Source organism: Carcharhinus amblyrhynchos, chromosome 6 (genome assembly GCF_965287045.1).
Source record: "Carcharhinus amblyrhynchos chromosome 6, sCarAmb.v2.hapA, whole genome shotgun sequence".
In the NCBI taxonomy this organism is placed as follows: domain Eukaryota; kingdom Metazoa; phylum Chordata; class Chondrichthyes; order Carcharhiniformes; family Carcharhinidae; genus Carcharhinus; species Carcharhinus amblyrhynchos.
In genome coordinates, this window is record NC_137329.1 from 104,155,041 (window position 1) to 105,220,588 (window position 1,065,548).

The window sequence follows — 1,065,548 nt, forward strand, 5'->3', positions numbered from 1 at the left end:
AGCAAATAATCATGGATATATTTTTCCAAACATTCTAATGCAATTTGCCAACTATCAGTTCATCATCTCAGTGAAGACTGAGTGCATGCTTTTCTCTACATTTCAAAACATTTGATACATTAGAAAATACAATTCACCAATTGTGCTATTATTTGCTGTATATTTACAGGCACGCATTGCCTACTATGTTGGTAAAATGGTAATTGAAGATTACCTTAATCTTCTCTGCAAAGGGCGGCACAATGACACAGTAGTTAACGCTGTTGCCTCACAGTGCCAGGGACCTGGCTTTGATTCCCAGCCTTCGTCACTGTCTGTATGTACATTCTCCCCATGTCTGTGTGGGTTTCCTCTGGATGCTCCGATTTCCTCCCACACTCCAAAGATGTGCAGGTTAGGTGGATTTGCCATGCCAAATTGTTCCTTAGTGTCCTCTAGCAAGGGGGACTTACTAGAGTAAATGCATAAACTTATGGGGATAGGGCCTGGATGGGATTGTGGTCAATGTAGTCTTGATAGGCTGAATGGCCTTCTGTATTGTAGGATTCTATGAAGGCAAAAGGGTTTTTTATATTCAATCATGGGATATGGGTGACGCTGGCTGGCCAGCTTATATCGTCCATCCCTCGTTGCTCTTGAGAAGGTGGCGGTGAGCTGCCTTCTTGAAATGCTGCAGTCTACTTGCTGTGGGTTGACCCACAGTGCCATTAGAGAGGGAATTCCAGGATTTTGACTCAGCAACTCTGAAGAGACAGCGATATATTTCCAAGTCAGGATAGCGAGTGGCTCGGGGGTGAACTTGCAGATGGTGGTGTTCCCATGTAACTGTTGCCCTTGCCCTTCTAATGGAAGTGGCCATGGGTTTGGAAGGTACTATCGAAGGATTTTTGGTGAATTTCTGCAGTGCATCTTGTAAATTGTATATAATGTGGCTACAGGCTGTCAGCAGTGGAGGGAGTGGATGTTTGTGGATGTAGTGCCAGTCAAGTGGGCTGCTATGTACTGGATGGGGTCAAGCTTCTTGATAGTCATCATATTCTGATATGCTGTTGTTACGTTTGTGGATTGTATCAATGGTATAATTTTTATGACTTTTTGGGACTGCACCAGTCCTCCAGATTAACTAAAAATACTAACCACAATGATGGATTTGTCAGCCTCTGCTGGTATTCAGTTAAACAAGGAACTTTTCCAGTCCTTGTTATCCTAACGAACTTGTTCGTTCCTCTGAGGCTCCTTCATGTTTTGTATGGCTAGGTTACTGCAGCACCTTACCAAAAACTTTGGCAGTCAGTTTGAGTTATTAGTTGAGTAAATTTTCAGATATCCATATCTCCTTTCAGAAAGTGTGTTATAGTTTTCTGGAATTATTAAATTTTAGGAGCTGTAGCTGACTTTTTGAGATGTGGGTTATCTTTGATCAGCTTTCCAGCTTGTGCAAACAGGGCCAACATTGTCTGAGACAGACTAAGCATAAAGTTCTGTCTATTTGTCTGAGGAGTATGTCTGTCTCCTCTGGTCTCCTACTACATTGCAAAAATATTTGAAAGAAAGAACTTTAGTACACATAGCAATTAGTCTTATTTAGTTACGTAAATAATTACATTAAGTTAAGTAAATGATACAAGTTACAATGGCAGGGCGGGTGTTATATTGCAGTTGTGGAGTGTAGCAGATTTTGGACACCAAGATGATCCAAGATAAAGACGTCAGTTGAAGGTGTAAGAAGCTAGAGGAATTTCGGTTTAGGATTATTGATCTGGATGCTGAATTGCAAATACTGCACAACATAAGGGAGGGAGAAATACCTGGACACTTTTATGGCCGGCACCGTGGCACAGTGGTTAGCACTGCTGCCCCATAGTGCCAGGGTTCTGTGTTCAATTCGGCCTTGGGTCACTGTCTGTATGGAGTTTGCATGTTCTCCCCATGTCTGCGTGGGTTTCCTCCATGTGCTCCGATTTCCTCTCACTGTCTAAAGATGTGCAGGTTAGGTTGATTGGCCATGCTGAGTTGGCCCTTAGTGTCAGGGGGATTAGCAGGATAAATATGTGGGAGTAACAGAGATAGGGACTGGGTGGGTTAATTGTCGATGCAGGCTCAATGGGCCAAATGGCCTCTTTCTGCCCTGTAGGGATTCTATGTAATTCAATGTAATTTTGTTCCAGAAGATAGCCATGCCTGTTAGAATAGGAATGGCTTTTTTAGTCAGCAGTGAGGGACAGGAGGACGTGACCATGTCTGAGACAGGTAAAAAGACCAAGCAGAGAGTAATGGAGGAGACTTCAACTTCGCAATTGTCAGACAGGTTTGAAGTTCTCACAACCAGTGTGGGCGAAAACGAGGTCTGCAAGGTGGGTGAGCAGGTAGGCCAATGGCACCATGGTACAGAAAGGAAGCACGGAGAACAAATAGAAATGTAGTAGTAGTAGGGTTGAGTATAGTGAGAGGGAGTGACACTCTTCCCTGCAGCAAAGAGCATGACTGTGTTGCCTGCCTAGTGCCAGGACATCTGCTCAGGGCTAGAGAGGAACTTGCAGTGGGAGGGGGACAATACATTCCTCATGGTCCATGTAGGTACCAACAACTGAGGAAGTGCTAGGAAAGAGGTACTGCATGGTTTGTATGAGGACCTTGGCACCAAATTAAGAAGCAGAAAGTCAAAGATAATAATTGCTGATTTATTACATGTAAATTGGCATAAGGCAAATCAGATTAAAGAGGTGGCTCAAAGGCTGGTGTGGGGAAGTGGCTTCTGGATTTTGGGGCATCAGTATTGGGGAAAGTGGGGACTGTAGCACTGGGACAGTATACACCTGATCCATGCTGTCCTGCAAACGGATATTTCATTTAGCCAGCAGTGTGCTTGTTTTGTTTCCAGTGCTACCCTCAGTGTCCTCCTTATGCATTGCACCAATATTTTTGTGATAACATTACTCCCTTCTGGTGACTGACTTCTTCATACAGTGAGAGGGAAAATATTGCTCAAACTTATCCTTATTTGGTTTAAGCTTAAAATTGTTTTTGAGGACTTTCTTAATTTTCCGAATTTATCCTGCCATCCTTCCTTTATTTCTTTTCAAATCAATTGATTTTTAAATCAGTAAAAATAAATAGTTGTGATATGTCTGATGCCTGTCACATGCAGCAAAGTTAAACACCATTATACGTTTCTCATTTTGACTGTCAACATTTCATTCTGTAAGACTGAACATCCCATCACACGGATTCTGCATGTCATAATGAATGTGAACCAAATTAACCGAAATCACTAAATTATAATGAGGACATAATATCGCAAAATCTCGCAAGTTCAAGAGTGATGCTGACTGGATCGAAAATCTACTCTTTAGCGCAAATCGACAATCCATTGAACTAATGAATTGACAAGTTTATGAATCAGGTTTTACTGTGCTCAAGTGTTAATACATAATGGAATCATTATAAAGCTGTTTGAGATACTAAATAAAATGGTATTATTATGAATCAATTTGGTTTTACTTGCCAAAGTAACTATCATATTTGAAACGCCCCTCCATCTTTTGGGAATTTTATTGCTGTCAATGTTGATCGTGTCTACCGCTTTGCTTACAAAATTACAAGCTGTTTGGGGGGTTGAGATCGAAAGCCAAAGTCTTTTAAATTGCTGGTCTGCCAGTCAAAGCTGAGGTTCCTGAGAACTTATCAGCATCAGCTGATAATACTGTTACAGAGAAGTCAGGCCAAATCAATTCAAGTATCTATATGATTTCCAGTGGGGCTTTGATTACATTGTAATGGTTGGGAAGTCTCTCGCGAGCCCGCACAATATATTTCTTCAGTGTTTGTGTTCAGTTGAAAGATGTCTCCGCTGTCTAGCGTTTAAAACATGTGACAATACATTGAAGTTCCAACGAAACACAGATTGCACTGACAATTTCCTTCATGCTTTGTTACCAGGCTGAATCATGCAACCACAAGAGCACTGCAAAGCAGTAACTATGAACTGTTCCTCAGGGAGGAATAATCCCCAGGGCTCACTCCTCTCAGAGCGCAAAGAACGACTGCAGTGGAGTCTGGCTAGTGTTGATTCTGCATGATCCTCTGCTCCAGGATAACAATACAGAGACCAACAGAAAGGCGAAGAAGAATAAAAAACACCTCTACCTGATACCCTCCAAAGTAAAACTATATTAATTTGACAATGATTATTACTCTAAGCAGTTTGGTGGGGGAGTTGTCTGGTTGCTGACCTTGGCTGGAACACCAACTGAGGACAGGTAAGTTCGGGGGAAGGGGTCGGAAAGACAATTGGAGGAAGGATGAAAATATGGGACAGCTATAGTTTCAATGAGCTCCTCCTGCCTTCTCACATTCTATCATAGAATTTTCATAGAATCCCCATAGTGCACAAAGAGGTCATTCAGCCCGCCCCAACAGCAGCCCAGGTTCTAACCCCATACATCCACATATTTACCTTGCTAGACCCCCTGACACTAAGGCAAAATTTAGCATGGTCAATCAACCTAACCTGCGCATCTTTGAACTGTGGAAGGAAACCAATGCACCCGGTGGAAATCCATGCAGACATGGGAAGAATGTGCAACCTCCACACAGGCAGTCATCTGAGGCCAGAATTAAACCTGGGCCTCTGGTGCTGTGAGGCAACAGTGCTAACCACAGCACCACTGTACTGCCTTTATTCAGTTCAGCATAACTTTTCTTACTGGCCTATTTAGTGCCAACCTCGAAGAACTACGACCAGTTTGTCCAAGGAAGTATGCATCCATCAGACTGACATATGGGCAGGGAACTTACTAGTGATCGTCATATGCGGGCTATGGATGACATCGCCATAGCATTCCACAGGAAATGGAAAATTCTGTCTTTTCCAGACACTCACAATCCACCCCAACCCTCAGAAGATCCCAGCAGGTCAAGAACTCACAATTGCCCTGAATGTCTCAGTAGAGATTCTTCAATCAGACTGATTGAGGGAGGTTGTGACTTACCCTGTTCACTGAGATCCGAGATCCTATATGGAAGGCATTGTCTATTTTGGTTCTGTAATTACTCCCAGACACAGTGTAATTGTCCATAGAAAGGCTCCAGATGAGAAAACACGTAAACAAAGAGTGAATAGTGTTCATTCATTGCTGACTATAAAATCCAGGCTAATATAATTTGGGAAATTATGATCATATAAAAGAAAAACTGGTCCATCAGTCAAAGGACCAGCAATAGCCAAAAGGGACCATTTCAGAAGAACTGGGGCCCAATATAGTCTGTTCAGTGAAAAACAAGGTACATAAATAAAGACATGTATGCTGCATTTAAAGGTTAGATAGCTCGCACAAAAAAAATCTCCTATTTTGGATTCAGCCTCACAACAAATGATAATTAATAGTGATTTGTTCCATTTTGGGGTTGAATTGATGGCCGGGCCACATTACATTAAGGCCCTAATATTGGACTAGCACCAAGAGCACAACTATAAACAAATTGAGATTATCGTTCACAAACAATATCAAACAATTGACCATATTTTATGCAATTACCTTATGTTGCTGAGTGTGATAAAGTCATGGTTTACCAAAATAACCTATCTGTTCCAGGCTATCAAAACGGTGGGTGTTGAAATTAGACCTCATTGCATCTATTTTTAAAAATAGAAGGAAACCGAGGTCCAGTTGAGAAGGTGACTTCCTGTGCCTGAACAACGCAGGAGAAACTACAGAATCCCAACAGTGCAGAAGGAGGTCATTTAGCCCATTGAGTCTGCACCAGTAACAATCCCATCCAAGCTCTATTCCTGTAACCCCACATATACACCATGTATGTCTTTCATTCCCTTCTCTGTCCTCTGTCTATTCCTATAAACAAACATTAAAACAGGTTTCAAGTACAGGAGCAGGGATGTGTTGTTGCAATTAGACAGGGTCTTTGTGAGGCTACACCTAGAGTATTATATGCAGTTTTGGTCTTGTTTTCTGAGGAAGGATGTTCCTGTTCTCGAGGGAGTGCAGCGAAAGTTTACCGGGCTGATTCCGGGGATGGCACGACTGATATATGAGGAGAGATTGAATAGGTTAGGGATTGTTTTTGCTGGAGTTCAGATAAATGGGGGGAGATCTCATAGAGACTTATAAAATTCTAACAGGACTGGACAGGGTAATGCAGGAAGGATGTTCCTGATGGTAGGAGTGTCCAGAACCAGGGCTCACAGTCTGAGGATACAGGGTAGAGCATTTAGGATGGAGATGAGGAGACATTTCTTCACCTAAAGAGTGTTAAGCCTGTAAAGTAGTTGAAGCCAACACATTGGGCCCAATTTTACTATTTTCATTCTAAGTGCTGAATCTGGGCGTATTGCAGATCCGATTTAGAAATCTGCTTTCAAGCATCCCCTTGCGCACTCAGCCACCTCGAGTCCCATTCGAGCCACAGAAAATGGAGAAAGCAGCCCGGGAGTGAAAAACAGGAGCAATGGCCCCCACACACATCACTGTCTCCCTTATCCAACCCCCCCACACATCACTGTCCCCCTTATCAACCCCCCCGACTACCCACACAAATCACTGTCCCCCTTATCCACCACCCCCACTACCCAGACCGATCACCACCTCTGCCCCCCTCCCCACCGATCGCCCGCAGAGTGGCAGCAGACTCCCCCGCCCCCCCAACCAAAGGTCCATCTGCACCCCCCCCCCACCAGAGATCCATCTGCTCCCTCCACCAGAGATCCATCTGCCCACCTGCCCCCCACCAGTGAGCAATCGGGCCTCCCCCAAAGACAATCTAGCCTAACCCCACTCCCGTCCCCCAGAGAATGATCTGGCATTACTCAATCTCCCCAAGACAATGATCTAGCCTTACTTCCCTCCCCCCAGAGAATGGTCTGGCCTTACTCCCCACCCCCCACACCCCCCTCAACACCATCCCCCCAAGACAATGATGTAGCCTCACTCTCTCTTCCAGAGAATGATCTGGCTTCAGTCACCCACCCCCCACCCCCCAAACAATGATCTAGCCTCACTGCCCCCCTTCCTCCAGAAAATGATCTGGCCTGAGGAACATCTGATCAGCCTCCTCCTCCCTCCCCACCAGACAATAATCGGTCCTCTCTCCCCTGTCCCACCAGAGGTACATCTGACCCACCTCATTCCTCTCCCACCCAACCAGAGTATAATCTGACCCGCCTCCCTTCTCCTCCCCCACCACTGATCTGAGTCAGAGAGCTGTTGAAAGCACTGTACGTGCTCTTCAGAAGCTGGAGCACCCAATTCAGACTTTTATTAAACAGGCACGGTTCCAGATTGGCAAACGCGGTGATAAAGGGGGAAATGCTGATAAAGTTGGGCGGGCAGTTCATTAATTCAATTTAAACACATGCAAATGAGGACGCAGGCATGGATTGCCTCACACCTGAAGAGAATGGTCCGGCCTCACACCCCAGCACAGCACACTGCAGGATTTTACTTGGCCATTGCCCTCAAAACAGCATCCATCCTTTCCATGAATATATATTTTCTCGTTCATCTTTAAAACTACTGTTCACAGCATGTCTCTGAACCTAACTGTCTTCAAAATATAAAGATGTTCCATGTTCTCCTCTACCCTCATTCTTGGGTCAAATAAAACATAATAATTTTGCTTTATTCATGTATCACATTTGCCAGTTTAGTCCTACAGTGTCCTTTTTATTTCTCTTTGACCTTTAACAACAGAACACAAAAATAATCCCTTACCACCTCATGCAAATTTCTACCTGTATTGTGTTTACTTTGTTGCACATCTCAGCTTGGACATCTCCGCTTTTATACCTGGCCCTTGTGATGCTTTAAACTTTGCAACCCAACTGTCTTCAGTTTAATTGAATTATTCACACTTGGAGATACACATACACATGCAGCCCCTACAATCCTGCTTCTCAGGTTACAGAAATATTAAAAATATATTTTCTTCTCCACAGGGTGGTTCTTCACAGTAGGGCATAGTATAAACCAAGAAATATGGTGGGGGTGGAGTTGGGGGGGGGGGGCTTGCAATAAAGATATGACAATAATCATGGGTGATCTTAATATACATATACACTGGATTAATCTAATTGGCAAGAGTAACTTCAAGAGAGAGTTCATAGAGTGTATTAGAGATTGTTTCTTGGAACAATATATTGTTGAACTAACCAGGGGCCAGGCTGTTTTGGATTTAATATTTTGTAATCAGATGGGGTTCATTAATGATCTTCTGGTCAAAGATCTATAGAGAAGAGTGAGCATTGCATGCTTGAATTTAAAATTCAGTTTGAGGGCAAAAAACCTGAATCCCACACTAATGAACCAGCGGTAAACAAGTAATTACATAGGCATGAGGACATTTTTGGTCCCAGTGGGCTGGGCAAAAAAAAAAGGAGGACAGTTTATGAGCAATGACAGATATTTAAGGAGATACCCAATTCCTCCCAACTAAAGTATATTCTAGAGAGAAAGAAGGCTTGCATGAGGGGGTAAATGTGGCTAAGCAAGGAGATTAAAGATAACATGAAGGCAAAAGTTAAGGCATAACATATTGCAAAGGTCAGTAGCAGGTTGAGGATTGGGAGACTTTTAAAGACCAATAGTAAAAATAGTAAAAAGTAGTGAAGAGGGAAAAGCTAAATTATGAAAGAAATTTAGTGCAAAATCTAAAAAGGGATCAAAAAATTCCATAAGTGTATACGAAGGAAGAGAGTAGCTAAAGTCAACATTGGTCCCTGAGGTCACTTAGAGGATGAGGGTGGGGAATTAATAATAGGGAACACAGAAATGGCAGAGGTATTAAATCAATATTTTGCCTCTCTTCATGGTGGAGGACACTAAAACCGTCTCAGTAGTAACAGGTAATGCAGAGGTTGTTGAAAAGGAGGAACTTAAAACAATCACCATTACGCGAGGAAAATTACTGAGCAAGCTATTGAGGTTAAAGACAGACAAGTCCTCAGGGCCACATGGTTTGCATCCTAGGGTCTGAAAGGAAGTGGCAGCAGGGATAGTGAAGGCATTGGTTATAATATTCCAAAGTTCCCTGGATTCTGGAAAGGCCTGTAAGATGTCTCACAACACCAGGTTAAAGTCCAACAGGTTTATTTGGTAACAAAAGCCACTAGCTTTCGGAGCACTGACAGGTCTTACTTTTTGCTACCAAATAAACCTGTTGGACTTTCATCTGGTGTTGTGAGACTTCTTACTGTGTTTACCCCTGTCCAACGCCAGCATCTCCACATCATTCTGGAAAGGCTCCAGTGGATTGGAAAATGACTAATGTTCAAAAAGGGAGAAAGGCAGAAACTAGAAAATTGTACACCAGTTAGTTTAAGGTCTGTTGTTGGGAAATTGGCAGAATTCATTATTAAAGCAGTAGTAACAGAACATTTTGAAAGTCAGAGAACAATCCATCTGAGTCAGCATGATTTTATGAAGGGTAAGTTGAGTTTACTGGAGTTCTTTGAAAGTATAATGAGCTAAGTGAAGAATGGAATCCTGTAGATGTAGTGTGTGTGTGGATTTCCAGAAGGCATTTGATAAGGTTAATACACAAGAAAAGATCCCAAGGATTTGGAGGTAATCTATTATCTTAGACAGAGGATTGGCTAACCAGCAGAGGGAGACTGTGGGGATAAATGGTCCTTTTTCTGGTTGGTAAGCTGTAACCAGTGGGATGCCACAGGGTTTGATCTTCAGACCCCAACTATTTACAACCTATGGGCAAAATTCTCACAAAAAATTCCAAGTGTCAAACTTGCATGAAAACTGGAGTAATTCATTGCTTTTTTCAGTGGGAGTTCAAAGAAAAATCTCCCACTCTGTGCATGCAGAGGCCACCAGTGTGAATATCATAAAATTTCAGGGATTGGGGCCAATTCCCGCCACAGAGGCTGAAATCAGTGTGCTGAGTAGGCTACAGCGCATGTGCCAATCTGTCAGTACTGAGATTGGCGCATACGCAATAGCCCTGCACAGTAAAGTTTATTTATTAGCCACAAGTAAGGCTTACATTAACACTGCAATTAAGTTATTGTGAAAGTCCCCTAGTCACCACAGTCCGGCACCTGTTCGGATCAATGCATCTAACCAACGTGTCTTTCAGAGGAAATCGGAGCAAACCCACGCAGACATGGGGAGAACATGCAAACTCCACACAGACAGTGACCCAAGCTGGGAATCAAACCTGGGTCCCTGGCGCTGTGAAGCAGCGGAGCTCACCATTATGCTACCATGCCGACCCTGGCAGCCTCACTGATTGCTGGCTAGTTTAATCGCTGGCCAATGTCACGACCCCCACAAAGTCGACACTCCGCCCCACCCCCCTCCATGGCCCGATTGCTGGCCGTCCGACCATTCCAGGGCCCTGCCCCCACGATTGAAATGATCTTGCAAAGTTCGGAATGTCATACAAATCCTCTTTTTCTCTTCTCTTCTCATTCACCCCACCTCTCTCACACACAGACGAACACTCACACCCACACACATACGCACACACATACACACAGCACAGTTCAGTAAATGGGTCACTTGGTTTCAAGGTCTGTAGGACAACTTAGATTACATGAAAGATGTTTGAGGCATCTTCCTGACTTCTCATTTAAGAAGCAGGCATTAAAGACATCTGAGCAGAAACCCACTTGAGGTGAAGTATTGGAGTCATAAATCATTGGTAATTACTTGCCCCAAACACTAAACCTTTGCCTATTGATGTTCTTTCCTTACACTGATACAATACTGGTACAACACCTACCTGTCACAATATGATAAAAGGATTGCAGCATTGACAAAAATAGCCTTTATTAGCAATAGTTCATTAACATTTTAATTACAGGTACTAAATTAATCCAGTTGAGAAAAGCTGTTGCAATAACAATATCCTTGCTGGTGAGAATCACCAATTTTGTGAATTTTATTTCAATATAAAAATTCTGTAGACCTTAACAAATTTGTGAACATTTGTCAGCTGAAATCATTGTAAACGATGCATATTTATTCATAACTAATATATGTTCAGCCATATTCTACACCATCCTGTCTCCTTGGAAACATGAAGGTAATAATTTACAAAATTGTTTTAAAAATCCATGTGCAATAATGTAAACCGTCAGGTATTTTACTTGAAATGGATTCATGTCTGCAAGTGTTTCTGTGATTTAACTCTTAGAATAGATCCCGTGAATTTGAGGGCTGCTTCAGGGCATTTATCCTGTGTACTATTTGCTTTACTCAGCTGGCCCGTCTACCAGAACATGACATTAATGCACACTTGGATGATAATAACAGTTAGGGAAGATAGGAATTAAAAAAAAACAATATAGCGCCGGAGTAAACATGCTCAGCCAATGTTAATGCAAGACAAATAATGATACTTAAGTTGGAAAGATATGTTAAGTACAGCATAGAAAATTATTCAGATGGTAGCTTTGTTTTGCTAGCATAAGATGAAGTATTTGTTTTACACACATACAGCTGCAGTTTAAACAATGGTCTGAACCTGCAGCAAGACAAAAAATGTCATCATGCTTTATTTCATACCAGCTCCACATATAATGACTGAAATTTAGTGCACCTCCCCACCACCGAATAGACTGGGGGGGTGGGGACTAGATATTTAAATAGCACGTGGCAGGAAGGTACAGGATGGGACTGAGAGGCTGTCACCTCACCAACTCCCCCAGATTAACTCAGAGGTGGCCAGGGAAACACGAAAATGACATTTCCACCCTCCCTCCCCAGAAGTCAATTGAGGCCCTTAAGTGGCATCATCCTGAGGCTGAAAGCTTCCTGCAGCACCCTCTACACCAACCCTCACCCAACCCTATATCTTTTGCCAGGACCCAGTGAGCCCAACCCACTTACCTTTCCTGGTGCCAGCAGTGACCATCCCTCCCAGTGGTACTGCTTGAGCTATACTGGCCTTCTGATTGGCCAGCAGCTCTTGAAGGCAACATCTTGAAGGCGGCATCCTTCTTCTGAATGCACCAGGAACCTCGATGGCAGGAAGCAGACTGTCTGACAGGGATTTAATCCTGGTGAGACTCCTAGAAATGACCACAGCAGGGTTAATTACTGTGGACTTTCTAGCCATTGAACAAGACCATCACACCAACCATTAAGTTCAGCTCATTCTCATAACATGGATTCCTGTTCTGATAGACATCACGTCGACTTGAGTTATCAGGATGGTGACTCCAGCAGCTCCAATACCACATTGATTGACACAAGACAAGACTTCCACCCCTTACACTGGAGGAAGTCCTCAGCAGGCAGCTTTTCAGTCCCTCCAGACACAGCGCTGAGTGCCCGGAAGAGGCAATGCAGGGAGCTTCCTGATACTAAATCCTGGAAGCTGGGGGATAGGTAAATGGCAAGGGCAGAAGGTGGCACAGTGGCACAGTTGTTAGCATTGCTGCCTTCCAGTGCCAAGGACTGGGATTCGATTCCCAGCTTGGGTCACTGTCTGTGCGGAGCCTGCATATTCTCCCCATATCTGCGTGGGTTTCTTCCAGGTGCTCCAGTTTCCTCTCACAGTCCAAAAGACATGCTGATTAGGTGCACTGACCGTACTAATCTCTCTCTCTCAGTGTATCCAAACAGGCACCAGAGTGTGATGACTAGGGGATTTTCACAGTAACTTCATTGCAGTTTAATGTAAGCCTACTTGTGACACTGATAAAATAAACTAAACAAAACTAATAAAAGATAGAGAACCCCTGGGGGGGTCTTGAGGCAATGTGACAGGGGCCTCAGGGGATATGCCAGGAAGGAGGGAGGTCCATAGTTCATTGGGCCTTTAGGGGGTTTCTGATGAGGGGCCTCTCCAGCCCAATATCCCACCTGAGATCCAGCCACATTCATTCATGTCTTCCCCTCCATGCAATTTGACCCCCCACCTCACTCCCTGCCTGAAAACCTGCCAGAGAAGGGAGGAGCATAAAATGGTGGCCACGCAGTCCTTCAATGGATATTTGTTGTAATGATGGAAGATAAGTTTTAACCACATATTCCTGTGGAGCAAATTAGACATAGATTTCGCAATATTCTTGGACTTTATCAACAGTTTGATATAAGCACTTGTAAAATAAGGAAATTTAATGGATGGGAGCAAATTTATGCCTTATCAAAATAAGGGGTCTTGGAAATTGAATTTTATTCTGCCTTATTTCACCCATTAATGGTATCAAATATTCTTAATTCAGGGATGATATATGTTGGATATAGTATAAAGTTCCATCAATGTTACAACATATTGACCCCAACTTCATAGGTGTGACATGACAAACTATTAGGTGCACTGGCTATGCTAAATTCTCCCTCAGTCTACCTGAACAGGCACCAGAGTGTGGTGACTAGGGGATTTTCATAGTTACTTCATTACAGTGTTAATGTAAGCCTATTTGTGACTAATAAATTAAATTAACTTTGAAATTAACTTTCTGACATTTTTCACACAATTCATTCTTTTCTAAGTGATTTAGCTACTCAACAGCTCAGTCACAGACGCCGAAATTCTTGATATTTGATAACTAGTTTCATATGCGATGCATCTTGTCAAGCAGGGAACTTTGATTCCATCAATTTGGACTGACTCCAGATATATGAGACAAAAGTGTTTTAACTCATTGCGCCAATGAATCTCCCAGAAGATCTGTACCAGGAGCCTTTGAGCATGCATTGCAGCTATACTTTTCCTTTCGTCCGCTCACTGGGTGTTCTTTATGCAATGAATCAGACTACTCTCTTGAAGCCATTGTCAAAGTGTGAATATCTGAAAAGTGCTCAATACCACTTCACACAGATCCCATGCCATAAATTATTACTCTGATGTGAACCATCTATAACATAGTCAAGTAAAACTCCCGGTATGGTTCACATATGGCTTTTGAAATAAATGAATGAGAGGCCAGTTTTCCAGAATATAAGGTGTGTGGGAATTAGCAACAGATTTGACCATTGCATTGATAATAGAAATGCCACTAGAGACTGCACGGATAAAAATAAATTACATTGTTTTCTGCTTCTGTAAATCATTTGATTTACTGAGTGGAACATGAATAAATTTGTGCCATAATTCATTGCCCTGGTTATATTTGGAAAAGCTAGCAAGAGTGAAAATCTATTTTGGTTTGATCTATGTTTCATGGTAAGCTGGAGAAATAAATGAGCTTCGCCAGGCACTTTGCTAATGCATCTGTTACCCCCGTTGGCACATTCTAAAATAAAGAATTGACAATTTTCCACAGCCTCTTCAGCCAGGGGCAAATGTCCCTTTGGCATAAAAAGATCAACATTGCATTGAACTTAAAAGGGGCTATTAAAGCACAGTTTAGGCTCGAAGTTACACAAGACAGATTGGGACCAGCCAAAGCATTCGGATGGTTGTCAGTCCTAAAGTTAATAGTCTTTGCAGCTGTACATATATACCGAGAACAGTGGTCTGTCTGTCACTGTCTATATCCTGCACTTGAGTATAAAATATGGGTTAGAGACAGAAAATGTTGGAAGTATTCTGCAGGTATGGCAGCATCTGTGGAGAGAGAAACGGATTTGATGTTTCAGGACAATGACCTTTCATAAGAACTGGAAGGAGTTAGAAATGTAAAAGGCTGAAGGCAAATACAGAGGCAGGGGAAGATAGAACATATGGTGAGGTGTCTGATAGGGTGGAAAGCAGAAGAAATTAAATGAAGAAAGGGGTGATGATTTGAGGAAAATGGTAATTAGACTTGCAAAGAAACAGAAAATGGGTCTAAAGGAGGTCTAAATGTCAATAGAAGAATCATTACCAATAGGTGGCACAGTGGCACAGTGGTTAGCACTGCTGCCTCACCATGCCAGGAAACCAGGTTCAATTCCAGCCTCGGGTGACTGTCTGTGAGGAGTTTACACGTGTCTCCCCATGACTGTGTGTTTCCTCCAGATGCTCCCGTTTCCTCCCACAGTCCAAAGATGTGCGGGTTAAGTTGTTTGGCCATGCTAAATTAAGGCAATTTAATAGAGGTTTATAAGACAATGAGAGGGATTGATAAAGTGAACATGCAGAGACTATTTCCTCGGGTGGATGTAGCTGTTACTAGGGGGCATAACTATAAGGTTCATGGTAGGAGATATAGGAGGGATGTCCGAGGTAGATTCTTCACTCAGAGAGTGGTTGGAGTGTGGAATGCTCTGCCTGCTGTGATAGTGGAGTTGGACACTTTAGGAACTTTCAAGCGGTTATTGGATAGGCACATGGAGCACACCAGAATGGTAGCGGGTGGGGTAGCTTGATCTAGGGACTGGACGTAGCTCAGCACAACATTGAGGGCTGAAGGGCCTGTACTGTGCTGTAATGTTCTATGGTCTATACATTCCCCCTTAGTGTCAGGGGGATTAGCAGGGTAAATAAGTCGTGTTACGCGGGTAGGGCCCGGGTGAGATTGTTGTCAGTGCAGGCTCAATGGGCTGAATGGCCTTCTCCTGCACTGTAGGGATTCGATGATTCTATGAGGTGCTGTTCAAAAAATGGAGACACAAATTACGACTTGAAATTGTTGAATTGTGTTCAGTCCAGAAGGTAGTAAAGTGCCGATAGATGAGGTGTTATTTCAGTATATGTTGAGCTTCATTAGAGTTATTTAGAAAGTAGAAATCGGGGTGGAAGGGAGCCAGGAATTAAATGATAAAAACCTGGGGTCTCGTTAGCAGACTAAGTGGAGGTGTGTTCCACAAAGCAGTCACCCAATAAGCATTTGGTCTCCCCAGTGTAGAGGAGACCACATCATGAGGGCGGCATGGTGACACACTGATATTTCAGGACAATGACCTTTCATAAGAACTGGAAGGAGTTAGAAATGTAAAAGACTGAAAACAAATAGAAGCAGCGGAGGAAAGAACAAAACGCGAGATGTCTGATAGGGTGGAAAGCAGGAGAAATTAAATGATGAAACAGGTGATGATGTGAGGCAAATGATAATTGCAAAAAAACAGAAAATGGGTCTAAAGGAAGTCTAAATGTCCTACCACACAGCGCCAAGGACCCAGGTTCAATTTTCAGCTTGGGTCACTCTCTGTGCAGTCTGCACGCTCTCCCTGTGTCAGCGTGGGTTTCCTCCAGGTGCTCCAGTTTCTTCTCACTGTCCGAAAGGACAGTACTGGTTTGGCGAATTGCTAAATTCTCATTGTCCCTCAGTGTCCCCGAACAGGTGCCAGAGTGTGGCGACTAGGGGATTTTCACAGTAATTTCATTGCAGTGTTAATGGAAGTCTATTTGTAACTAATAAGTAAACTTCATGGGCTGAGCAGCAAATATAAAAAATATAAAAAAACTAAAAGCAGTATAAGTACCCATTTGGACCCCTGGAGACAAAAGGGAAGTGGTAAAAGGGCCTATGTTGTTTGTCCTGTGCTTGCTCAGTTAAGCAAGGGAGGGAAGGGTAGGGGCAATGATTGTAATTGAAGAGTGAACCAAAGAGAACAATATCCCTATGGAGCGCTGAGAGTGGAGAGCAGCGATCCATTGAATACAGATGGAAGTAGGGTGGAAATTAGAGCAAGGAGGATCCTCTCAATGTTCTGGGAAAGAGAGGAAGGGGTAAAAGCAGAAGGTTAAGAAATGGAACAGACAGTTGAGGACTCTATCAACCACATTAGACAGGTATCCTCACTTGTTAAAAAGGAAGACAAATCAAAAGCACTTGTACGGACAATGCCTTCCATCATATTATAGACCATCACTTTGTTCTTGCGTTCCCTCTGTGCTTCCTGATCTGCTGTGCATTTCCAACACTTTGTGTTTCTGTTGATGATTTCCAGCATGTGCAGTGTTTTACTTTTGCAACAGAGAATAAATAGAATCATAGAACCTTACAGTGCAGAAAGAGGCCTTTCGGCCCACTGGGTCTGCACCGAACACAATCCCACCCAGGCCCTGCCCCCATATCCCTACATATTATACCCACTAATCCCTCTAACCTACGCATCCCTGGACACTAAGGGGCAATTTCTTAGCATGGCCAATCAACCTAACCTGCATGTCTTTGGACTTCTCATTCATTTTATTATTCTTGGCAAAATGATCTTACAGTTCCTGCCTGCATGGAAATAATGCACCTATAACAAACTGTCACTTTGCAAATAGCTTTCAGAATAAAAATCATTGTTTTTCCTCATAAACCAAAATGTGTCCATCATCAATTCCCGGTCTGATCTGAGCTCTCAACAGAAGCACAGATGTGTCTGTGTGCTTTGAATTCCAGTCTAGCAGAGTAAAATCAACGAGGGAATTGTTGCATCAATATCTGACCCACCAGGATTGACTGCAACCAGTGTGCTGGAGTTGTTGAGTTTAATCAGAGTTTAAAACAGAATATAACACAATAGTTATACAGCAAAAATGTACAACTGTGACAATTGCAGGGGACCGGTCCACTTTGAGCAAGACAGCAAACATGCAAAGAACTTTCGTTTTACTTCTCTTGCTTTTCTTCTCAGTGTCTCATGTTTTCACAGCTTCTCAAGCTACCCATGGGTCAACCTTTACGAGTTTCTCTCCGCCACCTACTACATTGAGATCAACCAAAGTCTTTTACAAGGTCTTGTTGCAGTGGGAGGACCGAGATGGATTTATGATGGACTTTATGGTCCTATAAAGATTTACTTCATTTTGAAATGTCCAATGAATGAATTCTTTGCCTAAACCATGGAGTGAAAACTCACGTTTAATGTTATCCACCTGCCATTAAATTGTTGAACCTTTGCACATATATTTGTCCTTAATCAGTCAAGTTTTTATATTGTCTGCTCCTAGTGTGGTACAGTGACACAGTGGTTAGCACTGCTGCCTCACAGTGCTAGGGGCTGGGTTCGAATTCTGGCTTGAGTCACTATTTGTGTGGAGTTTGCACATTTTCCCTGCGTCTGCGTGGGTTTCCTCTGGGTGTTCCAGTTTCCTCCCAGTCAAAAGATGTGTGGGCTAGGTGTATTGGCCATGCTAAGTTGCCCCTTAGTGTCAAGGGGGCTAGCTAGGGTAAATGCATGGGGCCATGGGGATGGGGTTGGGTAGGGTTGTGATTGGTGCAGACTCAAAGGGCCAAATTGGCTTTCTTCTGCACTGTAGGGATTCTATGATTGTCTCATCTCAGGCTGTTCTCACTGATCAGCTTCATCCTCCCAAGAAGCAATCCACCTTCGGTCTTGAAAGGTTACTTGCAGAAGTTTCATTATTTGAATCTGTTCTGTCGGTTATTTATGTCTAAGTTTGCTCATAAGGACTGTTAACAAGCTGTCCATACTGGCTATTCATATCAGCTGTTCTCATTTTTTATCTGCATGATAGGGTTGTTCACTCAAGAGAATCCTATTCTGCTTCCCCATGCTGATAAACTTGCTCATTCCAATAGTGCCCTTAATAAGAAGGTTTAAATGCAAACCCAAAAACATCTTGGTTGTGTGGTTATTTCTTTTAAGTATCCACCCAGGTGTTCTCCCATTATTGCAGAGGCCTCACTTGATAATGGAACTCTTTCATAGAATCATAAAAACCCTACAATGCAGAAGAGGCCATTCGACTCTTTGAGTCTCCAATACAGCACCCTAATAGGCCCAATCCCCAAGACCCCCCATGGCTAATTCACCTAACCTACACATCTTTGGATATTAAGGGGCAATTTAACATGGCCAATCCACCTAACCTGCACATCGTTGGACTGTGAGAGCAAACCAAAGAACTCAGAGACAACCCGCACAGACATGGGGAGAACATGCTAACTCCATACAGTCACCTAAGGCTGGAATCGAACCTGGCTCCCTGGCATGGTGAGGAAGTGGTGCTAACCATCGTGCCATTATACTGCCTAGTTGAGCTCATTACCGAGTCATTCACATGAGGATATTATTTCACTAACTAGAGAAACAAAACTTCAAGCAGTTTTCAGGAAAATGAAACTTACAGTACGAACTTATTCCTTTACCTATTTCAGGCTGACTGCTTGAGTGCGTGTTTATTATTAAGAATATTTTTAGCACTGCACCAACCTCAACCTAACACCATCCTTCTCTAACCTTGCAGATGGGTTTCTGATGTCATCATCAGCCCCCAGCTGCTATTTGAATTGATGGTCGGAGCAGGGAAACAGTAGGTGACTTTCTCACCAGGTGGAGCCAGTTGTAAGAGAAGTCAGGGTCAGAAGAGATCAAGCTTGCCTTATGGAACCAGGAGAAGCAGGAATGTTGCTCTGAAGAAAGCTTCAGCTTACCCTGCTCTGACGCCACCCACACCTCCACTCTTTTCCAATCACAAATCCTCCCAAAAGCTCCCTCGCTGCAAATTATCTAAACCCAGAAGGAAACACAAGACAGTGAAATTGGCAAATAAAAATACTGTTAAAGGTTTATTAACAGTATCACAAGGAGGCTTACATCAACAGTGCAATTAAGTTGTTGTGAAAATCCCCTAATTGCCACACTCTGGCACTTGCTCGGGTACACTGAGGGAGTATTTAGCGAGGCCAAGCATCTAACCAGCACATCTTTCACATTGTAGGAGGAAACTGGAGAACCCAGAGGAAGCCCATGCAGACAGAGGGAGAACATGCAGACTCTGCAGAGACAATGACCCAAGCTGGGGATCGAACCCAGGTTCCTGGCACTGTGAGGCAGCAATGCTGACCACTGTGCCACACTGTATGCATACCAGAGCTGTATATAAAAAGTAACGGTTTTAACAAACTACAGTCTTGAGCAGGCGACTTTGGGAGGATGGAAAAGTCCCCAAAAACCCCATCCAGATGCCAAACACACGATGAAATGGGGATTGCAGCACCTGGCTCAACCAACCATGCGTGGTCTCCTTTGAAAGCAAGTGCACATCAGAGGCAGAAAGAAATTGTAAGGAGACCAGCAGCTCATCCATAGCTCAATCTCTTGTGGTGTCCTGTCCTACAAACATAGAAACATAGAAAATAGGAGCAGAAATAGGCCATTTGGTCCCTCAAGCCTGCTCCACCATTCAAAATGATCATGGCTGATCCTCTATCTCAACACCATGGGCAAGATTTTACAGCCTTGCTCAAACTTATGGCGTTAGAATTCTGGCGCATATTTCCGCTCAATCGGCATACCCCTTGACGCCTGTAGAGTCTCAATATGTATCTAATTCTTAAGTATATTTAGTGTCATGGCCTCCACAACCTTCTATGGTAGAGAATTCACCACTCTTTGAGTGAAGATATTTCTCCTCAACTCAACCCTAAATAGCTGGCCCCCTACCCCAAGACTCTGATGCCTTCTTCTAGACCTCCTGCTCGAGAGAAACCTCATCCCTGCATCCAGTCTAATCAGCCCTGTCAAAATTTTATACATTTTAATAAAATCCCTTCTTAGTCTTCTAAACTGTAGTAAATACAGGCCTGGTCGACCTAATCTGTCCTCATATAACAATCCTACAATTCTAGGAATCAACCTGATGAACATTCATTGCATTCCTGTTATGGCAAACATATACTTTCTGAGGTAAAGAGCCCAAATCTGCTTGCAATACTCCAAGTGTGGTCTCACCATGGCCCTCTACAGTTGCAGTATAATATGTTTGTTCCTGCACTCAAATCCACTTGCAATGAAAGCCAACATACCACTGGTCTGCTGCAACTGCACATTTGCTTTCAGTGACTGGTGTACAAGGGCACCCAGATCCCTGTGTACATCAATATTTTCCAATCTATCACCCTTTAAATAATACACTGCATTCTGTTCTCTCATATCAAAGTGGATAACTTCATATTTATCCATATGAACATTTCCATATAAATATAAATATATATAAGAACATAAGAAATAAGAGCAGGAGTAGGCCATCTAGCCCTTCGAGCCTGCCCCGCCATTCAATAAGATCATGGCTGATCTGTCGTGGCTCAGTTCCACATTCCCGCCCTCTCCCCATAACCCTTAATCCCCTCTCTTATCAAAAACCCATCAACCCGCGTCTTAAAAATATTTAGCGAAGTAGCCTCCACCACTTCAACGGGCAGAGAATTCCAGAGATTCACCACCCTTTGAGTGAAGAAGTTCTTCCTCAACTCCATTCTAAACCGACCCCCCTTTATCTTGAGGCTGTGCCCCCTAGTCCTACTGTCTTTTTTGAGCGGGAAGAGTCTCTCCACCTCTATCCTATCCATCCCATTCATCATCTTATACATCTCAATGAGATCTCCCCTCATTCTTCTAAACTCTAACGAGTACAAGCCTAGTTTTTTCAGCCTCTCCTCATAGCCCAACCCCCTCAACTCCGGTATCAGCCTAGTAAACCTCCTCTGCACTCCCTCCAAGGCCAAAATATCCTTGCGTAAGTACGGTGCCCAAAACTGCACACAGCACTCCAGTAGCTTCATTGCAGTGCTAATGAAAGCCCACTTGTGACACTAATAAATAAACTTAATGAATTGGAATCTATAAACACAGTCTGTGAATGTTATTTGTACACATTATATGGAACAAAACAGTTTTAGTGCTGTCACTTGCTTCAGTAATATAATCAAGTTTAGGGTCAAGTGATTCTGATAACTTTTAACATCTCATAATACTATCTCAACTGCTAAATCTATAATACACCACATAACCCACTCCAGCTCTGTCTTTCTGCATGGACAACATTGGATAGCCTTTCTCTAATTTTAATTTTAATATCAAGTATGCTAATGTTCAAGATTGTCTGCCAAGTGTTCTGAATAATGTGCTGCTGTGCTATGCTGAAATATAACTCGCAATATTAGAGTCATCACCACCAGCAAGACGTTATGGCTTCCTTTTTATCCATTAATTCTTGGAAGAATACCATCGAATTATATAATTGTTATATGCTGCAGCTGAACTGTGTAACTCAGCCAGACTTTGCTTCAGGAAAAATTAATTTTGTCTATTTTTATTCATGAGCTATAATTTCTCTGGACTGTTTTAAAGCGTGGATGCAAAGTGTGCACAAAGCCTGCAGTCATAACAGATCCTTCTGCATGGAAAAACAAAATGGCTTCTCTCCTCGTCTCAAACGTTTTTGGGTAAAGGACCATTTTCAACAACAATTTTAATCACGGACAGCCCAGGTAAAATACAATACTATGCAATACTTGTAATTTTGACATTTTTCATGTAAAGATTGTTTCACTAATGCTTGTTACAAAACAGGTAGTTACTTACAGACCATTGGTGCTTACTTTCCACTGCAGAGTCTGAGTATCTTTGGCAGTACTGTGAGAAGAACAGTAGCCTGGGGATAGGAAAGCATAGAAAAAATATTGAAGGATCAAGATCAATTGGGAAGCAGACCACGTTTAAAGTTTATTCATTAGTGTCATAAGGAGGCTTGCATTAACACTGCAATGAAGTTACTGTGAAAATCCCCTAGTCACCACACTTTGGCACATGTTCGGGTACACTGTTGGAGAATTTAGCATGGCCAATGCACTTAAGCAGTACGTCTTTCAGACTGTGGGAGGAACCCAGAGCATTCAAAGGAAACACACACAGAAATGCAGACTCAGCACAGACAGTGACCCAAGCTGGGAAGCGAACCCTGGTCCCTGTGCTGTGAGGCAGCAATGCTAACCACTGTGCCATTATGCTGCCCAGTGTGGAGAGTAGAAGCAGATGGGAGCAGGGGCAGCGAGAACAGGAGGAATACATGGGAACAGAGAACACTTTGGCCACCTCCCACTTGATAACCCTTGACCATGGTGGCATCCTGGGAGGGGTGTCACTCATGTCCACACCAATGGACAGGCCCTGCATCACATATTTCCCTGAAGGTTCTCTGCAGGCCCCAGGGTTCTGCAAACCCTAATTTGAAACCCAGTAGTTTAAAGTCACAGCTATTCAAACTAACATCAGCCATAAAGCAATAAAGCAAAATGCACGGTTAAGATACGGTAATGTTAACTTTCAATGCTATGGATCTGTGATGAGGTTCTGGGAACTGGCACCTGGAAAACTCAGTTGATGATCTCGGATACTTTGTCTCTTCTGACTGTTGTCAATTTTTTGTTTAATTGAATGAAAAAAAACATCTATGTGATTCTGTTTACAGTCATGGACCAGACATTTTGGAAACCGCTCAACCTCCAAATTAGACAGTTTGAACGTCGGGGAAGAAAATAATGAAGTAAAAGGCTTCTTTAAGAGAGACAGAATGAAATAGATATATAAAACTCCTGTGGACAGGGAAAGTACGGATAACGTTCCGAGAAATCTGATGGGGAGAAAAGGTATATAAAGAGTTTATACTTCATTAAATTGTTTTTGTAGTTTTAGTCCATTACCCATTCCAGGTGAGCTAATCTCAACTAGGGCAACAATTGGGTGAAAAATTAAGAAAGAAAACAAAATCAGCCAAAGTTCCAGCTCCTGGTCACTGCACAGAGATCTACGCTGGAAAGAATCCATGTGTGGGCTGCTCTGTGTGATGGATATCAATGGACTAGGCTGTTTCACACTCCGCAGTTACTGATGCTCTGGGCCCTCACTGTAGAGGGTCACACAAATAGAATGATTTCTTCAGTGTGTAATGCACGCATGGATCGTAAATGCCAACATGATAAGATTATGAGGGGCATGGACAGTGTGGAAAGTCAGAAGCTTTTTCAGAGGGTGGAAGAGTCAATTATTCGGGGACACAGGTTTAAGATGCGAGGGGCAAGGTTTAAAGAAGATATACAAGGCAAGTTTTTTACACAGAGAGTGGTGGGTGCCTGGAACTCGCTGCCGGGGAGGAATAATGAAAGCAGATATGATATTGACTTTTAAGGGGCATCTTGACAAATACATGAACAGGATGAAAACAGACGGACGTGGTCCTGGGAAGGACAGGGGGTTTTAGTTCAGTCAGACAGCATGGTCAGTGCAGGCTTGGAGGGCCAAAGGACCTGTTCCTGTGCTGTAATTTTCTTTGTTCTTTGTATGACCTGGTAAAACCAATTGGCCTGTGTCCATGAGTGCCACTTCTATGTATTTCTATACTCAAACATGTCAGTTCGCAGGTGACGGTTGGGCATTATTTGATAATGGGGGGATCTCACTTGCTGGTTGGAGAACTAGCAGGAATCACACTTTCACCCTTTATTGGAAAGGCCAAACAGGGTGATGTTAAGTATGAGGTTGAATATTGGGCTAACAAGAGACCATGAGGTAAGTAGGTGTAAAGATGAACAGGAATGATTTTTTCAATATCATGTCAGTAGCAGAGTCAGTACAAGACTGCCCTAGCAAACTCCACTCTGGGTGGAGATTGTGCCTCGGGTTACCTGACCCATCCTCTTAAAGGGGCATATGCATAACTTTATACATAACAGATAAGTGCTCACCTGACATTTAACTGGCCAGCAATGGGCCTCCCCCAGGGTTTAGGAATGTAACAGATATCTCGAGCACAGAGAACTTCTGGTCAATCAGAGGCCAGAAGCTTTCCATTTCCAGCAGCGCCACCAGGAGTGATGGCTGCTTCCGGCAAAGGGAGAGACCCAGGATCACCACAGGAACAGACCACAGCTGGGATTTTTGGGAGAGGTTGCTGGCAGGCAAAGGGAGGAGGTTCATAAGAAAGGGCAGTGGGACTGACTTTTAGCAGCTGTCCCTTTCTCCTTTTCTGGATCGCTTGATCAGACACTGAGGCTGGAATGTCACGGCCGTTCACACCGACAGGATTTTTCCTTCCCACTGCAGTGAACACGGTTTTGGTTGGATGCCAAATTCTCCAACCTCGCTGCAGCAGGAACGTAACATGGATGGCCAGTGAGATGGTGCCCTGAGTGTCTTTGAACAAGGGACTGCCAGCTGCCCCCCTCAGTCCCCAGTAGAATTTGCTTGTTGGTCTCCCTGGAAGGCAAATTCCCTGCTGGCCACTGGTGGAATACTAACAGCAGCAGGATGAGGCCCTTAAGTGGGTATAAAATTTCCATCTAAGGGAGTCAATTTGCATTCGGGCACCCAATAGCTTTCCTATCCTAGAATTAATAGGGTGGAGGTTGGGATGTGGCAGGATAGCTATCTCACACCATCTCATCCAATCAAATGCCCCTCCCTACCTCCAAATGAGACTTCGGGGAGAAGCACTGAATTGTGCTAATAGTGTCTGAGTGTTGACCAGGAAAATCTCTCCTATACACATGCATCTCGCTGCAGAAATGGAATATAAAACAGAAACGTAAAATATGTTTTTAGGAATTACTATTTTACTAACCACAGAATATCGCAAGTTTGATTAGCTTCTCCGGATTAAGAGTTGAAAGCTGAGCAAAATGTGAAGATTATATTTGGACTAAATATTCCACTTGAGATAGTGTTCACTCACTGCAGATTTTAGACACATAATTCAGCCTGTGACAGCATTCGAAAGGTTATCCAGTGGTGAAAATTCAGAAGCTCCCCCCAACCAAAACCAAGATCAAAATCATTAAGGCAAAATCATTAAGGCAGAGCATGATAGATTGTGAAGGGTTCATTATCACACGTAAAAATGTAAATTATGTTGTTAGCCTTTTTTCGCACATCACTCGTATTTAAGCATGTGATACATTCCTGAGAGTTAGGCCAATATTGCAAATTAAAAGTAAACACCAAAATCAAATCCTCACTTAATACTTTGATCCAGATTTCATGCCCCTTTTATCATGTTTTGTGATACTCTAGCCAGAAAGAAATCGATATAACAAACAAGACTCCCAATCGTGTCCCACCCGTTTTACACCACTGTGCCATGGACAGCATGGTGGCACAGCAGTTATCACTGCTTTCTCACAGTACCAAGGACCTGGGTTCGATTCCCGGTTTGGGCCACCGTCTGTGAGGAGTCTGCACATTCTCCCCATGCCTACATGGGTTTCCTCCAGGTGCCCCACTTTTGCCCCACAGTCCAAAAGACTTGTGCATTGGCCACAGTAAATTCTCCCTCAGTGTACCCGAACAAGCGCCAGAGTGTGGCGACCAAGGGATTTTCACAATAACTTCATTGCAGTGTTAATGTAAGTCTACTTGTGACACTAATAAATTAACTTTAACTATGGATGACTAAGGTGGAATGTTATCTCTGTTCATGCCAGCAGAATTCTCCCATCAGAATTTGGGCACCAAATTCTCCGATTTTGCTGCAGCTTGAGTGTGGCTGGAAACGGCCAGTAAGTCTTGCTCTAAGATCCCGATATGGCAGGCTACATCTGCAATCTCAGTCCACTCCTCAGGAAAGCTCTGCCCTTTATATCAGATCAGGCTGCCCCATAGATTCCCAGACTGTACAGCAGAAGTCTAGAAAACTGAATAAATACAACGCTCATTTGAACCACTCAGGCATGGTCAAATTTCAATGCCCAGATAAAGATTTCATTCCAAATTCTGCTGCATGTCAACGCACAGATATACAATTCTCACCAATTTTTAAGATGCACCATGGGAAGCATTCTTAGCAGATATATCACAGCTTAGTATGGCTCCTGCTCTGACCAGGACTGTAAGACATTACAAAGGGTTGTGAATGTATCCCAATACATCATGCAAACCAGCCTCCCGTCCATTGCCTCTGAATACACTTCCCACTGTCTCGGAAAAGCAGCCAGCATAATTAAGGATGTCACGCACCTCGAACTGATTTTTCCATCCCATTGCACTGATTTTTTAGTGCAGCAGGCGGGAGAATCATGTGGGGGGCCAATTTGTGGGGTTCCCACAAGCATTCACACCCTGCTAGCAGCTTCTAATGCCGGATTTCTGGTGCAGTCTGCTTCACCCCAGAATAAATATAATTAAATATTCTAATTATAATTATTTAATATTATATTAAGTATAATTTAAATGCTATTAGCGGGCCCAGGACTGAATTCTCTGGGCCTGCCAGTCTCTCCTAGCACGCCAGAGTGTTTTACTGCAGCAGGGGGTCAGAGTAGTTTCGCACTTTCAGGGAGCTGGCAACCTGACCCCACTGACTGAAAGGGGGGCAATCGGGGCCCCTCAGGGGTCAGGCACTTGGAGGGTGGTGCCCCCATGACATGGGCATTCTGACAGTCCCAGCCTGTGCCCTCTGGCACTGGCCTAAGGGAAAAGTATCAATTTCCAGTGGGCATTTTGGCACTGCCCATCAGGCATGAGTAGATACTCGTTGGAGTTTAGAAGGCTGAAGGGAGATCTTACAGAGACGTATAAGATAATGAAGGGGCTAGACAGAGCAGAGGCAGGGAGATTCTTTCCACTTAGAAAGGAAACAAGAATTAGAGGACACAGCCTCAAAATAAGGGGAAGTCAGTTTAGAACAGAGTTGAGGAGAAACTTCTTCTCTCAGAGGGTAGTGAATCTTTGGAATTCTTTGCCCATTGAATCAGTGGAGGCTACCTTGTTAAATATGTTTAAGTCACAGGTAGATAGATTTCTGAGCAATAAGGGGATTAAGGGTTATGGGGAGCAGGCAGGTAAGTGGAACTGAACCACTATCAGATCAGCCACGATCTTATTGAACGGTGGGGCAGGCTCGAGGGGCTAGATGGTCTACTCCTGCTCCTATTTCTTATGTTCTTATGTTCAGTCATGATGTGGATGTTGGACTAACCCGAAAGCTTGTGCGTTTACTATCAAATAAATCGGTTGGACTAAAACCTGGCGTTGTCAGACTTTTTACTTATGATCAGTGCCAAGGGTGTGAGCTTATGGGGGGGACTGGGGGCAATTGATGGGGTTGAGGGGGGTACTGCTGCCACTCTGCATTAAGATCAACCGGGGCAAGGGGGAGGCCAGTGATCGGTGCAGGCTGGGAGGTAGTCTGCTGGGGGGGTGGGGTCTGCACTGTGGAGGTGTAGGGGGGATTGGCACTGCAGACGGGGATGTTGGAGTTCGGTATGGTTTGGAATGGAACAGGGACCAGGAATGGTTGGGGAGACCGTGAGCGGTTTGTGGGAGAGGGCAGCACTGTGGAAGTCGTAAGACTGGCCAGCAATTGAGCAGGCCATCAAATGCGAAGCTGACAGTTTGGGGGCCTGCTCATGTGCAGAGACCCATTGGTTTCAGTCCCCTGGGCGGGAGTAGGTCCCACCCCCTGGAACCTAATGATATGCATGCTGGCATTGCACAGAGTTTGGGAGATTCGACTGTGAACTCCCACTGAAAAGAAAGTGCGTGAATCCAGTTTTCCTGCAAATTCAACATTTAGAATATTTTTGGGACAATTCCGTCCACTTCCTTGCATCTTCTTCCACCGGGGAAAGGACACAAAAGTCTGAGATCATGTACGAACCAACTCAAGAACAGCTCCTTCCCTGCTGCCATCAGACTTTTGAATGGACCAACCTCATGTTAAGTTGATCTTTCTCTACAGCCTAGCTATGACTGTGACACTACATTCTACACTCTCTCCTTCCCTTCCTCCCTATGTACTCTATGAATAGTATGCTTTGCCTCTATAGTACAGAAGAAACAATACGCTTCACTGTGTCCCAATACATGTGACTATATTAAATCAAATCAAATCATATAAATATTGCATGGTAACTACCACGATATTAGTAATGGAGTTTAAAATGTATTGTCAAATATTTTAAGATAAATTAAGCATTCCATTACTCCAGACAACCAGCAGATGAATAGAATGTAAGGGAGAATCTTCTCACTTCAATAGACAGAAAGAATCTGCTGTAGTAATATTATTTTTTTCTGAAAGGTTAATGATGATGAATCACAGAGTCCGAGGATGTTGTTTTTTCAAGCTGTGGTCCTTTGACAGTGGAATATTTACATATCTCAGAACCATAGTAATTAATCAAAGATTTTGTAAATTATTAGCAGACTGTGTGGTACAGCAAGCAAGCATCTCCTTGCAACAAATTTGGAATATCCAGATGCTAAGAGGCCCCAGTTTAAATGTTTAATTCAAAATTCTTAAAATAGCTCCAACACGCCCAGAAACCTCAGGCTTAATATAAAATCCTAATGGAAACACACATGAAAATAAATAGTTTCTTAAAAAGGAACTACTTTGACAGATTTTATTTTGAATCATTTATATTAAACATTGGACATGTTGGGGCACTTAATTGGGGGCGGCACGGTGGCACAATGGTTAGCACTACTGCCTCACAGCACCAAGGACCTGGGTTCGATTCCTGGCCTGGACCTGTGCAGAGTCTGCACATTCTCCCTGTGCCTATGTAGGTTTCCTACGGGTGCTCTGGTTTCCTCCCACAGCCTGAAAGGCGTGCTGGTTAGGTGCATTGGCTGTGCTAAATTCTCCCTCAGTGTACCCGAACAGGCACCAGAGTGTGGCAACTAAGGGATTTTCACGGTATCTTGATTGCAGTGTTAACGTAAGCCTTACTTGTGGCACTAATAAATAAGTGTAAAGTTTAATTGAGTGGTGTGTGAAATAGGGAACAGAGATCACAATGTTTGATTACACCCCCACCCAGCCTCCCCCGTGCCAACCCGCATCTTTCCTGCCCCCCCCCCTTCCCCCCCCCCGCCACCCCGACTGCCCCACAAGGTCTACAGGCAGCATGCAGAATTTGTGCTGTTTACTCATTCAATGATAGAAGCACGCAGACCAGCGCTGAATACATTGCAGAGTGCTACTTGCCTCAGGAAACATAGCTTTGTGCAAGGTTAACTCCACTGAAAGCCAGCCCACACTATTTAAGGGCACAGAGCAGCTTGAGCTAGGAGTGTTGAAAATGAAGAACGGGAAGACCTCAAAAAATGGTGCAACAGAGCAGTGAGCATGCTCCTGATGCAGCAATTGGAGGCCTTGGTGTAGGATCCCCTGTCCTCAGATATCAGGAGACCTTCCTGAGAGTTAGGAAGAAAGTCATGGGAGCAGGTAGTCATCATGGTCAATGTCAACACTGTAGCCCCGAGGATTTGGATGCAATGTTGCTAAAAATGTAATGATCTTGCTTGAGTGGTTGACATCTGCAGCCTTGTCACAACCTTCTCTAATATGTGCTATCTGACTTTGGACCCTAGTTCAGTTGTGTTTTGTATTGCATCTCATAGTGGAATCCACAACCATAAAAATTCAGTGTGGCCAGTATACCTAACCAGCACATCATTGGGTTGTGGGAGGAAACTGAAGCACCCGGAGGAAACCCACGCAGACACAGGGAGAATGTGCAAACTCCACGCAGTCACCCGAGGCCGAGTTGAACCTGGGTATGGTTGTGAGGCAGCAGTGCTAACCGCTGTGCCATCGTGCTGCCCCAAAAAAGACATGATGAAGTGCCACATCATACAAAACAAGACAGGAAAAGGCTGGCAGATGTACACAGAAAGTGCTGGTGCACTGACTGGCCTGCCAGAGTGTCTGTTGTCACTGTCAAGGAGCATGAAGGAGTCCAGCTCCAACATGGCACAGGGTTCGCATAGAGTTTGGAGCCCATCCTGTCCAGTAAATGGGGGCCAACCCCATGAGAGCACTTGAAAATCCAACCATACTGCAGTGTCTGATGGCCGATGTTCCAGAAACCCTCCAATATTTATGAATTGCAGTGGAAACTCAGGCACCCATCATACAAGCTTAGCGAGCTGCCACATAGACTGAGACTGCTGCTATTTCAGTGTTAAAAGAGTCTTCCGATGTCTCCCCGCAGTCCAGCAATCTGTCACCTAAAACATGACCAGTATTGCTGAGGCACCATCCCAAGAAATTGGGAGTGGCTCCATGGAGCATGAACATACTGTCCTCTCTCAGTGAGATAGCATCCACCTTCCCACTCTGCCTTTCTGCCAGAGCTCTTGCTGTTGTCTGACAGCCACCCAGCCCAGAATCACAGATTAGAACAGAATCCCTACTATACAGAAGCAGGCCATTCAGTCCATCAAGTCTGTACTGACCACAATCCCACCAGGATCTATTCCTGTAACCCCATACCCTTACACTGCTAATCTCCCTGACATTAGGGTCAATTTAGCATGGCCAATCAACCTAACCTGAACATCTTTGGACTGTGGGAGGAAACCGGAGCACCCAGAGGAAACCCATGCAAACATGGGGAGAATGTGCAAACTCCACACACACAGTGACCCAAAGCCAGAATTGAACCTGGGTTCCTGGTGCTGTGAGGAAGTAGTGCTAATCACTGTGCACCGTTCCACCCATTCCAAAGTGGAGCAGGCTGAAGCCAAGCCCTCCAAGCCCAGAACTGCACAAGGCCATCTGAAATGTCTCCCACTGAAAGTCAACAGTTCCCTGTCAAACAAGGCGTAGGATTGAACTGGAGCACTAGGACACATAGAAGCACCTGCAATTTAGACACTTTGTGAATGCACCAGATGAATGAGTTGGATTTGGTACAGAATATTGGATGCTTCATTCAATAAAGCTAAGGTGGATTTTATTTCAGGATCGTGGCTAAGAGGGTGCTTTCTGTGATAGAGGAATGGTAAAAACTGCTGTACAATGGTGACTTGGGGCTGTGTTTCCAGAAACTGGAATAACATTCAAAACTTATGGACAATCCGTGCAGAATATACATTTCCCAGATCCCTGATGGAAAGGCTGTACCCTCATGATGGCCAAGAAGATGCAGACAACCAGGAAATGGGACATCTATCCCAGCAAGCACTGGGGAGGGGACTCCACAAGAAAGGCTGAGACAATAGAACTGTGGCCTCAGCACTCCAAGCATTTCTATACAATGATGTATTTTATGGCAGCACAGCTTTGTTGTGTGTATGCTGGCCTGGCATGGCTCAGTAGCAGAGTGGAATCTCAAGAGTGGTGTCAAGAGCCAGATCATAGAATCATAGAGGGTGGTAAGCGTCTGGAACAAGCTGCCAGAAGTAGTCGTAGAGGTGGGTACAATATTGTCTTTTAAAAAACATTTAGATAGTTACATGGGTAAGATGAGTATGGAGCGATATGGGCCAAACATGGGCAACTGGAACTTGCTTAGTGGTTAAGAAAAGGGGCGGCATGGACAAGTTGGGCCGAAGAGCCTGTTTCAGTGCTGTAAACCTCTGATTTTTTGACGCTAGGATTAATTTAGCATGGCCAATCAGCCTAACCCACACATCTTTGGACAGTGGGAGGAAACCACAGCACTCGGAGCAAAGCCACACACACACAGGGAGAACATGCAAGCTCCACACAGACAGTCGCTTAAAGCTGGAATTGAATCCAGGTCCCTGGCACTGTGAGGCAGCAGTGCTAACCACTCTGTCACTGTGCCACTGTTCGTATCGTAACGTTCATATTGTCAATGCTCACCAAGGTCGAATTGTGTGTGGGGCAGCAAGGTGTGTGGGAATGGGCTAGTACTAAAATAGCACCCATAGCACTGAGACCAATGTCACTATCGGCTAAATGTTGAGTCAAATTTGTTCAGAAAGATAGAGAAACACCGGCATAGAATTCAGTTACAATTACAGAATTATTGGTTAATTGAAATACAGGTTGGCATTGCACGCCATAATTTTCAACTAATTAATTTTATGGGGCAGAATATTGTATACTGGGGAATGCAGAAGCTGGAAATCATGGTCATTCTCTCCAGCACAGACACATCAGTTCAGGAGTAGGAATTATGATTATAAGGAGATGGGTTCCCATTCTAATTAACCACAGTTGACATTGTAATCTGTGAAGGCTTTGACCATGAATCTCATTACTCATTCAGAGACATTAGTGCTGTAATTAGCCACTATATGCTGAATAGAGGAACAATACTGTTTCTGGTGTATTTTGAAAGCAACCCATTATTGTACTTGATATGTTCAAAATATTGTTAAAACTTTTAAAGTACCGACCATAAAATAGTTGTTATTCTCCAGTTATCAAGCTTGAAAGTTCCCGATTTTTGGCACACTTTTATTGCACAAATTTCCAAAGAGTTTTTTATGGATCTTCCAAGTGACATTCCCAATATCACGTAGTAAACTAACCGTGGCCTGAATTGTACTCTTCAAGTTGTCAGGGCTGAAAGCGATGTAAGAACATAAGAACTAGGAGCAGGAATAGGCCATTTGGCTCCTCAAGCCTGCTTTGCCATTCAATAAGATCATGACTGATCTTTTTGTGGACTCAGCTCCACTTACCCGCCTGCTCACCATAACCCTTAATTCCTTTACTGTTCTAAAATTTATCTATCCTTGCCCTAAAAACATCAAAGAGGTAGTGTCAACCCCTTCACTGGGCAGGGAATTCCACAGATTTATAACCCTTTGTGTGAAGAAATTCCTCCTCAGCTCAGTCTTAAATCAGCTCCCCCTTATTTTGAGGCTATGCTCCCCTAGTTCTAGTTTCACCCACCTGTGGAAACAACTTCCCTGCTTCTATCTTACCTATTCCCTTCATAATCTTGTATGTTTCTGTAAGATCTCCCCTCGTTCTTCTGAATTCCAATGAGTATAGCCCCAGTCTACTCAGTATCTCCTCATATGCCTCTCAACTCTGGAATCTACCTAGTTAATCTCCTCTGCACCCCCTCTAGTGCCAGTAAATCAAGTAAGGAAACCAAATTGTACACAGTATTCCAGGTGTGGCCCCACCAGTATCTTATTCAGCTGCAACATAACCTTGCTGTTTTTAAACTCCATCCCTCTAGCAATAAAGGACAAAATTCCATTTGCCTTCTTAATTATCTGCTGCATCTGCAAACCAACTCCTTGAGATTCCTGCACAAGGACACCCAAGTCCCTCTGCACAGCAGCATGCTGCAATTTTTTTTACCATTTTGACACAGTACGCTTGGTCCCCAACTCCAAATCATCGATGTAAATCATAAACAATTGTGGTCCCAACACTGATCCCTGAGGCACACCACTAGCCACTGATCGCCAACCAGAAAAATACCCATTTACCCCCAGAACAGTCAGGATTGCATTCTCCACACGATATCAATTAAGTTCCACCAATCTTCAAGCATATCTGCCAGTTGGGTTGACATTGTGGATGGGGATGGGAATGTATCGGGTGCCAGGTTTACTGCAGATCTGGTGGGGTCACCCAGACGTCTGCCAAGGGTTGCAGGGGAGGCACATGGAATTGTTATGTCATCAGCACCTGGCAGTCATGGAAGTCAGGAGGGTATGATCGGTGGGCACTCTGCCACCATGCCCATTTCTTGGATGAATGTTAGGGTGCCCTGGTGAAGGAGGTTGGTGCCAGGACATACATTTTTAAGGGGCGCCTTGACAAATACATGAATGCATCAATAGGATGGGAATGGAGGGATATGGTCCCCAGAAGGGAAGGGGGTTTTAGTTCACCTGGGCAGGATGGACGGTGAAGGCTTGGAGGGCTGAAGGATCAGTTCCTGTACTGTAATTTTCATTATTCTTTGTTCTTTGTACTATTCCAATGCCCAGGGATAGCAAGAAAAGGCCACCTCACTTGACCAAAAAGTCCTGAGCAGAGGTTGCCCAATTCAGTGGGCATGACAAGGCACCCCACAAAGTGGTTTCAGCACTGCAAAATGTTCCATGATCTGAGGTCAGCAAGAATAAGCGCAAAGATGGCATGGAACTGTGCGGGTATCTGTCCCTCAGGGCGCTCAGGGGTATATGTGTCAGCTGGCACTGCCATGGCTGGGATGTCAGCACGCTTGGTCTCAGTGTATTGGAGGGTGAGGTGACACATCCTGTTAACTGACTGCGAGGGTGGGGCAGGGGGACTGCAAGCTGGAATGGGCCTTCAGGATGAAGGGGCACCAATAATGAATTCTATTCTTCCATTATAGGAGAAGAGAAGCCGTAATGCTGCCCAATGACAAAGAATGGACAATGGGGTGCCCTTTCTATCCTCACCCAACATACAAGTGATGCACTGGGGCTAGAGTGCCACTACCCATCTCGCTCAAATGGTCAAGTTGAGGCAAAGGTCTGGGATGAAGGTAAGAGTGCAGTACACGAATGCGAGTGCAGTGGAGACAGCAAATTGGCATCATGGTGGCACAGTGGTTAGCATTGCTGCCTCTCGGCGCCAGGGACCTGGGTTCAAACCCGGCTCAGGTGACAACATGTGTGGAGTTTGCACGTTCTCCCCTTGTCTGCGTGTGTTTCCTCCCAGTGCTCCAGTTTCCTCCTACAGTCCAAAGGTCTGCGGGCTAGGTGGATTGGCCATGCTAAATTGCCCTTTAGTGTCAAAGGGAATTAACAGGTGAATACATGGGGTTATGGGGATAGGGCCTGGATGCTATTGTAATCAGTGCAGGTTCGATGGGCTGAATGGACTCCTTCCACACTGTAGAGAATCTATTCTATGCTTGACATTAGGAGATGCTCTCAACTGAAATGAAAATATCTCAGCAAAAGGGTCCATTGAAGATTTAAAACAGATGGCAAAATGCTGCATGTTTCCATTGGTTCACCAACCAGCCAAGCTTACATTGTGACTATAATGATTGAATACACTGATGTATTGACACCCCCCCTCAGACGCACCATCTGCAAGGGCCCCACATTAAGCTCAGAAGAAGACTTTACACCTGCACCACCATCACACCATCTCACTGAAGCAGGCACCAGCAGAGATACTCACATGTCAGCGGGTATTAGGTCTTCACTTCCATGGGTATTGCACAGTGGTGAGGATACGTCACACTCACATGAGGAGCTGACAGTGACACAGAGGTCTTAGGGCACCAAGAGTGGGAATACTACAGGAGGCCAGGACCATGCTGAATCCAATGATGAATCCCTGGAGTCATCCATCAGGCAACAGATGCTGGATTCCAGCAGGATGTGTTGGGGGATCTGGCAGAAATCCCAGCAGGTCCGTGTGCCATGGTCTCTATCATGCAGGAGCCCATGTGGAGCTGAGTACTGAGTAGACCCTGAGCCTGGAGTGCACAGCATCCTGCGTTAAGGGAGTGGTGGGTCTCCTGGAGAGGCAGCTTCAGTGTCAGACACAGAGGTTCCAGAGGTTGTGCTCAGACCTGCAATCCAGTGCTGCTGTGACCTCTGGAGGTCACTGTCAATGTGAGAGATGGATGAGGCACCCAGTCTCTCTGTGAGGTGCCCGTCCACCGATGGTGAGTAGGGAGGTGAACAAGCACCTAACACTGCCAGAAAACCTGCCTGCCACTACTGTGGGCATCTGTTAAGGTGCTTGGGACAAGGGCAGCAGCTCCTCCATCCCTCTTCCATTTACCTTCTGATGATGCGATGATGGTTGGAGCATGCCCAGTCATGGGAATGGATACAATCACCCAGGCAGAGACTGCTTCGGCTCCAGTGGCCAGAGGTCTATGGACAATATCATCGCGGCCACCAGGACAGCGGTCAGCAGGCTGTCTCTATTGTCACTGCCAATCAACCGGAGGGTCCGAGGGGGACACTAAGATGCAGCAATCTCAGACATGAGTTGAAAGCACCTTGAGCACGACAGCAGCTTGTCATGGGTGACATTATTTGCATTCATTATGTGGTGTGATGTTAAGCAATATCGTTGCCAAATTCTCCCAAACAATTCAAAATCCCCAATGTGCAGGGAAGTGGTTTTCTTTAGCGGGATTTCCAGAAGGAATCACCGGCACACTGTGCACTGTAGCGTGCCCCAGCGTGACCCACTCTGGAAATCTGCGGGCAGGGCCTACTCCCGCCTCAGAGGCTGGCAGCATAGCACTGAGTGAGCCACTGCGCATGCGCCGATCTGTCAAAGTGGAGATGGCCTTATGCTCACTGGCTCCCTTATCACCAGCCTCTGGATGGCTGGCCAGCCCAATCACTGACCAACCCCGCAACCCCTCCTCCCACCGCTGGCCCACCCCACCACCCCGATCACTGACCTTCCAGAATTCTCCGCATCTGTCCCAATATCCCCACATCCTGCTTGCCACCTACCCCTCAACCTCCAGCCAGCCCCGATCTCCCTCACCTCCCTCCTCAGTCCGGACAGTCCCGATCTCCCCTTGGCCAGCCCTGACACTCACCACCCCGCCCTCCCCTGCAACTGCCCCGACCACCCCATCCCAATCACTGGCCTCCCTGCCCCCAATCCCCTGCCACATCCCCCTCCACCACTAACACCACCCCCCTCCCTCTCCCCATCCCCACCAGCCCCAACCTCCCCATTACCACTCCCCCCAATCTGGACAGTCCCAACCCCCACTGACAGCTCCAACCCACCAACAGCCCCAACACCCCCCCGCAGCCCCGATCCCACCCCCCCCCCCCCCCACCCAGATTAGCCAGCCCCGATCATTCCTCCCTCTCTCTCCCAGTGATTCCAATGGAAAGAGGCAGCAGGAATCCTCATGCTCATCCCCATTGATTGCCCTCCCAATATGCCCCATCCGTCTAGTCCCAACTCACGGCACAGCCCAATGTTCAGTAGGCAGTGCCAGTTTGCCCCTTAGGCAGTCCCAGTTTGACCTTTGGGCACTGCCCAAGAATCACCTCCCTCTTACCCCTGACCTCTTGGGGGACCTCACTGGTTAGTGGCGATCAGGAGTAAACCCCACTGGAGAGACCCACTCCTGGCAGTTAGGAGGCATGGGGGGCGCAGGGCAGGCAGGGAGCATGGGGGAGACGCTGCTGCACAGGCTTGTAACTGTATTGCATTATGTGCTGCTGGAGTTTTGGGTTGGTCTAGCATATCACAATCATTTGTAAAGGAGATAGTGTCATTGGTACGAGGGATTATCATTGGATATCTAGCTGAAGGTTTGTAATCCCTGGTGGCCCAGCCTTCCTGGAAGTTTTTCTCATCTGCCTCCGAATCCTCACCTGTTGCCTCACTGGGCTCTTCTTCAGACTCATCCCCCTGCGGAGCTGCCTCGCTTTCCTCAGCCTCCACTGGGTCACCCTTTGCCAGAGCCAGATTGTGCAAGCCGCAGCACAATAAGGGAGACATCCTCTGGAGTGGACTACAATGTATCTTTATAATTGCAAATGACCTTTGCAAAGACTTCAAAGGTCTCTCCTTGGGCTGTTGTCCTGACTCACCTAGCCTCCTTTCCCTCCTGACCCTCCCTTCCCTTTCAGGGGAGGTTTCACCAGCTGAATATACTCTCCCCTGTGGAGAAGATGCGCAAGGACCTGCACCTTGTAAACAAGGGTGAACAGTGCTGGAATTGTCAAGCAAAGCTTCCAGGGAAGATGAGGTCTTAAAATCCAGCTAGGCAGGTTTGAAATTCTCCTGGAATCAAAAGAAAATCTGGCACATCTATTGACAATGTGACGTACTTGCAAAGAGAAAGTGCTTGTGCTCTGGGGGCCTTTTATCTTGCCCTTGACTGAGGAGGTGATTAAAATGTGTTGGCTGCTCACTCGTTTAATCTGGGTAATGAGCGGAAAATTGCTCAGGCAATGTAAAATCACATTCCCTTGGCTTGTTAATGGCCTTCGTTGGCCCTTTAATAGTTGATCCAACTTGTGCACACACCCACCAACCTCCACATGGCAATCTTGTGTGTTAATATTGGGACACCCCCACCTCCCCCCTCCATCCCCCATCCCCACCCCCCGACATCATTTCATGCTATTTTACATTTACTTGGGTCAAACATGACTCAAAAAGTAAAACTCAGGCCCATGTCTAAATGAATATTCATTGCAATTTGAATTGCACATGTCTACGCTTGGTTACTCACTTCAGACAGTGTTGAAGTTAGAAAAACCATACTTATTGTTGATTCAACACAGAGCAGTGTCTTCAGTGAGAGGAGATGCATATCTTTTTTACATTTATTGACAATTTCATCTGCAGGTTATTTCACCTTTCATGATATTAGAATCCTGTCAGGCTAATCTGCATATCCATAACAATGACCAATGTCAGAATGGAACACTTCCAGATCAGATAGGGAGACGCCAACGGGTAGAATTTTAAAGATGGAGAATGCTCAGCATCGCCATGTTGAGAGCCAACGCGAAACGCGCGACCGCCGCCTCTCGGAAGCCCATTGTCATTTAGCGCTCACTTGAATGTTGTTTGGCAGTGAGTGCCCCTTCCATCTGTCCTTGGAAGGAAGCCCCACCTGTGTGAACTATCAGACAGTCAGATTGGCGGACAGTTCTCCAACCCAGCCAGGCACAGCACTGTATTGTCCAGAAGAGGCGCTGTCCTGGAGATTTTTACTGGATCTCATTGTCAGAGCTCACAAATGCGTAAGGCAGGTGACTAACTGTTCCTTTGCCAATTATGCTGGCATGTCTTCCGGTGATGTCAGTTAGAATGAGCCAGTGGCCGGGCTTGTGTCCCTGGCTGCTTCCCTTGGTTACAAAGCGTAGTCCTACTGCCAAAATGTGGCAAACCATGCACTGCAGAACACCCAGCAGGGCTCATCAACCGCAAAGGCCTCCACCCCATTAATGTGCCACAGCTGTCCAACCACAGGAAGATCTTTATGTCATGCCACCATGATGGGTTTGAAAGTGGGGCAGTCCACCATCCAAAACATTATCACACACAGGTCCCTGGATCGATCTGGAGGCATTCTGCAATTCCACCTGGCATTTTCTTTCCCTTTATTCCCAATGCCAACCCCTTTAAATTGCATGTTTGAACAGTTCATCCAAATACTGGAATTGAAATCTCACATACCTTTTATTAACACTGATGTTAACCGATTAGAAAACCCAGAAATCATATGTTAATGCAGTGTCTGGGCTAAAAAAAACTATTGATTGATGTGCCGTGTTTCCATCCAGATTTCCAATGCACCGTCAGAATCCCATCCCAAGCCACCCCCAGCACATAACTGATGTATAATCCAGTTTATGGTGTTTGTATTGAAGACTTTGTTTATCGCTGGAGAAGGTCAAAATTTATTGATGTATTTTTACATGATGAACAGCTAGCCATTCACTTTCTGTCATTATTGATGCCAGCTCAGTGATATAGTAACCTTTTTTATATACCAGTCCATGCAGCAAAGGAACAAGCCTTGCCTTTACTGGAAGGCCAATGGAGGCTGAAATTCCAATAATTATTCCTTGGATGGAAAGTAAACCTGTCTAGCATTTTACAAAATGTCAAAGCTTTAATCATTTTGGATTTTAATATGCTGCTAATAATTAGTTCAAATGCTTTATTTACTTTTCATTTAATCTATATAGTAAGATCCAAATCTTCTGGCCAACAGCAACGACGGGCACATTGCCACTGTCTGCGACGTTTTCTCCAACCCCTTGAGACTTCTAATCCCTGCTGAAGCAGAATTGGACCAGTGAAGTCTTTCATGCAGAAGACTGGCAAGTTGAAGAGAGTTGAGGGGAACAGTGGGCAGGCCTCCTTTTTACATCAATGACGGCCATATTCAGGTAAGTTTCAAAAAGGCTCAAGTCTTTTAATGAATGAGTGTGGACAAGTATACATATGACTGAATGGATGACTGGCCCTTTCAAAACTTACCTGAATATGGCCGTCATTGCTGTAAAAAAGAGGCATGCCCACTCTTCCCCTCGACTCTCTTCAACTTGCCAGTGTCCTGCATGAAAGGCTGAGTAGGTGAGTGAATAGGTGAGTGAGTGGGTTCAAGAATGGGTCAGTGGGTTAATGAATGGGTAAGTGGCTGAGTGAATGGGTGAATGGGATAATGAATGGGTGAGTGAGTTAATGAATGGATGAGTGAGTTAGTGAATGGGTAGGTGAGTTAGTGAATGGGTGAGTGGATTAATGAATGGGTGAGTGGGTTAGTGAATGGCTGAGTGGGTTAGTGAACGGGTGAGTCGGTTAGTGAAAGGGTGAGTGAGTTAGTGAATGGGTGAGTGAGTTAGTGAATGGGTGAGTGCATTGTGAATGAGTGGATTAATGAATGGGTGAGTGGTTTAGTGAATAGGTGAGTGAGTTAGTGAATGGGTAAGTGAATGGATGAGTGGGTGAGTGTATGGGTGAGCGGGTGAGTGAATTAGTGAATGGGGTGAGTGGGTTAGTAAATGGATGAGTGGGTTAATGAATACATGAGTGAGTTAGTGAATGGGTGAGTGGATTGATGAATGGGTGAGTGGGTTAGTGAATGGGTGAGTGGGTTCGTGAATGGGTGAGTGGATTAATGAATGGATGAGTGGGTGAGTAGGTGAGTGAATGGATGAGCGGGTTAGTGAATGGATGAGGTGAGTAAGAGGGTAAACATTTAGTGTTGGGGGTGAGTCAATTCTTGTTAGAAAATAGTTGGGTTGTTAAGATAGTAATCGAGTGATTGAAGGGGTTGATGGGGGCCAGGGTAAGAAAGATGGTGACAGCCTTGAATATAGTCAGTGACACAATAGGAAAAAACTAGATCAGGAGCAAGGAGGAAACTTCCCCCTTAGTGAAGGGGTCAATAACTAGGAAGCATAGATTTAAGATAATGGGCAGGAGCTTTAGAGGGGATTTGAGGAGAAACCTTCAGAGTGGGGTGGGAATCTGAATTCATTGCCTGAAATGTTCTAAAAACTTTTAAGAAGAAATGAGCACTTGGAACACTACAACATACAAGGCTACAGTCCAAGTGCTGAAATATGGGACTAGAATAGGTGTTTGATGACCAGAACAGATATAGAATTATAGAATCATAGAACCCCTATTGTACAGAAGGAGGCCATTCGGCCCATTGAGTCTGTACTGACCACAATCCACTCTATTCCCATAACTCAACATATTTGCCCTGATGAACCCCCTTACACCATGGTCAATTTAGCATGACCAATCCACCTTTCCCGCATAGGATAGGAAACCCATGCAGACACAGGGAGAATGTGCAAACTCCAGACAGAGAGTGACCGAGGCCAGAATTGAACCTGGGTCCCTGGCATTGCAAGGCATCCATATGATGGACCAAAGGGCTTCTTTCTGCCATGTAAAACTCTGTGACTATGAACTTCCATTTTCCTCTCTGCAAGAGAATTCCAAAGATTAATGGCCTCCAGAGAAGAAATTTTTCCTCATTCCTACCTTGACTAGAATTCTCTGACCTCACCTGTGGCTGGGATTCTCCAGTACCCTGGCTGTGAATGGAGATGTGACTAAGCGTCAAATTCTCCATTCTCGCTGGCAGCAGTTCTACATTCCGGAAAATTCCAGCCCTTGTATTTTTAAACTGTGCCCCCTAGTTTCACCCACAGGGAGAAACATCTCTCAGCATTGACCCTGTCAAGTGCCCACAAAATCTTAAATATTTCAATAAGATCTGATTACAGCCTTTAAATATTTTAAGAAATTTGTATCAGACTTTGGTCATTGGATAACTTAAGAAGAGATTTATTGTTGACAGATATCTATTCTGTCTTATAGATGTGGTTATTTATGATTTCAATTTTTTTCTTTTTATTCCTGTCATTTCAATTAAATGACTTGTCAATACTGCAGTTTACTACAGGGCCAATAACTACCAAATGCCTTTAAAATAAGCAAAAACAGGGATGTCAGACAAAGATGTAATAAAACAAAATATGACATTGAGACACATAAGGAGATGTTATGGCAGAAAACTAAATGCTTGGTCAAAAAGCTCAATTTTAAAGAGTGTCTTCAGTGAGATAGAGAGGAGACAAAATTCAGAAGAGGACAGGACTTTCTGGGGCTTAGGATCTAGGAAGCCGCAAGCTGGTTCAATAACCATGGGGCAATTAAAATTGGGTTGCACAAGAGGTCAAAATACAGGAGAGCAGATATCTTGGAGGGTTGTAAGACTGGAGGAGGTTACTGAGATGGGGGAAGGTCAGGCCATTGAGAGATTTGTAAAGGATGAAGAGAATTTTAAAACTGAATCGTTGTTTAACCAAGGGTCAATGTAAGTCAGAAAGAATAGGGGGGACAAGCAGTCTGATAATTTAGAAAAAGTGGAGGGATTGGGAGAGGTGGTGGCAAGGTAAAGCCAGGTATTGTCAGCATGAATATGAAAACAGAGTGCATGGTGGCATAGTGGTTAGCATTGCTGCTCTCACAGTGCTAGGGACCCCGGTTCAATTCCCGGGTCACTGTCTACGCAGAATCTGCATGTTCTCCCCATGGGTTACCTCCGGGTGCTCCGGATTCCTCCCACAGTCCAAAAGATGTGCTAGTTAGGTGCATTGGCCATGCTAAATTCGCCCTCAAGTGTACCCGAACAGTCGTTTGAATGTGGCAACTTGGGGATTTTCGCAGTAAGTTCATTGCAGTGTTAATGTAAGCTTACTTGTGACACTGATATGCGAATGTAAAGCTTATGTTGCTAAGAAGCAACATGTAGAAGAGACATGGGAAGGTGCCAAAGAAAGATTCCTGTGGCACATCATAAGCAACAGTTAAGGAATGGGAAGGAGAATCATTAATGGTGATCCTCTGGCCACAGTTAGATAGATAAGAATAGAACTGGCCCAGTGTAGTCCCATCCAACTGGATGACAGTGAGGAGCATTGGAGGAGGATGCCATGATGAATTATGTCAAAGTCTGTAGGTGGGTAAAGAAGGGACATTTTCTCTGTCACAGGCATGTTGCATGTTATTTACGGCCTGGATAGCAGCTGTTTTGATACTCTGGCAGGAGCTGGAAACATGATTGGAAGGATTCAAAACATAGAATTCTGGGAAAAAAATGGGCAAAAATTGGGAAACATGCATACACACTTTTCTGGTGAGTATTTCACTGGATGTCATATTGGTGAGGTTGTTCATGGATACAAAGTAAATATCTGCCAGAAACACTCAGAGCAGGCAGTTCTTCGCTTCCACACTTCAGTTAAACCCTCTCTTAATGTTAAAAGTAAATTACTGCGGAATCTGAAACCAAAAGAAAAAATGCTGGAAAATCTCAGCAAGTCTGGCAGCATCTGTAAAGAGAGAAAAGAGCTGATGTTTCAAGTCCAGATGACCCTTTGTCAAAGGTGAAATGCATAGAAAGTGGGAGATATTTATACTGCAGGGAGAGGGAATGAAAAATGAGACATACCACAGACATCAGAGAAAAAGGCTGCTAATGGCAGCCCATAGAGAGTACAGAAGATGTGAATTGCCAATTGGCAGAGAAGCTGAGATCAGGGAGTAAGCTGTGACAGATGAAGGTGTGGAAGATGTGTGTGTGTGTGTGTGTGTGTGTGTGTGTGTGTGTGGAGGGGGGGATTGTGGTTGGTGGGGGCTAGGGGGAGAATAGTTGGGAGACAGGTAAAATTTAGAAAAAGGGGAAAAGAGAAGCAAAGGGAGATTTCAGTTTCCTCTCTTAATGTTACACAACTGCACACATTTCAACAGGAGAAAGGACCCACACAAACTATTTTAACTGATCCACAATGACTTACAGGACTTTTTTTTGTCTATTGCTTTAATTCTACAAGGGTTTGGTGCTTCCTGTGTTTATTTCAAGGGCGAAAGTTTATCATGGTATAGGAAATGCTGAAGGAGTTTGGCTGATTTCAAGAATTTTGCATAAAATAGTGGCTTGCAGAATTGGGGGCACTTGTCAACATCCTCCTCAGGTTACAGCAAGACTGAGAATGAACAGAGGCCACCTCGAGCAGGACAAGCTGTTAAGAGAGGGAGGAGAAGGAGGAAGATAACCAGAAGAAGGCCAAATCCACCCACGTTTTTTGGGGAGAAATCATTTTACCTGAACCTCAGCCGGGAACGACGCTTCAGTCGGGATGTCCTCAATGAAGATTACCATCAACTGTAGCCAAAACTGCAAACTCAAAGCAGGTCAAAGACTACATTTCCAGCATCTGTGAAGGTGACCACGGCAATGAACATTTATAAATCTGGCTCCTTCCAAACTGGGGCTGGAGATACTTGCGACACATTTCACAGTTTGAAATCCACTGTTAGGTAAGGAAGGGCACTGACAATCAGTATTCATTGAGCACTAATTATGTTTAATTCTCTTTTGCCAGGGAGAAGATGGAGCAGCGAGTATGTGGTTTCACGAGGATTGCAGGCTTCACGACAGTGTAGGGTGCCATTGACTGCACAGACCTCACTTTACGGGTGGCACATATCAACTCTGCCCTCTACTGCTCACAGGAGGGATTCTCTCAATGTATCGCTATGTGACCAAATGCAAAAAAAAATCAAGCCCCATATTTGGTTGCAGTAATGATTGACGCCTTCGTTCTGCAGCAGACTGCTGTGCCAGCTGCATTTGAGCCACCAAAACATACCAAAGGATGGCAACTGGGTGACCTACATTTCTGGTAACCACATGGTTGATGGCTCTGGTGCAAAACCTGTACACATGTGCACAGCATGCGTACAGCAAAAGCCAAGCTGCCACACAAAATATGACAGATTAGACGATTTGGAATGCTATATGAATGCCTGGGCTATTTTGAAAGAGCCCTGCAATATTCATCAGGCTACACATTGTCATGTTGATGGATAGAACTCTAAATATGTACAGGCACTTTTAAATAAGATGTGTTTTTTAAAATGGACACACAAGCCAAAGATGGCTGAGAATGTTAATTCAAGAAATGTAAATTCAGTCCAAGTGAGTGATACTTGGAGAGGGACAGACATATCAAAGACACAAAAGCCATATAGAAACTAACTGCCATCTCCTGTGGAGATAATGGAAGCTGATTGTCATCTCAGCAGGAATGATATCCTATAACTCATATCTCAGACGTGTTTGTGGATTTTTATCTTTCAGGAATATAAAAGAGACAAGGGTAGATGGCAATTGCAAAACCTGATTAGTGTGGATTAGTGTTGGGTATGTCAACATGTGTGACACAGGAGGGACGACAGCAGCATGGAAACATAGAAACATAGAAAAATTACAGTACAAACAGGCCCTTCAACCAATAAGTTGCGCCAAACATGTCCCTACCAACTAGGCTTATCTATAACCCTCTATCTTACTAAGTTCCATGTACTTATCCAAAAGTCTCTGAAAAGACCCTATCAAATCCGCCTCCACCATCACTGTCAGCAGCCGATTCCACACACCCACCACCCTCTGAGTGAAAAACTTACCCCTGACATCTCCTCTCTACCTACTCCCCAGCACCCTAAACCTCTGTCCTCTTGGGGCAACCATTTCAACCCTGGGAAAATGCCTCTGAGAATCCACTTAATCAATACCTCTCAACATCTTGTACACCTCTATCAGGCCACCCCTCATCCTTCGTCTCTCCAAGGAGAAAAGACCAAGCTTTCTCAACCTATCTTCATAAGGCATGCCACCCAATCCAGGCAACATCCTTGTAAATCTCCTCTGCACCCTTTCTATGGCATCCACATCCTTTCTGTAATGAGGCAACCAGAACTGAGCACAGTACTCCAAGTGGGGTCTGAGCAGGGCCTCATACAGCTGCAGCATTATCTCCCGACTCCTAAACTCAATTCCTCGATTGATGAATGCAGACTGCAAAGTTTTGCCGGAAACATTCTTTATCACCCTGATTGCTGATGCAAGCAAGTTACAAAGCTATAGCTGAAAAGGAAGCCAGACAATGTCTCAGATGAACTGAAGGATGCTGGAATCTCAAAATCAATTCTTCAACTACAGAAGGCAGCACTATTGAAATCATAATCTCAATGGCCACCTTTTTCGACTATCTCCTCATCATGGACAGATCAAAGACTGATTCATATATTTTTAAAAACATATTTTTGGACTCAATTCTCATTTCTAATTTGTGTGAATCTATGTCCTTGTGATTTATTGTTTTTCTTGTGTTTAGTAGAATAAACTCTCTCTTATTAAATTGGCTCCTTCTGAATATACTGGGACTGGAAAAATGTATCCCCATGGGAAGAGATTCTTTTTGAAGTAATCTTGTTGTGACCAACCTGAAGGGGTTGAATTAAAAAAGGGAGCCAGTTCATCCACATACCCCACCCCCAACATCAGGTGTATACCAATTCAGGGAGCATCCAATCTGGAATTTAACAAATTAAGGGATCAGTTCCAGGATAGTGGAGTTGGGGGCCCTTGCCTGGGGACTGGTCATAACAATGACAAGGTTCATAATGGTCTGCGGCATGATGCACAATCTCAGCATGATGAAGGTACATATGCACAGGGTGGCATGGTGGCACAAGGACTAATGCCAGGGACCAGAGTTCAAGTCCTGGCTTGGGTCACTGTCTGTGCACAGTCTGCACGTTCTCCCCGTGTCTGCTTGGGTTTCCTCTGAGTGCTCCAGTTTCCTCCCACAGTCCAAAAGACGTGCTGGTTAGGTGGATTGGCCGTGCTAAATTCTCCCTCAGTGTACCTAAACAGACATTGGAGCATGGCAATAAGGGGTCTTCACAGTAACTTAATTGCAGTGTTAATATAAGCCCTCATTAATAAATAAATAAATAAACAATCATTGGACAGTAAGGAGCTCAGGAACATGAGGAGATGGAGAAGGAGAAGAGAGGAGACAATCTATACATTTCTTTCATGGCTGGATTGGTCTATCTGAGTGCAGTAAAAGTAACCACAAGCCCAATGCTTCTTCGCCAACAGTTTCATACCTACCTGCCCTCCATCGCCGATCATCACAGCATCCATTTGGCCACTAGACAGAAATAGAAGCCACTGTCAAATAAAATTTGAAGACATATAAATCAAATGATTCCATATTGCATACATACGTCACCTAATGAATCACTCGTGTCTTGTTTTAGTAGCTGTCTTTGTGTGCCTCTGCCTGTCCCGGTGCTCCTACACAGTGCTTCCCCAGAATGGCTGGTGAAAGGCCCCTGAATTTCAGTGGGTGGGATGGAGGGTGACCTCAAACAGCTTTGGGTCTCAAAAGCATAACTGTGGGCCACGATACCTCAGCTTGGGCAGCAGCAGTGTGGGCTCACTAACTGATAGGTAACAGCAAGGGCAGTGGTGACTGCCAGTGGTAGGAGGATGGATGCTGTAATCCTGAGAGAGGCTAGCAGGTTTGTGCTCTGTGGAACTGCAGCCACTATCCCAGTGCTGCATAACAGATCTGCATATCCCATGCACTGTGGGATACGCTGTGTTAACAAAAAAAAGAGGGTCTCATGACAGTGCCTCTACAATCGAATTCCTCTGTTCATATGCTAGACTGGTGTGACACTTCATAATGCTAGACTGGTGTGACACTCCTTTAAGTCCTGTCAAACATTGGCACATTGCTGTCACTAGCAGCACTCTGGACTTCTGGCAGAAGCTACTTATTGTACATGGGAACCATCAGATGAGGCCACATGATTGAATCCAGAGCAGTGCTGATGGAATTGGCTATCATTTCCAAGCTTGATAGGCTATCATTTCTTTCAAAATCCTGGAATTCCCTCCCTGAGAGCATTGTGGATCAACCCACAGCACATAGACTGCAGCAATTCCAGCCTCGAGTCCTGGTCTGTGTGGAGTTTGCACTTTTTCCCCCACCCTGCGTGTGTTTCCTCTGGGTGTTCCGGTTTCCTCTCACAGTCCAAAGATGCGCAGGTTAGGTGGATTGGCCGTGCTAAGTTGCCCCTTAGTGCCAGGGGATTAGCAGGATGAATGCGTGGGGTTATGGGAATAGTGCCTGGTTGGGATTGTGGTTGGTACAGACATGATGGGCCAAATGGCCTCCTTCTGTACTGTAGGCATTCTATGATTCTATGATTCAAGGAGGCAGCTCATCACCACCTTCTCAAGGTCAACTAGGGATGGGCAATAAATGTTAGCCAGCCCATTTCCCCATGAGTGAAATGTACCTCTAGCTTCATGCAAGCTGTGCCAAATTGGTGCCACAATTCTCCATGCTCCTTAACAGTGAGCGCAATCTTCCCAATGCACTAAGCATTTGCTCACACATGCCCATCAGCCTTCTTCTATACACTACCCCATTGACGTGTTCTCCTGCAGCAGAACTAGTGTGCAACCTTACTCTCCGCCAAGCTAGCACCCAAACTATCCTTGCCCAATGCCTTGGCTGCAGGCCACTCATTCTCCAGTCTCAGGTTGCGTAAATCCCACCACTATGTTATCCTCTCAGTTACCCACAATGTTGCTATCTGAACTAGCGGTAGCAAAGAGAAATCAAGTGACACTGTGACACTACAGTGTCTTCACCATCACCGTTTTCTTGTTGTTTCTGTCTAGGTTGCATTCCTCGTGTATCTGAAGTGAGAAAGGCACAAGGCTGTGATGTGGAGAATGGGAGGAAATAAGAGCTATATCTTTACTCCAACAGTAGCTTGTAAATCAAAAAAGAACCTGGAAGAAGGTGGAATGTGAGAAGGAGGATTTGATATGAACATACCATCATATTCGATGGTTTCAGCCCATCACTAGCCATGTCCTCAGCAGTGGCTGTCTCAATACTGGTCAACAGTATCCCTTTCATTGGGGAAATGCAGTCGTGCCTGTCGCTCTCTGGTTAACTGCTCCCTCTGATTGTCCCACGATAGAGAGGGCAATGCAGCATGCCACGTGTTTGGATAATGTGGCTGTCATGGTAGTGAATGCAAGCTGTGAGTGTGCGGAGGGTGAGGGTTTAGGAGGTATGAGTTCTGATTGCTTAAGATTATTGTTAGCTGAGTGATGGGGACTGTGGTGAACTGAGCAGCATCTGAGACATCTGGTGTGGCTGGTAGGGTAGAACATGCTGAAACTGATGTGGAAAAGATGGAGATGTAGAGCATGAGGATGCATTCGCTGACCTTGACCACTCATACAAGATCATTGAACTTCTTTTGGTACTACATCCAGGTCCTCAGGGTTTGATTCCAGACATCAATATTACACGGCTCTTTGCTCTTCAAAGTGCCTCTTGACCCCTGTATTTATAGGACAGCCTCCTTTCCACATTTCCTCCAGTGCAAATCAGAAAACTTTGGATTCCACGCTCTTCCATGTTGCTTCTTTCTTCTGTCTTTTCCACATCAGATTCAAACTCAACACCTCCTCCAGCTACAATACACCTTCCCTTTCAGAGATGCAGATCAGCTGTAAACAGCGAAGCTCATTTTAACTGATGCTAGCCACTCACAATACTGAACCCATTCATAGTAAACGACCAACCACGGTTAGGACTGGATTGACAATGCAAACATATAAAACAGCAGAGGACGGTCTTGGAGAGGGTGAATGCTGTGCCCAAGCTTCAGGCCTTCCGTGACCAGTAAGCACCATAGGGCTGGGGTGCATCATCATTCCCAGAATGATATTTGGTTTAGTTAATTAAGTTTCCTTTAAAGTTTTGTTTGAAGGAGCCCCACCAGGTGCTGTCAACCCTTCATCATTTTGTTCGAAGGAGTACAAAACAGCGCCCTGGTTGCAGAGGTTGTCAAATTTAGCCAGCGCCATATCTTTGAGAGGGAGAACATGAAGACTCCACAAAGACAGTGACCCAAGTTGGGAATTGAACCCGGGTCCCTGGCATGGTGAGGTAGCAGTGCTAACCACTGTGCTACTGTGCTGCCCCAGTGGAGGAAATTACACCATATGATGCCATTCCTTTACTTTTATGATATTGTAACGCATCTGCTCATTTTGGAGGCAGGTTCCCTATGTCCACCACGGCTGAAATATTTGATGGCAGAAGGGGAGGTGACATTACAAAAAAGGATATCCCTTAAAAGCAATTCCCACCCACATAGAAAAGACTCCATTGTCAGTCCGATAGGGTTGTGGATTTTTACAGCCTTTGTGATTACAGGGCACTGGAAGATGGAATGAGTGTTTTCCTTCTGACCAAAGTCACCTTCTCGGGAAGTGACAGACATGTAATGGGAGCATTAGTCACGTTCATTTATTATTCATTTAAATGTTACACAATGTGGGATTTTAAGATCACCAGCAGAAATAAGTGATGTCTCCAAATGGTGAAAATGGCAGCCAAGTGACAGCAATATTCATTTTACACATATGAAAGCACTTCAAAATTATATAAAACCATTACTATCAGTTAACAGTTATGTTATTGAAGTAATCGTGACAGATAACAAGAAAGATGATACACCTCGTATGTATGTAAAGCTAACTGAAGCACTCTGGTAACACTGATGTTACAAAGCAATTTGCTGTGAACTGTTAAAAAAAAAATCCAAACGGGATGAGGTACAAAAATACTGATCACACAGTGTGCCTTGAACACTCCAGTCTGAAATCAAATGGAAAGCCATAAATCCATACAGCAGCTCTGCCGGTTCTCTAATCCTTAGCCCAGAGTTCCAAAAATAGACGCTGAGATGTTTATATTTTGGATCCAAAATGCTCGCACTTGCAAAATGTTGTAGTGGTGTTGTTTAAGATGATAAATGCCAGTTGAATGCATTCCTCAATCCACTAGGTGTGCTGCTGAAGTCTGTTAGAATAATGAAGATTGTCTGTGATGATGATAATAAGCAATATGCTCGGCATCTGTTCTATCAATGCATTACAAATTAGTTTGGACAGCGGCTGATATAAAATGTCAAGGTACTGGGGATCATTGTTCCAGTACGCCTTCTTACAGGTTACCTTGAACAGTAGCGCCATCATATATTTTGTCTCAATGTAACAAGATAGGATATTAAGGCGTTGAAAAGGACATCCTTTCCTGCAACGTTAAATAGCTGATCTTCAAAATTTCTTGCAAAAACAATGTCCACAAAATTAGTCACAATTCTGGAACAAATGGTCCTCAGGAAATAGCATTTGTTAATAAATTAATTTGTTCACCCTTTTTGACTCATTTTGTTGAGCAGATAATTGAGACAGGCTCTAATTATTAACATGCCATTGTGACTATAGAGCAAAATTATGTGTTTTAGCATTGCACTGTCACATCGTATGTTAGTTGAAGGTTGCAAGAATTATCATACAGCTACTGTAATATCTTGACTGAAGTTGCACAGCACAAGAAAGACTGTAGGGGGTGTTCACAGAATCGCAAAGTCATACAAGGCAGAAGAGGCTCTTCGGCCTATTGAATCTGCACTGACATGTGAGAAACACCTGATCTACCTAGCTAATCCCATTTACCAGCATTTGGTCCATAGCCTTGAATGTTATGAGTGCCAAGTACTCATCCATGTACTTTTTAAAGGATGTGAGGGAAGCCACCTCTACCACCCTCCCAGGCAATACATTCCAGACTGTCATCACCCTCTAGATAAAAAAGATTTTTTCTCACATCCACCCTAAAGCTCCTGCCCCTGATCTTGAATTTGTGTCCCCTCATGACAGACCCTTCAACTAAGGGGAACAACTGCTGCTTATCCACTCTGTCCATGCCTCTCATAATCCTGTACACCTCGATGAGCCTGTTTCTCAGTCTTCTCCGCTCCAGCAAAAACAACCCAAGCCTATCCAACCTCTCTTCATAACTTTTGACTGGTGAACCTCATCTGCACCTCCTCCAGTGCAATCCTTTGTATAACTTAAAGGGCAGCACAGTGGCACAGTCGTTAGCACTGCTGCCTCACAGCGCCAGGGACCTGGGTTTGATTCCTGGCTTGGGCCACTGTCTAAGTGGAGTTTGTATGTTCTCCCTGTGTCTACATGAGTTTCCTTCAGGTACTCTGGTTTCCTCCCACATTCTGAAAGAGGTGCTGGTTAGGTGCATTGACCCGAATAGGTGCCGGACTGTGGTGGCTAGGGGAATTTCACAGTAACGTCATTGCAATGTGACTAATAAATAAAACTTTAACTTTAATATGGTGACCAGAAATGCACACAGTGCTCGAGCTGTAGCCTCACCAAAATTCTATACAACTCCAACATAACCTCCCTGCTTTTATAATCTATGACTCTGTTGATGAAGGCAAGGTTACCATACGCCTTTTTCACCACTCCACTAACGTGCCTTTCCATCTTCAGAGACCTATGGACAAACACGCCAAGATCCTCAAAACTTCCTGGTGTCATCATGTTCCTTGAATACTTCCTTATCAAATTACTCCTTCCAAAGTGTATCTCCTCACACCTTTCAGGGTTAAATTCTATCTGCCACTTATCTCCCCATTTGACCATTTAGGTTTGTTGTTCCTTCCTCTCACCCTAGAGGGAACATGTTGGGTTTGTATCCTCCTCATTTCCTTTTTGATTGTCCTATTACTCTTCCGTAGATCTTCCCACAACTAGCTGTTCCCAGTCTACCTTTGCCAGATCCTGCCTTATTTTTATCATTGTCTGTGTTGCCCACAGTCCAAACATTTTCTTTGCAATTTGTCTATTTCTTTGTCCATATCAAACTTAAATTGTACTATGTTGTGATCGCTATCACTAAAATGCTTCCCCACTATAACCTAACCATCAGTCTGGCTTTGTTCCCCAGAATTAGTCCAGCCATGTGCTGTCTCTTGTTTGACCCTAAATGATTCTCTTGTATACATTTCAAAATATCCACTCCATCCAAGCCTAAAACATTAGCTCTATCTCAATTAACATTGAAAAAGTTGAAATCACCTGACATAATTATCCTGTTGTTATTGTGAACAGAGCCATTATTCACAGCTCTGTAAATTGTGCACTGTGGCCAAATGGGCCAGTTAGGATGGTGGTTTGTAAGAGCACTCTGGGATAATTGGACAAGAACTGAGACAGACAGCCTGCAGTCTCAAAAGAAATTGGACAGAGAGAAACAGGCTGCAGCTGCAGGATCTGGAATACACAGGTTATAGTCCACCTCCAGGACAAAGGACATTTTCTGGTCAAACTGGGGTTGTTTACCTGACATAGGGGTGCACTAACCCCTTATTTGGAAGGAACGTATGTGATCTACACGCCTCCAGCACCTACAGGCCTGGCCACTAAGTACACAGCCAGAGATCAGTGTGGCAGCATCTGATTGGACCTTATCAATCAGGGTGAACGAGGCCTGATCAATTGATTGGCAATGGCCAAAAAGGGCGCAAAAACCCAACGAGGTATAAAGGGTCCTGCGCAACAGAAGGATCTCTCTCTCTCTCTCAATAAAAGACAACAACGGTTACCATCACCAGCAATGACCAGCACAAGGAGAGGCACCACAGCCAAGAAGGAAGGAAGACCAGAGCCAGAGTATCAGACCAGACCAAGGGACCAGGCTACGCAGAGGACTACAGAAACAACACACGGATAAAGTCCCATATCTGCCTGGGTACTTGCCAATCATGCAAAAGTTAAGTCAAGGTCTCGTATTAGACTTGAACTTTAGTATTCTATAAGATAACTTAGTATTGATTGGGTGGGTGATTAATAATTGTGCGTAAATAAATATTATTGTACTAACAAGAAGTCTATTCACAATTCTTTGCCCACCATGTAAGGGTTAAAACAGACTGTGTGGCAGGTGCAGCAACATAACTGGCGACTCCAGTGGGACAGCAACAAGATGTAACTTTGTTGCTCTGATATTGAATCCCACAGGAGCTAATATTCCTGGAGATTTAGCCTGAGCCCAAATTAAGACAGCAAATGCCCCATGTGATGGCTAGGATTTCAAATAAAACAAACAGAGTGGAAGGTCTATATTTAACGATTATTTAAAACTGAGAGCCAAAAGGTGTGTACTCTTTATTGGACACAAAACTGCTTTTGGGAAATTGTTTATTGTGCATGGAATTGAAGCAGGTACAGGAGGTCAGATTAGGAAATTAAATGAGGAAAATGAGGAAGAGATTAAGAAACTGAAGAAACAGCAGCAGGAGAGGATAGAACAAATAAAAGCATGGGAAGAAGAAGATGGAACAGAAAAGGATAGACTCCATAGTGCACCTCCCACTGCCCTGAGATGTGAGTGCCCTCCAATCTTCCCTAAGTCTATTAAGGTATTGTCAGAACCGTATAGATGGCTTCGCCACCAAAGCAGCTTCACTGTCCAAATTGTTAAAGAAAAACGCAACCTGGAAATGGACTGTGCAGCACACAGCTGCAGTAACTGATTTAAAGCGCACCCTCGCCACAACGCCTGCCTTACTAGTCCCCGACCCAGATCTACCACATGCCTTAGAGGTTGCAGCCACCGACCACACACTTTCGGCAGTATTATTATAGGAACAACACAGTAGACCAGGCCCAGTAGCCTACACCTTGCGAGCATTGGACCCAGTCAAACAGGACCTCTCCAGGTGTGAACAACACCTGCTCCGGTATTTTGGGCTGTGCGGCTTTTGCATATATTCCCGGATTAAACCCGGTAACAGTCCTTACCAAACACACCCCAACCCAGCTTCTGCTGGACGGTCACCTGAAAGGTGGCTCAGTAAGCCAGGCCGGCGCTACCTGTTGGACATTACTACTACAGGACAGGGACATCACTGTAAAGCGAACCAAAGTGCCCACATTCTTGGCAGATAATGGAAGATCCACAAGAGTGTCAGGTTATAGCCACAAAGGTCCCGCAGGTCTGTTTATCCCAAAACAATAGAAGGCACTGACAGGGACAAAATAGATAGCTACCCAACAGGCAGATTCAGCTATAAGGATTTATGTAGACAGTTCATCCACCATAGAGAATGGGACCAGGATCACAGGGTGTGGTATTTATGTGGAAAATCAACAGGGACAGCCACTAATAGAACTCATTCTCAAACTACCCAGCCATTTGAATACTCAAGCTGTCAAACTAGCCGCAGATACAGACACCATGAATCATTCAGATTTATTTCCAACCCCCGCCAACATAACCTCTGGTAGCGTATACATGTGCAGCAGCTTTACTGAGTTCCTACCATTATGGGGAGCCAGAGGTTTCGTCTCTGCAGATGGAAAGCCCCTACCATCAGCCCCCTTATTAAAATACATTCTGCAGGCCACCAAAGGGCGTACATATGGAATTATTAAAGTTAGAAGCCACCACAGGACCTCCCCACCTGGCAACTGTAGGACAGATGCATTGGCCAAAGCAGGTGCCCGTATGGAACAATTTTGGCAGCCATCCATAGAAGAACAAATAAACGCTGTGGCCTTCTGCCAAACTAATATAACCAACCTGGTCCAGGCACAGCCCACTGGCAATTCCCTAAAACAAATCTTAGAAGGGGTTTACCCACAGGTATAGAAGCCAGGTGAGGGTGTAATGATGGAGTCCCATGAGACAAATGATTCAGAGGATGAGTCTCTGTTGGGCAATTTATTAATGGGAATGACGAGAGTTGAGGTGCTCCAAATGATGAAATTCAGCCTACAATGCAGACCAATGCAAGGTATAAGAATCTCTGATGGAAACACCCACTTACAAATCCCTCAATCTGCAGGTCCACCCTAGCCGACCTGCATCAAAATGTCCATGGTTAAATGCAACCAATTCATCCCCATTGAATTTAGGAGTCGCAGCATCATGTTGCAACTGTACACAACTCTGGTGCGGCCGCACTTGGAGTACTGTGTGCAGTTCTGGTCCCCACATTACAGGAAGGACGTTGAGGCTTTGGAGAGGGTGCAGAGGAGGTTTACCAGGATGTTGCCTGGTATGGAGGGGAGGTCATATGAGGAGAGACTGAGGGATTTGGGGTTGTTTTCGCTGGAAAGAAGGAGGCTAAGAGGGGATCTTATTGAAACATATAAGATGATTAGAGGTTTAGATAGGGTGGATAGTGATAGCCTTTTTCCTCGGATGGAGAATGCTAGCACGAGGGGGCATGGCTTTAAATTAAGGGGTGGTAGTTATAGGACGGACGTCAGGGGTAGGTTCTTTACCCAGAGGGTGGTGAGGGATTGGAATGCCCTGCCTGCTGCGGTTGTAAATGCGCCTAGTTTGGGGGCGTTTAAGAGATCTATGGATAGGTTTATGGACGAAAAGGGATTGGTTTAGATTAGTGGGTCAGTGTTTTTTTTAAAAAAAAAACTGGTCGGCGCAACATCGTGGGCCGAAGGGCCTGTTCTGCGCTGTAATGTTCTATGTTCTATGTTCTATGTTCCATGCCATCCATATAATGTTAGTATGATTAACTGGGTTATCTACACAGTCTGACATTATGCTCTTTGGCCACCTTTCTTCAGTTAAGACTGGACTTCAAGGCAACAGTGCTAAATCTTAAACTCATCAAGGTGACTGTGCTAAATCTTAACATCGTCGAGGTGACTGTGCTAAATTTTAAAATCGTCGAGGCAACTGTGCTACATTTCAAATTCATACAGGCACTTATGCTAAACTTTAAATCTGGTCTACCTTCGAACCCACAAGGCACGCATGGAATGGACACCTTATCTATCCCATGACCCACAGGACGTACCGATGCCAACCTCTTCAAGTCATGACAGACTGACTCCAATACTATTTGAATCCCTAGGGCCAAAGGTGACTGCTGCTAAAACAGGCCACCTTGATTTTGCTGGCCAATTTAGACAAGCTCTTTGCCGACCACTCCACGACCTGTACATTTCTTGATTTGAACAAAATTCTCTTGGCAGTGGTTCGCAATTGGGAAAAAAAAACAACAAATGCCAGTGAAAATCGATATACCCGGGTCCTCCTGACCACACCACTGTTGATAGTGTTCAAAAAAAAATGGGGGGGCATGGACACTAAATGCATGTATATACAACAAATATTAGACGCGATGACAGCAGAAATGACATTGATCTCCTCAGGACAATGATGGACAATGACAAAGATGCAACTTAGGATCTACCTCATCCCATGCACCACCAGGATAAGCACACGGGACATCCTAAGCAAGATGAACCTTTTGTATCCCGGCTATTTATGGCTTGCCCCATCTGACACAGGGGACTGTGAGGATGCGGTGTTATGGGTATAATGTTTGGGTATAACAACCAAAAAAGCCAAATGGCAGTTCAGCTGAATGTCATCTGAGTGTCACTGGAGCAGGGGATTGTTGGGAATTTTCAAATAATGGGGGCCCTGAAATTGGATGTCTGGCTAACAGCCTAGAAAAAGAATTAGAACTAGGGCAGCAATGCCCCAGGACACTCATAGAGGGCAATTTTGCCTTGCGTGACATAAAAAATGGGCTGAAGCCAACTCCAAAACCATCCCAATGTATTTGTGCTGAAGCCACTCCTAGACCACAGAAAGGATTGGTATTAAAACACAAAGATGTATGACAACATCCATCACAAATTGGTGCCTGTTGTGGTGGATATAGCTGGGACCCAACTGCCAGAGGGGTGCCCTCCCCAACTTAAGAGATTATACCTCCACCCGACTCACAGTCCGTTAGGATGGAAGATAGGATTGGATGAAAGACAGGAAAGATCCAAGAGAGCGAAAGTTAACGACATGGCCACAGCATACGGGGCACGGGTAACAATCATCAATGCCCTTGGTTTAGCCGACCTGGACAATAAACTGAGGAATCTGACCCCACAGGTTAAACAGACACTAAATTCCATTAATGAGGACAATTAACAAGACGCTGAAGGGGAAATGACTGGGAATGCAGCCAGCAGCCACATGGTCGCTGTATTAGAAGGACACGCCAAGACAATCAATCAAATTATTAGAGAAAAATTGGAGGATGATGATCAACAACAGAACCAGACTTTATGAGAACATAAGAACGAGGAGCAGGAGTAGGCCACCTGGCCCCTCGAGCCTGCTCCGCCATTTAATAAGATCATGGGCTTTTGTGCAGTGTGTATGGACAGTGGATGATAGAGCAGTGAAGGGAAAACCTAGAACAGGAATGCCGTGGACAGGCTCCGCCTTGGATTAGTGACAAGCAGATGGAACACCTATTTATGGGTAAGAAACATCCAAAGTTATCTGGCAGCCAGGTGTGACAGTTGACCAAAGTCTGGTTCAATGATGACTGCAAAAGGACTCCAGGGAAAGCCCTGGGCACGATATTAGGACTCCCCATAATCACTGACGACCGGGTTGGACTGAGGGTTTTTGAAGTAGAAAATACTGGGACTATCCATGAGGACACCTGGATAGAGTATGAAGGCACTTCACTGTATGCAGCGGAGAAAGAAGGGAGACTCATAAGCACTACTCCGGACAGATGCCAGCAAACTGACGAAATAATCACATGCTTGTTCCCAGTTTACTTAAATGAGTAAGCACTATGGGGCTTCAGAACAAACACTAGCCTAAACTGCTGAGTAGAGGCTGGTAACCTGGCCACAGGCATAACTCAGGTGGCTTATGTTGGAGCAGGGAAATACTGTCTCACCACCTCCCTGAAGCATTATCGGTATGGTGTAACATACTGTGACATCGCTAACACTACATTCTGTATCAAACCAGACATACCAGCCACAGCGGGTCTCATTCACAGAGTCATTGAGGTTCACAGCATGGAAACAGGCTTTTCAGCCTAATTTGTCCATGCCACCCTTTTTTTTAAAACACCTAAGCTTATTGCATTTGTCCCATATTCCTCTATACCCATTGTACCCCTGTCACTATCTAAATGCTTTCTAAAATACAAAATGGTACCCACCTCTACTACTATCTCTGGCAGCTTGTTCCAGACACTCACCACGCTCTGTGTGAAAAAATTGCCCCCCTGGACACTTCTGCATCTCTCCCCTTTCACCTTAAACCTATGCCCTCCAGATTTAGACTCCCCTACCTTTGGGAAAAGACATTGACTATCTAGCTGGTCTGTGCCCCTCATTATTTTATAGACCTCTATAAAATCACCCCTCAGCCTCCTACGGTCCAGGGAAAAAAGTCCCAATCTATCCAGTCTCTCCTAATAACTCAATCCAGAGATAATAAATCAAGTCCTGATAGCATCCTAATAAATCTTTCCTGCACTCTTTCTAGTTGAGTAACATCCTTTCTATAATAGGGTGACCAGAATTGCACACAGTATTCCAAGTGTGGACTTACCAATGCCTTGTACAACTTCAACAAGACATTCCAACTCCTGTATTCAATGACCAATGAAACCGAGCATGCCGAATGCTTTCTTCACCACTCTGTCCACCTGTAACTCCACTTTCAAGGAGTTATGACCATGTGCCTCGATCTCTTTGTTCTGTAACTCTCCCCAACACTCTATCATTAACTGAGTAAATCCTGCCCTGGTTCAATCTATCGAAATGTATCACATCGCATTTGTCTAAATTAAACTGCATCTGCCATTCGTCAGCCCACTGGCCCAATTGATCAAGATCCCGTTGCAATTGGAGATAACTTTCTTCACTGGCCATTATGCCACTAATCTTAATGTCATCTGCAAACTTACTAACCATGTCTTCTATATTCTCATCCCATTCATTAATATAAATGATAAATAACAGTTAACATTCAACTAATAGACATTCACAAGAGGGAGAGGGTAGATTTAAATGCCACTGACAAGCTCTGACAGACTCTTGGGGAGTACCATGAGAAATATGACACAAGCCTAAAACCTCTACCGGAGAAGTTAAACCAAATTTGGGTGAAATTGGCTACAGCCCACAGAACCTTCACCAAAATAATACAGCAGAGGTAAAAAGGAAAATTAAAGAAATTGAGGCCATTTCAAGGTAGAAAGATCTTTGGAACTGAGGCTCAAACATCCAAATCCACCCATTCGTTCGCATAACATTACACCTGGTGGTGTTACTGATTTTGACCCTGGTATATCTAATCATCCTCAATCCAATTCAGCTGATGGGAAAAGACGATCAACCAGAGTTAGGACATAGTGATCGCCCTCAAATCACAGTCCCTTCTAATTCAGTGGAGCAATATTTATAGGAAACCTGCCAGATTGCTATTTGCACTAATGGACAGTTGAAATCTCACTAGCGGAATGCACCCCGGATTCGTGAATACTTTATTGCAATTTATTTTGAATGTTTGGTTTGTAATTAGCTTATTGCATTGATTTTATTTTAGAATGCGTGGTTGTTTGTAAATCATTGTTAACAATAGAATGTTTGTTGCTTGTAGCTTCTGTATGTAAATGTATTGTAGGGATTTGATACTGTGCGTGCCAGCGCCTGGGCCTTGCTTGACTGTTGAGTGATTGGGAAATTCCTGATAGATATGGGTCCTGAGTCTGTGATCCATCACGCTTCACGTTCAGGATCAACAGGAGGGACTATGGCCAAATAGGCCACTTAAGATGGTGGTTTGCAAGAGTACTTTGGACAAGCACTGAGAGAGACAGGCTGCAGCCTCAAAAGAAATTGAACAGAGATAAGCAGGCTGCAGGAGCTGGAATACAAAGGATATAGGGTATCTCCAGGACAAAGGACACTTTCTGGTCAAACTGGATTGTTTAACAGGCATAGGGAGTGTTTTAACCCCTTATTTGGGAGAGAAGTATGTGACTTATGTGTCTCCAACACTACAGGCATAGCCGTTGGGTACACACCCAGAGATCAATGTGGCAGCACCTGATTGGACCTTATCGATTAGGTTGATCAAGTCATGATCAATTGATTGGCAATGGGAAAAAGGGCACAAAAACAGAAGACTCTCTCTCTCTCCTAATGAATGACAACAACGTTGACCATCACCAGCAACAACCAGCACGAGGAGAGCCACACATCCAAGAAGGAAGGAAGACCAGAGCCAGAGTATCAGACCAGACCAAAGGATCAGGATGCGCAGAGGACTACAGAGACCAGCATGCAGATGAAGGCCAATATCTGCCTGGGTATTTGCCAGTCACGCAAAAGTTAAGTCAAGATCTAGCATCAGACTTGAACTTTAATATTCTATAAGATACCTTATTGTTGGTTGGGTGGGTAATTATTAATTGTGTGTAGATAAATATCATTGTATTAACAAGAACTCTATTCACAATTCTTTGTCCACCATATAAGGTTTAAAACAGACTGTGCGGCAAGCGCAGCAACAGCACATATTTGTTCCTCAACTTCCCGCTAACTATCTGGGGAGCAATATGGCTGCCCCTTTTCTATTCCTAAACTCTACCCAGAGATCTTCATTTCAATGCCCTCTCTAATGTATCAGGTCTCTGTGATGACTACTATATCACAATTCCCTGTGTCAATCATCTCCCTTAACTCATGTGTTTTACCTGAAAACTCCTGGCATTAAAGTAGAGGCCACCCAGTCTTGCCTTACTCCCTTGAAACTGAATACAGCTGTACTCCCTCTGACTTGATTGTTTTATTGTATTAAGCTGTGTCCCTGTTCTGCTTACAGTCTCCCGCTGCCAAATTATTTTAAATTCCTTTCAATGGCATTTGCAAATCCACCTGCAAGGATGTCAGTCCTGCTCTGGTTCAGATGTTGACCGTCCCACTTGCACAGGTCCCCCTTTTCCCAGAAATGGTCCCAGTGATCCAGGAATCTGAAACCCTCCCTGCTGCACCAACTCTTAAGCCACATGTTCATCTGCACTATTCTTCCGTTTCTGTGTTTGATAGCACGGGGCATTGGGAGTAATCCACAACCCAATTGGCCTTGCTTTTTAATCTGCTGCCTACCTCCCCGAAGTCTTGATGCAAGGCTTCATCCGCCCGTCTATCAATGTCACTGGTACCAACATGTACCATGACCTCCAGGATGCCCTGCAGCTGTTCAATGGCATCCCAGACCCTGGCACCAGGGAAGCAACACACTACCTGTTTTAAAACACAAAATCCCACTCCCCTCACTGCAGATAAAAGGATTCAAACTAGCATTTTGATTTGATTTGATTTATTAATTGTCACATATATTAGTATACAGTTAAAAGATATTGTTTCTTGCCCATCATTCATAGAGAAGGAAATGAGAGAGTGCAGAATGTAGTGTTACAATTACAGCTAGGGTTTAGAAAAAGACCAGCTTAATGCAAGGTAGGTCCATTCAAAACTCTGATGGCAGTGCCAATCTCTCCCAGTACCAATCTAGTACCAACCTCTCCCATCTCACATCTCTCATTTCCCAAACTTCACTGCAGCATGCACCCTTTGATTTGATTTGATTTGATTTGTTATTCTCACATGTATTGGGACACAGTGAAAAATATTGTTTCTTGCATACTATTCAGACAAAGCATACCATTCATACAATATATAGGGGAGAAGGAAAGGAGAGGCTGCAGAGTATAATGTTGCATTTACAGACAGTGTAGAGAAAGTTCAGCTTAATATATGGTAGTCTATTCAAAACTCTGATGGCAGCAGGGAAGAAGCTGTTCTTAAGTTGTTTGGTACATGATCTCAGGCTTTTGTATCTTTTTCCTGACGGAAGAAGGTGAAAGAGAGTATTCCTGGGGAATGGTGTCCTTGATTGTGCTGGCTGCTTTTCTGAGGCAGCAGGAAGTGTAGACAATGGAGTCAATGGAAGGGAGGTTTGTTTCTGTGATGGACTGGGCTTTATTCACGACCCTTTGTAGTTTCTTGCAATCGTGGTCGGAGCAGGAGACATACTAAGCTGTGATACAGCTCCCCAACCCCCACACGTTTCCTTCTCCTTAAAATGGAGGGGTGGCTGTGTGCTCAGTGTGTCTGATCTGGTGGCTTCTCTTTGCACATTACATGCAGGAAATTAATACCAAGTGCATTTGTTCAATGGCTGAGAAGTGCACATTAAGGTTACCAAACTCCACAGAGACTAGGTGCCAAGCCCACCACAAGTGTTCCATTCAGTTTTTCTGAATCTGATGCAATCTAACCAGCAGTTCTTAATGGAATCCTGCACGAACCTCGCCTGCAAACAAAACCACTGATGTTAAAATGAAGTTGCCAGGAACAGATTAGGAAGCAAAGCTGAAAGATTGCCCATGTGCTCCCCGTGCCGCCTGAATGGAGATTGACCAAGCTGAAAGAAAACTCTGGAGAAGAAATTCTTCTGGTGCTGGATACCAACCTTACAGAGGTGACACATTCAGTGAACTCACATTCAGTGATGTCAGTGAAAGGCAGAGAAAAACTGAAGCCATGTCTTCTGCAATTAGATTGAGAATCTGCCAACATTATTCATACTGGTAATTGGCAGCCTCTTAATTAGTGTTGGGGTAGGGGGACAGAAAATCTAATGCCTGTTATGTAATATAAAGGCAACCTGAATTATATTCATCCTCTCACTGTTGGTGTGTCAAAATTCTGGAATTCCCTCCCTAACAGTAGCTACACCTCAGGGACTGGAGGGGTCCAAAAGTTAACAAGAGTAAAGTTATTGACGGTCTTCCCCTACTTATGTGAATCTTCTAGGACGGCACAGTGGCACACTGGTTAGCACTGCTGCCTCATAGCACTAAGGACCTGGGTTTGATTCCCAGTTTGGGTCACTGTCTGTGTGGAGTTTACACATTCTCCCTATGCCTACATTGGTTTCCTCTACCTGCTCCAGTTTCCTCCTACAGTCTGAAAGACGTGCTGGTTAGATACATTGGCCATCTAAATTCTCCCTCAGTGTACCTGAACAGGTGCTGGAGTACAGTGACTAGGGGATTTTCACAGTAACTTCATTGCAGTGTAAATGTAAGCCCACTTACGATTAATAAATAAACTTCAACTTTAATCCTGCCATACCTGGAAAGGGAAAGGGCATTAGGGTTAGCAGTTAAATTCATCATAACATTCCTTATTCTTATCCTCTATGCCCCTATAATAAAGCCCAGAATACTGTATGCTTTAACTGTTTTCTCCACGTGTCCTGCTACCTTCAATGATCTCCTGCTCCTATTTTCTATGAGGAATAGTTAGATTCACTTTTGTTGGAGATGAAGTACCAGGCATTTAAATGGCAAGTGACAATCATCCCACACTTCAACCCAAGCCCAAATGTTGTCCATGTCTTCCTACATATGGACATGAACTGCTTCAGTATCTGAGGAGTTATGGATGGTGTTGAACATTGTGCAGTCGTCAGCAAACATTTCCACTTCTGACCTTATGATGGCAGAAAGGTCGTTGATGAGGCAGCTGAAGATGGCTGGGCCTAAGACACCAACCTAAGAACTTCAGCACCAATGTCCTGGGACAGAGATGATTGGCCTCTGACAAGCACAGCCATCTTCCTTCATATACATAACTCTGATCAGTGGAGAGTTTTCGCCCATTGCCATTGACCTCAGTTTTGCTAGGGCTTGTTGTTGCCATACTCAGTCAAGGGCAGTCACTTTCACCTCACCTCTGCAATTCAACTCTTGTTTGAGCCAAGGCTGTAATGAGGTGAGGAGCTGAATGGCTCTGGCAGAACCCAAACTGGACATCAGTGAGCAAGTTATTGCTCTGCAAGTGCTCTCTGATGCCTCTGAGGCACTTTCCAGTACTTAATCATCAAGAGTAAACTGATAGGACAGTGATTGTCTGAAATTGAATTGTCCTGCTTTTTGTATATACAACTTGGCAATTTTCCACATTGCCAGGGAAATGCCAGTGTTGTTGCTTTATACTGGAACAGCTTACCAGGGGCTTAGCTAGTTTGAGAGCACAGGTCATCAGCCACATATTTGGATACAAATGAACCTGTACTGAAAGATGATCCAGATGTATCCAGCCAGCAGAGCATTTGTTTGAGAAGACTAATTCAGAGATCTGGAGGAGTAGCTGTTTAATTTTGTAACTCCTGAACACCAGCGTTCAGGTTCCTGGAAGGACGGCACGGTGGCACCGTCACAGCGCCAGGGACCTGGACTCAATTCTGGCCTCGAGTTTCTGTGTGGAGGTTGCACATTCTCCCCGTGTCTGCATGGATTTCGTCTGGGTGCTCCGGTTTCCTCCACACACTGAAGGTTGTGGGTTAGGTTGATTGGTCATGCTAAATTGACCCTAGTGTCAGGGGATTAGCAGGGTAAATATGAGGGATTACAGGAATAGGGCCTGGGTGGAATTGTGGTCGGTGCAGACACGATGGGCTGAATGGCCGCCTTCTGCCCTATGATTCAATGATTCTCTGAGTCATGAGAAAGTCAAAGAAATTGGATGAGGGAAATAAACCTACAGTGCTACAGAGGGAATGGGATTGATTGGATTGCTTGACAGAAAGTCAGCATTAATGGAATTAGTTGAATGGTTTCTTGTCTAATATAATGTCTCTATGGGCTGAATTTTACCAGCTCTATGGTTATAGGCAGGAAAGCAGGGGATCCATTGCCAAAAGAAGACAGAGTTAGAGAGCCCATCTTCCTGCAGTCATTGCATTTACCAGCAGTGGGGAAGTTGGAAGACATACCTCCTGCCTAGAAGAGAATTGAGTCACTTAATTAGTCAATGATAAATCTCTTCCTATCATATGGGTAGACCGCCTGTATTCACTGGTGGCCTCCCAATATATTGGGGATGGGGGGCTCCTACTCTGCCATTCTTGATTCATGGAGGATTCTACCCATGACAATGACTGCCCCCCACAGCAATGGTGCCACCTGCTCTCACCAACACCTTCCCTTTACTGGTTCCCCCACCCCTCACCAGCTATCTGGATGGGAGGCCAGTAAGTTTTCATGGCGTCCTCTTCTTCCACATGCAGTTCCAGCACTGGCCACTACTCCTAGTGGCACTGCTGTGACAGCCAAGCTGCCAGTCCTCCAATTTCCAGCAGCTCCTGGGGATCAGCAGCTGTTTCCTGATTCCCATAACATGCAGCCAGATGACCCGGAAATGGTCAAAGTCGGGTCGCTCCCAGCTTTCCAGCCCATTGTCAGGATGCCCATCAACAGATTTAAGGTGCGGGGAAGAAAGTACAGAAGTGATGTTAGGGGTAAGTTTTTCACTCAGAGGGTGGTGAGTGAGTGGAATCGGCTGCCATCAGTGGTGGTGGAGGCGAACTCGCTGGGGTCTTTTAAAAGACTTCTGGATGAGTATATGGGGTTTTATGGGATTGGGGGTTATAGATAGGTGTTGATGTGACTGGCGCAACTCGTGGGCCGAAGGGCCTGTTTGTGCTGTAGTGTTCTATGTTCTATGTTCTATGTTCTAACAATGATAAAATTCTGTCCTGTGCCTCCGGATGGTCAAGAGTTATACAGACTCGAAATTTTGGGCGGGATTTTACTGCTTGCTCGTCCCAAAACTGTAAAATCCTGCCCAAGGTCAATGGACTTTCCATGATCCAACCCTCACCTGCCCCAATTTTCGACAGTTATCTCTGTTTCTCTCTCCACAGATGCTGCCAGACCTGCTGATTTTTTTTTCCTGCATTATGTCAGATCTCCAGCATCTGCAGTATTTTGTTTTCATTTTGTTTGAGGATAAATGTTGGGAATTAAGATATCAAATATAAACCTGCAATACATACTGCCTATTCTCACACTCCAACTGGATGTTCAAGGAGTAGAAATTCTTCCTTTCTGGGAGATGCACCAGAGAAGTCATTCTTTCTGGTTGTATCACAGCTCGGTATGGCTCCTGCTCTGCCCAAGACCACAAAAAGCTACTAAAGGTTGTGACTGTAGCCCAATCCATCACTCAATCCAGCCTCCCACTGATCGACTCTGTCTTCACTTCCCGCTGCCTCAGCAAAGCAGGCAGCATAATTAAGGACCCCATGCACCCTGGACATTTTCTCTTCCGCCTGCTTCCATCGGGAAAAAGGTACAAAAAGATACAAAAGTCTGAGGTCACGTACCACCCGACTCAAGAATATCTTCTTCCCTGCTGCCGTCAGACTTTTGAATGGATCTACCTTGCATTAAGTTAATCTTTCTCTACATGCGAGCTATGACTGTAACACTACATACTGCACTCTCGCTTTTCCTTCTCTATGAATGGTACGCTCTGTCTGTATAGCATGCAAGAAACAATACTTTTCACTGTATGCTAATACATGTGACAATAATAAATTAAATCAGTAAAATAAATACTCGTTGTGGTGAGTATGAAAGAAAACTATTAATTTAATAGAAGATTTTAGAAAGTATTGCAAATACATCACTTCAAAATGAGAGATGTTGCAGGTAGGCAATTCAGAGGTTAATAAGATTTATTCTGCACTTCTTTAAGATGGAAGGTTGCATGATCCCATATAATTTGTACTGCGCTATTACTATTAGTGCGGCAATCATGCATTTTCAATTAATATATTGGTTCAACTCTACAAGTGAAGCAACATTATCACAAAAAAAACAACTGATGCTTTTAAAAAGGAAATTACTAAATTGTTGGCATTAAAGATTGCAAATATTACCTGGATGATTAAACCTAAATGGGTAATTTTAACAAAAGGGGTGGAAGGTGGTCAACTGCTCATTTTACATTCTGCCTGATTTTATCCTCCAGAAGCCAATGGAAGCTAAGTTGGGACAGAGTATAAAATTCAATTCCAATACCATTGTTTTCATCTGGGTAGGCTAGGTTAAAATAACTTCCATCCGCAGCCCGTAACTTCCTCGGAGTGGACTGCCACTCTGGATGGACTTAACCTCAGAGTGAGGGCGCCAGGCCTGGAGATGGAGGAGGTCGGACTGGGAGCTGAGGTGGACTGGGTGGGGTCAAAGAGGGTGGTTGGATGGGGATGAGGGAGGTGTAAGACCAGGGGAGGTTACTCATAGGAATAGCAACCATTACTACCAAAAGCAAGTCAGTCAGTTCAGGGACAATTAATGCCGACAGTCAGTGAGACCAATGAATGAATAAAAAACTATGTGGATTCTGCCTGATTGTCTTGACTTTTCCGATGTGCCTTGATTGAACATATTTAAGAATCACTTCTATTATTTTCCCTATGATAGATGTTGAGTAAAGTGACCTGTAGCTACCCACTTCCTGTCTCCCATCCTTCATGAATAATAGCTATTTTCCAGTGTAATGGAGCCTTTCCTGAATCTAGGGAAATTTGGAAAATTAAAACCAACACAACTATTAAAATTAAAAGCAACTATGTCACTAACCACTTCCTTTAAGACCCTCGGATGAAATCTGTCAGGGCCTAGGGATGTGTCAACCCCATAGTTCCAACAATTCCCTTAGCACCATTTCCTTACTGAACGTAATTTTCCTGCGTTCCTCCTTCCTTTCCAGTTCCTGACTTACAGTTATTTCTGGGCTTGTTATTTGGATCCTCTGTACTGAAGACTGATGCAAAATACCTGTTCAAGTCATTTGCCGTCTCCTTGCTTTGCATGATTAATTCCCCAGACTCACTCTTTTTAGGACTAACACTAACTTTGTTAACACTTCTTTTTTTAAAAAAATAGATAGAAATTCATATTATTGATCTTTATACCTCTAGCTCGTTCTCTCTCCTTATTTCTCCCTCCTTATTAATATTTTAGACCTTCTTTGCTATTTTTTATATTCTGTCCAATCTTCTGCCCTGACATCAATCTTTATTATACATATATATTCATTATATATATGATCCCAATTATATGTTTTCTCTTTAAGTTTGATGCTATCTATTTTCCCTCAGTCATTACAGTATCGACATTCCACAGTTGGGCAAATGTTGTATTCACTACTTATGTGGGTCATACATTACTTAGATAGTAAGAAATGTGAAATCTGTAATTGATAGCTAAATACCATTTGGCCCTAATGATAGGTTATTTACCAGAATTGATTAAAATGGAACAGAAATTTGAAAATCACCATTTTGATCAAGTTTGATCTATAATACAGGATAACCCTCCTTTATTAATGTAACATTGGCACAGGGGCAGTTAGCACTGCTGTCTCACAGTGTCAGAGACCTGGGTTTGATTCCCAGCTTGGGCCACTGTTTGTATAGAGTTTCCACATTCTCCCCGTGTCTGCATGGATGTCCTGCGGGTTCTCCGGTTTCCTCCCACAGTTCAAAAGGCATGCTGGTTTGACGCATTGTCCATGCTAAATTCACCCTCAGTGTACCCGAACAAGTGCTGGAGTGTGGCGACTAGGGGACGTTCACAGTAACTTCATTGCAGTGTTACTGTAAGCCTACTTGTGACAATAATAAATAACTTTAAACCTTAAGAGCAGAATATACCGATAATCTAAAAAAGTGCCTTTTTACTGCTGTACAATATAAACATTTCAAAAGTGAAACTTTTTGTAAGAGCTCTACCTGTCACCTGATCTAAGGTCACATTAAAAAAAAACATGACAATGACTGTGGCAACACTAATGACGATTACAGTGACAAAAGTTGAGAATCAGAAGTTAGGTGATGGCGAGGAGGAATAAAAAGCTGTATTCTGGGATGATAGCTGAGAGCGTGCTCAAGGCTGTAACACACACGGGGGGTGTAGATGTCTTTGTAAACTGCTTGTGCTCACCCGTCATGTAGCCTTACAGTTTACATTTTTCCCAAAGCCCCTCAAGCAGTCGAACACGTTGTCAGTCATTTTAGCCAATAATTACAATGGAAATTACACAGGTGATGGCCACCACCAGCATTTTTAAATGAACAGTTTTTGATTAAAATAAAACAGGGTTCAATTACTTTTGTATGCCTGTTTAATATTAAACATTATTTGCACAGTGCATGTTGAGATCAAACGCAGATAGCTTGGAGGAGCCAATGAGCTAAAATAAACTATTGCAGATCAGGAAGATAAACAGAAAAATGAGTTTTTTTAAAAACATAAAGGGGAATGTTATTTGGTTAGTAATGATATGTTCAAACCTTGATCATTTCCAATTAACATCGCTATCTGGCAAAATTTCTTTTTAATATAATATTTTATCGAATGACACATCTGAACAGGGCCTGCTTGAAGTGTAGAATAGAACCATCAGAACACTGCTGGGATGGTAGATTGTAAGGATTAATTATATTTAATTAATATATTCACAAGTCTTGTATCGATGAATAAAAACCTACAAAGCTTTATCTGTTCAACTAGCCTGCAAAAATGATTTGACCTCTTGGTCATTAATAGGTTGCTGCAAGGCTATATTCAGTTTTGATGAAGAAGCATGAATAAAAATGTGACAGTGTTTCCTGTTCAGAAATCTGTATAATGAGTGACAGTATGAGGAAGCTGACATCAAAACATTGGTTGTCATTAACCCAGAATATCTGATCAAGCAACTACAATAGTTCACTAAGTGAGGTGATGAGGTTTTGTTGGGGGAACATATAAATGCAGCTTTGCCCTGAATTGGACACAAAGTGGAGCAGAACTGGAATGGAGTAGGAGATCAGATAGGTGCTTCTTGGCAGCATAGTCTTGAGGGGATTTAAGCAGGTTACATAAGTGGAAGGCCATCAAGCTTCATGAGAACAACAGAATAAGATCAGCCATGATCTGTATAATGGTGGAACAGGTTTGAGGGGCTGAATGTCCTACTTCTGTTTCTATGAGAAAACTGTTGAGAGAGTCCAGGGAGTTCAGCTTGGATAACATCTGGCATTGAAGTTTAATTGAATTGAAGTTACTTTGGCCACTTGAGTGGCTACACCTTTTGAGTTAATTTATTATGACAGAACAGTGGAGACTTGTATTGCGTGCACGATATGTGCTTTTCTGGAAACTGTGACAGTCCAGAGCAATCAGGGGTGTAAGGAATACCTGCAATGTGACTCATTTGAAATTACTAAGCTTGAGAAACAATTAGAAGCAGGCTGCACTTTTTGCAGAGGAGGATGGATTCCTGAAGTACATATTTCAAAAGGTGGTCAGACCACCACCTGGAGAAAAATGGTGAGGTGGAGGAATGGAAGTTAATGATTATCCTTGGATGGGGAGGATTGAGAGATTAGTGAGAAGAGGATTCAATGCTAAGCAATGTATAACTCTTGCAGGGTCCTGAAACTATCTGTTAGGTAAATCATACTGGATATCCATGAGGAAGGTGAGAACACCAACTCCAAGGAGGGAAATCATTAGTAATATCTTGGCATTGTGTATCAAAGTGCTTACTCAAGGAGGTGAAGGTAAATACAGCAACACAATTGTTGTAGGAAATACAGCACTGAGAGAAGCATAACGTTGCTTCAACAAATGTAATTGTGACTTCAAAGTAGTGCTGCCTTGAAGAGGTCAGGATAAGAGGCTTAACAGAGGTGGAACTGAAGCTCTTCAAACTAGAACATCAAGGTTCCTGTTGAAATTAAAGCAACAGGAAATGCATATCCTGCAAAACGATCCCTTGCAAAACTAAGGGAATCCAAATGAAAATGCATGCCTATTAATTGGTAATATGAAGTAAAATTTGTAAAATAGATTCATTGATTTAAAGTAGCAAATTAAAACAGGATGGTCCTAAAATTGTCTTTGTGCCTTCCAGTGCAATCTCATTTGATTTTAATCTAAACATAGACTGGAAAAATCAGATGGGCAAAGGTAGCCTAGATCAGGAATTCATTGAATCTTTTTGGGATACTTCCTTAGAATGGCATATTCTGGCACCAAACTAAGAGCAAGCTATACTAGACCTGGTACTTTGAAGCCACCCCTACGTAGTAGCAATCATTATCTGATTGAATTTTACTTTCAGTTTAAGGGAGAGAAGAATGGGTCTAAGACTAATGTTTTAAACTTAAGTAAGGGCAATTATGTGGGCATGAAAATAGGGTGAGCTAAAGTGAACTAGCTAATTAGGTTAAGGGATAGGAAAATAGAGATGCAGTGGCTATCTTTAACTTTCTTAATTAACCACAAATGGAGGCTCCTCCTCTTGGAATGTTTCTTTCTGATTGGAATTTTATGTATTCCAAAATATCTCCTTAAAGTGGAGCTGGGGATTATCATTTCAGATCAATCATAATCTCACTGAATAGTGGAGCAGACTCCTTGAGCTGGATGGCCTACTTGTGCTCCTGTGTCTTATGGCCTTATGGAAGCAAGCAGTAAGGTTTCCTGCAGAAAATTCAACAAATAAAGAGGCCCAATGTTGTTTAGGTTGGGGGAGAAATCTCCCAGCATGAACAGTGATGGACAAGATTGCGGGCTTCCAGCTGCTCGTGTTCTTGGAAAACACTACAAAATGGCCCACAAATGGTGCCTCACATTTCCTGACAGCTGTACACCTCTTCGGAACAAGCAACAAACCCTGGTCCAGCTAATCCTGGGAAAATACTCAAGAGGCAGAACGTGTTGAGGAGTATTTCCAACATGGCTTCACCATTTTCCTAACCACCGCCTCACCTCCAACCTGGTGTCAATAGGGCTGAGGGAATTCTGACTATAGGAACAGAAGTGGGATTTACAGTCCCTCTAGCCTATTCCAGCATTCAATTTGCTCATAGCTGAGAGTATTTTAATTCCATTTCCCTGCTATAATTCCATTTCCATGATGCCTCTGTCAAAAATCCACCAATGATAGATTGCAGGATGTTAAAAATTACAATTAGCCCAGCATTTACAAACTTATGGGTAAATAATTCCATATTTCTAATATCCTTTGCATGAAAAAGTGTTTCCCAATTTCCTACCTAATGGCCCAGCTCTAATTTAATGTTGATTAGTGTCACAAGTAGGTTTACATTACCACTGCAATGAAGTTACTGTGAAAATCCCCTAGTTGCCACACTCCAGCACCTGTTCGGGTACACTGAGGGAGAATTTAGCACAGCCAATGCACCTAACCAGCACGTCTTTTGGATTGTGAGAAGAAACTGGAGCACCCAAAGGAAACCCACCCAGACACAGGGAGAATGTGCAGACTCCTCGCAGACAGTGACCCAAGCTGAGAATTGAACCAAAGTCCCTGGCACTGTGAGATAGCTGAGCTAACCATTGTGCCACCAAGCCAATGTTATTGAGGTAACAGATTCTGGCATAGCGAGAGCGTTCAAATCTAACAGCAGTGAGGAATTTAGACGGAATGTGATTATACCCCACTTTGCAACTTGACCCCTGATGGCATTCCTGAGTCAACCAAATTCCCAGTAGCAGCACTGCATCAACCCAAACTCAGTATTAGTTTACATATTCAGATGAATGATCTTTCTGCTAATAAGCCTGCTGTTTAAAGTGGATGGAATGGACCTAAATGGAACACAAATTTAATTCAGTGAATTAACAGGTTCAAACAATTTACCATAATTAATTTACATTCATTTGAGTAATTAGTTATTTCATCCAAAATTGACTTAGAACATGATCTATTGTATTTGTCGTTCTTCTCCATATTAAAAGTAACAGTGAGCCCTTGCCACGCTGAAGTTAATAAAACTCAGCAGTGCCAGTTGGTCACCAGAGTGAGTTGGGTGAGGTCTGCTGGCGAAGGTTTGGTTGGATGAGGGCTGTCAGTGTGAGTCGCAGCAGGTTGCGAATGCCAATAGAAGCCACAGATCCGTCAGAGTTCCGGACAACAACAGCACATTATTTGCATTGTGCCTTTAACTTAGAAAAATCCCAAGGTTTCATAGAAGAATAGCAAAACAGAATATGACACCAATCTATATAAGTGGGGGGGGGGGTGTTGTTGGGTCAGCTGACTTGTACATAGTCACTATAATGACTTCGCCAGGGCCATCTTAGGAGATGAACTCCCTGTCTGCCGAATTGCAAATTTTCTGTACGTATAACTGGAAGTGTCAGACTGAGGGGGGAGGAGGCACAGGGGGAGATTAGGCAAGAAAGGCAGGGGGACACTGGGGCGAGGAGGGCAAGAGGGAGTTTGATTTGGGGGCACTAGACTAGGCAAAGGGCTCAGGGGGAAACAGGGGTGAGGGGGCAGGGGGAAACTGGGCAAGGGGAAGCAGGGGGAGACTGGGCAAGGGGGACAGGGAGAGACTGGGGTGAGGGGGCGGGGGAGATTGGGGTGAGGGGGCAGGGGGAGACTTAGCAAGGGAGGGCAGGGGGAGACTGGGCAAGGCGGGGGGAGGGGCGCAGGGGAGACCAGGCAAATGAACAGGGGGAAACTGAGCAAGAAGGCAGGGAAGGCAGGGTGAGGGGGGCAGAGGATGACTGGGCTGAGGGGGCAGGGGGAGACTGGGCAAAGGGGGGCAGTGGGGGAGACCAGGCGAAAGAGCAGGAGGAAACTGAGCAAGGAGGCAGGGGAGGCAGGGAGAGGGGGGCAGGGGGTGACTGGGTTGAGGGGGCAGGGGAATACTGGGGAAGGGAGCAGAGGAAGACTGGGCAAGGGGTGTCAGGAGAGAGAGGGCAAGGGAGCAGGGGGAGACAGGGTGAGGGGGGCAGAGGCGAAGATTGTCAGATGCTGACTCAGATCTTACAACATTCTATGAACATGTAATAGAACTTGTAAATAAAAGGGAATCTGGTGAAGGGACATGGACCTCTGCAGACTTATTCCAGTGGCAAAGAGGATGGGATTCTCATTTCCTTTCCAGTCACAGCCTCCCACTTTCCACACTGCCCCCTAACACCTCTATCCCCATATGCCCAAAAGTCCCTTTGCCGGTCTGTTTAAAGTGTAGGATTTATTTCATAAAACAAACTGGCAGTTTGATTCAGTAAAATGCGGCCTTCATCACATCCTGAGCAAGGCTACATGAACGCTTTTTCTTGATTACCTTCTAGCAGGAACTTGACAATCTTCTGCGGGCTAGCTTCACAAAGCAACTTGAATTATGGAAGCGATTATCAGGAAATTCACCAATCTAAATCTGTAATGTTCACATTGAAAAAAAAAGAATTTAACAAAATCAGAACACAAAGGTGTAGATTTTCATATTCACTGCTTTTTGGGGGGTAGTATGTTGAGGCTGATCACTGGTCCATTATAGAACCAGCCCAAATTTTATTCTATAGATTTGAATGCAGTGGAATTATTCAGTTGAACAAAGATGTGTAATCTGCCTCACAAGATCTGTACCACCCAGGGGATGAAGATGGAAATCACGCATGAGGGAGGGAGGTTTTCTTGTGTGATGTGAAGCAACTTGAAACACATTCTTCATCAACCCAGGTTTGCAACTGTGTTACGCGCCGCCCTTTTCCTCGCCTCATTTTTAATACATGCCTACAGAGATCATACAATTGCAATTAATATCTGGAAACTTCACACGCTAACAGTATGCTAATGTTTTTCTTTCTGTAGATTCACTGCCTGGAGGACGCATCTTTGCACTGATGCAATTAGATAAAAATGAATGACATATTTGTATAATATCATTCACCACCTCACAACAACCCAAGGCATTTTATATCTAACAAAGTACATTTGAAATGTAGCCACAACTGCAATGAAAGGCAATGCATCCACCCATTTGCCAAGCTCCCACCAACAACAATATAATAAATAATTGGATAGCCTACTGTTCTTTCACTAACGTTGCAGGCATTGGAAGGGATGCCTAGAAAATGATCATTCTTGGAAACTCATGCTTTGCAGAAAAAATAATAACGTAAATATCCATCTCACTTTTTGGAGGCCTTTCTTTTAACCGAAGCAGCTTTATCACCAGAAAGGCTGCTATTTGCAAAGGTAGCTTCCATCATTGAAGCCAAAGGGATTGTGCTGTACTGCAATTTCACTTGAAGTACCCCATTATACAAAATAAATGGAACGATTCAGGTTCTTGGGCAGACTTTCCCATTATTGAGATTTATTACTTCCTTTGTTTTAAAATGTTGAAAGTGTTTACCAGAGATTAAGCCAGATGTATTTTTCTTTTCTGCGTGTTCGGGCTGCATAACTGATGTATCACTTACTTTTCCATGCAATTTAAATCATGTGATTAAAATATCATAGATTTTGGGATTATGGTGAATTTCAGTCCCATCACATGACCATATGTTAGTGGGCTACATGGTAGCACAGTGGTTAGCACTGTTGCTCCACAGCTCCAGCGACCCAGGTTCGATTCCTCGCTTGGGTCACTGTCTGTGTGGGGTTTGCACATTCTCCTTGTGTCTGCGTGGGTTTCCTCTGGGTGGCCTGTTTCCTCCCATACTCCAAAGATGTGCAAGTTAGGTTGATTGGCCATGCTAAAAAACTACCCCTTAATGTCCTGAGATGCGTAGGTTACAGGGATTATTGGGTAAATATGTAGGGATATGGGGGTTGGGCTTGGATGAGATTGTGGCTGGTGCAGACATGATGGGCCAAATGGCCTCTTTCTGCCCTGTGGGGTTTCTATGGTTTCATCCCATTTAACTACTTATGATAGGAGAACTTATGACCAGTGGTAGCACTACCCCCCCACACCCCCACTCCCCACTACCAGAAGCATTGGGTTCAAGTCCAATGCCAGGACTTATTGACCACAGAAGGAGCATTCAGTCTGGTTCAATGGGCTAATAATCAGCTCAGAAATCCATGCACCACTTCCCCCACTATTCCCCAAAATGGTTTAAAAAAAGAATATGTGCATGAAGATTTGCTAACAACAACTTATGGTAAAACATTTTGGGTGGGATTTTCCAATCGCGCTCACCACAAGACTGGAAATTCCTGCACAAGGTCAATGGACCTTTGCATGGTTCTGTCCGTCCCGCTACGATTCCCTTGGCAGGTGGAAGGGGAACATTCTTCCCTTTATGTGTTTTTCTAAATGAGAAAAATGGCTAATTTTCACTTTGACTGAAACGATGTTAAAATCTGCTCGTTATAAAGGTTCTAAGAAGACAAAACACAGGCTAAACAATGCTAACTTAACATTGTATCCATCATTTATTTTGTGTAAAAGGTCACAGTGTTTTCAGGGCTTTCACCCCTGAGACTCATAAGCAGCTCACTTGACCTGAATTGAATCTCATCATATTTTTGGTTTCGCTGACTTTAATAGCTTTTATCAGGTGTGAGAAGTCCTATCTCTTTTCAGGCCTTCTATCGGGACTGTTGAAGTGCAAACTCCTGGTGGCTTTTGGCAACGCTAGTTTCTGTTTGAAACATCTGGCAGATGGGCATCAAATCTACAGTGGATATTAATTCATTCCTAAAGGTCAAAATAAATTTCCTGCAAGTTTCGTAAGACTGCTGGTAGCCTCATTTATAAATTCTTTGATTGGAAGGCTCTTCTCTTGTCCATCTCAAATTCCCCTTGAGAAGGTGGTGGTGGGTTGCCTCTTGAACAGCGGCAGTCCATGAGGTGTAGCTACTTCCACAGTGATGTTAGATTGGGAGTTCCAGGATGTTGTCCTAATCACAATAAAGGAATGGTAATATACTTCAAAGTCAGGTTGCTGTGTGACTTGGAGGGGTGGTGTTTCCAGGCGATTTGCATTAGCTTGGAATGCATGAGTTCCCCATCATGTGGCAGGGAACATATGCAGTAAAACACCAATCTCCACTTTTCTTCCTTCTGTATCAATCCCAGACAATACATAGAATCATAGAATAGAACTCCTACAGTGCAAAAGAGGCCAGTCAGCTCAGTAAGTCCACACTGACTCTCTGACAGGGTAACTCACCCAGAGCCATCCCTATAGCCCCGTACATTTTCTGTGGCTAATCCATCTAATTTACACATCTTGGGTTACTAAGGGACAATTTATCATGGCTTACGCATCTAACATGCACATCTGGACAATGGGAGTAAACCTGAGCACCGGGAGGAAATCTACGGAGGTACGGGAAGAACATGCAAACTCCACAAAGGTAGTCACTGAGGCCAGAATTGAACCCAGGTCACTAGAGCTGTGAGGCAACCAGCTAACCACTAGTCCACTGTGCCTCCCTATACCTCCTCCTCCTTCAAGTACCATGACCTAACAGAGTGATGGCAACCATTGGGCTTCCATTGGATTGGTCCATGATTGTGCTTAGCAAAGTGCAACAGTACTGTTTACTGCCAGCCAATCATTCTACCCCTACACCATGGGCTTTTATTTTTCCACAACAACTTCTGATATGGCACCTTATCAAATGCCTTCTGGAAATCTAAGTCCGAATTACAGGTTCCCCCTTATCCACAGCACATGTTACTCCTTCAAAGGATGCTGATCAATGGCTTGAATATGATTTCCCTTGAATATGAAGCCATGCTGACCCTTTGCAATTGAATTATTCTAAGTGCCCAGATATAACGGATGGGATTTTCCCCAAAAAATTCTAAGTGGCAAATTAGCATGAGAACTGGAGTAAATTATGCTGATTTATTCGGTAGGATCTCAGAGAAAAATCTCCCACACTCTGTGCACTGCAGAATGCACTGGTGTAAATCGGGTGAAAAATCAGTGAGCGTCGCCTATCCCCGATGGAGAGATCAGCAGCGTAGCACTGACTGGGCCACTGCAAATGCGCTGATCTGTCAACGCAGATATCAGCGCATGCACAATGGCCCCCATCTGCCAGCCTCCTGCATTACCAGCTCTCTCACCCTGCTGTGGTTCGATTACTGGCTTTCCAAGCATGGTCGAACCAAAGCAGCTCAAGCCCGCCCTGCCACAGCCCTGATCACCGTTCAACACCTCCGACACACACCCCACTTCTCTCAGCAGCTCTGACCCACCCAACCCCCTGGGAAGCTGAACACTCCCCCAACCCCTGTGGCCAGCCCCAATCGCTGGCCTCTCTTCCTCTGCTCGTGATCCCGAAGTGCAGAGTAGCAGTGGGACCCCCCCCCCACCCCTATCAATCATCCCATCAGGCTCCACCCCCATAAGGCCCCACTGGGCCCATCTCCCATTAGACCCCACCCCCTTGGCACTACCCGACGCCTGGTGGACAGTGACTGGGACAGGGACTTACTTGTGACCAATAAATAAATAAACTTTTCCTGGCACTTTTAAAAGCCCATGGAATCTTGCTGACTCTGCAAAACGTTTGCCCTTAGAATCTGGTGAGAGGTCAGCCAATCACCCTGTTATATACCATCAATTTAAAGATAAATCGCTTTCCACTTAGTTGATAAATTTGGGTGGCACATTACCCCAAGGGTCCCTCTTTTTGAGTTCATCAGTTCTAATAGTCATGTACAAATTCTGAATCATCTTAAATTGATGAAACATCGTGGATATATTGACAGGTCTGATTCAGTTTTCAATCCCTCCTAATTTACCAGTCTCTTTAACAAAGAGTTCTATACTGGACTCGGAATGGCTTAAAATGCTGTATTTCCTATGTTATGCATGAATGCAATATTTATTTGGCCTTTTATCACTGCTTTGGAATACTCTATTTAAATAAACCTATTCACAGTTTAAGTTAGCTGTGATTCCCAGTCATTTCCCAGCTTTCACTAAATTCATCTGTTAACTTCATTTTGGAGGATCCTTTGAGCTGAAGCAGTTGGCTCCTTAGGTTAGATGAGTTGAGCAGGACAGGCCAAAAGGCCATGGACATCCCAAAAGATGTTTCTTTCTTCAAAAGTTTCATTTTTGGCTCTTTAAACCTGCAGGCCTTTTGTTCTCTTGTTTTTGAACCACTGCCAGAAAGCCCTGCAGTCGGCAGCCAATGTTTAGTGCTGCAGACCTCTCTCAAATCAAAGAATCATTCTTCTTTCTGTTTCTGCTGCTCCATGAATACGAAGCGAAAACTCAACTCTTCACAAAGCATCTTGTCAATACCTGAGGTCAAATCGTTGGAACAACTGTTTAAACAGGTTGAGCACAAATTGGAATTAGTAGCATCCGTTGCTTGAGTGCTAAGGTGCCATTTAGAGTACAATGCCCGCGCACACACACGTCTGCCATGAATCATGCAAGATGCCAAGGCACCAAAAAAAGGCATCCTACACCCATATCTCAGGCAATCATTAGACCATTTGTATTTTGTTCTAACTCAGGAAGACCGACTAGAAAGTAACAGCATTTATTATTAAATATAAACAAAAGCCTCTACAATGTGGCATATATACAGAAGTCCCAACTTTCTTTTTATTTAAAAAAACATCCAAAAACATTACAATCTAAACACATTATAAATTACAATCCAACTACAATCTAATTTCACAATGATAAACCATTGAAAAAACAAGCTGATATAATTACAATGCCAAATATGCCTTCCTCAATACAGCTGCAAACAACCTCCATTCCAATGAAAATGGAGTCCATTATAAGCTATCTGTCATCTTCCGGGGTTTTGCCTTCCAGGGTTTCACCTTCCAGGGTTTCACCTTCAAGGGTTTTGCCTTCTGTGGTTACGTCTTCCACTGATGCACCTTATGGGGTTACATCTTCCAAGGTTACACCTTCCGTGGTTACAACTTCTGTGGTTACACCTTGCAAGGATACACTTTATGGGTTACATCTTTTAAGGTTACACCTTACGGAGTTACACCTACTAAGGTTATGCCTTACGGGATTATGCCTTCCAGGGTCAGGCCATCCAGGGTTTCACCTTCTAAGACACACAAATCCCAACTAGGAAAACATTTCTCACATGAGTCCCAACCAGGACCCACCCCGGTGTCTGCCTTATAAAAGGCTCAGGTGATGAGTTCTACCTGGGCAGGCCACTGCCTGTTACCAAGGGAACTCATATTCAACAAGCCTAACAGAGAAATCAATTAGAGATTTCCCCAAGGAACTCATGGCAGTTATCACATCTATGCATACTTGGAGTTAATGCCAGCTTCTAGTTCCTGCTCTAACCTTGGTTTGCCCTGAGGCAGGAGCATGAATGCTGATTGCCTCTAGGAAAACAAATGCTAAATATCACATAAATGCAAAAAATTAAGCATTTAACATAGTCACAGCCTGTCCCCATTCCTAGATCTCCAACTCCATCCCCAACTCTGATGTTTCAGATCCTCCCTATGCAGTCTGCCACAATCTCCAACCCCAGACTGCACTCACAACCGTCAGTAGTATTTCTAAGGTCCACAATCTAGCTATAAAATCACCAAAATCATTCCTGATGTTCCATTCCAACAATAATCCTAAGGTTGCAATCTTCTGATTCAAACCCTCACATGGAATAGCGAGGTACAGTGACACAGTGGTTAGCACTGGTGCCACACAGCTCCAGGGACCTGGGTTCAATTCGGATCTCAGGTGACTGTATGGAATTTGCACATTCTCCCCGTCTCAGCATGAGTTTCCTCCGGGTGCTTCAGCTTCCTCCACAGTCCAAAAATATGCAGGTTAGATTGATTAGCCATGGTAAATTGCCTCTTAGTGTCAGTGGGATTAGCAGGATAAATATATAGGGTCTTGGTGGGATTGTTGTTGGTGTAGGCTTAATGAGCCAATGGCCTCCTTCTACACTATAGGGATTCTATGATTCTATGATCTTCCCCTCCCACTGAACCCCCATTACTACTTTCTCAGAATGCTAAGGAAATTCAGCATGTTTACTGCAACTCTTACCAATTTTTACAGATGCACCATAGAAGTCATCCTGTCCGGATGTATCACAGTTTGGTATGGCTCCTGCTCTGACCAAGACTGCAAGAAACTACAAACGGTTGTGAATATAGTTTAGTCCATCAAACTTCCCGTTCATTGACTCCATCTACACTACCTGCTGCCTTGGGAAAGCAGCCAGAATAATTACACCAGACATATTTTCTTCCACCTTCTTCCATCTGGTTAAAAGGTATAAAAGTCTGACATCACGTAGCAATCAATTCAAGAACATCTTCTTCCTCTGTTGACATCAGATTTTCGAACAGTTCTATCATATATTAAGCTGATCTTTCTCTTCACCCTACCTTTAACACTACACTAACACTATATTCTGCACCCTCCCCTTTCCTTCTCCCCCATGTATTCAATGAACAGTATGTTTTGCCTGTATGGTGCACAAGAAACAATACTTTTCACCGTATCCCCAGTATATGTGACAGGAAAAAATCAAATCAAATCAACTTATGGACTCTGAGGCCTAGACATTCCTCCTCCAGGCTCCTCACAATCCAAAACAATCACTTACTTGGAAACTGGAAGACAATTGTCAGCAGATTTTAACTGAAACACTATCTACACTCTGATGAGGTTCAAGGCCCGAAGTCTTGGGCTGCTTGAATTGCCTCATTTCAACGCTGGCTGTCAAAACGATGTGGGTAACATGTGCCAAAAATAGGAGCACCTGAATGATTAAGGCATTAGGTTTTAAATCAAGTTACGTAACATCATTGTGATTGATCACATTTCCCTCAAGGTATTTCACCACCAGTATTAGATGCACAACCTCATAAAATACGAGCATTTCTGGATTGATTTATATTTGTTAATATCTTTGTGATGTTTCAAAATAAAAATGAAACATTAGAGAGCACTTGAATCAACAAAAATCTATCATGGTCTTAAATTTGATACAAATGAAACAGGAGCTGCTGTTTATTTGCTTTGGGTGCATTCATATTCCACAGCAAGCCACAAAGGTCTGCTGAATTAAATTTTATATTGGTTTGTTTTAGCACATCAGTTGTGATTAAAATCTAAAAATCCCCATTTAACCCCACCACAATGCAATCAATACCAATGATAATGTGCAGAATATTTTGGTATAATATTACCCTTGGCACAAAAGTATATAGATTCCTCATTAAAAAACATTTAAGAGTTGTATGTATTGATGGCATTGTTTGCACACTTGGCTTCCCTTCATAGAGAATTTACACTCAGAAGATTACAATTCAGGTTTCATAAATCCTTGTATTAAATTCAATATTGAATGCTGCAAAAATATCAGTATGTGTGCTGAAGCCAAAGCAGCGCTAATCAATGAAGGCTCACTGTGAGACAGGCACATCCGGAAAGACAACAGTTGCTGTTACACATCAGCCCATAGAGTTTATATTGGAAGCCTAATCTCAGCAGGACAGATTTATCTATTTCATAGTTGGGCTTAAAATATTGAGGGAAGCTGAGCAAGAAAGATCTCTTAATTCTGCATCCATTCCTTAGAGGTGGGGGAGCATTCTGGTGAGCAAAAGTCAACTAAGTGGGCAATTAAAATCCTCTTTCTATTACCGCTCACATTTTACCAGAGCTCCACCACATGAAAAGACCATCAGATAAATCATGATGACCTCCCTTTGGGCTCAGAGCTGGGTCCTCCTATTTGGACATCTAAGGCAAGAAGGGGTCTCCAGCAGCAATCGTCTGCCCTCACCAACCCTTTCCCCTCTTCAGGAAGTGTCCGATTGGCCTCAGCACCCCAAAGTCCCTTTACTTGCTTGGGAGGATGTTATCCTTTCATGACATCCTCTTCTTCCAGGTGAAACCACAGCAATAGCTGATATCTCCTTGGCACCACTAAACTGTCGGCCTTCCAATTGGCTGATGGCTCCTTGGGATTGGTGGTGTCCTCTAAAGAGGTGGCAGCCCCAATGAAAAATAACTTGTTGCCTGTCACCAACCACGAGCTCCCCCCACCGCCCCTACCACTACCATCCCTCTGCCACTTTCACCTCTCACATTGATGCTGTAGCGGGGGGTCCGACAGACAACCAAGGCTGGAATGCCCTCAGAATTCAGGTCCAAGTCCCCTGATCGGGGCCCTTAACTTGACAATAAATTCCAGCCCCATTCTAACCAAATGGACACCAAACTGCTCTATATCGTTGCTTTACTTCATGTGAACAAGAATCACAATCAAGCCAATGCAATTGGCTTCAATGTTTTTCTTAAATATGTCTAAATTAGCCAGTCTTTAGCATCACGTTTGTATTTGGGTGGACAGAAAATGGTGCAAATACCTGTCGCAATGATGAAACTGATTTGAGGGTGTACATTTTGTATTATGTATATGAGGCCAGTGAACAGCAAGTGTTATTGCAGCACTCACAGACAGAACAGCCCAGAGGTCTTGGGAGAGGTGGAAATTCTGGAGGTCAGCAAATCTGAGATATTTTGAAGTAAGGAGGAAAGAGAAAGGCAGGAACTGGAAGATTTTCTGAGGCAGGGGAGCAGGCAAACATTATTGCTCCAATCGGCCTGACAAAAATCTGAACAATTTAGGAAGTCCAAGTTATCTACAGCAGTGCCTTCTAGGGTCCTGTGTATGCCATAGGATCCCAATTTGTATTCTGCAATAAGAGTCTCATTGGAAATATGCAGGAAATATGTTGCCCTTTTTATGACCCCACTGAATGTGGTGAAGGGTCCTTTGGGAAAAGTAGTGGTGATGTGGGAACAACAACACATAGGCTGCAACTGCATTGTTTGTACTGTCTGGACTAACAAATAATTCACCGCCTTAAACTTAGAAAGAGGGACTTCATCCAGAGTTCCAACCTGATTGCTATGCAGTGATGCCTGTTGGAAATATCTATATCTGCATGAATGTAGATTAGGCAAGGGTAAAGCATAGCTCTAACGTTACTCATAGTCAAATAGCAAGTTTGAACCTCAAACTAATAGCTATTTGGACAAGATGCCAGAGGGGTGATTGGCACCCACTGAACTATACGTCAGTAAGGATTTAAAAGAGGATGGAAAGGGTGGAAGAAAAACTCGTAAGAAAATCACCCAGGGAAAAGAAAAAAATCACAAAATCATTTTTGGTGACATTATTATGTCATAGATGAAAGCATTAGAACTTTTCTTATCAGCATGGTTTATAATAACAATAGGCTACATTAACATAAGTGCTAGATACTCCCAATGTGATAGACAGCAATAATTATTCTTGCCTTTAACTAAGGCTCTTCCATTTAAAATATCATTAAATTGGTACGATAATGTGGCTACATTACAGTACTAGCAATCCAGAGGACCACTAATAATCGAGAAAATGAGCTCAAATTCCACCATGGAGATCTCAGTATTTGAATTGTTTATAAAACCCTGTAAACAAAAATTAGTAAAATGGCTATAAAGCTGTTGGCTTGTTCTAAAAAATAATCTGGTTCCTTAATGTCTTTTGGGGGAAAAAAGCTGCTCTTGTCACCTGATCTCATCTATAATTCACTCAAAGCCCACAAATATACAATCACTTCTTATTCTGTAGGCAATCTACCACTTTGAAATTAACCTCTGCTATTCAGCCGAGCTACCTTGCTACGTGCAAGAGTAATTCTACAGTCAGAGAAATGTCCAGGCCTCGGCCAAGTGCTCTGGATGGGAGACTTGTGCAATGTTTGCAGGACATCATGAAATGGATGAAAAACGCTTGAGAAGGTGGGAAAGGCAAGCAAAGTCATGTTTATCTGTTGGAACCAGTAATAGATGGAAGTGCATTTGAAGTCTTGCAGAGCAGCTACCAGAGTGTAACAATGCTATAAATATTCATGTAAAGTTTCTATTATCTACTTGTTCTGCTACTGCTCAGTATATTAGTTTCACAGTTAAGGCACAAAACAAGGCCATTGAAGTGTTATTCTGTTGCTTGCAAAGACAGTGAGGATTCTGCGGAAGTGCAGGACAGCAGTTGAACAATTAGAAGGGGAAAAAAAATTCACTTCACTATCTGGGCTATGCCATGAATTTTAACGAGATATCAGGACAAATGGAAAGAATCTCAAAGACATAGGAAGCTAGAGTCCACCAGCAAGCGTAGTGTACAACATGGGAGCCAAAATATCTACTTCGAAAGAGTAAACAAACCTCTTGATTTTTGTCTTTTAGCTTTCTGTCAAATAATGTTTAAAAATCAAACATGCATATTTTTGTAGCCTGTAGAGTAATATTGTTCCAGTCAGAATGAAAATCCTTCCAATTGTCCTGGGAAATTGGGCTCAATGCTGAAGTTCAGCTTCCAAGGATTCTTGTCAGATAATTCACTCAAAGCTCAAAGGAAAAAAATTCAATCCAAGGCTAGATTTTGAGCAATTCTAAGGTTTTCATGTTAAAAAAAGAATTAAGGTTTCCAAAGACACAGAGAATAATTTAAGGTTAAATCTAATCATTTCGGTCTCGAATTTGTGGTAGAGCTGATGGTAAAACTGTCAGCGGTCGCTGTATCACTCCTCTGAAGTGACAGCAACTCTGGGTGTACGCACTTAAAGGAGAAATCATTAGCTGCTTTCATTAGGTGTAGAACTCTGCATAGGGTGCACGGTTGAACTCTCCCAAAATGCAATGACTGAACTGATGAGAATTTGCCCTTGTATGCTAGTCTCTTAATGTAAAAACCCTTTAAAAAGAGAAAGAAGTGTAACTGGGCTTTTAATGGCAAACTAGCTTTATAATTACTACCGAACAGCCTCACTGACCTTGAGAAACTAATTATCTATTTGTGGGATGTCAGATTTCTCCACTACAATAAGAAAAAAACCTTTTTAAAGCACTCTTTATAATATTTTGGTAGATGCTGAAATAATCCTGCATGTACATCATCACCATTTATTACACTCTATAAAATTATAATCAAAAGTGAAAAATATTCAATGCATTTCTTTCTTTGTTGGCTGTGCGAATGCTTTCTTGATGCTGACCCCAGTTGCTGGCACCATGGTTGTTTAATGCCTTGAGATTTCTTGATTTGGTGCTAGATTTAACAACAACATATTGCTTCTATTAGCACCTTTAACATGATAATAACCCAAGGCACTTCACAAGGAGTATTATAAACCAAAACATGACACCATATATATCACAAGGAGATATTAGGACAGGAGACCAAACACTTGGTTAAAAAGGTAGGTTTTAAGGAGTATCTTAAAGGACGAATAATTGGCAGAGAAATGGGAAAGTTAAGGGAGGAATTCCAGAGCTTAGGTCCTTGATAACAGGAGAACAGCGACCATGACACCACATAACCCTGCCACAGCAGTCTCTGCAAGATGTGCCAGGTCATCGACATGGATGCCACCTTCACATGTGTGAACACCACCCATGAGGTACACAGTACATATTCATGTGATTCTACCTCATACACTGCAGGAAAGAATGCCCTGAGTCATGGGACATCAGTGAGACCATGCAGACACCGCAACAATGGATGAATGGACACCACACAACAATCACCAGTCAGGGAACACTTTAGCAGTCAAGGGCATTCAGCCCCCGATCTCCGGGTAAGCATTCTCCAAAATGGCCTTCAAGACACATGACAACGCAGAAACACCAAGCAGAAACTGATAGCCAAGTTCCGCATATATGAGGATGGCCTCATCTGGGATCTTGGGTTCATGTCGCACTATTGTGTAACCTCCACCATCTGGCCTGGGCTTGCAAAATCCTACTGACTGTCCTGGCTTGAGACAATTCACACCTCTTTAACCTGTGATTATCCCTCTCTCCACTTGTAGTTGTAAAGGTATGATTACCTGTTAGGACTTGCATTCCAACTATTATCTTGCAATTGAGTCTCTATCTGTATATGCTGTGTTTGTGAACCTATCTCTCCACTTGTCTGATAAAGGAGCAACACTCTGAAAGCTCATGATACCAAATAAATCTGTTGGACTTTAACCTGGTGTTGTGATGCCTTGGAGGGTTGTGGGGGAAAGAGATACAAAAGTCTGAGATCACATCCCAACCAACTCAAGAATGGCTTCTTCCCTGCTGCTATCAGATTTTTGAATGGACCTACTGTACATTAAGCTGATCTTTCTCTGTATCCTAGGTATGATTGAAACACCACATTCTGCATCATCTCCTTTCCTTCTCCCCTATGTACTCTATGAATGGTATATTTTGTCTGTGTAATGTGCAAGAAACAATACTTTCCAATGTATCCCAATACATGTGACAATAACAAATGAAATCAAATCAAACAAAATAGGGAGGGGAGAAAGCATAGAAGGATATGGAAACAAGGATGAGATATTTAAAATTGAAACTTGCTTAACTGGGAGCCAATATAGGTTAATAAGAAAAGGGTTGATGATTGATTGGAAATTTATATGAAAAATGTCACAAGTGGCAGAATTTTGGATGGCCACCAGTTTACAGAGCATCAAACATGGGATGCCAGCCAGGAATGTAATGGAATAATCAGGTCTAGAGGTAATGAAAATGTGGGTGGAGGTTTTATAAGTAGATGACCTGAGGCTGGGACTGAGTCAGTGATATTACAGAGTTGGAAATAGGCGATTGTTGTGATGGTGCTGATATATGGTCCGAAACTCACCTTGGGATCAAATATGACACCAGGATGTGAGCCAGACTGACCTAATCTCAAACTTTTGCAAAGGATAGGGATGGAATCAGTGGTTAGGGGATGGAGCTTGTACTGGGAGGGGGAATGCAATTGAAGACAATGGATTTTGTTTTCCCAATACTTAGTGATAGGAAATGTCTTCTCATCTAGCACTGAATATTGGACAAGCAGTCTGATAATTTCGATATGGTGAACAAGTCAAGGAAGGTAATGGTGAGGGAGAGTTGGGTGTTGTCAACATACATATGAAATCTGATGCTATGTTTTCGGCTGGTGTCACCAAGGCACAGTATGCCAATAAGAAATAGGAAGGGGCAAGGATAGATCCTTGGGGTAAAATCATATGTAATGGTTCAGGAGCAGGCTAAGTCACCATTGAATGTGATCCTCTGGCTACAATCCGAGAGATGAGAATAGAAAGTTCCAGAACCCAAGGAATTTTAGAAAATCATAGCCAGCACATCCACTATCTCTGCAGCTAAGAACCCCAGGATGTAATCTATCAGGTCCTGGGGACTTGTTGGATTTTAGTCCTCAGGTTCTGCCAATACAATTTCTCTGCTGATATTAATAACCTTAATTTCCTCATTCTTTTTAGTCCCTGGCACATTTCTGGTGTAAAACATGTGTCTTTAAATGTGAAGGAAGGCAAAAAAGATTCACACAAAACTCCAACCAACACAACTTCTCTTCCCAGTTTCCGTGTTAGCTGGTATTGTTAATAGTTTTTCTCCTCAGGTACACTCCATCTCCTTCATATCAACCAGTGCCCTCTCCTCAATAAAAATACTTTGATTTGGTTTGATTTATTATTGTCTCGTGTATTAACATACAGTGAAAAGGATTGTTTCTCGCATGCTATACAGACAAAACATACCGTCCATAGAGAAGGAAACGTGAGAGTGCAAAATGTAGTGTTACAGACATAGCTAGGGTGTAGAGAAAGATCACCAATCTGTAAGAAATTGCATTAAAGCATTGCTAGACAGTTTAACAGAGTTAGAATGAAGTTTTTGAAGCATAGAATGAGAGTAAAAGATAGAATTAGAAAGTAAGCTGGGCACAGCTTGCAAGAAATCTCTCTGGTGCCACCTTAGAACATAGAACATAGAACATTACAGCGCAGAACAGGCCCTTCGGCCCACGATGTTGCGCCGACCAGTTTTTTTAAAAAAAAACACTGACCCACTAATCTAAACCAATCCCTTTTCGTCCATAAACCTATCCATAGATCTCTTAAACGCCCCCAAACTAGGCGCATTTACAACCGCAGCAGGCAGGGCATTCCAATCCCTCACCACCCTCTGGGTAAAGAACCTACCCCTGACATCCAACCTATAACTACCACCCCTTAATTTAAAGCCATGCCCCCTCGTGCTAGCATTCTCCATCCGAGGAAAAAGGCTATCACTATCCACCCTATCTAAACCTCTAATCATCTTATATGTTTCAATAAGATCCCTTCTTAGTCTCCTTCTTTCCAGCGAAAACAACCCCAAATCCCTCAGCCTCTCCTCATATGACCTCCCCTCCATACCAGGCAACATCCTGGTAAACCTCCTCTGCACCCTCTCCAAAGCCTCAACGTCCTTCCTGAAATGTGGGGACCAGAACTGCACACAGTACTCCAAGTGCGGCCGCACCAGAGTTGTGTACAGTTGCAACATGACGCTGCGACTCCTAAATTCAATCCCCCTACCAATAAACGCCAAGACACCGTATGCCTTCTTAACTACCTTATCTACTTGATTCCCAACCTTCAGAGATCTATGTACACATACACCTAGATCCCTCTGCTCCTCCACACTATTCAAAGTCCTCCCGTTAGCCCTATACTGAACACATCTGTTACTCCTACCGAAATGAATTACCTCACACTTCTCCGCATTAAACTCCATCCGCCACCTCACGGCCCAGCTCTGCAACCTATCTAAGTCACCCTGCAAACTATGACACCCTTCCTCACAATCTACCACACCACCGACTTTGGTGTCATCAGCAAACTTACTAATCCACCCAACTATACCCTCATCCAGATCATTAATAAAAATTACAAACAGCAGTGGCCCCAAAACAGATCCCTGAGGCACACCGCTCGTAACCGAACTCCATGACGAATATTCACCATCAACCACCACCCTCTGTCTCCTATCTGCCAGCCAATTCCTGATCCAAGTACCTAGATTACCCCCAATCCCATACATCTGCATTTTCTGCAGAAGCCTACCATGGTGAACCTTATCAAACGCCTTACTAAAATCCATATATACCACGTCAACTGCCTTACCCCTATCCACCTCTTTGGTCACTTTCTCAAAGAACTCAATAAGGTTAGTAAGGCACGACCTACCTGCTACAAAACCATGCTGACTGTCTCTAATCAATTCATTACTCTCCAGATAACTATAAATCCTATCCCTAATAATTCTTTCTAAAACCTTGCCCACAACAGAAGTAAGACTCACCGGTCTATAATTCCCGGGGAAGTCTCTGTTCCCCTTCTTAAACAATGGGACAACATTCGCTGTCCTCCAATCTTCCGGTACTATACCAGAGACCAACGATGACCTGAAGATCAGAGCCAGAGGCTCTGCAATCACCTCTCTAGCCTCCCAGAGAATCCTAGGGTAAATCCCATCCGGACCAGGGGACTTATCTATTTTCAAGCCCTCTAGAATATCCAGCACATCCCCGGTTTCAACTGCAATACTTTCTATTTTACACCCCTGCACCCCAGTGTCCTCCACAGCTACATTCATGTCCCCCTGCATGAACACCGAAGAGAAATATTGGTTCAATGCCTCTCCAATCTCTTCCGGTTCCACACACAACTTCCCTCTACTGTCTATAACTGGCCTTGGAGGGTGGATTTAAACCCACCATCCTAAGAATTCTCTACCCCATTTCCAAACTTTGTCCTTGCCAAAATCTTTGATTGCATTGTTATCTCCCAAATCTATGCATATTGTGTCCAAACCTCTGTGCTTGAAGCTCTCCAACAAGATTTCTGCTCCTGCCACAGTACAGACATGGCTCTTGTCAAATCTTGGGAGAAAGAGGGTGCAGGGCAGGAGACAATGAGGCAATTCACTCACAGAGGGCTATGGGGCAATTCACCAGCAGGGGACTATGGGGCAATTCATCAGCAGGGGGCTAAGGGGCAACTAACCAGCAGGAGGCTATGGGGCAATTCACCAGCAGGAGGCTGTTGGGCAATTCACCAGTAGGAGGCTATGGGGCAATTCACCAGCAGGGGGCTATGGGGCAATTCACCAGCAGGGGACTATGGGACAATTCACCAGCAGGAGGCTATGGGGCAATTCACCAGCAGGGGGCTATGGGACAATTCACCAGCAGGGGGCTATGGGGCAATTCACTAGCAGGAGGCTATGGGGCAATTCACCAGCAGGGGGCTATGGGGCAATTCACCAGCAGGGGGCTATGGGGCAATTCACCAGCAGGGGGCTATGGGGCAATTCACCAGCAGGGGGCTATGGGGCAATTCACTAGCAGGGGGCTATGGGGCAATTCACCAGCAGGAGGCTACGGGACAATTCACCAGCAGGAGGCTATGGGACAATTCACCAGCAGGGGGCTATGGGGCAATTCACCAGCAGGAGGCTATGGGACAATTTACCAGCAGGAGGCTATGGGATAATTCACCAGCAGGGGGCTATGGGGCAATTCACCAGCAGGAGGCTACGGGACAATTCACCAGCAGGAGGCTATGGGACAATTCACCAGCAGGGGGCTATGGGGCAATTCACCAGCAGGAGGCTATGGGACAATTTACCAGCAGGAGGCTATGGGACAATTCACCAGCAGGGGGCTATGGGGCAATTCACCAGCAGGAGGCTATGGGACAATTCACCAGCAGGGGGCTATGGGGCAATTCACCAGCAGGGGGCTATGGGGCAATTCACCAGCAGGAGGCTATGGGACAATTCACCAGCAGGGGGCTATGGGGCAATTCACCAGCAGGGGGCTATGGGGCAATTCACCAGCAGGAGGCTATGGGACAATTCACCAGCAGGAGGCTATGGGACAATTCACCAGCAGGAGGCTATGGGACAATTCACCAGCAGGGGGCTATGGGGCAATTCACCAGCAGGAGGCTATGGGACAATTCACCAGCAGGGGGCTATGGGGTAATTCACCAGCAGGGGGCTATGGGGCAATTCACCAGCAGGGGGCTATGGGGCAATTCACCAGCAGGGGGCTATGGTTTTTATGTGAATTTTTACACAAATTCAGTACTTAGAAATTTTTGGGGAGAATCGCCCCTTAAGTCTGAACAGCATGCTTTTACTGCAAGTTAGTTTTAACCACTACAGGCAATTGGCATACCTCAGACATTAAAGTCCAAGGCTTTCTCAAAGAAGACCTTCTCACAGCCACTGTTGAATTCCCTGGATAAATGTGATGACCATACCTGAGGGTAAGAGGCCATTATAGCCCCCAGGTGGTCAGGGATATGGCCCAAGGGGCACATTGGCAGTGCCAATTTTGAACAGTCAAGGTGCTGGGGGCATTGCCAGGTTGGTACTGCCAAGGGGTGGGGCCTGTGGAGGTGGGGGGGGAACTGAAAGGGGAAGCTAATGGGGAGCCTGAAGGGGGGTCTTTTAGGGGGTATGCATCATTGGGACGGGTGCTAACTTCTGATGCCAGCGAGGATTGTGAAGGCAGGTGGTTGAGTCACCCTGATGCCTGTGTATCGTGGGGTGGAGGGTGACCCCAACATTTGGTAGTGGGGGGAAGGTTGTCTCCCTGTGTCCAAGGACTGAGGTGCTCCCCTTTTCACCTGGGAGGGGTTGCAATGTCCATGGAAGGGGTGGGGATAGTGATCTTTAACTTTATTTTGACATCAAACACTCTTTTTAAAGAACACTCCAATCTCTGAGGAGCCAGTCATGCTGCTGTCTTCATGATCTTCATGATGCAAACTCCACCAACTTCCCAAACAGTGTTTAACCCTGGGTTGAGTGTGACCAGAATCATGCTGACCCACGCAGTGGAAATCGCACCACTTTTCCCTCTGGATATCACACTTAGAATTTTTTTTTTGAGAGAATTGTGCCCATATCTGAATGAGATGTACATCAAGTGAGTTTGGTTCAGCTGGGAATTTGGTACAAAAGGGTAAAGAAGTGTATGAATGGCACAGTGGCACAGCGGTTAGCTCTGCTGCCTAACAGCATAAGTGATCTGGGTTTGATTCCCGGCTTGGGTCCTTCTTTCTGGTTGTATCACAGCTTGCTATGGCTCCTGCAAAAAACTGCAAAAAACTACAAAAGTTTGTGAATGTAGCCCAGTTCATCACACAAACCAGCCTCCCATCCGTTGACTCTGTCTATACTGCCCGCTGCCTCGGCAAAGCAGCCAGCGTAATTAAGGACCCCGGACATTCTCTCTTCCATCTTCTTCCTTCGAGAAAAAGATACAAAAGACTGACGTCACATACCAACTGACCCAAGAACAGCTTCTTCCCTGCTGCTGTCAGACTTTTGAATGGACTTACCTTACATTAAGTTGATCTTTCTCTACACCCTAGCTAAAACTGTAACACTACATTCTGCACTCTCTCGTTTCCTTCTCTGTGAATGGTATATTTTGTCTGTATAGTGTGCAAGAAACAATACTTTTCACTACATGTTAGTACATGTGACAATAATAAATCAAATCAAATCAAATCTGGCTTCCTCCCACTGTCTGAAACACATGCTGTTTAGGTGCATTGGCCATGCTAAATTCTCCCTCAGTGTGTCCAGACAGGCGGTGGAGTGTGGCGACTACGGGATTTTCACAGAAACTTCATTTCAGTGTTAATATAAGACTACTTGTAACTAATAAATAATTGAAAACTTCTGTTCCTTTTTTTCAGGTTCCAGTAGTTGGTGAGTTTCCTGCCTTGTCTCCAGGGTAGATGAGTGCAACTTTCCATTATTTTAGCTGTGTAAATAATTAACTAATTGACTAATTAAACTAAAATGAGGTTGAACAGAAATGACAGAGCTGGCAATGCACCATGACAGCAGTGTGTGGGAATCGCACTGTGATCCCACACAACTATACCTGTAGAAAGTGACTGCAGCTGAGACAGCTTCAACTCTGAGTCACTGAGCTGGGGTCAGAGTTGCGGACATTGTAGAACATCAAAGAGGGGGCGAGTGACCTGGACACCTTGTTCCAGGAGACAGTCACGAGCCTTAGGTTTGGCAATGAGTTGGTCAATGGTCAGGGACTGAGTCAGGCAGGTATGGGGACCCAGCATGAGGCGATCCTCTCCACAGAAATTTTTAGTAAAAGGTGAAAGATTTGCACAATCTTCAGCCCCTGGCTTTGTTTAACAGTAAGAAGTCTCACAACACCAGGTTAAAGTCCAACCAGTTTATTTGATAGTAAACCCACAAGCTTTCAGGGTTTGCCTCCACTCTCTACTCACCTGACAAAGGGTCAAACCCCAAAAGCTTGTGGGTTTACTATCAAATAAACTGGTTGGACTTTAACCTGGTGTTCTGAGACTTCTTACTGTGTTTACCCAGTCCAATGCTGGCATCTCCACATCATGACTTTGTTTAACAGGTACAGTGTGCTTGCTACCTGTGTAAATTAGGAGAAGGATTGCAAAGTGAATGAGCAGACTGGCCATGGCACCATGATGAAGGGTGGGGAGTGAAGAGAAATGTGTAAGTGATAGGAGACAGTATAGTCAGGGGTATAGATAGTTTTCCATGCAGCTTTCACTTTGAACTCCAAAGATTGTGTTGCCTCCCCAGTGTCAGGGTTAAGGACATCTCATGGCTGGAGAAGAACATGGAGTGAGAGAGGGAGGATCCAATTGTTGTGGCCTATATGGAAACTAAATGGCACAGGAGGAGCCAGGAATGATGTTGCGACAAGAGAATTGCAGGATCCAGGGCCAAATTAAAGCACAGAACATCAAAGGGAATCATTTTTGGATCGTTATGTGGTTGATGCACCAATTGGCTTTGGGTCAAGCAGATTAGCAAATTAAATGCATGGCTCAAATAATGTTGTGCGCAAAAGTGGGTTTGAGTCATGAGGTATTGGCATCAATGAACCATTCCGTTGGGATGAGCTTCACCTGAACCAGGCTGGGACCAATGCTCTGGCCACTTGTATAACTAGAACTGTGGACAGGAGTCAGTGGGAATAGATTTGAGGGAACAAGAAGTGTGTAAATTAGGAGTTAGGAAGACAGGAGGAGAGATAGGAGAGAAATTCACTGGACTTCTTTCTTACTTTCTAGTTGCTTTTTAATGGAGTTAAGATTATTCCACATTATCTCATTAATTTCTCCTTCATTTTCTATTTCTTTTTCAACTTTTTTTTAAGTTTGCTGTCAGTCACTTCATCTTGTTGTTTTATTATCTTCTCTACGGCTTTTATTCTTTTTTGCAGATTCCTCTTTATGTTCAATAATTCCTAGCTTCTTTCTAAGTCTTTAATGTCTGCATTTCTTCTGAGATGAATCCATCATATTCTTACTGGACATATCTATCTCATAAATAGAATTTTCATTTTTACTTGTCTTAACTTCAGCTAAACCCTTTATGTCTTCACCGTTGGTCAGATCTGTCTCTGACAAAGTGCTGACTTGTTTCCGTTCTGAAATTCTCTCGCTGCTCTTCATTTAATCATTTAATATCTTTTGTTGCCCTCCTTTGGGAATTTTGTCATTGCCCTCTTTTAGAGTCTTTCATTGTTTGAAGTTTCCATTTCTTTTGCCAATTTCACTGCAAGATTCAATGCTGCTTGTTCTGGACCATTGTTTTTTTTTAATTCCTCAACTTTTTCCTTTAAAAGCAGCACAACGGAACAGTGGTTAGCACTGCTGCCTCACAGAGCCAGGGACACAGGTTTGGTTCCCAGCTTGGCTCACTGTCTGTGCAGAGTCTGCACATTTTCCCCTTGTCTGTATGGTATTCCCCTGGGTTGTCCAGTTTTCTCCCACAGAGTGAAAGACGTGCTGGTTAGGTGCATTGGCCATGCTAAACTCTCCCTCAGTGTATTCAGGATTTTCACATTAACTTGCTTGCAGTGTTAATGTAAGCCTACTTGTGACACTAATAAATAAAATTCAAACTTTCAAACAGGTTGGGGAATTCTCTTTTAAAAACTTTGGAACTTTGCTGTCTGCAGTCCCTCAGTGCAGCAATTGCTAACCTGGGCCCCGTGGCAGGCTCTGCTTGCATTGGCAGCCTGGTGCTCGCATTGAGAGCCCAGCAATTACAGCCTCTTCATTATCCCACACTTCTCAAACAGGTCCTGCAGCTTCATGGGGCACTTTTCCCTTTCCACCCAAAACACTAGTCAGTGTTCCCTTTGCTTTCTCTCTTCAAAAGAACTCTGCAGAAACTGCCTTCTCTATCTTGAGTTCAATTTTTCACAAGTTTTCAATTTAAACACAAATAACAGTGCTTGTTTCTAAGGGTTATTTTCTCTTAGTTTCTTTTTTCTATATATTCCTTTGCTCTGAACTGTACCTACTAATCCAGGCTCATTCCGCATCCATCTCTCAGGATCTGGCAATACCTTAACATCTCATTGGATCTATTCACACAAAGACAGGCGTTTGGGTGTTTCTTTTTCTTCAGACTCTGATTAAAACAGGATATTCAAATCTGTCGGGCCATTGGAAGTGTTCTCATGATCCATCCCATCCTTGCCGCCCATGTAATGATGCATGATCATGAACTTTATCAGGAACACGAAAGATATTTATTAATTTGGAAAAATTGTAGAGAAGTCTGCAGTACCCCTGCTCCTATTGTCCTGGAGCAGTCCACCATCTTCTCCAGTCCCTACATGTCTTTCACATGTTGTGGTAATACTCTGGTTAGAACTTTGCACTACACTGCGCCAGGGACCTGGGTTTGATTCCAGGCTGGGGTAACAGTCTATGTGGAGTTTGCACATTCTCTTTGTGTCTCGAGTTTCCTCCGAGTGGTCCGGTTTCCTCCCACAGTCCAGATGTGCAGGTTAGGTGGATTAGCTATGATAAATTGCCCCTTAGTGTCCCAAGGATTGTTGGGGTAAATATGTCAGGTTGTGGTGATAGAGTGGGGGGGGGGGGGGGGGGTGGTGGGCCTGGGTGAGATGCTCTGTGTGAGAGTCGTGCAGATGCAATGAACCAAATGGCCTTTCTGCACTGTAGGGATGCTATATCTTTTACATAAGAACATAAGAACTAGGAATGGGAGTTCCTAGAACAGGCCCCTTGAGCCTGCTCCACCATTCAATAAGATAATGGCTGATCTTTTTGTGGACTCAACTCCACATACCCATCCACTCATCATAACCCTTAATTCCTTTACTGTTCAAAAATATATCTATCCTTTCCTTAAAATCATTCAATGAGGTAGCCTCAACTGTTTCACTGGGCAGGGAATTCCACAGATTCACAACCCTTTGTGTGAAGAAGTTCCTCTTCAACTCACTCCTAAATCCCTGTTTTTTTTTAAAGATTTAGCACTCTATTTAGAGACCCAAGGATCCTGCACGTTTTACCATAAGTTATGATAAAAACATGCAGGATCCTTGGGTTTCTAAATAGAGTGCTAAATCTTTAACAGGTTCCCCCTTAGTTTGAGGTCATGCTCCCTAGTTCTAGTTTCGTCTGCCAGGGGAAATAACTTCCCTGCTTCGATCTTATCTACTCCCTTCATAATCTTATGTGCTTTTATAAGGTCTCCCCTCATTCTTCTGAATTCCAATGAGTATAGTCTCATTCTACTCAGTCTCTCTCCATAAGCCAACCCTCTCAACTCTGAAATCAACATTGTGAATCTCCTCTGTTCCCCCGCCAATACCAGTATATCCTTTCTCATCAAGCAAGGAGACCAAAACTATGCACAAGTACACCAGCACCTTGGACAGCTGCAACACAACCTCAGTGTTTTTAAACTTCACCCCTCTAGCAATGAAAGACAAGTATCCATTTACCTTCTTAGTTACCTGCTGCACCTGCAAACCAACAATTTGTGATTCATGCACAAGGACACCCAGGTCCCTCTGCACAACAGCATGCTGCACTTTTTTTATCATTTAAATAATAGTCCATCTTGCTGTTATTCCTACCAAAATGGACGACCTTACATTTACCAACATTGTACTCCATCTGCCAGACCCTTGCCCACTCTTAGACTATCTATATTCCTTTGCAGACTTTCAGCATCCTCTGCACACTTTGCTCTGCCACTCAGTATCATCTGTGAATTTTGACACACTCCACTGGGTCCCCAACTCCAAATCATCATTGTAATTTGTAAACAATTGTAAACTGATCGCTGAGGCACACCACTAAGCACTGATCATCAACCAGACAAACACCCATTTACCCCCACTTTTTTGCTTTCTGTTAGTTAACCAATCCTCTATCCATGCTATTACCCGTAACACCTTTGCTTGTTTAGATGTGTCCCCTTTTCAAGACGTTCTTTTACAAAATTATGCAGGTAAAAGGGTATTTTTGTTCTCCATATTTCTGTGGTTTTGTTATTTTTTGATGCGAAGTTCTGAGGTCGGCAATACTACTGTAATTGATGGCTGGCCAACTCCCTAATGGTGTCGGATTGTTTAATGAGAGCGTATTTCATTAGGAGGCGGTTGTCTTTACCTAAAAAAAAACCGGTCAGGTATTTCCTGCTTCCCTTTTTTGCCGTTTATACCGACTGAAATACATTGCATTTCCAATGTAAGCAAAACACCGCCAATATTGGATTTCTGAAATGAAAACAATGTGGGGAAATACTCAGCAGGTCACACAGGCGAGGAAACAGAATTAACGTTTCAGTTCGATAACCTTTGATCAGGGCCGGGAAATGTAAGAGGTGTAACAGTCAAGTTTTGTCCAGTTCTAATGAAAGGCCACTGACCTGAAGAGTTGACTCTGTTTCTCTCCACAGGTGCTGCCAGACCTGCTGAGTTTCCAGCATCCTCGGTTCCCATTACACTACATTGCCAATTCTATAAATTGGAGTATCGTGGTAACCATGGAGACACAATCTGTAGTTGGCATTGATATTTTAACACTGGTGGTGGAAGTGAGCCTTAAAAGAATTCGCACAGGTGCCTTTTCCACTTACTATGGGAAAGTTTGCATGGGTAATAATATACCTGATTGCAGATGCGACAAGAACTTTTAAATTCATATGCAACAAGACTGATGTGCACGTTCTGAATCGATTTGATATTGCAGCATCCAACTTCGTTGGCCAATTGCCGTCAAGGAAAATATGATTTTCCTTTCCAAGATAATTATAGGTAGATACAATTTTACCTTGGTATATCTGCAATCTGGTTCCAAATAAGCCCTTTAAATACATCCCGAACTCTGGAAGACGTCTCGATCAAAATAAAGGACTGATTTATTGCAAAACATTGTTGATCGACCTACTTACATGTATCTATTGATTAACGGAAAGCATTGAATTGTAAAGGAATTGCTCCAACAAAAAATATACTTGTTATGAACACTGCTACCTTCCTTCGGCAAAATGGTTCATTTTGTCCCACCGTCCAGTACTGTCCCATCAAACCGATTGCAGCTGTCTCTATCATTGCCTTACGTTTCTCATCATACAAGTAAAAAGTTTTACCAACGCATAATCCAAATAAACACCAGTTTGGAATAAATAACAAATTAATCTTGATTGAATGTGCTTCGCCTGTATTTGGTCAGCCAGTTACAGGACAAAAAAGCATCTCAGTAAAAACAAAATATTTTGTTACAATCCAGTACTAGTCTGCTGTTATTCAATATTACATTGTTGTACTTTTTTCAAGATGGTATTTAATGGTACAGTTCATTTGAATCGAGTTTTGGTTTATAAAGCGGGACCTGTTGCTTTGGCAAAGAGCCTCACTTTGCTTTTCCAAGATTATTTGAATTGTTTCACTTTGCATTCGTCGAGTCTGTTTTAACAACAAGCAGATTTAGAAACTCCGCTCAGATTAAATGTATCTATTCGCCAGAGTTGTGTTAACACGTGGAGTCTCTTGTACGCCTAGAAATAACGGAGAAACATACACAACTGGGGTCACACATTATTAATTCCCCTCTCAGCCACTTACCATTTCAATTGCAATATAATTTGATGCGCAAGTGTAAATGTATTATCTGTTCAAGATTATCATCATGATTTATAATCGTCCTATTTTCAGAGTTTTTCATAAAAGCCACATAAAATAAACTAGATGTGTTTCCTGTTTTGTAATTTTGCGGTTACAACTTACATTTATTAAACTTCGTAAAACTGCTGAACAGCTCTGACAAAAGTCATCCAGACTTGAAACGTTGGCCGGAATTTTAGCAGCACGCCCGCCCCGGACTCGGAGAACAACATTCTCCGTTGGCCTCGGGCGGGATCGGACGAACCTCCGGGCGGATGCTCAGGAGATGCTATCAGACCCGCTGAGATTTTCCAGCATTGTCTGTTTTTGCTTAACAATAGCTCCGTCACTATATACAAACTTGACATTTCAAAATACACATGACATTTTCCGAGGCACGAAAAGAAAAATCAGGAAAGGTGACCAGCACGTTGATTAAAAATAGACAAAGTTGGGAAGTTCCTTCCATCATAGGATCAGAAATGGGGACATTCACTGATAATTCCACAATGTTCAGCACCATTCATGAATCCCCAGAAGCTGGAACAATCCATGTACAAATGCAATACGATCTGGACAATACCCAGATCTGGGCTGACAAGTTGCAAGTAACATTAGCACCACAGAAGTAGGAGTTAATGACCATCTTTCGCTAGAGAGAATCTAACCCATTGCCCCTTGACATTCAATGGCATTATCATCACTGAACAGCTTACTGAACAACTTCCTAAGGGGTTAACACTAACCAGAAACTGAGCTGGACATGCAATATTAAATATTGTTACTACAAGGGCATGTCAAGATGCTTGGAATCTATAGCGAGTAGCTCACCTCCGGACTCCCCAAAGCCTGACTACCATGTACAATGTGAAGGAATGCTCTCCACTTGCCAGGTGGAATGCAGCTCCGTCAACACTCAAAATGCTCAGCAACATCCAGGACAAAGTAGACTACTTGATTGCACAGCATCCACAAACATTCACTCCCTCCCCCACTAATGCACAGTGATAGCAGTGTGTACCATCTACAAGATACATTCCTTCACTCAACCCTGGGACGCATGATATTAAGGATATTTATGACAGACTCCTATTTATTTATTACAACTCATCACCCCAACAAAACTTATCTCTAAACTCCTGCCCCCTGTGCTCAGCTCCTCTCTCTGTGACTGGATCCTTCCTAACGCACAGACTATAATCAATAAAGATAGGCAATGACACCTCCTCTACAATTATCTTCAACACTGATGCCTTGCAAGGCTGTGAACTCAGCCATTTACTGTGCTCATTATACTTATACTTGAGTGTTGACTGTGTGGCAAATTCAGCTCCAACTCCATTTTCAAGTTTGCTGATGACACGAATGTAGTGGGTCAGATTTCAAAAAATGACGAGATGGAGTACAGGAAAGAGATAGAGAATCTAGTGAAACAATAATCTCTCCTTCAATGTCAATAAAATGAAGCAGATAGTCATCAACTTCAGGAATCTTAGTGGAGGACATGTCCCTGTCTACATCAATGGGGATGAAGTAGAAATAGTTGAGAGCTTCAAGTTTCTAAGCGTCCAGATTGCCAACAATCTGTCCTGGTCCCTCCACACTGATACTATTGTTAAGAAAGCTCACCAACACCTCTACTTTCTCAAGAGGCTAAGGAAATTAAGAACATAAGAACATAAGAAATAGGAGCAGGAGTAGGCCATCTAGCCCTTCGAGCCTGCCCCGCCATTCAATAAGATCATGGCTGATCTGTCGCGGCTCAGTTCCACCTTCCCGCCCTCTCCCCATAACCCTTAATCCCCTCTCTTATCAAAAACTCATCAACCCGCGTCTTAAAAATATTTAGCGAGGCAGCCTCCACCACTTCAACGGGCAGAGAATTCCAGAGATTCACCACCCTTTGAGTGAAGAAGTTCCTCCTCAACTCCGTTCTAAACCACCCCCCCTTTATCTTGAGGCTGTGCCCCCTAGTCCTACTGTCTTTTTTGAGCGGGAAGAGTCTCTCCACCTCTATCCTATCCATCCCATTCATCATCTTATACATCTCAATGAGATCTCCCCTCATTCTTCTAAACTCTAACGAGTACAAGCCTAGTTTATTCAGCCTCTCCTCGTAGCTCAACCCCCTCAACTCCGGTATCAGCCTAGTAAACCTCCTCTGCACTCTCTCCAAGGCCAAAATATCTTTGCGCAGGTGCGGTGCCCAAAACTGCACACAGTACTCCAGCTGCGGCTTCACCAATGCCCTATACAGCTGCAGCAAGACCTCCCTACTTTTATATTCAATCCCCCTCGCTATGAAGGCCAGCATCCCATTTGCCTTCCTGACCACCTGCTGCACCTGCAAGCTGGGTTTTTGCGACTCACACACAAGGACCCCGAGGTCCCTCTGCACCGTCGCCTGCTGCAGTTTTTCGCCCCGTAAGTAATAGTCCTTCCTACCATTATTCCTACCAAAGTGGACCACCTCACACTTGCCAACATTAAATTCCATTTGCCATTTCCTGGCCCATTCGCCCAGCCTATCTAGATCCTTCTGCAGACTCTCCACACCCTCCGCACAATTTGCCGTTCCCCCAATCTTGGTGTCATCAGCAAATTTCGACACCCTACACTCGGTTCCCTCCTCCAGATCATCTATATAAATGGTAAAAAGCTGAAGCCCCAGCACCGACCCCTGGGGCACTCCACTAGTCACCATCCGCCAATCCGAATAGCACCCGTTGACCCCCACTCTCTGCCTCCTATTTGACAACCAATCCTCTATCCATGCTAACACCCTACCCCCAACTCCATGTCCCTCGACCTTCTGCAATAACCTCTTGTGAGGTACTTTGTCAAACGCCTTCTGAAAATCTAGAAAGACCACATCCACCGGCTCTCCTCTATCCACTGCCCTAGACACATCCTCATAGAACTCCAGTAAATTTGTCAGACACGACTTCCCTTTAATGAAACCGTGCTGCGTCTGCTCTATCAAGCAATTCCCTTCAAGATGCCTTGCAATTTCCTCCTTAATGACAGATTCTAACATTTTACCTACCACAGACGTTAAACTAACCGGCCTATAATTCCCCGCCTTTTGCCTGGCACCCTTCTTAAACAACGGTGTAACATTAGCCGTTTTCCAATCATCCGGCACTTCCCCGGAATCCAGCGACGTCTGGAAAATAACCACCAAGGCATCCACTATCACCTCCGCCATTTCTTTCAGGACCCTCGGATGCATTCCATCCAGTCCTGGGGACTTGTCCACAATCCTGGGGACTATGACTCTCACCAATTTTCACAGATACACCATAGAAAATGTCCTTTCCAGATGTATCACAGCTTGGTATGGTTCCTGCTTTGACCACGACCACAAGAAACTACAAAGTGTTGTGAACATAGCCCATTCCAACACATAAGCCAGCCACCCACCCACTGATTCTGTCTACACTTCCCGCTGCCTCAGAAAAGCAGCCAGCATAATCAAGGACCCTACACACCCCAAATATACTCTCTTCCACTTTCTTCCATCAGGAAAAACGTACAAAATTCTGAGATCACGTACCAACCAAGTCAAGGACAGCTTCTTCTCTGCTGCTATCAGATCTTTGAATGAACCTACCATCTAGTAAACTGACCCTTCTCTACACTCTATGGCTTTAACACTATATTCTGCACTCTAACCTTCTCCCCTATGTATTCTATGAATGGTATGTTTTGTCTGTCTCATATGCAGGAAACAATACTCTTCACTGTTTACAAATCAACTCAGCAATACCTTCCAAAACCATGACAGTCACCATCTCGAAGGACAAGGAATACAAAGCCCAAGTTGTGTAATCTCTCCTTGTAACTTAACCTTTGGAGCTCAGATATCAATCTGGTAAATCTACACTGCAGTGCCACCAAGGCTAATGTATCCTTCTAAGGTCCAGAACTGCTCACAAATGTGGACTAAACCAGGGTTTTGTGTAGCTGAAGCACTACTTCTATCCCCCATCCTCTATGTTTAGCCTAGATAATTGGTTAACATTCAATTACCCTTTCTGATTATTTGCTATATTCAGTGATAGAATATGTGGATTCAAAGTCTGTACTTTTTGGGTTAGATCCTAACTGAAAGAGAAATTGAACCTTTAGGGTTCAAGGAAAACTGAAACTGAAAGTTTCTTGGAAAACTGAATCCAGTTGGAACAAGACATAGAGCCTTCTTGGCGCAGATAAACTCAGTGCTGAGTGGGCAGGTTAAAGAAATATGAAAGCTTGCTCTCGGAGCAGATATAAGAAAAATACGTTACTGTCATTCCTTCAGTTCAAGACTGATCTAACTCACCTGGACAGATTAGTCACTGAAGGTTTGGATTAAAGCTTTTGGTAGATCCACATCATCAAGAATGTCATGAGCAGGTCTGAAGTTCTGTGGAAGAGTGCAATTTTGGTGAGGATTGTGCCTGTGGAACTTGGCTTGGCTGGGAACTGTTGTGGCATGAGAATCAGTGGCTGAATTCAGGAAAAAGAACAAAGCTCTTAGTGAGGAAGATCAGAATCTTGAAGGAATGTGTGGCTGAAATTGGTGCCAGATATGCTGCATGGACTGCTGGATAAACAGTTCTGCTGGTTATGGAATCCAGGATGCATTGTCTACCAATTAGATCCAGGTCTTTCTGAGTGCAACTCAGAGACAAAGGGTTGTATAAGTTTGGACCACACTTCCAAAAAGTCAAATGATGAAGTTAATTTTAAATGTGAGATCAATAGATTCTGTTAACCAAATGCTTTAAGCAATATGGGACACAGGCAAGATAAATGGAGTTAGAGAAACACATTATTTTTGTATCTGCTATTTAACTTGTAATTTATAACTTAATCTGCTTGTTAACTCATGTTTAATATGTATTAATTTTGGTTTGACTATTAAAGTTACAATAAGGAAAATCTCACCCATTGTCATTGGGATTGTTTGGTGAATTTGGTTATTTTGGTTTGTTGGTATCCATGGGGATCACAACAACCCATCCATGACATAGGAACTTGGACCTCGAAGTTTTCTGCAATTCCACTTTAGCTTCTCACCATTAAGAGTGTCTTGTTATCTCCTTGTTTTTTTGTGCTTCCAACTACACTGCTGACAATTCTGTCTACTTTGTGTGACTGACAAGTTCAAAAATGTGGCTTGCTCTCCTATCATCTAAGTCATTTATACACAAAATAAATAGTTTAAGTCCCAACACAGGTTCTTGTCAGGCAACACTGGTCACATCTGCTCATTAGAATACCTTCCCATGATTCTTCCCTCTGTTTGCTTCCAGTCAATTCCTGGACAAGGTTAATAACTTACCTTCAATTTTATGAGTCATCAAGTTTAGCTAACAGTTTTTTATGGGGGAAATGATCAAATGTCTTCTAGGCATCCCTATAAATAAGATCCATTGATATTCTCTTGTCTACTATTTTAGTCACCTCTTCAAACAATTCAATCAGGTTCATCAGTCTACCCTTCACAAATTCATTCCGGATTTGAGGTGTTCAGTCATCGTATCCTTAATTATAGATGCTAGTAATTTCCTGACAGCAGACGGTTGGCTAACTGATCTATAATTTCTCTCACCATCTTAAACGACAGAATGACAACCTTCCAATCTAAGGGTACAGTTCTTGCATCGAGAATGTTGCAAAGCTATAATGAGGGCACTTGCAATATTCTCAGCTACTTCCTTCAAAATTCTGGGATATAACCATTTGGTCTTGGGGATTTGTTACTCGTTAATGTCATTTATTTCTTCAGGGTGGCCAGCCAGCCCAGATTTTACAGAACTGTTTCTGATTTATAATTTTTGGCTTGCCTCACATAGGAAATCTCCTCATAAATGGGACACCATTTCCATTTCTGCCGCAAATTCAGGTGCTGTGGACAAGCTGAAGAATTCTGGTCTTTGTGGTGGCAATATGGGAGTTGATTCTGGACACTGTCTTGGCTCTTTGTTGCTGAGGTGCAGTTGCACTGGGCCAGGTATTCCTGCTGCACGGAGAAAGAGCAGTGTTGATGCAAGATGAAGCTACATGGTGATCTGGACAATACACAGACTTGGGCTGGCTAGTGGTCAGTCACATTCATGCCACAAAAGTGCCAGGCAACGACCATCTCCAACATTGATGCTCTAACCATTGACCCTTAACATTAAATGGCATTAGCAATGTTGAATCTCCCACTATCAGCATCTTGAAAATTACCATTGACGAGGTCTAGTCACATAAACACTGTGGTTACCAGAGCAGGTCAAAGGCTAGGAATCTTGCAGCGAGTAATTCACCTTCTGATTTCCCAAAGCCTACGAGACACAACATCTACAAGGCACACAAGGAGTGTAATGGAATACTCTCCATTTGCCTGGATGAGTGCAGCTTCAACAACACTCAAGAGCTCAGAACAATCTGGATCAAAGCAACCAGCTTGAAAGTCGCTCCTTCCACAAATGTTCTATCCCTCCACCACCAATAAACTGTGGCAGCATGTGTACCATCTATAAGGTGCACTGCAGGAACTCACCAAGGTCCCTTTCCAAATCCTTGACCACTTTCATTTAGAAGGACAAGAGCAGCAGCTATCTGGGAACACCTGGAGGTTCCCCTCTGAGTCACTTACTATCCTGACTTGGAAATATATTGCCATTCCTTTGCTGTTGCTGGGTCAAAATCCTGGCACTCCCTCCGTAACAGCACTGTACCTACACCTCAGACACTGCAGCGGTTTGAGTAGGCAACTCACTATCACCTTCTCAAGGCAACTAGGGATGGGCAATAAATGCTGGTCTAGCCAACAATGCTAACCTCCCATTAGTGAATAAAAACAAATTATCCGTTAGCAGATTTGCATAGTTTCTTGTGAACAATCTGTTTTATTGCATTGAAATCGGCCTTACCTAGATCTAGGATCTTAGTATGTGCTTCACCTTTCTCCCATTCAATCACTGCCTTGAACTTGATCATATTATGATCACTATTAGCTAAAACATTCTTACACCATATGTCTGTTCAATACATCTGGTTTATTACTCACTACTAAATCTCATATCCATAGCCCCTTGTTGGTTCAAACTCAGGAAATCCACGACCTTTCTGGCTGACATGTGCTAATCTGTTTATCCCAATCTTCATTAAAGTCAAACTCTCCAATTCTTCCGATGCTGACTTTGCTACTCGCATGCAAGCGCTGTTACATGTGCAATCTACCACTTCACATGTGCAACCAAGGAACCTGTGCGCAACCTTCGCTGATCTTAAATCCTGTTTTTCATTTCTTAATTCTACCCTTAAAGTGTCTGTTGCCTGCTTGTCTCTCTTACCATTGAAGTGATTTCACCTTTAGTCACCGAAGGCACTTAATCATTAAAGAAACATTTGACAGTACTTATGAAATTAAAAACGGCTCAGTGTCGAAATACATGGTCTAGCATTAAGGCCTCGCCAACCTCTTTAATGATCTCCCTAAATCGCCGATATTACATGTAGCCGTTTTGATCGCATTTGCCATCCTCAAATAGATCAGTGTCTATCCTGAATCTTATCGCCCTCTGCAGGTGGAGCTCGCTGCCTTGGGCTTGTAACAAGGGGAAAGAATCAGAATTAAACACTCGGACCAACTGAGAAAGCCGAAATACGTCTTGGAGTGGCTGAAACGACCTCTCCCAGCTCCGAGTTGTCCCTGTCTGCTGTGCTTGCAAACGGTGCAGCAAACGACTGGACGGTAAAGGGAGCACATCAGTTACAGTAAGCGCCAGGCATCAGAATGAACTCTACAGTCAATTTTTATCAGCAGGTTACATTGTTTCCGCTCATTCTCGTTACAGGCGACCGATTTTATTTTTACTCAAGTTCTGGCTCCAGTTCTGGTGTATCCAGCAGAACCTAATCTGCAAGATTGGGAGGAGGGGTGGATCCTGATTTTACATCGGGATCCTCCTGAATGCACAGTAGCTGATGGTAATGAACCACCACCCACACGATCTCAGAGCGGGGAAGTTGCACTGCGCCCTCAGTCTTGCGAGTGGCTCTTCATACCCTGTGCATCAATGTACATGCAAGCGATCTCGCCTTCTTTTGGACGTACTGTGCTGCGAACGGAGTGGAAAAGTGTGGAAAATACCCAGGTCCGGTGTCGCCTGCTAAATCGTCGGGCGTGATTACGCTTTTCCCTGAACTTGTTGCTGGTGGACTGACAAGCTTTATCTCGAAAAGGGGGGAATTCTTCCTATCATTGCTCCGGTTCTTCGCATTTATTTTCTACTACTATGTACATTCGTTAAACACACACAGTGATCGGGGCTGAGTGAAGAGAGAGAGACGGGGGAGCGAAACCTTCATGCCTGCTCCTCACATTTCACTGCCCACTGTGTTTTAAGAATCCTCCCAAAGATAGGTGGCCGACTTTCCAGAGAGGTGAGGCAGCAAACGGTTAAAATGTTCCTTTTGATAACACCCGGTAAAATGTGTGTGTGTGTGTTTTGCCTGTGAAGTTGATGTCTGTGGGAGAACAACCGCAGTAATAAGCGGGTGCTGGTTAAAATGTGTGTTTAAATAGAAAACAAAGAGGTACCGGTTAAAATTCATATGTGTGTGTTACGATTTGCCTGTGAAGTTTATTTTTGTGGGAACACAATTGCAATAATGTGTGTGTATAGATAGAAAACAAAAACTGGTTAAAATGCATGTGTGTATGTGCGTGTCTTGCCTATGTTGATGTTTGTGGGAACACAATTGTAATAATGTCTATATATATAAAACAAGAGAAACTGGTTGAAATGCATATGTGTGTGTGGATAGAAAGTGTAGTGTCTATACAAAACGAGAGATTCTGCTTAAAATGCATGTGTGTAGAGTGTGTAGAAAACAAGACAGATTCTGCTTAAAAGGCAGGTACGTGTAAAAAGTGTGTCTGTAGAAAGCAAAAGAGATTGTGATTAAAATGCATATGTGTGTAGATAAAAACTGTTGTGTCTGTAGAAAACGAGAGAGATTGTGGTTAAAATGCATATGTGTGTAGATAGAAAGTGTTGTGTCTATAGAATACCTGGTGTTGTGAGACTTCTTTCTGTGCGATAGAAAACAAAAGAGATGGGGATTTGTGCAAAATAAATATTCCGAGTCTGGGCAATGGTTTGCCTTTGGGAGTTCGTTTCTTTGAAGGTGGTGAGAAGGTGGTTGGGGGGGGGGAGTTATTTTTATTTCACACGTTTACAAGTTACCATTGGGTTGTCTCCTTTTTTTTGTGTGTGTGTCTTTGTAGATGTGGGGCGTGCAGCATCCAGCGTGCTTCTGAATCGAGAGGGTCTCTGAGTTGAGTGTGCCAGCCAGCCGGACAGGTGTAGAGAGAGAGAGAGAGAAGGTGGTGAGTTGCGCCGGAGCCATGGCAGCGGGGGTAGCCGCCTGGCTGCCGTTCGCCCGGGCGGCGGCTATCGGCTGGATGCCGGTGGCCAGCCAGCCCATGCCCGCCGCCCCCAGCCAGAGGAAGCGGCCGCGGGACGGGCTGGTGGTGCTGAACGTGAGCGGCCGGCGCTTCCAGACGTGGCGGAGCACCCTGGAGCGCTACCCGGACACGCTGCTGGGCAGCTCGGAGAAGGAGTTCTTCCTGAGCGAGGAGAGCGGCGAGTACTTCTTCGACCGCGACCCCGACATCTTCCGCAGCATCCTCAACTTCTACCGCACCGGGCGGCTGCACTACCCGCGCCACGAGTGCATCTCGGCGTACGACGAGGAGCTCGCCTTCTTCGGCATCATCCCCGAGATCATCGGCGACTGCTGCTACGAGGAGTACAAGGACCGGCGGCGGGAGAACGCCGAGCGGCTGCTGGACGACGCCGAGGACGAGCTGGGCAGCGAGAGCCGCCTGCCCTCGCTGACGGCCCGCCAGAAGGTGTGGCGGGCCTTCGAGAACCCGCACACCAGCACCCTGGCGCTGGTCTTCTACTACGTGACGGGCTTCTTCATCGCCGTCTCGGTCATGGCCAACGTGGTGGAGACGGTGCCGTGCGGCCTGGCGCCGGGCGGCCTGCGGGAGCTGCCGTGCGGCGAGCGCTACGCCCTGGCCTTCTTCTGCCTGGACACGGCCTGCGTCATGATCTTCACCGTCGAGTACCTGCTGCGCCTGATGGCGGCCCCCAGCCGCTACCGCTTCGTGCGCAGCGTCATGAGCATCATCGACGTGGTGGCCATCCTGCCCTACTACATCGGCCTGGTCATGGCCGACAACGAGGACGTGAGCGGCGCCTTCGTCACCCTGCGGGTCTTCCGCGTCTTCCGCATCTTCAAGTTCTCCCGCCACTCGCAGGGCCTCCGCATCCTGGGCTACACCCTCAAGAGCTGCGCCTCCGAGCTCGGCTTCCTGCTCTTCTCCCTCACCATGGCCATCATCATCTTCGCCACCGTCATGTTCTACGCCGAGAAAGGCTCCTCCGCCACCAAGTTCACCAGCATCCCGGCCGCCTTCTGGTACACCATCGTCACCATGACCACCCTGGGGTAAGGTTTCCCCCCCCCTCCCCTTGCTCGGCTTTTCTTCCAGCCCCTCCTCCTTCTCCCTCCTGCTCCTCCTCTTCCAGCTTCTCTTCCTTCTCTCCCCTACTCCTCCTCTTCCAGCTCTTCCTCCCTCCTGCTCCTCCTCTTCCAGCTCCTCCTCCTCTTCTTTCAGCTCCTCGTCCCTCCCTCTTCCTCCTGTTCCAGCTCCTCCTCCTTCCTCCTCTTCCATCACCTTCTCCTTGTCCCTTCTCTTCCAACCCCGCCCCTCCACTTCCAGCCCCTCCTCCCTCCTCTTCCAGCCCCTCCTCCCTCCTCTTCCAGTCACTCCTCCCCAGCTCCTTCTCCCTCTCCCAGCTCCTCTTTCTGCCTCCTCTTCCAGCTTTTCCTCCCTCCTCTTCCAGCCCCCCTCCCTCTTCCAGTTCCTTCTTGTCCTCCCTCCTCTTCCAGCTCCTCCTCCATCCTTCTCCTTCTCTCCTCGTTCCCTTCCTCCCCCTCCTCCTGCTCCCTTGTGAAATAAGACCAGCCCTGGTCTAAATTCTCAATGTTCTCGCATTGTGTGCTGATGTGGAGAAGGTGTGAAAATCATCATGTTTGCTAATGATGAATGTTAGCTGTGAAGAGTCCAGCTTCACACATCGTGCTCTTCCTCATCCTTCTCTTCCTCCTCCTCGTCCTCCTCCTCTTCCTGCACCACCTCCCCCTCCTCTTTTCCTCTTCCTCCGTCTCCTCCTCCTGATCCCTGCTGGAATAAGACCAGCCCTGGTCTGAATTCTCAATGTTCTCATGTTGTGTGCTGATGTGAAGAAGGTGTGAAAATGATCACATTTGCTAAAGGATGAGATTAGTGTTAACAATGAAGAGTCCAGTTTCCGACATCCTCTTCCTCTTCTTCCTCCTTCTCCCTTCCTGTCCTTCTGCTCGATTCCTCCTTTTCCCCTCCTCCCTCACCTGTTCCTCCTGCTCCTCTTCCTCCTGCTCCTTTTCCTTTTTTTCCTCCTCTCTGGTTGCCATAGGAAAAGCGATTGTCAGTCCAAGGAGAAGCTTTGGCTGCTCCTCAGCTGCTCCCCCCACACAGCCACAACCCCCCGCACACAGATTTTTTTGGAATCGCTTTTGGAGCCAATCCCTGGTGGAATAAGACAGCCTTGGTCTGAATTCTCAATGTCTTCATGTTGTAAACTGATCTGGGGAAGGTGTGAAAATAATCACATTTTCTAATGGGTGAGATTAGTATTAGAAATGAAGGGTTCAGTTTCACACATCGTACTCCGCCTCCTCTTCCTCCTCCTTCTCCTGCTCCTCTGGCTGCCACAGGTAAAAGGATTGCCTTCGATCCAACTAAAAGCTTTGGTTGTTCCCCCCTGTTTTTTTTGGAATTGCTTTTGGGGCCAATCCCTGGTGGAATAAGACCAGCCCTCCTCTGTATTCCCAGTGTTCTCATGGTGTGTACTAATGTGGAGAAGGTGTGAAATAATCATGATTACTAATGGATGAGATTAGTGTTAGCAATGGAGAGCTCAGTTTCACACACCCTCTTCCTCCTCCTCCCCTTCTTCTCTTTCTCCACCCCCACCTCCCCCGCAACCCTCCTCCTCACTAGTAGAATAAGGCAGTCCTGGTCCGAATTCTCAGTGTTCTCACGTTGTGTGCTGATGTGGAGAAGGTGTGAAAATCATCACATTTACTAATGGATGAGATTAATGCTAATAATCTCACATATCCTGGTCTTCCTCTTTCTCCTCCTGTTCCTTCTCCTTCTCATCTTTTTTTCCTCCTTCTCCTCCTCTTCTTTCTCTTCCTTTTCCTTCTCCTCTTTCTCCTCCTTCTCCTCCTCTGGCTGCCACGAATAAAAGGATTGCTCATGGTCCAACTGGAAGCTTTGGCTGTTCCCCCACCTTTAATTTGGAATTGTGTTTGGAACCAATCCGTGGTGGATTACGACCAGCCTTGCTTTGAATTCTCAGTGTTCTCACATTGCGTGCTGATATGGGGAAGGTGTGAAAATCATTGTGATTGCAAATGGATGAGATTAGTGTTAACAGTGAAGAGCCCAGTTACAGACATCCTCTTCCTCTTTCTCCTGCTCCTTCTCCTGTCCTGCTCCTATTCCTGCTGCTCCCCTTCTTCTTCCTTCTCCTCCTTTTCCTTCCCCTGTTCCTCCTCTTCTCCTGCTCCTTGGTGGAGTAAGTAAGAATTTTCAGTGTTCTCACGTTGTGTGCCGATGTGACGAATGTGTGAAAATAGTCATGTTTGCTAATGATTAGTGTTAGCAATGAGGAGTCCGGTTTCACACATCCTCCTCCTTCTCTTCCTCCTCATCTTCCTCCTCTTTTTCCTGCGTCTCCTTCTCCTGCTCCTCTTCCATTTTCTTCTCCTCCTGCTTCTCCTCCCCCTGCTCCCTGGTGGAATAAGACCAGCCCTGGTCTGAATTTTCAGTGTTCTCACGTTGTGTGCTGATATTATGAAGGTGTGAAAATAATCACGATTGCTAAGTGTTAGCAGTGGAGAGTCCAGTTTCACGCATCAGTATGGGCATACAGTAAAGGGAGCTAGCAACAAGCTAATTGGAAAATTTTCCGTTGTTTCGATCTGATTGCTTGACATGGTTTTGGAAAATTTGGATCTTGTCCTCTCAGTACATAATTGATCTATATCCAGAATTTCACAGTGCATTGAGGCAATTACTGTAGCTCTATAAGTAGAAGTTTTTGGAGGCAGTTTAAATGAGCGTTGATTTATTTAGACTTCACAAATGTCAAATTCTACTGGAAAGGGAACGTGTGAGAGAAATACAGCAATTTTGAAATTTTGGTATGCAAGCTTATAACCAGATTTTTTTTAAGTAAGCTGCATTGTATATTTCCAACTTAACAAATGCGGGTAGGTGTTCTGTAAAACATGTACTAGCTTGGAGCATCAAATGCGATATGTTGTCTCTGCTGTGTCAGTTAAACCATGAAAAGGTATTTCTGTCTGATCTAATGGAACAAAACACGTTTCTTCTCAAGTGGATGATAAGAATCACACTTTGGTCCATTATGCCTCGGAAAAGCCTGGACGTAGTGAAAACAATCTTCTTTTGGTTTCATCCACTTTATTTGGGATGCTGGTTGATCACCCTTCTCCATGTTCTCTCTCTTCAATCCTGTTGCATTTAAGCCTCCCACCCCCACATCTTTCCATCTGGCTTCAGGCCTCCCTCTTCTCCTCCCAGGTAGTCACATTTCTGTCAGTCACTTCACCAGATTTTCTCTCTTACAGATAACCATACCATTTCAGTCTCTTTTCAGCTACTTTCTTCGATACTCCCACAACATTAATAACACTGCATTTTATCTTCCTTAGGCTGTGAAATTAATTTACGTGGATAGGAGGGGATGGCTGCTAATGGGTCTTGCAATGAGGTGATGTTTTACACAAAACTTTGCTGCAAAGAATCTTGTGATGATCTTGTGATAATCGGGTGGAAATCATGGTGTAGATAAATTAGATTTCCCATGTAGTTCTGCACATTACATTGTTTTTCAACAACAGTTATAATCTTTCATTTCTGTTTTGCAAACAAAATACACATATATGTGCAACATTTAAAAACAAGAGTAAGTAATTTTATAAAGCCTTGTGCCGTTTAAATGAAATATGCACAGGTCTTGTATGGAATGAATGTGCTATGTGAAGCCTAAAGGACTAGCTTTAATCTGTGGATATATCCAACAGAATGTTGGATAAGACACATATATGTAAGGGTAGATCATATTAATTCTTGAAGCTAAGCTCCATAGCAGATTTGACTCTTAAGATATATTTTTGGAAATCATGAATAGTTGAATGTTTCAACAGTAACTGATGTGAATTTTAAAAACTCTTATGCATTGAATGGTCATCAGTATTTTTCAGGGAAGGTTTCATTCTCATTTAATGTGATCTATATAGCATATATGTATTACGTTGTGTTAGAATTGTGTTAATTTACTTTACTAATGATCATATTAGATTCAAGGGAGAGCTTATAAAGTTGAAAAGGAAGGACTAACCAAGAGGATCGGGAAGGTTTTAAAACTTAACAAAGGATGATAAAGAGAAAATAGGACATACGAGTAAAACAAGCTAGAAACATAAAAACAGACTGTAAATATTTCTATTGATATTTTAAAAGGAGATTAAATAAATGTAGATCTTTTAGAGGCAGTGAATGGAAATGGGGAAATTATAATTATAGAATCATGGGATGGTTATAGAATGTAAAGACATCTTTCGGCCCATCATGTCAGTGCTGCCTCTCTGAAAAAACAGCATGGTTAGATTTTCTTTCCTTTTCGGATAATTCTCTTTTGAAGGATTCAATTGAATCTGCCTCCACCGCAGTCTGAGCGAGTGCCTTCCAGATCCTAACCACTGACTGCATAAAGAATATTTTTCTCATGCTCATATTGATCTCTTTTGCCAATCATCTTAAAATCATGTCCTTTAGTTCTTGGCTAATGGGAGCAGTTCCTCTCTATCGACTTTGGGTAGACTGATTTTGAAACAGTTGTATCAGATCTCTCCTCAACCTTCTCTTTGAAGAGAAACTGAAGTTCCTCATCCAAGGCATTATTCTCATCAATCATTTCTGCACCCTCTGGCTGAACCAGAGTTTTATAATGTTTCATCATAACTTCATTGCTTTTACACTCTGTGCCCCTATTTATGAAGCCCAGGATCCTCTATGTTTTTGTAACCATATTCTCAATCTGCTCCCCATATTCTCTTGAGTTTATAATTGAGAAGGATCACACTTAAATGTACAAATTTCTTAAGGGCCTTGAGAGGCAAGATGTCAGCATAATAATTATCATGGCTGGGAATGTAGATCGAGGTCTAATCATCCTGTATTTTCCCCTCTTTTGCCCCCCCACCCCGCCCTTTCTTAAACAGGGCTTTAAGCTTTATTCGTGATTTTCCAGTCCTCTGGGACCCTTCTTGATTCCAGTGATTCCTGAAACATTACCATTAATGCCTCCACAGTCTCTTCAGCTATGTCCTTCAGAACTCTGGGATGTAGTCCATCTGGTCCAGGTTATTTATCCACCTTCAGTCTTTCAGCTTCCTGCCGCATTAGAATAGCTCCCTCCTTCCCCAGTACTGGTGTCAATGTCCCATGATTTTGAACCCATTTCTCCCAGCACCAATCTTTGAACCATGCGTCTACCTCTTTAATCTTATTGATCCTGTGCCAATTAGCTCGTGGTTGAGGTGGTAATCCAGAGATTACTGCCTTTTTGGTTCTGCTTTTTAATTTAGTCCCTAGCTGCTGATTTTCCCTCAGCAGAACCCCTTTCCTTTTTCTACCTACTTGTTGTTACCCACGTGGACGACGACAACTGGATCTTTCCCTCCCATTGAGATGAGAAATTACTTTACTCAAAAGATTGTGAAACTTTGAAATTCTGTACTGCAGGGAACAGTGGATCTCAGAGGTTGAGTATATGCAAATAAGAGATCGTCGGATCTTTGCAGATTAAGGGAATCAAGGGATATAGGATTAGGGTGGGAAGGTTTAGCTGAGATTGAAGATCAGCCATGACTTTATCAAATAGTGGAGCAAACTTGGGTGTTTTAATAGACTACTCCTGCTCCTATTTCTTATGTACTCCAAGGCTCATGCTCATGTTGGAGAACATGAGTGACAATGCTCTAATATTTGGCCAAAGTAACCCTCCTTCAAATTGCACTGCAGGCTGGAGTTGATTTCCCATGGGGACCCTCATGACTGAACCAGCTCCTACGGTAACTGAATGTCTGCTTTTCAGCAGCATTGCTAATTAGTGATCAGGATTGGAAACTTAAACGATTTCCATGCTTTCTGGTCCAGTTATAGATTATGGCAAAGTGCAGCTTCCCACAATAGTTTGCTCATTAGTGAATGCCAGATTTATATAGTGACTCGGCAGCTTTCTGTAACTTGTACACATAATTTTGTCCAAAGTTAATGACATCTAGACTTTCTTTGTTATTTGTAAATACTGTACTGTGAATTTGTCAGAAGCTTCATTTAGAGTCATAGAGGTTTACAACATGGAAACAGGCCCTTTGGCCCAACTTGTCCATGCCGCCCAGTTTTTAACCACTGAGCAAGTCTAAATTTAGCCTATTATCAAGATAATGGTACACAGCTGGACATACTGGTTGCTTAACTAATACAGAATGATAGGTATTTCAACTTTAACACTTTATTTCTAGAGATGAAAAATGTGACATTCTAAGCATTGGTTTTGATTTAGATAATTGATAAGTTTGTAAGTATATTTTTCTCTGTCCATCACCAAAGAACGCACAAGAAATAGGTGGGCTTTCCCTGCTTTATATTTGTATCTTACTCTGTCTCCAGAAATTGTAAGCAGAGGAAAATATACCATTTCATCTCTGAGCTCATTCTGTACATGACAGAATCCATAGGTTCTGCAGGCAGAAAGTGCAGTAATAGAGAGGCTTATTGAACTGATCACCGTCCTTAGAATTTATCATGGTAGACACACAGGTTAGATGTTAAATAATTAACTGCTATTTAAAATAGACAAGGTAGAATGCTTAAAATATGCAGTTTTCATGTTTCACCATAGGTTAAAAATAACCTGAATTATAGTACAGCTATGCCATTATTAATGATGCATAGTTGGAGAGCACCAGTATTAACTCATGTTTATTATTAGAATGTTGTACCACCTAGCATTTTGACTGTTCCCAAGTTTCTTATTGAAAATTGAGGCATAAATCATGATCACTTTTGGTGGCTTGTGGTAATTAACTATACTGTACTTAATTTCTGTTTCAGATGCTATCCTGCATCTGGCTTTGCACAGACAAGTGCATCCATTTAATGTCATCAGTCCCCTTTTGTAGATGTGGATCGAAGAATAGCTTTAGTGGTTATTTAGCAATAGCTTTTACTCTACTGGAACAGTACACCTATCACTGAAGTGGTTCAAAGAACAAAGAAAATTACAGCGTGAGAACAGGCCCTTCAGCCCTCCAAGCCCACACTGACCGTGCTACCCGACTTAACTATAATGCTCCACCCTTCCGGGGACCATATTCCTCTATTCCCATCCTATTCATGTGTTTGTCAAGACGCCCCTCAAAAGTCACTATCGTATCTTTTTACACTATCTCCCCCAGCAATGAATTCCAGGCACCCACCACCCACTGTGTAAAAAATCTGCCTCGTACATCTCCTTTAAGCCTTGTCCCTCGCCTCTTAAACCTGAGCCACTGTTCGTTCAGAAGTAAAATGTGTTGTTATCACCTATTGGCTCTACAATAATAAGACTAACAATGGAATACATGATAATGTCTAGTGAATGCACATGTTGCACATTCCTACTGTTTCACTTGAAAATGTTCAGTGACTCTGTGGTACAATAAATGGCAGCCTGGGCTACATTTGTGATTTTGCGTAGGTAGTTAATTTTATTCACAATGCTGAATTGAAGCTCAAGTTGGGTAAACCATCGACAAGATTTGCCAAAATTGGAAGTTTTAAAAAATAAAAATAAAAATTGGGAGTTGACCATTGAAAGATGAAAGGTGAATCGGTGAATACCTTCAAGGGCATTTGCAATTTCTGTCCAAAAATCTGCCCAAATTGTCAGGTTGCAACACGTCAATGGGAAGGAATCCAATTACTCTTCAACGCTGAGGCGAAATCTAATAGATAGATGCTGTGCAAGCTTTTGAGACTAGACACTGTGACGATTTCGTAGTCCATCTTATTAATGAATTGCATTTCTGCAGCATACCTCACTTTACTTATTTATTGAAGAGATAATAGGAAATAACTGGTATCTTTATAAAGTCATGAATTAAATGACAGGATGTTACTATGTGCATTGAGATGTGACAGATTTTTATGTTTATATACATTTTCTGTATGTGTCATTTCTTCTTTTTCCTTTGAAAAATTGAGACAGAAATAGACTAACTTTATGATTCCACTCCAAATGACAGAATCTGAGCTTCTGTGAGGTGAATATTTATGAATGAGCTGTTAATTCACCAAGATCAGACCTTTCCAACTTTCTAAAACATGATACTGGGGCTTTGTTTGTCTGCAGGTAGCTTTGCCCCAAGGTGTCCCACACCTTGCTTGAATTCATACACATATGTTGCTGTCCTAACAATAGAATACGTGGCAATGTTTAAGACAACATTGATGTTGTTCGCTCACATCCATGCAAAGATTGTTTCACCGAAAATGTTACTGTAGTGGTTCTTTGTGGTACAATAAATCAGCATACTGTTCCTTCACCTTGCGTTAATGAAATCATTGGATAGAAAATTTCCTGTACCATTTGACAGCAAGAGTCCAACATGAAATGAGCATGGACAGTCTCAAGCCAGATCTTAACAGGTCTGGGACATAACACAGAATTCCAAAGGTTTATCAAACACAGGCAGTCTTATCTAAGGAAAGGATTAAAACATGTTCATGTGTTTCCCATATTAAATTATGAATGGAGGAATGTCACTGGGGCTGAGGTGATGAAGGTTTATTCTGTATTTTGCTATGTTCCAACTAACCTCAGACTGTTTGAAGGTGATACTGAAATAGCAGATTGTTGAATTTATAATTCCTTCACATTGATGAGGACAATAGTTCACCAGAAGGTAAACAAGTTATTGTTGTGCCTTCATTATTCTGCTTATCTATTGTTCTTAGTTAATCCTTTTTGGAATAATCTTGACATGGTAACTGATCAAAACTATTACAAGTGTCAGTTTAGCCCAAAGTTGGCATTCCTGCCTCGGAGTCAAAAGGTTGTAGGTGCAAGTTCCACCCCAAGCGCGTGGTTTGGGCTGAGATATCATTGTGGTAGTGGGGAACACTTTGTCGGCAAAATTGTTATCTTTTAGGTGGATGTTAAACTAGATCCCATGGAGCTAGTTGAAGATAAGCAGGAAGATCCATTGGTGTCCTGGTTAACATTATCCTCCTTAACCAATTACATCAAAATTTATTAACTGCTCATTTGTGGAATCCTGGAGAAAACAGATTGCTCCATATTTACTTTTAGTGACTGGGTTTCAAAAAATATTGCATTGGTTGTGGAGTATTTTTTCGTCAACCTAAAGATATGGGTTGTTTTATAATTTGAAGTTTGTTTTCTTTCGGTATGGCAGGGAAACTTTCAGGATTCCTGTCAGATTGCTGTGAGAAAATGGTGCAGTGTGATGTACTGCTTCATCCCCACTGACACTATTTGCCAAGGAGCCTGCTAATAGGTGGTACGGCTTCCCACCTGAGTTGGGTGGTACGCAAACAGGAGTTAATATGTGTGTTTTGCACACGCTATCCAGTTTCAGCAGGCAGTCTAACTGAAGACGAGCCTAGAGATTATGGTTTAATCCATTTTTGTGATGCTGGCTGGAACATCAATGCTAATGGAAAGAAACTGGTAAAATGAAATGGTTTTAGGCAAAAGGCAGAGAAATAGAATCAACCCTTAAAAGTTGGCTAACCTCATCCATATGGCCTCTTTTTGTGTGGAGGCAATCTGACCAAAAAAAAATTTAAGCCCCTAACAAGCATGAAGATGGGAGGATTTCAGCTCCGTTTTTTCAGCAAGGCCATAAGTCCAATCTTACGCCACTCTGAAAAAAATGCTAAATCTGTTTCCTGCCAGCACAGGGAAGGGATGGGTCTCACCTGAAAGCCAGCTGCTCACAGTAGCGAGCACAATCATGCACACGCAGATCTCTCTGTTCTGTGTAACAGAAGAGAGAGCTCTGTTGGTCACCTTCACCCTGGAAAGGGCCCGCCTCCCCAACTGCCATCGCTGGTCTCCCCAGCCAATTGGGCACAAGTGATCTCACCTGATATCTGGGCCCAGTAAGGTCGCGATTGGCATGAAATTGGGTGCGCACCCGATTTTTCACTTTTCTTGCAATCATAGCATCTCGCCCTGTCTATCGACTGGCAGGTTGAGGAGAAAAGATAGCCTACCCCCCTATATATTTACGTCGTAAATTCATTCACAAAGTGGGTGAAGCCAGAAGACAATTTGTTTGGTCTAAATTTGCACACTGCAAAGCAACTGTTCTTATATTTCTGATGTTATAACAAGAGGGATTAAATTTTTCTTCCTCTTTAAAAAAAAGCCATAAGTAGATTAATGTCAGTTCTAGCTTATTTAAGAATTTGGCTTAGCATGTATCCCCTAAATTTGTGCTGGTTTTAGGACCCTAAAGATCAATTTAAGCTAAACCCACTTGGGAGGAAACAGATGGAATCAAATTTACGACCCATTTTAAACCCAGTGCATTTATACTTCTTATTGAAATAAGTGGAAGAAAGGGTAGCTGTTCTGATCCCATCAGTTTCCTCTGAGTGAGGAGTTTATGTTAAATTTACTCCCCACTCTGTTTTAATTACTTTTCTTGAATTGAGATTTTTATTCTTACCCACCTGTGGCATTGCTCCTACTCGTTAGTCATTCGCCAAGGTATTGATAGAAGGATGCTGCCTACGGGCATTTGTCTTATTTTGTGCAGATAATGTGCCCTGTTTTTATGTGTTGTGTACAGAGTGAGTCATTATATCTTCATTGTTTCTGACTTGAATATCAGTCAGTGTCTCCTGATCTGCATTTAGATCTTTAATAATTTGTTTAGGCAGCAGCCTCTTTAACAATAGAATTTATGATGGCTTATCATTTGCATTAGGCAATTATTGCTGTTTGCACTGGCTTTGATTTGGAGTTTGGGTTAAATTATTCTGGCTGCAGGGATTTATTTTTGGATGACTTTGAACGTTGTGCATTGTTAAAAAAAAATTAGTGTTACGCCTTGATGCTAATTTAAATGTATGAGTGCACACATCTGCGAAAATCAAATCAAATTAATTTATTAGTCTTCTTGACGGTAAGATTGTCCACTAATATTGCAGTTATATGGACTGAGACAAAACAGAGGACTGTCTGACTTCCTTCCCTTTCCCACCCACCTCTGGCAATTGGTGAGGCATTCATCAAATAAGTCAACTCAGAGAATCAATAAAACACAACTAACACAGTGGTAAGCAGCTTAGTAATTATATAGATGAAGTGAATACATGCACAGCGCTATCAGACGAAAGCAAGTATTTAAGAGAACTGATTGGGCTGATGCAGTCGCCTCTTTGATATCTACGTATGGCAAATGTGAACTTCATGCAAAAGCCTATAAAGTTTTTAAGAGCTCGTGGAGGAGGAGGGAACTTTCATGTTTGCAGTCATTTTCATGCCAGTTTGTTGCGCAGAAAATTAAAGTTTCAGTGGAACCTATGTTAATTACAAATGCCAGCATGGATTTAGCAAGGCAATAAATCTTGAATATCAGTAAAATACATTGGTATTGAAGGTTGGACCTGAGTCAGTTTGGGCCTGCTGAAAATTCTGAATAGTTATATGGAATCCCAACTCAAGCTATAAACTGTGCCATTGGTGTGAAGTCAGTACAATTAAAGTTCTCTTTATTAATTGTTCAGAATTATTTATTAAAAAGTAGCATGTTGTAGAACTCAGATCTGTGTGGAGGTGCTGAACATTAATCTTGCTCATTTTCTTTCCCAATGATCGACGTTGCAGTCTGCATAATGAATTCTCTGTGCATGATATTATGTTAATGTAATCTTCTGAATGGATGCAATTGCAACATATGAGTGGAAGGGAAGAAAGGTTTTGTTGGAACTGGCAAAAGCCAAAATATTCATGACATGAATATGAGCAGGAATTAGAATAAAAGGTGTCATATTAGAGTGAAGGTTCCAGAAAAATAATTACTCCATGAGCATGAATTGCTATCATAGAGTTACAGTTGTGTAAGCAATGGAACCACCAACTGAAATGGAGGGAGTGGGGATTGCAGAGGTAGGGATGTGAGGTCTGTGAGTATTCAGTGAATGTGAATGATTCCCTCACAGCAGTAGACTCCTTATTGTATTGTGCTACCTTGTATTTCTGTAACATCATTTTGACATGAGAGATGTGGAAGATCTGGACAACAGTGACTCTGGGACAAAGGACACTGGGGGGGAGGGGGGGGGTGGGGGCGCTGGAGATTATGACAAGATGAGAAATGAGGAAAGGTTGCCACAGGCGCCAGGCAGTCAGACAGTTATCTGTGTAAGTGAAACATGATTGTTTATAAAGACTCAACTCATGTACTCATTTAACTTTACAAAACAGTAGCAAAACCTGAATAAGGTAGAATTTTTTTAACAATGCTTTCACATTACTCTCATCATGCTGGAAAATAAACCAAAAAAAAGCAAATGACCAGATAATTAAGATTTGATGGATGAATTTCCTCTTGATGCATTTCTTCTGGTAGTATGGTAGCTTTCTTAAGTGGCTTTTGAAATTTCATGCAGCTTTCCTCATTGCCTCATTTCTAATTTAATTTTCCAAATGTTTTATTCTTTGATTTTCTGAATTCTGTTGCATAGTGACACAGTGGTTAGCACTGCTGCCTCACAGCACCAGGGACCCGGTTCAATTCTTAGCTTGTGCAGAGTTTGCACCTTCTCCCCCACGTCTCCGTGTGAGTTTCCTCTGGGTGCTCCAGTTTCCTCCACAGTCTAAAAGAATTTCAGGGTAATTTCACAGTAACTTAGTTGCAGTGTTAATGTAAGCCTTACTTGTGGCTAATGAATAAACTTTAATCAATAAATAAACATGTTGGTTAGGTGCATTGGCCATGCTAAATTCTCCCTCAGTGTACCGAACAGGGGCCAGAGTGTGGCGACTAAGGGATTTTCACAGTAACTTCATTGAAGTGTTAATGTAAGCCTACTTGCGACACTAATAAATAAACTTAAACTTAAAATCATTGTCCTCCGATATTGGTAGTGATTTTAATACTGAAGAAACATGTTTGCATTGTATAAATTTGAATAGCACTTTTGATTCTGTGGAATGTGCACATACCTTTCTTTACTTAAGGATATATACATTAAGCTGTGTGGCAGCTTTTTAAACCCTCATTATGTCAGTTTGGAAGTGTGCGCACATTTCCACCCGTAAACACACCATCCCCCCACCTATCGTGGTCAGACAAGGAGAAACACAGTTGTTCAGTTTCCCACTTGAAGCAGGGGTCTGACAGATTTATTGAGGAAAATCCAGGCTTTGAAGTGTTTAGGTGAAGATTTTGAAATTGTTAATATGCTGCCCCAGCTTTTGCAATGAGGAGCAGAGCTAAGGGAATGTAAGCTATAAGAACACTTCATTGCACCCAAATGTTCATACGATGTCTATCAACTTGTAGGTGCAAATTCCCTTTAAATATTAAGATAAAAGCAAACTACTGTGGATGCTGGAATCTGAAACAAAAACAGAAAATGCTGGAAAATCTCAGCGGATCCAACATCATCTGTGGAGAACAGAGTTAACTTTCTGAGTCTGGCGGTCGTCCGAGATTTTCTGCTGAGATTTTCCAGTATTTTGTTTTTGTCCTTTTAACACTGCCTCTTTAAGACTAGCAAAACCCAATGTAGCAGGCAGTCTGAGTTCTTGGTGGTTCAGAATTAACAGTACATTATTGAGTTTGCTCATGAATAAATCAATATTCATGTCATTAACATAATATCACCAAAGGGCATGAGAAGTAAGGATGTAAGTTATTATGCGTTTATTGTTCCTACAGGAAATGCAAGGTGAAAAATACTTTTACTGATCCTAGCTAAATCTTGTGAAGTAATTAAAGCTCTTTCTGCACAATGTGACACTCTCTATTGGGTGGCAGAGGTTGCACTTACTGCTTGTTCCACTTCCCTCTACAAAATCTGGCTCATCACGTTATGGGCTTGTTACCTCAGGTCCCAGAAATCCAGATCAGGGCCTCATTCCTTTAAAGCACCAGTAAACTCAGATGGCTCTTAATAACCCTCATCGATACTGCACTGCTCTGCTGTACCCTGCCAAAGAGATATCCCTTTCAGCTAAAATGCTTTTGAGCTGTCTACATTTCACTCTCAACTATTATAAACTAATGGTTAGTGGGGTTGCCCCTGTAAACTCATCCCCACTGAACAGGACGGCAGGATGGCACAGTGGTTAGCACTATTGCCAAACAGCGCCAGGAACCCAGGTTCAATTCCGGTCTTGGGTCACTGTCTGTATGAAGTTTGCATACTCTCCCCGTGTCTGCGTCATTTTCGTCTGGGTGCTCCAGTTTTCTCCCACAATCCAAAGATATGCAGGTTAGGTTGATTGAACCTAGTGTCAGGAGGGATTAGGAGGATCAATGAGGGTTATAGGAATAGTGCGTATGTGGGATTGTGGTCAGTACAGAGTCAATGGGCCAAATGGTTTCCTTCTGTACTTTAGGGATTCTATGATTCTATGATAACCAATCAGAGCAAATGACTAAATATTACATAATTAGTTTGGGTGTTTGAAAGTGTAGGGTTAATGTGGGACTGGAGAAGCAGTAATGTCCTCATTATAGTGAAGACAGTCACATAGGAGTAGTAGAGTGCAGCAGAGAGTCTGGTAGAAATCAGTATGAAGATAGCACCTAGTCAGAACTGTATCCTATAAATATGTATTTAGTAATGTGTTATTAATAAACTGTTATTGTTCAATCATGCAAGCCTCTTCATGAGGCTGCTTCATGAATATACAACCTTACAGCATGTTATTTACAACACAAGAACAGGTTCCATGCTGGTGTTTGCGCTCAACATCAGTCTCTTCCCACCCACCCTTCTTCATCCAGTCTCATCATATCCTTCTTTTCCTTTCTCGCTCATGTGTTCTTGTAACTTGCCCTTTGTTCAACAGCTAGCAATGAAATTACGAGGGAAGATGGAAGTTCTACCCCATTGTGAATCTGCCAGTGGGATGAGGATCTAGCTTGGTGCCTCTGTTTACTAGCCTCAATTTTTTGATGGATGATTTGAGGCACAAAATCAAGGCTGCGTCCTTGACTGATGTGTGCAGTTTTGTTTCAATGTTTTAATCTCCCCGGTTAAAGGTCTCTCACTGAATTTCCTTTCATAAATTCTGCCAACAGCATGACCCTTACCCATGGAATCTGCTCAAAAAGCAGAATACTGTACTGCCAATGCTGGAAATCTGAAATAAAAACAGAAAAAGCTTAGCAGGTTAGGTAGCATCTGTGTCGAGAGTGAGAGAAACAGAGTTATTTAATCGTTCATCAGAACTGGGAAAAATCAGAAATGTAATTTCATTCTGATGATAGGTCATAAATTAATGTTTTTCTCTCTACACAGATGCTGTGTAACCTGCTGAGATTTGTCCCCCAGCTTATACTGTTTTTATTCCATAAAATTTTCCCATGGGGTGATCCAGAACTTAGCTTTCTAGAACAAGCCTATTCAAAGCTAATAGTAATTTCTGTTTCAGCTATTAGTTTTTGCACTTTTATTTCTTCTTCTTGCAGTTTGTTCTATGCACCACTTGGCTTTACTGGTAATCATGTTTTTGCAGTCTACCTCAGTGATACTTAGCATTGATATTCTTGATTGGTGTAGTTTTGAAATCACAACACACAAGGACATAGCAGTTGAGGTTCCAAACAAGAGCCACAATTAAGATGAGTGGCCAACATTGCAGGCTTAACAATCCCTGTGGTGTTTTGACACCTGTCATTACGATGGGACCTCTGCCAAAAATACTTCTGGATACCTGATTTTGTCAGAGGAGACTTGTTTTCATTGCCTCCTCATCACAAGACAAGCTGCCATAGAATTGTGTCATCTGCTGCACAATGACCTACTGAAGAGGAGGCTCATACTGTAGAAGTGAAGGTTACCACTGCATGAAGCTTTTATGCTTTCTTTCAAACTACTGCAGGAGGCATCTGCTACATCAAGCAGTACACACACAAGCAAGTGACATATGCTATGTTTGTAAGCAGCAACAACTTCATCACTTTTCCTGTGGAAAGGAGACATTAGTTGGACAGGACATAAAGCTGTCAATGTGGGAGGAGGGCACCTTCAAGTGTACAATGCCATAAGTGCCACCCAAGTAAGCATCAGATGTCTTTGTATCAATCCCATAACCTTTCAACAGAAGGGATTTGCACTCAATTACATTTGCTATGACATCTAACCACAAAAGATTCATTATGCCTATCAGTGACAGCAATCCCAGAAGCAACCATGATGCCTTTATTGTTTGGTATTCCCAAGGAGATCAAAGACTAGATTTATTTTCAGAAAACAGGACTATCCAGTACATTTGTTGCTGCTGACTCTGCTCAGGCAAACACCTCAGTGCTTTTGCCTCATCATATTTGCTCAATTAACAAAGTATTAACAAACTACATATGAAGCAATGCTTAGTGTTCATCTCTCAATATGTATGTTCAAAAACAATTTGTAATTCTGATGATTTAATCCACAAAGTGTGCAGTTTAATTTGCAGAATAATCAACTTTGAATTCTGTTGACAAATGTTGAGATTTAAACTGCATTGTACATTGAGGGCAAATGTGTTACATATAACTCTTAAAACCAAATACAACGTGTTTGTAATTTCCCATTACTGCACAAAGCACTTCAGAATGTTCTTGTTTTGTCAGGGCTGAACTGATAACATTCAGTTCTCTTTGGCTGAATGACCCAGCACCATTGTGACTAGTAGAACTTAGTGTAATAAAATTTCCAGTGGTGCTCAGATTTTTATGACCATTGGTTGGCTTTTAAGATGTTAATACTGTTTTTTAATTGAGTGACAACTGTACCTTTATCAGTGTTCTATAGAAGCTGTTTCTAATTTCAGGCTGAAACATTCTGCTTATAGTGACACGCAGGAAGATAAAATCCATGAGAACCAGCACCATATTGCAATGCTATGAATGACATTTTGCATCCAAATTGACATGTACCGCACATGAGCACTGCTGGTGCAGAACACCTCTGATGCACTTTGAGTCGATCAGTAGTATGGCTCTAGGTGTATGTGCCGGAAGAATGCACAGTAGGCACATTATGACGTCAGTCCCATATAACACTGATTTGACACTAGTGGTGAAATTTTCAACCACAACATGCCATATAATTACTGGCAAGGCCTGTACTCTCTTGACAATGAGGTTGTGTAGGATGCAGCAGACGATGAAGAACTGTGACATACGCTACGTAGAGTACCACAGGGCTCTCCAGATCAGTCCAGGCAATGGAGTTAAAATCATAGAATTCTTACAGTGCAGAAGGAGGTCATTTGGCCCATCGAGCCTGCACCAACAACAATCCCAAAGTTGTTGCTTTGGTATCCAGAGATGGGTATGATTGAGTACCATGACAACAGAAGGCTCGGGGCTAAGACTGCCATCATGGCCTAGACTGCCAAAAGCAAAAGCATTTGGGTTTGACTTAAGTGCTGTAGATACTCGCCATAGCCATTAAAATGAAGAGACTTTGATGGTATCCAGTTGTTCTGGGCAGTTGCATTAGTGTCATGGTGCAATTCCCGATGAATTTGCAGCCTTCTTCATTGTTAGCGTAATTACTTTGTTCCTGCTCAGATGGTTGACCCTTTTCTGTCCCTCAGAAATGATCAGTTACCTATTTGCTATAATGTGAGTTTTCTACTTTCAATTCTCACACAAATTGATTTTTTACTTTATGCCCGTCATGGTTTTAGTGCTATTTTCAATTCTGAAGAGGGTTAAAATTTTGTTAGCCTTACTTTAGGGATTTTTTTGTTGTAATATTTTAATTGTTAAGTAGTTTTATATCAATGATTCACCTACCCTCAAACTTTAAAACTTCACTGTTTCACATCAGATATTAGATTTCTCCCAGATTTTGGCTTACTCTGGTGGACTGATAATATCTCCTCATTGTTTAAATGGGCAATGAAACGTCAGAAAATACAATTATGCATTGCTTTGTTATTGTGTTTACTTCTGCCTCTTTAGAGATTAAAAGTTTTATTTCTCTGTGTAGGTAAAATTTTCATTAACATTGAGTTACCACTGTGATCACTGATATTGAAGTGGTCGGTAACTGGATGTTTTAATTAGTGGACAAATATAGGTGACAAGGCAACCTTTCCCCGCCACTCCCCCTGTGAGGAATAGGCCGTTTGTATCTAGTTTTAGTTTCTTCTGCTGATACTACTATCACAGAATGAATAATCAAATGAGTGGGCAGTAATTTGTCAAACTGAATGGCTTGTCAGACTTCTTTATTAAACTTTGCTGTTAACTTCTGAGACGAAAGAGGGAATATATCTGAAATTTGGCAATGGCTATCCTTCAGATTAGGAAACACAAATGTTGCTGGTAAAATTACTCCGCAGTTACTGATGCGGTAACACATCAGCCAATATTATCATTTAAGCTACCACTGATTCCCTTGGGAAGCATAATGATTACAGTTGTACTGCCAGTGTTCTATAACTCTTCACTTTTGACTTTTGGTTATAGTATTACTGAAACTTGACACAGAACAGGCGAGTTAATCTTCTGTGCGAGCAGAATAAATGCAATGCGCTTATCTCTGCACTATAGGTAATTAGTAATTGATCACTTGACGTCCATGCAGTTTGGAATGGATCATAAGGTCTTTGTGCACTCTTGTCTCTACAATCCTTGATTTTTCACATATTTCAGTGATATTTTTCCTACATTTCTACAAATGTTTTGACTGATGTGTAATTTACTCATTTAATAAGATAAAGCAAATAACTTGACTGATGAAGTAATAAGCAAGTTACATAGCACTCCCTTCACTTTTGTAGCAGAATAGTGAATGACAGGAAGTCTTGATGATGCAAATCTAGTTAATATAGATAATATCATTTTGGAGAGTATAGCTGAAAAACATCATTAAAAGGCAGAAGTAATTATCAGTGTTTATACGCAAGCTAGATTTTCCTTCAAAATACTGCTGGTGTCTGCAAGTATAAGGCTGAGTAACGTATGTCACAGAATCACTGAATTGTTATTGTAGAAGGATCTCATTTGACCCATCGTGCCCGCTCCCCTGTAATTCTATTGCAATCTCTTCCAAAAGCCAAATGTTTAGGAGGTTAGATGGTCCTGCTCTTGTTCCCGTCTGGTCCGTGATATTATTTGCCAGCTAGTTTACAAGCAGAAAAGCAGTGCAGTGTGTTTTGCTGAAAGGTGACCGTATGTATGCCAAGGTAGATAGTATGGATGATGTGTGAGGAAACCCAGAATAAGGAAATGGGGAAAGTAATTGTGAAGATGGTGACTGATAACGTAGTTTGCAAGCAGCAGAGAGGCAGGTTCAGTTTACTCTGAGGGTGTGGACTTTAATGTCTATCACTTAGGGTGGCTCAGTAGCATGACTCTGAACAAGCCAGCTGAGTCCTCAACAACATAGCTACTAGACTGGATCTGTGGCAGGTAGTGAGGGAATCAACCAGAGGAAAAGATCTACTTCACCTCATCCTCCCCAGTCTACCTGTCGCATACCTACCATGACAGTATTGGTAGGTATTGACACTGCACAGTCCTAGTGGAGACAAAGACCTGCTTTCATGTTGAGGAAACCCTCCATTGTTCTGTGTGGTTCTACTACTATGCTAGATGGGATACATTTCAAACAGATCTAGCAACTCAAAACTGGACATCCATGAGATACTTGGACAATCAGCAGCAGCAAAATTGTATTCAACCACATCTGTAATTTCATGGCCTGCCTTATCCTCCACTCTCCCATTCCCGTCAAGTTGGGGGATTAACCCTGGTTCAATTAAACAACTAAGAGGAAGAGGAGAATCCACAAACATCTTCATCCTCAATGATCCAGCATATCAATGCAAAAGGCAAGGCTGAAGCATTCCAACAATCTTCAGCCAGAAATGGTGGTGGATGATCCATCCCAGCTTCCTCCTGAGGCCCCCAGCTTCATAGATGCCACTCTTCAGTCAACTTGATTCAGTCCACATGATATTGGTAAATGGCAGAAGGTATTGGATACTGTAAAGACTATGGGCTCAGACAGCATTCCGGCAGAAGTGCTCTGGGATGAGCCACATATCTAGTAAAACAGTTCCAGTACAGCTAAAGCACTGGCATCTACCCAACACTGTGGAAAATTGCCTAGGCATGTCCTGTATAGAAAGAGCAGGATATATTGAACCCAGCCAATTAACGCCTACCCTCAATCATTAGCAAAGTGATGGAAGGTGTTGTTGACATTGCTATTAAGTGGTATGTTCTCAGAAATAACCTGCTCACTGACATTCAATTTGAGCTCATCCAGGGCCTCTCAGTTCTTGACCTCATTATAACCTTGGTCCAAACATGGACAAAAGAGCTGAACTCGAGTTAAGGTGAGAGTAACTGCTGTTGACATCAAGGCAGCATTGAGCAAGTGTGGCATCAGCATATATTCTCCTCACACAGAGTGGCATCATTGAGCTCTAGCAAAACTGATGTCAGTGGTAATCAATGGGAAACCTCTTCACTGGTTGGAGTCATACCTAGCACAAAGGAAGATGGTTGTTGTTCTTGGCGGTTAATCATTTCAATTCCACAACATCATTCAGGGCAGTGTCCACAGTCAATCATTTTCAGCTGCTTACCTTCTGTCATAGGATAAGAAGGGAGAAGTTCACTAATGATTGCACAATGTCCAATACCATTTGTGACTCCTCACATACTGAAGCAGTCCATGTTCAAATGCAGCAAGACCTGGAAAATAATATCCAGATTTGGGCTGATAAGTGGCAAATAACATTTGTGCCACACAGGTGCCATGCGATGAACATCTCCAACAAGAGAGAATCTAACTATCTTTCCTTGACATCTTCATTGCCGACTCCCCCACTTTCAACATCCTGGGGGTTATCACTGAACAGAAAATGAACTGGAACGTCCAGATAAATGCTGTGGCTACAAGTGCAGGTTTAGAGACTCGGAATTCTCTAGCAAGTAACTCATTTTCTGACTCCCCAAGGCCTGATCACCCTCTGCAAGGCACAAGGCAGGAATGTGGTGGAATGCTCTCCACTTAATTGGATGAGTGCAGCTCCAGCAACACTCAAAAAAGATTGATACCATCCAAGACAAAGCAGCCGCTTAATTGGCAACCCATCTACCACATTAAATATTCACTTCCTTCACCACCGACACACAATGACAATGACAGGCTGTTTCGACAGAACCTTCCAAACTCTCAATCTCTACTGCCTGGAAGGACATGGGCAGTAGATACCTGAGAGCACCACTACCTGCCAGCTTCCCGCCAAGTTGCACATTATTCCGACTTGCAACTATATCGCTGTTCCTTCACTAACGCTGGATCAATATCCTGGAATTCCCTTCCTAAGTGCGCTGTGTATGTTCCTACAATGCATGAACTGCAGTGGCTCAAGAAAGCAGTTCGCCATGACCTCCTCAAAAGCAGTTGGGAATGGGCAATAAATGCTGGTCTGGCCAGTAATGTCCTTGTCCCACGGACAAATTAAAAAGTGAAATGTGCTGCTATGAATGTGGAGAATGATGGAAAGTTGAAAGGTTGTGAGTGCTGGGGCTACAGCTGGTACCAGGCCCATTAGATGTGAGAAAGGGAGATGTGAATAGAAATCTCATATTAGCAACTCTGACCAATTATCTTAATTTATTTTGGAAATTTTGGTGGTTCTTAGGCACAGTGTTCCTCAAATTCAACTGATTTGAAAGAGTATCCCTCAATTTCTCCTCCAGAACAACCTGCTTTCCTCGCATCGCTCCCAATCTTCTTGCCACGATAATGGGGACACCCTGATGGCCAACCCCCAAGCTGGAAGAAGGAAACATGTGCTGAACGATGTAGCAACAAGGGTCATAAAGTCATAAAGGTTTACAGCATGGAAACAGGCTCTTTGGCCCAACTTGTCCATGCCAGTCTTTTTTTTAAAACCCCTAAGCTAATCCCTATTGCCTGCATTTAGTCCACTGTACCCATGTAACTATCTAAATGCTTTTTAAAAGACAAAATTTTGCCTGCCTCTACTATTACCTCTGGCAGCTTGTTCTAGACACTCACCACCCTCTGTGTGAAAAGTTGTCCCTCTGGAAACTTTTATATCTCTCCCCTCACCTTAAACCTATGCCCTATAGTTTTAGACTCCCCTACCTTTGGGAAAAGATATTGACTATCTAGCTGATTCTCATTATTTTATAGACCTCTATAAGATCACCCCTCAGCCACCTACGCTCCAGAGAAAAAGTCCCAGTCTATCCAGCCCCTCCTTATAACTCAATCCATCAAGTCCTGATAGCGTCCTAGTAGTCCTGTAACATCAGTTTACAGGCTGGGTAATATACCAGCAGCTCACTAGCCATTGTCTGTCCTAAATTATGGCTCGCCCCCACTCCTACTCTCATCTTTGATTTCCTGCTCAGAACATCATTTGATCCAATCAATCTAGCTTCATTGAGGAATGGAATTTTCCTGTCCTGCTCGCCGTAGGAATCATATTGGGCGTGACGCGGACCATGCAAAAGTCCGTTGACCTCGGGCAGGGTTTTCCGGTCTTGGTGCGAGCATGGCCAGACAATCCCGCACTGACCACCTTGTGATACTTAGTTTTGCCAAATCCATAGCAACTACAGAAACTTTATCGATAACAACATCATCACATAAAACAGAGTTACAATTTAATTGTGTTAACAAATGGCAAATGAAATAATAAGCAAACATCTGTTCTTTTCTTGCTTCCACATAAATCTTTGTGGTACGGTGATGAATGTTCCTCTTGCTTTTCCTCCACCATGCAGAGAATTGTGCGAGTGCAACATGCAGCACACCACTATGATGCATGAAATTATCTGTGGGCTGTTTTTGAAGGGAGCCCCAGGTCCATATAGCGATCAGGCCTGTAGTTTCAGGAGGGCTAAAATGTTCCCAATACTTGATGTTGTAAAGCAGCCTCCTGCTGCTTTTGCTGCATTTTCTGCACTCCATGTAATCAGTTTAAAACATCATGGCATATATCTACCTTAACTTGTGTTATTGAGAGTGCAGACAGAATAAATGCAGGAAATAAGACAACTCACAAAGAAAGTTGTCCTATGGCAATCCCAAAATAAGAACAACAAAGAGTTCCCTCTGCTTTGAGTGATTGCTGGGAGTGCTTATTTGAATACTGCTTTTAACATCCTTTTGAATCCAATTTTGCACACATTTACTATGCCACTTCAGAAGTATTAAACATGAAGTGGTGTCCTGATCACCCATTGGATCTCAATTTGCATTCACTCATGCGCCTTTTGCTGCTACTGGTGCCTAAAATTCCTAAAAGACCAGTTCTTAACATATGGGAAATGAGCAGGAATGATGCAGTAACATTTTCCACAACAGTTGTTTGCAGGCGACCTCATGGTTTTCAGAACTTTTTAATGCACCAGCTGTTGTTATAAACCACCAACAAAGACACGTGACCACAGCAACCAATCCTTACAATAACATCCGCTAACTGCAGCATCTTTAAGTTTATTTATTAGTCTCACAAGTAGGCTTACATTAATGCTGCAATTAAGTCACCATGAAAATCCCCTAGTCGCCACACTCCAGCACCCGTTTGAGTATACTGAGGGAGAATTTAGCATGGCCAATGCACCTAATCATGTGATCAGATATCATATGTTAAGATGTTCGATGATTAAATCTTTAGTAATATGTCCAAAGAAAGTTGACCTCCATAGTCCAGAATAAGGACGGGATGCGGGGGAGGTGCAGTGCTGAAGTGTAAAGATCACTTCTAACAGATCAGTTGAAAAATTTGGAATATATGTTTTTGCACAGAGACAGGTGAGAATGTAGAGCTTGCTGCTATTTGAGGTATTTGAAGTGATAGCATTGAAGTACTTAAGAGGAGATGTGATACACATGTGAAGAAGAAGAGAATCGAGGGATATAGGGACAGGGTGGAAACTGGTAGTGAAAAGGCATGTGTGGGTGTTACAATGTCTGTGGCGGAACACTAAAGTAACCAAATGTACTGATTAATCCCCAGTGAAGAAATTACCGACAAGATTCCACTTTTTGTAGCTTTTACTTTACATCACAAATTAGACATGAATTACAGAAAAATTATACTTCAAATAAAAGATAAATTTCAATTTCAATAGTTGATGCAATGGGGGAGGTTGTGGTGTAGCGGTACACTGGACTAGTAATCCAGAGATCTAGATGGTCAAGAAAAATCTGGACTTAAAAGTCTAATGATGACAATGAAACTATTATCAATTGTCGTAAAATTCCATCTGGTTCATTAATGTCCTGCTGTTCTCACCTGCTCTGGCTTAAATGTAACTCCAGATCCACAGCAATGTGGTTGATTGTTAAATGGCTTTGCAAGCTACTCAGTTGCATCAAACTGCTAAAGGGTCTATAAAGAATGATACCAGGTGCACCACCCAGCACTGACCTAAGCACCAGAAGCAATGACAGCAAACTCAGCCTGGTTGACCCTGCAAATTTCTCCTTACTCCCAAACCCCCAGACACCGACTAGTCAAGTAACAGCCTGACATAGTCATATTCATGGAATCATGTCTTGCAGATAATGTCCCAAGCAATACCATCACCATCCCTGGGTTTGTCCTGCCCCACTGCAGGATAAACCCAGAAGAGGTGGCAATACAGTGACTTACAGCCAGGTGGGAGTTGCCCTCAGAGACCATGAATCAACTCAAAACTCATGAAGTCCAATGGCATCAAACATGGGCAAGGAAACCTCCTGCTGATTAATCAGAATGGGAGATTTTAATGTCCATCACCAAGAGTAGCTTAGTAACACCATTACAGACAAGGATGTCTAGGTCCTAAAGAACATAGATGCATCTGCAGGAGGTAATGAGGGAACCAACAAGAGGAAAAAACATACTTGACCTCATCCTTACCAACCTGCTTGCTATAGATACATCTGTCCACGACAGTACCTGTAGGAGTGACCATTGCACAGTTCTTGTGGTGATGAAGTCCTCTCTTCACATTGAATATATCCTTCATCATGTTATGTGGTTCTACCAGTGTGCTAAATGAAACAGATTTCAAACTGATGTAGCAACTCAAGGCTCCAGTTGATCAGATCTGAATTCTGCAGTTCTGTCGCATCTGGCCATGAATGATGGTGGATGATTAAACAACTCACTGGAGGCTCCACAAATGCTTCCATCCTCAATGATAGGGAACCAGCACATCAATGCAAAAAAACAAGGTTGAAACAATTACAACATTCTTCAGCCAGAAGTATAGGGTGGATGATCCATTCCTGCCTTTTCCTGAGGCGCACAGCATCACAGATGTCAGTCTTCAGCTAATTCGATTCACTTTATGTGATATCAAGAAAAGGCCAGAAGGCACTGGATGCCGCAAAGGCTATGGGTCTTGACAGATTGTACTATCAATGGTACTGAAGATTTGTGCTCAAGAGCTTGCCCTCCCTTAGCCAAGACGTTCCAGTACAATTGCAACACTGGCATCTAGCTGGCAATAGGGAAAATTGCCCGGTTGACACGTATAGCATGACAAATCCACCTCGGTTAATTACTACCCTGTCAGTCTACTGTTGATCATCAGGATAGTGATGGAAGGAGTCATCAACAATGCTCTCAGGCCAACAGCCTGAGCGGTAACATGCTTGCTGATTCTCAGTTTGGATTCCACCGCAGCCACAGATCCTGACCTCATTACAGCCTTACTTTAAACATGGACAAAAGCTAAGAGCCGACTGCTCTTGATATCAAGACAGCATTTGACTGAGTTTGGTGTCAAGGAGCCCTAACAAAACTGGAATCAATGGGCATTAGGGAGAAATCTCACCACTGGTTGGAGTCATATCGAGCACAAAGGAAAATTGTTGTGGTAGTTGGATGTCAATCAACCCGTTCCAGGGCATTACTGCAGGATTTCCTCAGGAATAGTGTCTTCAGCTGCTTCATCAATGGCATTCCTTCCATCATAAAGTCAAAGTTGGGGATGTTCACTGATGATTGAATGTTCAGCACAATTCGTATCACTTCAGCTCCTGATGCAGACACATGGGAATACCACCGTTTGGAAATTTCCCTCCAAGACATCCACTATCCTGACTTTGAAATATATCACCATTCTTTCAGTGCTGCTGGGTCAAAATGCTGGAACGCGGTCCCTAACAACACTGCTGGTGTACCTACCACATGAACTGCAGTGATTCAAGAAGCAACTCACCACCACCTTCTCAAGGGCTTATAGGGATGGACAATAAATGCTGCCCATTCCAGTGACCTCCTCATCCCATGACTGAATAAAGAAGATCATTCTTATAGGAATATAGGAATTAGGAGCAGAAGTATACAAATTCAGCCCTTTGAGCCTGCACGGCCATTCAGTCAGATGATGGCTGATCTCTCCCTGGTCTTAGGTAACCACAAGCAGTCCTGCACAAATGTGGCACTACTTACCTACCCAGTTTCATAATATACTACTCTTCATTCATGCAGGGTAGGTCAGGGTCGTATTCGGCAACAATGTTAACTTTGGAGTTTCATGGGCATGATTGCCATTAGCAAAACACACCGATGAATCCTCTGTCCATACAGTCTAGACAGGCTTGGTGATGTAGATTTCCAGAGCTCCTTTTCAGCCGACCAACCGATAACACCTGGTACACGGTCTCACCCCTTCTGGGAAGACACACATGATCTTTGAACTATTCGTGCAGCTTTCCAGACTTTGGACCTTTTTTTCCATCTCAGACAGTACCTCCTTTTTCGTCAAAACAATAAACTGGCCCCTTCCTGAGAGGAAATTGCTTCTTCTCCACACAAGTATTTTCTTGTGTCCCTTTCTGTCTCTATTTTCTGTTTGTGTCTGCATCTGATTGCCTTTACTCTCCAATTCCTCTGCTTGCAGCTCTCCTTTGTGGCTGCAGCTCTCCTTTGTGTCTGCCAGCCTCATGGCTTCTTTCTTAACCTCCTTATGATTGGTACTGTCTTCAGGCAGGTCACTGGTCACCAGATCACAAGGACCAGTATTTTTTCATCATACAAAAAAGTTACAAATTATTCCTTTAGAGTTGAAGCAAACTCTTAAAAGCTACTTTTGAGCATTCTTAAGAAGAACTAAAGGCATTTTAAAAGAAAAAATTGTTAAAGGATAAATAGTAACTTTTAAGAAATATTGCTCGTTCGCTTTCCCTCCAACACTGGTCCATGCATGCACAGCAGGCACAGTAACCACAGGAAGTAGTTGATGCCAAAATATTGAATGTATTCAAGAGGTGGCCATATATAGGAATTGGAGCAAATGGGATCAAAGGTTACGGGGAGAAAGTAGGATTAAGCTATAGAGTTGGGTGATCAGTCATGATCATGATGAATGAAGGAGCAGGCTTGAAGGGTCAAATGGCTTCCTCCTCCTTCTATCTTCTATATTTCTATGATGCTGCTTGGCCTGTAATTGGTAATGCTACCTTTAATTTGAGGCTGGAAGAGATCTGGATTATTTTCTGCTTGCCTGCGACCTCTGTAGAATTACCTTTAATTGTTTGCAGACAATTCCAAAAAATTGGCATCCCTGCTAGTCTTGTGCATTGTTCCCAATATTGGTGTTTATCCAGCTGGCTGCTCTGTAGCTCAGACAGACCAATGGAATAATCACTCTATTAATGCTTTGCTAAAGAAAAAATTTCCCTTGCTGTACTGTCTCCAGGTCAAATGTTTTCACTGCAAGATAAAACCATTGGCATTGATCACTGGATTGAATGGCCTCTTTCTCTGCTGTACACTGTCTAAAAGCTGTGTACCTGACTTGATCACAGGACGAGAGGGGTAGAATTCTCCAGTCATGTTTCAGCTAGAAAAATTTAGAAGCAGTTGAAAATAAGCGATGTTGAATTTTTTCAAAAAGAAAAATAGTAATAAGAAACGTTTATAGCAGAATGAATAGTTTGATCATGGTGTTCAGGAATTCCCAAGAGTTGGCTACATGAATGTTAAATACTCCCAACAGCTACCTATGAGTTCACTTTAACATAATAGGATAATCAGACTCCTTTGTAGTGCATGTAGATTCTAATCCAAGTGTAAAACAGTAATGGAAAACACTATTCCACAACTGCAAATTGATAAAAGTTGATAAATTTTACATGGGGAAAAGGTAGCGTAGTGGTAATGCCGCTGGACTAGTAACCCAGAGGCCCAGGCTCATGGGTTCGGTGAACTCATGGGTGGCATGCATTCAAATCCCTGCACGCTCTGGTTTCCTTCTCTACGAATGGTATGTTTTGTCTATATAGCGTGCAAGAAACAATACTTTTCACTGCATCTTAATTCATGTGACAATGATAAATCAAATCAAACCAAAATCAAAAGTAGCTGGTGGAATTTAAATTCAATCAAATAAATAAATCGGGAATATAAAGCTAGCATAATTGATAACCATGGAACTACCAGATTATCGTGAAGACACCACTGGTTTACTAATGTCCTTGAGGGAAGGACATTAGTGTGGTCTTTACCCAATCTGACTATACGTGACTCCACGCCAGCATCAATGTGGTTAACTCTTAACTGTCCTCTGAAATGGCCGAGCAAGCCACACAGTCAACCACAGTTAGAGAAGGCAATAAACGTTGGCCTTGCCAGTACCCACACATGCCATGGAAAAAAGTTCATAGAGGTAGATTTCTATCTTTATGACCTTGGAATTAATCTGCTGAAGTAAGTTGTTGCCCATTGTAGGACCGCTGATCGCAATGAAAGAACAATGGGGTGAACTCTACAAAGGGCAGGCATTGCAGATTATTGCATTCACATGAAGAAGACATGGCTACCCCTGTCAGTTTACAATGGGCAAGCAGTGGACAAGACAATCAGGCTCCTATCTGGTATCAGAGATCTGAACCCTCTTGGGTGGTTGGGGTTTAATTATATTACTTAAGCCGTGAGTTAGAAGTATATGATTCTGCTTCTATTAATTAGCAGTTCCTCACTTTAATGTGACCTTTAACTTCTTAACGCAAAGTGTGCATTAAATTTGAAAACATTTTGGGTGAAACTTTCTGTGATGGATGGCTTCTGCAAAGGTTCCCAGGTCTGGTGATGCAGCTGTGGTGTTCCTGCCGGGCCAAGTGAAGACTGACAAACAGCTTTCAAACACATTACAGAATTGCCACAATTATTTTCTCTTTGAAGCTGGACTCTAAAGTGAGCATCTTTGTTTTCCACAACAGAATTTGGAGCAATGTCCTGGGAAGTTCTTTGTAGAAGTTCTTGTTTTTGTTCGCTCATGCTAGCTCAATCCTTGGGAAGGGGTGAAGTGCGTGACTGCAGTCCAGAGGAAAGGAAAGTACATGCTGTTGTGCATTACGAGAGACTGATCCATAACCAATTGATTTGCAACCCTGTCAAAAGTTGGAAATTCCACTCACTGAGTGAAAGGAGAGATGGGCAAGACGTAACTGCAGACTTCACATTCAAGGCACGTGGAGATTTCCAATAAAAAGCAAGTGGTCTCAAATGTTCAGAAATCACAGAAATTTATGTCCATATCTGGAACAATGGCAATCTTTTAATTTTAGTTAATGAAACTGAAAGGCTTTGTAAGATTAGCTGCAGGACAAATCAGGAATCTGCTGAGCAGGTTTGGCTATTCTGACAAGATCATCAATATTTAAAAAGTGATTCTGTGACAGCGCACAGATGCAAATTCTGCAGATAAAATTTTTAAAAGTGTGCTGGAAAAGTCATACAGCATCACTGGAGCGAAGTAACAGTTCACGGCCATGACCTTTAGTCAAAAGATTTCCAGCCTGAAATAAACTCTGTTTCTGTCTGCACAGGTGCTGCCTAATCTGCAATACACGCACGCACACGCGCGCACACACAGACATTGATGATTTCATTTTACTTGACGGCAGCATTATGGTAAATCCTTTTAAAAAAGCTGATGTAATGCACCAGTCTGCCATTGGCTAATTTTACAACAAACATTATGAGGGCATAAAATAAAGGCAGTGGAGATATTTCTATGCCAAGTTGTGTTGTATAGTTGGATAACAAATTCAACAGTTTCATTCAAAAATGCCAATATCACATTGACCCAGTTATATTGAAGTGTTTGGTGATCGCATGGTCTGCCTCACAGCGCCAGGGACCCCGGTTCGATTCCCAGGTTGAGTCACTGTCTGTGCAGAGTCAGCACTTTCTTCCCATGTCTGTGTGGGTTTTCTCCGGGTGCTCCATTTTCCTCCCGTAGTCCAAAAGACGTGCTGGTTAGGGGCACTGGCCATGCTAAATTCTCCTTCAGTGTACCCAAATAGGCACTGGAGCGTGGTGACTACGGTATTTTCACAGTAAAGTTAAAGTTTATTTATTAGTCACAAGTAAGGCTTACATTAACACCACAATGAAGTTACTGTGAAATTCCCCTACTCGCCTCACTCCGGCGCCTGTTCAGGTCAATGCTCCTAACCAGCATGTCTTTCTGAATGTGGGAGGAAACCAGAGCATCCGGAGTAAACCCATGCGGAAACAGGGAGAACATGCAAACACCACACAGACAGTGACCCAAGCCAAGAATCGAACCTAGGTCCCTGGCACTGTGAAGCAGCAATGCTAACCACTACGCTACCGTGCTGCCCATTGCAATGTTAATGTAAGCCTACTTGCGACACTAATAAATAAACAAAACATTGATTCCACAAATAGCATTCAAAATACCTTTGGAAAATGTAATTGGAGGATAAAGCAGTGGCTGTTGAAGTGCTGCAGTGAACTAACATGAATGCCACTAAGGTCATGGTTATACAGATGATGTTTTGCTCTGGTGGATTGAACATGTTGCTTGCATGCCAGACATCCCACTTTTAGAATCCAGCTATTAGAAAATAGGCAGTAGGAAGTTAGACAAAACATTTCTTGGAAAACCTGAATTAAGGATGATGTTATTGACCAAAAGTGGAATATTTTGTCAAAGACTGTGGGGTCTGGAAATTTTCTGTGAGGAGTGTGTGCCACACATTTCAAAACCAATCCAAGGCAATGACTATTGCTGTGGCTTACCAGCAACTATTTACTATGACTCTTTCCTACACTCGTATGGCTTAGTCATCTTTGTTTTCAGGCAACTTGTAGTATGATTATAATTATGCAAACAGCACCACTATTTATGTTTAGATTTTCTCAGAATCTATTCCTTTATTCTAAAGCTCTAGTTTCAGCAAATTGTCCATCATCTATCATTTCTTGTTCTGTGTTTTTACTATGTTCTTTTCAACAGCTGGAATATTGCTCACATTTACAGTCCGAAATGCCGGGATTCTTCTATCATATACTACTCTGTTGACTCACACTGTAAGGCTCAGCTACCAAAATTCTGCACTGTTACCCACCTTGTACCAAGTTTTAGAGAAACTTAGTCAAGATTGTAGCATCCACCCCAACCTGCTGCTGTTAGCTGTTGAGCTCCATCTCTGTGCATTGTTAAATTTTCAGCTTTACTTTGGTGATACTTAGAGCTAGATGGAAAAAAACCAGTTCAGACCAGTGTTCTTACTTCCCCATTTCAGTGGTGTTCCATTCTGAAGTATACAAGACCAGTTCAGGCCAGTACTCTTTCTTCCCCATTTTAGTGGTGGTTCCATTTTCAAGTATACAAGACCAGTCAGACCAGTATTCTTATTTTCCCCTTTTACTGTACTTTTTCCTCTGGGTCCTTGATTCATTCTCCCTAGGCTGAAATTGATTTCTGTGCTGGCATCAGGAGCTCCAATGCCATCACACTTTCCTCTGCTGCACTCCCTCGCTTGCTGTGTCTGGTCTGCCCTGGTGTTAGTCTTCTGCTGGGAATTTTTACCATTAGTTGAAGTAGCTCTGAACTGTTCATGCCAGTTCCCATCCTGCTGTTTTTGTACATGAGACCCATCACCTTCTCGGTTGAGTCCATTAGCAATAAATGCCTGACTTCACAATTTCTCTTCCTGGCTGTGCTGACATTGCACATGGTTCTAACTCCTCTGGGGGGGAGCATGGTGGCATAGCGGTTAGCACTGCTGCCTCACTGCACCAGGGTCCCAAACTTGATTCCCGGCTTGGTTCACTGTCTGTGCAGTTTGCACATTGTCCCTGTGCCTGTTTCCTCCCTCAGTCCAAAAGACATTCTGGTTAGGTGCATTGGCCATGCTAAATTCTCCCTCAGTGTAGATGAACAGGCAGCAGAGTGTGGCAACTCAGGGATTTTCACACTAATTTCATTGCAGTGTTGATGTAACTTAAAAATTCTCTTTCTAAACTGCCATCCTCATTCCCCATCTCAAAAAGTTCACCATTGCTTGCAATGGTCTTGCAAATTACCAGTTCATCTCCAGCCAATCCTTCCTTTCCAAAGCTCACAAATTCAGCAGCCAAAGTCACATAAAAGATATTCCCTGATGTACTATCTCTTCTCATTCTTCTCATCCTTTCTGCAATCTTTTATAAACTGTTGGCCACATTTTAACAACATTTTTCCTCCGTTCTCTAGCTCAATGGACTACCTTTGATTGGTTCCACTCTTACTAACCCAGCCAGAGCACGCTTAGTAATGGCTTCACTTCCTGCCCCCTGTCCCTTTACCTCTGAAGTTCCCAACACTTTTTCCTTCATCCACACCTTTTCTGTAAAATTATGAACTTTGTGTCGGATCACCACCATGAATGTTGTATCTAACCAATGACTGTAACCCCTTCCTCAGCCACTGTGTCAGGTGAAACTAGACTGTTTTGAACCTTGGTGTCCAATTTGGCTCCAAGCTGAGCTCTGAACCTGTGTCCTCACCATCACAAGTACCGTCAACTTGCACATCACAGCACTTACCATCTCCACCCCACCATCTCTACTAAAACTCCCATCCATGTCTTTGGCATATCCAGATTCAGCTATTCCAGCACTCTCATGGCCAGCCTCTCATCTTCTTTCCTCTGTAGATTTCAGCTTATCCAAAACTCTCCTGCCCATATTCTATCCCGCGTCAAATCCATTCACTCATCACTGCTATGGTTGCTAACTAACCAATTTTGGCTGTTGTGATATAATGTACATGTACCTTTAAGAGCGAGTATCTTAAAGTGCTGTCAAACACCACCCCCTCTGTAGGATGCGATATATTAGTGCTACAACTTGTATTCAGTCTGCAGCAGCAAAAGGTAGAAGTCGAACATGTGTACTTAGCTTCCTAGCTAACATTAATGGTCCTATCTCCTTTATTCTTTCATAGGATGTGGGTGTCGCTGGCTGGGCCACTACTTGTTGCCCATCCCTAATTGCCCTTGAACTGAGTAGCTTGCTAAGCCATTTCAGAAGGCAGTTAAGAGTCAACCACATTACTCTGGAGTCACATGTAGGCCAGACTGGCTAAGGATGGCAGATTCCCTTCCCTGAAGGACGTTGGTGAATCAGATGGGTTTTTACAACAATTAACGATGGTTTCATGGTCATCATTAGATTTTTAATTCCAGGATTTTTATTGAATTCAAATTTCACCATCTGCCATGGTAGGATTTGAACTGTCGTCCCCAGAGCATAACCCTCAGTCTCTGGATTACTAATCCAGCAATAATACCACTATACCCCTGCGTCCCCCATATCTTGAAATGAACAATTCACATTATCTGACAAAAGGTCACCCAGACTTGAAATATTAGGTCTGTTCTCTCGCCAGAGTTGTTGTCAGACTTGCTGAGATTTTCCAGCATTATCTGTTTTTGATAGCCTACATTATTGTTTACCAGTCCATGTCAACATCATTGGTGGTATGTTTCTGTTGAATAAAAGGTAACAATTCCCCAACAGTTAAAATTTAGAATTATCTTCCTATACATCTCATTGAGATGTCATCTGTGTTGTTTTAAGTTTGATGTGTTAGAAAAGGTGTGGCTGAGTGGCTTCTTATGTGATTTTGTTATGGATGTCATTGTCCATCCCTAATTGCTCTTGAGAAGGTGGTGATGAGCTGCCTTCTTGAGCTGCTGCAGTCCATGTGGTGCAGGTAGAGTGCTGTTAGGAAGAGAGTTACAGGATTCTGACCCAACAATAATGAAGGAACTGCAATGTGATTCTAAGGCAGGATGGTGTGGACTTGGAGAGGAATTGCAGGTGGTGGTGTTCCCCTGCATTTGGTGCCTTTGTCGTCTTTTTGGTAGAGGTTGCAGGTTTGGAAGTTGCTGACGAAGAAGTCTAGGTAAGTTCCAATAGTGTATCTTGTTGATGGCACACAGTTCTGCCATTGTGCATGGTGGTAGATGGAGTGAATGCATCAGGTTGTGAATGGGGTGCCAATCAAGTGGGTTGCTCTGTCCTGGGTGGTGTTGAACTTCTTGAGTTGTTGGAGCTGCACTCTTCTCGGCAAACGGAGAGTATTCCATTGCGCTCCTTATATGTGTGTTGTAAAAGGTAGGCAGACTTTGGGTTACTCACGGCAGGATTCTTCTGTCTTATGATTGTAGCCACAGTATTTATATAGCTAGTCCAGTTCAATTTCTTGTAAATGGTAATCCCAGGAAGTTGATAGTATGGGTTTCAGTGATGGTAATGCTATTAATTGTCATGGGAAGATGGTTGGATTCTCTATTGTTGGAGATGGTCATTGACTGATATTTGCATGGCATGAATATTACTCACCAGTTATCAGCCCAACCCTGAATGTTGTCCACGTCAACCATAAGCCTTATGGTTGAGGGAAGATCATTGAGGAAGCAGTTGAAGGTGATTGGGTCGAGAATAATACTCTGAGGAACTTCTGCAGTAATGTCCTGTGACTGAGATGATTGACCGCCAAAAAGCACAGACATTTTTCTTTATGCTCACTATGACTCTGCATGGATGAGTTCTCCCTGATACCCATTTACTCCAGTTTTGCTAGTCATGCCACACTCGGTGAAATGCTGCCTTTATGTAAGGACAGTCACTTTCATGTCATCTCTTGAGTTCAGCTCTTTCATTCATATTTGTATCAAGGCTGTAATGAGGTCAGTAACTGAGTGGCCCTGGCAGAACCCAAACTGAATATCAGTGAGCAGGTTATTTCTGAGTAAGTGCCACTTCATAGCCTTCCATCACTTAGCTGATGATTGAGACTAATAGGGTGGTAACTGGCTGGGTTAGATTTGTCGTGCTTTTTGTGTATAGGAACTACCAGGGTAATTTTTCACATTGTTGAGTAGGTGCCAGTGTTGTAGCTGTACTGGAACAACTTGGCTAGTGGTTGCTTTTGGAGCAAAACTCTTCAGTACCATGTTGTCAGGACCCATGCCTTATGCAATGTCTTCAGCCATTTCTTGATATCACAGAGGATGAATCGAATTGGCAGAAGACTGGCATCTGTGAATTTGGGGACCTCAGGAAGAGGATTTTGTAGATAGCTCTTGCCAAGTTTTTTTTTTCAGTGGAGAAGTGGAAAATTTCCTCCCTGAATTTTATCTTATTTCTGTTGAAGGTAACATGGAAAAGAAAATGAATGAGAGACAGAGGACGTCTCATAATAGTTTACAAAAAGCCAATTTTGTATTCCATCAAATTCCTTCTTCCAGTTTATTATTTTTAACACCAGACTTTAGTGTGTTTTTTTTAAATAGTAATACAGAAAAAGATGTGATGTTTTATTGATGATGTTTGTTTCATGTCCAATTCAACATTCAAGGTGCCCATGTGAGTTTTATATTGTGTTTATGCCTGCCAAAAAAAATTAATTCTTTTTAAGAGTGTGTATGTCTCATTGCTAATACACAAAGGACTTCAGTTCCATAGCCTTGGTGCTAAGCCTCGCTTATATTTTACTTCATATGAAGTACTGTCCCTGAAGGAAAAATGTCACAGCAATATCTCAAAAGTCTTAAAAAACACGCTTTAAAACTCCCCCGTGCAGACAAAGTAAAATGATGCCTGCATGAAGATGGAGCTACATTTTCAGATCATTTTATGTTGATTTTGTTCTGCATTGTGAAATAAGGCCCTTTCAGCCCATCAGGCAAATTTGATATGTACACCAGCTTAAATGTTACAACCTAATAAAATAAGGAGCAAAGAAAATCTTTCAACAGCATTGCACTGCATCGTTATTATAAAAGATACATATTTGCTATGAAATTCTGCTCTGAAGTTCTCTGCAAGCCCCAGACTCAGAAAATGTCAGCGAGGACACCTCCAAGGAACTTCAGGCAAGGCCCACACTGTCATGTGCCATACGTGTATCAGAAACATGCTGTGTGGGAGACTTGGGGTGTCAAGCAGCCTTTTAACACTGATTTAGTGCATGACCTGTTATTTGGCATCATTGCAGATCCGTCCAGTAAATATGCTAGGGGAAATTCTCGGGCTTTCCAGCATGGTGTTTCTCGGTGGCGGGAAGTGGCGGGCTGTTTGCTGGTGTTGGGATTCTCTGATCCTGCCATGGGATTTCCCACTGATGTCACCTCACATCTCTGAAAAATCCAGGGGAGGAGGTGGGCTACCAGCAGGATCAGAGAACCCCACCGGTGTGAATGGCCAGAGAACTCCTCCTGATGTCTTAATCATTCCCACCCAAAAGTGCATTCAGCAGCATTGCTGCCATTCTTTGAAGATCTAACCATCTAAGCTCCTGGCGATCTGTTTCTGTTGATGCACAGTGCTGTGTTGTGCGTTGCTGGAAGAATTTTGCAAACTTTTCAGGGAAGGGGTGCTCTTGATTAATAAGGGGATCAAGGCTTATGGGGAAAAGGGGAGAAGAAAAATATCAGCCATGATTGAATGGCGGAGCAGGCTCGATGAGCCAAGTGGCTTAATTCTGCTCCTGTATCTTATGGTCTTATAGTGCTGGGTCTTGACAAGGAATTCTGAAGAGTTAGTTGGTCTGTCAGGAGAAAGTCTGCTTCAGTGGTGGATGCTGTAATTGTAGTCCCTCTTGGGCATAACTTTGAAATGGAACAGAAGGAGCAGAGAGAGCATGTAATGAGGAGAGGGAGGAGGACAGCTCTCAGTCAAAGGCTGTGCCCAGCTAGGGAGTGTCTTCTTCCATCTCAAGCAGCAGATGGTGTCTGACAAACCTCGTATCATCATTGAGGTGGTGACTGAACTGCACTACCTCCTGGACCATCGCATCAGGTCAAGGACACCACTGCTAGTAGCTGTCAAGGTCACTGTTCCCCTCAATTTCCATGCTGGTGAATCCGTTTAGGCAGGTCCAGGTTTCATTCAAGGCTTTCTAGGGTGGGACAGTGACACAGTGGTTAGTACTGTTGCCTCACAGCACCAGCGACCCGGGTTCATTTCCCGGCTTGGGTCACTGTCTCTGTGGAGTTTGCACATTCTCCCCGTATCTGTGTGGTTTTCCTCCAAGTGCTCCGGTTTCTTCCCGCAGTCCAAAGATGTGCAGGTTAGGTGGATTGGTCATGCTAAATTGCCCCTTAGTGTGAGGGGGACTAGCTGGGGTTATGAGGATAGGGCCTGGGTGGGATTGTGGTCGGTGGAGGCACAATGGGATTCTGTAATTCTTTGATGATGAAGGCTGATGTCTGAGAAGCATGCTATTACCTGAGATGCTCCTGAAGACTGGTTTCTCATATAATGTCAGTCCCTCCCACCATACTGACTATGCCTCCATTACGTTGCTCCCACTTCTCCTGCCTTTCTCTCAGTCTCAGGCTCATGCAGAAGCAGGGAAGGCTGCTGATTGCCCTTACAGTGAATCAATCTCCCACCCTTTCAAGTCATCCACCATTCCTAATTGCAGGGCGATTTCAGAAGCAGGTTTTTAATTGTTCCATCCCCAGCCACCCCCCTTGAAAATTAACCGGAATGTGGATCGCTGCTGTGAACTGTGTCATAACCCAAAATGATACCACTAGCCGATGTGTAGGAAATTCAGTCCAAAGAAAAGTAAGGGATATGGGAGTAGTGCAGGAAGGTGGAATTGAGGTCGAAGATCAGTCATGATTGTTCTGAATGGCGGAGAATGCTCAAAGTGGCACTCTGGCCCTATTTCTTGAGCATAAGAGTGGAGGACTTCATCGTCCTCTGAATACTTCTTCTTGGTCATTAGGTGAATTGGCTATGCTGAATTGCCACTTAAGAGTCCCAAGTGTGTAGTTTAGATGGATTAGCCATGGTAAATGTGTGGGATTACGAGGATAAGGTGAGTAAAGTGCCAGGGTAAGGTATTCTGTCAGAGTTGGTGCAGAATTGATGGGCCAAATGACCTCCTTCTGTACTGTAGCGATTCTATTCTATTTAATTCTATTGCCAATGTGGAGAGACAGCATGGGTTTGCCAGGCTGACAGGATTTTAAGTACAGGATGTAATCAACTGCATGCACGTGTCTCTGTGGCTCCCTTGTGTTAACAAGGAGTTGTTGTGTAAATATAAGGCTACTACTCTATTAGGGTCCAGTTCATGAAGATTCTCTCAGTGAATACCCACATTCTGGCAACAGCTACATTCATTCATCCTATGCCAGTCAGCTTTACCTGCCATGTTTGGCACACAATGAAGAACTTGAGGTTGGGATACCCACGCCACACCTGGTCAATGTATCCCGTCAGCCACCTGACCACGCAAAGACTGAGCGTTTACAATGAGAGCCATGCAATTACTAGGAACATTGTGAAGCAAGCTGTCTTCCTGTTGAAGAGTTCTACTGCCCCGGCCACAGGGAGAGAACCCTCCAATGCTTACAAAGGTACATTGTGGTCTGTGGCACCTTTCATGACCTTGGCCTCATAAGGACACAGCTATTGCCACCAGGCCTTCGGAGGCTACCTCAGGAGGAAGAAGGGAGGAGGCAGAAGGGCATGGTGGCAAAGTGGTTAGAACTGTTGCCTTACAGTGCCAAGTACCCGAGTTTGATTCCCGGTTTGAGTCACTGTCTGTGCGGAGTCTGCACCTTTTCGCTATATGTGTGGATTTCCTCCAGAGGCATCGGTTTCCTCCCATATTCTCAAAGGTGTGTCGGTCACATGCATTGGCCACGCTAAATTCTCTCTCAGTGTGCTCTCGAACAGCTACCAGAATGTGACCAGTAGGGGATTTTCACAGTAACTTCATTGCAGTGTTAATGTAAGCCTACCTGTGACACTAATAAACAAACATAATCTTAAACTTGCTCTGTTTGAGCTGTCTGTGAGTAGACTTCATTTCCTCTAATATGCCATTGTCCCATCATAGCTGCTGCACAGTTCCACACCATTACAGCATTCTCTTGGCCAAAACCTTGAAATAAAAGCTGCCAACCAAAGAACCATTACATGGAAACTTTTCTAATAACACTTGCAACAATGCATACAAAAGTTAATTATTTACCATACTGCATTCTCTCAGTGCCTGTCTTGTGGTGCTCCTGACTGTCCTAGTGCTCCTATATAGATTGCTACACCAGTGATTGAAGCATGGTTGATGGAAGGCTGCTGACCTTAACTCGCGAAGTGTGCAGTTGGCTTTGCAGGATGACCTCCAGCAACTTGGCCTTTGTAGGCCTGGCTTTGGACTGCACTACCTCAGCAAAGGGTGTCAGTAGTGTGGTGGGCTGGCTGAGAGGTAACAGCAGTGGTGGGGGGACACATGCTGTCACTTGAGAGTGGATAGCAGGTTTGTGCACTTTGGTGCTACTATCACTCCCCGGGGCAGGGCCTCTGCAATCCTAATCCTAAGGATTGCTGAGTTGCTGTGAAGGACTGCATGCCCCTATGTGCAGCCATGATGACTGCAGCCTGAGCCTGTATGATCTCAAGCTGGGCGTGAAGGATAATAAACGGTGATTCCATGACCTCGGAATGACCACTCCTGCACTGAGATGTTGGATGTAGCTGCTGCAATGAAATTCTGAGTACTCAGCCATCAGATGCTGCAACATTGCATTGGATCTGCACGTGGTGTCATGGAAGTGGCCACCACCATTTCCATGGCAGGATAGGCTCCAAGCTGTACAAAGCCCTGCACCAACTTGACACTGGACTCCTCCATGCTCCTTGACAGTTGTAACAGACTCTCTGGCAAGTCTGCCATTGCACCAAGCATCTTGGTAAGCATACCCATGAATGTCCTCTATGCCATCCCATTGAAATTCCCATCTGAGTCCTCCTCAATAGAACCTGTCTGTGATCTTCCCCTCCAGGGATCTTAAACACAAATTATTTTTCCCCTGGCCTGGCTGTAGCCCACTAGTGCCTGTGAATCGCCACATGCTGATCTTGACTCCACACTCCAGAATTGGCGGAGTATCAGTATCGGAGCTATAGGCTGTGATTGCTAAATGAATTGCTGGTTCTTCTTCACCAGTGACCTGATATAGCTCTGTTTCTTCATTCTGGGGCTACACTGACTGACCAACCAACATTTCAAAGTGAAAACGCAGAAGAGATGAAAAGTGGTGAATTGGACAGGAACAGATTCATTGTCACACCATCTGCAGATTATACTTGATGCCAGATATCAGGATGGATGAATGTGAGGTGGAATTTCAGAAGAGCTGTAACGCAGAATCATCCTCAATGACATTGTTTACAATAGCTGCAGTTATAGACAGCCCAATACGGCGGAGTATGGTGTCTAATTGGGTGCTCAGTTGGTGCAGGTATGCCTGCCTCTTACCGTTATAATGCCACCGATTATGGGACATCTTGTTGTGCCAAAGAGAGTGAAAAACATCAGTGAGTGCATTGCAGTATGTTTGGGTGATATGCTTGCCATAGCTGATTACACTTTCTATATTACAACAAAGTATTTCACTGGCTTTGAGCATGTAGTAGTGATCATGAAAAGTACTATATCTATGTGAATGCAAAGTTATTTTCTGAATAGTTTGAGGGATATGGAAGCAATGAGGTTGACAGTATTGGTGCTGGGGTGAAATGGAATCCCTGTCTGCTAGGCATGCACCCTGTTTGCTGATGAGTGCGTGAGTGTGGGTGTGTTGCATTGAACAGTGTGACCGGTTGGTAGTTGGTTGGGTAGGAAATGTAATGTGAAGATGCATTCACTGATCTTGATCACCTGTGTAATATCATTGAACTTTTTTGAGACAATGCAATCTGACCTTTGAAATTCCCCTTCCAAACCACGTGCTCCCATTCCCTTCTCAGGATGTGCCTTGTTTTCCTGGCATGTCTCCTCTTTTTCATCTAAACGAGCGCAATGTATTGGTCTAGGGATATGATTCTCACTTAGGATTGCCAGAGACTGCCAGAGATTCCGGATACAAATCCCGAATGAACCCTTTGTTGTTTGAGCTGGCACAGTGGTTAGCGTTGTTGCCTTACAGTACCAAGGACCCGGTTTCAGTTTGGCCTTAGATCACTATCCGTGTGGAGTTTGTACATTCTCCCCATGTCTGTGTTGATTTCTTCCCAGTACTCCGGCTTCTTTCACAGCCCAAACATGTGCAGGTTAGATTGATTGGCCATGCTAAATTGCTCCTTCCAGCGGAATTTTACTGGCATGTCTGCCCGAGGTTTGTACGATTCCAATGTAGAATGCAGTCCTCCGAGCCTCACCCATCCCCAGAATTGGGGCGGGTGTGCTGGTAAAATTCCAGTGTTAGTGTAAGAATAAATATGTAGGTTTACAAGGATAGAGCCTGCATGGGATTGTTGTCACTGCAGGTTCGATGGGCTGAATGGCCTTCTTCTGTACTGTAGGGATTCTAGGGTTATTAATACATACAACACACATTAAAAAACATCGGACCCCCTCTTGCCTGTTGCTCCATTTGCCTGCTTTTCCTTCTAGCCAAGTGCTCCGGAGACAATTAAAGCAGCTCCAGTTGCAAGAGTGTAGTTCCCCTTTAAGAGGAACACACTGTTTTTAAAAGGACCAGGCTAGCAATGCGCATTGCTAGCTATGCATATTGCTGGACCCCTAGAAACGTGCAACCTGTCAGCAGTGTATCCAACATTGGACTGAAACCATTTGTCACTTACATGCTCTTGCCTCAGTGTGTAGTCTTGCATTGCAATAATCCCCTTGCTTGAATATAAGCTTTATCTAGTTTTCTCCTTCTGTATTCATCCCCATCTCAACCATCTATATATATAGTCTTAAAAGGAGAATGATAAAATATCCTGGCCGATTTCATTGATTTCAGACTCAGAATTGCTGTAACGTTTAAAAAATGGAATAGTCATCTCCGACAGTGAAGCTTCCATAACTACTAGTCAGATATGGAGAGTCCGTTTGGGAGAGCAGTAAGTCAGTTAATAACTTGCAGATATAAAACTTTTATCGCGGCCACATATTTTTAAAGATTAACCAAAGTCATTCCCTAAGGTCATTACAATAAAGTGGAAAATTTTGAATAATTTGCTGACTTAGAATATTTCATGGCTGTGAGTCACTGCATTTAAGTATGCACATTTCTTGTGGAGAATTGATCCCCACATCAGGAGCAGGACATTCCGGCCCAGCCAGCTCTCCAGCACCAACAAGGGCCCTGATCAATGGGTTAAAGGAATAATAGGTTGCTGGCCTCAATAAAAGTTTAAAATCTGCAAGTTATTCATTGATTTATTGCTCTCCTGAGCAGACTCTCCATATCTGACTCATAGTTACAGGGAAGTTTCACTGCCAAAAGTGAAAATTTCATTTTTTAAACGTTGCAGCAATTCTGAAAGAAGATTGTATTGTCCCCTTCCATAGTGCCACTGATAATGTCATGAGACTGAGTCTCAGCAAGATTACAGCTCTGCTGAATAACACAGCACAGGAACGAAAGTTCTTAATGCCCTCCTTCCTAGTGTTCCATATGATTTGAAAGCTGCAGGGGGTCAGAAGTTGGGTAAGGCATGGGAAGGCGTGAGGCCCAAGTCAGTAGGTTGGACGCCTGGTTTTGGTAATACTAACTGTGGCTGGGGCGGGTGGGGAATGGTGGTGGGTGGGGGGGAGGGGGCGGGGGGGGTGGCTCGGGGGCGGGGGAGAGGTGGTAGAATGTAGGAAAAGAGATGAGCAACAACATAACATTAACACAGTCATTGCTGTGGCTGGAGCACATAAGCCTGAAAAGGGGAAGTAAATAAATATTTGGCAGTGATGACAGATGTAAAAGAGTGGATAAAGGAGAGGGGAGTAGCAAGCAGAAGGTTCTGAGCATGAAGTGCTGCATGTGAGGAACCAAATGATCTCCTGCTCTACACAGTGTTATGAATCTACACTGCCTATGTGCCTTGGCCAGGGAGGGGCAAAAGCTTTAGCTAGGGTTCCTGATCTTGAACGTTTTCCACAAACTCTTGTAGGACTGTGTACATGTGCAGTGATCACTTGAGGACGGGAGCAGCCTTAGCTGTTTTGTCCTCCATGGTTGGTTGAATGCCAGTCTTTGTTGTTATCCTTGGGGTTATCTTGAAGGATAACTCACTGAATAGGGGGATAAAGAGAGAACATTGATGTGAGGGGTAAGAACATTTATTTATAATGCATTAGATCTAATCTATTGATGTATTTTTAAGTACACGTTGCTAAAAAATTTAAAAGAAATTATGACATTTTGAGGAGAAGAATCAAAGCATGAAAATAGTTTGAATCAAGAAAGCTGTTGTACACGGAGTTCGTTGCCAGGGGTAACTAGTATATTAACCTGGCCCATTGTGCTTGAGGTTAAGTAGAGAACTATCTCACAGCCTGGATAACTATGCTGGAGGAACTCTTAGTTCATATCTTAACACTTAAAAGTCTACTTTAAAATAACGTAGCTCGGATAACAATGATTCATGTAAGATTTGCATTGTTCATTTCATTTGAAGTATTAACTTCAAAGGGCTGTTAGTACCATTTGAGACTTGGGGTTATACAGCCAAAATATTTGTATAGCACTTTTAACATAATAAAAATCTCCAAGATGCTTTGTAGGCTCATTATGAAACAAAAATTACACTAAGCCACTTGAGGAGGTATTAGGTCAGATAACCAAAAGCTTGGTCAGAGAGATAGTCTTTAAGGAGCACTTGAATGAATAAAGTGAGTGTATTTCATGGGGGCCCTTGCAACTGAAGGTGGAGCCACCAATGATGAAGCAATTAGAATTGGAAATTCTTATGGAGTATAGAATTAGATGAAAGCTGATAGCTCGGAAGGTTGTGGGACTGGAGGAATTTGCAGAGATAGAGAGGGGCAAAGCCATAGAGAGACTTGAAAGCAAAAATGATTTTAAAATCAAGTCATTGCGTGACTGGGAGTCAAGGTAAGTCGGCAAGCGTAGTGGTGATAGGTGAACAAATCTTGGTGCAAGTTAAGACAGAAGCAGCGGTATTTTGGATGACCTCAAATATACAGAAGGTAGAAGGGAGGATACCAGTCAGGAGTGCGTTGGAAGAGTCAATTTAGAAGAAGGTGTGAAGGAGGGTTTCAGCAACAGATGAGCTGCGACAGGGTGGAAGTTAGGTAATAGAATCAGTGGTCTTAGTGAAGATGCAAACATGTAGGCAAGAGAAAATTTCAGGCTGAAATATACCAAGGTTGAGGGCAAACTGATTTTGTCTCAAACCGTTGGCAGGGAGAGGGATGGAGTCAGTATAGGGAACAGAGCTTGGAACGGGGACTGAAAACAATGGCTTCACTCTGCCAGATAGTTCATTGGAGGAAATGTCTGCCCGTCCAGTACTGGGTGTTTATCAATAGTCTGATAATTTAGCAACAGTGGAGGGAGGGGTTGGGAGAGGTGGCAGTGAAGTATAGCTGGCTGTTGTCAGCATATATATGAAAAGTAATGTTTTTTTTCTGATCATACCGTCAAAGGACAGTACGTAGATGAGAAATAGAAGACAGCCAAGGATCAGTCCATGGGCAATCTATTATACTACATTAAAATGACAATTGATTTCCAAGTCTTACTCGGTATTAGAAATCCATTTTCTCTCGTCAGATGGTCTGCTTGAAATTCTTTTTAATTTAAAATGGATTTTAAATAGCGGTAGGAACGTGGCCAATTTATTGTAGTCTTACGCCCTGTAATGTGGCCTCATGTTCATGGTGACTGATAATAGGAATTAAAAATGAAAATTTTTGCTTTACTTAAGGTAGAAAGCCATGTTTTTCTTTTAAAAGACTCGTGTTTATTATGTTGTTACGTCAGATTTCATTTCTGCAATTATCTGGCAAGTTTGCTTTGACAACTTGATTGAAACTGTCAAATTGTACAATGATTGTGTTCTTCCATGTGGGTAATTGTTTTGCTTTGTGTGGCTAATTGTTTTCAAGGCAATGATCAACTTAAGAAATAGGCCACTTTTAACCACATTGCTGTGGCAGGCAGGAAGGCTGGTTCAGATTGGGAAGTGAATGGGTACGATCCACACTGAATTTGCCCACTCTTCCCTACCCCACTATTTTTACTTGCCTGCATGCAGACCGGGAACTTAAATGACAGAGTTCTATCCCAGTGATGTCAGGAGATCATTTAAACACAGATTGGATTGAGCTGTTGTCTCCAACCTGCCAACAGTAGCCGGTAAGGATATCAGCTTTAGGAAGCTTAGGTAGATTACTTCTTTAAAATATTCTAAAGATTCCTTGCAAAGCATGAGGTGCTCCTCCTGGCCCTACAATGATACCTTAGTCTCCACTGTTCAGGGCTTGTCCCACATTCCGTGATTTGCACTTGCATAGCCCCTCTTCCCAAATCCTTACTTTTCTTGCTGGGGACCGTTTCCATGACTACGCAACCATTTTGAGTTCTGCCTGCTGGAACCCATTTTTCTGAGGCAGTCAACTTCAGAAGAGGTTGTGAACATAGCCCAGTCCATCACACAAACTAGTCTGCCATCTATTGACTCCGTCTATACTTTTCGCTGTCTCAGGAAAACAGCCAGCACAAACACAGTATACAGTATATGGTACCTTCCAACTTCCATTTGGAAAAAGGTACAAAATCCTGAAAAGGCTCAAGGAGCACGGTGACACAGTGGCTAGCACTGCTCCACTGCCTCACAGCACCAGGGACCTGTGATCGATTCTTGGATTGGGTCACTATCTGGGCAGAACCTGCACGTTCTCCCTATGTTTGCGTGGGTTTCCCCGGGTACTGAATTCTCCCTCAGTGAAACCCAAAGATGCATTGGAATGTGGTGATTAGGGGATTTTCACAATAACTTCATTGCAATGTTAACGTAAGCCTACTTGTGACACTAATGTATGGGAGGAAACCAGAGTATCCTGATGTATGGATTAGGTTGATTGGCCATGGTGAATTGCCCCATAGTGTCAGGGAGAATAGCAGGGTAAATAGGTGGGGTTAAGGGGATAGGGGCTGGGTGGATCGTAGTCAGTGCAGACTTGATGTACGACACTTCTGTACTGTAGGGATTCTATGATGAGGTACTGAGTATCTTTGAACAAGGATAACCCCCCAACTACTCACTGGAAGGCCGCAAGGATTTGCTTTTCAGGCTCCCCACATGATGACTCTGAACTCAGGTACATGCTGCGGCATGATGAACTGTAAAGAAAGCAAAATCATTTGGATGTGCTGTTCGGCAGCCTATTTTTCTGCTTCTGCCTCATGGTCCAGGATTATGAAAATACAACCACAGGTGTTGACCTGGTTACGTGGCCTGTGTAAAAGTGCCTTTTGAGTGAAAATCAATGTGAGGGATTGATTGGATCTGTCAATCATTCCCCAGTTATTTCAATATGTTAGAACCATAGAACATTACGGCACAGAAACAGGCCTTTTAAGAACATAAGAACATAAGAAATAGGAGCAGGAGTAGGCCATCTAGCCCTTCGAGCCTGCCCTGCCATTCAATAAGATCATGGCTGATCTGTTGTGGCTCAGTTCCACATTCCCGCCCTCTCCCCATAACCCTTAATCCCCTCTCTTATCAAAAACCCATCAACCCGCATCTTAAAAATATTTAGCGAGGTAGCCTCCACCACTTCAACGGGCAAAGAATTCCAGAGATTCACCACCCTTTGAGTGAAGAAGTTCCTCCTCAACTCCGTTCTAAACTGCCTCCCCCCTTTATCTTGAGGCTGTGCCCCACTAGTCCTACTATCCTTTCTGAGCGGGAAGAGTCTCTCCAACTCTATCCTATCCATCGCATTCATCATCTTATACGTCTCAGTGAGATCTCCCCTCATTCTTCTAAACTCTAACGAGTACAAGCCTAGTTTATTCAGCCTCTCCTCATAGCTCAACCCCCTCAACTCCGGCATCAGCCTAGTAAACCTCCTCTGCACTCCCTCCAAGGCCAAAATATCCTTGCGTAAGTACGGCGCCCAAAACTGCACACAGTACTCCAGCTGCGGCCTCACCAATGCCCTACACAGCCGCAGCAAGACCTCCCTACTTGCCCCTTCTTGGCTGTGCCAAACCATTTTTCTGCCTAGTGCCACTGACCTGCACCTGGACCATATCCCTCCATACCCCTCTCATCCATGTATCTGTCCAAGTTTTTCTTAAATGTTAAAAGTGATCCCGCATTTACCACTTCATCTGGCAGATCATTCCACACTCCCACCACTCTGTGTGAAGAAGGCACCCCCCAATATTCCCTTTAAACTTTTCCACCTTCACCCTTAACCCATGTCCTCTAGTTTTTTTCTCCCCTAGCCTTAGTGGAAAAAGCCTGCTTGCATTCACTCTATCTATACCCATCATAATTTTATATACCTCTATCAAATCTCCCCTCATTCTTCTACACTCCAGGGAATAAAATCCTAACCTATTCAACCTTTCTGTGTAATTCAGTTTCTCAAGTCCTGGCAACATCCTTGTAAACCTTCTCTGTACTCTCAACTTTATTAATATCCTTCCTGTAATTAGGTGACCAAAACTGTACACAATACTGTAAATTCGGCCTCACCAATGTCTTATACAACCTCACCGTAACATTTCAACTCTTATATACTCAATATTTTGATTTATAAAGGCCAATGTACCAAAAGCACTCTTTATGACCCTATCTACCTGTGACGCCACTTTTAGGGAATTATGTATCTGTATTCCCAGATCCCTCTGTTCTACTGCACTCTTCAGTGTACTACCATTTACCTTGTATGTTCTACCTTGGTTTGTCCTTCCAAACTGCAATACCTCACGCTTGTCTGCATTAAACTCCATCTGCCATTTTGTTGGTGTCCTTTACTTCCCCTCCTTCCAACTCTCGTCTCTAGCATCCACCCACCCCTAGCCAATAAGAAATAATGGCCAGAATTCTCTGACCGTTCACACCGGTGGGATTCTCCAATCCTGTTGGTACTGCACCCCGGCCCATGGGTTTCCCACTGGCATGGAGCAACATCAGTGGGAATCCCCATTGACAGTGCCGGGACCAGATACGCCTGCTGCTAGCAAACAACGTGCCATCTCCCGCCAGCAGGGAACACACGGCTCGGAGGTCAGAGAATCTCACCCAACATCATGCATTTAGCACCGTGGCATAAATTTTCTTCCCAGCAGTGTGTTTCCTGCCAGTGGGAGGTGGCGTGTTGTTTGCCAGCAGCGGGATTATCTGGTCCCGCCGCTGTCAATGGGAATTATAGCAGGCAAAGGAGGGATTTTCCAGTTTCAGGATGAGCATGGCTGGAAAATCCTGCCCAGAATTTTTAAATGAGTGCATTTTTACAGATAACATGGTTTGCAAAGGTTTTGTGTCATTCTGGAGTTTAGCAATGTGAGCAATAGGTTTGAAGGATTTAGGATATGGTATTTCCACCAGATGTGAATAATGAGATGCTTTAAAAAGCCTTATAATTTCTTGTTTGCTAATATGTTTTTAAACAAATTTTTTCTATTGCGAAACTGCCTTCACTTTTTCCGTTGTTATATTTCCTTTTGAAAAATAATGAAGGTGGCTATTCATTATAAATGTGCACAAATACTTATCCAGGCAGCTTGTTATTATATCCAGTTTACAAACGTTAGCAAAAATAGCCAACTCTTCAACAGTTAGGAGTAGCCATCCTTTTATTTTCTCTCTTTTAATCTATTTCTTTACTATAAATGGGATCTTTTTAACAGCTGATGGCAGAGATGTGATCTGGAGACCTCTGAAAGAAACTGGAGCATCAGCCAAGAGCCCTGTAGAACAGTGAAACCATGAGGGAGTTCAGGTAGCGAAGCTGAGAAAATAGATGTCGGAAGGCTTGCTAAAAGTCAGAGAAACAGAAGAGACGTCTGAAGACATTCAGAAAAGTTAGACTCATGGGCAGCATTATCCTTTCATGCCCTTCAAAGATATTAATATCCATTTATTTTAGAGTAAGTATATAAAATGTCCACATTTTCACATAAGTAGCGTCCGTCACAGTAAACTGAGATGATTCTGCTTTATTGTATTATTGTATAAATTTGGTTATTGTTCGAAATACAAAGGAGGCAATGTTGAAAGTACATAGTACCTGAGAGATAAAAGGTATGTTAGTGTTTCAAGTGTAGCAGCTTTATTAGAACTGCTAAGTGTGGTTATTTATAGGACTAAACAAAGCAAGGAGAGAAGTAAATGGCCTGAAACTCCCAGGCCTGTGAGGATGCTGAAACTAGGGAGCTGTACAGATCCCAGAGGAATTGGCTGTAATTTGGATCCACCAGGTCTCCTTTACGGTAGATGAGAGTTTCTGATGCAGTAAGGGTGAGAAGCTGATTCAGTTTTCCAATTCCAAGTTCTGATGCCCAAACAGGGGCCAGGGCTCCCCCAGCAAAAATCCTCCACAAACCCTACTTGTTCTATTCCAAACTAAACACAATGCAGGCATGATACAGGTATGCATGTGTGTGGCTGGGAGTCATAGTAATCACAATGCGCTCCCCCCCCCGCCCCCCCACCGCTCCCCAATGCATTGCTATTTTTTTCTTTGTTTTTCTGAAACAGCTGGCATCACTAACAGTTTGCTCTCTCCTTTGAAAGAGTGGCAAGGTAGCTGTTGTTCCTTAAGGAGGAAAATGCTGTAGAAACCCTGGGTAAGCTGATGCCAGTGACCCCATTCCAAGGGTTTGGTACTGTAACAGAGCAAGGGGAGAAATGGGGGAGATGGTGGAGTGGTGGTGATGACACTGGGGTAGCATTCCAGAGAACCAGGCTAATGGGGACAAGACTGTCGATGGAATTTAAATGTAATTAATTAATAATTCTGGAATTCAAAACTAGACTTAATAGTGGTGACCACAAAACTATCATTGATTGTCATAAAAACCCATGAATGTGCTGCAGGGAAGGAAGTTTGCCTTTACCCAGTGTGGCCTAAATGTGACCCCTGACCCATAGAAATGAGGTTGGTTCTTAACTGCCCTCCACAATTGCAAAGCAAGCCACTCAGTTCAAGGGTGATTAAGGATGGGCAATAAATGCTGGCCTTGCTATTGATGCCTACTTCACATGAAAGAATGAGTTATCAACAGATAATAGGGAATTCAAACTTCCACTTTTGATGATGGGATTTCAGACCTCCTTTGTTTGAGCTATTACAGAGCTGGCTTATCTTCTAGATTCCAAACGTGATGAAGCATCCACGCTCACAATGTTAACCCATCTTCCCTCTTTTTAGATGCCAAAGGACCTGCTGTGTATTCTCAGCATTTTTTGTCTTTTGTGTCCTAATGTTTAGCATTTACAGATTTCCTCTTTTGTTTCTTAATGGTATTGATGCAGGAAATTTCAGCATGCTTTTATTTTTAAGAAACGTTGCCTCGGTTTGGTGGAATATTTGTTTCAAAACATTGTAACAAAAATAGCTCATGACTTTCCAATGCAGGCCCTCCATGAGGTAGTGAAGCTCATTTTAATTTGCCACAACATCATGTAAAAACTGTAAATTATGCAAATTAGGTGAGAAAAATAGAAGATACGGCATCTTAATTTATGTTCAATTAGGTCACAGCATGGTGGAGATTCAGCTGCAGAATCGATATTATATATAGCAAACAACAAAATGTATTCATTGATGAAATGGCTTTGAACCTGGGTGGGTCAAACGCATTTAAAAGTCCTCTGGAATTTTGCATGGACATATTGCACATGGTGAAACCAGGGGATGGGGGCCTGAGTTGGGGGGAGGGGGGGCAGCTCTCTGAATTGAAATTAGAGGGCTTTACAAATAGCAGAGCTCCCTCTATAGTAGAAATCTAGTACTGTGGCATTTATAGTTCATGCACATGTTCCATGTTGATCCTGGCCCTCATCCCCATGAAAAACCTGCAAGAACATTGTCAGAAGCATTATACCCAAAGCTACTGGAACACAAACTGTGTTATAATGTTGCATGGAAACAAGTGTAAGAAGCTTATTGAGTTTGGATTTGATGTAACTGTTAGAAAAATGTATTTTGCTTCAACTGTTATAAAGAATGTTTTAGTCCAGTAATCATTTATGTTCTTGTTTCCATTATCATTATGTGGAGAATCTTTTCATTCCTAGTTTGCTTTCACTTTGTAACTGAACCAAGATCTGACATGTTTATGATTTCCTATTTTGTTTCGCATCCCATCTGAATTGAGTTAGAGATAGTAGGATTTGCACCCAAAGATCCAGGGCTGGATTTTACTGTACCTTACTAAGCTTGTTTTCAGAGGATGGGGGGGTTGGGGTGGCATATGTAATACATGGTGGCTAAGTAGCCCACTGCCTTTCTGCCTATTCTTGACCCAGTCCCTGTAATACATTGGGTGGATTAGGCACCCACTAGCCTGCCCACCCTTAAGACCAATGAGGCCATTATATGGCCAATCTGTGGCTACTTATGTGATTCAATCTTCCTCCATTTCCATAATTGCATGATGGGCAGTGGAAGGAGGGCAAGAGAAAAGGCTTTTTCACCAAGGAAGGAAGTTGGAGATTGGGGTACATACTTAGGGGAGGTGCCCTGTGTGCATCAAGGCAACACAGCTCTAAGATCATACCGCCATCCCTTGTGTCTCTGCATTCAAACATCTTAGGATTTATCTTGTCCCAGTTGACATCATTCTTCTTCACAGGATTCTCATTATTGACTTGTGGGACTGCTAGAGCTGTAGGTTAATCTGACTGGCCGACAGCTCTTGAGGCCAAGACTTCCTTCCACGATGGATGAAAGGCCCATCCTTTGCTTAAGGCCAGCTGCAGCTTTGTGTGGGACCAGCCTTTCTAAAAGTCAGCTGAATGCTCTTAACTGGCAGGGGTAGCACAGAAATCACTCCCCTTCTTAAAATTCAGCCCCCAGACTCAAAAGTAAAAAATCGGCATGGTTAAAATCTTCTGCAAAGTAACCATTGAGCCAGGGATGTTTTTACAAATTTGCCATATAACACAAGCCATTCTCAATCAATCACACAATAACAGTTAGCATTCAATGAATTACAAACTTTCTTCAAAGCTTTTATGTGAAGGCCTAGTTGGTCTGAATATTTCAAATAGTTTATGCAGGAGTTAATTTCAATTAATTAAATTGAATAGATTGTACAGACCTCCGTTTTGTTTTTCAGTATGCCCCTGATCACCATGATTTGCTTTGTGAGCTATTTCTCTTGGTGTAATATTCGACTTAACACTGACATTTTTTAACCAGCTTCTTTGTGTATTTCACACTGCAGGGTGTCATTTGCATGGTCAAGTAAAAATATATAACTTAATCATATTTTATTGTGGAGAAAATGGCTTTAACAAAAAGGGCGAAGTTATTTCTTTTCTGAATTAGTTTGCAATACTTTTAAATGGAAGTAACATAAAGAGGGTATGAAGGTTTATTAGTGTCAGGAGGATTAGCTCCTATTTAATGAACCTCGGGTGAGACAGTGGCATAATGATGAGAGATGGTAAAATCTACATCACTAACTATCATCAATGTATCCAGTAAAAGATAAAAGAAGGCAGTTAAAGAAGGCAACTTGCAACCACCTTCTCAAGGGCATTTAAGGATGGGCAATAAATGATGGCCAAATCAGCTCACCCACATCCTGAAAATGTTTTAAAAAGCCCTGCAATTTTAACTTGAAACCTGCACAATTCTCACCTGGCTAACCCAGTGGCAAAAGGAACTGAGGCTTGAAGAAGCCTAGGCGATGAGTCAGTTTTAGTTTTTTCTCTATTTCCTTTTGGGCCCAGTGTGCTCTTCCAGACCCCAGGAGAAAACCTTGGACCTCCCCACTCCTTTTACTGACTCCGATGCCCTTCCAACCACTCTCCCTACCACAGGGATTGTTCCTCCTGCTTTCAAGTGACAGCCTCCTACAACCCTGTTCCACCCATTGATCAACTGTGCATGCTGCTGAATGCAGGCGGAAGTCCGAAAAGCTCAAAACAGATGAGGTCTAAGAGTTAAAATCCCCCCAGCCTCAGACTGCAGAAAATTTGCTTACGCTCATGTCCACATGACCCTCGTCCAGGAGTTAAAATTAGACTGATCTGCAGCACAAAGCATGTTATGAGATCCTTGTCTCCCTTTTCAGGTGAACTTAAAAGGTGCCATGCTGCAGCTGTGAAGAAGAGCAGGGGAGTTATCCCAATAATCCTGGACAATATTTATCCTTCAGTCTATATCATATGAACAGATATTTTGGCCATCATCGTGTTGTGGTTTGCTGTGTGCAAATTGGCTGCTACATTTCCTATATTAAAACAGTGGCTACACTTCAAAAGATTCTTCCTATTCTCTATAACATTTGGAGCATCCTGAAATTGCTAGATAAATGCAGATTTTTTTTAACCACGAAAAATGTTGCTGTAGTGTAATAAATTCTGTGCATAATCCAGCATGATAGGAAATGAGTGAAAATTTGGAATGAATAGGAACGTTAGGATGCTGTTGTCAGTGGCCGTCCTGTTGAAAGCACCTAGCTTGTTCTGTGGAAATTGGCTTTCTTTCTCACACTGTTGAGCTGAATCTTTTTCAGTGTAGAACCTTTTACCTCACTGGCAATGGCAATATTTGATAATCTCTCTTCGCATTCTGTCAATGACTAGAAACATTCATGCAGAAAAATGTAGAAATAACACACCCTTTGTATTGTCACCTAATTACATATCTTTAATTATTTCCTTCCTAATTGGATGTCCAATTAATTGAGCTGCATTATTTAGTGTTTTTTGTTTTGTTTGTAAAATAATCCTAATCAATTTCCTATTTTTCCACATATTTTGACATAAAATAATTCTATTGTAGTATTTGGTTTTAAAAAAGGCTGCCAGTGTGAGGACAAGGTCATAGCTTTCAAAATTGACTAGAGTTGAATTTATGTACAGTATTTCAAAACCATTATAGCTCATAAATGTCTGACTGTGTTGCCTAATTTTAGTGTGATTTATGTTGCTTAATGTTCTAGTCCTTTCTGCTAATTTCTGAATAATCTAATTTTTCCACAGTTAAAGGGATGGTGGCATACAGTAGGTGCAAAATCTGAAAAATGAATGGGAAAAGTCACCTTTAACAGTCGATGAACCATTCTCTAAACAAATGCTAAGAAATTTTATTTTCAATATTCTTTTTCCCACGTACATTTAAGTTTATTTATTAGTGTCACAAGTAGGCTTACATTAACACTGCAATGAAGTTACTGCGAAAATCCCTGAGTCGCCACACTCTGGCGCCAGTTCAGGGACACTGATGGAGAATTTAGCACGATCAGTGCACCTAACTGTTTAAGCAATTCACATTATGAAAGTTCATTGATTTTGTTGAAACGGTTGATCTCTTTATTACAGCATTCTAAAAATCGCAACACAGAAGGCCATTTCACTATTATGTTGCTAACTCTTCATCGAAAACTATCTAGATTAGTTCAGTTTCCCTGGGTGGTGCTCCGGTACAACCATGGCTTAAAAAATACTTACATACTATGTGAAAAATATTATTTTCATTTTTGGATTGTACAACCCAGATTTTCAGATTGTGATTGTATAATTCATGCTTGCTAGATGCTTCTGAAACTATAATTTCAGGGATCTGCCTCATTGTGATTGATTCTAGGCACCAGAAATACTATTGCCTTTGTGTTTGTCCATTGTGGGGTGGAAAGTTCTGTTCTCATTGTGGAATTTGAAATGTTGCAGTAGCTTAAATGGGAAGACATTGTGCTGCAGGGAGATTTCACAAACCCCTGGCAGCATTCCTGTCAGATTCCTCAGAGGTTGGCAGGGATGGTAGTCAGTACCTGAGTATAAAAGCCTGGTGGCAGCTTCCTGGATAACTTGCACAGACATGCTTGATATTGGTGCTATGTTTAGCTACTCGCTAGACATTGGTAAGGTAAGTTAATTAGCCATAGTCTGTGTGGGACTATAGTGTAGGGATTTGTATTCTACTAAACCCAAGAGTATGAAAATGCTTGTCAAGGAATACCCATATTGGCAAAAAGGTTAATCACTAAATTTAAAATGCAAACTGATGAAGTTTATTGGATATTCAAGATTGATAGCTGACATTTCATTAGTTAAGGCATAGCATGACACACAAGTGCAATGCATGTTGGTTGATGTTTCTTTTGGATCCTAGGATCTTCACTTCTTGGTTCCTTGAACCGAGTCCCTTGACTCATGGAGTCCTTTGAGGTTTTAGCTTATCCAACTTAATTCTAACATACATAAAAATCCTTTTGTAGATTTAAAACTTCAGCTGTATTGAATCTGTGACGTTTGATGTTTTTGAACAGGTTTTTTTCCCAGTGAGTTTAAGGTTTCATTTTCAATTCTGAGCTGCAGATGAATTTTAGAAGGGACAGCAAGCTAAAAATAAGTGTGTTCCCTCTCTCCCTGTTGTTTTGAAAATTCTGCTGGCTAGCCAAAAACAAGATTTTGTTTGCCTGAAGGGTGAAAACCTGCTGTTATTGGGGGCTGGACCAGAGTTTCTTGGTGTTTTGGAAAGCTGTCATCTTCAGACTCTTTGGAGTGAATCCAGAGAACTGCAGACTTCAACCAAAAGACTCAAATTTCCAGTATCACGTGAGCAGTAGTCTGTGTTGTATTAATCCTGTGAAAAGGACTTTTTGACTATGAGAATGGTTTGATTGGAACATTGGAGATATCTTTGTTAAGGATTAGGCATTATCATTATTGTTTGTTTCTTGTTTGTAATTGTTAAAAGTTCTTGCTAATTTTTTAATACATGTTGACTATATTTTTAATTAGACTTTGTTTGATAAAAGCTCCCTAGTGGATCACATGAATCATACCTGAAGTGAAACATTGCATGCTTATCTTAGTCAAATGATGCAAAACTCATGACCCAGGCGGGCTCCAAAAAATACTTTGGAGTTTCTGACCTGAACCATAACAGATCCTTTTCCGACTACAGCTTCCACCATAACTGCTGAAGTTGCAAACTTCACAGCTGGCAGTGGATTTCCCAAAATGATTAAGGGCACAATTCTCCCGAAGGATTTCAAAGCATTGTCCCCGGTGGAAAAAGGGTGTAATTCCTGCTGGGTCATTCTTGACTAGAATGAGATTATTAGCCAGTGGTCAGAATTGCTGTTTTAAAATGTTCATGAGGAGGCCATGTCCACAGATGGCATCTGATTACATAGTTGCTGAGCTCACTCCAATTGTAAAAAGCATGATTTTTTTAAAAAAATCAGCAGATGAAAAACAAGCACAGATCAGAATCAATGGTTTCACCATCCAAAATTACTTAGATACTGTGGAGAAGATCCAGAGAGATCAATCCAGAGACTCAATGCTGAAAACATTAAAACACAAGAAATTGCGCATGCAATTACTGCTGGAACCCGCCAAAACTGACAACCCCAGGAAACCTCTGAGAAGAAATGTACAGCAGCACCATCTTGGATTTTCTAACAATGTTTAAAACTATATACATTTTCATTTTTAAATGACCATGGATCAAAAATTTACCATACCAGCTCAGTTTGAACCCATGCAAGGCCCAGACCAGTCGCAGTGGGGCAGTGGCTAGCGCTGCTGCCTCACAGCGCCAGGGAGCCGAGTTCAATTCCCGGCTTGGGTCACTGTCTGCATGGAGTTTGTATGTTCTCCCTTTGTCTGTGTGGGTTTCCTCTGGGTGTCCCAATTTCCTCCCACAGTCCAAAAGGCACGCTGGTTAGGTGCATTGGCCAAGCTAAATTCTCCGTAAGTGCACCCGAACAGGTGCAGGAGTGTGGCAACCAGGGAATTTTCACAGTAACTTCATTGCAGTATTAATGTAAGCCTACTTGTGACACTAATAAAAAAAAGAAATCGAGTGTTGGAAAATACAGGATTCCTTCAGGTCTAGATAAAAAGACAGAAGCTGAACAAGTTAACACCCTGCTTTATTTAGTAGGTCTAGTAGCCAATGATATAATAGCTTGACAAAGAATCAATGAATCCTCTTCAAAATTAATGAAGTTTTAAAATCATTTGACACATTTTAATTGGAGCAGTAACAAGATCCTGGAAAGAACAGAGTTTAACAATCCTATCCAGCATTCAGGAGAGCCGGTTGACTCCTTCATTACTGAGTTGTACAAACTGGCCAAAGGCTGTGACTATGGTTACCTGAAATCAGTGTTAATCAGGGACGGAGTTGTTGTTGGAGTGTTAGAAGATGCACTGTCAGACAACCTTTAAGCTAAGGAAGGTGAGACCATTCAAAAGGCCACTCAGATTGAAAGACAATCCCAAATCCATTTAGAGCACAGATCCATCTTAAGGGGCAGAAGCCAAGCCCCACTCTTAAGTGCAACTCCCACTCTCCAGCTAATAAAACAGGAGAGGATCAGGGACCTTCCAGGAAGCCATATTCTAAACAAGCACTGGAGGGGTGGCAACCATCCCAGCGCTATGGAGCCAAGTGACCCCACTGACGTGAGCAATGTCTGGCAGACTCAACACAATGTGTTAATTGCAACTAAGTAGGACACTTCTGAAAGCTTTACAAAGCTTACACAACATAATCAAAAGATGATTCACAAGGTGGAGGTACCACCTCAAGAGGAAACACGACCATGCACATTGGCTGAGGTCAATGATCAAGGATTTTTGTTCTGGTAAGTGGACATCTCAATTAATGTTCATTTCTTAAACTTTACATTGGAAACAAGAGCAAGTGTTACCTCCTGTCAGACAAGATACTTTCTGAGAGACCTCTGGCTATGAACAACAGACAAAGGACTCTAAAAATTCAGATGAATCCAAATGCTGGCTGAAGGTATGATTCTGGAACCACCAAGCTATGACAGCAAACTCACTTTGAAGCCATGTACATCATCCATTCCTCTTCTGAGCTGGGAAGTCTATGTTTTGCTCTGAACCTTGGTAAAATGGCAAAAGGTGCAATCAATTACACAGAACTGCAAGATACCAAGAGCCCCAACGGTAAAGGTACTCTCAACTGGGACTTCAGCTCTGAATTGCCTTCACTCTTTGCAGTCTAGTTTGCCCATTTTCTTTACAGGTGCCAGAAGCACCTCATTGATCAAAGCAGTCAACCACTCAGATGGCTACCACGACGTCTCAAGTGGAAGAGAACCAAGAAATGAACCAGCAGCAAGAAGACCCTCAACATCTGACTTTGTCATCTGTTGTTAAGATATATCAAGAGGGCCTGACACAGACACTTTAACCTCCAGCCAGTACAACCATTAACCAGATGATGTTAGAACAGGGAAGTAGTTATCAACTGGCTATAGCACACCTTAAACAATGAGAACATTGCTACATAGAGAGCCAAGCTGCAAGGTGAGCCCATTGATAAGTCACAGCCACACAAGAGGAAGAGATATCTTCCAGCCCAATGTGCATCATGGCGAACCACATATAGGAAGAAACATAGAATAATCAACACTGTTGAACAGTGAATTAATTTCACTGTAAGGAATGGGATAAACCAATGAGTTTCTTCAACACAAGAAATTGGGAAGGTACAATTCAACTCCAAAAAATGAAAAAAGAGAATTAAGATCAAACAACCAAATGCCAGAACAACCACATCCAAATTAACCTCCTATTTATCAAGGTGCACAGTATGACAATGTCTACCACTCCTCCACCGTTGTAAAGACAAGATATGGAAGAATTATAAAGTTTCAGACCATCTGAATCTGTAAACACAGAAACTTGGTGGGGGTAGTAGAAGTAATTAAATCTGATGGCTAAATCGAAGTGCATTGCATTAAGGTTGAACAAAAACTTGGGCAAAGGTGTGGTATAAGGGTTTGGCTTAGAAAGGGTTATGAGGTGGAGATGCCAGCGTTGGACTGGGGTAAACAGAGTAAGAAGTCTCACAACACCAGGTTAAAGTCCAACAGATTTATGTGGTAGCAAAAGCCACCAGCTTTCAGAGCGCTGCCCTTCATCAGGTGAGTGGGAGTTCTGTTCACAAACAGGGCATATAAAGACACAAATTCAATTTACAAAATAATGATTGGAATGCGAGTCTTTACAGGTAATCAAGACTTGATTAAAGGTACAGACAATGTGAGTGGAGATAACGTTAAGCACAGGTTAAAGAGATGTGTATTGTCTTCAGACAGGACAGTTAGTGAGAATTTGCAAGTCCAGGCAAGTCGTGGGGGTTACAGACAATGTGACATGAACCCAAGATCCCAGTTGAGGCCTTCCTCATGTGTGCGGAACTTGGCTATCAGTCTCTGCTCAGTGACTCCGCGCTGTCGTGGGTTTAAGACTTGATTACTTGTAAAGAGTCACATTTCAATCATTATTTTGTAAATTGAGTTTGTGTCTTTATATGCCCTGTTTGTGAATAGAACTCCCACTCACCTGACGAAGGGGCAGCAAGCGCTCCGAAAGCTGGTGGCTTTTGCTACCAAATAAACCTGCTGGACTTTAACGTAGTGTTGTGAGACTTCTTACTCAGAAAGGATTAACATGGGACTGGATATAGTACCCCCCATAGTACAATATAAAGGAACATATGACTCGATTCTAGAGGGCTGTCTTGTATTGGACAGAAACATGTATAGTACCAAGCACGGAGTCAGCTCTGAACTTAGACCTTATGCTATATATGTGAATATAGTCATGAGTAGTTAATAAACACACTGTTAAACTATGCAGGACTCAGAACCACTTTGTGAGACCTAATGAACCCCATACAACATTTTATTTTAAAAAGAAAGGTTAATATAGCATGAGGGCACCACTGTGCATCAAATATAGGGCAAGACAAGGAGGCAAGCTTTCATGAGTTACCACAGCCTGTACAGGGATTGAACTTGCACTGTTTTCATCATTCTACTCCACATTTAAATTGATCAAGCTCCACAGCTAGACATTTATAGAATGGTATTGCCACCCTTGCTGAATATTACTGGGTTGTGCTGGGGATACCCTGTTGGTCACTTAAGTTTGTTCAAACATGTACTATGTATGAGGGAAGCTATCAGGTGCTGCAGAGTCACAAACTAGGCCTTGTTTTCCGCTGAGATCAGTGGAACAGTAACATACAGCATAACCCAGGCAAAGAGATAACTTTCTGAACACAGCTGTGAACTGCCACCCTAAGAAATTAAACTCATTGGGCGGCATTTTTCGGCCATGCTCACTTCAAGACTGGAAAATCCCACCCTTTGCAGGGTACACACACACACACACACACACACACACACCTCCCGGCACTCCCCACACCACCACCCATTACAATTCCCAGGGTGGGCGGGATGGTAAAATTCCACCCATTCTCTTTGCAAGGAGTCAGTGAGATTAACATTCAGGGCTGTGGTCATTAACAAACAGATTAAGTGAGCTTGGGTGAAATGGAATCATTCATGGATTCCTGCAGAAGCCGTGAATGGATTCCAGAGTTGATGGTGCTGTTGCTTCTTTACTCTAAATCTCTAATCTGGTAATATTGCATGTAGCCAATAATTAAACTATTCATAAATATCATTTAAGTTCTATTCACGATAGAAATTTCTTTGCAGCAAGAAATGTTACAAATATTCTAATAAATGTCTCCTCCAAATGTCCTAGTTTGACAATAAACATTGTTCTGGCCAAAATGGAATTTTCATATTCCATTGTATCAAATATTAAAGATAATTACTGAGTCATTGACAGTGTGAAATTAAACTATTAAATAAAGAATCTAAGTGGCAAAATGGGAAGATGGTTTTCCTTGGGGACATCTAGCTGATTATATGCAGTAGATGAACTGAGACAAGATGTTAAATGTCTAATGTAAAAGTCTTTTTTTACTTGGATAAACACGTCTTGCACCTTCTGATCCCTTTGATGAGCACTTATGATATGATTAAATTAGCCAATCTTTTGATCTTTTCCAGTTTTGGAAAATGAAAATCAAATACTTTTGATTGGATGTAATGGAAAAATTCATCTCAACTGTAACCTTTTTCTGAGCAGCAATACTTAAGTCTGGCATCTTTGAAGGAGTCTGCAATTCTGTTTGCCATATTCTCTGGAAGTTCATAGTATGGAATGAAGAGAAAGGAAACTGTTCAGAAGACTGAGATCGTGATATGGCACAGATTTCGGTGCTTAGGTGGGGGAGATCTTCAATTGTGTCAGGGCTGTGAAGGAGGCCTTGATTAGCAGAGAGGAGGCCAAAGACTTGTTCCTCAGTCTTTCAATCAGTGGCTCGAGATACACTCTAGTGAAATGATGATAAATATAGATTGTCAGCTAGTGAACATGTAGAGCAACAGTCAAATTAAATCCTATTTCTTTCATCCACGTTGTGTCTTTCCTCCTAAGATTAGGAAAAATAAGTGATAAATCATTCATGGACTAGCTTAATTGTTTTGGCATTGAATGACTTTCCAGCAACTACAAATTTAAACACAGACCCAGCATTTTAATTTCCAGTAATAGGTCCTGGCCTTTATTTGATTTGACTGTCAATCCCCATCTACCTCACAAGGAGAAACAGCAGTATCCTTCACCCCAACAGTATGGGATCTTTGCTGTTACTGATGCACCCCAGCCCCCACACCCTTGAAGTTTTGTTAGGGCCACTGCCGTGGAGGCAAGTAGCCAAAATTTAAAAAGGTGAAATGGTCAAGCTGGCCATGGAAGTGGGACCAGCACCAAACAGACTAAACTAAAGCCCAAAGTCTTTTTGGGTCGAGAATCAACGTTTTGCTAGGCTGCTTCTCACACCATCCACGCCAACTGTATTCTGACCAAATCCTGAAGTTCCAGATACTTCTCCAACATAAGCCGATTCCAGACCTAGGGAGTCCCAGAAACTTTAGTGCACCTTGAAGTTTCATTGTAGAAAGCACTCTGCGATAGCTGCCACATCTGAATTCTAATCTCCATTTCCCAGCCCTGATGTTCTGTGAATTTAGCCCCTGAGAGCTACATTTCATGACAAAATGTAAGCCAAGATCCTGCTGCGGGTGGGCTGCTATAATGGAATTCTGCTTGTCCAACATTGTTTTCCATCTAATAAACTGCATCTTTCTTGCAATCACACAAGTGAATATGTGGCTGAAACCTAAATTGAAAAACAATAGCAGCTTCGTACTAGCCTAGTAAGTCCACCTACAGCATTCATTTATGGGTTTATAAACTGAATGAGCTAAGATATGCCAGTATTTAATGTCAAAGTTATGAAGTGCTACCTTTGTCCCATACTTGTTAATTATCAACACATTATTTTTCTGTTTTAAAAAGATAAACATGAAATAACTAATTTTTTGTTCTCCAGACATCCTGGTGACTGTGCAATTTAACAGTATTTTTGTAAGACCTTGAGGTGGCTTTGCATGAAACTATTCTATTCAACATTTTTTGTCATCTTCTATTGTCTCATCATATATTTTATAAAATGTAAACACTTCCATAATTTTTCACAACCAATTTCAATTAGTCTTGTTTGCAATAGACCTCCAGATTCATGTCAAGGTAGAAAGATAATGAACCTGAGTATTTACATCTCTGCAGTACCTAGCTCATGTCAACAGCCCAGTATTTTACATAACATGCACTCAAAAGCCTGTAAATAACAGTTAAAAACATTTGCATTTGCTTTTTGTGATCACAGTGAAAAAGGCATACTTTGGTAGCAACCTAGGTTTTTTCATTTCAAGGATGAAATTATCTTGATGTGTTTTTAAATATATTTTTCTTCTCTCCCTTTTTATATTTCCAATATCACACACTTGCTTCCCATTTGAATGCATCTAGATGATTCCTCAGCCCACTTACTGAGCACTCAAGGTTGTATGAAGATTGCCTCGAAATTCTTGGCATTGGTAGTGGTTATTGGAAATGATTCTTTTGTAGATGAATCACTATTGTAACAGAGTTTCCATTTCGAGTACCATCAGTGATCCAGTGCAAATGTACCTAAAATTGCTGGAACATCTGACAGCATCTGTGGCGAGAGAATAGAGCCGACGTTTCGAGCCAAGATGACTGTCCATCAGAGCTGAAGACAAGGAAAATAGAACAAGATTTATTCAGATTCCAGCAATTGCAGTATTTTGCTTGTGCCTAAAATTTTGCTCACTTTCAGAAGCTTCTTGAGTTGCTGCTCAAATTCATTTGCATATCGAGGAATGTAAAATGCACAATGATCCAGTGCAATTGTGCACCAGTAGAGAATGTAACTTTTTGGAAAACCCTGCCTGATAAAATATTCTTTGACATTTTTAAGATTGGTAATTTAGTGCAGTTTGATTAATACGGTTGTAAATGGGTTTATCACACAAAAAATAAAAATGTCTTGTCCATTATCTGTGGTATGTTTTTAAATAATTGAAAATGAGTTTTAAAAGGCTGTACAGAGTCTTTCACTATTCATAATGAGATATAACAGCCAGTTTCTAAGTGAAATTTTAAAAAGACGTTTTTGAGTATGCTCATGTCAAATGAAAGCTTAATTGTTAGAGCCTCCTCAAGGTCTTCAAATGGGTGTGATTAGAGGAAACTTGCAGTGGTGATTAATTAATTCACTGTGGGGTGTGGCCAGTTTTATAAGTGCAGCCAGCCCTATTACAAAAGATCACAAAAACTTGATTTGCACTAACTGTATGAAATTGTGTAGTCTTTGGGTTAGTTTTGATTTTGGGTGAGTTGACACCCTACTTGAATAAACAAAAAAAAGAAGGCAATAACTCCTTGATGCATTCACATTGGCAATCTCTTGATCAAACAGAACCAATTTAGCAACCAGTCAGCACCCCTTTTCTCTTGGAGTATAAATTGTTGTTACGTTTGAAATTTGGCATTCTTACCTCTGACCTGATGAGTGCAGGAGTTTTGACAGCTTGTCATTTTTTCAGCAATATTAAAGTTTTGCCCTACCATGCGGGATATTTGGGATTTCCAACTTGGTATTTCCTTAGAGGTTCTTCTCATCTGCACCCATCATCTCTAGGAATATCCCAAGTATACCTGTAAATGGTGTCTCTACCAATCTTCCACTGAATTTACAGGGAAGTCCAAGAGTCAGAGGTTTACCATATAGAAGCAGGTCCTTTTGTCCAACTTGCCCATGCCACCTTTTTTTTAAACCACTAAGCTAGTCCCAATTGCCCAAATTTGGCCCAAATCCCTTGATACCTACCTTACCCATGTAACTGTCTATATGTTTTTTAAAAGACAAAATTATACCTGCCTATCCTACTACCTCTGGCAGCTTGTCCAACAAGACGTCCCAATTCCTGTATTCAGTGTTCTGACCAATCAAACCAAGCACGCCGAGTGCCATCTTCACCACCCTGTGCACCTGTGACTCCACTTTCAAGGAGCTGTGAACCTGTACTCCTAGATCTCTTTGTTCTGTAGTGATTACAAACACCCTACCATTAACTGAGCAAGTCCTGCCCTGGTTTGATCGACCAAAATGCATCACCTTGCATTTATCTAAATTAAACTCCATCTGCCATTCATCAGCCCACTGGCCCAATTGATCAAGATCCCATTGCAATCCAAGATAATCTGCTTCACTGTCCACTATGCCACCAATCTTGGTGTCATCTCCAAACTTACTAACCATGCCACCTAAATTCTCATTCAAATCATTGATATAAATGACAAAAAACCATGGAACCAGCACCAATCCCTGAGGCACACCACTGGTCACAGGCCTCCAATTTGAAAAACAACCTGATGAAGTTAATGACAGCATTTTATTTCACTTGATCATTGTTTTGTGGATTTTAGTCCTTTGTTTTTTCCATTACAGAATTCATGGATAGGCATCCATACAAATTTTTAAACATAAAGTACTAATTTAAGATACCAGTTTATATCAATCTCAGAATTATGATTGCAAAAATACTTCTGTACTTTTGGTAGGTTTTGTGTGAGCTATTTAAATGCAGGACATTCAAGCTAAATTCAATTTTTTTTTTGCATCCACATACTTATTAAAAAAGGCGACTCTGTAAAGATAATAGAGATACCGTAAAGGTTGTCCATTATTGTGATGAAATCTGTGGTTTTGAAGCTTGTACTTTTTGAAACAGACCCGAATTGGAATGGAAATGGAAACCTCAGCTAATTGAAAGGGAAACTGAACCTTCAGGTTTCTAGGAAAACTGTAAAGGAAGGATGAATGGAAACTTCTGGTTTCTAGGGAAACTGACACTGTTTGAAGCCAGATAAAAAGAGACAGAGCCATTTGAGCTCAGATCCCAATGGTGCAGTACAGCCAGACTGAAAAAGATGGAGGCTGAATGGAGGATACAGAAATTGGCAAATATACAGTTGCTGCAGCTGTTTCTTTTTCTTGAAGGTACCATTGTTGGACTCATTCTATTGAGACAATTGTATGCAGAACTGAGGAGGCTCTGCAGATGCTTTTTTGGTGAATAAGCTGGTTGGCTGTCAGCTGGGAATCAAGCTGAATCATTGAAGAAAAGGAGCTGTAATTCTCCCAGAGAAAGTTTAGAACTTTGTGTCTGATTGTTTTTATTCTTTCATGAAATGTGGGTGTCATAAGCAAGGCCAGCACTTGTCCATCCCAAATGGTCCTTATGAGCAGTTACTAGTCAATAATATAACTGTGGGTCTGGAATCACATGTTGGCCAGACCATATAAGGACAGCAGATTTCCTCCCTTAGCGAACCTGCTGGGTTTCTCAGGCAGTTGACAATAGTTTCACGGCTACCATTGCTTAGATTAGCTTTCATTTCCAGTTTTTAAAAAAGTTATTGACGTTTTATTAAGTAATTGAATTTAAATCCACCACTTGCCATGGTGGGATTTGAACCCATGTCCCAGAGCATTACTTCTGAATTACTAGACCAGTGGCACCATCTTCCCTTTCTGTTCATTTCATAGATGTTGAATAGATTGCTTAGTAAATCTATGAGGTCTATCTTTGTTGTATCTGTTGCTTAACATGTAATTTATGTTGACCACAATTTTCTTGTTAATTGCTGTTAAAATTCTGTCAATTTGGGATTGGCTGTTAAGTAAGTTATAAAAATCGAAATCTTGTCCATTGGTTTACTCGTTGGGGTCATTTGATTCTTTTGGTTTATTAGTCTCCCTGAAGATAGTTTCAAGTTTCGAATATATCATTTCAATAATTTTAGTGCTTTAGCTGCAATATTCTGAAAGCAGTTTTGAGTAAGCATATTTAATGCTTCCATTAAAATATATCCTTTCAGGAAACATGCAAGCAACTGATGCAGAAAGCGATATTTGCACCTATTAATGAAAGTTAGCAAAAGTGACAGACTCTCAACTGCAAAGCCAGTGTTGGGCAGAGTGAAATCAAGAAGTATAAATACAGTAATAAATCTGGTGGTGCTTTGTGTCAAAGAAAAACAGGACATCAGCAGAACAGCTTTTTTTTTGCAGGCTTCTGGGAATAAATCACTCGGATGTCAACAGCAAATGTACTGTCTACAGTAGCTAAACTCTAATGGTATTATACTTCTTCCTCTTCTGCAGTTTTAGCAACTTCTATGCATGTTATTTTTGAACAAGTTTCTTTCTCTCAATTGAGGGACTTCCACATCAGAAAATTATAAAATGTAAGAAATTAAACACAACCTCAATTGTGGATTGCAAGTATTTCTCATTCCCCTTCCCACAGGAGAAATAATTTCTGTAATTTGTAGGTTGCCCAAAAATTGAAACAAATAATAATGATTGCTAAAGTTATATGTGTTATACGTGATCTATGCTTGTAATCCCCGTTTGTTAAGAGCGATATCCTTAATATTCAGCAGTTAATGATTTCATGATTATTTCCATTAATAAAGAAAGAACTAATCACGTTACATTTTAGCTGTTTAAAGTAGCTTGCAGTGGGCAATGCTTGTCTTGTAGAACAGTCAATATTTATTATTCAATATTCGAATAATGTTTCATGCTGTATATTTTTTAATTTGCCAGTGAGAAGGATCCATAGGGATTCTTATATTCATAAACCTGGCAGCACAGTGGCACAGCAGTTGCCACTGCTGCCTCACAGTGTCAGGGACCTGGGTTCGATTCCTGGCTTGGGTCACTGTCTGTGTGGAGTTTGCACATTTCCCCGTGTCTGCGTGGGTTTTCTCCGGGTGCTCTGCTTTCTTCCCACAGTCTGAAAGACGTGGTGTTTAGGTGCATTCGTTGTGCTAAATTCTCCCTCAGTGTACCCGAACAGGTGGCGGAATGTGGCGACTAGGGGATTGTCACAGTAATTTCACTGCAGTGTTGATATAAGCCTACTTGTGACTAATAAATAAAACTTTAAACTATTTGCCTTTTAGTTGGGAGAAATCTTCAGTACCGAAAAAAATCCTTTTTTAAGGAATTTTATGCAGATTTTTTATGCAATGAATAGTGGGTGCCTGGAACTCGTTGCCAGGGGAGGTAGTGGAAGTGGATACAGTAGTGAATTTTAAGGGGCGTCTTGACAAATACATGAATAGGATGGGAATAGAGGGATATGGAAGGATATCTATATCCCCAGAAGGATCGGAGGTTTTAGTTAAATTGGGCAGCCTGATCGGTGCAGGCTTGGAGGGCCAAAGGGCCTGTTCCTGTGCTGTAATTTTCTTTGTTCTTTGTTTTGGCATGCGCTTAAGAACATAAGAACATGAGAAATAGGAGCAGGAGTAGGCCATCTAGCTCTTCGAGCCTGCCCCGCCATTCAATAAGATCATGGCTGATCTGTCGTGGCTCAGTTCCACATTCCTGCCCTCTCCCCATAACCCTTAATCCCCTCGCTTATCAAAAACCCATCAACCTTCGAGCCTGCCCCGCCATTCAATAAGATCATGGCTGATCTGTCGTGGCTCAGTTCCACATTCCCGCCCTCTCCCCATAACCCTTAATCCCCTCGCTTATCAAAAACCCATCAACCTTCGAGCCTGCCCCGCCATTCAATAAGATCATGGCTGATCTGTCGTGGCTCAGTTCCACATTCCCACCCTCTCCCCATAACCCTTAATCCCCTCGCTTATCAAAAACCCATCAACCCGCATCTTAAAAATATTTAGCGAGGCAGCCTCCACCACCTCAACGGGCAGAGAATTCCAGAGATTCACCACCCTTTGAGTGAAGAAGTTCCTCCTCAACTCCGTTCTAAACCACCCCCCCTTTATCTTGAGGCTGTGCCCCCTAGTCCTACTGTCCTTTCTGAGCGGGAAGAGTCTCTCCACCTCTATCCTATCCATCCTATTCATCATCTTATATGTCTCAATGAGATCTCCCCTCATTCTTCTAAACTCTAACGAGTACAAGCCTAGTTTATTCAGCCTCTCCTCATAGCTCAACCCCCTCAACTCCAGTATCAGCCTAGTAAACCTCCTCTGCACTCCCTCCAAGGCCAAAATATCCTTGCGTAAGTACAGCGACCAAAACTGCACACAGTACTCCAGCTGCAGCCTCACCAATGCCCTGTACAGCCGCAGCAAGACCTCCCTACTTTTATATTCAATCCCCCTCGCTATGAAGGCCAGCATCCCATTCGCCTTCCTGACCACCTGCTACACCTGTAGGCTGGGTTTTTGCGACTCATGACAAGAAACAAAATTACTGGGATATGCTTATCACTTTCCTTCAGACGAAATGGCATTTCTTTGACTCAACCAAATCTTTTAGAATATTTCCTAGTAGTTTCAGTGATATATTTTTGATTTGCCACACTGAAGCTAAAGTGTACTATTATATGGTTCATTTCACAGAACTCCACTAGTTATATAAGAATTGCTGTGCACTTGTGCGATATAGCATAGGCAGCTTTTTAAACTGTAGCCTCCAGCGCAGCTTTTACATTTCTAATGGCATAAAAATACTGGCTATCCTGTTATTTTTTTCACTGGCTATCTCACCAGCAGTCAGAGGCTAGTGGATAGAACTTTGTCCATACAATTGCATGTACGTGCATTAAGGTAATCAGACTTAGCGTTGTTAACTTTAAACTAGATCCGGGAGTACTCTTTATGTTAACTATCTGGTATTACTTGGGATATTGGTGAAAAAGTACCCTATTCAGATTTTTAGAGTGTCAGATGTATCCAACACAGTACGTTTTGACATAGCGACGATTAGATTTGTAGCTATTTCAATATAAAACAATGGATAATCATTATCTGCAGTACACGGCTGCCCAGTGCTGCCATTTCAGTTTATTTTTAAACCCGTGGCTACACTTCAGATTCCCAGAATTTTGTATTTTGCTTTTGTATAAGAGCTTTACGTTAATGTTTACTGTTTAATTCAAAATCAAAATTTATTTCATCAAAAATAATTATTCTGTTACCCTTACTTTACAGTTGCAGACTCTGTTTTGTTAGTTCAAAACTTCCATGGCACTGGCTAATGCAAAAGAAAAGAGAAATATCTTCATTGTATTGTGGAAGCTGGATTGTAAGTCTGTTATACTTCTGAGGATGTTAAATGTATTTAATAAATGCTGAGTAAAAATAAACAAATGGTGATTTGTATTATTCAAATATGGCATTCTTACTAAATCTTTCAATTTTCATGGGTTTTATGTAAGATATTAATTAACAATAGAATGCCGCCTCTTTTTCACAATGCTTGATGGGACTAATTAATGGAAAATCATATGAAGTGGACCATTTGCAATTTAAATATTGTCTGAAAAAGTCATTAAATCTCAAATTTATTTTTTGGATTTAGATATGAGTCACAAAGAATGTTTTTTCATGTAAACTGCAATAGACAATCACTTAGCAGCTAGCAGAACCCTCATGATGATGTAGCAAATTTTATCTCCCTCTGTTGTATTTACTTAAATATAGACAGCTAACTTTCCATTTTAATCAACTTCCATCTCACCTCTGCTCCCTGCTATACTCACACTGGATGTAATAATCTCTGAATCTATTCCATTAAATGCCTGTTCCCCAGATGAATCACACAGACAGAATTTGTTCAAACCCACTTTCCCTTCTCCCTAAACTCTCCTCTTTAGTCCAAGTGCACAGGGCTCATGGAATTATACAAGAGATAGTGAAACCCCAAATAGACTTGGGAATCTGGGTGCATAGGTTATTAAAATGCCACAAATAGGTATAGAAAATTACCAAAGGCTAATGGAACACTTGGGAGTGTAAATACAAAGGGCTTGAAGGAGATATTTGAAGCCTTGCTTCAGCTATAGTGGAATTCATTACCACAGGAAGTGGTTGATGCCAAAACATTAATGCATTTAAGAGACGGCTGAATATAGCAGTTGGGGTAAATGGGATCAAAGGTTGTGGAGAAAAAGCAGGATTAGGCTGTTAAATTGGATGATCAACCAGGATCGTAATGAATGACAGAACAGGCTTTAAGGGCCAAATGGCTTCCTCCTGCTCCTATCTTTTATGTTTCTATGTTTATTGAAAGTGCTGGTTAGAGCACAGCTGGAATGCTCTAAGTGATTCTGGCCATTATACCTTAGAAGAATATATTGGTCTTGGAGGGGGTTAGAATAGCTTTGTCAGAACTCCAAGGGTTCGATTGTGAGAAGAGATTACACAAACTAAGATTGTATTCCCTAGAATTTAGAAGGTTATGTGGTTATTGGACCAAAATTTTCAAGATATTACAGGGAATAGATAGAAGCTATTTCCACTAGGAGGTGGGAGCTGTCTTGCCTGAACACAAAGTATAAAAATTAGAGTCAGGCTTTTCAGGAGTAAAATTAGGTAGCACCTTTATGCAGAAAAGTTCCAATAGTTTGAAACTCTCGGCTGCAAAAGGCAATTGATAGATCAATTGTTAATATGAAATCTTAGATTTTTTTTTAAATCCCAATATTTTAAGAAATATGGGACAAAACAAGTATGTGAGGTAGGTCGCAGATCACCAATGATCTGAACTGTTGGAACAGACTTGAGGGACTGAAAGTCTTACTCGCGTTCCAATGTGCTTCTCAGAGATTGAGACCATTTACGCAGGACACCACTACAACTTTTCCCCTATGGTTTCATCGCTCCCTTTTTGTTTTACTTCTTCATGGGATGTTGGCAGCGCTGGCTAGGCCAGCATGTATTGCCCATTCCCTAATTACCCTAACATTTTCAGAGAACTAACAGATGAGTTAGAATAGAATCTTCGAAATCTACAATGCAGAAGGAGACCATTCAGCCCATCGAATCTACACCAACCACAATTCCACCCAGGCCATATCCCCATAACCCCATACATTTATCCTAACTAGTCCCCGTGACACTGAGGTGTAATTTAGCACGGCCAATCCACCTAACTTGCACATCTTCGGCCTTGTGAAACATTGTAGGGGTTGTCATTGAATCATAGAATCCCGACAGTGCAGAAAAGGCTATTCGGCCCATTGAGTCTCCGACATAGTATCTTACCCAGGCCCCACCCCACCTCCGCCCTATCCCTGTAACTGTATGCATTATGCATTTCTCATGGCTAATCCTCCTTGGGACACTAAGGGGAAATTTAGCCTGCACAAACCACACCTTTGGACTGCGGGAGGAAGCCGGAGCATCCAGAGGAAGCTCATGCAGACACAGGGAGAACATGTAAACTCCACACAATTATCCAAGGCTGGAATCGAACCCGGGTCCCTGGAGCTGTGAGGCAGCAGTGTGCCATCATTATTTTGGTGAAAAGTGAAAACAGAAATTGAAATCGGTGCTTTGCTAATAAAAAAAGACACCTATTTTGAAGTGTAATTTTGGGCTGATTGTTTATTGTGACTTAAATATGCTTGCGGGCACTGAAGGTTTGGCGCTCAAGCGCTAATTAGATGCAAGTTTCCTGAAGTTGTATATGTAACCTGCACTCCCCCACTTGCATTGAAGCTGTTGAGTGTGCTGGCTGAGAAAGAAAGCAATATGAAAGGATGTCTCAGGGACCTCGAGGGAGCGTACCCAGGTTTTCAGATGCAGCATTGGAAGTCCTCAGAGAAGAGGAAGGAGTCCACCTCACTCTTCCTCTTTCTCTCTGCAGCTGGTGCTCCTTTCCCTGCACTCATTCCCCCACCCTTTCATTTTTTATGCTTTCGGGAGACAGGGGAATCGCTGGCCGGTAAGCGTTTATTGCTCATCCTTAGCTGCCCTTGGAGGGCAGTTGAGAGTCAGCCACATTGTCGTGTGGCTCTCGAGCCACATGTAGGTCAGACTGGGAAAGGATAGCAGATTTCATTCCCTGAAGAGCATCAGTGAACCAGATGTGTTTTTCTGACAATCGACAATGGTTTCATGGTCATCAGTAGATTCTTAATTCACAGATACATTTTGTGGAATTCAAATTCTGCCATCTGCCGTGGTGGGATTTGAATCTGGGCACCCAGAACAGTTTCTGGATTAATAGTCTAGCGATAATACCGCTAAGCCATCACCTCCTTCTATGAATGTGAGCAAAATGCCATTAATGCCATTGGGGCAGCAGTGTGGCACAGTGGTTAGCACTGCTGCCTCACCAGGGACCCGGTTCGATTCCCGGCTTGTGTTATTGTCTGTGTGAAGTTTGCATGTTTCCCTGTTCGTGCATTTCCTGTCAGTCCAAAGATGTGCGGGTTAGGTGAATTGGCCCTGCTACATTCCCCCTCAGTGTACCCAAACAGGCACTGGAGTGTGGCATTAGGGGAATTTCACAGCAGCTTCATTGCAGTGAGAATGTAAACCTACTTGCGACTAATAAAAAAAGCCATGCACTCCCTTCCTCCTCAGTCCATACTATTTTTATGTGAAGCCCTCAAAATATTTACAGAATAAATATTGGTAGGCTATTAGTCAAGCCTTTACAAAGTGTGTTGGTGTGTTGAAAGGTTCTCTTTAAATATCCAGTAACAAGTAAAAATAATAAACCTTTATGTAACTCTTGTACAATGATTATTTTATCTTCATCCAGCTGTTTTGTTGTTAGGAAAGGTTCTTAGTTCATGATGTCAAAGTGTCATTCAGCCACCTTAATGAACATCAGCAGACGATTTACTTGATAACCAGCTGCTTGATAATCTGTTACGATCTTAGGTTTCAACTCCCTTAACAAGCTGACGGGCAGGATTTTATGGCCTTGCGCGTCCCGAGACTGTAAAATCCTGCTCGAGGTCAATAGACATTTCCATGGTTTGTCCCTCGCTTGCTCAGATTCCCGTGGTGAGCGTGGCGGTACTATTCTTATGTTGTGTTATACTTATGTTAAACATGGGCTAAACTGGTCTTCAGCTTAAGAGCTCTGCTTGGTCACTTGGAGCTTCTAAAGTAGCTGCAGAAGTGATCTTAGAATGTCACTTTAATTACATTTTGCCCATTCCAGTTTTATTTTTCCGAAATCTATATGAATTCAACAATGTGCTGCAATAATAGCATATTTTTCATAATGCTTTAAGTGAATTTCCAGAAGTACATTAAAAAGTTCATTTCAAATTTCTTTCTCCATTATAACTGATTTAAATGCAATTTAACAAAGTCATTTTTGAGGCTGTGTAATTTAGTTTTTACTGATTTTTATTGTCCCTTTTTCCTTTTAATTTTTTTCGCATATTCTTTCAGTTCCCTCTTTATCCATGTGAGCTGAACCGGGTCACATCCTTGGTTCATTTCTGATTTGCATCATGGGTATTCATTAGACCGTATGTTCACTCTCAGACTAGCCCATGAAGACTGTCATTTACCTAACCTTTAGAAAAAGGTGAATACCACGAGGGACGTATCAATGTACACTACCAGCAGAAAGATCTAATCGCACATATTGGGAAGTCGTGGAGGCCCTGCCTATGGTTTTCTGTGCACTATGGATTATAAATTCTGGGTAGCATGCCATTTATTATCTGATATGCATGATTGACTGATTGAATGGAAGGCAACTATTATTCATCCCATTAATTAAGTTACCCCTTTTGCATTTGTTGTTTGGGTCTACACTTCTGTTTAGTAGCAAACTTCTTAGTATTATTATTTTGTCGTTGAGATAGAGATTATTTGAATAGTTTTGGTGTTCTTTAATGCATGATTGAAAGAAGTGGTGAAAGATTTTAGAAGGACCGTTAAGCAGAGGAGCTTTATCTAAATAATTGAAACCGGGAAACTAGCGAGTTAGCAAGGCGTCACAAGTCTTGCTGCATGACACTGAGGTGGCTGTCTTTATTCTGCTGCTCCCTCACCTTCCCCAGTCTTCTTGATGCCATTAGAAGCCCAATTGCAAAATTAACCCAGTAGCCTGAGCAGGAAGCTGCAATGAATTTTAAGTCTGGCCAACCTGGTAAGGAAGAGGACAGGGAGAGAGAGGTCCAAAAAAGTAAGTGTTTCAATTCTTTTTTTAAACTTTCCTTGTGCTGCCAGTTAAAGCAAGACTACTCCTGTAGGCATTTACAAGGAAATTTTTTTTTATTCGTTTGTGGGACATGAGCGTCGCTGGCTGGCCGACACTTATTACCCATCCCATGTTGCCCTTGAGAACTGGTGGTGAGCTACCTTCTTGAATTGCTGCAGTCCATGTTCTGTGGGGGTGACCCTCAATGCCGTTAAGGAGGGAATTCCAGGATTTTGACCCAGCAAGTGCGAAGGAACGGCGATATATTTCCAAGTCAGGATGATGAGTGGCTTGGAGGGGAACTTGCAAGTGGTGTTGTTCCCATGTATCTACTGCCCTTGTCCTTCTAGATGGAAGTGGTTGTGGGTTTGGAAGGTGCTGTCTAAGGATCTTTGCTGTAGTGCATCTTGTAGATAGTACACACTGCTGCCACTGAGCATCGGTGGTGGAGGGATTGAATATTTGTAGATGTGGTGCCAATCAAACGGGCTGCTTTGGACTGGATGGTGTCAAGCTTTTTGAGTGTTTTGAATCCACCCAGGCAATTAGGGAATATTCCATCACACCCCTGACTTGTGCTTTGTTGATGGTAGATAGGCTTTGGGGAGTCAGGAGGTAAGTTACTTGCTGCAGTATTTCTAACTTCTGACTGCTCTTGTAGCTACTGTTTATGTGGTGAGTCCAGTTGAGTTTCTGGCCATTGGTAACCCGAAGAATGTTGACAGTGGGGGATTCGATGATGGTAACACCATTGAATGTCAAGAGGCAGTGGTTAGAGTGTCTCTTACTGGCGATGGCCATTGCCTGACATTTGCGTGGCGCAAATGTTACGTAGGCCTCCCTTATGGATTAGTGCTTTCCCAAGTTTTTGCACTCACTGATAGCAACTATGTGAGGTTGGCAGTAAAATAGCAGAAGATAATAAAATATCTGCTAATTTATTAAAATTTTAGTAATCACATTCTGGAGTTGCATGGTGATAAAATGGCTATTGAATGATTTGATCACTCCAGAGTCATAAAACTATCCCTATCAACTTGCTACATACTTATATCATGATGACTTGGGAATCATGTAATGGTTAACCTTATAGAACACTACAGCACAAACAGGCCCTTCGGCCCACAAGTCCATACCCACCAGGCCTATCTATAACTCTCAATCCCATTAAATCCCATGTACTCATCCAGAGGTCTCTTAAAAGACCCCAGCGAGTTCACCTCTACCACCACCGATGGCAGCCGATTCCACTCACTCACCACCCTCTGAGTGAAAAACTTACCCCTGACATCTCCTCTGTACCTGCTCCCCAGCACCTTAAACCTGTGTCCTCTCATAGCGACCATTTCAGGCCTGGGAAATAGCCTCCAAGAATCCACCCTATCCATACCTCTCAACATCTTATAAACCTCTATCAGGTCATCTCTCAACCTTTATCAAATGTTTTCTGTACATCACCTGTTCAAATAACAATTTCTAATCAATATCAAATTAATTACAGTAAAAAATGTGTAGTAATTACTGCACAAATGGGAATTGTTTTTATAGAAACTGGTGAGAACTTACTTTTCAGACATTAACAAAAGCCTACATACAGAAGGGCTATCTTTTGATTCAGAGTTTTCAAAGTTTAATTATATTCCAATAGTGATGCTTTCTTGGGAAATGACATTTTCTATGACACTACCATGTTAGCTCACAGTATGATCTCCGTTTTCAAACAGTGGGATTCCTCTGAGAACTGACAGCAGTGGTAGATTATCATTCAAAACAGATTATAATAAACGTGTATGTAAAACCTGCCATTATCAAGTTCATAGTGTTGTGAAATAATAGGGCTCCATGAAGGAATGACAATTGGGTCAATGGAGAGATCTGACTTAAGCACATACTCAGCTACCGTTACCTTAAGCAGAATGATTATTGGTGGGATATGAACAAAAACTTGTAGTTCAGATGATAGTAGGAAATGACTTGACCACCTGATGCCCCACTTAAGTCATGGTGGTGACATTTCTGGATTTCAGATGATTCACTTGTTATGGAATACTCTTACACTAATACTTCACTAGAAGTATTACATGTTTGTAATGTGATGTGGAAATGCCAGCATTGGATTGCGGTGGGCACCATAAGAAGTCTCACAATACCAGGTTAAAGACCAACAGGTTTATTTGGGAGCACAAGCTTTCGGAGTGCTGTTCCTTCATCAGGTGAGTCCCATCTGATGAAAAAGCAGCACTGCAAAAGCTTGTGCCACCAAACAAAGCTGTTGGACTTCAACCCGGTCTTCTGAGATTTCTTACTACATTTATAATGTGTGATACTTTTACAACAGGCAGAGCAAAAGAAAGTGTCCATGCTGTATTATTTATTTTATATTTTTGTCATTAAGGAAGATTAAGCATCAAAACCCATTTGTCTACCTTTGTCAAGTCACCATGTGCATAAAGACAGATGGATAGACTGTGAGCAGCACAGATGCAAGAGCAAATCATTTGCATGAATGCTGAATGGTCTTACATAAGTGGTGAAGTTGTGACTTGTGCAAGATTTCACAGTGAATGAAAATGTTAAAGTGTATGTGAGAGAATCAGTGGTGATGTCCCTGCTGGTAATGTGTGAGAGTCCTGTGGATTGTAACCCTGCAAAGGCCTAATGGGTCTGTGTGAGAATGTGAGTTGAGATTGAGAAGGAGGTTGACTTACCCTGTTGGAGCAGATGAGATTATCCATCCTCTTCCTGCACTGCACTGCGGTCCTCTTCTGAACTGCACAGGCGCTGACCTCCCTGGAAACCTCCTCCCAAGCTGATGTGATGAGGTTAGTGCTCCTGCTGCCACCTCAAGGATAATGGACCTCCCATATGCCCTGGAGTCTCGCTAGGCATTTGTCGCAGAATTTGGAGGACAGATCTCTTGTTTTTCCCAGGACTGTCACCAACTATACCAAGTCCTGGGCAGCAGAGAATGAATGTTTGGCATATCCTGCCATGCTGGATTTGTGGGAAGCAGAGTCAGGAAGTCAGTGAAGAAATTGGAGGGTGGCTTAGCCAAAGGCTAATGAAGGGCCCTCATGAAATCTTGTACCTTGGGAAATAACTGGAACGAAATCAGACAGCAGTGATATACCTTTTGAGTTGGTTGCAGAAAACATGAACAAACTTCAAAGATTTTGTTAAAGAAAAGGAACTTTGGGTGAAAGGAAAAAGTAGAATTGATTTCATAGCGTGATTTTTTATCAGCGATATGGTGCAATCTTTCCAAAAATTGGTGGAGTGTGGATCAGGCCAGACAACCTGAGAATATTACAGGTTTCACAGTCGATGTTTCTCCCCACATCTGTTGGCAGTCTGTTCAGTTTCAAAGGGCTGGTGAGGTTACACACAGCGAACTGGAGGGACAGGGCCTAGGAAAGCTGGTGGAGCCTGGAATCTTAGATCGGGGCACTTTATTTCAAGTTTAAAGGACATCGGAGCCACCAGGTAAAGGGAACATCCTCAGCATGCAGTTGGTATCTCGACTCACACACACCCCCACATGCAGAAGGGGAACCCCCCTGCCCCTTTTCAAAAACCAGTGGTGATTCATGCCACCGCGATGTCTCACTGCCGGGCAGGGGGAGGTGGATGGGGAGGGGGGAGGGGGTGGTGGGGGGGCAGGGGTGGGGTTGTGGTTGTGTAATGACTTCAGTCAGGTCATTGAGGTTGGTCTATTAGAATATGAACTCCCTGATTAAGGAGTCAATTGATGGGCCATTCAGGGAGTCTTTTCCTTGTACTTAACTGGGGGTGTCAGTTCCTCTGGCACTCCCAAAGATAGACTGCTGACTGAGAGCGCTCTGTGTACTGCTGTTGGAATCGTAAATAAAGGGATTTTGATGAAGGGACTTCTGTCTCCGAAGACTCATTACAGAGAGAAATGATACTTCATGGGTGAACACTAGCCCTTTAATGATATTATAATTTATGTCAAGGTCTGTATATCAGATTCACACCCTTTCTGACGCTATGATTCCATCACCAGCAGTGGGGGTGGGGGCGGGGGGGGGGCGAGGAAATCTGGAAACACAAATCTTGCCGTTGAGATTTGCGTTTAAGAACATAAGAACATAAGAAATAGGAGCAGGAGTAGGCCATCTAGCCCTTCGAGCCTGCCCCGCCATTCAATAAGATCATGGCTGATCTGTTGTGGCTCAGTTCCACTTTCCCGCCCTCTCCCCATAACCCTTAATCCCCTCTCTTATCAAAAACCCATCAACCCGCATCTTAAAAATATTTAGCGAGGCAGCCTCCACCACTTCAACGGGCAGAGAATTCCAGAGATTCACCACCCTTTGAGTGAAGAAGTTCCTCCTCAACTCCGTTCTAAACCGCCTCCCCTTTATCTTGAGGCTGTGCCCCCTAGTCCTACTGTCTTTTTTGAGCGGGAAGAGTCTCTCCACCTCTGTCCTATCCATCCCATTCATCATCTTATACGTCTCAATGAGATCTCCCCTCATTCTTCTAAACTCTAACGAGTACAAGCCTAGTTTATTCAGCCTCTCCTCATAGCTCAATCCCCTCAACTCTGGTATCAGCCTAGTAAACCTCCTCTGCACTCCCTCCAGGGCCAAAATATCCTTGCGCAGGTGCGGCGCCCAAAACTGCACACAGTACTCCAGCTGCGGCCTCACCAATGCCCTATACAGCTGCAGCAAGACCTCCCTACTTTTATATTCAATCCCCCTCGCTATGAAGGCCAGCATCCCATTCGCCTTCCTGACCACCTGCTGCACCTGCAAGCTGGGTTTTTGCGACTCATGCACAAGGACCTCGAGGTCCCTCTGCACCGTCGCCTGCTGCAGTTTTTCGCCACGTAAGTAATAGTCCTTCCTACCATTCTTCCTACCAAAGTGGACCACCTCACACTTGCCAACATTAAATTCCATTTGCCATTTCCTGGCCCATTCGCCCAGCCTATCTAGATCCTTCTGCAGACTCTCCACACCCTCCGCACAATTTGCCTTTCCCCCAATCTTGGTGTCATCAGCAAATTTCGACACCCTGCACTCGGTTCCCTCCTCCAGATCATCTATATAAATGGTAAATAGCTGAGGCCCCAGCACCGACCCCTGGGGCACCCCACTAGTCACCAACCGCCAATCCGAATAGCACCCATTGACCCCCACTCTCTGCCTCCTATTTGACAACCAATCCTCTGTCCACGCTAACACCCTACCCCCAACTCCATGTCCCCTGACCTTCTGCAATAACCTCTTGTGAGGTACCTTGTCAAACGCCTTCAGGAAATCCAGAAAGACCACATCCACCGGCTCTCCTCTATCCACTGCCCTAGACACATCCTCATAGAACTCCAGTAAATTTGTCAGACACGACTTCCCTTTAATGAAACCGTGTTGTGTCCGCCCTATCAAGCAATTCCCTTCAAGATGCCTCGCAATTTCCTCCTTAATGACGGATTCTAACATTTTACCTACCACAGACGTTAAACTAACCGGCCTATAATTCCCCGCCTTTTGCCTGGCACCCTTCTTAAACAACGGCGTAACATTAGCCGTTTTCCAATCTTCCGGCACTTCCCCGGAATCCAGCGACGTCTGGAAAATAACCACCAAGGCATCCACTATAACCTCCGCCATTTCTTTCAGAACCCTCGGATGCATTCCATCCGGTCCTGGGGACTTGTCCACAATCAGCCCCTCCAGTCTGTCGAGCACCACCTCTCTAGTAACAGTAATGTCATTAAGACCCTCCATTCCTACCACCTTTCCATCGCTAACACCCGGCAAATTATTCACGTCCTCCTCCGTGAAGACAGAAACAAAAAAGTTATTCAAGACCTTAGCCATATCCCCATCCCCTACCACTAGCTCCCCTTTCTCATCCTCTAAAGGACCAACGTTCACCCTAGCCAGCCTCTTCCTTTTTATATATTTATAAAAACTCTTGCTATCCTTTCTGAGTTTGCACATGATTCAGCAGCCTGTAATTCTCCTGTATGGCGAATATGGTCGCTAAATCACGGCCATAGTGTGAAGTTAACAGTGTTCTTACTTTGTTCAATTCATTCGAGATGCAATAAAGTTTCTTTTTGTTTAAAAATGTGAATTCCCCTTGTTCTGTCACTTATTTGCCAGTTGTTTGGCTTTCTTCTTTAAATATTATTAGTCCTTAACTGGATTGTGGTGCAAGTTACCATTTGAATTATAATTTTTGCTATTCGGTGTGGTTTGCCAGTCTCGATATCTGTACAAAGGATTTCTTCCCACTGAACGTACACTTTAAATTCAATTTCTTAAATTCAAAAACTATGGGTGGGATTTTACAGTCTTGCTCGAGCGAGACCAGAAATTCTCGCCCGAGGTCAACGGACATTTCCGTTGTCCGCACCTTGCCCGCTCCAATTCTGTGGAGGGTAGAGCAATAGAGTTCCGGCATATACCTCTAAGAACTGGGGGGGTGGGGGAGTTCCAAAAAAATTCTAAGTGCTGAACTCGTAGAAAAACTGGAGTAAATCACGATTGTTTTTTCAGTGGGAGTTCAGATTTGAATCTCCCACATTCTGCAATGCAGAGGTCACAATTGCGAATATCATTCAAAGCTCGGGCGTTGGGACCTATTAATGCCGGAGTCTGAGAGCTCCGGGAATCTGCGCATGCATTTGTGAGTCTTGCAAATCGGTGCACACGTGCACCTCCTGACCGAACCCAAAAAAAATGGGCTGGAATGGGAGAATTGCCTCCGTTGTATCTGTAACAATTGGAAAGAAACCAGAGAAAGGTGCAAGTTTGGAGTGAAGGTGGGAGGGCGAAAGCTTGGCAGGTGGGCAAGAAATGGGTGGAATATACGCAGCTGAATTGATGACCTTAATCTTATTGACAGAGGAGCCCATTCACACTTGTTGGTCCAAACATGTGGCAATGCATGATTAAGCTATAATCTCTGCCCTTAGACTCAAAGGAGCGAAGATGGGGACCAGTTCAGGGAAATGACCAGGATAGGAAATAAGTAGGGGCTTCAGAGAAAATATGAGCATCAGAGGCAGTAGTGAAGGTGAAAAGGAGCAGTTTGCTCACTTCAAATGTTATCCTGAGGAATGGAGGGACAGAGGCTGGATGAATGGAACTGTGAAAATGGAGCTTTGAGTAATTTGGGAAGAGTTTTTTTTCCCAGAGGTGGGATGCAGAAGCAAATGCATTTGGAAGGAAGATGTAAGTGGTGAGGGAACCGTGGGTGTTATCAGAGATGGCCTTTCTGTGTCGCCATGCCCTAGCTAAGATCAGCTAATACAGTAACCACTGAACTTTGAGCCTCTTCTCTCCCTGGTCTGCTTAACCTAGTTTGTCACGCAGTGTGCTTATCCACAGGACATTCAGAGCAGTCACTAATTGGGTCTATATCAAAGAGTAAAATGTGAAAAGATAACTTCTTCGCTTCTCCTCTTCCTTAGTTTCTCTGTGTCATCCAATATTCCTGAAAGAAATATATATATTACACTTGGGTCCTAATTTAAACATCAGAATTGAATTAATTCAACAAGCTCTCCCACAGTGATAACCATGTTGACAGGAACACTGGATGGAGTGGAAAATCATTCCATGAAATGATCTTAATTCTGCTAGGTTTGATCTCTTATCTTTTGAATTGTTGGGTTGCATTATATACTGAGAGCACAAGCTTTGTCATGGTTTTGTATTGAAAAAATACTTTTACCTTATTATTCTGTGCTAGAGATAAAAAGGTATTTTGTGCAGTTATAATGCCTATTCTGACAAACTTGACCTTGCTGGAGGAAAATATACACAACGATTAATGAGGGTGTTTTGTGCTGTAGGAGAAAAAAGTGATTCCACATATATTTCAAAATATGAGATATTGAGCAAAATAATTAGCAATTTGCATATTCCAGTTTGACAACTGACACAAATGATTGGAATTTTTGCATATTGGTAGCACATTGTAGATTTCTGCACCCCAAGTTATGTTTGCTGTGGCAATTAATTAGAACAAGTGATGTTCCTGCAGTAAAATCACTGTTGCAATACAGGTTGAAAAAAATCTGTTTCCTGCCACTTGTATGTCGGAATAGATTGAATTCATTGGTATATGTTACTATTACTTGATTATTGTTCATATTTGATGCAGTGGAGTTGGTGGTGATGAGGTTAAGCAAACAAGACACAAAGCGTATGTTCATAGTTTGCCCATGCCTCTCTGTAAACATCGGATGCTTTTCTCACCAAGTCCTTCTCTCTTCTGTCCTCACCCAACCTATACTGAATGACACAACAGAAAATGCTGAAAAATCTCAGCAGGCCTGACAGCACCTGTGGAGACACTGAGCTAATGTTTCAGGTCTGGATAACTCTTTGTTAGAGCTCTGACGAAGAATCACCCAGCCATGAAATGTTAACTCTGTTTTCTCTCCACAGATGCGGTCAGACCTGATGAGATTTTCCAGCATTTTCTGTTTTTGTTTCGGATTCCAGCATCCGCAGTAATTTGCTGTTAATTTAGTTTATTGTAGTGAATGATCCCTTATAGGCTGGTTAGTTTAATGTCTGTAGTTGGAAAAATGCTTGAATCCGTCATCAAAGAAGAAATAGCGAGGCACCTAGAAAAGAATGGTTTGATAGAGCAGACGCAACACAGATTCGTTAAGGGGAAGTCGTGTTTGACAAATTTATTGGATTTCTATGAGGATGTGACTGGTGCGGTAGACAGGGGGAACCGGTGGATGTGGTGTTTCTTGATTTTCAAAAGGCGTTTGATAAGGTGCCGCACAAAAGGTTGCTTCAGAAGGTTAGGGGGCATGGAGTTGGGGGTAAGGTGTTAGCATGGATAGAGGATTGGTTGTCTAATAGGAGGCAGAGAGTTGGTATTATTCTGATTGGCGGTTGGTGACTAGTGGAGTGCCGCAGGGACCGGTGCTGGGGCCTCAGCTATTTACCATTTATATAGATGATCTGGAGGAGGGGGCTGAGTGTAGGGTAACGAAATTTGCTGATGACACGAAGATGAGTGAAAAAGCAAATTGTGCGGAGGGTGTGGAAAGTCTGCAGAGGGATCTGGATAGGCTGAGCGAGTGGGCGAGGACCAGGCAGATGGAGTACAATGTTAGCAAGTGTGAGGTTATCCACTTTGGCAGGAATAATAGTAGGAGGGATTACTATTTAAAGGGCGAAAAGCTGCAGCGTGCTACGGTGCAGAGGGACCTGGGGGTTCTTGTGTATGAGTCGCAAAAACCCAGTCTGCAGGTGCAGCAGGTGATCAAGAAGGCGAATGGGATGCTGGCCTTTATAGCGAGGGGGATAGAATATAAAAGCAGGGAGGTCTTGCTGCAACTGTACAGGGCACTGGTGAGGCCGCAGCTGGAGTACTGTGTGCAGTTTTGGTTGCCGCACTTGCGCAAGGATATTTTGGCCTTGGAGGAAGTGCAGAGGAGGTTCACTAGGCTGATACTGGAGATGAGGGGGTTAGACTATGAAGAGAGACTGAATAGACTGGGTCTGTACTCATTGGAGTTTAGAAGGATGAGGGGGGATCTTATAGAGACGTATAAGATAATGAAAGGGATGGATAGGGTGGAGGTAGGGAGATTCTTCCCACTCAGAAAGGACAGCAGGACTAGAGGGCACAGCCTCAAGATAAGGGGGGTGCAGTTTAGAACGGAGTTGAGGAGGAACTTCTTCACTCAAAGGGTGGTGAATCTCTGGAATTCTCTGCCCATTGAAGTGGTGGAGGCTACCTCGCTAAATATATTTAAGTCACGGGTAGCTAGGTTTTTGGTAGGCAAGGGAATTAAGGGTTATGGGGAGAAAGCAGGAAAGTGGAACTGATCTACTTCAGATCAGCCATGATCTTATTGAATGGCGGGGCAGGCTCGAAGGGCTACATGGCCTACTCCTGCACCTATTTCTTATGTTCTTATGTTTCTTATGTTCTTATGTTCATTTCTGTCAGTCCTGCCTATTCCCATATCCTTTTCACTTTCCTCAAACACACCTCATACATAAAATGTCCCTCATACATATCCTCCAGTGCCAGTGGTGCCAATGGTGCAGATCCTGCCACTTTTATATCTATTTCCATCTGCCATTGCCCTGTCTCTCTCCCTGTAGTTTCCCTCTAATCTTTCATCCTTCACAGCTTAGAATTTCAGCAAATTCCTTAATCGATTCCACAAATGCCTTGCCTGCACATGCAAAGCCCATATGTCGGTCAAATGTCAGAAAGATCACTGTTCCTGTACAGAGACAAGGACCGTAAACAGCATGCAGAATTAAGGAACTAATTGTATTTCACCAACCTACCAAATCCGGCCAGATTTGGTTTGATCACTTCAAGAATTACCATTGTTTCTTCTCTATCACCAAATTCAACCACAACTTCAAATTATTCTATAGGTTAAGAACAATCTGACATCTCTGTGCCATTTCTATCTGTATTTCTTATGCCAAAAATTAGGCCTCTCAAACATTTTGTGTCTCAAGCCAAAGCTGCAATAATGGCTTCTTCCACCTACCCCCCACCCCTCTTCTTTCTGATTCCATTCCTTCAACCATTTCCAAAGCTTTTCCACATCTCACCATATTGTGCAACTTACTTCTCTGCTCCTCGTACGATTTAGTATGGAACTCAGTAGCTACTTCTTTGAGCCCCTTAGCTAATTGAGTTTCTGCCTTCTCATTTTCTTTTTCTTAACTCAATTCTTGCGTTTTCATATTAAAAGTATCACCACTATCTTGCTTTCCTTTAAAATTGGACCAGTCTATTATCACTAACTTAGAATCATGGAATCCCTACAGTACAGAAGGGGGTCATTCGGCCCATCGAACCTGCACTGACCAAATCCCACCCAGGCCCTATTCCCATAACTCCATGTGTTTACTCTGCTAATCCCCCAGCACTACGGTCTATTTACCGTGGCCAATCAACCTAACCCGCACATCTTTGAACTGTGGGAGGAAACTGGAGCACCTGCAGGAAACCCACGCAGACACGGGGAAAACATGCAAACTCCAAACAGACATTGACCCTTGGTCGGAATTGAACCCAGGTCCCTGGCACTATGCTAACCCAGGTCCTTGGAATCATTCAGTCAAGATTTCTCTCTCCCACCACTCCCAGTCCAGGTTATGCCTAGTCTGCTGGGATAAAATGAATCTCTTGAAGAGTATAAGGAGTGTAGGAGTAGAGTTAAGAGACAAATTAGGAGGGCAAAAAGGAGACATTAAATTGTTTTGGCCGATAAAGCAAAGGAGAATCCAAACAGCTTCTACAAATACATAAAGGGCAAAAAAGTAACAAGGGAGAGATCAACAAGGTCATCTATGTGCTCATCCACAAAAGATGGGTGAGATCCTAAATGAATATTTCTCATCAGTATTTACTGTTGAGGAAAGCATGGATGTCAGGGAACTTGGGGAAATAAATAGTGATGTCTTGAGGAGTGTACATATTACGGAGAAGGAGGTGCTATAAGTGTTAAAGTGCGTCAAGGTAGATAAATCCCCAGGACCTGATAAAATATATCCCATGATGTTGTGAGAGGCTAGGGAGGAAATTGCAGGTCCCCTAGCTGAGATATTTGAATCATCAATAGTCACGGGTGAGGTGCCTGAAGATCAGAGAGTAGGAAATGTTGTGCCCTTGTTTAAAAAGGGCTGCAGGGAAAAGCCTGGGAACTACAGGCCAGTGAGCCTCACATTTGTGGTGGGTAAATTGTTGAGATCTACAGGCATTTAGAGATGCAAGGACTGATTAGGAACAGTCAGCATGGCTTTGTGAGTGGAAAATTATGTCTCACAAATTTAATTGAGTTTTTTGAAGGGGTAACCAAGAAGGTAGATGACAGCAGTGCAGTTGATGTTGTCTACATGGACTTTGACAAGTTATCGCATGGTAGATTGTTGCATAAAGTTAAATCCCACAGGATCCAGGGTGAGGTATCAAAATGGATACAAAATTGGCTTCTTGACAGAAACCAGGCGGTGGTTGTAGAGAGTTGTTTCTTCAAAGTGAAGGCCTGTGACCAGCAGTGTGCCTCAGGGATCAGTGCTGGGCCCACTTATTTGTCATTTATATTAATGATTTGGATGAGAATATAGGAGGCATGGCTAGTAAGTTTACAGGTGACACTAAGGTTGGTGGCATAGTGGACAGTGAAGAAAGTCATCTCCAATTGCAATGGGCCAGTGGGCTGACAAATGGCAGATGGAGTTTAATTTAGACAAATGCGAAGTGATGCATTTTGGTAGATTGAACCAGGGCAGGACTTACTCAGTTAGTGGTAGGGCACTGGGGAGAGTTACAGAACAAAGAGATCTAGGGGTATATGTTCATAGTTCCTTGAAAGTGGAGTCCACCTTGAAGGTGGACAGAGTGGTGAAGAAGGCATTCGGCATGCTTGGTTTCATTGGTCAGAACATTGAATACAGTAGTTGGAATGTCTTGTTGAAATTGTACAAAATATGGTAAGGCCACACTTGGAATACTGTGTGCAATTCTGGTCACCCTATAATAGAAAGGATATTATTAAACAATAAAGAATGCAGAAGAGATTTACTGGCATGCTATTGGGACTTGATGGATTGTGTTATAAGGAGAGGCTGGATAGACCTTCTTTCTGTGGAGCATAGGAGGCTGAGGAGCGATCTTATAGAGATCTATAAAATAATGAGGGGCACAGATCAGTGAGATTGTCAATACCTTTTCCCAAAGGTAAGGGAGTCTAAAACTAGAGGCATAAATTTAAGGTGAGTGGGAGAGATACAAAAATGTCCAGAGGGGCAATTTTTTCACACAGAGGATGGTGAGTGTCTGAGACAAGCTGCCAGAGGTAGTAGTAGTAGAGGCGGGTACAATTTTATCTTTTAAAAAGCATTTAGATAGTTACATGGGTATGATGGGTATAGAGGGATATGGGCCAAATGCAGGCAATTGGAATTAGCTTAGAGGTTTTAAAAAAAAAAGGGCAGCATTGAAAAGTTGGACCAAATGGCTTGTTTCCCTGCTGTAAACCTCTATGACTTTTTGACTCTATGACTCTATCCTGTGTGACTGTTCGGTGGTTTGTTTTCCTTGTTCTTCTCCCTCTACCTCTCTCTCCCATCTGTAACGTTGTTGACCACTTCATTCTTTGCGCCACTTCTCCTTTGTGCTACAAGATGCTGACCCTTATTACTGCATGCATGTTTCTTCACATGTGTGATAATCAAAGTGGGTGCAGTTCTGTAAGCGTGATTCAGCGAAAGCTTTATAAATGTATAAACTACAGTTGTATTATTCAGTGATAAATTGCAGGTTAATAAAGATTCTGAGAGAATTTACACCAGCTGGTTTATTCTTAATATTTCTGTTTTCAGCTTGTGGGCTAAAATATAGGCTATTCTTCTGCACAGTGGGATGGACAATTTCCATGTAGGAAGCAGTAAAGCTGTGGACCTGTAATTGTGAGAGAGTTAAGCACTCAAACTAGCGCTGGTGAGGGGAAGCCAGCTGTTTATTCTGTAAAAATTGCTATAGTATTCATGGTTGCTAAGTTAGGAATGTTCATTTTATAGGTCAGGGTCTGTAACCCCTTCTGCAAGGAGTCAGGGAGTGATTGTACATGCAGCCTTCTTGCACGCCCAGTTAAGTAAATGTCTGAACAAAGAACAAACAAAGAACAAAGAAAATTACAGCACAGAAACAGGCCCTTCAGTCCTCCAAGCCTGCACCGACCATGCTGCCCGACTTAACTAAAACCCCCTACCCTTCCGGGGACCATGTCCTCTATTCCCATACTATTCATGTACCTGTGAAAACACCCCTTAAAAGTCACTACCGTATCCGCTTCCACTGCCTCCCCCGGCAGCGAGTTCCAGGCACCCACTACTCTCTGTGGACAAAATCTGCCTTGTACATCTCCGTTAAACCTTGCCCCTCGCACCTTTAACCTATGCCCCCTAGTAATTGACTTTTCCATCCTGGGAAAAACATTCTGACTGTCCACTCTGTCCATGCCTCTCATAATCTTGTAGACTTCTATCAGGTCTCCCCTCCACCTTCATCACTCCAGTGACAACAAACCAAGTTTCTCCAAAATCTCCTCATAGCTAATGCCCTCCATACCAGGCAACATCCTGGTAAACCTTTTCTATACCTTCTCCAAAGCCTCCACATCCTTCTGGTAGTGTGGCTACCAAAATTGAACACTATATTCCAAGTGCGGCCTAACTAAGGTTCTATAAAGCAGCAACATGACTTGCCAATTTTGCCTTCAGTATCCCGGCTGATGAAGGCAAGCATACCGTATGCCTTCTTGACTACCTTTTCCACCTGCATTGCCACTTTCAGTGGATCTGTGTACTTGTACACCCAGATCCCTTTGCCTATCAATACTCTTAAGGGTTCTGCCATTTACTGTATATTTCTTATCTGTATTAGACCTTCCAAAATGCATTACCTCACATTTGTCCAGATTAAACTCCATCTGCCATTTCTCCACCCAAGTCTCCAACTGATCTACAACCTGCCATATCCTCTGATGGTCCTCATTGCTATCAGCAAATCCACCAACCTTTGGCTCGTCCACAAACTTACTAATCAATCCATTTGCATTTTCCTCCAAATCATTTATATATATTACAAACAGCAAAGGTCCCAGCAGTGATCCCTGAGGAACACCACTTGTCACAGCCCTCCATTCAGAAACGCATCCTGCCACTGCACCCTCTGTCTTCTTTGACTGAGCCATTTTTTTAATCCACCTTGCCAGCTCACCTCTGATCCAATGCAACTTCACCTTCTGCACCAATCTGCCATGAGGGACCTTGTCAAAGGCCTTACTGAAGTCCAGGTAAACAACGTCTATTGCCCTACCCTCATCAATCATCTTCGTCATTTCCTGGTAAAACTCAGTCAAGACACGACCTCCCCTTTTCAAAACCAGTGAAATCCTAAATCTGCCAGTAGCATTGTTTCACAGGGAATATTACTTAGAAGGAATAATAAGTTATATATCATTTTGAAAGATCAATTTGGAAGTTTATGGAAGAAACCACAATAAGATAGCTATTGATGTTATTTAAAGAACCAAGCATAAAAATACGCAACCTACAAGTTTGAACATAGATACTTGATGGGTGTTTTATGGAATGGTTTAATGGTAGCAGTCCTGTGAATGTATTTGGATTTGGTGCCCAGTCTGTCAATCTTCATTGCTGCATTGTAGATGCTGCTGACAATTCTTTATTGAACTTTTAATTCACTTCCTCTCCTATGGATTTGCTATCTGGTTGTGATCTGAGGTACAGGTCAAGGAAACCTGCGATTGGGGGCGAGGGGAATGTTGGAGCTGTAAGCAATACATCCAGACAAGTGAATGTCAAGTTATTCCATGAGCCTGGAGAGCAAGTGTACAAGCATCAGAGGAGGTGTAATGAATTGGGAGAACAGAACATGGTCTATTCCTCCTTTTGCCACAATTCCGTTCACTTGAGGGAGCTGATGTTTTTGCACTCATTTTGTACACTAGTTCTGTTACAACCCTAGAATTTATGCACAACTATTGGACTGAAAATTGATCACAATGCAGAGATTTATTGTGCCAGGTTTTCTTTATGTTCCCTTCTTAGTCTATTTTGAAATAGTCTTTGGAAGGTTCCAAGAAACTTGTGAAGAAACTTGGAAAATCTCTGATTGTTTTGTTTACAGCATGTTCTTTGTCTGCTTTTTATTAGACAATTTTTCCATATTTCTAAACGTTTCATGAATATATCTCAAATATTTGGGGGTCAGTTTTCTCACATTAGGCTTGTTTATAAAGTGCTTCACTCGAGTACTTTGTGATTGGAGTAGTACAAGGTGAAAGGAAGGATGCTGGAGAGTCCAGCAGGCCCTGAACACACCTACTTGCCAAGGTTAAATTGAAGACAACTGCCTCAGCTTGCTCTACATGAGAAAGATAGAGCTTTGCCATCTGCAGTAAGGACACCTGCAGCTCATGTGCAACATGGGGAGAGTACTGCTGTTGGCTGAAAAGGTTAACTGTTATGTTTAGGCTTCAATCTCTACTAGCAATTCAACATCGGGTAATGCACCTTCTAATGTCACTGTCTATGATATTCTGAACATGAGTGGTTATTTGATATATATATTATAAGCTGTTCAATAAAATTAAATTGTCACTGAAATTATGCACCATGCACCTCATATAGCATTTTTTTTTAATGGGAGTATTAACTCTGCCCTTGGAAGGATTCCTCCAAGATACTGATTCCACCAGCGCCAGTCAGCTCCTGACCTCATCACAGCCCTGATCCCAAATATGGGCAAAAGCGATAAATTCCAGCGAAGTGAGAGTGACTGTCCTTGACCTCAAGGCAGCATTTGACTTACTGTGCTATCAAACAGCCTTATACTGAAGTCACTGGGAATCAGGGGAAGTATGTCCACTGCTTAGAGTCTTACCTAACACAAAGGAAGGTGGTTGTGATTGATGGACGCCATTTATCTCAGTCCCAAGTCACCACTGCAGCAGTTCCCCAGGGGCAGTGTCCCAGGCCGGACCATCCTCAGTCGCTTCATCAGAGACCTTCCTTCCATCATAAGGTCAGATGTGGGGGTGTTTGCTGGTGATTGCACAATGTTCAGTACCTTTTGCAACTCCTCAGATACTGAAGGAGCCCATGTCTGGTTGCAGCAAGACATGGGCAATATTCAGGCTTAGCAAGCAGTATTTTTACCACACAAATGCGAGATAATGATCATTTCCTGCAAGATAGAATCTAACCATCTCCCCATGGCATTCAATAACATTACCATCACTGAATCCCCCAATTTCAAGATGCTAGGGGTTACCATTGACCAGAAACTTAACTGGATCAGTCATATAAATACTGTGGCTACAAGAGCAGGTTAGAGACTGGTAATTCTGTAACAAATAACTCACCTCCTGACACCACAAAGCCTGTCCACCATCTACAAATTACAAGGCAGGAGTGTGATGGAACACTCTCCATGCACTTGAATGAATACAGCTCCAATAGAACTCAAGAACTATCCAGGACAAAACAGCCCAGCTGATAGGCTCTCCAACCATCACCTTAAACATTCACTGCCTCCACCACTGACACATTGTGGCAACATTTTGTAGCATATACAAGATGCACTGCAACAAGTCACCCTGGCTTCTTTGACAGCACCTTTCAAACCCTCAACCTCAGCTACTTCAAAGGATAAAAACAGCAGATGCATGCGAACCATGACCTCCAAGTGACCCCCAAGCCACTCACCATCCTGACTTGGAACTGCATCGCCATTCCTTCACTGTCACTATGTGAAAATCCTGGAACTCCCTCTCTAACAGTACTGTGAGTGGACCTAGACCACATGGACTACAGTGGTTGAAGAAAGCAGCTCACCATCACTTTCTCAAAGGCAATTAGGAATGGGCAACAAATACTGGCCTTGCCAGCAATGGCCCATATCTTATGAAAGAATATTAGGAAAAAATAACTTTGTGCTGTAGAAAGTTTTGTTGCGGTTGGGTTTTGCTTCTAGCTTTAGTGCCTACGTGTCATGAACCATAATTGCATAGAAATTGGTTTCCTTGTTGCCTTAATACTTTTCTTTCCCTTCAAATAAGGATATCATAAATGATTGCATCAAAATTATAGGTATTGTAAGAACTTACAGAGAATCTGGTTCTGAATATTATGGCTTTGCCTAATAACAGCAGAATCTAACAAGGCATGATAGGATATGATCTGCCCAGCAACAGGTAGATAAATATCTCGCTTCAGCAGTAGCCAGCATTCAAAAAAAATGATTTTCCCAGTAACAAGATTAGCAGGCATCTAGACAGTGTCAGGTGGCCAAGCCAATTGATGGTGGAGCATTGTATATAGTCCCTATTGCATCAAAAATATGCAAAGAATGTATCTACTCACCTGTCACATGAAGATGACAGCTTTCTAAGTGAAATCTCCACAATCATCATACTATCTTTTCCATTTGGGTGAGATAAGCACATTGGCCAGAATTCTCCAGCCGTTCGCACCAGCAGGATTTTCCGGTCTCGCCGGCGGCACACCCCGCCTGAGGGTTTCCCGCTGGCATGGTGTGATGTCACTGGGAATTTCCATTGACAGTGGCGGACCAGAGAATCCCACTGCTGGCAAATAATGCACCACCTCCCACCAGTGGGAAACACACGGCTGGGAGGCCGGAGAATCTCATCCATTATTCCGGCAATATCTTCATATAATTGTGTGGCTTAACTGTCTCTGAAGTGTCCCAAAACCAGGTTAACTGATGTTTTCCATAAATTGGGTGTATTAACTCAAATTAATTTGTCTTTTAGCAATTTTTCTGGACGATGGGCAATAAGCAAGCACTACACCACTGGCTTTTGCCAGTCCTGTACTGATCAAAGCATTTTCTGAGATGAGCTTGAACTCCAAGCAGACTGAACAGGTCTCGAAAGCAGACTGCCAGCTACACACACAGTTCCAAAACTATATGTTAACCCTTATCTCGTATTGAAATTGTTTGGTATATGCTGTCTCTGACTACCAAAACAATCCTCACAGCTGTGGTCATGAAAGACCACTGTTTTTGCTTGCCTTGTACTTTCAAAGGTGCAGTCTATTTTTCTAGCTAACCCAGCATGCCTTGTTTCTTAAAATGTGGTCAAGTTAAAGCTGAGTTAGTGAATATTTTAAGTTTAGCATTTAAATGCAATTGCATAGGCAGAAATATCTTGAAATTAAGTCTTCACATAAATGAAGCAAACAGAGCTAAGTATACATAAAATCCCTTGCTTATAATATTTAGTCACTTCATACACTTGGGATGGGATTCTCTAGCCATTCATGCCAGCGGGATTCACCCATCTTGCTGCAGTGAATAAAGTTTTGGCTGAGTGCCCAATTCTCTGGCCTCTGTGGCAGTGATGATGTGGAGATGATGGTGTTGGACTGGGGTAAACACAGTAAGAAGTCTCACAACACCAGGTTAAAGTCCAACAGGCTTTTTTGGTAGCAAACACCACTAGCTTTCGGGGCTTTGCCTCTTCGTCTTCCTCACCTGACGAAGAGGCAAAGCCCTGAAAGCTAGTGGCGTTTGCTACCAAATAAACCTGTTGGACTTTAACCTGGTGTTGTGAGACTTCTTACTTTATGGCAGTGGCAACGGGGCTTGAACAGCTGGAGAATTCTGGCTCAAGTACTATCTGTTTGCCATATTAGTTCTTCTAACTTGTGGTCACCCTCAATTCTACATTGTTTTATTACTCTTGTTTTCCATCCTTAAATGTTATTTAGACGTATTTCATTTTCTTAATCATTTAGCTGATGGCTATAATTTTCTAAATCATTTTGGATGCATCCCATAATTTTGCTTAAGAACATAGTCCTCACTCTAATTCTTCAACTGGTAAATTGTGTAATGAAATGAATTTTTCCCCGTTGGTATTCCCACATTACTTGTTTTCAGGTAAATCAAATTATGCATCTAACTTTCAAAAGGGTGTGTTTTTTTTTCATTTTCAAATATTGACTGTGCCAATTGTAGTCTTTTTAATGATTAAAATAACTTGTCATGCTCGCATTTTAAGGGAAACTTGCTCTTGGTTTGTTGTTAAAAATGCAAGAGAGTTTTTAGAGTTGATATTTAATTTTGCAGGTCATCTGCAGACAGGAAAGCTGGAGGATGATCCTGTACATTAAAGTTTCATGCCCACTGCCAGCCTGCCTGCTCCTACTGCTATTTTATGAACAGTGACGAAGACGTAGGGTGGGTCGCCCAACTGTGACGCAATTAAGACCCTTATCTGGTGGCAGGTGAAGTTGGCTGTCAGCGTACAGCCCAGTTGGTTTAACATAGAAACATAGAAGATAGGAGGAGGAGCCTGCTCCGCCATTCATCACAATCATGGCTGATCGTCCAACTCAATAGCCTGATCCTGTTTTCACCCCAAAACCTTTGATCCCATTCACTCCAAGTAAAATATCTAGCTGCCTATTGATTATAATTTTCTAAGTCATTTTGGATGCCCAGTGGACTGCTTACTGGCACTGTCATTGTGCAAAGATGTTAGCCTCCAATTGGTTGGTATTACTATGAGGGGGTAATAGTTTCACCTCATAAAAGGGCCATTAGCCAAAATGTAAAGCAGAGTGATCCAGCTAGTAGGTTCACCCCTGACCTTTGCACTGGAAGGTAAAAAGCCTACTCTCAGAAAATAATTCAACGCAAGAATTCTAGATGCAAAGGAATAGAAATTGACATGCTTTGTCAGATGTAAAATATGCACAGAGCTTGCTGATTTTGTGATGCCAGGTCCTGTGTTCAATCTGGTTGCATTGCTAAACCTATGGGGACCTTTTCTTAGATATGCTGGAATGAATGTCATAATGCACCATGCATCAGCCATGTTGATGCGTTTTGACATGGTGGCACAGTGGTTGCTTCTGCTACTTCACAGCTCCAGGGACCCAGGTTCAATTCTATCCTTGGGTGATTATCTGTGTGGACTTTGCACGTAGTCCCTGTGCCTGCGTGGGTTTCCTCCGGGTGCTCCGGTTTCCTCCCACAGTCCAAAGATATGCCCGTTGGATTGATTGGCCACGGAAAATTGCCCGTTAGTGTCTCAAGATGTGTGGGTTAGATGGAATGGCCATGGGAAATGTGTCGGGTGACAGGGATAGGATAGGGAAAGAGGCCTGGGTAAAATACTCTGTCTTTGACTTGGTGTAAACTCAATGGGCCGAATGGCCTCATCTGCACTGTTGGGATTCTACGATTTACACAGTGTATCAATTTGTGCCACAAAACTTGTTACCTTTACCAGAAAAAGTCCACTTTACTCAATCAAAATAATATCATTTCATGTATCATAGTATCTTCATAAGAGTAATATATTTGAGATTGTTTTCAGACCCATAGTCACTTTCAATTTAAGTGTTATAACCTGCTGAGCATCCCTGCTCCAGTTTATGCTACTACAGTTCTTCAATGGTTTGCAATCATACTCGAGTACCTAATATTTACCTACTTTTTTCAAGTATATTTCCCAGAAATAAATTGTTTTTCAGCCATTAGATAAAGTGAAGGAGATCCTCAATTTGAAAGTAAGCTGCCAATTTATAAGAATGCCGTGTTTCCAAGTGAGCCACTTTCTAGCCAATTCTGCATGTTATTTCACTTCCTCCTTTAAAGAGGCTTCTCAATCAATTGTGGATAAGAATATCTCACCCACAATATTGCAACAAGATTTTGTAGCTCAGAATGTGGAAGTAATATAGGGACGAGTGCTTTAGGCTGCAAGCATTTCCCTTAGTTTAGCTTTCGTCCTTCACTGTACATGAATTTGGTCAGATGTTCCACCCTATTATAATAGGAGATCAAGGGCAGAATTTTCTCTTCCCACCCGCCACAGGAATCGTAGTAGGCGGGACAGGCCCATGCACAGTGGCACAGTGGTTAGCATTGCTGCCTCACAGCTTCAGGGTTTAGGGTTTGATTCCCGGCTTGGGTGACTATGTGGAGTCGGCATGTTCCCCCAGTGTCTGCATGGGTTTTTTCCAGGTGCTGAAAGACATGCTGATTAGGTGCATTGGCTATGCTAAATTCTCCCTCAGTATACCCGAACAAGTGCCAGAGTGTGGCAACTAGGGGATTCTCACAGTAACTTCATGGCAGTGTTAATGTAAGCTGACTTACGTCACTAATAAATAAACTTTAACTTTAAAAACTTTGTCATTACTTTATTAAATATAGTTTCATGTTAATTGTAATAATGTTTTGAAGTATTCTGTTAATAACTTTGTTAAAACATTCTTAAAAAAAAGCATTTTGTGTATAACCACATGTATCTCTTAATTCTGTTCTGCTTGTCAAAACTAAAATGAGCAATATTTACATATTATGTAATGTTAGAATGAAATTTTCTCAATATCCGCTGTCTGAGGTAAACAAAACTGATTTGGCATCCGATAAATTCAAGGTGTCATCGCCAATTTCAAGTGTATAATTTTAATCAAAATTCAAATAATGTTATTGTGAAGGCTAATGTTATCAAAAGGTCCCTTTATTAGGTCCAAATGATGAGAGTAGGCAACTTCATTGTGGGAGCTGGATTGATGGAGTGATTGGCCTTAATTCTCCTGCAGTTTTGGAACTTACAGATTTAATGTTTGTCATCAAGCAACCAGTGTTAACAACTGAAGGTTTCACCATTCCCTTATTGAAATTGGGCCAAAATCCTGCAAGCAGCATCACGCTTTTCCTCCTTCAATTTAAATGGAATAATATCAGGCATGTTCCTTTCTAAGTGTAAGCTTCAAAATGCCCAATTTTACAATATTTGCTGCGGCCATTGATCCAGTGTGCCCAGGGGACTTCGTAAAATTCCGTTATTTATCGTGTTTTTCGAAGAACATACAAGCCGCAGAGAAAATTAGCAGACATTTCACCAGGTGATATCTTTGATGAAGTATCTGAGTTATGTTGAATGAATGAACAAACTTGGTTTATATTCCCTGAAGTTTTTTTTATTCATTTGGTAGATGTGGGCTACACTGACAAGCCAACATTTATTACCTATCCTTAATTGCCCTAAACTGAGTGGCTCTGTCATTTCAGAGAGCTGTTAAGAAGCTTTGCTAAGCGTCTGGAGTTACATACAGGCCAGACCTGGTAACAGCTTTGGATTTTATTCCCTTAAGGACATGGGTGAACCATTAGTTTTTCTGACAATCCTGTTGTTACACCATTACCCGTACAAACTTTTATTTTAAATTCCAGATTTATCTGTTAACTGAATTTAAGCTCCCTTTCTTTGTGTCTATGACACTTGATCACTGTCGCTAGGCAACAGTGCAGTTTTTTGCTCATGTTTTTCTACATCAGAAGGCAGACATAGTTACAAACAAACAACACTCTTTATTTGAAGGAAGTGAGTTTTTCTCCCAACGATCACTAAACCTTCATGCCTTTTAATCCATCTCTTTAACATCAGGAGCTGTAAAACCTCATTAAAAATGTTTGTATACATTCAATCCCAAAATGCCTCACCTTTTATTCGGTAATCTATCCAGACACCAAGGCACCAAGACTCTCGAACAACCGAGATGAGACTGAAACCATTTACTTAATGCAAATAATATATATATACTCAACATAAAATGTGCATATTGTTAATAAAACTCAGCAGATCAAGCATATCCATACTGAAAGAAACAAAAGTTGTTTCAAGTCAATGACCTTTGATTGCAATTGGTAAAAGTTAGAAATATGATCCAAAGATGTGTGGATTAGGTTGATTAGCCATGCTAAGTTGCCTCTTATTGTCAGGGGGATTAACAGGTGAATGTGTGGGGCTATGGGAATAGGGCTTGGATGGGTTTGTGGTTGTTGCCGATTCGATGGGCTGAATGGCTTCCTTCTGCACTGTAGGGATTCTATGATTCTATTCCATGATTCTATGATGGATTGTATGCAATTAGAGATTTAGGGAAAAGGAAAATAGAAGGTCTGTGATAGGGTGGAAAGCAAGAGAGATTGAAGGACATAAGAAATGGTGGTACAAGACAAGCAAATAAACCATTTTCAATGTGTAGACTGGTGGAATGCAAGATCCTAGAAGGGAGAGAAATAGGCAAGAGCAGAGGAGGGGAAAAGGAATGGACAGATGGAAAGGTTCAGTCAACCACTATGGGAGGGAGTTCTCAGTTGGGAAAAAAAGACATGTCACAAACATTGATAGGTAAGGTGGCACCATTAGAAAAGACAAGATAGAGAAACTTGTATGGAATAACCCTCACAGGAAGCAGGACGAGAGGAAGTGCCATCAAGTTACATGGGAATCAGTGAGTCTATTGGTGGGATCTTAGTCCACAGTCTATTCCAGAAATTATGGCAGAGGAAAGGAAACAAAGAATTCAAAGGGTGGAAATACAAGGTTGATGAAATTTTCCGGTTTGGGTCGAGGACAGGTTAACAGTTCCAGCACATTCATTAGTCTGCTGATAAAAGAGGTGAGGGAGGGATCTGAATAGTATTGAAACAAAACCTGTTTCACACATCTCAGGAGACGGCAGGCATAGTTATAAAGCACATGGGTTTTCAGAACAACATCCTTTCTTTGGATGAAGAGAATGGAGTCAAGGGATAAGCTGTTCAATATGACAATAAATTCAGCCAGATGGAGGGAGGCAGTGGTAGGTTGGTACTGGCTGGGCACCCCCTCTAGGAAGAAGCAGAGAATGTCCTGTCACAGTAGCTCCAAAATTGACAGCATGTAACATTCTCTGGAATGTTTCCATATTTGAAATTTGGGATGAAGTGAAGAAAGGATGAAATGATTTTCACCTCTGATCATTTGTGATTAAATAGCAAATTTCATCTCCTGAGATATATTGAAGTCACACAAGTAATTGGATTATCACAAACTGTGGTCACAGAACAGACACCTCATTTCATTAGTCAAATGTACATTGTTCGGCAATTTGGAGCGCGTGTACAACATCCACTGCTGAAAATTAACTTCGAAAGGATATAGTTTAGCTCATTATTGGTGTGGCTCATAATTTTAAGTTTATTGATTCCTTCCTCCAATGCTTTCCATATCAGTACTGTAGCAGATCAAAATAAATTAGCTGTACTTCAGGTTTCATTTATTTTGTTTATCAGACACAAACTTGGAATATGGTTCCATGGCATTGTCATCACTCGCATGCGAAGCATGTAAGCCAGCTAATGGCTGCAATTCGCCCAAATTATGACTAAGTGCCCATACTAGCAGGAAATCTTCCAGATTTCCCGCTGGCATTAGCAGTGTCCATCAGGTGGAATTCTCCCAATTGATAGATGCTAATTTATTCATTGTGGACAAACTGCCGGCCAGCCCCAATGGTTCGAGACCGGGCATCATTTCTAAAGGGCGACCCAATCTCCGTGCTCGGAGACAGGCCTCCCCACCCCCACCCCCCCTCCGCCTTCCTATTAAAACATAAAAGTTGCCCCACCCCACACTGACCACTGGAGCACCATCAACCCCTCATCAAAAAGGGGCATCCTCCCCTTTCCCTCAAATCATGGGTATCTCCTCCTCCCCATGCAGTCTTGAGGGTGACCAGACATTGCCAGCACCCCCTGCCCCCACCAACACTCAGCCCCAGCCCAGGCTTCCACTCAGGCCTCTTTTCCCCTTAGACCCGCCCACTCAGGATATCTTCTCCCTCAGCCCTCCCCCTGCCATTCAGGACACCCTCCTGCTCAGATCCCCCCACTCAGGCCCCCTCAGCCCATGTACCTTGGCAGTGACAACAGCGCACTGCCTGCGACACCCTTCACTTTAAGAGAAAGTGAAGCCATGTGCTGTCATCAGGATTAGACTCTGTCTACATTGCAGTCAGGATCAGTGGGGTACTTAAGGTGCAGACAACTGTGAAGGGAAATCAAAATAAACACAGGTGGCTGGAGGATGATAGAAATCCTTTGATCTGACAGCTGAAACCTTTACGAGGCACTGCATGTTGAACTTGTTACAGAACAAAGGCTTCAAGAGGATTTCAAAGATTTCAGCTTGCTGGGAAGCCTCAGCAACTTCAAATCAAAGATCTGTGCGTACACTGGGGCTGAATGCGCAGGTGGGCAGACTGGAAACCACCCCCACCCCACTCCCAGTAAAATTGATATCTCTCTGTGAGGGGTCTTCAAAAGGGTTTGCTCTCACCTACAACCTCCGATCGGAAGAAAGGAAAATCTTTGCTGGAGAATTAAATTCCTGCCAGGTGGCCAGGAATGGGGGGAGTGGGTGTGGGGCATGGAGATTAAACTGACCAGGCCACTTCAGTACTTGCACAGCTAACAGGCAGGAATGCGGAAATTGATTACAGGGCTGCTGGAAATCACCACGTCAGGGGTGGTCTTCAGATCTGCCAGGACTAGAAGGGGCAGTTCAACCATGACACCCCCATCCCAGCGGAGAATGGTGTGGTCAATCCCTTGCCTCCAACCCAAACCCATCTAACCCCCAGGACCCTCGACGGAGCTTTACTCTGCAGCCTGGCAGCAGCAGAGAAGCAACTGCCCACTGGACCTATCGACCTGAGCCTCCACAGGGCCCATGGTGGCAGGCTAAGTTGTCAGTGCCAAAGTGACAGGGTGCAGTGCACTGTTGGTACTGCCAAGATGCTTGGCCTGAAGGGAAGCTGAATGAAGAGCCTGAGGGGGAAGGGGGCTGTGTGGAGGCCTGAGGAGGAAGAGGGCCTGAGTAGGTGACAGGTCAGATACACTTTGTGCCTGAATGGTGTGTTGGGATTGGGGAGGATGCCTCTCATTGCTGAGGGATTGGCTTTGCATTCTTGACCCTTGGGGTTGAACATACCATGTCCTCGTTTATGAGGACCTGTAGGAAAGCCCACCCACTGGGGAGGCGGGTGAATAGCGAGGGCCGTTGAACTCAAGCTGCAAGCCCACTAATTATATTTAAATTTGTAGTTTTGAATATGCGTCGGGTTCCCACTCACTACAGGTGGAAACTGGATTGGAGCAGGCAGCGCAGCCTGGGAGGGTCCCATTGTGTTTGGTGCCAGCACAAAACCTGCTTTTAGGCCAACTCCCGAATCTCTGGGCTATTGCGATAGGCAGTCAGAGCTAGTGGGCCCGGAGAATCCCCTCCAGTGGTTTTGGTAGTGGGCGCAATGACACAGTCCTTGCCTGCTTAAATTGGTCAATAAATCTTATTTGGTGCCATTCTGTTGGAATTAGGCCTTCCCGGACAAAGAAAGTAAAGAACAATTATTTCTAATACCAAGTTATGGATCAAAAATTCAGGGTCCAACTAGGTTTAGCTGAGACCTCTTGTATTCACTTGGATAAGGTGCTGCCTTAGTACATAAACGGAGTGAAATTGAATAGCATCAGTAGTTCAAGATGGGTGGCTAACAAATCAGCAACCTATTTATTACCGTGCCTAATTTTCTTTTCCATTGACTTCAATTGAAAATAAGATTAAATGTGGTGTAAAATGGATTGCTGAATCCACTGCCAGCACATTTTGCACTGTCCAGTTTCATCCCCAACATACAAAGTACAGAGAAGGATGTAAGGTTTGTAAGATGTGAGTAGAATTCATTTAAAACCTTTCTAACCAGAGCCCTATACTAACCATAAGATCTCAAGATACTTATGGATGAGAAAGGCCATTCAGCCCATCAGAATACATTCTGGCAGAACAACCCTATTTTCTCTCTTTGCTGCTTTTAATTCTTTTCTGAAATTAATGCAAAGTTTTCACCTGCACGTCCTTGCTCAGAAACCTTCCAAATATTGATTACTTTCTGCCTGAATAGAATCATAGAATGGCTACAACCAAGAAGGATGCCATTGAGCCTGTCATGTCTGTATCAGCCCTCTGCAAGTGTAACTTACCAAGTTGCCCCCCCCACCCCCGCTACCCGCTTGCTTTTTCCTGTTTTTTTTCTCCCTTCGGAGGATTATTCAATTCTCTTTTCTTAAGTTTTTTACTCCATCCTTAAAGTTACAAAGCCAGTGCTCAGTATGGAACGGGCAAACCCAACTCCATTCCTTGCTTGCTTCAAAAACCAAATTCAAAATCCAATCAAATCCATTTCATAGTCACTACAGAAAGGACGAACAAGATCCAAGCTGACAAGGTGGGCATTGCATCCCATCTTGGACTCAGTCTGGCCTGGGTGGGATTGTGGTTGGTGCAGACTTGATGGGCCAAATGGCCTCCTGCACAGTAGAATTCTATCATTCTATTTCTATGATGCCTGATCTTAGCCAAAAGACTGAGAAGCAAAAGGCTCCAATTGAATCTGCCTCGCCATAACTTCAAGCAGTGCATTCCAAATCTCAACCGTGTGTTGCACAAATAAAGGTTTTTCCTTCCGTCGCTAATTCTTTTTCCAGTCGTCTTAAATCAGTATGTCTGGTTCTTGATCCTTCAACCAATTGGAACAGTTTCTCTCAATCTAATCTGTCCAGGCTCCTCAGGGTTTTGAATACCTCGACCAGATCACATCTCAACCTTCTCCTCCCCAAGGAGAACAGCCCCAGCTTCTCCAGTCGATCCGGGCAACTGATGTTCCTCATCCCTGGAAGCATTCTTGAAAATCTTTCCTGCACCCTGTCTAATGGCTTCACCTCCTTCTGAAGTGAAAAAGAACTGCCTGATATCAGTCCTAAACAAATGGAAACGTTTCAGCTTCTCTATTGATTTGCGTGGTGCATTGCTTCAAGAAAATGGGTTTGTGCATTGCTACACTTCTTGCATAATTGGACCGATTGATGTTGCTAACTTTGCAATGAATGTTTGTTGTCTAAGGGAAAAGTGCAAAAAGTGCAGTCACATAAATGATGGCAAACAGTTGATAATAGAAAATGTAAGTCAAGCGAATGAGATACATTTGTCACGTAAACAGTTTCCTCACTGTTTCACCAAGAATCTAAATGCTTATCAGGCTATCCTGCATACGCCACTTTTTAAAAAGATTTCTGAATGAAACGGCAGAAAAGGACGTTATTGTTATTCCGCAATTCTCAGTGGGTAAGGTATTCAATTTGCTGGTTTCAAGTAGCAAACACATTTCTTACCATAGTTCTATTTAGAAATGAAAATGTGACATTGATCGCTGCAGCAGATGTAACGTTCAAACCAGCATCCCTCAACACTTAAATCCAAAATGAACAGTGCAGGAATGAAACCACTAAAGTAATCATTGACTTTCCAAATTGCATTTAGTTGTTAGAATATTGGAAGTATGCTTTATCTTGCTCCATTTATTGTCCTCCTCTGAAGGGATTTGGACAATACATCTAATGGTATTGTGCACCAGTTCTGCAATAAGTGTTTTTCGCTTTGGACAGACAAAATTAATTTATGCTTTCTGAGGAGCTATCGGCCATCTGTGACACAGGGTCCTTTGTACATCATTTAGGGAGGAATAAGCCACTTATGCTGGAAAATAAGGCAATCTTTATGCATTTCTGGTGAATTGATATTCGAGAGACATATTCATATTGTTGTTACTGTTGTTTGCAGTTTTGAAACAAGAGAATGAGCTCTGAAACCACCCGTCAGGCAGAAATGGAGCCAGCGTGAATTGGGAGAAATTATTTACTGCTCCAATCTTGCTGTTGCTGTGGTATCCTGATTCACACAGTAGACCTATTTAAAATGCAAACAAGGTCCTCTGGCAGACAAACAACTTGAATACTATTTAGGAGAGTACTGAGAAGAACGCGCTGTCCATTATTAGCTCTCTGTCCAGTATCAACTGACGCTTCAGCCTTAGAGGCAAACCTCTTTATGTTTTGAGGATCGCTGCAAGTCTGCTTGTCTGCCTTGGCCTCACCCCTCCTTCTTCCCCAACCCCACTACTATCCCACTCTTTCCCTCCCCAGCGCCCCACTGCCTCCCCCCCACCCCCGACATCCCAGTTAACCAACATCCTTGTGACCCAAAACTTCCAAGCTGGTTGCAGACACTTTAATAGATTCAAATGGGGCAAGGTCCCATAGCCATTCCTTCTCCTTATTCATTCAAGGACAAGTCTGCAATTGGAAAGATGTGACAATGAAGTCCCTTCTTGAACTGTTGCAGTCCATGCAGCACAGTACACTAAGAGTGGTGTCAAGGAGGAGTTCAAGGATTTTAATCTAGTGACAGTGAAGGAACAGCAATATAATTCCAAGTCTGGGTGATGTCTTGACCTGAAGGCAAGTTGTGGTGTTCTCATGTGCCTGATGCCTTTGTTGTTCTAGATTGTAGAGGTTGCAGGTTGGAAGATACTGTCAAAAGAGCCTTGGCAAGTTATAGATAGTACACAATGCTGAGGGAGTAAAAGTTTAAGATGGTGGGTGGGATGTTAATCAAACAAGCTGCTTTGCCTTGGCTGGTATTGGGTTTTTTTAAATGTCATTGGAGCTGCGTTCATCCAGGAAAATGGAGAATATTCCATCACATGATGAGTTACTTGTCACAGAATTCCCAGTCTCTGACCTGTTGTTACAGCCATCATATTTATATTAGTCCATAAAATTACAGAATGGTTACAGCACAGAGTTGGCCTATTGATAAATCATATCTGCACTGGATCTCCAAAGGATCATTCTCCCATGGGCTGTACATTCTTCCTATCCAAATAGGAATATTTCCTATTTATTCCTATTATATTTCTCTTTAGCTGCTTCTTTTGAACATGCCTCCAATACAGTCTCAGGCTATGCATTCCAGATCGCAGCCACTCACTGCATGAAAAGATTATTCTTCATGTTTCCATTGCTTCTTTTATGAATTGCCTTACATTGTGCCCTTTTGTCCTCAATCCTTCCACCAATGGTAACATTCTTGCCTTATCTACTCTGTGCAGTCCCCTCATGGTTTTATGTACTTCGAACAAATTTCCTCTTTTTTTAAGGGAGGAATCTATCCAACCTGTCTATGTAACCGAAGTTCCTCACCTTTGGCATCATTTTTGCGAATCTTTCCTTCATTCTCTCTATTGTCTTCACATCTTTCCTAAAACGTGGCACCCAGAACTGGATGAAATGCTCCACTTGAGGCCAAACTAATGTTTTATACAAGCTTAACATAACCTCCTTGCATTTGCAATCTGCCTCTGTTAATAAAACCGAGGATGCTGTATGTTGTACTATCCATGCTCTCAACTTATCCTGCCACTTTCAATGACTGATGTGCGTATGTACCCTGTACACCAGATCCCTCTGCTCTTGTGTCTCCATTAGAATTGTGCCCGTTATATTGTCTGTCTGAATTCTACAAAATGAACACCAAAGTGGATTGCTTCTCTGCATTAAATGTCATCTGCCACTTATCTGCCATTCCACCAACTTGCTGATATCCTTTTGAAGTTCTGCGCTATCCTCCTCACTGTTCATAATGCTTCCAAATTTCGTATCATGTGCAAATGTTGAAGTTGTGCTCTGTACACCAAGGTCAAGGTCACTGATGTATATGACAGGATCCTTGGTCTAACACCTCTCCCCAACTACACCCCTCCTCCACTACAAACCTTCCTCCAGCCTGAAAACTATCCATTAACCCCTACTCTTTGTTTTCTGTCACACAGTCAGTTTAGTAACTATGTTGCTACTGTCCCCTTTACTCCATGAGTTATAACTTTGCTGACAAGTCTGTTGTGTGACACTGTATCAAGTGCCTTTTGGAAGTCTGTGTACAACATACCAATAGCACAACCCTCATTGACCTCGCTGTTGCCTCATCAAAAAACTCAAGCAAGTCAGTTAATCATGAAATTTCCTTAACAAATCCATGCTGGCTTTTCATAGTTAACTTGCATTCACACAGGTCATTATTAATTTTGCCCCGAATTATTGTTTCCAGGAACTTGTTGACACTGAGGCTGGAATTTTACCGGCACACCCGCCCTGATTCCAAGGGCAGGTGAAGCTCAAAGAATGGCATTCTCCGCTGGCCTCGGGTGGGATCGTACGAACCTCGGACGGATGTACCAGTAAAATTCAGCTGAGTTTATACTGACTGACCGCAAGTTGTTCGTTTATCTTTGCATCTTTTTTTTGAGTAAGGATGTAACGTTTGCAATTTTTCAGTAATCTGGCACCACCCCTAAGCCTGAGGAAGACTGGAAAGTTATGGCTGATGCCTTTGCAATTTCCACTCTCACTTCCGCCAGTATCCTTGGGTGCATCTTATCTGGTGGCGGTGCTTTATGAAGCTTATGTGGAGATGGTTCATCCAATATTCCTTCCTTAGCAATTTTAAACACTTCCAATGTCTGAATTATCTCATCTTGCACCATAATATATAAGATAGATTGGACTGACACAGAACAATTCAAAACTCATAACACAATATTGTTATAAATGAAGTTGGAAAAGCTTTCCCGCTGAAGTCAAAGATGAGGCAACTTTGCAAACCAGCTTGCTATTGCCAAAATTCAAATGCAGTCTTGTAGAGGATACACGCCAATGACAAGCCACAAAGAATCATAGAATCTCTACAGTGCAGAAGGAGGCCATTCGGCCCGTCGAGCCTGCACCGACAGCAGCTCCACCCAGGCCCTATCCCCATAACCCCACGTAATTCCCCTGACACTTAGAGACAATTTAGCATGGCCAATCAACCTAACCCGCACATCTTTGGACTATGGGAATAAACCGAAGCATCCAGAGGCATGGGGAGAATGTGCAAACTCCACACAGACAGTCACCCAAGGCCGGAATTGAACCCAGGCCCCTGGCACTGTGAGGCAGTGGTGCTAACCACTGTGCCACCATGTCTGTACCTGTACAGTTCCACCCAATGTAAGTATTTTTAAAGGGGAGTTTGAAATTTCCGGACATGAATTTTGCTTTCACATGCACTCATGGGACAGGATTTTTCAGCCGCACTCGCCCCAAAACCAGAAAATCCCGTCGGAGGTCAATGGACCTTTACACAGTCTGTCCCCCCGTCCACTATGATTCTTGTGATGGACAGGACGAGAAAATTCCTCCATGGTATTTTCATTATTTTTCCCAAAGTAAGAATATACAATGTATAATTGATACCAGGCACAATAGTTAGAAAAACAACCTTTAATTTCATTTTAAAATGAGTTTCAACATACCTTTGATCTGTTTTAATTCTAGGGTGGACTGTAAAGAATTCAGTGTTATAGGGCATCAACAAATACTATTCTGGGGTTTACAGATTTTACTGGACCAGAAGATGCTGGAATAAACTCAGCAGGGCTATCAGTAAGGAGAGAAAGCAGAGTTGACATTTCCCATCCTTTTGACTCTTGGTTAGAGTTAAAGACAGGGAGATTGTGCTAGATTGCAACGTGTAGCTGTGTCTAATTTCAACAAGATGAAACAACTTTAAGAAGAAAAGACAGACGCCCTGGTGTGCGAGAGGGAGTGGTGTTTACAGGATGTGAGTTAGTGGCGTTGACGTTCTGGCCCTGTTCGTACATTGTTTACAGAGACAGAGAAGGACAATTTGAAACTGTCACTAGGTTCCTTGCTTGATTCAGTCTCTTGCTGGTTACCATTGACCAAATAAGTTTCTGATCAGTGATAACGCCCACCCCTCACCTCTTCCCCCCAACCCCCACTCGGATGTTGATAGTGGTGGACTCAGTGATGGTAATTCCATTAAACATCAAAGGGAAATAGTTAGATTCCCTTTTCTTCAACATGTTCATAACCTGGCAAATATGTGGCACGAATGCCCCTTGCCATGTATCAGTCTAAGGTTGAATGTTCTCCAGTGGGCAGCAGCTGGACACAGACTGCCCTCAGTACCTGAGTTGCAATGGTACTGAGTACTATGCAATCATCAAGAATCATTCCCACTTTTAGCCATATATTGGAGGTCTTTTTGCCACTGTAGCAGACTGTGTGCTCTCCTAGTCAACCATCCGAAATCAAACTATATGCTGTATACTTTCTTGCCAAAAGCAGTTAATTCCATTTGGATGAGTTGCGAAAGAGCCTGGGCTGAATATGATGACACTATGTAATCATGAGTAATGGTTAATGGTGTATCGGCAGCCTGTTTTAAATCTCTTTGGGTTTTTTATTTCCATTGAAATCAAATAAAAACTGCAAGAGTTTTAATGTGGGCTGTTAATTTGTTTCATCCATTTTACACTTGCACTAAAACATAAAGACAAGATTACTCCAATATGTAAATAGGGACCTTCAATGTATTTTAGTGTTGAAAATCCTTCATACAACAATCACTTATCCAAATTGACAATGATTTAGTAATTGCAGTGAAAATGCATTGTTGCTTTATACACCGCAGGCAGAATTGTCCCAAAAATGACTAAGTGAGCAATTCACCAGGAATACTAACCCCTGGCGGGAATCGCAATGGCACATTGAATTGGATGTTAGACAAAAAAATGGGATTCTTGCTGGGCATCAAACCCATTGCGTTTCTCCCAGTCCGCTGCGCCAGGCCCGATCAGGTTCTTAACCAAATGGTTGAATAATCATGCTTCATCATTTAAACGTCATTATCGGCTAGAAGCTTGATTCAACACCATCCTGCGCTGTGTGAGTCCCCCCAACCCCCTTGCTGCCCGACCCAAGTGGGAAGTCCACCGGGTGAGATCTGGTGATGGACCTGGCAGGTTGGACGCTGAGGTAGGGCAAAGAGGTACATTTAATGCCCATGTACCCCTCTGCTGCTGCCAAGCTGCAGTGGGAGCATCCCCCTAGCTACCTGGGTTTTGGATGGATTCAGGCTGTGAGGAAAGCAACAATGTTTAGAGATAATACATTTGATACTATTGCAAAACATTTTCAGGTGAAGTATTGCACAGAACTGCCATAATGCAAATTTTGCACTGCATCATTCTGACTGTGCAGTTGAACTCTGTCTTGACACAATGCCCATTATTTCTCATGTGTTTTCCTTCCAGTTGGCTAAGAGAAATTCCACAGTGAGTTTTTTTAAAAAATATTTTCTGGGATGTGGGCATCATTGGCAAGGCCAGCATTTGTTGCCCATCCCTAATTGGCCTTTGAGGGCATTTAAGAGTTAATCACCTTGCTAAGAGTCTGGAATCACATGTGGGCCTGATCGGGTAAAAACAGCATACTTCCTTCTCTCCAGGTATGCTTTTACGACAAACACTGATGGTCCCTACCACTGAGACCTATAGGTCTGTCGCCAAATCAAGGCAATCTCCCAGCATCCAGCAACAGTGATGATGGAGTATAGTAAGCAACCAGTCACATTGAAATATTCTCAGACAGCAGACCAGAAAGTAGAAACATAAGGGCTGCACGGTGGCACAGTGGTGAGCACTGCTGCCTCACACTGCCAGGGACCTGGGCTTATTCCAGTTTTAATAAATTAATTTATTGAATTTAAATTCCACCAGCTGCTGTGATTTGAACTCACACTCCTAGAGCATACTTTGGGATCCTGGATTCCTAATCCAGTGACATTGCCACTATGCCACCATCTTCCACATTGCACTAGATTAGGAGGATTGCTGTGTTGTGAACATTGCATTATTGAACACTGAAATGGCCAAGCTAAATATTAAAAATGTTTTTGGTACATTTGTGAATTAAGTATCCTCTATATTAAAGCTATTTTTTAAAGTTCGGAGCAGCAGAGACATTTTTAATATGAATTTGTTCTTTTTTTAGTTCAGCAAGTACCTATTTATCTTTCATTCCAATAATGTTTAAAGCAGTGTGATGGTTATTTGAAATTTGATTTTCGATTTGATTTGATTCATTATTGCCTTCAGATGTAGAAATAGAAGTGGAAAGTTTTGTGTGCATGTGATTCATTCTGTCAAAAATCAGCTTGAGGCATCACAGTTATAGTATATCAGATGTTGACTATTTCAAAATAATTCTGATTTATAAAATTAATTACTGTATGCTTGAAGAAAGCGGAGGTATAATCAATGCAATACATTAGATGTGTTCAAGATAAGCTCCGAGGCCATTCTGTGTAAGTGCAATGCATTTTTAATCATGTGAAATGAAAAAGAATGGAAGGAAAATTAGTCATGGGAACAAAGAATGTAATTAAACAGTCACAAATAGGTGATTTAGTTATTATTCTCAAAGTGACATTATCTAATGAAAGTTGGCTGTTACTGTAATAATAGTATGTACGTGCAGATCAGTCTCATAACTATATCCTTATATAAATGCACTATGCTATAATTAGGCACAATGGTAATGTAAAAACACTGCTTCCCAATGTGTGAGAATTGTTAAGCTTTGCTAGGTGAGAATGTCCTAGGATGCACACACAGATTTCTATTATCATATTAAAAACTAAAATAGCATTTAATGGACTGGTTTTGGAGTCAGTGGCAAAGTGCTCACTGGTGGCCTCGAAGGAAGACACTCAACAAAGATCACGCAACCTCTGTGGTGCACACTTATAAGTCTGACGCCAAGTTCAGGCAATCCCCCACATCCAGCAAAGTGATGACAGAGAGGAGAGTAAGCAGCCAGTCACATTGAAATATTCTCTCAGACAGCAAACCAGAAAGTTAAAAACATAAGGCCACACAGTGTTGAGCCCTGCTGCCTCATAGCACCAGGGACATGGGTTTGATTCTGGCCTTTGGTGACTTCTGTGTGGAGTTAGCATGTTCCCCCTGTGTGTATGTGGATTTCTTCCGCATGCTCAGGTTTCCTCCCACAGTCCAAACATATGCAGGTTAGGTGGATTGGCCATGCTAAATTGCCCCTTAGTGTCCCAAGATGTGTAAGTTAGGGTAATTAGCAGGGTAAACACATAGGATTACGGAATAGGGTGCGGTGTGGGCCTGGATAAGATGCTCTGTCAATGCAAATTTGATGGGCCTCTGCACTGTAGAGATTCTTTGGTTGAGATTATCATTATTTTTAATTTAGATTTCCAGATTGTGAAATTAATAATTAGGATTGGGTTGAGAAGCTGAAATGTCATAAATAATCTTTACTTTTATAAGTGTAAAATTTTTAAAATGTTTTATCATAATGGAGAAATTTGACATTCCACAAATGTAAAATTAGCTTTCCAGAACAATGAACTCAATGGAGAAACTTGATTACATTTCTTTCAATAAGATGGAACTTTTTCAAGTGTTTTTCCAGAGTGGCTAACATCATAAAAGTGGAAGTTTTCACCAGTTTCCTGATTGCTGAGGGACTGCAATCCAATAGGACCTCATGTGGCACGGTGGCACAGTGGTTAGCACGGCTGCCTCACATCGTCAGGGACTCAGGTTCAATTCCGGGCTTGGATCACTGCCTGTGTGGAGTTTGCACTTTCTCCCTGTGTCTGCATGGGTTTCCTTTGGGTACTCCAGTTTCCCCCCACCGTCCAAAGATGTACGGGTTAGATGGATTAGTCATGCTAAATTTTCCCTCAGTGTCAGGGGAACTAGCTTTGGCAAATGCATGGGGTTATGGGGATAGGGCCTGGGTAGGATATTGGTCGGTGCAGACTCAATGGGCTGAGTGGCCTCCTTGTGCACTGTAGAGATTCTATGAAAAACACATTGTCTGGAGGAACACTGCATTATTGACAAAAACTTCTCCATTTCTATGTGACTGTGCACATGTGCTCTCTCCAGAGGTTGGCGATTGTTTCAATGGAACCACGAACAGATGGCAAATGCTGACTTCGCCATCATTACCATTACAAAATCTTATCCATGAGACTAGGCAAGAACAGTTTTCTTTAGCTCCTCGCAGCTGCCAATCAAAAGTTTCAGGTTTATTTATTAGTGTCACAATTTGTCTTATGTTAACACTGCAATGAAGTTACTGTGAAAATCCCCTAATCGCCACACTCCAGCGCATGTTCGGGTATACTGAGGGAGAATTTAGCATGGCCAATCTACCTATCCAGCACATCTTTTGGACTGCGGGAGGAAGCACCTGGAGGATATCTATGCAGACATGGGGACAACGTGCAGACTCCGCACAAACAGTGATTGAAGCTGGGAATCAAAGCCAGGTCTCTGGCGCTGTGAGGCAGCAGCGCTAACCACTGTGCCATTATGCTGCCCCTGTATTTAAAGAAGAGTTAAGGGGGCAAATTTTAACAATAGAATCATAGAATCCCTGCAGTGCAGAAGGATTCATTCAGTCCATTGAGTCTGTACCAACTCTGTCAGAGCATCTTACTCAGGTCCTCTCCCTTGCCCTATCCCCATAGTTCTATACTAATTCATCTAACCCGCACTTCTTGGGACATTAAGGGGCAATTTAACATGGACTGTGGGAGTCAAACAGAGAACTTGATGGAAACCCCACAGAAATGGAAATAATATTTAAACTCCACACAGACAGTCGCACAAAGCCGGAATCGAACCTGAGTCTCTGGTACTGTGAGGCAACTGTGCTAACAACTGGGCTACCGCGAAGGCATAAAATTTATCCACTTCTCCTTCTGCCATCTCAAAGTTTGAGTGGTACAGTTATAAAAGAATTATTAACTAACCATTGCAATCAATCACTATCACAGCAGCAGACCCAGTCATGAGGTGAGGAAACACCAGCAGTGGCAAGTTTAGGAAGTCATAGCTCCAAATCATTTGTTACTCCCTGGCATGATGCAGTTATAATGTTTCGTGTCGCGCATTGCTCATTTACTATGGCTCATCAAAAATCGATTGGATTTGCATTTGACTATTTGCTGCCAGTATCCAATTGATTTATCATGCATGCTCTCACTAAAATAGTGGCCTTAGGGTGAGAACACAATTTGTTGTATTGAGACTTGAAAGAGTGGGTGTTCCTGATATCCTGCTGAGTACAGCGGCAGGATCCTATTACCAGCCTTGTCTGTTGCCTTTTGGATTCGTCCATCCAAATTGAGAGGTTGACTATCTGTCAGATAGGTTGACCTTTGGTATCATGCTGCAGGAGTGGGAAAGGAGCAATGGGAAAGGCAAGAACCTGTTGGGGTGGGGATTGGGTGGAGGATGCAAGATTGAAGGCCACAGAGCAGATCAGAGATCCAGCTGAGGAGAAATCGTGTTCTGGAGCAGGAAGAGATGGGAGTCTGGGATCAGGGGAAGATCAGGGCCTGGGCCAGTGAAGAAAGCAGAGGCTGGAATTGGGAGATCATTGTGTGACGCGGAGATCAAAGACCAGAAAGGAGATCGGTGGGAGCGTGTGGGGAAGGTTGCAAGAGTCGGGGGTGAGCTTGTGGGTGCTAGTGTCTGATTGTGGGAGGTGAGTGAAGCAGGTTAATTCTACTGGATAAGTGGGAAGGTAATATCTTCCTGGATCCAGCAATTTGCCTCCATTTAGCGATAGGTTTCCTGAGGCTCTGGAAACACTGCTGGCCAAGATTAAAATGGCAATTAATTCCGAGGCATGGGATCTCAATATGAGATTGAAATAACCACCCCACCTCCTGTGTGCAAGTTATTTGACTGTCCTCTGTCACACCTCCCTTAAAATGGCAATTGATTGTCTCACCATTTCAGCAGATCCCAATATCTAATTTACTTTACCCCTTGCGATTGTTTCACTTCATTCTGAGATCGCTTTTGTTTTTGCACACATTAATTTCTTTCCAAGAAACAATAAACACTTCTTGGATTTTTGGTCCCCATGGAAATCACTTTGCATTTCCCTGCAGTGAATGTCATCTGGGTCTCTCCAATTCCCTGGTATGTTTAAATGCTCTGAGCCGATCTTGTTCAGCTTTAGTGTATCCCACTTTCTGTAGAAGTTCGAGTTTTCAAATGTGTCATTTGAATAAAAACCTGGTGTGGATTTAAAGTCTTCATATAATGCTACAGTTTCTACATGATTGCACATCTCATTAAGATTGTCAAACATCTTATGGAAACAAGTACTGCAACAGCACAAAGCTGTTTCTGAGATTAATATACTTTACTATCAGCAACACTCTTCCCTCGTCCAGATCACCTATAGAAGCAAGACCCGAATGACAAAACCTGGTTTTGGTTCCGTGTTTATTTGGGGCCTGGATGTACCTGAAGAGTAATCTGGAGAGTTTTGTTTTCCTTCATGATAATTTGGAGAGGTTGGAATAGGAATTGTTAACACTGTCAGACAATCTGACACCAGCACCCACAGGTCCACCCCCAACCCTTTCAATTTGTTCTCTTAAAATAGTTACAAAGGAATTTCCATAGAATGCCTGCAGTGCAGAAGGAGGCCATTCAACCCATCGAGCCTGCACTGACCGCCATCCCATATTCCGGAAACCCCACATATTTACCCTACTAATCCACCTGACACTAGGGTCAATTTTAGTATGCCCAATCAACCTAACCTGCACATCATTGGACTGTGGGAGGAAACTGGAACACCCGGAGGAAACCCATGCAGACACAGGGAGAATGTGCAAGTTCCACACAGATAGTGACCCAAGGCCGGAATTGAACCCGGGACCCTGGCGCTGTGAGTGCTAACCACTGTACCACCGTGCTGCCACTTCCTTTGAGGATAGGAGGAAACAGTTGCTTTGCTGACCTTCAGCGGTCCAACAATAGTTTTATTTAAAATTTATTTATTAGTATAAGTAGGCTTACGTTAACATTGCAATGAAGTTACTGTGAAAATTGTCCTGTTGCCACACTCCGGTGCCTGTTTGGGCACATTGAGGGAGAATTTAACCTGGCCAATGCACCTAACCAGCACGTCTTTCTGACTCTGGGAGGAAAGCGAAGCACCTGGAGGAAACCCACGCAGCCACAGGGAGAACGTGCAAACTCCACACAGACAGTGACAACAACAACCTGGGCCATTCATGTAGAAAAACATTCTAAAATGGCACCATTGGGATGGTGTTGTTTGCTGGAACATCTGCTGGTCTGTCATCTCAACCTGAAGTGCCTGGCGCTGTTAAGATATTTATGTTCAGTATCATACAGCATTATAAGCAAGGTCCATCCACAACATCTACAACCTAGAGGGGCAACGGCAGCAGGCGCTTGGGATCACCACCACCTGAAAGTTCCTTTTAAACCATGAGCTATCCCAACCTGGAATTATGTCTTCAATCCTTTATTGTCATTGGATCAAAATTCTGGCAGTCCTTTCCTAACAGCATTATGAGTTTGCCTGTACTTGGTGGACTGCAATGGGTCAAGAAGACAGTTCATCACCACCTCCTCTAGGCAATTAAGGATGGGCAATAAATGCTGGCCTAGCCAACCCATGAAAGAATTGAAAAAATGGACGATGGCCAACAGTATGAAGACTCTGGTAGAGAAAATTTTGCCTCAGTAGAATTGGCCCCATAAGAGATTTCTACTTTGTACAAATACTGCTGAACTTACCAGTATCTCCTGGCTATCTGTTACAATGGCATCCCAAGAAACAGCAATAATGTCATGCGTGCCAAGTATTTTATGCTAATTGTCCAAAACTAGAGAGTCAGCTATCTAGTCGTTGGCAGGGAAGATGCCCACTCCACCAGAAGTTATGATGGTGGCACAGGATTTCATTTATTTGGTCTCATGCTCTGGTTTCCTTCCATAGTCCAAAGATGTGTGGGGGTTAGATGGATTTGCCCTTAGTGGCTCAAGATGTGGAGGTTAAGGGATTAGTGGAGTAAGTGTCTGAGGTTATACATTCAGGAAAGGAGGTGGCCATGGGTAAAATGCTCTGTCGGAGAGTCAGTACAGATTTGATGGGCCAAATGGCCTCCTTCTGCACTGTAGGGATTCTATGAAGAAGTGAAATGTGCTGTTAAATATGTCAGTATACCTGTGATCCGTTGCTAGTAAGAATGTCTGTCCTTAATTCATTTCTACAAATATGCTACTTAAGCAAATGAAATAAAATTCCTGGTTATTTTTTATTCAGTTATAGGATGTAGGCATCGCTGGCTAGCCAGCATTTATTGCCATCCCTAGTTGCCCAGAGGGCACTTGAGATTCAACCACAGTTCTGTGGCACAGGAGTCGTATGTAGGCCAGACTGGGTAAGATCAGCAGATTCCCTTTTCTATTTGGACATTAGTGAATCAGGTGGGTTTTTAGGACAATCGACAATGGTTTCATGGTTATCGGTAGATTCTTAATTCCAGACATCTTTTATTGAATTCAAATTCCACCACCTGCCGTGATGGGATTCAAACCTGGGTCCCCAGAACAACAGCTGAGTTTCTGGACTAATAATCTAGTGATAATACCACTGGACCACCACCTCATTTACAGAATCATAAAATCTTACAGTACAGAAGATGGCAATTCAGCCCATAGACCCTGCACCGACAACTATCCCACCCTATCCCTATAACTCCACATACTTACCCTGGTTATCCCCTTGAAACTATGATCAATTTAGCATGGCTAATTCACCTAACCTGCACATTTTTTGAATGTGGGAGAAAAGCGGAGCACCTGGAGGAAACCCACGCAGACACGGGGAGAATGTGCAAATTCCACACAGACAGTGACCCAAGACAGGAATTGAACCAGAGTCCCTGGCACTGTGAGACAGTAGTGCTAACCACTGTGCCGCCCGGTAGCATGTGACTCTGAGAATGTTATCTAACATGTGACTCTGAGAATGGGACAGGTTTGTTTCAGAGGCCAGAGTTACAACCCTGTCAGTTTCACATTAAAATCAGTACAAAGATGCTCAAACCTTAATCAGCCTCATCCTCACTGGGCAGGTTAGGTAAAGATTGGGGCTTTGAGAATACCAAACCATGGCAAAGTAATCTTCAAGTTTCTTTCGACAAGTCAAAGAAAAAGTGGATTATGGCTTCAATGAGATTTACGTGAGAGTCACATTTTAACGGATAATGGTCCAGAACTCACAAAGATCTGTGATTTTCATGTAATACCTTTTGTAATCCACTATAATGGAAGATATCATGAATTTCATGAACCTAGTCTGCTTGAGGAAAATCCATAAAATCACATTAGCCCAATATCTAAACGCTCGGGTGTGCAGTTGACTCCTGACAAATGTGTGACTACTTAGCCAAGAAGCATTATGCTTAGATCAGAACTTCTATGAGCTGAATATAAAAAGAGCCAAAATTGCACTGGATTGCTGAATGGGCTACATTAATGAGCTGTGCCACAGTTCATTAGCTCATTCATTCAGCAATTCAATCCAAACAAAACTTAATAGAAACATTCCACAGGAACATATTATACCAAAAGCCATTTGAGCTGTAAAAGTAAGTTTCGGTCTCTAGGTATGATTTTAGTAGACATGTGCTGAACATTAGGAGACCAATAACTAGAACGGGTTTGCACTTGTGGTTTGGAACATTATGCGTATGGTTTGCTTGCATTGGGAACGTTGTACAATGGGAGATAATTAGAAATTGCTTGTATATCGGAATCATGTGCTCGCTGAAGGCTAATCTGCTGCCAGTGGTGAGAATTACACGCTCTTTCCACTCACTTTACAACGATAGCCCTGAAACGGAGAGATATTCAAGCAATAAATACTATCTGAACTCGGAGCCTCTCTGTCACAGTCAATGTTTTTTGCTCATCATATAGGGGACAAAATTGAAATGATCAAAGCCTTTTATGCCTTATTTATAACCAGAAATTATGACTGGAGCACTGGAGAAATATAAAATTCATCTTAATGTTTATGACAAACTTTGTAAGTTTGATGTATTCACACCGGACTAACTTTTACATTGAACGTTATATTTATGTGGATATTTCGACCAGGATGGAGAGGTGTTGAGCTTCATAACTGAACATATGGTGGCAAACAAAATGGCATCATGTGCTATTTTGCCACTAATGTACTACTGCTTGTAGGGGGGGTGATCTTACCACAATAATTGTAAGTGCCGAGCAAACATGGAAAGAGGAGAGTTTCAGCGAGGCCACAAATGAGATCTTACGCCACTTAGTGCAAAAAATAATACATGATCTGTTTTCTTCAGAGGGGGAGGGGGCATGGCCGAAGCTCGCCAGAAAGCCGGCTGCTCACAGTAGAGGGAGCAATAGGGAATTTTCACAGTAACTTAGTTGCAGTGTTAATGTAAGCCTACATGTGACACTAATAAATAAACTTGAAACTTGGCAGAAGGATAGAATAGGATAATAGAACAGAAAGATGTCTCAGTCACTGCCCACCACCCCCCCTCACCTTCCAGGTCAATTGACCCCCCTCTCCTCTGGATATCTTCCCTCACCCACCCCTGGTAGATCGCGCCCCCCCCTCCACCCCCATCCACAACCAGATCAGTCCCTCCCCCACCCTGGTACCTGGTTGATTGCCCTTTTGCAGGCGCTGGGTTATTCTCGCTAGAAATCCAGGCCTGGTAAGATTGCAAGAAGCAAGAAACCAGGTGCAAATCTGATTTTTTGCCTCTTGTGTGATCTTACCAGTTTGCCAACCACCAATGTGATGAGCCAGTAAGCTAAGTGATTGAAACAAGTATTAACACTAATTGGTGCTTTCTGTGAGACGAAATAAAGATTCTTAAAAATATTTTCATGTGGCAACACACAAGTTAATATAGAACTTTAAAGTATAGATTATAAAGCATTCTGCCAAGGGAAAGGGCTCAAACTGCACTTCCCAAAATGAGGGTACTGCAGGGACTGCCAGGGAGAATGAAGATTATCTGCCAACAGCCATGAAAAGACACTCCCACTAGTGTTCTGAGCACTCATGAGCTGATTAAGTCTGAGTTTATTGTTCCTAGTTCTACATTCAGGCCACTTTAGTTCAGCAGAGTTTCCTTGTAGATTTTTTTTTCCCGCCAGATTGATGTAGAGGGTAGTTAGAACATAGAGCATAGAACATTACAGCGCAGTACAGGCCCTTCGGCCCTCAATATTGCACTGACCAGTGGAACCAATCTAATGACCCTCTAACCTAAACTATTCCAATGTTATCCATATGCCTATCCACTGACCGTTTGAACACCCTTAAAGTTGGCGAGTCCACAACTGCTGCAGGCAAGGCATTCCACGCCCTTACTACCCTCTGAGTAAAGAACCTACCTCTGACATCCGTCCTATAATTACCACCCCTTAATTTAAAGCTATGTCCCCTCGTGTTAGCCATCACCATCCAAGGAAAAAGGCTCTCACTGTCCACCCTATCTCACCCTCTGATCATCTTGTATGCCTCAATTAGGTCACCTTGTAACCTTCTTCTCTCTAACAAAAATAACCTCAAGTCCCTCAGCCTTTCCTCATAAGATCTTCCCACCATACCAGACAACATCCTGGTAAACCTCCTCTGCACCCTTTCCAATGATTCCACATCTTTCTTATAATGCGGTGACCAGAACTGTACACAATACTCCAAGTGCGGCTGCACCAGAGTTTTGTACAGTTGTAACATAACCTCATGGCTCCGAAATTCAATCCCTCTACCAATAAAAGCTAACACACCGTACGCCTTCTTAACAACCTTATCAACCTGGGTGCCAACTTTCAGGGATCTATGCACATGTACCCCGAGATCTCTCTGCTTGTCGACACTAAGAGTCCTTCCATTAGCCCTATATTCTGTACTCCTGTTATTCTTACCAAAGTGAATCACCTCACACTTTTCCGTATTAAACTCCATCTGCCATTATGATTATGTGTGGTACCTCTGATTAGTAAGTTAGTTACCAAGTCATCACTGGGTCAAAACCCTGGAGTTTTCCACCTAACAGCCCTGTGAGAATACTTTCACCATGTGGACTGCAGTGGGTCAAGAAAGTGGATCACTGCCATCTTATAGGCAGCTAGGGATTGATCTTAACCAATTAGTGACACCTACACGTAGATTCATGGAATATTGGTATAAAGGCAGGGCATTGGAATTAGGTAGAGAAACAGCCGTGACCTTACAGTGAAACGGGCTTAAGGGACTGTTTGACTCACTCCTGCGCCTGTTTATTAATTCATTACTTACAATTATCCTTTCCCGATGCTCCACACAAAATCTATAACATGGGCAGTTTACATCATAAGTTACTGTTGATTCATTGCAATTTACTAATATCAGTGTTTTATTGTTCATATCTTTTGAACAGGAGGGCCAAAGGTCACCAAAGTTCAATGGACGTTTTGCTGAGTAGCCAAATATTCTGTCCCACCAGTGACGGAGATCCAGGCATTTATCTTTTAACTGCCTCTGTTGGAACTTTAATACACGGAGTGACTGAATGCTATTGTAAGTGGCACAAGTGGTTAGCACTGCTGCCTCACAGTGCCAGGGACCCAGGTTCAGTTCTGGCCTTGGGTGACTGTCTAAGTGAAGTTTACATGTTCTCCCCGTGTCTGCATGGGTTTTCTCCGGGTGCTCCGGTTTCCTCCCACGGGCCAAAGCTGTGCAGGTTAATGGATTGGCCGTGCTAAATTGTCCCTTATTGTCAGTGGGGTAAATAAGTGGGTTTATCGGATAGGGCCTAGGAGGAATTGTTGTCAGTGCAGGCTTGATGGGCCAAATAGCCACCCTCTGCACCATGGTAATGCTATATTTTCTGTTACCATTGAATAAATGCTTTCTAGTTTTGAATCAAAATTTCTCAGTCAGTTAACTTGCCATTTTTTGATCTGTACAAAGTGGTTTAGTGTCTGTGTGTTGAAAATGAAAGTGACTGTCTAATATAGGAGCCAGAATCTGGTCAAACCTGAGTGTACCAAATGGATTTTCATCCCTACATTTCATACTGATTTTCACCTACTGCAGTATAACTTCACATATCACTGAGGGAGAATTTAGCATGGCTAATGCGAGTCTGTGTGGAGTTTGCACATTCTCCTCGTGTCTGCATGGGTTTCCTCCAGGTGCTCCAGTTTCCTCCCACAGTTTAAAGATGTGTGGGTTAGGTTGATTGGTTATGCTAAAATTTCCCCTTAGTGCCCTGAGATGCGTTGGTTAAAGGGATTAGGATAAACGTGTAGGGATATGGGGGTAGGGCCTGTGTGGGATTGTGGTCAGTGCAGACTCGATGGGCCAAATGGCCCCTTTCTGCACTGTTGAAGTTTCTATGATTCTATGATTCAGTCTAATGCCAAAATGACATTTTGGATTTATTTTAAATCAGGATGGAAATCAGAGTATAGGGTTGATAGGGTTGAAGCAAGTAGTTAACCACCTGGAGAGTGAGGCCGGGAGATTATACTATGGTGGGACCTCATTTATATGTCCCTCCTCTGACTCCGGGGTGAAGGGTCATCACTAGGGAGTGGAAGTTAAAATTTGTAAGAAGTCAAATCACCACCAGGGACTTGTGGGAATAGGTTGACAAGACTACGAAGGTGGCATCCAGGATAAGGAAGACCCACTTTCTATCCCAGAAGAAACTTTCTATTGAAAAGTACTTTGGTGAGAATAAATTGTTGCGACGGCCATTTTTTGTCTGATGGGCTGAAGGCCGTAATCAAGCCCATGGTTAAAATGGTGTCATATTTTGATTTTTTTTTCACAGGCATATGACACTGCCATCGAAATTGGGCCATCACTCCTCTGGGGCTGACAACCTACTCATGTCAACAAAGTAAAAATGGGGAGTGGGAAGTGAAAATGGGCCTTGGATACCCCAATGCCAATTTTCACTCTGATTTGTGACATTTCAGGGGCACATTGGGGGTGAGTAAAGCTGGCCCTTTAATGAAAAAAATTTGTGGTGAGTTATATATTTTTTGACAGAGTGGATATTCCACCTACACTGTTAAGAGATTAAAACTGACTTGCCCTTTGCAGTAACATGTACCCACCTCAGTGTGATAAATATTGTTGAAAAAGCTGAGTATGAAGTTGACAAAGATGTGCAACCACTATAAAGCAATCCTGACAAAGAAATTGCTGAAATACACAGGCAAAACAGTCTAGAGTGCAACTCATGCTGACAGTATATAATCCTCTAGTCAGGCAACATTATGTTCCATTCTGGTCACTGAGAAACAGGGTTGGAGTTTCAAGGAGTTGCAGGTGCTCAGTGGAGGGGTGAAAATGATGGCCAGGATTGTATTCCTGGACTCCCGACACTGTTCCAGAGGTTTCTCATTTTTCAACAGTGCCTTTTAAGCATGCAAGTTGCTCCAGTTTGCAGGCTCACACCCTGAACTCTATATCTGGCCAGCTTCATTGCAGGGATAGTCATGTCCCAGTCCTTCTCCATTTTCAAGGATTTGGGCCAACATTACAAAGAATCCTGGTTCACAACATCTCAGAGCCTAAGCCTCCTCCCCGCCTAAAGTATGCCCCTATCTAACCCTTATGTTCCTGCAAGCTCCATGCCAAAGTGTGCCCCCACCCACTCCTCTGGCCCCTCATACCTCCATGCCAACCTTTGGCACTTCTGTACCCGGTTACCCACTATGTCTTGAATAGAATCATTGAACCCTATCATGACAATAAGATATGTAAATAAAAACTTTAAAAAGAAGAATTTATTAAAAACTTTACACTTTAAAAAAAAGCTCCTTTTTCTGACAGGCCAATAAAAATGTCAATCACCCAGTTCCTTTGAAGTATCATAGCCAAGACTAGAAGCACTTAAAACCACGTTATCTTGTTTAAATAAGCAATATGAAATTAATAAAAGAGATTAGAGAACCAGAGCAATCAAACAAGCAGTGTTTTCCCTGGGACTCAGGTGTTTCAGAATTCTAATGGATGCCTGGTCTCCAGTCAAGCCTCATTATACGTTCTTGACTGACAGCCAATGTTCAAAGACAGCCAGTGCCTAATCAAGCGATGCACCATGGGAAGGGGACCCTACAGAGAACTACCCAACGCCCCTCCTGCCAATCCCTTACATCCACCTCCCCTGTGGCCCATACTCCATAAAACCCGTCCTACCACTTATCTCTGACCCGCGTCACTCTGCGATTCTGAACCTTCAATGGGTGTACTTCCGACAATAGCCACTACCTTTGTAACGGCACTGCTGAGCAAAAGAGCTGCCAACACCTGACTGGGTAGGATGTCCCACCCCATCCCTGGTCTTGATCCTGTGAAAGGGTGCAGGTGACCTCTTGACTGCCAGATTGGCTCATAATAAGATGTGCTTTCCTGGCATCATAGGTCCAGGGTCAGCGCTCCAGATAGCTACTGAGGCTTTCATCAGCTCCATGGCATTCTCTCCATTGTGTCTTTTATTAAGATGCCACCCAGCTTCCTGTAATATTTTTGTAAAAACCTTCAGTGCTGTTTTTGATATCCCTCATAAGCTTTTTCAGGTCTCCCTTTCTGTAGTTCTTATCACTCTATATCTCACCTTACATTAGCATGTCTAAATTAAAAATATCACCGACTAAAATTTCCTATCAGTATTCATGCTTTTAAGGTCAAAACATAATGCAATGAATTATGTTTTAACTGTCCAGATGATTGCTTAGTGATGATTATCAACAATATTTTAAATGTTGCTTGATGTACAATCTCTGTTGATTATTCCTTTGTCATGTCTTTGATTTGATGTCCAGAACGACCTTTCAATTGCACTCCATGTCGCACTTCCCCACAAGCATAAACTTGGTTGCGCAGCGTGACTTGTGGCTAATAATCCACTACAACATAAGTATGGAACGAGGAAAGGCTTTTAAACCCAGTCACTCAACACAGCCACGTACAGTTTGTCCTATTAGGGATTCTATTCAACTCGCTCAATCTCCTGAGGGAGGCAATCAAAGACAGATGAAAGCTCAAAGAAGATAACACATTGCAAAATGTAATCCTTTATCTTGAAAGTAATCTAGAAGAACTTGAGGACGTGAATCAAATCTCGTATCTCACAGGTTTTCAACTCTGACCAGTTGCATTCCAAAGATGACTAATTCATGGCCCCTGCACTATAAAAAACACCCTATTGTAAACAGCATGTTTACTTGGTCTTTTTCAGTTTATGTTTGAGGAGGACAACTTGCATGCATTGTGTTCTTCCCAGTTAGGTCACAATGTAGTCATAGAATCATAGAATCCCCACAGCGCTGAATGAGGCCATTCAACCCATCAAGCATGCACTGATAACAATCCCCATCCCCATTACCCCCTGTATTTACCTTGCTAATCCCCCTGACACTAAGGGTGAACCCTTAAGCCGCACATCTTTGGACTGTGGGGCGAAACCGGAGCACCCGAAGGAAACCCACGCAGACATGGGGAGAATGTGCAAACTCCTCACAGTCATCCAAGGCCAGAATTGAACACGGGTCCCTGGCACTGTGTGGCAGCAGTGCTAACCACTGTGTCGCCCTGGTCTGTTTAATTTTGTGGATTTCGGTTGTAAATTATAGAACGGGAATCAATAGAGTCCACTCTCTGGGCTGGATTTAATGGTCGCTCCCTGGATGTACTATCAACAGGGGTTGCAGCACAAGTAAAACCCTGAACTGCCCTCATAATTGTTAACAAGCCTATTGACCAGGATAATACGCTGCCCACACAAGTATTATGTGTTCTTCAGTTGAGACTAATATCAGACATTGTAGTGAGCTTTGTTTCCATCCCATTGAATAAGTTGAAGCTTCACTTCTCCTGAGATTACATTCATTTTAAACTAATATACTGCATCTTAGTTTCACAATTTATGTGAAGCACGTGGCCCATCTTGAATCAAATGAATGTTATCAGTTGAGTGGTTTAATATATTTTATTCGTGTTATGTTGACTTTTTATGTCACTTTTGGCAACCTTGGTTTTATGTAATAAGCCCCAATTTTAATTAATCCGTCTGGTGGGTAGATTTTGGTAGGGCATGCCATCAATTTTAAAGTTTATTTATTAGTGTCACCAGTAGGGCTTACATTAACACTGCAATGAAGTTACTGTGAATATCCCCCTAGTCGCCACACTGTTTGGGCGCATTGAGGGAGACTTAAGCGTAGCTAATGCATCTAACCAGCATGTGCTTCAGATCATTGGAGGAAACCAGAGCACCCAGAGGAAACCCACGTAGACACGGGGAAAACGTGCGAACTCCACACAGACAGTGACCCAAGCCAGGAATCGAACCCAGACCCCTGGAGCTGCGAGGCAGCAGTGCTAACCACTGTGCCGCTCTATTCTCTATTGAAGTTGATCCGCACCTACACTGTTCCCACCAGGGCACCGTTAGGTTAAAATTGGGCCTCCAGTCTCTGGAGAAGCCATTGACAGTTTATGTCCTCCCCTCCAAATGCCAGATGGTACACCACATGCAAAATGCAGATGTCATCCCTGTCAGAATCCAAGCTAATTCAGGCATTTCTGTCCAGAGGGAGCAGGAGTAAACATGAGGTCACCTATAATGGTACATGCGGCCACTTACATTAATGATTCTGTCAGTAGTATCTGAATTTCATACTTTGTTTAAGATTGTTTATCCTTTTTGCCTTTGCTGAAGAGAAATCTCCAAAAATTCTTGGTTCCTTTAACTATCTGCTGTGTTTATAGTGACATTTCTTCTGGTGTACTGAACAAAAAAGGAAAACATATTTCCTCTGTGTAAATGAAATTTCTAATAACATGGGGAAAAGAATGTCCTGTACCTTCTGAGTGATTTTTAAAGTTACTTTAAGTTAATTCATTAGTGTCACAAGTAGGCTCACATTAACACTGCACTGAAGTTACTGTGAAAATCCCCTAGTCACTGCACTCCAGTGCCTGTTCAGATGCACTGAGGGAGAATTTAGCCTAGCCAATGCACCTAACCAGTACCTCTTCCAGAGGAGACCAGACCACCAGAAGGAAATTACAAAAGGTCACGAACATAGCCCAATCATCACGCAAACCAGCGTCCAATCCATTGACTCTGTCTACACTTCCCGCTGTCTCGGAAAAGCAGCCAGCAGAATTAAGGATCCCACACACCCCAGACATTCTCCCTTCCACCTCTTTCCTTTGGGAAAAAGATACAGAAGTCAGAGGTCATGTACCAACCGACTCAGAAACAGCTTCATCTCTACTGCTATCAGACATTTGAATGGACTTACCGTGCATTAAGTTGATCTTTCTCTACACCCTAGCTCTGACTGTAACACTACATTTTGCACTCTGCCCTTTTCTTCTAAATAAAGGGTATGATTTGTCTGTACGGCACACAAGAAACAATACTTTTCACTGTATGTTAATACATATGACAATAATAAATCAAATCAAACCTAATATTCAAATCATTCCAACATTGGGAGGACATGCAAACTCCGCATAGACGATGACCCAAGCCGGGAATCAAATCTGCGTTCCTGGCGCTGTGAGGCAGCAGTACTAACCACTGTACAATCGTGCTGCCTGTATTGTGCATAATGTGGGAAAAGATTGGTTAAAATACATTATAAAATGAAATATTGTATTATAGATTTACAGATAATTTTGTGTTGTAAAACGTTCATGTTATAATTGTATGAAAGATTCACAGATAATCAAACTGACTGTAGAATATCAATGCTAAAGCATATTGTAACTACAAACAATCACAGACTGTCGATCAGAGGGAAATTGGAAAATATTTAACAGGGTGCAGCAACATATATCCTGGTTTGGTTCTTGCTTTAGTTTGATATTTATCAAAGATAGTTACTCTTTTCGAATAAGTACAATAATTTATTTATTATGGACCACTTCTGACTCCAGTGAAAGCATAAATGAAGGGATATGGATTTTTAGATCATGTGTAGCAATTATGTCAGAAAATGGAATTCTCTGGTGTGAATGGCATCATTAAGCCTGCATTATGGCGCAAGCAGTGAGCCAGTGTTGCTGGCAGCAGTGTTGGATGATTTCCGATTCTTGGTTTTACTCTGTTCAGATCGCATTTTGTACTGAAATTCCAGAGATTTAACAAAGAGCAAAGAACAAACAAGATAATAGAACCTGTCTTAAAGACAAAAGAAAATACAGTGTCACAAAAAGAGATTTCAGAATGTCTCAAGACTCAGGTTGAGAGCTGGTGTAAGCTATTATACTTATAGGACAGTTTGTTCCATTTCAGATGTGTCCCTTTCATCTATTATTATAAATTATCTTTTTTCTCTGTACAACATAGGAATGCACAAAATGTCACAGCTAGCAGAATTAATTGTTTTTTCATTTGTTCATGTTGTGTGGAACATTGCTGGCAGGGTCAGTATTTATTGCCCTTTTCTAATTGCCCTTGAGAATGTGGTGATGAGTCACCTTCTTGAACCTCTGCCATCTGTGTGGTGTATTTACACCTATAGTGCTATTCTAGGATTTTGTATCATAGAATCCTCAGTGCAGAAGTAGGCCATTCAGCCCATCGGGCCTGCATCAAAAACAATCTCACCCAGGACCTATCCCCTTAACTGCAAGTATTTACCCTGCTAATCCCTCACCGCTAAGATTCAATTCAGCATGGCCAATCCATCTAACCTGCATATCTTTGATCACTAAGGGACAATTTAGCGTGGCTTTGGGCCAGTGAAGGACCAACAAGGGACACTTTCAGCTTCTGATTATGCTGTCCTTGTTTATCTAGGCTGTTGAGATTGTGGGTCTGTGAGATACTGTGAAAGAAGCCTTGGCAAGTTGCCATGGTGAATCTCATCAAAGGTACCCACTGCTGCCATGTTGTGCTGGTGATGAGGGCTTGAGTGTTTATGCTGGTCGATGAGGTCCAAATCAACTGGGCTCTTTTGCCCTGAATGGTGTTGAACCTCTTGAGTGTTGTTAGAGCTGCGCTCATCCAGGAAAATGGGAGGAATTTCACCACATTTCTGACCTGTGCCTGACTTGATAGATGGTGGACAAGCATTAGGGAGGTGAGAGCTGAGTTAGCCACCACAGACCCACCTCTGACCTGATCTTATAACCACAGAATTTACGTGGCAAGTCCAGTTAAGCTTCTGGTTAGTGGTGACCCCTCTGAAGTGCCATCATGGGTGGCATGGTGGCACAGTGGTTAGCACTGCTGCCTTGCAGCGCCAGGGACCCAGGTTCAATTCCAGCCTTGGGTGACTGTCTGCGTGGAGTTGGCATGTTCTCCCTCTGTCTGTATGGGTTTCCTCCAGATGCTCCGGTTTTCTCCCACAGTCCAAAGATGTGCGGATTAGGTGGATTGGCCATGCTAAATTGACCTTTAGTGTCAGGGGAACTAGCTAGGGTAAATGCGTGATTATCAGGGTAAATATATGGGGTTACTAGGATAGGGTCTGGGTGGGATTGTTGTCGGTGCAGGCTCAATGGGCCAAATGGCCTCTTTCTGCACTGTAGGGATTCTATGATTCTATGTTGATGGTGAGGGACTCAGTGATATTAATGCCATTAAATGTCAAAGGAACGTAGTCAGATTTTCTCTTATTGGAGATGGTCATTGCCTAGCACTTGTGTTGTGTGCAGATTGCATGTGCCTTAACAGCCCAAGCCTGAATACTGTCCACGTCTTGCTGTGTGCGAGCAAGAGCAGATTTGTTCTCTGAGAGTTATGATTTGAACTGAACACTGTGATCATTCTTACTTCTAACCTGATGCCATTGATGAAGCAGCTGAGGATGCTTGGGTTTCAGACACTGCCCTGAGGAACTCCTGCATTCATGCCCTGGAGCTGAAATTATAGGTCTCCAGTACTGATGACCATCTTCCTTTGTGCTGGATCTGACTCCAAACAATGGAGCACTTTCCATGATCCACATTGGTTTCAATGTTAATTGGGCTTCTGGAGGTCACACTGTTTTGAAAGACCGCCCTTATGTCAAGGCCAAGTACTCTCAGTTCAAATCTGAGATTAATTTCTTGTGTTTGTGTTGGGATCAAGGGTTTCACGAGGTCTAGAGTTCAGTGGCCCTGGGGGAACCCAAGCTGAGCATCGCTGAGTGGTCTATTAGTAAATGCTGTATCAGAGCAATGTCAACTCCTTCCATCACTGCTGATGATTAAGAGCAGGGTAATGGGATGGTAGTTGGTGGGATTGGATTTGTCCCATTTCTAGACAGGAGATACCTGGGCATAAAATTGTACCCACCATTACTACCTCTGGCAGCTTGTTCCAGATACTCACCACTGTCTGTGGGAAAAAACTGCCCCTCTGGACACTTTTGTATCTCGCCCCTTTCACCTTAAACCTATGCCCTCTAGTTTTAGACTCCCCTACCTTTGGGAAAAGATAATGACTATCTACCTTGTCTATGCCCCTCATTATTTTATAGACCTCTATAAGGTCACCCTCAGTCTCTTATGCTCCAGAGAAAAAAGTCCCAGTCTATTCAGCCTTTCCTTATAACTCAATTCATCAAGACCCAATAGGATTCTAGTAAATCTTTTCTGCACTCTTTCCAGTTTAATAATATCCTTTCTATAATAGGGTGACCAGAATTGCACACAATATTCTAAGTGTAGCCTTACCAATGTCTTGTACAACTTCAACAAGATGTCCCAACTCCTGTATTCAGTGTTCTGACCGATGAAACCAAGCATGCCGAAAGCCTTCTTCACCACTCTGTCCACCTGTGACTCCACTTTCAAGGAGCTATGAACATGTACCCCTAGATCTCTTTGTTCTTAACTCTTCCCAACATCCTACCATTAACTGAATAAGTCCTGCCCTGGTTCAGTCTACCAAAATGCATCACCTCACATTTGCCTAAAGTCTGGAGCAGATGGTCCTGGAGCAACCTAAACTGAGCATCAATGAACAGGCTGTCATTGAGTAACTGCTGCTTGAGACCACTATCAACGACACCTTCATCATTTTTCCGATGATTGAGAGTAGACTGATGAGATGGTAGTTAGTTGGAATGTATTTCTCCTGCTTTTCATGGAGAAAACATATCTGGGCAATTTTCTCCATTGGTAGGTAGGCATCAGTGTTGTAAGATCATGGGGAATAAATTTAATTGGCTGAAAACTGGCATCTGTGATGGTGGGCCCTCAAGAGAAGGCCCAATGGTCGAGAACTTCAAATTTTTAGGTGTCCAGATCACCAACAACTGTCCGGGTCCCTCCATGCAGACCCTATAGTTAAGAAAGCCCAACAATACCTCTACTTTCTCAGGAGGCAAAGGAAATTTGGCATGTCCGCTACAGAAAGCATTCTTTCCAGTTGATTTTGATTTGATTTATTATTGTCACTTTAACATACAGTGAAAAGTATTATTTCTTGTACACTATACAGACAAAACATACTGTTCGTAGAGAAGGAAACAAGAGAGTGCAGAAGGTAGTGTTACAGTCATAGTTAAGATGTAGAGAAACATCAACTTAATGCAAGGTAAGTCCATTCAAAAGCCTGACAGAGCAGGAAAGAAGCTGTTCTTGAGTCAGTTGGTACATGAACTCGGGCTTTTGTATCTTTTTCCCGACAGAAGAAGGTGGAAGAGAGAATGTCCAGGGTGCATCGGGTCCTTAATTATGCTGTCTGCTTTGCCGAGGCAGTGGGAAGTGCAGACAGAGTCTATGGGTGGGTGGTTGGTTTGCATGTTGGATTGGGCTACATTCACAACCTTTTGCAGTTCCTTGTGGCTTTGGGCAGAGCAGGAGCCATACCAAGTTGTGATACAACCTGAAAGAATGCTTTCTATGGTGCATCTGTAAAAGTTGGTGAGAGTCATAGACAAATCTTCTTAGTCTTCTGAGAAGTAGAGGCATTGTTTGGCTTTCTTAACCGTAGTGTCAGGATGGAGGAACCAGAACAGGTTGTTGGTGATCTGGTCATCTAAAAACTTGAAGCTCTCTACCCTTTCTACATTGTACCTGTTGATGTAGACGTAGTTCCTGTTGATGCATTACAGTTTGCTATACCTCCTGCTCTTCTAGATGTGTTCTCTCCATGAAAAGCAGGAGAAATCCATTCCAACCAACTTATCAGTCTACTCTCAAACCAGCATCCCATCCATTGACTCTGTCGACACTTCCTGCTGCCTTGGAAAAGCAGCCAGCATAATGAAGGATCCCACTCACCCCGGACATGCTCTCTTCCACGTTCTTCCATCGGGAAAAAGATACGGAAGCCCGAGGACACGTACAAACCAACTCAAAAACAGCTTCTTCCCTGCTGCCATCAGATTTTTGGATGGAGTTACCTCACATTAAATTGCTGTTTCTCTACACCCTGGCTATGACTGTAACACTACATTCTGCACCCTCTCCTCTCCTTCTCTGTGAACAGTATGTTTTGTCTATATAGTATGCAAGTAATAATACTTTTCACTGGATACAAATACATGTGACAATAAAAATCGAATCAAATCAGGTTTTGGTGAAGGGAGTACTTAGCTGGAGAAATACACAAAAATATGGATTAAGGGAAAGCCATGAATGGATATAATGATGAGGGTGGGATTTTTTGGCTATGCTCGCCCCATGACCGGAAAATATCGCCCATGGTCAATGGACCTTTGAAATTCAATTTGAAAAATAAAAAATATCTGGAATTAAGAATCGATTGATGACCATGAAACCATAATTGGAAAAAACAATCTGGTTCACGAATGTCCTTCAGGGAAGGAAATCTACTGTCCTCACCTGTCTGGCCCGCATGTAACTCCAGAGATAGGGCAATGTGATTGATTTTCAACAGCCCTCCAAGGGCAACTAGGGATGGGCAATAAATGCTAGCCAGCCACCGATGCCCATGTCCCATGACTGAATAGAAAAAAAACTGCCTTCCAACCAGTTTTTGCTGGAAGGGTTGGGTTTCCCCATGGTTTTTCCTTTCTGCTGTCGCCGTCTTAAACAAATTATTTCTGATTTAAATGGGTATTAATACTGTTTTTTCACTTGTAACTAAATCCTAATCGGAACAATGAGCGCTGCAGCTTGAGGAATTCACAAATTAATAGAAATATTAATTTGAACTTTACTTTGGCTCACAAAGCTCTGTGGTGGGAATCGAAAGGACAACCAGCTTGTAGATATTGCTCGTCATTCACAGCTTGGATGCTGCATCTACACTTAGCACTGAATTTCAAATAGTCATTACTCACAAGTCTCAAAATAAGAATAAATCCCTAAATAAATCAACTTACTCGATCTGTTGCTGTGTTCACATTGAATAATTGGCACACATTCACGGGAATATTTGGATGGCATGGGAAATATTGCAGTTTCTCATCAAATTGACCAAATTAAGTGGAATGAGTAATTGTCCCCTATAATTATAGAAAGCAGCTGTTCAGAACAAAGAGTATTTTGATAAGTGCAATAAAATTTAAACAAAATATATTTTAACCATATAACAAAGTTCTAATTTTAAACGTACTTACTTTGGAACAAACGTTTGCTAATTCTTTGATTAGTTTGAAACCTTTGATTTGACTTATTATTGTCACATGTATTGGCATGCAGTGAAATGTATCGTTTCTTGCACATTTATTGTACATAGAGAAGGAAAGGAAAGAGCGCAGAATGTTGTGTTACAGTCATAGCTAGGGTAGAGAAAGAACAACTTAATGCGAGGTAGGTCCATTCAAAAGCAGCAGAGAAGAAACTGTTCTTGAGGCAGTTGGTACGTGACCTCAGACTTTTGTATCTTTTTTTCCATTGGAAGAAGGTGGAAGATAGTGGGCCCTATTTTACCATTTTGATTCTAAGCGCTGGGTGGACTTGAATCTGGGAGTATCTCAGATCCGAGTTTTAGACCTGTTGTCAGGCGCCCCCATGTGCACTCTGCCTGAAAATATAGCAGCAGTTGTGAATCATGCTGCATAAGCCTGTAGGTGGGGCTTAATGTGCCTGAAATCCTGCAGCTCCAATTGTTGTCTCCAACTGCGTTATACGCAGAAAAAATGATAAAATGCGGTTCCCCTGCCACATTGCTCCTGGGCTGGATAATGCCTCCCCCTCGTCCCCACAGACGTTGCCCCTCCCCAACATTACTGATTCCCTTATCCCCCACCCTCCATCATCTAGACTGATCACGGCCCCCTTCCCTCTTCATCTTACCACTCTCAGGCAAAGTGGCAGCGGACCCTCCCTTCCCCCCCTGTTGATCTCAGGCAGAGTGGCAGTGGACCCCCCTTTGCCTCCCCCCCCACTGATCTCAGGCAGAGTGGCAGCGAACCCCCCCTTCACCCCCAGTGATCTCAGGCAGAGTGGGCAGCGAACCCCTCCTTCACCCCCACCGATCTCAGGCAGAATGGCAGCGAACCCCCCCCCCCTTCACTCCCAATGATTTGAGGCAGAGTGGCAGTGGACCCACCCCCCCCTCCCCATCACTGATCTCAAGCAGAGAGTCATCGAACGCTCAGTACTTACCTCCTCACAAACTGAAGCACCTGAATCGGTCTTTTGTGGAGCATGTCAATTTCACGCCGATTCTGGATGGGTGAACGCAGTGGTAAAGGGGGAAGTGCCAGTAAGGTTGAGTGGGCAGCCCATTAAGTCAATTTAAATGCATGGAAACACACTTAAATGGCGGCCGTGCCCGTTTCAGGCACTGTCCCGATCACAGGCCTTGGTAAAGGGGGCACCAGCGTGGAGGTGGGTGTGGATTGCGCTGCTCGCCTCACACCCGACTTAACCAAGTTTTTGCACCCAAAAACAGACACAATGCGATGGTAAAATCGGGCCCAGTATGTCTGGGTTGTGTGGGGTCCTTGATTATACTGGCTGCTTTTCTGAGGGAGCAGGAAGTGTAGAGAGAGTCAATGGATGGGAGACTGGTTGGAGTGATGGACTGGGCGTTGTTCATGACCATTTGTAGTTTATTGCGGTCTTGGACAGAGCAGGAGCATAGTGTCAATGTTGAAGGTTTGACTGCAAATTGTATGAGGAGCAGGTTGGCCCTGGTAGAATGGCAAATTGGATGTAAAGGCTACAACAGTGCATAACAAAAAGTAAAGGTTTAAATAAATATTTCATAATTCTCGTAAATTGCACAAGAGTGTTGGATCAGGCAAAAAGATGTGTGAACTGCCCGGCTTTACTCGCCTGAGTAAACGGCACTCGGTGTAATTGCAAAATGCTGGCTAGGGTCACAGAACAGAATTCTCCACTCACCTGATGAAGGAACAGTGTTCCGAAAGCTTGTGGGTTTACTATCAGATTAAACTTGTTGGACTTTAACCTGATGTTGTGAGACTTCTTACTAGGATCGCACAGGCAGCTGGAGCGGCGGGACCTAAATATGCCACAATGTCAGGATTCTGAGACTTCAAAATGGTGTCCCCAATCTCAAAGATTCAGACAAGGTCCCTTAAACATCAGGAACCCTGGCAAGCATTGGGACAACACACCCCACAACCCAAGGATTGGGGCACCCCCGCCCCTACCACGATGCAAAGGTTGGGGCACGTTCCCCACAGTACAATCCATTAGGGTGACCTGACACCTTCCCTTCCTCATCCCCACAGGTATCAAAGTGGCTCCCCCCTCCTCATCACAGGCTTCGTCCTCATTAATGGCACCGCCCCCCATTTGCCTTTGCAAGTTCCATCTCAACCCGGTCTCCCCCATCGCCCACAAGCATCAATGCAGACATCAAGGCAAGCCCACCTGTCCCCAAGGATCGGGTGCCATCCTCCATCCCTTACACGGTCACCAGCTAATCCCCACCCAAATTCAATCACCACCACCACCCCCACCCCCATCCCCCTCATCTACCTTCACAGGCACCAGGGCCCCCCAAACTTAAGGGAACCTCCCCAGTGGGGTTAGATGAAGTGGATTAGCCATGCTAAATTGCCCCTTGGTGTCCCAAAGTGTGTAGGTTAGGGGGATTAGCGGGGTAAATACGTGGGGTTCTGGAGAGTGGAACCAGATAAGATGTCTGGCGGAGAATTAGTGCTGACTCAGTGGGCCGAATGGCCTTCTTCTGCACTGTAGGGATTCTGTGTTTATTGCAATTTTATTTCTGGAGCACTGTTTACAGTTTTGGTCTCCTTAGTTGAAAAAAAAATGTTGCTTTAGAAGCAGCTCAGAGGAGGTTCACTTATCTCATTCCTGGGATGAGTGGCATATCTTAGGTTGGACAAGTTGGGCTGAGACCCATCTGGGTTTAGAAGAATGAGGGGTGATTTTATTGAATCATGGAAGACACTGAGAGGACTTTATAAGATAAATACCAGGAGGATGTTTCCATTTGTGAGGAGACTTGAACAACAAGACAGAGTTTAAGAAGAAGAAATCTCCCTTTTAAGATGGAGATGATGATTGTGTTTCTGTCCAGCGTGTAAAATTCTCTATTCCAGAAAGCAGCGGAGATAGGATCATTGAATTTATTTAACATAGAGTTGGAAATAGTTTTGACAAACAAAGAAATCGAGGTGTGTGGCTGTGGGAGGTAGACAGGAAAGTGGATGTTTCAAATATAAGGACAGCAGTCTTTGTTACTGTGTTTCTGTGAGAGGCTTTTGTTGAACTGACCCAGGATGTCTGCCTCCAGAGGCAGAGCGCCTCATGGCAGTCACATGACTATGACAAGTCAGTTAGCCTGGCAGCACGGGATTCCATTTCCAAAACCCAGACATTCCCTTTTTGTAGGAAAAGGAAGATACCAACACCCAGAACAAGAGACACATTTGCATGCACGATCTTGTGTGACTGTTACTTGCGTAAACTATTCACTATATACCCACAGTTCTCATGCATTAACAACTGTTTGTTCCACCAGTCAGTCTCTGCACATGCATTACACACACGGGTTCTTCTCGGTGATATTCTTTGTCCAGAGAGAGTTGTTTCCATGGCCCTTGTTGTCTTGGTGACTATTGTTCCATTGCAGTGGATCTCTGGTACTGATAGTGGTTCTGTTTCTGAGTGGCTGATTGCTGTGAAGGAGCAGCTTCACTCATTGAACACAGCTGCCTGTGGTTGTGCCTATATATCTGGTTGAGCTTTTTCAATCTTACTTTGAATTGTTGACTATGAAAGTGTGGATCATTCTTTCCACCCAGTACCATTGTGTTGTCTCTGAAATTTCTTCAGATCTCGCACAACTTGGTTCATTGAAGACTTCCATTTGTCATGTGTTTTCGACAGATACAACTCAGCTGGAATCTTGCCATTCAACTCAGTTCAGCTCTGATGTGAACATTTACCTTTCGCTCATGAATTCCATTGCATGACAAGGTTGGCAACCATCTTATTGAATTTACTTAAATATTATCTCCCTTTCTCTTGGGTTTTCTCTTGTCCTTTCTCTGTTGGCACAATCAAGGTTACCAGTCAAAGCTTTAGACCTGCTCCAGCTGGGATGAGTGGCGTTGTGTCCCATCTATGATCTATAACTTTACATCTTCCTTCTTGCCATTGCTTTGGGCTGTTAGACTCATTCATCCTGTCGGTCTGAGTCTTGTGCCACCATATAGGCAGTGACCTCATGGTCTTGTCACTGAATTAGTAATCCAGATACCTAAGATAATGCTCTGGGGATCAGCGTTCGAATCCCACCATGTCAAATAGTGAAATTTGAACTCAATAAAAAAAACCTGGAATTACCAGATTACCCCATATCCTTAGACTATGATCTGTGGTTCTGGACACCCTTTCCCCATCGGGAGCATCCATTCTGCGTCTACCTTGTCTAGTCCAGCTAGAATTTTATAGGTTTCTATGAGGTCCCCTCATTCTTCTAAACTCCAGCAAATATAATCAGAACCCACTCAATTTCTCCTCATCTATCAGTCCCACCATCCCAGGAGTCAGTCTTGTAAACCTACGCTGCACTCCCTGAAAGCAAGAACATCCTTCCTCAGATAAGGAAACCAAAACTGCACACAGTATTCCGGGGGTGGCCTCACCAAGGCCATATCTATATGCAGCGTGATATCCCTGCTCCTGTACTTGAATTCTCTTGCTATGAAGGCCAACATACCATTTGTCTTCTTCACCACTGGCTGCACCTACATGCTTACATTCAGCAACTGGTGTACAAGGACACCCAGGTTGCATTGCATATCCCCCTCTCTCAATTTATAGCTTTTCAGGCAATAATCTGTCTTCTTTTTGATGCTTTGAAATAGGTAATAGGTTTCTACACATTATACTGTGTCTGCTATGCATTTGCCCACTCACTCAGTTTGTCCAAATCGCAGTGAAGCACCTCTGCATCCTCCTCATAGCTCATCCCCCCCTTACATTCCCCCAAACCCAGTTACTCAGCTTTGTGTCATCTGCAGATTTGGAGATATTACATTTAGTTCCCTTATCTAAATCATTAACATATATTGTGTATACCTGGGGTCCTAGCGCTGATCCATGCGGTACCCCTCTAGTCACTGCCTGCCATTTGGAAAATGACCCATTTATTCCTACTCTTTGTTACCTGTCTATCAACCAGTTTTCCATCTGTCTCCATAAACTACCCCCAATCGCATGTATCTTAATTATACATGCTAATCTCTGATATGGGACTTCTGAAAATCTAAATAAGCCACATCCACTCGCTCCCCCTCATCAAGTCTACTAGTTACATCCTCGAAGACTTCCAGTAGATTTGCCAAGCTTGATTTCCTTTTCATAAATCTGTGCTGACTCTGTCCGATTCTGCCACTGTTTAACAAATGCTGTGCTATAAAATCTTTGATGATGGACTGTAGAGTTTTCCCCACCCCTGATGTCAGGTAAATAATTCCCTGTTTTCTCTCTACCTCCCTTTTTAAATAGTGGGGTTACATTAGCTAACCTCCAATCAGTAGGAACTGTTCCAGAGTCTACAGAATCTTGGAAAATGATCACCAATACATCCAGTATTTCTAGGGCCGCTTTTTTAAGTATTATGTGATGTAGGTTACCAGGTCCTGGGGATTTACCGACCTTTAATCCCATCAATTTCCCCAACACCATTTCACTGCTAATAGTGATCTCCTTCAGTTCCTCCCTCTCACTAAACCCTGCGTTCCCCAATACTTGCGTCCTCCTTTGTGAAGACAGAACCTCAAAATGTATTTATCTGGGCAGCCATTTCTATGTTCCCCATTATAAACAGATTGTAAGAGCTGCTATGAGAATGTAAAAAGGACTAGCAAAAGTAAACTTGGTCGCTTAGAAGCTGAGACAGGAGAAATTATAATGGGTAATAAGGAAATGGCAGTGATGTTAAACAAATAAGTTATTAGATTCATGTTTATAATTAGCACTGTCGTAATGTGACATTTAAAACAACAGGGAGCTAGCATTGAATCAGAAAATTAACATTTTTCAGGATGCATTCACTGAAATTTGAGAAATTTGTCGGATAAAACAACTGACAGCACATCAAACTCAAACAGTTTTACTACTTCACTGCAAAATCAAAATGATGCAGAGGCCGGAAATCTGAAATAAAAATGGAAAATGCTGGAAATGCTCAGTGGGTCAAACACTAACTGTGTTCATGTTTCACATCGCTGACCATTAATCAGAATTGAGAAAGGTTAGAGATGTGACAGGTTTTCAGCAAGTATAGAAGCAGGGAAAGGGGGCAAATGGGAGTAGAACAAAAGGAAAGGTCTGGGGTAGAGTGGATAATTGGAGTGATTGAATGGCAGAAGGGATGATGGTTTAGGACAGGGAGCTGGCAATGGGACAACAAAAGTAGCACAGAATTGGTTTAGTGGAACTGAAATTAGCTGCTCTTTGTCTCGTGGGAGACACAGCAGGGACTGATGCAGGGAGAGAGAGAGAATATGAGGCTTCAGCGACACAGTGGGCATAAAGCAGAGAGAGAGAATGCTAGGATTCGGAGACATAACAGGCATAAAGTAGAGAGAACGCACAAGGATTCAGAAATGCAGTAAGGACTGATGTGGAGAGAGAGAACATGAGACTTTAGAGACGCAGCGGGACATAAAGTAGTGAGAGAGAGAGAATGCAAGGTGTTGGAGGCACAGAAGGCATGAAGTAGAGAGAGAACGCAATTCTTCAGAGGCTCAGCAGGCATAAACAGCAAGGGAGAATGAAAAGTTTCAGAGACACAGCAGGCAGAAAGTAGTGACAGAGAGCGTGCCAAGTGTTAGGAGATACAGCAGACATAAAGTCAAGAGAGAGTGCAAGGCTTCAAAGACACAACAGACATGAAGTACAGAGAGAGAGAGAACAAAGCTGCAGACACACAATAGGCAAAGAAAGAGAGTGCCAGAATTCGGAGGGACAGCAGGGATAAAGTAAAGAGGCTGGGTAGTCTCGGGCGGGACCAGAAATTTCCATCTAAGGTCAATGGAGATTTCCGTTGTCGGACCCTTACCCATGCCAATCCTGTGACAGACAAGGTGGTAGAGTTCTGGCCACTATCTCTATTTGTATCTATATATACATCACGTATGTATATACACACACACATATGGACCCGGGTTCGATTCCTGGCTTGGGTCGCTGCATGTATGGAATCTGTACGTTCTCCCTGTGTCTGTGTGGGTTTCATCCGGGTGCACTGGTTTCCACCCAGAGTCCAAAAGATGTGCTGGTTAGGTGGATTGGCCATGCTAAATTCTCCTTCAGTATACCCAAACAGGTGCTGGAGTATTGCAATTAAGGGGTTTTCACAGTAACTTCATTGCAGTGTTAACATAAGCCTCCTTGTGACACTAATAAACTTAAACTTTAACATACATACAAATTAAGAGCAGGACGAGGCTATTCAGCCCTTCAAGCCTGTTCCACCATATGATACGATAATGGCTGATCTGATTTTGGCTTAACTTCACCTTCCTGCATACACACGATACCTCTTATTAGTCAATAATCTATCTATCTTTAGCTTAAAAATGTTGAATGATCCTGCTTCTACCACCCTCTGAAGAAGAGAATTCCACGACTTATGACCCAAAGAGAGAAATGTTCTCATCTCCATCTTAAATGATGACCCCTTATTTTTAAACCGTGTTCCCTAGTACAAGTCTCTCTTACAAGAGGAAACATCCTCCCAGCATCCACCCTGTTGAGACCCCTCAGGATATTGTATGTTTCAATAAGATCACGTTTCAGCCTTCCAAACTGCTATGGATACAGGCCCAACCTGTCCAACCTTTCCTCATAAGATAACCTCTTGAACCTTGGAATCACTCAAATGAATCTTCCCCGAACTATTTCTGAAGCAATGTTATTTTCTTAAGTAAGGAGATCAAAACCTTACACAGTACTCTAGATGTGGTCTCACCAATGCCCTGTGCATCAGTAGCAAAAGTTAAAGCAAACGAGGCACCAGGAGCGGATGAAATGTATCCAAGGATACTGGGGAAAGTGAGAGTGGACATAGTGGAGGTCCTGCTTATAGTTTTCAGTCTTCCTTACACTCAGAGGTGGAGCTAGAGGGCTGGGGAACTGCAAACATTACAGCCTTGTTCAAAAAAGGGTATAAAAGTAAACTTAGCAAGTACAGACTAATCAATTTAATTTCAGTGGTGGAGAAGATGCTAGAAACAATAATTTGGGACAAAATTAAAAGCCACTTAGACAAATGTAGGGAATTAGTAAAAGACAGCATGGATTTCTTAAAGAGAAAACCATGTTTAACCATTTGCTGCAGTTTTCTGAAGAGGTAACAGGGAGGATTGATGAGGACAATATCGTTGATGTGTGTATAGATTCTCAAAAGGCATTTAATACAGTGTCGTACTAAAAGAGATGGCAGGAGAAATAGCAAATGCACTAGTGGTAATTTACCAAAATTCACTGGACTCTGGGGTGGTTCGCACAGATTGGAAAACAGCAAATGTGACATCAAAGTAGGTAGACAAAAGGCGGGTAACCATAGACCAGTTGGCTTAACTTCTGTAGTAGGTAAAATGCTTGAATCCATCATCAAGGAAGAAATAGCAAGACATCCGGATATAAATTGTCCCATTGGTAGGACGCAGCATGGGTTCATGAAGGGAAGGTCATGTTTGACTAATTTGGTGGAATTCTTTGAGAACATTATATGTGCAATGGACAATGGGGAACCTGTTGATGTGGTGTGTCTGGATTTCTAGAAAGCATTTGACAAGGTGCTGCGCCAAAGACTGCTGCATAAGATAAAGGTGCACAGTGTTACGGGTAATGTGTTAGCATGGATAGAGGACTGGTTAATGAACAGAAAACAAAGAGTGGGGTAAATGGGTGTTTTTCTGATTGGTGATCAGTGACTAGTGGTGTGCCTCAGGGATCAGTGTTGGGGCTGCATTTGTTTACGATTTACATAGATGATTTGGAGTTGAGGACCAAGTGTAGTGTCTCAACATTTGCAAATGACACTAAGATGAGTGGCAGAGCAAACTGGGCAGAGGATGCTGAAAGTCTGCAAAGGGATATAGATAGTCTTGGTGAGTGGGCGAGGGTCTGGCAGATGGAGTACTATGTTGGTAAATGTGAGGTCATCCATTTTGGTAGGAATAACAGCAAAATGGGCTATTACTTAAATGGTAAAAAAAACTGCAGCATGCTGCTCTGTGGAGGGACCTGGGTGTTCTTGTGCAGGAATCTCAAGGAGTTGGTTTGCAGGTGCAGCAGATAATTAAGAAGGCAGTTGGAATTTTGTCCTTTATTGCTAGGGGGATGGAGTTTAAAAACAGTGAGGTTATGTTGCAGTTGTATAAGGTGCTGGTGAGACCACATCTGGAGTACTGTATATAGTTTGGGTTTCCTTATTTGATAAAGGATATACTGGCACTGGAGTGGGTGCAGAGGAGATTCACTAGGTTGATTCTGGCATTGAGAGTGTTGGCTTATGAGGAGATACTGAGTAGAGTGGGGCTATACTCATTGGAATTCAGAAGAATGAGGGGAGATCTTATAGAAACATATTATGGAGAGAATGGATAAGATAGATGCAGGGAAGTTGTTTCCGTTAGTGGGTGAAACTAGAACTGGGGGCATGACCTCAAAATAAGGGGGAGCAGATTTAGGACTGAGTTGAGGAGGAACTTCTTGACACAAAGGGTTGTGAATCTGTGGAATTCCCTGTCCAGTGAAGTAGTTGAGGCTACCTCGTTGAATGTTTTTAAGGCAAGAATAGATACATTTTTGAACAGTAAAGGAATTGAGGGTTATGGTGAACGGTGAGTAACTGGGGCTGAGTCTACGAAAAATCCCACCATGATCTTATTGAATGGCGGAGCAGGCTCAAGGGGCCACATGGCCTGCTCCTGCTTCTAGTTCTTATACAATGGACTTGTAAGCCGAGCTGTAATCCATGGAATGAAAGGAACAACTAACAGCATGAATACAAAGTTTTCTGTGTGGCAGGAATCAGACAGTACAAAGACAATTACAGCACAGGAACAGACCCCTTGGTCTCAAAGCCTGCACCAACCATGTTGCCTGACTGAATTAAAACCCCCCACTGTTCCAGGAACCATATCCCTCCATTCCCGTCCTATTGATGTATTTGTCAAGACACTCTTTTAAAGTGACTATTGTATCTGCTTCCACTACCTCCTCCAACAGCGAGTTCCAGGCACCCACCACCCTCTGTGTAAGAAAGTAGTGGTTTATGGATTTGTTTTGGGCTGGAGGATGGTTTGTTTTGGTGTTCCCCAGGAGTCAGTGTTGGAACTCTTGATTTATATCAGTGACCTCGACCTTGGTGTTCAGGGCACAATTTTCAAATGTGCAGATGATTGGAAACATTGTTAACTGTGAGGAGGATGGTGATAATCTTCGAAGGGATTTAGACAAGTTAGTGGAATGATGGACAGGTAGCAGATGAAAGCTGAAGTATAAAAATGTGAAGTGATTCATTTTGGTAAGAAAAACATGGAGAGACAATATAAAATGAAGTTACAACTCTAAAGGGAGTGCAGGAGCAGAGGGACTTGGATGTATATGTACACAAGTCACTGAAGGTGGCAGGATAGGCTGAGAGCACAGTTAATAAAGCATATGCATCTCAAGCATTATTAATTGGGGCATAAAATACAAGAACAAGGAGATTATGTTAAACTCGTATAAAACATTAATTTGGCCTCAGCTGGAATATTGCATCTAGTTTTGGATGCCAAACTTTTGGAAAGATGTAAAGGCATCGCAGAGAGTGCAGAAAATAGTTCATGAGAATGCTTCCAAGAATGAGATATTTTTGTTATGAAGACTGATGGAAATAGCTGGGACTGTTTCTGAAAAGAAGAAATGCAGATACAAATGGGCTGAATGGCCTCCTTCTGTGCTGTACTGATTCTGTGATTGTATCCCCAGTATGGTTGACAGAGCTCGCGGGAATGTGCATCCAATTTCCAGCACTTCGCCCACAGTGGTATTCTCAGAACCATAATAGGGTTTTCTTTCACCTCACCTTCCAGCCAGCAGCCTCCACCTGCAGTGTATCACCTTCTGCCATTTCTTGCAACTCCAGCATGATCCTACCATCGAACACATCTATCCCTTCCCTTTCCATTTAAACAGCCTGAAGGGACCATTTCCTCCATGACATCCTGTCCAGTCTTCAGTCACCCTGAACACCCAGCACATGGTAACTTCCTCTTCCCTTTAGCCCCTCTCTTCCCATCCTCCAGGGTTTCAAAAAATACTTCTAGGAGAAACACAGACTTGTACTTCTAGGTTGCGGTATTCACTGAGTCATTTCTACACAGCGGAGACCTTGATTGCTTTGTTCAACACCTCTATTCAGTCCATAAATGTGACCCTGACTTTGAGGCACCAGTTGTTTAATTCCCATTCCATTGATCTGTATGTCCCAGCTTCTAATACTGTTCTAATGAAGCTCAATGGAAGCTCAAGGAACAGCAACTCATCTTTGATGAAGCACTTTATAGCCTACAGGAGGCAATGATGAGTTCAACATTTCAGATCATAACAACTGCTCCTATTTTCTGTATGGTAGTTGTCAATAATGATCCTCTTTTATCATTTTCAACTATTCTAAACATTTTTTTTACTTGAGCCATCACATCCATGTTTGCTTTGCAGCGTAATCTTTTTTATAATTTAATCACTCATTCACTCATTCATAAACATTCTCATTCTCATCGCTGTTCCCCCGCACCCATTCCCCTGCCTCTACTTGCTTAAAACCTGCCACACTTCTTAATTTTATTCCATTTTGCATGGAAGGTCATCGACCTGCAATATGGAGATGAATTTTAGGCAGGGGGGTTTCGTAAAATAAAATGAGGTGCTTTCCCTCTCCCAGTCTGTCTGTGGGTAGAAAGGCATAAGGTAGCCTGTCCTTAGGCCTATTGAGGTCCGTAATTGGCCAATTAAGGGCTCCATTCTGGAGCAGAACAGGCCCTTCGCAACATCGTGGGCCGAAGGGCCTGTTCTGCGCTGTAATGTTCTATGTTCTATGTAATTGGCCAATTAAGGGCTCCATTCTGACTCAACTGCTATTTTCAGTGTGGCAGGGGATGCAGAGACAAGTTGGGTAAACCAGCAACTTTCATTGTGTGGGGCTGCTATTGGGTAGGAAAAGGGGAGTTCCTCCTTTGGGCACTGCTTTCCCCACCGGAAACGGGAGTGGGGTAGCACTGCTGTCTCACAACATCGGGGACCTAGGTTTGATTCCTGGCTTGGGACACTGTCTGCGCAGAGTCTGCATGTTCTCCCCGTATCTATGTGGGTTTCTTTGGGTGCTCCAGTTTCCTCCCACAGTCCAAAGGACATGCTGGTTAGGTGCATTGGCCATGCTATACTCTCCCTCAGTGTACTGAACTGGTGCCGGAGTATGGTGACTAGGAGATTTTCACAGTAACTTCATTGCAGTGTTAATGTAAGTCTACTTGTTCTCACATGTAAACTGCCCTGTTCTACATAATGTGCAGCATTACAATATGTGCTACTTCTAAGCTTTTCACTCGATGAACAGTTAACATCTGCTCAGCCAAAGGCCATGTGCGCCAGCTCATCTGTGGTTCCACTGACAGCTACTCCTGATTGCTTCCCTCGGCATCCAACATTGCGTCTCTCCATGCCAATGAAAGAGAGAAAGACATGGCATTATAGATTTTAGCAGCAAATGGGAGGAAAATTGGACAAGTTCCACAACAGCCAAGCAAACCACTTCACCAAATTACTGGCCAGGAAGCAAACATGAAAATTTATCCCAGTGTCTTTTCAAATTCCAACTGCCTGAGAGACTTCAATGAGTAACACGAGCTGAAAGCATTGTATAGCTTAAGTAAGTCACAAAACTCATTTGAATTTTGTGACACTAATAAATAAACTTCAAAAACCTCCCCAAAATCGTACCCGCTCTTTAACCCTCCATTCTGGCCTCACTAACCTGGTCTCCCCACTCCCTATACCCCCATTCCCCTCACTGGGGTCTGCCAGCCTGGCCTGTCCAAGTCCCTGACTTACCTTTCAGTGCAGGCTCCATCGAGACACTGCCTGCAATCCCAACAGTGGCCACCATTTGATCCTGACACTGCTGGGACAATATCCATCAGTCAGGTTAGCTGGCAGCTCTCTGGAGTTGGGCTCTTTCCCAGATGGGAGAAGAACAGATAAGCCGGATATCGAGTGGGTGGGCTGTAATGAGTCCTCGCAGACTGAAGTCCCTTTACCAAAATCCCTTTATTCACAAGTCTGATACACATACAAAGTGCTTTCAGTTTGCAGTCTACACTAAGAGTCCCAGAGGAACTGACACTCCTGGTGTAGTGCCCAGTAAGAGGCTCCCTGAATGGCTCATCAATTTGGCCCTTAATACTGGAGTTCATATTCTAAAAGGCCAAACTCAATTGCCTGATTAAAGTCACTACATGGGCATGAGACCATAAGACCACAAGACATTGGAGCAAAATTAGGCCTATTGAGTCTGCTCTGCCATTTAATCATGGCTGATATTTTTCTCATCCCTATTCTCCTGCCTTTTCCCAATAACCCTGATCCCCTTATTAATCAAGAACCTGTCTATCTCTGTCTAAAAGACACTAAATGACCTGGCCTCCACAGCCTTCTGTGGCAAAGAGTTCCACAGATTCACCACTCTCTGGTTGAAGAAATTCCTCCTCACCTCTGCTTTAAAGGGTCATCCCTTTAGCCTTAGTTGTGCCCTCTGGTTCTGGTTTTTCGTACTAGTGGAAACACCTTCCCCATGTCCACTCTATCCAGGCCTCGCAACATCCTGTAAGTTTCAATAAAAGACTCCCTCATCCTTCTAAACTCCAACGACTACCGATCCAGAGTCCTCAACCGTTGCTCATACGATAAGCTCTTCATTCCAGGGCAGACGCCCAACCTTTCAGGGGAGAGGGAAATATGACTTGTCGTAAGATCCAGCCCATTAATTCTGTTCTGTTTTTGCTGAATGACCAGCTGAATATTCTGGATTTCTTTAATACCCTACTGTCAGGTTTAAACGTGAGGTGAGATTATATGTGATATTCCATATCAATGCTCAACATTTTCCTACTGTGTGAACCACTTCAAAAGAGGCAACTGCTTCATGAATTCCCCACCACCTCCACAACAAAATAGCAACAAGGTAATTAATTGCACACAAATCCATTAAATATTTAAATGCTAATTTCATAGTCATTTTTGAGGTTGTACTTAAGAACATTAGTGTATAAAATTCAAATGAGTTTTGTGGCTTATTTAAACTATACAATGCTTTTAGCTTGTGTTACTCATTGAAGTCTCTCAGGCAGTTGGAATTTGAAAAGACACTGGGATAAATTTTCACCTTTGCTTTCTGGCCAGTAATCTGGTGAAGTGGTTTGCTTGGCCGTTGTGGAACTTGTTCAATTTTCTTCCCATTTGCTGCTAAAATCTATAATGCCATGTCTTTCTGTCTTTCATTGGCATGGAGAGACGCAATGTTGGATGCCGAGGGAAGCAATCAGGAGTAGCTGTCAGTGGAACCACAGATGAGCTGGTGCACATGGCCTTTGGCTGAGCAGATGTTAACTGTTCATCGAGTGAAAAGCTTAGAAGTAGCACATATTGTAACGCTGCACATTATGTAGAACAGTGCAGTTTACATGTGAGAGCAATGAGGAGAAAGCTCCGAAAGGCACACAAATGCACTGATTTCCTGCATCAACTTCATTTCTATTATCAAGCACAGGCAATGAAAATATGTTTGCGCACTATTCACTCTCATAGTTGTTGGCAGTATTGTCTTCAACAAAATATCTTGGGAGTAAGTGTTCAGCTTCATTGCCTGTGTGGTAATCTGGTAGAACAGATTGTCTACCCTTTACAGAACCGATCCAATTGTCATTTTATTGTGGAATAAAGATCAACCAGGTTCTATAATGGGTGGGTGATAGACTGCCAGATTACTGCCCGGGAGTGAAACTGGTGCATTTATATGTCATAACTGTTCTACAAAATCAATGCTGTTCATTTAAATGCCCTTTTAGAAATAGATATGACATTCCCATGCATCTATAAGCTCTGACAGCTCTTCATCATCCTACTTGTGGCTACTACTTGCTACTGTTATGCATCGTGAAGCTTCCATCAATGGCAATATTATGTAGTGTAGAACAAGTGGCACATTTTCCATTTTTAATGTGGTATTTTTTATTCTGTCATCTCTCTAGCTCTACTCGGATAAGCCCAACTGTGCTACCTGTGAGACACTTGACAAGAGTTCCAAGCCTACAGGAAGCCGTTCCTTAATTATTCCTACCCCTTCAAAGAGTTGGATCACAGTGAATGAATATAAAATAAATGAATCATGCGTAATGCTTGAAAGCTTCGCGTTCACTTGGATTATTTTCATGCAGATGTTTGCAGATTCCGTGAATGATTGCTCTTTCAATTGATGGTGCTAAATGAGTGTAGTCAGTTATGCCTGCACCTCAGAATAATAGTGATGACATCCACCTTCCGTCTGCAAGCATACAGGACTCAGTCCAGTTCATAGTGTTGGCTGCTAACTTTATGCTGTCAATCGGTGGTGAAAGCAACCTTGCAGTCACATTTTAATGCATCAATAAGTCATGTAACAACTTACTCCTGGTACGTCCCTTGTGTACACATGAAAAATGCTGCTTACTGAACTTCAGCTCCACTAAAATTGCAGTGTCTGTATTTAACTGTGGCCTCAATCAGGTGGCTGTGTTCTCTCAGTTATATCCTTGCTGTATTTTCCAGCAGTTTCTGTTTTTGGTTCAGATTCCAGCAACTGCAGTATTTTGCCTTTATTGTTCACCTTTACTTACTATTAGACCCTGAACTTCCAATCCCACCTTCTGTTGAAATCCTTATCCAAGCTTTTGTTATGTTTAGACTTATTGGGTGGAATTTTACCTAAGTGTTTGGGATGGGGGATGGGGGTGGGGGGGAATGTGGGGATGGGGTGGGGGGGAGCTGAGGGTGCGGGCAGTGAGGTTGGTTAAAGGCCCAAAGAATAATGGTGTGGGCAGAACCTGAAATGTTTGTGCTTTCTTCCATATTTAACAAGGACCCTAAGGTCCAAAGATGTGCAGGTTAGGTTGATTGGCCATGCTGAATGAACTCTAGTGTCAGGGGGATTAGCGGGGTAAATATGAGGGGTTGCGGGAATGGGGCCTGGGTGGGATTGTGGTCAGTGCAGACTCAATGGGCCGAATGGCCTCCTTCTGCACTGTAGGGATCCTCTGATTCTATGACCCATTCGGAAGCAGGCAGGAGAACCCCCCCCCGCCCCCCCCCATGATTGGCGTGAGGATTAAGATTTTTAAATCTATTTGTGGGAGAGTTAGAGTGCCAGCAGGACTCAGCAAAGATCGATGTGATGGATAATTGGGACTTAGTGCAAATTAGGATATGGGCATCTTAGAGAAATGCAGCAATGGAGATGTTCAGCATGGAGGTGACAAAGATCCCGATAAGGGTTTCTTTCAATGGTCAGATTGAAGGCAGGGAACATTACAGAAGTGGAAGAAGGAAATCTCAGAGATGAACTGGTTTGAAGCTCAACTTGGGGTCAAGTAGGGCACGATTCACCTTGAACTAGCAACTAAGGACCTAAAGTGCAGAGTTCCTGGCAGGAACTAAACAGGAGGTATTAAAACGGTCATGTATTTTCCATAAAATCAGATTGATCCCAGTTGTTCCTCTGGCTACGGTTACAGTGTTGATACGTTATATGACCCTGATCCTGTTTCTGTTTGATGTTGTTTGATTTCCTGAGGTAAGTCACAAAATAATTTATAACTGTGTGCAGTACACTCAGTGGTTAGACCTGCAGTCTAATTAACGCTGGCAATTATTATACAATGATAAACACACAAGATGGAATTGAATGATGCCAAGCAACTACCGTCATAATTAGTAGGCAAGAACTTCATTATCAACTACACACAGACCTTAAATTAACACTGTTCAGCTACGCTATTCGGGTCCATTTAGCAATGAAACAAGAACAGTAATGGTCCAATGGACCTGGGAGTGCATTTTAAGATCAGCACTTATTTCACTGGGCAGGCATTTTTAAAATTGTCTCCAGCAATTAGCAAGCATTTATGATTTAATATTTTAGACACAGTCTCAATTTGCATTCATTTTTTGGTTGCAATATAGCTTCTTCCATCCATTACAGTGTTGGTTTAACTGTCTAGTCTTGTTGATGCTTTATAAATTTTATGTTGTACAACAACGCTATGCAGTTGTTGAACCTTCTGTAACAGGATAATGGTATCTTGGCTTAGCTTTAGCCAGTTTTGTTTAAAATGAGGTGAGGTTTGTTTCTGTCATCATAGGAGATTATAATTCTAAACAGCATAACTAACTCAAGAACACTTTACTGCAACATTGGCCGCTGAGGTTTAGAGTACAAAGTGCAAAATTAAAATCTGTTTTGACAACTTTGGTTAATTTCTATTGATTAGTATGACAAAAACTGCCTTTCTGCCCATTTGGGATCATCCTTTCAGAATGCCAACTCGATCATTTTCCCGCTACATAAGATTACACAGAATATACAGCACAAAAACAGGCCATTCAGCCCAACTAGTACATGCTAGCATTTATGCTCCACTCAAAACCAACTCCCTTCCTCACCTAACTCTTTCAGCATAACCCTTTTCTCTCAAAGGCTTATCAATCTTCTTCAATGCACCTACGCATTTCACCTCAACTACTCCCTAGGGTAGTGAGTTCCATACTCTTCCCACTTTGCGTAAAGAAATCTATTTTTCTTCTGATTCTTTCATAGTGACTATCATATATTGATGGTCTTTTACTTTGCCCATTCCCAAAGTGGAAACATTCTCTCTGTGTCTACTGTAATAAAATCTTCCAGAAATTTAAAAATATTGATTAGGAATCATACAGCATGTCCATTTTCAGGTGAGAAATACCCAATCTGCTTTATCCTGTCCCAACAGGAACAACTTTTTAGTTCTGATATAATCTTTGTAAAACTTCTTTTTACCTTCTGAAGTGCCTCTGCATCATCTTTATACCATCGCAACCAAAGGTGTACAAGACCCTCAGCTGTGATCTAATCAAAGTTTGATTCAAGTTTGGCATAATTTCTCAACATTTCAGTTCTATTCCTCAAGAAACAAACCGTATCATTTGTTTTGTTTGTGTTCTGGCACTACTGACGTGCATCACAACTTAAAGTGATATGTGTATTTGTACTTTCTTTAACCAGTTTAGATCCTTAATTTTCTCACCAAAATTTAATACCTCACACTTTTTTGTGTTGAAAATTATTTAACATGTGTACACTTATTGTTCAATTTTATTAATGTCAAGTAATTTGTTGCAGTGCTCCTCAATGCCAGTTACTCTTGGTTTGTGTCGTCCACAAATCTAAAAACTGCAAGTGCAATCTTACCATCTCACCCCACCAGTCGATGGGCAGAATGAGTTGGTAAGGTCACTGGAGATTCAAAATATCGGGTTTGCACCCGATTTCTCACCTCTCGCGATCTTACCAGCACCGGATATCCAACAAGATCAGTCTCGTGCCTGGAAAGGACATGAGGCCTGATTGTAATATTTACATTCTATGGTAAATAGGATTTAAATATTACAAGTGAGTCCGTGATAGAATTGTCCGGGCTTACTTGCGTTAACGGCCTCACCAGTGAAGGCCCTCATTGCTGAAGATCGCATATGATTCCCATCAACGGGGACCAGACATGATGGTCTTACCAGTTGGACTGGAGGCCATTAAGGCCCCGTGGGATGTTGGGGGCAGGGGTTGCATCTTGGGCAGTGCCAGCCAGATACTACCAGCATGGCAGCCTAGTAGAGCCAGCTTGGCACACTGGCAGTGTCCACCATGCAACAGCCAGTGACAGAAAGTGGGGCCTGAGGGGAAGTGAGGGTGGATGCTGCCCACTCTGCAGATGGGATGGTGAGAACCAGCAATCTACTGGGATGGAACGGCGATTGGCTGGTCCCTGCGAGGTAGGAGAGGGCAATTTGCCAGCCCGTAGGGTGGGGAGGTTGGGGGAATCAGAAAGTGCATGTGGGGGTGAGAGGGGGTTGGCAATCAGCTGGCCTGTTCCCTGTGCAAAGGGGGAAGGGGGAAGTGGTCGATTGGCCGCAGAACCCAGTGCTAATTGGAGGGAGGCAATGGTGCCCTCTGCTGTAAACTGCCAAATATCGAGTGATCTTAGCCGTCCCCAACCCCCAAACCCCCACTGCTCCCTCCCCTGCTGACAAGAAACAGATCTCACTTAACTTTTTCCTCAGAATGTGGCAAGATTGGATTTTTAACTCATCCAAAAAATATTAGTGCGATTCTCTCCTGTTTTCACACTTGTTCAGCACTGAGATTTTTTTTGGTAAGATGTGTTTTTGATTCCCGTTGATATTGATCTTGAACAACAATGATGCCAGCATTGATCATTGATGCTCCCCATTTCTTAATCTCCGTTACTCTGAAGTGCTATTTTTACTCTTACTCTGCTTTCTGTTTTTTAACCAGCCGGGTATCCATTCTGCTACATGTTCCTTGACTCAGCATGTCCTGCCTGATCGTACAGACTAGTCTGTTATGCGGTGCCTTATCAAAGATCTTTTAGAAATGTACATATATTGTATCTTATCACATTACCTTAGTCTACCCTCTCAGTTAACAGTTCAAATAACTCAATGACATTGTTCAAGCAAGATTTTTTGTAATCCATGTAGGCTATTCATTTTTATGTTTTTGCTTCCCTGATGTTTTTCTATTTTTCCTTTAGTAGGGATTCCATTATTTTTCCAAATTTTAATGTTAATATGATTGGTGTATAGTTTCATTGGCATGTTCTAACTCCCTTTTTTTTTATTCATTCATGGGACATGTGTGTTGCTGGCTGGCCAGCATTTATTGCCCATCCCTAGTTACCCTTGGAGGGCAGTTGAGAATCAATCATGTTGCTGTGGCTCTGGATTCACAAGTAGGCCAGACTAAGTAAGGCTGGCAGATTTCCTTCCCTAAAGGACGTTAGTGACTCAGGTGGGTTTTTCTGACATTCAACAATGGTTTCATGGCTATTAGAAGACTCTTAATTCCAGTTTGAATTAAAGTTCCCCATCTGCCATTGGCGGGATTCGAACCCGGGTCCCCAGAACATTAACTGAATTTCTGGATTAATAGTCTAGTGATAATACCACTAGGCCAATGCCTCCGCCATATAACATAGGCACAGATCTTTGGCATTGCACATTTTTATAATGAATTATTAAATGATGCGTCTGCTATCTCTTTCTTGGATTCTTTTAGAACATACTGATACAATCCAGCTGGATCAGAGGTTTCATCCTTTTTGTGTTTGATTAGTTTATTTAATACTTTTTCTCTTTATATTTTAAATGCAATTTTATAATTTCTAATTTCTCTTCCTGAAGTTAGGTCCACTTAATCTATCTCTCTGGTAAATACTGAAGCAGATGAATTATTTAATATTCTTGCCATTTTGCTATTACTGGCTAAGATATTATCCTGACTATCCCTTAAGGACCTTATTCCAATACCAGTATTCATTTTTCATGTATCTGCTTGCAGGATGTTTTACTATTTTGCTCAAGTCTCTTGATAATCTAGTTTCATAATTCTTCTTTATCTTCATAATTGCAATTTCATTTCTCTCATATAGTTTCTTCATATTCTCCCTTGTCTAGTTCCCCTCTTCTATCCATGTATGCTTCTTTCCTCACTCTCAGTTCTTTCCCCTTATGTTTCTGTTCACCCATGGTATTTTTAGTTTGTTCTTGCATTTTGAGCAGAATATATTCCTGTTGCGCACTGTTTTAAATGATGTTCTACACAATAGTTTTTCAATATTAATAATATTATTATTTTTACAAGCTCTATTCTCAACCTTAAAGTCAGTTTCTTTCTAATCTATTACCCAGATGAATTTTCCCATGATATAATAGAATTTCCATAATGCAGAAGGAGGCTATTCAGCCCATCAAGTCTGCACTGACTCTCCAACAGGGAATACCATCCAGACCCTATCCTCGCAGTCCCAAGTATTTGCCCTGCTAATCCCTCGAACCTACGCATCTTGGGACACTACGGGGCAACTTTAGCATGACCAATCCACCTGACCTGCATATCTTTGAACTGTGGGAGGAAACCAAAGCACCTTCGAGCCTGCTCCACCATTCATTATGTTCATAGCTGATCAGCAAATTCAAACCAAAGCACCTGGAAGAAACCCACACAGACATGGGAAGAACGTGCCAACTCCACACAGACAAACACCCGAGGTAGGATTCAAACCTCGATCCCTGGCGCTGGTCAAATTGGAAAATCATGTTGCACACAAAGCATACTGTTCATAGAGAAGGAAATGAGAGGGTGCAGAATCATGGAATCCTACACTGCAGTAGGAGGCCATTCGGCCCATTGAATCTGACATGAGCACATTCGCACCCAGGCCATATCCCCATAACCAAATGCATTCCCCCTAGCTGGCTCCCCTGACACTATGGGGCAATTTAGTATGGCCAGTCCACCTAACCTGCGCATCTTTGGTCTGTGGGAGGAAACTGGAGCACCTGAAAGAGAACCACACAGACACAGGGAGAAAGTGCAAACTCCACACAGATAGTGACCCAAGCCGGGAATCGAACCCGGGCTCTAATGCTGTGAGGCAGCAGTGCGAACCACTGTGCTGTCATGCCGCCCCTTTATTGCCCTCAAGTTCCTGCTTTTTAATTTAGCTCTCCACTTTTGAAGCTTCCTCCACAGAACCTCTTCCCTCATTCGACCGATGTCATTCCAACATGGACCACATCCGGATTTGCCTCCTCTGCATTTCCTCTGCAGGCACCTTGAGGTATCCCTTAACCTGCAATCAGGTTGGCAACGTAGCCTTTGGGTTGCTTGTTCATGATTTCAGAGGATCCTCCCAATTATAGGATCCCCTATCACTTTTTGTTCCTCTTCCCATCACTCTACACCCACCCCACAAATCTCTTTCCCCTCACCACTTGGTCAGCCTCCTCGCGTCTCGGGCTGCATTTTAGCTATATTGTCTGCAGTCTTGCTTTGCCCTCACAGGTAGTGCTGGTGCATGTTGTATGTGCAAAGTGACATGTAAAGTCTCCTCAACTGTTTTCAAAGTTGGAAATGTAAAAACATAGAAACTAGAAGCAGGAGTAGGCCATTTGGCCCTTCGAGTCTGCCCCACCATTCATTATGATCATGGCTGATCATCAAATTCAATATCCTGATGCCCCCCTCTTCCCCCATCATTTCCCTTGCTCTCTTTCGCCCCAGACTTTCCTTTGTCCAACTCCTTAACTCAACACTTTCCCCTTCCCATGTCTGCGAATTCCTCTGTGGTGTCACTATGCTCTGGATTAAACAACCCAGTAACTCCTCCACCTCCCTTATGATTAGAAGTGTCTCTGACTTGCGCTTCTCCTCAGTGGGCGACTCAAGGTCGAGACATTTCCTGCAGATTTATCTTTTATTCGGCTTTACTCCGGGTCTGCTTTTCTTTATCTGCTCTTGCAGAGATATAAAAACTGAGATCGGATGGAACAGTGTTTGCGTTCCTACTAAATCCAACCAACACTATCTGATCGAACCTATCAGCAAATAAAAGTAAACACTACAAAATCAAAATCCTGCGGATGCTGGTAATCTTAAATAAGAGCAGAATATGCTGGAAATACTCAACAGGACAGCCAGCATTAACAGTTTATGACTTGCTTACAATGCCAGTGAACTGATCTCAGCTCAGCATTCTGGAAACCTATTTTAGCAACTAATAGCCCATTATTTAAAGAAATACTGCCTGCTGCTGTTCCTAAATTTGCCCTTCACAATCCTTGAATGTGTGTCCTGGTGCGCCTGCAAGTATTACTTCAGCTTTAGTGGTACAGAGATTAACAGGATGGTACAGGAACAGCCTTTTCGGCCTACCAAGTCTGTGCCGATACGGATGCCTCTCTAATCTAATATTTTCTTGCCTCTATATGGTCCGTATCCGTCTATTCCCTGCCTATTCATCTATCTATCCTGTTATCTCTTGAACGTTGTTATAGAATCTGCTTCTACCATCTCCTCCGGCAGCACGTTCCAGGCATTCACCTCCCTCTGTGTGAAAAAATTACCCCTTACCTCTCTTTTAAATTTTCCCCCTCACTTTCAACCTATGCCCCTGAGTAATTGACCCTTCGACAGTGGGAAAAAGACTCTGACTATCCACTCTATCCAAACCTGTCGTAATCTTGTAAACCTCGATCAGGTTCCCCCCTTATCCTCTGATGCACCAATGAAAATAATCCAAGTTTTCTTCAACCTTTCTTCATAGTCCACGTCCTCCAAACCAGGCAACATCCTGATAAATCTCTTCTGCACCCTTTACATTGCATCAACATTCTTCCGATAGTGTGACAACCAGAATTGTACACAATGCTCCAAATGCGGCCTAACCAAAGTCTTACACAGCTGCAACATGATTTTCCAATTCCTATTCTCAATGTCCCAACTGATTGAGGCCAGCATGCCAGACACCTTCTTGACCACCTTGTCCACCTGAGTTGCCACCTTCGGGGAACTGTGGATCTGCATGCCTAGATCCCTCTGTATGCTAGTATTTCTAATGGTTCTACTGTTTACTGTAAGCCAGTTTGGTATCCATGTTACCAGCTCACTTCTGATCCCGTTTGACTTGACCTTCTGTATCAGCCTGCCATGAGGAATCTTATTGAAGGCATTACTAAAGTCCATGTACGCAACATCCACTGCCCTGCCCTGGTCAATTTTTCTTCTCACTTCCTCAATGAGCTCAATCAAGTTTGTGATACACACCCTCCCCTTCACAAAACTATGCTGCCTATTGCTAATAAGCCTATTCTCTTCCAGATGCTTAGCACTGCTGCCTCACAGCGCTAGCGACCCAGGTTGGATTCCTGGCTTGGGTCACTGTCTGTGCAGAGTTTACACATTGTTGGCATGTGTTTCCTCCAGGAGCTCTGGTTTCCTCCCACAGTCCGAAAAATGTGCTGGGTAGGTGCAGTGGCCATGCTAAATTCTCTCTCAGTGTACTGGAATGGGCACCGGAATGTGGCAACACAGTAACTTCATTGTAGTGTTAATGTAAGCCTACTTGTGACACTAGTAGATAAATTTTTACTATGTTAATTTTCCTGCTTACCAATATTTTATTATATGGATTAACAAATGCTAAATATTATTTGTAGAATATTTTGCACTGCTGGTGGCACAGTGGTCCCGGTGAAACGAATAAAAAGGCATGCAGTTGCTTGAGCACGCACAGCGAAACATTGCTACAAATTCTCTGCTCTGTACTTGACATGGTCGCTAAGATAATTGTTCTGTCATACTGTACCTCCCCGAATTCTGTCAGAATTAAGTGAATTGAAGGCAGCAATACATGATACAACACCAAGGTCGAGGACCAACTGACTGCCAGCAGCTAGTTAGCAGTTGCGTGCGTGCAAGAAAGGTGATATATTAAGAATGCAGCTGGACTGTTCTGTCCACAAAGCCTTTGGAATTTTAGTAAAGCCCAATCTCTCTGCTGATTCCACATGCCAGAAACATGTGTTTTGCTTTCATTATCATGTTGATGCGACACTTGAGAAATAGTTCAAAAATTTTGTTTTAAATTTACAATATTTTATGTATTTTTGTTAGCTACACTTGATTTTATTCGAAAATTCCATGACTGTTTTGTTATCAGCGCTGAATTCCTGATTGACCATCAACATGTGAAAGCAGAATAGATTTTTATATTGTCTGAGCAAATAGACCTGGCTGTTCAAATGGAGTGAACATCCATACATACAAGTTATGTAGACCAGACAAAACGTAGCTGGAAATACAGTTAATTTAAAGTCCTTCATTGAGTTATAGTACAACTAGCAGAGACCCACAAAACAATTTGCGGACAAATTTAGTATATTTAATCATTTGCAACATTGCAAGACCTCTCTCCCATACCATCTCCATTTTATGAAGCGGAGATGCCATGCTCCGAAAACTAGTGGCTTTTGCTGCCAAATAAACTTGTTGGACTTCAACCTGGTGTTGCAAGACCTCTTAATGTGTTATTCCCAAGCCATCCCAGGCCATCCCCTCTCTCCCATGCAAGTCTTTTGGAGTGTGGTGAAGAAGGCAGTGGCGTAGAGGAATTGCCACTGGGCTAATAATCCATGAGACCCAGTTCAAGATCCAGGGACCTAGGTTCAGATCCCACCATGGAAGATGGTGAAATTCAAGCTGTTCCATCTTTCAAACAAAACATTTGCATTCAAATGAGCATTCCTTCATATCATGCCCTCCCACCCAAGCCATCCTCATCTCATGCCATTCCATCCTTCCCATGCCATCCCTCACATATCATCCTCTCCCATGCCCTTCTGAATCGATGCTATCCCATCCTCCCCATGTCACCCTTTGCCACAGTTTGCCATGTCATCCCCTCCGCCCATTCCATCCTGATCCCATGCCATTCCATTCTTTCCAAACCATCCCCTCTTTCCTATGTCATCATCATCCTATTCCGTTCAGCACATGCCAGCCCTTGAATGCCAACTCCTCCCTCTCACATCATCCTCATACCATTATCTTTGCATTCTTCCCATGCTATTTACTTTCCACGCTATTTCATCCTTTGCTTTCAGCCCTCTCATGCCATCACCATTCTCTGCCATTTTTCCCCTCCCATGCCATTTTCCTCTATGCTATCCCCTCTGCCCACTATACCATCCCCTTACCGGCTGCTGTTCTCCTTTCCCCCATACTGCCCAGCCAGCTTGCCAATCACTCCAGCCAGGACAACTTTGTTGTTGGGGTCCTCTTACCTTCGGCTTTTTTTTTCTCCACCAATACCTTCCCCACTCTAATGCCATGGCCAGCTCCAACCATTAGCAACCGAGTGCGCATAACATACTCCAGTCCTCCGCGTGACTCCATGCACCTCCATGTGTGCCATGCCCCACCCATCAGAAAGTTGTGGACAGACATTATTATAGATTATACAATTCATTTTGGCAACTTAATGTGCAGGAAATTTGATAATCAAGGTTGGTGTTTAAGTTTTGTAACAATGAAGCATTAGCACAGTGCATTATTTCAGTTAGAATCGTAGAGTCCCTACAGTGCAGAACCATGGATTCATAGAATCCCTACATTGCAGAAGGAGGCCATTTGGCCCATCAGGTCTGCACTGACCACAATCCCACCCAGCCCGTATCTCTGTATCCCACATATTTATCTTGCTAGTCCCCCTGACACTAAGTGGCAATTTAGCACAACCAATCAACCTAACCCGCACATCTTTAGACTGTGAGGAAACCGGAGCACCCGGACGGTGCCCACACAGATACTGGGAGAAAGTGCAAACTCTACACACAGACAGTCACCCAAGGCCGGAATTGAACCTGAGTCCCCGGCACTGTGAGGCAGCAGTGCTAACCACTGTGCCACCATGCCGCCCATACGTGGTATAATTAATTTAAGATGCTCCAGATTAGTAAATTGCAGTTACTGCTAAGAATTATTACTGAGAATTCCTGAAAGTTATATATCTCACATAATAAAATATGAAATTGGCAACCTTTAATTTTATTGAATGTAACTGATTCCGCTTCATTCACTGCGGAATATTCAAAACATACAGCAGCTACTCTGCATTCAAGGGTTTTATCACTGAAGAGCAAAGAAAATTGAAAAAAAATTATTGTTACTAATTTATTTCTGATTTAATCAAGAAAGTGTTTACACTAAACAAGGGTAAACCTCTCTATGTAGCAGCTGTAACCACTCGATCTGCATCACTTCAGTCAGGCACAGGTTCTTATTCAGATCAATGAGGCTCAGAGAAGTCAATTCCCACCTCCTGAACAGTGGAATAAATCACAGTTACTGTTCACAAGTTTGTTCATCCTTTAAATCATGAGTTAGAATTTGAACGTCGAGGTAGCCTCGATTTTAAGACGGAGTGGTAATTGGACTGTGGGGTTGGGAGGAGGGGAATGAGGTGAGTGGCAATGCAGCTTGGCAATGGCAGCCGAAGGCTCAGGCAATTGTAACTTCTGGGCCTATCTGGCTCCCCCCAGAAATCTGCCTGCCTGAATTAGGTGGGAAGTAGAGTCTTGCCTACAAATTTTGGACAACATGAGGCTTCCAGCTGGCAGTAGAGGAATGGTCGTCAGAATTCCAGTGGGAAGCAGGGATGTTGGGGGAGTGATTCTCCCAAAAGTGCTGAATTGTCAAGAAAACTGTTCTAGATTACGACTGTCTTCTCGGTGTAACTTCAGATCCGAATCTCCCCACTCTGTGCGCTACAGAGGTCACAATGGTGAATCTCATCAAAAACCCGGGGAGGGGTGGAGCCTATTCATGCCAGAATCTGACAGCTCCCGAACTCTGTGCATGCACTGTGGTCCCGATCTGTCAGACTCCCCGTTTGCTGGCCAGCTTGAGGATGGAGGGAGGTAGACTCCCCCCGCCACCTCTGGCAGACTACTCCCCCCTCGCCCCAGCCAGCCCCAATCTCTGCCCTCCCTCCATCCCAGACCGACCCCATTGCAGAGTGGCAGTGGGCCTCCCCCCCTCTCCACCAATTGCCCCTAGGCCCTGCGCACAATAGGCCCTGGCCCCTTGGCACTGCCTGATGCCCAATGGGCAATGCCAAGGTGCCCCCTGGGCATGGGCACTTTGCCCCTTGGGTAGTGCCAAGGGGCACAGGCTGCCACTGCCAGGGTACCCATGCCCAGGGGGCACCACCCCCCACCACCACCCGACCCCTTTGGGAAACCTGATTAGAACTAACCTCCGTTAGTTCCCCGAAAGTGGGGAGCTACTCTAAACCTCACCAGTGTGGGAAATGCTATCAGGCCCGGCAAGTTCTGTGCCAAGCCCGATAATCACATGCAAAATAGATTTAAAATACTTTTAAAAAATTTAAATCACTTACTTGTCTTCCCAACTGCGACCATTCCCTGGCTTGGGAGATGCGCATGCGTCGGGAACGCATGCACAAATCCTGCAAAATGGCCGAGACGCGATTCTCCTGACTGGACCCGCCAGAAAATTTGCTGGTCGCAATGGGGGAATCACCCCCGCGATTTCAGAGAGGTCCTGAATTCAGAAAGCCGGGAGCACGAGAATGAGAAGCCAGAGCTTCTCCTGGGAGTAACTGTTTGGACCTCTTCATATCCAGGTCGTTTTCCTGTTTTCTTCAGAATGACATCCCTGCTCAGATCAATATTTAAATTGTTTTTCAAACCTGGTGACGTCACCGAATGCTGGTTTGTAAATTTAAAAGAAAGTTCCACATGATTCCAGGCTGGTGTGCTTGCCTCAACTCTCTGCTCAAAACAGCAGGATAAAATTCCAGACAGAATTGGTGCAGGATATCAATGGTTAAATTATACTTTCAATTTTAACGACGGGCATTCAATTTCTGCTGATCTGGTCAAGTTACAAATGCCCCTATATTGTGGACTCCAGTTTCTCAAATGTGTTCTTTGTGATAGTTATACATATTGTTTTATGTTAACTGATGTAACCGGAGAGGTGATGGCCTGGTGGTATTATCACTAGACTATTAATTCAGAAACTCAGCTAATGTTCAGGGGAGCTGGGTTCAAATCCAACCATGGCAAATGGTGGAATTGAATTCAATTAAAAGTATCTGGAATTAAGAATCTACTGATGACCATGAAACCATTGTCAATTGTCGGAAAAACCCATCTGGTTCACTGATGTTCTTTAGGGAAGGAAATCTGCCACCCTTACCTGGTCTAGCCTACATGTGACTGCAAGTCACGGCAATGTGGTTGACTATCAACTATCCTCTGAACAAGAGCAACTGGGGAAGGGCAATAAATGCTGGCCAGCCAGCGACTCCCATGTCCCACAAATAATAAAAATAAGTATTTGCTTGTTGTGCCAAATCCAAAGCTCTGCCCCTCCATTGATTTTAGGTAGTCCTGGTGATACTTATCAAATCTAACTACGTGAACAGCCATCCAGCAAGCTTTTATGACTTGCAGGAACAATCTTGCACATCTCAGTGAAAGGCAGGATGGTGGAGAGTCTGACCAGATGGTAAGTACTCTTACTCTTGGTTGCACAGGTTGCTGTTGAGGGTGTGGCCTGTGATTTTTACTTGAGTAAGATCCTTTAATTTTGTCTTAGCTATATTTTCTAAAATATTCAAACTTGTCAGCACTTCAACTTCCCTTCAGAACTACTTTAAACTCTCCTCAGTCAACCAAAACATTCATTCAAGCTTGTAAATGAGTTAATCTAGCAGAGAGCTCTATATTAAGTACATTTTATTTATGCCTAGTCTCCTGCTGATGGGAATAGCTAATAAATGTTTTGACATAAATGTGCAATAATCCAAAAGAAGTATTTATGTACAAGGTTATCTATTCTGTTTAATACTGTTCTCTAATATTTCTTTTGGTCTGTATCATAGGTTTAGTCCAATTTATGTGACTGGCAACATTAAACAATTAAGTGTCCAAATTATGCAATAAAATCATTTACCAGTGAAATAAACAAAGCTACTTTGTATAATTGGCTGCAAAGTAAGGACATCATGTTGTCATAATAGTAAACAGCTGTCGTGGAGAACTAAATGTTGTGGCTTATCTTCATTCTATAAATGCGAGCTTAACCTTTCTTGAATAGTGATGAGTATAATATTCATCAAACAATATATGTTTGTAAAAAAATCTTGCAGCGGGTCCATACTTTCTGTTTGCAAACCCTTCTTCCTGTTGCTACAGTTTTTGTTCATGTTTTTTATTCATGTTTTTCGTCAACACTTATTCATGTAAATTACTATGTCATCAATTCTAATTAAGTATTGCTATGCCAACCATCAGCACATAGTTTCAAGCTCTGGCCATTGGGTGGCTTGTTAAATGATTTTCCAAAGTGTTTTGCCCAACTCTGTCATCTCTGTCACCGCAGTATACACATACATACACCACATGCATCTATATATAACATGTATAACTGATATTAACTGTGGATAATTGCATGAATAACTTAATATACCCTTACGGACAGAATGTAACTGCTGTCCTACTGCCCATAATCAGTGTGTTTTGTATGGAAAGAGTTGTGTCTTACACTATGATCTGCAGGGACAGGTCGGCTGTGTGTGAAATTTGCAAGAGTCCAAAGTCCAACATGTGAAGGAGGTTCGTGGGAAGGAGTGAAATATTTGGGAAGTAATTGAAAAAAGAGGATGGGATTTTCCACACAACACACAGTGGTTGAGGCAGTCTGACATTGGCTGGCGGTGGGTTATTTTGGTCCTGCCGTTGTCAGTGACGTTTCCAGTTGAATGCACCTCTTGCTGCCGGGAAACCCAAGATGGGAGTGCACCATTGATGGAACTGGAAAGTACTGCCAGCATGAGTGGAAATTGCCTGTTTGAGTGTGTAGCCAGCAGATTGATTTGGTTTGATTTATTGTTGTCACATGTATAAGCAGACAGTGAAAAGTAATAAGAACATAAGAACCAGGAGCAGGAGTCGGCCATCTGGCCCCTCAAGCCTACTCCTCTATTCAATAAGATCATGGCTGATCATTATGTGGACTCAGCTCTACTTACCCGCCCGCTCACCATAACCCTTAATTCCTTTACTGTTCAAAAAGTTATCTATCATTGACTTAAAAACATTCAATGAGGTAGCCTCAACTGCTTCACTGGGCAGGGAATCAGTTAACCAATCCTCTATCCATGCTAACACATTACCTGTAACACTGTGCATCTTTATCTTATGTAACAGTCTTTGGTGCAGCACTTTGTCAAAAGCCTTCTAGAAATCCAGACACACCACATCCACAGATTCCCCATTGTCCACTGCACATGTAATGTTCTAAAAGAATTCCACCAAATTAGTCAAACATGACTTGTCCTTCATGAACCCATGCTGCGTCCTATCAGTGGGACAATTTATATCCAGATGCCTCGCTATTTCTTCCTTGATGATAGATTCAAGCATTTTCCCCAAAGTAGAAGTTAATGTTTCTTGCATGCTATACAGACAAAGTGTACCTTTCATAGAGAAGGAAATGAGAGAGTGCAGAATGTAGTGTTACAGTCACAGCTAGGGTGTAGAGAAAGATCAGCTTAATGCAAGGCAGGTCCATTCAAAAGTCTGATGGCAACAGGGAAGAAGCTGTTCTAATGCTGATTGATTTGTGTTTTCAGACTTTTGTATCTTTTTCCCGATGGAAGTAGGTGGAACAGAGAATGTCGGGGGTGCATGGGGTCCTTAATTATGCTGGCTGTTTTGCCAAGGCAGCAGGAAGTATAGACAGAGTGAATGGATGGGAGGCTGGTTTACATGATGGATTGGGCTACATTCACGACCTTTTGTAGTTCCTTGCAGTCTTGAGCAGAACAGGAGCCAAAACAAGATGTGACACAGCCAGAAAGAATGCTTTCTATAGTGCATCTGTAAAAGTTGGTGAGAGTCTGACACTGGAACTGAGAAACTTGAGTCTTGCCTTATGTTATTAATGCACTGGGTGAGCTACCAGTCCCTGTTTCAGCTTCAAAGGCAGCTTATCCAAATTGAACAGATAAATGTGAGGCCTCAGCTGCAACCAAATTTGTGAAGTGTGGGGAGAATAATTCCAGACAGTTACAATCCGGCAGTGGCCCTCTGGGGTGATATGGAGCTTGGAGAAGCACACTTGTTAATGCACATTCCAGGCAAAACATTACTTGCTTTTTTTATTGATGGCCAAGACTGAGCTGCATCCTGCCTGCAGTACATGGCTCTGCCCTTCCCATCCAATTTAGGAGAGAAGTCCTAAAATAGCTGTCAGACTCTCCATTTATATCTATGAGAATTCTAATGTATTAGCGAACCATCCAAAGGTGGCCTAAAAATTATTTTTCAAATTTATAGTCAGGCATTTTTCAGGCATCCTTGGTGTGCTGAGGCTATCCCCATGAATGCGGTGCTCATTGCCTCCATTCTCTGATGATGGTAGTCGTGATGTGGAGATGAAGACGAACAACTCACCAAGGCCATTCCCACAGCCCCACTTCTTGCCTTCAAACAACCGCACAACCTCAAACAGACCATTGTCCACAGCAAACTACCCAGCCTTCAGGAGAACAGTGACCACGACACCACACAACCCTGCCACAGCAACCTTTGCAAGACATGCCGGGTCATCGACACGGATGCCATTATCTCACATGAGAACATCATCATCAGGTACACGGTATATACACTTGCAACTCGGCCAATGTTGCCTACCTGATACGGAAAGGATGTCCCGAAGCATGGTACATTGGGGAGACCATGCAGATGCTACAACAATGCGTGAATGAACACCACTCAACAGTCACCAGGCAAGAGTGTTCTCTTCCTGTTGGGGAACGCTTCAGCGGTCACGGGCGTTTGGTCTCTGATCTTCGGGTAAGCGTTCTCCAAGGTGGCCTTCACGACACACGACGATGCAGAGTTGCTGAGCAGAGAGTGATAGCCACGTTCCACATACATGAGGATGGTCTCAACCAGGATCTTGGGTTCATGTCACACTATCTGTAACCTCCACGACTTGCCTGGGCTTGCAAAATCTCACTAACTGTCCTGGCTGGAGACAATACACATCTCCTTAATCTGTGCTTAACCCTCTCTCCATTCACATTGTCTGTACCTTTAAGACTTGATTACCTGTGAAGACTCGCATTCCAACCATTATTTTGTAAATTGAATTTGTGTCTTTATGTGCCCTGTTTGTGAACAGAACTCCCACTCACCTGACGAAGGAGCACCGATCTGAAAGCTAATGGCTTTTGCTGCCAAATAAACCTGTTGGACTTCAACCTGGTGTTGTGAGACTTCTTACTGAGAAATGATGAGACAGGTTCCCTTTTTTGCCCCGTGATCTAACATACAGGAAGCAGGGGACTAAAGTGAGGCTGGTTGTTGTGAAAAACTGGAATACAGCAAGCCCGTGGCATAGAATCTGCTACTCCACTTGCCAATCACTGATATATTAAGATCCCCAACATTTTTCCTCCAACTCTGTAAGAATCACAGCAGGGCGGTGAAGAGCCAGTAACTTGGGATTCTTTGGGGAAATCACTATTTGGTCATGTTTGCTATTGATATGAGGGAGAAGATGATGATTCACACGCTCGTCTTTGTTACCCTACTGATCTCGCCTGTCAAAGTGCTTTGAAGCTTTCACTCTGTATTGGCACTACTCTGTTCAGAGGAAAACACATCAACCTGAAACTAGCCTGGCTGTGAAAGCTGAAGTCTTTACAGAAACTGAACTTACCTTAATGTCTGGCTGACCATTGAAGTTTGTGTCTTACCACTCCGAACATCAGAAGGCTGAGGTAATGTGAATTGTTGTATAAGTACTGCATGTCTCAAGAGGAAGGAGCTTGAAGAAGCTAAATGCTGTGGAAATGCATTATTTGTGGAGTTGGTTTGTGGCAGGAGACTTCTGCTTCAAGGTTAAATGAGAAAGAGTTTGTCAGATTTTACTCACTCTGATCACTCTGGCCAATCCTATAAATTAATAGACTAGAGATCCTAGTTGTGGAAGCTTTAGAATTTTCTTGAATACAGGCCGGAAGTTCCTGTATCTCCAGTATTGGACTTGTGGCGTATCCCAAAGATGTGGAGATGCCGGCGTTGGACTGGGGTAAACACAGTAAGAAGTCTGACAACACCAGGTTTAAATCCAACCGATTTATTTGATCGTAAACTCACAAGCTTTCAAGGTTTCCTTCTTCATCGGGTGAATGGAGAGTTCTGAGTTCTGAGGCCAGAACTCTTCATTCACCTGACAAAGAGGGAAACCTCAAAAGCACAATTTAGACAGCCTCTCATCATAGAAGAACTCTTTCATCCCAGGAACCAATCCAATGTACCTTCACTTATCTTTACTGTGTGATGCTAATGCACCTGTAAGAGATTTATTTTTTAAATCATGATCTCTGCAACTCTCACAGCTCACAGCCTCAGTTTGTTTTTCTCATTGTTTCTGGGCTGACTACAATGAGTCCTTTTCTTGCTCCTTAAATGGTTTAAATGGGGATTGTTTATGTTTATTCTGGTTTGGTTTTATGGCCCTGCATTGTTAGGAGGCAAAAAAAGCTGGTTGGCAGGCCAGGTGACAGAAGTCCTTGCATTTTTAGTTCTGAGCTACAGTTGAGCTTTAGAAGAGGCAGCAAGCTAAAAAGAAATGTCTTCTCTCTCTCTTCCTGGTGCTTTGGAAATTCTGCTCATTATCTGAAAGAAAGATCTTACCTTCCTGCAGTAAAGATTCTGCAATCGGTAGCTTGACCAGAGAGTCTCTCCCTGGGGTTCTAAGAAGCTGTTTAATCTTCAACTTATTCTGAGTGAACCCAAAGGGTTGCAGACTTCAACCAAAGGACTCAATTTCCAGTATCACGTGAGCGTTAGTTTTTGCTGTACTGAACTTCTTTAAAGGGTTTTATCTATGGACGGTTTTGGTTTTGATTGGAACACATTAGATATATTTGTTAAGGGTTATACATTATAGTGGCTGTTCTGTATCTTGTTTGTAATTGATAAAAGTTCTTGCTAATTTTCTTACTATACATGTTGACTACATTCTTAAATAAACTTAGTTTGATAAAAGCTCCCTAGTGGGTCATTTGAATCATACCTGATGTGAAACATATCATGCTTATCTTGCCAAATTCAAGAGGAAAAACTTATGATCCAGGCAGACTCCATAGAACACTTTGGAATTTCTGACCTGAACCATAACAACTACAAGTGCACATTTCCTTCGATATGAGGACCAAAACTGTGCGCAGTACTAGAGGCATGATTTCATCAAGTAAAATGGTTGCAGAACATTAACCTCCTCCGTTCATTGTGAAATCATGTGCAACTTTGTGGAGCATTTTGCTTTTGCTGTTTATCATGTGTGAAGTCCTGTGTCACTGCGTCACTCGCGTTGGCACCTCATTTTCTTTGTAGCATGCTCTTTTACCTTCTTCAGGGAACCAGCAATGGCCATAGGGTGACATGCTGGCACAGTGGTTAGCACTGTTGCCTCACAATGCCAAGAACCTAAGTTCAATTCCAACCTCAGGTGACTGTGTGGAATTTATACATTCTCCCCATGTTTGCGTGCGTTTCTTCCGGGTTCTCCAGTTTCCTTCCACAGCCCAAAGATGTGCAGGTTAGGTGGATTGGCCATGTTAAAAATTGCCCCTTAGTGTCAAGGGGATTAATAGGTTAAGTGCATGTGGTCATGTGTATTGGGCCTTGATGGGATTGTGATCGGTGCAGACTCGATGGGCCGAATGACGTCCTTCTGCACTGTTGGGATTCTATGAATCTGGCTTGAAAAGTGAAGAAATTCACTGAGCTTTGAGACTACAGATTGTGTTGGCGAACAATTGCGCAGCTGCTATGGCCCATTGCTGAGCTACTCAACCTGTTCTGAATCTATTCCACTCAGCATAGTGGCAGAGCCATGAACATGATGAGGGATGTCCTCTGTGTGACAACATGACTTGGTCTCTACGAGGACGATACCGGGGTCATTCCTATCAATACTGACATGAACGGATGCATCGGGGACAGGTAGAATGATGAGAATAAGGTCAACTACTTTATTCTCTGATGTCCTTCAGTGCTTGGCCAGGGTCAGAGCATTGAGACTGTATTGTTGTCTTATCTCTAGTCTAACCTCCTTGTGAGCACAGCTTCCTTGCTCAGAGCACAGAATCACTCCCGGAGTGGAAATAGTTTGTAGTTTCAGCTTGTTTTATTCTTTTAGCATGCCTCTTATTTTAAACAGATCAGGTTTATTGTTTTATTTCAAAAAATAGCTCTTAAAGAAGGTAACCAAAAATGTTCTGAAGTTTTCATGAGAAGTCCAACTTTTCTCATTAGAACGTTTCAACACTACAGTCCGTGTTTTGTAAAAATGAAGCAAATGGGATGTCATATTCCCATTTCATACTGTTTTCATCTTATACTTGAGAGAGGCAAAGAAAACTGTTGTGGAAATATTGCGCGAAGTGAAGTATTCTCAACAGTGTTACCAATTCAATCACAGTGTTGATATTGCAAAAACATTTCCTTCACTTTTTGTACTGTAATCTGGTCAAAATAAAAATGAATACTTTCCATTGAGTGGCTCGGGTATAACATATTATAAAATCAAATATTTTCAATGTTGTGCCTTTGTTTTCATTCCTCTTCTCCAGAGAAGCATCTGGCCTCTCTCCAACAATCCTGCATGGGAGCATGGTTGCGATTAGAAATGAGAATCAAAATTTGCAATATCATATGGATATGCCTGGGAGGGCTAAGAGTGCTATTTCCATCGTAGTGAGGCAACATCAACAAAAGGACTTTCACACTATGATGGGTAAATGTAATGATGTGTGCCATGTGATTGAGATACTGGTCAGAACTTTCTGGCCTTTAGCACCAGCAGGACCTTCCAGGCCCACCGACAACGCACCCCTGCTGCAGGTTTTCCAGTGGTGAGGGGCGCATTCAATGTGAAATTCTGTTAACAACAGCAGGGCAAGAAGAACCTGCCAATGGCGGGCCACCTCCGCTGCCACAAAACATCTGGCAGGTTGCGTGGAAACTCCTGCCCACCATGTCAGTGGCAGAAACTTGTTTATCAGATTAACAGTATTAATAGATTTCTAGCCTATCTGCTTATGTCTTTCTCAACCACCTCTTCACCTCCACCTTTAATGCCCTTGTCCCCAGTAAAACATTTACCCTCTCACCCTCACTATACCTTGGTATAGTTACCCATTTTTTATCCCTCAAGTTCAAAGGGTGAAGAATTGAGTGTATCTGTAGCACTACCCCGGGTCACACTGAAGAGCAAAGAAAGCAACTAGTTTCTTTCTCCACGATCAGTGATTTCCAAAAACATTCTCCTCTGCTTTCTCTATGCTCACCCCTAACAACAGTATGCAGAAGTTGTGACGTCTTTGCAACAGAGAATGAGATGATCCATTCAGTGACTCAGATGAATCTTCATCTTTAACAAGCCAGACTTTGCTAAGGGTTATCCCAGCGTAACCCTGAATCTCTTCATTTCCCCATTCTTTAGCCCCTAGTTTGCCGTCCATTTCTAGAATTAAACTTGCATCTTCTATGTGAAGCCACTGGGATTCTCAGGTGCTGCCGGTAGTGCACCCCCGACTGGGTGTTTGCCACCGGCATGGGATGTCATTAATGGGAATTTCCATTGACAGTAACAGGACCAGAGAATCTCACTGAGAGTGAACAATGCACCACCTCCAGCTGGTGGGAAACACATGGCTGGAAGGCCAGAGAATCTCTCCTACACACTTTGGAGTTTAATGTCTCTATTTTCTCTTCCCCATCCTAAGACTTCTGACTGTTTTTTGCAATATTGTAATCTAATATAATCCCTAACTCCCTGAGTGAGCCACAGATAGGTCTTTCTCGTTGAAATTTTGTTTCTCCATGGAGTGTATTTTTGTAGGAGATTTTGAATTGTTTCTTTAAATGTTTCCCACTGTTCATTCACAGCTATATCTTTTAACCTATTTATCAAATTTACTTCAGCCAGTTCTACCCATATAGCTATTGTGATATATCAAAGTGGTTTAGAGACACAACATAAGCAACCAGAAAACCAAATCAAATCAATAGACAATTTATTTATTAACGCATATGAAGGCACGTCGCCAAGTTCATGGTGGCATAAATAGTAAAAAGGTTCAGATTATTGCAGAAGGTTCTTATACAGTCTGTAGTAAGGTTTCAAGATGGGTTAGTTCTCCAGTCAAGCACATCGAAAATTATACACAGCATGTAATCCACACAGGAATCCAACACCCTTTTCACTTTTACTCGATAGTTTTCCTCTTCTTACTATTGTTCAGTGATCTACTTGTAGAGTCAAGGGTTTACAGCTGATCCCCACATCTTAGAGTGACATGGAAGTGCTTATGGGTTGAAGGTCACCAGTTCCTTGTGGGATTGCCGGTGGCCATCTTGTGTGAGGCCTCGCTGTACTTGGCAGTCACATTGAGTGAGGGACAGACACGATCTAGAAAATAGAGGAGAGAGTATTGGAACTACACCTCCAGCACCCAGCCACTTGTGATATCACACTATGTAATTGGCTTTGTAAAATTTATGATTTTTCTTGTGATTGGATTATGTCAATTTCAAATTGTCCTGGAATTCAATGGCATTATGATCACTGTTTCCTAGTGTGCCTTTTAATGCAACATTACTAATTAACTATGCTTTATTATACAATACTAGACCTAAAAAAGCTTCATCCCTCATTGAACCATCCTTGGACCGTGAAGGCAGTGCAAACTTTGGAGCTTCCTGTTATGATTGCAGGGAACATACCTATCTGCCTGACTATATTGTCTCCTATGACTACCACGTTCCTCTTCACTCCCCCCACTTGAAGAGCATCCTTAACCAGGTGTTATGGCTACACTGCTCATCCATTTTGCAATCCACACAGGTAACAAGAACCTCGTACCTGTTGGACTATGTCAAGGGCTGAGACTCCTCTGTCTTTCTCCTGCTGGATTCCCTTACCCACCTAACTCGCCATCACACACTCCTGTCCTTGACCAGTGACCAACACTAAAGATCTACCTAGTCTATGAGGTGTGACAGCCTCCTGTTAAAAAGTGTCCGGGTAACTTTGCCCCTTCGAGATTCATCACAGTGTCTACAGCTCAGCCTCCACCTCAGTAACTCTGAGCTGAAGCTCCTCTAGCCACTGGCAGTTACTGCAGACGTGTTTGACCTGGATCACACTGGCATCCAGGAACTCTCACATTCCGCAGTCACAACACATCACCTGCCCAGCCACCTTTAATGTCTGTTAATCACTTATTGTTTATAAACTAATTAACTTTAATTAATAATCCCTACTACTCCCCGTAAGCCTTATTACTGTTATTACAGAACCTTGTCCAATAAAACCTTGCAATTACCAATAATTTGCAGCAGATCTTAAAAAAAAATGAACAAAATACTCACCAAGTCGTTTTCTGTAACGTCACACTTGGTTTCCTTCAAATGCAGCCGGTCCGTGCATGAAGGCCAATAGCAGTAACAGTATATCTGCTCTCTATCTTGCTTCCTCTTATGTTCTTTTAAGCCTCTGGATCTGCTCTCTGTCTCTATTCCTCTCACGCTTTGTTTGTTTACTCATTATCTTTAGGAATAAGGAACTTAGGAATTAGGAGCAGAAGTAGGCAAATTCAGCCCTTCACGCCTGCTCCGCCGTTCTATCAGATCATGGCTGATCTCTCCCTGATCTCAAATCTACCTCCCTACCTGTTCCTCTTGGTCTCTGCCATTCTTCCTCTCACTTAGCTGCATTAGGCTTCTGGGTCTGTTCTCAGTCTCACCCCCTGTTGGGTTCTTACACCTGCGTATCAATCAGTCAGACTGAGAGAAAGAGAAAGTAAAGATAGAGTTTATGTATTAGTCACAAGTAGGCTTACATTGCAATGAAGTTACTGTGTAAATCCTCTAGTCGCCACACTCTGGCACCTGACTAGGTACACTAAGGGAGAATTTAGCTTGGCCAGTGCACCTAACGAGCATGCCTTTCAGGCTGTGGGAGGAAATAGAAGCACCCAGAGGAAACCCACACAGACACAGGGAGAATGTGCAGACTCCACACAGACAGTGACACAAACCAGGAATTGAACCCGAGTCCCTGGCTCTGTGAGGCAGCAGTGCTAACCACTGTGCCACCAAATGTCTTCACTCAGCATTGGGAATCTTGCAATCATATACTGAGGGGATTGTGGATGTTCCATCGTTGAGTACATTTCAGGCAGATTGTCAGTCTGTCAGATGTCAGACGATATGGGCACTGGGTGGAAAGTAAAATTGAAGCACAAGGTCAGCCACAATCATACCTTGTCAGGCCTCATTTGGAGTATTGTGCGCAGTTCTGGTCGCCTCACTATAGGAAAGATGTAGAAGCTATTGAAAGGGTGCAGAGGAGATTTACAAGGATGTTGCCTGGACTGGGAGGCATGCCTTATGAAGTTAGGTTGAGGGAGCTGGGACTCTTTTCCCTGGAGAGACGAAGGTTGAGAGGCGACCTGATAGAAGTTTACAAAATGTTGAGAGGGATAGATAGGGTGGACTCTCAGAGGCTATTTCCCCGGTTTGAAATGGTCGCTACGAGAGGACACAGATTTAAGGTGCGGGGAGGGAGGTTCAGAAGTGATGTTAGGGGTAAGTTTTTCACTCAGAGGGTGGTGAGTGAATGGAATCGGCTGCCGTCAGTGGTGGTGGAGGCGAACTCGCTGGGGTCTTTTAAAAGACTTCTGGATGAGTATATGGGGTTTAATGAGATTGAGGGTTATAGATAGGTCTGTAGGTTGGTAGGTGATGTGGTCGGCGCAACTTGTGGGCCGAAGGGCCTGTTTGTGCTGTAGTGTTCTATGTTCTATGTTCTATGTTCTATGAATGGTGGGGCAGGCTGGAGGAACCCCCTACTCCACTCTTGCTCCCATATCTTATCTTATTTTCTTGTTTGTTCTCTGTTTATTACTCACACAGGATTAAATGACTTTTCCGTCATACCCTTGGGGCTGAAATATATGTCAGCTATATTCTAGCAGCTGGAGGATTTACTTCTAATGTCTAATGTTTTTATGCTCTTAATTCCTTTTCAAATTGACCTACCATTATTGTGTTAACCACATTAGGCTACTGTCTATGTTATGTACTTAAATCCTATTCTCCTCAGAGAGAACATATTACAGCTAATATCAATTTCTTCCAAATCTTGCTATCATGTCTTCTTGTTGTAGGCTGTATGAGTATTTGTGCATTTCTATTTTATCATCTCTCCTGACTATTTTAAATTCTGTATTAGATGCAGCACTTAACCTCTATTGCCTAAAGGAGAATTATCTCAACTCATTTAATTCATCCTTGCGCCTTTGTGGTATTGCTGCAGTGATGATCCTTGTTTATCTCTTCTGCATTTTCCAATTTATCAGTGCTCTTAACAAATTAAATGTCCCACGAAGCTTCACAAGAAGATCGCCAAACAAAATTCTCACACAAAACTTTTTGATTTAATTTGATTTGATTTATTATTGTCACATGTATTAGCATACAGTAAAAAGTATTGTTTCTTGCATACGTACCATTCCTAGAGAAGGAAATGAGAGAGTGCAGAATGTAGTGTCACAGTCATAGCTAGGGTGTAGGGAAAGATCAGCTTAATGCAACGTTAGTCCATTCAAAAGTCTGACAGCAGCAGGGAAGAAGCTGTTTTTGAGTTGATCATACGCGAACTCAGACTTTTGTATCTTTTTCCTGATGGTAGAAGGTGGAAGAGAGAATGCCCAGGATGCATGGTGTCCTTAATTATGCTGGCTGCTTTTCCGAGGCAAGTGTAGATAGTGTCAGTGGATGGAAGGCTGGTTTGTCTGATGGATTGGGCTACATTCACAATCTTTTGTAGTTTCTTGCGGTCTTGGGCAGAGCAGGAGCCACACCAAACTGTGTTGCAGCCAGAAAGAATGCTTCCTATGGTGCATCTGTAAAAGTTGGTGAGAATCGTAACTGATATGCCAAATTTCCTTAGTGTTCTGAGAAAGTAGAGGCATTGGCAGGCTTTCTTGATTATAATGTTGGCATGGGGGGACCAGGACAAGTTGTTGGTGATCTGGACACCTAAAAACTTGAAGTTCTTGTCCCTTTTCACTTCATACCAGTTGATGCGGACAGGGACATATTCTCCTCCATGCTTCCTGAAGTCGAAGACAATTTCCTTTGTATTGTTGACATTGAAGGAGAGATTATTGTCACTGCATCAGTTCACCAAATTCTCTATTTCATTACTGTCTTGTTATTGTTTGAGATCCGAAAATCAAGCTGGAGGGGAATTTGGCTACATGGTCAAAAGTGTATAAGGAGTGCAGTAGGAGAATACAGCTTTGAGGATGATCGTGGAGGAGGTGTTGTTGCCTATCCTTGCTGATTGTGGTCTGTGGGTTAGGAAGTTCAGAATCCAACTGAGAGGGAGAAGCCGAAGCCCAGGCCATGGAGTTTGGAGATGAGTTTCGTAGGAATGATGGTGTTGAAGACTGAGCTGTAATCATTAAATAGGAGTCTGACATAGGTGTCTTTGTTATCTAGGTGTTCCAGGATTGAGTGCAAGGCCAGGGAAATGGCATCTGCTGTGGACCTGTTGCTGTGGTAGGCAAACTGATGTGGGTCCAGGCAATCTGGAGACTGGAATTGATTCGTGCCATGACAAGCCTTTCGAAGCACTTCATATGATGGATATCAGAGCCACTGGCCGATAGTCATAAAGGCACGCTGCTTTGCTTTTCTTAGATACCGGGATCATGCTTGTCTTCTTGAAGCAGATAGGGTCTTCAGATTGGTATGAAGAGAGGGAGAAGATGTCTGTGAAAACCCCCGCCAGCTGATCCATGCAGGATCTGAGTGCTCATCCAGACATCCCATCCGGGCCAGTTGCTTTCAGTGGCTATACAAGCTATATAAAGAAATATTCATGCAAATGAACAAAAGCTTAGTCAAAGAGGTAGATGTTATGGAATGTCACAAAGGAGGTGAGGGAAAGAGACTTGGGGAGGGAAGTCCTTTGGGTCTTTGTCACTGAAGGCCTGGCCGCCATTAATGGAATGATTAAAATTGGCAGTACACAAAGAAGTCAAAATTGGTAAAATGTCAAATCTCTGAGGGTTGTAGCACTGGTTAATTGCAAGATAGTTGAGAGGAGTACATTGCAAGTGATTCGTAAGAACATAAGAACTAGGAGCATGAAGGAGTAGGCAATTAAGCCCTTTGAGCCTGCAATGCCATTCAATACGATCATGGCTGATCTCATGTTGGCCTAATCTCCACCTTCCTGCTCGCTCCCCATAACCCTTCATCCTGCTACTAATTAAACGCCTATCCATTTTCTCCTTAAAATTCTTTACCGTCCACTGCTCTCTGGGGTAGAGAATTCCACAGATTCATGGCTCTTTTATCATAGAATCATTTCGTGAAGTAATTCCTCCTCATTCCTGTTTTGGATCCGCCACTCCTTAGGCTAAAGCTATGGCCTCTCATCCTGGAATGTCCAACAATTCCTAATACACCTATTATAACAATTCCTAAACATCTATTATAACAATTTTTTCATTACCCAAATTTGTGCTCTCTGTACTCACTGTCTTATGTTGGCTTCCAATCTAGCAATGCCTCCATTTTAAAATTCAAATCCTTACTTGGCCTCATTCTTCTCCATCTCTGTAACCTTCTTCAGCATGACAACCCTCTAGATCTCCAATTCTCTTGAGCATCCCTTATTCTAATCACCACCAGTGGCAGCCATGCCTTTAGCAGGGTAGGCTTGGAACTGTGGAATTCCTTCCTCAACTCTCTCTGCCTCCCTGTTGTCCTTCAGAACATTGTTTAAAATCCACCTTTCTGACTAAGGTGTTGGTTATTTGCCTGAATATCTCCTGCATGGTTTGATGTCCAATTTTAACAGCAGCAAAAACTACTTGTATATCGTGCTTTTAGCATAATGAATCATCCTGAGGTGGTTTCAGAGGAACATTACCAAACAAAGTACCACACCAAACTACACAAGAAGATAAACATAGAAACATAGAATATAGGAGCAGGAGGGGGCCATTTGGCTCTTCGAGCCTGCTCCGCCATTCATTACAATCATCCAACTTAATAGCCTAATCGTGCTTTTTCTCCATAACCTTTGATCCCAATCACCCCAAGGACTATATTCAGCCGCCTCTTGAATGCATTCAATGTTTTGGCGTCAACTACTTCTTGTGGTAATGAATTCCACAGGCTCACCACTCTTTGGGTGAAGAAATGTCTCCTTACCTCTGACCTAAATGGTCTACCCTGAATCCTCAGATTGTGACCTCTGGTTCTAGACTCCCCCACCATCGAGAATATCCTCCCTGCATCTACCCTGTCTAGTCCTGTTAGAATGTTAAAAGTCTCTATGGGATCCCCCCCTCATTCGTCTAAACTCCAGTGAAAACAATCCTAACCTAATCAATCTGTCCTCATACATCAGTCCTGCCAACCCCGGAATCAACCTGGTATAACTTTGCTGCACTCCCTTGTGAGCAAGAACACCTTTCCTCAGAAAAGGAGACCAAAACTGCACACAGTACTTTAGATGTGGCTTCACCAAGGCCCTGTATAATTGCAACAACATATCCCCTGCTGCAGTACTTGAAACCTCTCACTATGAAGGCCAACATGCCATTTGCGTTCTTTATTGCCTGCTGCATCCGCATGCTTACCTTCAGTAATTAGTGCACAAGGACACCCAGGTCCCTTAGCACACCCGCCCCCCTCCCAAGTTCCAGCTATTCAGGTAGCAATCTGCCTTCTTGTTTTTGCTTCCGAAGTGAGTAAGCTCACATATTAGATCAAATGACCAAAAGTTTGGTCAAAGAGAAAGATTTATAATGTTGCAAAGAAAAGTAACAAGTCTGAGGATATGGAGTATTTTAGAAAGGACCATCGATAAGTTGATAAAAATGTACTGGGGCATTAGAAGAAGATTGGCCAGGTGGGTTAGTGGAAGGGAAGGACCCAGCGAGGACAGCATCAGATTGTCTCAATGTCTGTGGCAAAGAATTCTATGAGCTTTTCATACTCGTTGTAGGTGAGGGTAGACGGGACACAGAAGCGAAGTTCAAGATTTGATTTAATTTGATTTATTATTGTCACATGTATTGGGGAAATTGTGAAAAGTATTGTTTCTTGTGCATTATACAGATGAAGCATGCCGTTCATAGAGTGGGGTGGCACAGTGGTTAGCACTGCTGCCTCACAGTGCCAGAGACCTGCGTTCAATTCCCGGCTTCGGTGACTGCCAGTGTGGAGTTTGCATGTTCTCCCCACGTCTGCATGGATTTCTTATGGGTGTTCTGATTTCCTTCCACAATCTGCAAGACGTGCATTGACCCGGACAGGCGCCAGAATGTGGCACCTAGTGGAATTTCACAGTAACTTCATTGGAGTGTTAATGTAAGCTTTACTTGTGACGACTAAACAAATTTAACTTACAGAGGGGAGAAGGAAAGCAGAGGATGGAGAATATAGATAACCTACCAGTGTACACCTTAAGATGTTTTACTAAGTTAAGGATGCTAAATAAATGCACGTTGTTGTTGTGGGAGTGCTTAAAAATTAGACACCTTCAATACCTAGTCTGACAGCAGCATAAGATCTTGCTGACGACTGTCACTCAACATGTCAGGATCGCTCTTGTGCAGTAAACATCTGTAGAAGTTACAGGTCTTTCCAAAATTATTGTAATCTGCTCTTCCAGATATCAACTGCTATGAATTTTAATTAATTACTATTAACATATGTATTACGTTACATTGATTTTTTAAAAAAAATATTTTATGGTTTACGCTTTATCATAATTGTGTGGTATTGTTTCATTATCTAATTGATGCAGCACTTTGCATCCTTCAGCTGATGCTAGATATTCGGTTGCTTTTATTTGCTGCTATTTGTGTTTTATGATCTAAATATTTATCACCAAAAGCATATCGCCGGCTGGATGCATTGTGATGTGTCAGCTGCCACTACATTTGTGTGAACTTTCTCACTCTTGAGGACAGTGTGACCCGTCAGCATAACCACTTCACAGCCACTTCTTCCATGAAATTGGACTCTTAAAACAGCTATCAAACCAGAAAAGCAAATACGGCACAAGGACTGAGAAATGCTGATTTCTGCCAGCCTTGTATCTTAAGATAATTCAAATAGTTTTCAAAACAGTCTTACAGGTTTTTTTTGTCCCTTTGAGGGTGAGACTTGGCCCCCTGAATTCATACTGCAAGATGACGATGGATGTTTATCACATTTGTATAATTATACCTCTCTGTCATTTTAACAGAGTAGCAGATTTATTTGAATTGAGTTTTAGGTGAATGTGTGTTTGTATGTTAACACCCTACAGTGTCATTTCAGAACCTTCTTACATTTAAATTCTTCTTAAGTCTTTTTGTGGCTCTCACCCTTTGTGTCGGAGAGAATGCTGCATATTGTGCTCCCAGGCTTCTTGGCAATCATCTGTGGTCCTGAAACCAGCAATGATTCCAAAGCAGCCAACCGGGCTCGCCTTCCAGTTTTTCCAATACAAATCCTTTGAATAATGGCCGCTTTATTCTGCCTCTGCACACTGCAATATTTTGTTCCAGAGAGGCTTTTGGGCGTGCAATTCGGGTAATTATTAGTTTCCCTTCACAAAGTGATTGATGACAAAAATATTTCTTTTTGACACACTCGGGGCTTACTAACCTGTCTGACTAGCATATAAATTAGTAAGCAGTCAAAAGAAAACTGTGAACAGCTATCTCTATTTATTGCACTTTGCTGTACTGTACTCGTAGAATTGAGAATTGTTATAAAAGGAAAAATAGCTAAACATTGCTTTGTGAAAATGACTAATAATTAATAGTTTTGTGTAAACAAAATGTCTAGTTGATGCACTAGATAAATGAGTTTAAAATGCCTTTGCGCTCAGTGGTATTATGAGTTCTGAATGCATCAGCCCATATGGAATCATAGAATCTCAACCGTGCAGAGGGAGGCCATTCAGCCCATCGAGTCGGCACCAACTGTCTGACAGAGCATCTTACCCAGGCTGCCCAACTTATCCGTATAACCCTGAATATTTACCCCACTGATCTCTCTAGCTTACACATCTTAGAGCACTCAGAGGCAATTTGGCCTGGCCAAGCCACATTTGGACGTCTTTGGACTGGGGAGGAAACCGGAGCACCCGGAGGAAACCCACGCTGACATGGGGAGAATGTACAGACTGTGCACAAATAGAGACCCAAGACGGGAATCAAACCCAGGTCCCTGGTGCTGTGAGGCAGCAGTGCTAACCACTGTGTCACCGTGCCACTCTCATCATCATCAAGCACTGGCAGAACCTGTGAGTATAACTGAGTAATGCTCTACTCAGCTATTTGCTTATTCCTGTCAGTGAATACTTCGCCATCTGCGTGGTTCAAAGGAACAAGTTTGATGATGGTGGGGCTCTTTTGATACCACCATTCGTAATATGAACGTTACCGTTTCACTCGCAGTCCTTTGCACCGATTGATCCAGCACTTGCTGGCACAAGACCTCACTCTTTCGCGTTGCTGCTTCGGTTAGCATGAGATTGTTACATGTTTTAAAGTTAGGAGGCAGGTTGTAAGTCAGGTGAGCTGTGCTGCTTGCTTCACTGACAGGAGTCATTTCAGTGAGGTAAGTCCGGAATCAATCGTTATTCCTCTTTCTGCCTGTGCCAAACATGATTACTGCAGTTTCATTGATGATTGACCTCAGAGATCTTCATGCTTCATCAGCATTATCTGCTGAGTCCTCAGGTGGAAGGAACCAGCTGAGAGCTTTTAAGGCCATTTGGCAATTGCCGTCACCCCCTGTGCCTGGAATGTTGATGTGAGGCATGTTGTTGAGTTTGGATGGTTTGGTTTCCGTGGTCACCCTGTTACTGACAGAGTTACCAGTATCACAACCTGCACTGGTGTAAGTGCGTGTGTGATAAATGCTGCACAGATTGTATCTTCTGGTGATTATCAGGTCAAGTTGGGGCTAGTGGCCAGATCTTTTGGAGGGTCAGTGCAGACTCGATGGGCCAATTGGCCTCCTGCACTGGGGGGATTTTATGGTTCTACCTTAAATGGCACAATGACACTTTGTGTTGATGTCTCCGCTGGAAGAAGGTGTTAGCAATGGAAAGCGCACATTGTGCACAAATGCTGTACTTATGCACCAATGCAATTTTGGTGTTCACAGCACTGAGCAGAAAGAGTATGTAATCTACCTACTGGAAGTGAATAGAATGCCCTACATAAGAACATAAGAAATAGGAGCAGGAGTAGGCCAACTAGCCCTTCGAGCCTGCCCCGCCATTCAATAAGATCATGGCTGATCTGTCTTGGCTCAGCTCCACATTCCCGCCCTCTCCCCATAACCCTTAATCCCCTCGCTTATCAAAAACCCATCAACCCGCGTCTTAAAAATATTTAGCGAGGTAGCCTCCACCACTTCAACGGGCAGAGAATTCCAGAGATTCACCACCCTTTGAGTGAAGAAGTTCCTCCTCAACTCCGTTCCAAACCGCCCCCCCTTTATCTTGAGGCTGTGCCCCCTAGTCCTACTATCCTTTCTGAGCGGGAAGAGTCTCTCCACCTCTATCCTATCCATCCCATTCATCATCTTATACGTCTCAATGAGATCTCCCCTCATTCTTCTAAACTCTAACGAGTACAAGCCTAATTTATTCAGCCTCTCCTCATAGCTCAACCCCCTCAACTCCGGCATCAGCCTAGTAAACCTCCTCTGCACTCCCTCCAAGGCCAAAATATCCTTGCGTAAGTACAGCGCCCAAAACTGCAAACAGTACTCCAGCTGCGGCCTCACCAATGCCCTATACAGCCGCAGCAAGACCTCCCTACTTTTATATTCAATCCCCCTCGCGATGAAGGCCAGCATCCCATTCGCCTTCCTGACCACCTGCTGCACCTGCAAGCTGGGTTTTTGGGACTCATGCACAAGGACCCCGAGGTCCCTCTGCACCGTCGCCTGATGCAGTTTTTCTCCACGTAAGTAATAATCGTTCCTACCATTATTCCTACCAAAGTGGACCACCTCGCACTTGCCAACATTAAATTCCATTTGCCATTTCCTGGCCCATTCGCCCAGCCTATCCAGATCCTTCTGTAGACTCTCCCCACCCTCCGCACAATTTGCCTTTCCACCAATTTTGGTGTCATCAGCAAATTTCGACACCCTACACTCGGTTCCCTCCTCCAGATCATCTATATAAATGGTAAATAGCTGAGGCCCCAGCACCGAACCCTGGGGCACTCCACTAGTCACCATCCACCAATCCGAATAGCACCCATTGACCCCCACTCTCTGCCTCCTATTTGACAACCAGTCCTCTATCCACGCTAACACCCTACCCCCAACTCCATGCCCCCTTACCTTCTGCAATAACCTCTTGTGAGGTACCTTGTCAAACGCCTTCTGAAAATCCAGAAAGACCACATCCACCGGCTCTCCTCTATCCACCGCCCTAGACACATCCTCATAGAACTCCAGTAAATTTGTCAGACACGACTTCCCTTTAAGGAAACCTAACTAGAGATACTCCTGAAAAACCATACAGACCCTTCCAAAAATAGAAGTGGTAAGATTTGGGTAAGGTGATGATTGTTGATATGGATTTTTTTTCTGTTTAAGGGGAACGTTGAAAAATTCAACTCTATGCTACAGGCGGTTGGTATGTTTGGAAAGAATTTGGGAGAACAGGATAATTAGTCATTTCAATTGCGTATTTTAAGTAGAGCTAATGGACTTTTGTTTGCTTAAGTTCCCCTGGGATTATTTCTGATTGAGAGTGATTGACAGGCTCATGTGATAATGTGGTTTCTATGCAATGCTTGGTCTGTAGAAAAAAAACTTCTGCAGAAAGTAGTTAGTTGCAGCTGAAGCCTGGTTGAAGATAGAAGGATTTTGTAGCAGTCTAGAATTCTATCTCTGTCTGAAAGGCCATATGCCTTGGTTTGCTAGCTGTATGATATAAAAGTTTGCGCACGAATATAGCTTATTTGGAACTGGGACGGTTCTGAGTTATAAAGTTGCTTCTATTCATTTTTAAATACTGTTCAACTGTTAATGGTTAAGCTGATTCATTTGTTGGAGTTATGTATAAACCATGTTGTTAAATAAAGTTTGTTTTACTTATAAAAATCCATAATTTATCAATGGAATCGCTCCTGGAGAGAAATATCCTCTCCTCACACTTATGCCAAAAAGAAAACTCGTTGAGGTTTAGCTGGCTTCCTAATGTAACTTGGGTGTTCTGATCCAGCGCCCCAACAGGAATGATTTTTGTGAAGGCAGGAAGAAGAGCATGAATTATACTGTCACCATAGTTTAGGTTTATTTATTATTATCACAAGTGGTCTCACATGGTGCTATGTAATGAGGCGGGTAGAATTAGGGACCTTGCGGTGAAGGATCCTCTTGGAGAGAGTGATCATTGTATGGTGGAGTTTCTGGTGCAGATGGAGGAGGAGAAAGTGGGTTCCCGGACACGCGTCCTTTGTTTGAATAGAGGGGAGTACGGTAGGATGAGAGAAGAATTGGCAAATGTGGACTGGGGGAGTGCGTTGGAAGGTAGGTCTGCTGAGGAGCAGTGGAGGATCTTTAAGGAGATCTTTCTTGGTGCTCAGCAGAAATTTATTCCGATGGTTAAAAAGGACAGTAGGAAGAGAGGTAATAAGCCGTGGATAACGAAGGAGGTGAAGGAAAGTGTTAAATTAAAAGCGGAGGAATTTAGAGTAGCTAAGAGCAGTGGGCGAGAAGAGGATTGGGAAAGGTTTAAATGTCAACAAAGATTGACGAAGAAGTTGATAAAGGAGGGTAGGAGAAGCTATGAGGCTGGGCTAGCACTTAATATAAAAAAGGATAGCAAGAGTTTTTATAAATATATAAAAAGGAAGAGGCTGGCTAGGGTGAACGTTGGTCCTTTAGAGGATGAGAAAGGGGAGCTAGTGGTAGGGGATGGGGATATGGCTAAGGTCTTGAATAACTTTTTTGTTTCTGTCTTCACGGAGGAGGACGTGAATAATTTGCCGGGTGTTAGCGATGGAAAGGTGGTAGGAATGGAGGGTCTTAATGACATTACTGTTACTAGAGAGGTGGTGCTCAACAGACTGGAGGGGCTGATTGTGGACAAGTCCCCAGGACCGGATGGAATGCATCCGAGGGTTCTGAAAGAAATGGCGGAGGTGATAGTGGATGCCTTGGTGGTTATTTTCCAGACGTCGCTGGATTCCGGGGAAGTGCCGGAAGATTGGAAAACGGCTAATGTTACGCCGTTGTTTAAGAAGGGTGCCAGGCAAAAGGCGGGGAATTATAGGCCGGTTAGTTTAACGTCTGTGGTAGGTAAAATGTTAGAATCCGTCATTAAGGAGGAAATTGCGAGGCATCTTGAAGGGAATTGCTTGATAGGGCGGACGCAACACGGTTTCATTAAAGGGAAGTCGTGTCTGACAAATTTACTGGAGTTCTATGAGGATGTGTCTAGGGCAGTGGATAGAGGAGAGCCGGTGGATGTGGTCTTTCTGGATTTTCAGAAGGCGTTTGACAAGGTACCTCACAAGAGGTTATTGCAGAAGGTCAGGGGACATGGAGTTGGGGGTAGGGTGTTAGCGTGGATAGAGGATTGGTTGTCAAATAGGAGGCAGAGAGTGGGGGTCAATGGGTGCTATTCGGATTGGCGGCTGGTGACTAGTGGGGTGCCCCAGGGGTCGGTGCTGGGGCCTCAGCTATTTACCATTTATATAGATGATCTGGAGGAGGGAACCGAGTGCAGGGTGTCGAAATTTGCTGATGACACCAAGATTGGGGGAAAGGCAAATTGTGCGGAGGGTGTGGAGAGTCTGCAGAAGGATCTAGATAGGCTGGGCGAATGGGCCAGGAAATGGCAAATGGAATTTAATGTTGGCAAGTGCGAGGTGGTCCACTTTGGTAGGAAGAATGGTAGGAAGGACTATTACTTACATGGCGAAAAACTGCAGCAGGCGACGGTGCAGAGGGACCTCGGGGTCCTTGTGCATGAGTCGCAAAAACCCAGCTTGCAGGTGCAGCAGGTGGTCAGGAAGGCGAATGGGATGCTGGCCTTCATAGCGAGGGGGATTGAATATAAAAGTAGGGAGGTCTTGCTGCAGCTGTATAGGGCATTGGTGAGGCCGCAGCTGGAGTACTGTGTGCAGTTTTGGGCGCCGCACCTGCGCAAGGATATTTTGGCCCTGGAGGGAGTGCAGAGGAGGTTTACTAGGCTGATACCGGAGTTGAGGGGATTGAGCTATGAGGAGAGGCTGAATAAACTAGGCTTGTATGGATAGGATAGAGGTGGAAAGACTCTTCCCGCTCAAAAAAGACAGTAGGACTAGGGGGCACAGCCTCAAGATAAAGGGGGGGCGGTTCAGAACGGAGTTGAGGAGGAACTTCTTCACTCAAAGGGTGGTGAATCTCTGGAATTCTCTGCCCGTTGAAGTGGTGGAGGCTGCCTCGCTAAATATTTTTAAGAAGCGGGTTGATGGGTTTTTGATAAGAGAGGGGATTAAGGGTTATGGGGAGAGGGCGGGAAAGTGGAACTGAGCCACGACAGATCAGCCATGATCTTATTGAATGGCGGGGCAGGCTCGAAGGGCCAGATGGCCTACTCCTGCTCCTATTTCTTATGTACTCGTTAGAGTTTAGAAGAATGAGGGGAGATCTCATTGAGACGTATAAGATGATGAATGGGATGGATAGGATAGAGGTGGAGAGACTCTTCCCGCTCAAAAAAGACAGTAGGACTAGGGGGCACAGCCTCAAGATAAAGGGGAGGCGGTTTAGAACGGAGTTGAGGAGGAACTTCTTCACTCAAAGGGTGGTGAATCTCTGGAATTCTCTGCCCGTTGAAGTGGTGGAGGCTGCCTCGCTAAATATTTTTAAGAAGCGGGTTGATGGGTTCTTGATAAGAGAGGGGATTAAGGGTTATGGGGAGAGGGCGGGAAAGTGGAACTGAGCCACAACAGATCAGCCATGATCTTATTGAATGGCGGGGCAGGCTCGAAGGGCTAGATGGCCTACTCCTGCTCCTATTTCTTATGTTCTTATGTTCTTATTAACACTGCAGTGAAAATCCCCTAGTCGTCATACTCCAGCACTTGTTCGGGGACACTGCAAGAGAATTTAGCATGGCCAATGCACCTGACCAGCACATCTTTCAGACTGTGGGAGGAAACCAGAGCACCCAGAGGAAACCCACGCAGACACGGGGAGAACGTGCAAACTCCACACAGGCAGTGATCCAGGCCGGGAATCAAACCCAGGACCCTGGTGCTGTGAGGCAGCAGTGCTAATCACTGTGCCACCGTGCTGCCTCAGGAGGAGCACATTGAAGATGATGCTCTGACTCTCCAATCTGTGCTCCCTGTGAACTGGACTGTTCACCAGGAGTGTCGAAATGCCCCTGTGTCCCTGTCGGCACATATTAGCATTATATAATATTGTACATTTTAACCATTAGATGAATCTTCCATTGTTTAGAAATAAGTGGTCACTCATTTAAGACAAAGATGGTGTTTTCTCTCAGAGGGTTGTGAGTACATAGAACTCATTTCCTCAAAAGGCAGTGGAAGCAGAGACATTGAATATTTTTAAGTCAGAGCTGGATAGATTATTGATTAACAAGAGTGAGAAAGGATATTGGTAGGTAGGAATGTGGGGTCAAAATTACAAGCAAAGCAGCCATGATCTAAACAGCACAGCAGGCTAGAGGGACCGAGTGGCTTACTGCTGCTCCTATTTGTATGTTCCAGTGATTGAAAGAAGCACAGCACATTTTGATCCTATCTAAGCATTTATGTTTTGTATGTTCCATTTTTACCAGCATTGCTTATTCCTGCAGTGTTAGATTTTTCTAAGACCAATTAAATAATTTAAAAGGATAGAGCACCAATCTGTGGGTAAATATGAATCAAAGAATGCTGGCTACCTATTCATGAATTAAAAGCCATTTTATATAAAGAGTTTCTCTAGAAGCCTTGTTTTCTGCTGTTGTAATGTTGCAGCAAGAGGCTTACGTTATTGATGAGAACATAAATCTTCCAGTCACTGAAGCGTATATATCTTTAGCGAAAGGCACAAATCTCTAAAGGGAGCAGCACGCTGTGGTTTTAGATTGATTAGTTTGATGCAACGAGGATGTGTAGTTTTACTTAAAAGAGATTGGCTGCCGTTGAACATGAGGCTTGGTGTTCTCAAAAAGTGTGGTCAATATGGATTAGGCTAAGCGTGCAGCAAATTAAATTTGGGGGAAAACGGTGGTAGTTGATGATCAGGCCATTAATTAATCACAGAGATGATTAATGCCAAGCTAAACGTAACGCGGGCAGCTTGGAATAGTGTCAACCTAAGAGGGTTTTTTATGTGTTCCAAATAAATAGTGAATGATATTAGGAAGTTGAGCATGAGCAACTTTTCAGAATCCAACAATTCACAATTTTCAGGATGGAACTCGGGTTGTCCTTTGGAATTATTGTGCGTAATTCTAAATTTATAGCTTATTTATTAGTAGCACAAGTAGGCTTATATTAACACTGCAATGAAAATCCTCTAGTTGTCTCACTCCGGTGCCTGTTTGGGTACACTGAGGGAGAATTTAGCATGGGCAATGCACCTAATCAGCACATCTTTCAGACTGTGGCAGGAAACTGGAGCACTCGGAGGAAACCCACACAGACACAGGGAGAATGTACAGGTTCCACACAAACAGTGTCCCAAGCCAGGAATCGAACCTGTGTCCGTATATATGTATGCATGTGTGTATATATGGATGTAAGTAGAGACAGCCTCTCTACTTGATGCCTGCTGTGTCTCCAAATCCTTGCGCTGTGTGGGAGGAAACCAGACCATCTGGAGAAAACCCACGCTGACATGGGGAGAGCTTGCAGATTCTGCACTGACAGTGATCCAAGCCAAGAATTGAACCCAGGTCCCTGGCATTGTGAGGCAGCAGTGCTAATGACTGTGCCGCCTTACAGGCCCAGTGGAGAAGTTTTGTTCTTGAGTTTCCATAATCACACTGAGGGGCTAGAAATGGCCCTGTGAGGGGAAATGAATATTGGATGGGAACACAAGGTGCTACAAGGGTTCTGTTGGAGCTCATGTTGTCACTGCTGGGCAGGGGGAAAGACTGACAACTCAGCAGAGCTCTGTTCCTCTGGATGCCAATGTCTTCTGTGATTTTCCAGCTAATTTCCACACTTTGGGCTGGATTTTACACTCTTCAGTAGTGGATCACTTAAGGGCCCCATCCTGCCATTGCTAGCATTTCACCCAGCCCAGCCCAGCCTGGCCAGGTTGGAGGCCCATGCCATGCAAGGAGCGTGCCATCTTGGTGATGGGCTAGAGAAATGGGAAACTCTGCGGTGAACTCCTGAGGCCGATCAGCGGTAGCTCCCCTCCCCAACAATCCCCCCCTTTTAACCCTCCCCCGAACTCATCAACGTAGCCTTTCACCACGCCCCCCCCCCCCCCCCGCCCCACCCCATCCACCCAGCCCCATCCACCCAGCCCCTCCCGCCCTCTCTGAAGCCCCTAACCCTGGACTTAACTAGGTTACTTGACATGGTGGGACTACCTGCATCCCCGGCAGTGGCCAGTACTCCCAGGTGGAACTGCTGGGTATTTGCTTGCTGGCAGCTCTCTAAAGTTGGGCTTTATACTGTGAATAGGCCTGAGGTTTTGCTGCTCCCCAGTGGTAAATTGCTGCGGGGCAGCCATTGGGATTGTGAGCAGGCTCCAGCTGCCCTTTTAGCTGGGACCACGGCACCATTTGAAACTCAACCTCTTGTATTTGTTGCCAGGCAATGGAGCCAGGTGCAGGGACTCCTTTTGTTTTCCCAGGAATTGCCGCTTTCTCAACTTTAGTTAGGAGCTGGAATAGAAATGGAAGCTGAGGCACACAGAGAGGTGTTTAGAAGGGCATCATTAGAAAACACCATGGGGAACGGGGATGACAGGAGGAGGGTTGGCACCATGCCAAGCAAGCAGCCCTTAAGAATGGTAAATGTCTTGAAATGCCCGGTTGGCCACTTTTCAAAATGGACCAAAGGGATTAGATATTGTGCTCAATGATAAGCAGTTAGCCATTTTTAAATTTTGCACTTGCCCACGACTTCAACATGTCAATCATTAGAAGGTAGGAGCAGGAAGAGGCCATATGGCCCTTCGAGCCGTGCTCTGCCATTCATTACGATCATGGCTGATCATCCAATTCAATAGCCTAATCCTGTGCAAACATAGAAGATAGGAACAGAAAGAGGCCTATCGTGGGGTTAACCATTTTAAAATTTTATTTATTGGTGGGACAAATAGACTTATTTAACACTGCAACGAAGTTACTGTGAAAATCCCCTCGTTGCCACACTCCGGCGCCTGTTCTGTTACACTGAGGGAGAATTTAGCAAGGCCAATGTATCTAACCAGCACATCTTTGGACTGTGGGAGGAAACCGGAGCACCCAGAGGAAACCCACGCAAACATAGGAAGAATGTGCAAACTCCACACTGACAGTAACCCAAGCCAGGAATCGAACCCAGGTTCCTGGTACTGTGAAGCAGCAGTGTGAACCATTGTGCCACCGTGCCGCTCCTGTTGATAGCATTGATTGAAAAAGTGGTGAGGGGTTATGGCTGAGGTTGGGAAACAGCACTCCTCCCTTCTCTCTTCACCAAGTCAACGTCAGAGATGAAAACATTACAATTTTCGCCCACAGCCGAATGGAATATCCTCCCATTTATCTCAGAACCACTCAACACTAAAGGATATGGGTGGGCATGATCCCAACATGGATGCTTTAAGCTGAGGTTACCAGGTTTGGGATGCCTGCAGCAAACTACTACTTTTTTATCTTCTAGAAACCTGCTAACAGTGGAGTTCGAATTACCTTGGGACTAAGCCATTGTTGCCTTTCATGTAGATCTGTGAATGATGAAAAGAGGGTCAATGGAGTAATTATGCTGAGTGTAGCCTACCCAAAAATCATTCAATTCACATTTATAAATATACTTTGTGTTCCATTGTCATCTGAATTCACAAGTGTAATTTAGCTAAAGATTTTCTGTGAAATCAATAGTTTCAAAATAACCCAAAGCACTGCTGTTTATCTGCTGCGTAGCATAGAATATATTAAAGATGTAGCACTACCACAGAACGTTTAATGAAATACTTTTATAGCACTTCAACCATTTTTTTGTTTCTACAAGCGTTCTATTTATTTTTCCGACAGTGAGCTCTTTAGAAGATTTTTCACATCCCTGGTAAACTGCTGTACGTGATTATACAGTCAATGGAACTGGATATGGCACTGTATATATAAAGGGTGGTTGATCTAACATTGCCTGTCCCACACAATCACAACCCCTGACTGCTGAAGATGGGGTTCTTTCAAACTTTAACATAGTTACAGAGGAAGATCAACAGACCCATGGACGTGGAACATTTGAGCTAATAGGAAAGGCTGGATTTTTTTCTTTAGAACAGTGAAGACTGAGGGGGGGATGTGATTGAGATGTATAAGATTTTGAGGAGTATGGACAGGGTGAGTATGCAACAGTTGTTCCCTTGGTTGAAGGGTCAATCCCGAAGGGCCATAGCTTTAGGGTAAGGGTCAGAAAATTCAGAAGGGATTGAGAAAAAAATTTTGACTCAGAGGGTTGTGGCAACGTGGAATGCACAACCTGGGAAGTGGATGAAGGCTGGAAACCTTACAACCATTAACAAGTATTTGGATGTGCACTTGAAATATTACAATAATCAAGGATATGGGACAAGTGCAGGAAAATGGGATTAGAGTGCCTTTAGTGGTAGATATTGTCGGTACAGACTCAATGGGTTGAAGGGCCTTTTCTGCACTGTATGACAAAGAACAACGAACAACCCAGCACGGGAAACAGGCTCTTCGGCCCAACGAGCCCGCACCGCCGCATCTTCCTACACCTACCCTGCCCTGCGTGTATGTGAGTGGAACCCCTAATGTAGCCAGATTCAGGGGAGAATAGTGTCAATTTGGTACACCAATCAGCCTAAGAGCACATCTTTGGGGTGTGGGAGGAAACCGGAGCGCCCGGAGGAAACCCACGCAACCACAGGGAGAATGCGCAAACTCCCACAGACACAGGCCCAAATCCATGTATCTGCACAGCTAGCAGTGATAGTCACTGAGCTGTTGCGGTGCCCATCTGCTGGTCCAGGATTAAGCACACACAACGACACGAAGTACTAGGCCACTCCCGGAACCTCCAAGAGCAGCCTACGCACGACCCACCGTGTGCATGCCCCTCGTTTGACAACAAGGTGGACCGACACCTGTGGAATAAAAAGACAAAACATTAACATGTAATACTACATTTCCGGTGTCGTCCCGAGGCTCTGACCCTATTTAATACCCTCTACTATAACCCTCCATTCTTGTTTCGCTCATGTCTATCTAACTAAACCTTAAACAAGTCCAACGTGCCTGTCTCCACCACCCTACTCAGCAGCGCATTCCATACCCCCACGACCCTCTGCATGAAAAACCTTCCTCTAGTATCCAAATTATACTTCTCCCCCCTCACCCTTAGATCGTGACCTCTCGTAATTGTCCCCAGTCTAGGGAAAAGCCTACCACTGTTGACTCTATCTATTTTATACACCTCTATCAGATCCCCCCTTAATCTCCGTCTTTCTAAGGAGAAGAGCCCCAGTTTCTCCAACCTTTCCTTGTAACTCAGTTCTTCCATGCCAGGCAACATCCTGGTAAACCTCCTCTGCACCCTCTCCAGGATCTCCACGTCCTTCCGGTAGTAAGGTGACCAGAACTGGACGCAGTACTCCAAATGCGGTCTAACCAACGTTCTGTACAACTGAAACATTACACGGCAGCTCTTATACTCTATACCCCTTCCTATAAAGGCTAGCATTCCATAAGCTTTCCTCACAACCTTCTCTACTTGTGTTGACACCTTCAGAGAGTTGTGCACCTGCACTCCCAGGTCCCTCTGTATTTCCTTACTCTTAATCGGTTTACCTTTTATCACGTAACTCCTCCCTGCATTATTCCTTCCAAAATGCATCACCTCGCATTTGTCAGGATTAAATTCCATCTGCCATCTATCTGCCCAATATACCAACCTATCTATATCCTGCTGTGTCACCTGACAGTCCTCCTCGGTATCTGCCAATCCTGCCATCTTGGTGACATCCGCAAACTTGCTGATCACACCACGTATGCCCTCTTCCAAGTCGTTTATATATACTACAAAGAGGAGAGGTCCCAGTACTGAGCCCTGCGGCACACCACTGGTGACTGGCCTCCAGCCAGAAAAGGACCCCTCAACAGCTACTCTCTGTCTCCTATTGCCCAGCCAGTTTTCGATCCACCTAGCTACCTGTCCTTGTATCCCATGTGCCTTAACCTTTTCTACCAGCCTACCGTGAGGGACTTTGTCAAACGCCTTACTGAAATCCATATAGATGACATCAACAGCTCGCCCATCGTCAACTGTTTTTGTCACCTCCTCAAAGAATTCTACCAGATTCGTAAGGCAAGACGTCCCCTGAACAAAGCCATGTTGCATATCCCTAATCAGATTGCAACGCTCCAAATGCTCATACATCCTATCCCTAAGAATTTTTTCCAATAATAATGACCTATAACTCTATGGCCCCGGGAGAAATGACACAGCCTTTTCATGTTTCACTGGGTTTCAGACACTGGGCCAGATATTGTGGTCAGTGGTAAACAGTTAGCCATTTTTTATTTGTGCACTTGCCCATGACTTCAACATGTCAATCATGGCTTTGTTAGTAGTCTTCTCATCTCTGATTCAAACACTGGTGAGTTCAAATTCCTCTCCAGAGAATTGAGCATAAGAATTTAGGCAGACACTACAGTGCAGTAGTGAAGGAATCCTGCATTGTTAGAGAAAGCGCCCTCCAACTAGGGCGGCACAGTGGCACAGTGGTTGGCACTGCTGCCTCACAGTGCCAGGGACCTGAGTTCAATTCCAGCCTCGAGTGACTGTCTGTGTGGAATTTGCAACTTCTCCCCACGTCTGCGTGGTTTCCTCCAGGTATTCCAGTTTCCTTTAAAGATGTGCGGATTGGGAGAATTGGCCATGCTAAACTGTCACTCAGTGCTAGAGGGACTAGCAGGGTCAATACATGGGGCTACAGGTATAGGCCATGGGTGGGATTGTGGTCAATGCAAACTCGATGGACCAAATGACCTCCTTCTGCACTGTAGGGATTCTATGACTCCCCCCCCCTGCCCCTACCCAACGTACCACCCTCCACTCCAGCCTGCTTCACAGCTATTTCACACTGTGGGCAGGTTACACAAGAACCAAGTTGGGACTTGCTGTCCCTCACTGGGGACAAAGTCGTAAAGTACCTGGGTAGAAAGAAAGGAGAGAGTGCAGAATATAGTGTTACAGTCACAGTTAAGGGGTTGAGAAAGATCAGCTTAATAAATGGTAGGCCCATTCAAAAGTCTGATGGCAGTTGGGAAGAAGCTGTTTTTGACTCAGCTGGTGCGTAACCTCTGACTTTTGTACTGTTTTCCTGACAGAAGAAGGTCAGACGATTGTGAAAAAAAGCACTGCACCTTCGATAGGCCATGAAGGAGTTGAATGTGGCAACCATCTATGTAACTTCTTAACCAGTCGAATTGAAGAATGAGCCAAGCAGAATCTGAACGAGAAAATGCCAGTTGGAAATTTTAATTCAGTGTCAAATCAGGCGCAGAAATCCAAGTAAAAAGAGGGAAAGAAAGATAGGATTCAGAGAGAGATAAGAGACAGGGAAGGTAAAATATACTACTTCATTAGTTTTTAAGTATCTTTTATACCACCAGTGGTAATTAAAATCTGAAGGATTTAGATGTTGCAATTGTAAAAGTTAATTTTCAGAGCCAATGTAGTTGTTTGGCGGCAATTAGGACTTATCATACTGTTAAAAAGGATACGCTATAACTTTTGGTGACATGTTTAGTGCCTACCTGTCATGCAGAGCAGCTCCACAGTGTTCAACGTATTTGAATGGTGAGTTAGATTACGAGATGCCATTGTTGCACAGCTTTTGCTGGCGCGGGGTACAACAACACCCTTATTTGCACACTTAACTACCCATGTGTGAATTGCTGGTGATTGCTGTGCAACTTACACATCAGCAGTGTGGGGACTGTTTGCCTCGACATTTTTTTTTAAACCACAAAAGAAGAGCCAATCATTTGTTGCACCTTTCATGATGTTTTATTTCTTAAATAGAGAGGGCTAATTTATTCATCAAATTTTGCAGTCCTTATTTTCCAGACCTTGAAGAAACAATAAGCGATTTGTCAAACAGAAAGGTGAGGTCAGTTGCAGCTTACAAATGAGTTGCTGATTGAAAAAATTAGATGAGGACAAGTATTTATGCTGCTGCATTAGTAAAATCATGAAGTCGTCTCTTTGCACATGACTTTGCTGAATTCAGAATTTCTAATGTAAGAAATGACTTTTAAAATGCAGTGCAGGCGCAGATGTTGTTGGAAGGGTTCCATCGACTTGATGCCAGCTGCAAGTAATTATGTTTAAACACACATAGATTGCCTTACTGATGCTCATGAATTTGGTACCATGACCTTGTCATGACTGAGGAGGTCTGTCTAGAAGAATTACCATGCCATGCTCAACAGTTTATGTGATTATGGAGAGCAGGACCAGTAATGATTGATGAGAATGCTATTGATATTGCTTGAGCAATAGTATTTTTTCTGATGGGCAAATCTCAGGAGAATGTGAGGGCTGGGAGCTTTCGCAGTGATACGATTGTTACTGCTTGTGCTTCCATCTAAACCAGAGGTTTTTGTGCTCGCATGCTGGGCAGTGTATTTGCCTTCTTTGTAGACTTATTTGCAATTTGTCGTCTCTATTAAATAGTTTATCATTATTCCCTCCTTCTGACACATCCAAGAATCAGTCGGCTTTGAGAATGTAATGTTATGAATGTATTGAAGGACAAAATATCAAAAATATGAATCGAAATAAGTTAATTCTTATTCAAGATGGAACCAGAGTGAGGCGACTTCTCGCGAGCTGTCCCCAGCATTCCCTATAGTTCCATCTTTTACTCACGTTCTATGCTTTTGAACTCTCTAATAATGCTACGACTGTAACATGATTTTCTGCAACCTCTTTCCTTCTCCCTCATGTACGCTATGAATGGTATGCTTTGTCTGTGTAGTACGCAAGAAATAATGCTTTTCGCTGTATATCACTACATGTGACAATAATCAATCAAAACAAATCAAGTTGGTGCAAAAATATTTTTACATCAACCAACCATTAAATAAAAAACTTGGTCTTCAGTGCGAATTCATTCGCATGAACATTTTAGTCTTTCCCATTCTTCTACCCAAAACAGCTACAATGCAAAATCATGATGAATATTTTATGAAATATTTTTAAACATAGGACTGTAGCAATACTATGCACCAGTTATTTTGTGTGACAATCCATGGACCTGTTAAAAAGATTTGAATTCAGTGAGTAACCCTTTCTGATTCTACAAGAGTGTTTTGTGAACTATCTGGCTCAGCCTGAGACTGTTATAAAAGAATGGTCTGGAATTGGTGGCAAATGAATGGAATTCATAGCAGGGAAAGGAGTGATGGTGTCCGGGTGAAAAGCTCAGGATGGGGTCCGGAGAGACGATGGAGATCAAAGGATTTTAAAAGAAAGGCAAAAAGGGTGAAACAACTTGAAATGTTCACAGGTAGAGCAGGGGAGAGAGATTTAGTGATAAGGATCACACCACTCCATGTGGAATAGCAGTTGGCACAAATTGTAGCAGGTGGATGCTTTGGTAAGGGACAAGGGCCGGAACGCTATCACCTCACGCACCATGGAATCGGACTGGGCGAGGGTCTGACAACGGAAACCTCCGTTGACCTCGGGCAGGAATTTCCGGTCACATCCGATTGAGGCCTTAACATCCTTTCCAATTACCTGAGGACAAAGTTTTGCTGAAGAAATTAAATATGCTGCTGAAGCTTTTAGTCTTGCACTCATCAGGAAAGGTGCAAGAATCCCAAATTTTGAAGGGAACAGCAGTTTATACTGCAGGTGAAATAGGGCGATGATTGGTTGGCAAGTGAACTCTAATTGAAAAAGCCATTTCTCTGATGCACGTTCTGAGGAATAGTTATCCCGTTAGCTTTGTTTAAATTCAAAAGAGGCAACTGAACTCCAGTCAAAGAGTTGTTGTGGGAAATGCACCAGGGAATAGTTGCCTCCGTGTGAGGGGTGATGAGATTACTTTCCTTCCCCCAACACTCCGCCAACATTTCAAAGTTGTGTAAAAATGTGATTATTATATTGTGGCATGAAGTCTAATATAAAAGAAAGCTGAAAATCTATAACTTATTGTTCTCAAAAGTAAATAGCGACTGCACACAATGCAAAGTTATCAAAAAACTGATTTGCTCTTGATTGGTAAAGTGTATAAAACACTAGCCTGTACGTTTTTGTGTTTTCAGTTGCTGCTATTGATTCAGAGATGAAATTCTCAAGTAAACGGAGATGCTTTATTTCGTTTTCCTGAATGATTTCACAGCGGGGTGTATTGCTAGCAGGGTACGTTTGAATGAAAAATTAAGGTCAAGGCTGGGCAGCACCAGTTAACAACATGCTCTACTTTCACTGGTGAGCAGTGGGTTCAAAACCAGCCTGGATTAGTAGAATGATAGTCCCCCTATCTCTCTCTTACACACTGCTCCTCTGTCACACTCCCTCTCAGTAAACCGACTGCTCAGATTTCGAGTTTGCATTACTCCCATTTTCTGCTAAGCAGAAAAAATTGAAATTTCCTTTTTGGTTCAGACGCATAGAATCATATAATCCTGCAGTGCAGAAAGAAGGAAGCCATTCGGCCCATTGAATCTGCACTGACCACAATCTCACTCAGGCCGTATACCATAACACCATGTATTTACGCTAGCAAGTCCCTTTGATACTAAGGGGCAATTTAGCATGGCAAATCAACCTAATCCGTGTGCACATCTTTGGACTGTGGAAGGAAACCAGAGCACCTGGAGGAAACCCATGCAGACACAGGGAGAATTTGCAGACTCCACACAGACAGTGACCCAAGCCAGGAATCGAACCCAGGTCCCTGACTCTGTGAGGCAACAGTGCTAACTACTGTGCCACTGTGTCACCGCCCTGCCGCATGTTGGGGATTTTCCGGCTGTGCTTGCCCCAAGACTGGAAAATCTCACCCAAGGCCAACGTATCTTTGCATGGTCCTGTCTCACTCGCTACGATTCCCATGGCAGGTGGGATGGGTTAGAGAGAGAAGAGAGAGTGTTTGGTATCCTACAGTAGATCATTTGTGTTAGTACAGTTTCTGAATGAGATCTCTGATCTTAGCTTATCTTAACTTAGCTAATCTTCATTGCAATAGTAGTAGGGCACAAAAGCTGACCTCAGATGTTTTGTGTTAGAGTGGTCAAATATCGGCTAAGGATCATCATATCCACTAGGTTGCTGTTCAACAGTCCCTGTTGAAAATGTGAGCAGCACCATTATTCTTAAGTGTATGTGCTGACACGCACCAGAGCTGCTGTACTAGGAATGACCACTTGGTGAAATATTGGAGAGCTGCCAATGCCCACAGAACTGTCCCAATATCATCACCTGCAGGGATTGGAGAAATGGATCATTGCTTATAGCGCAAGAAAAAGGCAAGCTTAGAGCATTTGGTAAATGCAGTCACATTTTACACCATCCTAACCAAAATACCTCCTCTGTATTGAGCAGAATCTAATGCCCCCTCCCCCCCAAAATGAGTTTGGAGACAGGGGGCATTTAATCAGGCAAAAGGGTAACAAGTAGACACCCCGTTGGCTTCCCACTTCTGCCCCAATTAAGTTCAGGGTGGGAATGCTCATGGATGATCTTCCAGTTCTGGGGCCAACTGAGGCCCTTAAGTGACCAACTGATGTCCACTGAAGGCTTCGTGGAGTGTAAGCAGTTAATGTGGTGTACGTGGACTTCCAAAAATACATTTGATACCGTTACACGTTACAGACTTGTGAGACACATTTTCGTTCTTGGAATCGACAGTAATATGGATACAGAATTAGCTGAGAAAGAGGAAACAGAGAGTAATGAATAATGGATGTTTATCAGACTGGGGGAAGGTTAATGGTGGAGTTCCTCAAGTGTTGGGACCCTTGCTCTGCCTGATATATATTGATGAGGTGACCTTGGTGTATAGGGCACAATTTTGAAACTTACAGATGATATGAAACTTGGAAGCATTGTGAACTGGAAGGAGGATAATACAAAACTTTAGAAGGCTATAAACAGGTGAGTAGAAATGGTGGGCAAGCAGGAGACTAATTTCAGTGTGAAAAAACACAAATCAATTCATGTTCGTAGGAAGAACTTGGAAAGAATCTAAAATGAAGGGCAGAAGCAGAGGGTTATTGGTGGGACAGAGGTGCATAAATCATAACAGGATAGGTTGAGAGAGCAGTTAATAAAACATACAGTATTTTAGACTTCATTAATAAGGCATAGAGTACAAGAGGTTACATTTAACTTGTATAAGACACTACTTTAGCCTCAGCTGGAGTGTTGTGTCCAGTTCAGGGCGCCACACTTGAGGAAAGATGTGAATGCAGAAAAACTCACACGAACGATTTTGGGGATGAGGGACTTCAGTTATGAAGATGGACGGGAAAAGTTGGGTTTGGAGAACCCTGAAGAATAAACAGTAAAAGTGGAGAAATGAGAATAATGGTCCAAATACTCTTGTATACCTCAAAACGAAACACCAGTAAACACTGGGAAATAAGAATGCTGGTCCAAACATTTTTTCCTTTCCAGTCGAGGTGTTCATAATCTTGAGGGGAATGGGACAGAGTAGATAGTGGGAAACTGTCCCCACTCATGAAAAGATCGAGAACAAGAGGGCACAGATTTAATAAAAATCTTTTTCACGTAGCAGGTGATTAGGACCATGGTCCAAACGGTCAGGAACGCACTGTCTGAGAGTGGAGGCTGATCCAATCAACCCATTCAAAAGGGAATTCAGTTGTTGTCTGACAAAGCAGAACACGTAGATTCGGGGGGAGAAGGTGGGGAAATGGCAGTCGGAAAATTGCTTATTTAGAGAGCTAGTGTAGACACGATGGACTGAAAGGCCTCCTGACTCTGGTTCATCCCGCTACTTCTGCTGGATTTGCTGAAAAGCAAATCCTGTTGTGTTTACATAGAGGTCCCTGACTGGGAGACTGCCACTCCCCTTACCTCTGACTGCTCTTCTCCCACCTCTCCAACCACCCCAACTCCACAACCCCTATTCCATCCTCAGTCACTTGTGGCCTGAGATCTCTTGCTGATCCTGGGCCTCTGGTCAGTGCATTGCCAGGAAATGCCACCACACCCACTGGCACATTTGCAGTGGGCAGACTAATGGCCCCTGATCAGCCAGCATCATTTGCTGGGTGGGATTATGCCTCAGATTCCTTGAACCCCGAGGAGGCCTGCTGCTGATTAATTGGCACTTAATATGGCAGGTTTTCCTCGAAGGAGACGATGTTGGGCTTTTGCCACTGTCCAGCTGATGATCTGACTACCACTGGATTAAATACAGTCTAGAAAAAGTAGTCAAATTTCCTCAAGACCAAAACTACTTTCAGATACTTTCACTCAACAGGATAATTGCAAGTTTTGATTGCTGTTGTTCCAAATTTGTCCTATGTACAGAAGTTGGACTAAAGCTAATATTATGTTACAAAAATCCACTGAATAAGTTGGCTTGCTGACATAGTATTTATTGATATTATGTACAATGATGTCTATTCTTTTTAAATTGAAGTTAACTCACCCGATCATTGTGTAACCGCTAAGCTAGGTTTGCCATGTGGGAATGTAAGTTGGTTACAGGAGGATGGGATGAACTTTCTAGGCACTAGAATTCAGGCATGTGGGCAAAGAATTTTCTGGCTGTTCATGCTGGCAGGATCTTCTGGTCCTGCCACCGGTGCACCCTGACTGGGGGTTTCACGGCAGCATGGGGTAAGGTCAATGGCAAATCCCACCCGCCATCAGTCAATGACATGCAGCCTCTTGTCCCAATAAACAGACCATGAGGAGGCCATTAAGCTCTTCCTTCCATGGTCTATTTACCGGCTTACTGGCAATTAACACTATAATGCAATGTCAGTCGCAATTCTCTTTGCCGATCAGTGCCTGTCGTGAATACTTTTGGAGATAGTTTTATTCAGAGTTAAGGGGCAGGGCCGCACTCGCCCCAAGGCCAGAAAATCCCGCCTGAGGCCAACGGACCTTCTCATGGTCCGCTACAATTCCCGTGGCTGGGCGGGACAGCAAAGTTCTTCCCAAGATGCTGTAACAGAAAAAGGTGGAGAATGAATTCATTTCATTAAAAATAGGAGATTCCAGGGAAAAAAAAAGCAAAGGAAATTGCAGCAATTTAGCACCGAAATAAAAATAGCAACATATCTTAAAGATACATTTTAGTGAATGTCACTCTTGGCCTTAGTGGATTGTCAATTATTGGATTTTGTGGTTGAAATGACAATGGAACTGTTAGCCATTCCTCTGTACAGCTGACAGCAGCTTCTGGCAACTGCACATGCACAGTTAAACACAGAAGTCTGGAGGTTACCATCAGTGATTCTCTGCTGCTCCATCGAGTACACTATTGAAATTGTTGCAGGTGGAAATCAATTCTGGATTGATGTGATCTTCCACATGTTATGCTTTTATTCTTTACTCCTTGGAAAGGTTATACCTTGTTGAATGGGGAATAACCAGGTTTTTAACAGTGCGTACTAAGTCACGATTATAGAACAATCACTCTGGCCTTTAAAAATTAATTTAATATTTGTGGAATGTCAAATTTCTCCATTCCATCATAAAAATTCCACGAGCCTCTACAGTAGCAGTTAATATTTCAAAGCATGTTTATGATAATTGAGTTTTTACATTGATCCCTTGTGCTTTTCTCAATCTTTACCTGACTTTCTACAAAAATATAAAATATGACTGATCAAGCCTGCTTTATGCTTTATGTGAAAATCCGTCAGTGATTAGCTGCTGAAGCTGCGCAGTGACTATTGCCAAACACTTGAGATTCCTGCCTAGCTGAGACCATAAAAAACTTAATGCCATGAAAAGTGAAATCCAGATCAGAGAACTCAGTAACTATACGTGGGCAGTTTTCTTCAGGGTCAGCGGCGAGCTCACTTTTGACTACATTTAAACTCGTCCATGTTATTTAATTAACTCACTGAAATAAATTAATGTTAATTGTGTTGGGAAGTTGAAATGAAATGAGAAGTAATGAATTGGATGAAAAGAAGAACTTTATTCAGCTGAGCTGTACTGCAAATGTGAGATGCAGATTAGCCTAGTGGCAGATACTTGGTTAAGCAGAGTGGAGACTAGCAGTTGCAAGGCAGAGCTCTCTCAAAGAATCAAGCTGTTTTGCAGGGAAGAGAAACAACTGAAGTCTGTCTATACCATACCCTATATGCTTGATTAAATTAGTAGAAAAGTCCCCAAAAGAAAATGACAGGTCCTGTTTGGTAACTATTTGCTGGATTTGGCTCATAGTGTTAAACCTACGGGATGTTATTTTGGGGAAGGTGTATTCTCAGAGTTTAGGGAAGCAGATAGATTTAGATTTGGGGAGGTAATTTAAGCATACTGTCTGGGACATCATTATTGTAGTTGCTGTAAATATTATTCTTCACGATTGTCTTGTGTGTTTGAAATTTTAATAAACATTTTGTTATTTGAATTGTTTTTTATTCATTTGTGGGACTTGAGTGTCACTGGCTGACCAGCATTTTTATTAACCATCCCTCATTGCTTTTGGATGGCAGCTGAGAGTCAACCACATTGCTGTGTTTTGGACAGCCATTAGCTGATTATCGGAGTAATAAGCTTACTTTGATTGCAATAACGAACCTCTCGAGTCCTGATTAGTTACAAACAAAGTCAAACCTTGGCATTAAATTACTGTCCTGACACAATCTTGATGCATTACTGATAGAGAAAATTTTCAATGCAGTTTTACAGTTTGGCCATTGAGCAAAATAATCCCCTCGTCTGTGGCTGGGGAAATTCTACAGAAATAATGGGGTTCCTTTACCCTGGCCACTGCCAGGAAGACCTTGGAATTCAGAAGTGGCAAAGTTACTAATCATCTGCGAAAAAGTACCATACAAATGGGAGAAACAGGTTTCCACAATTACGTATTGCGTATTCAATTTATTTCCACTGGTCATTCTTGATATGTTTAAAAAGCACCGAATTTCACCATTGTAATTTTGGAGGATCTTCTCAAGTAATTCAGGCACTACATTGAAATATTGCAGGCAATACTCATCAGGTCTGGCTGTGGACTCACATGTAGGCCAGACCAGGTAAGGATGGCAGACTTCCTTCCCTAAAGGACATTAGTGAACCAGATGGGTTTTTTCCTGACAATTGACAGTGGTCACCGGTAGATTCTTAATTCCAGATCTTTTTTTATTGAATTCAAATTCCACCTTCTGCCTTGGTGGGATTTGAACCTGAGTGCCGAGAATGTTAGTTGGATTATGGATTAATAGTCTAGCAATAATACCACTAGGCCATTGCCTGCATCCCCCCCTTTTTTTAACAACAAAATTGATTATTTTCCTCACCGGGTTTCATCTCTCTCCTCACATTTTTACAACTCGCAAAAATAAATAGGAACTGGCAATCCAATTTCCTTTCTGGGATTTGGGATGCCCTCTCATTGAACATCAACAGGATTTATAAGAATTGTCTGACCACCCAGGATCAGTGGCGGCACTGTCACTTTTGAGTCTCAACCTTATGGGTTTAAAGTGCCACTCCAAGTCATACCTCACCGTAGAACCATGAGACTTCTGTACTGTTGAAAATGCCCCTTCCAAATAAAACTTTAAACTAAGTCCCCATCTGATCTTTAGAATAGACGTGGAAGATTCTCAGGTACATCTGAAGAAGAGCAGTGGAGTTCCCTCTGACAAAGGGTCATCCAGACTTGAAACGTTGGGTGGAATTCTCCAGCTGCACTGGTCTAAAAGCCGGAAATTCCCACCTGACCATCACTGGCTTTTCACATTCTCGGGCCCGCTAAAATTCCACTGGGGGTCAGGATTAGACAATTCCGGCCGTTAACTCTATTCTCTCACCATGGGTGCTGTCAGACCTGCTGAGTTTCTCCAACATTTCCTGTTTTTGTTTCAGATTCCAGCATCCGCAGTGTTTTGCCTTCATTGTATAGCAGAGTTCCCGTAATCAAACTCTAGTGCGCAGTGGAAATTTTCAAACTGATTTTGAACCTGGTGTCACCAATATGTGTGCATCTATGACTAATTTCTCGGTCTTGTGAAGAGCTTACCTTTGCGTCTAATGAACCTGCACTTTAACAACTGTCTAGAGGTTGTTCATTATGAACTATTTATTCAGCTAATGAAAACAACTAAAAGACTGCTCTGGAAGCTTTTGCTGCGTTTTGGACAGCCATTAGCTGATTATCGGAGTAATAAGCTTACTTTGATTACAATAATGAACCTCTCGAGTCCTGATTAGTTACAAACAAAGTCAAGCCTTGGCATTAAATTACTGTCCTGACACAATCTCGATGCATTACTGATAGAGAAAATTTTCAACGCTGTTTTACAGTTTGGCCATTGAGCAAAATAATCCCCTCTTCTGTGGCAGGGGAAATTCTACAGAAATAATGGGATTCCTTTACCCTGGCCGCTGCCAGGAAGATCTTGGAATTCAGAAGTGGCGAAGTTACTAATCATCTGCGAAAGAATACCATACAGATGGGAGAAATAGGTTTCCACAATTATGTATTGTGTATTCAATTTATTTCCATTGGTCATTCTTTGATATGTTTAAAAAGCACCGAATTTCACCATTGTAATTTTGGAGGGCTTTCTGAAGTAATTCAGGTACTACATTGAAATGTTGACAAAAATTGCAGTCAATTCTCATCAGGCCTGGCAGTATCTGTGGAAAGAGAAATGGAGGGTGGAAATCTTCCAACTGGGACTAAGCCCCGTGGGGAATGTTGGGCGGAACGGTGGGCATGGGGAGTGTTGCTCACTGCGGAAGTCAGTGGAAAACCATGCCATATCTTCCAGCCCTGGCCTCAACAGTTATGCATCCGGGAGCTTAGCACCATATTCCATGGTGGGGTGGGCCTGATTGCTTGCATCCTACCATCATATTTGGGTGCTATATTTTAAAAGTGTTCAACATCACTGACCCACCGTTGATGAAAGAAAATGAACCATGGGGTGACACGGCGACACAGTGGTTAGCACTGTTGCCTCACAGCACCAGGGACACGGGTTCAATTCTGCCCTTGGGTAAATGCGAGTAGTTCTCATGTTCTCCCCGTCTCTGCGTAGGTTTCCCCAGGTGCTCCAGTTTCCTCCCACAGTCCAAAGGTGTGTGGGTTTGGTTGATTGGTGATGCTAAATTAACTCTTAGTGTCAGGGGTGTTAGCAGGGTAAATACGTGGGGTTATGGGGATAGGGCCTAGGTGGGACTGTTGTCAGTTTAGGCTTAATGGGCCGAATGGCTTCCTTCTGCATTATGGCAATTCTATGATTCTACTGAGGAATGAAGATGGATTGCCAGGAACTCTCTGTGGCCAGAAGATGGACCCCCTTGATAATACTGATGCTGGAATATCCAGCTGATAGATGCCCCCCCCCCCCCCCCCCCCCCCCCACACTGCTGTGATCGCTGGTGGCCTTCTTCCCGAACACAGGAGGCAGCCCCAAGTACCCTTCAGGTGAGTCCTGACTTCTGCACGCCATGTGGTGCCAGACGTGTTCTGGACTGTTGTGTTTTCCCACTGACTCCTGGGTATAAGGGGAAGATTACAGTCGGGCCTTCATCTGCATCTCATTAGCAAGATGCAAACAAGTTTCACTCCCATCACCAGCTAGTTCCCCAATCCATCACGGCGAGCACCAGTGAAAGATCCCATGGGAAGTTCATTTCCAAATTGATTTTTGGAACCTGCTGCAGAATTCTCCCCGCCACCCCCCCAGCTCCACAACAATCCAACCATTGGACCAGAAAATTCCACCAGTTATCATTTAAGATTTACACCTTCAAAATTATATTGTAAATAAACTTTAGATTAAATCATGAAGACTTTCTCAACTCCATACGTGGCTTCAATTTAGTCATGCAAATAATAACTGTTCACAGCTCAGATTTTGTGGTGCTTTCAAATGTGCTAATTCTCAATATTTAATCTAAATTGTAGCACTTTATATAATTTCTTCCAAAATCCATACAGTGCCAAAATGCAGCATTTATTTGTGTGATTAGACAATTTAATTCACTCCATGTGATATCAAAAAAGGGCTGAAGGCATTGGATACAGCAAAATCTGTAGGCTCTAACAACATCCTGTTGACTTGTGTGTGAGAACTAGCTGCATCTTCAGCCTAGCTATTCCAGTACAGCCACTGTACTCATACCTATCTGAGAGCATGAAAAATTGCGCAGGTATATCATGTCCAAACAAAGCAGGACAAATCCAATCCAGATAATTACCATCCCATCAGATCCGGACAAATTCTCTTCCATTGGGAAAAAGATACAAAAGTCTAAGATCACATACTACCTGACTCGAGGACAGCTTCTTCCCTGCTGCCTTCAGACTTTTGAATGAACCTACTTCACAATAAGTTGATCTCTCTCTATACCTTAGATCTGACTGTAACACTACATTCTGCACTCTCTCCTTTCCTTCCCTTGTACGGCATGCTTTGTCTGTGTAGCATGCAAGAAACAATCTTTTTAGTATACACTGATACATGTTTTAATAATAAATCAAATCAATATCATCAGCAAAATAATAGAATGTAACATCGACAATGCCAACAGGTGGCACTCATTTACTAATTACAAAATTATTAATACCCAGTTTGGATTTGGCCAGGGTCACTTGACTCCTAATCCCATTAGCCGAGGTCAAAACATGGATGCCTAGTTAGCATTTGACAGAGTGTGGTATCAAAGAGCCTTAGCAAAACTGAAATTGTTGGGAATTGGGAGGAAATCTCTACTGATTGGAGTCATATCTACCACAATGAAAGATGGTTATGCTTATAGGAGGCCAATCATCTTATTTTCAGAACTTCACTGTATTGTGATATTGTTCTAGATATTGTTCTAGGCCCAACCATCTTCAGCTGCTTTATCTTTGATCAACCCTCCAATATAAGGACAGAAGTTGGGAACTTTGCTGATAATTACACAGTATTCAGTACCACTGCAACTCCTCAGATAGTGAAGCAGTCCATATCCACATGTGGCCATAGTTGGATAACATCTGGAATCTGCGTGATGAGTGAAAAGTGACATTCGCGGAACATGAGTGTCAGGCAAAGACCATCTCTCCATGACATTCAACGAAAACATCATCATTGTTGATGTTCTCCTCCCTCCTCCTCCACAACATTCTAGAGATCACCACTGACCTGAAACTGGGTCATATAAAGGCTATGGCTACAAGAGCAGATCAGAAGCTGGGAATTCTGCAGAGAATAACTCCCCTCCTAATTCCTCAAAGCCTGTCCACCATCTGCAAGGCACAAGTCAGGAGTGTGATGGAATATTCTCCACTTACCTGGATGAATGCAGTGTAGCAGCCAGAAACTGGAAATAATCCAGGACAAATCAGCTGGACAATCCAGGGCAAATCAAGCCTTCATCTTAAACATTCACTGAACAAAGTGTTAGCAGTCTGTAACATCCACAAGATTCACAGCACTTTTCAAATCTGTGGTCTGTACATCTAGAAGGACAAAGGTAGTTGAAGCATGGGAATAACACCACCTACAAGTTTCATAAGAACATAGCTCATAAGATCATACGATATTTGACCATTCAGCCCATCGAGTCTGCTCTGCTATTCAACCAAGGCTGATATGATTTTCATCCCCATTCTCCTGTCTTCTCCCCATAACCTTTGATCCTCTTATTGATCGAGAACTTGTCTATCACCGTCTTAAAGAGACTCAATGACCTGGCCTCCAGAGCCCTCTGTGACAATCAGTTCCACAGATTCACCACCCTCTGGCTGAAGAAATTCCTCCTCATCTCAGTTTGAAAGAAGGACCCCTTCACTCTGAGGTTGTGCCCTTGAGTTATTGTTTCTTCCACTAGTGGCAAGATCCTCTCCACATCCAATCTATCTAAGTCTCTCAGTATTCTGTGAGTTTCAATTAGATCCCCCTTCATTCTTCTAAACTCTATCAAGTATAGTCTGAGATTCCTCAATCAGTCCTGATATTGCAAACCTTTCTTTCCTAGGATCATTTTTGTGAAACTCCTCTGGTTCCTTTTCAAGGCCAGCACATCCTTCCTTAGGCATGGGGCCCAAAATTGCTCACAATATTCCAAATGGGATCTGACCAGAACCTTATGCAGCCTCAGCAGTACATCCCTGCTCTTGTATTCTAGCCCTCTAGAAATGAATGCTAACATGGCATTTGCTTTACTAACTGCCAACTTAACCTGAATGTTAACCTTAAGAGAGTCCTGAACTCCCCACATTTCCCTCCACACCATACAATCCTGAGCTATATTGCTTCCCCTTCACTGTGACTGGGTGAAAATCCTCAAACTCCTTCCCTACCATCACTACATGTGCACCTACATTGCATTGGCTGCAACAGTTGAAGGTTGCAGCCCAGCAACGTCTTCTCAATTAGGGGAATTAGATATAAATGCTGATTTTGTCAGCTGTGCTCATAACCCATGAACAATTTAAAAAGAACATTTCTTGAACTTTTTTTTTCATTATAACCAAGTTCAGCATGCGTGCTTTACTGGTGTGAAGCAAAAGGTCTGCTCGCCTGAGAGTAATGTTGCTCTAAATGTCATCCAAGAAGTGCAGGAAGCAGGGCATCTTTTAGTATTCTCTTCCTGCCTATTGGGAAATGTTTTCCCTCTTTTCAGTGTCTCCCACAATCAACACAGCTCCAATTCTGAACTCTGATAATATATAGTGAAGAGAAGTCACAACCACTGTTCGTTGGGAACTAATGAGCCAATTGCTTCTGATTTTCCTTGCTTAAATTAGTGCATATGTCTGCTTTCCTGAACAGTGCAGTCTCGCTGTTCAAATACCAATTGATGAACTTGTTCTACATATTCAGCTAGTGGGGAACAAATCATAAAGTGCCAGTAAAGATTTTTATTTTGTGTGTCACTGCAAATTCCAAGTTGGCATTGGAGCGAACAGCAGTAATAAGAATAACATATTCAGGCAAATCCACACGATCCAGTTTCTTATTATCAATTTCCTTTCGAGTAGAAATTTCTCGGAATTCTCTATTGAATTTCAGAGGCACAGGTTGTTCATCCCTGGATATGTAATTTTTATTATTGACTCTGTTCACTGAAGCAAATGGAAGTTTGCCAATAAGCCTTTAGTTACATTCAGAAATTCTACTGTAAAGAACTTTAACTTGTGTCTAAGTCAGAGCTGTACATACAGTAAAATCCAACATCTTAATTTACTTATTGTTGTCTCAACTGGATAGGAACAATGCATAACTGGCAGGTTTGCATGTTTGTGTTAACTATTCAGCTCACTTGTGCTTTATGACTTGCATAGCCAGTGGCAAACTATACTTCGAATCACATTAGGATACCTAAATTATCATTTGTTGAAATGAAATTTTCAGTCTACGTTTTACATCACTAACTGTTTATTGTGCTGCAGTTTTGCCAACTATTAAACTTTCACCAGAAAGTTCATGTATGATGTCTCATGTTTTCATTGGATGGATTTGTTAATAAATAGATGATGGTGGAAAAACTATTTTTAAGTTATGTTAGAGTACTTCCTTAGAACTTCCAGATGCAATACCAAGAACACAGCAAAGAACCATGTTTCAAGGGATAGATTTATACTGAAAATGCCCTACAGTTGTTGAGCCGGCACACCCAAGTTACACACAGCCAGCTAGCTTGTACCTCAGACAGCTATTCTTTTTCATTTTAGGCACGAACAAGTGGAGTACCTGGTTGCCCTTAGCAATAATATGTTGAAAAATAACTTCCTGAGGTCCAGTATATAGTATATAGAACAGTACAGCACTGTAACAGGCTCTTCGGCCCATGAACATGAAGCCAAATTAAACTAATCGCTTCTGCCTGCCCTTGGTCCATGTCCCTCTATTCCTTACATATTCATGTGCTTATCTAAAAGCCCGTAAACTCCCCTATCGTATCTGCCTGTACCACAACCCCTGGCAGCTCATTGCAGACATCCACTGTTCTCTGTGTAAAAACTTACTCCTCACATCTCCTTTGCATTTTTCCCTCTCACCTTAAGTGCATGCACTCTAGTGTTAGATATTTCAACTTTGGGAAAAAGATTCTGACTGTCAACCCTATCTATGCCTCTCATAAATGTATAGACTTCTATCAGGTCTCTCCGCCGTCTCCGCTGCTCCAGAGAAAACAACCCTTGTTTGTCCAGCCTCCCCTTATAGCTCATCCCCTCTAATCCAGGCAGCATCCTGGTAAACCTCTTCTGCACCCTCTCCAAACATTTGAATGCCCTTGAAACATGGATTTGGCTTAGGCTGGAGTTGTACTCAACCCAGTGGAATTTTCCACAGATGGTTTTTGCTCATCTTTTAGTCATGAGTAAGAGTCAGTTAACCGACCTGACTCCTGAGGTGGATTTTTTTTTTAATTGATGTTTACCTTAAAGTTTTTACGTGATGTAGAAGATGCAGCACAAATATCTTTCCAAAATATTCCTCCCTCAAGCTCCGGGTCTTGATCTGGTAAGCTATTCAATGGGAGCTATCTGTATGGTATTCTTAAATTTGGCATTGTTGAACATGTGAAAGGTAATTCTGTAATGGAAATAATGTTAGCTGTAGTTCCCTGCATATTCCCTGTAGTCTTATAGCAGTGCATTGTACTGTGATGCTGATTAATGATCTCTGGTAATGGTTGTGAACCCTCTTTGCCCCACTGTGAGAAGAGCGTAAGTCAGTGGATTTTCAGTATTTTTCTTCTGTTTTGTTGCTTTCTATTTTAACACATCTCAGTTCAAAGTAATAATATTTTCTTGTTTTACGCTTTCTTGTCATTTTTGATGCTTTTAGTTGCTTTTCCTAGCATTCATTATCTTCGCAGTACTAACTCAGAGCAGCATTTGGATCATTTTCACATTCACCCCTTTGGCATTGATGTGTTAGAGTAGAGCGGATAGCTAACCCCAGTTTAAGGAATCTACTGAATTGATGTTAAAATGAGGCAGGTGAAGCACTCTGCCAGTTTATCACCCAGTGCTGAAAGTGGAAATGATTCCAGTTGTTTCAATATAAACTACAGCTGAAAGCTTGAAAAAATTTCATTTTCGAGGCATTCACTGAATTACAGGCAAAACTCCTTTAAATCCTAAAAAAGGAAAACTTAAAGTAAAGTTTATTTTTGTTCACAAGTAAAACTTACATTGCAGTGAAGTTACTGTGAAATTCCTCTAGTCGCCACACTCCAGTGCCTGTTCTGGTCAATGTACCTAACCAGCACGTCTTTCAGATTGTTGGAGGAAACCGGAGCACCTGGAGGAAACCCACACAGACATGGGGAGAACGTGCAACCTCCACACAGACAGTGACCTAAGCCGGGAATCAAACCGAGGTCCCTGGTGCTGTGAGGCAGCAGTACTAACCACTATCCACCCCAAATTCTCACTTGCCTCCCTATTTTTTGACATATTGCCTTTTCAGTTAGACGTATGGATAAAGGCTGATTCCGGGTTGGCAGGACTGATGTATGAGGAGAGATTGACTTGGTTAGGATTGTTTTCGCTGAAGTTCAGACGAATGAGGGGGGAACCTCATAGAGACTTATGAAATTACAACAGGACTAGACAGGGAGGGTGTTCTTGATGGTGGGGGAGTCCAGAACTAGGGGTCCCAGTCCGAGAATTTGGGGTGGACCATTTGGAAGGAAGATGAGGAGACATTTCTTCACCCAAGGAGTGGTGAGCCTGTGGAATTCATTGCCACAGGAAGTAGTTGATACCAAAACATTGAATGTATTCAAGAGGCAGCTAGATAAAGCACCGGGGTGAATGGGACCAAAGATTATAGGGAGAAAGCAGGATTAGACTGTTGAGCTGGATGATCAGCCATGATCATAATGAATGGAGAGCAGGATTGAAGGGCCAAATGGCCACCTCCTGCTCCTATCATCTATGTTACTATGTAAAGATGGTTTCACATAAACTTTTCAGAAAATTAGAGCATATCTAGGCTCAGGTTTAACAGGAATGTAGTGACAGTATTTTGCCCATGTTGTGCAAGCAGACCTGTAGTCAACCTGGCGAGGCATTGCCAACGACAGCCCAGGTCACTTCTGAACCTTCTTATCCCGGGTTCATTCCAGCCTCCTGCAAGCGAGGCATCAGCAACATCAGTCAAACTTAGCTGCTGATTGACCTATTCTTCCCAGAGCTAACAACTTCCATTACTTTCCCACACATGGTGACCAATAGACTGTATTGTATGCGTTGAGTTGCAAGATTCAAGATCGTAATGATTCACGCATGTTCCTCTAAACATGGTATGTACACATTAGTGAGCCACAAAGTTCACACAGCAACGCCTGCTTCCTGTGAAGACATTATCATGCTGTGAATCCACAATTCTTTCTTCCTCCAACCTCCCTCACTTGTCCTGCCCCCACCAAGCTATCTGTTATTAAGCTGAAAGTAAATGTGCAATGTTGGCTGTTGATAAAAGCATTTTTTTGCAGCTGCAGCAGACCCAGTTGTCTGCATTATATTCATGTGCGCTTACTGAGCACAGATATAATGAAGTGCGTGCAATGAAATCATCATTGACAAACCGAAAGAAATTCCGATATATGGGGTAAATCAGAAGGCATAATGCAGGACAATCTATAGCGTACTTCATCATACTGTGCTGCATACTGCACACCACATCACCAGGTAATACAGAGAAGAGGATGACAACTGTGACTATTCATCGCGTTCAACACCTCCCACACTGTGAGCTGGATTTTCACAGATTCAAAGAGAATCAGGGAACCTTGTGAAAGATAACTTCAAAAGAGCTTTTCCACACATGCCATTGTTAATGTAAAGTCCATTGGTTCTGCACTTGATGAATGCACACCGAAGAGCAATGAGCTGGCATGGTGGATATAAGGGGGCTATTAGGAGAATTGAGAAGCGTAAAAAGTAGATGGGGAAGTGAACAAAATGTGAGGAGTAAGGGCTAAAGGACCTAATATTGAACTTAACAACTAGGGCCAGGTCCCAGAAAATTAAGATGGTCCTTTAAACCAGCCCACATTGCAGTCAGCAACCTCTGTGGCTGCCCTCAAACTGATAAACTAAAATTTATTTATTAGTCACAAGTAGGCTTACATTAACACTGAAATGAAGTAACTGTGAAAATCCCCCAGTCGCCACACAGCAGAGAATTTAGTACAGCCAATGCACCTAACCAGCACATCATTCAGACAATGGGAGGAAATCAGTGCGCCCTGAAGAAACCCACGGAGATGCAGGGAGACCATAAGATATAGGAGCAGAATTAGGCCACTCGGCCCATCGAGTTTGCTTCGCCATTCAATCATGGCTGATATTTTTCTCATCCTCATTCTCTTGCCTTTTCCCCATAACCCCTGGTCCCCTTATTAAACAAGAACCTATCGATCTCTGTCTTAAAAACACTCAATGACCTGGTCTCCACAGCTTTCTGTGGCAAAGAGTTCCACAGATTCACCACTCACTGGCTGAAGAACCTCCTCTTCATCTCTGTTTTAAAGGATCATTCCTTTCATCTGAGGTTATGCCCTCTGGTTCTAGTTTTTCTAGAAACATCCTCTCCACATCCATTCCATCCAGGTCTCGCAGTATCCCGTAAGTTTCAATAAGGTCCCCCCTCATTCTTCTAAACTCCAACAAGTACAGACCCAGCGTCTTCAACCGTTCTTCATACAACAAGCTCTTCATTCCAGGGATCATTTTTGTGAGCCTCCTCTGGACCCTTTCCAAGGCCAGTACATCCTTCCTTAGATACGGGGCCCAAAACTGCTCACAACACTCCAAATGGGGTCTACCAGAGCCTTATACAGCCTCAGAGGTCCATCCCTGCTCTTGTACATGCAGACTCCACACAGACAGTGACCCAAGCCAGGAATTGAACACAGATCTCTGGCACTGTGAGACAGCAGTGCTAACCACTGTGCCATCATGCCGTTCTGTTTCTGGTGGTGGCAGGCTCAATGTCAGCATATAATTTGAAGTAATAATTTGGAGCAGTATGAGATGACCACCTGAACCGGAGTCATTGTTGGCAAACGTGCCAATGGTTATTTTCAGGAGCTGGGAAATAAACAATACATTTATAAAAACATTTAATCCTGTGATTAGAGTGGTAAATATATGGCGCTAAGGAATAACACAACTTGGCACAATATAATTGTAACCTTTCATTTAAAAACTCATTTAAAAAAAACATTTATTTTTAATTCCTTGTCTTGGAGTATCTGTTGATGTTCAACAGATAATTGCACTGTAATTTTTATTGCAGTATAATTTTTATACAGCATCTCATCTGTTTCATTGCTTTCAAACATAAACCAGGGCTCAATAATTGTGTTTGTGCCTTTCTGTCAAAAGCATGCAACCAGTGTTTGCGCGTTTATAAGAAATGTTCAATTAAGGCCAGTTTAATTGGAGTTGAGAGGGCAAAATTCTAAGCAAGAATCATTATGACTGTGTGCCCATAACCCAAGCGTACATTTCAGGACAATGTTGTTAAATATTTGGGAGCAAAGGGACAACTGTGGGTGCACGGAGGCCAACAAGGAATGAATAAACATTTGTACCCTCACAGAAAACTCAAACTTCTAAAAGTCGAAGATTTTAGTTAAAAAGTAGATAGCGTGAGCCTTTCATAGTCAATTGTCATTGTTTATTGACTATTTGGATTGATCATTTGCTTCCATTTGGGAAGCCCATGTTTCTGGCGCATTTTAAATTATGTAAGAGTGAACCAAATTGTGGCACAATTTGGGTCCGCAAAGCTAAGACAAAACACTATCCAATATAACATATCTGGGAGACAGGTATACTTTTTTCACTTAGTCATAATTAGAGATATTGCCTGAATAAAATTTGTCCTCTCCAATTTCAGCAAGAAAAAAGTTATTTTCACCTTACTGTTGCTTTAGTTTTGTGGAGAGAGGTGGTGGAAACCTTAAAGGGAGCAGTGTTGCTCTAATAAATCGTTGGGTAAACATTTTTATTGTTAGATGGGGAGGAACACTGTGAAACAATTTTTGTTATATGTCATAGTAATTCCAGACCTACAACCTTCCGAGAACTCTGTCTTCCTCCAACTCTGCCTCTTCTGCCATCCCATTTCCCTTGCAACACCATTGGCTGTCCCTAGGCTCCATGACCTGGTATTCTCTCCTTAAACCTCACTGTCTTCCAACCTTCTCGCTCTCTATCTCTCTCTCTTGGCACAGTGGCATAGCGGTTAACACTGGATAGGGCTAGGGTGGGATTGTGGTCGGTGCATACTCGATGGGCCAAATGGCCTCCTTCTGCACTGTGGGATTCTATGATTCTCTCTTGCTCGTGACCATTCTTAAACCTTCCTCTGTCCTGATGTCTAGTTCCAATTATGCTTCTGCATGTTGCCTTAGGATGTTTCATTGTGTTAAAGGTTCAACACGAATGCAAGTCGTCTTTATTATTGTATCTGTAAATGAATGAGAAGTGGTCTTGCCTAATGCTCCTTTTGAAGAAAGTTCTTTTCTAATTCTTTCTACAATTAAGTGGCATAATTAAACAACCATCAGTGAAACAGTGAAATTGCCAGTTGTTGGGGTAAACGTCCTTTAGAGGTTTCTGATGTTTATTTGCTCCCATTCCATTGTATTTAAATATTTATTTATTGTATCGCAAATAATTTCCAAATCTATTCACTATACCATATACACTACATGAAAGCTAATGTTGATGCATATACCATAAAATATTTATTTTGGCAGCATGCATCATTTATTTGGGAGACATGCATCACGTATAAATCTCCCTATGTGAAATGGTAGATAAGTCAGTAATGACTCCTCCGTTACTATACATAGCATGTCCTGCTGTCAAATATTGATTCATTTACAACGCTGCATCTATGACTTTTAGATTGTAGCCCTGAAATGTGCACAAGGAATGGATATCAGTGAATGGGCAGTGTTTATCCAGTGTGAACCATTTGATTATTGATCCTATTTATAATGGGTCCCTTGTTGACTTGCGTGAGAGTACAATACTTTAAATTGCGGAATTGATATTGCGAACGCTGCCAGATTTTATCATCAAGGAGAACTTATCATTTGTGCATCACTAAACCTGGGTGCTATATTGTAATGAGAATTCTTTGACTGCTGTAGATTTGGATTGGATTCAGTGGGAATGATCACTGCTCAGCAATAGCAGTTCCATGCTCCAGCATTCCTTTGCACAGGGGAAAGCAAAGCATCATGTCATTTTTAGAATCTGTTTCGTGTGCTAGCACATATAGTAGGTAACAAATATACATTTATACCAATTTCTGTTTTGTATTATAAAACAGGTCACAGCTTTCAGAAACTCTTATTACAGCACCTTATTTGTTGCTAAACAAAGAATTGACAATATTGCCGTTAGAATAAGTGGTGAATTTATTGGGGAAAACTGTAAGCTTTGTTCAAGGTGTTTATGAGGGTCATCCAGACTTGAAACATTGCCTTTAATCTCTCTCTACAAGTGCTGTCAGACCTGCTGAATTTCTCCAGCATTTTCAGTTTTTGTTTCAGATTCCAGCATCCACAGTATTTTGTCTCTGTCTTTGTGTTTATGAAGTACTTGTGCAACTTTGATAATTTTGGATGTACGCATGATAGAAACTTGTTCATCCAATTGAGATTTGAGTTCCTCTCTGGTGCAGTTAGCCATTTCTTCTACTGTAGCTATTTTCAATCTGATGAACATTAACAAAACTAACCAACTATCTTCAGTTCCTTCATCAATGACCTTCCTTCCATTGTAAGGTCAGCAGTGGGGATGTTCACGGATGATTGCACAATGTTCAGCACCATTTGCAGTGTCTCAGACTTTGAAGCAGTCCATGTCCAAATGCAGCGAGATCTAAACAATATCCAGGCTTGGGCTGACAAGTGGTAAGTAACAAGTGTCAGGCAATGACCATCTCCAATGAGAGTGAATCTAATCATCTCCCCGCAATATTCAATGGCATTACCATCGCTGAATCCACCACTATTATTATCTTGGGTGCAACTATTGACCAAAACCTTAACTGGACTATCCGTATACATTTTGTAGCTACAAGAGCAGATCAGCGGCTAGATCCTATGGTGAGTAACTCATTTCCAGATTCTCCAAGGCCTGTCCACCATCTACAAGGCACAGGTTGAGAGTGTGATGGAACACTCTGCATATGCCTGGATGAATACAGATCAAAAAGGCTTGACTCCATCCATGATCAAGCAGCCTGCTTGCTTGGTACTCCTTCCACAAACAGTCACTTGCTGAATCACCGGCACAGCAGCAGTTGGATGTACCACCTACAAGATGCACTGCAAGGACTCACTAAAGCTCCTTAGACAACACCTCCTGAATGTAAGACTGCTACCATCTAGAAGGACAAGGGTAGCAGAAGCTTAGGAACACAAGCACCTGGATATTCCCTCGAAGCCGCACATCATCCTGACTTGGAAATATATCGCCGTTCCTTCACTATCAAAATCCTGGGACTTCCCCCTTTAACAGCACGCTGGGTGTACCTACACCACAGGGACTGCAGCGGTTGAAGAAGGCAGCTCATCGCCATCTTCTGAAGGGCAATTAGGAATGGGCAACAAATGCTGGACTAGGCAACAGCACCTATATTCCATGAATGAATATAAAAAACATTAAAGGTTAACAAACTATGTTGTTTATGATGTTTAGATTTTTTTCTATCATGTGTATCTTTAAAGTTTAAAGTTGCGTATGCATTTTTAAAAATGCCCTGTACATAGGGATATGTTGTGACCATAAGTGCAACATGATAAATATTACCGCAATACTATTTATCATTATTTGCTGGTTTATTTCACAACTGCCAAATCACAAAATATAAAGTCCTCTAAATTTTACTAGCATGGCATTATGGCAGGTTGCAAGAGGAGATAGTCTCAGTGTTTGTAACTGTTCCAATCAGTGTGACGTGTGTAACATGCAGCCAGCCATATCCGATCATATCCCTGTTGTGTTTCTTTGCATTTTGATAGTTTCGTGAACCACTAATCTTTTGAAAAATCAATGGGCAACATCTTACCGGCTTGCTGGTACAACAGTGTGAGAGACTGAAAATCGGGTTCATGCCTAATTTCTTTCTCTTCACGATCTGTTGGCCCCATTCCCCCAGCAAAATCAGCAAAGCTGATTTAAATATTAATAACGTGCTGGGCATGTCATTAACGAGCCTGGGATGCAATTGTTCAGGATCACATACCTCAACCACTGAGGATCAGAAATGGTCACTGCCAACTGGAACCAGATGCAATGGCCTCGCCTGTGGGACTAGAGGTTATTGAAGCTGCCGAGTGGTCAGGGGCAGAGCTGGGCAATGCCTATGCGGCAGTGCCAGGCTACCCTGAAAGTGTCCACCAGACATCCTGGCACTGGCAAATGGACAGTGGGCCGTACCTGGGGGCATGGCCATGATGGGGAGAGGCAGGAGAGTTCCAGAGGAGAGAGGAAAGTGGGGGGGGGGGGGTGCAATCGGCCAGGGCGGCAAGCGCTTGTGGGTGGGGGAGAAGATCTGCCAGTATACAATGTACACCGTACACTGGGAGATCATGGCACCTGCGCAATGGTGCCCTTGGAGCTCAGCAGTTGGCCTCATGGCCATGCTGAGACTCCACCCCCCCCCACTACGAGATTCATATTATGGCTTCTGTATTGCACAAATGTCATAAATTACCATTATTTAACTCTCTGAAAAAACTGTCAAAAATACCTCCCGGCATTGAATCACAAATTGGCTACATTTTAATCAAGTTGATATTAAGTCATTTTTTGTGCACCATGAAATGTAATCTCATTTCAGGTGAGACATTTTCATGGGAAACTCTTTGAAAGGCCCTTTTTAAAGTTTCTGAACATCCTTTGCAATGATCTAAGTGACATTGTTTGCAATTATTACCCGGAAGCAATGGAACACATGAAATGTCCTGTGATTGGTATTTCTTCCAAGAGCAATTTGCTTACGTGATTATGCATCTTTGGAAATAATGACTGTTTTGAAACACTGAAACATACCTTTAAGCTAAAATAAACTCACACATGGCAATAAAGGTATGTTAGTTTGTCACAGTTCATTAGTCAGTGTTACGTTATAATAATAAACTCATTCAGTCTGATTGCTTGTTCAGCTAATGGTATTGTCCATATGTAGCCCCTCTGGGTGCAATTTAATGTCCTCCCCCATGGTAGATTTGGTAGCAGAGCAGCAATTAATCAGACAAGAGGGTGACAGCGATGCCACCTTCCCACCTCCACACTGATTAAGTCCATGGCAGGAAGGCAATTAATGCCCTCTTGAGAACCTCTATCCCACAGCAGGCTATTAACCCAGTAGCAACACAGTCATTCATCATGTTGGCAGCACAACAAAAACTTTGGGGTTGCTTGTAGGCTCCAGGAGGGAGGGGTGGGGACTGTCCCTTGTTCAGAGACACAGGCACTTAGTCCCGCTTGAGATACCTGGCGTTGGTGAGCAGGCCAGAGTAGCGGGTAACATCAGGAAGAATGGCACCTGCTGAGAGCCACACTCCTCTTCCCTTGATCTCGAGGCTTCTCCTCCCCACCTGACCTTGCTGCAGACCCCACTCCCCGGCAATCCCCACCCCTCAACCTCTCTAACCGTCACTATGTGCTCTGGCATCCATCCACTGGCAGGTTGGTGTCATACTGACAGCAGCCAACCACCTCCCCATGGTGCTGCCAGCAGCTCTCGATAGATGGAGCTTAACTCCCCCGACCCAAATTCCTTGATCCCGGAGAAGGCGTTTTCCTGGCCTCTTGAGTGCCAGAGTGCTGCTTAATTTGGCAGGTTCTCTCTCCATCTAGTGTACAAGACCCCTTCTTCTCCTTTGAATACTGTACTGTGAAATTCATTTGAGGAGTTGGTAGCGTTCCATATGTATATTTAATGCCTCCACCCGGACTAATCGGCGTTTAAGAAAGATTGAATATAGCTGTGATCTGAAAGTCCAAAGATTGGATTGCTTGATGTCTCTCTCTCCCTGTCTCTCAGTTTCTCTCACAAATATCCCTGTGCCTGGTGGTGCTCCAATTTGGTCTCTTGCTCCACCAGCTCAGTCATCCGCAAAGTGAGATAACTGATTTTACCTTGTGTGCCAAAAGCAGTGCTAGAAAATGTTTTAAACACAGAAGCACGAGTGACATATTGAATGGGGTTGGGCCTTATAGAGAGTCATGGGATGAGCAGCACTTGAGCTAAGGGAGGGGCTGTACGAAGCAGTTAGATTTAGCTTCTGACTTACAAGGCTGGATTCAGCTATCTGACAGTGTGCAAGCTGATCCCCAACCCTTCAGAAGACAAGCTCACTTGTTGCTATGCCTGCTGGAGTTGGGAGAAGCAGCTGTGTCCTTCTTGGGCGGCACGGTGGCACAGTGGTTAGCACTCCTGCCTCGTAGCGCCAGGGACCTGGGTTCAGTTCCAGCCTCAGGTCACTGTGTGGACTTTGCACATTCCCCCGCGTCGACGTAGGTTCGCTCCGGGTGCTCCGGTTTCCTCTCACACTCCAAAGGTGTGCAGGTTAGGTTCATTGGCGATGATAAATTGCCCCTTGGTATCAGGGGAAATAGCAGGGTAAATATGTGGGGTTATGCGGAGGGGGCCTGGGTGCAATTGTTATCAGTGTAGGCTCAATGGGCTGAATGGCCTCCTTTTGCACTGTAGGGATTCTATGGTTCTAATCTGCCCATTAAAACAAGCAGGTTACTCCTAGCTTGATCTGTTCTGTCATCTCCATCTACCACTCCCCAGCTTTCCATTTATATTCTCCTTGCATGCCTGGATTTATCTACAAGCTGCCCGGCTTTCTAGACCACTGAATTTCAAAGGATCTAACCTGCTACTTTCTCTGGGGGATTCAATTGGCACCTGCAATCCACTGGATAGTTTCCACTGAGGCTCAAGGATAGACTGAGGGTGGTCATTGACCCCTTTTCTTCTGGCATGCGGGTGACATACTCTCCTTAAAGTTTTTACAGTTTATTTATCAGTGTCACAAGTAGCTTACATTAACACTGCAGTGTAATTACTGTGAAAATCCCCTAATTCGCCATATCCCAGCGCCCTGCTTGAGTACACTGAGGGACAATTTATGGCAGTACGGTGGCACAGTGGTTAGTGCTGCTACCTCACAGTGCCAGGGATCTGGGTTCAATTCCCGGCTTGGGTCACTGTCTGTGTGGAGTTTGCATGTTCTCCCCATGTCTGCAACAGTTTCCTTTGAGTGCTTCAGTTTCCTCCCACAGTCCAAAGATGTGCAGGTTAGGTGCATTGGCCATGCTAAATTGCTCTTTAGTGTCAGGTGGACCAGGTAGGGCATGTAGTTATAGGGATAGGACCTGAATGAGATTGTAGTCAGTGCAAACTCGCTGGGCCGAATGGCTTCCTTCTGCATTATGGGATTCTAATTTAGTATGATCATTTAATATCAGCCCCCTGTATAACTTCTTGCAGTGCAACTTTATGAAGTTTGTTTAGGCTTCTGGGTTTATGATGCACTTAATGCCATTTACATTTGGATCCCACAGTAAATTTTGCCGACAGCTTCTCCGGATCCTACTTTAAAGTCTGTCAGAAGTACTGCTACGCCAGTGAAAATGCTGAGATTTCATTCCCCACGAATGAGGTTCAATTTTACTTGGAAATTACAAGCCTTGCAGTAAATCTGCAAGAGTTGGCATGTCTGCAGTCGGAATTTGAGTGCTTGAGAGCTCTGTGGTTGCTGTGTCCCTGAGACCAACAGCCAGGGTTATAGCTACATGAAGGGTCATTGAGACTCAAAACGTTAGCTCTATTCTGTCTCTCCACAGATGCTGTAAGACTTGCTTAGATTTCCCAACATGTTCTGTTTTTGTTGCAGCTACACTCCCCTCTCTGCCCTTACATTTTTACACATTTTCCTAACAGCCGCTGGACCAATAATGATGGACCTGCACTCAGGATATGAACGGAACCACGTTGGTAACCCAATTCGCCAAAACAAGGTGCGGCCGGGCTTGGCTAGAGGCACCACGTTTTGGATGTACTGTGCTGGGACCTGGAAAATCATCATTTGAGGTGTCTGCATCAGGAAACTAATTTTCCACTTCGAAAGTCTAATCACGAATCTGTAAACACTGATTTGTAAAGTTATTGACAGCAAATAAACTCCTGATATAAGGCACTGCATTTATACAGTAACCGAGAATGACAGGGACAGGAGACTCTGATCTGGTGCAAAGAGGTTTACAAGGGTAGTACAAAAGTCCATAAACTTTCAACAAATTGCCTCAACAGCTGCACTTGCATCACTTTGTGTGCTGTCTAGTCCAAAACCTATAATTCAAATAATTTAAAGTGCTGTAAATGCTCCTTCCTGGAAGGAAAAGCAGTTTGCTTAAACGAAAATCCTGTTGTTTGGATATTCCATATATAACGGAGCTTCTAAAAATGAAATAAAATTGATTCCTCACATTTGTGGTTAATATAACTGGCAATTTGCCACATATTTGGTCATCTAGTCTTTAATTATCTTTAAGTCCTGACATCTGTATCTGACACTGATTTCTGGCACTGCCCCCCTGTGGAACTGTAGTTTGAGCTGGATACGGCTCCCATCTGAGATTCACTGCTCAGGGGATTTGCTAACTCTGGAAGTTTGATTATTTACCTCAGGTGATTATCTTCGTTTTTGGTCTCTTTCTTCTTGCACTCTGCACGGTGGCACAGTGGTTAGCACTGCTGTCTCACAGTGCCAGGGACCATTGGCTTTTCATTCTTTTGACACTTCAAATCTTCCCATTTTCATAATGCTTTCAAATTTATCTCTGGAAAGCTATTGCACTGCTGCCACACAGCGCCAGGGACCCGGGTTCGATTTCCAGCTTCTTGGGTCACAATTTGTGCAGGGTCTGCACGTTCGCCCACGTGTCTGAGTGGGTTTTCCCGGGTGCTCTGGTTTCTTCCCACAGTCTGAAAAATGTGCTGGTTAGATGCATTGGCCACGCTAAATTCTCCCTCAAACAAATGCTGAACTAGGGGATTTTCACAGTAACTTCATTGCAGTGTTAACGTATGCCTACTCATGACACTGATAAATAAACTTAAACTTAAAGTCAAGTTGGCTTCTTGTTGTTTTCGGTAACTCAGAGGACCACAACTTCCCATGTCATTTCTTTGCAGGATGTTCTCCAGCTGGAGGTCTCATAGGAAGTGGGATTCCACAACTGCAGCATTGAAAGAGGCAACCAGGGATGTAAAATGAGTGGAAAAGCCCTGAAGTTGATATGATTGAGGTCCAAAGAAGATCAGAGCTGGATTAAGAATTCTTCAGACCCTCCAAATGCCCCACACCATATCTCCCTCCACCCCATATTGCATTACAACACAGTTGTAACAAAGTTCAATTAGAAAATGACCCTCAGACTTCTCTATATTAGTGTCAAAAGTAGTGTTATATTAACACTGCAATGAAATTAGTGTGAAAATTCCCTAGTCGCTGCACTCTGATGCCCGGTTGGGTACATTGAGGGAGAATTTAGCATGGCCAATGCACCAAACCAGCACATGTTTCAGACTGTAGGAGGAAACTGGAGCACCTGGAGGAAACCCACGCAGACACAGGAAGAACATGTAGACTCCAGATTCAAACCCAGGTCCCCCGCACTGTGAGGCAGCAGTGCTAACTACTCTGCCACCATGCCATCCCGTGCACACTGCATTCATAATAAAGCAAATCAATAGTAGTGGAAAAGCTGTGAAAGATGTTCACCTGGCATAATTGAAACGGATTAAGGATAATTAAGGATCAACAAGGTCATCTTATGTGCAGAGACACAAGAGATGAGTGAGATCCTAAATGAATACTTCTCATCAGTATTTACTGTTGAGAAAAGCATGGATGTTAGGGAAATAGTGATGTCGTGAGGAGTGTACAGATTACACAGAAGGAGGTGCTGGAAGTCATAAAACACATCAAAGTAGATAAATCCCTGGGACCTGATGAAGTATATCCCAGAATGTTGTGAGAGGTTAAGGAGGAAATTGCGGGTCCCCTAGCCGAGATATTTGATTCATCTATATCATTGGTGATGTGCCTGAAAATTGGAAAGTGGCAAATATTGTGCCTTTGTTTAAAAAGGGCTGCAGGGAAAAGCCTGGGAACTACACGCCTCACATCTGTGGTGGGTAAATTTTTGGAAGGTATTTTGAGAGACAGGATCTACAGGCATTTAGAGATGCAAGGACTGATTAGGGACAGTCAGCATGGCTTTGTGAGTGGAAAATCATGTCTCACAAATTTAATTGAGTTTTTTGAAGGGGTAACCAAGAAAATAAGTGAGGGCAGTGCAATTGATGTTGTCAGCATAGATTTTAGCAAGGCCTTTGACGAGGTATCGCATGGTAAGTTGTTGCATAAAGTTAAATCTCACAGGATCCAGGGTGAGGTTCAAAATGGATGCAAAACTGGTTCCTTGAAAGAAGGTGGTTGTAGAGAGCTGTTTTTCAAACCGGTGGGCTGTGACCAGCGATGTGCCTCAGGGATCAGTGCTGGATCCACTGTTATTTGTCATTTATATTAATGATTTGGATGAGAATATGAGGGGCATGGTTAGTAAGTTTGCAGATGACACCAAGATTGGTGGCATAGTGGACAGTGAAGAAGGAAGTTATCTCCAATTGCAACAGGATCTTGATCAATTGAGCCAGTGGGCTGACGAACAGCAGATGGAGTTTAATTTAGACAAATGCAAGGTGATGCATTTTGGTAGATTGAACCAAGGCAGGACTTACTCAGTTAATGGTAGGGCATTGGGGAGAGTTACAGAACAAAGAGATCTAGGAGTACATGTTCACAGCTCCTTGAAAGTGGAGTCACAGGTGGACAGAATGGTGAAGGAGGCATTCGGCATGCTTGGTTTCATCAGTCAGAACATTGAATACATGAGTTGGGACATCTTGTTGAAGTTGTACAAGACATTGGTAAGGCCACACTTGGAATACTGTGTGCAATTCTGGTCACTCTATTATAGAAAGGATATTATTAAACTAGAAAGACTGTAAAAAAGATTTACTAGGATGCTAGGACTTGATGGATTGTGTTATGAGGAGAGGCTGAATAGACTGGGACTTTTTTCTCTGGAGCATAGGAAGCTGAGGGGTGACTTTATAAAGGTCTATAAAATAATGAGGGGCACAGACAATATCAATATCAATATCAAAAGTCAATATATTTTCTCAATGGTAGGGGAGTCTAAAACTAGAGGGCATAGATTTAAGGTGAAAGGGGAGAGATACAAATGTGTCCAGAGGGGCAATTTTTTCTCACGGAGGATGGTGAGTGTCTGGAACAAGCTGCCAGAGATAGTAGTAGAGGCGGGTACAATTTTACCTTTTAAAAAGCATTTAGATAGTATTGAGGGAAATGGGCCACATGTGGGCAATTGGGATTAGCTTTGGGGTTTCTAAAAGAAAAAGGGCAGCATGGACAAGTTGGGCCGAAGGGTCTGTTTCCATGCTGTAAACCTCTATGACTTTATAGCAGGTTTGATGGGGAGAGAAAGCCAGGCATTCAGGGATTGCAGTTCAGTGGGGGAGGGGGTGGGGGGTCCAATATTTCCTGCAGAGCCAGTAGCAGCAGCAATGTACAGAGTGGAATGGCACTAAGAGCAAAGCGGCCAGTAAAACAATGCAAAACTTGGGGACTTTACCGTGGAGAAATAGTGAAAGATCATTTTCGCTAGCGTGAAAACCAGGAACAGGGAGATGGGCACTTCTGACTTGCAGAACCAAGGAGAGAGGGGAGAGAGAAAGTTTTTGAATGAATGCTAATCAGACCTTGGGATGTTTCACCTCGAATAGCAAGTGAAGCGGCGAGTCAAACATTATTTATCTCCAACCCACTTAATTTTTTAAAAGGAGGAATTTAATTGGATCTGTGTGGAATACAAATTTAGCAACCTCACACAGGATTGATAAACTAAACATAGGTTTGGTTTGTTTGAAGATATTGTACAGGATTGCACAGTGATGGCAAACACTAAACAGATTTGAAGAAGAGTTGGATAGGTTTGTAATTAGTAGTGGGATGAAGAGTTATGGAAGGTGGAGATGAGGCTGAGGTGAGATCAGTCATGATCATATTAAATGGCAAAGCAGGCTGAAGGGGCTAAATTGCTCACTCCTGCTCCTAGTTCTTATGTTCTTATACTATAAAGATCCAACAGCTATTGTTAACACCAAAGTATAGCTACAGCTCCTTCAAACCACATGCTGCTAACTTAACAGCTACTCTGAACAATGACTGGTCGTCAAATGGCTAATTAGTACTATATTCTGTCTTGAAGTGATATCACAACAGATGGGATTGCACGGAATGAGGATTCAAGTAAATACTGTCGCAGTAGGTATTAATTATACCATAAATGTTTGGCGGGGTCTCTGCTAGTTGATGTTAATTATTGATGAGTTGCTGTTATTGATTGTTATTGATAATTGATTAAATCCAAGTTCGATCTCTGGGTCCTCCCCCACATCCTGCAAATATCCCCTACACGCCAATTTCCCCTCTTTCCATTCCCACAGGAGATCTCCTGGTTCCTTGAACTTCCCTGAATTAAGACACTCACCTAAAGGGGACTGATGAAATAAATGTGCGGGTTAGTGTGGTGGGAGGGCACGTGGTCAAGATGTCAGAAATACAGTCAACTAGTGTTGGCAACCCTGCGTCTGTCAACTTAAGTAATGTTCAAATGCACACTGAAAACAGCTTAGCAACTGCAATAGGAACCAATCATCGATGGAAGTGTTATAATTAGAAAGCCTAGCATGTCCCTAAGCAATTTGCAAATTGCATTTTAATATTGTAGATGGTTGATTTAAAACAGAACATCATCAAAAACATAGATAAAGTTAACCTAGTTTAGCTTAATGTTTGAAACATGTGTTAGGTGAATTTCTTTTGTATAGGGATCACACAAGATACTCTGCTGAAATTGCTTAACATTAATAGCCCAGAAATTACTGAACACTTGACATTTTCATATTACATTCTTTTATCCACTGTTATCACAGAGGCAGTAACCTTCTAAAATAATAGATGAAGATATGTGTGAAATATTTTAGCACCAACATCAAAAACAATTTCCACAGGATTTCCCCAGATTGCCCGGTATAACATCACGACAAGATCTCTGAAAACCCAGAGAAGCTGGAGTTCTTATTTACATGTTTTGTCCAGGCTTGCCACAGAGCTGATAATATTCTGATATTACAATCGAAATTCAGTTCCAATAGGGATTACAGTATATGTTTATGCTTTGTCTTTCATCAGGTTATCTAAAAATTTGCGTGGAAGTGAGAACTTCATGGAAAGTTATCCCATATAAACAGCTTTGGAACGCATTTATATTAAACTCCAGAGAGATTACATTCAAGTGACTATTTGATCCCTACTTTAGCAACTAAAATGGGAGTTGGGTTCAGCATGTTCCTTCTTCCCACCAGCCCAGTACCAATCATCATGTTGCGATTTACCTGTAACTGGATTCTTGCTCTTGAAATAAACCCACCCAACACTCTGCTCCCCCTTTCCCACTCTGCTCCCCTCTCCCACCCTGCACTCCTCTCCCATCCTGCTCCCCACCATTTTATCAACCTGGGCTGCTTAAGACTGTTCTCCTTCGGCACAGGGAGCTGTGCACTGGCAGCTAGATTGACAGAGTTTCACCATGCACCAGTGCCAAAATTATTCTGAAAGTTGGATTAAAGGCTTCAAGCCATAAATCAAGCTCTGCAACACTGCCACATGGTAATAAAATTGAACCCATTGCATTTGAGGTTCAGCATAACATCTTCATCAAGGTATGTCCTCTGAAAAGAATAATACTGAACGCTCTCACGTAAAATTTATTTAGCATGCAACTGGAAGTGCAACTGACTTAATTTTCTGTATTTTAATCCCTTAAAATCTACAATTAAACCATTAAAGATATAACTGAATGCATTTTGAAAGAAATTTATGTAATATTAAATCCTTTGTTATGTTGCTTTGACATCTGAGATGGATCACTTGGACTTGTTTTAGTAATATACCTTCCAGTAGGGTTTTTTGGCTAATTAGAAAATCATGCGACATTCAGTTTGCTCGCAGGGAATTTCTCCTGGCTAGTTAAGAACACATTATGGACTCTCGGAGGACTTGGTGAGAATTTGTGCTCGTGGAGGAAATAGATCCAGAAAATTTCTTTCATTTTAAAATGTGAAAATAGATCACTTTTTCTTTATTCTTTCATGGGTTGTGGGCATCGCTGGCATGGCCAGAATTTGTTGCCCATCTCTGATCGCCCTTAAACCTAAGTGGCTTTCCACACCATTTTCGAGGGCCTTTAAGTGTCAACCACATTGCTATGGGTGCATGTCACATATAGGCCAGGCCAAGTATGGCCTATATACCTGACCATATAGGGTGGCAGATTTACTTCCCGAAAGGAAGAGAATGGTCCAGTTGGGTTTTATATTAATCAATAACAATTGTCATGGTGACTGCTACTAGCTTTATATCTCAGATTTATGAATTGAATTTGAATTCCACCAGTGCTGGTGGGATTTGAATCTAAGTCTTCAGGTAATTAGCCTGGGCCTACTCGATTACTAGTCCAGTGACATTACCTCTACACTACCATGTCCCCAGAGTGACAGTCTCTATAAGTAAAGGAACTAGATGCTGTTTTGAGCACTTTAAACACTCAACAATGTAACTAAAGTAACAAACATGTCAAAAGATGGTCAAAGATGTGCGGGTTGGCCTGATTGGGTGGCACGGTGGTTAGCACTGCTGCTTCACTGTGCCAAGGACCCAGGTTCGATCCCTGGCTTTGATCACTGTCTGTGCGGAGTCTGCACGTTCTCCACATGTTTGCGGGGTTTTCTTCCGGGTGCTCCGGTTTCTTCCCACAGTCCAGAAAATGTGCTGGCTCGGTGTATTGTCAATGCTAAATTCTCCCTTGGTGTACCCGAACAGGCACCAGAGTGTGGCAACTAGGGGAGTTTCACAGCAATTTCATTGCAGTGTTAATGGAAGCCTTCTTGTGACACAAATAAATATAAAACTTACATACATCCATGCTTGGGTATCATCGAATTTAGCCCCCCTAGTGCTTTCATTCTATAATCTCAATCAAAGGAGAGGGAGAGAGTGGAGCGGGTTAGGAATAAAAGTAAATGTTTAAAAATTCGGAAAGTAGATAACAGTATGAGTAATGAGTGTATAGTATAATTAAAAATGCTGACATATATATATGATTAAATAAGCTGTATAATATATTCCAATGTTTTATTCAAATGTCTTGCTTAAAGCAATAAAGATTCAGAAAAATGGAAATGAAATTTTTAACATGTTTCAATTAATAAATTGTTAATAAAAGTTTCACCATCCTAAAACAAATGGTAAAGAATGTACCCAACAGGAGTTTCCATTGCGTTTCAATTACTGATTCCATATATATAAATATGTATCTATATATATAAAATAACCTGCTCTCTCTTTTAATAGTATTCAAAAGTACATGACTAGTTAATTGAGTGTGAAATGATACATAATTCAAATAGTGAAAACTAACAATGTTGTGCATCCTAATGAGATTGTTTCTTCATACAATGCTAATGGTTGCTCAAAAGCGTAGAATTAAAATCGTGGACTAAAATACATAATTGAATAAGGAACAGAGGTGGTTCCAGGGGAGGGAGTGATGAAGAACGAAGCTGGAAAAATTAGTTTATTCATTTGGGCCTCAGACAGGGCCTGTGAGAAAATGGAACCACGCTGAGATTTGGCTAGAGGGTTTTGTGAGAATGGGCTGACTGCAACTGATAATCATGTGAAATAGAATTTTTAGTTTACTTATTAGTGTTACAAGTAGACTTTTGTTAACGCTGCAATGAAATTTCTGTGAAAACCCCCTAGTCGCCACACTCTGGTGCCAGTTAGGGTAACACTGAAGGAGAATTTAACATGGCCAATGCACCTAACCAGCATGTCTTTCGGCTTGTGGGAGGAAACCAGAGCACCCGGGGGAAATACACACAGACATGGGAAGCACATGCAGACTCCACACAGACAGCAACCTGATAGCAGCAGGGAAGAAGCTGTTCTTGAGTCAGTTGGTACGTGATCTCAGACTTTTGTATCTTTTTCCTGATGGAAGAAGATGGAAAAGATAATGTCTGGGGTGTGTGGGGCCACAGTTTGTGACCACTTCCAAGTTGGTCCGGTGTGGAAATTGTAATTTCATGATGAACACACTGTTGGAATGTAAATTTTAGTTTGTGGATTGAATTGTCAGCTGCAAGGTGCATGAGACCCCTTGGTGAGAGGCTGGTAAACAGACCTGCTTTGCAAAGAATGGCCTATGTTTATTTAATGAGGTCAAAGTTAGAAGAGTGAACACATTAAACAATGGGCAGCCCTTTTCTGAGTTCCTCAGTGGAGACAAGATGTCTGTAGTTGTATTCGTAAGGGATTAAACTTATTCATGTATGTCCCAAAGTCAAAGGGATATTTTGGAAGATGAAACAAATGCGTTGAAACCCCCAGAATGTGTTATCTGGGACATCCCAAGTGCACCACTTAGATGTAGGAATAGGCTGCAAGGGGGTTATTCTTTTACTTTGGGCTTATCTATGTGTTTTCTTATTGAAACAGCAGTTGAAGTTGAAACTAGCCTGGGAGAAATGTTAAGACAAGCACTTGGTACTTGAAGGCTGCTGGAACTAGCAGCTGAGTTATCAGAAACCAAGGGTGTTTTCTGATTTTTGGAGTCACTGAGTAAGAAAGCAATGAGGCTCATGCTTCAGATGCAGTAGTTAAGGAGAGCAGAGAGTCACGTAGCCGGATGCTAGTGGAAGGACTCCAAGGAAGCTTATACCGCAGAGAATAGCATGAGTACTAAGGAGAATCAAAGTGCATTTCTGAAAGCTGTGGTGCACCTTGTTTTGGTCCCAGGAGAAGTGAAAGACTCCTTAAGATTCTAAAATGAATGGGGAAACTTAAGTGAAAATAAAAGTCAAATGAGGAGCAACCCATTGAGATTTTTGGGCTTACAGAATAGGGCTTTAGCAAGTGTATTGTGAAGTTTGAAGTACGTCCTTTATTTAATTCTTGTGCAGTCAAAATTGTTGTTTAAAACATGAGATTTTGTGGCATCGTTATTCAGTTATTAATTGGGGATTCAAGTTTCATCTAAAAATAAATGATCCCACCCGAGGCCACACAGTTCTAACACCAACCCCTGTGAGACACCACTTCATGCTTCTCTCCATCTGTTTGGCCTCCTCTGTCTCCGAACACTTAGCTACTTGGTAGATATGTGATTAAAATTTATTTCAGGCATTATCTACCCATGTGACTGGGCAGAGCTAGGCTTACATAGAGAAATTAAACACAGTTTCTGATTGGAATTGTTAGAGATCAGTGCCTCTCAATCTCTGGATTAGGTTCTGTAAAAAAAAATCACTTTCCCTACATTCTGCTGTTTGGGGAGTGAATGATTCTCTGGAGGTCGCTGTATGGGAGTCAGAAGACAGGTTCTGTCTGGATTTCTGTCCAGAGGTGTTAAAAGGCTGGAAGTGTAGCATCCGTGTGAGCATATCTGTTTTTGGTGCTAACTGATTCTTGGAGCAATATATGTCTATCAGGATACGGCTTACATTGGTACTATAGAGATAACTAGTTGTTAAGAATTATACCTTGTCATGTTTAAGTATCTCCAATAAAAGTTACACTAATTCTTTTGGTTATATTTTTAACTGTATTGTTGAAAATAAAGCTTGTTTTGATAAAAGTTTCCTAGCGTGTCAATTGAATCATACCTGGAGTGAAATACCTTAAACTCACCCTAATATCAAAATCAAAAAAAGTTGGAGTCTAGGTTAACTCCATAACATACTTTGGAGTTTCTGATCTGGTCGCTAACAATGATAACAGATAGAAGATCTGATGCTGCCCATGTTCTGCCACTTTTCAAGATGAACATTTACCCACATATGTTTCTCGTTCCCCAAAGTCTATTACATGATATTTTAACATGGGCTGTGAGAATGGTCTTATGTTTAACAGTACCTTCATATTCTTTCATAAGTGTATTGCCTCCACTTGAAATGAAAATGCTGACTGGAATATTCAACATAATTCAGCTGTTTCTTTTCTGGTTGGTATTAACGGTGGAAAATATTTTCAAAGCTGGTTGCTAAAGCTGCATTTATGCTTTCCTGACAATGTCATTTTTACTTTACACTGAATCGCAAATCTTACGTGTCTGCTTTGTCATATGCCATTCAGTCAGCATCGTAGCTATGCCAAATGCAATAGTGCTGAACTAGCTGCTTCATAGCAATAGCAATCCTGAAAAATTCTGAATATTGTCTCCAAATCATGTATTATTATTTAAACATTTAGAAGATACTTTTATCCAAGGTGACTTGCACTACATACTCTATGCTTGAGAGGATGTATGCATTAAGACAATTTTCAATACCAAAACTACAAGGATGTATTTGGACACATTTCCAGGGCCCTTATTTGCTCAGGCACACAAGACCATATCCAGGGACTGTCTCTGGATAATAGAAACATGTGGTCACCCTACTGTGGAAGTGCTGTCGTTGGAAATGTAATTATTCCTGCCACAGACTGCATAAAGCTATCGGATTCTTTTGTATATATTCTTACCATTTCACTGACGGATGCAGTGCTACACATATTGCAGACTTAGCTGGTCTAAATAAAGTTTATTATTAAGAATGGGAGTAATCTAGTTTGAGGCAAATTCTTTGAGTAATATTTGGATTAATGAGAAATGATTTCCGAAAGATGAACATGACTACAATAAGAATTCTGCACATTTTGGACAAACCAACAGATAGCTGGTTGTGAATGTTGCAGGGCAGTAATTCTATTAGACCGTTCTGACAATGTGAGCTTTAAGTTTGTGTAAAGTGATAGATTGACTTTTAAATGTAAAACTTCCATACGTGGTTGTATTCACAAATTTAAATTTGAAGTTCTACCTTTTGACTGTGTCTGCTCAGCCTCTTTCCCACTCTGTATATCTCTCTCTCTTTCTCCTTCCATTTTCCTTTTACTTTTTTAGTCATGGTCTATGGTTCTTGCATTCTTTCTCCATCATTCAAAAACATACTCAAGTTCTATCACTATTCTATTTAGAACACAGGGTACATTGCAATGGTCTCTTTAACTCAGAAAACTTTGTTTGCCTTTCCTTGAATTCCTGTGAACAAACCTTGATCTCTGTTCTCTTAACTTCAGTTGTCTTCAGAGATTCTTTCTGTCCCAACACCATGGTTATCTGGACAGGAACTGGTTCCTTGTGAAGCCTGCGTCTTTGCAGCTGCCATCCCGTCCAATCTTTCTTCTGCCAGAGTTGAGAGATATTCATTCCCCGGTGTCCTATGTAGAACTACAATGTATTCAGCTAAAACTAAAACTTGAAACCTTTCTACCTTAAAAAAGGCCTCCAGTTTCGAAGCAATGCCTCCATATTTCTTCTTGCCCTCCCTGTGCAGAATAGAATGACAGGTGGAACTTAACCAGCCTCCACACATACAAACACATTTGTCCAGCATGAATCTAACTATAAGTTTTACCCTTCCTTCCACAGAAACATTAAAAATAAACCCATAAACCTTTTCTAATATTTATCAACACACATGTAGATTCTACTTTTGTTTTGTTAACAATGAGGTGATTTGTACTTTTGTGATTTTAATCTTCCATTTCATCAGCTGGTCAAATATATATTCAAATTATTTGAAAGGATTTTTTTTAAAAAACAAGTGGCTATAAAATGGCTGCCACAGGTCAACTGACACAGCTGGTATGATAGATTGGTCAGTTTCTGGAAGTTTCTAATGTGAATTACAATTAGTACCTGCTGATGCTCAGAATTATTTCAAAGATGAACTGAAACTACTACTGGGGTATTACTATTTGCATTTCTATCAAGCTATTTCTTATGTTTAGCCAGAGACAGATTGTTGACCGCGACAATGGCTGTGCAGAAGGCATTGATATGTTCTTTCTAAATCATCACAAGGAATAATGGTCTGACTGAAAAAAAGTCAGGACTTTTCATCTTGCACTTACAAGGGCACATAACAAGAATACCAATATAAGGAGAAAACAACAATTTATAATATGTAAGAGAGTGCTGATTAATTGGCAAGTTAACTCTGATTGTAGAGGCATTAACTGTCAGTAACCATCAACTGGTGCATTATCCATAGCAGCGCCTCTACCTGCAGAGTCCACCTTCCAATCAATCAGCACTCTCTTCTCAACAGTATAAATTGTTGTTTTCCTCTTATATTGGTATGCTTGCAAAGTTTCCTCTTGCAAAGCTTCAACATGTCTCTTTTATCAGAACTGCCAAATGACTAGAAGAATGGAATATTCAGAAGTGGCTGTTAGGACATTAAATAAATTAATCACCCATGTTGTGAACAAGAGACAAGGTCTGTCTAGACTTGAGCTAATCAATTACCTTCTGTGGAATATCCAACTCATTATGAGGAGAAAGGTGATGCAATCAGAATATATGTTTTAGAATGTCTTTTTAACAACACAGTGGTTGATCGTGAGCAGTGTAGAAGGAGAAATCTGAAATACAGCAGAAGCGCTGTATTTCCTGCTTCTCAAGTTCAGAACCCTTTCTCTGTTGCATTCTGGAATCCACTGTAGAGATAGAGAATTTCAACCGAGAGGAACTTGAGGTGCAATATCATGACTTTCAGAAAAAATGGATTACGGTTAGAAAAGACTGCCTCTAGAAATTGCAGTTTACATCAGCCTCACCCCCACTGGAATTTCAAGAACAGCGTGGACAAATCTTGCCTTAATCACAGACACCAGCGATGGACTCATAAACAGTGAACTCTTTTTCTGAACCTTTTAACATTAGACCATAAGACATAGGAGCAGAATTAGGCCACTCGGCCAATTGAGTCTGCTCCACCATTCAATCATGGCTGATATTTTTCTCATCCCCATTCTCCTGCCTTTTCCCCATAACCCTGGTCCCCTTATTAATCAACATTGACTCTTAAATGGCCAAAAAGTAATCTCTTACTGCATAATCTGTAACCTTACATGCTTGTATGTGAATGCATCATGATCTATCATGTGTTATCGTCTATTCTATTCTTATCCAGGTGTTTGAATACCCTGCCCTTATGATAGATAAAAAAATGTCAACCCAACATCAATAACTCACTGGGGGTGGCAACAACAGCCAATCTGATTGGCCGATATTTCTTCCAATCTCAGCAGGACTTGCATTCGGCACTGTACATTGCTAGGACTGCATTTGGGTGAAGGCTCCACTAGATCCCGGACTCAGGAAGGTCAGATTCCCTAATGTCCTTTAGGGAGGAAATCTACCATCCTCACCTGGTCTGGCCGACATGTGACTCCAGAGCCACAGCAACATTGTTGACTTTCCACTGCCTCCCAAGGGCATGTACGGATGGGCACTCAATGTTGGCAAGCCAGTGAATCCCGTGTCCCACGAATGAATTTTAAAAAAATTGTATTGGGTGGGAAAAGATCCAGTATCTTAAGGAAGATGATGAGAGTGTGGGTTTTGCGGTGGGCAGGAAAGAAAGAAGGGTGCTATCTATAAATGGGTGTCCCAGTTCACAAAGGACACTGCCCCCAGACCGTTCCATGCCTCCAAAGACAACACCTACCCTTCCCTCCCAGCATTTTAGAAACACACCTGCCCACCTGCCCGCATCACCTGAGTTACGGAGTAGTCACCATAATGTTGGGCCCAGTGTTGGGATGAAGTAAAAATGGTCGAAAGCTTCACGTTTTTAGGTGTTCAGATCAACAGCAACCAGTCCTGGTCCCCCCACGCTGACACTATAGTGAAGAAAACCCACCCACTTTCTCAGAATTTTGGCACATCGGCTACAACTCTCCCCAGCTTTTACAGATGCACCATAGAAAGCATTTTTTCTGGTCGTACCACAACTTGAGATGGCTTCTGCTCTGCCCAAGACAGTAAGAAACTACAGAAGGTTGTCAATGTAGCCCAGTCCATCACGCAAACCAGCCCCCCCATCCATTGACTCTGTCTATACTTCCCGCTGCTTTGGCAAAGCAGCCAGCATAATTAAGGACCCTCACATACTCCGGACATTCTCTCTTCCACCTTCTACCATCGGGAAAAAGATGCAAAAGTCAAGGTCATGTACCAACCGACGCAAGGACAACTTCTTTCCTGCTGCCTTGAACAGACCTACCTCACATTAAATTGATCTTTCTCTGCTCCCTAGCTGTGGCTGTATCAGTATATTCTGCACTCTCTTGTTTCCTTCTCTATGAATGGTATGCTTTGTCTGTATAGCGCACAAGAAGCAATACTTTTCAGTGTATACTAATATATGTGACAATAATAATTCGAATCAAATCAATCGGCTCGTGAGCAAGTTCAATTGACCCTTCACTTATTGACATACGGCGCGTGGGCTGCCGACTTAGGCACCCACCCACCCTCTTTATATTTTGTGGCACAATTTGGGGATGGGCAAGAAGATGGTGGGTGGGGCACCCCTTGTATTTTCTGTGTCCCCTCTTGCCAAAAATAAGGAGTGGAGGGGCATAAAACCCAACACATGGTTGCCTGAATTTACCCACATCAGAAGATTACTGCAAGAGTTTGCGGATTGATATTTCACAAGCCAATATTTGAAAATGTGTCTCTTATTGCTTGTTTTTCAGTCATCATTCTGTCCCCTCTTGTTCTTTGCTGTATATTTTTTATCACGTTAATGATTCTGCAGGCAGTGAAGGTTTTGCTGAGTCCCCCACTGTTTTATGAGCCAAAAGGCAGAAAGTGTTTGAATTCATTCCCAAGTATCTTTTAACGCCACGGGGCAGAGAACTAGAAACATTCGTTGGACTGAATTTTCACGGACAGCAAACCAGGAAGCAAACCACTGAACCCCTTCATGTTTAATGTTTCAATTTTATAGATAAGAAATAAATGATTGAGGTCACATGGGATTAAGTTGAAGCAAAAAGATCAGAAAGCTTTAAAAAAAAACACTTAAAAAACTTGAAATTTCTTACCACAGTAAAGAAATTTGACATTCAACAAAGATTAAATGATGCTTTGTGGTGAGTTTGTTAAGCAGTGATTTTGGGCTGGGCTTTCATGCATTCGGTAGACTCTGTGAAGGTGGAGAAATGGACCTGATTCTGGATTTCCCGAACCCATTCCTAGCACCTATAATACTCACTAGTGTGGGTTAGGAATGTGGGTTGGTACAGACCAAGAGACTGCATCCTGCATTCCTAATCTGGCCAGTCCATTGCAGCGATTGGCATGTTCAAGCCCTTCACTATTGTCATACAGTCAGGCTAACTTTTAAAAAGCTCACTGTTCACAACAATTAAGAGGCAATATGAATCATTTTTGATTTGATTTATTATTGTCACGTGAAAAGTATTGTTTCTTGCGTGGTATACAGGCAAAGCATATCATTCACAGAGAAGGAAATGAGAGAGTGCACAATGTAGTGTTATAGCCACAGCAAGGGTGTAGAGAAAGATCAATTTAATGCAAGGTAGGTACATTCAAAAGACGGATGTCAGCAGGGAAGAAGCTGTACTTGAGTTGGTTGGTAGGTGACCTCAGACTTTTGTATCTTTTTCCCGCTGGATGAAGGTGGAAGAGAGAATGTCTGGGGTGAGTGGGGTCCTTAATTATGCTGGCTGCTTTCCCGAGGCAGCGGGAAGTGTAGACAGAATCTGGACTATGGAATCTTCTGAAAGGTGAGTTTAACAGGTCTTACCTATGCCCCTCTACCCACCCCCCATGGCTCCTATACCATCCATGTCAAACTATGACCCTCACCCACCCACATATGCCTTATGATGCATTCTTGGCTGACAGCCCAGGCAAGATATTTACCCGATTGATATTTCTTGCTATCTGATCTATTCTGTCAATTGTGCAGTCTGAACAGGCAAAGGAGCTTATATGTGAGAATTGGGATCCTCATTCTGGTTTTAGGAGCCTGATGCAAGCGCTGGAGTAGTTTCACCAATAATTAGAAAAGGGACCTCTGGAGTTTGTTCAAGAAATGGCCACCAAATATTTTACAAGTTACATTTATACGGAGTCAGCTGGGACAAGAATACTCCTCCTGCTTCACAAAAGCATTCTGTTCCACCTCTGGCAAGGACTTACTCTCCTCCTCCGTTTCTGCTTTGCCTCTTCCTTCCCCTAAGGGACTAACCTGCTAGCCGGAAGCCAACAGAATGCCCAATGTGAAGTGAATTGGAGTCCCCGCTTGGTCACTGCATTGGATATATTCAAATAAGGCCAAACACCAGGTTTAGCAGAGCCACAGGCAGTGCACAAGATAACTATTTCATTGGCTTGTTGTCCACTTTTCACGCAAGGCTAATTTCTCCCCATTGTGTGGTCAGATAGAGTATGCCTGGCTATTGCCTTTTGCCTCTTGTTCTATCTCCATGTTCAATGCAATAAAAAGACTCACTAATCTCTCATTTCCCAGTTCAGATAAAGGGCTCATAGCCAAAACGTTTACCTGCCATTATAAATATTTACAGGTCCACCGTGTGTTTTGACATTTTCTATTTATTGTCCGATTTTCTGATGTGATATGTGCGTTCTTTTCACACATTTTTTTCAACCTAATGAGTTTATTTGCTTTTCAATTGACTTCTATTGCTAATATTACAAATTAATACAAACTTCCCAGTAGTTTGATACTCCTGAACCTATGCTATTTCGAAGACAATAAACAGCATTGATTCCCTGTCTTATTGGTGTTGCTTTGGAGCAAAGAAATGACAGATACAAATACCATTTTAAAGTGGAAATAAGAACTCAATATGGCAACCTTTCCTTGTACTATGGATCAGTACAGATTTGACTATCATTAATCCTTGTGCAATCCATATCATTTACACAACCAGATTATTCCAAATGGGTAACTCATCTCAGTTTCATCTTTCTAAGCCATCACCACAATTTTGACATTGTGCAGAAACTGGGTTGGTGGAGAATTAAAATTGTCCAGATTACTTAACTGGTTTCAGTGGGCAGTGGCAAAATTTCTGAGCTAGAATAGGTAGAACGCCCACCAGCAGGATTTAAATGAGTTAAAATACCCCAGCCTTCTTCCCTAGCGCAGCGGGTGAGTTTCTAACTCATACTGTTACCCATTGAAAACTGGCCTAGAGTTAAAATTGGACTGATTGAATCAGGCTAATCCTCTTTTGCAAAAGAAAATTTGGAATTAAGAAGTTGCTCATGATACTATTGTCTATTGTCGGGTTCTGGTTCACTAATGTCCTTTCAGGAAGGAAATCTGCCATCCTAACCTGATCTGGCCTACATGTGACTCCAGATCCATCGCAATATGGTTGACTCTCAACTGCCCTGCAAAATGGCCGAGAAAGCCACTGAGTTCAAGGGCAACTGAAGATGGGCAATAAATGCTGGCCAACCAGCAACACTCATGTCCCATGATTGAATGAAAAAATACTTCATCGTTCCGGACTGAAAAATCAAGAAGTACAAAAGGAATTCTTGGAAAAGAGAAATTGGTTTGGTTTTCTTTTGAGAAGTATTTTGTACACTTAAATTTCAGATAACAGGAAACCAGTGCCTGCTCCTAGCAACTGTAAGGCATCACTTCAGCTTCCTTAAGATGCCTGGGGTGCAGTTTTTACCTTGCACAAGACCACACAAAAAAAAATTATGTTGAATAAAATGATCTTTCATAACCTCAAGACAGTCCAAAGAAATTTACAAACATGGGCATTGTTGTAACAGAGGAAAAGCATCAATTAGGAATAGGCAATAAATGTTGGCCTAGTCATTGACACCCATACCCTGTGAAAGAATACATATTTAAAAATATGACTTGCACGAAGCAAAGTCCCACAAATGGCAATGTGACAATGACCAAGTAATTTGTCTGGAGTGTTAGTTGAGATGAATATTGGCTAGAATTGAATGATGCTGTGAGATCTTCTGGAATATAAACACTTTCTGACCACTGGACAGGTAACCATCAGAATCAAATCTCTTCTCTCAAAGTGACAATAAACACAGATGGAACTATCAGGAATGAGATGTCACTGATCACAATAGCAGTATGTGAAGAAAATGCTGCCTGTCTGACAGATGATAACTGCTTGTTGGTGAACCAACAGAACAGCAGGAATCCACTGTCCAAATAGAGACTTCAGATCACACAGTCAAGGATAAATTAGGGGAATTTCACAGTAACTTCTTTGCAGTGTTAATGTAAGACTTACTTGTGACTAATAAATAAACTTTAAATCTTGTTCCATTGTGTAATACTTGTACAAACTCTAAGAGGTCCAAATCTTTCCATTGAGAGTATTTTCCCTTCTATAATAATATTATTTAAACATTTAAAACCATATATAGAAATTCTTTGATTGGATCCGAGTTTTGATAACTGCCCATTTACTGCTTATAGTAACTTATCAAACTTAGATGCTAAAAGACGAGTATATTGTCTTACTTCTATGTCTGTGTTTGACTGGTTTGATTGTAATTGTATGCATGTTATTCCAACAATAATTTCCTTTATACCTTGTAAAATCACAAGCACTTCCCAAACAAGAAATGCTTGTGCATCTCATTCAGAAAACATGCAGTAATAGAACTATGTGGACAACTATTATGCATTTCAGTTTTATTATATTTGTATCATGTACTTAAAAAGAAATCACCTTTGGCTGCATGTTTCTATGTTCTAATTTAAGAGGAGAATAAATATTCAATTCTTGGGTATCGTTCAGTTATAACATCAACTGGAATCATAACAGCAAGAATACCAAGGTTGTCGGTTCGGCTCATAGTGTGATGCATTTGTGTGTACAGGAAGCCACATATATTAACACACAGGACCCTGTTCTTTCCAGATGGAAAGAGCATTGTGCCTGTTCCAGCTAAATGAAATAAGTGAAACCATTCGCTGGTTAATTCCTCTGGACAATGTCTTGATCAGTCAAAGTCAAACTGCCTGGTTCAAAAATGTCCAAACAATGCTTGACAGTTAATTGTTGGTCACTAATAACTCGTGCATTCGGCACGGCAATGCCTCTACCAATCAGAGATTGCCACTTGCCGATAAATCAGCACTCTCTTCTTATACAGTATAAAGTTGTTTCCCCTCTTGTTGGTATTCTTGTGATTGCCCTGATGAGTGCAAGGTGAAAAGCTTCAACAAATTGTGTTTTGTCAGCATTATTCAAGTTCTGTACTACCAAATGATTATTTATAGTTAATTTTATTTAAATAGGTGCCCTTGTGACATGAAATAGCTGAAGTAATTGGAAGCTGAAAAATAAATCTTCTATCTTCATCATGTTTATGTATTCAGTTTTGCTAGATAATTTACTATTGTTTAACTTGGATGTTTTGACAGGGTTACAGAGTGCAACACATTCTTTAAAGACTTTTACTGCAAAAAAAGAAAATACCATGCGAAGATTAGTAATGATACTCATTGTCCTTATATAAAGACTTTAGGATTCTTCATGCTGCATGTCCATTTGTTGTGAGACACTTTATAACATCAGCTGGATTTTCATCCTAGTCTCAGAAGTGCAGAAATTTCCTGGCTCAGCGTGCCTGCTTTGGGAGAAAATGCGTGCCTGCAAACGCTAGATGGGCATTTGGTGGGCTGGGGTCGCACCCATCTCCCCAGAGTTTGGAAGCAACTACAAATAGCTTCCAGGTGCGAAGGTGAGTTGTTCAAAAGGTCCACCTCAGTGCCCAAGAGGTCATACCAGTTATAATAATAACAGTAAATCAAAAGAAAAATTCCCTCGGACCTTCACCCTTTACTCTTCCCATCTGTACCACCTCATGACCCTTTATCTACCTTCCCATGTTCACTAATATCCTCCATGCCAAGCTATGACCCTCCATTACCCCTAATGCCTTCTGTGACAAGATACAGCTCTTCCGTGCCCATTCATCCAGAAATCACAGCTAATGAACCCTGTAGTGACAATAACGTGTGTCAATCAAGCATTTTCTTTTTCGGTGGGGCGCAGCTGTTTCAACAGACTAATGGATGTCTGTGTCCTTAGCCAAAGCTTATAATGCATTCTTGACAGTTCATTCTCTGTGATCTATTCTGTCAGTTGCACAATTACACAAAATAAAAAGGTATCAAGAATTTGTAGTTTCTGTTTTTGAGACTTTAAAAATCCAAATCATTGACACGTTTATAAAAACAATTATTTTTTAACAAAGTAGAAAATTATGATTTTTTAAAGCTTTCCCACACATGCTATTATTATCAGGATCATTGGTTCTATGTATCAATTGGGTGTAGTTGGGTGGATCAGTAAATTTGCTGATGACACCAAAGTCAGAGGAGTGGTAGATAGTGAAGAGGGGTGTCATAGTTTACAGAGAGACTTGGACAAGTTGCAGAGCTGGGCCGAGAGGTGGCAGATGGAGTTTAATGCGGAAAAGTGTGAGGTAATTCACTTTGGCAGGAATAACAGATGTGTAGAGTATAGGGCTAACGGTAGGACTCTGAATAGTGTTGATGAACAGAGGGATCTAGGTGTATGTGTACATAGATCCCTGAAAGTTGGGAATCAAGTAGATAAGGTAGTTAAGAAGGCATACGGTGTCTTGGCATTTATTGGTAGGGGGATTGCATTTAGGAGCCGCAACGTCATGTTGCAACTGTACAAAACTCTGGTGCGTCCGCACTTGGAGTATTGTGTGCAGTTCTGGTCCCCACATTATAGGAAGGATGTGGAGGCTTTGGAGAGGGTGCAGAGGAGGTTTACCAGGATGTTGCCTGGTATGGAGGGGAGGTCCTATGAGGAGAGACTGAGGGATTTGGGGTTGTTTTCGTTAGAAAGAAGGCAGCTAAGAGGGGACCTTATTGAAACATATAAGATGATTAGAGGTTTAGATAGGGTGGACAGTGATAGCCTTTTTCCTCCGATGGAGAAAGCTAGCACAAGGGGGCATAGCTTCAAATTAAGGGGTGGTAGATATAGGACGGATGTCAGAGGTAGGTTCTTTACCGAGAGGGTGGTGAGGGATTGGAATGCCCTGCCTGCTGCAGTTGTAGATGCGCCTAGTTTGGGGGCGTTTAAGAGATCCGTGGATAGGCTTATGGATGGAAAGGGATTGGTTTAGGTTAGAGGGTCATTGCTTTTTTAATTGGTCGGCGCAACATCGTGGGCCGAAGGACCTGTTCTGCGCTGTAATGTTCTATGTTCTATGTACTTAGTGAATGGGCATAAAAGTGTAATACTGCGTAATATGGGAGGTATAAGGGGCCATAGGGGTGGGTAGAGGGGCATGACATGGGATGGAGGGTCTGAAGGGCCCTTCAGGGATGGATAGAGGGGTCTACCTCTTAAATTACCTTGAAAAATGTTCTCCCACCCATGGCTGATGGCACCTCTTGAGGGGCCGTCAACCATGTCTGTTTGAAAAGCTGTCTTAACTCCATGAAAACTACAGAGGGACGGACAATGCCTATCCCCTAGCAATAAGGCTAGATAGGTCAAGAGTGCAGGGTTTGGGCTTGCAACTTGGGCTAGGCCTTATTCTTATCCTGGCTTGAAAAAAATTGTGGGTGATAGGAATCCTGGAATCAGGTCCCAGCAGCCATAATCCAGTCCATTTCATTTGTTATTTGCACTTTAGATTTAAACAGTTAAAAACAAGCCCATCAATGATAGAGAGAAGGGAGAGGAATACAAAAAGTAGAATGTGAGGGTGTTTATAGGGCCGAGAGAGGTCCAAGGGGTATATAGGTGCAAGGCATTGAATGGGATTTGAACATGATGAAAAAGAATTGAGGCATTGGGTGGATTGGTGCAAGCAACACTTGGACTAGCATGGTAGGACCTATGTGAGAGATGCGGCAGCCCAGCCAAATATCCATTAACATTCCACTGGACCAGATTATTCTAGCAGCTTGCGGAGCCGGTTAATCCCACCCTTCGTTCGGGATATGATATGGCCAGCAGGATATTGTGTGGGTTATTTATTTATTATTAATTAGTCATAAGTAGTCTTAGATTAATGCAGCAGTGAAGTACTGTGAAAATCGCCTCCTCGCCACAGTCCAGCACCTGTTCGGGTACACTGAGAGGGAATTTAGCATGGCCAGTGCACCTAACCAACATGTTTTTTGGACTGTGGGTGGAAACCAGAGCACCTGGAGGAAACTACAAGGAGAAGGTACAGACTCTGCAGAGTCAGTGACCCAAGCTGGGAATCAAACCCAAGTCTCTGCTGCTGTGAGGAGCAGTGTTATCTACTGTGCCACTGTCAGGCCCGCTTTTTGATGTTTATATAGAAAGCGTACAACGGGAAACTGGGAAAGCTTTGAAATGGTTGAATCTGGAGGTAATGCAAGCATTGACGAGGGCTACAGTACCAATACACTAAGGACTGGGCAGAGACAGACAATAATACTACAGAGATGGAAGTCAGAAACCTTTATGATGGAGGTTGAAAGTTCAGCATAACTGAAAAAAGCAGCTTGGACAGCAGTATTGCAGTCAAAGAGCATTTAATGGATATGCTTAACTATTATCTCACAAAGGTCAAGTTTTTAATCTGATAACCAGTCAGTATTTCACAGAACATTGATTCTTCCGTACTGGCAAGTATGCAATTATCATCCAAGTAGCAAGCTAAGCTGAGCTGCACAAATGCAAGTGGGTCACCAATTGAAAGGGGCATCATTTTTGGAGAGTGTGTTAATTTTAACGTAATGCATCAGCATTACAGACCATTTAAAGTTCTTTAGAGTTGCTTAGAGCAGAGGAAAATGAAATGATGCTAATGCTGAAGAGGTACTATTGAATTATTATCACGTTTATGAGGGTGTTTGTATGAGATAGTAACATAACGGTATTATCACTGCGCTGGTAATCCTGAGGCCCAGACTAATGCTGTTTTGACATGGATTCAAATCCCACCATAGACATTGATGGAATTTAAATTTAGTTAATAAATCTGGAATATAAAAGTTAGCGATGGTGCATGATACTGTTTTCCTAAAAACTCTTCTTGTTCATGTAGGGAGGTGTTAACTTGGTAATATTGTCACTGGACTAGTAATCAAAGGTAATACTCTGCGGACCTTGGTTCATATCCCACCAGGGCAAAACGAGTCTAATGATAACCATTGTCAATTGTCAGAAAAACCCATCTGATTCACTGATGTCTTTTCGGGAAGTAAATCTGTCGTCCTTACCCAGTCTGGCCTACATGTGACTCCAGAATCACAGCAATGTAATTAACTCTCAAGTCCCTCAGAATGAATAATAAATGCTGGCCAGCCAGCGACATCTATATCCCATGAACAAGTAAGTAATAAAAAAGTTCACCAGTGTCCTTTATGGAAGAAATTCTGCTACCCTCACTTTGTCTGACCTACACGGGGCTCTCAACCTAATGTGATTGATTCTTAACTGCAGTTCAAGGAAAACCAGCAAAGGGCGACTGAAGCTGGCCTTTAAAATCTCACAACACCCGGAGTGCTACAAGGAGCAGCGCTCAGAAAGCTCGTGATACCAAATAAAGCTGTTGGACTTTAACCTAACATTGCGAGACTGCTTACTGTGGCCACCACAGTCCAATTCCGGCATCTCCACATCATGGCTTTAAAATTGCGATTCCATTTATTTGAGGTCTGTTTTAGATAACCTGTGCGCTCACAGTGTAATTAGTAATAATATCATAAAAATAAACAAAAAGTGCTGGAATTACTCAGTGGCCTCTCTGGAGACATTCAGAATTAACATTTCTCATCTGAAACATATGGATAGCTGCTGTCAAAATTGCAGTGGCATCTGCACTTACGCTGCATGGGATTTGGAGGTGGGTGGGGGGGGCCACCAGACCCAAATCTGCATTTTTAAAGAAGGACTCCATTGGCTTTAGACATCGGCCTTTACTGTCTGCTCAGTAGCGTGTGTGTAAGTTGAAGATGGAAGGATTCAAGTGGGACACGGAGTAAGTCATCTGGTCAATTTTAACACCCTACCCACTCCACTGAGCTGGTTGGGTTCGGAACTGGCCCAGACATTCTTTTAAGAAAGGGACATACATTGTCAGCTTAACTTGCAACTTTCTTATTCCTTGCAGACTCTAATAACATATCTACTTTGGTATTTGTCAAATTAGCTTATTAAACATGACGCTCAGAGAAATGATAGGCAGCCCGACGGGAGCGAGGCATACCGTGATCCGTTCCTATCTGGTTTGGTTAATTAAATTTGAGGAAGTTAAGATGTAGATCATAAATTTCAACCATATAATGGTTTCAACACAGAGTTTTGAAGCTATATTACTTCCCCCCACATCCCACTCCTCCCAACAGCTCCCCCCCCAGCCTCAAACAAATTTATGGTTAAATTACAAACAGCTTGCAACTTGACATGTCAGGAAACTAGACAGCATTATGTTTACTTTCTTGAAGAGCCATCAATCTCACTTTGAATCAATAATTTTCTGAAGGTTTGCATATGGAGTTTTGTAGGAAGGACGTTGATTACGCAGTTGAAGTATTGGGTTGCTGATAATAGGCGGATACAGCGTATGCAGTTGTTAAGCGTACCCCAAGTTTGAAGCCATCATGATGCTGTTTTACATAAATGATGCATTTAACTGAATAAAATAATATCCATTCAAATAGAAAATATTCAAGGCATAAACATTGTTCACTCTTACCAGCTAATAATATCCTAATCAGCATCTGTTCTGCCTCCAGCTGTGCAGGAACCAAATCACAAAATATGCTGCACCATTAAATCCAATGTTTTAACCCCTTTGCCGACCTCTTCAGTTTATATTTGAAACTTTTATGCAGTTCGAATTTTACTTGCGTTGTGAAGGTTACTTGCATTGTGCAATCTTTATAACATTGTCCAAGCTATAAAGATCTACTGGACTGTCTTTGTATTCCACCCATAACACAGTTTATGTTTATTGCTCATGAATTATCAGTCTATTTTGGTGATTTGTGTTCCACAGACTTGCAAATGTGTCCATTGAACATGGATGTAATTTACCCACTGGGGACAAGTATAAGTACAAATAACCAAGTACAGCACAGGAACAGGCCCTTCGGCCCTCCAAGCTGATACCGATTATGAAATAAAATGACAGATGCCACCCAAAGTAATTTCTGTGGCTTTCTCATCAAATTCCAAGCCCCCCCTCCCCCCACCAATGCTCGTCACAATGTGAGCCAACTGGTCTCCCTAGAATTCTGGTTTTCACATAAGAGTTTCCAGACTCCACTCACCAAAAACACACTTTGTAATCTCCCCAACAACTTTCTCTCTTTCTCTTGGATGTCTTGTGGGATGCAATTGGGACTAGCTTTGGGGTTTTAAAAAAAGGGTGACATGGAGAAGTTGGGTCGAAGGGCCTATTTCTATGCTGTAAACCTCTATGACTGTCTTCACCAAGAATCCACTCCAGGATTTCAACCTCACCGTACAGATTCAAACTGCCATCCAATCGCTCAGGTACACAGCCACACCAACAGAACATCATTGCTTCACAGGCTGTATTAAGATGTCACCAAACTTTTGATCACCTTGGAAATCTGGCCTCTCATCTAGCTGAGGTGAAATCTGGCTCCCATAGCTGTCTCTTTAATTCAGAACCTTCCCTTTGCTTTTTATTTGAATTCCTCCGTACAGGACAATGTTCAAATTCCTGTTTTCTTCTGACTTAATTTCATGATCTTCCTGGAACACTCTTTTCTCCCGTTCTCTGGTTTCTGTGACTTTCTTGTGTTCTTTTGGGAAATCTGCTCTCTGCCATTTCTTGTGTTGTGTGCAGCTGCCCCTTTGAGTTAGCTTAGAACTAACTCAAAAGTTCTAGTTCCTTCTGTGTGGCCCCTGATTTCTAAACAGCACTTTAGATTTTCTAATTTGCTTTAATGTCATAAATCTTCATTACAATACAGACATCTGAACCACTAAAGTTAATCAACCTTTCTATCACAGAAACACAAAATTAAACTTGCTTAAAACTATAACATTTCTAATGCCCAGGAATACAGAAATAAATTATCTAAAACTACCTCAATTTCCGAACAGAATTTTGATTCCATGAAGTGAAGATTGGTAATTTAGGTGATTTAACCCTATTTTTTCTAATAACGGGACAAACCTTGCCTAAATTAAATATGATATAGATTTTTTGCACAATAACATTATTCCAGCAGTGTGAACAGGCAAGAACCTCCTTTATCGCTTGTCATTAAGACATTTTTATTTTCTGAGCCATTTCATTTACCTTTTAAGCCTTTTATGAGTGAAATTAAATAACTGGTGGCATGGATTCAGATCGCTGAAGTGGATAAGATTAATAAATTTTGTCACAGTAGACAAGTTTACTGTTAACATTAGTTTATGCTTCATCTGTGGAAACAAGATAAATCTGGAAAATCCATTGACCCTGATCCTCAAAAAAGAGCTGAAGATTATTGTGGCAAAGTGGGCCCTTTAAGGGGTGGTCCGCTGCGGGTCGTGTGTTTGGTGCAGACACTGTGGAGCAGAGGGATGGGAAGCTGGGCCAATCTGGGTGCAATGGGCCGAACGGCCTCCTTCTGTACTGCAGTGGTTCTCTGAATCAGGAGCAAGAGTGAGAGTCCTGGGACTGGGAGGACCCCAGTGGGAGGAGAAAAGAGTGGACCTGTACTTGTTGTTCTGTCACACCCTTAGGGTGGGATTTTCTGTCCATGCTTGCCCGAAGACTGGAAAGTCCTGCCTATGGCAAATGGATCTTTGCGCGGTCCGTGTCCTGCCCGCTACAGTCCCTGCGGCAGGCAAGAAGGGAATATTACACCCTTGGTGCGTAAATAGTTTAATAAATGGTTCTTGTTGTTGGAGCCGCATTGAGTCACCTCCAATCTTTTACAGTTATGTTCAAAACCCATGATGGATTGCCAATAGATGGGGAGAAACTGTTTCCAATGGCTAGAGGAACGGTAATCAGAAAACACAGATTTAAAGGATTTGATAAAACAGATAGGAGTGAGGAGCTTTCATTTAATATAGCCAATTGTTGTGAACTAGAAAGCACTGCCTGAAAGCAGACTCAACAGTAATTTTAAAAGGAAATTGGATAAGTGCTTGAAAAGGAAAATTTGCAGGGTTCGGGGAAATTGCAGGGGGGCTGTTTTGTTTAGTAGCTGCACATAAGCCAAAATTGTAGCAGGAAGAAAAACAAAGTTTATTTATTAGTGTCACAAGCAAGCTTATATGATCACCGCAGTGTGAAAATCCTGTAGCTGCCACAGTTAGGCACTTGTCCAGCTATACTGAGGGAGAATTTAGCATGGCCAATGCACCAATGCAGTATGCCTTTCAGACTGTGGGAGGAAACCAGAGCACCCGGAGGAAACCCATGCAGATACGGGGAGAACATGCAGACTCCACACAAACAGTAACCCAAGCCGGGAATCGAACCAGCATCCCTAGTGCTGTGAGGCAGCAGTGCACTTAGCTTTCCAAAGATAAATTCCGAAAACGTTATGAAAATGGGAAGAATTGAAGTGTCAAAAGAATGAAAAGCCAATGATGAGAAGCTGATATTAGTTCAGAGATTATGAGATGAGACACCAATGAAAATAAATCACCACAGCCTGCTGTGCAAGTATATATATCGCCTTAAATGCCTGGTCGCTGGAAGAAAATTTATACTCTGGCAGTAAGTTATTAGTTTTTCACAGAAGGCATCTGTTAAATGTTGTAAAGTAATCCCAAAGGTCTTTGTATTATTTTTGGTCCTACATGACTACATGACCTGCCATTCAACTTCAGTCACCAATAAAACTTTTAATCTCCATCATGCTGAAGTATAACTCTGCTCCTTAGGTCTGTAGTCCAACACACAGTACGTTGCTTCCGCTTGTGTTTTTGTGACTAGAATAGAATTCTTGTCATTGCAAAATGAAACTAACTAATTGATTTCTCATGATGTTGCTCGTGGGCATAGAGGAGAGCAAATTCAAGTTGGGTTGAGGAAGCTAGGACATCAGTATACAGGAGTGAAAGGAAAATAATGGCCGGAGTTGTCCAGCCTCACCTGCTGCTGGGGTTCTCCAGTTCCACTGCAGTGAATGGAGATTTGGCTGAAAGCCAAATTCTCTGCTCTCACTGGTGGTGGTCGCGGGGCATGTGAGGCCAGAGAATTTTATTTTATTTATTTATTAATGTCACAAGTAGGCTTACATTCACACTGCAATGACTTAACTGTTAAAATACTCAAGTTGCCACATTCCAGCTCCTGTTCGGATACATAGAGGGAGAATTTAGCGCGGCCAACACACCTAATCAGCACATCTTTCAGACTGTGGGAGAAAACCAGAACACCCAGTGGAAACCCACGGAGACACACGGAGTAATGCAGACTCCACACAGACTGCGACCCCAGCAGATCCTTGGCACTGTGAAGTGGCAATGCTAATCACTGTGCCACCATGCCTCAATTCTGGTGAATGTAAAGAAAAAGGGCACCAAAACAACCCCACTTGGAAGTAGCAACCTGAATGATTAATGTTGAAAATTAAAAGAATTTCTTGTGGGGTTCTGTTGGTCGAGTGTCATAAATCAACCAGTAGCAGTCTAAGTTGACTGCAGTCACACTTGCGTACAACATTGCAGATACAAGATTTTGATGTTAGTTATGCGACAGTAGTGAAGCTAAATTTATGAATATTTTGAGTAAAAAATTTTTTTCAGAATGGTTGGTTCCTGCACTGCATTGACACAAAACAATTATATTCAAACAAGTTAATATTATTTTGGATTTTCCTTCATAGTCATCCAGTAAAATTGGTCAAATCTACATTTGATTCTTATGCAAGAACTTCATGTTTCAAGGATTTAACGGTGGTACCGATGTTTCAGTTATAGCTTACAAAAGTGTGCTTTGATGCCACAGTTGATCCAGTATCCAAGCAAAAATTGCTCACCGAACAAAAAAAAAGCCCAGGGAAGAACCTAGCAATGTATTTTTAAGATTTTGTTTTGTGGGCGGCACGGTGACACCGTGGTTAACACGGCTACCTCATAGGGCCAGATTCGATTCCCAGCTTGAGTCATTGTCTGTGCAGAGTTTGCATGTTTTTCCCTGTGTCTGCGTGCATTTCTTCCAGGTGCTCCACTTCCTTCCCACAGTCTGAAGATGTGCTGGTCAGGTGGATTGGTCATGTCTAGATTGCCCCTTAGTATCAGGGGAATTAGCAGGGGAAACACTTGGGGTTATGAGGATAGAGTCCCAGGGTGGGATTGTTGTCACTGCAGGCTTGATGGATCAAATGACCTCCTTCTGCACTGTAGGGATTCTGTGATTATTACTATGACAATATTGAAAGTAAATTATAAGGAAGGACTTTTAGACATTCTTGATGTACAGTCTTTCTTGATTATATGGCATAAATTAACTTTTACAATAGCTTCCATATTTAATGCCTGTGGTCATGTAGAAGACTTGTGTCATCTTATGGCGTAAAAATATAATGCAGTGTCGACGATAGCATTAGGGCAAATAATGTACTTCAATTTTATATCAAAGTTTCTTAAATACGTTGACAAAGGTTGAAGGATCACCATAAATACAGCCAGTTGTTCTGTAAAATTATGGTAAATAATTCTAGTTTTGTATAATAATGGAGAGAAATGTCTGCTGTTCCATTATTCATCGCAAAAACAGGCTTTTATGGCTTTGTTATAAATAAAGAACAGGGAAGATCTTTCCCTATTGAGGGAAAGGTGAATAAATATGATAACAGTTTCTATGGAGATGCACAGAAAATAGTAGAATGCCAGGTTAGAATTCTGTAATTCATGAAAACTTTTTGAAAAATAAATTAAGAATTAAAATATATATAGTAATAGAAATTAAAAAATGAATTTTGAGTATTGTTATGTAGATCTCCTAAGTTTAGCAAAATACATACTAAATTTAAAGAAAAATCAAATTTCTCACCTATGGTATTGTCTTAAGATTATCGAAATATGATTCGACTAGGTTTAATGACCTCTTAGAAATGTGTTTGCATCATGAAAGACCCCAGTGATGGACTTGCAGGTGGTAAAATTCCCTGCAGGGGGATGGGGGACAAGTTCCCACTACCTGTCTACATTCCCCCCTAACCTGAATTCTGCACAAGGTGGACACAGCCTAGGCCGGACTTCCTTCCCAAGCTCCAATTAAGACCCTCAAGGGACCATCCAGCGCCCACTTAATGGCCGCATCCCATCCAACCTCAGTTCTGAGGCTGGCAGAGACGGAGGGGGGAGGATGCGCCAGATTGTCCTGCTTGGGCCTTGGTGGGTGGATGTGGGTGGGGTCAATTCCATTACTGGCTCCCTTTCAGAATAGGATACTTCTTCCCCCACAAGATCTCTCCCCACCCTCCTCCCCCATGTACTTTTTCCCTGCCTGCTCTTAAAATTATGATGACCCGTCCCATCCCCTCCCTACCAAGAGATTCCAGACTTCCCTGTGCCCTGGGTCTCTAGATCATAGAATCCTACAGTGCAGAAGGAGGTCATTCGGCCATTCAAGTCTGCACCAACCACAATCCCACCCAGACCCTATCTCCATAACCCCATATATTTTCCCTAGCTAATCACTCTGACACCAAGCGGCAATTTACACGGCCAATCCACCTAACCCGCACATCTTTTGGACTGTGGGAGGAAACCAGAGCACCCAGAGGAAACCCACACAGATACAGAGGGAATGTGCAAACTCCGCACAGTGACCCAAGCTGGGAATTGAACTTGAGTCCGTGGCTCTGTGAGGCAGCAGTACTAACCACTGCTCCACCGGGCCAGAATTTTGTTTCTGGGGATTGCTTGTAATTCCAGTGGTTGCTACCATTCCCAGTGGTAGTGCCAGGCCTACAGAGCTGCCAGCTAATTAGATTTTCCAGGAGCTCCCTGGGGTGGGTCTTTCATCCAAGTGAGGGGCGGTAGTCTCAGCCAATTTACACTCCTCAGGGCATTTACTGGCTGTGGGGCAGCTGAAGTCGGTAAGACAGGAAAACCCACCATTGGAAAAATTCTGCCAGTCAGTTGATGCAGTTACTTTCTGCAGAGTTTAAAAGTTGTAGTAAATTTCCTTGAACATTGAACTCTATAAATGATCTACTGCCTCACTGAACCTCCATGTGTTTAGTGAGGACATACTAAATTAAGAAGAGCTATTACTGGTTTGTATTACTCATGCACAATATTTTTCAGTACAAAATATACTACTTAGATCTGTATCATGAATGCAATGTTTTTAACAGCAAAGGGCAAACAGAACATTATAAATAAGAATGAAAAAGACACATTGACTATTGCCTTGTTTGAATTGACCTGAGTAAATTTCGAAATCTATACTTTCCATATCTTTACAACTTCAAAAATCTGACAGAATATTAAGTTTATTGCACTTGATACTACATAATATATTACTTGGATTATGTAAATTGAAAACTTTTCAGGATTCCAAACCTTTTTGAAGATGGTTCTTTCCCCTTCTGTTTGGGACCTTCCAATTCCCGTACTGTTCTCATTGACTCATTCCTCAGCGCAATGCCCTGACCAATCATAGTCATACAGCCTGGTTTAAACGTCAAACAGTACTTTGCAGTTAACTGTCAATCACCTAGTACATTCTCCTTGGCAACACCTCTCTACCAATCAGAATCTACTTGCCACCAATCAGCAATCTCTTCTTATACGGTATAATTGTTGTTTTCCTTTTATATTGGTATTCTTAAAAAGTGTCCTGATGAGTGCATGACAAAAAACTTCAGTGTGTCTCATTTCAGTAATATTTCTCAATTGCTTTTAGCCACAATATAAGTTTATGATGTGGAATCGTAAACTGGGCATGTTTTGATCTTACCTTGCATTCAAGTCTAAAAAAAGGCATCTCCAAATCTTGAACAGAGAAATATGTTATGTTTCTTCCTTTTTTATTTTTGTCCCTATTTCCTATTCATTTACTGTTACCAGTAACTTGAAATCTTACCAACCTTCAAATACTATGTACTAATACGTGCTATATAATTTCTGGCACTTAAGAAACCTAAATGGCTGTCTATAATTTCACCACTATTGTCACACTGTGTTAAAAAATGTGACCAGGACAACTTAGAAACCTCATGACTCTTTGGATCGAAGAAGCATTGAAAACACCAAGGCTAAACAAAGCCTTTATTCCCAGGATAATTTATTTTCCCTTTCTTGAAGGTGGATTTTGTCCTTGAATTGTTAATTAGAGTGTGTTCAAAATATAATAGAACACTGCAGTTTCAGCTGATATTTATTTGTCAGCACTACTTTCTGTATAACCGCCGCAATTAATGAGCATCTCCAAATTAATCTCCAAAAGTATTAACATGTTAATTGCAGAAGTTAAATGAAATTAATTGTCAGCCTTCCTTACAACGTGAACTTATTTACGGGACCATAATGTTTTTAGTAAACCAATTAGTCTTTCGTTTGAGCTTGTATTCCTGATTAGCTCCTACAATACCTTATCTAATTTCTGTTTCTTCAAAATTAATGATGTGAATTCATGTCTAGGTTTCAAAATCCATTGAATATCAACATGGTAAATACGCGAGTGGCATTTTTTTGCTTTATTACTAGACTCTGTTTGGGCTCAGATATGTGTGATTTCACCAAATCCAGTTTCCTCTGATTATCAGAAAAGGTGATACCTTCTTTTACAGAAGGGAAACAGAGAAGAGCACTGCCCAGTTGCATGCTCCAGGCATGCCTGTAGAATGCTGGCAAACCTACAGATGCATGGATTTTCTGAAGCACATTTCTGCATAACAGTTAAAGGCCTACGGATTCTAATAGTTTTCTTTTCATTATAGAATCCCTACTGTGCAGAAAGAGGCCAGATAGGGCATTAACCCAGGGCCTGTCCCCATAATCTCACATGTTTATCCTGCTCATTTCCCTAACCTATACAACACTAAGGGACAATTTATAGAATCGTTACAGTGCAGGAGGAGGCCATTCGGCCCATTGAGCTTGCACTGACTACCATCCCACCCAGGCCCCATCCCTGTAACCCCAAGTATTTACCCATTAATCTCCCTAACACTAATTTAGCATGGCTAATCAACCTAACCTGCACATCTTTCGGACTGTGGGAGGAAATTGGAGGAAACCCATGCAGACATGGGGAGAATGTGCAAACTCCACACAGACAGTGACCCAAGGTCAGATTTGAACCCAGCTTCCTGGTACAATGGGGCAATGCTAACCACTGTGCCACCGTGCTGCACAGTTTTGTTTAACGTCTTTTGAAAGTACTTCCTCTATTTCTCTTTTATTTTGACACTTGTGTTTCCCTGTATCTCATTTATATATTTTCCACCATCCCACTCCAGTGGGTTTGCTATTTGGGATCATCTGAACTAATGCACTTAAAGAAAGAGTAGCATTGATAGACACCTCAAATCTCTGAAGAGCATGTCTCCCATATCAACACCACCGTATTTTCAGAGAGATTTAACATCTCTTGTTTCAACAGGAATTGTATTAGCTGGTATAGAATAAGTGTGTTCAGGTTAGCAAGGGTCAATGGGGACTGGAGAAAGAGTGCCACCAGCAGTATAATGTAGCGATTTGCATGATTGTAGACTGAGTACAGCCGTAGCCTAGCAGAAGCCAGCATGGAGATAGTCAGGAGATGTATATAGTTCTGAGTTGTGAATTAACACTTAGTCCGGTGGCTGAGACAGTGTTTCCCATTGCAGAAGCTAGCTGAAAATCCCACCATATTAATTGTGCACCCAAGGGTTTAATGCTGTATTCCGTGGCAGAGCAATTGTGCACATCCTGCCGTCATATCTGGCTGGCATATTTACAAGGTGCCCAATATCACTGATCCAGCGATGAAGGAAGAAGGTGGACTGCCTGAAAAAGAAGATGGATCTCCAGAAACACTGAGGCTGGAAGATGAAGCTTCTCAGTGACATTGAATCTGGAAGATCCACCTTTTAGTTGCTTCCCCGCCCACTGCTGTGTGTTCCAAGATCCAGGGTTGCTGGCAGCCTGAAGCTGGCAGTTCCAGGCACTTTCTTCCAGATGTATTCTGAACCTTCGTGTTTTCCCACTAAAGAATCAGGTGTGTGTGTGTGTGTGTGTGTGTGTGTGTTGGGGAGTGGAGGAAGGGGGGCATGGCTAGATACCGATTGGGCTTCCCATTAACAGGATGCCAATCAGTTTTACGCTGGCTATTCTGCAAGCTTCCCGATCCAACAAGGTGGGCACCAGTGGAAGATTCTGCAGAAAATTCACACCAGCATAAAACAGCTTACTGAATTCCCCCATCTTCAAGACACACATCTCCCGACCCCTGATGGGGACATGGGAGAATTCCACCCTTTATGTTCAACCATACAAGCCTCCAGACACCTCTCAGTGAGACACAACCTTACAACCTGATGGCAAAGGTAGCAATCGGAGCAAACCAGAACCTCACAGAGACCAGAGGAAAACATTTGAACTGTGGAAGATTAAACGAGCTGCACTCTGACATGACTTGAAGCACCAGTAGAGAAAGGGTAGGAAAAATCACCAGAGAAAAGGTCCAAAGCAAGATTGGAAGCAGAAGGCAGAAATACAACACCACACTGCAGCAGGAGATGCCACTGAAAGGCATGAAAATCTGGCTTCAATACCCAGCAGAGTGCAGAGTCAGGAGGCCTAGCAGGGGTAGGCTAAAATAACTTTAAAAACTTCCAGGTCAGCAGCAATCTGAATTGCCATTTGAAAACACACCATGAGCAGCTTGAGGCGCCTGACCACGTGACAGCCAAGCTCTCTCCGGCCGAAGAAAGTACAATTTTTTATAAAGTCAGCAGTGAAGAAACCCAACAAAATCGACAGATTCGTGACCCAAAAGTACTTTGACATTGCAGTGAAGACTGAAAACAATCGATCCGGGGTGTTGCCGCTGAAAAATTTCAAGCACGAACATTAGTGCAGGAGTCTGCCCAAAGCAGCAAGCCCAGGAAACACTATTGTAAAGAAACATACAGCAAGACCGCAAAAGGAAATGCTGGAAAATCTCAGCAGGTCTGGCAGCATCTGTAAGGAGAGAAAAAAGAGCTGACATTTCTGACTCCAGATGAGCCTTAGTCGAAATGTCAGCTCTTTTATTCTCTTCTTAAAGATGTTGCCAAACCTGCTGAGATTTTCCCGCGTTTTCTCTTTTGGTTTCAGATTCCAGCATCCCCAGTAATTTACTTCCATACAGCAGGACCATTCTGGATTTCCTGACAGGATTCAAAACTGTACAGCTTTTAACGTTAAAATGATCATGAGTAAAAATCTGTAGTACTGGACCAGCACGCCTTAAAATACAAGCACTAAGCTTCAGCCTCTGAGCAAGAGTCAGTAAATCAGGGAGCAAACTTCTCATTTTTCCTTCCATCCCTGTGGTTGCTGAGGTCTCAAGGGGCAATATGCCCTTCAAAAACACTAATCTCCACCCACCTTCCCTTTGACTGATGTGTGTCGTCACCAAGCTCTGCGATTAGCCAGGAAATTTCGAACTGGGCTGCTAATGCCATGGTTGAGTTATAAGGTCATGGCAAAGCACCCTTGTCAAGTTTGTAACCTCCTGCTCAACCCCCATCCCAGTGCGAGAGGCTCTGTTATATTAAAACTCTGCTCAATGTTCAGGAAAAGGAATGGAATAAGTCATCCTGATTTGATTTGATTTGATTGAATTTACTGTCACATGTATTGGTATACAGTAAAAAGTATTGTTTCTTGCGTGCAAGACAAATAAAGCATACCATACATAGAGAAGGAAAGGTGCAGAATGTAGTGTTACAGTCATAGCTAGGGTGTAGAGAAAGAGCAATTTAGTGCGAGGTAGGTCCATTCAAAAGTCTGATGGTAGCAGGGAGCAAGCTGCTCTTGAATCAGTTTTTAAATTTATTTATGAGTGTCACAAGTAGGTTTACATTAAAAATGCAATGAAGTTACTGCAAAAATCCCCTAGTTGCCACATTCCGACACCTGTCCGGGAAAACTGAGGGAGAATTTAGTATGGCCAATCCATCTAACTGGCACATTTTTCGGATTGTGGGAGGAAACTAGAACTCCCAGAGGAAATGGGGAGAACGTGCAGACTCTACACAGACACTGACCCAAGCTGAGAATTGAATCCAGGCCCCTAGCACTGTGAGTCAACAGTGCTCACCACTGTGCCACCGTGTGATCTTGAGACTTTTATATCTTTTTTCCAAGTGGAAGAGAGCATGTCTGGGGTGCGTGGGGTCCTTGATGATGCTGGCTGCTTTCCAGAGGCAGCAGGGAAGTGGAGAAGCTGGTTTACATGCTGGACAGGGCTACATTCACAACCTTTTATAATGCTGATTGTGATGGCCTTGACATTCCCACCAGCCTTAGGCCCTAAGGTGTTGAAGCGAGGCCCTGAAATTAAAATGGTCCAAGCTTCACAGCACAAGATGGCTGTGCAATACACCCCACATTAATATCAAACTGGACTGCTGAGAAACTCCATGCACTCAAAACAAACATTTAATTTATGTAATGGTCTCCAAAATGTAAATACGTCCACCATATCTCTGGAAAAGGAACTGAAGGAAAAAAGATACTTAAAATGACGTCGGTTGCTGTGACTGGTTTATAGATTTTTTTTGTACAGAGGTGCAGGAACATGTACAGATGTCTAATCTCGAAACACCTGCCTAACAGTTTATATCTCTTTGAGAGGAAGCATCCAGCCGTACAAATATGTTGGATTATCACCAGAATGTCAGAGGCGATGTGGTCAGAACAGCATGCTGCTGCACATGATGCACGAATGCCCCAGTGCACTCCATCCTGAGACATGTGGTTGTATGACTATAGTTATAACCCCAGTCAATTTTTGCTCACTATAATGAAGTATCCATATGTTTAGCTGAACACGTTAACTTATGAATGTCACTATAACCTTGCCTGCTAACCTTTGGACTGGAATATGGTTGCGTGGTGTCCCTGGAGGGAGGGGTACATTGAGAAATAGGGACTGCTGCCAGCCCCTGTATGCCTGAAACCTGGAGTGATTGCAAACCCAATGTTAGCACCGCCCTTCTCCGAAATCACGGAAGTCAGGCCGATGTCAAAATTGGCATTTTTTGCTTAAAAAAAAGTAATTAAAGACCAAAAGTGATTATTAACAAATGATCGTGGTGTCTATCCCTTACTGCAATGAGTACATGGGAAAACGTTTGGAGGGAGTCACACCAGGTGTCAGGAAGTGTTGAAAAGGCTATGGGTAGGACTGTGGTTGACTTTAGCAGAAGAATGTGCTGGAGAAGGTGTGCTTGAGGTTGCCAGTGCTTCAAATGAGTTTAGAAATCGTTTTGAGCCTTCACTGGGGGTTATTGGTCAGGGAAAGGCCGTGGAGACAAATGTTAGGTGAATTTTCTGCACCCCAGGATTGAACACTGAGGGCAGTATCCCAGTGGACACAGGGCATTCTGGAGGAGGAGGAAGAAGCTGGTCACATATATATGAGCACTTTGTTACAGCAAGTTGTACACTCTGCAGCTGAGAAAGGACCCCGTGAAGGGGAAACAATCACAGCAGCAGTCAGGCAGAGGGCATTGAAGGCACCATCCTGCCACATAGTGTGCTGGCAAAGGATGATACAGCTCCAAATATCTGAGTACCAATGTCTGAGAAGGCTCCATCTCCAAGGAGTCAGCCACACAATCTGTGATTTGCTGGCTGGGGAGATTGTTTCAAATCATACTGGTGCACACTTGAGGCCTTGAAAGTCACAGTGACCCTTAAACATTTATCTCATGGGTCCTTCCGCGGGTCATCTGGAGACCCTTTTGAGGTGTCACAGCTAGCAGCCCATCACTGCATCAAGCTTTTTACAAATGCAATGTTCAGGCGTGCCCTTGTGAGTTTATTACATTGAGCAAGGACAACAGCAGTCAGGCAGATAGAGGCTTCAGGAGCATTGCCAGATTCCAAAGGTCCAAGGTGTCATTGATTGCACACATGTTGCAATAAAAGCTCCTTCTGGACAGCCAGATGTATTTATAAACATGAAAGGGTATCACTTCATCAATGTCCAGATTGTGTACGAGCATAAACAAAGAATAATGTGTATGTGCACATTGTCTGGGTTGCAGTCACGTTGCATACAAGCACTCCCAGATGCCAGGGGATGTTTACCGACCCAGAACCTTTCAATGACTAACTTCTGAGAAATAAAGTATTCCTCTAAGAAAATGGCTCAATGACACCAGTGAGGAACTCACACAGGGACCCTGAGACGAATAAATATATAGATAGTCACACATCCACCAGGACCACTGGTCTGATCAAAATACTCTTTGGATGTTTGAACAGGGCAGGTAGTGCTCTGTAACATGCTTGAATTTCACTCATGCTGTGCCTTGCACAACCTTGCCCTCCAGAGAAGGGAAGCCCTGGCAAAGGAAGATCTGATGGAGACAACTTCATCTTCTAACTCTGGGTCTGACAGAGAGGGTGAACTATGCCAGGAGGCTGTGCAGGTGGATGTCCAGGAGACACAAGACTTTTTAATCTTGCAAAAGATTCCATTTGTAAGGTGTCTCTTGCTCAATGACACCATCTTTGCTGTAGTCACCGTTTCCTGCTATCTCCCTTGCATGAGCATCAGGGCCACACCTGGCCTAGTGGTATTGTTATTGGACTAATAACCCAGTGACCCAGGGTAATGCTCTGGGGACCTGGGTTCAAAACCCACCACAGCAAATGGTGAAATTTAAATTCACTAACGATCTGGCATTAAAAGTTTAATGATGACCATGAAACCATTGTCAAATGTTGGAAAACCCCATCTGGTTCACTAATGTCCTTTAGGGAAGGAAGTCTTCCATCTTTACCTGGCCTGGCCTACATGTAATTCCTGATTCTCAGCAATGTGGCTGGCTCTTAAACACTGGCCCAGGCAGCAACACTCACATCCCATGAACAAATATCAAAAAACCAACCAAGCAGAGGCAGTCATTTAAATACAAACTCCCTTCACAACATCCATTCAATCCAATTCAAAACCATCACTCACACACAGATTACACACCAATGCAGCTGGAGAATCAAGTGAAAAGAACAATTATTTAATTACAAAATTATTCAATAATCTTCAGAACTCTCAAATATGAAAAGCACCCATGTGAACCTATAAATAGCTACTGTAGTTTTTTTTAACTCATTCACGTATCAGGCTGACCCCTTCCTGCCAGTTGTGCTGGGGTCACCTGCTCTGCCTCAGTCACTGCCACCTTGTCTAGCGACTGTGATGTCCTCACATCAGTGTTTGGATCTCTTAGAGTTGAATAATGCATATCTGCTGAGGTTCATGTATCCGCGTTAGTGCTGGGTGCAGATCAAGGATATGACACTGCACTTTCTGAAGCTCTGTCCTCTTCCTTAGAACCCATAGAGTCCCTGCAGCACAGAAGGAGGCCATTCAGCCCATTGAGTCTGCATCAACTCTCCGAAAGAGCATCTTATTCAGGCCCTTCAAAGTCAAAAGCCAACAATGCACTTCCTCAGTTCACAACCTCCTAACCACCCGATCCTTCCCCACGACACTTAAACAGGGTTAGTTGGAGAGAGCTCTGTACTTTTGGCATCTCATCACCCTGAACACTTCGAGCACAAGTCAGGAGTGTAATGGAATACTCTCCCGTTGCCTGGATAGGTGCAACTCCAGCAACACTCATGAACCTTGACAACATCCATGACAGAGCAACCCACTTGATTGGAACCTTGTCCATAAACATTCACTCCTTCCATCACCAACACAGAGTTGCAACAATGTATACTATCTACAAGCTGCACTGTAGGAACTCAACAATGTTCCTTCGACAGCACCGTCCAAATCCACAGCCACTACCATCTAGAAGGGCAAGGACAGCAGACACGAGCGAAAACCCATCACCTGCGAGTTCCTTTCAAAGTCACTAACCATCCTGACTGGGAAATATATCACCGTTCCTTCACTTTCGTTGGGTCAAAATCCTAGAACTCCCTCACTAATAGCATTGTGCGTGCACCTACACCACATGGACTGCAGCAGCTCAAGAATGCAGCACTTTCTCATGGGCAATTAGAGTGCAGTAAATGCTGGTCTAGCCAGCGATGCCCACATCCCGTGAATGAACATAAAAAAAAAGAAATAGTAAACAGCTTGCATATGGAACTAACACAAGCACGATCAGCTGAGTGACATTTTTCTCGTTTAAATTTAATGATATTATAAAGTTTCTGTGGTTTATTTTGACAGCAGTGTTTCTTCATTTATTTTAAATGAGTTAGGGCCTCCATTGAAGTAGCAGACAAAAAAATTTCAAAAGAATTCATGTCTACTGGCATGCGTAGAGTCTATGGGGATGATATTACCATTGCAGCCCACCAGCCGATGAATGGGGTAAGTTTGTGTGAGAGACGAGAAATAAGGTTCACGTCTCTCATGATATTACTGGCATTGGATATTCAGCCCAATCAGCCCCACACCCATTTCCAGTGCAAAGCAGGATAATTTATTTAAATTACATTTAAATCGATTTTGAATTGTTCTGGGTTCTGTGGTGTGCATTGTAGGATATGAATCGAGCAATCCGATTGCAATTCTCGTTGGAGACTTACTTTGGGCAGCACAGTCAGTAGAGGCTTGGAGGGCCGAAGGGCCTGTTCCTGTCTGTAATTTTCTTTGTTCCTTGAATTGAATTAATTGTCCTGGCTCACCTGCCTGTGTGACCCCACTGGGGGAGGTTCTCTGCGTTGAGAATCACAGCTGACCCCCAGCAATGGGGCCCATTTGTGATGACCTTGCTGGTAAAATCGGAGGCCGTTGAGCCTCCCCCCACTGGGGAGGCAGGAGGTATGCCCCTTGGGCAGTGCCTGTCTAGCACTGCCAGCCTGGCACTCTGGCAGTGCCCACCAGGCACCCTAGCACTGCCGACTGGGCACCTTTTCACTGCCCAGTGGGCACCGGGCGATGCCAAGGGGATAGGGTCAGAGGAGGGAACCGATCAATGGTGGGGGGACCCGCTGCCATTTTACTTCAGGGATCATTGCGGGGAGGATTGGAGCTGGCCATGGGAGGGAGGGGTGCTGAGCCACCGATTATGAAAGGGGTCGGGCCGCTGATAGCGGCGGAGGGGTTGGTCCAGGCAGAGAAGTTCACGGCGTTGATCGGTCCAGGCAGGAGGATGGACACGATAAGCCATGGACACCCACAGTAATTGCTATTGTAAGGCTGGCTGACAGCAGCAGAGGCTAAGTGACAAGCACAATTGCACCCTTTGCTGCCTACAGCCAGAGTTCAGGTCTTAAACCCCGCCCCTCTCCTTGCAAAGGCGAGAAACTGTTTCTGCTGTTTTTGTTTACTCTAAGTGGATAAGGTCGCAGATTTGAACTCACCCAAAAAAAAGATCAGGAGCTCTCCCATTTTCACACCTGTCCTGGACTTAGAAATTTTGTGCAATGATCACCTCCTATGTTTCAAGGCACCTGTCTGGGACATAGAAACTGGAAGCAGGAGCAGGCCCTTCGGAATGAACCATACTGATCAGGAACAGCCCATACTTGATCCTTGCTAAGTTTGTTCATTTTAAGTGCACAGTCGTTCTCCAGGTCACCTCGGTGTCACTGAGAAAGGAAGAGATTCTTTCTTCTGATCCCGACACTTATCTCCTGTACTTATTTGCGAATCTCAGAATTAGCTGTGGCTAGGAGGTCCCCATTCACGTTATCAAATACCCAGGCACACACTTGCCGTATGGTCACTTGTTGAGTTGTTGGAAGGTTGCCAATCCCTGTGGAAATATAATCCAACATGTGTCATTGCCATCAACAGAGCAGAGGAGGAAATGGAAATAACAATTTTACCATGTTGTTCATTTGTACCTGCCTCTATCATTAACAAAGTAAACAAACCTCAGGATAGAAACGCTTAAGTGGGCATTGGATCTGGTGGTATTTGTTAATTTTGTATGCTTGACTGGGACAATTATTTTTCTGACATACTTGTACATTTTTGTATGTTGCATTGCAGAATTAATCTGACAATTTACTACGTATCATTAAATTTATCCTCTCCTTCTAGAGTATCTTAATGTGTAAACAGTTAAGTATTACTTGGAATTTGGCCCCATGCCTTGTATTGTTTATCTTACGCCTTAGAAGTAAGGAACATAAAGCTTTCTTTCTCATTGTGAAACTTAGTCTGTTGGGATTTTGTTTCTGTTTATGCATGTCTGGCATCCTCTTAGTTACAGCTGGGACGTACATAGTTTGAATAATGAAGGATTAGTTTGCACTGATTATTAATACCCCCTCCCCCAAAGAAAAATTAGTAATAATATGCACCCAATACACAATTGCATATTTGTTGTTGCTTTATTGTTTTTTAAGAAGGAGGAAGTAAGATTTTAATTGTTAAGAATTTTTGAGCTCCCCCAGTGATTTGTGCAATGGACCAGCTGGCACTGTGACTCTGTATTCACAACACACTGTGCAACACTGATGGGACACTCTCTGCACAGTCTGTTGCTGTCATTTTCTTTTCATTTTACAAAGTAACTCAGGACTTCAATTTCAACTGGCTGGTTCAGTCAATATGCTACTAAACATAGTTCTATCTCCACTGAGATGCTGTATATTCAATAATGCATTATTCAGGCTGTTTCACAATGTACATCTCCGAATGAATGTAGATAATTTTAAATGGATGGTTATTTAGGGAGAAGAGTGCACAAAATCGTTTGTTGGTGGCTGGGTTTAATATCTGCCTCTGCCTTTCCAGGGATTTTGCTGATTCCAAACAAGAATTGAAGTTCCCCTCATTTTTCATTCATGGTTAACGATGAATTAAAATAACTATTTGAAATAACCACGATTAAAATTCGGAAAATATTTGTAGCAGGTCAGATCAAAGGAAAGCAGCATCCTCATCGCTCTGACCTCCTGCTGTTACTCCTGCGAGTTCCGTCGCTTAACCAGAGTCTCACAGCTTGCTAAGGACCACATGAGCTTCACCTGACAGCAGTCACTGTGTCCCATCCGTATGTCCTTTGCAGGCAGGAAGTGGATCGGGCCATTTAAACAAGGCTCAAAAGTTAAAATGACGGTGGCACTTAGGCGAGACAGGAAATTAACTTGCCAGATTTCCCCCACCAGAAAATTTCTGCATGCTGAAATCTGCTACGTAATGTCATTGCGTAGATGCACAGGAGTTCATTGACAACTAACGGTAAAAGTAATTAACCGAACAAAGCATGTACTTTATTTTTATTACCTTGAAGGTCATGTGCTTTCTATACAATAGACTGGATTTGACACCCACTGCTAGGATTGTATTCTGTGGGAGGACAAGAGGTGGCCAGCTTTCTTGCCTACCCCTGAGCTGACGTTCATATCATTGTGAGAGGGCAGGCGCCAACATCAGCAGCTGGACTGCCATTTTTAAATGAAATAATTAATGGTCAAGTGAGCTTGTTACTGAGCCAGTTAACACAAGGTATTTGGATTTATCACGATCATCCTTTCTTGACCCTCCTTCACAAGTTTTGTGACATGCGCCTGGTTGCACATGACCTGCCCGCCAAATTTGATCTTTGTCAAGGGAGACTTGAACCAGAGAAAACTAACAGGGGACGGAAAATGGAGCTATACTGTTTCATTTGACACTGCTCTACGGGGAGAGAACAGCCATGTTCTGATTGAATGGCAGAGCAGGCTCAAAAGGCTGAATTTGCCTACTTCTGCTGCACATTCCTATGTTCCAATATGTTGTGAGGGCAAAAACGTGGTGTATTTCCCAATGCAGGGGCTGGTGATGAACCATATCTTCCAGCCTTGACCGCAGTAATTATGCAGCTGAGTGTTTTGCACCGTATTCCGTGGTGGGGAAGGCATGATGGCACCTAGTCCAGGTAGCTTACTGAAAAAGGTGCCCAACATCACTGACCCACTGTTGAAGAAAGAAGATAAACCTCCTGAAAATGAAGATAGATTTCCGGGAAGTTTCTGAGGCCTAACAATGGACGTCCTGAGAAAGAAGATGGGTCTCCAGGAACATCCAAAAGCTGGTAGATGGACCTCCTCAATGACACTGAATCTGGAAGATTCACCTGTAGATGCTTTCTCCACCCACTGCTGTAGTGTTCCAGGTACCAGGATTGCTTCCGAACTCCAAACTGTGAAGTAAAGTATACTTATTATTGTCACAAGTAAGCCTATATTAATACTGCAATGAAGTTACTGTGAAAATCCCCGAGTCGCCACACTCCGGGTACACCAAGGGAGAATTTAGCATGGCCAATGCACCTAACCAGCATGTCTTTCAGACTGTGGAAGAAACCAGAGCACTTGGAGGAAACGCATACAGACACGGGGAGAACATGCAGACTCCTTATAGGCAGTGACCCAAGTTGGAAATCTAAACACAGGTTCCTGGCGCTGTGAGACAACAGTTCTTACCACCGTGCCACCGTGCAGCCCACGGTGCAAATCACTGCAAATCAATTTCACTCCAGCCTCTGTAGGGATTCCCGATGCACCATCACTGACACCACAATGGCAAATTCACACTGGTGCAAAACCAATTTTTGCCCTTACGCCAAATTGTTCCCCCGAGCCCATCACTGAACCCACCAGTGGGGCCATAGGAAAATTCCTTCCTTAGTCTTGTTTACCCGACAAACAGCAAGTTAAACAAGAGGTGGAACAAGGTTTTTCAGGTGCATTGGTGGCAGGTCAACCTTTGTAACAGAGATGGGGCGGGGGGGGGGGGGGGGGGCGGGCGGGTGAAAAATAATCTTCCCAACCCTGTGAAACTAAGCCCTGAGTTATCCTTGGGAGTCCCACTATGCATTGAAATGTTATGCGGAGTCTCCAAGACAGAGTTGTGAACAACACTCATCATACTAGTTTTAGACTTTATTTTAAGACACTCATCAAAATGAGATAGTCATTTTTACCTTTGTTTTTTATTACTGAACATCAGAATAGAGTTCTCAGCACCATGTTTAGCACAGGCAAACACCTACATCAGCCAGATGTTAATAATCATTTTCCAACAAAATTATGTAGAAATAATAGAACGGTTGCTTCTTACCCTTGAAAGGTGCAAGTCCGACTGAGGTAGAGGAACCTCATTACCGCAGAGCAAAAATAAACTAAGCACACAAAGTTAAGCCACTTAAATGGCTAGCCTTTTTTTCAGAAAGGAGCCACGTATGAGGCTTTATTTCTAGAGGGACAGAATTGAAAAGTAGGGAAATTTTGCTAAATCTGTATCAGACCTTGAGAATGCCATACCACTCATCATATTACAAAAATATATCGAGGCACTGGAGAGAGTGCAGAGAAGATTTACAAGGATGATACCAGGCATGTGTGGGGATACACGTCAGGAAAGGATTGATAGACTGGGGCACTTTCCCTTGGAAAAGAAGCTTGAGGGGTACCCAATTAAAGATCTTTAAAATTAATAAATTAACAATGGTTTAGATACAGGGGGGTGTAGAGAGAATGTTTCTCCTTGTGGCGAAGGTATAACTGGAGAGTATTAATATAAAATACACACCAATGAATCTAGTCGGGAATTCAAAGAAAACTTTGTTATCCAAAGAGTGGTGACAATATCCTGCCACAGTGAATGGATGAAACAAATAGTATTTTAAATGTGTTTAAGGGGCCCTTCATTCTTAGCTGTTGTGTTCTTTTTGGTGGAATATATTTCCTTCGAACTCTATTGATTTCTCCTTTAAATATTGCCCACTATTACTTCCTTTTCTGTCATTTTGTTCTCCAGTTTAATTTTAGTTTATTTATTAATTCAATTAGGCTTACATTAACACTGCAATGAAGTCACTATTAAAATCCCTGAATCACCACTTTCCGGAGCCTGTTCGGGTATACTGAGGAAGAATTTAGCATGGCCAATGCATCCAACCAGCACATCTTTCAGACTGTGGGAGGAAACTGGAGCACTGGGAAGAAACCCACGCAGACACGGGGAGAACGTGGCAGACTCTGCACAGACAGCGATCAAGGCCGGGAATCGAATCCAGGTCCCTGGTGCTGTGTGGCAGCAGTGCTAACCACTGTGCCACCGTGCAGCCTTCCTTGCCTTCCTTATTCCCTGATAGTTGGGTCTTCTCCCCAGACCAAAACGTCACTCTTTCTGCTGCCCATATCTTTGTCAATGATAACTTTAAACCTTTTGATATGGGTGTGACTATTTCCTAAGTGCTTTCCCGTGCTTCTGTTACCAGCTCAAGTCTGTTCCCAGTACCAGGGCAAACAGCACTACATCTCTTTTCATACAGAGTCAGAAAGAAGCCACGAATAGACTGTAAAATCCTTATCCTCTTCTCCCCTGTCACTCCCCTTGCCCTGTCACTTTATTAGCTGATGGATATTGAACTGAAATGCTGTATAAGCAAAGGACCCCAGTTAAAACATATATACGAGGTTCCTGCTTATGCTCTTACCAGCTGGTCATTTTGAGGACCACTTGGAAAATCGAATCGGGGAGGCCTCAAACAGCCAGGGGACATGTTTCTTTTCAAATTGCTTGTCTATCACCCTGTTTTACAGTTTAAATGGAGCAGTAGGGATACATAAATCAGTCTCCGTGAGACAACCGCACTGTAACTCCATAACACTCTTCTTAATTGAAACATCTGATTAATGACCTTTTTACTCCATATGTTGGTTTTAACAGTATAAATTTCAAGTTGTTATTTCAACTTCAGTTCAACTCATAACACTCAAAAGCACAATGAGACAGTGACAGATTAATAGAAGTTGTTGTCATGGCAACACTGAAGCACTCAACGTTCTGCTTCAACAGAGTTTGTTGACCCGAGAAAAAAATAGATTTGCTCCAGATCTAGTCTGAGGTCCCCGTTTGAAGCTCTAAGCTAGAAACATTAAGTGGAACTGTAAAATGTCAAGATATGAAGTGAAGATTGAGTGAAAATGGTAATTTTTTTAAGCAGCTGCGACTCTGCCATACTGCCCTCGATAAAACATGTGCAAAATTAAAGAGTAGTTGAAGTTAGCATTCAGTATGTAGTCACAGTTGATGTATAAAATAGCAATATCCTTAATTGTAACTGCTTATACATTTCATACAATCATACAAGGTAAGTCCAAGCAAGAATGCCATAAATTCCATCAACAATCGTACCTTTAGGACATGCAATCAGAAATTAGCATTCCATGTCCAAATGCAACAAGAGCTGGACAATATCCAGGCTTGGGCTGAGAAGTGGCAGGTAACATTCGCACAACACACATGCTAGGCAATGCCCATCTCCAACCAGAGAGGATCCAACTGTCGCCCCATAACATCCAATGGCATTCTCATCGTCAAAACCCCCATTCTGGGGGTCATCATTGACTAGAAACTGGTCCTCCATCAACGAGAGCCATCAGCAAGCTGGTCCTCTCACCATTGATTGGCCAATTTAGAGAAAATAATAGCGACTGACTCCCCCATAGTGCTGGCTTTTGGCCCCCATTTGAGCGTGACGGCAGGGTTCTGAATCCTGCAGGGAAAATCCTGCCCTATCTCATCCAGGGAATGAGAGTCCAGTATATTACAGACCACCAGCAGAACTCATCAGCCCCACAGGACTGCAGGATTTTCAGAAACATTGCACAAACAGAAAGGTTTCTTAACGGTTGGCCAGATTACACATCAATCACAAATACTAGGTGCTGACCTTTCCACACATTCACTACTCTCCAAAGAAACAAGACTCTGCATTGTTGTGCCATTAACAACATCCACAACAGTGCACAGAGTCTGAATCTATTCAGGTGCTAGCATGGTCACAATATGTAATATTGCGCACTTGGATTGGTTATAGACACCAGAGGAAATTATCACACCAGCCAATCTGCTCATTACAAAATCTACATTTATCGTCCACATTGCTTCAGCAACTTGTTACTTAAATGTGGAGCTAGAGTGTCAAAAATTTCACTGTCCTGTGGCGAGTGATTCAGCTTGGGTTACTGTGCTAAAACTCTTCTTTCTCTCAAAGTGCCTTGAGTGAAACCAAAGAAATGCTACCAATAATTTAACAGCAATTGACAGTCTTTTTTCAGTGATGCTGCAATGTTGGTCTGTCAGAACACACACAAGTGCCTCTGCACATTTATGCTGAATTTGACCTGGGCTCTTTGATACCAACATTGAGTTCAAACAATCAGAATATGTTCTTTCCCAAGTCCATATATTTTGGAAGGTGTAGAGCAAGAAGATGAAGTCGCTTCCACCTGTTGACGCTGCACTACCGTACCCCTGCGCACTTTATAAATTGACTATTCATATTGCTCTCTACAGTAACACTAATTTTCAGGGGAGGGGTGAGTGAAATGGTTTGTCACACTTGTAAACTCAATCCTAATTCTGATCACTGCATCACTTGAGGAACATGGCACACATGCTACTGACGAATGTCCGGTAAATTTTAACCAAAAGAGAAAATGCTGGAAAACCTTAGCAGGTCTGGCAGCATCTGTAAGGAGAGAAAAGAGCTGACGTTTTGAGTCCAGACGAGCCTTTGTCAAAGCATCCGCAGTAATTTGCTTTCATTTGGTCGAGTTTAACCGCTTTTCTTTTCCAAGCCTTCATAGTGCTTATTTGTAACTTAAGTCAAAACAAAAACATATTGCTAGCCTATATTGTTCAATTTATAGCAAGAAGAAGCTCTGACTAAGTCCCATTTCCACATCGTCCGACATATGCACAGTAACAATGCCATTATTATAGTGACCTTCTGGACATCTGGCATACTCACTACCAGGTGACATTATCATTTAAAGCATTAAAATAAATAATCCATTACAGTTTGTACCTTATGGCTTTCAATGTACAATGTTTCAGGAGACTGTTATACTTAAACTATAACTTCAAATTGGTTCAATGTTATAATTTGTTTCAAACTTATTCGTCAAATCTTGTTATGGACATGAGGAAAGCAAGGGGAATTTTTAAGGATGTAACATGGACTGAATGTGACAAAACCTGCATTTAAATAATGCTTTATAAATCCATAAAATTTTATACTCAGCCACATAAGGTGGACGGCATGGTGGCACAGTGGGTAGCACTGCTGCCTCATAGTGCCAGGAACCCGGATTCAATTCTGGCCTCAGGTCACTGTGGAGTTTGGACAGTTTACCCCCATCTGCCTGGGTTTCCTCCAGGTGCTCCAGTTTCCTCCCACAGTCCAATGATGTGCAGGTTAGGTTGATTGACCACGCTAAATTGCCCCTCAAGTGTCAGGGGCTAGCAGGAAAAATATGTGGGTTTACAGGGATAGGGCCTGGGTGGGATTGTTGTCAGTGCAGACTCGAGAGGCCAAATGACCACCTTCTGCACTGTAGGGGTTCTATGATTCTATGAGATATTAGGATAGATGATCACAAACGTAGTGAAAGATGTAGATTTTAAGGAGAGTCTTAAAGGAGGAAGGATAGGTAGAGAGGTCCAAAATTAGACCATAAATAGCTAAAGCCACAGCTGCAGAAATTGAAGGGATTAAAATCTGGACATGTAGGAGTTCAGAATTCAAGGAGTTTATTAGATCTTTTGGACTGGAAGAGGTTTCAGAAAATAAGGATCAGAATTGTAAAATTAAGTCTTTGCTGGATCAGGGATCTGGATAGTTCATTGTGCACAGGTCAGAAAAGCAGTGAGTGAAATTTCAGAATTTTGGATAAACTCCCAAGAAATGGAATCAGGAATGGACCATACTGGAGCCTGCCGCGTCATTTAGTACCACTGTGGATGATCATGACCCGTAACTCCACTATCCCACCCACTCTGCAATCTCTTGATTTCCTGAGAGACCAGAAATCAGTCTCAGCCTTAACGATGGAACATCCACAACCTTATAGTGGGGGCACATTCTCCCCGTGTCTGCTTGGGTTTCCTCTGGCTGGTCCAGTTTTCTCCCGCACTCCAAGCTCGTGCAGGTTAGGTTTATTGGCCATGCTAATTTGCCCCTTAGTGTCAGAGGAGATTAGCATGGTAAGTACGTGGGGCTACGGGGATAGAGCCTGGGTGGGATTGTTTTTGGTGCAGGTTCAATGGGCCGAATGGCTTCTTTCTGCATTGTAGAGATTCTATGATTATAAAAAAAATTGTTCAATGTCTCTGCCATTTCCTCATTACCCATTATAATGTCTCCTGTCTCTGCTTGTAAGGAACAACATTTGTTGTAGCTACTACCCTTTCTATATATTTGTAAAAGCTGGTTTCCTGGCTAGTTTAATCATGTTCTATTTTTATCCCTTGTTATCAACTTTTTGATGGCGCTCTGCTGATTTCTAATACACTCCAAATCATCAAGCTTGCTATGATTCTCTGCCACATTAATAGCCTCTTCTCTTAATCTGACACTAAACCTTAACTTTCTTACTAAGCCACCGATTTCTTGCTGAAATTTTTTCAGTGGAATGTAATTTTGTTGAACATTTGGGATTGTTTCTTTAGATTTTTTTCCCACAGAATATCTATTTCCACACCTTGTAGTCTATTTACCCAATCATACTTAGCCAGCTCTCCCTTTGTACTTAAGTCATTGACTTTGTTAAAATTTTAGTTTCTTGTTTTGGACTGCAGTATGCCCACTTTCAAATTTAACATGCAATTCAGTTATATTATGATCACCTGTACCCAGAGGAGGTTTTATTTCATAGAATCAAAGAATCTACGGCATGGAGACAGGCCCTTCGGCCCAAACTGGTCCATGCTGACCAGAAAGGCATCAAAGTTAACCCCATTTGCCTGCATTTGTCCCATATCCCTCAAAACCTTTCCTATCCATGTATCTGTCCAAATGCCTTTTAAATATTATCAATGTCCCTGCTTCAACCACTTCCTCTGGTAGCCCCTTTCCCATATGTATCGCCCTCTGCATAAAAATGTTGCTTCTTAGGTTCCCATCAATTCTTTCCCCCCTTAACTTAAACTTAACTAGTCCTCGATTCCCCAACCCTGGGAAAAAGACTGAGTGCATTCACCCTATCCATGCCTCTCATTTGAGCTTACTACGTAACTCAGTCCCATTTCACAACCCTAGATTTAAAATAGCTTTATGCCTAGTCGGTTCCACAATGCATTGTTCCAGAAAATTGTCACCAAAGCATTCTACGAAGTCCTTATCCAAATCACTTGTGCCAATTTGACCATCCAGCCTATGTGGAGATTAAAGTCCCCCACAACTTTTACACTGGGATTTATCTTCGTAGTGTGGCTTCTGATAGGAAAATTCCCCTCATTGTCTTTGTTACAAACTCCAATTATTTCTTGTTTAATGCTGTCCATGATTTAATGGCTGGTAAGGGTTCTATAAACTACTCCCAAGTTTTTAGATGTCCAGATCATGAACAACCTGTCCTGCTCCCTTCATGCCAACACTGAAGTTAAGAAAGGCCACCAACACCTCTACTTTCTCAACAGGCGAAGATATTTTGGCATGTCTGCTAAGACTCTCACCGACATTTACAGATGCAGCATAGAAAGTATTCTTTCTGGCTGTATCACAACTTGGTATGGCACCTGTTCTGTGCAAGACCGCAAGAAATTACAAAAGGTTGTGAATGAAGCCCAATCCATCGCTCAAATCAGCCTCCCACCCATTTCCCGCTGCCTCAGAAAAGTGGCCAGCATAATTAAGGACCCCACGTACACTGGACATACTGTCTTCCACTTCTTCCATCGGAAAAAAGATACAAAATCTGAGGGCACATCCCAACCAACTCAAGAACAGCTTCTTCCCTGCTGCCATCAGACTTTTGAATGGACCTACTTCATATTAAGTCAATCTTGCTTAACACCCTAGCTATGACTAACACGACATTCTGCATTCTCTGCTTTCCTTCTCTATGAATGGTATGCTTCGTACAGTGCACAAGAAACAATACTTCTCACTTTATATTAATACGTGACAATAATAAATCAAACCAAATCAAATCAGCACTTTCTGGTTCTGATCATTCCTAATCTCTATCCAATCTGATTCTACTTTCAGAGCTCCTGAGCTAAGGCCCTTTCTCATTATAACCCTTCTGCCAGCTTTTCTTATCAGAGTTACTCCAACTCCCTTTCCATTCAGTTTGTCTTCTTAAAATATGGTGGATCCTGCAGTATTTAGTTCCCAACCTTGGTAATCTTATAACCATCTCACTGTCGTGGTGCTTGGCTGCAAACCACAAAATTCATCTATCTTATTGCAAATCCTAATCCTAACTCACTGTACCACATCGATGGCCAGCTTTAACACATTCAACCATTGAAAAGGATTTGAGTGTGATTGTTCCAAGTAATTGGAAGTTTACAAATCATGTGGCTCAGGCAGTACAGTCCACGTAAACTTAGTGCACCCTTTCTGAATCGGGATGTTAGAGTTTATCTTAAACTCTATAAGCAGCTGGTGCGCCCATATCTGGAGCATTCATCCACACGTTCAGAGAGATATACAGCTTCTAGAGAGAGTGCAAAGGCATGTCACTGGAAGGCATGAAGGGAATACCTTATGAGGAATGTTTAAGAATTCTTGGATCATAACCTTTATAGAAGACTAATTTTTGATTTAACTGATATGTGGCCTTACTAGCTTTCAACCTGGAAAGTTCTTCACTCACAATGACAGTATCTTGCATGGTCATCAGTACAGAAATTTGATCCATTTTCTTTCATGTAAAATTGTTAATATCTGGAAACTTTGCCTGATTTTGTTGTGAGTGATGAATATGTGGTGACGTTTAGAAGTCTTGTTAGAAACATTGGTCGAAATCTTAACGCAAAATAACAGAGGGAGAAGTTTTCCTGTCTCACCAACCACGGGACTTGTAGCGGGGGGGGGGGGGGGGGGGGGGGGTGGGGGTGAACCATGCAAAGGTGTGTTGACCTCAGGTGGGAATTTCCAGTTTCGGGGCAAGCACAAGCTGTTTCCGGGGGAGTAAACCGGTGCATTTCTCGCCAGATCTTGGTTGGTTGGTTTTCTCGCCAGATCTTATGAAACTCTGCCAAAAAAATCAAGGGGGCGTGTTTCACTCTGTCATGTAGGGAGCGCAGCGACATCAAGCAACACTTAAATATGGCACCTCAATGTGATGGTGCGCACCATCAAGCCTGCCGGATAACCCCGAAGATGACACAAAATCCCCAGATGCATAACTAATTATGCCGGGGATGGAAGATAGGGTGTTGCTTCCTGTCGGCCTCCAGAGTGGGAAACAGTCCCCGCCCCAACCATGGGACTTAGTCTCGGATGGGAGAATTCTTACCCTTTGCCCCTTCCAGTTCCATTCTGCTTGTCTTTATCCAAATCACGATACAATTCTGTTGCCTCGAATTTTCTCTTTAGATTTCGAATTTTCCTGTCAACTGAACCCTCCCCCCCACTTTTAGTTTAAAGTCCTATCCACGGTCCTAGTTATACGATTCAACAAGATGCCAGATGCATGGAGGGTAAGAAGAGGAAGGTGAGCAAAAGCTCAGCTAGAAATGGATTCAGTACCTGCTCCAATAAATGATCCCCTGTCTGATTATGTGTGATAGTGTAAAGTGTGATCGATAAATTATATACGCAATGAAGTGTTGCTGAGTTGCCTGATTATCGTTATCTGCGCTTGCATCGAATCAACAGATAGCAACCTCCACTGCACAAGTCACAGCCGGCAAGGACACAGAAAGAGCATCTGAAGATCGGTGCCTTGTCTTACATTGCACATCTCATCCACCCCAAAGCAAAAAGTACATGACAGCATTTTATGTGATTTAAGAGAGCCATCTGATCAGTCTTGCAAAACAATGTTAACAAATGTGATACAAATAATTTTTAAACGATCTGCATGGAAATGAAATAATTGGTTTTATTCAGCATACTTCTGCAATATTAGTTCAATTAGATAACTTTCTTCAACTGGGAAGGGCCATTCGTGAGACTCAGATTCAAGAATCACTTGAATATCCAGCATCAAAATGATTTATCATTTGTTCTTAATGGTAATCTTATGAATGCATTTTAAAATGGCTTCTGGCTCCCGATGTGACTGGAATAATCTCAAGGATTGAGGGGAAACTGCAGTTTCTCTTACTTCATTATCTTCCAGATACCATAAGTAAATTGGGTAGATTAATGAGAGAATTGACAAATTATGCCAGCCTATTCCAATTTAAGCGACCTGAATTCTGGTGCTCTTTACAGGGAGCCCTCAAGTGGTAATCTTTGGTTCTTTTTCGCCCATTGTCATCATCAGTAGCAATTGTGTTGCTTGTCTGTATAAGAGCAAACTTTGACACAAAATATAACACCTCTTTCTCTTTAAACTGCGTGGCCTTACAAGTTTTCCATACAGCTCATTTCATTTACAACTGAATCAAATTTAATTTGTCTGCATCAGATCCTATCTTCAAAATTAACTTTAACTACTGCACCTAGCAATTACAATAAATCACTCTGGTAATTTGAAAAATTGTGATTTCACAATTGTACACTCTTTGCCAACGCTATCTTTTGTTTTAAAACAAATGACATGGATAATCCTGTGCTGACAAAATGGCCAGTTCGCTTAAGCATGTATGGCTCACACAACTCTCTGTTCCATAGGAACTAGAAGCAGGCGCAGGCCGTTCAGCCCTTTGAGTCCATTCTGCCGTTCATTTTGATGATGGCTGATCATCCAATCCAAATTACTGAGGATATTGGAATCTGAAACCAAAAGAGAAAATGCTGGAAAATCTGAGGGGGTCAGGCAGCATCAGTAAGGAGAGAAAAGAGCTGACGTTTTGAGTCTAAATGACCCGAAAGATTATCCTTTCTCTGCCTCCAAATGTTACCAGACCTGCAGAGATTTTCCAGCATTTTCTCTTTTGTTATCAAATTCAATATCCTGACTCCCTGCTTCCCTCCATATCCCTTGATCCCTTTAGCCCCAAGGGCTGTATCTAATTTCTTCTTGAAATCAGACAATGTTTTGCCCTCAACTACTTTCTGTGGGAGTGAAGTTCACACGTATCATCACTCTGGGTGTGGGTCCCGACTTCTTTGAAGGCAAATTGGCCACAAAATTGACGAAGGCTTTTCCCCTAACCAAGCACCTAATGAGTGTTGACCTTGGCTGAATTCTGAAGTTCCTTTGTTGAGTGTTCATTACAAATACTTTATTGAACTGGATGCAGCCTTTCACATGTTTTGTTGCATGATGCTTGTTAATAGAATATACTTGAATTGTTCTTGGAAAGGACGGAAAGTGGAGCCTGGGAAAACCTGGGAAGTATTTGAGGGAGAAGATCATTGTATTTCAATCAAAACATATCTGAAAGGAGCACCTTTAGATTGGTTATGTTGGTATCCTTCATTCAGAGAATAATTAAATCTACAGTGAATGAACCAACCTTTTGCTTGACTCCAAGAAACCACATCAGTGAAGAGATGGGACGGTTACTATTCAGGATCTTCAGTTTTAGAAAACTCGCATTTCAACAGCATTTATCTAGAATCATGGAAACTCTACAGTGCAGAAGAAGGTTATTCAGCCCTTCGAGTTTGCACCGGCAACAATCCCACCCAAGCCCTGTCACTGAAACCCCACATATTTACCTTGCTAGTCCCTCTAACATTCACATCCCAGTACACCAAGCAGCAATTTACCATATCCAACCAACCTAACCTGTACATCCTTGGACTGTGCAAGGAAAATGGAGCACCAGGAGGGAATATATGCAGATATGGACAGAACTTGCAGATTCCACCTAGACAGTGAGCCAAGCCGGGAATCAAACCCAGGTTCCTGAATTATGAGGCAGCAGTGCTAACCACTGTGCCACCTTGTCACCCCTATAAAGAGATAAATTGTGGAGTATTATATAGGCTGTGGATAACAAAAAGACACTGAAGGAGAGAGAAAGAAGGGAAAGAGAGACAAGGGTGAAAAAAGCAGTGAAATTTCTAGCAAAACCTTCTGAAAACTGGGAAGGAGATATCAAGATGGAGATGTTGAGAAGGTTCCAAAGGACAGGCACACAATATTTAAAGCAGCAACAATCAGGGGACTTGGAGGAGCAAAGGGCTGGAGAAGATTGAAAGGTAGGTGGGGATGAGGTCAAGGATTCAAAAAGGATCAATCTTAGTTTTCTGGGACGCAGTAAGCTAATGGACCTTGGAAAAGACAGGTGCGGTGAAGATGAGTCTCACTGCCAGTGAAATGGTATTTTTGGCTTGCAGTTGTGGATGTGGATACAAACAAACAAGCATTGGATAAATCCAACTGATAACATTAGACCAAAATCTTGGCTTATGAATTACAGTGAACAACAATCAATGTCAAAGACAAACATGCTTTTTGTATTGGAAATAAATATTTCACTAGCACTCACATTCCAGTTGAACTCGAGATTATGTAGCTCCAATCAAGATGTAAAGATTTCCCATATTTAGAACGAAGAACAATTGAAAATATCAGTGGCACAGTGGTTAGAACTGGTGCCTCATAGTGCCAGGGGTCTGGGTTCAATTCCTGGCTTGGGTCACTGTCTGCACGGTATCTGCAAGTTCTCCCTGTGTCTGCGTGGGTTTCCTCCGGGCGCTTTGGTTTTCTCTCACTGTCTGAAAGACATGCTGGTTAGGTGCATTGGCCATGCTAAATTCTTCCACGGTGTATCCGAACAGGCGCCAAGGTGTGGCGACTAGGGGATTTTCACAGTAACTTAATTGCAATGTTAATGTAAGCCTACTTGTGACAGTAATAAATAAACTTAATGCTTAGACTATGAAGACGTGTTCATTTAGCATGGATTCGTATCAGGGTAAATGGCACAGTAAGTACAACTGGGCTAATGAATTCAGCAATTAGTCTCGAGTGGGAGAAACTGACAGAATAATGTGTTGGACCTGGTGTTTTTCACCTGAAAAACAAACAGATGTCAACGGTTCTGAGAAATACAGAAATTCGTCACTAGATTGCTATTCAGTGGCATTTGGTTTGAATTCACAGAGCTGGACCGTCACAAGCTAGAAAATGTATCTGCTGCAGAACCTGTTACATAAATTTTATTTGGAAACATATGTCGAAGAGATCAGATAAAAGCTGAATAAAGGACATTCCTCTGTTTACCATTTGATAGCAAATAAGTAACTTTTTCATCTGCTGTAGATTAAGTTGGGCTATCTGAATGTCATTTTACCACAATGGAGATGGTTTATTTTGCTTATTCGATATGTAGACAGATAACAGTCTGAGAAGCTCGCTGAGGGGACAAAAAACAGCTGCGTGGCCACAAGGTAATTATGTAAAATACAGCCCATGAGTTTTGCATGCTGCAAAGTTACTTCAATCTCATGCAAGGATGTAGACAATTGAAATTGTAAGGTACTTAATTCACAAGTGCAGATATTAAAATAAAACACATCATAAAATCGCTGTAGTACAGAAGGAGGTCATTTAGTCCATCGGGTCTGCACCGACAACAATCGTACCCAGCCCCTATCCCCAAAACCCCACGTATTTACCCTGCTAATCTCCATGAAAGTAAGAAGTCTCACAACACCAGGTTAAAGTCCAACATGTTTATTTGGTAGCACAAGCTTTCAGAGTGTCGCTCCTTCTTCAGGACACACCAAAAGCTTGTGCTACCAAATAAACCTGTTGGACTTTAACCTGGTGTGTGAGACTTCTTACTGCGCTTACCCCAGTCCAACGCCAGCATCTCCACATCAATCTCCATGATACCAAGGGGCAATTTAGCATGGCAAACCCACCTAACCTGCACATCTTTGGAGCACCTGGAAGAAACCCACACAGACACAGGGAGAACGTACAAACTCCACACAGACAGTTACCCAAGGACCAGGGCCAGGTAAGTGCAGATGGAGTTTCACGCCAGGGAGGGGAAGTGAGGCCTGAGAGAGGTGGGAAGGAGAGGTAGGGGTCTTGACACAGAGGCTAGGGGTGTAGGGAGCACCTGTGATGGTATATGTATGTTGGGGGGGGCGCGGTTGGCAGGGGGTGAGACATTGGCAGGAGTTTCCTGATGTGGAAAGGAGGCCTTTGAGTGAGATGCCACTTATCCTCATCCTCCCTGCCCTTCGCATCTGTGTTGGAGGCTCAAGAGGGGTGACCATCTGGGTTTCCTCCCTCATCTCCTTGAACTCCTCCTGCCTGCTTCAAAATTGCAGTTGGATAGGAAGTGGCACTTAAGTGACCAGTAATTGGAGCTTAAGGGCCTCAATTGGGTGGGTGAACTGCAAACCTCACTTGCCCCTTGTAAAACTGTGAACAAGTAAGAGACAGGTGGGAGAATGGTGGATGGTCCATTCCTGGTGAATTTTATAGACTGCCCTGCCTGCAAACCAACTGGTATCGCAGTGCAAAATTCTGCCCATGGTGTTTCATGGGTGAGAATGCAATAACTAGCGGGCGGCATGGTGGCACAATGGTTAGCACTGCTGCCTCACAGTGCAAGGGGCCTGAGTTCAATTCCAGTATTGGGTGACCAAAAAAGAAAGTTCCCCACTTGTCTCACAATGCAAATTTTAAATTCAGTGCCAACACTATTGTTAAGAAAGTCCACTAATGCCTCTACTTTCTCAGAAGACTGAGGAAATTCGGCATGTCAGCTACGACTCTCACCAACTTTTACAGATGCATCGTAGGAAGCATCCTTTCTGGTTGTATCACAGCTTAGTATGGCTCCTGCTCTGCCCAAGGCTGCAAGGAACTAAAAAAGATTGTGAATGTAGCCCAATCCATTATGCAAACTAGCCTTCCATCCATTGACTCTGTCTACACTTCTTGCTGCCTCGGCAAAGCAGCCAGCATAATTAAGGACTCCACGCACCCCGGACATTCTTTCTTCCACCTTCTTCCTTTGGGAAGAAGATACAAAAGTCTGAGGTCTCTTACCAACCAACTCAAAAATAGCTTCTTCCCTGCTGTTGTCAGACTTTTGAATGGACATACTTTGTGTTAAGTTGATCTTTCTCTACATCCTAGCTATGACTGTAATACTTCATTCTGCACTATCTCGTTTCCTTCCCTATAAACGCTATGTTTTTGTCTGTATAGCATGCAAGAAACAATACTTTTCACTGTGTACTAATACATGCAACAATAATAAATCAAATCAAATACTTGTAACTCAGCTCAACATAACCTTCCATTACAAATGCAAGAACCTAACACCTATAACCTGGTATATCTTAGACCTCACAGACAACTTGTCTCCACTGACCTCCCAACTGTTTAATTAACCTGGGACAGGCGCGCAGTTTTCTTCAGCTACAAAGAATATCAACATAATCCCAAAAAATATTAAAAAGAAATACCTCTCGGAACACACTGTGGGACTTTGGACCTGGTGGCTGCTTGTAATTCCAGTCATGACCATTGCTGCTGCTGTGGCGCTGCTGTGCCGACAAAGCTGCTGGCTGATTACATTGGCTAGCAGCTCTCTGAGGTGGGGCTTCCACCCAAATGAGTGCAGGAGTCCCACTTGCAGTCAGTTAACTCTCACTGGGGTCATTTGCTGATTGGGTGTATTGTATTCCCTGCTGAATCTTCAGGTGGCGGGCCAGGTCACTCCATCATCTGAAAAGTCTTGCTTTGCATTACACTCACCATAGACCATAGAACCCTACAGTGCAGAAAGAGGCCCTTTGGCCCATCAAGTCTGCACCGAACACAATCCCACCCAGGCCCTACCCCCATATCCCTACATGTTATACCCACTAATCCCCCTAACCTACGCATCCCGGGACACTAAGGGGCAATTTCTTAGCATGGCCAAACAACCTAACCCACACATCTTTGGACTGTGGGAGGAAACCGCAGCACCTGGAGGAAACCCATGCAGACACGAGGAGAATGTGCAAACTCCACACAGACAGTGACCCGAGCTGAGAATTGAACCCAGGACCTTGGAGCTGTGAAGCAGCAGTACTAACCACTGTGCTACCGTGCCGTCCTAACAGTTCTATATATTTGACATACAGCGGAGCATATATCATGAAGAGTATATCTGATTTCTTCATTTTGAATATTTGCTACCCAATTCTTCCATTTATTAGCTTCTCGCACATTGCTTATGGTAATGGTGTGGGGTAGAATGCAGCGGAAATGCTTTTTGCCTGATCTGATTCAACTCATTTGGATGGTTATCCTAAGGCAGACCATGCCTCGGTTGCTGTAACCCTTGGCAAAGCCTTGCACCTGGAACCCAAAATGAAAATCCAAAACCCCAATGCTAATTGCTGTTGATTGTGGCGATTCTGTTGCTGTCCAAAAATAACAGTCATGGGCTCCCAATCCAACAATGCAAAGAAACTTGTCTTTATAAGAACATTGGATATAGGAACAGGAGTGGGCCATTCAACCCATCGAGCCTGTTCTGCCATTCCGTTTTATCATGGCTAATCATCGACTTCAATGCCACTTTCCCACACCAGCTCTATGTCCCTTGACATCATTAGTCTCCAGAAATCTATTGATTCCTCTTTTGACCAGACTGAATGATTGAGCTTTCACCGCCCTCCAACGACTTCCAGAGGTTTGCCAAGAAATTCCTTCTCGCCTCAGTCTTAAATGGTCTGCTCCCTTTTCTTTTCTACATCCACCCTGTAATAGTCTGTAAGAATTTTGCGAGTTCCAATGAGGTCACCTATCATTCTTCCAAGCGCTAGGAGATACAGACTTTGGGGGGATTCACCGGCCCTGTTTGCCACTAGTGGGAATCCCGATGGCCTGCTGGCTGGGGCAATGGGACTATAATGGAATTGACACCAGGTAGCAAACCCATAGCGATGCTCCTAGCCTGCCCTGCTGGCCCTATCATGTTCAAAATATCTTAATTATACTTTAATAATTATGATAAACCCCTATTTTAAATATGATGAGCGGACTTGAAGAGGGCTTCAAAGCCCTATTTCCATTCACTTGCCTCCCCAGTGGGTGCTGTCCCTGACGGTCTTTGGTGCCGGTCATGATCAAAGTGGACCTGTTGGTCAAGGAGATAAGTCCAGTGCCCATGTGCCCCTCTGCCAGGCTGTAGAGGGAGGGTCCCACAAGGATTCTAGTGGTTGAGTAGTTTTGGACAGGAGCAAGAGATTGACCTTGGTACTCTCATGAGATGGAAGTCTCGTGGATGTACTGTCTTTTCTAGCCAAGGGGAACCTGAGGATTACTCTTGGCATGGTGATTTCAGGCATCTCTCTGATCAATTTCTTCATTCTGGTGTGTGGACTGTGAAAACTTTGAAGTGCCTGGTCACTTTGATCTCCTTGTCCTCTGGACACCTGGCACCCTTCCAAATCCTAGCAGCACTCCACTCAGCAGGAGGGATTCCCCTTTCTCTCTCTCAGAAGCTGAAGTTGTGAGAAGACCTCTATTAAGTCCTCTGACTGATAGAAGGACTATCTGCTTGAGCCCAGGGCTTGAGCATGTTCCACCAACAAAGACTCAGACCTAATTTATACTGACTAATGTTCATTAGCAGACAAAGAGTTTCTGAAGATTTATGTGACCTTTCACTAAGCCATACTGGGAAAAATCAAAGGGAATCAAATTGTATTCATAACTTATGCAGATGCTATTAGAAGAAAAACACCATAGAAATAACAAATCATAATTTTCCCAGACAAATTAGGGCAGACAATATTGTATTTGCATGAAAGTCCATGATAAAAAATTGAAAATGAGGAGAAACATTTTTATTGCGCCTCAGTATATTTGGCCCTCATGACTGTACACTTTTTAAAATGAATTCCCACTGCCAAATGCAGATTTTTATATTGGATGGTTACCATACTTCATTTAATATAATTTCTATTGGACCACACAGTATACACTGGAAATGCACCCGAAATAGGAAACATGAAAAAGCACAAAGTATATGAAATGTGCTTTGGTGCCAAGTATTGTCACCCACAAATAAAATGTTGAATCTGACTAAATATCTCAGTGTCTTTCAAGAGATAGGAATGAGAGTCAAAGAAAGGAGAAAACTTGGATTAGCGTAGCTCCGTTCACAACTTCAGGAAAATCCAAATTGCCTCATAGCCAATGGCGTAAATTTGAAGTGTAAACTGCAAAAATGCAACAACCAGTTTGTACATAACAAAGCTCCAAATGGCAAGAAGATAAATTACAGGATAATTTTTATTTGATAACACTGGTCAAAAAGCTCAACTGAAGCTTAATTGCAAGCAACTCTCTTCAGTTACTATTATGAATAGATTTCACTAACTTTTTATTAGGGACAAAATCTGAAACCCCAAAGTATATCACGAAGTTCGATTAGATCCCAACTTTTTTTAAAAATTCTATCATTAGTGTGAGGCTAAGGTGTTTCACTCCAGGTGTGATTCTGTTGACATTCTGGGGAGCTTTTATTTAACCATACAATTTAATATAACAAATGAAAAGGTTTACCTTTTACCAATTGAAATATTTAAACATGATAAGATAGAATTCTTGACTGCAAACTTATCTCTATTGGTTCCAATTTAAGCAATATTCCTCATAGCCACAAAGTCCCTTTGAAAAATTAGTTAACAAACAACACAGGTTTATATGGTTTTTACTTGTTGCCAGTCCTAGTGCCATTGAATACCCTGGAGAGCAATATAAAGAAAGACACCTGTCTTCTGACACTCAAAAAACAGCCTCCAGAGAGATAGAGAAAGAGAGATATACCCTTCCTGCTTCTTGCAGATCCAAGCAGAATCTGGCTGCTTGTCTGTGTAAGCTTAGTTCCACTCTTCACATAACTCTGCCTCTTGTCATTCAACTTAATTAAGTGCTACTCTGAAACCCCAGAGGAAAAACCAAAAATAAAACCAAAAATGCATTTTTTCAGGTTAAAACAAACACCCCATTATCTGGGATCAGTTATTCTCCTGCATTCTCAGCTCATGGGCCACTGGAGCAGATGAATTGGCACTGTAAACAGAGCTAAACTTTAAACATACCTCTCACAAGACACATGATATGAAATATTTTTATTGCACTGCAATATATTGGCCCTCATGACTGTACACTTTTCAAAATGAATTCCTACTGCCAAACGCAACCTTTTATAGTGGATGGTTACCAAGGTACAGAATTGTCACACTTTACTGACAGTAATAAGTAGAGAAATGTAGGCTTAGAGAAGCCTTGAGGTATCCGATTGGCCTAATTCACATGTCTTATTGTAGATCATTTCAGAATTGTTGAGTTAAATTCTGGATGCAACCTGTTTGAAAACTGTGGAGGGAAATCTGCACTTGGGAGGGGTGCGGCTGCAATTTGAGAACATGGCCCAATGCAATTGGAAGGACTATGGGGATCTAACTGCATCAGGATAGGAACATGTTTTTGTTGATGACCAATGCCTACCTATACACCCAGAAAGAATTCACCTGCTCCCACTGTATATGAGCTAGTTTGAATTTTTTAAAAATCTTCCATATTTATCTTCGGAGATTAAGGTTGCAATTCAAAAACATGGAGCATGTTTTGAAGTTTGAGATGACCATTTGGCAGGTCAGCATGACTGGTATACCAGATGCAATGCTGGCCACCTCTGAGATCTAGAGACATGAGAACTCATAGTGTCAGGGTGTATAATTTTTTTTAAGTTTATTTATTTGTGTCACAAATTAAGACTTCAATGAAAATCCCTAAGTCACCACACTCCACTGCCTGTTTGGATACATTGAGGGAGAATTTAGCACAGCCCCAGTGCACTAAACCAGCACATCTTTCAGACTGTGGGAGGAACCGGGACACCCAGAGGAAACCCACTCAATCTCGAGGAGAATGTGTAGACTCTGCACAGTCACCCAAGCTAGGAATCGAACTCAAGTCCCTGGCATTGGGAGGCAGCAGTGCTAACCATTGTGCCACCGTGCCACTTGACAGTGAGAACTAAATAATGGAAGTAATGCACCTTCCGATACTTGGGCAGGCATGAGGGAAGCCAACATTTCTGCTAGCTTAAAAGGAAGTGCCAGATGTAATAGAGATAAGCAGGCAGCCAGCAGAGCAGCTCATAAGGAATGGTTAGCTGCACAGCTCCCAAACCAGTCGTTAGTCCTACAGAAAATCTTGCCTGCTGCGTCGGGAACTGTGGAAGCATCTATATTTATCAATCTAATCTCTCGCATGGGTTAACATCCGAATGCTTTCCATAAACATAAGCATGTCTCACAAACATTAGTTGTGTGCAATATATAGAAAATACGCAGCAATATATGCGTACTGCAGGAGAAAAAGTGCTGAGATTTCCATGATGCTGCAGTGCAGATTAGTAAGCTGCAATAATGTCAGACTCATCTCTTTGTGAAACCTCTTCAGGTTTGTGGTAGGTTTATTAAGCAAATTAGCAATGTTAAATCTGCAGTGACAGAGTACAAATAGATAAAGTTAATGATCGATTGTTTGGATAGGAGGCTTTGTTTTAACTGATTGAGGTCTTTTGGGGATGCAAATTCCTCGGACAATATTGACCTGTTATCACAAGTAAAGACAATTGCAAACTATTTTCAATACAGGAGGAAGTTCAATTTAGTTCCACTTAGATCAGATATTGCCACACAATGAATCATGGTTCGCCTGCTATAATAATGGTGCCACCGGTGATGACAAGTCAATTGTTAGGATCTGCACAGAGTGAGCTATCATTGTATCTGAGTGCATGTCTTGACTGTGGTCATGTTGTGCTACAGCTCTTGTTTCATGAAACAGGACTGAAGATGGATGATAAAGTAAGTGTAATGCATCATACCTGATGCGGTTGTGAACTTTTGAAAATCTTTGCCTTAATTGTCTGTGCAGACAGAGTCAAAAAGAATTAACGTAAAACATGGGCTGTGTCTTCCAGGCTTTGGAAATTTGCAGCAGTCAGGGCTATTCCTTGTCCCAATCCCGTTTGCAACAACAGCGCTAAAATCTCATTTACGTAGGAAGTTTGCTGCTAATTGGTTGCTGTGAGCCTTAATTGTCTTCCCGTTAGTGCGAGGCAGGTTGCCATCAATCAAACTGAAGGCACCACCAGCAAAACTGCAACAAGGTGGGAGCACATTGTGGAACCAGCACGGCGATTTTCCTGACTCCCTGGGCAGGGTTTTCCAGCCACGCTCACCCCAAGACTGGAAATTCTTACCCGAGGTCAACGGACCTTTGCATGATCCACCAAATTTTCTGTCCCGCCCGCTACGATTCCAGTGGCAGGCGGGACAGGAAAATACTGTCCTCTATCTCCAAATATGCCTCTGGGTTCCTGGAAGTATTCCTCCACCAGTATCCACATCAAGTGTCCACAATTGCATTGATCCAAACTAAGGTGAAACGAGTTGGAACTACATGAATATCGCAATACATGATTCATCCTCTGTGAATGATTGAAATACAGGCAGCATGCAAACACATTGTAATGATTTCTGAATGCAGTGAACCTTGATGTTCATTGACGGGCTGCATCAGCAGGGGTCCCCAGAATTTTTACTTCCTAATACCATTTAAAGCTATTGCTTAAATATAGCCTGAGATGCATGAGGCTGCAGCAGGTTCTGGGATTCACAAAGGAAGTGGCTCCATCCTGGCGAGCAGTGAGGAATGGTACAACAAGGAGAGAGCAGACTTTAAGGCTATTGAATGCTGCATGGGAGGTTTTGATGGAGATGGTGGAAAGGAAGAGAGATGTTGTTTCTCCATGAAGTGGGGAGGGGGGGGTGGGGTCCCTCCAGAAATAGAATCAAAAGACAATGAAAGCAGATAGCTGTGAAGCTTAGTGCCAGAAGCCCCAAGCACCTGAATGCAGTAGCACAGGATTCTAGTGGCCTTGAGAGTGGTCAAAGTCACTGCATCTTCACATATGGTACATCGTCAGTTCCACTGCTAGCCTCGGCGCTGCTTAATTCAACAAGAACCCATAACTAAAAATGTCCATCAGTCAATTCTTATTTACCTTGACATGAACTGTTTCACCACTCCCTATCACACTCAGCGCTGCTGTAAGCCTCACACCCACTTCTCAGAGCTTGCACACTCTGCCAGCTAGTCATCCATGACAACCACATCAGCCTAACACAGTGCACAGCATTCACTGATAGACACCATCTCTCTTATAGGACAATGTGGTGTAGAAGCGCAGACAACAGGAGCTAACCAGAGGGTTGCGTGCATGCTCAAAACCTCAAGGAGCAGAGGCTATGACTGGAAGGTCCATTGCTGAGGCTGTGCCCAATGGCTGGGTTGGAACCATTGAAAATGGCAAGATTCTCATATTTATTGCTCCTTCCCACACTCCACTTCTCCCAAATATCTTCCAATCTAAAAGCTGCAGATGGAAATAAGCGTGCACTACTTAATTCCCCACATTCCCCATTCTACAACCGTAAGTTTGTTGCTTCCCAAATGGCAGCCAGTGGAGGAACACCAACAAGAAAGTGGTGCCAAGGACATAGGACTGTCACTTGATTTCACAGATAGTAGGCTTATCTTAGACCTGAATTATTTGGACGGTGCGGGTTTGACCATATCATTTCACACTCTCCATCTCCTCCCCCCTGCCCCACCCCACCCCCAGCTGCCTCAAAACCCATCGGAGGGGGCCATAAAGTTCAGATTTTAGAGGTAGGATCTACACATAGTGAAACAGAGGGCACAATGAGCACACTGCAACCAGTGGGGAGGATAGTGCAGATACTGGCTCACTAAGGGGAGAGATGGCATACGGTTCTGCTGCAGAGGACTCAGACGAAGTCTTCAGTGGACATCAGAGAATTAATAATAAGCACAACAAAATGCTTGGTGCATTGGGAAACCCAAGAGGCATGAAGGCTTTGCACAGAACCTGAAACCATTCTGTTCCAGCATGGCTGTGGGTGATCAAGTTCATTCGCACAAAGAGGACTCAACCATGGTGAAGCATTGTCCAATTGCAGCACAGGCAGCAGCCGCCCAATGACTGCGTGCTGCATTGCAAGGTAATTCAAGGTCAGCGTGCTGCTATCATTCGCTGTGGAGTACAGCATTCAAGAGGCTGGCAAGACATCACGACTGTTCAATAACCTGTCCTCTGACTCATTGCTAAGAATGCTGAGGCACCGGCCCTGGGACACGGCAATGGTTCTGTGCAGCATCAACCTGCTGTCCTGTCTGGGCACTTTGCCAACCCAGTCCAGACCGCTGTCACCAGTGCCAAGATGTTGTAACCACAGATGGGCCTGCAGGACTGCTCAAGAGCAATCTGCAAAGCCATCTGCAGTCTCTTCTAGTAAAAGTCAGCAGCCTTTCACCTGCAGCCATTGAAATCGACAGGCACAAGCGCATGGAAAACAGGCACTAAGGAGCTGCACAAGGGTGACTGGTTTATCTTTGTATGCATTATGGGGTGAGATCATTTCTAAACTTGGATTGGAATGGTTATTTTTTACTTTTGTACCACAGCCTAGTGGATATTCTGATGGTCAGTAACAGGGAAGATAAGATGTGGCCATACTGATGATTGAGGAATTGGGATTGAGGTTATTTGTAAGTTCTTCGCATTGTTCTTCATGGATAATTCATGGAAAAGGGACGATAAAGATTTCCTCTTCCTCGTTATTCACCTGCTCTCCGTACAACTGGTGGCAAGGCTGTCCACTCGTGTGGCAGCGTGGTTTTATTGTGTGCATGCAGCGCACACATACATAATTTACAGACTATAATCATCAGCCTCTGTGGTCAGCAGATGATGATGGTTGTCCAGTAACCATGTTTAGGTTTGCTCCGGTAACCCCAAAACAGATAGTACAGCACTCAAAATGACTGCTGCCAAGATACCAGCATTGATTTGCATGATTTGTTGCAGTGGTCACCATAGGTGGAGCTGTGCTGGAATGTATTAGCATGGGCAGAGGATTGGTTAACACACAAGGAGCAGAAAGTAGGGATAGAAGCACAGAAACCTGCAGTGCAGAAAGAGGCCATCTGGCCCATCGAGTCTGCGCTGACCACAATCCCACCCAGGCCCTACTCCCATTTCCCTATATATTTACCCGCTAATCCCTTTAACCTACCCATTTCAGGACACTAAGGGGCAATTTTAGCGTGGTCAATCAACCTAACCGCACATCTTTGGACTGTGGGAGGAAACCGGAGCACCCAGAGGAAACCCACGCAGATACGAGGAGAGCGTGCAAACTCCACACAGATAGTAACCCAAGCCAGGAATCAAACCCAGGTCCCTGGAGCTGTGAAGCAGCAGTGCGAACCACTGTGCTACCGTGCTGCCAAAGGGAGATAACTTAAAACACAACTGCTTTGTAAAGTCTTACATTCATAACAGTAGTAAGAATGGAAAAGCAGAATTTTTAAGAGTTATTCTATAACAAACAAGCTAAAATCAACGTAGGCTCAACGTTATTTAAAAGGCAACTCATATACCAAACTTTAGATAAGGCACTTCCTCATTAATGAATTAATACAACCAAAAATATTTTATAACTGATGTATACATTACACCACCCTCTCAGCAGATATGTAGCCCTGTAGATTAAGTCTCACACTCCGTCTGGCTTCCCATCAGCCTCTCTTCTCCCTGCCACCTGATGGCAAGTCTTCCATGGTCCTTTGAAAATCTCTTCACTCAGTCTTGTAGGTAGCCTCACACTGGTTTTCAGCCACAACGTCCTCTGGTACCCCCTTGGTTTATATCACCAAAAGTCCCACCTTTCCATTTTCTTATTTTCAAATAGAAAAGTGACACATACAAGCATCTTGTTCTCAGGGCTCTGGCTTCTCTGCTTCTATACCCAGCAATATCTCTCACTGTCTTCAGGTCTCTGAGTCTGAGAGTCTCTGTCCAGAAAGACCAGCTGCCCCTCTTTTCTGTCAACATTTGAAATCTGTCACTTGATTTTCAATAGATGTGGCCTGGACCTCTTTCCCCGTGACATCCAGATCACATGGGCCTGTCTCTGGCCAAAATCTTCATCCATGCCACCATATTTGCAGCTTTACTATAGAATAGAATCATAGCATCATAGAATCCCTCCAGTGCAGAAAGAGGCCATTTAACCCATCAAGTCTGTACCAACCACAATCCCACCCAGGTCCTAGCTCTAAAATCCCACTTATTTACCCTGCTAGAAGTCCCTAACACTAAGGGCAATTTAGCAGGGCCAAATGAATGTACAACTTAACCTGCATATCTTTGGACTGTGGGAAGAAACTAGAGCGCCTGGGGGAAACCCACGCAGACACAGGGAGAATGTGCAAACTCCAAACAGACAGTGACTTGAGGTTGGAATTGAACTCGGGTCACTGGTGCTATGAGGCAGCAGTGATAACCCCTGTGCCACCATGCCCGCAAAGGGAGACAATTTAAAACATAACTGCTTTGTAAAGTCACATTCATAAGAATGGAAAAGCGGAATTTTTTTAATAGTGTGAAACTTAGAAATATTGACTTTCAGAGAGACTTGGGTGTATTTGCACAAAGAACATAGGACGTTAGCATGCAAGTACAGCAAGAAATTAGGAAGGCAAATAGCATATTAATCATTACTGCAAGGGGATTAGGATGGAAGGATAAGGAAATCTTGCTACAGTTGTTCAGGGCTTTGGTGAACCCACACCGTGTGCAGTTTTCGTCTCCATATTTAAGGAAGGATATGATTGCGTTGGAGAGAATGCAGCAAAGGTTCACTAGATTTATATAAAATAAAAATGCTGGAAATGCTCAACAGGCTTGGCAACATCTGTGGAGTAAGAGGCAGAGTTAATATTCCAAGTTATGTTACCCTTAATTCACTGGATTGGTTCCTGGGATGAGAAGAGTGGGTGGTAATCTCTTTGAAACATACAGGGTTCTGAAGGGGCTTGATACTGAGACACTGAGAGGTTATTTCCCCTGCTGGGAAAATCTAGATCGCAGGGGCACAGTCTCAGGATCAAGCTGAGGTGAAATTTATTAGCTCAAAGGGTTGTGATTCTTTAAAATTCTCTACCCCAAAGCATTATGGATGCTGCATCACTGAATATATTTGAGGCGGAGATAGACAGATCTTTGGCCACCAGAGAATCAAGAACTCTGAGCAATGGGTAGAAAGGTTGAGTTAGGGATGATGATCAGTCACAGTGCTCTGCGGAACAGACTTGAGAGGTTGTATGGCCTATTCCTTCTTCTGTTTCTCTTCCAATCAGGCCCAAACTCAAAAATGGTTCAGGTATTGTGGCCCCTGGTTAGGTGCAGTGGCCATGCTAAATTTTCCCTCGGTGTGGCCAAACAAGCACTGGAGTGTGGCGACGAGGAGATTTTCACATTAATTTCACTGCAGTGTTAATGTAAACCTACACTGACAAATACACTTTAAAACGTATCCCTGTAACTCCACATATTTGCTCCACTAAACCCACTAACCTACACACCTTGGGATACTAAGGGGCAATTTAGCATGGCCAATTCACCCGTTAATGTAAGCCTATTTGTGAGACTAATGGATAAATTTTAAACTTGGGAAGGCCATTGACAAAGCTTTGACAACAGGTCACCTGGACTTGAACCAAACATCAGATCTTTCCTCCCCTTACAGATGCTGCCAGACTTGCTGAGATTTTCCAGCATTTTCTCTTGTGGCTGTCAGATTGGTACATTCTGGAAGGAGGATAAAAACTTGCCCAATATCTTCTTGATTATGAGTTTTAAAGCAGGTTCTCAGCAATTTAATTAACTCTTCACACGAAGCAGAACATCATAAATTTTGTGTTTTGGCAGAAAAGAAATGAATGTCCCCTCATTACAATGAAGCTATCTTCCATTAAATTTTACTGGTTGCTGAAAATTAGTCACCATAATAAATAGCCTCTCATTACTATTTGTTAGGCTGCAAAAATGATAAAACTGACAGTTTGATGTGTACTTGTAATCGGGCTACAGATGAACTTTGTGCTGTCCTTACGTTATGTTCACATCCGCTGCACTTTTAGCAGGACCGGCAGAATACTAATTAGCAGCAGGAACGTTGACTGATGTTTCTGCTCTCTCCAAGGTGCTGAAACCAGTTGTAATGCCACAGCTGCTGCCCTGGCTGAGATCAACTGTATCAGTTCAGACTACGAGTTGAACTCGAAAGCCCTCGGACTCAGCCAAGTGCAAAACCACAGCCTGCGCATCCATTAAGCCATCAAAAAAGTTAAGGCTAATTCTACTTCAGGGCCTCAGTTTTAATGCATATTGATGTTCAGAAAAAAAGAGTCACCCATAAAGTAAAGGCAATGAAAATTAAAAGCTGACGCGCTGCACAATTGGAGGCGGTTCGTTGACCCGCCAAAGTTGAATTTCACTCATGTTAAATTGTTTTCCATTTATATTGTTAGCTTTGGGTTGAATTGACAGCATTTAGGTGCATGTGAAATCGACACCTTAGGCTGCATTTTCAATGCACATTGGAGACGAGCATTGGGATAGGAGTGGATTCAGCGTCACATTAATGGAAGGCGACTCTGGATCCGGACAGTTCTGTGGCACAATCAAATTTTATAAATGGTGGCGCGGAGGGGGTGAGTAGTAAAGAGAGTCAGGAAATTGCTGACCTCCAATTAAGAGCCTGCTTAGCTCTTTGCAGAGCTTGTTAATGTTGCCGCAGAGAGCAAGAATGCAATTTCCTATCTGCAAATTGGCAAGCCTGAACAGAGCCAATGCACAACTTTTGGTTTCAATGTGGGCACAAGTTCAATTTTTCTTTTGTTATCACAAAATGACTTGGGACTTAGGTAATCTTCTGCCAGATCATATGCGTTATTTTTTATTTGTCCTTTCGGCCAACTCCTTGCACAGTGTTGACTGCTGGCCCTCTGAGGTGCCGTCTGCTTTCCCCTGCAAGGAAGCAGCAACATCCATTGTTTGCCTTTGCTGTGTATGCTCTACAGTTCCTACTGCCTCCTGGCAACACTCTGCGCCACTAATTGGCCACTGAGCTCATCTCTGGCCTAGATAGGGCATTTAATTTTCAAGGTCGCATCACCTGTACAACAGCGCTACAGCAGAGGATAATGACCCAGAAGTGATCTGGGCATCAAGACCCCAACTTGAATTAAAAGGCAAGCCCCCGCAGTTAGTTCTCCATTAATATAGCTTCAGGATTTCATTAGTACCAAGAGGAGGTGGTGGCTTAGTGGCATTGTCACTAGATTCGAATCTAGAGACGCAGAGTAATGTTCTGCAGATCTAGGTTCAAATCCCATCATGACAGATGGTGCAATTTAGATTAATTAAGGATCTGGAATCAAAAGTCCATGCAACCTTTTTTGATTGTCATAAAAACCTATCTGGTTCACTATTCTCCTCTGTGGAAGGAAAGTTGCTGTCTTCATCCAGTCTGGCCTACATTTGACTCCAGACCCCAATGTGGTTGACTCTCAAATGTCTTTTGCACTGGAGGACAATTACTGATGGGCAACAAATGTTGGACCCAGCCAGCAACACCCACTTCCCATAAAATGAATAAAAAGAAAAGCACCAAAAAGTTTACAGAGGCAACTGCACATATTAAATTGCAGCTAGCTCCCTTGGCTGGCCTGATTTTTACTAGAGGAATGCTAATGAGATACTTGGGCACTGTAGACCTGGTAGCAAAAGGTCAAAACTGCTGGTGTTCCTTGTAGAGATATGTCGTTGGAGAAGTCATCTATCCTTTTGGATGTGATCCCAGAATACCGTAGGGTGAGGTCAGATGTCCTTTGGGAGAAATAAGGTGCTCTTTGCGGGAGATAAAGTGTTCTTTGGGATTGTTAAAGGTAGACATGAATGAGCGTAAGATGTACATAAACCTGTGCTGTTAATCTCAATGGATCAGTCAGACAGCTGTCAGCAGAAACTGTGAATAGAACTGATAAAAAGGAAATTTCAAGAGAGCAGTCAGAAGGAATGCCAAAAAGCACAGTCAACAGAGCTGTCAGAAGGAACTGTCAATAGAATTGTCAAAAAAAAACTATCAAAAGAGCAGTTAAAGGGAAATGTCAAGTTATGGGGGAATTTACTACTCCTGTCCTTTTAAACATTTGAAAAACCTATCTGTAGAGTTAAAAGAAAGTGCTTGCTATTTCACTCTGTTGTCATAAGCTTGACCATTTATCATTACATGCTGCATGACCGATTTCACAATCTTTCATTAACACAGTGGGATGTCTATCAGTTCACAGTTTGACTGACAGCACCAAGTGGTAAGAAACTCTTTGAACTGGGACTATGAACAGTGGCGCCTAGAGGATTTTCAGAGTAACTTCATTACAGTGTTAATGTAAGCCTACTTGTGACACTGATAAATCAACTTTAAAAAGTCTTTGAAACAATACGTGTTTATATAAGGGATTAAGGAAGTTAAATGTAATGTATAGGTTTTTATCAGTAGGAGTTTTTTTTTTAATAATGATTCACCAGTTGACACTCAAGAACTTCATTTAATCTCAGCATGGGCCTTGAGGCCAGCCCATGGTGGATATTGGGTGAGTTGGCATGATGGGTGTAAGGGAAAAAGGAGAGGTTTGGAGGGCATCGGTTGACACTAAGTTGGCATGGGAGTGATAAAGGGGTGGGTAGAGGAACACAGGTTGGCATGAAGGATATGAGGAGCCATAAGGTTTTTGGTACCATCAGAATTTGTATGGTAGGCACTTTGCCTTTGTTTTTGATTACAAACTGCATTTGGGTCCTTTCAAAGAAGGCAAGACTATTCCACCAATCACATCAACAAGAATTCAGCATTGGGCATTCATCCTCTCCACCTACGAATGTACTTTCAACTACTGACCAGCCAGGAACACCCATAGCAAATGTGGATTTGCTGAGTCACCTACTTTTGCAAAAGACGGTTGCACCTCCCCCAGTTCTGCAGGAAATTGTCATGCCGTTCAATTTCTTAAACATGTTGCCAGTCTTGGCAGAACAGATCAAGTACTCGTTCAGTCTGAATCCATCGCTTTCCAAAGTGAGGCACAGGATACTAACGGGTTAGTCTAATGAACCAGTTTCTGAAGAGATGAAACCATATCCTATACAAAAAGATGAGTTGAGTTGCCAAGATGGCATCACACTTTGGGGAGCAAGATTAGTTGCTTAGGAAGAGAGTTGCTCCTAGCTGAATTACACAGTGCCCATCCGAGTATATCTTCGATGAACATGCTCGCCAGGAGTTATGTCTGATGGTCTGGTATTGTTGCTGACATTGAGAACCTAATTAAGCAATGTAAATAGTGCCAGTCGCAACAAAGGTTGCCTGCTGCAGCTCCCCTTAATCCTTGGCAGTGGCTTGGCTGGCCATGGATATGAGTCCATATTAATGATGTTGGACCATTCATGGTGCACAATGGTTTTGCTCCTTGTCGATGCACATTCAAAGTGGAAGGAAGTGTTTGAAGTGAAGTCTCCGACATTGCACAATACAGTTGAGAAATGTTTTTATGCCCACTGGAATACTCGTGCCTGATAATGGAACAGCCTTCGCTAGTGCTGAGTTTCAGAACATCATCACTCTCAATGGTATCAAACCCATTAGGACTGTGCCTTACCACCCAGCATCCAACAGACTAGCTAAACGAGTGATCTAAACTTTACGTCTGGCCGAAAGAAGCAGTCAAGAGGGACCCTGGAGACCAGAATCTCATGATTTCTTCTGAGCCAAAGGCTCACATGCAACAACGCGAGTCCTGCCAACAAAGTTGTTAATGAACCATCCTTACAGAACGAGGCTAAGCCTCATGTTTCCAAGTTTGCCAGGGAGGGTAAAGACCAGCCACTGCTCTCAGAAGACATGATTTATATCAGTCAGCATGGTTATTTTCCGTGGAGGAAGCCGTATATATGAGAAATTTTGGGAGTGGATCAATTTGGGTCCCTGGAGACGCTGTGTCCAAAACTGGAATCTTATCAAGTGGGACATAAAAAGAGCGAACATCCAGAAGCACCTAGACCATTTTAGAGAACAAGAGTTGCCCCAGCAGCTAGCACGGCCATCAGAAGCTATACTGCCATCTGGGAACATTGCAGACTATTCAAACATGGAAGTACCAGGTCATCCTGTGATAGGCAAAACCAACGTCTCCATGGAAACAGATAGAACTGAACTGCCTGTGCCTGAAGAGGGGCCTGTCATTGTAGTTTCTGATGACAATCGTGCAAAGTGCCCCAGACGAAGGAGCCACACCGCTCCACAAAGATTCAGAAACTCCTGAAAGACTTCATTTATAATTGACTAAATTCATGTGATAAATGTTTAATTATCTTGGACTGTGTAAATTGCTTATTGACATTTGTATAAAAGGACTAAGAAGGGGAAGGATGTGGTGATTGTTGCTTTAAGGATCCACCTGCAGAGTAAGGGTCACATGACCCAGGAAACCAGTCAGGGTGCAGGTTAGGGCATCACCCTGGTGAGCTCGGGTTTCTTTTGCACAACTTTCTTTGGAGCTGACTACAGCCATGAAGCTGCAAAGGCTCTGTCTCGCCTTTATCTGTAAATAAATGTGTTGTTCCTTTTCCCGAACTGGTGAACGAGAATTATTACAGTCTGCTAATTCCTGCATGCATACTGACAGTCAGTAATAGTCAATTCGTACCCTCATGGCCTGTAAAAATGGGCTAAATGTCTCTTTCAGTTGGCAGAAGAAGAGAAGACAGCCTCTCCCTCCTGTAGTGCTATTTTGAATGTGGTTAATACAGTATACTTCATGAGGCCAGTGAAACAAATGGTCCCAAAACCCAAATGAGAACAAATCCAGCCCAGGTATCTTGATAAGCAGTTGGAAACCGTCTTCACTGATCCCGATGGGTTTATTATAGTCAGAAGCAGTTTTGCTGCCTTTCATTGCAGCGGTTGGTCCCATCCTGGACTCTCCTAAGCCATCAAATTTGGTGAAGACGCCAAAAGATCCAACCAAGCTACGAGATGAGGAAAGGGAGTGTGAACCACCACCCCCAGCCACACAAAACAAAATGAAAATGATTAAATCCCAGCTGCGGGCGAGATCAGAGAATTCTGACCATAATCTTAATCTGTGAATGAAATGTAATTAAAAGATTCATTTGAAAAAGTATTTAAAGCAAAGCAATGGATCACCACCCCTCCCTTGCCAAGTGCCCAAGTGCAGCCAGAAGAGCTAAAAATTGCAGTTTGAGTCTTGGTTCAAGTCAAAGTGTAGAAACTTGGTATGGGCAGTGTGGTTATAAATTGTTGCATTCTAATTTAATGAGTGTCAAATTATAATGAGTCTTCCGGGAAGTAGTTATGGATTAAGTGTCAGTCGCACAACATAGTTAGACAAAGAGAGTAATCTCTGGTTATGGATTGCAGCTAGAAAAACAGATACGTATGTAACTCTGAGCCTCTGGGGTGCTTTGTTGTATTATAATTAGGGATAGAATAATTGAGGATGGATCAAGAGTAGATAATAAAAGAAACTACATGTAAATATTAAGGCTTGATGGTAGACAGAAATTGTAAATATGTAAACACATGAAACGATAGACATGTCTGAACATTTGGAATTATTTTTGTCAAGGAAGGGGCAAGGAGAGAAGCAGGATGTGGGCATATTGTTGGTAAGAGTGACAGTAGAACCAGAGAGCAAGGCATGAAGCACTGGAAAGTAATGGAAAGTCCAAGTAAAGGCTAGTTAAATCTGAAGCCAGAAAGCAAGGCCAGGTAGATGTTTAAGCCAGATCATAAAAGGAACAGGTCATGTCGATTGAAAAGCTATTTAAGTTGTTTCTTGCAAAAGCGAGATATTGTATGTGTTTCCAATCTGAAATAAAATGCTGGAAGCCCTTAGTAGGCCAGGCAATATCTGTTGGGAGAGAGGAGCAGGAGTGGTGGGGGCTGGGGCCTGGTTGAGCCTCTGATGCAGAAAGAAACAGAGATTTCTTAGGTGTAGGGTACCAGAAAATGGAGGGTTAAAAACTGAACAGACTGGGATGCTTTTCCCTCAAAACGGCAGGCTGAGAAGTGACCAACAGAGATCTTTAAAATTACGAAGCAAAGATGCCTGTCTTCACCTGATGAAGGAGCAGCACTCCAAAAGACCATCAGACATAGGAGCAGAACTAGGCCACTCAGCCCATCGAGTTGCTTCACCATTCAATCATGGCTGATTTTTTCTTCTCATCCCCGTTCTCCTGCCTTTCCTGTCAAGAACCTATTTATCTCTGTCTCAAAGACACTCAATGACCTGGTCTCTACACCCTTCTGCGGCAAAGAGTTCCACAGATTCACCACTCTCTGGCTGAAGAAATTCCTCCTCATCTCCATTTTAAAGGATTATCCCTTTAGCCTGAGGTTGTGCCCTCTGGTTCTAGTTTTTCCTACAAGTGGAAACAGCCTCTCTGTGTTCACTCTATCCAGGCCTTAGAATATCCTGTAAATTTCAATAAGATCTCCCCTCATCCTTCTAAACTCCAATGAGTATAGATCCAGAGTTCTCAACCATTCCTCATACGACAAACTCTTCATTTCAGGGATCATTGTTGTGAACCTGCCATGGACCTTTGCCAAAGCCGGCACATCCTTCCTTAGGTATGGGGTCCAAAATTGCTCACAATACTCCAAATGTTGATTTCAAATAAACCTGTTGGACCATAACCTGGTGTTATGTTACCTCTGATCTGAAGTTATGAAGGGATTTGATAAGGTTAAGGTGGTACCATTTTGTGGGAATGAAGTGTTCAGGACAGAATTGAATTTTTGCAGGGGGAGATTTTCCCACCAGCAGGAGAACTGGGCCTTCCGGGAACAGAAATCTCACACCCCAGTCCAGGAGGAAGGCTCCTGGACTCAATTGGGCAAAGGCAGGACAGTAGATCATATCCTCTTGCTCGAATAAATGTCCCTCCTCCAAACTCCTGTGGTGCAGGTTTGTGAGGGGGGTATGGAGCTTTGGAATCATAGACGTTAAATCAGCACTGATAGATAAAGGAAGTCAGCGAAGAACGTGAGGAAGAAAGGAGTAGGTTAGGCTAGCAAGCTTAGATGGAAGAATCATAGAATTGCTACAGTGCAGAAAAGGGCCATTCGGCCCATCAAGCCTGCATGGACAACAATCCCACCCAGGCCCTATCCCTGTATAACCCCCACCTATTTACCCTGCTAATCTCCCTAACACTAAGGATCAATTTAGCGTGGCCAATCCACCCAACCCGCACATCTCTGGAGCGTAAGGCTTGTGTGAATCATAGACATGGGCAGAGGCAAGTTGAGTCGAATAATCTATTTCTGTTTGTAAATTCACTGTAGCATACAAGGTCCTGGCTTCCTTCTGCACCTGCTAGTGAGTCAGCTATCAAAGATATAGCACATATTATACTGCAGATGCACATCAAGTAAGTGAAAAGGTTTTAGTCACTGTGGCTAATCAGTCTTAAAAAAAAACTGCTAACAGATATGATTAGGTTGAAACTAGTTAAGGTCTCTGAAATTTATGAACTGCAGACTTGATGGATGGGGTTTTGGCAGCGTCCCACTGTAAAAGTCTTAGGGGTTTCATTAAAACTGCTATATTTTAACTAGCTGGTGAATATTGCCAATATATTTCTTAAACCGCAGATTAAGCACGGTGGCATTTGGCAAACAACAGTTGTGCCCGATAGGACTATTCTATACTCTGAATTAAACTGGTGAAAAAGTAAACAAGCACAGTTAAAGCAATTTCCTGTTATTGATTCTAAAGCACTTGCTGAATTTAGAAGCAGATGTTTCTGAATTATAGAGAGCTGTATTTAAAGCAGCCCTGATAGGAAATGATTCAAGTAAAATGGCAGCATTCTCTCAAATGCAGCCTCTCATGCCAGATCCGATTTGTATCATCGGAACCACCCTCTTATCAAGTCACATTGTGGAAGCCCATTCATGCAAAACTATTACAAAACACAAAGACAAAATAGAAGCCTTACCTTCTCAGTGAAATGAAAACAGAACATCTCTCCTTCTGGCAGAACTGGAGATGAAAATACTCCCCTCTGAGATTGGGCTGCAGTGTGCAGGTACTTGGCTAAATGGGGGAAGTGATATTCGTCTTCCTCTGGCAAGAGCCTGAAAGGCCAATCGGACTCTTAGTTTAAAAGCTCAATGGCAAAGAGAAAACAATATCTTGCTGCTTCAAGTATTCCTTCAGATGGTGGCAGAATTTTTTTGAATGCCTTACTCCAAATTTTGCTGAAGGATTCACTCTAGGCATGGTGGCACGGTGGTTAGCATTGCTGCCTCAGTGCCAGGGACCCAGGTTCATTCTGGCCTTGGGTCACTGTCTGTGTGGGGTTTGCATGTTTTCCCTGTGTCTCCATGGGTTCCCTCTGGGTGTTTTGGTTTCCTCCCACAATCCAACGATAGGTTGATTGGGCATGCTAAATTGGCCCTCGTGTCAGGGGGATTAGCAGGGTAAATATGGGGGGTTACAGGAACAGGGCCTGGGTGGGATTGTGGTCAGTGCAGACTCAGTGGGCTGAATAGCGTCCTTTCCACAGTATGTGATTCTGTTCTAAGAACTTACATGTAACACATCCTTGGGGCTGCTGTAAGCAGCCTGACATCACAACGGGTTAATATACTTAGGTTCACCAGGCTGATACCGGAGATGAGGGGGTTAGACTATGAAGAGAGATTGAGTAGACTGGGTCTGTACTTGTTAGCGATTAGAAGGCTGAGGGGGGATCTTATAGAGACGTATAAGATAATGAAGGGGCTAGGTAAGGTAGAGAGATTCTTCCCACTTAGAAAGGATAGCAGAACTAGAGGGCACAGCCTCAAAATAAGACGGGGGGGCAGTTTAGATCAGAGTTGAGGAGGAACTTCTACACTCAAAGGGTAGTGAGTCTCTGGAATTCTCTGCCCATTGAAATGGTGGAGGCTACCTCGCTGGATATATTTAAGTCACGGGTAGATAGGTTTCTGATAGACAAGAGAATTAAGGGTTACGGGGAGAAAGCGGGAAAGTGGAACTGAACCACTTCAAATCAGCCATGATCTTGTTGAATGGCGGGGCAGGCTCGAAGGGCTAGATGGCCTACTCCTGCTCCTACTTCTTATGTTCTTATGTACTGTTCTTTTACTGGTGCGACCCAAATTAAAGTCAGACTGAAGCTGATGGGAAGAAAACCTTTCCCCTTCGTTAGCTGCAAACTATTTCTTCTTTTTCGTTTTCTAGTAGCAATTAATTAATGTAAAAACTGAATCTCAGTAACAATGAGCATGATGTAAGTGAGCGATGACCGGCTGGTGAAGGCAAAAATTCTACTGAGCAATCAGCCCAATTATTCTTTAATCATGGCCACATACTTTGATTTGATGTATTTGTTTTATTATTATTGTCACATGTATTCATATAACAGTGAAAAGTATTGCTTCTTGTACTCTCCAGACAAAATACATCATTCATAGAGTACACTGGGGAGAATGAAGGGAGAGGGTGTAGAATATAGTGTTATAGTCATAGCTAGGGTGTAGAGAAAGATTAAGCTATATAGGTCCATTTAAAGGTCTGATGGCAGCAGGGAAGAAGCTGTTCTTGATTCGGTTGGTACATGACTTCAGACTTTTGCATCTTTTTCCTGACAGAAGAAGGTAGAAGAGAGAATATCCAGGGTGCGTGGTATCCTTGATTATGCTGGCTGCTTTTCCGAGGCAGCGGGAAGTGTAAATGGAGTTGATGGATGGGAGGCTGGTTTGTGTGATGGACTGGGCTTCGTTCACAACCTTTTGTAGTTTCTTGCGGTCTTGGTCAGAGCAGGAGCCAAGCAATCATTTGTGTTCCTTTTCTCCAGTAATCTTCTGTTCGTTGTCATCCGTTTCATGACATTGCACTGCAGCTCCATGATATCTGAAACAAAATGGAGATGTACTTAGAAAGGTTTATTGCTTTTAATTAATGACAGATTTCATTATATAATGAAATAATTATATAATGCTTTCATTATAAATGATATTTCCTGATTAATCTGGGCTTGGCCCATTCCCAATAGTTTCTGAAAATTCAGGATAAATATACTGCAGCATGAATTCTGTGAAAAGTTTAAATGTTGTTCAAATTACTGGTCTAAAGAAAAGCTGTTGTAAATGCATAAATATAAAAAAGTACACATAGCACTATAAGGCAGCATCCAGTGGAGTGGACAACATTGCTGCTTTGGCAGAGTTTTGACTTAGCAGCTTGCTCAGTTTATCTGTCCTAACTCCCGGCAATCCTTGCGAAATTCCAAAGAAAATACCAAGGCTTCTTTTTAAATATATATAGCTGTGACTCAAACAATTTATAGTTCTTAATCTGGTGCAGATACAGTACATTCAAACTTACAGCCTGAAGTACCAAACACGAGGGGAGAAACTCTTTCGACACTATGCAGATGACGCAGATTCCCTGGGGCAGGATGTGCCATGTGCTGCTGCCTTCCTCACTGAGATCATTGAAGAATGTAGCATGAGCCATGCCTTGCGGCGCTGCCAGCTCCAAGGAATCAAAAATGGTCCGAGTAGGCTACATGAACAAAATGCTTTGCTGTATGGAAAGGCTTCTTCTATAATATATTAATATCCTCTAAATGTTGACAATAAGCCCAACAAAACCAGAGCGAAGGAGGGTACATAAGGACAGAAATAAACCATTCAGCTGCAGGATCTTGCCCCATTCAAATAGATCATGATAGTATAACTCCAGTTACACACCCTTACTCTAATACTAGTCTAGCGACAATACCATTACACCACCACCTCCCCTGATTTCTTAATTTCTGTCATTAACTGTTCAGCTCTAATTTTTAGATTAAGTATTCAATTCTTCCACCTCTTTTTCCGGTGGAATTTTACCGACTTGGTTTGCTTGTGACTTGTGAGCCCAGTCATTTGTGCAGTATGCCAAATAGTTGCTCTCTACCATTTACAGTCTGCTTTTGGGTTCCCTTACCAAACAGGGAGGGAAGGAGAATGGAGATAACACATCCATTCCAAAGGGTTAACAGGACCACAACTTGTTTCAGAAAATCTCACCAGCCCTTTGGGTGTAACAAGCTGCAGCAAGCACAGGAATGGAGTGGAGACCTGAGAAAGCTAGCTCCCTCCCCACCCTGTGTCACACCACCTGCTCTCCACACAAGTTATTCGGACCACTTGCATCTTTCGGCTTTCTCTCATTGGAAAAGCTGTACCCAACCCTCTCTGCTCCCTTGAGCATGACAGCAGGTTTCTTACCTGCCCCTGCGGCTGTAGTATCCTTCATCCTCCAAGTTTTCCACATCCAACAGGGAGTCAAGGCAAGGAATCAGACAGGTTTTCAGCTGGGGAACCTGTGGAAATAAGAATGGTGAAGATGCCACAGCTACAAAATTCCCCCGATTCCCTGATATATTTATTGTGTCAAAAGTCGACTTGCATTAGCACTGCAATGAAGCTGCTGTGGAAATCGCCTAGTCGGCGCACTCTGGAACCAGTGTACCTGTTTGGGCACACTGAAGGAGAATTTAGCATGGCCAATGCACCTAACCAGCACATCTTTCAGACTGTGGGAGCAAACTCATGGAGATAAGGGAAGAACATGCAGACTCCACAGACACCCAAGCTGGGATTTGAATCCGGATCACTGGCGCTGTGAGACCACAATGCTAACCACTGTGCCACCCATAATAACTGATCTAAAGTATTGAAATAAAATTGATATAAAATTGATGCGCTGCAGTGGGTAGTGTCCTTGTCTCTGAGCCAGAAACTCTGGGTTCAAGTCCCACTCCAGGAGTTGAGGGCCAAGGAAAGTGTGTTCATAATGGTCAAACCTATGTCAACTTGTAAACCCTTTCAACATACACCAATAGCAAGCAGTAAGAGCAAGAAAGATTCCTAATCAACAGTGTGATGGAAAGAAAATTTAAGCCTCTATCATCACTATCCATAGCTCTGGATTACAACAACCTGGCATGGTGGCACAGTGGTTAGCACTGCTGCCTCACAGCGCCAGGGACCTAGGTTTGATTCCGGCCATGGGTAACTGTGTGGAGTTTGCACATTCTCTCTGTGTCTGTGTGGGGTTTCCTCCTTGTGCTCCAGTTTCCTCCCACAATCCAAAGATATACAGGTTAGGTGGATTGCCCATGCTAAATTACCCCATAGTACCCAAAGATGTGTAGGTTCAGTGGATTAGCCATGGTAAATGTGTGAGGTTACAGAGATGGGCCGAGGGGGGTGTAGCCCTGGGTAAGATGTTCTTTCAGAAAGTCAGTGCAGAGTTGATAGGCCAAATGGCCTCCTTCTACACTGTACTAATTCTGTAATGTGTATTGTCACAGAAAGACAAATCCCTAAGGGAAACCAGTTGGCTGTGTGACAAATGTTAATCAGATTGGTGTCAGCAATATGGTGTTCCATCCTCATTCTGGCTGGGGTGGTTTCAGGGCCTGCCTCTTTTTACTGTACATGATGTAGGTGATGGCTCTGTGAGTTAGACCACCCCCAGGGTAGAGAACTGAAAAAGAAGAAAATCTATATAAAATTGGCCAGTCTGTTGTAATGTTATTTTTCCTTCCTTTCTTAAATGGAGTAATATTTGCAATTTACATCTTCCACAAAACATTCACTCTCTCCACTACTGACGAACAGTGGCAGCAGTGCATACCATCTACGAGATACACAGCAGGAACTCATCAAGGCTCCTTAGACAACATCTACCAAACCCACAACCGATACCATCTAGGAGGACAGTGGCTGCAGACACCTGGGAGAACCACTATCTGTAAGTTCTCCAAGCCACTCGCCATCCTGATTGGAAATGTATCACCATTCCTTCATTGTCACTAGATCAAAATCCTGAAACTCTCTTCCGACTAACACTGTACCTACACAACAGGGACAGCAAGAACTCAAGTAGGCAGCATACCACCACCTTCTCAAGGGCAGTTAGGGATGGGCAATAAATACTGATCTAGCCAATGGTGCCATACCCCATAAATGATTTTTTTAAATTCCATTTCACCACTCTCCCTTAATATACTTCTCAAAATGTTTGCTGTTAGCTTTGATATCGCTTGCAAGTTTTTCTTATGTTCTCATTTTTTCACGCCTCATTACTTTCTTTGTATTCCTTTGTTTACAGCTCGCCCAGTCTGCTGGACATCCTCTGAGTAAATATGTTAAGCATTCAATTTGTTCCCACAAGGCACAGCCTATAAGATTGAATAAATGCACAGTGTTTCAAACAGTTCATTAAATACTGGAGAATTAAACAGCAACACATTTAACCCTTTTGTTAGTGGATGTCTGTGTGTTGGTTTAAACAAACTGCCTCAAGGATAACATTAATCTTAACTTCGAGCAGCTGTTCTCTGTGTCAAATGTTTTTTTTCACAGTGCATCTGACTTACTTCAAACGACGTGAGTGAAAAATTCCAGCAACCAATACAATTCAATAAATGCATCTAATCGAATTGCATTAGAATTTAGTATACCAGCATTGCAAATGAATTAATTAGAATGCAGTGTTCGTTAGCCGACTAGAAAATCAACTTTAGTAATTCAGGTTAAACCACAATATCCACCCTGTCATAGCTTGTACCCTCACTCCTTGTTATCACTGCTGCCTTTACACTCTCAACAGTACAGGGTAGTTTTAAAAAAATTACAAATCCTCTGATTCTAAAAGGCACAGTATATTATTAAGAATAAGAGATGCCTGCTTGTGAGCTCAAGGCCATAATTTTGTCATGGGGTTTAGCTGACGTTCATAAATCACTTAGACTTTGTCATCATTACGGTTCAATTAAATTACTGCCTTGCAACTCGCTGCCATCCGTCTATTATCCTGCGTGAACAAAGTAGCATTTAACAACATGAAGTGCTGGCACTTGTATTATGCCAGCATACATTCACACATTAAACTTTCACAATAACAGCATGCTATATTAGGAGGAAGAAAGTATGATCTCTTGTATTTTGTACAGCAATTGATGCTTTGGAATGGAAGTCTTTGCTAAGCTATTCTGGTTAGCAGACTTATTTAAAGCACAAATTATATTCAGGAGTCATGAGCAAAAGCAGCACTTGATTAAATTCTTGAATCTGATTTCTCTGAATAGTAAAGTAATTACCAGCTTCCAACATGACTTATCTTAATCTAAAATGACCTTCTGCTGCTGCTGCTTGTAGCTACACTTACCAGGGGAGCTGCTGCTATGGTGTGTCACTCTCATCTGCCTTGCGCCATCCTCATACATCCTCTGCAACCACTCTGTGACATCTGTCATCCAACTGCACCTAGGTCAACCCCTCTTGCTACTGCCCCCTTGGTTTGGCCTCTAGTAGAGATCTACAGAGGGGCACGGTGGCAGAGTTATTAGCCCTGCTGCTTCACAGTGCCTGGGAACTGAAGTCGATTCCCGTCTTAGGTCAGTCTGTGCGGATTCTGCACGTTCTCCCCGTGTCTGAGTGGCTTTCCTCTGGGTGTTTCGGTTTCCTCCCACAGTCTAAAAGACACGCTGGTTAAGTGAATTGGCCATGCTAAATTCTCCCTCAGTGCGCCACAGTGTGGCAACTAGGGGATTTTTGCAGTAACTTCATTGCAGTGTTAATGTAAGCATACTTGTGACAAATAAATAAACTTTAGCTTTTCAGCTCTGATCAAATGGTCAAGAGATTAACATTTTCTTAGCTGGATGTCAACTTTTTGAGTTCTTCTATTCTTGCAATTTTAATCAGCTCTTCATTTGTCTTATGGTCTCTGTATTTGGAGTTTTAAGCATAGATCTTTATCCACATTTTGGGGATGTTGTGGCACAGTGGTATTGTCACTGGACCATTAATCTAGAGACCCAGGATAATGCTCTGGGGACAAAGAACAAAGAAAATTACAGCACAGGATCAGGCCCTTCAGCCCTCCAAGGCTGCACTGACCATGCTGCCTGACTGAACTAAAGCCCCCTACCCTTCTGGGGACCATATCTCTCTACTCCCATCCTATTCATGTATTTGTCAATAGTACCCCTTAAAAGCCACTACCGTATCCACTTCCACTATCTCCCCCGGTAACGAGTTCCAGGCACTCACTACTCTCTGTATAAAAAATCTGCCTCATACGTCTCCTTTAAACCTTGCTCCTTGCACCTTAAACCTGTGCCCCCCAGTAACTGACTCTTCCACCCTGGAAAAAACTTCTGACTATCCACTCTGTCCATGCCCCTCATAATCTTGTAGACCTGGATTCAAATCCTACCATGACAGGTGGTGAGGTTTGACTTCAATAAAAATTTGAAATTAAAAGTCTAATGATGACCATGAAATGATTGTTGTGAAAACGCAAAACCCAAACTGATGTCCTTTTGGGAAAGAAATCTGCTGCCCTTACCTGGTCTGGCCTACATGTGACTCCAAACCCCAGCAATCTGGTTGACCCTTAAGTCCCATCTAGGAAGGGCAATAAATGCTGGCTCAGCCAACTGCATCCGCATTCTGTGAATAAATACATTTTTTAAAAAATTCAAAGGCCTATATTCTCTTCCACAGATCTTTGCTTCTTATCCGCGTTCCTGAAACTACAGCAAAGTAGTTAAAATGTAAAATCTTATGATTTTTCTCCTTGTTACACATCAAAGTTTTCTTGTTAACGTATAATTACTTCTGGCTGTCTCTAAACCTTCTGACTTTGGCATCACATCTGCCATCTTCTGTTATTATTTGTCCTAAATAGTCAAAATTATCTACCTGCTTGAGTGTGATAATATCCATTTCAGTCTTCGTTCTAGCTTCTTCCAATATATTGCTTGTAACTACCGTTGTTTATGTATTTTTGCTGTTCATACTTAATTCATAGTCAATATTTCTAAATTTCTACTTGATCTATGATAATCTGACTCTGCAAGTAGCACCATGTCACCAGATTACTGCAAGTTTGTCATGTTCTTGTTTCACATTTTTCCCATTGGATGCATGTCTCACTCTGTGGGCGGCACGGTGGCACTGTGGTTAGCCCTGCTGCCTCACAGCATGAGGGACTCGGGTTTGATTCCAGCCATTGTCACTGTCTTTGTGGAGTCTGCATGTTCTCCCTTGTCTGCATCGGTTTTCTTCTACAATCTGAAAGACATGCTGGTTAGGTGCGTTGGCCATGCTAAATTCTCCCTCAGCGTACCCGAACAGGCGCTGGAATGTGGCAACTAGGGAATTTTCACAGTAACTTCATTGCAGTATTAATGTAAGCCTATTTGTGACATTAATGAATAACCTTAAAACCTTTAAGCTGAATATTTATTCTGTGTATGAATTGAATAATTTTGGTGACTGTACACAGCCTGTCGTACTCCTGTCTTCACTTGAAACATATCTGATTGTCCACTTTCTAACTTGATACTTGCTATGTGGTCCTAAATGCCCTTCATTTTAATAAATTTGGGATATTTATTATTTTGCCTTCAGTCATTTGAAGTAAAACAAATCTATTTTAAGTGGAGGCGATGGCCTAGTGCTATTATCACTTTACCAGAAATTCAGCTAGTGTTCTGGGGACCCCGGTTTGAATCCCACTCACGACAGATGATGAAATTTGAATTCAATGAAAATGAATCAGTCATTACGTGGGTCATGGTGATGAGCTCTATGATGGAGGATGAACATTCTGGTGACTAAAGAACATTTAGTGATACACTCATCTTTGCATTTCACTCTGGGCCATAGACAGTTGTGACCAGGTTCTTGTTCTACGAAGAGAGAAGACAGTTCAAAGCTAAAGCCCTAGTTGGGATATATATTTGTGGGGTACTTGTGAACTTGCAGCCCTGTATGATTAATGGCAATGGTTGTCTTCTTTTCATAGTTCTCTGCTCAACTCTTATATAAGTTTGACAGCTTCACATATGCATTTGGTTCTACAAAGAATCTTTCTTCCACAGTCACTGACTGCTCCTTAGAATCTTTCAGTTCACTATTCAGATTGTCAATCTGTTTTATGGAACTTGTTTTCTCTGCTTTCAAAGTCTGGATTTGCTCTTCCATGTTGCCCATCTGAACCTTCATTTTATTCAGAGTGGACCGATGTTCAAGAGGTTCATCAGTTTTGTTTGTAAACTCTGCTTTCAAGCAACTGTTCTGATCCATCAGCTATCCTGTTCAAGGCATTTTGCGCAAAGCTTACATCGCAGTGTTTAGCACTGTTGCTTTACAGCGCCAGGGGTCCAGGTTCAATTCTGGCCTTGGGTCATTGTCCGTGTGTTGTTTGCACTTTCTCCCTGTGCCTGTGTGGGTTTCCTCCTGGTGCTCTGGTTTCATCCCACAGTACAAAGGTGTGCGGGATAGATTGATTGGCAATGCTAAATCAGGGGGATTAGCAGGGTAAATGTGTCGGGTTACAGGAATAGGGCTTGAGTGAAATTGTGGTCAATACAGACTCGATGGGCCGAAAGGCCTTCTTCTGTACTATAGGGACTCTATGATTCATAAGACTTTTGATGCTTGAAGTTTATCGTTTTAGTTGAAGATCTATCTTTGCTGGACTTACATCTCCAAGTTCGTCATTTAAGCATTTCAAGCCCTCTTTCAATGTTCTGTCCCCTGTAAGCAACATTCCAGTGTTCTCATCAGTTATTATTTTTCCTTTATAAGCCTATCTTTTGTCCGTGAAAGTTGGTTTCCTAAGCTGATCAGGCTTTTTTAGCAGAACACAATTGCTCTGTGCTATCCTTCATGTTCACATTCTATAATTGTACTTCTGCCAATTGTTTCTGAGACTCTCTTTTGTTCTAGTTGTTTTTGCCACTCTAAGTTTTTAATTTTCATCACTTCATATATATCTTTGGAAATGTATCTTTTTTTCTAACTTTTCTTTCAAATGTACAACCATTTTCTTGAGTTCTAGTCTCCTCCTTATATCTCTTGGTTTCCTCCTGGAATTCAGAATTTCTCCGCCAAATTATTCTTCTGAACTTTCAAGAATGCAACTTCTTTTAGTGTATTGCCACTTAAGTGGATAGAGTCATGAAGAAGGCTTATGGTATGTTAGCGTTTATTAACAGGGGGTTGAGTTTAAGAGCCGTGGGGTTATGCTGCAATTATACCGGACGTTGGTGAGACCACATTTGGAATATTGTGTTCAGTTCTGGTCCCCTCACTATAAGAAGGATGTGGAAGTGTTGGAGAGAGTGCAGAGGAGATTTACCAGGATGCTGCCTGGTTTGGAGGGTGGGTCTTATGAGGAAAGTTTGGGGGAGTGGGGCTTCTCTCTTTGGAGCAGAGGAGGATGAGAGGTGACTTAATAGAGGCTTATAAGATGACGAGAGGGATTCATGGAGTGGATGTTCAGAGACTACTTCCTTGGGTGGATGTAGCTGTTACTAGGGGGCATAACTATATGGTTCATGGTGGGAGATATAGGAGGGATGTCCGAGGTAGATCCTTTACTCAGAGAGTGGTTGGGGTGTGGAATAGACTGCCTGCTGTGATAGTGGAGTTGGACACTTTAGGAACTTTCAAGCGGTTATTGGATAGGCACATGGAGCACTCCAGAATGATAGGGAGGGGATAGCTTGATCTTGGGATTGGACATAGCTCAGCACAACATTGAAGGCTGAAGGGCCTGTACTGTGCTGTAATGTCCTATGTTTCTATGTTCTATGTATTTTTGCTGTTGTGGCTGTCTCTTTTCTTCTTGGGTTTTCCCAATTCTTTGAATTGCCAACAATGGAATTCAGAGTTGCTATTTCTGCTTGATACCTTATGCTCAGACATGTGTTTGTTTAGATCTCAAATAGTTTGGTCCATTGAAGACTTTGGTTTATCATGCATTTTCAAAAGTATATACTCAGCTTGAATATTGTGTTTCAAATCTTCCAATTCAGCTTTGATGCAAACATTTTCCAACTTTATATTGTTTTGCTTTTGCAAGATTTGTGCATGTTGGATTTCATTAGCTAGCTTTCCTTCATTTAGTCAGCTGCTTACTCTGCACTGCCATCTGCTGTTTTGGTTCAATGCAGGCTTCCCAAAAATGTATTCTTGGCCTCTCTGGCACACTAGTGTGGTTTGATCAGAAACGTCTTTTCCCCTTTTGTAGCTTTTCTGAGGGTTTTCTATCCCTAATTTTAAGTTCTGTGAACTCCACTTGAAAATTAAAATATTCATCAAAGGCTTTTTAAGATTTCATCAAAGCTGTTTGAGGATTCATCAGTGCCTTATATTAGTTAGGAACATAGAAACAGTAGACCATTCAGCCTATTGAGCTGGCTGTGCCATTTAATCTTGACAAGTTCCCCAACCAGCATAAAAAGGTATTAATCTGGATGTTTTCTGTCTGTTTACATAGCCCTGATGTGTTCCAGTGATTATCTTCTTAAAAAAATCAAATTATCCATTAGCTTTAGTCCTTAGATCAGTCCAAATTATTGTGATGGTTTTAATTTACTATCCATTTTGCTCAACAGGTTTCAACTTTTCTTCCAAGGTGGCTCTACAGTTTGGTTTCCCTTTTTTCTTCCTAGGCTGGTCAGGGTTACAAGGGCTCCTTTTGCCCTGACAAGATTGTTTGTTTTAACTTATTGCCTGAGCAGAAGAGTTTAAAAAAAGAAGCCTGGGCTATTTAGTAGATTTATAAAACAGAGAAAACAAGCTGGAGGTGATTTTTAAGGACTGCCTTCAGTTTTAAAACTTATTTCTTCATTCTCAGCTGTGCTGGTTGTGGAACTGTTGCTGCAACTTTTTTGCAGCTGTACTCTGAGTGCACTGATCCTGATTGTGGCCTATCTTAAAAGGTAATCTCAAGACCTTTTACTGCATTTTGCTCATCCTTCTTGTGATTTGGCTAGGTCATTCAACTCTGCATTCACTCGGATTCTTCTTTTCATCTACTGAATGGATTCTTCTGCTTTGAGAGCTTTCTGAATTTCAAGATGGCTGTTAACTTCACAACAAAGGGACTTCCCACACTTGGTGGTTTTGGCAGGCACTACTGCAATGGCACTCAGCTTGAAAAAGATTGCAACAATGGCTTCCTGGAATGGCTGCCTGCAGAATTGTCTGGCTGAGCGTTTAAGTTTAAGATCACAATTCCATCAAATTCTGGCTTTTGCTTGCCTTTAGCTGGGTTTGAAAAGTTGTGATTCTCCCCGGTATTCAATGTATTATGTATAAACATTTTTAGAGCAAAATTGGACACCACGTGTTAAGATGCCGACTCGAAGGTCAGGTTTTTAGCGATGGATTTTTTTTAGCCTGCACTTCTGATGCCTGAATCATTTAAATGTTTACTTTTCTGTAGCCTTGCTAGGCCTGACAACTGTGTGCCTTGGAATTTAAAGCTGGATTTCTGAAGGAGATGGAATCTTCTGCTGCAGTTAGGAATTTTAACTCTGTCTTCAGCTTCCAAGCTTTTCTTTGCAGCTTTTTTCTGGTGTTTTCCCTCTTTTTTTCTGGAGCTTCTTTTAAGATCTTTCTTACTGCGAGATTTTGGGTTTTCCCTCAAGCTGCCATAATGTTAGATATAGTTCAGTAGATCTGAAGAATTCTTCATAGTTATCAGCAGATTAACAGTAAGATGTTATTGACTCTTTGAACTATTCATAAAATATACAGTAAAGGATGCAAGCTAGGAGATGCCCCAATGCTTGTTGTTACACATGGTTCTGTCCAATACAAACAGAGCCTGGGTGCAGGTCATATGTTCTCTTACATCACTGCGTGGACAGTACTGTACTCAGTCCCACATTAATCCTGTATGTACCACGCCCTTACATCACAAACATAGCTTGTGACGTTGGTGGTAGTTGCTGCTAGCATACAGTTCATTCACCTGGCTGATCTGGAACTCACCAGGGTCTCCTAGTTAAAGTCATAGTCCCAAGATCGCTGGAACTCATTGTTCCTCATAAGTTGGTGTTCCCTCCTATCCGTTTGTTAACATGCAATTCTGGCAGTACTCACCATGGTTCCTCTTGATCAACTGTCCAATACCCCAATTCCCACATACTCCTGCAGCAGACACATAAGATGTGTCCAGACTGATTGTGAGCACAGACTGACTATTATAACTAGCAATGGTTGACAGCAGAGCCCATTCAGCCACATTGACACCAATGGATTTTTGGGCCCACTATTGCTACATACAAATCATCTCTTAGGCCATGATTACAACGTAAAATAGGGTCATCCTCTTTGACACCCACAGATTTGCACCATGGTAATGTTTATGAAGATTTGCCACTTTCATTTAATCTGGAATCTCCGAATTTCCATCATACCATTATTGCTGCTTTTCCACAGGAAGCACGGTGACACAGTAGTTAGCACTGCTGCCTCACAGCACCAGTGACTGGGGCTCGATTTCTGGCTTGGGTCACTGTCTGTGTGGAGTTTGCACATTCTCCCCTTGTCTGTGTGGGTTTCCTCCGGGTGCTCCAGTTTCCTCCCACAGTCCAAAAGAGGTGCAGGTTAGATGGATTGCCCATGCTAAATTGCCCCTTAGTATCAGGAGGACTAGCTAGGGTAACTGCATGGGATTACGGGGATAAAGCCTGGGTGGAATTGTGCTCGGTGTAGACTTGATGGGCCGAATGGCCACCTTCTGCATTGCAGGATTCTATGATGCTATGATAAGTAATATTGTTAACCGATGTTCGCCAATCCACAGTGTATGCAGGTGAATCATACTTAGATAGCTGAGATGTTCACAACAATTGTCACCAATGCCAGCACCCACAAAATTTTCCTGAGCACCCAGAAACGTTTCGCTGTGTAGTTAGCAAGTATCAGTGGGTTTCCTCACATGGGAGTGCATAAGAAGTTCAACAGTGAGAGCATTGGTGATCTGCAAGCTCATTGCCCTTAATTAAGTTCTTCTGCAATATCCCAATTCCCAGGTCAGTTTGCTAGGTGATGGCCTAGTGGCATTACACAGTAAGAAGTCTCACAACACCAGGTTAAAGGCCAACAGGTTTATTTGGTAGCACAAGCCACTAGATTTCATCAGGTTGACTCACCTGATGAAGGAGCAGCGCTCTGAAAGCTCGTGGATTGTGTACCAAACAAACCTGTTAGACTTTAACCTGGTGTTATGAGACTTTTTACGGTGTTTACTCCAGTCCAATGTCAGCATCTCCATAACCTAATGGCATTATCCAGAGACTATTAATCCAGAAACTCAGCTAATGTTCTGGGGATCTGGGTTTGAATCTTGCCACAGCAGATGGTGAAATTTAAATTCAATTTTAAAAATCTGGAATTAAGGATCAACTGATGACCATTATCGATTGTCAGAAAACCCCCATCTGATTCACTAATGTCCTTTAGGGAAGGAAATCTACCATCCTTGTCAGGTCTAGCCTACATGTGACTCCGGAGCCACAACAATGTGGTTGACTCTCAACTGTCCTCGGGCAACTGAGGGTGGGCAACAAATGCTGGCCTGCCAGCCGTGCCCATGTCCCACGAATGACTATATAAAGAAAAAAATCACTGCAGTTGGGCCACTGAATCACAGTGCCATTTATATATGGCATAATCATCAGTTTGGGAGACATTTACTGTGGCAAAGTGTTCTTAGGGTCCACGAGATGTTTTCCCATATTTTTATGGTCACTGAAAAGTGCCCAAAATATCGAGGTCCTTTCCTCTCAGGTCCTTTGGTCGTGAGTTATCTGTCAGTTTCTCATGTTGTCATTTCTCCAGAAATTGCCCAGTTCAGTCAAGCTCCCTTAACTGCAACATTTGTAATCCCTCAGTCTTAATGGGAAACAGCAGAGCTTGCCATTAACCATTTGCTTCAATATGACAGTTCGAGGAATCCTGGATGTTTTCCAGACTTATTAATGCTGTTTCTTTAGCAACCAACCTGTTGACGTTTAATGCCGAATTGGAATCAATTTAATAATGCTGAGAATATTTCAAAGCAGGTAACAGGCCAATCTGTTGAACAGTGCAAAAGTTAGGGAAAGGGCTGTTTTCTATTACCTGGTGTCTTTGACGTTTGCAGCAACTCAATTTGATAAAAATTATTAGTCCTGAAGCAAAGTCAATTGCAAAGCTGATGTAAGGAACAGCTGCTGCCTTTGATATAAATACCCACAATGACACCATCTTGTACACTGGCTGAACAGGTACCTGTTTTACAGTCGCACTCATAAATAACGGCCGAATATAGTACCTTTAATAAATTTCCATGACATCTTAAATATGGAAAAATATATATAAAATAGCACATGTTGCACTGTAGCACAAGCGCGAGGCGAGGTGGTTGAAAACTTGGCCAAAAAGCAATGGTGGAGATCAGAATGGAGAAACAATGAGTTAAGCAGAGTTGCGGAGAGGCTACAGCAGCTGGTTGCTGCTGGTGGGATGAAGATTGGAAGGGATCAGTAGTCGAGGAGGCAGCCAAAAACGACACACAAAAGTTGGAGAGGAGCTTTAGAGAGAGGATGCTGAAGCCATGGAGAGATTTGGAGACATTGTGCCACATTTATCTGTGGGTTCTGGAGTGTTTAATCTGTGCTCTTTTCCACCTTCCGAAATGCACACTCAGCCCATGTGTGGCTTTGAACGAGAGTTTAGTCTTTTCACATAGAAATCAAGTTCACGGTGCATTTTGCGAGTCACAGTGGAGGTCATGAGGTGAGTGGGTGCGGAGGTAAACTGGTTTATTGGCTGGCCTCCATTCTCTGACATTAAAGGCTTAGACAGAACATCAAGTCAACATCAAGAATTAGCAATGGAAGACAGAATCCTGTGCCTTACACGTGGCAATGTTTGATGGCAGGAAGATATGTAACCAGGTGGGGGAGGATTGGCAGGTGCAGTCTCCACCACCCCGTTTAGCCCTTATTGGGAAGGCCACTGTTTGCCTTCAGCTCTGCCATCAATAGAGGCTTTTAAGTAGGCAATTAATGCCTCAGCACACCGCTGCTCATATTAACCCAGCAGCAGGCAGGGGTTCACCATTTGGAGGGCATAAGCAAACCCTTGTGTGTTTGCTTGCAGGCTCCGGGGGGATTCTCACTCAAGCAGTGCCTGGTTGAGAGGGATCTGCAGTCAGGAAGGGAGGACCCACCGAGAACCACACACCCCTGCCTTTTACTGCCAACACCCCTCCCACCACCACACACCTCTGGCCAGGGATCCAGTGATGACCCTGGGCCTCAGGTGGACGTCATACCAACAGCAGCCACCACTTTCCCAATGGCCTCTGATTAACTGGCAGCTCTCAGATGGTGGGACTTCCACCCACAAGGTCCTTAATCCCAGGATAAAGCTACAGGTGGCCTGTTAAGTGCCTGAGTGGAAAATGCAGTGGGCCTTCCTGAAAAAAAGTGTGGTATGTGGCGCTCACCAACTCTCCAATGGCAGCCAAGATTCCTATCACTTCCCATCACAGAATTCTACCATTGGATGTTGGAACTTGGGCCTTTCCAGTGTTCATTTGTAGGGACTCTTGGCTCATCCATGGCATTATGTCAGTCAGGCTGCCCAATATCATTTTTGCAAACATGCTGGTTGTGTGTGGACATTTAGGAATGGAACCACACAGAAATGGTCAAATGGAGCGAATGCTGGAAGACGGGGAGAGTGAGAATATCATCATTCGCTATCGCAGAGTGTGAAGGAACAGGAAAATGCGTTTGTGGAGATGGACAGGGTGGATAAGGAGCAGCTGTTCTCCTTAGTTGAAGGGTCAGTTACGAGGAGACACAAGTTAAAAGTGAGGGGTGGGAGGTTTAGGGGGGATTTGAGGAAAAACGTTTTTACTCAGAGGATGGTGACGGTCTGGAATGCGCTGCCTGGGAGGGTGTTGGAGGTGGGATGCCTCACATGCTTTAAAAAGTACCTGGATGATGGCTTGGCACACCACAACTTTCAAGGTTATGGGTCAAGTGCTGGCAAGTGGGATTAGTTGGGCAGGTCAGGGCCTTTTATGCATTGGTGCAGACTCGAAGGACCTCTTCTGCACTATAAGACTGTGTGATTCTGAAAGGTATTTTATTGTGGGTAAGATAAGCCTCATGCATCTTTGACCTCTCAGTTGCCCTGGACCAGTATGAGGATCGAACTGAGGAAAGTGAAACATTATCATGCTTAGCCTGGTCAAGCCTTCTCTGGGTTATGAAAGAACAGATCAGAATCATTGTGAGAACTTGAAGCAGTGCCCAAGACAGAAAAGCCTTCAGCAAATAAAGTGCTTGTTTGGAAATCCAGCTTCTGACGTCTTGATGATGGAGGTCAAACAAAACCTTCATTAGAGCAATCTAAAATCAATGAGGGGTGGATTTTAACTTCTACAGATCGATGGACAGTGCCAGGCAGTGTTTGAAAATTAAATTATAACAGAAATTTGAGAGATCTGACTGTCGTGAAAATGCCTACTTCTCGTTTAACTGCAGGTTGAGAGATGAATGAGTAACCTGCTCATGAGAGATGGGTCAGTAACAAACTACTTGTATTTGTGAAGGTTTTTTAGCATAATAGAACATGCCAAGTTGCTTCATGGGAGTATTATAAAGCACAATTTGATACTGAGCCAGATAAGAAAATATTAGCGCTGATGGCACTTGGTCAAAGAGATTAATTTAAGTTTTAAAATTTTTCTTATTAGTGTCACAAGTAGGCATACATTAAAACTGCAGTGAAGTTACTGTGAAAATCCCCCATTCCAATGCTTATTTGGGTACACTCAGAGAGAATTTTAACACGGTCAATGCACCAAACCAGCACGTCTTTCAGACTGTGGGAGGAAACTGGATCACCCAGAGGAAACCCACACAGAAGTGGGGAGAGCATGCAGACTTCAGACAGACAGTGACCCAAGCTGGGAATTGAACCCAGGTCCTTGGTGCTGTGAGGCAACAGTGCTAACCATTCTGCCACCATGCCAGCCCATTTAGGGAATGTCTTAAAGGCTAAAACTAAGGTAGCGAGTCAAAGAGGTTCAAGGAGTGAAATCCAACCATTGGGGCTAGATGATACAGCCACCAATACTGGAACAATTAAAATTAGTGATGCTGAAGAGGCTAAACTTAGATGAGCAAAGACATCTCAGCAGATTATGAGGCTAGAGGGGATTACAGAGGGAGGCAGAAGTGAGTCCATGGAGGCACTTAGAAACAAATGAAAATTTTTAAAACTAGACATTGCTTGACTCAGATTGCCAGAACAGAGAGCTGCCACAAACACAAGCCTAATCATCCGTTTCTGTGTTGCAAACATATATAGCTACAGAAGCTACACACTAGAAACAGCACTAACCTCCTGAACCATATTTTCTAAATAACCTCCCAACTGCAGAATTGCTATTGTTTGACTGTGTCATAACATTGACACGTTTGAATGATCTGTAACATTGGAATGGAAACCTTCTCATAACTAGGTTTATGCTTCCAGGAGTATAATGTAACTGAGCAGTCTGCCCAAGGAACTGGACGTATTTCCTACAACTTCAATCCTAACCTGTGGAAATAGCCTTTAAATTCAACAGTAAAGTTGTGTCATTATCCTACGCTAGTTACTGTTATGGCCTTACTGGATGCAGCGTTCAGTTTTGCACTGGATCATCTGGTATGAAATTTAATTTGTGCAGATCATATGTCCTCCTCCCCTGACAAAATCCCTGGGCTGCTTCCAAAGAAATTCAGTTGAAGAAAAAACGGACTTGGAACCAGAATACCAAAGTGATGGGGGCCATTGGTAATGAGCTGGGACATGTGGATTTCTCAGGAAATAGATAACGTCTCCTCCCTCTCCCCCCCCCCCCCACCACCTCCCCAGCTCCACGTGGCCACAGTTGATGCAGGTGAGTGTAAGGCTGTGTATCCCCGATTTCCATTTTGAAAGTAGAATCACCCTACCTCACCTTTCAGAGAGAGATGAAATTGTCATCCTGTCACTCTATCACTGCATTCTTCTCAGCTATCCAATTCTTTGAAGTTATGTCGAAAGAAATTCCAATTGACATTTCCTATTGGTTTGGAACTGTTCAATATATACTGGAGGTTTGAAATGTCAAAATTTGTTCTTTATGTATCCTTATGAATTCCTATTTAGTCTGAAAACAACTGCCAAATACAGTTAAATAGATGAGGGGTGGTGTTTGGGGATGATATTTTCGTGCAGTGCATTGAGCAAGTAAAATTGGGACACTGTATTGCTTGGCAAATATTTGTCAAATTGTATGCTTGATGTACATAAGCTTAGAACCAAAGACTGGATTTTCCACTGGGGGCAGGCTTTCCATAAGATGTAAGTCATGGGAGCAGAATTAGGCCACTCAGCCATCGGGTCTCAATCTTCCAAAGCCCACCATTAATTTTAGGAGTGAGCCTGTCTCCGTTTAGCCAGCCCATCCCACTTCAGTCTTTCACTTGATGGCCCTTTCATTAGTGTGAAGCAGGACTTCATTCTGTCCCCAGGGGAGGCGATGGCCTAGTGGCATTATCGCTAGACTATTAATCCAGAAACTTGGTTAATGTTCTGAGGACCCGGGTTTGAATCCCGCCCCAGCTGATGGTGGAACTTGAATTTAATTTAGAAAATGGAATTAAGAATCTACTGATGACCATGAAACAATTGTCAATTGTCAGAAAAACCCATCTGGTTCACTAATGTCCTTTAGGGAAAAATGCTGCTGTCTTTACCCGGTCTGGCCTCCATGTGACTCCAGAGCCACAGCATTGTGGTTGACTCTCAACTACCCTCCAAGGGCATCTAAGGATGGGTAATACAAATAAGTGTTGGTGATGCAGGTAGACCAAAGAGGCAGCATTCAGGAAGCATGAAGCCTGACAATTGGGTAAGTCAGATGGCTTACTGCGGCAAGGCTTACAGACCTTGGTTGAGGGTGTTTTTGGAGGGAGGAGATGGTGGGAGCGTGTTGGACAGGACAGGGAAGGAGGGTGAACATGGAGAGGCAAAACTGTGAGGGGGCCTCCAATTGATACAGGGGCTACACATTGGTGTAGGCCAATTAAATTGGAGTAGGGGCAGAATGAAGCCTTCATGGCCTACTGTGGGTCACAGTCGAGTGACCTACGTGGCACCCCCCACACTACCTGTAAAATCGTGATGGGGTGAGGGGGTGGATGTGATGGTGGGCAGGCCACCAATGGCAAGGTGCCCTAATTTATGGATCCATCTCCTGTTTGGTGACATTATTTGACCTGACCTGTAACACAGTTGGTCACTGACAGTATCAAGATGAGCAGTGATGTGAAGCTACATGATGACTGACGTTTTCTCTGGTGCTTTTTTTTTAAGCCCAACAAAATTCACACCTCCAGCTATTCCTTCTGACTCTATTTTTTAACAAATGTTGTTTGGGTTTTGAAATGTAATCAATTTGATTGACATGTCTGGCTTTCCACCCTTATACCTGCAACAACTAGGTTCCAGAGCTCTGGATAGAGAAAAGAAATGTGACAACTTTTGCTGCTGGTCAGATTTCCACAAAGCAATTTAAACTTATTATTGAACATGTCTTTCCCTTTTTATCTCAGTGAGTAAATGCGTTACTAAGTGCCATGTAGGCCAGGAACTCCCTGTCAGTGGTGCAGGAGTCGATCTCCGTTTCCTTGGGTTTAGAATTCAATCCCAGGCCCTGCTCCTGTTCAACATATTTTTCTTCTTGAAAGTGCACGTCAGTGGACCCATGTTCATTTAAGAATCGCAGAATCCCTACCATGCAGAAGGAGACCATTCAGCCCATCAAGTCTGACAGAGTCATCTTACCCAGGCCCTCTGCCCCACCCTATTCCCGTAACCCCAACACATTTGCTATAGCTATAGATAAAAGCGAAATACTTCAGATGCTGGAATCTGAAACCAAAAGAGAAAACACTGGAGAATCTCAGCAGGTCTGGCAGCATCTGGAAGGAGAGAAAAGAGTTGACGTTTTGAGTCCAGCTGACCCTTTGTCAAAGTTTTCCAGCTTTGACAAAGGGTCATCTGGACTCGAACTGTCAGCTCTTTTCTTTCCTTACAGTTGCTGCCAGACTTGCTGAGACTTTCCAGGGTTTTCTGTTTTGATTTGCATTGCTAACTCACCTTGCCTACATATTTTGAGACACTAAGGGGCAATTCAGCATGGCCAGTCTGTGGCTTGAGCATGACTTTAATTTCTCTTTGCTATCCATGACCCTTTGGGTGTACACTGCAGTCTAGCCATGCAGGCGCACATCTTAAAGTGACCGTTGCTTGCACCTCACTTGTTTAGCTCCCATTCAACACCTTCCCAGTTGCTGTGTAGTTTAAGGGAGTATTGTTGTGGACAGCAGCGAAGGGCAATATCAGACTTGGCTGTGATGCCTTTGATAGTTCAATTTCTCAATTGACACTGGCCCTCCCATGAGAAATGACTGGAGGCTTACCAGTACCTTGGGAACATTAGCTGAGGGTTACTTAACACACACACAAAATTAGAAAGACAGAAAATATAAACAAATATTGAGATTGGCATATGAAGTCCGTTGTATGCTTTTGAGTGTAGAATGGGAATGTTGCTCATTAACATGTCTGAACAATAGAGTACAATATGAGGGAAGTGGAAAAATAAGTTCTCCGTTGTGGTCAATTAGACGATGAACAATGATGGAGCAAGTGAACTATGCAAATAAAACACCAGGCTGAGTGTGCGGGCATCTGCATGGCAGATGCAATATAGGGGCGATTCTCCCAAAAGTACTGAATTGGCGGGAAAACTGGATTAAATCACGATTGTTCTTTCAGTGGGAGTTCAGACTGAATCTTCCCCTCTGTGCAATGCGGGCATCACAGTCACAAATATCATTAAAAACCTGGGAGTTGGGATCTATTCGGGCCTGACACTGACCGTTCTGGAACTCTGTGCATGTGCAGTGGCCCAAGTCTGTCAGACTCCCCGTTTGCTGGCCAGCCTGGGACCTCCACAGCAGTGGCCCCTCCACCACCCCCTCCCCCCCACAGCCCAATCGCGACTCCTATGACAATTCCTGGGCCAGCCCCGACCCCTCCCTCCGTCCTGGAGCGCCCCGATGTTGAGCACCCTGCACCCAGTGGTGGCAATCCCCCCCTCACCCTGGCAGATCCCCCCCACACCTCCGCTGACCCTCCAACGGGAGGCACACCCCCTCCAGGAGGCAGGCCTCCCCTCAGCCCGCCCCGATCGCTGGCCTCCCTTTAGCCTAGACTGATTGCCAATTAGAGTGTTAGCCCACTCTCACTGATCACCCCTAGGCCCCACCCACAATAGGCCTCACCCCCTTGGCACCGCCCGGTGCAGATGGGCAGTACCAAGATACCCCTGGGCATGGGCACTTTGCTCCTTGGACAGTGCCAGGGGCACAGGCTGGCACTGCCAGGTTGCCCATGTCCAGGCAGCAGGATTGCCCCACTCTTCACTCCAGCAGGGTCTCCCACTAATCCCCTGAACATGGGGATTACTCTAAACCCTGCCGAAGTGAAATACTCCTGGCAGGGTGGAAGATGCTATCGGGCTTGGCAAGGCGTGTGCCAGGCCTGACGATCACAGATTTAAAATAGATTTTAAAAAGATTTAAATCACTTACCTGTCTTCCCGCTGGTTTCCAGCGCAATCCCGACTGCGATTGTTCTCCGGCTCTGGGAGACGTGTATCCGTCAGGAGCGAAATGCCGACGTGCGCACCTCCTGACCCAACCAGCCAGAAAATTTGCAGGTCGCAATGGGAGAATCTCCCCCATAATGTGAATAAATGCACGGTTATCCACTTTGGTAGCAATAATGGGAAGACATATTATTACTTCAATGGGTGTAATTGAGAGAGATGGATACTCAGTGAGATCTAGGCGTCCTCGTGCATCAGCCGCTGAAAGTAAGTGCGCAGGTGCAGCAGGCAGTAAAGAAGACAAATGGTATGTTGGCCTTCATAGCGAGAGGATTTGAGCATAAGGATAAGGACGTTTTGCTGCAATAGTATAATGCATTGGTGAGGCCACATCTTGAGTATTGTGTGCAGTTTTGGTGTCCTAATCTGAGGAAGGATGTCCTTGCTATGGAGAGAGTACAGCGAAGATTCACCAGGCTGATTGCTGGGATGGCAGGTCTGTCATATGACAGTTGGTTAGGATTATATTGATCGGAGTTTAGAAGAGTGAGAGGGAATTAAGGAAACTTATAATTTTCTAACAGGGTTAGACAGGGTAGATTCAGAAAGAATGTTCCCAATGGTGTCCTAGTTCTGGGAGTCCAGAGTTTGAAGATAAGCGGCAAAGCTTTTAGAACTGAGGTGATGTCTTTAGAGGTGTCTTCATCCAGAAGTGGTGAACGTGCGGAGTGAGGCCAAAATGTTGTCTGATTTCAAGAAGAAATTAGATATAGTTCATGGGCTAAAGGGATCAAGGGATATGGGGAAAAGGGGGAATCAGGATATTGAATTTGATCATCAGCCATGATCAGAATGAATGGCGGAGCAGTCTCAGAGAATGTAACAGGGAATAAATCCGTTGTACGTGTCCCACCCGTACTGAATGCTATTTATACCCATGTACTGTTTTCCTATAAAATAATCATTCTGCAGTTTATTTAGTCTAATCCCTTTGCTCCCACTTTTGTCAATAAACTTGTGTTGTACTGCGTCACTGCATTGCTGTTTGATGGAGCACTAAATATTGATGAGATCATTATAATCTTTGGCAGTACATTTTCAGATCATTTCTGTGGAATACTATCAGAGTTCAAATGACCTTTCACATTTATTACTTAATAAATGAGAAACAATTTCCTGTTCTTCTTTTATCGATGCAATACAAACTATAACAACTGGAAAGTAGGGAACAGGGTATAATCTGAAATGTGTCACAGGACGGGAAACATGAAGCAATATGTACAATAAGGACGGCATGGTAGCACAGTGGTTAGCACCGCTGCCTCACAGCGCCAGCGACCCAGGTTCGATTCCCAGCTTGGGTCACTGTCTGTATGGAGTTTGGACATTTTCCCATTTTCTGCATGGGTTTCCTCTGGTTTCCTCCCATAGTCCAAAGATGTGCAGGTTAGGTGGATTGACCATGCTAAATTGCCCCTTAGATTCAGGGGGACTAGCTATAGGGTAAATATGTGGGGTTATGGGGATAGGGTTTGGGTGGGATTGTGGTTGGTGCAGACTCGATGGGCTGAATGGCCTCCTTCCGCACTGTAGGATTCTGTGATTCTATGAACTATATACCTGGTCTGGATTTCAGTTTCATTATGGGAAGGATAAATACATTTTCTGTACATGTAGGAGAGAAGGATCTATGCATGTGATCCCCAATAAAAATTAGCTTTTACTGAACAAAATGAGTGCATACTAACTCATTTGCATAACTTCCAGCTTTTTTTTATGTTACTGTGCCAAATCACCAGAGAGAAGCCCAATATTAAAATAAACAACTCACACTTCTGGGTTAGACGGTTCCCAATAGCCTCTGTGTCTTTCTTTCAAATTTGACTTTGGGAGGAGACCACTCAGTTGTTCTTACTGTCTGTTTGAAGCTCTTCTCCTTCTGACAGGATCAAGGGTAAAATTTTCTCTTTTTCATAATTAATTAATTCACATCACTGCACGAACGGGATGTGACTTAAATAGTGGACGTCAGCGGGGACTTGCTTCCAGAATGCATCAAAGAAGTAGGAACTATGCCATCTTAGGCACAAGTTCAAATTACCTCAAACCCAAATGACCTCAAATCCCTGTTTAAACATGTGGTGCAAACCTTCAGCGTGTCTACAATTTGGATGGGATCAGAACGGGAAACATTATTTGGATCGGCATGTTTGGCATTGACACTGTCGTTTGATAAATAATGATGAAATGCAGACTATAATCAGTAGAAATGAAAAAAAAGCTCCCAGAATCAGGGCAGTCCGTATAAGCTGAACTGATTAATTCTGAACATGAAAAATACACCTCATCTGCAAATTGTATTAAAATTTTTATGTCATCATAGCAGTGGAAGTATCACATATTTCAGTGGCATATCATCAGCATCCGTGGTAGTTATTGAAAAAGATAACTGTCAGGAACAAAACTAATAAAGGTAGGCTTCACTCATTTCCGACTGGAGCTAGCATTTACTGTCATTCTGTCATTCTGCCTATTTTTGGGAAGATCGTCTCTACACTATAATTATGCAGATGTGAAAAGTGTGTGCACACTGTACCAACTGACCTCGCAAGGGCAACACAAAATAAGATAACACATAGAACTCAATCCTGATTAATACAAACTCATGGCCAACTATCAAAGTGGCTGTGATCAAAGTCCATCTTGTCACGTTCTGAGCTGTTTCACTAACGATAGCACAGATTCCCAAAGGTAAATAACATGAAAATCATTGTGCACAGGCAAGAAAAGGCAATGAAAGTGACAAGCAGTTAGGGAGGGCTGGGAAATAGAAGGGATTTTGGTGGGATGATCAGGGACAGAACAAACTGCCCAGTGGGAGAGAAATGGAAGGTGAAATAACTGAGTGACAGGAATGGCAGTACGAAGTCTCACAACACCAGGTTTGAGTCCAACCAGTCTATTTGATAGTAATCCCACAAGCTTTCGGAAACGGTGTTCCTTCATCAGGTGTGTGGAAGGTTCTGATAAGAGAAAGGCATATAAAGGCACACACAGTTTACAGAATACATCGTGACAGGAATAGACCAGGACAGCAGGGTTCTGGGAGGGAGCTGGAGAAAAGAAAGTAGGTAGAAGTAACACACTTGGAGTGGCTGCCTTGATGCATGCCTCAATGTCTTTGCAGGTAATTCAGATGACTTACTTATGACCAATGTATGTATGGTAAATTGCCCCTTGGTGTCAGGGAGATCAACGGGGTAAATACATGGGGTTACGGGGATACAGGTTGGGTGGGATTATTGTTGGTGCAAGCTCAATGGGCCGAACGGCCTCCGTCTGCACTGTAGGGATTCTATGTCAAAGATTGTAGCTGGAACATGCCTCCCATAAACAGAGGGCAGGAAACAAATCTTTGCATAACATAGGAACAGAATAGAGCAGTTCTGTCCATTGAACCAGTTCTGTCCATTCTGTTAAATCATACTGGATCTGTACTCCATTTACTCACTTTTACTTCATCTCTTTAGTAAACAGGTATCAGTCCTGAAGATTTCATTTGATCCAGAATGCACAGCTTTTTGGAAGAGAGTTCCAGATTTCTACTACCTTTCAACCAGACTAATTCTAAAATTATACTCCCTTGTTCAGAATGCTGCAGCGCAGTAAGTTGTACCGAGTCTGTCAAGCCCTTTAACACCTCAAGTGGAGCATAGGGCAAACTTCTAAAGTCAAGGGAATACAAACCAAATTGATGTAACATGGCCTTAGGATTTAACCCTTCAAGCCCCAGTATCATTCTTGCAAATTTTCTTTATATCCCTCGAAAGCCAACTGCACCCTTCCTGAGATGTGGTGAACAGAACTGAGCACAGTCCAACCCAGCTTTTACCCAACTGACAAGTTATCCTCTCAGATTTTCACATGCAGGGTCGCACAAGTTTGGAACTGTAAACCCTCTTGAGGCAAAGGCCAATATTCCATTAGTCATTTCATTTTCCTATTGAATCTGTGCACTAGTGGTTTGTGCACATGGACCTGAAATCCCTTTGATACACCACATCCAATAATCTTCTGAATGGGAAAATCAGGCAAGGTGTAACCGATGGTCGCTCTGCAAGTCTAAGTATACCAACGATTATCTACCTGGTAAACTTTGGGTAAATGGAATGTGGTCCACAAAGTCACTTTAACATTCCCAATGATTAAAAATAACTGTCTCATCAATTCCTTCCAATTGAAATTTTGCCAATTGTGACAACTGACAAGATAATTACAGGCAGGGATGAACATCCAACACACCTTAGACCTTCATTAGAATCACAGAATAGAAGCGGAGAATTCATACAGTGCAGAGGGAGGCCGTTCAGCAACTTACCCAGGCCCATCCTATCCTGCATACCTCCCATGGCCAATTCACCTAACTTATACATCTTGGAACACTGCGGGACAATTTATCACAGAAATCTACCTAACCAACAGATCTTTGGGCATTACAGGATTCAATTAGATTTTGCCTCCTCTATTCTATCCAATAATCCATTCAAGGTCTGGCCAGATGAATGTACAGTTTGACCATGACGCCCTGCGGCTCTTTTATCTTTGTAATTTGGTATTTTTTTGTTGCTTTGCTGCTCTGAAGTAGACATGTGCATCTTACTAAGGCTGTGAGTTTCTTTTCAGATTCATGCTGAGTCATTTTGTGACCATTAGAATCATAGAATCCCTACAGCACAGAAGGAGGCCAATCGGTCCCTTCAAGCCTCCACTGACAACAATCCCACCCAGGCCCTATTCCCGTAACTCCATATGTTTACCCTGCTAATCCCCCGACACTAAGGTACAATTTAGCATGGCAAATCAACCCAACCCGCACACCTTTGGAATATGGGAGGAAATTGGAGCACCCGAGAAAACTCATGCAGAATGTGCAAACTCCACGCAGTCACTGAGGCTGGATTTGTTCCCGGATCCCTGGCACCGTGAGGCAGCAGTGTGAACCACTGTGCTGCCCTTGGTAAATACATACTTTTGGCCAAGATCAAGTGTAGTATCGACATGCTGTGCTTGGTTAAAGTCATTAGGTTACATTCCAGCTTCATTTGAAGCAATTTTTAAGAGCGGCATCTTGGCCTTTTGGCTAAGATGCAAATGAGATTCAGCCTTGGAGGAGGAGCTATGCCTACAGCTCGGATTGTGTAGATCAAGCTCAAGACAGGAGGTGAGATCCCTGTCTTGTCAGCTTGGATCGGGAATGTCTCAACTTGTTGAGACTGTAAATTGGACTCGATTGGATTGAATTGGAATAAAAACAAAATTTAAAAAAAACATATGTAGGTACGTATATGGCCCAAATTTTCCATGTGCCGTATTTTACAATAAATGTGACCTTTCCTTGTCTGTGTTTGTGCAATGATGGGCTGTTGCCTTTCCACCACACCTTAGAGGTAACAATGACAACACGAAAAATGTACAGCAGCTTGATTGCGCCCGAAAGAGAATGAAAGGTTAATGTTTCAGTTGTGTGGCTATCTGCCTGCACAGCTGTTGAAGATAATAGCAGTATAAACTACACTACCACAACATTTTGATAGCTCACTTGTCAACAACATGCTCAATCTCATTAGTAAACAAAGTGGCATTGCAGTGCAGGAAATAAAGAGTGCTAAAATGGATGATTCGGGATTTTTGAAGCAGCATAAATAGTTTCTGCAGCAGCAGGATACGCAGGCAATTTTTCCAACGCCACACGAGGAAGCAACCTGTGTATATAAATGCAGCGTTAAGTCGCTCCCAGTATAAAACAACAACCATTTAGCAATTGAGAGATTGACGCTTCCGAGACTGATGAAGAAGGTGGGACAGAATAAAGGGACGACCCATTCAGAAACCTGCATCTAGAGTCAAATCTGACTGATATCTGCTACTGCTGCTGCACAAACAGGGCAGTTAATGGGAGCTCTCACAACACAAGTCCGGAAATCAGAACAAACTATGCTGACAACTTACTTTAAAAACTCCCTGCCACAAAAGTTCATCTCCAAAAAACAGTGGCAGGTCCACTTTACCTTATAAGGACATGCCATGTGTGTGCAGGAGTGAGGAGTCTCTCAACACCAGGTTAAAATCCAACCAGATTATTTGGGATCACATGCTTTCAGAGCTCTACTCCTTCATCAGGTGAGCACAGAGGTCAGTTTCACGGCATATATAGTCAAAGACACAATTGCAAGGTAATAGTTGGAATGTGAGTCTTTTCAGGTAATCAAGTCTTTACAGGTACAGACAGTGTGAGTGGGGAGAGGGATAATCACAGGGTAAAGAAGAATGAGTTGTCTCAAGCCAGAACAGCTAGTAGTAACTGATAGCCAAGTTCCGCATGCACGAGGACAGCCTCAACCTGGATCTTGGCGTCATGTGGCACGACCTTTAACCCCCACCATTTGACCTGGGCTTGCAAAATCCTATTAACTATCCTGGCTTGAGACAATTCACACCTCTTTAACCTGTAATTATCCTTCTCTCCACTTGCACTATCTGTATCTATAAAGACTTGACTACCTGAAAAGACTCATATTCCAGCTATTATCTCGCACTTGTGTCTTTGCCTATATATACCATGTTTGTGAAACCTACCTCTCCGTTCACCTGATGAAGGAGCAGTGTTGCGTAAGCTCATGATTCCAAATAAACCAGTTGGATTTTAATCTGGGTGCTGTTGTGACACTTATTACTGTGCTCACCCCAGTCCAATGCCGGCACCTCCACCTCGTGTGGAGTGGACAATCAGGCCGCCAACTTACCTTTCTCCAACTCGCAGATCTTGTTGACTTCAATACTTTCTGCTCAGCCTCAGTTACTACGAGCTGCAAACGGCAGTGTTGTGGAGCACAACATTAGTGTTCTAGAGCAATTCTTTTCAGATTTGCTGCCTGGATCACTCAGGAGTAAGTGAGTGCTGGGGGGTAGGTGGGGTAGTGGTGATGGGATCAGAGTTCCAGTATTGGCTAGAAGGTGTTTCCAAATTTGTAGTGGATTCAGTCATCGCCATCAGGCCTCTCGTGAAGACCTCAGAAGGAGGAAAGCAGAAGGATTATGCCAGTCAGTCTGGATGAGTTATCCAGGAGCAGGTAATAAGAACAGAAGAACTAGGAGCAGGAGTAGGCCATCTGGCCCCTCGATGCTGCTCTGCCATTCAACAAGATCATGGATGATCTTTTTGCAGAGTCAGCTCCACTTACCCACCCACTCACCATAACCCTAACTCCTTTATTGTTCAAAAATGTATCTATCCTTGCCTTAAAAGCATTCAACAAGGTAGCCTCAACTGCTTCACTGGGCAGGGAATTCCACAGATTCGCAACCCTTTGGGTGAAGGAATTCCTCCCCAACCCAGTCCTCAATCTGCTTCCCCTTATTTTGAGGCTAATGCCCTCCCCGAATTCTAGTTTCACCTGCCAGTGAAAACAACATCCCAGCTTCTATCTCATCTGTTCCCTTCATAATTTTATATGTTTCCATAAGATCTCCCCTCATTCTTTTGAATTTCAATCCCAGTCTACTCAGTCTCTCCTCATAAGCCAATCCTCTCAACTCTGGAATCAACCGAGTGAATTTCTCCTGCACTCCCTCCAGTGCCAGTATAACCTTTCTCAAGTAGGGAGATCCAAATAAAGTCAGGAGATCATACCCATAATGATGCTGTTCCTCTTAACCAAAATCCTAAACTAAAAGACACAAGAAGAAAAACATTTCACGACAACTTTATCCAACAACATTTCCAGTAATACATTCACAGCTGAACTATTTGCATTTATGCTTTCCTTAGTGCCTGTCTCGTGGAAGCTATTACCAGTGGCTGGAAAGCTGGTTTGTGATGCAGAGCGACGTAAACGGGTTCAATTCCAGTTGAGATTATTCATAAAGCCTCGCCTTCTTGACCTTACCCCCTCGCCTAAGGTGTGGTGACCCTGAGGTTAAATCACCACCAGCCAGCTCTCACGCTCAAAGGGAGAGCAGCCTATGGTCACCTGGGACTATGGCGACTTGAGCTTTATTGTCTGTCCTAACGCTGCTTTATGCCAAGTGGCTGCAGCATGGCCGAGGCAAAGCATTTTCGTGGGGATGACTACAGAGCTCAGGATTGTAGGCAGAAAATGCTGGGAATACTCAACAAGTTAGATAAGCATCTGTGAAGAGAGAAAAACTGAGTTAACATTTTATGTCAATGACCTTTCATGAGTTCCGATGAAAGGTCATTGGCCTGAAACATCTTTCTTCACAAGCGCTGCCTGACGCCATCGTAGAAATCATAGAAGCCCTACAGTGCAGAAGGAGGCCATTCAGCCCATCAAGTTTATATGAACAACAATCCCACCCAGGCCCTATCCCAGTATCCCCACATATTTACCTGCTAACATACCAACATCCCAGGACACTAAGAGGCAACTTTATCGTGGCGAATCAACCTTACTGCACATCTTTGGACTGTGGGAGGAAACCAGAGCATGCGGAGGAAACTCACGCAGACACGGGGAGAATGTGCAAATTCCACATAGACAATGACCAAGCTGGGAATCGAACCCAGGTCCCTGGAGCTGTGGAGCAGCAGGGCTCACCACTGTGCCACCGTGCTGGCCATAAACCTGCTGAATAATTTCAGTTTCCCCTGTTTTAATTTCAGATTCCCTGCATTCACCGTATTTTGCTTTGGTTTTGAGCACGTTTGGGCCTTGAGGGCACAGCTTTTCACTGCATCACCTTGGCGTGGGAGACACTAATCTAAGCTGGCTGCCTGACAGGCAACAGCAGTGGCACTGACAAAGTGACAGCGGACGGATCACAAATGTTCCCTGAGAGGGGACAGCAGGTTCATATGCCCGAGGTTAGTGCCACTTCCCTGGGGTGGCATCTCAGCAGTCAAAATAATTCACACGAGCTGGACTGCTGTTACAGCCGGCGCACATCTATGAGCACTGGTGTCCAGAGGCATGATGGCAGCAAGCTGGACTTGCATGGTAATAAGCATCGATCTCATTACCTTAGTATGAGCTTCTGTCTGTGCTGTAATGGAAGGTAAGACATTGATTGTCAGATGCTGCATCATTGCTAGGTCCACAGGGCTGGAAACAAAGAACTTCAAGCACTGCACCAAACCCTGTGCCAATTTTTTTTTATTCATTTGTGGGACATGGGTGTCGCTGGATGGGCCAGCATTTTATTGTCCATCCCTAGTTGCCCTTAAGAAAGTGGTGGTGATCTGCCTTCTTGAATTGCGGTAAAAAGTCTGACAACACCAGGTTTAAGTCCAACTGATTTATTTGACAGTAAACTCACTAGCTTTCGGGGTTAGTCCCTTCGTCAGGTGAATGGAGAGTTCACGAAAGCTAGTGAGTTTACTATCAAATAAATCAGTTGGCCTTAAACCTGGTGTTGTCAGACTTGTTATTGTGTTTACCCCGGTCCACCGCCGGCATATCCACTTCTTGAATTGCTGCAGTCCATGTGCTATGGGTTAACGCACAATGCCATTAGGGAGGGAATTCCAGGATTTTCACCCAGCGACTGCAAAGGAATGGCGATTTATTTCCAAGTCTCGATATCACGATTTATTTCCAAGTCAGGATGGTGAGTGGCTTGGAGGGGAACTTGCAGGTGGTGGCACTCCCATGTATCTGCTGCCCTTGTTCTTCGAGACAGAAGTGGTCATGAGTTTGGAAGATGCTGTCTGAGGATTCTTGGTGAATTGCTGCAGTGGATCTTGTAGACAGTACAACACTGCTGCTACTGAGCGTCAGTGGTGGAGGGAGTGGATGTTTGTAGATTTGATTTGATGTTGATTTAACTTATTATTGTCACATGTATTAACACATAGTGAAAAGTATTGTTTCTTGCATGCTGTAGCGATAGAGCGTAGAGAAGGAAACAAGAGAGTGCAGCATGAAGTGTTAGCCACAGCTAGGGTGTAGAGAAAGATCAACTTAATGCAAGGTAAATCCATTTAAAAGTCTGATGGCAGCAGGGAAGAAGCTATTCTTGAGTTGGTTGGCATATGACCTCAGACTTTGTACCTTTTTCCTGATGGAAGTAGGTGGAAAACAGAATATCCGGGGTGTGTGGGGTCCTTAATTATGCTGGCTGCTTTGCCGAGGCAGCGGGAAATGTAGACAGAGTCAATGGATGGGAGGCTGGTTTGCGTGATGGATTAGGCTACTTTACAACCTTTTGTAGTTTCTAGTTTGTAGATGCGGTGCCAGTTAAGCAGGCTGCGTTGTCCTGGATGGTGTCAAGCTTTTTGAGTGTTGTTGGAGCTGCACCCATCCAGGCAAGTGAGGAGCATTCCATCATACTCTTGACTTGTGCCTTGTATATGGTGGATAGACTTGGGAGAGTCAGGAGGTGAGTTACACGCCGCAGTATTCCTAGCCTCTGACCTACTCTTGTAGCCACTGTGTTTATGTGGTGACTCAGTTTCTGGTCAATGGTAACCCCAAGGATGATGACAGTGGGGGATTCAGTGCCACCATTTGGAACCCAAATTCTACATGGTCTTTGACAGTAACAACAGGCTCAATACCAGGTCTGCATATGTGTGTCTATGCCTTGTAGCCCACCTCATCAAACCCCTGAGTCCTCTGCAACAGAACCCATCTGCAACCTCATCCTCCAGGGAGCTGGCACATGTGCTGTCCTTGCCCCCAGCTTCACCGTAATCCACTGCATTCAATCCCTCACTGCATATCAGTCCCAACTTAGCTACCTGCTAAGATTTAGGCAGTGCTAGTATCTGAGCTGTGGCTGCGAGTGTCAAATCGTGACAGTACTTTTTAATTAACCCCTCCTGCTTTGCCTCATGAGGATTCCACTGCCCCCCCCCCCCGAGCACAGGTTGGCACCCCAGGGGGCAGGGATCCCTATGACAAGTTCACGTCACGTTGGCAAGGTTTGCAAATATGGTGACGGGGTTGTATAATTACATGTTAATTTATTTAAATATATTGAAATCAAGTCCAGCTCCATCCTGGACATGATTCTGATTACGTCGCCAGTGAGGGGTGACGAAAATCAGAAATCCTGACCTTCTTGGCAGGATTCACAAATTCCAGGTTTTGCTGGATCTTGAGCCCCTGCTGTCATTCCTGCGAGTAGAAAACATGGGCTCAAGATCGCCTCCAACAACACTTCGATGCCAGATGGAAACATCATTAATGTGCTCAATCATCTTTTCTATAATCCCTATGTTAGCGAATATGGTATTTAAATTGTGAAAAGGCAGCCCTTATCAATAGCTGTTTCCAAAAAAGGCAACAGCACTGGTGAATTCCAGTGTATGCTACTGCGAGGTAATATTGTCTTTTTCAATAAAATCAGAGCTGTTTCTCAGTGCTTTCTATCCATATGTGAGTGATGCTTCTGGGTATCTGTTAGCTCATAACCATGTTCTCAATTCTAAAGAACAATGTCCTCATTATATACAAATTCCACCCAGCTACTCATGTAATCCGTCACACATATAGGTTGCGAACTGCCTGCCAACACCTCAACCAGGACATAGGATAATCATGCATCACAATCCCCACTCTCTTGCTAATGAGCCCTTTCTGAAAGTTTAGCCCTCTGTCTCTTAATCAAAAGTAAACTTTGGATTCAAGAGTATTGTTCAGTCATCCTTTTGGGATGAGCTGAGCTTCCCACAGAGTTACCCTTACCAATCATTCTAAGCAGCATAAACGTCATTATTTCCTCATGGAGAAAGGAAAGATTTAGACTGGGCGTGTCTGCAAATCCTGAACATTTTAGTTCACTGAATAAATTGCGATTCACTTGAATCCCAACATCATTTCAAATTCTTGCAGTAAAATCTTTCAGTTGAACTATGGAGGTAATATCTTGATACAGATCTCCAAAAGCAATGCGATATCTGGATAAAATACACTTGGGATCCAAGCTTCTATAAATAAGGGCTTTTGAGTTCTAAAGCTAGCCTAATGCTAAATCCATATAAATCCACTGCAGAAGAGTAGAGATGAGAATGACAGAGATGGTATCGTGGATGCGAGGCTTAAGTTATGCTGATTACTATTTGACAAAGAAAAATGTAGAGTATAGTAAATAGCAGGGCAATGTGATTTTAGCTGATAGCTTTTCAGAGACTTTTAGGCCTCAGTGACTTTGTCCAAGCTGCAAAGTGCTATGATCAGTGAAAACAATTGTTTCAAACGCTAGACTCTATAGTAAATAAGCACACCTAAAAAATTAGCTACCTTCAACGTCCCAGGATTAAATGAAAGACAGATGAGAAATCAAGCCAGCTTCCTCTTTCTATCTGGTGTTGTGTTGACAGTTGAGATCTCCTTTCAGCCTTTTGGGCAGGAGGAGCAAAAGCACAAACTCAGAGCTCTAAAATGCACAGATATCAGAGATAGGGATTTAAGTGCTGTCGCAGAATGTCAAGAGACTATAGTCACTGGATAATGGGAATGTTTTGAAAGCTCAAAACAATACTTAGGCCCACATCTTTGCTACCAAGGCAAGCAACACGTTGGGAGATGGGAAATTTCCTGACTCATCTCAGAAAAGCGGACCCAGATTGTTGTAATCCTGGGTGTGAGTATGGGCTGAAATTGGACCTGCTGATCCCAGAAGCGAAATATAGGTAGCCACTGTGGCAGCAGATTGCTGAGGCAGGCCAGTTAGAAAGCTTGCCTTGGTTCTTTGGGTCTTGATCACTGTAGTGTTGTGAGATTTTAGTCATTCTAGTCCTCCCCGCCCCATACTCCATCACCAACACCCTCCCCTGACCTTTTATACCCTCATGCCAATTCATGCCCTTCCCATCCACCCCCCAAGACCTCTGATGCACTCTTGCCAACTAACCAAGTATCCACTCTGACAGATCCCAGAGCCATGTGGAAATTAAATAAATTAAATTTCTGAAATTTTATAGACTTAATAGTAAAAATTTCATGAAAGCCCATTCAAAGTTAATTTTAAATCTCAAGTGCTTAATCTTTTATCAAAAAACAAACTTATATTCATACCCCACATCAAAGAGAGCTGATCCTTTAATAGTATCTTTAACCTGTCAGTCAAACTAAATCTGAACCCTCCGACTGAGATACACAGGGCGTGGGTGGGACCACATTTGGAGTACTGTGTACAGTCTTTGTCTCCTTAGTTAAGGAAGGAGGTGTTGGAAGCACTTCAGAGATAGTTTACTAGACTAACACCTGGAATGGGCAGATTGTTTTATGAGGAAAGGGTGAACAGGCTACGTTTGTATCTGCTGGAGTTTAGAAGCATAAGAGGTGAAACACATACAAGCCGGAGGTGTCTTGACAGGGTGGATTTGGAAAGGATGTTTCCTGTTGTGGAAGAGGGGTCACCCATTGAAGACAGAGATTAGGAGATTTTTTTTCTCTCAGTAGCTTGTGAGTTTTTGGAACGCACTCTTTCAGAAGACAGTGGAAGCAGAGTCATTGAGTATTTTTAAGGCAGAGTCAGATAGATAAACAAGGGGGTGAAAGGTTCCAGGGGTAGATGGGAACGCTGAGTTCAGGTTACAAATGGATGAGCCATGATCTTAATGAATGGCAGAGCATGTACAAGGGGCAAGTGGCTTACTCCTGCCCCTAATGTATGTGCTTGTATATTTGTAGCTTTTAGGAATCAGCCAAGCATTCATGAAAAGCCCTAGGGAAATGTCAACAAAAAAACTATTGGAATTGCTGGAATAGAGTTTTCTTTTAACTTTCACTGTCACCTGCAGCCTATTGTTTGCATTTTGAGGGGTTTTAATAACTTCACAGTTTAACCATTACACAGACCTTATACACCATTCAAGAGCTTTACCCACCCTTCTACGACTTTGAACTCCGCATTGGAGTTCAAATCACCCTGTTGAGTTGGGATTCATGTGTGAAACATAGAATTTGTCAGAAATGGGGAAGGGTCTTCCACATCCGGGTCCAGCCCAGGCCTCGTACTCTAAGGACTGAACTTGCTTTTTCCTCTAGTTGGTAGCACCGCAGGGAAGTCGGAGTTCCGAGCTACAACATCAATCGCAAGATGGCAATCATGTACTTTTAATTGATACCGGTTTCAAAGGATTTGAAAATATTTTTTGTTTCCCTCAGGCTCATGCCATTTGATTAAGTGCAGTTGTTCTTCGTAGTCACAGATCCATCTGCCCTACACCACAGCTGTAAGAAAAATAGTGACGCGCAACCTGGGACAGGTGTTTCAATATTGAACAGTAGGCAATGAATTGTTAACAGCTAATGAAGGTCCAGCCAGTCAAATTACTTCCATCTGCATTGCAACATTCTGCGAATCTACAGACATCTTTTTGTAGACTAATATGTGCTGTAATTAATTCATTAATTCTAAACAATGATACTGTTGTCAGCATATGCATTCCTCCACTGGCCTATGCTAATAACGCTACTGTATATACCTTTAGTGGCTCAGAAGTTCCCTATACTTAGTGTGATTTTATGCATCTAAGTATATACATCAACATGCAATTGTGGTGCTGCACAGCAACTTTCATAGTTAAAAGAAATTTTTAAAAGAGCAATAAATGGAGTTCATAGAATCTTACAGCACAGAAGGAGGCCATTCAGCCCATCAAGTCTGCACCAACCACAATCCCTCTCAGGGCCAATCCCCATACATTTATCTGGTCATCCTGACACCAAGGGACAATTCAGCATGGCAAATCTACCTAACCCGTATATCTTTGGACTGTGAGAGGAAACCAGAGCACCAGAGGAAACCCACGCAGACATGGTGAGAATGTGCAAGCTCCACACCGACAGTGCTCCAAGCCAGGAATCGAACCCAGGTCCCTGGTGCTGGGAGGCAGCAGTGCTAACCACTGTGCCACCCATCAAGATTAACGAAGTTCATGGAGCCATAATAATTTGCAGTAGAGGAAGCCATCTTCAAACTATTGTGTCTCTGTAAGTTTTTTACTCAAGCAGTCCAAAGCTAATTCCAATTCCCTGCTTGCTCGCTGTAACCCTGCATGTTTGTCTTTTTCAAATATTTATCCAGCTTTTGCTTGAAAAATGTAATGATCTCTGCCTCCTCCAATAATCCATAATGTAAAAGAAAAGTTTCCCTGACCTCACTGCTCATTCTCTTAGCAACAGTTTAAATTGATTGTCCCTCCTCACCAACTCCATCACCAGTTGAAACAGTTCATCGCAGTTCACACTTGTATGGAAAATGTTGGTATACAAATCTCAATCGAACCTCTTTATAACCTCTGAGGTGAAAATATTTGCAGTATTTTAAATCTCTTCTCTTTATTATAGCTCCACATTCCTGGCCTCATCCTGAATTCTCTCTTTGCTATGGAAATGGTTCCAAAGATGCGGAGCTTCCGTTACGTAGAAAGGTCATAACAGCTGGAAAGAGAAAATTGAGAAGAGATTTGATAGCGGCACTCAAAATCGAGAGGTTTAGACAAAGTAAATAGGGAGAAACTATTGCCATTGCTGGAACAATTGAAGACCAGAGGACATAGATTTAAGGAAATTGGCAAACTAAGCAACGGCAATATGAGGAGAATCTTTTCCATAGAGGGAGTGATTGGGATCTGAAGTGCATAGCCTAAGAGTTGGCCTCTTTTAGGTCTGGAGAGTGTGTTGGAGGCAAGGCCAACTGAGGTTTCAAAAGAGAATTTGGATCATTGCTTGTAAAGGAAACAATTGCAGGGCTATGGGGAAAAGGTAGGGGAATGACACTGATTCCACAAAGGGCCAGCACAGACCAGAGGCTGAATGGCCTACTATGCTATAACCTAATTCTATCGCATTAGTGCCCTTTCTCTAATGAAATATCCCAAACTCCACAGAGTTTTCTGACTGCAATCTACCAATGATTTATATAAATTTCATATGATGACTTTACTCTTCAGCCCCATGTTCCTATTTAAAAACTTAAAATTATTTTTATGGCTTTATCCACATACATTTACACTTTCAGGCAATTTTCTGTCTGAACCCCTGGATCTCGGCATTGATTCAAATTCAACTTCACTCAATTTTCATCTCAATTTCTCGTTGTCTTCTAAGGTTTGTTACCTCACAGACCTACATTAAGTTACTATCACTTCTCTGCTTATTCTGGTAAAATGGCCATCTTGTCGCTGTTCACCAAACTCTTAATTTTATGTTAACAAATTTAGGGATTGTATTCCCCCTGCCTGATAAAACAACTGTACACACCAAGGGAAAACAGCAGATCCAGCTCCAATTTCTGGAGTACCATTGGATAAATAATGTTAAAATTTACACTAGGTTGCTAGAAGCCTGCAACACATTCTGCTGTTGGTGTATTTATTTATTTCTTTCACAGGATTGCCCTTGAGAAGGTGGTGGTGAGCTGCCATCTTGAACCATGGCAGTCCATGGAGTGCAGATGCACCTATTGTGCTGTTAAGGAGGGAGTTCCAGGATTTGAACTAATGGCATTGAAGGGACAAAGATATAATTCTAAGCCAGGATGGTGCGTGACTTGGAACGGAACTTGTAGGTGGTGGTATTCCTATGTATCTGCTGTCCTTGTCTTTTTGGGTGATAGAAGATTTGAAAGTTATTGTCAAATGAACCTGTGTGAGTTGCTGCAGTGCATCTTATAGATTGTTCATTCAGCTCTCACTGTGTTGGTGATAGAGGAAGTGAATGTTTAAGTTTGTAGATGTGGTGTGAATCAAGTGGGTTGCTTTGTCATGGACAGTGCCTAGCTTCTTGAATGTTGTTGGACTGCACTCACCCAGCCAAGTGGAGAATATGCCTTCCCACTCCTAACTTGTGTCCGTAGATGATGGACAGGCTTAGGGGAGTCAGAAATTGAATAACCATACTTTCCACAGAATTCTCAGCCTCTGACCTCCTTTTGCAGCCGCAGTGTTTAAATGGATGGTCAAATTCTGTTTCTGATCAATGGTTAAAAAAGAAATACTTATTCAGTTTATTTGCTTTATCTTAATTTTCACCTGAAACAGAAAACAGAATTATTGTACACAGTCAGACCTCTTTCAGAAACAAAGATAAAATCTTACTGGTCTCCCTGCGGAGGCCAATTAAGAGTAGATCTTGCAGGAGGCGGGTACCCGGCATCGGCAAGTGGCCAATTGGCCATTTCAGTTGAGGATGCTGTGGGAATCTTGTTGGTGGCAAGTTGAGGGCAGAGTTTGGCAGGAGCCTGAAGAGAATCTCCAAGACATGTGTCATTTGGTTGTGAATAGGGTAGGAGAATATTTTGTGAGCAAGCATGAATTGTTTGAAGCTCCTTTGGGCCCAAAACACTCATTTTGAAAATGTTATATATGCATTTCACCTTCTATTTCTTCATTCTGTAGAGGTTTTAAAACTAACTATGTTTTTTTAACAATAGACATGCTTAGCCTTGATAGCACCCATTTCTGCCTCAGCATCATCTGTCAACCCTGCCCCTCATCCACCCCCCCAAATCAATGTCTCTATACTAATAGGAGATGAGCAGAAATTTACCTTCAACCAAATATTAAGAGCAAAGCATTGCCACAAACTCCCTTTCCCAGCTCCTGCCCCTTCTCTCTAGTACCCATTTGGCTCTGAACCATTATATTCAGAACCTTCGTGTCAGATTTGACTTTAGCTTGAGAGCTTCCAACTATATGGGGAAAAGGCAGGAGAATGGGGATGAGAAAAATATCAGCCATGATTGAGTGGCCTAATTCTGCTCCTATGTCTTATGGTCTAATGGTCTTATAGCACACCTTTGCTAAGATCACGTACTTTCACTTCTGTAACATCTTCTGATCCCGGTTCTGCCTCTGTTTATCCATTGCCCAACCCTTCATTCCCTGCTTTCATTAGCTCATTCCCAGACAGTCCTGCTGGCCTCCCAGCTTCCACCGTATAAAACATGAGGTATTGTCCATAACCTAAATCATACCAAGTCCTGTTCAGCCATCATAGAATCATAGAACCCTACAGTACAGAAAGAGGCCATCTGGCCCATCGAGTCTGCACCAACCATAGTCCCACCCAGGCCCTACCCCCATATCCCTACACATTTACCCGCTAATCCCTCTAACCTACACATCTCAGGACACTAAAGGTCAATTTAGCATGGCCAATCAATCTAACCCACACACACCTTTGGATTGTGGGAGGAAACCAGAGCACCTGGAGGAAACCCACACAGACATGAGAAGAATGTGCAAACTCCACAAAGACAGTGATCCAAGGCCAGAATTGAACCCAGGTCCCTAGCCTTGTGAGGCAGCAGTACTAGCCACTGTGCCACTATGTTGCCTCATCTGTTGTTCTGTAGTCCATTGCTTGCACATACATAAATACTGTTGATAATAAACCTTTCATAACTTGAAACCACAAACAGTTGCCTCTGAATTTATTTACATATCACTTTAGCCAAGCCTTTGGCCGACTATCCTGATAAGTGTGGCACAGTGACACAGTGGTTAGCACTGCTGCCTCACAGCACCAGGGAGCCTGGTTCAATTCTGGTTTTGGGTCACTGTCTGTGTGGATTTCCTCCAGGTTCTCCTGTTTCCATCCACTTTCCAAAGATGTGCAGGTTAGGTGGATTGGCCATGTTAAATTGACTGTAGTGTCAGGGGAAAGCAGAGCAAATGTATAGGATTATGGGAATAGAGTCTGGAGATTGTTGTCAGTGTAGACTCAATGGGCTGAATGGCCTCCTTCAACACTGTAGGGATTCTATGATATCTTCTTAAACTGCTCATATTTTGTTTTGTAATGTTCCTGCGACAGGTCTTGGGATTTGTTTTCCATTTTCAAGGCAGTAATAAAAATGCAAGTCGATACTCATCTGCAAGTGTGGGACAATCTTTGATGTCATTTATTTTTCACAAATGTGATGATTCATTGAAAGTGCAGTTTGGTTGCAGAGGCGAAATAGGAATGAATCATTTCTCATAGTAAAGAAGGTGCAATAATACATATGAGACTATAAAAATTTGTAGGAAATAAATCGAGCATTAGCATACTTCTTTAATCTGTGGCACTTTATAATGCAATCACTTGTAATGGGATTGTACAGTCTTATAAGGTAGGTTGCAATAGGTTGTGTATATGTAGCAGAATCTGGTTCTTGAAGTTAAGTGTGCATTTAATGATCATGTGATCGGAGGAACATCTCACAGAAGCATAGAACCAGAGTGTTATAGAGGATGGAGATGAACTGCCAGGAGCAGATTGGTAACAATGTACATCACCTACAAGCATTCAAGCATCAATCATTGATTAACAGAGCCTAATCGAGCCCCTGTACAAGCATTCCTATTCTCTTGTGGACAAAGCAGTAATACAGTAAACACCATGCTCTTCATTACAATTAACTGTACTTGAACGATAAAGCATCCCCGTCAGATTGCTGCCTGCTGCCAGCACTAGCACTTCAACAGGATTGCTAAATCAGCCCTTCAATGTCAGGTTAGATATGGGTATGTAATTTCAGAGAGTGAAGCTAGGCAGTGCATATAAGGGTTGCTGTGGTGAAGGGAGTCAGTGAGCTTGATGCAACTTGTCAATATAGAGAAGCAAGCAAAGAGAGAGTATTGCCATTTAAAGCAAACATATGTGCAAAGAAATATATATATATGTATATGTATATATAGAATCATAGAAATATACAGATGGAAACAGGCCCTTTGGCCCAACTTGTCCATGCCACCCAGGTTTCCTCACCTGAACTAGTCCCATTTGCCTGCGTTTGGCCCATATCCCTCTAATCCTTTCCTATCCATGTACTTGTTCAAATGTCTTTCAAATGTTATAATTATATCCACCTCTATACAATATATAGTGACTGCACCCGTAACTCTCCCAGCACATACAGATGTAAGTCTCAGTGAGAAATTAACTCAATGTTGACAGCTCTGCTGAATCATATAGGCGTTTCAGTCTACAAAGTACACCAGCAGTAAAACTTCACATAATGCTTATCCTGCCTGTGAAACTCTCTTTCAAATGCAGTTGCCTGGAACTGTGATCCTCAATACAGAATCACAGATACAGAGCTAATCATTATGCTGTGAAACCTGGGTGGGGCAGACATTTGACTGGCAATTGTCTTATGCACTGTGCTCCCACAAAGTTCAAATTCGTGAGTTGTCAAACTTGGTTACAGCTGCCTTCAGCTTTGCTCTGTATTAAAAAAAAGCTATAGCACCTCACTAGACCTGGGTAGTTTTCCCACCAAGGTATGTTTTATCCCATTAGTCATTGCGCATTTTTTTAAAAGTTTATTACTAATGTCACACGTAGGCTTACATTTTCACTGCAGTGAAATTCCCTAGTTGCCACACACCAGCACCTGTTCAGGTATACTGAGGGAGAATTTAGCATTGTCAGTGCACCTAATCAGCACATGTTTTGGATGTGAGAGGAAACCGGAGCACCCGGAGGAAACCCATGCAGACACAGGGAGAATGTGCAGACTCAGCAGCGATAGTGATCCAAGCCAGGAATCAAACCTGGGTCTCTGGTGCTGTGAGGCAGCAGTGCTAACCATTGTGCCAACCACTGTGCTGCTCCTTTACATATATATATATATACATACATATTAGGAATATCAAGATTACAAGAATATTTTCCGCATATTCTTATTTTTTGAGTGCAGTGGAGGTTGTGAGTCAAAATGAAATGGGAGCATTAGTGCAGCACAAACTCTGTGATAAGGTTGGTGTTGTGAGATTTCAAGATGAACAATTGGTTAAACCTTGTGTCAGTGTTTGATTCTAACCTCTCCTTGTAATGTAGTGCATACTGAATGTGGCTTTAGAAACTGTGTGGCTTTTGGCTTTTGGAGAAATCCTTGTGTTTGTGGTATAAAAAGTAGCCGAATGATTTATTGTGATAAATAAATTTTGCTTTAGATAGTGGACCTAGTTTTTCAAAGCATTCTTTTTTTTCCATGATTAGAAATGAATGAACAGTTTCTACAATTATCTATGCTGTGGAGTTGCTGGCTTTGAACTGGGGTGGGCACAATAAGAAGTCTCATAACTCCAGGATAAAATTCAACAGGTTTATTTGAAATCACGAGCTTTCGGAGCACTGCTCCTTCAACAGGTGAGTGCAGTGCTTCGAAGGAGCAGCACTCCGAAAGCTCATGATTCCAAATAAACCTGTTGGACTTTAACTTGGTGTTTTGAGACTTCTTACTGTACAATTATCTAATGTAATGCTGTAATAAATAGCAAGTAATAAAATAAGAGAAATTGACCAAAAATCCTCTTTTTAAATGTACATTAAAGTGATGTATAATTTTCGTGTTGTTTCTATTGTCATTGAATTCTTATAATGCAGTAGGATGCCATTCAGCCCATCAAGCTTGTACCAAAACAATCCTACCCAGACCCTTTCCCCATATTTACTCTACTAATCCCCCTGACACTAAGGATCAATTTAGCATGGTCATTATGCACCTAACTCATACATCTTTGGAGTGGGGGAAGAAACCAGAGCAAATCCGCATAGAATCGAGGAGAATGTGCAAACTCCACATAAACAAGGTTGGAATCAAACCTGGGACCCTGGCGCTGTGAGGCCGCAGTGCTAACTACTGTGCCACTATGCCACCACCCAGCAATGCTGCAGTCCAAAGGTGTGCAGATTAGATGGATTGGCCATGCTAAATTGCCCCTTAGTGTCAGGGGACTAGTTAGGGTAAATATGTGGGGTTACGGGGATAGGACCTGTCGAGCCTGCACTTGTGGTCGGTGCAGGCTCGATGGGCTGAATAGCTTCCTTCTGTGCTGCAGGGATTCTATTCTATTCTATGAATTTGAAATGCACTCAGTTGAAGCGTAGCTTGTTGTAAAAAAAATGTTCTGGTTACAAATTGCTTTGATCTTTGAGATTGAAATTGGCTTCCTTCAGGAAAAAAAGCTGATAAAGCTTTAATGTTTGTTCCTTCTTCAGATATCACAAGACAGTTTTCATAATTATCCTTTAAAAGCACCACTGGGTCAGCCAGGTCCCGATTTACAGAACTGTTCAAATCATCTGGCATAGCAATTTTTTTAAACATTTTTCCTTCTGTAAAGTTGGAAGACTTTTGGGGAGCGTTAAAGGAAATGACGATCCCATTCTTCTCTCGCTGTGCTGCGACTTTAAAATGATCATCGCTGGGGGGTTTTTTTTTAATGGTTCCGGGGGGCTAGCAAATGCTCCATTTCCTGGCAAAACAGCATTGCCACACAGCTGACTCAGTTATAAATGAGGACCTCACTGACTATCGAAGCAGCTCCGAAAGACCTTTAAGTAGGCCTATTAGCTGGGAAGTTTGCCTCGTCTACACCCAGCGAAAGGTCCTTTGTTTTAAAAGGCATGAAATTTGAACCCATTAAATGGTTCGGTGATTTGAAAATCCTTCTTCTTTGCTGGACCTAAGTTATCAAACAAAAAAAATCACAAGCTGCGCAGAACAAGTTCAGCCTGACGGTTAACCTGAGCTTGTTTAGTGTTTAGTGCCCCCTTTTGGAAAATAAAAGTATAAAATACATTTCATTTTCCAGAGCTTCCGAACCCAAGGTGAAATGTTGCAAAATCTCGTACCCTTGGAAAGAACTTCTGCTCATTCACCTTTATGTAGCCCTATAATTATGGGCTTTTTAATCTTATGCCATTTTCTTTGTGATGGTGTTGAAAGTCTTTGGGGGAAGTTTTCCCATCCTGCCCGCCACGGGAATCGTACCAAGTGGGGGGCTGACCATATAAAGGTCTGTTGACTTAGGGTGGGATTTTCCAGTTTTGGGGCCAGCATGACTGGAAAATCCCACTTTTTACCTTTGCTGCTTTTATATTTCTTACAGAATCGTACAATCCCTGCCATACAGAAGGAGGCCATTCGGCCCATTGAGCCTGCACCAACAACAATCCCACCCAGGCCTTCTCCCCATAACCCCAGATATTTACCCTGCTAATCCCCCTGACACTATTTACCACGGCCAGTCAACCTTAACTGCACATCTTTGGAGTGTGGGAGGAAACTGGAGCACCCAGGGGAAACCCACACAGGCACAGGGAGAAGGTGCAAACTCCACATCGACAGTCCGGAATTGAACCCGCGTCCCTGGCGCTGTGGGGCAGCAGTGCTAACCACTATGCAGCCCGCAATTCTATTGATAACAGAATGTACATTTCTACTTGTGCTTCTTTCTGAGGAAAAGATAGCAAAAGATTTAATTCTGGGTAAAAGCAGAGTCCGGTGCCATCAATCCGCATGAGTTCAGTCTGAGATCAATGCACCACACCCACCTCCCAAGCCTGACCCAGCACCCCACCTTGGGTGCAAATAAAGCCAAGTGTAGTTGTTTCTGACGATGACTAAAACCACATCAATGTCTGTGAACAAGATGGGGTCTGGTCACTGTGTTCAGGAGTAATGGCCTCAGAAAATGTAAAATCAATAAGCTACAGTTAAAAAAAAATCATATTTTAGAAACTTTCACAGATTATTGATGGGATATGACACTGAGTCCAGGACTTCATACAGTGCAGAAAAGTAGATATATTGGCCAAGGCTGTTTGAAGATCACTAACTCTTGAAAAATGTGTTTGTCAAGTGGATTTTGTTTGTAAGCTCAGGAGGTAATGATATACATCATGTTGTACCAGTGGGTGGATTTTAATGCGTTGCCGGCAGGGCAGGGATCATTGTATAATCAAGCGGGAAATACAGAGTGGAGAGTTTGTCACCTTCTCAACTCGTCTTTATCAAGTCAAAGGCAGGAAGGTCGAGGTCAGTCTTTCCACCTCGAGGCCAATTGAGACTCTTAAGCAGTCAATAAAGGGCCTCATCCCATTGCTGCTGGTATTCTACCAGGGGTGAAGGCCTCGTATCATGTGGGAGACTGGTAGGTACACCCTGAGGCCCTCCATGTTGGCTCCAGTAGAGGATCTCTGCTGCACCACCCTCTCTGATGGAAAAGGCCACCCCTGTTAGACACCTTCCCTCTACTCTGCACAGCAGGTACTCCCCCGTCTTTTTCTCTCATGCCCCCCCCAACCCCCACTTCTCTGTTACCTGCCTGCCTAGCCCCGGCAAACTCATCCAATTCACCTTCTTCTCAGATCTCTATAACTGGCTCAGGGTCTGTTGCACTACTAGCACTGACCACTGCTTCCAGTGGCACTGCTGTGACTGGATATCTGCCAGCCCCTTTGATCAGTTGGGAGATTTTGGAGGCGGGATCCTTGTCTTCAAAGGCCTGGGAATCCTAACAGCAAGTAGACAACTGACTGATTAACATTTAATCCCAATGGGACTTTGGAAATGACTGCTCTGGGATTGCCACCAGCTTTTTGGTCACAGCAGCTATTAAATGCAGCACAATAAAGAAAATTATGTACCTCTGTCCTAGTTTTCCCAATCCAAATGAAAAAGGAGGTTTGAAAAGCAATGTTGTGACAATGTTGTGCCTTTACTAGACCCTTTGGCTTGGTGAGAATACTAAAGCTGTCATCTGTCACCCCTTGGTCCCAGAAGAAAAGATCAGACAAAGTTCCTCCTCATGATAACTGATTATCCCTCCTGGAAAGGACTGGGATTAGGATGTTCGAATTGATTGCTTAGGCTCAGACAAATCGAACAAGATATAGAGGCTGACCATCGCCTGTAGAACCACAAGAGGAGAGGGGACAAAGCTACAAAAAATATAGCTTTTTAGCTGCATTTAAATTCCTCCCATACATTACATTTTACACCCCAACTATGTAGAAAACATAAGTGGAGAGGAATGTCGAGGTATTAATTGTCCTTTTACAGCTCCACCTGCAACAAAATGCTCTGAAATTCTCAGTCATCTTTTGTTGATGGTAGCCCAAAGCTAAAACTGAATATAGTTCTATTATCTCATTAATAATTGCACAGAAATTGCATAATGGAAACTGGTTATTCAGCCTAACCTGGACATATTGTTCATTTTTCATACGGGCAGTAGTTCTCATTGCAATGTTCAGTTCACAGATAAGTATTTAATACCTCTGTACAAAAGAATAGCCAAGAATTTCTCCCCACCTCCAGGTTAGCTCCTTGCAGTACTAGTAATCCTACAAAACCTGACAACATCATATATATGCTCATTCTATTTCTCACTGAAAGGGAGGGCGATGGCCTAGTGATTTTATCACTAGACTATTAATCCAGAAACATAGCTAATGTTCTGGGGACCTGGGTTCGAGTCCTGCCAAGGCAGATGGTACAATTTGAATTCTATTTTAAAAAGTCTGGAATTAAGAATCTACTGATGAGCACGAAACCATTGTCAATTGTCAGAAAAACCCATCTGGCTCATTAATGTCCTTCAGGGAAGGAAATCTGCCAACTTTACCCAGCTTGGCCTCCATGTGACTCCAGAGCCACAGCAATGTGGTTGACTTTTAAATGGCCACTCAGTTCAAGGGCAACTAGGGATGGACAACAAATGCTGGCCCAGTCAGGAATGCCCACTTCCCAGGAAAGAATTTTAAAAAAAGACAAATAGTTCTGCTATACACAGTCTCAGTCCCTTCATGGAGATTGTGATGGATGGTGAAATAGGACAGGTTTACACCGTCACCTGCTCCTTATCCATTTTTGGAACTCTGCCTCAGAAGGCGTGAAAGTGGAGGATCATTGACTATTTTTAAGGTGGAGGTAGATGGATTTTTGTTGGACAAGGAAATCAGTAGTTATTGATCGTAGATGGGAATGCAGAATTAGATACACAAACAGATCAGCCATTAATGGTGGAGCAGGCTCGAGAGCTGAATGGCCTACTTCTGCTTCAGTTTGTATGTTTGTTTGATCCAGTTATGTAGAAGTTGAAAATGACAGTGACCTTAATGGCCGCTGGCTGTCATTGCCTTGTTGAAAGAGGTTGGAAAGCTCTTGGTTTGGCAAACGCATAGCAGCTGCAGTATAATGTGGATAAATGTGAGGTTATCCGCTTTGGTAGCAAAAACAGGTAGGAAGAATCTTTAGTTGCACGTGTAAATGGGGTAATATACAGGAACCGCAAAGGGTTCCACTCCATTAACATATAACTGTTGTGTGTATTGCCCAAACCATCATGTCGATGAATGTCCACTATTCTGACAGCAGCCACAACACCCTCAACCTAAGGTAATCTGCTGTTCGTGCTGCTTTCGAGTCACTACAAAGAACCAAAGGTTGGCTGTTTGGAAACAAAGGATACTGTCTATATGTATCGATGGCTCATGACATCGTCCACTACCCAACCAAGTGAGGACGAGGACATACAATGAAAGCAATTCTGTCGCCAGGTCCGAACAATCAGCATTCCCAAGCAATGATTCTGCTGCCCGGATTCCCAGACTTCACAGGGGAAGCCCTACAGTGCATGGCAGTGCATGTATCCACGGAGGTCTGCTGCATTCTTAGCAACCTCACTATTAGAATGATGCAGCCATTACCAGCAGACATAGGGAGGTCACCTTTGGAAGAGCAGGAGGTATCAGGGACCATTGCATTCCAGGACAGTTGTCCGTGGGAGCCTGCTGATACTCTGGATGCCTAAGAATGTCACTTACCACCACCATTTCTCTACAATTCCCCAACTTTCCATCTATCTGCCGCCTCCCATCATAGTGTCGCCCTGGGCAAAATCTTGCAATTATAGCCACCAGCATCAATACTTTTCGAGACACCTTAATCCATCAACACATCAATATTTTAAGCAGAAATAAACCGTTCACCCATGCATACACTGTTATACTTGTTTTGTGAAGACAAGTCATGGGTCAAGAGATCACAGTGGCATGGGTGGAAGCTGTCTGGGCTAGCTGACCTGGAGGCAATAGCAAGGGAATCGGCAAGAATGGTGTTGCTGGGAGCACAAACATAGTCATCCTGAGGGAAGGATTAAGGGCTTGTGCACTGTGGAATCACTATCATTTCCCCAGGACAATGCAATCTCAGTAATCTGCTGGGGAACAGATTGCTAGACTATTGTAAGATCTTGACTGGTCTTTTGAGCAGTGAGACCCTTAGCTACGCTGGCAGCTGTCTGAGCGTGCAGCAAGGGCAACAAATATGGATCTCAAAGCAACTCAAAAACAATCGATATGGTGCTGGAAATGGGAAATAAAAACAAAAAATGTGCAAGTACTCAGCATCTGTAGAGAGCATTACAGAGAGAATTTGTGTTTTTTCTTACTGTCAAAGTATTTTGGATGTGGTGTGTGCATATTTTTATCTTCAGAGTGATTGTCACAATACAAATAATCCCAGTAGCCAGCCATTTTATGAGTTTTAAAATAGAGAAGGTTATTTATGATTTCATATTTGCCCAGGAGTTTTCAAAATGCAACCACTCACGTACATTGGCTGGAAATTTACCAATTCTTGGGCGAGCAAGTCTCACAGAACAGCATTCTCCATTGGTCTTGGGTAAGATCTTATGAGCCTAGGGCGGGCGAGGCAAGGCAATAAAATTCCAGCTTTTATCATTATCACAAGGATTAGATATGGATGAAAAAACACTACACTTACAGAAGAGGATTATTTCACTTCCTTTCGTAGCAGGCATGTAGGTCCTTAGATGAGTTGGTGCATTGGCTGGAGCAAAGGTCTATTAAGCAGAGAATCTTAGTAAGCTGGAGAGCATCTTGTAGTTAAAGTGCCAGGAGATTGACTCACGGGTGAACTTGTAGCTGGAACAGGTTGGAAAGAGTCCTTGTCCCTCTTTGAAAATATGGGTGTTTATTACTTTGGCTGCTTATTTGACTGCAGCTGGTTTAATGGCTGTCAGCTGGTCTGCCTGCCTCTGTAGAATTGATTCTTGCACAAACATGGCTGTATTACCCTGTATTACTGATCTGTTATAAGTCCAAAGCTTTTTCCCAAAAAGATGGTGTGTTAGACCAATAGACACTCTGGGGGGAATTTTCCCGCCATGCCTGCCATGGTAATCATAGCGGGCGGGGACGGGGGCAGGGGGGACGGACCATGCAAAGGTCTGTTGACCTCGGGCAGGATATTCTGGCCTTGGGATGAGCGTGGACGCAAAATCACTGTATGGTGACTTTGAGAATTTGAATGGTCATCATAATAAAATTAAATTTTGGGATCCATTTCGTGTTTATCTCAAACCTATTGAGTTTCAGTGTTCCCAGTGAAACATGAAAATGCATTTTCTTCAAATTCCACTGGCTGTAGGTTTTGATTCATCCTGAAACAGTGTGACTGACAAGGGAGCGAGCTATCTTGGATCTGGTGCTATGTAATGAGGCGGGTAGAATTAGGGAACTTGCGGTGAAGGATCCTCTTGGGGAGAGTGATCATTGTATGGTGGAGTTTCTGGTGCAGATGGAGGAGGACAAAGTGGGTTCCCAGACACGCGTCCTTTGTTTGAACAGAGGGGAGTACGGTAGGATGAGAGAAGAATTGGCGAATGTGGACTGGGGGAGTGTGTTGGAAGGTAGGTCTGCTGAGGAGCAGTGGAGGATCTTTAAGGAGATCTTTCTTGGTGCTCAGCGGAAATTTATTCCGATGGTCAAAAAGGACCGTAGGAGGAGAGGTAATAAGCCGTGGATAACGAAGGAGGTGAAGGAAAGTGTTAAATTAAAAGCGGAGGCGTTTAGAGTAGCTAAGAGTAGTGGGCGAGAAGAGGATTGGGAGAGGTTTAAATGTCAACAAAGATTGACAAAGAAGTTGATAAAGAAGGGTAGGAAAAACTATGAAGCTGGGCTAGCGCTTAATATAGAAAAGGATAGCAAGAGTTTTTATAAATATATAAAAAGGAAGAGGATGGCTAGGGCGAATGTTGGTCCCTTAGAGGATGAGAAGGGGGACTTAGTGGTAGGGGATGGGGATATGGCTGAGGTCTTGAATAACTTTTTTGTTTCTGTCTTCACGGAGGAGGACGTGAATAATTTGCCGGATGTTAGAGATGGAAAGGTGGTCGGACTGGAGGGTCTCGATGACATTACGTTACTAGAGAGGTGGTGCTCGGCAGACTGGAGGGGGCTGATTGTGGACAAGTCCCCAGGACCGGATGAAATGCATCCGAGGGTCCTGAAATAAATGGCGGAGGTGATAGTGGATGCCTTGGTGGTTATTTTCCAGGTGTTGCTGGATTCCGGGGAAGTGCCGGAAGATTGGAAAACGGCTAATGTTACGCCGTTGTTTAAAAAGGGTGCCAGGCAAAAGGCGGGGAATTATAGGCCTGTTAGTTTAACGTCTGTTGTAGGTAAAATGTTAGAATCCATCATCAAGGAGGAAATAACGAGGCATCTTGAGGGGAACTGCTTGATAGAGCAGACGCAGCACGGTTTCCTAAAGGGAAGTCGTGTCTGACAAATTTACTGGAGTTCTATGAGGATGTGTCTAGGGCGGTGGATAGAGGAGAGCCGGTGGAAGTGGTCTTTCTGGATTTTCAGAAGGCATTTGACAAGGTACCTCACAAGAGGTTATTGCAGAAGGTCAGGGGGCATGGAGTTGGGGATAGGGTGTTAGTGTGGATAGAGGACTGGCTGTCAAATAGGAGGCAGAGAGTGGGGGTCAATGGGTACTATTCGGATTGGCGGATGGTGACTAGTGGAGTGCCCCAGGGTTCGGTGCTGGGGCCTCAGCTATTTACCATTTATATAGAGGATCTGGAGGAGGGAACCGAATGCAGGGTGTCGAAATTTGCTGATGACACCAAAATTGGTGGAAAGGCAAATTGTGTGGAGGGTGGGGAGAGTCTACAGAAGGATCTAGATAGGCTGGGCGAATGGGCCAGGAAATGGCAAATGGAATTTAGTGTTGGCAAGTGCGAGGTGGTCCACTTTGGTAGGAATAATGGTAGGAAGGATTATTACTTACGTGGAGAAAAACTGCAGCAGGCGACGGTGCAGAGGGACCTCGGGGTCCTTGCGCATGAGTCGCAAAAACCCAGCTTGCAGGTGCAGCAGGTGGTCAGGAAGGCAAATGGGATGCTGGCCTTCATCGCGAAGGGGATTGAATATAAAAGTAGGGAGGTCTTGCTGCGGCTGTATAGGGCATTGGTGAGGCCGCAGCTGGAGTACTGTGTGCAGTTTTGGGCGCCGTACTTACGCAAGGATATTTTGGCCTTGGAGGGAGTGCAGAGGAGGTTTACTAGGCTAATGCCGGAGTTGAGGGGGTTGAGCTATGAGGAGAGGCTGAATAAATTAGGCTTGTACTCGTTAGAGTTTAGAAGAATGAGGGGAGATCTCATTGAGACGTATAAGATGATGAATGGGATAGATAGGATAGAGGTGGAGAGACTCTTCCCACTCAGAAAGGATAGTAGGACTAGGGGGCACAGCCTCAAGATAAAGGGGGGGCGGTTTAGAACGGAGTTGAGGAACTTCTTCACTCAAAGGGTGGTGAATCTCTGGAATTCTCTGCCCGTTGAAGTGGTGAAGGCTGCCTCGCTAAGTATTTTTAAGACGCGGGTTGATGGGTTTTTGATAAGCGAGGGGATTAAGGGTTATGGGGAGAGGGCGGGAATGTGGAGCTGAGCCAAGACAGATCAGCCATGATCTTATTGAATGGCGGGGCAGGCTCGAAGGGCTAGTTGGCCTACTCCTGCTCCTATTTCTTATGTTCTTATGAGATTCCTTCACTCGGGTCCAAATGTAGTCGGTTTTTACCTGTGGATTCTACTGTCGACTGTTCAAATGCCACAAGTCACAAGGTTTAACATTTGTAACATACTGGGCATGGTGAGAGAGAAAGAGACTTAACATTTCAGGTTGATGACCCTTCACTTAACCTCTGCCTAAGCGTCTACCTGTGCTGCTGTGAAAGCTAAAACAGTGGCTGCCAGATGCTGCATTGGAGCTGGGTCTACAAGTGCTGTCATGGAGTTATAGAATCAGAGAGAATCACTACAGTGCAGAAGAAGGCCATTCAGCCCATCGAGTCAGCACCAACCACAATCCCACCCAGGATCTATTCAATTAACCCCACACATTTACCCTGCTAATTGCCCTGATGCTAGGGTCAATTTAGCATGACCAATCAAGTAACCCACACATCTTTGGACTGTGGGAGAAAACTGGAGTACCCAGAGGACACGGGGAGAATGTTTAAATTCCACACAGACCCAAGGCCGAATTGAATCTGGGTCCTTGGTGCTGTGGGGCAGCAGTGCTGACCACTCTGCCACCGTGCTGCCCAATGTTGGTGAACATTTCCGTGCTAGAAAGGAAACATTCCAAGTTCTGCACAATGCCCTCTGATACATTGGAGTTAACTCCTCCATACTCTTTGGCAGGTCCGTTAATGCACCAAGCATCTTGCTATCGATGTTCGTCAGTGTTCTCTTATCGGCCACCCCCATCAGCATCATCAACTGAGCCCATGATGTCTATGACCTCACTCCAGATAGCTGACTGACAAATGTTCTCGTCTTGTTTGCATGATTGCAGCCCACTGGTGCCCAGTATTTCACCATGTGTAAATCCCAAGTCTGTACAACCCTGTAAATGATATGGACTCTGGCCGTTTGCGCCGGCGGGATTCTCCAGTCCCGCTGACAGTGCAATCCCCCCCCCCCCCCAGCGGATTTCCCACCAACATGTGGGAATTCCTATTGGCAGCTGCAGGACCAGAGAATCCCGCTGCTAGCAAACAACACACCAGCTCTTGCTGGCAGAAAACACATGGCTGGGAGACTGGAGAATCGCGCCTATGATCTTTTAATGCTGTTATTTTTTTGAAGACTTCATACTGAATTAATCTAGTGTCAGCGAAAATCCAATTTAGCAGTGTAACATGGTGCAATAATTACTCTGAATTCAAAGGCCCCTGTTTTGCTTCTCACCATAGCCGCGCAGATCTGACACAGGATAAGATTTGCAGCTGATACTGTGCAAACAAAGTCTATCAAACCCCATTACTAGCACAGGTCCAACACTCACTGCAGCCAGCAGATTTTCAGTAATGAGGTCTTCATATATGTATGAGGGAAAGGGAAGCAAGGCATCCTCACTACACACCCCTTATTTCATCCGAAAGACAGAGATCCACAGAATATGTGCATTATTAGAACTTTGCATTCAACGCAAAGCTAGAAGCATGTAAATTGATGCACTGCATTTGAATGAAGCAGTGCTGCTTTTGAGATGTTTCACTCACTTCAAGTTGACATTATATTGCTCATACAATACAACACCAGCATGTATGTGAAAGGGAAAAGAAGATTTATGTATGTAGCATTTACAAAGTCTCTCGGATGTGTCTAAAACCTCTCCGCTGAACAGTTACTTGGAAATGTAGTGGCTGTGAACTGAGAAAATGAACCCATCGACCTTTCCCCATGAGTAGAAACCTGGTAAAACAACCTGACAATGCAGCATATTAATTTATCAAAGCACCGGACACAGGATGTAAAGCTGCTCCTCCTCACATGTACATAATACATCTTCATCTCAATCGAGTTTACAGAAGGAGTCTTTCCTTCGAGGAGATAATTGTAATTATGGACAGTTCATTAATTTTGTGAACATGGTATGCATTTACCCCATTTATATTCTTCATTCGTTGGTCCTGGTGTTTAATGTAACTGCTGTAGCCAGTAAAACAGTGCAGCCTGCACCCTGGTAATTGGCAATATCACACATAGACAAGTGGGGAATCAGGCATCTCCATCTCTTTTCTGGGCAATGTGTGCCTTCTCCTCGGTACTTTTTTTTATTGGGGTCACAATTAGGCTTACATTAACGCTGCATTGAAGTTGCTGTGGAAATCCCCTAGTCGCCACACTCCGGCACCTGTTCGGGTACACTGAGGGAGAATTTAACATGACCAGTGCACCTAATCAGCACATCTTCTGGACTGTAGGAGGATACCGGAGCACAGGGAGGAAATCCATGCAAACATAGGGAGAACATGCTGACTTTGCACAGACAGCAACCCGAGCTGGGAATCAAATCTGCTGTGAGGCAGCAATGCAAACCATTGTGCCACTGTACTGCAGTTTATAATAATAATGGTATTTTATTCAAGAAATGCATTCACAGCCCAAATTCTGAATCACATCATAAAGTAATATAAAGATTAAGTATCAGATTAAAGACTTGATTTAATTTTATTTGATTTATTACTGTCACATGAATTTGTCCACTGTGAAAAGTATTGCTTTTTGCACGCAATACAGACAAAACATACTGTTCATAGAGAAGGAAAGGAGAGGGTGCAGAAAGTAGTGTCACAGTCATAGCCAAGGTGTAGAGAAAGATCAACTTAATATAAGGGGGTCCATTCAAAAGTCTGATGGCAGCAGGATAGAAGCTGTTCTTGAGGCAGTTGGTGCGTGATCTCAGACTTTTGTATCTTTTTCCTGATGGAAGGAGGTGGAAGAGAGTATGCCCGGGGTGTGTGGGGTCCTTGATTTTGCTGGCTGCTTTTCCAAGGCCCTGGAAATGTAGACAGAGTCAATGGATGGAAGGCTGGATTGCATGAGGGAAATGAATGATCATACATTAACCAAAATATATAAACAAATTCAACAGGTAATTCAAGTGTTAAAGTGGATATTAAACGTAGTGTAAATGGGATTAAAATGATTTTAAAATTACAAACCAATAGTCTATTCCTCCATTACAGACACTGAAATGCATATAAATTTCATCATTAAATCTTACAGCCTTCTGCAATTGTATGACTCAGAACAAAAGATCAAACCTACACCCTTCGTTCTGCTTAATACCACCATACAGCACATTGCAGGACCACAAGATGCTTTTATAACTAGTGTTATAATACTCTCTATAATACATAATTCCAGTGTTAAGCTGCTTTGAAATACTCGATGTAGTATTATTGTCTCATACTTTATGTTGGTCTTTATTGGCTACTCACCATGTCTCAGCGTTGACGGGAATCTCTCGTGACGGACAGGACATTTATCAGAGTGTTGGGTTGAGTACGTGAAGGGTTGTGCTCAACCGTCTACCATGAATGGGGTAGTTATAGACAAGCCTCCAGACTGGACAAAACCTGGACCACAAACCCTCCATTGTCCAGGTTGACAAAGCCATCCTGAGCCTCAAGGAGAGCTCCAGTCTCGGACTGGAGAAATGGGGACATTTGCAAATCGGAGGAAGCCGTCAAATCCACAAGGTTATAACACAGAACGTGGGATCAACAAACCATTCCTCGGGAGTTCCGACATGCCACAACTGTTCATTTCTGCAAAGGAAAGAGGGTAAGAATCTGTGTGCGACACCTACAGAGGAATCTGACTGCATGGTACAATTGTAGCAATAGTTCTAGTCAACGGACTGGTAAACCACAAAGAGATGTGCTGCCAGGAAGTCTAAGTCACTTTAGAAAAGGCAGACACTTGTGACATGATCTTCACCGCTTGATAAATACAAGAGGCAGGCTGCAAATAATAGATGAAACTCCACTGCGCCTTTATTGACTCTGAAACAGTAAATAAACCTTGTGGAAGGTATTAGCCGAACTTGGATGTCCTGGGAGAGCTATAAATTTGATACAGCAGTTTCATGACAGAGTGACTGCCTGCTTCTCTGACTACAATGAATACACTAACCCCTTTGATGTAACAAGCTGGAATTGCCATGTCACCTGTGCTCTTCTATATATCCTTTGTTGGGGCATTTGATGGAAATGCTGATGGAACGTACGTCTAATTCAGAAAAGATACCAATCTCTTCAACCTGGGGCAACTGAAATCTTCAAATAAGCAATCAGAGATGGTACGTGAATTGCTGTTTGCCGATAACTATACCCTAATGCCACACTGTGAGCATGGCCTTCAGAGGGTCATGGACTGTCTTTCAAAAATGGCTGGTAACTATGAGCTAAGAAGGAGTTACATATAGCTTTTGGGGTGAAAGGGATCAAAGAATATGGGGCAAAATCAGAAACAGACTACTGAGATGGATGAAAGATAGAATATTTCTTAAATGATGGCAGCACTGTGGCACAGTGGTTAGCACTGCTGTCTCACAGCACTAAGGACCAGGGCTCGATTCCCAGCTTGGGTCACTGTCTGTTTGGAGTTTGCACCTTCTCCCTGTGTCTGCGTGGGTTTCCTCCAGGTGCTCCAGTTTCCCACAGTCAGAAGGTGTGCGGGTTAGGTTGATTGACCATGCTAAATTGCAACGTGGTGTTAGGGGGACCAGCAGGGTAAATTGGTGGGGTTGCAGGGATAGTGGCTGGGTGGGATTGTGGTTGGTGCACTCTTGATGGGCCAAATGATCTCCTTCTGCAATGTAGGGATTCTATGGATAACCATCAGCTTAAGGAAGACCGAGATCATAGAATCCCTACAGTGCAGAAGAAATGCATTTGGCCCTTCAATGCTGATGCACCACTAACAGTACTACCCAGGCCCTATCCCCGTCAACCCACATATTTATCCTGCTAATCTAAGGGGCAGTTTAACATGGCAACCAACCTAGCCTGCAAATCTTTGGAATGAGGGAGGAAACCGGAGTACCTGGAGGAAACACACACAGGCACAAAGTGCAAACTCCACACAGACAGTCATCCGAGGCCAGAATTGTACCCGTGTGCCTGGCATTGAGAGGAAGAAGGCTAAACACAGTGCCACTGTGCCACCCTTCATTCCACCAACCATCTTCAAATTCTGATTTTTTTCCCACCTGCTATAACACAGCCCTGAAGATCACAGGTACTTCATCCATCTCAGAAGCACAGTTTCCAGGAGTGTCTGCATTGACAACGAGGTGGCAAATAAAATTACCAAACTCACCATTTACACAAGATTCTGGAGAAATGAGGTATCAAATTTACAACAAATCTTGGTGTGCGCAAAGCTGTGGTAATATTTACCTCCTGATCGCTTGTGAGATGGGACTACCTACTCCAGACATAATAAGATGTTGGATAATTTCTGCATTAGATGCATTAGGAAATATCACGGGCCTCAGAAGGAAAGTTAGGGTGCCCAATACTGCGCAGGAATGTCTGGAATTGAAAACCTCATCATCAGAGCTCCGTTCAACTGGAGTAGATATATAGGATGTACGACTGCCAATAAAACCCCGAAGGTGGTCATGTATTCACAATTTAAACATGGACACCATTGCTGGAATTCTACTTGCCCACCAGCATCGGAATTGGAGTGGGTAAGGGCGGACAATGGAAAGGTCCGTTGACCTCGGGCAGGATTTTCTGGCCTTTCAGGTGGGATTTTCCAGTATCAGGTCCACAAGGCTGTAAAATCCCGCCCCATATGTGAACTAAGCCAAAGCTAAGATTCAAGAGGAACTTCAGGAAATGTAGCATGTCCGCTACAACTGGAAGAAAAACACACATGAAAGAGCTACCAGGGGAGTATCCTAACTAATGGCTTTGTTTCTTTTTATCTTCAAAGAAAGCAGGCAGGCAGCTAAAAAGGCAAACTGGGCAGTCCCAACAGAATAACAGTTCATCCTTGCCCAGATTGTGGAAAGCTATGTGGGTCTGCAATTGGACTCCACAACCACATTAGTATGCACAATGAATGGCTTCGTAATGAAGGGAAACCAAAGACGCAGTATTATATTCTTCTGGCCGCACAGTGGCACAGTGGTTAGCGCTGCTGCCTCACAGCTCCTGGGACCCAGGTTCACTTCCGGCCATGGGCAATGCCTGTGTGGAGTTCACATTTTCACCCCGTGGCTGCGTGGGTTTCCTCTAGGTTCTCCGGTTTCCTCACCCAAAGATATGCGAGTTAGGTGGATTGCTCATAATAAGTTGTCCTTTAGTGTTAGGGGAATTAGCAGGGTAAATACATGGGGTTACGGGGATAGGGCCTGGGTGGGATTGTTGTCAGTACAGGTCCAATGGGCCCAATGGCCTCTTTTTGCACTGCAGGGATTCTATGATTCTCATAATGCACTCAATACCAGAATCGCGCAGTGCACCAGTTCCTATTGAATTTAAACATTGATATAAACATAGAAGAGCCCTTGCTGTGCTACCCACTCGCATTGTGCTCAAGTGGGGAAAGGAAAGACTCTGTATTCTCAAACAAACCAACTCTTTCTATTGCTGATTCTTCTAATCACACAAAAGAGATAATGGACTAGATAGCTTTTTGGGGACATTTAAGATTGAGTGATTTGACTTCCACGGTTTTATTGAACTTAAAAGTTGAAAGGCTGCCAGCCACTTCCCAACGACACACAGCAGCACAATACAAATGATGCAAGGCCATTTTCAAATGGATTCGCTGCCAAAGTTAGATTACAATCACTGAAAAAGCAGCAGCATTATACCGCGTGTTTGATGTTGGAGTGGAAATGATCCTGACAAATATGCCCTGTACCTGGGATAATACTTTGCTAAATTTCAACATTTGTATTTCTCACCATTTATAATTAATTCCACTAATTTGCACTGCAATATTCATTTTGAAGCTTCGATGCTTCAATCGTTGTTACGTCTAGAGAATTATTCAGTACACTTTTGTTGCTTCTGTCCTGGGCATAGAACGCTGCCTTTCATTTGCCACACACAATTACAGCCCGAAATGTTACAACTGAACATGCAAATGAGTGCATAAATACAAAGACCGAACTTTAAGGGAGGGATTTTCACCCAGCCGGTCAGTCGATTCCAATCTTTGCTTTCATAACTCATATATTTCAGATGTGTAACTTTTAGATGTTCAATTTTTAACTGTACATATAAAAATGGAAATGCACACTTGAGAAGCTGGTAAACCTGGTGAGTGCAAAGCAAACAGATCTGGGGTAGTTAGATTTCAAAGGGGAAGGTTTATTGTGTTACTGGGATGGTGGAGAAAGGTATTTATGCCGAGGAATATAATGGCTGTTCCCCATCTCTCTTAAGGAGCCTGTTTCTCTCAAGGCATTTCAGTAAAGGTTTTGAAGTTGAGGTGTAAACCTGGGAGGTTTCAATTATTCATACAGTTGGCCAGATCAAAGAAGCTCTGAAAGCAACTTGTAAACAATAGGTTTATTGATGGCAGCAAGTGAGTTGGTAGGAGGGAATTATTTCCATTAGAGATGTACATCATTAATTTGAGTCTCAGAATCAAAGGGCTGTTTTGAAAGTCAGATATAATTAGTTTAAATTTATGTTTAGACCATCCCAGATTTGCCATGGAAATAGGTTAGGCAGGGAATTGTCCTTTTGTTGTGGGTCCAATCTGGTCATTTCCCCACGAAAACAAGCAGACAGCTTAGAAGCAGCTTTGAGACAGCCTGAGATAGAACTTGCCAGGAACTGCAAAGCATCTATGGGACAAGAATCGGAAGGGTATTAGGAACCAGCTTCTAGTTTAAAAATCACCATGTGCGATGTGAGTGAATCCCATGCTTGGGCTGAGGTGCCTGCAATCATGAGGTAATGAAACAAAGCTAGAGAGTCACTTAGCCAAATAGTAATGGAAAGACCCTCAGAAATGCCATACCTTAAAGACTAGTAGGAACACACGGGAGAAACTAAATTGAATTCCTGAGAGCTCTGGCATACCTCAGTTTGGCCCCATGAGAAGTGAATTAACCCTCAAGTTGCAGTAACATATTGTGCAATTCTTGGGTGGAAATAAAAATACAACAGTGTTTAAAATTTAAGTAATTACAAAATATAATATTAAATATAACAGCGCTGCTTTGCTTTAGTTCTTGTACAGTAACTTTTTTGTTTAAAATGTGAAATCTTCTGGTGTATTTCTTTCATTTAATAACTGGGAGTTTGAATGTCTTTTAAACTGTTACCAGTCTCTCCAGAGATCGTAATACCAAATAGGTGGGTGGTTAAAATAGCAACATCGCAACAGGAGCCATTCAGCCTGCTTCACCTTTCTATTAGATCTAGGCTAATCCTCTACCTCAATGTCACTACCCCGTACTATCTCCATATCCCCTGATGTCATTGATCACCAGAGATCTATCAATATCTTGTTTTGAACATGTTCAATGATTGAGCTTCAACAGTTCTGTGAGACTGAAAATTCCAAAGATTCATCATCCTCTCAGATAAGAAATTTCTCCTCATCCCAGTCTTAAATGATCTGCACCTTATCCTAAGATTGTATCCTCTGGTTCTAGGCTTACTAGCCTGGGGAAACATCTTATCTACATCTACCCTGACACACCCTGTAAGAATTTTATATATTTCAATGGAATCACCTCTCATTCTGTGAAACTTTGGAGAATACAGGCCCAGTTTCCAGATACCAAAACTATACACAGTATTCCAGGTCTCACCAATATTCCATACAGTTGCAGCAACACACCTTCTGCACTCAAATCCCCTTGTGATGAAAGTCAACATACAACTTGCCTTCCTTACTGATGGTTGCACCTGCATTCTAGCGTTTAGTAAGCCATGAGCAAGGACAACTAAGTCCCTTTGGACACCTGCAATCTCCAACTCCAACATTTAAAAAATATTCCGTCTTTCTCTTTTTTCTACCAAAGTGGCTAACCTCATACTTATTCATATTATATTCCATCTTCTGTATCCTTGCCCATTCACTTAGCCTGTTCAAGCCCCTTCGTAGTCTCTTTGCATTCTCCTCACAGCTCACATCCCCACCCAGTTTTTTGTCATTAGCAAATTCAGAAATATTACAATTGGTCCCCACATCCAAATTGTTCATAAAGATCACAAATAGCTGTGGATCTAGCACTGATCCTTGTAGCATCCTACTAATAACAGCTTGCATCCTGAGAATGATTCCTTTATTCCCACATTTTGCTTTCTTTCCGTTAACCAATTCTCAGTAATATATTACCCTCAATCCCATGTAGGTTCGTTTTATCAACTTCCTGTGTGGGGCCTTATCAGAAGCCCTCTGTAAAGCTAAATATACCACATCCACTGGATCTCCTTTATCTGTGCTACAAATAATGTCTTCAAAGCATTCCAACAAGTTTGCCCAAACGGTATGTGGCCGAAAATTGGTGGGGTCCAAAGTCATACTTACGAATTGGAATCTAATATTATCTTAGGCCCAATAGATGGAGGCCAACATGACATAGATCAGGAAGGAACCCTCCGGATAGCACTGCTACTTTTGGCATCAAGAGGAAAAGAATCTTACCTCTGTCATCCGCAAGGATAATTTGGACAGCACTTATTCTGGACTACATTTCCTTTCCCCCAGCCTTGATCTACTGTGAGCCCCCCATTATCTCCCTGTCTCCCACGCCCCACTCCCTCCATCCAATTGGTCGCGTGCAATGGCATGACTTTTTTTAGGGACCAGCAACAGATTAATGAGGGTCCCGCAGTTAAAATCAACACTGTAGCAGCAAGCTGTAAACTGACTGAAACCAGTGTGGCTTACTGGAAACTATCCCGTAGTGATTAAAATCCCAGTGCTGTCTCCCACCCACATTTCACAGGGAAAATTTATAGAAGAATAAACTGATCCACAGTAATCCACATTACTCAGAGGCAGAACTTGGTACAGGTCCCATCAATGGCACACTGCATTACTTTATTTTGGAACCTTTCAGTGCTTTATTTCTAATCAAAAAAGCCAATTCAAATTAGGTCCAATCATGGTCCCCACACGAGGGACAAATCAGATCCAAGTTGAGGAGGCAAGACTTTGCATCCCATCTTGGGCTCGATCAAACATCCTACACCCTAGCTGTGACTGTAACACTACATTCTGCACCCTCTCCTTTCCTTCTCCCCTATATACTCCATGAATGGTATGCATCGTTTGTAAAGCACGCAAGAAATTATACTTTTCACTGCATCCCAATACACGTGACAATAATAAATCAAATGAAACCAAAAGATCCAAGCTGACAGGATGTGATGACTTCAGCCAAACTAATGAGGTTGGCTTGCTAGAGTATGAACTACCCAATGAGTCTTAATTGATGGTTGAATCAGGGAACTTCATTCTCCCTATTTAAAGCAGGTGTTTCAAACTCCCAGCCTAGATTCAATGGGAGCAATTGGAGAGCTGGCTGTGTGCAGATGTATGGTGTAAATAAAGTAACTTGGTGAAGTGACTTTCGCCTCTGTGGAGTTATTACACAGAATGAGGCATTGCACCCTCTCCTGGGCTTGATCTAATACTTAGCCAAAAGGCTGAGATGGCTTTAAAAAATTGCATCAAGTAAAGCCTCAGCTTAACCTCATTGGCTGTCCTGATCCTTTACTCTACCCTAGCTTCGGCAATCTGCAAGTGTCAGCGTGCCCCAAGTGCAATAGGTTAACCCCGTCCCTGCCTCATCATGGTTTCCCCCCTGTCTGATATTCTGCACCAACAATGTCAGCAGGTCAATAGCACAAGCAGCCGCTGCAGCTATTTCTGGGGCACTTCAACCTTCAGGAATTGCTGCCAATTTTGTCAAAACAAGCTTTCTAAAGAAATAAAATCATGACAGAAGCGTGAATGAATGGATGATAATAGAATGTGTTTCCATGTGATGTACGTGCGTTTTCTCAATTTCTAATTTGCATTTGCCTTCTGTTTCAGATCAGTTTTCTAGACAGCAGTGGGTGGATAGAGTTGTATGAAATATATTTTTAATCTGCTTATTTTTACCCTGATCGCACCACCAAGAGTATAATTTAAAGGAAGCTTACTTTTTCCTTAAAATAAAACGGGCCTTATTTTACTTCCATTTTGGACTTCATTCAAACCTTTATTAGTAACTAAAAATGAGAGGTATTCTCATCGATAACGAATACCCCAAGTGGCAGTACTGAGATGCATTTGCCATGGAAACAGGTCCAGTTTTTATTTCACATTCTGCCCTTTTATCGTTTTGTCTGTAGATGATTGAAAATCTAATAGAGTAGAATCCCGTTGGATGCTGTAGTTAATGATGATGATGCTATAATGTGGCAGTATTTCACATTAGAATAACTATTAAGGAAAGTACCAAAAACCAAGCTCTTTCCTTGTTCTGCATTTGGAACCAAAAGCACTTGGTGTAACAAATTTGAAGTACAATATGTGATGGTTGATGCAATAATTTTTAGGAGTCATTCTAAATGGATATCATTTAGACCTGTTTGGTGCTCACGTTTATTATCATTGAAAACTCATTGATCACTTCAGTGCAATCAATTGTAAGTCAATTTTTCCCATCAGAGAGCGGAACCATTCATTTGCTAAGCATTTGCAATTTATTTTTCGTAAATTCTATCTAAATTGATTCCTCCAGTGAATTGAGGCTATGGCTAAGCCTCAGCTCCACTGCACACAATGCATCTTGTAGTTGCAGCACGTCTTCTCGATGTCAATATGGTTAAGCTTCATTTAAATATGCTAATCATACCTATCATTCATAGAATCCCTACAACACGTAGGAGGCCATTCGGCTCAGGGAGCATGTACCAACCAAAATTCCACTCAGGCCCTATTCGCATTACCCTCATTTACCCCGCGAACCCCTTGACACTAGGGTCAATTTAGCCTGGCCAATCAACCTACTCCGCACATCTTTGGAGTGTGGGAGGAAACCAGAGCACCTGGAGGAAACCCACACGGATATGGGGAGAATGTGCAAACTCCACACGGACAGTAACCCGAGGCTGGAATTGAACCCATGCCCCTGGCACTATAAGGCAGCAGTGCCAACCACTGCGCCACCATGCCATCCTGACATTGAAATATACAGACATGTGGAAAGAACAGACAAGAAAACACAATAAAGCCTCTTCCATAACATCTTGGGGGCAGCAGAATGGTTAGCATTGCTGCCTCACAGCGTCAGGGACTCAGGTTTGATTCCCGGCTTGGGTTTCTCTCTGTGCGTAGTCTGCACATTTTCCCCGTAAATGCGTGGGTTTCCTCCCATAGTCCAAAAGACATGCTGGTTAGATGCATTGGCCATGCTAAATTCCCCCTCAGTGTATCAGAATAGATGCCGGAGTGTGGCAACTAGGGAATTTTGACAGTAGCTTCAATGCAGTGTTAATGTAAGCTGACTTGTGACACTAATAACACAACTTCAAATTTTAAAAACTTTATCTTGGTGTAATTTACTGTTACAACTGCATGGAGACCTGAAATTTAAAAATACTGATCTAAATTTTCCTTTAACCATTGCAATGGAAATTGCACAACAGACACTGTGATTCTTCTGCCTCCCCATGGCATTTGTTTTGCCAGCGGGAGGTAACAACGCCATTGGCCAGCAGCAGAATATTCCAGTCCCGCCGCTATCAATGGGATTATCCATTGATTCCACACTGCCTCGCTGGGAAAAACACAGTAGCGGTGCACCATCAGCAGGACCAGAAGATCCCACCAACGCGAAGAGCCAGAAGGTTTCAAGTCTGGCGACTTTTGCTGTAACAAACTTCATACTCCTTGATGTTGTGCGTAAGCTTTTTAGCAGGATCCCTAATGCCCCAAGCAAAGAACAAAATCAGCCTGGGAAACAGGCCCTTCGGCCCAACGAGCCCATGCTGCCATCTCAACACCACTTCTCTACCCATGACCCCTGTCTAATGTTTTATGGCCATCCAGATTGAGGGAAAACTGATTTAGGGACAATTTATTCCTGCCAGTCAGCCTAACAGCACATCTTTGGGGTGTGGGAGGAAACCGGAGCACCCGGAGAAAACCCACGCAAGCACGGGGAGAATGCGCAAACTCCCACAGACACTGGGCCCAAATCCATGTGTCCGCACAACAATCAGCAATAGTCACTGAGCTGTCGTCTTGCCCAGCATCTTGTCCAGTTTAGGCACACACTAACGACATTTCGCTGTGTATACCAATATGTCGCCTGGCTCATCGGAATCATCATCTGAGTCCTCGCATGTGTGACCTCGGCCTGTGAGAAGCTGGCACTTGTGCTATCCTTGCCCCTGCTCTGAGTGCAGCGCACTCAGGTCCAGTGTCTCACCACATGTCGAACCCAGCTGGCAGAGAGGCAGTCTCAGTATCTGTGCGAGTGGCTGAGTATGGAATCAGGTGATGGGGCTATGTCTTTCTCATCATTTTCCTGTTGGTGTTCCTTCACTACCTGGCCAGTTTGCATTTCATAGAAATAATAGAAACCCTGCAGCACAGAAAGAGGCCATTCGGCCTATTGAGTCTGCACCGACCACAATTCCACGCAGGCCCTACCCCCATATTTTATCCACTAATCCCTCTAATCTACGCATCTCAGGACACGAAGGGGCAATTTTAGCATGGCCAATCAACCTAACCCGCACATCTTTGGACTGTGGGAGGAAACCGGAGCACCTGGAAGAAACCCACGCAGACATGAGGAGAATGTGCAAACTCCACACAGACAGTGACCCAAGCAGGGAATCGAACCTGGGTCCCTGGAGCTGTGAAGCAGCAGTGCTAACCACTGTGCCCCCCTGCCGCCCGATTTCTTGATTATCTGAAAGGAGACAGACACTTGTTTGGGGTTGTGGTGAAGGGAGGGGAACAAGGTTAGACAACATCTTAGGCTTACAACATCTGCAACTTGCAAATCAGAAGAGATCACAAGATGTGGAGGGAGTGGGGTATGCGAAGGAGAATTAGGTAGGAGCACACTGTCATGTTCAGTTGGCGCAGCCCTACTGTTGACCATGACAACAACAATGGGTGTTCTGATCATGGCCAACACTTCCCTCAGGGTTAAAGTTCATATGTGTCCCCCCTGTCCAGTTAGTTGTTGCTGGCTGTGATGTTGCATGACCTTCTCCTGCAAGGGAGAGAAGTCTGTCACTGGGTGTCATGTGATATGACTGATGTTTGAGTGGTGTGGCTATTATGGCTGAGTGGTTGGCAGTGTGTCCAAGCTCTCAGGTGTGACTGTGAGACTTGCAGCAGTGCCAAATGTGTGAGGGTGAGGTGATGCATATGCACATCTGATTTCTGATTTATAGAGATTGCTCATGGTTGACTGATTGGCGTGTGGTAATTTGAACTGTTGCTGTAGCTGCAGTTGGTACAGTAGGGCTTTTGAAGGTGGATTCATTGATCTTGACTACTCATATAAGATCATTAAACCTCTTGTGGCACTGCACCCAGGATGTGACCCCTGACATTAACCCCCATGGCTATCTGCTCCCATTGAATTACCACCATGTGCCTGGAGGGCTTCCATGCAGATTAACAGGGTGAGCTTTACCAGTCACGCTCGCCGCAAAACCAGAAGACCCCACCCCTGGTTAACAGACCTTTGCATGGCCTGTGTCCTGCCCACTATGATTCCCGTGACAGACGGGATGGAAAAATTCCACCCAGGATATCTTTCTGCCACCTCCATGTCTCCCGGTGCAACATCGAAAAACCTGAGTGCCTGCTCACTCCCATATTATGCCATTCTTCAATCCCATCTAAATCAGATTTAGCTCCTGTAAGACTCTCGTCTGCCAGCTGCAGTCACGCTGCACGTCCCTTTTAAGTTTGAAGCACCGTGCTGATACCTGCAACCAAACAAAAATGCATTAAACATTGACTGCAAGCTGAAAGTATGTAAAGGAGCAGGTAGCAGGAGCATGAGATCCTGCCTGCGCTACATCCAGTGGGCAAGAGATATTTACTCATTGCAGTTCCAAAGCCTATTTCCAGCAGCTATCCATTTTAGTTCCCAAGGTATTTTATTCTATGTAAGAAAGAGGAAGACAGTTTAAAAAGAAATCCAATAATACAGTGAAAAAATATTGATTGAAAAACAGTGATGTATTATTCATCAGCTTGAATTGTGAACGGGTTATTCAGGGCCAACTCGCTGGCAGTTTATTTTTCTCCACAACCAAGTGGGATTTCTGACAAGAGTGTTTCTCCAGCGATTCCTGGGGTTCGTCCCCCAGCATGGTGATACAGTGGTTAGCACTGCTGCTTCACAGTACCAGGGACGTGGGTTTGATTCCCAGTCACTGTGCGTAGTCTACACATTCTCCCCGCATCTGTGTGGGTTTCCTCGGAGTGCTCCGGTTTCCCCCCGTAGTCTGGAAGACATGCAGGTTAGGTGCATTGGTCGTGCTAAATTCTCCTTCAGCGTATCCGAACAAGCACCGGAGTGTAGCGACTAGGGGATTCTCACAGCAACTTCATTGCAGTGTTAATGTGAATTCAAGGATCAGTGTTCTGTGGACAGAAGGAAAGATGCTGAATTTCAGAATCATGAAGCACAGATCAAGTGGTGAGAGATACTTTTGCGAAAGCAACAAAGAGCAATTATAAGCAAGAATCTGCTCCTTCCTCACTACTAGTTTGAGCAGAATTGAGTGTTAACTGAAGCATGACAGTGTGTTTACTTCTGTACTAACCTGGCTATGAGATGCCATGAGGAGAGATGAGAGAATGCCTATAAAACAGCATGGTTCCAAACTAAAATACTACAAGTGATGGTACACAACAATGTGTCACTGAATAATGAGTAGAAAGTAGATGTAAGGGATTACCTCAAGAAGGTCTTCAAAATTATGAAGAGGTTTGATAGGCGAGTAATGGGGAAAATATTTTCCTGTGCAGGGAAGTCCAAAACTAAAGTCCATGAACATAGGATTGTCATCGATAAATCTGATCAAGGATTTAGGAGAAACGTCTTTACCCAGAGAGTAGTTGGGGGTTGGGATTTTCCATTCCCTGCCCTGTTCTGTGGCCCGCCATAGCCGATGGTGGGATCTTCCAGTCCCGCCACGGGATCTTCTAGTCCCGCCACGGGATCTTCCAGTCCCACCACCGTCAACAGTGTTTCCCATTGTTCACACAGTCCGCCGCCAGGAAACCAGCGGCACGGGGCCGTTGGTGTGGCAGGACTGATCAACCCCGCCGGTGTTAACAGCTAGAAGATCCTGCCCAAGGCATAGAACTTGTCATTACAAGGACCGGTTAAAATGTTTTTCAGAGATGCATTTAAGAGGATGCTAGATAAATATGTGAGGAGGAAAGGAATAGCACTACTTGCCAATAGGGTTAGATGAAGGAGGCTTCTGTGGAGTATAAACACCAGTTTTGCCAAGTGGCCTTTTTCTGTGCTGCAAATTTTATGCGAAGTAATTGCTAACAATTATGTAAAATAAATTTGTTTATATTGTGCATGCATTTCCATTCTACTTCTTTAGATATTATTTGCATTGACGAAGGTCATTAATGTTGAGCATTGAAAAACATTTTGAGAGCTTTTCGGGATTTAAAGGGCCCATTATACGCGGGTGTTAACCACAGGTGCAAATTCTGTCATGGCCACTATATCCCATGAGAGGCTGAAAACAGGGTTTGCTCCGATGAAAATTCCAGATCTTCCTGGGCACTCCATGATGATGTGATCACACCAGGGAAGAACACAAACCTGATATGCATCAATTTGAATCCATTATGTTAGGGTCCCAAATCAGGACACCAAGGTATATTACGAAGTCAGACTAGACCCTAACACTGGTCTAAAAGCCAGAAATCAATGGGGTTTCACATTGTCTGCAAACCGCCGGTTAAAATTCCAGTGGCGGAAGGGATGGGAGAATTCCAGCCAATGTTCCTATTAAGTATGAGGAAAGGAAATTTTGCTCCAACAGTAATTCCAATGGCAAATTAGGGATCTTTTATCAAAACAAACTTTATTCATGACACAGTTTAAGTATAACTCTAGCAAAATGAAACAGCTTAACGCTTAACTGTTAAGTAATCTTTAAACATGAAAAGAAACAACTCTAAATTCTAACATCACTATTTCTGTACCAAATAAGCAATATTCCTCTGAGACTCAAATGCCCATTTTAAATATAGTTAACAAACCCAGGTGTACTTGCCATAAATGTGTGTAGAAAGTCTTGGAGCTGCCAGAGAGACTTTGCAGAGGGAGCAACTCACAGATATCTGTCTTTAAACAGCTCCAGTCAGCAGCTGAACTTGAAACCAAAACAGAAAGCTGTTTCTCTGCTACAAACTTAGCTTCTCCCATTAACCAAATGAGGACATGATCCTGTATACCTGAACAAAATCTTCTATTCCTCTAATAAAAAAAACAGGAGAAATCTCCATTCATATCTTACAGTTCCTTCACCTTGTCTTTATAAATAGTACAAGGCTAAAATGAGTAATTTAAAGTTTATTTATTAGTGTCACAAGTAAACCTACGTTAACACTGCATTGAAGTTACTGTGAAAATCCCCTAGTCGCCACACTCTGGCGCCTGTTTGGGTACACTGAGGGAGAATTTAGCATGGCCAGTGCACCTAACTAGTATGTCTTTCGGACTGTGGAAGGAAACCGGAGCACCCAGAGGAAACCCATGCAGACACAAGGAGAATGTGCAGACTCTGCACAGATAGTGACCCAAGCTGGAAATCAAACCCGGGTCCCTGGCACTGTGAGGCAGCAGTGTTAACCACTGTGTCACAGTGCTGCCTATAATTATTCTGCTTTCCCAACATCTGAACAGCATTACTACCAGATATACCAACTGCCTGCAGAGAAAAGCTGAATTTTAAACATTCCTTGTTGTTCCTCCTAGTTTGAATGAGAATTGTGGTGTTGTTTAAATGCATGGCTGAGTCCTGGCATTAAGGAGCTCAGATGACCTGCAAGGCCAGCGAGTCAGATGCCTTGCACCACAGGCACGATGTTTTTCACGTGGGTGGCGGGGGGACGAAATTCTTCTAAGTGACTGAAAACTGAGGCCTGGATCACGCTGCTGAGACCAGCAGGAATCACACCGATTTTCATGCTTTTTTTAGAGGAGTCTGCCCAGCGCGTGACCTAGTGGAGATGATAAACTCATTTTGATCAGATGCTTGTATTTATTTCAATGACAGACCAATTCCCTCAAGGCCTCTTCTGTATTGTCACCATAGCCACAGGACTTGTTCAGCAAAAGCCATATCTGCAGCATAAACGTGGTGAGGGCAGTTGGGGGTGGGGGGGTCGGGGGGGGGAGTGGTTTCCAATGAAACTTTAGCAATAAAGTGGGGGAGCGCCAAGGAAATTCATGCCCATGGATTTATTCAAGTTCCATTACTTTTCACAGAGAATGGGAAACAATATGAGTCCTGTATGGTAGGGGTTTCAATCTCTGAACTCCATGTAACAAAGCTTTAAAGCCTGACTAGCTTTGGTGCTTGAACAATTCACTGAAGATGGCTCATATATATTGATGTGTGTTTAGATGTGCCCTCCCATCATATTGATTCTTTGATAAAAGGTTTGTCTTGAACTGCCTTAATCCCCAACCATGAGGTAAGTTGGGGCAGCACAGTGGCTCAGTGTTAGCACTGCTGCCTCACAGCGCCAGAGTCACAGGTCTGAGTCTCGGCTTGGGTTACTATCTCTGAGAAGTTTGCACATTCTCCTTATGACTGCGTAGGTTTCTTCCAGGTTCTCTGCTTTCCTCCCATACTCCAAAGATGTGCAGGTCAGGTGGATTGGTCATGCAGTCCAGGGGGAGTAACTGGGATAAATGCATGGGGTTATGGGGACGGGGTATAGGAGGGACTGTGGTCAGTGCAGACTTGATGGGCCAAATGGCCTCCATCTGCACTATAGGATTCTATAACTTCAATGGACATGTTGATCCTTTAAAAGTGGGCTTTCATTTTCAGAGTCAGAACAAAGCAAACCCAAAGAATTGGATTGGTACATATCATTAAAATATCAATACCAGCACCCCCTCACCTCCCACCCTCCATAAAACCCAGCCCACGGATTCAGGAGCTCAGTTCCGATGTGTATGGAGTTAAGCAGTTCTCACCACACTGGAGACAATGGTTTAGGGATTAAAATTAAGGTTACAAAGGCGGTTGCTTTGATCTTTTGAATGCTTAACTAGAGGAAACTGCCACTTGCCGAAAACTGAATATTGCACAAGTATTCTAACAGAGCTCTATATCCCAGGCTTACAAATTATTTCCATCACGTCTTGAGGTGTTCAACATTTTATTTGATATAATGCGTGGAAATAACTTTCTGTGCATAATTTATGATTCTGCTTCTATAACTCCATATGGTTCCTCATGCAGGCTGATGGAGTTGTACATTGCACAGATATTTTGCTTTATGATAACATTTTTTGCATTATTCTGAAATTCTATTCTGAAATTTCTGCTTTAAATCCACTATATTATCAAATACTGATATTTGAATCTTTCAACATGTTGATCAATCCACCACAAGTGTTGACCCTTTGTATTTTTACAGATGGATATGTCATTTTGTTGAGGTTTACTATCTTAGTTAATTTGTGATGGGCTCCTGTATAAAAGAAGACTGTCTACAGTAAACCAAAAATGGCACTAGAAGTAATGTGAAATGAAATAGTGACCTGGTACTAATAAAACATCATCATTTCCCTGCACTTTTATTTGACGGTGATACTTACAGAATATAACTCTCACGGTAACAAGGTGGTTAGCACCGCTGCCTCACAGCACCAGAGACCCGGGTTCACTTCTAGTCTTGGGTGACTGTCTGTGTTGAGTTTGCACGTTCTCCCCATGTCTGTTCCTTCCACAGTCCAAAGATGTTCAGGTTAGGTAAATTGGCCGTGCTAAATTGCCCCTTAGTGTCCCAAGATGTGTGGGTTAGGGGGTTGAGTGGGATAAATATGTGGGGCTACAGGGATAGGTTTTAAAGTTTATTGATTACTGTCACAAGTAGGCTTACATTAACACTGCAATGAAGTTACTGTGAAAATCCCATAGTCGCCACACTCCAGTGCTTGTTTGGAAATACTGAAGGAGAATTTAGCACAGCCAATGCACCTAACCAGCATGTCTTTTGGACTGTGGGAGGAAACCAGAGCAGCCAGAGGAAACCCACACAGACACAGGAAGAAAGTGCAGAGCCTGCACAGACCATGACCCAAGCTGGGAATCGAACCTGGGTCACTGGTGCTGTGAGACAGCAGTAATGTGTCACTGCCGCCTCACCACCGTGCCACCTGAAGGCACGGTGGTGAGATATACGTCAGAGTGCCTGGGTGAGATATACGTCAAAGTGCCTGGGTGAGATATACGTCAGAGAGTCAGTGCAGATGTGATAGGCTGAATGGCCTCCTTCTGCATTGTAGGGATTCAGTGATTCTGTGACAAATGGGGCTGAACCGGTCATCTTTCATCTTGTTTCTGCTGTTCTGTGGTTTAATCTATATGCTGTACATGGTGCTGTCAAAGAACAAGATACAGAATATATTGCAGTCTTTAATGGTTTTTCTTTCATGTTGCAACGTAAAGAAATTAACACTGAGTTAGAGTCAGATCATATCATTTATTCACTCAATTTCATTAAAATTATGTATTCTAGCATGAAATTAGCATGACTTCCATACTTCTATCTAAAGTATGATCATCTGCTGCGATGGATTTTTTTATAGCTATCAGATTTATTTTTAAATGCAATTAAGATGCTCAGACTTGATTTGTTTTGGCATAGGTAATAACTCAAAAATCAAGATCTGTTGATATGGCAGCTAACGATATTAGCACATTATTTTCATCATAATAAAAATGCTAATAGATGCATTGTGACCCGATTCAGGCACATAAAATACCACAGTCAGTCTTAAATAAGGATTCCTGGCAACCATATACATTTCTTGTTCTTCCAGTATCACCTTCTGTCACTCTGCAGAGCATGCTACACATTTATCCCTGACTGTAAGAACTAGACTTGTTTCTCAATTTTCCTAATCCCTCCATACATAAGGTCCCAAGTTTCCTCCTGATAGTTGATGTGGGAAATTGTGATGGTGCATGTGTTCTAACACTTAGACAAAGCTGTAAATGGTTAAATTTGGAAATAAAGGGTGGCACGCTAGCGTGGTGGTTAGCACTGCTGCCTCACGGTGCCAGGCTCCTGGGTTCGATTCCCGGCTTAGCTCGCTGTCTCCGCGGAGTCTGCACATTCTCCCCGTGTCTGCCTGTGTTTCCTCCAGGTGTTCCACTTCCTTTTCACAGTCCGAAAGACATGCTGGTTAGGTGCACTGGCCATGCTAAATTCTCCCTCAGTGTACCCGAACAGGCACCAGAATATGATGACCAGGAGATTTTCACAGCAACTTCATTGCAGTGTTAATGTAAGCCTACTTGTGACAATAATAAATAAAATTAAAAACTTTAACTTAAAGACAGAAATGATGGGATGATCACAGAATATCCATCCGCTATTTGAAGATGTAAAAGTAGGCTCCTGTCTGAGTGTAAATGCTCATTTGAGTGGAACTGATGTTCTCACGGTTTCTTGATTTGATTTAATTTGATTTGATTTATTATTGCCACGTGTATTAGCAGACAATGAGAAGTATTGTTTCTTGCGCTACACAGACGAAGCATACTGTACATAGAGAAGGAAAGGAGAGAGTGCAGAATGTAGTGTTACAGTCATAGCTAGGATTGAGAGAAAGATTAACTTAATACAAGGTAGGTCAATTCAAAAGTCTAATGGTAGCAGGGAAGAAGCTGTTCTTGAGTCAGTTGGTATGTGTCTTTTGTATCTTTTCCCCAACAGAAGAAAGTGGAAAAGAATATGTCTGGCGTGCATGGGGTCCTTGATTATGCTGGCTGCTTTTCCAAGACAGCGGGAAGTTTAGACAGTGTCAATAGATGGGAGGCTGGTTTGTGTGATGAACTGGGCTTCATTCATGAACCTTTGTAGTTTTTTGAGGTCTTGAACACAGCTGTCAACATGCAATTTTCCAAATAACCTTAAAAAAAACAAGTAAATAATGAAAAAGAATGATTAACTTCAACATCAGTGGTGGGGGTGTTCTAATTTTGCTGCCTTTTACATATTCATGACCTAATCACTGTGCTGATGACATTGTCTGGGAATCTTGCCGGGCACAGTTATTCATCCTAGCAATATGAGTGAGCAGCTGAACTAACACCCACAACCAGATTGTTGATGCTCCCTGGGTTAATAATTGCATCTACTGCTGTTAATTCTACTCCTTCATCTGTCAGTCTCAGTAACTCTTCCCAGGCAAGATCTAATGATGTCACCAGTGCCAGCAGTTCAATCCAAAACAAAATCAAAGAAGGCAGACATAAAAATAGGAAAGAGTATTCCATTTAATCATAGCTCTTTCCAAGTTTATTTTAAACGTGTGCAGATGATGAGTTTTTTTTGTTTTAAGAACGCTTTATTAGCCTTCGAAAGACCTTAGGAGCATTCCTTTTCCCATGGTAAGGAACAGACCCTTGAAGTAGGATTACATTTCTGAAAGATTGGCCATGGAACTGGTGATAAAGGAGTAAATGTGAATGAATACATAGTCATGAAAGTATTGTCAAAGTTTGTTTAACTCTAAAACAGACGCTTTTATGTGTGGAGAATCAATTTTAAATAGCAGATACAGAGAAAAGCTTGAATCTTCATTTCTAAAAGGATCCACATTCTCTGTGCCATCAAAGTCTAGCTGACAATTGGATTTCTCAGCCCTCCTGAGTATTAAACTTCAACCTCAAAAGAAATTAAAAGGTGAAACTCAATTTGAAAATTGCATTTAAAATATAATTTCAGCTGGAGATGAGCAGGATGTTCTGTTCAACCTAAAGCTGTGGGTTTGGGTTCAGGTACATTGTGTAATACTAAATATTTTCATGGTAAGAAGCTCATACTCAGATTAATATACAGAAATATGCCAAGATTGACTTTATGTTATAGATCTCAGCAAAATAGGATTACTGTCTCTTTGTGATGATACAGCGCCTTTAAGAAATGTATTTGTGTCATGTTTTCTGTGTAGGATTCTTTTTAGCAGTCAGTTCTATTTACTGGTGCCACTTTGTCTATAGCCAGCCGTCATGCTGCAGAAGCATAATTGATGCTAATTGCTGGAATGTTTTAATCTGGGCTAATGTGGTGTTGTTATTTTAGTGTTTTCCCCTGGAGTCTTTCAGAGTGGGGTTTAATTAGGTTGATTGACAGGAAAAATCATGTGACTGGGCAGGACTAGGTTCACAGAGAGACACAAGCTCAGCTGCTGCTTGGGATTTTTAGAGAGAAATAGCTTCCGGCCTCTCTCTTTCTCTCTCTGGATTTGGAAACTGGGATCTGCCAGAAAATAAGGCTTTTTCTCTGCAGATCTGCTGTTTGAAGGTAGATTTTTCTCTGGAGGCTTTTGATTTGATTTATTAGTGTCATATGTATTCAGCTACAATGAAAAGTATTGCTTCTTGCACGCTATACAGACAGGCATACCATACATAGAGAAGGAAAGGAGAGAGCACACAATTTAGTTTTACAGTCGCAGCTATGGTGTCAAGAAAGATCACCTTAATACGACATAGGCCTATTCAAAAGTCTGATGGCAGCAGGGAAAAAGCTATTTTTAAGTCGGTTGGTACATGTCCTCAGACTTTTGTATCTTTTTCCCAATAGAAGTAGGTAAAAGAGAATATGTCCACTATGCCAGGGAGATGGTATCTGCTGTGAACCTGTTGTGGTGATAGGTGAACTGTAGTGGATCAAGGCAGTCTGGGAGGCAGGAATTTATTTGTGCCATGACTAACCTTTCAAACTATTCATAATGATGGATGTCAGAGCTACCAGACGATAATCATTAAAGCTCGTTGTCTCGCTTTTCTTTGGTACCGGGATGATGGTCGTCTTCTTGAAGGAGGTAGGTATCTTAGATTGATGTAAAGAGAGGTTAAAGATGTCTGCAAATACCCCCACCAGCTGGTCCACACAGACCTGAAAGCTGCTGTATGAGTGTCAGAAGATAAGTGTCTTTCTGTATTCTTGTCCAGAGGGGACAAAAGGTTGGAAACGTAGCACCCACGTGAGCATATCTGTTTTTGTGCTAACTGATTCTGAAGAAGGATGTATGTCTGTGGGGACATTGCTTAAATTGGAACTATAGAGATAGCTAGCTGTTAAAAATTAGACCTTGTCATGTTTAAGTATTTCAATTACTATTTCAATGAGTGAAAGTTATGCAAATTAATTTTATTATATTTTAACTGTGTTGTTGAATAAAGTTTGTTTTAATAAAAACTTCTTGTGGTCAATAGAATCGCACCTGGAATGAAACATCTTATTCTCACATTAATATCAAAATCAAAAATGCTGGGGTCTAGATTAACTTTACAGTCCACCTTACACCAGAGTTTCTGATCTGGGTCCTAGCACTATGGGCAGGATTTTCCAGCTGCATTCACCCCAAAACCAGAAAATCCCATCTGAGGTCTTCGGACCTTTGCATGTTACAACCCCACCCGCTACTATGCCACGGCGAGCGGGATGGGAAAATTCCTCCCTTTATGTCTAACTGCAGGCAGGCAGTTCTCACAGTATCATTCCTGCAGACCGGGCTCCTGTTTGGATACACTGAGGGAGAATTTAGCATGGCCAATCTACCTAAGCAGCATGTCTCTTGGATTGTGGGAGCAAAACTATGGCACCTGGAGGAAACCCACGCAGTCACGGGGAGAATGTGCAAACTTCACACAGACAGTTACCCATGCCAGGAATCAAACCTGGGTCTCTGGTGCTGTGAGGCAGCAGTGCTAACTACTGTGTCACTGTGCTGCGTTGACAGGGAAATGTGCACCATCTTCAATCTATTACTTCTGCCGTTCCTCATCCCTTATTATCCAGAGGAAGGGTATACCCATTATCAGGGCCATTCAAGCTGCTTGGCCCTTCTGAACCCTGGTGGACATCGCTTCAGTTATTTACTTTGCGGTTCTCAAAACATTTCCCACAAAATATCGAAGCAAAAGCTGCGAACAAACTCCAACAGCTTCAATTCCAGCAAATAGGGTCACTCTGCTCTTAACGTTTCAGGCAAAAGTTATATCCATTTAGAACTGGAATGAATGCAGATAAGTTGTGTTTTGTGGCTTTCTTGCATGGAGGGTGGAGCTATGTTAATGAGGGAAGAGGTTTTGGCAAACATAACTCAGGAGTGGCTGAAATGATTGAAGAAATGTATCTGTGAAAGGGTTCTGTGAAAATGTAAAGTGCAAATTCCCTCCTACAAATGATGCACCGTGGCTCTTACGCTGTTGTGCCAAAACTGAAGAAAAAATTCCAAGCCAATGATCCATTAGCCCTCCATGTCTCTAGGAAGCTGTTAGTGATCAATCTCACAAGAGATTGCATTAATGTGCTATCCATCCAGAAACCATGAATAGGACTAACGGACTCAGCCATTGGGAACGGAAATTGATAGCATGTCAGTTTTGAGGATTGCATGAATCACTGTGTTCTTTTCCATCGAGAGAGATTAAGCAGCACGTCTCCTGGTTGAAATAACCTCTAAGTGGATGCACAGCTCTGATTTTAACTTGGGACGGGAATGAGACAGGCTCAGGCCAAGTCTGAGTCCCAAATAATTCTGACTCACAGACATCAACAATTACCCACTCAAAATCAACAGCAGATAGCAACTGACTGGCTGGCAGAATTGGTTTGGTGTGTAGTGGAAAACCGATTTGATTTGATTTATTATTGTCACATGTATTAACATACAGTGAAAAGTATTGTTTCCCCATGCTATGCAGATAAAACATACTGTTCATAGAGAAAACAACGAGAGAGTGCAGAATGTAGTGTTACAGTCATTCTTAGGGTGTAGAGAAAGATCAACAATGCAAATTAAGTCCATTCAAAAGTCTGACAGCAGCAGGGAAGAAGCTGTTCTTGAGTCGGTTGGTACGTGACCTCAGACCTTTGTATCTTTTTCCGATGGAAGAAGGTGGAAGAGAGAATGAGGTCCTTAATTATGCTGGTTGCTTTGCCAAGGCAACGGGAAGTGTAGACAGAATCAATGGATAGGAGGCTGGTTTGCATGATAGATTGTGCTACATTCACGACTTTTGTAGTTCTTTGCGGGCTTGGGAAGAGTAGGAGCCATAGATACCAACCAAAAAGAATGCTTTCTATGGTGCACCTGTAAATGTTGGTGAGAGTCATAGCTGACATGCCAAATTTCTTTAGTCTTCTGAGAAAGTAGAGGCACTGGTGGGCTTTCTTAACTATACTGTCAGCATGGGGAGACCAGAACAAGTTGTTGGTAATCTGGACACCGAAAAACTTGAAGCTGTCTACTCTTTCTACTTCATCCCCAATGATGTAGACAGGGACATGTTCTCCTTTACACTTCTTGAAGTTGATGACAATCTCCTTTGTTTTGTTGACATTGAGGGAGAGATTATTGTTGCCGTACCAGTTCATTCCTGTACTCTGTCTTGTCATTGTTTGAGATCTGAACCACCACAGTGGTGTCATCAGCAAACTTGAAAATCAAATTGGAGGGGAATGTGGCCACATAATCATAGGTGTATAAGGAGTATAAAAGGGGGCTGAGAACACTGCCTTGTGGGGCACCGATGTTGAGGATGGTCACGGAGGAGGTGTTGTTGCTTATCCTTACTGATTGTGGCCTGTGAGGAAGTTCAGGATCCAGTTGCAGAGGGAAAACATGGAGGATCTGAGGGAATTGAATGGTTGGTTTCTTAATTAGTCCAAACATAAAATTCCACAGAATGACAACACAGAAATAAACCATTTGGCCCAACTGGTGCTCTGTGCTCCCAAGAAACTCTTACCGCTTTACTTCATCGAACAAAACTCTCTGTTCCTTTCTCCTGCATATATCTATCTCACTTTCTTTTGAAAGCATCTCTGTTATTTGCCTCAGTTATTACTTGTGGTAGCAAGTTCCATCTTCTATTCATCCTCTGGGTAAAGAAATTTCTCTTGAATTCTTTCCTGAATTAATTACTTATCTGTGAGTTATTTAAATAATCTATTAACACTTATCTTGTCAAACATGTGCTACGTATCCATTATGATGGACAAGGATAGCGCTGGCTACTATGCCTAGCACACCTTCCCTGTTCAGCACACATCCTAGTTATACAGTTCCCACCACTAACTCCCTTCACCTTTACACAAACAACCGTCTATATTGGCCCATTGCAAGTAACCGTTTGCAATTACAACTTAAGTCAATTCCAAAGGTGCCGCTTATAAAACATTTAGTTCACTATATATTTTAGGTAGCGCTGAATCAGTCTTGTAGATCATACAAAGTTGGGTGGGAGGGTGAGCTGTGAGGAGGATGCAAAGACGTTTCAGTGTGATTTGGACAAGCTAAACAAGTGAGCAAATGCATGCATCAGAGCAGAGGAATCTGGGTGTTCTTATGCATGAATCACAGAAAGTGGATATGCAAGTGCAGCATATAATAAGAGAAGCAAATAAAGTCTTGGTGTTTATTGCAAAAGAACTAGATTTTAAAGTAAAGTGTTGTTACAATTGAATAAGGCATTGGTGAGACCACACCTGGAATATTGTGTCCAGTTTTGGTCTCCTTATTTAAGGAAGGATGTGATGGCAGTGGAGACAGTTCATAGAGTCATAGAGGTTTACAGCATGGAAATAGGCCCTTTGGCTCAACTTGTCCATGCTGCCCTTTTTTTTAAACCCCTAAGCTAGTCCCAATTGTCTGCATTTGACCCATATCCCTCTATACCTATCTTACCCATGTAACAGTCTAAACACTTTTCAAAAGACAAATTTATACCCGCCTCTACTGCTACCACTGGCAGCTTGCTTCAGACACTCACCACCCTCTGTGTAAAAAAATTGCCCCTTTGGACCGTTTTGTATCTCTCCCCTCTCACCTTAAATCCTCTAGTTTTAGACTCTCCAACCTTTGGGAAAAGAAATTGATTATCTAGCTGTTCTATGCTCCTCATTATTTTATAGACCTCTATAAGATCACTCCGCAACCTTCTACGCTCCAGAGAAAAAGGTCCTAGTCTATCCAACCGCTCCTTATAACTCAAACCACCAAGTCCCAGTAGCGCCCTAGTAAATCTTTTCTGCACTCTTTCTGGTTTAATAATATCCTTTCTATAATAGGGTGACCAGAACAAGATATCATGCATAGAGAGTGAGAGGAGATAGGTTCAAAACTGAGATGAGGATGAACTACTTCTTTCAGAGGATCTGTGGAACTCACTGCCCCAGGAGTGCAGTGGAGGCATGATCAATCAACTGATTCAAGAAATAGACAGATATGTTTCTGATGAAAAGCGGGATAAAGGGATATGGGAAGCAGGCAGGGAAGTGGAGTGGAATCAAGATAAGGTCAGCCACGAGCATGTTAAATGGCAGAGCGGGCTTGAAGGGCTGAACTGTTTACTCCCGCTCCTCATTCCTAGGTCCCTACCTTCTCGGATGCAATATAATGTGGATAAATGTGAGGTCATCCACTTTGGTAGCAAAAACAGGAGAGCAGATTATTATCCAAATGACTATGGATTGAGGGAGGGCAATGTGCAATGCGATCTGGGTGTCCTCATACACCAGTCAGTGAAGGTAAGCAATCAGGTAAAAAAGAGAAATAGTATGCTGGGTTTCATAGCAGGAGGATTCAAGTACAGGAACAGGGAATCTTGCTGCAATTGTACAGGGCTTTGGTGAGGTCACACCTGGAATACTGTGCGCAGTTTTTGTCTCCATCCAAAGGGGCAATTATTTTACACAGAGGGTGGTGAGTGTCTGGAATGAGCTGCCAGAGGTAGTGGTCAAGGCAGGTACAATTTTGTCTTTTAAAAAGCATTTAGACAGTTACATGGGTAAGGTGGGTATAGAGGGATATGGGCCAAATGCAGGCAATTGGGATTAGTTTAGGGGTTTAAAAAAAGAGGCATCATGGACAAGTTGAGCTGAAGGGCCTGTTTCCATTCTGTAAACCTCTATAACTCTTCCACTCTATCTGAGGAAGGGTGTTCTTGCTCTAGAGGGAGTGCAGAGAAGGTTTAGCAGGCTGATTCCTGAGATGGCAGGACTGATGTATGAGGAGAGATCGAATCAATTAAGGTTATATTCATTGGAGTTCAGAAGGATGAGGGGAGATCACACTGAAACCGATAAAATTTGAACAGGACAAGACAGAGTAGATACAAGAAGGATATTCCTGACTGGGGAGTTCCAGAACCAGGCGGTCATTGTTTGAGGATAGGACTGAGATGAGGAGAAATTTCTTCATCCAATGAGTGTAAGGATGTGGAATTCACTACCACAGAAAGTAGTTGAATTTCATTGGGCCGAAGGGCCTGTTTCCCGTGCTGGGATGTTCTTTGTTCTTATATAGCTTTTGCGGCTAAAGGGATCAATGGATATAGATGGGGTGGCGGGGTGGGGGGGAGGTGGAGAGGTGAGATCAATCTGTTGAGTTAGATCAGACTGAATGGTTGAGGAGGCTCTAAGAGACAAATAGCCTGCTCCTGCACGCATTTTCTATGTGTTATGTGGCATACAAATGTATGCCACATAACTTGGAATCATTGGACAGAATCTAGTGTACGTGTCCACAGCTGCAAAGTGATTCGGAAGCCCGTATCAAATGTTTTTCAGAGGTCCAACACTCTCTCAAAGCAATCCAGAACTTAACAGAGCAGCAATTAAACTTTGAGCAGGGAGCAAGTCCCACCCACAAGAGCTGCCATGCAATCAGAGACCAGCAGCTCCCCAGTACTGGTGCAGGAGCTGTGGCCAGCAGCTCCCCAATACTGGTGCAGGAGCTGTGGCCAGCAGCTCCCCAGTACTGGTGCAGGAGCTGTGGCCAGCAGCTCCCCACTACTGGTGCAGGAGCTGTGGCCAGCAGCTCCCCAGTACTGGTGCAGGAGCTGTGGCCAGCAGCTCCCCAGTACTGGTGCAGGAGCTGTGGCCAGCAGCTCCCCAGTACTGGTGCAGGAGCTGTGGCCAGCAGCTCCCCAGTACTGGTGCAGGAGCTGTGGCCAGCAGCTCCCCAGTACTGGTGCAGGAGCTGTGGCCACTCCCAGTACTACACTGCGATCTTCACTGGGGATCAATGCTGGATTGGGACTTGAAGGGGCTATCAGGGATAGGGATGTCAGCAGGAGGGATAGGGTTTTGACAGCAAAGGCAGGGAGATACCTTTCACTGGAGGACCTCTTTACAATGGGGAGGGTTTGCAGGACAGTCTTCCCTGACAGTGAGTTTTCCATCTACCAACGGTAGAACACCAGTGGCAGCAAGGTGAAGTGCTTAAGTGACTGCTTAAGGGCCTCAATCGGCCTCCAGGCAGAGTGGTGCAGACTCAATGCATGGAATGGTCTCCTTCTGCACTGTAGGGATTCGATGCATTCTATGACGACTCCCGCCGTCCTTTTTTTATTCATTCGTGGGATATGGGCACCGCTGGCTGGCAACCATTTATTGCCCATCCCTAGTTGCCCTTGAAATAAGTGGCTTGCCAGGCCATTTAAGAGGGTAGTTGAGAGTCAACCACACTGCTGTGGCTCTGGAATCACATGGACCAGGTAAGGATGGCAGATTTCCTTCCCTAAAGGACATTAGTGAAGCAGGTGTGTTTTTCTGACAATCGACAACGGTTTCGTGGTCATCGGCAGATTCATAATTCCAGATTTGTTTATTGAATTTAAATTCCACCACCTGCCATGGCAGGTTTCGAACCCAGGTCCCCAGAACATTAGCTGAGTTTCTGGATGAATGGTCAAGCGATAATACCACTGGATCATCACCCATTTGGTCTTAATCAGGGGCTGAGAAGAGGGGTAGTTCGGAAGGCGGTCTCTATCCGCCACCCTTCCACCCGAACACAATGGGCCCGATTTGACCCATCGGAGGCTTAGGGCCGGATCCGGACGTAAAACGGATCCAAGCCCGGAATCCCCGTTCCAGCGCACCCATACGCTTTTTTGCCAGTCCGGTCCGGGTCCATGCTGTGGGTGGAGCTTAGCGTTACCGGTGCGATCAGAGCTCTGAACTGCACATGTGCAGTTCGAAAAAAATCTGAAACAGTGCACCCGGGCGCAAAAGCCAAAACAGAGAGAGCCGGGGAGAGGGTGGGGGGGGTGGGGGGATGGGGTGGGAGGATGAGCTGCGATCGGAACCCCCTGGGAGGCAGCAATCAAGGTAGGTTGGGGTGTGCTCTGCCGGGGAGGGGGCCTGCCCCCTGTGGGTTGGCGGGGGGGGGGGGGGGGGGGTGGTCTGATCACGGGGGTGGGTGTGGGCCTGCCCTCCGGGAGGGGCTGACCGTGGCGGGGGGTGGTGGGGTCTGCCAGGGGTACCTGCCTCCCAATTGGGGGTGGATCGAGGGGGGTTGTGCTCTACCGAGGGTGTGGGGGGGTGCCTGCCACCCAGGGGGTTCGGGTCACCGGGGTGTGGTGTCTGCCAGGGTGGTTAGCAGGAGGAGGAATGGCTTCGGAAGTTCCCCTGCAGAATAGGAATCCGCTTCGGATTTTTATTCTACACGTTAGTAACAGCGCGGATCAGGAACGGATCTGAAGACGGTAAAGTGGGGTTTGGCAGTAGAGTTGGGAACACGGTTCATTAAGTCGATTTAAATGCGTGCTAATGCATTTACATCGTCAGGCCGCCCGATTGGGGAGCAGACAGGATCCGTGCCCAAATCAGGTGTCGGTAAAGGCGCAAACTGCTCAGTTTAGGGTGCAGATCGCATTGCAGGCCCGATGCCCAAATTTACTGTGATTTCGCACCTGAAAATGGGCGCGAATTTTTGGTAAAATCGGGCCCAATATCTCCAATATCCAGAAGTGGCATTAAATTCCACCCAATGTTATATTTAGAGATCTAAATATAGTCAGTGTGAAAGCTTTTTCTATTTAAGAGTAGCAGAAGTCCTGGGAGCGCAGCTGTCCAAATAGAATTAACGCTCTCCACCTTTTGATTCTTATTTTCTAAAAGACAAATTCACTTAAAGTGACGTGGAAGTGAATCAGACTGAATAATGTGTTTTTCCCCTTATTGGATTCAAGTGGTTGCTGCAACTGCCAACGCAATAAGTTCAATGGAAAATGTAAGCATTATAAATGTAAGCACGAGCAGTTTCTTCAAAATAATATTCCCTAGCCTAAAACAAATGACTATTTAATTAATAAAAACACTTTAACCATTGAGACAGTGGTTTGCAGCACTGAGGAAGATTTCGGGATGGCTGTTGGATCATAATGTGGCTGGACAAGCATCTGAAATCTGAGCCAGCAGACTGATATAAAAACGCATCCTGTTATGAAACCTTACTCAATTACTCTGGCACAAGAAGCCTAGCTGCAATTTTAGCCTCTGCTTCTTATAATGGATAAATCAACACTGCACCAGCTATAAGCAGTAGAATATACTCCAAGTGCCAGTTTTCTACAAACTGCAGAGAAATATAGTAAATTGTCAGCGACATCAAATACAAGAATTAGAATGTCTACAGTCACTTCGTTGACATCCCTATGAAATCATCCAGTGTTTGTTTAACAGTGGTGTGGAGATGCTGGTGTTGGACTGGAGTAGGCACAGTAAGAAGTCTTCAAGACTAGGTTAAAATCATGAGCTTTCGGAGTGCTGTTCCTTCATCAGGTGTCTGAAAGTGCAGCACTCCGAAAGCTCGTGCTACCAAATAAGAACATAAGAAATAGGAGCAGGAGTAGGCCATCTAGCCCTTCGAGCCTGCCCCGCCATTCAATAAGATCATGGCTGATCTATCGTGGCTCAGTTCCACTTTCCCACCCTCTCCCCATAACCCTTAATCCCCTCGCTTATCAAAAACCCATCAACCCGCGTCTTAAAAATATTTAGCGAGGCAGCCTCCACCACTTCAACGGGCAGAGAATTCCAGAGATTCACCACCCTTTGAGTGAAGAAGTTCCTCCTCAACTCCATTCTAAACCGCCCCCCCTTTATCTTGAGGCTGTGCCCCCTAGTCCTACTGTCCTTTCTGAGCGGGAAGAGTCTCTCCACCTCTATCCTATCCATCCCATTCATCATCTTATACGTCTCAATGAGATCTCCCCTCATTCTTCTAAACTCTAACGAGTACAAGCCTAGTTTATTCAGCCTCTCCTCATAGCTCAACCCCCTCAACTCCAGCATCAGCCTGGTAAACCTCCTCTGCACTCCCTCCAAGACCAAAATATCCTTGCGTAAGTGCGGCGACCAAAACTGCACACAGTACTCCAGCTGCGGCTTCACCAATGCCCTATACAGCTGCAGCAAGACCTCCCTACTTTTATATTCAATCCCCCTCGCTATGAAGGCCAGCATCCCATTAGCCTTCCTGACCACCTGCTGCACCTGCAGGCTGGGTTTTTGCAACTCATGCACAAGGACCCCAAGGTCCCTCTGCACCGTCGCCTGCTGCAGTTTCTCGCCACGTAAGTAATAGTCCTTCCTACCATTATTCCGACCAAAATGGACCACCTCACACTTGCCAACACTAAATTCCATTTGCCAGTTCCTGGCCCATTCGCCCAGCCTATCTAGATCCTTCTGCAGACTCTCCACACCCTCCGTGCAATTTGCCGTTCCACCAGTCTTGGTGTCATCAGCAAATTTCGACACCCTACACTCGGTTCCCTCCTCCAGATCATCTATATAAATGGTAAATAGCTGAGGCCCCAGCACCGACCCCTGGGGCACTCCACTAGTCACCAACTGCCAATCCGAATAGCACCCATTGACCCCCACTCTCTGCCTCCTATTTGACAGCCAATCCTCTATCCACGCTAACACCCTACCCCCAACTCCATGCCCCCTTACCTTCTGCGATAACCTCTTGTGAGGTACCTTGTCAAACGCCTTCTGAAAATCTAGAAAGACCACATCCACCGGCTCTCCTCTATCCACTGCCCTAGACACATCCTCATAGAACTCCAATAAATTTGTCAGACACGACTTCCCCTTAACGAAACCGTGCTGCGTCTGCTCTATCAAGCAATTCCCCTCAAGATGCCTCGCAATTTCCTCCTTGATGACAGATTCTAACATTTTACCTACAACAGACATTAAACTAACCGGCCTATAATTCCCTGCCTCATAAACCTGTTGCACTTTAACCTTGTTCAACAGTGGCAGTGTTTTTGTTGCGCTCTGTGTAACTGCAATATTTACTTGAGAGTAATCAGAACTTGTAGCCTTCTCGGCTTTTTGACTAAGATCAAGCATCAGATCCAGCCCAAGATGGGGTATAATGCCTCCTCTTATCAGCTTGGATTTTGTTTGTCTTCCTTGCATTGGATTCAATCTTTAAATTTGGTTTTTGGAGAAAGCAAGGAATGGATTCGGGTTTGCCCGGTCCATTCTGAGCATCGGTTTTGTAACTTCAAGGATGGAGTAAAAATTTTTTAAAAAACAGGCTAAACAACATCCACTTTACTTATACAATGGATGAAGTTCTCCCCTTGCCCCGTCAGCGGGTTCAATGGCAAGCGAGGCAGGAACGAGGAAGTAAAATTCGGCTGAATTCCAAAGATCCATTTTAGGTCAGTGTGAATTTCCATTGGCGCCCTCTCCGGTGGATCGGGAAACCCACTGGAGGCTGGTGGGAAACTGATTTGCATTTCGCTAATGGGAGGTGAAGCTTCGACCAGAATCTTCCACCCATGTCCCATTGTCCTCACTGGCAGCAGGAAAACATGCCAGTCTAGAACACATTGGCATGCAGATGTCAGGACTCACCTGAACAATGCCTGGGGCTGCCTCCAAAGTTCAGAATGAAAGCTGCCTGCAACACTAGACCCCAGAAGACCACAGCAGTGAGTGAGGGGAGCATCTATCAGGTGGATCTTCCAGATTCAGTGTCATGGAGATAGTTCATCATCCAGCCTGAGATTGTTCCAGGAGATCCATCCTATTTTTCAGGAAGTCCATCTTCTTTCTTCAAAATGTGGGTTACTGAGGTTGCCTTTCCAAAATGGCACCCAGATAGTTCATGCCATCATGCATCACAAAGTATGGGGCTAAGCCACTCCATGTGCAGAGTTAATGAGGTCGAGTCCGGAAGATCAGAAAATTCCAGTGTGTCTAATATCTGTTAGTCACAAGAGCATATATCACATTTTGGTACAGATATATGCAATCTCTTAGATAAGAAGGGATCCTGTCATTTATCGGGGGAGTGGGGTACCATTTACAGAGAGCTAACAATAGCCTTCCGAGTGACATGAGCAGTTTAAAGGTGCTTACAATTAGCCATGTTTGTCCATTTATCGGCAAAGGCCAAGTTAGCAGCTTAATATCACAACTCCAGACCCGAGACCTGAGAGGGCAGGACAGTGGCGCAGTGGTTAGCACTGCTGCCTCAGAGTGCCACGGACCCGGGTTCGATTCCTGGCTTGGGTCACTGCCTGTGCGGAGTCTGCACGTTTTCCTGTGTCTGCTTGGCTTCCTCCGGGTGCTCCGGTTCCTTCCCACAACCCAAAAAGGCGTGCTAGTTCGGTGCGTTGGCCATGCTAAATTCTCCGGAACAGGCACCAGAGTGTGGCGGCTATGGGATTTTCACAGTAACTGCACTGCAGTGTTAATGACAAAGATGTGCGGGTTAGGTTGATTGGCCATGCTAAAAATTGCCCTTAGTGTCCTGAGATGCGAAGGTTAGAGGGATTGGTGGGTAAATATGTAGGGATATGGGGGTAGGGCCTGGGTGGGATTGTGGTCAGTGCAACTCGATGAGCCGAATGGCCTCTTTCTGCACTGTAGGGTTTCTATGATTTCTATGTAAGCCTACTTGCGACACTAATATATAAACTTTAAGTAATGTCATGGGGGAATCTGCTGGTAACTGCTGAAAACACAATTGCCCCTTAGTGTCAAGGGCAGAGTAAATACATGGGGTTTTGGAGATAGAGCGTGGGTGGGATTGTTGTCTGTGCAAACTCGATGGGCCTCCTTCTGCACTGCATTGATTTTATGATTCTACAAATGCTTACTGCTGTGAAATGTTATAGAAGCATGTCAGTTAGACCAGGAAAAGACAACTGCTGCTGTTAATTATTTAAGGTTCCTCTATTTTCAGATTATGACTTGTGCTTGATTTTAACATGCTTCTAAAATGTTCTATTACAAAACATTGATGTCTGTGATGTGCAAAATGATGGTTGGCCAGTGACACATTTACAATGACCTGAGGTTGGTAAAAACGATAAAAGGACAAGATGAGAACATCAAAAGGCTAAAATTCAAATTCACCCTGCTACCATCCATCTGAATGCTGAGTGCAGAACAACAGCAACGTAATATATAAACCAGAAAATATTACATCTACTTAACATGTGTACAATAATAATAATGTGTATTCTTGTAATGTTACATATAATGCAGCAAAACTGATTACTTTTTTTTGAGTAAAGCAATTCATTTCAGCAATTTTCGCTAAATAATGGTTCTTGGGACAGCAATAGAAAATTTCAGAACAATAGCAAAACCTGAAAATTCCAGAAACAATCTTCATAGCTCATAGAATCCCTAAAGTGCAGAAGGAGGCCCTTCGGCCTATCGAAGCTGCACTGGTTCTCTGATAGAGTATCTTACTCAGGCCCTCCCCCCAGACCTATCCCCGTAACCCTCACACCTTTGCCATGGCCAAGAAAGGGTTAATTGTTTAAAAGGTCTTTTTCTGAGAGCCTTCACAGACAAACACGAAGGCCATTAGTCTGACAAAGCACATAAGTCAGACATCTGTAACTGGGAAATGGGAGTGATCCAGAGATACAGAAACAAGAGTACAATGAGGTTTCCTTGCTGATTGGTTGTTATAATGAGGCAAGTGTAAAGTGGTTGTGATTGGTTTATGCTAATTACTTGTAATCATTTTGAAAGCTTTAATTGCCTTTGTATCTTGGAATACGCCACTCTGGCTAGCTACATGGATGTGAACTGTAGCTTCATAAGAACATAAGAACATAAGAAATAGGAGCAGGAGTAGGCCATCTAGCCCTTCGAGCCTGCCCCGCCATTCAATAAGATCATGGCTGATCTGTCGTGGCTCAGTTCCACTTTCCCGCCCTCTCCCCATAACCCTTAATCCCCTCTCTTATCAAGAACCCATCAACCCGCTTCTTAAAAATATTTAGCGAGGCAGCCTCCACCACTTCAACGGGCAGAGAATTCCAGAGATTCACCACCCTTTGAGTGAAGAAGTTCCTCCTCAACTCCGTTCTAAACCTCCTCCCCTTTATCTTGAGGCTGTGCCCCCTAGTCCTACTGTCTTTTTTGAGCGGGAAGAGTCTCTCCACCTCTATCCTATCCATCCCATTCATCGTCTTATACGTCTCAATGAGATCTCCCCTCATTCTTCTAAACTCTAACGAGTACAAGCCTAGTTTATTCAGCCTCTCCTCATAGCTCAATCCCCTCAACTCCGGTATCAGCCTAGTAAACCTCCTCTGCACTCCCTCCAGGGCCAAAATATCCTTGCGCAGGTGCGGCGCCCAAAACTGCACACAGTACTCCAGCTGCGGCCTCACCAATGCCCTATACAGCTGCAGCAAGACCTCCCTACTTTTATATTCAATCCCCCTCGCTATGAAGGCCAGCATCCCATTCGCCTTCCTGACCACCTGCTGCACCTGCAAGCTGGGTTTTTGCAACTCATGCACAAGGACCCCGAGGTCCCTCTGCACCGTCGCCTGCTGCAGTTTTTCGCCACGTAAGTAATAGTCCTTCCTACCATTCTTCCTACCAAAGTGGACCACCTCACACTTGCCAACATTAAATTCCATTTGCCATTTCCTGGCCCATTCGCCCAGCCTATCTAGATCCTTCTGCAGACTCTCCACACCCTCCGCACAATTTGCCTTTCCCCCAATCTTGGTGTCATCAGCAAATTTCGACACCCTGCACTCGGTTCCCTCCTCCAGATCATCTATATAAATGGTAAATAGCTGAGGCCCCAGCACCGACCCCTGGGGCACCCCACTAGTCACCAACTGCCAATCCGAATAGCACCCATTGACCCCCACTCTCTGCCTCCTATTTGACAACCAATCCTCTATCCACGCTAACACCCTACCCCCAACTCCCTGTCCCCTGACCTTCTGCAATAACCTCTTGTGAGGTACCTTGTCAAACGCCTTCTGAAAATCCAGAAAGACCACATCCACCGGCTCTCCTCTATCCACCGCCCTAGACACATCCTCATAGAACTCCAGTAAATTTGTCAGACACGACTTCCCTTTAATGAAACCATGTTGCGTCCGCCCTATCAAGCAATTCCCTTCAAGATGCCTCGCAATTTCCTCCTTAATGACGGATTCTAACATTTTACCTACCACAGACATTAAACTAACCGGCCTATAATTCCCCGCCTTTTGCCTGGCACCCTTCTTAAACAATGGGTCCTTGCAATAGCTTGTATTAAAACATCTGTTTAAGAAAACTCTGTTACTTGTCTGATGACTTGAAGGGTAAAGTTGTGATCAATTAAAAGACTGACGTCAAAGCCCGCAACAACCAATCCACCTAACCTGCACGTCTTTGGAATGTGGGAAGAAACCAGAGCTCCCAGAGGAAACCCACGTAGACATGAGGAGAAAGTGTAAACTCCACACAATCACTCAAGGCTGGAATTGAAACTGGGTCTCCAGCACAGTGAGGCCGCAGTGCATCTTTGGATTGACAGGAAAGGTTGAGAGTTGTTTCTTGATTGTGGACTGTGTAGAAATAAGTTCATTGCAATTATCAAAAGATAACATAACACTGTGTAGGTTATGGGGCATTACCATGCAAGCGACAGTCTTCTTAAAATGAACATGGATGCATATAGCTTGGGATTGTGATATGGTAATTCCTTAATGCACAATGCAACACATTTAAATGTTATACTGTATGAAAGCAAGAAAATTAGACACCTTACAAAGAAACTAATGCAAAAGATTGGAATCTTCTTTGACCCAGCAAGTATTACCGGAAGTATAGAATATACAATGGCTGGAATTCTCTGACCGTTCACACTCTATTGCCACTGCTGCCAGTGACAGCGGAGAATTTGGTGCTGAACCAAATCTCGGTTCACTGCAGAGGGGCCAGAGAATCCCAGCTGCAGGCGAGGTCAGAGAATTCTGGTCTTATATATAACATACTCGATGAAAGTACTTAGCGGGGTGCACGGTAGCACAGTGGTTAGCAGTGCTGTCTCAAAATGCCAGGGATTCGGTTTCAATTCCCGGCTTGGGTCGTCGTGCGAAGTCTGCATGTTCTCCCTGTGTCAGCTTTTTACCATTTATATAGATGATCTGGAGGAGGGAACCGAGTGTAGAGTGTCGAAATTTGCTGATGACACCAAGATTGGGGGAACTTCTTCACTCAAAGGTTGGTGAATCTCTGGAATTCTCTGCCCGTTGAAGTGGTGGAGGCTGCCTCGCTAAATATTTTTAAGACGCGGGTTGATGGGTTTTTGATAGGAGAGGGGATTAAGGGTTATGGGGAGAGGGCGGGAAAGTGGAACTGAGCAGCGACAGATCAGCCATGATCTTATTGAATGGCGGGGCAGGCTCGAAGGGCTGGATGGCCTACTCCTGCTCCTATTTCTTATGTTCTTATGTTCTTATGTTCTACGTGGGTTTCTTCCAGGTGCTCTGGTTTCCTCCCACAGTCCGAAAGATATGCTGGTTAGTTAGGTGCATTGGCCTTGCTAAATTCTCCCTCAGTATACATGAACATGCGCCAGAGTGAGGTAATTAGGGGATTTTCAGAGTAATTTCATTGCCAGCCTGATACTAATAAATAAACTTTAAACTTAACTTCAAATGTCATAATGGAGGGAGTTGTATCAGATTTTCATAAAATGGCAAGGTTTTGCTCTAAATCTATATCGGCATTACATTCTGTTAGTCTTACTTACATTGCTTTTCATCCGGAACTTGCAGTTAGCAAGTGAGGGGCTCACCCTTACTCAAAAAAGCGACTGACAAAGATCTAACGATACCTGTAGCATTGATTTCAACTTTCCCAGTGTTAGTTTGATTGTGATACCAAGTCCAGGGATGCCCCAGCAACTGTTCATCTAACAAGCTAAGCATTCAATCACATTGAAGAGTTCTCACAGACAGCAAACCAGTGAGCAAAACGCACTGATTGTCATACATTGCTGTAACTTTTACAGGATGCAAAATGAAGTTAGAAACATACACATAGGAGTTAAAATAAATAAATTGTTATATTAGAAACCTACGTAATTTTTATCATGAAGTAGAAATTTGACATTCCACAGGGATTTCCACAGAGATAGCTTTTCAAGGCCAGAGAGGTTGTTCACATGTATTACTTAATATTCGATTAAAAACTCAGTTTTACCTCATTTAATGAGGTATAACATTTTTTTGTTTTTCTTTATTACAGTACGAACAGGGAAGTTCACCTGAGTTCTAGTGGTTTATAAAGATTGCCTTTTGCGGAGATTTAAATAGCGCACTTGGTAGAGCAGCCAGGAATCACTGACAGAAACTTCTGGATTCCTACTTCTTTTGGCTGCAAGTTGCTGTTAGTTTCACAGTCATAATAATGATCAAAACTGACAGCTTCACCATCATCACAGCCACAAAATCTGGGCCATAAAATTGCGAGTAAATGGAGATCAACAGTAAAATGTTTTATGTCTCATGAATTTTCATCACCTGGTTAAAAACTGCACTGGCTGCTCCACATGCAGGCTTTAATCCTAAAAGCACCTCAACAACCTAATTCTGTTAAGTATTGATGTTTATGGCATGTTAAGTCTGCAGGGAGAGTTTTCATAACTCAAATCTTTCTACATCATAAAATCTTATCTTGTTTAAGGGGATGTTCATGATAAAGTCTAGCAGTGCCTTAACTTCAAGTACTTGAAAAATGCATTCCACTTGCGGGAAGTGCTTCTGATGCAACCAAGAAGTGACTAACCCTCTGATTGGAGCCTTGACCTTCTCAGCATTTTAGAACCTACACAGAAAAATGTGACATTTTACCTCTAATCCCAGAAAGCCCCACCCCTGCTCTCCCGCCCACCTCAAACTGAGCAACAAACTGTGGAGGTGGCGCGAGGAATCGAAGGCAGATAATAAAATAATCTGAAGAGTAAAAGGTGAAAATTATGGGCAGGCTTCACCGCAATCATTTTTTAATCTTTTTTCCCAAAGTTTTTAAGTGTCGTGACTTGACCTTCTAGCACTCCAAACATTTCAAGAATAATTGTAAGTGAAAGTCATTGATGATGTTAGTGGCACTGTCATTTACCACTGCTTCTATGGTTCAGTTCTTTTTCCAATCCCTTCACTTTTAATACATGCTTATCCACAGTGACACAGAAGCTAGCACTGCTGTCACACAGCGCCATGGACTAGGGTTCGATTCCCAGCGTGAGTCGCTATCTGCGCGGAGACTGCATGTTCTCCCCGTGTCTGCATGGGTTTCCTCCAGGTACTCCGGTTTCCTCCCACAGTCCGAAAGACGTACTGGTCAGGTGCATTGGTCATGCTAAATTCTCCCTCATTGTACCTGAACAGGCACCAGAATGTGGCAACCAGGGGATTTTTACAGTGACTTCATTGCAGTGTTAATGTAAACCTACTTGTGACTCTAATAATAGAAGAACAAAGAAAATTATAGCGCAGGAACAGGCCCTTTGGCTCTCCAAGCCTGCACCAACCATGCTACCCTCCTGGGGACCACATCCCTCTATTCCGATCCTATTCATGTATTTGTCAAATCGCCCCTTAAATCTCACTATCGTATCCACTACCTCCCCCGGCAGTGAGTTCCAGGCACCCTCTGTGCAAAAATCTCACCTCATACATTTATGCCTTGCTCCTCACACCTTAATCCAATGCTCCTAGAAATTGACTCTTCCTCCTTGAGAATAAGCTTCCGACGATCCACTCTGTCCATGTTCCTAATAAATAAACTAAATAAAAATAAAACATTATTTAAAATACTTTTATTTCAAACCATTGACTGAACAACCGGGCTAAGTGGAGATTAGTCTCAAGTCATTGCACCTAAATAAATCACATCCATCGGAGATTTATGTTAGAAATCTATCCTGTGCTTTTTCCATGAGATCCTTCTATATTTTGTATATGGGAAATGAGAACAGAGACACTGAGAAAGAACGCTTCTTCTAGCCTTTGCTGAAACTCATTCACAATCCCACACGTCAGCATACGGGCATGTTTAAATTATTGTTTCAGCTTTAATTTTGTAATTTTAATTTGTTGCCTGACATTGAACAGATTTCATGGTTATAAGCTGTGGAATGTCATGGAGTGCCGTTAACCTTAGTAGAAGTCTTAACATTTTCACCACATCTCGGCATTCCAAAATTATTACGGAATTGGATTTTTCATTTTGTTAAAATGTTTGAGCTAATACTTTGTTATATTTTTAATAGGAACCTGTGTATAATATTTCAAGTGACTTTGTGCCTGCGATTTCCAACCCCTCCCCCTGCCCCACACCCACCAATCCCCATGATGGGTTTTCCCACATCTTAAGTGGCAAGCCATTGGCAGCCAGCAGGATCTTCCTGTCCCGCTCCAGTCCATGGTGTTTTGCATGGCTCGCCAGCCCCAACGCCAGGGAACTCATCATGGGTTTGTTGACTTCAGCAGGACTGGAAGATCCCAGCAGTGGGAAAGGCCAGAAAATACAGCCCTTCACCCCAGGACCATGATATCTGGCTATTGGGCAAGGCTTTCAACTTTGACAGACCCATGTGTCGTCGTCAGATGGTGGTGGATTGGTCACCCATTTTATGCTATTAAAGTTACCAAGGGAAATCAGGTAGCTATCAAGCAGAAAGCTGATTGGCAACCAAGTTAAAAGCGACACCAATTGAGGGATGGAGGCCGTAGGTTTTGAGGCCTTCCCACCTGGCGCAACCAGGTGATAGCATCACAAAAATGGTGGACACGGCTTGATAGTCCATTCCTGCCAGCTTCCCTAACATCTCTCGGGCCTACCTTTTTTTCAAATTCATTCCTGCGACATGGGCATCGCTGGCTGGCCAGCATTTATTGCCCATCCCTAGTTGCTCTTGGAGGGCTCTAAAGTCACATGTAGGCCAGACAAGGTATGGTTGGCAGATTTCCTTCCCTAAAGGACACTAGTGAATCAGATAGTTTTTCCAACAATCGACAATGGTTTCATGGCCATCAGTGGATTCTTAATTCCAGATATTTTTTACTGAATTCAAATTCCACCACCTGCCATTACAGGATTTGAACCCAAGACCCCAGGACATGAGCTGAGTTTCTGGAGTAATAGGCTATTGATAATATCACTAGGCCATTGTCTCCCCATATTTACCCTTTTTTTTGCTAGCTACTTTTAATAAGCTAATTGAAGCCCTCTGGTGTACACAAAATACCAGTTGCCGCTTTAGGACCCATTGTGAGGGAGCTCTCACATTGAACCTGCACACTTTATTCCATGTCTGCTGCAGGTTCAATGTGAGAGAAGCCTACAAATATCATAGAATCCCTAGAAATGTATAGGAATGTGTCAAAACAGGCCATTTGGCCCATTGAGCCTGTATCAACACCAATCCCACCCAGCCCCTATCCCTATAACCCCACATATTTACCCTGCCAATCTCTCTGACACTAAGGGACAATTTAGCATGGCCAATCAATCTAACCTGTACATCTTTGGACTATGGGAGGAAACCAGTGCACCTGGAGGACACCCACGCAGAAACGGGGGACAAGATTTCACAGCCTCGTTCATCCCACAACCGTAAAATCCTTCCCTAGGTTAGCGGACTTTTCCATTTCCCTCCACTCATCCACTCCGATTCCTGTGGCAGGCAGGGCAGTAAAATTCTGGCTGGGGAGAACATGCAAACTCCACACAGACTGTCACCCAAGGCTAGAATTGAACCCAGGTCCCTGGCAGTTTTAACTTATCTTTGCATGCCAGGAGAAGCAGAAGTGCACACATCTGACAATTTGAATGTTCTGCTATTTATGCTGAAAATTCAAACAGGGATGACTGATAATTAACATGTTACATTGCCCCTTAATATAATATTAAATCAGCTGTACGCCTGGGAAGGTATGACATGTTTTGCTAATTAATGCATCGCCTATTAATGTGTAAAGGTAAATACTGTAATAAACTCATCTCAGTTAAATTGACTTGCAATAGCCGCACTTATTTGTGGTTATAAAAACATCGTAAAATGTAGTTCATGTACCCTCCAGTGGAAACTGTTAGCCATTGCAGTGACTTTTCTTGTTCATATCACCTATTTAGACACAGAAACAAAATCATTTATCTTGTATGGTACATTGGAATATTAACTGGCTATAACATGGGGATCTGCAGCAGGAGAAGAAACAAATACATAGCTAAATATTTATCATAATGAGTGGAAGGTGCAGTAGATCATCACTCCAGAACATCAGCTGAGTTTCTGAATTAACTAGGGGTGGGCAATAAATGCTGGCCAGCCATGAATTCATATATAAAAAACACTTGCAAACTCAATATAAAGATCAGTTTCCTCAAGGCTTCTTTCCTACAAGTTTATTGTTTAACCCTTTCACCATGCACACTACTAGATCTAAAAGAGACTATTCGCTGGTTGGTTCTCGACAGTTGAGGTGACACGATGGCACAGCCATTAACAGTGCTACCTCACAATGCCAGGGACCCGGGTTCAATTCCCAGCTTGGGCCGTGGTCTGTGTGGAGTTTGTACATTCTGCCCATGTCTGCATGGGTTTCCTCTGGTGCTCTGATTTCCTCCCACAGTTCAAAGGGTTACATTGATTGGCCATGCCAAATTGCCATTTAGTGTCAAGGAGACAAGTAGGATAAATATGTTGAGTATAGGGCCTGGGTGGATTAAGGGGGTTCTATGATTCTATGATAACAGTATAGCAAAATGATCTTGCATACACTCATTTTCTATACTAGTCAAAATTTTGGCTGCCCAGACTATATGAAAGTTAAAGCCCCGTGTAGTTACTGTCTTATCCTTATTAAATGCGCCTGTTGTTTATGAGTTTATTTTTACCTTAGCCTGACACTACATTTACTGTTGAGGGGAGCGATAAACTATTCTCAGTGTTTTCAGTCCCTTGTTGTTCCTTAGCTCTATCCAAGTTGCGTCTACATCTTGACTCTCTGAGCCATGACCCCTTCTCTCTCCTCCCTTTATTCCATCCTTCGTTAGCAGGGCTGCCCATCCCCAGTTTTTTCCATTTTGCTTATCTCTTCTTAAAATCAAGTATGCTGAAATATTAAGCTCCTAGCTTGCTCACTCTGCAGCAGTATCTCTATATTGGCTATTAGGCTAATTAGATTCATGTACCGTTTGTGCCGCGGTCATTATATAAGGAGTAAATATTGCAGGTCCACATTGTAAGAAGTTGGCAACACAGTAATAGGATAATTCCTTGCTTTGCAGAGAGTATTCTTGATAAATTTACTGTTTTATTTTAACAAGACTGTGCTAAACCTTACTGAAAAACAGAATGAACACGAGTGCGCATTGTTTGGAATGCTGGGCAGGTTTGACAGGAACCAAGCATTGGGAAAAGGACTTTAAAGCTGAAATTCAAACTTAAATAAATTAGATATTTGTAACTCTGATAGTAACTGTTTCTTTCTTACTGATGCAAATTGATTATACTGCTATAATCCGTTATTTATCTTCTATTTCTAGGCATCATTCCGATGCTCTGGTTAGTTTTTCTTATGGCTAAAACCTGATGGTTTGTTCTTTTTGGTGCAGGTATGGAGACATGGTACCAAAGACCATTGCTGGGAAGATTTTTGGTTCTATCTGCTCTTTGAGTGGTGTGTTGGTTATTGCCTTACCAGTCCCTGTGATTGTCTCAAACTTCAGCCGTATCTACCATCAGAACCAACGGGCAGATAAACGCAAGGCCCAGAAGGTATTTGCTGCTCAGTTCCTTCCTGTTCAATGTGCATACGAATAATACACCTGGCACATATTTATGACATGTTTAGGATGGTTCCTATTTGTCTTGGTTACGTGTGCACATGTCTTTTGGTGCCCAATAATGGCTCAATCCCCATCAGTGTAAAGAGATGTGCTTCACCACTTTCTTCTTTCGGATAGAAGGCTTTGTGAGTGCAATATCTCCAAAAATAAGTTGTGCAAGATAAGCAACAACTCCATTTAACCAAATGAACAAAACACATAAAAATAATTGCAATATTTTCAATTCTTTCTAATACCTTGTCTGTCAGAAGACTATCATCTTAAGCGTTGGTAATTGTGGCTCAGGGCTCTTGATTTATATATATTGGCCTCAACTGAGGGAAAGGCAGTTTAGTCCTTTAAGTGCTTAATGTCCTTTGGATTTTTAGAAAGTGTGAATCATCCATCACTTTCTCCTTTCCAATTTCAGGAGCATCACTTTCACCTCCCAAGGAGTATAGACAGTCATTGGAAGATTAGCTACTTGTTACACACTCCATTCAATCTTTTTTTCCATTATAATTGAAAGCTTCATCCCAATATTTAATGTTGCAAAATATCATTAAAGGTCCCTGACTTGTTTTACTATCCGTCTCTTTTAGATTTCTCAGGCCACTCCTACTATCCCTGGCCAAAAGGACAGTACGGTGACATCCATTGTCAATAAAACTGAGTTAGATATAAGAATTCCCAGTCGAGCACAGGGATGCTGATCGTAGTGAACACACTTGTTGAGGCTAAGTGAATATGGTGGTGGCACGGTGGCACAGGGGGTAGCACGGTGGCACAATGGTTAGCACTGCTGCCTCACAGTGGCAGAGATCCAACTTGGGCTACTGTCTGTGTGAAGTTTGCACATTCTCCCCGTGTCTGCATGAGTTTCCTCCAGGTGCTGTTTTCCTCCCACAGTCCAAAAATGTGCGGGTTAGGTTGATTGGCCATGCTAAATGGTATCGGGTAGATTAGCAGGATAAATGTGTGGAGTTACAGGAATAGGGCCGGGTGCGATGTGGTTGGTGCAAATTCCATGGGCTGAATGGCCTCCTTCTGCACTGTAGGATTCTATGAACTTCTTTCCATTTGAGTAATTAAAAGCTTGGTCAGAGTTAGGATTAGGGGAGCACCTTAAAGGAAGAGACAAAGTTGAAGATGCAGAGAGGTTTAGGAAAGTTAAATACAAAAGCTAAAGGCCTCAATGACCGAAGGCGCTGTCTCCAATGGTAGGCAAAGAAAGTTGGAGATGCACAAGAGGCCAGCATTGGAGGAAGACAAGAGTCCTTGGAGGTGGGAATTGTCAAGGTCATGAAGGGATTTGAGCTTGGGATGAACTGAAGCTTTTGGAGGACGGTACAAGAGAGGCTGTTCAGGAGAATATTGGAATAGTTGTGCATGGAAGTAAGAAAATCATGGATAAGGATTTCAGCAGAAAATGGATTAGAACAGAGGCAGATATGTGGAGATATTCTGTAGGCACATGTGACTGATCTTTGTGAAGAATGTAACAGAAGTTCAGTTCAGGGTCAAATAGGACGCCACGGTCATGAACAGTCTGTTTCAGACTGAAACAATGGCCAGGGAGGGGATGGATTCAGTGGCTAGGATGTGGAGTTTGTGTGGCAGGGGCCACAAACAATGGCTTTGGTCTCCCCAATGTTTGAACAAAGGAAATTTCAAATCATCTGAGACCGGCTTTCAGACAAGCATTCTGAAAACACAGAAGCTGCAGACAGGCCAAGAGAGATATGGCAATCCATAACTATCATTAAAACTAATTCTTAACTTCTCTTTTTGTTCTTTTGATAATTATCTTAAATTTATGTACTCCAGTTACTCACGCAGAGATTATTGGAAATTGTTTTCCCTTTTACTTTATGAAATTATTTCAGAATTTCAAACATTGCTATCAGATTTCCTCTTAACCTTCTTTGGTCTAATAAAAAGAACCTCATGTCTCTAGCCTCTCATGATGCCTAGAGTCTCTCATCCTTGGAATCACCTTTGTAAATCCCATCGATATGGTTTCCAGGACATTAACTTCCTTGCTAAAATAGGGCACCTATAACATTGGGACACAGCATTCTAACTCTCCTTCACTATGTGGATCAATGTCAAAGACACAATGTGCTAAGTTAGGTCACAGCGGAGTACAGTGTACGGTTCTGATCACAAGAAGAATCTGTTCATACTCATGATGGTAAGGAACAGAATGTCAAAAGTTGAACCCAGAAATGAATGGAGGATTTTCTTTAGAATGCAAGAGTCTGAGGGGAGAATTAATTGACCATTCAGAGCTTTCACTCACCGAGCTATCAGTGACTGATCTGTTTGAAGTTTTATATACAGTATTCTACTTTGGCTATTTATAGCAAAGATTGAGGATTCAGGATGGTATATAAAGCTTTAATAGATCAAAAGGAAAAGGTTTGAACATATCCATCATCAGAATGGCCATAGAACCACTTTATCTTTTGCTGTTTTGCAGAGTGTCGCAGATCTGAGGCTCACTTTGGGCCATGTGTATTTAAGTTCACAAATCAACAGCTTTTTGGAAGCCCAGTGTGTTAGAATCCTTGTAGGGGAACCATAAGCCAAAATAACTAAATGTGCCAAGTGGCTTGCAATAAAGAAATTACCAACAAGATTTCACTTTTTGGAACTTTTACTTTAACACAAATCCGAATCAACTAAACTATTAAAAATGAATTAACAGGCCAGTCATGCTTCAAAAAAAAGGCAAGTTACACTTCAAACAGTTGATGCGAAACAGATACATCTTACACAACTATAAGCACTCACATCATTCCCCACACGAGGCACACCACCTACAGTTCCAAATTTCTCTAATTCAGCTTCTTGCATGTTTAGCGGAGGTAGTGGCACAGTGGTATTGTCACTGAATTAATAATCCAGAGACCCAAGGTAAAGCTCTGGGGACTGGGTTCAAATCCCACCATAGCAGATGGTAAAATATGAATTCAATCACAATCTGGAATTAAAGTCTAATGATGATTGTGGAACCATTGTCAGTTGTGAAAACCCATCTGGTTCACAAATGTTCTTTGGGGAAGGAAATCTTCATCCTTACCCAATCTGGCCTGGGTAACATCAGAGCCTCAGTAATGTGGTTGATTCTTAAAAATACCCTCACGGATGGGTGATAAATGCTGACCCAGCCAAAGACACCTACGTCCCATGAATTAATAATTTTTAAAAATGTATTATCTCACCTTCCCACTCAATTGGTTTTGCCTTCAAATCTTGTTCACCAGCAGCTGTATTCCATTTGAGGTCCCCACTTCGAGAACGGAATCTTACAAAGATTCTTAGTACTTACTTAGTTCTTACTGAACAAGTAAAAAATCAGGACAGAATCGCGCTGGTGTTTTGGGCGAGTTGTGAGTCGCAATCTTGTGGCTCAGGATGCGATTCTTGCCAGTAGGGGGAGGGGCGGAGCCTAATCCCGCCAGTGAAATTGGGTGCTGAGCCCTTGGGGCGCCATTGCATAGTTGCCCTGATCTTCCAGTGCACAGGGCATGGAGCTGATTTTGCTAGCAGAACAGTGCCAGTACGATCAGGAGAGATGAGAAACAGGGTCTGATTGACTGGCGTGACAAGCTGGTAAGATTGCACCCAAAGTCAGCACTGACAATGAGCACATCAATCCTCTCTCACTCAGGTCTCTCAGTCCTGATGACATATCTTTCCAGAGTTCCCTTCAACCTGCAATCCCTGAATCACAGTCTGGTTCTCATACAAACTCTCAGATTTTTCACTTATCTGAGGCATTCACACCACTTTTGGAACTCAGTCCTCTCTGGGTCGATCACACATTACTTCCCTAGAGCTTCTGGAATTTTACTTTGCTTCTTACTGCCAAACTGTCTTTTTGTAGAAAGCTCAACATGCTCCCAAATGCACCAGGAGTTTGATAACTGTATCCTGCTACAGCATTATTTTCTGCCTACATCTGTGTGCTGATCACCTTCTGACTCCAACCCTCCTTTGTGTCAACGAGCCAGACATCTTCTAGTCTTTCTTCCTCTTGGTGCGATTTCCAGGTCAGAAGTTACTAAGTCACATGGACTAGTATTTCTTAATATCCAAGAAAATTACAATTGATCCCTTTATAATGATTGTAAACTCTTAAAAGTTATTTTCAAACATTCTTTAAAACAATTACAGATTCAAAACTTTTTAAATAAATTTTCCTTATTGTACAGCTTCCAAGTCAAAAGATGTCACAGGTACACTACTGAGGGAGTGCTGCAGTATCAGAGGTGCCACCTTTCATTAAACTGAGGCCGTGTCTCCCTTTTTAGGTGAATGTACACAATCTCATGGCCCTATTATGGAACAGCAGGGAAATTATCACTGACTTCTTCACAGGAAGTTCTCCCCATGTCTGTGTGGGTTTCCTCCGGGTGCTCTGGTTTCCTCCTACACTCCAAAAGTGTGCAGGTTAGGTTGATTGGCCATGCAAAGTTATCCATTAGTGTCAGGGGGACTAGCAAGGTAAATATGTGAGGTTATGAGGAATAGGGCCTAAGTAGGATTGTTGTTGGTGCAGACCCAATGGGCTGAATGGCCTCCTTCTGCACAGCAGGGATTCTGTGATACTTTCTGGCTAATATTCATCCCAGAATCAACATCACTTGAAACGGCTGATCGGGTTATTGTTATTTGTGGGAGTCTGCTGTATGTGAAAGTGTTCCCTTGTCATACCAGAATTAGATAACAACAACTGGTGCTATTGGAATCCTCCTGTTCTTTTGATGCAACTTTGGTGAAAGCTCCGAGCCAACCCTAGAGCAATATCATCAATGCCATTCATGCCACGTAGGCACAGCAGATGACTTGGAGAACGATAACAACTTCAAACCCTAGTTCTTCCATTTCAGAAACAAACACTTATTTCACCGTCTCTGAGCAACCTCACGCTAACTCTGTTCCAAATGGTATTTTGGTCTTCCTAGTGAGAGGATGTGAGTATATGCAAGCATTTCAGCCAATGTCATTCCACTTTTCAAGAAGGATGGTGGCACTAAACTAGGGAATTACAGAGCTGTGAGTTTCACATCAGTGGTAGGGAAACTATTGGAGAAAATTCTGATGGAGGAAGTTAATCTCTACTCGGAGAGGCAAGGTTTGATCAGGGATAGTCAGCGTGGCTTTGTCAGAGGGAGGTCATGCCTAACAAATTCGATTGAATATTTAAGAGAAGTGATCAGATGTGTACATGAGGGTAGTGGATTTGATGAACTTTGAATGGATTTCAGCAAAGCCCATGACAAGGTTGCACATGGGAGACTGATAATGAAGGTAAAAGTACATGGGATCCAGGGTAACTTGACAAGTTGGATCCAAAACTAGCTAATGGGTAGAGGACGGAGGGTGGTGGTAAAAGGCTGTTTGTGTGACTAGAGGCCGGTGTCTACCGGCATACCACAGGGGTCATTACTGGATCCATTTTCCTTCATAATATATATGGTTGATATGGATCAGAATGTTCAAGAGTGGATGATAAGTAAGTTTGAGGATGACACAAAGTAGTTAGTAGTGAGGAAGAAGATCTTAGGTGGCAGGAAGATATAGATGGGTAGATCAGTAGCAGATAGAATTTAACCCTGAAAAGTGCAAGGTGAGGTACTTTGGAAGGAGTAACAGATAAGGGAGTACTCAATGAATGGCAAGATACTCAGAAGCTCAGAGGAAAGGAAGGATCTTGGGTTCTTATCCACAGAACCCTGAGGACACCTAAACAGGTTAATAGGGCAGTTTAGAAGGCACACAGGACACTTGCCTTTATCAGTCATGGCATAGGTTATGAGAGCAGAGAGGTTATGTTGGAGCTGTGCAAAACTTTTGTGAGGCAACAGCTGGGGTACTGTGTGTACTTCTGGTCACCTTAATATATAGGAAGGATGTGATTGCACTGGAGAGGGTGCAGAGGAGATTCACCAGGATGTTGTCTGGGATGGAGCATTTGAGCTATGAAGAGAGGCTGGATAGGATCCTGTTGTTTTTATTAGAGCAGAGAAGATTGGAAGTCCTGAGTGATGTGCGTAAGATTATGAGGGCATCAGCAGAGTGGTTAGGAAGCAGAAATTCCAGTTGATCCTTAGTTGAAAGATCAATAACAAGGGGGCAAAATTTTAAGGTGAGGGACAGGAGGTTTAGAGGGGATTTGTGGAAAATCTTTTCACCCACAGGGTGGTGGGTATCTGAAACATGTTATCTGGGAGGGTTGTAGATGTGGGAAACCACACAACTTTACAAAGTACGTGCATGAGCACTTGAAATGTCATAACATTAAACGCTAAAGGGCCAGGTGCTGGACAATGGGATCAGTGTAGTTGTGTCAGCACAAACTCAATGGGCTGAAGTGTCTCTTCTGCACTGTATGGTTCTTTGACTCTATAGGAGCAGGGGTGCTTTGCTGCAGTTATACAGGGCCTTGGTTAGACCACATCTGGAATATTATGCGCAGTTTTGGTCTTTTTATCTGAGGACATGTTGCAGCTGTACAAAACTCTGGTGCAGCTGCACTTGGAATATTGTGTACAGTTCTGGTCGCCGCATTATAAGAAGGATGTGGAGGCATTGGAAAGGGTGCAGAGGAGGTGTACGAGGATGTTGCCTGGTCTGGTGGGAAGGTCTTATGAGGAAAGGCTGAAGGACTTGAGGTTGTTTTCGTTAGAGAGAAGAAGGTTAAGAGGTGACCTAATTGAGGCATACAAGCTAATCAGAGAATTAGATAGGGTGGACAGTGAGAGCCTTTACTCTTGGATGGCGATGGCTAACACAAGGGGACATAGCTTTAAATTGAGGGGTGATAAATATTGGATGGATGTCAGAGGTAGGTTCTTTACTCAGAGGGTAGTAAGGACGTGGAATGCCCTGCCTGCAGCAGTGGTGGACTCGCCAACTTTAAGGGCATTCAAATGGTCATTGGATAGGCATATGGATAATATTGGAATAGCTTAGGTTAGAGGGTCATTAGATTGGTTCCGCTGGTCAGCGCAACATCGAGGACCGAAGGGCCTGTACTGCGCTGTAATGTTCTATGTTCTATGACAGGTTTGAGGGAGTGCTGCAAAGGTTAACCAGACTGAATCCTTTGCTAAGGTACCAGATCAGAAACCCTCAGGTAGCCCAATTAAACCCCAACAGTTTTTCTATTTTGGTATTAGTGTGAGGATGAGGTGAGTGACTCCAGCTATGATTCCATCAACATACTCAGAAGCTTTTATCATAACAAACTTGACTTAACAATTTCACAGATTAACTATAGCAAATGAATTAGCTTAACTTTTACCAATTAAAATACTTAAACATGACAAGATATAATTCTTAACTACTAACCTAACTCTGTTAGTTCCAGTTCAAGCAACATTCTTCTTATAAACTCCTCTTCAAAATCACTACCAACACAGGTGTTTGTTCTTGGGCCACCAGTCCCAAAGCCTTCAGAACACCCCTGGAAAGAGAGGTAGTGAGAGAGACCAATTTCTCCTTTTTAGTCTCTAACAGCAGCCTCTGGAGAGAGAAGGACACCTCTTGCTTCTTTCAGAACCTAACAGTAACTGTCTGCTTTTTCCTGTAAGGTTAGTTCTTCCCGTTAAACACAAGACTGTGTTTGATTAGGTCAAAACCCTACTCTGAAACTCCAGGAAAAAAACAAATAAACAAAAATGCATGAACTCAGATTAAACTAAACACATCGTGAACAAAAGTCAATCATTAGCCTATATTCTCAGCATGTGAGCTGCCTGGTGCCCAGACAAACTGACATCATGTAAAACAGATCTGAACTTTAAGCTTACCCCTTACAAGAAACATGATATAAATACATTTCCTAAAGGCACAGCATCATCACACGTTGGCTGGCAGATAGACATCTGAGGAGCAATTAAGTGGGTTATGATTATATTCACTGGAAGTTAAAAGAATGAGGGGGGGTTCTCATAGAAACCTATAAAAGTCTAGTAGAACTAGACTGGACAGATGCAAGAAGATGTTCCTGATGGCAGGGTGTTCAGAGCCAGGAGTCACAGTCTGAGGGTACAGGGTTGAGAATTGAGATGAGAAGAAATTTCTTCACCCAGAGAGTGGTCAGCCTGTGGAATTAGCTATCACAGAGAGCAGTTGAGGCCAAAACATTGTATGTTTTCAAGAAGGAGTTAAATATAGTCCTTGGGATGAAAGGGATCAAAGGATGTGGGAGGAAATCAGGAACAGGTAACTGAGTTGGATGAAAGACAGATATTCTTTAAATGATGGCAGTACAGAGACGACTGCCTCAGAGGGCCAGGGACCCAGTTTCAGTTCCGGCCTCAGGTCATTGTCTGTGCAGAGTCTGCATGTTCTCCCTGTGTCTGTGTGTGGGCTTCCTCCAGGTGCTCCGGTTTCAAAGAACAAAGAAAATTACAGCACTGGAATAGGCCCTTTGGCCCTCCAAGCCTGCACCAACCATGCTGCCCGACTGAACTAAAACGCCCAACTTTTTGGGAACCATATCACTCGATTCCCATCCTATTCATGTGTTTGTCAAGACGCCCTTTAAATGTCCCTACCATATCCGCTTCCACTACCTCCTCCAGCGACGATTTCCAGGCACCCACAACTCTCTCTGTAAAAAATCTGCCTCGTACATCTCCTTTAAACCTTTCCCTTCGCACCTTAAACTTGTGCCCCTAATAATTGATTCTTCCACCCTGGGAAAAAGCTTCTGACTATCCACTCTGTCCATGCCTCTTATAATCTTGTAGACTTGTATCAGGCCACCCCTAAACCTCTGTCGTTCCAGTGAGAACAAACCAAGTTTCACCAACTTCTCCTCACAGCTAATGCTCTCCACACCAGGCAACATCCCATACACCAAAGATGTGCAGGTCAGGTTGATTGGCCATGATAAATTGCCCCTTAGTGTCAGGTGGTTAGCTACGGTAAAAATGTGGGATTACAGGAAGAGGGCTTGGGTGATATTGTGGTCAGTGCAGAATCATGGCCTCCTTCTGCACTGTAGGGATTCTATGATCAACCATGATCATAATAAATGGTGGCCCAGGCTCAAAGGACTAAATGGCCTACTCCTGCCCTTATTTTCTATGTTTCTATACATGATTTTCAGAGAAGGAACAAAAATTGAGAGCATTTGATAAGGCAAAGTGTGTTATTGAAAGTTACTGTTACTTCATTAACCTATAATATCTGAGAGAGAAAGTTCCACACAAGATTGTTTTAATTGGCGTCATATCAAGATGATTCCTTTGATAAAATATGCAGTAGTACTCAACTGATTGGTCAAATATTCCCTTTGGCTACTTATGAGTACATATTTTTATACTAATTGTTAGTGCACAGAGAAATAAGATAAACAAAAAGCATCTGTCAAAATTCTTTGCCAAAACATTTGATCAGATACCGTGCCCAAGGTAACAGCAATGCACATGGTGTCTATATTCTCAAGTCTATGGGGCAGTTCTTGGAATGCTAATAAGCATGCTGCATTTAATCTTAAACATAAAATTATTTTTCAATGATTCACAAAGAAAATGTGATTTATTTTAGAACATGCTTAATAGTCTTACAAGCTTTCATTGTCTGTTCTGTGAAGTATCGTAGGATCTTTCCAAACTATTTCTAAATCATTTTTTTCACATATTATTTGAATTGGCTATGCCGTACAAGTAACCAATGAATGTAAGTGCAGCTTGAGGTTTTTATTCAGTACAGTTGTGACAGCAGAAAAACATGATGCTACATGACAGTCCAAGATATGCACCATAAAACAAGATGGTCACTAATAAACCTTTCTTACTCAGTAGAGCTTGCTGCCATGTGAATATTGGATTGTTGAGGCAAGTAACACAGAAACCAAAAGGGAAAATTAGATAAGTACATAAAGGGGAAGGGAATGTGTTGATGGGGTGAAATGACTCTGGGAAAATGCAATAGTGAAGTGTAGAGGGAGGAAGAGAAGGGAAAGTGCTCTCAGTAAGAGGTCATATCCACCCAGGGGACCCAAGGAGCAATTCTCTTACCTGAATCTCAGTGAGGGACAATGGCCAGAATTTTCCAGCCCTCCCACTGTGAGTTCCCCTGTGGCAAGGCTGGCGAGCCATTGAAATCTTCATTCATGTTGGCGGGACTGAAAGATCTGGAAAATTCCAGCCAATGTGTAAGATGTCTGCATCCTCACTAAAATCTGCAGCTGCAATTGCAATCTCAAAACAGGGCAAGGATTGGATTGCCAGTGGCTTTGAATTTCCTTAGTCTCTTGAGAAAGTAGGGACGTTAGTTGGCTTCCTTAACTATAGCATTAGCATGAAGGGATCAGGACAGCTTGTTGGTGACCTGGACACCTAAAAACCTGAAGCTCTCAACCATTTCCACTTCATCCCTACTGGCCTACTCCAGCTCTTATTTTCGGTGTTTCTATGCATGTTTTTTGAATCTATATTTGTTTTCTACACTTCCTGGTCAATCAGCAAATCTGCGTGATTGTTAAGATAGTGACCTAATGTGACTATTGTTGAAATTTCCTGGCCCTTCCCACTGGCATGACCTTCTGATCTTCAGGTGACCTGATGAAGGAGCAGCGCTCTGTAAGCTTGTGATTGCAAATAAACCTGATGTCGCATCACCTCTCACTTTGTCCATCCTAGTCTAACACCAGCCTCTTCACATCATGGTAGACCATATCATGATAGACCAATCCCATATTCACATGGGAGCAAGCTCCGCTGAGTAAGGAAGGTTTATTAGTGACCATTTTGTTTTATGGTGCATGTCTTGGATTGTCATATAACATCACGTTTACTAACTTGAATAAATAACTTCTGAACTGAAATTAAAATTAATAATAAATAACTTCTCTCATTCGTTCATGGGTAAGAAGTTTTTAATATTCTGTGGTCAATGTTAAATATGCCAAGGAAAATGCTATGATAAATTAGTAATTGATTTGTATATTGTTGTTTATACAGAAAGCCAGACTTGCAAGAATCCGTGTGGCAAAGACAGGGAGCGCAAATGCGTATATGCAGAGCAAACACAATGGTTTACTAAGTGATTCACTGGAGCAGGTAATGGGCTGCCGAGGGCTGAAGTGGTCTTTTTATTCTTTCTTTCTCAGAAAGTGGAATTGAAGCAAACAAAATCAGCTGTTATTACCCAGTTTCCATCCGTTTACTGATATTTTGCTTTCTTTCATTCAACTGTTCAGAGAAAGGCTGCTGTCAGTGAAATTGGAACCCTGTGCAGTTGCACAGCGATTGAAGGTATTCTGTATTTTCTAACAGGGTTGAGCAGGTTACCGCTTTGAGCTGTGTACCTTTTGAAAGTGTTCACTGGATGATCCAGCTCGGATTTGTTACAAGCTGCCAATGCGTGAGCGATGGATGGCAATCACTGGAGGGTTACAAAACGGGAAGCCGCTGAGAAGCATCGATGCAGAGTTTACAAGCACAGCAGGACATAATAGCAGCACTTCCAGCTGCGACATGTGTTGGCAGTAGCCCACTGTGTTTTAAACCCTCACTGGGATTTTGATTATATTCAATTGGAAAAAAAAAGAAGTTAAAAAAGTCATATCCCTTTGTTCCCTGTGGTCACATTGTCCCCAGAAAGTCAGGTACAGCCCAACCAATGTAGAAATCTGTACAGCAAAGCAAAGAGCAGCCTCAGTGCAATACTGCATAAAAAGTACCAAAGTAAGGCCAGCATTAGCTGCTCCACTGTCAAGGAAATGTGACCTTGTTAGGAAGAAAGCTGGGTTAATTAAAACCACCACTGATGGTCTGTCGGCACAGTGGTTAGCACTGATACCCCAAAGTGCCAGGGACCCGGATTCAATTCCCGGCTTGGGTCACTGTCTGTGCAGAGTCTGCACGTTCTCCCCCATGTCCTCCAGGTTCTCTGGCTTCCTCCCGCAGTCCAAAAGACATGCTGGTTAGGTGTATTGGCCATGCTAAATTCTCCCTCAGTGTACCAAACAGGCGCCAGGATATGGCGACTCGGGGATTTTCACAGTCACTTGAACTATTATGAAGGTAAGAATGTAGGATTTAAAATGATTGTTCAAAACATTTCAACAATCTCCGTCACTCAAATCCAGTTTCAGGATACTATCTGAACACTTTCATCACTTGATTCAACAAAACCATAAAGGTAACACTGAACTTGAGTTAGGAAAAGCAGCCAGCATAATCAAGGACCCCCCTCCCCCCGCATGGACATTCTCTCTTCCACCTTACTCCATCAAGAAAAAAAGATACAAAAGTCTGAGGATCCGTACCAATCCACTCAAGAACAGCTTCTTCCTTGCTGCCATCAGACTCTTGAATGGACTTGCCTCACATTAAGTTGATCTTTCTCTACCACCTTAGCTATGACTATAACATTACATTCTGCACCCTCTCCTTCTCTATGTAAAGTATGATTTGCCTGCACAGCAAGCAAGAAACAATACTTTTCACTGCGCACTAATACGTGTGACAATAATAAACAAATCAAATCAAAAGGAATTCTAAGAGTGCAGAGTGGAATTGTTTCCATGTAATCCTTCGAATCAAGGACTTTTGGAGCTTTCTATGATGTACCTAAAGCTGTTTTTCGATTATATTGTGCATTTTCAGGCTTGAATTACTTGCCACATTGTTTTGTCTATCATTTGTCCAAAAAAGGCTGATAACTGGTCAGGATTAATTGAGATGAATTCCATCAGAACTTCTTCTGCTGCATTGTCAGAACGTCGGTAATGATGTAAAAATATGCTCAAAAACAAGAACACAAGTTCATTCCCGATAGGCTGTTCTGACCTTGGGATAAAGTAGCCTGTTCCCAATCAAGGAAACCATGCAACTATTAATGTAGAGACGCTTCAAACAACATCAGTAATTAGTTTGGAATTAGCCTGAGGATCTGCCTTTTGGACCACCTTCTTCTCTGAACCAGAGTGTGAAAGAGCAAAGTCAGATTAGCAACCAAGCATTTGGGGTAGCATGGTGGCACAATGGTTAGCACTGCTCTCACAGCACGAGAGACCAGCCTTGGATGACGGTCTGTACGGAGTTTGCATGTTCTCCTCATGTCTGCATGGGTTTCATCCAGGTGCTCCAGTTTCCTCCCACAGTCCGAAGATCTGCAGGTTAGGTTGATTGCCCATGCTAAATTTCACCTTAGTATCCAAAGATGTGTAGGTTAGGGGGATCGGCAGTGTGAATCTGTGGGGTGATGGGAATAGAGCAGCGGGGGTGGGCCTTGGTGAGATGCTCTGTCAGAGAGTCAGTGCAGACTCAGTGGGCCAAATAGTCTCCTTCTCTGATCGTAGCCCAGTTTCATTATCTCAGCCAATCCTTGAGCAACGCCACAAGGCCTTCACATCCTCAGCTTTGCTGATTCTTCACCCACTAACACTCCCACACCCAGATAGCATTTTACAGATACACAATTCTGATAAATCCATATATTGCCTGACTATTAACTATGTAGTATAAATTGTCTTGTGGCTCCCAGCGCGTGGAAATCAGAAAAGTCTTTCTTCAAGGGGTGGAACAGTGATTTGCACTGATGCCTCACAGCGCCAGGGACCTGGGTTCAATTCCCAGGCTTGGGTCGCTGTCTGTGTGGAGTTTGCATGTTCTCTCTGTGGCTGCATGAGTTACCTCCCAGTGCTCCGGTGTCCTCCCACAGTCCAGAGATGTGCAGATTAAACGGATTGGCCGTGCTAAATTGCCCACAAGTGTCAGTGGATCGAGCTAGAGTAAATGCATGGGGTTATGGGAATAGGTGGGATTGTAGCAGGTGCAAATTTGACGGGCCGAATGGCCACCTTCTGCATTGTAAGGATTCCGTGATTCTGAGTGAAGATTTTTTATTAACACTGCCAGGGGGTTAAAGCTCCAATCATAACAAAAGAAAGAAAAAATGAGAATAAAATTTAACAAAGTGAGGAGGCAGCTGCAGCAGAGATGGACGTGTATTAAAAAAATCACTGCAGAGGAAGGATACTGCAGCAGAAAAGATCTACTGGAAATTAAGAGGGGAAGTACCTCGTGAGAGCAGTGAAGATGCAGTGAATAAAGAAATCAAGTGGATAATCAAATATCCAGTTAAATAAACTGAAGATAAAAAACGGTTTGAGCAGTTGAACATAAGAACATAAGAACATAAGAAATAGGAGCAGGAGTAGGCCATCTAGCCCTTCGAGCCTGCCCCGCCATTCAATAAGATCATGGCTGATCTGTCGTGGCTCAGTTCCACTTTCCCGCCCTCTCCCCATAACCCTTAATCCCCTCTCTTATCAAGAACCCATCAACCTGCTTCTTAAAAATATTTAGCGAGGCAGCCTCCACCACTTCAACGGGCAGAGAATTCCAGAGATTCACCACCCTTTGAGTGAAGAAGTTCCTCCTCAACTCCGTTCTAAACCGCCTCCCCTTTATCTTGAGGCTGTGCCCCCTAGTCCTACTGTCTTTTTTGAGCGGGAAGAGTCTCTCCACCTCTATCCTATCCATCCCATTCATCATCTTATACGTCTCAATGAGATCTCCCCTCATTCTTCTAAACTCTAACGAGTACAAGCCTAGTTTATTCAGCCTCTCCTCATAGCTCAATCCCCTCTAGACATGTCTAGACATCTAGACATGTCTAGAATGTCTAGACATCTGAACATAATGAATTACAAAAAGATATTATGTTCTATGACCCAGTGTAAAACATCTAAAAATGAGTTGAACAGTCTCTCCTTTGTATGTTTTTATTACAAAGTAACACATTTCCAGCCTTTGGCTACTTTCCTTTCGTTCAAGATATCCAATCCTTTTCTGGGGTCAGTTACATTAGGTAAGATTTGAGATGTTCCAGAAGGTGTGAAAGGGACTCGTGCCTCCTCTTGGCTGAGACCATTCTAGAACTATGGGGTCGCTGCTTGAAAATAAAAGGTTGCCCATTTAAAACAGAGATGAGGAGAATTTTTTTTTCTCTCAGAGTGTTGTGAATCTCTGGAACTCTCTTCCTCAAAAGGAGGTGGAAGCGGAGTCTTTGAATAATTTTAAGCAAGATAGACTTTGATTAACAAGGGAATGATAGATTATTGGGGTTGGCAGGAATATGGGGTTGAAGTTACAATCAGATCAGCCATGAGCTTGTTGAATGGCAGAGAGACTTGAGGGGCTGAGTGGCCTAATCCTGCCCCTCATTCATGTTTGTAAGAACCTAAATATCAAAATCTCTGTTTCCAGAAGTCTTCTGGCTGTACTCCCTTGTGGGCAGCACAGTGGTTAGCCTCACAGCACCAGGGACCTGGGTTCAATTTTCAGCTTTGGTCATTGCAGAGACTGCATGTTCTCTACATGTCCGCACGGGTTTCCTCTGGGTGCCCTCACAGTCGTGCTAGTTAAGTCCTTTGGTCGTGCTAAATTCTCCCTCAGTGTACTTGAACCAGCGCCAGAGCTTGGTGACTGGGGATTTTCCTTGACATTGGAGGGCCATAGAGTAGATCTGCTGATGTCCCCAAACCTCATCTCTCTCCCAAATAGGAGGCAGGGTTTTCACCTTAAGCAGTCTCAAGTGTTGTGGTGCCTATGTCTTTAGCTGGTTCTATCCAAGTAAAAGCAATGGAGGCAATTTATGTTGAACCCCAGTATGAAATCTTTTTATCAATTGGCTACAATATTTTCAATTCATTGTCTCTTGATTTTTCCAGATGTCGAACGATGAAGAACAAGCCCTTGTTAACAAGTCAGGGTCTTCATTCCAGAGGCAGCATCACCATCTCTTACATTGTTTGGAGAAAACTACGGTAAGGAATGATACTCGAGGCTCCACAGAAACCTGGAAGTAAATGAGCTCTTCCCCTTAGAATTAGCTTTTGTATTTTTGCTTACAAACGAATTATCCTTAGATTATGGTGTATGTTTCACAGAACGTCATTTGCCCATTCGCTGTAAAGATACACCAATAGATCTTATCAAAAAATTCTGTTACACAGCATCACATCATTCTTGCTTCACCTTTATCACCTAGCCAACCTTTCACCTCTTGCGGGAATGTACTGGGAACAAGAATAAGTCAAATTAAGAATATTCCAGATAATATGTAACAGGACCTAGTTACGTCTAAAATAATCTAGTAAAAGAATGAACCTCCAAAAATCCACGGACGGAATTCTTTCCAAAAGGTTCTCAGTATTGAATTTGCATGAAAACTGGAGTAATTCATGTTGTTTGTTTCAGTGGGAGTTCCTTGAAGAATCTCCCACACTCAGAGCACTGCAGAGGCTACCAGCGCGAATATCATTAAATTTCAGAGGACGGAGCCTATTCCCACTGGAGCGGCTGGAAGCAGCGCACTGAGCAGGCTACTGAGCATGTGCCGATCTGTCAGTGTGAACATGTGAATGGGGCTCTAGTCAAAGCACGCTGCTTTATCCTGGATGGTGTTAATCTTGTTGGAGCTGCCTTCATCCAAGGGAGTGGAGAGTATTCCATCACACCACTGACTTGCATCTTGTAGATGCGGGAAAGGCTTTGGGGAGTCAAAAGGTGAATTCCTTGCCACAGAGTACTTAGTCTCTAGACTTGCTGTTGTAGCCATAGTACTTAAGTAGTTGGCCTAGTTAAATTTCAGGTCAATGGTGGGCCACCAGGATATTGAAGGTCAGTAATTTGACAATGTTAATGCCATTGAACGACAAGGACAGGTATTTAGATGCTCTCTTGCTGGAGATAGTAATTGTGGTACTTCTGTGATACAGACATTATGGGTAGGATTTTACAGCCTCGCTCGACCCGAGACCAGAAAATCCCACCCGCAAGTTAACGGACATTTCTATTGTCCGTGCCTTGCCCCCTCCGATTCCATGACAGGCGGGGCAATAGAATTCCAGCGTACTTGTCACTTTCAGCCCAAGTCTGAACCATGTTCAGGCCTTGCTGCTTGCAGATTGCTTCATTACCTGAGGAGTTTCAAATGGTGCTGAACACTGTGCCTTGAGTAACAAACATGCCCACTTCTGTCCATATGAAGACGGGAAGGTGATCGATGAAGCAGCTGGAGATGGATGGGCCGTGAAAGCAATGTCAAAAATCCCTTCGCTGATGATTGACAGGAGCATGATGGGACGGTTATTGTCAGCTTTAATTTTCTTTTTGCTTTCTGTGGATAGGACATGCTTGGGCAATTTTCCACATTGTCAAGAAGGTAGCAGTGTTGTATCATACTGGAACAACTTTAAGGATCTCCTGCAGCAACATCCTGGGCTGATCTTGCCCAGTCATCGCAGCTACCATGCGTGATGCTAGGTGGGACTCCAGCCAGTCCAGAGTTTTTCCCCTGATTCTAATTGACTTTAGTTTTACTGGGGGCTCCTTGATGCCACATACAGTCATAGGCTGTCTTGATGTCGAGGGTAGTCACACTCACGTCATCTCTGGAATTCAGTCCTTTTGTTCATGCTTGGGCTCAGACAGTCCTGAGGTCTGGAGCTGAGTAGCCTCGATGAAATGCAAGCTGAACATCAGAAAGCAGGTTACTGCTGAATAAATGCTGCTTGAAAGCAATGTCATCGATCCCTTCTGTCACTTTGCTGGTGATTGAGAGTAAATTAATGGGGTGGTTATTGATAGATGTGATTTTCCTCGCTTTATGTGAATAGGGCATACTCAGCCAATTTTCCACCATTGTCAGGTAGTTGCCAGTGTTGTAACAGTATTGAAACAACTTGGCTAAAGGCGCAGCCACTTTTGGAGAACAGGTCTTCAGCACCACAGCTGAAATGGTGGCAGGGCCCATCGTCTTAACTGTATCAAGTGTGTTCACTTATTCTTGATATCATGTGAAGTGAATTGAATGAAGCTGAAATGTCCATGGAACCAGGCTGAAATAGATCAACAGTTTAGCACTTCTGGCTGAAAATGGTGGCAAATGCATCACTCTTGTCTTCTACACTCATATATTGGGCAGGACTTTCACATTGCACCCACCCGAGACCAGAAGTTTCTGCCTGAGGTCAACAGGCCTTTATTGGTCAATCAAATTTTCAGTCCTGCCCACAACGAGTCCTACAGTGGATGAGACCAGAGCATTTACTACTTTGGGTCCTGTATCATAACATAAGGGATTGAAGCAGGAGAAGACTATACAGCTTGTTGAACCTGCTCTGCATTTAATACGATCATGATTGATCCTGGGCTTCTGTTCAAGTTTCCCTCTTGTTCCCCATATTCCTTGATTCTTTGAGAAACCAAAATTCTGTCTCTTTGCTTTAAGTATATTCAACGTTGGCACACCAAGTAGAAAATTGCAAAGAGCTGGTCACGTGATTTAGATGCAGGAACAGTTGTGTTTTCACAAGCTGTGGAGCTACTCATCTTCTAATCTGTTTTATTTTCCTGATGCACAACCCATAACTATCCGATCCTGATGTGTATAATCTGTGCTGTTATCCTGGAAAATCCTGGCTAACCCTTGGTGAAGGGGAGCCTTAAAAAGTCGAGTAAATCCTTGTTTGATCGAGGCAATCGGAGACAGCCGGGGTGGGGTCAGTTCGCAGTGGTGGTTTCTCTGGTGAGCGGGTCAGTGCCAGTGGAGAGGGCAGTTTCCTCAGTAGGAACTTGCCTTCAGTCCTTGGAAATTAAACAGCTTGGTCTGTCATACATCCTGGCTGACTCACGGAGGTGGGGCTGGAGAAGGAGTATCGGTGCACCCAATCTCCAGAGCAGTGCTGAGGATGGAGACCAAAATTATGCATAGTATTCCAGATATGGTTGCACCAAAGCTGTGCAACATTATAGCAAGACTTCTTTATTCTTGTACTCAAATTGTTTGCAATAAAGATCAACAGGCCATTTGCTTTCCAAATTGCTCGCTGTGCTTGTGCGCTATCTTCCTTGTCAGAGTTTTCTTAACATCAATATTTACAAGTTCCAGACCTTTTAAAAAATATTCTGCTTTTCTATTCTTGCTACCAAAGTAAATAGCCTCACACTTCCCCACTTTACATTCCATCTGCCACCTTGTTGCCCACTCAGTTAGCCTGTCTCTATCTCTTTGTAGCCTTCTTGTTCTCTCTTCACAGTTTGCGCTCCCGCCTAGCTTTGTACTGCCAGCAAATTTAGATACATTTTGTCTCTACATCTAAGTCATTAATATAGGTTGTAAGCAGTGAGGCCCCAGCACTGATCCTTGCGCTCACAGCCTGCCAATTTAAATGTGCCCCATTTATTCCTACTCTCTGCTTCCTGTCCATTAAACCATCCTCTATCCATGCTAATATATCAATGCCAGGTCTGCGAGTCCTTATCTTGTGTGTTAATCTTTTGTCATTGAGAATGGAGATGTTCATGGAGACTCATCCTCTTGTTAGATGTTTAAGTGTCCAGCCAACTTGATATAACAGGAGTCTAAAACGTTGATCTGCTCAGTTAGTTATGGGATTTACTGGCTCTGCCTAATACATGCTGCTTCCACCTTTTAGCATCCATGTAGCCCTGTACTGTAGCTTCACCAGATTGTTGCCTCACCTGTACATGCACCTGCTGCTACTCATGCCATGTTCTTCTACATTCCTCATTAAACCAGGATTGGTCTCCTAACTCAATATTCATGGTAAAACGAGGGCTATGCTGGGCCATGACGTTATGGATTTTGGTTGAATACAATTCTACTGCTGCTGATGTCTCACAACGCCTTGCAAGTTTAAGCTGCAAAGCCTGCTTTGAATCTGTCCCATCTATCATGGTGATTGCGTCACACAACACGAGGGGAGATGTCCTCAGCATGAAGATGAGACTTCATCCCAACATGGAAAGTGCAATGGTCACTCTTGTCAATATTGTTGTGTACTGATGCACCTGCAATAGTAGACCGCTGAGGACGAGATCAAATGGGTTTTTCCCACATGTTTGTTCTCTTCGTAGGCCCAGTCTGGCAGCTATGACCTTCAGCACTTCTCAGCTTGGTCAGTGGTGGCGCCACTGAGCTATTGTTCATGGTAAACATTGAGGTGCTGCTTACAGATTATATTCCCTGCCCTTCCTGTACTACAGATGCAACAGGATCATCATTCAGATAGTCACTTCACACAATATGCCTTGGTATTACAATTATTTTTAAACCATGGGTGAACTACATCAAAAATAAGAGCCAAAATATACCCAACAAAAGAGTTTGGCTGAATAATATAAATTGTAAATATTTAGAAAGTTTCCTATTCCTTTTGCCAGAACATTAGGGAAGCCACAATGCAAAAGATCTCTTGTCACAAAGAAGGAAAATGACACTTGAAGAAAATATCATTCCTCACCATAGCAAGTTAATCCTGGAAAGTCCTTTCACAGCACCATTAATAATGTACAGAAATACAATTTAGCTCAGGAATTGTACATGTAACAAGGAACTTTAGCAAGAATTTGAAAATAGAAATTGTTTTAGAATATAGAGATATGGAAAACCACTGTCAAATCTACAAACTCGTTCAGTAATCAAATGCTTTTATTTTGAAAAGGAGCATTTGTAGTTTTACTTCTAAGTACCAAACTAAGCCAGACATTTTGGCTGGAATCTTACCACCATTCACACCGGAAGGCTGTTCCCATCCTGCTGCAACGAACAGAGCTTTGACTGGCCGCCAAAGTCTCCGACCTCACTGCAGCAGGAGTGTGGTGTGAACAGGCAGTAACATTGCGACCCCCATTTACCTAGAAATGTTACTGAATGGTAAGACAGCTATAATACCAACGACAATAACTTATCACATTTCTTTCCTAAGGACAGTAAATTCATAGCATGGTGCTTAGCAGCAGTCCCAGTATTTTACTTCTATAAAGCAATTGCAGCATCTTCCCTCCCCTCATAGACACCGCAGGATGAGGTTCTGTTTATTATAGAGGAAGATGGATCCTAGTAAAAGTTTATATTTTCAATCTCCTGTCAAACATTGAAAATATAATACCACACCCAGTATGATAGCATTTTTGAGGTATCAGTCAGAGGGGTAGTAAAGCTAGCAATTATCTTCATAGAATGAATGCATATTGATCTCATTTTTCACATGAGCTAAAAGCAACAGAAATTGTTCTGATCACTGCCTTTTTGTGAGACAGTGCATCATGTGAACTTTTGATCATGACGTCGCTGGTGATCTAAATGAGTGTTGGGTCATGATTTCAGTTGGTGTAACCAGAATTATTTTCCTAAGTGAAAAGTTACATCTTTTGTGTTGTGCAGAAGCAATTGTTATTTACCTCTTTCAGTTTTCCAATTCATAGCTTCATGTAATTGAATTCAGAAAGAAAAAGTGCATGTAAGGGATGGTATTCCAGGAGTAAACTGCAACCAGTGCTTTGACATTGGGGCAGCACAGTGATTACTACTACTGCCTCGCAACGCCAGGGCCGGGGACCCGGGTTCAACTCCAGTCATAGCTGACAGTATGGAATTTGCACCTTCTCCCCATGCCTGCATGGGTTTCCTCCGGGTGCTCTGGTTTCCTCCCACACTCCAAAAATGAGCAGGTTAGGTCAATTGGCCATGGTAGTGTCGGGAGGATTAGCAGGGGAAATAACATGGGGTTATGGGGATAGGGCCTGGGCGGGATTGTGGTTGGTGCAGGCTTGATGGGCCGAATGGCCTCCATCTGGGTTCCTGCACTACTGGAACAATCACAATAACCTTGCAGTATTTTAGCCAGTGCACACTTCCAGCAATTGGCTAACAGAGAACACTTTGCAGAGTGCCAGGCCATCTAAATAGTATAAGCCTGAAATAAACATTTAATGAAAAATAACTATGGGTTAAAAGAGTTTGTTAAAATAGTACATTGAGGAAACTCCTGCAAGCACATCAATGAGTGATAAAAATGGCACACGGGAATTCCAACGCCCTCATGAGGAATGCACTCAGTACCACTCAATAATTTATATTTTTCATGGATCATCAATCTATTTTATTAACCTTCTGTGTTTACATCTGTGGGGAGGTATATGCCAACCAGTGTCTGAAGTTGCAAGAACATCTGCATGACTTGGAATGTTTTCTGATGAAATGTGCAAGAAATCTTATTGTTTGTAGTTACTGTGTCTGTACTCTTTATTGTCTGTGTGTTTTTTCTCTAACTGTATGTTATTTTTATTTGTGTATATGCACCTATTAGGGTAACAGGTGTTAGTGCTGGGAAATGGATACAATGGATAAAATGTCCCATTTTCTGCACCTAATTTCAGCACCAATCAGTTCCAGGTCAGATTTGAGAACAGGATACACTCACGTTCTACTTTGCTTCAGCAATGAACCTTAACTGTTAACCTTAGAGGAACTCCACACTGCACTAGTGACTTTTTAAATTTCCACCTATTTTGACCTCTCTAAGTGGGATTGCTAATTTAATATAGATTTTTGCCCTTGGTCGCACATCTACAAGGATGTCACATTAACCATGCCCAAGTTCTCCCTTGCACTGGATTATTGTCGTCAGAGCTGGAATCCAGAAATAAAAGGTTACTGTGCCAGCGCACAGTGTCACTCAATAACATAACACAAACATACATTCAAACTCACCAATAATATCACACAAAGTATTCCTTATTTATGTTAAATATTCTACACAGAATGGATCTAAATTTACTTGGCCCATTTTACTCGATGAATGCTTGGGTTGAAGAAACTGTCATGTAGATTTTTTTGTAATTTTCAAGAAAGTCGTCAATACATTTGGCTATTCTTCGACCCCACATCAGGAGATTGTCACGGCAAAACTATTGAAATTTAATGTAGCCCAGTTTGATCAGGACACTTTTTCAATGTCATTTTATAATTTTTCAAAATCTCATTTTGTCAGCTCAGTGCCAAAACAGCAAATTACAAACTTGACATTGGGTGGGTAACTATTGAAATTGTTTTCAGTATCTTTTTAAAACCTTAAGAAAATTCAGCAGCTAATTATAAATACATTACTTATAAAAGAGTAGGTAAAGTGCAATCAACTTTCATATCTTAATGAAACAGTCAGTAGCCATGGAGTGACATGGTGGCATAGTGGTTAGCACTGCTGCCTCACAGCTCCAGGGACCAAGCCAGGATTCCTGGCTTGGGTCACTGTCTGTGTGGAATTTGCATATACTCCCCATTCTCAGTGGGTTCACTCCAGTTTCCTTCCACAGTCCAAAAATGTGCAGGTTAGTTTAGTTAGCCATGCTCAATTGTCCCGTAGTGTCCCAAGATGCATAGGTTAGAAGGATTCATGGGGTAAATATGTGGGGTTACAGGGCTTTGGTGGGATTGTTGTTGGTGCAGACTTGATGGGCTGACTGGCTTCCTTCTGCACTGTAGGGATTCTATGAATTTCTTTTTAAGCATTATTCGCCAAAAGCATCTTCTGTATAAAAAAGTGCTTTAAAATCTTTCTGGCAATGATTTATTATTAAAATACACTTGAAAATTTCTAACAAGTAAATGTAGATATTTATATTGATGACCTGTGTAAGGCTCCCAGTTAATGAAGGTGTCAGAAAAGATGCTGGTGTTTTGTTCAGATATTTGAATATACTCATTTTAAACTGTTAAGATGCATTAGTTATTGTTTCTTTTTTGTTGGCATGTTACCATATAGGGATTGTCCTATCTTGTGGATGATCCCCTCTTATCAGTTCGGTCTTCAACATCCATTAAGGTACCAGTTTGATTGTTCGTGTCAGAACTATCTGAATTTAAGTGTGTGTAACTCTGCATTTTATGATATTTGTGCTGTAACTGTTAACGTTTTGACAGTCTGAAGATGTTTGTGCTGTATGCTGGTATTCTGTGATTGTGCAAAAGCTTCTCTGCTGGTTACTTGTTTTGCTGTTTTAATGAATTTGGTGGCGTTCTTTCTAGAATGTATTGATCCACTTAGCATTAGTGCCCACATCTTAATAATCATCTGAAAGCTGGTAGGTAATATTATGCCACATATATTTAATACATCACTGGTTCTGTAACAGAAAACTTTAGACATCTGTTCTTAAAGTTATAGAAATATAATGAAGGGATTGTGACAAGCGAGTGCAAATGATTCCAAGCTTAAAACTTTGGACAGTAAAAGTTTAAAGTTGATCAGAATAAATTTGAAAGTAACGGGGAAATAAGTGTATAAACATGTGGTCGATAATTTTTGTATAAAATTGTGTCAGATCCAAGAAAAGTTTGACTACCTTTTCAATATATCATTTACATTCATTGAATATATCAATATGTCTACGTCATCTATAAATTTTAATTTAATCATGGTATTTTATGACAAATTTAATGGTTCCAAAAATCCTTGAGGCTCCTGTTTTTTTTGCCGGAACACTAACAGAGGAATAGCAAAGTTCACTGTGCAACAACAGGAATCTGGCTTTGCCGGGTCTCTGCTATTTCTGGGAATTTCCAACATGTCTTGTACAGGCTGGAACCTCAACTTGTCCCTTTGCACAGTAAATGGCATGCAGAGGTGCACCGGGAGTGGGGACTTTCTATGAATGGAAATCCTGCTTCCTTGGGCCAGTTGGGGCCCAATAAAGAATTGAAGCCTTATGCACCCAGGAAAGTGAGACACACTGTCCTCCAGATTGACTGACGTGGGTCCCAGCAAAGGGTGTCAGGCCAGGAACCCTGGATAATCGAAGAAAGATGACGATTTTTAATTTAAATATTGATTGGTGCCTTTATGCAGAGGGCTGAGTGAAGCATAGCTGGAATGTGCAAAGCAAGTATCAGCAATCCACCATCCCCATCCCCTAACCCAACAGCCATTACAAGAGAAGACACCAGATTTTACAATTACATGGGGCAGATGAGGACCAGAGATCCATCTGCAGTGGGGTGGCAATGGTCTAGTGGTAAAATTGCTAGACTATTAATCCAGACATTCATGTTCTGAGGAACCAGGCAGATGGTGGAACTTGTATGCAATACTGGAATTAAGAATCTACTGATGACCATGAAACCATGATCGAATGTCGGAAAAAACCCATCTGGTTCACTAACGCCCTTTAGGGAAGGAAATCTGCTGTCCTTACCTGGTTTGGCCTACATGTAACTCCAGGACCACAGCAATGTGGTTGACTCTCAACTGCCCTCAGGCAGTCCCAGGAATGAATAAAAAGAAACTTACACCTGTGTGACCTGGGTCCCATCAGAGGGCATCAGGCAGGAACCCTGGACAACTGAAGAAGGATGCCAGTTTTTAATTTCAATATTGATTGGTGCCTTTACACAGATGGCTGAGTGGAGCATAGCTGGAATGTGGAAAGCACGTATCAGCAACCCATCACCCTATCCCCTGTCCCAACAGCCATTACAAGGGAAGATATGCATTGCTAACAATCCTTTATATTTACGCTATGGTTCCCTGCAGAGGGCACAAGTTGGCCCAATCCCAGCACAATGAGCGGGATTTTTGAATCAGTGTTATTTTGTCACTCAGTGTCCATTGCTTCTCAGCGTTTTACTAGAATTCAGTGAACTATGTAGCCACAATTGACTTTGTCATGAAAACGACAGGCAAAATAGTTTTTGCTAAATACAAAGCCAGTTTGTCTTATTTTTACATGCTGGATTTGAATAACCATAACATTGTGGTATATCACTGATTATTTTCCTGTTTATTTCATTTCCTGCTTCCAGGTTCAAGGAACTCGCTCAGTTTTTTTAATATTACCATCATCATGATTGTCACATTTATTGTTTCCCTGTGAGGCAGCTTATTGAGCCAGTACTGTGATTGCAAGGACTGAATGACTTGTATAAATTAGGCTTCAAAGCAGGGGGTGGCATGGTGGCACAGCGGTTTGCACTGCTGCCTCACAGTGCCAGGGACCTGGGTTCAATTCCTGGCTTGGGTCATTGTCTGTGCAGAGTCTGCATGTTGTCTGCGTGGATATCCTCTGGGTGCTCCAGTTTCCTACCACAGTCTAAAGATGTGCTAATTAGGTGCATTGGCCATGCTCAATTCTCTCTCAGTGTAGCCAGAGAGGCGCTGGATTGTGGCGACTAGGGGATTTTCACAGGAGCTTCATTGCAGTACTAATGTAAGCCTACTTGTGACTAATAAATAAACCTTTTAATTTAAGCTAGCTGCTATGCTACGTGCAAGGTGCCAGTGCCAAAGGGATTTTAACAAGTGATTTGGGATCAGGTGGGAAGAAAAATTGTAAAAACTTCAAAGAGGTACCCAAGCCACCTCAAAATCAGCCACTTCTGATTTTGATGGAGACAGGACAAAGACCAGGCAACCACCCTCGGGAGGTGGGTTAGTTGTTGAATGCCTTCATTTTAACAAGGTTTATGTATTTTATTGCTGTTGTTGAAGAAAGGCTGGATCCATAACATAAAGCCAGAATTGAGTCCAGGTTCCTGCAGTTATGAGGCAGCACCACTAACCACTGTGCCAACTTCCTCTGGGTTTCTTGACAAATGTCTTCTGACCCTGCCCCAGAAACCAACTCCAAGTTTCAGACATTTGTTTGACAATTTGTGGCCAGTTTTTCTCAAAAGTAGACCTCCGAGACAGAGGGGAAAGAGACCTGCAGAGTTGTTTAAATGTTTAAAAAGAAGAAAAATAAGAATGGAAAAATTCGGTGAGAATATATTAGTTGGAAATCAAGAAGGGTTAAAACGAAAAAAGAAGGAAGGTTGAACTGGCAATGTGTATTTATTATTTTTAAGTATCAATTTAATATAAAGATACTCTTGAATTGTTACTGACCTTATTACTATGACACAAAGACTAGCTTCAGCATCTCAGTGAAATGTGAAATCCTTGACTTCCCGTGTAAGAATTAGTCCAATTAGTGATCTGGTGCAAAATACCTTTGATCTATAAGATTTTATACAGGACAATGCAGCCTATTACAAGAAACCTCATGAGCAACTCCTATTATGTCTCTTATCTATGACCAAGTATAGAAAAATATCATATGATAATGCTTTTTAGAATTCCACGTTCACAATGACTCCCTCAGTCAGGACACAGTTTGATTTGGGGTTAATGTATCTATACATATATCCGCCGCAGAGCATTTCATTATGATCAAGTCTTCTAAATTTGCGTTTAAATCGCTGATATTTTCTGCAATCATCATTCTTTCCAACAACAGAATCTTTACTGTCTTGGCTGATCATGATTGTCCCAATGTACTGGTGGACGTCAGAAATGAATACTGTCCATTTCTACCGAAAGGACGTATTAAAAACTGTGCTGTCGCTTCACTGAAACTGCAATTTGATTTCACTGATATGAAATTGTATGGTGCATGATTAACATACAAACATACTGGCATGAAATACTATTGTCAGCTATTTTAAGAATGAATACTAATCTGATTATTTTGAATAGGGTAAAATCTTCATAAAATAGCAAGGTGGAATTTCATGCAAATATCATAAACACCTAATTTAATCTCTACTGTGCCTTCTCTTCTGTTATTATTTTTCACCCATCATCATTTGAGTACTTATTTGATTTTACAAAGCCATGATCACAGTGTAAAGCATTATTCCCCTTGACAACGTCTCAAGAACTGTGTGCAATAGTCAGTACACCTGAACTGATCTCTGTGTCACACAACTAAAGTGTACTGCTGGCGTGACAAATTCCAAGTTAGGCGTTCAAATTGTGTAATCCTCTTCTTGATGTAGACCCTTTCTGTCAAGGGACAGCACGGTGGCACAATGGTTAGCAGTACTGCCACACAGCGCCAGGGACTGTGGTCAATTTTCGGCTTGGGTCACTGTCTGTGTGGATTTCCTCCAGGTGCTCCGATTTCCTCCCACAGTCCAAAAGATATCCTGGTTTAGGTGCATTGGTCATGCTAAATTCTCCCTCGGTGTACCTGAACAGGCCCCGGAATGTGGCGACCAGGGGATTTTCACAGTAACTTCATTGCAGTGTTAATGTAAGTCGACTTGTCACACTAATAAATAAACTTTAAACTATAAACTTTACACTGAAGTTGGTGTGCACTTGATTTACCATTTGGTAAACTCAGTCAGCAAATCGTACTAACAGGATACTTAGCGTTACTTAGCACAGACATTATTAAAAGCTTATTCCTCACCATTATTATCTCAACCGAAATGTGGGAAAAATAGAATGTGTAATCAGAGTAACCACAAATAGGTGGTTAGCTAATTGTAGCTTCTGCCGCTAGTGATGCTTAATATACAAGATTGGAATTCAGCACTAAGTAATGTGGCACAATTCAGACCCTGATTCTTCCTGTTAACATATTCCTTTAAAAAAAGGTGAAGCACCAGGATTTTCCTGAGATTGATGTATAATTTTTTTTATATCTCTGTCCCTTTTTCTCTTTCACTTAGAATCACGATTTCGTGGATGAACAAACCTACGAAGAGAATTGTCTAGAAGGATCTACAAGAAATCGATCAAACTCTCACAGCCCTTCTCTCTCGTCTCAACATGGTTTAACAGGAACATGTTGTTCAAGACGCAGCAAAAAGCCTTTCCGGCTCCCAAATTCCAATATTTCTTGCAGTCATCCTGGAAGTGTACAGGAACTCAGTACGATTCAGATTCGATGTGTGCAACAAGGTGCTCTCTCCAATAGGTAACTATCTCAAAGTATTCATAAATTAAAACTCAATAACCCAAATTAACTTAATAAGTAAATATAAAAATGTCTTCCTTACAAATTATATAAATTAATACCACATCAATTAAGTGAAAAGGGTCACTGTCAACTATTTGTTAATACACAAGTGGTCAAACTATCTTATACACGATGCAGTATTGTGGGATTCAAAGTGTTCTAACCAGTCAATGACAATGATTTTCCACTTTCCAGACTCCTTTCCTTCCCTATGAATGGTATGCTTTGTCTGTATAGCGTGCAAGAAACAATACTTTTCACTGTATGCTACTACATGTGATAGTAATAAATCAAATCAAATCATATCAAAACCAAGATCCGCTGTTTGAACCACACAGTAGATCACATGCGATGACTCCATGGGAATTGCTCAGGAAGTTTGAACTTCCAAACGGCAATTCCCTGTTCTCCAGGCCCCTGTAGAACAGTCTCAGGCTCTACATTAGAATCAGAAATATTGGACAGTTCCATGGATAGTTACCAAGGAAAAGACCCTAGTCAAACTCCTGAATAACTATATAACTGCACCCGCGCCCCCCCCCCAACCAATGCTCACCCCCAAACCTCCTGACTATCCACTGGTCTCCCTGACCACCTCCCTGGATCCATCCAATCCAACTACCCCTCTCGACGCACCACAACCATCTCCCCGGGCAGATTTAACTGCTTCCGACCACCCAAATACCCCCCAACTCAATATGACTAGCCCTCATCACCCAACCACTTGTCAAACCTGATCCTACTTGGCTCTGATCTGTCAATCCTTCCTGATCTGACCTAACTAGCCCCGACCCACCCAACTACTTACCCACCTCACCCACCTGCCACCCTATGCACTGCCACCCTACCACCTCACCTATCTGCCACCCTACCTACTTACCTCACCCACCCTACCCATTTAGCAAGATCCGCTGTTGGAACCACACAGTAGATCACATGCGATGACTCCATGGGAATTGCCCAGGAAATTTGAACTTCCAAACGGCAATTCCCTGTTCTCCAGGCCCCTGTAGAACAGTCTCAGGCTCTACGTCAGACAACCATTTAGCAATCCTGCCATTCCACTCTACCTAGTAATTCACTCATTCACAAACATTCAAGTTGGACATTTAGGGCCCTATTTTACCATTTTGATTCTAAGTGCTGAGTGGACTTGAAACTGGAAATGTTTCAGATCAGACTTTTAGGCCCATTCTCAGGCATCCCCCTATGTACTGTGCCTGAAAAAAATCAGTGATTGTGAATCACGCTACAGAAGCCTGTGGGTGGGGCTTAATATACCCAAAACCCTGCACACTGCCAATTTTTGCTAAGATTTAGCCAATTGGAACTGTCAAACTAGCAAGGGACTGCCCAGCTGTCAAGGTACTGTTAAAGAGTTGTCCAATTTCTGAGGAACTGTTAAAGAGCTGTCCAGCTGTCAATGAACTGTTAGAGAGCTGTTCAGCTGTCAAGGAACTGTCCTGTTGTCAAGGAACTGTTAAAGAACTGTCCAAGGCTGTCTAGAAAGTATCAAAATCATCAATATACTGTCCAAGAATAATAGGTGACTTGGCATGAAAGGGGTAAGGTCAAAGGGTGGTGAGTAGGGAGCAAGGGTTGGCATGAGTTGGCACTAAGTTATCATAGGGGATATGGGGCTGGGTGGAAGACATTAAGTTTTCATAGGAATTGTGATGGACTGTGAGGTATGGGTGGAGCGTGGCTTAGCACAGGTTGGAATAGATAAAGTATATGGTGTGTGTGTGTGTATGGAGGGGTTGGGATATGAGGGAGTGATGAGGGCTGTAGCACAGATGCAGCCATGCACCAGACCAACTTCAGCATCTGGAGGCCTACGCACTCATTTGGAGGTTGCCCACCCCAGCTCCTGTTTCAGGCCACCACCCCCTCCCCACTGCCCTCATCCCCACCGACTGAAAATCCAACCTGCGGGCAGCCATTTCTAAAGTTCTTGTGCATCGAGCCAGGAAATCTCCCAACTCTGTAACCCCAACCCAGAGACAGAAATCTAGCCTTAAACCTACTTTACTGCAACTGGTACCGTAAAAAGGTGCATGTTTCCTGCACTGAGGGAGTTCCTCTGCATCGTGGATTGGAAGTCTGGTCTTGTTAAGTGCATTCAGGTAAGTGGGTAGTTTTCTGTCTAATCAGTGCCAAATGCAGTGAATCCACTTCTGATTGGAAGATCGGGGCCATTATTTTCCAAAACTTTGCAAGTTAAAATAGCGTCTGGGTTACTCTTGTGATGTGGAGATGCTGGTGTTGGACTGGTGTTAAACACAATCTGTTGTGAGACTTCTTACTGTGTTTACTCTTGTGACTCAGGACTCTGATGCATTACTTGAAATGCTGTGAGAGTTTACAAACCGATTTGGTGTGGGCCCACCTATGGCCTAGTCCTGGGAAACTGTATGCTTGAGTACAAATGTAGCTTGAAGCTTAGGTCTGCAGAAGTGGCATAGTCATCAGCTTTGGATCCTTTGGGCTGTTGCCTGAACATCTGCAGTAAGGCAACAAAAGATGCCCCCCTCGGTCTTGGATTCTGGGTCCTCTAAACACTCAGTGAGCCCACACCCGAGGCCCAAAGCCAGTTAGTTCAGTGTCTCTCAGATGAATGCCACACTTTTAGCTACACTGGCAGGAGATCCAATACCTTCCTTTACCTTATTATAATATTTGCCCGAAAAACACACCAGTTGTAGACAGAGGCCCAAGTCTTTGGCCAGCGCTGGAATTCTCCAGGCATTTTACAGGTGCTATAATGAGGAATATCAGAATCTGAGGATTGGTTCAAGCCAGTGTGTGGAAGCCTGCCAGAATAGGCCGCAAGATTATAAGATATAGGAGCAGAATTAGGCTATTTGGCCCATCGAGTCTGCCCTGCCATTCAATTATGGCTGATAAGTTCCTCAATACCATTCTCCCTCCTTTTTCCCATAACCTTTGATCCCTTTATCAATCAAGAACATATTTATCTCTGTCTTAAATACACAATGATTTGGCCTCCGCAGCCTTCTGTGGCAGTGAATTCCACAGATTCATCAGCCTCTGGCTAAAGAAATTCCTGCTCATCTCAGTTCTAAAGGGCTGTCCCTTTATTCTGAGGCTGTGCCCCTCAGATCCTAGTCTCTCCTACTAATGAAAGCACCTTTCCCACATCCACTCTATCCAGACCTTTCGGTATTCTGTAAGTTTCAATGAGAATAGGTTTCATACTGAGGGACGTTAATGTTGCAGGGCCTCTATGTAAAATCTGTTTTTCCCAGTGAGCAGAGCAGGTCTCACAGTCTTCCCGGCTCAGAGGTTTTCAGTGACCTCCCCCTGCCCCCACAACTTGGTTCATTTTATGTCAGCCTTTCTATGGAGGTCGGGGAGGAGTACTACCTACCCTGACCCCACAGTTCCATCATTCTTTCCCTCCCTATCCAGCCGCCCTACCCCTCACCCCACCCCAGAATTTAATCCAGAATCATTGCTGGAGAGGCAGGTGGGACAAAGTTGCTTTCAGTATCTTGGAGCAAGTTGGCCTTGGAGGAGCGACAGATATCATTAGCTCGCCCCAAATTTGTAGATATTATCGAATAGAATAGAATCCCTACAGTGCAGAAAGAGGCCCTTTGGCTCCGCCACTTTGATAGAGCATCTTATCCAGACCCGACCCCTGTAATCCCAGTAATCCCTCTAACCTTTAGATCCTGGCTCACTAAAGGGCAATTTATCATGGCCAATCCACCCAACCTGCACCTCTTTGGATGTGGGAAGAAATGAGAGCACCCAGAGGAAACCCACGCAGACACCGGGAGAACCTGCAAACTTCACTTAGACAGTGACCCGAGGCCGGAATTGAACCCGGGTGCCTGGTGCTGAGAGGCAGCAGTGCGAACCACCGCGCCGTTCCCATTGGTTCAGGCATGCCCTGCTCCACAAACAGACCCAGATCAAAATCTGCCCCATCATTTCTTTAGTGGAACTATCCCTAAATATCTTTTCATCTTTTGATTTCTTTGAATTAATTTGACTCAATTCAAGCTTCAAGAGTTACTTCCCTGAAAGAAAAGGTTACAGTTATGATAATTGGAGAATGCACTTTGATTTTGACCTTTTTAGAAGTGCAGTATCCTTAATGGTGAGGCCTTTTAAAATAAATTATGTGGATCAATTTAACTATTTCTTTTGCAAATCTTTTTTAACAATAAAACAAAAATTTGAGGATTTAATGAATCAAAGTATCACCTATTTTAATGATCACATTGCTGCAAAAACTGACCTTGTAACAATTGCTTTCAGTATTTTTGTGGAACACGATTTAAACAGCTCACCTTATGGTGGTCTCTGCTTTGCCAGTAACTTACCGACTGTAACAATGTGTGTTTATTCTGCCAGCCTATAAGAGGAATTTTCTGAGGTGTCCCACTGGGGAGTCTTGTACTCAGTCGCTCTCACTCAACCAATGCATAGGCCACAAAAGACAGCATGTAGTTAAAGAATGAAAAGGAAGTTTGTTTGCTAATGCATGCATCAGGAGAGAGAATAGCCGATGAACACCATCTATCGTCTCTGTCTTAACTTTGCAGACATAGAATTGATATACTGTTCTGAACACTTTAATATCCCAGCCAGCCTATCACCCAAACTGGCGGGGCGGGGCGGGCAATTACAATATTATGCAGTATTATCTTAGCCAATAATATTCCACCTGTCAACAGGAGCAGGAGCTCATGAGTTCATGGCACCTAAAGGCCCTGCCCTCGTTACTAGGAAACCTAACACATGTACATCGTTATATTGGAAGCCATAGCTAACATCTGCGAATTTTAATTGGCAAAAGGAGTCATTCTTTTGCCCAAATCTGGCCTCTTTTATCAGCTTGAGAGACTGCACCAGCCTCACTACCCACGAGCAAATGCACTCCCATACATGCCACATCACTAATTAAACTTGCTCCTGGGTATCCCAATGCTGATAAGAATAACTGCTTTTCTATAGTCCATCGTATTAAAAGAATTTGGTCTATTTGCACTGTGTTTTCCATCATGTCGGGCAATTAGATCACCATTGGCCAAGGTTCACAAAACATATTAAGAATACAGTTTAATTTCATAATACTTTGACCTGATTTGATCTGATTTATTATTGTCACATGTATTAACATGCAGTGAGAAATATTGTTTCTTGCACGCCATGCAAAGCATAGCATTCATAGAGAAGGAAACGAGAGAGTGCAGAATGTAATGTTGTAGTCATAATTAGGGTATAGAGAAAGATCAACTTAATGCAAGGAAGGTCCATTCAAAAGTCTTGACAGCAGCAGGGAAGAACCTGTTCTTGAGTCGGTTGGTATGTGACCCAAGACTTTTGTATTTTTTTCCCAATTGAAGGAGGTGGAAGAGAGAATATCTGGGGTGCGTGAGGTCCTTAATTGTGTTGGCTGCTTTGCCACGGCAGCGGAAAGTGTAGACAGAGTCAGTGGATGGGAGGCTGGTTTGGGTGATGGATTGGGCTACATTCACAACCTTTTTTGTGTTTACCCAGTTTATAATACCTTTGCATATATTGTTCCAGGCACATTGTGAATTCTCACTATATATAAGGCACTTAACCTCATCTATTTATTATACTCAATCTAAAATGAAGGCCTTCGTTAATCTGATTTCAATTTATCCTTCTTCACAGCCGATCCAGTTTGAACGCAAACATAGAGGAAAGTGTCAAACTAAATTGTGAGCAATCATATATAACCACAGCGGTAATAAGCATGCCCAGCCCTCCTGCCACAACACCCGAAGGAGATGACAGATCCAACTCTCCGGACCAAGCAGAAAGCAACATTGTAAAAGTGTCAGCGCTGTAAAACTCTTACCAAGTCAAACATGAGCCTGGAAAGTCATCTGCCCACCTGTGTTATGTTCCTGCTATTGAAGAAATAGAAAAGAACATCACAGACTGGAGAGCAAGAGGAGAGCATCAATCAGTGTTTTCCCTGATAGTTTTGCATTGTGAAGTTCATGACCACAGTGATTTTCGCACTGAAGATATTTACCAGTGAAGCTTGACATGAAAGTGACATTGACAGAGAGATGAGCAAAAGGAGGTTATCATTAAGCTTGCAAAATTCCTGCAGTGATTACCTTGCAGTTGAGCACAATGAGACATTTCCACTTCTGCTACATTTCCTGCCCCAAAAGGCTTGATTTATTATAAAGGTACACGTGAACTGGGAAAGTGTGCATGAGGTAAAAGAATAAAAAAACACGAGAACTATTCAAAAACGACCAGTGACATTTTCTTCTTTGCAGCCGCAAAGAATTCAGCAAAAATAAAATGAACTTGTTTAAGTTGGAGGCAAGTGTAAATACTGGATTGGAGACTTGACATATTTTAAATTAAACAAAGACAACAAAATTGCATGTTAAATTTTCCTCGAGGCAATACATAACATTTTTTGTTTTTCAATGCGCAGCGAGCACGTACATTTCGTCAAAATCAGGGCCTGTTTCTTACCAGACGACAGATGTACAGTTGGTCCTTAGTTACCAACAGACTGTTTAGTTAACGCCTGATGGAAGATCCGACTGCGGTGATGAATAGTGGTTTGTGTTAACCAGTTACACGACTGTAAAACCTTAGGAATAGCGACCCTCAGATTAAACAATCCTGTACTGAGGCTGACACAGCTAGACAGAGCAGAATACCAATTTTTATCCAGACTTTTTTCTCCTGTACAAGCTTGTACTATAATGCTTATAATGGGTGTGAACAATTTTCAGGCAAGCACTTGAATGAGTGGATGGCCGTTGATGTGCATTACAGATTTTATCCTTCTTCATTGCAGCTGTAGCAAGACTAACAGATTGTTCTTTCTGCATGGTCTCCCAGATTTATATGGGATTTAGTGGATGGTATTCAGCAGGCTATGTACTCCTTTCATTCGTAGCTGTGAAAGCTGTTCTTCCTCCGATAAGTATATGTATATTTTTGAGTCAGTATCTTCAGATGTACTGAATTGCAGTATTAATTCCTTTTTTCTAAAAAAAAATGGGGATTTTGGGTGTGGCAATTTTGGTTAGACCTTTTTTTTAAACTTATACCGGATGGTATTATGAAGTAAGGGCCTTTATTCTCAGTCACAGTTCAAAGGAAGGAGAACCATAATCTTCACTCTATGGACGATGCTCGGTAGGCAGAATGTGTTTCAGCAGAGTTAATCTGGTTATCAATCCCCGGCCCCACCCCCACAAGTAACTGAGTGCTTCATACAGAGGTTAGAAGGACAGAGTCTTCAAGCTTGCATGATTGATATTTCTGTGACAAGGCAGCGACTTTCCACAACATTTTATTTTTCTTTTTGTAATGCTGTTGTATTTAGACTAATATATCTAGTTTACAAATGTGAACATTGTTGACGTGCTGTTAAATGGGGTAGGTTGCTTGGAAAGAAAAAAAATTTTAAAAAATGGCATTTTTTTCATTCAACGTTTTCATAGATTGGTCTCTGGCTGAAGCACTGCAAAGTAATACAGCAATATTGGTGCAGACTCGATGGGCCGAAGGGCCTCTTCTGCACTATATGATTCTATAATACTTCTTTAAAGATCAAATGAATATCTATCCAGTCGCAAATATAGAAGTATTCGCTTAACACTCTTACAGGAAAGGATAGCAGAAGCTGCATCTGGAACTTTCTCATCTGCACTTAAAGTATTACTTATGCAAAGGTTTCCTCGCTGAACTTTTTTTTATATAGTGTCCTTAAGATGTTGTTAAGAGTGACTCAGAAATCTCTGTCAGATTTACTGTCCCCTGTTGTAAAATGACTGTTGCGGTATGCAATGCTCTGTGCTGTAGTTGTAATTTTGTAGTGCATCATATGATTTCATTGTTTTTTGGATCTGAACAGCTTTCATAAGTTCTACTTTAGCGAAGCAGCATAATTGGCAATCACTTGTGCGAGATAACTAAACATCAAAATGTCTGCATCCTTTAGTTGGAAGCGTTGGTACTGTAACCAGAAGTAATGCTTGATAAATCAATAGCATTCATGTTCTTAATTACGGAAAGATGAAGTATGTAAGATTATCCATCGGTAAATTGTTTAAGGCAATTAGTAGAAGAATCATGTGAGATAACAATGGAGTATTTTTGCAGACAAAATGTGCGACTGGAAAACAGAATGTATTTAATAGACATAAGAAATACAGAGAATGTTTGAACTGAGTATCTTCACCTGTAAAATATACACAGAAAGATGTGCTGTTAAAATGCAAGAATTCATTAGAATGAGGGATCAAAAATTGTGCATTTTACATAATTTTTAAAAACAAAGGCACACTGGAGACATGTGATAAAGAAAATGATTCCCATGTACACAAGTTGAGATTAAAATGTTTTAATTTTGGGCATGTGTGTTTTCTGTTATCACAATAATGCTGTCAGCCATGTTTGAAGTATCATGCAGTGTACAGTAATTTATTTGTAAGGTCTACCATAGTTACATTCTAAAATAGTGTAAAACCTGATCATACATAATATTAATAGGCAATATCTTGAGTACAATGAAGACAGTCAGCCTTACCTCCCTCAACCAACTCTCCGTCATTGTCATTCTGCTGCTAGACTTGTCTGGTAACCAATCTTGGAAGAGGTCCACTTTCTTCCAGGTATAAACTGAGATAACCACAGTTATCACTTTTGGTCCTTGCCACTAACACTGTACTCTCACCACCAATTCCAGTCGCCTCCTTGGCAACATTATTTTGGTCCTTATTGTATGAGTTCAGAAGTAAAAAAGTTTTGATACAGTTGTGTAGAGCCTTGGTGAGGCAGCACCTGGAGTATTGTGCAGTTTTATAGTGGGATTTTCCAGCCATACTTGCCTCAAAACCAGAACATCCCACCTGAGGTCAACAGACCTTTCCATGGTCCGCCCCTCACCTGCTCCGATTCCCGTGGCTGGCATGATGGGAAAATTCGTCCCTTGGTCTCCTAAGGAGGGATGTACTTGCCATTAAGGAAATGAAATGGATATTCACCAGACTGATCCCTGGGACGGCAGGAGTGCACCATGAGGAGAGATGGAGGAGACTGGGCCTGTATTTTGTAGAATTTAGAAGAATGAAAGATGACCTCATTGAAGCAAACAAAATTTGGCAGGGGTTGGCAGGATAGATGTTTTCTCTGTCTGGAGGCTGTCCTGAACCAGGGAACACAGTCTCAAAATAGGCCTATTATAAGGAGGAATTTCTTTACTCAGAGGATCTTTGGAATTTTGTGCCGAGAGAGCTGTGGAGGCTCAGCCATTGAGTATGTTCAGGACAGAGATTGATAAATGTATAGATATTAGGGCTATCAAAGGATGTGGGGTAGTGCAGGAAAATGGTGTTGAGATAGAGAATCAGCCTTGATCTGGTCGAATGTTGCAGCAGGCTTGAGGTGCTGAATGGCCTACTCTTGCACCTATATTGATATAATCTCCAGTTGAAACAGGCTTTACAATGTCAGATGAATCTCTGACCCTCTTCATCACACGTGCCATCAATTCCAACATACATTAGATCACCTGCAAAACTCTACTGTTCATACCCTATTTCGCACTATAGTCCTAACCATCCATCACTCTGACCTCATTCTTCTCATTAGTTCCAAAAGCCTCAAATTTAATAATGATAAATACATATATGTAACTTTTTGGCTTAGGTGATTAGGGCAATATTAGCTGAATGCTAAAGATGAGGAAGATTCCAGTTTGAGTTTAGAACATAGAACATTACAGCACAGTACAGGCCCTTCAGCCCTTGATGTTGCGCCGACCAGTGGAACTAATCTAATGACCCTCTAACCTAAACTATTCCAATGTCATCCATATGCCTAGCCACTGACCATTTGAACGCCCTTAAAGTTGGCGAGTCCACAACTGCTGCAGGCAGGGCATTCCACGACCTTACTACCCTCTGAATAAAGAACCTACCTCTGACATCCGTCCTATAATTACCACCCCTTAATTTAAAGCTATGTCCCCTTGTGTTAGCCATCACCATCTGAGGTAAAAGGCTCTCACTGTCCACCCTATCCAATCCTTTGATCATCTTGTATGCCTCAATCAGGTCACCTCGTAACCTTCTTCTCTCCAATGAAAATAACCTCAAGTCCCTCAGCCTTTCCTCATAAGATCTTCCCACCATACCAGGCAACATCCTGGTAAACCTCCTCTGCACCCTTTCCAATGCCTCCACATCTTTCTTATAATGTGGCGACCAGAACTGTACGCAATACTCCAAGTGCGGCCGCACCAGAGTTTTGTACAGTTGTAACATGACCTCACGGCTCCGAAATTCAATCCGTCTACCAATAAAAGCTAACACACCGTACGCCTTCTTAACAACCTTATCAACCTGGGTGCCAACTTTCAGAGAGCTATGCACATGACTTCCGAGATCTCTCTGCTCGTCAACACTACTAAGAGTCCTTCCATTAGCCCTATATTCTGTACTCCTGTTACTCTTACCAAAGTGAATCACCTCACACTTTTCCATATTAAACTCCATCTGCCACCTCTTGGCGCAGCTCTGCAGCTTATCTATGTCACTCTGCAAACTGTAACATCCATCCTGTCTACAACTCCTCCAACTTTGGTATCGTCAGCAAATTTACTAATCCATCCTTCGACACCCTCATCTAGGTCACTTATAAAAATGACAAACAGCAGTGGCCCCAAAACATATCCTTGAGGTACACCAGATCTGTGCTGAGTGAGTCAAGCCCAGCCAAGCAGGTGGCATCTCAGCATCCGGAATAAGGAAGGGAAAAATCAACACAGATCATTCCCCTGACTGTTGGGCAATACCCCTCGTAAAAATGGATGAGCGGATAGGCAATGGGGAGGTGATGGTCGAGTGTTATTATCTCTAGATTATTAATTCAAAAAGTCAGCTAATGTGCTGGGGAGCATGGTTCAAATCCCACTACAGTAGCTGGTGGAATTTGAATTTGATTAAAAATATCTGCAATTAAGAATCTACTGATGACCATGAAACCATTGTCAATTGTTTGGAAAAACTCATCTGGTTCACTCATGTCCTTTAGGGAAGGAAATTATCAAGGGGCCACACGGTGAAGCCTTCCATTGTTTGCTGGAGCAGAGAGAGAGCTAAGATTTTACCTGTTAAAAACCTGTTTAAAATAAGTTTAAAGCACTTTACTCTTTGTAGAACTGTTTGAAGCATTTATTTATTGTATTTACTGCTTTAAGAATTCTGAGGGTGTGGTGAAAAGGCAGTTGTGGACCAGCCTGCTTTAATTATCAAGGGGCCACATGGTGAAGCCTTCCATTGTTTGCTGGAGCGGAGAGAGAGCTAAGATTTTACCTGTTAAAAACCTGTTTAAAATAAGTTTAAAGCACTTTACTCTTTGTAGAACTGTTTAAAGCATTTATTTATTGTATTTACTGCTTTAAGAATTCTGAGGGTGTGGTGAAAAGTTGGTGACTAGTGGGGTGCCCCAGGGGTCGGTGCTGGGGCCTCAGCTATTTACCATTTATATAGATGATCTGGAGGAGGGAACCGAGTGCAGGGTGTCGAAATTTGCTGATGACACCAAGATTGGGGGAAAGGCAAATTGTGCGGAGGGTGTGGAGAGTCCGCAGAAGGATCTAGATAGGCTGGGCGAATGGGCCAGGAAATGGCAAATGGAATTTAATGTTGGCAAGTGTGAGGTGGTCCACTTTGGTAGGAAGAATGGTAGGAAGGACTATTACTTACGGGGCGAAAAACTGCAGCAGGCGACGGTGCAGAGGGACCTCGGGGTCCTTGTGCATGAGTCGCAAAAACCCAGCTTGCAGGTGCAGCAGGTGGTCAGGAAGGCGAATGGGATGCTGGCCTTCATAGCGAGGGGGATTGAATATAAAAGTAGGGAGGTCTTGCTGCAGCTGTATAGGGCATTGGTGAGGCCGCAGCTGGAGTACTGTGTGCAGTTTTGGGCGCCGCACCTGTGCAAGGATATTTTGGCCCTGGAGGGAGTGCAGAGGAGGTTTACTAGGCTGATACCGGAGTTGAGGGGGTTGAGCTATGAGGAGAGGCTGAATAAACTAGGCTTGTACTCGCTAGAGTTTAGAAGAATGAGGGGAGATCTCATTGAGACGTATAAGATGATGAATGGGATGGATAGGATAGAGGTGGAGAGACTCTTCCCGCTCAAAAAAGACAGTAGGACTAGGGGGCACAGCCTCAAGATAAAGGGGAGGCGGTTTAGAACGGAGTTGAGGAGGAACTTCTTCACTCAAAGGGTGGTGAATCTCTGGAATTCTCTGCCCGTTGAAGTGGTGGAGGCTGCCTCGCTAAATATTTTTAAGAAGCGGGTTGATGGGTTTTTGATAAGAGAGGGGATTAAGGGTTATGGGGAGAGGGCGGGAAAGTGGAACTGAGCCACAACAGATCAGCCATGATCTTATTGAATGGCGGGGCAGGCTCGAAGGGCTAGATGGCCTACTCCTGCTCCTATTTCTTATGTTCTTATGTTCTTATGAAATCTGCCATCCTTACCTGGTCTGACCTACACGTGACTCCAGAGCTGATTAACACTCAACTGACGTTGGGTAATTAGGAATGGGCAATAAATGCTGGTCAGCCAACAGCACCCATGTCTCAACAATGGATAAAAGAAAATCAGTTGAAGACACAGCAGTTAAGCTGCCCACTATCAATTAACTTGGTTATATTTATGGTATTAGAATCACAAGGAAAGATGGTGTATTTGTGGATTATAAACAGTTTCCAACATCAATGGGGCTGTACCTTACAAGATAACAGTGGTTGAAGAGAAGTAAAATTTGTTAAGGAAATCCTTTTTTTAAAAAGAAAACTGTCCCCAATGAACCGGATGTAGAAGCCTGTTGGTTCAGGAAGATTTATTAACACAGTATCATTTATGCAATACCACCAAAGACCATTAAAAAATATTTTGACCCATCAAAGCTCATTCTCCAGTAAACAAGCTCTTCCAACATCCAATTATGTTTTGAGTAACCTCAATGTCTTTTACCTTTGTTACTATCCTTGATAGATTATTCCAAATATGTGCCACTTGTTTCAACAAAGATGTCTTTTTCTTATGTTATGATTTCTGCTGATGTTCAATAGAAGGGCATCCCAAATCTCAGAAAGCAGACTTGGAATGTTATCTCTAAACTACTTATTTTTTGTGATTTAGAAAAAGAAATGTAAGAAAATAGATGAAACCCAGTGAGAAAAGAAATCAGTTTTGTTGTGAACAAATGTCGAGACAGTTATTAAACTTTAAAACAAGCTAGAAATGCAACAGTAAAGAACAATATTTACAATTAATTACAATAATGATTACCCAGACAATATGCTTAACGTCACCCCCCCCCAAATCTATCCAGCTTCCTGAACCTTGACAATATATCTTCCCCAAAACAACATCCCATAGGTTTTAAGACTATGAGCCAAATCCAGCAAATATTTACCAGGCACGATCTATTGCTTTCTGTAGGGACCTTTCTTCTAATTTAAATTAGAACTTCTGATGCTTTATTTTCTGTACAACAGCTTGATTCTGTGACAGAGCTCTGCTTTGCAATGGGACCTGGCTATGATCAAGGTCCCTATACTGCTTGTTTGCATTTTGCTTAACAAAGTATCAGTTTCACTTTGCTACCAGGCTAATCTGCATCTCGTAAATCCTCGGTACAGCTAAATCCCTATCAGTTTCTTTTTTATCCAATTTTTCATTCCAACGTTCTAACATTTGACACCTCATCCTGACTTTTTTTATCTCCCTTTCTTGACATTATTGAAATTATTGGGTTTGCTTTATTGCTACAATTTTGTAATTTCAATACTTCTGCGATTATTTTTTATCCTAGCATTCTATTAGTTTTCACTGACTCTTTACAAAATGTTATAAATATATTTTGGCAAAATACTCAGAAACTGGAATGACCAAGAAACAGCATTCATCTGAGTTGAATAAAGAAATTATTTGAAAAACATGACAGGATCTAAATTTTTCTAATGGTACGCAGAAATATTTACTTCTTTTTTAATTGGGTCTTTGAGACTTACTCCTCTGGCTTGGAACTGTGATGTGCCGATGTAAATCACTTAAATATCAAAACTAATTATTATGTAAGAGCATTACCCATTGGAAATGAGGAATTTTGAATTGCAAATTTCTATTAAAGAATTAAAAAAAATTCAGAAGGATGTCCTAAACCCTACCATCTTCAGCAGTGACCTTACTTCATCATGAGGTGAGAAGTGCAGCTGTTTACTGATAATTGCCCAATGTAAAAATCTATGAGCAATTTCTCACGCAATTAAGAATTCAATTCCAGCATGTAGCAATTTCTGGACAACATCCAGGGCACATCTATAAAGTGGGAATGTGATGGATCCACTTGCCTGGATGGATGAACTGCAGCCACACTGAGATTAAGACCTTCCAAGACAAAACAGTTCCAACTGAAAAGCACCTCATTTGCTGGCCAAAAGAGTCGCACACATCACCTATTGGACCAGAGCCATTCTGATTCTGTACAATCATTTTGTGGTCAACTAACTTTGGAAGAAAACCACCAAATTTGGTCCAAGGGCTCTCTTCCACCTTCCAAGCTCATCCTGCAAAGCTGTGATTCCCAACCTGGATGCAGGTATGTTGACATTATACAGTTCCCAGCTCAGCCCCACTCAAGTCAGTCAATTCTTCAGTTTGCCACACCAGTCACCTGCTTCTGCGCCCCCAATCTATCGATCCCATTTTTGCTACAGAATGGGAGAATCATTATCATCATCTCCATCTTGCACTAACCTGGTGAACATATATCACCAACGTCAAAATTTTGGAACTTCCTACCCAGGAGCCTCAACAGAGCAGCTTCGCCACAGAAACTCTTCAAGGAGGAGATTTTATAGTAATTTTGTCAGACAATAAGCAATGAATGACCGATGGCAGACTTGTCGCTGATGCCCATCTCCAGAGACTGTATGTCAATTTTACAAATAATCTTTTTTTCCTTAGCGTGTGCAGTAATTACCAAGCTTGGTAATAGCCTAATGTCCTATTAAGTTTTCATCAGATTTGTATGGTTCAGCTGGGTTCAAAAGAACATAAGGACATAAGAAATAGGAGCAGGAGTAGGCCATCTAGCCCTTCGAGCCTGCCCCGCCATTCAATAAGATCATGGCTGATCTGTCGTGGCTCAGTTCCACATTTCCGCCCTCTCCCCATAACCCTTAATCCCCTCGCTTATCAAAAACCCATCAACCCGCGTCTTAAAAATATTTAGCGAGGCAGCCTCCACCACTTCAATGGGCAGAGAATTCCAGAGATTCACCACCCTTTGAGTGAAGAAGTTCCTCCTCAACTCCGTTCTAAACCACCCCCCCCCCTTTATCTTGAGGCTGTGCCCCCTAGTCCTACTGTCCTTTCTGAGCGGGAAGAGTCTCTACACCTCTATCCTATCCATCCCATTCATCATCTTATATGTCTCAATGAGATCTCCCCTCATTCTTCTAAACTCTAACGTGTACAAGCCTAGTTTATTCAGCCTCTCCTCATAGCTCAACCCCCTCAACTCCGGTATCAGCCTAGTAAACCTCCTCTGCACTCCCTCCAAGGCCAAAATATCCTTGCGTAAGTGCGGCGACCAAAACTGCACGCAGTACTCCAGCTGCGGCCTCACCAATGCCCTGTACAGCCGCAGCAAGACCTCCCTACTTTTATATTCAATCCCCCTCGCTATGAAGGCCAACATCCCATTCGCCTTCCTGACCACCTGCTGCACCTGCAGGCTGGGTTTTTGCGACTCATGCACAAGGACCCCGAGGTCCCTCTGCACCGTCGCCTGCTGCAGTTTTTTGCCACGTAATAGTCCTTCCTACCATTATTCCTACCAAAGTGGACCACCTCGCACTTGCCAACATTAAATTCCATTTGCCAGTTCCTGGCCCATTCGCCCAGCCTATCTAGATCCTTCATCAAATTGAAATTACCTAAACCTTATATTTAGAATTCCAAACATTTGATTTGCATTTTCATCATAAAGGAAAAGTCATTAGATCTCGGAATCATAGAATAGACAAAAATAGAATAGAATCACTACAGTGCAGAAAAATACTCATTCAGCCCATCGAATCTGCACTGACTCTCTGACAGAGTATCTTACCCAGGCCTTCTCCACTGCCCTATCCCCATAAACCCACACATTTACCATGGCTAATCCATCTAACCTACATATCTTTGGATACTAAGGAGAAATTTAGCATGGCTAATCCACCTAACCTGCACATTGTTGAACTGTGGGAGGAAACAAGAGCACATGGAGAAAACCCACGCAGGTACAGGAAGAACATGCAAACGCCACATAGACAGTCACCCGAGGCCAGAATCAAATCCGAGTCCCTGGCACTGTGAGGCAGCAGTGCTAACCACTGTGCCGCCCCAATAACTGGGAATTTCTGGCATTCAAAAAGAGCAAAGTCAATGGATGGTCTTCTGAGAGTTGGTTGACCTCATGAATATAGTATATGGCCCAGGAACAAAACTGAGGTTAGAAAAAAGGAACAAGAAACAGTTGTAGAGAAACACAATAGAGAAGTCAGAAAGTAATCCAAGGAAGAGATGTTTGCTGTTCCCACTTCATAGTGACATCTGCTATCCAAACACATTAGCTTCATACCTTTTCAGTATTAGATTAAGTAACGGTTAGTTTTTAGATGTTCAAACTACCAATGCATATATATGTAATGGAAATATATTAATCAGAGGTCACGTCTGCTGTTTACTTAAAATTCCCCTTGGTCACCTTCTTTCCTAAGCTCACATCTAGAAGAGATTATATTCTTTAGCTGGCAAGTTTTTGTTTTCATTTTTGCTGTTAATACTTACAAATGCCCCAACTTATTGTTAACTTTAAAAGTCAAAAACCACTGCTCATTATTTTTCATAAATTACTTGAAAAGACTACAGATCTCAAACCATCTTAAGTTCTAGATGCCAACTTTATCACTCAGTAACATCACAAAGTGTTTAATAATTCTGACAAATCATCTATATATGCTCTACCTGACCCAATGCATTTCAAGGACGCAATCAGAAAGTATGCCGTATCTTGTGCTACAGTCAAAATGCACTTCCTTTAAGCCTGACTGAAAGGTACAGCTGTTGCACTTTGACAAGAATTCAACCATAGCGTACTTGGTGTAATAATTAAGTAATTATAAGTAAGCAGCAACCATTAATTCACACCACTCAAAATGTACCTAGAATACTCCAAAGCCTCTGGCAAAGACGCAAAGGTTTGTTACATTATTAGTTGAGGTCACTGAAACAAAACTAACATCAATGCCCCCTAGCTGCTGTTGATTAAGTTCCCAAGAGCTAAATAAAATGAGTACCTAAATTGGCAGAGGATAAGTAAGTCACATATGACGGCAAATTTAAGTAGTGGCTCAGTTGTACTACTATAGACCAAGCTGGCTGACTCCTAAAGGACATAATGGTTAGACTGGGTATGTGGCAGGTAGTGAGGCAACTAACAAGAGGAAAAAAGTACTTGATCTCATGCTCACCAAGCTACCTGCTGCAGATTTATCTATTATAATATTAGTAGGAGTGACCACCCCACAGAAATTGTGGAGACAAAGTCCCATCTTCACATCAAGAATATCTTCTATCGTATAGTGTGGCACTACCACTGTGCTAAATGGGATAGATTTCAAAAAGATCTAGCATCCGTGAGGCACTGTTGGTCATCAGCAACAGCAGCAGAATTATACTCAACAACAATCTGCAACCTCATGACCCAGTACATCCCCCCACTCTACCATTACTACCAAGCCAAGGAATCCACTTCTTCAATGAAGAATGCAAGAGGGCACACAAAGAGCAAAACTAGGCATTCCTGAAAAAAGAGGTGTCTACATCTACAACACAGGACTACTCACACACCAAACAGCATAAACAGCAAATGATAAACAGAACTAAGAAATGGATCAGATCTAAGCTCTGCAATCCTTTCACATCCAGCCATGAATAATGGTGGATAATCAATGTTATTCATATCATGATCACTGGAAGACTTGATTTCTCTTATAATCCAAACTGTACCCGTCGCAAACTCCAACTCGTCAAGAACTGTGACCTGCATCTGATCCTTCACAAGGTCCCACATATCCCTGAACTGATGAAACTTCACTGGGTCCAGGCACCTCAGTGAAATTGATTTGAGAATCATCTGCCTTTATCTTCAAATTTCTTTCATGGTTTTATATCTGTTGATGCTTACAGACTTCTCCACCTCTGTATCCCCATTTGTAACCGCCACCCTTTTGATTTTTCTTCCACCCTATTTCAACAAAACATGAGTCTAATGTGTTGCCTTGTTACAAATCCAGCAATCTTTAAAACTCAATGTATGTATTTATTATCCAATGTGTTTTGTAGCAGGGGGTGTAATTTTAATGGAAAAGTCCTGAAGCTGTTCAGTTTTCTTTGCTCCATTCCTGCTAACTCTTACAACCACTGATTCTTAGTTCACCCTTGTATACGCCATTGATCCCATATTGGGTTCATGTCACACTATCTGCAACCTGCACGACCTGCCTGGGATTGCAAAATCTCACAAGTCATGTCCTGATTTGAGACAATTCACACTTCTTTAACCTGTGCTTAACCCTCTCTCCACTCGCATTGTCTGCACCTACTTGTTAAGACTTGAATTCCAAACATTACCTTGTAATTGAGTTTGTGTCTATATATGCCCTGTTTGTGAAACAAATCCTGCACTTACCTGATGAAGGAGCAATGCTCCAAAAGCTTGTGCTACCAAACAAACCTGTTGGATTTCAACCTGGTGTTGTGAGACTACTTATTGATCCCATATTGTAAGGATGGCCAATGAGTATGAGGTCCACCAAGTTTAATATTTCTGTCTTGTCTTTGTCATTTGAATAAAAACAAAATACTGCGGATGCTGGAAATTCAAAATAAGAACAGAAAATGCTGGAAAAATTGAGCACGCCTGGCAGCAACAATGGAGAGAGAAGCAGAACTAATGGTTAAAGTCTGTACAACCCTTCTTCAGAGTTAAACAGAGGGAGCTATGTGATGGATTTTACACTGTATAAGAGTGGGTAGAGCAGGTACAGCAGGGTAGAAAGTTACGCTTTAGGTGGGAGCTCTGGGGAGATTTGAAAAAAATGTCCTGGGCATAAGATAATTAGAGTGTTAATGGTAGTGTTCAAATGTTAATACTGGCATTAATGTAAGATAGCAAAATGTGTTAATAACAGAACAAAGGTCAGCGTCCTGTGAAAGCAAAGCTTAAGAACACGTGATAAATGGCCATATTCATTGGGTTGGAGGGGGCGGGGGTTGGAACAACAACATTGATTAAAAAGGGGATCAAGATGGAGGAAAAAGTTCATGCTCTGAAGTTGTTGACCTCAATCTTTAGTCCAGAAGGCTGTGTCAAACTGGAAGATAGATGCTGCCCTAAGGTCTGACCACCACACTCACCAAGATCCCACCGCCCCCCCCACCCCACCCCCAACATGGGGTCTGACCACCCCAAATCCATCAAGATCTGAATCCCACACCTCTGAGATCCAGTCCCACCCAAAACGCCCCCAACCTCCCATATCATCCAACTGACAATCCTCACAACTTCTGATCCCCAACCTCTGATCCACCCAACCTCCAAATGCTTGATCTCTAATCCCCACACCCCAAACCCCACGACCTCTGACCCACCCATGACCTCTGATCCCCCAACCTCCAAACTGACCCCTGCACCATCCAAATCCTATCCACTTACCTTAGACGTGTATATTCATCCTGACCTGTCAATTTCAACTTGTCCTTAAACTCACCTGGTTTATAGCAGTTAGTGCTGTAAGAAAGGGGATGTTTCCTTCTTCATTCCAATGGAGCTGGACTGTGATATGGGGCCTCAAGGACAGCTGTGTTGCCTGGACCTTGCCTGGTGTGAATTGGAAGGTCAGGTGAGATAGGCATGAAAGAAAATCCACAAGGTAATTGGGCATGAAGTAGAATCCCAACACTGACTGATGTTGAGTTTGCAGAGAGTAAATAGTGCAAATGCTGACGGTCTACAGCAAATCATTTCTGTACAGCAGGATAGTACTTTTTTGGGCTCCACATGTTCTAACCTGCTTAGCAACCCCTCCCAGGCTAGCATGGTCAGATGGGACAGCCTCCTGCTCCCATCCTTCAGAAAAAGGACTCCCTGAATGGCTTGGAAGAGACTCTCCAATGAGGATCCACTGACCCCTGGGGACACTCCATTTCAGAGCCATCCTGGATGAGTTATCTGGTACACCTGCCCTGCTGTGAACAAATGTCTGTCCAGCTTTTTTTTATGCATTCATGGGACATGGGCGTTGCTGGCTGGCCAGCAATTATTGATGTGGGTATGCCGGCGTTGGACTGGCGTAAACACAGTAAAAAGTCTGACAACACCAGGTTTTAGTCCAACCGATTTATTTGATAATAGAATCACAAGCTTTCGAGGTTTCCCTCTTGGTCAGATGAATGGAGAGTTCTGGCCTCAGACAGAGCATATAAAGCACAGACAGTTTAGAGATTACTGATTAGAATGCGAATCCTTACACCTAACCTGCTGTTCAAACTACCCAGTCTTCAGGAGAACAGTAATCACAATTCCACACAACCCTGCCACAGCAACCTCTGCAAGACATGCCGGATCATCGACATGGATACCATCATCACACGTGAGAATACCATCCACCAGGTACATGGTAAATACTCTTGCAACTCGGCCAACATTGTCTACCTGATACGTTGCAAGAAAGGATGTCCCGAAGCATGGTACACTGGGGAGACCATGCAGACGCTACGACAACGGATGAATGAACATCGCTCGACAATCACCAGGCAAGACTGTTCCCTGCCTGTTGGCGAACACTTCAGTGGTCACGGGCATTCAGCCTCTGACCTTCGGGTAAGCATTCTCCAAGGCGGCCTTCACGACACATGACAGCGCAGAGTCGCTGAACAGAGACTGATAGCCAAGTTCCGCACATATGAGGACGGTCTCAACAGGGATCTTGGGTTCATGCCGCACTATCTGTAACCCCCGTGACTTGCCTGGGTTTGCAAAACCTCACTTACTGTACTGTCTGGAGACAATACACATCTCTTTAACCTGTGATCAGTGCTCCTTCCACTCACATTGTCAGCCACTTCAGGTCTTGAACAGCAGGTTAGGTGTAAGGATTCGCATTCTAATCAGTAATCTCTAAACTGTCTGTGCTTTATATGCTCTGTCTGAGGCCAGAACTCTCCATTCACCTGACGAAGAGGGAAACCTCGAAAGCTTGTGAGTCTATTATCAAATAAATCGGTTGGACTAAAACCTGGTGTTGTCAGACTTTTTACAGCAATTATTGTCCATCCCTAGTTGCCTTTGAGGTGGTGGTGAGGGTCCTTCATGAATCACTGCATGTGGGTCGACCCGCAATGCCATTAGGGAAGGAATTCCTGACCCAGCAATTGCGCAGGAATGGCGATGTATTTTCCAAGTCAGGAAATTGGAAGGGAACTTACAGGTGGTGGTGTTCTCATGTATCTGTTGCCCTTGTCCTTCTAGATGAAAGTGGTCATGGGTTTGGAAAGTGCTGCCTAAAGATCTTTGGTGAATTGCTTCCATTTAAATACGGTGCCAGGACCTTTGACCCCCATGGGGTAACAGTGGCGGGCAATTTCCTGCCCGTCCTGCCGTAACATTTGCCAATCACCTCACGGTTGCATGATTATTGAGGTGAGAAATAGAAGATTATGCATGTTCAGCCGTCCAGCTGCCCAGCAGAATCACTCCAATTTTGCCACCCACCGCTGGATTTAGTTTCCGGAATGGAAAGTTCCACCTGCTATAAAACATTGAAAAACTTCTGATGCAATAGCTTGCAATGTTTAAAATACAATTATGGAAACATACTTATCCATAAATAGCAGAATGTAATCATAATTTTTTTTTGTAATCATTCAGTAAACAGGCCTCACATATGTCAATAGTTTTAATTGGAGAATGATTGAGGTTAGTGATATGTCGTGTCGGAAAGTTTAGAAGGGGTCTAATTCCAAAGATCACTATTCAAAAAGGTAATTGCTGTACAAACCAGCAAATAACACAAGACGGTACATCATTTGAAACAATTACACCAATATCTAGTTAACACAGTATGTAACCAAGTTAAAGCTAACAGGTTGGCATGCAGGTACAACAGACGATAAGGAAAGATAATGGCATGCTGGCCTTCATAGCAGGAGGATTTGAGTATAGAAGTAAGGATGTCTTGCTACAGGGCCTTGGTGAGGCCACACCTTGAGTATTGTGTGCAGTTTTGGTCTCCTAGTCTGAGGAAGGACATTCTTGCTATTGAGGCAATCCAGCGAAGGTTCACCAGACTGTCTTCCAAGCCCTGAATGGCAGGACTGACATGTGAAGAGAGACTGGATTGACTGGGCTTGTACTCACTGGAATTTAAGACTATGAGAGGGGGTCTCATAGAAACATATATACCAGAATTTTAGCACCTCGCCACCTGAGGCTTGTAATGTCTCGTCCGAGGCCAACAGAGAATGCCGTTCTGTGGGCCGGTAAAATTCTAGCCATAAAATCCTGATGGGACTGGACAGGCTAAATGCGGGAAGAATGTTCCCAATGGTGGGAAGTGCTGAACTAGGGGTCACAATCTAAGAATAAAGGGGAAGCCCTTCAGGACTGAGATCAGGAAGAACTTCTTCATTCAGAGTTGTGAAACTGTGGAATTCTCTACCACAAAAAGCTGTTGGAGCCAGTTCATCAGATATGTTCAAGAGGGAGCTAGACATGGCCCTTGTGGCCAAAGGGATTAAGGAGGATGGAGAGAAAACAGGAGAGGGATACTGAAAGTACATGATCAACCATGATCATATAGAATGGTGGTGCAGGCTCGAAGGGTTGAATGGCCTCCTCCTGCACCTATTTTCTATGGTTTTTTTCTATGTGTGTTTGATTCTATATCTCTGAAAAATTTTCAAAGTTTTTCTGGCAAAGGTTATTGCCGCCCAAAGCTGCTGATCCATTACAAAAAGTATCCTACAACAGCAGCTACAAAGACTATATTTAATTAAGGCACTTGTACATTGATCAGAGTGCTACTGATAAAAGATGCTCAGTGCTCCTGCTGCCATTTGTATTCCTTTGTTGCAAAGAGGGTAAAACAGTGGGTGACTGGAAAGTAATTGATGTTGGGGTCCTGATGTAAACGGCCAAGTCAAAGATATGAAAAGGTCTCCAATGAATGACTGATAACGATGGCCAAAGGGGAACTGACCCTCAAGGAAGTTCAGAGCTCTCTAACACAACAATAGAGAACTTAATCAAAGTAAACCCTTTCCCGGTCATCTTCCATGAGAAGTTTCTTGCTCGCTCTCTCAGCCGGTTATTTGGGATGATGCTGTAATGCAGAATTCAAAAGTCTTTTTGAAATTCGATGGCAACATTTGCATGCAAGAGATATAAGGAATTGTTGGCCAATGTCTCCAGCATCCAGCCGACTTACACAACTCCAGCTACAGTTCCTCTATTTCAAAACGTGTGCAAAAGCTGTTAGCTGCACCCGCCTGCCTTAGTTCACAATTCTTTGGGACATGCTTCATTAGTTCGACTGAATTACAGGCAAGGTGTTGGGAACCAGGTTTTTTTTGGCTCACCCTTTGAACAGTCCTTGGTTCCTTCTTGTCATAGTATAAGGCCCAAAGCAATGTAATAGTGAGAATCATGGCCAGTAGCTGTGTTGTTCCAATGGAAATTCCAAGGAACCTCAACACTTGTAACTGTTTGGTGCCACGCAAGAAATTGTACATTTTCTGTCCACAACCCTGTATCAAAAACAAAAAGATGGTGCGTTGAATAACCAGAAAAGAATCCTGCATCAAATACATGTATTTTCCCAAAATTACACAATGCAATGCATGATGTTCTGCGTCAACACAAAACAGACAAAACAGAGTACATTTTCTGAGACCTCACTGTTAGTGGGAGAGCTGCCCCCCGTTTTCCCTATCTACATTTTGAGATGCAAGGTGCAATGATGATTTGTAGATACACAAGGGGCCCAGAATTTGCTGGCAAAATATCACAAAGTTTAAGGCATTGTTAGTGTGTAAATCGTCCAGCAACTTCTGGCAAGGAAGAGACAGCTGTGATTTGCAAAGCACTGCAAGCTGTTGGGTAATTTGTGCCACTCTGCAGTTAGCTCACTGTCAACATCCTTGCACATTGCAAGAAATGGCTGCATTTGCAATTAAATTACCAATTAAACTCACAAATTACCAATTAAGCTCACCTCAGGAAGTCTGACTGCTACTTAACATCATTAGGATTCTCTTAATGGCAAGACGTCATGCTTGTGAATTGCTCTTCAACTTGCTTTTTTTTCATGGGATGTGGGCTTCTATCCCTAATTGTCCTTGAGGGGGGCAGTTTAAGAGCTGTGATGTGTGGGATCTGGAGTCATGTGTAGGCCAGGCCAAATAAGGACAGCAGATTTCCTTCCCTAAAGGAAGTTTGTGAATCAGATGGGTTTTTACGACAACCGTTTCATGGTCATTATTAGGCTTCTTAATTCCAGTTTTTTTTTTAAATGAATTCAAATTCCACCATCTACCACGGTAGGATTCAAACCTGGGTCTCTGGATTACTAATCTAGTGACAATATCACTACACCACCACCTCCTTAGAAAGGGAACAAGTGAAGTCTCATTTCTGCAGGTAGTAAATTGTTCTTGGAACAATTTCTAAAAAGTAATATTTTCCACCTTTGCCTCATTTTCTCTCTTTCCCTCTTAATCTAATCTTTCTTTTCCTGTCTCTTTCACTACCTGATCTGACTCTAGTTCACACCATCCCCTTTTCTCTGTGATATTTTGCCAGCAGGTTCTGGGCCCTTTGTGTAGAATGTCTGCAAATAGTCATTGGCACCTTGCATCTCAAAATATAGATAGGGAACATGGGGACAGCTCTCCCACTAAGAGTGAGGTCTCAGGAAATGTACTCTGTTTCTAAAACCTTAAATCTTGTTGGTTAAGAAAATAGTGGCTGGAATGTTACGACCGTTCAAGCCAGCAGGATTTTCCCATCCTGCTGCAGCGAACAGAGATTTGGCTGGGTGCCAAATTCTCTGACCTCACTAAGTGAGAGCATGGCATGAACAGCTGGTTGGGTACCCACCACATGTTGGTTCCATTGTCCCCAGCACATCATTATCAGCTTGCATTTCTAGTAACATGCAATGCATTAGAAATTGGGCTAAATGGTGAGGGAAGAGTTTTAACTAAGGGAGCATGTACATTATACCCCAATCCAGCTAATTCTAGTGCAAAGGTTTTTTTTAAAAAACTTGGAAGCCATTAAGTCAACTTCTGTCTTTATTAATTTAATATTTTGAGCAAGAAAAGTAGAATGCTATGCCAGTAAACTCAGGTCTGTACACTCATAGCAAGCCAATATTACTAATTCATGCAATGCCCTTTACCCTTGAAGTGAATTATTTGACGCATGTTCACATGCACACACACATGCATACACACATGAGCACACACGGATGTGCTTTTGAAGCGTGGTCACCATTCATACACAGCAAACCCAAGAAACAGCAAAATGATAATGATCTGATCATCTGTTTTTTTGTGTGATATTGACTGAGGGATAAACATTGGCCGGGCCCTCAAGGATAACTCCTCCGTTCTTTTGATTGGATTTGATTTATTATTGTCACTTGTATTATCATGCAGTGAGAAGTATTGTTTCTTGCATGCTATACAGGCAAAATATACCGTTCATAGAGAAGGAAACGAGAGAGTGCAAAATTTAGTGTTATATTCATAGCAAGGATGTAGAAAAAGATCAACTTAATGCAAGGTAAGTCCATTCAAAAGTCTGACAGCAGCAGGGAAGAAGCTGTTCTTGAGTCAGTTGGTACGTAATTCAGACTTCTGTATCTTTTTCCCAAAGGAAAAAGGTGATAGAGGGAATGTCCAGGGTGCGTGGGGTCCTTAATTATGCTGGCTGGCTGATACAGTCAATGGATGGGAGGCTGGTTCACGTGATGGATTGAGCTACATTCACAACCTTTTGTAGATCCTTGTGGGATTGGGCAGAGCAGGAGCCATACCAAGCTGTGATACAACCAGAAAGAATGCTTTCTATGGTGCATCTGTAAAAGGTGGTGAGAGTCGTAGCTGACATGCCAAATTTCCTCAGTCTTCTGCGAAAGTAGAGGCGTTGGGCTTTCTGAACTATAGTATCGGCATGGGGGGGACCAGGAAAGGTTGTTGGTGATCTGGACACCTAAAAACATGAAACTCTCGACCCTTTCTACTTTGTCCCCATTGATGTAGACAGACGCATGTTCTCCTTTACGCTTCCTGAAGTCAATGACAATCTCCTTCATTCTGTTAACATTGAGGGAGAGATTATTGCTGCTGCACCAATTCACCAGATTCTCTATCTCATTCCTGTACTCTGTCTCTGTTCTTCAAAACAGTGTGATGGATTCATTTACATTTGCCTGACGGACAAGGCAGGAACTTACCTGAGAAACAGCCTCTCTGACACTGCAGCATTCCTTCTGCTGTGTCAGCCTAGATTTTTGTGCTCAAATCCGAAAGAGGGACTTAACCCAATTTGAAAATTGCACACCAGAATCTCATGTGAATATTATTGTGGAAACATAATGTGTCAAACTTGCAAGTTGAAGGAACCATCTATTATTTATTTGAAAGTCAGAAAATTTTAAAGGATCTTTTTTCAATAAAATTTTTATGTGCCATGAATACGCCATAAATATTCCAACCTTTACAGAGTAATATGGTCACAGAAATTGTACTACCTTAGAAAAATGAATCATGCAACGTGGTTTTACATGGGCAATATGATTCTGGGAGAGTGGTATTTTATAGAAACCTGAAACCTTCAAGTAGGTAATATTCAGATTTTTCTTTGTGATAAGTTGCTGTTTCCGATAAACAACACTGAAGGGCAAATAGGAAAGCGATCCTAATTCTCATCTACTTTCCAAGGCAGTTCTTGGGGTTCAGGGACTTTGGAATCTGTCTGAGGTTACCTCCTCTTCACCTTAACGTGTCACTGCCAGTGAGCATATGATTCACGTGCTGTTATTGTTCATTATCCACCTACAAACGCAAGATAATAATGACAGCAACTCAGATTGCACAAGAATACTGCCTCCTGTGCACCGTCTCATAAATTAAATGCAACACAGCAGATCATTGTCTGAAATAAGTGCCACAAAGTATAGAGTGAATTTCCTGGCCTGTGAAATAAACTTAATGGAATGTACATCTACATGTCTGAGCTCCAAAAAAACGAAACAACGGTGGACCATAAATGTCATAAATCTTTCCCAAATGCACACAGTTGCAAGGACATTTTCGAACAAATCACCTGATGTTTTGATATTAGCTGCTAGCACTCACTTGTAAATATATTCAAGGTTAATGCAACTCTTCAGCACACAATAAATAGGGTTGGGGGCATTTTGAATCACCGCTGATGGGATGATTTCTGAGGTGATGACATGCTTATCTCTTGAACAGCCTTTCAAACACCTAGATCTATTTCCCAAAGGATTGAATTTCATAATGTCTTGGGTATAATTTTTTGCTTGGCAGATTTCAATTGATGTTACTAGAGTTTGAAAAAAAAAGCAATATTCTATAGGACATAGGTCACTACCTAGAAATATTCACAGTAAGTTAACTATTTGAAAGCTGCCGACAGAGTCATTTTGCTTTTGTGGTTCTCAGCTCCCTGTGGTAGTGGCACACTATTTAACACACTCCTGTTATCGGATGTTGGTTCAAAAATTAGGTCAAGGTTTGACAAATTATTAATTCCATAACGGACTCTTGACCAGTCAAGGAGTAAATTTTATTTCTTCAGATATTAGGTATAATTAGATCGGCTTGGATTATTTTCTTTAGAGCAGAGAAGGCTGAGGGAAGGCATGATTGAGGTGTATAAGATTATGAGGGTAAGTAGGGAGCAGCTGTTCCCCCTGGTTGAGAGGTCAATCACAAGGGGACATAGTTTTAAGGTAAGGGGCAGGAAATTCAGAGGGGTGGTGGAAATCTGGAATGCACAGCCTGGGAAGGCAGTGGAGCCAGAAACATTACAACCTTTAACAAATATTTGGATGTGCACTTGAAATATCATAATTAATGTGTCTTTAGTGGTAGATATTGTCAATGCAGATTTGATGGGCTGAAGAGCTTTTTCTGCACTGTATGGGTGAAATTTAATGAGAATGATTCTAAGTGTCCAGCTAGTGTGAAAATGGGAGAGCTGCAGATCTGTTTTTTGGGTGGGTTTCCACGCCCAATCTTATGCACACAGTGCAAGGAAAAATAGTCTAGACGATTTCCAGCTGCTGCAGGAAATGGGCTGGCTTAATTTGCCAGTCAGCCTGTAGAGGGAGCTATTGTACACATGTAGCCCTCTGATCCTGCACATATGCAATAGTAGCAGCAGAGGACTGACATTCAGAGAGAGAGCTGTCAAGCCTCTGCTGCTGCAAGCAGCCTCAACAAATTCCCCCTGTCTTGCATTCGCAGGGGCCATTCACCAGCCCCATTGCACCTGAAATGCAGCCCCTGGCACCCCCCTGCAACCCAGACTGATTGTGCCACCTCCAACAATCTCAATGCAGAGCGTGCCCCCCCATCCCCCAACATGATCTAATTGCAGGCAGAGTGCGCAGTGGCCCCCTCCTTCCCCAATCCGATCACAGGCAGAGTGTGCACTGGCCCCCTCCCTGCCCAATCCAATTGCAGACAGGATGCACAACGGCCCCCTCCCTCCCGGATTGGGTCGCTATTTCAGGTCCTTCCCCCATATGCCCTGCCCATATAAGCCCTATCCAATATGCCACACCTAAAAGCCTCATCCCTGAAAGCCACACCCCTAAAAGCCCTGCCCCCATAACTACCTGGTGGGCAGTGCCAAGGTACCTGGTTGGCATTCTTGATGTGCCAGGCTGGCAGTATCAAGGTCCCAGGCTCACACTGCCCAAGGGACACCCCCCTTGCCATTGGCCTCCCCCTCCGAGGGGGCCCTCAATTACCGGTGAGTCCAACACAACCATTCACTGTTCATGGGGGGAGCGGGCAGGTGTTTTCCTTACCAGAGAGAGCATCTCCCAGCGAGCCCATAAAGGCAAGCAAGCCTGAATGATTCTGTGCCATTTAAATTAGCATTGTAATAAATTTAAATAATTTATTCAACGTCTCGCCCATTTCCAGTGAGAGGCTGATCACGCCAGAAGTCTGTCAAGAACCAAGAAATTGGACATTATTTTGATGTCTCAGCTCTTGTGCGATTTTCCTGGCTCTCTGTCTACCCATTGATCCTGGCCTATGACTCTGTAACTGGAATGGCAAGGTAGCAGAAGCACAGAGCACTATTACTCAAACTTCAGTAATAAGACAAGCAGAAATTAAAACATAGTGTGCAGAAAATGATATCTATAAAAATCAAATTGAAATTCAATGGATGAAATGAATAGGGAGCAACAGGAATTGGGAGGGGGTGGGAGAACGGCTTCTAGAACATTGTGTTTTACTTTTCACACAATTGAGGCAATACTTTGGTAATCTAGAGACAAGTTACTGTCGACATCTAAATAGCCATCGGCATCATTAAAGATTTTTCAGCATGAGTATCTTACTGTCAGTTAAGTACTGATGCTGAGAATTTCTTCAATAGAAATACCATAAGGGCGGGACAGTGGTTAGCACTGCTGGCTTACAGTGCCAGCAACCCGGGTTCGATTCCCAGCTTGGATCGCTGTCTGTACGGAGTCTGCACATTCTCCACGTGACTGCATGGGTTTCCTACAGTCCAAAAGGTGTGCTGGTTAGGTGCATTGGCCATGCTAAATTCTCCCTCAGTGTACCCGAATAGGTGCTGGAGTGTGGCAACTAGGGGATTTTCACAGTAACTGCATTGCGGTGTTTATGTAAGCCTCCCTGTGACAATAAATCAATAAACTTTAAAAAAAATGCACTTTCCAGAGAGAACGGTAAGGCTGTTTTCCATATTGAAATGCCAGTGCAAACACAACCAGCGAGATGTTACAGCCATGATCTTATTGAATGGCGGGGCAGGCTTGAAGGGCTGGATGGCCTACTCCTGCTCCTATTTCTTATGTTCTTATGTTCTTATGTATTTTATATTCACTGCAAGCCTTATTTATGTTGTAAGCAATATTTGAAATATGAACATTTACAATGCAAGTTTTAATACCTCCACAAATTTAAAAATTACTCTTACATTCATATGCCCGTGTTAAATTATTGCTTTAGAAATCTAGTGCTTTAAGAGCTATAAAACTAGAAGTGCATTTACAGCAGTGTATAAAATAAGTTTACACTGCTCCACCTCCAAATGAACTGGCACCATTAAAAGGTCCTTGAGCTGCTCTTAGAGTTTAATATTGTATTCTAAAAGCATTCTTGGATAAAATATATGTTCCATATTAACTTTAGTAGTTTGTATCACTAGTGGTGGGGGGGGTGGTTTAAGGTTAGGGTTATGGGGGGGCTTGGGGAGGGCGGGGGGAAAAGCCTCCAATGATGGGAGTCCTGGTTTGCTACTGTGTATTTATGCAATTGTAGTGGGAACTTTCATACGTGTCATATAAATACTAACAAATACTTGATGTAAACAAAATGGGAGAAAGGAAGAGGAAATGTGAAAGCTTAGTTCATTATTTTCTGGCAGAAATCACTTCTGTATCAACTGTGAAATGCCTGAGAGACCTCCTCTGGCAAAAAAAAAAGCATTTATTTGTTGACTAGTTCTGGATGATTTACGTCTTTCCAGTTAACAAAAAGCTTCATTGAAATACACTCCATTCCTGATCATATTACTGCAAAGTGAATTCAATTCCACTTGACTTAAGTCCGGTTAAGCTCACCACTTGGCTGCCACTAATACCTGTAGGCCCCAGTTCTATCGCAGAACCAAAAGTTTGATTTGATTTGATTTATTATCACATGTATTGGTTTACAGTGAAAAATATTGTTTCTTGTGCACTATACAGACAAAGCATACCATTCACAGAGTACGTAGGGGAGAAGGAAAGACTAGGATGCAGAATATAGTGTGACAATCATTGCTAGAATGTAGAGAAAGATTAGCTTAATATACGGTAGGTCCATTCAAAAGTCTGATGGGAGCAGGGAGGAAGCTGCTCTTGAGTCTGTTGGTACGTGACCTCAGACTTCTGTACCTTTTTCCTGATGGAAGAAGGTGGAATAGAGTATGACTGGGGTACGTGGGGTCCTTGATTATGTTGGCTGCTTTTTCTGAGGCAACAGGAAGTGTAGACAGAGTCAATGGATGGGAGACTGGTTTGCATGAAGGACTGAGCTACGTTCATAACCCTTTGTAGTTTCTTGTGCTCTTAGTCAGAGCAGGAGCCATACCAAGCTGTGATACATCCGGAAAGAATGTTTTCTATGGTGCCAAGTTAATGAAACCAAGTAAAGCACCAAAAGGGAGAACTGGTGCTGAGAAAAGTAAATTGTGACATAGCAGCCAGGTATGTTAAGCTTGGCTTTTGAAAGTAGCAAAACTGCAGAAGGATGGAAAGACTTAAGGAAAGTCAGAAAACAATGAAAGTTGAAGAGTATGAAATGATTCTTGGAGGATGGGGTACTGGAGAGCAGAGGAGTCCACAGAGTAAATGTTTGTCTTTGCTGCCTGGGTGATAATCTGGAGGAGTGCATCATACAACATTACTGATTACTGTTCCAGTAATTTCAATGGAATGGAAATCAGGCAGATTTTACCATGGATGGGTGACCCAGCCCTGCAGAATATCACTCCAGCAGTGAAGAGAGTAATATATCACCACAACTTTAGCCTTGGTTTACAGAAAGATACATAATTAATATAAAATATCATAACTATCGGTATTGGGACAATTAATGCGTGCTTTTCTATTAATCAGTCTATTAATTATGCTTGGCCCTCCATTTTTCAGCCATATAATTATTTCTTCCAGTGCAGGGTATTTCAATGTGAGCTGCTGTAGCTGATTTAAATAAAACTTCATCTCCCTGTAATCATTCATTTGAGATGCTACACTATTTTATATTTTAATAATCCCATTATTCTCATGATACGATTCTTGGTTGAGGTGCCCCAGAAAGGATTGGCATTGCAGTTAATACAAAACCTGCATCAGATATTCTTTGAGAATTGATGCAGACTTAATGGGCTGAATGGCTTCCTTCTGCACTGTGGGGAATTCTGTGAATTTTAACCACAGCCTTGGACATCAGTGAATCCGATGGGTTTTTGCATCAACTGACAATAGTTTTGTGGTCATCATTAGATTTTTAATTCACAAATTTTGTTACTGAATTAAAATTTCACCATCTGCCATAGTGGAATTCGAACCCAGGTCTCTGGATTACTAGCCCAGTGGCAATAACATTAGCTTGTGTCAACAAAACAGAACCCACATCAAAGGAACAATGTGTTACTACAACTTCTTGCAAGTGTCATTCATTCTCAGGTGAATGGAACACCTACTATGCTGATATCCTTTAGCACTTGAAAACTGAGGCAAACATTCGTAATGGCCACAGCTACTGAAACAACAGACCATCCTTTGGGAAGGAATGAATGTCAGATGTTCATTTAAATTTGAAAAGCAAAGTACTCAATCAATGTAAGGGTTTTCTCAGATATATATTTAAATAACTCTCCCAACCTTTCAACAGACAAATCTAGACCTTATTGCTCTCAGACCGAAGAAAGACATCAGACAGTAGATCATTTGTGAAATCCATACTTGCAGGTTTCCTAACCTCAAAACAGAATGCCCACTTCCCGCAATCCCCAAAGCTGTAGTTCTTATCTGAAATTGTCGAATCTAGTTTTGAGTTGAGAAAGTTGTTCAGTGACTAACTGAAAGATGAGGTGCCGTTCCTCGAGTTACAACAGAAGTGTAGGGGACAGAGGAGAGAGTGGGTGAAAGACGTAGGCTTAAAGTGGTGAGTGACCATGGAGATGATCTCAGTGCCTGCTCACGACATGCTCCCACTGCAATGAAGCAGGATGGGAAAATCCCACTGGCACGAACATCAGAAAATTCCGGTCCAGATGCTCGGGGTCACATTGCAGACAGATAGAAGATATTTACAAAAATGATTATCCAATCTGCGTTTGGTCTCTTCAATTAAGGGAGACTGCAGGGTGAGCAGTGAACTGAAATACTTAATACCTTCATGGAAAGGGAAAGGTGGGGCAGTATAATCATTTCAACCTGTACAGCATTTCCCATCTATGACGAAACTGAAGATTAGACTGAATTGCTCTTTTTCTTGGCCAACACGGACATGATGGACTCAATGGCCTTGTTCTGTGCCACAAATCTCTATATTTTTATTTATCTCACTGATTTTTTGGACATTGTTCTTTGCAAATTGTTTGCTGCATTTTTCTACATGTGAAAGGTGACACTTGCAGATCATTGGTCTAATTTAAACAAAACCCAAGATCCAACCTAAAGTGTAACTCAAGCCAATTCGTACCAGCTCAGGGAATGTTCTGAATCCAGTTCTCAGCAGCAGGTCAAGCTATCCAATTTCACCTGCACCCCTCACCGATGTTTTAACATCGTGAATGTACCGTGGTTTTGTCTGTTGTCACAACAGTTAAGAAATGCCTCTGTGGCAATTGCTCTTGTTTTCCCTACAGTTGCAATGCTGTCACTGAATCCCATTGTAATAGAGCTTTTTATAGGAAAGACAGATGGATGCCTTGCAAATCAGGCATACCAAGGATGTACTATGATCATCTGCCAATGTCCACATCCATAGGCATATTCCTAGTTTTGGCAAATGATTAGTGCATGCAAAAGCTTCAATTCCAAGCAATGATGACATCACAGACATGATAAGTAAAGGTGTTATTAATAATTTTTCTGAATGGTTGGCTGTCCAGAAGTATCCAATTGCAGCATCATGCTTTGGGGTATGTATGAAAGAAAGCTGGGCAGGATGGTCAGTTGCCAGCATAGCCTAGTTGGCTGCTTCTGCTAAGATATCACTGATAATATCTGCAGGTCCTGGCATGTCCACTTGGCAAAGACATCAGGAATCTATCTTCACCAGCTTTGCATTAGCAAATAGTCAGATGCAGAGCTACACCATCTGTTGTAAGTACAAGTGGACCTAAAATGAAGCATATGCCTGGAACAGCCATTGCTCATACCAGTCAGCCATAGTTGCAAACATGCATGTTCCTCATTCCAGGCATCCTGCAATATTATCCTATTGGGATAAATCAACAGAGTGGCAGACAGGGCCATGGTGCTGAAGAACACCTCATACAGCACTACCATTTTAGCAGCCATTAGCTGGAATGAATGTTGGATTGCTCCATTACTTGCCTGCAGAATCATGTTCACACATTGAGTTCCCATAAGGGTGGCATGGTGGCACAGTGGGTAGCACTGCTGCCTAACAGTGCCAGGGACCTAGGTTCGATTCTCAACTTGTGTCACTGTCTGTGCAGAGTCTACACATTCTCCCCATGTCTATGTGGGTTTCCTCCCAGAGCTCCGGTTTCCTCTCACAGTCTGAAAGATGTGCTGGTTAGATGCATTGGCCATGTTAAATTGTCCCTCAGTGTACCCAAACAGATGCCAGATTGTGACAACAAGGTGATTTTCACAGTAACTTCACTGCAGTGTTAATGTGAGTCTACTTGTGATGCTAATAAATAAAATTAACTTTTGCTGTGTTTGTTTACCACTTTTTGCTCCTCTCCTGTTTCAGGCAACTTGGCAAAGAGTATTGATGGGCTGATGACCAAGGATCTTTTCCAAAACTGTGAAGACTTCTTTTGCTCCCCTATTTGGGCTCTCCATATCCCATTTAAATTGCACCTCTGCAAAATCTGCACTTATCCAAACGGTAATGCGCTGACCACAAAAAAAATTGGTGGCGTGCCCTGCACTTATTGAGAGGTGCGTCCATTCCCAACCTTTGCAAACATTATTGGTTAACCGCATATTACTATTTATTTAAAAAATGTTACAAGGAGTCAGCCCACTTACCTCTTGATAAATATCAATGAAATGCCCATTGTGCGCTTCTTCAGAGCATCCTGGAAATTCTCTCATGCAGCAGGAGTCAGGAGGCCACTCCATTTCTGTCACTTCCAACCAATCAGTAAAGTATACCACCCCACAACACTTGAACTGGAAAAAAATAAAATTTACAGCATGCTAAGCTTCACGAAACACTTCTAACAAAAAGTACTCAGTGATCATTTACTGTGGAAAATAAAAGGTTGTACATCTAAGTTCACCTGAAATAAACCTGTCAATTGTTGCAAGTTTTGCATTCAAAGATCAGCCGGGAGTTTCTCACGGCCCTGCCAACATTTGTCTCTCCAAACCATCGCCAGCTAAAATAATAATCTGATTATTTATCACGTTGCCAACTGTGGGATCTTGGTGTGCAAAACATCACATGCCACAGCCCCCTGACTACACTTCAAAAGTGATTTGTTGTAGATTCATAGAATCAGAATGGTTACAGCAGAGAAAGAGGCTATTCAGTCCATCATGTCCATGTAAGCACTTCGTCACAGCAATTCAGCTTGCCCTGTAGCCTAACAATTGTTTTCTCTTCAATTAATTTTCTGCCAGCAGGAAGCAGTTTCCTCCCTCTCTATTCTGTCCTGAGCACTCATGAGTTGAACACCTCTATAAGATTTCCTCTTGAGCTTACCTTCTCTAAGGTGAACAGACCCCAAATGTATCACCTCACACTTCTCCGTTTTGGATTTTATCTGCAGCATGTCTATATCTCCTTGAAGTCAAAGGGCAAAAATGTTTGGCTTGATTTTTGGTAAACTCTGTAATAAACTTGCATGTCAATCAAATTTTATAGTCAAATTTTAAAATTCCCACTCTTGCTTTCAAATTCCTCCATGGCTACATCCCACCCTATCTCTGCTGTTTCCTCTAGGCCCATGATCTTCTCTGATAATCTGCCACCTCTATGACTTGCTCTTTAAACATCCACGATTTTAATTACTCCATCCTTTCGGTAGCTGTGCCTTCAGCTGTCTAGTCCCTTAGTTCAGGAATTTTCTCCCAAAACTTCTCCACCTTAAGGTGGCATCGTGGCACAGTGGTTAACACTGCTGCCTCATAGCGGCAGGGACCCGGGTTTAATTCTTGACTTGGGTTACTGTCTGTGTGGCGTTTGCACATTCTCCCCATGTCTGCATGAGTTTCCTCTGAGCGCTCTGGTTTCCTCTCACAGTCCAAAGAAGTGTGGGGTAGGTGGATTGGCCATGTTAAATTGCCCCTTAGTGTCAGGCAGACTAGCTAGGGTAAATGCATGGGGTTATGGGAATAGGGCCTGGGTGGGACTGTGGTCAGTGCAGGCTCAATAGCCGAATGGCCTCCTTTTGCACTGTAGGATTCTATGATCTCTTTTGTCTTTTAAGATGCTCTTGAAACCTACTCTTTGACCATGCATTTGGCCATCAGCTCTGATATCTCCTCACAGTGACAAATGTTGTTTTATAATTGGCCTGTGAAACACCTTGGAACATTTTATTATATTAAAGGTGGCATTGTTGGTGTTGGAAGTGAGCGAATAGTTTTCAACCTCTCCCTTTTCCTCTCACTTCCCAAATAAAGAAAAAGCTATTAATAGTTTTGGAGGAGGTATTGATAATGCTTTTGACTTCTAAAACATTATTTACATAGAAATATTGAAAGTGGGAGTAGGAGTAAGCCATTCAGTCCTTTGAGCCTGCTCTGAATACAGGTCCAGTCGAACCAAACTCTCCTTATAGGACGGTCCCACCATCCCTGGTATCAGCCTTGTGAACCTACCACTGCACTCCCCCTATGGCAGGTGTACCCTTAGGTCAGGAGACCAAAACTGCACACAGTAGACCAGGTGTGGTCTCACCAAGGCCATGTATAACCGCAGTAAGACCACCTTATTCTTGCATATCAGTTGTATGCCTGCTAATCATTCATTCATAAACTAAATGTAAAAGTAATATATAACAATTCACCAAGTGCTTCTCATAAAAGGAGTTAGATTTCTGAAATCTGATTCCAAATTCCATTACCAGAAAGAAATTTCAAATTTATTTTCTGCTCCATGCTCTTCCAAATTTATAGTAACAGATGTGCTCTTAGCCAACAGCACTATAAAGGCAGAGAATGTAATGTAAAAAGCATATAAATGAATGCATTGGTAAAATTTAATGCATTCCACAACAGAAACAAACATTTTTAAAGTTAAAGTTTATTTATTAGTATCACAAATAGGCTTACATTAACACTGCACTGAGGTTACTGCAAAAATCCCCTTGTCACCACACTCTGGTACACTGAGGGAGAATTTAGTATGACCAACGCACCTAACCAGCACTTCTTTCGGATTATGGGTGGAAACCACAGCACCCAGAGGAAACCCACGCAGACATGGGGAGAATGTGCAGACACTGCACCGACAGTGACCCAAGCCAGGAATCGAAACCTCATCCCTGGCACTGTGAGACAGCTGTGCTAACTGTGCCACCATGCCACCCTTATGGGAACCCAATGTGTGAACATGATTCTGCAGGCAACTGGAGAGTGCCACTGTGCCACCCTTTGTGCCACTGTTCTACCCTTAACAGGAATACTAATAGAATTAATGTCAAGTTGGACAATTTACCTCTCGCTGAAAGAAATTCCAGGCATGAGTTAACCACTGGTACCTGGCTGTACCATAATGAGACATTCTGGTTTTCAACCCAAGCAAGTCAGACCTTTGTATGGAGCCCTGAAATAAAGAACCACCTCTTAGTGACATCATTATAACTAAACTGTGACTTTTAGGACCAACGTGGCAAAGTGCAAAATATCAACCACATAACACATACCAACACATCTCTGATAATTCAATGATGACTGCAACAGATTATTCAGGTACATTGGAAGCAAAAAATTTACATTGCCCAAGCACTGGGTTCAAAACAGATGTTATGTAGGCACTAAGTTTAAGAGCACACATTGATTAGTCTATCCTTAATGGCATTCATTGATATAAATGCCAGAAAGAAATGTAAAGCTAATGTAAACCTGTTATTACACCAGAATAATGTTTAGGTAATATATTATTCTTCCAGTATCTCTATGAAACAAAAAAATGCTCTGGAAATTACAGTTACAGGCTGTTATAGGCAACTCGGTGGCACAGTGGTTAGCACCACTGCCTCACAGCTTCGGGTGACTGTTGGAGTTTGCACATTCTCCCCATATCCATGTGGGTTTCCTCTGGGTGCTCTGGTTTTCTACCACTGTCCAATGATGTGCAGGTTAGGTGGATTGGTCATGCTGAATTTACCCTTAAGGTGTGATTTTATAGCAGGATTTTACAGCCTTGATCATCCCGAAACCCTAAAATCCCGTCCGAGTTAAATGGACATTCCAATGGTCTGCCCCTTGTCCGATACCCGTGGCAGGCGGTTTGATAAAATTCAAGCCTTAGTGTCTCCAGATTGTAGGCTAGGTGGATTAGCAGGGTCAATGTGTGGGGTTAAGGGAATGAGGCTGGGGGTATGCCTGGGTGGGATGCTATGTTGGAGAGTTAGTGCAGACTTGATAGGCTGAATGGCCTCCTTCTGCATTGTAGAAACTCTATGATTCTACTTAATCTACTCTATAAGTCAACATTGAGTTTCTTATTCATCCTTGATTGTTGGATTTCAGGTAACAAGAACTTTTGAAACCACAACCATTTTTCTTTCAAAGCAATTCTTTTCGACCTTTTGCATTCTGATGCAGATTGACGTTAAAATGATTGTGTCCTGCCTGACTTGTATCACAGGCAAAAAGGTCAAAGAAATCAAAAACAAGCACCCAACACTTCTTCTCCGTGACAAAAGCGTATGTTAATGCCAACTGAAGCTACATCCTGAAAGCAGAAATAAACAAATGATGCGTTCAAGCAGTTAAAATTGTTTTGGGTCAAACAGTAAAAGCAAAGTCAAAGACTGAATTGGCAGAGTGAATATTTAAGGCCATGATTCGCCATACCAGAGGCATTCAATTCCTGTGTGTCAGCAGCAGAAGGTGCTGCGGAAGAGTTAATTGATGCATGAGTCTCATTTCTGCTCGACTTGGCATGTCTCAATCTCATCCTGGTCAATTCAAATACAGCCTGGGCAGGAACCTGAGAGAAGGCTGATTGTCTCCCTAGATTAAATCTGTTTCACTGCGCATGTAATGGGGAAAATGTAATGGACAATGAAGAAAACTTTTTCAGCTGTCCTGGGCTGGTTTGCTTCTGATTTTGCCAACTTGGGCTTGGCATCTGCTCAGTAACTCCACCAGATGGCATGCATGGGAACAGAAGGTTACTGTGTGAGAAATCACAGTGCAAACTTATGCGGTGTAACTGCACGCTGCATTACTTAGGTACTGCATGCTGATGACATCTTTTTAGCAATCTAATCCCTTTGTGGGCACAATGTTTTTGGTTATATGCTTTATAGCTTTTTACATGATGTATCAATGATTAAATGGATTGTTTGGCAAATACTTTCATCTGCAATTACCAGAAATTTCTATGTCAATTCCAGCATGGCATTTTCTGGCAAAGGACAATTACTAGATGTTTCAAATACAATAGCAGAATTTATTACATCCCAAAATTTGTCGCAAGTAAAACAGCACAAGGATTGTCAATTATACTTATGTGTTGATTTTAACTCCCCAACTGTGCAGGTAGGGGCCAAGGCCAACTGACAACTTCCTGGCAAGACAAAACCTAGGTGATTTTATGTTGGTCCAAATATTAGTTACAGTTCCTGTGGCCAGTGTATGGTCTGCATTCAGTGTTTGCTGGTGGGTCCGAGATTGTGTCACACACACTGAACACCAGTGAAAATGGGGTATGCGTCATGATGCCTAAGTTCCCAATTTCATTTAGGCCTCCCTCCCCAATCCTCCTATGGAGCAATCAATCCTCCTGAATTTGGGCAAGTTAACATGCAGGGGGAGCGCAGGAAAGGGTTGAAAACATTGCAAAACTCTGCCAGCCACCACCTTAAACACCCGTCCGGACCATTCCAACCAGGCAAGCAGGGTCAAAATCAGTCTTGTTTTTCTCATGTTGGCCAAGGGATAAATACTGGATTGGATTAACTCTGCTGTTCCTTGTTACAGATTGTCAAACAAGGGACATTTTGAAAGTCCAGCTTAAACAGCTTTAACATTACGGGTGGGATTCTCCAATCTCATTCTCCCCGCTAACGAGAATGGAGAATTTGGTACTCAGCCAAAACTCCATTCACTGCAGCGAGACCAGAGAAATCCAGCTACAGGTAAGGTGGGAGGTTTTTGGCGTACATCTAAATGTGTGTATCACTGGCAATGTAGTGCTCCCTTGGTACTGCACCAAAAATGTCAGCCTCGATTTTGTACTCCAGCACTCCAATAGGACTAAAACCTATAACCTCCTTACTTGGAGGCATCAGAGTTACCAGGGTGTAATGACTTCAACGAGGCCCACAAGGTTGGCCCCTTGGAGTATGATGTCCCTGACTGCCTATCCAATTAGGGAACCACACCTTGTATATAAATATGGGAGTGTCAGATCCACTGACCTCCCTGATTCTGACTTTGTACGTGAAGCACTCTAGGAGTGGAACAGAATTTGTAAATAAAGGAAATTTGGTGAAGGGACAACAGCCTCTGAGGGTTTATTTCGCAGGGTGAAGCTCTTAAGCTGTGCATTCATCCCAAACGGAGGAAAATGTCTCCTTCTGTCCCAGTATGAATTAAACAAACCCTTCTGAGTTATCTCTCTGCAAATGAGACTACCATTTTCACACTTTTGTACTGCGCGCTAACACCCATTAGGAATAAGTCTGAGTCTGTCAAGCTGCTTTTTAAAAATTCATTCTAGGGATATGGTAATTGCTAACAAAGCCAATATTTATTGTCCACCTCTCATTGTTTTTGAGAAAGTCATTTATAGCCAGAAACGTTCAACACTTCAATTCCAACAATATAAATTGGGTTTGAACCTTGATCACTCAGGATTAATTTTCTGCACCAGTTGGTCCTCCAGCAATATTTCGGTAAATTATGAGGATTATGTGGCATATATATTTTTCCCCGGTCCTTTCATAGAATAAAAGGCATTCTCGAGAAGCTTGCAACAGAGGATCTGAATGCCTGTTGCACAGTCACCATTGCATTTATAAACGGTTTCCTCATTAACTTTGAAGTGTAAAAGTGTTTTGAATGAGTGTTTTCAGAGAGGCAAAAGCAAACTTTAACATTTCCATTAAAGGAAGCATGGAACTAGAAAATCATTCCAGACAATAACTGCAGTCACAATTGAGATAACAGGCAATTTCCTCATTTTGTGCGCCAACTGTAAGACTTTTAGAAATTGACAAGCTTACCCCATTTGCACCGGGTAGCTTTCTGAGTCGAATAAAGATATATGCCATTATCTACCTTTATTTATTCCAATTGCTTAAATAACTCTGATAGGCAGTGATTTCAGTTCAGAATCTGACCAAATTGATGAATTCCTCATTCAAATGTAGCCACTATACATTTGGACCCCCTAATTTGTAAATGGGATTGAATATATGAGTCCACACTGATCAAAAGCCTTGCCCTTTGGTAATACATATCCAAGGCATGGTCTAGCATTGTCTCTTCAGTTCGCTGAATTTAGGCCAGTTAACATGCAGGGGGAGTATGGGAAAGGGTTGAAAACATTACAGAAATCTGCCTGCCACCATCTTAAACATCTGCCCGGACCATTCCAGCCAGGCAAGCAGGGTTAAAATCAGGCCTTTTTTTTCATATGGGCCGAGGGATAAATACTGGATTGGAGTAACTCCTCAGTTCTTCTCTACAGATTGTCAAATAAGAACTTTTTTAGAAAGTCCAGCTGAAACAGACAGATGGTTTAACATTACAGGGGGAGGGTCTTCCTGATCTCATTCGCCCCGCTCCCATTGCCAGGAAGAATGGAGAATTTAGCACTCAGCCAAAACTCTATTCACTGCAGCGGCACCAGAGAAACCCAGTCACCGGTAAAGTCAGAGGTTTCCGGCATACCACTGGCAATGTCGTGCTCCCTTGGTACTGCCTTGATTTTGTGCTCCAACACTACAAAAGGACTAAAACCTATGATGTCCTTCTTAGAGGCATCAGAGTAACCAGAATGCACTGGCTTCAATAGGCCCATGTGGTTGGCCTCTTGGAGTAAGACTATTTTTGATCTATACTTCTGTCGCACCTTTGCAGGCTTACAAAATTATCCCCATTATATTGAAAAGATGGCTTACTTTACTTGAAAGAACATTTTGTACTCCAAGTTCTTTTGCTTTAGAAAGCCTGTATTACCATTTCAATATTTCAATTCAAGGGCCCCAACATACACGGGGAACTGTGGAAGGTGTTTGACAAGAGTCTACAGAGATACATTCCAGAAACATAAAAGTCTTTCTGAATTAAACAGCAGAACCTCACTAGACTATTTTTCACCAGTGATTAGCAATTGTTGACTGGGTTGAGAGATTAGTGCTTGGGAGGGAAAGCTGCAATTAAAGTAGGTCTGAGTAGGTGGAGAGAGAGACACACAGTGGAGAGAGATCAAGGAAGAGAAATTGCATGATGAAAGGTCTTGGGAAGGGAGAGATTGGGAGAGCGCGATTACAATAGGGCAAGAACAGCATGCTATTATGGGAAGAGAGAGGTTGCAGGGAGAGGGAGATTGCGTCGAGAGGGGGCAAGAGGGATTGTGATGGAGATATGATCATGGCAGAAGATGTTCTTGTGAGTTGGGAGTGATGGGGTATGTGGGGGCAGGGGGTGAGATCAGTTGGAGGGGGGGAGAGGTGGGGGAGGTGAGCGCTCATGTTCCTCCCAGTCCACAAGCGTTGTTGGAAAGCATTTATGCCAAATCTGGTAGTTCCCATCTCCCTTAAGCTGACATCTTTTCTGAGCCCTAGGAGATGTGTTTTTGGCAGGTTGCATTTGAATTTGAAAGCTTTCTCTCCTTCTCACCCATTGTAGGGACTTAAGATTCCACCAATCCACTGAATGTATTTGATCGCAAATGCTGAAGAAGATCAACTTGCATTTATGAAATAATGGATGTTTTATATAAACCTGAATTTTAAAATATTACCTATCTAGCACTTCCCTCTGAAAGATATTAGGCTTGCTGGTCAATAGTTTCCTGCTTTCTGCCTCCCTCCTTTCTTTAATAAAGGTTTTACATTAGCTATTTTCTAAACTTCCTAGAATCTAAGGAATTTTGGAAGATTATAATCAATGCATCTACTATCTGTGACACCAGTTCTTTTCAGATCTTAGGATGCAGACTATCCAGTCCTGGGGATTTGTCAGTCTTTAAGTTTAATATTTTTTCTGGTGATGGTGATTATACTAACTTCACCACCTCCCTATCAGCTTTTGGAAACATAGAAACTAGAAGCAGGCAAAGGCCATTCAGCCCCTCGAGCCTGCTCTGCCATTTTGATTGATGGTTGATCACCAAATTCAGTATGCTGATCTTCCTTCCCCCTAAATCCCTTGATTTCTTTAGCCTCAAGAGCTGTATTTAATTTCTTCTTGAAACACACAACGTTTTGACCTCAGCTACTTTCTGTGGTAGTGAATTCTAGACATTCGCCACCCTCGGTGAAGAAATTTCTCCTCACCTCAATTCTAAAAATCCTCAAACTCTGACCCTTAGTTCTGAGCTCCCCCACCATTGGGAACATTCTTTCTGAATCTACCCTGTCTAACCCTGTTTGAATTTTATAAGTTTCAATGAGATCCCCTCTCACTCTTCTAAACACCAGTGAATATAGAATTCATGGAATTCATAGAATCCCTACACTACAGAAGGAGGCCATTTAGCCCATCAAACATGTACTGACCACAATCCCACCCAGGCCCTATTCCGTAACCCCACACATTTACCCTGCCAATACCCTTGAAACTATGGTCAATTTAGCATGGCCAATCCACCTAACTCGCACATCTTTGGACTGTGGGAGGAAACTGGAGCACCTGGAGGAAACCTAAGCAGAAACAGGGAGAATGTGCGAACTCTACACAGACAGTGACCCGAGGCCGGAATTGAACATGGGTCCCTAATATAGTATAATCCTAATCAACTTAATCTCTCCTCATCTGGCAGACCTGAATCAGCCTGGTAAACCTTCATTGTACTCCTTCTATAGCAAGGGCTTTCGTTTTCAAGAATCTTTGGGTGTTTTCAAAGTCTTCTACGCAAAATACCTGTTCAATGTCTCTGCCATTTCCTTGTTTTCGATTATCTATTTTTAGGCTGTCTCTCGCAGACCAAGCTTTACTTACTTGTTTCCCAATCAAATACTTAGAAATTTTTACTAGCTGGTTTTATATTACTACATAAACAATAATATTTTATGTTATATTTCTCTTATACTGTTTACTGCCTCTTAATTATCTTTTTAGTCATTCTTTACTGGTTCATAAAATCTGTTCAATCCTCAGACCTAACACTAATCTTTGAAGATTTGTACAGTGTTCCTTTTAATTGAATGCCATCATTAACTTCCTTATTTAGCCATGGATGATGCAACTTTCTTAAAAAGTCTTTCTTTCTCACCAGGATAAATCTTATCAAAGCATCATTAAATATCTCCTTAAAAGTCTACCAGTGCAACAATACTGTGCTACCTTTTAAGTTAGTTTCCCAGTTCACCTCACCCACAGGGGGCTGAGGAGTCATGAGGGCAAATAGAGGAACATAACTTGATATGGCAACACAGTGGCACAGTGGTTAGCATTGCTGCCCAGGGACCCAGGTTTGATTCCTGGTTTGGGTCACTGTCTATGCAGAGTTTGCATGTTCTATTCATGTCTGTGTGGGTTTCTTCCGGGTGCACCGGTTTCCTCCCACAGTCTGAAAGGTGCATTGGCCACGCTAAATTCTCCCTAGTATACAGATGCTGGAGTGTGGCGACTAGGGGATTTTCACAGTAACTTCATTGCAGTGGTAAAGTAAACCTTCTTGTGACTGATAAATAAACTTTACTCTATAAGGATTGTTTGGAGACATATCTTAGCGCATAGGGGATGGTAGACTGTGCTTGAGGGGAGGAATGAAGGCATGTATGGGATGTAAGCTGAAGGGCTTTCTCTTTTTCTTTTAACTGAGGCAAGTCCCACAGCACCAAGGTGGGTCCATTAAACAGACTACCTTGGCACCCCTATGGCTACCTTTGAACTTTTACCCCAGGTCACGCCCACTCCCCCAATAATGAAAATCTGGCCCTTGCAGTCATTTTCTCCTGAAGCAGGTAGGCCAGGCCAGGAATTTTCCCAAACCCTGCTACACATCTCGAGAATGAAAATCCAGGCCAACATCTTCTGTTGCCATTTTACCAGCGTATCTCCAACAGGCTACTAAAATCCCTGTCTGTGACTCTGTACAGCATGTTCATTCAGTCTTTTGGGTACATCTTCCTCTTTTTGCTTTGTTTCAACATATCATAATTTTTTTTAAGAAAAGCAATAAATGTTTTTAAGATACAAGCAAAACCATGTGCTTCAATTTGCCACCTAAATTAATTTGATATTCCAATCTCCTCACTACTGTCACAAAGAAATCAAATTGTTGAGTCTCATTAAGCAGCACATGTACACGCTGATATTAAATGTATAATGTTTGAGGTAGATATTTTGCAGTGTGTGACATATGTACTTCACATATATGGTTAATTTGACGAACTGTTCTGACAAAATGACAGCTTGTTCTGATAACTTGGCATTGTGTCACACTGCTGTAGCTTACTCAAGCATTTCTACCTGTTTACATAGATTTTCTTATTCATTAGTCTGTTGTGAATGCCCCAAGTCCTTTGAAAACTTGGTGATTGTAGTTTTGCATGGGAGCTGTACACAAGCCACTTTCTTTTCAAGGAAGTGAAAGCTTTTTTTCTAGAATTGTTATGTGTGTCCACAAAGGTGGGAAGGTGTTAATAATATGGAGCGTACTCTAAACACTAACGAACTTTAGCTCTCTTAAAGCACAATGGCTAAACCATTGCTTTTTGATTTGTTTCATGCCCTTCAATGCAAAATTAAACTCTCATTTCTTTCAGTTCTTATTACTCACAAGGCTCAAACTTCCAAAAGAATTGGAGTGCACTAAAGTAGGAGAGAAAAGGATAAAACACTGAGAAAGAGATATCGAGAGATACAGCAAAGTAAATGGGAGTGATTTTTAACTTCCAAAAGAGAAAATGCTGAAAAATGTCAGCAGGTCTGGCAGCATCTGTAAGGAGAGAAAAGAGCTGACGTTTCAAGTCCAGATGATCCTTTGTCAAAGCTAAAAGGCAAAGTAAGTGAGAGATATTTATACTGCAGAATGAGGGAATGAAAGATGAGTCATAGCCACAGAAACCAGGGGAAAGGCTGCCAATGGCAGTCCACAGAGGGAATAGTAGGTGTGAATGGCCAAATGGCAGATTTTTAACTTCACTGCAATATGCTGCCATCAAACTTTTGAATTGTCCTATCATATATTAAGCTGATATTCCTCTTCATCCTATCGGTAACTGCAACACCACATTCTGCACCCTATACTTTCCTTCTCCCCTATGTACTCTATGAAAGGTATGTTTTGTCTTCAACAGCTTGCAAGAAACAATGCTTTTCACTGTATTCCAATACATGAGACAATAATAAATCAATTCAAGGAGAGCACTGCCTTTTCTAGGCGCTGCCTGACTTTAGCAAACTGGATGGGTTCGATAATGGACAGATGATTTTCTCTCTCAAGTTACTACTCAAATAGCAATGTTGAAAATTGTCCCCACCATGTTTTTTTTTTCATCTTAATTAGAGCTATTTTCAACATGGTTACATTTGGAAAACAAACAAAGCCAGCTTGAGGGAATTAGATTGAAGGGAAGGAGAGGAGGAGGAGATAAGGAGAGAAAGGCTGAGAACAATGAAAGAGTCTCCGGCCTCTTGGATGAAGTGGGAGTCATAGAAACATAGAAACTAGAAGCAGAAGTAGACCATTGGGCTCTTTGAGCCTGTTTTGCCATTCATTTGATCCTGGCTGATCATCAAATTCAATATCCTGATCCCTCTTCCTCCCATTTCACTTGATCCCTTTAGCCCCAGGAGTTATATCTAATTTCTTCTTGAAATCAGACAACATTTTGGCTTCAACTACATTTTGTGATATAGAATTCCACACATTCACCAGCCTTGGTGAAGAAATTTCTCCTCACCTCAGTTCTGAAAGGTTTGCCCCTTATCCTTAAACTATGACCCCTAGTCCTGGACGCCCCCACCATTGGGAACATTCTTTCTGAATCTACCCTGACTAACCCTTTTAAAATTTTATGTTTCTATAAGATCCCCTCTCACTCTTCTAAACTCCAGTCAGTCATTTAATAGGGGCTTGTGCTAAGGGTTAAGTAATTAACGGTGGATTTAGGGGAAAGATTATGGCTGCATTCTCCGACCTCATACATGGCTGGGATTCTCCAGTCCAACTACAGTGAATGAAGATTTGGCTAAGTGCCAAATTCTCCACTTCTGCTGGCAGTTGTGGTGACACATATGACATCGGAAAGTTTCAGCCTATATGTTTAGTAGGTGATCCAAAGCTAATGGTAAAGTTTTCAGAGGGTTGGAAGAAGTAGGGGACAGAGAGAGATGATTGGAAGGGAGATCCGTCATTCACATTTTCACCTGACCAACACCAGAAGTGTAACCATCAGGGTTTCTTGACCCACCACACTAACCAGAACAGAAAGAAAAAGGGCAAAGAGGCAATTACAGGAAAGACAGGGAAGCAAATATATTTAGGAAGAGATTCTTAAGAGTTAAGGACAGATCGAAGCAAAAGAGGAAAGCCAAGTGATAAACAAAATAGGGGGCTCAAAGTTAGACTGCTTTCAAACATCACCTGTAAACAGATAGGCAAACAACAATAACTTTCGTCACTCTTTCCATTCTCTAAATATTTCCACAAGTATTTTAATTACTGAAGCTGTTCCTTAACTGTTAATTCTTGTAACTTATTAACATTGAAAACATTCTGTTATAATACCATAGAAACATAGAATCCCTACAGTGCAGAAGGAAGCCATTCAGCCTATCGAGTCTGTACTGACTTTCAAAAACAGCATCTAATCCAGGCCTTCCCCTCATCCTCGCCCAATCCCAGTAACCCCATGGCTAATCCATATATCTGTGGACACTAAGGGGCAACATACTACGGCCAATCAATCTAACTTACACACATTTGGAGTGTGGAAGCAAACCGGAGCACCCAGAAGAAACCCACACAGATACAGGGAGAATGTGCAGACTCCACACAGACAGTCACCCAAGGTTGGAATTGAACCCGGGTCCCTGGTGCTGTGAGGCAGCAGTGCTGACAACTGTGCCGCTGTGCCGTCTTTCAATAAAATTACCTCTCATTCTTCTGAACTATATTTAGTTGAAAATCTCACACCACATTCCTGAAATGTTTCATTGGAGATTTATACATTACCCTCAATACAGGTGTAAAGTAGTTGGACAATGCAATGCGTAATTAAATGAATGTGACTATCAGTTGTATGAACCTTAGGGGTGAGCAAAGAAAATATATTTTATGTTTTTCTCGGTGAGAAGTACCACTGATTTATTGAAATGCAATTACTTAATGCAAATTTTATTTGAAAACATCTGATTGGTACTCACTGAATAATCCTGATCGTAGCTCCACACTCCACAGGCTAGTTCCACACAGAATATTATCAGCAGGATACAAAAATACTGAAAAAGTACAATGTGGATCAGTTTTATGTGCCAAATACAGTAGCTGAATTAATTTACTGAATACCTTGAGTCACATAATAGGGTGGAAGCAGCTTGCAACAAATCATAGAATCATACAGTGCAGAAGGAGGCCCTTCAGCCTCTCAAGGCTGCACCGACAACAACCTCACGAAGGCCCTATTCCCATGTATTAGCCTTACTAGCCCCCCTGACACAAGTGGCAATTTAACACAACCAATCAATCTAACCTACACATCTTTAAACTATGGGAGGAAACCCATGCAGAAACAGGGAGAATGTGCAAACTTCAAACAGACATTGACCCCAGACCAGAATTGAACCTGGGTCCTTGGCGCTGTGAGGCAGCAGTGCTAACCACTGTGCTGCCCAGTAGGTCAGTAGAATTTTCTGTAAGCTTTTATTTTGCCAAACAGGTGCCATTAATGGCACAAAATGAAGTATCAGGAAGGGCAAGACCACCATCAGAATCATACAAGAAAAATTAAACACAAAAATTCTGATGTCAGCTTTCAAATGAGGGGGGCATTATCCAGCAAGATTGGGTCCTACATATCCCAGGGATATTACAACCAACCCCTTCACCAGCCTCCCAACTCCAAACAAAATTTCTGTAGCAGCAGTTTTTGCTGCCAGTACTTTGTCATTACAAAACACACATTAGCAAATATTGCAATGATGGAGTGGTGTGTGGATGGATATATCTCATACTGGCAGCCACATCTACCAGAATATAAGAAGCATTTTAGAGCTGGCATAACTCTACCCTAAGTGCACTGAATTCCAACCTCATACGCTAGAACTAAACCACTTTGTGTCCCATCTGAAATTTCAGATTTTTGGGCCCATCATCACTGGAATTGGTAACTTGTACCAGTTGAATATAAAGCAAAGGAATGTCTTTTTAAACCTACTGATGTACTTCCAAGTAGAAATAAACTGAATCTGAAGCAGCAGATTTTGCAAATAAATTTATCTCAATATGACAATGTTTCACATGGTTCTAATATTTCTTGAAATACCATTCTGCAGTCAGCAATTTCTTAAGATGTACAAACCACTAAGCTGTAGAAAATAAGCCACAAAATAGCTTATTCAAATTATTTGCATCAGATCTGTTTATTCAGAATGAATCCAAATCATGGGTTGCTTCATCTTAGGAAACAGGACACGATAAGCAAATTCTCCTTTCTTGTATTAAGTCAAAAAAGCCAAGCTTTAGGGTGGCATGGAGCCAGAGTGGTTATCATTGCTGCCTTACAGCACCAGGGTCCCAGGTCCAATTCCAGGCTTGATGACTGTCTGTGAGGAGCTTGCACATTCTCCCTGTGTCTGCGTGGGTTTCCTCCTAGTGCTCCGGTTTCCTTCCAAACTCCAAAACGTGTACAGGTTAGGTGGATTGGTCAAGCTTAAATTGCCCCTTACTGACAGAGGGATTAGCAGGGTAGATACATGGGGTTACAGGAATAAACCTGTTGTCTATGCAGATTTGATGGACTGAATGGCCTCCTTCTGTACTGTAGGGATTCTATGATTCTGTGATTGGCAAAGACATAAATGGGCTGAATGGCCTCCTTCTGTGCTGTGCCAATGTATCAGTGTCTATGAATCTGTGTGGTGACTCATTCCTTCAGTTAGAGAATTGTTGGAGATTTTTAAAAGGTTAAAAATTTACATTTTTCTATTGTTCTTATTTGTCATTTCTGTCTAGTTATTCATCCTAATCTTGTCTTTCTTTCTACTTATTTTTCTGATCTTGAATTCACTCATTCTATATCATGTCTCTGTTTATTTCTTGATCCTTAAATCCATGAATTAAATGGGGCGACACAGTGGTGTAGTGGTTAGCATTGCTGCCTCACAGCAGCAGGGGCCCAGGTTCAATTCCTGGCCTGGGTCACTGTCTGTGTGGTGTTTGCACATTCTCCCTGTGTCTGCATGGGTTTCCTCCCACAGTCCAAAGATGTGCAGGTTAGGTGGATTGGCCATGCTAAATTGCCCCTTGGTGTCAGGGGGATTAGTTGGGATAAAAGCATGGGGTTATGAGAATAGGACCTGGTTGGGATTGTGGTTGGTGCAGACTAGATGGGCTGAATGACCTCTTTCTGTACTGTAGGAGTCTATGACTCATTGTGTTTAAGGAGATACATTGTTTGTCTTGTTGCCCATCAAAGTCCCAGATGTTCTGTTGCCCAAGTTGGGCCATTATGAGCTCCTAATAATAGCAACTTATTGGGCAAAATTTTTATACCCTAAACAGGAGAAAACAACTAACTGGACGTGGCACAGAATGCACTGCTCCAGCAAAATCTGTGATGTCCGTTCTTCTACACAAGTTCTGCATCAAATACAAAGAGTGAAGATAGTGGGATAAATAGTCCTTGGGACACCGGTGTTGGGACCAAATGGGGGTTCCAACACTGCACATGGGGTTTCCGACCCTACACTTGCCAGCAGTGAGACCGGTGTTGAAATCTTCCCAGAGGTGCCTCCAAAGGGTGGCACAGTGGTCAGCATGGCTGCCTCACAGCTCCAGGGACCCGAGTTCAATTCCGAACTTGGATGACTGTCTGTGTGGAGTTTGCACATTTTCCCCATTCCCTGCGTGGGTTTCCTCCTAGTGCTCCAGTTTCTTTCCACAATCTAAAGATGTGCGGGTTAGGTTGATTGGTCATGGTAATTTGTTCCTTAGTGTCAGAGGGATTAGCAGGGTAAATATGTGCAGTTACAGGGAAGAGGCCTGATGGGATAGTTGTCGGTGCAGGCTCAATATGCCAAATGGCCTCCTTCTGCACACGAGGGTTACGGTTATGGTTCCATGATTCTAAATTGGCTGCCTCCATGCCATCCCAATAAGTACGGTGAGTGAGCTCCTGGTGTCTTCTGGCCCAATCAGAGGCAGCGGTTCTGCAGGCTTCATTGGCAGGGTGGAGCACTGCTAAGGAAGTTCAGTGATTTTGATGGTACATCAGCACAGAGACACCTTCAGAGGTGAAGATTTAAATGATAAAGTCCCGGGGAAAAAACTCAGTAGGCCCCTCAGTACAGACAGGAATCCCTCCAGCCAATCATCTGGGCCACAGGTGTAGAGTTCTGTGCCACCACCCTATGGAATAGGCAGCCAATACACCATTCCCTGGGAAAGCTCCTCCATGGTGGGAATACATGGGGAAGCCACCCTAACACGCTTGCCTCAATTTCCCACTCTCCTACTCCTAAAGCTGCCACCACGGTAACACAATATTATGAGCTATTTCAGCAATCACTTAGCTAAGCTTCAGAGTATTCTTCACCAAAAACATACATACCCAAGCAAGGAGCAATGGATTTCTCTTTACTGTTCCACAGCAACCTAACATTCCAACTATAATTAAAAAGCAGCACACAGCAATCATTATGGGGTGGATCACTGGAAAATATGTTAGAATGAATGCTTCTTCCAGCCTGCAAAAGAACATTAAACTTGAGTTAATGGTACCCAAAAGACATCACACTTATTTAAAAAGTTAATCATAACAAATACAAAACTTTTTGTACAACAGTAACGTCTCCAGGTGCTGTGAAGTCCCATGGCATCAGATCAAATATGGGCAAGGAAACCTCCTGCTGATTACAGTATTCTGATCCCCCCACAGCCCTTCAACTGATGAATCAGTACTCCTCTATGTTGAAAACTACTCAGAGGAAGCACTGAGGGTGGTAAGGGCATGGATTGTATTGTATTGGTTAGAGGACTTCAACGTCTATCACCAAAAAGTGGCTACTACTGTCCGAGTCCTAGAGAATATAACTGCTGGACTCGGTCTGCGGCAAGTGGTGAATGAACCAACAAAAGGGGGGGAAAAAATTTGACTTCATCCTCACCAATCTACCTGTTGCAGATGCATCTGGCCATGATAGCATCAGTAGGAGTGACCACCACACAGTCCTTTTGGAGACCAACTCCTGTCTTCAAAATGCAGATACTTTCCATTGTGTCGTGTGGCTCTACCACCGTGCTAAATGGAATAGATTCTGAACAGATCTAGCACCTCAAAACTGGGCACCATGAGCAACTGTGGGCCACTCAACCACAGTCTGTAACTCCGTGGCCTGGCATATCCCCCATTCTGCTATTATTTTGATTTTTTAAATTTGATTTATTATTGTCACACGTATTAGTGTACAATGAAAAGTATTGCTTCTTGCACGCTATACAGACAAAGCATACCATTCATAGAGAAGGAAAGGAGAAAGTGCAGAATGTAACGTTACAGTTATAGCCAGGGTGTAGAGAAAGATCAACTTAATACAAGGTAGGTTAATTCGAAAGTCCGATGGCAGCAGGGAAGAAGCTGTTCTTGAGTCAGTTGGTATGTGACCTTAGACTTTTGTATCTTTTTCCCGATGGAAATTATCATCAAGCAGTGGGATCAATTCTGGTTTAATTAAGTGTGCAGGAGGACATATTCAGTCATTGAGTTTTATAGCACAAAAAGAGACCCTCTGGCCCATCGTGTCTGTGCCAGACATCACGCACCAACCTTTTTTCATCCCATGGTCCATAGCCTTGTATGCAATTGCAAGCACAAAATAAGCCCCAGGGCTGCAACAACTTAGATCCTTATTTCACTGTAAGCACTAAAGAATACCATGATTGAAAACAAGCTTAAAAAGATTAGAGTCAAGGTTATAATGGAATATCATCGGTTAAGTCATGAAGCATAGTCATGAGCATTTTATATTTTCAAACAGCACCTCAAAAAGATATGAATACTGTCAATGAAAGTTGTCTCAAAAATGTGGTCTGCTTTTCATTATAATTGCTAAAAGAAATCTGATGTTTTAAAGATGTTCACTTGCATGGAAGAATTCAATTCGATTGTCAACTTTTAACAAATGAAGACAAGAAATCTTACTCGAATTACCATAAGATTACAGGTTGTAAGTTTTGATTTTAAATATCAGAACTTATTGAAAGGAAACCATTGACAAGGATTAGATAGGATGCAGAATCTGATCTTGTTTCTGGATGGCATCCACCACATTGTAAACATACGCTTACATTTCACGTTTGACAAACCAAATAAGTAATTGCACTTATGGAATTTTTCCAGTACCAGTTTATACATACCTGGTTTCTGTTGTTAACACAAGCACGTTATTCAGGTAATCCCTCATCCATGCAGACACACCCAGAACACAAACTGACATCAGCTGTAAAATATGCATGTCTTTTATTTACTATTCTGTAGGCAAATATTTAAAACGGTGCAGCAATTTCCTTTTGCTCGACAGGTTTCCCATTATTACTAGTTATCAGCTTTCAGCCACAGATGTCTCTGTTCTACAAATATGTGGTTACCACACTGTAGTTCAATGTATTTTGCATGTTATACAATTTCATTAGAGATAGACGTAATTCATCTTCTTTTGTCTTTTATTTTGTTGTTGGGATTGGTTGTGAGCAAAGTTCCAAAGGCTTGCATTTTCAAATGTGCAGACACAAAGTGATTTTCGGCCCCCGTTTTCGATGGTAGTGGGATGGAGAATCATGGGGGGAGTCCCGAAATGATTTTCATGCCAGTGGCATTTTCCTGCTCAATTGCCCCCAATACCCTCTCCCCTTCCCGTCCACATTCAATGATATAATGGTGTTTCCACCATGCAACAATGGGAAGCCTATTGTACTATATTAACATATAATTAGCAGGCCTACCCACTGCATCACCCCGTAACGTAGGGGATTCTCCCCCACCCCCATCAGCGTGGTGTCACATCAGCGGGGTTTACAATACATTTTGTGAAATAGGTAACTGATAATCATAGAACACTCTGGAAAATCTCAGTAGGTCTGACAGCATCTGTGGGGAGAGAATAGAGCCAATGTTATAAGTCAGAGACTTGAAACATTGGCTCTATTCTCTCCCCACTGATGCTGTCAGACCTATTGAGATTTTCCAGCATTTTCTGTTTTTGTTTTAGATTCCAGGATCCGCTTTTAATTGGCAATCATAACCTGAGAGGGCCTGACAGCTAAGGCGGGTGGGAAGAGTTCATGCCTGGGCTGTGTACTAACAGTGCTCAGGCACTGCCCTATGGTGGTGCCCCCAGTGTCCCCAGGTAGTGCTTAGGTACGGTCAGGAGGCTGTGCCAGGTAGTTCTTTCTTTGTTCTTTGTAGCAATGCTGGGGTCTTGACAGGGTAGTGCTTTGAGGAGGTTCAGAGTGGGGAAATTCGGAGTGGGGAATGGGGGTCCCATGTCAGTGGTGGTGGGGAGACAAGGTTCCATGGGATGTTGGTGAATTAAACTTTTTTTTAAATTGGGGTGTCCTTTCAAAAAGACGTCCCGATCTTTCAAAAACCTAAGTTGCTGGTGGCATGGGCTCAATCAGAACCTTTGCCACCAGCGTGACATCGTGACCAGCCCTTCCATTTTTTTTAAATTCCAGTGGGAAAATTCAGCAAGGCAGGCAACCAACATGGCTGCCCCCCACTTCTGCCATGCAAGACAACACTTTGAAAAAAAATGGGAAAACTCTACCCACTGTTGCAATATAGGAAACACAGCAGTCAATTTGCGCATGGCAAGCTCCCACAATCAGCAAGGTGATAATGATGTTGGGGAGGGAGGAAAAGAGCAGACTGAATGACTAAGAGCTATTTCAGCTTCCCTCCATGCACAGTGATGTATGTTTGTTTCAGATCTCAGGCAGTAAAATCAGGAAAACAGGTCACTCATATCATTGTGTTAAATTTTGTTACAAACATGATTAGAGACATCATAGGCTATTGATGTGCAATCTAATACCAAAAGTAACTCAGAATTTTGAAGTACATTATGAAGTATTAAGAAAAATGAAAACCTATGAAAAAGACATTTCAGAACAATTATAAAAGCTGTTCTCTTATATGTTTATTTACAATATAGAATTAGTTTCCCATTTCAATGTTCTGGTTTGATTACATAGGAATGTACAGCAAAGAAACAGGCCAGGTAAAAGATGCTAATTAGAGCAAAAGACACTCCATTAGACCTAGTTGGATATTGTATATAGCTCTGGGTGCCGCACTTTAGTAGGGATGTGAATGCATTGTAGAGAATGCATTGGCGGCACGGTGGCACAGTGGTTAGCACTGCTGCCTCACAGCATCAGGGACCTGGGTTTGATTCCTGGCTTGGGTCACTGTCTGTGTGGAGTTTGGACATTCTTCCCAAGTGTGCATGGGTTTCCACCGAGTGCTCCTGTTTCCTCCCAGAGTCCAAAGATGTGCAGGTTAGGTGGATGGGCAATGCTGAATTGCCCCTTAGTATCAGGGAAACTAGCTAGGGTAAATGCATGGGGCTATGGGGATAGGGGTTGTGGGTGGGATTGTGGTCGGTGTAGACTCGATGGGCCGAAACTTCTGCACTGTAGGATTCTATGTAAGAATGCATAGGTTTTCAAGAATGGTTCCAGCAATGAGAAACGTCATTTATGAGGATAGACTGGAGAAGCTGATTGCTGATCTCCTTGGAGAGAAGGCTAGGAGTGTGCAAAATTATGGGAGCTGGACGAAGTAGGCAGGGAGAAACTATTCCTGTTAATAAAAGGATTAAGAATGAGAGGGCACAGATTCAAAGGCATTGGCAAAAGAAGCAAATGTAATGTGAGAAAAAACTTTCTCACACAGCAAGTGATTCGGGTCTGGAATGTACTGCCTGGAAGTGTGGGGGAAGTAGATTTAGTCGAGGTATTTAAGAGAGCGTCAGATGATCATTTGAATAGAAACAATGTGCAGGGTTACAGGGAGTGGCACTAAGCCATAATGCTCATTCAAAAATTGTTGCAAACACAATGAGCTGAATGGCCTCCTGCACTGTAACAATTCTATGATTCTGTGATTCAGCCCAAATAGTCTGAGCCGGTGTTAGTGCTTCCTCCCACCTTTATTCATCTAACCCTTTCACCATTCTCTTCTGCGTCTTTTTCCCTGATGTACAATATAATTTCCCTTTAAAGGTATCAATTCTCAGATTGCAGATGGCTAACAAATATCCGCTTGATCAGTAAAATTGTATAAATCATAAAGGTACGTTTCTATTGTATAATGCAAATTAGATGACTATTCATATTGGGTGACATGGTGGCACGGTGGTTAGCACTGCTGCTTCACAGCGCCAGGGACCCTGGTTCAATTCTGGCTTTGGGAGACTGTCTGTGTTGAGTTTCCATATTCTTCCTGTGACTTTGTGGATTTTCTTCAGATGCTCCAGTTTCCTCCCTCAGTCCAAAGATATGCAGGTTAGATGGATTGGCCATAGAAAACATATGGCTTTATGGGAATAGGATGGGGAAAAGGGCCTGGGTAAGATATTCTGCCAGAGAGTAAGGCCTCTTCTGCACTGCTATGATATTGTAAAACCCAATCCCCAAAACTCCTTTATTTTCTGATTCTGAATCTTGAGAAGCTACACCAAGTATTGTTTTGATAATGCTGTCTCAATATCCTTTGGAAACATTGTTGATCCAATCAATTCAAATTTAGTGAATTAAAGCTTAATTGTTATAAGAAGACCATTTAATGTGCCTAGTAAAAGTTGCTCTATTATAAACACTAACTTTGAATTGCAAAGTTTATTTGCTTCAACTTGCACAAAATTCTACTCAGCATTGTTGACCTATACTATCAGGGCGCTTCAAACATTAACCATAATGTCAATAATAACAAGATCATTCTGTCGAAGCAAACTGAACGGATATCACTCAAACTATCAGAAACAAACTTTTCCCGCAGGAACATCCAAAGTTCAAGTGAAAATCAATTAGTTCAATAGGAGGAAGGAAAGGTTGTTGTGCTGGTGTTGCAGTCATGCCACATTTTACTCAATTTTCCAGAAACAACCTAAATACCAACCATGACTTGCAGTCTGCAGAGGTTGCCGTCTTGTGAGCCGTGGGCAGAAGTAGAGGAATCTGTACTCACCCAGAAAAGGACGTTCAAAGCATATAGTGAGCAGCGCAGACATTTAATGGAATCTTCTCTGGCCATTCTGAAAGAAGCTCAAGGGTTGACCCCGTCATTTTGTTTCACAACCAGACCATTCCTGTCACCTTAGAAAGGGTCAGAAGTGAAATGTCACAAAACTAAATTAATTATATGCACATAACAACTTTGCAGATGGTTCAAAGTTAAAATCTCAAATATATTATTGCTCCTAAAGCCCAGTTACCTGAGTTCTGGGATTTTCTCAATATAAACAAATGGAATTGGTTTTTGTGTTTGTGTGGCTGCTCCTATTATGGGAGGTGATTGCACAGTGGTACTTTCACCATACCAGCAATCTAGAGACCCAAGGGTAATGCTCTGGGGACCTGGGGTTCATATCTCATCACAGCAGACAGTGAGATCTGAATTCAGTGACAATCTGGAATTAAAAGTCGCATGATGACCATGAAATCATTGGTGTAAAAACCCATCTGGTTCATTAATGCCCTTTAGGAAAGGAAATCTGCAGTCCTTACCTGATCTGGCCTACATGCAACTCCAAATCTACAGCAATAGGGTTGACTCTTAAATGCCTTCTGAAATAGCATAGCAAACCATTTAGTTCAAGGTAATAAACACTGGTCCCAGACAGTGACACCCACATCCCGTGAACGAATTTAAAATTCGCATTACTTGTGAGAAATGTTATTCCTGTTTTAGGCTTAATATCAGTAATAAGAAACTTCGGGTGCTTCCAAGTTAGGGTTAGAGCTAAAACAAATTGAGTTACAGTTAGATACAAGTTCATCATTTGCACTGTACTAAAGATTCTACACTACTGACACTAAATTAAAAAGTGAGAAAACAATTGTGGTTTTAAACAGAATATTGCCTGCCTTTCAAGTTTTATTTTGTACGTAAAATAACAAACTATCATTGCAACTAAAAAAGAACACCAATTACTTTTCTCAGTTAACTGGAATACCCATACATTTAAACATAAAACTGAAAACTAACCAGTTAGCTTCTGTGTCATTCCAAACTTCCCTTTCAACTCTCCAGTGCATTTCTAACGAACCGTATTATTATGCTAAAAATAATTGAATTCCGAGTGCCTAAAATTCCCTGCTGACTTTTCAGAGAGAGAAAAAGTTATTACTGGCTGAGTCATTCAGTTGCTTTGTAACTCTCAACAGGGTGATTAACCCGTAACCTGGAATGTTTGTTAATGGATAATCTCCACAACCCTCCTCCCGGCATGTTATTTATTTACCATGTCAATGCCACGCGACCCAACTATCTATAAGAATGCAGAAAACAGAAAACATCAGATTATTTGCTTTCTTGTATTAAATCAATATCACGGATAAACACTTACAGCGCTACAGGTACAAACTCACAGTGCCACAGGTACAAACTCGCAATGCTACAGGTACAAACTCACACAGCTACCAGTAAAAATTCACAGTGCTACAGGTACAAACTCAAGCAGGATCATAGAATCACAGAAACCCTAGAGTGCAGAAAGAGGCCATTCGGCCCATCAAGTCTGCATCGACCATAATCCCAACCAGGCCCTCTCCCCATATTCCTATATATTTACCTGTTAATCCCTTTAACCTATGCACTCTGGGACACTAAGTGGCAATTTAGCATGGCCAATCAACCTAGCCCACGCATCTTTTGGACTGTGGGAGGAAACCAAAGCACCTGGAGGAAACCCACGCAGACATGGGGAGAATGTGCAAACTCCACACAGACAGTGACCCAAGTCGGGATTCAAACCCAAGTCACTGGAGCTGTGAACTACTATGCCACTCTAGTTCTACAGACACAGTGCTACAGGCACAAACTCATACTGTTACAGGTACAAACGCACAGTGTTACAGATACAAACTCATAAACTCACAGAACTATGGGTACAAACACAACAGTGCTACAGGTACACACAGAGTGTTACAAGTACAAACTCATCATGCAACAGGTACAAACTCATGGTGTTGCAGGTACAGAATCACAGTGCTACAGGTATAAACTCATGGTGCTACAGGTACAAACACATGGTGCTATAGGTACAAAATCACAGTGCTACAGTACAAACTAACACTAATAGATTCAAACTCACAGTCCTACAGGTACAACCTCACAGTGTTACAGGTACCAACTCACAGTGCCACTAGTACAACCTCAGTGTTACAGGTACAAACTCACAGTGTTGCGAGTTCCAACACACAATGCCACAAGTACAACCTCACAGTGCTACAGGTACAAACTCACAATGTTACAGGTGCAGACTCACAAGTATAATGTTAGCAAGTGTGAGGTTATCCACTTTGGCAGAAATAATAGTAGGAGGGATTATTATTTAAAAGGCGAAAAGCTGCAGCGTGCTACAGTGCAGAGGGACCTGGGGGTCCTTGTGCACGAGTCGCAAAAACCCAGTCTGCGGGTGCAGCAGGTGATCAAGAAGGCGAATGGAATGTTGGCCTTTATAGCGGGAGGTCTTGCTACAACTGTACAGGGTACTGGTGAGGCCGCAGCTGGAGTACTGTGTGCAGTTTTGGTCGCCGCACTTGCGCAAGGATATATTGGCCTTGGAGGGTATGCAGAGGAGGTTCACTAGGCTGATACCGGAGATGAGGGGGTTGGACTATGAAGAGAGACTGAATAGACTGGGTCTGTACTCACTGGAGTTTAGAAGGATGAGGGGGGATCTTATAGAGACGTATAAGATAATGAAGGGGATGGATAGGGTAGAGGTAGAGAGATTCTTCCCGCTTAGAAAGGATAGCAGGACTAGAGGGCACAGCCTCAAGATAAGGGGGGGTTGCAGTTTAGAACGGAGTTGAAGAGGAACTTCTTCACTCAAAGGGTGGTGAATCTCTGGAATTTTCTGCCCGTTGAAGTGGTGGAGGCTACCTCACTAAATATATTTAAGTCACGGATAGATAGGTTTTTGATAGACAAGGGAATTAAGGGTTATGGGGAGAAAGCGGGAAAGTGGAACTGATCCACTTCAGATCAGCCATGATCTTATTGAATGGCGGGGCAGGCTCAAAGGGCTAGATAGCCTACTCCTGCTCCTATTTCTTATGTTCTTATGTAATGCCACAGGTACAAACTCACAATGCCATACGGACAGACTCACAGAGTCTACAGATTCAAACTCATGAGACTAGGACAATAGCCAGTAGTTAGATAGGCTGTTTACAGTTTTGGTAACACAGAACCTATGTATTGCTGAATAAAGGGCATGCTACCAAAGACGATGGGATGTCTCTTTTTTTCTACAATAGTTAGTGTCTTCAATATAATAAAATGCCCAAGGTCTTCACAGGGACTTTATAAAACAAAATATGGCACCACATAAGGAGGTGCCAGGTAAAATGACTATAAGCTTGGTCAAAGAGCTAAGTTTTAAGGAGCATCTTAATAGAGGAAATGAGGTAGGGATGGTTAGGAGTTTAGAGAGGAAATTTCAGAGTTTAGGCTGAAGTCACAAAAACCAATTACAGAGATCCAGAGGTCAGAGGAGAACTGTAATCTCAGAGCTTTGTAGGAGAATACAGACATAGGGGGGGAGGGGGGAGGCCCTGGAAGGATTTGAAAATAAGTTTGAGAACTTTAAAATCAAGATGCAGTTTAACTAAGGGCCAGTGCAGTCAATGAGCACGTGGGGTGATGAGTAAACAGCATTTAGTGTAAGTTAGGATACGGGTTGCAGAGTTTTGGATGACTCTAGTTTACAAAGGTTGAATGTGAGAGACCAGCCTGGAATGGTTCATTGAGGGTTTTGGCAGCAAGAAGAAGTGAGGTAGGTCAGAGGTAGGCAATACTCTGGAGGTGAAAATAGGTGATTATAATGACGGTGTGGATATGAAGGTGGAAAGCTCACCTTAGGGTCAAACATCACACTGAGATTTTCTGGTTCAGTTTTGATCCATTTCCAGGGAACGGGATGTTTCACCGACCAAAGAATATGGCTTCAGGCTTCCTAACATTTAACTGGGAGTCATTTCTGCTCATCCAATAGTGGATGCCAAATAAGAAGTCTGATAATTTAGCGAGCATGAAAAGCCAGAAGAGATGGTGGTGGGGTAAAGCTGGATGTGGTCAACAACATGTGGAAACTGACATTGTACTTTCAGATGATGTTGCTGAGAGACAGCATGTCATTGAGAAATAGAAAAGGTCCAAGAGTAGAACAATGGGGAGGCCAGTGGTAAGAATGGGAAGAGAAACCACTGATAGTGATTTTCTAGATGCAGTTAGATAGCTGAGAATGGAGCCAAGCCAGTAGAGTCACACCCAGGTGGAGGAAAATGGAAATGTATTGGTGCAGGATGGTGAGATCAACTATGGTAGAAGTAGATACCTACTCACAGGTACAGACTCACTGTGCCATAGGTACAGACTCACAGTGCCATAGGTACAGACTCACAGTGCCATAGGTACAGATTCGCAGTGCTATAGGTAAGGACTCACAGTGCCAGGGTATAAACTCACAGTGTCATAGGTACAGACTCACAGTGCCATAGGGACAAACTCACAGTGCCTTGGGGACAGGCTCACAGTGCCATAGGTGCAGATTCATAGTGCCATAGGTACAGACTCATGGTGCCATAGGGACAGCCTCATGGTGCCATAGGGGCAAATTCACAATGCCATAGGTACAGATTCACAGTGCCACAGGTATAGACTCACAGTGCTGGAGGGACAGACTCACAGGGTGATAGGTACAGTCGCACAGTGCCATAGATACAGACTCGCAGTGCAAAGGTACAGACTCATAATGCCATAGGTATAGACTCACAGTGCCAAAGATATAACCTCACAGTGCCATAGCTACAACTCACTAAATACAATTCTAAAGAGGAATTCTCCCAGCAGACCATTACATGTTGCAAAATAAACTAAAAACGTTGCAAAAAGCCGAAAGTTGGAATTTCACTGGACATGCAGAGTTAATGTTGAGAGCGGAATTCCCCCCGCCCGGGCAGCCAGTTTGCATGGCGATTTTACACTGAGTTCCCAGCAGCTTTTTTCCTTTCTGTACCGAAGTTTCCAATGCTTGCAGCTTTTACTGTCTGAGTAAATACCTGTAAAAGTGTAATGCCTGGCTCCCCCAGCACAATCTATTCACAGTCCACAGTACGTTTGACAGCAGGAGTGTCCCGCCCCTACGCAGAGGCGCTCTGTCTCTGAGCTTCACGCCCCCTGGAGCTGTGGCCGGTTCTCAGCTTCCCCATTGAGATACAGCTGGCTTCTGCCACTCCTATTATAGCGCAAACGAGCCATCTCATTCTTCTGGGAGAAAAATGTACCTTGATTCCCAAGTGTTGTTGAGAAAATGCTGGAACAACTTACAATTTAATATCATGCATTATTAGCTTCGACCTCTTGACTTGTATTTTCATAGTCTCAGTGTGACCTTTTATTCATTTTTATATTTGATGCAGTGCTTGCAACAATTGCACAGCATGGACACCCTTTTCCTGTACATTGTCATTTCTTTTTAATTATTGCTTCGGCTGTCTCTTGTATAAATTCAGGGGCATGCACAATGTATGACAACATACAGACTGGTCCAATGGTCTGGCCTGAAGGCCGCTAGGTGTTCCAGCTTTTTAATGTGCTAATGGATGGACCCGTGCCCCTTTCGGCCTGGCAGTGGCGAGAGCTCTCAAGTGCTTGGAGACTTCTGCTTTTTTGTTGCTCCATGTATGAATCTTGTACTTTCAGCTGCAGGTGGGACAACCTGATTTTGCAGTCAATTGGCAGTCCCTACATTGTTTATCCACAGGATCTGGTACTTATTGGCCATCCCTGCTGCAGCACAGTCTTGTTTCTGAAATTCATTGGGACTTTATTCTCCCTGTGCCTACTTAATAGATAAGCATCAAGGCACCAACCACATCTTAGGGATCGGTTAACACAAGAATACATGGGTTCATTTATTAAGCATTGAGTATTTGGTAAAACCATTGCAAAGTTGGAGAAGTTGTATGCATGTCAAAGTTAGTAGCTACCTCAGAAAAATCTGAGACTAAATCACATAATACGGTATATGATTTCCCCTATTATGACATTTACTGAAAACAGAACCACAGCCACTTTCTGAAGACCGCTGACCTGAATTGTAGCGAGCGCTTTTGCTGGTTTAATGGCATCTATATCCTTCAACATGGATGTGTGGCATGTGTGCTCACTGTGCCTCAGAGTATCTTGATCATTATTATTGTTCATTTTTTCCACTGGCTCAAGCATGTTTTTCTCTGGGATCTGGTATAATTATTGTTTGTACTCAATGGCGTCGCCTGTTTATAGTTTGATTGAGTGATTGCACGACTTCTCGTAGCTCTTTTCAATTACTGCTGCCTATGACCCAAACATTTTGTGATTTTTTTTAAAGAATGAAGGTTTATTGAGCAGTAAAATAAACAGCAATGAAATAAACTAGAAGTAGTACGGTTAACTAAGACAAAGACTATACACAATCACTGGAATTCTACTGCCGTGGCCACCATGGAATCAGGGCAAGTGAGGGGTGGACAACAAAAATGTCCATGGACGTCAGGCAGGAATTTCCAGTCCCGCTCAAGTAAGGCTGTAAATCCTGCCCATCATCTCTAACTTTACCCAGTTTCAAACACTTTATTTTAGTAGCTTCAGAGTTAATTCCCACAAGCGTTCCACAACATTTTATAGATTTAAAAATTTTAACAAAAATCCAGTAACAGTTCCCATGCCAAGCAGTTATATCACTTCAGGGTTTGCTCTTGAGGTAAAACAAACAAATGGCTTCAGAATACAAGCTTCCTTCAGAGACACAGCTTGCTAGGACTTAACCGCTATTCCTACTTTGGCAGAGATTTAATCATCTCCCGATAATACAGGGTGAGATTTTCAGGCCGCACTCATGACAAAATCAGAAATCCTGCCTGAGGTGAACAGACCTTTTCATGATCCATGTCCGGCCCATTATGATTCCCATGGTGAGTGGGATGGGAAAATTCGGCCTACAGTTTTCTCCTTTTGATCTTCCCTCATCTGAACTAACCTCTTCCAAAGTCAAACTTAATTACTTTAATTTTGTGAGTCTATCTTTTCTAGCGTAAAAGCAAAGTTCAAATCTTGCCTCCTCCTTTGAACCGTTAACTTCTTGTTCAATCCGTTTTTTTGATTTGATTTGATTATTATTCACATGTATTAGTATACAGTGAAAAGTATTGTTTCTTACATGCAAAACAGACACTTATGTCCTGTTCCCCATTGTTAACCAACTTGTCTCAGGTAAACATCTGTTTGCAGTGTTGTTAGGCTCATCAACATATCAAAAGTACTAGTTCCATTAGTACAACCAAACTGTCCCTGACTTTAAGCAGCTTAAATTTTCCAATAATTTTTAAAAATATATAACCAGCAGTAAACATTCCAATTTATTGCGTTTTTCTGAGATCTTCATACCATCACTATTTTTCCTGACGTGAATAGCTAATAAACAATTACTGTTAAACTATACAAGACCCAAAACCTCTTCCTGAGACCTACTGAACTGCACATATCTTATAGCAGTTGATCACACTTGCACTGTAGTATGTCAGCTGCTTGTATTTCTTCTACTCACCTCAGCATGTTCCACTGCTGCTGCAGCACTTGCGATGAGTGGCACCACTGCCGCCTTTGTGCGTGTTTCTGAAACTCTGCCCAAAAGCTGAAATGTGACAGGAAAGCACCACGATACTTTACAAAACAAATAACGTGCCAAAATCATTTCTAGCATTCATCAATTCCTGATTTCGCCAGTAGCTTTCTCAACAGGAGTTGTAACAAGAAAGATTCTAACCATTGCCTGTTGACATCAAATGATATTACCATCTCTAAGTTACCCACTGTCATCATTCAGACACCATTGATCAGAAACTGAATTGGACCAGCTGTTCAAATATTGTGGCTACAAGAACCAGTCAGATAGGGAATTCTACAATGAGTAACTCATCTCCTGACTCCCCAAAGCCTGTCCATCATCTACAAGACTCAAATCAGGAATGTAATCAAACACTCTCAAGTTGCCTGGATGAATGAAGCTCCAACAACACTCAAGAAACTCAACACCATCTAGGACAAAGCAGCCCACTTGATTGGCATCTCATCCACACAGTCAGCATTCCCTCCACCACTGATGCACAGTAACAGCAGAGTGTACCACCTACAAGATCCACTGCAGGAAAATTGTGAAACTCCTTCCACAGCACCTTCTAAACCAATGACCACCACCATCAAGAAGGCTAAGGGCAGTAGGTGCAATGGAATACAATTCCTTTGCCCATCAAGGCCACTCTGACTTGGGACTATGCTGCTATTCCACCAAAAGGATCAAAATCCTAGAACTTCCTCCCTAATAGTACTGTGGATGTACCTCCACCTCATAGAGTCAGCATTTCAAGAAGGTGGCTTGCCATCACCTTCTCAATGGCATTTAGGCCTGGGCAATAAACACTTACATCCTGTGAGGGAATAAAAAGAAACTTTTCTCAGCATGATTTCTGTGATGTTTCTCTCTCGCCTGCCATTGATCCGGCCTTTGACCCAGCTACTTGTCTTTCCTGACTCAGTAAATGCCCATGCTAATCCTCACAAGGTTCTGTCACTGCCTGTTGCACTCTAATCTCTGGTTAGAGATCACACTTTGCATTGGCTGAGCAGTTTTAACATTGGATTTCTTTCAGCTAACCAGCTTCTTCCATCAGCAGTGGCATCACAATGTGCTTGGTGTGCTGCAACATGAAAAATTAATTCTTCACTGTCGGCATCATGTTCTGTTTTTCTTCTCCTTAAGCTCACTTAATAGATAAGCCTCCAGACACCAACCATGTATAAGGTATTGGAGACCTTGTACACACGTCTGATTTGATGGCTGTCTCAGAATAAAGTGCAAGTAAGTCTGAATCACTGAAGCATTGCATCATTTGTCCTCTAAGTGATGTACACAGAAAACATAACTGCACCCATTTAAAAGTGTACCACAACAAAATGAAGAAGCAACTGCAACCATTGCCAATGAAGCACAAATGAAGATGTTGTGACTGTTGAATGTCAATCAACCCAGAACATCATTGCAGGAGCTCCTCAGGGTAGGATCATAGGCCCAAACATCTTCAGCTGCTTCATCAATGACCTTCTTTCCATAATAAGGTAAAAAGTGAGAATGTTTAGCAGCATTTGTGATTCCTCAGATACTGAGGCAGGTTCATCCATAGGCAGCAAGACCTGGACAGTATTCAAGCTTGAGCTGATAAGTGGCAAGTAACATTCACAACACATAGGTGCAGGGTAATGACCATCTCCAAGAAGAAAGAATCGAATCACTGCTTTGTGTCATTCAATGGCATTGCCATTGCTGAATCCCACATTATCAATATTGGGGGGATTATGATCACTAGAAAGTGAACAGCACCAGGTATATAAATATTGTGGCTGCAAGAGCAATTCACAGGCTGGGAATTCTGTGCAAATAACTCACTTCCTGACTCCCCAAACCTGATCCACCATCTATAAGTTAAGTGTATCATGAAATACTTTCTACTTGCATGGATGACTAACACTCCAACAACAATCAAGAAGTGGCACCATTCAGGACAAAGCAGCCCACTTGATTTGTACCCCATCCATCATCTTAAATTCACATCCTCCATTACGGATGCATAGTAGCAGCAGTACATACCATTTACAAGAAGCATTGTAGCTACTCACCTAGACTTCTTCAGCAACACCTTCCAAACCCATGACCTCTACAATCTAGAAGGAGATGGGCAGCAGATTCATGGGAACACTACCCAAGTTCCCCTCCAAGCCAGACACTATCCCGACTTAGAACTATATCACCATTTCTTCTCTGTTGCTGCAGTCAACATCCTGGAATTCTCTTCCCAACAGTATTGAGGGTGTATCTACACCCTAAGGACTACAGCAGTGCATGAAGGCGGCTCACCATCATATATATACTTATATATGTATATATATTTGCATCCCGTAATTATTTGGGCTTGTTCTCCTTTGTAGGTATGCATAGAAAGAAAGATAACTAAATCTTATTAAAGAAGTAGTTAAGCACATCATAAGATTTAAGAGCATTAAAGATTTTGGAATTGTATTGTAATCCATGAAATCTGTACTATAATTTGAAGCACAATGTCATTTTTATTTACTGCAGGAAAGGAACATACCTGATTTTAATATAACATTTATGGTTTGCTGTTTTGTTTCACTTTCTTTCCCTCTTCTTGCATTCTCTTTGTTTTATTGTTAAATTCAGATATTTGCGTTGGTGTCATATAACTAGCGAATTAATACATCAGAGACCATGCAGATCAATCTGGGCATCTTCACCCTTTAAGTTTTATGAGAGGAGCCAAATCACTCAAGTGATAAGCTTTTGAGCATGTATATGGACACTGTTAGTTATATTACCAGATTATGAGAAACTTTGTAAGACCAAACAAACCCCGAATGATTTTGAAGCATGCAACATAGTGGTGATTACATTGGGTTTGTTTGGTATTTATGTATTATTCAGCAGTTAGCGAGAAGGGAAATTCACTTTGAAGCATAAATTGTTCTTTTACCAGTGGCTGCTTTCTGTGGCCAGGGAGATCTTTGTTAATGTGTTGAAGATGCAACTTTTCAGAATCGTTATTTTGTCACTTAATGCAGCTGAGATTTTCACTATTTCTACATTTTTCCCTCTAGTCTTGTGTAAGAATGGTTTATTTATTTAATCTCTGTTCAAAATTTCTCTTCTTGCTTGAAACTTTACCCAAATCTAAGGTAATGGCTAACACGTAGCTTGCAAACAATGGCTTAAAAGATTCTCTGAAGATTTTTGGAGCATTAAAACACTGTCAAACGTTTTCCCAAAGTTGTTTGTAGGTGAGGTTTCTGACAGTGGAAAATACTGTATAAATTGTAGTATCACAATTATTTCTACATGCAGGCCCATTCAACAAAGGCAAGTTATATTCAAGTGATGGCAATCTCTTCCGTGCCTCATTGTATGCCTTGTACAGTAAATCTGCTGCATTTGGTACAGTGTTAAGTGCAATAGAAAGTACAAATTCATGATAAGGCTGTATATTCAAGCTTAAAAAACTGTTGATTTTTTGTAAATTGTGCATGATTTTAAAACAGGCTTAAAACAACAATCAGTAAGCTCTGACAAGCCAAACGCATGTGCCAGCTTTCATCCAGAAACCACCTTACAGATCACAAGATAACATAAGAACATAAGAACATAAGAAATAGGAGCAGGAGTAGGCCATCTAGCCCTTCGAGCCTGCCCCACCATTCAATAAGGTCATGGCTGATCTGTCGCTGCTCAGTTCCACTTTCCCGCCCTCTCCCCATAAACCTTAATCCCCTCTCTTATCAAAAACCCATCAACCCGCGTCTTAAAAATATTTAGCGAGGCAGCCTCCACCACTTCAACAGGCAGAGAATTCCAGAGATTCACCACCCTTTGAGTGAAGACCATCTCAGCTCATTTAACCTAGAAAATCTTTCAGTTTCTCACTCTGATAACACAAGTATGTTTCTTAAATTATTCAAGGGCTTCTGCTTCTGCTACTCCACCTGAAAGTTCATCCTTCAGTCTTTGCATGAAGATTGTATCAGTTCTACATTTTACCTTTGTTATCCCACCCCACTGGTTAACTGGAAGTATTTTTTCTCATCTAACTTTTCATTCTATTTACTATTCCCTTCGTGTTTCACTTGGTCAAAACTAGACACAATACTCAAGAGGAATGATTTTTTTCAAATTCTTCTTCCCAAACTGGAGCTTTATTCCACACTACAAGTGCGTCTTGAGGAATCACAGCCACACTCTTCTGTTTATCATGTGAATGCAGAAGTGCTGCGTAAGTGGCATCAGACTGCACACTGAAATCATTCACATGAGATGGCAAAACAATACAAACAAAGTTTGTTTGCAGCGTGCCTCAATGGGAATGGATGTGAACTGCGAACCAAAAGGTCATCCAAAGTTAGGCTTTAATTATTTATGTCTTTTGCCGTTCAATCCATCCACAAGTACAATTATAACATACACCATGTGCTATGATTTCAATACCATTTCTAATCTACTGTCTTGCACCAACTTCAACCATCCACCATTGATGCACGGTGGCAGTAGTGTGTGCCATCTACAAGATGCACTGCAGCAACTCATCAAGGATCCTTCAACCACCTTCCAGATCGACGACCCCTACCAGCAAGAAAGACGAGAACGGCATTGGAACACACCACCTGCAAGTTCCCCTCCAATTCATGCACTATCCTGACTTGGAAATATATCGCTACTTGCTTCACTGTCACTGGACCAAAATCATGGCACTCCCACCCTAACAATATTGTTTCTATAACACATGAATTCAGTGGTTCAAGAGACTGGCATGCCACCACCTTCTCAGTGGCAATTAGGGATGAGCAATAAATGATGGCTTAGCCAGCAATGCCTACATCTCATGAATGAATAAAACAAATTCTGTGGATTCTTGGTAAAAGCTAAACAAAAACCTGAATAAAATTGCAAACAAGGTTTTCAGAACAGTGATTGCCTTAATTACAGAAAATTTTCAGTGTATATTACTGTGATATCACCATGTGGATACAAGAAATAATCAGAAGTCTGCGCTGAACAGTGGGAGTCTCTCTCTTGGTTCTAAATTTTAATACTGCAACAGGATTCAAGGAATGTAGTGAGCTGGAAGGTGGGTAGAGGGAGCTGTTTCCACTTTCAGTATAACAGATCATGCCTAAATTAAATGTTATTACTACAGATTTTTGTGCAGATAATTCAGCATCATACTTACGATACAGGAACTAGTTATAAATGTAAAAGATGGTTCTGTTGATAAAACTGGCTAATTATTAAAGAAAGTAAGGTTTGCTATTACATTTTGCTTTATCAAACCTCTCAAATGTTACAAAGTTCAAATTTATGGTGTTTTAATACTATGGGAGAAAATATAATAGCAAGTGAGATCTCACAAAAAGGAATTAGATAACTAATCTTTTTTTTGGTGGTTGGTAAAGCATATCAAAAGTCTCAGCTTCAATAAGAAACATTTAATTGCCACAGGACTCAAACCTACATCCAGTTGATAGTGCAGTATATTAATATAGTGAGATAGTCGTACAAAAATAAATGGGAATAAAATTACTATTTTAACTTTAGTTCTCAATAGTTATTATTTTGCTGGTTTCAGAACATCTGACATGATTTTCTTAGCCTGCCAAGTCCAAGAAAAATGTAGTGATGGGTATCAAAATCTTTTTCTGACATTTTTGTCTTGATAAAGGCATTCTATTTTGTGAATCATAATGGACTGTGGGAAATTCTTCTCAAGTTTGTTGTCTTTATCTCACTAATGGACAACGGTTCATGCGATCACCATTCCTAGCCACTAGAACCATGTCAAACTTACCTTTGTTCTTTGTTCCAACCCTATTTGGAGGAGGTGATGGCCTAGTGGTGTTATGCCCAGACTATAAATCTAGAAACTCACCTAATGTTATGGGGATCTGGGTTTGAATCCTGCCACAGCAGATGGTGGAATTTGAATTCAATAAAAAATCTGAAATAAAAAATCTACTGATTACCATAAAAACATGGTCAATTGTCGCAAAAAATGCATCTGATTCACCAATGTCCTTTAGGGAAGGAAATCTGCTGTCCTTACCTGGTCTGGCCAATCTGTGCCTCCAGAGCCACAGCAGTGTGGTTGACTCTCAACTACCCTCAGGCAACTAGGGGTGGGCAATAAATTCTGGCAAGCCAGCAATGCCCATGTCCCACAAATGAATAAAAATATGGTTTGCATAAGGTGTTCCAGAATACTGTGAAGATATGTTGAAGGTTACACTGAGATGTTATAGTAGTAACCTCATTTTGTATTATTACCTTGGTAAACACAACCAATCACAGAATATACTGTAGCACACCTGCCAGGTTAGTTTGAATAAATTTGAAGTTAGGAGTTTGAGACATCTGGCTGATAGATAAAACAACTCATCTGGCTCTCAGTGTGCTATGTGCAGAACATGTGTGCATCCAGAATCAGGTGTTTCTTCCATCAGTGCACTTATAACAACTGAGACTTATCTATCATTTCAACAAGGATTAGGGAGAGGGTTTCAGATAATGAGTTCGACTGCACTGACATTGAATTGAAAGCACTGGAAAATGGGTCTCAGAGCACTAAGAAGATTGAGCTATGCGAGTGCTTAGGAGCAGATAGATTTTGTGAGAAATGATGGGGGTGCTGGAAGCAGGAAGGAAAATCAATTAACCATTCAGGTTTTTGCTGAAATTATTTAGTTAATTAGTATACAAAAGCCAAAAGACATGGTAAGATACTGAAAGGAATATAATAATCAGACATACATAACATAGGACCAAACTCTTGGTCATATTGCCAATGCTGCCACAACCCAGGCTAAGAATTGCAGCAAAGAATTAATGAATTTCCATATTTTCTGTGCACCAGCCTCTTATGAGCTTCTAGGCTACTATAATCAGCTAAGATGGTCAGAGGTCTCAACTTAATATATTATTCCCCAGGGTTTTGTTTTTGCAGTTTGAAATATGTGCTTAATTTTCCATATAAAACATCAGAATCAGACGCATACTGAACAGTGGAAATGTGTGTTATTTGGAGCATACATGAAAGTAGATTTTACTTTTGGATTTGTGACAGTAATATGTTTTTTTGCCACTTTTGTTCATTTCTGCATGTGCTTATCCAGGTTTGTACCAGAAACATTTATTGTTGCTACATTGTAATCTCTGGTTATGAGATCCCAAAGGGGATTTCTCACTTTCTCTATTCTTATGGCAAGAAGGAAAAGGATAAAGAAAGAGATGTGAGACAGGGTCTATTGCACAAGAGATGAACCACTCATATTGTTCCTTATTAAGGCAGCCAACATAACTGCCTGAAAATGTCTGAGGAAAACAGCACTTGAAAGCTTTGTGTGGCAGTGACAGAGCTGTGCCTCAGCTTAAATCTGAATTGATTCAAGTAGCCATGTAGATCAATGATCACTTAGCATCAGCAGTCACGATGCCTTCATCTTAAGAGTTCTCATTTCACAGGCCGTTGGAAAGAGAAGTTGAAAGGTTGTTGTCTAAAAGATCGAGGCTATATTCTTCTGCCTTAGCTTATAACCCCATTGAAACAGATATGTGTAATGGCAGACCAAGCATAATGTAGCAAACATAGAATATACTATAGAATCGTACAGCAACACTTCAAGTTCCCACACATGCTCAGGAGCATTGCTTGTCAAAGTGTGTTCTCATTGAAACTTACAGAATACTGAAAGACCTGAATAGAGTATGCATGAAGATGTTTCCTTTATTGGAGAGACCAGGATCTGAGGGCACAGACTCAGAGTAAAGGACAACACTTCAGAACTCAGAAGAGGAGGAATTTCTTCAGCCAGAGGGTGGTGAATCTGTGGAATTCATTGCCACACAAGGCCAAGTCATTGAGTGTATTTAAGACAGACATAGATAGGCTCTTGATTGGTAAGGCAAACAAAGGTTACAGGGAAAAGGCGGCAGAATGGGGTTGAGAAACATATCAGCCATGATTAAATGGCAAATCAGACTCGATGGGCTGAATGGCCTAATTCTGCTGTTATATCTTATGGTCTTGTGATCTAAAATCCTGATTTTTGCCTCCAAACAAAATTAATCTTGTGAAGGATAGTAGACAATTCTACTTTTCAGTAGAAAATCAGTTAGTTCCACATGGTTATCCATCAATTTCTGCAACGCTTTTATGTTTTGTTTAATACAAAAAAAGCAACTCTCTCCCCTCTGCCCCAGTCGGGAGCAGGAAACCTGTGTGAGAAGTAATTATTCACCGTAACATGGTTTCATACAGGATCAAGGTCAGTCAGTGGTATGTTACTTGAAATATGATTATCAGTGTTTTCAAAAAAATTGACTAGACATTTTCTGGGTATGCTGTATGTCATCCCAATGCTTTGAAATTACATTTGCTTATAAAGGATATACAGCAAAGAAAGGACATTCAGACCAATAGTCCATACCAATGTTTATGCTCTATTTGAGCCTCCTATCTTTCCTCATCTAAATGTAGTATCATGAATTATTCCTTTTCCGTCGCATATTTTTGTCTAGTTCTAGTTTACCCTTAAATACATCTATACTTGTCAGTCTTTCAATAATTTCTATTCCCTGCTCTAAGCATCAATTTTCAGAGGCAACTGAGGTCTTCTTTTCATTCATAAACATTAAGGTAGATTTTGGAATCATCTGCAACAGTTGCGCAGGTGAATATTTTGAAGGTTCATCCATTATAATCATAATATCTTTACCTTCAGTTTCTATGCCAACAGGAAACTCATTAATTCTATTCTCAGCACAACTGTTGTTCCATGATGTGAGGAAATTTTGAAGAGATTTTGACTGTACATTTATATCCAGATAAACTCTGAAGTTTGAAAAAGGTAAATTATTTCCTTGAGGATTATATCTATCGATAGTATTATATTTGATCTGATATTATTTCTGTAAATGGAAGTATATCCAATTAATAGTTTTAGCCTACATCAGTCAGATTCTGTAGAAAGGTTTATATGGACTCTCTACACATGCTGCCAGACCTGCTGAGTTGATCCAGCATTTCTTGTTTTTATTTCAGTCAGATTTTGTGTTATCTTCTGTTTTTCAAAAGACAAAAGAAAAGAGAAACCCATGTAAATTCCAATGTGCAGTTTTACTCCTAATTACAGAAAGTGCTAGCCTCAGGCTATCCCACCTAAAATGTATGCTGCTTGAATGCAAATAGATACTTTGGGTTAGTCTGATACCCTCAATAGAACAGAAATAGTATCAAAAAGCCGAAACCAGAACAGGCATGATACGATAATCATTGAAACAAATGCAAGTTTAGGATATAAACAAACAGCTAATAATATTATCATGCAAAACTTGCAAAGAAGTTGGTAAATTTTGCATTTATTTAGGATAACATCTGGTGAAATCTCTGGAGTAGTAAAATCTGAGGTATAAATTTTCAATGCTGAAATTAGTTTTCTGGTCAATAAAACTAATATAACATCTGTTGTCAACAAAAAACACATAGAAACATTTAAAACAGTTGATTTAATTTGTTAAACAAACAACTTCATGAGCCATTAAATTACCAACATTTGTTCTTTAATGTGGCAAATATTATGTAAGAAGTATCACAATACCAGGTTAAGGCCAACAGGTTTATTTGGTAGCAAATGCCACTAGCTTTCGGAGCGCTGCTCCTTCATCAGGTGAATGGGAGATCTGTTCACAAACAGGGCATATAAAGACACAAACTCAATTTACAGCATAATTATTGGAATGAAAATCTTTACAGCTAATCAAGTCTTATAGGTACAGACAATGTGAGTGGAGAGAGCATTAAGCACAGGTTAAAGAGATGTGTATTGTCTCCAGGCAAGACAGTTAGTGAGATTTTGCAAGTCCAGGCAAGTTGTGGGGGTTACAGATAGTATGACATAAATCCAAGATCCCAGTTGAGGCCATCCTCATATGTGCCGAACTTGGCTATCAGTCTCTGCTCAGAGACTCTGTGCTGTTGTGTGTCGTGAAGGCTGCCTTGGAGAACGTTTACCTGAAGATCAGAGGCCGAATGCCCATGACCGCTGAAGTGTTCGCCAACAGGAAGGTAACAGTCTTCCTGGTGATTGTCGAGCGGTGTTCATTCATCCATTGTCGTAGCATCCATGGTCTCTCCAATGTACACCAAGGAAGAATATGGCATGGCCAATGCACCTAACCAGTATGTATTTCAGTTCATTGCTTAAAATGTACAATATACCCTTCATATCAGATAGATTCAACTGACATCATCTACATGTAAACTGATTTGACTTTGGAAGTTTCACAGAGATACTCTGCACATTTGCTGTTCAGATTTATTATTCTTCCTTCCATTTGGATATCTGGATGAAATAGATTGATGGAGACATAAATAAAATTCATGAAACCACGAAGAAAATTCACACCACTGCTTTGTCTATTATTTAGCTACTGTATTGTATTGCTTCAATTCTTCCACTAGAAACACTACAGAATATATTAATTAAATGTTAAGGTCCAAAGGACAGCTGCAGTACTAAAAACAATATTGTGTTAGTGATAAGCAATGTTAAATATTGTCTCACATTCATGATGTTAATCATATTTGTCCACAGATGTTGGTTTTAAATGAGTTGGTTTAAAATGTAATTCATTTTATAGGTCACCTTGAAAATTTGATATTTTTTGATCTTAAAGATGAATAATTCCCAACATGTATCAGTAATATAGCAATTGGTGCCAATCTTACACAGAAGGATTGCCATCACAAACTATTTATAGCTTAGCATTTTTATCAGTCAGGGTGATCATGCAAGCTGGCATTGTTTTTATTAAACATGTTCTGTGAAGATGTTTTTAGCTAAAATGAGCTGAACACTGGCCTAAAGTGCACATTTCAAAGATTGGATACATTACCCTTCCTTGTCCTCCATTACTATCCTGTTTCTGGTCTATGCAAACATCAGCTTAGCCTCATAATCCTTAATACAGCCAATCTTGGTGAAAGTATATCCTAATTGGTGTCATGTTTTTTTTGGGGGGTAAGAACAAACTGAACAGGAAACAGATGGTGATGGGCATTAGCTGTGACAGGAAGAATGGAGAAGTTAACAAGTTTCTCTCCCGCATAGGCTGCTTGAGTTGCTGAATGTTTTCCTCTTTCTATTTCATAACTTCTTGTACGTCTGTCATTCATAAAATATTTTCAAACCAAAGTCAAAGTATTAGAAATGTTTATTTACACTTTTTGTGCCTAAACATAACACTATAAAGGGAAAAAAGATGACATTTTAAAATAATTATATATATTTTATGCTGTTAAAAATTACATTTAATAGCATATTAAGTTATAGTATACATCATTAGAGGAAGTACATGTAAATTACAGGGAAGAAGGGAAAATAAAGCAACTTGCATTTATATCGCACTTTACACAAACTCAGGACATTCCACAACATTATAAAGACAATGGATGTACATATGAAGTACAGTAATGCAGGAAAAACACAGTAGAAGGTGCAAGTTTTCACACTTGAAGTCAATGGCAGCATCATCTCTACTTACATTGGTTAGCATGATAGAGTCCCGCATCCCAGGGTGGTGTTGACAATGTTTGGTTGTAAAGAGTTATGTTTTAAACTATACATTTAATTTCCATCAAGAGAGCTAATTAATCCCATCCCTTGCTGTTTCTCCTTCATCCTGCATTGTTTCTGCCATTTAATTTCAAGATAGAATAGAATTGGGGTCTAAACGATCAGCATTTCTGCCTGGATACAAGGCCCATGTGATTCATATTTCCATGGAGATGGGTGTTGAGAGGGAAGTGTTTCAGGGTATCCATTAAACAGGACAGAGTAGAAAGAAGCTGTAAGTCTCTATGGTTTACCACCCAGGAATCCAGCTGGGAGCTTGTACTCAAGATTGGAAACACAAAATTTTTGAGGATTTGAACAGAATGACAGATTTGTCTAGCTTGTGCTAGAGTGAGATTGCCAGGAAAATCCTCATTGAAAGACAGTGCTGGTGCTAAAATCTACCAGCCAGGGAAGAAAAAGGAATGGAAGTAAACACTCAAGAGCCGAGAATCACTTTGGATTGGATCTTGGGAAAATGGAATGACTATTAAGTAACACATTTTGAAAGGAGTAATTTGACAAGGAAATTCTGTGGAACAAAGGAATCTTGGCATGTTTGTCCATAGACATCTGAAAGCAGAGGGCATGTTAGTCGGGTGGTAAAAAAGGCATATGGGACACTTGCCTTTACCAGTTGAGGCACAGATTACAAAAGCAGGGAAGACATATTGGAGTTGTGTAGAATTTTGGTCAGGCTATAATACTATATGTGTTCTCATCACCACATTATAGGAAGGATGTGATTGCACTGAGGGCAGGGTGAAGGGGGGCGGGTAGTGCAGAGGAGATTCACCAAGATGAGAGATTGAATATGCTTGGACTGTTTTCATTGGAGTAGATAAAACTGAGGGATGGCATGATGGAGGCGTACAAAATTATGAGAGGAATGGACAGAGTGGGTAAGAAGCAGCTGTTTCCCTTAGTTGAAGGGTCAGTTATGAGAGGACAGAAGTTAAAGGTGAGGGACAGGAGATTTGGGGATGAATATAAGGAAGGTGATGATGGTCTGGAATGTGCTGCCTGAGAGGGTGGTAAAAGGGGGTTGCCTCACATCCTTTAAAAAGTACTTGGATGAGCACCTGGCACTTCAAAACATACAAGGTTGTGAACCAAGTGCTGGTAAATGGGATTAGATGGGAGGTCAGATGTTTCCCACATGTCGGTGCAGACTCAAAGGACCTCTTTGGCATTGTCTCTTAAATAGAATCGTACAATGTAAAACATAACTTTTTTTGGTTCTATTAATAGTATAAAACAGGAGGTTCTCCTTTATAGTTGAAATACAAGTTGTCTACAAAAATATAGTCAACAGTGTTTTAGCCTGTTACAGTAAAAGTCTTAAAACATAAAATCTTTTCATTCTATCAGCTGAAAGTTTGTTTTCAAAAGTTTCTTTGGATAATGTAACATTTTATTTTTAAAATCATTTAATCATTTCAAATTAAGGGTTATGCTCTGGAAATGCCTGAAAGACTGGTGCACATAGATTGAATTGCAACTTTCCAAAGGGAATTGAACAAATGCTGGAAGGAACAATGCAGATGAAGGACAAAGTGCAAGGGAGCAGGACTAATTAGCTCTCTGGATGGCCTCCATGGGGTAAAGGGCCACCTTCTGTGCGGTGAGATGTACCAGGTTATTTTCGGTGCAATGAATCACCGATAAACACCAAGTGCTGAATTAAAAGCAAATACTGCAGATGCTGGAATCTGAAAAAAAACAGAAAATGCTGGAAAAATCTCAGCAGGTATGACAGCATCTGTGGAGAGAACAGAGCCAACGTTTCGAGTCTGGACGGTGCTTGGTCAGAGCGGAGCGCTGCCAAGTGCTGAGTTGAGCGGGATTTTACGACCTCGTTCGAGCAAGAACGGAAATTCCCGCCCGGGGTCAACGGAGATTCGCTTTATCGGACCCTCGCCCGCTCCGATTCCGCGGCGGGCGAGGTAGTCGAGTTGCGGCTGTTTTGTGAAGTTCGCTGCGGGACGCACGGAAAAGAAAGCAGGCGCACGCTAACATGTAATGGGAAACGGAAAGTGCCTGATTTTTCAAATAATAACATGAAGACGGCGAAGCCTAGAACCACATCCACTCCCCAATTAATTTACCGAGCGCTTTCGCCCTCAGGGTTGACTCCTCGCCCGGCGGGAAACTGGCCAAAACCCGATATGTGGCATCCTGACGCTTCTACCTGGGACTTCATCTCCCAGCATGCCTCTGGCGCGGCCCGCCTGCCCCCACCCACCGCGTGACGACACAATGGAGAACGCCGAGGGTTGGCCAATCGGAGCGCAGGGGGCGGGGCCGGACCGGGGAGCTCGCGCGAAGCGGTGGGGTTTTTTTTCCGCCCCCGAAACGGACGAACAGCGCTGGGCTGCAGACGCCATCTTGGAACCATTTTAGGCAAGGGGGGTTAAAGAGAGAGAAAAAAACAACCCGGTTTTTTAAAAAAAATCGTGCGGTTTTAAAAAAAACCCTCGACATGTTGTACTTGGAGGATTACTTGGAGAGTGAGTATGGAGTGCAAGTGAATTGGTGTGAGGCGGTGGTTGTTTTTTTTTCGAAACGGGGATGGGTTTTGAGGGCCGGGCTCAGACTCTGAGAGGCCGCCATTAACCCTGTTGTTTTCCTCTCTCTCTCTGTCTCGACAGTGATCGAACAACTTCCCATGGATCTGCGCGATAGGTTTACGGAAATGAGGGAGATGGACTTGCAAGTACAGAGTATGCAGAGAGCCACGTTAGAGTCATGTCGGGAGCCGCACAGCTCAGAAAAGCCTGCACTCTCACACTCCTAATGCAAACAGGGCGAGAGCCACAATCACCCCGCTTTCCCCCTCACTCCTCCTCCTCCTCTTACACCCACACACTTTAAAATCCCACCAAGGCTGCTCCCTTCTTGCAAAGATAATTAAGACCTTCAGTAAATAAAAGTTTCAGCCAAAATAATAAAGCCCTGCTTTAACTTTTGTTTAACAATTATCAAACTATATTAGATATACTTTCATGCTAATTTTTTTCTCTCTCTCGTGGATGATGTTACATTATTTTTCTGCCACTCTTTTATTAAAGAATCATATAGCGAATCGCACCATAACAGCAGCGGTCTTGTTCATCACTCGGTCCAGCGCTAGGTGGGCTGCCAGCCGCGCTTGTGTTTTTCGTTTGGCAAATGATTAATTGCGTGACTTTTTCGATTATGATTTTCATTCCATTTTGGTGGACTGATTCTTTCACTCTGGGGTTCAAAGTGAACTTGTGGAAGGTATCTCTTTTTTGAGACTTCCCTTGCAACATAATCTTTTCATGTCATTGCAACTGCTAATGTCCAGCAGTTTCTTCATAATGTTTTTAACAGCCTTCATATTTAAAATTAACTCGTGAGATGCTATAAATTTGTATAAGATACTTGTGCATAAATGTATTAAATAATGAAATGCTTTCATGGCATAAGATGTTTTTAGTATTTGAGTTCTTGTGCCATTCCCATTTAAGAATTTGATTCTGTAAATCTCAATTAACAAAAGTAAATAAAGTGGAAATTGTGCACTGGAATAATGCTATTTAGTTTAGATCGTACTGATAAAATTTAAAGTGAGTAAAATTGTTTTTGAAAGAAAATTGACTCAGTAACCTTTATTTACATAGAATAAATACCAACCAGTTTCTTTGATGACTGGTGCTTGGATACAAGTATAAGAATTTGATGAATTTGGTATTTTAGCTAGAAGTCTAATTCAAACATTTTCAAACTTGTTAAATTAAACTGTTTCCAACTGTATTAACAGTCGTTTACAATCAGATAAATTTGGCAAAAAATTGAAGCTAAATGCATTGTGGCATTGATGTTACTGTTCATCAGCATTATTCCCACTGACCAGATTTATGTAGGATTTTTCTTCCTGACTAATTTAATAATATAATATGCAATGGTATTTTGCCACAAACTATTCTTTTTAATTTTTTTTACTCTCCCTTACCCCTTAAGAGCCTCTGTATATGGGGTTCAGTTAATTGTGTTTATGTTATTAAAACAATAACCTTGTAGACAATATGCAGGTACAGGTATTTGTCATTTTCAGTAATTTGTTCACAGTTAATGTGACTAGTTTACCTATAAACATCAGTGAAAGTATCAGCTGAAAAAGAACCTCAAAACTATTTATGAAGTAGTTCTAAAGTTTTACAACTAATTCCAAGATACTAATTTTTCAAAAACTATAGTTATAACAAAAGGAAGGTTCATTGAAGTGCAAAAGAAGCTTAGATAATCGGAGGACCTCAAAATTTTATTAAGATTTAAACTGTCACAACAATCTGCAATTTACAATTTTATTACATAAACAGGCCTTGCTGTTTCAAATTCTGTTCAGTTATTAATTTTAAAAAAACTAAAAGGCCCTCTGGATTATATATTTTTTCTAGAATACTGTCCTCTTCCTACAGTGTTATTGGTATTAAATTTTGATGCTATGATTTCAGCCACTATTGCGACCTCCCACAGTCTGAAAGATATGCTGGTTAGGTGCATTGGCCATGCTAAATTCTCCCTCAGTGTACCCGAACAGCTGCTAGAGTGTGGTGATTAGGGGATTTTCACAGTGACTTCATTGCAGTATTAATGTAAGTCTACTTGTGACACTAAAATAAATTTTTTAAAAAAACTTTCAACCCATTCAACAGGGTGGCATGTTGGCACAGTGGTTAGCATGCTGCCTCACAGCACCAGGGACCCAGTTAACTGGCTGACTGTTGAGTTTTCACATTCTCTCTGTGTCTGTGTGGGTTTCCCTCCATGGTCCAAAGATGTGCGGGTTAGGTGGATTGGCTATGCCAAATTGTCCCTTGGTGTCCCAAAATACATAGGTTGGGGGAGTAGCAAGATAAATATTTGGGTAGGAAAGGAAGGTGGGATGCTCTGTTGGAGAATCGGTGCATACTCGATGGGCTGAATGGCCTCCACTGTAGGGATTCTACGATTTTAAGAAATAAAAATCATGCAAAGAATACCTTTTGGTATTTGTTCTAAACTTTACCTTCACGACTATGAATTTGTGTTCTTCTGGCATTTCTGAAGTTTTTTCCACGTTTACTTTAACATTTAACAAAGAATTGAGTGCTGCAAATTGAAGGATTTTAGGGCTCTGCTGGCATGCTGAATTTCCTCATCTGTAATTTTCTTGTGATTCTGCTAAGTACCTTGTATACCCCTCAAGTCCCTTTATGGATAACTCGTTTCAAAACTGCGGACAAAGAAAATTACCTACATTGTAATCTTAAGTGTGAAAGAAAACATTAAGCGGGCGCAATAATAAAAATTGCACTGTGTTTGAATGCAAGTTGCTTTTGATCACTATTCTTAGAAGCCTTTAATATACCCCAAAGAAGGTGACTCGTAGTGGCAGCATGGATACCAAGTAATTACTGCAACATGAACTTGTCCCACTTTATTTCTAACTGCATTTTAATTGTGCTGACAAATCCTTATTCAAACTGTTCCTATGAAAATAGTTGTTGGATGCTGTCGAACCTGCAAAGCAATATCCTACAATGACTCGAGAAATTGTGTAAATTTTTCATACAACTTAATAATGGTGAACCACAAAGCAGAGGTTTTTAATTGCCACTAGATAATAGAATCCTTGAGTGGTCCCTTAATTAGCATAGACTAGACATGCATTGACCAATTTCAAAAATTGGTACCGTAATCATCAAGTTATCGATTAATCAATATCCAAATGGGGGTTTTTAAAGATTTTCTTTAAGCCCTATTATCAGCAGAGCTGCCCTAATCTTAGAGATGAATTCAGAAAAGTCAATTTAATCCTCATAAAGACAGACACTAAATTTTGTTTCTAATTTTTTTCAATGTTCCGTTTACTTTATATTCCCAACAATGATGAAGGATCAAAAATACTGATGTTGATTAAACTTGTGCACGCATGACATTGGCAACTTCAAACACTCATGCATGTTGTGAATATAGCTGATTTTCTTTCTTCCCCATGCAGATGCAATGGATCAGTTAGAACAAAGAGTGAATGAATTCTTTGTCAATGCGAAAAAAAACAAGCCTGAATGGAGGGATGAACAGATGGAAGCAATCAAGAAGGCAAGTGTAGTTTATTTTCTTTAAATTATCAGCAAAATATCAGTTGTAGATTTATTCGTAACAAGACCAATTCAGCTTGGGTCACGCAAACAGTGATGAAAGAAGTATTGATAGAATTGTGCAATTCTGTCACTGTGCTTGGCAGTACCAAATATTGTTTGCAAAAAGTTTAAACTCTTGATTGTCAATAATGCATGACAATGTAAAATCTGTACTTTTAATAAAAAGTTTATTTTTCTCTTTGTCAGTTTTCTCCTTTCTCTTTTGAAGATGTTCTATGGCTACTGCCTGCCCTCTCCCTAAAAATCTATTATCGGTTTATGAACCTTGTCTTAAAGTGCCAATAAGTTATTCAATCAAGTATTGCAACCAAACCTAATATGCAAACACAACGTCCATACAAATGCATCAAGGATCACTAAAAATCAACTAGGAGCAAGAAGATAAGTATATTTTCTTCTCCTTAACCAGGAATTGCAGTCAGTTCTAGTGCCTATCCTCCAAGCCCCGATGAGATCTGGCCAGTTCACACAGATTAAGCTTGAAATCTTCCTGATCTATGTGGCCTAGATAATTACTAGACAAACTATTTTTTAAAGTTGTTTTAGAGTTGGATGGTCCAAAACCTCCAGACTGGGGACCAGCACCAATACATACCGGCTTACCTGCACTGGTGACTAGGTTGCCGTTTTCGCCGCTAAAACTTAATAACTGCGTGTTTATTTTTTTTTAATCTTTTTTATAGGACTACTACAAAGCCTTGGAAGATGCTGATGAAAAGGTCCAGTTAGCAAATCAAATTTATGATTTGGTAAGTAAATGTCCAATGATTTTGTTTTTTAAAAAATGAATTCAAATCTAACTCCAAGGACTACGTCTGTCTCGCATTAATATCTTGTGAAATATTGCAAGTGGAAATAAAACTCGATTGTCAATATGAAAATAATCCAGTTAATTGCACACATCATGGTTTTGGGACAAAAAGGTCCTGCCTGACTAAGCATTTTGACTTTTTGGAGAAGTGACTTTCCAAGTGGACAGTGGAAAATTATATAACATTGTGCATTTCAGTCTCAAAATGATAAAACTCCTTACAAAAGGTTACTATTGAAACCTGAATCAGTTCAAGGTGAATTTGATTAGGAATTGCCTGAGGAAAAATTTAATTTCTTACTTATTGGAATAGCAATGCCATACATATTGTAGAACTCAATTCGACATGTGCTTTCAGTAGCACCCTCTGCTGTCACAGTAATTTCATGCTTTATACTGAGGGTAAAGCAAAATACTGCAGATGTTGGACTTCTGAAATAAAAACAGAAAATGCTTGAAATACAAAACAAGTCAGAACATCTGTGGAGAAACAAAACTAACATTTCAGGCCAATGACCTTTCACCAGAACTGGAAAAAGTTAGAAATGGGACAGGTTTCAATTATGCACAGATGCAGGGCAAAGCTAGATTGGAGGAAAGAACAAAAGATTAGTCTGTGAAAGGGTGAAGGACAGGATAAAAGCAAATTACTGCGGATGCTAGAATATGAAACCAAAAAGGGAAAATGCTGGAAAATCTCAGCAGTTCTGGCAGCACCTGGAAGGAGGGAAAAGAGCTGACGTTTCGAGTCCAGATGACCCTTCGTCAAAGCTAGAAGGCACAGAAAGTGGAAGATATTTATACAGCAGGGTGAGGGAATGAAAGATGAGCCATAGCCACACTCACCAGGGGAAATGTTTGTTTTCATTTTATTTCATTTTTTACTGTTCTCCATCTTTTATTTCTTTATTGTCTTCATTTTTCTTTCCCCCTACTATATCCCCCTTTGCCTTATCTCCGCTTCCCCTTTCTCCCTTTTTCTAAATTTTACCTCTCTCCCACCCATTCCACACTCCACCTCCTTCTCTCTCTCTCTCTCTCTGCGCACCCCCCCCCCCCAACCCACCACCACCACCACCTTCACTTGTCACAGTTTACCCTTGAATTGCAGCTTCTCTGCCATTTGGCTATTCACGCCCTTTATTCTCTGTATGGACTGCCATGAACAGCCTTTTCCCTGGCTTCGATTCGTTTTTCATTCCCTCACCCCACAGTATAAATATCTTCTGTTTTCTATGCCTTTTATCTTTGACAAAGGGTCACCTGGACTTGAAATGTCAGCTCCTTTCGCTCCCTTACAGATGCTGCCAGATCTGCTGAGATTTTCCAGTATTTTCTCTTTTGGTGAAGGACAGGTTAGAGTGAACGATGAAAGGACTAATCCATAGATGTAAAATATATAACACAATCATTATCCATAAAATTTGGGAGTGTTGATCATAATCTGAAATTCTATGAGGATGTGTCTAGGGCGGTGGATAGAGGAGAGCCGGTAGATGTGGTCTTTCTTGATTTTCAGAAGGCGTTTGACAAGGTACCTCACGAGAGGTTATTGCAGAAGGTAAGGGGGCATGGAGTTGGGGGTAGGGTGTTAGCGTGGATAGAGGATTGGCTGTCAAATAGGAGGTAGAGAGTGGGGGTCAATGGGTGTTATTCAGATTGGTGGTTGGTGACTAGTGGAGTGCCTCAGGGGTCGGTGCTGGGGCCTCAGCTATTTACCATTTATATAGATGATCTGGAGGAGGGAACCGAGTGTATGGTGTCGAAATTTGCTGATGACACCAAGGTTGGTGGAACAGCAAATTGTGCGGAGGGTGTGGAGAGTCTGCAGAAGGATCTAGATGGGCTGGGTGAATGGGCCAGGAACTGGCAAATGGAATTTAATGTTGGCAAGTGCGAGGTGGTCCACTTTGGTAGGAATAATGGTAGGAAGGACTATTACTTACGTGGCGAAAAACTGCAGCAGGCGACGGTGCAGAGGGACCTCGGGGTCCTTGTGCATGAGTCGCAAAAACCCAGCCTGCAGGTGCAGCAGGTGGTCAGGAAGACTAATGGGATGCTGGCCTTCATAGCGAGGGGGATTGAATATAAAAGTAGGGAGGTCTTGCTGCAGCTGTATAGGGCACTGGTGAGGCTGCAGCTGGAGTACTGTGTGCAGTTTTGGTCGCCGCGAGGATATTTTGGCCTTGGAGGGAGTGCAGAGGAGGTTTACTAGGCTGGTGCTGGAGTTGAGGGGGTTGAGTTAGAGTTTAGAAGAATGAGGGGAGATCTCATTGAGACATATAAGATGATGAATGGGATGGATAGGATAGAGGTGGAGACACTCTTCCCGCTCAGAAAGGACAGTAGGACTAGGGGGCACAGCCTCAAGATAAAGGGGGGCAGTTTAGAATGGAGTTGAGGAGGAACTTCTTCACTCAAAGGGTAGTGAATCTCTGGAATTCTCTGCCCGTTGAAGTGGTGGAGGCTGCCTCGCTAAATATTTTTAAGACGCAGGTTGATGGGTTTTTGATAAACGAGGGGATTAAGGGTTATGGGGAGAGGGCGGGAAAGTGGAACTGAGCCATGACAGATCAGCCATGATCTTATTGAATGGCGGGGCAGGCTCGAAGGGCTAGATGGCCTACTCCTGCTCCTATTTCTTATGTTCTTATGAAATTGTTGGACTTCCATGTTGTTTTTCTATAGCTGCAAAGTACTTAATTTAAGGGTGAGATGCTGTTGCTCAAACTTCCACCCCTCCAAATTAAAGATGTTATTATGGGAACCTGCGTGGATCTTGGTATGCCTATCTTTTCATGGGGTATTTGGAACATTCTTTGTTGCAGTCCAATTCTGGCCTTTTCCCTCACTTTTTTTGGTATGTTGATAACTCCATTGCTGCCGTTTCCTGCTCTTGCACCAAACAGGAAAACTTTGTCTTCTTTGTTTCCACTTTCCACCAGTCGTTTGTCTTCAGGGCAAGGTACATCATAACTCTTCCCTTCCTTGACTTTGCTTTCCTTCACAGTAGGAGACCAAATGCAGATTGCTTCATTGTGCAACTCCTTTCAGTCTACAAGAATGACCCTGAGCATCCGGTCACCTGTTGTTTTCATTCTCTGCCCTTTTTGTCCTTGGTCTCTTATGCTGTTCTAATGAAGCTGACAGGAAACTCAAGGAACTGCACCACATCATTTGATTAGGCACTTTCCAGCCTTCTTGACTTGATGTTGAGTTGAGTAATTACAGAACGGATCCTCTCTTTGTACAACATCTGTTAGTAATGATTCTCCTATTGCCATTTACACCTCCTTTAGTGCCATATTGTGTTTCTTTACTTGTTCCATTATCATAATCTGTTCTCTTGCACCAACATTCTATTTGTCACTTAATCTCTCCTGCTTTCCATTTTTTCCCTAATGCTGCCTGACTTGCTTTGTATTTCCAGCATTTTGTGTTTTTATTCCATTGTGTATGTTATTTTTGTCCATAGGTAAGCAGTTAAAAAGCCCTGAGGCCTGCCTCATCCTCTAAGAAATTTTAACCTGGAACTTTCTCTTCCAAGATGCTTTAAGAATGGTACCCTTTCCAATAAATACCTTTTGTTCATTTAACTGTTTGATTATTGCAACCATTCAATTCATCGATAGTAAGCTATCTGTACAAACTTGCACTCCTAGTTATTTCTCATGGAGCATGATTCCAACACATATTCGTATTTCTCAGCCTAACAGAATTTTTCAAAATTCGTTAACCTGTCAAATAAAAGTTAGTTCCCAACATTTATCGTGGGCACCTTGGTGTTAAGTACATTAGTCAATTGTGATAGTTGGTGTGTCATCTTTTCTCAGCACCTTTGGGGTAAATATGCAGCCATCATTGCACATCATTGACTCAGTTCACAAGATATTTTCACACATTCACAGTTAAATTTTACAGACTGGAAAGTAATTTAACAAAAATGAATTGAGAGAATGTGATGAAGGTTTAGGTTTACTGTTACATAAAATTAACCATATATTAAGGTCTAAATGAGTTACATGTTCATATATCACAGTTTCATTTGTATGGAATAAATTTAAATAGTCCTGCCTGAGCACTGTTGTAGAATCAAGAAGGAGACCATTTAGCTCCTCTGTACCAGATCTCTGCAAGTGCAATTCATCTAATTCCTTTAAACTTGCAAATTTGTGCACTAATACCCCCAAATACCTCTGCTCCTACATCCCCTTTAGAATTGTGCCCTTTATTTTGCATTGCCTCTCCTCATTCTTTGCACCAAAGTGAATCTCTTAACACTTTTGCATTAAATCTTATTTACCACTTGTCTGCCCATTCCACCAGCCTTTATGTCCTTTTGAAATTTATAACTATCTTTCTGACAGTTTACAATATTTCAAAGTTTTGTCTCATCTGCAAATTTTGAAATTGTGGCCTTCATACCCAGTCTATGTCAAGAAAAGCAGAAATCTATGTGAACCCCGATATATACTTAAGTTAAAAAACAGTCATTCATCACTACTCTGTTTCCTATCATTCAGTCAATTCCTTATCTATTCTGCTCCTGTTCCATTTATTGCATGGGCTCTAACTTTCCTGACAAGCTTTTTATGTGCCACTTAAATGCCTTTTGGAAGTCCAAATCAACTTCATTTTCCTCATCAATCTTTTCTGTCACCTCACTAAAAAACTTCAGCCAAGTTTGTCCTTAAATCTATGCTGAATTTCCTTCATTAGTTCACATATTTGTCAAAGTGACTTAATTTTATACTGAATTTTTGTTTCTAAATGTTCTGCACCACCAAGATTAAACTGACTGACCTGTAGTTGTTGAGCGTATACTTGCACTCTCTTTTGAACCTTTGCCATTCTCCATTTTCCCTGTACATCCCTTGTATCTAAAGAGAATTGGAAGATTATAAGCAGTGCCTCCCAATTTCTACTCTTACTTCAGCATTCGCCCATCTTCAGCGTTGAGGGGCAATGCTGCTTCCTCACTGGCTGAGAGTGAGATCTGTAACTCGATGATCACTAAATCTGACTTAATAAAATACTCTGAGCCTGGGGAAAAAAGACACAGGATAGGATGATTGATGGTTTAAATACAAATCAAGTATGACAGTGCAATAATAGATTATTGAATAGCTCAAAATAACTGCAACATGCTTCATTTGTCATTACTAGTCCCTTAATAATTGACTTCAGTGAAAATGCTAAGTGGTTAAAGGCTCTTGCCTAACATACATGGCTGTCTGTGATAACCTATGGTTTGGTTTGTGTTACGTACTTTGCATATATAATTTGATTTACTTATTAGGTTTTATATTTTGATTAACCAGGTGGATAGACACCTACGTAAATTAGATCAAGAACTTGCCAAATTTAAAATGGAGCTTGAAGCTGATAATGCTGGAATTACAGAAATATTGGAAAGGAGTAAGTATGTTGATTTATTTTAGCTTGGTACTTTAATGCTAGACATCAGTTGAACTAACTTAAATGTTTCTGGCAGATTGCAAGCTAAGTTGAGAACTATAGGTAACAGCGATAATATCACTGTAAATTGCCAGTAGATGTCAGTAAAATACAGTTTTAATTTGGTGTGGTTTTATACAGACAATGAGATGTGAGGTGACCTGGCAGACATAGTTTTAAAAAATTCTTCATAACTCTCCATGTTATTTTAATATTTTAGTGAATAAAGATATTTGCCATGTGTGCGTGTGTGTATGTGTTGTGAGGGCCAGTTAACGTAGTCCCCTGCCTGTCTGTAACACACTCCTGATTTGGTGGTTAGCTGTGGGAGTCAGGTGAATTTTTCACCTTAAATCCCCATCCTCTGACTTTTTGTTGAGCATGATGTGGGTATGCCGGCGTTGGACTGGCGTAAACACAGTAAAAAGTCTGACAACACCAGGTTTTAGTCCAACCGATTTATTTGATAATACTCACAAGCTTTCGAGGTTTCCCTCTTCGTCAGGTGAATGGAGAGTTCTGGCCTCAGACAGAGCGTATAAAGCACAGACAGTTTAGAGATTACTGATTAGAATGCGAACACTTCAGTGGTCACAGGCATTCAGCCTCTGACCTTCGGGCAAGCATTCTCCAAGGCGGCCTTCACGACACACGACAGCGCAGAGTTGCTTCTGCGCTGTCGTGTGTCGTGAAGGCCGCCTTGGAGAATGCTTGCCCGAAGGTCAGAGGCTGAATGCCCGTGACCACTGAAGTGTTCGCATTCTAATCAGTAATCTCTAAACTGTCTGTGCTTTATACGCTCTGTCTGAGGCCAGAACTCTCCATTCACCTGACGAAGAGGGAAACCTCGAAAGCTTGTGAGTATTATCAAATAAATCGGTTGGACTAAAACCTGGTGTTGTCAGACTTTTTTGTTGGGCACCAGATAAGTGGATAAAGATACAGGAGAGGGGGATGGAGGAAACAGATGGGAAGGAAAAGGAAAATACACATTCACCTATTTGGCGTCAAATCCAAGAATACCTCAATTTTAAAGTTCTTTTGTTTCCTCCATGGCTCTTGCCCATTCTGCCCATCTTTAGAACCACCACCAAGTCAGACAAGTTGGGGACTTTTGATTGTGTATTTTCTTAAGTGGGACCAGAAACGTATTTCATGGATTTGGAAAGGGGCATGTGGGTGGTCAGTAGGGGGATATTGATATAATACTTAGTATTAGGGCAGGAGAGGTGGATGGATGGGAATTTGCTGCACATTACTGAATAGGAGAGAAAGAGGCTAGTGGTAGTGTGAACTTCAGCGGCAATGAATGCAGCTGGAAAATTTGATCTGAGGGGTTTAATATCACTTTACTCAACTTAGTGTCTGCTAATTAGAATAACATTTTATGGGAAGGGGGTTAAAAGGTTACTGGTCTCTCAGGTTATGTGTACATCAATAAGCATTTTGCTCATTCCTGCATAATGGGAAAAATAATCTCTCAAATGAAATGATATTGGTTGATTTTGCTGGACCAAAGCACTAGAGATACACTGCAAGATCCCTTACTTGTGGCATTTTATGACATTCGCAAAATTTGTATGTAGAGTGTGTGAAGATTATATTAAATCAACTAAATTAAGGCAAACTCAAAGTTCTTTATTAATCGTTGTTATATGACCAGGAAACCATTGTTAATTGTTGTAAAAACCCATTTGGTTCATTAATGTCTTCTAGGGAAGGAAATCTGTTGTCCTTACTTGATCTGGCCTATGTGTGACTCAAAACTCTCAGCAATGTGATTGACCCTTAATGGTCCTCTGAAACGGACAAAGAAATCACTAAATTCAAGGGGCAATTAGAGATGGGCAACAAATGCTGGCCTTGTCAACTATGCCCAATCCAATTAAAGAATAAATTATTAAACTAACCAAGCAGAACTTGATGCTGAGAAATAATAGAAATGAAATATATTTGGTTTCTATTTTGAGAAATGCCAAAGGTTCCTGCAGACGGAAAGAGTAACAGAAAACTTTGTAGACAATATTTGCCCTTTCTTGAGCAATAACAATCTTAAAAACTGAATATTTTAAAAAGCATATTGCAGTGCAAAGCTTTAATAAAGATTGTAACTTTAGTACAAAAGTATATGCAGCATTTCTAACTGATCGTTTGGTTAATCAGGAGCCAGATTTATGGTAAGTAGCATCTCAGTTAATCTTTGGAATTCTCTACCCATCTTCACTCAAAGGGTGGTGAATCTCTGGAAGTCTCTACTCATTGAAGTGGTGGAGGCCACCCCGTTGAATATATTTAAGTCACGGGTAGATAGATTTCTGATAGACAAGGGAATTAAGGGTTATGGGGGGAAAGCAGGAAAGTGGAACTGATCCACTTCAGATCAGCCATGATCTTATTGAATGGCAGGGCAGGCTCGAAGGGCTAGATGGCCTACTCCTGCTCCTATTTCTTACATTAACATAAAGAGAATTTCCATTATATACCTATAAGCTTGCCCTTCAGGTTGACAAGAGTGTAATTTTAGAGACCTTGGGTGTATTGGCTGAACTACTAAAACTAACTGGTAAGACTGTGAAGCTAACTGGCACAGGTTACTGATAAATCTTGTACCACTTGTGCAGCTAAAATGCTATACCCTGTAACGGCTTGCGGTGGTTATCTGGAAATGGGTGGGAATAATCTGAGCCTTAATTAACGAGTTTAAGAAATCATTTAATTGGTTGTTTTTATTTCAGGGTCTTTGGAGTTGGATAATCCACCTCAGCCAGTTAACAATCATCATGCTCACTCACACACTCCATTAGAAAGTAAGTGCTGAGTAGTGCCATTTATAAACTGTTTTGTTGGACTGATTAACTTTGTGTTCCTTGTATACGTTATAAGATTAAATACAGTTATATGGTTACAAATGCTTTGATCACGCAATTAAACCAATTAGCTTTTACTCACCTGGGAATGTTCAGTGTAGACACTGGGTGGCTCATGTGGAAAAGTGTTCTGTTCCCTAGCAGTTAACATCCAAAATCTTAGTAAACTCTTTTTTTAGAAAAAGTATTAAAAACGCTGAAATAATGGTGGAAAAAATCAAAAAGGTTGCATGCTATCTTGCAGTTAATGGTAATGCATTTTAAAATTCACCAACTGCACTGCCATCACACTGTTATCTTGCATTTACACTCAGCTGCTTCAGAGATTTTCATTTTTGTTCTTTTGCGAAATTTGTTGAGATTGAATCTACTATTATTGAGTAAAGCTGGAAAGTAAAGTGGTTACATTCTAATTCATGTTCAATTTATTTTGTGATATTTTTACAGAACGGAAATATAACCCATCTTCGCACCACGCTGCTGACCATGTTCCTGAGAAGAAATTCAAATCAGAAGCTCTTTTATCCACACTTACGTCAGATGCTTCAAAAGAAAATACGCCGGGTAATTTGAATTGTTTAAAATTGTAGCATTATTTTATAACAACTTGCACTTATATAGTGCCTATAACGCACATCCAAGGTACTTCACAAAACACATTATGACACCGAGCCACAGATGGAGATTGTTAGGTCAGGTGACCACAGACTTAGTCAGAGGAGTATGTTTTAAGGAATGCCTTTAAAGGATGAAAATGATGTCAGGAGAGAATTCCAGAAACTGGGGCCTTGGCAACAGAAGGTACGATCACTATTGTTGGAGCAATTATGATTGGGAATGCAGAAGAGGCCAGAATTAGAGGAGCACAGATACCTTTGAGGGCTGTGGGCCTGGAAAAGAAAAGAGATATGGAAGGATTTGAAGTCAAAAAGTTGCATGAGTGGAAGTCAGTGTATTTGATTTGGTTTATTACTGTCACATGTATTATCATACAGCGAAAAGTATTGTTTCTTGCATGCTACACAGACAAAACATACCATTCATAGAGAATGTAGTATTACAGTCATAGCTAGGGTGGAGAGAAAGATCAACTTAATGCAAGGTAAGTCCATTCGAAAATCTGACAGCAGCAGGGAAGAAACAGTTCTTGAGTCAGTTGGTACGTGACCTTAGACTTTTGTATCTTTTTCCCAAAAGAAGAAGGTGAAAGAGAGAATGTCTGGGGTGCATGCGGTCCTTAATTATGCTGGCTGCTTTGCCGAGGCAGTGGGAAGTGTAGACAGAGTCAGTGGATGGAAGGCTGGTTTGAGTGGTGGATTGGGTTACATTCACAATCTTTTGTAGTTCCTTGTGGTCTTGGGCAGAGCAGGAGCCATACCAAGCTATGATACAACCAGAAAGAATGCTTTCTATGGTGTAGCTGTAAAAGTTGGTGAGAGTTGTAGCTGACATGCCAAATTTCCTTAGCCTTCTGAGAAAGTAGAGGCTTTGGTGAGCTTTCTTAACTATAGTGTGACGTGGGGGAACAAGGATAGATTGTTGGTGATCTGGACACCTAAAAACTTGAAGCTCTTGACCCTTTCTATTTCATGTATGTCGGGGAGTGCAAAGGTGATAGGGAAATGCAATTTGCTGCAAGTTAAGACACAGGCAGCTAAGCTTTGGATGACTTTCAGTTTACTGAGGCCAGCCAGGAGTGCGTTGGAATAGTTGAGTCTAAGGTTAATGAAGGCATAAATGAGGGTTTCAGCAGCAGGTGAAATTGAGCAATGTTACAGAGGTATAAATACAGTCGTGTAAGTAGGCAGTCTTAATGATGGCACAAATCTGAGGTTGGAAGGCTATTTCAGGATTAAAGCTTACAAGCAAACTGACTTAATCTCAGACTGTTGCCAGGAAGAGAGATGGAGCAGTGGTTAGACAGTGGAGTTTGGAGCAGGGACTGAAAACAATAACTTCAGTCTTTCTAATATTGAATTTCTGTTCATAAGCGCTGTGATAGTTTAGCGAGTATAGAAGAGTCAAAAGAGAAATGGTGGTACCAGAACAGAGAAAGGGAATGGATGATAAATGGCTGTTGAAAAAATAATTGCGCCAGCACAACAGGGCTGGGAAGATGGCTTTCAGTGAGACCAGTTTGCGCCTGGCGCGAAAGCCTTGTGCACTATCTTTCCCGATTAACAGGCGCACCATGCCAGAAAGATCGCACTTTATGTCTATGATAAGAAATTAAGTCGGTTCCAAAGTCCTTTATAAGCTATCTTACCATACATTATTGGTCAAGTTTATTATTGTATACCACGAATGGAGATTAGTAGAATAATATTTAAATGAAAAATCATTGAGCCATATACATGATGGTATAATTAATGTAAAAATGACTGGTAATCCTTTATGCAATAAATGTGTTTGTTTATTACCTTAATGGATACCTAAAGTGGTGAGGATATGATCTTTGGACCGAAATTCCTAAACTTGTGAAAGCAGCAGAAATCCTTTGAAGTATTTAGTAATATCCTGAAATTAATTTTATTAACATAAAGAAGATCATTAAATTCAAAGTCAGCAATGTTAATATAAAATTCACAATTTCTTTTCTATTCAAAATAAGATTCAAGACTCAGCACAGAAGCAGGCCAGCTACCCAACTGGTCTGTGGCAATGTTCATACGCCATGAGTCTCCTCCCACTCTTCATCTAATCCTATCAGCATACCCTTCTATTAATTTCTCTCATATCCTTGCCTAAATTGGCTAAATTTCCCTTAAATGCATACAATTTGATTCAACTACTCTTAAAGTAGCAAGTTCCACATTCTTACCCCTCACTGAAAAATAAATTTCTCTTGAATGCTCTCTTGATAATATTTTTCATGGTTAATGTATAACTACATATTGATGGTGCTGATTTTCATTCTGGAAGTTTCCATCAACTCACTGATTTCTTAGGGATTGCACTTTTGGGGGAACGTCAATAACACACCCTTTGGAGGAGCATTGAAGCAATGACAGCAGACTTTGGATTTCCACATATTCTGCACATGTGCAGCGTTCTGATGTTGCTGTCAGTTTCAGTAGAATAAAGACAGTGAATGCTGAAAGTTTCAGAACATTACCACTGCAAAATCCAAGCCATATGTTTCTGATGTTTAAGAACATTTGAACCATTGTGCATTCATTCTGTATTTCACATTCTCCTAGGCATGCAAAGGGCCAGTCAGCCTGTTCTCTGAAAGAACTTGATAAAGTGTAGTGAAACTGGGTTTTCAGATGGTGTGAAAAATCATATTTGGTTACTTTTAAATAGCAATATTTTGTGAATTCATAGAAAATGCACTTTGTTCTGATTGTTTTTTTTTCGTTTCTTTTCAGGATGCCGTAACAGTAATTTAACATCAACTTCTAACAGTGTCTACAATATTAATTCATCACAGCCTCTCAGCTCATACAATCTTACCTCATTAACACCTGGAGCAGGTCCAGGAGCTGCAGCTATTACAATGGCAGCAGCCCAGGCTGTTCAAGCAACAGCACAGGTGATTAAATGGTAGAAATTTTATTTGGTTATCAAGTCTCCAACACTCATTCTGTCTTAGTTTATCTGGACTGCTTTTACTGGTCAAATGGTGTCTGATCCAGTATTTATCTCAGCATCATATATAAGTTATTTGGTCACCATATTGCTGTTTGTGGGACCTTGCCGTGCAGAAAATGGCTTTCATTGCATTACAGGGATATGTTGACGTAGTGGTAATGCCATTGACTACAGTAATCGAGAAGCTCAAGCTAATGTTCTGGTGACATGGGTCTAAATTAGACTGGGGCAGCTGATAGAATTTAAATTCAATTCATAACATTCTGGAATATGAAGCAAGCCTTAGTAATGGTGACCATGGAACTACTGTTGGCTTTCATAAAACCCATCAGGTTCACCCATCTGGAAGAAAATCTGCCATCCTTATCTGGTCTGGCATACCAGGAATCTGTGACTCGTGACTCATAGCAGTGTAGCTGACTCTTAACTGTCCACTGAAATAGTCTAGCAAATAATTCAATTCAAGGAAAACTGGGGATCAACAACAAATGTTGGCCTTGCCTCTCATGAGCACATCCCATGAAAGAATAACTTGCATAGGTACTTCATTGACTGTAAAGTGCTTTGGGACGTGAAAGCTGCTATAAAATGCAAGTCTTTCATTCTAACTATTTTCCAAAAGTGCTAGTAGTGTACCCATTAGATTTGGATCCTAACCAGATACCAGATGCTTCTATAGTGTTGTCTGCTTAATACAATTAATATATTTAGATCAACAGATAAATAATAAATTGTACATTAATTTTAATTCTGAACCGGCTGAAAGTTCAAAGGTTTTCAGAACATTCATTGTATACAGTAATACAGTGGTTAGCACTGTTGCCTCACAGCACTAGGGACCCGGGTTTGATCCAGCTTGGGTCACTGTCTGTGTGGAGTTTACATGCTCTCCCTATGTTTGAGTGGGTTTCCTCTGGGTTCTCTGGTTTCCTCCTACACTTCAAAAGATGTACCGGTTAGGTGCGTCGGCCAAGCTAAATTCTTCCTCAGTGTACCTGAACAAGTGTCAGAGTGGGATTTTTACAGTAATTTTATTGCAATGTTAATTAATATAAGCCTACTTGTGGCAAATAAAAAAATTTAATAATGCTATTCAAATGATAGACCCAGTCAGAAGAATGCATTAAGAATTCAGTGTCATTGAGCTACTTAATAACTCATTCATAAGTAGCGTTAAATGATAAATTATTAAAATCAATTACTTTAAACTTCTATATTAATTATTCTGTAGTAATGAACAAATTTCACTCTTCAGTGGAAGATATCTACATTAGCTATGGTCTTTGTTCTTTCTTTTGTTGTGTATCCCACATTCCAATATAGACTCTTCATAAGTACATAATCTAGGTATTTTGAAGAACGCTTTATTGCAATAAGTATTAGTAAAGAGGACATCTTTTTTCAAAATAAATATTTGTGATGCACTTAAATTACAATTCTGAAATAAATATTTTACTTCTGTTTTTGAAAAGATGAAAGAAGGGAGGAGGACATCGACTATAAAGGCCACTTATGAAGCATTCAAAAACAATGACTTCCAGCTCGCACGCGAATTCTCTATCTCAAGAGAATCGACAGGATATTCCTCAACCTTAGCCTCTACACTGACGCAGACATTATCTACGTCAGCCACAGATTCACGCAGTGGTCGAAAAAACAAGCAAGTGTTTTTATTATTAAGGAATTTGTTGTTTTCTTTATCTGTTTAGGACAAGGTTTAGAATATAGTTTTTTTTTAATTAACAAAACAATTCATGTCAACTATGCCAAAATCTCTTAATGATCGAATATAACTGTTTTGGAAATTTATTCATTTTAATAATGGATTAATGCAATTTAATTGGGTGTATTGACAGTTACTGACAGTTCAGCAGAATATTAACCTGATTTAGGACCTGACTTAACTCGGGATGAAACTCTCTGGAAAGGACTGTGGAGAACCAGGGAGTTGTGCATTGCGTGTTTGTGAGAAGGCCTGACACATTAAGCCAATCAGATAGCTGTGACCTTTTTGCCTGGATTAAGGGCTCTGGGCTGGAAGTCCAGCCAGTCAGAGATTGGAAATTCTCGTTTTCACCAATGCTACTGGTTTCTGCTGGTGCTGTAGCCACCCATGGTCCAGGATCACCCAGAGACTGAGGCACAAGCAAGGGCTGGCACGAGAAGGTTTGCAGCCTTAGAGGGGGCTCAGCGGCAATGGCAGAGATGTAGGTTTCAGCGTCCCCTTCCCCTTCCTGATGCCAGATCCCTTCATCAGTACTGAATGCCCTAGAATGAGAAACACCCCTGCCCCCAACCCCCCAGGAGCCTGCAAGCAATCGGCAAAGTCTGCTTCTCAGACTTCCCACGAGGTGAGTTCCTTTTCTACTGCTGGGCCCTACTTAAGAGCCTCAGTTAGCAACTGAGCAAAAAGACTATCAATGAGACTTGCCTCCTTTTGTTCTCTCTCTCGCTCTCTCTTCCCCCATCCCAACAAAACCTAAATGGGGTAGAGGTGGATGTAGTCTTACCAACACCATATATAACTGTAGCGGAATTACTCTTTTCAGTTTTCACATATCACCAAACATACTGCAAGAAGGCATTAAGTGTTGCCCTCTGAGTCTATTTCTTATCCACTGTTGCCACATTAAGTTCAGAATCAAGGTTTAGATTAGATTTGTTTTACTATAGTGCCAGTGATTTGTATCAAAAGTTGCAGTTGATGAAAATTCAGTTACATGTCGAAAATAAGCCACTAAATCATATTAAAGGTTGCAACTCATTAGAGTTTTGAGATTGGACCAAATGTAGCTTTTTGAACTCTTTCTTTTGCCAATTTTCTATGAAAGAAAAGTACTTTATATTTGATGGGTAAATGTGCTTGTCTTTCTTTTCAGAAATAGAAAGTTGTTGCTGAAACTTTTTGTCTTACACTGTAGTACCCCGTTGCTTTCTCCATGCCAATGTCTCAACTAATCAGAGCCCGCTTACCAAACCATCAGCGCCCCTTTTTTCCCATTTAATAAACTGTTGTGATCAATTGAAATTTGGTATTCTTGCATTTATCCTGATGGGCCCAAGCTTCAGCAACATGTCACCACTTTAGTAGTATTCAAGTTTTATGCTACAAGCAATTTCTCTCTAGCTTTAAAATGTCCATGATTAATTTCCTGATCTAATTTCATGATTATACTGAAATCCTACATTAGTACAATTTATAAATTTGTGATTCTTATCCAAAGAGTCATACAAGCGTGCAAACATACAAATTTAAGAACATGAGTAGGCCATTTGTCCCCTTCGAGCTTTCTCAGCCATCTGATAAGATCGTAACTGATCTGATTGTGACCTCCACTCCATTTTCCTGTCTACTAACCCCCCCCCCCGCCCCCCAATACCCTTTGGCTCTTCTATCAATCAAGAGTCCACCTAACTTAAAATATATTCAATGACCCTGCCTTCATTCTCTTAGGGGAAGAGAATTTCACAAACTAAAAACTCTTGAGGAAAAGTTTATCATTTCTGTTCTAAATGGGAGATCTCATATTATGAGCTATCCCCTAGTTTTAGTCTCCCTAATAAGGAGAAATGTCCGCTTTTCAGGTCTCCTCAGGGTAGTATATGTTTAATAAAATCGCCTTACTTTCCTTTAACCTTCATCCCAGGAATCAGTCCAGTGACCCTTCTGAGAGCTGTTTCTGATGCAGTTATGTTTTTTCTCAAGTAAAGTAACAAAAACTGTACACTGCTCTAGATATGGTCTCACCAGAACTCTGTACAATTGTAGCAAAAGCTTCCTACCTTTTTATTTTGTTTCCCTTGCAATAAAGGAAATCGTTTGCCTTTCTAATCCAACATGTGTGATATAGTTTAAGTTCAGCATTGCATTGTTGCGCTATACCAATAAGATTCAATACTTAAATAAGCATGTACCAGTTTTGGTTTAATTGTGTACTGCTATTCATTGCAATGTCTTATCAGGCTGTCTAAGAAGATTTTATTATTTATGTTGCCACTCTATTAGTAAAAATGTGAACTATATCACTAGCTATCATCCTGTCTGAATATCAGTCTGTTAGATTTTTCATATCCATTTTTTTCCTCAGAAGCAGCAACAAGTCTTCAAATCACCAGTCCTCCTCCTCATCTTCATCATCATCTTCCTCCTCTTCATCATCTGTTGTAGCACAAGAGATTCCCCAGCAAACCCCAGCTTTACCTGAGTCTGATTCCAATAACCAAGTGGATTGGACATACGATCCCAATGAGCCTCGTTATTGTATCTGCAATCAGGTGAGTTTGGAATAAATATGTTGAATGCTGAGCATGCTTCACATTATATTTTATTTGTTTCTAGGCTTGTACTCGTTAGAGTTTAGAAGAATGAGGGGAGATCTCATTGAGACATATAAGATGATGAATGGGATGGATAGGATAGAGGTGGAGAGACTCTTCCTGCTCAGAAAGGACAGTTGGACTAGGGGGCACAGCCTCAAGATAAAGGGGTGGCGGTTTAGAACGGAGTTGAGGAGGAACTTCTTCACTCAAAGGGTGGTGAATCTCTGGAATTCTCTGCCCGTTGAAGTGGTGGAGGCTGCCTCGCTAAATATTTTTAAGACGTGGGTTAATGGGTTTTTGATAAGCGAGGGGATTAAGGGTTATGGGGAGAGGGCGGGAATGTGGAACTGAGCCACGACAGATCAGCCATGATCTTATTGAATGGCGGGGCAGGCTCGAAGGGCTAGATGGCCTACTCTTGCTCCTATTTCTTATGTTCTTAAAAGCATTGGACACAAATTGCTAGTGTATGTGTTGTTATGCTGGAACTTTTATGTTAGAAATTTAGCTTTAGATTTTCATTATAAATTCTAAAGGTTGTGAATTCGCATTATCCACAGAATAATTTGAAAGTAATTAAACTTGTAACAGTATTTAAAATGTAAAAGAAACTGAGAATGAAAATATGGGCTGGTGGGATGGCTTCTTAATGGATGTAATGTGCAGTATCTGGGACAAATATGGATAAAAACTCATTTATTTGAGAAAATAATGTTACAAATCTCTAGAAATATATTTCATTTTTGTTGAATAAATTAAATCTGACACTGCCACATGTTAATGATGGATGTGAAAACCCAAAATTGAACTCTAATCTCCACCACAAACTCTTAATTTGTCCCTCATTCCTTCCCCATTTCTAATCACTTGCTGAGTTTAAAATATAGTGGATTCTCATTGAAGTAAAACTGACTGATATAAAGAAAATGTTTTTACTTTGAATGAGATGCCAGAACACTCATAAATGTTTGAGTGCAGTTATGAAAGGTGCTGGGCACTACATGGAAACTTGAATCACAAATGTATTTCTTGGTGAGGCACAAAGTGGTGTAACAATGTTCTAATCATGGGTTAAGATCTTTTTAAATGGCTAGAAATGCTGCAGCAGAAAAGTTACATCATATATTTTAAACAGGCTAAAGTGGTAAAATAATATCTTGACAAAGTAACATAATGTAAAATGTTCAGTCTGATTGTGTTTATTAGGAAGCAACATCAATCAGACTTGGCTTGATGGCCCCAGTAGTTGAATAGCTCACATGAGGATAACTCATTTAGCATGAATGTATAGCTACAAATGTGTTTGTGTGTTTCCTTCTTTCAGGTATCGTATGGTGAAATGGTAGGGTGTGATAATCAAGATGTAAGTATTTTATGTTTTTGACAGTTTGAAACAATACAATAAACTAAAATTTGGTTGTCAACTATAGTATAAAACAAATAAAAGCTGACATTATTCATGGTCACATTTAGTGCATTTAAAGTATTTCAAATTGAAATGTATTCTAACAATTAATTTTCTTTTTAAAGTGCCCCATTGAATGGTTCCATTATGGATGTGTTGGACTAACAGAGGCTCCAAAAGGAAAATGGTACTGCCCACAATGCACCGCAGCAATGAAAAGGCGTGGCAGTCGCCACAAGTGAACCTCAAAAGCAGAGGAATTAGTTTGACTGGTGCTTTGTCCAAACTTTAAATAGAACATTGAATGAGAGCAACAATGACTGCAATGTGAAATTTTGCAGTGCACTTATTTATGTTCCTATTTGAGAATGTAAAGCTTATTGATGAAACATGGATTTTGCATAGTTTTTTTGTGTAAAACACCAGATGACTATCTATCTTTATTCAAATATTCTCTTATTAAACAATCTAACTGAAGCAAAAAAAAACACAAATATATAATCAATATTTGTTTAAAGATGCTTTACTTTCATGTTTAATTATTACTTCTTTGAAACTTAAAAGTTCAGCTGGCTGAAGTAAAATGCAATATTGGCAATAAAATCTTGTAGAGCTGGCAAATGGTAGTTTCCCATGAACAAACATTTCAATATCATATGAATGCCAGTTTGCCATTAGTGTTCAATGTTTTGGTGCAGCACGTTTGATATAAAGGATATAAGAATAAATTATCAGTATGTCTTTGATACTAAACTTATTGAAAAAGATTATGACTTGTGTATGTGGAAAATACTTTTTTTTTCACCTGTATTAGATATGACATTAATGTTTAACCAGTAAAAACTTCATGACCGGTGAAGTGTGATTTCATTTTTTTTAATGCCTGGCACAGGGTTTGGGTTGCAGTTTAGCCACTGTTTACAAAAAACAAGCCTTTTTTGCTCACCTTTGTAAGGTAGCAGTGCACATGGAAACCTGCACACCTGTAACTGCACCTCAAATATTTTCATGGACAGGAGCAAGGAGTCAGTTTAAATTGTCCTGCTTTCCCTGCTCTTGACCTGTCTGTAAGCAGGTGCTTTTTAAATTATCCTAATTTCCTCAACAAATATCTTTCCTCAGCCCTTAAATTTGGAAATGTTCCCATCTGTATTAATAGTTTGCACGGCAAAGTGAGTTGAATGAAAACAAAAGGGTTAGTTTATTTTTACTCAGATACACGTGAAAGAGGTTTTGCAACATCCACCCTTTTTACATTGCACGATAAATGCATGAAAAAGAGGATTCAGGGCATATGTGTCCTGAGTCCAGAATCATGAGCCAACTGGCATGTTCCTTCAAGGGGAAGCTGGCTGATTGTAGAGTGCTTCACCTTTACTTGCAAGACTAGAGAAGGCATGAGGCACGAGTTCTGAGGTTTTGGCAGTTTGCGGGTTTGAGGTCTTTCTGCTGCCATGAGCTTGAGGGTTGACAATACAGGTTCTTGCCTGGAGTTTTGTTCACTTTGGAAGTCAAATAAGAAGTCACAGAAACCTAATGGAGTTAGGTTTCTGTGACTTCCCTTCTCAACTTTGGACATAGAGGGCGAATTTTCAAGTTCTGGATGGACCATTGACCTTGGGCAGGATTTTCCAGTTTCCGGATGAGCGTAGCTGGAAAATCATGCCCAGGATGTATGTTCCCAAGGCTGGAATTGAGGTGTTTAGTTGGAGTTAGGGTACCTTTTTTTTGGAGACACTAAGTTCCCAACGTGCAGGAAAAGGGGAGTAAATCCTGCCGTGTTTTGTTTGCTTACTTGCCAGAGAGAATCTATGCCACTGTGCATCAGTGATTGGCGCATGCACAGTACCCCCCCCTTTCTCTCAACATTGCTGGCCTCCCAGACCTCTCTGGCCCAGCCCCTATGTTTCCCCACAACCACCAGTACCCCATGGTGATGTTAGCATGCCTGGAAAATTCTATCCTGGACCCACTTGTTGTATGGAAATGTTAATTTAAATGATATTTTCATGTGATAATCAGCTTGGAGCCTTTGACATCACAAATTGGGAGACACGCAGAGGCAATGATGCCCAATGTGAACGCCACAAAACAACTGCCACTGATGTCTACTGGCCCACTCTTTGCTGAATCTGTGATCTGAAATCTAAATGTTTTAGCTGTTTACACCATTATGGGAAATTATGCCATGAGCAGGGTATTACTTTGGAGTTAATTGGACCAGACACCTTGTTGCCATGAACATTTTTACTCTGAAACTGCTGCAAAGCGTTAGGTAACTGGCTGAACCATTTGTTCAGCAATTTTATATTTTTATCCACACAGAAAAAACAAAGATTAGATAAACATATATTTTCCATCATGTCTCAACCATGACAATATTGCAAATTACTCTGGGATGTCCTGAGGTAATGAAAGGTGCTGCATCAATATAAGGATATTTTAACAGAAAAGGCTATTGTAACGTCCATTAATCAGTTTGAATGCAGTAAGGTTATCACACCAATTTTTTCTAATAACTTACTTATACTGACAGAGGTGGTGAGGTGGGTTTTGAGATTGCACTTTCTTTGCATGGGATTGCTGATGCAGGCACAAAATCTATAGGGTGGCTGTGTGGCACAGTTGTTAGCACTGCTGTCTCAGCGCCAGGGACCTGGGTTAGATTCCTGGTTTGGGTCACTGTGTGGAGTCTGCATGTTCTCCCAGTGTCTGCTTGGGTTTCCTCTGGGTGCTCCAGTTTCCTCCCACAGTTCAAAGATGTGCAGGTAGATGAATTGGCTATGCCAAATTCTCCCTCAGTGTACCCAAATAGGTGCCTGAGAGTGGTGACTAGGGGATTCTCAGTAACTTCATTGCAGTGTTAATGTAAGACTACTTGTGATTAAAAATAAACTTTTAAAATCTGGAGAGAATCAGGAAACTCCCCTCTGGAGAGATAACATTTCCCAATTTCCTCACTCTTCACCACTGTCATGAGGTTCGTGCCTCCAAAGGACAGGAACCTCTTTTAAATAGACTTTAATGTACTCATAATTGTCGAATCCCGACAGTGCAGAAGGAGGTCATACAACCCATCGAGTGTGCATCACACCCGCCGCCCTCCCCACCCCACCCCACCCCCCACCAGGCCACTTTATCCCTGTAATACTGCTAATTCCCGTAATCTAGAGATCCCAGAATACCAAGGGGCTATTTGGCTATCCATCTAACCTGCACATCTTTGGACTGTGGGAGGAAGCCGAAGCAGCCAGAGGAAACATGCAGACGTGGGTGGTGGGATTTTACAGCTTCACATCCCAAAATCGTAAGATCCCACCTATTGTCTGTCCCTTGTCTGTTCCAATTCCTGTGCCGGGTGGGACGGTAAAACTGCAGCCATGGAAAATGTGCAAACTCCACACAGTCACCCAAGGCTGGAATTGAACCTGGCGTCCCTGGCATTGTGCTGCATCAGTGTTAACCACTGGACCACCCTCCACAGGATCCCAGCTGAGCTCTGGCGAAGTGTCAACCAGACTCAAAATGTTGGCTCTATTCTCTCTGCACAGACTCTCTCTCCACAGATATCTGAGCTGGCTGTGAAATGGGACAATATTGAGATAGGTTTGTATCAAACCCATGCTGTGCCTGCTCTCAGAGTATTTAATAGGACAAAATGTAATGTGTGAATTGTTCTGGGGGTGATTCTCCCAGCCCGCTACACTGCATAGAAATTGGTGCAGAGCTGATCTCCATATTTAAATTCTAATTGAAATTCCATTAGCAGGCCCAGGACTGAAGTGGTTTACAACAGCTTCTTGCTAAAGGGGAACTGCAGCCCAATCCTGCTAGATTGAAGGGGGGCCATGGCGACTCCCAGGAAGTTGGAGGTAAGGGGGCTGTCCCTGCATATTGCCAGCTTACCTCCCTGGCATCGCCAAGCTGGCAATGCCTGGGGCATCTGGCACTGGGCAGTGCCAAGGGGGCAGGGCCTAATAGGTGGGGCCTTTTGGGGGGAGATCGGTGGAGGTGGGGAGGGGAACCCACTCTGCACTTTGGATCAGTGACAGATGGAGCGGAGGGTTGATTGGGGATGGTCATCGGGTGAGGGGGTTGGCCTGCTGTCTGCTGGAGGTTTCAGGGCTGCTGGAGGATCGGGACTGCTGGGGGGTTGGGGAACTAGCCCAGACATGTCCAGGAGGCCAGTGATTGGAGCATGGGGTGTTGGAGGGGCGGTAATGCAGGGGTTGCTGTTGCTGCGTTGCCCAGCAATCAAGCTGGTCAGTAATTGAGAAGGCAGCAATACATGCTACTGTGCTGTGCCAGCCTCCGCTCTGATAGATCAATATATGCACAGTGACCCATTCAGCGCTATGCTGCCGGTGTCTCCAACAGGAATAAGCCCTGCCCACAGATTTTTATCGAGATTCACGTTAGGGCACTCTGTGATGCACAGAGCGTGGGAGATGCATTTTGCAAATCCTGCTGAGAATACCAGTGGGATTTACTCCAGTTTTTACATGACTTTGGCACTTAGAATTATTTGGGAGAATTCCACCCAGCCCTGACAACAGCCATGCCTGCCCTGCTATGTTTGAGGCAAAATTGAAGAGGGAGCTTTACCATACACTTTACCCATTCTATTCCTGATCTGGGAACATTTGATGGGGCAGTATTTGATTTGATTTGCTCTAAGGTTCCAACCACTTGATACAACTGATAATTCCTCCATTTATTGCCTCAAGTACTCATTATCAGAATAGGGAATAGATGGTTTGAGTGCATGGAAGAGGTTGTAATGTACCTGCCTCATTCCAAACTCATTTGTTTACATCGGCCCTCACTGCCAAAGTGGATGGAAAACAAACTGCTTACCACGAAGAAAGAGATTCTTTGTGGTAGCCAAAAGAATGAAGTTGGTGTGGGTTGGGGGATTGGTATTGAATTTTGAGGATGGAAGGGGTAATTTCTAATTCCTGCTTGATATATCAATGCACAGGAGTGGTTTCAGAGACAGAACCAATTATACAGTCTTCATTTCTCAGTGAGACTGTACACCAGAGGTTAGCCATTTGGGATGTTGCTCAGTAACACCTGAAACAGAGGGAGTTAGCCATTTTGTGACATTTTTGAGGCAGCTGTAGATGTCACCTGGGGATAGGTTTCCTGCCCCGGTTACACACCATTAGTGAGAGCTACTGTGGGAAGAGGTGAGACTGAAAGGTTGAGTGAGTTTATTTTGGGTAAATAAGGCAAAGAAAAGAAAAATTAAAGTAAGTAATGCAACCTTTGACATTAATTGCAAACATAATCAATTTCAATACAGACTTGAATTTGCTGGAGAATGTCATCATGTGATAAACGTGGAACGGATGCTTTCTCTTGTGGGACATTCTAGGATGAGAGGCCATAGTCTTAGGATAAGGGGTAGCAAATTTAAAACAGAGTTGAGGAGAAACTACTTCTCCCACCGGGTTGTGAATCTGTGGAATTCACTACCCCAAAGTGCGGTGGATGCTGGGACAATGAGTAAATTTAAGGAGAAGTTAGTTAGATTTTTAATTGGTAATGGGCTAAAAGGTTATGGAGAGAAGGCTGAGGAGCATATCAGCCATGATCCAATGACAGAGCGGACTCGATAAGCCAAGTGTCCTAATTCTGGTCCTATAGCTTATGAACTTATGATATTTCTCATCAGTTAATGTTTCTCCACCACACTTTAGCTCAAAAATTATTTGCCCTGTTAGCTGCTGGAAGTGTGTGCTGATGGTGGCACAGTGAGGGTAATAGGGCATCTCAGGCTTTAGTCAATAACAAATCAGCAAATTATCCCAGTAGTCATTGAGATTCAAGGATTGAGAAATATGCAGAGATAAGACTGGAAAGAAGGATGAATTGGCGTCAAATCAAGAACAGAGAAAGTGATAAAGAGAGGGAAATAAAGCTGGGTGACGAGAGAAAAGAAACAATGCAAAGAGATATAAGGAAACAATGAGAATTTTAAATTTTAGATAAATATAATTATCAATATGAATTCACTACTGAAAAGAGTAAGGCTGCACACTTCTTATTGTTCAGTTTCTGAGCCAGAGAGATTGGTGGGGAGTTCTTAAGAATTACTGAGGAGTTCAAGGATGCATTATTGATGACAGAATAAACTTTCCATGGTAAGCTTGATGTGAATTAGTGTCAAAATGCAACAACCACAAGAAACTCATGAGGAAGTGAATCTGTCTTTTTTGGAAATTATCAGTTGTGCCAAATGGTTAGATCATCAGAGCAAATCAAATCAAATACTGTGTCCCATCAAATATTCCCAGGTCAGGAACAGAATGGGTAAAGTGTATGGTAAAGCTCCTTCTCCAATTTTGCATCAAACATAGCAGGGCAGGTATGGCTATGGTTAGAATTGGGTGGAATTCTTCTAAAAAATTCTAAGTACCAAATTTGCGTAAAAACTGGAGTAAAACCCAGTGGTATTTTCAGGGGAGCTTGTATCCCTCAAATTTATTGAAAAAATAATGGCATGCAAATAACAAATGTTATTATTAATACAGTACGATTAACATATTATTAATATATTTATAGATAATATTATTAACATATTATAACATAATAATACAGCAATTCAAAAGGTGCCCTTTCCTCACCACATGTTGCTATTTGAGTCATAGAGTCAATAGAGGTTTACAGGATGGAAGCAGGCTCTTTGGCCCAATTTGTCAATGCCACCCCTTTTTTAAATCCCTAAGGTAGTCCCAATTGCCCGCATTTGGTCCATATCCTTCTATACTCATCTTACCCATGTATCTGTGGAAACACTTTTTAAAAGACAAACTTGTACCCGCCTCTACTGCTACCTCTAGCAGCTTATTCCAGACACTCACCACTCTCTGTGTGAAAAAATTGCCCCTCTGGACTCTTTTGTATCTCTCCCCTCTCACTTTAAACCTATGCCCTCTAGTTTTAGATGCTTCTAACCTGTGACTCCACTTTCAAGGACCTATGAACCTGTACCCCTAGATCTCTTTGTTCTGTAACTCTCCTCAACATCCTACCATTAACTGAGTAAGAACTGCCCTGATTTGATTGACCAAAATGCATCACCTCACATTATCTAAATTAAACTCTATCTGCTATTCGTCAGCTCACTGGTCCAATTGATCAAGATCCCATTGCAATCCGAGATAACCTTCTTCAATGTCCACTATGCCACAATCTTGGTGTCATCTGCAAACTTACTAACCATGCCTCCTATATTCTTATCCAAATCATTAATATAAATGACAAATAGCAGTGGACCCAATGCCGATCCCTGAGGCATACCGCTGGTCACAGCCCTCCAGTTTGAAAAACTACCCTCTTCAACCACCCTCTGTCTTCTGTCATCACGCCAATTTTGTATCCATTTGGCTACCTCATCCGGATCCCATGAGATTTAACCTTATGAAACAACCTACCATGTGGTGCCTTTTTAAAGGACTTGCTAAAGTCCATGTAGGCAACATCAACTGCACTGCCCTCATCTACCTTCTTGGCTACCCCTTCAAAAAACTCAATCAAATTTGTGAGACATGATTTTCCACTCACAAAACCATGCTGACTGTCCCTAATCAGTCCTTGTGTCTTTAAATGCCTGTAGATCTGTCTCTCAAAATACCTTCTAACCCATCTAATACCTTATAATACCCACCGCAGATGTGAGGCTCAGAAGCCTGTATTCCCAGGCTTTTCCCCGCAGCCCTTCTTAAACAAAAGCACAACATTTGCCACCCTCTAATCTTCAGGCACCTCACCCATGACTATCGGTTATTCAAATATCTCTGCTAGGGGACCTGCATTTTCCTCCCTAGCCTCCCATAATGCCCTGGGATACACTTCATCAGGTCCTGGGGATTTACCTACCTTGATGTACTTTAAGACTTCTAGCACCTCCTTCTCTGTTATAAGTACACTCCTCAAGACATCACTATTTATTTCCCCAAGCATCCTAACAATGCTTTTCTCAACAGTGAAAACTGATAAGAAATATTCATTTAGGATCTCAACCATCTCCTGTGCATCTGCACATAGATGACCTTGTTGATCCTTAAGAGGTCCTACTGTCTCACTAGTTACTCTTTTGTCCTTTATGTTTTTGTAGAAGCTCTTTGGATTCTCCTTTGCCTTATCTGCCAAAACAATCTCGTGTCCCCTTTTTGCCCTCTAGATTTCTCTCTTTACTCCTACACCCTCTTTACTCTTCAAGGGATCCAGTTGATCTCAGCTGCCTAGGGTATGTCATGTGCCTCCTTCTTCTTCTTGACCAGGGCCTCAATATCCCGAGTTGTTAAAAGTGCTGCCCTATCTTCTTTCACAGGTAGACCTAAAAATAGATCACTATTGTTTTTAAAAAAGAGTAGCAGATTTATCCGGATGTCTTGGCTAACATATTTTTTCTCCTCAAACAGCATGTCTAAAACAAATGATCTTGACATTATCACATTGCTATTTATGGGAACTTACTGTGTGTGTATTGGCAGCTATGTTTCCCACATTTTAACACTTTGAAAAGTATTTGTCGGCTGTACAATAAAAAAATCTATTTCAGATGGCTAGTGTACAGTTCAGCTTGCTGCTAAATTCACAGTCTTTGATAGTGATGGACTTTAAAAGTTCATTTTCCACATGTCAAATTACTGCCAAATACTGCAAATACATAAATTAAATGATAAAGATCTATCTAATTTAAACATTGTGTCTTGTTTTTGTCACGGGACATTTTTTCACACAGCTACCACCAATTCGAGTTACATCATTTGTATAGTTCAAGTGGCTCATTTGTATGCTAAATTTGTGGAATGTCAACTAAAATCTGACTGATGGTTAAATTCCTGTTAATTGTGTAATGAAATCCAGGAGGGCCAAAAATAAGTGAGTGGTTTGACGCAAATGAAATAGAATTGACACTTTAAAGCTGTCAAAAGTATCATCCTCTCTGTCGATACAAAATTTATGTTGTCCCCTTGCCAATCAAGTATTTGGTATGAATCAGGTAACAGGAAAAGAGGAAGATCTTGTACTTTTTCCCCCTAATCATGCATTATTACTCACATTTAAGTCAGGTTTTAATTCCAATTAGCCCCAGTTGCATTGCTGGTTTCGTTGTCATGGGAGCTTTGAGGTACAAACAATGTCAGGGATCTGCTCCCAACAATGTCTGGCATGCCCTGTGCAGCTCACCATGTTCAGAGCAGTGACAGGCCAGGGTTCCCGTGCATGTATTGGAAGCATGTAGATTGGACGGATTGTGACTTTTTGTTGGAGAAATATTGTTTCTCAGAGAGGCGTTAGTCTGTGGCATTATCTTCCCCAGAGAACAGGAGAGGTGGGATGGTGATTGAATTAATTCAAGGCATAATTAGACAAATTTGACAGATTTGACAGATAAGGGAATCAAGGTTTATAAAAACGTAGAAACTACATGGAAGAGTAGGTCATTCAGCCCTTTGAGCCTGGACCACCATTCAATATGATCCTGGTTGTTCATGCATTCTCAATATCCGCTTTCTCCCGCTTTCTGTCCACACCCTTGATCCCACAAGGGCCACATCTAGCTCCCTCTTGAACATTTCTAATGAACTGGCCCCAGCAGCTTTCTGTGGTAGAGAATTCCATAGGTTCACAACTCTCTGTGTGAAGAAGCTCTTCCTCATCTCAGTACAGAATGGCCTACCCTTTATTCTTAGACTGTGACCCCCTGGTTCTGGACTTCTCCACAAGCTTCCCACATCTCGCCTGTCCAGTCCCATCAGAATTTTATGTGTTTCTATGAGATCCCCTCTCATTCTTCTATGTTCCAGTGAGTACAAGCCCTGTCGATCTAATCGTTCTCCATATGTCAATCCAGCCATTCCAAGAGTCAGTCTGGTGAACCTTCGCTGGACTCCCTCAATAGCAAGAATGTCCGTCTCAGACTCAGAGACCAAAACTGCACCCAATACTCAAGGTGTGACCTCGCCAAGGCCCTGTATAATTGCAGCCAGACATCCTTACTCCTATACTCAAACCCTCTTGCTATGAAGGCCAGCATGCCATTATCTTTCATCACCTAGAGCAGATGAAAGAATTGAGACTTGAAACCACAACCAGATCAGCCATGGTCTTATCTATCAGAGTAGGCTCGAAGAGCTGAATGGCCTAATCCTAAGTTCCTATTTTCCAAAGTGGCTTCTGTCAGCATCTAACAATGTTTTAATGCTTGACCTTCCACTTTGGACCCTGCAGGAAATGTTAATGCTCTCCGTTAAATATGTGCAGCTGAACATTCCTTTGGCTTCATAAGGGCAGTAGGTCTATTTAGAAGGATCGCCATCCAAATTTCAGGCTAGGGTTTTTTTCATTCTTTCAGTGGTGTAGAGCTATTGGTAGTTGAAGTAACTCCTCAGAGGCCGGTGTCCCTTCATCAGATTCCCTTTATAAACTCAATTCTACTCTTAAGAGTGCTTCAAGTACAAAGTCAGAATCCAGAGGGTCAGTAGCTCTGACGCACCTCAGTAGATATACACAGGTGAGACTCCCTAATTGGGCAGGCAATTATTAACTCAATCAGGGAGCTCATACTCCAAGAGCCTCATGAAGACATTACAGACGTACTGTGTTGTTGAACACAAACATCTTGAGTCACAAGGGATCTCTGCAAGGAGTAGAGTGGATTCTGAAGGTCTCTGAGCAGAAAACGTGCTCTCAGTCAGACACTGCACTTCTTCATAGGCTGTAGCAGCATGGGCTGCTGGGGCAGACAGACAGCAGGGAGGAGATGTTCACAGAAGGAGGAGGAAAGCTCTCCACAGAAAGGCACCAGGTCTTACTTCCAGCTCAGCCAGGGCCAGCACTTCAGAGCAGCCTGACCTCCTCAAACTCAGAGGTGCAGCTGCAGAGCAGGACAAGGCTGATGCTGATAGTAACTGTCCTGCTGTCCTCAATTGCCACAACTCAAGATCTGTCCAAGCTGGAACTGGCAACATCACCAACATTGTCAGTTCCCTGTGTATCACTGCATCAGGAAGGTCACTGAGAACATAGATCATAGATCATAGATCATAGAACATTACAGCGCAGAACAGGCCCTTCAGCCCACGATGTTGCGCCAACCAGTTAAAAAACCATGACCCTCTAACCTAAACCAATCCCTTTTCATCCATAAACCTATCCACGGATCTCTTAAACGCCCCCAAACTAGTGCAGTTCTGGTCCCCACATTATAGGAAGGATGTGGAGGCTTTGGAGAGGGTGCAGAGGAGGTTTACCAGAATGTTGCCTGGTATGGAGGGGAGGTCCTATGAGGAGAGACTGAGGGATTTGGGGTTGTTTTCGCTAGAAAGAAGGCGGCTAAGAGGGGATCTTATTGAAACATATAAGATGATTAGAGGTTTAGATAGAGTGGATAGTGATAGCCTTTTTCCTCGGATGGAGAAAGCAAATATGCTAGGAGATGGAATCTGACGCTGAGCAGAGAGAAGCAGGAGGAATGGACACAAGGCTTTGTCAGAATAGCAGGATTTACAATTGTGTAGCAGCGAATGGCTGAATGCATGTGGCTTGAAGAGCACACTCATCAGTTGTGAGTTCCACTGTAATTGCAAAAAGCTCCATTTCCTCAATGTGCATATAGTGTGCCATCATGTTGTTGATGTTAGGAACTCAATTGATCTATATGTTCTTGTAGGTCCCTAAGGATATTGTTACATTTTAAGGTCCTAACGCTGGTTTCTACTTAGTAACAAGGGTGGGACCTGCAGTGAGCGTGTTGATAGGTTCCCCAGCTCAGTTCAAGGGTCAATGGTGAGTGAGTCGGTGACCAGATTCCAAGCAGCAAGGGTGCTGTAGGCTGGCTGTGCAGCTGGGACACAGGAAAAGATGCAGGACCTCTCCAGTGGTTCCAAGTTATGGAAATGTTTGGAGTTTGAAGAAACCCTGGGAGCCATTAACAGTTAGTATGTGTCTACCAAAAAGTGAAGGGTCTCTCCAGTAAATCTTGCAAAAAGCTTGATGAGGAACTGAGTTTACAGAACTTGAGTTCAAGCACCCTAAACATTAACTCTGTTTCTCTCTCCACAGATGCTACCAGACCTGTTCAGTTTATCCAGCATTTTCTGTTTTTAATATGGAACTCATGAATTTGCTCTGAACTTAAAAAAAAGATAAGATTTTCATTTTTGGATGTCCTAAGTTAAGAAAACATTTATTGAATGCGCAGCTATTTGCCAGAAGATAACTGTTTGAAACTAAATTATTAAATTGAACTAATCCAAGCAAGAAACTTTGGTGTTGTGACAGTGGTAAATCTTCACTGGGGTTTTGTGTGTGTAAGGATAGATGGGATAAAATAAATAGTGTGAGTTTTAATAATTTTTTGGCATCTGCATTGAAATCTTTCCAACATTTTTGGGGCTGGTAGTTCATCGTTCTTGTTTAATAAATGTTTTATTCTTTTGTAAGGTGAGATTGTGTGGGCAGCATGGTGGCACAGCCGTTAGCACTGCTGCCTCACAGTACCAAGGATCTGGGTTTGATTTCCTGGCTTGGGTCACTGTCTGTGCAGAGTCTGCATGTTCTCCCTGTGTCTGCGTGGGTTTCCTTCGGGTGCTCTGGTTTCCTCACACAGTCCGAAAGATATGCTGGTTGGGTACATTGGTCATGCTGCATTTTCCCTCAGTGTACCCATATAGGCACTGGTGTGCATTGATTAGGGGACTGTCACAGTAACTTCACTGCAGTGTTAATGAAGTCAATTTGTGACACCAATAAATAAACTTTAAAAGATTGGAGAGTCTGATGAAAAATGGTGGTGGTAGGATGCAATTTATCCTGGGTAACAATATAGCTGAATTACAGGTGGGAGTAATGCCTACTGTGGTTTAAAAGCCCATGGAAAATCAATCTGAGGTATTGCAGAAGGATATCCTGGAAAGTTTCATGACTGTGGTAACAAGATCACAAAGCCACAGCTTGAGACAGGAGGAGGAGAAATCAAAGAGTTAAGACAAGGAGAAAGAGGTTCAGTTATCAGAAACAATCTTTGACCAGATGTTTGAAAATGAGTAAGATAAGAACAGACGGAGGACGTAGCGGATATCTTTAGTTAAGAAAAGTAGGCAGAATTATAACAGAAAGATGCAGAGATAAAGCAGTTGTACCTTAAAGAATCTGAGTGTTCACTGGAGTGTTATTACATTAAAATTGATGGTTTAATGAGGAAATGGTGACCTTTACATATTCAGGTGAATAAAAAATGGGCAGCGATCCATCAAGTTGTATTCTCTTGGGTTCTAGAAAGGAGGTGTGGCAGGTAGCTCATGAGGTACCAGTAGGAGGTCATTTAGAAGTAAGGAAATCTCAAGTAAATACAGAAACATTTTTATTGGCCTGGACTGCATGCAGTAGTTGAATTTTGCTGGATATGTCACACATATCAGGTAATAGGAAAATGTCAAGCAGTAATCAAACCAGCAACCTTAATACCCATTCCAACATTTGATGAATTTTTACTAGAGTCCTAATTGATTGCGTGGGCTTCCTCCCTAAAAGGAAAAGTGGGAATCAATATTTGTTGACCATATTAGACCATAATAGACACGTTTGATGTGTCTATTAGATCTCCGGAGGCCATTCCATTACATAATATTACAGCTAAAAGGGCTGTGAAGGAATTCAATTTTTTACCAGATATGGATTGCCCACAGAAGTACATTCAGATCAAGGATCCGATTTTACGTCAATGTTATTCAGGGAAACTATGGAAAGCTAAGGAATAAAGCAACTTAAATCAACTGCAAATCATGTAGAATCGCAGGGAACTTTAGAACCTTAAAAGTAGGTACATTGAGGGAGGATTTAACATGGCCAATGTACCCAAACAGGTGTCGGATTGTAGCAACTAGGGGATTTTCATGGTGACATCATTGCAGTGTTAATGTAAGCCTACTTGTGACACTAATAAATAAACTTTAAAAAAAACATTAAACTTTAAAAACTATGTCAGGGCCTATAATCAGAGGATTGAGATAAAGGAATTGCATTTGTACTGGACGTAATGAATCAACTAAATTCAATCCATTTGAATTAATTGTTGGTCATGAGGTAAGCTTAAATAGAGCAAGGAGAAATTTGTGAGTCAGCATTCTGAGACTACATTGTCTGACAATGTGTCAAATTTTAGGAAAAGAATAAGTGGGGTGTTTAGTTGGCTTGGAAGCATTTAAAAGTGGCACAGCATGTGATGAGAAAGGAAGAGGATAAGAAATTTAAAAAATCATAGTTTGCTGGCACAAAGTCTTATTATTATTACCAACGGTAGATGAACCATTAAAAGGAAGGTTTAGTGGGCCTCATAACATCAAAAGAAAATTGAGTGAGGTGATTTATTTGAAAAGCCAGATAGAAGGAAAACTCTGAAGGTGTCATATTATCATGCTCAACCGATGTTTTGATAGGGAAGGAAAGCAAATGAAGGATGTGTTAATTGTTACAACTCAGAGTGAAGAAACAAATCCAAGTGATTCTTATTTTAAAATTCCTCAAACTAAATTGGGTAATAAGGAAGTAATCAGAAATTGAGACAAATTATTGAGTTACCTTCTGGAGGAAAATCAAAATTACCTGAAGGAATTATTACAGTCACATGGAGATATATGTGGGAATAAACTGGGAAATACTAAAGTAAGTGTGTGTGATGTAGATGTAGAAAATGCTGTTCCAATTAGGCAACGCCCATACAGACACAGGTTCAGAAGGATAAGCTGATGTTTGCTCAGTCTGAGATGCAGCAACCAAAATTCTTAAACAAACAATACAAAGAGCTGCTGGACAGTTACAAATCTCAGTTAATGAAGACATAAATGGAGGCTGATGGGCACAATGTAAAAGTGATGAAGGCAGAGAAGGAAAACCAATTACTGGAAGATGATCTGAATATGAAACTGAACAGATGCAGAGACAGATGAATGAAAAGTTGACTGATGTCAAGCCTGTTCCTGAGTTATCAAAACTAGCTGAACATAAACTGTAGAACTACTATAAATAGCAAATCATCTATGAGGAGCAAATCATAGATCAGTCAGTAGTCATGTGTGATCTCAAAAGGGAGATTGAGAGGCAAAAGAAAATGACTGAATGTAAAGTAAGACTGTCTGATGAAACTGTACCATCATTCCTAATGAACTGCTGGGTTAACGAACTATACAACTTGCATAGACATGGATACCCAGAGAAACAATACTGTTCATTACTGATGTTCAAGTAAATTATAATGGTTTTCCCAACAGCATAACTGCCACAATGATCACTAAATCCATAATTAAAACAAACCTTGGCACCAAAGGAGCCAATCTGCTATATATCTTTGCCAAGTAATAGGGTGATGATGAAAATGATGAACAAGATCCAGAAACCCAAAGGAATTAATAAAGCACATTGGAACAGAAGGATTTACAATTGGAGACTTCAGAATGAATTTTAAGTGTACCATTTCACAACATAAGGTCGAGTTGGACTGACTCACGGAGGGACTAAGGTCGGTTAACAAGAAAGGGACAGTGATAAAGTGACCTTTCACATTTATGTGAAGTTTAGACAGTGTGCAAAGGGACAGGTTCTCTTTGAACAGCTTAGCCTTCTGCAAAAGATTTGATTTGGATTTTTGATTTGACTTGATTTCTTATTGTTACATGTATTAGTGAACAAAGAAAAGTATTGTTTCTTGCACACTATACAGACAAAGCATATCGTTCATAGAGAAGGAAAGGAGACAGTGCAGAATGTAGTGTCACAGTTACAGCTAGGGTGTAGAGAAACATAAACTTAATGCGAAGTAGGTCCATTCAAATGTCTGATGGCAGCAGCGAAGAAGCTGTTCTTGAGTTGGTTTTTATGTGTCCTCAGACTTTTTCCTGACAGAAGAAGATGGAAGAGATAATGTCCAGGATGCGTGGAGCCCTTAATTATGCTGGCTGCTTTTCCAAGGCAGTGGGAAGTGTAGATGGGATCGATTGGTGGAAGGCTGTTTTGACTGCTGGACTGGGCTTCATTCACAACACTTTGTAGGTTCTTGCAGTCTTGGACAGAGCAGGAGCCCTACCAAGCTGTGATACAACCAGAAAGAATGTTTTTTATGGTGCAACAGCAAAAGTTGGTGAGAATCGTACAGGATATGCCAAATTTCCCTAGTCTTCTGAGAAAGTAGAGACATTGGTGGGCTTTCTTAACTATAGTGTCAGCATGGGGATCAAGGACAGGTTATTGGTGATCTGGCTGCCTAAAAATCTAAAGCTCTGAACAATTTCTACTTTGTCCCCATTGATGTAGACAGGGGCATGTCCTTCACTAAGCTTGCTTAAGTCAATGACTATCTCCTTCATTTTGTTGACATTGACGGAGAGATTATTGTTGTTGCTCCAGTTCACCAGATTCTCTGTCTCTTTCCTGTATTCCATCTCGTCATTGTTTGACATCTGACCACTATGATGGTGTCATCAGTAAACTTGAAAATTGAGTTGGAGGAGAATTTGGCCACCCAGTCATAGATGTATTACGATAAAGATTAAAGGATAAAGGTTACTCCATTTTGACATTTCGGGACTCTGAAAATCAAAATAACTGGTTGAACTCAGGGAAGGAAATTAAAAAGCAAATCCAAGATGGTATGTGCAGTTTCATTCCATGTAACATTCTACCCTTCGGTTACAGCCCAGTTCTCTGGGGACATGTGGAATTAATTTACAATCATGACAATAAAATTATGCTCAGATTTGGAATCAAAGCAGGATCAAGAATTGAAGGAGGTCTCTAATAAGAAAGAGGAAGCAACTGAACGACAGCAGCATGTTGAGAAAGACAGGAGGAGAGAACGTGACTGCAAATGCTTTATCGTGACTTTGAATGTGAAACAGGGTGGAATGTTCAATGTTGGAAAGGAAAGACTGAACTAGACTATACTACTGTAATTTTTGCATGCTTAGATGTAATAAGATGGACATGTTTTACATCTTATTTTAAAGATGTAAAGAGATCTAAGAGTGTGAAAACTGGAAGTTTTGAAAAATTAAGCCATCTGTTCATACTGTTAGTTCATTTTTTAAGGGGGGAGGTGTGATGATACCGCATTATTTTAATATATTTTTATGTTTAAGGTGGGGCTGCTTTACGAGGCAGTTCTTTGTTATAAGAGTTAATTTGTCCAGTAAACATGCAGCAGATGCTAAGAATGCAGGCTAGTAATTGATTTTAGCTAGGAACGTGTTTCCTTGTAGAGTTAATGGACCTTTTGTTTATTTAGGTTCTCTTAGAATTTCACATCAGGTATACAGAATCATGTCATCAATAAGAGGAGCTAAGCTTGCAGAGAAGAAATACTGTTTCAGTTTCATTTTAAAATATAAGCAAATGCTGCCTGAGCTGCTAGAAGAAACATGTGTGTGTCTCTTTCTCACCATAGGTTTCTGAAAACTCCAAAGGCTGTAACCTAAGACAAACAAATATACCTGTATTTTGTTAACTGATTTTAAAGAGGAGTTTAAGTCTATGAGAGGAACATTTCTTGAATTGGAACTCATTGGGATAGATTAGCAGTTAAGAATTATATCTTGTCATGTTTATGTATTGTTCAACTGTTAAAAGTTAAGCTAATCTATTTGTTATAATTAAACTGAGTTGTTAAAGTTTATTTTGATAAAAACTTCCCAGTTTGTTAGCAGAATTGCACCTCGATTGACTTCAGAAAGCATAGTGACCATATGAAGGTCCATTGTCCTTAGGTGGGATTTTCTGGTTTTGGGGTGAGTGCAGTTAGAAAATCCCGCACCTTATCCTCTCACTAATTCCAAAATAGAAAATAGTTGGTGTCTAATAGTATCTGGTGACCTGACATGCTTAATTTCACCTCTGAGACCTTGTACATTGTCAAGCTGAATATAAAATGAATAGAATGTTTCTGACCCATCATCGGGGAAGTGGTATGAGGAAATTGTTGGAGCTGTGAGCTGATCAATATGGAGTGAGTTAAGGATGCACACTGTCACCTAATTTAATCAAGCATTGGAAATAGTAATGAATTTTACACAAGATGACAGTGGAGGACTCTCATTTTCTAACAATGCTTTAAACAATCTTAGATATACTACTGACATTTGCCTCATATAAACAACAACAAATAACAACTCTTATTTACATAGTGCCTTTAAAATCATAAAACATCCCACGGTTTTTCACAGGAGCATTACAAAATAAAAGATTACATCAAGCCACGTAAAAAGATGCGAAGTCAGATGACTAAAAGCTTGGTCAAAAAGGTGGGTTTTAAGGACTGTTCTAATCAAAGAAAACAAGGTAGAAAGAAGGAGAGGTGTAGCAAGAATATTCCAGATTTGAGGGTCTAGGCAATTGAAGACATGATCAACAGTGGCAGGGCTATTACAATTCGGGATTTTCAATAAGCCAGACTTAGAGCAGTGCAGATATTGTCAGATTGTTTTGTGGCTGAAAGAGGATACACATGGAGGGAAGAGTGAGACCATGAATGAATTTGAAGGCAAGCCATCTCGATTGACTTCAGAAAGCATAATGACCATATGAAGGTCCATTGACCTTAGGTGAGATTTTCTGGTTTTGGGGTGAGTGGCAGTGTATACCTTACATAAGATACAGCAACTCTCCAAGACTCCTTCAACAGCACATTCCAACTCCATGGCCTCTTATCACCTAAAAGAACAAGGACAACAAACACATGGGAACATTATTAACTTGCAAGTTCTCCACATCATCCTGACATGAATCAATCTCGTCCATTGCTGGTCAAAATCCTGGAACTCCCTCCCTAACAGCACACCACATGAATTGCAGTGGTTCAAGAGAGTGGCTCACAACCACTTTCTCAAGGGCAATTATGGATGGGCAGCAAATACTAGCCCTGCCAGTAACACCCAAATCCTCTGAATGAATTTTAACAAAGTTCTCACATATTTTACACCTTTCAGGCAGTTTCCACTTAACTTTTTATCCAGTTTCGCTGTGTTTTTGGAGCTGGTGATGTACTAGCATTTTCACTATTTGCTCCTAAAGTGATGCGATCTGATTATCCTGGCTTTCTTTAGTATATTAAAGCCATGATGTGGAGATGCCGGTGTTGGACTGGGGTGGGCAAGGTAAGAAGTCCGACAGGTTTATTCAGAATCATGAGCTTTCGAGCTCTGCTCCTTCCTCAGATGAGTGACCTTCCTCACCTGGTGGGAGCAGTGCTCTGAAAGTTGGTGATTCCAAATAACCTTTTGACCTTCAACCTGGTGTTATGAGGCTTCTTACAGTATATTAAAGGGACAAAAAAAAGTGGATTTTCAAAAGAATATTTTAACTTTCATTGACTTCATAGAAAGTTGGCACACTTGAGTGAAGGCATTGCAAACTGTCTGGGAATGAAATGTCCATGGGCACAGAGGTTGTGTGATCTAAAACATTTGGTCGTTTTCACTTTAAATAGAAAAAAAAGGAAAGTGTTCCTCCCGCCTGACCCACTCCAGGGAACAGAGCGTCATAAACTGTGTTTATTTTTCTCAACTTAACGGAAACCATATTTTAGAAACTAAGGGCTGCTTAAAGAAGACCAGAGGCGGGGAGATCTATATACCAGGAAAGGATATTTTAAATAAGTTTTTCATCTTTTTTTAAAAACAATTTGCCTTTGCCTGTCCCGATGCACATTGGTGGAAGTCTGATTTGCTGAGCTGCTGTGGTGAATAAGGTCGGGAGTTCCAACTGGATTTAATCACTGGGCTTTCCGCAGCCCAGGGCACCCCTTTCCCGTGTCTGCTCCGTGACGCCGGCTGGATTTATTAATTTTTAACTGAGAACAGGGGCAAGGGTCCAGTGACAGGACACCTGTGCAACGCAGCAATAGTGTGTTAAAGCCCCCACCCCAGAAAAAAAAGCACTCCTGGCGAGGTAGATGGCAGATTAACACGGGAGGAGGGCAAATTCCCTGCTCCAACTCTGTTAAGGATTTTTAATGCACTTTTAAAAAAGTGTACACGATACTCTTTTTTGTCCAGCTTTGCGAAAGAAAGTTGCTTCCTCGCTGCAAATCCTCCTCATTGCATGCCTGGTGGGTTTTTTTTTCTCAGCCCCCCACAGGATTTGGGTGTTATTGGCAGAACCTGCATTTTGTTGCCCATCCATAATTGCCCTTGAGAAAGTTATGGTGAGCCACTGTCTTAAACCAGTGCAATCCAAGTGATGTGTTGTTAAAGGGGGGATTTTTTATAAGGCTTTTTTTTCCCCCTCTGGGATACACCTCACTTGTACTTACTGGCCAAGTTGCCAGTGGGTGCGGTGTGACTTTGTCCTTATCCCTCTTGAAGGATTACTGGAGGGGAGTTAGGCAAACAGCCTCTATATCCTGAGCAGCAGAGCTGAGTGGTGACACATGGACATGGTGCTGTTAAAAAGCCCCCACAGGAGGCAGCCCTGACGCTGCTGGGCGTTATTTAGCTATGGCTCGTATTTCTTGAGCGATCAGACCCCCCCACCCCTCCCCACCGTCGCCAGTCCATCTGTGTTTCTGGGAGAGAGCCCGTTAGACAATGTGCGCTCGCCAGACGCTGCTGCGCTGCCGACCTTTCCGATGCCCCCCTCGCCCTATCGTGCTGGCACTAGCCATCGCCGTCTGCTTGGTGTACCCATCCCTCACTGTGTTCCGCCTCCGAGCAGGCAGTTTCGGCTCTCTGCTGCTGAACCAGGCTTCCTGGAATAAGTCGACGCAAGTTCCAGCCAACGGGGAACGATCCGAAAGGGACACAACTTGCCTCCCTGCGGGACTGGATGCACTCCTGAAACTAATCGAGGTGAGGGAAAACAGCGACGGTGTGAGATACTTTCAGTGTGTGTGATACTGGGGACACCTCCTATCAGAGAGGAGTTTGTAAGCTGTCGTATTGTTTATTCAGAGACTGAACAAATGAAATACTGCCATTAGGTATTGGGACTGGATTCTTTGGACGTGTTTTTACTTTGGGAGTGTCGCAGTTTTCCACTGTAAAACTTTTAGACTCTGGGAGACCAACAGGTTCGGTTTAAGCTTTCTGACTTACCGTTTTAAGCTCAAATGCATGGTAGTAACAAGGCAAAAAGACAAAGTGGTATAAAACCTTCGGGGTTAAGAGTTAACAACAGTCCTTGATTGAGGGGCTGGGGAGATAGAATTTAACTTATTTTTAGTACTGGACACGATGAAACACTTCCAACCAGCGGATGTTCCAAGACTTGGTTCAAGAGTTCAAGTAGTGGGGGAAAGACGGCGCTAACTCTGTGCATCTGTTAGTGATCTGGTTTTAAACTTGGGAAGTGATACATTATCAATCCTTCCGATCGTCCGATTGCAACAACATTGCCTGCCTTGTATGAGTGGGGAAGTCACGAACCTCCCAATGGACAGCACCCTGTTCAATGTGTACGGAATTGATACGGCGCCCATTCGGCCCATCATGCCTACACAGGCTCTCCAAACCAGCATCATGACTTGAAAGCTCAAATTTACTGTGGATTCTGGAACCTGAAACAAAGACAAAAAAAAGAATCGCAGCAGGTCTGACAGCACCTGCGGAGAGAGAATAGAGCCAGTGTTTCGAGTCTGGATGACCCTTTGTCAGAGCTAAAGACAAAGAAAATTGGACTAGATTTATACTGTAAGCGTGGATGTGGGAGGGGGGGGGGGGCGGTGAAGCGAGCAGTGGAGTTTGTGTAATTGACCAAGATGCTATAGACAAAACGACAGAGAGAATGTAAATGGTGGTGAGAAATGATACTAAGGAAGATGTGCGCGTCTAACACTCTGGTCTATTGCATTCGCTACTCCCAATGCGTTTTACATCAGAGAGCAAGCACAGACTAGGTGACTACCTTCAGTCCGTTCAGAAGCAGCACCCAGACTCCGGTCACTTGTCACTTAAATACACCATCTTATGATTATTTTTAATTTTAATTTCTTCTATTGGTGCTTTTGTCCACTTCTAAATCTTGCTTTCCATCTTGTTTCCCCCCACCCCCCCTCCCCCACCGTCCCCCTGGCCCACTCGGGCCATCTACCACATGCGTCAGGTCTGTACCTTTGTTTTGCCATTTACACATTCTGATCTCTGACTGGACACCATTAGCACCATTCTCAGCCTTTATCACCATCATTTACATTCCCCTTGTCTTTTTGTCTATGATATCTTGGTCAATTACACCCAGTATAAATCGTGTCCTATTTTCTTTGTTTTCAACTCTGATGAAGGCACATCTAAACTTGAAACAAAAATCAGGCCCATTGGCTCTATTGTCTCTCCACAGATGCTGTCATACCCACCAAGATTTTCCGGCAATTTTTGTTTTTGTGTGAGCATCATGACAAACTTTATTTTAAAGTTTATTTATTTATTAGTCATAAGTAGGCTGACATTAACACTGCAGTGAAGTTACTGTGAAAATCCCTGAGTTGTCACACTCTGGAGCCAGTTCGGGTACACTGAGGGAGAATTTAGCATGGCCAATGCACTTAACTAGCAAGTCTTTTGGACTGTGGGAGGAAACCGGAGCACCTGGAGGAAACCCAGACATGGCAAGAATGTGCAGACTCCACACAGACATTGACTCAAGCCAGAATCAAACCCAGATCCCTCATGCTGTGAGGCAGCAGTGCTAACCACTGTGCCAACATGTCACTGGACTTAGTGCCACTTCTCTGCCTTTTCCTGTACCCCTGCACATTGTTTTTATTCAAGTGATCATCTAGTGCCCTCCTGAATGCCTCAATCAAACCTATCTTCATCACATTTCCAAGCAGTCATTCCAGTCCTGAACCAGTCACTGTGTGAAAAAGTTTTGGGAGACTGCCACGTTACTGTAAATTAGAAAGTAGGTGCAACTTGTTAACTCTGAAATGTTACTGGTATATATACAGGTATTTGATTTCTCAGGAATGTAAAACTATGAAACTTCTTACATCTGGTATTTTTCTGTTCCTTTTTAACAACCCTACTTTTTTTGTAATAAATCCAAACTCCCAGAAGAGCTGATAGAGGTCTATAAAATTATGAGAGGCATAGATAGGGTTGACAGTCAGAATCTTTTTTCCAGAGTTGAAATGTCTAATACTAGGGGGCATATACTTAAGGTGAAGGTTCAAAGGAGATGTGAGGGGCAAGTCTTTTACACAGAGAGTGGTAGGTATCGGGAACGCTCTGCCATGGGTGGTGGTGGAGGCAGCAATGATCAGGTCATTTAAGGGGCTTTTAGGTAAGCACACGAGTATGCAAGGAAGAGAGTGATAATGGACCAAGGGCAGGGAGAAGGGATTAGTTTAATTTGGTGTCATGTTCGGCACAACATTGTGGGCCAAAGGGCCTGTTCCTGTGCTGTACTGTTCTATGTTCCTTAGTTACCTCTGGGTACATCTCTTCTGCCTTATTCCTTTTAAATCAGGTTCCCTTTAATTTAGATTCTTAAATTAGAAATGCCTTATTATTCATACAGGGTATGGGAAAGAGAGAATATTTATATCTGAGTTTTCAAATCATGGTCTACTATTACAGGATTTGTAATTTAACACCACTTAACCTGGGAATTTCCAAGTAGGGTTGACAATTATTGTTAAACTGTCGACAGTTACCAGTTATTCATTTACAATCAGTAGAAACTGGATTGAAACTGAGATTGTTTTTTCCTGGGACACTTTAAGGTCACAGATATATTTTCCCTTGCACTGTGATCTAAGATTGAGTGTAAAGACGGGATGTAAACAGGTAATGTTTAACCTAGTGTTTCACCATTTCTTTTTCAGAGGGACAGGCAATACTAAATATTGGAACAGTTCTGTGTTTGACTTCAAGTCTTATATGCATTTATGCAGCATGTGTGGTTGTTAACTCCATGTAACAACTAGTTATTTCATATATTTGGAAAACAGGATTTGTTCCTGGTTCAAGAAATAACAACCTGACCAGTATTATTGGTGATGTCTTCTTAACATTTCTGGGACTCAGATTCAGGAGAACCTAAGCTGTCAACATCATTTCAGACATCAGATGTACACTAATTAACCTGCATTTGTAAGCAAGGAGAACATTCAAGAACATAGTACTGAAATGTATACTGAAAGGAATGGATAGAATGGATGTGGGAAAGATGCTTCTATTAGTGGGCGGGACTAGATCTGAAGGCACAGCCTTAGAGTAAATGGATGATCTTTTCGAACCGAGATGAGGATGAATTTCTTCAGTCAGAGAGTGGTGAATTTATGGAATTACAGAAAAGCGTGGAGGCCAGGTCACTGAGTATATTTAAGACAGAAATAAATAGACTCTTGACTGGGGAGGGGAACCAAAGGTTGCGGGGAAAAGGTGGGAGAATGGAGTTGAGAAACTTATCAGGCCATGACTGAATGGCGGACCAGACTTGACAGGCCAAATGGCGTAATTCCATACCTATATCTTATATATAATTTGATTGTTTTTATAAGTGATATAAGAAAGAGGAAGTATAGAATCATACAAAGGATCTCTAAAAGCTATAGATTTTTAAATGGGGTTTGATGAGCTCTAGAGAATATGAGAAAGCAGCCTGAGGAATCACAAAGTCATGTGTTTTCTGTTGGATCAGATTTCTGGATTTGTTGACTTACTAATATAGTGTTTATGTAAATAAAAACTGCAATGATAATATTATTATCCTTTGAGTGGCTTACATTGACTTTTGGAAATAAGGATTGTGTGTCCCAGGAATGTGTTAATGTTGTGATAGTCCCTATGAGTATTTGAAGGTAGACCCCACACAGAAATGTTTGAAAACTATTTACATTAATGATAAATGATGTGGAAGAGAGTACTTTTAGTAATACTACAAACATTGCTGATTTCTTCCAACTGTGTAGCTGATGACAAGTAAAGGAAATGTAATACATTCTCACGTTGATAAATGTGATTCTGAAAATGCAAGAAAAGAAGGGATGTTTCTTATCACAGCTAGTAAGAGAATGAATCCAATATGATTATTGAGTATGTAAAGTGGTTTTGCCTTAGTAATCTGCTGTTTGTGTTTCTGTATACACAAACACCTGCTTTCTAAAGGATGTCAAAACATTGATAAGAGATAAAGAGCAGCAACAGGGATGATTTCAGGACCCAGGGCTCTAAGTTGTTAAGAAGAGAGTGTGTCAGAATTGAGCATGTTTTCATTAGTGAAATGTCGATTTTGGAGAGATGTCCAACATTTCTGAATTGCAAAGATGCATAGATAATTAACGTTGAATTGAATACCAAGTGACACAATTACTCTTCAGTCGAAACTGGACAATACTTTGGTTCATTTGGAAATTCAGGATATAGGGTTAAATATAAATTGAGAAGTTCAAATTTTGCAAGCACAGGACCCATGGGATACAGAAACTATAAAAAGTTTATACTATGCAAAGCAACTTTTGAGAATTCTTGATGGGATGTGGCCCTCACTGGCAAGGACAGTATTAGTTGTCCATCCCTATTTGCCCTCAAGAGCAGTTAAGAGTCAACAACATTGTTTTGGGTCTGGAGCAACATGCAGGTCAGACCAGATAAGGGCAACAGATTTCCTCCCCCAGTGGATATTAGTGAACCGGATGGAGTTTTATGTGTATCAATGAGTGTCATGGTCACCATTCCTGAGATTAATTTTCAAATCAGATTTTTAAAATTAATTTGTTTGTTTCTTAATCCAACTTGTCATTTATCAGTCATTTGCATTATCAGGTACAATAAAGAATACCTTTGATTCAGTTGGTAACTTTTTAGATCCTCTCTTGAGAAGTTTCAAAAAGTTGATAAAATCCATAAAAATCAAATTATCCATAGCTTTCAAATGACAGAACATTAAATTGAGGCCCTATTCTATCAAATTGTTGTAAAATATCTCAACTATGCTTTTGAGGAGGAGCATGGGATCATTGCTGTAGATATATGTCTTGTCCAGTAGCTAGAATAGCTTGAATTTTCACTACTCACCTCACATATAGTTGACTTTCACATATACTGGATTTTCAGACAATGTCAGTGCCGATTTCTACTTTTCCAGCATCTGTTCAATTTCAGCGTCCTCTACAGGGCATCTATGAGCAGGGAAACTGTTCAACCAGAGTGAAGAAGCCTCACAGATGGAAAAGCAGGAAGTTTAAAAAGAAAGAAACATGAATTACATTTATAAATCTATTAGACGCAAAATAAAGATTAGGTCATACATCTGGGATTATAAGAAAGAAATCAAGAGCCAAATTCAAAACAAAACCTGTAACTTTGCTTTTATTCTGAGGGAATGAGACCCCAAATTTGAAAAATTTGTTTTTTCAGAGTACAGAGGAGATGTTAGACAATAATTAGATTTACTGTACCCTTAAAAGTAGTTACTCATTTAAACAAGGCTTATGATTTTCATCCGCCTATAGTGCAATAATGGATAATTAGACTAAGTCTGTGCCAAAACATTGGTTTCTGTGTAGATTCCACTTGCAAGGATTGAACAGTGCATCCTGCATTGGAGCTGCATATCAATAACTGTGCATGTGTGGATGTCAGAACTTCTGCAAGTATTCCGCAGTAGTAATAGTGAGCTTGGACAGCCTCACCAGACACCAAAACCATTAAATCTATCAGTCATATATTTCGTTGCTTTCAAGAGATTTTTCCTCTATGCTGTGTTTCTATACATTATGAGTGACTACATAGCATCAGCTGTAAACTCACTGAGCTAGAGTGCAGTGGAGGCAGAATCAATCAACTGATTTAATAAGGAAATAGGTATGTTTCTGATGAAAAACAGGATATAGGGCTATGGAAAGCAGGCAGGAAAGTGGAGTTTAGAGCGGGATAAGGTCAGCCATGATCATGTTGAATGGCAGAGCGGGCTTGAAGAGCTGAATTGCCTACATCGCTCCTAATTCCTATGTTCCTCTGTAAGACACTTGAGAACACCCTGAAATCATGAAAGTTTCTACATAATTGCAAGTTCCTTCTTTTTTAATGAGCTGAATGACATTTCTTCAATGCATCATGCTCATATTTTTTTTACTTTGGTTAAGCAACAGCTGCTAGAACACGAACAAACTGCTATGTGCTTGCTTTATTCACCAGCAAATGTCACTGGTAACCACGGCAGCTGGTTCCATGTAAATGCCACTGGTCTCTCTGTGGCATCACATCATAAGCAAAGCACACTGGCATTGTGTAACTAACACAGTATAACATCATTGCAATACTTGATGGATTACCTGTCACTATGACAACGGAATATTTTTCCGATCGGTACACAATTGAACTTCCCAAATACTGAAAACTGCCACACAGAAAGCAGACAACAAATAAACACATCAAATATGCAGCATATCTCTATTGTAATGGGAAGAGGAATGGATATTGAGAATATGAAGCATTGAAGTGGCAGCAGATCTTATAAGAGTGTGGGAATTGGCGGGGGGGAGGGGGAAAACAAGCAATTGGAGTGGAGAGAATTGGAAATGCCAAGAACCATCCTTTCCCACAATCTATACTCCAAATGGAACCTGGCGCTGTTGGTGGCAACTTAGCCCATCACACAATGCCATGCTACCCATTATCTCCCACTTAAAAAAGGAAAACAATACAATAAGACAGAGAGTGAAAAGAAAGAGGTATGCTTGTGGTGGGGTAGAGGGATGGGGGTGGTGTGTTTCTGTGGGAGTTGGGGGAGAGGAGAAAGAGAAAGAACCAAAGACTCCACAATATCACTTCAGAGGAAGAAGAGAGCTTACTGTGTACCATTGCATGAGGGATTGATCAGTAATATTTGAAACTGAAATTTGCATGTGTATATAGAATGCATATATAGATGCTGCATAGGGAGCTGTTGAATAGAATGTTTGTTCTATAGCTGGAAACATCTGTAATCCATTGCTGACGTAATTTTCTCTTGTGAAATAAACATTGTGCTCAACAGCCTTTCCCCTGTGGCATTGTGTCCTGCATATTTGGACGAAAAAAGAAAGTACTCCAATTTCAAACAGATTTGAGACTCATGTTGGTGTCTGCTTCAAGATTTGAGGCAGTAAGATTCATGAAATCTTTTCTCGGTTCACAGTTTGAAGTAATTTAGTACAATGTACTGTTCTGTGAGACCAATACATTAAAGCGTGAATTGGAATATGGCAGTTGAGTTTTCTCTTTACCCTCTGTAATGGTAGTACTACACTTCATTTTCAAAATGGACTTCAAATTGATGTTGGATTCCTGTTTTAAAATTGCGTATGCATTTTTTAAAGTGGTGGAGATGTATCTATAAATTGAGGTGCACTTATGAATATTGTGAGTTGGAACTCTAACTCTTGCAGAATAGAAGACTATTTATGTTATGTTTTGAATTCCACACTTCTGTGCAAGATAAAGATGCATAATGTGTGGAATAATGCCTGTTTTAAAATTTCAGGTTAAAAATTTAAATTTCTATTCTTACCAGCAGTTTTTGTAATATTTAGAATTTTTTGAAGGCTAATTGAATTTAAAAAAGGTGGATAGATTGCTAGTTATTAGTTTAAAAAAAAGGAATCATTTAAAAGTATCCCAAATTTATAGAATAAAATGTGTAACATTTTTTTCTTGAAGAATGCTTCTATTCTTTCACACCAGCTTACTATTTGGGAGGTCAAGTGCCATGGCAGTCAGGTCAGCATTTAGCAAAAGGCAGAGAGTCCTGCAGTGGTAGAATAATAAAAACTGTAGTTGCAGATGCCCTCAGTGAGGCTCACATATGTGTCCCATTCCTGTAAAGTGATGTTTCAGAACAGACAGTTATTTCTATGACTGAATTTATTTAGCTTGTGTTTTATTTTTACAAAGTCAAGCACTCATGGGTTAATTAAACCTGGTGCAATAATTACTATGCAAGAAAGAATTTTATTATTTTCACATTCTAACACATGCTAAGGGTTTTATTAAACTGTTGTAGCTTGCTTAATTTTGAGTGTGTTTATTTCAGAACGTAGAACAGTAAAGCACAGGAACAGGCCCTTCAGCCCACAATGTTGCGCCGAACATGACACCAAATTAAACAAATCCCTTCTGCCTGCCCTTGGCCCATGTCCCTCTATTCCTTGCATATTCATATGCTTATCTAAAAATCTCTTAAATGCCCCTATCATATCTGCCTCCTCCACCATCCCTGGCTTTCCAAACACCATCACTCTGTAAAAAACTTGCCCCTCACATTTCCTTTGAGCTTTTCCCTTCTCACCTTAAGCGCATACTCCCTGGTATTAGACATTTCAACTCTGGGGAAAAGATTCTGACTGTCGACCTCTCAAATTTATAGACTTCTATCAGGTCTCCCCTCAGCCTCTGCCGCTCCAGAGAAAACAACCCTAGTTTGTCCAGACTCTTACTATAGCTCATACACTCTAATCCAGGCAGCTTCCTGGTAAACTTCTTCTGCACCCGCTTTGAAGCCTCCACATCCTTCTTCTAATGTGACGACCAGAATTGAATGCAATACTCTAAGTGCGGCCTAACTGAAGTTTTATAAAGCTGCAACATGACATCCTGTCTCTTGTACTTATGTTCTGCTTTTGTTAAATTTGAAATGTCTGAAATAAGTACTACTCGGAACTCAATTGAGAGCTCATTACAACAGTTTAGTTGCTCTGATTATGTTCCCAGGTTAACTTCAAAGAATATGATTGGGTTTTTATGCTTACATATGATTCTGAGATAGACCACTGAAGCAATCATGTCATGTGTCATGTTTAAGGTGAGTTTGTGGAAAGATAAATGAAAACTGCGGAGAAGTGATTTATTTCATTATGCTCCTTTCATTTACTGCATCAGATGTCATTGAAATCTAATTTTTCATCTGCAGTTTGTCACGTCAGAGCTATTTTAAAAGTACAGTTATTTATTCTTTTATTCAGTGGTGTTGACTGACTAGTATGAAACCAAACTTATGGGATAACTTTAAAAAATATACAAAGATCATACATGCTGGGACAGTGAAGTTAGATTATGTAAGAACTTAATTTAGCATTAGATATAGTAGACTTTTTGTCTGGCAGTCATGTGATAGTTCTATCACGCTTGTTGTGTGACAGTCACATTAGTTTCTTGGCCCTGTTATATTTGGTTGTGGTCCAGGATGTGATGATATTACCAACACACACTAACAATTTAAAACTGCTGAAGCGAAGAGTGACAAAAGCTTTCTTACAGAATGCAGGACAGTGGTGTTATACCAGTTTGTTCAAGAACATCTATGTTCATATTTGTTACAGAGATTTATCACTCCAGTGTAGACAAATATTAAGGGTCTTAAAGGGCACTTTGCAGCAAGCATCTGAAATAGTTCCTCACTCAGTGGCACTGGAGACCTTTGTACTTGAGCCAGTAATGAACAGATCCTATGGATTAAAATTGCTGCCTATGCAAGCTTTTGAAAAGTACCCCATTTTTAGGAAAGCAGAATGTATTTCTTCCAAATATAGAATCCCTACAGTGCAGAGGGAGGCCATTTGGCCCATCAGGTCTGCATTGACCACAATCCCATCCAGACCCTATCCTCTTAACCCCACGTATTTACCCTGCTATTCCCCCTGACACTAAAGAGCAATTTAGCATAGTCAGTCAACCTAACCTGCACATCTTTGGACTGTGGGAGGTAACCAGAGCATTTGGAGGAAACAGGGAGAATGTACAAACTCCACACAGACAGTGACCCAAAGCCGGAATTGAGTCTGGGTCGCTGGTGCTGTGAGGCAGCAGTGCTAACCACTGTGCCACCATGCTGCCCAATTCATACTTGGCGTCTTTTACATTTCAGGTGAAATTTTGGTTCCATGAAATTAGGATGGCCAACAAAGTTTTTTCACTTTTGTCATTCCTTCTGATCCTTTTAAATAAAAATCATTATACTATATATTTCTTGGATCAACAGCTAGTATTTATACAGTGAGTTAATTTAACAAAATCTTAGGTGGTCCTTCACAGATTTATGAAGCAAAATTTGACACCAATGCAACATGAGGGCAGATGGCCAAAATCTTGGTCCAAAGAGATCTTAAGGAACATTATGATCATGAGGGCTTAAATGGTTCCCCTCCTTCCCCACTCCATTTTACCACAACACGTTTTTTAAAAAATGGCTATGCTTACTGGATCAAAGAGTGTTTAACTGTTAACATGTTTTGACTATAAAAACACACACACATGGGTCCATTTTTTATTGTACTTCCTCAGGTTGAAGAAAAATAACAAAACTGCTTTGACTTTCAACACAAACACACTCAAAGTTCACACTCATACAAATAGATTACAGACTGAGAGGATAGATTAAGCAATTTAAAGCAGTACAGTTAAAGGAGTATACAGTTTTTGAAGGTCAGTAACTTGGCTCACCTCAGGCTGAAATCGGTGGTCATTCTGGGTCAGTGTGGAGGGAGGTGGTTTTAAGGTGTAGACGGACAATTTGTCTTCTAAAGATAACAGTTGCGGAGTTGAATTCTTTCTGAAATCTTTATCTGCAGCACATGTTGATTCAAAAAACAGCACACCTGGTTCAAAACTTGCCAACTGCCTGGAGAGAAAGGAAGAGCCCACACAGCACTCTTGCTTCTTCAGCATCTTACGTGATTGTGCTCTGGTCTGCAAAGAAAAGCAGGCACTTAAACGCACCGGAGAGTTAGCTGTCTTGTCACATAACCCTCCCTGTCCAACTGCTTAGTGACCCAAATGGTCATGGCTAGTGCATTTCTGTTGTAACTTGATTAAGTAGTCTCACAAGACCAGGTTAAAGTCCAACAGGTTTATTTGGTAGCATGAGCTTTCAGAGTGCCGCTTCTTCATCAGGTGAGTGGCACTCACATGATGAAGGAGCAGTGCTCCAAAAGCTCATGCTACCAAATAAACCTGTTGGACTTTAACCTGGTGTTGTGAGACTACTTACTGTGCCCACCCCAGTCCAAAGCCAGCAACTCCACATCATGGTAACTTGATTAAGTTATTGCTGAGAATTCCTCTCAACCACAAGCCTTTGTCTGAAGTGGTGGTTCACCGCCCCGTTGAGATTGGATGTACTGAGAACATGGATAGAAGATATGGCTCATTCACATTCCTGAGGGAATGCTCTTGCAAACAGGTAGTCTCAGGTCATCTCCGATTCAATGACTCTGAAATTTCAGAGGTACAGTGATGCTGCCATGTTGAAATGTGATTCCAAATCACTGGAATGTATCTTTAGACTTCCTAAAATTAGTAATGTCCTGTCGGTAAATTCATGGAATCTCTACAGTGCAGCCGGAGGCCATTTGGTCCATCGAATCTGCACTGACTCTCCAACAGAGTATCCTAATCAGGCCCTATCCCCATAAGTCCACTTATCTATTCCACTAATCCCTTGAACCCACACATTCTGGGACAGTAAGTGACAATTTAGCATAGCCAATCAACAATCTGCACATCTTTGGAATGTGAGAGGAAATCTGATCACCTGGACAAAACCCACACAGACAGTTACCCAAGGCTGAAATCAAACCCTCGTCCCTGGCAGTGTGTGAGGCAGCAGTGCTGATCACTGTGCATGGTTTCACAAAAAGACTCTTCAGGGACGGAAGACAGGCAGAGAAATTTAGGGAGGGATTTCCAGAGCTTAGGATCTAGTCAGCTGAAGAGAAAGTTACTAATATTAGAGCAGTTAAAATCTAGAATGCTCAAATGGCCAGAATTAGAGGAGTGCAGTTATCATAAAATCATGGGATGGAATTTGTTCCTGCCACTGGGAGTCTTGTTTGCTGGTAGGAAAGCTGGGCAAAAACCACAGTCACTTCCTTTGGGGAAGGCTTATTTAAATAGCAATGGCAGGCCATTCCCATGATCAAGGACCCTGATGTGGAAATTCCATTCTGTTACCATCCACACCGTGTGGGGCATCTCAGTAACACAGGGGCAGCACGATAGTGCAGTGGTCAGCACTGCTTCTTCACACGCCAATGCAATTGCTTAAGTAGACACTTGCTGAAACACCAATGTTCCCCATCCTGCACCACACCTTCTTCTTGCATGCTTTCCTATTCAGATAATTATCCAATTCCTTTGAGAAACCCTTGACTGAATCTGCCTACATCAGTCTCTCGGGCAATGTATTCCAGATTCTAATCATTTGCTTTGGTCACTGTGTGGAGTTTGCACATTCTCCCCATGTCTGCGTGGGTTTCCTCCCACATTCTGAAAGACGTGCTGGTTAGGTGCATTGACCCAAATAGACGCTAGAATTGGTGACAAGGGATTTGTCACAGTAATTCATTGCAGCATTAATGTAAGCCTTACTTGTGACTAATAAATAAAAACTTTAACCTTTAAACACCCTTTCCCCCCAGCACGTCCACATTAATGTCAGCACCACCAGAGGCATGTGGTAATTACCGGTAATGAACCCAACAGAGGCCAAGATCAAGAGATCACCAGCTGGGGAGGTCAGAAGGAAGAGCAGGGGGTAGCTCCATCCCTCCATACTCCAACTCCTGGGTCCATTGATCAGAAATTGAGTGCCTGTCAATGAGGGACTGCATGCTTCCCCCACCTTGAAGACTGCATGAAAACATGACAGTGTTTGCTTTTTGGGCTCCACACACACAACATCCCCACCCAGTGCTGGTTGAGTACTAGCAGTGAAGGTTGAATACTTTAAGTGGGCATAATTTTCTCACTTAACAGCTTCAGTTGGCATTGGGGTCAAAGTGTCACCCATGAGACCCCTTCCTGGATTTAAACAGAGCAAAAGCAGAAAGATGGTGGCATTCCCACCTAGCACCCTTCCATCTCATTAAATACTTCTTGGGAGCCTTGAAAACATGCTTCACGGGAAGGAGTCAAATTCTGTCCAGAGAATGATGGAATGGTTACTTCACAGAAAGAGACCATTCAGTCCTTCTTATCTGTGCCAACTCTGTGCAAGAGCAACCTAGCCCATCCCACTCCCTGTTAACATTAACTATTATTATATGATGGAGGCATAACACAGCAGCTTGTAATTTACTTTCAGCAAGCTTAATCTGCAGCCAACTCAGCAGAGATACAAACCCCATATAATTTCCCCACTGTTTCAGCGGTGTCCATTTATATATATTCTTTCACAGGTTGAGCCAATTACTGTTACCTGTATTTAATAAGGCATTTAGCTGAACAATGCAATTACTAAAGTAGACACTTGCTGAAACATTGATGCTCCCCACCCTGCCCCAACCTTCCCCAATAGCCTTGCATGTTTTTCTATTCAGATAATTATCCAATTCCTTTTAGAAAGCCTTGATTGAATCTGCTTACATCAGTCTCTCAGGCAATGTATCCCAGAATCTAATCACTTGCTGCATAAAAAAGATTTTTTGCATATTGCCTTTGGTCCTTTTGTTGTTCAGCTTAAACCACAGTCTTCTGGTTTTTGACCATTCTACCAATGAGAGCAGTTTCTCCTATTTCCTCCTCTATCCTGATGGCTCTTATATTTGATCATTTCTATCAAATCTCTCCTTGTTTGCCTCTGAGGAGAACAGGCACAGTTTCTCTCATTTATCCACATAATTGAAGTCCCTCACACCTGGAACCACTGTCAGAGATCTTTCTTGTACTCAGCCTGATGACTTCTCCTCCTTCCTAAAGTGTGGTACCCAGAAATGGATACAAATATCCATTTGAGGCCAAAGCTATCTTTTATACATGTTCACTATAACTTCCTTGCTTTTGTATTCTGTGGCATTATTTATGAAGTCCAGGATCACAAATCCATATGAATTAGCTTTTCACCCTGCCTTTCCACCTTTGTGTACATTTATGTCCAGACCCTTCTGCTCCTGCATTGCTTGAGAATTATATCCTTTGTTTTATATTGCCTCTCCTCATTTTGCCTACTAAAATATATCATTGCACACTTCTCTGCATTAGGAGATTTTCACAGTAGCTTCATTGTAGTGTGAATGTTAGCCAACTTGTGACTAATAAAAAAACTTTAACTTTTAAATTTAATCTGCCACATGTCCGCCCATTCCAGCAACCTGTCTATATCCTTTTGAAGTCTATCACTGTCCCCCTCACAGTTGACAATGCTTCCAAGTTTTATGCAATCTGTAAACATTGCAATTATGTAAATTTTAAGGTGTGGGAGTCACAGATTAGTCAGATAGACAGTCACAAACACAAAGACTTTATGATGGTTAAAGATACTTAACTGTATTAAGAGTGACAATTTCGTCTTGACATTTAAGCTTGGCAGTTAGGAAAATTATCTGATCTGCAAGAGGTGAGAGCGTTTCACTGATCCTGGAGGACAATTGTATGGATGACGCAAAGTGTATTGATCTCAGTAGCTTGTGGCGATAGATTTCTGCTCGGGAGCTGAAGTGTTAGGAAACTCTTCCCCTGTTCTTCCTTCATCTGAAGAAAGCAGCTGTCTAATCGAGACTGCCCCCTGCCTTGGAGAACCTATTATTTATTTCTAGGGATTGGTTATTTACCCAAGGTCAAGCATTTGTTCAAATAACCTCTGGTCATTGACCGTAGGACAGGTATAAAGGTGTCACATCCACCCTGTTAGCTCGGTCATCTTTTAGTTTATCTCATGCTGGATGCCATTTGTTAGCCTTTACATGACACTATACAAATAGAGAGTGCAAGAGGATGTAAGATGTCATACCAACAACTTAGGAAAGGCAACATGGAAGCCTGACCCCAGAGATCTCGACATTTCCAGGGACTGTTTATGTGTCTTTCCAGAGAGAGAGAGAACTTCTTTTTGCCAGATGGCCTCATGTTATGCCTATTAACTCCATAAAAAATTCTAAAATATTCTGATAAGAATTTTATAATATTTTGTTTCTTACAACTCTGCCCTGGACATTGAAGTTAAGATTATTTATATAAATGAAAACACAATGGGTCATATACCAATCCCGTTATGTGCCAGTCTGAAAGAAAACCTGTTCACCACTATATTTCCTGAGTTACTCAACTAATTTTGAATATGCTGGCCACTGTCCCTTCATTCCTTGGGCTTTAACCTTGCTGACAAGCCTGTTCTGTGGCACTTCATCAAATGCCTTTTGGAATCCAGATATACCATATCAACTGCATTATCACCATCAACCCTCTGCTAATTTATCAAAAATTAAGAATAAAGTTTTTTGACATGAGTTGTCTTTCCCTCATGGAAATGCAACTCAATTTTAACGGAACTGGGATTATGGGAGGGATGTACCCAAGAACACTGCAATCAGCAGTGAAGTGGTATAGAGCAAATTGTTGGGTCTACGGGCTGACAAATCCCCAGGTCAGATGGATTTCACCCTAATGTCTTGAAAGAAGTGGCTAGTGAGACCGTTGATGTATTGGTTTTAATTTTCCAAAATTCCCCAGAATCAGAAGTGAGCTAGAAAGATAGCAAATTTAATTTCTTCATTCAGAAAGAGATGGAGACAGAAAGCAGGAAACTACAGGCCAGTTAGCTTAACATCTGTTAAAGCGAAAATGTTAGAAACAATTATGAAAGATACTATAGCAGGGCAATTGGAAAAATTTAAGGCAACCAGGCAGAGTCAACATGGATTTGTGAAAAGGAAATCATGTTTAACCAATTTTTTGGAGTTCTGTGAAGAAGTCACACGATGTGAATAAAGAGGAATTGTTGGGGTGCCAAACCAAAGGTTATTGTGGAAAATAAAAACTCATGATGTAGGGAGTATCATGTTAGCATTGATTTAAGATTGGTTAACTCAAGGAAAGAGAGTTGGTATAAATGACTCTTTTTCTGGTTGACAGCCTGTAACTTGCGGTGTGCCGTAGGGATCTGTGCCAGGTCCTCAACTTTTTACAATTTATGTAAATAACCCGGATGAAGGGACTGAAGGTATGGTTGCCAAATTTGCTGGTTACTCAAAGGTAGGGAGAAAAGTAAGTTGTGAAGAGGAGAATGTGTAAAATTCTGTGGGCTTTGACAAGGTAGATATGAAAAGCATATTTCCCCTCACAGGGGAATCGAGCCGACTTACAAAGTAAAGAGGTTGCTATTTGAGATGGAAGTGAGGAGGAATTTCTTGTCTCAGAGGATTATTAGATGTGGAATTCTCTTCAGCAGAGAACATTGAAAGCTAGGTCACTGAATATATTCAAGTTAGTCAGATGTTTGATCCATAAGAGAGTAATGGGGTAAGGCAGGAAAGGCCACAATTAGATCAGTAATGATCATATTAAATGGCAGAGCAGGCTTGATGGGCCTATTGCTCTTACTTCTTATGAATATATGACCCCTTTTTATGTCGGATAACAAAGTTCCCCTATTTGAACTATTCTATAGTTTTTAAATGCTTTTGATGTCTATCTAGTCAAAGCCCCTCAGAACTTTTCATTCTTCTAAACTCCAATGAGTAAAGGCCCAACCTTCCCTCATAAGACAACCCCTTCATCGAGGAGTCAATTTAGTGGGCCTTCTCTAAACTATTTGTAATGCAAGTGTGTCCCTTCTTTAGTAAGCTGACCAAAATTGTACACAGTAGTGCAGTTTCACTAATGCCCTGTACACTTCTCGCAAGACTTCCCTACTTTTGTACTCCATCCTCTGTGCAATAAAGCTCTCTAATTTCCTTGCAACAGCTTCCCACTTGTTGCTTCCTAGAGAATGCATCCAGTTGTATAATGATACCTTTATTGTTTCTTGCCTCTGATGAGATAGATTTTGTTATTGATCCCTGCAGGACATCCTTTCTCTCCAACACTGTAATATTCTCTTTAATTAATACTGCCACTTATTTTTTGCCTTTCTCTTGGAGGACCATGAGACTGAAGAGATGACAGACATAGATTACAGAAGGCTGAAACCATGAGGGATTTGTAAACAAGAAGTGGACTTCAAAATGGAATTTTTTAATAACTGAGATTCACATAGATCAGTGAGGTGATGCATGTACCAGAGTTTGCACAAGACACAGGCTCCAGAAGTTTGGCTGCCCTCAAAATTATAAATGTATTCCATTTTTAAAAAATCATATTATACAGCAAAAATATCAAAGACCATCCTTTCACCAAGTGTGCCTTTCAAGTATTGTCACTCACTAAGCCATTATAAGTGTTGTTAACTTGAAACTTTAAATCATGTAGATGGAATAAATATAGCTTTAAATTACAGGGAATTGTGTGCTATAGGCTGCATAAACAATTTATTTATGGATCGTAAACTGTAGTTTAGAATTTATATACACTATTACTTTTACACTTAAGTGTACCAGATGCTGCAAGGATGAGAATGCTTACAAAGTATGTAACAACAAAATATATTTCTATGGTGTCATGGGGTAGCACATTGGCACAGTGGTTAGCACTCCTGCCTCACAATGCCAGGGACCTGGGTTTAATTCCCAGCTTGGGTCACCTTCTGTGCAGACTTTGCATGTTCTCCCTGTGTCTGAGTTGGTTGCCTCCGGGTGCTCTGGCTTCTTACCACAGTCCAAAAGAAATGCTGGTTAGGTGCATTGGCCATGCTAAATTCTTCCTCAGTGTACCCCAACAGGCGCCAGAGTGTGGCGACTAGGGGATTTTCACAGTAACTTCATTGCAGTGTTAATTTTAGCCTACTTGTGACACTAATAAATAAACTTTTAAAACATCTTGAATGAAGTTTTCAGCTGTCATATTTTTAACATTTGTGTAAATGTAGATGTTGAATTGTGGAATACAGGCTGATTACAGAATGACAGAAAAATTGGACCTTTTTTGGGCTGATCTAATCTTAACAACATAGTTAAGATTGAACTGCCAAGTTTGTTAGAGTTTGGCAGTCTGTACTCAGGAATAGTAGAAATCTGTATTTGGAAGAGTTTTTTTTAACTTGGGAACATAAGCCTCCTCTGCTTTGACATCTTTTGAGGCACATACAGGGTCCTGAGAATTAGATAACTTTGAATTCAAGAGGCAGGTCTTGAACTCTCCTACAGAAAGTATTTACGCTAATGAAATCTCAGTTTAATTTAAAATAGTCCTTGAGAGGGGGCCAGTGGGGTCAGCCATATAATATTTTGGCAGGCAGATTGTTTAAACAGAGCTATGTTTTCATAGCTTCACTACAAAAATTCTTTTTTTTCCCCAAATTTTGAAACAAAATGAAATGTGCTATGAAACATACTTCATACTGTGAAGCACTAGCTGCTCAGGACTATTAACACTGGTTTCCCAAATTCATGGTAAGGTAATTATGTGGATTCTGCCTTTTCTGTTTGGAGCCAAGTCTGTAGTTCTTGATTTTTTTAAATCGTTTGTGGGATATGAACATTGTTGGCTGGACCCACATTTATTGCCCTTCCCTGAAGACATCTAAGAGCCAACCACTTTGCTGTGGATCCGGAGGTATATGCAGCCAAACCATGACGATAGGACATTAGTGAACCAGATGGGTTTTTTTTCGACCATCGAGAATGGTTTCACCACTGGGGAGGCAATGGCCTAGTGCTATTATTGCTAGACTCAGTAAGAAGTCTCACAACACCAGGTTAAAGTCCAACAGGTTTATTTGGTAGCATGAGCTTTTGGAGTGCTGCTGCTTCACCTGATGAAGGAGCAACACCCCAAACTCCACTAGATGACCTTCGTCAAAGGTCATTTAGACTCGAAATTTAGGCTCTGTTCTCTCTCCACAGCTGCTGTCAGATCTGCTGAGATTTTCCAGCTTTTTTCTGTTTTCGTTTCAGATTCCAGCATCCACAGTATTTTGCCTTTATCTTTTGACCGAAACCAGATGCACATCTTTACCTTATCGGTTCTAATCACTTGCAATAAATGGGCGTCAGCTTGGCTCATTTGGCAGAATTGTTACCTCTGAATCAGGAGCTGGTGGGTTAAACCACCCCCTCTCTTCCTGATTCGTCAGTGCACAATCAAAGTTTGAGAATCCTTTGCCGTACTGAAGAATTCTGTGTCTGTAAATGGAACTGTCTTTCAAATGAAATGTTAAATAAAGACACCCTCCCTATACCTGTCCAGACCAATGTTGAAGATTGCATGACATTTCCAAGGAATTCCAAATTTCCAAGGAAATTTGGTACGTCAGCTACGACTCCCACCAACTTTTACAGATGCACCATAGAAAGCATTCTTTCTGGTTGTATCACAGCTTGGTATGGCTCCTGCTCTACCCAAGACCGCAAGGAACTACAAAAGGTTGTGAATGTAGCCCAATCCATCACACAAACCAGCCTCCCATCCATTGACTATGCCCGCTGCCTCGACAAAGCAGCCAGCATAATTAAGGACCCCACGCACCCTGGACATTCTCTCTTCCACCTTCTTCCGGGAAAAAGATACAAAAGTCTGAGGTCACGTCCTCCAACCCTGAACCCTAACCACCACCACAGAAATCCCCCAGCACTTTCCCCATGGAGCTCCCCCAGATGGAACAACCCCATCCCCCCACTCACCCATGGAACACTTGCCCATGCAAAACTTCCCCTGGCATCGCCAGGGGCTGATGCCAGGGTACTACTGTCTAGGCATGACCTTCTACCCACCCAGCCCCCTCCCACCAAGGACTTTACTCAACTGTGTCCCTCCAGTGGGTTCTGCACGCCACTTTGTTCCTGATGTGGCCTGGACTGGTGGGGCTTCCCACTGGTGTTGAGGAGAATCTGGCATGGGGACCAGGGTGGGAGTGGTGAGGGGGGCAGATTTCAATTGGACCATCATCTGCATCCCAATAGGGTCTGGACTGCATCACATGAAGTTATGTCCTTTTGTTTTAACACAAAGAGAAAATACAGCAAGTAAACAGTAGGTCAACATCTATAAAGAGTAGAGAAAAATGCTTACCCAAAATGTCCTAATCTGTCTTTTCACCTTTTTTATTCATTCATGGGACATGGGAGTCACTGGCTGGCCAGCATTTGTCGCCCATCCCTAGTTGTCTGAGGGCAGTTGAGAGTCATTCACATTGCTTATGGCTCTGGGGTCACACGTAGGCCAGACTGGATAAGATTTCCTTTCCTAAAGGACATTAGTGAACCAGATGGGTTTTTCCGACAATGGTTTCATGGTCACCAGTAGATTCTTAATTCCAGATTTTTTTTATTGAATTCAAATTTCACCATTTGCCATGGCGGGATTCGAATCTGAGTCCCCAAAACATTAGCTGACTTTCTGGATTAATAGCCTAGCGATAATAGCGCTAGGCTATAGTCTATTGGGTGTGCTGTATATTGCCATCATTTTTGTTTTTATTTGAGATTCCCAGCATTGCAGTTTTCCCTTTTCATTTTACCTTTGTTTCATTGCATGGTTCATCGTGTATGGGGTGTCAGGGAGGGCTTGTACCTCTGGTGGGGGAAACGTCCTTTCAGGGCGGTTTGTCCACCCTTTGTCCCCAGCTGGCACTCAGCTCTCACCTGTGGTTCCCCGTAGCTGTTTGCATGTGACAGTGGACACACCCCAGGCAATGGCTTAGACAAGCCGGCTAAACCAGGTGAGGGTAGCCGATGGGTCTCAACCCTCAGTGAGATAGGGAGATGTCTATCCCAGCATGTGAAGACAGACTCTGGCGGATTGAGCGAACGAGACCAATGGAAGATCCAATGGTCAAGAAGGCGGTCTCTGCAAATGTCGTGGAACACGAAGAGCAGAACAAGACACAGAAGACATCCTGGTCATCCACTGTGCCTAGTCCCATCTCCAGCCGTCTTGACTCTTGTCTTGCACTGGATCTAGATGGGAATTGGGAAGAGAGAGTGAGGCTGATGCTGCACAACTCTCCCTCACTTTAATCCAAATCAAGTGCTAGTCTCGACACCATCATCGTCAGTGTCCTGTTCTGTCAAGCTTACGAAGCAAGGTGTATTGCTGAAGCACAACTTAAATGCGAGCTGCACAACTCCAGAGCCACCAGTGCAACAACTACAGTGTCTACGCAAGTCTGTCCAATATGTGCCAGGACATTCCATGCCTGAATTGGCCTGATCAGTCATCTTCGGACGCACCGCAACCAGCCTCAAAATGACTAATGGTGTCAAGGTCCTCATCAATGATGATGGACGAACAACAACAACCTTAAAATAATATTATCGGGGGGGGGGATTCTTCACGCAGAGAGTGGTGGGAGTGTGGAATGAGCTGCCGGATAAAGTGGTAAATGCGGAGTCACTTTTAACATTTAAGAAAAACTTGGATGGGTTCATGGATGAGAGGGGTGTGGAAGGATATGGTCCAAGTGCAGGTCAGTGGGACTAGTCAAAAAATGGTTCGGCACAGACAAGAAGGGCCAAAAGGCCTGTTTCTGAGCTGTAATTTTCTGTGGTTCTATGGTTCTAATATTCTGGATGGATTTACCAATGGCATTTAATTCCTTATGTACCTCAATCAAGTTGTTAATGGCTTCTCTAAAGAACCTATTTTGCTGTTTCCCTCCCCCTTCCCCACTTCCAGGGTGTACCTGTCCAAACCCAGGAATTTTATAGTCCAGACCATGGAATTAATATGGCTCGGGGGCACCCATGGCCAATCACCTGGCATTATCTGGCACTGGCAGAAGGGGTAGGAAAGTATTGAAGAAAACAGGATTTTCTCACTGTTGATGAGAAGGCCTCAGTTATTACACAACATACCTTATCAGTGCCTGGAAGACAAATAAGAATAAGTACCTTCCAATTTTTGATCCACTTCACCTCCCTGTTCCTGGTCCCCCTGTAGCAGGAGGAGTCTGAGGTGGGGCCATGGCCCTAGGTTTCACTGGTTTCTTTGCATGGGGTTGACAAATGAGCAAAATAAGTAAAGGATAGGATCATAGACATGGAAACATAGAAAATAGGAGCAGAAATAGACCATTCAGTCCTCTGAGCCTGCTTCGCCATTCAATATGATCATGCTGATTCTGTATCTCAGCACATCACTCCTACACTCTCCCCATACCCATTCATACCTTATGAGTCCAGAAATCTATCCACTTCCTTCTTAAGTGACTTGACCTTCAACTTGTGCAACTTCACTGCAAGCAAACATGCCAGCACAGCAAGCAATTAAGAAGGAAAACAATATGTTCGCCTTCATTGCAAGAGGATTTGAATACAGGAACAAAGATGCCTTAGTGGAATTGTACAGGTCCTTGGTGAGGCCATACCTCGAGTACATGTGCAGCTTTGGTCTCCTTATCTAAGAAAGGATATAAGGAATTCTCTTCTGCCGTTGAGAATTCCACAGGTTCATTACCCTTCCTCATTTCAGTCCTAGCTAGTCTACTCTACATCCTGGGACTGTGAGTCCTTGCTGTATGCCCCTCAAAGGAAGTAACGTCTTTGCATCCAGTCTCACCAGCTCTAACAGAATTTTAGACCTTTCAATTACATCCCCTTTCATTCTTCCAGTCAATGCAGATCCAGTTGACCCAATCTGTCCTCACATGATAATCCTGCCATCCCAGGAATCAGCCTGGTGAAATTTTGCTGCACTCCCACAATGGCAAGTATATCCTTTCTTGTTTAAGGAGATCAAAACTGCTCATACTACTCAAAGTGTGGCCTCACCACGGCTTTGTACACCTCTATTAAGGTATCCTTGCTCCTGTATTCAAGTCTTCTTGCGATGAAGGCTTCTTGCAATGAACATTGTTTTCCTTCCTAACTGCTTGCTATACTGACATGCTTACTTTCAGTGACTGTTGTACAAGGACACCCAGGTCCTTTCTAACATCAATATTTCACAATCTATCATCATTGAAATAAAACTCTGCTGTACTGTTCCTCCATCAGAAGTTGATAATTTCACATTTATCCATGTTATACTGCATCTGCCATGTATTTGCCCACTCACTCAACTGTCTAAATTACATGCTTCTCACCACTCACATTCCTACCTAGTTATGTTGTATCCATAAATTTTGAAACATTACATTTGGTTCCCTCATCCAAATCACTGATATAACTTGTGAATAGTAATGCTGAAGGAGGGCTGTGGAAGGAGGGGGTGCGAAGGTGATGGCTCACGAGGGTCAACGGGGGTGGATGAAGTAGACAAACAATGCGAACAGTGGAAAGCAGAGGGGGGACCAAGGGGAGGCAAGCCAAACCCAACAAGGCTGCTGACATCCTGCACGGTGTGGGGAGGACAGCTGGGCTGGAGAGATTGACATGAGTGTGAGGGACAGGTATTTAAATATGATGCTGGGACCTTCAAACCTGCCAGCTGAGGGCGGGTGGACGAGTCAGATGCCAGCCCACCGGGAGAATAGGAGGGAAACTCGCCTGTGCGAAATCAATGTGATTCCAAGCAGAGTGTGTTGTGGGATCTTGCCATTCTGTGCTGCTGGATCCACCCGCAATTCTACACACAGCCAGACGGCGAGATTTCCCGGCCCCTCCTGCCGGTGGGATATTCTGGTCCTGCCAAAGTCAGCAGAGATTTACATGGTTCGCCACATTCCCTGAGCGGGTACCTGGGGCCAGAAACTCCCAGCCAAAAATTTGGGACTGTGAAATAGCCAAGATCTGGACCAAATGTCCTCCTTCAGTACTTTAAGTTTGTGTGACTCAATATTTGAACCCTTCTACCCAGCAGAGAAAGATGGTTTTCATTTTTACTGTGGTCTGGTTTGAAACCCAATGTCCAAGTTGAAAGGGCATTAGTCTAGTGGACTACACCCTAATCTACTGCGTCGCCAAGACTTTTCTTCCTGTATTTTAACCTTGGAATTTTGGTTACCTGTAATTTCATTATTGGAACATTGATATTTCACACAAAATATATTGTAAAATGAACAATTTTGAAGAATTCTTTCAGCTAAAATTTAAAATAAACACCAAATATTTATCTTCAACAGATTGAACTGATAAAATCAAATGCCTTCAACAATCGCAAGAAAGCTGTTGTGCTACGAGGATATAATTCCATTAGTGCTTCCGACCTGCGACTATATCAACGTATTTTTGTACAATATGGTTATGAACTTGTCCTGTCTCCGGAAGTTGATGGAGGTTCAAGCAACAAGGAAAGATACAAAGATAATGGTAAGAAAATGTGTTTGCTTTGTTGAAGTGCTGTGTTCAGGTCTTCAGTGAGAACTGGGATCTGTTCTGAAGCAGCTGATTGTCTGAACCCTGCTGTTCTATTTTTAACTTTCCTCTGAAAAGCCTTCTGTCCTTCTGCAAGGTTCTGCAATTTAGAGGTCAGCTAGAAGAGGAGTAAAGATCACAACCCCCAAGTTCATGTGAGAAATAATAGCAGTTCACATCCAGAAGAGTCCCAGGCCTTCTTTTTGTGCTGCTTGATTGTAGTTTGGTGGTATTTATATGATATAATGTTGTAACAGAGGTCTCCAGTTTTCTCTAATCAATAGAAGGTAGCACAACCCAGGCCTGACACAGGGAAGGAGTCCCCAGTACACTGGGAAAGAGAATACTTCTATGCATGGTGTCGCAGTGATGCTGTACCAAGCTAACAAAGAAGTAATTGCACCATTCATTCCATTATCATACTAGCACCTTGGGATGTTTTTAGCCAAATGTTCCAGGCTCTATATAAATGCAAGTAATTGTTGTTGATCATAAGTGCTAAGTAGACATACTTAAGCCACTCTTTTATTGACAGACTTCCTAAGGCCTGACAAGTTCTTCTTCACAAATTCTCCCATGACACATAGATGTGAGGCACTCTACTTATTTAACCATTTGTATGTAGGCTTTTGCTGGCATTGCCCTCATGGGAAGGTGCTCCAAAGAGGACATCCTTTCTTAACCAAGCTTTCTACAGAAGGACAATACTTAGTATATACTGGTCTGGCTGCCCTGTCTTCTGCTGTCCATTGTTTTAGCAGTTTGACCAAGAGTTACTAAAATACAGAACACGTTGCGACAAGTGGCTGTTGAAGTGGAATCAGCCACTAAATTCAAGAGAAAATTAAAAAATACTTGACCCCAATTTTGAAAATGAAAAATATCAAAGACATGGGAGGATTGAAATAGTTCGGAACAGAATGGTGTTAATATTGGTAAAGGACACCATGGGTCGAATGGCCTGCTTCTATGCCAATAGTTCTATTATCCTAAGCAATAGCAAGTTGGATGTGGGGAAGCACTGGTGCAATGGCATTGTCAATGGATCAGCGATCCAGAGACCCAGCAAAATGTTCTGGAGTCCCAGCTTCGAATCCCACCATGGCAGATGGTGAAATTGGAATTCAATTAAAATCTGGAATGAAAAAATTATGACCGTGAATCGATAGTCATAAAATCCATCTGATTCACTAATGTCCTTTAGGAAAGGAAATCTACTGTCCTTACCTGGTCTGGCCTACATGCGGTGATTAACTCTTAACTGCACTTAGCGATGGGCAATGTGTTGGCACAGTGGTTAGCATGGCTGCCTCACAGCGCCAGGGACATGGATTCAATTCCCGGCTTGGATCACCGTCTGCACAGAGTTTGCATGTTCTCCCCATGTCTGCGTGGGTTTCCTCCGGATGCTTCAGTTTTCTCACGCAGTCCAAAAGATGTGTGGGTTAGGTGGATTGGCCATGCTAAATTCACTCTCAGTGTACCCAAACAGGCGCCGGTGTGTGGCCACGAGGGGATTTTCACAGTAACTTCAATGCAGCATTAACACAAGCCTACTTGTGACACGAATATATAAACTTTAAATGCCATCCCAGCCAACGATTCCAATACCCCATGAATGAATAGAAAAAAATGGCTGTGCTATTCTATTTTAGAAAATAATGTCGCTCTAGTTACATTCTCTCAACTCATCGTTTATGTTGGCACAATGAGCATTTCTTTTTCCCCCACATGAGTATGCTGCTAGTGAATTCTTTGTTGTGGTTACATCTATCCCAAAGGCCACAACTTTGTTTCGGCTCCCACCCTTATCCGGGATGTTGCTCAGAAATGTTGACTGGCTGCTTGCCAGGTTTCATAACCAGCAGTCCAAGCAGCACTTTTTGCAAAACTATGAATACTGACGTATCATCCACAGCTTTAAAATGTTTCTTTCGCAATCTTTCAAAGCAAGCAAGCACTTAACGTTTTAAACACTATGCGTTGAAGATAAAAACCAAGTGTGGGAAAAGATGCAGACAGCCTGGCTGCAGAATGCCAGTATAATCACAGGACTATAAATTATGTTCCGTGTGAGTTATTTTCCTTCTTATTTCCAGCCACCCACGATGGAGTCGCACAGAAAATAGAAACTAAAACCGAACGAAAAGTACTTCAGCAATTGTTTCACATATTGGGCAAACTGACACTCAAGGTCTGTCAAAATGATCATGAAAGCCTATCGATGTGGGCATCTGGAGTTCTGGGAAGGTATATTGCCAGTGGAAAGAATCCAACCCACCCCCACCCTTTTTACCCTACCAACCCCTCATGTAGAATTTCAGAGGTGAAATTTATTCCGCTGATTTAAAAAAAAGTGTTGTTTATTACAAGAAGTGATACAAGATAAACCCCATTTTGTACTCATGCTGACTTTATCAGTAAAATTATCAGCAGGAGGGATTTTGTTCTAAAATGAATGCCTGCAAAATATAGGAAGGAAGAACAGAGGCAGCAGTAAGCAATTTATAACAGTCCCTTTCAATTTTCCATTTCTATTTTTCTGTTTTAGATTGTAGCATACTTGATTTTTATTTTCAATTGTATTAAAGCGTGACATCTATTTCCTGAGGATGCTTTGATCCCGCCCCCCACCAGTTTCAGGGTTCTCTAGAGTCCAGCCCCTCGGTTAGTCTTCTCATTATTTTCTTTCATCGAAAAATAAAGTTGAGTAATGGAAATTTGTAAGGAATTTAGCCCAGAACATCTGCGTTGCATATGTTCACATGATTATTTTGGAAGCTGATTGGAGAGTTGTTTCTTTCCCCGATCTAAGATGAAGAAACTTATTTTCCTTTGAATGTAAGCATGTGCGTCAAGGTGGCCGTGAGCAGATATAGAGGAAAAACTTGGTTTTATTAAGCTCCAAAGCAACAAAGGGCGAAAAGTCAGCATACAGAATTTTGCTATTGCTATTTAAGTTAAAACCTTAGAAAGAGTTCAGAGTCATGAACATGAGGAGTGACTAACCCCTACCCCACGTACTCTCAGGTACGTGTGCGTTATGAGGGAGCCAACAATTTTGTATCTTCAGGCATCCAGGGCAAATAGAGGCTGTTGATATTTCATGAAGCTACAGATGAGAAGGCTCCCAGATTTGGCAGTCCAGCTCTGGGGCGGCACGGTGGCACAATGGTGGCACTGCTACCTCAACAGCAGCAGGGACCCGTGTTCAATTCCGGCCTCCTTCTCCGCGTGTCTGCGTGGGTTTCCTCTGGATGCTCCGGTTTCCTCCCACAGTCCAAAGATGTGCAGGTTAGGTGGATTGGCCATGCTTAGTTGTCCCTTAGTGTTAAGGGAACTAGCAGGGTAAATACTCGGGGTTACAGGGAGAGGGCCGAGGTGGGATTGTGGTCGGTGCAGGCTCGATGGGCCAAATGGCCTCCTTCTGCACTGCAGGGATTCTATGCCACTATGATCCTCACATCACTCAACTTGTTTGGAACATCTCTGTCCCCTGTATGGCCCTGCAGATACCGCCAAAGAAGGTGCTGTTCCAGTGGATCTGAGACCTGGTCTAATTTTCAGCCCATCAGCTGGACTCAGACCAGGGTTAAAGCAAGAGTGCACCAGGAGAACTAGGCATATTCAGCCTCCCTAAAAATATCAATGTCCCAATAATTCGGAAGTCACTGAGTTATGTAGACCACAAAACTCCAGCATTTATCCTCTGTCGGTTTTAAGTAAACTGATCTCTGCCCCATAGCCTTGAGGGCTATGTATCTTTCCAGGCTGCCTCTGGGTTACTATTACTACTCCTTCTCCTATTGGAAATGCACTGTGTAGATGCCTGGCAAAAATAGAATTGGCCTCAGTTGATAGCCAGCCAGAATGCATGGCCAAGATTTGCATGTGAATGAATCTCACTTGAACACTATGACAAGTAACTATGGATGCAAAGACTAGCAAGCAATCAAAATCTTTCGCAGGGTGGAGAAATGGGGAAAAGCCAGAGAAAAAATAAAGAGAATGTCAAACCTTACTTACCTGTCAAATTAAATTTCAAGACTTCAACTGATTTCCTTAACGAGATACAAGCTTCTCTCTTCCCTCAGCCTCTGTAACAAATAATTCCTCAACTCTGCTGATTGCAAAGTTAAATAGTCTCCTTCTGATTTCTGTCGGGCCCAGGGGGGGCTCTTCAATTGAGGAGGGAGGATTGGCATGGGTGGGGCATTCCCTGGAAATGGTCCCGTATCCAATATCTGTGTCTTTTTTTATTCATTTGTGGGACATTTGTCGCCCACCCCTAGTTGCCCTTAAACTGAATGGCTTGCTAGGTCATTCCAGAGGTCAGTTGAGAGTCAATCAAATTGCTGTGGCTCTGGGGTCACATGTAGGCCAGACCAGGTAAGGACGGCAGATTTCCTTCCCTAACAGACATTAGTGAACCAGATGGGTTTTTACAACAATTGACAATGGTTGCATGGCCATCAGATCCTTAATTCCAGGTATTTTTTATTGAATTCAAATTCCACCATATGCCATGGCGGGATTCAAACCCGGGTCCCCAGAACATTAGCTGAGTTTCTGGATTAGTCTAGTGATGATATCACTAAGCCATCGCCTCCCCATGGGGTGGGGATGGGTGGAATCTCCTGTTCAGGGATCTTTGTTTTTTTATGTTTTTCAGATTAAAATACCTTTTAAAAAGGGGTCCTGATTTGTCAGAAGCTGAGATTGCTGGGGGGAGTGGACTCATTCAGAGCCCAACCAGCCAGTGTGAGTTTATGGGAGCCCCCCCCCTTCCTTTTTTTCCCACAGTATTTAAAAATACAGTGGGAAAATCCGACAAGGCAGTTAGCAGACTGTCCTCTGCTTTTCCTGCCGGAGACAACACTTTGAAAAAAATAGAAAAGTTCTGCCCACTGTTTATTTTCTGTAGACAACTTATACTTCAACTGCAAAAAGTGACATTCCCTTAACACCCCCCATGGAATTACAATCCTTTTAGCAGTTCACAGTCATTCCCAGCTTCCATTTGGGTTCCTTATCTCCATTTCATCAAATAGTGACATCAAGTGATCATTCTCAGTCACTTTCTTCAGTTTTCAAAGAGTTTCTTCAAGCCAGCACCCCTTAAGCCTGTCCAATGACTGTTCTTCCCCCTTTTTGTGCCAAAACAATTCTCCAGAAATCTGTAAAAAGCAGCGGCATGTGCCTCCTCGGCTAGAGACTTGTCTCCCTCCTGCATTAAGTTGCAGAAGCATGCAATGTCAATCAACTTTTTTTCTCTGCTAACAATAACTCACTAGTGTTATTAACCTGACATCTGCCGTACACAGCCTTTCTGTCCTTTAACTTACTCACTATCTCTTTCATTATCCATGGATGCCCAATCTTTCCCTCTTGTGGGGATTTACCTCAACTGTACTCAAAACCATCTCCTTTTCAAATGCAGTCTGTTGTTGTCTTTGGCAACAAAGATTGGTTATCAATCTTTGATTCCAATTTACTTCAGACTGATACATTCACCCCCCATTTATACTCACTCACCTGCACAGAGTTCAGAGTGGCAAGTTGGTGAATTTAGTTCACTGTCCCCAGGCAATGTACACCTTGGGCCCAATTTTACCATAGCATTGCTTTTGGGTGCGAAGATGTGGTAAAGTTGGGCGTGAGGCGAATAGCGCAGTCCACGTCCACGCAGATTTCCACTTTACCAAGGCTCGAAAATGTCCGTGATCGAAACTGCGCCTGAAATGGGCGCAGTTAAATGCATTTGCATGCATTTAAACTGACTTAATGAGCTGGACACCCAATCTTACCAGCATTTCCCCTTTTAGCATTGCGTTCGCCCGACCAGAGGAGGAGACCAGATGGTTCTCTGGTTGAGGGGAGGGCAGGGGCGGGGGAGGGGGTTCCGCTGCCACTCTGCAGGCGATCGGGAGGAGAGAAGGGGGGGGGGGTCCGCTGCCACTCTGTGGGCAATAGGTTGAGGGGAAAGGGGGCAGAGGGTAGTGATTAGTCTGGGTAGCTGGGGGGTGGGTGGATAAGGGGGACAGTTATGTTGTGGGGTGGGGCGATATCTGTGGGGGACATCGCTCCCGCTCTTTGCTCCTGGGCCTCTTTATCTGTTTTTTGTGGCCCGGGAACAATGCGATAGGGGAGCATTTTTCACATGCACAGTTGAAGGTTCCAATTGGAGCAGCAGCGTTTCGGGCGCAATAAGCCCAGCCTACAGCGCGATTCAGACTTGCAATTTTTTTTTCGGGCTGAGTGCGTATGGGGGCGCCTGCGAACAGGCTTCCAAGAGGATCTGAATTGTGCCCAGATTCAGCACTTAGAATCAAAATGGTAAAATCAATCGCCCTTGTATCAAGAAACAGAAGTAGTTTTAAATAATCTTTGTTGGTATTTGTAGTGCTAGAAATAAGACTTACCTTTAAGTAAGTTTAAATTTATGTTTTTGTATTTCAGTGGGGTAATGACTTCAGCTTGGATTAGGCATGGTAATGAGGGTGTACATTGTGAAAACAAACACGTTTTAAAGGAAAACTAGGCTGTTGCTTAGTGACCAGGGATAACCCTGGGATAGAAAGATAGTTAGTTGTAAGCTGGTGCCTAAAGAAACTGGACACAGGGAACTGCAGAGAGCAGGAGGGCGAATCTAGAGATTCAAGCAGGGGCTGTTAAATGGGTTTCCCTCTGGATGCCACAGCCTCCACGAGTCCCCACAGCCGAGTGTCCAGCATTGTCAGTTCCATGCCAGAAATCGGTGCGTAACTGCATAATATATGTAAATTCTCATTTGTGTGTTCTTTAAATGTCATTCACTGCAGCAGGGTTTACAGTAGTTCCCCACTTATGGAGAGCTGGCGGCCCAACCCCACTGGAGTGAAGGGGGGCAGTCAAGGCCCACCAGATTGGGCAGTGCCAAGGGATGGGGTCTAATGGGGTCAGGGTCTAAAGGGGGTGGGGCACCTGGAGGGGAGATCCAGCCTCTGCAGTAAAGTGGGATGGGGTCTCACTGCCACCCTGCACTCAGGCTGAATGACAGAGGGAGTGAGGCCAGCGATCAGGGCTGGCCATCGCAGTAGGAATTTAGGGGAAATGGAGGGGTTCGGGCCTGTAATGGGTGCATCCCCGCACCTGGTGGCGGGGAGAGGGTGATGTGGGGGGTTTGGTCGGGGCTGCCATGGTGGGGGGGGGTGAGCGGGGAGGAATTGGGAGATCAGGAGTGGTGGGGGGATGGGGAGAGATTGTGGTGGGGCGGGGAAATGGGGGAGGTTTGAGGCTGACCCACACGTGTTCGCAGGGTCAGCGATCGGACTGTGATGGGGGCGGGCGAACCAGCATTGAGGGTTGGTGGAGCTGGCCAGTGGTCAGGACTGGCCATTGGGATGGGAGTGGACTTTCGGTACTGTGAGGGGAGGCGTCGGGGCTGCTTGTGCGGTGGGGGTTTGTGGCAGCCGTTGTAAGGGAGGAATGGGGAGATTGGGGCTGTTGTGGACAGAGGGGTAGATCGAGGCAGACTGGTGGCTGAGATCGAGGCTGGCCCAGACATGTCTGCGGGGCCAGTGGTTAGGCCATGGTGGGGGCAGAGGATCTGCATTGCGGGGTTGCGGTTAAGCTGGTTAGGGATCGGGAGGCCAGCAGTGTGGTCCTACTGTGCATGCTCCAATCTCAGCGTTGACAGATCGGTGCACACGCTCAGGGGCCTGCTCAGTGCTATGTTGCCAGCATCTCGGGTGGGAATAGGCCCTGCCCACTGATATCTCGTGTGATTTACACTAGTGCACTCTGCAGTGTACAGAGTGTGGAAGATTCATTTTGAAACTCCCGCTGAGAAAACCAGCGTGATTTACTCCAGTTTTTACGTGAATTCGACACTTAGAATTTCTTTGGGAGAATCGCCCTGCAAATTTCACAAAAAAAGTTCCAAAAAATCCCAGGAGAAGTGTCAAAAACAACATTTCCGGAGGACAGTTAAGTTGAACAGCAAGTTGAACAAGGCCTGATTAAGAGAATTCAAGCAAAAGCAGAGAAAGTTATTTGACGTAAAGAGACAAATGCAAGAATCAGGTTTAAAGTTGGCTAAGTGATAAGCCTGACATCTAAGGGAAATCAAAGATTTGGTGACATCTTAATACAACCTGTGAAGCAGTGGTGTTCTATTGATAGGGCTCGGACTTGAGGGATTGTGCGGAAGTTTGAATGCATGTAGCAATCCAAAACAGAGGAATATCAAAAGAAGAAATTGAAATCCTAAAGGTGGATTTTTGGTGAAAACATCTGAGAAAAAGCATTGTTTGGGGGAATATTCTAGGTATGTTCTTCAAGAGTGTAATTTGGAAATAACTGTGTGGAAGTCAGAATTCCAGTGAGACCAGTTGGATCTCAGTATGATAAATATCTGGGGAGATTTGAGGGGAAATCGATGAATTGGGTGGCAACTTCCACTTGGTTTCAGAGTGTGGTGCATCTGACCACAATTCGTCTGTTGGTATACACAGACTGTATACTGACCAAGGACATTAGTGTATAAGGCCTATTTTGAAACTTGTATTATTTTTATAAACCTATAAATACCTATAATGTTATACCTGGAGTGAAGGAGCATTGCACTGAAGTTAATTTTTTGTTGTTTAATAAATGTTTTACTCTTTTGTTGAAAGGTAATTGGCAGTTCATCCACATCTCTAAATAAAAACAGAGTTACAATCTATCAAGCTAGGGTTCCTCTCTGGAACCTGATTGGCCAGTGGTAAAATCAGTTGGAATCGTAACACTTGCCAATTTAAGTGTTACGATTCAGGCCCATCCTGAAGCCATGCGGACTCTGCTTGATTATATTGTGCAATTGTAAGTGCTTTGCTATTGCATCCTTTACAATGCACTCTAACATTTTCCCAATGAGAAGTTGAGCTAGCTGGGTGAGAGTTACCTGTTTCTTGTCTTCCTCCCTTTTTGAATAAGTATGATACATTGGCAGTTTTCCAATCCTCTGGAAGATGACTACCAGTGCATCCCCTATCTCTGTAGCTACTTCCTCGCTAGTCCACCCTCATAGTCTATCTTCTCCATTTCTTTTTTTGGTCATTTTTTTGTTGGCTTTTAAAATTTTCCCAATCTTCTGGCCAACCACTAATCTTTGCCACATTGGATGTTTTTTTTCGGTTTAATATTATCCTTAACTTCCTTGGCTAACCATGGTTGATTTATCCCCTTCCTAGAACCCTACTTTCTCATTGGCATATACCTTTGTTGTGAATCACTAACCATTTTCATAAATGTCTGTCATTGCCAATCAACTGTCTTTCCAGCTGAACTCCTCCTTCCGAGTCTACTCCTTCCAACTCCCCTCTCGTTCCTTTATCACTTTCCCTTCTTTAAGTGTAGCACATTTGTTTCTAACACAAGTTTCTCAATTCTCAAACTGAATGCCATCTTCTACAATGCTATGGTCATCAATCCCTCGGTGATCATTTTACTCTGAGATTGTTTACTAAACCTGCCTCTCACACCAGGGAGGCTGGTTCGGCTGGGATTGTTCTCCTCAAAGCAGAGAAGTTTGACGGGGAGGACCTGAGTGAAGCGTACAAAATTATGATGGACGCATAGGATAGATAGGAAGAAACTTTTCCCCTGAGCAGAGGGTTCAATAACCAAGGGGGGTAGATTTAAGATGAGGAGCAAGAAATTTAAAGACAATTTGAGGATTAAACTTTTTCACCCTGACGGTGGGGGGCATCTGGAACTGACTGCCTGAAAGGGAGTGTAGGCGGGAACCCTCACAAATTTAGATAAGCACTTGAAACACCATAGCATGCAATGTTTGAAACACCATAGCATAACACGTGCTGGAACATAAGAACATAAGAAATAGGAGCAGGAGTAGGCCATCTAGCCCTTCGAGCCTGCCCCGCCATTCAATAAGATCATGGCTGATCTGTCGTGGCTCAGTTCCACATTCCCGCCCTCTCCCCATAACCCTTAATCCCCTCTCTTATCAAAAACCCATCAACCCGCGTCTTAAAAATATTTAGCGAGGCAGCCTCCACCACTTCAACGGGCAGAGAATTCCAGAGATTCACCACCCTTTGAGTGAAGAAGTTCCTCCTCAACTCCGTTCTAAACCGCCTCCCCTTTATCTTGAGGCTGTGCCCCCTAGTCCTACTGTCTTTTTTGAGCGGGAAGAGTCTCTCCACCTCTATCCTATCCATCCCATTCATCATCTTATACGTCTCAATGAGATCTCCCCTCATTCTTCTAAACTTTAACGAGTACAAGCCTTGTTTATTCAGCCTCTCCTCATAGCTCAACCCCCTCAACTCCGGCATCAGCCTAGTAAACCTCCTCTGCACTCCCTCCAAGGCCAAAATATCTTTGCGCAGGTGCGGCGCCCAAAACTGCACACAGTACTCCAGCTGCGGCCTCACCAATGCCCTATACGGCTGCAGCAAGACCTCCCTACTTTTATATTCAATCCCCCTCGCTATGAAGGCCAGCATCCCATTAAATGGGATTAGGATAGGTATTTGATGGTCATCACAGAATGATGGGCTGAAGGGCCTACTGCTGTGCAGTAAAACTTTATAACTCTATGTATCTTTGAAACTGATTTAGTTTTACAAGAGCTGGCAGGTTTTCTATTGGCTGGCAATCCACAGGGTGGGAGAACAAAGCTGTGGACAGAACAAGAAAAGGGGTTGTGACCCAAATAGCTTCAATGTGTGTCCCCATTACCATTACCTGAAGTCTCTTCAAAGTTTGTTGGCAAGAGAATGAGGCAGGCACTAGTGCAATGTGAATGAGCATCGTGAGACACCAGAACAGAGCCAGGACATGGAGGGGAATTGGGGTCAGGCCTAGAGGCAGATGCGACGGAACAGATGGCCAAAGACTGAAATCTCAGGGCATAGGCAGCTGGAAGCCCAAGTTGCTGTGAGCTAAAAGTAAGCTGCTGTATTCCAAATGCTGGGAAACAGGGAAAGATAAGAAGCAGACCAGGACACAGAGAGAGTGAACCTTGCCAGAAGAAGGCTGGGGCTGAGAGAAGAGGCTGGAAGCCAATGTGAAAAAAAAATCAGAGAAGAATTTAAAGCACAGAATTGAAAATATTAAAAATTAGATGTTGAGGAAATTTTGAAAGTAGAATTGATCAAACTTGGCAAGAATGGTAGAGGATGGGGTTTTGGGGGTGGTGGGAAGGGGAGGAGCAGGGTCAGGGGTATAGCAAACCACCCAGGATCAAAATGGACAGAACTAGGCAACTCAGTCACAACAATTTGTGTTGGATGGACTGAAGTATAAAGATAATGGAAAGTGTGGATTCTTTACTTTGAGTGTATAAGACAGTTATTGTGTCATATTAATGCCAATTAAGCATTATTCTGGTGTTACTAAGTATCACAGCCATGATAAAATTGTGATAATATGGAGTACCTATAATCAACAAGTAAGCAGTCCTTCAAAATTTCCTACTTTCACTTGATCCCGAAAATTCTAAAGGAAGCAGTTTCTACACTTTAAAATAAAAATAAACTTGGATATCATTCAGCCCATCAAGCCTGCACTGACCCTTGTTTTATTTCACCCAAGCCCTATCCCCATAACACCACGTATTTACCCCATTAGTCCCCCCTTCCTTACTCTTCTTGGGACACTAAGGGGCAATTTAGCATGGCTAGTCTACCTAACCTGCACATCTTTGGACTGTGGGAGGAAACCAGTGCATCCGGAGAAAACCCGTCCGGACATGGGGAGAAGGCGCAAACTTGACGCAGACAGTCATCCAAGGCCAGAATTGAACCCGAGTCCCTGGTGAGACTGCAATGCTAACTATTGTGCCACCCCTGATAAGGCATTTGTCTTTTGTTAAGTCCTTGTCCCAGTCTTTCACATTATATAAAACCTTGACTGCAGATGGCTTGCAGATAATCTGAAGTAGACTAACTCCTTTTTGATAGGATTTGGGGAAGTCCTGCTCCAGCTCATTAACCTCGTACATAACACCAGGATCGATTAGCTTCTTCACCTGCCTTCCCTTTAATTTATTGGAGCTCGTAAGGGAGATGAGGAACTCCTGAGAGTAAATTCAATTAGGAATCCCAAAGTTGACCATGCAAGCAACTTTACTCAACAAAGGTTATTCAAGCTGGTGCATCAAATGTTCAGACAAGATGGCACGCAAGCAGATGTGCATTGATTTTAATGAAAATAGTTGAAAAGCTGATCAAGGAAAAGACATATCAATACTTTTGAATCATTTATTTCTCATTACTTATTGGGAATGCATATAAGGTGAATGCTCAGTTCAGACATTGGACCTATTAGTTAAAATTCCTCAGCTGTTCTTTCCAGATGAGAAACATCCCATACTGCATCAAATCCTATTGTTCCCTTGATGCCTATTAGTGGAGAAACAGCAGTTAACAGATCACTAAGAGCCATTCATCACCATGTCCACTTCAGCTCATTTTCTCAAAGTTGTGCTTTCAGGAATAAAAACGTTTCTGTAAAGCCACATCCTGCCACAAGGACACTTTAGCATCGCTTTCCTGTGCCTGCTACCCCACTTCCCACCCCATCCCAGAGCTGCTCTTGGAAGCAATGGTAACACAAGAAGATGCAAGGAAAATTTACTGTCATCGAAGATGTCAAGCTCCACCAATATTTGTGTGTGGTGCTTAGGAAAGGAGAAGCCAGCAATGGCCCCATCAGGGAAGATAGGAGGAGTTCTGTTCACAGTGGGAGTCTGCATTGCCTGAATTTTCCATGATTTCTGATATTAGACAGAACCATGAAGGTGCATCCAGACTAGGAAATCTGAAGTCTCTTAATCGTCATTGTCTAAACTACGTATATTTTGGCAGGAAGTAAGATTTTTTTATTTTAAAGGGATACAGTTTTCAATTACTTGCCAGGAAATTTCAATGATCAAGCAATCTCAGCATTACATTGTGCTCGTGTTACTCAGTACAAGCTTTATCTTAATAAAATGCATTTTCCAATAATTTGAGTGAAGTAGTTTAGACACCATGGGGCAATTAATTTAGCGTTTGCAATACACCTAAATTGCACATCCTTGGTAACTAAAGGTCAATTTAGCATGGCCAATCTACCTAACCTGCACATCTTTGGACTGTAGGAGGATCCGGCACAGACACAGGAAGAACATGCAAACTCCACACAGCTAGTTACGCAAGACCAGAATCGAACCCTGGTCCCAGGCTGCCGTGTCACTATCACATTGTGAAATTTAATTTTACAACACCTTCAAAATGCAGAAAACAAGCTCTCTGCCTTGTGTTTTGTATATCACATTGTGCCCATCATTTCTTTACAGCTTACAGAAATTGCCTTCACTGTAATAATTTGTGCCAATCTTTTAATGGGAATAGTTAGATTGGACACTCTGTATAACAGGGCAGGTTGCCTGGAACAGGTTCTGATAACTATCTCTAATTCCACCACTGCAGACTTGATACCAAATAAGGACATCACCACCAGTGTTTTCCCTCTATAATCTGCTTCATGGAGAAATAGTACAAAGTGTTGCTGCAGTGGAAATGTTTGTTTTAGTTCTGAGTCTTAAGGGTGTTTACCTTTCCTTTAAGCAGTCCAGATTGTGCTTCTTTTGAACGTTGTGCATTGACACGGCTCCTTCTTATATAAAGTATTTAGATCTTTCTGACAATCTTTTACCAAAGAATTTCAGTTCAGCCATAAATGGTCTCATCTGAGAGGGTTGTGTCTGGTTTCTTTGCCAGTGAAATGTGACTGTTTCCTCAACTTGAATTGCTCGTGCTGTTTGTAAATGACAACCAGATGTTTTATACTATACACCGGTTGTCATGTCTGTATATTTTAGGACTTTTGGGGCTCTTTATAATCCTCCTTGGTCAGAATATTTGACATTTTCCTTGGTCCCATTTGATTGATTGTGTAGTAAACTTTGTTAATGCCTAATTACTAAAGAGCAGGAAGTCTATTTGAAACCACTGAAATCTCATGGCACATTTACTGATTTAAAAAAGACAAATGGATATCAACTTTGATTTTAGGAATTTTACATTCATCTAGAACAAGTATATTTGTATGGGCCCCTACATGTAGGTTTAGGAGCAGTAAAAAAAATATTGCAGCTGGAGATTATAATTAATGCCAGTGTTTTCATCGACCCAATCCACATCAACATAAAAATAACATTTCAACATTTGCAGAAAGAAGAGCGAAACCAGCAGCACATTCAGCCAATGTAACTTTATCCTTTGGAGTTAACTGCATTGTGAATGATTTTCTGCTGCAAAGCCATGTTTTATATCAAAAAATGATTTTTGAATTTACTGGCTGGAAGCCTCGAATAAGTAAAACAAGACTAAAGCCACGTTCCAGTGACTTGGGATCACAGTCAAAAATTGCTGCACATTTTCACCACTGTACTTGTTCCATTCCTCCTACCTGTCTTCATCTGACTTGCAAATCGAACCCTGTCCATTGATTTTGAATGCAAGACTGTCTCAAAGCCACACCAGAAATAATGGCCTTGAAAGGGGATGAATGGGGCCATCTCCTATCACATGAACTTGCCAACCAGACAATCGTCCGGCTACATAACTGGGCTGAGAGAAAACCATTAGACATAATCACTTAGACAATGTGGACCTCACTCAGCAGAATACTGGTGTATATGGTCAATGTGGCCACTTGATGTACAAGTGCCACCTCGAAACCTTGCCTGGCTCTGACTGCAGAAACCGTCATTAAGCCATGGAACATATGATAACGTTTTGTCCCCGACTCAAATTTGAGGTTGGCATCTTGGAGAAACACAGTAGCGTAGCAATGATGCTGTTGGACTAGTGACCAAGAGGCCAATGCAAAACTCTGGGAGAATGAGTTCAATTCCCATCATGGCAGCTGGTGGATATCTGAATTCACTTAATCTGGAAATGAAAACTTAATAATAGTGACCATGGTAACCATCATTGATTATTGTAAAAATCCATTTGGTTCACTCATGTCCTTTAGGGAAGGAAAGCTGTCATCCTTACTTGATCTGGTGTATGTGCCTCACTCCCACAGCAATGAGATTGACTATTAACTGCCCTCTGAGATGGCTCAGCCAATCATTTAATTGGACAATTAGGGATGGCAAAAAATACTAGCGACTCCCACATCTCACGAAAAGATAAAGAAACAAACTTGCAGGGCATTGGACCAGTTAGGGAATTTCACATTAAAACTGTGTCAGTGGCTTCTGATCCTAAAGACATACTGAAGAAGACTAGGATGGGGCCCTGGCTGAGAGAGAGGAATTGCCAGCCATGATCCAATCAAGATAATTGGAATACACTTGCCATAACCATATTTGGGTCATTGGGCAATTGGAAGAGAAGCTCATGGTAAGACAAACCTAGGCATTATTAAGCACATGCTTTTTCTGAGATGCTGAATGAACCTGAATGAATACCTGAGTGGGTTCATTCCCCCTATCTCTCTCTGTCTGACTTGCAAGTTGAACTCTGTCTGCTGATTTTGATTATGTAGGTGCTGCAGATGGAGATTTTAAAATGAATTCAACACAGCACTGTTATCTCCAGAAGAACAGATTTTAGGTGTCTAGATCACCAACAACCTGTCCTAGTCCCTCCCATGCTAACAATATAGTTAAGAAAACCTACCAACACCTCTACTTTCTCAGGAGACTTAGGAAATTTGGCATGCCCACTATGACTCTCATCAACTTTTACAGATGCACTACAGAAAGCATTCTTTCTGGTTGTATCACAGCTGGGAATGACTCCTGCTCTGCCCAAGAGTGCAAGAAACTATAAAGAGTCGTGAAGGAAGCCCAGTCCATCACATAAACTAGCCTGCCATCCATTGACCCTGTCGACACTTCCCTCTGCCTTGGAAAAGCAGCCAGCATAATTAAGGACTCCACACACACTGAGCATACCCTCTTGCATCTTCTTCCGAATGAAAAGCCTGAGATCATGTACCAGTCGACTCAAGAACAGCTTCTTCCCTGCTGCTGTCAGACTTTTGAATGGACTTACCTTTGCTAAGTTGATCTTTCTCTACACCTTAGCTATGACTGTAACACTACATTCCGCACTCTCTCCTTTCCTTCTTTCTGAACGGGATGCTTTGTCTGTACACCATGCAAAAAAAACACTTTTCACATGTGACAATAATAAATCAAATCAAAAATCAATCGTCTGTCTACAATTTTAAACTTTCTTGACACCGGAAGTAGCAGAACTACCAAGTTCAGCCTGAAACAAGCCAAGTCACCAATCTGTAAGAACTTAATTTCATTACACACCAAATTGTTCAATCTGTCCTCCCCATTCCACAATCTATCTGTGTGTGCGTGAATTATCAGTGTGTGTGTGTATGAAACTCAAAGGGCTTTTTAAAATTATTTTACCTTGACTGGGTTAAATACAATAAAAAATTTTCCTCTTTTCTTTTTAAAAATTTAAGAAAGTCTTTCTGGCCATTATGTTCAAAACACATAAACTGTTAAGCACTCAGAATTAGCAAGTGCATATCTGTTTAATTTTAGAAACTTCTTGTGGTCAAACAAGGAGAGGGAAAAGAGGGGAACCATTTGACTCCTCCTCAGCTAATTGTTACCTTTCAGGGAAGTTTTGGTTGTATTTTGCTTTGGAAAACTATTCATTTTGGTCTGTCATGATATAGTAAGGGCATAATGTGGCTTACCACCACAATGCCCCCTTCCCTCTGACTCCCAAAAAAAAAGCTGCTATAATTTTGTTCGGTGAATTGACATTATAATTTATGGTCATTACCAAGAGCTTGTAGTTGAGAACATGCCAGGAGTTGATACTTGATTGGCAAATAAAGAGTTCCCAGGTGAGAACTGCTTGCTTTGATAGTGAATATTGGAAGAGTAGGGTAAGATGCCTAACTATATAGGACAGATAGACATCCTCCTCAGAAATGCCTGTAATGACTTCAATCAGGCCATTGAGGTTGGCCTATTAGAATATGAACTCCCTGATTAAGGCTCAACAGATCCAGGCAGCAGGCGATGGAGGGGACCGTCCAACTCGACTGTCTGCCCCTCTGCCATAGCTATATTTGTGGCTGGTTGTCCTTAGAGAGGAAGCATGCAGTATCCGAGGGCACAGTTGATGCCTTTCATGCATCAACATGAACAGGGGTGTGTTATTGACCCTTTTAATCACATTTTGATTTGGTGTTTTAAGTCTCCTTTCTGCATTTTTTTTTGTTTTGGGCGGTTCCCCTCCTTTTAGAGAGCTGTCCTTTTGAGTTGTCCCTAAGTTAATTTGATTTTGTTTAATTTGGTTCAACGCAAAAAGATGTCCCTGATTAAGGAGTCAATTGATGGGCCAGTTCAGGGAGTCTTTTCCTTGTATTTAACTGGGAGCGTCAGTTCCTCTGGCGCTCCCGAAAGTAGATTGCTGACTGATAGCACTCTGTGTACTGCTGTTGGAATTGTAAATAAAGGGATTTTGGTGGCGGCTCTTCTACCTCTGAAGATATTATAATGTTGCAGCAAGTCTGGCATTGGGAAGGGCAGACAGAATCAATGCAAGGCAGAGCGGCCCAGATCCAGGTAAATGAGAAGTCGGCTGACTTGAAGAAAACTGGTACGTTAGTGCCATGAAATAGCTTCTAATTCTGAGTACCTTGTTGGAGAGGATACATCATATATAGTCGCTGCGCTATCTAGAATTCACCTTGTAACTCCCACCCCAAGCATTTATGCAATTTTACCTTGACTCATCCTGCCATGGCTAAAACATTCTATGAAATGTTTTTAAAAGTTCTTACTCCTTTCGTAAAGTTACAAAGCCAATGTGCAGAGTGGACCAGGCAAGCCCAAATCAATCTTCGTCCTTGCTGCAAAAACCTAATTCAAATTGAATCCAATTCATGGTCCCCACAAGAGAAACATACAAGATCCAAGATAAGGCATTGCACCCCATGTTCTATTGATTTATTTATTAGTCCCAAGTAGGCTGACATTAACATTGCAATGAAGTTACTAGGAAAATCCCCTAGCTGTCAGACTCTGACACCTGTTTGGGTAACTGAAGGAGAATATAGCATGGCCAAAGCACCTAATCAGCACATTTTTGGACTGTGGGAAGAAACCAGAGCATCCAGAAGAAACCCACGCAGACAAAGGGAGAACATGCAAACTCCACAAAGGCACTGCCCCTTTGTCAGGTGACTCACTTGACGAAGGAGCAGCGCTCTGAAAGCTAGTGGCATTTGCTACCAAATAAACCTGTTGGACTTTAACCTGGTGTTGTGAGACTTCTTGCTGTGGTTACACCAGTCCAATGCCTAATTTTAACTACTCAAATCCCATTTACTGTCACAGAGTTACTCTGTGACCGGAATCTTACCACCATTCATGCTGACAGGATCATCGCCACATCATGACCACCATCGACGTAGGAATTCAACCCAGAATTGTGTGATTCAGTGGCAAGTTTTCTACCAGCTGAGCTACAGTTGATATAGCTAAGCTGATGCAAATTGGCCCAGCTATTGCACCAAATGGTGAGGTATCAGCGCTCGCTGTTATTGAGGAGTATCTCTGACAACAACCTCAAGTGTCTGTACATGTTAAATAGGGAAATCAGGCAGTTGCTGCGTAAGTCATCCCATTCCTCCAGAGGCTTTGCCCTAATAGAATCTTGCTGAGAGGTTTGGAATTTATGTACAAGAAGTATGTGAAATTGTGGTACTTACCCAATAAATGGCCACTAAAGATGCCAGAAAATGTTAGTGCTCGTCCATTAAAGTGTAAGCATTTTGATTAACAGCATGGCAATTCTTAATTAGTAGGGTTCTATGATATGATTCTATGAATTACCACCAAACAATCTCTCTGGCACCAAAAATTTGCTTCTAAGAATGTTGCACCACGTTATATTTTACAGTTTTAAATTTTAGTGAGAGGTTTTAAATAACTAAACAAAAAACTTTTTCATTGTCTCCTTCATCTCTCTCTTAATCCCATTTTATGTTCCCTGCCTTCATTTTGCTTTCTGTACATAATTTGGCATTTCTACCAAATATTCCTATTTGTACTCCCTGATTTCAATCCTGCAGGTCTAATTTTAACTCACTCAAATCCCATTTACTGTCACAGAGTTACTCTGTGACCGGAATCTTACCACCATTCATGCTGACAGGATTTTCCCATCCTGCCACAGCGAACGGAGATTTGGCTGGCTGTCTAATTCTCCGACTTTTCTGCAGCGAGAGCATGGTGGGAACGGCTGGTAAGATTGCGTCCCTTGTGTCTCAGTAAGGATTATTTAATCTGATTGGTTATGGAGACACAGTTGATTTCCCTGCTTGCACTGATCCCCAATCCTTTTTAGTGGGTGTTGGGCTGTTTTGAATTTCAGAACAAGTACAGGGAAACTTCCCATGGGACGTATGTGTTCGGGTATAAATGTAATGAAGAATTATGCCATTCATTTGAGGCTGCCTGCAGAATCTGTGTGTGGAAATGCTGGCGTTGGACTGGGGTAAACACAGTAAGAAGTCTCACAACACCAGGTTAAAAGCCCAACAAGTTTATTTGATAGTAAACTCACTAGTGTTCGGGGTCTGCCCCTTCGTCAGGTGAGAACTCTCCACTCGCCTGACAAAGATATAAATGAGGATTATTATGGCACATTGGCCATGTAATGTCTTAAATGAAGCATTCACAATAAAATGCAAAAAAACTACACTTGCCTATGCCGGTGTGAAATTGCTGTGTTGTTAACTGATGAGAGTAAACATTTCTATACTATTTCTATTTATATAGGGCTCTCCAGTCACCTGACGAAGGGGCAGAACCCGAAAGCTAGTGGGTTTACTATCAAATAAACTTGTTGGACTTTAACCTGGTGTTGTGAGATTTCTTACTGTGCAAAATCTGTGCCAGACTGATCCTTTCCATTCCACAGTAGGGTTAACAATGATTCCAATTCTTTTTTAGGAGTGGAACACTGGGACCTGTTGATTTGTTTCACTTCAAATGAGCCGAGCAGGCAAAGGTGTCTTCAGAAAGAAGAATTTGAACAGCTCCAGCTTCATCAGAAGGTAATTAAATTTAGCCTGGATTACAAAGTGTCTTTCTTTTATTTTAAATGTGTTTTTACATTGAGTTTCATTCCGAAGTACACAGACACACATTTACATACCAAACATCCCAAAGCATTTACAGCCATTGAAGTGTTTTTGAAACATGGTCACTGCTGTAGTGTAGGAAACAATTTGCAGCCAATTTGCAAGCTCCCACAAAGAGCAAAGTGATAATGACCAGACAATCTCTTTTGGGGATTCGTTCGAGGGATGAATATTAGCCGGGACACTGGAGATAACTTCCTTCCTCTTTTCTGGAGTAGTGCCATGGGATCTTTTACCTCACCATGCAGACAATGCCTTGGTTTAATGCCTCATTCAAAATATTGCGCCTTTGATCGTGCAGCACTCCCTCAATATTGCACTGGAGTGTTTGGACTGAATCTTTCACCTCAGATCTAAGAAATGAGACTTGAATCCACAACCTTCTGAATGAGGGGAAGGCGTGCTGAACCACAGTGAACAACCAGCTGCAAAATCTTCACAAAATGAGCAAGTTGTGGCGGCCCCTCTAAACTTAAAAATTGTAACAAAATATATTATTCATACTATTCATTCTAGCTGATTGCCACACTTAGCTTTAAAACCAAGGGAAAATCAATCATTCAAATTGGTTGCAAATTGTTTCCTGTTTCTAAATTAGTCTGTAAAACTTGAATGTCTGACTTTATTGATATACTGACATAACATTTAAATTTATTTTGATTTAAACCTGAATTTGTTGCTCTACACAGCCAGTAATAATGTATCATGGTAGCAGCCAGTTTACATTACAAAGTCTTGACACAAGAGTACCAAACTTATTTTACCAACATAACTGTCCTGTCTCTAGACAGAGGAGTTTAAAGTTTATTTATTAGTGTCACAGGTTGGCTTACGTTAACACTGCAATGAAGTTATTGTGAAAATCCCTCAGTCACCACACTCCGGCGCCTATTCAGGTACACTGAGGGAAAATTTAGCATGACCAATGCACCTAACCAGCACATCTTTCAGATTGTGGAAGGAAACTGGAGTACCTGGAGGAAACCCATGCAGACATGGGGAGGATGTGCAAACTCCGCACAGACAATGACCCGAGGCCAGGAATCGAATCCGGGTCCCTGGTGCTGTGAGGTGGCAGTGCTATCTACTGTGCCACCGTGCCATCCTGATTTGGTGCAAGGTGGTAACTTTGTATAAAACAATTAGATATTCAAGTGGAATTGAAATATGAGTTGGATATTTTTCATGCAGGCAGGTTAACACATTTATGTGAATGTAACATTTTTAATATCCAGAAAAGCACTGAACCATGCAGTTGCATTCCTGGTATATACTTTTGGCACTTATCAGGATTAAGATTTATCTGCATCATGTGTTTATAATTCTCATGTCTTCCTCAAATCTTTAGCTCCAATTTTAAAGTGTTGATTGGTCAGGTGCATTGCAAGTTCGAAACAGGTAGCAAACTCAGGGATTCAGATTTTAATCATCAGGTTTCACCACTATAAACTTTTCCACTAATGTGCTGGAACCTGACCAGCTTCACTCCCTGGCTGGTGTTGGGAGTGGGAATGTGGCAGCAAGAACAAAGTTTGGGCTCAAGCTGGCACAGTGAGTTAGCACTGCTGCCTCACAGTGTGAGGGACGCCATTTAAAAGGCATTTAAATGGTCATTGGATAAACAAATGGGTGATATTGGAATAATGTAGGTTAGATGGACTTTAGATTGGTTTCACAGGTCGGTGCAACATCGAGGGCCAAAGGGCCTGTGCTGTGCTGTTAAGTTCTATGTCCAGTGCTCTATGGTTCAAGTCTGGTCATTGTCTCTGTGGAGTTTGCACATTCCCCACCTCCTATCTGCGTGGGTTTCCTTCAGGTGCTCCGGTTTCCTCTCACGCTCCAAAGACATGAGAAAGGATATACTGGCACTGGAGGGAGTGCAGAGGAGATTCACTAGGTTGATTCTGGAGTTGAGAGGGTTGGCTAATGAGGAGAGACTGAATAGACTGGGGCTATACTCGTTGGAATTCAGAAGAATGAGGGGAGATCTTGTAGAAACATATAAGATTATGAAGGGAATAGATAAGATAGAAGCAGGGAAGTTGTTTCCACTGGCGGGTGAAACTAGAACTAGGGAGCATAGCCTCAAAATAAGGGGATGCAGATTTAGAACTGAGTTGAGGATAAACTTCTTCACACAAAGGGTTGCGAATCTGTGGAATTCCCTGCCCAGTGAAGCAGTTGAAGCGACCTTATTGAATATTTTTAAGGCAAGGATAGATAAACTTTTGAATAGTAAAGGAATTAAGGGTTATGGTGAGTGGGCAGGTAAGTGGAGCTGAGTCCACAAAAAGATCAGCCATGATCTTACTGAATGGCAGAGCAGGCTCGAGGGGCCAGATGGCCTTTTCCTGTTCCTAGTGCTTAGGTTCTTATGTGCGGATTAGGTTAATTGTCCCTTCGTGTCAGGGAGATTAGTCAGACAAATACATGGGATTACAAGGATAGGGCCTGGGTGGGATTGTTTTCGACGCAGACTCGAATGGGCCTCTTTCTGCACTACAGAGAGTTAATTAATGTTTGGAACTGTTGACAGAATTGTGGGGTTGTTGTCAAGGTAGCCTGTGGAATGGGAAGTCCAGAACTCTCTGTTCGACCCAAATGAGCTTTTTCTCTTCTTCTGGCCCATGGCCATGGGTGGCATGGTGGAACAGTGGTTAGCACTGGGCGCAGGGGCGGGGAGTTGGGTAAGATGCTCTTTCAGAGTGTCAGTGCACACTTGATGAGCCAAATGGCTTCCTTCTACTCTGTAGGGATTCTATGGACTCACCATCACCAGGTCTAGTCTAACAGCAAAGATATCATTGCATATTTAAAGAGGGAACCCATTGCCTTTCTGTGCAAAAGAGCAGATTAACATTGGCACACAGCAGGAAAGCAGTGGGATCAGAGTGAGTAAATGACTGACCTCATCTTGATGGGTGCAGCTGCTATTTTAATATGGGTTTGTAAGGCCTCCTAACAATTATCTTTTTCTTTCACCAAGAGAAGCTTTAAATCTGGTGATGAAAAGAACTAGATGTTGTCAGAATTAACAAATGCCCTATCGAGAATTGAAATCTGAAGGCAGCAACACGCTTGTTAATGATGATGGTGGTTATTTGAAATGTGGCGTCCATCTGTATCCAAATTCAATATTCTCTGAAGCTTCCTTTTAACTTTTCAATAACTGGTAACATTCAGGAATTTGGTCTTGCTGAACCAGCTTGTTTAAAACAAATCAATTCATCCAACTTTTCCTGAAGCTTTAATAAGCCTGAGTGTTCCATGCAGAAACTATAATGTTACTCAAATGTTATTCCCACTCCTTTATTTAACCTCCTTTTCTGCTTTATGAATATGAGAAATAGTTAGAGCCTTACAGAGTAATTCATCGTTATATTGAATGTTTTTGGACATTTCAAAGAGATGTCATCAAGAATTAATTAAGTGGAATTTATTTTTCCAATATTCCTATTTCACAATTTCTCATTTCTCATTTCTACTTCTTTGTTGGAACTTAATTTTCATTTTAAACATACTGACAGAAGTGTTTATTTTAATTGATCTGCTATTTTCTCTCTTTACAAGTTTCAGCAACAATTCAAAGTAATTATCCCTTTCATTCAGTTTCTTTCTGCAATCTGATAGTAAGGGTGGCATAGTGGTTAGCACTGCTACCTCACAACGCCAGGGACCTGGGTTCGATTCTGACCCTAGGTCACTGTCTGTGTGGAGTCTGCATGTTCTCCCTGTGTCTGTGTGGGTTTCCTCCGGGTGCTCTGGTTTCCTTCCACAATCCGAAAGACGTGTGGCTTAGGTAGAATTGCCATGCTAAATTATCCCTTAGTGGCAGAGGGAATGGGTAAATACGTTGGATTACGGGGAGAGGGCCTGGGTGGGATTGTTGTCAGTGCAGGCTTGATGGGCCGAATGACTTCCTTCTGCACTGTAGAGATTATATGTCTAATATTTTCTTCAAAAAGGTTTCCTTCCTTTTCAGCCACTTAAGATTGAGGTCTTAAGGATTAATCTGGTCCTATTACTGGAGTAGCTAGACCCTTAATGTTTTTTGCAGAGTCACATTGGGTTCTTTGGTTGTTTGAAACGATAACTTGACAGCACAGGGAAGTCAACACTACTCATCTCATCGTTGGCATATTATTGGTTGTGCTTTTTAAGGAATATTTTATTTATTAATTATTTAATAGTAAAGAAAATAGTCTTCAGTCGCTGAAAGTAAGTGTGCAGGAAGAGCAGGCAGTAAAGAAGGTAAATAGTCCATTTGTAGCGAGAGAATTCAAGAATAGAAATAGGGGTGTTTTACTGCAATCCTAAAGAATCATAGAATACCTACAGTGCAGAAGGAGGCCATTTGGCCCATCAAGGCTGTACTGACCACAATCCCACCCAGGCCCTATCCCCATAACCACACATATTTAATCCTCTGACACTAAGGATCAATTTAGCATGGCCAATCCACCTAACCCACAAATCTTTGGACTGTGGGGGGAAATCGGAGCAACCCAGAGAAAACCCATGCAGACACAAGGAGAATGTGCAAACTCCACACAGACAGTGACCCAAGGCCAGAATTGAACCTGTGTCCCTGGTGCTGTGAAGCAGCAGTGCTAACCACTATGCTGCCACGCTGCCTTTCAATAAAGTCACCTCTCATTCTTTTAAACTATATTTTGTTGAAAATCTCGCACCACATTCCTGAAATGTTTTGTTGGAAATTTATATATAACCGTCAGCACAGGTGAAAAGTAGTTGTATAATGCGATACATAATTAAATGAATGTGACTATCAATTGTATAAACCTTAGGGGTGAATGAAGAAAATATATTTTATATTTTACTAGGAGAAAAGTACAACTGATTTATTAAAATGCAATCACTTAATATAAATTTTATATTAGAACATCTAATTGGATCTCATTAAATAATCCTGATTGCAGCTCCACACTCCACAGGCTAGTTTCACACAGAATTTTATCAGCAGGGTACAAAAATACTGAAAATGTACAACTTGGGTGTTGGTGAGGCCACTTCTGGAATATTGTGTGCAGCTTTGGTGTCCTTATCTGAGGAAGAATGTCCTTGCTATAGAGGGAGTACAGCAAAGGTTTCCAAGGCTGATTCCTGGGATGGCAGGTCTGTTACATGAGGAGAGACTAAGTCAGTTAGAATTGTATTCACTAAAAATTAGAAGGTAGAAGAGTGAGAGGGAATCTCGTAGAAGCTTACAAAATTCTATCAAGAGTTTGACAGGGTAGAATGAGAAAGAATGTTCCCGATTGTGGGGAGTCCAGAACTAGGGGAAATAGTTTGAGGATAAGGGGTAAACCTTTTTGAACTGAGGTGAGGACAAACTTCTTCATCCACAGAGTGGTGAATGTGTGGAATTCACTACCACAGGAAGTAGTTGAGGCCAAAACATTATCTGATTTAAAGAAGAAATTTGATGCAGCTCTTGGGGCTAAAGGGATCAAGGGATATCGGGAAAGGGGGGGATCAGGATATTGAATTTGATGATCAACCACGGTTAGAATGAATGGCGGAGCAGGCTCAAAGGGCCAAATGGCCTATTGCTGCTTCTAGTTTCTATGTTTCTATGCTAATAACTTCTTGAATTGATAACAGTTGATGCCATTAAGATTATGGATTTACTTTCAGGTAAATAGAATCCCAAGTCTAGAACATGCACTTTGCAGAAAAGATGGATTTTGTCAGATTATGGATATCGCTCAAAAATTGCCAGGTAAGTAACCTTTCTCATGTTAACCTTATTTGTTTGGTTACATTGTCTTGTTTAAAGTAAGGATACAGACTTTTTAAAGGTCCTTGGTCCTCTATTAAAGTTCTACATGACAATGTTAGAAGTGCAGGTTCCTTTAAGAGTAAACCAGGATGAGTTTGTGAACAGATGGTTCTCATTGAAGACTGTGCTTGGGAGCTGGGTCTTTGCCAGTACGGGGTTGCTTCTGGACAGGGAGAGGACGGAGAACGGAAGAGTGGAAACTGATATTTGTACTGAACTATAATACAAACAATAAAACAGTGGTGAATTATAGAATGCCTTCTACCATTTAATTTGGTAAATGGATATCCGCCTTTGTGACATGGCAGCAGAGGACTGGCCTCAATCCCTTCCTGTGGGAAGATAAAGAAAACAGAAATCAATTCCTCTGTCTGACAAAAACAAAGTTCTCAATGGTTTTTGAGGTGAAATGTCTGCGTCATGTCACAGGATCACGAACTATGATTAACCGCCAGTATTTTTAGCATTGGAGCCACACAAACAATGGACAAGGGAAGTGGAGATATCATCATAGAATTATAGCACCCTACAGTGCAGAAAGAGGCCCTTCAGCCCATTGGGTCTACACCGAACATAATCCCACCCAGGCCCTACCTCCATGTCCCCACACATTTACCCACTAATCCCTCTAACCTACGCATCCCAGGACACTAAGGGGCAATTTTAGCATAGCCAATCAATCTAACCCACACATCTTTGGACTGTGGGGGGAAACTGGAGCACATGGAGGAAATCCATGCAGACACGAGGAGAATGTGCAAACTGCACACAGACAGTGACCCAAGCCGGGAATTGAACCCGGGTCCCTGGAGCTGTGAAACAGTAGTGCTAACCACTGTGCCACTGTGCCACCCATGACATGGACTTGGATCCCTTCTCCAGCCAAGAGGAAGCATGATACGGCTTTGGCCTTGGGTGGAATTCTCCAATCTCATCCCTACCCACTCTGCTGCCAGTGAGAATGGAGAATTTGGCACTCAGCCCAAAACTCCATTCACTACAACAACGGCAGAGAATCCCAGCCAAGGACATGGTCATAGTTTTCCACATTTGTCTTTACCAGAAAGAAGTAAAATTAGAAATAAGAGGCTGGATTTTCCTCCCCCTCTGTGGCATATTTTGCGCCGGCAGAAGGTGGCATGCTACACACTGGTGATGGGATCCTATGGTCCTGCCATTGGCAACGGGGTTTCCCACTGAATGCACCCCTTGCCACTGGGAAATTGGTGGCAGGCGTGCACTATCGATGGGACCGTAAGACCCCGCCAGTATAAACGGCAGCAAGATTTTGGCAGAAGTATTTTCAGAACAGAATGTAACTGGCTTAGACGCTGATGAGAGTTACGATTCTAACAGACTTTAGGAACACAATTTATGAGAAGGATGGCTTACGGGATGTGGTCAATATTTGATAAATTTAAGAAGATGGGCAATTAGTCCTTGGAAGAATATGTCATGGATGTTGAGACTTTATATAAGAGTCCAAAGACATTTAATCTAGAAATTCCAGAAAGTGTACTTGGCGTTCAAATTATTAGATTGAGCAGGAATTGCACACATTGATAGACTTCTGATTTTGAAAGGTATTCAGTTTCATGGTGATGACTTTTTTTTAACAAATGACTGCTGCTCTATATAAAAACCACTAGTTGAACCAATTGTTTCCAGCTGTCTTTGAGAGAGAATTTGGAAAATCTGCAGGGGTACAGAGAAAGGTACAATTATTGACTCCCAAAATCTCACTCATACAAAAAAAAGAATTGCTGGAAGACATTCTGAGGTGAGTTATACTTTTAATAGATTTCTGAATCAAGGCAAAACTTGGATGATAGCTGGCAGCAAATGAATGTTGGAAATACACAGGGAATAATCAAAAGGTGTTTCCGGTGTGACTTTAAGTATCACAATGTCCAAATATCTGGAATCATTTGAAGCAACTCGTGAAGCAAACAGTTCTGATGATGAAGATGATGTAAGGATGAAGGGGAAGAAAATATTGTAATAGTGGCCAAAAACATAAGTTGGCCCATGGGTATATCTAATACACATCTCTTTAACCTGTGATCAGTGCTCCTTCGACTCACATTGTTGGCCACTTCAAGACTTGAACAGCAGGTTAGGTGTAAAGATTCGCATTCTAATCAGTAATCTGGAAACAGCCTGTGCTTTATATGCTCTGTCTGAGGCTAGAACTCTCCATTCACCTGACGAAGGGACTAACCCGAAAGCTTGTGTGTTTACTATCAAATAAATCGGTTGGACTATAACCTGGTGTTGTCAGACTTTTTACTATATCTTGGTTGCCAATTCATTTAATTGTGCTGTACTAGATAATGGTTGTACCTCAACAGTGTGCAGGGTCAATTGATTAAACTGTTATATGGAAACCCTTGACAAAGCTGGTAAAAATAGAGTCAGGGGTTTCCAAATAACAGTTTAGCCAACTGACCCCACACACTGTTGAGGTACAACCATTATCTAGTGTAGCACAATTGAAAGAGATGATAATATATTAATGTCTTTAAAGAGAGTGGTCCTGCCATGTGAAGTTGCAGAAATGTGTTGTTTGATATATTGTTATTGCTGAATAAGTCTTCAACTGAAAAAAGCAATGAATGCTTGGGGGATAGGGAGATTGGTGTAGATTCCCCCAGAGGTGGGAAGGTTGTTTTGAAGACCTTTATAGCCATTTTAACAAAATATTTTTGGAAGTGCAACCCCATTAATATCGAAGTAGGTTTCCTTCAGAGTCTGTATACAAAGTGGTAAATATTAGTGGGAACCTAAAGGATTGGGAAATCTTTAAAGATCAACAGAAAGCCAGGAGAAAAGCTATAATGAAAGGTAAGATGGATTATGAGAGTAAACTAGCTCAGAATATAAAAACAGATTGCAAAAATTTCTACAAATATACAAAATGGAAAAGAGTGGCGAAAGTAAACATTGGTCCTTTAGAGGATGAGAAGGGGATATAATAACTGGAAATGAGAAAATGGCTCAGGCATTAAACAGGTGGAAGACACAAATAACATGCCAAAAATTGATGACAGGAAGGCTATGGAAGGTGAGAACCTAGAAACTATTATCACGAAAGAGGTAGTGTTGGTAAGTTATTGGGGCTAAAGGTAGACAAGTCTCCTGGCCCTGATGGAATGCATCCCAGGGTACTAAAAGAGATGGTAGGAGAAATAGCAAATGCACTACTGGTAATTTATCAAAATTCACTGGACTCTGGGGTGGTTCCCACAGATTGGAAAACAACAAATGTGACACCACTGTTTAAAAAGGAAGTAGACAAAAGCCAGGTAACTCCCTACCCAGTGAAGCAGTTGAGGCTACCTCACTGAATGTTTTTAAGCAAGGATAGATAAAGTTTTGAACAGTAAAGGAATTAAGGGTTATGGTGAGCGGGTGGGTAAGTGGAGCTGAGTCCACGAAAAGATCAGCCATGATCTTATTGAATGGTGGAGCAGGCTTGAGGGGCCAGATGGCCGACTCCTGCTGCTAGTTCTTATGTAACACGCTCAAGAAGGAAGCATTCTTTCAACTTACAAAAGAAGTGACGGGAATAGAAGGGAGGCTCTGGAAATTGAATAATTGTGTCCATAGGTTACATGAAGTCCTTTGGGTGTGGTATCTTTCAGTCAAGGCAGTTTTGTTAAAGTTAAGGGCCGGAATCTTATGGATGTTCATGCTGGTGAGATTTTCTGATCCCGATGCAGTGACCAGAGATTTGGGTGGGTGCCAAATTCTCCGTCCCTGCTGCAGTGACAGCGGGGTATCATTGGCTGTTAAGATCATGCTCAAGGTGTTCACAACTGAAGGTGGACCCAGCACTGTAATGGAAAACTCTTGGGCATCGTTATGATGCATGCGAATGACGTTTCTTTACAGGGGAGCACTATTGATGGAAGAGAATGTCATTAATCAAATTAGGAATAGAATTTAAAATTGGCAATTCAAGCTTCTGGGACTTTCAAATATGTGGGTTTGGAAATTAAACAGGTTGAGTGAGATGTAATTTTACATCAGCAGTCACAATGTCTGTCCCATCACAAATTAATCATACCAGATCTGAACAGAAGATGTGGCTGCTGCCAAGGATGAGATGGAACAGCTGAGGAGTCTCACCAGGCAACCCATTTGGTATGCTGCAGAGGCAAGAGCAGATGCAAGTTTTGATGTGCTGGAACTTAGTTTTGTCATGACAAAATCTGAAGATGGAGGGCATCTTGAGAACAAATAAAACCTTTAAAAGCATTTCAAAATAGATAAGTGCATACAACGGTTCCCAGCTTCGAGTGATCCCAACAACACAAAATGAATCATTTTTAGTGATGCCTCACATGCAAACTTTGGCAATGGATTTTCCAGTGCTGGAGGATTTGCGATATGTCTTGTGGGAGAGAATGGGAAAAATTCTCTCCTTGTCATGGAAGACAAAGAAAATGAGAGTGGTGAAAAACACATGAATCACTGAAACTCTTGTTCCCGTTGATGCCATTGACAATGGCGTTCTACTTGTCCAAGATCTTGGAGGAAATGTTGTATAAAAGAAGAGATTAAAAGAATGATACCTGTATGATATTACACAGATAACCAATTGTTGTGGGGTAACATACATTCTATAAGATGCATGAATCAAAAAGGGCTTCGGGTAGACATAGCCACTTTAAAGCAGATATCGGAGAGGAGAAAATGCTCTAAGCTAAAGTGGGTAAATATTAGTCATCAACTATCGGATTGTTTGACTAAAAGGAATGCCTCTGCAGAAAAGCTGTTGAAGGTTCTAGGAAAAGGAAGTCTCACTATGTAATAATGCAGAATCTGAAAATATGTTTAATCCTCATCTTTATATCCAGGTACCTTTGTCTAAATGTAATCTTCTTCCCTCTTCTTAAAAGAAGAGGAAATGCAGGTCCCTTTTAAGAATGAACCAGAACCAGCTTCAGAGTGAGTTGACAGTAATTGTTTCTCATTGAAGTCTTTAATTAAAAGTTGGGTGTCCCCCATTAGGAGAGTTCCTTTTGGACAATGTGAGCATGCAGAAGGGGAGGAGTGGATGCTGGTATTTGTACTGAATGCTAGTTGAATAATAATAAAACAGTTGTGAATCATGGAATGTCTTCTGTTGCCTGAAATGGAAAATGGGTATCCACCCATGAGACACTGTATGTTATTTTTAATGATAAAATGTGTATTGTTATTATATTGTAATTTGGAGTTTGCCATAGCCAATAATCCTTCAGCAATGCGGTCATCACACATCAACTGTGCTTGTTCTCAGGAAAGGGTCTCCTTTTGAAATGGCAACATGTATGTGATGTAGCAGCTTTACTTTGACGTGTATAATATGATCTGAAAACCTTTGTGAGTTTGCACCACTATTGCTCTGATCATCCACTATCCTTCATTTAAAAATGTGGGGGCTTCCCAATTAAACTGGAGGATCCCCTTCTAGCGGACAATCTCAATTGGTGAATAATTGAGTTGTGGCCCCTGGTCAATAAAAGATACACCACGTTGCTGACAGACATGAGCTGGCAACACAGCTGTGAAAAGAATTTCAACAAAAGCAGCCACCTGACTGACCTCAAATGGCTTTGTGCTGAGTAGATTCTATATAACTCAGCAAAAAAAAGCTTGACCTGAACTATTCCAAACCCCCAACCAAACCTGACTGGTGCACACAGAAGATTAATCACAGATCATTTAAAACCTGACCCAAAGTTGTAACCAGCTGTTGCAAGTTGCATTACAATAAAACACCCACTCCTGTCCATCTAGTTCATAGGCAATTGCGATTGCGGATGTTGTGAGCGCAGGCAGTTGGGACTGTGTTGTAATTAGTTTTTGACGGCATTAAACTGTGTAGCATTTCTGACTCATTTCCCTCAAAGAATTATTTTAATATTTCTGGGAGATTGTTTTATGGACCTTTGAAATATACTGGGGAACTGTGAAGCAATTTAAAAACAACACATAAATCAAATGCAGTTATTTTTATACCAGCATTATAACTTGCTGCAAGAACAGCATCCATCCACAGTCCAGTTCTTCATTCAGGGCCTGGAATTAATTGTATAATATAAATGGAATATACTGCTGGAATAATTTAGTATTTTGCCCAGAATACAGATTGCCTTCTGCACGTCATCGCAAAGGATTTCTGTTGCTGTAACAATCTGCCAAATCAGTTTTAAAATATATGGTGTTTTTCAGTCAGTCTGTACAATTTCCAATTCCAATTCCCTTCCTGCATCTAGTAGGAGAAGCAATGATCAAGTGCTATTGTCAAACACTCGTCTATTAATCCAGAAACTTTGTTAATATTCTGGGGACCCAGGTTTGAACCCTACCATGGCAGGTGGTGGAATTTGAATTCAATAAAAAAAAATCTGGAATTAATGAAACCATTGTTGATTGTTGGAAAAACCCATCTGGTTCACTAATGTCCTTTAGGGAAGGAAATCGACTGTCCTTACCCAACTTAGCGTACATGTGACTCCAGAACCACAGCAACGCGGTTTACTCTCAACTGCCCTCCAAGGGCAATTACTGATGGGCAATAAATGCTAGCCAGCCAGCTACATCCATGTCCCACGAATGAATAAAAGAAACCTAGCTAATAATTCCCAGAACAGGTTGTTAGTCGCCAAGCCCTTATAGCTTGAAGGGTGTCATTCCACATCAAACATGACTGACCAGGACACTCTCCTACACTTACCACAAGCCATTGGTATGTTTGGAAGGATTTGCAGGTTGACGCTCAACCTGTTTGGCGACATTATGAATGCACCTCCCTTGGCCATCAAGTTCTCAGATGGGACTCAAACCCAGGATGCCTGGCTCACAGGCAGGGATGCTACCCACTGTGCCACAAGACCTCCAGTTTGTAGAGTTGGATGTTATTATGTGTGGCTTTCAGTTTACAGTATAAATTGTAGTTAGTATTAAACATTGACTATTAACATTGACTAGGCAATTTTACCCACAAGGAATAGAATTGGAATGTAAGAATGGAAATGTAACATCAAGGAAATCAGTTTGGAATTATGGGTGAGCTACATCTTTGGGGGGAATGTAGATGGCCATGTGTGCTTGAAATCATCAACACGGTTATGCAGGGTTTCATTGCAAAACCCAACAATTATCCAACAGATTCATCAAACAAAATGAAGGAGCAGCGCTCCGAGAGCTCTTGATTCCATATAAACCTGTTGGACTTTAACCTGGTGTTGTGAGACTTCTCACTCTCTCTGGATGACAGCATTCATGCTTCCACCTCTGCCTCTTGAACAATGCCATTGTTATTGAATCAGTCAGCAGCTCAAAGTTCTGTGGCCCATTCTGAAGGTCCAGAACTCTGGCCAGTTGTAAGGCCGCCTGCGGACTCTGTGAAAGTAGGACATAACTCTTTAATCTGTGTTTGATGCTCTCTCCACTCACATTGTCTGTACCCTTAAGACTTGATTACCTGTAAAGACTCGCATTCCAACCATTATTTTGTAAATTGAGTTTGTGTCTTTATATGCCGTGTTTGTGAATAGAACTCCCACTCACCTGACGAAGGGGCAGCGCTCCGAAAGCTATTGGCTTTTGCAACCAAATAAACCTGTTGGACTTTAACCTGGGTGTTGTGAGACTTCTTAAAATAGCAATCTGCCATCAACCATGCTGCAGTCACTGGGATACTGCATTGCGTAGGGATGCTAGGCCAGGAACAGGCACCTAGAAGATGGTTCAGTTTTTTATGTGTTATTGGATAAAATTGTTCTGCAGAAGTTTTGAATCATGCAATTGTGTCTTCATAAGGGAATCTCAGCAAGCCTTGTGGACAGCAGATGAATATGCTGTCTTGTTCCTTAAATCAGAGGTACCTGTATATCTGAACCTTTACTGGCCTCTGTGGATAACCTTAACCAGTACAGGAATTGAACTCGTGCTATTGGCGTCACTCCATATCACAAATCAGCTGCCCAACCAACTGAGCTAACTGACCCTCTAACAGATCTTCAATCCCCCTCTTCGTCTATCCTACCTCCTGAGACATTGTTATAATTATGAGGTTTTATAAGAGTATGTTTTGGGACGGTGTCTTTAACTGGGGTGAAATGAAGGGGATCATGTGGCATGTTTTGAATGCCTGAGGAGGCTGTTAAAGATCAAACGAAAGGCCGTGTTATTTTGCTGGAAAGCCTTCCTACTTCTGCTTCCACCCACAGTTCCCAACTTCACCTCTCGGTTATGTTATAGAGCACGAGGGATGGCAATTATACCCCCCCCCCCCCCCACCCCACCCCACACACCGTAACTACAACAGACTTTAATACACAAGGCAGGAAACTCCTCTAACTTTGCTGTAATGATGCAGGAATGCTCCCTTCCAAGGCCAGCAAGTCATTAAAACTCCTTTATGATCACATCATATTACTTTCACAAAACTTACGTGAGCAATCATTAGTTAAAAACACCTCAGCTACATTGGAAATCAGGCTCCCTGAGTCACACTTGTGAGTGGTGGCTTGAGGAGTTGAGTGCATGTTCAGCAGTGAGCGAACACTGGACTGTACACAGTTGAAGTTTGCTGAAATGCATCAATCAGCTAGAGAAGCTGTTTGATGTCCTTATCTGCCTATTGTCAAAGCTTCCAGCATATGCATGGCACGCTCGCTGTGGCCCTGTTCCAAACTGTGATCTGCATGTTTGGAGTTTTGCAACAAATTGAAAAAAAAACTGGTGTTCAATTTATATCCCGGTTATTTCTACATGCATGACCTAATCATGGAGCTAAACCATGTCTCTATGTCCTGTTAATAAAAATTCTCTTGATATGTGAGACTCTAAGCGGTCACGTATATTTCATCATAAATATCTTGTTCGGTCACATTTGAAACCTAATGACCAGCTCTGAAGAGCAAACACATGTAGTTATTTCACTTGTAGTATAAATAGAGCATTCAGTGCGCTATACACAGTATAAGTATCCATTATTCTATTGTGGAATATCATTTCACCCTATTCAGGAGAAAGATCTTCCGAACTCACTCATAACTTAATCATTCATGAATTATGTGGTTTTTAACTCATGAACTAGCTGGGTGGCAAGTCAATCTGTTAATTCTTTAGCAACAAGACAGCAGCAGAATGCAATTAGCTCTACCATACATTCTGAATTAGGATACAGCTTGTGGTAATATCCTGGGATCACTATGAAGTTATAATCCATCTTTGAAGTTTAAAAAGACATGGATATCATTCGGTTATCATTCATTTGGTGTATTTTTAAGGGTTGATCATTCAATTTAAAACTTACAAAAACAGCACAGTAATGATTAAAGGTCAAATAACAGTCTTTATTTCCAGAGTTTCAGTTGTCTAAAAGTTTATCTTTAGATTATGTGTAAGTCTTGTTTTGGATGTTGAGATGTGGCTTTGCCTATGTCCAGTTATACATTGAAGTCTCTCATTCCAGGATCTGCCTGTAACATTGATCAAGTTTGATATTCCGATTATGAAAGTTATTTGGATTAAAACAGTAACCTATGGAAATTTCAATTGCAGGATTTGGCGTGGAAACTTTTGGCTACCTCAGGGTCAGATTCATTGGCTGGAATTCTCAGATTGCTCATGCCCCACCATTGCTGCAAGCAAGATTGGAGAATTTGGCGCTCAGCCAAATCACCGTTCACTGCAGCAGGACCAGAAAATCCCGTTGGTGTGAACATCCAGATGATTCCCACAATTTGGGGTGGCACAGTGGTTAGCACTGCTGCCTCACAGTGCTAGGTCCCCTGGTTCAATTCCAGCCTCGGATCACTGTCTATGTGGAGTTTGTACATTCTCCCCGTGTCTGCATGGGTTTACTCCGAGTGCTCCAGTTTCCTCCCACAGTCCAAAAATGTGCGGTTTAAGTGGATTGGTCATTGCTAAATTGACCCTAGTGTCAGGGGGATTAACAGGGTAAATATGTGGAGTTACAGGAATAGGGCCTGGGTGGAATTGTGGTCAGTACAGACTCGATGGACCGAACGGCCTCCTTCTACACTGTAGGGATTCTATGACTCTTTATATGTCATTCAGCTGTCTTGTGCCAACAATCTGACATTATGAACCAAAATATATACTGACGAGTGAATGTATAATCTTATTATGATTTGATAGAAATGAATATGGAGAGGCCACAGCCTAGTGGGATTATCCCTAGACTATTAATCTAGAAACTCAGCTAATGTTCTAGAGGCTAGGTTCGAATCCTGCCACAGCAGATGGTGGAATTTTAATTCAATAAAAATGATCTGGAATTGAGAACCTACTGATGACCATGAAACCATTGTCAATTGTTGGAAAAAACCCTTCTAGTTCACAAATGTCCTTTAGGGAAGGAAATCTGCCACCCTTACCTGGCCTGGCCTACATGTGACTCCAGCAATGTGGTTGACTCTCAACTGCCCTCGGGCAACTAGGGATAGGCAACAAATGCTGACCAGCCAGCAACATCCACGTCTCACGAATGAACAAAAAAAAAATAAGGAGATGAGGCTGGTTGGGGGGGGAATTTGTGGCTCAAGCTGGGTAAAGTTCCCCAAAAGAATGTAAAATCAAAATAACACTTTAAATTTGCACTTAAATTGTTTTTGGATTTTGCTGTAACATATATTTTACTCACGTATCATTATCTTCATGTGCGCTGTGCCTGAAGACAGGTCCTGGGATTATAATCTTCCCCATGTCTGTCATTTTCCAACAACTTCCTTCAATTTTCAAGCCACATTCAGCATTGATATTCCTTCCACTTCCTGTATTCCCCTGAAATCTTGCCCCTGCAGTGCCTCTTACTGATCTGTTTCCTCTTAAGATGTGTCCTGCTTAGCTCTCGCTACCTTTTCCAAATTAGATTCAGCAAATTTCTTTGTCTGTTCGCTCCTCTCAGCACTGCATTATTTGTTACTTTCTCAGTCAAACCGGTCCTTTCTCTTCTCTTCCAATCCCACATTTTGAAGCTTTTTAGCAAGTTGGTCTCTTTTTGTAAGCCTCACATTTCCGTGAAAAACAACATCCAAACCTAATTCATCACTTCTGGTTAGCAACTATATTTCAATGTTAAACACAGCCTTTCCCACTACTATCCTTGTTCTTATTTATTTATTCATCTTCCGTCTGACAATATTATACTTCCTAAATACTTGAATTCTTGCCCCTGTTCTAATTTTTCATTTTATGATTATTTCTTGTTAATTTTGAGACACTTTGATTTTGCCAATGTTCACTCTTATTCTAAAGTTCCCAGCTGCTGTTGCTAGTCATAGAATCCCTACAGTGCAGAAGGAGGCCATTTGGCCCATCGAATCTGTACTGACCACAATACTATCCTATTCCCGTAGCCTCACACATTTACACTGATACGCCCCCCCCACCGCCGGTCAATTCTAGCATAGCCAATCAACCTAACCTGCACAGTAGGAGGAAATTGGAGCACCCGGAGGAATCCCACGCAGAAATGGGAAGAAATTACAAACTCCACATAGACAGTGACCAAGGCTGGAATTAAACCTGGGTTCCTGGCGCTGTGAAGCAGCAGTGCTAACCACTATGCCACCATCTGTCTACTAGTTCTTGTCATTCCTCTTCTGTGCTTGCTACAAGTACTTGTCATCTGCAAATCTAATTGGTCTTATCATTTGTGACCTCACCCCAAATATCTTAATACCAGATTCTGTGTCCTTGATCCATCTTAGTATGCCAATTGCTACTCTCATCCATTTCTCTCCCTGGAATTCAGAACGGAAGAACATAAGAATTGGAGCAGGATTAAGTATTTGAACCTGCTTTGAACCTGCTTCACCATTCAAGAAGATTGTGGTTGATCTGATTGTGGCCTTAATTCCAATTTTATGCCTGCACCCCCATCAACCATTGCCAATCAAAATAATTGTCAATTAAGGCTCATTATGTATGCTTGGCTGACAGCCCAGACTCCCATGTAATGACAATATTTATTGATACCGGCACAGAGAAGGGAAAACTCTGCTTCATTGGCAAGTTTATGATGTTATAAAAAACAATTTTTCTTTGACCAATGACTCAAATATTTATTTGCAGAGGATAAAGCAAAATCAAGTACTTGTAGCTTCTGTTATTGGTTGATGTGTTTATAAGGTTGTAGCAACAGCAGTTATTTTTAAAGGAAATTATGAATGGTTTTTTAAGCAATTCTACATATGCCATTGTTACTAGTTGTCCATTGGTCCATTGGTATTTGGGCAGCAAGTGCCATGGATGGAGAGGAAGAGTATGAACAGCCATGGAGGTGGTTGAGGGTTCATGGGTTGGCTTGGAGGGAGATTGTGGAGTGGGTGGGACATTGAGTGGGGTGTGAGTGGTGAGGGCTTGAATATATAAAATACAAGCAAACGACTGGACCGCCTCTGATCTGCTTCTGGGGTCAATGGGCCTGATTTTATCCTACCCTAACTTGGCAGAGTGAAAAGTGGGTCTGAATGGGGCCCGTTCTATTAAGGTATTCCTGGGTTAGGGGGTTTCCTGATTCAAGCTACACACTTTGGCAGCAAAATCCAGGTGATTCATGTACGAGGGCACCTGGGTCCCTTCGTATTGCAGCATTCTGCACTGGCCATCTCCTATGAAGATCTGTGCTTCCCCACCCATGCTCTTTGTTTCAATTATTACCACAGCCCTCAATGCATGGCCATTCAGACTAATTGCACAAACATCAAAACATTGACATGTCTTTGGCTTCTGTCTTGGGTTGATCATTATTTTCTGCATGAAGTCCTGTGGCCATGCTCCTGATAAATAAATATCTTTGCAGTTTAGAGAACATTGTTACATTCCTTCTACGTTTTTAATCGGCTCTGTAGTTCTTTCCTCTATTTCAGCTGCTTTTTCATTTTTTATATCTCATTTATCACTGCTCTTCTTTCACCCTTTAGCATTTCTGGTTCAATGAAATTGATGTCAACATGTCAACACCGTTCCTCTAGCTCAATTATTTCAGTTTTTCATTTTTTCTGCATACTTCTTCAATATGTTCCTTCCATCTGTCCTTTATTTCATCAGGATTTGTTAATAAAAAACTCTCTATTGCTGTTCATTTTATTCATTTATGCTGAGTGTCACTAATCTCCTTTGCTTTTATATACTCAAGGGCTACATTCCTGAGCTGATCCAATTCTTAACATACATCACAACTAATCTCTTAACCATCGTTCTTTTGCTTTTACTGTTTCTTTTTGTAACTTGTTAACCAAGGATCTGTATTTCAGCTTTCCTCCTTGCCTGTCTTTTCAAGCTAGTGCTTTGTTAACTTTCTTTACAATGTTTCATTTAGCTTCTGCAAATTTCACCATTTTCTGCGCATTCCTCCTTGGGTGACCTCTGCAATTGTCTGATAGATTTGAGGTTTTCTCAACTTGCTTGATTGAAAGGGTGGATGAGCTACCTGATCATGACACCATGATCCAGGAAGCCATTCAGGCAGGAGGAGAAAAAGGAATGAAGTGATGAAGGAGATAGTATGGTGAGGGAGATTGGCACTATTCTCTACAGCAAAGAACAGGAGCCTAGATGGCTGTGTTGCCTACCCAATGATGTGGATATGCCGGCGTTGGACTGGAGTAAACACAGTAAAAAGTCTGACAACACCAGGTTTAAGTCCAACTGATTTATTTGATAGTAAACTCACAAGCTTTCAGGGTTTGTCCCTTCGTCAGGTGAATGGAGAGTTCTGGCCTCAGACAGAGCATATAAAGCACCGACAGTTTACAGATTACTGATTAGAATGCGAATCTTTACACATAACCTGCTGTTCAAGTCCTAAAGCGGCCGACAATGTGAGTGGCTCTCACATTGTCGGCCGCTTTAGGACTTGAACAGCAGGTTAGATGTAAAGATTCGCACTCTAATCAGTAATCTGTAAACTGTCGGTGCTTTATATGCTCTGTCTGAGGCCAGAACTCTCCATTCACCTGACGAAGGGACAAACCCCAAAAGCTTGTGAGTTTACTATCAAATAAATCAGTTGGACTTAAACCTGGTGCTGTCAGACTTTTTACTTTGCCTACCCAATGCCAGGATATCTGCTCAGGGCTGAAGAGGAACTTGTAGTGGGAGGAGGAGGATCCAGTGGTGGTGGTCCACATAGGTGTCAATGACAGAGTTAGAACTAGAAAAGAGATCCTGCATAGAGAATATGCAGAATATTCTAGGCACCAAATTGAAAAGCATAACCTCAATGGGTATAATCTCTAGATTATTACCTGGGACACATACAATTGGCATAGGTTATAGAAAATTAGAGGGATGATCAAAGACTGGAGTTGGAGAAGTGAATTCCTACACCCCTCCTTTTGCGGGGCACTAGCATCAGTATTGTGAAACATGGGGGCTGCATCATTGAAATGGTCTATACCTGAACCGTGCTGGAACCAGTATTCTTGTGAACCACATAGCTAAGGATCGTCCTTACAGGACAAAGATGAGGAGAATTTTTTCCTCCCAGAGAGCTGTGGGACTTTGGAACTCTTTGCCTCAGAAGGCAGCAGAAGTGGGATCATTGAATATTTGCAAGGTGAAGATGAATAGATTCTTGGTGGGAAAGAGAATCAAAGTTATTGGGAGTTGATGGGGAATGTGGAACTCACCCCAAACAGAATAGCCAAGATCTTATTGAATGGTGGAGAAGGCTTAGTGGGCCGAATGACCTACTTCCGCTCCTGTTTCTATTTTCCTAAAGTATCAGGACCCTGCAATAAAAACTTGTGAAGTGGCTACAAAATACGTAAACTGAAATTTTCCAATCACCAGCAATAATGGAGTTTCATTTTTCTAGGAAAATCGCCAATTTTATATTCTCATTATTTTTTATACCTGTTAATATGACTGGCTTTAGTAACACTGTTAAATAGTGGTTCACTCTGCAATTTGTGCAATATTTCTGTTACACGTACAGTGGATAGTACAGTGGATAGTACAGTGGCACTGTGGTTAGCACTGCTGCCTCACAGTGCCAGGGACCCTGATTCGAATCCTGGTTCAGGTCAGCGTCTGTGCAGAGTCTGCCCATGTCTGTGTGGGTTTTCTCCAGGCACTCTGAGTTTCCTCCCACAGTCTGAAATATGTGCTGGTTAGGTACATTGGTCATGCTAAATTCTCCCTGTGTACCCGAACGGACGCCAAAATATGGCGACTAGGAGATTTTGACAGGAACTTCATTGCAATGTTAATATAAGTTTACTTTTGATTCTAATAAATAATAAGTAAACTTTGAACAGTATTTTTTAAGCTTTTTTTTTGCAGACAACCTTTGTTATGATTCAGGCCAACCTTTGAAGATTTGTTTTACATTACAGTGCGTAGGGAAGCAAAATAATATTTCTGGTCAGCAGGCAGCAAGTATCTCCTTTCAAAGTTTCAGATTTTGTAGGACAAAGAAAGAAGGCCATAAATATCTCCTTTGTTGACCAGCTTATGTTGCGCTGGAAATTTGCCATACTTATGCTGATGAATTTGCTAAACTGAATACAAATGTACTTGTGAGCAGAAAGTTAGCAAATTGCTGTTGGAGATCAAATAGTTTGCCTCAATATAAAAACAATCCTGTTTCTAATTCAGGATAGCTGCAGTAATGATGGATGCGCCTGATAAAATGGTTCCAAAAGAAACATAATTTATGCATTGTCTTCCAGTTCTTCATACGCTGGCTCTTCCACCCTTGTGCTTTGACCGTTACATAGAACTGAAAACTACCAGCAGCAGGATAAAGGTGGAAAGCTCAATCTCTCCTCTGAAGCTTGAAGATCCGGACAATGAAAGTGGGATGAAACAGTAAGGCAAACACAAAGAATAGCAATAATATTTTGGTCTTGTAAATAATGCTTCTTTGAGGTGTGATCCTTTTCATGTGCTTTTATTTGGAACATAATTAATGTTGTAACCTTTAAAGGTTCCACCATTTGTGAAATGAAGGGCCAGGCAAATAGCAGCTTCTGTGCACAATAATTAGAAGCAAAAACTGAAGAAGCTTTAAATTCTCAGCAAATCAGACTGTATTTGTGGAGAGTGAAACAGTGTTAACACTTTAGGTAATGAACTTTCATCAGAACTGATAAAGAGCTGCATTTGATCACAGGAGGTGGGCCTTAATGCAGGAATAGTTACGCAACTTCTTCCAATACAGAAAGGTCCTTGATCCGCATGATCCCTTGTATTGCTAAATTGAAATAGCTCTGATATTTCCTCGGTGAAATAAGTTGCAATTCTTTTTATTCATTCGTGGGACGTGGGCATCACTGGCTTGCCAGCATTTATTTCCCATCTGTAGTTGCCCTTGAGAAGGTGGTGGTGAGCTGCCTTTTTGAAATGCTGTAACAACTGAATGGCTTGCTAGGCCATTTCAGAGAGTCAACCACATTGCCATAGTTCTGAAGCCACATGTAGGCCAGATCAGGTAAGGATGGCAGATTTCCTTCCCTAAAGGACATTAATGAACCAGATAGGCTCTTCAGCCTCCCCTTAAATGTATCCAAACTATTCATTTCAGCTGCTCCCTGCAGGAGAGAGTTCCACATTCACACCCTTTCTTCTGAAATCACTATTTAGTTTCTTAGTGCAACGTAGGTTTACCAGAATGATATTTGGACTCCACAGTTTAAATTATGAAGAGGGATTACTCAAACTGTTTTCCCTGGACTTTACAAAGACAAGAGTGATTTGATAAATGTTTTCAAGATGTTAAAGGGAAGAAAAAGTGTAGAAACAGAAAAAGTATTTCCAATGGCTGGGGAGTCTAGGAAAACAGGGCATTGTCCAAAAATAAGATCCAATTCTTTCTGGAATGAAATTGTGTATAGAAACACTTCTATGTGCAAAGCAATGTATAAGTTTGGAGCTCTCTTCCACAAAGGCAATGTGGTGGTAGATCAATTGTGAATTATGGACTGGTAGGCTTTTGTGAACAGAAGTTATTAAGGATACAGGGCAAAAGTCAGTGTATAAGTTTGGGCCTTCGTCACATAATGAATAGTCAGTTAGATTTGAGCAACTAAAAGGTCTTCTCCTATTTTAGATCCTATCTCACACATAACCTTGCTGATAATAATTTGTCACTTACATACCCATACTTCTTGTTTTCCAATGCATTATTGCAAAGTGTGGCAGTGCTCCTCAGCGTGACCAACCGTCCCAAATGGAGGGGCATCTGCAAATTTACAACATGTACTTATGATTCCAAAGATTAAACCATTAATATAAATTGTGAACAACACTACAGTTATCGCAACACTGATCTTTTTGGGACCCTACTTCCCACCTTCTGCCACTGTGGCTAGTACATTTTTACTCATGCTCTTTCCTTTCTGTTTAGCAGCCAGCGAATTATCTGTTCTGCTCCCAGTCCCCAGACGCTGCATGTTGTGACCTTCATCATTACTGTAACATTTTGTAACTTATTGAAGGCCTTTTGGAAATCTAGATTCATTCCATCTCTGCTCCTTCAATGACATAGGTCTTGCAATACCTTCCCTTTTGAAATTCATTTTGACTATACATTATTATATTTTTGGTGAAGATTGATCCAGTCTCTGTTCTCTCTCCACAGATGTTGTCAGACCAGCTGAGGTTTTCTGTTTTTGTGTGATTGTATTTTTGGTTTCTAGATTTCTTTTCTATTTCCTTCTTTAGTAGAGATTCCATTATTTTTCCCAATCCTAATGTTAAGCTGAGTGGCTAATCGTTCTTTGAACAAGTTCTGTCTGTTCTTTGACACATGTATAATGTTAAAAATACAATGCATCATTTTCAAACCAATTATTAACTATATGTAATAGCACCACTGCTACCAGTTGAAAATACAAACCATTAACTTTAACTGGTGTGAAAATTAGAAGACGTCACTCTGATTGCGATATATTTTTGTGGCATAATTAAGAAAGCTTTATGCTGAGCCTTACTGTCTGTTACCTGATCAGGCCATGGTTTATGGAAAACATTTGTGCCAACATTTTCCATTGTCCAATGTTGCAAATCCTACTTTACGTATAGAAATTGTCAAAATAATCTTGCCAGCAAAAAATATTTCCTATGGACATTCAGTCTTTGGCTTGAGGGCCAAAGAGCCTGTTCCTGTCTTGTAATTTTCTTTGTTCTGTGCAATTTCTTTTCTTGTAAAACTCTCTGTTGCGATTTGAAGATGAGCTTTATTTTTAGCACCGATTAATATTGATGCCTATTTCTAGTTTCAACTTTTTAAAAAATGGTTAATGCTAGACCTATTTTATCACGGTTTGTTCTTTCCTAGATTCTCTACCTTTTCGGAAAGATCACAGACTGTTCCAATAGAAGGCCTCTCTGCAATTCTCAAAGTGTATGTTTTAGTGACATCACTGTCTCCATTACGGGCATTCATTCATTCAACAGGGCTGGTCCAAAGTGAGCCCAACAAGAAATTCTTTGTTACTAAGGTATGAATGTTTATAGTTTGACTGCATATGGAATTGTGGCTATGTTAGGGATCTTTCAGCCTGGCTAAACTCATAGAATAACACGCTTCAAAAATGTATTTAACAATTTGATTGCAGTGGCAAATTCTCCAGTGTCTGCTCGACTGTAAACGATTACAGAGCATTTTTGTAATTGCTGCAATTGGTATAATTGTTTTCCTTTAAATTTATGCTGAGTTAAATTGGATGTTATAGTGATCTTTGCTCAAGGCTGTACTCTGTGATGTTTGAGCTTTCTCAAATATCGACTAGCCTGGTGGCCTGCTAAAGAAAAATAATTGTCTGAACGTAAACTTTGTCATTTATTGGTTACTCCTGATTCCACAACATTATTATCCTTTTTTTAAAAAATGTTTTACTATATTCCCAAAGCCAGTGCTCAGAATGGACCGGGCAAACCCATTTCTATTCCCTCCTGCCTCCCAAAAACCAAATCCAAATCTAATTAAATCCAATTCAAGATCCCCCACAATGGAGACAAATAAGATCCAAGCCAGCAAGATGAAGTGTCACACCCCATCCTGGGCGGCACAGTGGTTAGCACTGCTGCCTCACAGCGCCAGGGATCCGGGTTCGATTCTTGGCTTGGGTTACTGTCTATATGGAGTTTGCACAATCTCCCTGAATTTCCTCTGGGTGCTCCGGTTTCCTCCCACAGTCCTAAGATGTGCAGGTAGGTGGATTGGCCATGCTAAATTGACCTCTAATGCCAAGGGGATTAGAGAGTAAATACATTGGGTTACGGGGATAGGGCATGGGTAGAATTTGTGGTCAGTGCAGACTAGATAGGTCAAAAAGTCTCCTTCTGCGCTATAGGAATTCTATGATCCAAAGCTTGATCCCAGCCACAAGGCCGAGAAGCTTGTTATCACTCACTTTGTTGCATGAAAAGAACTTAAAGTTAATGGTGAAATTTAGCTATCAAAATCTGATACTTTAGCTTCACTTTCTTACCCTTTTTGATTGTTGTTGTTGATTATTTTGAGTTGCAAAGTGAAATTCTCATGGCAATTATGCCACTTACAAAGGTAGGGGAGTATAACATTATTCACTTCTGTTGCAAGAATAGAAATGAAGAATATTTTTTAAGAAGTGTGGAACTCCTAAATGTTGATTTTCAGAGACTTGGATGTTGCTCATACAAGGAACAGCAGTCAGGAAGACAAATGGCATGTTAACATTTACTGTAAGGGGATTTGACAACAAGGATATAGAAGTAGACAAAACCTCGTACTGTGTGCAGTTTCAGCCCCCACATTTAAGGAAGGATATACTTGCAATAGAGGCGGTACAGTGAAGGTTCCGTAAAGTTTAAAGTTTATTAGTGTCACAAATATGCTTATATTAACTCTACAGTGAAGTTACAGTGAAAATCCCCCAGTCGCCACACTCCAGTGCCTGTTCAGGTACACTGAGGGAGAATTTAGCATGGCCAATGCACCTAACCAGTACGTCTTTCAGATTGTGGGAGGAAACAGGAACACTGGGAGGAAACCCACGCAGACACTGGTAGAACATGCAGACTCTGCACAGACAGTGAGCCAAGCCGGGAATTGACCCAGACCCATGGCGCTGTGAGGCAGCAGTGCTAACCACTGTGTATTGTGCCGGTTCCTTGAATGCGAGGCTGAATAAATTGGGCCTTTACTCTCTGGAGTTTTGAAGAACGAGGGGGGGTAATCTCATGGAAATGTACAAGATTCTGACAGGGTTTGACAGGCGAGATACTGGTTGTTGGGAGGTTGATTCCGTGGCTGGATTAATGTGGGACATGGGAGTGCAGTCTCAGGATAAGGATCCAATCATTTTGGACTGTGTGAGGAGAATTTTCTTCACTGAAAGCTACATCAATGAGGAAGACAAATGGCATGTGAACATCTTCAGAGTCTTCAGAATTCAAAGGGTTGTGAATGAACTGAGATCAACTCTGTAAGGCTGAGATAGACAGATTTTTGGTATTGAGGAGCAGTTGGAGAAGTGGCGTTGAGGCAGGAGATCAGCCATGATCATATTGGATGACGATAATGCAAGAGATAGGAGTAAGAGTCGATTACATGGCCTGTTGAACTATATGGTCTGTGCCTGTGCCAATTTGTTATTTCTTCTATTCTTGTGACAGTATGCGATGAAACAATTCAAGAGATCTATTGTTGTTCTTGTATCAATCTACCCTGCAGCAACCTTGGCCCAAATTATTCAGTCACCGCAGTCCAGCAGTACGACTGAGATAAATATTGGGACCATATGGAAGTCCTGATGCACTGAGTTAGAATCCCTACAGTGCAGAATGAGGCCATTCAGCCCATTGAGCCTGCACCACACAACAATCTCACCCAGACAGGATCTCCATAATCCCCTTAAATTAGCATGGCCAATCTGCCTAACCGCACACCTTTGAACTCTGGGAGGAAACCGGATCACCCGGAGGAAACCCACGCAGACACGAGGAGAACATGCAAATTCCGCAAAGACAGTCACCCAAGGACTGAAATTGAACCCGGGTCCCTGGCACTGTGAGGCAGCAGTGCTAACCACTGTGCCACTATGTTGACCTACATGGAAACTGCAAGGGAAATTGTCGATGAACAATTCCCCTGGAACTCTGTCTGACTGAGTGAGAGTCCAAAGCTTTGCCCTGTTCCAATGAACTTAATTTGGATAGCCAGCCAGAAAATGTTCGACATGTTAAAACCTAGTCTAACACCTTGGTGACTGCAGAACTGAACCCTCAATCACTCACACTGACTTCTGATCACCTAACTACACCCCTGACACCCTGACCACAGCCTGCCCCCAAGACCCACCTACTGCCTCACCCACTTACCCACCTCCACCATCTTACTGCCCTACCCACTCACTCATTCATTCACTCACCCACTCGCTCACCCATTCACTAACATTCAAACTGGAAGTCACACAGCCTTCCTTCCATAGAGCAAAGTTACAGCACACAAGGAGACCATTTGACCCATCTTGTCCACACCAACCCGAGGATACTCCGGTGCCTTTCTAATCCAACTCTCTTATTATTTTTTAATAACTAATAAATGAAAATGTTGAAGGAAAATTGTGGTCGGGGTGGGGGGAGGGGGAGGTGGTGGGTGGAGGTTTCCTTGAAACCGTCATGAGTTTTCATCTGGGATTCTGCCATCTGTGTGCCCAGAAGATTCCTCTTTAATTCCTGGAAACTCCAAGGTAACCTGGAGGGTTGGCAACCCTAATGGGAGCAGATGACTAGACTGAAGGCAAACAAACACTGCCTTTTACTGCCTTGCCCACTCGCAGAACGGCATTCTCCGTTGGCCTCCGGTGGGATCTCAAGAGCCTTGGGTGGACGAGGTGGTAAAATTCCAGTACTTAAGCCTCCATTACAACCAGCTGTAGGTACACACAGGGCCCGGGATCCTGTGAGATCATTTTGGTCATGGGCAAGAAAATCTCACTGCAGAGGCTCCCGTAGAAACTACAGAACTTGACTTCAGGATGAATTGTGATCTGTTGGAGGTAAATAGCAAATTTAAGCAATTTTACACAGTTATTTGTAAAACTCTAATCTTTAAGCAATTTACAAGAGGAATCTACCATAGCAGTGACTGAGCTGAGATGGTCAGTGCTTCACAATGACACCAAGTGGTCAGAGTATGGAACTGCAGACAGACAGGTTGAGTTTTTTCAGTCAGAACAAATTGATAACGACCATAAAATTGTTAATGTTAACTAATTGTCATAATAGTTAACATTCAAATGCAATGATACTGTAATATTGATGTGTTTTATGTTTAAGGGGGACTGTTCTAAGATTCAGTTTTTTTTAGCAGGCAGTTGGTATATCTGGAAAAACAACTCAGATGCAGGGAAAGCAGGATAATTATTCATTTTAGCCATTTTACTAACAGAAAGCTAATGGGCTGTTATTTATAAATGGATATTTCTCCTGGGGCTTTTTGCTGAAAGGAAAGGAAGCTTTTTTTTTATTAAAGAAATGGGAGGAGCTAGGTTTCGAGCAGAGAAACAGCTTTCTGTTTTCGGTTTAGAGTTCAGTTGCTGACTGGAGCTGTTTAAAGACAGAAGTCTGCCCTCTCTCTCTCCACAAGATCTCTCTGGACTCTCCAAGGCTGTTAACCCAAATTAGGCCAAGTACAGAAGCATAGAAAATAAGAGCAGGCTATTGGAGCCTGCTCCACCATTCATTATGGTCATGGCTTATCATCTAATATCAATAGCCTGATCCCACCTTTCCCCCATATCCTTTGACAACACTCCCCCCTTCACCCCAAGTGTGATATCTAACTCCTTATTGAAAAGATTTTCCCATCCCCCAGCCACAGGAATCATAGCAAGTGGGACAGGACCAGTGAAAAGGTCCATTGAATTTGTGCGGGATTTTCCAGTCTTGGGCAAGCGCAGCCAGAACATCCCACACTCAGTGTTTTGGCCATCTGTGATTGCTAACAATATTTGAAGTGGGGTTTAAGTCTATAGGGAGAATAGTTGCTTGTTTGGAAGTGAAATAGTGATAAGTTAGAAATTTGGATTGTTTCTTTTCATGATTGCTCAACGGTTAAAGAGTTAAACTGATTCATTTTATTAGAGTTATACTTAAAGCGTGTTATGAATAGAGCTGGTTTTGATAAAAGATTCCTAATGCGTCAGTGGAATCACTCCTGGAGTGAAACATCCTTTCCTCGCATTTATGGCAAAAATGGAAAGATTGCTAGGGACTTCACAATATACCTTAGGGTTCTGATCAGAGACCCGAGTGGAAACTACTGTTGCAGCACCACTTACAGATGTGACAGTTATTGCTGGCTGCTGACTCTTCTCTTGGTAGAGGCAAAGGGTTGGAAATAATTGTTGGGCAGTGTTGTTACTTACCTTACAAGTCTTACAACATTTGCCACCATGGCTTAATCCAATTTCTGACAATTTTGTGGACTAGCCAATGTGCCTATAGATACTTTTTTTGCCAATAATAACTCAAACGTTTGACTGATGCACACTCTCCTAATACTGCAGGGGCACTGGGGGTGAGTTTGAAGGTTCCATTATATTAATATGTTCTGGGATTTCGGATGATGTCAAAACTATGAGCTGGAACTCTACCACCTCACCCGCCAAGGAATAAGCGTGGGTGAAGGTCCAACAATGGAAGTCTCCTTTGACCTCGGGCAGGAATTTCTGGTCTCGCCCGAGTGAAACCGTAAAATCCCGCCCACGAAGTGATGTTTGAGAATTTCATAGATTGCACCTGGAGTTTATGGCAGGGTGTCCCAACCCCCTCAGTGCAACAATTATAAGAATTTCTGTGTTCCCAAGCTACTTCACAGGGGCATTATCAGACAAAATGTCATACCTGAGCTACACAAGGAGATATTGAGACAGGTGACCAAAGCTTGCTCAATGTGTTATGTTTTAAAGATTTTCTTAGCGAGGAAGAGGTTTAGGGAGAGAATTCTAGAACTTAGGGAGTAGGTACAGAGGAGAAGTCAGGGGTAAGTTTTTCACTCAGAGGGTGGTGGATGAGTGGAATCGGCTGCCATCGGTGGTGGTGGAGGTGAACTCGCTGGGGTCTTTTAAGAGACTTCTGGATGCGTGCATGGGATTTAATGAGATTGAGGGTTATAGATAGGCCTGGTAGGTAGGGATATGATCAGTGCAACTTGTGGGCCGAAGGGCTTGTTTGTGCTGTAGTGTTCTATGTTCTATGTTTTTAGGGCCTTTGTAGCTGAAGGCACAGCTGCCAATGACAGAGTGATTAAAATGAAAAATAATTAGATGAGAAATTGTAGGGCAACTTCCTCATTCCTTTTGAGTGAGTGAAGTTTGGACACTCTCTAGTGCAGGCAGTGGTTATGAGCTACCTTCTCCAGCTAAGCCCTGTACTTAACACACACTTGAGAGCAAGCTCCAATTCATAGTTTGACTATTTTGAAACATTGCTAAGTGTGCGTGTGTATACAATAAAGTACATGTATGGAGTATGAGTTGTATAATAAAGTATAAAATCTTTAACAGCTTCGGGCATACTTTGAAAAGTACTTTGGAACAGCTACTTCCGCACAGGCCTTTGAGAACATGAAGGAGTTAATTACGCAACTTTTACTCATAGCTGAAGTAAAGATTGAATCTTCCAGCAGAAGCCAAGAAGCATCAGAAAGGTGAGTAGCCTAAGAGCTGAATGTGTCCACTAGAGTTTATCAAGTGAATTGCAGTGATTGTAAGATTGAAGTTTAAAAACAATCCCCGCATTAATTCTTTGAGTGCTGCACAACCAGAATGGAAAGAATCTGAACATTTCTCAGAAGTCTGCAAAATTGCTGTTCCACAGTGGCTAATATTGATGGTGTATGTGCTGGAGAAGACTACTGAATCCAGTTACTTCCCTTCCCACCCGCTAAGTACAGTGCTTGAAACTGTTTTAAAGCCTGTCGATGGATGTGTCTTTATCAGATTACCAGTGTAAATCTGCTTGTAATGCTACACTCAGGAAGCCTGGAATATTGCTGTCTTCATACGTTGCCCTAATCTCCACAATTTGAAATGGGCATTAAAGGCTAGCCGAGCTCTTGTGTTGGGAATCAAAACTTTCAGCAGCATTTTTAATTTATTAGCCGTGGGAATTTTGTGCCGTGATCGCCTCTGATACTTGATTTAATGCAGGAAGATGAAAAGGAGTAAAAAGGGCTTTAAGTAGTGACAGATAGTAACAGATTCAGACAACATATTAAGCGGAGAGAGCTGTTTCACATGCTTTGAAGAAGACCCGTAGTCAATAATAAATGGCCATCAAAGTGGCCACAGCTCTCGATTGTTATGCCTTTTGAGTCCTCCCAGACAAGCACAGAGAACATCAGAGACCTGGGCAAATGTGCCGCCCATGGATGTACTGAACAGGTGAAGGGGTCTCAACGCTCCACCAATCTTCCCACTGAAGAGCACCAAAAACAAGGGCAACAATGTTTCATTGCATTGATAGGTACCCGAATGTGCAGGAAGTGATTGATAGAATCCATACCACCATCCAAGTCATTCATCAGAATGTAATAGCCGAGGTGAACAGAAAAATGTTTCAGCAGGTTGAAGTGCAGCTGGTCAGTAAACATCATTCCTGTCCATATCTGTGCCCTGGCTGTGGCCACAACATTTGTGTGATTTGTGCGCCAAATGAGATATTTCTCTCATGCTCTGTGTCATAACTCAGCTCTTGCAGCTGACAGACCAAAGTGTGAGGTCAGTCTATCAAATGAGAAGGAGAGAGAGTACAAACCACTGCCTCCCTCATGTGCTCCCGTTTGCCCAAACTCTGAGAACGGGACGTCAACATTTTTCCATGAAATCACTGGCCCTGACCTGCTGGTAAAATCTAGCAGAATCGGGGTCTCAGAGCCACTCAAACAGTATTTACAGGAGCACTCAGCAAAAGGTAATTCAATCATAAGATCTGTGAGCTATTTAGATTGTCAGAGGAGCTTCTGGCTTTCACATTTTTTTTAACTGCTTGTTTTACTCTATATGCTTCAACATACATAGTGGTGGTGTAGTGATATTATCACTGGATTAGTAACCCAGAGACCCTGAATCCCACCATGGCACATGGCAAAATGTGAAGTTGATAAAAATCAGGAAATAAAAAGTCAACTAATGACCTCAAAACCATTGTCAATTATTGTAAAAAAAAACTATCTGGTTCACTAATGTCCTTTAGGGAAGAAAAATCTGCTGTTCTTACCTGGTCTGGCCTATATGTGTCTCCAGCAATGTGTTTGACTCTGAAATCGCCTAGCAAGCCAGAGCAAATAAGGATGGGCAATAAATGTTGGCCCAGTCAACGATGCCCACATCCCTTGAATGAATAAAAAAAGATATCTGCCTGAGGCTCTTTCCAGTCTTACTTGATGTTGTATCTCCCAGTTTGTGATACACATCAACATTCAGCGGGCAACTAATTTCTAATTTGCCAGAATTAACCAATATATCACTTTTCCTACTGATCTCAACATAAAACATATAGGCATTCACTCCGGACATTGCAGTAAAAGCTGGCTTTCCTTGTGCCAAGGACATATTGACAGCATGCATTATCAGAACATAAGAACTAGGAGCAGGAGTAGACCATCTGGCCCCTTGAACCTGCTCCGCCATTCAATAAGATCATGGCTGATCTTTTCACAGACTCGGCTCCGCTTACTTGCCAGCTCGCCATAACCCTTAATTCCTTTGTTAAAAGGAATTGTTAAAAATCTATCTACCTTTGCCTTAAAAACATTCAATGAGGTAGCTTCAACTGCTTCACTGGGCAGGGAATTCCACAGATTCACAACCCTTAGTGTGAAGAAGTTCCTCCTCAACTCAGTCCTAAATATGCTCTCTCTTATTTTGAGGCCATGTCCCCTAGTTCTAGTTTGCTATTGGCTTCTCAGCCTTTTGGCTAAGATCAAGTGTGGTATCAACATGCTGTGCTTGGTTGGAGTCATTAGGTTACATTTTAGCTTCATTTGAAGCAATTTTTTACAGCAGCATCTTGGCCTTTTGGCTAAGATGCGAATAAGATCAAGCCTTGGAGGCGGAGCTGTACCTACTCCAGTCAGCTTGGATCATGTAGATCAAGCCCTGTCTTGTCAGCTTGGATCAGGAATGTCTCAACTTGTTGGGACCCTGAACTGGATTTGATTGGATTGGATTGGATTGGAATAAAGTTTTTTAAAAAATCAGAACACCAGCATTCATGAAGAGAAAAGGTTACCACGCTGTTAATATCCAGATGATGTCTAATCACCGAAGCAGGACCAGACAAGCCTGTGTAAGATAATCAGCAGCTGTCATGATGCGACGGTCAACCAGCCCCCCAGCCCTCACCAACCACACCTTCCTGACCTTTCCAGCATCACAGAAGCGTTACTGCTGTGGGGTAAGGAATACATGTGTGGTTTGTGACATTCCCCCCACCTCCTGCAACACCACTACCCCTGATCCACGTGAGTATAATGGAAACCATGAGACTATCAAGGTAAGCATTGAGCAGGAGGTATCGTTGTGTTCTGGCTATTAGGCCCCGGAGCCTCCCACATTGTGGTGGTGTGCTGAACATTGCACGAGGGGTCTCAACATTCAGAAAGACCTGTGTTGGGAGGAGACACAGCAACAAATGTTGTGTGGAAGATGACAGGGGGGAAGGTGAGACAACATCAGAAGGTGTGTCTCCTTAATACCTTACAGCAAATCATCTGAGCAATTTAATTGCTCGCTGATTCCCCTGCACTGGAAGAAAAATATAGAGCTCTGTCACCACTTTAGTAGCTGCTTTATTCAGTTAACTGAGCTTCCATCACGGAATTGTTGCTGCTGGCCAAAAAAAGACTTTGTAAGCAAATTGAGATAGTTTGAAATCCAATTTGAAGAAATCTGGTACTGACTTCAATGCACCAGCAGAGGGAGTGTGCTCACTTATTTTGGCTCCAGGCCAGTGGTTCACTGCGTAAGAGACCATCTAATTTCATAGTTCATTTTACACTGAACTATTATTACTTAATATATTGTAAAGGATAGAAGAAAATTAGCTTTTTAAGATACCCCTTTCATAAAACGGTGATTCTGCTTAATCATGTCATGACGTTTCAAATGCCCTGTTACCACGTCCTTAAGGTTCTAGTATTTTCCATGTTGTACATTCTGGTTTCTCCTGACCCTATAAATATTTTAGTGTCAGTGTTAGGTTCTCTGCAGTTACCTAATTTGTCTCTTCTTCCTTTCTTGAACAGCAGCATCATATCTGCTTTCTTCTAAGCCACAGGGGCTGTCCTACAATCTCGGGAAATCTGGCAGATCAAACTCAGTTGTAAAAAAAGGCTTAAAATATATAAAGCTTTTTGTTTAGTCATAACTGCTACCTTCTTTAAAACCCCTGGGGTGTGGACCTTCAGGTCCAGGAGATTTGTTGGTTTTCATTGCCACTAATTTCTTCAGGCCGATTTCTTTCATTGCTTGAAGTTCCATACCCTCAATAGACTTTTAGTTCCGCGTAATCCCTGATTCTCCCTCTGTGCCTTCAGCTGTGAAAATACAAAGATGGAATTTTCCTGTCCCGTCTACCACAGGAATCGTAATGGGCAGGGCACAGGTCCATTGACCTCAGGCAGGATTTTCTGGTCTTGGGACAAGCCCAAAATATTTGTTTGGCGTCTCTGTCATTTCTTTATTCCCCATTAGATTTTCACCTGCCTCTGCTTCCAAGGGATTCACATTTACTTGGTTAATGTCTCCCTTTTTACAGACGTATAAAAGCTCATACCATCTGTTTTTTCATACTTCTTGCAAAATTATTCTCAAATCCTACCCCCTCTTTATCAACTTCTTTGTCATCTCTAGCAGGTTTTTAACGCCTTGCCTATATCCACACTTGTTGTTCTTTGTTGGCAACATTCTTTTAATCATAGAACCCATGGTGCAGAAGGAGGCCATTCAGCCCATCGAGTCTGCACTGACACCAATCCCACCCAGGTCCTATCCCCATGATCCCATGTATTTACCCTGCTACTCCCCCTGACACTAAGGGTAAACTTAGCATGGCGAATCTATCTAACTTGCACATCTTTGGACTGTGGAAGGAATCTGGAGCACCAGGAGGAAGCCCATGCAGATATGGAGAGTGTGCAAATTCCACCCAGCCAGTCACCAAAGGCCAGAATTGAACCCAGATCCCTGGCACTGTTAGATAGCAGTGTTACCCACTGTGCCACCATGTTGTTAGATATTCTAACACTGTCCTTGGGTTCTCTGGTTCGCCATGGTTGTACTACTTTGAATCATCAAGGTAATGTGCATTCGCTGAAAATTATGAACTATTTCTTTAAAAGTTCGCCATTCCTTTACATAATGTTGTATATTTTACTTTCCCAACCTTCCTCAGCCAAGCTGTCTTCCATTCCTTTGGAAGTGGCTTTGTTTAAATTTAGTTTTGAACTTACCTGCATTACCTGCCAAATGTAATTTTGTGCATTGTAATGATGGTGAAATTGGAATCATTCATTAACACTAATTCTCTAAAACTGACACCAATTTCTGAAAAACACATGCATGTTTGTGCATGCGCACACACTCTCCAGGAACACATGCCCTTTGCCCTATCTGTGTCACTGTACAAATCCTATATTTGTTGATTGCAACTGTAAAACCTTTCTGGCTCTGGTGAAATACTTTTATAATTCCTATATATTAAATTTTTCAACTATGACTAAACAAAAAGCTTTCATATATTTTAAGCTTTTGCTTATGATAGATCAGCTCCTACCTTAACACCATGTGCATGTGTAAATCATTTATTTCACTGTCTATAAACTTCAGTTAAAAGCAAAGGATAATCACTGCATTTTATTTCCTGGTTTGCGTTCTGTGAGAATACTTGAATGTGATTGGCTGTTCACAATGCTTGTTAACACCATTGTTGGAAATCTCCTTGATTTGGGAAAGGGAAAATCTATGCCACAAAGCAATTGTTGTAGGCAGCTCTCTATGAGGTCAGAAGCAAGCACTATTGTTTCACCACTGGCATGTGAAATTTGGGTCAGTATGAAACTCTATCATATTATGTTCATTCTTTTCAAGACCGTACTTTACTATCAGGTTACTAATTAAACTTGCCTCATTACACATTACCATAAGTTTCCAAGTGGGATGCTCAACATAGTTTTCTGAAACGGTCTTGAATTCTTTTCAATGAATTCCTCTTCCGAACTACATTTTGCAAATTTAATTTGCCCAGTCTCTAGAAGATTAGAGTCCCTGCCATTATCCTACTACCCTTGCTGCATGTTCCTCTAATTTCCTGGCTTAATTAACAGAGTATGTATTAAGCTTTATTAAAAAGAAGAAATATAATATATTAATATACCAATGACATTAAACAGGAGAGACTTCAAATTTCCCACATGCAATGATTCTTCCATTTAATGACATTCATCTGTGCTTCTCTCAGTTGAAGAGGAAGGGAGGCATGAAAGATGGCTCTTCAGAGACCAATCTACCACCTCCAAGCCAATTTAATGGCATCTTTGCTGCACAAACCTGAAGCAGATATATCATTGTACTTGAAGTACTGCTGTTGTCTTCATTAGTTTTTTGATGTGAGTGAAAGCTGCTTCTTGTTCTGTGTCCCAATACCCTTGAACATCATTTGCAGTGAACTTCTCCTTAGAGCTTCACACTCCGATGACAAATTGGCCAAGAACTTTGCTAACTAATTCACAAATCCAATAAATTGTTGCATCACCTTCGCATCTGTTGATTCCTGCAGCTCTATCATGATTCGGAAAAGTCCTTTCACTCTCAGCCCATGACCTATCCACTTGACTTTAGTCATCTTCAGTTGCAGTTTCTTCTTATTCTGATTCAGGTTCATCTGGTGAGCTCTCTCTAGCACTCTCACTAATTCTTGATGATGGTCTACTGATAACTTCCTCCATCACAACTCCACATCTATAGATTAGCAGATCACCCATTGTCTCTTCCACTCCTGGAAGACCACCAACCATTTCAAGCTGTAGGTATTCAGTAGAAATGCATGTGCAACCATTGATTCTTTCAAAACGGCATCCAGAACTTTTCATCTGTGTGTTGGTAGTTCTGTCAATGTCTTAAATACCTAATGATTTAAAATCTTCTCTAACTTTTTTTCCCTTTCCCCAACACTCCTTATTACTAATATACTGCTTTAGAATTGCTAATCTGAAAACTTTGTCTGTGGTAGAAGTAAATGTTCAGTGAAACATTTTTAGAATTCAAGAGGTCCTACACTTCCTTGTACTCACTCTTGGAATTAATTCACCATTTGGCTCATTCGTTCTGCATTTGCAAGAGTTGCTTGGATCAGAATTGCTAGTGCCAGAAGTTCAATGGTCAAACTGTTTTTTTCTTGAGACTTAAGGATGTAGGGCAGCGCAGTGACACAGGGGTTAGCACTGCTGCTTCACAGCGCCAGGGACCTGGGTTTGATTCCTGGCTTGGGTCACTGTCTGTGTGGAGTTTTCATGTTCTCCCTGTGTTTGCGTGGGTTTCCTCCGGACGCTCTGATTTCCTCCCACAATCTGAAAGATGTGCTGGTTAGGTGCACTGACCCGAACAGGCGTCGAACTGTGGGGACTAGGAGAATTTCATAGTAACTTCATTGCAGTGTTAATGTAAGCCTTACTTGTGACTAATAAATAAACCTTTTGAAAAAAAGGATGTCAACCTGTTCCGGGGTATAGAGCAATTTTTCAGATACATTGACTGACACCTCTCCAACAACCATCTTTATCAACTTCAAAACACTTGCGTGCAAAGTAACTCAGCTTCTTGCAGTTAAAGCATTACTTTTCTCAAGCTGGACAAGCTTCTTTTTTGTAGGGTTTCTTCCACAATATATGAATCTAATACTCTAACCTTGATCTTTCTGCTGACTCTTAAGATAGTTCTTCTTTTTCTCCATTGTCTTGTACTGAAGGCCTGAACTGTCTCTCTACACTCTGCAAAGCCTCATCAGTTCACCCATCAATAATCTCTCGCTGATGTTTGACAGATTTTGCAATACCCGTACTTTCTTAAGTGTAAGTTTCTCGTCTATCAGCAAACATGTTCTTGTGGCAGGATCTCTCTACCTCTGATCAGATTATCATTTGCTTGTTAAAACTCGCTAGATTCAGCTAGATATGAGTCATGTTGAGATAAAAAAGGAGGAGATATTGGGATTCTTGAGAAACATTAAGGTAGACAAGTCCCCATGGTCTGATGGGATATACCCCAGAATACTGAGAGAGGCAAGGGAGGAAATTGTTGGAGCCTTGAGAGAAATCTTTGTATCCTCACTGGCTACAGGGGAGGTCCCAGAGGATTGGAGAATAGCCAATGTTGTTCCTTTGTTTAAAAAGGATAGCAAGAATAATCCAGGTAATTACAGGTTGGTGAGCCTTATATCAGTGGTAGGCTAATTATTGGAGAGGATTCTTCGAGACAGGCTTTATTCCCACTTGGAAATAAGGGGACGTATTAGTGAGAGGCAACATGGTTTTGTGAAGGGGAGGTCGTGTCTCACAAACTTGATTGAGCTTTTTGAGGAAGTGACGAAGATGATTGATGAGAGTAGGGCAGTGGATGTTGTCTACATGGACTTCAGTAGGGCCTTTGACAAGGTCCCTCATGGCAGACTAGTGCAGAAGGTGAAGTTGCATGGGATCAGAAGTGAGCTGGCAAGGTGGATACAAAACTGGCTCTGTCAAAGAAGACAGAAGGTAGCAGTGGAAGGGTGTGTTTCTGAATAGAGGGCTGTGACTAGTGTTCCCCAGGAATCAGTGCTGGGACCTTTGCTGTTTGTAATATATATAAATAATTTGGAGGAAAATATAACTGGACTGATTAGTAAGTTTGCGGACGACACAAAGATTGGTGGATTTGCAGATAGCAATGAGGACCTTCAGAGGATACAGCAGGGTACAGATCAGCTAGAGACTTGGGCAGAGAGATGGAAGATGGAGTTTAGTCCAGACAAATGTGAGGTAATGCATTTTGGAAGGTCTAATACAGATAGGAAATACATAGTAAATGGCAGAACCCTTAAGAATATTGATGGGCAAAGGGATCTGGGTGTACAGGTACACAGGTCACTCAAAGTGGCAATGCAGCTGGAGAAGGTAGTCAAGAAGGCATATGGCATGCTTGCCTTCATCGGCCAGGGTATTGAGTTTAAAAATTAGCAAGTCATGTTGCAGCTTTATAGAACCCTAGTTAGGTTCACTTGGAATATTGTGTTCAATTCTGGTCGCCACACTACCAGAAGGATGTGGAGGCTTTGGAGAGGGTACAGAAAAGATTTACCAGGATGTTGCCTGGTGTGGAAGGCGTTAGCTATGAGGAGAGTTTGGAGAAACTTGATTTGGTCTCATTGGAGTGACGGACGTTGAGAAGAGACCTGACAGAAGTCTGCAAGATTATGAGAGGCATGGACAGAGTAAATAGTCAAAAGCTTTTCCCCAGGGTGGAAGAGTCCATTATTAGGGGGCATAGGTTTAAGGTGTAACGGGCAAGGTTTAAAGGAGATGTACGAGGCAGATTTTTTACACAGAGAGTAGTGGGTGCCTGGAACTCATTGCTGGGTGAGGTAGTGGAAGTGGATACGGTAGTGACTTTTAAGGGGCACCGTGACAAGTACATGAATAGGATGGGAATAGAGGGATATGGTCCCCAGAAGGGTAGGGGGTTTTAATGAAGTCAGGCAGCATGGTCGGTGCAGGCTTGGAGGGCCTGTTCTGAGCTATAATTTTTTTTGTTCTTTGTTCTTTGTATCCCAATGCAGTCACATGCTCATCAATGTTTTCCCATTCTTCCTGAACTCTGGTGTTGAACATATAGCGCTCATAAGTAACATGAGAAGAGGGCTCAAAGTGAGACTTCAAGGCCTCAATTTTCACAAGACTTGTGTTTCTGTTCCTTAGTGAGGTCTGGGGTGCAATATAACTTGCAGCAGACTAGCCCCTAGCACTGGAAGCAGAACTGCTACTCTTGTCCAGGATTGTTGTTGAACTCTGTGGCAATATCATTGTTTTGTCACTGAAACTTGAAGGAATTTTCAAAACTGCTTTGAAATCCACAGGAGCTGGTACTGGAACATTCAAAGCCATTGTTATGGACAGGAGGGGCGGGGGGGTTAATTTAAACAATCATGATTTCTCCTCCTTCTGTAAACAGAAAGGTGTTTTTGATTTCCCCCTTCGTAAGTTGTATTCTCCAACCTTCAGTTTGGAGCGATTTTTGCTCTACTAATAACCCCACAGCGAACTCGAGATAAGGTAAAATGGTTGGTTTATTTGGCACAAAATGTGAGAAGGAGCCAGATCACAATAAAAATCTGAGTTATGTGCCAAAATTTTCCCGATTCTGGGGTGGGCAAGGCTCGCTTTACTGCATTCACTGTTGGCCTCGAGCAGGATCTTACGAGCCTTGGGCAGGTGAGGTGGTAAAATTCCAGCAATGGTCTCACCTGAGTCCAGAGTTCAGAATCAAAAGTCCAATGGTGTATTCCTTCAGAGATTAGCCGGCTGAAACTACAAGGATTTCCCCAATGGAAGAAGACATTGTGGAGATGACTGAATCTTATAGACACAGATATAGGAGTTCTGATGAATAATAGAGTATTATTTAAATGGTGATAGATTGGGGAAATGGGACTTGGATGTCCTAGTACAGCAGTCACTGAAAGCAAACATACAGGTACAGCAAGCAGTTAGGAAGGCAAATGGAATGTTGCCCTTTTTCCTTTTTTAAAATAAAATCATTTTATGAAGTAGCCAAGTTGATGTTGATTCTTTCTGTCTTCCACATGGGACACCATACTGATTTACCCAATGACCAATGGTCCTGCACATAGTTGCAGACTGAAGTTTTAATGATTCTCTGCTATTTCTTACAGCTGCTGACTCTGTTACAGCTATCAAAATCCACTCAATTTCAACTGCACATTCCTGAAACTACATTCCAAATAGTGGATGAAATGGCTTCTGCCCTCAAGCCTTTAGACAGCAAGGGTGACATCAGATGTCACAAGACTTTGGCAAGCTTGCGGCAGGCCACGTTGCACAAAGTCACTTCTCCAAACACACACGGTATCTACAAACCTGGTAAAAGCAACTCTACGTTCCTTCCTCATCTCATATCAGTAGCCATTGCTTCCTGCTGCTATCTCATTCTGTACAATCAGAAATAAATTCTGTGGACAAATCACAAATACAGTGCAAACAATTTATTCCCTTTATACCATATATGATTGATGGTGATGCTTTTGTCCTTCCTGCTTCTCCTTATTACCAATGTACTGTTTTCGAACTCTTAACCTGAGAACTTCGCCTGTGAAAACAGTAAATGTTCAGTAGAAGGCTTTTAGAATTCAAGAGGTCCTGCATTCCTTGTACTCAACCTTTACAGATACACCATAGAACGCATTCTTTCCAGATATATCACAGCTTGGTAAGCCTCCTGTTTTGTCCAAGATCGCAAGAAACTACAAAGGATTGTGAACATAGCCCAGTCCATCACACAAACCAGCCTCCCATCCATTGACTCTGTCTACAAACCCACTGCCCCAGAAAAGCAGCCAGCATAATCAAGGGCCCCACGTAACCCAGACATACTCTCTTCCACCTTCTTCTGTTTGGAAAAAGATACAAAAGTCTGAGATCATATGCCATCTGAGTCGAGAACAGCTTCTTCCCTGCTGCCCTCAGACTTTGAATGGACCTACCTTATATTAAGCTGATCTTTCTCTACACCCTAGCTATAACTGTAACGTTACATTCTGCACTCTCCCCTTTCCTTCTCCCCATGTACTGTATGAACAGTATGTTTTGTCTGTATTGCATGCAAGAAATAATACTTTTCACTGTATCCCAATATATATGACAATAATAAATCAAATCAATTCACTCTTGGAGTTAATTCACCTTGTCTATTGTTGATTGACTCATTAGTCCTGCATTTGCAATAATTGTTTAGATCAAGATTGATGCTCCAGAGATAATTACATTACAGAAGTGAATATATTTTATTATACAGTATATATATTTCATATTTATTCATCTCAAATGTCATTGCTTGTCCTACAATGCCTTTACCAAGATATAAAAAGTATATAATTTTATCTCATTACAGTTGGTGATTTTATTGTGTTTCCTATTTAGCTTTATAATTAGCCAATCCCTAATATACTTTATAATCCTGTCCTTATCAGGTAAGAGGTTCCAATGAGCAATTTCACAGGAAATTGACTAATATACAGCAAGGTGGCACAGTGATTAGCACTGCTGCCGCACAGCACCAGGGACCCAGGTTCAATTCTGGCCTCAGGTCACTGTCTGTGTGGAGTTTGCACATTCTCCCCATGTCTGCGTGGGTTTTCACAGGGTGCTCCAGTTTCCTCCCTTGGTCCAAAGATAAAAGTAAAGTTTATTTATTCATTAGTCACAAGTAAGGCTTACATTACAATGAAGTTACGGTGAAATTACCCTTGTCAACACACTCCAGCACCTGTTCGGGTCAGTGCACCTAACCAGGGTGTCTGTCAGGCTGTGGGAGGAGACCGGAGACTGTGAGAATGTGCAAACGCCATGCAGACAGTGACCCAAGTTGGGAATCAAACCTGGGTCCCTGGCGCTGTGCGGCATCAATGCTAACCATTGTGGCACCGTGCCGCCCGATGCGCGGGTTAGGTTGATTGGCCATGCTAAATTGACCCTAGTGTCAGGAGATTAGCAGGGTAAATACATGGGGTTACTGGGATAGGGCGTGGGTGTGATTGTGGTCAATGTAGACTCAATGGACCGAATGACCTCTTTTTGCACTGTAAGGATTCTATGATTCTATAAATCTGGAGAACACTGGTGTAGTGACACATCGTGAGGGTTTTTTGCTTTGGGCACATGCAGGAAACTGAGAGGGGTAATTGGGTGTTCATTATATACCCTCTCCAATGTCTCCAGTGGACGTATAACAACAGGCAGACAGCCTATATCCATTTTGAAAATTGACCCCCCACCCCATCCCGAACAGTGTCAAGAACTAGGGAATATATTTTATTCAAAGACATGATAGTGTTTTATTTCTAAAATAAAATCAGTCTCTTATGTAAGAAAATATATACTCATGTTTTGATTGTCCAAATCTGATTATAAACATATATTGATAATCACTCTAAATATTGGTTGAATTCTAGGGCAGCATTTGGTTGAATGGTTAGCACTGCTGCCTCACAGTGCCAGGGATGGGGTTTGATTCCAGCCTTGGATGACTTTGTGGAGTTTATACGTTCTGCATGGGTTTCCTCCGGGTGCTGCAGTTTCTCCCCACAGTCCAAAGTTGTGCAGGTTAAGTTGATTGGCCTTGGTGAATGCTGAGGGTTACCGGGATAGGGTGGGGTGTGTGGGCCTAGGCAGACTGCTCTTTTGGAGAGTCGATGGGCCAAGTAGCCTCCCTTTGCACTGTAGGGATTCTGTGGATTTATGCTTTGCTGATTAAATGTACTGATGCTAATTTAACTTTTTCAGATGTTGTTCATGTTTTCAGCTGCTGGCCTTTGATCTTAGCTTTGGTGCATCTGCCTATCCTGTGATTGTGGAGGTAAGAACATGTCAATACTTTGTCAAACATTTTATCTTGCTACATCCTTTTGTTAATGTTAAATAGAATTAAGTCTTTTTGTGAATGAAAGTGTCACATAAATGGTATTGTTCCATGAAATGGGATTCTATAGTATTTCATTGTTGACATAACTCCATGTTCAGAGATTGTATGTACATCATGACCAGATGGAAGTTGTACAATGAGATTCTTTTGATGAGGAGTGGGAATAGGCCATTCATCTCACCAAGCCTGCTCCGCCATGCAATTAGATCATGGCTGATTGTGGCCTTGCCTGCATCCCCCATAATCCTTTACACTCTTGACAATCAAAAATCAGCCTTGAATATTTTTAAAGCCAGCCTCAACTGCTTCCTGTGAAAGAGAATTCCAAAGACTAACAATCCTCATTTTTCTTGATCTCCACCTCAAATGGGAGATCCCTAGTTCTAGATTCCCCCATGAATGGAAGCATCTTCCCAGCATCTATTCTGTTAACCCTCCTCACATCTATGTTTCAATAAGATCACTTCCAATTGGTGTAGGCCCAACCTGTTCAACCTTCCATTACAAGACAACCCTTTCATCCAGGAACCTGTCCAGAGAACCTTTTCTGAACTGTTCCTAACACAAGTATATCCCTCTTTAAATAAGGAGACAGTACTCTAGGTTGGGGTCTCACCAACGCCTTGTAAAGCTGCAGTAAGACTTCCCTACTTTTAGATTCCATCCCCTTGCAGCAAAGGTTAACATTCCATTTGCCTTCCTAGTAACCTGCTGTACCTCTATGCTAATCTTTTGTGATCTGCATACAAGGACACCCCAATCCCCCTGTACCGCAGCATTCTGCAGTCTCTCTCAATTGAAATAATGACCTGGCTTCCTATTCTTTCTGGTAAAGTAGATGACACACAGTTCCCATATTATACTCCCTACTTAACAGGACTGGGCAGCCAATCAATCTAATTTAGGCCCCTATCAATGGCCATGCCAATGCAACTTTCCCAATGATGGACCAGCTCAGCAACTACTTGGAGGAGGCCTCCGGGGGAGATGTGAGGCCCAGTGGAGTCTCCTCCCATATCCCCAAAGGCTGGAGTGCAAGGCTGAAATGGCTACACTCATTCCTTCTCCACACTGATGGTCCTAACAGCTATGGGCTTTCTTACTTTTGAAATATGCCACCGGCCATCCTAAAGTTTCTATGTTTTGAGGAGCCCTCATGCTCATCCAGCTTCCTCACCACCTCTCCCATGGAGTTACTAACCATCCAGCCCATGCTGTGGGTACTCTCACTGGGCCTCTAATGGCACTGCCCATTATCCTTATTTTAAAGTTTATTTATTAGTGTCACACGTAGGCTTGCATTAACACTGCAATGAAGTTACTGTGAAAATCCTCCAGTCACCACAGTCTGGCACCTGTTCAGAGACACTGAGGGAGAATTGGGCATGGCCAATGCGCCTAACCCACACATCTTTCGGACTGTGGGAGGAAACCCGTGCAGACACGGGGAGAAGGTGCAGATTCCACACAGACAGTGACCCAAGCTGGGAATCGAACTTGGATCCCTGGAGCTGTGAAGCAGCAGTGCAAGCCACTGTGCCACCGTGCCAGCCCATTGGACAGTGAACACACAGACTGACAGCAGCATAATCAGAATCCAGAAATATTCCTCTGCCCAGGAGGCTGGTTACGGTGAGAAAAGTGCAGAAAATAATTAAATCCAGTAGAGGTCAGCAAAGCATAAGCGATTGGAGAGCTGAGACGTATTTCAGAGTCAGCCCCAGATTCAAAAAGCAGCAAAAAGATGTTAAAGGCTTTGACTAGTAAGTCAAGGAATGCATAAGATTTGTTTTTTAAAAATTGTAATAGCTTAAACCCAACCAAAAGTGACCTGCATTACAGAATTTAGCATAAGTGGTGTGTGATATGCAAATGGTTGTAAATTGTAGCAGATGTTTTCCCATATCCCAGTACTCCACAATGTCTATTAGGGTGACATTCACAGCTGAAGATGCAGTGATGATCTCAAAGGCCACTTGACCTCAAATTACATCAAAACTTACACCGGTCTCTGCACCAGTCTTGCCAATTTAAGCCGCAGAATTTTGTGGCCAGATGCAGCAGCGCAGATCAGGGTACTAGTGATTGGACTGCTATTCCCTGTCATTGCTCTGCCTCATTGCCAGTAATTGCTCCCTGGTCCATTATTACAGAAAACAGGGATATGCCCCTGTGAAGGCTACTCCAGCTGGAAAGCTCTTCTGAAACAGGGAGCGGGTAGGGTGTGTAACATTTGCAGTTTGCTTAACTAGAGTGCAAGATTCACTTAAGAGGGATTTTAAAATATTGCGCAGAAAGTCATTGTCAAACTCCAGAAACCTCAGTTATGCCAATACCAGATTTATAGCATAAAAGGCCAAAGGTGTGCGAGTTAGGTGCAAAATTGCTGCTTAGCGTCCCAGGATGCATAGCTTAGCGAGACTAGCGGGGTAAATATGTGAGGTCATAGGGATGGGGCCGAGGTGGGATTGTGGTTGGTGCAGACTGAATGGGCTGAATGGCCTCCTTCTGCACTGTAGGGATTCTATGATTCTTATGTTCTAGAAGATGCTGAGTGCAGCAAGGAAAAGCCACAGCCTTTTCAGGGCATCTATTTAAGAACTAGTATCCTCTTGCTCTTTTTTTATAGAGCAACTTTGGGTTTTTCTTGATATTACCTGCAAATTTTGTTTTAAAAAACACAGTGGCGCAGTGATTAGCATTGTTGCCTCACAGGTCCAGGGACCAGGGTTCGATTCCAGCCTTGAGTGACTGTCTGTATGGAGTCTGCACATTCTCCCCACGTCTGTGTGGGTTTCCTCTAGGTGCCCTGGTTTCCTCCCACAGTCCAAAGATGTGCAGGTTAAGGTTAAGTTTAAGTTTATTTGTTAGTGTCACAAATAGGCTTACATTAACACTGCGGTGAAGTTACCTTGAAAATCCCTTAGTTGCCACACTTGGGTGCCTGTTAGGATACACTGAGGGAGAATGTAGTATGGCCAGTGCACCTGATCATCACGTCTTTCGGACTGTGGGAGGAAACCAGAGCACCCGGAGGAAACCCACGCAGACACTGGGGGAACATACAGGCTCCAACAGACGTTGACCCAAGTCGAGAATTGAAAATATGAATTGAATTGACCGAATAATTGAGAAATTCTGTTGCATTGCTGCTGCCAAATGTTTTAACTTCAAGTTTCAAGCCAAGTTTCAGTTTAGTGGCAGTTTATGTAAATAGTTTATTAGGATTGGCCGGAGATCTGGCACACAGTACATCAGATGCTTTGTATGATAGCTTGGCCTTGATGTGAGTATGAGTCAGGAATCTAAATATATTCAATTACTTTGGCTGCATATTTATACTGCAAAGTGCTTCAGAAAGATTGATGAAACAAGATCATTAATGAACATCCTTTTGCTTAGGTGCACCGACAGCCTGTCTTTGAAGCAGACGACAACATAGCTTTTGCAGACCGCATCACTAAAGATTTCATACTGGAAGATACTTTCAAGTTACTGTTATCTGGCACCCCTGTAGTGAATGAAATATATGATGCACTGGAAAATATACATCGAACTGCAAGACTGAAGGTGAGATTTTGAAGCTGTATTTAGGCCATATTATTCTGTTACATCTCTACAGGAACAGAGCCAGACCCAGACCATTCAGCACAACTGATCTGTGCTAGTGTTTGAACTCATGAGCCCCATGCTCCCTGTATTCTCTTCCATCTCATGTATGCACCGAGACTTCCCTTAAATACATCAATGCTATCTGGTTCAATGTTCTACATGCCAGCAAATTCCACTTCATCACCACTCTCTGGTGTAAAGGAATTCCTTCTACAATCTTTATTTGATCTGTTCGTATTTATGCCTCTCTTCTGGACTTGCCCACGCGTTTGTCATATTTTATGGCACCAGGTAATGAGGGAACAATTTCATGCGGCCTATTTTCTGAGCATTGTTGGACACTTGTGCATTCCTTGAATAGTATTGTTAAGGGTCATCAGAGGGATTCAAAATACAGAAGGCCAGTTTCGCTGCTACAATCAACCATAGGATAAACCTGGTTTCTGTTATTTATTCATGGAATGTGGGCATCACTGGCAAAGTCAGCACTTATTGCCCTTGAGAAAGTGGTGGTACGTGCCCACCTTGAAACCCTGCAGTCCTTGTGTTGTAGGTACACCCACAATGCTGTTAGGGAGAGACAGTAGGGAAACTGAGCTTTTGAATCATTAGAAATCTGCTTAATTTTTTAAATATCTGTGCTGGGTCACTTTTCTGTGCCAAATTATTGAAGCAATTTTCCGCCCATCCAACAGTGGATGATGTGAGTACTCACCCAAAAGATTTAAGTGCCTGAAAGTGAGCTGGATTCGAGGGTGCATCCATGTAGCAAGCAAAAGTTCTGGTCTGCCTCAAACCTTTTCCCGAAAAGTCTCCCATGGCTTTTCTAGCTGAGTATTTAAGGTTCCGAGCACTCACACTTGCCTTTAGCAAAAGAACAGCTTCTTCTGCCAACTGCTGTCTATCAGTAGAAAGGCATCCATGAAGCTCTGCTTTGGTCTATTAGACCAACAGATTGAGCATCCAAACATGGGTGCTCTCATGTACCACTATTAAAAGGGTTCTTGCTTGGTGCTTAACAGGGTGCATCAAGGAATTTTTTTTTAAACTTTATTCCAATCCAATCAAGTCAAATTAAAGCCAATTCAGAGTCCCAACAAGTTGGGACATTCCTGATCCAAGCTGACAAGACAGGGCTCTCACCTCCTGTCTTGGGCTTGATCTACATGATCCAAGCTGATTGGAATAGGTGTAGCTCCTCCTCCAAGGCTTGATCTAATTTGCATCTCAGCCGAAAGGCCGAGATGCCGCTTTAAAAAATTGCTTCAAATGAAGCTGAAATGTAACCTAATGGTTTCGACCAAGTGCAGCATGTCGATACTACACTTGATCTTAGCCAAAACAGGGTGCATCAAGGAATATGTTTCACTTCAGTGTTGCAAGCACACACTGGGCTGGTACAATGGGAAAGTGTCCGTCACCTTTACATTCATGTGCCATCAGTTAAATGAACGTAGGGAGAGTTTCTCTAATGAATGTGAGCCTTCTTTGATTACAAAGCATATACATTTAGAGACTTCAAGAAGTTTCTGGAATCCGATGCATGAACGTTAGCTCTCAGAAATCTCAAATCTGATACTCTTCATGTTTGAAATGAAAGAAATGTTAGCCCTGACCAGAGTTGTGTCCAAGTGCACAGTTGTGGCTATATTCATTTATATCAAATTAGCTTGGCTGTAGCTGAATTCTCTTTATCAGCTTGTTTTAATTGCAGAATCACAGCCACTTCCAGGAACACAAGCTTTGTCTGACTTCAAGAGATCTAACCACCATCATTAATTTTCAAAAGGAGTTCAAAGGCCAAGGAAGATTTGAATTGGTATGTAATTAGATCGGGAATGTAGTTAAGGTCAAGTTGATTGATGCGATCTTACTTGCTGTTCACGCCACGCTCCCGCTGCAGCAAGGCTGGAGAATTTGGCAACCAGCCGGCCAGTGTGAATGGTGGTAAGTTTCTGGCCATTAGATTTAATAAAAATGAGAGGATTTCACCCTAAAACTGTCTTTAAATACATCTGATACTACATGGCAATTAAATCGACTTAGATATTTGTGAAAATCTCGTTTTTTACCAGCTTTTCACTCAGTTGTGACCAAAACCTCAGTTATTTCATCAGAAGTTTTACTTCTTAATAATTTCTCTGATCTGCAGATCATATATTTTTACAGTTAATCTTCACAAAAGCCATATGTGAAAATGCCATTAACAAGGTCAAATCTGTTGTTTAATTTTTTTATCATAACTTGTGCTTTTTGTTGTTTAATTTTTAATTGTAGCTCATCCTCTTTCTGCAGCTTTATCCATCCATCAATCCAGATTACCAAAGGATGTTGCATGCACTTTACCACAATTTTGATCATTCCTCCAAAACACAATGGCTTCTTGCTCAGCACCTGCTATTTTCTGAGCTACTTCATCAGTTCCGAGCACCAAACTGGCAGCAGAGTTTGAGTCATTTCACCTGGTAAATAGATTTTGAAATTATTTTGAGAAGATCAACATACACTTATGTATAAATAGATCTTGTTATGTTTGTATGTAATTTGAATAACCTTTACCACTGTAACGTGTATGAGGAGGGCGTCATATTATAAGAATGGAGTGGGAGACCCTCATTACATTCCAAAGGGTATAGATGCAGTGCTGCCCTTGATGACTGTATTTGTGATTTTGTAAATAACAAACACATAAATTAGGAACAGGAGTAGGCCACTCGACCCCTCGAGTCTGCTCTGCTTTCAGTAAGATCCTGGCAGATTTCAGTGTAACTTCAACTCCGCATACCAGCCTTTCACACCCTTGCCAGACTATTGTACTTTATGTACATTAGACTGTTACGATGTTCAACTTCACTATCTGGCTCCACTTTATCCAGTACTGGTCTCTATTCCACTGTAGTCTTACTGTCTTCTTAGAAACATAGAAATGAGAAGCAGGAGTAGGCCATTTGGCCCTTCGAGCCTGCTCCGCCATTCATTATGATCATGGCTGATTATCCAATTTAATATCCCGATTCCCTCTTCCCCACACATGTCCCTTGATCCCTTTAGCCCCAAGAGCAATATCTAATTTCTTCTTGAAATAACACAACGTTTTGCCCTCAACTACTTTCTGTGGTGGTGAATTCCACACATTCACCACTCTGGGTGAAGAAATTTCTTCTCACCTCAGTTCTTCTTTCAGTTTATCACATGCTGTCCTCTGTAAAGGATATATTTTTTTCCCAATATTCTGATCATTTTCTCAGTGTGTTTATTCTGTAGTTTTGGGAATTTTCAATGAATGAATAATTATTAGCTTTTAATTCTTCTTGAGTGGTGGAGATGAACGTGTTGACGTATGAGGAGAGATTAAATGGTTGAGATGTGTAAAATACTAAAAGGAATTGATAAAGTAAGCATAGACCAAATGTTTCCCCTTATGGGGCAATCTAGAAAAAGAGATCACAGGTATAGGTTGAGAAGCGATAGATTTAAAACTAAGATGAGGAGGAACTACTTCTTGTAGAGGGTGATGAATTTTTAGAACTCATAGAAACATAGAAAAACTACAGTACAATACAGGCCCTTTGGCCCACAAAGTTGTGCCAGACATGTTCCTACCTTGTTTCCCCATGGCACAGTGGAGTCTGAATCATTAAATATTTTCAAGGAGATAGATATATTTCTGATTAAAGGGATATGGGGAATAGGTAAGAAGGTGGATTTGAGATCAGGAAGAGATCATTCATGATCTGATTGAATGGCGGAGCAGACTGAAAGGATTGAATTGCCTACTTCTGCTCCAAATTCCTATGTTCTTAAGTTTCTACGTTAATGGTGGATAGATTCATGATCTGGTTGGATCCAAGGACATCACTAATAGGATTTTAATGTTTGCTGGGTTGAGAACACCTCTGAGGGGATTGCAATGTTAAAGGTGTAAATCCAGTTTATTTACAAATAAAATTTTATGCATAGATCAGCTTGCCCCAAGACACCGGAGGCATTGCACTCCAGCTGGAAATGAGTACAATGTCCTGTTGCATCAAATCAGTCTCCTTCAAATAGCATGGCTTAATTGTTTTCCCAAGTGCCTATAACTACAGTTACTGGAGGGATGTGTTACAATGAGAATATGAGGCATCAGTAACATAACTACCGTACAGTTGAAAGTGATCATCTAGTTTTCTTATACCATGTTTATTTTCTTAATAGGAAGCAATCATTAGCAAAACCTCCTCATATAATTGACAAGTTTGACAACAGCAGCAAGTTGGGTAAGAAATTCATTGATTTTTTCAATATATTTTGCACGGTGCCAGTGGGAATCTGTAAACTAAAGTAACCAAATGTCATCCCACCCCCGCACCCCCCCCACAACTGAAGAAATCACTAACAAGATTTGTCCTTTTATAACTTTTACTTCAACATGAGTCAAAATCAATATCAGTTAATTCTCAAATTGTAGTTAGTACAAACTCTAAATTACACATGGAATAGCAGCTGCAACACAGACTATTGTACAGAGATTGTAGCAATATATTTCACTTGTAGGTCCCCTTTTGCAGCTACATTGTACTTCCAAGCAAAATTCCAGCCCCTTTCCTTCAAGGATTTAGTCATTTCTCTACAGGCTACAGCTTGCATTGAAGCAGGGTTCTGCCTCTGCAATCTTTCCTGTATGGTACACTTCTTTCCGCAATCTTTTCAACTCCTCTCCAGCTATCTGCTGCTTCTCTTTCTGTCTACATTATGTACCACATAACCTCTGTATTTTAACTTCCTTCCTGTTGATATTATCAATGTCAAGGATCACTAGGTCCCATGGACCTGTGTTTTGTATTGTCACAGAACGTACAACAGATTCCTTCACATTTGATTCCACCTCTTAAAAGTCCTTTTCAAACATGTTTTAAAAATGATTACAGATTCTGCAAACACTGTAATTGCAAAATTCCTTTAATTACACATGGGGATAGCAGTTTGTGGGTCAAAGGACATCACAATATAATTTACTGGTGACATACAAATTTAGCATTCGAATTATGTAACTGAATCTGCATGTCATACATATTTTGATAAGGGAATATCAGTTTTTGTGTAGTGAACATCTGTTGCAGCTTTCAGATGATATTTCTTGCAAACATCTTTTCTATAGAGCAGAATATTGTGAAACAGGTTACAAGGACATGCAGATGATAATATTTTAATCATCCCGCAAGTAGCAATGATGGAAATACATTTTAAATTATTTGACCACCGTGTTTTAGATTTCCTCTCTGTGCTCACTTAAAATCTAATTAAATTAATTTCATTTTAAGAAACCAAAGAAACTTCTTGAAAACTCAATCTATTTCTTATTACACAGTACAAATGAGGCTCTTTGGCCCATTGAGTCTGCACTGACATAACTATACTAAATCTACATTGATCCCAGTTTCCAGTACTTGGTCCATAGCCTTGGATGTTATGATATTTCAAGTGCTCATCCATGTACATTTTAAAGGTTGTGAGGTTTCCCGCTTCTATCTTCCCAGGCATTGCATTCCAGACACCCACCTCCCTCCTGGGTGAAAAGCTTTTTCCTCAAATCCCCTCTAAACCTCCTGCCCCTCATCTTGAATTTATGCCCCCTCACTACTGACCCTTCAACTCAGAGGGTAGAATTTTCTTGTCCCGCTTGCCATAGGAATTGTAACAGGCGGGTCACAGACCATGCAGATATCCATTGATCTCGGGAGGGATTTTCCAAAAAATCCCACCCAAGTAACAACTGCTTCCTATCCATCCTGTTGATATCCCTAATTTTCTTGTACACCTCAATCATGTCCCACTTTGATCTCTGTTCTAAAGAAAACAACCCAAAATTTTACTGACAATGTTTCTTTTGTGCAGGTCAACACAGGCAAAGAAACTGCAGTACAGGTAAAGTACTCCTAATATGTTGTTTAATTAATAACGTCATTCATTTTTGCATATTTAATCACAGAATCCCTGCAGTGCAGAAGGAGGCCATTTGGCCCATTGTGTCTGTACCAACCAGAATCTCACCTCCCCCAAGCCCTATCTCCGTAACCCCCAATCAACTTAACCCGTACATCTTTGTGATATGAGAGGAAACCAGAGAAAACTCTAGCAGATATGGGGAGGATGTGCAAACTCCATGCAGACAGTCACCCAGGGTCCGGAATCAAACCCGGGTCCTTGGCGCTGTGAGGCAACAGTGCTAACCACTGTGCCACTATCCCACCCTGGTGCAACACTATATATAATTTTATATTAATTTATTATTAGGGAAGTTGTTTGTAAGAGAGCAAAAGTAATTGAGTATATATTCTGATTGATAAAAGTTCATCAGAGCGTGTGCCTGTACTACATTCAGCGCCTAGTGCACAATATTTAGACAGGTTTGAGCCATTTATTGTTTTTAGCAAATGAAGAACTATCTTAAAAAGGCATATTTGATATTAAGCATTTGGGTGTGAAATCTGATGGTCGGAATGTATATTTCATGTCTTTAGAGTTGTAGGATTTGGGCTCAAATGTATGTGCACTGGTGCAATTAAGGCTTTTTCTCAGGATGCCTGTAAGCAACAGGGGTCTTTTGATTAGATTCAACACTTTGTATGATCAGATTGATCTCAGTGCTGCCAACTGGTCTGCTCCCATGCAGAACAGTAAACTACTGAGCAAGTGCCCAGCAGTTCTGATGAGGCTGCAATAAGTGCGCATGAGTTTGCTGTCCCTTGGGGAGGGTGGGAGTCTCACATTTGAATGAACAGCATCCCTGTAGTGACATAAACAGGCCACAAACACAGGGAGGTGCAGTCAGCAGGATAATGGTTATATTACTAGACTAGTAATCCCGAGGCCAGGAGAAACAAGTTCAATCCTATCTGGCAGCTGTGGAAATTTCAATTCAATTAATTGGATAAACCTGGAATTATAGTATCAGCCAATGTTCACTCTAAGCTGTATAGATGTGCAGTCAATCAACAACATGTTGCTCATAAGCAAAATTTTCCTTTAAGGTACCCCCAGGCAGAGGTGTGCTTCAATCTTAATGGGACCACACGCACAGCAAACAGAAGTTAGCGGCCCACTAATCATGCCATGATTGTCGTAAAACCCACCTTATTTACTAATGTATTATTGCAAAAGGACAAATGTTCTTCCCTGACCTGGGCAATAGGAAACTGAAGACCCACAGCAAGATGGCCGACCCTAAAATGGCCTTCTAGCCACGCCATTGTATTCAAGAAGACGGCTTATTAGGGATTGGCAATACATTGCTGCCTTTGCCAGTAATGCCCACGTCCAGTGAATGAATTTTAAAAAAGTACACACAATGGATAAAATTGATGAGTTGTTGGATCACCTGAATCCCAATTAGTTCCCACTGAAAATCCACCGCCAATTGGTGCATGTTTTCTTCACAGGGTATTCACTTAGAGGTAGTTGGTTAGGGTTTAGTTCTTAGAGTTTAGTTCGCACACACAGTACACCAGTGCTAAGGATAAGGACATTGGTAAAGCTCACTTAATTCACTCTCACATCACACTAAACAGAGTAGAAATTTAGCCACATTTTATTTAACATTTTTTGATTGTGTGGAACAAGGTGGCAGCACAGCAAAGTTTGGTCATTGGTCATTTGCTGCACTTGTTTAGTTCGTAATGGTTAGGTGTCTCTTGCATTTACATGGTCAAGACAGTTCCTTCAAGGGACAGTTGAGCTAAGTATATCTTGGATGAGTAGCTGGTGGACTAGCTTTTTAGGCTGCAATGTTGGGAACTACAACTCTCAACACGTTGCAAAGTTATGTGTCAGTACAGAAACAGAGATGAGAAGGAATTTCTTCAGCCAGAGAGTGGTGAATCTGTGGAACTCTTTGCCGCAGAAGACTGTGGAGGTCAGTTCATTGCGTGTCTTTAAGATAGAGATAGATAGGTTCTTGATTGATAAGGGGATCAGGGGTTATGGGGAAAAGGTAGGAGAATGGGGATGAGAAAAAAATCAGCCATGATTAAATGGCGGAGCAGACTCGATGGGCCGAGAGGTCTAATTCTGCTCCTATGTCTTATGATCTTATGGCACAGACTAGGTGGGTCGAAGAGCCTGCTCCTGTGCTGTAGTGTTCTTTGTTCTATGTAACAGACAGCAAAGCTGGAGACTATTGGGGTGTTGTGCTCTAGATCTTTTCAACAGATGCCAATGCTTTAATGGTATGCCTAGTAATGATCCAATGGTTGTATGAGATTCATTGTATATCTGCTCAGCCTATGTCCATGGCTGCTCCATTGGCCATGGTTAAGAGGTAGCCTTGCCCTTAAGCAGCTGTCTTTCAAGTCTGTTCACATTTAAGTAAGTAGGTAGGTACTTTGGATTGATGCAGAATTAATATATTGTAGATGCTGCCTGGAAAATGAGTATTAATTGCATTATATTGAGTGATTAAGGAAGTAGAGCTACTTTCTTTCATTATGTCATTGCATTGCAGTTAAGGGATCTACATGGCCACATGGGTGCCGCCAATCATCTCATGCACTTTCAGAAAGCTTGCAGTATATTAGAATTGGCTTGTCTGCCATGCAGCTTTTGTTAATCATTAGAAAGAAGATGATTTTGATCCACTTGCACAAAGTATCCATTACTTGCATCTATGAACATCGAGTTGGCTGATACTGCTGATATCTCCTAATTAATCTGGAGGTATAAGATTAATGGATTTGGGTGTCACAATGGCCAATATTTTCATAGAATCCCTACAATGCAGAAGGAGGCCTTTAGGCAACAATCCCACCCAGGCCCTATCCCCATAACTCCATGTATTTAATCTGCCTGACACTAAGGGGCAATTTAACATTGCCAATCAACCGAACCTGCACATCTTTTGACAGTGGGAAGAAACTGGAGCACTTGGAGGAAACCCATGCAGATACAGGGGGAACGTGCAAATTTCACACAGACAGCCATTGCATTTGGGGTTGTCTGCAGGTCTTGATTAAGGAGAGGAGACAACTCAATAAGCACCTCTTGCTAAAACTGAACCTATGGATGCAATCCTCCTCCATCATTACAAGCTATCAAGCTATCATTTTCATATAATGAAAAACATATTGGCTGGTGAGAATATTGCTGCATCATATTGGTCTCTCGGGAAGCATTTCTCTGCTCCTGCTCATCATCTTTGATTCAATCATATTACAGCAACTCTGAACAGATCACCATTGAAATGAGCTTTCTCGTTGCTCAAACAATGAGAATCTGCAGCTTTTCCCTTCTGATTCTCAATATGCAAGAATATGCATCCGTTTTTATGAATAGATTTAGTAAGTTTACTGGGAAGATTAGAAATGATAAATACGCAGGCTTCTTAACAAACAGTTTTGCCAAAATGTCATTACAAAATAATGTACCAAATGATTGCTACAGCACACCACCATCTCAAAACTGCTCTACTAAATTCCCAAGAGGCATAGAATGGGTGGGAGTGGGGAAAAATAATAGACACCGAGATTGCTGACAAGGAAATTGCTTTTAAATGACAGCAATGTCTGGTCTTGTAATACAGAATCATATCAAGAATAACATAGAAAATTAAGGCCTTTCTGATTGATCTCAAAAAACCAATACTTCTCAAACGCTCACCCTCTCAAATGCTCTCATAAATATGTTCATGGTCTTTGCTTCTCCTGCCTCTCTTAGTGCATTCCAACAGATGTCAGTGCTTTAATGGTATGCCCGGCAATGACCAGTGGCTGTATGAGATTAATTGTATGCCTACTCGGCCTGACATCTGTTGGAGAGTGCACAATGGCACAGTGGTGTGCACTGCTGCCTCACAGCTTGGGTCTGTGTGGAGTTTGCACATTCTCCCCATGTCTGTGTGGGTTTCCTCCGGATGCTCTGGTTTCTTCCCACAGTCTGAAAGACGTGCTGGTTAGGTGCATTAGTATATTCGAACAGGCACCAGAGTGTGGTGCCTAGAGGATTTTCACGATAACTTCTTTGCAATGTTAACATAAACCTACTTGTGACAAATAAATAAACTTTACTTTACCTTAGATACAATGCATTCTTTCCATTCCACAGCATTGAGAGCTTTAGCACTATAGTACCAGTTTATAATACTGCAATGACCCAAGCTCCCCTTTTGCAGAATATGCCTGTTTTATATTGTGTGACTGGCCAGCAACCTAATGTGTGTGGCTTTTTCAAAAACTGCGGACTACTACTTTATTTCTGATTGCCAAGTCCTCCCCAGTGACTGGTACAGGGGAATGGGCAGGAAATCACATCACTGGCCTGTACTGGTAGGCTAAACAGTCATCTGCTCATATAATGGCTAGGAAGAACAATGGCTACTTTTATTTGCTGGTAACAGTGTTGGCATCAGCGAGCCTGGTGTATTTCAGAAGTCTTCCCAAGTTACCAGCACTGCCACCATTTTGGACTTTTGCCAAAATCATGGCCGTTGGTGGTACAATGCTGTGAAGTAACACAGTCATCATGTGTCACATCTTGACTATCAGTCTTTTATGATCATCCAACTAGCCAAAGCAAAGAGGCGAAATAGATAAAATTGATATGGCACAGTGTACAATATATTAGACTGGTTACCAAACCATAATCTCCTTTCGGTGATCAGTTGAGAGATACACACCATTCAAGCTTAGCTGTCACAGCTAGGACCTCATCTGACCTCTCAATGAGAGTAGTTCCCTATAATCACTCTTCGTCACCTCTTATTCACTTATCTTTAGCAATTGAAGAACTTATTTCCCTAGTATTTCTGAAGTAAAAACAGCATTTCTGGCTGTTTGAAAGCTGCTTAATCTGAAGTCTTATTATCAACAAATAGTCACGCTGATCAGTGCCTTTGTTACACAACACACATTTATAGACTTTTTTTGACAATGACCCCTTTCATACAGCAATAGGCTCTGTGTAAGTCAGGTCAGTAATAATCCTCAACAACAGTACATGATGACAGGAACATTTTCATTCAGATTTTCAGGTGGATCTAATTTATTAACATTTTTTCTTACTGACGCTCCCAGTAGTTTCTGCGATAAGATTGTTGCACTGTCTTAGAAACAATCTGAAGTAAAACCAAGGAATTATAAATGAAAAATGGTAATTTATTTTCTAGGTGAAGAGGACGTATTTCTTTTTGCCCTTTTAAGTGCACATGCTGAATGTGGACCTTGCATGTACTGCAATTCCCACACATATTTCATTACACACAGCAGCGCTAATGTACACAAAAGAAAGAGTATTTCAACACTTTGTAACCTAAATGTTCCGATAATTGTTTATAGAGGGGATGCACCTACTCTTGATACCTTGCAAATGTATATTTATTAGAAGAAACTGTGCGCAAAATACACGGTCAATAGTTCCATTGGATGCCAGTGGAAAAAGCAGTAGGTCTTTTTTTAAAAAACCTGCAGTGACCCTTAAAAATTAGATAGGTTTTGTCTCTGTAAACTCTGTGATGGTATCGCCACATGCAACAGTCTGGGCAAAAGAACCTTCTTTGCTACTGATGCCTCAGAGGTCCTGCTGCAGTTTTAAAAGTTTAAAGTTTATTTATTTATCAGAAAAGCAAATAGGCTTTCATAAATACCGCAATGAAGTTAGTGTAAAAGTCCCCTAGTCGTCAAACTCTGGCGCCTGCTCGGGTACACTGAGGACGAATTTAGCAGGGTCAATCCACCTAACTAGCATGTCTTTCAGACTGTGGGAGGAAACCCACGCAGATATGGGGAGAAGTGCAGACTCCGCACAGATAGTGACCCAAGTCAGGAATCGAACTTGGGACCCTGGCACTGTGAGGCGGAAGTGCTCACCACTGTGCCACCGTGCTGCCCCAGGATAGTTGGCAAAGGGACATGGATCTTTTTGGAACATGTGATTGTTTTTGAAGTCACGAGCTGCAAGGGGAGTGGTAACAGAGGTGGAACGGAGTCTCCAAAAGCTTTTGCATCTTGGCAAAGGTGAGGGAAAGATTTTTGTGCATCAGAAGTGCCAGGCTAGGGCTACCACCTCCTGCTGGCTCTTCGTTCATTGATGAAGTGACCTCCAATGGAAATGTGTCTCTACTATATGCTGGGAGTTCACCATCAATCTCCTTATTAAAAGCAGAAAAAAACAGCATCCAGAACTCTAGAGGGGCATATTCTCTTACTAATAGTCGACACTTTCTATAAGTGGCCTGAAGTAGTCACAATGGAATCCACTAACATGGAGAAAACCATTGAGAAACTGGAGGAGATCTTTGCAAGGTTTGGCAAGCTGGAACAAATTGTCAGTGACAATGGGCCCCAGTTTCCATTGCGAGAATTTGAAGAATACCCCAATGGGAATGGTATCCAACCTATCAAATCAGTGCCCTATCACTCAGCTATTAATGAGTTAGCTGGATGATTTGTGCAATCCCTGAAACACGCACTGAAAGCTTCTCGAGAGCGAGGCTTATTAACCCAACATCTCAATAGCTTTTTGGCCTCCTGCAGGAATGCTACACATGCAACCACACAGAGTTCAGCTCTGTAGCTACTCATGAAGAGGAAGCTGTGAACGACATTTGATCTGTTAATACCCCAAAAGTCATTGGCGATAGTAGAGTGAAACCAACAGTTGCAAATAGCCAGGAGACAACTGAGTGCTAAATGGTGCTTGTTTCACCAAGGGGAGGGAGCGTTTGCATGTAGCTATACCACCCGGGAGAAGTGGGTACCTGCACTTGTCTTGGCTCGAGCTGGCCACTGTCCAAATTGAGGATAAACTGGTTTGGAGAGACCATGCTGACCAGTTGCTGGCTGCCCACAATAGCTTGCCAGAACCACATTGAGACGAACTGCCCACTCTAGTCCCTGATATTGGGCCAGATATTACCAGAGAGTCAGGCAAACCCTAAAGGACTAATGATTTATTGCCGCTGCTAATTCCCCTATTGAGAACAATACCACAACATTCCAAGGGAAAAAAATTCTAGCAGTGTGTCTGAGCACATTGCTAGGGTGAACAGAAAACTCCCGAAAAGGTCTCCACTATCTTGGAGGGGTGTCCGTCAGTCTCCCACCAATCTCCGGTGGGACACTGACTGAAACCCTGAGAATTGTTGGGGCATCTTTTTGTTCTAAAAACATTTTAGTCACACAGTTCAGTTCATATTTTAAAATAATAGAAAATTTAACAATGTTGAATTATGACAAAGAGAACAAAGAATAAAGAAAATTACAACACAGGAACAGGCCCTTCAGCCCTCCAAGCCTGAACCGACCATGCTGCCCGACTGAACTAAAGCCCCCTACCCTTCCGGGGACCATATCCCTCTATTCCCATCTTATTCATGTCTTTGTCTAGACTATCTTAAAAGTCACTATCGTATTAGCTTCCACTATCTCCACTATGGTCCAATATGACCGAATTAGAAGTTACTAAAGTATATCAACTAACAGTGAGTGATGACTCTACTGTAATGCATTAGTTTTTTACCTGTCTTAAAGGAACTTGCCTGGACCTAACTGCAGTTAACAATCTAAACAACCACAGATATTTTGTTGAGTTGTGAGAGTTTAATTCTGTTAATTGGTTTACTTCTTTGCTCTGTTTTCAACAGCTAAGCACAGTCTGGCGTACATTACTCACATCCTTACTAGCCCACAGTTGAACTTGAGCCCTGCCTTTACACCAAAGATCAAAGTGTACTATTGCGAAGTGCCTTTTGATGTGGTGATAGTGAAGATCAGAGCTGAAGCAGCCAATTGCCACTGCCAGGTACATCTGGATGAAAAGAAAGGACCCAGGTAAACTGCTGTTTATAATGTTCAAGCCTAGAATAATCCGATCTTTCAAAACGTTGATTACATTAAATAGAGGGTGGGATTTTCCATCTGCGCTTGCTCCAGGACTGGAAAATCCCAACCGAGGTCAATGGACCTTTGCATGGTCCTGTCCCGCCTGCTATGGGTAGGACGGGAAAATTGTTTGGGTAACTTTATTCAGTTAATTATGTAAAGAGGTAAGTCTAATAAGTCATGGGGCAGCACGGTGGCTCAGTGGTTAGCACTGCTGCCTCACAGCGCCAGGGACCCGGGTTCAATTCCTAGCTTGGGTCACTGTCTGTGTGGAGTTTGTACATTCTCCCTGTGTCTGCATGGGTTTCCTCCAGCTGCTCTGGTTTTCTCCCACGTTCTGAAAGATATGCTGGTTAGGTGCATTGACCCGAACATGCGCCAGACTGTGGCGACTAGGGGAATTTCACAGTATCTTCATTGCAGTGTTAATGTAAGCCTTACTTGTGACTAAGAAATAAACTTCAAAATAGCAATTGGGTTATCACTTAAAGGGGGTTGCAGATAGAATCATAGAAATCTTTCAATGCAGAAGCAGGCCATTCAGCCCATCGAGTCTGCACTGACTCTTTGGCAGAGCATTCCACCCAGGCCCTACATAATTACCCCACTAATCCCCCTAATTTACACATCTTCGAATATGAAGTGGAAATTTAGCATGGCCAATCTACCTATCCAGCACATGAAGAATTTTTTTTGCCATCTTTTAGGTAACTTGACCACTTGACCAGAAGTGCTGTTCTATCAGTTGGTCACTTGCCTCTCTAGCTAGTATTTGTTTGCTCATGCCCCCTCTTCTTCTGCATTTCCCTCACCATCATTCAATTCTTCCTCATCAGATGATGGTTCTTTCTGTTTGCCCTGCCTCCTTCAGCTGAAAGCCTTTCTGCACTACAGCATGCAGCACCCCACCAAGCTGATGGATGGTATGTGCATTGCAGTGAACCACCAGACCTATCCAGGCACCTGAACCTTTGCTGCTGTAACCATATAATGCTTGATGATGTTGCTATTGGTTCCATGACTGTGGTCGTACCTGAGCAAGCCATGGGCCATGGCTTTGTGTGAAGAGCATAGCCCTTGTCCCCAGGTAGCCAGATACCGTTATTGATTTGCTAGAGAGGTGAAATAATGGGGGGATGAATGAGTGTTGCAAGATGGCAGCTGCGTGCAAACATTGTGTACACCTCCTTAACCCTTCCACAGTTATCACAATGCTACTGGATGTCAATTGAGTAATAATCCTCTCATTCTGAGCATTGGCATACACAGGAGAGATTGGTCCGTCATACCAAGTAGGGCATTGCTGACCTGCTGGATGCAGCTATGCGTTGTAGACTGCTGTCATAAGTGATAGCCCCTCAAACAGCTTGAAAGGAGCCTCAGGTGAAGAGGAGATGGCTCTCCAGACCCTGCTGCCCTGTCAGCGTTTGACTGGGACAAGTGAGTAAGGGGCCTCCTGCAGCGTTTCCCATCAATCAGAGGGAAACTGAGATCCAGGCTGGAAAACAGAGAGAGGCTTCACTGCCTAATCACATTCCATTTTCCTTTGCTGTCTGAACCTCAGGAAAATGCAGCCCATTTAGTCGTCCAATGGCAAATCAAAGTGAGGGATATTTATCTCACCTGGAATTAATTATATTGGAAGCTTAGCAATTTCTACACATTTAGCACAACCATCCTTGTTAAATAAGACTGACAATACCTTCACACAGAAATGCCAGATGCAGAGTGGATCCTGAAGCAAACAAAGGAGTCAGTAACTTCGACAGGAACAAGGACAAAATATCAGCAATTTTAGAATAATAGGGTGGAATGTTCCTGTCCCGGCCACCATGGGAATGGTAGCAGTGCAGGACAAGATCATGCAAAGTTCAGTTGACCTCGGGCAGGATTTTCCAGCCTTGAGGCGAGTGAGGCTGGAAAGTCCCACCCCTAGAGCCATACAGTGCAGGAAAGGCCCTTCGGCCCGTCAAGTCTGCATCTACATTATCTACCACTAAAGGTGCTAACCCCATTTCCCTGCACTTGTCCAGTATTGTTTTTATTTAAAATCATTCCTTTCTCTTGCATGTTTTACGAAATTCACTGTCTTAAAATCGTGATAGTATTGAATGATTGATTTATATAATGAAACTTCGTAATGAATAACTGGAAGTTTTAAATCTCTGTTTCACTCTCAACTTATACTGTATTACATTTCCTGTTCTGGAATTTATAATGTTTCTCCTGTGAGATGAAGTTGCAAGTTCCAGCATATTGCGCAGCTTGATTTTTTACTGTCCTTTTTTTCCCCTCAGCATTGCCAACTATCCTCTTGGCCTCGGCAATAACAGAATCCACATTCTGGTATCGGATGAGTCTCGCGCTCAGCCTACTGTCATAGCAACTTACACTGTCAACGTTTATCGGCATAGCCGTCCCAGCCTACCTGTGTTGGAGGGGAGTATAATGTGCAGCTTTGTGCAGGTAACCATTTCTGACCTATTCCTATCACTAAACAATGCCTAGATGGAGTGAATAATTCATTCATTTTTAAAACTTGAAATGAGTGAACAAAATGCTTGAGAATTAAGCAAAGCTCTTCAGTTGTTCAGTAGAGAACTGAACGACTGAAGTTGTATGAATAGAGTTAAGTTTGCGATTATTGTGTAGTGTATTCCAAACAGTTTTATTTGCCAGAAACTGATGCTAGACAGAGGCCAACAATTTTGAAGGGTAAGTGGAATAAAAAATCAGAAGGCAAATCATCCGGAATCATTCTTCCCTGGAATCTGATTGGAGAGCAGCATTCACTCCCTTTCTGTCTATCCTGGAAAAAATGTATGATGCAAGGGTCTCAGAGAGAAGTCAATTAAAATGGGAGAAAATGAATTTAAAAAAAGCTCTTTAAACTATCTAGAACCAAATGTGTCTTTATATTGTAGATACAAACAGCATTATTGCTTCCTCCACTTTTGACTGTTTGTATGCCTTCAGGATTTATTTAAAGCAGACTCAAATACTGGGTGCATATATGAATGAACAACTTTTGCAAATATCTAGTTATAACTTAATTATAACTGTGTTAAGACTCTGTACATATGTAGTGCAACTTTTATTGTGGACCTATCATACCACACTATTAAAGAAAATTTTTAACGAACAACCTATATCGCAGAAAATCCACACAATATTATTTTATTTTGCACTTACAATAACCATTGGGAGTGATCAGAAGGATCTGCTCAAAGTTTTTCTGTTACAGCTTTCTTTTATACAGATCATATAAGTATATTCAAGTCTGTACAGATCTAATCACATCAGCCATCTTTTTTACAGATCTAATCAGACGAGTATATTCAATTCTGCACAGATCTAAATCACATTCTTCAATACAATGGATTTCCTAACTTGTTTATTCAATAGGTCTTTGCCAGAATATGATTACACCCATACTTATGTGGTTGTAGCTTCTTTTTTCCCCAGAGCGTTCCATTTTTTGTATGCCTTAAATTTTTCTGAGTCATGCTATTCTCTCTAACCCATCAAGCCATGCTAATCCATATTTTCTGAGTGAGCCCTTTAGTTATATTCTACTTTCTCAACACCTTATAAGAAATGCTACATTATTGCTAGCTGTAATTATCCCTTTCAAGGAATAGTTGTCCTGTGAATGTGTAAATTAGGAAAGAAACTGTTAGGTATTTACCTAGAAAAGTTACAGATTCTGCCAAAGCAATGCAAGTTTTCTCGTAGATGATTGATGTAAGTGCTACAGCTCTTTAAACTAGAGAAGCCCTTCTATGCAAAAGGTTGACAAGCATATATTCAAAATGAAATTTTAGACCTCTTACAGAAATGGTGACTGTGGGACTTTTAAGATTTTATACATTAACTTTGAGCAGTGTGTGAGTATGTGTGTGTGTGTGTGTGTGTGCCTGTGTTTGTATGGGTGTGTGTGTGTGTGTCTGCGTTTGAGTGTGTGTGTTTGTGTGTGTGTATATGTGTTATGTGTGTTCATGTGTGTATGTGCACGTGTGTGCGTGTAAGTGTTTGTGTGTGTATATGTGTTATGTGTGTTCATGTGTGTATGTGCGTGTGTGTGCATGTAAGTGTGTGTGTGTATGCGAGTATGTGTGTGAAATCCCTTTCCCATGAGACTGAAAACATGCTGCATTTTTAAACAAATGCATTTTGTCAGCAGGGATGAGAGTTCCACTGACAGCAAATTCTCAGCAATTACGTTATCATTTAGCTTGTGTTGAGTCTCAGCACTGAGTTAATTTTCTTCTCCCACAGAGGAGGTAGCACAGACTGGCAGGATTGGTTAGCCAGTCAGCAACAAGTTTCACGCTTGTCCTTTCAGGAGCCCAACACCTGTTCCAGCAGCAGAAGGGTAAATATGGTGTGAATTGATAGAGGCTTCCTTAGACACTTGACTAAGCACAACTGGCATCACGCACAGGAGGTAAAGGTCAGTGACAGCAATGTGGCCTTTTCTCACAGTAAGGAGCAGTTCAAATTCTAATCCAGGGCCTTTCTTTCTAGTTTTCTTTTATGTTTAATCCCATTTGGATATTCAAGTTTCAGTGCAAACTGATACCATGCTGAAGGTTACAAAGGCAGAGGCAAGGGATGTTGTTTCCCCTCTGCTGGTACATTTGAGTAATCCTGGATTAAGTTCAAGGCCACTCAGTTTAAAAAAGTGTGCAGTTCATAGCAACACCAGCTTCTAAGAGGAACACATTATGCTGCCTGTGCTTTTCCCATGTATAGTGTTTTTTCCTAAGTCCTGAAACCTTTTGTAAACCAAATTAGTAATGAACACTAGAGAAGCTTGTTACCAAGCATCTCATGAATGAAATGTTCGGTCAGAGAGAACATTTTCCAAGTGCCAATTCATTCTGTACACATTAGTTTTCTAATCAAACCGATTTGAACTTTTATTCTAGATACTTTTCCTTTCTGTAATTAAGGTTCTGGTGATCCCTGTATCTGTGAGAACGTGTTTGCTTCCCCAGGTGTCTAGACACACCTGTAGCGTGTCCAGGGAGCAAGCAGAGGATGCTCCTCAATTTATATCAGTCATTGGTTCAAAGTTGTGCTTCATGTGATTCTCCTTCTCTCCAAATTGTAGCAGAATAGTGCAACATTTTATGTTAGAATCCAACTTCTAAGCAAATTATTAAACAGCAAAAGTGTGTGTGAATAATAATCTTAGCATCACATAGAAACACAGAAAATAGAAGCAGGAGTAGGCCATTTGGCCCTTCGAGCCTGCCTTGCCATTCACTTTGATCATGGCTGATCATTAAATTCAATATCCCGCCTTCCACCCCCCCAACAGCAACAAATGGTGAGCATGGTTAGCTTTTTGTGTAGTTAAAAGTAGCTTAAAACTGTTGTGTTAGACTACAAAATAAGTAACATTCTTACATTGTTGATCTATTCCTTTTTCTCACCATTTACAAAAGCTGTTTGGCTTCAACATCTCCCTCTAAAGGCTGTAGCTAGCTGTCTGATTGTAAAAACATAGGTGAATGAATACCTTTGTGACTGAGCTCCAGCGAATTTGGTTAAGCTTTTTTTTAAACATTTGCTAGTCAAATTTATCTTTGAACAAATTCCAAAATATGTTTTTATGATGTGCTCCTCCTTTGAGCATCTTCCCAAGTGCAATGACTATTTTGCCCAGAATTACATCAAAATGAATTATTTTTGCTCAAATTAAGGAGGGCAAGGGTTTTAGTGTAGCACTATTTCTAGCAGTACTATGCAAACTTGCATTGATTCCCCCGAGCGGAGGCATTGCTGTGGGCTGTTGCATACGCAGTCTGTGTTGCATTCTCTATTGATACCAGCGGAGATACTTAAGCATGTATAAAAGCATCTGCAGTGCCCAGATGTCAAGTTAGGTACTAAGAGAGGTGAAGAAATATTGGATTGAGAATGTGTGGGGAAACAAAAATGACACAAAGGGGAAGTAAATTTAAAAGTGTTAAAAATTAAAATTTGATATTTAAAGAAAACTCTAGTAACAATTCATGACCTAAAAGAATGAATCCAAACTTATTCACTTTCTCAGCCAACAATCATTGCATCGTTAAAGGATACTTGTGCTATAAATTAACTTTCTGTGGCGCATTTAATGGGAAATGAATGTTTAAATGCAGCAACTTCATGAGGAGGTTAAGGTTGAGATGCTGTTTTTGAGAGTTGGCACAGTATAAATCATCCAGCAACTTGCAGCATTTTGCTTTTCATGGAAGGGTTCTTCCTCACCACCTGTTGCTGTCCAATTTTATGACAGCAATATGTCAGCAAATTGAGGCCTAACATCTCCTACTAGCCTGAGTTTCCTAAGCTCTTCAATTTCCGAGACTATTTTTGCAAATATTGTTTGGAGATTTCCACAAATGTTTTTAGTCTGTGTACTTCTGGTGACTGGGTCATGTTTCTCATTCCCATATGTCATTTACAACTATTTCTTGCATCAATATTGCAAATTCATGAGATTTAAAAAGAAGTCCAACATTCTGCAAGAGGATATTTTATGCACTGTTAACTTTGGGTTTAAAAGCCAAGCTATGATGATATAGAAATTGGAAGATTAAACAAGTGAGTTGTCAGTTTGCATCAGTCAATATGTTGTTTCTTTCAAGCTTTCTCACATTTTACAGCCCATTGGAAAAGCTTTCATTTTTTTAGTTCAAGATTGGACTTAAATGGTAATCCTGAAGGAGATATCTGCAGACACATTGTGCTTGAGCGAGCTAGTTTAAATCATTCCAGTCATGCCTTTTAACTGGAGTCCAACAAAAGCTTTTACTCTGGTATTTATAGTTGCCCATGGATCAAGTGCCATTAAAGTGGAATTTGTTTTTGTGATCTAAACTTTGTTTGATGTTTAGGGTGGACCGTAAGAGAGATTGTTGGTGTTAGCTAGCAGGTGTTCCTGCATTCATCAATAAGTGTACTACTATCAACCTTGCTCGAGTTCTAACATTATTGCTGGTCATTAGTTTAATAACTATTAAAATGGTAGAATCAGTTTTTGGTGACGTTAGGTGGAATTTTCCAACTTTTCTGGCAGAGAGGCGCAGCAGATGGAAAAGACCCTGCAGGAGCCACTGGATCCAATGACAGCTTTCTCCGACGAGTTGTTTGGCTAGTTGGAAAAAATTGAAGGGGCAGGTCCCACACTTCTCTGCCTTTTGGCTAAGATCAAGCATCAGACCAAGCCCATTACGGGGTGGAATGCCTTACGTTATCAGCTTGGATCTTGTGGGGGAACCATGAATTGGATTCAATTTCAATTTGTTTTTTGGAGCAAGTAAGGTGATGGACTCAGGTCTACCTGATCCACTGTGAACATTGCCTTTGTAACTTTAAGAATGGGGTAAAAATTTAAAATAGGAAAATGCATCTGTTTGAAAAAAAACACACTGACAGGCTGTACCCATGCCAGCAGCACCCTGATCAGGTGCCATTTTTAAAGGCTGTCCCAATATTAAAGATAGAATTATCCACTCCCCCACAAGCAATGCGCCAATGCACTCACCTCAACTCCCCTTGCCAGGTGTCCACCTTGGGTGAACTGTCGTAACTCACGCACGCTGAAGTGAATGAATTATGTAATGGGTGAGGAGGTGGGGAGAGATTATCAGGCGTAAAGGGCTGATAACAAAAAGTTAATTTATTGTAATGGGGCTTCCTGTTATGTCGCAAGTTGGAAGATTGGGACAATTGCCTCATGCCTTTAACTTGGCGTGTAATGCAATTTGCGCCCCACACCGGATTTTCTACTCGGGCTGTCGATCCCACCCAGTGGAAAGCCCCACCCATTGTTTTTAATTTGTTTCCTTAACTTACTGTTATCTCTAAATTCGACTAATTCAGTTCTCTCATGGCCAGCTTCCTGCCTTCCTCCATGGGCAAATCGAAGCTCATCTCAAATCACGCTTTGCATATGCCAGCTTGCACCAAGTCTTTTCACTCATCATCCCTGCATTTGCTGACCTACATTGGCTCCTGGTCCAGCAGTTTCCAATATTTAACATTCTCAGCCTGGTGTTCAATCCCCCCATGGTCTCATCTCTCCCTATCTCTGCCCTGCATCAAGTTGACAGCTTTCCATAATCTCTGTGCACTTCAATTCCAGCCTTTTGAACATCATCTGATTTCCATCTCTTACCATTTGTTGCTCTGTCTTCAGTTCCTGGGCCCCAAGCCCTGTATTCTGCCCTGACACCATTTCCACCATGGTGACTCTCTCCATTCCTTAATGCCTATCTCTTTTGACCAAACTTTTGGTACTCGAATCTTTCTTTGGTGTAAGCTTCTGCTTTCGATAATGTTCATGTGAAATTAAATCAGGACGTGGTGAGTTCATGCCAAGTTTATGACCTAATGTCACTTTTTGTAGCTTTAAGCTCCCAGTCGTTTCTGAACCTACCTCACCAGCAGTTAAAATTCTGCCTCTGATATAGATAGTAAGATTAATGTGCATTAATAAACAAGAGGCTTTAACTATATCATGGATATGTTAGTGTGATCACATATCTGTAGAGTTTTTTTTTCATTTGTGGGACATGGGTGTCGCTGGCTGGCCAGCATTTATTGTCCTTCCCCAGTTGTCCTTGGAGGGAAACTAGGGATGGGCAATGCAATCAGTGGCTCTGGAGTCACATATAGGCCAGACTAGGTAAGGACAACAAATTTTCTTCCCTGAAGGACATTAGTGGACCAGGTAGTTTTTTTCCAACAGTTGACAATGGTTTCATGATCATCAGATATTGTTTTTTATGGAATCCAAATTCTACCATCTGCGTGGCAGGATTCGAATCTGGATCCCCAGAACATTAGCTGAGTTTCTGGATTAATAGTCTTGTGAGGCCATTGCCTCCCCTTAACTTACTAAACATTGGTATCAAATCCTGGAAACTGAAATATCTTAAAAGGCAGCAGGAGGGGAAGAATGACTGTAAGAATTAATTTAGTGTACTGTATTTTTGCAGAAGAGGGCGCAGTGCAACACAATCACAATCTGTTCTGAATGTAGTAGATTTTTAATGTTTTATTTCATTATCTTATTTTGTACAGCATTATTTTCGTTGATAGAAATCTTTTTTGAAAGTTGAACTACTGTTGCTGCTGTGATTTATTTGTTTTCTGGCCTTCCTCCTTTTTGATTAATCATCCATCTCCTTTCACCTTTCTTCATTTGCTACTGCAATCAGCAGACTGCAGAGCGCTCCATGACCTCTGATCTTCCTGATAATATATGGTTCCGCCGACATGATATACTTCAACAAAATAACACTAGCAGTAGCTTACAGCCCCGCCTAAAAAGCAATCTGGGAACTGTTGAGGCGTGCAATCTCTAGATTTTTAAGAACAATGGACAGTGTCATTCTTAACAATATATGTTTTCCAAGCACAAATCTCTACATTAAAAATATAGTGAATCCTCTGCTATTGATATACATCATCTCTATAAGCAGCAGATTGGCTGTCTCTGCTTTTGAATGATTCAAATGTGGAAACATAAGACCATAATGTACAGGAGCAGAATTAGGCCATTCAGCCCATCGGGTCTGCTCTATCATTCAATCATAGATAAGATTTGATTTGATTTATTACTGTCACATGCATTAGTATACAGTGAAAAGTATTTTTTTTGTTTGCTGTATAGAGAAAGCATACCATAGTGAAGGAGGGGAGAAAGTACAGAGTGCAGTATTACAGTCATACCTAAGGTGTAGAGAAAGATCAACTTAGTGCGAGGTAGGTCCATTCAAAAACCTGAAGGCAGCAGGGAAAAAGCTGTTTTTTAGAGTTAATTGGCGCATGATCTCAGACTTTTATATCTTTTTCCCGATGGAAGAAGGTGGAAAAGAGAATGTCCAGGGTGCATGGGGTCCTTAATTATGCTGGCTGCTTTTCCAAGGCAGCAGGAAGTGTAGACAGAGTCAATGGATGGGAGAATGGTTTACATGATGGACTAGGCATTGTTCATGACCCTTTGTAGTTTCTGGCAGCCTTGGACAGAGCAGGAACCATGCTTTCTATGGTTTCTCAACCCTATTCTCCCACCTTTCCTGTAACCTTTAATCCCCCTACCGATCAAGAGCCTATCTTTAAGGCCATAAGAATAGAGTATTTGGAGATAAAAAAAAACACTTAAATTCATATAGTGCCTTTCGCCTCCTCAGATCATCAGAAAACACTTCACAGCCGACGATATACTTTTTGAAGCTAACTTGAGTACAGCATGAGCCCAGATCTTTCAATGGGTCTGATCAAACAAAAAAAAACACTAATCTTCCTCCAATATTCGTGGGCAATTATTTGATGGAGAAGATCCTTCCAAGTGAAATGATGAGTTCAGGAAATCTCCGAGATATCAGGGAAGGGAATCCGTGCCTCCTTTATCATGGCACTAATTACCGTATTCTGGGAAGTAACGAGTTTCAATGCTCCAAAGTTTCTTTGAAAAGCTACAGGGTCAGTGGGTAACGGGATAGCATGAGTTGGGTAAGGAGATGAGGTGGATGAGATAAGGGGTAGGGTGAGTTAGGTAAGTTGGTAGGATGGGGGTGGTATGTGGGTAAGGTGGGTAAGGTCAGGGAAAAGGCCGGGTGAGGGAGTAGGGTGATATGATCTGGGCCTGTCAGGTCGGGGATGTTAGCGGTGTGGGTGGGGGGGGGGGGCCAGTTCAGGGACTGGGGTCAGGTCAAGTTGGAGGGGAGTTCAGAGTCAAGGGGAGTCGGTTGGTCGGGGAAAGTCAGGGATTGGGGGAGTTGGAGGATGAGGTCGGGTGAGGAGAGTCAGAGGAGGTGTGGTGAGGTCGCAGGGTGAGGGGGAGGTGGAGTTGGGCAGAGGGGGGTAGTTGGAGGCGTGTGCTCAAGTCAGCTTGGATTGTGGTGTTGAGGGAGTCAGCTTGAGTTGGAAGTAGTTGGGGTTGAGGGGGAGAGGGTCAGTGTGGGGGGTGGGAGGTGGTTGGAAGAATCAGTGTGTGTAATTGGAGGATCTATTGTATAGTTACTCAGGGGTTAAACAAGAATTTTTCTGTTTAAGATTTCCTGAACAACTATTCAGATAAGTAAGTCAAAAATATCCAGAGTCTCTGGGCAGAGTTCACCTATCTGGGATTAAGTCCCGTGGCAGGGGTAGGAACTTGGAGTTTTGCCCGCTGCAGAGGCTGCTGGGAAAATTTGTCGTCTTCCGGCCCGACATCATTACTTATGTAACCGGCTGCTTTGCCTGTATTCCAATGTGGAGCAGGCCTGATGGCACATCCTGTCCAGGCACCATATTGAAAAGGTGTCCAACATCACTGACCCATGGTTGAAGAAAGAATGTGGACCTCTGGAGAAAGAAGATGGATCTCCAGAAGCATTCTGAGGCTGAAGATGAACCCCCCCTTCAGGGCATTGAACCTGCAAGATCTATCTGTAGAGGCTGTCCCCAACCCACTGCTATGGTGTTCCAGGGTCCAGAGTTACCTCACCAGAGACAGCCCCAGGCATCATTCAGGTGAGTCCCAACACCTGTATGCATTGTTGTTCCAAACGTGTTTTGCTCTGGCATGTTTTCCCACTGACGCTATGGGGAATCTGGGTGCCATGCGTGGTTGGACCCTCATTTGCAACACATTAGGAGACTGTAAGTGTGTTTCACATTGGCTTCCAGTTGATTTCCCCACTGGCGGGCAACAGCGCAAGGTCCTGTTGTGGAAATAATTCACGCCAGTGATTTTTGGCCTTCCCACTGCATTCTCCGCAATCCCCCAGCCATTGAATTCTGTCCTCTGACTCCAACACAAGAACCAAAATTCTCCAGCTGTTCATACCCTGTGGCCGCTGCCAGCAAGAACAGAGAATGTAATGCTCAGACAAAATCTCCACTCCCTTCAGCAGGACCAGAGAGTCTCAGCTGCAGGCGAGATCAAAGATTCCAGGCCACAGTTGTTTTCGGAGACTCCGGGGAACAGGGGAATTGCCCATCGGAAGCTCAAACATCCTGGTCAATTCCCGCCGAGATATCACCACATTGGGAGTCTGAAGCATCGTGTAGTGCATCTTGGGGGCTACATCCAGTTTCCAACTACCTGGAGACTGGGAGATGGGGCCTTTGTTATTGATCAGGTAGAACTTTGCTTGTGAACACAATGGAAAATTTTCCATGAAACAATACAATGATTGGAACACAAGCCAGTTACATCCATTCAACCCACCAATCACGTTTATTCCTATGGATATTTCCCAACCTATTTCATCGTCCAAGACAATATTGGGAATTCTCTTTCTTCCCATCTTTCCAAAATGAAACCAAGCCAATGTCTATTTTATCTAGCATGACTTCAGTATTTTGTCTGACTTGACTGCAGTTTGATTAACTGAGAGCGGCTGTACAGAGACCAAATTCTGTTAGGGAAGAGTTAATATTGTATCGAAAATTGTTGCCAGACATTAATGTCTGTATCTCATTAGACATTGATTGAAGCGTCTGATCTACTTAAGAAAGTAATAAACTGAGTGGCATTCCTTTGCATTTAGGTTTCAGCTTTTGGTCACATAAAGAATGTGCTTTATGAATCAGTACTTTTGTTGCCAGCAGGAATGTAAGAAAACGTCCAGATAATTTAGTGTCCATATGTATAATTTAGTGGGATAGACAGTGGGTTAAGTCAATTATTTGAATGCCACTTATTTAGCTTGAAGTTAATAGCCTCACTTTTGGTGTTACTCTTCACAGTAGACAAAAATGTCTTAATGGTTATTAACAATTAAAATGAAAAACATTCTTGTAACTTTGCAGGGAAAAAAAATAGTTTTTCTGATTGCTTTCAACAGAAACATCGTCAATGAATTTGTGGAAATTACTTCTGATTGGTATTTATAAATAGATATTTTAATATTTCATTACAAAGTATGAGGTTTTATAAGATGGTTATGTTTTAAACTGTCTCTTTTAAGCCAGTTCTGCCTGGTGATTGTGAACACAAAGGCAGAAGCAGCCAGCATTGCTCCATGTTGACTTTTCAACTCTCAAGTTTACAGATTCTGAGATCCAGGAGTGAGAGAGAGAGAGAGACAGAGAGGGAAATGGGAACAGCACTACCTCGAACAGCACTGAAAAGGGCTGTTAGTCACCTGGTGGGTTGTCTTATGAGGAAAGGTTAGACAGGCTTGTATTTGCTGGAGTTTAGAAGAGTAAAAGGTGACTTGTTTTTTTTATTCATTCTTGGGACATGAACTTCGCTGGCTGGACAGGATTTATTGTCTATCCCTGAGTGCCCTTGAACTGAATGGCTTGTTAAGCCATTTTGGAGGGCAGTTGAGAGTCAACCATATTGCTGTGGTTCTGGAGTCACATGTAGGCCAGACCAGATAAGGACAGCAGATTTTCTTCCTTGAAGGACATCAGTGAACCAGATGGGTTTTCCCAACAATCAACAATGGTTTAAAGGTCATCAGCAGATTATTAATTCCAGATTTTTTTACTGAACTTAAATTCCACCAGCTGTCATGCTGAGATTTGAACATTAGCTGAGTTTCTGGATTAATAGTTTAGTGATAATACTACAAGCCCACCTCCTCCCTCATGTTAAAATGAAACATGTTAAGATCCTGAGGGGTTTTGATGAGAGTGGATGTGGAGAGGATGGCTTACTCTCACGAATACAGAACGAGGGAGTCACTGTTCGAAAATAAGAGGTTATACATTTAAAACAGAGATGAGGCAAAGTTTTTCACTCAGAGGATAGTGAGTCTTTGGGAGTCTTCCTGAAAGGGCAGTGAAATCTTTGCATATTTTCAAAGCAGTAGTAGATAGATTCATCGACATAAAAAGTTATTGGGAACAGGTGGAGTGTAGATATGAAGTTACTATCGTCTCAACCATGATTTTGTTAAATAGTGGAACAGGCTCAAGGGGCTGAATGGCCTCCTCCTGCTGTTTGTTCATATGATTCACTGCCAGTGTGTGCGAGAAACTGGAGCATTGTTGCTCACCCAAAATTGGGCCACGGGCCTTATATTAATAATGGAGGCAAACTGCCATTGTCCACCATGCCTGCAGAGGCAGCTCAACAGTCACTGGGGATTGAACTTAGGCCTGTTGCTAATTCACAGGCAGGTTTCCTCAGGCAAGTCTTAGAGAAATAGGAGGAAAACCCAGGAAGCCCAAGAGTGGGCCAACTACAAGCCACAACAATGCAGTGGAACAGGGAAGAGCAAATATCTCTTTCCAGCTTCATAAAGGGGGAGTTTACAAAGACAAACCTTTCCTTCCTATTTTTTAGTGATCACCAGCAGTCCCTTTTACATAAGAGCATAAGAAATAGGAGCAGGAGTAGGCCATCTAGCCCTTCGAGCCTGCCCCGCCATTCAATAAGATCATGGCTGATCTGTCGTGGCTCAGTTCCACTTTCCCGCCCTCTCCCCATAACCCTCAATCCCCTCTCTTATCAAAAACCCATCAACCTGTGTCTTAAAAATATTTAGCGAGGCAGCCTCCACCACTTCAACGGGCAGAGAATTCCAGAGATTCACCACCCTTTGAGTGAAGAAGTTCCTCCTCAACTCCGTTCTAAACCGCCCCCGCCTTTATCTTGAGGCTGTGCCCCCTAGTCCTACTGTCTTTTTTGAGCGGGAAGAGTCTCTCCACCTCCACCCTATCCATCCCATTCATCATCTTATACGTCTCAATGAGATCTCCCCTCATTCTTCTAAACTCTAACGAGTACAAGCCTAGTTTATTCAGCCTCTCCTCATAGCTTAACCCCCTCAACTCCGGTATCAGCCTAGTAAACCTCCTCTGCACTCCCTCCAAGGCCAAAATATCCTTGCATAAGTACGGCGCCCAAAACTGCACACAGTACTCCAGCTGCGGCCTCACCAATGCCCTATACAGCCGCAGCAAGACCTCCCTACTTTTATATTCAATCCCCCTCGCTATGAAGGCCAGCATCCCATTCGCCTTCCTGACCACCTGCTGCACCTGCAAGCTGGGTTTTTGCGACTCATGCACAAGGACCCCGAGGTCCCTCTGCACCGTCGCCTGCTGCAGTTTTTCACCACGTAAGTAATAGTCCTTCCTACTATTATTCCTACCAAAATGGACCACCTCACACTTGCCAACATTAAATTCCATTTGCCATTTCCTGGCCCATTCGCCCAACCTATCTAGATCCTTCTGCAGACTCTCCACACTCTCCGCACAATTTGCCGTTCCCCCAATCTTGGTGTCATCAGCAAATTTCGACACCCTACACTCGGTTCCCTCCTCCAGATCATCTATATAAATGGTAAAAAGCTGAGGCCCCAGCACCGACCCCTGGGGCACTCCACTAGTCACCATCCGCCAATCCGAATAGCACCCGTTGACCCCCACTCTCTGCCTCCTATTTGACAACCAATCCTCTATCCACGCTAACACCCTACCCCCAACTCCATGTCCCTCGACCTTCTGCAATAACCTCTTGTGAGGTACTTTGTCAAACGCCTTCTGAAAATCCAGAAAGACCACATCCACCGGCTCTCCTCTATCCACCGCCCTAGACACATCCTCATAGAACTCCAGTAAATTTGTCAGACACGACTTCCCTTTAACGAAACCGTGCTGCGTCTGCTCTATCAAGCAATTCCCTTCAAGATGCCTCGCAATTTCCTCCTTAATGACGGATTCTAACATTTTACCTACCACAGACGTTAAACTAACCGGCCTATAATTCCCCGCCTTTTGCCTGGCACTCTTCTTAAACAACGGTGTAACATTAGCCATTTTCCAATCTTCCGGCACTTCCCCAGAATCCAGCGACGTCTGGAAAATAACCACCAAGGCATCCACTATCACCTCCGCCATTTCTTTCAGCACCCTCGGATGCAATCCATCCGGTCCTGGGGACTTGTCCACAATCAGCCCCTCCAGTCTGTCGAGCACCGCCTCTCTAGTAACAGTAATGTCATTAAGACCCTCCAGTCCTACCACCTTTCCATCGCTAGCACCCGGCAAATTATTCACGTCCTCCTCCGTGAAGACAGACACAAAAAAGTTATTCAATACCTTAGCCATATCCCCATCCCCTACCACTAGGTCCCCTTTCTCATCCTCTAAAGGACCAACGTTCACCCTAGCCAGCCTCTTCCTTTTTATATATTTATAAAAACTCTTGCTATCCTTTTTTATATTAAGCGCTAGCCCAGCTTCATAGTTTCTCCTACCCTTCTTTATCAACTTCTTTGTCAATCTTTGTTGACATTTAAACCTCTCCCAATCCTCTTCTCGCCCACTGCTCTTAGCTACTCTAAATTCCTCCGCTTTTAATTTAACACTTCCCTTCACCTCCTTCGTTATCCACAGCTTATTACCTCTCCTCCTACGGTCCTTTTTGACCATCGGAATAAATTTCCGCTGAGCACCAAGAAAGATCTCCTTAAAGATCCTCCACTGCTCCTCAGCAGACCCTCCCTCCAACGTGCTCCCCCAGTCCACATTCGCCAATTTAAACCTGGATAACTAGTCCGAACATACACAGTTAACTTTTCACTCTTGTGGAAGTGATCTGAGTCATACAAGCATACGACCAAGGAGCAGAAGCAGGCTATTCAGCCCCTCAAACCTGCTCCGCCTTTTCATAACGTCATGTCTGATCAGATAGTAACCTCAAATCTGCATCCCACCTACCCCCACAACCGATCACGTCTTGGCTTACCAAGAATCTAACCAGCTTGGCCTTAAGACTACCTTTGAGGAAGAGAGTTCCAAACTCATAATTCTCTGAGTGAAAAACTTTGCCTCATCTCGGTTTTAAATGGACGACAACCTGATTTTTAAATGGTGACCCCTAGTTCTAGATTCTCCCACAAGAGGAAACATCTTCTCCACATCCAGCATTCATTTCATGATCCAATCCAACACAGCCTTGGGGTCATGCCCAGAAACATCATAAGAACATAAGGAATAGGAGCAGGAGTAGGCCATCTAGCCCTTCGAGCCTGCCCCGCCATTCAATAAGATCATGGCTGATCTGAAGTGGATCAGTTCCACTTTCCCGCTTTCTCCCCATAACCCTTAATTTCCTTGTCTATCAGAAATCTATCTACCCATGACTTAAGTATATTCAACGAGGTAGCATCCACCACTTCAATAGGTAGAGAATTCCAGAGATTCACCACCCTTTGAGTGAAGAAGTTCCTCCTCAACTCCGTTCTAAACTGCCCGCCTCCACCCCCCACCCCCTTATTTTGAGACTGTGCCCTCTAGTTCTATTTTCCTTTCTAAGCGGGAAGAATTTCTCTACCTCAAATCAGCAAGTACCAATCAGGTGGCAGCTGCAGATTAATGCCTAAAAAAGACAATGAAATTTAGACCGTTCTGTAAACCAAAGAGCTGTCAATGGATAAAAAATAAACAGAAATCCAAGCATTTAAACTGAATGGTACAATCGCACACTTCAGCTGACATTTCTCTGGTGAGAATTCTGTTTCGATAAGATTCATCGGGCTATTTCTACTTTGTCTCAGTTTGACTCTCCCTCTTGTCCACTTAGCTACAAATACGTTCCCCTCATCTCTACCTCAATATATGGCCCACCCTCAGTGACAGAGCATTGAGTGGGAAGTAGCTGAGATGTTACAGCTGGTGTTTCTCAAGTATGAGCTGAGTCATTTGAGTGAAACTCTTTTCTCTGAAGGGCTACCTTCAGTTCTTGTTTTTGCTCTGGTCTCTGGTATAAATCCCTTTCATGTGCAAACATCAGACAGCTAATGGGATGATCCAGGAATGTCACAATCTGTTAGTCATAGTTCAGCTGCTAGCACCTTTGCCTGAGTCAGAAGGCTATGGGTTCAATTCCACTCCAAAGCACAATTCCATAGGGTTGACAACTTGATACAATACTAAGGGAGTACTGCAGTACTGAAGTCTTTTGGTTATGTAAGACCAAAGTCCTACCTCAAGTGGATGTAAAGGATTCCATGGCACTATCTTAAAGAACAGGAGAGCTTTCCTTGGTGCCTTGGCTAACATTTATCTCACAATCAAAATCACTCAAATAGATTATCTAGTCATTATCACATAGTTATTTTGGGGAATATGTTGTGTGTAAATTGGCTGTTCCCTACATACCAACACTGAATACCCTTCAAAAGTATCTCATTGGTTTCAAAGCACTTTTGGACATCTTGAGGTTGTAAGAAGTCTTATATAAATGCAAGTCTGCTTAATCTGCACATCACAGGATTAAAAGAATCAGTAACAACATGTTTAATCCATTAGTTGTGGAACATGTTTATTTGGACTAATAGTTTGATGAATAGACTGGGTCATCTCAATTATGTACTGAAAGCCTGAGCTATGACACCATAAAGTCTATTTTTGTGACGCATCGATAGAAGTAGTTATATTTGCACTGTGGAAGCCACAATACCCCATTTTGGTGCCTCGTCACTACAAATATGTCCTGGACTATCCTATTCTCCACGACCAAATCAATTGTGTATTTATTTTGGAAGCAGGAAGTGGATTTCCCCAACTTATCCACTTAATTCACCACATACAAGGAAATCATCTCTGTGTCAGAGTATGAGGTAATGCATTTTGACCGTTTGGGCTGGGATTTCATGGTTTCAATTGGGACTAGAATAAACTGGCCACTGAGCAGCGTGGCCACAGTTCCCACTTCCACTTCTGCCCTTGGTTATTTTCACAATGACGTAGAAGATAGGGGGTCCTATAACCTGCCCATTCCCATTGAAGAGGCAAGTGTTCTCATTGAGAGTCCACCATGGGTCTGTTTTTTAATTTCATGGAAGCAGCCAGGCTTTAATAGCCCTTGGGTTTTACATTAGCTACACAGAGATGTTAACTTTGGATTGGGTGCGGAAAATGTTTAAAAGTTAAGTAAAATAATTTAGCCTTATTTTCAGTTCATCATGCTGTAGCATGAATTGAGCCTGTGTTCATTGAGGTGAGTTATGTCACTACTGTGAAGGGAGGATGTAATTAACTATTAAACACTGTTTTTGTCAGGTTATTGCACCTACCAAGTAAGCAGTTAAGTAAATGATTAACATTGAAAATGCAGAAGACTTTAGATACGTTTTTAAAATAAGTTCATGTTATGGGTGAAAAGGTGGAGTACATTTCACATTATTGAAAAGGTAGCCTTATATGATAATGTGTAAATGTTTAATATTTTCCCATTGTTATTGTATTTTATGTCTAGATATCTTGAGATAGTAGCTCTGAAGTCTGTTTGTTTGGTTAGTGAGTTTTATGGGCTCCTTACTGCAATCCAACTGTCTAACTATTTTTATAAGTGCTTGATAATGTGATTTACAAAGGGTTTGTTTGCTTACTTGGAGTTTTATAGGCTATTCAACGCATCGCAATTATTATAGGATTGTGAGTTATGTTCATTTAAGTGGGACGGCACGACGGCACAATGGTTAGCACTGCTGCCTCATGGCGTCAGGGACCCGGATTCAATTCCAGCCTTGGGTCACCATCAAAAGGCAATTTGCACATTCTCATTGAGTCTGTGTGGGATGCCTCCGGGTGCTCTGGGTTCCTCCCCGCAGTCCAAAGATGTGCAGGTTAGATTGATTGGTCATGATAAAATTGACCCCAGTGTTAGGAAGATTAGCAGGGTAAATATATGTGGTTATGGAAATAGGGCCTGGGTGGGATTGTAGCCGGTGCAGACTTGAAGGACTAAATGGCTCCGTCTGCAGTATGGAGATTCTATGGATTCTGTGGGTATTGGGTTCAGAGGGGGTTAAGGAGTAGGGTGAGGAAGGGTTTAAAGTGACCAGAATGTTTATCTGTATATAGATGAGCTGCTGATTGCAGTTTATGAGCAAGGACCAGAAGTAGGCCATTCAGCCCCTCACCATTTAAAAAGATCAAAGGTGATTTAATAGTAACCTCACATTTGCATTCCACCTACTTCTAATAACCTGAACCGAAGTCACCCCTTTCTATTATGGTAATACAATCATCAACCACCAGAGCCACCTTCACCTCACTTCCTTAACATCTTAAATATCCCATATCCTTCAATATTCAAGTGCCAATTCATATCCTCCTGCAACAAAGCCTCTATAATCATACTTATTTCTTGCTGCTTTCTCAGTTTACTGTTTTGTCTTGAATGCTATGTGCATTCAGATACGGAGCTTTTGGTTTTATCCTTATACTCTTTTTATAATGTCTAGTCTCATCTCTTGATTTATTGTTCGATTTACACTCTCTATTGCTTTCTGTCACAGTCTGTTTTTCATTTCCTGTAATAATATCTTTCTCTTTTGCTTGTCTCTGCTCTTTGATTTATCACATCTTCCCAGATTTAATCTCTTGCTCCCACTGTTTAGTTTAAAATCCACTCTCCTTCCCTAATTACGCAGCTTGCAAGAACACCAGCCCCAGCATGTACAGCCTCCATTTTGTCTGTACTGGTGCCAATGCCCCATGAACTGGGACCCAGTTCTCCAACATCAGTCTCTGAGGCACATATTCATCTCTCTAATCTGATTTGTCTGATGCCATGTGAAAATTGACTCGGATAATAATCTAGGGATTATAGCCAGAATTCTCCGACCGTTCATGCCAGCAGGATTCTCTGGTCCCGCCAGCAGTGTATCTCCACCCGCGGATTTCCCACCAGCATGGGGTGACATCAAAGGGAATTCCCATTGATAGCAGGGGAACAAGAGAATCCTGAGATTGGCAAAAATATGTCAACTCCCACTGGTGGGAGACTTGCAACTGGGAGGCTGGAGAATCTCACTTTATGACTTTTGAGGTTTTGCTTCTTAATGTGATGCCTCAGTCCTCATGCTGCCTACGCAGAATTTTCTTCTTTGTCCTGCCTATGTCACTGATAGCTAAATGGACCATGACAACTGGATCTTCCCTTCCACTGCAAGTTCTTGTCCATCAACCTCTGGATTCAAGCTCTTTGCTGCAGAGAACAGTGTCAATCCCCCTCACAACTATCCCATCCAGCCACTACATTCCTTTTTGCTCCCCCCGCTTGAATGGCTTCCTGTACAATGGTGCCATGAACAGATAGCTAATTCACCCCACGGCTCTCATTCTCATCCAAACGGGCTGAAAAAGAACTCAAAACTGTTGGACAATTGTAAAATGTGATCCACATACTCTTTCTGGTTACCTCCCTTCACATTTTGATCACCTTCTCCTTCTGAGCATATACTTTATGGATTTAAGAACATCTTCTTTGTGGATACTTAAGGGTCATTCCTCCCCCCATGGCACTCCTTCAGAGTTGAATATTGACGATTTCTTTCCTCTGTGTGGAGGATATAGTTTGAGCAAGACAGTTGATTAACTAATTTGGCTCAGGTATCTGGAAACATTCCACAATGAGTGTTCCTTCAATGGCATGCTATCAATCTCAATTTTTCACTCTTAACATAACTTAACATTCATTTGTTTTTAGTGTATGGAATAATAGAACTGTGAACAGTGGGACAGAGGAGTATGTGTGGGATGTGAGGTCCTTTATGAGTAACCATCCATCAGTTAGATTACATTGTGGGGGCATGGTAGAAATATGCTGTATGATGCAGTCTCTGAAGTGGTGCATGAGTACTCATGAGTTGATTTACATTAGATAACTTGGTGGGGTCGTTAACCCATTTCTGACACTCAGGATGGTTATCATTGACTACCTGTGACACCTCCCTCCACTCTGCCAATGCTTTCTCTCAACCTTCCATTCAAATGTGCCAATGAGCCAGTTCCTCTTTGTCCTTATCTCTGCCAGTAACACTTCCATTACTTCACACGAAACTCTGGGATTCCTACAACTACAGATAGCTCTGAATGCTGCCCATTATAATGCAATTATAACCCTCTCCCTACTGTCTGTCTTACTTGCTCAAATTCACTGCCTTCTGACCTTTTAATCAGTTTCGATGTTGCTGCTTAACAATATTTGCCTTGGTTTCAGAGGCAGTTAACCTATCATGAGTCAGGGTATCACCTACCTTGTATATAAATTCTGCCAGTTCAAGAAAATGTTGTGGGTTCTTTATTGTGTCGTGTGGGCAAGTGAAAATCCCATTCTACTTGAATCCAAAAGAATAGTCAGCACGGCAGCACTGTGGTTAGCACTGCTGCCTCACAACACCAGGGACCCAAGTTCAATTCTGGCCTCGAGTGACTGCCTATGTGGAGTTTGCATGTTCTCCCTGTATCTGTGTGGGTTTCCTCTGGTGCTCCGGTTTCCTCGTACTCTCCTAAAATGTGCAGATTAGGTGGATTGGCCATGCTCAGTGGCCCCTCAGTGTCAGTGGAACTTGTGGGGTTATAGGGATAGGGCTTGGGTGGGATTTTTGTCAGTGCAGGCTCAATAGGCCAAATGGCCGCCTTCTACTCTGTAGGGATTCTATCATTTCAGCTGTTTTCACCCGAGCTACCAATTTATATTGTTGTTAATAGATGCGCGTGTATCGAAGTTCCCCTGGAATTCTAGAAGGGGAGAATTAACAGTCAGATTTTCATAATAATTTGCTGTATCAATTTACATCTGAGGTTTTTATTTCCTTGGCCATGTAGACAGGCGTCTATCAATTCTACCATTCCTGACAAAATAAAGAAAGCGATAAAGCTCTCCTTGCTGATCTCTTCCATCACATTGGTTTTGTTTTTCTTGCTTTGCAGAGATTGAAAACATTTGCAGCCAAGCCAAGGTGCATTCTCCTACATGTTATTTAAATTTTAAACTGGATGATGAATTTGCCTTGATAAATGATGGAAATGTCAGAGGCTAGAGGCACCCTGCTACATTTGTTTTGGGAGTGCCTTCAATCTGAGAAGGAATTTTCAGTGAATTCTTCACAGTTCTGAAGGGTCACATACCTTATTCATTGAAAGTAATCACCTTTTGAGTTGCATACATTAGTGCAGATCAGGCACTATCTTTTATTCATTCATAGGACATGGGCATTGCTGGCTGGCCAACACTTGTTGTCCATTCCCAGTTGCCCAAGTTAAGAGTCAACCACATTGCTGTGGCTTTTGAGTCATGTGTAGGCCAGACCACATAAGGACAGCAGATTTCCTTCCCGAAAGGATATTAATGGTTTCAAGGTCGCCAGTAGACTCTTAATTTCAGATTCTTTTGTTATTCAATTCAAATTCCACCATCTGCCATGCTGGGATTCGAACCCGGGTCCCCAGAGCATTCATTTCTAGATTAATAAGTAATACCTCTAGGCCATCACCTCCCCATTAGTTAAAGGTTGCATCACTGCTGCAATGAAAGCATATTGCAAAACACCACTACATGAAAAAATTCACTCCCACGAACAATAGCCTAGATTTTCGCTCCCAGGTTTAATGCAGAGTTAGGAAGATTCTTGGCTCCACAAACCCTATCCAAGAAAAGACATCCCATTAGGTGGGATTTTCATTCTGGGTGGGAAGTTCTCTGTGAGTTGGGCCTACTGTCTCCATAACAAGTGCAGAGACTGCCAAGTTCAGAGGTGGACTGTGTAGAACGTCTGCTTTTTGTGCTACAGCACTGTGTCCAAACTTTTTTTTAAATGCTCCATCAACTTCACACCCCCTCATTCCCACACACACTTGCATGCTCCATCCATGTCATCACATTCCCTCTACTCACCCCCATGACTTTCATACTCTTCATGCCAACCTATGCCACTCCATGCACCCCTCTATGGTCCTTCTTACCCTCCAATCTTAGCCCCTCTATATAACACCTTTCTTATACTTACCAGGCCACCTCCCCAGTATCCATCGTGGGCAGACTTCAGGAGCTATGCTGACATAAAATAAAAATTTTTTTATATTTTGGTAAAAAAAAACTCATTCATAAGAACCAATTCATGGCATCCTTTATAAAAACAAACTTTCATTTAGTGTTTAACCCCTTTATAAAAACAAATATTTCATTCAAGATTCCACACACTGGAATGAATAGTCCTACTTCAGAGTCTATAATCATTTAGAGCTGTCAATCAGACTGAAATGGAAGGCTGTGACAATGAAATGCTGTGCAACCAATCATTTGGTACTAATCGACTAATGGTAAACCTTGGATTTATGTCAACAGACAGAGTGAAATAGCAAGCAATAATTTTTTAACAGATATATTGTCAAGATATAAAGGGCAGAAGTTTTAAGTGCCGGATAGCTTGACAATTGCCTTTGACATTTCATTTTGACACATTTGAAACTTAACATTTAATGAGTTAATGTACTTCTTAATAAGTTTGTGCGCAACACAAAGGTTGGAGGATTTGTGGATAGCAATGAGGACCATCAGAGAATATAGTAGGATATAGATCAGTTAGAGGCTTGAGCGGAGAGATGGCAGATGGAGTTTAATCTGGACAAATGTGAAGTAATGCATTTTGGAAGGTCTAATACAGATAGGAAATATACCGTAAATGGCAAAACCTTTAAGAGTAAAGATAGGCAGAGGGATCTGTCTACAAATACACGGGTCACTAAAAGTGACAATGAAGGTGGAGGAGTTAGCCAAGAACACATACGGCATGCTTGCCTTCATCGGTCAGGACATTGAATTTTAAAATTAGCAAGTCATGTTGCAGCTTTATTCAACTTAGTTAGGTTGCACTTGGAATATGGTGTTCAATTCTGGTCGCCACACTACCAGAAGGATGTGGAAGCTTTACAGAGATTACAGAAAAAATTTACCACGATGTTGCTGGTATGGAGGGCATTAGCTATGAGGAGAGGTTGGAGAAACTTGGTTTGTTCTCACTAGAATGACGGAGGTTGAGGGGCAACCTGATAGAAGTCCACAAGATTATGAGAGGCATGGACAGAGTGGACTGTCAGAAGCTTTTTCCCAGGGTGGAAGAGTCAATTACTAGGGGACATAGGTTTAAGGTGCAAGGAGCAAGGTTTAAAGGAGATGTACGAGGCAAGTTTTTTTACACAGAGGGTGTCTGGAACACGCGGCCAGGGGAGGTGGTGGAAGCAGATACGATAGTGCCTTTTAAGGGGCTTCTTGACAATTACATGAATAGGATGGGAACGAAGGGATATAGTCCCCGGAAGATTAGGGGGTTTTATTTCAGTTGGGCAGCATGGTCAGTGTAGGCTTGAAGGGCAGAAGGGCCCATTCCAGTGCTGTAATTTTCTTTGTTCTTTGTTTTTGTTATGTGCAATCATGCCTATTTTAACAATCCCAAGGGCACTTGACCACCTACGAAGTATCCCCACACCATTTACAAATGGGTACCTACCTCTTCAAAACGGTACCCCCACCTCAACTAAGGACTCCACAAAGTTCAAACCTGTCCCTACCAGGTCTAGTCTGTCCAGGTCGTGTTTCACATGTTAGGGTCACCAAACTCAAATGCAAGTAAAGGTAGCTGCTGATTTATTTGCACAACTGACATGGCAAAATGATCTTGCCCAACTTTTCAACCTGAGCCCATTGCTGTCACTGCAATAATGGTAGGTGCTGCGTTCCGGGGTGGAACTTGGTTAGATTTCCTCTCCAGTAATAGAGAGGCTCTCTGACATTGCAAAGTCCAGACTTTCTGTGGAGAACGGATGGAATTTAAATTGCCAAGTAATGTACTATGCTTTTGTTAAAGATGGGGCCCCTTCAAACTTTAGACATATTCACACAAGCGGATGAGATGAATCCTGGAATTTTGCTTTCAGTTGCCGAAATAACCTGAAGTCTGCACTTCTCTTTTACTACTAGGGTGGATGAGGTGCATGTCAAGGGTAGGGATGTTTGTCAGTTGAAATAAGGCAGTGAGCACACACTCTGTTATCCATCCTCCTGTTTGCTATTCAGCTTGCCACTCAATTTCATCACCATTATTGCTTCCTCTTCCCCTTGCCCACCAAATGTTCATATAAATGTCAAGTGCATGGGCTTACACAAGCATATTTTTTAAAATTGGATCCTTTTAAGAGCTGAACACAATGTTAACTGGGCACTCAAATAGAATCCATCCAACCAGATCTGAGTCCTGAGCCTATTGGATTCTTTAATACATCAAACCTTAGACCATGTGCTAACCTTTATTTGGACACCTGGGGTGGAATTTTCCAGCCCTTCCTGAACCAAGATTTTCCAGTCCTGCCAAAGGTCCTCGTCCGACAGTGGGTCTCCCTCTGGCATGATGGGCGAGCCACGCAAAAGACCATAGACATCGGTGGAATTGGATGATCCCACTGGCAGCCTCTGCTGTCAGAAAATATGCCATGAATGGGAAATGGAAAACCTCACCTCTGATCTGAATAGACAGATGACTGTTTCAAATAAGAGGAAGGATCAAGAGTGATTGAGAGCTTGGGGTTGTGGGGGCACAAGTTGACATTGACCATTGTTGGTCGAACCTGTTAGATGGGTGAGGACATCTGCAGTTGTGAGCTTGCTGTTTGATTCATATTTGGACAGGTGTAGCTTAATGAATGCCAAGGATAGATTTGTCAAAGAGTTACAGAATTCCAAGGACGCCTTTCAATGGGTGGTAAAGTTACAGAACCAATGGCCAATATTTTCTGACCCCATCTAAACTCAGTGGATTTTTGGCTGGCTGTCCAAATTTTCCATTCCTGCCTGTGACTGGTCCTGCCGCAAAGGTGATTGCGGAACATCCTGGCTCATGTTTTAGGGTAGCAAGCTTCAAAGAAAAAGGAAAATGTTTATATTTGAATTTTCCAATGCAATGTCTATTTGGGATGTGTAACTAAAACTGCAGGTTTATTTTAAGAAGTATCTTGAAGGATGGGGTATATGGAGAAAATTTCAGACTGTGGGACCTAGGCAGCTGTAGGCACATCTACCAATGATGGGCTGAAAGGAGAGGGAAATGCACAGCAGGGCAGAATTGGAGGAAAAGAGAGATTGTGTTGTAATGGAGGGCTTTAGAGAGATAAACTCATGAAAGGATTTAAACAGAAGATTTCTGAGGTTTACGCAAGTTGTAGTATAGAGACTGGCCAGAGGGTATTGGAATAACTGAATCAGATAGGCCCAGATAGAACAAAAGGCTAACAGTATTACGGAGGTGGAATAGATGGTCATTGTGATAGAGAAGATATGGGGTTGGAAGCTCAGCTTGGGGTCAGATAGAATAATTCTAAAAATCCACTCTGCACTACAAAGGGAAAACTTAGGGCTTAAATGAAAGAAAAGCACACTATCCTATGACTGTCTAGCTTGCCACACTTAATTTCCATTCTTGCCACTAGGCAAGTCCCCAAGGGAGACTAGGAAGCCCCATGAGGTTATTAAAGCTACTCATTGCAGTTTTTTGACATTGCACTTGAGCAGAATGAATAGGCTAGCATGTTATTGCATTTGGAACCATTACAAACATGATTACAAGAAGGAAGCATCTCCAAAGTAATCTCAGTGCCCCTCCTTCCTATCCCTTTCCGAAGTGCTGTCAGGATAAAGTGATCCAATCCATACCCGGAGCACAATCCCCATTTACCAACTTCATTTCAACTGAGTAATGATTGTATTTCTCACTTTTTGTTTCATACATCTTTGCATCACACTGTTTTGGGGAATAGTGGGGAAGTGGTGAAAGGATTCCTAAGCTGTTGAATTATGTCGAGGACACTCCTTCTGTGGCCAACAAGTCCTGGTGTTGTTCTTGAAACTAGAGCTTCTGGTACAGTGGCAGGGATGCTACCACTTTGCCACAAGACCTGTCTGCAGACTACTTCCTAATCTGAGCCTTTTGTGTCTGTTTCAATTTCACCCATGTACATTTGAGTAGCTTCTTAATATCCTCCCCTCATCTAATGGTACCCTTTCCCCGACCCGATATCTATTGACTGGTGTCTTGCAGAAAAACATTGGCTTTAATTAACAAGTGCATGGTGTGGCAAGTGTGGCTGCCTATTTCATTTTAATTTGGTCTTGTGCTCAATACAAAATGGGATCATCTTGATCCAGAAAGGTGGAAATTACCACAGCAGAGTAAATAATGTGGTTCAGTTCAGTTTGTGGTTTGCGTCTCACAGTGTGAAGAACAATATTTGGTGCTAAACTTGAAGGGAAACAGTGGCACTAGCAATCTTGAGATCCATGGTTATGCTCTAGGGATTTGGGTCTAAATCCCACCACAGCAAATGGTGAAATTTGAATTCAATAAAAAATATCTGGAATTAGATAATTAATACTGACCATTAAACCATTATCAAATATTGTAAAAACCCATCTGGTTCACTAATGTCCTTCAGGTAGTCATGGATAAAGACAAGAATGGCCCCTGGGTGAGGATGCTTAATTGGACAAGGGCCAATTGCATCCAAGTTAGCCAGGAACTGAGGAATGTGGATTGGGAATGGTATTTGAGGGCAAATCCACATCTGGCATCTGGGAGGCTTTTAAAGCCAGTTGATTGAAGTGCAGGAAAGGCATGTCCCTGCAAAAATGAAGAATAGAAATGGCAGGATTTAGGAATTATTGGAACAAGGGAAATTGTAAGCTTAGTTCAAAGGAAAGAGGAAGCATATGATAGGTCCAGGCATCTAAAAACTGATGAAGCTCTTGAAGAGTACAGTGAAAGTAGGAATTAAAGGAATTAGAAGGGCTAAAAGGGGCCATGAAATGTCTTTAGCAAATAGGGTCAAGGTGAATCCCAAGGCTTTTTATACATATATTAGAAGCAAGAGAGTAGCAAGAGAAAGAGTAGGCCTACTCAGGGACAATGGAGAGAAGTTATGCGTGGAGCCATAGGAAGCAGGTGCAATCCTTAATAATCCTTTTTATTGGTGTTCACCAAGGAGATAGATATGACAGACATTGAGGTCAGGGATAGGTGTGTGAGGGCTGTACGGAATGTCAATACGTCAAAGGAGGAAGTATTGAGTATCCTAAATTGCATTAATATAGACAAGTGCCCAGGGCCAGGTTTTTTTGAGTTTAGTTTGGACATTATGACCAGCATAGGCTTGGAGGGCCGAAGGGCCTGTTCCTGTAACTTATTTTTCTTTCTTTATTGCTCTTTGTCCATTGAGGAAGGAAATCTGTCTTCCTTACCTGGGTCTGGCCTAATGTGTCTCCAGACCCACAGCAATATGGTTGACTCTCAACTGCCCTCTGAAACAGTGGACAATAAATGCTGGTCCAGCCAGTGACGCTCACAAACTGTAAAAATTAACAATAAAAAAAGTTAAATTAATTCAGTGTTCTGCACATTATATTTCAAAACTTTCAACAACATAGAGTAATTTATTGTTTTTGCTCATCTATTTTTAATGTTTTTGATACACCATGCACAAAAGATTAAGTTTTAATTTTCAATGTACATTAATAACCCTTAACCCCAAGCTGGTTTAATTTACAATTTAGCGAGATATTGCCATGATGAAAATAAATTAACAGAAGCAATTGATGTTGCATATTTATTTTTCATGTTGTTATAAATTCTATGCGAGCCATCCTTGATATCAACAGGTCAGGGTTAACTCTTTATCTCGCCCCGGTTTTTATTTTTTTTTTCCTTTTCGAATATAAGTCTGAAAGTCCAAATAATCATGCTCAAATCCCAAACACATACAACATCAGGGAAAAAACAATAATGCCTTCAGTGGAAGAGCAGTATTCTGTGACACTTTCCCAAGAGAATACACTATGGTTGTGTAAGCAGATCCTCCCTTTCTAGTAGCCCCTAACTATGAACAGATTCCAAAATTGGCAGCCACTGCTCACTTGAATATCATCAACCATTGGACACATTCATCGATGGGAAGAAAACCTTTCGCCTTTGAGACGTGTCAGCAGTTGCCTTTCATGTCTGTCAGGCCTCCGCAGTGCACACTGTGAGAGTAGAAAGCTTCTGCAGCTGCTCTTGCTGATCAGTCAGTAGCCCCCCCCCCCTCCCCCCCACCACCCCACCCCCAGCCCCACCCCCTTGGGGAGGCAAGCAGCAACAGCAGATACGGGGTCGCACTAACCCTGCTGGGTCGGGAGTGAAAGCTGGCAAAATTACACTGTGGTCCTGTCTGGCTCATCAGCCCCCGAAAATGTAATTTAGATGATTATCTGTTTTCCCATTAAACCTTGTGACCCATCAGAAGCTGTTTGAAGTTTGCCTACTTAGACTTGGTAATAGGAAGAATAGAAGGATTAGCTCAGAAGGTCATGAAATCAGAGATCAGCACAAAAGTTGCTCGAGGAAAGAAAAAGAGTCAGGGAACTTTTCCTCCCAAAGTCTGTGAGCGGTAGGGAACAGACTGGGATCAAAATAACAATACAATGGTAACTGATGTCATCAGTGGTTAGAACATGTTAAAAAAAAACCAAGAATCAGATTACCAGGATTGTCAAATCTCTTTATTTCCCCCAATACAAGCGTGCATTATGTTGACATGAGATTTTCATCATATTATCTGGAAGCATGTCTGAAGACTGTCAATTAATCTTTGATTGTCAGGTTAGAGAACAAGCCATAATTTGTTTTCGAATGCCGAATCGGGACGCTGGGAAACAACCTTAATCCTGTCGGCCTGGCGCAGATAATTTTCAAAGGGTGAAAGCCAGCCATTTGAGATCATGAAGTGTACTTTCCTCATTTGAAATTCACACCAGCGAGGCTGAAACTTCTGTCAGTCCTGGAGGTGCGGTATCTTTCGAGTTCTTTTGACATGCAAGTGTAGCCAAAATCATTCTTTGAAAAAAATCCTGTAGCTTCAGTGATGCAAGCCGTATCAGTCAAGCACATCCCATAAGTTTTTGTGCTAACTGTTCAAAATGTCAGAGTTTGTATCAAACCCCAACATTGACCCAGTCTTTCAATTGAAATGTTGCCGGGCAGTCAGAGCAACGGGTAAGTCCTATAAACGATAATGAAGGGGAGCAAGGGTTCCTGCTGTCAGATTACACAGATAGGAAGCAACAGTCAGTCACTATTACATGTTAAGAGTGTTGTACAACTTGCCGAAGGAAATGTGTGGGATATCAAGTTGCACACTTTCATTAATCATTGCCATTTTTATTTATGCCATAACTCATTGTTAAAATGCTGTCCAGCTTTTAAAATATTGCCAAGAGTAGATCACTTTTCAGGAACATAAACCTAATAATGAACTGAAAGCAGATTTTTTTTATTCTTTCAGTGTTCAATTCTGCAAGACAATGATAATACGTTAGTATCACTCAGTATAAAATTAATAGTTGAATCGACTCTAGTGTAGGAGCACAGGGTAATAGGATTTGTTATGGAGAGAGCATTGAACCACATGTAGTGCTAATCCCCATGTCTGCGGGAAGCTGTTTTGATTTAGTAATGATACTTTGAACAGCATTTGTGTTAACAATTGTGTTGAATTTTGAGCCAGGAAAACCAGGCTAGTATGCTCAGGTTTAGGCATTAAACAGAAATCTGTTTCCTGACCCCCCAAACCCACACATTTCCAGCTTTATCTGAGACCAGAAGATGGATAATAAGATAATGAGGTTATGGACTGTGTTGTTGCTCCAGTTTTCAGCTTTAATTTGTTGCTTGAGTTCTAAGTGTTATGGAATTATAGAATCCTACAGTGCAGAAAGAGGCCATTCAGCCCATTGAGTCTGCACCAACCACAATCCCACCCTGGCCTTATCCCTACGTATTTACCCACTAATCCCTCTAACCTTTTCATTCCGGGACACTAAGGGGCAATTTAGAATGGCCAATCAACCTAGCTCACTCATCTTTGGACTGTGGGAGGAAATTGGTGCACCCGGAGGAAACCCACGCATACACAGGGAGAATGTGCAAACTCCACACAGGCAGTGACCTGTGCTGGGATTTGAGCCCAGGTCCCTGGATCTGTGAAGCAGCAGTGCTAACCACTGTGCTATCGTGCTGCCCCTTAACTAGTGTTGATTAACCTAAGCTTTGTCAAGACAAGGGATTGGGAGTTTCAAGAGATAAACACTTGCACCCGGGCTCCAAGTGTCAGTCTGAGGAGTCTCTATGGTTGGGTCCTCCCCAGCAGCCTTCTTCTGGAGATCTCTCCTGCCCCTCCCCTCTCCTCCGCTGCCCCCAATACTCCAGATTGATCCGTGATCCCACCAGCCTTCCAATTTTTCTTCCCCACCTCCTGAATCTTCCAATCCTTCCTCCCCTCAAGACCTGGTGTCCACTTCTGCCCCAATCCAGGATTGAAATCCCCTTGTGCCACCTCCATTCCCGATGCAGACTTAACTGCTGCTCAGCCGTCAGTGTTTGGTTATCCACCTGACTGATGTCTCAGTTGTAGTTAAAGCTCCACACTGTGTGAATCAAGTTAGTTAAAGTTCTCCCCATTGAGTCAGTAGTTGAGATTCTGGAGAAACAGTTGATTAACATCGATATGTAACTGCTACACATCATTTTTTTAAATGATTGCAGTTGCCTCAAAAATTATTTTCAATAATACTCACTAATTAAGAATTAGGTTGCATTTTATTTTTCCATGTTCCTTGCTATGGAACTGGACAGTGCTGTAAACCAATAGTCTTTAAAAAGGCTGCTCAAAAAGAAAAACTCTGTCAATGATTCTTCAGAAGTCCAGAGGAACATGCATGCTTTTGACCCAAGTAAACAATTTTTTCCAGCCCTTCTAGTGGACCCCCCTTGGGACTGCGACTCACTGCCACCCACCCCTCTCTTAAAGCTCCACATTCAGCCCAGCACCGTGCAGGAGACACCGGATTCCACAACCTCATAAACCCCCCCGCTTGATCCCCAAGCACTTCATCTATTCAGCACTCGTAATTCATCAATATTGTTTGCAAGAAGCCTAAACATTAAACATTCAGACCAATTGCACTGAGTTGGTGTCGTTGATGTCCTTCCCACTGTCTGCCCAGTTTAATCAAAATTCACCCCAATGAAAGAACAGTTTTATTGGTCATGATATTTCATAGTGAAAGTCTACACACGACAATATATTCTCTGGCCGGGACTTTGCGCTCCTGTTTGCATAGCGATTATATCCTTACCAGTATGTAAGGACAAAGTTTCACGAGACACCCAAATCACATTATACGTTGGTGGTAAGTCCCTTCACAATTGTCCAAATCACCCACTCCCTCCCTTGCTAGTGATGTAATGGGATTCCCGACATTCAATGTCAGGAATCCCAATTATAATAAATTTAAAACTAATTATCAGGTCTCTATGCCTAATAATCCCTCCCTGAAGGGAGGTTCTGTTTTTACTTTTATGTACTTGGGTGGCCTGTATAAATGGCACCCCAATCGTTAGAAAAACTAAATTGCTGGCAGGGCAGGCTCTGCCAGTGTGATGTTGTGGAACCTGCCCCTTAATTTCCCCCTAAGTTGTTGGCAATACGGTGGGGCCGGTGGCTTCAGTGACACTTTTCCCACCCACTGAGACACTTAGCATTAAAAAAGTGAAAATTCCACCCTCTGGAGAGCTGTATTTTCATATGTAAATATACGTGTTTATGTTTTTTGGATGCTGACCTCCCGACATCCCAGATGTGCCTCACTGGGTGTTTTCAGAAGACGGACTTGGTACTTTCCTGGCAAGCATCATGGGAAATTCAGGACGCACGAAAACGCAGGAATTGAATCCGGGCCCCTGGTGCTGTGAGGCAGCAGTGCTAACCACTGTGCCACCTTGCCGTCCTCCAGCGCTGCATCAGAAAATGTGGGAGTCCTTTCTCTCACTGTTGCTCCCCCCACATCCTTTTGCTTCCATCCATGTCGTCCACAGATAGTCTGCAGTGACAGTAAAGTGAGTGCGGCTCCCCTTTAGGAGCTGAAGGCAAGTCACGAACACTGTGGGCCCCTCCTGCTGAGCTCGCAGCCGGTCAGCAGCACACTCAGGCTGGGCTGCAGGCTAAAATCATTAAGACAAGGCAGCATGACATCTCTGTCACTGGGACCAGACACAGTCTGATCACAAAACATGACACCGAGCTCAAATTGCTTTGATGAATTTAACCACCATGCCACTCCCCCACACCCCCATGTGTAGTTTTCATCTGGAGAGTGGAGACAATTAAACATATATTTAATCAATTCTTTTTTAAAATAACAAGATGAACAACGAATTGGGAAAGCTCCCTCTATTCCTTTATCTCCCTCTTTCTGACCCTACCTTTTCACTCTGTTTCTCTTTCTCTTTCTCCCACACTCGCCAATGTATGCGTGTGTATAGCTTGAATGCAGCTCGCTACACTTTCTGAATATTATAGAGCACTGGGACGGGATTTTCCAGCCGCGCTTATTCCGAAACCGGAAAATCCCGCCCAAGAGCAACAAACCTTTCCATGGGGCGCCCATCACCTGCTATGATTCCCATGGCAACGGAACGAGAAAATTCACTTCATGATCTTTTTCTCGCACTTACACGTACACACATGCACTCCCTGTTTCAAAATAATTACAAATTTTATTTCAAAGATTTGAGATGTGTCATCCCAATTTTTTCCAAATTAGTATTGGACTGAACTTAGTGCAGATAACAATGGGGCTAATGGCATTCAGCATTATTAAAGTGTAAATCGGTTAGCAACTTCTGGCAATTGCACATGCTCAGTTAAGTGTGGAAAGCAGGAAATTGCTGTTCAAGTTACCTTGTTCCCCTGAAGCTGCATCGTACCAATTTCTCACCATGGCATTAGGGCTTGCCCACTCCACATGTTAATTACAGCCAAATAACTTCCCTGGCACTGACAATGACATTTCGCAAGTGTGGAGTCTCTTCCTTCAGATTTTAGGGTGAGATATCTTAAAAATAAAGAAAAAGTAAATTAATTTTCTTTTTCTTAACTCCTCCTCATCCCACTCTCTCTTAATTCCATCTTTCTTTCATTCCCATTATTTCACTTTCTGTAACTGATGTAACGTTGAATTCAATATTCAAATCTGCAATTCCTTCTTCAAACTTGTGCTGCTCATCAAGAATTTTTCATTCTGATTGGGTAAGGGGTTGTCTGGGTTGGCCCAGATTTCCTGTGGAAGGTGCTATGCAATGTTTGGCCACTAAATCACACTAAGTCCCAGTGTAAAGTTGCATACTCAGGCGAGTGTAATGAATGGCTGGTGCCATCCATTTGCTGCTGAGTGCAAAATCTGGTTCATTACAAAATAAGCTACAAGCCAACAACTAAGACTTAGCTCTTGGGGTTAAAGGGATTGAGGGATATGGAGGAAGGGGAGATCAGAATATTAAATTTGATGATCAGTTGTGATCAAAATTAATGGTGAAACAGGTTCAAAGGGCCAAATGGCCTACTCCTGCTTCTAGTTTCAATGTTAGAAGCTAAAGAAAAATATTCTGTCGGTACAGCTTCGTGACTGGTGCTATTGCATCTTAGGAAATTAGTTACATTGTACATGCTCATCCACACAGTGAGGGGACAGATAGCTTTTACTGTAATAGCTTTGGGCATAGCTATTTAGCCCAAGCACAGGCTTTTGGAGTGGTTAAACAAATGGATAAATCTAAACATGTTAATATGAAATGTGTTTTTTTTTGTCTAAACCTTTGTTTTAGACTTAATTTCAGCTGCTGAATAAAATGGCGTGTGGAAAAGTTACTGAAAAACGTTTTGAAGGGATATCAAGGAAAACATAATCTAGAACCCAGTGCAGCATCCATGGGAGTTAACTGAATAAGTTAGACTGGAAGTCACATGTGACAAATGTCAGCCTCAGTTTTCCACTTCAGAGAACCAGAATGTGGTGGCAAAATAGAAATGGTTAGAGTAACTGAAAACATAGCAAGTAATGAAGTCAAAACAAGCCAGAAACCTCAATATAACCTCAATGTAGGAGTATTCATAATTTATTCTAATTCTACTATCAATAATAGGACTTGCCACTTCCATTTCCAGAGAGCTTGCACTTATATCATGACTTCAATGTGTAAAAGTGCACCAAGATGCCTCAAGGTACTAGGAAGACATAAACACTGAGGCAAAGAAGAGAATTAAGATGGCTTGTCAGAAACATAAGACAGGATTTTCCAACCCCTTCCCTGCTGTGTCTTCCAGTCCCAACGAAGCCGGCCCTCTTGTGGCAAGTTCCCTTGGTGGTGGGTTGGGCAAGCCATGCAATCGCCCATGAGTGACACCACCCTGCTGGTGGCCGATGGCTCGCCGATCTGCCATGGGAAAACCCGTCGAAAATCCCAGGCATAGTCAAAGACTTGGTTCTTGGTCAAAGAGAAGGAAGGTCTTTAAGGAAAAGAGATGGATTCAGGTGAAAGATTTCAGAGTGACTAAAGCAGCAAATGACTTGTTTGCAAATGGAAGGTGGAAGTACAAAAGTCCAGCATCTAAAAATTAAGAATTTATGGGGACAAAATACTAGACCCTGAAGGAGGTTGCAGTGATAAGAGTTGAAGACCAGTCACTGTTGTTGAAGTCAGTAACTGGCCATGTCTCCAAAAGATTAATCATCTCTCTTTCACTGATACTACTTAGAAAAAGCTCAGCAAGAAACCAAGACACCTCTCTGTTGTCTGCATCCTATGAGATAGTGTAGTGTGTTCATTGTCTTCATTCCTAATCCAACCTAGCTGAAAACTGTTTATCAACATTTTACGACCATGTGTGTTAAATCTTGGGATTGTAGTTACATCAAACCATCACATATCTCCAATTATTTTACAAACCTGAGAGATGGAATAATCTCTATCCTTATTCTTTTCCTCAAATTCCCTCAATCAAATCACTACAGGTACACCCTCTGTTTCTAGTTTTCAATGTAAACTGCATCAGACTGGCTAGTCATTTGCTTCGACTTATGTGATAAGGCACGAAAGGGACAAAATGGTTTTGACTTCCATCAGACACCAAAAAATGCCTATGAACCCATCCTTGGGACGGCATGGTGGCACAGAGGTTAGCATTGCTGCCTCAGTATCAGGGACCCAGTTCAATTCCTGGCTTGGTCTGTGTGGAGTTTGCATATTCTCCCCGTGCCTGCATGGTTTTCCTCCGGATGCTCCAATTTCTTCCCACAAGATATGTGGATTAGGTGCATTGGCCATGCTAAAATGGCGCTGTAGTGTCAGAGCAACTAGTTAGCGTAAATGCATGGGGTTATGGGGATAGGGCCTGGGTGGGATTTTGGTTAGTGCAGAATTGATGAGCCGAATGGCTTTTTTCTGCACTGTAGGGATTCCGTGATATAGTACTTTGAAAGTTTCTTAGAATGAGCTACTTGAACCCTGCTAAGGATGAAAGAGTTTGTTGTGTTTTTGAAAAAAATACACAGTACACAAGGGTCAAGTATGAGTTTGGGATTCAGCGTATCTTGGGAAGACAGTATTCTGTAAAATTACTCTGCATTAAAAAAGCTTCACAACAAATAAGGTCAAAGTTCAGGTCCTAGCATTTCTTGTCTGTCAAGTCTGCCCACCTCAGAGAATTGGATTTTGCCAATTGTCATTCACATTGAGAGGTGGAGAATGTTGCATCCATAAGATTAAAACCACCAATTATCTTTCCCCTGATTATTGAGGAGCTGAAACATTTGAAGGCAACATTGTTCACTGGACTGGCAGAAAGTGAGCCGTTCAACATTATCCAATAGTTTTTTTCTCCCCAATGTTGAATTCAATCCATACTATCTGTTCAATTAGTCAAAAAGCTCCAGTCATTATTTCCTATGGATGCACACCCTCACTTATACAATGCAATCCCTAACAATTATTATATGGCAGGAGAAAGAAATTTACAGCATCACTTAAAGGAACAATAAGCTGCACTCACTCTTGGCTTTAAGTTTGAAGGTCTGGTAATGGCTTATTCATGTTTTCAGAACTTTTAACCCTTAAACAGTTCCTTGAGTTCACCTCTAACTGCCGTTAGTGGCACTGCCAGTACTGGAGAATGCCAACCTTGAACTGGACTGCAGTTCTCTGAGGTGAGAAACTCCCCCAAGAACAAATGAGGACTCTACCTCCCAGAAGGCAAGTGTTTGATTGGCCAAGAGGGGCCCCTAGCAGAGTTGTCACTGACTCATTAAATGCTGCCTATTAACTAGATTTTACTCCCCGCAGATCCTATCTGAGTATTTTAAGCATTTTCTACTTTTATTTCAATCTCTTACTTTGTTGATCCTTTCCCCACCTTTACAGCCTCCTCTTTAAGGGTTACTTTAACTTTGTGTTTTCCCTGCCAGCTTTTCTACCTACCCCAAACAGTAAGCTGCCTACATAATAATAACAAAGCCCATTCAGAGAGTCATAGAATCATAGAATCCCTATAACGCAGAAGTAGGCCATTTGGCCCATCAATTGTCCACCGAAAACAATCCACCCGAGCCCCCTAACCCCACATTTTACCCCACGAATTCCCCTGACACTAAGGGGCAATTGAGTATGGCCAATCAATCCAACTTGCGCATCTTTGGACAGTGATTTCATTTTAAATAGTTAATTTTTAAAGGTATTCTTCAGGATCGTTTGTTTTGCGGGACTGTTGTTTACGCCACAAATGGTATAGAATTCAACAGAACACTAAGTGCCGCAGTTGCTTGCTTACTTTGGACAGGATTTTCTGCCCCCTCCCCTCCCCACTGCATACTTTTCTGCAGTGGAGGTGGTCCACCATTGATTGGCGATGGGATCTCCTGTCATGCTAATCTCCATGGTGTTTTGTATCCCCTGCATCTTCCACCACTGGGGGCCGTCATCGGCAGGACTGGAAAATCCCACTGGCAGGAAGAACTGGAAAATTTTGGCCATTGAGTGGAAAGATTTGATGGGTTGGCAGTCACTGAGAATACCGATGATGCACTTTGGCATTTTAAGGTGGGCTAATTGGACACAATAGCCAATTGTAATAATTCAGGATTTCCAAATAATGTGGATCAAGTCGTTACTTTAACTGTATTCTTGCTCGTGTACATCTCATTCCATTAGTAAGTGAACTCACAGAAAAAATGCCATCCAATACACTTGGTCCATAAAAAATCCTTGAGAAATTGATTCAAGGTACCATCAAGATATATCCGCCAAGATTGTGATTCAACGTACTTTGTAGAAATTAAGACTTATGTGAAGAATCAGCTAACATAGTGACCCATCTGGGTTACTAATGTCCTTTAGGGAAGAAAATTTGCCGTCTTTACCCGATCTGGCCAACACATGACTTCAGAACCACAGCAATGTGGTTGACTCTCAACTGCCCTCCAAGGGCAACTAGGTAAGGGCAATAAATGCTGGCCAGCCAGCAACACCCATGAATGAATAAGTAAACATATTTGGACATGCAAATAATCAATCCTATACATGTACAAAACAAGCTACTTTAAGAGAACTGAATCAATCTTCTCAGGAATTAAAAAAAGAATGACAATAGAAGCATTTGTATTCTATTCATTTAGTTATTATTAGTGTCACAGGTAGGCTTATATTAACATCGCAATGAAGCTCTTGTGAAAATCCCCGAGTCACTACACTCTGACGCCTGTTCAGGTACACCGAGGGAGAATTTAGCATAGCCAATGCACCTAATCAACACATCTTTCGGACTGTGGGAGGAAACTTGAGCACGCAGATGAAACCCATGCAGACATGGGGAGAATGCGCAGATTCTGCAAAGACAGTGACCCAAGCCATGAATCGATCCCGGGTCCCTGGCACTATGAGGCAGCAGTGCTAACCACTGTGTCACCGTGCTGCTGAAAGAACCTGTTAAGCAGAAGAAATATACTTGAAAAAAGTGAGGTTCCCGCAATGTCACATCAATAACAGACAGCATAAAATTTAATGAAATACTTCAGATGAGCTGAAAATAAAGTTGTAAATCTGAAGAATCATAGAATCTACAGTGCAGAGGAGATGATTCAGCCCATGAAGCCTGCACCAACAACAACCCCACCCAGGTCTGATCCCCATAACCCCACATATTTACGCTCCTAGCCCCCCGACACTAAAGTGCAATTTATCATGGCCAATTTACCTAATCCACATATCTTTGGAGTGTGGGAGGAAACTACAGCTCGAGGAGGAGTTCTTGGAATGCTGCCGGGATAATTTCCTTGAACAGTGTGTGTTGGAGCCGACGAGGGAGCGAGCTATCTTGGATCTGGTGCTATGTAATGAGGCAGGTAGAATTAGGGACCTTGCGGTGAAGGATCCTCTTGGAGAGAGTGATCATTGTATGGTGGAGTTTCTGGTGCAGATGGAGGAGGAGAAAGTGGGTTCCCGGACACGCGTCCTTTGTTTGAATAGAGGGGAGTACGGTAGGATGAGAGAAGAATTGGCGAATGTGGACTGGGGGAGTGCATTGGAGGGAGGGTCTGCTGAGGAGCAGTGGAGGATCTTTAAGGAGATCTTTCTTGGTGCTCAGCAGAAATTTATTCCGATGGTCAAAAAGGACTGTAGGAGGAGAGGTAATAAGCCGTGGATAACGAAGGAGGTGAAGGAAAGTGTTAAATTAAAAGCGGAGGAATTTAGAGTAGCTAAGAGTAGTGGGCGAGAAGAGGATTGGGAGAGGTTTAAATGTCAACAAAGATTGACAAAGAAGCTGATAAAGGAGGGTAGGAGAAACTATGAAGCTGGGCTAGCGCTTAATATAAAAAAGGATAGCAAGAGTTTTTATAAATATATAAAAAGGAAGAGGCTGGCTAGGGTGAACGTTGGTCCTTTAGAGGATGAGAAAGGGGACCTAGTGGTAGGGGATGGGGATATGGCTAAGGTATTGAATAACTTTTTTGTTTCTGTCTTCACGGAGGAGGACGTGAATAATTTGCCGGGTGTTAGCGATGGAAAGGTGGTAGGACTGGAGGGTCTTAATGACATTACTGTTACTAGAGAGGCGGTGCTCGACAGACTGGAGGGGCTGATTGTGGACAAGTCCCCAGGACCGGATGGAATGCATCCGAGGGTTCTGAAAGAAATGGCAGAGGTTATAGTGGATGCATTGGTGGTTATTTTCCAGACGTCGCTGGATTCCGGGGAAGTGCCGGAGGATTGGAAAACGGCTAATGTTATGCCGTTGTTTAAGAAGGGTGCCAGGCAAAAGGCGGGGAATTATAGGCCGGTTAGTTTAACGTCTGTGGTAGGTAAAATGTTAGAATCCGTCATTAAGGAGGAAATTGCGAGGCATCTTGAAGGGAATTGCTTGATAGAGCAGACGCAGCACGGTTTCATTAAAGGGAAGTCGTGTCTGACAAATTTACTGGAGTTCTATGAGGATGTGTCTAGGGCGGTGGATAGAGGAGAGCCGGTGGATGTGGTCTTTCTGGATTTTCAGAAGGCGTTTGACAAAGTACCTCACAAGAGGTTATTGCAGAAGGTCAGGGGACTTGGAGTTGGGGGTAGGGTGTTAGCATGGATAGAGGATTGGTTGTCAAATAGGAGGCAGAGAGTGGGGGTCAACGGGTGCTATTCGGATTGGCGGATGGTGACTAGTGGAGTGCCCCAGGGGTCGGTGCTGGGGCCTCAGCTTTTTACCATTTATATAGATGATCTGGAGGAGGGAACCGAGTGTAGGGTGTCGAAATTTGCGGATGAAACCAAGATTGGGGGAACGGCAAATTGTGCGGAGGGTGTGGAGAGTCTGCAGAAGGATCTAGATAGGCTGGGCGAATGGGCCAGGAAATGGCAAATGGAATTTAATGTTGGCAAGTGTGAGGTGGTCCACTTTGGTAGGAAGAATGGTAGGAAGGACTATTACTTACGTGGCGAAAAACTGCAGCAGGCGACGGTGCAGAGGGACCTCGGGGTCCTTGTGCATGAGTCGCAAAAACCCAGCTTGCAGGTGCAGCAGGTGGTCAGGAAGGCGAATGGGATGCTGGCCTTCATAGCGAAGGGGATTGAATATAAAAGTAGGGAGGTCTTGCTGCAGCTGTATAGGGCATTGGTGAGGCCACAGCTGGAGTACTGTGTGCAGTTTTGGGCGCCGCACCTGCGCAAGGATATTTTGGCCTTGGAGGGAGTGCAGAGGAGGTTTACTAGGCTGATACCGGAGTTGAGGGGGTTGAGCTATGAGGAGAGGCTGAATAAACTAGGCTTGTACTCGTTGGAGTTTAGAAGAATGAGGGGAGATCTCATTGAGACATATAAGATGATGAATGGGATGGATAGGATAGAGGTGGAGAGACTCTTCCCGCTCAAAAAAGACACTAGGACTAGGGGGCACAGCCTCAAGATAAAGGGGGGGCGTTTTAGAACGGAGTTGAGGAGGAACTTCTTCACTCAAAGGGTGGTGAATCTCTGGAATTCTCTGCCCGTTGATGTGGTGGAGGCTGCCTCGCTAAATATTTTTAAGACGCGGGTTGATGGGTTTTTGATAAGAGAGGGGATTAAGGGTTATGGGGAGAGGGCCGGAAAGTGGAACTGAGCCACGACAGATCAGCCATGATCTTATTGAATGGCGGGGCAGGCTCGAAGGGCCAGATGGCCTACTCCTGCTCCTATTTCTTATGTTCTTATGTACAGCACCCAGAGGAAACCCACACAGATAGAGGGTGCAGACTCCACACAGACAGTGACCCAAGCTGGGAATTGAACCCAGGTCCCTGATGCTGTAAGGCAGCTGTGCTAACAACTCTGCCACCATGCCATTTCAATAAGAACAACATTGAAATCTACAATAATTAAAAAAATCAAAGATATTGAAAGATTGGAACTTTGAAAGAAGAGATGTGATTGAAGTTTTCTTGCAAGCGTCACTATGACAAAGAAAGTATTATATCTAAGTGCGAAATAAAATCAAACCCCACATTGACAAACTGTCAGTGGGTGATGACCACCTCCAGTTATCAGTAATGGTATATATTCACGCCTTACACCAAAAAATGTCATACCATAGTAAAGAAAAGCTTCTCCCCGCCTTGTAAATTGTAAAACATGTATTGAAGGTGCAAGGTAGCTACATGAAACATCTGCAAGCAATTGTGTAAGATTAAAGCCAACAAAAACTTTGAAAGTCTATCTACCAAGCCACTTACCTTACTACTATATATCTTTTACAATGGACAGAAAGTCTCTCTTATGGTTATGATTAAACCAAAGTTTTCAAAGGACTTGGTGGCACAGAAGGTTTGTTTCTGCAAATTTAGCTTTTCTGTGGAATCCTTGTGAACCTGGAGGAGCAAATCATTCCCCTGGGTCCTACAAGGATTGTTTGAGCTGCCACAGCCTCAAACCATTCCCATTAACACTAACTTCATCCCCTTGGGATCCTGATGTTCTTAGATTCCTGCCTCTGGCTTTTAATCCGGATGTCACTCCTGCCTGTTTGGGTATGATAATGCTAGAATATTTTTAAACAATTGGTACGTTTGATCCCATATGGACCTCATGAATGTGTTTTATTAAGTAGTGTTGCAATGTCAGGGAGTGATGTTTGACCATAATGTAGAACCCACCTGCTGGAGCAGGAGGTCTTGCTGGGTCTACTCTAAGGTGTGTTAAATTGCTGATTGGAAAGCATTTGAAATGCAGTCGTCTTTGCAGCATTATCACTGGGTGGACAGAGTTAAGGACGGATCTATCATAGAAACCCTACAGTGGGGAAGGAGGCCATTTGGCCCATTGAGTCTGCACTGACCACAATCTCACCCAGGCCCTACTTGCACAACCCATCATATTTGCCCTGCTAATCCCCTGACATTTGAGTTAAATTACCATTGCCAACCAACCTAACTCACGTATCTTTGAACTGTGGTTGGAAACCAAAGCACCCCGTCACAGACACGGGGAGAATGTGCAAACTCCACACGGACTGGGACCCAAGGCCGGAATTGAACCCAGGTCCCTGGCACTGTGAAGCAGCAATGCTAACCACTGTGCCACCACCTCTTGATTCAATAGATTGCCTGTTCTTTGTAGTGAACATTTTTATTATTCAAATACAGAAAATTTAAATTTCTAGTATCATATTCTGTGCCGATACACCCAAATTGGATTCAGAGTGACAACACAATGTTTTGCAGCATTACCCCTTCAATTGCTGCCTTAGAATTCATCAGTATGATACTGCAATTGAACATCTCTGTAATTCTCTCTCCCTCTCTTCCTTTCCCAAATGGTTAGCCACAGAAGATTGAAATCAGAGCATAAAAGTTAACATAATTGTCATTGTCATTTTTATTCATAGTGCAAAATTGAATTTTCACCATGGTGGGAGTGGGATACACTTTTGAGAACTGGTCTAAGTAACTGTGTAGAGAAACGTAGTAAGATCTTGGTGTTACATTTGGATGTCCATTTAATCTAGTGCAGCACGGTGGTACAATGATTAGCACTGCTGCCTCACAGTGCCAGGGACGCAGATTCAAGTCTGGCCTCGGGTGACTGTCTGTGTGGAGTTTGCACATTGTCCCCACGTCTGTGTGGGTTTGCTCCTAGTGCTCCGGTTTCCTCCCACAATCCAAAGATGTGGGGGTTAGGTTGATTGGCCATGCTAAATTATTCCTTAGTGTCAGGAGGACTAATGGGGTAAATATGTGGGGTTATGGTAATAGGATCTGGATGGGCCAAATGGCCTCCTGCTACACTATAAGGATTCTACCTGGAAATACATGATTCAGATCATGGATGTTAAAAGGGAAACGTATTGCTTACCCCACTGCTAAAATTCATAAGAAACTGATGGGCATTTTCCAGCCACTACCTTTGAACTGGGTAAGGCCCTGGTGGATATAGAGGGGAACCTAATACAACTTTTGATGGCTAACCACAGTGAGGATGATGCACACCCATGGCCAGATGCAGCAAGGCTACCATCCCTTCAGGTGACTGAAATAAATGTGCTGTTGGCGTTTTGAATCATTTGGCTTGGACCAGGTCAAACGAAATGGATGAGGCCTTCTGCTGGCCAACATGGAGTAGGTCCTCCAAATGATTGTTAGCCCATTGCCCAGTCACACATCAAAGAAACAACCCCGTATTTCAGAAACCTCAAAATAACCTTGAGCAGTATCATTGCTCCAGAGTTCAATGTCTTAACTAGTGGGGACATGTGCTGAATATGTTAAGTCTTCAAATGCTTTCCTGTCTAATAACTGTACAGTTCATAGTTTTCAGAATTTATTCTTATCGAAGTGGCAGTCAGCCAGATACAGTGTATGCCACATCTGTTTGAAAACATGTATGGGAAAGTACATTTCAACAATTTGTGTTTCTATCAGCTGTGTAGCATATGTTGATCCCGCAGTATGTTAATGAAGACATAATGCATCAATAAATCATCCCGTAAGGTAAAATATTGAGAACTTTGAAGTTGAAAGATCATAGGAAGAGCCAGAGAGCATTTCTTCTCCGTGAAAACAGCCTCCACGGCAGCATATCCAAGTAAATGTTAAAGTTAAGCAGACCTCTCAAAGCCCTGAAACCTTGAAGAGTTTATTGAGGTACTTCCTGCTGTGTGAAACAGACATTTGTCAACTTTGGTGGAAATGAAATCAAGAACATCTGAAATAGTGCTCGGGTGGCCAACATTTTATTGGAACCAGATTCCCTTTGCTCGTAAGGCCAATAAGGATGATCATTCCTGATCATGACTACACGAGTTATTTTAATGCTAAATTCTGATTATACCAGATGCATAATGATGTCATTTCCGAAGGATCGTTTTTACCAATATTTCACTTTCTTTATTATGTCACAGTGAATATTCAGATGTCAAAACGGTTGCCTTGTGATAATGTGAGGCAATTTATCAAGTCACTAGTGTTGCATTATTACAAGGCGTACATTATTGCTTCATTTCCACCACAGTTCAAACAGTGGGCTTTGATTTTATTCCTCGCTCTGCTGTGAAGCTGAGGGAGCCTGGGTTTTGGCTCCTACATGATCACAAATGACCTTTTTGATGACTGCAAAAGGTTGGGGATGATCCTTATGGAGCCATGGGTGCTATGACAAGTGATAGGCATCCAAAATAGGTAGTTTCAGCACACCGTGCATTGGGCAGGATGGGCAGAGCCATTGGAAAACCTGGCATTGCCAAAGGGAGGGCCAATCCATCTTGATACTGGGCCCGATTCTCCAACCTCTTCATTCAGCTGCGGGAACCCCCCAGTGTCCCAGTGAATGCATTGCAGGCCGAAAATCAGAATTCCCAATGGGCTCTCAGGATTCACCCAACCCACCCCGATTGCTGCGATCGAGTTCCAGTCCAGAACAGGCGGCAATCTGATAACTAGGCAAACCTGCTCATTTAAATGTCCATTAGCTCCCCAGGTCAGTGGGGGGAGGGGACACATTTCATTTTTCGGGGCAAAGGGGTCTGTCTCTGAATGAAAAGATTGGGGAACCCATGTAAAAATGGCAGCTCAGTCTCGGCAAAGTGGGAATGGCCAGCGTGTTGCTCGAAATTAGCTTGTTAGCCTCTTTCAGCTGGGTGAATCCCACTTGACAGACATTGACAACACCAACAGGAAGCACTCTGTTTACCCACCAGTATGGGCACTTAGCCTCAAAACGTGTGTTTCCGGCACTGTTAGTCAGTTCAATAGTCAGAGGATGGGGGATATTCAATAGCCCATATATGAGGCTGAGCTGAGAATGCCAACTCAAGGATCAGGCCGGTCCAGAGAGTGGGAATGTGGCTGAAGGTAAATAAATGGGTGGGAGAGTAGTTTCAGTGTTGTAGATAGAGCTTTTTCAGTGGTCTCTAGTTTGGCCACACTTTGTTATGGTGAGAGGGGAGACAGAGCAGGCTGCTTGCACGTAGTGGATGGTTACCCGGCAGAACTGCATTAGGATTCTATGTAGGTCACAGAACCCTGGTGCACAGATTATAAAGAGGCTTCCATTTGGGTAACAATTTCAGGTTCAACCCCAAATTTTCTCATTTGAGGTTTGGGTGTCACAATAGTGTCTTTCCATGGACAGAGTTTACAATTACCCTCATTATTCTATCCTTCAGCTGTGCTGAGTTAGACAATCTCAGATTGTATCATTAAGGATTGATGCATCAGGCTCCAGGCTCCTGGAATTAGATATGAGAATTGACCATGATTCCCACTCACCATCGCAATGTATACAAAACACACAACACATCAATGGGCTAATCAGCCCAGCTGGTCTGTTCCAGTATTGATTATAAAATCCTACTGTGCAGAAGGAGGCCATTCAGCCCATTGAGTCTGCACCAACTCTCTGAAAGAGCACCTTACTCAGAGCTGCCCTTGCCCCATTCCCGTAACCTCACGCATTTACTTGACTTTGAAGCTTTGGTTCATGAACCTCCTCTTACTCACCCTCCTCATCCAGCCCTCTCCACAGACTCCATTTCCCTTCGCCCTGGTGTGATTATGTACCTTCACCTTAACTGCATCAATGCTATTATCCTCAACCAATCCATAAGACCATAAGACACTGGAGCAGAATTAGGCTACTTGGCCTATTGAGTCTCTCCGCCATTCTCATCCCCATTTTTCTCATCCCCATTCTCCTGCCTTTTCCCCATAACCCCAATCCCCTTATTAATCAAGAACCTATCCATCTCTGTCTTAAAGACACTCAATGACCTGACCTCCACAGCCTTCTGCGGCAAAGAGTTCCACGGATTCACCACTCCCTGGCTGAAGAAATTCCTCCTCATCTCTGTTTTAAGGGATCATCCCATTTGCCTGATGTTGTACCGTCTGGTTCTAGTTTTTCCTATTATTGGAACCATCCTCTCCGTGTCCACTCTATCCAGGCCTCGCAGTATCCTGTAAGTTTCAATAAGAACCTCCCGCATCCTTCTAAGCTCCAACGAGTACAGACCCAGAGTCCTCAACCGTTCCTCATATTGTCGTAGGGAGATCCACATTTTAACCATTCTCTAAGTAAATTATCGAGTAGTAAATGCTGCAGCTGAACATGTGTGGATAATAGGTGAACATTCAATTAGGTTTGGCTGTCATAACCTGTGTGGTTGAATAGGCTGCAAACACTCACTGCATGGCTTTATGAGTAACAGCTATTTAGACAAGGCAATTAAGTGTTGTTGCTGCCAACAATATCCTGTCATGAGTCACTATTTTCAGCAGAGAAAGGTTAAGGGGTGATAGCGACTGAAAAAGGGAAAGCATTTGTAAAAATATTCAATGCAAGATTTAGTTGTATTGGTTGCCCCAATTTTATTTATCTCACATTACTAAGTCATTATTTCATTCCTCCTTATTAATGTACACAGGAATTTCCTTTCATTGGTATTTAGCATTAGAAACATTAATTGCAATACTGTTGATGTAGTAATGGAGAATAAATCAATCTATTTACTACTGCATGGTAAACTCATTCCAACCCCGTGTCTAGCCGTTTCAATAATAGAAGTAGAAATAGAAATATTTTTATAGAATTTCTGGCAAATCTACAGCCCTAATCATGTTATATAAAGATGAAGTTTTATATGAAATCTGTCTAAAGTGGACTGATGGTACTGCATTTTAATAAGGGTGTTGTGCCTTGACACAATAAAATTTAATCCTCTCAATCACAGTATGAAGAATCTGAGAGGTGATTTTATAACACTACAAGGTGAGGGCGGCACGGTGGCACAGGGGTTAGCACTGGATAAAGGCAAATTACTGCAGATGCTGAAATCTGAAACCAAAAGAGAAAATGCTGGAAAATCTTAGCAGGTCTGGCATGGTGGTACAGTGGTTAGCACTGCTGCCTCACAGCGCCACGGACCCGGGTTTGATTCCTGGCTTGGGTCACTGTCTGTGTGAAATTTGCACATTTCCCTGTGTCTGCGTGGGTTTCCTCCGGGTGCTCTGATTTCCTCCCATAGTTTGAAAGAAGTGCTTGTTAGGTGCATTGGCCGTGCAAAATTCTCCCTCAGTGTACCCGAACAAGCGCTGGAGTGTGGTGATGAGAGGATTCTCGCAGTAACTTTGTTGCAGTGTTAATGTAAGCTGCTTGTGAAACTAATAAATAAACTTAAAGATAGTAAATGGTATGAAGAATGTTAATCCAGGAAATTACTTTAAATTAAGTTGTGAATGCTCATCTCAAGGGCACTTGGGTTAAAATTGATGAAAGATCATTTCAGAACCAATAATAGTTCTACCTTACTGTCTTGAGCCTTACAAGCAGTGGTGCAGCTTTTGAATATTTTGACATAATAGAATGACAGTAAACATGTAAAGTTTTCAGAGTGTGTAATCGAATCGGGAGAAGTGGAAAGAACAATGTCAAAACACGTGAGGGTCTTATAAAGACAGATAGTCCTCAGCATATTTCTCACATCACTACCCACTCGGTTGGAGATGTCTTGGCAGCTTTTGAGATATCATTTCTGAGGTGTGCTCGCTTCAACATTAGCCTCACCCTCTTGAATTCCATGGAATCTACAGAAAAATGTTAATGCATTGTAATTAGTCTCATGACAAATTTTTTATGGTCTTCTGCAGCGCAAGCCCTGATTCACCGAGTGCATTCAGTGAAACAGATGCTGAGCGCCCCCCAAGCTGTTCACCCAGGAGTTAATTACTTAAAGTTAGCTTGACTGATTTCTGATACTTGGATTTCTTTCCTATTTTGGACTTGCCAATGTGATCTTAGTGCAGTTTTGCTTCTTTGTGTGTCTGGTTTCCTTTTCTGCTACTTAACCACAGCTTTTTTTTGCAAGTAACCACTCTTTTTATGCAAATCTGCCACTAGGTGCTCCCCGAAAACACGGCACTCGGTACTTTTTCAGTTTATTTATTTTTGTCACAAATAGGCTTACGTTAACACTGCAATGCAGTTACTATGAAAATCCCCAAGTCGCCAAACTCCGGAGCCAGTTTGGGTAAAGTAAGCGAGAATTTAGCATGGCCAGTGCACCTAACCAGCATAGAACATAGAAAAACTACAGCACAAACAGGCCCTTTGGCCCACAAGTTGTGCCGATCAGATCTCTACCTACTAGGCTTACCTATAACCCTCAATCCTATTAAGTCCCATGTACTCATCCAGAAGTCTCTTAAAAGACCCTATCGAATTTGCATCTACCACCACCGACAGCAGCCGATTCCACTCACCCACCACCCTCTGAGTGAAAAACTTACCCCTGACATCTCCTCTGTACCTATTCCCCAGCACCCTAAACCTGTGTTCTTTTATGGCAGCCACTTCAGCCCTGGGAAAAAGCCTCTGAGAATCCACCCGACCAACACCTCTCAACATCTTATACACTTCTATCTGGTCACCTCTCATCCTTCATCTCTCCAAGGAGAAAAGACCGAGCTCTCTCAACCTATCCTCATAAGGCATGCCACCCAATCCAGGCAACATCCTTGTAAATTTCCTCTGCACCCTTTCAACGGCTTCCACATTGTTCCTATAATGAGGCGACCAGAACTGAGCACAGTACTCCAAATCGGGTCTGACCAGGGTCTTATAAAGCTGCAGTATTATCTCCCGACTTTCAGAGGAAACCAGTGCACTCAGCGGAAACCCACGCAGACATGGGGAGAACGTGCAGACTCCGCACAGACAGTGACCCAAGCTGGGAATCGAACCCAGGTCCTTGGCGCTGTGCGACAGCATTGCTAATCACTGTGCCACTGTGCAGCTTGACTGCTAATTCTACTTGTCAGAAATCCCATGGTGAAAACCTCCAAATTCATCTCCCTGAATGGAGTAACAGATCTTTCAGCCATGTACAGTAAATCAGCCTCTCAACAAAAATGGCTGCTCTCATTACACGGTCAGCAGTTCATTATGGGAATCCAGTTTCCCTTCCTCCAAAGATGACCGAACGCACTGTGTGAATGGGGAAAAAAATATACAGAGGGCTTACTCAGATTGTATAAATTATCCAACTGTATGGAATCCAGCAGGGCTCAGATGCCTCAATACAAGCACAGGTCCAGCTGGAAACACTGATTATGTTGGATCCTATTCAGAGGATTGGCCCTCGGAGAGCCAGAATTCACAAGGCATTTTAACTTAAAGCTCTTCTTATAAAATGTTTAACTTTTTCTTCATCATAGACACACTTAATGCAAAACTGTCAACTTAAGAGCAGATATATAGCTATTGTAAGATCACTTACTCCAACAAATGAAAGTTGACATGCAGTTTTCCCTTATTTCCTGCGAGAACATTCTACTTTCTTCTTGTAGAATAGATAGCATTCCATCTTTCTGAAATCAAGTGCAAGTTGTTGACCAATAAATTTACCGTGAAATAATCTGCAAAGCATCAGCTTTGTTACATTTCCAAAGTATGAATTCTTTCCCTAATCCTTTTATGAATTCACTGCTGATGAGAGGAAATTCTAACTGCTGAAAAAGCGTGAGTTTAAAAAATGTATTCCTCTTGTAGTTATTGTGTTAAGTCAATGTACACCCAAGCCTCTCCTCTTGAACTTGGTAACTGGAAAGTTGATTCAGCAAATCCCATTTTTTAATATATATATATAAAGTATTAAAAGAGAAGAATCCTGTGTCAGTAAAAATTTCGCTGATTTAGGAGAATCGTTATTAACCAAAATCTTTCTCTCCAGGTTGGGGTTTATCAAATAAATCTATCAATTAATTATCAGCTGAGTTTTTAACACATGGAATGTGTTCTCCCTGTGCCGGTGTGAGTTTCCTCTGGGTGTTCCGGTTTCCTCCCACAGTCCAAAGATATGCAGGTTAGGTTGATTGACCATGTTAAATTGACCCGAGTGCCAGGGGATTAATAGGATAAATATGTGGAGTTACGGAAATGGGGCCTGGGTGGGATTGTGTTCGGTGCAGACTCGAGGGGCTGAATAGCCTCCTTCTGCGCTGTAAGAATTCTATGATTATCCAAGTTGATTGTTTCAAGCTCTCCAAATTGGCTTCTTAGCAACACAAATATTGGAATTTGGTGACAGGGTCCAAGGATTCTGAATTGATTGCCAAGAAAGTTTCAACATGCATCTCACATAGTTGATTAACAAGGGAAAAGACATTCTCCCTAAATTGCTTTTACATAAAAATAATGTAGGACCAAGATTTCAGATTTAACTGACATATGGCATTTCCAAAATGATTTGCTGAAAGTATGAGTGTTTTTAAAGGAGGACAGAGAAGCAGCCACAGTTGTTGGCTGGAATCTTATCACCATTCACGTTGGTGAGATTTTCTCATCCTGCTGCAGTGAACAGAGATTTGGCTGACTGCCAAATTCTCCGACCTTGCAGCAACAGGAGCGTGGTGTGAACACTGGATAAGACTGTGCCTGTTGACTTTGTGCGATGGCGTAAAATGGATGATAGTGAATCGACAGCTCACTTCACACCTTCGCTATCTTTTACTTCCACTGAAGTTAATGAGTGCAGATAAGTATTTGGATTTTGAAGTTTTGTTGTAGGGGAGGAGATGATAGGCAAGCTACAGTATATAATCCAGGTTAAATACGCTTAGTTTTATAAGGAACATAGGCCATTGTGCTTCCACCTCCCCCAGAATGTCAGTAGTAAGGGGATTTTCCCTCGGGCAGTGGCAGCCTAACTCCTCCTCAACTCCGTTCTAAACTGCAACCCCCCCCCACTTATCTTGAGGCTGTGCCCTCTAGTCCTACTGTCCTTTCTGAGCGGGAAGAATCTCTCTACCTCTACCCTATCCATCTCCTTCATTATCTTATACGTCTCTATAAGATTCCCCCTCATCCTTCTAAACTCCAACGAGTACAGACCCAGTCTATTTAGTCTCTCTTCATAGTCCAACCCCCTCATCTCCAGTATCAGCCTAGTGAACCTCCTCTGCACACCCTCCAAGGCCAAAATATCCTTGCGCAAGTGCAGCGACCAAAACTGCACACAGTACTCCAGCTGCGGCCTCACCAGTACAGTCGCAGCAAGACCTCCCTGCTTTTATATTCAATCCCCCTCGCTATAAAGGCCAGCATCCCATTCACCTTCTTGATCACCTGCTGCACCTGCAGACTGGGTTTTTGCAACTCATGCACAAGGACCCCCAGGTCCCTCTGCACTGTAGCATGCTGCAGCTTTTCGCCCTTTAAATAGTCATCCCTCCTACTATTATTCCTGCCAAAGTGGATAACCTCACACTTGCTAACATTATACTCCATCTGGGTGGGTAGGGTTTGGGGTTGCCGGGCGATCAGGTGAGTTGAGGGGGGTGGTTGGGACTGTTGGGTGGGTGGGTTTGGATGCGGTGTCGGGGAGTGTGCAGGCTGCTAGTGTGGGGTGGAGATTCGGGAGATGGGGGCTGGCCAGACAAAGGGACGGGGAGATCAGAGCTGATGCAGGGGCAGGAAATGACATCAGGGCTTGCTGCCCATTTCCTCTCAATGGGCAGGACTTTCCCACCCTTCCCACCAAGGGGATTTTCCAATTCCGGCAATGGCGCACCCCCACCATGGGTTTCCCAGTCACCGGATTGGGTTGGATTCAATAGGAAATCCCACTAACAGCAGTGGGACCAGAAGATCCCACAGTCAGCCAAAGGCGGGCTCCCTCTCTCCAACAAGAAACATGCCGGGGGTGCCCAGACAATCCTACCCAATATTTTTGTAGCACTCTTTGCAAGTCATCTTTGCTAACTGTCCCCATTGAATCTGGTATTGCAATCAGAGTCATGGAGAATCTATAAGGCTTTTATTTTTTGTGCATATTCAATATTCCCGATTAATTGTACGGACCACATTCTAACAAAATATCGTATGTTGGAATATATGTTCAAAGAAGGAGATTCAGAAGTTGAAAGGATGATCTAAAAATGCAAGCTATCATAATAATGGCATCTTCCCTCCGGACAAATTACAGTGATGCCATTTTGCATTTTATAACAGCGAAGCTTTGATTAAACCACTCTTGCTTTGAAGTTTATTTTTCCTCTCAACAGTCAAGAGTGTGAAGAAATGCCTCATTTTCTCAGCGAGAAGGTTCAATCTCAAAGGATTGAGTTGCAACAACAGACCTTCAGAAGTGGCATACACTTTGTCAGTCCATAAAAGCCCCTCATTATGGTTTGTTGGAAAGAGGCCTTTAGCATAGCCTACTGGTATTTTGAGCTTAACCCCTTGTTAAGGAGGTGGAGAACAGTATTCTTTTCTACCCCATGCACAATCTACATAAGATACATTCCTCTGTCCAACTATCCCTTTTTTCAGGCCTATCAGCACTCCTGCAGACTGCACTTTACTGATAGCTTACATAACTTAGTAAGTTGAATGACTTATCACAACTTTATACAATTACTCTAATTGATGATGAATGTAAGAAAATTAATCAATTTCTCAGTGACTTGTGGCTAGAAATGTAATGATAAATGTGAAAAAATGAATGAACATTCAATCATCAGGGTCTATATAAACAAAGACTATTTTATTCAATATTTAGAGACACTGAAACAGAAAATAAAACCGGCAAGTTGAAATGCCTTATTAATGCACAAATAAGTTTCTGAGGAGCTTATTTTAAAAAAAAGATGAAAGTTATTATTATAAAATGAATACAATTAAAGTGCCTTAGAGAACAATTAGGTTGAGAATTGCTTTTTACATTTTTTACCCCACTGGAGGGAACAGAGGCCATTAAGCGCCACCCTCCACCCCCTCCAGGAGGTCTGGGATGTGGGGCGGGGGGGGTGCCCCTTGGGTAGTGGGTTTTCTCCCACATTCTAAAGATATCCAGGTTAGGTGGATTTGTCATGCTCAAATTTCCCCTTAATGTCAGGGGAACTAGCTAGGGTAAATGCATGGGGTTGTGGGAATAGAGCCTGGGTGGAATTTTGGTCAGTCTAGACTTGATGGGCCAAATAGCCTCCTTCTGCACTGTAGGATTCTATGATTATCAGCAGATGAACGCACAAGAACGGGGTAGCCAAACTTTCAGAAACTTAGAGCTGCACAATCTTCAGACATTTGAGAGCCACAAGACAAACGTTACTGACACATTTTAATTATTACTGCATGTGAGAAAATATATCTAACAAAAATGTAGGTCCACATAACAAAATATGTGTACGCAAGAATGTTTACATATATTTATTTATCTTTAAGTTTTTGCTTCATTCGGTAACTATAAAGTACACATTCCACAGTTTCTATAACCTACACTAATTGTTATATTTAACCTACATTCAATGAATGCTTGCTTAAGTTTTCCTTAGGGTAGGGGAGCCCAAATCTAAAGGGTTTAGGGTGAGAGGGGAAAGATTCAAAAGGGACCTGAGGGGCAAATTTTTCACACAGAGGGTGGTGCATAAATGGAATGAGCTGCCAGCGGAGTCGGTAGAGGTGGGTACAAATTCCAACAATTGGACAGGTACATGGATACAAAAAGTTTAGAGAGATACGGGTCAAATGCAGGCAAATGGGACTAATTCAGTTAAGGAAACCTGGTCAGTGTGGACGAATTGGCCTGTTTCCATGCTGTATATCTCTATGACTCCTTGGGTGCAATTTTACAGCCTTGCTCGTCCCAAAATCATAAAATCCCACCCAAGGTCAATGGACCTTTCCATGGTCTGCCCTTCACCTGCCCCAATTCTCGTGGCGGGCGGGACAGTCTAAATCAAATTCCACCTTATTAAACAGCTATAGTAACATCCCTTATGTAAGATGATTCTCCAAGTTATCAGGGTGAATCACTGCTTACTCTGTTCTGTATTAAACTTTGAATAGAAATCTTTCCTAGACAGAGGCCACAGGTTAGGAGAGCAGAGAGAGAGTGGGTGAGGGATTCGGAGAGACCACTCTAAGAAAAGCACTGGTTGGGTCATACAGACCTATGTTAGAGCAGTGGGAAACCGTGGAAGGAATCTCACCACAGTGCTGGGGTGGAGACTGAATCAATGAAGACCTCACTGAGCAGTGGGGCAAATCCAAGATGAGCTGAAACAAATCCTTGTTTGTGACTCTCTTCCCTCCTCCGAGTGCTGCTACCTGCAATCCAGTCCTCTCAGCATCACCTTCTCAAGGGTAATTAGGGATGGGCAATAAATACTGGCCTAACTAGTGAGGCCAACATCCCATAAAAGAAATTTTAAGAAAATAATTAAAAAGGGAAGCAGTTGGTGACCGAGGCTGCATGTGGCTGTATACCTCCCTCCAGAGTTAAACTTTATTTATTAGTCACAAGTAAGGTTTACATTAACACTGCAATGAAGTTACTGTAAAATTCCCCTGTCAGCACACTCCGGCGCCTATTCAGGTCAATGCACCAAACCAGTAGGTTTTTCAGACTGTGGGAGGAAATGGGAGCAACCAGAGGAAACCCATGCAGACATGGGTTTCCTCCGGGTTTAGAACGGAGTTGAGGAGGAACTTCTTCACTCAAAGGGTGGTGAATCTATGGAATTCTCTGCCCGTTGAAGTGGTGGAGGCTGCCTCGCTCAGTACTTTTAAGACGCGGGTTGATAGGTTTTTGATAGGCAAGGGGATTAAGGGTTATGGGGAGAGGGCGGGAATGTGGAACTGAGCCATGACAGATCAGCCATGAGCTTATTGAATGGCGGGGCAGGCTCGAAGGGCTAGATGGCCTACTCCCGCTTCTATTTCTTATGTTCTTATGTTCTTATTTATGGGGAGAATGTAGAAACTTCACACAGACCCAAGCTAGGAATTGAACCTGAGTCCCTGGTGCTGTGAGGCAGCTGTGCCAAACACTGTGCTACTGTGCCGCCTGCCTCCAATATTTCACAGCACAAGGTATGAGCTGCAGTCCATATGTAAAAGAGTCGCATGCAGCTAAGGAGCTGTGGTTTGGCCACATCTGACATTTGAAATGCCACAGGCCTATTTTAGTGCAGGTAAGATGAGTTGATGTCTCTGTTAGAATTATAGATAAATATAGTAGGTGTTTTATGTGTTGGTATTATATAAACCATCATTTCTAAGCTCCAATAACTTGCTTCATTGGTTGAGATTCAACGATAGCACATGGATGTATTTGAAGGATGTCCGCTGCCAGCTTTATGCTTGGATTTTGTCCATTTCCACTTGATTTACATTAATGGCACACATTCAGCTTTGTGGATTAGAACTGAAATATCAGATATCCTGTTAATGACTCATTAGAAGGCAGAGGTCTCCATTTTCATATACTGGCAGAATTCCGGGGACGGCACTTCTACCCACAGTGCCAATGCCAATGTGCCCTCCCCTCACTGCCACTCCCCACAAAATCCTTTCTCCTGGGTTAGAACTGAGCAGCCTGGGCTCCTGGTGTGAGCCAGGGCTGAAATAGCGAGCCTATCACTGTCTGGAAGCAAACTCTAGTAATGCTGCTGCATCTGATGAGGAAGCAGCACTTATTGAGGCAGAAGATCATTTTTCTGTTAAAGAAAAGTTTACATTTCAGAAAAGGCTGCCTACAGGTTTCGGGATCTCACCAAAGAGCTAGTGGAATTTCTGCAACTCTCCCCACAGTGGTATAGCAACAAAGTTTAAAGCCTTTCTATTAATTGGTTTTATTGATGTTAAACACAAACAGTTTGAAGTTTATTTATTAGTGCATGAGTAGGCTAACATTAACACTGCAGAGCTTTACAGACAGACATGCTTTCACAGTTGATGGGGGGGTTCCTCCGGCCACACTCGCCTCAAAACCGAAAAATCTGCCCGAGGCCAACAGACCTTTGCATGGTCTTCCTCAAACCCCCCGCCAACACACCCCATCTCCACTATGATTGCCATGTCAAGTGGGATGAGAAAATTCCCCCAAATGAATAATGCAACTCAGAACTCAAATCCGCCAAATTCTTCTGTTTTAGGAAATTTAATGATAGCCTCTTCATTAACATGCTTTCTGGTCTCTGCTCCAATTCTGTCTCCTTGGACAACAGGGTGGCACAATGGTTAGCACTGCTACCTCACAGCACGAGGGACCCAGGTTTGATTCCTGGCTTGGGTCACTGTTTGTGAGGACTCTGCACATTCTCCCCGTGTCTGCGTGGGTTTCCTCTGGGTGCTCCGGTTTCCTCTCACAGTCCAAAAGAAGATGTGCTGGTTAGGTGCATTGGCCATGTTAAATTCTCCCTTAGCGTATCTGAACAGGTGCCAAGTGTGACAACCACAGAATTTTCACTGCGGTGTTAATGTAAGATTACTAAATAAATACAATTGTTCTCAGATTATTATATGCTGGAAAAGCCAGCTGCCAGTAGTTGTCTTCCCTTACTGATATAAAAACAGCTTGCTCACGTCCGTGGCGGTTTCTCACAATACTTCAAGGCTTAGCCAAGCAGCTGCCTTATCTTTAACCTCGTTCTTATCTCCATGAAAGTGCATTGTCTCAGCTGGCTTTTGGTTATCTGAAGCAAAATAATAAACAGTGACAATAGAAATAGTTTCAAACTTGGGCAAGTTTTTTGCTTGGTCAAATTTAACCATTCTGTGCTCTGTTCTTTGTTAACTAGATTGTACTTTTTGTAACAAACCCAGGATTCCCTGCCCAGCCTTTCTTCCTTCCCCTGAAATTGGGGTTAAAAGTTCATATTTAAAAGTCTAAAATCCTTCAGTTAAGATGAAACATCTTTTAAGTTTTTAATATTCTTTGCAAGTTTAAAACAATTAAGTTTTTATTACCATGTAAATTCCAGAAAATGCTCTGAAAGTTTTTGATTGCTTGATTTTATAAAGTAGAAATACCCTAAGGAAGAATATTTTGGAATTCCAAGAATGATCAGTGGATCTTGGTCATTTGATCAGCAGAACACTTTGGTTGGCTGGTCATTCCATCAGTGACATAGTCCCCATAAATCTGAGGCTCTGGCCTCAACCAAGTTCATCAGCCAAATCGCAGTGCATCAAACTGATGTCCCAACATGGCTCACTCACTACATGTAACAAAGAGAAACACGCTGGCACTATCATTTGAAGTGAAAAGGAGGATTCAACAACTCTGACCAGTTCCTAACATGGTGATAAATCAAATGTTTGCCACAGTGGCACAGTGGTTAGCACTGCTGCTTCACAGCGCCAGGGATCCGGGTTCAATTCTAGCCGAAGATGACTGTGTGAAATTTGCACATTCTCCCCGTGCCTGTTTGGGCTTCTTCCAGGTGCTCCGGTTTCCTCCCACAGTCAAAAGATGTGCAGGTTAGGTGGATTGGCCATGCTAAATTGCCCCTTAGTGTGCCTAGATGTGTAGATTAGGGATTAGCGGGATAGGGCCTGGAGTGTTGGAAAGTTGGAGCAGACCTGATGGGCCGAATGGCTTCTTTCTGCACTGTAGGGATTCTATGATTCTATATTTAAAAGTCAAATTTCCTGAATTAGACGTGGCGTTGGATATCTGTTGGTGTGCCCCTTTTAAAATGGTGCCACTGTTAACGCAGAGGATGCTACTGACTCCATTTTGAGGCTGTGATTGCTCTCTAATGCCAGACAAAATCAATTCCAAGTAGCCTAATGCCATCCAAGACATAACAGCTTATTTTATTATTGTCGCCTTTCCATTACTGGTGCAGCATGGCTACATTTTCAATCTAAAGGATGCACTCTGAAAAGGACAACAGCAACAAAATTTTTGATTTGATTTATTAATGTCACATGTACAGTAAAAAGTACTGTTTCTTGTGTGCTGTACAGACAAAGCATACTGTTCGTAGAGAAGGAAAGGAGAGGGTGCAGAATGTAGTGCTACAATCATAGCTAGGGTGTAGAGAAAGATCAATTTAGTATAAGGTAGACCCATTCAAAAGTCTGATGGCAGGAGGGAAGAAGCTGCTACGTGACCTCAGACTTTTGTATCTTTTTCTCGACAGAAGGTGGAAGAGAGAATGTCCGGGTTGCGTGGGGTCCTAGATTATGCTGGCTGCTTTTCTGAGATAGTGGGAAATGTAGATGGAGTCAATGGTTGGGAGTCTGGTTTGAGTGATGAATTGGGCTTAGTTCATGACCTTTTGTAGTTTCTTGCAGTCTTGGGCAGAGCTGTAGCCACACCAAGCTGTGATAAAACCAGAAAGGGTGCTTTTTATGGTGCATCTGTAAAAGTTGGCTAGAGAACGTTTCATCACCAAGTCACATCCCAACCTGACCACGACATATATTGTTCCTTCATTGTCCAGTGATACTTTACGATCGTGACACCAAACACACCTGCCCCAATGGGGCACAGAAAATCCAGGAATGCCCTAACAACATTGTAGGAATCCCATCATTACAAGCACTGAAGTAATTAATGGGGAAAATACACCAATATCTTTGAGGGGCAACTAGGGATTATCAATGAGTGGAATTTAAATCTGTCCCTGGAGACAGGCCAGGAGATGGGGTGGACCAGTTAATCAGATGGAAATTTGCAGGTGGAGATCCTGTTATCTTCCCGACTCCTCCATATTAAGCCCAAGGGAGGAAGAAGCAAAGGATGGTTTTCCCACCTGAGCCAATTGAGGCCCACATTCAACTACCGCTGATATTCAATCAGCGGGCGGTGGGGTTTGCACCATATGGCAATCTCTGGGCAAATAAGCCTGCAACTTGGCGGGTTTCCTCCCTCTCGGCAACCGATGCCAAACAGAGGTCGGGCCGGGCTCTCCTATGAGTGAAGGCCCCCTCATTGGGGCCTCCCTGGTTATCCCCAGTGAGTCTACCTCACTCTCACTCCAGTATCCAACAAAAATCCTGCATCATGGGTGTTTTTTTTGTTTGATTTATTTGTATTGGGATACAGTATTGGGATACAGAGAAAAGTATTGTTTCTTATGTGCTGTACAGATAAAGCATACCGTTCATAGAGAAGGAAAGGAGAGGGTGCGGAATGTAGTTTTACAGTCATAATTAGGGTGTAGAGAATGATCAACTTAGTATAAGGTAAGTCCATTCAAAAGCCTAATGGCAGCAAGATAGAAGCTGTTCTTGAGTCGGTTGGTATGTGACTTCAGACTTTTGTACCTTTTACCTGACGGAAGAAAGTGGAAGAAAGTATGTCCTTTCCATCACTGGTGCAGAATGGCTACATACACATAATCTAAGGGATGCACTGTAGCAAGTCAGTCACTTTGGCAGTACCTTGTTCCCTTGTGTCTGAAAATGACAGGGGCAGCAAAATTACAGAAACACCAAGTCACATCCCAAACTGACCACAATATTTATTGTTCCTTCAATATCCCGTGAGATTTTACAATCACTCCACCAAACACACCAGCCCCAATCGTGCATGGGGTCCTTGATTATGCTGGCTGCTTTTCAGAGGAGGCGGGAAATGGAGACGGGGCTCAATGAATGGGAGGCTGGTTTGCATGATGGACTGGGCTCCATTCACAACCTTCTGTAGTTACTTGCAGTCTTGGACAGAGCAGAAACGATAGCAAATTGTGATTCAACCAGAAAGAAGGTTTTTTATAGGGCTGGTGAGAGTCAAAGCAGACATGCTAAATGGTGTCTAGTAGTACCGGCAGTGGCCACCACTCATGGTGGCGCTGCTGGCCTCTGATTGACTGGCAGCTCCTGCAGGTTGAACTAACCTAAGGATGACAAGGTCTCTGACCTCTTTCTGTGTCTATGACCCTGACCAAGCAAGTGCTCAGTTGGCACTAAATTGGGTTGGTGTTGCAGAAGGGCTGTGGTGAGTTTGCTACTGGTGCTGTACCGGTCAGGTAAACCCTCCACTGTGAGTATTAAAATGCCCTCACCCCAGAGAACAATGTTTTGAAGTTATAATGTCTGCAGGAGAATGCAGTTAGCCATTTATAATTCACCCATAGTAAGATGCTTTTTAAAGCACTGAAATGGGCAATGGTATAAAATCTAACTTTAATAAATTGTAGCCACATTAATAATCTTATGGCATTTTAAATTCCTGCTGTTTCAGATTAACACAAATTTGTGAGATTTGACACATTGGCATTTTACTGACAGATCATAACTGTTTGGATTTTGTCCAAATAGAGGTTCGGATCATCTGGGGTGAGGATTCCCAACACCTCTCTGAGTGTTGCTCAGTGCACATTGTGCACCAGCATGCCTGTTACAAATCCATTCCCAGTCGCAGCAGTTACTAATTTGGCGGCTGCAAACTGCCCAGACTGAGCAACATGTATATGAATAAATGTGTGTCTATAAATCTCAAAAGCTGTTTGAGTTTTTGAGCTTAATGAATTGGTAGCTGATGGGTTCTTGTATGCTGTGCGTAGCTTGCTATTTGCCAGCTTAAATTGCCTTATTGGCACAGACTTCATGCAATCTGTTTTTGTCCATGTGTTCAGATTGATCCCAGTCTGCTGTGGTTCACAATACCTCCCACTTGTTCAGCTATAAGCAGTCTATTTTTGGTTTAATAGAGTGTGAAGTGAACGTTTAATGAGAACCTTTGACATGACTCTTAATTACACAAACAATTGAACACTATCTATTCAATTCAATGTATTATCATGAAGCCAGTTTTGGCCACAAAGGCACAAACTGCTGGAAAGGCTCAGTTTTTGATAAGCGAGGGGATTAAGGGTTATGGGGAGAAGGCGGGAATGTGGAACTGAGCCACGACAGATCAGCCATGATCTTATTGAATGGCGGGACAGGCTCGAAGGGCTAGATGGCCTACTCCTGCTCCTATTTCTTATGTTCTTATGTTGACCTGGTGGCATCTGTGGAGGCAGAAACATAGTCAATGTTTCAAGTCTGTATGGCTCTCCAGAGCTGAAGAGAGGTAGAAATGTGGTGAGTTTTATGCTATTGAGGGGATTGAATAAAATAGCAGATCAGGGATAGGTGGGGGTTCAGAAGAGATTGGACAAAGCTGTAAAGAGAGTAGTAATGACAGTGTTAAAGACTAAAAGTAGATGCTAATAGTGGCATGAGGATCAGATAGCAAGATGTGTTAATCACAGAACACGAGTCAGCGTTCTCTCAGACTGGCCCTGTGGAGGGGTGGGGGTGATGGGGGACGGGGGGGTTTGCTGCTGTTAAGGGGGGTAGGGAAGAAGCATCAAATGGAGGAGAGAGAGAATTCATAGTCTGTTGTTGAACTCTGTTAAGTCAAGAAGTCTGAAAAGTGTCTAATCAGAAGGTGAGGTGCTGTTTCTCCGGTTTGCATTGGGCTTCACTGGCCCATTGTCGACGGCCAAGGACAGAAATGTGAGCATGACAGCAAGATGCCGTGCGTGCAGCCTGAGCAAACATGTTCCACAAAGCTATCACTCAGTCCGTGTCTTGTCTCTCCAATATACAGGGGACCGCATTGCAAGCAGCGAATGCAGTGGACTAAATTGAAAGTAGTGTAAGTGAATTGCTGCTTCACATGGAAGGAGTGTTTGGGGACATGGATGGTGAGAAGGGAGGAGATAAAGGGGGAGATATGACACTTCCTATGATCGCACCGGAAGGGGATGAGGTGTTGTGTGTGATAAAGGAATGGACCAGTGTGTCACTGAGCGAATAATCCCTATGAAATGCTGATGCAGGGGGTGCATCATGCTGGAGTTGTGGGAGATGGGAGGATGATCCTTTGAATGTGAAGGTTTCTGGGTGCAAAATGAAGACAAAAGAAACCCTATCATTGTTCTAGGAAGGGAGGGAAAAGGTGAGGGCTGAAGTGTGGGAGATGGCTCAGACACAGTTGAAGGCTCTATCAACCACAGGTGGGGGATGACATTGAGGGTCAGTATACACCCTAGATAGGTTTCCCTAGTTTTTACCTGAGATATTAGAACATAGAACATAGAACATTACAGCGCGGAACAGGCCCTTCGGCCCACAATGTTGCGCCGACCAGTCTTATTTTTAAAAAAAAACATTGACCCACTAATCTAAACCACTCCTTTTTCGTCCATAAACCTATCCACCAATCTCTTAAACGCCCCCAAACTAGGCGCATTTACAACTGCAGCAGGCAGGGCATTCCAGTCCCTCACCACCCTCTGGGTAAAGAACCTGCCCCTGACATCCGTCCTATAACTACCCCCCCTTAATTTAAAGCCATGCCCCCTCGTGCTAGATTTCTCCATCCGAGGAAACAGGCTATCACCATCCACCCTATCTAAACCTCTAATCATCTTATATGTTTCTATAAGATCCCCTCTTAGCCGCCTTCTTTCCAGTGAAAACAACCCCAAATCCCTCAGTCTCTCCTCATAGGACCTCCCCTGCATACCAGGCAACATCCTGGTAAACCTCCTCTGCACCCTCTCCAAAGCCTCCACATCCTTCCTGTAATGTGGGGACCAGAACTGCACACAGTACTCCAAGTGCGGCCGCACCAGAGTTGTGTACAGTTGCAACATGACGCTGCGACTCCTAAATTCAATCCCCCTACCAATAAACGCCAAGACACCGTATGCCTTCTTAACAACCTTATCTACTTGATTCCCAACTTTCAGGGATCTATGTACACATACACCTAGATCCCTCTGCTCCTCCACTCTATTCAAAGTCCTCCCGTTAGCCTTATATTCAACACATCTGTTATTCCTACCGAAATGGATTACCTCACACTTCTCCGCATTAAACTCCATCCGCCACCTCGCGGCCCAGCTCTGCAACCTGTCCAAGTCACCCTGCAAACTTCGACACCCTTCCTCACAATCTACCACACCTCCGACTTTGGTGTCATCAGCAAACTTACTAATCCACCCAACTATACCCTCATCCAGATCATTAATAAAGATTACGAACAGCAGTGGCCCCAAAACAGATCCCTGAGGCACACCACTCGTAACCGAACTCCATGATGAATAATTACCATCAACCACCACCCTCTGTCTCCTATCTGCTAACCAATTCCTGATCCAAGTACCTAAATTACCACCAATCCCATACATCTGCATTTTCTGCAGAAGCATACCATGGTGAACCTTATCAAACGCCTTACTAAAATCCATATATACCACATCTACTGCCTTACCCCTATCCACCTCTTTGGTCACCTTCTCAAAGAACTCAATAAGGTTAGTAAGGCACGACCTTCCCGCTACAAAACCATGCTGACTATCTCTAATCAATTCATTATTATGTGCAATTTCTCAAAAGATCAACTGCTTTAAAATGTCAGCCGACCTTCCAGCTTAGGCACCACAGCAGTGGGAATCTGATCCTTCTGAGCTGTGAGATTTGCTGACTGCTGATAATTGGTGCAACATTCAGGCAGATTAGTGTTAGATCTGTAATTTGTCCACTCAGATTACTTTCAAGGCCACATAAGGGGAACTTCAGCTGAAGGAAAAATCTCGGAATATAGAGTTCTGTCTTTCGCTCCTATAAAACCCGAGTGCAGTTTTAACTTGTAATCTTAATGATACTTAATACAGCCACTTAATCTTTTGCAAAGAGCATGCCCAACATGAGTAATAGTATGGAGCTCCTAACTCTGTTTTCTTTCCGGCCTTCCCAATACTTGCAGTAATTTTGTGGGAAGAGATAACTTTGCACAATCATAGGGAACATCATTAGTCAAGAATATTGACAAGATGCAGTTGAATTAATCTTGCATGCGAAGTGTCATTTGCTTTTGCTCTGCCTTTTTTCGCTTGATCAAAGTAATCCAGCTGCTAACCGAGCTCATTTCTTTCTGCTGCATGCAAGTTTTCTCATTGTTACACCTTAAAATGTCTTGCTGCATTTTAGTTCCTGCACATAAAATAAAACTAAGCAGTGAGGTGATTTGTGTTGGAAAAGTTGTTGTTTGAGAGGCTTTGTGGAAAGTTTAGCAAAAAAAATTAGGGTTATAGTAAGGCAAATATTTACATTGCCATGGAGCTTGAGGGATTTGGCTAAATTTGCATTTTGCCTGGGCCATTATGTTTTTTCCACTCTTCTCCAAATAACACGATAAAAGACATGGCAGTTAATTTTTCATTTTTAGTGTTCCTGGCACGGAGATGCATGTCCATAGGGGCCCCACAACCAAATTTCAACTATGTGCTCCAAAACGGAGTGCTATGCCAGGAGTATTTAAAGAAATACATTTGCCCTATGGATTCACAAATCATTTCAATAATTAACTTAACTATATTAGTATTGGAAACAGTTATATTTCTGGACTGTCAGAAATACAACAATTAATTTATAACGACCTCTGGGGGTAGATTTTCTCACAAGAGAATTTTAATTGCTGGCTGGCTACCTCATGGCCCTCAAAGAAGGGTGAGATCTTATTGGCATTATGTTCAGCAGGCTTTGGGTAGATAAGGAGAACTCCCCAGACAGCCCACTAGCTCAGGGCCACCAAGATATTAGGCGGACCTAGCCAAGCAGTCTAGTGAAAGGTAGGTGGAGCCGAGTTTGAGTAGTAGCCATTTTAGGCATGTATGGAGATCTCCAAAACATGAGAGGATGTCATAGGGATATGTCATCATCAGGTGACTGACACTCTTATTCTGGGAGCTAGGGAATTCATCCAAGTGATATTGCAACAGGGCAGCAGCTTAAATGGGACTACTCAGCTTTAAGGCATTTCTGGGTTTCCAAAAGTACACAATGCAAATAATGCTTCACAAACTCGTACACTTGTCTGTGAAAACACTCAAAAGTATCCTCTAGGCGAAATTTGTTGGAAGTTTCCAAGACGTATTTGCCTTGAAGAATGCTGTCCTCCCGAGTTCTTGAGGGAAGACAGGAATGTGAATAGATGGGCTGGTCGGTGACAAGTCATACTTCTTACTGCCATAGCTAATAATCCACTCTCCTACCTGCCATCCTCTCCTGCTTCTCCAATTCTTAGCGGAATGAGAATATAGCGGAATGGGACAATATAGATCAGCAATGCAACAATAAATTATATTTGTCTATCACCTTTATTTCTTAATTTTAAAAAAATCACAAAACACTCCGCAGGAGCAATGTAAGGGAAAATTAAATGCCAATCCAAGATATTAGAGCAGATGGCCAAAAACTTGATCAAAAAGTGTGTTTTACAGAGTGTCTTAAAGAGGAGTGGAGAATTGGAAGGGTTTAATGAGGGAATTTCAGAGCTTAGCAGCTGAAGGGACGGCCAACAATGCTTGAGCCATTAAAATGGGGGTGCTCAAGAGGCCAGATATCTTAGAGAGTTGTGGGGCTGGAGAAGATCACAGGGATAGGGAGAAATGAAGCCATGGAGGAATTTGAAAACTAGAATGAGAATTTTTAAATCAAGGCATTGTTTGACCACAGTGCAGGCCATCGAGCACACAGCTGATAAGAGAACAGATTCTGGCGTGCATAAAGGCACAGGCTGCAGAGTTTGGATGACCTCAAGTTTATGAAGGGTACAATGTGGGAGACCAGGAGTGTGCTGGAATATTCAAGTCTAGAGGTAATAAAGACATGGATGAGGGTTTTAGCAGCTGATGGGCTGAAACAGGGGTGAAATTGGGCATTGTTGTGGAAGTTAAGGTGCAGATAAAGTTTATTTATTTATTAGTTACAAGTAGGCTTACATTAACACTGCAATGAAGTTACTGTGAAAACCCCCTGGTCACCACACTCTGGCACCTGTTCAGGTACACTGAGGAAGAATTTAGCATGTCTTTCGGACAGTGGGAAGAAACCGAAGCATCCAGAGGAAACCCACACAGACACAGGGAGAACATGCAGACTCCACATAGATAGTGATCGGAGGCTGGAATCAAATCCAGGTCCCAGTGATGTGAGGCAGTAGTGCTAACCACTGTGCCACTGTGCCGCCTATGCGTGATTGGGAGCTCACCTCGGGATCAAACATGACACCAACATTACAGGGAGTCTGATTTAGTCTCAGACAGTTGTTAGGGAGAGGAATGGAATTGGTAAACTGGGGAACAGAATTTGGAGTGGGGATGGTAGACAATAGCTTCAGTCTTCCCAATATTTAATTAAGAGGTGGTGAGGTAGAGCTGTCATCAGTTTACATCTGAAAATGAACACTGTGCTTGCTGCTGATGGTGCTGAGGGGCAGAATGGGGCCAATGGGAGAGAAGGGGCAGAGAAGGGGGCAAATGAGCTGAGGATATTAAGAAAGTAAGGATAGATTCCCGGGGGACACCAGGAGTAACAATGCAGCACAGGAAAAGAATCTGTTGCAAGTAATGCCCTGGCTATAATTAGATAGATAAGGACAGGACCAAATGAGAGCAGTTCCACCCAGCCAGGAGATTGTTCAGAAGCATTGGAACATGACAATATAGTCAATCATGTATAAGACTACAGACAGGTCAAGAAAGAGCAGGAGGAATTATTTACCATTGTCACCATCACCACAAATGTTATGTGTGACTTTGATCAAAGCCATTTGGTACAGTGTGGGCAAAAACCTGATTGAAGTGTTTCAAACATGGAATTCTGGGAGAGATGGACACAGGTTTGGGAGAGATGGACACGGGTTTGGGAGAGATGGACATGAGTTTGGGAGAGATGGACACGGGTTTAGGAGAGATGGACATGGGTTTGGGAGAGATGGACATGAGTTTGGGAGAGATGGACATGAGTTTGGGAGAGATGGACGCGGGTTTGGGAGAGATGGACATGAGTTTGGGAGAGATGGACATGAGTTTGGGAGAGATGGACACGGGTTTGGGAGAGATAGACATGAGCTTGGGAGAGATGGACAGGGCCTTGGGAGAGATGGACACGGGTTTGGGAGAGATGGACACGGGTTTGGGAGAGATGGACATGGGTTTGGGAGGGATGGACATGGGTTTGGGAGAGATGGACACAGGTTTGGGAGAGATGGACATGGGTTTGGGAGGGATGGACATGAGTTTGGGAGAGATGGACAGGGCCTTGGGAGAGATGGACACAGGTTTGGGAGAGATGGACACAGGTTTGGGAGAGATGGACACGGGTTTGGGAGAGATGGACATGGGTTTGGGAGAGATGGACACAGGTTTGGGAGAGAGGGACACAGGTTTGGGAGAGATGGACACGGATTTGGGAGGCTGCAATACATTCAAGGACTTGGGAAAGGAAAAGGAGGTTGGAGATGGGCTTGTTCTTATGAATAAACAATTTGTGACCCAGTACTGGTTGATTGAACAATGAGCACCAGAAGTGATAACATTTTGGAATCTTCAGCTATGTTATCCACATCTCTGATAAACACCAGAATTGTATAAAAGTATCAAAAGTCATTTTTTTCCCCCTGAAAGTGGATTGCTGTTACGATTTACAATTACATTACGCTTCAGTTTTTGTATCAAAATGCAGTGGCTTTGTGCATTATGTAACAGCAGTTCTACAACTTAGCATTTAGGTCCTGCATTGATTGCGGAACCAAGAAGCAGACCACCTCCGCAAAGTAACCTCACAACCATTTGGACCTCACACCAGATCCCAATTATCTCCAGCCCAGTATGAAAACAGGTTTTAACAATATATTAGCAAACCATTTACCTCCAGTAGATTTTTTTGAACTTAAATCTAAAATCTTTCTGTTGGTACAAGAGAATGAATGTCCCATTTGCTGTTGTACAAAAAATGCCCTCCCTGTTCCAGTGACATGGCCTGATATATGAGGGAGACATCATAAGCGCATTTGGATCTGTCAGCCCCAGATAAGACTATACAAATATTTCTCTGAGAGCAGTATCTGTAATATATTTGTAGCTTAATATATAATGAGGACCCTCATCTGTAATAGTTAAATGTCTACCCAACTAAGCTGCTTTAACCTTGTGTCTTTTTTATCACTATGTGATAGATTATGTGATCAAAGTATGTTAACAATTCTTAAGTCATCTCCTGGATAAGATCTGCCAGATATCTTGATGGCGGCAACTCCCTTAAGCTAATTTTTCAATTTACTTTTGACTTCTGTTTTTTTGTAGGCAAGATTGGATTGGTTTACAATTTTGTGGAACAAAAAAAGTCATAATTTGACAAAATATAAAATTCTGGATGGAATTCTAACGGCGAGGATAATGGAATGATCCACATTAATCTCTCAGGCATACTCCACATCGCAGTCCTCCCGCACTCAGTCACGTTTTGGAGAGTTGGGAGTTTACTAGGGGAACCTGGCTTCTGAGCACTTGGATGCTGTCTTGCAAGGGTGCCCAGATCTCAGAGTGCACTGGGAGACCCCCCCATCTCACTCACCCACGGACATTAAGACCCCTCCCCCCTCATCACCGGCATGTTCCCCACCCTCTCCCCAGTGGGTTGACAGCATCGGTGCCCTTCTGACCAGTCTCCCTACCGTGACCGACTCCTGACATGCTCCCGCATCAGGATCACCAACTTGCCCCCCATCAGGACCACCTTCACAATTCACCCCTCCACAACCCTCCCCAATCGGACACACCCACATGGCTCCCCATCACGCCCCCTCATCATGACCCCTACTCAGACACCCCCTCTCCAACAGCAATGCCCCTGGCACACTAATGGTGCTCAGCTGGCACACTGACAGTACCCAACTTGCACCACCGGGCTGTCCAGTGGACACTGTCGGACTGCCGGTGGCCACTGCCAACAACTGCCAATGTGCCACTTGGGCACTGTTAGTGTGCCAGGTGGGCCCCACCAAGTGGCACTACCCAGTATGCACTGCATGGCCATGCCCCCAACCACAGCCCCCTCCCTGTGTGACCACTGTGCCAGGTCTCCGCTAATGGAGACTGGTAGTGATTCTCGCCATTATTGTGCCGCATCTGAAAGCTGGGGAAGTTTGTGCGCTGGGATTTGAATAGGCTATGCATATTTAAATGCTACTTTAATTATACTAATCGGACATGCACAGGAAGGGTGCGGGAGAATTGCAAACTGTTTGGTGCTGGGTGCAAAACAAATTTTTATGCCAGCACGCTCTTCTCTGTGCCTGGCGCAATCTGCTAACAGCACGGCGAGATCAGAGAATCGCCCCTTACATTACCAAGAGAAGACTATTATAAGGATGTTTCTGAAGGACCACATAAAATATATTTTGCAAAGTAACATGCGACCATTTTATGAGTGTAGTGTACGTGTATCAGAGACTTTAATAAAGACAAAGTACTGTGGCCAAAACCTTCCGGCTGTTCTCACCATCGGGATTTTCTGGTCCTGACGATGATACACTCCACCCCAGGTTTCAGTGGGAAACCCTGTTGACAGTGGTGGGACCAGAAGATTGTGCCACCAGCCAATGGCAAGCGGCCATTGCAGAACGCGTGCTGGGTTGCACGGTGAACCCTACCCCATATTTCTCCTCGCCGTTTGCAGAAAGAAAGAGAAACAAATACGAAATGTTGACTCCAGAAAAACAAGGCAGCTCAGTGAGGTTTCAGCTGTGTAATTATCATAGCCTCAGATTATGCTTCTCATTCCTAAGGGTTTTGCTAACACTCTGCTCAAAATATGTGATGGTTTGGTTATTGGGTGAACAATAAACACCAAATTTTGCAAAGCAGAAACAGATGTTCGGTAAGGTATTTACTGATTTTAAAAAAATCAACCGAAAATAAAATCTTTTTAAAGCTACTTGGATACGTTTATAGCAACACAGCGAGTAACAGCTAACCGTTCCTAGATTATCTTCACATAACTTTCACTTGAGAAAAATCAAATGACAATTTGCATTACTTGTTTGCATGTATTGCCTATTCTGTCATAGATTTAATTATTACCTATTACTGATGCTAACTGGGCCCCTATTGAGTGGCCTGCACTAAGAAAGTAGGTTCTGTCTTCTCTTAGGGGTCGGATGACTCTCTTCCACTCTGGTTCGGTGGTTTCTGAAGTGGCTGGTTAGCCCATTGTGTGATCATGCAGGCATATGCAGGCAGGTAGTTTTTGGAGGTTAGATGGATTATTTGGGTTTCTTCCGGATGCTCCGGTTTCCTCTCACAATCTAAAGATGTGTGGGTTAGGTTGATTGGCCATGCAAAAATTGATCCTTATCAACTTAGAATCCCCACAGTGCCAAAGAAGGCTATTTGGCCCATCAGGTCTGCACCGACCACAATCCCACCCAGGCCCTATTCCCGTAACCCCACATATTTACCCTGCTCATCCCCTGACACTAGGGTCAATTTAACATAGCCAGTCAACCTAATCCACACATCTTGAGACTGTGGGAGGAAACCAAAGCACCCGGAGGAAACCCACGTAGGCACGGGGAGAATGTGCAAACTCCACACAGATAGCGACCCGAGGCTGGAATTGAACCTAGGTCCCCGGCTCTATAAGGCAGCAGTGCTAACCACTGTGCCGACCCCTAGTGTCAGGGGAATTAGCAGGATAAATGTGTGGGGTTACAGGGTTGGGCCTGGGTGGGATTGTTGCCAATGCAAGCTCAATGGGTTGAATGGCCTCCTTCTGCACTGAAGGGATTCTATGAGTTGGAGGTTTGCACATTCCCTTCACCTCTGCACAGTCCCAGAAAGGTCTGTTGATGTGTTTGGTGCCTTCCTGGATGAACCTAGTCATTCACAAGCCAGGGAATCTAATCAATCATCCGGCATGTTTGATCTTTTCAGGGATACTTTAAGGGAATCCCTAAAACATTTCCTCTGTGCCGCTGGGAGTCTTCAACAACGATAAAGTTCCAAGTAAAGCAATAGCTTTGGAAACTCTCATCAGATGTATGAGGTGCATGTTCCACTGAGCAAAGCTGGCTTTGAGCAAATAGAGCCTTGATGCTGGGCATGTTGGCTTGAGAGAGGACCACCTTTCATGCCACTGGATTTGGAGGATGTTCACAAGATCCTCCACCAGTTGGGATAATCTTACAGATGTAGAATTGCAGGCACCACTCAGCCAGAAGCTGCTATTATGCAGATGAGGTTGGTGCACCAAATTAATGTGCCACCTACCTCAACATAAGAGACAATGGTGATGCATGATTCTCCAACCAAAGAAAACTGGACCCCCATATCTCTAACCCCCAGAGTTCAAGTGTAGCAAGAGAGCACACCTTTAAGAATCAACGTTAAAAGGAAATAATTCCCCTTCTTTTCAGTCCATGCTCATGCTGTATCAATGTATTCCCAGAGAAAAGCTTGGGAAAGCATAACAGCTGTTTACATTAATTTGCATAGATGTTGGTCTTCAATGAGGCTTTTGGATATTTTGTAATGATTTCACAGGTTGACAAAGAATTCTGAGGCTCACAGAATTTACCAACCTTCTCGCTATAGTGAGTTTTTCTTTCTGCTAATTTATTATTTACACTTTATTCTTGTCATTGATATTTGTTTGCTTTGAAACTAAGGCATAACTTTGAAGGATTTATAATAATTGCATTCACAATGACTTAACAAATCTAAGGCAGTTGGTTCACTTATTTCGTTGAATGCATCATGTGGCACAGTGGTTAGCACTGCTGCTTCACAGTGCCAGAGACCCGGGTTTGATTCCAGCCTTAGGTCGCTGGAGGTTGCATGTTCTCCCTGTGGTCTGCATGGGTTTCCTCCAGGTGCTCTGGTTTCCTCCCACAGTCTGAAAACCATGCTGGTTAGGTACATTGGCCATTCACAATTCTCCCTCAGTGTAGCTGAATAGGCGCTGGAATGTTCTTTTAATGTTCAGTTGGTTTAAAGATAAATGCTTCAGTGGAGACGGAGGGAGTGTTTTGATTAGATTTGGCTGGTATGTGTGAATGCTGCGGTTGTGTGCTGCAAATATTCAGATTTTGTCAACCTAATCCTTGGCATTAGATGAACCATAATGAAGTTCGTTAGTTCACCAATTATCAAATAGATTTAATCTAAATTCCATTCTTTGTTTCTGCATTTGTAGAGAAATATTCCTGTCAAGAGTTGAAAACGTTGAGTTGATTTTAATTATATATTGTCCCCACGTAAAACATTCAAGAAATGCAAGTGCAGATGTATTTACAATGAACAATGCATCTTTAAGCCTCAGGAAAGCCAAGGTGGTGGCACGGTGGCACAGTGGTTAGCACTGCTGCCTCACCATACCAGAGACTTGGGTTCAATTCCTGGCTTGGGTCACTGTCTGTGCGGAATCTCCACGTTCTCCCTTGTCTGCATGGGCTTCCTCCGGGTGCTCCAGTTTCCTCCCACAGTCCAAACGACGTGCTGGTTAGGTGCATTGGCTATGCTAAAGTCTCACTCAGTGTACCTGAACAGGCGCCGGAGTGTGGTGACTAGGGGATATTCACAATAGCTTCACTGCAGTGTTAATGTAAGCCTACTTGTGATGCCAATAAATAACATTTTTAAGCAGCTTTACCTTAGAGGTGGTTGCATATTGTTAAAACTGGAGTATCATCAGAAGAGAAACTGTGCCCCCAAAAATTGACTCTTGTTCTATTTTAAATTATAAATTAGGTTTGAACACTTTTTTATTTAGACATAGGGAGGTTTCATATGGTCTGCAATTTTGTTTGAGTTAGGACTTACTGTGCCAGTTTGTGGAAACTTTATCATATGGTACCATTTTAAAGCTGATTTTGTGAAATCAGATTTGCATTTTAAATTACAACATTTGGATTAGCATTTTAGTTCTTATATTTGCAGATGAAAATTTGGATAGATGTTTGGTTAGAAAGAACTGTGATAATCACCTATTGTGCTGGGATAAATTAGGGAAGACCAGCAGGAACTCAGGACATAATTAATTGCAGTGAATGAGCTGAAAATAAATCCAGCAGCATCGATCTACATTTATAAGTGCTTATTGCACAGTATTTTCATCCCTTTTGATCCCAATCCAGACGCCTGGAGGCTATTTTTATCTGACTTCCAGAAATGAGTTAATAGAAATAGTCACTGTAAAGAGGGAAATGGTTGCATTAGCTTGCTTGCTCACATCTCATCTTTAGTATGAATGATAGCTTGCAAACATACCTAAGATAGTGAGCTGTTTCATCTCTGTGCAAGGCAACAGGGATGTCACGGCATCTCAGTACCTGTTGATGACATGACAAATCCACAAGCTGTTAACAAAACCCATAATGTTATGTCTTAGTGGGATAGTTAATGTGTAGATCCTGACCTCCAGCAATGGCTGTACCTCTTATACTCTTATCATTCCGTATTAGAAAGCTCTTTGATCAGAAGAGATTAGGGTACTGTGCAAACAGAATGTATTACACCAAAAGCGTTGAGACTAGCAACACAGCTTTTTACTTTTTCTTTGTTCAGGAAGTATTTTGGCAATTATTTGCTTTTGACAATGCTACAAACCAAAAATGCATTTTATCTTCACAATTATAAATGTCCTGAGTTTGCCAGTTTCAGCAGGAAAGATAAAGCAGTGTAGCCACTTATGACTTTTTAAAACTAAAATGAGTGAAAATGAGGATTTTGACCTGCCACCTCACTTCTTACTTTAAGAAGGGTAACTTAGAAAATATTATCCTCCAAAAGACTGAGGAGAAAATTCCTTTCAATTAAGCTTTGTCTATAGATGAGAAAGAGGAGCAGTAATAGGCCATTCGGCCTCTCAAATCTGCTTTGTCGTTCAATAAGGTTGTGCCCCTCAGTTTATATTTTTATTTCTTGAATACTCTTCTATACAATCTAAGGTGATTTTTGTGTTTGACACAAATACCATGCAGTGCACAAGTATGAACAAGCAAATCCCTGTTAAGTTATCTTGTTGCACTTTGTTGACAGCAATCACAGAATGTTCAGAAATTTCATGCTGCCCTGTGAAGCCCCTGTGCAAATTGTTCGGCTGCAAGGTAGGAACTTTCTGATGTTCGTGTTAGTTTGAGTAACTCCTCCAAATAACTGCAGTCAGCTCAGCCCGCGAGACTCTAAATGGACGTTGCTGTCTGACACAATTGATTCACAGGGTGATTCATCTTGTCTGACCTGTCCACATATTGCAAAACAGAAGGGGCTTTGTGCCAAGAACAAATTCAACTGCTACTGAAGTCTGTCCAGCTACATGTGCCACATCAAATTTCGAGCAGTAGCAGTTAAAAGTCAAAAGAAAATGCTACATTTCGATCAATATTTACACTGGCAAACATGCTGTTGAGTTCAAAAGCAAAAGGACTGGTCTTTTTTGCCATTTGACATTGAGAATTAAAGAGATGGAGGATGCCCAATACAGCCGAACTTCAAACAGTGCTCCAGCTAGTGTGGGACATTAACACTGGCATCGATCAAACAGGGCCAAATGGCCTGTTTCTGTACTGTAAATTCCTATATTCAAAACACTGCAAAGATTTATTATTCTTGTGAGAATCACAGAATCACAGAATACAACAGTGCAGAAGAGGCCCTTCAGCCCATCGATTCTGCACCAATGCATGAAAAGCCCTGATCTGTCCACCTAATCCCACTTGCCAGCACTCGGTCCATAGTCTTGAATGTTCTGATGTGCCAAGTACTCATCCATATACTTTTTAAAGGATGTGAGGCATCCCACTGCCACTACCCTCCCAGTCAGTGCATTCCAGACCGTCACCATCCCCTGAGTAAAAAATGCTTTTCCCCAAATCCCCCCCCTCACTTTTAACTTCTGTCTCCTTGTAACTGACCCTTCAACTAAGGGGAACAGCTGCTCCCTATTCATCCTCTCCATGCCCATGAGAAGATATACTTAAATCTAAAGGTTATTGATTAGCATCACAAGTAGGTTTACATAAAGTAATTATAGAAATTCCTTAGTCACCACATGCCATTGCCCTATTCGTGTACACTGAGGGAGAATTTAGCATGTCCAATGCACCTAACCAGCACGTCTTTCAGACTATGGGAGGAAATCAGAGCACCCAGAGGAAACCCACACAGACACAGGGAGAACATGCAGATTCTGCACAGACACTGACCCAAGGTTGGAATTGAACCTGGTCCCTGGCACTGTGAGGCAACAGTGCTAACCACTGTACCACCATGCTGCCCTTATGATCATGTTTCATTTTCCTACATGCTTAAGTGTCCAAAGAGGAAGCATGGCACCTGTGGTGCAAATTATCTTCCTAGACCAATACAAAGAAACTTGAAGGCAGGGGTGGAAGTTGAACACAGACGTTTATTGCAAGTTTCTTCTTGCTGCTGCTAGGTGTATAAACTAACTAAAATAAAAGCAAATGACTGTGGATGCTGGAATCTGAAACCAAAAGAGAAAACGCTGGAAAATCTCAGCAGGTCTTGCAGCATCTGTAAGCAGGGAAAAGAGCTGATATTTTGAGTCCAGTTGACCCTTTGTCAAAGCTTTGACAGCTTTGACAAAGGGTCACCTGGACTCGAAACGTCAACTCTTTTCTCTCCTTACAGATGCTGCCAGCCCTGCTGAGATTTTCCAGCATTTTCCAAAACTGACTAAGATGGACGCTGTATTCTGTGATGTTGCCTCACTTCCTGTAATGATTTATATAACCATCTATTTAAATGAGTATATTTTATGTATTAGCAGGCACACTATCACAACATGTTCACTATCCATCAAGCTGTGGAGCTCTCTCCGATGTCTGTCTTCACATGAAAAATACTTAAGGAGTACACATCTTGTACTTTGTTTCTTTGTATAGTGATTTCACATGACACAGGAAATATATAATGCTGTAATAAAAATATTTGTTCGCTGGCTTATCCGTACTATTATATGGCTGAATGAACTTACCTGCTGAGCAGCATAACAGTATCGCATTGCACAGAAGGAAGTCATGGGATGGCACAGTAGCACAGTGGTTAGCACTGCTGCTTCACAGCTCCAGGGACCTGGGTTCAATTCCTGGCCTAGGTCACTGTCTGTGTGGAGTTTGCACATTCTCCTCATGTCTGCGCGGGTTTCTCCAGCTATTCTGGTTTCCTCCCACAGTCCAAAGACGTGTGGGTTAGGTTGATTGGCCATGCTAAAATTGCCCCTTAGTGTCTGAGATGCGTAGGTTAGAAGGATTAACAGGTAAATATGTAGGGAGATGGGGGTAGGGCCTGGGTGGGATTGTGGTTGGTGCAGACTCGATCGGCCAAATAGCCTCTTTCTGCATTGTAGGATATCTATGATTCTATCTTCTATGAATTTAGTCCATTGAGCTGTTGCTGGCTGTTTGGGAGAGCTGTTCAATTCAATCTCACAGCTCAGCTTTTTCCGTATAACCCTTCAAACTACTCTCTTGGAACATATGTAACTTTGCCTTTTGACAGTTCTGATGGTTTCTGATTCCACTACTGCACAAACCATTCACATTTATAAAGCACGTTTAACAACTCACATTTATCGAGTGCATTTAACATAGTACACTGTTCCAAGACTCTTTTTCACAGAAACGTCACGCAACAAAATTTGATCAACAGCCATGGAAGATAATAAAGTATGAAATAACCGCTCCCCTCTAGTCATAGTAACTCAGCCATTCTGATCTTAAGGAGATGGAGGGTTGATTTTATGAAAACTTGCTCCTAAGATGGAGCGTGCACACTGAGCTACACCAGGAATTCCTCATAATTTTCCATCTGTTAATGTTAGTGGATAGAAGTGCACAATTATATGAATGGTCTTATGTTCTTGAATAATAAAGGGATCAGGGATTATGGGGAAAAGGCAGAAGAACAGGGATGAGAACAATATCAGCCATGATTGAATATCAGGGCAGATTTGATGGGCTGAGTGCCTAATTCTGCCCCTATGTCTTATGGTCTAATGATATGAACTCAAATTCAACAAAACTATTCTGAAAGTTTCTATGGTTCCTGCTCTCCATCAGGGTATCAAATGTACCTGTATAGTTTACAATGACCCTTATGAACCGGTGGATAGGAACCAGAGCAGTGAAGTGATGGGTCTAAGTGACTGAATCTGTAAATACTGAACATGCAAAGACATGATTGGATATATCAGCACGTTGTGATGGGTCCTCTGCGGTTAGAGTGGGAGGAACAGGATTTCCTGTGAAGAAAACCAATTTAATAGTGGTGAGGTGTGCATGAATAAATATCCTAGGGTTTTATTTCATTACCTTTAATAAGTAAGAAAGTATTCATGTAAGATTTTCCCATTCAGAGATTCACTGTGGGATTCATGAAATGATAAGCTGTACCCAATCTCTCCCAGTGGCTTAGCCTTGTCCTCTGTCACTCCTGCCTTATTCTTGTCCTATATCACTCCTGGTTTATTCTTGTCCTCTATCACTCCTGCTATATTTTTGTCCTCTATCACTCCTGCTATATTCTTGTCCTCTATCACTCCTGGTTTATTCTTGTCCTATATCACTCCTGGCTTTTTTTTTGTCCTATATCACTCCTGGCTTATTCTTGTCCTGTATCACTCCTGGCTTATTCTTGTCCTGTATCACTCCTGGTTTATTCTTGTCCTGTATCACTCCTGGCTTATTCTTGTCCTGTATCACTCCTGGTTTATTCTTGTCCTCTATCACTCCTGGTTTATTCTTGTCCTATATCACTCCTGGCTTTTTTTTTGTCCTGTATCACTCCTGGCTTATTCTTGTCCTGTATCACTCCTGGCTTATTCTTGTCCTGTATCACTCCTGGTTTATTCTTGTCCTGTATCACTCCTGGCTTATTCTTGTCCTGTATCACTCCTGGTTTATTCTTGTCCTCTATCACTCCTGGTTTATTCTTGTCCTATATCACTCCTGCTATATTTTTGTCCTCTGTCACTCCTGGTTTATTCTTGTCCTCTATCACTCCTGGTTTATTCTTGTCCTATATCATTCTGGCTTATTCCTATCCTATATCACTCCTGGTTTATTGGTGATACAGGACAAGAATAAAGCAGGAGTGATATAGGACAAGAATAAGGCAGGAGTGATGTAGGACAAGAATAAAGCAGGAGTGATGTAGGACAAGAATAAGCCAGGAGTGATATAGGACAAGAATAAAGCAGGAGTGATATAGGACAAGAATATAACAGGAGTGATTTAGGACAAGTACTGTATCACTCCTTGCTTATTTTTGTCCTATATCACTCCTAAAATTCCTGGGCTACCTGACAATTCTTTTAAAAGTACATGCCATGTGAGCTAGAAAGCCAATCACCTTGTTCATTATTTTCATGCAGGATTGTGGACTGATAGTTCAACCTGGTGAACCTTGTGGTCTGCAGCCAGTGTCGAGCAGTTCCTTCTCAGCAGTTGCTCAGACGCAGCTTCTCAGCTGCAAGACAGGCGATGCCAAAGGTTGGTAACCATCACTATGTGGTCGAGTCTGTTTTCATAAAAGCTATAGTCGGCAGGAACTCCCTGCCGTGCGTAGCAAAGCACAGATAAAGTTTCTGATTATATATCATTTAAACTGTGCCCTCAATACCTTTCTTCTCTGCAGGGGTATGCATGTCACGGACAAATAAGTTGACAGTAGTGTCTGCCTTCATATCTTATTAAAGCAAGATGTGATTGAATTATGTGTTAACAGACCCAAGCTGAAATACAAGTGAAAGAATAAGAGGGCACCTTGACAATACTAATCATTGGATCTGAACTGTCAGAGTGTTTGAACCTTCAAAACACTTTGGTGAGAAAGGTATTTGCTGGAAAATTCCAGCGGAAATTCCAGGCCCCTCTTTGTTGGCTCAGTTCATCTAACTGAGCCGAAGAATATAAGATTTTACATGCTCAGTGGCAGAGGAATGGTAGAGCAGTGATTGGTGAAATCAAGCTGATATCATGCACATCAACAAGTCCAGTTTTCAATTAGCTGAAAGTTGCCCTCTCTTAATATTTTACTCTTCAATCTTGCTCAGGTGTTGGCAACAAAAAAGCTGTGACAGCTACCAAACCCTGAATTATTCAAAAACACCTCTTGTCATTACTTTAAAAATCATAGTCAGCCAAACAGCAATTTGTCCCCACTTGCTTAATCCCCATACCCACTTTGTACGCTCTTGGAAATATCAATATGCAGTGGTAGGCTCTGGAAAAGAATCAGCTGGCTGTCACCAGACTGGCTAGTGCTGGAAGGATGCTGTAACACAATAGATAAGGCATATAGGGGCAAGCATGCAGCGATGGCTTGTAAAGAAAGCACAAAATACTAGTTCCAGAGAACAGGATTGTAGTCCCATTCAGCTACTGCACAATCTGAATCTAGACTTGTCATTCCGTTTCAGGACTGAGTCGATTGATTAAGAACATCACGTGTAAAAAATGGGGAAAAGTAAAGTTGGCAGTGTTCCTACCCTAGTTACTCTGGTCAAGTTATTAAACTATGCTAGGCATGCCTCCTTCTACCACATCTCCCTGATGCCTTCATTGTAAGCCAGAAAAGCGTGAGGTTGAAGCTATTAAGCCTTCTGAAAGCAATCCTTTGGATTATCATTCAAGCATTCTCATATGCTGTAACAAGCAGTAAGAGTAAGTATGCACACAGCCCATATTATTGTCCCTCTGAGTCCCTGCTTCACGCCTAGGCTATTGTCCAACTGAATTATTCCCATGATGCATGTGAATACCGCCCCTGGCCTGCCCATGAGGACTGGAAGATCCTGAAACCTCTAAACATCTAACAATATGATTGCTGACTAGTTGGTTTAGCTCAGTTGGCTGGACAACTGGTTAGTGATGCTGAGCAATGCCAACAGCGTAGGTTCAATTCCTGTGCTAGTTGAGATTATTCATGAAGGTCTTGCCTGTTGCATGAGGTGTGGTGACCCTCAGGTTAAAATTACCACCAGTCAGCTCTCCCCTTTGAGGTCTATGGTCACCTGGAACTACGGTGACTTTTTATGACCAGTGTCCTAAGTAGATTTTCATGGTTACCTTTCTTTAAAGGATCATCTCTAGTGCAATAACACATTATTACTATTTATTATTATTAATTAGTCACAAGTAGGCTTATATTAACACTGCAATGAAGTTACTGTGAAAATCCCCTAGTCACCACACTCTGGCGCCTGTTGGGGTACACTGAGGGAGGCTTTAGCATGGCCAATGCATTTAACTAGCACATTTTTCAGACGTGGGAGGAAACTGGAGCACCCAGAGGAAACCCACGCAGATATGGGGGGAACATGCAAACTCCACACAGACAGTGACCCAAGCCGGGAATTGAACCTAGGTGCCTGGCACTGTGAGGCAGCAGTGCTAACCACTGTGCCATGGTGCTACCCCGTGACAATGAGGTGGTAGATTTAATAGTGGTCGGCATGTCTGCCAGCATAAACTGCAGACTGGCACACTCGAAGATCCCAGGGCTATGTGCTGGGAGATACAGCAAAGAGTGGGGCAGCCACTGTTAAAGATGCTGTCTAAAGTCTTTCAGCCATAGCACAGTGAGAGGCTGGAAAATTGTAGAACCCTTCAGGCTGTGTGCCTGACATGGAATATATGTTATAAATATCATGAGTATTGAAACTGTGTTGAAGCATCTCAAGAGAGGAACGTACAGTCTGGAGACAAGTTGAAGTCTATTGCATTTCCTGTAAATGTTAAATCTGAAATGGTTTTGCCCTCAGGCTGTAGGCCTGACACGGAAAGTAAATTGTGAACATCCAAAGTATTACAATTCTATAGAGGCAGCCAAGAGTGGAACATACCATATGGAGACAAGTTGAATTTTACTGCACTCTTTAATTTTCAAGTCAGAATATTTTGTGAGATACTCTGTTAGAGAGCAGGTGCAGACATGATGGGCTGAATGGCCTCTTTCTGCACTGTGGGGATTCTATGGATTCTACGAATGTACTTTAACAAATTTTATGAATGACGTACATTTTTGGGAAAAGACTTTTCTCCTAAAAGTCCTGAAGGCAGACACCGATCTGCTTCAGCAGAACTCTGGTCTACATTTTGCCAGTGGCAGCCAAATGCTGCTGGGCCAACCATCCTTACTTATTCAGGCTGCATTGTCCACCACCAAGAGCTGCCAGCCAACCAGAGGGACACTGCACCTGGAGGAAGATGGAGCAGTGATGATACCCTCTCCCATCTCCAAACGTGGTACCCATTATGGCTAAATGCCAGTGGAGGCAGGAAGAGGTCCTTAATTGGCCAATTAAACACTCAATTGACCTCTGAGCGAGAGTCTGTACTGTTGTGGCCCAGCCCAGAAACTCCAAGTTAGCCTAGACCCTAACCTTTGCATTTGATTTTGGCATTAGGGTGAGCATAAGGTGTTCCACTCCAGGGTGGACTCAAGTGAACCACTAGGAAGCACTAGCATGCTCTCTCCATGTCTGCGTGGGTTTCCTCAGGGTGCCCGGTTTCCTCCCACAATCTGAAAGACATGCTGGTTAAGTGCTTTGGCCATGCTAAACTCTCCTTCATTGTACCCAAACAGGTGGCAACTAGGGGATTTTCACAATGACTTCACTGCATTGTTAATGTAGCCTACTTGCGACACAAATAAATAAATTTTAAACTCTTTCATTGTCTCTTCTCTCATGCACCCCACTGCCTTCATTGCCTCCTATTCGGAGTTGTGAATCATTTGGTTTACTTCCCTCTCCCCCTGGGCTGCTCGTAACTGTATTGACGTTTGGAAATGCAAATGATGTAATGTGTTCTGCAGTGCACGGAACTATGGTGCCATTTGCTCTGGCCTCCTCGTCTGGGGAAAATTCTAAAGGAAATGAAAAGGAAAAAAGGATTTCAATGCAATGCCTTCAAAAAGAGACGCATCGTAAACCTACTTTGTAAGTGTAGCCACTGCCACAGGCATTAAGGAAATAGGTCGGTATTGAATGTTCATGTGATCTCTTGATTGTTAGTGAGCTGTGTAAATATGAACTGAACTGCCACCAGCTCTGATTATCTGTCTCTTGATAGTTTGCGCTGGCTAGTCTTGCAAGTGCAACACCTTTTCAGAAGATTAAAGAATTGTTTCCCAGAATAACAAACAGCATCCTGTACTCAGGTCATTAATTTCTAAGGTTCGGATTTTCTGGCCCATTTTAGTGGGACTCGCTGCGGGACAACCAGCAGCCCAGCGAAAAGTCCATTGAATTTCAGCGGGACTGGATCACCCCTTTGGTGGGCAGGACCAGGAAATCCCACCCTTCAACTTTGTAACCTATCTTTCATGGCATCTCCGCTTGGTGGATTCTATTTGACCTGAATTTTGAACCGGTGCAGAGTATCATTGTTTTCCACTGCAGATGTACCCCTCAGATTTATTTGTACAAAGATGTGTTTCAAGGTACATGCGATAGACTCAATTTTAACAGGGCGTGTGATGCAGCATGCACAGGCGAGAGATACGAGAAATGAACATCACCACACCTCCTGAGACCAGAGTAATTTCAACTCCCAGACTTTGTTTATATGCTAGAATTAGAGTGACTGGCAGGTGGGATTGAGATAGGAGAGCACGCACAGGTATTCCTGGGAATGGTCCTGGCATAAGGTAAGTGGTGATGTGGCGGTTAGGGGTCATCTGGAAATGATCATGATTGTGGAGTGGGTAAGGCCACGGGGAAGAATTGTGGCCCTTGTACTTTGCCCTTCTCTAGGCTCCTTAATGTTCCCCTTAACCTCCCCCTCAATCACCGATGTTGAACATGTGTTCAGCTGTGCAAGATTAAGCGAGGACGCAGGTTAAAGCTCCAAAATGACACTGTTGGCATCAGATCAATGATGTAATGATCTGCATGCTCAATATTTCCAGGAAGCATCAGGTGTGTGCCGCTAACATCTTTGCCAATATGGTATCCAGTGTACTTAGACTCAGAGCGAGATTATCTGGCCTCCCCGCAGCAGTTTTCTCAGCAGTGGGAGATGGCATGCCATTCACTGGCAGCAGGATATTCTGGTCCTGCCATCGTCAATGGGAATTCCTATTGAAGCTACCCATTGCTGACAGGAAACCTGCAGCAGGATTATGCCACCGGTGAGACCAGAGAATCCCATGACGTTAACAGCCAGAGGGTTCCAGCCATTGAAGTGTATGGATGTACCATTTTGAAATTTTTAAGGGGCCCTTCAGCACGCAAAACTCCAATTTCCCACCACTTAGTCCTTTCTAGTCATGAATCTTACAAAACAAAAATTGGACGTCAGAATTCTCCGCATAACCACATTGACTATAAAAAATACTTAAGTAGTTGAAAAGAATTTTGTGAAGTTTTGAAAAGCATCCCTCTTTTAGAATGTTGTGGGTTGTTTTATTTAAAATGTTGTTGATTGTTTTTGAATGTTGGGGATTGTCTCCACTTCTGTGGCGGAATTGTCACAGCTGTCAATATGTGAGCAGAGTTTTCAGAGCAGGTTGTTGGATGTGGATTTACTTGAAACCTCCACAGTGAGATGGAAGCTCTGAAGTTACGTAGCTTCAAAGTAGAGCTGCATTATTGTTAGGACATTAAGCCAATGCAATGTGGCAGAGGTATGCACTCCACTCAATGCCCAGTTTATGTGTGTTCTTAATATATTTGTTCTTGGTGATTGCTATATAACCTTAAATTTAAGCATATTATTATTGCTCATTCCCTACTGCTATCTTATTGGTTCCATCCAGATTTAGATGCGAGTTGTGCTAGTTGCTTAACTCCCCATGTGAGGATAGATTTTCTGATCAATTCTACCTGAATGAAGAACTTTGTATAGGTATATAACCTGTAGAAAACATGGGCAGAGACCTTGTGCCAACATTTAAGCATTTATTGACTATTATGCTTCCTGCAATTCAATATTAGCTTTGTATGCACTTCATTTAACTGTCATTGTTAGTAAAACAGAGCTTCAGGAAGATTTCTGGTGAACAAGTGTCATTTGATAACCTGGTTGAGATGAGAACTATTGGAAATTTCTTGCTTGATGAAGTCCCAGGTAGTGCCCGTAAACTCGTGGCCAACTCACCAATTACAGACAAATGAGGACTGACCATTGAAATGGTTTGGGCCCCTCATCGTTCCAAAGGCAGGTGGCCTGATTGTCCTGCCTATCATATATCAAAATAGTCAAAATCAAAATCTTGTTTGGAACACCATTTTCAAGATCTACACTTCTATTTTCAAACTCTCAGACTGAGATAACTGGGTTCAAAGCTTATTAAATGAAATGAATCAGTTGATTATGTTATTCAGTTTTAATACCTTCTACAAACCTTAAAAGTGCTGTCATTTCACAATTGCAAATGAAGATGAATCAAAGGGAGAAGTCCTAAGGCTTGTTTACTGGGTGAACTATGACATTGACCTGAGGGTCACTTCCAGTCTTCAGGGGTGCTCTGGGGGAGGAAGCCATAGAACCATAGAAACGTTACAGCGCAGGAGGAGGCCATTTGGCCTATCCTGTCTGCACCAGCCCGAGGACACCCAGGTGCCCTTTCTATCTCCACCTTTCCGCACACACCCCTCACCCCTGTAGCTTACAGTACTTAAGGTGCAGATACAGAAATAGTTTAGGGTCACTGCCTCCACCACCAAATCAGGCAGCGAATTTCAGACATCCACCACCCAGCCAGGCTGTGAAGTGAAATGTCCCGAGAAGCAGACTGCAAGATATACATGGAGTCAGGAGGGACAGGTCTGTGTTCCTCCTGGCCTCACATTAACCCATGGGATGGTGACCAGCTTTGAGGACTGCAGAGTAGGCTGCAGAAGAAGCTGAAAAACTGAATACAGTGTGCCCAAATTCTAGGATGAGCCTGTGGCCTCAGGCCTTTCAGTATCTAATGCAAGAGGCCTACCATTTGCTTCAGGCAGCTGCCAAGAAGACTTCAATATCACACAAAGCAATATGGTGTAGATATAAATGTAGCATCATTCAGTTGAGGGTCAGAACACTCTAAAATTGGTTCTCTTTTGCACCAGAGAGGACAATGATATCCTCCTCTGTTTTTAACTGTTTACTATAATGATGCACCATTAATTCCAATCTTATCAACAGATTAACAATGATTCCAATCTTATTAAGAGACAAGAAATTAATTCCCTAATAATAATTAAGTTCTTTATGTTACTGTTTCAGGGCAGTGGGTTATTCCATGTCTGAGCTGCTCTGACAACCAAACTTGTGATTGGCAGAAAGCACGGTGGCAGCCAGACAAATGTCAACATCTTACGCCAACTAAAAGTCAACTTCAGCAGTGCATGAATGGAAGGAGGGTAAGGGCTTGTTCGATATGACTTTCCAATGCCATTATCAATATTGTTCAATAACGTACTGCAATGTGGAACAATATATATGACAAAAAATTCAAAGTGTTTTATGCATGTAACGAATTAAAGTTTAATGGAAAGCCATGCTCTAATGAAAATAATATTGTAGCTGTGAACAACTTAATTATAGAACATAGAAACCCTACAGTGCAGAGGGAGGCCATATGGGGAGGCAATAGTCTAGAGGCATTATCACCAGACTATTAATCCAGACAATAAAAGAAAATATTACAGATGCTGGAATCTGAAGCAGAAACAAAAGAAGCTGGAAAACCTCAGCAAATCTGACTGAGAGAGTAGAGCCAGTGTTGTGAGTCTGAATGATTCTTCATCAGAGCTAACAGTAAAGAAAATCAGAAGAGATTTATACAATAGGGCGGGGGTGGGGGCTGTAATTGGATAAATGTACATGAAGATGAAGAAAGGCTGAGAAAGGTGCTAAAAGTGTCCATAAAGTGATCAGAATGAGTGAATGGCAGAACTGAGGTACAGATTGTTTTGGGACCCCCTGAGAAATGTAGCAATTGACCTGAAGGAGGGGGAGAGGGGGCTGTTGGGGGCCAGATGGGGGGAATGAGAGTGGAGAGTGGAAAAGTGGAAATGAGAATGAAGGATGATAGTAATGGATGAATGAGATGAAAAGAAAAAATAAAATAAATAGAAATGGGGTGAAGGTGGAGGAGAGCGTTTATGCTCTGAAATTGTTGAACTCAATGTTCAGTCCAGAAGACTGTAAAGTGCCTATTTCCATTTATTTTATTTCATTTTTATCGTTTCATCTCATTCTGAGGACCTAGGTTCAATTCCCAGCTTGGGTCACGCCTGTGCAGAGTCTACACGTTCTCCCCATGTCCGTGTGGGTTTCCTCTGAGTGCTCATTTAATACTTTATTCATGTCCTCTACCTCCCAGTTGGGTGGTGCATTGGCACAGTAGTTAGCACTGCTGCCTCACAGCATGAGGGATATGGGTTCAATTCTGGCCTTGAGTGACTGTGTGGAATTTACATGTTCTCCCCATGTCTGCATGGGTTTCCTCCGGGTGCTCCGGTTTCCTCCCACAGTCTGAAAGACGTGTTAGTTAGGTTCATTGGCCACACTAAATTCTCCCTCAGTGTACCCGAGTAGGCACCTTAGTGCGGCGACTAGGGGATTCTCACAGTAACTTCATTGCAATGTTAATGTAGGCCTACTTCTGATACTAATAAATGAAAAAAAATCTACTGAACAATTTTGATCTACCATCTCAAGTAATTCAATCTCTCATCAAAGAATTCATTCACATTCAATCAGATATGAATAGCAAATCCATGTTGGCACGCCTGGAATAACCCATTCCTTTCCAACTAAAAGTTTATTTTGCCTCTGATAATGGTTTCCGATAACTTCCATCACCAATGCTAGATTGTCTAGCCTATAGTTTCCTGATTTATCCCTCTCCCCTGTCTTAATAATGGTATCACATTCGCAACCCCTCTTGTCCTCCAGCACAATGCCTGGGTCTAATAAAAACTGAAAAATTGTGACCTAATTTCCCCCAATCCTCCCTTTGCTCCTTCTGGGGACCTAAGTTGCATTTTTTCCGCAAAAGCTGACTTTCCAACTTCCAGTAATGCTAATCTTTTTAGTATGTCTTTTATTATGCGGTCAATAACATCCCTCACTCCTTTAGTGTAACCTTTAAATCATTGTCTTGGCTTTGTGAAGACAAATACAGAGTACTCTTTTAATACTTTATTCAAGTCCTCTGCCTCTCTGTTCAGCAACATGTTGGTACAGTGGTTAGCACTGCTGCCTCACAGTGCCAGAGATCTGGGTTCGATTGCATCCTTGGATCACTGTCTCTGTGGATCACTGTGTCTGCATGGGTTTTCTCTGGGTGTCCCAGTTTCCTCCCACAATCCAAAGGTGTGCAGGTTAGGCAGATTGTTCATGCTAAATTGCCCCTTAGTGGCCAAAAATGTGTAGGTTAGGGGGATTAGTGTGGTAAATACATGGGGTTACAGGGATAGGTCCTGAATCTCGCTCATAACATTAGGTATTTTTCTTCTCATTTCTGAAGAAGAGGAGATGTCACTAGTTCAGTGAAAATTGGGACATGTTAAAGAGGTGTTATCATTCCCACAGGAGAATTGTAAACTAAACTACTTAAATTTACCAAATGACTATTCTATTGCCCCAACCCCATAAAAATCTCTGTATACTTCCATGGAGAGTGAGCACTGGAAACACTGAACCATCTGTCTAATTCTTCAGAGAAACTTAAAGATCACTTTGTTTTCCTCTGTGCAGTCCACCAAATTAACCAAATTACTCAAATTAACAGGATCAACAATCTCTTGACCACGATGAAGTTGATTATTTGCACAATCCAGTTTCCAGCCTTGCACTTGGAATGTAACACTGAGACTCATGAAGAAATCATTCAGATTTCCATTTTCGTAACTTTTACTTTAACATGAATCAGAATCAATATAAATTAAGTTTATTTATTTATTAGTCACAAGTAAGGCTTACATTAACATTGCAATGAAGTTACTGTGAAATTCCCCTAGTCACCACCCTCGGGAGCCTGTTCAGATCTATGTACCTAACTAGCACATCTTTCAGAATGTGAGTGGAAACTGGAGCACCCGGAGGAAACCCATGCAGACATGGGGAGAATGTGCAAACTCCACACACACACACACACACACACACACACACACACACACACACACACACACAGACCCAAGCTGGGAATCGAAGCTGGGTCCCTGGCACTGTAAAGCAGCAGTGCTAACCACAGTGCTACCGTGCCACCCCAGCAATTAATTAACAGGCAAATGATGCTTCAAGAGCAGATAAATTTCAAATTAAATAGTTGATGCAACAAAGCTGTGGGTGGAATTTACCCATCCCACCTGCCATGTGAATCATAGCAAGCAGGGCAGGGGGGGAAACATGCAAAGATCTGCAAGCACAATTGGAAATTCCCACCCTATGTCTTACAAAACACAAACACCTGCATCATTCTCTGCATACATGCAGCAACATCTGCAGTTCCAAAATTCTGCAACCCAGACTCCATCATGTATGATCTCTCACTTTCTCACGTGGTCATTGGCCCACAAGTTGTGTTCCACCTGAGGTCTTCAGAGATGGTGATCACCTAGTGTCTACAGAACCTCCTTAGTTTGGTTCATCACGTTCCTCATGGCACAGGTTCCCCAGAGACTCCTTTATCTTATCCTTTAATAAACCCCATTAAATGGTCTGATCGGCTCTGGTGAAACTGAAGCAGCAGCAATAACATTGTCCAATTCACAATCTCTGCCCTAGCCCTGCATTCAGCAACTTAACTGCTACACACACACACACACACACACACACACACACACACACACACACACACACACACACACACACACACACACATACACACACACTGATGGGGTTCATTGTAAATATGCCTTCTCTGCTACAGCTCTCCATTGTTATTTGTGCCTTAGTCATATGGCTTATTTGTCTTAACTTCCCTCCTGTTTGTACCTCTTCCTTGTCAAGGGTCACAACAGAGATCAGTATTTCTTACTATCCAAGAAAATTACAATTTGATCCCTTAATAATTGATCCAAACTCTTAAAAGCCTTTTTCAAACATTTGTGAAAACAGTTATAGATTCCCTGGACGTTTTAAAGAAACAATGAATTTTCCTTATTGTACTGCTTCCATGCTTCTGGGTCAAAGATCAATCATAGCATCTACTTGTAAATTATAGCAAACTAAGATTAATGTGAAGTTTATGCTTTCAAATTTCTTCAAAAGTTGGAAATTAAGAGTTCCCCAGTCATATATTTTGTCAAACTCTCCAAAGGTTTGTTTCCAATGTTTTGCTGTTGCACTTTATTATAAAAGCAAAATACTGTGGAGGCTGGAATCTGAAACAAAAACAGAAAATGCTGGAAAATCTCAGCAGGTCTGACAGCATCTGTGGAGAGAGAATAGAGCCAATGTTTTGAGTCTGACCCTTCGTCAGAACTAAGAGCAAAGAGAATCCAAGGATTGATACTGTCGGGGTGTGGAGGTGGGGGGCGGGGGTTGGGGGGGTGGTTGTGGAATTGGGCAAAGGGAATGTAAATGAGGATACAGAAGGCTGAGAAGGCGCTACGAATGTCCATTAAGTGATCAGAATGCGAGAATGGCAGAACAGAATGTTAATAGACTGCATGAGGAATGTGGCAATTGCACTGAAGGTGGGGGGGGAGGGTGGAAAGAAGGAGAGCTGGAATGGTTTATATTATAATACTGTGACAACTGTCCAAAGTATACAATGGACAAGTTGATCGGTTTACAACATGCTCTTTAGGGTGCCTCTACATCCCAATGGTCCATATGTTTTATATATCCCGAAATGTTATTGTCAAATCTGTCCAGTGCAAATTAGACAGATATAATTAATTCATAGGCACCAGAGTGCAGAGACAAGGGGATTTTCGCAGGAGCTTCATTACAGTGTTAATGTAAACCCACTAATAAATAAATTAATCTAAACTAAACTGAAGACTGGTTTAATCACAATCAAATCCTATTTGGAGTATTACAGGTATTTCACTAAGGAGGGGACATAGGGCAGATTTACCAAGATGATACGGGACAGAAATTATTAATTAAACATGCCTTCATAAATTATTTAAAATAAGTGACATTCCAGACACCTAAAAGGTTGAATGGCCTATTATTGTTCTCATGTTCATAAAAAATTAACACTGATCAGTGAATTGAAGCGCTTTACACTTGTTTTAATCTTGGGAGAAATTTGAGGATCGCGACCAAATGAAATTGCGGCTGCTCTCTTAATGCAAGCGTTAAACCACGACAAAACTCACTCCTCAAACATCCTGTAATACTCACGCACAAAGTAATAATTATGTGATATTAACCTGTCCGTCAACTTGCAAATTAAAGTAAGCAGCTGGCTTTGCCAAAGGAAATAAAGGTAAGTATTCAAATAAAAAGTGTTCAAATGGGCAACGTTTAATTTATGTCTGAACTTTGGAAGTGCAGTAATATAGTAATAAATCCTCGCCACTTGGTCTTCTGGAGAAATAAAACATACAATTATGTCAAAACAGATCCACATAATTGGTGGAATTTTACTGTACCATTGTCGCAGGGGTGGGGCTGGAAAATGTGCCAAGCTATTCAAAAGTCCATTGACTTTGGCAGGACTGGAAAATAAATCCTGCTTGTGGGGGGTGGGGGAGGGGGCGGTAGCAAAATTCCACCCAATGAATTTGAATTTGTAGTTTGTGAAGTCATCTTCCTCTCATGACATGCTGAAGCAGTAGAACATTCCAAGCTGTGCTTCCCATACCTAACTGCTTATAGGCTAGACCACATCATTATGTTAGAATTTAAAAATACCTGAATTATTTCACTACGCCTATATTTTGTTCAGCACATTGTCTTAACCATGCATCCTAATTCTAACCTCTGTGGAAGAAGGTTTGTTCCGCATATTCTCTACAATGAAATCTTAAAACAGACTCCAGAACTGAGATTTGATTACTACGGCATATTCTGAATGAACCTTTAACTGGACTGCTGAATAAAAACTAAATGATTTCACCTTGATCGACTGTTCTGTTTTCTATATGCTGAAAATTAGTATTTGTTTTAACCTGCTCAATGAATATTGTGAATTAAAACCCTGTCCTTAGATTTTCAAATTTATTGAACCCTACTTTGTAGCATTCAATATTGTGATGGGCAGTTTCGTCACTACTGCACTGTCAGAGCACAGAGGAAGGATTAATATCAATTCATCAAATTGATTTGGGAGGTCAGAAAGACATACATTGTGAGCATATTTAGAAAGTGTTAGTTATCATCGTTACAAATGGCCAGCTTCTATGATTGAGAGAAAAGGAAGCCAGACGTTGAAACAAAACAAAAATTATACAGGAAGTTGAGCTGTACTCAAAACAAAACTGGGATAGGATACAGGACAAACAGTCGGATTAAAGTCAGATAAATGACAAATCTTCACTCAGAAGCAAAATACTGTAGATGCTGGAAATCTGAAACAAACAGAAAATGCTGGAATTCCTCAGCACTTAAGCAGCATTCGCAGTGAGGTAGAACACATGAATATGTTTCTAGCATTTTCTTATTTTATTTTAAGTGACTAGCCTTTTCTGTTTCCTATTCAATTGTTTATTTATTTATTAGTGCCACAAGCAGGCTTACATTAACACTGCAATAAAGTTACTGTGAAAATCCCCTAGCTGCTAAACTCTGGCGCCTGTTCGGCTACACTGAAGGAGAATTTAGAATGGCAATGCATCTAACCAGCACGTCTTTCAGAATGTGGGAGGAAACACCCGGAGGAAACCCATGCAAACACAGGGAGGATGTGCAGTCTCTGCACAGTTACCCAAGCTGTGAATCGAACCCAGGTCCCTGGCACTGAGGTAGTAGTGCTAACCATTGTGCCACTGTGCCACCCAATTGCGATGTATGATTGTAGACATTTACTCTGCTTCAATCATGTTAGTGGAAATGTGCCATTTCTTAAAGATTTGTTAGATGTTGCTCTACTTGCCAGGTTGTGCCTGGGATTATTCGACAACTTCACATTTGATGCATTTTTCCTTTTTGTCCATAAGGTTCTTTTTATTGGAGATTCAACCAACAGGGGAATGATGTATTATCTTATGGAGGAAGTAAATGAAACTCTTCAGGAATGGGACAAAGCTCATGACACTAAATTCTATCCCAATTTAAATGGGGGAAAGACATTCACTAGCTATGCTTATTATCCCCAGTTCTGGCTGAGTTTAAATCAGAGGCCTACATTTGAAAAGACTTTGGAGCAACTTCTACAAAGGTATTACATTTAGCCTTATTTCAATTTTTTCTCATCAATTTTTTTCTCTGTTCCCCTCTTCATAAATATATTGACTCTTTATCCAAGGTCTGGTTCCAGGCATACTTACCAGTACCTTTTCAAAATAGGTTTTATGAGTTTTGACACTGATTATTGGCAGACTATCTGGCTAAGTAATTACATCAGGACTGCCTGTAATGTGAATTAACTACTTACTGAATTATCTGAAATTGCTCCTGGTGGCTCAGTAAGTTTATTCAATGTCTAGAAATACTGTGCAAGGACGAAAAATCAATTCTAATAAAATACTTCAAATTTAAAAAGTGCTAACAGGACACAAGAGCATTTCAGAAATGCTTTTTTTCCAATCCATTGACTCTGTCTACATTTCCCGCTGTCTCGGAAAAGCAACCAACATAATCAAGAATCACACACACCCCGCATACTCTCTTCCACCTTCTTCCATCGGGAAAAAAGATACAAAGGTCTGAGGTCATGTACCAACCGACTCAAGAACAACTTCTTCCCTGGTGCCATCAGACTTTTGAATGGATCTACCTTGCACTAAGTTGATCTTTCTCTACACCCTGGCTATGACTCTAACATTACATTCTGCACTCTCTCCTTTTCTTCTCCATGAACAGTTTGTATAGTGCACAAGAAACAATTCTTTTCACTGTGTACTGCTACATGTGACAATAATGAATCAAATCAATCAAACCTAATCAAATATATTTTGTAGCATGTCCTAATTTCAGGTATTTCAATTGGTGTTTGCATATTTGATTGTGTCTGTGACACAGAGCACATACACGATAAAAGAATGGCTTGCATTTACATAGGACCTTTCATGACTGCTGGACATCTCATAGTGCTTTACAGCCAATAAAATGCTATTGAAGTGCTATTGTAATGGAGGCACGGCAACCAATTTACACACTGCAAATTTCTACAACAGCAATGTGATATTGACCAAATATCTGTTTGTGGATGGGGGATAAATATTAGCCAGGGCACCAAGAATAACTTCCCTACTCTTTTTTCAAACATCTTTTCCATCCAAGTTAGCAGATTGGACCTCATTTGTAAATATACGTGAAGACTATTAGGGTACCAAAGCAGAAACCCCAAAGCATGTTATGAAGCCCAACTAGTCCCCAGTAATTTTTCTATTTTGGCATTAGTGTGAGGATGAGATGTTTCACTCCTGGTGTTTTTCTATTGATCCACTAGGAAGCTTTTATCAAAACGAACTTTATTTAACAATATAGCTTAACTATAACAAATGAACTATCTTAATATTTACTAATTGAAATACTGAAACATGACAAGATAACCTATCTCTATTAGTTTCAATTCAAGCAATATTCCTTTTATGGATTTAAACACCCCTCTTCAAAATCAGTTAGCAAACCCCCAGCGCTTGTACTTCCTAACAGTCCTGGAGCCTTTGACTGTCTGTGTGGAGTTTGCACGTTCTCCCCGTGTCTCCATGGGTGTTATGTGGGTGTTCCTGTTTCCTCCCGTAGCCCAAATATGCATAGGTTAGGTAGATTGGCCATGCTAAATTGCCTCTTAGCGTCCAAAGATGTGTAGATTAAATGATGGCAAAATTTGCAGGGTTACAGGGGTAGGATAGTGGGAAGGGCCTGGGCGGGATGCTCTTTCAGAGTCAATGCAGACTTGATGGACCAAATGGCCTCATTCTTCACTGTAGGGATCCTATAGTTCTGTGGAGAGAACATTGGCAAATCATTCTATTGTCAAGGTCGGAATAGTTTTGCTGATCTTATCTTATCTGACAATCAAATACTCATCACTGGTCAGACTTGAGAACCCTGACTGAGAATGGCTGTTATAGCCAATTGAAGAATCCATAACGTTATTTTGGGTGAGACTATTTGGAACCTGAGATCTTGCTGGTCTATACTTTGTCCCATTAAAATTATTCAGTAAATTTGCATGGAGCCATTACAAATCCAATTGCAAATGTAATTACCTGGAACACCAGGAGCATTTTGATACCTTTGCCTTTTAAAAGTTTTATCAAATTGTAAACGCATCGTAACACTATGAATTAGATTGTGAGCAAATATACAAGTATAATGCAGTTATTATAATTAAGAATCTTGATTGTTTTTGCTTCCAGGTCACATCCATTAGAAAACAATGATCAGACTGTTCTGGTTGTAGGTGGTGTGCAATGGTTAAATACACTTCACCTGCACATTATACAAAAAGTTTTACAAAGGTAATGCAGGACATGTAATGTTTGAGATTTTTGTTTACAGTTTACTAGAAGATAAGATTCTACTGCTGTAGTGAAATTTATGTGTAAACCAAGCATCCCTACATTTATTTGTAATATGCCCTCCCTGCATATTTTGATATTCTTAGTACATCAATTTTATTTGCAATATATTTTTCTTTAATAGACAAATAGTTCAATGACATTCAGTTTGGGTTCCGTCAGGGCCACTCAGCTCCTGACCTCATTATGGCCTTGCTCCAAACATGAACAAAAGAGCTGAATGTAAGAGGTGAGGTGGAACTGACTGCCCTTCATATCAAGGGAGCATTTGACTGACTGTGGCATCATGAAGTCTTAACAAAACTGGAGCTACTGGGAGCTGAGGGAAAATTCTCAAAATGGTTGTGATTGTTGGCGGTCAACCATCTCGGTCTTGGGACAATACAATAGGAATCCCTCAGGGTAGTGTCCTAGACCCAACCATCTTCAGCTGCTTCATCAGTGACCTTCCCTCCATCATGGGAGGCATGGTGGCACAGTGCTTCGCACCACTGCCTCACAGAGCCAGGGACCTGGATTCGACTCCCAGCTTGGGTCGCTGTTTGTGTAGAGTTTGCACCTACTCCTCATGTCTGCATGGGTTTCCTCCCAGTGCTTCAGCTTCTTCCCATAGTCCAAAGATGTGCATGTTAGGTGGATTGGCCATGCTAAATTGCCCTGTAGTGTCAGGAAGACTAGCTAGGGAAAATTCATGGGATTATGGGGATAGGGCCTGAGGGGGATTGCAATTGGTGCTGAGCCAATGGGCTGAATGGCCTCCTTCTGCACTGTGGTTAGCAGTACTGCCTCACAGCGCCTATGATTCTATGATGGTAAGGTCAGAAACCAGATGGTAAGGTAAGGGATGATTGCACAATGTTGAGCATCTATTCACAACTCCTCAGTCCAGCAGTCCACATCCATACACCAAATGCCCTGGGCAACATTTAGCCTTGGACTGATAACATTTGTACCACACAAGTGCCAGCTAATGACCTTCTCCAATTAATCTGCAACTTGTGTGACAAGCAACTCACCTCCTGTCCAAAGCCAGTCCACCAAGTACGGTGCAAGGCAGGAATGTGAGGGAACACTCTCAACTTGCCTGGATGAGTTCAGCTCCAACAAGACAGAAGCTCAGAACCATCCAAGACAAAGTAGTCTGCCTGCCTGGCACCACCCCCACAACATTGAACATTCACTCCCTTCATTACTGATGCACGTTGCCGGCAGTGCATGCCATCTACTAGATGCACTGCAGGAACTCACCAAAGCTCCTTTGACAGTACCTTCCGAACCTGTGACCTCAACCGCCTTGAAGGATAAAAAAAGCAGTAGAATGGGAACACCACCACCAGCATAGAACCATAGAATCCTACAGTGCAGAAGGAGGCCATTTGGCCCATCAAGTCTGCGCTGACTGCAATCCCACCCAGATCCTATCTCCATAACCCCATGCATTTACCCTAGCTAGTCCCCCTGACACTCAGGAGCAATTTAGCATGGCGAATCCATCTAACTGCACAGCTTGGACTGTGGGAGGAAACCAGAGCACCTGGAGGAAACCCACACAGACACTCCTCCTCCAACTCATGGTTCTGACAGTGGTTGAACTACCTGAAAAGAAAGTCCAAGTCTGACCATCATTGGGTGGAATTTTACAGCCCCCATCGTGGTGAGGGTAGATCCATAAAATGTGGCAAGTCAATCAAAACTCCATCGACTTAGGTGGGAACGAAGATCCCGCTGGCAAAAGTCCACCCATTGGTTCTCTTAACTGGCCACCTAAGGAATTCTGGTTTCCTCTTCCAGCTCCTGTCAACGTATTTGGGAATATGAGTGTGCCAACCTCACATTGGGAAGCTGGTACCCTGACCCAAGGGCAAGGTAGAAGTGATGTGCTGCTCCTGAACTCGTCCTTTTCAACAATCCAAACTCCTTCCAGTTCAGGCAAAAAACTAAGGGTGAGGTTTTCCAGCCTTGCTTGTCCTGAAAATGTAAAATCCCGCCCGAGGTCAACGGACTTTTCCGCGCTCCGCCTCTCACCCGTTCCTATTCCCTTGGTAGACAGAGTGATCTGTCTACACAACTGAAATGTTCTAGTCTTGCCTCTGCATTCTGGACAATAGTTTCAAAGACCACAGTGACTATACAAGCTAGCAGATCGGGGCTGCTGCATGCTATGCCCAAATTCCAACCTCGGAGTATAGAAAGTGTTTGTGAAATTTGTAAAGGAATTAGAAATGTAAAGACAGGTCATTTTCTATCCCTAATTGTCCTCAAGTAGATGGTGGCAATGAGCTGTCACCTTGACTCGCTGAAGTCCATGTGGCGTAGGTACAACCACAGTGCTGCTAGGAAGGGAGTTTCAAGATCTTGACCCAGCAATAGTGAAGGAACTTCAATATAGTTCCAGATCAATATGGTGAGTGGCTTGGAGGGGAACTGGCAGCTGATGTTTGTATGCTTTTGCTACCCTTGTCCCTCTTGCTGGTGCAGCTTCTAAGCAGGACATATGCACTGCTGCCAATGTATGTTAGTGGTGAAAGTTGTGAATGTTTTGGGCGGTGGATGAAATGTACTTGTGCTTTGCAAACTCTATCCACTGGTGGTTGGAAAGTTCATTGGAGTCTTATTTAAATACCATACCCAGGTACTAACTTTGCTTTGTTTGCAACCCTTTACAAGCACCATCTCCAGATTAGGAGTGGTAGTCCAGAACCACAAGCATCAGAGCAATATCCTCCCCAAAGCGGAGAATAGAAATCAGTCCCAACCTGTCCTGAGTGAAGAATAAGTCAACTGAACTGTATAGCCTTTGAGTTAAAGTACACAACTACAAATTGTTTAATTTAACTGTCAATTTTAGAGTTGTTGTTATGATTTATATTTTGCAGAGAGAATCTGTTGAATATTCTTGTAATCATAAAATCAATAGGAATGGGATTTCACTTGCCAGTGGATGGAATCCGATCCTTGTCTTTGGTAAGCTTATTTTTGCGGTTGAACTTATCCTATGTAGTTGTGTAGCTCAGCACAACAGGTTCTTTCACAGCAATATTTTTGATTGAACATTGCCGGATCCTCAAAAGTGGTTTATTTTCATTGGTCTAACCCTAAGTGATTCTGTATTATTTAGCTATTGAAGGAACTACGCAACTCAAATGTTCCAGTCTCGCCTCTGCATTCTGGGCAATAGTTTCAAGGACAACTGTGACTATACAAGCTAGCAGATCGGGGCCTGTGCATGCTATGCCCAATATTGGCAAATAAACACTCATGGTAAAGTACAAAATTTAGTCTTTATTATAAGACTCCATTTTCCTCCACTTTGAAGTACATAAAATGAGCTTGATTATATTAAATCTCCTGATGATCTCTTACTGATTGGAGGGATTGTATGAAAAATTCCCTCTAAGCTGTGTAGGTCATGTGCAAATCAGCTCCTTTATGTTACAGTGAGTGCTCCGCTGCATAATAAAATTTAAATGGCCTGCAAACTCAAAACAAATTGCCTGTGCACTCCAAAAAGATGTAAGTTGATTGGGATGGGGTTTTTCATGTCAATTTGACTTTTTATTTTAGGTTTCTTGTGCATTTTGGGCCCACAGTTAAAGTTTCTTTGAGCCAAAAGAAATGTGTTAATGTGAAAAGAAACTATTCTCAGCCTGTGAAATACGACACATTGGGTGAAAAAAATTGGGACCTGTACTTGTATTTATTGTATGAACTCCACCTTTAACGCTTAATATTTTAGTGTTTGGTGGTCCCAATATCAGCAGCTGAACTTACTATTGCAGACTGACATCTAAGATGCTTAATTTAGGCAGTGTTGTATCCAGTTGTGACAGTATAACAAGATAAACTTTATAAGTAATCACGTGGAATGAATTTGTGGTAAAATATTGAAACTATAGGTGGTCCTTCTGTATATTATAGGAGACCATTTGGCCTATCGAGTCTGTACCAACCACAATCCCACCCAGACCATATCCCTATAAACCAATGCATTTACCCTAGCTAGTCCACCTGACACTAAGGGACAATTTAGCATGGCCAATCACCCTAATCCGCACATCTTTGGACTGTGGGAGGAAACTGGAGCAAACAAAGGAAATCTACGCGGACACGGAAAATGTGCAATGGGTCCAGTTTTTCATTTTAAGAGGCAATTATTAATTGACCAAAACTGGTCCCCCCCCAGATTTATTTCTGAAGAGGAGCTGGAGATGGCCATTCAGCCCATTGAGCTTGCTGTAAAATTGAATCAGATTATGGTTGATCTGATTGTGGCCTAAACTCCACTGATCTGCCTCACCACTTTGACTCTTGATCTCCTTGTCAATCAAAAATTCTGTCCACCTCAGTCTTGTGTCCCCCAGTTCTAAATTCTCCCTCCACCATCCCACCCCACCGAGGAGAAACATTCTCCCAGCCTTTATCCTGTCAAGCCCCCTCAGAATCTTCCATGTTTCAATCATTTTTCTGAGAATGAGCCTGACCTGCTCAAACGTTCCCTTATTGGACACCCCTTCATCTCAGGAATCGGCCTGGTGAATCTTTTCTGAACTGCGTCCAATGCAAGGGGGCAGTGCACTGGCTCAGTGCTTGGCCATGTCCATCTCCCCTAGAACCAAATGCCCCCGAAGGATCCCCATGATAAGTTCACACCTGGGTGGACCTGTTGTAATGTGACGTCACATTGGTGAGGGTGGAATGTACGGCAGGGGGCCTGATAATTATATTGAAATGTATACAAATACATTAAAATTTTTTAGCGAGGCGGTCCGGTTGAATCGCGTGTTGGCCGATTTGTAGCGTAAGTGCATGTGTTCCCAATGCATGTGCGTCTACCAGTACTGGATATCCAGCGCAGTTAGGACCACGCTGAAAACTGACGGGAACATCAGGTGAACCATTCAAATCTATTTTTAATCGATATTAAATGTGATTATCGGGTCCGGGACTGAAGTCTCCAGGCCTGCTAGCAGCTCCCAACCTGCCAATACAATTTTACTCGGATGGGGTTCAAGCTAGCTCCCCATTTTTGGGGAACTGGCAGGATGACCAGGCAATCGTGACCCCCCCCAGGGGGTTGGGTGGCAGGGGGGTGGTGTCCCCTGGGCATAGGTACCCTGGCAGTACCAATCTGTGCCACTGGTTTTATCCAAGGGGCAATAAGTGCATCTTAGCACTGCCCATCGGGCCTGGAGCAGTGCCTAGGGGGTGGGGCCTAGAGGGGCCCCGCTGCCACCCTGCATTGACTGGGGCTGGAGGGAGGCCAGCAATTGGGGCGGGGGGAGGAGGCATCTGCCAGGGAGTGGGAGTGTCTGCCGGGCCTCCCGTGGGGGGTGAGAGTGGGCCAAGATCTGCCGGGGAAGGGGGATCATCAGTGTGAACTCCCACTGAGAAAACAATCTGTGACTTACACCAGTTTTCCCATGAATTCAGCGCTTAGAACCTTTTTGGGAGAATCACCCCGCTGTAGTGGAATTGATGCCCAAGTGACATGATAGGCCCTGTGAACCTTGGGTTTCGCTCTCATTAATTCTTCAGGTCAAGTTTTATCCGTATGGTTGAATGTACGCAGACAGTTTCTGTGACACTGCAGGTTGAAAGGGCTGAAGGCAAACCATGGCTTAGCCTCTCCATGCTGAGCCTTTGTTTAGGGCACATCTCCAGCATGGGTTGGAACCCTGCAGTAGACCGCAGCAGCTGCTACAAGGAAAGAAACAGTGACTAAAAGTAAACTTTCTGGGCAGCATTTATTGCCCTCCCCCATGGCAGCTTTAGTGGTGGGAAGCATTTAATCGGGTTGGAGAGTTGGTGAGTGGGGTGCTCAACACTTCCTGCCTCCACCCTGATTATGCCCAGGGTGGAAAGGTTTATGGACAGCCTTCCTGCCAACAATTGAGGCTTTACTGACCACTTGAGGGCAATTTTAAGTGTAATGAGCAGCTGTCCCTTATGCTGACGACAAGTAAGATCGAGCCCACAATCTAATGTAGACTGGAGTTCAGGACCTCCAGAGCACCTATGGAGTTTGGTGCAGTCGGTGAGGTGTGCACAGCCTCCAGACTTCCTGCCCATCTGAGCAAGCTACATATCATGGAGACTGTGGACATCCTGTAGTGAAGCATCCTTTGGTTAAGGTCCAAACTCAGGGATAGTTCCTTTCAGGAAAGACCTTACCATTAATTCCATTTTTATTTGAATGCTGTTGCCTTAAAGCAGATGGCTAAGCTTTGTAACTGACTCCCTGCTGACCCAGAGCTTGTGGAAGCACTTTTGCTTATGGTCTGGTAGGTTTACTGGAGAATAATAGCAGATGCAGACAGTCTCGTTACATTGCAGGATAATCCTGCTGGCATACCATTTTTTTTTGATCCGATCCTCTTCCAACACTAAATTCTATGCTTTGTAAGGTAGATAATGACAAACCCCTAATTTTATTAAAAGTGTATGTGTTTTTGTTCACATCTTGTGGCAATTTTACAGCTGTCTTCGACTGATTCCAGTTAATGTCAATTTTGACTGGATGAAGTTAACATTTCTGTCCAAAACTTGAAAGATGGAGGTTTGTCTACATAGCAGCTTTACTTAAAATAGGCATAATGAAGATCTCGCAGTATCTTGGCGTTTTTAGATTTTAAAAGAAGTATAGGAATGCTCTCACCAGCATTAGATTTCACAAATTTTATAATGGTAAATTATTCCACTGTCAAGTCACTGGTTCATGACAAAATAACTTTACAAAATTGACTGCCAGCTGAAAGTGTTTCCATACAGTGAAATTGTTATCCAAATAACACTGTAAATTCCTTTCTACATGGAATCTAGCATTAGCAGTCAAAACAAAGAACAAGGAAAATTACTTCAGCCTTCCAAGCCTGCACCAACCATGCTACCTGACTGAACTAAAGCCCCCTACCCTTCCAGTGACCATATCCCTCTATTTCCATCCTATTCATGTATTTGTCAAGACGACCCTTAAAAGTCACTATCGTATCTGCTTCCACTATCTCCCCCGGCATGAGTTCCAGGTACCCACCATCCTCTGTGTAAAAAAACTCAAGGTCATTTCGACTAGAAACGTGGTTCCTCACTAGTTTATGTATTGTGCTTTAGAAATTGTGAAATTTGTACAGTTAGGATAGGGTCAACAACAGGTTCACTTGTTCAACTGATTAAGAGTCATTCACAAGGTCATCTTAACCTTGCATAGTTTTCATTTGTTCACTTGGTTGAATACTGATTATCAATCATTCAGAGGTCTCTGGAACCATATATATCTATGGTATCTGCATAAATTCTTTAAACCTCCTTTTTTATAAAATTCATGATTGTGAAAAATCTTTTAAAGGTTGTCCCTTAAAAGGTTTTATGCACTATTTCTGCCTATGCAAAGTGAAGTACTGACGTACAATTTTTCATGCATCTTTGAAGTAATAAAGCTGAAGAATCTTAAAACATTAACTCTGTGAAGTTTAGTCAGTCATTCACCTCGAGTCTGACCCATTTGTATCGGTGCCACCTCCCCCTGACAGAAATAAACATACCAGCAGACAAACTGCCTCCCCAAAAGTGCCTGACGGAATGAAACGGATTGGCATCAGGAGATAAGGAGTTTATTATTTTCCACGACCAGAAAATATGCGCCTTGCACAGTTGACATTTAATTTAAGTGAATGGTTCTGATAGTGTAGATCGCTGCTGCCAGAACTCCTATAATCTAAAACTGTAAATTGGCAACATGACTATACACCTGCTCTGCTGAGTCAAACCATCTGTAATGTAGTCATGCTTTCTAGTAATTGTTGCACAGCGTTGCAAAAGCAACTTCTGTTGTGTAAAGGCCGTCGCGCTTACTGCAAGACATTTACCATCAGTCTACCTTCATGTTTCCCACGTTCTTGCAGTAGTTACATATTCTTTGGCTACCACTTCCCAAAATATGATCACAGATTAAGAAAAACACTGCACAGGCCTTGTACAATAAGTTGGGAAATGAGTGATCATTGGTAGGTGTTGGATCCATTCATGCGTTTGAATAGATGAGGGGACAGCACTGATACGATTTTTAAAATGGTTTTCTTTTATTAGACAGAACTTAAACAGAAGTGAAAAGAAAAAACAAACTTGGAGACTGGCTTCTAAGCAAACCAGTCCCTGTACTGTACTGTACCGAACTGGATCTCGAAAACTGCACACACAGTTTCAAACTATATTCTAACGTATCTCATTATTAGAAGTGTTTTCCGCAGGCTATTTCCGACTTATGAAAACAATTCTTGCAGCTGCTGTTGTTTGCCTGAATTGTGTACCCTTCAAGAATGCAGTCAATCTTTAGCTCACCTTTGTTTTAGCTTTCTAAATTTTAAAATGTAGTCAAGTTAACCGAGTTAGTTGCATAGACAGAAGTATCTTAAAATGAAGTATTTGCATAGACTGAAGCCAACAGGACTAAGCATACATAAGATCTCTCAGTAGATCTATAGTCTATTCACCAAAACATGCACATACGGAGGCATGATTTTTCAAGATATCATTTTATCATGTATAGAATAAGTACATTACTGGCACAATGCAACATCCTGTAACACGTTCCATAAATTTTTATATTTACAACTGTGTATTGAAGTTTGCATAAAATATTTGAGGAAATAATAATGTCAGTTTCTGAATGGATTAAGAAAACCAAATCACTGCATGGGACGTCACTTACCATACACGAGTAAGAAAAGGAAACCACTCCAAAATCCCAACCTACTTTCCTGTGCTGAAGATCACTCACTATACACAACAAGCTTGTAGCATTCCTATTGCTAAAGGGACATGTGCTGGTGTTTCCTACCAGTGAAATACTGGTGGTTCAGCAGTTAAAGGGTTAGAAGCAACCTGAAGATGAAAAGATGGGCCAATATACCAGATCCAGCTCAGACTGAGCTCTACACGAGAAAGCAAGTTGCTCCCAAAAGGAGAAAGCACCTCTAATGCTCTTATTCTTTATTATGCTATAATTATAATGCTCTTTACTCTCTATTGATAAAAGCCAAGGCCAATACTACTGGGTTCCCAGCACCTAACACAACTTCCCTACGGCACCAGTAAGCAGCAATATGGGGGGGAAATCATGGTTAGGCGATGGCCTAGTGGTATTATCATTAGACTGTTAATCCAGAAACTTAGCTAATATTCTGGGGACCTGGGGTTGAATCCCACCACAGCAGATAGTGGAATTTGAATTCAATAAAAAATATCTGGAATTAAGCATCTACTATTGACCATGGAAACATTGTCAGAAAAACCCATTTGGTTGACTAATGTCCTTTAGGGAAAGAAATCTGCCGTCCTTACCTGGTCTGACCTACATGTGACACCAGAACCTCAGCAATTTAATTGACTCTCAACTGCCCCCGGGCAACTAGGGATGGGCAATAAATGCTAGCCAGCCAGCAACACCTGTGAATTTTTAAAAAAATATTCCTGGGACTATCCCCATTGCCTTTTTGGGGGGGGTAGGGAAAGAATGGCTAGTGGAGTTTCTGGTAGTAGTAGAAGGACAGATATTTTGTGTGAGGTGATGCACAGGCCTATATTTTCAACGATAAATTTACCCAATATCAGGTGGGAGCATGGACAATATTCTGGTTCCTTGCTTTATATCACTTAATTGGACTATTAGCCATTCATTGCATAGTTACATGAACTGATCTAACAGTGGTTAGCACTGCTGCCTCACAGCGCGAGGGACCCGGGTTCAATTCCCAGCCTGGAGGTCACTACCTGTTGAAGTTTGCACATTCTCCCCATGTCTGCATGGGTTTCCCTGGGTGCTGCAGTTTCCTCCCACAGTCCAAAAGATGTTAGGTGGATTACCAAGCTAAATTGCCACTTCGTCAGGGGGACCAAGTAGGGTAAATGCATGGGGTTGTGGGGGATAGGAACTGAGTGGGATTGTGGTCGGTGCAGACTCGATGGGCCAAATGGCCTCCTTCTGTACTGTAGGGATTCTATGATTCTATTCTATCATTGAGTCCACCTATGGTTATATGATACACTTGATGGATGCAAGGGACTGAGTCTTCCAAGCTTTCAAAATGTTCAGGCATCAGGACCAATTGCAGGTGCCAAGTTTGTTCACTGCAGCTGCAGGAGGTCAGGAGAATTTTATAGGAGCCAGCCTACTCTCCTTTCAAGGATAGCCATCTATTTGGGGATAGCAGGCAAGCTCGGAATCAGGAAGGGCCAAGCAACATATGAGATGTGAAGGAGGCCTTCATTATGTCTGCAGTGCAACTCCAGTGATTGGGACACAAAAGGACACTTTGAGAGGCAAAGGTTAAAGACACCAGAAGGTTTTTCTTTGACCTGATTATTCCATTGCAGCAATCTTCAGGAGAGAGTGTTAGAATGGCAGGCCTGTGTCTGGAGATGACCACTGTCTATTTTCAGCAAGTAAAGGTCAGATTGCATGCAAATATCAAACAGCTGAGATCTCCCACTATGCACGACCTCTGTGTGCTGACCAGTTCTTCCAATTGTGGTGGTCCCAATTATCTCTGGGAAGATTGGAAGACCTCTGAAAATCACTACTGATTACCTCCTCAATTCCCACTGCTGCCTGGCAGATTGACGTCACTGCTGTGACCAACAAAATTTGCAAGGCGGTGGATGGGAAGGAACATATCAGGAGTCCACCCAGTGCATTTGTTTTTAACCATTACTCTGGTCCCCATATCTCCAGATGTGCCTCCACAGCACTGAGCGAATTTCTCCCATTAACTTATACTATAGACCCTGCCCACAGGGAAGCATATGGCTACTTGCAGTTTTCTCACACCTCATTGCAACGCTGAAGATTACCATCCAACATTATGGGCTCTTTAGTTCATTTATTTCATTTTTGAAGTTACTGGTGCCTGAATCTATTAACATTTTTGGGGGCTGGAGTCTGGCTGCAGCTTATCTGAGTTTTGTTCTGCATTCAAATCAAAGAGGCCTCTATACCACAGCATCGTAATGACTCTTTCACTGATACCTTTGTGCTGTCCTGCTTTCCATACAGTCTTAAGCCATCATTCTCAAGTTCAAGTTTGAAGCGTGTCTAAAAGCTTTCATTTTAAATGATCAATAAGTAAGTGGTAAAACGTAACAAATGATACATGACCTGATCAAATAGAATAGTAAATTATTAAGTTTACCTGTCACCCTATTTACACTTCATTGTTACATAGTCCATACATGAAGAGTTTCAGTGACAAAGGGCATCTTTGTATTAGCCATTAGATAACTTAGTTTCGGCCATTCGGAAAATTATATTTCCCAGCCTATTATAGATGTAAAGTAAAAGTTCTGTCTGCAAGATTTTCCATTAACACGGGGTGCATTACATTGCTTGCTTAAAAACTATATTTTCCCTTTGTTTTAAAGAAGTTAATGGCATTCCCATAGCATTGTTCTGCAACTCGCAATTATGCATCAGGCTCATTAGAAGACTGATATTTACAGGGTCTTTTTGGTTGAATAAGTAAATACAGAGGGAGGCATTATGTGTCAAACAGGCTGCTTAATGCAAGTAGACTATATTTTACCGAGGTAGTGAAACAGGGGAGTGTTGGGGGAACTGTATCACCTATTGCTTGGTGAGTCTACGCTGACAGTCAGGAAGTCAATTTGGCAAGATCAGCCTTTCTTCTTAATTTAAATGGATTCCTTTGTGCATGAGAAACATTTGGCTGGGTGTTTGGCCCACACTGTGGCTGGGTGCTAACAAAATTCTCCTTCCAGATCAAAAGTGCCAGATGTCAAATCTGGTTCTAATGGGAAACCCTCCACCTGTTTATCATGAAAACAAGACATTCAAAAGTTTGATAATGGAACATGATGCCAGCCCCACAGTCAGTATAAATACCTCCTTAGTCAGTACAAATACCTGCCTGTACAAGTGCGTTCTAATGAGTCAGGCATACCATTGCTGATAGTAATGTTGGTTCTTAATTCAACATTTATATCTCAGTCAGCGTTATCCATATGCCCTGCAAAAAGTGTGTACTATGTCTTCTCTATAATGAATGTGCAGAACAGATAAAAAGTTATCTCAATCTTTTACATGTTACCTCTTTGAGGACACTGTAGCTCACAGTTTCAGTTTGGGCCACAAGGTCAGAAGTACACCATTACACATTCTCCTGTAGAACTTGCAAGATTTTCAGTAGAGTCTCAAAAGATATCATGAAAGCCTTTTGCTTGCTTCAAAGGACTGTCCCAAAAGTAACATTCAAATATGGGTTTGATTATACTGACACTCTTAATACCACAAAACGTTTCCCTTTTTTGTTCCCTGGGAACTGGGAGGCTCCATTCTTTCTTTTTGCAACCCCCATTCGAGTGGCTTTGATCTCCATATTGCACACCACCACTGGAGTCTTGCCAAATCGACTCTTCTGATCATACATTGCATTCATTAACAATAAAACCAAAATCCAAATATATTGTTTGTGGTTGCAGAATATAGCTTAACATTTATTGGTACAGGAATTAGTCGGTTTATCTTAACAAAGTTAAACGTTTTTCTAAGCGTGGACCAAAGAATGTGACATGAACATTTTAAAATTCATCTGTTATTTCCAGCAATAATTCCTAGGCTGGTATGATTCATAACATTACAGAACATTCTTTTATTGCAATAAAACTCAGCAAACCATGTAAATATCCGAACCTAGAATCAATATCAGAAAGATTAGCAGTTATTTCATTTTAACAATTAAATGTATAATTCTTACAATATTGATGTTCAGGCAGACCAGTTCAATAATTTTTTAAAGTGATAGTGATTAACATTCCATCACATGGCTAGAAGTGTGATCAGCTGAACGAAGCTAATTCTGATCATAATTCATATTCATCTTTTTTTAGAAACCTGATTGAAAATATATGTAACTTTGTACATAAATGTACAGCAGAACCAAATATCCCAAAGGTTTAATTTTTAAAAATTGTAACACTAAACGTTTTCTGTTTCAATTCATGCAAGCACTTAACATCAGTTTGTGCCAACAACATCCAAGAACCAATTTTCTTTTTCTTCATAAGCTTTCTGTTAACATTAGGGCCGTAACTCTACCACCTTGTCCGCTACAGAATCGGCGCAGGCGAGGGTCTGACAACGGAAATCTCCGTTGATCCCGAGTGGGAATTTCCGGTCTTGCCCAATCCCGCTCCAAGGTCTCTGTCACTTGGAGCAGATAAAGTGTGAAGTATTAGAGATTTCTGCATTTGAAGTTTATCGGCACAAATTTTAAGAATCCAGCAGCGATGGTGACAATAAAGTAATTTTCTAATTACTTTAGAACCTTTAATGGCAATGCAATGTTGCCATACAGTATTGATACACAGACCAGGGAGATAGCGGGCTGATTTTTCAAAGAATGGTACATTAACAGTTTCGGTCACTCACATTCAAATTTCCTTGTCTTGTAGATTGGAAAGAAAAAGACCTTAGTTAGAGCCCTTTTGATCTCAACCTTCAAGAAAACCAACTAGATTGCCAATTGCCTTCCAATGTTTTGAACTTTTATGCACATCCAAATAGGGCAGGAGTCCCCCCATAGCACTGAATTGCCAACCTAGAATCTAAATTCAGGTATTTGAGAGAAACCCGGGCTGATAAGCTCCTAAGGCAAACAGTGAATTATCCCGTCCCATGGCCACAGGAATCATAGCGGGCAAAACAGGACCAAGCAAAGGTCATTTGACCTTGGGCAGGATTTTCCAGTCTTGGGGCTCTATTATGTCTCAGGGGAAGAATACCAAAAAGTGGCTAGTCATTCCTGAGCTGTTCTCTGTGCTCCATCAAACCAACACTGCCAAAATCTTGGGAGCAAGTTATCTGCTTACCCCTTTCTCTTACCTAATGCAGAGTCCGAAAGGCCAGCAGAAAACAGGAAACAAATACAATTGGGAAAAGAAGTGACATTGCATCTTTACAAAAGAATGAACTCACTTTTTTTAGAAATTGAAACTTTCATTGTAATATTTATTGAACCTTAACACCACTAGATTAGCATTAAAGGTATGTTTTCAATATTACAATATTTAAAATTTACCAAACAAAACATGTTAGGGGTGATCAATAATTATCTTCCACTATAAGTCACCTTTGCTTAGAATCGATCACCTTCATGCCTTTCTTCGCAGTTACAGCTACAGCTACTATTTACTCAAAATGTGACCTGCACTCTCATCGTAGTCCCCCACCCAGAGAACATTATGTCCCCTTGAAACCCTCAGTTCTTCTTCCAAGTGATGTTCAACATGGATGAGTACTGATTCATCAGCTGAGGGAAGATAGTAGGTGTTTTCCTTAGGGGTAAGCAGATAACTTGCTCCCAAGATTTTGGCAGTGTTGGTTTGATGGAGTACAGAGAACAGCTCAGAAATGACTAGCCACTTTTTGGTATTCTTCCCCTGAGACATAATAGAGTCCCAAGACTGGAAAATCCTACCTGAGATCAATGGACCTTTGTTTGGTCCTGTCTTGCCCACTATGATTCCCTTGGCCATAGGATGGGATAATTCACCGTTTGCTTTAGCAGCTTATTGGCCCGGGTTTCTCTCAAATAATTGAATTTAGATTCTAGGTTGGCAATTCAGTGCTATGAGAGGATTCCGGACCAATTCAGATGTGCATAAAACCTTAAAACATTAGAAGGCAATCTGCCATGAGGGATCCAGAGTCAGTGTTTAAGGGCTTCCAGGGCAACTCCCTCCCTCCTGCACACCAGAGACTAATCTGTGGAACTATGCCCCTGATTTTTGAAACGAGCCCCGAGGTATTAGCAAGGAGGAATTTGTACAGTCATCTGAGTGGGAAGTGCTGTTGTCATTCCCAGTGCCTAGGTCGCTTTCCCTTCAGGTGATCCATCTAGTTTTATTTCTTTTTTACTTTTCTGTAGCAATTTGGGATTTCAAAGGGCAGTTAAGAATCTGGAGTCAGAACTAGGCCAGACCAGGTAAGGATGGCAGATTTCCTAAAAGGACATTAGTGAACCATGGGTTTTTAAAATAATTGATAGTGCCTTCATGGCTTATAATTCCAAATGTATTAATTATTTGGATATAAATACCATTGGATTGGGTGGGATTTGAACTTATGTCCTCACGGCCTAGGCCTCTGGATCATTCACACACTTCATCAGAATGACTCAGATGGCAGTGGAGACTTTCTGCATCAGTTTTTTTCCACTTTTACAGCAGCATTAATGATTAACGGATAGTTTTTTGTAAAACAAAACACATGCCGTTTGCTTTGAATTTCCGCTTTATATTTTCACTGTAAAATTGTCAAAAATATGATTTTTTATGTGAAACACTGGAACCAAAAAGAAGTTCACCGTGCTTTACTGTGGATGTACAAACTCCCCAACTTCAGGATAGCCAATATATTACAACACCGCAGAAAAGAAAGTGGATACAACCTTGAGGAAATCCTTAAGTGCTTTCTCAGTGCACTTGAAGTACTATATACTTTGCCTATGCCACCTGGTCATTTTATAAGTTACTGGATACTCTTTCTGTGAAGCTTAAGGATGACGGATTTAAGCCAAGGGTATCATTTCAGGAGATTAAATATTTAACTAGTGCCTGATACAAACCTTTGATGGTCTCAAGGTTGCATTGGAGATATGGCAGCAGATTTGGTAAATGGAAACACTAATGGATTTGATTTACGGTCCAATTAACTACATTGCCTTTTTGTGCAGCAAAACTCTCAGTTTACCTCAAGGCACTTAGCATGATTAAGACATGTGAGTATCATGTATTAACAGGACAAACCAAAATGTGAGGTACTGCTGCTTTTGGCATTCTACATCTCTGGAGACCCGAAGCTTTTGCACTAATGGAGAATAAACACCAACATTAACTGGCAGGACCAAACTGCCTGTTTCCATGTTGTAATTGCTATGAAATTCAGTGCAAGAAAATACAGTACTCCAGGGGTATCCCTGTGGCCAGTTTTGATGGAGGCAGGCAGAACTTAATGCTATCCTTACAATGCCATCCTTGTATAGATGAAATAGGATTTCAGGCTTGTAATTATTTCCTGATAATCTGATATGCATATGGATGGCCCATTAAATTTGAATGCAAAAAAAAAATCAGTGGATGATGCACTTGGAACGTGCATCTAAAGATATATGCCCAAGGTTCACTCTAGGTTGTCCTCATCTGCACTGCGCTGAGGACGTGAATCAAGCATCTAGATACAGCTCACTCATGTGGCCCTGGAAAACTTGACTAGGTCTGATGTGTAGTTAAGTCCTGGGGTTTGATAAGTTGGGGAGGGGGTGGGTCTGGGGGATGAATGGGAAGTGGAGGAGCAAGGCTAGCCTGTTCATGGCTATAATACTACCACAAGGAACACCCTTATTTCTCTGCTGTATATTAACGCAAACAAAAATGTCATTCCACTGAATTTGAGATACAGAAAACTCTGGAGCATTCAATGCACATTTGCCAACAGGGTATTAAATCGAGCATAGTGTCTCAGATTAATCTATTCAAAGTGTCCAAGGCGCCTTTGTAGGAGGGCACCTTGGGCATTTCTAGGGGAGATCTCTAATATCCAGAAATTGATTCTCAATTCTTATTTGTCACCCAAAATCAGACATATGGGGCAATTCCGCACCCTCCGCCACCTCCACCACCACCACCACCACCCCCACCCCCATTGTTAGTAAAGGTGTTGAGGTTCACTGGGAATTAGAATTTCACAATATTGCTTGAGTTAAGATTTATTGCTGTCTTTTCAAAGGACGTTGGGAAAATGTTTTACAAATTAAGGGATGTGCTGAATTTTGGGTGCCAGCATCTGATCATCATGGAAAAGAGACTTACTTCTCTACAGGATAGAAAATTACAAAACTACTCAACCTACAAAATTTGTACAACTTGTTCAGAATTTCAGCAGTCTGGAATCACTTTCATTCTGTGAGTCAGGAAGTTGTACAGTGGGGCCAATCCCAAGACTCCAGCATTTCCAAAAACTCCACCGAGCATCCAGAGATGGATGATAAAATTAGCCTTGTCTGTGTTGCCCACATCCTGAGAACAAATGAAAGCATCCAAATGGGTCACTAAAATCCCAGGCAGTTGGACTACTATATCACTTACTAGGCAGCATTTTAGTTAATACTCTTGAGATGCAAAACATCTCATATGATTTTCATATGTTGACATTTTTGTTATTATAGAATGAAGTACAAAATTTGTGGAAAGAAAATACAGAAATACTTTCTCAAGCAAAGGACTACGGTTATGATGTTATTGATACATTTAGTATCACTATGGGACGCTATAAAGAATTTCTTCAGGGAAAATGTGCATGTCATTTTCATGAGGTAACTAAACTTGTTTTTTTTAAAAAGTGTTTCTCTTGAGGCTTCCTTGGAATTAAAATGTTACCCTGATGTTTTAAGTTAATTTATCTTGTTAAATTGATCAGGGCTGTAACTTACAGCTAGTTTTGTGCATTTTCCCTAAATGCTTTATTGAGCAAAGATATACATTTCAGTAAAACTCATTCAGATGCATTTAAGTTTTGCAAATATTGTAGCACTACAAAAAATATTCTTCCTGTTATTTGTAAAGATTAGCAAATGTGTATATGAATAAATGACATTGGTGGTACATATTTACATAGTGCTATTCGTTCAAGTATAAATGTGTGGTGCAGAATCCACTCAAATCCATCTATCCGACAGTTAAAGCTGAGTTTTGTCATTTCTTCCAAAAGCTTTTGGATGAAATGCACTCCTGCAACTCGGTGAGATTTTGATAAAGATTGGCCCTAAACTTCCTCATTGTCTTAAGCACTTACAGCATTATTGTATTGTTAGTTTGTTGAAAATATCAAGGAAATTTATATTTTAGCACATTTCGATGCATTTGATGTGCATTTGATGTGCACATTTGATGTGCATTTGATGTGCTAATACAAATTTCTTTTTAACCATGCAAATCTTGAACCCATCATTGCTTTTAGAGTTCATTTACATTGCTGCACCATTTGCAAAGGTTTAAATTGCTCCTGACATGCTTGTAACTTTATGCCCAAAAAATAAGATCAATTAGCTCCCCCAAGCATCTCAACAAAAGTAATTGAGAATTCAGTGGACTAATTGGAGCACAAGTCTCCTTCTAATCACAGACTTCCAAGGAACTTTGTCCATCACATTTGATTTGATTTGATTTATTATTATTGTCACATATACTGGGATACGGTGAAAAGTATTGTTTCTTGCAATATCCTGAATTTCATTTGCCTGCTGAGAAGTAGAGACATTTGTGGGCATTCTTAACTATACTGTCCGTGTGGAGGGACCAGGACAGGTAGTTTAACCATTCATACCTGGTCTTCAGTTTGTGGTAGTGCTTTCCACTTCCCAGAAATTGGGAGTGGGGGGTTAGGATGAGCATCTCCCACCTCCAAACCCAAGCTCAGCTCGAATTCTGGCATGGAATGTCTTTTCCTGTTCAAAAAATTCCATGCCATCCTAGAAGAGGTAACATTGCAGCAGCGCACCCCGGCCAAGCAAATTGGCCAGCTTAGCCGAGGCCAGCAACCCATCCATCCGTGTATAAATCACATTGATGCTGTGAGTGGTCTCTGTGGGGCTGTACGTTTGACAGCTGTACCTCTGCACAGATGCCAGTAGACAACTTCATTACAAAAATGTGCAGTTTTGCTCCATTGCCATAATTGCTTTGTCCCTGGCAGCTAAGAGGTGAAAAATAAGCTGAGGAAGGAGGTCAAAAAACAATTAGTAAGGCAAAGAAGAAATATGAAATTAAAATAAGAAAGCGTATAAAAAAAAGTAGCAAAAAGATGAATTAATATAGAGATCGGTCCACAAAGTGATGAGCAATATAATCCCAAGCGAAATAAAAACAGCAGATGCTCTCAGCTGTGACGAAGGGTCATGTAGACTTGAAACATTGGCTCCACTCTCTCCCCACTGATGCTGTCAGACCTGCTGAGATTTTCCAGCATTTTCTGTTTTTGTTTCAGATTTCAGCATCCGCAGTATTTTGCTTGTATATTACGATCCCAAGTGAGATACTGCTAAAATGGCATGGGTACAGATACTAGATTCAGTTTCAGTGAAGAGGCTAACCAGAAGGAAATGACAGCGGTAGAAGCAAGAGTTAAAAGTTAAAGCCACAAACCTAGCACAGTCTGATTAGATATTTTAAATCCAAGCAGAAGGGTCATTGATGCCAGGATAATGTGTTCCAGATTTAACTGGTTTAAACAAACAAAGTGCATTACTTGGACTATAGAATTGAAAATGTCCTCACCAGATACAACTTGAATCTCATCTTGACTAAACGCTGTTTATGAGTATGTAAATAATCTGGTTTTTTTACCCTTCATTTTTTAGGTAGATCAATTTGAATTTTCCCAATCAACAGTACGTAGGAAGAAAATAAGACATTCAAGCCACTCCTTTGTGGGAAAGGGCAACTCAAGTCATAGCAAGAGGTCTTTGGTACAAGACTTTTTATCTGTTTTCAAATCACACTATCATGTCAATGGTCCAATAAACCAAGCTTATTCAGAAATCTTCCTCAGCAGAGTCTGTGTGAACAGATTGAACCCTCCGCTATGAAGAAAATGGACTTTTGTGGGTATTTTTTTCACAGTTTTAAGATTTGCTGCTTCCCCTGAAGATCAGTGCAAGAATACCGCACGACATGTATTGCATTTCTCTCTGATTGGCTACGAATGCTACCATCAAAGACATGTGACACGTTTTAAACCTTTATGAAATCAATATGTGCTGCTGTAAATTTGAGGCTTCAGAATGGCAGATGGAAAGCCAGAAAATTGATGTGACTCGCTGTCTGGGCCGGATGAATTGCATAAACAGCTGTAACCGAAGCAAAGTCTTTTACAGAAGATTAAGCACACAAGAGACGTGAAGTCCTTAAGGAAGCCACTTAATCCTTTCTGTGCAATATTCAATCACCTTCTGCACTATTTTTGCCAAATCAATATAATGCTGCATTTCTGAATAACTTCTATTTTTGTATGTATTGTTCACTCAAAATCACATTCCCCAGATATTGCTGGGGATATCGAGTTATATATACCTCACATCACTTATATTTATACTGCCTTTATTTTTGGCCTGCAAAACAACTAGTTTAAAATACTGCCTGTATCCTCAAATGTCTTAAAACTTTTTACACGCAGAGATGTTTTATGTTTACAAAATGGATATTTTTGTACATCTACTTTTAATACTGCTTTTCTATATATTTTTATTTTTTCTATGAAAGCTGATAGTCTTTTAGTATGTGGCACTATGGCAGACAATTTTTTATCATATGTGGATGTATAAATTGCCACTGTACTTGGAAAATAGGAATAAAAGGAGGATGTAAGTTGTTTTTAAAAAGCGTCATTCAGTCATGCTCTTTTTTAAACCATGAATCTTTTTATAGAACTAAAAAAAATCTAAGCGCCTGTTGCAATGAACTAGTAGATCTTCCTGACATTGCTAATGGTAAATTAGAGGTTATTTTGTTTTACAGCAATTGGAATATTTGAAGTATAATGTGAGTGCCATTAACTTACAGTAACTTCAACAGCTATCATTATTGGATTATTCCATTATTATTACCCACACTGTTTTAAATTCTGAATCTACACCATAGGTCTGTATTGCATTTGTTAGTATTAGGATTAGGTAGAGTAAATTGGCTACATGTGGGATTAATCCTATACTTTGGTAGCAATGGTGCCAGTCCTGGGGTTTGATAATGCGGGATGTTAGTCCTGCGCTTTAGTGACACTGGTGAATGGTCCAAGGATCTGGCAAACTTCAGTAGGGAGCCTGGATTTTAACAACAGTGGGACTGCTGAGATTTGGCATGTCAAGTCGATCCTTTGGGCTAGAATTTGTGTGGAAGAGAAACCTGGGGTTTGGTGGATCTACAGAAGCCAAATCTGAGGTTTGGCAGAGCTGAGGATGAGGTTTGGCTTGACTAGAGGAATCTCGGTGTCAAACAGCAGTGAGCCGAGGTTGATAATAGAGCCTGACAGCACTTGGTCGAGAGGAATCCAATATCCTGCAGCACAACTTGTGGCTTTGTAAAAGATCTTCACAAACAGCTTATATTTTTGGGTGGATGTACATCTCTATTTCAACGGTAAGGAAAGATAATTATTATTTTGTGGTCATGAAAAGATAATTTTCTATTTCCAGTCAAACAACTTATTTGTTTTCTTATCTGGTATTGAAACTCAATTTCTGATTCGAAATTACTCTGAGGGCTGATTTTCTTGCCCTTCGCTCTTCTTCCCCAGTGATAGAAAAGGAGCAACAGATCCGGTCCAAATCCAGGATTAAGTATAAAAGAAAATAAGAAGTGGATTATTCAGCTATTCAGCTCCTCAGGTCTGTTCCTCCATTCGGTTAGATCACGGCTGATCTGTTCCTTAACTTTATTGACCTACTTTGTTTCCATATCCCTTATTGCCATAAACTGTTCGTTAGGTACCAGTCTCAATTTCAAATGACCAAACTTCAACAGCTTCTTGGGGGAAAGGTTTTCCAAGATATCCACCAACCTTTGTGTGAAGAGGTGCTTTCTGACATCACCTCTGAACAGCTAATGGAGTTTGGCAGCCGAAAAGCCCTACATAAACTTCTAAATCCAAGGAAAGTTAAAGTTTTTGCCCTGCCCTTCAGAGCAAAATAAGTTATTTGGTTGGCAGAATTTTGAGGATTCCTGCCCCCCCCCGCCCAAATCCCCCCTTTGATGCACACAAGATTATAGCTGGGTTTACATTTAATCTTCACCATAACTTATGACATAAATTTACTTTTCTTGTTCTGTATGAGACAGTATGGGGGCAATTCTCCCAAAAAATTCAAAATGTCGAATTTGCGCAAAATCTGGAGTAAATCCTGTTGGGTTTTTTTCCAGCGGGATTTGATTTTCAAAATCAATCTCTGACACTCTGTGCATCACAGAGTGCACTAGCGTGAATCACGCTAAAAATCAGTTGGCTGGGCCTATTCCTGCTGAGCAGGCCACTGCGTGTGCGCCAATCTGTCAGTCTTGGCTTCCCAATTGCTGGCTAGTCCTGCAATCCCGTATCATTGGCGCACAGGTCCCCCCAACAGGATCCCCTCCTCCCCCCCACCCAGGTCCAATTGCTGACGCCCAGATGTGTACAAGCCAGCCTCGATGACCCCCCCACATCCCACGGCTGGCGTTGATCTCCCACACCTTCCCCATCCCCACAGTCCCAATTCCTGCCCCCCCACCACCACCACCACCACCTCTTCCCACTTCTTCTTCCAATTCAGGGCCTTCCATCTAGACATACCTTTCTCACATCTGAATAACAAGGTTGCCCCAAATTGCTCACTCTGCACTTCCGGCCAACTATTGTGATACCAATGAGGCTCAGACCTTACACTGGATCAAAATCTGGTTAAGGAAAAAGCTACCCCATGTATGGCAAAATGTCTGAAGAGAAAGATCAATGCAACATATAGGCAATGTGAGATCAGTTATCCAGTAGCAATTCTGTACACTGGTGCACGAAACATATCCGTGTGGGTGTACCAACACCACATGGTCTGCAGTTCAAGTAATTGTCTCACCACCATTTTTTGAGGCCAATTATGGATGGGAATTATATACTGGCATAGTCAGTGAATTAAAAAAGCAAATAAATTGGAAGTGCAAATTCAGCTTAAAGGATGTGGTGTGATAATCATTGCAAACCTCAGCCTCTAGAAGCCAGTGGTTGTTAATTTTGTTCTTGGTAACCCCCTTGCTATATTGTACTGTGCTGCTAAAGTATGGTAACATTGAGGAGAGATGCCATTAACCCAGCATTCACTGTGTTTTCCTTGTCCCCTAGTAACCAATTTCCAACATTCCTGGAGGGATAGAATAATGGAGGAAGATTAAGTATATCAGGATTAAAAACATTTTTCTGCTGTCAGCAAAACTGGCAGAGACTTCCATAATATTTTAGTGGTGATCACACACTAGTTGACATTGATGAAATGATAGCCCTTCCTGTTAAGAAAATCTCCTGTGAATTTAACAACGAACCAGCTCTCTTTTGCTGGATGTTAGGGTTGAAACTGAGGACACTGAATTGAAATAATACCCACTCATTTTGATACATTTTCAATTGGGAACTAAAGTCCCATACTTTATTATTCCACTGGCATGAACTACACAATTTACCACAAAAACCACAACTATTCTAGGACACCCAATACCAGACTCAGAGTTTTAGTCAAATCATAACACAAAATTGAAGGAGGTCATAATCTCTATATTTCATCCATTTAATTCATTACTGGTTTATTTTAAACCCTGATATTTGAAAATACAATAACCTAAAGTTTTTTACAATTACTTATTCTGATATGCTGAAAGTTTATTATGCAGCTTTGCTTGACTTTAAGTGAACAAAAATATTAATCAGTTGGCAATAGATTTGACAAAGAAAGAAGATTTACAAATGAAAAGGTAACTCAAATGATAAGACAATAGGCCAGGATTTAGTTCCTTCAGTGGGGGTCCCCAGTGGAAGTCCTGCATCATTTCTCGGAGGGAGGTCCAATGGCATTTAAGTGCACTCAGGCACTTACTAGCCAGGGTTCAGCAAACCATAGCATCAAGAACCCTGAAATTCCTCTCCCCCCCTCCCCGCCCCCCACCCACAAAGAGCTGCCAGGCTATCAGAGACCATCAGCTCTCCATTGCCAAGCAACAGTGGCTGCTGCCATTAATGCTCCAAGGTCTACCCAGAGCATCAACCCTGTATCTCTAGAGACATGAATGGAACAGGATGGAAGTCACAAGATGTTGTCAGAGGGCAGGGCAAAAGGGCTGCCAGAGGCAAGGGATGTTTGCAGCCCCTCCCAATGTCAGATCCCTCAATCGGGCACTGATCACCTGTCACTTAGGTACCCCTAACTATGAGGGTGGCATAGTTGTTAGCACTGCTGCCTCCCAGTGCCAGGGGCCCGGGTTTGATTCATGACTTTGGTGACTGTGCGAAGTCTGCACATTCTTCCCATGTGTGTGTGCGTTTCCTCCGGGTGCTCCGGGTTCCTCCCACAATGCAAAAAACATGCTGGTTAGATGTATTGGCCATGCTAAATTCTCCCTCAGTGTACCCGAACAGGTGCTGGAGTGTGGTGATTGGGAGATTTTCACAGTAACTTCATTGCAGTGCTAATGTAAGCCTACTTGTGACAACAAAAAATAAATAAACTTTCTAATAAACAAAAATGAATAAATAAATACTAACGTACCCAACAGGGTTTGTTGTGGGGGCTTTTGAGAACAATACGAGACCCATGTAAGACCTGTTTAATACCCGGAGTCACTGCTAAATTCCATTTGGCTCAGGGCTAGTTGGTGTCAAGTGGCTCATTAATGAACCTGATTGACATTTCACCTCCAGCAAGCAAGATTCCCCAACTTAACTGGAAACAGTTTTCCTTGATACTAGGAATTTACATTTAGAATATTGTGTGCAATTCTGGTCACCTCACTATAAGAAGGATGTGGAAGCATTGAAGAGGGTGCAGAGGAGATTTATCAGGATGCTGCCTGGTTTGGAGGGTAGGTCTTATGAGGAAAGGTTGAGGGAGCTGGGGCTTTTTTGGGCGTGTGAGGAGGTCGCAAGAAAGGTACATTTTCTGTTTATATTTTTTAACTTTTTATTTCTAGTTTAAAGTCGCGAGTAGCGGTGGTTTTTTTTTAAATTAGTTAGAAGCCGGAAGTCGTCACTAGGACGCTTACCGGTAGTTGTAGTTTTTTTTTCTCGGGTCCCTGACCCTATAAATTAGCACAGAGAGGATACCCGATCCTCTACACTGGTAGAGAATCCCACCCTCCCACCTCCTCTAACCTAATTATAAGCGTGTGGGAAGTTTTTTTTTAATTTTTTTTTCTCTGCTGGTAATTGTTTCAGGGATGGCAGTTCAGGCAGTAAGCTGCATCTCCTGTGGGTTGTATGTGGTGAGGGACACCAGTAGTGTTTCTGATGATTTTACCTGTAGGAAGTGTGTTCGATTGCAGCTTCTGGAGGAGCGTGTTAAGGAGCTGGAGTTGGAATTGGAGGAACTCTGCATAATTCGGGAGGCGGAGGCGGACATCGATAGGAGTTATAAGGAGATAGTCACTCCTAGAAATGAGTCTTGGGTAAATGCCCGGAAGAGGGGAAAGAAGCAATTGGGGGGACAATCCCCTAGGGCTGTTCCCCTCCAAAATAGGTTTTCGGTCCTGGAGGCTACAGTTGAGGAGGAATCAACTGGAGATAGCCAAAGGGAGCAGGTCTCTGGGGGTGAGCCTATTGTGAAAGTTCAGGTGGTTAGGGGATGTAAAAGATTGGGCCTAGTGATTGGGGACTCCACAGTTAGGGGGACGGATAGGAGAGTCGGAAGTAATGGTAGGGACTCAGGGCTGGTGTGTTGCCTACCAGGGGCTGGGGTCGGGGATGTATCGGAGAGGGTATTCAGGACTCTTAGGGGAGAGGGAGATCAACCCCAAGTCATAGTTCATGTGGGGACGCATGACATAGGGAGGTTAAGGGAAGGAGATATTAAGCAGAAATTTATGGAGTTGGGGTGGAAACTAAAGGCCAAGTCAGAAAGAGTGGTTATCTCCGGACTCTTGCCTGTGCCACGGGATAGTTTAGAGCGGAATAGAGAGAGGGAAAGTTTGAACTTGTGGCTGAGGGCATGGTGCAGGAGGGAGGGGTTCAGGTACTTGAGCAATTGGGGCTCATTCTGGGGAAGGTGGGACCTCTATAAGAGTGATGGTCTACACCTGAATCAGAGGGGAACCAATATCCTGGGGGATAAATTTGCAAAGGCTATGCAGGGAGGTTTAAACTGATTCGGAGGGGGGGTGGGATCCTGAGTAGAGGGGGTGAAAGTGAGGGGGGCATAGATGGGGACTGCAATGCACGGCATCGTGGGGGGTGGGGCAGAGCAGGGTTTGAAATGCGTATACTTTAATGCGAGGAGTATTCGCAATAAAGTGGATGAACTTGCAGCGTGGATCAGTGCCTGGGACTTTGATGTTGTGGCCATTTCAGAGACATGGATAGAGCAGGGTCAGGAATGGTTGTTGCAGGTTCCAGGGTTCAAATGCTTCAGTCGGAGTAGAGAAGGAGGTAGGAGCGGGGGAGGGGTAGCATTATTAGTCAAGGACTGTATCACAGTGTCAGAGAGGAAGTTTGATGAGGACTTGTCTGTTGAGGTAGTATGGGCGGAGATTAGAAATAGGAGAGGAGAGATCACCCTGTTGGGAGTCTTTTATAGACCTCCTAAAAGTTCTAGAGAGGTTGAGGAAAGGATTGCGGAGACGATCCTGGTTAGGAGTGAAAGTAATAGGGTAATCGTTATGGGGGACTTTAACTTTACTAATATTGATTGGAATTGCTATAGCTCTAGCTCGTTAGAGGGGTCAGTTTTTGTACAAAGCGTGCAGGAAGGTTTTTTGACTCAGTATGTAGATAGGCCAACTAGAGGTGAGGCTATATTGGATTTGGTGCTGGGAAATGAGCCAGACCAGGTGCTAGACTTGGAAGTTGGTGTGCATTTTGGTGATAGTGACCACAATTCGGTTACGTTCACCTTAGTGATGGAAAGGGATAGGCATGAACCTCGGGTCAGTAGTTTTAGCTGGGGGAAGGGTAATTATGAGGCTATTAGGGGAGAATTAGGAAGCATAGGTTGGATTAGGAGACTACAGGGACTGGGAACGTCCGAAATGTGGAGTTTTTTCAAGGAGCAGCTACTGCGAGTCCTTGATAGGTATGTCCCTGTCAGGCAAGGAGGAATTGGTCGAGCTAGGGAACCGTGGTGCACTAAAAAAGTTGATTCGCTGGTTAAAAAGAAAAAGGAGGCTTAAGTTCGGATGAGACTTGAGGGCTCAGGTAGTGCACTAGAAAGCTTTAGATTGGCTAGGAGGGAGTTGAAGAGTGAGTTAAGAAGGGCTAAAAGAGGACATGAGAAGACTTTGGCTGATAGGATTAAGGAGAATCCTAAGGCGTTCTATAGGTATGTTAAGAACAGAAGGTTGGTTAGGGCAAGATTAGGACCAGTTACAGACAGCAGAGGGAAGTTGTGTGTGGAACCGGCAGAGATTGGAGAGGGATTGAACCAATATTTCTCTTCGGTGTTCACGCAGGGGGACATAAATGTAGCTGAGGAGAACACTGGGTTACAGGGGTGTAAACTAGATAGTATTGCAGTTGATAAGGGGGATGTGCTGGATATTCTTGAGGGTTTGAAAATAGATAAGTCCCCTGGGCCGGATGGGATTTACCCTAGGATTCTCTGGGAGGCAAGAGAGGTGATTGCAGAGCCTCTGGCTCTGATCTTCAGGTCGTCGTTGGTCTCAGGTATAGTGCTGGAAGATTGGAGGATAGCGAATGTTGTCCCATTGTTTAAGAAGGGGAACAGAGACTTCCCCAGGAATTATAGACCGGTGAGTCTTACTTCTGTTGTGGGCAAGGTTTTAGAAAAAATTATTAGGGATAGGATTTATAGTTATTTGGAGAGTAATGAATTGATTGGAGATAGTCAGCATGGTTTTGTAGTGGGTAGGTCGTGCCTTACTAACCTTATTGAGTTTTTTGAGAAAGTGACCAAAGAGGTGGATGGGGGTAAGGCAGTTGACGTGGTATATATGGATTTTAGTAAGGCGTTTGATAAGGTTCACCATGGAAGGCTTCTGCAGAAAATGCAGATGTATGGGATTGGGAGTAATCTAGGTAATTGGATCAGGAATTGGCTAGCAGATAGGAGACAGAGGGTGGTGGTTGATGGTAAGTATTCGTCATGGAGTTCAGTTACGAGTGGTGTGCCTCAGGGATCTGTTTTGGGGCCACTGCTGTTTGTAATTTTTATTAATGATCTGGATGAGGGTATAGTTGGGTGGATTAGTAAATTTGCTGATGACACCAAAGTCGGAGGTGTGGTAGATAGTGAGGAAGGGTGTCATAGTTTGCAGGGAGACTTGGACAGGTTGCAGAGCTGGGCCAAGAGGTGGCGGATGGAGTTTAATGCAGAGAAGTGTGAGGTAATTCACTTTGGTAGGAATAACAGATGTGTCGAGTATAGGGCTAACGGGAGGACTCTGAATAGTGTGGATGAACAGAGGGATCTAGGTGTATGTGTACATAGATCCCTGAAAGTTGGGAATCAAGTAGATAAGGTTGTTAAGAAGGCATACGGTGTCTTGGCGTTTATTGGTAGGGGGATTGAATTTAGGAGTCGTAGCGTTATGTTGCAACTGTACACAACGCTGGTGCGGCCGCACTTGGAATATTGTGTGCAGTTCTGGTCCCCACATTATAGGAAGGGTGTGGAGGCTTTGGAGAGGGTGCAGAGGAGGTTTACCAGGATGTTGCCTGGTATGGAGGGGAGGTCCTATGAGGAGAGACTGAGGGATTTGGGGTTGTTTTTGTTAGAAAGAAGGCGGCTAAGAGGGGATCTTATTGAAACATATAAGATGATTAGAGGTTTAGATAGGGTGGACAGTGATAGCCTGTTTCCTCGGATGGAGAAAGCTAGCACGAGGGGGCATGGCTTTAAATTAAGGGGGGGTAGTTATAGGACGGATGTCAGGGGTAGGTTCTTTACCCAGAGGGTGGTGAGGGATTGGAATGCCCTGCCTGCTGCAGTTGTAAATGCACCTAGTTTGGGGGCGTTTAAGAGATCCGTGGATAGGTTTATGGATGGAAAGGGATTGGTTTAGGTTAGAGGGTCATTGTTTTTTAACTGGTCGGTGCAACATCGTGGGCCGAATGGCCTGTGCTGCGCTGTAATGTTCTATGTTCTATGTTTTCTCTTTAGAGAAGAGAAGGATGTGAGGCGACTTAATAGAGGTTTATAAGATGATGAAGGGGATAGATAGAGTGGACATGCAGAGACTATTTCCTCAGGTGGATGTAGCTGTTACTAGGGGGCATTACTATAAGGTTCATGGTGAGAGATATAGGAGGGATATCCAAGGTAGATCCTTTACTCAGAGAGTGGTTAGGGTGTGGAATGCACTGCCTGCTGTGATAATGGAGTCATTGGATAGGCACATGGAACACACCAGAATGATGGGGAGGAGGATAGCTTGATCTTGGATTCGGACATAGCTCAGCACAATATCAAGGGCCAAAGGGCCTGTACTGTGCTGTACTGTTCTATGTTCTATGTAGGAATCAGAATCAGATGTAGGTACTCCTGCCTGATTCTCCCAGTGCAACCCCACCACTCCCATTCTGCATGCCCGCTCCAGCCAACTCAGTCAAATTCTGCTATGGGAGAGAAAGTCTTCCTATGTCCAAATGAGGGTCGGTGTGATTGAGAGCGAGGCAGAACTACAGCAGCAGAAAAGAAGAAGGAAGCCAACCTAAGCAAATCCACTCCCCTACCCCTGGCGTAACAACCCATCCCCATTGTAGGAGAACTTGTGGATCCAGAATGGGGCTCCTCAGTTATCCAAACACTCAACAAGATGATGAACATCATCCTTGATTTCGAAGAACTGCCACCAACAATAACTGGCTGATGCAGGTGGAAGTGAAGAGTTTCTAACACACAAGATTCCAAAGGTTTTGAATCATCATCTGCAGATGGAAAAAATATTCAGTGATTTAAATATCCAGGAACCCCCATAGGCTGCCTTGCCGCTGGAGGTCAGTTCAATGATAGGAGACTAAGGAAAGAGACTTCCAAAGGATACTGAGAGACTCACCCCCTTATCGATTTGATTTATTACTGTCACCTGTATTGGGACATAGTGGAAAGTATTGTTAAACAGCTTGGAGGAGTGTAGGATTTCATCTAAAAGGTTACATATCTGATGAGTGCATGGCTTTAAGTATAAACATGGCATGGGGTTTTTGGTTGTGTTTGTTAGTTAACGGGGAAAGTACCTTCTCTGTAATTTACTGCATTAATTGCCTATTAAGTAATGTCCAGTTGATGTTGATTTTAGAAACATAGAAAATAGAAACAGGAGTAGGCCATTTGGCCCCTCGAGCCTGTTCCGCCACTCATTTTTGATCATGGCTGATCATCAAATTCAATATCCTGATCCCATCTTCCCCCATATCCTTTGATCCCTTTAGCCCCAAGAGCTATATCTAATTTCTCCTTGAAATCACACAATGTTTTAGCCTCAACTACTTTCTGTGGTAGTGAATTCCACAGATTCACCACTCTCTGGATGAAGAAATTTCTCCTCATCTCAGTCCTAAAAGGTTTACTCCTTATCCTCAAATGATGACCCCTAGTTGGTTTGTTACAGTAAAGGTCTTCAAATGAGAAATCTTGTGCGCTTCTGTCAGGCACTCAAAGATTTATATTTCTTTGTAAAAATGATCATAACAATCAAAAAAATGAAATGGAAAGGGAAGGCCATAGAGATGGATTTCATAATTCTCAAACAAGCTAGAAATTCTATAAGGATGAGAGACATGAAGAGATGGAAACTGATTGGACATCTGCTATGGGTCAGAAGGTAAAAAAGGTTTATGAAATGGTCAGTCAGAAAAAATATTTCCATAGATTAGTAAGTCAGTAAAAAGATGCAAAATTTAAGGTCATCACCAAAAGAACAAAGGGAGATCAGAATTTTTTTTAATAGAAGATTTTGAGGACATGAAATCCCTATCAGGAACCATAGTTGAGGCAGCAGTCAAAATAAATTTTAAAACGGAAGGGAATAAATACTTGAAAACAAGAATGAACGAGTAAATAGGCAAAAGTGTGGGACTCAAATGAAACAGCATCAATTCAATGGGCCAAATGGTCTCCTGTTGGGCTGTAAAAATTCTAGGAGCAAGTGGACAGAGCACTTTGCATTGCAATAATGTACAAATAGTGAGAGTGCACAACAAAAGATGCAGTTGTTATGAATGACTTCAATTTACCAGGTATAAACTGGGAAACCTACGAATTTTGAGTTGCAACCATTTTATGGGCAAAAAATGGGTGGCCATAAATTGGAATTCTCCTTTCAAATTAGTTTTTAACCTAATCTGTAGTATAAAGTTTGTCTTAAACTGAATGGATTCAAGACATTGGCAAACAGCAAAGGTCCATGAATTTGTTCTCAAAGATGCTCTCTGTACCACTGTTCACACAACCACCACAGTTGCTGGAGCTATATCTGGAAACTATCAGCTTCAATGATACTTGGTGCCTTCAACTTTCAATTCGTTACGACAATTAATTTGAAACAAGAGCAAAATTGAATGATAGAGCAGACTCGATTGGCCTACTTCTGCTCCTGTGTCAATTGGAATAAAAACAGAAGCACTGGAAACATTCACCAGGTTTGACAGAAATTGTAGAAAGAGAAGCAAAGTTGATATTTCAGTTTGAGGACTTTTTACCAGATTTAAATTGACAATTTGTTCTGAGTACCGCAAAGTAATCAGTAGCAAACTTTCACTATAAATGGAGTATGAAATCCAATACCGAACATTTTCCACTTCCCATGCCATCTATCATCAGGGAGTTTTGGAGTGAATTTCCAGTGTAGCAGCAGAATTATAATGTGCTTTCCACGGTAAATTCCCACCCACTGGAAAATGAATTGGATCCATCCAAATCCATGACATGAGAATCTTGCAGTTTCTCACCTTATTTAGCTGAATTAGTTTCAAATGTAGATTCAAGGGAATGGAAGGGCCATGTGTTAAGCTTATGCAATATCCAGTCTTCTCTGTAATTTGATTAGTATCACTCTGCTTTATGTAGACAAAGTTGTAAAGATCTTACATTATAAATGTGTATACTATATATCACAGAATGTATCAATCTAGTGTACAACTAATTTGCAACAGTACTCTTAATTGCAATTTACATGTTATATTTATTTGGTATTGGATTTTATTCTCAAATTTAAAAAGACACGCAAACAAACATAGCAGGTAATCTGATGAGTGAAGTTTATATAAATCTATTTTAGTAGTTAGCTTTCCCTTTCTGAGTCAGAAGCTGGTGGATTTAAGTCCAAAGCAGTTTTGAAAATAATCTGAATGCCAGAGGTGAGTTAAGAGTGACTGTCCTTGACATCCAGGCAACATTTAACTGAGTATGGCATCAAGGAGCCCTAGAGTCAATCGATAGCAGGGGGAAAGCCCTGGTTTGGTTGGGGTCATACCTGGCACAAAAGAAAATGACTATGATAGTTGGAGGTCAATCATCTCAACTCCAGAACATTACTGCAGGAGTTCCACAGGGTAGTGTCTTAGGCCCAAGCATCTTCAGTTGCTTTATCAATGATCTTCCTACCATCATAAGGTCAGAAGTGGAGATGTTTGCTGAAGATAGTACAATGTTCAGTACCATTCGAGATTCCTCACAAAGGAAAGCAGTCCATGTCTAAATGCAGAAAGACCTGGACAATATCCAGGCTTGGGCTGACAAATGGCAAGTAACATTTGCGCCACACAAGTGCCAGGCATTGACCATCTCCAACAAGACAGAATCTAGCCATTGCCCCTAACATTTAATCGCCTTGTCATCACTGAATCCCCCACTCTCATTCTAGGGCTTTCCACTGCCTAGAAAGGCAACTGCACTAGCCTTATCAATATTGTGGCTGCAAGAGCAGATCCGAGGCTAGGAATCTTGCATGAGTAACTGAACTCCTGACCTTCCAAAGCCTGTCAAAGATCTACAAGGCAGATATCAGTAGTGTGATGGAATACTCTCCCTTTTCCAAGATTAGTGCAGTTCCAACAACACTAAAGAAGCTTGACACCATCCAGGAAAAGCAACCCACTTTATCACTACCCCTTCCACAAATATTCATTTGCATCATTGACGCACAATAGCTGAAGTGTGTACATCTACAAGATACACTGCAGGAGCTCACCAAGCTTCCATAGACCGCACCTTCCAAACCCATGACCACTATCATCTTGAAGGACAAGAGCAGCAGATAAATGGGAGCAACATCACTTGCAAATTCCCCTCCAAGCCACTCAGCATCCTGAATTGGAAATGTATTGTCCTTCCCTCACTATTGCTGAGTGAAATTCCTGGAACTTCCTCCCTAACAGCACAGTGGATGTCCCTACAGCACATGAACTGCAGCAGTTCAAGAAGGTGGTTCACTAGCACCTTCTCAAGGGCAACTGGTGCTGGGCAATAAATGCTGGCCTCCTTGAATGAATAAAAACAGATCAGGTCATCAGGCAGAATTTGAGCCTAATTAAGATAAAACGTAAGAATATAAAATAAATGAAACATTTTTAGTTTTCTGGTGCAATTGTCCATATTACATGTCTAGTGTTATCCTCTTGGTAGAGAAGACTAAATTCAGACTTTTAATGCACAAATTCTACTTTTATGTTTTCACATTACACTGCTTATATACATTATTAGTATTTAAAATATGTAACGGTCTAGTAATGTATTTGCAAAGGCTGCTGCAAAGTAGCACATAGAAAACACTTTTAGTTGCATTAAATTATAATAAAATAGCGCTTTGCAATAGAAAACGAATGAACCGAACCCTGGCTGATATGAAAACCTCATGAATTGGTGTCGCCTGAATTCGAAGGACTCGGATGGTAAAAATAAAAGAAATTCGTCCCCGCAAAATGTTGTCCGGACGTTTCTGCGGGGCATTCAGTCCAAGACCCTGTCGAAGTTGGAGAATAAGGCATGGATAGCACACGGGAACAAAACTTCCCAAAATGTGACTAAACCTTATATGGAAATAGCGTTAAACAGATCGACGTTTGTCTGGACTGGAGAGACTCCACTGAAAATTGGTTCAGCTCTCCACATTGAGATGTATCCTGCACTCCTGGCAGCAGCTTGTTAGCGACTTTATTATTGTTAAATACATTGTCTTCGTCATTATTGCATGGGTAGTAGTTACACTGGCTGGTTTCAGCCGAAAGGCTTGGGCAATTATCGACACTTATTCTGATTTAGAATCAATTCTTCGGTTCATATGATCCTTTCCAAAGCAGTGGGTAATGGCGTTACGCTGATTTAAAACAAGAATAACCTTGCCATGCGGCTTACTTCTGCTAATGTTCTTGGTCCCCTAAGGCGCTGAAATAGCGAGGCTAATCTTTACTGCAGAGTATTTCGACAAAGGAGGCGAAAGAGAATACGCCCACCACGCCGCCGTTTAAAATAACAGTTATGTCAAATGTAGTATGTTCATTAACAAGTATGCGCCAAATGCCATTCCTTGAAGTCCTATTAATACGAGTAAAATATTTTCAATTTCATTCCTAGGGCAGATGGTCATGAAAACAACAATCTATACTCCTGCAATAAAATGTTTCTCACTCTTAGTGTTTAATATTAAAATGGACAGCAAAAGTTAAACTGGTTCATATTTCGTTAAATGTTAGAGTTACCCTAAACTTTGAATAGCCCATAATGTGATAGCACTGAAGTACTAGCCAGAGATTCTGGCGTATATAGTTATTTAAACTACCAGCAGGCGTTTAACATGCAATGACTATAGAACTGTAATTCTTTGGAATTTAGACTGACAGATCTAAGGATGACGTTCCTAGATATTTCATTACCTATTGTTCCTAAGCACCAACATTCAAATGTATTAGAAAAGAGAGAACACAATAAATTGGGCTCAGTTTAAGTTCAATATAAGTTAATTTGCGCTGATTCAAATAATTTATTAAGGGATTACTGAGGAGAACGTATACCTTGCCAATTTTGTATATTAGTTCATCCGAAGAAACAATTTCTGGAAATCAAATTTAAATCGCTTAAGCCATCGGCGCAACAAAACAAAAGCTACACTGATGATTTAGGATGTTTGATGATTCTCCTACCTGCATGGTTCACGTGTATGCTTTAACCATGGCGTGTTATGCAAAACATTTACATATATATATAAATATAGAGAAGCAGAATTCTGGAAGTCTGATAAATGCAAGCAGTCTTTTCACTTCGAGTCACTACTTTAACTGAATGTATATTTAATACATTGCAACATTTGCCTAGGGAGAAAGAAAATTGTACCATTTTTGACAGCACAATTCTCTTTTCCGATTATAGTGTTTAAAAAATAACAAAATCGGCTACTTTTGTATCGTACCCTGATTAAATTACATCGCTAACAACGTTTACAGTTGGAATCCGGAACTATATATTAAAATACAACTGGACGATCCGTGATACTCGAATAATATAACAATATGCACGTATTAGAAGTGGTTACCTAACGCATTCAGATTTTATTACCGGTTTCAAATACTACTGTACACTCTTCTTCCCCTTCACCCACACCCCAGTTCTCTCATTCGTCCTTAACTGCAGCTGAAACTAATTTTAAGCCTTCATTTGAAATAACGCGAGTGCTTCACTCCACTTATGACTCCTCTTGTATTCTTTGAGACAAATTGATTCAGTGAGGTTGGAAATTCACTGTAGCATCAAGTCTGCCTCTCAGATGTGGAAGACTCCTTTGTTGCCAAGCAATCACTTACTCATCACTAATGCGTTATAAGACAGAATCAACCAACTGCAACATGTGCGCCAAATTCCTATCTTAACTAAATGGAAATGAACAAATGTATCCATGATGTTAACTCCGAGTTACACAATTTCAGAATTAATTTCAAAATTAAGAACAAATCCGTTTTTTCTTACCAAATTGGAAACATTAAGAAGTGAGATGGGCAAGTATTTCAACTTTTAAAAAAATCACAAATGATCTGCCTATTCGCTTTGAGACTCTCATACTGAATCACTTTGGCAGAATAGTTCATGCAGCCTTAGGTACATCCCTCTGTGTTGGTGAGTGGAGAGATTGATCAAGAAATGGGGATCACACTAAAACCATATTAGGGAAAACAGATGAAAGACAAACTTGGGGGATTGAATTAAAAATCGCAAACTCTTCATACGAATGTTCAGTAACAACCCCGTTCTGCAGTTGGTGGGTATTTTATGAAGCCTGGAACTACTTAATGCCCAAATATGTGATGACGGTGTGGTCTAAGCTGTTCATCTGTTGGAGTAAGAAAGTGTATGAGGTGAGGATTGAAGGGTTAGGTATTGATATTCCAACTGCCGAATGAAATGGTGAACAAATCAAAAACGCATATAATTTAAAATACGTCAGCCTTGCAAGCGTTCGGTTTGCTCAACTATTGCAAACGTTCTATAAATCGAAGAAAATTATTTAGAACATGCATTGGAAATATGAGGCACCGTTAACCACAAACGAACTAACGCTGTGGACACTTGATAGCGACCGTCATAGTTCAATCGAACTTTACCAGTTTAAGCACCACATTGTCATTCAAAAGTTAATTCGGATTTTAGACTTTAGTAAGTACTAATTTTCATCGTCAATATTGATCAGACTACCACGCCGGCACAATCAGTGAAACTGATGCTCGCAAACTTCGAGGGAAGGATGAAATTGGAAGAATGTCACTGCACTTCATAATTTGAAGTTGGTTTTCCGGCTAAAACTCTAGATAAAATGAAATCAGATGTTTTGTAGAAATGTTCCGCTGGCCACATTTAACAGACCACGTGGAATCAACCACACACATGAATTAAACTTTCGATATATCGATTGAGCTCTCGGTATTTACAAAATATATTCCCAACAAAATTTGTTAATGTACATGACTGTAACAGCTGACATTTCATTCTCTGCTCACTTGTTAAAAAGAACGCTTCCACCAACCCAGAAAGTTTATCATTTAGAAAACACAACCCGTTATCATCTTATCTATACTCTGCCCTAGCTCTGCAATTTTGAAACGAGTGGGGTAATTTTTCCAAAGCATTTTTGCATTATCATTGTTTTCGCCTAGAACTTGTACAAGATTTCGAGGGGCATTGTTTTACATTAAATATTATCAGACAGTACATCATTTCGACAGACTTTTGGATGTCACTTGTTGCAGTCAGTACTGTATTCCGCCCTTTCGAACTGGAACTATACAGAGTGAGTCGGCTGCAGATTCTTCTCATTCACCGAAATAACTATCGAGGTGAACAGAGTGGCTTCCGGTAATGATATTCTGGTAAGGAAACGTGCGGAATGTATGGTGCAGGAACCAGTCTGTGACCGAGTTCAGATTTTAAGAACATCAACAATGATTTCAGCGGTAATTGAGCTTGAGAGGGTCTGTCAAACAGCTTACTGCCGCCCGCATCAGGACTGAAGCTCCCTCGTGGGTCGGGGTTACACATTAAAGCGGGCGAATTAGATTAAACACACACCACTTGCTCAGAGTCACAAGGCAAAGCAACCAATCGCCACACTGGTCCATTTCATTTTAACCTGGCGTTCGCCCAATGGAGAGTGTAGGTGGGCGGGATCCCAGGGATTGGCAAGTCAGAGGTAACAACACACAACGCCGAATTCGCCCTTTCACAAAGATTTGCCCCAAATGTTGTGTGTGTGTGTGAATTTGTTATTCCGAATCTATTTCACACTCTTGTCTCTGAAGAATCCTGTTTTGTCAAACCTCACAGGGATTACAGCATGGACAGAGTGGCCACTCTGAAGGATAATCTCCTTACACTTGCAACAATCTGGGCCGATTTTCAATTACATTAACAACCGTGACACCTTCGCGTGACACGAGTTAATAAATGATTCCGTCATGGAGAAAGGGGCTGCTTTTGGATTATTTCGCTACTGCGAGTTACTCGCAGTCATCCTAATACTCTTTCCCTACTGCTGCCAAGGAAATTGGATGTAAGTAAATCGTTGAAAAGAGATTCGTTTTGTTTTGTGTATGTGATGCACTGTTTGTGTCAGCGATGTGCCTTTCTTATATGCTTACAACAGGTGGCTAGGAACGGTCAGTGGAGCTAATGAGAGGATGAGCTGTCTCGCTTTGCCACTTTCAAGCAAGCAGAAAGATCTGTGTAAAAAGAAGCCCAACCTCTTGCCTATCATCAAAGAGGGAGCGCGCATTGGTATCTACGAATGCCAGAATCAGTTCAAATACGAAAGGTGGAACTGCTCTATCACGAATGACTACTCTGTATTTGGCTACGAGTTAACCAGTGGTAAGTCAGATGCACCAAACTGTACTTCGCATTTGAACACCTGGATTGAAATCAGTATTCAATATTTCAAGGATGCGAGGCGGTAGATTTGAAACTGAGATGAGGAGGAACTCACCATCTCGCAGAGGGTGGTGAATTTGTGGAACTCGCGGCCCCATGGTGCCTCGGCTCATTGAATGGTTTCAAGAAGGATAGGTATATTTCTAATAAAATAAAAGGATAAGGGGACATGGGGAACTGGGGAGGAGGTGGACTTGAGACCAGGGAGAGATCAGGCATGATCTGATTGAATGGCAGAGCAGGCTCGAAGAGGTGAATCTGCCTTACTTCTGCTCCTAGTTCCTACGGGGGAAGAGCCCGAAATCGTTGCTTCTGATAATTAAATGGAAACATAAAATCGCTTCGAACAAATCTAGTAGTAATTGTACAAAAGCAAAAATGCAATTGATCCATTACATGTCCCACATGCCCGCGGAATACAGCAGCTGTTCAACACACCCCCATTGGCTTTAAATTAAAACTTTGGTCGTAATCACGAACTTTACTGTACTCTCAGGGCAAGTGTGTTAACTGGACTGCCTTGTGGAACATTAAATAAGTAATTCTGCTCAGCGAACAGCTGCAATAGGCTGGTGAGCAGGTTATTATGTAGCTTCGTCAGAATGTCCCCATGTGGTTTCTGTTAACTTTCTCAAGAAGCGCTTTAACCCTGAGCAAATGTTGTGATGCTAAATGTTTCAGAACACTGGGAAAGGGGAAAATTCTAAGAAAAACAATTCAAGTAAATTTCAAATGAACATAAGCAATATTTCAGCTCGGAAAACAGAGTATATGTATATATTTTTTTAAACCGAAATCTACAGGGCATTTGACATTTAAAAATGAATTCATGACATTTTACTTATTTCCCTGTGGGATACACATTAAATTTTACTTTATGAAGTCAATAAATGTGAATTTAATTCATTTTAATAGCACACACTGCACCTGTCTCAAGTATCACGACCAATTGTGAATTCTATGTTACACAAATAATGCAGTATATCGACTAACGAAGGTGAACTGAGAAAGGAGGCTTGCTTGGGTTGGATAACGAGAGGTGAAGTTTTTTTTCTCCAGGTTACAAAGTCGCTCTTCCTAATCGTTGCTGAATCAGAGGCTGTGCTCGGTTCAATGCCTAGCCCGCAGCTGGGGAAAGGCAATAATGAATTCACGTGAAAGAAGGAGTGTTTGATCTCTATCATCGTCCAGCAGTGTGTGCAGGAAGTCACCAGAGCATATTTCAAGCGAAGTGGAAATGGGAGATCTGCAGGCTGGTGGTCAAGGTCCTTTAGTAGCTGCCGCCTGCAACCCCCCCCCCCCCCCCCACATGTAAACTAAGGGCCATAAAACAAATCATTTATCATTTGTTAAGTATTCATTGGGGGGAAACACGCTAACCTACTCACCCGACACGTGTATTGGAAATGAGAGTTACTGACCCCTGTTGGTGCGCGGGAAAGAGTAAATGAGCGGGAAATTTGCCAATTGCTTCAAAATTCGGCGCAAAAGCGGCGTTATAACTGGGCAGAGTTGGTGATAAGTCTTTTTTAAGATGTTTCCTCTCGGAGAGGGGGAACGATTCCTTTCCTCCCAGTGACTGTGATCTCTCTTGTCTCTCCCAGGTACTAAGGAGAGCGCCTTCATCCAGGCGGTGATGACAGCGGGTCTGGTCCACTCGCTCACCCGCGCCTGTAGCGCCGGCAACCTGACCGAGTGCTCCTGCGACGCCAGCCTGCGGAGCGGCGGCTCCGCCGACGAGGGCTGGCACTGGGGCGGCTGCTCGGATGACATCCACTTCGGCACGGCGTTCAGCCGCCGGTTCATCCACTCGACCGAGAAAGCCGGGGAAGTGGGACCCGAGAAGGAAGCTCGCCAAACCATGATCCTGCATAACAACGAGGCTGGCCGGCAGGTAGGGAGGAGAGAGTCTGCCTCGCCAAATTAAACAGGCGCCACTGACAATTATACAGCAGGATAATAAAACAACACAACTGTTATCTGATGGCAACACTATTATCTAATGAAGGATGCTGTTTTACAAAAAAAGATTTGATATGATTTATTATCACATGTATTGATATGCAGTGAAAAGTATTGTTTCTTGTGCGCTAAACAGACAAAGCATACCGTTCATGGAGTACATAGGGGAGAAGGAAAAACGAGAGTGCAGAATGTAGTGTCACAGTCACAGCTAGGGTGTCGAGAAAGATCAGCTTAATATAAAGTAGCTCAATTCAAATGATGGCAGCAGGGAAGAAGCTGTTCTTGAGTCGGTTCGTTCGTGACCTCAGGTTTTTCTATCTTTTTCCCGACGGAAGAAGGTGGAAGACAGAATGTCTAGGATGTGGGATCCTTAATTATTCTGGTTGCTTTTCTGAGGCAGCGGGAAGTGGAGACAGGAGTCGTGGACGGGAGGCTGGTTTGCCTGATGGAGTGTGCTTCACCCACAACCCTTTGTAGTTTCTTGCGGTCATGGTCGGAGTAGGAGCTGAACCCAGCTGTGATACATCTGGAAAGGATGCTGTCAGTGGTGCATCTGTAAAAAATGTACATATTTTAACTTGGTACCTCATGCAGGAATTCACCCCACTGCCACCTCCCCACCCCCACGATTCCTAGTCTAGATCTAGTCCTACATGAGGTTCATGAGTCTCAAGGAATGGGTAAAGAACAGCAAGATCCCGCACTCATTAGATGCAAGTTAACCAACCTGTGCACTTGTCACATAGGAACCCAACTCTTCTGCTTTCAGGCAGAACGATATCACTGCTCTAGCGGCCACTCCTTCCAGGCTCCTGGTTGTTAGCTCAGCCACCCACTCGCCACCACTGTCTTGAGAGGGACTGGAACTCTTAACCACTAAATCAAAAGGCTCAATCCAAATGTGAGTGGGTTTAACAGGCTCCCATTCCATCTGGATGCTATACATGGATGCTGCTGATGTCATTCAGTGTGTACTCACAACTTGGAATATGTGATATATCGAACCCTAGAGATATCTAAAAATTCCATTGTAAACAATGAAGGGACATAACAAACTGGCTGAATGGCATGTGTTGTGATTAGAATTTGTATTTGTTACTTATAATGAAAAGTAAACAAGAATTCAATCCGCTCCTGCGAAATTTATCTTATTAAGCAAAACATTGAGAATATGTGCATTGATAAATTTTGCAGTTATGCCTTTATTATATCAACAATACATTAATCTGTGAATGCTTCAACAGTGTAATCAACAATTGTACTAAGATAAACTGGGAGTTTCCTGTTCAGGGTGTGCTTCGTGTCACTTTTGCACTGACCTAAGACAGTGCCAGTCTAACTGGCACTGGAGGCCCTGCTCTGATTCCAGGGCACATTATAATTACAGAGTGAGCCATAAATGTAGAAGGCACTTTTGCTGATCATTAATTCTCAATTAAAATGTAATGTAAATTCACCTGTAATCTACTTTCGAGGCCCAATTTGCCAATGGTGCCAAATGGAGTGACATTTTCCTGATGGTTTGGAGCAATTTCCTGTCTTGAAACCTGATTTACGCTCCAAGCGTTGATGTAAGGCGTTCAATTGCAACAAATTTGAATGTGAATGCGCCTAAACTGAGGGAAGTAACAATTTCACAACTTTCGAGTTTGTACATTCTCATCCCAGCTAAGTGTAGTGCAACATTTCACGATTTCATAAAATCATCTTTTCTAATATTTGACACTCCTGCTCATGTTGCAAAAGTAACAATTCCTAGCGCAGAAAACACACAATAAATATTATTTTGTGACGGGGCAGTGAGGCACGGTAAACAGTATAACTCCAGTGACTCATGTGTTGGAGACAGTAATTATTGTATAACCACAAACTCGAAGTATTTAAAATGACTGAACTTTCCTGGTTGTTTTAATTAACTTATTTCTTGGGCTTTTTTTTTAAAGATTCTAATGCTAAAAGTATCTTTTTGTTGGCTCCGACAGGCGGTGTCCAAATTGATGTCTGTGAACTGCCGTTGCCACGGAGTGTCTGGCTCGTGTGCTGTGAAGACTTGTTGGAAGACCATGTCTTCCTTTGACAAAATTGGCCAATTCCTTAAAGAGAAATACGAGCACAGCGTGCAGATCCTGGACAGGTCCAAGAAAAAGGTGCGACGCAAAGACAAGGTGCAGCGAAAAGTGCCCGTGAACAGGGAGGATCTAGTGCATATTAAAAAGTCACCCAATTACTGTGTGGAGGATAAGAAGGTGGGGATCCACGGGACCCGCGGGAGGCAATGCAACCGCACGTCGCCCGCCGCTGATGGTTGCAACTTGCTGTGCTGTGGCCGGGGATATAACACGCACGTAGTTCGACATGTGGAGCGGTGCGACTGCAAGTTTGTATGGTGTTGCTACGTACGCTGCCGGAGATGTGAGACCATGACTGATGTGCACACCTGCAAGTAGCTGCAAGACATCAACAAAGCTGAATAGACTTAGAGAGGCTTTGGGCTAAAGGAATATATTAGAGTCAAGTGACCATATTAGCCTTAATGAGCAGTTGACACATTACAACACTGAGCAAGCATAATTGCAAAGAAAACCAAATATTCTTGGATTGGGGCATTCAGTTGAGAATATGTCCAATGAACCACGAATGTGTTGGAATGAGCTGAACCAAGCAAGTATTGAAGGCCAGAGGTGATTTATTCGGAAAGAATATAACCACTCTTAAAACAATGTCAAATGGTTCCTCAAACTGCAGAATGTCATAAGCACCTCAACGAGCAGAAAATACGGAAAGCTCAGAGGAACAGCAATAATACTGAATGGTAACATTATAACAGGATGCGTTCAGACAGTATAAAATACTCACATTCCAAAATGAACACTTGAAAACTTTGTACTTTTTACAGAGGTCAATAGCATGATCATTTAAAATAGCTGTACTTTGAATGTGTTCTAGGATTTTACAAATGATTAAAAATTACAAATAGCTTGCATTGTTTGCAAACTATTTTTACCTCTGGAGGATAAAATCCTCCAAATTGCTGACCGTTCAGAGTCAGAAATGAAAGCATGACATTTACTCAGTGACGACACTGTATTTCAGTTGCATGGCAACTATATATCAAAAGTTATATTACTTACAAAGTAAAAATTTAACTTACTATGCTGAGTTCTAAAAGAATGGCATTTGATACGTTTTTGAAAATTTATGTACAGAGAACTTTAGTTTTGGATGAAAAACGTACTAACAGCTTATCTGTAAATATTGTTTAACTTATGCAGATCATGTACAAAAGTGTCAGTCATACTCTCCCTGTAAAATATGTAGATTTTCACACTTGTATTTGCTCAATATGTATAAAAAATGCAGTTGTGGGTAGCATTTCAAACTTGCCTTTTTTCCCTTTGGTTTTCTGCAGATCACTGAAAAAATTCAGTGTTAGAGTTCTATTGATACTGGTGCGTAAATATTTTGCAGGAAATATATTTTGAGAACTGGAAAATAATGTTTCTGAAACAAACGCAGTAACTTTTCAAAGTTACTTGAAACGAGGTTTGTGTGTAACATTTTAACCGACTTCTTTTAAAACTCTAGTTTGTGTGGGGTAGTTATTTGTGAAAAATAGCAAGCTAGCGAAAAATACCACAAGTCCATTTTCTTAAAGAAGGAATTTTAGTTAAATCTTGACCTGGGGGTTAAAAGTCTCAGCCCGTTTCATGCAGCTTGATGGAAAAGATGAAAATAACAAGTAGTGGACTGGGAGTCAAAAAAAATTTGACATCTGTCTTACCGGGAATGAATTCTCAGACTGAACTTCAGTTAGCAGTCAATGGCCTTTTAAGTTGCATAATTAGTTTGGATGATGATGCACTGGCAGGAAAGCATTTGTAAATCTTCTCAATGTCTGTGCTCTTGAGTATAATACATATTTTATGGTACGCATACCAGAAATTAATGGAAGTTAGAAAAAAAACTTGCACTCAAGGTCTTACCATCTCCTGTGTATTGTAGCTTGTTGATCGTAATTATGTATAATGCTTTTCGCTCTTAATCAAACTACTTCAGTCTTGAAGCTGCCTATTTAGTATCATTGTCAAGTGCCATAAAAAAGAACATTTTAAACACAGTGTTACAAATATTAAAGCATGTGTGATAGTGTTAAAGATAATATAATGCTGTAATCTATATGATATCTAGCAACCTTTCTTCCTATCTGAACAGGAACAGTTGTTGGAGCAATTAGAAATTCATCCATTCCACGTGAAATTGATGGACAAATCCTAAAAGGCTACAAAATTAATGTGTTGGTTACAAATGTAATCTTTCAATGATTTAGTACATTGGATGTCGTTCTGATTCTCAAAATAAGTAGTATTGTTAACTGCCCTTTTTGAACCAGGAATTGTTAAATCTCGTCAAAATAAAATGTTTTCTCCCAACTACCAAAGCACAATTGATGACACATCAATGCCACCATTACAGTTTCTCACAGGTAAAGGGAATTAACAGCAAATAGGAAAAAAATAGTATGTAACATCAGGATGAATTTTTATCTAAATATTTTGTAGATAATAGAACATCTGGTATAGATCTCTTGGAATGCAGGAAGATGTTTATTACAATGGATTTTTAACAATGGAGCAAAAACCAAACCCTGGTGGGAACTGTGGTGAGTTTGTTGAACTTGTAAAATAAGATCTGAATGTGTCATATTTATGGTTCGTATTTATGGTTGTCAGGTTTTTCTTTAAATGAAAATTTTTAAAAGTAAACATTTTATGGAAGGAAAAAATCTGAATTGATTTTAAATGAATGAATCTCAATGGAACTTGTGCTATGGAATAGACAAGCTATCCAACAACTCTCTAATGACAATTTCTCTGCCATTCATTCATACAGGGGTCCATGGAGGAGGTGATAAATAGGATTTTTTGTGAAGGTGTGAACTGCAGAACAATAATTGCATGAGAGTTAAGTGGGAGGCATATGCACAGATTCTTTTCTATCCCAAGCTATATTCATTATGGATAATGGTCATTGTAATTTTAAGTTATTCCTTTATTAATGTTTGTAATTGTAGTTGCAATGTTTACATTATGTTCCAGTTGTATCAGTAAACTTATTCTTTAGCTGTTTTCATGTCTCCACCTGCTTGACAATTTTCTCCCAACACACTAATTCCATCAATGTGTTGTGCAGTATTGGTATTTCTACTACAAAATTGTTTCCTAATGTCAATTTGTTGTAATGTAGACATCAGCTTAACTATAGATATAATAAATCAATATGTTCTTTTTTTGAGTAGTATATGATATGTGCCTCCCAGCAGAGAATAATTCCATTCTAAAGTTAGTGAACATGTCACAAAAAAGAATCAGTTTTTGTAAAATTAACAAAATAAAGCAACATCATTATTATTGCACCTGAGGTTAATTTTATTGTATATGCAATAGAGATAGAACTTCATCTTCAGTGGTGGCCCAAATCTGCCAGTATTGGTTCAGTTGCCCATTATACACAGCGCCTGATATTCAGTTCCAAGTAGAACTAAATAGTGGGCACTGCATAAAATGGGTGACCAATCAATACCTTCCAATTTGGGCCACCTTTTGAAATCAGTTTTTACTCGACACATGCCTCACCTGAAGATTCTTCATCGTCTCCTATTCATTGCTAAAAGCTGATGCACATAGCAGTGTTTTCCAAGGATACTTGAATGGTTTACATATACAGGTCACAGTATTAAATTTATTACAGGAATCTATAGTGAAAAATTACATTGTTGCAAAACCACAATCTGATTATCACTCAATTTAAACAAAGACATTTAGTTAAAGAATGGTTTCATGTAAATCCCATTAAGTGTAATTAACTGCTTACTAAAAAGCTTTCATTTTGATAAAAGAAACAGAAGATGCAGGAAAATCTCAGCAGGACTGGAAACATCTCTGGAGAGAGAACATAGCTGATGTTCCAAGTCTGGGTGACTTTTCATCAGAGCAATGTCATATCAATTCTTATATTTTAATCTTCCTTTGTCTTACAGGTTCTAATATTACAGCAAAAATAAAATATCCTTTTGTGATAGCTGCTTCTATAATTGTTAGTATTCCAATATGCTAAGCTGCAAAGTAACTGAATGTGAGCTTTGAACTCTCAGTTACGCAGGATTCACCATTGTAGAGGTCTTAAGTAAAGTTTGGAAACTTCACAGTCATATTATTAGAGGGTGAAACACTCTTTGGTTAGTTGATCGAACTTCAGCCTATACTCCACCAAATAGTCATGTACAGTACAGTAGGATTTGATGTGGTACAGGCGAACTTCTAAAAAAACTCCTGGTAAAGTTCAGGTTGAAGTCTGATACTTAAACACAAAACAGTTAGAATTTAATCTAAAATCCAGGAAATGATGAGTAAAAATCAACAGGCACTTTTATTGGAAGAGTAAAGTTGGGATGGTCCATATGCTGTGCTGAATATGCAAGATTATTATTTCAAATTGTTTTTCTTTCTAAATTTCACTTGAACAATTCTTCAATTGATGCTTACTTGATTTGGATTTCAAAAGAAACATCCTTAATCCAGTTCCTTATATTTGGACAACTAGATCTTCTGTCTCCGTTCCAGAGGCAGCATTAGAGATTGAACTTAGTGGGTCTAATGTCCTGCAGCCAGAATATGGATCAGATTTAATAGTGCAAATGTCATTTTAGCAGAATCCAAACTAAGTACCAATACCTATAAAAGACAATGACAGTTTGTGAAATCATGTGATTGAAGCTGAGCAAGCAGCCATGGATCTACAAAATAAGTTGCACAAAAATGTAAGTGGGTATTATAATGAAAACAAATAAAAATAGCTATATAGGAAGAAGTAATTGGGAAGCAAAATGGGCAACATGCAAAATAGGTACATCCACATAATGAATGAAAACCAAACATCTGAGGATGTAGGAATTCATGGAATTTATTACACTCGGTAATTGGGATGTTTAATCATAACAAAACAAGCATTCATTAAATAATAAGCTATATAACAAAAACATGGTTTAAAAAAAAATAAGGAAGCCATGCTTAAATTGTAGTGCTCCAGTTTGACCACATCTGTAAAAGCTCTAGCCATCAAATTGTAGGGATGAAGTTCAAGCATTGAGTTATGAGGTCAATCAGTGATTCCCCATGCAGATCATGGGGGTTATCACACTTGTACAAGGAATGAACCCATGCCTCAATTAAGCACCTGGTTCTAACTAACTAAGCTTACCAGCCCTTTTATATTTTTGCAAGATGTTAAAAAGAAACACATCTGAGCATGTCAGTATTATTTTGTAATCTAACAAAATCCACTAACATAAATACAAAATATGTTAGATCCATGCCTGTATGCTCATAAATGCAACACAATTGATGAGTGATGCCCTCTAGTGATAAATTCTCAAGATTAACATAGTTCCCAGTCACTGTTAGAATTGCAGTCAGATAACAGAAAATCTGATTCCATTTATGACTTTCTAGAATCTAGTTTGAAGACTTACTGATATATACCTCCATAATTCATGGATGACTAGATACGATGGGAGCACCACCATCTACAAGTTCTCCAAGCCACATACCATCCTGACTTGGAGCTATATTGCTGTTACTTTACTATTGCTGAGTCTAAATTCTGGAACTCCTATGTTAATAGCACTATGAGTGTACCTACACCAGATGCACTTGAGAATATTACTCATCTCCATCTTCTCAGGAGCAATTCAAGATGGAGAACAAATGTTGCATTTCCAGCTACATTCAGATTCCATGAAATAATTTTTAAAAATCAGAGTGAACATCAGCAACTTCAATGGTATGAAGAAGCAAAATAAAATGAAAACATCAGTGCTATTAGAAATTCATCAGAATTACCCATGTACAGGCAATATCATTATCATGGTGCCTCTTAAAACTGTGATTTTTTTTCCTGCAAATTCTTTGTTACGGTAAGTTGCGATTTCCTGTCAAAAATTAAAAAATAAACCTTTTTAAAAGATGTTATTTTAAAAACTGAATTTCAGTAATTAATCATAACATGGTCATTTGTCATTACGTATTAAAGCTGGCTGAGAATGCATAAGATCAAAAATGTAGACATGTACACATGTACTATCATACACTGCCCCCCAAAGGTTACATATGGGAATAATTAGTTGTATAACAAATACATCACGGTTTTAAATTTAACATTAGTTTGAGATCCACAAGAGTTCTTTAAAGTTGTTTAAGTTTATTTATTGGTGTCACAAGTAGGCTTACATTAACATGACAATGAAGCTACTGTGAACATCGCCTAGCCATCACATTCTAGTGCCTACTCGGAAACACTGAGAGAATTTAGCATAGCCAATATACCTAACCAGCATATCTTTCGGACTGTGTGAGGAAATCAAACCACTCAGAAGAAGTCCACACAGAATGTGACGTAAGCCTGGAATCGAACCTGGGTCCCTGGTGCAATGAGGCAGCAATGCTAACCACTGTGCCACCGTGCCACCCTAAGTACAAAACCTTTCAAAAAAAGCAATTAAATAACTTCTGCAAATGCTAATTAATACATTGTAGACAACAGTAATTAATCAAAGTTTAACTGTGGTCTCTGATGGATAGTGTGAAGTGAGGTGTGGCGAGAATGGTATGGCTGCTAGTATTTAACTATGTATAACACTGAGTTAGACAGCAAAAAAATTTGTATATTGCTGCTCTGCTTGTATTTTTTTAATGTGCTACGGAAGCACCAACAGGATCAGGTTAAAATGCGTTTGAAAATTCCAAGAGGTTTAATGAAGTTTCAGACTGGAGCTCTGTTACACTTGTTACAACGGTAAATATTTATGTGAGACGGTTTGTAGAGGAGATTTGCATTCAAAGCTGCAACATTGTGATCATACAGTAAAACTGGATCTTAACAGAGCACATTTTATGAATATCTCTGCCATTCATTGAAGAGGCAGCATGTTTATTTCCAATGTTTTATGTCAATAAGACTATGTTTGAATCAAAGACTGGCAGGCAAAACTGTAACAGAACAGTGAGCAGCCTTTAAACAAGAGATAGTTCATTTGCAGTCAAGGCACATACCCACAAGGAGGAAAGGTAGGATGTAAAAATCCAGAGCTCCCTGGATGACAGAAGAGTGAGAGTATGATGAAGCAGAAAAAAGGTGCAAATGACAAATTATCAGTGGCTGATACAATTGAGAGTCAGGTTGCATATTGAAGATTCAAAGAGAAAGTGGCAAAAAAATAAGAGAAGCAAAGACAGAGTATGAGAAGAGTCCAGCAGCTAACATAAAAGGGAATCCTGAAGTCTTCACTAGTATTACACTCAGGTGAAGAGGAGTCAAATGACTCCCCTTTGTCCTCTCTTTGCTTTAGACCAACAGGTTCTTTTGTTTGAAAGGGATATACTTGCCAATTCAGTTAGTATTTAACTGTTTATGCACTGTGATGATAAGAATCATAGGACAGGTCTTCCTGAGTTCAATGAAAAATGTCATTATAGTTAAATTGATCTATGTAAGATAATAAAGTGGCATTAACTTTCTCACCCACATACATGTTCAACACTCACAGCCACACATAAAAACAGATTACAAGGTTTGAAAAGGTAGGTTGGTCAAATTAGAGTCCATAGCAGTTAACAGGAATTCAGTCTATAGTTTGGTGACTCGGCTGGCTTCAGGTGAATCTGGTGTTCTTCTGCTTTCACTTAGTGGTCTGCTTGCAACTTTGAAGCAGTTTGAAACTGCAGATGGAAGATGGATCTGTTCTCCTGCGGACACAGTTGCAGAATTCAGCTATTTCCACAAAATCTCAGTTACAAATGGAGACAGAGTCAAACAATAGTGGACAACACAAACATTTGCAAGTTGATTAGGGGGAGAAAGAAGGGATCTCTGTTTGTCAGCTGCTTTTCCTCAGTCCTGCTGAGAAAATAAGTGCTTAAAATATACAAAGGGTTGGCTTGTCATGTGACTGCCCTCTCTAGTTGACCAATAATTCAAACATGATTGAAAGGGTTAATGATCACCCAAGTTTAAAAAAGTACATAAGCTGTAAGTTGTATCTTAGTCACACGGGGAAAGCTATAAGAAAATAATAGGGACTTTATTAAAGCTGACCTAGATAAGAGTCAAGAACCATTCAATTGAACAAGATGCAGCTGCAGCTCATGTGTGTCCATTTGATCAAAGGGCAACGGGAATGGGAAGAAATGGGAGGTTCCTGTACCATTGGTCAAATAAATAGCTTTCTTGATGACCTAACTAGGTATTCGTGCACAAGTTGTAATTGGGCAACTATACTCTTCTGTAATCTTAATCGATAGTTATGAGTGCTCAGATGCAACTTCTATACAAATGTACATCTATATGTTAATTTATTGTAACTGGGTCTTAACTATAAATGACTGTTTAATTCCTGGATCAAGGTTCTCCCTGGTGAACCACTAGATGGAGCATTGGAGTCAGCCTGCACTGTAACTTGTAATAAAGGCATTGTCTGAAACTCCTAAAGTCTTTGTCTAGTTTTCTCAAGAGTGTACAATAGCCAAATAGCTGTATCTTTCTCTGTAACAATAATAATTTATTCAAACTGTATAGATTGGGGCAGGTCTGGGACCTCTCCCTTTTAGCCACCATCTCATTGTTCAAATGATTGGATTTGATGGTTTGTCTCTATCCAGATGAGTATCTGGGCATTGTGCTCATAATGGAATAGGAGATACGGTTCACTCATGTTTCTCTGAGGTCATTGCCTTTGATGGGACTTTGCAGACATGACATCTCCCTCTCAATGGGGTTGGAATGTGGAATGTGATGTACTACAAGTTAGGTAGCTATCATGGCTGTGACTTCAAGTCACTTTAGTCTGTGTTTTGATAAGTTCAATTCATGTTTCCAACTGTTGGATTTAAATCATTATTTAGCATTAACCACATTATCATGGCAAAAGCCAAATAAATAGTATCAGGTGTAAAAATAGGAATGAAGAGCCTGTTAGCTCAGCTGGCTAGAGTGTGGTGCAGAATAATACCAATAGGTTCTATCTCATGCTAGTTGAAATAACTCCTATAGCCAGCCTCCTTACCTTGCCACATTGTGATTTCAAGACTTGAACCATAACTAGGAACCCTCAGGTAAAGGATGCTGGTTGGAGAGAAAATAAAATGAAAGGCAGGATAGAAACCTAAAAAGGGATTTATATTTTGATCACATTATGATCCAGTGGGGATCCAAGATAACAAAAATTGTCAAATGTGCTTCCAGTGAAAAAAATGCCACGACAAGATTTCACTTTTTGTAATTTTTACTTTAATACAATCAGTATAAATTAACATAACATTTGGTACAAATATGAATTTCACATCGAAAAGCAGGTACAACAGAGACCATCTCACTAATTTTCTCAGCAGTCCATTCTGCCTCTAAGGTCCCAATTTCAGCCATATAATTCTTCCAAGCTTTATTCCAGTTTCTTTCTTCAAGAACTTAGCTGATATTTTGCAAACAGCAGCTTCTGTATAAACAGGGTTTAGCTCATGTAATTTTCTCTGTGTGGCATATTCTTGATGGAAGCTTCTCAACTCTCAATTCCCACTGATCATATGGACCTACCAAAACCACCTACTCTTTTAGCTCTCCCCTTTGCTCTCTATGTGTATGAGCCTCTGTATTTTCATCTCCTTCCTGTTGGTACTGTTTCCAGATCAACGGTTATGGACTAGTATTTATTACCCAAAGGGGACAATTTTACCAATGCACCACGCCCGTTTTCGGGTGCAAACAACGTGGTAAAGTCGGGCATGAGGCAAATAGCGCAGTCAGTGCCTGTGTCCACACCAATTCCCACTTTACCAAGGCCCAAAAACAGCTGTGATCAGCACCGTGTCTGAAACGGGTGCAACGTCAATTTAAATGCATTTGCATGCATTTTAAATTGACTTAATAAGCTAGACATCCAACCTTACCGGCATTTCCCCCTCTATCATCACATTCACCCATCCAGATTCAGCACAAAACAGACATGCTCGGCAAAGGTCTGTTTCGGACGCTCCAGCTTCTGAAGAGGGAAGTTCAGAGTTTCCAGAGGCTCTCCAACTCAGATCGGTGGTGGTGGTCGTGGTGGGGTGTGGGGGGACAGGCTAGATCATTCTCTGCTCGGGGTCAGATGGTTCTCTGGCGAGGGGCAGGAGGGAAGCCCGATCATTCTCTGGTGGGGCAGGAGGGGGGTGGGCCAGATCAATTTCTGGGTGGGGTGTGGTGGTGGAGGAGGTCAGATTGCTCTCTGGCGGGGCAGGGTGGCCATATCATTTTCTGGTGGGGACTGGGGGGTAGGAGGGAGCCCTAATCATTCTCTGGTGGGGTGGGGTTGGGAGTGGGCCAGATCATTCTCTGGTTGGGGGTGAGGGTGTGGTGGGAGGAAAAGGAGGCCAGGCTGTTTTCGGGCGGCGGCGTAGGGGGTGGGGAGGAGGAGGCCAGATCGTTCTCTGGTGGTGGGGGAAAGAGGGGGGCGGGCTCTGCCGCCACTCTGTGGGCGATCACTGGGGAGGAAGAAAGGCAGGGGGTCTCAATTGGTCTGCACAGCAGGGGGGGGGGGAGATGGATAAGGGGGACAATTATGTTGTGGGAGTGAGGCGATGTCTGTGAGGGCCTTTGCTCTGGGCTGCTTTATCTGCTTTTTGCGGCCCAAGGGCGATGTGGCAGGGGAGCCTTTTTCAAATTTGTTTTGTGCATGAGCAGTTGAAAGCTCCGGTCAGAGCTGCAGTATTTCGGGCACGATAAGCCCCGGTCACAACGCAATTCAGACTCACGATTTTTTTTTCAGGCTAAGTGCGTTTGGGGGCACCTGAGAACAGGTTCCCAAGTTGGATTTGAATTGCACCCAGATTCTGCACTTGAAATCAAAATGGTAAAATCACCTCCAAAAAGTGTAATTTGTCCTTTTACATGCAGTATAAACTTTCCACGGTTCTTTTCAATTTTTTAAATAAACAATTATAAATTCCCCAAATATTTTGAAGTACTTGGAAATTCTGGGTAAAAGGCTCCAGCAAGGAAGCAGGGGTTTTGGCTTAGTTACTAAGTAAATACATCTGCCTTTTCCAAGGAAAAAGACACTGCCTAAGCCATAGTGTAAATGGATATATTAGATAGGCTGGCTGGATTTAAAGTTAATTAGTCAACATGACTGGCTTAGATGCATCCAGGGGTTCTGAGGCATGGGCCATAAACCTCCAATCCTCCTTCGATACCAGAATTGTGCTAAAAGTCTGGAGAATGGCAAATGTTCTTTAAAAAGTGTGCAGGGATAAGCCCAACAACTACAGGCTGGTTAGTTTAACCTTGGTGCAGAAAAGCATTTAGAAATGATTATCCAGGAGAAAATTCAACTCACTTGGACAAATTGAGGAAAGCTAGCAGTTTTGATAAAGGAAAAATTACAATTAATGGACTTTGTTTTTTGATGAGGTAAGAGAGAGGGGTAATGAGAGTAATGTAGTTGATGTGCTGTATGTGGACGTCCAAGAGGCATTTGGGAAAATGACACATAACAGGTTTGTCACCACATTTAAAGCCACTGGTTTAGTAGCAGCAGATATAGAAAATTGGCTGGGTGACAGGAAAGAGAATAATTGTTTTTTTTTTGAATGGGGAAGAAAGTTTGTAGTGGTGTTCCTCAGGAACCGGTGCTAGGAGCCATGCTTTTCTTGATATACGTTAGCAACCTAGATTTAGGAGCACAGGACACAATTTCAGAATATGTGGATGAACAAAACTTCAAAGTATTGTGAACTGTGGGGAGGATTGTGTTAGACTTCAACAGGACATTTAGTGAGGGTACACCCAAAGTCCTGTTAAGAAGTTCCAAGATTTTTATCCTGTGACTGTGAAGGAATGATGATATTGTTCCACATCATATGGTGTGTGGCTATGAGAGGAACTTGCAGGTGGTGGTATTCCCATGTGTCTGCTGCCCTTGTCAAACTAGGTGGTAGCAGTTAGGGTCTGTAAGATGTTGTCAAAGAAGCTTGGTGAATTAAGAACATAAGAACATAAGAAATAGGAGCAGGAGTAGGCCATCTGGCCCTTCGAGCCTGCCCCGCCATTCAATAAGATCATGGCTGATCTGTCGTGGCTCAGTTCCACTTTCCCGCCCTCTCCCCATAACCCTTAATCCCCTCTCTTATCAAAAACCCATCAACCCGCTTCTTAAAAATATTTAGCGAGGCAGCCTCCACCACTTCAACGGGCAGAGAATTCCAGAGATTCACCACCCTTTGAGTGAAGAAGTTCCTCCTCAACTCCGTTCTGAACCGCCCCCCCTTTATCTTGAGGCTGTGCCCCCTAGTCCTACTGTCTTTTTTGAGCGGGAAGAGTCTTTCCACCTCTATCCTATCCATCCCATTCATCATCTTATACGTCTCAATGAGATCTCCCCTCATTCTTCTAAACTCTAACGAGTACAAGCCTAGTTTATTCAGCCTCTCCTCATAGCTCAACCCCCTCAACTCCGGTATCAGCCTAGTAAACCTCCTCTGCACTCCCTCCAAGGCCAAAATATCCTTGCGCAGGTGCGGCGCCCAAAACTGCACACAGTACTCCAGCTGCAGCCTCACCAATGCCCTATACAGCTGCAGCAAGACCTCCCTACTTTTATATTCAATCCCCCTCGCTATGAAGGCCAGCATCCCATTCGCCTTCCTGACCACCTGCTGCACCTGCAGGCTGGGTTTTTGCGACTCATGCACAAGGACCCCGAGGTCCCTCTGCACCGTCGCCTGCTGCAGTTTTTCGCCACGTAAGTAATAGTCCTTCCTACCATTCTTCCTACCAAAGTGGACCACCTCACACTTGCCAACATTAAATTCCATTTGCCCAGCCTATCTAGATCCTTCTGCAGACTCTCCACACCCTCCGCACAATTTGCCTTTCCCCCAATCTTGGTGTCATCAGCAAATTTCGACATTGCTGCAGTGCATCCTGTATATAGTCACTGTGCATCAGTGGTGGAGGGAATGAATGTTTAAGTTGGTGGTTGGGGTTGGCAATCAAGCGGACTGCTTTGTCCTGGATAATGTCAAGCTCTTTGAGTATTTTTGAAGCTGCACTCATCCAGGCAAGTGGAGAGTATTCCATCACACTCTTGACTTGTACTTCGTAAGATGGTGGGACAAATGTTGGGTAGTCAGAAAATGAATTATTTGACTCAGAATTTCAACCTCTGGCCAGATCTTGTAGCCATGTTATGTGTACAGCTGCTTCAGTACAGTTTCTGGTCATGGCAACCCCACAGATGTGGATAGTAGGGGAGTCAATGACGAAGATGCCAAGGGACGATGTTTAGATTCTCTCTTGCTGGGATGATCATTGCTTGGCACTTGTGAAGCAAAAGAATATAAACACAAGAAAGTTATGATAAACCTGTATAAAACACTGGTTCAGCATCATATTTCAGATTGGATATGAAAGCATTCAAGAGAGTGCAGAATATTCACAGGAATGGTTCCAGAAATGAGGAACATCAGTTAAATGGAAATATAGGAGAGTCTGGAGCTTTTCTCCTTGGATTGGACAGCATGGTGACACTGTGGTTAGCACTGTTACCTCACAGCACCAGAGACCCGGGTTCAATTCTGGCCTCAGGTGACTGTGTGGAGTTTGCACATTCTCCCCTGGTCTGCATGGGTTTCCTCCAGGTGCTCTGGTTTCCTCCCACAGTTCAAAAATGTGCAAGTTAGGTGGGGGATTGCCAAAGCTAAATTGCCCCTTAGTGTCCCAAAATGTGTAAATTAGGAAGATTAGCAGAGTAAATACTTGGGGTTACAGGGAACAGCTCTGGGTGGGATTACCCCTTAATGTCAAGAGGATCATGTGGGGTTACAAGGGTAGGGTCTGGGTGGGACTGTTGTCGGTGTGGACTCAATGGGCCAAATGGCCTCCTTCTGCATTGAAGGGGGATTCTATGAAGAAGAAATTTGGCAAGGTTATTCAAAACCATGGGGAGGTCAAGGTAGTTCAGATAGGGAGAAAATTTCATTACTGTGTCACAAGTAGGCTTACATTAACACTGCAATGAAGTTACTCTGAGAATCCCCTAGTCACAGTAAGAAGTCTCACAACTCCAGGTTAAAGTCCAACAGGTGGGTGGGAGTTCTCCTACCCACCTGACGAAGGAACAGCTAATTCTGAAAGCTAGTGGTGTTTGCTGCAAATAAACTTGTTGGGCTTTACCCTAGTGTTGTGAGACTTCTAACTGTGTTTACCTGAGTCCAACCCGGCATCTCCACATCAATCCCCAATCACCAGTCTGGCACCTGTCCTAGTCTACTGAGGGAGAATTTAGCAACGCCAATACACTTAAGATAATTATCTCAATTGTTAGGTTAAGATTAAACATTTACAGGTTTATGGGGAAAAGGTGCATTTGTGGGGTAGGTGAGTTGCTCTTGCGCCAACCAGCAGTGGACAGAACTGACCTAAATGACCAAAAGAAAAATCATGAGGGTCACAAGAACATAAGAAATAGGAGGAGTAGGCCATCTAGCTCCTCGCACCTGCCCCACCATTCAATAAGATCCTGGCTCAGTGGAACTCAGTGGTTCAGTTCCACTTACCTGCCTGCTCCCCATAACCCTATTGATCAGAAATCTATCTACCTGCGACTTAAACTCATTTAATGAGGTAGCCACCACTGCTTCAATGGGCAGAGAATTCACCACTCTCTGGGAGAAGAATTTCCTCAACTCTGTTCTAAATTAACTCCCCCTTATTTTGAGGCTGTGCCCTCCAGTTCTTGTTTCCTTTCTAAGTCGAAATAATCTCTCCACCTCTACCCTGTCTAGCCCCTTCATTATCTTATACATCTCTATAAGATCTCCCCTCAGCCTTCTAAACTCCAATGAGTACAGGTCACATAACAAAAATCAGAGATGGGGAAGGGGGGGGAGGGGAAGAAAAAGACTATTTGATTGAGTCATCTAATCAGGTACTGAAGAGTCTGTTTGCTTCCATTAATATTCCAGTCAGGAGGCAGATTTCCAATACAGCTGGAAGTCTACAGCTGGCGGAAGCGGAAACATATGGGATGACCGGAAGCGGAAATGGCAGAGACGTAGGCAGCGGAAGTGACGGAGAAGGGACAGCCATTAGCGGAGCGGGAATCGGTGCGAGCCGGTGAGTGACATGCCCGGGGTTACCATAGTAACCGGGGAGGACGGCCGTAAGGGAGGAGCGGCCCGGTTGTGGTTAAATCCCTCCCGCCTGAGCGGTTGCAGTCGAGTCGGTTGTGATCATTCGGCTGGCGCTGCTGCCGCTTCCACACCCAGTCAGATCCACCCCTGGAAAGGGGAAGAAGTGACTGAGGATGCAGCTCAGTGTTGGCCAGGATCTCAAATCTTTAATGGTGATCTTGCAGTCAGGGTTTTGTAACGTCTCGCCAACGCCGTTCGGCTTCACAAGCCTCATCAAGGTTAAAATTGGCATCATGTTGAATTTTTTACTCCATGTCCCACGATTCAAGTGATGTACATATCAACAAAACAAAAAAGCAGTGAACCTACCACTGACCCTTGGAGAACACCACTGTCGGAAGTCTCACAACACCAGGTTAAAATCCAACAGGTTTATTTGATTGCAAAAGCCACTATCGAAGCGCTGTTAGTGGCTTTTGCTACCAAATAAACCTGTTGGACTTTAACCTGGCGTTGTGAGACTTCTTACTGTGTTTATCCCAGTTGAATGCCGGCATCTCCACATCATAAACGCCACTGTCCACAATCCTCTAATCTGAAAAACAACCGCAACCTGACACTTGAACCAATTTTTAAAATCCAGTTGCACATTGGCCCTCGGTTTTGTTGACCATACTTTTATGTGTTACCTTGTTGAACACTTTTTGTAAATTCCATTTGGACATTAGTCACATTCCCTTCATCAACCTGTTATTTCATCAAAAAATTGAATTGGATTAGTCAAGCACGGTCTGCTTTTAAGGTACAGTAGTCTGAGATCACATACCAACCAACTCAAAGCTTCTTCCTCTTTGCTATCGGATTTTTCATAGAATCCCGACTGTGGAGAAGGAGGCTAATTGGCCTATTGAGTCTGCACCAACCACAATCCCACTCAGGTCCTAGCCTCTTAAGCCCATGTATTTATCCTGCTAGTTCCCCCGACCTATGGGGCAATTTATCATGGCTAATCATCCTAACCCGCACATCTTTGGAATGTGAGAGGAAATGGAAGCACCCGGAGGAAACCCATGCAGACTCTGCATGGATAGTCACCCGAGGCCGGAATTAAATCTGGCTCCCTGGTGCTATTTGAATGGACCTATCATATATTAAGTTGATCTTTCCCTATAACCTATCTGTAACTGCAACACTATATTCTTCATCCTCTCCCTGCTTTTTCCCATATTTACTTGATGAACAGTATGCTTTATCTGAATAACATGCAAGAAACAATGCTTTTCATTGTATCCCAATATACATGACAATAATAAATCAAATCTATGCTGTCTATCTTTAATTAACTCAGACCAGCTGCCTTACCTTTCAGCCTTGTTGGAATTCTCCTAGCCTGTACATAAGAACGTAAGAACATAAGAAATAGGAGCAGGAGTAGGCCATCCAGCCCTTCGAGCCTGCCCCGCCATTCAATAAGATCATGGCTGATCTGTCGCTGCTCAGTTCCACTTTCCCGCCCTCTCCCCATAACCCTTAATCCCCTCTCCTATCAAAAACCCATCAACCCGCGTCTTAAAAATATTTAGCGAGGCAGCCTCCACCACTTCAACGGGCAGAGAATTCCAGAGATTCACCACCCTTTGAGTGAAGAAGTTCCTCCTCAACTACGTTCTAAACCACCCCCCTTTTATCTTGAGGCTGTGCCCCCTAGTCCTACTGTCTTTTTTGAGTGGGAAGAGTCTTTCCACCTCTATCCTATCCATCCCATTCATCATTTTATATGTCTCAATGAGATCTCCCCTCATTCTTCTAAACTCTAACGAGTACAAGCCCAGTTTATTCAGCCTCTCCTCATAGCTCAACCCCCTCAACTCCGGTATCAGCCTAGTAAACCTCCTCTGCACTCCCTCCAAGGCCAAAATATCTTTGCGCAGGTGCGGCGCCCAAAAATACACACAGTACTCCAGCTGCGGCCTCACCAATGCCCTATACAGCCGCAGCAAGACCTCCCTACTTTTATATTCAATCCCCCTCGCTATGAAGGCCAGCATCCTATTCGCCTTCCTGACCACCTGCTGCACCTGCAAGCTGGGTTTTTGCGACTCATGCACAAGGACCCCGAGGTCCCTCTGCACCGTCGCCTGCTGCAGTTTTTCGCCCCGTAAGTAATAGTCCTTCCTACCATTCTTCCTACCAAAGTGGACCACCTCACACTTGCCAACATTAAATTCCATTTGCCATTTCCTGGCCCATTCGCCCAGCCTATCTAGATCCTTCTGCAGACTCTCCACACCCTCCGCACAATTTGCCGTTCCCCCAATCTTGGTGTCATCAGCAAATTTCGACACTCTACACTCGGTTCCCTCCTCCAGATCATCTATATAAATGGTAAAAAGCTGAGGCCCCAGCACCGACCCCTGGGGCACCCCACTAGTCACCATCCGCCAATCCGAATAGCACCCGTTGACCCCCACTCTCTGCCTCCTATTTGACAACCAATCCTCTATCCACACTAACACCCTACCCCCAACTCCATGTCCCTCGACCTTCTGCAATAACCTCTTGTGAGGCACTTTGTCAAACGCCTTCTGAAAATCTAGAAAGACCACATCCACCGGCTCTCCTCTATCCACCGCCCTAGACACATCCTCATAGAACTCCAGTAAATTTGTCAGACACGACTTCCCTTTAATGAAACCGTGCTGCGTCTGTTCTATCAAGCAATTCCCTTCAAGATGCCTCGCAATTTCCTCCTTAATGACAGATTCTAACATTTTACCTACCACAGACGTTAAACTAACCGGCCTATAATTCCCCGCCTTTTGCCTGGCACCCTTCTTAAACAACGGCGTAACATTAGCCGTTTTCCAATCATCCGGCACTTCCCCGGAATCCAGCGACATTTGGAAAATAACCACCAAGGCATCCACTATCACCTCCGCCATTTCTTTCAGAACCCTCGGATGCATTCCATCCGGTCCTGGGGACTTGTCCACAATCAGCCCCTCCAGTCTGTCGAGCACCGCCTCTCTAGTAACAGTAATGTCATTAAGACCCTCCAGTCCTACAACCTTTCCATCGCTAACACCCAGCAAATTATTCACGTCCTCTTCCGTGAAGACAGAAACAAAAAAGTTATTCAATACCTTAGCCATATCCCCATCCCCTACCACTAGGTCCCCTTTCTCATCCTCTAAAGGACCAACATTCACCCTAGCCAGCCTCTTCCTTTTTATATATTTATAAAAACTCTTGCTATCCTTTTTTATATTAAGCGCTAGCCCAGCTTCATAGTTTCTCCTACCCTTCTTTATCAACTTCTTTGTCAATCTTTGTTGATATCTCTTCCTCAAATACCACCCATTTTTGCATTACAGTTTTTCACATCAGTCTCAGTTTTCATTTTACATTGTTCAGATTCTTTCTCATCACATTAGGCCTCTTCCAATTTTAAAATTTTATTCTCCATTTCTAAACCTTATGATGATTTTACCCAAAAGTTTCTCTACAGATATTTGGTTCACTCGGTCGACTTATTTCCCAGTACCAAATCCAGCAATACCTCTTATTTAGTTGGGTCAAGAACTTACTGATCAAGGAACCTTTGAACCCGTTTCAGAAATTCCTTCCCCCCCTTACCCTTTACTCTTTAACATCCCATTCAATATTTAGGTAATTAGGTCCCATAGTGTCACCATTTTATAGTTCTTGCACACCTCTATAATTTCCCTGCAGATTTCTTCCTCTATTTTTCTCACACATTCGACCTCTCTTCAATTCTGATGAAGAATCAAAGGACGGCATGGTGACGTAGTGATTAGTACTGCTGTCTCACAGTGCCAGGGTCTTAGGTTCAATTCCGGCCTCAGGTCATTGTCTGTGTGGAGTTTGCTCTTCCTCCCCATGTCTGCATGGGTTTCCTCCAGGTGTTTTGGTTTCCTCCCATAGTCCAAAAGTGTGTGGGTTAGGTTAATTGGCCATGCTAAATTGACCCTCGGGGGAATTGGCAGGGTAAATGTGTGGGGTTACAGAATAGGGCCTGGGTGGGATTGTAGTTGGCATAGACTCGATGGGTTGAATGGTCCCCTTCTGCACTGTAGAATTCTATGACTTTCTCTGTAAACTCTGCTTTCTCCAGACCTGCTGAGTTTTTCCAGCATCCTTAGTTCTCGTACTTGATTTTAACTGTTGGGCAGCTGCTACCTGCCAGTTTTTTGATCCTTTTGATGCTCATGCGATTTGTGAATGTGGCTTGGCTGTTAAAATTGGCTGAGTCTGCCTGTTGTCACTTTCGGATTGGCACATAGCAAGATTGCTAACTTTGCATCCTACAGTTAAAATTGAGCAGTTAGTTTTCTTCTGTGAAGGTTGGATTTGCCTCTCATTATGGGGCAAATGTTACCACCCCACCCGCCATAGGAATCAGAGCGGGTGGGAGGCAGACCATGGAAAGGTCCATTGACCTCAGGTGGGATCTTCTTCAGGGTAAGCAAAGTTGGAAAAGCTTGTCCTATGAGTCCCATTTACCCTTAATTTTTTGCCCTGATTCTTCCAGGTATTTGTATGTTTCTGATTTTCTCTAATGAAATTAAATCATATACATATTTTTTAATAAACGAAGGAAAATGAGCAAATCATTGACTCCAAAATCCTACATACGCCACTTGAACCATGGGCTCATCCGACAACTGTCAGACATGCTGGATCCACAAGATGGATGGAAGAAAGTAGCAGTAAGCATTAAAAAACCTTCAGGAGAACCAAGATACAGCCAGCTACATATAAGGTAAACCAAATTGTTCAAGGGACATATTTATTTGAACGTTTAAAGGTAATAATTTGAACCTATGAAAAATTGGTGTAGGCATCCAGCTGGGAGAATTTGCATTTAATTATTAACTAGATTTTACGCTGCTTATGCAGAGTCTCCTTGTCAGGTGGGCTCCATGCCATGGGCACATGGCTTGTCACCTACCCTAATGCCCCTGCGCCCACCCCAATTTTACCAGTGGCACAGGAAGCATCAAGAAGCCCACCTGTCCATGAGCCAATTGAGATCCTTTAATGCCTATGTAAGGGCCTCATCTGCTACTGCTGGGTTTTAACCAGAGACAGGAGAAGCTCATGTCAAAAGTCCAGCCCAACAGCTTTCACTATGCAGGTGATGGGAAAAGGAGAAGGGTGCCTTCCTAATGGGCCTATTGGATGACTCCAGACACCTTCTTCTACCACTTTGCCCCCATCACCATACTCCTCTCCCCCACTCCCCACCGTCAAGTCCACTTTAACCCCCACCTCGCATCCATTTGCCCTTCCCATCCCCTTTCTTAAAATCCAGCCCACAGTATGAGGTGATGAACTTATTTCTGGGGAAGGAAAAGGATTTAATTTTCCCTAGCCACCACTACATCACCCACCAATCTGCAACTCTCCTCGCCCCAAACCCCTGCACCCACCCACCACCCCCATTTCCCACTAATAATAGCAGACAGGATACTTCAGTATAGACAATCAGTCTATCTGCTTTCACAAAGGGTCATCTGGACTCAAAACATCAGCTCTTTTCTCTCCTTACAGATGCTGTCAAACCTGCTGAGATTTTCCAGCATTTTCTCTTTTGGTTTCAGATTCCAGCATACACAGTAATCTTGCTTTTATTTTAGACAATCAGTCTGCACTGATCTTGAACATATTAGAACTACCGTAACTAACCACACCAGTTACAGCTATAACAGTCTGTAGATGCACTATGCCCTTAAACACAAATGAAAAGCTCATATTGCTTTATTGCATATTTTCCTTCTGACTATGTGGCATTTAACTTTATTAGTTATTTAAATTGATATGTTACAAGTTCAGTTGAAAGGTACTTTGTGGTATACAAATTGGGCTTCAGTGGTGTTTTTCTTGTACAATTTATCATACAATTGATACATGACAATTCAGTGTTTTAGACATACATTGCCACTTGTTTCTCATTGTTTAATTCTATTTAGTTGTCACGCAGTTTGTAAGCTTACAAAGTAGCTTTAAATTATCAAGTATAAACTCTGTTATATTTACCATTTGGAATCATAATTTTGTTTTTTTTTTAAAAAGGACATTATCGGTATCATATTTTGCCAAATATGGGACTGAATATTTGCCCTGTTTGAGGGCATCTATAGAGGTCGGTAGATACATCGCTTTGTAGCACCAGCACCATCCATTCCGTGGAGGCATGATTGGATGCACATGGGCTACCCACCCACAAGCAGTGGGCAACCAATTAAGCAAAAGGCTATTTGAGGCTAATTGGAATTTTATGGGCCTACGATAGGGTCAGGGGCAGGCCAGTTGCTTGGAGAAGGCCTGGTGGCACACCAGGGTTACAGTTCTCCAGGCTGGTTTTGAGGTCCCGCACCTACTTGGTTACAGCAATGTTCATAGTGACCTGACAGCTATGGCCATTTTTTAATGCAAGTTATTTTTAAGATGGAAAAAGGGTGCCTTAAGGTACAAGCATTCTCTCTCTTCCTTACTTGCAACGGCAGGCTGCACTCCTTCCATGTTGGGGAGCCTCCATTGGCTCTCAGGCTTTGGGAGGCCACCCACTGCTCTTAACATATCCTTGGCCAGTTCATGGAAAATCTGTGCCAGGTGACTGCTCATGCCGCAGTTTGGGATCAGGACCCCCATTTGGCTGTAAATCTGCGATCTATCCCCAAGTCCTGTCCTTGATTTCAACTATTATTGAAGAAGGATTGTGTCTGTTGCCTATTGACTGATAGAAAAATGATGAGCGTACTGAACAGGACTATTTCATGTCTTCAGGAGATTTGAAGGAGTGATTCATATGGGCAAGAGCCCCACCACTGAGCTTCTGTTTGACTGGGGAACAACCAATGTCACAGTCCATGACTTTGTGGAAATCCTGATTCAAAATCATTTTCTAGCTGCAGCTAGCTTGCTGCTTCCAGGTAAGAAATTCTGCTTTTAGTTTATTGTATATTAGAGTAAAAATTCTGATGTAAATGTTTTTATTCTAAACGTTATTATCTGTCACATTCGTATGCCCTTATATGTAGCAGCATGTGCATCCTAGCTTTCAATTTTTCTTCTTAGTTATATTTATAACAACTATAATTTTAAGCACTCTTTTCCAAATCAACATATGGTAAAGAATTGTAACAAGTAAGTTTTTATTTGCTCATTTTTATCTAAATTCATGAATTTCCTGTGACATTGTTCATGATGTGTTAGACATAACATTATTTTATGATATGTAAGTCAAATAACATTAATTTTAGAGGATTAGTGATATTTCTGAGCTCAAATTTCTGATTATGTGGATGATTGCATGGAGATTATAAATCTGTGATCACGATCACCACTAAGAGTGTGGCACAGTGATACAGTGTTTAGCATTGCTGCCTCGCAGTGCCAGGGACCCGAGTTCAATTCCCGGCTGGGTTTGCATGTTCTCTCCGTGCCTGCGTGGTTTCCTCCGGGTGCTCCGGTTTCCTCCCACATTCTGAAACGCATGCTGGTTAGGTGCATTGACCCGAACAGGTGCTGGAGTGTGGTGACGAGAGGGATTTCACAATAACTTCATTGCACTGTTAATGTAAGCCTTACTTGTGACTAATAAATAAACTTTAAATTTAGCAATGTATTTTTATTGCTAACACTTTTTAAAGCAAAAGATGTATTAAAGGGTGTTAATAGTGGGTGGGATTCACCACACAACTGGTCGCGTGCTTCAAGATAACCCGCCATTTAATGTTTAGCTAACTCGCCTGCAGTTGCCTCTTTTTAGTCTCCCCCCTCCCTTTTTCAATAAGGGTGTTATGTTGGCAGTTTTCCAACTCTCTCACACTTGACCAGAATTTAAGGATTCTTGGAAGATTACTACTATTGCACCCACACTCTTTGTAGCTATTTCATTTAATATTCTAGAATGCAACCCATCAGGTCCAGGGGACTTAACCTTAAGCTACATTAGTTTCCCTTGTACTTTTTCTCTGGTTATTGTATTTATTTCCCCCAACACAATTTTGATTATTTAGTATTTTTGGAATGTTATTAGTGTGTTCCATTGAGAAGACTAATGCAAAGTATTAATTTAACTCCTCTTCCATGGAGAAGGAAACTTGTTGGAAAGAATTTTTGTTACAAAAAACCTTATTTAACCATGATTTCAGTAATAATGTCAATTCTACTATGAATATTGCTTTGCCTTTCACATACTTCTGAGTTTAGAAACTCAGTCATGTCAATTAAATGTTTTGCATTTAAGTTGCTCAAAGGAACATTAAAAAAAAGACGTAATTTACAAAGTTGTAGGTGTTAATAATTTTTGTTAACTTTTGATCTCTTAAAAGAGGTAGTAATGGTGAATAAGTCTTATTAACTATTAAGGCATGAATGGCATCTCTTTCATCTCTCAAGTTACCTCTCTATCCTTTACTTTCATTAGATTTTTTGCCTACTTTACCTGGCATCTCTACTTTTCTTAGTCTCCCACTATACCTCCTGACGCAACTAATTCCTGCTTCTTCAGCATGACCTGCAAAGTTGTTCATGTTCTTGGAACGAAAGTTCAGCATTCCACACATTACTGACCTGTCATCTTGTAGTGAGGTAGAAGCAGATTACAGCTGTAAGTATGCTCAAAGAGCCTTCATAATTAATGGACATAAAATCTAACTCATTATTTACCATTGGAAGATATCTGTTTAATTTAATACAAATATAAGCGAAACAAAGCAACCATGATGCTTCACCAAAACCTGTATGCCTTATGTTCTTAGTAAATGTTGAACTATATCATTTATCCTATATGCATTTTGCATGTCTAAGATCTACAATATAACTTTACCTTTGGTTCAAGAGTCATAGGCTGCGATCTTACCTTCTCACCTCACCAGCCGATAGAGGGGAGGTCTGATAAGATCACGAGATACCCAAGAAATTGGGTTCGTGCCATAGGCTCTTACCTTCTTGATTGGTCTCCCATCTAGGACCTTGTCATAAGTCTCACTGAAGTTCATGCAGACTGCATCAACTGCACTGCCCTCATCTATACACCTGGTCACCTCCTTAAAAAAAGCAGTTAAATTTGTTAGACATGATCTTCCCCTACAAAGCCACGCTGACTATCCTTGATTAATCCTTGCCTTTCCAAGTGCAGATTAATTCTGACCCTCAGAATTTTTCCAATAATTTCCCTACCACTGATGTTAGACTCTGTGGTCTATAATCACCTGTTTTTTTCCTACTGCCCTTCTTGAATAATGATACCCAATTAACTGTCCTCCTGGGAGTTGTTCTGAAGATTTTGTAATGCTACTTCACAATCTTCTATTATAACATTCCGACTTAGCTGTCCCTTGTCCCAACAGCTCCTCATATTCTTCCTTGGCCATTCTTCTTCCTGAGTCTGCTTGACTCAGTTGGTAGCTGTCTTACCTCTGAATCAGCAGGTTGTGGTTTCAGATTCTACTCCAGAGACTTGAGAATAAAAATATAGACTGACCGAGTACTGAGGAAAAACTCAGTTGGAGGTACTTTCTTTCAGATGACAGGTTATGCCCTCTGAAAAGAATATTATGATACTATTTTGAATAAGAGCAGGGGAGTTACCCCTCGTGGCCTGACCAAAATATTTATCCTTCAGTCAACATCACAATAAGAAGATTATCTGGTTATTATCATGTTGCTGTTTATAGAAGCCTGCTGTATGTAAATTGGCTGCCTCATTTCCTACATTACAACACTGGGTACACTTCAAAAGCATTCCATTGATTGCAACTCATCTTGTGATAACCTGAGGTGATGAAAGGAGCCATATAAACGCCAGGTTTCTTTTTATCACTTTGCAGATTTTTCCAGTATGTCCTTCTTGCGTCTCCATCTGTCATCATTTAAGTTTGCCCCTTTCCTGTTTTTGTCTCTCCTTTTCTTCCCAGTTTTTCTGCCACTCTGATATACTGTAGTGTAAATGAACAAACTTGATGAGTTTTTAGCAACTCTGGTGCCTGATAGAAAACAGAATCAATGCTTTCAAGCTCAGCCAAGTACTAACTACCCCACTTGTAGAAAATTGATCAAACTTTAAAAATGGCAACAAAAAGCAATTTCTAAGCAGTCATGATGTGCGCTAGAAAGTACTGAAATTCATTACACTGGCAATGAATTATGAAAAACAATCCTCTCACAATGTCGTCAAAAAACCCAATCAAGGAGATTGAATTGATAGTTAAATCGAATAATAACTTGGAAATTATTTCAGGTTATGATTCAATGACCAAAGTAAATTCGGTTAGCTTTAGATGAATTTTTGTATTGGCGACATTGCATGTTATTGATGCAGGTTGTTCACACTAATGACTGTGATGTAATCCTGCAACTGTATCAAGAACTAATCAACCCATGGATTATTTTAAAAGTAGTAGTGCTGTCAAGCCCAAAACAAGTAATACTGTGATCTGTAATAAATTGTTTTTTACTATTGTTTTAATCTGTACAGTAGTAATGATAACTTGGGAAGTTTTTTTCACTTTTTTAAATACAGACACAAAGTCAGAGGGCAGGTAAAAATAACATTCTGGCTATATGACTCATTGCTGAGTTGTCAGTTATGAGTCCGAGATGACCCTGTCAAATTCAATTCAGGGGATTTTCAAAATAGTCAGTAAGCAGTGCTGACAACAGGCAAGAAGCAGCTCACACGATTCACCTGAGATATTAAAGTGTCATTCTTTGTTTCCATTTAAATGAATTAAAATAAATTTCTAAACTTAAAAAAGCACAGAATAGCGAATGAATGTCTGTTCTATGACAGAAAACCATTAGCACCACTGAATTACGAATTAACAGATCTGCTGTGCCAAATACTTAGTTATTGATTCAAAAATATTCTTTAAGTCATAGAACTGATAAACCTTAGACGTGCATTTTCAAATGTACTTTTGTCGCACCCATATATCATGGACTGGATTTTTAAAGTGGAGTCAGGAAACCCATGCCTGGATATTTTCCGGATCCCAACCCCAGTCCACCATCTCATCATTCATGCATTGCTATTTTGAAATGTAAATGCCATAACTGAACAGGAACTCAGCATTTAGTTAATGGTGCTGAGTGTCTCCAGAAAGTGGTAGCTACCTGCAGAGTGCAATTAGCAAAGATTAGATGGCAGCCATGTTGCCTTTTGTTGCCCTGATGAAGTGAGCTCCCCAAATGGCCAGTAGCATTAATGTAAATGGAAGTGGCATGCGCCCAAAGAAAGGTAATAAGCATGATTTGCTGCAAGATTCCTCGTTTAGTTCTCCCCGCATTAAACTCGACAGACTGTTTAATGCCAAATTTTGCATTGACAGTTGCCCTCATTGGAACGTCACAGAAGCATCGGGAATTAGCTTCCCTCCAGGTACATGATGTTTAAATCATCTCTAAACCCAACCCCATCCCCACTGGCAATTGAAAATCCAGCTCACATACTTGAATTATTACGGAAGGTAAAACATTGGAGCTGGACCTTTGCGCAGATTTCAGGACCTGATGTCTGATCTAAATGGAGGTGCTGAACTCACACTTACTGACAATCCACTCACTAACGCTATCATCATGCAAGCAGACTCCTAATTGGCCACCATCATGAACAGGAGATGGATTTTTAATGCTTTCTGCCCAATCAGAAGGCCAGCAGCTTTGGAACTTGGCAGTCCCACCAGGAAAGGTAGATTTGACAACCCTATTCATGAGTCTGCTGTGATTATTTGGGAACTAACATGGAGGCACCCTCACTCTTTCGCACAGCAAGAGGGAAACCTCTTTACTGGATTGGGTTCAGTCGTAACTGTGGTCTTTCATTCGCTAGCCCCATCATTGAGACATGGAGCTTCTGACTCTGAAGTCCTTCTAACTTGCTGCCTCATTGAGTTGGCATCTTCTACACATAATGGGCTGTTCCATTAGCAGGGAAATGCTAGCAAGGCTGCAAACTTAACCCAGTGTATTGCCTTAATCACTTTAATTGGCTGTCCTCACAGGTGTAGGCAGCTGATCTGCTTCCCCATTTGCCCAGGAAACAGACAGGGCTACATCAGAGAGACATACAGATGGGGTCTCCCCTGCCTCCAACCTCTTATGTATGGCCTGGACATGTACAGCTTCCTAACTTGATGTCAAGTGCCATCTCTTTTGTAGAAGTGTAATCATCTTGGAAATTTTACTTCCCACCATGTTACAGTCTATGTTCATGATACATTTTTATAGAAGTAGTTATTTGCTGCCATTTTATTCTGTGTTTCTAAAGAGGAGGTGTCTATTTAACAGCTTAAATATTGTATTCCATGCTTATGTTGACTGATTTGTGACTTAATTTAACAGATAAAGTGCCACTGGCCATACCACCTTGTTCATTAGCTGAATTTGACAACCCTACTCATGAGTCTGCACATAAACCACTGCTACAGGTATCCACTAATGAACCTACCGACTATCCAGACAGCAGCACTGAGAAAGAGACTGTCTTACTGGTGAACAGTTCAACTCCACCTTGTCCATCTTATGATTGCTTAGAAACTAGTAAGTTAATGAAAGCAATTTTTAAAGTATTGAGCATGGTATTTAAATAATGTGACTAAAGATCCTAAAGTCAAGATTAATTGCTCTTTCAAAGAATTTGCAAATTGTAATGGAATACTGAATGCCATGAATTGATAAGATTATTCACTTCAGCCCCATTATTTTCATGAACTAATCATCTTAAATCTTTATTAATAGACAATCTCTCTGTCCAACCCATGAACCATAATTTTGACACTATATTTACCATTGAGAAATTGTAGGTATTATAGCTGAAATTCTGGCAGCAGCACAATTAAGAATATAAGGTGGGATTTTCCAGCCCTGCCCCACCGCCAGGTTTTTCCAAACCTGCATACCACCAGATCTTCCGGTCCTGCCCACCATTGGATCTTCCAATCCCTCCTAAAGTCACTGGACTTTTGTCTGGCCTGGCACATCCCCACCCTGAAAATCCGAGCCATACAATTTTTCAACAAACCTTAATGGCTTCAAACTCAAGTCATTTGAAAAACTTTGAGAGTATTTCTTCAATTTGTCTGCCTACATCTGAATTCTCCAATTGTGTATAAGCAGTCTATTCTTTGATTGCTAAGTTGAATATAATTGTTAAGACCACACATTTATGAAATACACATTCTAATATGCTGTGCAAACGTGCTGAAATTAAGCATAGTTCAGGAAACAGTAGGATTATTGTATTAAATTAGATTTTTATTATAGGTTATATTTTATCATTTTGGTAGTTACTAACATGTTTTGAAATTTGTCTTTCAGATCTTCACAATTTCAGCTATTATGAATTGATGCAGAGGACTGGTAACTTTGATGGGCGTCCAGTGTTGGATGGTGGCAGTAAGATTGGTGAGGGAGGGTTTGGAATTGTCTACAGAGCCTACATAAATAACAGAATGGTGGCTGTGAAAAAATTGACAGCAGTAAGTGCGTAATTTAACTGCGGGCATATCTTTTATTTTCATTGTTGCACATTTTAATATTTTCTGGTATACTTTAGCTGCAGGTTGGTTAGGTTTGTGGCTGTTCGTTAATTCAAGAAGAACAATTTGTTAATTGCACAGGAAATCTGTACAATGCAATTAGGCCTATCTTTATAAAGGACTTGACAGCACGGGAGAGACCGCAGAAATAATTTATGAAGATGGTCCCTGCAATGAGAGATATCAGTTACAAGGATAGATTGGAGAAGCTGGACTACTCTTGGAGAAGAGAAGGTTGAGATTAGATTTGATAAAGTTCACAATCGTGAGGGGTCTGGACAGATTGGATGGCAAAAACTGAACTGGACTAGCCATATAAACACTGCGGCTACAAGAGCAATTCAGAAGCTAGTAATCCTGCAGTGAAGAACTCACCTCCTGATTCCCCAAAAAAGTCTGTCCTGCATCCAAAAGGCAAAAGTCAGGACTGTGATGAAATACTCTCCATTTGCCTAGATGAGTGCAGCTCCCAACAACACTCAAGAAGCTCAATATCATTCAGGACAAAATAGTCTGCTTGATTGGCATCCCCTCCACATTCACTCCCTCCACTACCAGTGAACAGTAGCAGCCATGTGTACCACCTACAAATGCACTTCAGGAACTCACCAAGGCTCCTTTGGCAGCATCTTTCAAACCCACAACTACTACCATCTAGAAAGACAAAGGTAGCAGAAATATGGGGACACCACCACTGGGAAGTTTTCCTGCAATCCTGACTTGGAAATGTATTGCTATTCCTTCACTGTCGCTGGGTCAACTCGTTGAACTCTTTTGTTAAAGTACTGTGGGTGTACCTACACCACATGAACTGTGGTGGTTCAAGAAGGCGACTCACCACAATCTCCTGAAGGGCAATTGGAGATGGGCAATAAACGTTGGTCTCACCAGTGACGCTACATCCCATAAATTAATTTAAACAAGGGTTGAGAACCAAATGATACCGATGTAAGATCGGGGCATCCCAGCGAAGCTGCACCCATGCTCTCTGCAGCTGGCTCACCAGTGTGTTTAGGCCCTGCCCCACTCAGTATCAGCGTGCAATTAATCTCTCTCCAAAAAAGTGAGTGAGTGTGGGATGATTACGGTCCAGAGTACGCCTGAGAGACCGGTGCAGTTCACCACATTTTTCTCATCATTATGATAAACATTTTCTGGGAAAATTCAGACTATTGATTCACCTGGATGTTTGATTTTAGACTTGTCAATCTATTGTACGTAATTTTCTAATTCAACTCGTTTAAGTGCCATGGCATTGCTCGTGGATCAAAAAACATATTTAATCAGATAGGCAAAAAACAAAGATTTAGGGAAAAGAGTACGTAAAGGAAGCACAGCAAACTTTTTATATTACATTTCAACTTTTTATATTATATTTTCTTACATTTAAAAGGATTTTTTAAATCTCAATTTCCAGGGAAAAGGGTTCATGGCTTGAGATTTCCCTAATGTACAACATCATTTCTCCCCTTCATAAATTTCTAAATCCACAAAATACCAAGGTTCATCCATCATCAATGACACTGGAGGAAAGAAAGAAGGCGGACTAACTGACTTATTTGCATTTATACAACACCTTTCACAATCTCCAGCTGAGTACTTTTGAGGGATAATCATGTTGTGATGTATAAAATACAGCAGCTAATTTGTGCACAGCAAGGTCCCACAAACAGCAATATGTTAATGACCAGATTAGCTGTGGTGTTGATTGAAAAGTAGATATTGATTGACACTGGAGATAATTCTCCCATTTTTCTTCAAAATAGTGCTACTGAATGTTTTACATCCACTTGAGGGAGCAGACATGCTGCAGTTTAACATCTCAACTGAAAGGCACAGAAGTAACAACATAATTCCTTTCACATTTTTTCAGGCATTTTGCCACTTTCTGATTTTGCTTGTATGTATTGGGTGTTGATGAATGCTGCATGGTCTTGAATATGAATAGCCAGCAATTTACAGCTGCAATCTAAATTCAGTTTCCTCTTTAATCAGTAAGCTTTTGTCTAATTTTTTTTCATTTATGTTTCTCAATTTGGGATTAGTCATTGTCACTTGCATGGTGCCCCTTTACACAATAGTTGTGCCCTTTACTTGGAGGAAAAAGAGGATGAAATAGGATGCATGGATGTAAGGAAAGTCAACTTACATTGCAGAAGGAGCGGTCCTTCCCATTAATTCCCTTCTGTTGGTGTCAGCCTTGATTCAGCACCTTTAGTGAGTTCAATTCCCACTTCCAGCACTTGAACACACAAGGTAGACTGACACTCCATTGTAGTACTGAGAAGTCTTGCATTGTCTTGGATGAGAGATTTAATAAGGGAACCGATCTGCCATCTCAGGTGGATGTAAATAATCTCAAGGGACTTATGTCAAAGTGGTGTCCTAGCCATTACTTATTTCTCAATCAAGGCCACTAAAAGCACCAACAACACAGGTGTGACTGAATTATGCTGCTCATTGTAAAGGGATGTTTAATTTTCACTGACTAATTGAATATAATCTGTTTTATGCAAAAATAACCTTCTCAGCGTCTCATCCATCATTCCTATTTGCTTTCTTACAAGTTTCTATAAAACCTCTGAAATATGAGAGATCTTTGATTGTAAAGAGTCTTGACTTAAATAACCAAGCTCTATTGAGTTAACTGTGGTGACTTGCTATAATCTTTGACATTATACAACATGCATTTTTATTTTGTCTAAACATTAGTGTGTAGTATTTCTGAAAATCAGTGCTGGATCAAAAATAGTATGTATAATTCAATCACTGACTATAAAATTGAGTATTTTAATGAGTCAATTTTTTATATATATAGGCACTGGATCAGCATAATGTCAGTATGGGAGAGCTGAAACTTCAGTTCAGTCAAGAAATTAAAACTTTGGCAAAGTATGTACAGCTTTTAGAAATAGTTTATACCACTCATTCTGGAAGTGTACTGTTTAATCTAATGAGACTCATCATGTCATATATTGATAGATTTGAACATGAAAACCTGGTTGAGTTACTTGGTTTTTCCAATGACGGGGAACACCCCTGCTTGGTATATGACTACATGCCTAATGGGTCATTGCTGGACAGATTAGCATGCCTGGTAAGTACAACTAGTCCTCTTTAACAGTCAAAACATGGTTATCTTTATTTTCAAGAGCTTTTTTAATTAGAACACTCTACAGTAATATTCAATTCAGCAATAATTTGGTTAATTTTGAAACTTCTTCAGGATAATACAGCTCCACTTTTTTGGAATACAAGATGCAGTATTGCTCAGGGTACAGCCAGTGGATTAAAGTACTTGCATGAAAATAATCACATCCATCGTGATGTTAAAAGGTAAAAAATACCCTGAATGTTTCTATTGTTTCCTTGCATTTTATATTTTGTATTCAATATAATGCCATTCATGTAATTGTGCCTTAAAAAAAACTAGTCAAATAACTATTGGTTATTAGAACCTCCCCATTACAATGGATTCTTTAATTGATCTAGTTGAAATTCCTTTAAAGATTGTGGAAAGAAAAACTATTTTAACCAATACTTAAGTGTTAACATATTAATAAGATCCCACTATGCATGAGCAATTATTTCTGCCCTTCTGTAATATTACAGAGGAAAAAGTTGTTTAACTATTCATAGCAAGAGATATAGCAATTTTAAACAAAATGAGGATTGGGAGAAACATGATCTATTAAGAGATAAAGGACAGAATTCTGCCATCTGGATCTAAGTCCCATGGTGGTGCTGAGGACAGGGAGTGTTTCCTGCTGTGGAGGCCAACAGGAATCCACAGTGTATCTTCCGGCCGTAACCTCATTTGTTTTGCTTCTGGGGATTTAGTGTTCCGGGTTGGGGCAGATGGGCTTGATTACAAGCATCCTTCAGTGTTATCTGGATGCCATGTTGAAAAGGTGCCCAACTTAGCTACCCACAATTTAAGAAAGAGGTTGGCCCTCCTGAAGAAAGAAGATGGATCTCCATGAACACTATGAGACTGAAAGATGGACTTTGCCGATGATACTCAAGCTGGAAGATCCACCTAATAGATGCACCCCCCCATCCACTGCTGTGGTGTTCCAGGATCACTGGCATCCCAAACTCTGGAGGCAGCGCCAGGCATTCTTCAGGTAAGTTGTGACTGCTGCACACCACATTGTACTGGGCAGTTGTGTTTTCCCGCTGTGTCGTGGAGAACCCCATTAGTGGGATGCAAATCAGTTTCACACCGACCACCAGTGGCTTCCCCGATCCACCATGGCAGACACCAATGGAAGATCCTGTGGGAAATTCACGCTGGCCTAAAACCAATTATTTTGAGCCTGCTGCTGAATTTTCCCCATTCACTGCCGGCCACTGAACCTGCCCATGGGAACATGGGAGAATTCTGTTCCAACTTGGCAAGAAATATTAGATCGAAGTGAGTGAACCCTGAGTTGGAGCATTAGAATAAGAAACTCAAAAATCTAGTTTCAAATTGCAGATTTCATACTCAGCCTTCTCTCTAGATGATAATTTTTCCTACCTTAATGGGGTGTCTGTTGTAGATAAGTAAGTGTGACTGGAAGGATCTTTTTGTATAAAGCTTCAGAACGTCTTCACTTCTATGGAGGTGTCCATTTCCTACTGGAGAATAGTGTAGATGCAAGTGAAAAGGTACAAGAAAATGAATGCTAAGAAATGTTTTGCTGTTTCCACACATTTGTAATGAAGCTTTTTGTGGCTGGTTTTCCCTGTCTTTATGTTATGTGTAATCCATGTATAATTCCTTGGCTAGGAGCAGGAAAGCAACTGGCTGTCAAGCCTGAGGTGTAGAAAATGGGGTAGTTCTTCTGTTAATCTTTCTATCGCTGCAGTGAACTCCTTGACTTACACTGTGATCTCCTTCATTGAGCTGAGCTCATTACTCTGCTGTACTCAATTTTGAAGTACACAGCATAGTTAGTCACAAGAATATAAATTGCATTAGATATCCTTGGGCTTGAGTGCCAGTGATTCTACTCTACCACCTAATAAAGGAAGAATGGGACTTTCTGTTTTCCTGAGTCAAAATAGCGTGACCTCCTTCAGTTGGCATATTCTTAACAAGCGTCTGTTGTAGTACTGGTACAATGTGGGGCTAGAGATGCAAAATGCAATGGTAGCCAGGTGTACATGGTAGACTTGTGGGTGTAAACAGTAGTTCTGATCAAACTTGAAATGTGCCCATTGGTAGGAAGGCTAATTTCATTACAGCCGAGATACAGTTTATGAGTATTTCATGAAAGTGGCCTAGAACACGATTGAAGGTCCCACTTCTGCTGATATTAGAACTTGTACACCTACTTCTTGCTTCCCATTGGGAGCAGTAAATGTGGGAATTGTGACAAGAGATGTTATTAGTCAGTTCAGTAGTATGCCCCAGTACGTACAGGAAATTCCACCCTGGCTTGGATTATTGTCTGTGTGGAGTTTGCATGTCCTCCCTGTGTCTGTGTGGATTTCGTCCAGGTGCTCTGGTTTCCTCCCACAGTCTGAAAGGTGTGCTGGTTAGGTGCATTGGCCATGCTAAATTTTCCCTTAGTGTACCCGAACAGGTGCCAGAGTGTGGCGACTAAGGGATTTTCACAGTAACTTCATTGCAGTGTTAATGTAAGCCTACTTGTGACACTAATATATAAACTTTAAACATATATTCCAACAGGGTGGGGACCGGTCATAACCTGTTGCCATTTCCATTGCCAAAGGACTTTGCTCACTCCAGATGTGCCTTGATATCCACTGCCAAATGCAGGAATTTTCAGGGTCTGAGTTTCCATTTTATATTTCTTCCTGAGGCAAAATGTTTAATACAATACAATGAGCACAAAATATAGAAGGGTATATCATTTTATCTGTTCTAATATCTTTATCCCTGAGCAATCTTAAGAAGTTTATGTATCTTGTGTAATTGTCAAGTCATCGAAACCTGGCTTTCCTGCATAAGTTTTAGCTCCTCAAAGATTGTTCACTGGTCATTTTGTTTTACAGTGCAAATATTTTGTTGGATGGCACATTTGTTCCTAAGATTTCAGACTTTGGACTTACTCGAGCATCATCAAATTTAGCACAAACAATGTTAACTGAGAAAATCGTAGGCACAACTGCATACATGGCTCCAGAGGCAATGCGTGGGGAGATTACATCAAAGTCAGATGTTTTTAGCTTTGGCATAGTAAGTACTTGTGGTTATTCTCCTGAGACCTGAATGAGTAAAGTGTTCTCCAGTCAGCAAAACATTGGAGCCTATGTCTCAAGACAATTTACATTTATAATAAACTTCATACTTAGATGAATGGATTTTTCCATGTTCTGTGCTGGAAAATGAGACATCCTTGATTTTCCTGGGGGCCAATTGTAGGCTCCTGCTTCCTTGGGTGGTGAATATTACCAGATACTCACTGCAAATTTCTGATGACCCTTACCCAGACAGCTGGGCTGGAGCAGAGACTTGGAGCAAGGGTCCTATCTGAAACATCTCTGGGCAGAGTCAGAAAAATCCATACATTGTCTAAATGTTGTTAATTTTAATTATTCACCAAAGATTTGACTATTGGTGCGAAGCAAAAATTGACTTCTAGAACTACGTTCAAATTTCAGAAAAAGGAAACAACCAAACCAACCATCCTTGGCCTCTCTGAAGTTAACTCAGTTGCCCAAAAACATCCTCTTCCAATGTCTTTCATCTTTTGATCAGCTGCATTGGACTCCCTTTGCTTGTTTTCACACTTAACCATCTGATCATACTCTGTACAATTCAAGCAACTGCTTCTTTGCCCACCATTGCACTGTTATCTCACAGTGCAAAATGGCCGAGGTTCTGCCCATAGTGCCCTCCTTTTCCAAATCTTCTGTCCATTGGAAACATATCCACACTAATGGGGATCAGTTTACACATGTGCTAACGATATCCAAGCTCTCAATCTCAACCTGCCACACAGTTTGACATCCGTTTTAGGATGAAGTGCAATTTCTTCCAGTTAAACATTGAGAAGTCTGAAGTGATTGTGTTGAGCCATTCTATGAACATTTACCACTGATCTTGACTATGTTCTTATGCTGAACCAGATTATTTACAACCCTTGCTGTCACATTAGACCTTGAGCTGATATTCTGGCCCCATATCCTCATCATCAAAATGACTACTATTTCTGTTTCTGCTCCTGTTTTCACCTTCCTAAAACCCTCAACCACACCTTCACTTCCAGACTCCACTACTTAAATGTTCTTCTGATCTTTATCTCACCTTTGGGGACCATGACTTCAACTGCCTAGCTGCTACAATCTGGAACTCCCTCTGTTAATTCTTTCAAGTTCCTCTCTTGCTTTAAGACACTCTTTAAAACCCAATCCTTTGACCAAATTTTTAGTCCCTGATCCTCCTTTGCCTTGACTTCTACTTTGTACCCAATGAAGGGACCAGCATTGGGAAAAGGCCAAGTGGTGGCCGCTTATGTGTCTGAAAGACTCCGACCACAGAACTGACAAGGCTCACTGCAGAATTTCCGACTGATGGGCGAGACCCCCTCAACCTGATAGAAACTACCAATATTGTCAGCGATTGGAGTTTTTAAATATTGAGAACAACTTGTGAAAAACATGACTAATTATGCCTTTCTGCTTTTGCACACAGGTCTTACTAGAAGTAATAACAGGACTTCCACCAGTTGATGAACATCGTGAACCCCAATTATTGGTAATGCAACATTCTCATATTTCTGTTTGTAAGAATGTAGGGGTACAAATGCACCTTAATAGAATTGACGTCTAGTTGAGGAAAATTAAAAAGTTCCATTACTCCTCACCCTCTGGTCCCCCCTTTATTCCTGTTCTTTTGTGGTGAGAAATCAAATTCCGATGCACTAAAGTATAGAGAAACAGTATACTTGCAGAAGTGAGTTCATTTAAGAATTTAGACACATTAACCAACCATTGTTTTTTGCTGAATATCAAAGTATTAAATTTGATTTGCATACTGAGGAGGTTAACAGAATTCTGTTAAAAAATTGTAGATGAGACTGATTTGCACTTTACCTTTAATCTTAAAGCTTGACATCAAAGAAGAAATTGAAGATGAAGAAATGTCTATTGCAGATTATATCGATAAGAAGATGCATGATTGGGACTCTATAGCAATTGAGAAAATGTATTCAACTGCATGTCAGTGTTTAAATGAAAAGAAGAATAAGCGACCAGATATTAAAAAGGTTTGTAGCTTTGATATATCGAGGCAGATTTCAATTATATAATGTTTAAAATATTTAGTTTATTATAATGCAATATTTTTAATGCTGTTTGCAGGTATATGATTCATTACAAGAAATCTCTTCAGTTGTTCCACAATGAGATGAAGCCTGGAGGCTCTGTTACCAGTCGCAACGAATGGGTTATTCAGTACACTGTTTACATCTTTGTTATTCCACAGTAAATGTGTGTGTGTCTGTTTGTGTGTAGGTCCACATATTCTTTGTATCATGTCTTCAGAACTAAAATGTGCACATGCACACTTAACTACTTCACTATCATAATCATGAGAAATATTCTCCTTCCCTTTGATTAACTCTTTGTTACTTCCAAATACAATGTAGAAAATATGAAGGTAGAAAAATGCTAACCATTCAAATTCCTGAATTTTACCTTTCTTTGCTTGTCGTGTTCCACTAAAAAAAGATTTTGTTGAATTACATTATAACAGCAACAGAAAAACTCTGGTGATACAACATCCAAAAGGAAGCCGTCTTAATAATAGTGTTCTGAATTTTGAGTTGAATGAAATTATCCTAACATATCTGTTACTCCGTTTATGACATGTTAATGTTGAGGCGTCGCGATTACCTAAACATTAGATTTGTCTTAGGAAGTCATCCCCATACCATGATTTCCTGCGCTCAAGCACCTCATTTTAATTTTGTTTCATTTGTAATTGCATTCGTCTAGAATAACCAGACCCAGTCCAAAAGTTCAACCCTCATTGGACCTTCTTGTAAATTTTGTGTTGGCCTCCATCCAGACCTACCTCTTCCACATCAAAAATACGGACTAGCCTAGTCTTCACTCTGCAAAACTTAGAACAATTATCTGCAATTCCCAAACTAGTTTAGAATCTATTCAGGGTGTAATGACTTCAACGAGGAACATGAGTATGGCCTCTTGGAAATGAGCCCCTGATTGAGGTCATAATTGCTTACCACTAGAGGGACTGGGGTGCACTGTTGACCCCTTTAATCACATTTTGATTTGACGTTTTAAGTTTCCTTCCACTTTGTCCTTTGTTTCGGACGGTTCCCCTCCTTTTGGGACAAATTAATTATTTTAATTTGTCCCCTCGTTAATTTGATTTAGCTTATTCGGTTGGCCAAAAAGATTGGTCATAATTGTTTGCCTAATCAAGGAACCTTGCCTGTACATAAAAATGGGAGTGTCAGGTTCACTGACACTCTGGATTCTGACTGTGCATCAGAAGCACTTCAGGAGTGGAATTGAGTTTGTAAATAAAGGGAATCTGGCCTCTGATGCATTATTCCCCAGGCAGTGTCAACAAGATGAATGTCAGAATATGATTTAAATTAACTTTATTACTATCTTTATAGAACTTATTTTTTAAATGGTGAACTAGGGACCATTTAGTGTAAATTTCATGGAAACCAATTTAGTTTTTATTTAATTTTAAATAGTCAAAGGATTCCCTGGGTGCCTTTTTTTAGTTTATTTTGCTACACTTCATAATTATGTTAATTAAATATTTAATATTTAAATATATGGAATGGACTGGTTCCTTATTGAAATTGAGTCTTGTGATTTAAAGAAGTGTGATATGCAAAGGTGTAGCATGACATAGCAGGACAACAGATTTCCTCGCAAGCCAAGCAGCAGAAACAAAATAAATGGAGATACACATCAGCCATGGTTTAGTAAAACAATGGATTAGGCTTATGGGGCCGAATGGCCAACTCCTGCTCCTATGTGAAGAAAATGTCTGTCAACTTTCCCTTATAATTTGAAAATAGATACTGAACTAAGTAGGAGTCTCACAGAATAAAATACTGCAAATGATGGAAATCTGAAATAAAAATCACTATGCTAAAAATATTCAGGTCAGTTAGCAGCTATACGCTGATGGTGCTATTCCTATGCCTCTTTGACTTTTTGTCTTTCTAGATGGTAGAGGTTGTGAGTTTAGAAGGTACTGCCGAAGGATGCTTGGTGATTTTTGCACAGTGCTGTGAACGTAAGTCTATGGTGGAATGACTGAATATGTGAGGAGATGGGTGAGGTAACTAATCAAGTAGGGCTGCTTTGTCCTAGTTGGTGTCGAGCTTCTTGAGTGTTGTTGGTGTTGCACTCATCCAGGCAAATCGCAAGTGTTCATCACAGTCTTGACTTGTGCCTTGTAAATAATTGACAGGCTGTGGTGATGATGTTATTTGCTGCAGAATACCTAGCCTTGTAGCCAAATTATTTTTAGCTGCCCCAATTAAGTTTCTGGTTAATGGTAACCTGCAGGTGACAGTGATATCCACCTTTTGGGTTAATATCTTTACTAATTTTTAAACTCCAGTTTAAGCTTTCTAATGAGTGCACACAAACTTAATCCTCTGCTATCAAGCGAGCCAATTTTAGTTATCAGCTTATCTTTGAAACTAAATATTAATTGTCACTACTTCTGTTTTTGAAGCATTACTTTAAACTCTACACATTGCTCTTGGTCTGCCAGCAGCATTTACACCACTTCAGTTAAAATTTTCCAATGAAAATGATTTCAGTTTTGTTTTCATTGACATATCAACAACTCTTATAAACAGAAATGTTCACCCTTTTTATATGATGTGAATGAGGCACGGATGATAACCTTATTACAGTATTTAGAACTGAAGACTGTAGGCTCTTGTGTGTACTTTTCTTTAAAAGTAAATATCAGAATGTATTACTTGAGTTAAAACTGATAGTCAAAGCAGAAGGGATGAAGCAAGTTAGTAGTAACAAAATACAGAAATTGTTCCAAACTCCTTTGTGCCACTCAACTAATTACTTTTGTTTCTATTGTTGTTTCTTTTTTGTGATTCTACCTCACTGAACTGCTAAGGGAAATCAAAATTAAATCATTTTGATTCATACACATGATAAACCTATCTATTCCATCAAATAATTTCATTTTAATGTTCCTCTGGGAGCACTACACACACAAATGAAAGTTGTGACTAGTATTTTGATGGCTTAATGTACAGTGTTCCGATTTCAAAATCTGAGTTTTCCTGGATTTGAGTGGTGCATGTTGGTATTTACCCAACTTTCCAACTCTGCTGAAAGCACCAACTCTTTCTATAAAAGATTAGTAAACATAATATCATCTGAACAATATTAAGGTAATCAAGGGTTATGGGGATAAGTGGAGTTGAGGATTATATCAGATCTTGATGGGAGAGATGGTGGTGTCGTAGAATTTTCACTGGACAAGAAAGCCAGATGTCCAGGGTAATGCTGGATTTGAATTACAGCATAATAGCTGATGAAATTTGAATTCAATAAAAATATCTGGAATCGTAAGTCTAATGACGATTGTTGTAAAAACCCATAAATGTCCTTTACAGAAGGAAATCTGCTGCCCTTACCTGGTCTGGCCTACATGAGACTCCAGATCCATAGTGATTATCTCTTAAAAGCTCCTTGAAATAGCCTAGCAAACCATTCAGATTATGGGGAGATCAGAGATGGGCAATAAATACCCACATCCCATTAAGGAATAATAAAAGTAGCAATTATTTTGTATAGTGACTTAATTTGTACATAGAAATTTATTCATCATTCATAATGAAGACTTCGAGTTGCCTCTGAAAATATTGCAACACCGGGGAAATTGAGATGTTGGCTAATGAAATATTGATTTCATTTGCATCACATTGGACAACAAACTGCGCATGTATCAGATTATTTGCAGTGCGAAGCGCAGATGATAAAATTATGATAGTTTCATATGCAGGCTTTCATTTACTCTAATACAAAACTGAGAAATACTGCTAGCTTTCGTTATCTAATTTTCATACATTGTGAACATTTCTGTATGATTTATTAATCTTAAAATAAATCAGTTACTACACAGGTAGTTTTTATCTTCAACTGTTATAATTAATTACCTAAGATTTATGTATTTTATGACATTGCAAACATATACATTTCATCGAACACAATGCAAGACTACCTCTGCTCACTATAAAAATCACTGAACAATTTGTCACAGTAGCCGGGTTGTGTATCATTAGTCATACTGGTAACCTCAGAATAAACACTCCATCAGCAATTGTCCTCACTATCATTCAATATTCTAGAATTGATTTTTTTGATAATATTGGGATCAAGTTAATTCCACATAGCAATGGCCCATTGCTTGCATTGTTCCACCTTTAGTGAATGTTTTTCACCTTGCAACATCCAATCTTTTTCACATCCTTGAAAGATTTATTTATATGCACGTGCAAAGGCTGAACAACACTCTGCAGGGAATAATTGCTACATCAGTTTTGGTTGACCTTATCACAGTCTACACCAGGCTTGTTCAATATGCAGTCTGCGGGCCACTAAACAGCCCACCAAGCCTCTCTACCCAGCTGTGTTCAAAATGTCAGGACGTGAATTCGAAGATTTTTCAAGAACTGCCCTTCAATCACTTGCTGTTTCTCTTCTGCATTTGCTGTTGCTATGATCTCTAATGAATTGCTATGATCTCAGCATGGGGCCCCTGGCTTCTGATTTATCAGACTCAAGCCTGATTTTTCCTTCAGGCGGCAGGGGGTGCTGTCTCCATATAAAATCCAGCCACAGGGATTTGGACTCACTCAGCAAGAATGCAGCGAAGCCCATGTTTGGTTGGGGAGGCCAGGAGGTGCTGAAGAATGAAGTGTTAGATGCTGGTGGAAGGCCTCATATCTCAGAATAGCAGAAACACAGATGAATTTGTGAGAGCAGTGGCATCCTGATTTGGTCCTAGAAGCAAAGGAACCCTCAAAACCTGTAAAGTTCAGAGGAAGTCCTGAGTGGAAATTGAAGAGGGAATGGTCGACTGAGATTTTCAGTTTTACGGTATAGTTTTTTACAAAATACAGTGTTGGTAGTACCACTTGCTTTAAGACTTATGCAGTAAAGCGTTCTGTTTAAAATCTGAGATCATGTAAAATTATTCTTTGTTAATAAGTGAGAGATTGAATTTTTTTCCCAAAAATTACTTTATCTACTGCTACAGAGCATATATAACAATTTCTAGAAACTAATGGTACCACACAAACTCTGGATAAGAGAACGGAAGTGGAGTCTAAGATGTAGATACTCCAAGTTGGAGAAATGGTGTAATGGTGTAACAGTTCTCTCAAATTCAGAGAGACAAGCGTGGTGGAGGACATACTTCTGTCTATGATGGTGATGAAGTGGAACTGATTGAGAGCTTCAAGTTTTTAGGTGTCCGGAGCACCAATGATCTACCATAGTCTCCTTACACTGACGCTATAATTAAGAAAGCCCACCAATGCCTCTACTTTTTCAGGAGGCTGAGAAAATTCGACATGCCTGCTGCAACTCTCACCAGTTTTTACAGATGCACTATAGAAAGCATCCTTTTTGGATGTATCACAGCTTGGTATGGTTCCTGCTCTGACCAAGACCACAAGAAACTATAAAGGGTTGTGAACATAGCCCAGTTTATCGGCAAACCAGCCTCCCATACATTGACTTCAATTTACACTTACCGCTGCCTTGGAAAAGCCACCAGCATTATCAAGGACCCCACACACCCCAGACATACTCTCTTCCACTTCTATTGGGAAAAAGATACAAAAGTCTGAGGTCATGAACCAACTGACTCAAGAACAACTTTTTCCCTGCTGCTATCAGACTTTTGAATGGATCCACCGTATATTAAGCTGATCATTGTCTACACCCTAGCTATGACTGTAATACTATATTCTGCACCCTCTCTTTTTGTTCTCTTCTACGAACACTATGTTTTGTCTACATAGAGCACAAAAAACAATACTTTCACCGTATCCCAATACATATGACAATAATAAATCAATTCAAATCATAATACATTTCCGTTTTGGTTCAGCCATCAATATTCTCACCCAAGACAGAAGCATGCAGGTTCAATTCCCACTGCAGGGACTTAAGCATAAATCTCGGCTAACACTCCAGTGTAGTACTGTCTGAGGTGTTATCTTTTGGACAAGACAATGGGCCCTATTTTCCCATTTTGATTCTAAGTGCTGGGTGGAGTTGAAATTGGGAGTGTTTCAGATTCGACTTCTAGACCTGTTCTCAGGTGGCCCCATACACACTCTGCCTGCAAAAATATCAGCGATTCCAAACCACGCTGTAGAAGCCAGTGGATGGGGCTTAATGTGCCTGAAACCCTGTAGCTCCAATCAGTGCATGCGCAGAAAATGAATGATAGAATGCCACATCCCGCCCCAGCCAGATAATGCTTCCCCTGGCCCCCAGAGATATTGCTCCACCCCCACAACATTAATAACCGCCCCTATCCCCCCACCACCCAGACCAATTGGCAATCAGTGACAATCTGCCACTGATTGTCTTTCTGAGGAAGTTCTGGGCCAGTATCTTTTTCCTTGATTGAATTACCCATTTTTTTAAAGCTGGAATGCATTGATTGGGAAGGATTGATTTACCCATCTTGTCACACACTCATTGATTTAGAAATTAGAATGGTAGCATTTTTAAAACTAATATTTCGAAGCAAAGCTGTCATACTCACATTATGTCAATGTCACTATTACATAAAATATTAGTTAAAACATCCAAATCAAATTAATGGCAACCTTTCAAATTTGGGTCAATTGCCCATAGCAATGAATAGAAAAATAAAAGACAACACAATATATTTGGTATTCAATATTCTATTCTTACAGATAAAAACTCTTCATTAAATATCACTATTATAATATTTGAATTTTATAAGGCTGTGATTTACACTTGTTTAAAAATGTCATTTAAATTTCAGGAAAATGAAAGGCTAGAGCCTTATATTGCGTCTCAACTATTCACAAGGTCAGCTAAACAAAAACATTACAGAATTTAGAAATATGAATATATAGAATAAAACAAAACTGATTAAAGCTGAAATGCAAACTTTTCACAGTATCAGATCAACATGAAGAATTGCTTCTTCACATTAACTTTAAATTACATCAGGAAGAATGGGTACTTCAGTTATGTAAATCCAAAGCATATGACTAATGTGTCATTTCAAACACAACCTATTGATTCCTGTCTTTGGAGTGACATTTCCAAGTCTACTCCGCACCATTGATTATATGGCTTGAAGTTCATAGCATTCATTTTAGTGCGGACATCACATCCAGTGACAGCAAGGAACCAAACTGGATTATCATCATCATTTGAACTGAGGTGAAATGCATGTTTGAACAGGTGAGTTTCCGTGCTGTCAGCACCACACAATTAAAATATCATAGAATATTTCAGGATTTTATTGAGATTGTGTCTGTGGGAGTTTGCGCATTCTCCCTGTGGTTGCGTGGGTTTCCTCCGGGCGCTCCGGTTTCCTCCCACACCCCAAAGATGTGCTCTTAGGCTAATCGGTTTTTACCAAATTGACACTATTTCTTCCCTGAATCTGACTGAGTAGGGTTCCATTCGTAGACATGCAGGGTAGAATAGGTGTAGGGTGATGCGGCGGCGCGGGCTCGTTGGGCCGAAGGGCCTGTTTCCCGTGCTGGGTTGTTCTTTGTTCTTTGTTCTTTGTTTTGTTCTTTGATTTGGTTTGAAAAGTTTGCATTATAGCTCCACTCAGCAAATGGAAAAACTTGGCACAACTGACAACCAAAATCCAATTTGGTGGTTTGTCCCAAACAAATAAAGGTTGCACAATGGGAAAATGCCAAGGGTCCCAAAAAAAAAACAAATGTCAACTGTATACAACACATCAATTCAAAAAAGAAAATTTTTGTTATCCATGAACACAATGACAGTAACACAATGGATTAAGTCAAGAAAGAGAAAGCTTGAATGCTAGAAATCTGAAAAAAAGGAACAGTAAATACTGGAAATCATAATGAGTTTAACGCAATGCTTATGAACTTAGTAGACAAAACAAGCAACATTAAAAAACTAGATTTGAGTAAAATGAGTAAATTGAGTAAATATATTTTACTCAATATATTAACCTAATATTGAGTAAAAAGCTTTGAAAAAAATGTCCAAAATAGCACAATCTTGGAAAGTATTGCAATTTTAGTCAGTTTTCTCAGATTCTGCTGGCCTCCGTATTAATCGTTTTATTCCCCTCTTGCCTGCAGGACCCTTTGGTTTGGCAAAGATCTGCCTGTGTGCATGCTGCTTTGGGTGAACCTCTTCATACAAATAGTCAGCAGTCAGCTCATTGCCATCATCAATTTCAATCTGAAGATAGAAAAGTGACCAACAATATGTTTTTTTTCAGTTCATGATTTTAGATACAAACAAATGACAGGTACAAATAAATGGGACAAACACAAGCAAATTTAAGGACAATGATAGAATTTTCACCAAAGACATCAATACCACAACTTTGTTGGCCTTAACAATCTATTATTAACTGATCTTGCACTTAGTAACACTGGTAATTTATTTAAATGTTCAGGAGGTGCTGGACGTGAGGTTATTTAACAAAGTCATTAATTAAATCAAAGACATTCGGATAGTCTTCAGTTAGGTGAATTGCTGAGGTTACGGAAGATGAAAGCACCACTTTTCCAGAGTTCAATCTAAGCATGCAGCAACGATCTTTTAAAAAAACGCTTGAAAAGAAATCAGTAGCTTTTTCATAGTTAAGACTTAGTATCATGTTTTTGCAATTTCAACAAATAGCACATAGCTACATTATGACAAATGAATTTAGACAAAGCAGTTAAATGGACAGACTACCTTGAAGAAAATGGACACTATCCATTTGCAATATATTACAATTGTGTTTGGTGCAGACTCGATGGGCCGAAGAGCCTCTTTCCGCACTGTAGGGTTCTATGATTCTATTACGAAAATGAAATGAGGCTAGCGCCAAAACTTGAATGAGATGGAAGAAGCATTGGAATATTCTGTAATGTTTGTTTCCTGGTTGCCAAAGAATAGAGATGAATAACTAAACTAAGATTATTTACCTTCTTAGTTATTTCCAGAGCTATTTGTTTTTCCACCATGTCAATCAAGGGACTCTTACAACTGGAGTACAACATTCGCTCTCGAATACTACATGTGTAGCCAGGCATAGAGTAAATAAAGACTGGAAGATAGATAAATATAGTTTTAGTATCAACTGATGAGAAATGTATTCAAAAGGTTAACATTTTATATCACAACAGAAACCAATTTAATTTGTCAACCCAAATTGATCAACGTTTATTCATAAAGACACTGGTATTTCCTAGTGTAACCCTCATCCTGTGGAAAAGAACTATTCATCATTTTTTATATGCATATGGTCTGTTTTGATATGATGTGAACCAGTCCTGTGTAACAACACATGCTTCCTATTGACTGATGACAATAATGTTGACAGGAGCTCAGAAATAGTTTGCAGAAAAGGCAGAATGACCTTGCTGCTAAACTAAGATCCAATGATGAAATCAGAGAGGGTTTGGAAAGAAAGTACATTTACAAAGAAAACCCTCAAAAGTACATTTCCGATTGAATACTGCAGAAAGTTGTAATCTCATGGATTCAAAAACAGGCATCTTAAATTCAAACAAATAATTATATGGTAAGCTTACACAGTTGCGATGGAACTAATATTATCAAAGAAATCTATACCTATAGACTCCAAATAGTCTCCTTCGTGAGAATGCTTATAGAGGAAGAAATGATAACGGGCAGAATCCTTTGGTACACGCTTTGGCAAATCTCCTATTTCCGTATGGGTTGTATCTGCCAACGTTATAGTTTCTTGATCAATGTCTATTTTCTGCCAGCAGAAAGAAATAACACATTTGAATACTGATGATAAAAAAGTTAAAGTTAATTTAAAGTAAGGTTTACATTAACATTGCAATGAAGTCACTGTGAAATTCCCCTATTCGCCACACTCCAGTGCCTGTTCGGGTCAATGTACCTAACCAGCACATCTTTCAGACTATGGGAGGAAACTGGATCTCCCAGAGATGTAGAGATTGGTGTATATCAATGATTTATGCCTGGTGGTAAATAGCAGTTGTCTAACTTTGCAAATGAAACTGTAGTGAGTAAGGGGAACAGGTAAGCCAAATCTGAAGAGCTCTGAATAAGTTTGGAAATGTGAGCAAATGGCACTTGGTGCAACGTAGCAAGACTAGAAAAGAGAAATACATGGGAAAACCGGCTCCACACTTCAAGACAAAATACAAGACAGGGATTTGGGTGGAAGTAAATAGTTCACAAACACTTAACAATGCAACAAGAGTAGGGCAAGCTAATCATGGCTTTAATACAGAGAGTCACATGGAAAGTACACAATAGGAAAATGAGTCTGTACAAGGCTGTACACTCGTACCCAATTCTGGTCACTGGAGGAAAATCGAGGATTGGGGGCTGAGAAGATAAGGGCAAACAAACTAATATGTAAAGTATCTGCTCTGTACAGAGATTGAAGAGTCTGGGATTGTTTAATGCTGAAGGGTACTAAATTGTCCCTAAATTGGACCTCCCTGATCCTCGCACATTAGGCGTAGACTAAAATCATGAATAGGTCACTGAGACAGTGGGACGGCGGCGCGGGCTCGTTGGGCCGAAGGGCCTGTTTCCCGTGCTGTGTTGTTCTTTGTCTTTGTCTTTGAAACAATTCAGGGGAAATATTGAAAATTTTTAAGGGATTAAATAAAGTGGATTTAGGTAAACATATCAGAGATTACCACAGTTTAAAGTTTATTCATTCGTCACAAGTAGATTTACGTTAACACTGCAATGAAGGTACTGTGAAAATTTCCTTGTCGCCGCACTCCGGATAAATTGACGGGGAATTTAGCATGGCCAATGCACCTAACCATCATGTCTTTTGGACTGTGGGAGGAAACCATTGCACCTGGAGGAAACCCATGCAGACACAGGGAGAACGTGCAGACTTCACACAGACAGTGACCCAAGCGGGAATTGAACCCGGGTCTCTGGCACTGTGAGACACAGTAAGAAGGCAAGTCAGGGGCTGCAACAGCACCTCGACATGGAGGCACTCTTGCTAACCTGCACAGCAACGCAGAAATTATCAAAACTGATTCTGCAAGATCCATTGGGAAGGAGGGAAACCTCTCCACTGAATTGCTTTTGGCCGCAATTGCAGCCTCTTGCACTCAAGGTCCCATCAATTGGGCATGGAGCCTCTTGTTTCAGTTACCACCACCCGTCCCTCAGAGGGTGGTGCGTGAGTGGAATCGGCTGCCATCGGTGGTGGTGGAGGCGAACTCGTTGGGGTCTTTTAAGAGACTTCTGGATGAGTACACGGGATTTATTGGGATTGAGGGTTATAGATAGGCCTAGTAGGTAGGGATATGATCGGCGCAACTTGGGGGCCGAAGGGCCTGTTTGTGCTGTAGTGTTCTATGTTCTATGTTCTATGTCCCCCCCCCACCCCATCCACCACCATCACCTCAGCTGGTGGGCTCCAGATGCATCACAGGTGGGATCCACATGCATTGATGGGGCCACTCCATTGGTAGCAATGTGCCAGGGAGGCTGCAAAATTGCCCGTCCTCCCCATCCACCCTAAGAAAATATCCCTGGCAGCAGGAGTGCAACAGGGAGCTATCCCAACATGGCTCCCACTTTCTTTCCTGGTCCATCTTCACAGAACTGGGAAAATCCAGTCCTGTGTATGTGGCTAACATAGGGAAAGAATTGATTGCTCAAGCTGGCACAGGAGGCAGAATATGTAGAACATTTAAGGGGCAATTTAGTGGATATTTGAGGCTGGGGGGGCAAGTGACAGATTCGCTTTTGGGACCTACCTATTGAGTTGCAGAGTCTTTCTCATATCGGAAGACAATGGGTGGATGATTTACATTTAGCTGGCACTTTTTATGTAGAACAAGTACCAAGGACCTTCCCAGAGGTTAAGAATAGACATCGAGTCAAGGAGAGAAAAACTGGGATGGGGGTTGAAAACCTGTTTGAAGAGAAAGAATCGAGTCATACAGTGCAGAAGAGGCCCTTCAGCCTGTCGAGTCTGCACCAACATGAGAAACATATGACCTCCCACCTAATCCCATTTACCAGCACTTGGCCCATTGTTTGAATGTTATGACGTGCCAAATGCAAAGGATGTGAGGCAACATGTCTCCAACACCCTGCAGACAGTGCATTCCAGACCGTCACCACCCTCTGGGTAAAAATGTTTCCCTCACATCCCCCTGAAACTTCCTACCCCTTAAGATGGTTTTAAAAGATAGAAAGAGAGATGGAGTAGCAGAGAATTTTAGGGGAGTGGATACCAGAGAATGCAGCTGAGGTTACTGTAAGGTAATGAGAAGGGAGGCCCGTGTCACAACTCCACGAGGCATAAGAAGGTAAATGAAAGATGCTACAAAGATGGACAGGGCAACGCATCAGGATAATTGAAAATAAGAAGTGAAGATTTTGAATTTAAGAATAGAGGACAATAGGCTGGGAGGACTTGTCAGGATATGGGTGGCTGAGTTTTGGGAAGGTGATGGAGGGTGAAAGATCTGATGCCAACAAGGACATCAGTGGATCCCAGACTGAGGACAGGAATATTCTTGACTGTGATGCTGAATACACTGGATAACCTGTTACCATATTGGCCCTTCTCAGGAATGGCTTTCGCATGAATAAACAATGGTTTCTTGACAGAAAAAGATTTATATACCTACATAAATCATTGTCAGTTGAACAATTTACCAAATGCAATGCCACAGAACTTTACCAATACTTGAAAGAGCAGCGGTGTGGATGAAGATTCTAACTAGTACATTTACAATTAATACTTACAAGTTGTACGTAGCTAAGCTGCTTGTTCCTGAGTTTATCCAGAGCTTCAATGGCATCTTCCTGTATTGGAAAGGCTACTCCCTGCAAAGTTGGCTGCTTAGCTTCTATACTGATTTCAGTTTTCCCCTGTCAATAAACAAAACCAAGAAGTTTTTTCTCCATTAATTACGGGCACATGCCACAGTGAGATTTGTCTTATAGAAAATTATGACCAGCAGCTATAATAATTCTTTTCACTCAATCATCATAAATTAATTTTATAGAATGAATGACTGCCATTGTCTTTAGGGAAGACAATGGCCTCATGATATTATTGCTAAGTATTAATCCAGAAACTCAGCTAATATTCTGGAGGCATGGGTTCAAATCCCACTACGGCAGATGGTAGAATTTGAATTCAACAAAAAAATCTGGATTTAAAAATGTACTGATGACCATGAAACCATTGTTGATTGTTGGAAAAAACCCATATGGTTCACTGATGTCCTTTAGGGAAGGAAATCTGCTGTCCTTACCTGGTCTAGCCTACATGTGACTCCAAAGCCACAGCAATGTGGTTGACTCTCAACTGCCCTCAGGCGACTAGGGATGGGCAATAAATGCTGGCCCAGCCAGCAATGCCCATGTCGCACAAATGAATTTTAAAAAAAAATTCAAAGTCAGTGGATCCAAGATGTCTTCAGGACACGTAGCCACAGTAATGGCGCCATATCTTTAACAGCTCAAAGACATTGTAATCATTTTAGGAATGTGGATGTTACAAGAACTATTGAGTAACATATCCAGCAGTCTGTCAATCTGATTACACTGCTCTATTTAGTTGGCCAATATTCCATTTAATACAGCAGATCACATGACACTACAAAAACTGTTCCACATGGATTCCATACTGGCAGAAGGCAGCAGTAAGTTATATATTTTACATACCTTATCCAGTCCATTTTCAATAGCAATGATCAAGGATATATTTACTTCAGTTCTGACAGAAACTGAAATCTTGAACTTCAAATAGAATGTACTAATTGAAAGAATGGTGGAAGCAAACTCAATAGTAATTTGCAAAAGAGAATTAGGTCTACATCTGAAAAGGAAATTTAATAAAAGTATAGTGAAAGAGCAGGAAGTGAGAGTGGTTTGAAAATTATTTCAAAGAGCTAGCACACTCTCTTGCTGCATGATTCCATATCTGCTACTAAGCACCATCGATTCTACTGTACATTTTTTACAGTATGAATACATTTCTCCACTTATCAAAATTTATCAAGAAATTAGATTTAAAATTTGTCACGAAATTGTAGTCATACAAATTGATAACGAAGCCAAATTCTTATGATACAGGAAGGCAAACAAGACTTTACTTCAGTCTCAAGGAAATCAGGAGTTGGCCTTAAAACATTAACCTCAAATAACATTTTCCATCACAATCACAGAAAACGATTTTGCACATTGTCAAAACAGACCTTTGGAACAACCTTCACCTTAGAGATGATCTTAGGCTATTTTCATAGAAGGAACAGAATTTTGAAATATAAATAACGGATTAAAGGGATATGGAGATTGGTGGATTTGAGACCAGGGAGAGATTATCTATGATCTGATAGAATGGCAGAACAAGCTTCAATTTGCCTATTTTTGCACCTAATTCCTATGTTCCTAAATCTTCGATATGGCAACTTCAAATCTATTAATTTGTGACTACGTTTGATAATTTTGTAAAATTATTGCATTCCATGGATGGACTGTTAGGTTATTTACATTTGGAATCTCAAGGTAAATCTATGTCATAAAGCTGCCTGTGCAGCAAAAGTAGCATTAACCCAAAACACATCAGGCACAGACAGCGGTCAAACTGTAATCTTAAAACCTGGGATCTGCATGTTGCGATTATTACTACCTCTTCCATTTTGATTTGCTGTAGCTCCTCTTCAGCTGCAGTTAGCGGGGCAGGATCACCTTGCGAAACAAGATGTTTTCTGTAACCGCTAAAGGAAACATCCTCCTATAAACACAAACGCAGAAAATATACTGAATTGAAAGTTATTGAATTCGATGATCAGCCGTGATCAAAATGACTAGCGGAACAGGCTCGAAGGGCCTGCTTCTAGTTTCTATGTATACATGTTGGCCTCTTCAACAGATACTTCAACTTCACAATGCACTTTGTTCATCTTCCCATTGCACCATCATTCCCTGGACCCCACTGTCAAACCAAGCCAATACCTAGATATGTCCATCGTCCTTCACATGAGGAGGTACGTGGTGTTGCTCTAAAACCTGACTGAGCAGTTTGAGAGTAACCTGTGGTAACTAACATTTCTCTTGCTACTTACTACCTCCCTATGACCCCGAATAACGTAGTCAAGGTTTCAGAAGTTGGGTGAGGAATCTGGCATTTCTCTTGCACAAGATATGCCAAGTTTTCACTGATCTCATATTGAGTAATTCCAGCTGAGAATGAGCAAGTTGAACTGGAAGTTCTTCGCTCTTCCAGGTATCGAAAGTGGAAAATCTCCATCACATTAAAGAGTCTGCTGACAAAACCACGGAGAAGTGAACATAAATAGTAATACTGTTTGCCTGATAGGAATCACACATACAGTCCCCACAGAGACACCACTCCTACACATGCCCAGGGGGCTCAAGCAGTCACATTTGAACTGCTGAAATTTAACCAGTTAAAGCCACATAGCTAACAACAACCAAGCATTTATTTTACACCTTTCCTATTGCAAAATGTTTTACAGAGGGTACCAAAATAAAAGACATCAAGCCAAAGATAGAAATATTAAAAAGGATGGTTGATTAATAAGGAAAATGTTAGAGGGGAGCAGTGGAAGGCTTCAGTGAGGAAGTTCCAGAGATGGGGATCTCGGCAGCTGAAAGCACAGCTGGTAGCGATGTCCCAAGGGGTTTAGATTCACAAAGGGCCAGAATCTGAGTAAGAGTATGGGTGGAATTTGTACCAGAATAACAGAGGCAGGGAGAGGTAAGGCTTAGGTGGCAATTAAACACAGAGTTGAGCATTCCAAAGATGGCACTGGGAAATCAGCCGTCTACTTAGTCAGCAAGGCCAGAAATGGCGGATAAGGCAGCCTGGATATAGGATAAGGTATCTAACACTATGCAGCAACTTAGTGTTAGATGAGTTTATGGAAAATAAAGGATGGGAGGCCACTCAGGAGAGTATTTGAATAAATGGATGAGGATGTAATGTTAAATGACCTAAGGTAAGGACAGATATGGGCAATGTTACAGATCGGCAGGATTTGTGAGGGATAGGATATTGGGTTGGAAACTCAGCTTCAAATATCGGGATGACAAACTGTTGAAGCAGTGACAGCACAAGGGCGGGGCGGGGGGGGGGCACGGTGGGGGAGGGGGGGCACGAGTCAGTGGCATGGTTGTGTTAAATTTCCTGTTGTTCCTCGAACTAGGACCACAGCTCCAAACTGAGGTGAGGGGGAACTTCTTCACCTAGAGGGTATAAATATGTGGTACTCATTGCCACAGGGGGCTGTGGAGGCCAGGTCATTGAGCGTCTTTAAGACAGAGATAGATAGGTTCTTGCTCAATAAGGGGATCAAGGGTTATAGAGGTGGAGTATAATGTTAGCAAGTGTGAGGTTATCCACTTTGGCAGAAATAATAGTAGGAGGGATTATTATTTAAAAGGCGAAAAGCTGCAGCATGCTACGGTGCAGAGGGACCTGGGGGTCCTTGTGCACGAATTGCAAAACCCAGTCTGCAGGTGCAGCAGGTGATCAAGAAGGCGAATGGGATGCTGGCCTTTATAGCGAGGGGAATAGAATATAAAAGCAGGGAGGTCTTGCTGCAACTGTACAGGGCACTGGTGAAGCCGCAGCTGGAGTACTATGTGCAGTTTTGGTTGCCGCACTTGCGGAAGGATATACTGGCCTTGGAGGGTGTGCAGAGGAAGTTCAATAGGCTGATACCGGAGATGAGAGGGTTAGCCTATGAAGAGAGACTGAAGAGACTGGGTCTGTACTCGTTAGAGTTTAGAAGGCTGAGGGGGGATCTTATAGAGACATATAAGATAATGAAGGGGATGGATAGGGTAGAGGTAGAGAGATTCTTCCCACTTAGAAAGGATAGCAGGACTAGAGGGCACAGCCTCAAGATAAGGGGGGGGTGCAGTTTAGATCAGAGTTGAGGAGGAACTTCTTCACTCAAAGGGTGGTGAATCTCTGGAATTCTCTGCCCGTTGAAGTGGTGGAGGCTACCTCGCTGAATATATTTAAATCACGGGTAGATAGGTTTCTGGTAGACAGGGGAATTAAGGGTTGTGGGGAGAAAGCGGGAAAGTGGGACTGATCCATTTCAGATCAGCCATGATCTTGTTGAATGGTGGGGCAGGCTTGAAGGGCTAGATGGCCTACTCCTGCTCCTATTTCTTATGTTCTTATGTTATGGGGAGAAGGCAGGAGAATGGGGATGAGAATCATATCAGCCAAGATTGAATGATGGAGCAGACTCAATGGGCTGAATGGTCTAATTCTGGTCCTATATCTTATGGTTTCCAGATACTCCAGTAAACCAGTGGGAAAAATTTCAGCCTTGGTGAGACCCTTATTCCTCTCAGTTCCATCAAAAGGCTAGATTGGCTGGTCAAATATTAAACAGTGCTCTGTAGCACAGGTTCACCTACTTGGAGGCTTCTACTGCCATACTTACATTATGTATGACAGTCTCTTGGTTGAACTGTGTCTAAAGAACTTGTGCACTCAAAGACTAACGGTTGGAAAATTTTAAAGTTTCAATTAGTTTTATAGAATAAATACAGTTCTTCAAATTACAGCTTTCACCCAGGAGTAGACAATTCTGTATGATGATTGGAGCTGGGTCTTTCCTCTCAAGTGCTGGAACTTTAAATCCTTCTTAATTACAGAAGAAGCATGATTACAACTCACTGGCTTGGTAAAGGCAACTGTTTGGAGTCCAGTCCAACTATCAGTTAGCCTACACAACTAGAATCATAGAATCTACAGTGCAGAAGGAGGCCATTTGGCACATTGAGCTTGCACCAATAACAATCCCACCCAGGTCCCGTCCTATCCCATAACCTCACATATTTACCCTCCTAATCCCCTTGACATTAAGGGGCAATTCATCATGGCCAATCAACCTAACCCGCATATCTTTGGACTGTGGGAGGAAACCCACACAGACATGGGGAGAGCGTACAAAAATCTACACAGGCGGTGGCCTGAGGCTGGAATTGAACCCAGGTCCCTGGGGCTGTGAGGCAACAGTGCTAACCATTGTGCCACTGTGCTGCTCCTTGATAGTTCAAAGTTTATCATTACACACTCCACCTTCTTAGTGAGGCAACATTATATTTGACATGTAAAACAAGCCATCTTGAAAAGGACAGTAAGTTGCCAGCACCCAACTTCTGAGAATAAATTAAAAAAAGTACCAATACAGATGGCAAGGGAAAAGTTAAGATCCATACCCTCACTGTCCCAAAGAGTTCATCTTTGATGTGGCTACCCCCAAATTCCTTCTTCAATGTTGCTCTTGTTGCTGCATATAACATCTTCTGTCGAACCTACAAAAAAAATACTCATTGTTTATCATTCAAAGCTTAGGTTTCATTTCTTATGGACTGGCATTAGTGTCAATCCAGTATCAATATTTTGTATGGGAAATATTCATTGAATCACAGAATCCCTACAGTGCAGAAGAGGCCATTCGGCCCATCAGGTCTGCACCGACTCACTGACAGAGTACCTTACTCAGACCCTCTCCCCTGCCCAATCCCTGTAACCCCACACATTTCCCATAGCTAACCCATCAAACTTACACATCTTTGGACTGTGGGAGGAAACCCGAGCACCCGGAGGAAACCCACGCAGACATGGGGAGAACACGCAGACTCCACACAGACAGTGCCCCAAGCCAGGAGTCGAACCTGGGTGCCTGGCGCTGAGAGGCAGCAGTACTAACCACCGTGCCACCCTTACTCACTTTAAATTAAAATCACACATTTTCATTCAACTAACAGGTGTTTTGTTGAGTAAACCTGTTCTCATGTTCACAAACATGATGGATAGGATTTCCCCCACCTGCCCGCAACCTAGTGTTTTACGACAGCCATTTTCTGAATGGTCTAATGGGTAAATGCACTGTCCAGTATAACATGAGACCATACAGATGAACAGTCTTCATATTTCAATTTCAGACTCCTGCTGAATTGCCTGATCTCAACGAAGGTGACAAATACCACCAGAGTTTAAAAAAAAAGGAAGGCGGGAGGGATGATGCAGAAGGCAGACAGAGCTCCAGCTTCCCATTGTTAACCTGTAAATCGTGTGTGAAAGTGCCAGTTTATACACCTTCATAAGCCTGTGGGTGGATGTCATGGTATCTTTCATCTTTCATGAGTAATCTGTGCTCCTTCACTATCTCGATTCACAACTGAAGGGTGGGCATTTGGCCAATATCCCTGAGGGCTGCGGGTGCCCATAGACTGTAACCTAGTAACAATCAACATCTTCCAAACAAATAGGGGAACAGAAAACTTGTAATAAAGAGGCAATTTAGCCATGCTCGCAAAGCCTGCCAAACTGAACCAGATTCATCCCTCATTTTTAAAAGTTCATTTATTTGTCACGAGTAAGGCTTACATTAACACTGCAATGAAGTTTCTGTGAAATTCCCCTAGTCGCCACAATTGTTCGGGTCAATTCACTTAACCAGTACATCTTTCAGAATGTGGGAGGAAACCAGAGCACCTGGAGGAAACCCACACAGACATGGGGAGAACATGCAGACTCCACACAAGCAGTGACCCAAGCTGGGAATCAAACCCGGGTCCCTGGCGCTATGAGGCAGCAATGCTAACCACTGTGCCACCATGCCATGGCCTTAATGTCAAGAGGATGTTACATATCTCAAATTCTTACTGGTGAAAGGTCAGGTGACCAGGCAATAAAGAGCCATTGAAATCCCTGAGCGTTCATGGTGTCCAATCGATACAAGATATACGCAGGTTGCTGCTCCTCCAGGAGAGGGAGGATGCATGAATCGTACTCCTGGTCCCAGCTGGCGACTGATTCTCTGGAAGCACCCACCTTCAGCTGTTCTGCAAGGAGTAGTTAACTTATTAGCAAGAACAATTAGCAATGTAATTACAAATGCAAAACCCAGCCCTGTACTTTACCTTCAGCTCACTTCAATGTTAATACAACTGACTGATGATCTGTCAATGTTTAAATCACTACTGTTTGACATATTAAAATTGCAGTTCAAACATGGAACAGATTTAACCATCTACACGCAGCCAATGAAGTTAGTCTGTGTCAGTTTGCCTTTGTTGGCAGCACATGTCTAAATCTGTATGCTCCAAGTCCATGAATGACTCATCAGCTGAAGAATATAATCTAGGTTGATATCCCAGTGTAGTACTGACGGGGTGCCACATTTGCAGGGGTGCATTCCTTGGGATGCCAAGATGAATGGAGGCCTCGGTTCCCTTTTCTTGTGGTTCTGCTGTGCATTTAACAACCCCATTTTCTCCTCGGGTTCTCTGCCCAAAGGCAGGCCCAACCTTGCCAGCTTCACAATCTCCACCATGGGTAGGACAAGTCCCAAAGCCACTCCAGCCAGAACAGGGATCGAACCATGTGCAGATGGTGCCAATTTGATCCATACCGGCCATCCAGTGATCTGACCCAACTGGCACTTGGAAGAAGTGGCAACATACATGTAATAGCCTGTAGCTATGGATAGTCATGGTAGAGACTAGGGTCCAATTTTGTTCCATCATGTAGCTAACCAGGAATCTCTCTCACTCTTACTGCCTGCCATTGGCATATGTTGGAAGGATTTACAAGTTGATACACAGCCTGTTTGGCTGTGTTACAAATGCATCTTCCTGGATCAATTCTTGGAGTGAGATCTGAAATCACAGCTTCTAGCTCAAGGCAAGCACACTACCCACTGTGCTATAAAACTTATTAACTCCCTTTGCATTATTCAAAAAGAGTAGTAATTCTCCTAACTATTATTTCCCCAATAATCAAATGATGAAAAACAAGTACTTGGCTGATGTTTATAGGATTTTACTTAAAGTTTACTTATTGATTAGTCACAAGTCGGCTTACATTAACACTGCAGTGAAGTTAGTGAAAATCCCATCGTCGCCACAGTCCAGCACCTATTTGATACACTGAGGGAGAATTTAGCATGACCAATGCACCTAACCAGCACTTCTTTCGGACTATGGGAGGAAACTGGAGCACCTGGAGGAAACCCAGGGGGACAATGAGCAGACTCCACACAGACTGTGACCCAAGCAGGGAATCAAACCCAGGTCCCTGATGCTGTGAGGTAGCAGTACTAACCACTGTGCCACCATATTGCCAAAGCATAGGATTGGTACCATATTTTCCTAACAGTTATTGCCCTTCAAAATCAATTCTTTGCATCTAAAATGCTTCACAAACTTTCCAAAGCATATAAATCCATAAATTAATGGAGCCCAATGAAGTTTTAGTTATGTCCATTTATATCAAATCCTTTGTAGTTGCTCATTTTGGCTCAAAAGTAGTACTGTTGTCTGGAACTGAAGGATGTGGTATCCTGTCCCATTCCAGAGACTTGGGTACATTATCTAGTGTTACGTTGAAGGGAGCTGCACATCCAATAGTGTGACATCTTTAAGATGAGCTATTAAACTAGTATTTGAAATGGTACGAAACTGGTGTGAGATTTTACCGTCAGATCTGCCCTCTAAAGTAGACTTGAAAGATCCCATCAACATTTTTACAGAAGGCCAAGCAACTCTTGCAGTTTCCTAGCCAATATTTAACCCTGGACCAACATAGAAGATCAGTCATTTTTCTTGCAGGCAAGCTTGCGTGCAAGTTGGTTACTCTAATTCCCCATGATGATGACAATTCAGAATTGGCTGTTAAGCACTTTGGTTTATACTGGCAGATTAACACTTAGTAATAAGCCTGCCATCAGTCTGCATTATATCAAAAATTGGACATCAGTGGGTTTCCTCCGGGTGCTCTGGTTCTCTCTCACGGTCCAAAAGGTGCGTATTGGTCATGCTAAATTCTCCCTCAGTGTACCCGAACAGGTGCTGGAGAGTGGCGACTAGGGGGTTTTCACAGTAACTTCATTTGCAGTGTTAATGTCAGCCTACTTGTGACACTAATAAATAAGCACACTTTTAAGTAAAATCCAATAAACATCAATCAAATACTTGTTTTATCATTTACTCTAATGTAAATTGAAGGAAGCAAGGCCTTCCCTTCTGAACTGAATGCATCTGAAAGAGTCTCTGCAGTTGCCCCCAAATCCTCCTGAGCAAGTGCCAATGCAACAGAACTCCAGTAAAATCTGATAGTTTCCTGTGTGACCAATGTAAAGTCTGATCATCTGAAACTGGAATTACACTACATTGCTAGAAGTGAAGAGGGAATCTATTTTACCCTATTTTTAAAAAAACTCCAAAACTCTCACCTGACATCGAGTACGTAAAATGTCTTAAACTTCAAGTTTATTTATCAGTGTCAAGTGTATGCTTATATTAACACTGCAATAAAGTTACTGCGAAAAATCCCCTAGTCACATCTGTTTGGGTACATTAGAGATGAATTTAGCATGGCCAATGCACTTAACCAGCACATCTTTCAGACTGTGGGAGGAAACCCACTCAGACACAGGGAGAGCATGTAGATTCCACACAGACAGTGACCTAAATCGGGAATCAAACCCAAGTCCCTTGCATTATGGGGCAGCAGTGCTAACCAGTGTGCCACTCTTAAATGGAGCCAGATCACACAGAGATCACCACATGATAAGTAAAATTGTAGTTGGCACAAAACAGAAGTGCCCAGCACAGGGGTTGATACCTTATGGGCAGCTCTTAATGCAGAATTTACTGCTGGATCTGAAAGCATCGGGAGACGGGGTAGGACACCTTTTAAGAATAGCGTACAGTTTCTGCAAATGAGAAACAGAGTTCGTGAATGAGAGCTCTACCCTGGGGAGCCAAATATATCACATTTCTGGACAATGTTCCCAAAGGGTGAATTGGATATGAGTTCATTTTAAAATGCGCCTCTGGGTCAAGGCTCGCTTTAAAGTGTTTAGTTTGTGAATTTTAAGCCAATCAAGGCATTTAATTAGGATGGCCTTGGGAACGAGTTGAAGTAACCAGAATAATGGGATTAGTTTTGGATTTCTTTAGCCAAGAGCTGGCACTAACATCTGGGAACAAACAGCTTTCTTCCAGACAGTAAATCTCTATGATTCCACAGTTGATTTTATCAGGGCTCAGGAACACAAAGTGAAAGCTGTTAAATTGTGACAGTAACTACACAAAAACTACTGACCATTTAAAGAAAATAAAAGGAGAATCCATGGTGGATCATTTGATAGTGCTTTGGAAAATTCATTGTTAACCATATTATACACAAAATATTAACTCAGAATGCATGCAGTGAAAAGGAGGCCCTTCGACTCCACACCAACTCTCTGACAGAGCACCCAACAAGGCCTTACCTCCAGAGTCTCAAGCCCTAACCTACTAATCCCACCTAACCTGCATATCTATGGATTGTGGGAGGGAACCGAGGCAACCTCTGGAAACCTATGCAGACAGTGACCCAAAGCCAGAATCGACCAGGCTCCCTGGATCTGTGAAACAGCAATGCCACCCAAGGCCTCCAAAAAAACCAGGATTTCTATTCTTTACCAATTGATAGCGATGTCCCCACTGGGCCAATATAACAAATATGTCCCAATGCACTACATGCTGCACTGTCAGAAACAGAAAGGTCATTAGTACATTAATGCCCGATTCATTTTCCAATAGGCTCTATTTCTAACTCTTGAATACAAGTAATCTCTGCTGAAACAAACATGCAATGTTTTGACACCACAAAAGGACAGAAAGTCACCAGTTAGACTACATGAAGATTGAAAAATTCTGAAATATATGATATTGCAACACCAATTGGAAGGCTAAATTTACAGTGCTTCCAATTTTTGCTCCAGTAAAAGTTTAAAATCCAATGTAATGAAATGCTGCTATCACATTCCTTGCATTGTGCATCGTTATTTCCTCTAGATGATTCCAAGTAATTGCACCACCAATAAATGCAACTGAAATTGCTGCTTTTTGAGTTATGCACTTCCAACTTCGGAAATATTTTGGATACAAATTGTGAACAAGGGTCTAGGTTTTGTGATGTTAAATTATCTGTATGTGCTGTCATCATCTTGTAAAACTGACAGCAGCTTCTGGAGTCCACACTTGCACAATTAAATGAGCAAATCCAGAGGTCACTGCCACTGATTCTAAGCTTCTCGATAGGTGTGTCTTTGAAGTCCCTGCAGAGTGCAATCAATTAGAAATCACTGAACTGATGAAAACTTACACATTTATGTCATTAGCCTCAATCTAATAATCCTTGGAAAAGTTATATCTTGCCGAATGAGGTGTAAGTGGGTGCTAATGCTGTACAAGATTGATGATTTAATGATGATATAGCCTGGTGATATTATCATTAGATATTAATCCAGAAACTCAGCTAATGTTCTGGGAACCCAGGTTCGAATCCTGCCATGGCAGATAGTGGAATTTGAATTCAATTAAAAAAAAATCTGGAATTCAGAATCTATTGATGACCATGAAACCACTGTCGATAGTTGGAAAAAAAACCCCATCTGGTTCACTAGTGTCCTCTTGGGAAGGAAATCTGCCATCCTTACCTGGTCTGGCCTATATGTGACTCCAGGTCCACTCTCAACCACCTTCAGGCAACTAGGGATGGTCAATAAATGCTAGGCAGTCAGTGATGCCCAGGTCCCATGAATGAATCAATGAATAGATTAATCCTCAAGAGCCTGGAAAACTAATTTAATGTTCGTCAAATTTCTCCATTATCATAAAAGAAATCCACGTTCTTAAAATAAAAATTCCTTTAGAGCTTATGATATTTCAGCTTCTATTGTCATCTCATGTCTATGTCCCAATCATTTATTTCACTATCTGTAAAATATTAAAGAATGAATCATAATCAGTGCGCTAATTTCCTGGGCTGTGAGAATACTTCAAATGTGATTGCCTGGTTGATGACATCCCTTTTGTTGAGCAACTGGAGATTCCTTTGACTTGATATCTGTGGGAAGCTTTCTTCAAGGTCAGTGGCATACACTATCAAAATATGGGCCAAGATAATGGATAGGTTCTGGTGCTATTACGTGACAGATACACACAAGAATTGCTGTGCTAAAAGTGCACCTAAAAGTCTTGAAATAATGGCGAACCTTCATACATGCCTACAAATTATTTAAGAGCTGTCTTAGTTTGTACTTACATCATTGGAGAATAGGCCTGCAAATATCAAATCAGTTGTGAGCTATGCAAATTATAACTTCTTTTTAAAACTACACTTCCATAATTAATTTGAGAATCATGATCTACGGTGTAATGTTCATATGCATGATGCAGAAAAATACAAAGCAGAAATACCCAGATTGCAATATCATGACATCTATATTCTTATATAATAAGACAAGAGCATTTGCATACTTATGAGAAAGCTTTAACATATATCAGAATCTGAAGAGGTTCTGATATTAAATTAGCATCACTGCTAATGTTTCCTTGCAGAGCCCCCTTAATGGTAGCTTAAAGCCTGAGGCAGTGTTTGCCCTGGAGCATGTAGGAAGGCGAGATCAGAGTCCCTACAGTGCAGGAAGAGGATATTTGGCGCATGAAGCCATCACCGACAACAATCCCAGCCAAGTCCTATCTCTATAACTCCACCTATTTACCCTGCTAATAACCCTGACACAAAAAAACAATTTAGCATGGCCAAGCCACCTAACCTGCACATCTTTGGACTGTGGGAGGAAACTGGAACAACCGGAGGAAACCCACGCAGGCACGGAGAGAACCTGCAGACTCTGCACAGGCAGTCACCTGAGGCCAGAATCGAACCCGGATAACCTGGCGCGTGCTAACCACTGTGCCATCGTGCTGCCCCAGAGCATGGGGCACAATGGGTTTAAATAAATAAACAAAGGGTCCTTAGACTTGTTGCAGGGTATTTCATTAATGTGGGTGCCAATAAAATGTGGCCATTTTGACCAAAGTGTTTTATTTTAAACATTTAAATTTTGACTGCAGGGAGAGAACATTGTGTATGCATATAAATGTACAGCTCCCTTGGGCAAGAGAAGTGGTGTGGTGTACAGATGTGCAGTACTGATTACAATATTTTCACGTTGCATCAAAATACAGTATAATCAATACAATGTCTAAGTTCACTTTATATTGTAACATGGTTAGATACTCTGCCATCGGCAGATAGACAGAAACTTTATTAACCTGTCCTTCAGCATCTTTTGATTTCTAATTCTCTAACTCTTTTACACATCGTAAAGAATACTTTCCATTGCTACCACCGCTGTCTATGATCCTCTTCTCTCCTTGTTGATTGAATAGTAGAAGATAGAGAGTAGCAGACGAGCAAGAAGCTCTGAGAATGAGAAGGTAGCATCTCAATAATATTTACCCTGATGTTACAGCTGCACCTGGGCTTATCTGACACTGGTTCTTATGCTCCGAAATAGGTAAACACTACAGGAAATACTTGCAGAAATTTCTCTTTGCAAGATTGATGCAGAAACCGGCATGAAATTTGGCGTCATTTCAATGCAATTGAATTTTAGGAATTTCTAGCCCATCATATTCATTGGTGGTGTAATTACTCAGAGTCAGGTGACAGGGAGTTACCTATAGATCTTGAATATTGCTGAAAATAGAGGCATGCTGTTGAAGCTTTTCATCTTGCACTCATCAGGACAAATGCAAGAATGCCAAATTTCAAACCATCACAACAATTTATACTGCAGGGGAATTATACCGATTGGTTTGTAAGCCAAATCTGATTGGCTGAGGCTTTGCCATGGAGATAATAGCAGAAAAATACATTCAAGCTTTGCATTTTTTTTGCCTTAGTCGTAGGATCCCCCTTTGCTTTTTCCATGGCAATGCCTGAACCAGAGTAAATTTTCCAATCAATCAGCACACCTTTTTTCCTGCATTATAAATTGTAATTGGCATCCTTGTTTTTGTCCTGATGACTGTAGCTTCAGAAACATGTCTCTTTTCAGCAATATTCAAGTTACCAAGCATAACAAAGTCCTACAGACAGGTGTCTGTTACAATATCAGTTGAATAAGTTACTCTAGATTTTATTATAAACAACAGATGTGTTACTCTTTTTGCAACTGCAATCTCTAAATTCAGAGGTCTAAATCTCCAACAACATACCGTTTTCAATCACAATTTTCAAAACACAGAATTCTCCATTCCTCGCTCTGGCAAAGATGTCCTTTAACTCTTCTGAGGCTGTGTTAGAAGAAAAACAAAAATAGAATGTATCTGCCAGAACCTGGTTAGTTATGGTTAAGGAATAGAAGATTAACAATTTCACAGGAGTACATGCAGAAATCAGGTAGGTCAAATCATAAATCATAGAATCCCTGCAGTCCAGAAGGAAACCATTCGGTTTATCAAACCTGCACCAATAATAATCCCACATCCCATCCCATCCCCGTAACACCACACATTTATCCTGCTAATCCTCTTGACACTAAAGGGCAATTTAGTATGGCCAGTCAACCTAACCTTATTGGACTGCAGAAGGAACTTGGAGCAGCAGGAGGAAACCCACACAAACATGGGGGGAAAGTGCAAACAGAGTCACCCAAAGTCGGATTTGAGCCTGGGCCCCTGGCGCTGTAAGGCAGCAGTGCTAACCACTCAGACTTTTTCCCATTTCTTCTGAAGTTCAGAAAAGGCCATATAAGTAAACCATATTGGGAAAGTAGTTTAGTAATTAGTTATTATTAATAAGTAAAACCTGGAGGAAGTAGTTCGGCTCACGGTGACAGCCACAATCATTTTAACCTGAGCCAATGAGATTATAGAGCTCAAAAAACCATCACATGACACACATTTTCTCCCTAAATACAGCCATTAAGCTGGCCAATCCACCTAACCCAGACATGTTGGGACTACGGGAGGAAACTGGAGCACCTAGAGAGAACCCATGCAGACACAGGGAAAACATGCAAACATCACACAGACAGTGACCCAAGCCAGGAATCGAACCCAGGTCCCTAGTGCTGCCAGGCAGCAGTGCTAACCACTGTGCTACCGTGCCTCCCTATGCTTGACTTTTTTTTAATTCATTCATGGGACATGGGCTGGCCAGCAATTATTGATGTGGAGATGCCAGTCATGGGCATTTGGCCTCTGATCTTCGGGTAAACGTTCTCCAAGGCAGCCTCCCCGACACACGACAACGCAGAGTCGCTGAGCAGAGACTGATAGCCAAGTTCCACACACAAGAGGACAGCCTCAACCGGAACCTTGGGTTCATGTCACACTATCTGTAAGCCTGGGCTTGCAAAATCTCACTAACTATTCTATCTGGAGACAATACACATCTCTTTAACCTGTGTTTAACGCTCTCTCTACTCACACTGTCTGTACCTTTAAGACTTGATTACCTGTAAAGACTCACATTCTAACCATTATTCTGTAAATTGTTTGTGTCTTTATTTGCCCTCTCTGTGAATAGAACTCCCACTCACCCGACAAAGGGGCAGTGCTCTGAAAGCTAGGGGCTTTTGCTACCAAATAAACCTGTTGAACTTTAACCTGGTGTTGTGAGACTTCTTACAGCAATTATTGCCCATCCCCAGTTGCCCTTGGAGGGCAGTTGAGAATCAACCATATTGCTGTAGCTCTGCTGTCACATGTAGGCCAGACCAGGTAAGGATAGATTTCCTTCCCTAAAGGACATTCATGAACCTGACGGGTTTTCACAACTGACAATGGTTTCATGGTCATCATTAGATTCTTAATTCCAAGTATTTTTTATTGAATTCAAATCCCACCATATGCCGTGGCGGGATTCAAACCAGGGTCTCCAGAACACTAGTTGAGTTTCTGGATGAATAGACTAATGATAATACCACTAGGCCATCACCTCCCCTAATCCTTAATTTATGTAACGGTCAAATTTTTGAGACCAATTTTTTAGGCCAAAGGTCAGGAGATCAACTTTTACATGGATAATGCTTTTGAGGGATTGACTTGTGTGCTTGATTTGGACCCAAAAAAATACTATTGCAAATGGAATAAAATAAAAACTAATAACATTAGCGAATTCACATTAACTCTCTTGCATCTATTTGTTTTATATTATAAACTATATACATTTCATCCAGAACAATATAAATTTGCATTATAATAAAGTAACTACATGTCTAAATGGCCTGTCATGGTCATGTGATCTCTGCCATGAGGGAATGTCTGGGGACAACTATAATAACATACCTGACAAAGGAATACCACTTCCGAAAGCTTGTAAGATTACTATCAAATAAACTGATTGGACTTTAACCTGGTGTTGTGAGACTTCTTACTCTGTTTAGGGTTACCAGTCCAAGATTTAGACTTGCTCCAGCTGAGATGAGTGGCTGTTGCATACTGTTCTATGATCTGGAACTCAAGATCTTCATTCTTACCATTGCACTGGGCGCTCAGACAAATCATGTAGCCTCAATCTTACATTCTAGGGCTTCACTTTTAGATCACCATGTTGAGCCAATTCACCAGTATCTATCTGATATTTCTTGTTCACTTGATGCTGTCCACTGTATCATCATGCAACAGTCACAAATCATTTATCACCTGTAGACTAAGGAACACCATTTCCAAAAGTTTGTAAGATTACTATCAAATAAACTGGTTGGACTCTAACCTGGTGTTGTGAGACTTCTTACTGTGTTTAACCCAGTCCAACGTCAGCATCTGTACATCATGACAACCCTAAACAGGCCAGAGATTTACAGCATGGCACAGCAAACAAAACCACTGACTGCTGAACAGATCCTAGAGGAGCACAGAGATGTGTTTACAGGGTTTGGATGTTTACCATATCATGTGGAAATAGATGAGAGTGCGTGACCAATTCAGCATTTGCTGAAAAGAGTTCCAGCTCCACTCAAGTCAAGCCTAAAAGACAAGATTGAAGAGCTGGGAAAGAGGGGAGAAAATCAAGAAAGTGGCAGTTCCTACAGACTGGATTAGCAGCTTGGTAGCAGTGAAACACCTGGAGAGCTGTGAGGACACTTCAACCCAAAGGATCTATATAAAGCACTGAAGAGATCTCACTATACCGTTCCAACCACCAAAGGAATTTTGCCACAACTTGCCAAGGCAATGGAATTCATGATCCTAGATATGAAAGATGGTTACTGGAAGTGAAACTGGATCAAAGCAGCAATTTTCTATCTATATTCTAGATGCCTGTCGGGAGATACAGATGGTTGCACATGGCATTTCCATAGCTACAGGAGAATTTCAATATAAACAGCATGAGACAGTCAGTGATTTGAATGGAAGCAGTCGATCTGCTAGTCTGTGGATGTGAAGACATTGGAAGAAGCAACAACTGACCATGATCCCACACCTGTGGGAGGGAGTTCACCAGGTGGATCTGAAGCTGAACAAGAAACACTTAGAATTGAAAATGTCTGAAGTCAACTACATCAACATGTACTGACTGCAAAAGGTCTTGGCTCAGATCCTGACCAGGTGAGAACTATAGCAGCAGCAGCCAACAGATATGAAAGCAGCACAACAATTTGTTGGATTCACTAACTAGTTAATAGAATATTTGCCTAATCTGTCATTGAGGTGTGAACCATTATGCAAACTCACTGCTATGGAGGTGTAGTGATGTTGGGACACCAAACAAGAAGCAGGGTTCACTAAAATCGAACAACCGGTGATGAACTTTAATCTCTTCAAGTCTTTGCTCTCCCCAATTCCTCAAGACTCCAACTCCTCCAGACCTTCAACTACTCAGATCCCTGTTGCCCTGCCTTTGCACTCTTTTAGATCCCCCTTTGTCTCATATTCTCTTTCCCTCATCTCTTCTAAATAAGTGCAACTATAAAAACGTTATCAATTTTAATACTCAAGGTCAGAATAATTGATGACACTGTGGATCAATTTAGTTTTAACATTATATTGAATTCACTGTTGTCAAATGAAATACAACTAACTATAGTGAAATGTATAATCTTAAGAAACCACGAAATGCCTTGAAGTGTCAACAACTCCCTTACTGATGTATCAGGCGACTATCTGGATGGTAGAATTTAGAATTAGACTACCAGGGTTAGATGAACTTTAGTCGGTCTCCTTCAAAAATGTTTAAAAAATTTATTATGGGGTGGTTAGCCGCTGCAATTTTGGAGTAAATTTACATTAGAATCATAGAATAGAATCCCTAAGTGCAAAGGAGGCCATTCGGCCCATCGACAACAATCCCACCCAGGCCCTATCCCCGTAACCACATGTATTTACCCTGCCAGAACCCTGACACTAAGGGGCAATTTACCATGGCCAAGCAACTTAACCTACGCATTTTTGTACATTAAAGTGATATTGTATAGAATAGTTCAAATTAATTTTACAGTCCAAAACATCTTTTAACATTCCAAACTAATAATTATTAAACATCATCGAGAGACTCCGCAGAAATTCTGAGGGACTGTTGTTCTGAAGGTACATCTTGCAGTGTTGTAGTGTATATGGAAACTAAATGGTGCGTGTTATAATTAGCATGATTCGCATAAGCAATCATAAGAGACCTTAAGAGATTTCCCTCTACAGGCGTTGCCAAAGTCTATAACGCTTCTTCATAACATATTGATTTAATAAAAATATTCTACAAAACATGGCTTTTCAAAATTCCACTTTCGTTAATGATTGTGTGAAAGCTACTTTAAAAATAGATTTATAGTTTTTCAGTATGGCGACGCAAATTTAAAGAATTGCAACAGATTTCACCTTGTTTTCTACACAGTGAGTTTAGAGTTACAAGGTGTGCATTTTTGTCCCAGTACCTGGAATGCCGGTCAGATGGGACATTGCGTCCTTGTGGTAGCTTAGTGCCCGTTGCAATTCCTTTGAAATGTTGAATATTCACTCTCCCTCTCTGCTTCCCGCCGGGGATCCTGCTGTCCGCCTCTCGCTCCTGTGTATTCTCCGCCCCGGGACAGCCTCTTGACGCTCTCGCAGTCAGACTATGCCGGGAATATCCGGCAAGAATGAGCTCTGTGCACAGACACAGCCAGACAGGGTGAACGCGGTGCAAATTAACCAGGGCAAAGTCATTTGGCGAGATCGTCAAATCATTAATATCAAGATTTGATTTAGCAAAATAGAAAATGCTAAAATAAAATGCATTATACGTCACAAAGTAAAAGTGGTCCGCATGGGTACCCATTGCAGAGATAGCAAGATAAGCCTTGCCGTCAGAATTTAGGGAATTAGGTCGGAAATAAGGGAACAGGACTTCAAAAGTAGCAATCTTCAATTATTAATATAAAAATTGGAGGATAAAACAGATGAACGTGCAGCTAAAAATATGCTGCAGGAGAGAGGGTTTAGATTCTTGGGACATTGGGACCAGCACTTGGGGAAATGGGACCTGAATGTGGTGTATCTCCATTAACACTGTACCCTGAAATACTCACATTCCAACCATTCTTCACATCCCAATCTGTAACTGTATCTTCACCTATATATGCATTGCTTGTGAACTTACCTCCACTCACCTAATGAAGGAGCAGTGCTCGAAAGCTCGTGATTCCAAATAAACCTGTTGGACTTTAATCTGGTGTTGTGAGAGTTCTTACTGTATGTAAACAGAGCAGGGGCCAATTTCCTTGTGGAACAATTTGCTCGTGCTGTTGGGGAGGATTTAAACTAACCTGGTAGTGGTGTGGGACACAGTAAGAAGTCTCACAACACCAGGTTAAAGTCCAACTGGTTTATTTGGTAGCAAACGCCACTAGCTTTCAGAACACTGCTCCTTTGTCAGGTGAGTAGGACATTGTGTCCTTGTGGTAGCTTAATGCCTGCTGCATGCAATTCCTTTGAAATGTTGAATATTCGCTCTCTCCCTCTCTGCTTCCTGCTGGGGATCCTGCTGTCCGCTTCTCACTCCTGTGTGTTCTCTGCCCTGGGACAGTCTCCTGATCCTCTCGCAGTCAGACAATCTGAAACTGCTGGGAATATCCAGCAGGAATCAGTTCTGTGCAAAGACACAGCCAGACAGGGTGAACACGGTACAAATTAACCAGGGCAAAGTCATTTGGTAACCAAGAGATGGTCAAATCATTAATGTTAAGATTTTATTTAGCAAAATAGAAAATGCTAAAATAAGATTGCATTATATGTCACAAAATAATAGAGGTCCACATGGATACTGACTACAGAGATAACAAGATAGGTCTTGCAGTCAGAATTTAGGGAATTAGTCAGGTGTGGAACCAGGAGGTGCATACCAAAATGAAATTAGGAGGCGTGGATAGCACTAGAGTAGGAAATAATAGGTGGGTAAGAGGGAAAGTAATAAAGTTCAAGTTAGGAGTACACAGCATCTGCTTTAATGAGTGGAATGTGGTAAATAGAATTGTTGAGTGGCAGCACTCCATATGAAAATATTATATTGTGGCATGAAGAGAGACCTGGCTCAAAGGACAGCTGTGGGTAATAAACAGTGCTGAATGCAAAGTGTCCAGGGAAGTTGGGAAAGGAAGAGGGATAGCAATATTGATTAAAGACAGCATTGCAGTGCTGGAGAACATGTCCCAAGAGTCAAGGACAATATCTATTTAGTTTGAGTTAAGGAATGAAAAAAGTGGAATTTTCATTGATCAGTGTATTCTATAAGCCACCAACGTGTGGAAAGATGCAGAGGAACTAATTTACAAAGAAATTACAGACTTACAATTTTATAGAATAGCTTTTTGAACTTTTTTATCCAAATATAGATTGGGGTGGCAGTGTGTAAAGGGCAGAGACGGGGTCGGAGAGGGGCAAGAATTGTTGAATGTGGTCAGGAAAATGTTCTGCAGCAATGTGTCCATTCCAACAAGAAAAGAGGCACCAGAACGGGTTATTGGAAATGAGGTGTGCCAACTAGATCAAATATCAATAGATTGCAGGTACGATAATAACTTTTAAGGGATGTCTTGACAAATACATGAATGGGATGGGAATAGCCCAAGGGATATGGTCCCCTGAAAGGTAGTTGGTTTTAGTTCAGTTGGGCAGTATGGTCGGTGCAGGCTTGGAGGGCCAAAGGGCCTGTTCCTGTGCTGTAATTTTCTTTGTTCTTTATTTAGTGAACAGTGATCATTGTATCATAAGACTTCGGTTGGCCATGGAAAGGACAATGAACAATGCACAATAAGATAACTTCAATGGAATAAGGATGGATCTGGTGCAGATAAATGATATGCATGTTCAAGTTAGATATCAATAGGTCTAAAGACATCAGAATATGGGGACACCATGGGAAAGTGTAACTGAGGTAGAAAATCACCTGCCATCTTATTGAATGGTGGAGCAGGCTCAGAAGAGTAAATGGTCTACCCGAGGTCTATTTTTTACAGTTTTATAAATCCTGTGATGGTGCATCCTTAGAGTAAATGAACTCTTCTGGTAAGTCCTTAAGCTCATGAGTAACTTGGACCACTTATCCAAGAAAGGCAAAATATACAAGTGCTGTCAAGGTGAATGCTTGAAGTTAAATATGGTCAGTGTGCAGAATGATTAAGTTGCTGTTGACAGCAAGTCAATGTGATTTGAGTATTTTGTGCCCATCTGATATTTAATTCTGCCACCAGCATCACCCCACCTTCCCACAGGCAGGCATGCTGAGACTCCACAAATCTCCAGCATCACCTCCCCTTTGGATGAGGTAATTTCCAGTCTCTGCCTCTCCCTGACATTCTGTATGCTGTCCTGCATTAGGAAAAGGTAGAGAAATTTCTACATTGAATCCAGACATGATGTTTATTGACCTACTAGTTTTGGGGGAAATGGTTTGGGCGGGGGGGAGTGGAATTTGGTGAACAATACAATTTTGTGGTCAGAGATGGCCTTATCTGTGAATGACAAAATGGGAGAAGCAAGGCCGCATGGAATAGGAAGGTCAGAGGAACAGCCATGTATATGGTTAGAATAGTTATACAGAGGGAGAGATTACGAGAGGATAGGAGGGTCATGAACTCAGAGGGAACAGTTGAGAAATTGAGATGGAGATTGAAATCATTGTGGATAGTAAGTCATTTGATACAGAGACAGAAAAAAGAAAGCGTAAAGATATCTCAGTGAAAAAATTGGTGTGATAATTGGGTAGCCAGTCGAGAATGAGGATTTTAATTGAAAGGCTACAATTTTATAAAACTCCACCCAGCAGGGAATGTTATCTAATATAATGGTTCTTCTAGCTTCAAAGAACAAAGAACAACACAGCACGGGAACAGGCCCTTCGGCCCAACAAGCCCGCGCCGCCATTTTAACATTATGAGTCCCCTCTCCACCCATGACCCATGTCTATGCTTATTGCATTCCACATTGAAGGAAGACTAGTTTAGGGACAATTTGTTAAACCAATCAGCCTAAGAGCACATCTTTGGGGTGTGGGAGGAAACCGGAACACCTGGAGAAAACCCACGCAAGCACGTGGAGAATGCACAAACTCCCGCAGACACTGGCCCAAATCCATGTATCTGCACAGCAAACAGTGATAGTCCTCAGTGATTCATGAACTTAGCAACATAAGAGTTGGACTTAACACAGCTTTGATTTAGGTTGCATTGGCATATTGATCAATTAAGAATATGAGCAAAGATGGAGCTGTTAGACTGTAAACACTGAAAAAGAAAGGTTATCAGAAGTGAGGCATATTATCCATCTGGTTTTAATCTGATATCTGCTCCAACTACTCCAAGACAGTACTATACAAAAGTAATCTGAATCAGAGTACTGAATATGATGGTGTAGTCAGATCAATTTATCTGTCCCAAATTTCTATTGGAAAGCTGAAATCATTCTGTAGCTCAGAATTTTGCTGATCTTTCCATCATCCTTGCACTTAAAATTTCATCTCCAAATTTAGTGATTTGCTTCTCTATTAGTCATTATAAACAGATGGCAATATGCGGTGAACTTAAAATTGTAGAAAATAGAAACACAATAATCGATCATCTTTTATACTTCCATCTAATTGGTATTTATCTGAAAACATTCTGTGTCACCATTTAGTTGCTGGTCAGTCACTGATGCATTGAGTTATCCCTATTTGGGTGACATATATTGTGAGCATTGTGACTTGGAATTCTTATGCAATTAGTGACTTTTGTACAATCACAGTTCATCCTGAAATTGGTTTTGTAGACAAGTTTAAAGTTTATTTATTAGTGTCACAAGTAGACTTACAACAACACTGCAATGAAGCTACTGTGAAAATCCCTAGTTGTCACACTCCGGCATCTGTTTGGGTACACTGAGGGAAAATTTAGCACGGCCAATGCACCTAACCAGCGCATGTCAGATTGTGGGAGGAAACCTGAACACCTGGAGAAAACCCACACAGACACGGGGAGAACATGCAGACTCCACACAGACAGTGATCCAAGCTAATCGAACCTCAGTGCTGTTAGGCAGCGGTGCTAATCACTGTGCCGCCCTAAGGGAATAATAGTGATAAAAATGTTAGTGTCAGGAAACATTCTTCGACCTGAAATGCTGTTCAATGAGTTTGTATCCCATCTTGCTGGTGAGCACATTCCCATCCTTCCCACCCACTAAAGCTGCCCAAATGCATCTTCCTCTGTCAGAACTGGGTATAGTCGGAAATAATGGCTGAGGAGTTGCCCATATAATTGCTATGATGCTCACCCAGGAAATCATTTATGGAACTCACGGTAGATTTCTCCTTCTCGAGAAAGTTTGCATTTCACCAGCCTATCATGCTTCATAATGAAATTAGATTGGGCTGGAGGCTATAATCTTGCAATCTTCCCCAGATACCGGGGAGTTGCTAGAGGTTCGGAGAGCGGCAAATGTTCAAGGGAATAAATTCAATCCTCGTAACTCCACGCGAGTTAATTTAATATCAGTTGTGTGTAAAGTTTAAATAAGATATTTTTAAACACAGAAATTAACAGACACGTTAAGTTTGAATTTAAGGTTAGTCGGCACCGATCTGGAAAAGACAGATTGTGACTTATGATTGCAAAATCTGATTACTAAATCTGAAGTTACTCTTTTTATTTGCGTTGTTTTCTCATTTAGCAAATTTTGCACATTGCTGGAGACAAAAGCCAAAATTAAGTAACTGAACAATAATATTATTTCTTCATCAACCATATGATCAATTATTTTTAATATAAATGCTGGCAGTTCATTCATAGGAAGATAAAAAAGTTGCAGTTTTTTTTCCAAGCATGGGGATATTATCAATAAAATATGTAGGAGGAAAAACTACAGGAATTATATGCCAACCATGATACGCAAAATATACTTAAGATAACATTTTGGTGAATAAATAACTACTTAAGAGTGGAACTGCTTCAGATCGAATATAAACAACAGACTTGGTTGGGCTGAACAGTTCTTAAATCTTAAGTTTTCCAGAACAGAATTTTGTTTTTATGGGATGCAGTTATTGCATCAAGTTAGTTTCATAATAATATCACAACAAAAGGGGGATCTGAAAAAGCTCTCTCAGCAAAGCATTTATGCTGATATCACCCTGTGAATCAAGTGTCTGAAGGTTTAGTAGTAAAGCTTTTCCCTTTAACAAGTTGATAGTTACTGTAGATTACTTTGCTTGCATGTTTCATCAAAGGCACCCTCCAATTTTCCTTAAGCAGCTTTTCGAAATTAATCCCGTCACTCGTGATAATCGTATAAAATACACCCAGCAGATGGTGGACAGATTTACTTACCAGATCATTTTGTTGTTAAAAAGAGGTTAACACTACTTAATATTGTCATGTTGTGATCAAAGGACTGCCAAACAGTATTTATTCAGAATGTTACGGTTATAAATATTTTGGTGAACATGTACGGAATATTCAATCTGACAATCACTTTAGCAATGGCCTCCAGTCAATGGACTTCCTAGATTGAAAATCGATAGTAAAACTTCCTTGCAGTTAACCAAGCTCCTTAAATCTGGTTTCCAATATCTTCATCATTTTTAGAAGTGAAAAATAAATTCGAAAATCCCAAAGTCTTGTAGCGGTTACAATTCTGGACACATTCCCAATGATCTGAAATATAATCTAATCCGTTAGCAGATGGGAAATGGTATAATGCAGAGCAAACAGTCCTTTTAATAGTAAACTTGTTACTGGATAGTGTGCCTTATGCCATGTCAGGAAGTAGATATCAATGTGACAGGCATCAACCATAACAAGCTATTATTAAACAGGTTTATTCATAAACACTTATTTTCAGAAATAAGAAGTCTCACAACACCAGGTTAAAGTCCAACAGGTTTATTTGGAATCATGAGTTTTCGGAGAGCTGCTCCTTCATCAAGTGACTGGTGTGACACTTCTTACTGTGCCACCCCAGCCCAACGCCTGCATCTTCACACCATTTCAGAAACAAATAGCTGAGAGATTATGGACAGTACAAAACAGTAGTCAAGTCTGGAAACAATTTGCAAGGAGTTAATGTAACACATCAGACAAGACCCTTTGAATTCTTGGTAAACTTCAGAGGAATTATTTCTCCTCAAAAATTGGGCAGCCTTGTTCTTCAACAGAAAAATCTTTGAACAAGGTCCATAAAAACAAGCTGACAAATGTTACTTCTGCCTATATTCCATTACAGGACAAGCTAAGCTGCTAATAGATGAAATGTGGAGGGTTTTTTTGAGTATTAAAACTTAATTCCTTTCAAGAAATGTTGTTTCATTTGAAGGATAGATTGTAAGATGAAGGTGATTTGCCAAATGAATCAGCAATCTTTGCAACAACAAGTAAGAGGCTGATGCATTTATGGGGATAAATCAGTACACGATTATTAAAATAGACACTTGGTTTTGTTTGGCTGATCTCAAAAAGTTAGTAACATCAGATTTTGTGGTCAAGCGGTGAAGCAAGGTCCTTTGCTGGTGACCTCAAAGAAAGCCTATGCTGAGAGAACTAGTGACTGCTGTGGTGAGAACTTTAACTCCCTCAAGCTGCAATTGATTGTAGCATAGTCTGAAGGGGATTCCCAGCCTCCTAGTGTAGCAATGTCATCAAGCTGTTCATACAGTCAATCACATTAAAGAATTCTCACAGTCAGCAAAGCAGGAGGTAAAAAGCACTCAAATCAAATCACTTTTTACAGAGAGTAAAATAAAGTTTGGGAAACACATGGGGTTAAGGTAAAAACTGAAATATCGTTAACATTTTAAAAATGATTTTTTAATCCAGTAAGTAATCATAATGGAGATATTTAAAAAATAACTATATATGGCACGTTAAGGATCAGACGAGGAGAAACTTCTTCATTCAAATGGTTGTGAATCTTTGGAATTCTCTTTCCCTGAGGGATCCATTTAAGGCTGAGATACACAAATATTTGGTCTCCAGGAATATGGGAATGGGTGGGAAAGAGGAAATGAGACAGGTCAGCCATGTCACATTGAATGACAGAGCAAGCTCAGGGGTTTGATAATCTACTCCTGCTCCTATTTATTCTGCTTATGTATTTATAATTCAGCGCTAGTTTTGAAACTTTATTAGTATCACAAATAGGCTTACATTCATACTGCAATGAAGTTATTGTGAAAATCCCCTAGTCACCACACTCCAGCACATGTTCAGGTACACTAAGGGAGAATTTAGCTTGGCCAATGCATGTAACCAGCATGCCTTTCAGACTGTGGAAGTAAACCAGAGCACCCAGAGGAGACCCATGCAGACGCAGAGAGAATGTGTACACTCCACACTGATAGTGACCCAAGCCTGGAATCAAACTGGATCCCTGGCGCTGTGAGGCAGCAGTGCTAACAACTGTGTGACCGGTATTCAAATTGGCAAACAGTTGGACCTTAGTGAATAAAGTTCCGCTTTTTAAAGGGTTTCTAACAGCACAGGGCAGCATGGTGGCAGAGTGATTAACACTGCTGCTATCATTGCCAGGGATCTGGGTTGGATTTCGGCCTTGGGTGACTGTGGGGAGTTTGCACATCAATGTCATTGTTGATCCCAGGTACAGTCAATAATTCACAGCTTTTGAGTTCAGTTGCCACAATGGCTTTTAACTCTTTGAATCATGAGCCCAGTTGCCAGGGTTTGGTCATCTTCTTCACAGGTTTTCAACAAATATATTTCAATACATACACTAGTGACCTTCCTCCCAAAAAGTTACAGCTCTTCAGATACGCTGATGACTTGGCCCTGGTCTTTCATGTTAAAGAACTGCAGGACATTGAGAAGATCTGTGTTCTTTTGGAAGCCTACTTTAGAAATTGGAGATTTTGACCAAATACTGCCAAGGCTGTCGTTTTAGCCTTCCACCTGAACAACTTGTGATCATGGAATGTGGAATAGTGGCAGAAAAGAATCATCCACTTGACACTTCTGGCTGAAAATGGTTGCCAGCACTTCAGCCTTGTATTTTGCACTCGTGCTGGGCTCCATCCATCATTGAGTTGAAATATTCATGGAGCCTCCTTTTCCCCCCATTCATAATTATCAACCACCATTCATGTCTGGAAATGCCATGTCAAATGAATACATAAAAAAGAGTAAACAATATACGTCACTAGCAAAGTCACAAATATTCTGAACTATATTTTCTAGGATAATTATTTGTATTTATTGATTGGTTTCCCACTTTTTCCTACTTTGCAAGTAACATATTTTAGGAACCCTCTGCAGCTGTAACTTGCAAGAAACCATGGCTCAGGTTTACCAATCACCAGGCCAACTGTGATTCACTCAAAATGGTCCCATCTTCCCATGAAACTTGCCAACACATTACAGCAGAAAATGGCACTTAACCCACTTTTACATTCCTTTCCATGTCCACATCATCTAAACATAGGACAACAAGCAGTGGAAAAATAAGTTTATTCCTTTGCCCTCACAATAAACTGTCCAGTGTAATATATTGGACATGCAAAGCATTGTTAAAATTACAAATGTTCACTTTCAGAAAATACATGATTAAACAAGCTTTCCCCATATTATTTGTACCTTTGATTTTTCTGTTTCCAAGATCCAGAATGCCTTTCAGCAATTTTATAAATACAGGACAAGTCCCATAATGTCATTAGTGACCATCACAACATGCTTTCAAATTTAAAGCAGAAGTTGACATTACACATGCTAATTGCAAGGAATATCCTTAAAAGTAACATTTTAATTACAAAAATTAGCAAAATATGGCACATGAAAATTGGTCAGATACATAAATTTCAATTTATAAACAGCAATGGCTTTCTCCATTAAAGGTGTAGTATTTAATTGTAATTCCTTCAACTTTAGAGATGCCATACTTATCAAGTACCTAGGAATTGGCACTCACTAGCAGCACTTAAAAATATAGTTACATAGGACTCAACTAGAAGAAGTTTATGGTCTTTGTGCCAACTTGTTCTTTCCTTCTTCTTGTTCACTAAGTTTGAAATGGGCATAAAGCAAAATGCCACATAGCGTGCACAGAATCCCCAGACCTTGATTAAGTGAAAGGGGATCTTTAAACAAGATATAGCCTCCCAGTAGGGTAACACAAAACTTGAAATGTCCAAACATGTTGTATCTGGATTTAATTCGTCAAGGAACAAACAATGGCCTGGAAAAGGTTGCATTTTGTTCTGCTCAGTGAGAAACATCAAGTAACGTGATATTTAGTTGCAATACATATCTCATCAAGTTATTCAATTGCATGAAGGAATATTGGAAGGTTGGATCATATTATAGACAAAGCTATACCTTCATTTTTCAAACCACAATTGAAATTTCAGTCCACGTGTGATCTGCCCTCCAAAAACTATTTAGGATTTTACTCAGCATGTGTGTCCGTGTGTTACGGAGAAAGCGCTTTTGAGTGCTATTAGTCTTTTTACCAAGAAAGTAGATAATAAGGTTTCCTCATAAAGATACCTGAAATTATTCTGATATAAGTATGTTTACAAGATAGTACTGTTGTGAAAATGTTCATAAGTACACAAACATTAACAACATCATGTATTAGAAGGTATGGGGCAGCACGGTGGCTCAGTGGTTAGCACTGCTGCCTCACAGTACCAGGGACCTGGGTTAAATTCCTTGCTTGGGTCAATGTCTGTGCGGAGTCTGCACATTCTCCCCATGTCTGCATGGATTTCCTCCAGGTGCTCTGGTTTCCTCCTGCAGTCCAAAAAGATCTGCTGGTTAAATGCGTTAGCCATGCGAAACTTTCCCGAACAGGCTCTGGACCGTGGTGACTAGGGGATCTTCAAGTAATTTCACTGCAGTGTTAATGTCAGCCTATTCTACTCATGGCACTAATAAATAGACTTTAACTGCACCGGTGTACTTTTAAACTGCAGGTCAAGGAACACAACTGAACTCTAATCTCAAATGAACTCTAATCTCAATCAAATCATCAAGAGAAATGCCAACTGGAATCTAGGCAATTCCTGCTGGGAGGAAAATACCTAATTAAATGTCAAACAACATTGGCAATAGGAGCTTAAAGGCAAATTGTCTAACTGGCCCGAGTGGCAGTTTTACAGAGATGCCTGAAAGAAAGAAAATGAATGTATACTTAGGCCTAGGTGAATTTGTCCACACCCAAAACTGAAATAATCCACATGTGAAAAAGGAATAACCTTGAAATCTATAATTTTAGCAACATAGTAAATTATCACGACTTGACAGCAATTTAAATGCAGAAGGATACGTGACAGGTGAGGTATTTCCAATGATCCAGTAAATTGACAAATTCACCAGAAAGGCAATTATTCCAGAAAGTAATACCAGCATCTAGAAAAGATAAAACTTACATTGCATGTTAAAGTATTTTAAAATCACTAAAATAAAGAAGAAAATAATCCATTAGTTTATTAATAATACTCACTTTTTCTCAAATGTAACTTTTATTTAGTACAACATATTCTGTTTTATTAAACTAACCGTGTTTAAAGTTTAAAATTATACAAAACTGACAACAGAAATAAACAATTCCTTGCTGGAGGGAGCCACTACATTGAAACCCTATTTGCTACTTAAAAATGGATGGAATGGTACCTTGTTGTAGTGGCTGGACAAAAAATTGACTGGATTAATTCTGCAATATTACAACCCTTCCATATTTCTAATTTTGTAAGTGAAACTACATTGGTATGATTAACAGGTCACTGAGACTTGCTTACTAACTTCAAAATGTAGAGATGAAATTCAAGTGATACTGTGGCCAGGTTGGAAGCTGGTATTCTGCAGTGATTAATCACCTCCTAACTCCCCAAAGTCTTACATCCATCTACACAGCACATGTTAGGAGTACAAAGGAATAATTTGCACTTTCCTGGAAGAGTGCACCCCCAGAAACACTCAAGAAGCTCAACACTATCTCAGACAAAGCAGCTTACTTGTTTGGCATTGAGGTTGGACTGTGTACCATCTTCATAAGGTACAACAACTAGACAAGGCTTCTTTGACTGCACATTCTAAATTGACAACCTCTACCGTCTAGAAGGTCAAGAAAAGCAGGCTTATGTGAACACCATCCTTCCATGCCAACTTGCCGTGAAGCGATAGAGTAAGTCCTCACTTAACAATGACTCATTTCATGGTTTCTCATTTTAACAGCACTAATTAAGTACATCCATTTAACGTTGCCAATTTCACTTTAAACATGTTTGCTATGGTCTCTTTCTCCCTTGGTCTGGCTGAATCCAAAACCCTTCCTGCATTGCCTCCAGTTCTGCCTTCAGTTGCATCCACCCCATCCTCCCAACCAACAGCTGTTGCCTCCCAGTGTTAATTTCTGGCCTTCTGACCTGCCTCCACCCCAGTGACATTGGTATTTACCATCCACCCTCCCATGCTGCTCTCCAGCCCCTAGGGTCATTCTCCGGCCTACCTCCCGCGACCGCCCCAACGTCACCCTCCGGTCTGTTTTCAGCTGCTCACTTCAGTTCTGGCTCCTTTTCTGAACTGAAGCCCCTGTGCTCCATCCAGTGACAGAAGCTAATCAGTGCAGCTAGTTCCAGGATTCCATCTGCCACCTGCACCAACCAAACTCTGCCACAAGATGGAGGCTGGTCAATGAAAAATTACTGAGGCAAGTTCACGTATGATACTTCGTTCATATTTAATAATTTTACAAGTTATTTCAGTTAGGAATGCACAGGACTACACATATACAGTACAATATTTCAACGTGCAGTTTTTTTTCTGGGCAAAAAATGTTCAAAAGAACCCAACTTTGGCTTTAGCATTGATTCCTATGGGACCCACGATTCCTCTAAAATCCTTTCATGTAAAGTCCCGATTTTCAGGAATGCAAATGTAATTTTGAAATGTGGGCTCCCCATATGACATTCCTTAGTGGCTATTAGGTTAAAATCCTGGAATTCTCTCCCAGACAGCTTCTGCCCCACACAGGCTGCAGCAGTTCAGAAATACAGCTCATCACCACCTCCATAACTGGGGCTGGGAAATGGGTACTGGCTCTGTCAGAGACATCCAGATTCCATGAACAAGTTAAAAAAAAATTTCACCTCAAGTCAAAACTGGTTTTCCACTTTTGTTAGTGTTAAACAAAATCTATACACTTCACCTGGTTATCTCACATGGCGGCTAAAGGACAATTTATTACTCAGAATGTGCTGGTTAGGTGCATTTGCCATGCTAAATTCTCCCTCGGTGTACCCGAATAAGCGCTGGAGTGTGGTGACTAGGGGATTTTCACAATAACTTTATTGCAGTGTTAATGTAAGCCTACTTGTGATACCAATAAATAAACTTTAAACAGATAGACTGATGGGATTAAAATCTGCACTCTGTTAGTATAAAGTCTTTTATGAAACTTTCAAGTCCAGTATTTGGAAAACGTGCACAAATTTATGCCACAGAGATTGCTCAATCACTGTGGGCAATTTTCTTTAAGCTCAGCTGGAGTACGAGTGCTTGGCTGCTGACCACAAAATCCAGGCCAATATTAACAAAATTATCAAGGCAATAGCTGCCTTGTGGATAGTTTCATATCTTCTACAATCTATTATACAATATAGATTGTCTGTCCAGTTTGTTTTCAGGGGTCACTTTAAGGGCATGTCGCTTGGTGGATTTATTTGGTGGGCAGTGCCTGGTACATGCAGAGGTGCATAGAGAGCTGGGTTAATAGCAGCAAAGATCATAGAATCCCTAAAGTACAGAAGGAGGCCATTTGGCCTATCGAGTCTGCACCAACCACAATCCCACCCAGGCCCTATCCCATAACCCCATGTATTTACCCTGCTAGTCCCCTGACACTAAAGGGCAATTTAGCATGGTCAATCCACCTAACCCGCACATCTTTGGAGCGTGGGAGGAAACCAAAGCACCCAGACGAAGCACAGGCAGACACGGGGAGAACATGCAAACCCCATACACAATGACCAAGGCAGGAATTGAACCTGGGTTCCTGATGCTGAGGCAGCAGTGCCACCATCCTGCCAGGGAGCCAACACAGATATCTTGTCAGGAGAGATTATTTCCCTGAGGAAAGGATTGGGTTCGATGGGAGGGATGCGGATTGCACAGTTGGTTTGGGGCGATGTGAGAAGGATGTCAATGGAAAAGATGGAATGGCAATCCAACATCCCAAATTCTTAAAACTGTGTGAATAAATAATGCCAAACATTCTGGAAGTCTTACCAATGCTGTGGCGGACCAGTTTCCAAAGATTCCTCTCTCTCCAGTCACTGGTTCAAAAAAAGGAACAGTGAACATAAGAATGGCAGATGACATTGGGGCCTGGTAGTACAAGAGTTGCATAGAATTCACCTGCAATTCATGTTGTTTAGCTCCTACCCACTGTAAATGAAACCAATAAGAAACACCATGTTACACAAACGCTCAAGCAGCAATTTAACACTTTAAAATTCATCTGATTATTATTTAGTAACAGAAGATCAAAAGGCTAATGGATTGCAGAAAGTAAAAGAAATGGACAAGCACCAGGAAAACAGAGCCCCTGATCACGCATCTACAATTGATGTCCATTGGAAATGATGTATCAAGGAACAGAACTGAAGCAAAGCACCAGGTAAAGAGAACATGTCAATTTCCCCACTCCCCATCCCATTGATAATCCTTCAGAGAAACAATAATACCAGAATGGCAACTGTATGGCTAAGTTTAATGAACATGTGGGAAAATATTCAATGTTAGTGGCTCTGTTGAGTTATTAGTTCAGAATGTAATTTTGATCAAAATAATGACTGGAATTCTTTCTTCCTTGGCCTAGCTGAGTCCAAAACCGTTCCTGCATTGCCTCCAGTTTCGCCTTCAGTCGCGTCCACCCCACCCTCCCAACCAACAGCTGTTGCCTTCCAGTGTTAATTTCTGGCCTTCTGGCCTGCCTCCACCCCAGTGACACTGGTATTTACCATCCACCCTCCCACGCTGCGCTCCAGCCCCTAAGGTCATTCTCTGGCCTACCTCCCACGACCGCCCCAACGTTTGGAACAGCTCTGAACAATAATCTCAACAATCCCAGTGAAATTACTGCCATTGAGAGGATCGTTTGTTGTGGAATCCTGGTGGTTTCAGCCAATCACCATTGCCAAGCTGCTTACCCAGATTAAATTAAAAATCAAGGCACTTGACTATTTGCTGCATGCTGTGTTCTATAGTAAAAAGTCTCACAACACCAGGTTAAAGTCCAACCAGTTTATTTGATAGTAAAACCACTTTAACCTGGTATTGAGAGACTTTTTACTGTGTTTAACCCAGTCCAACGCTGGCATCTCCACATCATGCTTGTCCTATGTCAGGAGACCATACTGTAAGTGCTGGGAAATTGCTGTCTCATATACCCCGCTTCCAACATAAAGTCAGAAACCGGAATGTATACTAATGATTGCACAATGTTCAGCACCATTCGCAATTGCTTAAATACTAAAGCAACCTATGGGCAAATACAGCAAAGTCTGAACAATTTTAGGCTTGGGCTGGCAAGTAACATTCATGCCACAAAACTGACAGGCTATGACCATCTCCAGCAGGAGAGAAGCTAACCTTTGTCCCTGGACATTCAATGACATTACCACCATTGAGTCCCCCACTATCAACATCCTGGGAGGTGATACCATTGATCAGAAACTGAACTGGATTAGCCATACAAATGCTGTGGCTAAAAGAGCAGTCAGAAGCTAGGAAAACTGTGGTGAGTAGCTACCTCTTGACTCCCCAAACCCTGTCCACCATCCTCAAGGCACAAGTCAAGAGTCTAATGGAAACTCTCCCCTTGCCTGGAAGCTGGACACCATCCAAAATAAAAGCAGCCCAATTGATTGGCACCCCTTCACAAACATTCACTCCTCCACCGCAGACGCACAGTAGTTCGCAGTGTGTATCATCTACAAGATGCACTGCAGGAACTCACCAAGGTTCCTTAGACAGTACCTTTCAATCTCACGACCACTACCATCTAGAAGGACAAGGGCAGCAGTCACGGAGGAACAACAGCGTCTCCAAGTGCCCCTCCAAGCAACTCACCATCCTGACTTGGAAATACATCACTGCTCCTTCACTCCTTCAAAATTCTGGAACTCCCTAACAGCGTTGTGGGTGTACCCACACCATAGGGACTGCAGCATTGCAAGAGGGCAGCTCACCTTCACGTCTGATCGGCAACAAACATTGGCCAAATCAGCAACATCCATATCCCTTGATCTTTTTAAAAAGACTTTGATTTTTTACCTATACAAATATACAGAAAATCAGAATGTGCATTGCCATTCCTGACAGGGAATGGCTGAATGGGGAACCCATATTTTAATATTTCTCTCTACAACAGACAAACCTAATGTGGCATCTTAGACATTAATATATAATGTGTTACAGGGAGAAGTTTTAATTACGTAGGCAGGTGCTAAAAAAAATCTATAATAATACGAAAGAAACAGGAATGGTGAAAAGAAAGACTTAGTTAGCACATTGTAATACAAGGCCAGAAACAAAATGATAGTTTTCAAAACAGCAACAGAGTAATAAATATTCTACAATCCCATGAAACATTTATAGTAGAAATCCTTAAACAGTATTTGAGGAAAGGTAGTTTCACTTAGGATAGTTAGTCAGTGGCAGGAATGCTACCATAGTTAGCATTAGCCAACTCAACATAAATCACAGACTAAATGGAAGATATTTCCATTATGTGTGGTGCGTTAAATTTAAGTCAGAGAAAATAATGCCCTTGAGCAAGAAGGAAAACTTTACAGCTTATTTAACACCAAAGTGCCATGATGGCCAAGATTTCTTTTGTTGCCATGAGCAACATAAGTGTGCACCAAGGACAATGCACACAGTTTAAATATATATAACATTAGTTTGCAAATAATCCTGTTTACTGATACTAACAGTACTTATTATGTATGTATATAATGTATTTAATACGGCTTTTACACTTCTAACATTTTAAGATGTGGCACACACTTACAACATTCAAATGTGACTCATTGCCATTTTACTTGGGAGTAAAGAAAAGGATAAGTAAATATATGAACAAAAGCATGGTAAGCAGCTAGAAAAAGTGAAAAGCTATTGAGGAATTATGTAAACATCCAAACCGGAAAGACAACTCAGGAAAACATACCGGTTTAAAAGAAAACATAAATCATTTACTCAAAATACTTTGATACTTTGTATCTTCAAAGTAAATTCCAAGATAAAGTTATAAAAAGTATGCAGAGAAGCACTTGGAATAATATAATTAGTTATTATCCTTTTTTAAATAAAGCCCCATTCTTAAATAATGCTACACTGAGGCAGCCACAGTGGTTAGCACTGCTGCCTCACAGCGCCAGGGACCCGGTTTGATTCCAACCTTGGGACACTGTCTGTGCAGAGTTTGCACATTCTCCTCATGTCTGCATGGGTTTCCTCCAGGTGCTTCAGTTTCCTCCCACACTCAAAAGATGTACGGGTTAGGTTGATTGGCCATGCTAAGTCGACCCTAGTGTCAGGGCGATTAGCAGGGTAAATATGTGGGGTTACAGGACAGGGCTTGGGTGGGATTGTGGTCGGTACAGACTTGATGAGCCCAGCGGCCTCCTTCTACACTGTAGAGATTCTATGATATATAGATGATCCTGTTGTTATCTCCAAACATCATACTGTCAACATCCTGGAGGTTAAATCATCAATAAGAAATATTTTAATGTTAATTACTTGTAAAAGGCTACTAGAAAAGAAATCAAAACTACTAACCACTTGATATATAGAGGTAACCAGAACACCAAGTGTTGCAAAAAGTATTCCTAGAAAGTTAAACTTCACATCAAAGTAAGAGTTCAGAATTACACCCAATGTAATAGGGATCTGTAAGAAACAAACGGGAGATGATTAGATCAGGTTTAACAGTTACAGATGGCACATCATACTGGAAGAACTAAACACAATCCACTAAAATATCTTAAACTTGGATTTCTGTTTGGAGTAGTAAAAAAAAAGCAAACTTGTTGTTCTAGTTGTTAAAAAACATTGGTTGTTTAAATTAGTATGTAAATAATTTACAGATAACTTGGCTTTAAAAAATTATTGCAAAATACAGATTTCAATAATTCTCACACATCTAAAATCCAAATAAAATCTCAAGTATTTTTACTCGGTTACAGTTGCAACATGATAAAAAGCTAAGCTATTTAGAAATGTCTATTCAGACTTACATTGATTTTTTAAAAACCTTGCCCGCAAAATACTGAACTAGTCATACATTCACTGTACTTCATTCTCATATTAAAGCCTTAGACATAAAAAACTTCAAAATATCTTATTCCATGAATGCATATTGGAAAAAGCAGAAACGGCGCAGAACAGTTGGTTCATTCAAAGGTTTTGGCTAAAAGGGGGTTTGTCCACATGACTTAATTTCCTTTCGCTAAAGAGTATAACCCTATAATCATCATTCATTGACTTACTTTTCCGTACCGACTCTCAGAACATCTGCAAGTAATATACAAATCAAATGCTGAAATATCCGAACCATAAAATTTGATCAGATTTAAATTACAAAAAGATTTGAGACAGGAGTACTTCAATCATTACACAAGATTGAATCAACATTGAATGTAACAGTTATACATTAAACTAAGCTTTGCCAAAACCAGTAGTGTGATACTGACAGAGTTTACTATTGCACTTATAAATTAGATTCTACTGTGCTACGGGCTGACTTTTACTAGCATGCAAAAGTTGCAAGTATTTTACTACAGTGCCCCTTTTATCAAATTCAACTTGGTTAGTTAGCAGTATCTTTCAAACTGAGCTAGTTAGGATGCTTTGAAAGCTCTAATTTAAACATCATGTCAACCCTAGCCAAATCCTAATCTAATGCTAACACACAAATTTTCAGACTTCTGACATCTTGTAATTTTTCAGAGAGGAAGATAGGATTAACATGACTGTGGGCACAAAACAACAACTAAGATGTTGTGGATTTACAAAAAATCAGTTGGGAAAAGTTGCATACTGGGTTCCATTTTGTGAACTCCAGGCAACATCACAGAAAAGACAATTACTTAAATCTATTAAAACAGATTTCTGTAAATGAGCTGAGAAATTATGGGTGGTGTGGTGGCACAGTAGTTAGCACTGCTGCCTCACAGCTCCATGAACCCGGGTTCGATTCCCAGCTTGGGTCACTGTTTGTGTGGAGTGTGCACGTGCTCTGCATGGGTTTCCTCCGACAGTCCAAAAATGTGCGGGTTAGGTGCATTGGCCATGCTAAATTGCCCCTTGGTGTCCCAGGGTGCGTAGGTTGGAGGGATTAGAGGAGTAACTATGTGGGGTGATAGGGATAGGGCCTGGGTAGGATTGTTGTTGGTGCAGACTCAATGGGCCAAATGGCCTCTTTCTGCACTATAGGGTTTCTATGATTCTATGAAATCGGAATATTGGCAGCCAATCTAGAAACATGGAAAAAGGAGGAGGCCATTTAGCCCTTGAGTCTGTTCCATTCAATGAGATTGGATCTGCAAAACTAATTCCAAATATCATTTCCACATATTCCCCAGACAGTCTGATAACAAGAATTTACCAATTCCAAATTTAAAATTAACAACTGATCGAGTAGCAATTGATGTTTGTGGAGGTGATATTGTGCAATGAGGTGGGACATTCCTGAGAGGTGTTCCCTAATTTCACTTTGGTCACACTCAAGTTTTAGCCTATGCTCACTCACAACACATCTCCATGATCCCCCTCCCTCCCACCCTGCTCTAAGCCAGAAGCGTTGGGTTCAAGTCTCACTCCAAGACTTGGTGGATAAGGAAGGTGTGCTCAGATCACAGCCAAACATTATCAACTTGCAACTCCTTCCATTCGGCCTATGGTGAGCAGGAGAGTTTCCAGGTCAGCTATGCTTTACGGAGTGGAACCCCTCTGGTGACTGACTAAAAATTCTAGCTGTGGCAACAGACACAAGCATGTGCTCTGTCTGCCTCATGCGCCTCTGGACATGGGAAAAAACATTCAGAAGTTTGATGCTACCCAATTATTATTTTGTTATTTAATTCATCTGCTCTATTTAACCTCAACATTACCCTATATCCTGATTTCTTAGTAGCACAAACAGCTTGTATGATAGTTGAATAGTAGATAGTCTAGACTTGGGTGTCTGCTTTAGAACTCAACTGTCGAGTGGGCTACCGGGTAGTGTGTGATGAAGAACTCCAATCAGTTGGTTAAACAGGATTTCCCTTTCACAAAACCATGCTGACACTGCAGGATTACCTTGAATGTTTCCAAGCAGCCTGCTATAACATACATATAGATTCCAATATTTTGCCTACTGGAAATGGGCTGCCTCACAGTGCTAGGAACCCAGGTTCAATTCTGACTTTGGGTAACTGTCCGTGTGGAGTCTACAGGTTCTCCCCATGTCTGCACAGGTTTTCTCCCATGGGTCAGCTCTGAGTATTTTGAAAAATCCCCTGAAATGTCTGTCACTGCACGCCTATTGATCCGTCCCTTAGTCTAACTTGCCAGTTCACTTAAGCTAGCTGTGCCGGTCTTGGACCCATTTGTCTCTCTCTCTCAAACTGAATATAAAATTCAATGATATTATGGTCCCTGCTACCTAGGGGCACCTTCACTATGAGATCATTAATGAATCCCATCTCATTGCGTAACACCAGGTCTAATATAGCCTGCTCTCTGGTTGGTTCCAGAACGTGCTGTTACAAGAAACTGTCCTGAAAACATTCTATGAATTTTTCATGTAGGCTAGCTTTGCCCATCTGATTTGCCCAGTTCATTTGCAGATTAAAATCACACAGGACTATCACGGTACTTTACTGACAAGCTTCCACTATTTCTTCCTTTATACCCATCTCACTGCATGGTTACTATTAGGTGGCCTATACACCATTCCTACAAGTGACTTCTTGTCTTCGTAATTTCTCATCTCAACCTGCACTGTTTCTATATCTTAGTTTCCTGATCTTAGGTCAAACCTCTCTAGCGTGTTAAAACTACTAATTCACCAAGTTCCTCTCCATATTTTCCTAGCTTCCTGCCCTTCTTAAAGATCACTGACGCTTCAACATTCGGATCCCAATCTATGTCATCCTGCGGCCATGTTTCTGAAATGGCCATCAGATCGTACTTATTTACTTCTACGGTTGTAGAAAAGCAAAATGCTGCCAATCCAAAATATAAAAGAAACAGAAAATACTGGAAACAGTCAGCCGCTCTGCAACTTCTGTGCCAACGAGAAAGTCTCTCTCTCTGGATCGAAAGACGTGCCAGACCTTGCACCATTTTCTGCAAGCTGTGGGCTCGAGTGTGTATTATACATTTGTAGATGTAGTTTGTAACCTGTGTAAGGCAACTTCTCAACTCTATTTTTACAGAGGCACAATAGCAAGCATCCTTTCTGGATGTATCACAGCTTGGTATGGCTCCTGCTCTGACCAAGACTGCAAGGAACTACAAAGGGTTGTGAACGTAGCCCAGTCCATCACGCAAACCAGCCTCCCATCCATAGACTCCATCTACACTTCCCACTGTTTCGTAAAAGCAGCCAGCATAATCAACGACCCCACGCACCCCTGACATACTCTCTTCCACTTTCTTCCATCGGGAAAAAGGTACAAAAGTCTGAGATTACATACCAACTGATTCAAGAAAAGCATCTTCCCTGCTGCCATCAGATTTTTGAGTTAAGTTGATATTTCTCTTCACCCTAGCTGTGACCGCAACACTACATTCTGCACCCTCTCCTTTCCTTTTCAATGTTTACGGTATGCTTTGTCTCCATAGCATGCAAGAAACAATAGTTTTCACTGTGTAACAATACACATGATAATAATAATACAAATCAAATCACCAAGTCTGTTTTGATTGGAACATTAGGGAGGTAAATGTGTCGCAGTTTTCAACCTGGTTATTTTTATAAGAGGTGAGGAAAGAATGTATAGAAAACAAGATAAGGAAATAATACAAGATAAAGGTGGTGGTACAATGGTTAGCACTGCTGCCTCATAGCACCAGGGACCTGGGTTCGATTCCCAGTTTGGGTCACTGTCTGTGCAGGATCTGCACGTTCTCCCCTTGTTTGTGTGGGTTACCTCCCAGTCTGAAAGATGTGCTGGTTTAGGTGCATCGGCCATGCTAAATTCTCCCTTAGCGTACCTGAACAGGCGCCGGAGTGTGGCGACTAGGGGATTTTCACAGTAACTTCATTGCAGTGTTAATGTCAGCCAACTTGCAGCACTAATAAATAAACTTTAAAATTAGACTGACACAGTTAAAAAGTTTAAAATGTAGATCCAGGAATTATTTCATACATAAATGAATTCTAATCTCGACCACACCATCAAGGAAAATACCAACTGAAATCTAGGCAAGTCCCGCTAGAAGGAAAATACCTGAATAAACGTCAAACAATATTGGCAACGGAACCTTAAAGGCAAATAATCTAACTGCGACAAATAAATTAATAAGCTTTAGAAATCTTTTTGAGTAAGGTTTCAGCCAGCATATTTTTAACATTTTTGGGAGATGTACATGTTGAATCATGGCTGAATTAGACCCTAAACCATAAGATATAGGAGCAGAATTGGGCCATTTGGCCCATCAAGTCTGCTCCACCATTCAATCATGGCTGATATGATTCTCATCCCCATTCTCCCTGCCTTCTTCCCGTTACCTTTGATCCCCTTTCTGATCACAAACCTATCTATCTCCATCTTAATGATGACCTAATTGTATTATTTCTAGACTATTAATCCAGAAACTCAGCTACTGTTCTGGGGACCTAGGTTCGAATCCTGCCACGGCAAATGGTGGAATTTCAATTCAACAAAAAAAACCCCCAGGAATTAAGGATCTACAGATGACCATGAAAAGCACTGTCGATTGTCGGAAAAAATCATTTGGTTCACAGGAAGGAAATCTGCCATCCTTAGCTAGTTTGGCCTACATGTAACTCCAGAGCCACAGCAACATGGTTGACTCTCAACTGCCCTCTGCTCTCTCAACTGCCCCGTCTACATCAATGGGAATGAAGTAGAAATGGTCGAAAGCTTCAAGTTTTCAAGTGTCCGGATCACCAACAACTTGTCCTGGTCCCCCCATGCTGACATTAGAGTTAAGACAGCCCACCAACGCCTTTACTTTCTCAGAAGACTAAGGAAATTTGGTACGTCAGCTATGCCTCTCACCTACATTTACAGATGCACCATAGAAAGCGTTCTTTCTGGTTGTATCACAGATTGGTATGGCTCCTGCTGTGCTCAAGACTGCAAGAAACTATAAAAGGTCATAAATGAAGCCCAGTCCATCACGCAAACCAGCCTCCCATCCATCGACTCTGACCACCCTTCCTACTGCCTCAGCAAAGAAGCCAGCATAATTAAGGACCCCACGCACTCTGGACATACTGTCTTCCACCGTCTTCCGTTGGAAAAAAGATACAAAAAGTCTCAACCGGCTCAAGATCTTCTTCCCTGCTGCCATCAGACTTTTGAGTGAATCTCCTCGCACTAAGTTGATCTTTCTCTACACCCTAGCTATGACTGTAACACTACATTCTGCACCCTCTCCTCTTCTTCTCTATGAATGGTATGCTTTGTATAACACAACACTTTTCACTGTATACTAATACATGTGACAATAGTAAATCAAATCAAAGTAAAAGTAAAGTTTATTTATTGGCCAGAAATAAGGCTTACATTAACACTGCAATGATGTTACTGTGAAATTCCCTAATCATCACACTCCGGCACCTGTTCGCATCATTGTACCTAACCAGTACATCTTTCAGAATATGAGAGGAAACCAGAGCACCCAGAGGAAACCCAAATGTGCAAACTCCGCATAGACAGTGACCTAAGCTGGAATTGAAACTGGGTCCCTGGCACTGTGAGGCAGCAGTGCTAACCACTGTACTACTGTGCCAAATCAAAAAAATCATTCAGCCCATCGAGTCTGCCCCGCCATTCAATCATGGCTGATATGGGAAAATTTCACAGTAACTTCATTGCGGTGTTAATCTAAACCTTACTTGTGGCTAATGATTAAACTTTTTGTTTTACTTTTTATATAAATCTCATCCCCAATTCTCCTGTCTTCTCCCCATTACCCTCAATACTGCTTGTTGATCAAGAACCTGTGTATCTGAAAGACAGTCACTGATTTCTAAATGACAAAAAATATGAGCTTTAAAAACTTTTTAAAGGTTTCAGCAAGCTTATTTTTTTAAACATTTTTGGGAAATATAAATGTTAAATCACGGCTGATTTAGACCATAAAACCATGAGATATAACAGTAGAATTTTTCCCAAGTTGGGAATTGAAGCGTCCCTGGCGCTGTAAAGCAGCAGTGCTAACCAGTGTGCCGCCCAAAAAAACCAAATCAAAAAAACCATTTGGCCCTTTGAGTCTGCCCCACCATTCAATCATGGCTGATATGGGGAACTCATGGGGAATTTCAGTAACTTCATTGCGGTGTTAATGTAAACTCTACTTGTGACTGGGCAGCATGGCGGCACAGTGGTTAGCACTGGTGCTTCGTAGCTCCAGGTACCTGGGTTCAATTCCCGACTTGGGTCACTGTCTGTGTGGAGTCTGCACATTCTCCCTGTGTCTGCGTGGGTTTCCTCGAGTGCTCTGGTTTCCTCCACAGTCTGAAAGTTGTGCAGGTTAGATTGATGGGCCACGATAAAAAAATTGCCCCTTTGAGTCCTGAGATATGTAGGTTAGAGGGATTAGCGGGTAAATATGTAGGGACATGGGGGTAGGGCCTGGGTGGGATTGTGGTCGGTGCAGACTCGATGGGCCAAATGGCCTCTTTCTGCACTGTAGGGTTTCTGTGGACTAACAAATAAAATTTTATTTTAAAATTTTTTTATATGATTATCATCCCCAATTCTCCTGCCTTCTCCCCATTCCCCTTATTGATCAAGAACCCATCTGCCTTAAAGATGCTCTCTGATTTCTAAATGACAAAAATATATAATTGCACTTTCTTTTATTTTTTGGGAGGGGGGGGTGGTGGCTGTTATCTGAGAGACCGATAAGGAAATACTGAGTGTTGTGTGCTTTCCAGTCCCGGGGGTGGGGGTGGGGGTTTGAAGCTCTCTCAGCTCCTTACCAATGTCAGTTTGATCTTGGAGGAGAAGGTCTTTTTGTAGTAGAGGCTCTGGATGAGGATGATGACCGGGGTGGTCATGGCCTTGGCCAGCTGGTAGGTGCCGATGGTGTTGTTCTGCAGGGACAGGTTGGTGAACACCACGAAGCCGCAGAAGCTGAGGGCCAGCGGCAGCAGGCTGGCGGGCGGCAGCGCCTTGGGGCAGAAGAGCTGGAGCCTCTGGCACAGGTGGAGGCCCAGGCCGGTCACCACGAAGTGCAGCAGCGTCAGGCTCATGTTGGGGAAGCCGTACTCCACGTAGATCCACTTGTTGACCAGCACGATGCAGATGGAGGCCGCCAGGTTGACCAGCAGGCCGGCCACCAGCCGCCCGCTCCGGCCCACCGCCTCCGGCACCCCCATCGCCCAGGCCGCCACGCTGCTCTCCCCGCGGGGGGGATCCTAGAACCCCCCTGGAGCCGGACTCGGCTCCCTCCAGCCGGGTCGGCCGCTTCACCTCAAAAGCGCCGCTTGGCGCTCCTGCTACCGCTGCCGCCGCCGCTCCATCCGGAGTGAACGTCCAACCGCCACGGCTGCAATCAACTCCCCCACAGAGTGGTACAGTCTCCACCCCCTCCCCACAGAGTGGTACAGTCCCCCCCACAGAGTGGTACAGTCCCCCCCCACAGAGTGGTACAGTCCCTACCCGTCCCCCAAACATCGGCACAGTGTCCACCCCACCCCAAAGAGCGGCACAGTCTCCACCCCACTCCCCTTCCCACAGAGTGGCATAGTCTCCACCATTCCCTTTCTCAGAGAAGTACAGTTTCACACCCGCCCTCCCCCAGAATGGCACAGTCTCTACCCCCTTTTCCCCCCCAAGTGGTACAGTCACCAACCCCAGCCTCCCTCCGCCCCCCTCCGCCCAACCACTGCTACCCCACATCACTCACATCCACTGTCCATGTGTCTATGCACGACAATAGAGTGACCACAGTAAGGAGTCTCACAACATCAGGTTAAAGTCCAACAGGGCAGCATGGTGGTTAGCACTGCTGCCTCACAGTGGCAGGGAACCCGGGTTCAATTCCAGCCTTGGGTTACTGTCTGTGTGGACTTTGCATGTTCTCCCCTATCTGTGTCGGTTTCCTCTGGGTGCCCCACAGTTCAAAGAGGTGCGGGTTGATTAGCCATGCTAAATTGCATTTAGTGTCGGGGGATTAGCAGGGTAAATAAGGTGGGGCTATGGGGCTAGGGTCTGGGTGGGATTGGAGTCGGTGCAGACTCAATGAGCCAAATGGCCTCGTTCTGCACTTTATGATTCTATGGTATTGGGTTTATTTGATGTCACAAGCTTTCGGAGCGCTGCCCCTTCATCAGTTTTTTTGCTTTTATAAACACACACAATTGCAAGGTAATGGTTGGAATGTGAGTTTTTATAGGTAATCAGGTCTTCACAGGTACAGGCAATGCGAGTGGAGAGAGGGATAATCACATATTAAAATGTGTGAATTGTCTCAAGCCAGGACAGTTAGTGAGATTTTGTAAGCCCAGGCAACTCATGTCGGTTACAGGTAGTGTGACATGAACCCAAGATCCCGGCTCAGGCCGTCATCGTAGGCTACTAGTTTCTGCTCGGCAATTCTGCACTGTTGAGTGCCTTGGAGAATGCTTACCCGAAGATCAGAGGTTAAATGCCCTTGACTGCTGAAGTGTCCCCCTGATGTGGAGATGCCAGCATTGGACTGGGGTGGGCACAGTAAAATGTCTCATAACACTAGGTTGAAGTCCAAGAGGTTTATTTGGCAGCACTAGCTTTCGGAGTCTCAGGCTCCTTCATTAAGTGTTCCCCATCAGGAAGGGAATACTCTTGCGTGGTGCTTGTTGAGCTGTGTTTGTTCATCTATTGTCATAGCTTCTGCGTGGTCTTGCCGACATACCATGCTTCGGGACATCCTTTCCTGCAGCATATCAGGTAGACAACGTTGGCAGAGTCGCATGAGTATGTATCATGTACCCACTGGGTTGTGTTCTCACGTGAGATGATGGCAATGAACCGGGATCTTGGGCTTATGTCACACTACCTGTAACCTACATGACTTGCCTGGGCTTACAAAATCTCACAAATAGTAACTGCTATTCTCGGATGCCTGCATCTTTACAGCACCTGTCCTGTCCAGACTTCCTCCCAGTAGAGTTGAAACATGAAGAAGAATGACAGGAAATTGACATTGCAGGATATTAAGAAAATACCCTACTAAGAGTAATACTTGCACACTCTGTAGGAGTGATGACATTCCCAGCCTTGTTTCAGACAAGGCTGTTTCCTTCAGGCAATGGATCAACATACATAGAAAAGTCTCCACTCTTTCAACAATGGAATGGATTTCCAGACCTGGATCTAGATTAAATTCCTGTATAGGATTCATCAGCTGTAGAAGCTCTGTAGTTTTGATTTATCTTTCTGCATTGTAAGATGACATTAGTGTAAGGATGACTTGCTTTATCATGGCTAATTCATCAAACCCACACATCTTTGGCCTCCATGGGGCAACTTAGCAAGGCCAATCCACCTAACTTGCACATCTTTGTAGTGTAGGAGGAAACCGGAGCACCCGGAGGAAACTCACATAGTCACAGGGAGAATATGCAAACTCCACACTGTTACCCACGGCCAGAATCAAACCTGGGTCCATGGCATTGTGAGGCAGTAGTGATAACGACTGTGCCACCATGTCCAATGGGAGATGGCTAGATTCTCACTTGTGTGAGATGTTCATTGTCTGCCACTTGTGTGGTGTGAATGTTACTTGCTACTTATCAACCAAGCCTGAATGTTATCTAGGTTTTGCTGCATATGGGTACGAACCGCTTCAGTAACTGAGTCATCACAAATGTTGCTGAACGTTGTGCAATCATCAGTGAAAGTCCCTACTTTTGACTTTATGGTAAAGAGGTCATTGATGAAGCAGTTTATGACACTACCCTGAGGAACTGCTGTGATATTCTGGAACTGAGAGGATTGAGGTCCAATGACCGTAACCACCTTCCTTTGTGTGACTCCAAGCATTGGCAAGTTCTCCCTCTGATTCCCATCGACTCCAGTTTTGCTAGGGCTCTTTGATGTCAAGGCCAATCAATCGCACACCTCTTGAGTCTGGCTGTTTTGTCCATGTTTGAACGAAAGTTGTAATGAGGTGAGTGGCCTGGTGGAACCCAAAATGAGTGAGAGTAAGCAGTAAGTGCCATTTGAAAACACTGTCAATGGTGGCTTCCATCACATTGCTGATGGGGTGGTAATTTTTAAAAATTCTTTCATGGGATGTGGATGTTGCTGGCTTGGCCAACATTTATTGCCTATTCTTAATTGCCCTTGAACTGAGTGGTTTGCATTATTTCAGAGGGCATATTCAGAGTTGACCACGTTGCCGTGGATCCAGTATCACATGTAAGGCAGACAAGGATGGCAGATTTTCTTCCCTAAAGGACATTAATAAATCAGATGGGTTTGCACAACAATGGCAATGGTTTTAATTCCAGATTTTAATTGAATTCACATTTTGCCATCCGCTATGGGATTCAACTCTGGTCCCCAGAACATCACCATGGGTCTTTGGATTACCAGCTCAATGACAATATCACTATGCCACCACCTCCCTAATTGGCTAGGATTGATCTGACCTACTTTTTTGTGGACAGGTCATACCTGGGCAATTTTCCACATTGCCATGGAGATTCCAGTATTGTAGCTGTACTGGGACAACAAGGCTAAGGTAATGGCTATTTCTGGAGCTCTCATCTTCAGTACTGTTACTATAATGTTGCCCAATTTGCAGCATCCAGTGCCTTCATTCATTTCTTGGTGTTGTGAAGAACCCCACAAATGTTAGATGCAAGGGTATCACAAAAAAAGGATGGCTTGGAATGTCAGTTCTTAATTGTTTATTCTGCAATTTGGTATAATGTGAGGAAAGATATTGAAACCAGAGAGGAATGGCAAAGTCTTGTAACTATTAAGAAAACAAAGGTAGTTTTAAGGGATTTATATTTGTATTGGCAAACAATTGGAATAAGCTATAATTTTAATTTAATGTTTCTATGTCTGAAAGGGCAAAAACTTATACTTGGATTCATACTGCGTGAAAGTGTTTGAATGTGTGGAGGTTGGTCAGTTTCAACTGTGATTCTTTTGTGCTTCGAGAGGGTTATGGCATGAAGAATAGTGGCAGTAGGGCATTGCTTAGCAACTGGAGGCCCTTGTAAGGTTAAAAAAACTTAAGTTTTAGTTTTAGCTGGATATATTGCAGTTGGAGATAGGATAGCAGAAAGCTCAGGTATTGAATATCTTTTACATTCTCAATGCAGCAGTGAATGATACAGCTGGAAAATTCTTCACTGAAGTTGAAAGGTCTTCTCAGGCCTTTCCCCAGTGTGCCGAGTGAGTAGAAGGTTCCACAATTAGTTTGTCCTCTTCCTGTTCAAGACAGTGCGATTGTCCATGTCCTGAAGTCTTCTCTCTTGAAACAGTCTTTCATCAAAAAGGTTTGGTGATTCTTACAGTTCAATCATCAATAGAGATCACAAACCCAGTTACCAGCAGTCGTCGAAAGCTGCTGCCTCACTTTTTATTTAAAATGGAGGAAGTTGTGATTTGGAATGAAAGGGTGGCAGAAGCAGATTCAATAATAACTTTCAAAGGGGAATTTACTATTGTTCACATACCAATCTGTAATTATCCTGCACTTATGTCTTTGCTTATATATGTCGTGCTTATGAACTAACCTCCACTCACCTGATGAAGGAGCAGAGCTCTGAAAGTTTATGATTCCAAATAAACCTGTTGTCTCACAACACTAGGTTAAAGTACAACTTACTGTGCCTACAATATAAAGCAGTTATTGCTGCCATAATTGGTCCCAGTGCATGTGCAAAACAACCAGGTTCCAATACAAAATATATATGTGGCTGCTAGTAGTTAAAAAAAGAGGAAAGTCCAAGTCAATTTTCAATAGTGACTTCAGGTAATTTCTTAACATCAGATTGGTCAGATGATCAGTTTTTCGCCATAATCGTACAAAACGTGTTAGGCTAGATTCTCCAGCCTCCCAGCTGTGTGTTTCCCACTGGTGAGGGCTGGCACGTGGGTTTCTCTGGTCTCGCTGCTGTCAATGGAAATTCCCACTGATGTCATCCCACGCTAGCAGGAAAACCACAGCTGGGGCTGCGCTGCCGGCAGGACCAGGAAACCCCACCAGCGTGAATGGCTGGAGAATTCCAACCGTCCAATCTGACATACTGCATACCATCTCTTAGCAGGAGATGAAATAGTCTGATGCTCAGGTTGCTATTTGATAGGCAATTCCCACATCCCTTCAGAACGCGGTTTTGAAATTTGTCCACTCAACAGATACAAGTTTTAAAAAATCATTTGAATGCCACACTAACTTTATTTGTTTTGTGACTTTTGGTTAATGGTATGGGACATCAATTTATGTCAAAGAGCACTGCTTTAACAAGATTACAGCAAAACAAAGTAAAATTCAGATTTTCGAAGAACAAATATGATATTTAGAAAATGCTTTTGATGCCTTCAGGATATTCTAAAGTATTTCTTAACCAACTAAATATTTTTAAAATGAAGTAACCAAGAAATGGAACAGCGCATTTGCACACAGCAAGGCCCCACAAATAACAGGTTAGTTGTCACTTCATCTATTTTAGCGATGTTGGTTGAAGAATAAATGCATGCCAGGACAGAAGAAGCATTTATGTAACATAAACACTGGCATAGACCAGTTGGTCAAATGAACTGTAAATTTATATGCTACTCTCCTGTTGTCCTTTGAATGATGTCTTGGAATCCATCCGTGAGGCCGGACAAGATTGCACTTTAAATGAGAGATTGCAACTCCAACAAAGCAACACTCCTTTGGTGCTGCACAGAACTTTCAACCTGGATTATGTCCTTTTTTTAAAAAAAGCAAATGTTGACCAAAAGTTAACTAAATTGCACCTTTGCTGTATTTAAACTATTTCATGTGCTTCAACAAAAAACTGTGTATTAACATGCATAGCTATATTAAAGTAATTTAAAATTTAGATAAATAGAAAGCTGAATAATATTGGCATTAATAGAAATATCAAATTGCATCTTACTGATTGCCAACTTGTTCAATGTATGGGATGAGTATGATCTTAGAATTCACAGAATATTTTTTAATGAGAAGAACAAGGATGATTCCATCAGTACAACACTTTGAAACTTTTCCATTTTATTGTAATAATTGCAAATAATTACAAAATATAAATCATACAGTTGACATACTGCTTTAAGGTTGAAAAAGATTTTTGTACAAAAAATTACAAACTTCCAATAAAATTGCAAATCAAAGTATCTCAATTTTCCCACTAACCAAACTGCCAAAACAAAAATTAGGGAAGAGGGAATTGTCCGTGAAGAAGCCTGCATATTGGTAGTATCACAGTCTTTCACAGATATTCACTAGGGCTGTAATTCATATCCCAATGGATCAAGATTCTGATCCAATAGCATGATTGATGACTCTCTCAGCAAACGTAAAAACTTTGTCATTTCCTCTTTGGAAAATACCTGTTGTATTAAAGGAAAGGCAAAAACAAATTGTTAAATCAAACTCAAGAGTTTTACACCATACTTAATTGCATTCAGCATAAAATCTTCGCAACACATTTTACATTCACGGCAACATCAGAAGTCAAGGATTTCAGAATTAAGAGAGAGCAGAAGTCCATTTTCATTGAACACAATAAGACTGAACATTCAGTGATAGCCATAACTGTATTCGTGTTAATATCTTTTCCCCCTTAAAGAGCTATTTTAATTCTTTTAGCTTCCTTCCCAATGTGCATCATTTTCTGACAAAAGTGAGGGAAGTTGTTGGGGCAGTCAGGCAGACTGGGTACTGTGCATAGTGGAGGTGGGAAGATTTCTTGCGATAAGGTCTTTGCTGCAAAGTTAGGATCTGGAATGCAGTGTCTGAAAATGTGAAGTAGACGGATTCAATTGTGGCTTTCAAAAGCACACTCGATTAATAGCTGAAGTAAAAGAATTTGCAGGGTTACAGGGTGCTTCAGAGAAACAGCACAGATGCAATGGGCTGAATGGTTGCCTACTGTGCTGCAGGCATTTTAGAATCATAACTGAAACGTTATTTCCAAAACAGCATTAAAATCAGAAAAATTATACAGTTTATTTACAAAATCAATAACACAACAATTAAACATTAAAATTCACATTATTGATAATCACCTTTAGCAGAAGCGCTCATCCAGATACGTTCTTTAAAAAGCATATATATCACTTATACAATTGTGAATGATCCCTTAGGCAGGTCTACCATGTCCACCAAAGTCTCACATTATTGCGCTAAATTATTTTAGCCTTTTAGGGACTCCTAAACATGTTTTAAAATTGGTTATGGAACAGCAAGCTTCAGCCAATGCAATAAATGGTTTGAATAGCATTTTTAAATATGTAACTGATACACATTGTGCTTACATATTCAAATCATTTATCTATTAAGAAATCCTACAAATAAAACCAGCTTTAAACAAAAAATTCTACATGGATAGCAAATCTCAGTACGCAACTTACTTGATAAAGCTTGTGTTGTTCTGATGCAATGACATCAGCCAGTTTTAAGCACTGCTGATACTGTTTAGTGCTGTGCAATACTGTGTGAAGTAAGAAGCACATCATTGGTAGGCAGAGCTGGCGTAATAAAGTCAACTGGTGAGTGCGTTCAGCATCTTCTTCAGCATCCTGTGTCACAGTAAACATCTCAGTTAACTTCAGAAAAAATGGCACAGATTAATTACAATATTTTGTCTAGAATGCTGGGGGAAATTTAACTATTTTCCTCATTCTGTTGAGCCAACAAGAGCTACAAAAGCAAGTAACCACCATGTCGATAAAAACAAAAAAATGCTAGAAAAACAAACACACAGTGGACTGGTTAGTATTTGAAAGAGAAAGAAAATAGGTTAGTATTTCACCAGAACAGGAGGATGAAAGGTAAACTAGCCCTTTAATTTTGCAGCCTTTGGAATTAGCACTGAGTTTAAAAAAACTTCAGACCATGAACACTGTCCACCATTTAGACTTTTCTTTGCCAAAGAATGAGGTGACAAATTTATTAATTCTCAGGGTGTAAATCTTTGGAACTGGCAAGCCCAGAGTGAACAGCAGACACAGAAGGGGAATGCTGAATTGTTTCATAGAAGTAGATAATAGGATGAAGTATTAGTAAACCAACTTGATAAAAAGATGTAAAAAAATTTAAACAAAGGAATAAAACAATTTTGGAAGTGACGTGAAAGCGTAAGAAGTAAGACTAGATCATGCAGCCCTTTGAACCTGTTCTGCTTTCGTCGCAATCACAGCTGATCTTTAGCCGACTATTCAACTCACTCCCCATATTCCTTGATTTCCTGAAAGATCAAAAATCCTCCATCTCATTCCTGAGTATCCTCCATGATGAGCAGCATTCTTACAATCAACAAGGTCAGGATTCTCCAATTTTATTCGCTCTGCCACTGCTACCAGCAAGCATGGTGAATTCGGCACTCAGCCAAAATTCCATTCCTTGCAGCACAACCGGAGAATCCCAGCCACGGGCGAGGTCAGAGAATTCCAGCCTAAATTTCTCATCTCACTCCAAGGCAACGAAAAAAATCAAAATGGAGGAGCAAGTTCATAGTCTGGAGTTGTTGAACTTATTGTTGAGTCATGGTGGCTGTAAAGTGCCTAATTGGAAGATGGAATATTGTAGCAGAATGAGGACAGAAATACGAGCACGAGAGCAAGAAGGTGAACTGAAAAGGCAAGCAACCAGAAAGCCAAGATCATCCTTGCAGACTCAACCTGCATTTGGTCTCCCTCCAATGTAAAGGAGGTTTTTTTTTGCCAAGTGCAAGTTTATATCTTGTTTTTACTTTCAGACTAAGATGACCTTTATTCTGTTATTACTAACTTGTGCTTTATTTCTTTACTGCAATCATTACCGCTCCCCTTTGCGTTCTGTTCCATGACATCTTTGGTACTTAATCTCCCTAAACCATGAGGCCATCTCTGATCTTCCCCAACTGTTTCACCTGCAACACCACACCCACCTCCCTCCTCTACCCATCACTTTTTCAGCTGCATAAATCCCATCACATTTCTACTTCTCTTCAGTGCCGAAGAGTCATTTTGGACTGAAAACTTAATGCTGCTTCTCTCTCCACAGATGCTGCTAGACCTGTTGAATTTTTCCAACACGTTGATTTTATTTCAAGTATCCAGCACCCTCAGTATTTTGCTTTTACCATAGTAATGACTACTCCTTATTGTTCCTTGATCAAATTAATTTTATCAACTTTTTACATGCCAAGATGGTGAGTCATGTAGAAGTCAGCCACTCCAACTTCTACTTAATTTATTGAGAAGAATGGGAAGCCATTTGAGATAAATCACTTGATTTATAAGTTGTTGCTTATCATGACAAAAACACTAATTATAATCAAAAGAATTTATCACACATCTTGGCAGGAAGACCTATTGATCTTGTTGTATCAATGTAGCATGTGCTAGCCAGCTCTGGTATTCAATTATCATTACTGAACTCAACAATTTAGCTTATTGATGACTAACACATCTCTCCTGCATACACACAGGCAATTTGCATCCTTTACAATAGATTCAAGCATTTCTCCTATTACTGATGTTAGGGCTAAGAGGTCTGTATCTGTTTTTCTCTATCTCACCTTTCCATTGGTTGTAAAACAATTAAGGACACCAAAAATGCTATGAAAATCATCTTTCCTTTTGATCTTTACTAGATAAATGATTCAGAATGTTTATGCTCAACAAAATATTCCATTTTGAGTTTACCTCTCTGATGTCAACCAACCATCCTCCATTCACAAAAAGCAAGACGTTACAGATCTTCTCTTTTACTTCACTGGTGAAGCTATCCAAATCGTCAGTCCATCTCTTATAATCACTCTGTTTCGGGAAAAACATCATTAATCTTAAAAAAAAATGTAATAAAACATACATCCCAATAGTTGAAACTGTATATACTTCGAACCTGGAACTTCTTCTGTTTATGCTCATGAGCCACTGTCTCTGTGAAACTTGCGCCTACGGGAGTGGTGGGTTCCTGAGGTGCAGATTGCATCCATTTAAACCACTTATTGAATGATTCATGAGCTTCCTGGAAAAGAGCATAATTGATAAAATTTAATGTTAGAATAAAAGGTTAAGAGTACATAAAAACATTCTTCAATACAAGAAAAGAGTGAAATGAGATGCTTTCACAGGCAAGAGGTTTTTGAATCATTATATCTGTAAAATAGCTGACTTGCCGTTATAAAATTGAGCTCCAGAAAAAAGTACAAGGGAGCATTTATCAGAATGCAAAACCTTCAAGCAGACTCTTTTTGCATTAATGGGCTGAAATCATTAATTTTATCTTTGGGTGCTGGCCAATTAAATGTTCATATAACTCTAAACTAAAGATGGTCCATCATCAAACTTCATTCAAAATTGAAGGGATAATTTTGGGCACACAACAATATGACCATATTTCTGTTCTGCATCCAAGCATGATTTCACTGCTAAAACTGCAAGACTGTGAATCATCTCCCGCAAACTTACCAGATAAGCCCTTATGCACAAATGTTCCCGGATAGCATTTTCTTCCTCTGCTGGTGGCATGAAATCCATCCCATAATCATCCCAGCTTGCGTATACCTCAGCTATAGAATCTTGCGGAATTTTGCTGAACACCTCTTTAGCTGCTTCATGTTTCTTAGAAGCTAGAAAACAAAAATATAGCATTTAAATTACAGAATACATTGTATTTACCCATCACTTAGTTCATTTTACGTGAGGAATCATTTGCATTACTTCTTTCTGATCCAACACCTGCAAGCTATGATGTGACAGTTAAGGGGTACTCAGCGTCCAAATCAAATTTCTCAGAGGGAATCTTATAGAATATTGAATATCAAATGGAATAAATAAATATGAACTATTATTTTCAGTTATTGGCGCAAACAAATTATAACAAACTTCACAAAGTACTTCTTCACACAGAGTGATCAACAGCTGGAACAAGCTGCTAAGAAAGGTGGACGTGGCACACTAAATTAAGGGACAGCTAGATACTGTAACAGTTAGAAGACAGTAACTGACATTTAACAAATGAAATAAAATGAAATGATGGGATTTTTTTCATCCAAACCACTTGAGAAACTATTTCAGAATGATTAAAGGTGATTTCAATCATTTTTTATCTTTAATGTTACTAATATTGCTATTAACATCCTAAATGTTAATTATGCATGTACCAGTAATCTGTAGATATTTTTCTGCATTCTTATCAAATTAACTAATCAAAAGATTGTTAACTATTCGAAAATAAAAATATAAAACATATGAAAGATAAAATGCAACAGACTTCATCAATAATAGAACATCTGAAAAGCATGCAAAAAAAAAGGCCTGCGTAGGAAGACAAAGTGAAAGGAGAAATCCTAGTTACAAGTTGGTATTATTGTATGTGTGGATACATGATACCTTCTACAAATACAATACATGCAAAAAATAGGGAAAATATCTCAGCTGTGGGAACGTGCCAAGCAGTCTTTTCATTCATGTACGTTAAACTATAACTTGCTCAAGGCCGCAGGGATGAACATAATGGAATTTTGCGAATGCCAACAGCTGGTGAGCTATCAACCTCATTTCAATAGAGTCAATGAGCTGCATACAGCAGCTAGTGAATTGTGACTGCAGATCAAGCCATTACTGATTCACAGCAGCCTTCGAGAATGTGAGAAAGGGTGTGTTATCAGGCTAGGTTTACATTATTTTCACGAGTTTGGGTGAGAAAGAACATTCTTGTTCCTCCAAGACCTACATTCAAGCAAGCATGTTGGTTTGCCTGAGTGCAAACACTATTTTGCTGCACAAGTTCAGCCTGTGGCTAGTATTGCCATGTTGTACATTAATATTAAAAGAAAGACTGCAATTTCAATAACATGCTGATGTTGGCTTAATGTGGATAACACACTCCTGATGCCAGTGCATCTGCCTACACCAATATGAGATGTAACAAATGACTAGCTTATGATGAGTGACCAATCGTACTGGAAGGTTTCAGGCTGTTTCGTGCCTGCAGAAAGAAGTGCACAGCTGAAGTTCTAGGCCAAGGAATGCCCATGGCCAGTAATGGCAACTCAAAATGATGACCAAGCTATATGCAACTAACAATGGGTTACTCCAATTTCACTGAGTCATGAAAACAAAAACAAATTTAAAGAAAATTAATTGCAATATTTATTGAACTTTTAAAACTGTGTAGATGAAACAAAACCACATACCCAAGAATTTCCTCATGATAGCATTGCTCTGTTTCAGTGCCTCAGCCCTTTGTGTAGGATCAAACACCAACCACTCAATTACATTAATTTTCATACGATCTTCCTGTAAAAGTTATCCATTATTTGAATCAGCTTGCAAAATTAAAAAACATTCAATTTTATTCTGTTAAAACCTTTCTTTAATATTTATTGTGTGGCAGACAAGCCAATATTTTAAGCAAAGTATTTCATAAACTAACAACTCAAATGGTAGCTGGAATCTTTCATTAAATAAATCACAACTTAGCACAACCATATCAAACAGAACAGGTTGGAGATAAATAAACAACTTCTGAAAGCAACACATGACAAAATCCCATTTTGTTCTTGCAGTAATCATTTTTTGCTAAAATTAAATTGGGGTGACAATCATAGAACCCTACACTGCAGAAAGAAGCCCTTCAGCCCATCGAGTTTGCACTGACCACAATCCCACCCAGGCCCCACACCCATATCCCTACATATTTTCTCCAGTAATCCCTCTAACCTATGCCTCTCAGGACACAAAGGGGAAATTTTAGCAAGGCCAATCAACCTAACCCGCACATCTTTGGACTGTGGAAGGAAACCAGAGCACCTGGAGGGAACCCACGCAAACACGAGGAGAATGCGCAAACTCCACACAGGCAGTGACCCGAGCCGGGAATCAAACCCAGGTCCCTGAAGCTGTGAAGCAGCAGTGCTAACCACTGTGCTACTGTGCCGCCCAATGTTTCTTCAATGAACATTAAACAGGCCCATGCAAAAAATTATACTCACTTTGGTAGTAGCAGTATCCAGAGATGGTGATAGGTCATGGTGAGTAAACTCTTCGGCATCCTTTTTCCGGATGTTTTCTACAACACACTTGGTCACAGCTGGTACATCAAGGTCTACAAAATAATTTTGGAAAGATGTTCCAATTAAAAAAATATTCATCCAAGAATGTACTTACAGGCATTTCTTCAAAAAACTCTACTTAAACCATATTCATCATTTGCAGATTACCATAATAGTTTAAATCATTTAGCTACTATTTTGAAAACAACAGAAAACAATTACTTCAACGGGCCTGGACTTCCTCAGAGTGGCAATCTGCAGCTGAAGCCACAGCCACTTTTTTACTTTACAGGCAGATTCAAAGACCAGGAAAGTGTATAACGTAAACAAGTAGGATTGCAGGTGAGGAACGAGACCTTGGTGGGAAGGTGATGAGTCAGGCCTGGCCGATGGATTGGGGGGAGATATAATTGGGTGTGGTTTGAGTCCTCCAGGGAGAGTGGGGGCGATACCTTGGGGGGGGGGGGGGGGGGAGGGGGGTGTATTTATGGGAGGGGTGGGTGTTGGTATGGGTCTATGCAATAATTACTCAGAAATTAGAAGAGGTTTTAATTCTTATGACTTTTTCAGCTAACTATTGGTGCAACCCAACCAGAACTATCGCAGAGCAATTGGCCAAGGGAAGTTTGCATTGCTGTGCAAACCTTATGTGAGAACTTACAAAGGTGCACCCACCCTGATACAACATTCTGAGGCTCGGAAATTATGGCCCAACATGTAAAACACTTTGAGAAATACAAATCTAGTGCTTCAATTCAGAAGCACCTTTTCTATTCCCTGAAACACAGCATCTGATTTAGCATTTTTATTTTGATCTGGAATTTCCTGAAATGGCATAGCAAATTAACCTACACCAAAATTATATTGAAATTTCATAAGGCAGAATGTAAAAATTAACTTTAAATAGCATAAACAATTGGAATCAAAGGAAGTGCAAGACCCAACACTACATTTAGGTGGGATTCTTGGCTTGCAAACTTCAATCTGCCCTTCAAAGACATGAACATAATCTGACATTTCACTGCAGCACCACAGAGGCATTATCTTTCAGTTAAACTTTAATACAAAGGCCCTTTTGCCCTCTTAGACAAATGGCCCATCTGTAGAACCTCAAGGGAGCTCTCCTGCTTTTCTGAGTAACATCTATTCCTCAACCAACATCAGCTAACACCAATCAATTTTTCATTGATCACATTACTAATTGTGGCCCTTGCTGTGAATAAATTAGTTGCTATGTATTCCATCCTTACAACAGTGACCTGATTAAAGTAATTCATCAATTGTGAAGCCCTGAAAAATGCTGTAGCTGCAACCTGTTTCTCCTATATTCTTTCCGTGCCCCTCTTCATGATGGAAAAAAAGGGTTTGACTCTATTTAAGCATATTAGGTGCAACATGTTTAATATAATCAAGGATGCATTTACATTTTAATGCTAATCATTCTGAAGCCACAAAGATACAGAAAATACATTTTAAGTTTCAGTGAGGAAATATTTTTAAAAACACACAAGATAAAGAAAGCCATAAAACTTGAGATATGACTGTGTCCTGTTGTGCATAAGGTGTTAGGCTAAATTTACAGTTAACTAACATTAATTATGGAAATTTGAGAGAGATATTCTTGCACCAGGACAGAGTAATATTAACGAATGGCAGTGTGTTAGTGGACAATTTGCAGGATCAGATACGTAAGAGGAAATCAGGGTGCAGTATAAAACAGGCATAGGTTATTTACACAGAATAAAAGCAAAAACTGCGAATGCTGGAATTTGAAACAAAAACAGAAAATGTTGGAAAATCGCAGGTCTGACAGCATCTGTGGAGAGAGAAGAGTCAACATTTTAAGTCTAGCTGACCCTTCTTCAGCCCAAATTCTTCCATCTTGTTGAGCCAAAAATCAACATGATGCCATCATTCTGATGCAATTTTTCAAGAAATGCCAGATTATTAAATCTTAGATGAGTCAAGATGAAGGTCTCATTCCAAAAACCAATACACAAAAACTCCATTCAAAGCTAAGCTAAATGCAGTAGACTTCTTTATAAGATTTTGCTAATACAGAAGCTCAATCCTGAAATTGAAATTACATTGTACTGATCCAGCATAGTTTAGTAATGTACTTTTGGTTTCATGATTCTCAATAATTCTTTTTGGAATTTCTGAAAGAAATATTTTTCCCAAAAAAACTCACTCATCCATTTGAGTCAGATAGCATCCTTCTGATGTGAACTAAATATTACAAGATAATATAAATTAAAATCTCTCCTTACCAGCCTCTCTTGCCAGATCTAGACATAGTTTCCGTTGTTCCGTCTCTGTGATAGTCTCCAAAAATGCAGAATATTGAGCGACAGCCATCTCCAGGGGCAAGTGGCTTACATAAAATGCTATTAAAGGTATGTACTTAGCTTTGATTAGAAGCTGTAAAAGACAACATTCAAAACTAATGATGTTTCGGAAGACATCCACCTATCTCCACTATTTAATAAAGCACACTGTGCTACATTTCCATGAAGGTAAATAAGTTGCTTTTAATTACAACAGCAAAATAAATAGCTATTACCTAGTAGGCCATTATGTATTCCTTCTATAAACTGACTTAAAAAAGTAATGCATTTTCTGTCTGCATTGCTTCATTTGGAAAAACATTTTCAATAATATGCCAAATTTGCTTGCAGGGGGGCAAAAAGGCAGAACACATGGCAATAAACATCACAATGGTGTGGCTGCTCCAATGCAAAATCATTAAAATAATTTGTCAAGTGATGAGACATTTATAAATCAGCAGGTATATTAATACAAAAAGCAGAAGTATTGTAGTGTTATTTGGAAAAAAGTTAATTTAATTATCTTACCTCTATATAAGTTTTGAGAATATCCATACAAACGTCCTCCTGAAAAAAGTAAAGTATTATTTCATAAAAATCTCCTATAGTAGATTCTAATGTGTTTGGGTAGGGTGCAGACAAGAGGAAAAGGACAGTTTTCCACTTCCAGCAGGATATGATAAACGTGTTTATTAAATTTAATGATAAAGGGTCACTGTTAGGTCTTCCTAACAGTGACCCTTGTTTTTTCCAGGATAACAGCTACATTTTCAACTTTTTCACTTAATTTAAGAAAAGAGAGATATCATTGGGGTTGACATGAGCTCTTATTTTCTAGTAACACATAAATTCATTACTCAAACTTTTAATTCTCAGGATGAATTTCATTAACTCTTGGTCAGACTGTTTGATGAAAAAACAAAGAGAGGAAGTGGTATTCATTGTCAGCTTAGTGCCCAACTACCCAGATGGAATTCACCTTAAATCTAACTAAACTTTATGGAATTTAAAACCAAAATAAATTGAAATGTGGTTTTCAATTTACACGTTTATTTACAAATACTCTCATGAGAAACTTCCTTCACGTAACAACACTAGGATGCAATAAACAGGTTTACCTTTGTCTGTATGCCCAAATTCCACAAGAACAACACAAGATGAGTCATAAATCGAAGGAGATGTGCTGGAAGGACAGCTCTGCATTTCGCTAACCAATCTTGAAATTCATCCATTAGACCTATTTTCCACAAAATAATTGCATCAGATCATAGAATCCCTACAGTGCAGACGGAAGCCATTTGGCCCATTGAGTCTGCAACAATTCTCTGACAAAATATCTTACCCAGGCCCAATCTACGCCTGTAATCCCATTTACCTCGCTAATTTTGGGACACTAGGGGACAATTTAGCATGGCTAATCCATCTAAACTTCATATCTTTGGACTGTGGAAGGAAACCAGAACACCTGGAGGAAATCCACTCAGACATGGAGAGAACGTGCAAACTCCACACAAACGGTTGCCCAAGGCTGGAATCAAATTCGGGATCCTGGCGCTGTGAGGCACCAGTGATAACCACTGTGCCACCATGCCACTGGACAAAACATCATATAAAATTTGCATAATAATACATTTATAGAATGTGTGCATCCATACACATACTTCCACTCAATCTACTTTAAACAAAAACTCACCATCAATGTCTCCCAAGATTATAAATTTCTGAATGACATGGTAGTGAGCTTTATTCTCCTCCAACACTTGCTACAATACAAAAAAACTAATTTTACCATTCACATAAATATCATTTGAGCACATCTAAGCATTTGATAGCATCATTTAATGCTGCGTCACCTTTGATGCCAATCTTATTCATATATATGTATATTATATGCATTATTCAATATTAGGTAGTGTTAAGAAACCCAAAGATAGATTTATGGGATTTATACTTGGATGGGCAAAACATTATAGGTTTAATATTTTGGTGCTTGGATAGATTATGTGTTGAAAAATGCTTGGTTATTTAGGAGTTAACTTCAGTTCCTGCTGAAGTCCAAAGCGATTTGCCCCAGCAACAAGTTTAGAAATCAGAGAGAAAGGCTGGTGCTGGAGCACTCTCATATTCTTAAGTATAACAAATGTGTGGCAGATGTTTTTGAGGGTTGTGAAGGACCTGGTTGAGAAAGGCTGTAAAAATGGAGTAAACATCAAGAAAGCCAGCTCAACAAACCCAGAGAATGATGTTAGAAAATAGACTTCAGAATACTGAAGCTAAATGAATAGAAACTAAGATATGCTCCAGAAAAAAAAAAATCAAAAAAGAATCAAGAACCTTGAGTTAAAGAAGCTATTCTACTGAATTACATTTATAGCTGGAAGGAAACTTTTGGAGGCAACTGGAAGTTTTGAAGTAATTCTATTATGAAGCCAGGACTTGGAAGTTACCAGCAACTGATAGTGAGAAGAAATTGTAAGCCAGTTGAGGCAGAGGAAACCGAAAGCAATTCAAAACCCTGACAGGACTAACTGCTAAAAGTGGTGAAAACAAGCCTATAAAAACTACCTGGGAAAATTCTGAAAAGTTCATAAACCACAAACTTAGTGTGCTAACACTGGAACTTCAAATGTTCTTTGTCATCTATGTTAGTTTTAAAACCTGTCTGTATTTGTTGTTAAGGGAGAGTAAAGGAATATTGTGTTATAATCCATTTCTTTCATGTTTAACTAATGTTTTCTTTTATTGGTTAAAAACCAATTAGCGGCCTGTGATTCTGCTTCCTCCATGTTTGATAAAAAAAGTTAGTCTTTGAGCCAGGTTTCCATTCTGGGATCCTGCACTACAAGCCAGCACAGCTCACAACTGCCACAGTCCAACACTTTAGAATTTCCTTCTTAAGTCTCTTACCACTTTTTGAAAAAAGCCTCTTCTCGACCAATTCCTTTCAGTAAGGTTTCAGTCATTCCTAATGTCTCCTTTAATATAGCAACCAACTATTTTCCTTCCGCTTAGCGCATTTTTTAAATATTAAAAATGCTAGAAAAATAAAAGATCAAATATAAAATTGTAAACTTCTGCTTTGAAAAATAAGCTGTGGGGTACCATTTCACAATGAAAGAAAATCTGATCAAATTGCATTTCACAATTTGCTTTGGACAGTGCCAGTCAGAAAATGAGAGATTAGTTTCTGCAAATTTCAAACTAAAACTGGTATTTTAAAACATACAGGAAAAGAACATTTCATCTCATGTTTTCTCCTACCTTTTTATCTGTTGCCTGCAGCTCCTCAAATATTGCCTCTAGGGTCCAACTGAAATGTACAAAATAGGATTTGTGTTTACTTGATCTAAAGAATTCCAATTTGTATGCTTGTATGCAAGAAGGCTTCAGGTAAAACAAATGAGATAGAAATGCTTTTGAGTTTGTACTTACTTAGCTTCAGTGTACTCTTTAGGTAACTCTTCTAATTCATGCACAGGAGTGCTTAATGCACGAATTTCTTGTTCTACAAGACTATCCACCATCACTCTGAAGTATGCCCATACACAGTCTTCCCAAGTATCACACACTGAAAGGAGCTACAATATAAGTAAGTTATTGTAACACTGCAGGGACACAAATATTTGAACATTGTTCTGTATTTTCTATAAAGATTCTCTTAAGAACTGTGATCTACAATGACAGAACCTTAAAATTTGCATATTTTACCTGTTTGAGATTTCCACTTAAGGCTGCATAGATCGCTCGCTCATATCTGTTAAACTGTTCCTAGAAAATCAAATTTTTGAATTCACATCTACATTATTGAAAATATTAACCTTGAATTGTTTAAACAATGTTTGGATTTACTAATATTAAGGCCCATGTGAATTTTTAAATAAAATGTTCTTCTCCCTAAATTCAATATTACAAGTTAAGCACAGTGTACTTTAATTAAATTTAATACCATCGATAAACAATTTAATGTCAAAATAAAGAATCTACTTTAAATTCCAAGATGACTACTGAATTACTTGCTCTTCTAAGTTTTTACAAAGGGAGGAAGTTAGAGCCTACTGTATACACTTTGCTCATTTCCTCCCATAAATAAATTCAACATAGCATTGATGCCAGTTGGTTCAATAATGGAAGAAATGACTAGCCAGCAACTGGAGTGGAAAACAGCAAAGTACAAAGTGGATTCAACACAAAATGACACTACTATAGCACAATATGCCCTTGTGGTTACTGCTGTCTGATATTTGCACAAGGGCATGCGGCCCCAGCATAATGCAGGAAAGGAACAATTATCCTTCCCTGTGTGACATTATAAATTAAACTGATCAACAGCACAGCAGTGATTTTGTTCAGAGCACAGCACACTTTCAAAAACAAACTACTTAACTTCACCATTTTAAACATGGTTATAACTCCTTTCATTGATCTATAATTACCAACTGTGCATAAATTTATATTAAAGAGCAAATTTGGCGCAGCCTAATAAAGCACAAATCTCAGCCAAAGTTATTCAAACTTGGACTGTATAAGGAATTAGTTGATAGAAGAGCAATTGATCACTTTAAATTAACTGGACTCTACAGTTCAGCCTTCAACACTATCAATCCCACAAAACCATCTCCAAACTCCATGGCCTGTGGCTCGGCTCCTCCCTCTGTGACTAGATCTGGGATTTCCTAACCCACAATCAGTGGAGACAGGCAACAACACCTCCTTCACGATCACCCTCAACACTGGTGCCCTAAAAGGCTGTGTCCTCAGCCCCTTACTATACTCCTTATACACCTATGACTGTGTGGACAAATTTTCCTCCAAAGTGATTTTCAAGTTTGCTGGTGACACCACTGTAGTGGGTCGGATCTCAAACAACGACGAGACAGAGTACAGGAATGTGACAGAGGATCTGGTGAACTGGTGAGATGCCAATAATCTCTCCCTCAATGTCAACAAAATGAAGGAGATAGTCATCTATTTCAGGAAGCATAGTGGAAAACATGCCCCTGTCTATATTAATGGGGACAAAGTAGAAATGGTCAGGAGCTTCAAGCTTTTAGGGGTTCGAATCACCAACAATCTGTCCTGGTCCCTCAATGCCGACGTTACCGATAAGAAAGTCCACCAATTCTTTTACTTTCTCAGAAGACTAAGGAAATTTGGCATTTCCGCTATGATTCTCACCAACTTTTACAGATGCACCATAGAAAGCATTCTTTCTGGTTGTATCAAGTTTAGTATGGCTCCTGCTTTGCCCGAGACAGCAAAAAACTTCAAAGGGTCATGACTGATGTGCAGTCCAGTCCAACACTCATACCAGCCTTCCACACACTGACACAGCCTGCACTTCACGCTGCCTTGGAAAAGTAGCCAGCATAATTAAGTACCCCATGCACCCTGGACATACTCTCTTTTACCTTCTTCCGTCAGCAGAAAGATACAAAAGTCTGAGGACGAGTATTCATTGACTCAAGAATAGATTCTTCACCTCTAAGACTTTTGAACGAACCTACCTCACATTAAGTTGATCTTTCTCCACACCGTAGCTATGACTCTAACACTACATCCCACACACTCTCCTTTACCTGTACTGTATGCTTTGCCTATATAGTGCACAAGAAACAATACTTTTCACTGTATACTAATGTATGTGACAATAATAAATCAAACCAATTACGGCCCACGTGTTAATTCTGAACAAACATTGTGGATCCAAAGATATGAATTAGTTTGAATTAAAATTTCAGACAGAAAATTACATTATTTGGATTGGAAATTCTAATAACTTGGATGTTATAAACTATTAAAGTTTCAATTTTAATTAATTGCAAAGTGGTTTTAGCTTTCCCTTGCACAAAAATTAATATTTTTAATTTAGTGAAACAATTATTGCATTTCTTTAAAGCAGCTACTAGATTTTTTTTTAGAAAGTTGGAGGTTTAACGCTGATCACAAGATTTTTAAAAAAATACTTAATTTCTAATGCTATTGACTCTTAGCTTACATCTTCAGCCATCCTCCAACAACAAGCCTTCCAAACACCTCTGTTTGGGTTCCCCTCGACAGGTTCAAGAACTGCTCCTGAAATTAGACCAAATAACAATTTCAACAATTCAAACTGCGATTTGTATCCACTTGAGTAAATGATAGTTAGCATTCTCGAATAGTATACTTACCACCATTAAGATTTGGATCATGGTACAATTTCCAGCCTTCCAGAGTCGCAGCTCTCCAAGCCTGACCACACCGTTTGCACAATCTCTGAGCCTAAGGGGTGTTATATTATTTACTAAGTACATACATTTTTTCCCATAATTAGTGTATACTTTGGTATTTGTGGTGCTGATACAGTAGGACAGTTTTACCTCATCAGTCATTCCAGCTCGTATAAGTGCAAAGAGATATTTCATAAACCTGGCATCATCTTCCCTATCCAAATCTGCAAGAGGCATTTTTTGTCTGATAGGAGCATCTGGATCCTTGGAGAAAATGGAAAGAACAGTATCGTCAGAATTTTGTTTTTATCTCAGTCACCATAAATTTCAAACAGGCTTAGCTGCAGTAAAGATTGCTATTTCCCAATTCATTGGTCCACTCACAGCATATTGGAAAATGCTGTTCAGCTCATTATATCAATTCCTGTTTATTAAGACAAGTAAAAGATTAATAAGAATAAAGTTATTCCATTAAAATTCTGTGGATCTAATTTCAGCAAAGACAGGACAAAATTGTATTACCAGCTCAGTTACAAGTTGTCTTGAAAATCCAGAGATACCCAAGCGCCGTTGTTTTAATACATGTAATGTATTTTCCCTACAAGTTAAAAATAACAGAGTTCAGAAAACACATAGCAAGCACTATGCCAAAGCATTTTACTTAATGAACAATATGCCTCCATTGATTTCTCTGTATTTATTAACTTAAAGGCTATTTAATGGTGTACTATTTTCCAAAATAGATCATTCTCCAAGATGGTCAACACTCCCTCACAGACACCTATTTGTCTGTGGGAACTTTTACTTGAGTGGAATACTTTTCCTTCCCAACTATACAATCCAAGAAATGAGAGATCTAGCCCAAACAATGATTGGTATGCACATGAGCCAATAATATTGTTGAAATGGCCTCCATTGCAAGCGACTTTAGCTAAGTTGGTAAAACTTCAATGGACAAGGCAGATGTTGTTTGCATCTCAGCATGGAAGAGAGGTTAACTTACTACTGAAAATATTCCATTGTGGCTTATTCTCCCAGGTTCATGAGGAGTAAAAACCTTGACATGAACCTGTTGCGTTGAATGGTCTAGTTCTGTACTGTCAATACAATGCCATAGTCCTCCAACAGTTGGTTGTCATAACGGGAAATGTATTTGAAAACTTACTTTAAGCATCAGAAGTTAGCATAAAAGAATAAATGAGAGGAGATGGTTACAAATGTTCAATTAGTAAACAACCCTGAAACAATGATCTTGGATTTTTCTAATGATCTAATTTTCTTCCCTTCTACACACCCTCCTACACAAAAACACTTCTGGTTCTTACCAATACACAGACTTCGCATAAAATTCAATGTTCTCTGCAAAATTTCCTGCTTCATCCTTGGCAATACTCTCTAACCAGTCCACAACGATCTATGGAGTTACAGACAAAATGTTGACATGCTTGTGAACAAAACTCAAATAATTCAGTTGCTGGTTACTGGACAAAACACCTTAAAGCTCATGGAATTGAAATGCTACTGGAAGAGGGGGTGGGAGGGGGGAACTCAATAGATCACATTTCCATTTTTACAAGTAGTGTTGCAAGCTACTATTGAGAATAAAAGGAAGTAGATGTTGACAAAATACTTTGCATACCTAAGATAATGAAATGTGGGAAGATAGTGGCAGAGCAGTAATGTTACTGGACTGGTAATCCAGAGACCCAGGACATGGGTTCAAATCCCTCCATGATAGCAGGTGGAATTTAAATTCAATTAACAAATCTGCAAGGTAAAGCTTGTCTCAGTAATGGTGATAGTTGCAAAAACCTATCTGGTTCACTCATGTCCTTTAGAGAAGGAAATCCTTACCTGGCCTGATCTATATGTAACCCCAGGTCCGCAGAATTGTGGATGATTCTTAAACATTCTTGGTGATAGCTTAGCAAACGACTGAGTTCAAAGTCAATCAGGGATGGGTAACAAATGCCAGCCTTGCTAGCAATGCCCACATCTCACGAAAGAATAAAGAAAACAAAATCTTCTACATAATGAAATTTGCTGCAAACGTGGGAGGTGACTGATGTCACAAGCTAGATCCTTGTACTTTCCAATTATCCACTGGTAAATTTACATCGCAACCTACTGGGAAATTGATTATAACATGCGTCATATTGGTTTACAGTGAACATAGAGTAGCATGGCTGACAAAACCAATGATCTGGTTATGTCCCTAAGAGAATGAAGAACATTCAATATAACAAATTTAGTAGCTTATTTAACAAAATCAATAGTATTATATAAGACAACTATAATATTTCTGATGCTGTCAGGTTGGACTCTGAACATATTACTGCAGTAACCATTTTAATATCAAATCATTACACCAGAGACAGACATTGACTTTTCAAATGTGTGAAGCACACAGCAATTCTAATTTCTGATGGCCATTTTAAGTAGACAACTCTATCTAAATAGAGACTATCTATATATAGTCCATGCATATGTAATCAAGACACAAATACAACTGCAGTAGAGATTACTGAAGTCTCCATTCATTTGGAGACTTTCACATTAGGTTCACTGGAGTGTTAATGAAAGCCTACCTGCGACATAATAAATAAACTTTAAACTTTCTCTTGGGACTCAAGTAGCTTGCTCCATTGGAATTCTCCACCTTTTGCATTAATTCACAATCTCATCACTTCCAGGCATTAAAATACTTTTGCAAATGATTCTCTTTCAATACTTCAGTTGATAAACCTTTCATTATTTAAAACTTTCAATTGCCACATCTGGCATCAGTGCACTATAATGAATAAAATTGGCAAAAGTAGCATTTTTAAATTTTAGAATATATATTGTATGCCAGAATTCTTTTGACAATATGCCAGCACCTGAAAAACCAAAAGACCATCTTGGTTAGAACTTAATGATCCACTGGATCATTTTTTTCCTACAATTAAAATTGTCAATAGGAGAACATTATCTAACTGGGATTTCAACAAACAGGAGTTAGAGGTATGCTGCATTATACTCAATTATGCCCCCAATAGGACCCCACAGTTATCTTGTTAGTAGCTCCACTTACATATCAGATCAAGGAACACATTTGTTTAAAGGCAGATTTCAAGCTGCCACTTGCACTAAAGTAATCTACACTGACTTCATAAAACACTGAGCTCAGATTGGATTGGTTGATTCTAAAGTCAAAATCTGAATTACAAAGATTGTCTCTCAGTAACATTTATTACATGCCTTTCATGAAGAACCTGGAATCAAAATCAAACATCATGTGGACAGGAAACTGTTCAATCTGAGGTAACACCAGGGAAAAACTAAGGTTTCCAAGGACATACATGGTGATTTCCTGTTTACTGGTGACAGCGCACTGCCAGTTCAAAGCTAGGCATGCAAAGTAGCACAGACTTGCTCTCCAATGCATGCAGTAACTTTGGCTTTACGAACAGCATGAAGAAAAGTGAGGTAATGGATCAATCAGCACCAGGAAAACCCTATCTCAAGTCAAAGGTTTCAGTCCATGACCAGACCTGCCACTTATTTCAACAGCACACCATCTCTTCTGCTATCCATGCTGACAATGAGATGAATGCAAAAACGGCCAAACCAAGTGTACCAGCCTTCAGCTGACTTCTAACATCAGTCTAAGGATGAAGAGGAGTAAGCCTGACCACCATTGTATAAAGCAACAGTCTGCCCACTCTGCTCCGCATTTGCAAGACAAAATACCAGATGCGGAGGTACTCACCCTAGCTAGCATGCCAAGAACCATACTATACTGAGAAAGTCACAACTGAGTTACGTTGGTCATGAAGCCAGAATGCCTGATATTCACTTATTAAAGTGAATCTTCTATGGACAGCCAAGTGTGGGGTACACTCTCCTGGAAGTCAAAGGAAGTACTGCAAGGACATTCGAAGTTTCATTTAGGAGATTTGATGTCAGCTTCAAGTCCTGAATAAGTTCATCCAGGATTGCTGCACCTAGTGTGCGCAAATAAAAAAATGGTGCTGCCTCCTTCAATAGCAAACGCATGTCAGAGGTGGATAGAAATACAAGGAGAGGAAATCTGAGCCAGAGACTCAGCCAAAAGTTTCCTGACCTATTTGTAAAATAAACTCCCGAGCTCAGATCAGCAGTAGCAGTTACCTATGTACCCATTGGAACCCTGTCAAACACTCTAGATCACGAACACGATCATCTTTACTTTGAAGGACGAACAAGGAAATGTTAACTTTGGTCAATAAACAAAAAAATGTGGCCAGTGGCAAGTTCTGAGAAGGTCTGAAACCTATGAAATACAATGTTATTTTTCAAATACAAGGCCACAATGTTTGCTATTACCAGTTCTCCAATTTGTTGCTTTTTCTGCCAAAGGAAAGCGACATAATGCATGGCTGAGGCAGCAAATCTGCAAAACTCTTGAATGTTAACACGGTCAGCTAGATGGTGAAGTGGCGCAGAAGTTCCATGGTTTTACATAAGTAATAGTACAAAGCACTCATGTCATTGCTTCCTACAACCATGACATAATAATGATGCATATCACTGATGTGACATTACTGAAGTATAAGTTTTCAGACGCATTTTATTAACTGGATTGAAACATTACAGTGCCCAAACACTTGATTAACTATATTGATAATTTAGTGCAAAGTATATTCAAGTCTTTCAAACATTCCTCAAAAGTTAAGTTTTTCCATTTATTTACGCATCATACAACTTTACTGGTTTGTAAGTAACACAGTAGTACCTGGCTCTGTCGTATTAGTGAATCCCGTTGGAAAAGCATTTCTACAATGGTCTTTTCAGTGGCATTTGGGGCCTGCAAAAAGACATTTTGATCAGGAAGCAAATTAGGTTTTTTCAAGTGAGAGTGTTGTGCGCTGGATTATTCTTTTGAGAATACCACGAGGCATTTCACCAGCAGGAGTCTCAATTACTACAGGACAAGACATTAGTTAATCCCTATCATGTGAAAGAATTTCAAAGTAGTCAATAGAAAGAACATATCTGTCAGGCATAAAAAGGTCAGAAAATAAATCTTCTACAATTGAACATTTTTGGCTGTTTTCACTGTCCTGGATAAAAGTTTTATATAGTGAACTTTGTTTTATGTAGTACAACTAAATATTGTCACACGCAGGTTGTGCCACAATTAAGCTTGATTTACGACTACTATAAAATTAAGCCACGCACCAACAATCTGTAAATCTTTGTAACCAAAAACCCATTTCATAATTAATTTAATAATTTTGGTTAAATAGAAACAAAGACTCCTGACAGTAAAGCAATTACTTTCCCTCCTCACTTTTCTTCTAGATCTCCTGGATTATAAACCAGGAAAGGAAGTCATCAGGGCAGATCGATAGACTCAACATTTCTATCTATAAAAAGCTACATGGTCAATAAGGCCAAATTCGAGATAGTAATGAAAAACTCTAGACTTCCTACTTTGTAATTATCTAATAACTACACTGATAGGCTAATATTCAATTGCTGCTATTTAATGCAAATAAAAACATTCTAAAAGAACGCAGTTTGTGTTACATTCATATGCGTAAAGCAGAAATAATAAGCAAGGTGTACACTTAACTGACATCAACAATTCAAATTATCTCTAGTCATGGACCAGAAAAGGTAAGCTGCAATAGAATATTTAAAAATTGCTCTACTGTCTGACTTAAATTTAATTGTACTGCACTTCTCCAATACTTGATTTTTGAAGTTACGAACATTTCATATATAGCTAGTTTTGTTTTTTTTAATCAGTGATTGGGCAAAACAATTCAAAGGTACCAGATGGTGTATGACCATCATATTTCAATGAAGAAAATTTAGCAGAGTCATTGATTCCAACGTATGCTACTTTGTATGTGCACGATATCTGGGACACGGTCTCACACATGTGGCATCTTAAAGGGAACTGCTTGCAAGTGGCCTGGACAGTACTTTCACAATTCTGACAATACCAAGTACCTGAACAGCTTAGCTTAGAGGAAACATTGTTCACAACCAATGTTGCCTCCAAGCTGCATAGCAACCCAAGGTTCCCATGCTGGCTGAGCATAAGTTGACCATTTTAAGTTACCATGCAGTATAGTCATGCAAAAGAAATTAAATGGCCTGCAAACTTGAAAGAATACATCTTGCACAGCAGAAGAAATTCACTGTTGGTTCAGAGTCTCCAATAACCCCTACCTCTGTGCAGGTAGTTATCTAAGAACATAAGAAATAGGAGCAGGAGTAGACCATCTAGCCCTTCGAGCCTGCTCCGCCATTCAATAAGTTCATGGCTGATCTGAAGTGGATCAGTTCCACTTCCCCGCTTTCTCCCCATAACCCTTAATTCCCTTGTCTGTCAAAAACCTATCATCCGTGACTTAAATATATTTAGCGAGGTAGCCTCCACCACTTCAACGGGCAGAGAATTCCAGAGATTCACCACCCTTTGAGTGAAGAAATTCCTCCTCAACTCCGTTCTAAACTGCCCCCCCCACCTCTTATCTTGAGGCTGTGCCCTCTAGTCCTGCTATCTTTTCTAAGCGGGAAAAATCTCTCTACCTCTATCCTATCCATCCCTTTCATTACCTTATACGTCTCTATAAGATCCCCCCTCATCCTTCTAAACTCCGAGTACAGACCCAGTCTATTTAGTCTCTCTTCACAGTCCAACCCCCTCATCTCCGGTATCAGCCTAGTGAACCTCCTCTGCACTCCCTCCAAGGCCAAAATATCCTTGCGCAAGTGCGGCGACCAAAATTGCGCACAGTACTCCAGCTGCGGCCTCACCAGTACCCTGTACAGTTGCAGCAAGACCTCCCTGCTTTTATATTCTATCCACCTCGCTATAAAGGCTAGCATTCCATTTGCCTTCTTGATCACCTGCTGCACCTGCAGACTGGGTTTTTGCGACTCATGCACAAGGACCCCCAGGTCCCTCTGCACCGTAGCATGCTGCAGCTTTTCGCCCTTTAAATAGTAATCCCTCCCACTATTATTTCTGCCAAAGTGGATAACCTCACACTTGCTAACATTATACTCCATCTGCCAGGTCCTCGCCCACTCGCTCATCTCTACTGATCTCTGCCAGCAACTTGCCCGTGACAAAAGTCGAGTTCGTGGGACTATAATTTTTAGTTTTGCCATGCTATTCTTATTGGTGCATGGGAAAAAGAGGTTAACCAAGAAATAATTGGCAGTCTTGACAATCAATGTGCTTGCTAGACAATTTTAAAAAATCATTACATCTCTGGATTAATAATACTTACAGCGACTTCAAACATCATTCCCTCTTCCACACTAGATTCAATCCTATCCCTATAAAATAACATTGCAAACAAAATCAGTTACAGAAATAGAATTTTTTAAAAATAATTCCAACAACTTCTTACAGGCATTAAATGTCCTGAAATGTCCAGAACTAAAATCATTTCTATATATTGATCCAGCTCTCATGTCAGAAGTAGTCATATATGTGTGGACTTGAGTAAATTATTCTCCCAATTTTTCTTCCCCCTGCATGTTCACTCTTTACATCTTCACATCTTTTGAGTCATATTTGTAACGGTCAACCATTTCACGGAGCACACTGTAATTGCTGTATTACCTGATCTTGTACATGAATAATTATTCATCTGTAGAGTTTATGATATTGCATTCATGGGTATTAATAAAATAACAAAAAGGCTTGCATTTATATAGTTCCTCAGAATGTTTCAAAGTGCTTAACAGCCACTTAGGTACTTTTGAAGCATGGTTATTGTTGTAAAGTAGCAAACGCATCAGCCAATTTGTGCACAACAGCCAGCAATGAAACAACAAAATAAAACAGGAAATGCTACATAAACTCAGGTCTGGTAGCATCTGTGGAAAGAGAAACAGCATTAATGTTTCAAGTCCATAAAACTCTTCACAAGTTCCTGTAAATTCAATACCAGGATAGGTGCTTGTCCTCTATCAGGCAAACGTCCCCAATGTCAAGGCACTGGTTATGATTAATGAACTACAGTGGATGGGTCAAATAGCAAATGTGACACACCACTCCTAAACCAAGCTCTCTACTCATGCAGTGACCAGAAGGGCAGAGGAAACATTCCAGGTATGTCCTCAAAGAGATGACAGAACCAGAGGAGAGCTAAAAATAGGGGAGAATTTTCCCCATTTCCCACTGACTCCAATTTTGCAAGGGCTCACTGGATGCCACATTCAGTCAAATGCTGCCTTGATGTCAATGGTAGTCAATCTAACCTCATAGTAAAATGATACAAATTTGAAGGTGAAAAAATGGCGTAGCCAATGAGAGATACGATGAATCCACAATATAAAACTGAATTTACCCTGTTCCCAACAGTTTTGCACTAAAATTGAATGCTGTACCTGTAAAGAGATCCAATTAAACGCCAGGTGACCATTTCTTGTTGAAGGAACCAGAGAACACTTGCTGTTTTTGAAAATTTATGATGTCCTGGAGTTGCACGGTTCACAATCTTCTGAAGTATGTTTACCTGATGTAATTGAGCAGATAGAGGTGCTTACTTACTGTTTTAAATAAATTACACAGCTAGTTACTCTGCATCTACCCAACTGATTTCATACAGACTAGAACAACTTACACAAGACTAAATTTCTCCTTGCATATGGCATATATATTTGTCATGATGTGGAGATGCCAGCGTTGGACTGGGGTAAACACAGTAAGTCCTCTCATAACACCAGGATAAAGTCCAACCAATTTATTTGATAAATAAATATCAAATAAATTGGTTGGACTTTAACCTGGTGTTGCGAGACTTCTTACTAATATATATTTGCACCACTACTTAGTCAGGTCAGTTAGTCTGATTGTTGCTGCTTATCTTTCCTACTTGAAATGATCTGTTATTGCCTTCAAAACAAAACACTGCCTGGACATAAATCAGTAGTTGTGCTTTCAATTGTCCAGGCACCAAACTTCAGAATCTACTCCCCAGTCCCCTCTGTCTTTCTATCTCTATTTCTCCACCAAAAGGTCTCCTGTCTTAACAGCCCTTAAGTGGCTCAGTGCTGAATTTTGTTTGATAGCATCCCAATGAAACATCTTGGTTGGAGACAGCAACAGACAACATTTCAGGTCAATTATCATTTATCCTCCATCCGAAAAGATGTTCCCCGATTTGCCCAGGTTACACTGATCTATCTCGAGTAGCCTGTTCAAAAAGGGGCATCACTAAGATTTCAAAGACGACTGCAAGCGGATGTGGTTTAGATTGAGGGAGATATGAACATTATTAGATAATTGAATAAACTATTCTAATTTACGCGATTTAAAATAGAGAAGCTGCTACTCCACACAAAAAGCTAGCTGCAGAAGAATAGCTTTAAAAACCTTACCTGCTCTTTGCAATTGGCTTCATAAGCTTCTATCAGATCAAATATAGCACTTGATGAATGTGCCTGGAAAGATTCCAAGAATTTTGGAAACAGACTGGCTGAAGCTGTCAAAAAGAGAAGGGTACAAAACTTGACATAATAGTAATCTAGGTACAAATTATATTGTTGTGGTCAATTATATGTTCAGAATTTGATTCCCAAGTTAGTTGTTGCATATTCTTGGCACAAAACTGCTGGAAATTCTAACATTCATTAAATACTTTGTTTCATAATTATTGCACTGCTTCCAACTTTTAAAATAAAATCATGATGTATTGTTAATATGGTCATTAAAAGTGAGTAGAAATCAGAAGATAGAATTCAGACCTTAGGGTCTGTTTTTTAAAAATCAACTGTTTGTGGAATTTGGGTATCAGTGGGCATTTATTGTCCATTGTCAATTATCCCTGGTGGTGTGCATATTATCTAAATAGTGACACATTGCACAGCTCTGAAATTCAAAGAGATTTGTATATCTTAATGCACATTGTCCTAATGTACAAGTCACAAAATGCAGCTACAGCAAGTAATTAGGAAGGCTAATCAAATGTTGTTTACTGCAAGGAGAATTGAATATAGAAGTGGGGAGGATATCAGTCAGTAGTACAGGACACTAACAAGATAACATCTGGAGTACTGTGAACACTACCTCCTAAGGATATAAATACATTGAAAGCAGTTCAGGGAAGCTCAATCAGACTAATCCTGAAATGGGTGGGGTTGCCTTATGAGGAAATGTTGGACTGGCAAGGTTTGTATCCACTGCAGCTTAGGAGAGTAAGAGGTGACTTGACTGAAACCTTTAAGGTCCTGAGGATATTGACAGGGTGGATATGGAGAGGGTCCTTCTTCTCATAGAGTCATAGAGGTTTACAGTATGGAAACAGGCCCTTCAGCCCAAGTTGTCCATGCCACCATTTTTTTTAAAAACCATGAAGCTAGTCCCAATTGCCCGCATTTGGCCCACATTGCTCTATACCCATCTTACTCATGCAACTGTCTAAACGCTTTTTAAAAGACAAAGTTGTACCCGCCTCTACTACCACCTCTGGCAGCTTGTCTCAGACACTCACCATCCTGGGTGTGAAAAAATTGTCCCTCTGGACACTTTTGTATCTCTCCCCTCTCACCTTAAACCTATGCCTTCTAGTTTTAGACTCCACTACCTTTGGGAAAAGATATTGACTATCTACCTGGTCAAGGCCCTTTATTATTTTATTTTATAATAAGATCACCCCTCAGCCTCCTACGCTCCAGACAAAAAAAGTCCGAGTCTATCCAGCCTCTCCCTATAACTCAAACCATCAAGTGCCAGTAGCATCCTAGTAAATCTTTTCTGCACTCTTTCTAGGTTAATAATATCCTTTCTATAATAAGGTGACCAGGGCTGCACACAGTATTCCAAGTGTGCCCTTACCAGTGTCTTCTACAACTTCAACAAGACGTCCCAACTCATGTATTCAATGTTTTCACTAATGAAACCAAGCATGCTGAATGCCTTCTTCACCACTCCGTCCACCTGTGATTCCACTTTCAAGAAGCTATGAACATGTACCTCTAGATCTCTTTGTTTTGTAATTCTCCCCAAAGCTCTACCATTAACTGAGTAAGTCCTGCCCTGGTTCAAGCTGCTAAAATGCATCACCTAGCATTTATCTAAATTAAACACTATCTGCCATTCATCAGCCCACTGGCCCAACTGATCAAGATCCCATTGCAATCAGAGATAACTTTCTTTACTGTCCACTATGCCACCAAACTTACTAACCATATCTCTTATATTCTCGTCCAAATCATTAATATAAGTGACAAATAACAGTAGACCCAGCACTGATCCCTGAGGCACACCGCTTGTCACAGACCTCCAGATTGAAAAACAACTCTCTACAACCAACCTCTGGCTTCTGTCATCAAGCCGATTTTGTATCCATTTAGCTACCTCACATTGGATCCCATGAGATTTAACCTTATGCAATACCTTGTCAAAGGCCTTGCTAAAGTCCATGTAGACAACATCAACTGCACTGCTCTCATCCTCTCATCTACCTTCTTGGTTATCTCTTCAAAAAACTCAATCACATTGCTGAGACATGATTTTCCACTCAAAAGCCATGCTGACTGTCCCTAATCAGTCCTTGTGACTCTCAACCTACCCACCACAGATGTGAGGCTCACTGGCCTGTAGCTTCCAGGCTTTTCCCTGCAGCCTTTTTTTAAACAAAGGCACAACAATATTCTCTTGTGGGAGAATACAGAATTAGGAATCATCGTCTAAAAATAAGGAGTTGCCCATTTAAGACAGAAACAAGGAGAAATTATTTTTCTCAGTGGGGTGGGTGTCTTTGGAACTCCACTCCTCAAAAGGCAATGGAAGCAGGATCTTTGAATATTTCCTAAGATAGAGGTAGATTGATTCTTGATAAATAATGGGTGGAAGGTTACCAGGGTAGACATGAGGTTACAATCAGATCAGCCATGATCTTATTGAACAGCAAAGCAGACTCTTATTGACACCTTATTGAAACTTACAGGATACTGCAAGGTCTGGATAATGGACATAGACAGGATGTTTCCACTAGTAGGAAAAACTAGAACCAGAGGGCACAACCTCAGGTAAAGGGACGATCCTTTAAAACAGAGAGGAGGAATTTCTTCAGCCAGAGAGTGGTGAATCTGTGGAACTTTTTGTTGCAGAAAGCTGTGGAGGCCAGGTTATTGAATGTCTTTAAGACAGAGATAGATAGGTTCTTGATTAATACAGGGGTCAGGACTTATGGGGAAAAGACAGGAGAACGGAGATGAGAAAATTATTAGCCATGATTGAATGGCAGAGCAGACTCAATAGGCAGAGTGGACTAATTCTGTTTTTATGTCTTACGAATTTGTGGAGCCAAGTGGATCACTCCTAATTGGAATTTTGTTCTTTTTTGTATATTTTCATGGGATATGGGCATCACTAACAAGGCCAGTATTTGTTGCCCATCTCTAATTACCCTTGAACAGAGTGTCTTGCTAGATTATTTCAAAGGAGAGTTAAGAGTCAATCACACTGCTGTGGACCTGGACCATGTAGGTCAGATCAGGTGAAGGTAGCAGATTTCCTTTCCTAAAAGGACATTAGTGAGCCAGTTGGGTCTTTATGACAATCAATTATAGTTACATGGTCTTTACTGAGGCAAGCTTTCAATTCTAGATTTATTAATTGAATTTAAATTCCACCAACTGCCATAGCAGGATTTGAGCCCATGTCCTTCAAGGATTAGTCTTGATAACAATACTAGTGACATTAATAATACACCAATCTCCCCCTGGTTTTAAATATATACTACGCACTGGCACTTTTTTCAGATAAATAGGTAATTGAAATGTGCAAGTTAGACAAAACCCACTAATTCTGAAGGCTCTTCAACTTTTTTTTATTAGAGTTTTAAGGTTTTTCTTCCAAGTACATTTGTACCTTGTTACAAAGGTAGCCTGATTGTTCTGACTTTAATTTTCCATTGATCATGAAACAGCACCGTTTGTTCAGTGAGTTCGTAAACTAGTAATCAATGCATAATCCTAACTGATATTTAGCTAAAACATCCTCAAGACCTGCCAAGCACAAAACTGAATTGTTTAAACATGCTGAAGCATTACATACTCCAAAGACTGGATAGTTACGATGAAAGTGTCTTACAAAGATTACAGATGGAGAATCTGGTGTGGTACAGTGACTGCAGATTTGTCCTGATAACATTTCTCTCTTATTTTGATAACTCAAGATGCAATTCTCATGACTGAACTAATGATTCCAGACAAGGCCAACAGTAGGCTGAGACAAGTGGAACTCATTTCACTTGGGCCCCTTAAAACAGAACAGAAACTTGCATTGCCTAGGCCATCCAGCCCTATTGACCGTGATGCTTACATACAAATTTACAACCAAGCTCATTTCTTACCAGTCAATCCTGGATCATCCTCCCTTAACATGACTGCACTAAGGGTTATATCCTCTGAAAAACTTGCTGATGAATCAATTTTCATGCTATTCTGCTTGGCAGCAAAACCAGGTACACCGGACTCCTCTGAATTTTCTGGGATATTTTGCTAGATAAAAAGTTATAAAGAGTCAAAATAAACAGAACAGAGTTTTGTTAAAATCATCTTTCTTGTTGACTAATAATGATAATTTAGAACTCTAACTGCTGGTAAGGACAGCCATGATCCCATTTATTTGGCATCGCAAAAGTAAACAAACTGCATCTTGTTACAAGGTTGTTGGCTGGGAAGTGAAAACTAATTGGTTTAAGTTACCTACACTTGTCAGGTTACATATTCCTCCTGTTAGGCTAAGGAAGTGATACAACTATTATTGATAAAAATAACCACAACTATATCATTCAGAAGGTTAGACAAGAACAGTATTTTGATTTCTATCAATTTAAGAAACATTATTTTCTTGATGAAAAAGGAGAGAAACATCGGCTCTTAGCCACCATCTTATGCTTCATGACTGACATGCTTATGATGTATCAACAACATAAATATGCATTGGCCACCAATCTTAACAAGAACATTTTGACCTCAAATTTTCGATAATAACAATGGGGAGGCTGTATGTTAAATCGTTTCACTTGGTAAATCTGGATTCACTTGGAATCTGCATAGGTACAGTTTAACATTGGAAGTCATAGGTTGCTGTCAAGAGATTCCTGTTCTTCCACATGGTATGCAGTTACAATCTTTACCAATAGATTTAACATTGAAACGATTATCATGGCCTGAACTTGCCCATTGCTTCTGTTCCAGACATGACTGAGGATGATAGAGCTCATGCATTGATGTAAATTCACTTTGAAATAAGCATACGGCACAAATGTTAAGTAATGAACATTCTCTTTGATCTTGAAATTAATTTTTGAACTGTGAAGTTTTGTTCCCCTATATATCGGCAATTAAAAAATCATTCTTTTTACATTTTTAGTCTTAGCACTCTTTTAATCCCATCTGTTTTTCTCAATCTTCACTTTGCCCTTTGCACATGATTGAAATTTAATTTTGCTTTCTGGTTTGTACATTGAATGGCTCAGTGAGGAATTTTCCTACAAAGGCTGAAAAGCATTATTTATTGCATTGCTCACGGGTGCAACTGATCCCTTGAGACAGAGGTCAGACAACAGTGTCTGTTCTTAAAGGCAGTCAAACCTTTTGTACAATCAGGTTAATAGTGAATGATACTCCTTTGCCAGTGACTGAAAAATCCAGGGACAATTAGGAAATTAATTACATCAGAAACTCAAAGCTAGTTAATTTCTAACCCTTAGAGTCTGGCACTGGTGCACATCATCCAGCTTTAGACCATCACTGAAAGGCATCACCTGACTCCATTTTGCCTACAGTCAGAAAGCCAGTGCATCAGATAATTTATTGTAAATGAATTAAGTCAATCACATAAATACTAACCAGCTTGTTAACTGGAGCTTTCAAAATGGAATTCTTACATTAAAAGTAATTACCTTGCATAAAATAACCAGTCAACATATGGTCATGAATATAAAATAATGCATAAATTCCCAGCTTTCAAAAAGATTCACTAGTATATTGTACATTTAAGGATCTATACAATATGGTAAATACTGTTTTATAAATCTTCGATACATAATATTGCATCAATTTTCATCCCTGACTTTGTTTCAAAGAAGAAAAATAAAATTTGGAAGTAACATTGGTTTCTTACCAAGTCTGTTGTTGATAACAGTAGAGATGTTTTCGACAATCCCAAGATAGGAGACACATTAGGTTGTCTTAGAGGACAGACTCTAGTCTGTGGTGTATCTGTCATACAAGTCAGAAATTAATTTCAACAACAAGCACTAGTGTTTGGATTTTATGTTCTCTATATTCTTGAATGTAAGTAATTTTGTGCAGCAATGAACAAAATGGCGGAGGGTGTACCCAGGGAGGTCAATTCAGAGATGATCAGAACAGTCAAATTTAGAGGCAATGAATGCACAGGTGAAGACTTCTACCGTAAATTAGCTGAGACAGGGGTGGAGATGGGCAAAGCCGCAAGACCGTAATACATAGGAGCAGAATTAGGCCACTCATTCCAGAGTCTGCTCCACCATTCAATCATGGCTGACATTTTTGTCATCTCCATTATCCTGCCTTTTCCCCATAACCCCGATCCTCTTATTAATCAAGAACCTATCAATCTCTATCTTAAAGACACTCAATGACATGGTCTCCACAATCTTCTGCAGCAAACAGTTCCACAGATTCACCACTCTGACTGGAGAAATTCCTCCTCGTCTCTATTTTAAAGGACCGTCCCTTTAGCCTGAGGTTGTGCCCTCTGGTTCTAGTTTTTCCTACTAGTGGAAACATCCTCTCCACGTCAATTCTATCTATGCCTCACAGTACCCTGTAAGTTTCTGTAACATTCTGCCCTCATCCTTCCAAGCTCTAACAAGTGCAGACTCAGAGTCCTCAAATGTTCTTCATACGATAAGCTCTTCATTCCAGGGATCATTCTTGTGAACCTCCTCTGGGCCCTTCCCAAGGCCAGCAGATCCTCCCTTAGAAATGGGTCCCAAAACTGCTCACAATACTCCAAACAGGGTCTGATCAGAGCCCTATACAGCATCAGAAGTACATCCCTGCTCTTGTATTTGAGTCCTCGCAGCATGAATGCTAACATTGCATTTGCCTTCCTAACTGCCGATTGAACCTGCACAATAACCTTAAGAGAACCTTGAACAACGACTCCCAAAACACTGATTGTTTTCTTCTTCCACATGTTGTCAGACCCGCTGGGTTTTTCCAGCATTTTCTGTTTTTGTTTCAAACCTTTATTGCCCATGCTGGCTGAGCCAAATTGTTCTTTAAATTTCAGGTAGGTTTTTCTGATCATGCTTACCCCAAGACCAAAAAAATCCTGCCAGAAGGTAATGGGCCTTTGCATGGTCTGCACCTGCCCACTACAATACCTATGGCTGACAGGACAAGAAAATTCTGCCCTTAGTGTCCTTTGTGGCACTGAAATTAGCTACCAGACCCATAAAAACAAGTTACATGAACATTTCTACGTTCTCACAATGCATTATAACACAAGATCGTCTTCGAGGATCTCCAATTATTTCTTTGGACAAGTAGTTCTTCTTGTGAAACATAATAAATTGGTTGGACTTAAACCTGGTGTTGTCAGACTTACTGACTTGTGTTAACCCATTTTACTTTTGAAATCTTCTTCCTATGCAATATTTATTTTATACTCATGGTTAGCACTGCTGCCTTATAGCTCCAGAGACAAGGTTCGATTCTGGCCTTGTGACTGGTGAGTTTGCATCTTCTCCCCCATGTCTGCATGGCTTTCCTCGGGGTGCTCCAATTTCCTCCTGGTGCTCCAATTTCCTCCCAACAGTCTAAAGATGTACGGGTTAGGTGGATTGTTCATGTTAAATTGCCCGTTAGTGCTTCAAGATGTGTAGGTTAGATGAGATTAGCCATAGTAAATGTGAGGGGACACAGGGATAGGGCAGCGGAGAGCCTGGGTAAGATATTCTATCACAGAATTGGTGCAGGCTCGATGGGCCAAATGGCCTCTCCTGTTGTAGGGATTCTGTGAGATCAATCCTCAAGCTCTTCTCCATAACACACTGTTGACTGGACATTCTTCCAGAGCAAATGGTTAGCTATTTAGCACTCTACGGCACATTTTCCCTCAGTTGCCTTTTGTGCAGGAGTTCCTTTAAATACATAGCCATATATATTACTGCTACCAACACAAGTGGCTCTGCAGCAATGGTGCTTTTAACAACTCTATTTTCTTTGATTTCCAAGCTCATGGGCAACATTCATTGTTTCTTCTTACTAAATATTTAATGAAGCCTGTTGAACGCAAATAACAATTAGAAAGGTTAGCATAATGTGGACCTGAAAGCCACCAACTTAATAATTTCCGGGTCATCTAGGTCTGAAAATTTGCTTTTACCACTTCCTCAACAGTAGCATAGTTCAGCATGATGCTCAATTCTAATACATCATAGCATGTATCCAATCTAGTTTGTGTGCACAACCATTTTAATTGTCCAATTCAGCTTAACTGATCTGCCTCTTCCTTGATTGTAGAGTCTTTTGAGAAGATCTGGTCTAATTTATCAGGATACAATTAACAATCTCTGGAAAGATTGTCTGACCCACAGATATTCCAAACTTAAGTTTCGTACAGTCCAACTTCAAAAGCCCATCTTCCAATTTTGGATTCTTTTATAATTTTATCACAAATTTCTCAAATGTTGCAGAAACCCCAGAGAAAATCATCTGTATGCATTAAGAAATGCCTGCTAGATTTTCATCGCATCCAATAAAATATTACTGGATTTGCTGTCATCCAAGGACAACTACATTTTAGTCGGATAGACCAAACTTAAAAATATCCGAGTGGATGCAACATTTATCCTATACACACACTTACACTCCACAATTTACATTCTGTATCCCCAGCTACTTTGAGGCTTTAAGAATACGTCTCCTTGAAATTGTTCCTCTTAGAAATATATAAGAACATAAGAAATAGGAGCAGGAGTAGGCCATCTAGCCCTTCGAGCCTGCCCCGCCATTCAATAAGATCATGGCTGATCTGTCGTGGCTCAGTTCCACTTTCCCGCCCTCTCCCCATAACCCTTAATCCCCTCTCTTATCAAGAACCCATCAACCTGCTTCTTAAAAATATTTAGCGAGGCAGCCTCCACCACTTCAACGGGCAGAGAATTCCAGAGATTCACCACCCTTTGAGTGAAGAAGTTCCTCCTCAACTCCGTTCTAAACCGCCTCCCCTTTATCTTGAGGCTGTGCCCCCTAGTCCTACTGTCTTTTTTGAGCGGGAAGAGTCTCTCCACCTCTATCCTATCCATCCCATTCATCATCTTATACGTCTCAATGAGATCTCCCCTCATTCTTCTAAACTCTAACGAGTACAAGCCTAGTTTATTCAGCCTCTCCTCATAGCTCAATCCCCTCAACTCCGGTATCAGCCTAGTAAACCTCCTCTGCACTCCCTCCAAGGCCAAAATATCTTTGCGCAGGTGCGGCGCCCAAAACTGCACACAGTACTCCAGCTGCGGCCTCACCAATGCCCTATACAGCTGCAGCAAGACCTCCCTACTTTTATATTCAATCCCCCTCGCTATGAAGGCCAGCATGGATTTATATTCCCACAAGTAAGATGCGAAAAGGGATAGGAAAATCCTCTTATTTACTCTTCCTGCTGCTGGGGAATCTCTAACTTCTGGATCACCCGATTATCCCTCATATCCCCTAGCTATAAATCTGGCCTTGGCTTTCTATGTGCCACATGGAACTACTTTCTCCGTACATCCCATCTATGGGACAACACTGGCCATCCTTTACTTATTCTGGCTGTGTAAATGCCAAGCTCGCTCAAACTGTCAAATTCTTTTTGTTTTGCCTCCTTTACCAATTTACAATCTAAATTGTTCATAGCCACATAGTCATTGTTCATAGTTGTAGGGTTTCTACTTCTTCTGACTCCTAACCACTTTGGCTAACCTACTGTCTGAACTTGTACTACATTTCTTGGCTTTCCACATATTTTCTTCCTCCTATCAATCCGTGGATCTGATATGTTGCTCCTTGTCTAGTACAGTCAGTCAGCTATGGTTTTTCTGCGGCCTTCCATGTCCTTCATACTATGGTGGCTTCACACCACTCACTAGTCCCTTCTGGAATATGTTCTAGTTCCAGCTTTCAGTAATCGATCTTTGTGATCATTATTAAACGTCAGTCACCATCATCTGGCAGACCCTCCATGGCAACATCTCTACAAACCAGAGCGCACTTTCCGAGCAATCAGGCCTTTCTTCTTGTAAAGTATTAATTGCTGTCTTCCCATTGTATTGATATTTTTGCAAAGTGTCTTAATGAGTGCAAGGCGAAAAGCTTTGTTGTGCCTCAACAAAGTCCCAACAAAGGGTGGGAAAGTCCCACCCCACCATTCTATATCTGGTTTTATTCACCTTTCCAGAAAATCTCTGCCCTCATACCCTTTGTTTGTAATTCTTCTTTTGTACTGACATTTGGATCCTGTATTTGGCCAGGCTTGAAACACTGCTGGAATTGTCTCCTCTATCTTTAGTGTCACTGCCAAAGAGCCTATTTGCACCATTAAAGTGGCCAAAACTGAATACTTTCCTGAAACTTTTTCAAGGCTTTGGACATTTAACCGAAAAGTGTATTGCTCACTTTGAATCCAACACCAGTTAAAACCAAAGCCTATGTTTGATATACTAGCACAGTCCAATAATTTAAAGGTACGTACTGATTTAGAAATTCCCAAATGGAATTGCTGCTATCTCGTATACAGTAGGTTAAACTCAGGATACGTTCTTCTATGGAAGAATCATTCATTTAAAAAAAGCAAAGTCTGAACAAGCTTCATAGCCATTGAATAAGTCATCTTACATATACATTTTATCTGTGAACTTCAAGAGAATGTCCAAATTTTCTTCATACCTCCTGAGCATCTACTTCTGAGAACACAGCCAAATTGATTTTGCTCCTGGCAGGAAGCGAAAGTGCCAGAGCTATGCCTTTCTCTGCTTTTGGTAGGGGAGTAACCAGGGTCTATACATTGACGTGATTTTTCCATTGATCCATTTCACAAAACTGGGATGGAAAGTCCCACCCCACCATTCTATATCTGGTTTTATTCACCTTTCCAGAAAGTCTTCAGTTACAGTATTCTCTCAAATAACTTCAATCCTAGCCTTCTGTCTGGAAATAAATGTTAGTCTTTAATCTTCACTTTCAGGCAATCATCCTCTGCTACCAAATGTCAGTGGAATTTCCAAGCCTGCTTGTGAAGACAGACTAGGTTGCTTTGGTGGAGACTGTTGTTGCTTGTTCAAGAGTTTACGTATCAGCTTTAACTTCAGACACACTGTGGGAACTAACTCCTTACATACACATCTGACAATTTTAACGAATCAATTTCCAATGCCTGTTCATGTTATTACGATGGCATTTAACATTCATCAGCAGAACCCATTAGATTCTAACATGAGGCATATTTTCAGTCATTTGTGTCTACCTGTAGATAACAATTTCAATTTAGGGCTTTTAACTAAAGTTGATGCAAAATGGGAATAGATTAACTTTATGATGCATGAAATACCATAATCCTAATAAGCTGTCAGTTACAGGTAATTATGAAACAGCCAAACTCACTATCGCACCATTATGCAGCTGTTAACTAAAGGGAAAATGAAAGAGGTGCACTGTTCAGTGCAACAAGCACTGCACATGCAATTACTAAAATAAGTGTCAGTTCATTCAATCAAACTAACAAGGGAAATATGAAGATTGGATGTCAGTAATATTTTAAGATCTTGAAGAAATACAGCACAATCTCTATCTTAAACAAGAAACTGATCTTACTGGCTAAAAGATTCAGTCGTCTAATCAATACTTACAGAACTCATAGAATACAGCAGCTGCAGTTCGAGTAGCTGGTAGAAGATGTATACTGGAAGAGCCTTTCGATCGCCTCAATGGTTCTAGAAGATGAGTTAGGGAAAATCTGATCTGATAGCTCACAAACAATCATTTATTTCCAGAGACCTATTCAAGAAATTGTTCTATATTTTCAGTCATTTCAAATTACAACAGAAATGGCATTCAAACTATTAATCTTCAAAACTGTTCCATGGCCTTTACATTGATACTTTTAAAAGCAATGCTCAACTATGTAATTATTCATTACCTCAAAAGCTGCATTGAAACTACAGCTCAGAAACAAGCCCAACTATTCCATGACCATATTTATGTTCCAGAAGTTTTCTTACCTATGTCAGTCTATCCTTCTAATCCTTTCATCCATATGCACTAATCCTTGAATGAACCTTATTTGTCTTCACTATCCCTTAAGGTAATGAATTCTATAGTCTTGCTGCTTTGTGTGTAAACAACCCTTCTAATTAGTTACTGGGTTTATTAGTGACAATTTTACATTCTTGGCACAAAAACAGAAAATGCTGGAAAATCTCAGCAAGTCTGACAGCATCTGTGGGGACAGAAAAGAGCCAATGTTGATTCCAATGACATTTTGTTCGAGCCTTTATCTAAACGCCTTCATCAGTTCTGACAAAGGGTGTTTTAGACTTGAAACGTTGGCTCTATTCTCTCCCCACAGATGCTGTCAGAATTGCTGAGATTTTCCAACATTTTCTGTTTTTGTTTCAGATTCCAGCATCTGCAGCATTTTGCTTTTATCTTATATTTATGACCATTAGTTTTGAACTTCCTTGGACATGGAAACATTCTTCCATGCCTATCCTATCAAATCCTTTTATCTTATTTATCAGTCAGATTCCGATTCTTTGTCCCTTTGACTCAGGCTTCCTGGGATTCATCTCTTCAATACCTGATTTCTAGAACTGTTGTTTAGCTTCTGGGATGTGCCTTCTGCGCCTTATTCCATTGACCTGCTTGTGCTGGCAGTTTCTTTGTGAATTGCTTTCTACTCAGATAACTGGATCCAAAGCTGAACCACAAATGCTTATGCGTTACATTGCCTTGGTTGTTAAGCAACAGTCCTCTTCTTTACTTCCATAATTACTTCTTAATCATAAAACTCAAATACAATGCAGGATTTTAAGTGAAACTAAAATCTACAGATATACAGGCACCTTTGTTTAACATAAACATTAAAACTTTAAACATCCTTTAGCATACAAGCACAGAAACACAAATTAATCTTAAATGTTCCTTATTTCTATACTCAGAAATACAAATACCAATTAGTTAAACCAGCGCTATTTCCAAACATTGTATTTTCTGATTTATAGCCAACTTGCTATCTATTAGGCTGGAGATTCATGTCTAAGGTCAGAGAATATGATCAAAGGGCAATTGAAAATCCAAGTGTATATCCATTAAATCAATTGCTGTAACTTCTTCAAAGAATTCAATAAGATTGATCATACAAAATCTTTCCTTCCGAAATCAGGCTGTTTAACATTAGGTTTCTAGATTCCATCTAGCAGATCCCATAGATGTGTGCTCCAACACTATGTCATGGTTATGTTGATGTCGTTTTGCTCAAATCGCACAACACACAGAATCCCTACAGTGCAGGAGACTATTCGGCCCAGAGTCTTCACCAACTCTCTGAAAGAGCATCTTTCCCAGGCCCACACCCCTCTATCCCCATAACCCCACACCAATCCATCTAATCTGCACATCTTTGGACTGTGCAAGAGTACCCAGAAGAAACACATGGAGATACAGGAAGAACGTACAAAGTCCAAAGATGTACGGATTAGACTGATTGGCCATGGTAAATTGTCCCTTGGTGTCAGGGGAGCTGGCAAGGTAAATACATGGATAGGGACTGGGTGGAATTGTGGTTGGTGCAGACTTGATGGGCTGAATGGCTTCCTCCCGCGCTGTAGGGTTTCTACAAATGTGCAAACGCCACACAGACACTCAAGGCCGAAATCAAACCTGGGTCTCTGGCGCTGTGAGGCAGCAGAGCTAAGCATTCTGCCACCCTATTTGTGCTTTATGACAGTTCTGTATATTCTGTGGTTTTCTTTAACTTCAGATTCCTTGAGGCACTATCCTCTTTCCCGTTTTATCTTCATACAAATACACTCCTGTTGTTCAAACTTCCTTCAAAATGGCACTCACAATCTCATCTTCCTGCAGTAAAACGGTTCAAGCTACTTCATCCATGCCATTTACTGGAGCAATAAATTTCTTCGTCCTTTCGATTCCTCAAAAACTTATACGAATCTAAATGACTATCAAAGCTAAATGACGATCAGGTTTCATTTAGATGAGTCTCAACCCTTTTGTCAGATGGCCAGGAATGTCCACAAATCAAGTTCTGTAATTTTTGCCATTGCTAAAGCAGTTTCAAATAACCTTCCTTCATTTCTCTTCCTTATCACTCCTGTTTTCCCTGCCTTCTATAATATTCAACATACATATGAAACATGTATACCATAGCCACGTGTGTTATGTTTACTGAACTCCAAATAAACAAGGGCGACATGGTGGCACAGTGGTTAGCACTGCTGCCTCACAGCGCAAGGGACTTGGATTCAATTGCTGGCTTGAGTCACTGTCTGAGTGGAATTTGCACATTTTCCCTGTGTCTGTGTGGGTTTCCTCTGGGTGCTCCATTTTCCTCCCACCATCCGAAAGATGTGCTGGTTAGGTGCACTGGCCATGCTAAATTCTGCTTTAGTGTACTTGAACAGGCGCCAGAGTGTGACAGCTAGGGGATTTTTACAGCAACTTCATTGCAGAGTTAATGTAAGCCTACTTATGACGCTAACAAATCAACAACATTGCTGAACAAGCAAATTTGTTTTGACTCTTTTTTTTGACATTGCCCTTTCCTTCAAAAAAATACATGTGCTTAAATTTTTAAAACTCAACAATAATCATTCCCCAAGCTCATGGCTTTGTTAACTTTAATCTGTGTGGAAAACATGATACCTCAAACCTTCCAATCACGGTGAGAAGCAGACGAATGTTCCAATCACGGTGGGAAGCAGACGAATGTTAATTCAGCTACATTTAAAATAGCGTGTGCATTTCTGGGTGCCACACCACCAGAAGGACTTTGGAGAAGGTGCAAAGAGGGTTTAACCATGAGGAGAGGTTGGATAAACCCAGAAGGACTTTGGAGAAGGTGCAAAGAGGGTTTAACTATGAGGAGAGGTTGGATAAACCCAGATGGTTTTCACAGGAAAGACAGAGGCCGAATGGGGATCTGATAGAGGTCTACAAAATTATGAGAAACAAAGATACGGTAGATAGTCAGGGCTTTTTCCCAAGGTGGATGGTCAACTACAAGAGCGCACATACAGGTTTAAGGTGAGGGGTAAGTTGAGGGGAGACTTGCAAGGAAGGTTTTCCACACACAAGGTGGTGGGTGCCTGGATTGCACTGCCAATGGAAGTGGCAGAAACAGGCACGTTAGTAACATTCATGGTGTATCACGATAGATACATGGATGGGAGGTGAACAAAGGGATAAAAAACACGTATTGGTACAGATTTTGTGCGTTGAAGGACCTGTTCCTATGCTGTATTACTCTTTGAACTGAATTATGAATGCCCAAAATATATTTACTGCAATTAAACAACTGTTACGCAACCATATTTTGTCACAAGTAAACTCAGATGCAGACAATTCTTTGTAACTATATTTGCAAAAAGATGGAAATAAAATTTCATATTTGAAAAAAATCAATGCCCTATGTATGCCTTTCAATTCATAGTATGAAAGAGAGATCTGCCTGTCTTTGATCTTTCCTTTAGCAGTTTGCTGAATGAATCACAAGGAGTGATTGCTAGTTCCAAGATCCAAATGCTTCTCCTTGGTGGGTTTAATATTTTTGAAATATGGACATTATGTCCTCATTCCAACCATCCAAATGATAATGGCAGTCCTCACACTTCCCTCTTCACAAACGTGCCAATGTGTCTCAGAGTCACAAAGATAACTGAGGAATCTTCAAATGAAAATACAAGCACATAATTAACGCACAAAATATAGCTCAAGTGGTTCAAATGGACACCTTTTCACAAAGGGGGCAGAAAGTCAAAAGGATACTCTCAGTTTTTGATGAACTGCGTCTCAGTGAGGTTCTGCTGATCTCTGATTCCCGAATTATAGGAGATAATTCTCCACTCATTTGTCTAAAATAGAATTTACAAAGCAATGTTAAAACTTTAAAACATAGTTGCAAATGGTCATATTACTATGATTCCAAACAAATTTATTGTTTGAGGTTTACTTCTGAACTATTGAATGAAATATGCCATTGATCAATTCAGTAGAGAATATTTTTAAAATAGTGAGACACCAAATGAAGATCAAATTAAAAACTTTACAGCAAAAATATGGAAAAGATATATTGCAACACCAATACAACCTCACAGCTCAACTGCACCCATCAAAAAACTTTCCTATTCACATGCGCCAACCCATCGGTTCCCCACATTCCCTCCCATCTACACATTTCAACATTTAAGTTACGAAGAGAGGCTGGGTAGCTTGGGTCGTTTTCACTGGAGCAAAGAAGACTTGAGGTGTATAAGATTATGAGGTATAGAGAGTGGATAAGGAGCAGCTGTTCCCTTAGATGAAGGGTTAGTCACAAAGGGACACAGTCTCAAGATGAGGGGCAGGAAGTTTTGGAGGAATGTGAGGAAAAACATTTTCACCCATGTGATGATATCTGTCTCTAAAAAGTGTTTTTTTAAAAATCATTTACTCTCAGTTGTAAGCAAACTTTTCCAGTTTGTTTTTCTCATTGTTGCTGGGCTGTCTACAAGTCTTTTTATTGCTGCTTAAACGAGGGTTGTTTATTTTTGCTGGAAATATTTATGACTGAATTGCTGGGAGGAAAAACTGGTTGGCAAGTCAGGTGATAGGAGTTTATTTCATTTTCAATTTTAAGCTGCAGTTTGAGTTTTAGAAGGGATATCAAGCTGAAATGAAGTCTTTCTCTCTCCCTGGTTTTGGAATTTCTGCTGGTTAGATGAAAGCAAGGTCTTGCTTTTCTGAAGGGGGCTGTTGGTGGCTTGTCTGGTGTTTTGGTGTTCTGACTTCAAAATGTTCCGAGTCTATCCAGGGAACTGCAGACTTCATCCAAAGGTCTCATCGTGTGAGCATTATTCTGTACTGTGTTCAACCTGGTTAAAGGGCTTTGTTTGATTCGAGCAGATCAGATATATTTGTTAAGGGTTATACATTATTGTGTTTTGTTTTGTAATTGATGAAATTTATTGCTAATATCCCTCCGCTTTCACTTCCCCCTCCACTTTTCCCTCTCCCTAACCCCTTTCCCCCCTTATCCTCTTCCTCCTCCTCCCCCACTTTCCATACCCCCTATGCCTCCCCTGCCCCCCCCACTCACCCCTTCCTCTCCCCCCACCTACCTCCCTTTCCTTTCCCCACCACACCCCCTTTCCTCCCTCCCTTTGGCTTTCCCCACCACCCCGCCTACCCCCACCTCCCTCCCCCCCCCACCAACCTGCGGCTTCCCCTCCCCCCACATCCCCGGCTTCCCCCCCACCACACCCCCCGCTTCCCCTTCTCCTTCCCCCCAACCACGCTCCCCGCTTCCCCTTCTCCCCCACCACGCCCCCCCGCTTCCCCATCTCCCCCACCACGTCCCCCCTTCCCCATCTCCCCCACCACGTCCCCCGCTTCCCCATCTCCCCCACCACGTCCCCCGCTTCCCCTTCTCCTTCCCCCCCACCACGTCCCCCGCTTCTCCATCTCCCCCACCACGTCCCCCGCTTCCCCTTCCCCCCCACCACGTCCCCCGCTTCCCCTTCTCCTTCCCCCCCACCACGTCCCCCGCTTCCCCTTCTCCTTCCCCCCCACCACGTCCCCCGCTTCCCCTTCTCCTTCCCCCCCACCACGTCCCCCGCTTCCCCTTCTCCTTCCCCCCCACCACGTCCCCCGCTTCCCCTTCTCCTTCCCCCCCACCACGTCCCCCGCTTCCCCTTCTCCTTCCCCCCCACCACGTCCCCCGCTTCCCCTTCTCCTTCCCCCCCACCACGTCCCCGCTTCCCCTTCTCCTTCCCCCCCACCACGTCCCCCGCTTCCCCTTCTCCTTCCCCCCCACCACGTCCCCCGCTTCCCCTTCTCCTTCCCCCCCACCACGTCCCCCGCTTCCCCTTCTCCTTCCCCCCCACCACGTCCCCCGCTTCCCCTTCTCCTTCCCCCCCACCACGTCCCCCGCTTCCCCATCTCCCCCACCACGTCCCCCGCTTCCCCATCTCCCCCACCACGCCCCCCGCTTCCTCTTCTCCTTCCCCCCACGTCCCCCGCTTCCCCTTCTCCTTCCCCCCCACGTCCCCCGCTTCCCTTCTCCTTCCCCCCCACGTCCCCCGCTTCCCCTTCTCCTTCCCCCCCACGTCCCCCGCTTCCCCTTCTCCTTCCCCCCACCACGTCCCCGCTTCCCCTTCTCCTTCCCCCCCACCACGTCCCCCGCTTCCCCTTCTCCTTCCCCCCCACCACGTCCCCCGCTTCCCCTTCCCCCCCCACCACGTCCCCCGCTTCCCCTTCTCCTTCCCCCCCACCACGTCCCCCGCTTCCCCTTCTCCTTCCCCCCCACCACGTCCCCCGCTTCCCCTTCTCCTTCCCCCCCACCACGTCCCCCGCTTCCCCTTCTCCTTCCCCCCCACCACGTCCCCCGCTTCCCCTTCTCCTTCCCCCCCACCACGTCCCCCGCTTCCCCTTCTCCCCCACCACGTCCCCCCGCTTCCCCTTCCCCCCCACCACGTCCCCCGCTTCCCCTTCTCCTTCCCCCCCACCACGTCCCCCGCTTCCCCTTCTCCTTCCCCCCCACCACGTCCCCCGCTTCCCCATCTCCCCCACCACGTCCCCCGCTTCCCCTTCTCCTTCCCCCCCCCACGTCCCCCGCTTCCCCTTCTCCTTCCCCCCCCACTTCCCCTTCTCCTTCCGCCCCACGTCCCCCGCTTCCCCTTCTCCCCCACGTCCCCCGCTTCCCCTTCTCCCCCACGTCCCCCGCTTCCCCTTCTCCTTCCCCCCCACGTCCCCCCCTTCCCCTTCCCCCCCACGTCCCCCGCTTCCCCTTCTCCTTCCCCCCAACGCCCCCCCGCTTCCCCTTCTCCCACGCCCCCCCGCTTCCCCTTCTCCCACGCCCCCCCGCTTCCCCTTCTCCCACGCCCCCCCTCTTCCCCTTCTCCCACGCCCCCCCGCTTCCCCTTCTCCACGCCCCCCCGCTTCCCTTCTCCCACGCCCCCCCGCTTCCCCTTCTCCCACGCCCCCCCGCTTCCCCTTCTCCCATGCCCCCCCGCTTCCCCTTCTCCTACACCCCCCCTGCTTCCCCTTCTCCTACACCCCCCCGCTTCCCCTTCTCCCCCTCCCGCCGCCTCCCCTCCTCCCTCCCCCTCTCTCCACCGCCCCCTCTCCTCCCCCCCTCACCCCTCTCCCCACCCTCACCCCTCTCCCCACCCTCACCCCTCTCCCCACCCTCCCTCTCTCTCTCCCCACCCTCACCCCTCTCCCCACCCTCCCTCTCTCTCTCCCCCCCTCACCCCACCCTCCCTCTCTCTCTCCCCCCTCACCCCTCTCCCCACCCTCCCTCTCTCTCTCCCCCCCTCTCCCTCCTCCCCCCTCCCTCTCCCCCCTCCCTCTCCCTCCTCCTCCCCCCTCCCTCTCCCCCCTCCCTCTCCCTCCCCCTCCCCCTCTCTCTCTCTCCCCCTCTCCCCTCCCTCCCTCTCCCCCTCCCCCCCTCTCTCTCCCCCTCCCCTCTTCCTCTCTCCCCCTCCCCCCCTCTCTCTCCCCCTCCCCTCTCTCCCCCTCCCCCCTTCCCCCCCTCTCTCCCCCTCCCCCCCTCTCTCTCCCCCTCCCCTCTCTCCCCCTCCACTCTCTCCCCCTCCACCCCTCTCTCTCCCCTCCCCTCTCTCCCCCTCCACCCCTCTCTCTCCCCCTCCCCTCTTCCCTCTCTCTCCCCCTCCCCTCTTCCCTCTCCCTCTCCCCCTCCCCTCTCCCTCTCCCCTCCCCTCTCTCCCCCTCCCCTTCCCCTCTTCCCTCTCTCCCCCTCCCCTCTCTCCCCCTCCCCCCCTCTCTCTCCCCCTCCCCTCTTCCCTCTCTCCCCCTCTCTCTCCCCCTCCCCTCTCTCCCCCTCCCCTCTCTCCCCCTCCCCCCCTCTCTCTCCCCCTCCCCCCCTCTCTCTCCCCCTCCCCCCCTCTCTCTCCCCTCCCCTCTCCCCCCTCCCCCCCTCTCTCTCCCCCTCCCCTCTTCCCTCTCTCCCCCTCCCCTCTTCCCTCTCTCCCCCTCCCCTCTTCCCTCTCCCCCTCCCCCCCTCTCTCTCCCCCTCCCCTCTTCCCTCTCTCTCCCCCTCCCCTCTTCCCTCTCTCTCCCCCTCCCTCTTCCCTCTCTCCCCCTCCCCCCCTCTCTCTCCCCCTCCCCCTCCCTCTCCCCCCTCCCCCCCTCCCTCTCTCCCCCTCCCCCCTCCCCCCTCCCCTCTCTCCCCCTCCCCTCTCTCCCCCTCCCCTCTTCCCTCTCTCCCCCTCCCCCCCTCTCTCTCCCCCCCTCTCTCTCCCCCTCCCCCCCTCTCTCTCCCCCTCCCCCCCTCTCTCTCCCCTCCCCCTCCCCTCTTCCCTCTCTCCCCCTCCCCCCCCCTCTCTCCCCCTCCCCCTCTCTCTCTCCCCCTCCCCTCTTCCCTCTCTCCCCCTCCCCTCTTCCCTCTCTCCCCCCTCCCCTCTTCCCTCTCTCCCCCTCCCCCCTCTCTCTCCCTCCCCCCCTCTCTCTCCCCCTCCCCCCTCTCTCTCCCCCTCCCCCTCCCCTCTCCTCTCCTCCTCCCCCCTCTCTCCCCCTCCCCTCTTCCCTCCCCCCCTCTCTCCCCCTCCCCTCTCTCCCCCTCCCCCCCTCCCCTCTCTCTCCCTCTCTCCCCCTCCCCTCTCTCCCCCTCCCCCCCTCCCCTCCTCTCCCCCTCCCCCCTTCCCTCTCTCCCCCCCTCCCCCTCTTCCCTCCCCCCCTCCCCCTCCTCCCCCTCTTCCCTCTCTCCCCCCCTCTTCCCTCTCTCCCCCCCTCCCCCTCCCCTCTTTCCCCCCCTCCCCCTCCCCTCTTTCCCCCCCTCCCCCTCCCCTCTTCCCTCTCTCCCCCCTCCCTCTCTCCCCCCTCCCCCTCCCCCCCTCTCCCCCTCCCCCTCCCCCTCCCCTCTTCCCCCCCCTCCCCCTCCCCCTCCCCTCTTCCCTCTCTCCCCCCCTCCCCCTCCCCCTCCCCTCTCTCCCCCCCTCCCCCTCCCCCTCCCCCTCCCCTCTTCCCTCTCTCCCCCCTCCCCCTCCCCCTCCCCCTCCCCTCTTCCCTCTCTCCCCCCCTCCCCCTCCCCTCTTCCCTCTCTCCCCCCCTCCCCCTCCCCTCTTCCCTCTACCCTCTAAATCCTGCTCTAGTTCACATCCCAAGTTGGTGCACAGACGCTGCTGATCCTTTCTTACTTTTCCGGCCACGTTAAAGCCATGTTGACTGCGCCTCAGAGACTTGCAATCAGCCAGACAAACCCGATCCCCACTCCACCAGCAACGCACGCACCAACCGCCGCTTCTCCCCGGGCCGCGAACCGGAGTTCAGCGCCACCGCGAGCGCCCTCTGTGGCCGGCGGGCGCTTTGACTCATTCAATTTCTTCAACATGGAGCACTCACGCCTTGTGGGCTAGTGTTTGAAAGTGTGCAGATGCACCCGGGCTCCTTGCACAGCAACTGCCAAACATACCATATCATTATCACCTGGAAAGACAAAGTGTGGAGATGCCGGTGTTGGACTGGGGTAGGCACAGTAAGTAGTCTCACAACACCAGGTTAAAGTCCAACAGGTTTATTTGGAATCACCAGCTTTCGGAACACTGTTCCTGCATCAGATGAGTGCAGAGCGCTCTGAAAGCTCGTGATTCCAAATAAACTTGTTGGACTTTAACCTGGTGTTGTGACGCTTCTTACTAGAAAGACAAAGGTAGTAGGTGCATGGTAACACCACCACCTACAATAAGTATTGGCTAGTCAACAATGCCCATATCCCATAAACAAATTTTAAAAACTCTGTTTTCTACCTGTCACTGTAGCTTCTTCGTATAGCAGTCCGTTGGACCAAAGAATCAATTGCTTCCATTCTGGTTCAGCTGGTTCTGAGTTGGTTGAATCACAATCTGCATACTCTGCCAGACATGGGGCGAGGTAGGTGAGTTTAACTCTATTGATTAGTGTCACAAGTAGGCTTACATTAACACTGCAATGAAGTGACAGTGAAAATCCCCTATTGACCACAGTCCATCACCTGTTTGGGAGAATTTAGCATGGCTAATGCACCTAATCGGCACACCTGCAGATTGTGGAGGAAACTGGAGCACCCAGAGGAAACCCACGAACTACAGGGAGAACATGCAGACTTCGATCAGACAGTGACCCAGCTGGGAATTGAACTCAAGTTCCTGGCACTGTGAGGCAGCAGTGCTAACCACTGTGCCACTCTGCCACCTGTCTGCTGACTCTGCCAGACGTGGGGTAGGTGGTACCTGGAGGGTAGGGTAAATGAGATGGTGGGAGGTTTGTGTGCTCTTTCTGATACCTCGACTTCATGCCTGCGTGTTCCCAACTAATTCTGTTCCGGTGATATGGAAGAATGGAATTGATCTGTCACTCTGCTTCAAATGAACTGCAGGTACCAAGTGGTTGATTCAGTGCTATGATGGGGGCCAGCTTAGGATCTCTGGATGTATGAACTAAAATATGTTGAATGGCCTTCCTCATCTGTATATCTCTATTGATCAGGTGGTAATATCAGTTCTAACATTTAAGCATCTCCTGTTTTACATGTAAACACTTGAACCAAATGTTGAATGTTCCCATCGTTCTCTGGTCTTGTTTTGTTTTCCAAATATCTCTAATTTTTTTTCACCTTTCTCTATTGCCTGAATGAGATACTGGGGTAGATTTTAACTTGGACAACCCTGTTTAAACAAGTGGAAAATAATATGCTCCTTATTTATACTGACAGCTGCTATTTTTGAAGTTGCATCCTTCAGGTGGTACTGTAAGTGACTGCAGTGTGCAAATTGTGGTCCTATGAGGTTCATAAGATCTTGAATGTAATATTTACAGTAAACTAAGCAAAGTGCAATGTGCATGCTCCCCTCAGTGTTAGCAGGTGGCAATAAGAACATAAGAACATAAGAAATAGGAGCAGGAGTAGGCCATCTAGCCCTTCGAGCCTGCCCCGCCATTCAATAAGATCATGGCTGATCTGTCGTGGCTCAGTTCCACTTTCCCGCCCTCTCCCCATAACCCTTAATCCCCTCTCTTATCAAGAACCCATCAACCCGCTTCTTAAAAATATTTAGCAAGGCAGCCTCCACCACTTCAACGGGCAGAGAATTCCAGAGATTCACCACCCTTTGAGTGAAGAAGTTCCTCCTCAACTCCGTTCTAAACCGCCTCCCCTTTATCTTGAGGCTGTGCCCCCTAGTCCTACTGTCTTTTTTGAGCGGGAAGAGTCTCTCCACCTCTATCCTATCCATCCCATTCATCATCTTATACGTCTCAATGAGATCTCCCCACATTCTTCTAAACTCTAACGAGTACAAGCCTAGTTTATTCAGCCTCTCCTCATAGCTCAATCCCCTCAACTCCGGTATCAGCCTAGTAAACCTCCTCTGCACTCCCTCCAGGGCCAAAATATCCTTGCGCAGGTGCGGCGCCCAAAACTGCACACAGTACTCCAGCTGCGGCCTCACCAATGCCCTATACAGCTGCAGCAAGACCTCCCTACTTTTATATTCAATCCCCCTCGCTATGAAGGCCAGCATCCCATTCGCCTTCCTGACCACCTGCTGCACCTGCAAGCTGGGTTTTTGCGACTCATGCACAAGGACCCCGAGGTCCCTCTGCACCGTCGCCTGCTGCAGTTTTTCGCCACGTAAGTAATAGTCCTTCCTACCATTCTTCCTACCAAAGTGGACCACCTCACACTTGCCAACATTAAATTCCATTTGCCATTTCCTGGCCCATTCGCCCAGCCTATCTAGATCCTTCTGCAGACTCTCCACACCCTCCGCACAATTTGCCTTTCCCCCAATCTTGGTGTCATCAGCAAATTTCGACACCCTGCACTCGGTTCCCTCCTCCAGATCATCTATATAAATGGTAAATAGCTGAGGCCCCAGCACCGACCCCTGGGGCACCCCACTAGTCACCAACCGCCAATCTGAATAGCACCCATTGACCCCCACTCTCTGCCTCCTATTTGACAAACAGAGGTGAGTTTGTTACTCATTTGGCAGTACAGAACTTGAGTAATGCTGAAAAAAGAGACATGTTATTGAAGATTTTTCATTTTGCCCTTGTCAGGACAGCTCAGCAAGATCAACCAACATTAAAGGGAACAAAATTTATACTACATTTTATTGATCTATGTTGGATCCTGAATGGTCTTGATAAAGTGGATAGTCTAGTTTATTTATTGGTGTCACAAGTAGGCTTACATTAACACTGCAATGAAGTTACTGTGAAAATCCCTTACTGTTCAAGTACAGAGGGAGAATTTAGCATGGCCAGTGCACCTAACCAGCATGTCTTCTGGACTGTGGGAGGAAACCGGAGCACCAACATGGAAAGGATGTTTCCTCTTGTGGGTAAGTTCAGTACTAAGGGGCATTATTTTAAAATTAAAGGCCACCCTTTTAGGGTGGAGATGAGGTGACTCTTTTTCTCTCAGAGGATTTTGCGACTTTGGAAGTCTCTGCCTCAGGTGGTGTGGAGATGAGGTCATTGAATATTATTAAGGCAGAGGTAGACAGATTCTTGTTAACCAGCGTTTCCTGGGTGACAAAGAAATACTTATTTGGTCGTACAGATCTTGCCACTTACTTGGAATAAGGCATTGGGACTAGGGTTCAGCTGATGCTGACTTCCATGCTGAAGGCTGACCTGGCTGTTAGCGACCGTTCTCTCCTGTCCTTGCTCTGCCAGATCCATGGCTCCCTTCTCTTGAGTATTGCTGAAAAAGACATCTTTCATCCTGCACAATCAACAGTTGCAAGAATATCAAAACCAGAGGAAACAACAACTTTATATTACATAAAAAGAGAATGTGGTTGGCTGGCAAGTGGACTGTGATTGGTAGAGGCATTGCCAGGGAAAATGCACCAGTTAATGGTGACGTTGGTGGCACAGTGGTTGCCTTACAGCACCAGGGACCTGATTCCTGGCTTGGGTCAGTGTCTACATGGAGTCTGCAAGTTCTCCCCATGTCTGCCTGAGTTTCCTCCAGGTGCTCCGGTAAGGTGCATTGGCCATGCTAAATTCTCCCTCAGTATATCCGAACAGGCATCGGAGTGTGGCGACTCGGGGGTTTTCACAGTAATTTCATTGCAATGTTAATGTTAGCCTACTTGCAACACTAATAAATAAACTTTAATTACTGCCAGCATTGATTGAAAATTTAAATCAGGCAGCTTGACTCCGATTAGTCAAGACATTCCCCTGAGGAATGAACCAGTGAATGGCTATCACTTATTTTGTTTAGCTGAAACAGGTGTGATATTCTTCCTGTCTGCAAAACACAGAGCCCTGTGTACTAATATATGTAGCTTTCAATATGTACAAATGCGCCACACAGTGAGCCTGATTGACAATCTTAAATTGGTTTATCAGCATCACTTTTAGCACACCAAGGATTATTTAGCAAATATTGTTCAATCATGTAATCACACCTAATATAGGATACTGTGTTTTGAGCTGCTACAGTGCAGTATGTGCAGCATGACCGGTATTTTGCCACTTACAGGATGCTGCTGTCAAACCAAAAAGACATTCTGTCTATCACACAAATGAGTAATGTGATATATGAATTGTAGTGTCAGTGTGATGCCAGGTGCCCAGGCCGTATGTCCCAAACACTGATGGATCATATCAAACAGCATGTCCCAGTCACTGTTTACAATAGGCAAGTAATAAACCGTACCCAAACAGTCCACACTTACAAAACTCAAATTCTAGAAACATCCTTTTAAGCTAATCTTTCAAAGATTCAAACATACTTATTTTTATTATGCATTTAAAATTTTCAATAAATTAGTTTCACAATATCGTTAATACAATGAAGAATAGTTTTATACACCACCTATTTATGTCATTTCAGAAAACAAAATAAAGGGTTCCTGGCTTGCAGGAAATTAGGATTCTTCATTGTGATTCTTGAGTATAACACTGGAATAGGTTGAAACAGCAGACAGGATGCTGTCTTAAAATAAAGAGATAATTGAACCAGGGTAGATAACCTTTTTTATTTCAGTTACTAAATTTCCACTTACTCTGTTTTTAATGTAATTTTGTCCCCACACAAATCAAATTTGACTTTTGTAAATAGTTACACTAAATCTCTGAAATAACTAATGTAGAGCCGCTTAGCGTTTGGTTCTCATATGACAGTGGAGAGATGATTCTGTATTGATGTCAGAATTAAGATGGCATCGCTATCTATGAGAAGCAAGGATCTTATGTGAGAGTATGGTGCATGAAGGTAAATCTTTGAAATGTCTAAAATAATAGTTTCTTATTCACCCATGGTGGTGTGCAGAAAGAGCCTGCTATTTCTCAGTTATCTACTAACTGTTGCTACTAAGCCTACTCCTTGTTCTTCATGAGTCACTTCTTAACCTTCGACATATAAATAGATGGCATTGTCAGTCGCTTTAGGAAATCTACTTGAACTGAGAAGTCGTGATGCACAAAACCTACTACTACAATTTACGAGATGATGCTGCGTACATGCCAGACTTACCCAGATCTATTCAGATACCAGATTTTTTTTAAGCAGTCAATGTCTCGCTTAGTTTTTTCTCAGTGCATCATTGTAATTCTGTAAAGAGGTCAGCATCATTTGTGAATATAATGGGATGGAATTGCAATGAATTTCATTGAAAATGGGACGGCTTCTATAATGGGGCAACTAATCCAAAAGACCAGTTTCATGCCTAGGGGGCAAATTGAAATTATGCTTCATTAAGCTCTGTGATGAGCATTTAGTAAGCTTTTGATAGTTTATACTTATCATTATCCGTTAAGACAGTCTTACAGTCAGTTAACCCTTGTAACTGGACTAATTCAAGAATATCTGTTGTGGTGTGTTGTGTGTGAGTAATCTGAAGACAAAATGTTAATTACATTTCAAAAATGCTTTTTTTTGTATACTACCTACTCAAAATGTTTGTGCTAAACTGCTAAAATGTAGCTGTCAGTAAATTTTCTGTGAATGTTTTTTTCGGTAAACTCTTTTAATGACATTTTTATCCAAAAAAGAATGCACTTAATAGATCAATGAAAATTTTGAAAATCGGGCATCATTACCAGGTCAATGGTCAGACCTTAAAGACAACCTGGTTAGTTTACTATATGCAGCCTGATGTTTTCTCAGCATGTTAGAATTGCAAGTAAGAAGCTCTTAAGTTATATATAAATAAGATTTAGACAGTTTCAACAAAATGCAATTACGTTTAGGGAAATGCTGCATGTAAGATGTTTTTACAATTGCAAGAACATGTGACATATAGAATTTCTAAACCTTTCCTTGGATTTACCATTGCGGTACAAAGAAGCTTAATCTGTGTTAAGATGTGTTCATAAAAGTCACACATTATTTAATGACAGTTAAGTATATGGCATCTATTTGTGTCAAGATGACTGTGACATATCTTTACATTTGTGAGATGTTTGTATGGTCATTTGGTTCTTTGCAAAGAGATGAAATTCTCCACTGTTGTGGAGTCTCACTTAGTAAAATCAGATATTGGTGTGCACATTAAAAATCATCAACAGCACATGCCCAATTTCAAATAAGCAGCATGGATTTGTAAAATAAACTTCTAAAATGCCATTCACTTAATCATTGGATACAGAATTTACAGAATGTGCTTCACCTAGTCATTCATCAACTCAGTATGCATATCCTAAAAAATGTAATGGCACCCAAATGCAACGGGATGATAATTACAGATTTTTTTTACAGTTCCCCAAGCAGGAAAATATTTACACTCAAAGTAATTAACAACTTGGGTAGTTCAGTGTCAAGTCTTGCTTTTGGATTGGTACCCAGAAGTACTGAGAACATTATTGCAGGATAACAATTCACAGAAAGTTATTATCATATTTCAGCTGCAATATCAAATTCATTCTGTTGCCTATTTTAATGTTAATATCCAAGTTGTTTTCTGGAAGTCAATGGTCTTTCAACCTTTGCATTACCCTTCGCTGGTGCCCTCTAGTGGACTGTAAATTCAACCCGTGCTTCAAGACAGCAAAATTGCTTGACGCTCAGCAATGTCCAGTTAATGTTGTGATATCCAAGCTGCTGCACATAACTTATTTATGGCTCAAATGTTCCAGCTGATCAGCTAACTCGGTCTCCATTTAATCTTTAATTTACTACTCCATTGGTTTTTGCTGTCTGAATTTCATGGCTTGAAAATTTGGAGAAGTCTCCTGCAAATGAGTTTCTATTACTTGAAGAGCACAAGAGAATATAGGATGTGAAGTCATTGAGCCCACTTTAGGTCTTCAATCCAGAACAGCTCTCGCCCATTCTCTCATCTATTTCAAAAAAAGGTTATTCCAGAGCTTTTCCCTCAATGACTTGACATGAAGCACATTTCAAATGTTGATCACCCCATGTCAAGAGGAACTGATATCAGTCCTAAGAAACGCATTTAACTAGATTAAAACAGATTTTTTTGTTGTCTCATACCCACACCTTTGAAGTATTCTAGTTAACTTTCTCAATTCCACTTACTATCCTATATAATATAAAATCAGTACTCAGACACCCACTTCTAATCTGATAAAACAGTAGCACAGTGGTTAGCACTGCTGCTTGACAGCTCCAGGGATCTGGGTTCAATTCCTGGCTTGGGTCACTGTCTGTGTAGAGTTTGCACACTCTCCTCATGTCTGCATGGGTTTCCTCCCACAGTCCAAAGATGTGCGGGTTAGGTTGATTGGCAATGCTAAAATTTCCACTTAGTATCCTGAGATGCTTAGGCTCGAGGGATTAGTGGATAAAATATGTAGGGATATGGGGGTAGGGCCTGGGTGGGATTGTGGTCAGTGCAGACTTGATGGGCCGAATGGCCTCTTTCTGTACTGTAGGGTTTCTATGACTCTATGAAAAACTCAGTTGTCTTGTGTCTTCCCCTATAACTCTGATCTCCACACTGTGGATCAACCATGGGGTTGTACAATTGATTATACAAGCATCTCCACTGCCTCCAGCATTTGTTTTTCTTGTTTCATTGAGACCTAGGCTGTGTGTCGCATTCAAGGTACAGTCTGACTAGAGCACTGTACAGTTTGATAACTATACTGTTCTGACTATTTAGTTCACTATTCTATTGGCTTTTTGTTTGCTGCTTTGGATTTATTCTTGGTTTGATTTCAATGATACCGAGCCCTCAGAAATGAACTGGCTTACTGTTAGCACAAAATGGCCAGCACTTTCACTGGACAATCACCAAATGGATTTCTTATCTGGTCTTGAGTTGTTCGTGGAGCGGTAAAGGCTATCTTGGCACTGTTTGGTCAAAGTTTCCATTTTCTGGTGTAGGCTTCCTGAGAACATAGATCTTCAGTGAGTGTTTTCTCAATGTCGCAAAGTTCTTTAGCTTAGACACCCACAGGCAAATCAACAGCCTATGCGAAAAGCCATGATTTTGTGGGAGGAAGAATTGGTCCCTGTAGAAGCCCATGGTTGGGTATGCATGGGTAGCTGATTGATTTCCAACATGCACACAAAATTGTTGGTCGTACAGTTTACACACAGATGATTTTGGAATGTTTCAGCAGAATGTGTGTGGGCCACAGTGTCATAGGGACAGGGTCTGTCAAAGGATGTTACTTTTTTCAGGCCTTTCTGTAAACTGGCCGCAACATGTGAGGTCATTGTCAGGACCTGCTTGGGGCAGTTATGCAACAAATCTGCCTGTTGGAAGGACATTGCCATTCCCAGGGTAGGACTCAGTCAGTAGGAGGCATTCCAGGGGCTTAATTATTGAGAGCAGGGCAATGGAGTGGTAACTGTTTAGATTATCATGTGGTTTCCCTGGTTTGGCAATGGCCACCATCTTGGGATACAGCCAGATGTTTGGAATGCTGCTTGTACTATGGACATTGGTGAACAGCTTTGCAAACCATTTATTTCTCTGTGATCTGATGTTCTTTCAGAATTTTGGATAAATCCTATCAAGTCCTGCTGCCTTGAAGTCTGATGGCATCAGGGCAAACATGGGCAAGGAAATCTTGCTGATTATCATGCACACCATTCCTCCTCAGCTGATAAATCAGTACTCCATGTTGATCACCACTTGGAGGAAGCATTGAGGGTGACAAGGGCACAGGGGTATTCTGGGAAGGGAGCTTCACTGTTCCTCACCAAGCAAGGCTCTTGAGTACCTCCAGACTAGGCTGGCTATGTCCTAAAGAACTGCTAGATGTGTCTGCAACAAGTGATCAGAGAACCAACAAGAAAGAACAACACACTTGACTTCATCTCCACGAACCTGGTGCAGTGCTGAACCCAAAATAAAACTGAACCTTTGAAATTAAAGAATTGGGCACTCTAAATTAAACTACAGTTGGCTCCAGTAAATAGCCTGCAGAAAATCAGACCTGGCCAAAGTTCGAACATACAGAACTTAGACAGGGTGCCAGGGCATAGCTGGATCCACCTTACTGATGACCCATCAAGTGCTATCGCTCCTATTTGACATGCATCAGCCTATTGTCCACAGCCTAGATGGGGCCAGTCTCCAAGATGCCTGGAGCAGACTCAGGTGTCCTGTCAACAGGTCATCAACTAAACCATTGCATGCTCAGAACCTCCTCCCTCCCGCTCCCCAGGCCCTACTGGCAGAAGGCCAAGGGCAGGTTGAAAAAGCTTGAGGCTAGTGGGAGACAAAATAGGCATTTTGGACATCTTGGGAGTGAAGATACAAGACAGGAGATGACCGAGACCGGACTAGACCAGAGAAGGAAGGGAGGAAACAAGGAAGGAAGAAACAGCCAGGGAATCACCTTCACAAAGGTGAACCAGAGGGACGCAGAGACAGGATCTACAGCCTACCAGGCCAACTTTACAGGTAGTATAGCTGAATCCTGGGTATTTCTTGGATACATAGTGGGTAATTTAAGGTTTAACTATATTTAATGAAATTTAATGCATTATATATTTGTATCTATACTTTGTTGTTCTCATGAATAAAAGCACCTGGGTAAAACTTTGATTAAGAAACTGGTTGAAGTATCTGAATTGGATTCGATACCTGCATACCACAAATGCACCTGTCCTTGACAGTATGGGTAGGAATGACCACCACAGACAAAGTCCCATCTTCACATTGAGGAAACATCCATTGTGAGGCGAGGCACCACCAATGTGCTAAATGGGACAGACTTCAAACAAATCTAGCAACTCAAGACTGAGAAACCATGAGACAGGTAGGTGACTGTACTCAAACATAATCTGTAACCTCATGGCTGGACATATCTGCACTCTACCATTACCACCTAGCGGGGGTCAACCCTGGTTCAATGAAGAATGCAGAAGGGTATGCCAGGAGAAGCAACAGGCACACCTAGGTGTCAACCTGGTGAAGCTACAACACAGGACCACGTGCCAAACAGCATAAGCAGCAAGTAATAAGACAGAATTAAGCGAACCAATGGATCAACTTCAACCTAACTAATTACTGCCCTATCAGTCAACTCTGGATCATTAGTAATGTGATGGAAGGGGTTGTCAGAGCTATCAAGTAGCACGTGCTTTGCAATAACCTGCTCACTGATGCTCAGTTTGAGCTCTGCCAGGGTAACCCAGCTCTTGACCTCATTACAGCCTTGATTCAAATATAGAAAAAGATCTGAATTCCAGAGGTGAGGTGGGAGTGACTGCCCTTGATGTCAAGACTGTATCTGATTGAGTGTGGCATCAAGGAGTCTTAACAGAACCAGAGTTACTGGGCATCTGCAGGTTGAAGCTATACCCAGCAAAAAGGATGATGATTGTGGCTGTTGGAGGTCAATCATCTCAGCCCCAGGACATTGCTGCTCCTCAGGGTGGTGTCCTAGGCCCAAACATTGAGCTGTTTTATCAATTATCTTCTATCATAAGTGCAAGTGGGAATGTTCACTGATGATGGCAAAATGCTCAGCACCATTCATGACTCCTCAAAAACTGAAGTAGTCCATGTCCAAATGCAGCAATACCTGCACAATAGCCAGGCTTGGGCTGACAAATAGTAAGTAACATTTGTGACACAGAAGTGCCAGAAAATTACCATCTCCAACAGGACAGTTTGCCTCTTGACATTCAATAGCATTACCCTCGCTGAATTTCCCCACTATCAACATCCTGGGGGTTACCATTGACCAGAAACTGAACTGGACCAGCCATATAAATACTGCAGCTACTAAAACAGGTATCCTGCAGTGACTCATCTCCTGACTTCCAAAACCTGTCCGTCTACAAGGTTCAAGCAGTGTTGTGGTGGGATACTCTCCACTTGCTTGGAAGAGTGCACCTTCAACAATAAATAAGAACTTAACACCACCCAGGACAAGGGAGGTGGCTTAATTGACCCCCTTCTGCAAACATTCACTCCTCCACTACTGTAACTCAGTAGCAGCCGTGAGTAACATCCATAAAGTGTACTGCAGGAACTCGCCCTGGCTCCTTAGGCAGTACATTCCAAACCTCCATCTAGGAAAACAAGGGCAGCAGATACATGAGGACACCTGAAAGTTCCCCTCCAAGCCACTCATCATCCTGTCTTGTATATCGCTGTTCCTTCACTGTTGCCGAGTCAAAACCCTGGAAATCCCTCCTTCGCAGCACTGTGGCTGCATTCACACCACGTGGTTTGCAGCACATCAAAAACACAACTCACCACCACCTTCTGCAGGATGGGTAATAGATGCCAGCAACACCCACGTCATATAAATGGTTTTAAAATGTTGGTTGCCAGAGTGATGCCCACTTCCTCTCCTGCGTAAGGGCTTGCAGGTATCTTTTGAGTTTGTATGTTTTACGAAGTGTTCTCTAAAATTCACCTATCAACACCATTCATGATTTAAAAACAATTAGATCTTCTTTTAGTCCTCTCTGCTCCAGTGGAAATTACTCTGGTATCTCAAGTTTCTTCTCATAACTATAGGTCTTGGGGTATTTTAATGAGTATTGTGAAAGTAGGTGAACTAAATGGAAATATTGACCACAGCAAAGTTAGATTCAAAGTGAAATAAGAGAAAATATATCACATTCAGAGGTCATGGTAAAACATGGTCAGCAATTCAAAACCTGGTCCTGGAAAGCAGCTTTCAATGGCTATAGGATGCAGTTCCATTTTGGCATTACTTGTATTAGGCTATTAGGATTCAGTCTTCACATTAAAACCAATACAGCAATAGGGAATCTTCAAAATGAATAGACTATAAAAGATGTATTCTTTTTAAAAAGAAATGGAGTGCATAAAAGGGCAGTACTTTGGCTGAACGGGTTAAAACCAAACAACTGTGACAAAAATATTTACAAAATAAGGGCCAATAATATTAAAATAGAACATGATCAATATCGAAGTAAGGAGATGAACAGGGAAATTAAAAAGGGTAAGAGAACACTTCAAAAAGGCTAGTGAGTAATATAAACAGGACACATTTGAAATTAATAATAGCTCAACAGAAAACATCACTTAAGAAAACTAGGTGTGAAATTTGAAAATGTGGTGGCAATGAGAAATACCTTCATCACATTTTACAAATGTTGGTTGAATAAATGTATCAGGGCAGGATGTGGTAGAATTGTTAAACTATAGAAAAGGAATTGGTTCAGAGAATTAGCAGAACTTGAAGTCTCCAGATCAGGTTGGCATGCATTGGATTGTCAGAGAACTGAGCTGAGGCTCTGAACACAATTTTTCAAACCGCATTAGATATACCAATTGCGCCAGGGGAGAATAAAAGAACTAACCAGTTGTGAATGCACACTGAATATTCTAATTCCTCAGATCTCTACATAGGAACAGGTGTACGTATATCAGCCCCCTTCAAGTCTATTCCATGGCTGATTTGTTTCTCTGTACTATTTAGAAGCTTTGATCCTGTAGACCTCAATAACATGCCTAACAAAAATTCACCAATTTCAGTTGACCTAACCCTCTGGGAGGGGAGTTCCAGATTCCCACTCATCCTTGTGTGAAGCAGTCCTGACCACCCCCGAGAAGCCTGGTTAAGGAGGTTGCACCTCTTTTTTCTGGACTTCCCCACCACAGCAAGTGTCTATCTACATCATCAGATCCTTTAATCAATTTAAACATTTCAATTAGATTCTGCCTGATCTGCTGAATGTTTCAAGCATTTTTGGTTGTTGATTTTAGACATTGAATGGTCTTGGCCAGCACAGACTACACAGGGTTGACATGTAATGGATGTTTGCATTGACCGAATGTCAATGCTATTTTTGAAAATAGACAGGGACGATTTCTGAGTCCAGACCCCTATGATGCCCATGGCCACCTGCTTGGACGGTCTTGCTAGAGGGGCCAATTAGCAGTGGCTGCCACTTTCACACTGTAATTAAGGACAACAGGTGGACTGTGCAAGTGGAAAGGCCAATTGAAGTGCCCAGGGCTGTCGGAGATATGGATGCTGCCAATGTAGCTGGGAGACCAGAAGGCACAACATGGAGCACCCTCTGAAGACTGAATTTTAAAATATAAAATCTGGCCACATCACAACTGCCAGACCATCATTGTGGTGAGGGAGCCCCTCTATAGGATGGCATGCAGCAAGAGCTATTGTCTGCTGATTCCAGTAGTTCCAGGAGGACAAGATTTAAAATAAGCTTCAAAGATCCCCTGGTATGTTGTTAGAAGACCACCTTCAGGCCCCTGCTGGGCTTCAGCCTTCAGACTGCATGGGTCACCACTCACTCACTCTCCCCTCCACCCCCCAACCACATGAGCACTTAATTCTTCCTAATTAGCTACTTGTCATTGTAGCAGGTGCCAAACTAACCCTGCACTCAGAGGCAGGCAGGAACATGTCAGGTAGCTGACCCAACGCACAACTTCAAAAAATTATCACAGGTCCAGTTCCAAAGCCACTCCATGCGGCTGCTAAGATTCCACCCAGATTTAAAGTAATCAGTAAATGAACTAGAGGGGAGTGGAGAAATGATTTTGTCCAGAGGGTAAAGGACACCTGGAATTCTCTGCCTGAATGGAAAAATGCAAAAGAAGCCATCATTGGCTTTAAAAAACATTGGTATGTATTTGCTGTAACCTATTTGGTTGTGGTCTAAAAGCTGGAAAGTGGAATTAAAAAAAGAGAGCTGTATAGTTGAAATGGCCAAAAGGTATCTGTTTTCTATGTTTCAACATATAGTCAAAGGAGGGTTGAGGATGGTGGTAGACAACCACGTAAAATCTATGATTCTTTGATGTGTGATTCTAAGAACGTCTAATCTGTGGTGGCGACCCTCATGAAGACACAAGGTTAAAGTATTGCAAAAAAAAAGGCAACTGAATGATCCCACTCATCTTGCTTTCAAGATTCTCAGCATCACGTATCAGTTTAGAACAAGTTCAGTTTATTGCATGTGACATTAAGAAGCAGCTCATTAAGTTGGATACTAAAGGCTCTGGCCCTGTCATCATCCTTATTGCAATGTTAAAGGACGTGCACACATTAGCCAAATCATGACACCGGCATCTATTGGAATGTGCAAGCTAGCTTATGCATGTCCAAGCAACCAAAAAACTGAACAAATATAACTCTTCCAATTTATGGGCAACCTGTAAAGGAGGGGTTAATTGGACTGGCAAAGTGTGCTAATGAAATATTGTTGATTTTTCATTATAGTGGTGATTTTTTTTATTACTGTTGTAGCAATGTTAGCTTTCAGCTATTACGTAAAGAACAAAAAATGAATTTTAATGCCGTAAAATTGCATTAAATGCAAGTTCAGTTGCACCTGAACTTTCAGAATGATATTAACCCTCCAGTAATGGACAGTTTCTATGGGAAATCATCATCTGCTTAATGGGGGAATTTAATTAAATACATGCCATTGCAAACTGGTCTTATGTTTCAGGAATTTAAGGAGAGAACTTAGCACTGCAAAAGGAAGACTTTTGGATAAATACTATCTTTTTAAATACAGGCTATTCAGACTGGGGAAATTTGTTGAATGTTACAGAATCAAAGACATACAGGCAGCATGGTAGCACAGTGGTTAGCACTGCTGCTTCACAGCTCCAGGAACTTGGATTCGATTCCCAGCTTGGGTCACTATGTGTGAAGCTTGCACATTCTCCTTGTGTCTGCATGAGTCGCAAAAACCCAGCCTGCAGGTGCAGCAGGTGGTCAGGAAGGCGAATGGGATGCTGGCCTTCATAGCGAGGGGGATTGAATATAAAAGTAGGGAGGTCTTGCTGCAGCTGTATAGGGCATTGGTGAGGCCGCAACTGGAGTACTGTGTGCAGTTTTGGTCGCCGTACTTATGCAAGGATATTTTGGCCTTGGAGGGAGTGCAGAGGAGGTTTACTAGGCTGATACCGGAGTTGAGGGGGTTGAGCTATGAGGAGAGGCTGAATAAACTAGGCTTGTACTTGTTAGAGTTTAGAAGAATGAGGGGAGATCTCATTGAGACGTATAAGATGATGAATGGGATGGATAGGATAGAGGTGGAGAGGCTCTTCCCACTCAAAGGACAGGAGGACTAGGGGGCACAGCCTCAAGATAAAGGGGACGGGGGCGGTTTAGAACGGAGTTGAGGAGGAACTTCTTCACTCAAAGGGTGGTGAATCTCTGGAATTCTCTGCCCGTTGAGGTGGTGGAGGCTGCCTCGCTAAATATTTTTAAGACGCGGGTTGATGGGTTTTTGATAAGCGAGGGGATTAAGGGTTATGGGGAGAGGGCGGGAATGTGGAACTGAGACACGACAGATCAGCCATGATCTTATTGAATAGCAGGGCAGGCTCGAAGGGCCAGATGGCCTACTCCTGCTCCTATTTCTTATGTTCCTCCGATTTCCTCCCACAGTCCAAAGATGTGTGGTTTAGGTTAATTGGCCATGCTAAAATTGCCCCTTAGTGTCCTGAGATGCGTAGGTTAGAAGGATTAGTGGGTAAATATGTAAGAATATCGGGGTAGGGGCTGGGTGGGA

At 42.2% G+C, this 1,065,548-nt stretch overlaps 9 protein-coding genes and 1 non-coding gene across 16 annotated transcripts; 6 read left to right on the forward strand and 4 right to left on the reverse strand.

Moving 5' to 3' along the window:
* The first annotated feature begins 109,805 nt into the window (after positions 1-109,805).
* kcnd2 (potassium voltage-gated channel, Shal-related subfamily, member 2) lies at positions 109,806-544,344 on the forward strand. 2 transcript variants are annotated; one of them, XM_080191717.1, is made up of 7 exons: positions 109,806-110,917; positions 509,162-509,324; positions 520,363-520,461; positions 525,084-525,179; positions 532,986-533,045; positions 537,716-537,963; positions 543,682-544,344. In XM_080191717.1, exons 1-7 carry the CDS (start codon positions 109,806-109,808, stop codon positions 543,857-543,859), a joined length of 1,956 nt encoding a protein of 651 aa, XP_080047843.1. In that variant the 3' UTR covers positions 543,860-544,344. The 2 variants fall into 2 exon arrangements, with proteins under 2 accessions (XP_080047843.1, XP_080047844.1); XM_080191718.1 differs by lacking the exon at positions 532,986-533,045.
* A 15,780-nt stretch (positions 544,345-560,124) lies between these two features.
* On the reverse strand, positions 560,125-601,108 carry tspan12 (tetraspanin 12). 2 transcript variants are annotated; one of them, XM_080191719.1, is made up of 8 exons: positions 601,048-601,108; positions 595,946-596,073; positions 592,114-592,196; positions 590,309-590,444; positions 586,905-586,979; positions 575,842-575,949; positions 573,204-573,347; positions 560,125-561,927 (listed from the first exon to the last, which is right to left on the reverse strand). In XM_080191719.1, exons 2-8 carry the CDS (start codon positions 596,009-596,011, stop codon positions 561,619-561,621), a joined length of 921 nt encoding a protein of 306 aa, XP_080047845.1. In that variant the 5' UTR covers positions 596,012-596,073; positions 601,048-601,108; the 3' UTR covers positions 560,125-561,618. The 2 variants fall into 2 exon arrangements, with proteins under 2 accessions (XP_080047845.1, XP_080047846.1); XM_080191720.1 differs by lacking the exon at positions 575,842-575,949.
* Positions 601,109-617,568: 16,460 nt separating this feature from the next.
* ing3 (inhibitor of growth family, member 3) lies at positions 617,569-640,734 on the forward strand. Of its 3 annotated transcripts, none has more exons than XM_080191113.1 (12): positions 617,569-617,763; positions 617,905-617,976; positions 621,264-621,364; positions 622,110-622,175; positions 627,559-627,655; positions 630,430-630,501; positions 631,009-631,125; positions 633,933-634,096; positions 635,628-635,815; positions 638,244-638,430; positions 639,800-639,838; positions 640,006-640,734. In XM_080191113.1, the coding sequence occupies exons 1-12, from the start codon at positions 617,736-617,738 to the stop codon at positions 640,120-640,122; spliced, it is 1,248 nt and encodes a 415-aa protein (XP_080047239.1). In that variant the 5' UTR covers positions 617,569-617,735; the 3' UTR covers positions 640,123-640,734. The 3 variants fall into 3 exon arrangements, with proteins under 3 accessions (XP_080047239.1, XP_080047240.1, XP_080047241.1); XM_080191114.1 differs by having other exon boundaries at positions 617,710-617,763; positions 617,905-618,386; XM_080191115.1 differs by lacking the exon at positions 617,569-617,763 and having other exon boundaries at positions 617,905-617,969.
* A 19,708-nt stretch (positions 640,735-660,442) lies between these two features.
* On the forward strand, positions 660,443-882,498 carry cped1 (cadherin-like and PC-esterase domain containing 1). Its single transcript, XM_080191117.1, has 22 exons — positions 660,443-660,732; positions 684,734-684,920; positions 704,956-705,059; positions 710,805-710,889; positions 726,657-726,795; positions 729,266-729,428; positions 735,483-735,625; positions 748,529-748,601; positions 752,070-752,237; positions 753,994-754,098; positions 754,575-754,744; positions 756,477-756,538; positions 758,157-758,186; positions 765,892-766,078; positions 768,427-768,595; positions 845,761-845,878; positions 852,605-852,741; positions 859,444-859,664; positions 861,814-861,915; positions 864,852-864,939; positions 879,210-879,356; positions 881,400-882,498. Exons 1-22 carry the CDS (start codon positions 660,472-660,474, stop codon positions 881,625-881,627), a joined length of 3,087 nt encoding a protein of 1,028 aa, XP_080047243.1. The 5' UTR covers positions 660,443-660,471; the 3' UTR covers positions 881,628-882,498.
* LOC145344592 (U2 spliceosomal RNA) lies at positions 737,876-738,074 on the forward strand. The gene has a single exon (XR_013886901.1). It is a non-coding gene; the product is annotated as a U2 spliceosomal RNA (small nuclear RNA).
* A 17,155-nt stretch (positions 882,499-899,653) lies between the features above and the next one.
* wnt16 (wingless-type MMTV integration site family, member 16) lies at positions 899,654-904,537 on the forward strand. The gene is made up of 4 exons (XM_080191721.1): positions 899,654-899,748; positions 899,842-900,065; positions 901,730-902,019; positions 904,073-904,537. Exons 1-4 carry the CDS (start codon positions 899,654-899,656, stop codon positions 904,535-904,537), a joined length of 1,074 nt encoding a protein of 357 aa, XP_080047847.1.
* A 14,706-nt stretch (positions 904,538-919,243) lies between these two features.
* irak4 (interleukin-1 receptor-associated kinase 4) lies at positions 919,244-947,337 on the forward strand. 2 transcript variants are annotated; one of them, XM_080191118.1, is made up of 12 exons: positions 919,244-919,292; positions 923,928-924,092; positions 926,120-926,265; positions 931,682-931,879; positions 932,657-932,817; positions 935,696-935,769; positions 935,860-935,974; positions 936,104-936,213; positions 938,884-939,067; positions 940,526-940,588; positions 940,941-941,099; positions 941,194-947,337. In XM_080191118.1, the coding sequence occupies exons 2-12, from the start codon at positions 923,932-923,934 to the stop codon at positions 941,236-941,238; spliced, it is 1,416 nt and encodes a 471-aa protein (XP_080047244.1). In that variant the 5' UTR covers positions 919,244-919,292; positions 923,928-923,931; the 3' UTR covers positions 941,239-947,337. The 2 variants fall into 2 exon arrangements, with proteins under 2 accessions (XP_080047244.1, XP_080047245.1); XM_080191119.1 differs by lacking the exons at positions 919,244-919,292; positions 923,928-924,092; positions 926,120-926,265 and adding an exon at positions 927,788-927,947.
* Positions 947,338-947,423: 86 nt separating this feature from the next.
* Positions 947,424-973,895, reverse strand: LOC145344183 (twinfilin-1-like). Of its 2 annotated transcripts, none has more exons than XM_080191127.1 (10): positions 973,547-973,895; positions 972,843-973,053; positions 968,185-968,262; positions 960,788-960,966; positions 959,335-959,430; positions 955,757-955,861; positions 953,863-953,988; positions 950,701-950,851; positions 950,052-950,173; positions 947,424-949,314 (listed from the first exon to the last, which is right to left on the reverse strand). In XM_080191127.1, exons 2-10 carry the CDS (start codon positions 972,865-972,867, stop codon positions 949,147-949,149), a joined length of 1,050 nt encoding a protein of 349 aa, XP_080047253.1. In that variant the 5' UTR covers positions 972,868-973,053; positions 973,547-973,895; the 3' UTR covers positions 947,424-949,146. The 2 variants fall into 2 exon arrangements, with proteins under 2 accessions (XP_080047253.1, XP_080047252.1); XM_080191126.1 differs by having other exon boundaries at positions 973,476-973,895.
* Positions 973,896-981,858: 7,963 nt separating this feature from the next.
* On the reverse strand, positions 981,859-998,171 carry slc35e3 (solute carrier family 35 member E3). The gene is made up of 5 exons (XM_080191128.1): positions 997,597-998,171; positions 990,210-990,320; positions 986,652-986,810; positions 983,692-983,774; positions 981,859-982,566 (listed from the first exon to the last, which is right to left on the reverse strand). Exons 1-5 carry the CDS (start codon positions 997,993-997,995, stop codon positions 982,380-982,382), a joined length of 939 nt encoding a protein of 312 aa, XP_080047254.1. The 5' UTR covers positions 997,996-998,171; the 3' UTR covers positions 981,859-982,379.
* Positions 998,172-1,003,083: 4,912 nt separating this feature from the next.
* Positions 1,003,084-1,049,901, reverse strand: nup107 (nucleoporin 107). The gene is made up of 28 exons (XM_080191120.1): positions 1,049,785-1,049,901; positions 1,044,416-1,044,501; positions 1,040,260-1,040,343; positions 1,034,505-1,034,602; positions 1,032,727-1,032,874; positions 1,028,747-1,028,850; positions 1,027,754-1,027,881; positions 1,026,646-1,026,694; positions 1,024,128-1,024,199; positions 1,020,697-1,020,785; positions 1,019,894-1,019,969; positions 1,019,522-1,019,635; positions 1,019,333-1,019,423; positions 1,019,161-1,019,237; positions 1,016,874-1,016,933; positions 1,016,598-1,016,743; positions 1,016,427-1,016,475; positions 1,014,859-1,014,928; positions 1,014,284-1,014,402; positions 1,013,694-1,013,732; positions 1,013,109-1,013,259; positions 1,010,779-1,010,891; positions 1,009,981-1,010,083; positions 1,008,251-1,008,411; positions 1,007,682-1,007,807; positions 1,007,483-1,007,596; positions 1,005,206-1,005,373; positions 1,003,084-1,004,182 (listed from the first exon to the last, which is right to left on the reverse strand). Exons 1-28 carry the CDS (start codon positions 1,049,805-1,049,807, stop codon positions 1,004,075-1,004,077), a joined length of 2,766 nt encoding a protein of 921 aa, XP_080047246.1. The 5' UTR covers positions 1,049,808-1,049,901; the 3' UTR covers positions 1,003,084-1,004,074.
* Between the last annotated feature and the right edge of the window lie 15,647 nt (positions 1,049,902-1,065,548).

What these genes read in the sequence shown, in the direction of transcription:
- kcnd2 (XM_080191717.1), top strand. Translation starts at nt 109,806, where the DNA reads ATGGCAGCGGGGGTAGCCGCCTGGCTGCCGTTCGCCCGGGCGGCGGCT. An exon ending in ATTGTTTGGAGAAAACTACG is followed by an intron (nt 525,180 to 532,985) that starts GTAAGGAATGAT and finishes GTTACCATATAG; the next exon opens with GGATTGTCCTATCTTGTGGA. An exon ending in CAAGGTGCTCTCTCCAATAG is followed by an intron (nt 537,964 to 543,681) that starts GTAACTATCTCA and finishes CCTTCTTCACAG; the next exon opens with CCGATCCAGTTTGAACGCAA.
- tspan12 (XM_080191719.1), bottom strand. Translation starts at nt 596,011, where the DNA reads ATGGCCAGAGAAGATTCCATTAAATGTCTGCGCTGCTCACTATATGCT. An exon ending in GCTACGATCAGGATTATTCA is followed by an intron (nt 575,950 to 586,904) that starts GTGAGTACCAAT and finishes TCTTTATTTCAG; the next exon opens with GGCTCCATACAAAGGTCTGA. An exon ending in TCATTGATATTTATCAAGAG is followed by an intron (nt 561,928 to 573,203) that starts GTAAGTGGGCTG and finishes TTTTTGATACAG; the next exon opens with GGTTGTGGACAGAAAATGTA.
- ing3 (XM_080191113.1), top strand. Translation starts at nt 617,736, where the DNA reads ATGTTGTACTTGGAGGATTACTTGGAGA. An exon ending in CTTGGAGGATTACTTGGAGA is followed by an intron (nt 617,764 to 617,904) that starts GTGAGTATGGAG and finishes CTGTCTCGACAG; the next exon opens with TGATCGAACAACTTCCCATG. An exon ending in CTGTTCAAGCAACAGCACAG is followed by an intron (nt 634,097 to 635,627) that starts GTGATTAAATGG and finishes GTTTTTGAAAAG; the next exon opens with ATGAAAGAAGGGAGGAGGAC.
- cped1 (XM_080191117.1), top strand. Translation starts at nt 660,472, where the DNA reads ATGTGCGCTCGCCAGACGCTGCTGCGCTGCCGACCTTTCCGATGCCCC. An exon ending in AGCCAAGAAGCATCAGAAAG is followed by an intron (nt 735,626 to 748,528) that starts GTGAGTAGCCTA and finishes TAACTTTTTCAG; the next exon opens with ATGTTGTTCATGTTTTCAGC. An exon ending in TAATGTGCAGCTTTGTGCAG is followed by an intron (nt 768,596 to 845,760) that starts GTAACCATTTCT and finishes ATTTTCATGCAG; the next exon opens with GATTGTGGACTGATAGTTCA.
- wnt16 (XM_080191721.1), top strand. Translation starts at nt 899,654, where the DNA reads ATGGAGAAAGGGGCTGCTTTTGGATTATTTCGCTACTGCGAGTTACTC. An exon ending in TGGCTACGAGTTAACCAGTG is followed by an intron (nt 900,066 to 901,729) that starts GTAAGTCAGATG and finishes TGTCTCTCCCAG; the next exon opens with GTACTAAGGAGAGCGCCTTC. An exon ending in ACAACGAGGCTGGCCGGCAG is followed by an intron (nt 902,020 to 904,072) that starts GTAGGGAGGAGA and finishes TGGCTCCGACAG; the next exon opens with GCGGTGTCCAAATTGATGTC.
- irak4 (XM_080191118.1), top strand. Translation starts at nt 923,932, where the DNA reads ATGAGCAAATCATTGACTCCAAAATCCTACATACGCCACTTGAACCAT. An exon ending in CTGTGAAAAAATTGACAGCA is followed by an intron (nt 932,818 to 935,695) that starts GTAAGTGCGTAA and finishes TTATATATATAG; the next exon opens with GCACTGGATCAGCATAATGT. An exon ending in TGGACAGATTAGCATGCCTG is followed by an intron (nt 935,975 to 936,103) that starts GTAAGTACAACT and finishes AAACTTCTTCAG; the next exon opens with GATAATACAGCTCCACTTTT.
- LOC145344183 (XM_080191127.1), bottom strand. Translation starts at nt 972,867, where the DNA reads ATGTCCCATCTGACCGGCATTCCAG. An exon ending in AACTCTTTGGGACAGTGAGG is followed by an intron (nt 955,862 to 959,334) that starts GTATGGATCTTA and finishes TTGTGTTTATAG; the next exon opens with GAGGATGTTTCCTTTAGCGG. An exon ending in AGCAAATCAAAATGGAAGAG is followed by an intron (nt 953,989 to 955,756) that starts GTAGTAATAATC and finishes GTTTATTGACAG; the next exon opens with GGGAAAACTGAAATCAGTAT.
- slc35e3 (XM_080191128.1), bottom strand. Translation starts at nt 997,995, where the DNA reads ATGGGGGTGCCGGAGGCGGTGGGCCGGAGCGGGCGGCTGGTGGCCGGC. An exon ending in CCAAGATCAAACTGACATTG is followed by an intron (nt 990,321 to 997,596) that starts GTAAGGAGCTGA and finishes TGTTTCTTACAG; the next exon opens with ATCCCTATTACATTGGGTGT. An exon ending in TTACCTCTATATATCAAGTG is followed by an intron (nt 986,811 to 990,209) that starts GTTAGTAGTTTT and finishes TTTCATTTACAG; the next exon opens with TGGGTAGGAGCTAAACAACA.
- nup107 (XM_080191120.1), bottom strand. Translation starts at nt 1,049,807, where the DNA reads ATGGCTTTAACGTGGCCGGAAAA. An exon ending in GTTGGAGGATGGCTGAAGAT is followed by an intron (nt 1,016,934 to 1,019,160) that starts GTAAGCTAAGAG and finishes TTGATTTTCTAG; the next exon opens with GAACAGTTTAACAGATATGA. An exon ending in AGATCTGGCAAGAGAGGCTG is followed by an intron (nt 1,010,892 to 1,013,108) that starts GTAAGGAGAGAT and finishes ATTATTTTGTAG; the next exon opens with ACCTTGATGTACCAGCTGTG.